Below are 1098009 nucleotides of genomic sequence, written 5' to 3'. Positions count from 1 at the left end.
AAGCTTTTAACTTTTTATATAATAGCTTAAATAGTAAGGCCTTTATAATAAGCTAGAATTATAAAGCTTAAAATTAATTAAAGTTTATTTATTTTAAGTAATATAATTATTACTTTAATTAAATAATATAAGTATTACCTTTTAATAGCTATATTAACCTTTTTTCTTTACTTTAATTAAAAAATCTTTAATTAACCTTTATAATATACTAGGCTTAATATACTTATTATAAAGTATATTCCTTTACTTAACTTTTTTCATATTTATTAATTATAATTATTAATATTTATTAAAGCTAATAATATAATACTTATTATATAAAATAGCTTATAATTATATAATTAAGCTTATTATATAACTAGCTATAACCTTAATATAGTTATTAAGCCTGCTTTATAAGTAGCTAATAAAAAAGATTTAAAAGATATTTATATAATAGTAATTACTATTAAAAAAAACTTTTTATTAAAATACTAATTTAATTTTATTAAAATAGCTATCTTTAATTATAAGTTAATTAAGTTAATTAATTATATAAATTATTTAGCTTATTTTAATATAATTAATTTAAGTTAAGTTTATAATAAGCTTATTATTATAGACTGGCTCCTTAGCTATAACTAGAGGATATTAATATAAATATATTATTAAACTTAAAAAAAGAAAAGGAATTTCTCTTAAGAAATTCCTTTAAATACTTTTAATTCTATCTAGATTTATTTTAAATCTAGAAGTTACTTAATCTTATAAAAGCTTAAGCTAAAGCCTAAGCCTTTAATATACTTTCCTCCTTCTCCTTATAGTTTATCTAGCACCTCTTAAAGAAATTAAAATTCTAGTCTAGATCTAGGTATAGGCTAGGTATCCATTTTCCTAGACTTATTTATTTATTATATTATATATAAAGAGAGTTCTACCTATTACTTAGTTAATATTTATAATTCCCCTTACCTTATAATAACTTAGGTTTTTTATTCAGCCTTATCTTTTTCTTTTTTCTTTTTAAATTATAATATTATAAATTTAATATATTACTTATTTTTACTTATTTTTCCTTTCTTTTTATTTTACTAATAATCCTTATAAAAAGCTCTATCTTTTTATTTTATATACTTTTCTTTTTTTTAGTTTTTTATCTCTTAAAGTCTATTTTAATCTAGGCTATATTTAGGCTATATTTTAGCTTTTATTAATCTTAATTATAGCTTTATACTTTTTATAAATACTTTACTTCCTATCCTAGGTTCTTTATTATAGCTACTGCTACTGCTCCCTTAAGTAATAAAAGTAATAAAGATCTTAATAATAGTAATAATAAAGCTAGTAAAGATCTTAGTAATAAAGAGGATACTAGCACTAGTACCTAAAGGTATTTTAATTTAAGTTCTTTTATACTTTAGGTAAGTAAAAGCTAGATTTAAGCTAGATCTAGCCTAGGTTTTTATAATATATAGTTCCTTTTATTATTATTATTATACTTATTATAGCCTATTATATATTATTAAGTCTCCCTATCTTTCTTTATACTTTATAAGTATTTTAGTATTTATTATATTTTTTAGTAATTCTTAAGTAAGGGTTAGCTACCTCTTTTACTTAATAAATATATCTTTATTTCCTTTTACTCTTTTTATATTTTTTATTACTAATACCTTTTTACTATATATTTTTCTATTAATTCTTAATTATTCTTTTATAGTATTAACTTTAATTTAAGTCTAGTTTCTTATAGTAGCTAAAATAAAAAAGAGTCTTTTATTACTCTTTTTATTAAAATATTAAAATATCTCTATAGTAATATATAAAGTATAGCTAATAAGGTCTTATATAATAAAAATAATATAATATAATACTTATTTTTTAATATATTATATATAAAGCGTTATATATAATACTAAAAAATATAATAATTTTAAAAGTAAGTTTTAAGGTTATATAACGCTATAGCCTTTAACCTTATAATTTAACTAAATAAATAGCTTTAATTTATAAATATAAAAAGATATTTTTCCTAGCCTTAGTAAGCTAAATGCTTTTTTTATTATTACCTAATTAAAGTAATTAATACTAAAGCTTTAATTTAAATAAACTATCTTAAAATAAGCTAAAAACTAAATAAGCTATTATAAAATATATTACTATATAATTACTATTAATAGCTATAACTATTTTATTATAGTAATTAATAACTATATAAATAGTAATCTAATTAATATTAATAATCTTAATATTAATAATATCTTTAATTTATATATTTTCTTTTAGTATTTAAATATTATAAGTAAACACTTATTATATATTAATAAATTAATACTAATATAATAAGTTAATTTTATAATCTTTAATTATACTATAAGGCTCTTAAATATATAAAATATATCTATTATCTTAATTATTATAATTAAATTAAAAGCCTTAAAAGGCCTAGCTAATTACTTAAAGTAAGATTAAAACTTATTAATAAAGTAATAAGCTTTTATTATAGCTATTAAATTAGGTAATAGTAATAGCTAATACTAGGTATAGTTTATAGAAGTAAAATATATAGTTAAAGTAATTAAATTAATAATATAAATATTATATTATAGGAATTAAAAGCTATTATAAGGTAAAGGAAAAGAAGTAAAAGAGAAAAGAGAGGTAAAAAGGTAAATTATAAAATAAAGGTTTTAATATTAAGGGAAAAACTATAAATATTAATAAACTAAAGCTAGCTTAGTAAGTTAGTAATAGATTAAATTAGGTTATAAAGTAATATAAAGTAGTATAAGGAATATAGATTAAGGGTAAATATAGCTAATTAATACTTAAGTTACTTTTTTTATAAAGTTAATATAAAAAATATTATAAATACTTTAAAAAGTATTTAATTTAACTATTAATAGAAATAAGACTTTTTTAACTTTATATTTTACTATAACTTAATCTAATTTCTTATAAAGTCTATTTATCTTAAAGTTTTATAAATCTAGCTATATTATATTACTAACTTTAAACTATTTTACTAGCTATTATTTTTTATTATATACCTTTTAGTATTATTATTAAATATAAGTATATATAGCTTATATTATCTTTAACCTTTTTTAAAGTTATATTATAAACTATATTACTTTCCTTTTACTTAATATCCTGCTTTTAATATATTTATTAATATATTAAATAGCCTTTATTTTATATTTATAAAGTAAATAATTTAAGTTAAACCTAATTACTAATAAAACCTTATTATTAAGTAATACTTATATTATAGCTAAGTAAATAAGCTAATTAAATTAATAAAAGGCTATAAAGAGTTATAATACTAACTATATTTTTTAATTTACTTACTTTATTTTTCTATTAGTTTAAAAATAATATACTATAAAAAAGTACTATTATATACTTATAAGTTTATAAAGTATTTTTTAAAACTTACTTAATTAATTTAAGCCTCTATTTAAAATTATATCTTTAAAGAATCTATAAAACCTTTACTAGTAGTTCTAGAACCTTTAAGTATATACTTTAACTAATATAATTATTATTACTTTAAGCTAAATTAGCTTTAATAATCTATTAGTAATAATTATAAGAAAAGTAAAGTTAGCTTTAGTTTAGGCTAATAGCTTAATTATAAAGTTAATTAATAATATTAATTAATACCTATTTAAAATAAGTAGCTATTATAAAAAGCTTTAATACTACTATTTACTTTTATAAATATTATTATAATAATAGTTTTTATAAAATCTATATATATTTTAAAATATATTATCTTAGTAATAATCTTTATATAAAACTTAAAAAATACTATTTCTTTTTAAGTAATTTTATATAAATAACTTATAGATTTATTAAATAATTATAATAATTAATAGTTTTTATATAAATAATTAAATTTAGTTTTTATATAATAATATCTCTTATTTACTAATATTATAATCTTAAACTTACTTTTTTATCTTTATTTTTTTAAAAAAGTATTATTCTTTTTTTAATATAATATTTAGCTAGGTAATATATAAACCTAAGCTTTATATTACTTAATTTTAAAGCTTTTATAATATTATATTTATAAAAATCTTTTTTTTTAATAACGTCTTAGCTAAAGTTTCCTTTTTATTAATTTATATCTTAGTTAAGTCTAAAATAAAGTTTTTAAATCCCTTAAGTAAAGTCTTAATTAAAATTCCCTCCCTATTAGTCTATATCTTAGCTAGGTCTAGACTAAAGTTTTTTAATAAATATATTACTATTAGTAATATCTTTATAAATCTTATAATTTAATTAACTTATTTTACTATTTTTTAATAGTTTTAGTTTTATTAAAATAATATATTAAATTAAAAGGCTTTTTTCTTTAATTAATAATAAAGCTTATAGTTATAGTAAAATAGTAAGTCTACTTACTATACTTACTATTTTAAGATCTTTTATATTATTATAAAGTATTTAAGATTCTTATAGTTTATTAAGATTATAAATAGCTTTTAGACCTTTTATAGCTTTATTAACTATACTTTAAAGTAGTTAATTATTACTAATAGCTTTTTATTATAAATTATATAATTTTATTATATTAAGTTTAATAATATTAAATAATATATAATTAAATATAAAATACTTTTTTTATTTTTTTATAATAAGTAGTCCTTTAAAGCTTTCTTAAAGCTATTAACTTTTACTATAATCTTCTTATCTAGCTTTTATTATACTAAAATAAGACCTATTATAAAAAGCTCTTTTAACTTATTAAAGGCTATAAATTAGTTTAACTTTTATTAAAAAAAAACTCTTTTTTTTATTAAGTAATTAAAAGGAATAACTAGCTTAATAAAATCTTTAATAAAGTTATAATAAAAGTTAATAAACCTTAAAAAACTCTTAACTTTTTTTAATTATATTAAAGATTTTTATAACTAAATTACCTTTACCTTTTTTAAATCTAATTAAATAAAGACTCTAGCTTTTATAATATACTTTAAGTATTTTATTTTATTTATTATAAACTTATACTTCTTAAAATTAAAGTTTAACTTAATTACTTATAGCTTATATAATATCTCCTTTACTTTCCTTATATAATTACTTTTAAACCTTTTAAAGTAAACTAAGATATTATTTAAATATATTATTATATAATTACTTAAAGATTAGCCTAAAGCCTTATTTATATATTATTAAAAAGTTATTAAAACACTTATTAACTTAAATAGTATTATTAATTACTTAAAAAGCCTAAATTAAATATAAAATATTATAAAGTACTTTTTACTTTTTATAATTTATATTTTATAAAAAACTACTTATATATTTAATTTTATTAATTACTAAGCTTTAGCTAGTAACTTTAGTATTTTTTTAATTAAAAAAAGTAAATAGTAATTTTATTAAATTATTTTATTTAAAGCTTTATAATTTATATAAAAATACTATCCTAAGTGTTAATTAGCTGTGTTTACCCTTAATTTGTGTTCCTTATACTGCTCTGCGTTACCTTGCGACCCGATCTAATCTATTACTCCTTGGTGTTGATCGCCTTAACCGGGTGACGATGGAGAAGGCCTTCGGCCTGCTAAGGCCGGGGAAAACATCTTTTTATGCTTATAGATTAAGGCTACTTATTCAGTTAGATTATAAGGTTAAAGGCAGCGCTATATAACTTTAAGACTTGCTTTTAAAGTTATTATATTTTTTAGCGTTATATATAATGCCTTATATATAATATACTGAAAAATAAGTATTATATTATATTATTCTTATTATAAGACCTTATTAGCTATACCTTATATATTACTATAAAGATATTTTATCTTTTTAATAAAAATACTATCTTTCCCTAGGTTTTTTTATTAAAAGTACTAGTATTATTATAAATAAAAAGCTAGTATAAATCTAGCTTTTATTTATTAAGTTAGTAATTTAGTATCTTACTTTTAGTAAATAATTTTATAGTATATTATAAAGTAGTTTTTATAAAAGCTTTAGTTTAGATTTATTTAGGCCTTATTTTAGCTTAATATAATAATCTAATTTCTTTTAATAAAAAGGAAGTAAAAATACTTTAGCTAAATTAAAAAAATCTTAAAAACTATTAAGCTCTAATAGTAATTTAAACTAGTCTTTATCTAGCCTAAAGCCTAGCCTTCCTTTTTAAAAGGCTTAAATTTCTAAAATATAAGTAATTTCCTTAAAGTTAATAATTACTAATATATTTTATATATCTTCTCTTTATATTTAATATTATATTATATTAGTAAATACTAAGCTAATTATTACTATTATTATATTTTTTAATATTACCTACCTATTATTATTTATAATAAGCCTACTTATTACTTTAATTACTATTTCTTTTTTACTTATATAGATATATATATTATAATATACTATTTATAATAACTTAAAAATTATATTCCTTACTAAGCTTAAGATAATATAAAATATAGCCTAGCTTTTTTACTTATTTATATTAATAGTTTTTTAAGTAATTTATATTATAAAAGTAATTAACTTTTTAAAGGTTTACCTTTTTTTAATTACCTTTATTATTATTTTAACTTTTTATCTTTTTAATAAGTTTATAATTTCTATATTTAAGTATTATATTATATACTTATTAATTACTTTATAATAGTTATAATTTATATTAATTTATATATTAAAAAACTTTAATAAATTAAATAAAACTAATATTAATAAAAGTAATTTATTTATTATTTTATTAATTTCTTACTAGTCTTTTTTAATTATTATTATATAAATATATATAGATCCTTTATACCTTACCTTTAACCCTTATATAAGACTTTTTATAAAAGTAATTAGTTTTTTAAGCCTAATATCTTTTTATTTAACTTATTATTTCCTTTACTTATTATTATATTATAAATATATCTATTTATTTACTAAAATTATAAAAAGTAATTAAAATAATAGTCTTATACTTAATAAGTTATATTACTATAGTAAAAGTATTATTACTTTTATTTTTAATCTTTAAAAATATTTACTAAAACCTATTAAGCTTTCTATTACTTTTAGGCCTAAACTTAAGTTAGCTTTACTTAATCTTTAGATATATCTTATTAAGCTAAAATTATATTAATACTAATTATTAAAAAGTTACTTTTATTATTTTTTAATAAAAGTAAAATAAATATAATATATATATTAAATTTATAAAACTTTTTTTTTAATTACTATAACTTAATATTTATAGTAATATTATAGTAATACTTAATAATTATCTTAAAGTTATCTTAAAAAATACTATAGCTAATACTATAATCTTATATAATATAATTTAATATATATTAAAAGTAAACTAACTTTATATTACTATTTTATCTAAAGCCTTTTACTATTACTAGCTTTTAGCTAAAATAAATAAAAATTCTTATAAATAGCTTATTATTATATTAGTAAATCTATTTTAACTTAATTTATATAATCTTTTATTTATATTAATCCTTATATATATTTTTTAAATAAGCTAGAAATATAATAAAATTAAAGCCTTTTTATTTTCCTATTTTAAAAAATAATCTAATTATATAAAGTACTTTACCTTTTAAGTTTATAAAAATATATATTTATATATCTTTATTATTTTTAATTTCTATTACTTAAATAACTAATATATATTCTATTATTATCTTTTAAAATAGCTATATAATTTTATTATTATTAAACTTAAAAATAGTTAGTAATTATTATTAATATATTAACTTTAGCTTAGCTTTTACTATACTTAAAACTAAAGTTAATTAAAATATAGCTTAAATACTTAAAGGCTATAGTAATATTATTTTAATATTAAGTTACTTTTAAATTTATTTAATAAAGTAATCTTAAAAAGTATTAAAGTTATTTTAAAACTAAATTTATATTTAAGCTTATTAAATCTAAATACTTTAAATGACTTCTATTATCTATAAGGCTATAAGTTCTTTTAATTATTATTAAACTATACCTTATATAGGCTATATTACTTACTATTTTTCTATTATATTATTAATTCTATATCTTAAAGATTTTATATTATAAGTAATAATTAAAAAGTTTATTACTATTTTAAGTTATAAGAAATCTAATAATTATTATAGATTAGCTTTTTAGCTATAATTAAAAGATATTAATATAAATATATTATTAAATTTAAAAAAAAAGGAATTTCTTTTAAAAAATTCCTTTAAATACTTTTAATTCTAGCTTAAATCTATTCTAGATCTAGAGATTACTTAATCTTATAAAGGCTTAAGCTAAAGCCTAAGCCCCTAATACTTATAAGCCTTTTAAACTTAAAAAAGGTTTTAAAAAAAAGTTATTTTTTTTAATTAAACTAAGTAGCCTTCTTTACTGCCTTTATAAGCCTAAACTTAAATATATATAAAAAGTAGCTTTATAATATAGCTAAAAGGGTTATTACTATAAAGGGGATTTTATTATTAATATAAAAATAAAAATAAAAATAAAGTAATAGTAAGGTTTAAAGGTTTAAAGAAAGAAGATTAACTTTTATATAAGTTAGTTAGTAAAAGCTAAATTAACTTAAAGTTAATAATAACTAGCTTTATTAATTAAATATATATACTTAAGTATATAACTAACTGCCTTTATATCTAAATTATAAATAAAGTAAAATTAATAATAAAATAGTAATTAAACTAGAGATTACTTTTATAAGTAATTTAAATATATATAAAAAATAGCTTTTTAATATAGCTAAAAGGGTTATTATTTCTAGTTTAATTACTATTTTATTATTAATTTTACTTTATTTATTTAAATATAAAGGCAGTTAATTATATACCTAGGTATATATATTTAATTAATAGAAGTTAATTTAGCTTTTACTAACTAACTTATATAAAAGTTAACCTTTTTCCTTTAAACCTTTATAAAACCTTACTATTATCTTGCGTTTACTTAACTCTATTTATAAATATACTTTAATTTTATATAATTAAGAAGATATAATATAGATAATTAGCCTTAATAATTATATTTTTAAGCTACTTTTTATATAAAACTAAGTTACTTATTAATATAATAAAGAAAGCTACTTTTTTTATATTAAAAGGTATGCCGCCCGATCTGATGGCTGTAATAAAGGCTTGTTGCTCTGTTGATAGGTCCTGATCCTGCCTTAAGCGATTGGCTAGGCCTTCTAAGGCCCTTAACTTAATTATAATAGTTAAGATAATAGATACATTTTATATATCTAGGAGCCTTATAGTATAATTAAAGATTGCGAGATTAACTTGCTATATTAGTATTAATTTATTAATATATAGTAAGTCTTTACTTATAATATTTAGATACTAAAAAAAGGTATATAAATTAGGGATATTATTAATATTAAGATTATTAATATTAGTTAGATTACTATTTATATAATTATTAACTGCTATAATAGGATAGTTATAGCTATTAATAGTGATTATATAGTAGTGTATTTTATAATAGCTTATTTAGTTCTTGGCCTGTTTTAAGATAGTCTATTTAGGTTAGAGCCTTAGTATTAATTACCTTAACTAGGTAATAATAAAGAAAGTATTTAGCTTACTAAAGCTAAAGAAAATATCTTTTTATATTTATAGATTAAGGCTATTTATTTAGTTAGATTATAAGGTTAAAGGCTATAGTATTATATAACCTTAAGACTTACTTTTAAAGTTATTATATTTTTTAGTATTATATATAATACCTTATATATAATATATTAAAAAATAAGTATTATATTATATTATTTTTATTATATAAGACCTTATTGGCTATACCTTGTGTATTGCTGTAGAGATATTTTGATATTTTAATATTAAAAGGTAGGCTTTTTTTTATAGCCCTTTCTAGCTTATTTAATCTAGCTAGCTCCTTAACTAGCTAAACTAAATAAATAAAATAACCTAAATAAGTTAAATCTATATAATTAATTAAGTTAATTAAAGTATAATTAAAAATAGCTATTTTAATTAAACTAGATAGGCTTTTAGATAAAAAGTTCTTTTTAATAGCTATAGTTATTATATAAAGCTTATAATAATCTTTAGTATTAGCTTAATTTAATACTAATTTAATTATAATAATAAGGTAATAATTAATTATATAATAGCCTTAATTAGGCTTTAGGCTTTTATATATAAGTATCTTATTAATAGCTATAATTAATATTAATAACTATAATTAATAAGTATAGGAAAAGTCAGGTTAGTAAATATACTTTATAATAAGTATATTAAGCCTGTTTTTTAATAAAAGTAAAAGAAAAAGGTTAATATAGCTACTAAAAGGCAGTACTTATATTACTTAGTTAAGGCAGTAATTATATTACTTAAAGTAAATAAACTTTAACTAATATTAACTCTTATAATTCTAGCTTATTATAAAGGCCTTACTATTTAAGCTATTATATAAAAAGTTAAAAGCTTAATAGCCTTAAATAAGGCTAATAGTAATTAAAAAAAAAAAAAGGGTTATTAAAGTAAAGGGAGAGCTATTTTTAAATTAATAATAGGCTAGTTATAGTTTAAGATTATAATAGTAAAAAGGTAATATATTTATATATAAAGTTTTAAAATAAAAGTAAGGTAATAATAAAGCTTAAACGTTTAAAGAAATAAAGTTAACTTTTATATAAGTTAGTTAATAAAAGTTAAATTAACTTAAAGTTAATAATAACTTTATTAATTAAATATATATACTTAAGTATATAATTAAATGCCTTTAAGTTTAAATAAATAAAGTAAAATTAATAATAAAATAGTAATTAAACTAGAAATTAATAGCTATAATTATTTTATTATAGTAGTTAATACTTATATAAATAGTAATTTAATTAATATTAATAATCTTAATATTAATAATATCTTTTTTATTAAATTACTATTAATATTACTATTTATTACTTTAGTATTAGTTATTATTTTATAAGGTAAATATACTTAGTTAAGTAAATTCTATTTAATTAATTATAGCTTTATTTACTTATTAAAAGGCTTTTTTAACTTTTAAATAAAACTCTTTTTTATATATAAAATCTTTTTTATTTTATAAAATTAACTTTAATAGAATTTTTTAAGTAATTCTATTATATATAAACTTTAAATACTATTTATAAAAAGTATACTTTTGGGTTTATATAGATTATAATTATAAGATTAATAATTATTATAATTTAAAGGCTATAATAGGCTTTTAATTTAATAATTTAAGTATCTATTAGGCTTAAGGTATTAGTATATTATTACTTAATACTTAAAAATAGTATCTTACTTTAGTATTAACTTTAGATAGTATTAGAATTAGGGTTTAAGTAATAAAGTATTTTATACTTAAATTTAATTAAGTTAAGTAATTACTTATTTATTTAATTATTATAGCTAATTATAAATACTTTTTTTACTAGCTTTTATATTTATATTTTAGCTTTTAAGGTTATACTTTAAATAAGGTTTATAATATTATTATTACTAATCTTTTAGCTATAGTTAAGTAAAAGTAAAGATTATATATTTAATTAGTTAATAGTTTAAGGTTATAGGCTATTTAGGTTTAATATTTTAAATATAATTAAAGTTAGTAGTATTAATTTAATAAAGTAATTAAAGTAAAGAATTTATAGATAATTTAAGCTTAGTTAATTTTTTAATAATTTTATAATTATTATAATAACTTTATTAAGTAATAAATAGATTAAGAAAGTTTAAGGTTATAAGGGAGTTATAGACTTTATTAATTAAGTTTTATAGCTTTTTAGCTAGTTAAGTAATATATTTATTTTAATTAAAGTTACTTAAGATACTATAGCTTAAAAGTAATCTTATTAATTAAGTTTATTAAGATTTTAATTTAGCTAAAGACTTTATAGTTAATACTTTTATAACTATTATTAAAATATCTAAATCCTATTTATTAATTATTATTAGGTTAAGGCTATAAAAATTAATAATATCTTTAATTTATATATTTTCTTTTAATATTTAAATATTATAAGTAAAGACTTATTATATATTAATAAATTAATATTAATATAATAAGTTAATTTTATAATTTTTAATTATATTATAAAGCTTTTAAATATATAAAATATATTTATTATATTAATTATTATAAATAAATTAAAAGCCTTAAAAGACTTAATTAATTATTTAAAATAAAATTAAAACTTATTAATAAAATAATAAGCTTTTATTATAGCTATTAAATTAAATAATAATAATAGCTAATATTAAATATAATTTATAAAATTAAAATATATAATTAAAGTAATTAAATTAATAATATTAATATTATATTATAAAAGTTAAAAACTATTATAAAGTAAAAAAAAAAATAAAAAAAAAAAAATATATATATATATATATATATATATAAAAATAAATTATTTTCTTTTATAGTCTTAATCTAGTAATAATTAATAAATAAGACTTAAATATTTTAATAATAGCTATAAAAGTATTAATTATAAAATCTTTAATTAAATTAAAATCTTAATAAACTTAATTAATAAAGTTACTTTTAGGCTATAGTATTTTAAGTAACTTTAATTAAAATAAATATATTACTTAACTAGCTAAAAAGCTATAAAAAAGCTTAATTAATAAAGTCTATAACTTCTTTATAACTTTAACTTTTCTTAATTTATTTATTATTTAATAAAGTTATCATAATAATTATAAAATTATTAAAAAACTAATTAAGCTTATTTATAAGTTCTTTACTTTAATTACTTTATTAAATTAATATTATTAACTTTAATTATAATTAAGATATTAAACTTAAATAGCTTATTTTTTTTTTTTAATTACTATTAGCCTTATTTAAGGCTATTAAGCTTTTAACTTTTTATATAATAGCTTAAATAGTAAGGCCCCTATAGTAAGCTAAAATTATAAAGCTTAAAATTAATTAAGGTTTATTTACCTTAAGTAGCGCAATTACTGCCTTAACTAAGCAGTATAAGTACTGCTTATAGGTCTACCCTTAGTAGCTATACTAACTTTCTTCCTTTACTTTAATTAAACAAATACTAGGCTTAATATATCTATTATAAAATATATTCCCTAACTTAACTTTCCCTATTAGTTATAGTTACTAATATCTATTATAGCTACTAATATAATACTTATATAAAATAGCCTATAGCTATATAATTAAGCCTATTATATAACTTACTATAACCTTAATATAGCTATTAGGCCTACTATAAAGGTAGCTAATAAAAAAGAATATAAAGAGTTATATATAATAGTAGCTACTATTAAAAAGAACTTTTTATTAAAGTATTAATTTAACCTTATTAAAATAGCTATTTTTAATTATAGCTTAATTAAGTTAATTTATTATATAAATCTTTATAGCTTAATTAATATAACTTAGGTTAATAATAAGCTATTAGCTTTTAAGGATTTAAAAAGATACTTAAAAAAAGGTCTTCCTTTTTAATTAAATTAAGTAGCTTTTTTTATTACTTTTATAGGCTTAAACTTAAATATATATAAAAAGTAGCTTCTTAATATAGCTAAAAGGGTTATTATAGTAAAGAGGGAGCTGCTTTTAAATTAGTAAAAGCAGTATAATTATATATAGAGTTAAATAAAAGTAAGGTAATAGTAGGGTTTAAAGGTTTAAAGAAATAAGGTTAACTCTATTTATATAAGTTAATTAATAAAAGTTAAATTAACTTCTATTAATTAAATATATATGCCTAGGTATATAACTAACTGCCTTTATATCTAAACTATAAATAAAGTAAAATTAATAATAAAATAGTAGTTAAACTAGGGTTAAATAGCCTATAACTTTAAATTATTAATTAATGAAATATATAATTCTTACTTTTACTTAATTATAGCTAAAAGATTAGTAATAATAATATTATAAACCTTATTTAAGGTATAACTTTAAAAGCTAAAATATAAATATAAAAGCTAGTAAAAATAGTATTTATAATTAGCTATAATAATTAAATAGATTTTTTTTATAGCCTTAACCTAGTAATAATTAATAAATAGGATTTAGATATTTTAATAATAGTTATAAAAGTATTAATTATAAAGTCTTTAACTAAACTAAAATTTTAATAAATTTAATTAATAAAATTACCTTTAAGTTATAGTATTTTAAGTAACTTTAATTAAAATAAATATATTACTTAACTAGCTAAAGAGCTATAAAACTTAATTAATAAAGTTTATAATTCCCTTATAACTTTAACCTTTTTTAATTTATTTATCTTTAAAGTTATTTTAATAATTATAAAATTATTAAAAAGCTAATTAAGCTTTTATTAAATATAAGTTTTATATTTAATTATATAAAATTAATAATATTAACTTTAATTATAATTAAGATATTAAACTTACTTAATATATAATTAGTAAAAGTTATTTAATAATACTTATAGCTTATTTTTACTAGTTATTATAGTAATTAATTAATTAATAATAATAATATTACTTTTTTTTAAATTAATTTAAGTTTTAAAGCTAAATTTAAAGTATAAAAAGAAGCTAAATAGGTATTAGCTATTAGCTATAGTTAGTAAATGAATAATTAATTACTTTAGCTAGTTATTTTTAAATATAAGCTTTTTTACTATTTACTTAAAAGCTCTTTTTATAAAAAGTAGCTTAATAAAAAGGTATAATAGCTAAATACCTTAAGTAAAGAAGATTTATACTATTATAAGTTAAAGAATAAATATAATTTCTAAATTTAAAGTATTAGTATACTTATAAACTATATTCTTACTAACTTATAAGTTAAGTATTAGTAAGTAAGCTTATAAAGTATTATAAGTAATATTTAAAGTTTATATATAATAAAATTACTTAAAAAAATCTATAAAGTTAATTATATAAAATAAAAAAGATTTTATATATAAAAAAGAGTTTTATTTAAAAGTTAAAAAAGCCTTTTAATAAGTAAATAAAGCTATAATTAATTAAATAGAATTTACTTAACTAAATATATTTACTTTATAAAATAATAGCTAATATTAAAGTAATAAATAGTAATATTAATAGTAATTTAATAAAAGCTAGTCTATAATAAATATAAATAAAGCCTTTAATAATTAAATAAATAAATAATTACTTAATTTAATTAAATTTAAGTATAAAATACTTTATTATTTAAACCTTAATTCTAATACTATTTAAAGTTAATATTAAAGTAAGATATTACTTTTAAGTATTAAGTAATAATATATTAATACCTTAAGCTTAATAATAAATTATTAAATTAATAAATTAAAAACTTATTATAGCTTTTAAATTATTAAAAAAGTTAAAATATCTTTATAATAATATATAAAGTATAATTAATAAGGTCTTATAATAAAAATAATATAGTATAATACTTATTTTTTAATATATTATATATAAAGTATTATATATAATATTAAAAAATATAATAATTTTAAAAGTAAGTCTTAAGGCTATATAATACTACCTTTAACCTTATAATTTAATTAAATAAGTAGCCTTAATTTATAAATATAAAAAGATATTTTCTTTAGCTTTAGTAAATTAAAGGCCTTTTTTATTATTATTTAATTAAAGTAATTAATACTAAAGCTTTAACCTTAAAAGCCTAATTTTAAATAAGCTAAAGATTATAAAAACTAATATAAGATATAATACTATATAATTAATATTAATAATAGCTATAATTATTTAATTAAAGCAGTTAATACCTATATATCTAGCTTTTTAACTAAAATTTATAGCTTTAAGCTTAATATTATATTAGTTTTTTAATCTTTTTTAAAGTATTATAAAATTATAAAAAAATACCTATTATATATTAATAAACTATTAATATTATAATAAGTTAATCTTATAGTTTTTAGCTATTAAATATAGTTATTTAATATTAATAAAAATAAAGCTAAAAATAAAGCTTTTAGTAATTATATTATAAATTAAATATATATATTAAAAGACTTAATAAATTACTTAAAATAGGGTTAATATTTATTAAAGTAATAGTAAGCTTTTATTAATAATATTATATTAAGTAATAGTAATAGTTAATATTAGCTATAGTTTATAAAATTAAGATATATAGTTATAGTAATTAAATTATAAATATAAATATTATATTATAGGAATTAAAAGCTATTATAATATAAAAGAAAGGAAATAAAAGGGAAAAAAGAAGTAAAAAGGTAAATTAAAAAATAAAGGTTTTAGTATTAAAAGAAAAACTATAAATATTAATAAGCTAAAGCTAGCTTAGTAAGTTAATAATAAATTAAATTAAGTTATAAGGTAATATAAAGTAATATAAAGAATATAAATTAAAAAAAAATATAGCTAATAAATACTTAAGGCTTTTAAATTATAATAATTATTAATTTTATAAATATAATTTTTATAAACTTAAAAATATACTTTTTATAAGTAATATCTAAAGTTTATATATAATAAAATTACCTAGAAAATTCTATTAAAGTTAATTATATAAAATAAAAAATTTAATATATAAAAAAGAGTTTTATTTAAAAATTAAAAAAGCCTTTTAATAAGTAAATAAAGCTATAGTTAATTAAATAGAATTTACTTAACTAAGTATATTTATTTTATAAAATAATAACTAATATTAAAGTAATAAATAATAGTATTAATAGTAATAAAAGTAAATTATAAAATAAAAGTTTTAATATAAAAAGAAAAACTATAAATATTAATAAGCTAAAGCTAGCTTAATAAATTAATAATAAATTAAATTAAATTATAAAGTAATATAAACTAATATAAAAAATATAAATTAAAGGTAAATATAATTAATTAATACTTAAGCTTAATTAAATATATTTATTTTATAAAATAATAACTAATATTAAAATAATAAATAATAATATTAATAGTAATTTAATAAAGACTTAATATTTATAATACTTTTTTTAAAATTATTATTTTAAGTTAAAATTACTTAATTATTATAAAGTTAAGTCTTTAAATATAAGAAAAAGACTATAATTTTAATGCCTTCCAGCGCCTTACAACCTCCTCCCTCTCGCCCTCTGTCGCTTTCTGCCAATCATCGTGGCCCTGTCTCAGCCTGATCAGCAACAGCTCTGCCTTCAAGCGCGTCGTTGTATGCTTCATCATTTCCTTCTCAAAACCCTTCAGCGCATATCCTGGAAGACCAAAGCATGCTGTGACATGATTAGCGACTTGTATCTCTGTGACTCAGGGGAATGGCGTTGAACTTACCTGCACCCAAGTTGCCACAAACGCCAAACCCACCTCTTAGCAAGCCTCTTCCGAGACCCTTTATTCCTCTCGCTTTAGTATCTTCATAAGGCTTTGTCACAATTCCACTGAACGCATCATAAAAGCCCAAAACGAACTCCTTGCCCGCAACCTTAAGACCACTTCCCAGCCCTGTTATCTCATCTCGGCGACGAACTTCAACATTCCAGAAATTAGACGGGGCGTTGTGGAATCCGTTGGCGATGTTGTAGAAGAAAGCCACAGGGGCTCGCGCGCTGGCTGCAGCAAGGTCGCCTATGTATTTACCCGTCACACGTGTGACATAGAAGACGCGGCCATTTCTGCCGCCTTCATGGGCCCTCCACGCCTTTTTATGCTTCTGATGAAGGCCGGTAACAGGTCGACGCAGTTTTGGAGTAAGAAAGACTGGCTCGGCGCCATTGAGTGTCTTGGTTGCCATTTTCCGTGCCAGTATTTCCATGTCTTTCTGGTTTGCACCACGTGGACCTTTCCGAAGCCGGGCTTCTCCCGTCTTGGCTTCTGCGGGATCTGTCAAGACCTCTTCTTGCGTGTCGTCGATGCTGGAACGCCTTGTCTTTCCACGGCCTGGGGAGTTTCTTAGACGTTCGGCATAATCAGATGTGGCAGTTCCTATGGCTGAGGCGAAGCCTGACACTGCAGCTACGGCACCGACAAGAGGGTACTCGGCTCCTTCATCTACGTACCAGTGCCTATGCCGGAGTAGCTTCAGGTTCTGGGACTGAAGAAGCCCAGCATCTATGAGACAACCAACGGCGAAGCCACTGAGATGCGCTCCTGACTTGCGATCAAGCCAGCTCGCCAGTCGATCGGGACAAATATCGCAACGAAGGCTGTCAATGTCGAGACGGTCCTGGATATCCTGCGCAGTACCACCAGCTCCATCTTCTTCACCAATCTGAATAGCCATATCCTTGGCGACTTCTTGTACTTCTGGCTTGAGAGAAAACTTGATACTGTCTGCCAGTATTTCCGCAGTCAACTCCTTGTAGGGTACTGATACGGGCCCTGCGCCAGCGCGAGCCATCATCTGACCCCAGAAAGGCTGGTCTCCAAAGAAGGGTACAATAACAGTTGGACGACCGGCCGCTATACCGGCAGCGGTGGTACCGGCGCCACCGTGGTGAACAACAGCCGATACTCGTTGGAAGAGCCAATCGTGCGGACAATTTCCGATGAGATAGACGTTATCGGGGACTTGGCCAACTCCGACTCCGCCCCACCCTTTCGACACGATCGCCCGAACACCCGCGAGCTCGACTGCCTTCAAGATCATATTTGTGAGCGCTTGCGGATCCTTGACCACGATTGACCCGAATCCGATGTAGATTGGTGGAGGTCCTGCTTCGAGAAAGTCCAGAAGGTCTTTGGGGGGCGTGTAAGAGCTCGCGAGTGGTAGGAAGGAAAAGCCGGTGATATTCAAGTGATCGTCCCAGTCAGAAGGCTTGGGAATCAATGTTTGTGACCAGAGATAACTGTATGGAATGCGAAGTCTGGAGAGAAGCTGGAATCCCCACATGGGACTGATGGGGTCGAGGTGAAGTGTTTGACGGCGGAACTTGTTGATGAGGTCGCCCAACCTAGAATTGTCAGTCAATGGCTCAAAGGCAGACACAGATACTCACCCTTGCCATGTTAGAAGCTCCATCATCATGAAAGAGAGGTAGTTGGCGACCTTGGCGTCGGCATCTCCGTAGCTCATAGCCGCCAGAGGATGGGGGAACGCTTTGGTAGGTGACCAGGGCATTGTGAAGACCATGTGCAATGGAATGTTGAGCTTTTGAGCGCAGTGAATATGGCCCATCGATGGAGGATTGGCGATGATGACATCCGCAAGGAATAGATCATCCACGTTTTTCACTGTGGCTGCTTTCACAGGGTCTCCCATTCCATCACCAGCCTCGATACAACTCCTCCAGGTACCAGAGATAATCTCCATCATTTCTTTTCGTCTTTTGCCAACATCGCCTTCCTTGAGACTGTCCTTGTTTGGTAACAATCCGGGGTTCTTTACCATGTACGCCATGAGAGCTTCGGGGTCTCCGCCAATGTTGAAGAACTCAACACCTTGGCCTTCGACAAACTCCTTGAAACTAGCATGTGTGCATATCCGTACTCGATGACCATAGGGAGGCTTCATCAATAATTGTGCGATCGGAATAAATGGTTGGACATCGCCTCGAGAGCCCACGATATGAATGGCAATATTTAGTCGGGGACCTTCAGCTGGCTTCTCTACACCTGGGAGGAAAGCGACGGTGCTTGTTCGACGCGGTTTTGACGGCTTGGGCGGTAGTAAATGCTCTGAATCTGCGCCGTCGGCTGCGAATGCCTCTTTTAGGTGTTCGCACCATTGGGCCAGGGCTTGGGGAGTGTCGTGGAATTGAACTTTGACGCGGCCATCGTCGATGACATTGCCTGAAGGGCCATTGTCGGTGTCACTGTCATCAATCGCGACATGGCCGAGTCCATGGGACTTGATGCGACTGAGGTCCATCTTGTATGTAGGCTCTTGTGGGTGGGCGGGTATGTAGTGGGAGGAGGATGCAAGTTGAAGAGGTCAATTGAAACACACACGCTCGTTATCGTTTAAGGCCAAAGACGTTGAGATTGACAATCCATTGCGCTTCAAGGCGCTTGTGGGGTCGAGGTAAGATTTAAATGTTTGGGCCTTTCCATCTGCTAAACGTTAGCACGATGCAATGTCAGACGGTAGAGGAGACTGACTGGCCAGGGATTGGTTTAGTCTGGTCTAGACCCAAACCAAACTCTGTCTGACCCTTCCTGCTTTGAATACCTAGGTAGTGATCAACTGCCTGCCTCATTTAGTGCTCTAGTTGAATTGGGTCTTCCAGCGGTGCCGAGGTGCTGATAAGAATATCGCTGAAATTACTCAGGCCTTTAGTGGAATTAACCTTGTAAGTATCACATGAATAGCTGAGTCCGACGATCCGAAGAAATTCGTTTTTGTTCATTTTGTCTCTGCCTTACGTCATTCTACAGCTGTTTCCGTACCTCCCGGACTCAGTGCACCACCACCCACAGGGGCTAGTCCCGGCTTCTAGATGCCGAGTCGCATTGGATCGTCCCAGGCTATTTTTGTGCCCTGTCCCTGTTAATTCTCTGCATTAAAGTTCCCTCCAATCCTCTTCTGCACTTCAGCGACGTTACCATGGCCCCTGCCCTTATAGGCTTCGTAGGCCAGCCTATGAGCGTGTATCCCCTGCGAGAACAACGCTCGTTTGCCTATCCATCCTGTCAAAGACCGCAGCTTTTCACTTCCTACCCATTGACTGAAGCTGAAGACGAAATGTAGTCCTGGCGGAAACGATGCCTCTGCCTCAGAAGCTGGGACGAATTGGACCCCTCTGTCAAACCCGTACTCTTTGGCCACAGCTCCTGCAACCTCTTTGAGTGTCTCATAGCGATAGCCAGATACATTGAAGAACTGGCCACCGACGGCTTGTCGATCATCAAGTCTCGCAAGAGAAATATAAGCCTCGCCGCAATCATCAACATGGGTTGCGTGCATGATGCTGTTAGGATCTCCAGGAATCCGAAGAACATCAGATCCTTTTTCTCGCTGATTAGCAGCATAGTCGAATATAGCACCGTAGTAGCTGTTTGAATATCCAAAGACACATGTTGGTCTGATGACCACCGCGTCGAAGAGCTCCGTGAAGTCGAAGACCCTGGCAGAGTTCGTCGTACGTTCTTTCAGTATCTCTGGTGCATTCAACGGAGACTCTTCAGTATGAGGTGCCAGACCAGGTGTGCCGTGAAGACCAGTCATTCCATAGTCTTTGCATCCAGACGACCAGAGAACTAGAGGTCGAACTCCGTTTTCGTTGCTCTTCTGAGCCAATCTCTTCACACAATCCATGACCTCTTCAAAGTGTACAGCATAGCCTGGGATCTTTTCCGTGCAGCTGACGATGGCATCGAAAGTGTTGACCTCTTCGAAAAGTGTTTCCAGGAAACTGAGATCAGTAAAAGATCCCACTACCGGAATAATTTCAGAAAGTGCAAGTTCCTCTCGAGCTTGTGGGTTTCTGATGAGACCATAGGTATTCCAACCTGCTCTGACAAAGGCTCGACAAACTGCTGAGCCGATATAACCATTGGCTCCAGTAACCAGTACGTTGCGTTGTCTGTTTTCAGTCATGATGGGGATGATTGTCTGAAATAAGAGATGAAGAGCTGATATTCATTCGCCATCCTGTCAAGCAATTTGAGAATAAATACCTTTTCAACGATGTCCATGTCCGTTAACAATGTTGGGGATTATGTCAGTTGAAGGACGCATAACGTTACGATAACGTTAATATAACGTTAAACGTCTAGGTTCCAGGATATGGCATCTTCAGGTGGGTTTGGAGAGTTTGTTACCTTAACAAGAGAGCATTGTGCACTGCTTTCGAGACAGCTTTGCTCATGCCAATCGAGCATTTTTGCGACTTCGTTTGATGAGAATATATCTATCTCACTGTTCACGAAAACGGTTCGAACGATATGGGCATAAGCCATATAACTTATAAGTCTATAGAATAATGTTAGCGACAGTAGACACTGACTCACTGTTCGCGAGAGCTCCAAATCGAGCAAATAACAAAAGTAAAAGATAGGATAACAATCCCTACCGCTAATACAATTCTAGATATACAGAAGTAGATGGCAAAAAGGCGAGATGTGCAAAAACATACAACAGCAGGGATTCGCTGGTCGTCACCGACCCAACTACTAATCCGCCGGTTAGTGGCTTGACTATGGGAGAGCGGACGGGATCCCGTATTTTCCACTACCTTTGGTCGTATGTGCCTGTTGATTTAGCAATCTGGTATATAACCACGGTCGCGTGAGCCTCGAAGCTTGCCAGGATGCTGGGCAGACTCACACTCCTAAGCCACGATGGCATCAAAGTTACCGATGCGATCTTCAAATACCACTGCTCTCGATTTGTCTCTAGCTTAGTATCTGCCGACCTGTAACGGCAAGTGTTGCGCCGTCCCAGTGTCGTTGGGCGATACGTTGCGCAGTGGAGGCGGTTTTCCAGCCGGCCCAAGATGAGAGATAGAGTGTTGAATGGGCGGCGCTTTCGACGATGACGTCGGCTAGATTGATTGGGGAAAGAAATCGTGTCTATATTTTGCATATTCTATACCCCTCTATTGCTGGACCGAAGCGAACGCCCTGCTTATCGCCAGTCCGGTCGCAGGATACGCCATGATCTTGTCATGTACACCGTACTTCAGAATCTCGAGTCTAATGTTTCCCTTGCTGGTAGGCCACACGGTGATTGAGCCTCCTGCTCCGCGTCCTTTCTCAACAATGCTAATCCTGTTGAGGAGCTCCTCATCATTCTCGGCCGAGTCCTTGACTCCCTCTGCAGCACGGACGGCTTCCCTGTAAAGCTTAATGGAATGCTCCATAGGAATATCTGTGTCATCCTCGGCATGCAGAAGGGTGACATCGTACCTCTCAGCAGCCTTGACGAACTCCCCCAGTCTGTACATGTTATCCCAGGTACTGGAGAGTTGTCGGGCGAAGAAAGCAAACAGCGGCTTCACCTTTGCTACGGGCGAAAGCACAGGGATAAAGCCGCCAATACGATAGGTAGCTGTCAGTTGGGGGATGTCGGCAAAGGTGGCTGTAACAACCAATCCAGCAAAATGAACGGAGGGCTTCTTCTGTGCGAGCTCGTTGACAAGAGCGATGGCTACTGGGGGATGCCTGCAGTCTGAATAGCCCAGTTGGCAACAGTGACAGCATCCATGATGATACCATCCTCGCTGGGCGAGCCGGTTGATTCTCCATACCCGCGGTAGTCGAATGTCAGAACGTGGGTGTTGATGGGATCAGCTGAGTAGAGAGAACGGTAGCTATCGGGGCGCCAGCCGCTGGCCATGGTTCCACTGGTGCCATGAAAGTAAAGCACCAATCGAGCATTTGGGTTCTCTTTTAGCAAGCGGAAGTTCAATGTTTCTTCAAACTTGTCTACCAATCCACTGTCTGGTCCTTGGGCTAATAATTCTTCCTGGTGTGACTCGTATGTCGCTAAAGGAAGTACGTGCCATGTGTGCAGCTTGACTCCATCTGGCGTTGAGATGCAGAAGGGTGTAACTTGGTGATGAGCGAACCCAAATTGCTCTGGTGTGTTTAGATCCTTGAACCACGTCAAAGTAACTTTGTGTAGGTAAAGTGCGTGAGCTTGTAGAGAGGGCGCAACGACCAACGCTCCCAACATACTGAAATATAACATGGCTGGAAGGCCAAATGTTAGACCAAGCGCCAGCATCGTCGGCCGCAGGATAGAGAACGAGACCATAGTGATAGGATATGGATGAGAAGGTTCATAGGTCAGGATTGAAGCGTTGGGATCCAGTAAAGTCAAAACATAGTAGATCTCGACCATGCCAGGGTGGAGTTGCAGGGTTCGCTAATCTGTGATGCAACGCTTCAATGTGAAAGGGACTGTGAGTTGTGTGTTTCTAAGAAGTGTCAGAACATCTTTGTTTCATCTGATGAGGCGATTGATTTGATTTCAATGAGTTCATTTTCTCTATACATTGCTAAACTCCGGGTTTTCTTGATTGCTTCAACCATAGAGTCATAGTATGGATTAGGGACAGTAACCAAGCTTAGTTGAGCAGATCAGAACAGTATCGAAGTGAGTTTTAGATGTGGCCCGGTATCATTGATATCGCGTTGTGAACTTTTTTTAAGATGTGAAATTTGCAATGGGCCAGACCTCCAAGTGAATGTCCTGTGAAATGGGCACCGGTTATTGTGCCTTCGTCTACACGAAGGGCTTGGCAATTGTCCCAACTGCCCAAGAATGCGATTGTAAGGCTTATATGGCGGTTTTCACTTTTCACTGGAGTCACCAGAAAGGCCATTGTAGACACCGACCGAGACTGGTTGGCCCTGTAGGAAGTGGCCGGCCTGCACGAAGTTGGTGGTTCTTATCACCAAGAACTCTCGCAAGTTGTAGCCTTATGGAGGCTACAACTCAACATAAATCGCATGCCTCATACTCTTTCGAGGTTGCGACTTTCTTCTGCAGTGCTGATGCAAGTGCTGATGGCGTCTCCAACATCTTCAGGAGTCGTGACCAACGAGCCCAGATGCGGAGATGGCTGATTCCTTGACGCCAAATCTTCACGACGACCGTCGCTCAACTGCGGCTCAAGAAGTTAAGCAGGCCAACTTTCCCTTGGTAGAAAGGTTCAAGCTCATGGCTATGGACATAACCGGAACAGGTGTCCAACGTCTTTTCGTTTCTTCATAACAGTAAATTCACACAAATACATCAAAACTACTAGGACCGATTCCTTGTTCGGAGGTACCCTCTGTAGAGAAAATACCAACGGGCCTATTTGAAACACCCTGTCCTGCGTCATCAATAACTTTGAGGCGTAGAATATTGTACTTGGAAAGGCCGAGCTCCAAGCACCAAACATGGTCTTCAAATGTCTGGTCTCCCAACAGGCTATTCGACAAGCTCTAGAAGAAAGGGGGAACGGGCAAGATGAAGGTGGCCCATTCACCCACGACGACAAGGGAAACTTGATCATTAAATATGTTTCAGAAAGTCAGCAAGGCCAGATTATCTTCCAGTCTTGGTAGAACTGTTCTTACACTTCTATTCGAGGTATCACAAGCCTCAAGACGGCCATGAAGCTCTTCTCGGTTGAAACTAATCGGGACTTTACTGTATTCCAACATGGAGAAGTGAATTTGACTCGGCATACAACAGCAAGGCTATCCTTCTTAAATTCGTGAGGAGGTGATCGGACGATCGTGAGACCTTTTGCCCTTGAAACATGGATTCGATGATTACGGCAATGAGACATCAACCAAAGATGTTGCCGGCACCACGACCATGACGACCTGTTATTCTTACTTTAACAGTCTCCCAAATCAACAAGTAGAGAGATGCCGTGCCGTCAATTTGGCCCAACTTCTTGCGTATAATATGCCAAGGGACTAACTACTGGCCAAACATGAGACCAGCAGACGACTCAATTGGCTTGGCGTCGATGGTTTCGGCAAAACTATCGAGATACGCATGCAAAGTAAGGTCATAAGGACTCTCTTAACTATAGCCAGAGAGTTTCTGCCCACGGCGTTTTCCGCGTCAGACAATTCTATGAAGCTTTCACGTGAAGCTTTCACGTGAGGCTTTCACAAATGTATCCTAGATCCAGTTCAGAAGTACGGCTATGACCCCTCCAAGAGCTTGGCAGGGAATTCGTATTTGACCTCGTCGACTTTATCATCCTTCAATGACACAGATATTGGCTAAAACCAAGAACTCGACGTTGTTGATTGTGCTGGACCGAAGAGGGTGCAACGATCGAGACAAGGGACTGACGCTACCAGTGGTTCAACAGACACGCATGTCACTCGGGAGTATTGGGTATATGAAGCCAGCTTCGGGTTAACTACAAACCAGTTTTCGAGTATGATTGGCAGGGACAGGTATTGGCCAAGTCTTATCCTAACGGTGCTACGAAACTGAACAAGTGCATCGGATATCTACTTCGATACAGCGAGTTCTACGCTGATGAACCAGGAGGTCGGCGAGAGACATGGCTCGACAGCATCTATGAGTGCAGCGATGCTACCGAGAAGCCCAACAAAGCCACGTTTGGCAAGGCCGACGGACAGACATACTTTAGGTTCATATTTGAGTAGGATCTCCAGCCGTACACCCTCGGCCGCAACCTTTACCAGATAGGGCAATCTACCTGAGCCATCAAGGCCATATTTCAGAAGAAGTATACCTACGATAGAGGAGGCCAACTTGCCCACAATCTTGAAGTCATTTCCAACGTTACCAATGATCAAAACTATGAAGGGGAGTGTCTAAAGAACTCACAGATCGGAGGGGTAACCTTAAATACGATGCGTATGGTCTTTCATTAACATGTTCACCAAGGCGCACACAACCATTTCGCACAGAAGTAACTCGGAGACTGGAATGGCAAGTTCTGTCACAGCTTTCGATATCTTATATGATAGACGTGAGAGGACAATCCGCAAAGACACTTCTGGAAACTGGGAGCTCCATCTTGATAATCAGCGATGACTATAACGTTCAGAGCAAGAAGGACGGCTCAAAGACCATCATGATGAAACTAGTTCTTGCTAGTATCTGGGTCGGAAACTGTAGCAAGATAGTCTTGAGCAAGTCTAGGGCACACGCCTCTAGGAACGCCTGGGTCTCACCAGCTTCGTTCAACGATGTCATAGGGAACGTGACATATCGGTTTAAGGGCACCGACGGAATTTTGATTGATCCACCACTTAAGACGACTTCGGAATATCCAAGATTAAGAGAGTGCAGTCAAGCGATACGAGCTTTCACAAGACTTCAACGTACGAAAGTGAAAGTCCTGATGGAGGCGCCGAGCTTTATGACTTCGGATCCAGATCCTCAACTGGCCACTGTACCACGCCTGATGACATTCTGGGGCTCAAGGGCATCACCAGGGCTGATGGACTCAATCGACTGGCGTCCGGGAACAATGACTCGATGATTCATACTGATACTTCCTGGCATTGGTCGTTATCAGCTGCACGCTACCTCCGTCTTTGGAGCCATTGCCCCCACGGTTGCCACACGCCGATCTGCAGCTACTGGAACTCGACCAATGAAAAAAGCATTGATATAATATACTCTCTTCATCATTGCAATGAACGAGGTGGTTTGGGGAGACTAAGCAGCCACGCCTCAGGGAGCAAGAAAATACCGGATCTTGAAATAGGGAGTCAAATGAACTCAGCAAAGAGTCCCGTAAGCTTAGGCGAGATTTAATGAAACATTTTTATTAGTTACGGCTAAGGTCCTGAGTTTTCTTTCCTCCCCTAGCCGCGGTGCTCGCCAATGTGGCCATCAGGGAAGCCATAGGTGCTTTGGGAGCAATGGCTTCGCCGGCCAATGTGGTGAGCGCATCTAGACACCTCGGACAGTCAGTTGGAGGGATGATGGCTACTGCAATAGACAATGCCATTGGTGCGGTACCGACTATCAGCAGTAAGACCCTACTCAGCGCGATATCGTTGCTGTGGACGACCGTGGCATACAATGCGACTGAGAGCAAGTTCCACAGCACCCACTTCAGTCTATATGAAGAAGCAGGCACGGCATTTGGCTCTGGCGTCGTGAGGGACGCTCTCGGAGGTCTTGTCTCAGGCGGCTCGCATCTGATCAAGTGAGGAGAATCGGGCGTGGCAAAAACTTCGGCACAAAGGTTGAACCTACAGGACTTCGCGCGGTCTTCGCTGTTGTCAAGAGCGAAGACCTGCCTCACAGAGCTAGGAAATGGGTGTCCAAGGAGAGGATGGACATGGCCAGCCCGTATCAGGGGCAGGAGAGCAGAGTTTCAAGGGCTTATCGAGCCTAATTGGGCGCAGTGGTATTGTTGGAACTCTGTGCACCGACTCGGTCAAATATCAGTCATTTGTCAATCATGGGCAAGACAGTAGATTGGACTACAGCAACAGTACAAGTAGATACACGGGCGTTATATTGACTCGAAGGACGGGTGTCACTTGCTTCAGCGCAGACACGAGCGAGTAGAGATTTGGAATAGGATCAGGTATCTAGTCAGCAAATCAGTAACTTGCTCCCGCCAAACTCAACGAATCACTTAGTCTAGCTTCCACCTCCATGTCCAGCATTGCCGGTCTTGTTGTGATCTCACGCAGGGTAGTTTACTCAAGACTCTATAACGACACATCATCTTATTCATAGGTGTATTGTGCTATCACAAACCACAACATCATACAATGACAGCATTCTTCCTACCCCAAATCAGCTGGAACTCAGCGGCTCGCACACCATGTCTTCCGCTTGAACGTCATGCTCGCCCAAGATGCATCAAGTAAAAGTCAAAGGCCATCCTCCCACCACAACTCTGTTCAAAAGTCCACCGGAACTGCAACTTAATCCTCCAACGCCTGAAATGAGTTTATCCTCTCCAGTTGTGCCCTCAATACTTTGGCACGGGTGTCTCGTAGAGCTGATGGATGGTGTTCCATCAGGTGTGTTCGGTGGCATGCAGCCACCTATTCCGTGGCTCCTTCATTTTCTGTGTTACTCTTTCGGCGCAGATGCGGCAGCGGCATCGCGACAACGCTGTTCTAGATGTTGGTACGATCACCTAGCGGCGCAGGCGTTTCCTTCAGCGTTTGAGTTGAAGTTGGTAGGTCAAGGACTTGTGACTCGGCCTCTGTGGCAGCAAGATCCGGAGTTGCTGGTTCTTCGCCCTTCTCGTCGTCGTTGCCTTCGTCATTGTCCTCTCCGTTGCTTTCACCGTTGCTCTCGCCAGTGCCTTCGCCAGCACCCTCACCCCCCATCATGGCAGCCAATCGAGCTGCACGACCTTCCTTCTTGCGAGGTACGGGAGCTATAAAGTCAGCACATCAGTCAAAGAAGTTAAACAATCTCGTGTCACTTACCTCGTCCATTCTCCTGGACATAAAATCGTCTCAGCAGGGCCACAGCCTCATCACGACCCCATCCACCTTCAATCTCGTAGCCAGATTCGAGATTTCCACCGTCTCCTCCACCAGGAGGGTACGAGACGCCCAGTGTGCCGCTTCCGTCAGGAAGCTGCGCAGGCTTTGGTGTTGGATGCGCGCTGGCAGTCTGACCATCAGCGCTGACAGGAAGTGAGTTGGCATGGATACTGAAAACACCACCTGTTCCGCCGAATTTGTCGTTGACTGCGCCGAAATAGACCTTCTTGATGCCGAGTTGTCGCAAGAGAGAAGCACACATGACGCACGGCTCTACTGTGACGTACAAAATGCTCTCCCGAATGATGGATCTATCAACTCGCGCATCAGGGTGACACTTCTGACCATAAGGGTAGAGGTGGCCCTTGGATCCATCCTCATTGCCCTCATCGGCTGGTCCTGATTCGACAGAAGATGCATCAGAAGCCTCATGTGACTGGTTCTCAGGCTTGGGCTTCAGGTAGGTTGTCCTTGGCCCATTCTTGGGAGGGTAAGAGAGTAAAGCGCCGAGGGCCATGAACTCAGCATGGCGAGTACCATTTCGAGTGACGTTGGTTGCATTCATGCCTCGAGCAATGACCTTTCCATCGTGGACAAGAACACATCCCACGGGTGTTTCGTTTGTTCTGAGAGCAAGTCGCGCCTGAATTGAGAGTTAGCCAGAGGTTAAGGGTCGCAGGGGATACACAGTCTCTGTAGAGGGCGGGAGACGGTTTGCCATTTCCAAGTGTGATGGTTGACTTACCATATCAAGAGCTTCTTCAGTGAACTTCATGTGTATCGCTCGCTCAGCTATGACAGCTGGGTCTGTGTAGATGGGGACAGCAGGTACAGTCTCACCGGCGGGAGCTGCATCGTCAGCAGCAACAGCAGGGGCAGCGGAAACGACGGGCTTGGGAGATGTTGCGACGGCCTTCTCCTCTCCGATCTTCAGACGGGAGAGCGAATCTGATAACTGTGCCGTACTTGGCGGTTGGTTCTCCTTGTCTAGGATTCCCAGGGGGGCGTACTTCTGTGGCGACGCCATATCGGAGGCAGTTGCAGATGTTTCGGTGTCGGTGAGAGCGTCTTGTTGATGGCGATTATGATATTTTGTAGATGAAGAATCTGGGTTTGTTTTGTTGCTTTTCTCCCTCTGAATATTACTGTCGTTGCTGGAGTTGCCCCTGCCCGTTTGATCAGTGTCACTGGCACTGTCAGTGTCGCCTGGAAGAACCCGCCCAAAAAGACGACGAAAGGCCTTTGCACCTGCCGCTTTGGCCGGCGAAAGACCAAGTGACTTGAAGACTCCCATGTTTGGCTTTGTCCCCTTTTTTGAGCCTCCTCTGAATACCTTCACTCCCTCCCTCGCTCACTCACTCACTCACAATCCTCCAGCCTTCACTTCAATCCTCCTCTTTACTTCTCAGTGACGAGCCCCTTCACCTTCGTACCCTCGTTATCGACAATCCCTTCAATCGTATCCAATAGTTTCCTTCTCTTTCTGATTTTGACTTTTTTCTTCCTCGACCCTGGTCCTTTGTTCCTCCTTCTGGAACAATAGGCTGACACCAAATGTCGTCTGAAACCCAAGTAACACAGGCCTTTGTGTATTCACAATTCGGGCAATGGATAACAATAATCCGATAAGCTTAATCAGAGCTCACACGAGACTTGCTTAACAAGAAAGCTCAAATAATAGACCAGATGTTGGCTGTCGCTCTAAGCTCATCGCCAAATGCAATCACTAGATTACAGGCAATCAATCGTACAGTACAGATGCCACGGAACAAAAAGGGATCAAGGTACCGTCGTGCTGTGTCTTCCTATGATCCCAGAAACATATTAATGGGAGACAAAAAGAGTGAATTTTCTCTTTTGGCCTTGAATAGATGGCTTATCAAAGTTTCCCTCCAACCTGAACAAGGTAAGAGAAAGAGTTCAAGATACTCTTGTCCTTCATCAATTTGAGAGAAGATTTCATACTTCCATTCTTACGCTAATCCCCGTTTGATCCACCGTCTAATACACATGACCCGCCTTCATAATCGCTCATCAAATCACAGCCACCCAGAGTTTACGGAACACAGATTCAGAATACGGTGGCACTGTCGCCACAGTCACAGACAAACAACACAAACTTTGCTGTTGGTGGTACTCACATCACCTGGCAGGGCAGCATAGGTCACATCACGGAGGAACAGGTTTTAAATATTATACGGCCTTGGAGGCCAGTTCAATTGATTTTGGGCTCGATGCTCGCTCTATAGCAACAGCCATTCCCTGTCAAGACCGGCGCAACTGCGCAGCCATTCACTCCTAATGCTAAATGCAATAATAAAACAAATAAAAAAGGGTGCAAGCTCTATCATGGCTCTAGCCAAAAGCCTGTATACCAACTCCATTCATTCCACCTGGTGCGCAACAAGGATTCATCGCTACACAGCGATGAGACTTCTGTTCATCGAGACCATTCGACCGACTGACGTCTTGCCGCTTCGTATCGAGCTCTGCATTCCGCAGACCTTCTCTCGAATGCTGGGCATGATACCATTGACCTTTCGCTGACTGAGTACAGTGGTTTGTGTCTGTTCCTTCCGATATTTGTCTTGGATGGCAAACTGCTGAGAGACAAAAGACCAAACGGTCGACGCGATCAACATCGCAGCAACAGATGCAAATGCTTCCATGCTTGACTGGTCAGGTTGAGTTTCAGAGCCAGTCGTCTGGTGAACTGGCACAACGAGCGCGGGAGAAGGTTGGGATATATCTTCCGCCACATTGTGAATCTCTGCATCTTGAGAAGCTGGTTGCTGTAGGTCGCCTTGTGCATCGACACGTTGGAGAACCGCTTGGGCGGTCACAGTGTGATTCTCGGATGTTCGACAACCCGATGAATCTTCTGTGCCTTCCGTCAAAATTGGTTGATAGCTTGATTGTGCTATCGTCTCCGTGGACTGCGTGCCCAGCGTCGTGGTAGTAGTGGCGGTTGTAGTGGTGGTAGTTGTCTCGAGTGGTCGAGACTCTAATTGTGCTGTTGTTACTCCGCGGGCCTCGATAATATCGCGACTAATTGTCACCTTCTCCGAAGTTAGTTGCCACGCCATCAGAAGCGAGATGATCAGTGAGACACGTACGTTACTATTCGTGGATAGCTGAGAGTCCACAGAAGACAGTGGTTCAGACACGGAGCCTTGCGCGGCGCGGTCTGACAGTGAGTTTGCGCTCGAGCTCAGAAGTTGCGAGCCGAGACTAGACTCTGGGGTAGCGGCGTAATACTCCAGGCCAGCTCCAGGGTCGCGATAGACGTCTTCGCGGCCGAGCTGGCCATGGGTAGTGAGTTGTTGAGGTGCGGATGATGAGGTCACAGAAAGCGATCCAAACAGATCGCCATTCAGGTCGCCGCCGCCAAGTTCGCCGCCACTACTACAGAAGCCACTCGAGGACTCGTTTGGCGGTAGTGGGTTCGGTGCTGGTGACCTAGGCTGACTAAGAGACTGCTTGGCAACTTCAATCGGGACCATACGCTCATCTTCAGAGAAGACTGACGCAGGAGAGTACAGGTTGAAGTCCACATAGTCGTGATTGGCTTCGGTCTGGTTGTATGGCATATACGCCGCAAGATCCGTAAGTCCTGCTAGGTCCTCGTCGCGAGGACGACGGAGTAAGTCTTGGTCTGTCGTGGGAGTGACAGGCTTCGTAGAGTCCTCGGAAAGGAAGGAGGAGGATCCAGGAGAGAAGTAGCCCTCAGGGTCATTGAAGAAGTCGTAGTTGTCATCCTCAGCAGGGAACTGAACGAATTGCTCCCATGGCTCGACTCCCTGTTCTGCAGGAGCAGCCAAGCTGTCGAGCTCGGCTGAGAAGTCTTGCTCGGGGAATGTCAATTGCGTAAAGGCATCCTGAACAACAACGGGAGTGGCCTTGGGTTCTGGAGCCACTGTCTTCGTCTTCTTAGTCACCTTAGCAGGCTGAGCCGCAGTGCTGGAAACACCACGCTTCTTGTGGCTAGGATCGCAGCGAATCTTCTTCTTTTTGCAGCTGTCGCAAGCCTTGATGATTCGCATGAGATGAGCGTGATCTCGCTGCTCCTTTGTCTTGGATCCTCGGGAAGCAGAGTTGGTCACATCACGTCCATCCTTGGTCATGATCTTCATGCCAGGGAGGTTCGAGAAATCGGTGGCCTGGGGGCTGGAGGTCGACTTGGGAGATGAGCGGCGAGAAGAGCTTGAGGTGTTCACATTGCTCCAATCCCAGGTAGAGGTAGCGGGGCTGGTGTTGAAAGAAGATCCATAACCAGAATCCTGAAGAGGGCTAGCAGTAGCAGGAGAGTCGGCAGCGGAGTAGATAGGGTAGAACTTGAAAGTCTGTCCAGTCAGGTGAGCATACTCAAAGTAGTCGAGAGCGATGCTGGCCCGCTTCTCCTGGTTGGAGGCGGGACCAGGCATGTAAGCATTGATCATCTCATCGAGCTCACGGGTGCCGATGGCAGGGAAGAACTGGAGTTGAGCACCGAGAGTAGGCTGGAAAACCGAGAATCCTTGAGGAAGAGTGTTGGTGTTGGACGCCATTGCAGCACGAAATTTCCGTTCAAAGTTACTTGAAAGGGCGAAATTTTGAAAACGGTGACGGGGCCTTGGAACTGCTGTAATACGCTCCAAATCCAATATCCTGGAGAGCTTTGGTAGGTCACGTCAGTTGGCTAGACACATCTGTGTTAGTCGATCGGCGCATTAGGTGTGACAGGTTCGGATAGTTGCTTACTCCGACCTGCTTACTCTCACGTGAAGCGTTTGGGTAAGGTACTTGTCAATGAGTCAAACGAGAGACTATGGTGTTTTGAGGTCGCTCGAAATGGGACGTGCAAGTGAGAAACAGGAAGACTGCGCCAAGAGAGATGCGTAGAGTCTTGTTTCGTTGACGCGTATCAGATTGAACTGAAGGGGGATAGAGAGATAGGCAAAGCCTTGAGGTACCGAACTTGTCGCCAGTTTCGGTGTTAGTCTAGCGTGTGTGTTGTGGTTTTGTTTAGTGTCAGTACTGAAGAGGACTATTGCGATGCAAGATACTCTCTTGATCGAATAATCGAATTAGTCGCGATAGTAACGAGGAAGAGGAAGTGAAGGAGGAAACGCCTGAGGCCACGGGGGAGGGCATCGTCCAAGTATTTCACTGTCTGTTTGATGGAAGCCGCAGGTGCCCGGGCGGAAGCATGGCGCAGCACTTCAAGGGAAAGTCAGAGTGGAGGAGATTGAGTCTTTCGGCGTGCTCGAAAAGGCAAAGCGCGACAAGGCAGAGTGACACCTAGCCACCAATCAGATGCCTGAACTTTTGTAAGATCCGCCCCAAGAAATATGCCCATTGGTCAACCTGGCCCACCATCTGCACCATCAAAGCTAAGACTTCGGCGAGAGAAAAGCATTCTTGGTTGGTCAATGCTTTCAAGCCCGCATACGAGGATGACTCAACTTCCGCGACCCCAGATTTGAAACTCGTTCGACCCCATGTGTTAGTTACACTAGGTACGGTTAAGTCGGAGGCCCAGCCATCGTTGGTTGAGTGATATCTCGTCTCGATAGTCTCAAGGAACATCGATCAACTGGGGAAACGCCGAATCATCATATCATTATTGTGTAAACTATTGACATCTCTTCAGTTATGACTCTTCGTTCTTCAAACCACGTAACTTTGTCTCGTCTCACACTCGTGGACATTCTCATATGAGAAGATAAAGCCAAAATGCAGAGGTTAAGGTAAAACTTAGAGCGATAACTCTAATCTTGTACTCTCGTCAAAACTTGAAGTGTAAAAACCTCGAGGCGGATCGTAGCCTGGTCTTGACATAACAAAACTCCTGATAGCATTGTTGGCTCCGTTTTGAACGCCAAGTGAGTTGGTCGATCAGAAACAACAATAAGGGGCCCAGTAGCCTCTTATATATCCCAGTGGAACCAGCAACATTGTGCCCAACCGTACTTATCTGGGCATCAAGTAAGCAGACGCAGCACTTCTCAGGATCCACACCTTGTTCATCCTTTAGTTCACGACACCAGAACCAAAATATTGGCCGCGTGAACCATGCCGAGAAACAAATCAAGGGGTGCTGTGGGGGTAGACACCATCCTAAACTTCGACTCATTCTGATGGTATTCGTCAAAGGTCCAAATAGGAAATCTAACACGATAGACGCCGGCATAATGCTACATTAACGCCTGTAGCCCATTCCCTTCCCCAACATGCTGATAAATCACCAAAACCTTAATGACAAGGCGCCGAGATGACTCTATCGGCGACCCGTAGATGCTTTATCGAGATCCACTGCTCTGAGCTTCTTGCTCGCTCTGCTTCTGTACGCACAACGGAGGCACTGCAGGCCCAATCGCTCACAAGGATGTTCCAGTGATTCCACAACATGGCACATCTGCAAAGACTGTATGGAACTAATCCGTCAGATGGCTTGGCTTGCTGTACCATCCACTGTTCTTGTTGCTTGAGAGGTTCTGTACATGGCCGTACCGTTGACGAGCAGCTGGGATGAGCTAGCCAAGAGCAGATAGGGTCAGACAACAGAAGTAGTTATCGTGTGAATTCGTGGCCGACCAATATCCCTGTTTACTCGAACAAAACAAGCACTGGCCTAGAGGGTCGAGCCATTCAGGCCATTTCCTTGCAACGATGCGCTTGTGCTCCTCCTGTACCTCATGGAGCTCATACACCCGTATAACTGCTTGGCATACGCGGCCATGCTCTGTTTGTGCTGCAGCTAGAGCATCCATATGGTTCAGACCATTATTTTGCGAGTCGAGAGAATGTGAGTAAAGCTGGTAGTTGACAACTCAGACGCGGAGGTAAAGTCCGGATTACTGACGAAGGGGTCCATGTGAAAGACAGAAATGCCAAAAGTATTCACAGGTAGTGTGGGGAGAAATATCGTGCCAGACAAAGTCAGTAATCCCCGGCAACGTAGTTCTCGGAAAGATCCTTCCTACAAAGAATTTCTATGCAGGCACAAGTATACAAAAATGAAGTGCCGCGCCGTATCATCGTCGAGGCATTCTTCTCGTAGGTCTCGTCATACCTAGCAGATCCTCAGCATGCCTGCTCCAGGCACCACCATTTGCTCTGCAGAACACCGGCAACTCTGCTTGAGGCACATTGTTCAAAGGGGTAGCCATCTTCTTTGGCGGCTGCACCGGAGCAATGCGAGACGAAGTAGCAGACTCAAACTGAACCAGTGTTTGGGGCGGCAACCCGGCCGCATCTTGTTTTCTTGCGGCTTTCCTACCTCTAGTCGCAGGGTTCACAATGCGCGGTCGTTGCTTTTTTTGTTGTTCTTTTCCATTGGCTGGTGGCTGTGCTGCTTCGAGCCTTTGTCCACTCGTTGAGGGGGCTTTTGCTTCAGTGTTTTTATCCTTCGTTGATGGTTGTGCTGTTCCTAGTTCTTCTTCACGTGTCGCAGGCTGTACTTCTTTGGCTTCCTTTTCTTTGGTTGAGGATTCTTGTACCTTGGGGCCCCTCGAACCTGATTCGGATGCGCTGGTTTCCTGCTCGTGCACCCTCGTTGCTGGTTGACCTATTGCGGGCTGTTTTGCGTTCGTCGGGGTTGATACTATTTCGGTCTCCCTCTCTTTTTCTTGCAACGCAGGTTCTTCTGCTTCAGATGCTCTACTATTCGGGGAGCGCGGTACTATGTCTGGTTCCTTCGTATTCGCTGAAGATCGTGATGGTCCGGGTATCTTTGCTTTTGTTGGAGGTTGCCCCTTTTCAGGCTCTTTCTCATTCATTTGTAGTTGTTCCACTTCAAGTCTGTCATCCACAGACTTATGGTTTTCTGGTGCCTCTGTTGTGTCGCGAGCTTCCACTGGAGGCTTTTCAGCTACTTTCAGGTCGTTGCTTGGCTTTTTGACCTCAGTCAGCTCAGCATGACCGACGTTGAACCCACCCATCGAAAAGTCTTCATCTGGCATAACAAAACCAATAATTTCTCTGCTCTTGACGCTTTTCCGTGACATCTTGGTGATACGTGGGCCAGAGCTGGGCTTAGGCTCGGGTTTTCGACCAGCTTTCGACGTGAGAGACAAGCCTTCTTCATCATCGGATATTGCTGGGGAGTCGCATGCTGAGGTTTCGACCTCGTTGTCGCTGAGCACGACAGGGGCTACCCTGTTTCGTGTGCGTCGGCCTGGATTTGTCCGTCGGCGAGGAGGTGTAGGGGATCTCCTATCTTCAGAAAGCTCACTAACTAAAATAGCATCTTCACTCGGTACAAGTTCGATCTCCGGCTCTTTCAGGACCTCATATTCATTGTCAGCATCCTTCTCACAGGCCGCCTCTTCTGTATTCGGGCTATGAATCGCGATTGACTGGTCATCGGGCTCCTCCACGGAGTGATGAAGCTCACTCGGCTTAGCTGAGTCTTGTCGCTTTTTCGAAGCGGTCGTCTTTGTCGTAATCCTCTCAATTGCTGGGGGTTCTTCTGAAATCGAAGCGGCGCGGACGATGGTATGCGATGATTTTTGTATAGTGCTTCCAGCTCCTGATGAGGGGAGAACTGATCTTCCTGCTGAGCCTGGTCGACTTCCTTCGTTCCTTTGAGCCAACATGAGCAGCCCGCGCCGCTGCCTTGATCTGATCCTGAGCTCTGTCCGCGGTTCCTTCGCAGGAGGAGGTTTTTCTGTATCGGTTTCTGTTGCGGATGCTATATCGGTACTCAGTGTTCGCTTCATTCCATTATGTTCCGCTGTGCTCGCCTCTTTTCTTTTGGACGTTTTTGAGCTCTCGGGGCGGTTTCGGGAGGTCTTTTGATGCGGTACCTCCACATCCTCGTCTTCATCTTCATCAACAACGATGGGCTGTTGAGCGACCTTCCGGGCAGACTCCTTTGCAGGCCTTTGTATTGCTGGGACAGAATCACCCCTTGCCTTCTTCGGGCGTGGTGGGTGGTTATCCGCAGGTGGCGCCAGGGTTTGGTCCAAGGCTGGGGAATCTTCACTTTTCGCCAACCACATGAGAAATGCTTCGTCATCGCCTATGTCAGATTCAATTGTTTTCGACGACGGTTTGGGCGCAGATGTTCGGGTTTTGGACGGTCTGTCTGCATTGGTATCCTGATGTTCTCGGGCTTTGCGTGAGCTATTCGCCGCTGCATCACTACGATGTTTTGGTGCTACGGGCTCTTGAGTGAGAAGTGAAACAACCTCGTCTTCGGGAGGCGGTTGTCGAATCTTCACTGGCTTTGAGGCTTTCGTACGATTCCTTAACAGAGGTTCTCGAGTCCGAGGAAATTCGCTAGTCCGATTGTGCTCATTACCAGCCAGCAGCTCCTTTAACGATGCCCGTTGTGTAAGAACTCGGCGGGGTGCAGCCTGACGAGAAGCGCTGATCTCCACCTCTTCAGGGTTAGGAGATAGCGGTGGTGATTTCGAGCTTCTATCAGCACACCTTGATGTGCCATCTCGTGAGACAGGTGGTGCGACTTTTGGCCTTGCTGCAGCCCTGTCGTGCAATGGTTGACTTCGAACTGGCGGTATTGAAGACGAGAACGGAGTGAGAGTTAGAGTCGTTCCAAATAAAGCCCGGGCATGCCCCATCTTACTCGGAGGCGACTCCTCTCGTCTTCTCCTTTTGCTCGGCCGTGCGTCTTCTGATGGTGAATCTTGCTGCTGACCTGGGCTCTCGGCCATCTTGCGCTGCTCGAATGGCGAGTGGGGTGAAATGACGGCCCTCCCAATTCTTGAAGCTCCTCCAACAAGATCATTAAGCGGGCGATGTCTGAGTTGAAAATGGGGGGCATTTTGGTCGTTTCTTGGTGTTTGAGTTACTGCTGCAGTCGACCCTGGTGTTCGTGTCGTCCCAGCATTTGTCCGGCGCTTCTCAACTTCTCTTGCGCGCTTATCCAGTAGGTCCGTCAGGTCCTGCTCTCGTTGTCCGGTACAGTCAGAAACTTGCACGATGGCTGCACCACGATCCAGTTCAAACTCATCACCAGGCTCAAGGTCCCCACCTTCTTGCCAATGAGCATCGCCTATAAAGTGGTTTCGATCATCATACACCATGACTCGCTTGTTGAACGTGTGATATTTGAGAACTCCATCCTGCCACCTTTTTTGCTTTCTCTTCAGATCGTGTGTGAAGAGGCAAATGAAATCCACCACGAGGGCAGTCGTGGGAATGGAAACAGAAGTCATGCTTGACGACAAAATTGGTTATGACTTCTCGAGCTCATAAAACAATGACTCCTTCAACATTTCGATGTCATCAAAATCGTTCAAATCTGCTGTTGCACATAAAGTCCACGAAAAGACAAGGGTTTCACTAACACGAGGTGTACGAGGCGGAACGCGTAGAGTTAAATTGAATTGGCTCTAACGGCAGGCAAACGCGAACGCCAGGTCACGTGCTGACTCTACCAGCTCTTGCTGCCTAGAGTGTCGCCTACCCTGTACCTTGACTGGTCTGTCCCAGGCAGCACCAAAGAAACAGAAACCGATGCATCATTTACATGTAAGTTCCAGCCCAATTACACCCGTTTATTGTTGGGACAGTAGGGCTTCTCGGCAGGACAATGTCTGTTTTTTTATCCCGTTTTTGCGACATGCTGCTTTTGCAGACTAGGTTATTAATGTCAGATGTAATTGGGGGGGGGGTTGGAGAAATATATACAATGGAGCCGGCATGGAAGAGAAATAATTCAATGGGAACAGTGTCGTCAATGGTACTGCCTAATCATTGCCCAGCCCTACCGTCTGACATGCTTGCTACATCAGAAAGTACTATCAGCTCCTTTGTTACGGGTCACTTTGACATCACGGAGAACAGCATATACTTATCTGCGGGAGATGGGTGGCCCGGTGGTCACCATTTAGTCCTTACAAATGAAATGTATTCTATGGGTATCATGCCTCAACACGTACGGTATCAAATTGTACCAGATGCAGCTAAATAACACGCTGAATGCCACCTAGGAGGAATATCAGGCCACTCACTGATGGGCTCATCTCCAACCAACGCCCTTTGTCAAATGAAAATAACAAGTCCAGCCAGTTTCGATGCAAGAACCATGCTCAATCTGTATGCATATGCCACTCTATCTTAACATCCCAACACAGTAACTGGTAAGAAAAAGCAATTTGTGAAATGTTGGCATTTTCTTTTTTAGCGACTCATGTAGTCACCACCAGCGGTGGCTTTTTCAAGCTCCATGGGGGTGATAGGACCGGGACTTGATATGGGAAGAAGTCGGGGGGATAAGGGCTTCTGATAGCCGGGAGTAGCAAAGCGACAGTCCCGGAAGGGGAGGTCATTGAGTGACAATCCAGGCTTGTCGCCAGACTTGGCCGAGCTACCAATGAATTCATTTGCAGCCATACTTGTTTGTGTAACCATATCGCGCTTATACTGGAGCAATTTGCGACGAAGCTCGCTGTCGAGTTTCGCCTGGCCACTTGCATGGGGGATTGCACTGGAATCGGATCCAACATTGGAGGATACGCTTCCAGACAAGGGAGGTCGAACTGATTGGGCACCATATTTCCTTTCGTAGTTAGATGGGTAGTATTTGCCCATGGGGACAGGCTGGTCGTGGAAGCCTGGAGCAAGGTAAGAGGCGACGGGAGTGTTTGAGTGAGACATGACTGCACTTTGAGCTGGATGAGAAGTGGGAGAGTCGGCATAGATTGGTCCAGATTCAGAGATGAGACGACTCATGCGAGTGTCGGGATGATGCTGGAAAGGGTGTGGCCGATGGACACGACTGTTGGGATCCTCGTGAAGTGGGAAGTAACCTCTGTCACGGTGTTAGTCCACGTGGTAAAGATGAATGGAATGGAATTGACTGGGAGAACATGGGAAATGGATGGATGTCTTACCCAGGAAGGTCACCTCTTGCTGATAAGGGTTCGGGAGGCGTGCGCGCGGGAGCAGAAGTGAAACGTCTGATTTGAGGTAGATCGATAGCTATAGGTCGAACGTGGCTGCGGCTGCGGCTGCGCGGGGTTGAGGGGGCAGATGGAGGAGCTGATGGAGTGCCAGGAGCAGACTTCTCGTTATCGTCTAATAGAGAGGGGACATATGTAAGTAAAAAGGGAAGACCAGTAAGAAGAATAAGGTTTACGATGACCGAATGCGTAGTGACCAAGGGAGGGCCGATGACAACAAGATCGAAAACAGGATAATTGAGGAATAGCACAGGATATAAGAACATTTTAAAGCAAAAGCCGGTAGTGCACTTCAGGGCCAGTCCAGGCGTCACTCAACGGCCAACCCCGGGATGGTTGATGGGGGCCACTAGACTACCCCGCGATGGCTGGGAAGTGAGTGTGGGGAGAGCAACGAGTAGCGCGATCAAGCATGGCCCATCATCCCGGTGCAAGAGACATTTTGACTCGGAAATGGTTGAGAAGAGGTGGAGAAGGGGCAGATGATTTGAGGGGAAAAGGAAAAGATGAGCGAAATAAAAGTGAGGAGAATTGTGGAAATCGGGGAGCGCGACAAGTCAAGCCGATCAAAGGGCAACGACTCAAGAGATGGATGTTGAAGATGGTCAAGCTTGAGAAGCCAATATGGCATTCTCGAAAACGGGGGGTGCGGGAGCCTCCCGAGACCTCAATCCCGCCCCGCGCGCTTTGCGCCAGTCAGTCGCCGGATGCATCATTGGTTAGGATGCTCCAATAGCCAACTTGGATAGCGTTGATAGGCACAACTATTGATGCATTGCGCTGTGGGACAGGGACAGCGACGTGGAGGCGGCTCTTACATGATTCGACCTCTTCAGAACAAATACCACTTTTCTTTACACAGCATCGCATCCATTCGTTGTACATACTTTTTTCTGGTGTTGTACAACTAGAGCTTATGCCATGTGTCAGGGTCTCTGGGGTTCGTTGAGGGGAACTTGTGGCGCCGAACCAAGTCTGAGCAGAAGAACGTGTCTCGCCTCGGAGCTTTTTGCACGCTGCGATGCGATGCCAGCTGCCCGGTTGAGCACCGCCCGTCTCCGTCCGGGATCGTCGGCCGGAGGATAGCCCCAACGTCCGACCGCAAGAAGCTTGAGATCACTCACTTGAGGCCAGGTGATGAAGATCATCGAGAGGGAGGTGGGGATGGATGGGCAATCAGGGGTCAAACGACTGGATATTGGATATGCATTCCAAGCATTCCGTACAATGGATGTCAAGGCCAATGCTAACTTACCTGAGAAGTAGGAAGTACGAGGTTCAATGTCATCAAGGTCAAAGAATCCGTCTTGTAGTTCATTTGGTCTTCTGGATGGAATCGCGGGGGTGTTTCGTCCAGACAGGTCGAATTCGCCGATAATTTCACCTGATCGTGGGCTTTGAGGAGGAGGAGGAGGATGAGGGTTGGCTTGGCTAGCTTGGTCGGAGTTCGTAGACATGGAGCGCCCTGGCATGGAAGGTCGAAGTCGGGGTGAAAGATAAGGAGATTTGATGGTTCTGGCAAAACTGGCCATATCGTCGTTGTAGTCGTGATTCAATGTCTGAGGTTTGAGTCTTTGATCTCTTGGAGAATAGCTATTCGCCTGACTGAGAACCCAGCCCGAGTCTTGAATCAAGCGCCAACGCCGCTGCATAAGTAGGTTTATATGGAGGATTGAGAAGAACCAGGAGACCGAGTGGACGGGAATGGATGAATGCGCGCTCAGCTCACGGGAGGGCGGCGGCAGTCGGGGAGGTTTGATGATTAACAATGAGGGGCAGGCCGTGTCGGTGTCGCAAATGACGGGAGGCCAAGAGTAGATAATAAGAGTACAATAGAGTGACTTTTTCGAATGTGAATGTATTGGGCGGAATGCCACGGAGGACGGATAAAAGAAGTGAGGCGAATGGATAAGGTAGGTAGGTAGCTGTAACTCAAGAATGTGATGGCGGCGTCAAGATGTAATGTTGTAGTATGTAAGCAAAGCAAGCGCAACGCAACGCACAGGAGTGCAGTAGGTAAGATGAGTGATGGGTATGCCTATTTGGGCGAGAAATGAAGGGTTCCCTAAGAAATGAAGATCGAAGGGTTCCGAAACGGTTTTGTTATCGCAAGCGAGACACACTCTAGACACACTCTTCCTCTTCCATGGATGGATGGATCCAATGGATCCCAATGTCAGAATTGATCTTGCCTCTCCCGTTCCATCCTGGTTCTCTCCAGCGCCTCCCAACCCCCAAAAAGTGGGAGCTCCAACAAATCACCTCGCGAGTACCTCAAGCGAGGAACATCGGGACGCAGAGCCAGAAGCCAGAGAAGCCCAAGATCCAGGGCAAGGCGAGGTTTAGTGGATCGCTTCCAACACGTACTGTACGGTGACCGTCTCTGCCTCTGTAGCGGGTTTCCCAATGTTTCCGATGCTGGAACCCGCTATAAGGTGCCCGTTGTGGAAATGCGACATGCAACCACGAGTTTGGCAGGTATCCCGCTAGGACTTTTGAGGCACATTCTGGCTGGGGTGACCCTTGATTTGTACCTGGTTGCATGCACCGTCACCGTACAGAAGGCCAAGGAAATACATGCGGGACGACCCTGTGAGCCACTCAAAAGTCACCAACGCAAACAAAGAAACCAAGCACAGCGTTAGCTTTGCTTTGGTCTCGTTTGGGTTTTATTGTTTGCTGTGCCATCCCGTCTACGGCCAGACTCTGATGCTTTGCAGAGACGACGAATTAGAACTCGCGGTCAACGTCCTGTCCTGGACGCAGCAAACTAACGAACTAGTCCCTGGGATTTACTGTAGGGACCCTTTGAAAACGAGACCCCTCCTTGGTTTGTTCTTGGTCAATGACGTCCCGTATCAACGGTGTATTTATCCGACTCCGCGAATATTCTTCTTTCCAAGTCTTGGAAGACACAGTCACAGTCACTCTTTGTGGAGAGACAATTTTGCGCGTATGGAGTATGTACCATAGTATTGTGTACATGCGAGGTTTACATTCAGGAACTTATGATCGCATTTGCTCACAATTCCCATTATGGGTATTCGCAATCTTAGACCCTCGTATCACTACAACTTGCTCACTCACAACCACCACCATCAACTAAAAAAAAGAGATGGTATCAATGAGACATTTGAGCATTCGACCGCTCGTGTTCAGTGTCAAATGTCGTAGAATATTCCCACGTGCATTTCTTATCGCTCAACTTACCGCCTCTACAGGCTACGATCAACACTCACATCACCACCAACGCTGCCCAACTTCTCCGCCAGTACATATCAACAAAGAGGACAAGAGATCATCAACAGATCCTTGCACCAAAAACAAACGGGCTTTTAGAAGCGGCCCCCACTTGGAGCTTCCATCAGGCATCTGATCGACGTCATGGCAAGAAAATAGCCTGGCTTGGCCCGCTCACAAGCGCCGCTTGCTTTCGCCCGTGAGTCGAAAATCCTAATCCCCTTAAGGGTCAGGGTCAAGACACAATGGTCAGAGCGAGAGACGCAGCCAGTCAAACGCCGGACCCTTGGAGAAAGGAAAAAAAAGACCCCTTCTCCCTCTGAGCAAAAGTCCGTCATCGTCACATCACCCGTCGGAAGCGTTGGAGGCGAGCGTGTCCACGATCGACGATCGACGCTCGCCCCTCTTTGCTCTCTCTCTTTTCTGCTTTAGGTCCTGGTCAAACTGGTGCAACATCCTTCTCCGTGGTGGTGCCATTTCGACGCTCTTGAGGGTACTACAAAAGGGTATCTCGGATATCACTCTGTCTTGGCGTAAACGGTGGTTCGGCAAGCTGCACTGTTCTTGGCTTTGTGTTGCCAATGCCAATGTCCGTGGTCATTTCACAGCATGGATCCTACAGTGACTGCCCGTTGACTATCCATTGGTTAACCAAGTTTCACTCATACCGGCGGCCATTGGCAGATCTAGCCACCCATCTCACAAGCCATGTTGCACGCCGTACGGGAGGCTGCCGTAGATGGTTGCACTAATAAGTGTGATATTCTCGATTCAGTTGATAGCGATAAATTTTGAGTTCGATGCAGATATTAGTGTTTCAGGAACAAGCAGTCTTTGTCGAAAAAGGAAAAGCAAGGAAACACAGAAGAAAACCATGGTATCAAAGTCGTGCCAACATCTCGTCTCGTCTCGTCCATTCCCATCCCAGCATACAGACACAGAAAGCACGCACACACGCGCGCACACACTCAAACAGCCCGACCTGCAGGCCTCCCTTCCCACTACCGTTCCATTACCATTGCCGAATATCTCCGTCGCGAGTTGCATTTGTGTATCCCATATGCAACCATCCTCAACATGTCCGTCTCTTTCTATAGGGGCTAGATGCGCCCGTTTGTGTCTCATCAGACATGAGCGCGGCCAGTAAAGCGTGAACGATTGTCACGGTGCTTCCACCAGTAGCCCAGGGCCGCCAAGGTAGCAATGAGCCAGAGCAGGGCGCTGGCGAGATCGACCCAGACCGCGTTCTTCATGCGCTTGACACCACCGTCACCCTCGGCGTCCTCATTGATGTACATCTGCAGGTTTCACAAATGTCAGCCAAACGATGCCGCCGATCGTTTGCAGTAAGCACTTGACGGATGATGGAACGCACCTTGCCAAAGACGCCAAAGAGGGCGATCCAGAGGACGAATAGAATAAAGTCCCATACCGCGACAACAAAGCCGGCGACACGCAGGACAAACGGGATAAAGTAGAGTACACATGTCACGGCAGAGATGCTACCAACAACCACGGCGTAGACCTGTGCATTGAACTTTTGTCAGCACTGTACTGTACTGTACTGTATTGCATTGCATGGTAACAATGTGTATTTGCACGTTGACGAACGGAGGGAGGGAGCAAGTCACTCACCCACTTAGAATCAGAGTATTTGCCCTGCTTGTTCGCATTGTGAAGGTCGGTACCATACAAACCGATAGTGGTGAGAGCCAGTGCGAATAGGAACAAGTGGATGGTGGAAAACACCACATAGCTGATAGCTAGATCCTTGATACCCATGGTCGCTTTGCTTGCTTTGCTTTGCTGTGGTCTGTGTCGCCGATTCGAACGGGATCTCGCAAGGGGGTGGATATTACGAGAAAAGATTGACGAGAAGAGGTAATCGTAGGAGCGGGTCAGTGATTGATTGATTGATCGCAGACTCAGATGCAAAGGAAAGAGGATCGCGAGTTTATTAGGATGATTAGGTTGAGTCAATAGAATGAGCTGGTCACTGAAGCGTCACTTTGACTGGGCGTGCAAAATTGTCAAGCTTGGCGAAAACTCACTCGTTCGTTCGTTCGTTCGTTCGTAGGGTAGACCGCCTGTTAATTAATACGTAGCGTACCTGGCGAAGGGAAGCCTCTGCCGTCATTCCTGCGACCTAAGAAGCGAGAGATCGACCTAAAACTTAACAGAGTCTAATTTCTCCCTAGGAAATTGTCGTGATTCACTGATATGACCCTATGACGTAGTGCAAAGCAAGCTTGTTTTAGTCGCTCGATGACCCCTGGACTCTGACATCTAGACCCTGAGTCTCTGTTCTAGAGGCTTCGGATTATCGAACCTCCGCTTTTAGAGGCCGCCTTGTGATCGCTTCAACCAAGGAAGAGAAAGTCATGCAGAGCTGAAAATTGTTAGCGGGTGAGTTGTTAAAGTTTATTAGTTTAGTTAGCGGGTAATTTCCAACCTGGAGTTTGGGTCCTTTCAAAGTTCAACGTCAACGTCAACACTTGCAACAGTTCCCATCTTACATCACTATCACGACCGCCCTACAATATGTCGCCCCGTAAACAAACAACGGAATTCGGCCTGTGGGTTCAGGAATGTGCATCGTTGAAAATGCAAATGTTTTAGATCAGGTGTTCTCGAGAAGCTAGTGCTGATAAAGAAGAGTTCTCGAAGTTTTGAGGTCATAATGTCTGATTGAGGCTTACCATGTAAGTCAGCCAAGTTAATGGCGCGCATGACAATTTCAAGCGTGACTTTTTGAGATTCACATAATGAGAGAGTGGGAAATTAGCTTGACTTGAAAATCACATGTCTCGTGAGAATGGCATTTGAGTTGACTACGCTAATATCTTGGGAAGTCCAATGTTGTTGATGCGGTTTTGGGAAGTCGGTGAGAAATACGAGGGACGAGAGTGTGAGGTTGATTGGATAAGTTTCAAGCCCAACCATCTCACTCATGACAAGAGTGTCTCCACTGTTGACGAGGATAAACACCGTTGCCTGAGTCTATCGAATAAGCTTATTACCTTGATAGTTTCGAGGCTATGCTTGAGCTCTTGGTAAATTGTTGTCCTGACCATGTGTTCAGTGTGAACGTTGAAAGTGCTGTTTGAGAATAGGGTAGGCTTGCTTCACCCAAACCCCCGGATATTCGTCCAGGAACATGTGTAGCATCATCGATCTTGGCTGCAGATGCCCCGAGTAATACGGCGTTTCCGGCAGTCGCTGAAGCCAATAACGAGGATTGGAGAACCAGAATTGCGAGGGAAGATACGACGTTGAAATGCTCATATCGGCATTCCCACTATCACCCCAACCCTCGCTTCTGAGGAGGTAGAGACGGACGAGACTAATAAACTCATGCCTAAAACAGTGAACAAAATTGGGCTTCATTGGCTAGAAAGACTGGCTAGAACCACATGGTCGGCAGGGAAGTTCGGGGCGGTGTTGTGTCATTGACTCAGCCTACCAACTTATCTACCAGCCAATTCGCTGACTCACATTTTAAGCCGCATGCACGCAGAGCCTCAACATTGAATTGAGTGAACGGTTTCTCTGTCGGCAGGGTCCGTGAATGCGAGGCGAATTAGGGTGCTAGAATGAATCAAAATGCCGTATCACTCCCTATAATCTTGCCTAGGTAGCTGTAGCTGCACGCTGTTGGGGCACAGTCTAGTTTCCAGCATCGCCTCGCATACGAGACGACACTACGTCCCAAACTAGACTCCTGACTGATTCATAGTCGCTGCCTTGCTCTAACAAACAAATCAAGCGTTTCGAATTCGCGAAGAACAATGAGCCTAAAGCTTCCAGAAACAGGGCTATGCTCAATCATCCTGGAGCAGGCCCCTGAGGCATCCCTTCTTTCATCCTGTCTTCCTCGCTTCCCAGCCAAACAATGACTATTGCAAACCTGTTCCGTACTCCCACTACAGGATGGAAACTCGCTTTCAGCAGATAATCATCGCAACTATAGTCCAAATAGTGGCACTGCTATCGCCTCGAACTCTAATCCTTGTTATTCACTGACTTGGACTTCATCTCGTGTGATTTGTGTCAACTACAATGGAGTTGTTACTAGATGGAACTCGGAACTTACAGGCCCCTCTGCCATGTACGCCTTGGATTGAACTGTCTATAGATTCCTATATAACCATGGCCATTTGCATGTCTCTGATCATGATACCAACACACTTCACCACTCACCAACACTCTTAAGACTAAAGCACATCTTGTGCCTACGCATACCAACACTACAACTCATACTTTACTACTTAAAAAACCCAACAATACTATCAACCATGGCTGCCATTAACTTGTATGTCGAGAACATCCACTGTCACTATCAACATTAGTAGTCTCTAACCACTTCCAGCGCTTCTACCGCCTGCTCTGCTGGCAACCGCGGACAGCTCGTCGACGGCGTATCTCAATGGTGTTGCGTGAGTACCTAGTTTGAAGCTGGGACTTTGTACAGAGATATACTGACCTTCACAGTGCAATTGCAACTGCGGCTGGCAACTTATCTCAACCAACCCTGCTTGCCCCGATTGCGGAACCCGTCGTTGCGATGGCTGCACCTACTGTTAAGACATGAAACAACCGTCTCACTTCGGCCTTGCTGCTGAGGTCTTATCTTTCGCTTCTTGAAGACTGGTTCTTGTATTACTAGGGTATGTGGATGGCCTAGATCTTTGGAGTTGGAGGACGTTTGTCTTGGGCTTTTTGCGCAAAATACCTGGTCTTTCAAAAGCTTAGAATCTTAGAAGGGGGCTCACGCTTGTTTTGATTTATTTCCTTTGTTTATCATAGAAAATCCAACTACTTACGCTCTTTAACAACATGGTCTTCGAAGTGACTCTTTATTGCTAGCTTACTAGTGCTAAGTCTATGTGTTTGTGGACATTGACAAACTCGGAACCTCCAATATGAGACAAAGCTCTAGTCCAAACTTTCGTGTCTAGACAACAAATGAGCAATCTTTAAACAGAAACGTGGTTTTATTCGTAAAAGGGTCTAGATTTAGCAGTGACTTATACCCGTCTCTGGACCGAGGCATGATGGATGACGCCCCACCTCCACCAACATTAACCGCTATTTGTATGGATATGAGAACTCGCTCTCTTATTTACGAGGTCAGATTTGGTCGCTGCAATATTGGTTCTACCTGTAATAGATCTTAGCAAGTTATCATTACTTTACACTTCAGTCATCGGTCATGGCAGATCTCGGCCCTCCTTTCCATCCCATAGCGGGCATTGCAAACTTCCGTGATCTCGGCGGTCATCCGCTGCCTATAAAGTCCCGCCCCGGATACACAATCAGACCCGGCCTCGTCTTCCGCTCCGCAGAACCATCCCGTCTCACCGAGGACGGCATCTCGGCGCTGCAGGACCTCAAGATCTCTCACGTCTACGACTTGCGCTCGCGAACTGAGATCGAGCGCTACGCTACCGGAACCCGAGAGTGGCCCGGCGCCCAACGGGTCTTTACTCCGGTCTTCTTAGACGAGGATTACGGCCCGGAGGCTATTGCGCTGCGCTTTCGGAATTATACCGCCGAAGGAAGCCAGGGATTCGTTGAGGCGTATCGGGGAATTTGGGAGACGGGAACGGATTCTATCAACACTATTCTCTCACATCTTGCCAGACCCGATCCCTCACCCTTACTCATTCACTGCACTGCCGGCAAGGACAGAACTGGCGTGGTCTGCGCTTTCATCCTGTCTATATGCGGTGTGGATGAAGGGACCATTGCTCATGAGTACGGCTTGACTGAGGTTGGCCTCGGTGACTTTCGAGAGGAACTCCTTGCTGCTGTGATGAAGAGTCCCGAACTCAGAGCCAATCCTGAAGGTGCTCAACGATTACTGGGAGCCAAGCCTGAGAACATGCTTGCTGCTTTGGAAGCACTTCGCAAACAGCATGGCTCTGTCGAGGAGTATGTGGTCAAGAACTGTGGTCTCACAGAGGAGGATCTGGAGCAGATTCGAAAGAACTTGATCGTGCCCGAGGAGAGCAGGCAGTAGTGCCGATGAGTTATGAATGACGACTCTGGATCATGATGAACATCAATGGAAATGACAGATTTAGCACATTTATAGAGGACCACATACAGAAATGCAAGCGCTATTCATCATCTCTGGACGAGTATACAGTCCATGTCTAATTAATACATGGCGTTGGTATTCGTATAGTACAGTTTCGCCACTCCGTATCCCATATATATTCATACACTTCAAGGCACCGACGTAGGAATCTTGACCAACCCACGCTTACGGTCCTCGAAAGGCGCACCGTAACGCCATCCAGTTCCCTTCCTTGATCGACCATCACGACCAACATCATCAACGTTAATCTCCTTAAATCTGAACTCGTAGCGATCTGTCTTGACACGCTTCGTTTGCGCCTCCTCACGCTTACGCTGGTCCAGAATCTTCTTGGCTACCCTGTCCTCGTCTGCCTGTGTGACTGCTTGGAACTTGGCTACTGCCTCTGGTCGAGCAGTGCCCTTGATGATTGCTTGCTCCATCTTGATGAGCTCAGGTTGAGGTGATCGCTGATCGGCGGACAGCATGTTGTCGTGGAAGGCCTTGGCGGCATCTTCTCTTGTGAAGTGTCGGGATTCAGACACTGGTGTGAATAGTTGTTGTAGGGTAAGATTGTGTACGTGAATCTCGTTGATAGGCTCGTGAGGAATATTTTCCTCGCCTTCATTGTAATGTGTTTTGGGTAGCATCTTCATAACTGCCTTGGCATATGGTGTTGCTAATTGCTTGCCCTTTAGGTTGGTCAGCATTGCTATCAGAAGAGTAAAAACGAGCAAGCCCAAAATCAGATGATGCTATCAGAGTATATAAAAGTATAACCATGTTTGTGTCTTCAAGACTAATCGAAAATTTTGTTTTGGTCTCATCATGTAGCAGGGCAGATAGAGCTTCGCCGGGATGGTACTTACTTCGGAGAGCCATTGCTTCTCAACCTCCTTCAGTCGCACAACAGCAGCAACTCTCCTCACGTCGATGTGCATTTCAGCAGACACCGCCTTCAGAGACATGCCCTTCGCCGTCACCTTCTCATAGATGATCTCCCTGGTCTGATCTGAAAGCACGGGCTGACTTCGGAAGAGGGGGTTGAGAGGAAAAGGCTGATCGTTGTGAGGGCCAAGGTAATTAGGGCCGTTGCCAGGCTCAGCAAGATTCTTGCCGTTGCCTGAGTTCAACCACTCAAACATCTGCGCACGACCCTTGCTCATCTTCTCGCGGCATGGCGTTGTCGAGAAGGTTCGGAGAAATGGAGACGAGGTCCTCGTGGAGAGGGAAATGGTGGCATCGAGGCCAGCCAGCGGCGTCGATGCACCGCGCACTCGAGGAGGCATGGTTACAGCGGGTTCAGATTCTCTCTGACTCTCTGCTGCATTACATGCGACCCAGGTCCAATTGATTAGAATTGGTTGGATGTCAGGTCGGGAAAGGCTGCACTTGTTTGGAGGTGTTTAATGCGGTTCCAACTGTGCAGCAATTTTCATCCCGGGGGCCAAATTATTCCGTATTCCGGCCCGATATCACCAACCACGCGATCCACATCAGATGGGGCACAAATCAGTGAGACAATGAAGGAAGCTCTCATCCAAGAGATGAGATGAAAAGTAATTGACTGATGAATTAATACATAGCTTGGTAGAGCATTTGGACTGGGTTTAATCATGCCACTGAAGTGTATTCGAGCTCTAGATTCACCTCGTCAGAAACATCATCACCTCGAACTACCTTATAGCTTGCGTCTTCTCGACATGTATTATTCAAGTCTCATGGCATTATAAAACATTGGTATTCGTATATATCTGTTACCTACGCCATCATGCTTTGCGTCCATTATACAGCTCCCTTCTTACCCAGCTCCCGACAAACATCAAATGCCAAACATTAATCCTATGGCGAAAACTATAGGTAGCAGATAGATCTCTGAGGCAACTCATGTTTGCTGTTGCCTCGGCGGGTGAATAATACCAATGACTCGTTTTTGGTTCGTCTCGCGTTGTGCCAGAATATGTGTTGTTCCCTGGCGTATATTCTACTGTCAAGACCAGCCCAGCTGTGCTAAAGCATGTGTCTTCTGATATCCAACTGAAGCTATCAGCCGGGTTTGGTCATCGAGAGTCGATTCTTCTTTGATTTAGCTTTGGCTGCGGCGACGGCTGCCTTCTTAGCAGCGGCGCTCTCTTCAGCCTCTTGAGAAATCTCTTTCCACTTGCGCCAGCCATCAAAGTCGATGAGGGCTTGCATGCAACCCCACTCCATTACCTTGCGCTCTAGCCAGACAAAATTGACGGGCTATATCATGGGTTAGCTACTTATCTCTGATTCTTAGTGCGATTTACATACCTTGGTCAAAAAGTCGTTACAGCCAGCGGCTAGAGCTTCGTGTCGGTCACTCTGTAAGGAGCTAGCAGTCAAAGCGACAATAATCACAGGACTCTTGAACAAGGATGGATTCTGTAGGCGGTCTTTGTCATCGAGTTCGTCGGGGTTTTCCGTCGTAACCACACCATCTGGTGATGATGAAAAGACACCAATTGAGTTGACTCTTTCTAATCTTCTGATTTCCCGAGTCGCTTCGAGACCGTTCATGACTGGAAGTTGGATATCCATTAGAACCAAATGAAATCCGCCAGTCCTCCACTTCTTCACAGCATCTCTTCCATTCATGGCGGTTGACCATCGCACCTTGAGGCGCTTCACAAAGGCTTCCAAGAGTTTCAAGTTGATAGGGTTATCTTCCACAATCAGGACGTTGATAGGAGGCACGCCGCCATTGAGCATGCCCGGTGGTAAACTAGGATGTTCGGCTTTCTTGCTCTTCTTGGTTTTCGCCGTAGGTCGAGGTGAAGTTGGCCTGACCGGAGGTGTCGATACACGGACTGCCGAAGGTTCTGGGGCGGGAGGCGTCGGGAGAGGAGGGGCAGCAGGTGGCATACCAGGTTGATCTGAAGAGTTTGAATGAGTTCGTGAATGCGGTAGCCTCGGGTTGAAGTGTTGCGTACCGTGGTTCGCATGATTCGCGGCGGCGGCGGCAGCCAGTGACACGGCAGAGCCATTGGCAAGCAGTGTTGGGGACGATGTATGTGTGCGGCCTAATCTGGGACGATCCGGACGATCGCGATATGCGCGTGATCTACCAGGCGACGGAATAGGTGGAATGTGGCCAGTCCCTAACACTGCGATTGAGTGCGGGGCCTGAGGATTAACATGCGCCGGAACTGCAACTGGAAGATGTGGTGAGCCGACAGCGCCAGGATGGGCGGCGACAGATGGAAAATAGCCATCACTTGTTTCCGTAGGCCGACCGTCCTCGCTGTAGTAGATGTTTCCAACATAGGCTGGAACGACGGGGCGCGGGGAAGCTTTAGGTGGACGCCTTGGAATGTCAATTACCAGAGCTTCTTCAACGGTTTGTCCACCTGGATAATAAGCATCGAGAGTCCGGCCCATTGGCTCCTCAGGGTTGAGGACACGTTCTGAATGTTGATCGCGAGGAATAATGCGTATGTTAATGTCTGGAGAGTCGAAGCTTCGACCGAGTGAGTTTGAGTATTTACGTAGAATCATATCGCGGACATCATCGACCAGGTCATCTTCGTTGACGGTAACGAGGGTCGGCGAGGCATGAGGCCGCTTGACCCAGATCTTTCGGGTCACCATATTTCCGTTAATAGGCGCGTATGTGGTGTTCTGGCTGTATCCAGGTTCGTTCACGGGTGGTGAAAGGAGCGTATTGATCAATGTCGTCTGGCGATTCGATAGCAAGCTCTGTCGCCGGGGCGGCGGGGCTGGTCGTGATGGAGAGCCAGGGGTCCCAGCTGTTGGAAGGCCAGGAGACGGGGCGACAAATGTCGTCGAGGTTGCTGCCGCCAGAGGCACAAAGGCGGCAGACTTTGGAGAGTTGGGAGCTTGGTCGAGACTCAGCACGTCGTCGTCATTGTGACCAGCAAGCTCAGAACCAGCGTCCAATTCAAGACTTGCGACCTTTCTTGGGCGCGCAGTAGGTGAAGGGGGTTCCAAGTCCTGGGAGTCTTCGTGGATACGGTCGAGATTGGAGCTTGCCTGGCGCAGACGCGATGGTGAAGGCTGTTCCGGAGGATGAAGTGAGGGAGAGAGCAACAGTGGTTGATTGAAGTGAAGTCTTGGATGAGGTTGTGGCGGGTGCAGATCACTATGGGGCGGGAGCTGGTCGCTAGAGCTAGTGGCGGTTGTATCAGGCTCTTCATCCAGGTCATCGAGGCTCTGCTGATCTATAGGCGGAGACGGCTGTTTCAGTGGCTCACTCGTGGTGTCGGGTGCTGTGGAATTGTCGTTAGCGGGTGGGACCGCTGCTTCAGCACCTATTTCCGAGGAACTCTTGGCTGTCGACTCTGAATTTGAATTTGAGTTTGAGTTTGAACTCGACTTTGGTGCTTCTGAGACATCATCGCCATCTTCTCGTTGTCGATGCGAACCATCGGGCGTCGCTGTCATGCCATGTCGGCTACTCACGGTGCCCCTCGAATTGCTCACGGCCCGCTGAGACGAATGGTCCCCATCTCCGTCACGAGCTCGAGAACGATCGCGATCCCATAGGTGACGACTCCCGAACGACGACGAGGTGGTGTCGGTAATGCTCCGACTGGAAGATGCCTGTGAACCCGCCGTCGAGTGTCGCCTTTTGGTGAACTTGGCTCGAAGGCGCGAGGCGATATCAGTAGCTCCCATTAGGTTGACATTGGCATCCTTGGGTGGCAGGACGCGACCGGGACGTACGTGGAGTCGGAGTTGGAGGTTTGAAGGTGAGGCGATATAACAGGGAGACTAAGTTAACGGCCCAACTGTTGGCGAAATTCGGGCAAAGAATTAATCTAGACAAAGGAGACGAAGACTGAATGAGTGAATGAGTGAAGACAGCCAAAAAATTGCAAGTGAATGGTCTGTACCGAGCTTCGCAATATTATGGACAGTGGAGGCAAGCAGACAGACAGGCCTTCAAAGCTCTCGGAACAGGGTATATCAACAAGCGAGGCCGATAAGGATCAAAAGGGGAATAAAAGAACCTGACGATCCCAAGAATGAAGAACCAGAATCAGGTAAAAGAAGAGAAAAGGCCTGTCAAGGTAATAACGGAAGTAAAGAAAAAAAAGAATCTCCAAGGGGTAGATCCGCCGTTGCAGTGTCGATGGGATCCAGAGCCAAAGCTTTCCCCCAGGATCCAATATCAAGCACAAGTACAAGGACAGGCACAGGCACAAGCAGGCAAGCAGGCAAGCAGGCAAGCAAGCTTGGTTGGCCTTTTTTAGGCGTGCTTTCGGGCCTCGTTATGATCGTGATTGCGCGCTCGTTTTCCTGGCCAGGGTAATCTTAAGCCGAGCCTGCATTGGCTCGAGCTACACAATGCACAGCTGATTGCACCCATTCAAGATGGTTACACCCATTCAAAAGCCACCCGAGCGTCTCCATCGACAGGGGTCATCCAGGTCAATTGGGCTTATTTTCCGTTCAGACCATCGCTTCACCTGTCAAATACTGACAACAGGCTTCTGAAAGTCTTCTTTAAAGATGGGTCCCTGGTCGGTTCGACGTTGGGGCTTGATTTTTGGACTCTGCTGTCATTCTAGATCTCTCGTCAAGAGATTCTCAGAGTCAAAAAGCTGGCGTCTTGAGATCATTCCATTTCTTGAGGTTGTGTCACATCTCACATGTAACATGTAACAATGAGTTGAGTTCACATGCTGCAGTGCTGCTCATGCATTGCACCGTTTGTGCCCCGTGGCTTGATACCCCAGACACAGCGACAGCTTCTCCTTCAGTCAACGAAGCCATTGAGAGCCGGACCATAACAAACTTTACGCGGCCACAACATCGCTAGAAAGGTCAAGCTTGGCAGCATATTCCTCCGGTTTCGAGTATCTTCGTTTGTTGAAGAATGATACCCAATCTAGAGGTTATTGCAGCCATTTTATCAGCGATTTTCTTCAACGCGTTAGACTCAAGGAAACGGAATATTAGAATATACAAAGTCTTGCTGTTTGTGATACGCCAATCTCATATTTCGACATCTTGCAAATGGTGGATGAGAAGTGGGGACCTCTACAGCTCAAGAAGCTGACATAATTGGTTGCGCATCAAATCACCTCCAGCCTACACCAACCTTTCTGTCGATCAAACATCAAGAACTTACAATATTTATCAATCACTACCCGTACAACGACATCATAATACTGTATATCACAAGTAAATCAGCATGGCTCCTATAAAACCTCTAAGCGGGCAATTTCTAGGCGAGCAACCAGACAAGCCCGTCCCGCGCGTGCCCAAATCTCCATCTCGGACTGCACAGATTCAGGCGCAGAACCGAAGGCGAGAGTACCTCAGTCGACATCCGTCATACTTTGATAACCTGGAGCACGAGCTCGCTGGTAAAGCCGTACTACTCGATCATCCCCAGCTCCCAACCTGACTTTGCCCCTAGATCCCGTGCTGTACGAGCGGCTAGTAAAGAGGTTCCAGTCTGCTTCGGAGCGTGAAGCTGAGGGCAAAGCAAAAGGCTATGGCAGAACCCTCGAGGCTGACTTGCAACGTGGAGAGCTCAAGCTATCGCGGCTGAAAGATGGTGACATTGAGAACTCGGGCGGTGATCTTGAGCATCCATGGGAGAAACCAGCGGCAGACAAAGCCCATGGCCTTCTTCTATGGCATGCATTTCTTGAAGAGCGTTTCGTTCATGGTCTAGACGAAGACTTTGACTACAAGCCCGTTGACGCAGATGAAGATCTTGATACCATGATCAGAAGAGACGCTCAAGATGCCTGGTTCGACGACGAAGAACCAAGTTGGATAGATGAGGATGAATGCTCAGCACAGCTACCGACAAGACAAGGCGAGACTGGAGTCCAAGACTTCTAGGTCCGCAATATCTCTTTCATCCGACCCCATCTCCCACTCTCAAACCTGATAATCTCAAAAGATCCGACCCAGGACCACAGACCACAGAGACCCTCTCTATTTTAGCCAACGAATTACACGTCGATAATGACGATCCCATGAATTACCGCACCACATTGCCACTTACCCTGAAGGCTCAAGCTAACTGAATTATGCATATTGAAAACATGCCGGCATTTTGTAGCTATTTTGCCTAAATTCCGCTGTCAGTGTCTAACAGGCAAATCTGGTCTATCAGACAACATATGATGAAACAACTACAAAAACTCTCACGATATTTTTTGGGTAAAATAGCCCAGGAACAAAATACGCCACAATTAAATGGGCAGAATCTATTACCGACGGCTATTTCAAGCCGTCGCACCGTGCCATCGACTTATCCTTCTCCAACTGAGAGCATACACACACACCATGCCGAGGTGTTTGGCTTGGCTTTCTAACTTGATCATCTGGTGTGGAACTCAACCCGGGTAATTGCGTGGCCTGACTGGATAAATGAATCAACTGAGATGAGCCTCAAGTCGCATTTACAAGTCAACGCGGGGTCAATTATCCATATCATATTATAATTCTCATTCAAATATTAAAAGGGAGTTCCTCTCAGCCACTGCAAGTCATCACCTCCACCCAAACAACAAATTACATCTCATAAAGTCATACATCATGGCGCCTCTCATCACCAACGTCTACAGCGCCGACCCTTCGGCGCATGTCTTTAATGGCAAGATCTACGTCTATCCTTCTCACGATCGTGAGACTGATATCAAGTTCAACGACAATGGCGATCAATACGACATGGCCGATTACCATGTCTTCAGCACTGAGAGCCTCGACCCACCAGCTGAGGTCGTCGACCACGGTGTTGTTCTAAAGACAGAAGACATCCCCTGGGTTTCTAAGCAACTCTGGGCTCCCGATGCCGCTGAGAAGAACGGCAAATTCTACCTCTACTTCCCCGCCAGAGATAAGCAGGGAATCTTCCGCATCGGCGTTGCTGTCGGTGACAAGCCCGAGGGACCTTTCACTCCCGACCCAGAGCCCATTAAGGGAAGCTACAGCATTGACCCTGCAAGCTTCGTGGATGAGGATGGACAAGCGTACCTTTACTTCGGAGGTCTTTGGGGTGGGCAGTTGCAATGCTACCAGAAGGGTAATGATATCTTTGACCCCGAGTGGCAGGGTCCTAAGGAGGTTAGCGGCGAGGGTGTTCCCGCCCAAGGACCAAGAGTAGCCAAGCTCACTGAGGACATGCACCAATTCGCAGATGAAGTCAAGGAGATTCAAATCCTCGATCCTGAGTCTGGTAAGCCTATTCTGGGAGATGATCATGACCGACGTTTCTTTGAGGCTGCGTGGATGCACAAGAGGAATGGAAAGTACTACTTCTCGTACTCAACAGGCGATACACACTTCCTGTGCTTCGCTACTGGAGACAGCCCATATGGACCTTTCACTTACGGTGGACGTATCCTGGAGCCTGTGCTGGGATGGACGACACATCACTCTATTGTCGAGTTCAAGGGCAAGACATATCTCTTCTACCACGACTGCGAGTTGAGCAAGGGTGTGGATCACTTGAGATCTGTCAAGGCCAAGGAAATCTTCTATGACGATGATGGCAAGATCATCACCACTACAGCTGATTAGATATCCACGGCGTTGCACATATGAGTTAAAAAGATACAATTTGATGTAAATAGACCACATATATCCAAGTCATTCCGTCGTGAAACACTCCATATTGTTGTACACCTAAATCACAAAATCTCCGAATCCTTCCGTATCGTAACTCATCAGCATAAAGTCCCACTTACCCTTACACGACTCCAACACGAAGCTTGTTCAAGGCTTCCTCATATCTAGCTGGGTTATGATCAATCAGCATGCTCGTTCCAAATCTCAGCTCCTTAAAGCGCTCCTCAACATCCTTGACATATTTCATCACAATTCTCTGGGCTGGCTTGCCAATGTGATCTTCTTCAGGTAGCAAGAATGCATCTCGCCTCAAGACGCGTTGTGTCTCGATGGTGAAAACTTCCCCAGGTGGCACAAGCTTACGGTTCGTCATACCGGCTCTGAGGCCTTGCAACACTGAATGACCCCATCTGGAGGAGTCACCAGATGGGACAGAGGGTAAACCTCCGTACCATTTGTCTGCCACACCAGTCTGGAAGGCCTGCCATATGCGTTGACGTATCTCCGCCTTGGCTTGTTGTTGGTCATTCTTGAATGCGAGTGCAACTGCCTGAAAGTCATGCAGAACTCCCAGTGACAAATATGGAACGATGTCGTTCCCATGAACCACGGTTGTGATGAGACCACGAGTTCTCTTGCGTAAAGATGCCGACATAGTGCTGGGAGGCCCATAGGCATACACGTGTATAGGACGTCGTGGTGGTAACGTAGAATGAACAGGCAGAAGCCCATCAGATAGTTCATCACCAACAGTCCTTTCTGGTCCCTCAATGGCAGTCACGAAGCCAGTGCCTGTTGGGTTTGGCTCGGAAAGCATCACTCCAAGCAATGCCGTCACTGCGCCGCCCAGGGAATGGCCACAGAGAACAAGTCCATAATCTGGGAATTCAAGCAATGCCTCTCGGAGAGTAAACAGCACGCGTCGATCGCCACCGTATAGGAGACGACGAGCTGAGGCATGGACACCTTTGTGTACCTTGTGGCCTCGACCACGCCAAGTTAAAACATCATAATCACATGTCATATCTGCCAAAACATCCTCAAAACCTAGTGTACCTCGACAAGCAAGCACGACTGCTTTAGCATCATGGTCCAGGGAGATGTAGTGCACCAAAGGAACGCCAGTACCGGTTGAGCCACTAGAGTCTGTCCCTCCTTGTGGATCAACAATAGAGGCAAGAAGAACGCTGTGGGTGTCTGATTCAGTATGATGGACAAAGTGTCTGACATCCGTATGGGTGCTATCCCAAGCTCTCAGTAGGGGCATATCTTTCGAAATGCCCATAAACTTGAGAAACGCAGAACCATACGATGCAGACGAGAACCTCATGTACCTTGTGATGTTTCGGAGTACATGCGCCTGTGGAAATATTCCATTCACCGTACCATCGCGTCGAAGTCCTCCAAGTGCATCTGACGCTGTGTAGGCGCTCTTTTGATGGTAGTATGAAAGGACCAGTGATGATTGTGAATCATTGGATGCCATGCTCCAAAGGCTTGGGCTCCTACGAAGGACCCTGCGGTGACCGGCAGACATTGGAGGAGGTGCAAGCAGGCCATCATTCTGGGCTTGCTGAACCCAAGACGAATCAAATGCGGCGCCACTCAGTGAAACACTCGGAGAGTGGGTTGGGGTGCCATACCCCGAATGGATAGAGTAGGTATCTGTTTGAGATATCATAGAATCTCGACGACGTTCGTGAACGGAGACATAACTTGCACGGGAAGGGTTGCGTGGGATAAGTTCCGCCTTCTCAATGCGCTTTTGATCCAAGGAAGAGCGGGGACTATGCATTGGCTTGTTGCCAGTCTTACTAACAGTTGATATCCGTGACTGTGGGCGAGGCCTGCTCTCTGGTGGCGGTGAATCCTTGTTCCAGATGTTTGAGATTGACTGACTTCCTTCTCGAAGAGCCTGTCTGAGACCAGTTTTCTTCTCGCTTGTTTGGCTCGTCGTCGAAGAGTCCGACTTCCTTTTGGGTAACACTCTTCTGGGAGCTGTGGTGTTTTCTCGCGGGAAAGTGGTCTTATTGGCGGCCTGCGAGGAGTTGACAGGTGCGCGTGGTCTCTTCTGGTTTGCTTCACGTTGTGGAGTTTTGATCTCTACTGGCGACGATGGTGGTGAGGAAGAAGTTGGTCGTGTGAACTTCCCCTTTTCATCTCGTATTGTGCTGGCTCGAGGTTTTGGTAAAGCTTGAGGAGAAGTTCGGGCTGGTTGATCGTTGGCGCTTTTGGCGGGTCTTGAACGTTGCGGTGGAGGCGACTTGACTCCTGTTGTCCTCGTCTTCTTGGGCACTTGGGGAGGTTCTTTGACTGGAACCTCGGGAGCCGGTTCCTCTTTTGATACATCAATCACAGAGACAGGTACATCTTGAGACCCCTGAAAGGAAATGTCACCAGTCCTTGATCTCTCGAGCCTATAGACAACACGGTAACTGGAGGCTTCGGGAGGGTCGCTTAGTATCTGGCTGGTACGGCTGCCTACCTGATTACTCAATCCCTTGGTCTCAACAATCTCGGCACCTGGTAGTAAAGGTAGAGGGAATGGACGAGGTCCATCAACGTCGATGGTGACTGTTTGCGTTGATGATACTGTATTTGAAATGGAAACGGAAGTGTCGGGAGGGAGTTTCTTGACCATTTCATCTTTGAGCTGGTCGATGACAGCTTCCTCTTCTTTGAGAGATGCGGATTGAGAACCAATGACGGCTTCTTGGAGTTTGGTCGGACTGGTGTCTCGAGATGTTGAACTGGCTGGCCTCGTGAAGACAGGAGTTCGAGTAATACGATCTTGAATGTCAACGCGTTCGCCATCGTTTAGCACGACGACGTCCCATATGATCTCTTCGGAGTCCTGCCGTCGTTTTTCCTCTTCGACCATTTTCCACGACCACCTTTGTAGGTATGCTAAAGCACATAGGCCAAGCACAAGATCCATCATACCAACGGTGTCCCCATGAATGCCGGTGGCGGGATCGTGAAACTCTCTTCTAATCAGTGTGATGATGCTCGCAATGGCTCGAGAGGAATCAGTCGAGCCGAAGATCTGATCGAGTGAAGACAAAAGTAGTTGTGATATCCCTGAAGCCATAGAGAAAGTTGTACTCGTGAAGTGAAAACCTGCACTTGTCCAAAAGACGGCCTGGGACATGGCATGGTGAAGATGCTCGAAACTTCGTTCGATGATGGATTCGGCTTCAGCGGTAGACATGTCGCTCTGTGATCGTGAGAGAGTTTCTCTTCCTGCTTGTGATAGAACGGTTTCGACCATGCTGCGAGCAAGTTCCAGGGAGGATAGCGTGGTTACCTTTGCAGCACTTAGACCGTAAGATCCGGCCCTGGAACTGAGACGGATAGCGAGGCATGTTGAACGCGTTGCAAGACTGACGGCTTGAGCTACTGGAGAGGGCAGCAGTGTTCGGCCTGGCTGTGGAGGGAGGTCCTCGGCCGATATGATGCTTGAGTTATCCATGGCGAAGTGGTTGTCATTGAAGCCCGATCGTGATAGTGTTGAGGGGCGAAAGAAGGGTGGAGATGACGGGATAGTTGTACTTGAAAGATATCACTACACACTTAGTGTGTCTATTCATAGAAAAGAATAACGAACAAGAGGTCTGGGTGTTTCTGGCTTATTTCGAGACGAGGTTTGAGTAGTTCAGCTCTGGCGTCGTGAATCCCAACACAGTTAACAGACCGAAGGGTTAACACCAATTACATGGTCGGAATGTAAATAAGAACGACAAAGAGCGAATGGCATGTCGCTTATGGATTTGGTTGGACGACATGGGATAATACAGGGAATAAGACAGAGACAAGAGACACAAGAGACACATCAAGAGATGACGAGATGCGAAACAGATTTGCATGTGATTGCATGATAAAGGAGCCTGTACCTGCCAAGACCCGACTTTGATGCTTGACAACTCATCAATTTAAATCCTTGTTCTTTTAGTGATTTGTTAGTGTTAGTGTCTAATCGCGCTGATATAATTCGTCTTATGAATTGACTTTTGTACCTGATCGGACCTCGATGTTACGGCGCTATCATAAATAGTGTCGAGGATGTTCCGAGTTTTGGAAAGCTTCTGATACCAATTATCAGGGTCTAGAAGCCATCCATTCCATTTCCGAGTGTCTCAAACATTCAATCTCTTGACACGACCCTTCATGCCTCAACGAATAACTAGATTAACGAGTGTCTCTGGTAAACAATCACTTATTTGACCAGGGACGCGGATTGTTGGCGGTAAGAAACAAACAACGGAACTTGAGACACAGATCCAACGTGTAACTTATCTTTTAATGGCTACTAGAGTAAAGTCACCCAATCCATCATTTCATGCCCCAAACATGTGATTTGACTCAAGTAAATAGAAGGGTCCATCTGTTGCGGCTTGATCATTTATGTTCCTATTGTAGTCTCCATGTATCGCACAACGAACCACGACATGCATTTGGCGATCGTAAGATGCCTGTAATAGTAATTTGAGAGGCCCTGCTTGAATTTATGCAATAAACTCACCAAGAGAGTTTACTCAACGTTTCTAAGGTATCCGGATGATAGATAAGACAAAAACTTCCCATTCATCCGTACATGTGAACCATGAAATGACTTCGCAACAGCTTCATCGCCCTCCAACAACATCACAATCTTGGTCCCCAACTGATTCTGTCACTTTCATCCAATTAAATACCTCGGTTCCGTGGTCTAGTTGGTTATGGCATCTCGTTAACACCGAGAAGGTCCCCGGTTCGATCCCGGGCGGAACCACACTTTTTGTCCTCTGGACCTTCTCCTAGACCAAGTGTCGGGATCGCCTTGAGGCTGTGACTCGCTGACCCCTGAGTGATGATGGTAAATCGTCCCCGATATAGAACCAGTGGGGGGCACTAAACACAAAAGGTACGGGAAAAGGACAAGCCAAGCTCAGCTCAAGACTCCGCCCATTCTTTGCTGAAACGGAAAAAGACGAAACTACTCCCAGATCTTACATCGATTATTTCAACATCCTACATATTTTTTTTTTTTTTTTTTTTTTTTTTTTTTTTTTTTTTTTTTTTTTTTTTTTTTTTAAGTCTATCTCTCTCCAATTGCTCTGTTTGAACATCCTTCAAAGACTTTTTGTTGAGATATCTCCCTATACCCCTCGATAAACACCCCGCCAAATCGACACCGACACCGCCATGGCTCAAGACGGCATGTTCAGCGCAAACCTCCTCTCCTCTGAGGTCAGCGCCGCTCTCCCCGAGGGTTATGCTCTGCGCGCCCTGCGAAAGTCAGACTTTAACAGCGGTTTCCTCGACTGTCTGCGTGTCTTGACCACCGTTGGCGACATCACCGAAGCCGACTTCGCCAAGCAGTACGACGACATGCTCGCTGCTGGCAGTTACTACATTATCATCATTGAGGATACTTCACGAGGCGACAAGCCTGTAGTTGGAACTGGCGCCTTGATCACTGAGCGCAAGTTGTAAGTCAATGGTCTTGACTGTCTGCTAGACAGCCGCTAACAGTCCGTAGCATTCACAGCTTGGGCGCCGTAGGCCACATCGAAGATATCGCCGTCGCAAAGGACCAGCAGGGCAAAAAGCTCGGTCTACGAATCATCCAAGCCCTGGACCACATCGCCGAGCAAGTCGGCTGCTACAAGAGCATTCTCGACTGCAGCGAAGCCAACGAGGGTTTCTACGTCAAGTGTGGCTTCCGAAGAGCAGGCCTCCAGATGGCCCACTACTATGAGGGCTCAAAGGGTAAATCCCAGTGATTTCATTAAGTAATTCTACGATATTATGAAATGCGTGTGTGTATGCGTATACATGGCGCATGCGCATGTTTCCTTTTGTTATCGTTTGTGTGCGTTGCACAGAGGCTGATGCGGTTTCGCATGGCGCAGGAAGCAAAATCTAAAGAGGTTACAATATTGGGCAGTTTAGAGGTAGATATGGATGGGAGAATATAGACGACATTTCTTGCACTGTTTGTACAGTTACCGAGCGACGGAACGAGTGAGATGTTGCGGGTACCCCGAGACATTCGGAGGAAATCCATGTAAGCTGCTGTGTGACAAGAATCATCAGCTGAGTGAGGTTCCATATTCGGCTTCCGATTCGAAGTACATGTGAATGACCGATGAATTTGCGCATAAAACCTGCTTATATGCCCGGTTGTTAGCTACAGCCACCCAGCTGAAAATATTCAGTCTCGCCCAGTTCTCTAAAGTCTTTTCGTCAAAATCCCCAAGTGAGTATCAAGATGTCCGACGAGTTGAGCCACTCCTTCATCAAAGTCCGAATTGCGGCCTTGCAATTGCTGTAAGTGATAAATGCCACTGCAGAATACTTGTTGAGTGGTTACTACAGTGTTCGATCCAAGAACCCTGATGCTTTCCATATCGTCAGGCATCTGACAAACCGAGTCACGACTTTCATCGACCCAAGCGGTTCTCTTCGCCTGGCCAGACGAAGACTTGTTCGCGCCCGTCGTTAATCACTCGACATTCCGGCTTTGCAAAAACGCCAAAGACATTATATTGTAATCTATTTTCAAGCTAGCAGACGACCAGGAGCGTATCGTTTATCGGCCCATCCAACCACCATCGACGACCAACACATGCCCACTCACATACCCACTGGCCTTACTCGCCAGATACACAGCCGTACCCTTGAAATCATCTGGTGAGCCCCAGTTACCAGCGGGAATTCTGGAAGTTATAGAAGCAAGACGTTCTGGGTTGGCGAGAAGAGCCTCGTTCATGTCGGTAGCGATGTAACCGGGAGCAATGGCGTTTACGGTGATGCCCCTTGAGGTCCACTCGTTGGCGAAACTCTTGGTGACTTGGCCTACCGCACCCTTGGAGGCAGCGTAGGCGGGGACAGTGAAACCGCCCTGGAAGGTCAGGAGGGAAGCGAAGTTGATGATGCTGCCGCGACGGCCGGTGATAGGTGAGGGTTCGAGGTTGAGCATGTGGGCGCCGACGTCGCGGCAGAGGGCGAAGACGGAGTTGAGGTTTACTTGGATGACCTGTAGCTCGTTAGATATGCTATGAGACAGAAATCGACTTTTCATACCTCATTGAAGTCGCTGTCGGGGAAGACTTCACAAGGGTGTCGTCGCTGAATACCAGCGCAGTTCACCAGAATGCGAATCTGATGTCCATCGGCGAGCATCTTAGGCACGAGCCCAGCAACTGATTCTTGCGATGATAGATCGGCTGTGTAGATGAAAGCCTTTCGGCCAAGCTTCTCGATAGACTCTTTTGTCGATTGTGATGTGGTATCTCGCTGTACGTCCAGTTAGTCTCGAGTTCTGGCCTCATCATGAGACGTTCCGTACCTGAACAAGAATAACATCGGCACCAGCTTCAGCAAGACCAATTGCTACGGCCTGGCCAATACCGCGTGTACCGCCAGTTACGAGAGCAGTTTGGCCCTCAAGGGAGAAGAAAGAAGCAGCCATTTTGAAATATTAGTTATTGACGTTGTGAGTAATTGGTGATGTTTTTTTTTTTTTTTTGTTTATTTAACGAGGGGCAGCTCAGTTCAGTTCCACCATGAGATGATGGACAGGCTGGGGTACTACGCTATTAATGACCGAGGGGTAAGCTTTTGAGCTCCGACTTAGGAGGAGCCGGATTGGCTCTAACTTGGTGAGTTGGACCGGACTAGAACTGGCCAATTGATTAATTGTTCGTAATGCAGGTTTACTCTGTAGGTTCACATTCAACCGGCTTGTGAAGGTCGGAGAGAAGGCCGAAGACGAGCTTTGGATGGATTCGCGCAGAAGGGTGATGCTATTCTGTATCATGAGATATGTACAGGCTGGTAGCACGTAGCTCTTGAGATGACAGGCTTAACAGATACACATCATAGATATTCACTGGGTGTTCAAGAACAAAACACCCTTATAAGAGACAGATCTGATCATTCTCCCTCATCCAGCTCATGAGTCGGCCAACATTTCCTTCCCTGGGCTTCTCCAACATCTCCAAAACAGTGGATCGTCCTAAACCCAACGGCTCAATCTTTAGCGCTTCACCCCGCGGGATACAGGGCAGTGGGGGCACGCTAACACTGTCTCTACCGCTGCGGATAAAGATTCTCTTCTTTTTTTCGCTGTCATGGGGGCATTGCACGTCATGGGACGTCTCGTCGCGGGGCCTTTCAATGGGCACCTTTTCCGAGGTCGAGGTCATCTCGGCCCTCTCTCCGCGATGAGACTCTGAGAATCAATTAGGGAACTGTTTTCTATAGCTTCTGTCCAATCCGATATTTGGTCGACATTGGCCCTGGCTTGAATGTCCTTGTTTAGTTCCGCCCTTTACTAATCCACCTCTCGCTCTCATCTTTGATCCATGATCTTCCAATAACTTTTGCATCTGTAACATTGACCATCACCTGCATATTTCTGTCACAATAGTCCACCAATTACTCAATTGGTCTTCTTTAATTATTCCCTTGATCATATCACCACTTTCGCCTCTCTCATACCTTCATCATGGCAACTGAGCGTGTCAAGGCCTCCGTCCTCCACGGTGAGAAGGATCTCCGTCTGGTAAACACCATTACTCAATTGCATCCAAGATCACAGACTGATTCAATTGACAGGAAGAACGTGAACTTCCCGCACCCTCAAGCAACGAAGTCCAAGTCGCTGTCAAGTCAACTGGCCTCTGCGGCTCCGATCTTCACTACTACAACCACTTCCGCAACGGCGACATCATCGTTCGCGAACCTCTCACTCTCGGCCATGAGTCCGCAGGCACAGTCGTAGCCGTCGGTTCAGAAGTTACACATCTCAAGCCCGGCGACCATGTCGCGCTCGAGGTCGGTCTTCCTTGTGAGGCCTGTGAGCTCTGTGGTGAGGGTCGTTACAACATTTGCCGTGGAATGAAGTTCCGCAGCTCAGCAAAGGCCAATCCTCATGCGCAGGGAACTCTACAAGAGAGAATTAACCACCCTGCTAAGTGGTGCCACAAGTAAGTCAATTGAATCTTTGTGAGGCGAGAAATGTACTGACTTTTTCTTAGGATGCCTGAACATGTTACTCTCGATCTCGGCGCTCTTGTTGAGCCTCTCTCAGTCGCAATGCACGCCCGTGATCGTGCCGCTCTCCCCAAGGGCTCAACAGTGCTCGTCCTCGGCGCTGGTGCCGTCGGTCTCCTCGCAGCCGCTGTCGCAAAGGCCGATCAAGCCAAGACCGTTATCATTGCCGACATCCTCAAGGACCGCCTTGACTTTGCTATTAACAATGGCTTCGCCGATGCTTCAGTAGTCGTCCCCATGGAGCGCCCACAAACTATCGAGGACAAGCTCGCCCTTGCTCAAAAGGTCGCTGCCATGGTGAAGGAGACACAAGTCAATGGAGAGGCTGTCGGTGAGGTTACAGCTGTGTACGAGTGCACTGGTGTCGAGACCTGTGTGCAAACAGCCATCTACGCTACCAAGCCTGGAGGCAAGGTCATGATCATTGGAATGGGAACTCCCGTCCTCACCATCCCCATGTCGGCTGCTGCTCTTCGCGAAGTTGACATCGTGGGTGTCTTCCGCTACGCCAACACATACAAGGAGATCATTGAGCTATTGGCCAACCCTCCTGCCAACATGCCTGACGTGAGCCGTCTGGTCACGCAAAGATACAACGGCATGGAGAACATTGAGGAGGCTTTCAAGATGGCTGGCAAGGTGAGGGACGAGCAAGGCAATCTTGTTATCAAGGTTGTTGTGGACTTTAACGAAAAATGACTAAAAGGTCGGTTGTAAATTAATAACGGTTGTGGGAGTTGTCACTGAGGGTTTCATGAATGGGGTAAAAGGCGTGTTGCATAGGATCTTGAGGATTATAGATACCTAGTTTCTGGTAAATTGAGATGCTTGAATAAGTTAATACTGTACCTTAACCTTTCTCCCTGCTATAATTGACATGCTCAACCGATGAGTCAACAGACTCGTGGATGCCGGTATTTGTTGGGAGAGCTGGATACACAACAACTACAAAGTCTTCCACTAAGATACAAACGACATAACCAGTTTTTACATGCAGAAATTTACATACTAGCATTTCAGGCCAAACTCACAGAGGAAGCACCGCAGTTCGTCAGATCTCATTGTAGTCCGATCTAGGGGCATCTTACGGCATGTCCCTATGACGAGGTCCTCGAATCCTCATGACATGACACTTCAATACAAGCACTAGCACATTAAGCAATGTCAAATATTCATGAGTTTAACTATTTCTATTCATGAAGCCAACTTGAGCTTCTGATCTATTATAGATGCAATATTATTCAATGCCGCTTTTCATCATGTCTCATCTTTATTCCCTATACCATATCTCTATAGCCGACCTTTGATTCATGACTTGTCGGGGAAACCGAAGTCGATGCCGAAGGGAGGGTAGACATATCGCTTGACCTCACCCTTCTTGACAAGGTCCTCGGAGTAGTCGTTCAGAGCCTTCATGTCCTCGTCGTCGAGGTCGACAATGGTCTTGTTGGCGGTGATACGCTCGGGGGTGACGGACTTGGCGAGGACAGTGCTTCCACGGGCGACTTCAACACTGTTAGCATTGTAACTTTCGCGAACAAGTTCATGTGACATACCATGGTAGCTGAGGAGGACAGTAGAGGCAGAGACACCCTTCTTCTCAGCAATCTTGACTACAGGCTCAGCAGTCATGACGGGGCCACCAGTGCTGCCAAAGGGGCTGTAGGCCTCAATGTGAATGCCTTTCTCTTTGCAGAAGTCAACAATCTCCTGTTGGGGGAGACTGGGGTGGTTCTCGATCTGGTTGACGGCGGGGATGATAGTGGCATGAGGCAGAAGCTCCTCGAGGTACTTCTTGCTGTACTATAAAGAGTGTTAGCTGAGATTGGTGAACTGAAGGTGATTAGCATACGTTGCAGACACCGACACCACGGGTCTTGCCAGTAGCAGGGAGCTTCTCCATGAGCTTCCAGCCATCGACGTGATTGTAGTCTCGGATAACATCTCGGGAACCATCAGCCTTCTTGGGGAACTTGTCGTCGTTACCCTCGGGGTTGAGGAGAAGAGGCCAGTGCTATAACCGCTTAGCAAGTAAACTCAAGAGATATTCTGACCAGTAACTTACCACAAGGAAGAGATCAACGTAGTCAAGGCCAAGAGCCTTCAGACTCTTGTCAAGACCAAGCTCAGGTCGGGTGTTGTAAGTAGCCCAGACTTTGGTGACAACAAAGATATCCTCACGCTTGACACCAGCCTCGAAAGCAGCCTTGAGACCAGCACCAACCTCCTCTTCGTTTCCGTAGCAGTAGGCACAGTCGATCAGCTTGTAACCGTCCTTGAGAGCGTATGCGACGGCCTTCTCGACCTCGCCAGCGGGAGACTGCCAGGTACCTACAAGCAACCAAAGTCAGTCAATTGACCTCTTGAGGGTCAAAACATGTGAAAACAACGCACCGAGACCAAGGGCAGGAATCTCCTGGCCAGTGTTGAGCTTGAAAGAAGAGGGAGCCATTATGTGAATCTTGTAAGAGAGTGGGTATCGTAAAGAAGAAGATGAGAGAGATCTAGAACGAAACACAAGAGAAGAAGCTCGTACAGAAGCGGGAGACGTGCAGGTTATAAACCGCTGCCACATCATGAACATGGCCCAATGCCCCTCATGCCTACGTAGCTTGATCTACCGAGCTACCTACTCTATTACAGCACCTTATCCTTCGATACAACAAAGTCCGCCCCCCAATGTACACGCTCATCTTTGCGGGGTGAACCCCGCCAAAGCGCTAGGCATGTCACCGAGCTCGAGGGGCATTTTTGCCTCTTAGAGCAAGTTTGGGGTGCAGTTTACACGGAAAAACGCTGATCGATGGAGATTTCTCGGGGTGGGGTTGCTCCGAGGCCTTTGAGATGGTGAGTTGAGGCTAACTTGGTGTGGTAGAGAGGTCGGTGAGAACTCCGGCCGACGATGCCCCCAAAGGTTGAAAGACGCTGTTTATGGAGTTGTTGTCCTTTCTGAGAATGCCGGGAAATATCTACTCTCGAGATTATGCTAGGGAAGTGTGTAGGAAAAGCTGAAGGGCCGATGGCCGACTCTGCCTCTTTATATATCCTGTGCTGATGATGCTATCACATATCCTGGCCCGTGATATACCACTTCCATCATCGTGGGGGTTGCTTCTGAAGCCAAGTGTCAGAAGCCATGAGACCAATCACGAACAATTTCACTCTGGTCACGGAAATGCCTGATACTCTGTCACTCAATATGTAAGTCTATGCCATTGAGGATCTACTGATTCATTATTAATCCTGAAACCCCCAACATGATCCATCGACGAGAGTCTTCCTGCAAGATCCTTTCCCTCTATGCTACGTCGCTCCAATCCATCTCTAAAGAAAAAACGACTACAAAGTATAAGGTACAAACATACGTACATATGGAAAAGAAGTGCACCTATCGAATGGTACCCCATTACAACAAAACATGTGCCGTAAACTCCCTTCCTTGGTCCAAGTTTTTCCCCGCCCGCCTCTTTTTCTCGTGTATTGTGTCTTGTGTTGCGTTTCGTCGTCAAAGTTTAGCCCGAAACAAGAACCCAGATCCTACAGTTTGTTAGTAACTGCTAATCACCCTTGACCGTAGTCTTGGTAGTGTCTTGGAGACGAGGGGTGAACTTACAGGAAGAAAATCATTAGCGTTCCAAACATCTTGGCAATCAACATTCTGTTGCTCGACACTCGGTTCCAGTATTTGAGGAGTTCTCGCTGGGCTCCTTCAACATTATCAACCACGTCCTCTGTGTTGGCGTCGATGCGCTGGATCATCTCGCTCTGTTCCGAAACCATGGTAGCTAGTTGTCCAAAGATGCTGCCAAGCTCGCCAATGGTCTTCTCGATAGCCTCAATCGCTTCGCCTCTTTGTTGAATATATGTGTTGGAGGGCTGTGCTTCTTCCATCATCAGCAGCTGTTGATCACCAACGGGGTTGAGAGACAGTGTATCTTGAGCTGCCGGTGCGGGTGAGTTGCGAGCTGGTGTTCCGTAGAGAGGGGAAGCCGACTGTTGAATCGATGGTTGGGCGTGTTGCGACACAGAGGAAATAAAGTTCTCTGTTCTTGAGCGCGATGCCTGGATGTTCTTGGTTCTGGCCTCAAGAACGTCCTTGAAGTTGACCGAGACGTCAGTGAGCTTGCCTTGTAGTAGGTAGACAACATTCTTGTTGTGCTCGCCCTCCTGATCGGCCTTGGGGTGTTGTTGCTTGGTGAGTGTTTGAAGAGCTCCAATTTGCTGGTTCAGAGACGAGAGATCTTGCTTGATGACGAAAGTAAGCTCGTTGATTTCCACAGGACGGTCGTCGAAAAGTGTTCGTCGTTTCGCCACTGTTTCTTGAGGTTAGAACGATGAACTACGCGGGGCATTCGCGTCGCCCAGCTTAGCAGATAGTACTCACATTGAGCTAGCTTTTCCAGCTTGCCCATAGTCGCAGAGATGCCACGTCCAATCTCAGCAGCCTTCCGGGCGAACTCGGATCGTCTTGGAGGACCTCCAGCATGACCGTTGGCGGCATCTTTTTGCGCATCAGTCAATAGAGACCGGCGCTGAGAGCTGACTTTTGAGGAGGATTGTTTTCGCTGTGCCTGGGCGAGTACCGACTTGAACTCGGAGGTTCGGTCTTGAATAGATGCGACAGCCATGGTGGCCAAATTAAGAGGGGTTAAGGATAAAAGCCGAGATGTCAGACTGCGGCCAGCGCGGTTTCGTGTCTCGAAAAGAGTCGTGCAGAATCGGTGTGATAGATAGCAGCGATAAATATGCCACCTATGCGACTTGTGTTTCACTAGAGATGTGTCGATTTGCGAGTGTCGAACGTCGATGTGGAAGGGTCCGGATCAGGTCTCGGTTGGCAGCGCAGGCGAAACGAAACGTCGAGGGGTGACGCGGACGAACGAATAGCAGGATAACTAATTAGAAAGGAGTACTTCGAATCGAAGGAGTTTGGTCGAGAGTGCAATGCGTAAGAGAGGATTAAAGTGTCGCGAAGCCTCGGGAGTGGTACGAAATGGAGAAAAAGGCTAGCTAAGTTAGAGAGAGCTAAGTTGAACGGTACCGTAGATGCGCAACAAAGAATGCCAGAGACAAAAGAGGTTTGATTTGAATTGGCTGTCGCTGCGTCTGAAAGGAGATTGGACTGATTGAATGATTGGGGAACGTGTCGTGTCGTTTGGCTTGTTCCAGACTGGTCCAGTCTGGCCGAGGGGCAGGGGTAGGTTCAGTTCAGTGAGTGAGTGTGTGTGATTCGCCACGCTGGCTCTTTTACCAGACCGGACTGTTATTAGATGCGTGGCTTTACATGTGGCTGGGTCTCACGTTGGTATTTGAGAAGATATTCTGGCTCCAGCATTAGCAAAGAATACATTGACCCGAGAAGGCAATGAAGCCTTTATCTAATAGATAAGTATGGATATGCCTTGAACATGTATTTCTTCTGAGATAGACCAGCACTATCACAATCATCGCCTAGATCCAATGTCTATGGAGAGTCGAAGGTTGTATATCGTGAGTTGATCACGATGGTTCCAATGCAGACTGCATATACGGAGTATCTATTACTCTATTTAGTATTCGAGATGCTTGCTGTATATAGTAGTATATTGAACCCATAGTAAGGGGTTCTCCATTGCTCAATCAATCATCTTAGTGATCTAGACGACAACTGCATACATACTCTCATGAGAAGTCTCTACCAGCTCGTAAAGTTCACCACTAAGCCTACCTACAATTGCTACCATTTCTTCGTATCAAAATTCCATCTCCGTAGCATCTTATAGCTCCAGTCTCAACTCTACCTCGTATCTCAAATCCAATCATCTTATTCTGCAATCAAGTGGAGCCTAGGGTGAGCGGGAATGACGGCATTGAACCCCTTAACTACTACCTGTTACTGTTCTAGCATTCTTTGCTAGACACGCAATAACAGAAATCTGTACCGCTGCACAGACTCAAGACGGCCACGGGAAAAATTGGTGGTTAGCTCAGCAATTCACAGCCGTTTCATGGTCGGCACTCGGAATCCTGGTACCCTAAAAGACGTGTCATACCTTAGTCGACGTCACCTGTCCTATCAAAAGCAAGTTAATAAAGGCGCTGCTGTGTCTTCATTCACATCCATGGTCGTACGTGTGCATGTGCAACTTGGAATCCGTGTTTACGTGTGACATTTGCGTTGAATGCTATCTAAACCTCACATACATGATACAGCAAGGAGGAGATATGAGGGGCCAAGAAAGCCACTTGTTATGCAATGGGTTCGCAGTTCGTTGATGTTGAGGCCAGTGCCGCAGACCTAGGTAGGTAAAGAAGGTTATCACGAGGTGTCGAAAGGGTTCATCCTAGTGGATAGGTAGGTGACGAGGACTGAGGCACTAAGCCCCCCTGACCAAACAGCCAACTCTTCGACGACGGCCGTAGTTAATTCAGGTGATCAGTCTCCAAGGCTCCAAGAATAATTACAGTACCTTATGTGCAACATCAGAGGGGGCCTAACATAGAAGGACACGCGAGCTCACGGGTATCTTGACTCGACAGACTTGAAGCTCTTTTCTCCTTTGTCTGATATCCCGAGGCGTAGAACAATAAACCGTTTCCCCAGGATGAAAAGCAAGGATATGTCAAAAATAGCAATGGCCAGTTCTTGATCCATGTCTCGAAAGGCTAATTGGGATAATTATCAATGTGGATTTTAATTACTTGCTCTATAAACTTCCATTCCGTGCACTAACGCGAAGTGAAGTGAAGGGAGTCCACCCAAGTTCTATTAGCAGACGATCTCGTAAATTCGTGCCAGTGAAGACCTAATAATAAAGCTCTAATCATTCTAACGCTGGGTTGACTCCGCTGGTAATTTCATTCCATTGATCGGCCCATTTCGGTTTCTTTTTTTGTCGCTTCTAGGTAGACTAGTCGTCCCCTGTATTGGATGATAACGGGCAACGGCTGCCATAAAAAAATAACCGTCGCAATATGTAATCCTCGTAGTGATCTTCTATTTCTTGGGTTTCAACGAGGCTGGGCAAACTGGGGTATCTTGATGCTCCTCTGTATTCGGTTCCTTGTCTTCCTTTATTAGTGGTTCAAGTTGTCCGCAGCCCCCAGTCTCTAGAACAGCAACCGCCTGAAGTACCCCATCCACCTCCGTCATCCAATCTCCAACGGGCTACCACAGCGGCGGGCAGCATAGCACTAGGCCAAAGGTGACAAAAGTGGCTAACCGCACCATTCATTCATTCATTCATTCGCATTCGCGCTCGCTCAGGCCACCACCAGAAACGTAACTCTGCCTCCTTCTTTCTATCACCATCTTGTCGCCATCATTCACAAGCTGTCGTTGGCATCTACTGTTTTGCCATAACCTTCTTTGTTCTGCTCCCTTGATCTCATTCTTCTTCTTCTTCTTGTATTGACTCTTTTCGCCGTTTGTGTTTCTTGGCTTGCAGACCTTGTATTTTAAGCTCTTTGTTAATCTCGACCAACCGTCAGTCACCTACCGACGCATTACTTTCTCCGCCGCCGATCTTCGTCGCCGAACCCGATAAATAGCCCGGTACACCTAATCCTATTGCCACGTCCTCCCAGTTCTACTGTTGCCAACGCCGCCGACCGCTGGATTCCCCTCAAGCATCACGAGGCCATCCAAGAATGCTTCGATAGTCGAGTCTGGCTAAAAATCCCAAACACGACATGGATGGGACTTATAATAACCCTTATGCGCAAGGGCAGTCGCAATCTCCATTGTAATTATCCTTCGCAGTACCCAAAGTTTCTCACCGTTAATCCGCAATCGCTTCTAGATCTCCCCAAACGCCTGGAGGATATCAGGTCAACGTCAACCGCACTAAGACGAGGAAATGGGTCCAAGCGCCGACTCAGAATTACGATGGTGACGATTGGGGCGCCGACGAGTTCGAGGATGACGAGCCACCGCCGCCTCCCCCGGTTCCTCGAGTAACAACAGGTCTCCGACCGGTCGGACAACGAACCGAATCATTTGGGCCCTCCCCAAGATTGGCTGCCGCTGTCGCTTCCAGTTCTCGCAGCTCAAGCAACGCGCCATCGCTACAGCTTCAGACAAACCATCCGGATGTGCCCAACCCAGGCCACCCAGAACAATCCCATAATGTTTCGTCACCGGTTACAGGGCGAACCGGATCACCTGCTCCTTTGTCTTCAGGTCCTGGATCTTCAAAGGCGCCCAGTTATGACCAACAGCCCGACGTACGATCCTCTACCCCGCAGAGCACCGCAAGTTCCGCTGCTCGTGGTTCGCCTTCAATCCGACCCGATTTTCGCCATATAGATGATGAGCGTAAGTTGGGCGGGTCGCCGTTGTCCGTCACAGAGAATATCGCACCCAGACCCGATGATCACTCTACACCCCCAGTCAATGAACCGTACCAGCCAGGATACGGTCGAGGAGATGGCCCAGCGATTGATAAGGTCCAGAAGCAGCCAACTTTTGATGCCATTCTCGCGAAGCGTGAGGAGCTAGGTTTAGGATCTCAGGGGTTGCACGATCCTCCCACTCTAGATAGCATTGCTCCTCCAGAGCCTGCTAGTCACACGGAAGAAACTGTGATTCATTCGCCTGTGGATATTGACAGGAAGCGATTATCTGTCAGCCCACAGCTTCCTGATGTTGCGCGTATGTCAGTATTTGGCGCTGATTTCTTCTCTTCGGGAAACAAGTCCAGCGGTCCTGCCTCTGCTCAAGACCCGACCAAGCAAGACCAACCTTCAGTTCCCAGTCAAGCAACTGATGGCCCCGGAAATCTCGCAACTTTGGAAGAGAAGCCCAGAGAGAGTGAAGACAACGCCAGCACTCCTGGACCTAACAGCAGCACCTCTCTTGCCCCTGTGAATGATCCTCGAGCTGTTCCACCTCTGCGTACACCAAGCCCAAACTCAAAGGGACTCTTCCCATCGCCTAGAGAGCCTACATCAGCCACCGACTCCAAGATTACGCCTACAGAGCCTCTGCACCCTCGACAACCGGATTACTCTCCATCGAACTACGAGCCTAATTCTGCTTTGACACAAGGATCTTTGAACACCTTCAATTCGTCACCTGTTAAGGAAAGTGACGTCCTGAGTGAGGAGATCATGAGGTCCCTTAGCCCCATTGCTCCAACACCAAGCTCTGCAGTGTCTCGGCCTCTGCCCGGTAACTCTCAGTCTTTGACACCAGGTGACCGGGGTGTCACTCGTAACAGCAGCTATACCCTTAGCGATTATGATAGCTATTGGGCCGATTCAAACGAGAAGCCTGGGCAAGACTCGAAGACCGAAGCAGAGGACCAAGAGAAGCCCAAGACTGAGACCTCTCCAGTTCATGAGCAGAAGCAGCAGCCAATTGTCCAACCGCTGTCTAGCGCCGTGGTGTCTACCGAAACCCAGCCTATCGCTCGACCAGAGTCACTCAAGTCTGATTCACGGCGCAGATTCTCTTGGGAGGCTGGTTTCGATTCCCCAACAAAGATTCTCCCTGTCGAGCCGCCCTCTGGTACTTTCAACAACGAAGCTCTTCGCCCAGCTTCTCCTTCACCTCTAGCACCAGTGGGTGCCCAATCTCCAAAGGACGAGGCTTTGGATGTTGCGAGCCAAACCAAAGAGACACCTCAAAATGTCGAGACTCCGAGAATCGTCATCCCGCCTTCTGGTGGCATTTCTCATCAAGTTTCCAAAGCCAGTACGCTACCGCCAAGTCAGCAGCCAGCTCCTTTGGAACCCCCTTCCCCCGTCTCTATCGAAAATGACGATGCAACTCCTCGAGCCATTGACAATCGTCGTCCATCTGTTGCAGAGAATAAATCATCGAATCAGGTACCTTCAAATCTTACGTCAGCATCGCCACCCCCAGATAAGTCGACCAAAGCTCTTCCTCCCAGTCAGTTCCCTCAGACTACTCCATGGCGCGATATTATGAGCCTAGCAACACCCGTTCAAAGGACCCTCAAGTTTGAAGCGGGTTTAGCTACACACCAAGCGTGGGACTCAGGTCTGGAGAACTGGCTGTCTAATCTGATGACCGAGCATCCCGAATACGCGAACGGAACTTCCTCCTTCTCCGGAGCCGGGGTGCCCACAAGTCAAAAGGGACACGCATCAGGTCCCAGCCTTTCTCACAACCAACAGCCGTATTACCAGCAGTATCTTAATGCAAGCTCGCCTACGACAGGGCCACCACCAGGACGATCTCGACTTGGCGGATCCGTGCCATCCGGCACCAGCGGCTTCGGAAACTCGAGCAACCAGATTGGAACCAAGGGCAAGGAACTCATGCAGTCTGCTGGAAAGATGGGCAAGGGATTGTTTAGCAAGGGAAAGAGCAAATTGCGTGGAACTGGGGACAAGGTATTTCACTGACGCTTCTCTTTTTAGAACCTGTTGTGATGGGCTTCTTCCTCTTTTTTTCTCCCTCGGAGCAGGGTTATTGTTGGATTAAATCTCCTTTCGTCATGCACTTCGGGGCTGATGATCACTCTTGACCTTACCTTATGATGAGACGGGTGTATGAGATAGGAATTCTACGACGCTTGTTCCCTTTTCTCCTCCCGCATTGTCATCCATCATGATGTTGCCCATCCATCAGGCTATGTGACAAGAGTGTTTATTAATGTTTCTTTGGTTGACAGGGCGAACCAATATCTCCGGTGCAAACAAAGTTCAAAGCTGAAAGACGCGCATCGTGGGGTTTAGATCGTCTCACAAGATCCCGCGCTGATGACTCCTCCGACAAAGACGTCGTGATCTCGAGGCCTTCGACCCAGTCGTATCATGCTCCCCAGTCCTCCCAATCTTCTAGCATGCTACAGTTTGGCTCTGTGCCTTCGACTGGCGAATCAGGTAAGAGACTTGCTTCACGCGAGAGCTATGGGCCTCAGCTCTCCCAAGATCCAGCTGCTTCTACCTCTGCCTCTGCCTCTGCTTCTATTTCCGCTCCCGCCAGTAAAGAAAATGATGATAGATCGCAATGGTTCATTCCAACTCCCATCGATGAGTCTACTTGGGATCCCTTCAAAGGAACAGACCTTGCCAAGGGTAAAGCTTCTCAGCAATCAGGAGCCATGCTTGCAAACCAAGGCCATCCTCAGGGTGGCTCCAGCACCCAAATGCCATCCAGTAATCCAATGTCTGGCGGTGCTACTCCTACGCCTGCCAGCGGCGGTATTCGTATGGTGCCTCCAGAGGACCCTACACACCCATCACCTCAACCGACGTCTGTTTATTCATCGGTTATCTCACAGGCCCCCATGACAAATGCACCTCAGTCTCAAAGTCCGACTCAACCACATGATCCCTCGGCCATGGTTCAGCGTCATTCCTCCTTTGTTGGACTACCTCCCATCAGAAGAGGGTCGACTTTTGATGTTAACTCGAGATCGACAGCGACTGAACAAAGAACCACACAGCCTATCGCTGAGCATGTTACTGCTGAGCCGGAAGACCTCGATGAGATTGCTCGTCAGCAGGGAACACTGACATCTGAGGTTACGGTCGGGTCTACATTGGTTGGGACAGATTCTATCATGGAAGAGAAGTTCAAGAAAGATGTGGATGGATCAGAACCTCAATCACCCCCTCCGCAACAATCGCCACGCCACTCACTGCAGCAATCACCTCCCAGGGGACCACAGCATCCATTCCAGATGCACCCAGTCCAACCCGGGCCTATGCCACCGCAAACTCAGGGATACCAGCCTCCGACGCTACCCTTGCTTCCGCCTCAACTCATGGGAGGCCCCGTTCAGAGGCTTCCTCCGTCTGGTCCGTGGAAATTGGAGGAAAGCCACTTGTCTGAGCCTCTTCACCGCGTTACTCCCAAGCCTCAGGCAGTCCCACCATCGGGTCAATGGAAGTTGGAAGAAAGTCACTTGGCCGAGCCCCTTCATATGGTTAACAGAAACCGAGCGGGCACGAATGCCTCGCAGATTTCCCAGCTCTCGCAGCGTTCACAACGTTCACAGCAGTCCCAAAATGACCCTTTCTACGGCTACAACAAGGAAACTGGAGAGGTTCCCCCTTCTCCATCTTCGAGTTCTACGGCTAATAGGCATCATCAACGGCAAAAGCCTTCTGAAGTGCCACCTTCATCGGCCAATCGTTATCCTGGTCTCTTCCCTGGTCATCAACGACAGCCGAGCGGCTCTAAAGATGTTCACCCTGGTCCTGGATCTCAGTTCATCAGACGATTTTCTCAAGAGGGCATCGCCAGAACAGGGACGGGCGACACTACTAATGAAGACCGGGGACGTTCTAAAAAGGCCTCGGCGTTGTTGAAGGACATTGGGCACCGTTTCAGGAAGAGCTCGACCGAGCGACGAAGCACGCCTGTGGATCACCACGGTCGGCAGTTCCATCCTCCGCAACAACAGCAGCAACTTCAACCACCGCACGCTGACGTCCATCATGATGCGGCTTCTGTCTCGAGTGTGACGACGGACGGAACCCATGACAAGAAGAAGTCGAGAGCCAGTTTCATGCTTGGTCTGAGGAAGTAGCAGAGCCGTGAACGGCTCTCAATGCCTCCTCCTCCACGCCCGGATGACAGCAGGCCCGCCACATCGACGGAAGAGAGAAGGGGATCTCGGCTCAACCCTGACTTCGATCCTGATTCGGGTCAGTATCGCCTTGTGGGTCCTCCACGTGCAGCTACCTCGAACATGACCAACGAGATGAGCCAATCTGCTATCCCTCCAGCAAAGAAGCGATTTTCGGCATTCAATACCAAGGCTGCTATGACAAACGTCTTCAATCGGCCTAGTAGCGGTACATCCTCGAAGCCTGGGACACCCACCTCCTCAAGGCCGATCTCAAGTCACTTGGGAGCTCAGCAACCAGTATCCCTGGAGCGCCCTGCTCATCCAGACTTTGAGCGAAGTAGCACTGCCGGTCCTACCTTCAACCAGATGCTTCCGACTCCAACAGGTACACCGCCGGTTGATGCTAACGAACGCCGTAAGAGACGGGGTTCGGCTGCTGGACTAATCTCCGGCCTTTTGGGACACGTCCACAGGAGCAAGGAGTCCCAGCAGGCTACGTCACCCCAGATGCAACAGCCTTATGATCGCCGCGCTTCTGGTTCTCAGCTTGGTACCCCTCACCCGCCGGCCCTGCAGACACAGGGACGAAGACCTTCGGGACCCCAATTGACCAGCCCTGTACTTCCAGGGCGTCAGCTTGGAAGCCCTCAAGGCTCTGCACCGCCATTGGCCAGTCCCCAACCTCAAAGGCCTCATCAGTTTGGCAATCAGCAGTCGATATCTAGGGAACAATCTCCAATGTCAGCTGCCCGACCTCTTTCTGGTGGGATAAGAGATAACCAGCACGCTCAAGCTGCCTACCGCAACTCACGTCCATCACCTCTGGGCTTTGGCTCTACCACACCAGCAGGGACTCCTCCTATCGGATCAGTGACTGAAGGCAGCCGCCATGGGACTCCACAGACACCTTTCAGCGTGGGACAGAGCGTCCCGGACGCGCGAGCTGGAAGAATGCGATCGATCTCACCAGCTGCGTCCGCAATCAGAAGTGCCCCGACAACGCAGACATCATTCAACGTTCCAAGCACAGCCCCAACAACTCAGCCGTCATTCCACCATGCGTCACAATCGTCGCAGTCGCTTGACAAGCTCGCGCATGCAAAGCAGGAGGGAACTCGGATCCAACGACCAGTCACCGACTCACCAAACATGTCCTTCAGGCATGAGAATAGGGCTAGTCATGGTGCATCAGATAGTGACATGCCCTTGTCTCCAGTGTCGCAAATTTCCAAGACTGGCCCGCCGTCTGTATCGTCGATGGCTACTCAGAGTCCTCGTCTGAATACGACGACTTTGGCTGCTGGAAGACGACAGTCCTCCCAGCTTTCACAGCCTGACACGCCTGTTGTATCTGCAGTGTCTGCTTCTCCACAACACCAGACCTTTGCCAACAGGATGGGAGTGTCACCGCCACAGCAACATCAACAGTTTCCTTCTGGATTCCAGCAGCAGCATGCGAATGCTCAGCAACAGGCACACCCTCAGATGAACCCTCCGCATGGTGGCTACCAGATTACTCCGGGTCAGCAGTACGAGCCCAATCTCCGTCAGCCATCTGCCGGTCAGCCTATGCCAGGCTCATATCCACAAGCCAGTTCCCCTGGCCATCCATCTATGCAGATGCAGCATTCTGGTTCAGGCCCTCCAGTCCCCCCAAAGGACAGCTCGGGTGCTCTTCAGCAACCCCAGGTTGCCAATCAGCCAGCTCGCCAGCCAAGTCCAGGAGCTTCTAAGTGGAAGGGTCTGAGGAATCGCATGTCGGCACAGGTCTCAAACAAGCCAGCAGCGAGTCAAAGAAAGGGCGAGAATGACAAGCTGACCGCAAACAAGATCCTCGGAGCATTTAAACGAGGTTCCAAGGAGAATCGGCAGTCAATGGTCATTCCCGATCTGCAGGCTTATCAGAACCATGAGATGCGGCCTGTGCAGCGACAACAGCAGCCTCAACAAGCCCAGCAAGCTCAGCGACCTCAACAGCCCCAGATTCCTCAGCAGCAGTTTGCTGGTCAAGTTCCGCATGGACAGACCCAGTCTCCCCGTCCATCCTCACAGGTCAGCAGCCAACCTTTTGGACAAGTGCCGACTGTTCGCCCGTCATCTCAGTTCAGCAACCAGAGTATGGGACAAGCGCAGACCAAGCGATACTCATCAATGTTTACCAGCCCAATTATGCCACAGCAAGAGTTCCGAAGTCCTTCGGGGGCTTACGCTTCAGGTCCCCAGGGTATGAGCCAGCCACAACCTGGCCACCCGTATCAGTCTCCTCAGATGGAGGGCCAGTTCCCGCCGACACAGTCGTCACAGGCTCAATATCATTCTCCGCCGCAGCCCCATGGTCAATTCCAGTCTCCTGTCCAACAGCAAGGCCACTTCCAATCGCCTGCTCAACCGCAAGGCCAGTTCGTGTCTCCACCCATGCAGCATCAGGGTCGCTTCCATTCCCCCGCACAGCAGCAGGGACAGTTCCAGTCTCCTCCTCAACCCTCGGGTCAATGGCAACCTCAGATGCCTTCCCCTGCTGGACAATTCCCACCACCTCAACAAAGACAGGCTTCTTATCCTGGCCAATGGCACGGTGGAACAATCGGCCAAAGCCCAAATACGCCCTCGTCATATAGAAGTCCTCAGCATTCTCAGTTCTCGTCGCAGCCTCAAAACCCGCAGTATGGGTTCCCAACAGCACAAAATCTTCATGGGGAGGAATCACCCCCTGTTCATGTCTCGACACCTACTCAGGTTCACTCTCCTACACCAGTTCACGCCCCGTCGCCTCGTCCTTCACTGTTGAACCTGCAAGCGATGGTTGCTGCCAACCCTGAACACAACCACACCCAAGAAGGAGAACGTGAGTGCTCAGATGCCGCTCCTCGAAATGACCCCAATGCAACTCATCAGGGAACCTCCAATATGCAGAGGTTTCACAGCGACAGTCCCCATAGTGGCAGAACCAGCGGGAGTCCCAGAGTTGGCGGTAATCCTCCATCAGCGCAACACGTCTCCCCAAGAATAGGCACAGAGCAGAACGGTAGCTCCAAGTCCCAAGCTCCTAGTCTTCCCATGCCTGTGCTTGCTGGAGGCGATTTCATGGGAGGCCATGCTGCGCATGGTACCAGCTCACGATTCTCATCTAAAGCAGAGGAGTCTCAGGGCGTGTCGCTCAGTCCCCCATCTGGTGCACCAGGCAGTGTCAGCCCTAACTCTACGAGGCAATCACCATCAGGTGGTAGTGATCTTGGCCCTCCCGAATTAAAGAGCAGGGGAGGCCCATCGTTCCATGCTGAACTCGAAGATACCGAGGGCGCCCGCAAGCGCACATTGCGAATTGATTCGCAAGAAGAGAAGATTCACTACGATCCCAATGCCGACTCCGATGGAGAGGTTCCTCCTCAGATGAGCGCGACTAGTTATCCTGGTCAAGAGTGGAATCCCTACGGCATGCCCGAGATGGGTGACTGGAACGAGGCGACGGACCGCTAAGCCATTCCTCGGTCCCTATTCCCCTACATATATACGCACTACCTACTCATATACGCACAGCATATATCATGCTTCTACCGCTCTACTCGAGATTGTTTTTTTTTTTATTGCCAACCCAGCGATATAAGTCGACCTGTAACGACCGCGGTTCCCCGGATTATTGGATATATATGAGTTCATATTAGCCACTACTGGATATAAGAGTGATTGGGGTTTTGTTATTTGTCCCAATGCAGCGTGGCGTCATGGCTGTACATATGTTACTGTCTATGTATTTACAGAATTTGTGAAGAGATGGAGTGAAGGGTAATAACAGAATGGAGGGATAGCATGGAAGGGGTGGAAAAGTACACGCATTACGCACATCTAATCCTTAAATCATTTATATATACATTTACACTCCTTATGGGCAGGTTAATAAAAGTGTTTTGCCTCTGCAAGAATGTGTATCCTTTCTTGACTGAACTCCAGAAGTGAAATGTAGTGCCTATCATGAATTATAGTATCATTTGCGTTTTTACCTTGAGCGCCTTGAGCGCTCAATATGAAAATGAAGCCATCAAAAGTCCAAAGAAGCATTCCTGAATGGTACCAGGGCTAGAATGACGGCCTGTGTATAATACGCAGCTCGATCAACAACCCCGCCAGTCAATAGCCCAACCGAGCCCTGCTTGTTCTTTGAATCTGTCTGCCCAAATATCATATCATCCGCATGCCCCAGCTCAACACCCTCTTTCAACAACTGACAAGTCTTCTCTGGTAGAAAATACGCCGAAGTCCGTGCCTTGCCGACCTTGCCATCTGTTCCAATAACAACAATCCAAGCAAAAGAGCAGATGGAGCCATTGTGAGTTTCAACACCGCCCTCAATGCCAACCCAGAAATCAGCTTCTGGTCTGGCTGCTTGAGCGTTCTGTGCTCGATTTGTTGCACCACGCAGAGTCTCTTCGTCTGAGAAGGGCTGGTCTGAGACGTTGGAGTCTACGCTGATGCCTTGAAAGTCATAAGAGGCTGGAAGCATTTGTGTGAAGCCATCACGGGTGGCTTTGATTTTGGGGATGTTGTTTGAGGCAACGACCACCAGTTTTTGGTTCTCAGGAGGCTCCATTCTTGATCCTCGAAGGGCGAATTTCTTGGCGAGGACGTTGATTAAAGGTCGATTGTTTCGAGACGTGCTCATGGATGCCTTGGCGGTCAAGGAGTAGTTATTATGGGTAATGTAACGTTATCCCCGGCCTGAGCTGAGGGGCTTTGCAGTGGCTGTCTTGGCTGTGTTCTCCCCGCCACCTGTGGCCGCTATTGGTAGAGCTGATATCAATCCTATTCAGAGCAGAATCACGATAACCACTTACACTATTCATTAGCTTTCGATAGACCGATTTCCTTATCAAGATCTGCCCCTCAAATACCTTAGTTTATTACAGTAAGTAGCTACTATCAATTCCCAATCGAGTGCCAGCATGAAGAGCCTCAGCTATTGGATGCTAGCTACATCTAGATAGATTCTTGCTCCTCCAAGTTATATCTCAAGATCCCCAAACTTTAGACTAGTCTTGTTCTTTAACCCAATCTTCAATGCTCTTCAGTTGAGTAGGAGGATTCAGCTGCATGCAGATCAGCTTCCATCATATCCTATCACAAATATCAAGGGAAGCTTACCTCGTTGGGATGAACAGCAGGAGAATCATCACCGCCATGAAGCCCAATTTCGTTAGCAAATGCAAAGTTATCCTGCAATTTAGCCCTCAACTCTTCTTTGCAATCAAAGCTGAATTCCCTGTGTGGTATGTGTAGTATTTCAGTCTCGTGCGGCGTGACTTTACTGGAAATTCATACGAACTCCCGTGGTGTGATCCAAGCACGATAGCCGATGACACTTTTCCCTGGAGGGTTTTGAATTAGGGCTCTGACGAAGGGACCAGAATCTTGGTCGTGTGACATCAGAGGAACTTTTGCATCGAGATCTAGGTTGTTTACGAACTGTATGTTTCCGTTCTCTGTCTGCTGCATCCTCAGTTTGAATGTCATTGGATTTGGGCAGCTGTTGAAATCAACCCTTGGTTGGCTGAGCCATTGGATGAGTCAAGAAGTTGCTGAGAAAGTATCCAGGGAGATATATACTCGTCTTAGCCCAAAGCTGTGGCTGGTTTTGTTCACGGTACTCTTCTGCATCTGCCTTGGAGTCGTGATGACAGACATTCGTGTACTTTCCTCTCGATAATTTCGTTGGACCAGGAAGTGAAGACATGATGAAACGTTCTAAACTTGATACTCTAACAGCTTCATCAATGGCATTCTTGAGTTTGTTGGGTTTCTTGAACCTTTGTCCACTCGTTAAGAGCTTGATCCGGCTCTGGTTTGTTTTGGTTCCTTGGGTCGTTGTAGATGCCCCCAAAAGTCGCTGACCGCAAAGATGACATTTGCTCCTGGAAAGCCTTGGCTAGTGAGGCCCTGTCATCCAAGTCGGCTTGGACTACTTCAACACCGCAGGCCTCGAGGTTCTTTGATTTTTTGGCTTGAAGGGTTCCGGGTGATGCCACGAACACGCCATTTTGGATCACTGAGAAAAGAGTTGACGGCTGAGCCTCCTTGGCCGCCTGTTGCACCGGTGATGACTATGAGCTTTTTGGTAGCCATGTCGAGTGTAGGTAGAGAGAGTATGCTTAATATGGGAGTAGTCGATTACATCTCTACCCATTGTATATATGTCTTATAGCCATTTGTTCATTACTAATCGTCTCACCTTCGACCAGTCTCATCACGTTATTCTCATTTTCAGGTCCTGTCTCGCTGTTGGTGTTGGTATTGGTTGGTTGGTGTCTTATACCTGCAGGAACGGTTCCACTAAAGTCCGCTCCAGATCCGCCTCTGTCTCACTCTGCCTCCCTATTACCCGCTCACCTCCGTTCTCAGCTCTCAGCTTTTCAGCTTCTCTCTTTTCTTCCTGCATTTCAATCATCTGTTCAGCCTGTTTTGACTGTATCTCGCCCCCACGCTCACACTCACGCTGCAACCCAAGAGATCCTGATTGATTTATAAGCTGCTTTACAATCACTGCAGATCAACGAGGCTGTCAACGTTACGCGGATCGAGATGCCCGTGTCTCGTCATTCATGTGCAACATGTCGGTAAGGTTGAGCCCTCATATCAGTTTGAAGCTTCTCTGACTTGTTCAGCCGTCTGAAGAGGAAATGCATGAGAGAGCTGCCATCTTGCTCCTTAGTACGGCTCAGAAATGGGGCAGATATAGCCTAAAACTGACGGCTTACAGTGTCGGCGCCTAGGCAAGAAATGTGAATATATAGAACTTCCACCACCTCCAACTGCTCCTCCGCCAGATGGAACAAGCCAGCCGTCTCTATCAGAGCCCAACCAACCGTTTCCCTTGGCCTTCTTCTTGGATCCAGATCTCTTTACGCCGCTGACTACCAGCAATGCATTAGCACCTGGGCCAAGAGTCGATCTGCAACAGATTATAGCCAAGCACTTAGAACCAGATGACTTACCAGTCCTCTATCACAATTACTTTTCTTCAGTACATGAGTGGCTTCCCATGATTAGCAGAAAGCGGATCACACATCCCGATCCTTTCAGTCAAGATGCTTGCCATGATCTGCTACTTTTATGCATGAAAATATGCACACTCAGACCCAATGGCCACCCCCCATCTCAGCACCCGTTGTACATGTTGGCAAAAACTCTAAGTGCCGCTGCTGAAAGTGCAGGCCTAGTTTCACTTCGCCTTGCTCAGTCCTTGGTGCTATTAGCTCTCTATGAAGCGTGCCAGGCTATATATCCTGCCTGTTACCTCACCATTAGTCGAGCGGCGAGACTAGGTATACTAATGAGTTGGCATGATAGAGATGCACAGCAGCTCTTCAAATTTGCTGATTCCTGGTCTAAGCGAGAAGAACAGCGCAGAACATGGTGGACTATCTTTGTGCTTGACAGGTAAGCCATAACTCTGCATCCTTGAGCCTCCATCTAAGGAAACTATGTTCAGGTTCATCAGTATGGACACAAGTGGGCTGCCATTTTCAGCTCCGGAGCCTTGCCCTGATGAGCTGCTACCAGTCAACGATGAAGACTGGGTTTTGGGCAAGACTGTTCCAAACGAGCCACTGTATACAGCATGCTTCAGCTCCATCACGACTCTGGGCTCCTTTGCTAGAACATGCCAAGCAGCTCATATGCTCGGCAAGGTCGTTACACACAAACATTTGAAAACCAAATCTTCGCACGATATCCTACATGTTGTCCAGGAAGCGCAGAGCCTTAATAGAGCACTAAACTCGCTACAAATTTCTATTGAAGAACAATCCTTGAGCAACGTTTCTTCTTCTTCGGCATCCTCTTTGGCATGTGCTTCCGCCATTTGCATTTGTGCCCAAGCGCTCCTATACGGAGCTTATGGATGTCCTGACGCACCTGGAATAACAAGTCGAGAACGTTTGACACACGAAACAGAATTGCAGAGTATTAGCGTTCAAGGCCTGAGAGCACTAGGTAGTACTTTGACCCCTAAACTGGCTCAGATTCAGTCAGGTTGTCCTCTTCAAGCACGATGTTTTTATACCGCTTGTAGTGCGTGCTCATGGTTTATTCGGGAAGACAATGAACCGCAGATGAAAGAAGCGTTGGTGACTATCGTGGATGGTCTCAAAAGACTATCTGAGCGTTGGCCAATTGCGAGTAAGTACTTCAGACTTTGTTCCCTGGAGTGAACTGACGGTTTCCAAGCCGAGTACCTTTCTCTGCTCGATCAGGGGGGGATTTTGCGCCTCGTTGATGACAGCTCTGAGATGGATATCACGTCTTGAAGTCTAATGCTCCTTGGTATTTCAACGGACCCTCAGGTCCAAAAATCATGAGATGGTGCTCGATATGCGGTCCAACATCAAGCACGGGGAATGATTGTGCTGGACATCGACACCACGTGATATGGCTGGCCTCAATTGATCTCCGAACAGCATGCCATAAACCAGAATGTCAATCACGAGTCACGGTATTCTCCATCGGCGAAGTTCATGTAAGTTCATGAGTCGTCCAAAAGCATCAGGCAATTCTTAGCAATTGAGTTCGTCCAAGTGGGCCTGTCATTCTGCCTTTGGCCTAGCCTCCTCTTTTGGTTGCTGGGTCCGAAATCGGTGGATCACGTCTTTCTTTTCGCCTTTGGCAGAAGAATTCTTCTTATAAACATCCTCTATCCAATTCGCCCTCCACTAGTGGATCTCACAGGGCTCAAAAGCGCTATTGCAGCTCAAGCTTTCATCAATTGAGCCGAGACTAACAGCAAATACACACAACACAAGCGCCAATGCCTTCGAGCCAACGTCGGCGCCGTGAGGGCCACCAAGACTCTCACTCTCACATCCACGATGGCGTGTTACACGATGAGACTTCGCCTCTGCTTCCGAGGATATCAGAAGTCAGCGAAAATGGAACCGCAAAGTCGTTGACCGACGTCCACAGCCTCTTGGCTGAGGCGAAACTGCTATGCCAGTACTCTCTCCCTTTGATCGCGACGTATCTGCTTCAGTATTCTTTTACTGTCATTACAACCATTGTCGCTGGTCGGTTGGGTGCTGAGGAATTGGCAGCTTCAAGCTTGGGCTTGACAACGATCAACATCATTGGGTTCACCATCTTTGAGGGCATGGCCACGGCTCTCGACACATTGTGTGCGCAGGCCTACGGGTCTGGTCGCTATACCGGCGTCGGAGTGCACATCCAACGGATGATAGTGTTCATGTCAATCGTCATGATTCCTGTCGGCGCAATCTGGCTATGCTCGCACTGGATTCTGCCATTGCTTGTCCCTCAGCGAAGCCTCGCCTTGAAAGCTGCTTCTTTCTTGCGCGTCAGTCTCGTCGGACTTCCCGGCTATGCATTTTTTGAAGCTGGTAAGAGGTTTCTTCAGGCGCAGGGTGAATTTGCTCCTGGAATGGTCATTCTCATTATTTGTGCTCCCGTCAATGCTTTTCTGAGTTGGTACTTTGCCGTCAAGCTCGACATGGGCCTCGATGGCGCTGCTTTCGGTCAAGCCCTTGCCAATAACCTTCGACCTGCACTTCTTCTGTTGTATGTCGTCTTCATTGGCAAGAAGTCTCACCGATGCTGGGGCGGCTGGGATGGCCGTGCTGCATTTGCGTTCCGCGAATGGGGCCCTATGGTCCGGCTCTCTATTGCAAGCACCGCCGTGAATCTTGCCGAGTGGCTCGCCTTTGAGATCCTCATGGTCAGCACATCTTATCTCGGTACCCGCCACTTGGCTGCGCAAACAGTACTCAACACGCTCTCTATTGTTACATGGCACATACCGTTCTCGATCAGCGTCGCAGTCACCACTCGCTTCGGTCACCTGGTTGGTGCTGGCGCACTCAAGGAAGCACGACGTGCTGCAATTCTATACACTGGCGTCTTCACCGTGGTGGGTATCCTCGACGGCGCATTCCTGTATGTGCTGCGAAACCCGCTTGCAGATATGTTCTCCGACGACAGTACTGTCAGAGACTTGGCCACGGGATCCATGGTTGCTGTGGCCTGCTTCCAGGTCATCGACTCAATCATCTGCGGCACCAATGGTGTGTTGAGAGGTCTGGCAAAGCAATCCGTAGCTGCGTGGGTTGTGCTAGCAGTCAACTACCTTGCTGCCGTGCCATTTGCCATATGGCTCGAGCTGGGAAGCCCAGACCTCAAGCTCGATGGTCTTTGGATTGGTATTGGAAGTGGTATGGTCATCATTGCGATTATTGAATGTGTGTATATGAAGTGGATAAGCTGGCAGGATTGTGTAAACGATGTGAAGGAGAGGGAGGATGACGGAACATAGAATGTTTTCGTAAGGACTTCAAGCCCGGACTACATAGACAAAAGTAATGCATCTTCCGTGGCTCTTCTCGGCCACATATCTCAACTCAGCGACACCCATAGATACCAGTGATCTTCTATCTCGCATCATTGAGAATCAGACGCATGAAATACACCTTTTCTCCTTTCCACTCACCTGGCTGAGGAGCGAAGAAGTCGTGAAAAGTAACTTTGATAGTCTCCAGCCATATTGAACAGGAGAATGGTTGGTGTCTGAGGGAGCTTGATAATTTGTCTGTGTTGGAAACTCAGGAACACCTTGGAACGTTAGAATCATGCCTTCATAGTTGTAGTAAGGCCGGCGTCTATAGTTGGACCTCTGTTTGACATGGAAATTACTTTACAGCATACGAGCTTTGGCCGACCTGTTTGATAACTTGATTTGCAGTCAAATACTTCAGAGCTCGAGCTATCACAGTATAATTAATCAAAACGCGGCAAATTCAGGGAACTAAAAGATAGATGGAGCACAGGTTACAGATATAATTTTCTATCCAGAAGTTTCATCACCTGTTCCTGAACAATGCTTGCTATCTATAGCTAGAAATTCTAGAATTGAGGCTCCCGTATTGAAACTTGAGAACGGATGTTGGAGTAGAACAGCAGAGAGATACTTGTTCTCATTTGTTTCATGAATCTTCATTTATGTGAACTGGGGTACACAGGCAGCTACTGCAAGATCTGATGATGTTCATCACAGTTAGCTTTAGCTTACCAGCCTCGCCCTATTATATAGAGCAGTCAGCCCTTATTACAGTTAGATCATTATTTTGTTAAGAAAAGGCTTTTTAATCTAGGTAATTCAGGACATTTGCTTAACTCTTAAGTTAGCCAGATCTAACCCCACGATAGCTGGCTTAGACATCAACCGCAATGCATATCGCGAGATCTTACAACTTCCCTTCATACTTCATTTTTATGAATAGCGATGGTCACTGCGTAGTTACACGAGGAAGTCAGCTACTTATAGTACTTACTTATTAAGTCCAGAGGCTTATATCTCAGCTCGAGTCTTGAGATTAACGCCACCCTTTGTGAGTTCACTATTTGAATTTTGATTCACATTTGGTGAACTTAGAATATCCGAAAATCCTATATAAAACCCAAGTGGTCTTATTTCAGCTAATCAAGACATTAGTAAAGGCAAGATGTCACAGAGCACAGAGGTGAGAGGATCAAGATGGATAGGCAGGCATATATCAATTTTTTCAGCTTCCATAATCTTTTTCTTCTAAACTGGTTATAAAATAAAGCCATCCCAACAGGAGGACTCATTGGATAGCTGGGAAAGTGCGATTCATAGTTCAAGAAGGCAATTATATTATTCTTTGCACAGTGTCTGAGTTGGCTGCTTGATACGTTGACATAGTGAGGCTGGCTGTCTTGAAGTTCCATCTAGCTACGTAAGAAGGATGTTGTCCAAATCGCTTAACGGAATCAATTATTGGGTATCTTAGACTCCGGCTTCTTTAGTCAAAGGACAGCACTGCAGGGGAAATTCCCGGTTTTGCACGGCTTTATCAAGACATTTCTCGGCTGTTGGTTAGGGATAATGTCATTTGGTAGCCGTGATAAAAACGGGCGAATGACCATTTCATGAGCCTTAGGTAGGGGCAGGTAATGGAATGTACGTCAGAGTCTGTGCGACATGTTGTTGATTGTAGTGAAACCAACTACGAACTCATTAATTGTCCTTGCCATTTTCCAGGGCAAAAAGAATGACGATGCAAGGCTGTTGTTCCGTTAAACTTGAGGTTCAAGAGATGCTGGCTCTGATGTCATAGGTCACATTGGACCCTTATCTTGGAGAGATAACTAACATGGATGGCAGGCACTTGGACTTGGGCACAGACAAACAACGGAACATGACAGTCAGTGATTTACTGTAGTTGAAACGTCGGATCTAGTGGAGGCTGAGGCGGTTAACGGAAGTGCCAACTCATCAACCAGTTCAGCCTCAAGTTACACTGCAGTCACATCACATAGTCACAGCACAGCATATCGCTCCCTACGTGTAGTGTTACTTGGTCAACACGGCAACATATGTATGCACAAGACGTTGGACCTACAGGGGCTACAGCTAACTTAGTGGTTAGTCAGGGGTAAAGCAATCGTCTTGGCTGAATGTTTCTCTGATCTGCTCGTGATCGAGAGAACCTCATTCCAGTTGATCTGCAATAAACAGGCTTCATGCCAGTTGTTGTCCAGTTCGATAGGTACAACAGCCTACCCTGGATCAAATATGGTATTCGTCATAGCTTGCGCTTGTTGTCTCGCTTCACTCTCCCTTTCAATTCCGTTTAACTCCCTCCCTCCCTCGACGTGGCTTTGAAAGGTGGATCCTCCCCAAGGACCCTGTCAGTCCAATTCATCGTCATCCTTGCCCAAACTTGGTTGAATCACTCAGATGGACCCGTCATCACTGCCCACTTTTGCCAAATCAATTCTCCTCCACTTGGAGCTAAGCAAAGGGAAACACTTTACCTGCAGCAGCAAGTGACTGTGTCTCTCATCAAACGATATGGCCCTGTACGGAAGACTCGTCTCGTCTCATATTTCCTCAATCACGCGTGTACGACTCGGGAAGAATTCTTTTCCTACTCCTTCTACTACTTTCCCCTTTTCAGCTCGTAACCTTGAGCCATGGCAATAGACTCCAAACGAGACGAGACCCAAGAGCCTGGTCAAACACGAGGCCCAGGCCTGGCTCTGGGTTGGGCTGGACTGCATTGGAACTGTAAACTTGGCGATAATCCACTGAAGCCCTTCCACTAAAAAACTCGGCCTACTATAGTTTCTGTAGGTCTGCTACTGTACATAGCCTCAGCTGCCAAAGTGAGCGAGCCCCCCCCCGGATAGGGCGCTGGAACGGCCCCTGCCTTTAAATCGCTAGCGCACGGGCTCGCACTGAACGCGCATCCCGTTAGTTCGTTTTCTCGATAAGGTCTACTTGGCTCCCAAGTATCGACAAATTGACCACCGCAGCAACCGTGAGCATTGGCTATTCCCAACAAGGATTAACTCATCGGCAAGCGCCTGCACTGTGATAGCGTGGCGTCAGCGGACGGCTCGTGGCGCAGGCGGTTCCTCTAAGAGTTTGGTTGGAGGAGCCAAGGCCTCGACCCCATCGCGTCTCTTGTTCCCTGCTAGATCTCTGCTGTCTGACTGGTCGGCATCAAAGAGGTACATGCCTTGGGCGTATCTGCACTGACTGATGCTCCTTCCATCATCAGCGAGTCGAGATTGGGAAGACCGAGTGAGGCGGGAACATGGAAGAAGGCGCGATTCATGATGCGCATGGTCGTTCCTAACCAATCTGAATTGAACCCCTTCTTGCCGTCCCTGGATACCTTATTTCTGAATCAAAGTACCTCAGGTATCTCGGATTTTGCTTGTTCTATTTTTTGCTTCGTCTGCATCATTACATCGTCAAACGACTTTCCCAAACGACTCCACCTCCCAATTACGATCCGCGACCGATACGATACGACACGACTTCTGGGACTTTGTCGGATTAGGACCCATCTCCATCTCACAAGCTTGCGGAGAACCAGGGACCGCGGCCGCCCGTGCTACACTGCTACCGTACATTCAGGTCAGGTTCAGTTAGTAGCTACAATACCCACGTATTCGTACATACCAGGATCTCTCTCTCATTTTCCCTCTCGTCTTTCTCTATTTCTCATTTTACGCTCTTCGTGCCTGCTGCCAGCCTGGCAACAGTATTCGAATCAAACAAGCCACAGCATTTCTCAGTCCCTATCAACCTGTCGGCTTCTCAGAGCCTGTGGAACGTGGCTCATCTTGTCTCAGGCCCCGAGGTCTCACAGTCACTCGCTCGCTCGCTCGCTCGCTCGCTCGGATCTCTCACTTATCTCGCCGCCCTCCAGCTCCAGCCAGCTCCAGCTGCAGCTCCCGTCCGTCGTCCGTCGTCTTCCCCCGTTTGGCACTCACAGCCGTTTCCCTGACTGGATTGGACTGGCTTGTCGTCACTCGTCGGCTCCGGAGGGTCCGCCCATCTCTCTCCATTCCCTATCCAAACTCTTTGAGGGATTGACTTTTCCACGTCTGGTCAGTCTCTCAACGGACTTGTCGTCTCATCTTGACCTGTCACGCCAGGTCAGGTCACGTCTTTCTCTGCCCGGGCCGAGAGCACAGGACGTATCCAACTGACACACATACGCCCGATCACAATGGACTCGTACGTTGCCATCATTGCCATCTTGAATTCTTGACTCAGTATACCTCCGTTCTCCGCACCCGCTTGCACCTTCTTCTCTTGTTCCGCCACACATACTCTCCAGCCCGAACTCTATCACCAAATTTGGCCACCACATCTTGTCGGCTTTGAGCTTACGCGTTGTAGATTTATTCCAATGTCCGCCGCCGCCGCCGGCTGGGGTCAACCACTCGCGACAAAATCGCCAGCTTCTCGGCGGTCATTAGGTCATTTTCGATCTCTCTCCTCCATCGCAGCGACCCCTAGCTATCACCCTCGAACGCCTTCGCTTACTCCCGACCACACACCGATCAAATCTTCCTCCTCGACACATCTACCGATTGCCTCACCGAACCCGCCTACAGATTTTGGAGATGAGATGAGCACAATACCTGATCCTCGAAGTCGTGCAATGAGCCCTGCCGATGACAGCGGTGTCGCGACTCCCAGTCATCACCCCGATCTGAATGACGAAGTCGCCACCCTCAGTAATAAGCTCATCAACGCCATCAATCACCAAACCATCCTGGACGACTCTTTATCCGCCGCTCGCCACGAACTTGATGCTGCACGGGAACGAATTCGCATGCTTGAGACTCAAAATGCCTCACAACGCGAAATGTTGGCTGGTGACGTATGGGTTCGCAAGCACACCGTTGAGGACGAAAAGAGGGTGTGGCAGGCCAAGGTTGCCGCGGAACGTCAAAAGCGAATTGACACAGAAATGGAAAAGAAGAAGATTGAGCAGGAGCTCGAGAATCTCACAGCGGCATTGTTTGAGGAAGCAAACAAAATGGTGATTGCTGCCAAGGAAGAGGCCAAGACTGACCATGAGGCTCTTCAGCGCAAGAATGACCAGCTCAAGTCTCAGCTTGCCGATACTGAGAGCATTCTAAAATCTCAACAGGAGCAACTGGTCGAGCTGAAGCACGTTATGGAACATATGGCTTCGGAACGAGGAGATCACAATAACCCCACTGCTCCCTCTTCTCCCGGCTTGACGAAACCTGATACTCGTGACGATTCTCGATCTTCAGCTGAGGAGCCTGCTGCTTCGCTCTGGAGCGCTTCCGTCGAGCCTGCTCACCCGACCAGCTTCTCGCATCTTGTCCAACCTGTTCTGCGAACCGATTTGTCGTCTTATGACGATTTTCTCATACTCGCACGGACTTCTCGAAATCGCCCTGGCAGCCGCGTTTCTTCAGGTTCAGTCGGTGCTCTGAATGCTCTAACTGGCTTTGGACTTGGTGGTTCGATATCGAGCGCCCATCCCTCCAACGCCTCAACTACCTCACTTGGCACACCTATTGCTGGGGCCGGAAGTGCACCTCAGTCTCCCAACACACCGGCCTCTACCGTCAGCGCTGCTTCAAATGCATCAGCTACCCCTCTGCCGAGCTTGAAAGAAACAAAGTTTTATAAGCGAGTTTTGGCTGAAGATATCGAGCCTACACTTCGTCTAGATATGGCTCCAGGCTTGTCATGGCTGGCTCGTCGATCCGTTATCGCCGCCATCGCTGACGGATCTCTGGTAGTTGAGCCCGTGCCAACCACTGGCAGTCTTGTGGCACTTACAAAGCCGCAATTTTACCCATGTGCACTCTGCGGTGATTCACGCAAGGACCCTCAGTATTTACGAAACCATCGATTCAGAACGAGTGAGACTGATTCCGCTCAACGGCACCCGTTGTGCAAGTACTGTCTGACTCGCGTACGGTCGACTTGTGACTTCTTGGGCTTCTTGCGTATGGTTAAGGATGGTCATTGGCGAGCGGACAATGAGGATCACGAGAAGGCTGCCTGGGAGGAGAGTGTACGACTGAGGGAGCAGATGTTCTGGTCTCGCATCGGTGGTGGTGTTATTCCATGCATCCCCGCGCCCCTCTCTGTCGACATGGAAAAGAGCCCGCGTAATAGCCACGACGGCAGTGTGAGGTCTGACCATCTCGAGGTTCCTGGCTTTCAAACACCACCGATGACGATAGAACGGACACGAAGCGATACAACCAAGAGTGGCCAGATCGAGGAGCCACACACACCTCCTATGCAAACTGATGGAGCCAGGAGCGTACGCAGCTCCGTCCAGAGTCTTGATGTGAAGAGCAACTCTGGTTCGGAAGAAACGAAGCGACTATCTATCACGATTCCGACTACGGATTAAAAACCTCACATCCTTCAAAGTCCCTTCGAGTCGGTGATATCGACACCACTGTAGACTTTGTGTATGACTATGTATACTATTTTGGGCTACAGGATCGCATGCATTGTTTTGGATTGCACCTTTTCGGTGCTACTACTCTATGGGCCGGTGGGATCAAATATTATGAGCTCAGGGGATGGTGGATCAGCCCCTAATATTTCCTTTTTGAACGAATATGGCACGGAAATTGGATGGAAGGAAGGATTGGAAGCAAGCAATCATTTGGTCGTTTATGGACTGCGCGCGTTCTTCTCAGATGGTGGGATTTCATTGCTGGCGTTTGATGGAAATATGCGCATCATTCATTCGGGGCGGCGCAACGACATGGGAAATGGGCCTTTCTTTTTGGAATGACGTACTTGTCCTTTGCTTTTTCTCGTTATCCAGAGCGTTCATGATTGAGTTGCTGATATTGCGCAACAAGAGCGCACAACACGCAGGCATGCCTTGGCATTCTTACACAATAGATTACTCAAGGCCGTCAAGCATGCCCTCTGACGATGCCCTTTAGTTGTAGTAGTAATACATATGATACCAACTACAACAGACTTGTCCTTTGTAACACTGTGGTATCGAACTTGAACTATAGGCCGGATGGACTCTCGATAGCTCTGAGGCTTGCACTAATGAAGTCATACATCAGGAACACTACAATTATTCATTCTTCACTGCAAACTAGACAAGACTTGAACTTGAACTTGAACATGAAAATTTATTATGTGATAAATTTGTACATCGCTGCCAATCGTACCGATGCCACAGTACTACCCTCGACATAAGCCAACAAATGAGAGTACGTCATTGCTAGACGTTCTGGTTCCGGTTTCCGCGTAACCTCATCTCCTCCTTCTTTTTAGATGTTTTCTATAATATCTCTTTCAGAACAAGACATTGCTTTCTCCTTTCCAGCCTCCTAATATCAGACCAACATGGATCTTCCCATCCTCCCTCCATAAGTCGTAAGTGATAGAGTACATGATGTTACATGAATTGTGGCGAGGTTTTGATGAAGCCGGTCGTAGAGCAAAGGAAGGGTTATTAGTGACCTGGAAATATTGCTGGATGAGACTGAGCCTAGGGCACTCTACAACTCTTCCTTAACGGTAGCATCTTGCTGGTTCTCACTGGCAGGCTTAGCCTTGGCCTCTTCAGCCTCTTTCTCACCATCCTTGCTGGCAGCCACATCTTGAGGAGCGGCGGCACCTTCATCCTTGCCCTTAACGGTCTCGCTGTTGACACCCTCGACGTCGGGGTGAGGAGGAGCGACACCAGCCAGGTTCTGGTCCCAGCCCTCAGCAGGCTCTTGGACTTCGTTGCCCTGTTCATCAACAACGCGTGTCTTGGTTTCGTACTTGGTCTTGAACTCAACCTTGCCCTCAAGAGCTTTTACCTCCTCAGGGTCAAGGAGGTTGCCATCCTGGTCACGGTACTCAACCTTCTCCTCCTTAGCAACGACTCGGTGCTCAACCTGGGCCTGATCAGGAGCAGGGGGAGCTCCAGAGATGACAGCCTCTTCTTGCTTCTGGGAGACAGGGGCCTCCTCCTGCTTGGGCTCAACGTTCTTGGCTGCTGAGGTGGTGGGGACTACAGATGAGCTGATGGAGGGGACCTCGCTGTACTTGTCATACTGTGAATGATGTCAGTCAAGGCTCATATCTTGTCAATGTTGGCAGTGAAACTCACGCTATCATAAAAGGTGTTGCAGTCGAAGTCCCAGGTGTTGAAAAGCTTCATGCGCCTGCAGTCGGCCTTGGTCCAAGGGCTTCCGTAGGCCAGGGGAGAGTAGAGCATGAAGACGGCAGCCGACAGGACAAGGAACGAGACAGTAGCAACACGGTTGATCAAAGCGGTATCACGAGCACCAGCTCCGGGGATGCGGGCAGTGGCGTAGTCAAAGAGCTGGCACAAAGCAATGATCGCAAAGTAGAGAGCAGGGAAATAGTGATGAAGGAAAAGTTGACGTTGCATCAGGTAGAAGGGGAAGTAGTGCAGAGCCCAGCCAAGAACTGAAGTACCAATCTCGTAGTCGAATCGCTTGAAGGTGATGTTGGAGTAGTCATTGCAGCTGCGCTGCCAGCGGAGAACAGCAATAGCCTTGAAGATGACCCAGATGGCAACGGCAACGCTGGAAGACCACCAAATGATGGGGTTTCCGAGGAGATAAACCTGCTTATGCTGACGACCCCAGAAGTTGATACCACGGCGGAGAATGGGCCACGACTCAGGGCGAGAATCCCAGGCGTGAGAGTCAGTGAGACCGGCGTTTGTTCGCCACATGACCTTCTGGAGTTCCCAGAACTTGCCGAAGAAACCAGGATTGCGGTAGTTGACCTTCTCAACATCGCCCTGCAATTGAGGGTGAGAGTTACCCTCGATGTACCATAGACTGTTGGGAAGAGTTCCGCCTCGGGCGCAAGTAACTTCCTGTTGCTCAGAGGCCCAGTCAGGGAGCTTGACCTTGTGGGAGAACAGAACACAGCCTGTCATGACGTGCACAAGACGGAACTTGGATTCGATAGTGCGAAGACGTTCCTTTGCAACAGATCCATATGTCTTCTTCTTCACAATCTCAACACGGAAGAAATCGTTGGCATCTCCCTCGAATCCTTCGTAACCATAGGCAGAAACCTCATTTTGCCAGTCGGCCTCAGTGATAGGTGGGCGAACGTCATGAGAGTGAAGGCGGCGATGAGTGGGGCCATGGTAAAGACGAAGGACGGTACCGTCGGTGATGTACTGAGGCTCAGGAAGGGCGTCCCAGGCCTTGGTGCCATTGATGGGCTGGCCATCAATTCCAAGAGGCTGGGTCTGGTTCTCAAGGAGCCACACGTTGTTGTCGTCCTTGTGAGGGTACAGGGTGATCTGCTGCTGCTTGCTACCGGTAGGGTACATGAGAGGATGAGAGTGGAGGTAGCCACCCTGAGTGTTAACATGGCGGATGGTGACACGGCTGCCCATGATAACATCGGCGGGGACATCCTTCATACGCTTGTTGTTGAGAGTGGCCTGGAACTCGGAGCTCATGAAGCCATCACCGTCGCCAGGGTTCTTGAGGCAAACGAAGTGGATGGCGAACATGGCCATGTAGAAGGTGAGTGGAATAATGATTAGACAGAAGACACGAGCCATAAAGTGCTTAGTGAAAAGACGCTGTTCGTCCGTTAGTAAACATGTTCGTATGTGTATATTAATCAATTTCTTACCATGGACACGTTCTTGTTGTCGCCGAGAAGGACCCAGAGTTGAAGTAGAGTGAGGGATCCAACCCAGGCAATGGTGAAGAGTCCAACCCACTTGATGCTGACGGTGATACCCAGGCCAAGACCAGTAAGAACAAGCCAGAACCACCAGCTTAGCTGGAAAGCCTTGGAAGGGCCAAGCTCGTGCTGGTTGGTGAAGCAAGAAAAGGAGAGGACGGTGAAAGCAGTCGCGGCGACAAGAGGCGAATCGAGGAGGATGAGACGAGCCTGGGTAAGAAGACCGTTCTCTGCAGATAGTTAGCAAGAGACTCTAGGTCAGTTGAAAGGCCAAGAGAGATACGAACCGAAGATGATCAGGCCAGCTCCCATGGCAGCAGTCATTGTACGGCAACCAACAGCCTTGAGAGTGAAGAACATGCAGGGAACCAAGAGAATACCGCAGATAGCAGGGAACATTCGCATCGCGACATAGGGAACACCAGGCTCAATGTAGTCCTTGCCAATCTCCTTAAAGTCGAAACTTCCATCAAATCCAGCAAGCCATCCGGTAAGGGCAATGAGCATCTTGGCCAGGGGAGGGTGAACGTCCATGAAGAACTTGCCCTTGATATACTTTGTAGCAAAGCCACCGAAGCTTGATATATAAGTTAGCGCATTGATGGAATAGACGGGGTGGAAGCTGCAACAGAGCTTCAGCTGGCTGGGGGAACACACTGGACCTCGTCAAAGACAACGCTTGTGGGCTGATAGATCTTGTACACGCGAACGAGGGTAGCAACGAGGATGAGGGCCAAGGCCACCCAATAGTCGGAGAGGGGGAGGAGGAAGACATCGTTATCCTCAACGCCATCGGACTGGTACGAAGTGTTCTTGGTGTTCTTAGGCTTGGACTTGTTCTTGGTGGTGACAGCAGTGGTCTGCGGCTGAGGAGGAGGAGCTGCAAAAGGCTGCTTCTCAGTCACAGGCGTCGGGGCCTTGACTGGCGGTTGGGGACTCTTGCCCCTCGTACGAGCCATGGTAATCGAGTATCAATATAGAATTCGAGTCAATTCGATCGCTAGGGGACGCTATGTCCAAATCGTTGGTTCGATGTAACGAGAGTTGATGAAGAAGAGCTAAAACAGAGACCGGGAGGGATCTAGAGATGCCTCATCGATGGCTGGTTCTTGGCTAAACAGAAAGTGAACAAGAATAGAAAATGGAAGAGAAAAAAGGACCCAAAACTCAATCGCAGACCGCCGTTGTGATACGGATATCAACGGACGATAGGCGATGTAAGAAAGCCTAGGGGGGAAGAAGAATGGATGTTGGGCGATGGTTTGCAAGGAGTGAGAAAATAGAAAGGGAAGTGGGCAAAAGAGGGATGATGAAGCTTCAGGGGATATTTTAGCACCACCTCAGCTACAGTAGCAATGGCCTTATGCAGGCTGAGACCGCACCTATAATACCTAGTAAACGGTGATAGGTAGATTGATGGTTGCAGTGCGATACGAGCAGTCGCGTCCAGCGTCGTACCCGTTTTCTTCCTTCCAGGTTCCTCGGGGCTCTCGAGAGAAAAAAGTTGTAGCTACAGTGGCCTCTTCGGTTCGTTCCTGTCTAGGTGTCTCTGACCTCCCGTCTAACTAACAGGACATGTCAGCGTCAGCCCAGTGGATGCTCTCCCTAACATCCCTTTACCCCTGCAGCGAATCAAACCCGGACCCAGCCGTGGAGATCCCCTGGCGTCTCCGCAGCGCTAGGCTCAGAGCAGAGCTTCAGCAGGCGCCATTAGACCTGTGAATATCAACCATTGGCGATAGCTCTCCGAGGACAGCTCGACTGGTTTCAGCTCCCGCAAACGTGTTTGGCATTCGACGTCGACAATGGCTTGTCATGAGGCTTCTGTACATGAATCATAACTACGTTGTTCCTGACTTATGCCTCTATACTATCAGAAACAATACCATGCCTCGAGAGTCTTGGTGGATGTGGCTCCAGCTCCAAACAAAACGACACTAAACCTTCAGGTACACTAACAACTTAACCCCTTTTCTGCCCTTGATCTCCAAATTGCTACGCACTACTTGAAACACACGGTTCTAGACCATGAAACTTTTCCTCTCTACTTTATCGTGTCGTGTTTATTACCGCTGGCGTACCTTGCCCAACCCAACCATTGGCCTTGATATAGGGTATCTCAATTCCAACATATATATACCTTACTCATGATAACATCATTGACTTTTGGTGCTGCAATCCCAGACGAGACTATAAGTCCTATCGACCCCGAGACTGCAAGTAATCTGCCCATTGTCGAAAACCAGCAATCCAATGCGGAACGCCTTCAGGTTTTGCCAACTCGTTCAGTGACGCCCTGCGAGGAGATTCCCGCGTCAACCAGTTGTGACCTTGGGCATCCAACACATCAGCCATTGACGCCGATATAATAGTCTGTACCTGTCCATCCACCAAGGAAAACTCTTGAAGTGCCTGCATCGCCTCGCTCCATCGAGATAATGCAACCTCAAAATCCGATCTGATGTGCGACAGCTTTGCCAAGATGACGTATACTCGCAGTCTTTCGTACTTCAGAAGACTAGCCCGAGATTCGATGTCGACGCATATCTTTTCTGCCTCTTCGTAGCGTTCCTGGGCGAAAAGAGCCTCTGACAAAGCCAATTCAAGAAGCGATTTGCCAGTCAAAGGGTCAGGCCTCTCGGTACGCCGTATAATCTCGTCACGAAGATAACCCTCTCCTATCATAGGCTCGTCAAGTTCTCTTAAAGCATCGGCCAAATCACATGTCAGATCCCGTAGATCCTCATCAAAGATGAGCTGACTCGGTTTCTGCGACACTTCGTGTGCTATCTCCAGCAACTTTAGAGATTCATCGAAATTGCCCTGTAGTCGCTTGACCCTTCCCAGCAGTGAGTGTTTACGGAAACTGAGGATCTCTTCCAGAGGCGAAGGCTCATCGCCAAGCGGGTTCCAATCCTCTAATAGCTTCTGCGCAGTTGACAGATCCGCCACTTGGATTGAGTTTAGGGAACGTTGGATAATAGCGACCCCAACCTCACAGCTTATGCGCTTGTTCACAGCGGCTGTAGGGTCGTTGATTACGAAGTCCTCAAGGCTTTCTGTCGCCTCATCCATGTTTCCACTGAGACGTCCCAGGACTGCTTTGGTTTGGCCAATGCAGAGCCGGAGGTGTGTATCTTTCAAACGCCCAGCAGCCAATTCTGCCTGGCCAATAGCGAAGTACTTCCAAGCCATGTCTGGAAACCGGAAAGCTTCAATGAGTGTGAGCATGAAGTCGGTTCTGGTGGCTGTAGGCAGCTCATCGAAACAGTCGTGGAACGCCTCAGCAACATGATGCAGATGCGGTAAGAATGATCTAACCACGGGTTCTCTTGTGTAGTGTCAGCGGTTCAAGCTCGCTGGATATCGATTTCAGACTCACGGGAACTCGATGTACTTCCAGGGTATGGCTCTATATGCCACAATCAAAGCCTGTTGCCGCCAGAACGGGAGCGCATCTGGCGCAAGGCTTCGGTGGACTCTCGCTGACATATCTTCATTCAAATGATACGTCTCGTCTGGATATTTGAGAAGAGCTGCCAATTGACATAGTTCACGAAAGGCTCGTGTAAGTCGTTGGTCATCTGCGAGGATGTCGATCAGCCACGAGGCCAGACCAACTTTGGTTGCGTCAACAAGCTCAACTTCTCCCTCGATCGTCCATCGTTTTCGAGGTGTTGACCCCCGTGTAAATAGTTCCAGGGGAATTTTCTCGCATGGCGAAAAGAATGAGAGCAGGACTAATAGGACACTGGCATCTTCGGTCCGGGTGAAGCTCTCGTCAAACAGGGATTGAGAGGCAGCCTCAAGGGCAGAGTTTCTCCATTCTGTCAACTCCATCGATAATGACTTATATGAGATTCAAAGCTGCGCTGAGGAATTCTCTCGGCATCTCATGTCATGAAGGAGAGGAGGGATTTATTCGACAGCTGTGTCGACGATGGAGAAGCGTTGTACCGAGAGCCCAGTCCAGCTTTGCAGGTGTTTTACTTTCTCTCACTGGGAGAATCTTGTTTGGTATTTAACCAGACTTTGCCTTGAATGAGGCTATTGATAAGACCCCCTGATAGACTTGACAGGTCTGGACTCTGGATCGCGGTTTTGAATGCCGAATACCGGTGGTGTGTTGAAAGATACTATGCCAGCCTGGGGTTGTAGGTCGGGGAAAACGGCGAATGCTCCGTGGTAGATGATAAACGTCATTTAGGGTATTGCGGGGTATCCAGGTTCAGATGCAGATGCTAACCGACATTATGCGTGGAGTTGTGGAAGTAATCTGAAGGAACACGATAAGCCAAAGATTGGGCATTTCAAGTTGATGGCTCATCTCAGTCATGACCGAAAGCGGTAGCCCTCCAGGGTTTGATATGACCACCAAGGTAGCCAGCCGTTAGAGAATCGAATTACGGGAGAAACCTGTCACAGATAGATAGAGGCAGATTATCTTTAAACCCTTCTTGCAGAAACCAGTGTCTACTAACTTGCACTCTGGACCGTGCGTGTTATCACGGCATGTAACTCAGGATATAACCAATTAAGATCATGAAAGGTTGGCCAGTAGTATCGGCATCTCAACCATCAACTAAGCCACAGAAGCTCTTGTACATTAACTGACTGTTCAAGTATAGTCCCAAATAGCTTATACCGTATATGATATTTATTGGCTACTATAGGTTTAAAGACTGAGACAAGTATAGTGCTTGTTCAAAGGAAGAAGTTGGCACAAGATGTATTCACCGAGACTGTTGTATATGATGACCTGGCCTTCAAGTACTGATTGATTTCAGAAGAACAAAGAACGATTTTTTAAGACGCCAGCTACCAGAATACCTAGCTAGAGTTCGTTAATCCTCATGAAAATAGGTTTAGGTATTAGCAAAGTTGAAATAAAGTTGTCGTCAAAGTCGAGGTGAGCGTGGTAGACACCTAAAACCACCCGGAACAACAATTCGCCGGCCAAAGCTTCGCGTCGCCACAACACCTCGAAATTTCCAAAGTCGCCTGCCTTTCACTAGCAGCTCCATCAGCCTTTTTCCTCTTTCTCAGCGCGTCCTCCTCACAATGGCAGCCGTAACAACCAACGGCGATGCCGCCGCCAACGCTCTCGACGACATTAAGCCACCCGCTGGAGTAGTCCTTCCTCCTCGCGAGATTCGAAACGTTCTTGAAAAGACAGCCGGCTATGTAGCGCGAAACGGCGCCGTCTTCGAAGATCGCATTCGCGAAAAGGAACGATCAAACCCGAAATTCAGCTTTCTCAACCCTTCCGATGCCTACCATCCCTTCTACCAATGGCGACTAGATGAGGTCAAGAGTGGACGTGGTACAGCGATCGCTGCTGGTCGCGTGGGCGAACCCGCGGCCGAGGCTCCCAAGCCTCAGGGACCCCCGAAGCCTGCCGATTACCTGTTCTCCGCGCGAACGCCTCGCATCAACCGAAAGGATCTGGATGTGATTCAACTATCGGCTCTCTTTGTAGCAAAGAATGGACGACAGTTTATGACACAGTTGGCTCAGCGCGAAGCTGGTAACCCGCAATTCGGCTTCCTCATCCCTAACCACACTCTCCACAACTTCTTCCAGCATATTATTGACCAATACACAACTTTATTACGTGCAAGCGGCCTCGGCGGAGAAGGCGGCAAGCTTCAAGAAGAGCGCATAAAGGAGCTCGAAGCCAACATAAACGATAAGTTCCTTGTGTTGAACCGCGCCAAGCAACGAGCCGAATATGCCAAATACGTCGAATCAGAAAAAAAGAAGAAGGAGGAGGAAGAGGTCAAGGCCAAGGAAGAGTTTGCGATGATCGACTGGGGGGACTTCGTTGTTGTCGAGACAATCACTTTCAACGAGGCTGATGAGCACGCCAACCTCCCACCTCCCACCAACCTGTCCGATCTTCAGTACGCTTCGCTCGAAGACCGCAACAATGCGTCCATCAGCGCCAGCCTTAGAATTGAGGAAGCAATGCCTGACGAGGACACGACCTACAACGCATACCCCAATCAACCCGCCCCCTATCCCATCGCTCCTCAACAGCCAGCCTACCAACCCGCACAAATGCCCCCTCCTGTGCAGCCGTACTCCCCTGTTCCACAAGCGCAACCACAGCAACCGCAGCGATCAGCCCAAGAGGAAGAAGAGGAGCGCCGTATTCAGGAGCGTGCAGAGCAGCAAGCACGAAAGCAACAGGCTACTGCTGAAGCACGTGGCGGTGCTCCTCCGATGAAGATCAAGGAGAACTACGTACCTCGTGCCGCACAGAAGGCTGCCAACAGACAGGGTGCCCAGACAGCGCTATGCCCCAACTGTAAACAGCAAATCCCTATGAATGAGCTTGAGGCTCACATGCGAAGTAAGTGCTCCATCCTTACATTTCATTTATGCAGAATGCTAACCTCCTTTTAGTCGAACTTCTCGATCCTCGCTGGAAGGAACAGAAGGCCAAGGCGGACACACGCTACGCATCCTCCAACACGATACATGTCGATGTCGCAAACAACCTCAAGCGACTTGCCAGCCAGCGTAGCGACGTTTTCGATCCTGTCACTGGACAGGCCATTTCTGAAGATGAACTAGCACGCCGAAAGAAGGCTGTCATCCACAGCTACGATGGCGCCATGGATGCCAAGAGCCAAGCACAGCTGGGTCATATGCAGAACGTTAACGTCGAAGATCAGATCCGCGCTATTCACCAAAAGTTCGCTGACAAGAAGTGAGGAACTCGGTTGATGGGCAGATTGTACCCGATCGGAGACGACGAAGACGAAGAAGTAGAGAAACATGCCAGCCCCTCAAGGGAGCATAGTGTTCTCGTGTACACGGATCATGTGTAAGACTACATGTCGCGGTAGGCGTTGTAGGTTGAGGCCCCAAGGTGAGGCACATCTGGCGTATGGCGTTTCGTTAATCATATGGGCTTATACTTGTTTGATGCAGCTCAGTCTTTGCACGAGAGTTTTGGGGATGCCGAATCGAGAATGTCTGGGGTAGTAGATTGGTTGAGAACTGGGTGAATGGGCTGCCAGGAAATGAACGGTAACGTACACCTTCAACTACGGCCGTACCATGTTATGTTATACCATGTCATGTCATGTCACGTCGCTAGACAGACAGACAGACAGACCATTGACCATGCTCATGATGGGCAAATGCTCGAATTAGAAGTAAAGATGTCCCGCGTTAGCGCAGCTTGGATCGATACTATATAATGAAGCCTTCTAGACTATTGCTCTGAAGCTCTTAAGGAGCACCTCGGAGCCCTCCTACTTGAATATAAAACGATGTGATCAATTCTTCTGCAGTATTCAATACTCACATGTAAAGTGAATCAATGCTGTATCAGAAATACATCAGCCACTTATGTCTAGGTCTCATGTTTATTTATTGGTTGGATATCTCCGTCTTCGTTCTGACTTGTACGATGCAATGTCGTAACGCTCATGGTTACACAAACAAATCATCAATCAGCAAAACGGAGCCCGAGTGACCCGAAACAGGCTTTAATACCCGTCAATGCACATATTCTTGAACGGTCATATCACTGACCAAGGAAACGACAAAAAGGTACTTGTGATTATCCTGGTCCTCCACCGACTGCTCAAGTACCCCGCCGCCCTATCCTGTCCTGGTTCCCCCACCTCCACTTTCTTTCCACTCTCTTCCCACTTCTACCTCCGACCTCATTCATCTCATGCGACAGCCTGAACTCGAGTGAACATCACTCTCTCCACTCTATACGACATCACCACCAGCCTCAACTGCTTCCTTGCGCCGATAGTCGACTGCGACATACACATCTAGCTCTTAATATTTATACTTTAACGACTAAACTCTCTACAACATCACCAAATATGGCGTCCGATCAGGACAACTCCGGCCTCGATGCGCCCGGCTCACAATTCCACCGACCAATCTTGCAATCTATGCCCGATACGCGACAGCAGAGCTTTGACGAGATCTACGGTCCTCCAGAGAACTTTTTAGAGATTGAGGTGCGCTCTCTTGTCCCTCATGCGCCATATCCGCGACCATACATCGCCAGACGGACAAGCAATACACGCAGGAAATGCTAAAAAGCGCCATATATAGGTCCGCAACCCAAGAACACATGGCATGGGCCGCCACATGTACACAGACTACGAGATCCTCTGCCGTACAAACATTCCCGCCTTCAAGCTTCGTCAGAGCAGCGTCCGTCGTCGATACTCCGACTTCGAGTACTTCCGCGACATCCTCGAGCGCGAGAGCGCCCGCGTTACTATCCCTCCTCTGCCCGGAAAGGTCTTCACCAACCGCTTCAGCGACGATGTTATCGAAGGTCGTCGCGCAGGCCTCGAGAAGTTCCTCAAGATCGTCGTCGGCCATCCCCTGCTGCAGACGGGGAGCAAGGTCCTGGCTGCCTTTGTCCAGGGTGAGTTTGTCGCCATGTCCATCTTTGCCATCATGATGTCTAGGTTGACACAGAATCGCAGACCCTAACTGGGATCGCAACGCTTGGTGACGCCTCCGTCTGATCTGGCCCTTCAAAGCCATGTCTTCTCGCTCTCGCTCTCCATCTCCAACTTCAGCTCCGCGCCAACCTCGAAAGCTCCGCAAGCGGAATCCGGCTCTCAGCCAGCGAGACGCCCTTCTCGACAACATGCCCTCCCCGTGACTACACGAGAAAAGTCAAGCAAACGAAAAGAAAACGAAACGATAGGAGAGGGTGGAATGGGCGTTCCTCTTCACGTACATACTATTCTCTTTTTGTTTCATGTGGGAAAAGCAAACTCTGGTCCAGTCATTATGTTTTTATTCCAAAGTTGTTCTTTCAACTTGCATCCCATCCTACATTCGAAGCTCTGGGACTCCCTTCTTTAGCTTGGGGCGTTGATGGGCTATCTTGTATCCGTATCATCTGCTCTGAATAACAAGAGTGATCCGACTCATGAGACCCAGACCATGAAGCCAAAGCGCATTGCTTAGAATACAATATCAAAGTCAGCAAAGTGGTTTAACGTTCATTCATATTGGCTTCTAATCATCACTCCTCGGAGAGTTTCCTTCTCCAGGATGAGGATATTTTTGGGATGATATCGCCAATGTGTGACGATATCCAAAAATAGAGGCGCCTCTCCTATTATACATAATTTCGTACATGGCCTTTGTGTGAGCATGAGCATGAGCATAAGCATGAGTGTAGGTGTTTACAGTTGCCTCTCTACTGATCCATCCACTCGCCAAACGCCGAAAAATAAATACGCCTTAGCCACGCCATCTCCTCCTTTGTTAGTTTCTCGTAATTCTTCATGTCCCAGCTTCGTTTAAGACCTTGGGTGTTGTACATTGATACAAGAGCGAGTAGTGTTTGTGAAGCTTTCAAAGCTTCATAGCGACTCGTGTCGGATATTGTTACAGGACATCGATGAGCGGATCGGTTCGAGGTAGCGCCCTATATTTTGATCGCTTTGTGTCGAATCAGTGCGTTGCTCATTCATGGAATGGTTTACGCAGGTGTATGGAACAGTCGAAGGATGCCTTCATACATGGCAAACATGATAGCGGCGCTAGGTACTGTTCGCATCAAGTGAGGTGTCAGACCTCCATACAGACCCATGACACCCTCTTCAAGCCAGACAAGCTTGAAGCATTGAACAAGACCGGTGTATTTAGGCAGTCCATTCTCCATAGGCGCTTGTCGAAGTCGTGTTCGCGCAACCTGTTTCATCTTCGTCAGTATCCTGGAAAAAAGTTCAATGTCTCAAACCGATGAAGTACCTCGTGGGGATAGGCGATAACAGCGGCGACCAGCTTAGCGCTTCCAGCAGCGAAACCCTTTCCAGTCCAGTCGACAGTCTTATCCCACCAAGTCAGCTCACGACCACTGCGGACGATCGCGTTGTGTCTGCGAGCTAGAGATGCCTTCATTTGCTCGTAGAGCATCCATTGCATCGTTGACTCTACCACACCGAGGTAACTAGCACTCATGCCACGGTAGAGACTTCGAATACCTTCGTCCCGGATGATTTGACGTATACAGTCGTAGCTGTTTCGATATTTGCGCATTTGCGCACCGCCGGCTGCAACATTCTTGTCCAGCTGTAACCGAGTCTTGATCATCCAGATGGGGTTTGTAGCCGTTGAGGTAATGACACCGGCTGCCACACCAGCCGATAGATGGACCCATGGCGCTTCTACACCATTGTTGAAATGCTCAGATATTAAGCGTTTTCCGTTGCCGTAGACATAGAAGTTGATGGATCGAGCTGGTACAACTCCAACCGAGGTAGGGCCAAGACCCTTGAAGAGCGCTCGCCAACCCTCATTCCGATATACTGAGCCGAGAATCTGGAGCGTGTCGTTCAGGTGATATAAAGCGGCCCGGGCAGGGTTTAGTCGGCCAATGACTTGAGCTTGAGCTTCGCGTTGAGCTCGGATCTGGGCCTGGTAGAAATCGGATTGCAATCGGGTCTTCAACACATCGAGGGGGGCTGTAACTGCGGCGGCAGTCATACCTCCAACACTATGAACACAATCAAATCAGTCTCGTAGTTCCCAGCAAATCAGTCTTACGACAAGTTGTCGCAAGCTAGTTGGGGACCATATGGAGGTTTACATACCCGCCAGCAAACATGTGAACCCATGATTTAGCAAAGGGCAATGCCTTGACATTTCCCTGGATCGGGGTGTCATCGGGAATTACATCGCCGGTCTCGCGTGACTGGATGAGTGCCGAGTGATCGATTGGTGAATGGGAATGATGGAATGGTTTCTCGTCGCCGCTCGACATGATGTGCGACGTAGGCTGATGGTGTGACATGGTGAGTTGCAATTTCCAGGCGTGAAGTAAGAGGAGAGTCTTGATCTCCGTCAATGTTGGTTGTTCTGTTGCTTTCACTTGTTTCCTCAGTCGACTCGTCGTTGAATTTCGATTTTGCGCGGCACGGTCGGTGGTGTATTAGAGTGGCCTGTACTGAAGCCTGTCGGTACCGTATAATTAAGAAAGCAGGCGTTCGTAGTACGATCAACAGTGAGCGATAAGACAAGGGCCCGGGCAGTCGCCAAGTATTTGTTGAAGAAGAGGAATCGCCTCTGGTAATTGGAAAAAGATGGAGAATCTTTTTCATGAATCAGCGAAGCATTAGCAGCAGTGGCACCTTGTTAGCGGTAGAAGAGGTCTTTAGTGCCTTATCTAATCGCATCCCGCCAAAACTTTTTTTCTACCTACGGCTGCCACTGGATGAGATGCGTCTTGATTGGATCCGCAATGGACGTGGCGCTGGCGGGTCTCCAAGGTACGTATTCTTTTCAACGGCAACTTACTGGTACAGTACCTTAAGTGCCCGAGTGCCTTGTAAGTGGGCCAGAGGCTTCTACACGTAAAGCCGATTAAAGCCAAGATAAGGCAAAAATGACGAAACACACTCATAATGGCAGTTCTTTAAATGTGATAAGATACCTGAAGCAGATTTTAAATGTCTTTGTATTCATCATATTCGTAAAACGTTGACTTCTTCTCCCACACTCTTCTTCTTCCTTGTCAAGCCATCTCCATGTGTTGACTCTGACAAGTCGGTAGGCGAGGTACCTTACTTTCATGCGTAAAACGCCAACGGGGCTATTCTGACTGATGCAGTATCAGCTGGCTGAAGGATTCAAGGAACCATCACCACCCCTATACGTACTGTTCGAAGGTGCTACCAGCGAACTCGCCAACCCCGTGGCATTTGATCCAGGTCCTAAAGTTTCGACCGAATGGTTGCTGTGATCCGACCGGGCTGATTGCCCCATACCAAAAGGGAGCCGATGTCGTTCTGCGCTAAGATCGAATCGGTGCATCGACGCAGTCGACGGCTCCATTGTAGTAGGAAGATGCCCATTGTCCCGACTGGGAGGTCTCGAACCATCATCCGTACCGTATGTTCCCGGTGTTCTATCCCCAGACGTTCTGCCAGCTTCTTGCCTCTCTCCAAGTCGACTTGAATGCCCGTCTTTGGGGTCTAATGTGTCAGGAACTCGTCCACTGTCTGAGTGCCCATCAACATCCATTTCATCCCTGAGACCCATGTCTCGCTTGAGTTGTCGGAACTCATCATCTGTGACTGTTTTCCAACTGCATTTGGCATGCTTTTTGGTACATCCTGAGCATGCTGTCAAATGTTTAACGCATTCAACCCTTAGTCGCCGACATCGATCGCACGGTGGGTTGATCACATCCCCCTTGCCCAGCTGGTCAGTCCTTTGTGTAATCAGAGACCGGAAAGCTGTTTCGCGGCTGTCCATCACAGGCTGCACTGTTGTCTCTGCTGCATGGCCACTGTATCTCGGACCATGCGCTTGAGAGTGGGTTACGCTGTGCGAAGGAGATGGTTGACTTAGAGTGGTTATAGGAATTCCTGTAACTGACGTTGACCGAGATGGCGGCGGCGAAGCGGAGGCTGCGAGAAATTGCTGCAGCAAATCAGCATGTAAATCATAGCCGGCGCTGAAATTGGCCGTTCGATGTGAACTGCCACTGCCGGTACTGTTAGTGGGCTGATATCGTGATGGCGGTGTGTCCTGTGTGCTCCTGCGTCGACGAATATCCTGCTTCCTCTGCCCAAGCCGATGGTTAAGTATACGAGCTCTTGCCGCCACTTCGTCAGCTTTCTTGTACAGGATTGATGTTCTTTGTTCGAGAATATCCAATGTCGCCAGTTCTGCCGTCTCATCCTCTTCGAGGGGGTGATCGAGGGGGAACCGGTCCAAAGCGCCAGACCATACCAGACGCCAATCGTCCTCCATAATCTCCACCTGTGAGCCTTTGAGAACAAATTGGCAGCATCGGGTGCCATCCGCCTTTTGAACGAGGGTAAAATCCTTTGGGTTTGATCTCGCAAAACTGACTACATCCAGCCAACTTATAGGATTGGAGAAGGGCTGAAGTGGTGTCGTCTTGATTGGCCCATCGAAAAACTTCTCAATGCCTCTCAAAAGTCTTGGACCGGTAAGTTTAGCCCCAAGACTTGCTGCAAGACTCTCATGCCTGTCCAACACGTCTGATGTGCGTCAGTAAATGGTATCCCATTAATGGTTTCGACGATTTTCTTGGCATCCTTACTCTCATATTCGCCAATCAGACCGATGATGTCGGCAAATGTGTCTGCATCACCCTGTACGAGGCTCAAATGCGATGCACTTGATCTCGGGAGATAGTGGATATAACCAGGAACACCTTTGAGGTTGGGTTAGCATATCCTCCAAGCGAACAAGCTGTGCCAGCGCACCAAGACAGAAAAGCCGGATACAAAAGCAACAAGCATGTGCGTCCCTGGAGGAGCCGAGCTGAACGCTACTTCCGGCAAGGGGTCAAACCAAGAGCATTCGGCTTTTCAAGTGCCGTCTCGTTTTGCGCGCGCCATCAGGCGACGCCATGCATTGAAGAATGTAAGAGACACGAAGACACATGCAAGTGTGCAACGACGGCGAGGTCAAGGCAAACAATGCAGTCTCGTATGTGGTGCTACAAACGAAACGTCTCAGGATTTGAGGCGACACAATATGGTGCAGCCCTTTGACGGCTGTTGTCATACTAGACATACCTTGCTGAAGAGATGTAGGTGCGTGCTGAGCGCGACCTTGACCACCGGCATCATCGACGTCACGCTTTCGTTTTGCAGGTTCCGAGTCGGAAGTATGGCCCATGATGGGTGACTGATGGGTGTAAATGTGGTATGTTGACCAAAAGGTCGAGATTGATAGACGAGCTTAGATGCCGTGTGCAGAATGAGGCGCTTACGCTTGACCAACAAACGTCCTAGCCGAGATTGAACCCTGAAATGCCCAGTGAAGCGGACAGATCTGCCTGGATTGCGCTGAAAAGAGGACGGAATAGGGAAATAGATATCAACGCTTCTGAGAGAGGGTTGACCGCAGGACGAATTAGAGTCAGGTGAGTGGCAACGTCGCGAAGGGATTGCGACGGGGATTCCAGTTGATCGATTGAGTGATAGGAGAGAAGAGGAGAGAAGCGGCGAGAGAGAGAGAGAGAGAGAGGATGAGACAGCGACAGCGGTTATTGGATATTCATGGCGACGGAGTGAAGCCGGAATAAGTTGACGATGGATTGAGAGGATATGTCGATTTTGTAGTATTAGAGAGTCCGTCCCCCCCAGACAGATACCTTAGATATGCAGGTAAATGGGCGCCAAGAGGAGAACAACTGTTGATGCTCCGTGGAACAGGCTCAATTCTATTCCAGCACAGAAAATACCTCGCGCAAAATAACGCAGCGAACTACAGCGGGTAAAGTTGGCGTCCAAGTGGGTGAAGAGGAAGCTTCAAGAGTGAGAAAAAAGGAGATTGAAAGGGTTCAAATACTGGACGGGTTGGGGGAGAAGCACAAGGAAATACAGAAAAGAGACAAGAGGAGCCTTGGAGCAGGAAGAAAGTGCCGGGGAATCGGGACCATGTGGGGAAGAGTGCAGCGGAACGAGGTGCGAGGCCGATGGAAAATGACAACGGCCGGCTTGGTATTAATTGGAATGGATTGGATGGAGGGTACGTCAACACCAAAATCTCCGACTTATAGCACCTAAAAAGGACGACGATGGTAGGTCATTCCTTTGAGGATGAAAGAATTGTTGAAAAGTTCAGATAAAAGAATCAGTGAGGTAGGCCAAGAGGATTTAAGGACAAAGAGCGGCAGTGGCAGCATCAACCAATTCGAAACTGACAGACGAGACACAACCTAATGCCCTGGTGAGGCCCTATACCTGGGTACTGCAACCACTGTCAGCCGCCCAGACATAGGTAGGTAACCACAGCTTTAGGTACCTAGGTTAACGGCGGGCCAGCGGGCTCAAGACCCAGTACTACTGTAGCTTGATTTCCTTTTTCGGACAGTTCATGATGGATATCAAGAGGCCTCCTCTGAGGAGTCAAGTACATGCCAAAAAACATCTCATAGACCTACAATGAGAGTCGCATATCACTCCTGTCAACCTGTACATTGGCGCCTTAATGCATGTCCCAGCGCGGGATCTTTGTATGAGGCTGTGCTGCTGCAAATCCCCAAGGTAGAGTAGCTACTAGCTTGCACGGATGGAGGGAGGGATGATTTACAGGCGGTAAACAGGAAAAGAGACAGACTCAAGCTGCATGGATCTACCTTAGTTTCAAGTCGGATGAGTGAGGCAATATCACTGGCGCTGGCTGGCTGCAGTATCCCGCTCGTCCATCTGCTACTGGGGCGCTTTGCGACGCTGGTCTCCGAGGCACGCGAGCGATATATTTTCTCTCGCACTCCATTGCACTTACACTTCCACGTGCATCTATATTACAAGTCCAATAGTATCACGCTTGGTATTGCGGCACTGAAAGTCGGTAAGTCACCATCACTACTAGATCGACAAAGCCCTACTGCATTTTGCTAGACTTGTTTCCGATAATCAGTTTCTTTCCTGCAGTTGACAGACTAGACCAGATGATTACGCGGTGTGAGTTATGATTATCGTATTCACATGAAGAAGAGTTGAGTGTTGCTGTATCTAATGCCTGCCACTCATTGGTCGAATCGTATGTATCAAGCTCAAGTCAAGCTCTCTTCTAATAATCCACTCTCGCACCAAATTCACACATGCCTACGCACAAACAACATAGATCCACACCTGTAAATCTCCATAACTGTATTAGCACCACTCACCCCACCAGAGCCATCACAAGTTCTACCTTCAGCCCAAACCACACGCTCATCACCAATATCGCACCCCATCTCCTCCTCAATACAGCCCCCAAAGATACGCCATGTCCGATAGACCCTCACACCGAGGCGGCCGCGGTGGCCAAGGATCGCATTCACGAGGTGGGCGCGGAGGCGGTCGTGGAGGAGGCGGCGCGGGAGGCGCCCAGCAGGAGCGCGAGAGACCCAAGAAGGAGAACATTCTTGACTTGGGCAAGTACATGGACAAGCAGATCACCGTCAAGTTTAACGGCGGTCGTGAGGGTATGTCTCTTCGAGTTGCGCGCCAGGAGACCCCACTCACTAACTTCCGATTCAGTCAAGGGCACATTGAAGGGCTATGATGCTCTTATGAACCTAGTACTAGATGATGTACACGAGGTTGTTCGAGGTACGTTGCGCGACTCCTGCAAACCATCTCCTGATCCATATTCTCTCCGTTCCTGGCTAGGCACTCGCAGCTAACACTAGAACTGCAGACGACGAAGGCAACGACTCCACTCGATCCCTTGGCCTCGTAGTTGTTCGAGGTACTCTCCTTGTTCTCGTCAGCCCTGTCGACGGCAGTGAAGAGATTGCCAACCCTTTTGTGCAAGCCGAGGATGATTGAGGAGCCAACTGTCATCAGGCTGGAAACGAATATTACGACAAAGGCAAAAAACACAACGCCCCACCTGGAGCTGGTACAATATATATGGCCGTGTCAAGCCTGGTTTAAATCCAAGAAACCGAGCGACACAATTACATCGCCAGCTACTAGCATGGTATTTTGGATTATGCATGGGCATCGAAAGCAGCATCTTACGAAAGTCCTTGGCTCCAACAGTGAATTTGTCACGTTAGCCGCCACTTCATAGAATATTGTAATGAATGAAGGCAATATATCATATTGAAAAGGCAAATACCCTACTTCTGTCTCACTATATCCTCTCTCTCTGTTTCGGAATCACCACTAACCTCTGCCATATACACACACACACAGTCTAAACATCATCAGCCATGGCAGACCATCATGAATCTGTAGATTGCCTCCAATGTCTCAACCCCCATCGCATCATGTGACGCGTGGCCAGAAACCTTCTGGCGATTTTGCCAGTTCTGATTGCCTGACTGATCCAAGGCGATGCCCTTATAAGTACCCAAGGTGTCGTGATTGTACGAGACTCTGTTCTCAAAAATTGGTGCTCTTTGTTTTCTGGCCCTCTTCTTCTTCTGTTCCTTTTCGATAGTCGGGACGCCCCTGTCATTCTGAGGACTCGATCCTTCCTGTAACTCGTCGTTTCATCCATCCTCAGGCAATGACGGAGGCTTGTCTGGGGCCTGCCTGTGCGTTGCACATTAGTCTCCTCTCGAAGCCCTAGCATAACTCGCTGGGAACCTCTAGTGACGAGTCTGATTCGCTTCGAGACCTTGTTTCCTCCTGATGTGTTTGTTTCCATGGAAGATATTCTGTTGCCTTGTGGGACTTTGGCCTCGTGGGAATAGAAGTTGCACGAGACTGGCTAGGACCAATACCCACCAATCTACCATCAAATCTAGCCCCCCACCCTCGGTCTGACCCTTTCTAATGTCCTCATGGGTATTGAGGCTTTGTACCGCGATTCACTGAAACTTGCCACGAGCTAGGTGTTGTTCCTGCTGGGACTAGAAGCTTCGACCTGATTTACTCGCCTTGACAAGTTCTCCGAAGGAATTCGCCAGCATCTTTTTAAGCTCCTTGTAGCTGACGAGGAAGCTGGTCTGTTCGTCTCGGCTGGTGAGACAAACCCTCTCCTCCGTCCCAACATCTAGTTTGCTCAGGCAACGAAGCATGTGTCCCATATCCAGAACTGGATTACCGTTGCCATCCACTTGATGAAAAACATAATCTCTGAAGAGTTTGAGCATATACCGCTCACCATTTTCAGACCAATTCTGATCCCCGTTGAAGTCATATCGCTCGTTGATGGTTTCGAGTTTCATCAACAGTCTGGCTGTCCTACCGTTCTCCACCTCCCGCATGACGTCGGCGCGGGCCTTGTCATTGGCTTGAAGAATTTGGTCAAACGTGGATGTGATACGACCAGCAATTCCGCGTACGAACTCGTCTATGCCTTTCTGAGCGGGTGGTTGCTGAGGGGTGAGGAGCCACAGCACAGTATCCCTCAGTTCGACTGAATACACCCTCGACAATTGTTCCAAAGATATGTTAAAATTAGTGAGATGGACTGGCAGAGTGTTAGTCGTCAGACAGAGCAATAGCCGGCCAAATTGAATGAAGTCTTCTTGCTGAAGCTCCTGAATGGATCGATGAGCATCGTATTGAACGACATCCAAGATAGAGCATGCGCTGAGACGGATGCGGCCCTTGTCTGTAAGAATGATCTTGCTAGGATCGATACATCGTGCTGCCAAATTGACTGAATGGATGGCCTGGAGCGCATTGGCAATCTGTGAGATGTAACCCCACAGGACGTTCTCAGCAATGGGTGTTTTAGCTTGGAAACGCGTACCATGGGTACTGCTTGGGGTCAAGTGAGCCTCAACTAGTGTTTTGGAGAGGGGGAAATAGTTTTGTACAAAGATGAGTGAGCTGTCCCCGAAAGCGCGGGTGGTAAACGCATCGATGATAGAAACCACGCTGCCATTGTTGATGCGCCGCCACTCTTTGACAAGCCTGATGGCATTCTCGTTGGTGAGTCTGTAGCCTTCTAATCGCCTGAGACAATAAGTGTGGCCTGACTTGGTTTGTGTAGCTTTATAGACCCAGCTCGGATAGCCAAAGATATTAGCATTCTTCCGATGGGTTGTATCCAAGGGCACCAAGTTGTGGTAATTGTCGAGTTGCGGTAACTGCGAGTTTGGGAGAACTTGGCCAGTCGCTTCAAGCTTATTGACAATCTCAACTCGATCTTTCTCAGAGATGAAAAAGTCGTGAGAAACGCGATGATATGGCATCAAATCATCTCGACGTTGCCCAGAGGGGAAGTATAAGTGATGTACCAGAGGTTGAACAGGAGCAGCAAATGCATTTTGTGCTGGGAAGTACCCTGGCCCATGGCCACCGAGAGCTCCTGGATCTTCAGCATAAGGGTTGTACTGAGGAGTAGTGATGCCTTGATTCATAGTAGGCACAGTGAAGGGGTCATAGGAGATCCCGCCATCTTGACCAGAACCATTTGCGGATGTGGTCTATCTCGGTAATTAGCGGAGAGTCTCGATATCGGCAGTGACGGATCATACCGTGCTGTTCACGTCAAAGTTAGGGGTAAATTCGCGGACAGTAGCAGGATTGAAGACGCTGCTGTCGCTATCCTGGGGCCCAACCGGGGTAGCGGCTTTACAAGCATTTTGTCAGTTGAATGGCACAAGAATGAGGGTACTTATGGGGGACATACAGCCCAAACCACGTGGTGTAAAAGCTGGAGCGCTGGCAGCCTGTGAAGAGAAGGTGGCCTTTTTATTAATTCCAACGCTAGCGGGCGTGAAAGATGGCGATTCAACATTGAGTGCTTTCTTGGATCTGGGTTCAACATCATTAGCCATGGCCATGTTGAAGGGTCGAAATCGTAGTGTGAGTTGCTGAATATGGAGTAGCAGCTCGCAAGAGTCAACTTGAGTAATAAACAGTGTGGGAATATTATATGCCTGAAGTAGTGATACAGCACCAGGGCTGCTGGTACATGGGGGCGTTGTGCTTTTGAAGAGTTGAAGTAAAGTAAAGTTAAGTTGGCAAATCATTAGTGATGAGGGAGTATCGGCCGATGAGCGGAGAGGTCATGCGACATACGGTCCTTCCTGCTGCAGCATTGAAGCCTCCTGTCTACAGAGAAAAAGTATGTAACCACTGCAAGGTATACAATGATCACTTACAAGCCTCATTAACAAACCCACCATGAACCGACAGCGCGAGGCTTTCATGGCTGAAGTGTCTAACTTTATAAGCCAAGCGAAGTCGGATTAAATTTGGGTACTGCGAACTGTCGCATCGCGGGTCGGGTCCATCCATCCCGAAAACAACAAACAAATAAAACAAAAGTTTGAGTAACCTACAAGTCTGAATTGGAGTTGTTTTTGTTCTGGTCGTGACTAAAGGCGCAGCCTTGGTCCTCGTATCGGCAATGGCCATATATAAGTACGTTTCGGCATAGTGTATCTTTATTCTCTGGAGAGCGCAGGTCAGCGTTCATGTTGGAGTTGATTTGATGGTGGCGGGGTGTGTCGATATCGTGGGATGGGTGGAAGGGCAAACGAACCGCGTCCTTTGGGTCTCGGGGACCCAACTTGGCGTCGTAGATCGGCCGTTTGATATCGCGAAGTCGCCATGGTCAGTTATATAGTGTTGAAGGTAGTGCAGCCCGCTTGGCTGTGTTTACGACGTCTGAAAGAGGAGGATGTTAGCAAGCTGCCGACTGAGAAACGGTCTTGTGCAGATAACAATGCCCACAGGACCTAGGCCAAATACTGACAAAAACAGCACCTACTTGACTCTGGCAAGCATTTCCCATTGTTCAATTGATCGAGGCGAGCGGCCGCCCATGGAGTAACGAGACGAACGGCGGGGTCCAGAGGCTGGCCGTTGCAGACCAGCTTGAACAGTGATTAAAGCGCGGGAAGCCAACGGCCGTGTTCGAAGGGGAACAAGGCGCGGGCCGTCGCCTCTGGTAGCGGGAGCAAGCAAAGTCTTGCGAGGTCGGGAGGAGAGGTGAGGTTGAGGTAAGGTAGGTATGAGGAGTTGAACGAGTGGTTGGATTAGGTGCGGATGTGGATGTGGGCGGTGGGGGGGCAGCTTTGGTGGAGGGACTAGACACTTCAGTTGGGTTGGGTGAATAAGCCTGCAGTGTCGCGAGCCCAGCAAAGCAAAGCAATGCGCCTAATCCTAGTACCTTTTCTATTATTTTTGTATGAAAATATACTTGGACATGTGTCTCCACGGCATGACGCCAAACCTGAAAGCCAGTTCGTTCGTTGTTCTTACAAGACACCAATAAGATCATTCTCCCGAAGAATAGCCCACCCCAAAACGGGTTTAATCTGACTTTTGATAAGCAAGCCCGCCCACTGTAGCTCTGACGCGCTTGATGCGATCATTCGTCAACCTCATCTCTAGCTCTCTTCTTTCGATATCACATACAAGTGATGCTTCAATAGAGATCATTTCAAACTCCAAACTTCCTTTTTACCTCCGACGCTTTGAACTTTCTAATTCCCCCCCCACACTCCTTTTTTTTCATTTATATACAGCGAAGCCGAAATCTTCCAACCACTTATTTACGAATGCTCAATGTATTGGATCTTATAAAACCGTGGGGTTACACCACAAGCGAGACGTAGACCGCATTCACTCTTCGTTCCCGCCCCTTTGAACTCGGTTCCTTTCCCCTCTTCTTACTGTTCATCTGAGAGGCATTCTTTGAACCCTGCAACAAGAGCAGTGTGGATGATATAGGTTACAACATGGCCGAAGGCGACATGGACTTGGGACAACTGTCCACTACTCAGCAGGAGGCTCTCGATCAATATACACAAGTGACCAACCAAGAGATCAGCGAAGCTATTCCGCTTCTCCGCCGCTCCGAATGGAATGTTCAGGTATCAAACCCGCTTCTTTGCTCTTTTTCGTCCTTCTAACGATGCATCATAGATCGCAATCGCCAAGTTCTTCGACGGCGAAGTTGCAGACCCAGTAGCTGCAGCACAACAAGAAATACCCCGGGCGACAGCGCGGCACGAAAACCTACAAGAGAGCCTTTTTGATGAGGCAATTCGTGCCCCTCGAGCTTCACCTCGACAGCGCACTGATCTAGCTCCGAGAATCGTGCCTCAAAACCCTATCACAAACCGAACTCCATGGTTGCTGGGCCTGCTCCTCACCCCCTTTAGCTTGGGCTGGAGAGCTGCCTCGACTCTTTTTCGGACTTTGATCTATGCGCTGTCCTTCTTGCCCGCCTCGATTCGGCCACGGGCTGTTACGAGCAGAATCTCGACAGGCTTCAGAGGCACCAATGGCCGAAGACCTCTCATGCCTCGAGATACAGCCTCGAGATTCAAGCGAGAGTTTGAGGAGGAGTATGGGGAGAACGAATTGCCATTCTTCGAGGGCGGTGTCGCTCAGGCGCATGATCAAGCCAAGAAGGACCTCAAGTTTATGCTTGTGGTATTGATGTCACCTGAGCACGACGATACTGAGTCTTTCGTAAAAGACACTTTACTAGCACCAGAAGTGGTGAACTTCATCAAAGATCCTTCCAACAACATAATTCTGTGGGGCGGAAACGTCTTGGATTCTGAGGCATACCAGGTGGCTCAGGAGTATATCTGCACCAAGTTTCCCTTCTCGGCATTGGTTTGCCTTACACCAAAGGAGGGTAGCACACGAATGGGGATCGTCAAGCGACTCGTTGGACCCATGCCCCCCTCCACCTACCTATCAGAGCTTCGAGCAGCAATCGAAAAGTACGGTGCAGATCTGGATGGAGTACGCGCAGAGCGAACAGCCCAGGAAGTCACAAGAAATCTACGAACCGAGCAAGACTCGGCCTACGAACGGTCACTAGCTATTGACCGAGAACGCGCACGCCAGAAGAGAGAAGCGGCGGCGGCCGCAGCTGCAGCAGAGAAGCGCGCGCAGGAAGAAGCAGAGGCAGCAAAGAGACTCGAAGAGAAGCGCGAGCAATGGATTGCATGGAGAGCAACAACTATTGTATCCGAGCCACCAACCAGCGATAAGAGCGTGGTACGAGTCGCACTCAAGATGCCCGAGGAATCGGGTATCGGCCGAATTGTGCGGCGGTTCCCCCAAGATGCCTCCCTGGAGGACCTGTATGCCTTTGTGGAGTGCTACAGTGTTCTCAAAGAGGAGGGTGCAGCGGGTGGGGATAAGCCGGAGGAGTACGAGCACGAGTACAAGTTCCGAATCGCCTCGATTCTCCCCAGAACGGTGTACGAGCCTAGCACAACAGTGACGATGGGGGAGAAGATTGGACGGTCAGGAAATCTGATTGTGGAGGACATATCACCGGATTCGGAAGATGAGTCGGACGACGAGGGTGATGACAAAGACTAGGAGGCGGAGGGTGGTCAGTCAGTAGCTAGCGCCAAGAGACCATGACCAGCGGTCGTCTGTATGGAGACTTTCATGGCGGTCAAGAGCTGTACTGTTATATAATGACGAATACACACGACTTTGACTACAAGAGGGTGTCGTGGGAGCATGTGTTGGAGGCCTGGGCGACAGGAAACGGTGTCGCTTATCAGATGCTCGCCTGTGGGCTACACCAGCATAAAGAAAACGGCCGACAGGTTCGAGTGTCTGTCGGACTTCTACAACCTGAAGTCCGCAGTAATTTAACGAATACAGCGAGACCCCTGCCAACCTCACGGTGTATGCGATCTCTGAGTGTCAGATTCTTGAGACAAGCATGATCTTAGTAGATGAGGCTTACGTAGTTCAAGCTTATGACTTGACACATTCTACCGCTCACTATTAACGGCATCTACTGTAAGTTAAAGGGTGCACTATAACCATCTCTCCAACTTTCAAACTTCGGGCCGCGTATTAGAGATCCAGAAGAACGGCTCCCACTGTGGAGATAGCGCGGATCTTCACCTTTTAGATGAACACTCCGCATATTGAAATGCCACGCGTTCTTGTTTGTCCGTCACTCAGATGAATGTTAGTGAGAAAGAGGTCCGGCACATTTCATGACAAAGCCCAGAGTGAAGCCAAGACACGATGCCAATACTAACGCTGAGGGTAAGGTAAGGTCGGCGATAGAGAGGGGTTGATTGCGTAGGGTGATGAGGCTGTGCAACGGCGGCCGCTTTACAGTTGGATTAAGGTAGTAGTTATATTTGCTGATAATTAGGCCATTGTCTAGAGCCTTGTGTGTTTATTTGATGCGTAAATCGATATCTTCTATTTCCTCGCGTTTCACCATTTTTTGCCCATCGCAAGATTGCTCTATTTCGACCTTGTAGGAGGACCCTGCAAATCCCAGCCCAGAGAGTGGGTGACGCACGGGGCTGTATTAGCGGGAGGCGCATCACGGACCCTTTAACAACTCCGAACGTTGAATGTCGACGAGACCCAACAAGAAACGACCGAGTACCTACAGTTACAGTTACAGGAGAGTTACGAGTTAACAACAACCTACTAAATCACCGGACAATCAGTGTTTACTTGCTGCTTTGTCATCATCTATCATACTGCGGTCAAAAGCAACTTTGTCCTCAACTTCAAACCAAGTCCAAAAGGATCAATACCCTTGCTCCTCCCAGACATCGGCGCCAATCATTCGACGCTCGCTCCAGCATCGTCAGCTCCGTGAGGCAGAAACGTACCAAGACCAACCAACATCACCGTTCGCTTCTGAAACCGTGATAGTAATTGCATTGCATCCCGGCGCCTTCCCATTTGAGCCTTAATTTCCCTACCTACCTAACCTACCTTACCTACATCTTCAACTTTTGCGAGTCACGACTTGACCTCACCTCAACAACTTTATTGTTCCTCATCTATCTAGTTGCCAAACACTGCTATAACTCTAGGCATCATCTCGCCTCCTGTTCCAAGAAGCCCCCCGATTCCTCCACCCCTAGAGTCGCCCGCTGTGGCGCGAGCTTCCAACACAGCCATGAAGTCCATGAAGGGTCTTGGTATGAGCAAGGTGCTCGGTAGCATCAGAAGAAAAGCCAGCAATGTCTCCAATCGTACGTATTCCCATGCGCGCTGCCTTGCGATCGACCTCTTTGGTTTCAGACTGCCCAAAACAAACACAGCACACGTCCGGAGCTGACAATTCATAGGAGCATCTGACGGACCCTCCGGAGCTTCACCTTCAGGCACGACACCGGCCGGAACACCCGAGGCTACAGCTCACAACAGCGTGGTATGTCCCTATATTATCGCGCATCCTGCGAAACCGTCCCTATCGTCCATCTGGCCATCGCTGACCAGAGCCTAGAAAGCATTTTGCGAATCTGGAGGAAAGTCCAAGGTGTGTTTTACAGTTGCCCCCCCCCACACGCCATACCTCAAGCTAATCTCATGCGAAATAGCAAGATGAGGTTCTCTTTCTCCCTCCTATCGTCGATGCCGCCGAATCCTCCCCAGCTGCTGCCGCAGAATGCGCGCGCCTAATCCGCAAGTACCTGTCCAAAGAATACTTTTCAAAGCCATCATGGCAGTACAACGCAATCATGCTCTTGCGCATCTTGACCGACAACCCCGGCGCGACTTTCACACGGAACCTAGACCAAAAGTTCGTCGATACTGCGCGAGGACTCCTCAAGGCTGTACGAGACCCCAGCGTGCGCCAGATCCTCATGGAGACACTCGATGATTTCCAGCACACCAAGGCGTACGACGAAAACTTGACTTTGCTTGTTTCAATGTGGCAAAAAGAGAAGGAACAAGCTTACAAGAACTTTGGAGTATGTACACATGTTTCGGGCTATGGGTCCTTACATACTAACGAGCTGTCGCAGGGACCGCAGCAGCCCATGATGTCGCCAGGCAGTTTTAACACCCCTCCTCCAAACCCACACTCGCAGAATTACTTTGCGAGACACCACACGAACAAGCGCTTGCCTGATCCCATTGAGCTAGCCAGCCGACTCGAAGAAGCCCGAACATCAGCTAAGCTCCTAGAGCAAGTTGTCATGAATACGCCTCCCGGCGAGATTCTCGACAATGAGCTCATCAAAGAATTTGCTGATCGATGCTCAAGCGCATCTCGCAGTATCCAAGGCTACATGACGTCTGAGAATCCCACTCCTGATAACGACACGATGGAGAATCTCATCGACACCAATGAGCAGCTACAGACTGCGCTCAACCAGCACAAGCGAGCTGTCCTGAGCGCTCGAAAACAACTGGGTTTGAACGAACGATCCGACTCACAGTCGCCCAGTTTGACCCCTCAGATTCAGTCCCCGCAGCAGCAAGAGCCTCAACCTGAGATCAACGGCAACAATCACTACTTCAGTAACGGATCTGGATCAGGTTCCGGCAAGGGTAAAGAGACGCATTCTTACCCACCACCTCCAGGTCCTCCACCCCAGAATGGTGAGGGAAGTTCAAACCGACCCTATGAAGAGCCCGCCGAGAACCCTTTTGCAGATCCTCAGCCAGGCAATTCTTCCTCGGTCCAGCCACCATCCAACACAGCGGCTCAGTACTCCGAACACGAACGCCTTGCATACGAGCCCTTCCATCCTGGCTTCAAACCCACGGAAAGCTATCTGGGCCGACAAGACAGCGCCATTGGTAAAGTCGACATGCACGGTGCTGGAGCTTCGACACCATCAGCCCAGCCTCCAGCACAGCAACGACTCGACGAAGTCTCCGACGACGATGACATCTACGATGCGCCAAGTGGACCACCACCCAAGAGCAAGGAACCTATATACCGGTACTAGAGGCGATGCTAGGAATGGACAAACGCACACGATGACTGCTGTCTATAAACCAAGCGTCATAGTTTACTGGGATTGCTAGATGTGCTGCGTTTCTTCAACTTGAGATGTCAATAACTTGGGTCGAGTAACCCCAAATTTGTGATGGATGGACTCTTTTGGAAAGGTGGAATTGTGTTTCTGGATCGACATTCTTGTGTTATCGTCCATGCATGAAGTAGGTTGGCGCGGCGAAAGGGCAGATTCCTATAGCGTTCTTTACTTGTTGTACCTATCGTATCGTTAATTGCGTCAAGGCAAGGGCATCAATACCCGTTCTCAGCCCTTGGGACGAATTGTTCTTGATCCTGTGTCTCAGTCAGTGTGTGCAGTTAAGGTGGAGTTATCACCTTCCGTCGTCAGGTCACGAAATGATGTGTAGAGCTGTCACATTAGGACGACAAAGAGACAGGACATGCTGCAAGCCGAAGCATCTCCGAGATCAAAAAGGTCGCGTTGCCCAAAGGCCAACTCATGAATTTAAGAGGCATCTAATCGTGCCACGTTCCTCTCAACCGGCTCGGTGTTGGTCATAGCAAAGTGTGGTTACTTTCACAAACGCTGCGTGGCCCATGGCCCACCAAGTCGGGGCCTTGGAATCTGCTGACATCCAGCATCGACGTCGGACAGACAGATCTAGAGTCATGCATGCCTTTTAGGGTTCAGTGCAAATGCAAATCTCAGGTTTATAGTGTCGAGTCTCGGACTCGACAGCGTGGCCAATGTATCTCTTGCTTGCCGTTGAAGAGAGTAACACAAACATAACCGAGACATGAAAGACAACAGACAACGGTCGTTCATCCACACTGGTTCGTAACCCTGTGTGGAAACACATTGAAACGGCGCGATGCAACGTAAAATAGTGAAACCGTTGAGAGTGCGCATCTTGAAGCACTGAATCTCGGTACGGAGTACATAGGCCCAGGATCGCTGACTGGGAAGTTGAAAGGATTCTATGATTGCCGTTCCGGACACTGCGACTAATTAGTCGATGTAACCATGAGCAGCGTTTACCGAGCCAGTCGCATTTTACGACGATCTGACCACAGTCACCCCATGTGAAAGCCCATGCTCAATTGCTCCCAACTATCTGCAATAGGCAGTTGGCATATTTACGATGTGACAATATGCATTGCCCGTCACTATCATCACTGCGTGAGTGTCGAGAAGGTCAAGACCGTTACTTGTCATCAGATCATGTCGGCTATCCTTGACATGAACTGGAGGGGAATGGATGAGAAGTCGTTGGGTTGCACTGCAGAAAGCAGGCTCCGTTGATTTGATTCCGAAGATACAGAAGACGCCGTACATGGCTGTCGAGGAAGCATGAACGGAATGTTTGACATTGTTGTTCCACTGCTTGACCATCAAGTTTAGGCCTGGTCTGCCCCGCCTTCTGAAGACACACGAGATGTAGGAACATAACTTTGCTGCGATGTACGTAATATTGTTGAAGTCGCAGCTGGAAGCTGATGAGACGTGCAAGGATACCCGGAAAGTGGATGCACCGAAATGGATTCGAGATTGACAACTCCCGGTGGATGAAGACCGATCGCAAAGCAGGCCTCAGGAGATTAACAAACGAATCCAGGGATAATATGCGACAGGTCAGTTGTAAAAATGTTAAAATGAAGTTCGAGCCTTAGCAAACTGGGGGTTGTCGTAAGTAAACGGGAAAGCTCACCATAAAAAGCAATCACCTGTCAAAACCCATGCTCCCTTCCAGAAAAGCAGAGCAACAAACCTTGAATTGCAAGGAAGGCACCAACCATGTCAACACAGGATCCGGAAGGAAGCAAGGACTGCTGATACCTAAAAAAATACCAACCTTACATGGGAAGGTCTCACATGACAGCTGCCATTTTCCGCTGAAGAGCCAAGCAAGCAAACTTCATACTCAAAGCGACAACTTGCATTGCATATGATGGCATCCAATGCCTGGAGCTGATATCACCACAGCGGCCGGGATCTAGGGTCGATGAGCCGCCAACAAGCCAAGCCATTGGGATCCATCGCTAAATCCAAGAAAGGAAATGCTTGCTTCGACGTTTAAATCAACCTATAGCGTCGGAGTCAAGGCCAGCAAAATCAAAGCCTCAAGCGCACCACGATATCTCTAGCGACAGCAAATCTTCTGTTGTGACTTTTCCTGCTAGTGAATCGGCCGAGATCTCTGTCGGCCCCATCAACACTCGAGCCACCCAATGCAAAGAGGTCAACATTGACAGTCAAACAAGGATCTCGGAAGAATGCGATTGAATGCTCAAGTTTCTTTTCTCCCCGCTGCGCGCCGCACCGTGGTCTGGGGCGTTTCAACAACTGCGATTGGTTCCAGACATTGAAACCATGAGGGGCCGCCGTTCCCTTCAATTGGGTCCATTTTCCCGATTCGGGGAACTCTTGCGAGAATATATTAGTCCTTGACTTTTCCTTCTCTGTATGACAATGGAAGCGGGAGGTGCCCGCACACGGCATCAATGTCACAGGCCATTCTATTCGATGGTTTGCGATCTCCTATTCACTGCGATGAAGCTTGTTCCCTTCTGGATAGAACCACATGGCTTCTTGGTACGCAATCTTGCTCCGTTTCTCGTGTGTTTCTCCCGCCTCGGCACGACTCGATTCATCACAAGATACGGCATCATGTTAAACTTCTTTCTTAAGCTGAGTCCCCGCCCAACGACCGAGGTCGTTGGCATGGCTATCCTGGTTCCAAGACGCTCTTTGGGCGTGATGATGCATCAAAATTTCCCAAATTCCGATCAACATTGGTCATCTCTTCTTGTTCTTCTCATAGAGACGACGCCTCATGCGTAGCATCGCAAGAATCTCCTCCCTGTTCTGTCTGTACCTTATGTCGTTTTACACACCATGTCTCTGCTCTCTGTCCGCTATTCGTCCCGTCTCCTTACCTTCCTGTTCAAAGTCATAACGGCGACAATAGCTGGCTTTGGCTTTAGCTCCATGCCTGCCTCTCATCTGTCACCTCCCGAACCTGGATTAGAACCCTTGTTTTTTCGTCGTCCACACTTTGCATCGGCCTACGTACTTTTCTTTGCTTTCTTAGCCTCTCCCTACAAGGGAACCCCGATCTCAATCGCTCCGGCGGCTCAGGCATCTCCACACATCCCTCCTGGACTCTCCGTGTTTAGTTTGACTCTTTGGTTACTCAGTTGTCTCGAGATAGTCCGAGCTTCTGGCATTTGTCTGGCGTTTTCTTTCTTTCTGTGACATGGCCAACGCCATCTCTCGTCCACTTCCTAGTTAGGCATCTGTTGACTATTCTCAACATTCTCTCACCGACAATGTATCTCACTCATACCTGACTCTCCTGTTCCTGGCTCGGGCAAAGGACATGTCCATTCATAATCCTGGTGGATATCATTCCATCCCTCCCGCCTTTACTCTCATATCCTGGCAATTAAACCTGGCATGGTTCCGTCTTGCTGGGACCGCTCTGCTTTGATGGATCATAACTCCATGCCGAGCGAGGATTCCTGTGTTTACGCTGAGTCCCAACCCGCATGAGGCTTGCCCGCCTTCCATCCTTCGTTACTTTCGCCTCAACTAGTCTAGTGTCATCAAACAAAACAGTAGAGTTTACGCCCGACGGTCATTACCGGGCATCATCTTAGCTGGCCGACTTATACATAGTCGAGGCAGCGTCCTGCCCATCGGTTCTGGTTATTCACAAATCCGAAACGAATTCTCCTTGCCAACATATTCTTTGGCCCATCTGCTCGGAGCCTGGCATCTTACCATGCTATCTATTACCGAGCTACTGGTTCCCGCACCCTCCATCACGCTATCGTACTCTGTAACACCAGCTCGGCCCTGCCTTTCACCCAGGTTATCGGGATCTTCTAATTGCATGGACACTTTACACAAGGCTCCGAATTTGCCAGTTCTATCTTTGAATCGCCTGAGCTCGGAACTTCTGGCTCTTGTGTTCGAACAGGTAAATAAATCAACACTACAAACAATCTTACCAGTAGTATTTAATACTAAACGCTCCATTTTAGCTTCGTGAGATAGACTCACCAACGCTCACATCTGTGCGTCTAGTCTCAAAGAGGTTCGATGCCATAGCTACACCGATCGCCTACCGATTCCTGTCCTTGAACGAATCTCTTGTCGCACCAGATGCCGAACAACGCTATCCTAACGTCTCTCGGCACATCTCGCATCTCACAAATCATGTCACAATACGAAGCAACTTGAATCCCACTAGAATCACTGGAATATTATCTTGCATTAAGCGATTAAAGTCGGTTCGGTACTAACACCCATTCTCGATTTACTCGTTCTCTTGCTGATAGCTCCGACAACAGATGGCAATACATAGATGGCGACATTCCTGCAGAGGGCCTGTGGTCACCCTCGGAGCTCCGTCGCCTGCATAATTGCGACTCGAATAGCACCCGACTATACATCGAGGACCTCCCCCTACGACGAGACTACAATGGTAATCCATTGGACACCTTTACAAGATCGATTCCCTCAGAGCTGTTGGTGTCATTGAAGCTCACCAATCCGATGCCGGTTCTGTCAACGAGGCTCAACTCGTTAAAGCAGCTTTTGGTCCAATCTCGACAGCTGAAAGCCCTACGCTATGAAGATCGAGGTCAGGGCACGTGCTTCAAGTTCTCTCCTGGAGAACGAATGCCACCCATCGTCGACTTGATGCTACGGTCCTATGACTGGAGCCATACAGCTGAGGATGTTCAGAAACATTGGGATTTCTCCAAGATACAGTCGCTCGAGTTAATTTCTGTGCCCATCTTCAACTTCCTTCGCTCAGTTCCTTTCCGAGACTTCTTGGCGTTGCATACACTCCATGTGGAAGACTACAGTGCCCATCTGTGTGACAAGAGAGAAGATGCCACCATTGGGTTGAACTTGTTGGTGAAAGATCATATCGAGGCACTTGAGATCTTGAACATGACTTGCCATACCCGATTGCTCCGGCTTGAATCTATTGCAGCACATCGAAAGTCACTACGGGTGCTACGGCTGAGGGACCACGTTGGATTCTCAGAAGATGACCAGAAATGCCCAACCCTGGCACCGGTTGACTTAGCTCAATTGGGTCAACAGCTAAGGTTTGTTCACACTCTTGAACTTGACCTAGACACCAGACTATGCGATCCTACTACCTTTCTCAGGGCGATATGTGTTTTTCCAGCTGTGCATACGCTGGCCTTACACGTCCAGACCATAATCCACCCTCTAGAACAGGTCTCTCCAGGAGTCGACCGTGATCGAGAGGCTGCGATGCAAACCTTTAAACTACTTGTGCAAGAGAAGGAGAGACTCGGCTCGCATACGCCTTGGAAGCATATCGTGCTCAATGTCGGAGGTTGGAAGCGAGTCATGGTGCGACGGCTGGGTGATGTATGGCGAAGGAGGAACGAGATGGGCATCTACGCTGAAAGATGCTTTGTCTATGAACGAGATCCCCGCGACGGAAATGTCACAGTGCGCGAAGAGGTCTGCGTTGAGAACACAAGTCGGGGAGGAAGCCCAAGTCCTTGATGGTATCATCATGACTGCAGCGAAACTATGCATTGATGCTCTCACCGAAACACCGTCCACTTTGCAACACCTTGCTACCGGCTACATATACACACCCACATCGACAAACACATTATATTAGAAGAAACATTGCATCAAAGCGCGTCTATTGGACCAGACGCCTGGAAAACATAACGAAGAAACGAGTTGACGAGCATAAAATACAAATATAATATATATATAACTATTACATATCTCGCCCATAGTCGTTTCACTCCCCAACCCGTGTCCCATTCTTTATCATTCTAGCCTACCCGCTGTACGTTGCCTCAATAGCCTCTAGCCTTTGGCTAATGGCACTGGAACTGACGCGTGAGTCTCAAATGTTGTCCCCAAATTCCTCTCTGAGCACGCAACAGAACATACAGACATTCTGGTAGTCAGAGTCTGTGTCACTCATCGACATTCTCTTTCGCGTTCTCAGACTTGTGTCATACTGCCTGCCCTCAAGTAACATGTACATTTATCGCCCATTGATAATGCAAGTTGAGATCCCAAGTTCATTTTGCATCGAGGGTTGTGCTCCAGTACCGCCCTATCAATCAGTGTCTCAAGCAGAGGACTGACATCAGCCTTGAGAACATGATAGCTCAACTAAGACTCAAGTAACATGTTAATTGAGCTCCAAGCTGTCGAGAGACCTTCTATCTCACAGGGTCCAAATATCCTCTTTACCATAGAGCCTTTGCCTACTTCTTTAACGACAGCTACCATATGTCATACCAGTATGTAATCTTGTCCTACTGGCTCATGGCCAACTTTTACACGACACCAAGCACTATACTAATATGTACAGTTCTGTACAGTTCTATGTAAGGTATAATGAAACAGTCCAATGTTTCGTGATATATACTTTCAACTCCTTTCTCGGAAGACACCTTGTGTTTACCTTACCCCTGGAGTCAGCCGATACCTTTTCAATCCCTAAACACTTCGGGGGATCTCTCACCGTTCAGCAGGCGTCGAACCCAACTGCCAGCGGAGAGCCAGGTGCCGGAGTACCATTCACCCGGGTGTCTTTCAAGGGACAGAAGCTTCACTTTCGGCTGCGATGGCCCGCCGAGTTCGTTCAAAGCATATCGACGGCCCCTCAACGCATCGGACTATTGTATCCCTTGCAGCGTTTGCACCTCAAATATCACTCATACACAAGATAAGAATACTTCGTCACTAGTCATGAGATCGTGTCAGATAGACTGGATATAGCGAGCTGTGTATCTTCAGCTGAAGTCCACCGGCTCCCTTTCGCACTATCGATTCGATCTTGCCATCAATGCTTCATGACTTGCTATTCAACACTTCCCTAGTTTTGATCGAGTATGTAGTTGTTGGGAACATGGCGAATCTCCATCTTGGTCGAGACTCTCATGGGAGAATTGACCAAGTTACTCATGAGCGACACGCTATGGCATGCTCATGAATCGGGATTTCCGACAGAATCAAATAGATCAAGAGGCTATTGCTAGGTTACTGTTGAGCTAATTACTCACTACGAGCCTTATGGTCTGTAAGGGAGTCTGTTCTCTTGACTCGGTTCTATTTTGAGGGTCCTCTCGGGCCCATCGTATGCAGCCCAACCACGGGGAGGCTGGGCGGCCAAACCCGAAGCCAGAGCGACAACCACTTTAGCTTGCATTGATGCGGGAACTTGAGGGATACGCCCAATAGGTCCATTCACCTTCGGTCTCGATCTTGACGACGGTGTAATCGCAACACCAAGCCCATAGACGGTCTCTCTAGAGCCAAAGTTAAGTGCACCCTGGCCCCATCTCATCTTGCATGACGCCCTAAAAGCCACCCCCTGTCATATGTTGGTTCCATCCCTTCTTTACCCGCGCGGGCCTTCCCGTCCCTTCTCTTCAGCCAACAAACCCCATCATGACATGTCGCGATGCCTCATGGGTCTAGATACGAAAATCACTCAACGCTACTTGCCCACCAACCTCATTCGAAAAAAGACAGACTCTGACCGGTTTCTGATTGAAGAGAAAAGGGCCAGGCGTCTTGTTTCCCCCTCACACAGTGTGGAGCGTGCTGTTGTGTTTTCGGGTCTCCGGCCCGGCCGCATTAGTCCTCTTAAGGCGACGAGTGTCGCCCAAGCGAGACGTAAGAAAGTGGAAACCAGAATGGCTGTAGACATGGGCAATGGATCGAAAGAAAGGTAAGCTCCAAGGTCGAGTATCAGCAACCGACGCGATGAGCCGATGAAAACAAGTTACAGGGTACCAAATGGTTGATCTGAGGCCCTGTAGGGAATTTGGCTGACGGGCAAGGAGCAAGGAACGAGCCAGAAGAATCAAACGAAGACACAGAGACTTTGGGTCGACAAAAGCTTGCCAAACATGATAGACAGTAGAGCATTCAACGACTTGTGGGATACAATGACCAGTCCTGCTGGAGGTGCGTATCGGTCGCTTGTCTCAATCAGAATTTGCAAATTGTAAAGCAACAACTAGCATCAAAGCCCATTGATGAACCATATAAGCAGTGGTAGAACTGCCGAGAAGAAGGGCCAGCAGCAAGTATGGGGTCCGTGCTTATCAAAGTGTTGTTGCATAACTTGTATCAATAGCAAAGTCGCCGAGACTTTTGATACCGTCTTGTCGTTGACCAGCTTCAACTGTGAACATATGCAGTAACAACTTAGTAATTGCATTGGCCCCCCCAAGGTATGATCTCCAGGAGCTGATGGGCAGAATGCAGCTCGGGACTCTTGTCTGCAAGCATACAATGTCTAAACCAGACCAAGACAGCGAGCTGACAACCACGACCAATTCATCTGACTTTTCTTCAAAACTGTGTGGATACAGTCAACAGGAGAGGATTCCGAACAGTAGAAATGCAGTGACTCTGGGTGCATCACTCAATACAGGGCAGCGTCAACCAAAGTCTGGTATTGGTTACGGATTATAGCCCCATGTCTTTCCAGCTAATATCCGACTGGAAATAACACAAGCTACAACCCAGCAAGGACACTGCAACTAAGCAGTGTTGTATTTATCAGATCGTATCAGAAACACTGTTTCTTTCTTCCCCTTTGTTCCATTGTATAATCGTTCGCCGCCGAGTCGGTCTCTGGGATCGAGTCTAGGTTTTGGTTTATCAACAGCTGAATAAAGCTGCTTGACTGCCAAAGCCAAAACTGTTTGGCCCCTTTGACAAGTCAAGCAGAAATGAGCTGCCCGCTGGGTACAGGCCGGTCAATTCTCGGAGGAAGGACTTGGGCTTGAATCGTTACGATACAACGACAAAATTATGGTCAGCAGAAGCCTGAAAGATGGTAGCAATGGAAACCAAATGGCTATTGTTTCGATGTCCGGTTGGACTTGATCATCGTTGCTGAGTGGTCACTTCTGACCCAAGCACCTGTGTTGTCTCCTCTCAAGGCGACCTGTCGTGTCTTGACGGAACTGGTAGCAAAGTGTCAACTTGATGATCTGTGCTCGGGGATATGGAAGTCCTAGGTCAGCGATTCCAGGCGCATACTCTGGTCTTGATCCCCAAGCTGAAAGAATCAAGTAGGTCATGCGGAGATCCAGGAAACTCCTCTCCCTCGTCTCGGTCATCTTGCCAGAGAAGGCTCTTCCCGGTTCCAGTCGGTTGGATATCCATAAACGTCAAGACCAGGCCGTGGCGTCAGAGTGATTCCAGACGAAGCAGAATGGCTCTCGGACTCTTTACCCTTTACCGCCCCTTCATCTCCACAACCTCTCGGCTGATATGATTCTCCCTCGGCCGGATGTAGAAAGAAGATGGCCCTTGTTCGTCTCGTGATGGAAGACGGCATAGCCGGAGTTGCCGATAGGCGGAGTTCTCGGTGGTGATGATGATGATGATGATGATGATGATGGAAATAGAAATCAATGGCCCAGAACGGAGTTTACCGTGGGGTTCTCTTATCTTTTCAGCTGCACTTGCACTGCTGTTGCCTCTTCCAAGTTTGCAAAGATAGCAGGAGCAGTAGAGTTCGATCCTTCCCGTTGTAATATGGAACCATCCGTTATCCCGTGACGTCCCGTTGTCCGGAAGCGGGAAGTCGAGATCGGTAAACTCCTCCCCCTTTCCATCATCATCACCATCACGGTCGCCGAACCCGACTCAAAAGGCAGGCGGGCGGGCAGAGTCACGACTGCTTACGGAGTAGCTCCCGTTCGTTTGGGTCGCCGAAGCCGTTCACGGAACCTCCGAAGCCGCTCCGAAGCCATCCGGACCCTTTCATTCTCGGTCTCGGGTTGGAAAGGACGTCATTTACATTCCAGTGCCTCTCGACCGCCCTTTACGAAGATTCGTTTTCGGCCAGATCTCGTTCCCCACGTAGCACAGAAACGTCCGCATGCGCCTCTCTCTCTCCCCCTCCCCCCCTCCCTCCCTCCCTCCCGGTCCCGACGAGCTGGGATGAATACGCGAGCTGGGAGGCGATCCGGGTTTCCTGGTTCGCGGGAGGCAAAGTCGCAGCTGAAAACGTAGAGTTTTATTCTCTTCCTCTTCTGCTTTAACTTTATGCGTGGCAGAAGCTTAAACCGAGTTTGGATTTGCCAGTCCAGAGTGTCGGGTATGGGCGTGTACCAAGTAGAGTTGTTGGTGGTGACGAGGCAGAAACACCAAGGGGAGGTTATCGTCAGGTAGAAACGCAACTGCTGTAGTTGTAGCTCCGAGGTAGCATTTCCATACCTTACCCAGCTGGAAGCCACTTCTCCGAGAGACAAGAGATATTGCCATATCTCTTGATTCGCATTCCTGCTGCTGCAGACAACCCTGCAACATCTTCATCACAATTTTGTCCCGAGTGCCTGATGGATGATCAAAGTAGATTGATGTCTAAGACACGATACTCGTATTGCAACCAGATGCATTTCTCCCTCTCCCTCCCTCCATTCTTCAGTGTCTCAGAGAATCGTCTCGTTCCGTCGGGACGGTCCATAGCGGTTTTGATCCACTGCAATCTTGTGGTTTGGCATGTATAGCCTCATCTCTTGAACCCCCCTTTTTTATGTCTCTGACTGTATTTTGTGAGGCCACCCGCATTCCAGTCCGTGCAAGCATTTCAAATAGAATGGATATTAATTTTTACACTGGCATTTCAGGGACATGCCTGTTGCTTTTTGCATCAGTTCATCATGGATTACGGAGATTTGGTTCATGTCTGAGTCAATTGCCGCACAATTTGCCTGCCCTTTTGATTATCACAACCCTTCCGCTATAAACAAATTCGAACACTCATCATTGACTCTGAAACTTCGACACGACCTGAGACACAGAAACTTTATCAACATCAACTCGGCGAATACTTTTCCAACGCGATATTCCCCAGCTTCTTAAGGGAGTTTCCTTAGAGTGCCGTAAACCTTATGGCGGCAGACTCGACGGAAATAGCCTCATAATCACGTTTTGACAGCGGCAGGCAACGTCTGTCTTAACTCTTATCACAACTTGATCACGTAACAGTCAGTCAGTGGACAAAAGCCAACCTTTTCCTTCTCGTATCAGAACTCGTGTCTCGGTGGCAATGGGTAGTAGCCCAAGTCAGCTCAGCTAGTTTGTACAGCACCAGTATCAGTATCATCAGCTCCAGACTCCCTTGCCGCTTGATCTTTACTGTTTGCATTACCAATATCTTGCCTCCCCGCTTTCTATGTTTTATTAGTCTCTCGCAGTCACAATCACAATCGGAGTCACAATCATATCACCAACGGCTTGCGAGGCTTCTCTTCTTCGAGACTAAGACAGAAAGACAATGACTTACACACACCCCTTTTTAGTACATCTACAGTCTACGGCTATTCCCTTGGCCGAACTCGCTTGACTCGTTTCCACTTTTGCTCCCTTCTTTTCCAGTTCCTACAAGCCTCCACGTCCAGTCAGTCTTGTCTTTGGGACTACGCCTAAGGGCCAGGCACAGTCCAAGCAAAACCTTGCCGCCTCATCAGATCACCGCTTCTCAGTCTGTCAGTCACTGATCCAGTCAGTCACTCACACGCCCCTCAAGTTTGTCCCCCTCTTGATCGCGGTGTCGGCCAATAGCTCCTCCTCCCCCTTGCTTAGCTACAGTGTCTATTCTGATCCCCTATTCATGTCCAGATCCAGATCCTGATCCGTCCGTATTCCCCACCAAGGTAAGTATCCCAAACCGTATGCATGCTCTTCCGGCAAGCCCTGCCCTGGCCCTAATCCCTTGCCGTTGGGGCGCATTTCCAGTGAGTGCCTGGGGAGACAATGTTGTGAACCGGGTCCCTGGAATTGTGATGGACGGCAGAAGGGATGTCATTGCTACTACCCCTGGCTCTATCCACTGTAATATCAATCTTTCAAGATTACAAAAAGGCGAAAATGCCGCGTTTATTCAGCAAGACGGCAAACACCATACCATCTCTCACGATTCATGGGAATCATCAGTTTGGCTGAGAAGGTAGATGAATGTTTCGTTTTATTCTTAGACGCGTTTGAGCTCAGGTTTTTCAATATCAAGTAGAGTAACGTGTAGTTTATTAACGTTAGTTAGTAGTCCACCGCTTGGACCATTGCAAACCAGTGTCACGGCTATAATTGTCCGCTTCTCTATCGAGTCCGAGGCTCGTACCTGAGGCGAGGGTCTGATCTCGTCTCGTCTCGTGGCTCTTAGTTCATCCGTCGGCTCGAGTTGCTAGCACAACAGTTACATCACCAGCAAACAAAACCTCGGAGCTCAGACCAACAAATCGATTACAGAATCCAGCCAACAATCCACCAAAACCGCCCATGTCTTGCTGACCACATCAGCCAAAGGTCATGTGCTCTTCCCGCCCTCACAGCTAAGGTAGTGAGTGGGTGACCTCAGAGAGAGTGCTCAGACCAACATTCCATATCGAAACCCTCAACTTAGGTATTTTTCAAACACAAGAAAAAGGATTTACAGGGGATGTCCTTGTCGAGAGGGTATGGGGCGGTGGTAATAGTCCGATGGAGGGAGGGGGGAGTCTGGAGAATAGGTGTAGTAATGTCTCTCAATATTTCTCGCCCTCCATCCCATCCCCCCTTGACAAGGTACAGTATGTACACACACACGCTCACGCAGCACAATCAGCTAGCTACTGATGAGACATTGCACGCCATTGGACTTGACTCGAATTGGGTGATCAACACTAAAAGTCAACGGTTTGATAGACAGCCGCAAAAAGCCTCCTCTCTAGCCTCTAGCCTCTAGCCTCTAGCCTCGGTCTCTAGTCTCTAACTTAGTCTCTACAATCTGTACTGTACTTAGCCTGCCGCAAGGTAGCCTCTCTACCCTCTTCTCCAGAAACTACTGTAACTAATTCCATTACCCGTTGCATCAGCCAGCCATGGTCGGTTCACTCCTGCACTGGACCACACTGTAGTCTGCAGGTAGGTATACATGCATGTATGTATGCCGCAAGGCTGCATTTCAAGATGTAATTCATGACTGAGCCCCGTCTCTTACTCTTATTGTCTAGATAGCGGTCAATATCATCTCTAGCCATGTGGATCGACTCTGTCTGTGATTTTCCCCTCTCTGAGCATCCTCCATTCTCTCACCTACATACTTAGGTATCTACGCTCTCATCCCACCGCTCTTCGTAAAACAGACCAAGATAGCTAGACTACTGATGGTCTGTCTGTCTGTCTGTCTGTCCGTCTATTTGTCTGTCTGTCTCCATAGCAAACAAAGAGCTGCTTGCGTGGTCTAGTCCGCCCTCCCCCCCCGCCATTCCAACCCATCACATCACATCACATCCCATCACATGCCCTCGAGTCCCTTCCCTCTTCTTGTCCTCTCTTATTCAACCGTCAATCGGCCAAAGTCAAACACCGTTTCTGTCCCTTGGGTGAGCCTAGCCTCTGCTGTAATGCCCCTTCAGTCCCCAAAACCTTGCTACTGTAAACGCCTTTCCCGCTTCCGTCCCCCAAACTCTCAGTCTTCTCGGGTACATACCTACCTACATAGCTACAATCTAACTGAACGAATGCCCATGTCGTACCGACGTATATCATCCTCAAAATTCAAAATTGATCTGCCCTATTACTGTACCTACTCCCTCCCACTCTCACTGAATACCCTAGTAAATCTCAACGGTATCTGCCGGGAGTCTTCGGGTGACACTCGATGACCTCGCATCCGTTGCTTGTCCACTCCCCTAACAAGACCGTTGTGTTCAGTGCATACTGTAGAAGCCCCCTCGGAGAGGCCTGTTCCCTGCCTGGCCCCTAGCCTGCCTAACTGCTAACTTGTCCCGTCACTGCTTGGCTTGGCTTGACTTGACTTGACTTGGCCTGAGCCGTTCTCTCTCAGCTTGTCCTCTTGTCTCCTCCTCGTCCCCTCTCCAGTTTTGTGCATCTCCGCTTACTCTTTAGCTCAGTGTAGTACAGTCGTAATCAACCACAGATTCCAAACTCCGTCCCCCAGTCGGTAAATCCATGAGCTATGTGCCTAGTAAATACTAGTAGGTTGGTGCTTTTAAGTGCATCACAATGATCACATAAACCCAGGGCATTCAGTAGGTACCTACCTACAGTCAGTGCCAACATTAAGGTGATGTCTGCTGGTAGGTCCTTTGAATCTAGAGCCACCCGACTCATTGGCTCGTTTGGCCCCCTCCGTCTGGACTTGCGTCGGTGACAAACCAATCATTAGCTGGGCACAGCGGAAGCAAGAGCCTAGGTAGGTACCTAACCACCGAGTCCCAGTCCCGAGAGGGAGAGAGAGATGTGCTCGACAAGACAGGATGGGATGGGATGGGACGGAGTATACAGGCACACACATGTCTTCTCAGCATAAAGTGACCTTCAATTGAAAAACCACATGACATCACGTACACATCTCGATCAAATTCACAACAATATATCTGTTTATACATGGTCATCACCCTATTGGATTCGACCATTGCGATGAGTACTCGAGTACGTAGGCAAAAGAACAACAAAAGTGAAAGGAATCTTCAGAATCAACCCCACATCCTTTGCCATGATCCTCATCTCGAAGCCCTGAGCTCGCTCACTCCGTTTTGCTTGTCATCGTCTCCTCCAGTACCTTTTGATTTAGGACCTGGCTTTTCTCTTTCCTCCAGTCTCCAGAACACCCTTAAACATCACCCGAGACCATATCGCTACGGCTCTCGTTCTCTCTACCCGAATGACAACAAATAGCAGAGACAACATAAACAACTCGAATGTACAAACGTGATAAAGCATCAGCAGAAATAAAACCAAACCGTATGGTGCCGTGAGGCTATCCGTCTTTCCTGGAAACACAAAGTGGCCGACCGATTAAAATAATACAACGACTTTGCAGTAGTTGCTTTTCGGGCAAAATCCTTTCCCCCTCCGAGAAACGAAGAGTCTGTCAAGGAAAATTCACATAAAATCAAGTGCCATATAACAAAACGTCCAACAGACCATGAGAGCCGAACGGAGGGGTTGTTTGTCGCCAAACTCGCGTCTTTTTCTAGATCCTGACATCTTGTCCTGTATTTGTTATCGCGATCCCCCGCCCGCTGTTTTTCTTTTTCCCCCTCACTTGAGCCACGCTCCTTTCACTTCCCGGTCAACGAAAATCTGGGCGTGTAATCGATTCGGAAAGGGTATTAAAAACAATGCATTCGTCATCAACTTGTCGGCAGCCTTCCAGCGGAAACCAACAGACTCTTCGGCAAGCGTTGTCATATGTAATTCCGACCCTCTCCGTTGACGTGTCCGGCAGCGTCAACTCTCACCCTGCCACCTCCTTAGCGGCTGACATCTCGTCGTGCGCCAGGCTGACCAGGTGCAGGTCGGTTAAGCCTTTCAATCATAGTCTTGTCGATATCACTTTTATCTACCAAGTTGCTCAGACTCATGATCGATGCATTTCCTCCTTGGGACTGCTGTCCCTGCCTCGCAGGGGTGGACGCACCACTTGACCCATTTTGGCCTGTCGGGGAACGACCACCAGGTGCAGAAGCTGCATAACTACCGGCTGTTGCAGCTTGAGGCAAACTGCCGCTCGTTGGGTTTCGTGGGCTTTGTCTTGCACCTTGATACGGAGGGTACCCCACTCCACCTGGGCTGCTGTGGTTCGAAAATTCTGCTGGAGACCTTCTGCGCGGGTCTTCGTCCACGGCACTTCGTGGAGGAGGCAGTCTATAGCCTTCATCCTGTTCTTCTGACGTCCTGCGACGTCGTCGCCCTGCAAGCTGGCTGCCGTCATCGGTTCTAGCTTCGCCATAAGACGAAAAGGATTCTGTAGGCGACTGGACAGGCGCGTAATAGTTTCCAGGAGGGGGAGGGGCACTAGCATGCTGATAAGCAGCATGGGGTGGTGGAGGTGCTGGGACTGTGCCTGGGGCCAGGGGTTGCCCATAGGCACCAAAGAGTTGAGTGCCGGGGGGCACACCTCCTGGGAGCGCTGACACGGGGATAAAAGCTGTCGAGCTTGAAGAAGACACGGGCTGAAAGATACATTCTTGGTTCATACGGGCGCAATTCTGGCATTTGCCACCGGGGGCGCTCTGGTAGCCGCTGCAGCGGATCTATAGATAGTCAGCATTTTTGAGCGACAATGAAACAACCCTCAAAAATCGCATTAGTCACGAACCTTTCTCTTCCGGCAATATCTACAAGCAATTGATGTTCGTTGTCGTGGGGCTGCCTGTGTCAGAGGAGGCGCATTGCCATGTCCGACTGGGTATTCATAGACGCCGGCGGGGATGTGACGGTAGCCTGGGTGGCCATTTGGCGGTGGAGGTCCTGGAGGAGGAGGCTGTCCGCGGTAGTAGGCATAGTAAGGTTCCGTGCTATACGCCTCTTGCCCGTATGGTGGACGGCGGTCATCATAGTAACCACGTTGGTCCGGCGGAGGAGGAGGATAGGCCGAAGATCGGGGATCAGACTGCGGCTGCAAAGGCGGAAGGTACTGTTGAGGTTGACCGGGCGGAGGCTGATGGCCGGGAGGAGGATAGCCATTGACGGCATTGGGAGATGCGTATCGCGGGTCGGCAGGATAGCCACGTCCCGGAGCTGCAGGCGGCGGGCCGTAACCGCGGGAGTCGTGGATGGAGGGCAAAGTGACTGATGTAGCCATGCTGGATGGAGGAGCGTCGGAGGGCCGCTGGGCAGTGTCCGGCGGAGGGGGGTAATGTGACTGAGGTCGAGAGTGAGTGTCTTCTGGGCGGCTCTGCTGGGGATACTCTTTTCGGTAGCTGTCGTCGGCCATGCTATGTTGAGGCGCAAAGGGCCGCAGACGGGCAGATGCGGTCAGCGACGTTGATACCAAATGCGTGCAGTTGAGTGGGTTGAGGGACGATTCTGCAACTGAGCATTTGGCGGTGGAAATAATCCAAGACCAAGTCGAAGTGGAGGGAAAGGGAAATGGTCAAATGATAATCTAAACCGAGTTGTCGAGATCCTGGACTGTCTTTTACTCTCTTGAGCTGTCGTGCGTGTCTTGTGGCTACTGCGTTGTAGGTCGACGGGATGACCGATTGCTGCGAGTCAAGAATGAGTGAGTGAGTGTATGTCTCGGCGGGAGATGACAGCAAATTCCACGAGGTCTTGGAACCGCAATCCTAAGCCTGGCCTGACGGAGGTTCTGGTTCCTGAGAGGCAGAGGAGTGTGAAAATGGTCTCTGACGTGGGCGGGAAGAGTGCGGCGGGACAGGCCGACAATTATAGCGAGGGAGGGAATGGGATGGGATGGGAGGAACCTCCGATCCAATCTGATCCACGTCGACGGTGTACGTGCGTGCGTGCGTGCGGTACGGTGCGTGGGAGGAACCAGGAACCACCCAACCGTAAATGGAGCCTGGGGTTTTTGGGGATTGTGGATTGTGGATTTGCTTTGCTTTGCTTTGCTTTGCGAAGACTGGGATTTGAGACTTGAGACTTGGTACTGGGGGTGAGGGGAGAAAAAAAAATGAAATAAAAGAGGGGACACTTTTTGGGCCCTTTTTGCCCTTGCTTTCCCTTGTTCTTGGGGGTGCGGAAATAGTCAGGTGAGAGACAAAATATGTACTGTCTCCCTCCTAGGTACTGCTGCTGGTCTGTCTGTCTCGCTCGTTCGCTCGCTCGCTGTGCGTGTCTCCAAGAGGAGAGATATCCTCCCAAGGAAGCGTTTGTTGATCGGCGTGGGATTGAGATGTGTCTGACGCCCCGAATAGCAACGGAAAGAGAGTCGTTTGTTCTCGTTCGTGAGCGCCCTCCCTTTTCCTTTTTTCTTCGTCTCTTTTTTTTTGTAAATTGTTTCTTTTTCCTTCACGGGTCACAACAGAGCATGTACAAACGAGGTGCCATCCCCTAGTCCAAGGTCAAACAGGAATGAGTTTCCAGCTTTGATATGGTGTTTTGGTCGGTTGCACTTGATGGGAATGCTGATGGAGAAGATGAGGTTGCGGGTGGAGAGTTGAAGAACTGAGAGTATGTATGATGGAGAAGTAAGAAGGGGAGGTGAGGGAGAGTCGGGTCAATGTTAAGGTGAGGTGAGGGTGTCAAGCTACAGCAAGCCTATAGGTATCTCCTGTCCCTACCTACCTTACCAACCTAAAGGTAAGGTCTGAAGGTGCCCTCATCCCATGCAATTGCGGCGACAGGGAAGTGGGGAGCTAATGGCAGGGGGATGAAAGGGTGTGAGTCTAACGAACTGGATGGAAGCGACCAAGAAAGGGTTTGTGCGAGGGGCCAGGCGCAGGTGCAGCGTGCGTGGTGTAGTGTAGGTTGTGTACGCCGTAGTGCGCAGTGTTAGGTAGTGTGTGCACTGCAGCTGAGGTGCAGCAGTAGTAGCATGAAGGAAGGGGTTTTTTTCTTCTTAGGGTGAGATGTTGTGGATTGACCGACTGAACTGAACTGACTGTGGACTGGCTGGCCTAGGCTGGGCTGGCTGGCTGGACTGGCAGGGCAGTGGAGGCAAGTGGCGGAAGGCCAGGCGGGAGTAAGTTAATGGGACGGATGGGCCGGTGTCGTGCCGTTCCCAGGGAACCGGCCCCAGCTAATGGAGATAAGTTAGCAGGGCACTTCATAGACCAGAAGCCAAAAACCACTTTAGGGACAGCTCCCGTCCTCGGGGTACTGTAGTGCACTGTATCCAAGTGTGTACCAACGCAGGCAAGCCCCTAGGTAAGACCTAAGACCTGGCACCTAAGGTACCGTACCCGCTGCAGCCCAGCCCGAGCAGCCTGCCCTTGCACTGTACTCTGATTTAAGCCCCGGCACGCACTGTACTGTACCCAGGAGCCCGGCTGCCAGGTGAGTTCGACTAAAATATTACTTGGGTTAGGTAGTCTGGAAGCAAAGCTGCGAGCACGGGCAAAATGAGATTCATTCACGATCATGATCTAATAAGCCAAGTCTCCAACCCGTACTGTACCATACCATGCAATACAAGTACAGTATGGATGAGCAACCGCCTAACACAAACTAATCTGCCCAAGCGCCTATTCTGATACAGGCTACCGATCTTTCAATGGGAGACTATATTTAACAAACTTCCAAAGAGGCAGGCAATAAAGACTGGATGTCAAGGAAACAAAGCATAGAACCGGGCCCAGGGCGTTTCTGGCGTTAGAGTCGAGGGCTAGAAGCCAGCCCTTCTCGGGAGATGAAAAGACCAGCTGAGCACGTACCAGAATGAGCATGAGAATAACAATACGGAGTAACTGAGTGGACCTGCCTTGGGTATCACTGACGGGCACACCTTACCTGGTAACATCAGGAAGCCTGTGATTTAAGCAAGCTGAGGTTGGGTGGCCAAGTGGAGGAACGGCAAGGCTACACCAGGCTGCCTATCCGTAGATCAATAACACTATTCATACCCATACATATGTTCGTCGACGCCTCAAGGACCGGACCGCAAGCGATTGGCTCAGCATGTATCGCAACGCATTGACTGCATCGTCTTTGTTCTTTTGGACCAGGGCCTCAAGTCGAGCCCATAACGTGACACAATAGGAGATTGCTTCCGACTTGATATGCATCCTTGATTAAAGAAGAGACAAACAAGAAAGAGGCTTCCTGTGGGGAGCTGGAGATCCTTCGAGGTGCGCAAGGCTATTGCCTCCAGGCACTGACTGTCGTACCGAGACTTTCAAGCGGTCAACAGGCGGAAGGGCAAGGCAGCGGATGAAATGAACTTATCAATAAGGAACGGTAATTGCGCAGACTTAGTAAATAGAGTCTCAGGTCAATACTAACTCAACGCAAATGTTAATAAGCGAGGGGCAAGAGAAATATGTATGCTTGGATATTGGACATTGGGCTCTTCTCCCGACTGGAATGTCCGCCGACAACCACATCTCAACGGGCACGGCGCCTCCTTCTCTCGCGTGTCTTGTCTCTGGGCATTCCCTGTCGGGCTTCTTGAGATCATTAGACTATATGTTCGTCAATCATATTAATCGTAGCTTGCCTCAACAATCCACGACCGTTGTTGTCCACCAACCCTTCTTACCTGTCCAAGCTCATCATATTTGTGTTGCTCCTTTCCTCGATCCATTCTATGTACCATTTCGTCTAACGTCTGGATGGGGACAGACCATATGAGAGACGATACAGTCAGACCCAAGTCCTCGGCATAAACCCATCCAGACTGAATGCGGACTCCAAAAATGGCACGCCCACAAAAGCGCGGCAATTCTAGTTTTAATTCCCATAGTTGTAATGGCCAATATGCTACAAGGTTCGTTCAGCGCCCGTCGTTTGCCGCCTCAGTCAGAAACAGTCATGAGGTCATAGGTCTGGTGGGTTGGTGCTTTTCGAAAGTTGGGAGCACAACCCAGATCGTGCGGGTACGATTGAAGATACTTGATATGAGAGAGAGCAATATTCTGATCGGCGTCCAAGAAAAGGAATTTCTAGGTATGACCAGTGACCACACAGCAGTAAAGGATTTTGTATTGATGAGGGGCTCTTTACGGGCAGTGTCGTGGTTTGATACCTATTTGGCTGTTGTTGGCAATCTTTGTTCTGTGGGTGCTCATCCGTCCCAGCGGTTTGGAAAGGGTTCAGCAAATCAAGGCTGAGTGAGGCATGACCGGGGAGCAGAGCATAGGGCGCAGCAGCACGAGACGTCACAGGACATACTGTAAATTGCCGGGTCTTTCTGAACATGTGTGCAGATGCACCAGTGTACGAATATCGCATTCTCTGTGTTTTGTCTGGCGTCAAATCAACCGGACCACACACGCTCGACACCATCTCACTCTTCAATCATGACTTGGCTGTAGCATAATTGCTGGTACCTTACAGCAGTCGAGGGGTAAGTGGAACAGCCGAGGCGGCGACACAAGCAGTTGTGGATCCATCCATTCTGACCAAGGAGATGCCGGGCGAGCCCAGCTGGTGTTTGATTCCATTCAGAGCATGGCCCTAACTTGGGCGTCTCGCAGCCGCATGGATGCAACCCGCATCTCACAATAGATGACAGATGCGAGTGACTACGTTGGTAGACTGTTTTATGGCTGGACAAACGCCGGGTCCGCCTACAAAGCAAGCGCAGGTCTTGTAAATTAGCTGGCGAAACAAAAGATGTTTCTCCCCGAGTGTGCGTGCGTGCGCCGGCAAGCATCTTTGTGGATCGCTCTCTAACCGGGAAAGACAAAAAACGAGAGCTTTGCACACACAAAAAAAGGGAAAAGTGGTTGAAAAGCTCGTGAAGGCCCGTTTGTGAGAGTTGTGGTTGATAGACGTACGTAAGAGTTGGACAGGTGGGCATTGATAGCCTGGATATGGCCGAACCTATCAGAGGCAAGATGCGCCGGAGCTCAGAAAGCGACTTGCTAGATGTGGCATCAGCTTGGGTTAGGTAGAGACATCGTGTCCAACCAAGTCAAAGGACATTAATGAAGGATATCCGAGAGGCGCTGTAATGCTTCCCATACCTAGAGACACACATACTGTACATCATGAAGGCTATCTGCTGAGTTGAGTTGGTATCCCGGGAATTTATCCAATCATCAATCAGTGTAACGCTACTGGGGTTATCGTCCCTCTTGTTAGAAGCAAGGGCAGAACAATCTGTAGATGCCGTCAGGGCGTTGCACTGCGCGGGCGAATGGTTTGGGGTTTCTAGAGCCCCGAACCTTGGGTCGCTGCGTGTTCTGGGGTTCTGCGCTTGTTCCCGACGGCGGGTTGCAGAGGCGGCCGCAGGATGCATTGTGAGTGTGTGCCAGATGTTCTTGGTGCCGTGCGTACATAGCCTCTAGGAGGGGTAGGTCTATGAAAGATGATGGTGATGATGATGATGATGCTGGCAGTTTGAGCATGAGTGTGAAAACGACCCTGACCCTGGTCACAGTCGTGGGACCTGGCTGCTGGACTCGCTTGGTTTGGTGGGCCTCGGTGCGGCGGATTCGAGCCTTGGACGACGATAGTGGAAATGGCCGACGCAATTAGTTAGTGTTCCTTTTCATGCGAATCCCTTGTATGTATCATTCATGCAACTCAACCGCTTTCTGCTTCGTGCAGTGGTCTTGTCTGCTCCCTTGCAGTTCACTATTTCAGGCCCTCTGTACTGTACTGTACAGTACAATCAATACAATACAATTTGAATCCTCTCATTTTCTGTGTCAATTCAGTGTTTCTTGCCCCGTTCGTTGTTGAGTTTCTCTTCGAAATCACGCTTCAGTCACATCGGCAAAATTTGTGGAATCAGCGAGAACGATAGGCTCGATGGCCGTCGCTTTTATGTGAATTTGCTGGCTGAGGAATGCCAATGTCCTCTACTGGCCATTGTGTTCGTGAAATGTCGTTGTCGTTTGTTGTCAACCCGTGAACACAAGTTGATGAGAATGAACTGGGAAATGGTGCATAACAGCTTCCTGAGATGCTACCAGTATGAACAGGGCCAAGGTCTCGCCAATGATCGCGGCTGCACGGCGCTGACCTGGGACGGTCCGGCCTGCGTTAGGGTCCAGGGACGCTGAAACGCTGGGACCATGCCAGTGAACTTCTCATCCCATTGAGGGCCTCATCCATATATAACAAACACCAGTCACCGATTTCCTTCCTGGGTGTCTGCTACCAGGGCCTCCTCCACGTTACTTAGTGTCAATGAATTGACAGTAGACAGGATGGGAAAATGTACATACTTGAGAACCATTCTCTTCGCAACATTACACACCTTTATGTGTTTAACCAATTCTTTGACCAAGTATTGATGGGGTTTGTTTGTTGTTGTTGTTGTTTTTTTTAAATAAAAAAATGGTACTACCCTCAAGATCCAGCCATCGCAACAGGACCCCACGGCCAAGTGGCGTGCCGCTCTCGTACAGTAGTCCCCGGAGAAAGGAACGACGCCTCGGTTCAGAGGGGCAATCTAGTCGAAGAGATTCATATCACTCATGCCACCCTTCTTCGCCTGCTCGAACGCGGGGTCAGCCAAGATGATCTGGCATACGGCGGAACAAGCAACGAGCTGACTTGCGTTTGCTCACCGCTATGCACAGTGGGTTGTAGGTCACCACAGGAGCCCTCGACAATCAAACATTAGGCTACGCAATGCGACATGCGTCAAGCACGCATAGGTACCCTTGCGAAATATAGCTTGTCTGCAATAGCTGAATCAATTATGCGGTGAGCATCTGTGTCGTTTGTTGAGTAGTTTCAAGCCGGTGACTTGAGGGGTAACAAAAAACAAAAGGTTTGTGTGAGCAGTTCCATGACAGGAGACAGTGAACATCGGTTATTACTGCCAGCCCCACCAAGAGCTCGTCATTTGGGTGCCATCTATCCGTAAATGCACTGCGGTTCAACCCGCAACTCTCAAGATAGCGCCGGGCTTGACAACCAGACGCGCTGTAAAACCCTGGACATTCACGAGGTATCGGCCAGCGTGGTCCATTATGTTCCATCCCTGCTTCATCGTCCATGTGCCTTCGACGTTTTTTTGGACTTTCATGGCTTGGTGCCCCTCCCTGACAGGGACCAGGTGACGAGCATCCACACGACTCATGCAGGTCGACACTCAGCTCCACGCTCGCTCATCGGCGCCAGAGTTGGCTTGAACTAATCAACCAGTCAGACACGATGAAGCACACAGTACGGCTTTGAACAGATCCAATAGAACGGGTGCCCTGCGCTTTAGATCGGGTCATGGCACAATGTCTTGACTGCTCATGGGAAAAGGCATTGGTTTACATGTCCGATGACCCCTTTCAACTAACATCCATTGCCTTCGAGGTTCACCCCTTGTGGTCCAAGTCTGTTTTCGTTTGTATGTGTGTTTGATTATGCAGCCCTCCACACGACACAAGATACTTTGCCAGAAAATACTGAAAGTTGTGTAGAGGGTGCTGATTGGTGTGTTGGCCTCAAGTCCGTTTGGACTTGGCCCTCGTACCGTCGAGGTGGTGCGGAGAAGTTTTTTCCTTATTTTCTTTTGCGGTATGCGATAGTCTTCCGCCAATCCTTCGAGTTACTCAGGCTAGAGGCATTTTCGCATGCTGGATGGTGTTGGCGTTGAAGCGAAATGATTGCCGATCAGCATGAGATCCAGTGGCTGACACAAGCCGCAAGTCAGTATCCGTAGTCTAGCCACCAACGCATGCAAAAATACCACGATATGTGGCTATCTAATCATGTTGATCGAAGCAAAAGCTATGTGTATGATGGTAGAACCAAAGGCCCGATCGCGGAGCTGACCGCATCGAATTGGAAGCAGAGCCACAAGTCTAATGGACAACATCGTGACACCGGCTCAAGTGACAAGTGAATTGACCAACAAAGTCGAATCCTCCAATGAGACAAGCCTGGGGTCAAAGTCTATCATTGGCCAGAGCTCCGACCGCACCAAATCGCTGGATGCCGGATCGTTGCGTGTCACGAACGCTGACGGTGGAGCAAGGCTCCGATTCTCTGGGAACCGGGACAGAATTCTGGGCGCCATCAGAGACGGTGCTTGTTCCAGTGACTTGCAGTGAGCCAATCAGGAGCGAAACCCGTCTGTCTGCCCCCTAGCCACATCCAAGGCACGGGAGCGGCGGGCTTCTCTAGCTTTGGGCAAAGAAAGTCTGTTTCGGAGGGGCGTCTGGTATCTGCAGAGCTTCAAGTCATTCCACAAACAAACACTCATCAGCTGAAAACCCGTAGCCACTGTTCCTCTTTGTATGAGGAGTCAAGTACAACAGGCAAAAAGATAATGTGGATGTGTCTGTGCTGCGATTGTATCCCTTGCCATAACAACCTGGGCCTTAGCATCATGCATGCGTGTGTGGGATGGGCCAACACGTCGCTCGCGTCAGATTACAGCAGGCATCATCAACGAACACAGTAGGCCGAGCCTCTAAAACTTTGTAAAACGCATATCGGGGAACTGATTTTGTGAGAACAGGTACGGCTATGGCCTGAGCCGTATACAGAAAAGGCTCTTCCCGTCCCGACCATGTACGCCCAAACCCTCCTTTCGTCTTGCCGATTAGCTTCCTATTCGCTGGCTGTGCAGAATTTACCTTGACCTTGTCAAATAATACCGACCAGCACTGCATGATGTTACGGTTTTGCTTGCTTATGCATGACGATATGCAGCGTCTGCAGAATGTCCAATCTCACGCCTTGGTGTTAAGGTTGCTGGACCACAGAGGTCTGAAGGAAGCAGGCTTAGCCATATCCAGGTTGCTGACCGCTAGACACCGGAGTCAAGCTCCCTTTAATGCCTCTGCCCTTCAATTCATGGCATTGCTATTGACCACAGACAAGCCTATGGGGCCTTAGCTGGGCCTGCTCGGTTAAATCAGTGAGTCAATCGATACTCACTAAATGCCTTCTGCCTGTTCTCGGCACGGTGCAGGGAACGCTTGAAGAATGCCAACCCAGAAGATACATACTTGCAGCAAAGTGAGGCGAGCCGGCCAGTTTTGGCCAAGGATGATAATCCATGGCGAACGTAATCAAGGCTGGCAACAAATGCGAGCATATGATCCAATTGTCGGTAAGCAACTGACAGGTATCGTCGTGGCATGAACTGGCAGAGTGCCAAAATTGACGCAGTAGTGGCGGTTTTGTTGGTGGGCCTGGCTGGGGTGGTCTGAGCCATACGGGGCATGCGGCTTCTAAGTGCGCGTCGGGCCGCAAGGGCTGTCCCGTCCGAAGGAAGGAAGGGTTTTTTGCTTGAAGGGAGACAATTTTGGTCAACCCGGCAAGCCGCGTCAAGTCCGCTTCACGTGAAAGGACTCCAGCCGTGAATGGACAGAAGCTGCAAGTCAACCATGAGTCGTCACAAGCGATGACAGAGAGGATCAACGATCGCTAACACTGACTAACATTGGCCGAAAGGGGCCCTGTGCTGGGGCATTATACCCAGACTTGAAGAAGGTATTGCAATTAAGTCGTTTCATCTTTGGCCAGCCTCCCAGCGTTGATGTTCATCCTGCAGCAGACGTGGTGCGCTAGACTCAGGCGGACATGGAATGCGTGGCTAGGTATGTACATTGAACCGAGACATTCGGCTGCCGAGCAAATAGCCCAATTCTGAAGTACAAAGCCAGTAAGGACCAGGATGTGCATTCGACACTATAATGAGATGGTGCATTGCTATTGATTCATTGGCATGTGTGAGTTTTCTTCCATCCGAAGAACTGGAGCAGAGTGTTGATGAGGCCCTAGTATGTACAACCAGATGAGCGGAGCGGTCAATCCCTGTCGATAGCGACTCTGTTTTGTGGGAGAGATTACGAGGAAGCTGGCCTATCAGAGCACTGATCTTTCTCCTGTCAACAGCCTAATCGTTGAGCTTTTCTTTCTCTAGCCCCTAACAAGGAAGAAGGAAAAGAGACCAGGGCCTTAGCCAGGTCAATCATCACAACGGCAACCGTTCCATGCCTGGGGCGAGAAACTTATCTGCCAGGGGCCTTGTGAGTATTGGTGGTCGAATAAAAACAACCAGATGTGATCCCGGAATACCCTTGGCTTCTTGATCATCGCTCACATGATCGATTCTGGCTGCAGGGAAATCTGTTGAGGCACTGTGACAGTGGACTCGCCAGCATGCTGGCGATGTTGGCAGGAATTGTTGACGAATCCCTGATACATATGTACCTATTTAATACCCAGAACAGCGAAAGAAAGGATAACAAGTCTGGTAATAAGTTTCGTCCCGTCGCTAATTAGAAATAGGATTGTTGAGGTATCTGTAGAGGGTGCCCTAAGCTGAGTGCCTTGAGCCCCTGCCACCCCGTTTCTGGATGATTGGGTTGGTTGTCCATTGCCACTGAAAATACCCGAAAACAGAAATTATACTGTGATTCTCTCAAACACCAAAATACCCAAGGATGAATGTTTGACTCATGAAAGAAGTCGGAATACTTTTTCGGTCGAAATGTCCGAGGCGTGTCACCTACCTACCATTGTACTTAGGGAAGGTGAGCATCGCGGTTCGGGCACGGGCGCCTGATGGCAGAAGGAAGGTACCTTCCTCTGTAAACACGTTTGATTTCGATGGTACCTTCCAACTACTAACTACCTACCTAAATGTCATGGCCTGCCACCTTCTTTTCCCATATCGCGCTTTCAGTGGAATGGGGACGGGAAATTTCTTGCCTAAGGCGCGAGGCACCTTATCACGTTAATCAACTGACTCTCAGCTAAGCCTCTTGGATCTTTCAGCGCACCCTCCTCCTTGATGCAGGTCTCCATCGGACAGACTCTTTTAATTCATGGCAAGTTGTTATTCTCTTGCCGTGTCTCAATCTATACTTGCTTTTCCCTTTGGTTCCCGTGACCAATAACAAGCGTAGATTCGGTCGGCCCCTTCGACTCGACGATCTCCGTCCGGCGCACAGTACATATACCACCAACAGCTACCGCATGCCATGGGTTGACAGCAAACGGGCCGGGCCATAGAGTTCAGGAGTCCACTCTGCTATGAGGGCCAATCAATAACATAGATGCAGCAAATAGCGAGGGTCTAACGCCGCCAAAGCGTCACCAGAGGAACGATCGATAATGCACTTCAGTACGGAGTACCTAAGTCCTCATTACGAAGAAGACTCACGGCAGGCCGTGGAGTCAGATGAGATACGATTCGTACTATACATCAGAAAGAAGCAACGACCTCGTCATCATGCGGGAAAGCTGATGTGTACTCTATGTAACTCAAATATCCATGCATGATTCACATTGGAAGCTGGCTAATACAACGAGTCTGACCCATGCTGACAGCTCACAAAATAGTTGGTCGGAAAATACAACACAAAGCTGATGGCCAACAACTGAGACAGTTACTCTAATGCACGGCGCTCTCTGTAGCCTATGTACTGATGCAGACATGCAGAGATGGCACAAAATTCAGTTTTTAGCGTTGGACCAGATCTCCCGACAACAGCCAAAAAGCAATACAGCCAAAGGATATCACGCCCACAAACTCTTTTGTTTCCACAAAAGCCATGTTAAATATCTGCGCCGCAATGATGCTCAGGCTGTCCCGAATCCCCGGGGCTGGCGTCAGGATTGACATTGCGGCTTGCACCATAAGCTGCCGCCACGCTCGCTTGTCACAATCTGGACTCCATCCGGTGGCTCCACCTCCAGAGACCTGCTGAGGCAAGGCCCGGTCCGCCAATCGCACACGTCGGCCTGCAATCACGTGAGATGAAGCTCATGCGGAAGATCCTTGCTAGCTTGAGTTGACTGCATGTCTCCCGCAATCAGTCCCAATTTTCCTCGGGCGCCGTGGCTTTAATGGTCGGGCCGCCATACCTTAATGAGACAGGCGAGGCTACCATATCATGGATTTGATTTGCTTGTCGACATGCAATGTGATGATGGAGGGGGTCAGTCCAGGGGGGTGTCAAGAAAAGTCGAGCAATCATTTTTTCCCTTATGGCGTGGCAGCGACCCAAATATCTGGCTCTCCAGGCCACTAACAAAATAAAAATACACACTGCATGCAGAAGGAATTCTGGGCCTGGAGGGGAGGGAGGGAAAAAGAAAAAAACGAGAACAAGGGTTGACGTCTGCAGCTACAGTCGCATCCATCCATCAAAGCCTGCCACGTCGCAATTTCACGGCGCGGCACGGTCGCTGGACACTTCGCGCCATCCCGGGGCTGCATGTCATCCTGCTCCCTTAAGACCCGGGTACACAATTACAGTGCGAATTTGGTAAAGGGGGCGCAGAAGCCGATTTCTTTGCCAATATTGGAAAAGAAGCCGCCGTCAGTCTGCCCCTTGTCACTTCCGCTTCATTCCCCTCTTCGGCAAAGGAGCAGGCCAATTATTGCCGTGTCCACACCTCAATTCCATAAACAGGAGGGACTTGAAGAAGAAAATATGTCATGGGCCGTTTGGTGCGTCGTTTGCACGTACATGTGTGACGTGACACTGGCCTCAAGATATCTCCAGAACTACGAAGCAAGCAGAGGTGTTCTTTGCCCAGGTACTATCGCACCACGAGACCTCGCCTGCATGCACGGCGACCTGCAGGCTGAAGAATGCGCGTTGATCTGGCCTGGAGTGCCATTTTATGACAAGACGGGAACGGGGCCCCTGCGAGAAAACACGCCCCTGGTTCATTCTTTGCTCTGCTTCAACTTGATGGTGAATCGTAATACACCTTGCATTTGTTGTGGTGCCAATTGTCTCGGTCTTGGTCCAGCGATTTCTCGTCCATTGCAGGTTCAGCCAGCCCAACCGCCATAATGTCTCCGTTGAGCGGGTCCAAACAATGCTCGATGCCGGTCACCAGTGGTTCAGGCGAGCAGCAAAAGAACGGACAAGGACTGGTAAAGAACGCTGTCACGGAAGACCTTCTGCCGACCCTCGAGGTGCCGTGAATCCCGGGACACGGAGCAGGACTCTGGTGAAGCTGGCAACCCCCCGGCACCAGGGGAAAAAAGTATTTTGCCATGGCAGTTAAGCGGTGAGGTGGCCGATCTGAGTCCAATACTCCGTATGCATGCGTCCGACACCTGCATTCCTTTTTATCTGCAGAGATCATCGTTTTCATTCGTTTGCGCTGTGCCGGGCTCGTATCCGAGTCGGGCGGGCGAAACTACTTTGGCGGAATTATTATCAGCACTCTCGTAAGACATACAAATAGTGATAGAGTGGCCAGAGTGGTCAACAAAAGAACTGCCGGCCAGGGGCAGGCAAACAGACCTGAGACAGTAGGTAGATGCACATCGCCTTTCTTGGAATGACCTATCTACTGCAGCACTCGAGATGCATCGTTCTTACCGCTTCAAAAGAAAGGAGCTTCTGCGGGATTGAATCATCCCTTGCAGGCCCAGCGATCAGCGTTGGGTGAGGTGAAACCCCGCCCTTTCTTCTCTTTGGGCTTTGTGCATATCCAGGCTCACAAGGCGGGATGCCATCTCGTACCACTTTGCTGGTTAGACGGCTGCATGGCCCTTGACACCGTGACACCTGGGACCTTGTTTTGTACACAGATGGAGCACCAGGAATAGGATGGGGGATGGGGAATGCCTGCAGTCGACCGTTTACATGGCTATTTCTTGGTTGCAATACGACCACGACTGTGATCTGTCATGTACTTTTCGATACGTACTAACTATGCCTTAATTGTACCATCAGTGCACCCCTCGCGGTTGGCGGACCGGTGCGCTCGTGCAGCCGCAGGATCACGGATCACCCGCAATTCGATCCTGGTTTGAGGAGTCAAAAGTTCTTCTACTGCACGTACCCAGTCAAATCGTCAAGCACAACCTGTCCAGGACGGCCACGTTGGTTGTCAAGGCATCTATCTGCAGTGTTCTACAATGAGCGGATCATTGAATGGCTGCTGTATCACTCCAACCCAGACAAGTTGAGGAACATGTTTCATCGACCACCAGGTGCAAGTTGCACAGCGCCGTTTGTTGCGGTGTAGTTGCTATCAATGGATCGAGCTTGGCTCCGGGCCTCTAACCAACCTAACGGGCGGGAAAGCTGGCTGCGCTGTTTTACTCGTCATAGAGCAAAACGGCATTCCCAGTACCAGAACAACCCTCAATCAAGTGCGGGGTCTTTCTTTTTGGTCGGCGACTTGACAATGGATGGCGGAGATATCATCAAAACTCTGCGAACATATGTCTGCGACACGAAATTAACTGCCCGAAAAGTCCCCGCTGCGGCTTTTATAAGACAGCCAAACTGAGCAGTCGACAGAGGCTTGTCTTACACCGCATCAACCGCATTCGACTCTCTGTGAAACCACATTCAGGCTCTCGACAAGCACCGGTTGTCTTATGCGACCATACTTGCTCATTCTCCTGTACAACTTGGTCACCGTTTCACCTAGCACTGATCCCGACATTGTAACCATGGCCGACGTCGTGTCTGAAAACCAGGCTTATTTTGGGTGCGTATAATGAATGAGCATTTGTCCTCTGTACTGGATGATCGTTGCCAAACCCTTTGGGCGTGTACGGCTTGCTTAAGTTACTGGCCGTCTTTTCTTATGCTCCAAGGTAGCAGAGCACACGACCGCATGCGATGCAGTGCTACATATTCCATCTAAAGTCCGTCGCTAATGTAGTACAATTATAGCAAGATCGCCACCGAATATGACCAGCGCAATGCGGATGCGATTGTGCAGCTAGAGCGCGGCATCCGAGAGAGGATTCCATTCATTGGTGTCAAGCAAGACGCGAGGTTGCTAGACTACGCTTGTGGTACCGGCATGCTCTCGAGGGTACGAGTTTCCCCTCCCAGGAGAGATGAGCTCCGAGACGTCGACTTGGACTGACAGTGAGTTACAGGTCTTAGCACAGCATACAATTGAGGCTATAGGCATTGACTTGTCGGAGGAAATGGTCAGGGTATACAATGCCCAGGCTCAAAGCCAGGTCAGTAACATCCACCAGTCCATCACATGAGCATGGGAATCTGTTGCCACGCATCGATCCCCTTCAACCTCTTCAAACAGATCTGAATATCCTAACTGCGTGTAGGGCTCTTCACGCCAAGCCTACCAAGGCAATCTGGCTGATCCTAAGGACCCCTCCCCAACAGCCTTTGCTGATAGCAAGTTCTTCGGATTCGACGTTGCAGGCGTGGGGCTCGGATTCCACCACTTTGACAAGCCCGATCTAGCATCCAAGCAATTGGCCGAGCGCCTCAACCCAGGTGGCGTTCTCTTCATCATTGACTTTGTTGCCCACAAGATAGACCCCAAGGATGCCGCTCTGCGTGGTATAACACATCACGGGTTCATTGAGGACGAGATCAAGAAGATGTTTGAGGATGCTGGACTCACGGACTTTGCTTACCAAGAGCTCCCGGAACCCATCACATTCAAGGATTGTCACGGCCACGATCATGGCCACGAGCATGGTCATAGTCATAATCACCAGCACAATGAGGACAATCACGGCAACAGTAGTGAGCATGTTCATAGCCATGGGACGAAGAAGGGCTCAACTACGACTAAGAGGATATTCATTGCCAGAGCGTCCAAGCCATAAAAGAGTGTCTAAGTATTGTCTTGTCAGCCCTTGACAGTATGCCACCCAGCATCAGAGGCAAGGTATATGACCCTCAAATATGTACGGTGTCAGTAGTTCACACGGCGCAAGCTGCCGACGGCCGTCATCCTGGCATTCGGCTTCCAAAGACGACACAGAATGTCTTGTTCAATATCATTACTTAGCTGCATAAATAACAAGTCACACTGACACCTATAATTGCACAATATCCCTCCGATGAGCTGTCTCATACACCATCAATGGTGGTTCCCAGAAGAAATAGCAATCTGAAGTCACCTACAATCGTTGCAGTCAAAACCTGACTATCCAGGGTACCCAGCTCTCTCAGTGCTCCTACTGGCGTTACATCAGCCACCAGACACTGGAATGAATAAAGAGACTCAGGTCACATTACAAGCCCAATACAGCCCAGAAACAGCCCGTCCGATCCAACAGTCCGGTCATGCTTTGGTTAAACAGCCGTTCGTGACCGGAGGCTACTACTAGCCCGGCATGAGTAAGTCAGCCCTTCGCCCTGGCAACAGACTCCATCCGACGAAATTTCTCCCTTCAAGTCTTCCCTCACACCCTTATACCCAACTGGACCGTCCCGTCCCGCCCTTGCGGTCGAAGAAAACCTTGTCCGGAGGAGGAGCCGCGAGTAATGGTGTGCGGATGCATTCTTCCAGCAGCAGCCACGCCACTTTGGATCTCAAGGGATGAAGTGAACCATCCTTGGCACATTAGTCGATGAATAGTCGAAGTTGGCTATGGGAAATTAGAGATGCCGTGTATTGAAGAAAACAAGAGAAGGGAGGGAAATGGCTTGTCCGGGGCGGTGCGATCCCGTGTCTGATGGGCGGGAGAGGGATATCATGTGAGAGTCGCCCCTCCAGCCTCATCCGCGCTCCCAGAACGCTCAGAGCAAGGGTCTCCCAACTCGTGCGACAAGGCTTTGCTCTGCTGAAATGCTTTTGGCCACGCCCTTTGTTATTGAAAGGCATTGGGCGACTCTTGGTAAACAAGTGTGAAACACACTTTTATTGTTGACGCTGGTGCCACCGAGCGGACGTCTGGTCATTTCCGTCGAATGCGCCAGCTCAAGTGAATGAGATACGTATCGATGACATTAGCCCTGTCGTTGTCTGTGCGAGGTCAGCTTCGATTATTGAAACGTCTGTTGGTCATGAAGTGACCGAGTGATGCAATCATTGGGGTCTGATCGTCGGGAGATTATGAATTACCATCTCTGGACTAGGGGGGACTTGGCTCAGCTGCTGGTGCGATCCGAGGACATGTTCATTAAACAATCAATTCTATGCTCTAAGAAACCATTTGGGTGCCAATGCCTGGAAGATTTTGGTCTTGACAAGCGGCTAATCTTGGCCGTCAAGTTCAACGACAAAAGCGCCACCAAGGAGAAGGGCCGGCTCTTCGATTCTATGATGCTCGTAGCTTGTATGTTGTTAGTGAAATGGGCACATGAATAATAAACAAGCCCCGTCGACTGACCTGAGTGTTCCAACACCACCTGCCTCCAATAAGAAAGTTGGTCCTTCTCGTAAAGCGTAGCCAGCCCATCTCATAGCAAAGGCACGCAAGATGTGTCCATGGGCAACGAGTAACACGTCGCCGCATTGGTCGCTTCCTTTGTCCATGGCTGGCTTGTGATATTTCTCACGAATCTCCTCTATCAATTGGTCAAGTCTTCTGGTCACATCATGGGGAGCCCTGTGACAGTGTTAGACGGAGCCATTGGAAGTTGACGATCAGATATAGGGTAGTCAGGTTTAGACAAATACTCACTCCCCGCCAGGACATCCATCCTTCCAGATGTCCCAAGACCCTTTGATCCCTTGTTCAGCTCTGATCTTACGAATCTCAAGTGTTGTGATCCCTTCGTAGTCACCGTAGTCCCATTCCCGGATGTAGTCCGTGACCTCCACCTCGGCTTCACATTGAAGGCCAGTACCATCAGGAGCACCGTGAGGTGTCCAAGGTAGAGGGCGATTCAGCCCGAGGTTGAGCAGTTCGAATGTACGCTGGGCGCGTTTTCGTGGTGAAACGTAACTGGGCAGCGTATTAGTTCACTCTAGATCAGATAAAATCAACTTTGGTTGGTGTTAATGCGACGTGTTGGACTTCCGAATTGTCTGGCTCTTGGGAGGCTTCGGTGAAAAAGTCATTCTACATGAGGCCATACTACAAGTACTCTCATATTGATTGTTTGGGAATCATGGTCAGTCGAAGGAGACTTACATGTGAGCAATCTTCTTGGGGGCAATGAGACGATCCGGCCCAACAAGAGCCTTTCCTGTGGCTCTAACACGCTTCTCGCCATTGGAAGTGAGTGGGATATCAGTCAAGCCAGTATGACGACCATCAAGTGACCATTCTGTCTCGCCGTGGCGAATAAGAAAGACACGCGGAGTTGACATTGTTTAGAACGATTGGAATTTGATGGGGAATTTTGCGAATTCACTTGAATTTAACACAGTAACAGTGCCCAGAGTTCAGGCTATATCGAGTCCGCGAGACTCTGAAAAATGCTGTATTAGGTGTTAGCCACGCTTCTGGAGTGGCCAGAAGGAATATGATCTGACGTGTCAGTGGCCTGGTGATGGCGGGGTCAGACGAACCACGTCAAAGTTTTGAGAAGTATGTGGATGGAATGGAAGTAGCGGGTATTCTATTTCACAGGAAAAGAGATTTTTCAGGCAAGGAAACAAAATCGAAAATAAATCTCTACCTAGAAAAGGAGGAGAAAAGATGGCGAATGGATTATCTCCAACCTTGATTTTGGTGTTGAGGATGAACCTGGAAGTGGATGGATTACGTTTGGGTGACAAACCCCGCTGTCTCATCAGTCAGGTACCATGTGGAAGGGTACCTTCCACGTATTCCATTGACGTTCTTTCAACGTAAACATTCGCCCATTTTTGGAAAGAACCTGACCGACATGGTGCCTAAGGTAGGTACAGGCCTCAAGGGTCTGTTTTGTTAGCGTCTGTACAACGCCAACCAAGCCTAAGGGGAATACCTTAGCTGTGGCGAAATACTTATAAGTGGGCCTAAAAATAACAAAACAGACCCTTGAGGCCTGTAGGTACCTAGATCACACTCCCAAGGGTCCTTCTTGCAGGATAAATGCTACTGCTCCTATGCGGCGGCCGCTTTTGTCGCTTGCCTAATCGCAGTGGTTGAAATCACGCGTGTCCATTGGGTGTATCAGCTTGCGTCTCTGCTTCAAGTATTACGCTGTAACTAATGGTCCAAGGTGAGATAATGGTCGAAACGACAAGTGAAACTCTTTATCCTCACGATAACACAACAACTGCCTTAATAAAGGTACATAAGAGACGAGTAGATTAGTAAATAAACAGCCGTGAATCTTATTCTCGCCAGGTGCAAATGCCCCAAAAATGTGATTCGCGAGTCTCAATCAACTCGGTCAATCATCCATTACCGCCGTTCTTTCTCTATGAACATGAGAAAACCTTCCAATCCTTTGACTTCTGACCTTCTTTGTTCATCTCCTTGTAATTGAATTCTTCACCTCCTAAGCCTACAATGAATGTCATGTCAATTCTTTATAATCTTACCAATCCTTACCAATATTTTACTGACCTCAACCCCCTAAGCCGTGACATCAACGATACCTCATTCCCCCACGATGCCCCTCATCCCCACTACATCGACTGCACCCTGCTTAGTAAGGCCACCGGTACCGCAAAAGATCCACTCGGCGCCCAACCTCCGTGATGCCGATAATTCTTCCTCTGCCGTGACCGTAACCCGGCGATCCGCCTCCGACTCTGTTGAAGATCCGACGCCGTCGACTCCTCCGATTGAGCTTCAATTCCTCGATTCTAGATCAAAAACCTTGTCTCTACCACCGCTCAATCTATCACGACCGACCCTAAGCTCTACGAATTCGTCCTCCTCGACATCTGGCTCATATTTTACGGCCGACAAGCTGTCACGCCGACAGCGCAGTAAGCTTTCAGAAGAGATCTGGAAGGGATACTGGTGATACATACGACCTACTGGACAATAAAAAAACATACAATGGCGGTGCATCAGTGGACCAGACAAGAAAAGTTCAAGCGCGGTGTTTGGGCTGTTGCCTTTGCAGCATGTATTTTTGCCGGCACCATCACAGGCGCACAACTAAAGACAGATAACGAGAAGAAAGAGGTATGGCAAACAGAACGAATCACAAAGGGCATGACTCATCAATTGGACAGGCAATTCAAGAGTTCCGGGCGACATCTCCCAACGAACAAATAGCTGCTCTCCTATCCCAGCGAAAAACTTTATTATCACAGAAGGCTGTCCTCCAAAGGAAAATGGATGACTTCGAAGTGCGTGTCAAGGAACGTGAGGCTGAGAAGGCGAGAGAAAGGGAAGGCCCATGACTGTGGCGAGATTAGAGGATTAGTGCGGTTGTATCATTGTGTTGTGACTCTATTGGACTGTTGGAAACGAAGCATAGGCGTTATGGATGGTTAAAATGTGGTTTACTGGACACCGGCATCTGCTAAACATACATTATAGAACGGAGCTTGAGAGAACAATAGATTCGAAGCTTCGCCCGAGACATACGGTTGTTTAATTAACGTTTTATTGATTGAGTTACATGTCATGTCTTCTCCCTACGCCTGACCGCCCTGCCATGCCATGCTCCTGTCCGTTTTTATTCATCAAATCGTCTGGCACCATTCCCGGGTGACCATGCACTTCTAGTAAAGTTCGTCATAGTTGCTCCTTTTACTCCAGGACACCCTCGGCAGTGGGCAGAGGAATGGCTCGGTACAAGAGGATGAGAGCAGAGTGAGACTCACCACCACCGGCGAGAGTCGCAATCTTGTCAGCTTCAACCTCTGAAACCTTGTCGTCGTTGAACCACCACCACTTGCCGTCCTCCTCACCCTTCTTGCCAGTCTTGGGATCAACGGGCGCAGCCTTCTTGACATATGAGGTGTAGTGGCCACTGTCGGCGCTGGCACCTTGATGTGTCACGACACCTCGGAGCTCGTACAGACCAGATTGATTTGCACCATCGTCGTTTCGCAGCTCGGGGTTGATGAGAGCGTTGAGCTCCTTCTTGGCCTCAAGAATTGAAGCGTTTCTCTCAGCCTCGATGTCAGCGTCTGTCTTGTATGTCTCACCCTCCTCGCCCATGACAACATCGCCATCTGCTGACTTGCCCTCCTTCTTCTCAGCCTCCTTCTTCTCCTTCTCGGTGGGAAGACCGGCACCGCCTGGGATATCGCCGACGTCCTGATAGTGAGTCTTCTTACGTCGCTTACGGGCCCGCTCGATATCCTCTTCATCCTTGCGAATCTCACGAACCTTGTCGCGCACAGGAATAAGAGCCTTCTTCAATTCGTCGGAGCAGAACTCAACAATATCAAGCTCCATGGGGAAAGTAACCTTTCGCATGATCTTGGCCTTCTTCTGGGTCTCCCGCTTCCAGAAAAAGCGCACAAAGTGCACTGTCAGGTACTTAGGAGCACGAGAGATCTTGGAAGTCTTGGTGTAGACTGCATCACGACCCAGAACCTCTGACTGCTTCTCGAGCTTCTCTTTCAGGGCGGCGGCAATGCCATCTCGCAGATGATTTGTTGAGCTGTCGATGTGGCAGTTGAGCTTGGCGAAGCTCTCCTTGTTAATGATGGGCTGCTCGCCAGCGTTGCGCGCCTCTTCCTCATCACACTCCATTACCGAACTGAACTCGCCAGACATGTACTTCTCCACAAAGGAGATCTCCGAAGTGTTTTCGCTTTTGATGCGGAGCTTCTGGTTAAGTTGCTGCACAATTTGGGACCAAGCCTCCTCTGCATCCTGCTGAGCAAAGCCTTGTCCTGTCTTGGACTTCTCCGCAAACTGGGGAAACACTACTCGCAGAGCGTTCAAGAAGTTCATGGGAGGGAAGGAGTCCTGGGTTTGTCCCATTCTCTTGTACAAGTTTGACAGTTGAGATGCCAAGTCCATATTCGTGCCTGTCATCATAAAGCTGCTGGCGTTGCCATCGGGTTGGTACGTATCGAGCGCCTCCTGGAGCTCTGGAATCAGACGCAGAGTCTGGAGGGTTGAGTTGAGATAACATGTATTTCCAAGGTTGATCAGACCAGCAGGTGTCGCACCAACTTGCTGAGCCTGCTCCGCCTCTGTCATATCCTCGACAAACTTGATCGCCTCTTTTGGTCGGACAAGGGCATCGCCACCAGCGCTTGGGGTACCCATCATCATAATGACCTGGCCGTTCTTCAAGCCGATTTTACTCATGTCGGCATCATCTTTGAGTTGACCACCTTTGAGCAAGATTTTTTGGCGTTCGGGTTCGACGTTGGTCAAGCTGAACATCTGGAGTTTGAAGTCCTCGCCAGTAGAGCTGGGGTCGATCTCGACATCGTGTTTCTTGCCTTGATGTTTCACCACGACTGTGATCTGTCAGTACCTGTTTGTGCAATTGGGCTAAAGATCATGAAAGCTCAGGCATGAGAAAGTTACTGACCAGATATGGACGACATGGTTTCGGTCTATCGGAGCTCAAGCGTTGAAGGAGGGGTGTGGTAAGACCAATTTGAGTCTGTCCAGACACTGAATGCCGTCTATTCGGGGGTTCCGTAAAGGAAGGCTCTAAAAGAACAATATACTAGCAGAAGGAAAAGAAGAGATCCTGAGTCAGCGTCCCTTTGCTCAAGGTCGATGTTTGCGAGGCGTGGAAGATGCTAGAGGTGCGTCACTAAGTGGTACCTGGACGAAGGCGAAATGTTAGTGGGGAAAGCGGTGTAGCTTCCGCGGGGCAACCAGAGAGAGCTGTGGCTGTGATATTATCGAGCCACAGACAGCTCTTGAGGCTCAAGCTTCACACGTGAACCTCTCCAAGTTTCCCCATCATTGCCCCACCTAAAGGCACGGGAGACGTCAGGCCTGGCGACGCCTCACTAACAACTGCGCCTCGCCTCGCCGAAGCTCCAACCTCCAACGTCAACGTCGACCGACCCCGCCGAGCTCCGTGTTCACCATCGACATCTACATTCGTGCTATTTCTAGTTAATTGAGGACGTCTGAGGACGTATTTGCTGTCATGGTACATGCCCAATGATATCTCACGATCCGGACCGCAAGCTGACAGATGTCCCCCGCTTAGTCTCAATCCCTCCGACCCTACCTGCAATGCGTACGCAGCAGCTTGACCGCCGCGCTCACACTCTCCAACTTTGCTTCTCAGACCGCCGAGCGACATAATGTTCCAGAGATTGAGGCACAAACGTCACCCGAGGTCTTGCTGCAGCCCTTGACCATTGCGCGCAACGAGAACGAGCGTGTCTTGATTGAGCCCAGTATTAACTCCGTCCGTATTAGCATCAAGATCAAGCAGGCCGACGAGATTGAGCATATACTTGTCCATAAGTTTACAAGATTCTTGACGCAACGTGCGGAGTCCTTCTTCATTCTGCGGAGGAAACCTATCAAGGTTGGTTACTGGTCATGCGATCCTCAATTGAGTTACCCCTGACTGACGTTGTTGCAGGGCTATGACATTTCTTTCCTGATAACAAACTTCCACACCGAAGAAATGCTGAAGCACAAGCTTGTCGACTTTATTATTCAGTTCATGGAAGAGGTCGACAAGGAGATCTCTGAGATGAAGCTATTTGTGAGTAGTTGCACTGCAATCCTAAGTCAACTCTATGCTGACTTGCCGCAGTTGAACGCTCGAGCACGATTCGTGGCCGAGTCTTTCCTTACACCTGTAAGAACAATCCAATCGCTATTACCACATCCTATGAGATTACTGACCTCAGCAGTTTGACTAAACCCCTCAGCTGGTTTGAGGCTTGGAGTTTGCTTGGGAGTGTCGGCTGCCGCAATGTTTCTGTGACCAGGCAAAATGTATCAACCATTCGTGATAGCATGGATCGAACTGCGGAGGCTCTGATAGGCGAGCCTCATGCCGTCTTGAGAAGGGAGGTTCAAGATAGCGACATTAGACATAAACTTTGCCGACTTACCGAATTGAGATGCGTATCTTTCTGGAAACGAAACCTTTATTATGTCTGACAATATCGTTCTTGGGGTAGAGGCCATGATTTCCAGTCTTATGCCCAAACTAGTATGTACCTACCTAGTTCTTGAATCAGAACACTGCCAGTTGAGGAAGGAGGCATCGTCGTGATTGCCTCGTGGGATCAATGGGTCTTTAGGTAAGAAAGTAACACGTTTTTGGATCATGTACCATTATCTCATCCTTAATAATTGATCAACTTTCATTTTTAACAAGCATTATTGTTACAATTATTGTTATTCTCTCAGTTACTGGTCACTGCTGAACTCAATTGTTGCAATAGCAAGTGAATCACTGTCAGTCACTTGCAAGGAACTATCTCTGATACCCCTTTTCTATTGTGCTCTGCTTTCAGCCTTCTCACTTCTCGCCCTTTAGACAAGTGCTCAGCACCGTCAGGCTAAAGTGTTTTCACATACTCTCTTTTCTTGGAGTCAATGCTTTGACCCTGGTGCTGCTCCGTTGCTAGGCAGCTTTTATTTGACCGTCAACAGCAATTCAACCACAAGTGCCCATTGCACTATTTCAAGCTTGACAACGCTAACCTGTCATGCCTGCACCTTCATCGCTTTGAATCAGTCGCTGAGATTCTTCTGCTTTCTCTTTCTGTCTTCTGCCCTTTACAGTTGACATTATTTCTTTCCTTTCATCCTCTAACCCTGACCACTCTTCGACCTTGACACTCTGGGCCATTCCGCTCTATCAACTCAGATCATCTGTGCTCTTTCAAGATAATTTGATCAAGGTTTGTATCCTATCCCTTGCCTCCTGAATGAGGAAGCCCTTTAATTCATCCATTCTTCAGCCTTCAGAACGACCCTCATCCTTGAAATACTGACTTCTACCCAACAGTATCACTTGGCAACGCTAACTATCCATCAAGCACAGTGCTGGCCTTTAGATTCCCCGAAGGCATTTCTTTTCTTTCTCGCCTACGTCCTTACGCCCTTACGCCCGCCATACAAGAGCCCTGCTTACCGCCAACCCCAAAACCCGAACAGTCACACGCGCGTCTTGAACGCAGCTCTCCGATTGCGCCCAGGTTATTGTTTCAGTAATCTTTCTGATTCCGCCTCGCTTTCGTCATCACCAGTGTGTTGCCAGTCCGTAAGTCCTCTTTCACTTATCTTTGAAAGCTGCCGGTAATATGAATACCTGCAAACACCATCGTCCCGTTCTTCTCACCCATCTTTGCCTGTATTTTATCTCGCTGCCGAATCTGACTTGCCTTTCAAACAATAAGGCGGGGCTCAGGAAGCTCAAAGAACCGCGTGCACTCCCTGGGCGCAACCATCGGCTGAAGCACTTGCAATGCAAACACTCCCTTTTCATTCTTCAACTAAACTTGTGCCTGCAACTCATTCTTGGGATCACACACTAACAGTGAACTTCAGGAAAAGTTTCTATAATCACGTGTGGCCCTCATTGCTCTGCCCTTAAAGTTCTGAACACTCCCCTGTTCTCTTTCTCTTTTTTCTGTCATTCTACCAACGACTTCGGGTGCCTGAGCTTTCATCATCTTCTTTGATCTCCAACTTGTCTCACGGTCAAGCGACTTATTGCAGACACGCAGTTAAGATACACAACTGCCTGTCTAAAATTGTCCCTCACCGTGCCCGAGATACACGGCACAAGGCTTCGGCTGGTAAGCTTTTCCCGCACTCCTACCTAATACCTTCAACAACTAGGGATTTATCTCTAGAGCGTTGCGGTTCAGTATCTATTCGTTGAACGATATTTGGTCAATGACGTTGATGTGCTGACTGACAACTCCTTCAAGTCAGACCAACCCCGATCACTTCTGCACCACCAGATCGTTCTGTGCTTCCGATGGCTCACGGAGACTCCGGGGCCCAACGCTCTGGCCAGACAGCTTCCAATCCTCCTTTCAATGCACCGACCTTCTATCCGCAGCCTCGCGGATTCCAAGGTTCGGACGGTGGACACCAACCCGAGGCTGCTTCGAATATAGATTCCAACGCGAATTCTTGGGTCCCATCGGCCCAACAGGCTCTTCACAATGCCCTTCAGGTAAGTGCTTGACACTCACACAGACATGGTCTCTCAACCATCCACTAACTCTGATGCAGGCCAGCGGATACGCTGGTACCCAGCCTGGCATGAACATGGCAACGGTCCATCCTGCACAGTACTCTGGCTTTTCTGGACCTCCCACAGCACCGCCAAACAGCCCTTCGGACGGTGCTTCTCATGCAATGTACTCAGTCATGTCATACGCCCCTAGCGCTGTGGCTCCTTAGATGGGAGGCCACTACCAGGGCAATGGCATGAACATGATTGCTGAGACAGTCAACGGTACAATCGATGACATGGTCAACAACAACAACAACAGCCATGCTGCTCATTTAGCATCCGGGCATGTTTCCCACATTATGGCTAGTGGTGCTACCCCTTCATCCAACAATAGCCCCGAGCATGTTATCGTAAATGGATCGGCAAATGCTGCTACAACAAATGAGGCTTCTCGTGGAAATCCCCTTGCAAACAGTAACACTGGAGGCCTTGGTGGCTCAGGGATTAGCAATCGCCTTCCCAATGGTACACAGCTTATCGTAAGTCTTAACTTTGTCTCGTTTGTGTTATGTTGAGATACATAAAGTTTTATGGCAAATCTACTTCAAGACCCATCCTAACCTTGACGACCCTAGGCTACTCAGCATACTCAGAGCGGCAACTCTGGCAGTGGAGGACAGACTAGCTTCTTGTCTCCTCCCCGTGGTCGCTCATCGGCATCTCAGCCGGGCAGCCAACATTCTGCTCGCTCCCACCCTGTTACTGGTAGTCAACAGTTCTATACCCCTATTGGGGTTTCCCAGACCAATGTTTACAACCCCAACTTGCCTCAGAGTGTTTCCTACAATTCGGGTCTTTCTCTTGCAAGCCCCAGTCACACTCCGCAACACTACGGCGGACATCGCATGAGTGCTTCGCAGTCTACTCCCAACTCGGGGCCTGACCAGTATTTGACAGAGCCGCGAAATTACGCACCACGATTATCCGCCCACGGTATCAACAGCTTACCTCCTCCTCCTCGATTCGACTTGGGTCTGCAGGGTACTCCTATGACACATGAGCCCGCCCCCCAGGACCCTTTTGGTAGCCCCGAACGTGCTGAACCTACTGCGTTGATTCCATTCCCGAATCTGCCTCCGCCCGCTGTACAGCAGGCCATGCTCACAGCCCCTATGGCCGGGCACTTCACCAGCAACATGTCGCCTGAGCTATCCCAGTTGGTAGACACTCCCTCAGGTCTTCCCACCCTTGAGACTGCAATGAAACCTGAGTTCTTTCCTTTTGCAAGCAGCCCTGGCTCTGCCAAAGCCTCTGTTGCCGGCGCTGTTCGTCTTAAGAACGTGAGTACCTGTTTAGTCTGAGCTTCATTTCGCTTTTCTGATCTCTTTAGATACCCTTCTCAACCAAGCGCGCCGAGATTGTGGCCTTTATCGGCCGCAATAGCCGTATGTTGCCAGATGTTGAAGAGCCCATTCACATAATCATGGACAGGGCAACGTCCAAGACCATGGACGCCTTCGTGGAATTTGTTACCATGGAGGATGCGATGCGTTGTGCTGAGAAGCACCACCAACATTCTCAGGCTGGCCGTGTGAGTCGTCTGGGAGAACGCTCCATTGAGGTTGAGCTATCGAGTCAGTCTGCTCTTATGCAGGACCTCTTCCCTCTTGCCCACGGCGTGTTTTGGGACGGCGCAACTCCTAAGGTACTTCCCAACAACCATCAAGAGCCTTGGGAGAATTTCAAAGGCTTCATCTCCCCTGAAGAGATGGTCATGCTCGTTAAGCATGTTGAGGTGCCTCATCGATCTCCGTTCTCGAAGGAGTGTCCCCAGCGCCCCTACGAGTGCCTCATAAGCACTCTCCGCAAGTTTCCCTGGTATGCCGCTGACTACATCACCATTTCTCAGCGGGGTGCGATGTACAAGGCGACTATCAAGCTCCTTCGTCTGCTCAGCAGATCAGTCTCGCAGCAGGATGATCCTGTCAACCTCACCTCCCAACTTTTTCAGCGAGTTGTTCAGACTGCGATGCAGTGTCATGGTTTTACCGCCCTTCAGAAGGATAACATTGCCTTTATGGTTCAGATGATCCCCATGGAGCAGCAGCGCCGTCACCACCAGCCGGCCAACGCAAACTGCTGGGTTCACCAGTACGCCATCACGCGAAAGCCCGGCGCTCCTCTCGACCTTGTTGAGTGGTACATTCGACTGATTCGTGAGCAGAGCACTCGTGATGTCCTGGTCCGCCCTATCCATGAGCGTACCGTCATTCAGGAAACACTCAAGGAAACTGATGAGTACTGGGGTTATTTCTTCAACGAGGTCAACTACATTCAGGGTCCTCAGTTTGATCAAATGACTCTGGAACAGTGTGCCTACCTCGAGCTTTCAGCTATTGAGCGAATCCTTGGCCGCGCTCTCGGCTGCAACTAAACAAACTACCAGCGGTACCGTTCTTGGTCTGCTTCGGTGCCCTGTTGATGACAACTTGATTTGCTCCCTGACTTTGCACATCACAATTCGGCCGACCGATTTGCTTTTTCTTTTCTTTTTTTTTGAGACGGCCCTATGAGGCTACTCATTTCGCTTCTTTTAGATTTCATTTTCGCACAACGCCTTGCATCTCAGCGTCGCACTGGACTACGTCACCAGTCATCTTTGGTCATCTTTTTCAACACCCAAGACTCCCTAGCCACTTCTTCAGCAATATTTGCTACTCAGCTTTTGGTTGACTTACTCGGGGCTAAGGCTAGAGGACCATAAAGACTGGAGGAAGAAAACGCGTGGCGCACTAATAGGCATGTTAATTCGGGAGCGAGGATGGATGCCGGCTCAGGGTTATACAGAGGACGCTAATGGTTCGGAGTTTAAGGAGTTTGAGGGATATTGCCTGTTCTTTTGGGTCACTCTAGAGTCCAGTGGCTATATAAAAAATAATATAATTATAAAAAAAAACCAAGAAAAACATAGTTTTTGGTAAATAGCGGTGGCTCTGATGCCGTGCTCTGATGTTGACTGGGTTGATGATTCGTATTGATTGTACAGTGTACGGAGTATATCCATATCCATCCATGGATATCAATGTTTGTGTCCGTAGTGCTCTGCATCATGCATGCCCCGACTGCCTCACCTTTTGCAGGTCTTCTTGGAAAAGTATTTTGCATTGTTATCCGGGATTTACTTCAACAATGGCTTGTCGGACGTTGCATTTTGTCACATATCATGTTTTGAATCTATTTCCTCTGCCCGTTTATGGATTTAAGCAGGGTGTGTGCATAATAAGACTTGAGAAGGGATCAATTGATTAATGCAGTCCTGAAAAGCTGCATGTTTATTCAGGTACAGGCGCTGGACAAGCCCCTCTGCCCCTGTAATGAAGGGAACGCACAACAACTTTGGGGCTATGCCAAGTGAAGAAAACAACGGGACACCTCAATCAGCGAACGGCCTTCCAAGTCTACACTGCTTGAATTTACGCAATTATCCTCGTCACTTGTCTAGGATAGAGGGAGGTCCTGAGCTACCTAGTACCTAGCTGGAGTATAGAGAGGAACGCCTAGAAAATCACCAGACCAAGGTACTAACCTAAGTTTAGGTATTTCTCAGCTTTCAGCCAATGAGAAGGAACATTCATCAGAGTGTGTCCAATGTAAACGGCCTTCAGGGTATCATCTCCACTTGCCGAAACGACAGGGCGTTTCCCGCCCTTGGCCCACGGACACTAAGGTAGGATAGGCCGTCAAGCTGTCTCCCTTAATAATACCAGGTAAGGTACCTAACGTTAGCCTGGGTCTTCCATTCACCTGATAATTCGTGCTCCCTTCTTGAACGGACAAACAACATCATCAGTCGAATTATATTCGTCGAAACGAGTTTCACTTTCCCGTGCGTGGTTGTGTTTGTTTGTCTTTTATTATTGTGCTCCCGTCTCGCTCGGCAGGTGCACCAAAACAATCCACTTCAGGAGCCGCGTCAGACAAGACTCGTCAAGTCAACTCAAGTCAACAAGGACAAGGACAAGCTGAACACAAAAGGCTCCGCCCCCCCCCCCCCCCCCCCACGATCTCCTTCACTGGACTCATCTCATCATCGTCTCAATCTTCTCATCATCTCCCACCTTCTTATAGTCTCACCAACCACTACCATGGCTGCCGAACAGGATAAGACCGTTCCCGCTGCCGTCCCTGCTGAGAACCCTGCAACTCCCGAGACGCCTCTTACCAAGCTCAATGCTCGCCTTGAGGATATCTTCACCAAGACACTCCACAAGGAGATGTGGGGTGTCCAGCTCACCAACATTGACCATGTCCCAACAAAGGTCGTCCTGCAAAAGTTCCTCCGCGCCAACAATGATGACCCCGTGGCAGCTGAGAAGCAGCTCACTCAGGCCCTTGAGTGGCGCAAGAAGATGAACCCTACCGCACTCGTCACCCAGACTTTTGACAGGAGCAAATTTGGTGACTTGGGCTATATCACTGTCCACAAGGGGGAGAATGGCAAGGAGACCATCATCACCTGGAACATCTACGGTGCTGTCAAGGACAACAAGGCCACCTTTGGCAATGTAGAGGAGTAAGTTTCAACCCCAGCCTCGGGGAGCAGAAGATCTGGCTATACTACTCTAAACCTGGGGGACTATTGATTCATTCGTCAAATAGTCCTCAAAATTTGGAATAGTTCAGCTAAATCTTTATATAGCTTCCGTCTAAAGTCTTGAATTTTCTTGTTTAAATAAAACAGCTTCACTAACTCTACACTAGGTTTATCAAATGGCGCGCTGCCATCATGGAGCTCAGCGTTCAGAAGCTCAAGCTTGACCGAGTCACTGAGCCAATTCCTGAGGGGGGTGAGGATCCTTACCAGATGATCCAAGTCCACGACTACCTCAATGTCAGTTTCTTCCGCATGGACCCCGCCGTCAAGGCCGCCAGCAAGGAGACTATCACCGTCTTCTCAATGGCTTACCCTGAGTTGCTCGCGCACAAGTACTTCGTCAATGTTCCCGGCATCATGGGATGGGTGTTTGGCGCCATGAAGCTCTTCCTTGCCCCTGCTACCCTCCGCAAGTTCCACCCTATGACCTCTGGCACTACCCTGGCCACTGAGCTCAAGGGCATCGTTTCTACTTTACCCAAGGAGTATGGGGGTCAAGGACCAAGCGTCGAGGAGGGTATGTCTGTCTCGTTGACTGAGGCTGGCGTGACTGAGACTGGTGAGACCAAGGCGGAACCTTCACCCACTACAGTTCCCGAAAAAACTACTGCCACCGACTCTACCACTGCCGAAAAGACTGCCGTCGCTCCCGAGTCAGCTCCCGCTACTGAGAAGCCACTCACTGCTGAGCCTGTTGTAGCCGCCGCGGCTCCTGTCCCTGCTTCCGCTCCTGCTGCAGAGGCTGTTCCAGCTCCGATTCCTGCTCCTGTAGAGGCAGCCAAGGCCGAGACTGCAGAGCAGGCTGCGGAGCAAGCTGGAGAGAAGCCCATTGAGGAGGCTCTGGAGAAGCTGTCCGTCGACCCAGCTGAGTCTGAGAAGAAGGATACTCTTGCTACTGATGTTGAGAAGAAGGACACGGCTGCCTAAGCAGCGCTGCGTGCAAGTAAAAAGGTGCGAGTGAGAGAGTGAAGGATACCAAGAAACCGTGTGATTTGATACCATAAACAATACCCCATTTAGTTGTGAGGAGCGCACCAGAGGTGAAAATCACTGCTTAGAGATGTTATAATTCTACAATAGACTGAGATCGAGAATTAAGACGCTAGTCTCTGCAAAGGTACCTAATGCGTCATGCTGTGATGCCTTTGCTGCCGTACCCTAGTGTCATGATACAGAGGCAGGCTACGTAGGGGAGGCAAAACTCACAGCTTCTATCCTATCCAGGCGTCGAAAATACTTGGGTAAATCTAGCGCCTCTATGAATGTTTTGAGGCTTTTTCATTTTTACACCTTAATTGGGTATCATAGGTTTTATTATACTCCGAGGCCAGGGGACCTAAAAAGTGATGCGCTTGCTGATTGCTGGTAATGATGCTAGAATAACTAGATTGCAAGCATTCTCACTGTGCCTTTATGGCGACTGCGGTATGAATGACTACCTAATCATGGGCATTTGAAACGGTTGGGGAACTTCCTGGAGCAGATATGAGGGAGTGACGTCTTAGCTAGGAAGTGTTCGACTGGACGCCGCAAGCGAACATAACTCATGACTATAGACTCTCTTTGTGCATTTCAGATACCTATTGCTGGGTATAGTAGGTAGATAAAGCAAAGCCAAAAGCAAGCAAAGCTTTAGGCATTTGGTGTTCGTCAGTGGGTGCTTTTCATTTCATGTGGTCAACAACTGATGGCTTCAACCTCAATATCTAACTTGTACCAGCGACTTATCACGACTCGGAAGTCATGGCTATTCGAAGAGCAGTCTTGGTCATTCTATCTTATCAGAGAATACTTAAACTTCATCTAGAGAAGTGATGAGATAATAAGATTAAGGGCTGGCTGTCAATCTAGGTAAGTCGCATATGGCGCTCACTACTTCTGAAGTAATGGCATTTATAGCATTTGGTCTATCGCTGACGCATTAGAAGCATACAGGAATTATGACAGCGAGTTCAAGTTAAGGGAAATACCCGACACTGATACAGGAAAATGGCACCACCAGAAAGAAAGTCTACAGTGGGCGTAAACGAGAACGAGCTGCGTTAGTGGAGAGGCTGGCTGGTCTTGATCCGCACAACTGCATCCGCCGCGATGACACGTCACTTTTAATGAAACTTGAGACGTGACCAAATGTATAAAAGGATATTTGTAGTATCTCCATGGTGAAGCTCATCTACGAAAGAATGGGACAGGGGAAGAATTCTACATCATAATGGCAATCTTCAGAGACCATTCTGCTGCCAAGGTTGGAATTGGTGTCGATATGCGCACCAGCCTTGGTAGCACGCTGCTCACCAGACAACGTGCATAGGGTACTCTCAAAATAACGACTGACACAGAAAACACCGCCCAATACATTATTTGCAGACGCCTTCTCTGATGCTGTGTTAGCGAGAGACAGTGGCCCTAGTGGAGAAATTGGTTGTCCTGGACCTCTTCAAGTGCATTTGCTCACCCCTCAACCTCAACGATACACGGCTGCTGGGATCGGCTGTCGCTCGATTGGCAAAATCACTCCGTTTAATTTGATTGGCGCTCCGAGATTTTGGCAGAAAAAGCTTGCTTGTTGTACGAAAGGCAGTTGAGGGCAATGTGAGTAAGCTTCGGTGATGAATTGGTATGATACTGCGTATGTGCACATGATGTGGTGATACGCCACTGCAGATGGTACATGGCACTGAACTGACGATACCGTAAAGGAGCATACCGAGTCCAAACTTGCCAACACTTGCAGCAAACAGAGGCAACAGACTTTATGGATGGATAGAAGTCATCGCGCGCCATTTGCTCAGTGCGTTGAACACCACTGGCCCATGAGATACCGAGATGCACTTCTGGTGATCACTATTGACCGTATCAGTGAATCTTCAGAACAATGTCCCAGTTTCTATGGAAATGGAAATAGTATAAGCGGTGCAATCCTACACTTGATAAATCTTGCTGCGAAGAACACTGACAGCGGTGGTGTTGGAGTTGCAGGGGAGGGATGATGCCGGACTAGAACCCGTGATTTGGTGATCCTTCAGGTTACATGGGCGATATGCGTATTTTTTCGGCAAATGTTGACCTTGAAAAGGCTCAGACAAGTCGAAACATCACAGACAGGATAATAATGAACGAGTCCCCGGAGTCGAGTGATAGGCTTTCTGTCGCTGCAAGGGAGTGTTATCCGGAACTAGGGGATCTTTGGTGCACGGCACTTCAGATGCAAGGTCCTGGACGCAAATGGAGCGAAGTCGACTTTGAAGATTTCCCTTCGAATCTGAGTACAAAAAGGAATTTTCGGATTCAACGGGCAAACTGAGGTGTTGGACTCGCTCTTGTTTGGCGTGCAGTGTCGAAGTGGTTTGAGGTCCGTGAGAACCTCAGTACCCGCCCTTTTCGGAGTAACTCGCACGCTGGCCCCTGAACAAGGAACGCAACGTCACTCACGAGAATTTTCTAGAAACCGAGACTTTTTCGATTTTTGGATTAAACACGAAACTCGGACTGATCCTGCGGCATTGGACAATTATATGAAGATCACGTCTGTGCTGAACCATGGCACCTCTGGTACTCGGTAGCCGAGATGCTTGGTCAACGAGGCTGTGATGCGGTATCCGGATATCGTCACTCTGAGATAACTCGACAACGGGCGATGTACATACTCAAGTTTCTGCATCGCCCGTTTTGAGTGAACACACAAGTTTGAATCGGTCGGATAAAGTGGTGGTATCTGAGTCAGATGCTGTCAAGGCTGAAAGTGGCAAAGCAGTGAAAGACGAGATATCGAGATGGAGACCTGTAACTCAAGCAATATCAAGTGTGTGTGCATGCGATCAAAAAATAAACGTATGTATAGAATCAGGTGCAGTTTTTCCAATTCCATGAATGCTTTGGCTGCTATCGTACCGCCATCGGAAATAAAGTAGCCTCTTGAGGCTCGGGTGGTCTGGTCTGTCTATTTGGCCTTGCTTTGGTCTAGGAGATTCGCGTTTGCCTCGAAATTGAGCCAGCCATGTTCATCCTCGCATCCTGTTGTTGATTTTCTCCTCTTTTGCTCCCTACATCCCATCCCATCACATCCAGGACCGCGCTCACTCATCAGCCTTTTTCTCCCGAGGGTCGAGCAAACTCAACTCAACTCTGCTCGACTCCCTTTTCTTCCTTGCTCTCCCAGCCTCTCTTCATCCTACAACTAACGACAACCAACTGCAACACATCGATACCATCCATCTATCTCTTGGGGTATCAAGAGCCTAGGTATTGATGTATTACACTTGAGCACGAGACTTTTATTCTCCACTATTCGTCTCTATATCTCTCTCATCTCTTTTTTTACCCTTCCTCCTTCCTTCATCGCCCCCCCCTCCTTTCGTATCTCTCTATTCCTTTGACCCTCGTCACGTCCTGGCCACTCAATCCCACTTTTTTTCTTTAAATCAACCAACAAAGAACGCGACGAGGTCTAAACGCAGCATCAACATTCATTGTTGAACTTCTTTCAAGACAATACAATACAATACACACAATACGGCACAAGATATAATATCCCGATCATCTTGTCTGTATCTGTAAGTTGCTCTGATACATTCCTTCTCATTCATCAAATAAAAGTGATTCACTTTTATCGAGTCTATTTCATTCGACTGCTCTTCTATCAACAACATCACATCAACCTGCTTCTGCCTTTGATACTCTCTCCGCATTCCCTTTCGCTCGCCGAATCCTTCCTTCCTTCTCCTTTTTCGGCTTTTCTTACTCCTACACGGAAACTACCATAGTACGTACCAAGCATTAGCCTTGGGCCTTACCTTCCTCTTCCCTGCCTGCCCTGGGCAAGTCTAAAGGTTGGACCGGCGCGCGCGGGGGGAAAGCACCACCCACACTCGACTAGGTATTACTGTACCTGTCTAGTCGCCCACGCTCCTTCCCGCGCCCATATCCATCTCTGGGCGCGCCGCGTTTGCTTCTCACTTCCATTTCATTTAACTCTCTACCTCACACTTTGCTCTTTCTACACACTAAATTTTTTCAAGCACAACGTTTTGACTTCTTTTTCTCTTTAATCTACCCAAATCATCCATTTTCTTTACTTTTTTCTACACTTTGAATGATTTCTGGATTCTAAATATTTCGCGTCAAACAGTATATTACACCAGTCAGGCGAGCTTTTGCCCCTGCCGAAATGGCACTCTTATTGTCCTCTGAGGGCGCCTTTGAGGTCAGCGTCACGGACGATTCTTCTTCCAATGTCGCGTCTGCAACTTCAACACCTCCTACTACCGTCGCCGATGAAGCCAGTCTTCACTCCGATTCTCCCAAACGCGATGTCGTTCACGTTGCACTCGAGCCTGACTCTCCCGAAATCGCGCCTCCTACATCCGAGCCCATCGAGCCTACAGAGACCGACAGCGCCGCCAATGCGCCGCCTCCTGCCCCAATTCGCTCGCGACGTAGCCGCGTTAGTGCTCCGGTTTACAATCTCGTTCAATTGAGTGGTACAGCTGGCCATGGAAAGCGACGCGCCAAAGGAGACATTGTCGCGGACCGACGACGGAGAAGAAAGACTATCTCCGGCCCAATCTTGGGCGATTACAAGGGAACGTCCGAGACTTCTCAGGATGCAACACCCGAAACCGTACGCAGTGGTATCGACGCGCTGGGAGCTACTCAGTCAGCAAGCAAACTGGACTCACCCCGCCCTCGTCGCCAGAAGATCGTGGAGGAGAGTGGCTCGAGCAGACGTTCTTCGACGCGTCGATCCAATGTCTTTGCGCCTATCGCAGCTACACCTATTACTAAAAACTCCAAGGCTACCAAACGCAGTCGCAAATCCATGGAAAAGCCCTCAACGCCCATGTCGCGCGAGCTGAGGCGTCTACAGGACACTAAGGAGTTTGCGCATATCGACGAGAAGCCCGTGGTTTTGAGTGTGTGGTCAAACGGAAAATTTGTTGACCCTAAGGCTGCCAAAGCAGCCTCACGAAAGAAGGCTGAGCCTGAGCAAGCTGTCGAGGAGCCCAAGGAGGCCGAGCCCGAGCCCGTGGTCAACACCAGGAAGCGTCGGGTTAAGAAATATCTTGCCAAGGGTCTCTACGCTGGACAGGATGCTCCCATTGACATTTCTAAGGGCTTGACCGTGGGAGAGAAGAAGGCCCTGGCTCAGCTACCGGAACTCATTCCCAGCGGCCGCGTCAACAAGACAATGCCTTTACCCATGTTCAACGGCCTTCGCACACTTATTGAAGGCCGCGACTTCAAACTCCCCTACCAGGTCTGCAACCCGCTTCCACCAGGCCAACCTAAACCTGATGAATGGAAGAAAATGACAAAGAGTAAGTTTTGTGCCGAAATTGCAAGTTTAACACTAACTTGATCTAGATCGCTTCATTGGCGAATCTAAGGATTACTGGAGAAAGTCCCCCCACTTCCACGACTATTCATCGAAGTGCGTTTGCAAGCCGGAAGATGGGTGTGGCGAGAGCTGCCAGAATCGAATTATGCTTTACGAATGTGATGAGCAGAATTGCAATGCGGGCAAGCAGTATTGCACCAACCGTGCTTTTGCCACTCTCACGGCGCGCCGAAACAAAGGCGGAAAATATCGAGTCGGTGTTGAGGTGATCAAGACATCCGACCGTGGATATGGTGTCCGAAGCAACCGATGCTTCAGACCGAACCAGATCATCATGGAGTATGCCGGAGAAATCATCACCGAAGAGGAGTGTGAGCGCCGCATGACCGAAGTATACAAGGACAATGAGGTTAGTTTATAAGTCATTATGCGACTCTGATTGGACGATTTGGCTGACTCAGCAAAGTGCTACTATCTCATGAGCTTCGATCAAAATATGATCATCGACGCAACAACAGGATCTATCGCGCGTTTCGTGAATCACAGCTGCAACCCAAATTGCAGAATGATTAAATGGATCGTTTCCGGACAGCCACGAATGGCCCTGTTTGCGGGTGATAAGCCCATCATGACAGGTGATGAGCTGACTTATGACTACAACTTTGACCCTTTCTCGGCCAAGAACGTACAGAAATGTCTCTGCGGAGAACCCAACTGCCGTGGTGTTCTGGGACCCAAGCCTCGCGAAGTCAAGCAGCCCAAAGCTGATCTCAAGAATGCAGTCAAGGGCGCTGTCAAGGCAGGCAAACGTAAGCTTAAGGAGCTTATTGGAGACGAAGGAGACAATGGCAAGAATGCAAAGAAGCGCAAGGTGCAGCCTGCAAAGGGAGTGAAGCGAGCGATTTCCAACGCTGGCTCTAAGATGGCCAAGGGTGCAGCAAATGCTTTCAAGAAGGGTGTTTCCACAGTGGCCTCGACTACCAAGAAGGCGGCTCTGGGCTCAAAGTCACCGGCTAAGCGACGTGCCACGACTGGAGCTCTCCTTAAGAAGACGACTACCAAACGAGTCCTGCAAACATACTCACGCACTCCACAGAGACGAGCATCGGAACGTGCATCGAGTGTCGGCCTTGTCTCTGCAAGCCGAGCCAAGAGCTCTTCAGTGACCAAGGTGTCAACTAAGACGACGAAGACGACGGCCAGTCTCAGAAGGACATCCTCCCGGGTGGTCTCGCCCCGACAGGCATTGGATCTTTCACGCGATGGCGAGATCCGGGTGGTTGCAGACGATTAGGAATATCAGAGAGTTGATGACGTTGGAAAGGGGATTTGTGTTTACTGATAAAGAATGCATTCTCGCAGGCCTGGACTGCTCCGTTGCATCATGAAATGAATCAAGAATAGGGGCAGGAGAAACGAATCGGGACAGGAATAGGAACAGGAGCAGAGGAGCGATAGGAAATACGGGTGCTAATCTTGCTCTTTTCCCGCCATTATCTTCATTCTATTGCTTTTCTGCGGGCGCCAGGGCGTACAAGGAGGCAAGGTTTGGCATTGTACAGTATCAGGGAACGGATGGATGGCTGGCCGGCTGTTGGTGGTCTGTAACCTTGCTTTAGCTATCTTTCATGCTTGCTTTACTGTTCAACACGTATTGTAATGATGTTTGGAAGTGCTTGCTTGCTGTGTACAGTGGTTGCAGTGTGTGTTTCTCGTGATCAAAATGCGATGCGAGGCTTTGCAATGACATTGATGGTCAAGGATCAGGGGTTATGTGATTGTATATCCCGGGCACTGAATCAGACTTGATTGCATATTCCTGAATACTCACTCAGCCTTTGACAACTATGTTGATTTGTCAATCATACTTTGATACGTATAGACTCACTCCTCAAGGCATTGCTGGGCGAAACAAGGCATCGGAGCTAAATGCACTGAGCAGGGGCATGTTTGGTATTGTACTAAAACTTGTAGCGCAGGACTGATGAGTCGCAAATGCGTATTGCGCTTGTGAGCATTTATTTCGTATTGCGCGTTCTAGGACGGGGAGCGCAACGTCTATGTTGTAGACTTGGACAAATCTCAGGTGATGCTAGTTGGGAGGCGAGTGTTTGTACTGGTTTCTGGCAGGCTTCGGTTGTTTCTCAGCGCTGGGGGATCAGTTGTTATTGGAGCCCCTGAGGATACGAATTGTCAAATTGTAGACTCTAGCTGACACAATAGAGGGGTCCCTTGGAAACGAAACATGCTGTGTTCCAGCGGTCCAGATGCATAGTCTCGTTGCTTATCATGCTATGCAGGTGAGCCGGCTTGGTTACTACAGGCACTTCCCTTCTATCTATTCTCTGGGGGATGATCGAACGAGAGACTGTTCTTTAACTAAGGTCTAAATTCTCTTTTTGAGGCCTTTAAACCCCACTAAATTGTCTAGAAACGCCTTTAACTATTAATTTTAAAGGCAAGAACTCCATGTAATACTCAAACTTGAAGTTGTGATGAAGTGACGTGGCTCATTGCCTACTCTCTCGTGGTATCAAAGATCAAGACTAGTTCTCACTGGGGGCCTATAGACAGCTTGTAAACTACCTATTGTAATGAAGCCCTACACTGAGGTGTCACCGCCTCCTTGATCCCTCGGCCGGGATCGGGAACATGATATGATGCTTCTTTTGTATGTTCTGATAACGCGATGCTTCCATGTTTCATGTAAGGAAGTTGACTAAGCCGCTCTGACCAACCATTGCCGCCTCTCGAATATTACTCCAACCTCACAGAAGCCAGGCGCTGTGCTGAGATTGGGTGTATCGCGATACGTTCAGGAGAACTCGCCTCGATTTAGAGTCAATTTCACTCACGATAGTCACTTATCCATCAAGGGGACTCTGAAAGACAAGGATCAAAATGAATATTTTTTTTCTAACAGCCTGCCAATCCGGATAAATGAAAAGCCCATGTCAAATGAAACCGCCAGCATATTGCAGCACACGTCTAGTCTAAGGTACAGAGGAAAAGCAACAAAGGAGTCCAATACAATGAGAGCCTAAAGACGTAAATCCAGGTCTTAGGAAACTCGGGAATAGAAGTAAAAGCCATGATAACTCTAGAATAGAGAGGAGAAACGCGAAGTTAATCGAGATACTAGCATCCTGGAGTCAAGATGAGATAGCAACCGCTGGGATATTTGAAGGAAATCGAAAGCACCAATGAAGGAAATGACAATAACTGAAGACAGAAGACAGTCCCATATCCCAATAAAAACAATGAGATGGCAAGATGACCGCCACCAGATCATCGCAAAAGAAAGCCATGAGAACCATGAAAACACCGTCCATCGCCCTTGGTAACAGTACCAGGGGCATGTACTGTTTCCCATCGTTTTGTCTATACCGTCATGATGTACTGCTGTATATCAGGACATGGTGCTGTCGGTTTTGTCTAAATGGATATGTCTCCCACATCGACTCGACTGGCAGACGGAGAACCAACTCGGGATAAAAAGCCGTGAGATCCAAGTTACTTCATGCAGGGTCAGAGCCTCTTCAAAGCCAAGCCTCTCCATACCCATAGTGCATCATTCAGTCTGTTTTCGAATGCATCTGGTCGCATTATGCGAGCGATGCTTTTTGATTGAGGTATGGCTTCGAAAAGATGGTCTACTTGTCTTGGGTTGTGGCTAGAAAGACCCTGGATTTCGACGGATCATAAACAACTTCGCATTCGAAGTTTATGCACCGCTTGTTGAGGGTGCATGAGTTTTCGGTGTGACAGTTATAGCATTCCCAGCGCCACTCGTTCATGTTGACAAGATTAAAGGTGTAGTGAGGAAATAGTGAGAGAAATGGTGATAAGAGTCTCTGGCTAAGAGCTGCTAACGATGTAGAAGGCTTGATGGGTTTGGTTCGAATTCATCATGAGAGCGGTGGCTCTGGCCTCTTTTTGTAGAGATAGAACGGTATTGCCGAATTTATGTTATCGACAACCTCAACCACAAGTTCAAACAGGGCATCACTGAGAATATTGTGATTTCCATGGATGTCACTTGCTGAACTATGGACAAACAAGCCTCATGTTTGGAAGCCCCATGGTCACCTGGTTGATAGTCAAAAAGACCGAGCGTTCCTCGCATAGGAGCAATCAAATACACTCGTATATGATTGAAATTGTCATAGTCGTCTTCCGTGTGACGGTATGAGATAGCTGTCGAGCATCGCAAATCTCGAAGGGGTTGTTCAATAGGGGGTTTGAGAAAGTTTCAACCCTCATACTCCCTGAGCGCACAATTTAGCTGCCATGACCCTGACTCACTAGCTATATGCCTGGCCAAATCTTCAAAGGACTGGACGAGAATTGCTGCCATCGTTTCTGACTAGCTGCGCATTTGGGCACTGCCCAAGGAAGACGTGAGAATCGTGATCGAGAGTAGCTTCGCCTCGGTCGAATTCGCTCGTAGTAGATCAGTGATTGTCGGATTGTTGAGATAAGGGGTGCTCTGTGCTCTTGTCGCTGAGGCGAGCTATGGTTGGCATTATCTATGATCACATGGTGAATCTGAGGCGAGCCTCGAGGAGTCTAGAAACCACACATTCTTGAGTCAAGATAGCTTCCATGCCACAGCCACAGACTGGCAGGAATACCTTGCTAGCTGCTTTCAACTCCCACTTAGAAGCCAAGTGGCCTCGGGTAAAGGCCACGGGCATTGTAAATGATGTTGTCGGATCTCGCAATTGCGAGTGAAAGTTGTCGGCCAGCCTTTCAAGCCCCACCTGTACGTTAGTGTCTGCTAAGCCCCTGAAGCTTAAGACCTAGCTAGCGACAACAACGACGAAGACGAAGATGGAGACTTGAAACCCATTGCCGCGAGCAGGGAAAGCTTCTCAGCACCATCGACAGGGCTTTGGCCTCGGGGCTGCGCATGTTTGCTGTATGTAAGTGTATGTTGGAAACCAGGGCGGGGTTGTCGTCCTCTCGTCAGAGCGGGGGTCCTCGCTTTGGAAATACCTACCTAGGTAGACTACCTAAGCCGAGAGGGTGTTGGACTAGCCGTCGGGTTCGAAATCACAGTATTAGCCGTAAGCTTCAACAAATCCAACTCAGCAGGGCGGATGAATGCGATAGAAACAAGCCCAAACAAAAAAGACTGAAGTTCGGATGGGGATGGATGAGGCTCTGCGCCGGCCGATGTCGGATGTCGATGCTGGTTCGTTGTAGGCATGTGACGAAAGCCTGGTTCAAAGTGCAAACTCCTTTATGCAATGTCATTCTTTGTTTGCACCCATAGGTAATTTGTGCATCCCGGTACAAGAATAAAGCCGAAGAATAACATGCCTCCCGTCCCGTCGCCAAGTTCCAAGGTACCTCTGCCAAGCACTTGAAAGCACAAAGGTACATTTAGGACTTTGGGGGTGGTTCGCCAAACAAGGCAAGCAAACACCAAGACACCCGGCCTATATGACAAAGTAGAGAGTTAGAGATAGTCAAATTAAATGTTCTGGTTGTTCTTTGAGAGCCATGATATGAAGGGGAAATACCGAGATAGTGCAGCTTTGTCTCAACCAAGCTTCCACATATGGAGGATGGTATCTTTCATGTTCGAGGCATATCATCCACCCATATCGTGTCAGGGAATTTTATATAAAAAGACTAATCGTGTCTACGTTGTATAGTTAGTTCTGTTCAAAAAAGAAACTACTTCAGTGATATCAACTCACAAACAATGATTTGTTTGCTCAAGTTGCATTGCAAGCCTCTAGGCCTCGAGACTCATCCAGAGCAAGTGCAAACAAGCGTAAAGAACACAAAATGGCAACAGTAGTCAAGAATAAAAGAAGGCTCCGGAGACAACTGAGAAGGACGGAGGAACGAGCTTATATCTTTTGTTGCGAGACTGCCTCGCCCCCACGCGGTGGTAATATGCACCTTCGTTAGTACCTAGGCTGGCTGCTTGTGCATGTCAAGTGAAATAGAAAAAGGCATACCAACAACCTTTGTGCATTGGGTGTAAGCATACGGCCAACGTGAAAATACCCCAAGTGTCATAAGGAGCCGCATGATGAGAATGCTGAGAGTTGTTTCTTGAACGTGATATAACACTGCTCTGTGTGATAGGCCTAAGCATGCTAACACGAGCGTGCAACCGTGGAGTTGGAAGTCATATAACTAGGAACAGATTTTTCTCAATAGACCTAGTAATCAAACCACAGCATTCTAAAGGCTTCAGTATTGTGTATCTTGTTTGCTGCAGAGAAAAATGGTCGTCGTAGTCGGGCGCAGGGGTTATGGGCTGATGAAAGTTCAATGTCGGTGAAAACACAATTATTGAGCCTTGACGAAACCATGATATGCGAAGAAGAGGGTCGGAAGATCTTCGAAGTATGTTAGAACGGGTTCTGCGAATACGGGACGCTGTTTTTCTGTTTTTCTGTTTTTTGTATCGATGAAAAGACGTTTATAGGGTCGACGTCGTGAAGCCCAGTAGCTGAAATCTAGGCCCATATTCGAAGGAGGATGACAGATGAAAGACAAGGTAGACTAGGTGTTTATTAGTCTTTAGGCACTGAAGAAGGATTGGGAGCTTCCTTGATGCCTGACATCAAATCCGTCCAATAGCTTCCTTAGTTCTAAAGTGTAGTACCAGTCCTGCTGTAGCTACATGTTGCATCGTGGCCAATAACACAAGCTTCAATATCAACAAGACCATGGCTATGGGAGGAAAGAAAACTCAGGACCTTGATCCTAAGTGATAAAAACACTTAGGTAACTTAGCATAAGTTTAGGATAAGTTTAGTATAGACCGAGGATATCCTTTGCTGAGTTTATTTTGACGCCCTATATCAAGGTCTGGTGTTTTGCTCCCTGAGGCATGACTGAAGAATTCTTTGGCTCACATGCCATAAATGTTAGAGGCATAAACCTTGTGGCATGATAACCGAGGCGATCTTTAGCATTGCTTTAATTAAGGGGTCCCTGCTCTGCGTTGCCCTCACCAGGCATAGAGGTAAGAAGTTGTCAGGCCTCATGTCAGCAACAGACGCCTCGAATCCCCTCAAAATTCAAGGCCAGGAATCCTCAATATATCTAGTCTTGGTGTATGTGTGGACTCTACGAGCTTACGAAGCGCTGAGGAGTCCTCAAGGCTCAGCCCTCCTTTTGAAAGCCAGCAGACCTTCTGACAGCTCAAATGTTTGACAGTCTAAAAATAGAATCAATGGCGGCGCTTCCCGAAGACGACAACTCTCGTTTGTCCTGAATTTTAATTGTAGTGAATAGAATCGGCAGTTGGTGCAGGAGTCTTGCATATAAGGCGAATTTGGGAAAGATTGTACACCATTGATTTGATTTGGGGCTTTCGCAATTGCTTCGAAGTCATCTAAAGAGTAGAGATCCCTGAATAGCGGCTTCTGGACGGGAAAATGACAGCCATTCAATTACAGGATGAGGCCTTGGTATTACGATACAACGAAATGAATATTTATTGGCTTGTTGGCTGTGTTGTTGGTTGATGCTCAATTCGGCTGAGAGCAAAGGTATTGGGAATGGATGGATCCATTGAAGAGGGCGGCAGAGACAGTGGGGGTGGTTATGGATCTCAGGATTAGGTACATGCCCAGGTGTGAGTCGCCAACACCTCAAGCCAGCTTCACAAGAGACATTATTGAAGATGGGCTGGGTATTGATATAAGTAGGGTTGAAATATTGTCACTTTTGGAGATTTTTAGTTGGTTGCATTTCTCTGTCACGTTGTTGATGATTTACAAAGGTACAGACTTAACCATACAGTATCTCAACTGTCAGTCATTGGTCCTTTCAATAGTTCTGGGTTCTTGAGACAACCTAAACCAGTATGCAAGGACGGGCTCTTATTGGGTCTTGTATGCCAAATTCTCTATCAGCAAGTAATATATCTTGTTCTGTGTGGCCCGTGTATGTAAATAGCTTCGAGAGTACGCCATATGGAAGTCTAAGTCGACATTGCGCATTGGAAGGTCACACTACAACTCACACACGTGAAGGGGAATTGGAGCATAATTATAAAATATATAATTTAATATCGCACATACTTTTCATTTCGGGTTTACGAGACTTTCATTCTCTGTAACCAAAATCTGTCAACGATTATATATCGATCGAATCTAGGTACCAACCTCGGAGCTTTCCATCTAGCATTGCCTGATTGGGTAATTACACAGTGCGGTCTAAGAAATGACAGCGGTGGAAAGCACGGTGGTGGCCCACCCGGACGAGTCGGACTTGGCGGATTTGGCCAAGCCTGGCACTGTTATTACGACGGCGGGATATGCCAATGCCGCAACACAAACAACAGAAGATGAGATCATTACTCGTCCACAATCAGCTCGTACACAATCAGTTTATTCACTCCCTGTAAACGCCGCGACAGAGCCGCCCGCAAGCCTTCAACCCAGTCATTCGTCGATCTGGTCCTTTCCATGGAGCGATGAGATGCTAGAAACCTCAACCAGCAACCGCTGTTCCACGCGATGGATCGCGCGTGGGCTTCCCCTGCTGGGGCTGGCACTCGTTGCTTACGCGACCTACAATATCATTGTCTACTGCTGCGGTGAGCTCTGCCTTGCTGTATTGTGCTGTTGCTTGTCAAACACTTACTGACAGTCAGTAGTCCAGGACTTTATGCAAAAAAGGGGCAAGACGGCAGTTGGCGTTGTTCTAATTGCACTATATTCTATCTTCCTCCTTCTTATGGTCGCAGCATACATACGATGCTACGTAACTATTCAATACAATCCCGGGTTTGTGCCGTGGACAGCCGAAAGGGAGGCCATCGAACAGGAGCGTAACCAACGAGCGAGCAACGGAGCCGAGGTCGAAACACGATCTTGGGCCCCTCGAGACGACGAACCCGACAGCCCCGGTCTTGAGGCGTTCTACAGCAAAGATATCTTTGTTTGCGAACTCGACGGTTTCCCTAAGTGGTGCTCCGAATGCAGAAACTGGAAGCCTGACCGGGCGCATCATTCTACCGAGTATAATTATTGCGTGTACAAGATGGACCACGTCTGTCCTTGGATGGGCGGCATCATCTCGGAAACTTGTGAGTATCAGCCCTAAGGAAACCTTCTACAGTAACTAATGCTTCAGCAGCCTTTAACTTCTTTATACAATTTTGCTTCTACTGCGCTTGTTTTTGCATAATCATCATTTCTACCAACGGCTACCTTACTAGCCTACGCCTACAAGAAGACAAAAGCATCGATGCACGGCTCATTGTTGGTCTGGCTCTCGGTGGTCTTTTCGGCTTGTTTACCATGACCATGACAGTCACGGCTTTAAGATTTGCTTTTCAAAACATCACCAACGTCGACTTGTACAGGAAGAGCCAGACCTTTCGACTGGCAGTTCGGATTCCGACAGAGACTCCTCCAAATGATCGATTCAACACCATTACCTACCCGCTAGAAAGACCTGGAGAGGGTCCCAGGGCCCCAGAGGCAGCTCATACCAGTGGGATGACACAGGTGAATGGCGCTGCGTCCGCACGGGCAAGCGCAATGGCGGCTAGAGACCAGCAAGCCAGGCGGACATTTGCTATCCTCCAGGCAGAACCTGGAGAGAACCCATGGCACTTGGGTTACCTGCAAAACTTCAAATCAGTCATGGGAGACTCGATCATCGAGTGGCTTCTACCCATCCGCCACTCGCCCTGCAGCCGCCATGATAGCATGGTGAGCGACTACCAGTTTGGGCCACTGGTGGAGGAGTTGAAAAGACGGTATGGACTTGAAGGGATTGACCCCGAGAAGAGGGCAGCGGCTATGACTTCGAATTAGATACCCAGAGTTACACAACGACTCATATCATTTGTTACACGGCAAGAGGTGGAAAAAGGACAGTAGCGCCATACGTAATGTTTAAAGACTAGAACTAGTTGGTATATTCCAGCTTCACTGCGAAAATAATCGCAAAGACTTGTTTGTTTTTCTTATGTTTTCATTGGGATCGGTTGCTCAGACACGCACCTGAACTCTGTAAAGGCTATTGTTTCTGCTTAGATAGCGGAGGCGTTACTGGCAGCTTAAGAAATCACGGGCGGAGGACCACGAAGGTACAGATAGTTCATATGGACGTGCAGTAACTAGAATAGTCTCAGGGCAAAAAGAGACGCCGAGCGAATATCGCCAAAAATAACATACAACACCGGGGATTCGCTGGTCGTCACCGACCCAACTACTAATCCGGCGCTTCGCAGCTTGACTATGGGAGAGCGGACGGGATCCCGTATTCTCTACGAGCTTTGGTCGTATGTACCTGAAGAGGTGGCGGCGAGGCTCATACGTTCGCGCTCGGGATGAGTTAGGTACCTAGTTGTGAAGGAGAGCCATGGAGAGCTAGATGAACACTACTCCGAGACCCAAGTTGCTAAGATGGCCAAGTTTATGGAGACAATGCCACTTGAAGAGGGGAGGGAAGTGCCTTGTACCACGGTGAGCTGTGACGCAGGCTGAAGCCATCGTGGCCCTCATGGTCTAGGGTGGTTGTTACGGGTTGTATGGTTTTCTTGACACTCAACAACCAAAGAACCTTCCTGTACATATGGACTTACTGGATACTTGTAGTTCCACTGGAACTTGCGTAGGTTCATGGTGGATAATTACTTTCATTGTCTTGTTGAGGTACAGTAATTTCTGGACCAGCATCTCATTTAAATGTATGACGTGCATGTTTCTGCACCGTCAGGAGGCCTCGATAACGCGAGACAATACCTACAACCATCAAAGCAGGCATTTACCATAACGAGACTCATTTCTTTCGTTGAGCAGACAGTTAAGATATCGTACTAAAACAATCATCCTGTAAATGAACGGCAATGAAGGACAAGAAGGAACGAGGTTCGAAAGTGGATCTTGCTCTGTGAAGGAGTTGAATGGCACTGGCGCGAACCTATCACATCTCGCGTTCCTCTTTCCATTCACCACATCCATCTTCATCTTTAAGCTCACGACTCCTCGTAGGAGCATATCTCTGTTCTCTCATTTCTATCAACAATCTCAGCTACAACCTGTAAAGAGCTCGCGAAAAGAGCGACATTGTCGCACTGTTTGTGGCGTTCGCGGACACGAGAAATTATCCGTCAAGAGAGACATTGACCGCCTGCATTACCAACGCCTTGCAGTAGCCGCACAACACGGATGCATTTTTCAACGTCAAGAAAGCCCTAAAATAATCGAAGCCTCGCAATTTATGTCTTCGTCACCGCTACACAGGCCTCTCGGGGCCTCGTCACCACTCCTTGAAGGAGGCCGGCGGCGTTCCCAGTTCACGTATCGCCAATTCTCACAGCTTGCTTCGTCCAACACTTCGAATCCGCTGCGCGTCATTGCCCACATTGACCTCGACGCCTTTTATGCGCAGTGCGAGACGGTTAGACTTGGTATTCCAGAGGACAAGCCGTTAGCTGTTCAACAATGGTGGGCACAACTGCATTTCCTATTTCCCAAGTCCCTACCAACGTCAAGCCCTGATCTTCGTGTACTCTCATACTTCTCATGGAACACAAGGTGTTTTCTCTTTTCTCCGATTCCTCAAATCCTCTGTTGGACTGAGAATCGAGTCTGTTGCTCGATCCTTTTCTTTCAATGTTGCAGTGATTGGACACTAGCAATTAGTTTTCGCTGAGGCTTGCATTGTGTTACTCACACACAACCTTGCGAGATGGATCGTCACTAAGCATCTTCGTGCTTTTTGTCATGATTGTTCATTTTCCACGGAACAGAGAGCACTCCTTCTAAGAATCTCTGAATCTCTGTAAAGCTGCAGAGCATGGAAAGACGAGTCAACTATTCATCTCACAGCCTCCAAGAACATTCTCAGCGAACCTTTCGATAACTCATATGTTAATTCTCCGAAGATCGTGACCTCTCGACCCAGGTTGTGTAACACTTGATCCTTGTCACTCCACTGCCCTCGACCACAAATTGCATGATGGCAGGCAAAGTTGTCACGATTACATTCATACCTAGGCGGTAGTTTTCCATAGCCATGGAAATGAAAGCCTTGTTTTGCCACGCTGGGGTTTATGTCCAGTCCACGAGGAGCCCTGTTCTCCCAGATACCACTAGAGCGCTACTCCTAACATCATTATTCTCCAACTCACTTTCGAATTTCTGACACTCCAACAGGCAAGGTCTCATCGCAGTCAACTATCCTGCACGCGAATTTGGTATTGGACGCCATTGCAATGTCGAAGAAGCCAAAAAGTTGTGCCCTGAACTTATCGCCCAGCACGTAGCTACATGGAGAGAAGGCGACGACAAGTGGGCGTATCGTGAGGATGCCGCCGCCCACATAGCAACAGATAAGGTTTCACTTGATCACTATCGCCTTCAGTCTCGAAAGATCTTAGCATGTATCAAAGAGGCTCTGCCGCTTGAGCTCCAGAAGGTGGAAAAAGCAAGTATTGATGAGGTCTTCCTTGATCTTTCGAGCCAAATCCACCAGATCCTTCTGCAGCGCTTTCCAGAATTATCAAATCCGCCCCCCTATGACGACCCTACTGAGAGTCTTCCCTTGCCATCAATTGCCGCGCTCGACTGGCAGACCGATGCTTTGATTGATCTGGATGAGGAACAGGAAACAGTCGATCCAGATTGGGATGATGTAGCAATCCTCATCGGATCTGAGATCGTGCGCAAAGTCAGGGCCGAAGTTCGACAGAAGTTGGGATACACATGTTCAGCTGGAGTAGCAAGCAACAAGCTTCTCAGTAAGTTGGGTTCGGCATACAAGAAACCAAACAAACAGACTGTTGTACGCAACAGAGCTGTGTCTGCTTTCATGGCTGGCTTCAAAATCACAAAACTTCGCAACTTGGGCGGCAAACTCGGAGAGCAGATCGTATCGACATTCAACACAGAGAGCGTCACTGAACTGTTGGATGTTCCTTTGACAACTATGAAAGCAAAGCTTGGCCATGACACAGGTCTTTGGATATATAACACCATCCGAGGTATTGACACAAGTGAGGTCAACTCAAGAACACATATCAAGTCGATGCTGTCGGCTAAATCTTTTCGTCCAACTATTAATTCTTCAGAGCAAGCAACGCGATGGCTGAGAATCTTTGCAGCTGACATATTCGCTCGCCTTGTTGAGGAGGGAGTTCTGGAAAACAAGAGAAGACCGAGGACGATGAACTTACATCATCGCCATGAGGGGCAAGTGAGATCTCGGTCGGGACCCATCCCCCAGGGCAGAACCATAGACGAAAGCAGTCTTTTCGAGTTGGCCAAAGACCTCCTTTCGCAGATAATCGCAGAAGGAAGAGGAGTCTGGCCTTGTGCAAACTTGAGTCTCAGCGTAGCAGGCTTTGAAGACGGCGTCAAAGGCAACATGGGCATTGGCGCATTTCTGGTCAAGGGGGAAGAGGCAGAAGCTCTTCGATCGTCGATTCCCGACAACCGTCAATATTCCACTGGACCGGAACCCTCCGCGAAGAAACGCCGCGCGGAGGATGGTGGCATTCAGCGGTTCTTCTCCAAGCGACCTTCCACAGATCATGAAAGAACCTCCCCAACCTACTCACATACTCCCGGGGAAGACCCCAAAGATAGCCCTTTGCCATCAGATCCCACCCGAAAGACCCTCAGTTTCGCTGCTAAGTATGATTATGAGGCCCGCCACGAATCCGACCTTACCATGCATGAGTCTCACGCATCACCGTGGCATGAAAGCGCCTTCGATGTGGAAGTGGATCAGCAGCAGCATTCATTGACCGATGTTGTATGTTCTCGCTGCAAGGCCAGCTTCGCGGACCCGGAAGCGTTGCAAAGCCATAGAGATTGGCATATGGCTCAAGATCTACAAGACGCGGAACGTGTCTGGCCGACATTCGCTGAGCGACAACCTGCTGCACGTAACTCTGGGCAAAAGACGCAAGGAACCACTTCAAGAAGGAGCCGGGGAGGCAAACTCGAGCAAGGTCAAAGTCGGCTCAAATTTAGTTGAACAGAAAGTGATTACTGTGCGGTTTCTCGTCCAAGCTTTTTGCAGGTTTGTGTTGCAATTGCTCACGCTCACTTTGCGTTATCGTCAACAAAAGGGCACAACATGATGGCAAGAGGTGACTCGATACACCGGCATCAGCTTATACCTGGGCTTCGCCGCCAGCGGACGACATGTTACATTGGCTGTTATCACGATTCTGCTCGGCATACACGAGACTTGGACTTGTTCGTACGGCCGTGGTTGTGCGATAACAATCCACTTTTCGTTGGCGTTTTGAAACCCCTTGAAGAAAGAGGGAGATGCACAATTCAAGGAACATGCAGATTCTTGGTCACACAAGTCTGTCAAAACAACCGAAGCGTCTTGACAGGTCGGTAAGGCTGCGAACAGCCGAAGCGCCCATCAGGGGGATCAACAGAGTATCAAGGCTGTCGTGCTCTCACGCACGCGTCTCATCTTGAATCAACGGAGAGGCCGGAAGCATGTTAATAATACCACAGTCTGCTGATGGAGGTACAGAAACTATCAAAGTCAATGACAAAATGTACGACTTCGTGGGATGCCAAGATGTTGACAAGTCTGGGTCAAATTTCCCCAGATGGTTGGACAGCAAGGCTTGGGCACCAAACACATGGACCTGCGGGCAGAGGGTTGGGCTCCAATTGGTGCAGGCATTGCTACCCAACCCACCCTCCAAAGTGCAGCCGAAAAGCCAGCCACCAGCCTCTCAGAGACTGAAACCGGGAATAGGCCTCAAATGCAGATGCGGTACTGTTGGAATATCGCAACATCTGACTAGTATCCCGCTGTGGAAACACGTTGCCTATCATTTGTGGGCGTTAAAGGCCGCAATTCACGGTCAGCGACAACGACTGGGGCATGGCATGGAGAAAACATGGGGCCACAGGAGTGAGGATGCCCAACGTCCCGAGACAGTTGGGCGAGACCAAATATTGCAACCGCAACGGGGGAGAGGCACAGCTTTCCTTGCGAATGGTGACGAAGAGCTGAGTAGAGTTACGACCAGCTCCATCTATCTACGTGTCGCTTAGAGTTGAGGAGCGATAGTGAATCTGCACGTATCGGGAGTATTGAATACTTGACGAGAGATATAAAGCGGCAGTGTGAGGTGTACGATGAGCTGAGGCGATGGCACAGATTGTGGCCGCTCATTCTTCTCGTCCACTCTCGTTCTTCTGTCACTTCGACAAGGTAGCCTCGTTCTTACAGATCACGGCATTTCCCTGAAAAAGGAAAACAGAAACCCCAAGTTGGAAAGCAAGACGTCATAGTACCCCCCATCATTACTTCTCTTCGCGTCTACAATATTACCTCGCGGCACTACAGTACTAGTCTCGCCAACAAGCGCTGATCTCTTGGAGGAAAACAAAGTTTGATGTCGCCTATTCGAGTTTCGTACGAGGTATCTCAGCTCCGCTTGAGGGCGATCGTAACTTAGAGACGGCGTACCGCCATCATTATCCTACTACAGACGGAGAAGAAGGCTCGAGTGGTCGTTGGGCATCGTCAAAACAAGGGATAGCCTTGTACGCGAGAAACAGAGCGATATTGGAAGTGTCATCTGCCGCGCATGCTATTGATATCTGCAACTTGTTTGGTGCCAACAGCTGTCCCCAAAGGACCCAGACATTCTGCGTTGCCAGCACAGACAAGGTCGTGATCCGTTTCGATCTCTGATCCGGACCGCAACGGGTTCGATCTTCATAAACGACAGGTTGAATCATTTCTACATGTTCAATTTTTGAGAATTGATATTTCAATCAAAGTACCCCATAACTGACGCAATTTCGCTATCTTTGGAACAAACAAGGGACAAGCCACGTTGCGACCCGGACGAGACATCTGTGCTTCCTTAATGGGATAAGACAGGAAAAGTGGCTTACAGCGCACCTGTCACACCACACGAGGGGTACATCACGGTGCAAAACCTCAGTTGACAGGATAGATGCTAAGTCCTAGGTACGGGACTTTGAACAGTTTCGCAGAAGTTCGACAAGTTTTGTCGCGGTGTTAAAGTCGATTGACAACAAGCGGCGTTCGCCGTGACCTCCACCGCAATCATTGATCATTCACCATACGGCGGTGGGCTGCGCTGTGACTCGCCAGCCGGAAGCCGCTTGGTCGCAGAGTCACAAGAAAGTCGAAAGCAGAATTTGGGAGAAGGATTGAAACCCAGAGCTTCTCAACCGACAAGCAGAGGGTTTAGCCCAGCCTCTCGTGGTGCCCAATTGTCGTCGGTCACCGCTAAAGTCAAAGCCGAACCTCGAGACCGAGACCAAGACCCAGGCGGGCAAGGCAGAGGACGCGCTGTAGAGCAAGCTCTGCAAACCCAGGACGTGCCAACCGCATCTGGCTTCGGTAACATCCAACGGTCCACCAAAATAGGTCGCCACTGGACGCAGGGTTGTTGGCAGCACGGGACAGACAAGGACCAGGCTAGCCAGGATCAGGATCAGTATCAGGGCACCCACGCACGAGGCCAGCGCCAGTTGCAGATCCCGCTGCTTGGTGTTGGGCTCGGTCAAGGAGGGAGACAAGCGTCCGGCACGGATAGTCCCAGGGAAGAATCAGCCATCACGTTGACAGCCCAGCCTGAAGAGGAAAATTCCTCATCAATAGACGAGGTTTTGGCAGAGTCTACGTCTTGTCTCGAACAGCCGGGAGACCCCAGCTTATACTATCTTGGCTTACTGCAAAATCAGAACCAGCTCCACCACAAAAATCACAACGCCCAACAGTATCAGGGTTTTGTGAGCGACGACCCATCCATGTCAACAAGTCATCAGCAACCTCAGCCTTCCGGGTTTGGTTATCAGCATCAGCAGAACCAACCTCCTGCATGCTCATCGCCACCATTCTCATTTTCTTTCCCCCCTCCAGCACCACCATCATCAGCACCAGCAGCATCTGTCTTTGGACTGGCCCCTCCTCCTCCTCTGCCTTCTCCTGCATCTCCACCAAGACCACCGCCGAGGCGACGCTTCCAGCCAACTACGTCTCGCCGTCAGCAAAACCTGTCCCACTGCCGGTCAAATTCCAATTTGAGCTCCAACTCCAGCGTCAGCACTGGTGCCAGCAGACGTCTTCTGGCCTCGCGGTCTCCTGCAAGTCACTCTGCCAGTGGAAAATCACCTCGTCAGCGCCTAGCATCAGCACCACCATTACCACAGCCAATAGACAGTGCAGACCCACAGGATACGCCCACCGCCCACCACCGCCATTCGCCTTTTCTTCCTCCTCATCCTCACCTGCCCGCTTCTTCTCTTTCTGCCTGTTCTACCCTCTCAGCTCTCTCCACGTCGTCTCCCTCCTCCCCCATTTCCGGCTCTATCTCCTCTTCTCCCGCACTTCTGTCGACTTTCTCTTCTATCTCTTCTTCTTCTTCCTCATCTCATCTTACCTCTTCGTCGGCCATATCCTCCCCACACATCAACAACATGTCGAGAACATCCCGGAACGCTGCCCCTACCACTTCTGGTGCGGGTCGACAAAACGAATACTTCGTCCCTCGCGACGGCATCGACCGTGAAGTCATCTCCGCCGACATCTGCCGCTATCTGGGCAACGATGCCCTCGTGCGTCCCGGTCATTACGAGGTACGCCATCTGCCTTGATGAACCCCACTATCGCGATGAAACAAATGACTCACATTTTATGACGACAGAACCCTCAGACAGGCCAAGCCGTGCAAGGCTACTACATCACCGCTTACAGGAATCTTACAACTGTGAGTTTCTTTGTCAACATCAATAGCCACTCATCAGATGCTAATGACGATACGACAGGCTATGATTGAGGATCTAAAAGCAGACTCTGCTCGATGGGATAGTGAAAGGCGTGCGCAGACGTCGCGCAATACCTCTGGAGGTACTATTGCCTCGAGAAACGTTGGCGTACCGCCGAGACACTCATCTAACTCACCTGTAGTGCAATACCGCTACTCGGAGACGCACCAGTCGCGTCAGCACCACGGTCCTACCGAGGGCCCTTATCAGACCGACACATACGCTCGTGACCCTGGCTTTGATGGCCCTAGATACCCAGGAACGGGTGCTCCCGGTTACACTGGAGCCGCTGGCTCATACGGCCAGTCCTACGGTGCCTCAAGTAGTGGTGCGTTTGCCGGTTATGCCCAAACCCAGCAATCTCCTCCCCCGGCGGATACAAGGTTCAGCTCTACTACCGCGGCCACCATGGATCCATCCTACCAGGCTTCCCAGAGCCCCTACGTGGCCGTTGGAACAAACCAACGTCCCAGAGGCGGATACGACCCTTACGCTAACCAGATGGCCACATCATCAGCTGCTGCACAGCAGGCCTATGCCACTGCTGCTCCCACGCAACAAGGCTATACAGCCACTGCTTACCCATATTCAGGTCAGGCTCCTCCTGCGGGCTACGCGATGCAGCCACAGGATCCCTTCTACGGTCGTGGTGCGTATAGCGGAGGCAACACTCGCGCGGCGGGTTTCCACATGGTCGAATTACTAACACTCAAGGTTTAGCAGGTCAATCAACAGCACAAGGATATACTCAGGCCACACAGTATGAAGAAACCCCCCGTACTCGCGCTTCCGCGACACCAACAAATGCTCAAACAAATCCCAGTGGTACCTCCAGCAGCCGACGTAGTGAGCGAGAGAGCGACAGGCACAGCACAGACCGACACCACCGATCGAGCCGCCGGTAAAAGGTGTGTTTCCTGGAGGACCAAGGCCGGATCTTTGTGCCCTTCCTTTTCCTGTCTGAACTTGACGAGGCAATCCGACCTCCTCGCGAGTGTGATGATTTCTGCATAATGACCGGGTTACATGGAGTACGGCTTATTTTCCTTGGATCGACCATTTCATCCTTTTCTGTTTCTTCCGGATATGATCCCTTTCAGAGGTTTCAGATTTCTTTTCTCTGGCTGGTGCCGCCGAGTTGCAAGTTTGCATCTCAATAGGAGCTTCCTACTGGAAAGGTATCAAATTCCACCCTCTTGACGCTGATTCCGTCTTCTACGAACCTGGATCTCCCTTGGAGTCGATAATACCCCTGGATGTACCGTGCCAACTGTTATTGCTACCGATGATGCCCTGGATACACGAACTGGACCTTACGAGACGCATACCTGGGTGTCTTTTTTCTTTACTCTTTTTATGACGACATTGCATTGTGGATGGGCCTTCCCTGGATTGACGACCTCATCGACTATACACCATTATTTGCCTTACGGATGAGACCATGCTGCATACGTTTTACACTGGGACACGGCGCTGAGTTTGGAAAAGGAAGGGGAGCCATCCCTTACCAGGTGGATCTGGGGTGGTATCTCGATGTCATGACCTTGCTGTCCGGACGCACTCTCAGGGGGAGTATTCTGTTTTCCGTTCTTCCTGGATCTGGCTGGTTCTTGCTCTCGACTCCAATGTCTTTAGCTCCCGGATTCTTCGGTGTTCACCATCGTCGAGACGCGGTGTTTATCGGAATAATAATTGGCAGAGGCCGGCATCCGGACAGCAAGGTGAGTTCGAATGAGCTTGTATATATTAGCCAACCCCTTTCAAAGGAATTTCTGCTTCCCTTCTCTCCCCCTCTTCCCATTTCTTTCCACTTAGGGACTCTCCATGGATATTTGTCTTGATATGAATCGCAAAGACACTGACTCGCCAGACTTGACCCAAGCAGCTAGGTGCGCAAATGAATTCCCTGGATTCAGATACCTCTCACTGGACTTCCTGGACATCTTGGACTCTGATCAACCACCTGGCAAATACCTTCCCACTTGGCCAAGGAATGGACCCACTCCCCGAGGATGTTTGCTTTTGCCTGGATCTCTTCCTCCTCAAGCAATGTTTTGCTTTGGATCCTATGACCTGGACAACTTACCTCAGCCGAGGTTTGCTGAATCGTCACTGACGATATCGGTACTCATTTGCGTCTGCAATGAGATGCCTGGGACACAAAGAAACCAAACAAGTATCTAAGCATACCATGCCAAAGGAGCCAAGGTAACATGCAAACAAGGTGATTCAATGACTACGAATCTGGATTCATTCTCGTTTCATATCACTGGACTGCAACTTGCTTCATTACTGTCTGCGACATGGGTCGCTTGTTGCCGTGGATTCTACTGAATCCATTCCTGTTTGCATCGCGGGCCGACTTCTTGAGTAACCTTTGGGATGAGTCAACTTGCTTAAGCCTGGATATTTGCTACACCCTGCTGGCCACATGGCACTTGTGAAGGTCGACAATTTAGAGCAACCTGGCATGTGGATACCTTGATCCTGGACTCGCTGCGTTGTATATGGAGTCAGTTATCGGAACGACATTTCGACCTATCAATTAAGCACAACGTGACTTCCGGAGCTGCACTTGCATATATCACGACACTACTGGACTTTGACCAAAACTGGAGAACCGGATCTTTTTTATGCGAATGATTGTGTGCTTGGTGCTATGAGAGGAAGCCTGGTTGGTAGCATGGATGGCGCAGTACGAGGATGCACTGAGGGTTTAGACGGGTTGGCTCTAGGATCTACTTTTCTGTTCTTTTTCTAATCCTGGATCCCGTGGACACATCTTTTTGGGCCGTTCTGTTATTTTGCGTCTGTCTCATATTCTATGGTTGTTCAATCTTGATGGTGCTTTGGGACAGATACAGGGAGTTTATGAGTCTTGTTTCTTATTCGCTTGGGGCGGAATGATTGGGAGAGTTGAATCTCATGATTTATTATTGTTGCAAAAGTATGTTGAATGAATACAAGAGTTGGCCACACCACTGTCAATATGTTTCTGTTTGCCGTACGTTCAAATTCAGAATCCCCTCGAGCAAAAAGACGCGTCAAATTCCAGCATTTTAAGCAATAACCAAATTTCTTCGCTGCCTCAAATAAATATCTGCAGCAGGGTCGGTGCCTCTGGCGTATATTATTCACGGTCTACAGCCGGGCGGCTCCTTCGTCGGTAGGGATGATACGAGTAGAGTCGTTGGTGAGTGCAGTGAGATGTGTGATGGTGTCTTGGAGGTTGATGGGCTCGGGAGGGAGGCTCTGAGGGAAGCGGCTGGAGGAGGCCGTCTCCAAGCAGAGTATCAATCACCGAGAGGACCCAAAGCTCACAGCGGCCCGGTCTACCAGGAGCGTTGGCAGGCTCGTAAGGATCGAAGGGTCTTGGGTGACTCTTGATCATAGCGCACGCATTGTCGAGCTCTTGGGACGCAATGGAGCCGACACATCTGCTGTCATGAATGGTGCCGACCTGACCTAGAGTCTCGACGATATCCGAGACCAGAGTCATGGTAGGCTGCGTATGTTCCGTGTTTGAAGATTCCAGAACATGATAGAGATAGCCTGCGGGTCGCGGAGAGCTTGTTGGAATGAAGATCTTGTGGGTGCCAGGGGAGTGCTGAATATGAAAGACCTGATAGCGAGCTGGTTCAGGGGTTTGAGCTGGAGGATTGGCGACAGGATCAGAGCTGGAAGCCTGGGCAGAGTCAGAGCTGACTGGGAAAATCATTGTGACAAGATAAGTATTGGCGTCAGGATAGGTTTAGAATGTTTGGGCGGGCACTGAATTGAGAAGTTCTTGTAAGTCTTTGTCCTGGCAAGCTCGCGGGATTGCCTCTGTATATATGGGCTTATGTATCAATTCTTGAACAACAGCACCAACATTGGCCGTGGAAGCACGGCAGAGAACTAGTTGATCAAACCCTGTTGGTATCGTCTGGGGGGCTGTACGAACCCGTGTGTACTGTATCATCATGGTGCTGCGAGAATGGGGCGGCTCAGTTTCGAAGGCTGCGGGTGTCCGAAAAGCCAGGCCACAGTACCCATGATGATCCGAGTTGGCCGTTTGTGGTGTTGATGCGGGACGTGGTCGATCATGCTGTATGTCTCTGGGAATATACGCCGAAAAATGCTGTTTGGGTCAAGGAAAAGTGTGTGAATTTGTCCGAAAGGTAAGCCCGCGGCATCGGACGGGCAGTTGTGTAAGTTGTGTGATAAAGTCCAAGCCTATTGCTCGTCCCGAGGCTCTATAGGAGCTAGAGCTCTGTGACAGGACAAGAACCCAAGCACCTGCCCATAGCATGGAAGCCCCGGTCGAGTCGAGTTACGCATATGCTGCAGGCAAAGCCCATAATAGATACTCGCATATCGAGCTAGCATGCTTGGACTGAAGACAAGAGAGATTCTGCACTAGGTACAGGATCAAGCTGACGTGCGCTGGAGGACAAGTGCAACCGCATGACAGAGCGGAGCGTTCAACATATCTAGCCTTGTATGGAAACTCGGCCGCCCTGTACGATGGAGAGACAGTTCGCGGTGAAATCGCTTGACACGATGGCGTCAAGGTCGGCATGATACGCAACGGCACGGTACGGTACGGTGTGGGAAGGCGAGTCGGGTGGCTGCGCAAGCTCAAACCAAACACAAGCCTGGCTTGTGGTGGTGAGTGTTTGTTGTGCTACGAGAGTTAGAAAGATAACAGCCCACACTCTTGATGCTTTCATTTCTTGGATCTATCTTGCTAATGTATTGGCAAGATACACACAGACTCAAGGATAGTAGTCATCATTGACTGGCCCTTCATTCCCGATTCAGCCATCTAAACCATGGTTGCAGAAAGTGATCCAGGTATTGTGCAAATGAGAACAGGTAATTAGCAAATCAGTGAAACATCTCTCAGAGAAAACCTACTACCCAAGAGAAACTCTATCGTTCAGTATTTCGATAAAATTCCATCCAGTAGTCGTTTGCTTGGGTATTTTGCGATTGGGCGTCTCCGTATGCAAGTGTTCGTGCGTCAAACGCTTGCGCTTCATGAGCTGGCTGGTATCAAACGCAGTGTGAGTGTTATGTGTTCAACTCTATTGAAATAGTGGGATATCAGTTGCTTGCTTGCTGGTCGTCAGTCACTGTTTGAGGATTGTGGAAAGGGTGAGTGTTTAGGAAGGTATTCTATGCCGTATCCAGTGGGTCTTGTTGCTTAACATTGTGATTGAATAGTCCTTTTGCATTGTAATTTAGAGGCTTGAGTGAGGCGGCAAATGAGACGAGTTTGCAAGGGTTGTCTCTTGGATGACAGGTTATGAGGCAGTGGAGATGATAGAAGTGAGAAGATGAGATGGATGGGTCGTGACAGGAGAAAACAGCCCGTCAGTCAGAAGCCAAGGTAGGTACTTGCCTAGAGGTACCGGACGGGTTGAATGCAGGTATGCGTCTTACAGAAAGCGCGAATTTGATGCAATGACCTTCCAATGTCATGGCCGACTGCATCTCGTAGGAAGGAGTCATCCTTGGTGAAACTGCAACTACCCGTCACGATCTCCGCGTGACTGGAAACCCCGGTATCCGCACTTGCCACTTCTAAGGTATCGGTCGAGATGTCAGAGAATGGAAGGAGCTTAACGATGAAAGAATGACCATGGATCTATTGTTGCCGATGGAACGGATGGGCCCAGGATGAACAACATCACCAAGGTTACCTAGGTGAAAGAAGGGGCAAGGTCGTCATGCTAGGAGTTGTTGTCATAAGGAGATAAGGTAGGTAAAGTATAATTCTGAATAAACCAACTACTTTGGCCATTCCTCTTGCCTCCGTTGTTTAACAAGATGAAAAGAAAAGCTTCCTAGACGAAATCGTTACAGGAGTGAAACCCTGACATCAAGACTTGAATTCCATACCGATAATCTTCTTGATACCGTTCCTCTTGGTGAGCAAGCCAATTATACCCAACCTCGACTCTTCCCTCTTCCATCCTTCTTGCATCGGCAGCCTCTCTTCCTGCAAAAAGGCCCTGGCATAACTACATGGCACACTTTCACCACTTCCAATGACATTGAGAATTAGGGCAATCTCCGCACACGCAAGGTCGTGTTCGAAAGGCCCATATTGAAGACCCGGGTTATCCTCTCTCTGTCTGGCGATACGCTTCTTGCGGAATTCTGCGAGGTCGTTCGCAGTAAGAGTCTGCCCGTCCTTCGAACTCGCCAAGAGATCTTCGACAAGGTCATTCTGAAGAGCGATGTTATCACCTTGTTGATGATCCCGACGGGTCAAGGATATGTCATGCTCAACTGTGTTGGGTAACCCAAGCTGGTCCAGGTTCAAAACCCTGTGACCCTCAGAGTCCAACTGACCCGGCTTGCGCATACCAAATTGACCCAACAGAGACCAAGGGTCCCTGATCGTTCGCAAGATACTTTGAAAAAGAGACTTCTTGACGACTGGGTCACCGTGAAATTTTGAAGGCGCGCGTTCTTGAAAGATGGGATTGGCAAAGGCAGCAGCGAGAGGCTTCGAAAGGCCAACTGCGTCCATGCCAGCGAGAACTTCTTCTACTCGAACATTTCGGCCGTCGCGGGGAAGATAGCCGTGGTTTGCGAGAGAGTTTATCATCGGGCAGGGGCCGCGTATGTCATTTGGACCCGAAGGTGCATATGTCCCTTTAGCGAGTGGTTCTGAAGCTGAAGCCATATTGAACACCAGTTATACGATGATAAGGAGAGTATGAATGCGAATACACGAAGATATTACGAGCATGTGATAGAAAGAGGGGGAATAAGATTCAGTTATACAGTGTATCATGTCTTGCTTCCCTTCTGACCTTCAGCTTATGCTCGTCGAGCTATTAGCCGCTGATGTAACAGTTGACAGACACTATTGTCGCTAATGGTTTCAGCCAGCCTCATTCTCATGGTCACCGGTGGCTTTAAAGCATAAGCAGCTAAACAAGAGCTCTCTTTGGCTGGATACGTAGTATTCATGCGCTTTGACTGCGGCATCATCCATAGCAAACTCAATTAAGACACCCAATAAATAGCTGCCAACACTAGAGCGCAGGGGCATTCTTCCCTCCAATCGAGACACCGGTGTACCCAGACTGTGAGAATTAACCACGATAACTTAGTAGGATACAACATGCCAGCTCCTGAAGTCTTATCCCTCGCGTGGTTGTCTTGAATTGCGGTGAGTAGGTAGGTGACACAATGCAAATATCCGAATAAATTGGACATCAGATCATGCGACAACGAACATGAGAGGATTTGACCAGTTTTGACATGTAAACACAAATATTCATGGGCTCCTCAGTTTGAAACATGGCTTGCAGGTCAAGAAGTGTCAGGGATTTAGATGCAGAGCAAGGTTTGTCTGCTTGCTTGCTTGCTTACTCTGACTCACTCAGTTGCTCTATGGGAGGTTGTCACATCTGCGTGCTACAGACGCAAACGAGCGAGCATACATAGCAAATTTCCGGGCGCAATCATGTGCAAAGAATTAAAATTCGAAAAGCTCTTACTTCTTTGGTGGAATCGCAGTGTGTTTCATTGTTTGTAATGGATGACTTGTCAAGTTTACTGTGCAGTCACTTAGAACAACATCGCTTACAGAGAAACTCCCCAAGCGTTTCCTTTCCACGAATCGTTTGTGTCTTGATATATAGTAGTTGCTATTGCAAAGAACCATGTGTACCAGAGAAAAGCAAATAATCGCCCAAGATTCCCTTATAGCAAAGAAGACACAAACCACAGCGTCGATATCGGGATACGACCATAAATTCTGCACTTTCCCTCCAGCTCCTTCGTAACCCATTCTTCACTAAATCAACCATCAGTTCTCTCTCTCTACCTTATATATAGTGAAGACCAACAGTGTGCAACTCAGAACTGGGGTGAAGGGCGGGCCCCAGCATCAGTTCCAGACCAATACAAGCTTTGCCTGATGTTCCTCCATGGCTATCACTGTGCCTCCGGTCAATTATTTCATCCCTTTTGGCTATCTGAGTTAGCATATGACAGAGTCAAACAAAGAGATATACTACTAACGAAAGCACTGGCTCTAGTCAAATGTCCTTATGAACTAGGACCAGCAGCTTCGAACACTTTGATGAAGAATTGCGATACCTGTAAGTCACTAGGTAAAGCTCCTGCTGCAATAATACACTGACGCCTCTCGTAGAGATACTAAATTCAAAGGTCCCTTCCAGGGGTGTACGGGTGAAGACAACGATTCATATTCTCTTTCAGAGCATATAAAGAGATGCCACAATGATGAGGAACTGCCCTACCCAGGCATAAGGGCTTTGATCTCCCATCTCAAAAGGTTATTGTTTTTATGCAGAAAGAAAGTTCAAAGACATTCTATTTACATTGTATTTGTGCAACTGAATGTGCACAAGTCAAAGCTTTTGTACGCATCCACCAAAATCAGTCCAAACGGAACGCAGAAGGAACCCCAGTGTCGTCACCAAATGCCTCTTTGACTTTTTGGTCCTCAAGTGGTTGAGTCTGTGTTACCCAACTATGGATAGTAGTCTACCAGGCAGCCCGTATCAGCAGTCCCTACGAAGAGGCCTATTGTGACGACGCCTCTGGTTCCAATTTAATGGAATCTAAAAAAGTGAATGATACATCATTGACTCGGTAGTACCTCATGCTGTGCTCTGATTGTTCGGGCTGTTGTTCGCTTTTTGGATCCACCCTGCCACTGCTCATGAAAGCTGCCAGTGTCAATCAATGTTCCCATCAGCAAGCCAACATTATGTTATCATTCTAAAAAGCGTATAGGGACTGTATTCCTGACAAAATTGTGCATACCCGTAAGCTGAACGAAGATGAACAATCGCTGCGGACTTTGCGGCTTGCCGGTCAACGCGATAGGCCCAGGTATATTGTCCCTCTTTCGACTATGAAGCAGGAAATGATACTGATATCTATAGTCTTGCACGAAGACTGCGGGCGCATGGGCTTAGGCCACTTACAGCGTGCGATGAAGAGAATCCACCAGTTCAACTTCGAACCCCCAGCAAGACAGGAGGAGCATGCGAGGGTCACGAGATGGGCTGAGGCAATGATTGCCGAGGGACTATCGCTTTGTTTCGCTCAGGGCGAAACAAAGGCTGAGCAGGAACTCAGTAGGACGTCGGAAGTCCTGCGAGGCCTTGGCCAATATTTGGTCTCACACGATGTAGTGAGGGAGATCGAGTCGGTGCTTCGCAGGGCTTCCCGTACCACATTTGTCCTGAAGGGCAAAGTTAAGGTCACCTTCTCTCTGTTCCAAGGACGGAAGTCCGTTGCGTCTGTGTCGAAAGGTCAGGAGCAGCAGCCAGGCAACTCATCAGCGCTGTTTGTACTTGATCCGGGAGAAACAGCGCATGCAGTCCACATTGCCGAGAACCATATTGGTGTCATTGACTTGGTAGTTGCTGACTTGGGCCATGCCTTGCAAGCTGAGCAAATTGCTGGAATATGGTGGAGAGCCATATACACCCTATGTGGAAGATGCTCGATCATGACAACTAATGATGTAAGTTTATAACTCACGGCAGGAAACCCACTGTCTAATATCCAAACAGGGTATCAAACTTCGGAGCCTGTCTCCTGTAAGCCCTTGCACTTCCTTCCTGTACATCGTTGCGGCGACCTTGCTATCATCAAATTGCATGGCCCTTCCCAACCCTGGTACCACATCGCAATCCGCTGGGTGGGAGAGCCAAGCTCATATCCAGTGCGAATGACACCTGTCATCTTGAAAAAGTTTTGCAGCGGTATATCGACTTATTGGGAACGCACAACCATGGTGATTCACAGTCATGGTATTGACGACATGCCTCTGGCTCCTTACTCTCAGACAGTCGATAATGCAGCGTAGATTTATACCCTCCTCGACAACAACAAGACAAGTACCGAGATCTGGTAGGGAAGCATAGGCGACAATAGCAATACGATGGGTATAAGTATCTCATATCGTTTCATATTATAAAGTAACTAACAGACTGTAGCTTCAGACCAGCAAAGGCCGAAAGGTCTTCCTAGGCTTCGTAAGTGCAATCCCAGACCTTGATTAGGAACTAGTATCTACACCAGCGATAAATAACTACCGATTTTGCTACGACTCTATGTCATATATAGGTATTGGCGGCCTAGCATTCGAGGATCCCAGTCCCATTGCTCAAGGCGTTCAGCCCTTCAACCCTTCCACAATTATGCCACCAATGCCAGACTTTCGGTATTATGTCAAGCCCTTCTTCTTTTCATCAGCAAACCTGCAAGATCTCTCCAAAATTGAAGTCTGCCAAATTCCATACAAGCGTGGCATCTCTGGTCTCCTTCTCACATACACCAACGGCCACAAAGAGGCTCTTGGTAAAGTACGACTAAACTGTCTTGAATCTCCTATCGGTATCAGCAAACAGGACCGGAACTGGCTACGCTTTGAGTATAATCCCACAGGAATCATCGATAAACATCCTCGTCTTATTAAGATCTCCTTCTCCCGAATTAAACCAATCATACGTAATAGAACGGATCCTGCAACTGCTGGTCTCAACTGTCTCGAGGTTCTCTTCACAGATGAACTCCATTGGTGGTGGTCACCCTTCCAGTGCCAGGTTTTCTACGAAGGCCAGGGCAGCTTGCAACCACAGGATGCTAAGAAATGGCTTCTATTCGACGACTAAATACTCAAACTCATCCACTACCAGGAACTGCCAAAATCGACAGATATGTCCCAACAAAACACTCATACCTATCAAGAAAACTGGGCTAGCATCTGATACTTCTACCTTTTTACCTCAAACTCGCCGCCCTACCGCCATTTGGAGTCTTCCGCCCACTACTATCGCTTTATGAAGATAGCTATCTCTACATGTGACACAGTCCCCTTTTCTACTCCCAGTTGCACAACAGGAACCCAGCTGTCCATGCCAACACCGTTACTTAGACATCCCCAGACCGGGCTTGGAACTATTTTGCCACCAAATGTAATTCTTAGGATCTCTTCTTCCAGTATAGATCAGGAACGCTCTTCAAAGAAACGAGCATTAAGTCCATCTTCAAGTGGGAATTGGAAGAACACCTCTCGCTCGGCTACTTGCAAACTCGTTATCGTTGTAGTGCTGCAAGACCATCCCAAAAAGGACTCACTATAGACAGAAATAGGTAGCCAACTAGGTTGATTATCACCAGAAGCTGGAGAGAGCAGTACTACATTAGTCGGGTACTCTTTCATCAAGTAAAAGGGTGATGGACGCAGCTTACCAAGAAAACCCTAGTACAGATGATTCGTTATTACCCGCCTAGATTAATTTATCTGAATACTTTTGTACACGATACATTACCACCGCCGCATGAATATTAGGCAAGAGAAAAGGTTGCCTCTATCCTATCAAGTCAGATGCTACAAGTATGGAAAGGAGTCAGCAGTAACCCGATTTAAAAAGAACTAAAAAAAACTGGTACTCTCCTTTGTCTCTCGTCAGTAATATATGTTTTTTCAAACATCAAGACTTTATCTTATGTATCTCTCTTATATATATATATATATTCTCCCCCCAATACGATAGTCGACTCCTTGCGTTCATACCGTCCACAACCCAGGGAAATGGAAGCATGAGCACTGATTACTTGTTTGCTTTATAGTAAAGTACTTCAGTAAATCACTCGATATTAGTATACAAGGAATGTGGGATCGTTTTAATTGTATAGATATCTTAAACATCTGGCCACAACAACGACGATGGTCCCAGCCGGCGGGCAGATCTTGTTGGGATCACGACTTTCTGGGCCATAATTCTCACCAGAGCACATATACACATATACATGTACTCGAATATGGTTACAGCGGCCCAGAAAGCCTCGTCCTAAACGTAGCCAGTCTCTATACTCCATTTGAGAACGGCGAGACAGTGTCGGAGGTCTGGGTAGACATCACCCAGAATGTTATCGGCGGTCTTGGGGTGAGCTCTTTTCGACCATATCTAATACCCACAGTAGAGCTAACAAACTGGAACAGTTCCGCACAAGCAAAGGCAGGTAAATATGTCATGCTCATGCAAATCGCCTCCACGAGACCGCATGGGTCCTGGCTGACCTTCCCCGAGGATCAGAGAGGACAATATACTACTGGAGTGATGCCCCAGTAGGCGTTGATACCTTTGCCTTTCGCAGTCCTGCTCCCTCGGAGTCTTTGGGTCAGTTCGACCCATTGGGCGCGATGCCTCTGATCCCTAGTTTGAGATACTGTGTTGAGGACTTCTCTGGTGGCTCTGTCGACCTGGTGGGTGTTGTCGAGGTGACTTGCTGTCGATTGAAGCATAAGCCAGAGATTGTCTCTGGCATGTTGTTCCGCTTCGCAGGAGGTCGCCAGGAAGCACTGGGGGAAGTGCACCTCAACGGATTGCAGCAACCTAGGTATGCTTCTCGGGGTGAGGGGCGAGAAATCATGTACCTCGAGTTCGGTACGACCCCAATGGGGTTGTTCCTGAACACCCAAGCCTCCTCGACGAGCGCTTCACTAGGTCTGACGAGCCTCCTGAGGACCTCAACCCAGAGAACCATCCTGGCATCGCGGGCCATAGGTTCTTGGAGGCTTCACGGGAGGAGATTCTGGAGTGGTGGTGGTCACCACTTCAATGTCTTTTGGTGTATGGGGGGAGGGCCAGCCTCCAACTTCGAGATGCCACAGTGTGGCTCGAGCTCGCTCCCTAGCTCTCCCTGCAGAACTACTTCAACAATGTGTTATTGTAGGTGAATACAGTGCTTTGTTAAAGGCATACGGGAGTTTGACAGATAGCGCAATCGAAAGGCGTTAAGTTTGTATAGCTTCTACATCTGTACTCAGGTGACACCTTCCAGCCGCATGAATGAGGTCAATGCCAATGCAACCAATCCGATGTCTCGCAATAGCCTCTTCCCGGAACTATTGAGCCAGCATTAATTCATGCAACGGTGAAGCGTTGCCACAACTGAACGTCAGGATATAGAGCAAATTCTACATACTTGGATTATGTTATTTTATTTTTATTTGTGTTGCAGAAATAAAGAAATGACGATCGTAACGTCTCAAAGGCCCGCTGAAGAACCGACAGATTTGGAGTTTCTGCATCTAAGCCAAAAGCGGTGAGAGCAATGGCGGGGCACTAGTAATTATGGTGTTGGACCCTGCAATTTGACTGGTTTTTTTTTTCTCTCTTTTTGGTTTGATTTGTTTTGCCTATTTTGGTTGTTTTGTTCTGTTGTTTCTGGTGTTTTTTTTCCCCCTCCCTGTCGTTATGACGGTCCTTTTATCGCGGGGATTTGTCAGGTGATGACGGAGTACGGATGTAGAGCATGAGATAAGTGATTCTTCAGATTTACGGCCTGTAATATCAGTGACATGTCACCAAGTGCTAGTAATTTTACCTCAAGATATCCGTCCGTAGGTACCTTGTTATCTTCCGGGAAAAGCGCTTGTTGGCCTTTCTGAAATGAGACATGCCTGACCTGACCCGACCCGACCTAAAACTAAAAGTGATCGTCCATTTTGCCATGGGTGACCTCGTGCATTTCTCGTGGCATACTCGTGCTGCCATGCGAGGTGCTGTGGCTGTAGCTGTGGATGAGCTCACTGCTTACGGTACTTGACCCAATCGCCAAGTTTTGGTGCGTCGGGAGGTACCACAGCCATTGATTACCTGGAGTGAATTGGATTGCCATTGACTCGGAGGCTTGTTTGGTTGCAGTGTGTTCAACGTGAGAACCCTTGCATTTGAGCTGCCACAATTGACATTGCCTTGGATGTTATGTTATGCTGGGTTCTGGTGCATCACTGCATCACTGCATCACTGCATCACTGCATCACTGCATGCATGCATTCATTCAGCTGCCTGTCTGTCATTGTGACTTTTTTTCTGTTTACCTACCTACCTTAGGTATCTTCAAGGGGTTTGACTTTGTGTAAACAGTGAATGTTTGTCTCCCTTACATCAGTGGCGGTTCTTGCTGGGCAGTGAATGAGAGTCGTCCAGTCATTGGGCTTCTACAAATCACCTGCCGTTGATTATCGTCTTGCTTCGTCTCTTGTAACCTTCTCCAGATAAACGTTATAGCGAGAAACGTTGTGATACCGATCCTTGTTTAATCTTATATCCGCCGAAGAAAAGAAAGAAAGAAAGAAAGAAAGAAAAGGGGAAAAAATAAATAAAGAGACTGGCCCACCTACCACCAAAAAGTGTGCCCTCCTGCAGTTCGTTCGTTCGTTCGTTCGTTCGTTCGTTCACTGCCCGACTTCATTCGACTCCGTCCCTCCCCCGACGCCGTCTCCAGCTTTTGATGAAAGCTTCCGCCGCCGAGTGACGGGCGAATTGTGTCCCACCCACAAACCCGCACCGCGTACCGTACATACTTGGCCTGGAGCCCTACCCGGCCCCAATCAGAACCTGAGAACCCCCATTTTCCATCTTTTCGAGCCCCTGGACACTCGCACACACCCGACACCTGGCGGACGGCCCTGGTGGTACTTTCTGCCGACTAGGTACAACTTTTTGGGCCTCTGGCATCGTCCATCGGGACCTAATATTTCAGCTCTTTTTTTCAAGGAAAAAGCACCAAGGGACCAAAAAAAAAAAAAAAAAAAAACCTTGACCAACAAAAAGTCACTGTCGCATTCCCAAGGCGTCGACTTAATTCAGGACAGCGCAGCTCAACTCGCCAACTCGCTCGACTACCTATTGAGCCTCCTTCTGCTTCACACCGTGGTCTCGTAGTCGTTGGACTGTGGACTGTGGGCTAAAGTTAGCTGGCCTTGCCTGGACGGATTTGCTTGCTTGCTCGTGCTTTTTCTTTGGGGTGCTTTTTTGGGCTGTCTCTAGATGCCCCGCCATCTGTCGCTCGCCATCCTTATCCAGACCCAGATTTGACAGATCCTGATTCCGCCTCTCTCGTCCGCCTTTCTTCCAACCTCACACTCCCATCCCCTTCGGCCTCGACGTCGACTTCTCTCCATATCCACCCTTCATCATGGATCCCGCCGCTGTGAGGTCCTTGCTCGCCACTAGCTTGGACCCTGATGCAGACAGTCGAAGGCGTGCTGAGCTTCAGTTGAAACAGGTACGTCCTGCGTTTGTGTTTACATTTGCGTTTGCGTTTGCGTTTGCGTTTGCGTCTTTGGTCGAGGTGGTCGAGGGAACGGAATCCCTTTGTGCTCGGATATTGGTAGAGAATCGTCCAGCCATCAAGCTCTGCTCTTTAATGCGATGGATGGCTGGCTGGCTGGCTGGCTTCTCTTCCACCTACTTTGGGTTTCCTCCTCCGACACCTCTTTGTGAAGCTGTGTCCCTTGCGCCAGCCTCCAATTCTTCAAAAGTTGCCAACATGCTAATTTGCTCCCGTCCACCTTTCTAGATTGAAGAACAGCCCGGATTTCTCGAATGTCTGCTCGATATTTTACAAGCCGAACAGGAGGCTAGTGTCCGCCTTTCTAGTATGTCTACCGACTCTTGTACCCTCTATCCAGCCTGTTTGTGCGCTCCCTCATCAGTTCACTTCTGACCAACTTCCACTCTAGCCGTGATTTACGTCAAGAACCGTGTCAATCGATCATGGTACAATAATGAGGGGTACTCTCCCGACCCCCCCACCGCTATAATCCCTGAAGAAGAGAAGGCTCGTGTACGAGACCGCCTTCTGCCAATCCTCGCTACGTCCGAAACCCTCGTCCGCCAGCAGCTCATTCCCGTCCTCCAACGAATCCTCCAATATGACTTCCCCGCCCGTTGGCCCAAGTTCATGGACTTTACCGTCGAGCTTCTAAACACGAATAACCCCGGTTCCGTCCTTGCTGGTCTGCAGTGTCTGCTCGCCATCTGCCGTGCGTTCCGCTACAAAGCAACCGACAGCGATGACCGACAACACTTTGACAAGATTGTGGAGGCAACATTTCCCCGTCTTCTCGCCATCTGTAACGAGTTGGTGAACCAGGAGAGCGATGAGGCTGGTGAGATGCTTCACTTGGCCCTCAAGGCCTACAAGCATGCGACATGGGTGCGCACTCCCCTGGATGTGATATATCTGCTCATGAGCCATGTATTGACCTTATTCGCAGTTGGAACTTTCGCCTTCGCTACGACAACGTGACACCAACATCGCTTGGTGCACTGTTTTCCTACACACGGTTTCCAAGGCTTGCCCCGCCAATGCTATGCAGGGCGATCAACACGAACGTGAGAAGCATCACTGGTGGAAGGCTAAGAAGTGGGCTTTCTTCAACCTAAACCGCCTCTTCATTCGGTAGGACTGCTTGCATATGTTGGACGTTGGTGGCTTTAGCTAATATGTACTTTTCAGGCATGGCAACCCTGCCAGTCCTGGTAAGGGCGAAGACGCACTTGCTTTTGCCAAGGACTTCACCGCGAACATTGCCCCCGAGATCCTCAAGCACTACCTCCAAGAGATCGAGAAATGGGTTGCCAAAACCTCTTGGCTCAGCCGACCTTGTCTTTCCTATACTCTGGTCTTCCTCGACGAGTCCGTACGACCCAAGGAAATGTGGTCACATCTTAAGCCTCATCTTACAAACCTTGTCACCCACTTTGTCTTCCCCGTCCTTTGCCTTACCGAGGAGGATGTCGAGCAATTCCAAGATGAGCCCGACGAGTACCTTCACCGAAAGCTTAACTACTTCGAGGAAGCGTCTGCTCCTGATGTCGCCGCTACTAACTTCCTGGTCAACCTTACAAAGAACCGCCGCAAGGAGACCTTCGAGATCCTCAAGTTCGTCAATGCCGTTGTCACCGAGTACGAGCAGGCTGCGGATGATCAGAAGAACCATATTGCCAAGGAGGGTGCTCTGCGCATGATCGCTACCCTGGCGCCGGTTATTTTGGGCAAGAAGAGCCCCATTGCTGATCAGGTCGAATACTTCCTCGTCCGTTATGTCTTCCCCGACTTCACCAGCCCACAGGGCTACCTCCGCGCTCGTGCTTGCGACACCATCGAGAAGTTCGAGCAGCTCAACTTCCAGGATCAGAACAACCTCCTTACTATCTACCGACACATCCTGGATTGTATGGCCGACCCTGATCTCCCAGTTCGTGTCACGGCCGCTCTCGCTCTCCAGCCTCTAATCCGCCACGATGTCATTCGAACAAGCATGCAACAAAACATTCCCACGATTATGCAGCAGTTGCTCAAGCTTGCCAACGAGGCTGATATCGATGCGCTCGCCAACGTCATGGAGGACTTTGTCGAGGTCTTCGCCACTGAGCTCACTCCTTTTGCTGTCGCACTGAGTGAGCAGCTCCGAGACACTTACATGAGAATTGTGCGCGAGCTTCTCGAGAAGGAGAGCAAGGTTGGTGATGACGGTGAGCTCTACAACGAGTATGACGACAAGAGCATCACTGCTCTGGGTGTCTTGCAGACCATCGGAACTCTGATCCTTACACTCGAGAGCACGCCTGACGTCCTGCTCCACATCGAGGCTGTCCTTATGCCCGTCATCAAGGTTACCCTGGAGAACAAGCTTTACGACCTCTACAACGAAGTCTTCGAAATCATCGATAGCTGCACTTTTGCTGCCAAGTCCATCTCTCCCACTATGTGGCAGGCCTTTGAGTTGATCCACACTACTTTCAAGGCCGGTGCTGAGTACTACCTCGAGGATATGCTGCCTGCTCTGGATAACTTTGTCCAATTTGGTGCTCCTCAGCTCGCTCAGAAGCCCGAGTACACTCAGGCGCTTTACTCCATGGTCGCTGACATGTTCACCGACAGTATTCAGGGAGGTGTCGAGAGGATATGTGCTTGCAAACTGGCCGAGGCCATGATGCTTAGCTTAAAGGGCCAGATTGATAGCTGTGTCGAGGGTTTCATCAACATTGCCATGAACATCCTCGCCAACCAAGATATCAAAGTAAAGAGCTACCGCATTCATCTCATGGAGATGGTTATCAACTCGATCCATTACAACCCACTCCTTACCCTTCAGGTTCTTGAGAACAAGGGCTGGACAAACCGATTCTTCAGTCTCTGGTTCGGCAGCATGACTTCTTTCACCCGTGTTCACGACAAGAAGCTTTGCATTGTTGCCATCTCGGCTCTTCTTAGCCTGAACCCTGAGCACGTGCCGTCAAGTGTCTCCGTTGGCTGGCCAAGATTGCTTCAAGGCATTACTGAACTATTCCGCTCCCTTCCTGCCGCTCAGAAGAGTAAGTCTTTCATAACATTTGTGCCATCGGGTCACAGCTAACAGATAACAGACCGCGATGAGGCTCTCCGTGACGACTTCCACCTCGAGTCCACTTACGACTACGGCGAGGAAGATGAGTGGGATGACGACGAGGCCAACTGGAACGCTGAGGAGGAAGAGGAGACAGGCGAGACTAACGAGTCCAAGGACGAGAGCACTGCTTATCTGAACTTCTTGAACGAGGAGGTACGTATAATCATACGCAATCACTATCATATAATGCTAACGAAGCCAAGGCCCAGAAGTTTAGCCGAGCAATTGATGACGTCGAGGAGGACGATCTTGGCGAGGACTCTGTCCTGCTCGAGTCACCCCTCGATAAGATTGAGCCTTATCAATTATTCCGCGGTACTTTAATGAGTGAGTCAACCCTGTACGCGTGCGTCGTTGGACATTACTGACTTTGATAGAAATGCAACAAGAGCAACCCCAATTCTATAGCAGCCTGGCTGGACACCTCACAGCTGATGATCAGAATGTGATTCAGTCGGTAATGGTCAAGGCCGATGAGATTGCGGCACAGCAGGTGCAGCAAGCTCAGCAAGCCCAGCTCCTCGCTCAGCAACAGGCTGCTGCGATGGCGGCCAACCTCAGCGCCCCTAACGGCGGTGCCAGCTAAAGGATGGCAGTCGAAGGATGTCGTACACGTATCACGAGTGATCTGAGTTATTGGAGTTGTTTCTGCCCCCATTTTGTTATATCCCTTTCCTCGTTCATGTCAGGGCAGGAGTAAAGATTCCCCGGAGACCAAGAAATGTGTTGAGCCCATACCAAAAGAAAGAGAATTAGAACGTGCAAACAACGATGAGCCCACCTACTGGAGGACCCCCTTCCAAAGAGTGCTGTGGGTATGATTGGTATAGGGGAGCTGGATTGCGAAGCATTTTACGAGGGTGTCATTGACGGGAAATTTGTGCTGAGGAGAAATGAGAAAATGAGCCGATGACGACGAGACTGCGGATGAAGCGAGCAAGAGGTTAATCTGATTCGAGAGTGCAAGCTGAGATAGGACGACGAAGATGATAGTCCCGAGATCAAAAGGAGAGGTGATCTCTTGAGCTGAGCAGTCCCAGTTTAAAGGTAAACAAACAAACAAGTAAATACAATTGATAGTTCCATCCTTGGTTCAAACCCATGGTTTATCCTCACTCTGCCACATGGTCAAAGACAGTTATCCTCGGACGCTGAGGGGGGTGAGTCTGGTTCTACCCCGGTTGTACATCACACAAACGTTGCCTAGAACCGCAATCAGAGGTGATAAGTTTCGTGATATTGTTTGTGCCAGAAAAGAGTAAGCCGGTCTTGTACTATTGGTGAAGCAGGTAGCTTGGTCGAATTTCTCCAAATACTTCAATCAGTCTGTCACTTCCCATGGGTAGCCAGGAACAAGGTTTAAGCTCCTCTTCTCAGGCCCATGGGACTTTTCTCCTTGATCAACTCATTCGCAGCGATACCCTCCTTTTTGACGAAACTCCTCCAAACTCTGTTTTACAGGATGGTTGCGGTGGAATCGAGGATGGATTTCCTAGGCTGTCATGCTGCCAGTGCGGTTGAAACCTCGGGGAGGGTTTGAATGGAGAGTTCAAGTCTTGTAATCATGTCGAGGGAGCTTCTGGTGAGGATTTTTGTTTGTCATTGGGGTCATCTGGGATGAGTCGCACGTAGGCGAGGCTATGGGCTACGCCGGAGGAGACATTTGTAGCAAGGTCAGTAACTGAGGCTGAGGAGGGACGGGTTTTTCCTTAGACAGTGAAGAAACGGAAGGAATTAATCTATATCGCAACGTCCTTTTTATTTCTTATTCGCTCGTTCAGCTGTATCCAGGGCTGTCTTGATAACCTCGTCCAAGAATATCTCATTCTCGATCCCAACACTGATTCGTACCAAATGCTCAACAACGCCATACCTCTCAGCCTATTCAAGCTCGTGGAAATGCGCGAAGAGCGTATATGCACAACCCAGAGTGAAGTTGGTCCCAAGACTCGGCCCTTTCGCCACATCAAGAGCGTCGTGGAACGCGATGGCAGCTGCGGGGGTGTTGAAACGAATGGACAACAAATACCCATATCCCTTTCCTGGACGTTTGTATTTCTCATGGAGCCGTTGTGTCGGGCTTCCCTTGGGATAGTGCACTTGCCCGAATGAACTGTGCTTGCGGAGTGTATCCGCGAGATGTTCTGCATTTTGACTCGCTTCGGTGACTCGTTCTTCAAAATCGGCGCTGTTTTTCTCCATAACAATCATATCCAGCGGGAAGAAGGTATTGGCATAGCGGTCCTTCAACAGTCTCTTCATATCCCAATGGCCTCTGCTCTTTGGGTTCAGGGTCACGCTTCCTCCCATGACGTTGCAGCCTCCACTAAACATCTTTGTCAAGCTTGTGCAGACAACATCGCAATGTGAGATAACGTCAACGTTTACCGATGTACCGACTGTATCGTCAACCACGAACAAGAAGAATAATTCATCGGACAGTCTTTTTATCCGCTCTAGATCGACAAAGCCAAAGAGTGGGTTGCCAGGGAACTCTGTGAAGAGGGCACACAGCTCCAGACCTGCAGCCAACTCCTCTTCAAGAGTTTCCAAGTCGTATTGTGTACCGCTTTAGATTTTACACTCGTACCCGTGGATGTTGCTTATAACTTTGACAGTATCGACATACAAAAATCTAGATTCGTCATTAGTCTGGCCACTTACCAGGTTTATTGGTGGCGTACCCAAAGATCGCAATGGTCTTCTTTGTCGTTGTAGTGTAAAGGCTGATAATGTCATGGATATGGCTAATAGCCGACATGCCGGTGGGGTATAAGAGCACATCACTCTTCTTCAACTTGTTGTCTTCGGTACTGAACGAGTCTGCAATACGTTGTTGTATGGCAACCTTGGCCTCTTTTGCTCCTCGTGGAGGGTAGACGACCACAGAGATCTCGTTCAAGTCACTTCCGTTCTCTGACTTTTCAACGGGACGAATATTACCCTCAAATTCAACGACGAAGGCAAATTCTCTTGTTAGCTGCTCGTCTAAATGTCTTTGAAGATCTTTGGCATGATGACGCGCTGTTATTAGCATCGCCGATCTTCCGCGCTCTTTCAACGATTGCCTCAGCTCGTCTCGAAGCTCGGTTGCAAGGAATTTCCAAGGTAAGCCAGAAGCCCAGGTGAGTAATCGTTCTGCGAGTTCGTTGACGACAAGAGGGACGAAGAATCGAGGGTATCCGGTCTTTAGCTGTGCTATGAGTTCGGGGTCTCTTCTGCCGTCGTCGAATTCACGGTTCCATCGTCATTGTCCACCTTGATGAGGGGGGACGAGAGTAGGAAAGAAGCATCACCAAATATCAGTTGCTTTATGTGCATCTGTTGCCACGGAATTGTCATGATATGGGGGCGTCCTACCGCATCTAACTCAACTTGATCATTGGTTCATAGGCAGGTTTTGTGCTGGGGATTAACAATGGTTTTAGACATGCATAAATACCTGGCTTCAGCCAGCCACTTTGATAAGGAGGGCCAATGCGGGCGATTTACACATTGCCGATCTGAAGTGAGATCTTGTCCATCCATAGGCTATTCGTAGATCCATTAGGCATTGGCATACCCTATCAGCCACATGAAGCCCTATATACCCCTTAGCCCACTGTGTTATTGGCGAACCATGGTTCTCCTAACACTAAGGTTTGGCTGTGAATTGCAATTCTTGTGCATACTCACCCCATGTACTTAAGGTGCCAGCGTACGCACCAAACCTGAGCCCATCTTGAACAAACAAGCTCAATAAAAAGGATCTTTCGTGGATTGTTCCCCATGCAAGAAGCGAGGCTCCTGTAGAGTCTAGGGTATCCTAGTTGCAGTGTGGGAGATCTCATCAATGTGAATGCCGTACTCCGTAATGCAGGAGCGTACAGGGGTACCATGAATATCCCGAACCAATCGAATCAATCGTCCCCTACAGCTTTGGGCTATCTTAGCGGTCGGCGTCCCCCGCTCAACGCTGCGGCGGCTCCCGTACGTCACCCGGATTTGGAGGTAGGGCAGGTACAACAAGGTCTAGATTACCTCCTCCTACTTACCTAGGTCAGGCAAGTGCAGGTCACACCGTCTCTCACCTCCCCTCATCTTATCAAAGACAAACAACAAACAGCAAACAACTTCTCCTCCTATTCTTTCATCTTACAAATTCATCATCCTACAAAATACTTTTATCTTTTTAACTCCTTCAACATCAACTGAAACCTCGTACCAACTGCAACAATGACAACCCGTTACCGTGTCGAGTGTAAGTTAAGCCGTCAATAACCCCACCTCAAGCCTCCCTTCTTGTCATCTAAACACTCATGGTTACACAAGCTCACGATAGTAAACAGATGCTCTCAAGACACACCGAAGAGACCAATTCATTGGTATGTTGGACTCTACTTGTCCCGTATACCACGAACAGCATCATACACTACACAGTTCTTCTAATTCAACATTTTCCCATTCCATCTCCGCATCACATGTCCCACCATCCACGCCTCAGTCAGACTCAGCACAGCTAACTCGAATTGCAGAATGGGTCAAGGGTCTTCTAGCTGTCCCTTTTGTTCTCTACTCCCAGCCCACTGGCGTTTTTGGAGATGGGCCTAGTGTTACTCAGATGGCCGAAGAGGCTCACCGTCGTTACGCTGAGATTATGCGTGACGTTGAACTCATGATTGATGATCACAGTAAGCCTTCGTGCTCACCTTCGTAGCAAACATATCTGATTTTCAAAAGTTAGCCGTCAGCAAGATGATACCATGCTCCCGTCCAAGTTGCGGATGCTGATTCCTACTGCGGGCCCTTTCTTCACCCGCCTGCCCCTGGAGGCAGCTTTCAAGTATCAAGACAGAAAACGGTACATCTCATCTCGGAGATTTGTTGCACCATCCTTCAACGATGTCAGGCAGATCCTCAACTCAGCCCAGTCCATGGCTGTTACGAATGGGTCACTGCAATTGGCCACGTTTGATGGTGATGTGACTTTGTATGACGATGGGTTCAATCTTGAGCCATCGAGTCCTGTGATCCCCCGTCTTCTCGGTAAGCTGGTGCACAAAAAGTCGGAGCTGCAAACTAATATCTATCAGACCTCTTACGGAAGAACATCAAGATTGGTATTGTCACGGCTGCTGGTTACACTTCTGCTGACCGCTACTATGAGCGCCTTCATGGACTGCTTGACGCAATTACGGAGTCAACGGATCTGGATCCTATTCAGAAGCAAAACATCGTCATCATGGGAGGTGAAGCAAACTACCTGTTTGAGTACTCACCTTCTTCGCCCTACAAGCTCGCTCCTGTCCCGCGCACTCAGTGGCTGACACCCGAGATGGCCTCATGGTCGGATGCCGACATTACAAGATTGCTGGATGTTGCCGAAGGCGCCCTTCGTGATTGCGTCAACAATCTGAACCTGCCTGCCATGATCATGCGCAAGGACCGTGCTGTTGGTATCATCCCCAAGACGCCGGGTACCCGCATCGCCCGTGAGAGCCTGGAGGAGACTGTTCTCGTTGTTCAGCGCATCCTGGAGCTCAGTAGTCTCGGATCGAGCGAGGAGCGCCCGACCAAGCACCGGCCCAACTCTCCTCCAATCCCCCCTTCAGTGGCGAGCCAATCACGCCGCGTGCCATTCTGTGCTTTCAACGGAGGCAATGATGTGTTTGTAGATATTGGTGACAAGAGCTGGGGTGTGACCGTTTGCCAGCAGTGGTTTGGTAGCAAGGAGAATGGTGGCGCCATTCGCGGAGAGAACACACTACACGTAGGCGACCAATTCTTGAGTGCTGGGTCCAATGACTTCAAGGCGAGAAGTGTCGGAACAACGGCCTGGATCGCAAGCCCAGCCGAGACCGTGGAGCTGCTCGACGAGTTGGCTGATCTTATGCAAAAGAAATTGTCTTGATTGCAAGGAGATTTCGGCTTTTTGCATGAGAGATCTACCTTGGGTATATCCTGACGCTCAATTATGTCAGGAGTAGATTGACTGTTTCTGGAGGAGAGTCTCGGTTATACGTGGACCTTCGCCTTTATTCGTGGCCTCGGCAACATGTCCATCGACGTCCTGGCAACACGGGAGATTGATGCTCGTCGACTTATGTTCGGACGAATGGCAGGAATTGCTGACGGATCAATTACTTGCTTGACCTAACCCATCTCAGATATAATATTATGCTGGCTCTAATCAGTCACATATCTTTGTTAAGCTTTGAGCCGGGGATAATGATGGGAGCAAGATCAGTCAAATGCGTTTAATTCTGGGAAAGATCTATGTTGGAGTTTGACATCTACCAAGACTTCTGAATACAAATACCCACTGAATTTCACTCTATCCTGAAAGTCTTGCACCATTGTTACTTAAATACTATCTTTTCGATGTTTTAGCAGGTGTGCAAGAATACGATTTCTGATAAACCATGCATATCATTGGAAACCTGATCATACTGACTATCTACATCAGCACTCGATATAAGATATTACAATTTGATTATTTTATTGATGAAGACAGGTTCAGAGTCTTGAAAATCTCGGCAACTGGGATCACTTTACAGAACAACAAAACTCAATCTCAACCGACCAGCATACCTGAGAAAGTCATATTTTGTAGTACGGCATTCATAAAGCTTAATGTGAACTCAGTTTTTCAAGCAACATCCGGTATGGTGTAGTGGCTAACATTTCGCGCTCTCAACATTCAGCTGAGGGACCAGTTCCGCGGAGCCCAGGGTTCGATTCCCTGTACCGGAGTTTCTCTTTTGCATTTTTGACCTCTTGATCTTCCTTCCAATTCATATCTATCTATCTATCCATCGTCCTGACAACATATAGAGCAAGCAAGTATTTATTTACCTCAGGCATATATTTCCAAGACTGAAATCTTTTACTATATAAGTAAGAGTAGAACTGTCTGAGGTGATGATGTCTGCTTAAAAATGGCCAGATAGTAACCGTCACGACAATGCCAACTAACAACAACAACAGCCATATATGCAAACATGTCACTCAGATACCATTCATCAAGGCGTGGGTGAATAGTCTGTCTATACTCAGTTTATTTGTTGCAAACGTCTTCTGGAACTAACAATGTCAAGATACTTCAGATTTCACAAGAGCCATAACGCAGGAGGGACTTGGTCCTCATGTGACAACAGAGCTTCTTCCTCCGCCCGCGAGTATAGCTTCACGGCAGCTAATGAAAACATCAAAGCAGTCAGGGCACTATGTATCTTATCATAATGTAATTGAACACTCATAACTCGAGCAAGATGCCTATCTATTGCAGCTTCAATACAATCAAGCAAGAGCCTATTTACAAACTCGCACGGGCATAATCATACATGAGTTTGTTTCCTCATTGGTAAGTGTATCCCTGCCACAGTGATGCGATCGATTGGAGATTTCCAAATGGGGTTTTATATACGGACGAAGGTCCGGTTATAACCCGTCTTGGCCACGTCAACCGCATATTAGCCAAGATTGTGACACTGGAGAAGATACGGCAAGCAAGCAGCGAGCATATCGTGTCACAGTCGGCTATTTGAGCCAACAAGAGACAATGACTAGGGAAGTGCAGTATCAAGTCTGGAAGAATTACGTGTAAGATGATAGCATATATGGACTACCCAGTAATCTCGGCGAATTCTTGTGAATGGGGGCGTAAGCTTACACGTATCGCGCATGTATACATTGGCCTTGGCATGTTGAAGTAGGTAGGTAGGTATAGGCTATATAACAAACATGACTTCCCCTTGTATCTCATTCTGTCTTAATTCTTACGTTGGATAAATGGAGCTACGTGATATCGTCAAATGGTCTATCCAATTCAATTGCCGCAGTTCAGTTCAGTTCAGTTCATTCCGTTCAGTCCGTTCAGCTCAGCTCAGCTGAGGTTGGGTTGGTTGGTTGGCTTATTTATACCGAGTTAGCTCCCTTCAGCCTCAAGCCATTCGTGTTTCTTCCATGGACTACACTGGAGGACTCAGCCCTGAAGAGATTCGCCGAATTGACCGAATAATGGATTTGGAATGGATGGAATTCGCTGAAGGTTGGGAGTGGCATGCACTGAATTATGTGAACCCTCTTCCTCCCATGATACCTTATCCGTCTTACTGTGTCAGTCGTCGATGTGGATGGTGTCGCTTTACGATCAAGCCCGGCGACCTCATCACAGCCAGTCAGTTCCATAGTCCTTCAACATCAAGAATACTACTAACTCTATGAGAGGAGCATCTGGTGGTACTGAAACCGTTGCTTTTGAATCGTGCGATTACTTCAACGATGAAAAGTTGCACGCAACTTTCAGGCGCTGCACAAGCGATCACGAGTCATGTGCGACAATCGGATATCACGTTGAATGCTCCGAGATAGCTTCATCATTCGGGCTTGATAAGAGAGCCTTTGTGCAAGTTGCTCGATATTCTTACGAGCCCACAGTTCAAGAAGATGAGCGGCGACGGGAGTGGGTTTTGAACCACTTGCACCGGATCATGAGTGAAAAGTTCACAAATCTACCACCAGAGATACTGTTGATGGTGAGCAAACATCTGGTTCTTCACTATGCGATAGCTTCACTATCTCATGTCTCTCGGTCGAGGCAACGCGCGATCGAGCCATTGAAGGATATATGGGCTACTCATTTCAACCTGGACGGAATTGAGTATATAGCTTCCTTGTCGAATACTCCAAAGCCTGGAGGCCGCTTACTCTGGAGAGAGTTTAAGAGTCAGGAAGAGAACTTTCTTTTCATTTCAGAAGATCATCTCGGTATTCGACAGATCATTAATGATCCTGGAGCTGTTACATCGGAGCAAGGTCACTCAGGCTGGTGGCGAACACTCCCTGTCACCAGCAAATTCCTCTCATTCTCTGACGATGTAGGTTCTGTGCCTATGATCATGTGCTACAGTTCTAATTCCAAGGCAGGGTCTCAAATTGCGCAGTTTCGCTGCCGCTCCGTTGAATCCCACCATTTGTTGGCCGTATCCCATGGCCCCGGATGCGTTGAAGAACATGGCTTACCACGTCACAAAAGACTCATCTTCAAGTCTTGGCATGACTATCGAAGCTCGCATGGTTGCTTTGGAGTTCAACGAGCCTGAGATCACGGGATATTCTGCTTGTTGGTACAAGGGCCGGCTGGTAGATCTTCATACGCACAAGGCTGAAGAGTCCTTGGCCTTTTATTGTGAGCTGGACGGATTGGCGAAGCAACAGTTGGCCAAGGAAAAGTCAGATGATTCGACCGCAATTTCATCCCCTCATTGGACTTACCATCCGCTGAATCCCGGAGAACACGTCGAGCAAGTCTGGTTGCGCACAAAGAAGGAAGCAGACGAGAAGGACACAAGTGAAGATGAAAGAAGACCAAAGACATCAAATACTGCCACTGAGACTGCTATTTCGGTATGAATCTACATACCGTACCCCCTTGAAGCTTGAAGCTGACTCATATTAGCTGGTCACTAATCAGTCCCGAACCCTTACCATGGGAGGAAACAGCTCAATACACAGCGAGTGGAAATGCGTATCCAAAGACTCAACGGAAATCCCAATGCTAGTGTACTTCAGCCCTCGTCTTGGGGGCATTTCTTTGTTCGCATCACCGACTGTGAAAGGAAGTGATAAAGAGACCTCACCAGCAGGACTGAGACCCGAACCTGAAACAGATCTTGTTGAGGTCCCAGAAGTCTCACTCGATGCTGTGGGAGAGGTTCAGATCTGCAGAGAACAATTTGATAAAGGGATTAGTTCAATATCCGGCCTATTGTTTCGATATAAAGATGGAAGCCAGGCATGTGTGGGCAAGTTTCGCTTCGATCATGCGAGAGAAGTTGTGTCTGTTGCCGATTCGAACAGCTTCTATCTCGGTACCAGACACTTGGATCAAGATAACCGAGTCTTGGGGGAGCTCTGTTTATCGAAGCCAGAGTATGACAATGAATCTCTGGAGTGGAAGAGTTCTCTATGGAAGGGAAGTTTTCCACGGGATATATTGCTATTAATGGAGAGTTAATCGAGCTTGCTGAATATTCAATGGCTGGCTGCTTTATTAGAAAATAAAGAATTTATTGAATCAATTAAAACCTCCCTGGGCTCTTGATCAGTAACGCGAGATGATAACAAGGAGGGAGAGAAGTTCGGGGGACCCAAGCAGAATTCCATATTTTGACCACTCAAAATGACAGGCTTATGTAGGACTGGCCTAATATCTCTGTATGGTTATATTATTATCATTATCGGCGGATCATTGATATCAGGATTGGATAGAACTAAAATCACATGTTGGAACTCGAGATGTGCGTGTTACAATTACGTCAATTGCTCGTAAACAGTGTCCTAAGATTAGCCACAGCATAATGACAACGAGACAGCAATAAATTTCCTTAATATCAACTTGAACATCATATATTGATGATCCTCTCTCTATTGAAATTGGTGTCTGCATTTTCTCAACTAGAAACAAAAGTGTCGATGCCAACATGGGACAGTCCAACAAACTCGACAATGACTACGCCCAAAGCACATACGCCAAAGTGTGCTCAGATCATGATGAAAAACAATCGAAACCTGTCGTGGCCTCAGAAGACGAAGAAAAAAAGCTCAGCTCTCTACAGAAACACGTTCAATTCTGGGACCGCGACAATGACGGCATCATCAACCCATGGGACGTCTACAATGGCTTCCGCGAACTCGGGTTTGGCCTTTTCTTCTCAATAGGCTCTCTTCTCATCCCCATCTTCTTTTCGTATCCAACACGGCTCGGTCATAGTTGGCTGCCTGACCCCTTATTCCGTATCTACGTCAATGACATCCACAAGGCCAAGCATGGCTCTGATACAGACATCTTCGACTTTGATGGGAACTTCAGCCCTGAGAGATTCGAGCAAAAGTTCCAACGGTTCGACACCTCAGGCGATGGGGCCTTGACTGCTGATGATCTATGGAGATTATGGGCCAAGGATCGCTGTGCAGCAGATCCAGCTGGTTGGACTTTTGCTTTCATGGAGTGGTGGACAACATATGTGCTTCTCCAGGAAGATGGGATCGTAAGAAAAGACGACCTGAGAGCCTGTTATGACGGAAGCTTGTTTTGGAGGATTAAAGACGAAAGAGACAGAAGCAGTGAGTGCATGTACAGAAGGAGCTTTGGCATGAGAAACTTCTTTGCTTCGATCTAGCAGCCCTTGAAAAGCATAGCCTCGATTTATTCCACAGGTCATCTTTTTATTAGTTGAAGGCGTCAAGGGCACAACTTATCCCTGAGATGTGACTTTGCTGAAAAGTGATGAGGCCGAGTGTTGAGTGCCGAAGTCGACATGAATAGTGTGTGTTGATATAGACCGGCTCATTGAGTCTCGATGTCGTAGACAGATAGGCATCAATGCTGAGAGAGACTGGCGAGGATATCTGCGGTGGCGATGAGCTTGTTCCGGAAGAGGGGGCTCTGCCAAAGTTATACAAAACGCGGAGTCAAGACTGATGCCAAGAGAACACAAGCATCTCACAAGTCTTACCTCTTGATACGACACTAAACACAACAGCGTATGCTTGGAGGACAGAACGGATAATGACTGGCTACTCCTCACATACCCGCATATCACTAACGCTTCTGTGCTGCAGCAGAACAAGACGTAGAGCGTCATTGGCAATCAAAAAGCAAGGAAAGTCGTAAGCTGTGCTCAGCTCCCAGTGTGTGCTGTTGCAACTCAACTGTAACGGTTGATCTGGAGTAACGACGGTCTTTATGAAACGGCTGATTCGAAAGTAATATCAGGATTATAACCTTCCCCCTTATTATTACTTCACTGAAAGCACTTGTTCTCTAAAACTTGCCGAGAACATGGAGGTGATATCACGAGTTTTTGGGGGCCAATCACAAAGCAAGTCAGAAGAGTCTTCAATTCTCATACACTAACCGATCCCAAGGGCAAAATACTATAGCAAGTCATCCTTGCTCGACGACCTGTCAATCATTTGTGATTTGGACCCCCAAAACGATGACTATCATGTATCAAGTACACCACGATCGTCACCAGAGATCCCACCAGCTCGCCCATCATTTAGTTTGTACGGAATCGGGTCTCAGTTTTGCTGAGTGTTGTTAGGTATCAGGAAGAAACAGGAGGTTTTGACCGAGTTCATTGTCTCTAATCATGCATGCCTACATGCCTATCCGCTGGCTCTTAACTGGCAAATTATACACCTCTTTTTTTCTTTTTACAAATGGCCTTGGCATAGATCCTCAGAATGCCCCCCAAGCATCAGAAGCTCGCTTCTTAGTAGAACTTTCTCTCCGTGACGACATCACTTCCTTCACTGTCTTCTCTCCCTCACCTTCCAACGCCTCAGCCTGATGTTTGACCCTTCTAGCAGCACGTGCCTCTGGTGTCAGCGGGAGAATGAGTCTCCTCTCAAGTGGGTTACCAAAAATCAAGCCAAAATGGTGTAAGCCCGGATGTACATCCTTCTCCCACCAGGCATACAATTGGCGGAGAGTAGGAGATACCTCGAACTGATATGCCCCAAGCCATGCCGCGAGCGCTGCCCTGGCAAGTCCAAGTGTATACCTCTGCTCAACGTTTTCCTTGTGGGTAAGCTGCTTAAGCATCGCTGAAGACACTGGAATCAACGGGACTACCAATCCATGGCGCTTGATCGGCTTGTTTTTTGCGGCTTTGGGCCCCATCAGGCCAAATGGTTTGTCAGCGAAGCCTATGTATAACCTGCGTTGGTAGATTTGGGCGAACAATCCAAACGTGTTATACGGATCAGCCATTGGTATGGTCCCGTATTCCTTCTCGGACGGCGGGTTGTCGCCGGCCAAGATGTGCCAGACTCGTAGTGGTATTAGTTTCATGATGGCTGATGCCCATTCCGAGGCAGATTTCAGCTTGAGAATTTCCTCCCACTGGTCCGTTTTTGGCAAGGTCATGAGTGTTTCGACAATGTGTTCCATACGCTTTTGCACTTCCTCGTGCTTCGCCTCGAAAATTGCGTCTTGCTCTGGGGTAGCATCCATTGTATGTTGCCATGGAGTTTGGTGCCAACTTCGGTTCAATAGCTTGATTCCCTTCTGTTCCTCCATTTGCTTGAGCTGGTCCATGACACTTTCAAAACGTCGGTCCATCCGCTTCGCAATGTAGAGGACACTGAAATATGGCCGTCTGATGAATCCTTCGAGGTGAGCCAAGTCCTCCTCGGTCCATGGCCTTGCTTTAACCTTGGGTTCGTCTCTTGGGTCTGAGGATAAGATAATGGGATCTGGGGTCGAGGCATCACCATCACCATCACCATCACCGACGTCTTGGTCCCTAGTAACATCGTCACTGCTTTTGATCGAGTCGTCTACAATTGGTGTCACTTCGTTGCTGGTATCGACAGAGCCGTGGGCTTCTATGCCCTCCTCGGCAGCAATGTCGCTGTTGATCGGTGTTGATTCGTCTGGCTTTGCATCGTCACCGGTGTGAAGATATCGTGGTTGTTGGAGAGAGAGGAGGAGGCGAAACGGGCTAGGTTGTCGTTTGGAAACAGCGAGTTTGTTTTGATGTTGGCGCAAAAGGCTCAAGGAAAGTCTGCGGCTCGCGTTTGACAATTGACACAAGGAAAAGGTTGCCATCTTCGTGGGAGGCGAGCAAGACCGACCTCATCGCGTTCGAGTTTGAAGGTGAGGCTTGGAAATGATGCATAGAGCAGAACTTCAGCTTCGTAGCACGTGACATTGTTTTCAGCATTTTACAGCTACCAATTTTGAATATGCCTGGAAGCCATTTTCGAAGAAGGAGGGTCTTATTTTACTCGCTCAAAACAAAAACTATTTACATATGCAGCTCTAGTGGTTGTTTCGTTGTGCAGTTATGCTACGACTGACTCATTAACTCAAAAATGTCGATGGTGGTCATGAGGAACCAACTGCGACAGCTTGGGCACAGTTGAGGATCATACATCATACACTCCAATAGACATCTAAAACAGAATAAAATAAGGTCGGTATATATAAATATATTCTCCTGGAAGCGGTAGGTACGTAATGTCGTAGAGTCTAGAACTTGACCATTATTATCATACAGCATCTGCAGCATCCATCTCAAGCGAGAACTTAGAGAGAGACACATCCATCCGCGCTGTCCTCAAGGAAGATACCACCGTAAATAAGTCCCTCGTTTAAGTTGGCCTCCTGGAATCCAGAGTTGGCAACATCATCGGTGCCAGTAGGCTTCTTGAGGATACCAATCTGGAACTGTCCCTGGCCGGTCAAGTTGCGGGCGATGGGCTGAGTGGCGGCCTTGAGAGGCTTGCATCCCTTGGAGTAGTAGGCTTGGATGGTGCTGCGATTGTGAGTTACAGTCTTTGTGCTATGCTGTGGGTATAGACTTACTTCTTCTCGTAGTTGAGAGTGATGGCAAAGTTCTGCCACACCTTCTTGAGCATAGGAGTCTCCCAGAGAAGCTTGAAGTCCTGGTCGAGAAGCTTCCAGGTAGCAGCGGTACCGTTCTGCCCGATGAGTTGACCAGCCTGGAACTGGAACTGGTTGCCGGAGAAATCGGCCTTCTCATGCCAAACGTTCTACCATTGTTAGCATCAACGTGGTCAATGACGATTGCGGGTATACTCACCAGGTACTCATGGCTCAGGTTGAGAGGGCGCTTGTCATCTTGCTGGATGCTAAAGTGCAGAGTCTTGACACCCTTGGATCCAGGGCTGCCCTCGTTGCTATCCTTGTTGAACTGCAGACCAGCACGTCTGAAGCCAAGCTGCTTCATGAAGATACTCTTGTCGCTGATAGTGACCTCGAGAGGGATGGTACCAGCCTCGGTATCAAAGCGCGACTTAGTCTTGGTCTTGGGGAGCTTAAGAATCTCGGACCAGGAGATGTTGTTTCCCTTGACGAAGCCCGGGTTGTAAGGGTTCCAGCCGCCGCCATTCGCCGTGTCAAAGTCGGTCAGAGAGGCGTTGGCAGGGACTCGGCCATCGAAGACGACGGGGCAAGTCTCGCTTGCTCTGGGGAGAACCTGAGAGCGTTGGCCGAAGGGAGTTGCAGAGACCACGGAGGCCAGAAGAGTGATGACGGCAGCGGTACGCATGATGGACGAGTAACAATATATACGATTGGTAAAGGAATGAATGAAATACACAGAAATGAAGGGATACTAGCCAGTAGTAACTTGAAGACAAAATGCTACAGAACCAACCATGTTGTTACGATACAACAGCGTCTTAAATATACATCCTGAACAGAACCCTTTTCAGTCTTTCAGATCGGGTAATTCGGTAGGTGCTCCGTTTCAGGCCATGTTGGTAATCTTGTATACGCGGCAGTTGAACAAGACATCCCACTTTGGGAATGAGAATCGGATATTCCGCCCGTAAACATATATCAGCCATTGGAGGAATTATTAATATGGACAGTCGACGATGTATCTGAAAGACTGAAACGTTTTCCAGGAGCCAGAGAAACTTTAACTGGGCGCAACAACTACCTTAAAAAATTAAGGTTTTATTAAGGAACCGGAGCCGGGCTGTAGCGGAATTCGGATATTTCGACCATAGTTTCAGGTACAGAACACGGGGCAGATGGTGGATATATCTTGAGACGAGATAAAAACTTATTTACTCAGAAGTTCTACAATGAAAAGTTCCTAGAATGTCTTTGGAAGCGGACCCACTGTCGGGCCGTGCTCCATATTAATGCCGTTCAATATCGGCACTTGAAGAAAGTACTGGACATACACAATTAAGGTACTATATGTACTCATGAACAAGGAAAGTTGATATTAAAAGTATATCAGGTATCATTCCATTTTAAGCTTACACAGAAGGTGAGCACTATCATTTACGCATTCCTACGATTGAGGTATTCCTTCTTCCCCGCCATCAAGCTCAGACTTTCCAAAGTAACCGTCCACCAAATCTACATTAAGCAGCCTACCTATGAACCTTGACTCCTTCACAAAACTCTGATCTATTCTCACTCCCTCCATTCATCCCTCAGCCAGCCTCTTGTGTCCCAGAATTCTCGTGTTACATCTGGGGAAGAAAGACACTTGCAATTCTCCAATATCCCAACAATCACAACTTGTCCGTGGGTAACACAAACAAACAAAAAAAAAAAAAAAAAGAAAGATGGAAAAACACCTCCACCCCCACGAAATCTCCAATGCGGGCACGAATCAACTCTCCTACCCCTACTTCTCGGCACTGATATCCGAGGAGGCTTCTTTCGGTGTGCCAGTTCTCTCTCGTGCAGCGAGGGCGGTAGTCGCGCTTCATCAGCCTCAGTTCTTGTCATGTTTCGCTCGGCACGTTATTTCCGCGATGCTGCATTAGTTGTGGCCCGGAGTAAGTGTTAAGCATGACCGGTCACGCGGGCCATGCATGTAGCAATGTGATCTGAAGCCAAACACTCACTTACTGGTCGTGAGACTCTCCCTGTTCCGTCAGATCCTCTTGACCACGGGGGAGGCTGTCACCATGTCTCAACTTTGTCCAGAAGCTTTGCGTTGATGACGACTTCAGCCTTAGCCAGGTACCCGGAACAAACGCCCAACACCAGTGAAACTCAGTGGAAACCCACGACGACCGGTGAGGGATATCGTGAGGGTGTATCAGCGTCACTCACATTCACATTCCGATTCACATGCACATGTCGTAAATGCGCCACAAATTCTATCCAGTGCTCAGCGTCATCGCAAAGCCTCACTTTTGTGTACAAGTCCAATGAGATCCTGTGACATTTCCACTTTCACTACTACTATTGATCAGCGGTGAGACCGCTCCAGCATCAATATCCAAGCCAATATATCGCTCATTCCGACTTCGCTTTCGTTATGGCTAATACAGTATAAACATCGCTGTGGTGAGACATGCCTGCCTGCGTGCATATCGCCTGGGATGCTTTTCATCGCTTCTGGATATGTAACACCGAAAACTTCCCAGCCTGCAGCATCGGCGCATCCGTACACGCCACAGAGGAGTGTGTACTGTACTCATCTGTCCCAGATTGCTGGGTAAATAGATAATCAGAGAAATAAACATCAGTCTTGCAGTAACGACATGTGATATAACGTGCTACCATGACAACAAGTGGAATGCTTCCATCATCCTTCTAGTAAAACAGATCTCGCTTCAATCCTTGTAAATCTAGATAATGCTCTTACTCAATCGTCAGGCGATTGATAACCGCTATCTCATAAAGGTCAAAGCACCTGATAAAGACGTCAAGTATCGCGGCCACATCACCAAATGGCCCCGAAGACGGCCCTTCTTTTACGGATACTCAGAACGAACCGAGGCTGGAATAAAAAATGATTGAATGAACAAAGAATGCAAGTCTATTGTGCTAGTTCGCAGAAAAGACTGGTAGCAATGGCATCAGAGCGCCAGAGCAGCAAGCCCATGTATACATACGTGCGTATATATGTGTAAGTTATGCTTGTAAGAATAAACAATCTTCAAGGGGGTCGCGCGCATCTTTGAATCCAAGAACTCATAAAAAAGAATAAAACAGGTGAATTGATAAACCCTCATGCTCATCCTACTACCTGACTTTTCTTTCCATCTGCAGACCAATGGCATGTTAAATATCCATTATCCACCAGATTCCAAAAGAGCAAGAGACTGTTTCTTCAAGGGGGTATTAAGTCTACTTTGCTTGTAAGACATCCCCCATCCTCGTCGGCTGTAGTGCGTCGTCGTCCGACGAAGACAGGGAAAAGGGTGTATACTATGTACAGGTTGGAGTATAAAAGAAAACAAACGACAGAAATTCACCAACTCCAAACCATGCAGGCCTGGACCATCATCCATGGCCGGCTTGACCCCAACGCCAATATAGGTGAATGCAAAGGTTATAGGCGCACAAATCCAATGTTGCTCTTATTATCAAAGAAATAGTTGTTTAGTGTTTGTAGGACATTTCAAATCTCATTCCATCAGTCATTAAGTCGTCTAGTAGCCCGGCTGGCCTGGCATCTTGCCCAGCGAGTGGGAGCCAGTGCCCTTCGGGGGTAGATGGTTGTGGCAAAAGATCTTTTTGTTGCCGTTGGCTGTGTTGTCCTTCTTGGTCGCATCAATGAGAAGAGCGGGGTCATCGTAGGATTCCAGCTGGCAGCACTCGACATTCTTCAGCCAGCGGTTGTGGATGACGTCCTCAATGCTGATACGCTTTTGCGGATCAGGGTTCAACATCTGTAGCACAAGACGGCGGAGAGCAGGTGGGGACATGCCCACGTCGAGGGCGTAGCATTTGGGGTAATCCGTATCAGAGATAGTGGCGTCGGCCTCTGGGTGCTTTCCGTACCATGTTTCCCAGCCCTTGACGAGCTTATCATAATGGAGCTCTCCTGGGACAGCGCGGGACCAGATGGCGCCGCCAAAGGTGAGATAAATCATGACGATCGCAGAACTCCACACATCGAGTGATCGGGGGTCGTAGTTTTCCTTCTTGGCAAGGACCTCAGGAGCGATGTAGGGCTCACTTCCACAGATGCCAGGTGAGCAAAGGCGGATCTCGCCGCTCATATTACGGCCGCATTGTCCACCAGCTTCACGAAGACCCGGGTGAGTACCACAAAAAACTTCCGATACACCAAAATCGGTAATCTTGAGCTTACTGTCCTTGGTGATCAGAAGGTTCTCAAGCTTGATATCACGATGGGCAATGCCATTGGCATGCAAGTAATGAACACCTTGAATAAGCTGCTTGAAGAGACACATGCGGTCCTTCTTCCGGTCATCACCCTTGAGATGACCCTTGGAGACTAAGCTGAAAAGATCACCTTCCGAGCAATATTCCATGACATGGTTCCATCGCCCGTGATCGGTACATAGGCGGAAAGTCTCGACAATATTGGGATGATGTAAGCTCTTCGCAATGCTGAACTCTGACTTGATCTTGTTCTCGTAGTCCTGCTGGCTTTCCCGGTGCGATTTGCCACGGAACTCCTTGACGGCATAAAGCTCTTCTGTGTAACCTTTTCGCATCATGAGGGTAACCTTAGAAGCCGCTCCCTTGCCAAGATGCTTGCCATGACGGCCGAGGAATTTGCGCTGGTATTCGAATTCGTTCTGTAGCTCAGCTACGTCCACGGCGAAGTCATCAGGAAGGCTCAAACTCATGCGTCGAGCCTTGGCACCAGTGCCGGAGTCAGGAGGAAGAGGCCAGACACTTCGTTCGGGTGGATACATAGTCTCGTCGCCTTCCGCAGGAGGTGGAAGAGGGGTGCTGGGTCGGCTACCGTCATAGCTGCTAGCTCTGCGTTTGTACTCAGGGCGCTTGTGTCCGGTCCCTCGGCTGGAGTTATGAGCGCCAACGAAGTTAATAGCTCGGCCACGTAGAGTCAGACCAGTCGATGCGCGGTTCTTCTTGAAGTCTCCTTGACTGGGAAGAGACTTGTCAGAGGCACGTTCACGGTGTGGGGGAGCCATTTCTAATCCATTGTCGCTAGGCGAAGGGGGTGAGTTGGAACGAGTAGTCGCAGACGAGCGGTTCATGGAGAAACGACGGCGAGCTGCAGCACGTGGTTGGCCATTTGTTTGAGGTTCCGTTGGTGCGGACACAACGGAGGGTGTTGCAGATTCCGCAGGTATATAATCGTTCTTAACGTGGGAATTTGATCGGCGGAAGAAGCTCGACATGGTGCGCTTGAAACTTGAGGTGGAGATGGAACCTCGGGTTGACTGACGGGTGAGAGAACTGCCCGGCTCTGGTTCTGTTGCTCTTGGAGTACTTGGTTCGTAGGTAGTAGGAGGGCGGCTGTTATTTACGGATTGTGATATATATGATCCTTTGTTGGGGTTGGCCGAGTTGGGGATCGAGATAGGTACAACTCCTGAAGATGTGGCTGAAGCCGTCCGGTAAGACTGCAGATTTTGTAGGTCCTGCAGGTCCTGGCTCTGGAGGGTAAAGTCCTGGGACTGGCGACCACTAACAGGTGTAACGGGCTCAACGGCGGATTCGCTTCCAGATTCACCACCTTCTTCTAGGACAATTGATTCAGTAAGGTCGGTACTATATTCGCGAGGCGACGATAGGGACTGGAACTGGTTTGGGCGAAAGGTAGAGGATGAGGTACTTTTATCTGTGGCGGGAGCAAGCAAAAAGACGTCAGCAGGCAGGGATGACTTGATGTTGATGTTGGAGAAGTTGCAGTTGCAGGGTTCGGGTTGACATGGGACAAGGCTAGGGGAACTAGGGATTAAACTGGGGTGTGCATGAGGCAGAAATAGAATGGAACGTGAGTTGTGAGTAAGAGGGAGCGAGAACGAGTGATCATGCAGCAAAACTGGACCGAGACCCCCAAAGCGTGCCAAGGCTCAGCAAATGTCATGAATTTGTAAAGTCTAGGCTCAGCCCAACAAGGCACAGCGAAGGGGGAAGTGACGGTGACAAGTGACAGCGACAGTAACATTGACGGAATTATAATGGGGAAATGGTGATGGATGGAAATAACCAAACGGCGAATGTCCGAACAAACCCAACCTTCTGGTTGCGTCCATCCCATTGCCGCTGTTTACTTTGTTCTGTTTTATTTTGCCTTTGCCTTTGCCTTTGCTTTCTCAGCAAATGACAGAGTAAAAAAAAAAGTGCAAGTCCACTTACAAAAGCCGTCGCTCAAAGCCGATTTGATTCAGCCAAGTCTAGCTTCAGTTGCAGGTCCCACGTTTATCGCGTCGCTACTCAACTTGCAGCTTGGTCCGCGGCGCAGGGTCCACGGAGATGGAGAGACTTCTCGCTTCCGGTGGACGTGGGAATGACGAAATGAAGGTGAGAAGACAAAAGCGGAGAAACAACCAAGTCAAGTGAAGTGAAATGAAATGAGCTACTGCTCATCAAAAAGCAGACCAAGACATGAATGAACACGAGGGGGGAATAGAAACAGGAATAGGCTTGACTTGAAACGGGCGAATGGACGGGCAATGCTTGCCCAGATGGGTTTGGGTGAGGATGGAAAGAGGCAAATCAAAGAGAAGACGGGAAACATGGAGTTGATTACAGAGACAAACAACAGTAAGAGAATTGTATGTCCATACCTGTGACGAGGGTGGAGGGCCCCTGTGGTTGGTGCTGGTGGGGTGCTACCATGGCCCTTGGGGCCGAAAGTGCCGCCATAACGCCCATCTTTTTTGAAGTCGGGGGCTGAGAAATAGCGAGATTGAGCCTTGAGGGCGCTTCTGCTGTTTTATCTCGGACGGGGCTTGCAGTGAATGGCGACGGTGTCGAATAGAGGGGTACAGAGCTTCGGTGTAGAGGCGGCGCCTAAAGTACAGAGCAGGTGCTGTCGAATGGGGGAGGGCAGCTGGTCACTAACAGAAGCGAGGGACCAAGAGCTATAAGTCAGAGCCACACACCCAGCATCCAAGGATTGGGGTCAGTTGAGTGATGGGGACGGTTCAGCGACTAGAGTGCTGTGTTGTGCTTCTGTCGCTGGGCGAATGGCGTTTGTGGTTGGTTCGTCGGCAAAATGCGAGAAACACTCGACGGTACTACCGAATCGTTGCGGCGATATGGTAGGTATCCAAGATTTGCGATCTTGGCAGAAGACTTTGACCCAGAGAAGTAGCCACGAGGTAGCTGTAGAATACCGTGATCAAGCAAAAAGGTGTTGCGTTCAAGTGTATGGTGTCTTTTTTCTCAAAAGTTGACAACTGATAGATTGTAACGGTCGATTATGCCGGGGCCTTTGAGTTGATCAAGATCTCGTGCCCGCGTGTAAGCCTAGAATGCTTGTCGAATGTCGATGCGGTTCAAACGGAGTTCGGTGACCGTTTTTCGGTCCTCAATTGAACATTGACTGTTGTCTATTGTCTCCCAAGACGTTGTTGTCCGTTATATAATCTCCCACAATTGTTGAATGGGATACTAGAGAAACCACATGGGACGTCGACTTGGTCGTAGGAGGATATGAAGACGAGGAGGGGGCGGCATCAAAAGTAGTAGCCGGGTGATTATAACAGTGAGAGTGAAGCAAAAGAGCAGCACGATCAGCCAGTTTTCGTTTTTCCCTTTCAAGGTTATATAAATAAGGGAAAGAAGATGTTTAAGTAAAAGCTAAAGGAGAGAGGAAAGCTGAAGTAAGGAGACGAGCAGGAGAGAGAGAAAAAAGCGCGCAGCTTGTCTTTTGTGTCCGTACAAGTTATGAAGCTGCTACACTATTACTTACTCAGTGCAGTCGATCAATTCGGTCCCTTCACCAGTCTAAGGTATTCCCAGCCCACCAGAGCCAAACCGAACTAAGGAACCCTCCACTCTTTCTTTGGCAAAGCTTCAAGGTGGATCACAGACCACAACTCGACGTGGGGAACATGGACAAGGGTCAGGATATGGATGTGGATGTGAATGGGCCAGGGGGAGGGGCGTGCGCATACTCTCATTCTCACACGCTCTCGCTTTCTCGTCCGAGTGCTGAAGCGATATGCACGTACAGTATCGAGTGTGTGTACGTACAGATACACAAGGCCAAAGCCAAAAACTTTGACTGATTCTGTATTGGATGCAATGATTGGCATGCAGGTAACTCTGCTTGGGTTGGGGTAGAGAAAAAATGGTTCATGTGTGTGTGTGTGAGTGGGGGGTAAGGTATTTTGGAGATCGGGATACGGAGAAAGAGGCCGAGGATTGATATCGCTGAGTGAGTTATCCAGATCACCAACTGCTTGCTTCATCAAGAGGACAGCGGGCAGCAATCAATAGTAAGTGTACTCTGGTTTATTAATTCCGTCCATGGAACCCTAGGATAGATAAACGAAACTTGACTGGTCCATTTTGCTCCGTCGGATTACCTAGTAAAATACGTACATACATATGAGCACAGTGCGTGATTTATCTACTAAAAATCCACATCTTATGCGACCCAGTGGGTGACTTGAATCGCCTTTTAACTTACCCAGAAAGATGCAGCCCAGTTACCAAGGGGTGCGACGAGAGTGCAGAATTCTTCAACGACGTAGGTGCAAGACCAGATAGCAAAGGCAATTCTTCTGATGAATAGCCCGAGATACCAACGAAGATTACGGGTATTTCCAGCGTGGAGATCACGGGCCGACCTGAAGATATGCCATAATTTCATCAATGGTAAAGTAGAGGCGCCAACACGGAAATTATGCGTGGGTGAGCCATGGAAGAAGCTTGGCTAACTGTCTTTCCCTTCACGATGACCGAAGTGCCCCAATTTTCCAGGTTCTGTCTCTGCATCTACATTGCATTACTGAGGTCCAGTGCTCTCAAGTCTGCCCTGGCCCTGGCTTGACATTGTATGCCAAAAAATAAACTCATCCGAGAGCCTCCGAGTTTATGCTGTTAACTTACGTCAGTATTTTTGTCACTGAGTGTTCTTTCTGGCTTCGTCTGCCCTGCCCTGAGCCCCTTGTTTACAGTACCTGATCCATTCGATAACAGCAGCTGCCTTTTGAGTTCTAGAGCTGCAGTGCCTCGGCCATACAGCAAGTAGCAACGGGAGACCTAATAATAGTTTGTTTTGATGTTTCTTTTGGCTTCTGAAGAAACACGGGTGCGTGAGGTGCTTGATGCAACTGCTCTCCTGAATCTTCAAGACAGCTGGAAGCTCCCGCTAATCAAATGACGATGCAGGCGCCATCAAATCAATGTTGTACTGTACATGCTGAGAAGCCTCGGCGAGCAATTCGGCCAGTTTTCTGTGTGCTCTCATTGGTCTGCTCACCTTGACCCGGCCTCTCTTTCCCCATCTGGGTCCCTTGGAGTGAGCGGTTCGCTGTCCTGCTCTGAAGTGAAAGTGCAAGTGTGACAGCCACTGACCAATTATCTGCATCGACTCCACTGCCAGTCAAATCTGGTGTAAGCACAATCGACTCGAGTGTCAAATCTTCAAACATCATGAATAAGTGCAAAAAAGCATCATGAACTTGCCTTTGCGTGATGGAGTGAGCTATTACAACCTCGTTGTTGCATCTCGCACATCGCCACAAACAGTTACCAAGTTTTCTGTCTCGAAATCGTGTTTGCTGAGATCTTGTCTTGTCATCTCAGTTTAACCCCATGCAATTCCAGAGCGAGCATCTGCCCGAGACCCTGTTACAGCCAAGACTTTTCAGAAAGCGATCGTGACGGTGCACAACGGGACTCATAATCTTCCAGCTCATCAAATAGCCCAGTTACATCATCGACGAGTCAATCAGGAACAGCGGTCAATTCCATGAGTGTCTCGTGCTCAATGCTCGCCCTTTGTGACGATCTTCCACGTATCATGGATCTCCACATGAAGCATTCGTGTTTCTGCCCTCAGCAAATCATTAGGGGTACCGTCTCCTGAACAAGGCGCAAGCAGTCAATAATCCCGCGCCTCTCCCCAGCCCTGTCTCGCCCGGCCTCGAAAGGGAACGAATCTGGCGTCAGCAACTGGCGGTGCAATGGCTGAATGCCATGTCAAGTTTCTCCTTCAACCCCTTGCGGCATGTCTGCCAGCTCGCGTGCCTTTGAGCCAATTTCAGCCATCATTCAAAGCCAATTTGGCTGACCGACCTGGACCACTGCATTGTCACCAAAAGAATACCCCACGCAAGCCGCGGGTTTATGTTCCAGGGGCTTGCACAAGAGGCAAGGTATCTTGGATAAAATTAGCCAATGATTTGAGGAAGTTATAATGGCCTAGTGAAGAGTCTAGCCCACGATTGCATTCAAGTTATGTTCTCCTAATAAAGATACTCAATCGAAGGATAATGGGATTCTATGGGGTACATCGTACCGATCACGGACAATACCTGCACCATTGGTACCCGCTCTGTCGCCTCGCCTGAGTCGACGAAGAGCATGAAACGGAGCCTGGGAAATTTAATTATAGGTCTCTCGGTCCTCTATAGCCGGCTGCACTGCTACCACTCAGGGCAAGGGCAACATTAAAATCCACCAGGATAAGCGCCTCAAGCCGTTGATTGGAGTTGCTCGGGAGAGACGGCAGTTCTCATCAAGAGCAGGAAGGCCAGCATTTTCCACGGAGCCGGAGTCGAGTGTCACTGATCAGCAACCCCCAACTTCGACTGCATTTGCATGCGAATCATGAGTCTTGCCATGGTGCCGGATCTTGGCTAGGATTGGTCATTTCGACATCCAAGAGCCGCAATCAGGCATATCCTTTCATCCGCGACACCGCGGTTGTCAAAATCAGCCCAGTTTCTGCCGTTGCGGCTCTGATATCAGACATTGGACGGCGCTTATCCGGTCAACATGCTTCCAATCATGCGAAAATCCCGATTCGCTATCCGGAGCTATCTCATATGAAGTTTTAGAACAACATATCTTCAGCGATCTTCTTTTTCGACCTCAGAAGCTGCGGCCAGTGCCATTGCTTCCGATTTGGTTTCAATCTGCCGACACTGATCGCCTTCACTTCGTCACTCCTGTCTGCAGTGTCCCCTGTTCAACTTCGCCAGAGACGCGCACGCAAGGTGCTGTGGTGTAGCCGGACGACGAATGTCCTTTGGCACAGATCTGCGTATGCGCGTCCTCCTCCGTCAAAGCTCTCGCTGCATTGCGATTGCGCCTCAAAGTGACGCACAAGTAAGACAAGTTGCGCGGCGGTTTGAGATTATTCAAAGTAAGCTTGAATTCTAACTCATACCTGCCACGCCTGATCGGCGTTGATAGACATACCAAGCGGCATTTACGTTCCTTGTGTGCAACGCAAATCGCATGGGATTTGATTAAGCGCAAATTGGATTTCGGGAAGCCCCCTGGCGTGAAGTGTCGGTCTGTGTTATGTGATCTCTCTAAAAGCAAGCCAGAAATAAGGAACCTCTCCAGGCATCAATCAAATAACAAAAACAGGAAATGATGGTCATCAAAATTTCTACCTATTCGCGAATCAAGGGGATACAGAGGTCGCACCGCAAATCTGGCTTCACGACAATGATGTCTGCATTGTCTGGCATTTTAAGTCCCTTGTCGCCAAGACCGTCAATGTGCCCCCTGTTCTGGCAGCCCTGAGTGGCTCGACACCAAGATCTTGACCAGCGCAGCGAATCAAGGGACCTTTCTAGGGCTGCCTAACTCGCCTTTAATCACAATTCATAGTTGGTGGAATCCTGTCCCGTCCTTCTCGATCTCAGGAAGCCTATGACTCTATCGTCATATTCACACGCGCCTGCAGCGGCTGTTTTTTCTAGGTTGAGTGATCTTGTGGTTTCATAAACCTGGAAGAGCCTACTAAGGTCGCGAGCTCCTCCAAAACCGGTCCGGTGCGGGATCTCCATTCCACGCCCACCCCAGGCCACACCATTCAAGCCATCTTTCTCGCCTCTGCATGACAGGGATGGCTGACACGGGTACGAGTGCGTCATATGCGCCCCGGAGAGACAAGGAAGTGGAGTTGATCCCTGGATCTCCCGTGGCACGGTCCCTTGTCTCTTGTGTCTCTAACACACTCTCGATCGCTCATTGGATATTTGATATCGTTAATCCTGTCTTGGCCGTAGGTTATCCGCGTGTAAGAAACAAAGTCTTGTACACGTTGAGTTAAACAACTCACGATCGACGGTCGTTTTCAATTCAAACTGAGTTTCTGTCGGCCCGTGCCCGATGGCAGTGCTGACATTTTGTGATGCCTTGACGGGCTCAAACTAAGGCCTTGGTATTCAGGTATTTACTGCTGATCAGGGGTCAAGGTTCAATTATGAGGCTGTCAAGTTCTTGAGCTTCACCACCTGCAAATAATCTCACATTGACTCAAACACGGCACTTAGAGTGCTTTAAAATCCGTGGTTCACTTTGGCAATTTGGGCCACCGCACCGGCAGTGCTTGGCGGGCGGACGCTGCTACATCGTCCATGGGTTAATTGTTTAATTCTACCTTAATTTCTGTCTTCACCGTAGCCTTGATGGTGATCTGCCGAACGTGCTTTGCAAATCGCTTTTACGTTTTGGCAAGGGTCAAACATCAATCCCAAAGAGTCGATTGCTCAAGGATGCCAAGCAAGGCATTTACAAGGGTCTTGACAGACTGGGTAAGAGGACTCTGATCAGATACTGATGCTTGACCGAGAGAAACTTCATCGAGTGGTACCTCACCACCGGGCCATCGAGTGACAAACACTGAAGATCATGCTGAAGCATGCTGTTACACATGGTTCTTATCTTCTGCGTCAGGTATGAATCTTGTCATCATGAGAATTGACACCGACACTTACCGACACGCGAGGGCACTCAAGCTGAACGCACGGTCGCCTCATATGAGCTGAGATCAGAGGATTTGGAAGTTGTTGTAAGTGCAAAAGACGTCAGTTGCGAGCACGTAATATCTACAAGCGACACCATGACATAGGAACTGAAAGTACAGCGTCAACCCTCGAGTGCTCTCTCTATGCTCAGTTGCTCCATACCCATGATATGAAGTGGCTCTCTCCAGTATTGACTCCGCTGCTATCATTATCACACATGCCGATATCCAAGAAACTTGCACTTACATCTGAGCTAACGAACAGTAGTCTGCATCACCAAGCCGGCTTTTGCCTCGTGAGTTTTATAGCCGGTCTCAAGGTCCTACGAATGAGACAGCGAATTCTTTACTGCAATGCAGGCTCATCGACCAAGATCCTTCGATCCTATCGGGGTACTCTCATGATGGTTGCGAGACTAAGTCGAGGACCTCCAGATTCATCCATGAACTTGTCATGCCATACAGGCAGAAGGGACGCCAAGAAGCTCCAGTTGAACAACGTCGATGGGAACGATAATTACCTGATCACGGCGCTGATGTCGGAGAGGTTGCTTTCTTGGCCCCGTTGGCCCGCAAATATATGCTATTGGATTGCGAAAATTGAAAGGTTTGCATCGTGCATCAAACAGTGGCGGATAAGACTTGCATGAGCCCATGGAATATCGCGTCGATTGGCTTGAACATCGCAACACCCTCAAGATAGCTAAGCCCAAATGGTCTGGTGAGGCACCTTCAAGATCTAAGCAAATGCCGGATCTTGCCACACCTTTTCGATCACTCTTTTTGGATTGAGACGTGAGACGTACTACACCTAGGACGGTAAAGACCAAGTCATCCTGTTGATGATACACAAAAGTCAAACGAAAGCTTAGGCGCGGCTCGCATCTGAAAGGTGAAGCCGAAGAACAGTTACTGATAACGTGTGGTCCGAAGTTAGATCCAGTTCAGATAACTGTGCCAGCTACGACCAGGAGGGAGTGTGCATCCGTGGCCAATGTCGGTCCGCCCGTGGTTAGCTTACACGACGCTATCGTCGTTCAATTTGACATTGGATCTGTCGACAACGGCGTCTCACTGCCGGCTGGCAACTGCAGGGCCCTAGACATCATCCCACGCTGATGCACTGGACCTGGCGTTGTTTCGATGTCTGGCATGCATGGAGTTCTCACGTTTTTTCCAGAGCATGAACAGGTATGACATTGTTACTCAGCCCTGTGACACTCTCTTGATGCCAGGCCAGCTCGAAGACGCAAAAGAGCTGCTATTCAATGAACCACTCCCCCTGTCGTATCAATTGTAAACTCTCAGGCCATGATCATTCACGGTGCCCAGGTGCAGGCAGACATGAACTGCTCTTCTTGTTTGGTCAATTGCTTGGCGAAATCTGCCATGTTAACGCCCACGATGTTCCAGACTCGAGACCCGCTGAAAGTGCAAGACCTGACACGTACAAGGCCAGGGCATATTATGAGAGGACATGTGCATCAGCACTGTACTGTCTGTATGGATAAGTCTGGTAGTTACAGTGCGACACAGACAGGCTCCGCTTGAGAGTTGACGAGGACAGAAAATGCCTCACCACAACAAGTCCAACTTAGCCAAGCCAAGCAAGCTAACAAGGCACATTGAACGGCTTTCAGCGGATAACTTTTTACTTACTTGCCTGAGTTGGTAAGTGGCTCCATTGGACTGAATCCAACAGTCTGGAAACACGAGCTCCATCCATCACAACTCAATTGCTTGCTGTGGTGCAATCTGATGGATGGAATGAATCAACAGCAACATCAGCCATGGACTGTTCAGGTCATGTTGGCGTCATTCGTCTCGGCACATAGAGCATCATCATTCTCTCGATGGATTCAGCTTTTCTTGAACTGAGATTCTACTAGAATAAGTGCACCTATCGTTTGTCAATGCCATGCCATGACATGCTTCGGTACGGCAGAGCGAGCGAGCGAGTCTCGTCCAGACACACCAATTACGTATCATGATGAGACGTGGGGTCGCGGTTACAGTACAGTACCTAACTACAGAACTGCAGCATGACATTTAAACTCAAGGAAGCTATATCGATCCAGGTTACGGCGTCAGTCTCAATGACGAGTAGCAGTTGTAGACGCCGCACAAGGCATGTCACCAGGTGTTGGCGTTTTACCCTACTTGTCGGTTATATTACTGAGATGAGGGGTGAGATGATGCTATCGAGCCTCTCCCCTCAGTCTCTCGGCGCTCAAAGGCAGCCACGGGATTGGTCAATTCGAGGATCGCCGGGCATCTGACAAGGGCTACCATGATCTGGCTGGTCTGGGTATGTTTACTCTTTGCATGCATCTTTTCTAGGCCCCTTTGGCGTCGGCTTGGCCGCGCAACTCAACTGACCACAAGCTTTTTAACAAGCTTACCATTTGTACTGTAACTCGACTGACGAGGGGCTCCCGCGGCCAAGAAAGACAGTGCGATGCCTAACTTACCTACTATTTTAGATGAAGGGCAACAAGCTCTTTTCTCAACGCAGCAACGTGCATTCTCAGCGGCACAGCTCATCCCTCGAACCTTGGCTTTTCTTGGCTCCGTCCCGTGATTTCGCCTAAGAAACACATAACGTTGTTGAGACAGGCACCCGCACCTAGGTACGCCAAAAGCTTCAAACTCAGCTGAGAGGCTATCTATCTTCTGTATCCGTACTACTACGAGGATAACTGTGGATGAGGACCAAGCCACTTCCGTTTTCCCCCGCCATGCACCCCATATTCTTGGCGGAGATGTCTGCTCTAAGTCCAACGAAGATCCTGGGGACCAGACTAAAACTACCTAATGGTGATGGAGTCTGCCACGCGATTCTCTGCGTTGGGTATCACCAAATTCATCTGCATTTGGGGTGCATCGGTGGCGGGAAAGCAGTACTCAAATCGGCCATTGCGCACCCTTTACAAAGCCTCGATGGTGCTACACAGTATAATTTTCACGAAGCCGTGATCTGAGTTGGGCTGAGAGCAGACCCAATCATCAAGAAAGCTGCATTCTGCCCTGGCTCAATACTTTCTGTCGCATAACATCACTCACACCAACTTGGGTCAATGTTGAAGCAGCAGGCAGGATCTCGATATGATCTTCTCCCGCTTGTCCGTTCTCAAGAACCGAGGGTATAGGTAGGTAGACTGTTTGGTGGGTGTGTTGAGCTGCTACCTTCCAGGCTGGTTACAGGTTACAGTGAGCACTGGACGTCATTTCTTTGTGCTTACTCTGCCGATGCGATATACACGAGGGCACATGAAACACTCGCTCGGTGCGAAGACGAGCAAGCTCAGAACTGTTATCGGCTGGTAGCTGACACTTGTACTGCTGCCGAGTGGTGGCAAAGTGAATGCAACAATGAAAATCAGGCATGACCATGCTATGCTGTCCAGTTGGCCCCCCCGGAACCCGACACAACACAATGCCTGCTGCATTCATTTTCTTTCAATACCTCCATCTCGGCGTTACGGAACTTTCACGATCTTTGTCTTGCATTTGCCTCTGTGTTTTATCTATCAAGGGGCGTCTCTGGCAAAGGAATGTCTTCCCGAGATCGTCCACGACTCAACTGCTTTGTGACTAACACGTGGGGGCTTTACTGCGATAACCACCCGGTGAAATGACCATGTGAGAATATTCTCTTGCAAGTGCAGCAACCATGCTGTTGTCTGATTATCTTTACGGTATGGTTTATAGCAATCGTAAGCCGATCATTGATGTATGTGAGGGTCAAAGATGCCGTTAGCCGAGCAGAGAACGTCACAACGAGGGCATTTTCTCATTGCACTTTGGAATTTGTCACAATCTCGAAGACATTGAGGGTTGCTTTGAAGTCAAGGCAAGCTGTTGTCCAACATATCAATGCTCCCAAAGTATTACCAGCCGACTATCGTTCTGTTTGGTGAGCTAAGGGATGTCAAACCGGGACGCGCTTGTGGGAATGCTCGCTGTCTGGCATGTTCAAGCACCATTCGTTCATGTGCTCGACCGACGGCTCAAGACAAATAGAGCTCATCCAACGACACTTGCAATCGAATGGCATATACAACCATTTCGATGTACAGTGCAGGCTGCGTGTAATTACTACTCAATTCTTGAGGTATATCTGATGTAGCACCTATAACCAAGAGCCCATCCACCGTCCAGCAACGCCGATCCAACAATAATTATAAGAAAGGTAAGTCCGAATGAAGCTTGCTCTATCAGGAACTTGTAGTCATCCCCAGCCTGTCATAGTCCAGAACGCCTGATTCTCTCTCTCTCTCTCTCTCTCTCTCTCTCTCTCTCTCTCTCTCTCTCTCTCTGTGTGTGTGTGTGTGTGTGTGTGTTACTTGACTTCCTGTACAGTTGGCTGTACAGGGTCATTGATTTCCATATCTAACGGTTCGTTGTCCATCCATCCAGAAAAGTCATCGTCGTCGTCTGCTGCTGCTGGAGCGGCAGGTTTTGGCTCTACAGGGCTAGCTGACTTTTCATCTTGCACGAGTGAGGATTCGTTGGTGATCATCGAGGGAGGATGAGATGTTCCGCTATCTGTCACTGTCTGCTCATCACTGGAAGCCCACACTTGATGATTTGAAGGGTCATCGCCCGATGGCGTAGCGGGCTGAGAGTCCTCTGGGGCGGCAACGACGAATACATTCTGTCCATTGTCCGGTTCAGGTGCGTGGCTCTGTCTACGCCGTCCGCGAGAAGAGAAGGGAGGACGGTGGTCGCCATGCTTCTCATGCTCGTGCTCAGGATGGCTTTCGTGGTGAGTCTCAAGAGACTCTACCGAATTGTGTCCAGGGACTGGCTTCCTCGCAGGAACACTCGTCGGGGGTGCTATCCGCGTCATGCCATTTGTAGGCTTAGGGAGAGGCGTTCCTGGAGGAGGTAGTGGTTGACCTCTTCCCATGGGCTGGCTGAGATCAAGATGGTTTGCTTGCTCTGCCTGTCTGCGTGCTTCCTTGTGTCGTTGATAAGCGTTCCAACCCCATTGTTTGGCTTGCAATGCTGCATTTGAAACAGCCGCCAGCGTAGTCTGTCTCTGGAGTGGATTATTCGGGTGGTCTCGAGAAGCTTCACTGTGGTCCGACTCCTCGTCCACTTGAACGGGTACCTCCGGATGCTCACGCCGTGTAAAGAAACTCCTTCCCAGTGACCCTGTCTGGCTCTTGATGGACTCTTTCAAGGAGACAGCAGAGGAACCTGGTCTTTCATCAGTGTGAGATGAACCAGTCGACGAGGTCGTATTACGGCGGCCGATGGCAACAGGAGTCTTCTGAGTGTCTTCCGGTACATCATTGTTGAGGGCTTCGTTTACTGATGAGGAAGAGCGTGAAGACCGGGTTGACCTTTGGGAAGCAGACGATGACTCCAGAGGCGCATCTGAAGTCTGGGGGGGCTTGGGGGAAGCGTCGTGTGAGCGGGAGTGCAGAGCCGCCATGTAATTAGTAGCATGATCAGGGGGTGATGTCGATGGCTTGAAAATGTCAGCATGAGCGGCATCAGTACCCACGATAGGCTGTAGGGACGCCTTGGAGATCTTGGGCTTCAATACTGGGCTTGCACCCGGTCCCTTAGAGTCGACACTGGTTGATGAAGCAGAAGCAGAAACAGAAGCTTGAGGGTTTGTGCCTGTCCTGCTAAGTCTGCGCCCAAAGAGACCCGTTGGCGGTGGTGTTGCTTCCATGACTGGGACTGTCTGGCTTTTTTCCAGGGGTTTCGTCTCCTCTGTTAAGTCCGGGTTTCCATCAAGATGGCTGACAGCTGCAACATCTCCTGCTGCAGCGACTATACTTTCAGCATCATTAGTGGGAACCGTGGCGTCATCTCCTTCAAAGATACCGCCTCGCCACTGCTTGTGCTCCGTCTTGAAAAAGGGCATATCATCCCAGAATGGCAACACGACTGTTTCTGCAATGACTTCCTTTATACGATTCTCGATCTGTCGAAGGATGACTGTATAAGTGATTTGTCTCGCACTAACGATGGGTTCGATATCCATTTCCATCTTGGGCATGCTCTGGAAAGCTACCCAAACTCGGTTGCTTGGTGGCGGTTTGATCTTGAACAGCATATGGCCCTCAGCTCTCTTGAGAACAGCTGCAAGGACAAGGTTGACTTCCCGTGCTTTAAATCTAGCGCCGAGGTCGATCTTTGCTGTGGCAGCGATTTCAATACGAGCATTTCCCGAGTATTTGACGTCGGCTTCAACGACACATTCTCCCTCAACTGTAAGATCCTTGAGTTTGAAGTTCGTAAAGTAAGGTGCTGCCGAGCCGGTGTCAATTCCATTGATGGTAATGTGAGTAAGAAATGAAGGTCGTTTAACACGGGAGATCTTTTTAGTGAGCTTCTCACGGATGAAGGTCTCGATATCCTTCGTCTGGTTGATTCCTAAGAAGACCCTCCCAAGCAATGCATTTAGCCATCTCGAATGGATGTTCTCTTCCGTAGAGTGAAGCTTCTGGACCAGTGAGATGATATTCTTAACATCGAAATGCAATGGCTTCGGCACTTGGCCGTCCACCCCGAAACTCTGCTCTTGGTTTTTGAGCAGGGCAAAGTAGAAATCCTCTTTTGCTGAACAGTTTTCAGAGAATAGGAAGAAAGGTTTAGAAACAGGGCTGTCAGAAGTCAGTTCGGTACCAGCCTGTTTTCGGGATAGTCGGATCGCATTTCGCTTGATGAAGAGTTCGCCTTCAGGAGTGACATCACCGCCTGAGTATATACTGATATCGTGGTATGCCAGGGAAACAACATGTCGAACTTCAACCTGTTCTTCGTCGTCGAACAACATAAGATGGCCATGTCTGGACAAAGGTCAGCAAAGGGATGTGGGGTATGGATAAGCTGCACAAACCTCAACACCACATAGAAAACGTTGCCCGCGTTCTTGGGCCGTTGACTCGTGCTGTTACTGTTGTTGTCTAGAGGTCCTGGTGTGGGCTTCCTCTCGAATATGCTCCGGTACATGGTCTGATAGACACTGGGGCTCGAAGGGGCCACGGTCGTAGATCCCACGGGCGTTGACCGTTCGATAGGCTTCGCATTGATCCCCATAGGCGTGTACTCTCTGCACACAGCGAAGAAGCCGGCGGCTACATCGAGGTCGTTTTCGTGGGCGCGGTTGTCCTTCTTGTGCGACCGCTTAGCGGCCTCGAGAGCGGTTGTATCATCGTCCTTATCGACGATGGGGCTGTATTTCGGTTCGTTGGCGGTGTCGTCGACGATGGGAGAGGTATAGAATATGAACGCCAGCACAGACACTATCACCAGCGGTATAAAGGTCAAACCACCGAGGACGTATGCTATAAGAAGAGACTTGAAGCTGGCCATGGCTCCGAATTCCGGAGCCACAAAGGCTCTCTCAAGGGAGCTTTGTGCGCAGGAGGGGCACTACACTACACCCTAGACTATAGCTAGAGGATACAGCGAGAAGAACGCATCGGATGGAGAGGAAAAGATCAAGGTCGATCAGGTACTGAAGGGAGCAAAAAGTAGTTGACGATGCGAGATCTTGGTTGGGGGAGACGGAAAGATTATACGCGGAGTTAGTTGATAGGTTGGCACTTTCAAGTGAGTGTATGTAAGTGACACCGCTAGAGGCTAGAGGTACCATACCAAGCCAACCTACCTAACCTTGGGAAGGTACCTCGAGCTTACGGGCTACATACGTCATGTGATGAATCCACTGGCTGACAGGCCTCCCCCGCCGTTCACGACTAGGTAGGACAAGGTACCTTGACCTTGTAGAGAGACAAAATATTCACGGAGACAGCGGTAAAAGAATGAAGGACCTTCAGCGGGTCTTGGTGGAAAATGCAGTGATCGGTCACTGACTTTCTTATGATTATATCCGGGCAGTAAATAAGTATCTCTCAGGCCCTGTACCTCGTGAGACGTGCTGTTCTCTGACGTACAACAAGATACTTGATTTGGCAAAACTACTAACTTTGATGATCGCTGTAGAAGCACTAATTCTTCGATGGGAATGGGCTGAAAAACGTACCGCACTAACAACCATGCCCGAAAGTCGAGGCCGTTCTGCTGGGACCTGAAACTCAAAATCCAGTGGAGGCATCACAAGGCCTCTCTGGTCTCTGGTCTCTGGTCTCTGGTCTCTGGTCTCTGGTCTCTGAGTGGAGGCTATATGATCACTGTCAAGTGAAATCTGTCCTCCGCCTCGGTTAACAAGCGCAAACAGCCCATAAACTCAACATTTCATGGCTTAAAAGATAATGTTGGGCTGTCTGGAACCATTAAACGAATCACTTGCTTTCAAAAGTCGTTACGAGTCGAAATGAACAGTAATAAAGTAGACATCGAGACCTCACAACGCCAACATCAATCAATCAGTCTAATACGAAAATTTCATTCAGTCATCAATACCCCTCGCCTAGAAACTCTCCAAGCACATCGCGTCTATACGCAAGCTCCTTCTTCTCTTTTGACCACAGCCTCGAGAACATTACATGAATCAATACTTCTCAGGTGAGCTGCGCTATACTAGACAACACCTGGATAGTAAACAAGACAAAAACTCCTGTAGGTCCGTTCCCAGCTTTCCATGCGCTGATCCGATTGAGAGAGGTCTGCTCAAACAAATAATGTGTTGGCTAAAATGCAGTGTGGTGTGGTGTGGTGCGTTGATGTTTTTTGGTGTTTTTCAGTCTCCGTCGATACTAGACTCGATCGGCAGATCTAATTGTGGTAGGTTGAATGGTCGGCTGCAATGGTGGTTGCATACAGTATTATAAGAAACAGAGACAAAGTAGGAAAGGTTTGACAGGTCGTAGCCGGTGTTTGGCTGTAGTGAAGTGATTATAGTCTTTTGGTCGCAGTGCTCCTGGGTTCATTGTCAAGGGCGCGCAGCAGAAAAGTCAAGAAAATCATAAGTCTCGTGAAAGTCCGTGAAGGATGTCGATCGTAACAGTTGGTGTTCGCCATACAACAGTGTATTGCTCGAAATGGTGTTCTACAGGTAATGGAATAAATGTGTAGGTGAATGAGTCCGCATGTGCTTAAACTCGAGAGCGTAGAGAAGACATAGTAGTATGAGAGTGTGTAAGTCCTGGGTGAGAGTGCGTGTGAGTGCTGTTGCCATGACGGCCTCGCTTGGAGAAATGGTGGAGAGTTCCGACATCATGTTTGCCTGGAGCACTGTTAGTATATGTACTCTCGTTCTTGCTACCACTTGAACTTACCATCGCAGCATGCTCGGACATTCTCGAGACGGTCAGCTTCCCTATCCTGCCGCTCGATGATCTCCCTCACATCCTCGGCACTGTCATGGGCCTCGCTGGCTTCATAAATGTTAACGTTGTGGGCACTGTCACGGCCGCGGCGACTTGTGAGAGTGCCAGACAGCTGGCTTCCCTTCCAATAACCACTCAATTTGCTCAGTGTTCCAGCGGGGCGCTGTGGCTGAGCCTTGGGTGTCAGAGTTGGAATGTTCATAGACATACCAACTGCAGGCGACTCATTACGGGTTGTTCGAGAGTTATAAGACGACAGAGAGGGGGGTGCTCCAGGTCGTGTCCCGTTAGCCGCGCGCTGTCCAAAGTGGGGGTTGAATTCATCAACATCCTCTCGAGTGAAGTTCTCCGCCATGTCCTCGACATTAGCTTGTTCATTGTTGGTGCGGAGAAGCAGGTACGAAAGAGAGTTGAACCAGGTCTCGTGTCGTTGTCCGGTTGCGCAAGTGAACTTGATGGTTCGTCCAGGAGAGATGATGACCAAGCTCTTGCGATGGAGTCCAGGAGGACTGGGGTTATCGTCAGTAACGACACGCACAGCCTCGATAGGAACACTCTTGGCCTTGAGCTCAGTGCGGCCAGCAGTTGAAGGGTCTCGGTCGCTCCAGTAAAGAGTCCTGGTGTAAGGGTGAACCCAGAAGTAGCGGCGATGTCGGTTCTCCGACATCTCTCCACGGCCTGTCTTGCGAGTGTACTTCCACAGATACTCACCAATCATGGTCTGGGTGATAGCCTGGATCATGCGGGGATCAGTGTTGGGTCCGAAGCCGGAAGGATCCATGCCCATCTCGCCAGGGCGAATGTTAAATCGAGTATCAAGCTCTGAGGCGAACGAGGATACAGAGGACTTCCTAGATGCCGCTGTATGCTTCGATGGCGATTGTCTTCCGAGCTCACCGTAGCTGACAGGGTTTCGGACAGTACGCTGGGTAGGCGTGGCGCGAGCAGTGGACGCTGGTGAGGCAGCCGCGTTTCCTGGGGTCGTTGGCCTTTGCTTAAGCGCTGAAGCAGGCCAGAGAGGTGGTCCCATGTTGTTCTGAGGGCCGTGAGAGGAGTTGGATCGTGCAGCCTCGATGGCTTGGCGGTGGTTCGCAGGCAGAGGAGGAGCATCTTGGATGGATGCCCTGCCACTTCTGGAGCTTCCAGGGCGACGGATGGGGCTGGTGTTGAAGACATCATCAGTATCACGCTCGTGCTGGCTTGGAGTCTCGAACATCTCCTGTGATCGGCGAATGCGGACCGTTCCAGATGTGCCAGTGGTTCCAGGAGTTCGAATACTGGCCATCGACAGGCTCTTCTGGTGGCTGAAGGCAGACTGAGCACGAGCCTTGAACATGGCGTCAATGACATCAGCGGTGAGAGATGTCTGCGCACCCTGGTCGTTCATAATAACTACAGGCTTGTCGTAAGGCCGCTCCGAGTCCGGAGTGGCAGGCTCAGGAGTATCACTAGGAGATTGGCCGTTCTCATCGTCAACCATGAGAGGTGATGACCCTTGATCAATGCCACGCTGGTTCTCAGGTGTTCTGGGGACATCCTGCTCTATGAAAGGTGACTTCATGTCACGTGGCAGAATGAATCCGTCTCTCTTGGGGGTTCGAGGAGAGACAGGAAAGGTTTCAACAGACTCGATGTTAGAGAATGCAAAAGCAGGCAACGTAGGTGTCTTGTAGACAGGGCTGACAGGCTCGACACTTTCAGTCGCAATTTCGGACATTACGAGAGTAGGAGGCAGAGAAAGAGGCTCAAGAACAGGCTTGACGTTCTCAGAGGTGATACCAGACAAAGTCAGCGATGGGGCCGGCTCAGACACAGGCTCGACATTCTGTGTAGACAGACCAGAAAACACGAGAGTAGTGGGGGTGGGAGAAAGCTCCTCACGAGGCTCACAAGCCTCGGTATAGATAGATGACAGATTCAGAGATGGCTTGAGAACTACCTTTTCTGGCTCGCTGATGGGCTCGACGGACTGAACAGCAATGGAAGACAGAGCCAGATCAGGGGCAGGGAGATCCGTGGGCTCAACATATTCTTGCTGGATCGCACAGATAGACAGCTCAGGAGCCGACTCGATAACTGGCTCGACCTGTTCACCATGAATGGTTGAGATGGTGAGTTCAGGGATGACAGGCACTGGTGCTGGCTCAGCGACAGGCTCGACTGCTTCACCCACAATGTTAGACATTGCAAGCTCGGGTGCCTCGCTAGCGACAGGTTCGACAGTCTCTCCTTGGATAGCAGAGAAACTCAGAGCGGGAGCGGGAGGCAGAGAAGGAGCGACAACAGCCGGGATAACAGCCTCGAGCTCAGGCTCCGCAACTGGCGCAACATGCTCGCTTCGAATGGTGGACATAAGAAGCTCAGGAGCGGGAACAGCGGGCTCAGAAATGGGCTCAATGTTCTCTCCTCTAATGTTAGAGATGCTAAGCTCGGGGTTCTTGTGGGCGATAGGCTTAACGTGCTCGCCAATAATTGAGGACATGGACAGAACCGGAGGTGGTGGCATGAACATGACAGGCTCCACAGGTGGTTCGGCAATCGGATCAACAATCTCAGTTGAGATGGAGGAGAGGCTCAGGGTTGGAGCTGGAATCTCAGGCTCTACGATAGGCTCAACCTGTTCAGTGACAATAGCAGCCATGGACAGATCAGGCAGAGGCACCTCAGGCTCGGCCTTGGGCTCGAGGCTATGAGCCACAATGCCAGACAAGCTGAGAGCTGGAGGCAGGACGACAGGCTCAGCGCGAGGCTCAAGCTCTTGAGAAATGATCGAGGTCATTGTCAGGTCGGGAACAGGGCTACCTGGCTCAGACACAGGCTCAACGCTCTGGTTAGAAAGAGCTGTGAAAGTCAATGCTGGAGGAGTTGGAACAACTTCAGGCTCCAAAACGGGCTCAACCTCCTCAGATGCGATCGAGGACATAGTCAAGTTGGGAGGCAGGATGGGTAGCATAGATGGAGGAGCTGGGAACAGAGCCAAGTTCTTCTCCATATCGGGGTCATGCTGAGCACCAGCGTCACTGTAGACCATAGAAATTGGCCTAGAGTCAGCGAGACTGTCATATGCCCAAGAGGGGATACGGCGATCACGATCGCCAGATGGTCCAATCGAAGAATGCATAGAAGCACGTCGGATCGCTGCCACAACACTAACAGGCGACTCAGCGAAGTGTTCATCTCCATCATCCGTCATGACACCAGTGGTAGACATCTGCGACGTTCCAAGGCCAGAAAGTCGGGGAACGATCCTAACAGGCTCAGTCATCATACCACTGTCAACCATGATAACCTTAGGCATGGGGGGTAACGCAGGTCGTGGTGATGATCCCCGGCGAATAGAACCAGGAGTCATAGAACGAGCGCGCATGCGACTGGGTGTACCAGGACCGGCTGAATCGTCGTCACTACCGCCGAAATCTTGCAGCTCGGCAAACAGGCTCTGTCCTCCGGTCTGGGGTGTTCCCTCTCGACTGCTGGCAAAGCTGACGGGGCTGCTCTGGAAGGTAGGCTCCTCGCTGACTTGTCTGGAGCGATTGAAAATGCTACGGCTCATACGGAAACGGCTGCTTCTCTGGGAACCAATAGTGCCAGTTGGCGTCTTGGTGTATGAGTAGTCGTCCTCGTCACCAGAAGTCGATGCAGTGCTATGCAGTGAGTTGCTGCTTGCATGGCGAGTGAAGCCGGCGGGAAGTCGTGGAGCATTCTTCATGCTACCGAAGCCTCGGGTCGTACCCTCAGTCTCAGTATCATCACTACCTGACATTTCCTCGGCCCCGGTTTGGAAGTCCTCAGTCTCGGTACCACGCTCGTTGGCGGTCTCAAATGCAGACTCGCCACCTTCATTAGCGGTTTCGAACTGCTCAGTATCCGTTGGGTGAGAGGTCTCAATACTAGGGAGAATAGTCTGGGTGCTATTGCTGAGAGAAGACCTGGAGATCATTGGCGAGACCGAGGCGCGAGGAGAAACATCATTCTGGTCTTCCCACTCGCCGTCGTCAGTGATAACCTCTTGTCTGCTGGAGCGGAACGATCCAAGCAGACGAGGAGGCTTCTTGAATTCCTTAGACTCCTTGACACGAGACTTTCGGTGGGGCTTGTGTTCACCCGCATCGCTTCGTGCTTTCTCGAGATCATCGCGAAGATCCTGAATAATACGTCGAAGCTCAAGCTTTTCGGTCTTCTCACGGTGGAGCAGACCTCGTTGACTCTGGATGGTTCGCTGAGCATGGGAGAGAGATGACTTCATAGTCTCGGTCTCAAGCATGGCATGGCGGGGAGTGCCCTTGATAGGGGACACTGGCGGCGAATGGTCGGGAGTGAGATGGTCGGCGGATGATTCGAGATCGTCGTCACTGGCACGGATGCTGGGCTCCAGTTCTGTGACGGTACGTCGCTGAGATGCGAAGGCCCTGGCGAGCTCTTGGTTCTGTCCAGTAAGGTCATCGATTCGGCGTTGCATAGCAGCACGCTCGCCCTCTGCCATGGCAATATTGCGCTTGACAGTACCAAGCTCAATATCGTGTTGCTTAACGGCAGCAGCATGTTGGTCAATTAATCGTGCGTGGTGCACCTTGACCTCATCAAGTTCTCGCTGAATAGTCACTTTTTCCGTCTTTATGACATTAAGAGACTGAGTGAGTTTCTTCTCACGATCCAAAGCTTCCTTGTGTTGAGCAGTGAGCTCTTGCAACTTGGTCTCAAGATTCCAGTTCTCCTCCTTGTATCGATTCTCGCTCTCATCAAGGGATTTGAAGCGTTGTTGAAACCCCTCTGCTTCAAGCTCGAGTCGTGCCTTTTCGGCTTTGAGATCCTTATTCTCCTCGTCTCGCTCGGCGAGCACGCCTTGAAGATTGCGAACTTGCGCGATGAGAGAAGTACTAATTTCGGCGGCGAACTCGATATCGTGAACTCGGTTTGAGGGCTGGTTGCGAATCTTGCGATTAGGCACAGTCAACTTCGTAGGCGACCCTGTTGCTTGGCTCTCGAACTTGGAAGGGCTGACAGATCGCTGGAAATAATGTTAGTTAACTGCAAAAAATCGTTTACTGCCTGGGATGCGGAAGCGACATACTCTACCGCCCTTGTTCTCGGGCGCGAAAGGTGAATTGGGGTTGACTTCATTGCTGGGAACTCTTTGCTTGGGCAATAAGTTCCGGGCGGACTCTCGAGTCAATGTGTTAAACTCCTTCTCAATGCCAACCATTCGCTCACGAAGCTCCTGGGACAGTTCCTCCTCGTTGTTCACCTTCTCAATCTCCTTAAGTTGCTCGGTGAGTTGCTTGCGCTGGAGAACCAAGGCATTACCCAGTTTTCCGGCCTCCTCAAGGCGACGCTCGGTCTCCTGCAGATGAGCAGCGAGCGCTCGCTTCGCGGATTCTGGGGAAGCAGGGCCAGTCACGAAAAAATCATGATCGTAGTTCGAATATCGGTGCTGAGCCGGCGCGGGCGCGGGCGCGGGCGGTGTTGTTGTGATAAAAGGGTCGTATTGCGCTGCGCCGGGAGCGGGCAAGCTTGGCTTGTCGGAAGACAGTGAAGAAGCCATGATTGCAGAGCAAAAGTGGCCCTCTTCCGAAGAGGGCAAGGGAAACTTCCTCAATCACGCCTTGAAACCATCAAGATACGCAGACGGACGACGTAACAGGCCCGTCGCAGGGGTGATGGCTCTGTGTTTGTGGTGTGTTGAGAGTTTCGAACGTGTTGTGCTGGCTAAATGAAGCTGGATCGTGTTTGTTGTTAAAAGACGGGGTACAGCACCTGTTAAAGTACCGGTACCGTAATAGATTAGGCAGACCAGTCAGATTGCAGCAATGCCACCTGCAGGGAGAGTGCGTAAGATTGGAGCTAAGGTGCTGTGCTGTAAGAGAGCAGACCCGGCTGCGAGAAAAAAAAATAAAGGCAATTCCCACAGAAAAACAAAAGAAGTATTATGGAAGAAAGTAGTGCAAGTGAAAGTGAAAGGCGATTAGGAACGTAACAAAAACAAAAGGAGCTTTCAGCAGTAAAGAGAGTTCAAAGAATGAGTGTAATGCAGCGCAAACGTGAGGAACCTCGAAATGTCGGTCGGTCGTCGAGAGAAAATACGATTGGAAATGCCCAGATTTGCGGGTGAGAGTGTGTCTAATTATTGACACACTGGTCGAATGGCGAATGGGCGCCAGCGATTCTCCTTAGTCAGGTACCGCAAAGCACACAAGCGCACAACGCACAAGCAAAACAGAGCAAAAGCACAGGCAGACTGCACGACACACACAGTGGGTTGTACCGAGACCGAGACCAGTAATTAGTGGGAATTTACCCCTGTTGACTCTGGTTCAAGCGTCGCACCTCTGGCAGAGGCAGACCAAGGCAGTTGTGGTATTTAGAGAGCTTCTGGTGCTGGTTCCTGGAATGTTTTCTCGACGACTTATGCGACAGCGATCTTATTGCTCATTCCCGAGTGGAATTGGCAACTCGAAGAATCTCCAACGGCCAAAAACACTCGTTACCGCTCAAGGGGCGCTCTGTCACCAATGCAACCAAGCCAAAGGCGACAAAGGAGGCGCAGACAGAGTTTTCCAGCAGTGACGTGGGCGTTTGTTGGGATTTGAGGCGAATGAGAAAAGGACCACGAAAAAAGATGATGAGTCCAGACTCGAGAGAGAGCGCGCGCGACAACGAGCGATGTTGATAATTATGGTGCGCGCTGGTACCTGACGTTCAGGTGGAGTCTGCTCCGGCGACAAAGTCTCTTTTCGATTCCAGAGTGGACTGGGGTGGATCGACTGATTTCAAGGGCGGCTGGCCGGTGACGTTTGAGGTTCTTCGCTAGGAATTGGGATGTCGCCCTTGAAAAAGGGTCCGAGGTTGGCTGAAATACGATGCAGTAGGAAAAGGAATTATGCAGATGCACTAGCGATTGAGATGTCCGTCCGTCACAGTGAAGAACTGAGGAGCAAGACAAGACAAGACAAGAACTGCTGAGGAGCAAGTTCTATCAAAGAGTCGCGTCGGGGTCGATTGTCCTTTAGAAAAAGAAGAATGAATGGATGGCCCCGTGACGGTGACCTAAAAGACAGGACAGTATCGAAAGGGGGACGACGATGCCGAGTGATTGGTAGAGGGCATCCAAGACTGAGGTCAAGTAAACGCGCCGTCTGTTTTCCCTTTGTTTCCGTTCCGTTTCCTTCGGGCTATCGCCTATCGCCCGTCGGTATCGATTGGTTTTGCTGTTGGGTTAGTATTACGAGTATGAGGAGAAAGAAAGAGAGAGAGAGAGAGGTCGTAGCCGAAGAAAGAGAAGAGGGATTAGAATTACTTTTGTGTAAAGTATTTGAGGATACGGTCAGGTAAGGAGAATGGAGTATCGACGGGGGAACAGCTGCTAGCTCAGGCCAGGCCCAGGGTGAAGCGAGAGGTGAAGTGAAGCTGAGCGCACTCTGATTCCTGCTCTTTCTTCTTTTTTTCGGGTCTGTCTACCATCTAACTTCACTCAATGACGAGGTTTGAACAAGGAACAGGCTCCAGTTTGTAGGCTGTGCATTCATGGGAATCTGAGCAGCCTTGGCTATCTAGAGTGAATTCCTCTGTAAAAATGCCCGAATGTTGCTATTCCTAGCTGTCTACGGAGTACCAGCCAGCTATGGATTGGATGACTTGTGGTATACAGGCCCTTGTTGCTTTAGCGGTCCTGCACGGTACCTGATGATTTCCACTGTTTACCCCTGCGTTCTTAGGACCTGCGTAGGTAGAGCTGCACTGCTGGCTAAGGTACCGAAATGTACATGGACAAGGAACATGACCTGCTGACTGCACTACAGATTCCTCTCGAGCCTTGAGCTCTTCTGTTTGGGCTCTGGAGTATCAAAGTATCAATGACTGGGATGAACGTGGAGTCTACAGTGGAACGTGGAGAGTGGGACGGCCGTGAAAGACACCGCATTATTGATGGCTAAAGTACATAATACCTAGCTAAAAGCTCACTTGTCTCTGGATGATACATAGCTCGATCTGCTAGTCAGGCTGAGCTACTCAGTCATTGTTTGTTTTTGTTCCAATCATGTTTACTCAAAGCATTGTTTGCCTCGATGATCGATGTTGCTTTGCTTCTTATCAGCTTGGTTGCGTAAAGTAAGGTATCGTACCCAATTCTGCGCCTGAAATTCCATAGCAAGGGCCCTCAACAGGTCTGTGTTCCAGCTTCGAGAAGGGATCAGGCAAGGATATGCTTATTGGCTAGGTACGCCCTCGGGGGCAAGAAAACAGCGAACCTCAATATAGGGTGTCAAAATAAACTCAGTAAAAGCTATCCTAAGCTTAGGCTATATTACCTAAGTCTTTTTGTCATCTAGAGTCAAGGTCCTGTGTTTTCTTTCCTCCCCTAGGTACGTAACGAGCGGGATTGATTTACAACGCTACCTTACCTACTGTAGGCTACCCGCTATGCTCATCCCAGCTTTAATTCGCTTGCTGTCAAGCGTGAGTGAACGAATGAAAAGATTATCTTCATCTACAACCAGCCAATGTACAGCACAGTACGTTTCGATATCGATATAAACATCTGCACTCTGCATGCGGTTTGGAAACTTCAACACCAGCTGTGATAGGCCAGTAGCATCGACTTGAGGCGTTCATCAGGGCTTTTCATCATCGTAAAAGAGCTGCCACACTTTCTTTAGTCGCCGTTAGGCAAACGCCTCACGGCAAAGACTGAGCTTCCAGCCCGTCCATCGAAGAATTCAATGCCGCTAGCAGAGCTGCCAACTCATCAGCACGAGCCAAAATCTTTGAGCAATCATCCGGTGTTGGAACTCAATTGTTGGCATTTTCCTTGTGTACTCAACATGTCTCTGTAGCAATGAGCTCGAGATGCATTGCTACTCCCAAGGTGTCATCTGGTGCAAGGCTGCGGGGTTTATGCAAACGATAGTGATGGGTAGGGCATGATTAGCCTGCATGTGCATGCAGTAGCGGTTGTGAAGCTCGAGGAGAGTAGCCTAGAATGGTTGAAAACAAACAAACAACATTGCGCGATTCGTGATATTGACTTTTGGTGAACACGAAAAAGTCAACAACACGACACCATCACCAACCACCACCAGGAATTGATTATCTGGTATCACATGCCGTCATCGCATCATCAACGAGATGCGCAGAAACCCGAAAATCCAATAGGCGCCCAGGTTTCTCCAACGGTCCGCATAAACACCCTCATTCATCTCATTTCTCTGCCAAGGTTGTCCTTGACCAGGGTCCCTCCTCGGCCAATTACGCTTAGCTGCCAAACCTTGTTAGTTAGTGGAGAATGATGGAGTAACTTATTGGCCTTGCAGGCTTTCTTTCACTTTTGCTCTCTGTCGGTTGCTTTTCCCAACAGGTGAGATGTGATGTGATGTGATTGATGCTTGATCAGATCTGGATTTGGAGCTGCCCGCGATCGATCCAGACCGTGTCCAAAAATAAAATAGCAAAAACTAAAAGAAGAAGGTTTTATTTTACCTGCATTGGATGATTCTGTCTATGCAATTCTCAGCTCCGTTTGGCCAATACGAGTCTCCTACATGCATTGGCCTGGAGCTATCGTTTGGCGTCCTGGCCAATTGTAGCTCTGAGGGCAACTGCTCTACAGACACGTCAGAACTAAGCCTCACATCTCAATATCGCTTCCATGCACTGCTTTGACGATGGCCTCTGCTGGTGAACCATACCTTAGTTCATGTATCATGCGGGAGAAAGGGGTTTCTGATGCAAGAGAGGTCATCGTTGGACAATGGAGAGAGTGAGTTCTCTACGTGTCATTTACCTATGTTTCCGTGACAATGTGTTAAGGTAGCATCTGTTGCGCCAACGAAGACATCAACAAACACTGCGGCAGTTATTATCGTATAAGCAACTACCCAACTGGTAGCCAGACAGCAATAAGCCCCAGTACTCAGAGAAAACACAATTCGTTCTCTTTAACCTTCAGTCCAGGGAGTGACGTTTGATTTCTGAGCTTCAAATTACGTGGGTACAGGGTAGATTTCGACATGTCCAATCATCGAACATATCAGCACATAGAACCACGCAAACCATTCAGGCTCCCAGAGGCAACAAATACTACAATAGCTTAGAACTAACACATGTCTCTTGGCCACAGGGTTTCCCATAGCCAGTTAGGTATATACATGCTCTCAGTGAGGCTGTCCATGACTTCGTCCGAAGATCAGTGTCCAAGTGCCATAAACTCCAGGTCTGTGCAAAGATCCTACTTATAGAATGCAAAATTTTCTTAATGGACGATCATGCAATATTCCCTACTTCGAAGTTTAGATAGGTAATCTCCTCTTTGCATACCCTGCAAATCACTAGATAAATACCGTGATCTGTCTCAACATGCTCTGCCAGGAATATCGTCAATGTCAACTCTAATGATATTATGCTACATATTTAATGCTTCAAGCGTAATCTAATACTATATACATGGCCCAAGCCGGAACTCCCACCCTCCTGGACATGAGACAAATAAAATACATGGCCATCAGTTATGTGCTGGCAACTCAGCCGGCCCATTAAAGCCCTGCAACGGAATCCCAGATAGCTCTTGCGGATGTGGAGGTTGATACTGATAGCCTTTCGAAGTATACACGCACTGAGATTGTTGCCAAGCATCCGTCATCGGGTTGTTATTCGAAGGTTGTTGCTGCTCGCCCTGCTTAGCAGCCTTTTCGTTCCTGCGCATCTTCCAAAAGAGATATACAACAGCGACAGCCATGATAGCTCCGACACCAACACCAGCCCCAATTCCTGCCTTTGCACCGGTGGAAAGCCCTGTAGGTGCTTCGGATGGTTCTGGTGTATCCGGCACAGAATTGGACGGTATGGATGCGTTGCTTGTCGTAGTGGAAGAAGAAGTAGATGCCGTAGAAGACGTGACGTCCGTTGTTGCCGATGCGGTTTCGGTCATGGACTGGTCACTAAACATTGTACCAACAACGTCATATCGAGTCGCCTTTCGGTTCCATGTCGCCCAAACTTCGGGGTCAGATGGGAGTACATTGAATCTGCCGACGCCACTGTTACAACAGTTGGTGTTGTGGTCACAGCAATAAGATATGTCACTGTTTGTAACGTTGGAGCATGAGATCAGATCAGTCCCTCCTGTGTCAGCGCCTGGGAAGAGTAAGTATAATCGAACAATATATTTTGTATCATCGTCACCAACCCAGGCAGAACATTGCACACTCTGGCGAATTCCAATTCTTATCCGTACATGAACCTCGTACGGTATTTCCATTTCCCCCTATGCACAATTTGTTCGATAGGCATACTGTTCCTAGGCCTCCAGAACAACAGACGCTCTGCTTAGCATCGGGATCGCAAGGATGGTCCTCGGCTTCCAGACCGTTGGGATAGTAACACTTGTGAGCGGCGAAACATAATTGTGAGAAGGAAAGAAATAGGAGACAAAGGATGAACCTTTTCATCTTGATAGTTGATCTGCACAACAGCACAGAGAAATGTGTGTACCATGAAGGGAAAAGAAGCACAGAGTTTTGAGGGAGAGCTGGGTAGAAAGGACGGGGAGGAAGCTGAAGAGCGACCCAACAGATTAGAGATTAGACCCATGCAGCAATTCGTCTTTAGAACTGTTGGTTGCACCAACCTTGGGCAGTTCCAGGAAGTGTATGAGAAGCTGCACGAAGCCGTTGGTCTAAGCACCATGTGCTATACAGAAATAGACGCTCACTGGCTTAGCCAGCAGTTACAAAGTATCGTCCCAAGAAATTGTCCTGGCCATCGCTTGATTTTGGGGACATCTCTAACGAGAGCTGAAGCTGTGTTGGTCGTAGATTCCACATGAGACCATATCGTGAACTCTTACTGGCGTGTTGGTTGAAGACAGTTGTGGTTAAATGGCCTCCTATACCGGGCGGTAACAGAGGATCGATAATTGGCTGCAAGAAGCTGTATCCCGACACGGCCGGAGACTCGGCCCCACACCGATTCAGGGGTCCATCAGTCGCCGCGGTCAATGGCGACAGGGCTGAGATTGTCTGATTGTAGTTCTGCCCGAAGCTGATCGCATCCTGTCGAGTCGCTTCAATTCCCCTCAACTCATTGTAGTCGGTCTGGCCACGATGTTGTCACCGGGTTTTGCGCACCGAAAATATGTCTACACTGCCTCAATAGCCGTCGTGATCGTCATCTTTCTGACTGTCAACTACGCATATAGTGGTAGGATAAGACGTTAGTTGTTCGCAAACCCTCAGCTTGGATTGCTTGCTAATACACACGATAGCAAGTAGCTTATCTGAAGAGGCACCATTGCCTACGGCTCCTGTCACTCTGCAACAGGAACCTTTTCCACATAAGATATGGCAAAGCTGGAAAGATGATTCAGAAAACCCGACCGAGAGAACTGTTGGTTTTCCACACCAATGGCGTGTAGTCAACCCTGGTTGGCGGTATGAGCGCATTACTGATGCCAACAATGACGCTTATGTTCGCGATCGATTTGATGCCAACATCTCAGACGTCTTCACAAGTCTGCAGGACCCAATTCTGAAAGCAGATTTCTTGAGGTACCTCATACTGTTGCGCGAGGGTGGTGTATGGGCTGATATCGACGTATACCCCCATCAGCCAGTATCGAAATGGATCCCCAAACAGTTTCAAGGCTCAGTAAATCTGGTCGTTGGGATAGAAAATGACCATCACAAACAGCCCATCTGGCCTGGCTCCCCATACTCTGTGCAATTATGCCAATATTCGGTGTTGGCCAAGCCAAGCCATCCTGCCATCAAAACACTTGTGAACCAAGTGGCAGAGGATCTCAAGAAACTTTTTGGGACGAAACAGCCCGGGGAGACAGTTTCTTTCGAAGATGTCATGTCTACTACTGGACCTTTTGCTTTCACAAAAGCTCTCATGGACTATTTCCAGGAGTCCACAGGCGTGGAACATACTGGGAACGAGCTAGATAGACTTGAAGAACCTCGATTGATTGGCGATGTGCTTGTCCTACCAAAGGATAGCTTCGGATGGTTGCCCCAAGAACATACCCATGATAAAGGAGATCCGATTATCCTTGTTGAGCATTTATTCATCGGATCATGGCGAGATGGCCATCCTGGATGATGCCCAGAGGTGATATACATAGCGTTTGTGATATCATGGGAGACGTTCCCGAAGATATAGTGACCTGTAAATGTCCAAGGGTAGTCAATAAGAGAAATTTATAAAAGAAGCGCGCCAATTTGAGGCACCACTACGGATTGATAGATTATACCCTTTCTCGTGATACTGAAGCCGGGCCAAAGGTGGATTTAGTCTTAGTGCAGATGGATTCCTCGCCCACCAAAAAGAACGAGATTGAAAGAAAATGAGGTAATCGAGATCTGATGCAGCCATCATATCGGATTCAAGAAGAAATACTTGACAATCAATTGTCAAATGTCGTTACTCAAGTTTGAGTGGCTCCCGACTCTGGCACCAACGCCACGCGAAGTCACATGATCATTTCTAGATCCCTCTATCCCAAGGTAAGGCACGTTAGAGTCTAGAAAGTTTGATTTCCAATCTGTAACGGTCGCATTTAAATCCCACCCCCGTCACTTCTAAATCGACCACCAAGAACCACAAAGATGGCCGACTCAACAATAGAACCACAAGCGTCTACTCCGGTATTCAAGAAGTGAGGAGTAAAGGGCAAAGCAAACCTGCGCAAACGACCAGCGACGCCACCTCCCGCCGACAGCGATGATAGCGACTACTCATCGTCAGAAGACGAGTCGGGACAGCGCGTTAAGCGGCACAAGAAAACTGCCACCGTCACAGCATCCTCAAAAGTCTTGGCAACAGGGAAGATGGATCTTCAAGCGACGGTTTATACAGCAGACCGCCATGTACCCATTACAAGTACCAATGACGCGACAAAACATAGCAACTGGTACGACGAGAACTCTCAGGATGCGCTATCAGCAAAGAACCTCCTAGGCTCAACAAGTGCTGCCGCAAAGGACTCGCAGCCAGATGGAACATACAAAGGACTCGCAAATCAGACTACTTTCATCCAAAAGAACCCCGATGCGCCCAACAGAGCGAAGGGTCCCGTCAAGGCCTCATCAAACGTCCGTACCATCACGGTCATGGACTTCAAACCAGACGTCTGCAAAGATTACAAGAAGACCGGCTGTGTGTGTGTGTGTGTGTGTGTGTTGCGTGTGTTCGCCCATATTCGAGACGATGTGAAGCAAGGCTGGCAACTTGACAGAGAGTGGGAAGAAGTTACAAAAGGGAAGAAGAACCTAGGTGGTACCGTCGTTGCGAGCGCCAACCGCGACAAGAAGGTTGAGAACACAGACGACGCAGACGAGATTGCTATGCTTGAAAAGATCCCTTTTGCATGTATTATTTGCGAGGGACCGTATAGAGAACCTATCCAGACAAGATGCGGACACTACTTTTGCGAGCCATGTGCTCTCCAGAGATACAGAAAAGACCCGACATGCGCTGCATGCGGAGCTGGCACGAATGGTGTGTTCAACTCAGCGAAGAAGCTGAAGAAGCTATTAGAGAAAAAGAAAGAGCGTGAAGAGCAGAAGAAAAAGGAAGAGGAAGAGGCTCAGGAAGAGCAGTGAGCATTGAGGTTGAGCTTGTACATGTATTTCTAAACAAAACATTCTGAAGAAGAAAAGATACCACGATATCCCGAATAGAGCACTTGATCGATTTATACAAATTCACTGACCATGGCTAATTCTGCTTCTCTTGTCCTTGTGATCCAAGCACCAGACTGACTCTCATCTGCCCGGGGAGAGGCTCATAGTATACACGTGAGCAAAGCTTCTGGGAGATGACGTGCATGCTGATAAGATAAGCCCAGCTCCGTACCCGCTTCAGTCAAACTCCCCCAACTCTGAGTGGCTGTCCCCCACGTCACGGCCAATGAGGGGTCCAGGCATCTGTGCATCTCCATGTGATCGCCTCACCAGTGAAGCCTATTACTGAGGCACCGTAACATACCTATTTATTTGCCTTTCTTTATCAGTCATCCGCCCTCTTTTCAGGCAGACGTGACGAAGAAACGATAAAGTCTTTTAAAGCCTTTCTCAATCTTTGGAACTTCGACACCTTTGTATCATTTCACCATCAAGATTATACAAAATCTCAACCCCGCATCCTTTCAGCGATACAGCATCTGAGTCCACCCTCCGACAAGCACATCAACAGACATCATTTCTATCGAACGAGCGAATCGATACGCAACGAAGCCATTATGAATTACATCTACTCCACAGTTAACACCATACGGGATCGTTATACACCCGTCTCTCACAAGTCAACCTTCCGCCAGACCGGTCAAATCACACCTGAAGAGTTCCTCGCTGCGGGCGACTACCTTGTGTACAAGTTCCCGACCTGGTCTTGGGGCGATGCAGACTCTCCTGAGCAGCGAGTGAGCCATCTTCCTCCCGGAAAGCAGTTCCTCGTCACACGCAACGTTCCTTGCCACCGACGCCTGAACGATGACTTTGCAGGCGACGCTGGCCATGAGGAAGCTCTCGTCAACGACGGCGACGACTTCAAGGGCGCTACTGGCGACGATGATGATGGTTGGCTGAGGACCGGTGGTCTGGCTAGTTCCCAGCCGCTGAAGGTCAAGGAGGTGAGGACGGTGGATGACTCCGGAAATGTCGGTGATCGAGAGGTTGTCGAGGATGATGATGAAATCCCTGACATGGAGGATGAAGACGACGACGAGGCTATTATTCGCGATCCTGGCGCTGATTCCAAGAACAGGTATGCTGCAAAATTCGCATCCTAGGAAGATCTACTGACAACTAGCAGCGCTCACCGTACATACACGCTCTACATCATGTACTCCCCCTACTACCGAACACCCCGTCTGTATCTCTCAGGCTATCTCGCCAGCGGCCAGCCGCTCCCCCCTAATGATATGACAGAGGACATTGTCGGTGACTACAAAGACAAGACAGTGACACTTGAGGACTTCCCCTTCTTCGCCAACAACATCAAGATGGCCTCTGTGCATCCCTGTAAGCACGCCTCAGTCATGAAGACACTACTCGACCGTGCCGATGCGGCTCTTCGCCTGCGCCGTGAGAAGCTCCGTGCCGGCAACAACCAGACACCGTCTGGTATGGAGGGTCTGGTAGACGAGATTGGAAAGTTGGATATCAAGGGCGCTCAAGAGGCAGCGGACAAGGATGAGTGGGAGGAGGTCCAGGAGACCGAGATCGATGATCAAGAGGTTGCTATTCGAGTGGATCAGTACCTAGTTGTATTCCTCAAGGTAGGTCTCTCCATATTGCGTATGGTTATTCTCCGATTCCTAACCTGTTTTCTAGTTCATGGCCAGTGTGACACCTGGTATCGAACACGATTTCACCATGGGCGTCTAATCGGGCGAATCAATGACTGAGATTAGACTTGCGGGCCAGAGACGGTTAAGAAGTATGGACTGGGAATCACTATATCCGGAGAATAGGCGTTGACGGTGTTCGATTGTTAAGGTCTTCTATGGTAGCGACTGTATTCAGACAGTGTGGATTCTTTCACTTCCAGCATGAATATATGGAAGCCGCACGTTAATATGTGCCTACTTTAGATGCTTAGGATTTCCACAAAAGGTAAGTCGGATAGCGATGATATAAGAATCCAATGCTATCGTCGATTGATGTTATGTGATTGACTACAGAACTCCCTCACCGGGCTAGGTTGATATCCCGCAAGGGGCTGAAGGAGAAACTTGACATGCAATCGTTGTATAAGCTTTGGACCTATCTTAAATGATAAAAAGATATGAGTTAATTTAATATACTTTACTATAAATTAGTATATATTGCTATGTTTAGGAAAGCTTAGATTAGGAGGTGTCTTTGACATTTTTGACACCTTCCATTGTTCAGCGTCAGAATGTAGCTACACACAAGGCATGCACACCAACTACACCAACCCCGGCCACACTCTTGGACGCCAGATTTCATTCCCACTATAAGATCCCAGACATCTCATCAATCAAAAGCACATCATAGCTGATTCCACTCCTGATGGAAGTCCTCTCCTCTATCCACCAACCATGTCACAGGAGCAGTTTCAGGACACACTCAACAAGGCCTGCGAGGCCGCTGTTAAAAAGGCTTTGAGCGGTCTAGACACCCATATCAACGAGGTTGTCAACTCCCGCAGTGAGGAACTTGGCATTTCTGTCGCCACCTATGTCTCCTCCCATCTTGAGAAGGTTTTGAACGATGCGCTCCTGGACCACTAGAAAAAGGAGAGGCGATCACCGTCCTGGGAGTCTTTGGGTGGTCAGAATGTGCCTACCTAGGTACCTAGCGTAGATTCCATTCCTTCTTCAACTAGACAACCACCTTTCCATCATCATCAGTGAAATCATCTTCCACATTCCACTACTTTTTCATCGAGACCTACTCCCACACATCAGTAAAGACTCGCTCAAGATGTTCTCGCGCCTCGTGCGTCCTTTCTTTGCCCTGTTTCGCAAAAAACAAATTACCACCACCAAGAGACTCCATCGATGGAGGCAGATTCCCTTCTATGGAACAAAGAGGATCCTGTGTTAGCTATGGATGACGGCGGCCTATGACCTTAAGCTTTAGGCTGCGAACACATATGATGAATGACAACACGATATTTTCCCCCTCAATATAAGCTTTTACTCAGAAGCTTTCACGATGACCAATAAATCTTGCTGCAAGCCCTAGGGCATTGCAAGGATCCTGTGTTAGGAATCATTCCATATCCTGGGGGTATCTGCCGGTATACTTGTAAGTTCCTCAATCAGCATTATTATTAAGACTTGCTTTTCTAATTGAAACTTATTTATTTTAGGGAGGCTAGTATCTTATCAAAGATCCGGTTGTCAACTGCATATCCGACTTGTGGCGAAGAGTTAGCGATCGAAATTCATTCTCTCAAACAAGGACACTGGCACGACAAAGTCGAATGAGAGCGGGTCGACAGTTTACTACATTAGGCCGCGAGGAGCAAAAAGGTGTTAAAACAATCTTAGCAAAAGGTATCCTAAACTTATCCTAAACTAATGCCAAGTTACCTAAGGCTTTTTGTCACTTAGGATCGAGGTCCCGTGTTTTCTTTCCTCCTCTAGATACCTAGCTAGGGTCAAGCCGACCGCCACCTTTAGTTGAAGAAAACAAGACTCTTTCGATCAAAGCTGGAATGCTCGTTGCGGCCAATATACGCTTTGTACAACAATGGCTTAATGTAAATCAGCGTGTTGTTATTTACACACACAATGTTTGGCTCAGGCAGTGCGTGGGGCATTTCTTTGGAGTGGCCAAGAAAACTTCTGACGTTGAACTAAGGCGCTGAAAAAGTACCAGATTATATATTGATTTAACTTTGATCATTTAGGATAGGTCCTAAGCTTATACAACGATTGCATGTCAAGTTTCTCCTTCAGCCCCTTGCGGGATATCAGCCACCTCGCGTGCCAACCTGTCTACCTTACTTACCTGAACGTGCCAGCCTGATGACTGTCACACTTTTTAATGTTTTCATGATATACAACTTGTCACCTGGTATCGTGTATGTCATGACTCAGAAGATAGGATACATATTGGTCGAGGTTTCAAACAACAGCGGCTGTTCAGGAAGGCCGCAAAAAAACAAGTTACAGCAGAGATACCGAACCGATGAAAAAAGAAGTCCTTATTGCCCACAGGCGAGCTCCTTGATATCTACAGGTGGATGTACCCTCAACTCCCTTTACTACGGCCCAGACCTTCATGTTGTTCCACGAAACCCGGAAGATGAAGCCTTGCTCCAGACAACTCCCATTTCCCATTTTCGCCCAAGTCCTCGATCCGATTCCGATACTAACTTCCTATCATTCAGGGTATTCAAACAACGCAGACCTCCACCAATGTTCCAACTTGCACAAAACAATTCCAAGCGAGCCTGCCCTCCTGTCATAAGCTCATGATCGCGTCACTGTTTACCGCTATTGCGACAATAATGTTGTAGAATCTGCGGCGATTCCCAATAAAAAAAACGCAAAAGGTATAAAAACCAGTCCCCCTATACTCCTGTTCTATAAGTGTGCATCCTTTTTTATCCCGTGTCCCATAAAACCGCTGTACGCTCGCTTGCCGTTGAACCTGATTGAAAACTCAAACCGAGGGAAAAGACAGTTCGCAAATTCGACAGACGTATAAATCGTGAGGTGCGTTTAAGGCCGCTCAGTAGGCATTCAACGCAAAAATATTTCATCATCGTGAGTAAGACGTCAAACGGATGCTTGGGGACGCTCTAAATCCTCCGGCGAAGATGGTGGAACATGGTTGCACAAGCTCGAGCTGCAAGCTTGATAATTTGTGTCTCCTTGGATGCCGTCCTACATGGCACCAAAAGGGGCACCAAAGTTGGACGTGCTCTTCAACTTTAAAGGAACGTCAATTTCGATAGCCTTGCCACTGCCTTCGCCGTCACTATCATCGGCATCTCGCTGGGCGTCAGCAGGTCCATCCCCGCCGACTGGTCCGGCCTGTTTAGACATATGCGCGGGAGCGTTGGAGCCAGATGGGCCAGCAATAGATCCCAGCCCATGGCCTTGCATCACAGCCGGGAGCGCATTTTGCCCTTGGCTTATAGGCTCCAGTGCTTCGTGCAATTTTTCAAAAAAGAGCTCATCTTTGGCCGGCATGTTTCTTAACATCAGTGGTCCCTTGAGAGCTTTGTCGCCGCCATTAGGTTCCATCATAACATCTGGTGCGTTTGGGTCAAGCTCTCCTGTAACAGATATAAAGGACACCTTTGAATCGCGCCTATCAGATTGCACGGGTACCAATAGGCTGTTATTGTTCTCCTCTTCCGCAATCACAGCTGCATCCAGATTGATGACAGTCTCGACGGTAGGCGTGGCGCCCTCGCCAATGATGGAACCTGGGTCAGTCGGATTGACTTTGGGGAACAATGACAGGGAATGATTGGGTGTATGACCGGCATGCATTGTCAGACGTCGAGACTCGACAGCAGAGAGAGCTTGCAATGTGTATTCCTTGGAAGAAGCCCGGGCATTCGTAGGGCGCCGAGACTGCTCTGGGCTTCGAGCAGCGGGACCAGGAGGGGATGCTACGGGGGATGCTGGGTTTTCGGGAGGAGATGCCCCGGCGGCGAATGTGGGCTTCTGGACCGCAGTGGCCTTGAGTGGGATACCTTCCAACTTAGGGTCGATTTCTTGAACATCAATGACTGGAACAGGAGTAGCCACGTGCTCTGTAGGGGACGATAAGAAGTCCTTAGCCACTGGGTTCTGTGTCTGCATCCTGGGGTCGAGGGGGACAAAAGGCGATGATTCGGGCTGTGTTGTGGGAGATACGCGAGCGCTACTTGACTGGAAATAGTGAGGTCGACGAGATGCTCCATCAAGACCAGGTGGAAGAGATGACGCATCGGATATGGACAGACCAGTTGGAATGATGGGATTTTGTCCCCTTGACGCGAGTCGTCCTGGTGGAGCTTGAAGGCAGGAACTGTCCAAGGAGCCCTCACCGCTTCCGCCACGCTGACTCGCGAGAGGCGATACCACGCCTGTAACCTGGATACTCTGCGCTGTGACAGCTTTGAGTGCACTGTTCTCTCCTTCAAGTCGGTGGACGCGTTCTTTGAGTTCTTCGATTTCTCGGGCCATGCCCTCCTTCTCGGTCTCCCAGCTATCCCGGACCTCATCCATGATGATCCGCTCTTCTTGATAGACCTCTTCAACTCGTCGCCGATTAGCTTCGAGATGATTTCGCTCCGCTTCCCAGGCTTCGCGGATCAATTGGTTCTGCTGCATGAGGCGTTGAACCACGTGCACTGATGATTGAGAGGCAGCCACTGCGTCTGCCGAAACAGATCTTGAGAGGGATGTACCAACGAGTCCGGAAGACGAAGAGACGTTGGGCAGAGGAGCTGTAGATGATGCTGGAAAGCGAAATTCTGGAACGGGGGGCGGGCCTCCGTGAGTTGGAGATCCAGTCGCGGGACGAGCGTCGACAGTGTCGAAAGATTCGGTCTGCTGGGGAAATGGTCGATAACTAGGCGGAACAGATTGAGCTGCCCTCAAGGACTCTAGTGAGAGAGGAGATGAATCTTTGTGCTGAAGTGGCAGGGTGCTCGCGGGGGGTATTCGTCCGCGTTGAAATTGACTCTGGCTATAATCTTGGTTTTGCGGTCGACATGGGTTTAGATAGTGTTGTGGATATTGATGACGAAGGGTTCCAGCTCGAGGATACGAGTTGGGCGGAGACGGGATACTGGACGTGTTGCGATAAGGCAGATGGTTATTCAGGGACAGAACAACATCAGAGTCGTAGGCGCCCGATGGCAGAAAAGCCTCGGGCGTGAACCTCGTAGTCATGATCATGGAAGGCGTGCAGGACTCTGTCACTGTGGAGCGTGGAATAAATCGGAGGACGTATGTGTGGGATCGCTTTTTCGTTAGGAAGGCATAGGGCGGTTGAAGTTGGTCTAGTCGATTTCCTAAAACTTGGTGCTGATGCAAGTCGTTCCTGGTCGTCAAAGTCGTCGAGATGAAATGAAAATCAAGGTTGGAAAAAGGCGAAGGAAGCGAAGTGAGAGAAATCGGTTTATGTTGTGATTGTCTCTTTCCTTTTTACTGACTCGAGAGGGAAGGTAAGACCAAATCCGAGACCTAATTCAAGGGATGTTGGGCGAGTTCGAGATCTAGGTATGACGCAAATGGGACCCGCCAAGCGCAAGGCACAGGACCCTTTATCTTGAAGAAGGTTGTAGCGGGAGTGGGAGGGCTACGTATTGTTTGCGCTGTGCGATGATAAGCTGAGGTAGCGCAAACAAAGGGTGTTGTTAGATAATATCGAAACTGACATAAGATAGAATTTGGAGAGAGGAGCAATAAATTTGGAGGTGGAGAAATGGCAAGTTCATATGGGATATGAAAATGAGTCAAAACGAGGTAAGAGCAAATTAGAGAAAAGACGGTGACATTGATGATTCGTTCCTGCGCCAAAGCCAAGTTCGGGTTGGTACCTGCCACCCCCCCAAGTATCCGTTCTTGCTGCCCGGGGAGGGGGGAAGGAGGTGCGCGTGCCGCGAAAAGACCAGGGAAGAGGTGTGGGGAGGGTCGCCTTGCCGGTAATAAGTTGCTGTTTACTCCGTAGTGGACGTGCTAGATGTGGTAGCAGGCCACCGTTGGACCCAATGGCCTCAGAGAGCAAAAAAGCTTGGGACCTCTACTTTAGAGAATAAAAATACACAAGTAAGCTTAGTCTCAGTTTAGCAGAGACCTTATTACTTGTTTTTGTCACCTAGGACAAAGGTCTCAATTTTTCTTGTCTCTCCTAGGAATGGGCCGTGGCGGCGCCTGGCAGCTCGCCTTACAGCGTTGGGCCCCGTAGTGCAGCGCATTGAACTTCTGAAGCACCTGTGTCCCCCTGTAATGGATAGGTATCCATCCAATTTGGCTGAATTGGATCGGATGCTGAATGCTGTCCTTCCCTCCTCCGTGAGCTGGAATGGCTGGAAATGGAATCGGTGACCTACCGAGACGGGAGTGCATTTCCCCAAATGGACCGTGTCTTGCTGTCATATTTCGGTCTTACACAGAACAAGCAAGCCATGATTCGGCGGTAGGCGACTTGATAGCTGCGTTCCGTCGATTAGATTGCAACTCGTGGCGATATTACGGCTATTGCTGGTGTGTATTGCTGCTGATATGATTTTACAAGCATTCCACTGTCTCAGCCGACGAAAATCACCTGTTAGTATTTGAAGGGACGGGGCGTTGCGGCAGAGACCGGACCGGTGGGAAGACCAACAACGGGGACACGGACGATACGATCAGCAAACATTTGTTAGTTAACGTTATCAAGGAATCTACTCCGTACATCAATTTGATATCATGGATGGAGTCGCTAGACTATCTCAGTAGTGCAAGACTCTGGTACACTTTCTTGTTTCTAGCAGACTTCAGCGGTCTCTCTGCGGCCATGCCTCGGAGATTCTTGCTTGACGCTCCTCTTGGCTGATGTGCGAGACAGACAGGGGCAGGGGATTCACAGCATGAGGTTGGCTGCTGATTCTACATATGCAGGCGGACAGAGTTCAGAAGACCCTTTGTACAGGGTGGGTTAGTCGGGTCGATTGGTTGATCCTTCGGCAGTGTTACAGCCAAATAGCCGTTTCGTACCTATGGAGAAGGGATGTTTGGCATCCATAATATCGATACCTCATGGTTGGAACCCATAGAATTTCGAAAGATTTCATTTATGCGCCTTTTGGAGCAAGATGAGGTTAGTCAAATTTCGGCGACAATTCTTGTTCTTCGTCACAATTTGCTTGATACAACCTGGAGCTTTATGGATTCCTCAGGATATGATTGACATCCCTCGAAGCTGTGCCTGGCCGTCAGTTGTCGAATTGTCAAGCTTGTCAAGGTCGCATCCTGGTCTCAGATCATCATCGATATTGGCCACTTGATCTACATGATTGGCAGTCATCAGACACCAGACCACACGGAACGCATCCAGTCTTCCACTGCAAGGGCAACCTCCACTGCGGTTCGGCCCCTTCAACGTTCTAGCTTGGAGCTGGCTGATATCTAGAAGCTTTTGATTGGGTCTTGGGGACAATCTTTGACATCTCGCCAGCCCTCACCCACCCAGGCACACTCGCGTCTCTACAACTCAAATCAATAGCTCTCAGCTACTAAGGTCTAGACGTTACACCTGTGGCAAATCGATGTTTCTTTTTACTTGCCTTTTGCTCCATCTCAACAGGTAGGTATGTATGCGTTTGATTAGGCACTGGCAGCTAAATCATGTCTGGGCCAATGCTAACCAGAAACACCGTACTCCGTACACGACCCCAAAAATGACTTGTTCCTTTCTCCACATTGGAGCCGAGCTTACGGATACTGTACATTGTACAACGCATCATTCAGTACGGAGCATAGGCACACCTTACACCGCGCAATCTATCTCGAGGAGTCATACAAAGGAGACGGGTGAGAGGTGAGGTTTGCTGGCAACGCATTGCAGCCCAGCCAAGCCCTAGTCTCGTCTCATCCAGGTCAGCCCCTCCCCGTCTCCTTTTTTCACATTTTGCTCCGGTGATTTTGTGTATCAGAGTCAGCGATGCCATGTGGCTGGCTGTCTTTGGGCTCTGGGAATGTGGAGGCGCTGCGCAAACCAACCCATCCAAAGCAAGGTTGAGTGAGCTGGCCAAGTTGGTCCCTGATCTAGATCGTTAAGCTTTGCTCTCGATCTCGGTCTGCTTCACATGTCAGTGATTGTCTGACCCGTATCTGTACCTGAGATCTATTTGTGGATTAGAGCACAGATTAATGTTGGGGAGCTCTATCCGTAGCTGTTCTAGACATGTGATTCCTTCGCCTTGGCTGGGGAGGCTAGGGGCTAAAGAGGGAGAGGCTCTGATGCATACCATTCGCGCTAGATGCTACAGATAACAGCAAGACGATCAGCGGCCGCTATCGTGAACTATTCGGTCCCTTACTGTTGACAGGGGTCTCTCTCGAAGCCCTTCGAACTGGGCTTCCTAACCAGCAGCAGCTAATAGTTCCGGAAGGCCCGGGTTAGATCTCAACAAGGGGTTATATGACGATATAGGCACATGTTATTTATCGTATCTGCATGATTCACTTCCATCGAGTCAGTTTTTGGCATCTTCGTATCTATGAATAAACTGTCTGAGACGAGAAGCGCCCGTTGTTTTTTGTCTAAGAATGGGACTGACCAAAAATCTTCAATCGGCCCCTCCAGGTTCGGACGAATCACAGGTGGGGCCGCGATGCGGTAAACCGCTCCGCCGGAATCACGGCTCCAGGGCCGCGATATCCAATAAGTAACATGTTGAACTGATTCCAACATCTACGGTCGAAATGCTCCGATATTCAAACGAAGCAGAAGTGACTGTCGGGTTATATAGAATGTGAATTGAACCAGCGCAGCTTTACAAATATAGTCTAGATATTGAACTGCGATTGTTTATTAGATGAGAATCTCAATAGACATACACGAGCATTCTTCAACAGGCAACATTGAATAAGCCTCTCCCACTACACTAACCACTGTACTGTACTGAGGAACAGATTTTGGTCACACTTTGACACAGGAGAAACGAGTTTCACGACGAATTGCTGTCAATATCGTGTATAAAAGTAAAACTAACTGAACCTGCAGGGTAGTTAACGGTATACCAATGATCTTCATGCATCATCCAACTCAACCCTATCATCCAAACGCCTTGCAATGCATGTACAAAACCACAATACCACCTCATCATTAACACATAATCACTTACAAATCCTCCATTATCACCACTCCAATGACAGTTTCTCCACACTGTCCACCAACGACTGTATTACAGGTTGACTTGTAGTGCGCTGTCCCTTCGTCTTGCTTGCCTGCCTCATGCGTGTCCAAAACACAGGACAATCCTTGCTATCACACTGAACGTCCTCAATAGGTCCGAGGCCAGAACAGCTGCGACAGAGTGAGAGTACTTCCTGAAGACGACGCTCCTCGGTTGTGAGCCGTGTCTGGAGTGTAAGAAGAGATGAGGGAACGTTCTTGCGACAGGATGGACAAAGAGCATTATCTTCCTGAGAGAACTTGAGCCCACAAACGAGGCAATTTGTGGATCTCATGTATGATTCGAGGGTCGTCTTCTTCTTTCCGAGCGTAGTTGCATGGTAAATACGCTGCACCTTGGGCATCTCGTCGTACCACTGGCGTACGTTTGCACCCACAAGGTTGAAGATACGCTCCAGAGGAGGAATCAAATTCTTCGAGATATAGTATTCGGCATCGAGCTGCCAGTGAGGGTTACTCAAAAGTTCCTCAGGCGCAACGCATCGGTCAATGAGCCGCGCTCCTGGAGCACCAGTGATAACGACGTATGGAACTCTCTCACCATATTGCGGTTCTGCGCGAGCATCCTGAAGCATACGCTTGGTGCTGATAAGAGCTCCTGCAGGTGCTGTACCTTTGTCCGAGTATGTGCCCAGGCGCACTTCTTTGGCAAAGCAAAAGTCTTGCACCGAAACATTGTTGCGCATGATCTTCTGACATTGCTTTTGGAAGTAATCCTTGACCTGAGTGAGATCTGCAGTCTCAAACAGTAGACGAAGGGCTTTTTCCTCGATCTTCTGCTCTGCGGGTGTACCGTCACGACGGACGGTCTCTATTCCCTTGGCATCGAAATCGGGCTTCACCTGGTCTTTGCTCTCGTATTTGTAACCGACATAACGTTTCTTGGCGAGCAGAACACAGGGATGATACACTTTCTCAAATTTGAGTTTGATGGGTCGAGGGTTCATTTCGGTAATTGCCTTGGAAATCTCATTACCAATATCGAAAGCCTCATCTTTTGTTCGGCCCTTCAAATAGATGAAGAGACTGTCAGTATCGCCATAGACGACTTCAGCGCCCCATTTCTCAACAGAGTGGATATAAGCAATCGCTCGTTCGAGAGTTTCTCTGCCGGTTTGTACAATGCTGTCTGCAATCTCGGAGCATGGCATACGCCCAGAGAATGACGCTGAAGTGTAACCATAAGTGACGTTGGCGAGTAGTTTGAGAGCAAGCTGTCTATTGTTGAGAAGCTGCTGCAAGGTTTTATCATCCTTGTCTTGCTTCATGCCACTCTTCACCATGACTCGAGTTTCCAGTATCTCAGTCAGCATCTTAGCTAGAAGTGACTTGCGGATTTCCGCCTTTGCATACATCATACCATTCGGAGCAATGTTGATGTAGTCCTCCAGAAGGGCAAGGAGACCTTTCTGGCGTTTGTACTCAGTAAACCCCATCTTGTTTATACCCCTCCAGTCGGTGACTCGTCCCAAGAAGGTTGAATAGCAGTAGTTGTAAGCGATCATGACACTCGGGTATAAACTCTGGAAGTCAAGAACCAGAAGAGGACTATTATAGAAAGCGCTTTGTGGCTCCATGACAAGTGGTAAACACTCCAGAGCATTCTGACCACCGACCTGCTTGCGATTCGGTGAAACAAGTAGGAAGTTCTCTGGTTTGGCAATTCTGAACATGATCGACTCTACCTTGAACTGTGATCCTCGCGAGAAAACTGAGAAGAAGTCCACGCCCAGAAGTCGCGCCTGCTCGCTGGTCCTCGAAATCAGTTCGTTGGCGTCCAGAATCTCAAGATCGATCTTTGTACGGTTTTGGTAGTATCTCAACATCCTGTTGAGCTCCCTATGCTTGCCGCCCTTATACCAAGTTGTTAAAGACTGCCAAGAGTAATGGGGTATTCTTCGATGGAGTAGGTGCCAGACTACGTTCTCCATGGTGTATTGAAGAAGATTGAGCTCTCCTCGCATTGCCCTCCAGACGTTCACCATATGTCGGCCGGTAACCCGAATAGTGGATGTGGTATTGAAACCCCAACGGTCATTCTCTTTGCCAAACCTGCCGTGTGACTCGGTCTTCATACGAGAAAACTCATCACAAAGGTTGTAATCATACTTCAGTCGTGCTCTCTCGATCAAGTAACCCCAGGAACTACCATGCACTTCGTAACCGGTAAGGATATCGGGATCATGATTTCTTACGATTTCGACCATTCGAACCATAAGATCCAGTTCCGAGTTCTCTTCGATGACCTCGGCATTCGTCTGTCGTTGGACACGCTGAGTAAACTCGGCGTCATTTGACAACAGTAGAATACCTATTTGGACACCAGCTGAATCTTGACTACCGGAAGCAGTTCCATCAGACTTGATCGCCCAGAACACGCACTGGACTTCATCTTCCTCAGGATTCGGCACAAACTTCCCTCTGGTGTTTACGTGAACCTCCAAGCTCATCGTGCTCATGTATTGCACCTCATGCTGGACACTGGTTGATTTCTTGCCTGGGGTGTACTTGAATCCGTGCTTGTTCTTCGGTGTGGGCCCATCGATCTGAGATTGATATTGCCTGGGAGTAGATGGTATCATAGACCTGTCCGTTGAATTTGCTCTGCGTTGCTTTTCTGCCCACCACTCCTCGACTTCTTCATACGTGGGCGGGGGATTTGCAAGCTCCCAGCTCCTCAACGAGCATTTCTTCCTCTGTCGCTCATACCTAAGTTCTACAGCAATCTTGTCAAAGGTCTCAAATCTGAGCCCGTAGCTGGCTGGAGCTGTCCCTGTTGGGTCAAATTCAGGCAGAAAAGGCAGTGTGTTGCCCTCCAGTCGAAACTCTTTCCCGGCATATTCTCGCATCCGTCCAGGGACATCCTTTTCCTTACTGTAATAAGCATCTTGATAGATCACATCAGGAATCCCGTATTCTTTCAAAGAGGAAGCCACAGCTGCCGCAGAAGGGGGTAGAGAAGAAACCAAGTGCACTTGCGGGCTGGCGAATCGACTCATGGCTCTCTGGATTTTCGATTCATGACTTTCGTCGTCTCCTCGTTCTCCAGATGATTTCATGGAAGATGACAGAGTCATTTGAGACAACTCTGCTTCAGCAGGGAGAAAACTACTGGGATTAAACGAAACATGCTTAGTGTGACGACCATCATCGGTCTGCTGAGAAGCAGACTTCTGGCTCATCTGACTGAGACGAAGCTTGGTGTTCGGATCATTCTGATCTTTGACAGTAGGAAAATTTAGCTTTTGGTTGAAGCCGGAAGCACCTTTCAGTATAGAACCGGCGTTTTTGTTAAGTGATGAAGGACCTTTGAGAATGGAAGCCCCTCTGAAGGGGGAGGTGAGAATCTTGTTGGCGTCCGTTGAAGGAGCGTGAACCAAGTCCATTTCATCTTCGTCCATCATCGACGGTTGATTGAGTCTTGTCCTCTTGTTCGACGCCTGAGAAGATGCAAGATCATCCAGGGGTCGCTTCAGCTGGGTCAAGCTGGACAAGGTGATAGTCGGTGTTTTCTCCGTCCGTCCGATAAACCCTTCGTTCTCTGCATAATCAAGCAACTCTTGGTTTACTGGGAGGTCAGGAAGTTCGCCAGTCACCAGACCACTTTGACAAACCCCAAGGGCCGACTTCCAGAATGTCTTTTTATCAAATTTGTCGGGACTAATGTTGAGAGCCGCCGCTAGCTCAAGATCTTCTTCCGGTAGTTGGTTTGTTGGCCCCCTAGAAACTTTTGCGGCTGCCTTCTCTATTGCCACGAGCGCCGCAATGGCATCTTCGTCGGAATCTTCAGGATAAAAGTCATTGTGTGCCTCTCCAGCCTGACGTACTTTCCCCTCATCGACAACAATACTGCTTCGTAAATCTTGTTCCATCTCCACACCTAAGGGCAATCCTAAAGCTGGTGCAAGTTTCGATGGGAAGAGGTCTTCAACTGACTCCAAAGTAGTATTGACATGCTCTTCGTATGGATGCGGCTTTGCAAACTTCTCAAAAGTAAGCTCTTCCGAGTCGCCACTGAGTTTCTCTTCAGAGATGAGCTTTCGGATCTCAGTCCTGAATTCTTCCTCATGAAGCCAGCCTTGCGGTTGAGAGTCGCGAGCGTTGGCTGACATCGATACAAGGACTTCTGGTGGAAATGGACTGCTCCCCTCAGTCGGATCTTGCATCTTTCGTTTGCATCTCTTCGTCTCATCTTTCCACAGTCCAGCCATACTGTAGACCAGCTTCATGTCTGCAGGGAGGGGATTGGTTCTTTCCGTAAAGTCATGATGAAGAGGCCTTTCCTTGACCTTGTGTCGGTTTATAATATCCTGTACACATATATCCACTTCTATCGAGCAGTGGCTACTTCGAGGGAGCGTGGTTTCGTCGGTAATGTGATTCATAGAGATTGATCGACTGTGCCATTTGTGGGATGAATTCGACACCTGTTCGTATTCTGGGACCGGAGATCGAAACCGAGTAACGGATGCATCCAGATAATCGCACCCATACAAGTTGAAGTCTGTCATGAATTGAAGAAGGTACTGAAGATGTGCTTCGTATGGCTGAAACTTGTTCTTCATAATCACGCCTTGCTGAAGAAGATCCGCCAATCTCGTCATGACAATGGGATTGAACATGTAAATCTTCAGGAAGAAGCGATATCCCACGTGAAAGCCATAGAAGGGGACACCCTTGACAAGCGTGATCCTTGCCACGAACCTCGCACTGTCACCTTTCTGATCTCGTCGATAGCTGACTGCTAACGCATGATCTATGGATAGATGAAATCGATATATATAAGCACCGACTAGAGTTTTTAGTACTGATAGATATTTACTGGAGTATACACAACGAACCTTCATCAGGACTTAAGCCACCTTCATATTCCACGTACAAGTACGGGAATGCGCCGTGGATATGAGCGCATACTTTTTGTCCCGTCTCAGTAGATCCAAACACGCGAACAACAGGGACTCTGGGTCCTTTGGATATCTGAGAGGGGCGAATGTCGTTACGAAGCTGGGGGTCATATCGCGAGGGTGTTGCTTGATAGTGATCGATACAATTTAGTCTGACCCGGAATAAGTCCATATTCTCTGAATTTGGGATCCATCAGGGGCTTGAGGCTGTTTATTAAGAACAAAAGAGCCAAGCGTAGCTCAAAAAGTGTTCTCAACAAGCTCAATTCATTCTGAAGGTCTTTGTGTAACCTCGACTGCTTATGAGACGCGTTTTGCCATGGCTACCAGCCTCTTACAGACACGCGCGATCACGTGCTGATAAGACTGCTTATCTAAACAACTTTCCGCTTCGCGGCTCAGTGATCTGCGACGGAGGCATCACCCATTTTTGGCTTCTGAACATTTGGCTCTGATTTTTTTTTTTTATCTCGCCGTGTGAAAGTCGCACATTTCAATAGACGGCAAAGCTGCACATTACTCGTCATGCCTACTGCCCCCGCAAAACCACCGCCCCCAAATACCGGCCCTGGAGGCGCTGGTGCCGCTCTGAAGGAAGAGAACATCTACATTCCATCTTTCATCAGTAAACGCCCGTTTTATGCCGGTGAAGAGGGCGATGAGAATGACTACCTCCAGCATCAGCGTCGCGAAGAGAAGAACGACAAGTCACAATGGTACGATCGAGGTAGAAAGGCCGGCCCAGCGGCTACCAAGTATCGCAAAGGTGCTTGCGAAAACTGCGGCGCCATGACACACAAGAAGAAAGACTGCCTGAGTCGACCACGAGCCAAAGGGGCAAAATGGACAGGCAAGGATATCCAAGCCGATGAGGTGATTCAAGATGTCAACATGGGATGGGACGCTAAGCGCGACCGTTGGAATGGATATGATGCAAAGGAGTATCGCAGTGTGGTCGATGAGTTCAACCAGATGGAGGAGCTACGCAAGCAGGCCACCAAGGACGGAAATGCCGATGAAGAGACAGAAGAAGGCGACAAGTACGCGGAGGAGAATGATATGAGCAAACATCAGAGCACAGCAACACGACAACTGCGAATACGAGAGGACACTGCCAAGTATCTCTTGAACCTCGATCTAGAATCTGCCAAGTACGATCCGAAAACACGGTCACTGGTCGATGCAGGTGCAACGGCAGACAAGGCGGCAGATGCGTTCGCGGAAGAGGGTTTCATGCGATCCTCAGGCGATGCTGGCGCATTCGAGAATGCTCAGCGATATGCTTGGGAGGCTCAAGAAAAGTCTGGTAACACTAGCCAGCATCTGCAAGCAAACCCCACAGCAGGAGAGTTCTATCGAAAGAAGGAGCTGGAGGAGGCAGAGGCAAAACGTGCGGAACGAGAGAAGCTACTGCTCGAGAAGTATGGTGGAGATCAGAAGGCTATGCCAGCTGCTTTGCGCAACATGGCCATCACCGAATCCGAGACGTTTGTTGAGTACGATGAGACTGGTTTGATCAAGGGTGCGCCCAAGAAGGCGGCCAAATCCAAGTACGCTGAAGATGTTCTCATCAACAATCATAATTCAGTATGGGGAAGCTGGTGGTCCAATTTCAAATGGGGCTACGCTTGCTGTCATTCGTTCATCAAAAACAGCTACTGTACTGGTGACGAAGGAAAATTAGCATGGGAGGCGGCTGAGCGTCAACGAACTGGAGCGAACCTGGTCAATGACGATGAAGAGGAGACAGAAAAACCTTCAGAGGAGGAGGCAGAGAAGAACAAAGAGGAAGAGCAGCCGCGCAAACGGACGAGAGAAGAAATGATGAATGGTGTGACAGAAGAGGAAATGGATGAGTATAGGAGGAAACGGACGGTGACGAACGACCCAATGGCAAAGCTGCTGGGCAAGGATGAACTTTTATCATAGCGATGCATTACTATACATTTTACAATGCTGTTACGTACCATGAGCATCAAATACACGGCGACAGCTACATTGACATTGAAACTTTCACAGCAAATCAAGATTATGGGTGGATGTCGTGATTGGATTCATGTTTCATGAGATTCATGTACACAGGTGGAGAGACACCGGGAAAATTTTGTTTGTCGTTATCCGGTGAAATCATTCCATTTTTATCCTCTGGCCAACGCCGCAAGCTATGAAGAGAATCCCCTTCCCATGAGTGGTATTCCATCACCAAGTGCCCTAGACAGGGGGAATCGTTTTTGCATTTTTGGTTGCATTTACTCCTCGTCCTCCTCGTCCTCACCACCCTCACCGCCAGCAGCAGCGGCGGCCTTCTTTCTGCGGACACGGCCGGGACGGCCACCGCCGAAGGGCGAGGTCAGAGCGAAGTCGATGTGCTTCTGGGAGTCGAGACGGACGATGAAAGAGGGAACGTTGACGATCTGCTTTCCGACTCGGATGTGACGCTGGCGGATCAGAACACGGGCGTGGTGGATAGACTTGGCAAGACCGAGCTTCCAGACACAGGTCTGGAGACGGCGCTCAAGGAAATCCTCGATCTTAAGAGCCAGGACGTAATCGAGCTTCATGCGGGACTCGTCAAGGACACCGACACGGACGAGACGTCGAATGAGGGCATTGCCTTCGAAGAGACGCTTGGGGTCCTTCTCGTCGAGGGTAAGAAGCTGACTGTACAATTGGTTAGAAACCTCTTCCTCTCCAGCGCACACAAAAAAGTGCTGAGGTTCACATACCGGGCAGCACGACGGATCTTGGACAGAGTCAGACCGACTCGCCAGACCTCACGCTTGTTGCGCAGGCCATACTCGCCAACGAGCTTCAACTCGGAGTCACTATTGTTATTCGGTCAGTCTTCATTCACATACGACTTAAACAGAGACAAGCTCATGTTCAGTGGCCGGTGATACTGACAGTCGGGCAGACTCGAAGGGTCGGCGGGGGACACGAGAGGTCTTGGAGTGGGCGCGGGGAGGCATCCTGAAGACTTTGTTAATTGATATCCTCTTGCGATGCACTCGTGGCGGCGGTGATATACTCACTTGACTTGCTCCTTGGGTGTTCTGCGGGAGTTGAACTTTCTCACAAGACACGAATCGTAGCAAAATGTGCGGACAGATTTTGGCGGAGCCCGGCCACGTCACGTGCGATAGTTGAGAACCCTAAAATTTTGGAAGGTGCAACCCAGCGAACCCACAATCGCCCTTGCCCTACCTGGAAAACTTTCGGAAAATCAGAGGACCCGCTCCCACAAGGCCGCCTTCGAGAGACGAGAAATCCACAACACCAAAGCGAAGGACTTCACCATCTCTTTCGCCAACCACGACTACTAACCCCAACCCGACCGGTACCGGCATATCACATTCGAGATGGGTCACTCCTACGGAAAGAGAGCGGGCACCCGCGTATGTTCAACCACCGATTCCTGCGAGAATGAAAATTCGACGACGTCGGCATGAGACTGACGATGTGAAATTTTTAGTATGCCTTCAGCCGGGACTTCCGCAAGAAGGGTATGATTGCCCTGAACACCTATCTCCGACAGTACCGCGTTGGCGATATCGTCGACATCAAGGCGAACGGTGCCGTCCAGAAGGGGTAAGCAGAGCTCCCTTTGCCATCATGCGACAATACACGCGAACTTGCGAGACTTGGACGCTTTGTTGGAGGAATTCTTGTGGGCATTGGAACAGGAGGGCTAACAGCGGTCACAGCATGCCCTTCAAGGTGTACCACGGCAAGACTGGTGTCATCTACAACGTCACCAAGTCTGCTGTCGGTGTCATCATCTACAAGCAGGTGAAGCACCGATACATCGAGAAGCGAATCAACGTCCGAATCGAGCACATCCAGCAGTCCCGATCTCGTGAGGACTTCCTCAAGCGAGTCAAGGCCAACGCCGAGGCCAAGAAGGAGGCCAAGGCCAACGGTACCGTCGTCCAGGTCAAGCGTCAGCCCGCTGGACCCCGTGAGGCTCACACACTGTCGCTCGCCGACAACCCTCCTCAGACCGTCACCCCTCTCCCCTACGAGACTACGATCTAAAAGAAAAGATATTGCGGGGTTGGTGGTGCTGGCTTCTATTTACCTGGGGTATTGCGTCCGGATGGGAAACTCTGCATGGCAAGGGCTTGCATTTTGATGTCCATAGGCAATGAGACCAAAAAAAAGACATCGTTTGAAGCATGCCGCTGTCTGTATTTGAAGATACCTTTAGTGAATTGTGCCTGGTCCATATTATGGGCATGGCGTCTGATTGACGTATGAATGAACTGGCGTTTCTCACCCATTCACTCCATGTGAATAACCGATGTTTTTTTGTTTTAAAAAAAAATGTTGAGGTGCACAATGGATGCAAATACAGATTCTGTTCCATTACTCCATTGACAAGTGTCACATCACGGCTCATCAGGTCAGGTTACCTTGTAATGCGTGTCCTCGTCACCCTGTATCTACAATGAGTACAGTTTTGCGATGTTCATCCTGTCGTCCACGGAGACGCCCAATATGATTCAAGGCTTATCATTCTTAAGCATCACTATATTTTCCCCGATCCGCCTACCCTGTACCTTTATGTGATTCTCAGTATTTTCATGTTTTTCAAGTGTCCACCAGCCATGACTTATACGAGCAAAGGTCTGTGCCGGGCATTTCGTTCTAGGCGTCACGTCCAAGTTCCGCTCGAAGCTTCTGTCAATTGAGGCCGTCAGAAGGAGATTTTCTGTCACTAGTGTTTATTTCCATGTCAAGAATTAAGAATGAACTGGTCGTCAGACAACAATATAGGTACTTATGATAGGACACTCAAGAAGCCGTCATGAGCTGTTGTTACATTCCCAAGAACGTTCATTTCGTATGCCAAGGATCATAAATACATTATAAAGTCTTTCATAACAGTACTTAGACAGAGTTGATATCGTAAGCTGCAAGTGTGTTCCATCAGACTCATGAGACTCCGAGCTAGTATGTCCTAACAAGTAGGTAAGGTATTTCGTGGTAAAATTTAATGGACTTTATAGGATATGCTCATGAATTATTCAAACTACCTGAGGTATCATCAGAAGTTAACTCTAAAATCTAGAGGCTTCGTACGCAGTCACTGGATACAATATTTATTCAGCCAAGCTCTCGAGCTACAGATCTAGTGGAACAATACAATGCAAAACTAGCATATGCTGCAAACTTTCATTCTCAACCCATGCTATGAAATCTGGTCTTGAATCTCTCAAAGTGTGCACCTCCAAGTGGGATACCTAATTTGGCCACCAATTCCAGGCTCGGGCACTGAATCTTCAACAGCCGTGCCCCACACAACAGGCGATACGTACTCCGTATGACGCTCCTCTCTTGGCTCTTGCGGCCCAGCCACTGAAGCTACTACGACATCCATCGAATCGCAGAGACGAGCCACGCCCAAGAGTCGCCCAAGATTTGTCACGGCTGACGACGACCGCGAATACTCGATATACAGTCGCATCCTCACAAACCTCAGTCCCTTGATCTCTCTAATCATCGTTTCATTTCCTACTGTTTACTCTCTGCCTAATCTCCTAAGCTTGCGCGGCGCCGGCTTCACTGGGAAATTGTCTCGTGATTTCCAGGGGCTACTATAGCATCGCCAAAGACCTGAGCAACTTTCCTTGCGCAAACATCTTTACCCATTATCTAATAATAGCGTCGCGTAGCTTGCCCGCCACCAATTGCAAACATGGCTGCTGCTGTGCGCGGCACCGAGCATACCAAGTCAGCGACACCCTCACGTTTCATGACCGCCAAGCTAACCCCATCTTCGTGCGCAGAACCGACCAAGAGCTCGCTATTAACATCAAGAAGGCTACGAACGTCGAGGAGATCTCCCCAAAGCGAAAGCATGTCCGAGCATGTATCGTCTATACATGGGACCACCGGTCCTCCGCCGCCTTCTGGTCCGGCATCAAGGTGTACGTCTCATACGTCCTCATCATGACAACCCACGCTGATCGACCATCAACAGCCAACCTATCCTAGCCGACGAAGTTCAGACGTTCAAGGCCCTGATCACGATCCACAAGGTACTCCAAGAAGGCCACCCCAGTGCTCTCAAGGAGGCAATGGCAAACCGCGCATGGATCGATAGCCTGAACCGCGGAATGGGCGGAGGAGGAGAAGGCATGCGCGGTTATGCACCTCTGATCCGCGAATACGTTTATTACCTACTTGCAAAGCTCTCCTTCCACCATCAGCACCCCGAGTTCAACGGAACATTCGAGTATGAGGAGTACCTGAGCCTGAAGGCGATCAACGACCCCAACGAAGGCTACGAGACCATCAGCGATCTGATGGTCCTGCAAGACAAGATCGAGCAGTTCCAAAAGCTGATCTTCTCGCACTTCCGAAATGTTGGAAACAACGAGTGCCGAATTGCCGCCCTCGTGCCCCTCGTTCAGGAGAGCTACGGAATTTACAAGTTCATCACCAGCATGCTGCGCGCAATGCATTCAAGTCAGTGATTCACTCCCCCACCCCCCTCTTTAGGATCCTTAGGGTTAACATCAACAAAGCAACCGGAGATGACGAGGCCCTTGAACCCCTCCGTGAACGCTACAACGCGCAGCATTATCGCTTAGTTAAGTTCTACTACGAATGCTCAAACCTGCGTTACCTTACCAGTCTCATCACTATCCCCAAGCTTCCTCAAGATCCTCCCAACCTCTTGGCGGAAGATGACGATGCACCTGCACTGCCCGCGCGACCAAAGCAGGAGATTGAGCGAAAGCCGTCTCCTCCGCCTGAGCCCAAGAACGACGCCCCTGATGAGATGAATGAATTCTGGAAGAGCGAGTTGGATCGTCAGAACCGGGAGTACGAAGAGCAGCAGCGAATCCTTGAGCAGCAGCAACAACAAGCTCTCATGGCCCAGCAGCAGGCCCAGCTTCAGGCTCAGCGTGAGTTCGAGCAGCAGCAACAGCAATTGATGGAACAGCAACAGCGAGAGCAGGAGGCGCTCATGGCGCAACAAGCGCAATGGCAAACTCAGGGACGACTGGCCGAGCTGGAGCGTGAAAACCTGAATGCGCGCGCTCAGTATGAGCGAGATCAACTGATGCTCCAACAATACGACCAGCGAGTCAAGGCTCTCGAGGGTGAGCTGTCGCATATTCAGAACAGTCTCGGCCAGCAAATGAACAGCAAGGATGACCAGATTCGGGCACTTCAGGAGCAGGTCAACACATGGAGGACGAAATATGAGGCACTGGCCAAGCTCTACTCTCAGTTGAGACACGAGCATCTCGATCTCCTTCAGAAGTTCAAGGCCGTTCAACTCAAGGCGGCGAGCGCCCAGGAGGCTATCGATCGCCGTGAGAAGCTCGAGCGTGAAATCAAGACCAAGAACCTCGAGTTGGCCGACATGATCCGTGAGCGTGACCGCGCCCTTCACGACAAGGACCGCGCGACTGGCAGCAGCAAGGACGAGGTTGAGAAACTCAAGCGCGAACTTCGCCTGGCCCAAGACAAGGCCGATAACCTCGAGCGTAGCAAGGGCAACGAGCTTTCGACAATGCTTGCCAAGTATAACCGTGAGATGGCGGATCTCGAGGAGGCACTGCGCAACAAGACACGGCAGCTGGAGGATGCCCAGATGAACCTCCGCGACGGCAGCTCTGACCTTGAGCAGCTTCTCCGCGATAAGGAGGAGGAGCTCGAGGTGTACAAGGCTGGCATGGATCAGACTCTGATTGAGCTCAACGAGCTCAAGATGAACCAAGGTGACACCGACCATGCTTTGGATGGCCAGATCGATGCCCTCATCATGTCCAACCTTGACAAGATCAACGACATTATCGACTCTGTTCTCCAGGCTGGTGTTGCTCGTGTGGATGATGCGCTCTACGAGTTGGATTCCAGCATGCAGGCTGGTAACCAGAATGCGTCTCCGTCTTATGTACTGTCACAGATCGAGAAGGCCTCAGCTAGTGCTATGGAATTTGCTACGTCATTCAACAACTTCATCGCAGATGGACCAAACGCGACACATGCCGACCTTATCAAGGCCATCAACGTTTTCTCTGGTGCCATTGCCGATGTCTGCAGCAACACCAAGGGTCTTACCCGTCTAGCTACGGATGATAAGAAGACCGATTCTCTCATGAACGGAACTCGCCAGCCCGCTATTTCAGCTGTACAGTTCCTCCGAGGTCTTCAGAGCTTCCGACTTGAGGGCATGGATCCCTTGCAGAAGACAGACGTGGTCATCAACAGCAACAACGATGTCCAGATGAACTTGCAGAAGCTCAACAAGCTTGTTGAGTCGTTTGCTCCTGGCTTTGGCAAGCTCGCCAACAAGAAGGGAGACTTGGGAGACCTCGTCGACCAGGAGCTCAGCAAAGCTGCAGATGCAATTGCGGCAGCAGCAGCACGACTGGCCAAGCTCAAGAACAAGCCTCGTGACGGCTACTCAACCTATGAGCTCAAGGTGAACGACTCGATCCTGGATGCGGCGACGGCGATCACCAACGCCATTACGCAACTGATTCAGGCGGCGACAGTGACACAGCAGGAGATCGTGCAGGCAGGTCGTGGGTCGACGTCACGAACAGCGTTCTACAAGAAGAATAACCGATGGACTGAGGGACTGATCTCTGCCGCCAAGGCTGTGGCGTCGTCGACTAACACACTGATCGAGACAGCAGATGGAGTCATCTCTGGGCGTAACAGTCCAGAACAGCTCATCGTGGCCTCGAACGATGTTGCGGCGTCGACTGCCCAGCTTGTGGCTGCCAGCAGAGTTAAGGCAGGGTTCATGTCCAAGAGCCAAGAAAAGCTTGAGCAGGCCAGCAAGGCTGTGGGTGCGGCATGTCGAGCGCTGGTGCGCCAGGTGCAGAGCTTGATCAAGGAGCGTAGCCAAGAGGAGGACCAGGTGGACTACTCGAAGCTTGGAGCGCACGAGTTCAAGGTGCGAGAGATGGAACAGCAAGTAAGTCTAACAGCCTCCCCCGTCATGTGTTTGGCAACCCTTTCCTTTTCCCTTGGCCGTCTCCCTCTCATGTCCTGTTCCCCTGTCTTGGTGGCATCACACATCACATCACGACTATGTACCATGACACATCGATACCCCTCACAGGTCCAGTTCATTCCCGGGCCAGTGCGTTCGTAACGGTTACTATATCCGGCAAAGTTTATTTTAGCCCCCTCGTGTGAGATGATGGACTGACAAGCCACCAACAATCAACAGGTCGAGATCCTCCAATTGGAGAATGCCTTGGCGTCGGCTCGACATCGTTTGGGCGAGATGCGGAAGATCTCGTACCAAGAAGAGTAAGGGCGCAGATTTGGGCCTGCTGAAGGCATTCGCGGCTTCAGCCTCAATTATCGATACCCGACCAATGACGGTTCAGGAGTGAGACTGCACAACCAAAGGAGGCACACACACACACACCAAGCCCAGAGCCCCCCCTTTGGATAGTAAGGTATTAGAGTTGATGGGGATGGCTTGCACTTGCGTAGCCTTGGTCGATTTTCGTATGGCACGCGGAGGAGTAGAAAGTCTGGGCATTTGAGCATGGACGATTAGACTCCCATTTCTTACATTTTACTTCGCGACGCGAGCAAAGACGCGAGATATATACTAACTTAGGCGGACTACCCGTAACCGTCACCGGTCCGTACAGTGCCGGAGGATTTCCTGAAGAACGAAAGTCGTGGTCTTGGTCCCCTGTCGATGGGAACCATGTTTTAGTTTAGTCCACCTTAGTGTCTTGTCTTGTCTCGTCTCGTCTGTTGGGCCGGCGATGCGGATAGTGTTTCTTGTGTTACTAGTTAGAAACAGGCGTAGCTTAGCGAAATATGTTCACTTTCCGAATTCCTGGATCTGTAAGACATGTGTTGAGAATTGTTTTGTGTTTCCTGTGCTGCTGGAGCTGGAGCTGAGTGCGGGGAGTCGGATGGTGATGCGATTGACTAGGCTCAGACAGACAGACAGACAGACAGACAGACAGACAGACAGACAGACAGACAGACAGACAGACAGACAGACAGACAGACAGACAGACAGACAGACAGACAGACAGACAGACAGACAGACAGACAGACAGACAGACAGACAGACAGACAGACAGACAGACAGACAGACAGACAGACAGACAGACAGACAGACAGACAGACAGACAGACAGACAGACAGACAGGCTGGGTGAGAGGTGAGAGTCGACACACTCAGTCACTGGCGACAACGCAGTGGTAGGTAGGTATGCGCATACCTTGTGCAAACTGCGTCAACGATGTTACGCAAACAGTTGTATCCTGGTCATGTCTGAGCCCGTCGAGTGAATGTGAAACTGTCAATCGGATACTGTACTGAGGAGCTGGGCCCTTGTTAGCTGAGATATCCTTGGGAGTAAGGAAACATCAGACCTTGATATGGGATATCAAAAACGAACTCGGTAAAATGTATTCTAAACCTGATAAAGATGCCCCAAGCTTATCCAAAGTTACTCCAAGTCTCTTCATCATTTAGGATAGATGCCCTCTAAGTTTTGTGTTCTTCCCTAGAGTACTGGCGATAACGCTGCCCCTCTCGACTGGGCTGTAGCCAACAGATAGCATCAGATGATCGGCTGCATTCGAAGGAGCAAGGTCGATTACAAGGGCACCTTGTTTCCAAAAGCAATTCTGCACTGGTTACGCCACCAAATCATAGTAGCGGCAGCGATTGCCCCTTACAGTACATATACTCAGTGAAGCATCTCTCGCAACAGAGCTATCTTCTGATGGTGTTGCTAATCGGTTTAGAATGTCCCTGTGCTTTACTGCCGCCACTGACCTAAAACAAAACCTACTGTACCTACGTTAGAGTGGACAGTCTAGCTGGTGATCGATCTTAGCCCGGTTCTTGGTCCCCGCGATCGCTGATGGTGACACCCCCATGCTATACCCGCTTTGAGCTGTAGGGCTGATGGACGACTTACAAGGAAGGGAGGGAAAATGGCAGATCCAGCTGGTATGGTTCGGGAATTCTGCTCAAGTTGCTAATTGAGTAATGATTCATGCACAAGAGCCCTGGCCTGAACGTAATTCCTTCGAAATCAAGAAAAGTGAACTGTTGAGACGGCAATTGAAGAGTTCACATCGATCTGGGCTTGCTGTCCAAGAGTGACCATTCTGTGTTGGCGTAATTTTGTCAAGGGAGCTCTTGATGGGTCCTTGTTCCTGTAGCGTCCAACGCCAAGATTGCTCCAACCCGATAGAGCTAGCGTAGCCAATGTTTCGTTTGATCCCATTCAAACGACAGATTGCGCTGTACAGAGTAGATATGATACTCATGGCAATAATTCACTCGCAAATTCTGAAAATTGGCATCAAAGCTCAAGACCGAATGATATGCTTGTCAGGACCATAGCAAGAACTGGAATCAAAAGGTATTCGGATGTGCCGCCCTGGTCTGACCTATGATCCAGGGTTGTCTTGCCCAGATCGTCGAAGGACCGGGGTCTACAGACTGTGTGATCTCACACTGTAATTTAAACCCCGTGTCTTTAATCGTAAGCATCGCCAAGAGTCTGTCGGCCAATCATTCCGGCTGTCGATAGCGCTGCGCTTCCCCACCTTCAGATCTCGTTGTGGGCCGTACCAAACATAATTCCGACTTCAGCCAAGAATGACAAGACTAGTAATCGTGTGTATTGACTTTGCTATGCAATTCCTGGTAAAGAATTCCCCCAACTTTAACCTCAGTCTTACGACAACATTCTCGCCGGTCAGGTATCATTTCAAATCATCCCATTTTCATCCCGAAACTGCCTAGTCGCACCGTATGCTGGATTCGTGATGGTGATCCAAGATCAAGAGCTACCGTGATTCACCTTGATCTTTTTTCACGTCATCAAAGTTTCTGTTTATATGTCAGTGATAATCGGAGTTTTTGGACAGGAAGTACTGACACTGCTGATGCATCTTGGATTGCTTCTCATGCAGGTACTGGTCAATAGACCAGGCGCTGGAGATGTCAATGATGCCTGTGTCGATGACATCGTAGAGGTCGAACTCAGAAGCCTGAGGACGGTAGTGCCGATCCATGTGGAAGTTGTAGAGAGTGTTGCTCTCCATAGGCGAGTCTGCCACAGAAATCTGAACATTCTGGAACGAAGCGAGGTCCTGCACTTCCCATGAATGAACGAAACGATTTCCGAACAAGGCGGCGTCGTATTGGGCACCAAAAAGATCCTGAGCAGCAAGGTTGCGGCTCTCGCGAACTGCGTTGATGAAACTGGTTTTTTCGGAGGTTGTTGGAACAGACTCGTAGAGCGGTTGAGTAGTGGCGACACTGTTACCAGCAGTAGCACTGGTAGTGGTCATGATGCCATTCTGGCAAGCCCACATGCGCATCAGGAGAACCTGAGAGAAGTCCGTGTAGTAACCAGCAGACAGGACGCTGGTGAGAAGATCGATCTCGGTGGTGGGTTGGGCATTGACAGGGCATGCCAGGTTCGCCTTCATGACATCAGTGTTTTGCTGAAATGTCACGATGCCTTGAGAAGCAATTTGCTGCCAGCCAAGGACCTCAATGTACAAGGAGGGTTCAACCATGTTCATCAAAGGGCAAGCGATACCAAGGAATGCGGACAAGTTAACGGTACTCTTGCCGAGTTGATCGCGGAGAAAGGAATAGACTTTAGCAATCAGGGCCCATTTGTTTCGGTGAGGGTCGCCGCCCCAGAGCTGAGTCAGGAAACCGGAGGCATTCTTCTGCTGGGTGTCGGGGAATAGCTTCAGATAGTAGGCTAGATCTGGTCAATAGGTGCCATAGGTAAAAGGACTCACACTTACTGCGAAAGGCCATGAAGGCGTTAAGAGGGCGCTTAGCCTTCGAATCCGCAGTACCCAGAGCGCCATGAGGTTTGAGTTGGTCTTCGAAGACAGGAAGAAACTCATGACCGAACAGGTCAAGCATTTCAATCAACATGTGAGGAGATAAGAGAGCCTCAGCCAGACGGTTTGGAGAAGTCTGAGAGACAGCACGCATCGTTGCGATCTTGGACAAGTCGTTCAAGGCTGCAACCTTTTGCTCATCCTTGGCAGCGTTGATCAGCAGTTCCATGTTGACAGCAACGAGTGAGAGAAAGCAGGAGCTTGATTTAAGTAGAGGATGAGAAACACTGGATAAAAAGAGTGCCAGTCTTAAAATGCATGAGTTGTCAGAGGTTGGAGAGAAGAATTTCTGAGCGTGGAGAGAAGTGGTGTTAATAAGTAAGAAATCTGGGGGGTGAGGAGGGGCGTGTATGAATAAATTCATTGGCAGGAACTTAGATAGGTACTTAGCAGCAAGTACCTGAACAATAGAGTAAGGTGGCAGGCAGTGTTTAACAGCCGCCGTTTTCCTTAGCGTATCACGGGCAGTTTTGCAGATGCTTGACAGTGCCAGGGCGAAACTTATGAAACCAAAATATTTGTGACTGGGTTTGACCTCATGAATTTGACTACTTGAAAGTAGGTAGCTAGAAACTTATACTACGTATATCCCCTTTTGCAATCTACAAGAATCCTTGTTATAGCTTAATTGGCCACTTCATCCGGTAGCTCTTGATTGAAGGCCAAAACCAGAAAGCTTTGAATAGGAGTGTCTATGGGATCACCGTGACGCCCAATTGCATAAACCGCAGTCGACATGAAGGGGAGAGTCAGAAATCCACTCGCGTCTGCGCGGGGCTTTTGAACTGCAGGCGTATGGTAGAGGAAGTCGTTCCCAACGCTCATAAAAGACTCAGCTGTGTGCATACCAGGGGCGTTGTTGGCATATCGTCGCCCGGAATGTTGAGCAAACCACTTGAGCTGCAACAGTTTTGACGCCTCGGAGACCTGAGGAAGTCGGTTTTTGGACTGGAGGAGAGCGCGGGCCCAATCGTACTTTGCCTTGAACTGATCGGCGAGAACGATCGCGTTGTACGGCAGAATGAACTTGATCTTCGTGTGAGGCACATGATTTTCGTCGGTCGAGAAGACAGGCAATTCCGTGTTTCTGATAAAATTGTTCCATGGAGACCCGGGGACTCGTCGATACGGGTGCCAGTTAGGGGCCTCGCGGTAGAACTGCTCACTCAGAGATCTGACGAGGAGCTTCTTCCCTTGCTGACAGATCCGTACGTTGCCCCGAGCCGCACCGAATTCAAAGGCTGGGGGCGTCGCAAAGGCCTCGTCGTCATTGTATACGTTGCCGGAAATGGAGACAAAAACCTTCAGGAAGAGCTCTCGCGACTTAGAGACAGGCATCTCGCTAAGGTAGTTGAACGCGAAGCCGTTAAGATGAGGCCCGATAGTATAGGTGGCGTAAAGGATCGCGAGGGTGGCCTTGGAAATGAGGCTGGCAGCCTGAAGCTTAGGGTGCTTAGGATGAGCCCACACCTCGATGCCCCTAAGAATCGTCATGAAGCCTAAGTTGGCGATTGAATGGTGATTGCGCCGGTACCCGGGGGTCCACCCACGTTGCATGCCAGCGATATCTGGCGAGCGAGCAGTCTGATGGGAGTAGAGGACAACGGCAGCTTCGGTATACCATCTCACAAGGACAGCATCAATGATCTTGAGTGGCGAGCCATACAAAGCTAGTCTGATATGAGTAGCTCGGATGCCGTTGAGGAGCTCATTATCGATGGATAGATCAGTCATTATTTGGTTAATGACAAAGAAAACAGAGCGAAGAACATCTATTAAGGATATTAGCTTCCTATTATGACCGAAATAGAAGATGTGATTACCTTGGGGGTAGAATTTCTCCCCTTCTTTGGGTAAATCGACCTTCTTTAAGATGATGCTCAGGATCTTGGCATGTAGGGCGTTGAGAGCCTCCTCGGGCTTATAGATAATCGCCGGATCGTCCCATAAAGGGAGGAAGCTGAACGCGCTGTCCATATCAGTATCAGAGGACACGGTATTGAGAAGTTTGGGTGTTGTTGTAGGAAAGAAGAAAAGTAAATGAAAAAGAAGTGAAGGATGTGAAAGATATCATCACCGCCAGCCGTCTGGCAGTGACAGCTACAAATTTCACAGATTTGTTGGATTATATGACGTAATGAGCAAACGAGTGAACAATAAAGCTCAGAGCACACCTCAGCCGTTTGTTATTGACAATCTGAATAGACTGGCCTATTGTTCAAGTTTCTCTTGACTTGCCTCAGTTTGTCGCTTGCATCCGTTCCCCTATCATTACTGGCCCATCAACTTCCTCCTTGCCATTTCTTTACCACAGAGAAGATTCAAATTTCAGTTGCCTACAAGAAAGTACCACTCATCGTTGACTATTAATCGCTTGTCGTGAGAATGGCCGGAACTTCGAAGGGACGCTTACGTGAAGGTCCTCTGGGCGTTCTCATGCCCCCGGAAGCCGAAGTTCCTATCACCATGGTCTACAGCCAGTCGCAAGCCGATATTCACATTTTCCTCCCAGAGAACGCTTCTCTGACGCTCATCAACCATGTTACAGACAACTTCAGGTAGAACACCAAATCTTTGGGCGACCCTATCAGCTAACTATTATAGTCGTCGCGTCCAACAACCCGTGAGAGTTTTTCATGACAAAGCACGAAGCAAGTACCGCCTTTGTCCAATTCCTGAAGATGTGAGCCCCGATACCTCGACTTATGGGAGGTACTGCTTCACTCGTGGTATGGTACACAGGAATCATGTGAATGGTACTGTTCTGACATATTGATAGACCAATCCACTCCAGTGAAGGTTTCCGAAGAAGATCCAACTGTTGGCGAGGGAGGGTGCCGAATCCCACGTCCTAGGAACTGCTGGCTTCTATATCGTCAGTCCAAGTCACAGGAGATCACAAGAAGTGCTGAAGGAATTACGGCCTCTGAACTTTGTAAGTACATCGTCCTGGAGAGCTGGACAATATTAACTTAAATCGTAGCGAGAGTGATCGGCAGGATGTGGGATGACGAGACGCCTGAGATTCAAGCTTACTGGTATAACATGGCTATGGAAGAAGAGTTCAACCACAAGCAACAATACCCCGGGTACAAATACATCCCCGCGAAAGAGCCCGACCAAGAGCTGCTTTGAAACGCTCAAATTAGCCAAAGCTCTCTTTGGACGTGAAAAGGAGACCTTTAATGGACGCGCTTATATGATCGGCAACAGAAACAAATATATGGCCCTTCACATGGATATTACTTCATTCTCCCACGTTGATGTATCAAATAGTTTCTGAAAGCTCTCATGGAGCTGAATGTTACTAATACAAGGATGGGCTACATGGAGAAAATGGGTCTGCAACCCACTCGCTTTGTTTCTTATTGCACTAGGTTGAGGACATATCTCTTCTCTGAAGACAGGAAGCGTAATGGATAGGTAGCTAGCACATTGACAACGTATCGCGTTGTTCGATGGTGGAAAGAAAATACAAGAGAGACCAAAGACTTAAGTCTATCGTGATTACGATGCTGTCAGTGACATGGCAACTTGGTGCTATTGACCGTAACACAGATAAATTCCCTACTGTACAACTCTCAACGTAGTGTATGTAAAAAATTCCTAGACAGACTCCTGCACTTCCCAGCTCCCTGGACTCCGATCATGAGCCAGTCCAATCACTGCTCCATATGAATGTACTGCAGCGCCACTCCGAGTTTCTCTCCTTCTCCCCCGATGGTCCTAGCGGTCGCGGACAAATGTAAAACATTCGACCTGTAGTGTCATCAAAATTAGCTTCTGAGTTTGACTTTGCATCGGCAAGCGACGTTGCAGCCGCGGCGTTGTGTAACGGCAACGCCACCGCATGCACTTTGGATCAGCTGCCGCCGTATAACGTACCACAGTTGACTCCGGGCTTCTTGGTGGTGAAGCTGATGCAGGGTTCGTCGTGTTCACATCTTGGTGCAACCCTCTTGCCCAGCAGCTTGGACCACGACTCCTTCGCCTCGATCGGGTCAAACACCCTGTCCGAGGGTTCGGGGTCCTTGCCGCGTAGAGGGACTGTTGGTGATGACTTTTCTGCAAGTGTAGCCTGCGGGGTATTCGAAAGTCTCTGCGCGCTTACTGGCGCTTTCCCTGATCCTGCAGGTTTCTTTGTTGTAGATGGCGTCGAACTTGCCGCTTCTAGCTCTGCTTTGCCTTCTTGAGCCGCGGGAGCTTTTGGCTTGAAGAATCCCTGTAATGTTCGTTGGCCCTGCGCCACCTTGCTCTTGGTGTCGTTGGCGCCTGTAAAAGACTTGGCCTTCTTGAATGGTCGACTTGTCGTGTCGGCGGCCGTTCCAGGTCTTTTGGAGCTAGGCTGGGATGCTGAAAGCTTGGTTGAGTTGGTAGTCTCGCCCAGCCTCGGTGTGGAGGAGGCGTTGGTCGAAGACCCTGAAGCTTCCTCTGCATTGTCGAGTGATCCTGAGGCGCTACTATTTCCGTTATTCAGGGGTTCTGCAGGTGTGTCTGTCCTCGTCGACTCTCGTAGAGGGGCGGCTTTCTTTGTGAACATATCGCGGATGCTCTGCCGGCGGTCAAATTCTGGTATCAGCTTCGCAGACAAAGAAAGATGATCCTTTGGGGTCCAGTCTCGAAGACGCTCGTCCCCTTTGAACATACCCGGGGGGTTCATCATCTCGAGCAATGCACACTCTTTGTCGCCCACCGTCACCTTGTCAGACAAAGTCGCAAAGACTGGGCAATGGTCAGATCCCATCAAGCCCTCCTGAATGTTGGAGTAGTTGAACCAGCTCTTGATGCCATCGCTGCACAAGACGTAGTCAATCCGACTGCCGTTGTTTGCAGGTCGTGTGTTCCGCTTGGTATCCCAACATGTGTTCATCCCCACTCGCTCCGGGTGAAAGCAACGACAGAGGTCCCAGAGAACAGGCTTTTCACGGCCTTCATCTCTTTCGCCTAGCACACTTCCCTCAAATATGAGTTGGTTGAAGATGCGCCGCACAGGTGCGTTCATCCAGTCGCTGAGTTCTATCCCTTCCTTGCGTAGTGTCTCTGAAACATTGGTTGAGTCCAGCTCGGAGCGTACGACGTTCAAATCACCGGTAAGGATGACCTGCTTGCCAGCGGCGACCAAGTTCCGTATTCTCACTTCCAGTGCTTGGAAGAAACCAGTGCGAAAGTCATCACGACTCTCATCTCGGGTTGCAGGGCTGTAAACTCCAAAGAGCACAAAACCTGGAAACTCGAGAATGACACAGCGACCTTCAGAGTCAAGAGCCGCCTCGTCGATGATGCCGTCAAGTTGATCGGGCCGGGGATAGCCACCAATCTGCTGGTCTTCAGGGAGGTCACGGTACCTGGTTGTAGACTTTGGAGCTGTCAAGATGCCGGTGACGCCCTCTTCTGCTCGTATGGGCGCACATTTCGAATTGCGCGTGTAGATAGCGACGCCAGAGTATCCTGAAGATTGTCAGGCGTTGCGGCGAATAAATGAGGGTGAGTGCCGTACCTTTCTTGTGCTTCGGTAAGCTGAAGAAGACATCCCAACCGGGAACGAGAACCATGTCATCTTGAAGATCCTTTCGCTGGATTTTGGTCTCTTGCATAACAACAATGTCTGCTTCAAGAATCTCAAACATAGCCTGCGTGGTTGTGAGTTGAGGAGGTTAGGTGCAGGTTGTTAGATGAGAGAGCGTACTTGAAAGGTTCTCTTTTCTCTCCAAGGCTGATAACCGAAAGGATTTCTGTGGCGATGGGTCATTAGGATGAGTTTAGGGTTCTTCGCTGTGAATCACGAACCGGATGCCATTGACTGCAGATGGTGTTAGTGGGAAAGCCAAGATAGGGGCGGCGAAACTCACCGTTCCAGGTGGTTATCCGAAACGCCATGGTTGCAACTTATGAGTTATCGAACCTGGTGTTGAAGAGCCTCATAGAGTACAAGAAGCAACTCTCATCAACGCCTCACGTCTCATCCCGCGGTACTGACGATGTGGAGACCATGAGCTGAAGGGTGAAGTAACTTCGCGATGAGTTTGGGAGACGGATGAATTGGCAGCTATAGAGAGATATATCGGGGGGATACTGTCGTATATAAGCCCGAAACTTAAGATGAGACGGGCGTGAATCGTTTTGATCAAGTAATTGCCGTTTAACAACAAGACACTCAAGAGCTTGAGGCCGCGATCCCTACAATGACGAAGAGCCCCACCGCGTGGTGTTGAGCCTTCGACGTCGCGCCCCCAGCACGAGATCACGTGCGCTCTGTCATCGGCCGGGGGAAATTGGTACCTTACAATTGAGGCAACTTTCATTGGCGGTTCTAACCGAAGAATGACCTGATCGATCACAAACTTGCCTTAGACTCACCAACCGTCAAAGCGAACAACAACAACGTCGTCTACAATGTCCGCTGTACGATTCACCCGCGCTGCCACGCGCGCCACTGCGCAGCTCCGCGCTCCCCTCCAGCGCCGATTTGCCAGCACCGCCGAGAACGAGTTCATCAAGGAGCGTCAGCACATCAAGGAGCACGCTGCCGGTACCACTGGTGAGTTCGACACCCGACAACGCAGGATTGGGTCAATTGGATGCTTTGGATCTGGTTGCTGACGATGGACAGAGCTGTGGAAGAAGATCTCCCTCTAGTACGTCCAAATCCGAACCCTTGAGCGAATTACGAATCTGTCTTGGAACCCGGGCCATCGGAAGTTGGAATTGACGATGTCGTGATGATGCGTTGGGATAGCAATGGCTAACAAAATCGAAGTGGTGTCGCCCCCTGCCTCATCGCCGCCGGTGCCAACGCCTACTGGCTCTGGAACGAGCATTGGGAGCACTGGAGCCATCTGCCTCCTCTGGAGGAGCGCACCGAGTACCCTTACCAGAACATCCGCTCCAAGAACTACCAGTGGGGTAACGGTGACAAGGTGAGTTTGCAGTGGATATTCTGGTTCAATGGCACTTTACTGACATTTTACAGACTCTCTTGTAAGTTGTGACATCATTCTGGGCAAGAGCTTAAAAGAGCTTCAAGAAGCTTGGATGCCAGCTCTCACGCCACTGAGCTCCGAGCTATGATGCTCTACCACGTTTGTGAATATCATACTGACTATGCACAGCTGGAATGACGAGGTCAACTACCACAACAAGGACAAGGCTTCCTAAGTGTGATCTGTTGACAGCTCATGCGTTGGACAATTGCTGGACTACTCCATCATGGACTACTCCCTCTGGAGATACCTTGTACATGTTCCCTAGACTCGAATTGACTGATTGTTGAAATCTGAACTATCGTTCCTACGCATACTAAATCACATGAGACCGGATATGCCATCGAGTTTCTTGTGTTCTCATCTAAAACGCCTGCGAGTCTTGTCGTAAGAGCCACTCATATTAGCTCATGCATCCCAAAGTCTAAACCGAATTCACTCTCTATCCTGTTCCAAGCATGTTCTAAATATTGTCCTGACATCATTCAAGCCCGTTGGTCTCTTCATCTAAGCCAATTGTTTGGATTCAATCTTGGACATATTTAATGAAGTCAAGAACTTGAATTCAGCAAGACACTGTATCGACTAAGTGGCACATCCGGGTTGGGTTAGTATTATCAGAGTCCTTTGTATCCAGTGTATCCCGACTCTTTTGCTTTGGACGTCGTGATACATGCCCACCAATTGAGATTGTGTCATCCCACTTTAAGTCGCCTTGACTCGGATACTCCGAAGATGGCCCGGCCAAACAACAACAACAGTAACGAAACGTTCTACAACCAAACGCGCCAACCGAGAGGCAACTATTGATAATCTCATCGAATGGGAGTTGCTGACTCAGATGGAAAGGCCAGAATACCGTTAAGGTAGCTAGATCATATCTGGGCAGGAGTGATCTCAACTGTTAACAATTCGACAGGCGCGTCTTGGTGCCGACTTGAAGGGCGCTCTCTTGAACCTTTCTCACTCTATGACTGTTCACATCTTCATCATTTACCATCACTCGCTATAAAAGTGTGATTGCTTCCGACTCAGAATGGCTCGCTATCTCAACCCGGCCAAGATTGGCCTTCTCGCTCTCATAGAGCTCTATGTTGAAGGAGCTGTCCCAAGTGATGCTATCCTTCCTGTGCTCTCCTTTGTCACCTCTCATCTCATGGATTATTGCTCACCAAAATCATCCGCCGACCAGTCCGAAAGATGGAGCAAGGCAGAGAAAACCGTCAGCCTCGTCATAAGCATCAAAGAGTTTGAGAAGCTTCTTGGGAGCTACCCCTTTCTCATGGGCATGCCCGGACGGAGGTTATGGGATCAGTTCTTGGGCAAACTATGGGATATCAACTCATTGGATGCACTGCACAACTTTTTCGACAATCTATCCGGTTTGTTGGCCAAAACCAAGGAGGAACGTAAGAGATTGGCTGAGTTGGGCCAGCCAGTGGAAGAGGAAGAAGGCATCAGGCTCTCCGCCAACTCTCCCTTTGGGGCTTTTGTGCGCAGATCGCGTCTTGAGTACCAGCGATTACGCTTCCACGACTGTACAGAGCTATGGAAACAATTTGTCCGATATCGACAACCAACAGCCCCTTATCTCAAGCGCAAGGTTCCAGGCTTCGGACGGCTGAGTTTCGACAATGTTCTCTTGGTGGGCGAGCAGGAAGATTGGGACCTCAAGAACGTTATGGACTTGGCCTCTGTGGCGTATGGTGATATGCTCACGGGAGACCAAAGTGGATCGCTTCCCGTGAGCACAGATGACATCGAGAGTCTCCTGGAGTTCCAAATCGAGCAGATGCAGAGTCAGTCATTTCCAAACTCATATGATCTTGCGTGCTGACACAGTTAGAATTTGGAAACAGGATACCCCTCGAAATCCGTCATCAGTTTCATGATCTACTCAACGACAGCTATCTCATTCCAAGTCTCACACACTATCTCAAGTACGTCATCTCTCATCAACGTCGATGAACCTTTCGACTAACGTGGGGCAGATTCCTCGATGCATGGAGAGCTGGAGACTATCCCACCGCATTTGATTATTTGCACCGTTACTTTGACTACACCATGCAGAACAGAGATCGCCTGTTCTACCAATACGCTTTGATGAACTTGGCTGTTTTGCAAGCCGACTTCGGTTGTTACAAAGAAGCTGTAGCAGCCATGCTTGAAACCGTGTCGACAGCGAGAGAGAACCGAGACATGACTTGCCTCAACTTTGCCTTGAACTGGCTCTTCCACTTCGGCCGTGCCCATCCTGATCTCGTCCAGGATTTGGAATCGAATAGCCTGCTCGGTACTGGCAAAGAAAGCTTGGCCTTTCTCCGTGTTAAGGCCAGAGAGACAGGCATGTTCACGCTTTGGAGCTCAGTTCTCCTCAGCGAAGCAAAGCTCGGACTATTGAACGGTGACAGCGTGGCTACGGCTTTTGAGTCAATCGTGCGAAGCTCTCACATCATCGTAGAGAGGAATATGAACAACATGTTTGGGACACACCTTTCACTCGCTTCAGCTCTCTGGGACAGGCTTGGCCTCTCGACCCTATCGTCAGCAACCTGCGAGGTATTCCTGAAATGCCACGCCCGCAATGCCATTTTTGATGATGAACTGAAGTTGACTTGCCGACTCGCTCTACTACTCACTTCAAGGGGAAAATACGACGATGCAATGGCTAAATTGGAAAGCCTGGAGGATAACTCACTGAGATCCTGGAAGCCCAGCCAGTACTGGCACAAGTGCCGAGGTGTCATCAAGTTGAAAAGAGACTTACATCACAACAATCTCGAAGGAGCTGAACGGCTTCTATCTCAGATCCTCCAATCAAAGATGGATGATCTAGAACCTGACATGGCGTTCTTGGTAGACACCCTCCACATTGACTATCTTACTCGTCGTGGAGATCTTCAAGCAGCGTTTGCAAAAGTCGACAGCATGATGTCGCAGTTAGAAAATGAGAAGAAGGATGTGGTACTCAAGGTCAAACTCTTACTCCTCAAAGCCTCTCTTCTTGATAAGTGTGGCCGGCCACAGAGAGGGTTCACGACAGCAATGCGGGCAGCGAGCATATCGTGGGGAGCTCGTCTGATACCCTGCCTCTGGCAAGCCATCGGCTGCGTGTCGAATATTCTGGTCTCTTTGAAGGAATTTGAAGCAGCCTCTCAGCTCTTGTTGGCTATCTTACCCCGTTCTCTCGAGTGCGAGACTGAGAGTCTGACAGCCCAGCTCTACAGCTACCTCGCTGACGCCAACATGGGACTTGCTGGTAAATGCGAACCCAAGTCAGCCAAACGATCGGAATACATGACGAAAGCTCTCGCGGCAGTGCAAAAGTCTTTTGATCATTACTCAAGTGTCGAGGACATGAACATGCAATGCCAAATGATGGCAAAGAAGGCGATGATCATGAAGCTGACTGGGGATATGGTTCTGGCTGCAGATTACACTGCAGCGTATGTGTCATTGCGAAAAACTGCTGAATCACTCAGTCTTGACGGGTAGGCATTGGTAATGGCAAATTTGAATCATTGGCATTGCTTGAAACGACATATGGGAGTTCATTATACCGTTTATTTATACAGAGACGGGTAGTCTCTCAACCTGTCCTAGAGAGGATTTATATCCAAGAACATGAAACTTTACGAATACCCACGCAATAATGCTGCATGCCCCATGTGACACTAATAATGCTTGTTTGTCTACCACCGTACTTTTTCGCCCTTCTTGTTCCGTAGCTGGCCTCCCTGTGCCACAGTCTCAGTTTTGGGTTCTTCTGCCACTTCAACCTCACTGGGATCATTGGTGGCCCACGCTCTCTCGATACACAACTCGAATGGACCATCAACACGATCTGTTAGTCCAATACCCACAGTCAAGACCTTCTGTCGAAGCATCTCAGTCTGAGGTTCCACCACAAAACCGTGATTCGTCCTCACAAAGTCGTTCCATTTTATGAGCACTGTTTCCCATTGGCCCGGGCGTTTGGGGAATAATCGATGTTGATGTAAATCTGATGGTTCGACACTCTCGGTTTGCAAGTTGACAAAGTAACTGCGGCCATCCGACTTGACACGCAGGGCGAGGTAGATGTATGGATCAATATCCCACATGGAACGGCCGAAGGCGGTTGGCCTTTGATCCGGAGACCGGAAGCCAGCAAAGCCAGTTCGTTGAATATTGGGGCGGTCGGAGGGGAGGCGAGTAGAGATGTTGCCATGAAAACGGGCATAAGCAGAGGGTATCTTGGGGTCGTTGTTGGCGTCGTTGTTGGCGTCGGTGGATTTGTGGAAGTCGAAGTTGCTCTCTGAGAAGCCGCCGATGGTCTTGTCAGTCATGATGATGCAGTCGCGAACGCTATCGGGGGTGTTGAACTCGTAAAGAGGCTTGGGCTGTGTAGCGCCTTTGATAGCCTCGAAGCTCACAGCTGCAACATTTAGCTTCAGAACATTACGAAGCTTGGATGGAGCCTACCTATTTGCGTACGCCGCCTGAGCTCATCCATACTACGGCCGAAGAAGCCTCTTGAGAGGAGGGTTTGTGTGGCCCTCATGATGGGGAATTTTGGTGTTTATGTATGATGTCGAGTTTGAAGCTGTCGCAAGCTGTTTCCTGGAGCCCAATTGGCCCACCGAGTGTCTGATAACATGAGATATGATAATAGCAACGGTACAGGACCAAAATTGACCCTTCGGTCGAGTTTCGGGCCGTGGAGCAGTGATGTCGTTGTAAAGTTGCGGTTCTGCAATTGGGGGGACGTTGATAGTTTACACATGTCTAGCATGTGTCAATTGGTCCATTTCCACCTGGAGATCCCCCACATTTTCACCGCCCACCAGCGTCGGTCAGCGGGGCATATTTGATCCGCCATCAGCCCAGAACCCAAGAATTTCTTCAACGGCAAACGACGTAGTTTGCCGAAGCCAGCTTGAGCTCGATAATGACCCTGCGCCGCGGGTAACCACCGGGTGTCCCTGTAATCAACTCCTACGTCTCGATTCTCCCGGTTCAGAAAATTCGTAACAAAAGGTTCGCCAATGTCTCTCTCGGCAAAGGCGCTACGCCCGGCCGCTCTGCGCCAGAGCGTTCTCGGAGCGGCGAGGGTTCAATGTCGATACATGTCCATGCCCTCCAAGGGAAAGATTCTGCGAGAGATGCAGAAGGCGGCTTCTAAGGATACCAAGAAGACGGATACTCAATCGATGTCGGCGATCCAGAAGAAGGCCAACGATGAGTACTTTAAGGGTGGAGGTGGTCCTCTATTTCCTGGTGAGTTATCATGAAGATCGTTAGGATTCCCGACTTCTCAATGCGCCAATTGAGACTGTAGACAAGTAATTTGAACCATGAGAGAACGACTAACAGCTCAAAGGCACATTCGTCTCTCTCCCATTCTCACGATACCCCTCCGGCGCCTCCAATCTACTCAACTACTCATGGTACCGGCTCCGACAATTCGGTTTCGAATACCTGTCTCTCCTCCAGTGGAAGCTCAAGTCTATGCCCGACTGGACAACACGACCCAAGTGGAAGATCGCCCGAAGCAAGATCGCGCCTACAGCGAAGAACATGTACATAGAGATGCTCGGGGCTTTTGCTGCTGGTGACAAGGCTGCTATCAACGAGTTATGTCTGGGCCAGTTCGGAAAGAAGCTCATCGCCGCTATCGATCGTCGAAATCCCGCTGAGCGTGTCACATTTGAGTTGGTCAAGCTCAATTCGACATGGGCGTACCCTCGTGTAATGGCACACCAGGTCCACAACGTGAACCCCCACGATAAGGAGCACAGCACAGAGCAGGCCGTTGTTGCGATTGCCTCGACACAAAGGGTAGCGAAATACAAGAAGGCCACGGGCGAGCTTATCCCCGGGAGCACTAAGGTGCAGGACAAGATTGAATACGTGGTGGTTTCACGACAGATCAGCGAGAAGACATTCCAATCTGGCCAATGGCGCATATGGGGAACCATTTCTCCAACAACTCTGGAGGCGTTCCAGGAGGAGCAGGACTGGATCACCAGGGAACAGGCCAAGCGAGCTGGATGGGAAGGGCCTCTGAAATAAAAATAAAAAGGTGCAAAAATTGTATAAATATGCTGGAATGCTCATGATGTTAGTGGGCAGAGGAGGAGGAGGGAACATGTAAAATGAGAGCGTATATTGTACGATGAGCATGTTTTGTACTATATTCTAGAATACCTATGCATTGAGACTGGCGAATGGACGGTTACCAAGTACGTCTCCAATTCAGTACAAGAGGTCAATTGCTGTGTGTGATGGTGTATCAGAGCATAACTGAAATCCAGATGCACAATGTGGTATTGGAGACAGTATCACTGAAAGGCATATGAGGACACATCAATTGATTTGATGGTGATGTTGTGCTGGTGGTATTTGTGCTGGACTGTGGATTACTGGGGATGCCACTATAGCAGGCTGTGACTGTGGTATTCCTGGTGTCTTGACCTATAAACTGAGTGCCATCACTAGGGGAGAGAGCAGTGTGTCCTGGCTCTGTTTTTACCAGGACAAAATAAATGATTAAGCTGGCAGACATAGTAATTCTCATGCTATGCGAGTTCTAAGCTAGTGCTGCAGGTCTGTAAAACAGTTGCAGCATGGGAACTACCGAGTTGAACAATTAGGTTTAGGCTTAAATACTGGTGTAAATCTTCTTGATTAACCTATCGACTACTTTTCACCAAACCATCCAACCGCGAAACCGATCTCATATCAAAACCCCAACCGATTTCCAAACTTTTTTTGATAGAACAGAATCCAAAGGCATCTGCTTAGTGTCCCCTCCCTCTTTAAAAGAACTTGCCAGGGGTCGAAGAAACGAGGTTCTCAGTGGGAACATCCTCCTCGGTGCTCGAACGACGAGGGTCCACGGGGCGATCAAGAGCATCAAAGCGATGCCCTCGAATCTTGGCAGACATGTACTGGTAGGAAAGACGGAGGGCGAGAGCACCACAGCCCCAGAGGATACTTCCAACAGGGGCAGCAACGAAAGCACCAAAGGCACTCCAGTCATTGCCGTAGAGACCCTTCTGCACAAGAAGAAGCTCACCGGCCTCCTGAGCGTTACCATAGTAGACACATCCAAAGATGAACACGGTCAGGATACCTCCAAGGCCGCCGACAACGACCTCAAAGCCACGCCACCAGTAAAACTTATCGACGAGACCAATTACCAGGACGGGAATTGTAGCGGCGGAGATGAGATCGGTAATGAGCCAGATCTGAAGAACGGAGGGGGCCTTGAGAGCAATGACGATGACGGGGATGATGATGAGGACGACAAAGGCACGGATGTACCAGATGTTGAGCTTGTTGCGGAAGAGATCGTTAGAACCGGAGGATACCATAGCAGACTGAAGACTGTCAAAGGCAGCTGTGCTCATGGTGACGACCATAACAAGGACAATGCCGACAACCCAGCTGGGAAGGGTCTCGAGAAGCACGAAGAAGGCCACTGATCCAGAACCAGCTGCGTCCTCGAGAGACAGAGCTCCGGACCAAACGGCGATCAGACCAGTGGAACCAACAAGAGTGAGGATACACAGGATAACGATCGTGGCAATGGTGGTACCGATTCGAAGATCCTTGTCAGTCTTGGAGGCAAAGGTTCGGAGCCAGAAGGAGGAGAGGAAGAAGTCGTTGGTCAAAACAGCAACAGGAAGGATGTACAGAAGCTGCCAGCCGAGGAGGTTGGACTTGGTAAGACCAGACTCTTCGATGAGAGGTCGTTGGATCTCAGTCTTTGCGCCAATGGTGATGGCGGCGATAATGACGAGCCCGATAACCATGGTACCTTGGGCAACATCGGTGATGAACGAGATTCTGAATCCACCGAGAGCTGGAGACTGTTAGACAAAGTCATCTGACCGAAACGCAGTCAAACTCACAGGTATAGATAGTTGTGACAGCGCACTGAACGATCATAATCGGAAGAGGTTTGAGGCCAGTCATGGCATTCACAACCTGTCCGATAGCCGACAGCTCACCAACCATGTACAAGAACAAGGTCACAAGAGACATGAAGCTCAGATACAGCATAGTGATAATACCATATCGCTGGCGAGTCCACTCGGTGAGGACGAACCCCTCAGGGCATCGTCGTCGGATGATAGGGCCAAGGTACCCAAAGATGAGCATGGGCAGCGAAGACGCGAGAGCGTAGACGATCATGCCCTGGACACCGGAAATAGTGGCCAACTCAGGGTACGAGAAGAGAATGCCGGATCCGAGAGCTACAAGAGTCAGTTGTCATTCCAACGTTGTAGGGGGGGCAGGGGATAGATTGGAGCGGCAACACTTTTCCCACGCAAGCATTAACTTGATCGAGTATTTACGGTACAATCTCAGCTTCGTCGTCGCACGCCAGGATCTCCCCAGAAGAAAAGACATGTCTGCCGTAGCAAACATGCTCCGAGGTTGGATCCAGACGATACGTCAACTCAGCGCCCGTAGTGAGCCGCATCCTCTCCCCCCAGCCTCCCGAGATTGCCTCTCTGGAGCAGGTAGTTCGAGTTGCCCAGCTCAGTGAAGAAAGACCTCAACTGAGCTGGATGGGGTTAGTAGCAACAGAGTCTCAGAGCATCTCAGGAGGGGTAAGGGGGGAGAGAAGGAAGATCTTCTTTCATTGTACGAACCTGCTCGTTCATCTTCTGACTGGTATATACTCGACCGAGAAGTTTCAGGCTGTGGTCTCTGTGCGAGGTCTCACGGCCCGTGTTCTTCGTCTTTGCTGACATGTTGCAGTTTGCCACCGCTCCGGAGTTTGTTGTAGCAAGAGCTCTTTCGGCTCTACTCACCGGAGGCGATGAAGTTGAGGGCCAGAGGGAAGGCTGTTCTGGTGGTTAGTCTGTGTTCCTAGCAGGTTGGGCTGAAGTTGAGATGTCTATGAGTAGAGGAGCAGAGTTGCCTTGTCGTCTCTCACAAGCATTTCGTAACTGGGGATTTTCTGACCCGTCTGAGTTCCGTTTCCTGAAAGGAAATCGGCCTTTGACTGATTTCTCATCTTCCAAGCAATGCCAGTTCCCATGAGTCTGTTGTGATGATTAGCTTTCAATACGAAAATGTAAGCGAGATCGGAGACAAACAGGAACAGGGCATAAGTGACATAGATGACGGCATTGGACGCCGTGTTCGAGGGAAAGCCCATTATGAGTGAATTTCAAGTTGACGATTCTTTGCTGATGAGAAGCGGTTGTATCTTCCTTTAGTTGAAAATTGAATATAAGTGAAGACGAAGGAAGAGAGAGAGAGCGCGCGAGAAAAATTGCAAATAAGTCAATTAAAAAAAGTCGCTCCTGGCTTGGCTGGTCTGGGATGATTAGTTAGCGTAGGAATAGAACCTCCATCTACACCCGATTTAGTAACGTTCTATCGCCAAATTGACTGCATCGAGGAAATCTGGACCATCAAATGCTTGTCGCTTTTACTACGGAGAGTGGGGGTCACTGTAACATCCTTGGGCCACTGTAAACCGCATGATCACGGCCCACGATGGATGATCGGCCGACGCTGAATCTACCTGAGCAAGCTGAGGGACATCATATCATATCATATCATTAGATGTGGCAACTTTCGGCCCTTTTCGTCGGTCTCAGTCACATCGTCACAATCACTCACTCACTCAGTCATTCATTCATTCATTCACAATTGGGTGCATTGGGGACAAGAGTTTTGGTGGGACAAAGTCCCATTGGTGAGATTGCTCTCTTATGCTCTTTTTTTGTGCTTTTCTAGGGGGGGTTGACAATATAAATCAAGAACAGTGAAGAAAGGAAGTGAAATGAAAGGAAACCGTGAAGTAAACAAATCCGTACATAGGCGAGAAAACCACAGAGACACCTCGTCTCTCGTATCTGACCGTGGTTCCGAAAGCAATCCAGTCTCACGCAACCCTGCCGTGTCGAAGATCTGTTCTGTCTAAGGGCATCCAAGCCGATATGATTGATCGGGGTGATGTCTCTTGTAAATCCTGGCGTCTGTCTTTGTGCTGTGGCTCGGGGAAAAGGCATGCCTAGCATGTTGGTGTTGTGATGTGTCTGGCGGGGGATTAAAAAATCTGTGGCTGGTTGCGAATAAAACTTTTTGAGAACCAAAAAAAAAGTTCTTAAAGAGCGATCAGGTCCAGCTTTAGAAATGGCGACTGAGCCTAGGCTCCTAGACTCGCATGGATATATAGCTGTGGATAGCACTTGCAAACTAGGAAATCGAAAGAGAAGATGAGAAATGTTGAATAAAGGCGCCAAAAAGATCAAGCTGGAGGATCAGGGTCGGTGGTCGGAGACAAGTTGAACACCAAGAGGCCATCTACCTGGATATAGAGGTTGTGGCAAGGCGTCTGGATATCTAAGAGTTATAGCGACGGTAACGCTCTGCTTCCAGTCGCTGGCGGCTCTGGTGGAAGGACTCTCTTGGTCCCCGGGGAGTGAAGTTGGAGTGGGGCATACCGCTGTAATTCCCCTGGTAATGCATCTGCTGAGGATGCGCGTATGAAGCATGGCGGCGGCCTTGGTACTGAGGTCGACCATGGCTTTGGTATGGGTGGTTGCGAGCATCTTGAGACACAGTCATGGGCTCGTGATACTCGCGTTGGTGGTGAGCCTGGAATGGCACCTGAGGTTGCCCTTGGTACATGGGGGCGGGATATGGGGGACCAGCATACTGCACCTGGGATGGCCCTGGGCCTGCATAACCAAGGTGAGAGGTGCCCGGGTACACCTGCATCTGTTCGTGGGCATGCAGATGAGGATGTTGGAGCACATCCATGTACGTGAAGCCACCCGGAGCAGTAACCGGCGCCATGGCTGAAGGTGGCATGGGGATATAACCCATGGGAGGCATTGTAGGTGGATATTGCGGTACCATATTTGCGTATGGCATCGCAGGCTGGTAGATTTGCTGCTGAGCAGCAACGACAAGCTGACCCTCCGGGGCTTGCTGAGAGGCAACAACGACCTGTCCTTCCTTGGCTCGCTCTGTGGCATCACTCTTTCGAGACTTGCCACTCTTCTCACGGGCCCCGTCGGTCTCGCGAGTGAGCGTTCTCCCGCGCATCGTCTCCTCGGAAGCGTAGGTTCCCTTGAGCTTGGACTGGTACAAGAGGTTGCGCTTCAAGTTCTCCTCGGACAGATGGCGACGACGGATGAGGCAACTCTTGGCCTTCTTCCGCATGCCCTGCTCGTCTGGCGAGCTTCCACTCTCGCGCCAAGTGCTGTCGTCACTCTCCGAAAGGTCAAGAGGAGGCGGATAGGTAGATGTGATGAACATGGAAACAGCACGGCGGTGTCCCTTGCCGTTGGCCTTGTCTTCAGCGGCAACCTCACATCGTCTCGCAGCAAGCTCTGCAGCAGGTGAAAAGGCCGTAACCCGCGACTGCGCATCTGCAGCGAGGCGGTCCTTGAAAGCTCGGAGGTTCGGCGGACTGAACTCTGCAGGAGGAGCGGGTATCTGAAGGGGAATGGGAGATGACCCGGCATGAGACGGCAGGGTGCTCGGCGACGGAGCGAACCGAACTGCGTTACCTGACTCGTACTTCTCGGGGGAATGGACTGGAGTGACCGAGTCCAAGCTGGCAGCTGGAACTGCCAAGGTCGGAATAGGCCTGGGCTGTACAGTCTCCGGCCCAAGTAAGTCCTCCAGGCGATGGCGCTCTAGAAACTCGTGTTCCTCTTGAGAGAGGCCTGTGCTCGAAACCATGCGGCGGTGGTTGGGAGTAGCAGCCGCAGAGACGATACGAGAATTGAAGCGACCATGGGGACGTTTGATCGGACGGAGGGGTGATGGGTACATACGCGCATCATCTGTACTGCCAGGCATTCTGGAGGAACCAGACTTAATAACACGGGAGGGGCCAGTGTTTGGAAAGCGTGAACCAGGGTCTGGAAAGCGGAAACCAGTGTTAGGGTAGTTGGGCCCAGAGTCGGGCAGACGAGTTCCGATGGCTTGAGGAACAGCAACAGCTTCCGGGGCGGGCTTGGTTCTCTTTCGTTCGACCCGAAGGATGCAGCCTTCAACTTCTTTGCCATTCTTGGGACAGGTGTTAGCAGACATTCTGTACGCACTCGGATCTCGGCGGAAGACAAAGGAAGAACTTACGAATTCTTCCATGGCTCTGTCAGGGACATCAAACTCGTCGTACTCGACGAAGGCCCAAGGGTGAGGGACTGGAACAGTTAGTTGAGACCAAGTTCACGGACGGGAGTTACTTACGACCACCGTCCTGGTCAGGGGAAGTTCGTAGATCAACAGAACGAATATGACCGCAGATGCCAGCCAGTCGGTAGACCATGGCCTCGTCAGCATAGTGAGGCAGTCCGCCGAAGAACACTGAGCGACAGTCCTTTTCGTACATCTCCATAAAGGTTTGATCGTCGGCCGGGCGGTCAGAACGCTTCTGAACCATCTTGGGATCGAAAGCCATGATGACGAATGGCGTGTTAGGGCCAATGTCCTTAAACTATATTAGCTCTACGATTAATGGAGTTGTCTGCGATAGAACTTACCTGAATGACATTGCGTTTGGGGTCAAATCTGGAGTACAGTATACGAAGACTGGGAGGAACGGCGAGCTTGGTCTGAGCATCATAGTCGAGAACTTCGACCTTCTTGACTGGTCCATAGCGGGAAAAAATAGAAAGAGCCTCTTTTTCGAGAACGGGGTGAGTGTCTTTGCGCCAGATAATGTAGGAGACTATTGGAAGTTAGCATCTAGACATAGAAGTTTTGCCGGGAGGACGCACGGTTTCCTCCGCACTTCTCAACTCGAATAGCACGGCCATGGATCATATCTCCACGGGCCTCGCGCACCGCAACATCGGCGTGCTTGATTTGCTAATGAGAGGTTAGTTCATCGTGTGTCAAAGAGAACTAGCGACTATCATGGTCAACTCACAGTGTACTGAACAAATGCCATAGGCATGTGTCTGATGCGATCACGCTTGACCTTAACGAAGACTGTACCAAACTTTCCGAAGTGCTTGGTGAGAGAAACCCTCAAGGTGAGATCATCGACGTGTTGAGGGAGGCTGGGCCCAAGGTTAGTACATGTATTACACGACAAAGAAACAAGTTACTCACTTGGCCACAAACAGACAGGCATCCCCAGGGTAAATAGACTGGGCGTCAAACTCTCGGTGTCTGTTGTCGACTCCCACGTTAGCCGGCAGGGTGGTGATGGGCCGAGCGAACTCGTCCATAGGCATAAAACTGCCTATAGGCACCGACTGCGTCTGGTTCTCCACGACCTGAGTGGCAGGCTCAGCATTATCTTGGCCAGCTTGATAAGGGTCGCTATAGGGATAAGAAGTGTGTTCAGTCTGGGAAACATCCTCTTTCTGCGTCAGAAACGGCATGCTGTGGACTTCTGTCAGCAAAGTTCAACTTGAATTCGTGCTCAAACCAGTAACTACCTTTTAGAACTCAAGAGCGGTCGGCTAGGAGAGGCTGGACTTTGTTAGTACATCTGCTTGTTCCAGAAATGGCGAAAACAATGAAAAGTGAAGCTTGTTCGGGAAAAGCCCCTGACCTGCTTGCTCGCCAGAAAGCACGAAAAGGGGCTATCCCCAGAGTCACCACGACACAGGAGAGTAGCCGTTGATACTCCAAGGAAGCGCGAGGAACTTTTCTCATCGAAGAAACGAGAAGGGGATGAAAGAATTTCAAAGACGTTTGGCGTGAGAAACGGGTGTCTTCACCAGAAATCAAACCACAAAGACTCCGACTTCATGTCAAAGGACAGGCAAGACAGAGAGGGGAAAAAAGAATAGAAACGCCAGTTTTTCCTCTTGGATGTGATACAAAAGAGATGAGAGAAGTTCCAGAAGATGAGCCATGTAAGAGAATCGTCCCTTGACAGATTGAGCGATAAAATAAAGAAGCCCAACTTGGCACTGGAGAAGGAAGTAATGGAGAAGAAAACAGAAGACATGAAACATAAGATGATACTGAGAAGACAAGACTCAAGAGGCCGGCGTGCTTTCGGTGGAAATCAACCATCTCGCGATGGCCTCGCAGCCAAGGCAGAACAGGGAGAAGAATCAGATATGCTGGAATGAGATACTTACATTTGGAAGAGCCATCGCTCTCCGACTCCTCCTCATCGCCCGAGTAGTGCATGTTCAGGGCAGAGAAAGCGTTTCGAAGCGTACGGTTGGTAGACGCAACCGTATGCGGCGTCCGATACTCGGGTGTCGACATGGTGATGACGGCACCAGGGGCGAAGTGAGTTCTGTTGGCTGACAACGCGACAATGTTAGCTTAAAGTTGAGGGAGGATGTTGAAAGGAAGAAGGAAGAAGTGAGAGGAGCGGAGAAGGAGGAGATGGTTTTGATGTCTTGATTAGGGGGACTGGGTGGGAACAGTGATTCATCGACCTCGTTCGCAAGTTGAGGTCTGGCAAGTAGCAATAAGATCACTTGAGCAACATGGTAATGTTGAAGGAAGAAGAAAGAAGTATGGGGAGAGTAGAAGGAGGTGCTGGTTTTGATGTCTTGCACAGGCGACAGTGAATCATGAATCTTGCCAGTGAAGTGAGGCCTGACAAGTAGCAACACGATAATGCGCCCTTCAAATGGATGGAGGGATGCTGTAAAGAAGAAGGAAAGTGTGTAGGAAGAAGTGATGGAGGTGATGGCTTTGTTGTTTTGATGAAGGAGGGGTAGCAGTTCATTTACCTGGTCGGCGAAGTGAGGTCCAACAAGTGACAGCAGGATGATGGGAACTTTTTCAAGTTGATACAAGGATGTTGTAAGAAAGAAGGTAAATGTTTCAGGAGAAATATGGTTGTTGTAAGGAAGAAAATGGGTGTTGCAAGGGGGAAATGGATGTTGTAAGGAGGAAGAAAAACTTGTAGGAAGAGGAAACGGCGGGGATGGTTTGATAAGGGGGCAGCAATTCACTAACCTTATCGGCGCGTTGTTCTGCGTTTTTGCTTGAATTTGAGAGATGGGATCGATAGTATCACTAGATAGTCTCAAAGTTAGTATGAATTATTATTTGAAGTCTGTTTTGTTTTGTGTGTTGTGTTGAGTTGAGGTGAAGCTCGTGATCTTCTCGCGAAAGACACAGGAGGCCAAAGGAGCGGCAACAAGTGAAGTTGCAACAAAAAGCGCCAGAACGCGAGAAGACGACTATTATGATGAGAAAAATCTCAAGCTCGTAGTTGTCGTGATCTGAAGTCTGTTGATTTTGTGGTGTTGAGTTGAGAAGGTGAAGGTCGTGATCCCTTCTGAAAAGATGCGGAGGTTGAAGTGAGCGGCCACAAGTTAAGGGGTGCCAACGAGAGGAAGAACGCAGGAATCCGATGGAAACGATTAGATAGGCTTCCGCTCAGTATTTATCGCGAACTGAAGCCTGTTGTTTATTGTTTGTTGAGTTGAGAAGGAGAAGTTCGTGATCTCTTCGCGGGAAGACACAGAGAGCCGCGCGAACTGCAACAAATCAAGGGGTAACAACGAGCACCAGAAGTCAACCTTGAGGTGAAGATGAAGATGTAGTCTTCAGCTCACTGTTATTGTGATCTGGAGTCCGTAGTGTGTTGTGTGGTGGTTTGAGAAGGGGAAGATTGCGATCTCCTGGCGAGAAGACACTGAGGGCCACGCGAAAGGTGACAAGTGAAGGGGTAACAGCAAGCGCCGGAGCTCAGGATGGCAAAGGAGATGAACAGATAGCTATCATCTTCGTGTTATCTTGAAATGAAGCCTGTTGTATGTTGTGTGGCGGGTTGAGAAGGGGAAGATCGTGAGCTTCTCGGGCGAGAACAAAGGAGACCACACGAACGACAACAACGAGCGCTGTAACTCAAGCTAGCGATTAAGATGGTAATGCCGCCTCAAGTTCAGTGTTGTTGTGATCTGAAGCTTGTTGTGTGTTGCGTGGTGGTTGAGAAGGGGAAGATCGTGATGTTCTCGCGAGAAGACACAGAGTCACGCGAACGGCAACAACGAGCACCGTAACGTAAGCTGACTATGGCGATAACGAGGTATCCTTCAGCTCACTGGTATTGTGATCTTGAAGCCCGCTGTGCGATGTGTGGTGGTTAAGAAGGGGAAGCTCGTGATGTTCTCGCGAGAAAACACAGAGAGCCACGCGAACGGCAGCAAGTCAAGGGGCAACAACAAGTGCTAGAACACGAGAAAACGATGAAAGATGATGAGGAAGAGCTCCTCAATAAGAGGGCACTTGATATGGGTTGCGATATGCTGACGTTGAGGAAAGAAAGAGACTTACCGTGTTTGTTGTTGGTGATGCTGGAGGAGAAGAGGGGGAGAAGTTGTTATGAGCTTGGGAAGCGAGTGGAGATACAGTAGAGAGCAAGGCCACGGTGAGTACACCGGCGGTAGCGGTCATGACACGGTGAAGCTTGGGATCCAGGGGTAGAGCAAGTTCAGTGACACAGCCTCTATTTCGACAGCTACGACAGATCGCTCTGGACGCACAAATCATGAAGATACGGTGATGCAAACTATCTGAATGTGATCTCCGGTGCCACTAAGACATATTCAAGCTTCATTTATGTGATTTAACGTGTTTGTGAAGCACTCATGGTGGTGCAGCGACATGGCATAGTGTCAGATACCGACGCCGGCGGGTGCGGAGACTTCTCGCATAGGGGCCATCATTAACTGTTACACGAGAACTACATCCCCTGAATGACGTCTACAGGGCCATAAACCACTGGGGTTTTTGTAGTCTGTATGCCATAGGCCTATTAGAATTCATGAGTACTGCAATGCCATAAGTATATCCATATGCCTACTCCGCTGGAACAGTGCCTGAGAAGAAGCTGTGTTTCTAATCAGTTTGCAATCTCATTGTCTTCTGTAACGCATGTTGATGAAGGACAAAGCTGCTGGTAAACTACTAAATGTCAAAGAAAAGTAGTAAGGCAAAACAATAACAGGGTGCAAACAGCAAACACTCATCAACAGTTCTTTGACCTGCTGGTACTTTGCTTCAGTATTCCTGTCGGACTTTTGTGACGTGATTTTCTTGCCTATGTCTGATAATGCTGCTGACTTCGTAAGGTATCAATCTTGGACCCATAGCAGCCATTTTCAGGCCTATAGCGCCGAGTGTTAACTCTGCCACATTGCGCCAACGCAGCATTTTCTCCCGTTCCTGTGAAGCTTCACGATATCCCCAAGCCTCTCGAGCATGCTCTAACATATTGAAGCTTCTGTGTGTCTTCATGCTGAAGATCACTCAAGTTGGCGGTGGACGACCCTCCCCACCTAGCATGACGTTGCACGACATCACCACAGTAAGGATCCTTCTACAGCCTTCTCACATACTTAGAAATGTTCTCACATTGGCTCATCTGCTTCTTATAGATATGACATTTGCTCTCACTCTTTGAAGGAGACACCAAGAGCTGGTGTCGACATCATGCTCCTGAAGCGCTACCGACCGCCGACCGAGAAGAAGCATCAACAGTTTGCACTTCAAGTAAAGTTCAACACATCAGTCTCCCTCGACCAGCTACAGACTCTGGATTCAGTGAAGACCGAGCAAGGCTCAACTACACTTAAGCGCTCGCCACTTTCTAGGAGGTTGGGCGGCATTCCGATCTAAAGGCAGCGAAGACCGCCACTTAGGCACTCTGTAACCATCACCAGCCCTTCCCTGATGTGCAATCAAGTTTGGATTCACTCGTGAACAGAGGTATGTATCTCGGAGATAACGCGAAGCTTGTTGAGTCTGTCCAGCGTCAACACAAGTGCAGAGTGGCCATTGGGTTCGAGGTTGCGGTCGCTCTCAGTGTGAAAGCACTCGAGGCTTTGGTGCCTTCTTCGTACAGTTGAGGATACTGCACGTCTTTGGATCTTGATCAGTATACTAACGAAAACTCCTCCAAGGGCAAACTCCAATGGTCCCCTGGCCATACAGGACGCTTCAGTACAAGCGATAGGGACAGGAATCCCTCAGCGCTCCCGGTTCCCCCGGTCACCTCAGGAGCATTGGAAACGGCGCTTGGATTGTTTTCGAAACGCGAGCAGCAAGGCCTCATGGGCACGATAGCCATCACTCAGGGGCTCAGCTCCGTTGAGTTGATGATGTAGGTCGGAAGACCCAAACCAGATCACCACATATATCTCTTACACAGAACACTGGACACAGTCACTGACAGTTACTATTAGGCTAGGTCGTCAACTTGAAAGCCCAGATGCTACCGAGTCCCCCTGAACTCAAGCTGAGCAGAAAAGCTCGTAGGCTGAAGTCGCCCCTGGTTCCTACAGAGGCCAACGCCGAGGCCGCCAGTACACCCATCACCTCCTCTTCGGTCTCTCCAATATCGATTCACTCGTTCTTGAGCGCTTGAGAACTACCAGTGACTTGTCAGCCGTCTCTATGTCTTGGGGGCCTTCGTTGGCATGATCTAGTCAGGTCGGACAACTTGCGGCTTGAAACCTCGAATTCCGCAAAGGCAGATCTCAAGGCCGGGGTCTTTTACAACGGAGAAAGCCAGATTACTTCTTGAGAACCCACTGAGTTAGCCGTTGTTCGTAGCTCGCTCAGCGGCGGCTGTTTACAAGACAAGTTGAAATCACGGGGTCTTAGAACAACCGGACTCTCAAGGAGCTAGGAGTTTCTCCATCCCGTTTCTGAATAAAGCATTGGCAGCAATAAAACTCCGGGTCTCGTAGGAGGACACCCAGACTTACCGAAAGACCCTTCGAGGCTGAGGAAAGAAGCCTGAAGAAAGCATCATGCCTTTGAGTAAACTGGTAAGGACTTTAACCTTCCACGCTACAGGACGCAATGAGACTGGTGAGGACAGGGCAATAATATACAGGTTCGCATTCTGTTTCATACACATTCATACCTCAAGCAATGGCCCCGATCTGCTTTTCGGCATGATCCTGTCCTTTCAAGGTTGCGGAACGATTTTCCTTAAGCACTTCAGATCACGATTAACTTGTCATAAGCTATCTAACCATATTTTTAGGGACAAGCATACTCTGGCCGTTTCTTTTCTGACAGACGAGTCCCGAGACCAGTCTCGACCCCCCTTCGTTTACGAGTAACACCAATATCGCCTATACCGGGTATTCAAGGAAGTACCCAGATTTCCCAGGCGAAGTTCGAGTAACAAGACTATCCAAGGGCACCCAGGACTCTTCCACCCTTTAGAAAGTCGATGCTCATGAAAAGCGCTTAGAATAGCTATTTGTAAGAGAATCTCTCTCATCCACACGCTACGCTTGACACTCAGGGGCTAACGTGTCCCGGTATTTGGTCTCAGGCTTGCCTAGTCAAGGGCTTCGACATAATCTGCTCAGCTAGGGTCCCTCGTTTCCCTTTCCAAATTATTGAGAGCAAGTACGGTTCTCAGGGCCTCCGCCGGAAGACTCAGCTTACGCGCCCAGGCCTCCTTTCGCCATACCATCACATGATGTCTTGAGAGTCTACCAAGTTCTCTGTCCCTACAGGCTTCAAGCTCGAGGCACTTTGTCGACGTGTACAAGGGAGCTAACGGGTGATGTGCAGTTGAATCGTTTGAGCCGCCGACAGACTCTAGGGGTATGCAACGAAGAACTAGAACACAGAACCGATCCAGAAGCCACGCCTCATAGAGTGGCTTCAGCAAGTCATTCACATCATTTTGTTATTCAAGTAGTCACTTGGGCTTCGAGATTGTGCTACGAATCTTGTAAATGAATATAAGCAAAATTCCGGTAAGGCCTAACGCGAACAGAACTGGTTAGCCATTGCCATCTTACAAGACGTCCAGTAATACGATCATCAAACCAATTGCGCGTGAGATTTGTTGGAATACATTTGTGTGTCAAGTGGATATACGTTGAGAGTTCCAATGGGAGAAGTTTTCCGATGGTCAGGTGCGTTGTCTACCCCTGAGTTGGAGGCGCTTTCTAACATTTATCTTTTTCAGTTTCAAAGCTTCAACAAACTCAAGCTCCGAAATCATCATTTGACCAATTCTTAACTCATACGAATCTAGCATGGCTCTAAAAGGTCCCTATTGTAGTCGAAGGCCTGCTTGTCTCCTTGAGGTCATTTGGCAAGGATTCAAAACATGATGCTTCCTCAGTGTGAAGCACACAGGATGCCCGTGTCGATATTTTCATATACAAAATCTACAGATATATGGCCCACTTAGGATAGAGGTGGGATCATATACTTCAGTCGCCGGCTGCCGTGCATCTCAGACAACCTCGTGTCTCTGTTATTTCCACAGCTCAGAGAGACTTAGGTAATAGATGAAGTCGCACAGAAAGTGGCCTACATCTGATCAGGGGTATCATCCATTGCTTCGTGCAGATATTTTTACCGCGATGACTGGTATAAAACAATCAGCATCTAATCATGATACAGGTTTATCACGTTAACAACCAAACTGACCATAACGGACCACGATTTGGAAGGAAGGAAGGAAGGAAGTGGCTAAAGTGTGTGCATGTGTAAGTCGCAGAGCCTTTCGACGGCAATCATCTTGAGCCTTGCCATCTGAAACAGGCCGGCAGTCCTAAACATAGGTGAGCCAAGAACTGCTGGCTTCCTTTGAGTTCACCGTCTTTGATTCTCATAGCCTTTAGAATTATTCAGCCGTGCTGACTTCAAATGTACAGATGTTATTTTCCCTTCTTCCGAGACCAATACCGATACCGATACTACGCCCGCGCGATTTACCTCCAGTTCTCTCCGGGACCGAGCTAGAGTAGCCATTCGAAGAATCCATGTTGCAGTCATGTCGAATATCCAACCCCGAGAATCGAATATCCGTGGCGTCTTATACTTTGACCCCAGCGACTTGCCCTGGCAGCTCACCATCTTCCCCGGCCTCACTACAAGAACACGGCAGAGCAGGCTAATTCCAGTCAAAACTTCGTCTCGGGCTCATTAGGTACCCCTGGAGTTCTGTGCACCGAGATTCGGTCTCGAGCGCCCTTAGTGGGCGTTGCTGTTGCTTCAAGAACTAGGAGTACTCGACAAGGGATACAACTCTCGCCGTCTGCGGACTCTCCTCCAAGTCGGCGGTGGTCAATCTTCATCTAGCGAACTCGTGGCTGTGTTGCCGCCTATGTCAAGGCTCCAGCGATGTTCTTGTCTCCGCTGGCTCTGCAAGTTCAAGCGCAGGGATGGTGCCAAAGGCAATTCAGATACTCTTCGTGACGCAAATACGAGGGATTCCAGAGGAGTCAGTATAAGCCTAGAAGAAACGTACAAATCAGGATGATGGAGATACGAGGTGTCAATGCTTTGCCGCCCCAGCGCCTTTATTCGCTGATGGGTATAAGTCGGATTGTTCATACCAGCACTTATACAGATCAATGAAAACAGCACCGCTACAATGTATTTGATCTACTTGTGGATAACATCCCTCCATTTATATTGTATGATTCAGCTAGTAAAAGCCAATTGAGTTTACTTATATTTGATTTTGCATCTTGATCCTTCAGGGTATGCATTGGATCTTGACTTGGGGCAATCATCAAGTGGAAGTATCTACATATTCCACGTACACCCAACCAATAGTGTAGTGAAGAAATCTGACTGCTTTGATGCATTGTCTTTCTACTGTTATCTGGTGCCTAAAAGACCTGCATTCGAAGAACCGTTGATTCAATGCTCGTTCTCATCAGTAATATGTTCATAATTTAGAAAAACCAAAACATTTTGACCGGGTGATAAAAAGAAAATGGCCAGGTAGTCGTAGAAACTACGAGGTTCCCCATGATCATCACAGGGTAGCCGGTCTATATTTCTGGTCGGATCTTTTGGCATCGGAGCCTGCATTGGATTAAAGCTGGAGTAACAATAATTTATGAACGCTACTCAACGTGATGTGATTGAATGGTCACAAGGCCCCCAAGTCTATTTTAAGTTGACCCAAATCTTATCACTTTTAGAATAGAGATCTTAGGCTTCTTGCTTCTTGCACCTTGCTCCGTGAGGACTGAGAGGCATTCTCCCGTGTAAGTACGGGACCGGCCCGAACTCGGTGATTATCTTAGTACCTGGGGATATCGCGCTTGGTAATTGTTATGAAACAGCGAGTGCCGATTCATCATCAGTTTCCACTTTATGGAACTTGATGACAAAAGAGAGGTCAATGCCGCCAGATACGAAGCAAGGGAAATGAGATGGACTGGATGGACCTGGAAACTTGGAAGTGGTCACAAGAACAGAAATACATAATGCATGTAAGGAACTCGCCGTCACTTCCAACTTTTGAGCTGTCCTGTCCTGTCCTGTCTTGTCTTGTCCCTTGTGGCGATGGAAATGCACGAGGTCATGAATGAGCTGCATGCTCTGTATGGTGCGTGGGTCAAGGACAAGGGTAACAGTGATGATAGCATCGATCTCCGTAATGTGATATTATAGACTAACGTTAGTCAGACGATTGAGCCGAGGCATGAGAAAGGCAAGAAAGGGTCTCCTGAGATGGTTTGAAGCTAAAGAGATTGACAGCTGCCTAGAACTTTCTGGCGCTTAACCCGCGGCAATAGTAAAGATGAGACTGAGACCATGGAAGAGGAGACTTCAGACGTGGTCTTGGCTGAATGGAAACAGTGACACAATCGTCGAAATGGATGGATAGAAAGAAGCCTTCGATTCCAGGACAGGGCGGCTTCTTCCATTGGATCTTCCCCACAGCGGGCACCCCTCCATCAGATTCAGGTCCCCTCTGCCCCTCCCTGCCCTGGAGCCCAGAATCCAGATGCCAGAACACTCCGTCGGCATCCAATCAAAGTTGCCCGACGCTAATCGCGGATACCTAAGGGACTCACCCGGGTCTTGTCTTTCCATTTCTTTAGGTTTGTTGCTGCAGGGCGCGGATCATGGGAGTGCTTGCCCGGACTTCAGATACAGGGGCGCTTGGTCCTTGGGCCGCGCTTTCCATTCATTAATTCACATTCTGCGACAGCCAAGCAGGTTCGTGCGTACGACCTTACATGCAACTTCCCTACTTGGGCTGGAAATGAAAAGGAAAGCAAAAGGGAAAATTCAAATTAGGTACCTACCTCACCTTACCTACATTGAGGCTTCTCGGCCAGTAGGGAGGCTCAGCCTCATTCGCGATCCGTCCCGTATTTGTCTTGCTTCTTCTCCTTCTTCTCTCCTTGCTTGTCTCACTCAAAATTCATCTGTGACGCATTCACTTGTGACTCCCTTCCTTCTTCATCCATCACTGGCCCTTCAACTTTCCTTTCACAAGCGCACACTTGTACATCGTTACTCTGCGGCAACATTCAGCTCAACCTTTCACATAGATAAGTACTTTGTCAATTTCGGCGGGATAAACATACCTTAGTACGGAAGTCGGCGAAATCACAGTAACCCAATGGACAAGCCTCAAAGCCCGCCAGTCACACTTGCACCAGATCCAGACGTCAAATCCAGGAACCAACCAATGGAACATATCTTCAAGGCTGTAACGTGGTCTGAGGAAGAAGATGAACGGCAGCAGAACGAGAGACGCTCGTGAGTTCTTGCTCTGACTCCTTCTTGAACTTGACTGACATCAAGCTCAGATCACTCGAGGCGCAGGGGCAAGACAAGGTCACCCGTTGGATGAGAGACGGACTACAGTACGGGTAACCCCATCTCTCATGCGTCTCTGCTCGTCTTGTTCATTCTCTGATGATCCCCAGGGTTCTCTATTGCGATCTTCTGCCAGACATCTCCAGCGTAGCACGCCCAGTTGACAAGTCCGGTAGTTACATGGACATGCTGCCATGGTGGAACCCGGATTATGAGTCTAGTACAACTCTAACAACTACAGAGAGGGCTACCCCGATTCCCCAGGTCAAGACTCTGTTGTCTCCTAATGAGCAACATACTGACGACATCAAACGCGAGAGGGCGTTTCATGACCTCCTGACCAAGGCTGGGGGACGCCCTTGGTATTCCAGTGAGCTCATTGACCAAGTCGCCCAGAATCCAGAACAACACACCGAGCTTCTTGAGTACTGGAAACAAGACACTACCGGATCGGGGAAGCAAGAATGGATGGTATTTGAACGGCAGCTGGAAAGGTGGAACCAGTTTTGCCGTTATCAGCTGAGAGTGAGACGAAACCGGGATACATTTGACGAATACCTGGCGCGATGTACCAAGTGCCTCTCTAAACAATCTCTCACCACGCCACTTCATATGAAACCAGATCCAGCAGACCAGGATCCATTATCACAATGGCTTGAGTACCTATGCTTTGAGGTGTCAGAGCGTAAAAAATACTCGTGGTATAAGCGCTATAACCAGCAGTATGAAAGCGCCTGGCAGACACTCGTTGACTCCAAGTTGTTAGAATTGCATGAAGACCGAGATCAGATTGAAGCAGCAGGATATACACCAGCATCAGATGGTGAAAGGACCAAACTGAGACAAGCCGTGGAGGTGGCCAGTTCAAACGTCTTATTAGCTGAACGGGATCTGTTGGACCCAAGTGTCAGGGGGCCAGTAGCACAACGGAAACTCTTTGAGACTCAAGCCAAGCTTGACTCTGCAATCGAAGCCTTTGATCATTTCCAACGTCGGGGAGATGCGATCAAGGTGTTTCTCCAGTCCACCTCTGCCTATCGTGAGGCAAGGCGTGGAGCTCTGCGACACCAGATGCTTTTACGATGGATGAGGCAGCAGGTCCCGTTGATAGAGGAGGATCTTGGCGTACCGCCTTCGACGGGACATCTGGATGCCGAAGTGCTTTTCGAGATGGACAGCGACGAGAGCGACGACCAGAAACCGAGTATTGACTCTTCTCGCACCGAGTTAATAGACACACTTGCCGGGTTGCAACGAAATGAAAGCAAAAAGCGTCTCGCGAGTATTTCGGCAGAAGTTAGTCGGACCAACAGCAATGTTCTCCCGAAGCGCTCCAAATATGCGTGCAATGATGAAGACGAAGCGAGATAACAGTAGGAGATGATGGGTCACATTTCTGCTTTTATGGGAATCTCTTTTACTTGCTAATGGTATCGTCCTCGGGGAGCAAGAAAACATCGAACCTGGATATAGGATTTCAAAATAAACTCAGCAAAGAGTACAACACTAGACTTAGCTTAGGTTACCTAAGGCTTTTAGTTATTTAGGATCGAGGTTCTGGGTTTTCTTTCCTTCCCTTGCTCCTCTAAGTCGTCTATCTATTCTGGTTTTGAGGACGAGTTAGGAATCACTTGGATGTACGTGGCACGGTGGATCTGTAGGAGCAGGAAAACGGAGTCTGGTCAAGCTTATAAGATGAAGCTACATCAACCTTGAGGGATATGTGAAGTTCATTGGCGATTTATGAAGATAGTTCTAAATATTTACATGTATGCATGCTCCAGAGTTTCTCATCTTGTAGAAACGGCTTATATTTGGTGGACGTCAATGAAAGAAAATTAATACTCTTGATATCCATGCAGCCACGCTTTGCCATGGTCAACCCTAACCCATGAGGTGTGATCCAGCTTCCAGAGTTCCACTAGCCACGTCGAAAAGGGTCCTGTGTTCCCACTTCCAATGGTTGGCGCATTTTAACCCCCACGACCCCTGTCGGTTCAATCTGAATTGTGCAGGCATTGGACTCTGGAGGTGGCAGCTTGTCCTCCTCCTCCTTTGACGCCATCACCAACAGCTGCCTTACCAAGGCTGCCCCCCCCTCGCGTCGACCTGGTTTCTGTCCCCCCTTCTTTTTTTTTTTCCCTATCTTGGGTTTGGCTTCTGTGATTTTAGTTTCCACACAATTGATCGCGAATTGCTTCAGATGGCCTGAACGATCGATGTGAGATGGCCAACCCTCCCCCCCGTTCGTCGGGGCTCTTCTACAGGCCATCTACCTTTACCTCCACAACCGCTTGCGCCCGTGACCTCGACGTCTGGCAAACCTCCGCCGCCACCGCACACGACCAAGACAGCACCTCCCGAGATCGATAGTCCCGTGCATCCGTCTCTTCTTCAACCCCGAGTCGCCGTCGTTCTCAATGTTCCCAAGCCATGGCACCCGTGGCTTTTTGCCCTGCGCCTCTTCTCTATTCTGCCGGCGTTGTGGTGGGGATTGCCTTCTGCGCTCCAACTACTTTTACGTGTCTTGCCAGGACCAGAGATTGTAGTCGTTGTGCCTTCAACGACGGGAGGATCTGTGGCTATGAGTGTCGAGGCGGATGCGCGGTACGCCCTGACTGAGACTGGGCTTGCAACTATATGGGTGCGTTGAGATATTCCTCGAGGAGATCCAAGGCCGAAAAGTACTGTGCTGATATGATATGCTGGACGTTAGTGTTTTGCTTCGGGATATTTATCATTTTTCTTCACGGACTGTCTGATGTCCAGATGGTAGGTTATTGGGTTGTCGCTGTTGTGACATGCTCGCTGTACAACACCATATTAACTTGTAGTTCGCAGGCTCATCAATTATACCCCACAAGCGACAATGGTTCGCCTGCTCACAACCAACTTTTGCAACGCATATCTCACTGCGTTTGTGCTCTCTTTCACTGGTGGTTTCCAGGACCCTCGTCTCCTCCTCCCAGGCTGGGTTGGCATAGCCACTGTATGTCTTCCCCGCACACGCGACACACGGCACTCACCGCAACCAAGGTTTGCTACTTCAGCTAACAACTACGCCGCAGACTCTTACCATGATGTATCACGTCACTCACCAAAAGATCAACATTCGCAAGGAGACGTCCACCTCTATCAACGTTTTCTCCATAGCTTGTTCCATCACTATGGTGACTCTGCTGGTACACCTCCATCAGTCCACACCTGACTACCCCCAGATGCCAATTGTAGCTTCTGGTCGGCGTGTCTTTGATGAAGCATCGCGCGTTATCACTCAGATCAGGGGAAGCATCGAGCAGCATGAAGACCTGTAGAGGTTCTCAGCTGTCTTTCAGGCGAATGAAATGCCTATGTATTTGTGCACGCAGAGAAGCAGGCGAACCGTTGTTGTTTTCCTTTACAAATGACTTTCAGCGACTTTTTGGTTTCTCTTTTGAACTCTGATATCCCCGCCCACGCTAGGGCTGAACATGTCTGATTATTATGCGGCGCTGTAAAACTCATGTACACAATTGTCTATGAATCCCAAGCAGTGTGCAGTTTTGGAACATGGGTTTTGATTAGCACGACTCCAGATGCTGTGCCTTGCAAGTGGGACCTGACGTCAAGCTACCACCACAACTAGGATTGAAACAATTTCACAACAATTTTGAACAAAAAGATTCGGAATCGACTTTGTATTTGCCTGAGACTACTGCGGGGCTTGCCCATGTAGACATATCTGACTAACGAGCGACTGACAAGCCATGTTGGAGTAACAAATGCTTTGCCCGTAGCCTCGTCCTTCGTGCACGTGAGCAAGATGGATGCCGAAAAGCTATCGTCCACCTGCTGTAGAACGCGCAGCATAAGAATAAATACTCTTCCAAAAAAAGCCACCAGGAGTAAATCTCGCCCTGAGTGGATGCCCGTCGTCCTAGAGTAATCGGAGCCGAGCCTCGGTGTGTCTGTTGCGAGAGCAAGAGTACACGTCCGGAAAAGGCACAAGCTGGAGAGGCCATGCGTCCCTGTCCCTCTACGTCATGACGCCCGGGAACGGCGACTGACAGGACGACGGGGCATGCAGAGCTTTAGAAACCGTGGACCTTAATGGTCTTGGCATCTAGCTCGAGGCCTTCCTTCTTGTCGATGAGAAATTCCTGAACATCTTTGCGCTGATCACCCTGGAGCTGGATCACCTCTCCCATCTCGGAGTCGTTGACGATAGTGCCATTGCAGGCTGGGTCGCATTAGCTTCGAAATCGGCGGCGACGGAGTGTGGAACTTACCAAACTTCTTCTTGATGACCTTAAGAATCTTCTTCTGGTCAAATTTCTTGGGGAGACCCTGAACAGTGGTCAAAGTCTTACGTCCATTACGCTCTAGAAACATGTTAGCATTATACGCGAAAATGATGCCACCAAGAGCCAGGTGTAGCATGAAGTCATTCAGTCACACAGAAATCTCACGTGAGGTGACGGTGTGATGTGATCCTCGATGCGCCCTTGGCTAGTGTGGCTGGAGTAGGTGACTTACGCTGAATGCGTATATGGATGTAATTCTGCGTCTGCTTGGTTTCTCCGGTGTCCTCGTCGGCTTCGGCGAAGGGGTCTAGGTCGCGATGGTCAGCTATGGTGTTCTTCAAAATCGAAATTGTTGTGATAGGATACGGGGATGAGTGGAGATTCGACATGTGGCTTGTCGGCAACAAATGCAAGTACGAAAGGACGAAACGACAGGCCGATATCCGATGGTCGAGACGAGCCCCGCAGATGAATATCAAAACCGGGAGGAGAAGGCTTCTCGAGGGTAGCAAAGAGACTCACCGTAGGTCTTGAGATTTTCGATGGACATAAACTCGGAGGTACTGGGGTTACCTTGGGAAATGGGTTTTGTAGGGGGGAGGAGGATGTTTTCAGCGACCGCTGGCAATTTAGCGCCTCGCTGTGAAGATATAAGAGTAGTGTGTGTAAGCGATGAGGATGTCTAGCGACAAGGTTTGCGAGGCTGCAAAGTCTTTGGAGTTTGCGAGTATTTGTGTTGGTGACGTTGTTAGGGAGAAGAAAGAGTTGGGAGAGTTTGGTAGAAGCGGGAGGGGCAAAAATGAGTAAGTGGGCTTTGGGCTGGTGGGAGGCAGGAGGCAGCACGGGCGTGCTAGCTGATTGGCTTGTGTATTGGCCTAATTTCTCAGGCAGAAAGCCTTGTGAGATGAATTCGGTGAGCATCCACTGTCATCTATAATGGGGCCCAGAATCAGAGCCGTCGCTGGGCGGAAACACATAGTAGCTAGAAGTTGAAAATCATTGAAGTCACGTACATAGCCCTCTGCGAATAAAATAACTTCTTCAATTTACATAGGTAATTTAGGGGGATTACACTTCTGTTTCCAGAGGCGTACCTATTTTCAGAGTCAACACATTCTGTTGAAGTTGAAAGCCGATGAGATATTTTGATCGTTGGTGCAAGCAGTCATCCTCCTTACAAGGCCTTGGAAGGCTCACTCGAGCAGTGATATTGGTCAAGATCGACGGAGTAGCCTACCGCACGCCGCACGTTCCAACCAATACACGGCAGCCCAACCCAGCCACCGCTGTTTGTCTCCTTATTCGGGAAGCCCATTGAAAGCGGGAGACTCCTTTTCAATCGCTTTCAATCAAGTCGAGACCTATCATCGGGTCAAAGCTCAACGGGTACCTTATGGCGTCCGCTTTTCGGCACATATCTCGAGAAGGGCATTTGTCGGACATTTTGTTATCTGTTGGATGCACTGCGGCCTGCGCCTTCGTACACATTGTGATATGACATCTGTGATCCATCATCCTGTGCAGTCCCTGTTCAACTGAAAAGTGCGGTGTTGTGTTGTATTGCGTGGTATTGCGTTGCGTTGAGGCCAGTGGTGGTCTAACAGAAGTTGTTGGCTGTCACTATTGCTGCAAGTCACACGGCCTTCGCTTGTGACGCGCAGGACCACATCCTGACATCCGAAAAACTACCTTACTTAGTGTTGCAATACCTTGGGTTGGATTGATGTGATGAGTGAGTGACTCTTGTCAATGCAACATGTGGTTGGAGGGAGGCAACCTACAGGGCAACTCAGATAAGAGTCAGCCTTTCAAAGCCAGACACCGCCAAGGTTACCCTGAACTTCCTGATTCGTTCAGTCATTTCCTCAGTGACTTCTGCGCAAACGCAGTCATAGGTCCCGTTTGTGATGCAAACAAATCGCAATAGTGCAGAGAAATGGACCAGATCAAGCAAGATTCTAGTTCTCCAAGCCGGAAAGGATCCATCGGAAAGGAACCTGCCAAAATCAGGCCAGGGGTGGTGAATGTTACAGATCTTACCTAGGTATTATTAGCAGCGATGTGAGCACGGAAGGCTCCTTCCGGGCCGCTCTGTTATAGACAACCTAAAGTATGCGGGAGCGAGGGAAGAGCGAAACAGTAAGGTAGTTGCCAACTCGAGGGACTTTCGTAAATCAAGGTCACCACCAAGGCAGACTAGGTACCTACATCAGATCACCATAGTGTGCTGTACAGACTGACATGGAATGCATTAACCCTTCCACCTTGTTTCATTTCTATTGCCCTTGGCCGTGGCATTGCTTCTCCGACGCAAGTTTGGGTCGTGCCCTAGTATCCCGCTTCCACTGTCGGTAATCGGTGCCACTTTTGCGGATTTTCTCCCAAGACATAAAGCACCTGTTTCTGATCCATACAGTAGATAGATTACTTCGTCATTATCAGTGGGTGTTTCGCCCAGCTCTTGGACCTTGGATCGAACCATCCCACTTCGCTTCTCGGAACCGAGAGTACTAGTCAGGGCTTCAGCTGTCTAGATCCTGGGGCACAACTAGCCCTATTCGGAGGAAGTCTTCAATACTGCTCACATCATTCGCGATCTCCACGACCACCCGTCACTATCACAGGGGCCATCAACCCCCGGTCCAAATCCGATTAAGTGCTTCTAACGGCGGTGATCACCGTAGGGTCGAGGTAACGCTCCGAATGCACCTTACGGCTGTTGGCACCAGACAGTGTCTGACCACCTTTCAGCAGCCTGCATCTTCGGACCTGTCGGCCACCCTTCCGTTTCTGGATTTTGTCTGAGCATGGAGTTTCCAAAGAAGGCACCTTTTGAGCCCGAGGAGTTTCCTCCGGGATCGCCGCCCGTAATCCGCGAACGTTGCGGCCAAGTTACCTGGTTACCTATGTGCCGCCACACATGCACGTTTGAGACTCAGCATTTCGACGAGATTATGCTCAACCTTGTTGAGAATCCAAACCTCAACTCCAAGTGGTTGTTTCGTGCAGATGTTCTCTTCGATGATGACAGTCAGACCCTTTCCCCTGAAGCTGACGGTGCCATCCAAAGTGACCCTAGGGCTCTCGACTTCCAAGGATTCAGCCGGCAAAGAACCATTGTGCGCCGACTGATACCCAGAAACACACTTCGCGACGCTCCATTAGACCAGACCTGCTCCTTCTATCACACAAATAGTCATGAGGATAAAGAGGCTGCCGGGGAAGCCACCCTGTCAAGATCACTGGCCGTGTATATACCACATACCTCCTCTGCTGCAAACCTACCCTTCTATCACCCAAAGGTCAAGGGTATCAGCCAGCTTCATGAATGGGATGTAGCCACCAACACAGGCACCATCTCCGTCCACTTTGCACTCTTTGAACCCGAGACAGGCGAGGAAGAGGTCGACCAAGTCAAATTGGGGAGGATAGCTTACCATCTACTCCAGACCATTCACAAGCATGGTCACGGCACCGCTCGAGGCTACGTCAAAAGAGTTTATCACGATGTCATTGTACCCCGAGAGAGGTTTCAGGATAGGTACTCTGAACTAAAGAACAAATACGCCAGAACTCTCGTCAAGTCCTGGCTTGAGACTACAGATCCCACAAAACATGTCTTTGAAGATTTAGGTATCGCAGCATTTCTGATTGAGCTGTGGAAGGAGATGTACCACAACAGGGACTTTCCAGGGTTTGTGGACATCGGCTGCGGCAATGGGTTACTGGTTCATATCCTCAGGATGGAAGGATATGCTGGTTGGGGTTTCGATGCCCGCGAGCGTAAGTCGTGGTCTCAATATAACTCACCATTCACGGGATCACCCTCTGGGAACTCCCTCCAGAGGTTGCTCTTACTTCCCAGTGTCATTCCTAGGGAGGCAGCGAGTGATGATACTAGAGTAATCAACTCTGAAGACATTCATGATGGCCTCTTCCCTCAGGGCACATTCATAATCTCTAACCACGCCGACGAGCTTACACCTTGGACACCAATTCTTGCCGCCATATCTCAATGCCCGTTCCTCATGATACCGTGTTGCAGTCATAATCTCACAGGAGATAGGTGGCGGGCACCTCCGCCTCGAGACAAGACCAAACCAAAAAGTATGTTTGCATCTTTAGTCGACTGGGTTACGCAAATAGCGGAAGATTGCGGATGGAACGTTGAGACGGAGATGTTGAGGATACCAAGTACTCGAAACACAGGCTTGGTCGGCCGAGAAAACACAAGGAAGGTTGAAGAGGTCGATATACACGGGATACTACAGAAGTACGGAGGAGTACAAGGGTATTACGACAATGTTGTTAAGCTGCTCAAATCATCCCCCAGAGGACACTGAGCACACCAACTTGAACACACACTTGCCCGCACCACCTCAGTCAACGATGCTCGTGGTTTGTCAAACAGAAAATGAACTAGATATGCAAACGCATCTTCATGCCGTACATATTGCGATTGGGGTTAGAAGGGCGCAGCAGATGATCGTCTAGCCGATCGACTAAGTAGCTCCCACCTTCGGAATATTCGTTCTCGATATGTCGGTACTCCAGACTGTCTGTGTCCACGACCTTCAATAGCTGCACGACCCTGTGTATATCAGGGTTGGCGATACGAAAGCTGGTTGTCCAATGCTTCCCACACAGTATCACTCTCGTCCTACAGCCGAGGCAAATTGTCCGCATTGGTCCAAGAATGTGACAGTTTCGTTTGCTCGTGCATGAGTACTGCAGCCGCTTCTTGATGTGGAATCCACGCAAGCCATGTTGTGGAAGTATTACACACACAAGCCTGGGACAAATGTGCTGGACAAATAAAATTGAGCTATCATTTTGCGATCGCCATCCGGTTCCATGACCTTCATCCTCGCTTAGACGCTCGGCTCTGCTTCCGTGCGGGATGTTTTGATGAGAGTTTACGAGGGTCGTTAGTGTTTCGATCTTGCTTCCTTATAGCATGGGTTGATTAGTGCGACCCCGCGAGAACGGGACAGCTTCAAATGAAGGCCCGACTTTGTCTTTCTCGAGCCCGAATGTATCCCCCTCCTTCTCATCTCGAATTTGGACGCGGCGCCAGCTCGACCCATTTTCAACGGTTGGCTGCAGCTCCCTTCCCGCTGATCAGCGGCCATGCATCATGAACCAGGATGTTATAGCAAACATCATAACACCCTAGTCGCGTTGTTGGACGAATGACAGCAAACGGATTTTCCTTGCACTAACGTTGATGTTAGAAATGTCCTCCTGCAGGTAGCCGTTCACCAAGCGACACTCCCTTATTTCCACCGAAGTTTTGAGACGCCTTGGGTGACGGCACAAGGGTCCGGGCTGCCGGAGCGTGGAATGAGCGAATGATGATGAACTAATGCAATGCAATGCAATGCTTATCGAGGGACCTCTTCAGGCCGGATGCACAGTATAAGGGTGGTATACAGGCCGGGTCACCTTAGGGTGCTTTGCCGCTCTGCTGCTGCTTATGCGTTGCAAACACCCATGTGGAAGCCAACAGCAGTGCAACTCGACGCTCACATATTCGATCGCATACGCTTACGGCTCTAAATATATAAGTATAAAGCCGCCGGGTTTCTCCACCGTTATTTCCATCCTCGTCTCAGTGATCTTATCACGGAATTTCAACAGTCCAACAAGTGTGCTCCCAGTTTCCTCTTGAATACCTAACGTTGCATTCTCCTCGACATAAGCCCAAATATAGCCCAACCCCTTGAACCCAGGAGCCATGGCGCAGGTGCCTTACATCGAAGTCTATCGGTTCAACGACCACATCAAGTCCCTCCAGGAAAAGGCCATTGTAGAAGTGCTCACTTCTACACCTGGAGAGAAGCAATCGAGACTGGGCACGTATGGCTTGGAAAAGCCGTGCGCAGACTTGAGTGATGAAGTGATTCGGGGCCTCGTAAGTCTCAGTATATATCAAGAACCAAGTATCTTCTGACCAGATGTAATAGAGTGGACCACTTGTGAGATGGGCTACCAGCCGTGGTGCTGTCATCCAAGATCTCCAGAGACCCTTTTTCCGATCCGAGGCCTTCCGACTGCAGAAAGGCAGCGCCCTGTGGCCGGGATATCATTCCACTGCGCTGCTCGTGCCCTTGAGCAACCGGAACGCACAGATCGAACTGATTCCCCGTGGAAGCAATGAGGCCATCACGCACAACTGGGATCCACGAACGGTCATTCACCTGAACGAAATGGGACTCCAGTTTCAAGGAAATGGGAGTGTTCGGTTCATCTACATCTTGTTCCAGACAGCACCCTGCCCCAAACACCAGTTTTGGTAAACTTTCTATCCCAAGAGCTCTCAACGAGTATGGGCACATGGGTTGAGATGGCGGATTCTTTTTATCTATTCAATCTCCACGCGTATAGCACTAGTCATCAACAATGCTGGACACACACGCCAACTCAGTATCTAAACTCCCGTCCCATTCAACAAGATCATCCCGTTCATCGAATTCCATCACGCTAGTCACATCGATATTGCCATATACACATATACTCTCGGTTTCTTGAGGGGATAGCATACGGTAGATGGCTTTGTATCTATGAGCAGTAGTCAGGCATGAGGACAGAGTCAGCAAGAAAACGGACAGACCTTACTCCCACTTGGAGTGCCGGCCCCCCAGCACTTCATAAACCAGAGAAGGTATTTCGAGGTATTCAGATTCGAGGGGTGTTGTCGGCCGATAGGTTGATGGTATCCGCTGTTTAATGAGACGGGCGCAGGCAGGGTCGCGGCATTGGAACACTTGGAGACAGTTGTGTGCTGGAAGAGGCTTAGGGACAGTTCTGGGCTGGGGAAAATCTGGAATCTTTCAAAACTTACCATGCAAAGGAATTTCATTTGCACGACAGCCAACCACTCTACTATACTCTCTGAGTATCCCGATGCCTGTGATAACTCCCTCTCTTATCCTGTCTAACATGGGTAGCGTTAATTCTTCCTCTAAGATACCGCACTGTCTCACGCAGGCCCTCAGGCCTCTGTACACCTCCTCTTGTGGGCAGCCATCGACGAGTGCCACATGGCATGCAGCCACGAAAATGAGGGAGAAGAGGGAACCAAGAGAGGGATTGTTGCAAGCTCGGGCAAGATGCCAGGTGCATTCGTTGAAGAACCGTGGCCAATCAAGGTGAGCCTGGATGCCCGGGAACAGGTAGGGCAACTTGAGACGATGGCACAAGGAGCCGACATCGATGTTGCTACTGAGGTAGTGGGACCAGTCGTCGTCACTTTGAGGAACCTGAGCGAGAAAATGAAGTGCATGCGGATGCCAGCGACCACTGTGTTGGTTGTTGTCGGATCCTGGATCGTCTTGTTTCACGTCTTTCGAGTCATCGAAATCGTCTTCCTCATCTGTATCTATGTCCGAAGCAATTTCATGGGAGCAGGCCTGTGGGTCAATCTTGGGACCGGTACCATCACTGGGCTCATGAAGATTGTGGAGCTTAGGAGGAGACTCGGAGACCATGTTCAAGCCCAAGTGAGGATACTCGAAGACCCAACGATACTGAAACTGGGACATGGCGGCGGGCTAGTTCTTGGGCAAAGCTTGCTTCTGGTAACTGGAAGTAGCCGGACAGCAACTGGTAAAGACGATAGGCTATAGGGTTTGTGGGTGTGTGCAGTGTTTTCTGTGTTTCCTATGTTGATTGAAGAAGTGTGAAGATGGTGTAATGATGGAGAAGCAGGTTTCCGTTGGGAGAGACTTGGCTTGAATATGCTGCACAAGGAGGACTATTTATTCTATTTTCTGGCTACGAACGGACGGTGATGCAAATATCAGGATATCAGGCAACGAGTACTAGTTCTTTCTGTTCCCTCCTTCTACTCCCTTGACTGTGGGAGTCTTTGTTCTGAGTTAGTTGCAGCATAAGCACACGAAGAGTCTCACATCTAGTCCATCTTGCATCTGTTGCCTCGAGTTTCAGTTCAAAACTCCACTGTAAGGCGGGAACAACGGCTTTCCTCACGGGACGCCTTTCCATCTCCGCGGGAAACGGCATTAGTCTGTGCTGTCGAAGGCCTTAAAGGTCTATGGATGGCGCCGCCACGTTTTCTCTTCGTCTCAGTGTTCCTTTGTGTCAGGCTCGTAGTGAGTGATAGGCCCGGCCTCGTTGGCCAGAAGCAAATATGTCGTCAGTTGACTTGTCAGGATGGTAGTGACGATCTCAGTGGAGAGTTGTCGTCGCTTCAGGAGGCTTGTTGTCCCCTGCAAGTCTCGGGCGGCTGCTTTTTCCCAGTGTCGGTCAGGGTGGAAGCACAAACGGCTAACTATCTATCTGGCCCAACGCATGCAGTTCAGATGGGCTACTGCCGCCGTCGTCGTTTGAACGTGCTGTAGCCCTAGTCCATGAGGGCTGGGGGCAAATCGTGCTTGCAGCGACTGACATCAACCCCCCTCGCAGGAACTCGATTCCTCTATTCTCCAAGGCGCAGGACGCTACGCTATGGGTAGATGCAGACGGCTCAGACTTCCAGGTCTGTCGGTCACCAGAAGGAGAGGGTGTTCACCCTTGCTCATAAATTAACGGGTGAGCTGTGATATACAGTACTGTACTGTCTTGGAAGTATGTATGTACGCAGCCGTTTGTTGCAACTCACACCCCAAATGCCATTCAACGGGCGTCAAACGGCAATGAACTGATCCGGCAGAGTCCGCCCCCACACTATTGGGGGTGGCCGTTTGTATATCAGCGCTTGTATGGAAACTTGTGCGCCTCGATCGAGCTGTAGCCGGGTAGATGGGCTCTAAGAGACAGGGGACGTATAGACATTGGACGTATCTAATAAGATCGGAGAAAAAGATCGAGGTTCGAAGTGGACTTGTCTCATATCACATACGTACTGTACTTAACTTAAAAATAAAAAAGGAGAATGGCTCGATGGGTCTGGTCTCGTTAGATCTCGGATAGTCCCTTGTTGGCCTTGATTCGATATCCCGCCGATCTGAAGCGCCTCGCTTACAGATCGTCTGCGGTGTTTGGACGAGATCGTGTCATGATCAAGTCATTCGATCTTGGAGTTTGAACCCTGGCCCTTGGGTTCTGGCCCGTCAAGTCTAAGCTAAACTTGTTCAGCTTATCTCGTGATCCCGGATCAAGAGTTGATTGCAGGATTGAGACGCTGGAGAGGCAGGCTCAAGAGTTTAGTCCAGGCTTGCCAAGACGTGTGCTTGCAGGATATGGCCGCTCTGAACAAGGGTGACCCCTGACAGTAAGCACATAATGTTCTATGGGGTCTAGCTTCTAGTCAATTATTCAAGCTTGTTATTACCGTCGGTACTTGGATAGACAGAGAGAACAAGGTCTCTACCGTGTAAATGCTCAAAGGCCAGACTGGACTGTGATACTGGCATTTGCGCCTGTGCAACACGACCGCATATGCATCTCCCCCAGACCGGTGAGACGGGATACAGCATGAAAAGCGCTTACTTTTGTATGCAAGCGGGCGGAGCAGGCAAACGAATGAGTGAATGGAAGAGACATGGCATGGCATTGCATGGCAATGAATGACGATCAGAGGAGAGAGAACACGGCATGTTTCTGGGTGAGACAGATCTCATCGTTTGCTGCTGCTGAAGCTGAAGCTGCAGCTGCAAGCCCGAGAGAAGTCACCACATCACATCGCATCGCATCGCATAGCCTAGACTACAGCCTACAGCTCGAGCTTACAGCCACTCCACTTGTCGCCTCAAACTGTCTCAACTCTTGGAAAACGGGAACGGGCCTGAAAAACCATGACCTGCTCATCTTCCAAAGAAGCCATGATCTGACGCTCTATGCAAGCCTCGAAATCGTACAAACGGATATTGTACTATGCTGTTGCCCGCTCGTATTGTTGTCTCACGCTAATGCACATACAAACACATGGATGTTCCATATTCACAGCGCGCTCTACCAGGTTTTCGCGGAGGAAACTAGATTGCGGTGCTGCAGCTTATTCTCTCGTGCTCAGTTGATCAATTCAATTCTCGCTGATTCCATGCCATGCCATGTCCATGCTTCCTCCTGCGGGTTGCTACAGGACGAGGAGTGAAAAAAAGAAAGAAACGCTCCGCCATGTCCTGGTTTTGTAAGACAAAGGAAATTGATAGAAGAACGGAAAAAGAAAAGATGAAAAAATCTCGAGTTTCGTGAGTCACGCTCGAGTTCGCAGTATAATCCGATCCCCCGCTTGGACCTTGGTCAATCTTTCGGTCCATTGTCCTTTTGGGATAGCAACTCGTGGTTCTTGTGTCCGTGTGTGCTTTTGGTCGTTGGTCTCGCAAGGCGGAACAGCTAATAAGCTACCTATTTCACTATTAGCATGCTTTCAAGATAGGAGCAATAGTAGAATACCTCTAAAATACTCGGCCAAAGCTCAAGTGGCCACTGAAAATCGAGTTCCATATCGTCAAAGCCACTTATGCTCAAGTCTGCTTCTTGTTCTGCTTCTTGGCACCACCGCCTATATCCTTATGCTTGTCCTCGTCCTCCTCAGCCTCTCCCTCCTTCTTCTCAGCTGCCTCGACGCGGGCGACGGTCTTATCGTGATGGAAGTGTGATTGCTCTCTCTTATTCTTGGCCATCATACCGGCACGGGAGAGCGTCTCGATGGTGGTTTGGTCTGTGAGGCCGAGGGTCATGCGGCGCAGATCCTCGCGGGTCTGCTCGCTCATAGTCTCCTTCTTCTCCTCCGGTTTCTTGTTATTGTTGTTGTCTGCCATGATGTATACCTTACTTGATGAGAGTTGATGTATGTATCTTGTAGCAGTAGTAGTAGTCAAATGAAGCTCGAGATGTTGATGAATGATGAGCAACAACAAGAAGAAAAGAGTCAGTCGTGACGGTCATTCCCAAATGGAAGCAAAGCCGTCAAGAAGGAGCGAACGACGTTGACAATAGAGTCAACTGCTTCATTGAGGTTTCCTATCATTGACGCAGCGTTTGCATCGCAGTTCAATAGGCACCTTATAGAGAGAGAAAGAGAGAACAATAGCATCAAGCACAATAAAGAAAACGACAGAGAAAGTGAACGAGTGTTTGCTTCAATAGCCAAAGCAGGCACGGCACTCACTGCTGCATTCATTCAACCCAATTCCAACAAACCATGAGCTCATATGCAGGCAGACTTCAACAACAATAAGGCACTTGGGAACTTGCTATAGCTTCTACGAAGAGATATATCTGCAAATTCACGGTTGAAAGACTGTAGGATGTGCAACGTAGTAACCACGGAGAGCCCAATCATATCAACAAGAGATGCTTTGAGTGTTCAATTTCTTGTTTATTATTAGGTTTCGATGACAACGGCCAATTCCCAGTGTTTTAGACATGATTTATTATTAGAGTTAGATGACAATTGTCAAAGCTTAGTATTCTAGACACTGAAATGACCGTGCAACACGCCTTGTTCAATGGGTGTGATGCTTGACCATTCAGTTTTGTGCACTGCAGGACTCTCAAGGGCAATGTCACGTACAGACAAGAATAGTCCGATGCGTTTGTGCTTGAATCGTAAGTTATATATTAACTATCTATAATTGTTCTCAATCTGAGGTCCCAAAACCTGAAACTCCAGACATCATTGTTGACTAGTTCCTCTATAGTCTTTATGTTTTCATGCCGCGTCTCAATATACTCCAATAGAAATAGTTCGCAAGTCGCTTCCTGTGCCGGCAGGACGACCGATTCATACTCGATATGTACAAAATGCAATGGTTGAAACCCAGCAGTCAAGAGTGCGTTTGCTGACTGGGTACAGGGGGAATATGGGTAAATGCAAAGCGCCAGCCGTGGTCATAATGAAACCCAAATGCAAGTAAACGACGATGCCACCTTGCGAGGCATAATCCAAGATTCCCTTAAAAAGGCCCAAGGCGACTATGGTTCTGACTTCGACTTGACCTGTTCTTCTTCTCGGCCACCGGTCGAGTCTATCTTCTCGAGTGGCTTATCGTCGACCTTCTGAGCCTCGGTAATGGGTTCCTCGCAGATTGAACTTTGATCTGCCCAGCTTACGGTCCTCTTTCTTCTCTTTGGCGTAGCTGCATTCTCCTCGATCTTGTCTTGTACGATCGCATCTTTGTCCTCTGGACTCATGGTGTTGATACTCGTACGAGGAAACTCGGCGGATTCTCGAGTCGGCGTCATTGGTGGCCGACTACCAGAGTATCTCGATGCTTGCATACGCAAAGAGCTAGTTCGCATGCGACTCATTCGTGATGTGTCTCCTCTGTTCATGTCGGCATCCCACTCTGCAAAGTCTTTCGCACTCCACGATGCACGGTGGGTACGGCCACTTCGAGGCAGACTGTTGACCGAGTGACGACTCGAACCGCCACTGTTTGCCCTGCGTCGGTTGAGTGGATGTGCTGGATGAGAAGGAATCTGCGAGTTTGAGCCCTCTACCACTGGGAACGCATTGCTCCGGGTATTGCGTCGAACGTTGCTAACACTGAAGATTGACTTGGATAACTCCGCAAGCTCATCCACTTCGTCTTCCTTGGGCTTTGATGTACCTGCTCTATCTTCCATGTGTTCGAAATACCTTACCCGCAAATCATCGATCTTATCTGGGAAGTCCTCGCGGTTACGAGACAGAGACATCCACGTCGATATCATTCCGAGGACAATCAGGACCAAGATGGCTGCGGCAAGGAAACACTGAACCACAAGGATGATCATACCAATAGCTGTTGCTGCAACGCGGCTAAGATCGAGAGTTCTCAAGAATGCGATGGAAAGGCCCGTAGTGATGATCTTCGAGATCGATAGTAACCAAATTGCTGCTGTCGTATTGCGAGACCCTTCAAAAGGCTTGAGTTTGATGATAATGACCGAAGCGACGACTTCAAAGACAAAGAGACCATAGACCTGGGCCAAGGGGCTTGCTCGACCTCCGCCGATGAAGCATGCTCGGACAAACTGATATGCTAAGTAGACCGTAAAGAACCACCACCGAGAGAGTCGATATCGTGCCGAAAGCCAACCATAACGTTTGATGTAGGGTTCATCTTGGTGAACCTGTGGTCTTTCAGGGTTCTTGTCAACAAATTTGATACGGCGAATAGGCAGGCTGGCAAAGAGGCGCGGCTTGTGAGCCTGTTCCTCCTCGCCGATGGAGCTTGCAAGTGTCGTTGCCACGAATGGGATCTTCTTAAGGACCAACCCTTGCTCAAAACGAAGCGTATCAGATACGACCTCATACTTGCCTTCACGTAGCCTAGATGAGCAAGCATATGCTGTTAGGCCAGCAAAACCCAAGAACATCACGAAAATGACTGCAGCAATAGCAGTCGGACCCGGCGGACCGTTAATCGAGAACTGGAACATGGCCAGTGTCATCATGACGAAGAAAGCGATAAATAGCGTTCGAAGTAGGCCCGCGGCCATGTATCCGACCCAATGTGAACGAAAGAAGTCGAAGCCATCGGACTTGATAAGCTTGAATTTGTGACACAGCTCAAGCACAAGCTTGGCCGTTGCCACGGATAGGGCAACGGCCGCTAGGACAACAAGGAACCAAATAAGCCCAATGATGAAAGCGTCATTTCGAGGGATGCCAACCACAGATAGTACACCGGGGAAGCCAGAATAGTCGCCTGGGAGTGGCATTCCAGGATTTCGAGGCTCCCCAGCCCAGTCATAGTCATATGGGTTGCTGGAGTTGAAGTCGTGGCGACGGGTTAACGAGTGGACAATACTCTCAAGTTGGGGAACAGAGCGTCTTCCAAGGCTTCTGCCAAAGATCTGCTGCGCAAGACCACCGCCGTTGTTGATGGGGACCGACCCTGCAGAGCCAACTTGACTGGCGTTCCCAGACACGCCAGCAAATGGGCTGATAGCATCAATCATGTCAAGGCTTGCAAACATGCCAGCAGTCCACGCAAAGTTGCTCCACCAGGCAGGAAGCAGGGCAGGCCAGTTGACAGATAGTGCCCCGGAAAAGAAGATCGATTGAAAGGTCTCGAAAATGATCAGAATCGAAAAAGAATGGGCGTAGTGCATTCTTATATGAGGGATCTGAACGCCATAGATCGCTGTTGCAAACGAGGCCAACACCGCGAACACGGTGAAGGCTCCCAGTATTGATCCCACGATCTCAGGCTGTGAAAAGGTCCTTCCGTTACTCATAGTAGCCTGGAAACACCCAATTTCTGTCTGTGTTGAGTTGGCAAAGATCCGGATGCGCGAGTAACCTTCCAAGTCGGGAATGTTGAGAGCAATTGACGGAATTCCTGCGATGTCATTGGCAGATATTGAAGTTGTAATGTATGCCTCGATGGGCTGACCGGCCTTCAACGGGCAAAGGCTTGTGACGTTTTCCGCACAAGGGTCGTAGGTTTTGTTAAAACGCTCTTCTCCATATACCTCAATAGAAAGATGCACTAGAATCTGGTTAGACTGATCAAGCAGGGCGTAATAAAGTTTCGCAACGTACTCATGACACTTTCCTGACGGATATTGGTGCTTCCATAGACGTGAAATGACACAGTGAGGTTATCAGAGTAATAGGCTGTGTCGAAACCCGTCACGTTGAAAAGACTTCCGTCATTCAGACAGTCGTCAAAGTCGCCTGTATATAATGATGGTGTCCGACTAACATCGAGCCGTTCGTGGAAAACTCCATTGTCGCCAGTTCCGTTGATGTAAACCTTATCTTGGGCGCACACAGTTGGGATAATGCTTAAAATGGAGAGAAGGCATGACAATGCCGCCAGAGGTCGTTGGGTCGCGAACATCTTGACGATGAGATGTAGTCAGGGGGTCGGAAGAAGCGGAACGCGGGCAAGCCCGCCAGGGCGGTCTTTGCGATATCGTTGTCAATCTCTGCGGTTCAAATATTATCTTGGTCCAGAAAACGGAGCATGTAAAGTTATCGAGGAGTTTGGTGGTGGAATTTCGGTCGATTCAGGCATGTAGATCAGGAACTGCAGGTCTCAGATAGGAAGTTGACGTTCTCGAGCAATATTTCGATAATTTCGCAAGCGGCTATAACGGCATAAGGGTGTTTTGGCGCAAAAAGGCGAACGTAGCGTTATCGAAGATCGAGCATACAGAGGTTGTTCTAGGCAGAGGAGGGAGAAGAAGCCCAGTTACATGCGGGAGATTAAAGCTTGGTGTTCTTTGTGCCAATGCAAAATCTCGTGTTTGTTTGACGTAGGTGTAACCCCCCCAAGACTTTTTGAGAGACACAACAGTGGCGCAGCGGCCGGGAGAAGCCACTAAAGATCGGCAACCTCGCGACCTGACCGACGGGAATTTAAGGTTGGCGGGATGGCAGCTGCAGGGGTTTTAATTAGAGGGAAAAGACTCGAGATTTATTTCGCAACAGGCGAAGAATGCGAGGTGTTGCATTTGAGAGACTGAACTGGTTCTGCTCAAGTAAAAAAGAGAGATAACGACAAATTGAGACTAGGTAGAGCAACCATTGAATCTTGGTAATGTACGAAAACAGGGAAGGTTGGGATTAGATCTTGGAGAAGTCTGATCCAACCACATTTTCTGGGCATGCACTAAATTTGGCGTGAGCAGTAGCGAGAATACTCTCTCAATTTACCAGGCCACGCTTATCGTTTTTCGGTATCTACTTCTATCACGACATGTTCTAGACCAACCAACCCCAGGCAAAAGTCCCAAGGTTCTTATATCTACTCTGTGCAAAAGAGAAGATACTGCGTGCAAGGCAGTGAATGCACTCAAAACGCTGCAATCTACGCACACCGAAACTTCGTTCTGAGTACACTCACTACACGACTTAGTATAGCAAGTTTTTCGCTGTCACCGGCTTCTGGCGTCACCATCGGGGAGTTGGCTGTTAACGATTGGCCAACAACGCTTCTCCAAAACTAAAAAATGAAGAGGCGGGGAATTGTCCTTTCCACGTGTCGGGCTTGCAACGATTGCGACTGTCTTCTGCAACTTGGCAGCTCTTGGACTGTCCATTGATTGGGGAGAGCAGTGAAAGTGATGCATCATGCCAATAGCGGCTACGGAGCGTTACAAACGAAGCGTTATGTAGTGTGCTCTACAGAAGTTAGTTACCCCAGCATCCGGATGATTGACTGGAATCATGTGCCAAGTTGAGACAATCTATGGCAAATTGTGTTTCATTCCAAGCAAGAGAGCAAGCAAGCTATGCCACTAATATTTTGGCCAATGCCGCTTTTCAAGGCGCAGACAGCATACATATTCGCAATACTGTAATCGGTCTTGTCCGTCAACAATGCGAGGCCTGGTTCTCAAGGTGTATGATTAGCAGGCGAGCAGCTTCAGAAACGGGCATGTCTGCGTTATATATAACCAGCTTTCGGACCGTCGCTCGCAGCTTTGACCCAAGTAATGACTCTTGGCTTCCTCATCCACCTTGAGGTGCCAGGTCTCCGGGGGCGGGAAAACAGCGAACCTTCATACAGGGTATTGAAATAAACCCAGTAAAAGTTATCCTAGGCTTGAGCTATACTACCTAAGTCTTTTTGTCATTTAGGATCAAGGTCCTGTGCTTTCTTTCCTCCCCAAGCCAGGTGCCGTCAAGGTGCGGGTGGGTGAACGGGGCTAGATCGTGGGATTGGGTCTTGGCGGACGATTGCGACTAAATGCCACAAAATGAGGCAAGCTTGTCAGCTGCTGCCCTTCTCCGGCATCTTCAGTGTGTACAGTTTGATGTACAATATCCAAACGAGTGTTCTGAGCTCATTCTAGGTCATCAAGGGTGTTGCCAAGACCAGACTACCTAAGGTATGTATGCTTATCTCGAGGGAGAACTCAATTGTAAAGAAATCATTCAGCAGATGACAGCACCTCACACTCAAAGAGGACAATCCCACAGGTTCTTACAGGGCTTCAAAGGCAAGAAAGGGTACTTTGCGAAGCTAGACATGTTGTCCAGCCATACCTCTATTGACTTCCACTGTTATCATAGACCCTTGACACTGTTATCAGAGACTCTTGAGTCACGACCAGATCTCAGAGAAGACGAGTGAGCTGCATGGGAAATTTTCGATGTTTGCGCTGCATAAGGAAAAAAAACTATCCTCGAATTAGAGATTTACTTCCGCGTGGCCTTGCCGATCAGTCAACCCTCCAAAAGTGTCGTATCAACGTCACATAATTGCGTGATTACTAAGATAGGATCTGATCCATCATGACTGAGGGGAAGTGAAAAAAGGCGTGCTTCATCTTTTCCCCATGTGCCGGGCGATCGCCCGGGTCCTTCAAGCCCGACAACCGCAATTGACTCGGGGAAAGCTGTATAGATGCAAGGCTACGGAGGATCATGATCAGAGGAGTAATTATATTCTGGCGTTGATGAAGAGATACCATGTTCACGATACTTTAACTTAAGTATCCTCATGACAAGACAAGTCAGCTTGAACAAGATATCTGATAGAGAACATCTTATAAAGCCCCAAGAAGCCACGATTCTTCATGGAAGCAAGCTATTAGTGGATATAGATGTAAACCGTGGGTTACATGTGGATGATGTGGATGAATGGGTGGTGGTCAATTGTCCATGCCATGGAACATGTCCGTTGAATCTCTTTCGTTTACCCTTGTGCTCAAAAACGGGTACTGAAGCGTAGACTGGGGTTGAAGAGGAACCCTACTGCAGCTGTAGCAGCGCTTGAAGAGTTTCCTTGCCGCTTCCAAGGTACCAGGAACTGAATTGGTAATGAGGCATTCGAATAGGAAACTGATAATCCATGTTGTGCATCTCGTTCCGCTTTGTAATCGCATTTTATTGTGTTGCGAGTTCCGAGCATTGTAGACATTTTTTCAGTGTGTAAGCCGCAACATCAGGGCCTGTATCTCAACCCATTGCACCTGTAACAACTGCGATAGCCTCCTCGGAAACAGTAGAATTTACTCAAGTTTCCCATCATGATGCCCCCCCCCCCCCAGGCGCTCCAACGCCGCCGAGAGCGATGCTCCGACGACCTAGTGCCGCCTTGTCCGGTCATTTCGTCTCTGATTGGTCTTCTGGGTCGTCGGCGGCATGTATAAGCCTCAAGCTCCGAGCACGTCATTGAGAGCTAAAACCACGACCCCATTGTTTTTTTCCCTCTTTTCGAGGGCGAGGATACGTTCAGAGGATGAGGATTGGGTGCATTGGCCGACTTCGTCCGTTTTGCCTATGGAAACGCAATTTTTTCTGCCTTACTCGCTGCATCATACACACCCCTCCAGTCCAATTAACCCCAGTAATAAGGGACGGGGAGAGGGGACTAATCATGACAGGGTGGATGTAAGAATTGGATAGATGGATATTGTGGTGGATGTGGTATCCGTACTCTCGTAGTGGATGGGCTTGAGGATCGAGGTACTTTTCTATATCCCGCTGGGTAAGGTAATTCGATTTAAAATCAAAGCACATCCTTCTCTCCTACTATCCCATTCTCATTCTTCTCGTCCTCTGTTTCTGGTCTGTTCGTCGTCGTCCTTCTCCGAGTAACACCTGTGCAATCGTTGACCCCCACGATTGCGTGCTCCAACTTCTGTTTTCCTTTACAAAATCCCGAGAAGCGACTCGGTTTTTGGCATTCTTGTTCATCCTCCTCCCTCCTCAAAACCACAAGAACTTCACATCACAATGGCCAACACTCCTCACGGCGGTGTCCTTAAGGACCTCTTCGCTCGCGACCTGCCTCGCCAGGCCGAGCTCGAGGCTGAGTCTCAGAAGCTCCCTGCTCTTACTCTCAGCGAGCGACATCTTTGCGATCTTGAGCTGATCCTTAACGGTGGCTTCTCCCCTCTCGAAGGTATGCGGCTCCTGTTTTATTCGTGAAGATCTTTTGTTTCCCCCGCTGTGATGATGGGGGTTGACTTCGGTGCCCCGCCCCCGCATATTCCGGCTCCGGCGGGCGCTTTGCGACGGCTGCGATTCTATCATGAGTGAGAAAGAATAGCGATTGACTGGTGTTTTGATAGGTTTTTTGACTGAGAAGGACTACAATGGGTAAGTTGCAAATCATCCAATTGCTTCGTTCATGAGCTAACAGAACTCTTTAGCGTTGTTGAGAACAACCGTCTCGCTGATGGCGCCCTCTTCTCCATGCCTATCAACCTCGATGTTGACCAGGCCCAGATCGACCAGCTTGGTATCAAGGCTGGTGCTCGCATCACCCTCCGCGATTTCCGTGACGACCGAAACCTTGCTATCCTGACTGTCGAGGATGTCTACCGACCTGACAAGTTCGTGATCATGGCTGCTCTCGCTTACATGGGGCATTGGTGCTAATACGATTGCAACAGGGTCAACGAGGCCAAGAAGGTCTTTGGCAGCGATGATGACACCCACCCCGGTGTCAAGTATCTCCTTGATACCGCTAAGGAGTTCTACGTTGGTGGTAAGCTTGAGGCTATCAACCGTCTCGAGCACTACGATTTCCTCGACCTCCGATGTAAGTCACTGAGAGCAACTGAGACGCAACATGAGACTAATAATGACCAGTCACTCCCTCTGAGCTCCGCGCTCACTTCAACAAGCTCGGCTGGCAAAAGGTCGTCGCTTTCCAGACCCGAAACCCCATGCACCGAGCTCACCGTGAGTTGACGGTCCGCGCCGCCCGCTCTCAGCAGGCCAACGTTCTGATCCAGCCCGTCGTTGGTCTCACCAAGCCCGGTGATATTGACCACTTCACCCGTGTCCGTGTCTACAAGGCTCTCCTGCCCCGATACCCCAACGGCATGGCTGCTCTCGCTCTTCTGCCCCTCGCCATGCGAATGGGTGGTCCCCGCGAGGCCCTCTGGCACGCCATTATCCGAAAGAACCACGGTGCTACCCACTTCATCGTTGGCCGTGACCACGCCGGTCCCGGTAAGAACAAGCAGGGCAAGGACCACTACGGTCCTTATGATGCTCAGGTCCTCGTCCAGCAGCACCAGGAGGAGCTTGGTATCAAGATGGTCGAGTTCCAGGCCATGATCTACCTCCCCGATTCTGACGAGTACCTCCCCATCAACGAGATCCCCGAGGGCACCCGCACCCTTAACATCTCCGGCACTGAGCTCCGACACCGTCTCCGAACCGGCAAGGAGATCCCCGAGTGGTTCTCCTATCCCGAGGTTGTCAAGGTTCTTCGCGAGGAGAACCCTCTCCCCGCCGAGAAGGGTTTCACTGTCTTCATGACTGGTTACCAGAACAGCGGAAAGGACCAGATCGCTCGTGCTCTCCAGGCTACACTCAACCAGGGTGGTGGTCGCCCCGTCTCCATGCTTCTCGGTGAGAACGTGCGACACGAGCTCTCCCCTGAGCTTGGCTTCACCCGCAAGGACCGTGACCTCAACATCCAGCGCATTGCCTTTGTTGCCTCTGAGCTGACCAAGGCTGGTGCCGCTGTCATCGCCGCTCCTATTGCTCCTTTCGAGGATGCTCGTAAGGCTGCCCGCGACCTCGTTGAGAAGTCCGGACCCTTCTTCCTTGTTCACGTTGCTACTCCTCTCGAGTTCTGTGAGAAGACTGACCGCAAGGGTGTCTACGCTGCTGCTCGCCGTGGTGACATTAAGAACTTCACTGGTGTCGATGACCCCTATGAGGCCCCTGCCAAGCCCGACCTCGTTGTCGACCTTGAGAAGCAGAACGTCCGATCCATTGTGCACCAGATCGTCCTGCTCCTTGAGAGCAACGGTCTCCTCGACCGCCTGTAAATGGTGATTTTGGACGAATTATCTCGGGATTCAGCCGAGGGAGATACCCGCAAGCTACATCTACCTACCGCTTCGATGCGCATGGGTGGCGTGGCTAAAAGCAGCGTCGTGGTATGAATATTTATTGTACCACTCGCTCTACGAAAATTTGCAAACAATAGCGCAAGTGATAAACGGAATTGGCGTTAATTTGAATGAGACGGGATAGGGAAAAGAAGCGCGAACATGATGAATCAATTACATCACGTTCCTGGAACAATTAGACGGACGAGAAAGTATCGGCATAGCATAGATTAGGATCGATACAATGAAGATCATGATGAAACTATTTTCAGAAGCGAGCATATGCAAGTGATACGTGGGCTGCGTACTCGGCGGCCTATCACGAATGACAGTGTGACGGTTGTCAGTTGTGTTAGGCTGTGAATGGATGTTGCAGGAACTCGTGACAGTTTGAGCGCTTAATCAATCGTTGGTTGAATGATTGGGCAGCACCGCTAAGAGTTGAGTGAGTGAGAATATGGGCCGTTAAGATGGAGATTGATGCGTGGCAGGCAGCTGTGGATGGAGACGATGAGATATTATTTCTGAGTCATGTGAATATACTCTGGCATAGGTAGGCACCGTTTTGCATTCTTCAGAGAAAGGTATCAACACAAAAGCCTCTGTCACACATTCTCATGTTCTAAATATGGCTTCCATACTTCTACCAGGGGATCACAGGCGGTTAAGATGTTGAAGCTGGTTGGTCGTCATTTACTCTGTGCCCAGCCTCCAACCTCGCATCTACAGCACTCCCCCTCTAGCCCCTGTAAATCTCTTTTAATGGGCGTGGCCGTGCTCGGCTTCGGTTTTGTTCAACAAAGTTGGGCTCCACAGCAGAATTTGGGGAACGGGCCTTGTAAGAGAGGTAAGAAAACTAAAGGCCTCGAGCCTAAGTAACAGAAATACTCAGTCAGGTGTCACATCAATTTAATCAGCCACAAAACTGAATATTTTTGTCACCTTAACTAAAGATCAGAAGATTTCTTGCTCCCCAAGGGCCGGGCCACGGGAGACGGGATAAACGGGAGCTTCCATGATCGGGCTGTGTAGAGTCAAGATTGCGTATGCGTTTGTGTGTTTGTGGTGGCTCTGTCAATGACGAGAAATTGAAATTGGTGGTGATTTGCTTGTGATTTTTACTGGTTTTTGGTGTCGAAGCCTGCCTCTAGTCTAGAGGTTGACATCATCTTTGAGGGATCCGTAGGTCCTACAGTTTCAGTTGATCACCGCCGTTGAATTTACTCCCTTGCAAAAGTCCAAGCTTTCCGATCCCCTATTAATTAAACGAGTTTTTAAAATCGCAGGCTGGGGAGCTAATAAGCGACTCTAAATCAGGAAGCATTGAGTTCATCGCCCGCATTTCATTACAGCCGTGCTTCTGACGGTGAGAAACAAGAATTGGATACGGAGTACCTAGGGAGAGGAATGAATGATACTGCATCCATGTCTTGAGGGTCTTTCTGTCCTGCCTTAGTGCCTGATTCTTTCACCCGGAACCTGACCTGACCTGGGCTGCAGGGAATGAACCAACCAAGCCGGGCCTGACACTGCGCTTAGGTAGGTAGCTTGCTTCCATTCAATGCGCCTCACCTCACACACTTCTACAGCCAGTACAACCATCCATTCCCCTCTTCACGACTCTCCTTTGCTTCGCTGTAACCAGACTCGCCCAACATTACGACTATTCTCACTCTTACAGCCTGAATCTCACTTTGCTTGACCCTCACTTTCTTACTTGTCATACGCCGATATCATTATCGACTCCTCCTTGCGCCCACTATTCTTGACCGCTTTCTTGAACTGTACACCCTTGGAATTATCGACGACAATCACGAATAACCGCAAAATCACCAGCCGCCATACGATACTCTTACCACATCTCCATGGTCCACCATGTCCTCCAAGGACCACGACCTCGAGGTCCCAGCCGATGAGCGGCCGCGCGAAAAGCCAAGACGCTCTAAATCTGAACGAAAGGACCACAAAGATCGCGACCGAGATCATGATCGGGAAAAGCATAAGGACCCCGACCGCGAGCGCCGCCGACACCGCACCTCACGATCTTCTAGAAGCAAGCTTAGTGAGGTGAGCGACACCGTTTCTCACACATCTAGTCGCCGTCACCGTCACCGCAGGGAAAGGGACAGCGACGAGCATCACCACCGCCATCACCGTGCAGCTTCGACCAGTGACTTGGCTAGCTCAGACATGGCCAGGACATCAACAGCTGCCACCTCTATACTTTCTGATCGCATCTCAGTGCCTTACCCGTCTTTCAGCAAGGCACACAGTAAGGAGGCTATCGTTAGTCGCGACTCTCTGTCTCTTCCTCGCCAACGTAGTCCCAAACCGTCTACTCCTGAGCCTACGGATGCTCCATATACCGAAGATTCGAGATTCGCCAAGGGTTCTGACAGCGGCAAGCCTGATGTGCCACTCAGTCCACCCCGAACTGATCTTGACGCGGACAAGACAGCAGTAAACGAGGAGACACCGGAGGATACAGCCAAGGAAGAGTATCCAAAAGAGGAAGCCCCCGAAAATGAAACACCAAAGGTTGAGACACCTAGAGAGGATACCCCAAGGATCCGAACGCCTACAGAAGAACTCCCAGCAGCCGAGGCTGGTCTTGAACAGCCAAAATCAAGAGTGTCAAGTCTATCTCGCTCGGCATCCCGAAACGAGGAGCGCTCCCGTGTGAGTCGTCGGTCCGGCGCCTCGAGCCAAGCTACCTACGTCAAGTCTTCATCGCGCCGCTCTGGCGACAAGGTTCGCCGTTCTGATTCCCGGGCATCTAGTTCTTCTCATCGCTCTGTTCACCGAACATCATCTACTCGAAGTCACAGAAGGTATGATGTCGATGGAGCATCTTCTCCTTCAAGCGCTCAGGATTCATCTCCCAGGACACCAACCCAGGCCCCGTTCCCTCATGGATACCCGGATGCCAAGCCTGAGACTCCCTCTGTCATCGACGTCCAAGATGTCGACTCGAATCTGCATTCGAAGACGGCAACGCCTGCGTCTGCCTTTGGTGCTGCTCCGCCACCACCACCACCTCCTCCCCCTCCCGCACTCGATGTTCACGATATGCCACGAGTCGACTATTTGCTTCAGAATGGCGGCCTGGCTTACACAGCCCCCAAGAATTTCCTTTCTGTTCTACCCCGTCAGAACGGAAACCGGCCTTCAAACCCACCTCTGGTCGGCACAGACACTCTATTTGCTCCATTCCATCATCTATTAGACCAGTACAACACAGTACTTAGTAAGCAGGGCTCAATTGCCGTTGCTACCGGACACCGATCTGTTGCTCGCAGGCTGTTGGACCGCCTCGAAAATGTCTTTTCTCGCGACCTGCCCCCTCATGGCTGCACTTGCATCATGTGCGATAACCCCCATGAAATCCACGATGGTCTCAACTGGGGCGATGTGTTAGAGTGGGTGAGCGGCCGGATTGACCTCCCTCAGTGGCCGCCCTTTGATCTTGCTGAAGTTGGCACCAAAGCTGCTGAGATCTCTGGTGACAGGCCTCCTCGACCTCAGTCGCCTGTCCAGCTGGACCCTGATATTGCGGAGGAGTTTAGGGAGCACTATCTTCGCCAGTCGAAGAAAGTTCGCTCTGCTGTCGACCGATGGCTATCAAACACTGGAGAAACACCAGTACCACCTCCCCAAGATGTCGATGACGAGACATTGTCCTTTGCTATTCTCACAAACCTTGACCCTGAGGACCGTCCTTACTTTAACGCTATCATGACTGGCTCGAAGGAGTTGAAGTCGTCAGTTCGTGCTCCTACACCTGGGCATCGACCACGAACAGATTTCCTCATTAAGACCGGCCTGGCCCTGCAGCGGCTATACAGATTGCAGCAAGTGCCACGAGACGCTGAATCAGCTACGTATCTGGTTAAGAACCCGCATACGCACGATCTCCTCGTTGCACTTTCCAACATCAACAATTCAGAGTGGGAGATTCTCATTTCTGGACGCTTCGACGGCTTCCTCTGGTCAGGAGCTGACGATGATGTGCCACAAACTCCGCTCAACGAATCACGCGGACCGACTCCGGCTAGTGCCTATTACAATACCCGAACGCTGAGCCCCGGACCTCGAGCTTCATCGTCGTTCAGTTCGAGAAACACGACTCCTTTTTCGGTCTACTCACGAGGTACGACACCAGCCTCTTTCGTCAGTGTAAACACCACAGGAGTGCCCGGAAGTCGACAGGCTGTCTCAAACGATGAGGAGATGGAGATGGCAGCCATTGCCGAGATTGAGCGAGAGATCTATAAGGGAATGGAGACTTTGGAGGATGCCTTCGAAAAGTTGCATAAGAAGGCCGAAGTTGTCCGGAATGCACTGCGTCAGCGAGGGGCTGCTTTGATGCAGAACTTGCAGAACCGCCGTCGCATTGACGTGCTGTCCGGCCCCAACTCTGGCAACTCCCAAGCTTCGGGCTATGAGCGCCCGGCTTGGGCTGGCGAGAGCGATCGTGATCCGGGAAGTGACGATGACTGGGCATTTGATGATGTCGACATCATGCCCGATGATTCGGCCAGTAACATCAGTAGTTCGCGACACCGACGACCTAAGAGGCGTACGGAACGACGAACACCTGCACCGATCAACGAAGAGGATGAGGATTGAACGTCAGACTACGATACCCAGAACTCCATGGCATGATGGGGGAGGATTATATGAATGACGACAGAAACGTTTGAAGGAAGCGCATCTTTTCCAGTATAGAGGTCTCGAAAACCAGTCCAATGACAATTGTCACGAGAATTTGTTTGATTCAATAACGACTTGTGAGAGCACATCAAGATGTTTGAGATTGATTGTCAGATACCACGCATGTATTCCCAACGTTGGAAAATGGGGACTACGTTATACCTTGACGATGATTGAGGAGGTTTATTTTCATTTTTTGCTTTGCTTTTACTCATTCTTGCTATGTTGTTTTTACTGCCTTGTTCTACGGTGGGAAAAGAAAGACCACAAAGGTCTATCATGAAGAAAATGAAAGGTCACTCGCTGATGGTGACGAATTTGTCAAAGTTTGTTCACAACTGGGTTTTTGTGGCCCAGGGCTGAAGTATTTGTCGGAGTCTTGTTCAGTTGGTGGATGTCAACAGGGAGGGAGGGGTTCTGAACGTGAAGGATACTTGGGTCCGGTCGCTGATCAAGGACAGATGATAGAAGGATATACCTCTGGCAGATTTAATGATTGACAGGCGGAGATAAATGACCTGTTCCTTTCAAGATCATTCAGGCAGTGACTTGATAACGGTGAACGCATGGAAGCCTCTATGTGAATGGGCGTAATTTCTACAGGAGAAACAGTATTTCTGACCCGGATATGTCTTGTGATGCCTTATCGTACATTAATATATCATCACGGCTATACCGAGACAGCTGCTATTTACAGCTAATCATAGCTCGAATCCATGAAATATCATTCACGCTCATTCCTTTCCATTCCGTACAAAACTCGAAGCAATTCCCAGCATCTCATATAAGAATTGATGAACAGTCCAATCGATTCTCTCCACTTTTTTACCTCCTTTCCAGTTCCAGCTCCTCCCTTGCGTATATTTTCTTAGTCTTCATTCCCCTTATCAATACTCCAAGCCACGCGTCTTGGCAAAGGAGATCAGTGTCCATGTGCACTGAATCGAACATGAGGCTGAGATTATCTCAGCCACGTAATTATACAAAAGATCTACCCCAGCAGAGTACGCCTGAAGATCTTGGTCCCTTGGTCGCGAGTTCCTGTCAGAAAAAAGAGAGAGGCCGTTAAATATTACAACGAGTTAGGCGTCAAGTAGGCAAATGGTCTCAGATGACGATAGGCCCTCAAACCGTGGTCTATTAACGAGAAAAGAAATTTGGCATTCGCGAGGGCGCCTCTAGCTGTAGAGAGACTCCAGGAGGTAAATGACGCCAAAGATGAGGAAAGCAGTGGCACCACCCACAGTGACTACTGAGTGTTAGATCATTTGGTTCAACAAGAGGATAGTAGACTGTTGACTTACCAACTTTCAGGCTGACTCGACCGGCAATAGCTCGACCACCAATAACAGCAACACCAGTGCAGATGGCATGGCCGCACGTAGCACCCAAGGTCACCCACCAGTAATCCTGACCGGCTGCCATAGCAATAGTAGCGATTTGACTTCGATCACCCCACTCGCCGAGGAAGGTCATGATGAAGGTCTGAACCCAGGCAGGGCTAAGCAGCAGAGAGCATAGGTTGGTAGCGCCCTGAACAATGCTGGCAACAGCGCCTGAGCCCGAGCGAGCATCTCGCACAGGCGACTGAGAAGGCGATCGAGGAGGAGACATCAGACGGTTGCTGGGTCGAGACCTGCGGCCGTTGCCATTCATACCCATCTCAAGAGTGTAAGCAGACACAGAGTCGCCTCGCTTTCGGCCCATCTCCTTTTCCTTTTCGGCAAGCTCTTGTTCAACCTCGTGCATCTCTGCAGAGACGCCCTCGTTAGGATCCATCTGCATACCCTCTCGCAGGAGCTTCGCACCGAAAACGAAGAAGAGGCCAGCAGCGAGGAAACTAGTGACACGCTTAGGGATGAGAGTAGGAACAGCATGGCCCAGAACAGCCGAAAGTACAGTCATGACAAGAAGAGCACCAAAAGCAGCAGTGAACACAACCATACGGTCGTGCTTCATAGCCATGAGAGCTGCAACCAAGAACGTCTTGTCGCCAACTTCAGAGACCAAAATCATGGTGAAGGATAGCACAAAGGAGTGGAATGGCTGGATAATACTCTCGTCGTCATGGCGTCCATCGTGTGTCTTCCCTCGGCTCAAATCGATGGGCTCAGTCTTTGTTGCTTCTGAAACGGGTTTATTCTGTCCAACGGGTCGGTCGGGAAGATCGGCAGGTTTCTGTATAATTGTTAGCTGTATTCACGACACTACAGAGGGCAGTATTTGCTCACCTCCAGTCCCGCAGTGTAATCATGCCTATCGTCATTGCTGATAACGGGCTTCGCAGCTTTGGGCACAACGTCTTCTACCTTTGCACTGCCAGTGTCATCGCTAAGCTCCTTGGCCTTGTCCCCACCAGAAGCACGAATCTTTTCCTCTTCACTGTGTGGCAGAGGAGGCGCCTCCTTAGGTGATGAGGGTTTTCTGAAGGTCTCCTCGCCAGCGTTTTCCTCTTCAAGTTTTCGGGCTCGGGACCTCTCAGTCACACCGCCTTCAGTTCCAGTGGTGCCTTCTTGGGCGTGGACTCGGTTAGTGTCGAACATGACACCATCATTGGTTTCGGGGATCTTTTCGCCATCTACGACAGTCGGGTCCTCGGGTCGGCCTTTGAGTCCAGGAAGGGAATCCGGGTTGCTGTCGATTTTGGGAGCAGCTTCGGTTCCAGTTTTGGGTTCTGTGCCAGCTCCAGCACCTGCTGATGCACCCGTTCCAGCTCCAGCTGCGGCTCCGGCTCCGGCCCCCAAGCCAGATCCTGCTGCAGTGTCGGAACCAGCTTCAAGGGCCACTTCAGGGGTCTTCTTGTGATCATCTATCTCGATAAAGGGTCCGTGGTGAGGCTTTCCGTCTCTGCCATCTACAGGGGCATATTTCGTTGGAACATCATGACGCTTAACGCCAGCCTGGGGCAGGCCATCGGTCTGTTCTGTAATCGCGGCTCCTGGGGCAGGTAGGTCGGCGATATCATTAGAAGCGAGCGCATTTGCTACAGCAGGGAGAAGGAGAAGGACCAAAGGCGAGTGTGTGGTTCGGATCTTCATGATGGGCAGTCGGGTTCGTTGTTGTTGAGTTCAAGAAAGAGAATCGATCGTCGGGTCGCAAAAACTGTCGGCGGTTGAGGCCGCAATTCAAAAGGAGAAACAGAGCTTCGAAAAAGGATGGTTGATCAGTAAAGTTTGAAGCGGACAACCTTGCGACAATCGAAGTCGCGTGTAACGTAGTGTAGGTAGAATAAACTTTGCGGAGATAGCCTTGATGCTGACTTCAGACAGTTACAGACAGACACCAAAGGGAATAAGAAAGGGGTCTGTTTACCGCAAGGCGATCAACGGGCGGGGCCAAGATCGAGCTACGCGTTGACTACTTGATTTCAAGAGACAAAAAAGGGAGCTGCAAGGTTGGAACAGGAATGAAGATGGAGGTTTGGATGTTGAATTGGATGATCTGGATTGGCTTGGATTTACATAGGGGCAACCAAATGGAAGATCCGCTCCGTACTCGATACGATGGAGGAAACTCCTCTCCCTGCCCCGTCTAGCCCGTCCCAACAGCTGCAGCCTTGAACGAGCCTAAAATAATGGCTACAGGGGTGTCACCCTGCTGATGGAGGACCCTAGGACGTTCAAGTTCTGTGGCGACGTGGCCCCAGCCGTGGGGCGCTAAGCCTTATGTTGCCTAGAGGCCAAGTATTTTTACCCAGGCTTCAGGGGCCGAAGTGGCATTTCCATGATGCTAAACAGCGGGGTTCCTCATTTACAAATCCAAAAGAACAACACTATTCATTCATTTGCTTGCTGCAAGCAAAAAGCAATTCCCTGATATTAATATCCTCAATAGCGAGTCTCGTGCTCTTGGTAGGGACTCCTTAGATATTGCGTCTACTCACGAATCGTGGCACCAAAATTGACACCAATTCATTCCATTAACTGAATCTTGGGCTGTCGTTGAAACCACAAACACGAGCTGCCAAGCAGCATCGGATGTCGGCAATAATATTCTGGATCTCACAGTTGTTCTGGACCATTGACGCAGGGGAAAAGTTCTCAGTTGAACGCGCGGAAGCCCATCGTTTTGTCACATTCTTGGCTTACACCACATTGATATCATGCTTTTCCAATAAAGTCTCTAAGCCGTTGCTGCATCTCTTATAGAGCACCTTGCGTCCGCCAATCATCATACTGAAACGAGAAATAATTGCTTGATTGGGGAGGTCATTTCTTCGCGTCCATGATGCTATTGTGAAAGGACCGATTTATCAGCTTAGACCTAGGTAGGAACTCTGGAGAGTAGGGTACCGTACTTGCTTTGGTAGGTACGCTCTTTGTTGTGATGTCTCTGTGCCCTCGTCACCAATAAACGAGATATCTCAGTTGCGACTTATCAATGTACACCTCGACTCAATCCCTGTTCAGCCTTTGAGACGCCCTGAGCAACTGCGATCATTTCTGGGCTTTTGCAAGAAGCTGGACCTGGAAAGGACGGGCGAGTTGTGTCTTGGAACGGCCAGTATTCATCCGATAATGGTAAGTATGAGTGAGTCCTGAGCGAATTATTCCGGTTCAGTTAGGTGTAATAGTCATCAGTGAGTTAGGAATATCTTTTTTCTGGTTTTATTTTTTTTTCTTTTGTACCATTTAACGTATAGGTCACACTTCTCTGTAGCACGGTGTCAGTGTATATATGTTTAGTAAGCGTCATCAGATTGTTTGGTGACACTTCTAAATGAAGATTATTGCAGTTCTGGCCTCCCACTGTCATTGAATAGGCGCTGCCCTCAGGAAACCATGTGTAACTTATGTATCTTTTACTGATGTGTCCAAATATGCAGTTGATATCAAAACACGAGGTTATTTTAAACTTCAATTTGCCAGAATCTGAGTCCAGGGTAGCTCATCGCGGGGCTTATCTTATCTCCGGTTGATGTCGTCACAAGCTCCGGGAGCTCCCATTCTAATGAGTCGACTTCACCCAACAGATGCAGCCTGTCTTTGAAGCATCACACTCATCGCATCATTGATATTCATTAACCCGCCGTGACCTCGTGAAGAACCGTATTGCCTGAAGCTTCCATATACCCTGTAGCATAGTTACTTTATCTTTTACCGACCACATCACTTATATCTTCACCGTATCGCCCCTCCAAGCTCTCGTGCTTAGCAAGCATTCTTTATCTGCCTTCATCTCGACCTTCACACGATTCACCAGATCTCATCCACTTGAAACATGGCGCCTCTCCAGGGTGAGAGGAGTTCGCAACCGCTCTCAGCGGATGTAAGTGACGAAGAGAACCGTAATGAGAGCACACGTGAATCATCGGAGTCACCGGCTTATTACTGGCCAATGGACGAAGACGAAGCCGAGGATGAGGAAGACCCAGACTACGAGGATGAACCCGTTGAAGAAGATGAAGACGATCTTCAAGGTAAGTTCAAACCGTTGCTTGAGTAATACCAAGTTTCACTAATCGTATCATATAGGTACTCGGGACATTGAAATATTGCTAGAGAATGGAGGTGATGACGACGATGAAGAGGAAGACGAGGACGAGATCGAAGGTGTTACTGACACTCAACGACTTGTAAACATTGTACGGAGTAAGTCTCGGCTTTTCATCGATCGTGAAAGACATGACTGACACTTGGGATGAAATTAGCCGGTGCTAGAACAGGACTACTAACACGGAGACAACTTATTGCCTTGATGCAGAGCCCCGATCTTACCAGTGTTTTATTCCAAGATAATCCAGGGGAGGACGCCGAGTTCTTGAATAACTGGCCTTTCAATCGGCGTCTCACACCCAAGGACCCGAATCGCTTCCCGAAAGTGCCAAGTGAGCAGGGCTTGAAGCTTATGCGATCAGGAGCATTTGGTGCAAATGACTACAACCCCAGAGCAAAGAGGCACCTTGCTGTGAGGATGCTCGAGCGGGAGTTGGCCCTGGGGAACCGCGAAGATCGGATACGAAATAATGCTCTTATCAACCAGGCATGAGCCCAAATCTTTCCATCAAGACGAGTTGACTGACAGCGTCCAGAGTCTGCTACCAAAATCAAGAGCCGAGAAGATCATCCATTTCGATGACCCCGTGTATTCCGGACAGTTTTCGGACGATGGAAACTTCTTTTTCGCCTGCTCTCAAGACTTCAAAGTACGAATGTACGACACCTCCAGCCCATACAATTGGAAGCATTACAAGACAGTCAGCTACCCATGGGGACAATGGACACTCACAGATGCATCATTGAGTCCCGACAACAAATGGCTCGCGTATACTTCAATTCAGAGTATGGTCTCCATAGCTCCGACAGATCCAAATGATACTGGAGATCCCTATACACTGGATTTAGACAACGGCCCGTCGCATGGATGGCACGGGCGACGCGGCTTCGGTATCTGGTCTGTCAGGTTCTCAGGCGATGGACGAGAACTGGTGGCTGGAACGAGCGCGGCCTCCATCGTGGTATATGACATTGAGTCTCGGAGAGTTCTTCACCACGTTCGTGGTCACTCGGATGATGTCAACGCCGTGTGCTTCGCTGACAAGATGTCACCGCATATCCTTTACTCGGGTTCCGACGATACAACGATCAAGGTCTGGGATCGGAGAAGCATGGGCGATCACCGAGAAGCTGGCGCTTTTGTCGGCCACATCGAAGGCTTGACATACATCGACAGCAAGGGAGATGGACGGTATATTCTCAGTAATGGAAAAGACCAGTCAATGAAGCTATGGGATATAAGAATGGCCATGTCGACCGATCGATTCAACGAACTTGATCCGACAGCACATGCAAACACCAGTGGCTTCGATTACCGGGGTGGCATATATGACGACGAGGACTGGGATGTGCACCCCCATGATAATTCCCTCGTGACTTTCCGAGGTCACAAAGTTCTTCGAACCCTTATTCGATGTCACTTTTCACCCCCGATGTCCACTAACTCACGATATGTATACTCAGGCAGTACCGATGGCAAGGTATACATTTGGAATATGGATGCGAGCTTGGCTGGAATCATAGATGTTAAGAAAACTACCATGCGCACTCGTCCAATGGATAATCGGCACCGCTTCTATCATTTCGATGAACCAGGCAATTGGGGCACCTGTGTCCGCGATGCAAGCTGGCATCCCAATGCCCCTCTCCTTGTTGGTATGTTCCCCATTTTCGCTCCAAAACATTAGCTAACATCAGCAGCGTCTGCTTGGAATGGCTACAACATGGCAAGAGGAACTTGCACGCTGCATTCGTATAACGACAACGTGGATGATGAAGGAGAACCACCGATGGGCCAGAGTGTCAACCACTTGCTCAAGGAACAGCCTGAGCTATACCAGAACTCAACATATACAAATGGACTGCGTTTAGGGTAAGTTTGCAAGAAACAGCGTTGGATATATTTTGTACATTTGGTCAGTTTAGCCAGCAGTCTTGTAAAGGATATCTCTCAACCCCATGCAAACCGCGCCTTAGACGCGAAAGCACATTCTTCTCATCCTCACGGCGCTCGATCGAATTCCAGCGTAAGAAGTGTGTCGCGTGCCCGCCATAATTTCATTTAAACTCCGCCCCAGTGAACGTACTCGCAGCAAGAAAAATTGTTGTGATCGCCCTCGCGTCCACCCCCGCTGTGCGGGTTTTTGGATTGTCAAGTCGCCACTATCCAGAATCTCTTCATCGCCTGATCGTGTGATCGTTTATGCGCTACCGACGAGAGCGTGGTTGAGGGGAATGTGCACTGAGGACATGTTAGAGGATGTTACATATGAAGGAGATTGGATATTCTACCCAGCTTGACAACGTAGCCAACAGCGCCCATGATGAGGAAACCAACGCCAACAGCCTGGCAGAGGCGTAGGAACTCCTTCTGGTCAGCTGCAGAATGGTATGTTAGTAGATTTAAAAGATGTGAGTGCGCAATGAGTCGACATACGCTTGGTGCATCGTCGCACGAATTGAACTCCGTCCTTGACGAACTCGGAGGGAACCTCGAGGATCTCTTGAACCTGGTCGGACATATTGTGTGTTTATGGGGAAAAGAAAGAGGAGATATTAAAATTAGATGCCGCGAAAGAAGAGAGGTAGCTTCGTTGAGTAGAAGAAAAGATAGAGTCGTCGAATTGAGTCGGAGCCGCGAGGGGTTGAAGAAAGGAGAGTGGAAGTTTAAAGGGGACTTCTTTTTGGTGGTGATCCTAGCTAATGTAATGGACAGCACAGCTCTGCTCTCTGGCCTCTCCTCTCATGCGACGACGTGTTAACAATTACCTTATCTAATTTCCAATTCGGGGCAAGACCCGGGCCGAGAGATGACCCGGGTCCTCGACCTGAACTTGCCTGACAGTTACATTACAGTGGAGCCAGATGGCCTGTGGGGAAGGAAGGCGCTGTGCCTGTCCTCATGGAGCAAGAAAACACCGAACCTTGATGTACGGTGTCGAAATAAACTTAGTAAATAAAGTACTAAATTTAGGCTAAATTTACCTAAGTATTTTTATCATTTAGGGTCAAGGTACTGAGTTTTCTTTCCTCCCCTAGCCTGTGCCTGTGCCTGCTCTCTTTCCCAGCTTATTTCCCCGGGCCCAAACGCGCAGGCGCTAGCAGGTAGACGCCAGCTTCCGCAAGTTGCAGTGCTTTCCGTTTGCTTGCGAAGCTCTTCCCCAGAAAAGAAAGCGTGAAGCTCTCTTCTTCCGTCACCCGCTAACCTCTTTTCCTTCATCTTTCCATCGTCCTCCACTCTCACAACAATTCTTGGTCCAAGTTTCAAAGTATTTCTCACGTTCTGAGTACGACAAATTGCCTGCTCAACCCGCCTTCTTTGCGATCAAGCTTGGAGCGCGCCAGAGCCTGATTTCAATCGTCGACCAAAATCGACATTGGAGCACGAGCGCTGGGATCACTAACACACGCAGATCCCTTTAGCTAGGCGATTTTTCGCGAAACGAGTCCGATCGCGATTTGTTTCGATATCGAGGATTGGGAAAGGAGGACATTGATCGGGCTGACGGCATCCTCTATTACATTGTTCCCCATCTGTATCTGAGCGCTCGCTCGGAATATCGGGAGCTAGACAACGAGGATTGCAAGCACAGAGCTTCGTCCTGAGTATCGCATCTTTGAGTCAAGGACCATCATATCAGGGGTTGTACCTATAATAGGACCCCAATCTTGTTACGAGGAGTGTACGTATTGCAAGCTTCCAGTCCAATTCATTTCTCTCGGGTGTACAAGGCCTCTGAGTCTTGCGGGCGGCGTTTGTTAGCGATGGAACGTTCAATGGCTGATAATTTATGTGTAAAGACCAGAGGCCAACTCTTGTATAGAGCAGGCAGGCTAATTATCACATTTGACAATAACCTCATTACTCCCCAGATCTCTGCACGGCATTAACCTGTGCCAAGTGCTTTTAGTCGGTAAAAATGGCTGAAGAAGACTTCGAAATCGATATCTACGGCGATGAGAGCAACGACCATCAGCAAGATGACCACCGAGGCGATGACAATAACCAGGACCATCACCAAGGCGATGATCGAAGGGATAGCCACGGTGACCAGAACATGGAAGAGTACCACGCCGACAACCACCACCATGCTGGAGGCAGCCACAGTTCAAGTCATCATCAAGCACATGGCTCTCAACAGGGGACGAAGAGGAAACAGGAGGATGATGGTCGACCAGTTGACCAATCTGCGACAACTTCGCTCATGATCTCGGAACTTAACTGGTGGAACACAGATGATGATATACGAGGTTGGGCGCGAGAAGCCGACTGCGAAGATGAGATTAAGGATATCACCTTCAGCGAACACAAGGTCAATGGCAAAAGCAAGGGGTACGTCTCCCTCAGCTCCAAGTGCCGGGACCCAGATGACTGACAGATTTGTAGCCAAGCTTACATCGAGTTCTACTCGCCCCAAGCATCTACAGCCATTAAGCGGCGTATTGAACAGATCGTAGCCGAAAGCCAAGGGGCCCAGAAGAAGCTCACCTTGACCTACTGGGCCAGCACCAACAATCCTTTCAAGACCCTACCCAAAGATGCCCCTGCCAGAGGCAAGGATCAAAATCGTGCACCATCCGGTACATACAACAATGACCGAGGCGGCGGCCATATGGGTGGTAACTTTGGTGGTGGTTTCCGAGGAAGGGGTGGAGGCTACAACCGTGGTGGTATGAGCCAAGGTGGTTACAACCGAAACTTCAACAACAATAATATGGGCGGCTACAATAACATGGGAGGTGGTTACAATGGACCTATGGGTGGCGGCGGTGGCGGTAACTTTGGCTTCAACAACCGCGGAGGTATGATGGGAGGGGGCATGCGTGGTGGCCCTGGTGGTATGCGAGGTGGTCGAGGAGGCATGATGGGTATGAACCCTATGGGTGGGAACATGGGCGGGATGCCTATGGGGATGCCTGGAAATATGGGCATGGGCATGATGGGACCTAACGGTATGCCTGGTAAGTGATCCTATTCGCAGACAGACGAGGCTTTTTGGGTGCAAAGCTAACATGTACAGGCTTCCAAGGAATGCCTCCCAACTTCAACCCTGGCTTCGGCTTCAACCAGAACCAGGGCGGCGGCGATTGGGGCAACCCGCATGGAGCAAAGAGACCACGACCAGAGTAGAACCCCTTCGTTGGGCCTAATGCTCCGTGCCAAATGAACCCAATGGCGCCTCCGAGCATGAACACAAGCACAAGCACAAGCGTGGATAAGGGGAAATAGGGACAGCAATGAGAGTCTCATATTTCTACATGTAATTCCGATCTCTAGGCCAAGGAGAGTGCGTTTTGGGCAAATTGCGAACCGGCATGAATATGCTACCGAGCGAAAAAGGTTGAAGGATAATGGAAGGCAGTAACTGGGCACGTGTAACATAGATTATGGATGTTAAGGTTAGGGCATTGGCGTCAAGAAAGCGTTTTGTTTAAGTTTCGTGAGTCACTGAGGAGAAAGTTACCTACGTGAGCTGTGCTCTTACCAACCTAGACTGGGCTTGGGCATATAAAGAGGACGAAGTCTTCACTCGGATCAATTCACTTTCCTCATCACACATCCTTATCACTCAATGGATTATCCCGCCCCCAGAATGCTCTCGCCCATGGCGATGGACACTGAACAGCCCATTATTTGCATCAGATATCGCGCCGCCTGGCCTTCTCTTCCCCGGCTGCCCCTAGACAATTCAAGAATGCAACTACCATCGAGTATCCAGGACCGACAAGGCCAAATCTTCGACCGAGTTGAGAAGATCCTCCAAAAGAACAACATCCTAAGGCCAGAGACTGAAATCGAGCTGGTTGTACGCCGAATGAACCCAACTGTTTTGATCAAATCACCGTGGAAGCAAGACAGCAAGATAAAGTGGGCGCAAGCGGTCGAACAAATCGTTGATGCGATGAAGAAACACTTCCGAGGCGCGATCGCAAGAGGCCTCCACGTTGAGATGATAGCACCGCAAAAGTACGAGACGGTGTACATCGGCGAGGTCGAGGAAGATGTTCCATGGGATGACATTCGAGCGGTTGCGAAGCGCCATCTCGACTCCTCTTCCGCAACACGTCACTTCCTAAGCACTCTCGCCCTCACCAGAAGAGGCTTCTCCAAGCCCGAAGACAACCCGATCACCGTGTACATTGGATGCCTTGAAGGTTCCGACGAGACCAAGTGGGATTGGATTATTGATGGAATCGAGTCTGAGTTTCGTGAGAGGGGGTGGATGGACATTGTTGTTCACATTGAGCACAATTGGTCATTCACTAGGATGACTGTTGACTAAAAGATATGGCGATCAGCTTGATCACAGTCAGGAGACACAAAGCGAGACATAGGGGAAGTATAGAATATAAAACAATGCGTGGAGGAGGATCTGTGAATGACTCAAGTTGTCTGAGGCTTTGCATTAGATATCTTCCTGATTGTTCTCGCATGCAACCTCTAGCCTTTGATACCTATGGGGTACCAAAATAAACTCATCAAAAGTTACCCTAAGCTTATACTATATTACCTAAGTCTTTTTGTCATTTAGGATCGAGGTTCTGTGTTTTATTTCCTCCCCTAGCTACCTTACCCAGCATTGCCTACCTACCTAGTACCTACTGTAAGCATGCATGTTGAATAGGGGGCATCTCAGATCAAAAAGAACACTTCAATCCTTCCTTCAGTGCACCGATCTCTATAACCCAGCGCCTGGGAGGCAGTGTTACTCCGGTGGAATGTGAAAGGCACCTCAGGCATAAATTCGTCTGGTCTTTGAAAAGGAAAGAGCTCCCCCTCCTTCACCTCAACACTCTCTCACCACGCGCGGGCAGAGATGACTCTCTTTTAGCCGAAACACCAACAACACACTTTTCTGAAAATCTCCTCGTCGGCACTGATTCCTACAGACATGGCTTCACGCAAGCGTCCTCGTGACGTGGAAGAATACGATAAGTACCAGGGCCTTGTTATCTATGTTGGGAACGTCCACTACGATGCCACCCCAGCCGACTTTGAACACTTTCTTCAGGATCACAGTATATCGTGCACACTTTACTGGCCTGAAGCCGGAGAAAGGTCTCATGGTGGCTGGTGTTGGGCTCGCTTCCATCATCATGACCATGCTAGCCATGCGATCAACAATCTCAACGGCGCCATTTTCTGCGGAAGAAGGCTAAGAACAGGGCATGTGGCCACCAACTCCGTGAGTTTTTCCTCGAGAGAAGCATCTTTCAAGACGTAGCGCGCGAATGATCACAGTGCTTAGCTAACATCATCTGAAGAAACGCGCTCGCTTTCAAGACGGGCCTTCGTCCTTTCAGGACCGCCCTGAAATTTATGATAATCCGTTTCAACGAAAGAACCCATTTCCGTTCCCTACCGGATTCCAGGCCTTCAATCCCCACACCTTTTTCCAGGATTATAACCAGCTGAGATACCCAGGCCACTCAGCACATCACTACCACCGGCCGGCCGAGCATCCTGGCTTTTACCCCTCGGCGAAGAACGGACGACCAGCGGCCCCCTTCGGGCAGAGTGCTAACTACGCAGTGCAGTACCCAGACTGCTACCCGCCAAAAAAGACGGAGCATCTGGATCACCGTCACATTCCAAGATTGCAGGATGTCTGGATCGCAGACAAACCCTTCCTTAGCACTGCAAACATCTTCGCCAAAGGGATCAAGATCTCGGGACTGGCAATCACGGTCAACCAAGGACAGACCCCTCCAGATGGGGCAGTAGCTCTTTCCAGACCTGAGAATTAGGAGTCACAGGATGGAGATATGGACATAGACATGACCGAACCACTTCCCCAGCTGTATTGGCAACCGGGTCGCGTCCTCGGGCCAGACCCTCAAGAGAGGGCTAGCATCTCTCATTCCGAAAGTTTCGTCAGGCCGGCCGACATGAGTACCAGTATCCTTTCGGCGACATGCCGAAGTCACATTGTTTCGTACAAGCGTCCTCCAGGAGTTGGACTTGGTTGGGGTGACTTTGATCGCTTCTATGAATGGCAGTTACATGGCCGCAAGGTAAGGACAAGCAACTGATTTGAAACCCTTTGAATACCACCAGCTAATGTCTCATTTAGGTCCAAAAATCGATGGTACAAGCTCAGAGGTTTCAGCAATCCAACTATCCCCATGTGACCTTCATTTCCGAGTTGACTGGCTGCCTTCATATTGTACGAACAGATTCGACCAAGATTGGATCTCGAAGAAATCTCAAGAAACTCAGCCTGTGGCAGAAGCTCAAAAATAGGAAGAACTAAAGGAGTAAATGTGGCACAGTGATGTTAGTGAAGGTTGAGCGAGGGACATTTGTCGGATGCCGAGATTTGTACATGAAACAATCTTGTCAACCAGATGGAGAGTTTATAAGGGCACATGGAGGATGACCTGGCAATAACTTAAGACAAGAAGAGTATGAAGAATTAGGGAGTGGATCAGGTGGCGGTGTTAGGGTGAAAATAATCGATCATCTGGCCAACTCATAGCTATTTCTCGACATACATACATGTGAACAAAATGGCTGAGTACCTAGCACAACAAAGCCGCTCAGCGTGTAGATTACCACCAATCCGTCTGCCTATTAGTACCTAGCCCACAAGCCTCTTCAAACGATGCCTTCGCAAGCGGCATTTTGTACGGGCCAGTCTTGCCCGCACGTTTCAACGCCCAGCTCTCCTCTCGAAAGTTCTCGCATCCCCGGAGCCACTCGGGTTCAATGGCCGTGACTGTCTCCAGAAACTGGCAGTTGGTCATGACGAAGGAGTCAAAAATGACCCATCTGTGGTTGAGTCCCACAAGGTTGCTTTCAGGAGATAAACCAGCGTGCCAGCTGTGATGAAGAACTCTGTAGCGGTCGTTCCCACTGCCGACGTCGCTGAATGCCACACGATGACTGAAGGCCCAAGCAAGCGCTTGACGGAGATTGTCATCACATTCAGAGATCTCGAGCGTGAATCGCTTGGGCTTATCCTTGAATAAATCGGCAAATGACTTCCTCAGCTTCATGCGAATGCGCTTGAACTCTTCGAGAGCACGTATACTGAGAGAATTGTCCGAGCACCACCCCGACATGTCGATGTAAACCCCCTCATGTCTAAGATCCTCGGCCTCATCTTCCTTCTTCATAAATGCGTCCACTGCGTTGAGCTGCGTGATGTGATCAGAAGTGAAACAGGCAAATCGATGTGCCTGACCTGCAGTGGAATAGGGGCCTTGACCACGGACAAAGATCGGATGCCGTGTGCTTCGAATGGCGGCGATAGTTATCATGTCACTACTGCAGCCGAGTTCATGAGCCTTTTCAAGAGCGTTGAACCATACCGGGTGGACTGGAAGTTTTGAAGCCATCTGGCCCTTTGGAGTGATAGTCCCAGTATCGTCAAGATATCCCCTATTCTTAGTTAGTGCCAGAAAGAACGAGAAAAGGAAACGGAAGACAGTACATGGCAAGAAGATCTTCGAGAGCGCGAAAGAAAACTTCGGGATCAGGCTTGTCGATAAAACCAAAATTGGCCACATCGTCGAATCCCATAGCCTTGATTTGTAGAACCAAGCGAGAAAGGTCGCTTGTGTGAAGGGAAGCGGGCGTTGTCGGAAGAAGATCCCCATCGTGGTACTCCTTCGTGTAAATGCGATAGCATACACCTGGCTGATTTCGACCTGCGCGACTGGCCCGCTGCTCTGCTGCTGCCTTGGAGATAGGACCGGTAAAAATTGTCTTGAGGCCAATGCGGGGATTAAAACGCGACTCAATACAAAGTCCAGTGTCTGAATATCATGGTAAGTTTCTCTATTCGGAATTGAACAATAATTTGACAATGGCCAACATACCAACGATGTAGACAACACCATCAACCGTCAAATTGGCCTCCGCAATATTGGTAGAGATGATGCACCGACGACGGGACGATCGTACAAGGACTCTTTCCTGCTCTGCTTTGGGCAACTGAGAATAAAGGGGTAACACTTCAAGACCCCAGGTTGCCGATCGCAACTGTCCACAAGCATCTTCGATCTCGGCAGTAGACGGCATAAAGACAAGAATGTCACCATCAACAGTAGTCTGATGGATGTGTTGAGCAGTATGAAGAGCTAAATTAACGTAATCAGAGGCTGGCTCCTGGAGATAACGGATCTCGACAGGATGTTCGCGGCCGGATAGAGGGAGATGGCTGCTTTGATCGAAGTAGTCCAGGAAGATATCCACATTCGGAGTAGCGGACATGACGACTATCTTAAGATCAGGGAAGAGTGGCAGGGCACGCTTCAATAGTGCTAGGAGGAGATCAGTAGGGATGGTGCGTTCGTGGGCCTCATCAACGATGACACAACTCTTTAGGGGGTTGTTAGAAAGTGGCGAAAGGCGTTGAACACAGCACTTACGTATTTGCCGAAAGAACTATTGCCTTGAACCAACTGCACAAGCATTCCGTCGGTCATGTAGCTTAGGCGTGTTTTGACTCGGGAAATACGCTTATCGAAGCGAACCTGATAGCCCACTTCTTCACCCACTCTGACATCTAGCTCAGAGGCGACCTTCTCTGCCGCTGAAATAGCAGATGGTCGATGGGGCTGTGTACAAGCGATAGGTTTTGAAGAACCAAGTTCGTCGAAAAGAATGAATTGGGGAATTTGAGTAGTTTTGCCTGAGCCCGTCTCGCCAGACACGATAATCACCTTTGAGAATTAGTGCCATGCTCCATGATGTGAAGAGTGCAGCTACCTGGTGTCGATGATACAGATCAAGGAATTCCTGCCGCTTTTGTGAGGCTGGAAGCCTCCGGCGAATAGTGAGTAGCTCAAAGTATCTTCTGCTATGAAGATCATTTGCGCGCAGCGGATGAGCTTCGCCATCCTCAAGCCGGATTGCTTCCTCTGCAGTTGAATCACGAAACGACCTGCGATCCATGGTGATACAGAAGGTATGAAGACTGTTGCGGATGATGAAAGAATAAGGAAGCTGCAATGAAGCTGTGCAGCTTTGTGAAGGTGAGTGGGTTGAGTGCTCAGATCTGAGGCATCCGTACCTTCTCGTGTCGTCTACGAGCTCCACGTGATGCTGCTTCCGTTACAAGAGGAAGGAGCTACCTAGGCCTGCAACTTCGGACTCAAATAAAAGGGGGAAGGCACGGTCAGGCAGTGCCTGCATCTGCCAAATGATCTCGCACTCGAAGGTGCGGTTAGGTTGCCCCGGAAAAGGGGCACACCAGGGGCAATAGGAGCCAAGAGTATGAAAAAGAGATGTGAATGAATACCTAACTAAGAAAAGAGAAGCCTTGGTTATATTTTAGGAGGAGGTAAGCCTTATTCTACTAGTGCGCTTCGCCATGCCACCGCTCGTGATTCACTGTTGACTTTATGTGATCACATTGAGGTAATAAGTCAAGTTTCTAAATTCGGTGAATCATAGCTCTAATACCAACTCTACGATCTAATGCTCCAAAGATCATAGAGAGGGCTCCTCAGCCTCTAAGAGGTTGAATGCTGATATGGGAGAAGAATTCCATAGATGTATTGTTGTTAGTTTCTGTCCGGATTTATAGAATCGAGGTCACAGTAACGAAACTCACATTCAGCGTCTGGAGCAGCTGACTGACAATTTACTTACCTCAAGAGATGCATTCATTAAAAAGAAATAAATAGAATGTATCCTTGTTGAGAAGGCTTCTGTGAAGATGAGGAGAAAGTACCTCTATATTTTCTAGAGAGTCACTGGCCTGGGCTCCATCTGAGTCACAGCCTTACTATCTCTACCGTAACGATTGACCTACTCTAAGAAATTACGATATAGGCCAATTAACTGAGTGAAGTATCATTGGGAATCGTGATTCCATTACGTAGTTACCGTAAACTTCATTATCCTAACTCTGTGTGTTTCAATACTGTATTTTAGGTTTGCTACTTCCCGGCTCTTGTCAAAGAAAGACGAACAATCAATGCTTTCCCCATATTCATAGAAACAGAGATCGCACTTCATTCTTCTGGAAGCTTGTGATTGCAATTGTTATGCATGTTTCCTCCTTTCTGGTACGGAGACCTGCATTGGAACAGCATTTTTATGCCTGGCTCTCTTTGAAGGTTGCTATATCCAATAAAACTGCTCCAATGCAGTGCTACGTAGAGCTCGTCAGAGTCTGCAATTGTCGGCTGCTTGTATATCCCTTTATGAGGCTGTCGGCTGTTGGTTCAAAACACCATTCAACTTATCCGCCCTTTGCCAAGGCTAACTGCAAACTCTCAGAGGCAAACATTTGTTCAGGGTCTGTGCTGGTGAATGTGACTCGAGTCCATCCGTGTTCGAGCTGAAGATGTTGAACAAAGAAAATGTTCGAAATATCACATGTGTCGACCAATTAACAGTTGTTGTTTGTTTGTTCCAGGTCGGCACATGGTGTGAAGAGATTCAATGGCCTTTGATCTATAAATACCTAACTCCACGGCCCAAGATTCAAGACTCAATACCAACAACAACAACCAGCTTCAACTCAATGGGCTCTAGTGATCCAACACTTATATTGTCAAACAACAATACTGCAAATCTCAACTCCATCCACTTCGCCAATATGTCGACCGCACAGGATTACTACTCGGATGAGTGGACGGACACTGATTCGGAAATTAACTCAGATGACCTCATGGAAATCGACTCACATGACGACTCAGATGCTGGTTCAGATAATGGCACAGCGGATGGCTCAGAATACGACTCTGACGATGATTCTGACGACGACTCTGACGACGGCTCAGAGCTTGATCGTGATGTTTTTGGCCCTCTCGTTGACATTAGCGAGGAGTCCATCATCGCTCTAGCCACTAGAGTCGCCAAAGATGTGCTTCATGTTCTTCCAGGAAAGGCAGAGCTTCTTAACACAGTTTCCGGGTCTTACAACATCGTCCACATTGTGCAGATTGAAACCGTCAAGCTGGTTATTCGAATCCCCGCTACAGGTTGGGGTGATGGGATGACAAAGGCTGCAGAAGACGCCCTTTCATCGCAAGTCGCAACAATGCGTTTCATCAAAGAACAGACCGGAGCGCCTGTTCCCGAAGTATACACCTGGGACCCAACCACCAACAACGAGATTAATGCACCTTTCATCTGTATGAGCTTTGTTACCGGAGAGACCGTGTCCAGTGTTTGGTTCAAAAACTCAATGGATGATGAGGCGCGAGAGGAGCTTCGTCTTAAAATTCTGACCAGCATCGCAGCCATCATGGCCAAATTCTCTTCCATGACTTTCGACAAAATGGGCTCCCTGATGCAGGCAGAAGACGGCTCTTTCTTTCTCGGCCCAATGTTTGAGTGGACTGAAAATGAAGATGACAGCGTGCATGCTAAAGCTACGCGCACCTATTTCTCAATGGATGAGCTTTTCGCATGCAGCATAGAGTCCGGGTCTACGGGCAATGTGTGGGATCGCGCAGAGGACAAGTTGCTTAAAGTGTTCCTGGAAAACTCGCCACTTCTTCATTATCATTCTCGATTTGTTCTCTGCCCCCCTGACTTTGACTCTCAGAATGTTCTTGTGGACGAGAAAGGGAACGTGACAGGGTTGATTGACTGGGACCATTGCCAGACAATGCCACCTCACCTCGGGTACGCCGCTTATCCAGGATGGCTCACCAGGGACTGGGATCCTTTGATGTATGGCTGGCCCCATTACCAAAAGACTGAGGATTCGCCAGAAACCCTTCAACGATATCGGGAACATTACAACAAGGAGATGTGTAAAGCTTTGTCTGGGCAAGAAGACTGTGGTGTGACGGAAGACAGCCATATTGCTGAAGCCATTGCCATTGCAGCATTCAACTCTATGAATAGACTGGAAATCTGTTGCAAGTTTGTCCAAGTCGCTCTAGGTGTGGACAAAGAAGACTCTATCAGGGTTGTTTTGGATATTGGGGATGGTGACTATGACAAAGGAAAGTGGAATGAGTTGGAAGACAAGCTGAAAGCTTTGGTCTGCCCCTCAACCACACCCTCACGGCAAGTTGAATGAAGTTCAGATAGGAAACAAAGAGGCCTAGAGAATTGATTTATGCTCATTTCTGTATAAGTATGTCTCGAGAAGACTCGAACAGATAGTTCTAATCACAAATCACATCGCAAGCATTGGAATCGTTATTTCCACGAACACAACTACTCAAACACAATCATATAACCAATCATTAAACTTCCATAATGGGATGCAAAACGAGAGAAGGAAAGCATCATTGGTAAGTAACGCCTCGAATAAATGACTGCAGAAGTTAACAAGGCAGCCCCGTGTGCAATGAAAGTGCCAAAACACGATGTGTGAAGAAACAGCATCTCGCCATCTGTGGTGGATGCCATAGGCCTTTTTCATTGAAGCACAACCGTCGGTGCCCCTTTTGCCTGGGAAGGGATATCAAAGTGGAAAAGAGACACGCGAGGGAGGATGCTATCCAGGAAGAAGAAGAAGAAGAAGAGAAGTGATGTACAGCGTTTTGTATATGAGAGAAGGGGAGGAAGAGAAGGGAAGTTAGAGAGATAGATAAGGGAATGATGTGCAATTTATGGTATCTGGGTATAGAGTGGCTCGGTGTGACTACTGGTAGTCTACACTGAGCAGGGTTGCTAGAGCGAGTATGTGTCTTGCCTTTTTTATGGATATTAGACCTGTCATTGTTTTGATATAGGATTGTTTATGTTAAGGAGTTGTTGTAAACACCTGGAATTCATCGAGGCTTTAAGACGTCCTAGATCTAAGTTCTATTGCTGTCAACTGGCTCAACTAGCTGTACCCAGTAACACTTCAGTTAATACCAAAGCACCGACTTGCTGTGCTCGAATGGATGACTGGTGCTAATGAGCTGGCGATTGGCTTTGGTTCGCTGTCTACCTAGCTTGAAACCCTCTGGGGCAGTGGACTTGACTGTCACTCTAGTCCGAGACCCGCGTAGTATTTCTTACATATAGCTTTTTAATAGCAACCTGAGTCTTTGAGATTAAGGAAGCGAGGTTTCAGGATACAAAAAGTCATAAGGGAACAGAAAGCAACTAGAGACACCTGCTGATCGGGCAGTTACTGAAGCTTGGTCCGAGTAAAAGGAGCTCCTTTTCCAGATATGAAAGTGAGGGTCGAGCGACTAGTAACTGACGAGAATGTCTTCTAGAGTTAGTACTTTGCGAGGATGGATGAGGTCAGACACTTAAATTGTCTCTACCTTTTGGAGGATAAGCATGATTTCCTGGTAGGGCAAAGTAAGTTGTCAATGGTGGTTCTCTTTCTCAGAGGCACCGTTTGCTTTGGTACTGGAAGAGCATGAATATGTCTGAGAAGCCATAAACAACATGTGACGTATGTAACATCACAAGTTGATAGCTGTAGCACATACCTTTGCGCGAGAGAGGCGGTGAGCAGGCTACTTGACAAACCGTACGACATGCTTTGGTCCCTTAGAAAGAAACAAAAACTCGGGAGCTTTCCAGAATAAGCCTCATTAATTAACAAATAAAAAACAATTAGCCCAATAAGTGAGAAAATACTGTTATTGGTTAATACACGTTAGTCTGATATCAGAAGTGGTTTGTTTGGGTCTTACTGTCCCTGATCTTAGCCTTGCACTCCCGGGTTAAGGTCTTACTACACGTGGGAATAATTCCAAGTTCTTCGCAACGAGAGTCAATTGGGTCAGCATTTATGCAAAGTTGTGTGCTTAACCGGCGTATAGATCTCGACTTGGTACCGTGGAGCGTTGCAGTACAGACCCCGCTGAACTTGGCCTCTGGTCTTTGATTGCATGAAAGACAAGAGACAGAATTCATGACGAATACTGAACTAGATATAATTCAGTACCTCTACTTGGGAGATACAGGTCCTCTGTGTAAAATTGTCTGGCTCTCTTGCCATGCTCCACAGAATTAGCGTTTATATGAGACCCGGTAACAAAATGAAGTTAGAACACGATTAGGTTAATTAGCTCACGATAAGCGAAAAAGTATTTATAACTACCTAAACTTGAATGGCTTAGAGAGTATTTAGTATTTCCATGTACCAGGACAGTGTTTGCGTGTCGCTAAACGGTCACAGGTGCGCTTCAAAGAGCGTCAGCCGTCCAATATCTACTACCTCATAGTGACATGGGGTGAGACCTTATTAGCTAATATGCTGGTTGTCTCCCAGCCATTTATGACTTGCCTCGAGCATGAATGTCTTTACCCAAGTTCGACTTAACAATAGCCACCCATCTTCACTTACGACACAGCAAGGACGATATTTGCCGTTGGAAATAAGCTCTTGGCTCTCCAAACTTTGATCTATCGCTTGCGCATCTATCTTTTCGAACATGCTTCAGGTAATCGCCAAGAGTTATGAAATTCACAAAAGCTTCTTTCTCTGGGGTTACAAGAGGCTTTTGGGAGCTGCTATTCTCGTTGTTGTTAATTCTGCTCCCTCACTCTTCGACAACTCGAAACCCCGCTGCGATAAAACCACTCATCACATGTAAGTCTCGCTTAGGAAGAGGAGGAGCAGGGAGAGTATCCAGGACTAATGCAGCTTCTAGTACAAATATGCCTCCGTTTTTGTGTAATGAGATCTGGGACCTTGTCTTCTCCAACTTCGAGGATACCATAGATGTCGAAGACGGGTCAGATCATGGCCTCTATCCGTCCCCCAAAGACACTGATATTCCAACTCTTAAATCACTGTGTCTTGTCAGCCATCAATTCTACAGATTGGCCAGGCGAAATCTGTATCATACCATATCGGGCGGAAAGCTATACGGACAACAGAATAATACAAGGATGTGTTTACTCGCCCGTACGCTTCTCTTGAACCCGGAGCTCAGGTCGGAAATCCGTGCAATCGACCTGAGTTCCTCAGCAGACTGGAAAACTTCCTTGGTCAACAGTGACTTTTGGCCACCAAGCATTGAACGGGTTGAACCTACTCAACTCCGAGACTTGCTGAGGGAAGACATAGAAAGATCCTCTGCCACTGGAGCTGGGACATGTTTTCTTCTGGCCCTCATGCCGAAGCTCCGGATGGTCGTATTGTCAGACCCCCAGACACATTCCAAGGCACTGACCTGGATCTTAGGGGGAGAGATGAGGACTCCCCAGCCTGGCACAGCAGATCGACCAGAACTAGTTGCGAACTTCCTCGGTCAGCTGGAAGAAATACACTGGTCGCCATTACGGACCAGACTAGAAGACTCGGGCACTTGTAGCACGCAATATTTGCTACTCCTTCCTAGCATCAAGCGACTCTTCCTGACACCTTTTGCACCCACCTTTACTATCAGCCATCCCGTTGTTCCAGACTTTCAGAGTGGGCTACAGAGTTTGACACTCGACGCTGGTATGATCACGCCCGCTTTCCTACACTACAGTCTTTCTCGATGCAAGGCCTTACAGTACTTGGACCTGGATCTTACAGATTGCTACGACGTAGATGAAGAGGATTTGACGGTGAACCTGTACGACTTTGGGAGCATTCTCAGAGAGTTTGGACAGGCCCTTGTCGGCCTAAGGCTGAGATTTTGCGATTGCGAAGAGTACGCACGAGGCAAGATTGGCTCTCTACAAGGACTTGAGCGCCTCCGACACCTTTCAGCTCCAATATTTGTACTTGCAGGTACACTTGATGACGCTGTCCCGCTACAGGAAGTCTTACCTGAATCTGTTGAGACGGTCGAGATGGATTTCGTTGATGTGTGCAGGATGGCAAATCGTGACATTCTGGTAAGAATGTCTGCTGTGAACGACAGCCGGGTGATTCGCTTTCTTGGCAACAATGAATTGCCCAAACTACAGGAAGTTATATATGGTTGTTTTACGGACGGCAAGGATGACAGGATCACTAAATTCACCAAAGTTGAGGGCTGGAGTGTCAAGAACGAGGCGCAACTACGGCACTCGTTTGCCAGAGAGCCTTATTATTCTTGGAGGCTTGAGCTAGTACGCGGATGATAGGATGGCAAGATGGATATCGGTTCACTCTCCCTACCTACGGAACTAATGAGATAATGAAACTATGGCTTGGAAAGCGATGATCAATTTGAGCAAAAGCAGACAGACTGCTGTATGACAGAGATATTACATCACATATATACAAGTACCTGGTGTGAATATACGGTGTACTTTCAGCTGCGAGAAGAGATAACTTGGGACGGAGCAGAAACAGTTCTCATTGGCAACCTGCAAGGTATCATTCCAGACTACGACAATAGTCTTGATTCAAGCCACAGCTTTGCTCGTGCATATCATGTTACTCGTGATGATACCCTGCCTATCGTGGGTTACACAACATAAGTACCTCACAAAAGTACCTTTTGTACTTAAGCACGGCCTACCTAGTTGCCAGCCTGATCCCCCGCAACAATCCCGTCGGCACCCATCTCATCTTCTCTGCCCTCATTCCATTCTGACCCCAATTACCACCCCAATCGCTATCATCATGCTTCTGTGCGTGCCCAACGAGATTTTGCGTCACATTTGTTCCATCATCGAGTGCAAAGATTGGGAAGGCGGTTGGGATACAAAGTCCTCCTACCAGACACTATTGTCTCTGAGCCGCGTTTGCAAACGATTGCGTGATATTGCAGAATCCCATCTGTTTCGAAGTATCTTTGTCCTCGAAGAGGACCCTGATGAGAAATGGATGCAACTTGCAAGACGCCTGCAACAGGATCCTGAGCGGGGCCTCGCCGTGAGGACTTTCTGCTCCCAGAGATACGATCCCATGGCTCCTCCATACTTCCTCGACTTCATGACCAAGTATTTTAAGAGGCTGTCCTCATCACCTGAAGGTGATAAAATCCCCCTAAATCTCAGGGCTCTCATAGAGTACGAGTTGAGAGTCGGAATATTCAAACGGCCATACAGAAGTTTGAAAGTGCTTCTCATGCTTCTCATGCCAGAGCTGAGGCACCTCGAGCTGTGGATTACTGACCACAAATCTACGCCGTTTCTTTTGACTGGTTCATTTGTAGGTGGCCCAGACCACGGCTGTGCTGGGTTTGAGCACAACAAAGAAGCAGGTCAGTGTTTTGAAGGTATCCCGAATATCTTCTTTTTCCGCCATCTCGAGTCAGTAACTCTTATATCCTATGACGACACACTGGGCTCCCCAATAGGGATTAAAACAGTCAGTGGTCTCTTCAACCATCCAAGCATCAAGGCTCTGAGATTTGAAGGCTTCGCATTGTGGCACGAGACTTGTTCGAAGTTGAACTGGAACAAGGCGCCCAGCAACCTGACAAGGCTTGACCTCGAGAACTGTACCCTAGAGCCCATGTCCCTCCAATGCATCTTGGAGAAATGCACAACCCTCACCCATCTCAAGCTGGCCCTCATAGGCAGCGGAGACCTTAAAAACCCCACCCACAATCTTGAGCAGTTTGGCAATATTCTCAGAGAGCATGGGCGAAAGCTGGTTGAGCTTTCAATCACGAGACCAATGTGGGATCCTCACATCGCTGATTGGAAGAACTATATCGGAAGTCTAAGAAAACTGGAAGTTCTGAGGCGTCTATCAATCGGGAGGCTCAACTTTGTTGGGCCCATAGACAATGAGAATAAGAGGTACATAACTATACATGACAAACTTCCTCTGTCATTGGAGACTCTCACCATTGAAGCAGAGGTGTCGGGCTGCGCATGCGACTTGGATAGAGTCAGAGAGACAGAAGAGCTAGTATGCGACATGCTCGAACATGAACCAGTCCCACCGGGCTTGAGACAAATCAACATGAAGCTGCTACCAGGGCCGGAGGCTCGAGGTTTTGAAGTAATAGAAGCTGATAACATTAGGGGTTGGCAAATCGGGAAAAAAGGTCTATGGGTGCAAGAAAGCAAGAGGGGAAGGGAGGATGAGGACGAGGATGAGGAGGACGAGGATGAGGAGGACGAGGATGAGGAGGACGAGGATGAGGAGGACGAGGATGAGGAGGGAGATAAGGAGAAAAAGGAGTGCAGGGTATATGATGAGTATAAGGAGTATGAGGAGTGGTCGGAGTGTGAAGAGGATGAGGATTTTGAAGAGGGGAAAGGATACCGAGTGATTCAATTCATCACCAGCGCGACTCGGGTTAGATATGGTACCTAGGTAGGTAGTTCTAGACAAAAACCCTCGCGTATCTCATCTCAAGTACACGATTAATATGAAAATTTCATTGCTCTGATCATCATCTTCTTGTTTTCACCTTTGCGCAAGGGTTGTGATTGAGCCTGGCTACAGTGCAAAGCCAAGATACCACATCCCACCACCAGTATTATGAGGCTGGGTGTTGATTCATTATTTCCGTCGACTTGCCATGATATTAATAGGTCTTAGACAAACTCAATTATTTTCCGACAAACGAGATCAAATCGAATATAAATACAGTTCCACTCAAGAAACTTCAGCGCTGATTCGTTCCCGTCTCTCGGTAATTCTTGAAGCTGAGTCATGGCCTAGCCTGTTAGATCATCGCCAGAGCTTAAACATCGAACCACTATCATCATCCTCAGATAACGAGCCCAAATGAAGAGCGCACTTCCTAAACTAAGGTCAATTGGATCTGCCCAGAATGCTAGTACCTTGGTACGGGCAACATCTTGTGCATCCTGCTCTTCTTTGTCATCGAGGAGCTTCACAAGTTTGAACCGACCCCCGCCAAACTACCCAGGCCATGTTCCTCTAACGAGAGTTGAGCGGGCTGGGCTGGCCATTGGGGCCAGCGTAATGTCTTTTTTCGACCCCTATCGCCATGGTATGCAGTTTGATTTCCTGCGGGAATCCTCTGTTTCTCTAGCTGATCACCCTCAGACCTCATCGCTGCTACTGGCGAAGCCACAGCCACACCATACTTCATCTATCGCCTTCGCGACGCTATGCTCGCCGATCCAACCGGCCGTCGTATCCTCCGAGCTCGACCTCGAATCTCCTCCAAAACCCTTTCCCTCGAAGCTCTACGTGCGCTACCCGAAAACTCCGTTGGCCGCGCCTATGTAGGCTGGCTCGATCGCGAAGGCGTCTCCCCCGATACTCGAGCTACGGTGCGGTACATCGACGACGAAGAGTGCGCATATGTCATGCAGCGATATCGCGAGTGTCATGACTTCTACCACGCTCTGACTGGTCTGCCTATCGTGCGCGAGGGTGAGGTTGCACTCAAGGCTTTCGAGTTTGCGAATACGTTGCTTCCCATGACGGGATTAAGTATCTTTGCGGCAGCTACCATGAAGAGGAGCGAGAGGCAGCGATTTGCCTCGATATACCTACCCTGGGCTCTGAAGAATGGGGCACGGAGCAAAGAAGTCATTAATGTCTTCTGGGAAGAGAGACTTGAGGATGATGTTAGTGACTTAAGAAAAGAGCTGGGTATGGAGCAACCGCCCGATATGAGAGACATACGAAAGAGGGAGAGGGAGGAGAAGAAGAGACTCAAAGAGCTGAGAGAGCAGGGGCTATAATTGTCTGAATATCCTTCTCCCATCTGACTTCTCTTGCAATACTTGTACTCTACTGTATTAAATGTCAAATTTAGAATTACCACTTAGCGTTTTTATTGAGGCCAAAATTATTGCTGTTCCAAGATTCCCGATCTGTCAAATCATTCGAACCATGCACATCATCAAATCATACGAGCAGACAACGCAGATTTTCCCCTCAAGGTCTGAGGAAGAATTCCTATATTCTGCACCTTGAGCCATCACATTCATTTTGTTTCCTTTTACTCGAGACAGAAAAGCAGGTCCCGCCCACGAATTCGCCTTGTTTCCTCACTCTAATCCTCAATTCAATGGTATCATAGGTACGTCTTACAGGTCCAAATCGTCGTCATCGTCCCACGCCTTGCGTCTGCTCACAACAATCTTCTCCTCCTCCTTGCTCTCCGACATAGCGTTGAGAAGCTCCTTGAGTTGTGCCTCAGTGACCTTCTGTCGAAGTTGGCCGGTTTGCGCAAGTGTGATAAGTCGGTTCTCGATGTCGGCGGCGCGCTCCTCCTTCACAAGTCGGATACGGCCTAGACGGTCGGCGGCTTCGGGATGGAGGATCTGGTTGAGGATGTGTTGGCGAGCGTCATTTTGCTGCTGTCTATTTCAAGGTCAGTAAAACAGTGTCGCACGGTATGGATCGAGACAACTGACTGGCGCTGCTGTTGTTGTTCCTGACCAGAAGAGCCGCCTCCACTACCACCGGCTTCAGCCTTCAGTTGCTCCAGGCGAGCTTTTCGTAACTGCGAAGACCATCAGTGATGAATTTAGATGAGACCGAAAGAATGCGCTACCTGTTCCAACTCTGCGTCGTCCATGATTTTGATATGTGACGTTCTTCAACGTTTTGGTGAGTCGCGAGATCAGCCTGACGCCGCGGGGCTGCTTTGCACATCGTAGGAGGGGCATTGGGTTACGTAAGCCAAACCAAGCAACACATTGAACATCATGATACTACTGATTTGGTGTCAAATATCCTGTCAACTGACAAAGAGTTGTTGAGTGTCTTTTGTATGAGTAATTCAAGCGCTATTGTGAAATCCTCAGCCATATATAGAACGCCCCAAGTGCCAAAGCTGCAATTCGTTAAAACCCTATTCTACAATAAATCATTTTTCAATCTGCGCTGCTGAAACTTCTCCCTAACAATGTCCGGTAATGCCTCCTGGACAGGTATGAAAGACCGTAACCTTTTCAATTCTTCAATACGTCGGGCCTTAATCATCTGAACCATCAGTTGATTTCTGGGCGTGTCTATGCCGAGAGTCCTAGCCCGCTTCAAGAAGTATCCATTCTGATAGTTAATGTCTGTTTGCAGACCTTTGTTGATGCGTGTCAGCAGATCACTGGGGGCTTTGCTCTTGCCTGTAATGCGACGGTAGCAGAACTTTTTGAGGCCTTCTCCACGGAGGAATTTTAAGAGGTCGGGCGAGTCTTGGACCTCAGGCATGTTCTCCGTTACTAGAGCCAGTTCCCTTAGAAGCTGATCCATCAGCCTTTGGGCATTTCTATTTTCCAATAGACCTTGGTATGGGAGGTCAAGAAGCACACAAACGGGCTCAACAGCAGCCGTGAACATAACGGAGGGTAGTTTGAACCTTAGCCAATGCTCGAAAGTACTGAAGGTTGTGTTGAGCTCTTTGACCCTCCTCAGCGAAAGCATCATACTAGGGTGTTGCTCAACAGGGATGTAGAGCTCCTTCTCCGCATTTAGTACCGGATCAGCCTTGGTGAAGACTGTTCGCCCACTCTTCAACTGCTTAACAGAATCCCTGTTCCGGTTGAAAGCGAGCGCGTGGGACATATGGCCCAAGTAAAAGTTGGGCTCAGGCTGGGTTCCGTTAAAGAGCTGTTCGCGGACTTGCTCGAGCACTCCCATGCCGTCGTTAAGAAGACAAATCGATGTTTTACCGTCGATTCGATCTTTGACTGAAGCGATCGCTTTAACAGCCTCAAAGCCACGGCCGGTAACTATCAACTCATCGATATGCGAGCGGTCACATTGAGGTAGAGCATCATTGTCGGAGATGGCTGCATTCTTCTCGGCATATGCATTCTTCCTTGTTCGTTCAGGTTGAACCTTTTCCACATTTCGATATCTTGACTTGGGCATCTCGCGAAATGGCACCGTCTCGACGGAATCATAAACGCTACATAGAGCGTGGGCGATGAATCTTGATCTAACATCTTCGCCCAGGATATGAATCTTATGTACTGGTCCAGATTTCGCTGCTTCAGCTGGAATGACAACCGAGGGGACGTAGAACTGCGATGAAGGGCTTGTTGATGTAGGTGTGAGAGATCCGGCTTGGGTAATAGAGCTTTTCCATGGCCGTGATGGCGCACTGCTGAGTTCTGGGGGTACGGCTTCTGGTTTCTTCTGTTCTGTCGGAGGCACTGCCGAAGCAAAGGCTCGTATATAGCCGAAACTGGGGCCACTTCGGAGCCATCGGGTCGATTTTCGCGCTATTTGAGTCGTCGCCCGCATCTTCATTACGATTTCCAGCCTCAAGCTGGTGATCAAGTCGTCGTGGAGAGAAAAGGTGGCTCAGAAGCCGAAAGATCGAGGTTTAATATGTGCACGCGCGCATCCAGACTCGAGCGAGGGGCGATGGAGGCTAGCCTTTGGAACTCGGTTATTGGTACGTCTGATTAACAATACATCGATTTGCTATTTCGTCAATTCGTGAAGACGTCGAGTTGCGCTGGAGTTGGTGAGTCGATACTAAAATTGGTGATGCGTTAAAGAATAGCACAGGCGAGTCCGTTTTCCCATTTGTTTCGACTTAGACCAGGCCAATTAGAGTAACAAGAGCCTAAGTTTTGATGATCAATAGTGGGGTTCAAAAGCATCAATAATTGGCCAATGAGTGCTCGGCTCCGATATCGTTTGGCTCGATGCTGAAAGTAGCCGGTGGTGAGGCTACACAGCATGAAAGGAATATATAAGTAACAGGATTCGTGTACGGAATTCACTGAAAGGTATCCAAAATTCATGAAAAGCTTCCACTTCCAGCATTCTTTTGTTTTCAGCTTCAGAGTAGTTCTCGGACTGTGGTACCCTTTAGTTGCATTACTTCGCTTCATGAATGCAAAAGCCACTAAGCCTTATTGGGTCTCATGGTTGACAAGTTTCTGCGCCTGTGCGAAGTCTTTCATGCGACGACGTGAACATCGCAACATTGCGCCTCTCAGCATTCCTAACCACAGAACTCAACATGACAGACGTTAAGGACATCACACCGGATCTCGATCGGCTGGATAATCAGCTCGATGATCTTGAAGAAAAGCTACAGCCTTTGTTGGGCAACCTCGAAGGCATGGCCTCTCAGTTGCCCCTATTAGACAAGGCGAAACTGTTCTCACTTACAGCTTACGCGATCGAATCCCTAATGTTTTGTGAGCTCTCTTGCACCTGAAACGAGGCCACATGGTCACACTAACATTCGCGATAGCATCACTGAAATTAAATGAGGGCAATGAGACTCAAACACAAGCCGTTCTTACTGAACTCAAGCGAATTCAGCAATATTTTGGAAAGATCAAGAACATCGAGTCTCCCCCGGAGCCTGAAACGCGTACCCTGACTATTAACCAAGAGGCTACCGCGCGTATCCTCAAGGCGGACCTGGTATGTTGCGGCGAAGCCATCACAGATCCAAGACTGACTTCTCACAGGGCGACAACAAAACAATCAGCAGTAAGCTTGCCGAAAAGATTGCAGAGGAACGAGCCAAGGCACTGCTCAAGTCTGTTGAGAACCGAAAGCGGCCAGCAGAAGAGTCGCCTGTTCCATCTCAGCCTAACTCTTCTGCTGATGGAAAAGACAAGAACAAGAAGAAGCAGAAGAAGAACAAAAAGAACAAGTCGAAAAACTGAATTGCAAAGCAGAATTATGATGCTAACGGGCCAAATGGTTGAAAAACGCACAGAAGTCTGGCGCCAGCTGTTGATGGTGGAATTCAGAGCATGCGGCTTCAGGTGGAGGCTTACAATGATACCCAGATTGTGTCAGGCAAATAGATGGCTGGGGACCTATACGGCCCCCTTGAAGAGTTGAATTCACTGCGCATGGCGTTTGGGAACTTGGGTTTGACTTTTGCTTTGGGGAGATAGTGATGAGACAACTACACTTAGACATCGGACTCTTATGAAACGCAGCTTGCTTCCGAAATTTGATTTCTTGCGGGATACAGTGAAGTTTGCATCTAGAGGGGGCACGACTTGTGTTTCAATTGGCATATGCTTGTGGCCTCAACAGCAAATAAAACTTCTAGCTCACGACATAGACCTCAATACCATGATGACTGACCAATTGCTACAGCATAAAGCTGATAAAAGGAAAACCTAGATGATGACTCCTTGGCCGGCCTTGGAGGTGTATAAAAGGCTCCAATCCCTCAGCCAAGAAAAAATAAGATAAGACATACAATTACAAAGAGCTCCTTACCAGACAGCATCTCCCTTGTCATCCGGCATCGCATTAGATTTATGGCAAAGTTGAGCTCTTATCGCTTTAATACGTGGAAAGATAAGCCAGAGAGGTGACTAACAATTTTTCACCCCACCATTATCGGGCGTGAGTCAAGCAAGGGGAGCAATCGCGGGGCACCACAACCCCTCCAAGTTCCTACCCAAGGCCGCGATTTCTGTTTTCGCATCGATTGAAGCAGAAAACAAAGCACAGCATAAAATGGCGGTTATCTACGTCGACGAAGAAGCCGGAAGCGATCTCCCCGAGATTCAGGGCACTGAGGCCGCCCCCTTCAAGTCTCTTCTTGAAGCCTACTACCGCCATGGAGCCGAGTCCGAGTACCAGGTTAAGAAGAAGGACGATGAGGAGGGTTACAAGCCTGCTGCCAAGTCAGCCCTGAAGAAGGCTGTCGCCTATGCTGCTCAGCAGAAGAAAAAGGCCGAGGCTGCTGCTAAGCGAGCTGAGAAGGATGCTCAAGACGAGGCCGCTCGTTTGGCTGTTCTCGAGGAGGCCAAGAAGCTGAAGATCACTAACGACCCTTCACTTCCCGAGCCTGTTGCGATCAACCTCCAAGAGACCGACCCTTCAAAGATTGGTAAACTCCGAAAGAGCAAGGATGAGCCCACTGAGGGAGTCAAGCGCGTCTCCGTTCAGGGCCGTGTCAACCGTGTCGCTAAGCAGGGTGGTCTTATCTTTGTGACTCTGCGCCGCGGTCTCAACTACATGCAATGTCTCCTTTCCGGAGATCTCTCCAAGACCTACGATGCCCTTACTCTTTCACGAGAGACCTCTCTCGAGATCATTGGTGAGCTTTGGGAGGTTCCCGCCGGTGCTCACGCCCCTCTGGACCGAGAACTTCGCGCCGACTACTTCAGGGTCATCGCCAAGGCCCCTGGTGGTGATGAGGCCTTCACCAACTTGGTTCCCGTTGACGGTGATACCAACACCCTCATGAACCTCCGCCACCTTACCCTCCGCCACGAGAAGCCCGCCGCCGTCATGTTCGTTCGCGACATTGTCGAGGATGCTTTCCACACCGTTTACAAGGAGTTGGACGTCAAGAAGGTCAGCCCTCCTGCTCTTGTACAGACTCAGGTCGAAGGTGGTTCTACTCTTTTCAAGTTCGACTACTATGGCGAGACTTCATACTTGACTCAGTCCAGTCAGCTTTACCTCGAGACTGTCCTACCTGTCCTTGGTGACTGCTACTGCATTGAGAAGTCTTTCCGTGCTGAGAAGTCCCTTACCCGTCGCCATGTAAGTACCCATATGAGGCAACAAGCTAGATATTATATCCAAGTGATCGCATCTAACTTTAATGCAGCTTTCTGAGTACTCCCACGTCGAGGCTGAACTCGATTTCATTACCTTCGACAACCTCCTGGACCATCTTGAGCACGTCATCTGCCGTGTGATCGATCTGACCCTCGAGAACCCTGTTGCCGCTGAGGCTATCAAGAAGTACAACCCCGACTTCGAGAAGCCTTCTCGACCTTTCTTGCGCATGCGATACTCCGATGCCATTGATTGGCTGCGAGAGCGTGGTATCAAGAACGAGGATGGTAACGACCACACCTTTGGCGACGATATGTAAGTGTTTCGCCAATTTCGAATGCACACAGACTGACTGGAGACCAGTGCCGAGGCTGCTGAGCGCAAGATGACCGACGAGATCAACCGCCCCATCTTCCTCACTCACTTCCCCGTCGAGATCAAGTCCTTCTACATGTCAAGGGCCAAGGACGACCCCCGCGTGACCGAGTCCGTCGATGTTCTGATGCCTGGAGTTGGCGAGATTGTCGGAGGCAGCATGAGAATTTGGGACTATGAGGAGCTAATGGCCGGCTACAAGCGAGAGGGTATTGATCCTACAGGATACTTCTGGTACACTGACCAGCGCAAGTACGGATCTACTCCTCACGGAGGATACGGTCTGGGAGCTGAGCGGTACGTTATTCGATACTTCTATGATTTGATGTATACTGACAACTGTTTAGATTCCTGGCGTGGCTCCTCAAGCTCTGGACAGTGCGAGAAGCTTGCCTGTATCCCCGATACATGGGCAGATGCACACCATAAACGCTGCGCTTATGAGATGTATAACGAAAATGGAGTACGGGGCATTGATATAGTAGAACAGACCGCTCTAGAGTTAACATCTAGAATGAAATTTCGAAACTGCTTTACTCACTGTTTGTATTTACATTGGCACAGGACTTATATCCGATAGTGAAATGCCCGATATCTCCGTCGTTGGAAACGGTCGTAATCAATCGTAGCCTTCACTAACCTCATGACTCAATTAATGGAGGTGCCCACTAAAAAGTTGCCCAGCGGCTGTCAACGGAAGGCCCTGGAGTGCTCTGGGCCCCTGGCGCCTGAGGGAATGCCTCTACCGAGGCCCTACTGGCCAATCTTCCCCATCCCTCGTTGAAATTTGCCCCTCGTGATTGGCTGTTTTGATATGCGCCTCCGAAATCCGTGCCTCCGGTATTCTTTCTTTCCGATCTTTCTCCTCATAGCTAACTCAACATCTTGAACTTTGTTCTTCAACACTTCCCTAACATCGCATCACCAAATCTCCCACCAAAACCCTCACAACACAACAAACACAATGCCTCGTCAACGATCCGTCGGCCGCGCTCCTTCGCGCCCTACTGCTGCTGCTCCCAAGCCTGCTCCCCAGCAGACTCGCCCTGCCGCCACCCACGCTGCTCCTCCCGCTGCGGCTCACCCTCCCGCCCAGGCCATGCCTCCTCAGGCTGCCGGTTCTCAGGGCCCCGGACTGTTCGGCCAGATGGCCAGCACTGCTGCGTAAGCATCCCCTTGCGAATCTACAAAAATTGGTGTCTTAGGAGTTCCAAGTTCCGGGTGGAGCAATGTATCCGAGAGCACCTGTAGAGCTCATACTTCGAACACGTGTAGCTAACTTGTTCTCAGCGGTGTCGCTATCGGTTCCTCAGTAGGCCACGCCATCGGCGGTCTCTTCTCCGGCGGTTCCTCCGAGGCTGCTGCCCCCGTCCAGGCTCAGGCTGCTCCCCAAGAGCAGTCCTGGAACCAGAACAACTGCGCCGGCGTCGCCCAGAACTTCACAAAGTGCATGGATGAGAACAACGGAAACATGCAGATCTGCAACTGGTACCTTGAGCAACTCAAGGCTTGCCAGGCCGCCGCTGGTCAGTAAGCATGGACGAATTAGAGGTTGAAAAGAGAACAAAAGGGACTTGATATCACTATGGGAAAGGAAATAACATCGGGGATATATATCTCCCGACAGCGTGCATGCATATAGGGAACCGGTGGGGACACATTAGTGCTACATCTCAGCGCTGTCAATTGTATAATACAACAAAAAAAGACATTACTCCCACTCAAATTGGGAAACCCCTTCATTCATCTTTCTCCTCTTCTTCTGGCCGTGGCTCAAAGTTCAGCTTTGTGGTGTTAGCAAGTTCATGATACAGAGTGGGATACGGGGTCTTACCGAATTTCCATTGTACAACTGTTGATCTCTTTGCTGATCTCTGCGATTCTGGAATGACTGAACACGGTCTTGAGAACTGGCGGGCGCATCGCTCGTAGGCCCTCGGTGCCCAGTGCGGTCATCACCACCCCCAAACAGACTGAAAATCCATGTGAAAATGCCGAGAATGAAATCAATAACTCTCGAAACAATGCCCTGTGAATCATCGTAGGCGGTCGTAAACTTCTTGACGGGAATAAGCACCAAGGTCGAAGACGGGAAAAGGCCGAGGTCTCCTAATGGCTTGTCCTCCTCAGTCTCATCAATGTTCTTATTCGGCAGAGGCGTGAGGACCTGCTTGAAAGTGTATGGCTGCGAACCATCGCCTCTATTTTCGTCTACCCATTGTCGGACTTCTTTTAGGAGCGCAGTCGTCTTGAAGCGGTTCCTCAATGTTGATCCATCGAACAAGCGGACTTGAAGAGCCGTTATCGCGCCAGACTTGGAGGAGTTCGACAGTTTTGTCTCTGGTGCGCTCACTAACGATGCTGCAACGTCGCCACCCTTGAGGTTATCAAGTTTCTGCTTCTCACGCTGCTCGGCACGGAGGCGTCGCTCTGCCTTGTCGTCTTCAATGCGCTTGAGAATCCGCGCCTTCTCCTCTTGATCTTTCTGTTTCTTCTTCCTTACTGCCTCTGCTTGCTTATGAGCTCGGGCGTTGTCCGTATCCATACCAGCTTCGGCCTCTGCTTTGGCTTTCTCTTTGGTCCTTGCGCGTTCCTCCTTCACCTTGCGCTCATTCTCCTCCCTTTGGGCTTGAAGTCTGGCAGCCCTCTCAGCTAGTATCCGACGAACATTCTCTGATGTTGAAGGAGCCGCTGTCGGTGGAGTGTTCTGCTGTTCTGAAGCTGCGGGTATCTCTGTCTGGGGCTGTGGTGGCCTGGCCTGTTCTGGTGCCGGGGTTGGTTGGGTGGTAGCTGGAGCTGGAGCTGGAGCTGGAGGTGCAGGTGCAGCAGTGGAGTTGAAAGCAGTCTGAACTCTCCGCAAGAAATCCTCTTTGCTGGTCCCCGGTGTAATGTACTCCTTTAGTTCTCCATTCTTAATGATAACAACAGTCGGAGTCCGTGGTAGAGGGAAGATCTGAGCTAGATATCCGGCTTCCTCGGACCCAGCTTTGAGACGGAGCGCAATAGAATGCTCCTTGAGTAAGTCGCTCAACTACACCGTAATTAGCCCCATCACATATGATCTTCAGATTTCCATGATCCTTACCGTATCGTCGACCAGAAACTCATTTTCCCATTGTGTGCTCTCGTCGCTTTCATCTATAATGCGTGTGAGTTATTGCGTGGGTCTGGGTGATGACAAAACATACCTGTCACGAAACATAGGACAAGTTTCTGCTGACCGACGGCTGTCGAGATGCCTTCCTGAAGAGTTCCTTCATAAAACATGGCGAATTAGGTTGAAGTCGATGAGCTCTTGATTTATATTATGGAGAAATTGAAAATAGTGGGTGAATGGGCGATTGTGAGCAGGATAAAGTTGCGACGTGTTGTCAAGGTTAGAGCTGTCTCGTCTTGACTTCTACTCCCTTGAGACTTGGTGAATATTTGTCATGTGAGTAAAGAAGAAAGACGTCTTGATTAGTGGTGTAGCAAGTAAATCGGACGGTCAAATAATTAAAGCAAAAAGTTAATGGCAAGAATCAACTCCGATCATGTCTGTTTAAACAAGGCTTGAATGGATGTAAACCAAGCCATCATGAGTGGAGGAACGGACAGAGCAGCCTCATAGCTACCTTAGGTAGGTTAGCTATGACGCTTATGGCATCACGTGGCCCTAGCTTCAGCGCCGACATTCGGGATTCGGGGGCTGACTCAGCGGTCTTGAGCTCGCCATCCAGTAGAAACTTTGCAAAGGATCTAACATGGGAGAGTGAATGAATGAGTCAAAGGGAACATGTAACATATATTTTTTCTGGTCCGACTTTTCATTTCTTTCTTCAGCTTCTCCTTGCGAGAGTGCATTTATCCCAAAATGCTCATTGACCCTGCTTTCCTGCCATGGGCAGAAAGTAAAGGAGTCAAACTGAAAGGTGTTGAACCTCGAATTCTTCCAGGCCGTGGTATTGGTATTGTCGCGACTCGCGATATCAAGGTGAGTAATAGATCTCCTCTCGAAATTATTCTAATATTTTCTAAGCCAAATGAAACTATTTTGAGTGTGCCTATGAAGGCAGTTCGCACTATTGATACAGTGCCAAAGAACATCACGGAAACCCTTCAAGGAGTTTCAGTTCATGGCGTCTTGGCTGCTGAAATTGCTCTTGACGAAAGTGATGACTTCTCTGTATGGAAAACAGTTCTACCAACCCGGGAAGATCTAGAGGCTGGTGTGCCCATGATGTGGCCGAGTGAACTTCAAGCCCTTCTCCCCAAGAGGGCTAAGGATATCCTGGATAATCAGAATGCCACATTCAGACGCGAGTGCGAAATTGTTCTAAAAGCATTCCCCAAGTTGACCAGGGATGAGTACTTGTACTCTTGGGTGCTCATCAACACCAGAACCTTCTACAACAGCATGCCCAAGATGAAAAGCTACGCTCATGCTGACCGACTAGTCTGCATGCCAACTGCCGACCTGTTCAATCATGCTGACCAAGGATGCAAGCTCGCCTATTCAGCCCTAGGATACAGTGTTCAGTCGGATAGAGTCTATCGCCAAGGTGAGGAAGTCTACGTATCGTATGGGCCTCACTCAAACGACTTTCTCCTCTCCGAATACGGTTTCATTCTAGATACGAATCGCTGGGACGAGGTCTACCTAGATGAAGTGATTCTTCCGATGCTGAACAAGACACAGCGTGCCGACCTTGAAAGTATCAACTTTCTTGGAAGATACACTCTCGATGACCAGACATTAGGCTGCCACAGAACTCAGGTCGCTCTGCGAATGCTATGCTGTACACAAAGGCAATGGCAGCGGTTCTTTGATGCTCAGGACGAGGGGCGTTCGTCGCAGGCTGAGGTTGATGAATTACTGTTGACAGCATTGAAAGACTTTTTGAACATCATCGGAAAGACTCTGGGTGACATAGATGAGGTAGAGGGCGGCTCAAGTAGCCAGCGGGAACTCTTACGGCGCAGATGGCAGCAGATTGAGGCCATGGTGACCAAGACAATAGATACTCTTTCATGAATCTTTCTGTATGTATCCTAGTATCTGCATTGGATAATTTATGATCATGGTTCCTTTCAGGAGCTCAAGTAATGCCCACAGCGATAGCATTTCTGGGTGTTTGAAAAGGAGCAGTGGGTTCGGTATCGACGATGGACTGTATTGTCTCGCAAGCTATGTCACCAAGTAGTATGATGTTGAATCTGAAAGCCAAGAGACATGTCGACGAGTTCATTCGTGAGTCATTGTCATTCAGGAAGATACATATGGTATATGACAGGGGGTCAATTATCCCACTGGAAATATGCCTAGATAGGTAGGTAAGTTGCAAAGATAAGCCAAGATCAAACTACTGCCGGTTATGCGGTTTGCAGATCACGGATCGCAACCTAAGCTGTTAACGATGACCATCACTTGTTATGCATACCCGCACTTGGTTCCCGGAGCGGCAATAACACCATCCGGTCCAAAAAGATCCGGCCCCGTTTGCAAGGTTGTCAGCTGTCAGAAATCTTGGGCACTCAAGTTATGCCACGAATGGCGATATTTGGGGGGTTGTTTTCACATGTGTCGACAGACAGATAGAACCCCACGATGGAAATAAAGGTATAGAGTAATATGTAGCCAAATCTCTGGTTATGTCGTAAAAGATCCCTGCTCGGTACTTGTTGGTATTTGTCATTGGTCCACGACCGCGGTTACATTTTGGCTAAGTTGACTAGTATAAGCGCTACCAATATAATAAATAGATGTCGTACGATAAGTTCGGCCACCTCCTACCGACGACAGGCACAGGCACAGGCACAGGTCGGTTGGGCTCCAATGGCTTGGGAAGAAACTCTCCAGGGCTCAATCAATACGAATATTCCCACAAGTCATTGGCTTACTTGCTTTCGAGTGCTTGATACCAATGCCAAGTCCACACAAACTTATCACTAGCTTTTCCTCGAGAGTAGAGACAATTAGCCAGATGCTAGCAAAGACTTCAAGCAACACATGTTTCTCTCAACAAGCATCTTCCCAGTTGTCTTCACTTACGTAGACTGGTGTTGTTGGGCACTACAGACGCCATGCAAACGGTATCGACCAGTTAGATTTGTCTTGACCGATGCTACCACTCGTAAACCATCATAAAGCAATCCTGCTTGGAGAGCAAGCGGCTGTAGCAAGCATCTGCTAAGAAGCCCAAGACCACACTCTTGTTTGGCTGTAGATGCAAGCCATAGGGCAGCAAGTAACGTTGCATGATAACATACACTATATATATCGGCAACTCTCCTCGTTTACCTCGTTCAACGTAAAGTATCCAAACCTTACTCGCGACTTACACCCAACGGCGGGAGTCACTAACTTGTTTAAGCTTGACACCATTCACACTGTGCCTTAGGCAGTTCTCAAAGAAGCCGCCTCTGGTGAGAGTCGAAACATCCATTGGCCGCTTTTACGGGAATACCGAATAGTCTAGGCCGGAAAGAGCCTCAGTTGCAGAACAACATCATATCATTATTGTTCGTAGAAGAAGAGTCGAGAACTGGTGATAGTGACCAGGGTGATCCTGGTTGATTCACATCCCCGCAAACCTCAAGCCACCGACATCACTTGATTGCATCTCCTCTCTTGATATCATCTCAACTCTCATCAAATAAGAGGCCAAAGACTCCGAGACTGGAGACTGAGACAGACATCCAACGAATCATTTCACTATGGCTTCCTGCAACACCTGCCACAAGGAGGAACCTGCTGTTCAGCTCAAGCGGTGTGCCAAGTGTTCCACTACACAATACTGCTCTCGGGAATGTCAAAAGATCGACTGGAAAGTGCACAAGAAGATCTGTGGCAAGCAGGCAGATTCAGTTGCCAGTGCCAACATCCATGATCCAGACGAAATGAGCCAGTCCCCAAAGAAGGGACTGGAGAAGTCTGTTCCAAACCCCTTTACCCGTCTCGATAACGGCACTTACTTGCACAACCGTCCTGAAAAAGACGTCTTTCGACTTCTGATTGACACTTATCGTCTCCGCATGGATGACATGTACAACCTTGAAAGTCAAGCAGATTCAGACAGTCTCTACGGCGGTGCTTCAAACGGACTTCGAGGTTTTCAACGCTTCTTAAGACAAGCATCAGTCCGAAGAGGGTTGCTTCCTTCATGGTGGACACCAGAGAAGCAGCAGGAGTGTGAGCAATTGGGAATGGATTCAAGTCAGTGGCAGAACTTGAAGAAGAAGACGAGTAAGCAGGAGATCATTGATTACTATGGCGATCCTCGTTTCCCTATGCAGTTGCGTATGGTTGGAGAGGCTGTGTATCTAAGTGCCCCTGGAGGAGGCGATGGTTCACAGATGAGAAAGATGATGGCTGCGATGGAGGGAGGCGGAATGGAAGGGATGGGGATGAGCATGATGGATGCTTCATCGCTCCGTCGCTGAGGGTGTTGAGCACATCTGGATAAAATGTTCTGCAAAAGTTGTATAAGGAAAAACGTCTCATTATGTCATAAAGTTGACCAATATTTAGTTCCATGTCTATATTGACGGATTGGTGCCCAGAATACATCCTAAAACCCTTGAAGAGTCAAACATTCAAAGTCAAAAGATGTTCTCCATCCATAGACCCTTGGACGTCCCAACTGAGTCCAGTCCGCTGCGAGTTCCAGCTCCGGGACACGATCAAACCGCGGTCCAAAAACGACGTTATCCGACTCCATCACGACAGCTATTCTGGCCAGGTTTTTCCCAGAGTGGCTGGGGTTGTTGCAGTCCCTCGCGATGATGACTCTTTGAGTCTGAAGTCTCCCAAAGTAGGGGATCACTGCTTCATACGCTCCACACCAGATATAATCCTTTTCGCTTGCGCAAAACAGAATCTTGAGGACGAGGCAAGCCTGCTTGGCAAACATATCGTCATATACCTTGGTCGTCTCCTGGAACCTGTCTGCCAGCTCGTCTATCATCTTCCAGAGAGGTTTGCTCTCTTCTTCCGGCATGGGGTTTGCCCTGTGTTTAATGACAGCAATCATAAGAAGCGCAGCCTTAAAAGCAAGGAAATCCACAAAGTCAGCCCTCACCACCGTCTCCTGCTCGAGTTCCGGGGCTCTCATGGCTTCTTGCGCTTTTATGATCTCCTGTGCTGATGCTAGGATCGCCTTCCTTGCCGGCTCAAAGTCCTCAACTTTCCCAGGATTCATGTTTGACAGTTGACATTTGGGCCAGTTCAGCATGAGCTCAAACGAGTGATACAGGATCTTGATTTTGGCACGGGTGAAGGCCTGCGGGAGATAGGGGACATATTTCAGGTGTCCTCTCGTCCAATCCTCCGGAATCATGTAGTTCAATTCCTTCAGCTCTTCAAGGGTGCGTGTGATGGTTGCACTAGTAGTGTCTTCTTTCATCAGGGTTTGGCTTGTAAGAAGACCTGATAGCATGGCTATCTGGCGAACAGCCTGCTTTTCTGCGAGGGGGTATTTTTCCTCAAAAATCCTGGGCCCCAGTTGCGCGGGGACTGCATGAGGCATTCCGAGGAAGAGTGAAAGCTGTCGGTCTTGAATCCACAACTCTTCCCAAATGGCTCGATGCAGGCTAGACCGGCCCTGGTGTACCCCCAGGAGCATGGCGTTCTCAATGGCAGTCCTGATGCACTTCCATGCCTTCGTCGGGCGACCTATGGCGAGGGATAGCTCGCCTTGGAGGAGAAGGGCCTGGACAAAGTCGATATTGCAGACCGGTGTTGAGCTGATTCTATACAGAGATTCAACTTTGTCGATACAATTGGAAATAAGTAGCATTGGCTCAAAGGGTGCTGGTGCTCGATTGTCGGCGTATTTGAACTTCATCGGTAGCTCCTTGATAGAGAGGCAGAGCCACACTATACATTTTGCGACAGCGCCAGGTTCTGGTGGTTTTTGGCGGTTTGGGGACAATGACTTCTCAATGAACGCTAAAGCTGACTCGACGTCTGTTGGAAATCCAGCATCAAGCACGGTAACTGTGTTGACAGCGGCAGAGTCATCGTCTTGCTGCTCGTATTGGTGTGACACCGTTGCTAGAGGCCAGCTCGCCCAATTCTGGGTGAACCTGCTACTGTGGTGCAGAATCCTGGTCAGAACCGACTGGTCGGGTACAAGCCCCTGAAGTGATGCCGTCAAACGCGTGTGTGGTGTCTGCGTTATCTGTGATGTAAAGATGGTTAGACTACGTAAGCCATCATGACCTTCAGAGCCTCCAAAGTGATACCAACCTCGAATGGTTCGCTCACAGCCCGGTAGCTTGGCGCGCTTTTGTGGTCAACCCGATTGCTACTAGTAGCTTGAGCGTCAAGTCTGCGAGCCAAGAGTTCGATTGCAGTCTGCAGAAGAATCATTCGTGACTCAACTTTTCTGGCAAACCGCGAGAACTCTTGAGGCATGTCATCTCTGCCTTCGGGAGATGAGTCGTCATTCTGCGGCTGGCAGGTGAGGGAGTGTTTGCTGCACTCCTGACACTCAGCCTTGTCGCCGTCGAACACACACTTTACTCTTCGAAAACAACATTCGGCACAGCTCTTCGAACCGGACCGCTCTCGGGTTGGTAGATTCTCCATGAGGATTGACCATGCAAGTTTTGTCAAGGAAAAGAACAGAGGTGAGGGAGAAGAAGAGAAAGTGAGGCGGGCACTTCAGCCTACTTGTACGCAGGTGATTCGTGGCGTTTCTTGCTTATCTCAACAACATGTATGTCTCAGTCTTATGACGAAACACTGTTGTAATGCAACGCATCTGTTGAGTGAGAGAAGAGGAAATATTCGTGTTGGTTGTTCGGAATCGGGCCAAAAGGTCCTAAACATCACGGGTGGCCGCAGGTGGTTGCAGATGAGCACGAATATTGCCGTGAACCCATATGGCCCCGACCGCCGAGAATGAATTCTTAGACAAAAAGCCACTTGGGTACGATTGTACGAAGCTACGGGTATTAATTCCGTTTTTGCTTTTTTCGGATTTCAAGGGGTAATTGATGTTTGAGGCAAGCTCACGGTGCAGCCTTATTTGCTCCGATATTGAGGTTGATGATTCCAGAGACGCTGGGTTACACAACACAGTACGATGTCACACATGATTCCCTTCTTGACTAAGCTGTGTATACACTGTCTTAGACTGTATAGAACCGTTTGAGTTCAGCTCGTCATGTGCACATGCAATGTTACGCGACATTTGGTTGAAATGCCAGCCACTTTCATCCAGGGTGTGCCATGAAGCAGTTCCAAAGACGCTGGGTTACACAACACAGTATAATGTCACACATGATTCCCTTCTTGACTAAGCAGTGTCTGCACTGTATCGCTTAATCCTGAGGTCAACCAATTATATGTAGCAGTATCTCACCAGTATTATCCCATGTCTCAACTGAAAAGTGATATCCATTTGGGGGTCCAGGGTATGTCAAAAGCGATCCCAAAGACGCTAGGTTACACAATACAGTATCACATCGCACATGGAACCCCTCTTGACTAAGCTGTGTTTACACTGTGTCAAGAGCCACTTGTTCTTCGGGTCAACCAATTGTGTGTAAGACATGCCATAACAGTGTTGTTCAACTTCGGACTGAAATACATTTCAACTCGTGGCCAAAATATCATATAAGCGTGTAATTGTGTCTGAAAACACGTCACGTAAGTATCAATCATCAGAATAAGCACCAGGAACAAGGCAAACAGGCCAGATTGGCAGGAGAGGCAGCAGGAATGGGTGTGTTCTCGCAGTTGACACATTAAATCCGATTCAGACTCCATTTAGATATTTAGACTTGATACGTGTTCATAACTTTCAATTTGCACCCTATTACCATGGATTTATGTGACTGACCGACCCGCGCAAGCTCTGAGAATAATTCCAGAGACGCTGGGTTACACAACACAGTATGAGAGCAAACGTTGGCCCCTCTTGACTCAGCATATTACACTGTACAAATGTACTGTAACGACCAATAATATTCGTGGATGCTATACTCGGTGTCTGTTATTCAATATCTGGCTGAAATCCCTGGGTCATTTAATAATACATTTAGATCATAGGAGGTAATAATTGATAGAGGCTTTCAATTGCAATTACAAGGCATTGCCTTCTATAAGATATTGGTGAGGTGCAGATCCTTAGTAGGGGATTCAACGTCCAAGGTGGGTCTATTCCTGAGTGAACCCACCACAATCGACATCATTAACAGCTAGCTATCACCACTTAACCTGACGCCTCCAATGCGCCATCAGACATAATGAACGCACCTCATACCGTCTTGCGCAGTCTGCGCATGTCGAAACAGATCCCGAGGTGTAAAAGATTCACAAATGCACCGCCCAGGAGACAATTCACATCATCCTTCTTTCGTCGCAAGCAACAGCCATCAGCCGACGATCCAGAATTCGTCTCTATTCTCGACGGACCTCCAAAGCTTGTCCGCGTTGGAAAACGCCATGGCCCAGGTCTAATCATCCTCGGTATGCTTCAAGACTCACCAATTGGACAGAGTATGGTCTAATTGAATCAGCTATTATCCCCATTACAGCCTTCATCCTCGGAACATGGCAAGTCCAGCGTCTAGGCTGGAAATCCGAACTCATCGCCAAATTCGAAGACCGACTGATCCGCGACCCTCTACCTCTCCCACCAACCATCGATCCCGATGCCATCCATGACTTTGACTATCGCCGTGTCGTAGCGAGGGGTCATTTCCGACATGATCAAGAAATGCTCATCGGACCGCGTATGCGAGATGGTACAGATGGATACATGGTAGTCACACCATTGGAGCGAGAGAACGGCACGACAATTCTCGTTAACCGAGGCTGGATCGACAAGAAGCACAGAGATAAGAGGACACGACCTGATGGACTACCTACGGGTGAGGTCACAGTGGAAGGACTTTTAAGAGAGCCGTGGAAGAAGAACATGTTTACGCCAGAAAATCAGCCCGAGAAGGGCATGTTTTATTTCCCGGATGTGAAGCAGATGGCTGCTTTGACCGGTAGCCAGCCTGTCTGGGTTGAGGCTACTATGGGTATGTCTATCATCATAATCTTCCATCTCGTGATGTCTTGCTAACGACACCAGAACCCGAGTTCATGCAAATGGTCGACTTCGAGGCTCGCGGTATTCCCTATGGCCGACCCGCGGAGGTAAACCTGCGAAACAACCATGCCCAGTATATCTTTACCTGGTAAGTTGCCCTCATTCATGCACATCGGCACCGGGCCTTCTAACTCCTTGCTTTAGGTATGGCCTTGCTGTCGCAACATCCATCATGCTTTGGATGGTAGTCAAAAAGCCTGCCAACGACGTCGCTCGTCGTGTAGCCCGTTCAAAGGGCCTGTAAACTGCATATCTCATAACGCATGCACCACCATTTAAAACTCATGTGTCTTCAGCATCTTGTGCAACTTCTGCCTCGTCGCCTCGGCCCGACACACGTCTCGCCTTGCGTTGCTTAGCGGGTTGCGGAACTGGCATTCTCAGCTCCTGGAGGAGTTCTCTGGGGAGGTGCTTCTGTGCCAAGGAGAACATGGAGGAACGCGGCCCTATCTGACGCTGCCTGTACGATATTAGAATTTATGGCTAGAACAAGATACGGAGCTGATACCCCAGTGGAATAACATACCTTTTCATGAGTGTGAAGACGTCGCTCTCCTCGATTGTTTTGCGCTTCGCGTGATCCGCATAGGCTCCTAAATCGTCCCCCAGCTGCTCAAAGAACCATTCCGAGGACTGAATGAGAGCATCTAATGTCTCCGCCGATAGACGCTGGTTGCTTAGACCTGACGATTGGAGAGCCGTCTGGGCCACTCGCTTGACAAAAGCCGGAGGCAGTGAGGGGTACTCAATGCCATGTTGTGATATCCGCTTTCGCTTCTTTGCTTTCAAGCCGCGAGGTAGTCTATCATCCGCTGGTTCATGACGTAACCCGGTTGTGACTGTTGGCTCTGGTTTTGGCACTGGCTCTTCATTTATTGAGCTATGATCGTCGACGCCACCCTCGTTATAATCCCAACCGTCCATTCCGAAGTCCCCGCCACCACCATCGGAGTCGGATCCATAAGCAACATCGGGGCGGGGATCCTGAGTGTCATCTGCCCTGGCTTCTGCTACTGACGGCTCGCCAATTGGTGATGTTGCTTGAAGATCGTTGGCGGGGTCAGACATTTGAAAGACAGTTCCATCCTCAAGTCCACCGGGGTACTCGAAATTGAAGTCACTTCCTGGGCCCTCGGTCATTCGCCGGGTCTGGTCTGCTTCAATACTGTTTTTATGTGAGCAATGCATTGCATCTAATTAGTCGGTTATAGACTTACGGCTCGAGTGTCATATCGTCCTGCCCAGCTCTCGCCTGAAGATCTTCTAGCAGACCGGGGAAGAAATCCGATTGTTCAATATCGCCCTCTGTGGCTTCATTGAAGTAGTCGCTCATGCGTTCGCTGCCAGGACTCCCTCGAGATAACCGAGAGTCATTCGCAATCCTTCGAGGCATCTCAATAGACTGCATAGTAAAGTTGTCCTCATCCAATTGTGACAACCTTGGTGGAGGCAAATCTGAGCTGGTACTAGAAGCATCTTCAATGTCTAACGGCAAGGATAGTCTTGGTGGCCTCGCGAGTAGATCGTCGTCTTCATCATCGTCATCATCATATAAGTTGCTGTCCTCCCTCCGTTCCGGTGACGAGCTCCGTTTATTCCCTGGAGACGACGAAGATGACGAGTGAATAGGCTGACTCTTAGGCGCTAGTGTTCGACCGAGCATTCGTAAAATATCCAAGGGTGTTTCTCTCTGTTGCAACATGCTCTGTCTGCGGTTCTTTCCAGGTGTGAACATTGCCGTGCGGCGCTGGTCAAGCAGCCGACGAGCGGCTTTGGCATGAGGAGTTGGCGCATTGGATCGACCGGCAGATGCTGGTGTACCACGGCGAAGAGAAGCACGCAGGTCTCGAGCACCGCTACGATCGAGGGGTGTGTGAACACCAGAAAACGGCTCAGCGCTAATAGCGCGGCGGTTTGGAGTTCTCGAAGGAGTTCGCGCGGGCGTTTCTTGCGATGCCGCTTTTCCTGGCGGCGATAGACTCGACATGTTTGTGGTGGTGTTTGTTTAGATGCGCCGGAATGGCTGGCGGAGCGACGGCCGCTCAACTGGCAGATAATGTCTCGAAATCGTGGAGGCCTTCATCCATAGAACTTTGAGAAGATGCGGGTGTAGCTCGAGCGCTGCAATTCGGAGAATTATTTGTATTTTCGGTTATTGTTGATGTTATCGATCCATGTCAATGATGAATGTCAATTCAGATTCAAGTGGGAACGCGACAAGCTTCAGCCATAGGTACGCGACGAGGGGGAGCTTGAGTGCACGGACCATTCACATAAGGTGCTTGCATTACTCCGTACTGGTGATGTAAATGACCATGGCCTTAACTATTTGAGAGATTTCGTAGTACGGTTCAAATATTTCACACAGACAACATGTTGTGTTGCCAATGCGTATTTGTTATCACCATAAATCAACGAGATGAGGCAGCGAGTAGATGATAAGTCAAGGACTTATTCACCAACAACTTCGAGATCCACTACCTAAAGCAATCATGCAGAGCAGAGCTTCAGAGAGACCCCTTCGCAGTTAATCCAAGATATCCATACCCGCCAATCATGATACTACTCACGAATCTCCAGGCAGCTGTCCCTGGCACACCAGCCTTAATACAAACCCAACAATCAGCCGCACCCCACAAGAAGAGTAAGCTCATGAGCGTATCAACTACATGGTATTCACCACGAAGATAGAACGTCCACAGAGCGACGCCATAAGCAGCTACACGAGTGCCGTAGATACCAAATGCTAATTGCGCTGGCTCTGACCTGGCAATACCCTCAGGCAACCCGTACTCGCGCATAGCACGGTCCGGGGCTCTCAAAGGGAGAAGACCACCAAGAGTGAAGGCGGTGCCTATAAACATGGCGGGAATATGCCATGGAGAGACACCAGAGAACAAGCCTGAAGCCATTTTGTGATATATCAGCCGGAAACTGATGTTTCTATTAGTATGGTTTCACGTCAACTAGGTAGACACTAACCGATTGGTATTATAGCAAAATCGAAAAGAAAAGAAAGTTCAAAACAATGATTGTCCGAGCATTGTTGAAACAAATAAGCTGACATCTCGATGTAAGCAATTGGAGGAGCCGTGTATCCGTAGGGAAGATGAGATCGCCAGGCAATAGCAAAAAGAGCCAAAAGAGCAAGTACTAGGACCGAGCGTGGATCGAACACGCGACCTAGGGATCTGCAATCCCTCGCTCGTACCACTGAGCTATCGATCCATTTTACTTGTCCGAAGCTTCAGAATGCCGCTCTATGAAGATTACTGCAGCGGGAAGCAGTAACAGTGGTCTGAGCAAGGGTCTAAGCGCCCAGTGGAGGCTTTAATAGCTCTCAACATGCATCCCTGGTCCTCATATCTTTAACTCCAACCTCTTTATTGTTGATCCCTGTCTTGAAGTGTTACCTGATTCTTAACGAAAGAGCTTACCATGATATCAATTGTTTCTGCTTTGAGGTTGGCGTGAGTCATGGAGGTTGAATTCAGTTGAAGAGATCGGCCAGGTTTCATCATTCGGTGGTTTTGTTCATTACGGTAGCGGTAGCAGTTCTCCTTTATTATTCCCTTCCCAACTGGGCATGGCCATGGACAGACAACAGGAACAGATAAATAAATAGAATGATAGCAGAAGAGAAGCACCAGGTGTTTCTTAAATTCTCCGCCACCGCTCATAATTGTTCGATCACATTGTGTTGAAAAAGAACTACTTCTTTTCTGGCGCAGAGCTTATTGTCAAAAGGTATTACGCCCAAATCCACATTCCCGCAGCCTCTCTCCGCCTTTCATCTGCACCAACAGCCACCGCCTGCACTTTGACTAGCCCCGCCTTGTGCAGTCTTGGGATAATAAACTCATCTGCTGCAGCTTGAGCATTGTTCCTTGCCTTTGGTTTTCCCGCTCTCAACTGTTGCAGCCTCCCCGTCTTCATCTCTTTTCACAACCCGGCAATCTTTGTTCGGTTTCCATCCAATCCAGCCTCTGCATTGTCATCCCCAGACGCAACCGAGAGTCCATTTTAGCCAAGACGGCCATTAACAGCGAATCCTTACCACGAAAGGGTTCAGCGACACAGCAGGTGAGCTGCCTTTACCCCAAATTACGGTGCTTGGTTGGCCCCTGAGCCCTTGTATCTCCCCCACCCCCAGGCGCCTACCTCTATAGCCTTGAGCAAGCTCTTGATAGCGATCAACTCCTGGCATCCCAAGCGGATAAGTTCCAGTAAGGTAGGTCAAGTTAGTCGGCGAGGCTAGGTCTTGGCTTATTACTGCGAACAGGGCCTGAGGTGGCACGGGAGGTGGCTACTGGTGGCATACCCTGGGCGCCTCTCTCGTGGCCCTCCACTACCTGGGCTTGCTGGGCTTGGGGGCGTCTAGTCCAGTGCCAGCCTAGTCCACTCAGTGATACGGTACAGTCTGTACTGATTAGAGGTGGAGCGGCTCCCATCGTTGAACCTCCTCCTGTGGCCTCACCTTCTGCGGCACAAAACGCGTGAACTACACCTCGGTTTTGTGTCAAGTTTCTTCTCTGACCTATCTTTTTATGCAGCTGTGAAACTCACCTGAGGATCCATTCGAGTTCTGTCGCCGCTTGTCGCATCCAAAACAAAATCGTCATCGTCGCACCTCGTTCTCTTCCGTTATCCGGCCTTCGAGTCCCTGGCCTGCCTGTTTGACCTGCCCCTCCCAGGCGCTCTAACCTTACCTACTACCTACCTACACTCTAGTCTGCATTACATCCACCATCTTCGTACAGACACAACAATTGTCGCTTCCATCATCTCCATCAGCCCCTCGACGACTTTTTGCGCTTCCACATAATTCGTCGATCCGATATCCATTTCCTCCGACTTTCTCCTTATAAACGATCGCAACAATGGCTCAGCCCGGTGTCCAGTCATTGAAGGTTTGTTGAGCCGATGGTTACCTGACGCAGTACATGGTTGGCTGACCGCTGCTACAGTGCGTGGTGACTGGTGATGGTGCTGTTGGAAAGGTACGTCGGACAATCAGCCGCTTACAACGCGATAGCTTTCCGTAACAAGGTCCTTCCGCTGACCGTGCTTCCAGACCTGTCTACTCATTTCCTACACCACAAATGCCTTCCCCGGCGAATACATCCCCACTGTCTTCGACAACTACTCGGCGAGTGTTATGGTAGATGGCAAGCCTATTAGCCTTGGCCTCTGGGATACTGCTGGTCAGGAGGATTACGACAGACTGCGACCTCTCTCATACCCCCAGACCGATGTCTTCCTCATCTGCTTCTCCATCGTCAGCCCTCCTTCATTCGACAACGTGAAGGCCAAGGTACGCCGCCCCCCTTATCGCCACAACATATCGACTCCGCTGACACCCTCTCTAGTGGTATCCCGAGATTGATCATCATGCGCCTAACATTCCCATCATCCTTGTCGGAACCAAGCTTGATCTTCGTGAAGACGCCTCCACCCTCGAATCACTTCGACAGAAGCGTATGGAGCCTGTGTCGTACGAGCAGGCGTTGACCTGCGCCAAGGAGATCAAGGCCTACAAGTACCTCGAGTGTTCTGCCCTCACTCAAAGGAACCTCAAGAGCGTTTTTGACGAGGCCATCCGGTGAGCATCAACAGTGATTATGTGCTCTAGTACACATCTAACTCGTGTTTAGAGCTGTTCTTAACCCTCGACCCACACCTTCGAAGCAAAAGAAGAACAAGTGCTCCATTCTGTAGATATCCATCTACTGAACGCTATTCCCGCGCGTGGCAAGGCACGCGCTCGATTTTCTCAACGAAAGCGTCTGGACGACGCGAAATGACACGAAGAACTCAGGACGAATGTTTAATAGGCATTCAGCGATACAAGACGGCGGCTCTTGACGGAATATCCCCTGGGAGCGGCTGGGGCTAGACTAGGCTATTGCCTTTTTCTCGAGGCCCGATACCCGTACCCAGAACATGACCCTCGCAACGATCATGCGGAGGCAACTGCATATGACGATGGCTTTTAATTGCGAGGCGGTTCTTGAATGAATTTTGGGTTTTTACTATCTGCGGTTACGTGTTTCCAACCGTTGCTTTTTATTATTTATCTCTATTTGCTCATATCTCATGCTGTGGCCTCCTCGCGGAGTTTATACCGATTTTGCCAGTAATTCAAGAACCGGATTGCAGTTTGGACAGATGATTGCTTGCGATTGTTTTGTGATGTTTTGTTTTCGACAAGTGTCTGTTTTACCTGTGGAGGTATGTTGAATGAACACGGCTATCATGCCTCGTATCTGGCATTCACTCTTGAAACTTGCAGTTTGGCACCTCGTTTCTGCGATGTACAGTCGTTGGAGTTCTTCCACCAGCGGTCAATTTGTCCGTCTCGATTAAGAATTGGTCTCTTGGGTTTGTTGCTATGGGCGAAAGATATTGCATTGCTGTTAGGGCTCCCAATAGAGTATACGTTCACTTAAATCGGAGCGTAAACAGAAAAGAATCTACAGTGTACACTGGTTGATATATACGATCAACAGTCTGTTTATATAGGCGTTCACCTGAAGCAGAAATATCTCAGAATCAGTCGAAAGAAGTAGTGATATAGAAATATAATTCATCGTTTGTTCGTGAGGTCAAGGATCGACTTCCTTTGGGTATCTCTCACTACCTATCATATAAATGCACAATCAACTTTTGTGTATCCGATCCCAGTACAATCATTAAAACATATTTGAAGGCCCTCGCAAACCTACTTCTTAGGCTTCACACCCTTGACTCGGGGCCTGTTGAGCTGTTTCTACCAGCGGTTGCCAGGAATGTGGGCGCGTCGACTTGGATGAATACCATCCTCTCCAGCTTTGCGAGTGTCACCCTTACCCTTGTTCTCTTCCTTTGCCATCCTCTCACGTTCAATGCGCTTGGCGCGGTTCTCGTCGAGCTTGCGGTTCTTCTCCTTGATCTTGTCCTGGCGCTGCTTTGTCTTGCCACCTCCACCAGCACTGTTACACAGAGTTAGCGTGTGTTCTAGTCATGTATGAAGTTGCTGTTCGTGCAGGTGAGTGTCGGTGAAGAAGTAGTGAGCGTGAGTCAAGTCAATGCTAGTCACTCTGGGATGGTTACACAGATCGAGGTGCTTTTGTGTTGAATCAGGCTGAGGGAAAGGGGTGTGGATTCAAAGCAACGAGATGAGTTATCATGTAAGACAGAAGTACGAAAACAACTTACGTCAACTCGACATTTATGCGGCGTGGATAAGAAACACCATCTGAGAACTCGGAGTGGTGGAACTTGTCGAGACATGTTCGCATATGCCAGACCTTCTCGAACTCGACAAAGGCAAAACCACGGCAGGGCTTGCTATCCTTGGGATCACTCATGCAGCGAACAGACACTGGGTTGAGAGAGGCAAAGTGGGCTTTGATTGTTTCGGCAGTGGCGGTGAAGGGCAGGTTGCCGACGAAGACAATGTGACGGTCACCTTTGCCATCAGCAGCCTCTGCATCAGCGCCGGCAGCAGACTCGTCGTTGGTGGTCGTTGTTTCGGAGGCCTTGTTTTGCTTCTTCTTGTCCTTCTTGCTCTTCTTTGACTCCTCCTTGGATTCATCCTTGGGTTGGGAATCGGTGTTGGCGTCGTCCTTTGGTTGTGACTCGTCGGTTTTAAGCTTCTTGTCCTTCTTCTTCTTGTCCTTCTTCGCAGGCTTATCTGCCTCTACTGGCGCATCCACAGGCTTGTCATCAGCTTCAGCCATTGGGGCGTCCTCGGCCGCCTCTTCGTCATCATCCTGCTCGGGGAGGTCCTGGAGGTTCTTGCGCTTGTCTTTGCGCTCCTTGCGCGATTCCTTCTTGTACTTCTTGTCTCTCTTCTCCTTCTTAGCCTTCTTCAGATCCGCAGCATCATCCTCGCTGCGCTTGCGCTTCTTGGCTGGGGCCTCAGAATCAACAGAAGCAATGGGCTTATCATCGACCTCGGCGGCCTCTCTTGCGCGCTTGCTCTTCATTGTCGGTGATTACGGCGGATTGTTCTGAAATAGTATCGTATAGGTGGAGCTGGGGATGCAGAATCTGCAGATATCAAGTCAGTAACCTTGTACCTTGTGCCATGTCGCAATGTAAAACATGTGGCTTGAAGAGGAAGCAAACAATGGTGCGATCGAGGGAACTTACAGGCTATTCGGGTGCAGTGTGATTGATAGTCCTGGGAGTGGGAGGATTGGGTCGTGCCGCCGTGTTGTTTGCTTGACTTGATCGTCAGTGCAGGACAATTTTTTTGAGGCAGGAAATATTCCGGACCGAACTAGTCTAGCGCTGTTTCGGAAGCGTGCCGCTGGTGCTTGTGTAGGTAAGTATCCGTCCGTAGGTGCCTCCCCTCATTGAACCTATCGAATGGGTTTCCAGTTGAGGCTACACTCGGGGCGTGGACTTCTAAAGAGAATCGATCTACGCGCGACAAGACGTACAGAAGATATGAGAACAGAGTAGGATCGGCTGTTCATGTGAGGGTGGATGTGATAACCCGTTACCCAGCCCAATAGTAAGGGAAGCTAGGGAGGGCGGGAGAGGCCGAGATACTGACTGCCGGGAATATCATGGATAAGAACCTAATGCACTAAAGTTACTGGCTGGCCACTATAACGGTCCATCCTGCCAGAGCAGTTGCCTTGTACCAACCATTCCATGATAGAGCCGCCTAACCAGACACTGTAAAAAGGGTTTCCTCGTACTCTGTAGAAAACGGCGCATCGTAATGATTTTCTCCAGTGAGAGGCTGGCTATCAGAACCCAGGTGTCCTCACTGTCGACCTGCATTTTCGGGTCTACCTAGTTAGGGGCGCACTGCTTTCTTTTTCCTTGCCCGACTGTGTTAGTAGTCTCAACCTTTCTTTTTTCAAGTTATTTCCCTCTACTCCGTAGGCCGGCACGTAATTCATGCCACTAAAGACACGCTGCACTGCACACTGCACACACACGCACGTACATGATGTGTCTCAGGTTGTAATGCCAGCCGGGCTCTTGGTCCACGCACGAGCTCGACTTAGGCAGCGGCTATCACGACTATCCGTCATGCCATGCGATGTCATGGCGCCAGCGACTGGCCTACAGACGTCCAGATCCCGCGCTGCAACGCTACATACGCTACGGCAGAGGTACCCCAGCTCCCAGCTGCATACCTGTCTGTATGTATGTGCGTCTGCGCGTGCAGCTGCAGATGATTGCTGCTGATGCTGATGTTGAGTCAACCCTGAAATATGCGGTGGACGTCTAATCAGCCACTGCGCAGCCGACATGGAGGCTCTCGGGCCCCATATGACATATCTTGATCAAGCCGAGGCCATCTGCAGCTTAGAGGCGCAACATGGTGCATATTGACCCAGCTGAAAGGTCGAGGGTTGGGGAGTCCGTTCCATTATCCCGACGTCCCAAGATCAAGGATGGGACCCTTGAAACAGGATGGTTCTGTTATTGATGGAGCCGACTATTGGAGTTATTTGACCGCATCTACGGAGTAGCGAGTCATTCACCTCAGTTGTATGACGATCGAAGTGCAAAAGGGTCTTTAATAGCGTTGAAACGTGGACTGTCCAACGGCCGCACTGCCTCTTTGTCGACAAGCACAAGCACAAGCAAAAGCAAAGACTCGACACTAAACAAAAGTGTCTAGAGAAATGCCCCTCCCCCTCCACATCCACGTCCACATCCACCTCACTAAAACTGCCCTTATGCAAGCAAGAGATGTTGGGATTGGGATACCTTACGGTCCGGCACCTCCCTGCGCCGCAACTGACAGTGACAACCGCCTGTAAAAGTCAAAAGTGTAACCTGACTGCCTGACTGCGTGTTCAAGTGGAGGAAGCAAAGAGGAAAAAGAAAAGAAAGACGAAAGAATATTAGACAAGTAAAGTGAAAGGCTCCATCCCTGTCGAGATATCCCTTGTCCCTGCCCCGTGCTGAATGCCCCATCATCCACTCAACCCTCTCTAAACCGTCATCCTCCATCATCAAGCCATGTCTAGCAGTCTAGGTAGGTCCTCGACTCAGTCATGTCCCTCCTCTTGTCTTATACCGTCTTTTCTTTTTTCTTCTGCTCTTTCTTCAACGCTTCTGCTAATTCCAACTCTCGTTTCTACTCTGCCGAACTTGTCGTCGCCATCTCCGCTTCGCCTACGGCTTTGATCTCCGCTTCGTAGTTATTGCACGCCTCATTAGACTATGCTCCCTGTCTTTGTGGCACCCATGTTTCCCCCCCGTCCCTCCAATTGCCTAGTTTGCTGCAAGCAGAACCACCTGAAGTTGCTTTTCTCCATCTTACAAGACTGTTTTTGCTCTGTTTCTTGTCTTGTCCTGTCGCGGAAACGCTGCAAGACACCAAGAAGCTTGACAGGGGTTCTGATGTGTCCACAACTTTGACATTTCCTGCAAGCTTCCGTGTCTTGTCTCTGATGCTCTGCTCTGCTCTCTGACCCTCTCTGTCTAGTCTAGTGTCTCTCTCCCGTTCTCAACCTCTCAACTGACTGTTCATGTCATTTTCAGATCCTCTTTTTGACTCTGACCCGGCTCCTCCGACACTCCATCCATCTCCATTTACAGTTACACCCCCAGCTGAACCAGCTGAGCCCGTTCCATATCCAACCAGCGTTGGTACCCGCTATAGGTAGTCTCTCGGTATCCTACACATATGGCATGGCCAAGGAAGGACACTGCCATGGCTTGTTGGACAACTGATGTCAATCAACACAGGCATCATGGTCCAACTGACAAGCACAAACGATGGATGGGCATGGCATGCGAGATGAGGCCCGCCGCGTATCAATAGCCCAGATAATTACAGCCATACCCGCCCCAGCCCGGATTTCTACCCTTTTGACTGTAGTTAGTTCTGCTGCATCTTGCTTGCTTCTTTTCTTATACATACATACACAACGTCTCCCAGGGTGGGTGGCCACCGGAATCTTCAGCTTTTCTCTGTTACACTGTCCCCTGTCCTTTCTATCCCCATATCTCTCATTCATATTTACCTCGAGTCTCTCTCGCACCTCAATTTCTTTTTTATTATCTTTTTCTCTCTTCTATTTAGTGTCGACAGAAGCTCTGCTTTTTCTTGTGTCCGGTTCTCCAAAACCCTGCCTCAAGTGGACTTTGTTGTCGCCCTGAACACTTCACTTACACCGACTGGCTGACCACTCAGAGCAAGCTCACACCCTCCTCTGTCACAATGAAGATGACATGGGACCTAGGAATGGACCATGTCCGGTCCTGGGTCCTCAACGGTGACTACGAGCTTGACAATTCTTTCGATCGTCCGTTTGCTTGGAGTTCTACCGTTGTCACTGGCCTCTCTGAAGCTGCCATTGTACCTCAGCCTGAAAACGCAAGTGCTCATTCGGAGATCGAGGGAGAAGCTCATACCTCCCAGATCACTGAGTTGACCGCTGCTTCTACTGCGCCAGACTCTTTCTGGTCCTCTAAACCTTTCCCGACCTTGAACGAGGAGCAATTCCTTGCCGTCGCCGACAATGTGGATGACCCCCTGATTCCGAAGCAGCTCGACGTCCGCCGCATCTTTCACGATGGTCTCTGTACGTGGCAGCAACTCGTGAGCCAGGCACTGGCCTTACCAAGAGGCACCTTTCCTCCTGGCCTCGACCCGTCTATCATGCTCCAGGATATGCCGCCTCTCCCCGAATCCGTGCCGCCAAAGGGAGCCCTGGCCGGAGCCCCCACCTGGCATGTCCCGGATCCGGAACCTCAAATTCAGGACGGGCCAGATTTCGACCTCGACAACGTTACCGGCACCACCAAATATTTCCGCCTCAGCTATCCATCGCCCATCAACTGCATCATATCTTCGGACCCAAGTGCCTGCCACTATGGCAATCCAGCTGGCACTGCTGATGCCTCTAATGCCCCTCAAGGGCTCGCCATCTTGACCGTGTGTTGGTCCTACATTCTCTCCACACGGCTACTGCAACTCCAGAACAGGAAGATCCACTTCACCGACTCCTGTCTCCGCCCAGTCCCGATTAACACGATCGGGGATCCCGCCCAGAATGAGATCCTAGTTCACCTCCCTGAAGGTGTCTCCTCACGACTCGTGCATTGGCTCTGTGCGATTCTGGCGTCACAATCAGGTTGGGCCGCTGATGGTCAGGGGGGCCCATGTGCACCATGGGATGCAAAGTTCACTGGTGATGTGCGCTTCATCATTGCTACTGAAGGCCAAGTCTCGATTGACAGAGATGTGGTACCCCCAACTCCTGCCGAAGCCACGGACCTCTTGATCGAGTTCTGTAACTTGTTTGGTATTGCCCATGAACCCCGATCCAAAGATCCAAGTATCTTGTCACCGATCAAGGCTGGGTTCCTTGCAGCCCTTGCAATTCCATTCTATCGCATGGCCAAGCTGGAACCACACTTACCTAGGCCGTCTCTGAAACCACGAAAGAGTACCCCCATGGATGCTGATCAGGCAGCCAACATTCATCGATATACAGCGGAAGCACGCTACTACATGACGCTGAGCATGCATCCTTACGCCCTGGGGCCAGTCCTCTGGAGCATATTTTGGCAACCAGATATCCAGTGCAACCTCGTTAGTCCCTGGTTGGCTGCCGTAACCAGCGTCATTCAGCCCGCCTTCAAACACTGCGATTTCGAGATGCTTATCAAGATCTTCCTGCTCCGCCGTCCTCGGGTAGCCATGTGGTGGCACGGTCTCTTCCTTCTGGGTAACTCCAGGATCTTGGATCTCATTCGCAACTATCTGACTACGCTTGACGAGGGATGTTCGTATGACACCCTGTCTCGTCCAGATATTGTTACGGCGGTATGGACAGGGGCACCACAATCATATCAAGATGACCCTACAGCCACTGCCTACCATGACCTCAGCACGGCTGTTCCTCGTGCTGCCCTACTTCAGCATCGTCATACACTGACTCTTCGCGATCCATGGCCCCTCTTCTACGGTTGGCGCCCCTTCGGCACAATTCCCAAAGAAACTATCGAGCCTGATCTGTACCCTTGGCTTGAACGAGGCCACCATCGAGAGTACCGCCATTGGACTTGGTGGTCAAAGGACGATGTATCTTTTGAACCTTCAGTGCATGTTGGCTATCGCAAAGAGACTGGTCGCTTTGACTCAAGCGTCCCAGATAACCTTGATCTCATTCCTTCTCACAACTCTCTTGCGCCAATTCCACCCCCAACTGCTCTCCCCGTCGCTATCGAGCCCTCCCGCCGTGCTACTTTGCAAATGATCAACCACTCCCTCGGAAACATAGTTGGAGAGCGCAGCCTGAGCACAGTTGTAATTCCGGACTTGAACCAATCTCATCCATGGCTCAAGGACTGGACTCCTGTCTGAGTGTATCTCAATATATAATACCCCATTGTCCGAATTTACGACCGTCATGTTACCATTCATACGTTATTTTAACTTTAACGGCCGCAGAAGAAATGAGGCCTGAGCATTGGGTTTTTTGGCCCACAGCATTTTCGAGGAAGCGAGTCTTGGGTTAATCAAAAGAGGCATGATGAACTTTGCTGCCTCGATTCACTGTTAATGTCCATGAATTGCGGTGCTTTCGTTCGGTTCTGTATCTTACTTCACTTTTGCCTTGTTACCTTTACTTGATGATACGGGCGCCTTGGGGGGAAGGAAAGCTTCTTTTAAAGCACGGTGCCAAAATCAACTGATCTAAGAATCTTCTAAAATATACTAAACGTGGCTAAGTCTTTCATCCCTTAGGATAGAAGTCTACATCACTAGGTTCTCTCTGCCGGAATAAGCTCACAGCCACAAGTCTCAACTGCAAACAACACTTCCAGCCCACAACTTAGAGAAGTCTACATCACAACCAACATTTCACCGTTGAGCAATGGCAAAGGTAAACGAGAGAATGGTTGAATTATTGATAGTATGCTACATCCTCTTTCCTCGCAATCGTCATGGCTGTTCGAGCATCATTTCAACCTTCAAGCCCTCGGGTTTGGTGTTTTAATAGTGTCACGGCAACTGCGACATCAAACTATCATCATGGGGATGGAAAACATAATAAATAGTATGAATACGTTTCTCAATTTGTCGTTTAATGCAGCCTGTACACCTCGAGAGTATAGACTGGAGATCCAACATTAGTAATTAGATATACTTCAGTATTAGATGATGTACCTTAAAGTTGGGCTTCCTGCATGGCAGCCTGGAGGCTAGCTTCGACATTCGTAAGTCTGTACACGATAGAGCGCCTCTCCTTTTCTAGGAGTCCAGGGAAGCATCGTTCAGCACTTTCTCGAGATGAGCAGCGATAGCGTTGGTGGCATGAACGCCTCAACAGATTGGTTGATTGCAACTTGGCTGTGGATTGGCATTGCAGAGTTCACTATACATGTTGGATGGCCAAGGTATCCATGTTGATAAGGCAAAGCCGCAGGTGAAGAGTGGCCTGACAACGCAGTGAGAAGGCCACCTTCCGGCTTTGCCTCTTTGGAGTGAGGGCATCAGAGTTTGCCAAGGTAAGGTGACTGAAGACCCACGGGTTCTTTCCCAAAGATGAAGCTATCCGCAAAAGCAAGGCAAGAGAAAGAGGCCAAAGTACCTGAACGATCAGCCAGAAGAAGGTCCTTCCGGAGCTGTAGGCGACGGGACGGATTAGGTTGCCCTCCACCTGAGGAGGCCCGCCCCGGAAGGTACCTAGGTAGGTACTAAGTCATGAAACATTTATTCTCCAAATTTGACCAGACATGAGGTGACCTCCAAGTTTTCTTGCCTCTCCTTGGGGCACTCGCGGATTTATTGTTAGCATCATCGGTCCATGGCGTATCAGATTCCAGATTCCAGCTTCCCCTAAGCACAGCGGGTTTCTTTACTTAAACATGTATATTTTATGTCTCATGCATTTCGCAATTCGGTATTTTCACGACTCATATCCAACGGCTGTACTAATAAGGTAATCAATAGCACAATATTCCATAGCCTAAGACTCGTGTTGATCGATTACCCTACCCGTTCAAATGTCCTTCTCACGCAGCAAGTTCCACTGGACTTCGACGTTGATTCTGTTCGGTAACTGACATTTCATATATGTCCCAACCTCCAAGCTCTTGTGGCTCTTTTGTTTTGCTGCGTCTCCAAGGTCTTGTGGATTGGTCCTCTTTATTCTGTTCTATTGTGCCCGCTTGTGTATCCTTACTTCGGTTTCTTCGAAGCAGGAATATTGCTGTAATTATGGTACCGCAGATAACAACGAGTCCTCCAATGACTCCTCCAATGATGGCACCGACATTAGGGGAGGGACTTCCAGATGAATCTCCTTCTTCCGAAGAACTGCTTGTCCCTTCTGTGGAAGCACTTTGTGTAATATCGGTGGTACTTGATGACGTATCACTTGAGATGACTAAAGATATTCGTGATGTCTCTGATGTGCTCGATTCACTGGACTCGGACGTTGTTGGGATGCCAATGGTTGGGGTTATGCAGTAATGGTCGGTAGTGGCTTTAGTTCCGCAGGCAATGTAGGAGTATGTCTGGTCCACTCCAAAGGTTAGAAGGGCCATGGAACAAAATGATTTGCGATCACTAATCTTCAGGTTAGTACTTGACCTCAGGTCTTTTGATCTATAATAGTGCATACCAAGTAAATGTCGTCAACCCCTTGCTACCAATCATACCACATCCATCTGAGCAGTCATGGCGATCAACACAACTCCCCGCTAATCCACAGTCCGAAGCTGTTAGAACAGTTGTAGGGCAAAACCCCCAGAGGCCATTGCGTGTGTCTACTCGACAATTAAAACCAGAATCGGCAGTTCTCTTCTTTTTGGGATCCCCGTCTAGGTAGCCACAGGTTGAGAGCTCAGTGCTAATAGCCCGTGGCTCGAGAATCTTGCTCAGTTGTGGGAGAAAAGGGGCTTTCGTTACTGGAGGAAATACCGCATGGAGAGCGTGACTGGAATATGGGAAGATTTGAGAGAGCGTGAGTAGATAGTGCAAGGAAAGAGACCTCATCGTGAAGGTTGAATTACTTCAACATGAAGAGAGGGTCAGAATGACTCGGAGACGATACACTACGGCAATTCATGATCAAGACACTAGGGATTCTTAAGCCTCCTTATTATTCTACACTGATCCGAGCTTTCTACTCCTACTCTTCTTCCCATAATTGAGCCTACATGGGTGTAGTTGTTGGTTGAACCACCAGGACCCGAGGACTCGGGGCGCATGCACAGAGTCTACCATTGGGTCGTTCCTTGTTTTAATTTGCTATGACTTCTTTATAGCTCAGTTCTAAGCATGTACGGGACTTCTTTTATCGGGTTACACATCCTCGGTAGTGTCTATCATCTAGTATAAGTCTATGATAGTCACTTCAAACATGTATCCAAGTACTCATTAACAGAAGACTTTGGCACTTGGATCTCTCTAGTACTGTATCAGTTAAGGATCCCCTTTCGTGATTTTTTGTCAATGCTTAATGGTGAAATGTTGGTTGTTGGTTGTTGGTTGTGATGTACTATCCTGTCATTTTAAGAGTGGGTTTCTCGCAACGACCAACAACCAACATGCAGCTTCAAGTCCAAAGTGGGGCGGTATCGAGAACAAGATCAGCATTGCTCTTCTCAGCTCCGGGAAGACTTGGGTATTCTGTCAAAGTTTCGAGATACGTTAATAAACAGTCATGTATATAATTTATTCATTAAATTGTCATCAGATTGAGTGCTAAGCATTCCATTCAGCCTTATGGGTCATCATTGGCCTACCCAGGAAGATCAAACAACCAGGGTATCCTCACTTGAACTCCGGCGCTTAGACGACCCAAAAATATATATCACATCCTGGCATGATGATCCCCTGTCACTTACAACGGAACTTGCTGTTGGTTGTTGGTTGTTGGTTGTGACTGAACCGATTTCCTCTCTACTCTGCCCCAATACGCCCTCTTCCTCTTTTCATAATTTCCAGTTTAGCAATGGAATCACTTGCTAAGCAATTTGCTTCTTTAAAGTCATGTATCGCAGGTTTATAGCACCACTGCTGGCAGTCTTTTGCTTCTTGCTTGTCGTTACGAGTCTTTATCTTGGGCGTGATCACCTCACATGGCGCTCTGGCTCTTATACTCCTGTACAGAAAGAGGAGGTTGAGAACGGCCCCAGTCTACAATCAACGGCAGCAGTTACGACAACAAGTACTCAGATTAAAGAGAGACCTTCGCATACGCCAACTGCAACTCTAACTACAGCCTCGGCTTCAACTCCAACAATCTCAAACGGTGAGTATATCATACTTTCTATGTTGAATAGAGTACTCATGTCTTACAGGTACTATACTGTCTGCTGAGCGTATATCACCCTACATAGCAGCTATACTGGACCCATTGTCTACGGCCCTCCCTCGTCTCGAGTGTCCCGCTCTAAACATCAATCGCTATAAGATACTCCAAGAGAGTCGACATGGAGATGAAGTCCAAGACTCACAAATTGATTATTTCTTTGCCCTCAACTTGCGGAACTGCATTGGCATTCTCCCGCGCCTGATAGGCAGTATCGTTGAAGCCGTTCGCTTCCTTGGACCCCATCGCTGCGCGTTATCTATCGTTGAGGGAAACTCCCCTGACGGCACATCCGATGTTCTCTCGGCTCTGCAACCCTTCTTGGAAGACTTGGGACTGGTCTATTTTTACAGCAGTTCCAAGATCAACCCAGCGCAAGGAAATGCACGTATCCATAAGCTCGCCCAATTACGTAACTTGGCTCTCACTCCTCTTTACAAAGAACAAGTAAAGGTCGCAGACGCAACCACAGTGCTATTCATCAACGACGTCTCTGCGTGCACAGAAGATATTCTCGAACTCGCTTTTCAGCGACGTAGCCTCAACGCAGACATGACATGCGCCATGGACTGGACCTACGTAGGACCTGACCCAACCTTTTATGATATCTGGATAGCGCGTACCATCGCAGGAGACTCTTTTTTCGAAGTTGGGTCGGACGGAAATTGGAATTCAGCCTGGAACCTCTTCTGGAACGCCCCTGATACACGCTCACGCTATGATACACAGCAGCCCTTTCAGGTGTTTGCCTGCTGGAACGGGGCTACAGCGTTCACTGCGGCGCCGTTATTACATGGTCTTCGGTTTCGAGATACTCGCAAAGGAGAATGTTTCCAAGGCGAGCCTCAGTTGTTTTGTAAGGATATGTGGTCCCGGGGTTTTCGCAAGATTGCAGTTGCGCCGAGTGTCAATCTTGAATATTCCGATGAGAAGGCCGCAGACATCAAGAAGCTGAAGGGCTATGTGTCGGATATAGTTGAAAGACATGAGGAAGATGGTGCAATAGATTGGGTATATGATCCACCAGAACAGGTTAGGTGCATGCCCACTTGGGAAAAGCAGTCTTGGAGAGCCTGGAACGAGACGCTGTGATGAGATAAAGAACAGTGATTAGTGACACAATGAATATGGCTTAGACGATGTCACGAGTGGTGAGACTTTGAAGTGATAAAAGTAAAAGCAAAACAGACTTGTGTGTATTCACACATGTCCTATGAAAGGACATCCATGATCCCGCTGGATGTTTCTTATAAATACATATATACCTTAGCAACCTTAATCATTCTATTGGCTGTATTGTCGACTTTTATCCAAAATAACAGGTATCGTGTGTCACTACCGCTTTGCTCCCCCGACAAATGAGAGACGAAATCCAATTATTACGCTTTCCAATAGTCCATTGTCTACTGGTACCAATACCAGCGCTGCTCAGCGGGATTAAAAACCCACCGTAATGGGAAGAGTGGCCAGGCTAGTCTGCTAGACATGAGGTCCAAGGTGAGGAGGAAGTTGGTGGTGATAGGCTTGGGGGGGGAATTGTTGAGGAGGCCAATTAGGATTGGTCATGTATTGCCTGGGAGGTGGTGCATTGAAGTAATTAGTGTTGAATCCTCGCTGGAAACCATTGCCACGGAAAGGAGCCATGTGGCCGCCTCGTCCGGAAGAAGGTCCGTGGTTGTTAGGACCATGCCCGTTTGAGTTGCCTCGCCACGACATCTGATTTCCGCGCTGAGACCAACCATTTCGTGGCTGGCCACCGTTTTGCATATAGGGTTCACCTCCGTGGTAAAACTGGCGATCGCTTTCAGGTGAGGGTGGCCCATTGTGGTACGAGTGTCGACTATCGTTATAGTCACCCGAACCGTTTCCTGGACCTCCGCCTCGACGGCCACCACGTCCAGGTCCTCCTCTTCTCCATCGATAAGGTCGTCGGGGGCCACGAGGTTTTCGGTCGACCTGAAAATCGATCCGCTTGATGGGATGAGTGACCATTATGTCGTCGATGATGCCGTACTTGATGAGCTCATCGTCACCTGTCGTCCATACCTGAAAGGCATTTTCCAGTCTCTCAATGTCCTTGACTTCAGGCACCCAAGTTCGGACATATCTTCCGTTGTTATCATAGTCGAATGCTTGTTTAATAGGGTTGAAGATGCGTGCATCACCTCTGGGGTCATTACCAACACCCGCCACGTACTGCCAGTTCGCCCAGTTGGAAGACACATCATAGTCTACCAGCATAGCTTCGTACCATTCAGCTCCGTAGCGCCAGTCAATGCCAAGATGTTTAGCGAAGAAGCTGGCGACATTCTGTCGAGCTCGGTTCGAGGTGTAGCCGGTATGATAAAGTTCCCGCTGTGAGGCATCAATCAGCCCCATGCCAGTTGTTCCTCGAAGGAACCTCTCAATGATATCACCCAGTTCCTCGGGTGAAGGATCTTGATCGGCTTCGGCTTCCTCCTTCAGAGCTGTCTTCCATTTCTTATCATACTTGCCACTGGCTCCCTTGAAACCATCAAGCTTGAAAAGGCGCGAGCCAAACTTCATCGTACACAATCGCATATAGTCCCGCCACAATAGCTCAAATCTGACAGCTTTGGTGCCTTCGTTCTCTCCTTGTCCGAAGCCCATAGCTCTAGAGTAGGATTGTTCCTGACCGTCCTCAAACTTGACAAGTTCCTCATGGATGCAGCGGGCTGAAATAGATCCGAGTGCCAGGTATGCTGAAAGCTTGGTACTGTAATCGGTTCCTAGCAGACCATTGCGGGTCTCCTGGTAAGTCGTCATGGAGCCCGACTTGATGAGATGGTAAAGGCGGTCCCAGGCAGGGTTCTCTCCACCTTTGAATGGATGTGCAGACCGAGCATCTTCAGGATAGGCTGGAGGGTCTGTCACCATACTGTTGATGGGCTGTAGGAGACGTTGTTCAAAGTCGTTGTAGTTGTCAGGAATCTGAAACGGGGGTTCCTGAGGTGGTGCCCACGATGAAGGGAACGGTGGTAACGATCCGGCCTGCGGACGAGGGAGAGAGGTGCGAGGACGCTCACGGAGGGGCTCTTGAGTTTTGCGGAAGGTTGTGAAAACATCTGGAAGATCCTTAGGGTCATTCAAACCAGTGTCGCGACTAGTTACAGTATTAGTGAGTTATTCAATATGGTCACTTCGACAGTCAAGTAGACTGACAGGCTAAACTTACTCGTCGATGTAGTACTTTTCGTCCTGCCAAAGTTTGAAGTTGATGTTGTTCTCGGAACACACAGATGCTACAGCATTTTGATCATCAACCTCCTCCTTCGATGCTTCCTCTGTCATCCAAACCGTATCGACGGATTGATGTTCATCGTGCAGAGACTTAATCAAATGCTTGAGGACATTGTCGAAGTTTCCGACACGAACCAACATGCCACTACTGATGTCCTCAAGACTTTGTTTCACATCCCAGATAGACTCAGCTTGGAACTTGGCTCGGGCGGGGCCACATCTCCAGAAGCGGCCTACCTGACTTCGAGCTTCGGGGTAGGGAGACTTTTTTCCTTCGGCAACGAAGCCTGAGGTTTCGATTTGGTGGGGGGGGAGGATGTAGATGGGGAGGAGATGAGTGAAGCCATGGTCAGAAGTGGCCAGGTGGTGAAGGATAGGGTTGTCAATTGCCCTGAGATCGCGTCGAAGTAGATAGACGAGGAGTTTATTCCCAGCCATGATGTCAAGATTACAATTGCGTTGTCGTAATACAACTTGAGGCCCGAATAGAGCGTTTATGGTATGGTATATGGTTCAGGGACCTAATTTCGGATCCGAAGGGAGATATCTTGAAATGGCGGAGACGTTGTCAGACCTTCCACTATGTGGTTGTGCGGGAGAGGCCTAGTTTTGAGACTGGGATGAGGGCTCAATGTTCGGACCACTCAATGGTTTTGTTTAACCGGCTGGGGGAGAGTGTGTGGGAGGTTATTTGGTTGGGCCGTGTACGGTACAGCAACAGCAACAGCAGTTGAGTTGATTTGATTGTATTTGTGGGCGTTAACAAGGGTTCGGATACCTTACTTGTGACGATATAGTGTAGCGGTAGTCAAACAAAGTTGAAGGAAAGCCGAATAGGAAGAGAAACTTCTCAGAAGCAAACGAGTCTGGTAACTCGACAGAAGAGTCTCGAAGGTAGAAGGGCAGAGGGTCGGGTTGTATGTAGGTATTGCGTAAGTGATTTAAGACAGAGCTAAAGATGTCTGGTCTGACTAGATGGATGGGGAACAAGCGGATACTGAGGATATCAAATAGATCATGGATATCAGAAGCTGGGATCTGAGTGATACTATAACTTTAGCTCGTCTTAGCTTAGTTTAGCAGCTTCAACGGTTCCTGGCCAGATATACCGTGAAGTAACGTCGTAGCCTCGATGCGGATGTAGCCACAGGGGTGTATATATCGCCTGCCCGGGACCCTTGAATGGGATGGAGGAAGCTAGGCGGGAGCCTAGTGTGAAGTGAAGTGACGGGTGGGTTCTCCTGGTAGTTGATAGTGGATATGATGATGGCATTCAGGTCCCCTAGACGCGGGAGTGAAGCTGTTTGAACCCCGGTTCAGCTCAACTTGACTCAAAGGCCAAGTCTAGATGGTTGAGAAGAGAAGAGGGTGTCCAGAGCTGAAAGACAGGCTGAGACAGAGAATGAGTGCAGGAGAGTCGAGTGAGTGTGTGAGTGTGTGAGTGTGTGTAAGAATAGATCCAGTATCAACTTCAACCAACCGCCGTTGAGAAGAGGAGAATACAACAGGGGAATGAGAGAACAAGGCGAGAGTTGAATGCAGATGATGACGATGATAATAAGAATCTAGACTAGGTAGGTACAGGAGGTGAATGGAGATCCTCCTTCCTAAGGTAACGATGGGCCAGGCCACGGCGAATTTTCTCGTTCCAGGGACCGGACCTGCAGAATGCAGTGATCGATACACTAATAACTCTCCGATTTGTCCAGGTCTAGAAACCCAGGACAATCATAAAAAGCGCCTTTTTTTTGGAGAGGATAGTGATAGCTCGATTGATTGTTGTTGAACACAATACGATGCCACGGCAAGGTCCAGAATAGGGAAAAACTCGTCACTAAGAGGCGATAGTGATGGTAATGGCGATGGAGATACCGGTAGTACAAAAAGAAAAGAAAATCAGAACTCGGAACAAAAAGAAAATAGAGCAACAGTAAAGGCAGAAAGAGACCAATCGTCATTTAGACCCTGATCGGCCCATGACGGAGAACCCGGTTGTTGCGGCGGCGCCATTGCTATGATGATTTGATTTGACTGTGAATTTTGCTGTGTTGCTACGATGCACTTTGCTTTGTCGTGATCCAGAGTTCGATTTCCATGCCTCTACAACGAACCTCTAGATCGGACCAAAGACGGGAGCTCTAGCCGACAGGGGTTCAGGGTAAGGCTCAAGCGAATGGACAGTGACAGGCTACAGCAGACGCAATGACAGGGGGCGGGGAGCAAAGAGGCTGCTAAAAAAGTTTAAAGTGTGTCAAGTTTTATTCGCTCCAAGCGATGATCTTTTTCTACTCCCCCTACCTCTCAGGAAATACAACCCAAACATGAGTGAGTGAGGTGATTCTGCTTGGCCCTGGGGGCGGGACGACGCGCAGTCTTTGCATCGCACCTCATCCTCAAGTTGTTCTGCTTTGGGGCCGGAGGCTTCCAGGGGGCTTCAGGGCGTGTCCGACCAGGCTCGGCCCTCATGTCTCGTCTCTCAGGCACAGGCAGTGAGCACTGAGTGGGGTGGGGCTCAATGGTGAGAACATCACCAAACTTGTACATCAAAACTAGACCGTTGATGATTGACATTCCTAATAAGCTGACACTTGACAAGGGGGAAGATTTCCATAAACAGAAACCCTCATATCCGTAAACCGTCAATCATGTCTAAATTGATCACAGGTTGCTCGCCCTGGATGAACGTTTGACTGCTGTGCTTCCCCCCTATCAAGCCTCACCTGTTACTTGCGTACGCATATTCAATGTTGTCTCCGCCTCACTTCTCTCTTCTCCTCTCCTTGTCTTGTCTTGTCTTGTCTTGTGGGTGTCAAAATATGCACGACGTGATCTGGTGTTACGCCAACGATTGAGATGCGATGCAGCGGCATGGCTATCGACATTATCATCGCCATCGTGGGGGCGTGTGCAACTGTTACACTGACTTAGATACTTGGCTGTGCTCTGTTATGTTGCCTACAGTACGGAGTACATACAAACGTTCTGAGACACGGCAAGGGGCGGGACAAGACCTCGCGAGAAATGGATCCTTTGCGGGCTGTCAAGTTTCTGTGGCGTACCGCGTGTCGTGTCCTGTCGTGTTCTGCTCAGTTGTGTTGGTGATCGTGGTGATGGCTGAGAGCTTGACTGAGATCGAGAGGAAGAGGGTCTCTGGGAAATCAGGGTCCAGTCAGTTTAGCCGATCAATGACATCACGACTTGATGGAGGCTTTTTCTAATACCCGTGAATCGGACTCAAATGTTTTAGCTGATGCGATTGCTCTGGATATTTGATCTGGTACTCGATGCACTGCAATGGTTGCAACTATCACGGGTCTGCAGCTATCAATCGCTGTCAAGTACGGCTATCGACATCATCACTGATTCCCGTTTCTCAGATCTGCATGTAGGGTGCTAGCACACGTCCATCGAGCCGAACAAGGGGGGTTCTAGATCCTGTCAAGTAAAGCCCAGACTCGAGAGTTCTCAAGACCCGTTTTCAGGCCCATGCCATGCCCGTGTCCAAATGGATCCATGACCAATCGATCCGAGCGTTGTGTTCCATCGAAATGGCCTGATGTTTTTTGCCTTTCGTTTCTTTTTCTTCTTCTACCGACATGGGAAACAGCCCTTTTTCCATCAAAGGTACCCCAGTCTCCGATATCCGTTGACAACGTGCGTTCCCGACGATCGGGCTCATGGCTCTCACACATCTTGTGCTGGGTGTTGGCTCTACCACCCTCACGCAAGCATCCATTTTGTTTGATATGAGTTTACGGTAGTTCAAACGGCATTTGTCAATAGATAGACTTTGTGTTTTCCCATTAACGTCCCCCACCCAAAGACCGGCCACCCCCATAGACTGGCCACCTCAGCTAAAACACTAAAAACCCGATATTATAATTAATTAATTAATTATTATAATACTATATTTTTTATATTAAATAAAACTTTAGTTAGTAAATATTTAAATAGAAATTAGTATAAAGATCCTTAAGTTTTAATTTCTTAACCTTATTAGCTATTCTTTTTAATTATAAAGTCTTTTATATCTATTTATAAGCTTTCTTTATTACTAGAATCTTTATAAACTCTATATTTAGGTTATAGATAACCTTTTTATACTATTTTAGTTGATTTTCTTTATTTTCTTACTATAGAATACTTATTTCTCTATTTTATTACTTAATATTAAAGTTATAATAGTCTAATTAACTGCTAATTTTCCTAAAAAGTAGCCTAATAGTTAGATCTTATGTTATAGAAGCTAGGACTTAGCCTAGAGCTTACTAAAGCTATATAGATAAATAAGGAGTCTTTAGGAGACTTAAATCCTGCTTTTTTAGCGGTAAATTTGCTATAATAGTAGGAGAAAGTGTTTCTATAATTATTAGGTTTATTAGGACCTTTGCTAGATTTATAGGCTATAGTCTAGTAGCTTTAAAGCTAGTAATTATATTAGACTTTATAATAGCTTCTTTTTAAGCTTTATTATAAGTATATAAAAATATAATCTTGCTAATATAACTATTATTAAAGATAAAAGTAAGATCTAAAAGAAGATAATAATATACCCTTTTTAGAGGACTAAAAACTATAATATTTAATAGCTAAAGGATATAGGAAGCGTAAGTAAAAAGAAATAATAAATATATATTATTATTATAATATTTTTAAAGGAACTTTTCTATTATATAACTTCTATAGCTATTAAGAATAAGAAGTTAGGGTTTATTTTTCTTCTTAAGCTATATTAATAAAATAAAGACTTTTTTTAATTAAACTAATATTAATTTATTACTTATCTATCCCTTATTACTATAGGTAAATTCTTAGTCTTTTAAGAAGTTTAAATCCTTAGGGAAATATTATTATTAAACTATTTTTCCCTTAAAAATAACTATAGGTTTTAGAACCTTTCTAGTTATTAAGATATATTTAAGAATTATAATCTAGATATAAGAACTAGGCTAATAAATAAGTACTGATTTTTTTAACTAATAATTAAAAAATATACTATTTATTCCTATTCCTTCTATTATTCTAATTTTATTAATATTATATCTATTCCCTTACTTAATTAGGTATATTACTAGTATTATAAAGAGTATAAAGAATACCTTTATTAGTTTAGAAAAAGCTTTATAATATTAATTAAAGTTAATTTTCTTACCTTTTAAAGTCTTAATATTAAGATATTATCCTAAAAAGCCCTATAACTAGTTCTTTCTAATACTTTCTAGGAAGCTATTATAAATAGTAATCTTACTAGTAAACTCTCTAACTTACTAATATAATATAAGGTATTTTAGATTAGCTTAAATAATAATTTAGTCTTAAAGATACTTTTCTTAAGTATTAAAGAGCTTTTAGTAAGGTTTTTAGGCTTCTTTTAGTATTATATTTCCTTTAATCTAACCTTAGAGTGTAAAATAGTTAATACTATAAGCTTTAGCTACTTTATTTATTAATATACTATCTATAACTATCTAAAGTGTAGTACTTATATCTTCTTTAGTAAAAGAAGGTATTCTAAATTAATTAGTATTAATTTAAAATTAATTAGAATTAAATTAATAGAGTTATAACTATTTAAAGTATATATAAATTAGGTAGCTAGGTTAAAAATGAGGTGGCCAGTCTGTGGGGGTGGCCGGTCTTTGGGTGGGGGACGTTAAATACTAACATGGATACTTCACAGTATCATCAGATGTAAGCCAAAATACATCCAATACCAATCAACCTAATATCTGCTGCCCAGCCTGGACCCAGCCTTCTGCCGTCTCAGTAACATGCTTGTCTCAAATTTGTCAACGTTGTATAAATAATTGACTGCATAAAGCCCATATGCAATGATTTCCAATCGGTGTTGCTCCGGCGGCCAATGGAGTTGAGTCCAGAGCAGATCACAGCCAAGCTTTTCACTATAGCCTCGACCGGGGTACGGTACTGTCGCAACCAGTTTGCGAGCTGCAAGACCGCCCGGAAATCATCTCATGAATCAATGCAACTGAATCACACGCGTCTTGAAACTGCGAATCTTGATGTAAGCCTGTATGGGCAGGGTAGCCAGCTATGATTCAGAGAAGTAACCAGCCTTTCGAATGTCTTCTTGAAACTCCAGCATAAACTGCACAATGATGACGACGATTAGGCAAGCCCATGCCTTGAATTTGCAGGTATCAAACCAGCCTGCCAGCTTATCTTCTGCCCGTCGCCCCGACTCTCGTTTGGAAGCCCCATCGCGATGATGCTGCTCTGCACTGAATTATTCGTGGGTTTCGATTAGGAACATGACATCGCTCATGACGACACTCTCTGGACTACTTTTGAGATCGCGTAGGATCGCCACTACTGACGCGCTTCCTTCAGCCCATGGTGAAGTCATCGCACGTTGCAACGAAGATCAGGGTTCATACACAATAACTCCACTGAGAGCTAACTTGGAGCTAATTTTGAAAGCGTTTCCTAATGATCCAGATGGGAGTTGAGCATGGGTAATCTTTAATCGTCGATTTTGTCACAACTCTGCCATAGATATTTATTCATGTTGAATTAAGTCCGGGCTACCCTAGACAATGATGTTTGGAATTGTCACGATGCTGTTCGATCCCCATTCTCTGCTTGCTCCGTGCGATCATGGAATCTACATTGGATCATGTTTTCCGACACGCCCTCTGACAGCCCAAGTCGAAATGATAACATGAAATGCAATACTACACGCCACGATGGTAAACCGGTCATCACCTGAAAACGCCTACCATGTCATGATGTCCACCCTCGCATAAACAGGCGCTTGAAGGCTTCGGCCTTGCTCGCGACATTGAGATAGTAGCGAGGTGCACCTTTTCTTTCTTTTGGGCTGTCACAGTGTCTCACTGAAGCGCGCGTTAAGAACTCCGAGAAGCAAAGGTTGGGATAGAAATCAGATGTCTGAGTTCACAAGATCGATGCAGACATTACAAGACACAGGCCACTACCAATGAATGAGCGGCTGAAGATCACTATATCCAAACGCCTGCATTGGCACCAGTATCGTCTCATAGGCTGTATCATTAAGACAAGGCTTCGGAAGGTCTTTATCCTTCCTGCAGTCAGATTCTCCTCGCAGCAATATGCAAATGTCTCTTATGCATAACGACCCAACTTGTAAGCGATGTTCGCCATATTTCTCTTCGATCGAGATCCCCAAAAGTTGCCTGCAACTGTGGTTCAGGCACAAAGCTGTATTGGTTCATACTCACAACCCATAGGGCCACCAATAGTAATCTCCAATTTATACCGCTGAGACCCTGTCGCAGATTGTTCAGCGCCGACTTCGTCATTGATGCTATACTGATATTTTGTAAACCTGCCGGGTAGGCTATTGACTGATACATGCATGATATGAACAGCCATGGCTGAACCGACTGAGTACTGCCAAAACCCTCGGTACCCATCAGTTACCGACCGTCGACGGATCAAGATGATTAACTTGTGAAGGGCAAAATATCCTCGGTCGGACTGAGTCGGTCACATCGTCGTATGTCCGCGAGTCTCGTCCGACGACGGAGCGTGGGGAACATGACCCCAGATTTTTGGCGAGGGGAAACTGGGGTAGAGATGGGGAATCACCAAAAGGTTCTAGGAAAGGAGCAGTAGGAGGCTTTATAGAAGACTTGATATTGACTGTGATATATATAATTCATGAAATTCATATCACCAAGGAAATTCTGAGTGCTCAAAACACTGACTTAGGAAGTGTGCGGATAGCGATTCAACGGCTTCATGAAGGTAATGCTTAGAGCTGAGGCTTGTGATAGTGAGCATCAATGCCCCGCGTTTCGCTATCTAACTAGCCCCTACATATCAGCACTGGGCTTCTGAAAACCATAGGTCAGAAAATCGATACTGTTTGGAGTTCCAGTATCAAAATCCAAACGATGAGAAACACCTCAGTGCAGTGGTATTGGTCTCCTTTGTGGCCACACAGGATAAGCAACAATCATCTTCAGCGACCCTTCAAGTGGATAGTTTTGGTCGGTGAGGATCAGACTGAAGCCAATTCAACAAAATGATAACGATTGAGTGCCATGATTGGCTAGTATATGGGGTTTGAGTTTCCCCTCACTAGAAAAGCCCCTGAAAGGCTTCATTTTTCTGATCATGATAATTGGAGATCTCAGGCTCTTCGCACAGTACAGCTATATGACGGACGCGCACAGATATACAGTGTGAAAATGACCAATCTCCACGAGTACGTCCAGCCGGCGGCTAGCCGAGGGTGTTTTGCGGTAAGCTACGGCAAACTGAGGCGCCTACAGCCGAGCGTAAAATATGAATACCTACCAAGTTTCTCCAAGACAAAAACCTCTAGGATATTAGGCCCTGCAGAAGGTTGTTGTTCTCTTTTTTCCTTCCTCCTTCTTTGCATTTTTGATACCCCTCATCATCATCCTCCACGCCAATTGACCTCGTCCTTCTTCTTCGCTGATACGCAGGAAGAAGACCGTAAGCCAATTATCCCCAAGAATGTCTGCCGTTAACCGGACCCTCCGAACGGCCTCCAAGCAGCTGCGCTTCCAGTCTCCCCGGGGTCTTCGTGTCGCCGCCCCTCTCGTGGCCCGCTCGGCGTTCGGCGCCGCTCGCTCTTCTCTTCCCGCTTCTCACGGCGCCGCCTTTTCAACTTCTGCTGCCAGACGATCAGGAGCTCCCAACATGTCTTCCGCCGACCGTGAATACGATCCTGAGATCAAGGACATTGCTGACTATGTCGCCAACAAGACCATTGACTCTGAGCTTGCTGTGAGTGCTGCCAATTCTGCCGAGGCCGATTTCGCACCCCGCAAAATACCCCGCCCTGAAGCTTCTCACCTCAACACCAACAAAATTATCACGAGAACTCAATGGCACTCTATCGTTGAAATTCATTGCTAATTCTTATTTAAACAGTTCGACACTGCTCGATGGATCCTTCTCGACACCCTCGGTTGCGGTCTCGAGGGTTTGAGGTTCAAGGAGTGCTCTAAGCTCCTTGGACCCATTGTCCCTGGCACTGTTGTCCCTAACGGCCCCAAGGTCCCTGGCACTCCCTTCCAGCTTGACCCCGTCAACGCCGCTTTCAACATTGGTGCCATGATCCGATGGCTCGACTTCAACGACTGCTGGCTCGCTGCTGAGTGGGGTCACCCCTCTGATAACTTGGGTGCTATCCTCGCTGTTGCTGACTGGATCAACCGTACCAACAAGGCTGGTGGTAACCTCGCTGGCGGCAAGACCTTTGTTGTCAAGGATGTCCTCGAGGCCATGATCAAGGCCCATGAGATCCAGGGTTGCTTGGCTCTCCTCAACTCCTACAACAAGGTCGGTCTCGACCACGTTGTTCTTGTCAAGGTCGCCTCTACCGCCGTTGTCTCCAAGATGCTCGGCCTCAACGAGAAGCAGATTGCCGATGCTGTCACCCAGGCTTGGGTTGATGGCCAGTCTCTGCGAACCTACCGCCACACCCCCAACACCATGTCCCGAAAGTCCTGGGCTGCCGGTGACGCTTGCCAGCGTGCCGTTAACCTGGCTCTCAAGGTTCTGAAGGGTGAGCAGGGCGTTCCTACTGTCCTGTCCGCTCCCGTCTGGGGTTTCTATGATGTCCTCTTCAAGGGCCAGAAGTTCGAGTTCCAGCGCCCCTATGGTAGCTATGTCATGGAGAACGTCCTCTTCAAGGTTTCTTACCCTGGTAAGTTCAATCACTGAAGTCAATCTGTAAAGACAAGTCTAACATGTAATAGCTGAGTTCCACTCTCAGACCGCCGTCGAGGCCTCTGAGAAGATCCACCACCTCCTCAAGTCTCAGGGCAAGTCTGCCGCCGACATCAAGTCTATCACTTGCCGAACCCACGAGGCTTGCATCCGCATCATTGACAAGCAGTTCAAGCCCATGGACAACTTTGCCGACCGTGACCACTGCATCCAGTACATGTGCGCCACCATGCTCGTCTTCGGCCGTCTTGAGGCCACTGACTACGTCGACGGTGGTGAGGCTGCCACCTCTCCTCTGGTCGAGTCTCTCCGCCAGAAGATCAAGTGTGTTGAGGATCCTCAGTACACCAAGGACTACCATGACCCCAAGCTCCGAACCATTTCCAACGCTCTCACTGTCGAGCTCAACGACGGCACTGTCCTTGATGAGGTCGCTGTTGAGGCTCCTCTTGGCCACCGTCTCCGCCGCGAGGAGGCCAAGCCCGTCATTCTCGAGAAGTACAAGCGCCACCTTGGCCCTCACTACCCCGAAGCCCGCGTTAAGGAGCTTGTGGAGCTCAACTTGGACGCCAAGAAGCTTGAGTCTACCCCTGTTGATGAGTATGTTGATCTATACACTGTTGAGAGCAGCAAGTTTGTGCAATAAAGGATTTATGAATGGGAGAAATGGAGGATGCATATTTAATCGCAAAGCCCAAAGAAGGCTATGGCTTGGATAGAATGAAAATACCACGCCTAAAATGAACCAATGAATACAAAAAATTCAACAAGACTCATTGTAAGAACCTATAAGTACCTTAGTTTGCTCCCATGTGTAAAAGGCGTCTGAGTTGCACCACAGCCAAATTCAACACCTTACGAACTACTCCGAATAAATCTCGTGATTGGGTCGGGTTGAGCGAGGGGCAGCACCGCCCCAAATGCCCGCTTTATTTGGTAGGGGTTCGTTTGGCTTGGTGTGCTTGGCCGAATTCCGAAGCCCAAGAACCGTTGGTAACAGGTCGAAACACTCTCCTCCTACATCTAACTTCAACCTGACATCCTGTCATTACTGTACCTTTGTCACGCTGTATCAGTGTCGCCAAAACCATCAGAATCCGAGTTGATTTATCAGTCTTAAACACATCTTTATACCCGCATCGCAAGTCCGGACCCTTTCGGCCGCACCATCCGTAATCATGGCCGCAGATCGCCAGACTATTATTGAAGTGAACCGTTCGCTTCGCAACATCAAAAATGTAAATGCCCTCGAACACCCGTCACCGGAACCCCACTTATGTTATCATACTCATCTGGGCATTATCACTGAACGTCAACTAACACCGTAAAGGAACTCGAGAACCTCCTTGAGCGAGGCGTAATTGACGACTCCGTCTACGATACCATCAGCACCGCTCTTCCCGGCGAGTCCTCCCTCTCGGGCCCCCTCAAGACTGCGACCGGCAACAAGAACACCAACACCGCTGCTCCTAAAGCCGCTACTCCCGCACCGGCTGCCCACGCGCCTCCTACCAAGGCCTTCGAGGATCTCAAAGTCAAGTCGCATTCGCCCGCGCCACCCGCCTACGATCAGACTCCTCCTCCTGGCCCTCCCCCACGCAACGTCAAGCCCACTGTTGCCAACGCCCGTGCCCTTTACCGCTATGCTGCCTCCGACGGTCGCGACCTGTCCTTCGAGAAAGATGATCGTATCGCTGTGTACGAGTACATGAACCAGGATTGGTGGATGGGCCGAAACGAGCGCACAGGACAGGAGGGTATCTTCCCCCGAAACTACGTCCTCGTCGACCAAGAGACCAAGAAACCCGTTGCACCTATCCCGCAGCCTCAGTATGGCTACCCTGCTTACTCGCAGGGTCCTCCTCCTCAACAGAACCCCTACAACTCGCATGTGCCACCCATGGCTGTCGCTGAGGGATCTGGACAGCCGCAGGGACAGGAGGGAGATGGCAAGGATAACAAGGTCAACGAGTACGGCAAGAAGTTTGGTAAGAAGCTGGGTAACGCTGCTATTTTCGGTGCTGGTGCCACCATCGGAGGAAACATCGTCAACAGCATTTTCTAGAGTCACACAATTGGGAAAGATACATCCGCTTGATTTTAAGTTACAGGGCGCATATATTGGGCGTTAGGGATTCGAAAGGTTCATAGACAAGTATCTCACGACGATACTGAGCCTGTGTTCAGTCTTTGTTTAGTATACTGGGTGTTTAATTGACCGTTGCGAAGATCAGAACTTGCTTACATATGGAGAAACTCAATCAATAATCGTGGAGCTGATATCTCCATTCAATAATGATATAATTTGAACACTCTTAGCCCATACCTACTGGTTCTCATGAGGCGTTCTTCATCATGGCAGGTGGATCTGGTAGACCATGTATACTGTGGTCAATACAGTGCCAATATCTCAACCGCCATACAAATTCTAGCCATGATCAATATCTACACTGTACGTCGCAAAATTTCTTGTTGACGCTCGAGAAATCTTAAACGAAAGAATTCAACAACACCATAATCAAGACACAGCCTTCATCATGTCGACAACTAAAAAACGTCAAGCGGAGGATACCCCTACCCAGCCAAAGCCAAAGAAAAGCAAAAAGAGAAAGGCGAATGCACCAGATGATGAACTTCTCGACACTGAGCTTGGTCTCAACACGCTCTTCACCAAGATGGACAACCAACTCTTGGCTGATCATCTTGCCCAGAAATTGGGACGCTTCGGCACTGACTTGAGCGCTGTTGAGATTTCTGATATGACTGTATCAGGTAAGAATTTCTGTTGCCAATTGCCATTCTTGGTGAAAATCTCACTCACAAATCCCCAGCCAACGCGATTCAAGATACCACCTCATGGCAAGAATCAAGAACATTGGATAAGTTTCCCGACTTCCTGGAGAAGGTGGCAGAGGACCCCGAGGGTTTGAAGAAGGCGCCTAAGAAGAAGGGATCGCCTCATACCCTCATTGTTGCAGGAGCAGGTTTGAGAGCTGCAGACATTGTCAGGTATGCTACTGCGACTCAGTTAGAGAGGTAAAAAGACTGACTCCGAGCAGGTCGGTGCGCAAGTTTCAAAGTAAAGAGAATTCAGTCGCGAAATTGGTACGTCTCTCTTGAAGATGAATGGGAATGATATCGCTAACATATACAAGTTCGCCAAGCATATGAAAGTTGAGGAGCAGGTCAAGTTCCTCCAGAACCACAGAACTGGCATCTGTGTCGGTACACCTGCCCGACTTATGGATCTCATCGACAACGGTAAGTTCGGTCTCGACCCTTCCCTCCTCTTTTCTGTCTCCTTCGAAATCGCAGGCAGGCGCTGACTTCAGTAGGCGCACTCTCCTTGGATAACCTGAAGCGGCTGGTCGTTGATGCTTCACATATCGACCAGAAGAAGCGAGGTGTGATGGACATGAAGGATACGATGATGCCTCTAGCTCGCTTCTTGTCAAGAAAAGAGTTCAAGGATCGATACGGTGACGAGAAGAAGCCGTTGGCTTTGTTATTCTATTAGATGGATGTGATACCCGGACACAAGAAAAGTTGAATGCAGCGAAGCTGTTTTTGTTTGAGAGTTACCCTCGATTGTTTACCTTATAGATCTTGCCTACCTACTAGACTGTTTATCTCCACAATACAGAAGATGCCTTCTCATTTTTCATTTCCTTCATTCTGCTTTAGGTGGTTTCCCGTACGGTGGAAGGGGCCGCTCCCAGTACAGCAACTTGGCACCTGCTCCTACCCTCACCATCACCAGGCACCACCTTCCTCAGATGCATCAGACCATCCGCCTCCTTCTTGATCTCTGGCGACCCTCCTGATCTTGGACTTTTCATCTTCATCTGTTGTCTTCAGCTTCAGCTCAAGCTCGTTTTTGGAACCCATCCCTCAATCACACACACTTTTTTGGTACTGTCGTTTAAACCAGCACCCAATTTCTACACGCTTCTCTCATAACAGCCACTTGCTTCCCTTACGGTCATGCGTCCTCATTTGTTCGCTGGCTTACTATCGAGCTTAGCTACTCGTACATACAGCCGCGATACATCTACACCAGGTATGAACTCTGAGCCCATTATCAATGAATGTTCTGACAAAACATTGTAGAATGTGCTACCATTTGCTCTCGCGAACTTATGCACTACCATGGTATTCCTACTGTTGAGGGTGTCTGTCATGACATGGTCGTTCAACGAGTAAGTTATGGCTTCTATTGCGTCGAGTGATGGATTGCTGACTACGCACAGGAACTGTTCTCATGCCTGGCCAGTTCTTGCACTGATCAATATGGTCAAGCTTTGACATATACGGTCTCCACTTGCTCTCTACATGGTGCTACCATCAGTGATCTCCTTCCCGTGGAAATACAACATACGAGCTTTACAACGAGGCACTTCATGCCTCTCGTTTCACGCTCTGATTCGGCCAGCTTTGGGTTCGAAAACCGTTTTAGCCTCTCTGTCGACTGTAAAGCCGGATCTGATGGTGTTCTTACATTGTCTCTCCCCGAATCCACCGTTTCAGCTCATCAATCTATTCCTGGTGGTGGTTTCCCAACCTCACCAGGAGCTGGGAATGGCAACTCCAATGCCGGACTAGGTCCACCAGGTGGTGCCCCAGGCCCGAGCAATGGTCCCTTACCAGGAAACACAGCAGGCTCAGGGAACGGTCAAGGCAGTCCTTCAGGAGGTACAGGTCCCGGAGGAGGTGGTGGCAATGGTGGAACTGAACCGTCAGACCCCAACGCGGATTGTGAAGAAAACAATTCCAATAACGGCCCTTCACAATCTGGCAACAATGATGGCCAATACACGCCTGACCCGGCTCCGGTTCCTGCCAGCCCTCCTGCCAACATCAATCCCCAGACAGATGGCCAGTCCAACGGCCCTCCTGCGCCAGAACCAGATGCTGCTATTGGTAACAGTTCGTCTGACGATCCCAATCAGGGCAACACAGGACAACCACAGGCACAGCCCGCTCCTGCTCCTTCAAACCCGGCTGGAGGTGACGGGGCGCCAAATAAAGATGGAACTGGCGGACCGGGAGAGGATTGCGATGAGAACGCTCCTGGAAACAATGCTGCTCCAGCCCCTCCAAATACTGGCGGTTCAGTTGGCTGCTCTATTGATATTAACAATCCAGCATGCGCCAACCAGAATCAACTTCCTCCTGGGCCTCCAGCACCACAACCTCCAGCACCCCAACCTCCTGCACCTCAAATACCAGCGCCAGCGCCGGGTTCTCCCGCTCCTCAAGGACCCCCTCCTGGCCCTGCTCCTGCTCCTGCTCCTGCTCCTTCTGGAGATAAACCTCCTTGTATTGCGGAAGACGGCATACCAGACTGCCCTGCCTCTCATCAGCCCCCAAATGGCGATGGGAGTGGTGGAAATGCGTGCTCGGACCCCAACTCAAACACTGGCTGTGGCTCTTTTGAGCCTTCCTCACCTCAGCCGCCCCCTCAGACAGCACCCCCTGCTGTTCCAAATAGTTGCACCGGGGACGAAAATTCACCTTGTCACGATGGAGGTGACAGCGGATCTGATACAGGATCTAGAAGTATACCTGCGAACCGTCCGTCGCCCAATAGCCCTGGCGCACCTCCTCCCCATGTAGTGCCTGCACCTGATGCCCCCCCTTTTCAACCAAACACAAATGGTAATCCTGACGACGAGGCCTCTTGTGCTGGAATGCCTGGCCCTTGTCCCGCAAACGGTGGCCCAGGAACCCCAGCGCCAGCCAATCCTCCATCTCCTGCATCTCCGCCTTCAACTCCTCCAGAAGGTCAGGTCCCTAACGGTTCCCAAGATAATGATGGTACTGGACAGGAGAGCCCCGGTAAAGGAAGTGGCAATGGTGATGGCGTCAAAGGGAGCAGTGATCTCGGACCCCAAGCACCAGAAATCACAGCACCACCTTCGCAACCCGCTCTGCCTGCACCAGCAGTTCCAGCCCAGCTTCCAGGACCTCCTGCCCAACCAGGACCCCCTCAACCTACTGGTCGCAACGGTGTTGGCGGCGCTCACGAGGGACCTCAAGTCATCACAGTAATTATACCAACGCAAGTAGAGAGCACAGCAACAAAGGTCATGACAGTCTAGCCGACAAATGGCCCTTCAATGTACTCATCACCATCTCAATTGAAGGAACGTGCCATGGCTGACATAGAGCGAAGGCAAGATAATGGCCAAGAACTTGACACTCCTGGCAACGACATCCCTGCCCAACCTGCCCCTGCTTCAGCGGCATCAGCGGTCCAAGCAGGTCTTCCGACAGAGTCGGGCATGCCCGAACCTTCGTTCGTTGTTTCAAACGACTCGACGAGAGCCCATGGCTACTCACAGACCTCGCTGGCTTTTGCTGTTCTGGTAGTGTCTGTGGCAATGTTTTCATGGCTATTGACATGATGCTATGGCTTACATTCTTTGTGTTCATAGGCCTTGGTGCCCAGTAATGTGGGAGTCAAAAAAGATTGCATTGTTTTAAAGAAATCTGTATTGATTGGTGGTTTAGATAGCAGATGATGGTGGATGAAGCACGTGAAATGGTATGATAATATTGTAGTTCCTATTATTATAGCAACATACCCAAATACAATGACTTGTTCCTGAACGATTTGTCTCGAAAAGACGTTGTAATGGCTTCAAAATTTAGTCAAATAACTACAAGAATCAATACACAGACTTGGTCAAGAACTCTCCTTAACGTTATCTGCCCCTGTGAGGTAGCTAGATGATCAGGGCAAGGCCACTCCCTCATCGCCATCTTTTGAGTTTAGGCCTATATTTTGGGCTCAGTAGGAAGTAGTACTCGGTTGAGATTCATCTCGTACTTTCGTAGTCGAATGTCTACTCTCACTTATTTGTACCAGGTCTTATCCGTGTCCTTTAGCAATGCTTTGAACTTCATGCCCATTGTCCTCATCGCTTCATCCTCACATGTTTCCCACTTCCACATCAACAGCCTGACATCCTCGACAATGTTTTCATCCTTTGGATCCTTTGCCTTAGTGAGCATATGACCAATGATCTCCCAACAGAGATAGTCGTCGAGCATTGGCTGTTCTGTGGAAGCAAGATCATATTCCTGCAATTCTGCCAAAATAAGTGCGAAACGGCCGAATGACTGTGTGAGGGGCCAGTAATCAAACTCCTCCTTGAGTTTTTGAAAGTCCATATGATACGGGTGATATGGCCGGCTTCCAAGGTCCCCGATGAGCTTGTAAAGCTCTTCTGTGAATGTCTTGTTTTCTTCGTATGTTTCATCAGATAAGGGCACAGGTATCGTTCTTAGTTTCATCTGAAACACACTTGGCAGCCTGCGAGGCTCTGCATCCTTACAGCGGACACTTTCTTCAACTTGCTCTGTCTTGGAGATTATCTTTTTGATGACAGGAACTGAGTTCTCCATCCAGTCGTTCCAGTTTTGTCGATCCTTGAACCGCCCGCCACTAAGCCTCATGACGAGCGTCATCACCATGTCGGCTTCCCCAATCTTGAGCAGCCTCTCGGTGTACTCGATCACGAAGGACTGAAGCATCTGCAAAGACACTCCATTTCCAGCCAGCTTGGACTCTCGGTCGGCAGGGCTTTGCTGTACCATGGCCGCAGACAGCATGATTCCAAACTTGAACGAATCACGCCCGGGGTTGGAAAACTGCGAAAGCCAATGCTTGCCTGCCTTTGAGTTAACGAGATCCCGGTCCTCCTGGATGGCCTTTGTGATGTGCTGTATGCCGGGGCTGGGATCGATATTGATGAGTGCCGCGGAGCGAACCATATTGAAGACCGATACAGGTGTGTAGGGTTGAAGTTGCCCATAAAGAGTAGATACTGTAGTGAGATGCACAGGGAGATGTGGGAGCTCTTCCTCAAGGGTGAAGTTGTTTTTACTCAAGAAGAGTTTCAACCAGCGGGTGTTGTTGGCAGCCGATTTCTCAACTGCTCCCATAACAAGCGATGCGAGCCTCCTTTTATCTTCTTCGTCCAAACTTTGTCCCCTGACCTTCAAGATCAAAAGCTGGAGAAGGGGAGTTTCATCGCCAATCTCAGGCAATGAGGCGCCCTGGGCTGAAGCAGCAACCCAATCAGCTTCGGTCAGTCCGCGTCTCTCATTGAGCTGTGCGGCTGCTGGAACGATACACTCCCCAAGGGCATCAAGGATGCGTTTCCGTAGACTGGGAGGGCAAGTAGGTTCCTCCAGGATTGCAAAGAGACTGTTGGTGATGGTGATTCGAATGTCGATGTGTCGTGCTTCCGCAAGGAGGCCAACAAGTATTTCACATGCTGAAGACGGTTCCATGAACAGGTTGTACTGTAAGATCTGGGCCAGCATCTTGACGGTAGTAACCTTGATGGATGGCCCCTGAGAGGGCTTGGGACCTGCTGATGCGTCCTCCTCAGTGGTCTCCTTGGATCTTTCTGCCTGTTCTTTAGCGTCTGTATTCTGATTTTGTTCTCGCATCTTCTCCTTTATCGCACTGGCCATTGTGTGCAACATTTCCTTGGCTGGCTTAGCCGGAAGCACAGAGAGGAAGCCAACGCTGAGAAGATGGCGGTGCCAAGAAGAGCTTTCTTTGGCGCCTTCACTGTCCAGAACCAAGTCACGAATGAAGGGACATGCTAGTGAAGGCTGATCGCTAGAAGCCAGACGCTCGATGACGAAGACGATATCCTGCATCTGCGCACGTATGGCTTCGGATCCCAGTCGTTCCCTCGTTCTATCGATAAGAAAGCGTGCCAGCTCTGCCAGCAAACCAGGCGATAGAGATGTCCTTGAAAGAAGACGGTAGACGTAACTACCCTTGACAGACTCGCGGTTCGAAGAAGTGGTGAGAGAATCGAAGAGCGAACCGCCATGTGCGGTCGCCAAAGCCGGGTTTCGAACTACAGCACCGGCTTCAATAAGCAGATCCGTTGTTGGCTTCCAGACTATCTCCATCATGTACCTTTCGCACCTTTCACGATCTTCCTTTGAGCATTTTGCAAGGTTCTTGAAGAACCTTTCCAATCTGCTCATACGTTGGCCTGTTACAGCCATAACCAGGTTGAACAGCCAGGTCCAATTCTGTGCCTTGAACCCGGGTTCTCCGACTGCGAGCGTTGCAGTCTCAGCAATATTGATGAGAACCTGGTTTGCAAAATCGATATCTTTCTTGCGCAGGGCTGATGTGAATGACACAATAGCTTCAGGTGAGCTGACACGTTCATCTGGCATGGCACCCAGAACTTCTTCAATCTCTTTTGTCTTGAAAACCTTCACACCGAACAGACTATGGCTTGTGAGAGAGTCTTTGATGAAACGCCGTGACCAAATAATAGTGTCGTTCAAAGCCTGTAGGTCCCCCACAGCGACGCAGAGGTTCAGAGCAGCTCTCGCCCAGTATGCCCGCTCCACAGCTTCACGAGCCCGTTGAGCATTGGCTTTCCGCTCGTTTATGAGGCCAATGGCGCGATCAAGCCATCCCTGGTGCTCGTCTTGTGTGTTCGATTTGCGGATCAGCAACGCCCTTACGATCTCGACGTCTCCAAAACCACTATGCTTGATATGTCCCTGCGACTGATTGAGTATTGTTCCACTCTGGTTCGCAACTTGGAGGAAGTTGTTTCTGGGAAACAGGCGTTCTAGCTTTTCAAAAAGTTGTAGTGACTTTTTGTAATTGATGGCGAAGAACAGATCTGAAGGCCAGGCTCTTTCAGGAAGATCCTTAAGTCTGGCCATATCTTGTTCCGAGTCACTCTCGATGTCGATTTGATAGTTTTTGTGATGCTGGATGAACAGGCGGAATAAGTCATATCTGCCATCGATATCTAGCTCCCAAGAAACCCACAACATTTGACGTATTCTCTCCAAGTCGATGGGTGGTTTCTCGCTCGGCAATAGCTGGATTGCCTGTACCAAACGAGCTTGATAATGTCTCTTGCTTTCACTGCCATCGGCAGCCTTGGCCCATCGATCGACAGTATACTGGAGCAAGCCACCTTGTCTGAGAACAAGCTGCTTGGAAATCTCTCCGTGCTTTTGGGTACATTCGAGTATGAGGCTGAGATATTTGATGCGCCTCTCATCGTCGTATCTGCTCTTGAGAAGACGCTTGAGAACAGGCATAGCCACTTCATCTATCAAATCATATGGGACATGTATCTTGCCGCCCTCTTTTGCGAGGAGGGTCGTCAATATCCTCTCGCAAAAGGTGATGTTGCCGCGAAAGAGTCTCCTATGCGGATAAAACCTGATATATTTGTCCTTGCAGAAGACCTCGCTGAGGAATTTATCCTCGTGTTGCTCTTGATGGCCTAGAAAGAGACGTTTGTTCTGTGGAGCCGTCCACTTAATCTGCCTATCCTTCTCAAACTTCTCTATCAGCTCAAGGTTGCATGCTGGAATTATGTCTTGATAGAAGCTGGTCAGAGGTCTGTCATCTTCTCGCCCTTCGTAGAGTATCGTGACCAACTCTCCAAGAGCAGCGCGCCTTTGGGGCTGTGCCTTCTCAGCTGAAGCGGTCGAGCCAAGACGCTTGCACATATCACGCACGTCTCGAATGCTGAACTCGGCCATGAGACGGGCCAGCCCTGAAGCTCCTCCTGCAGCATCCCATGCTTGCTGGAAGCGATCTTCACGTCGTAAGGCTTTTGTAAATTGGCGAATAGTGAGCTTTCTTTTGATAGCACTTTCAGTTTGGCGGAGATCGTCTATGATCTCTGATTCATCGCGGCGCGTCATTTTGGTCAAGATGAGATGTAATTGTCGTTGAGATGATGTTTGTTGTGAGATGAAGCACGAGAGCGGTGGCTTAAATAGTGTCAGCTCAGCTGTTGACTGCTATTAGATGCAGCAGCCTAAGACGGAAAAGCGTCCGGCGAGACCAAGAAGGAAATACCCGAAAGTCTTAGATCTTTTGGACAAGCCAATAGACATTTGCTTCCATTCCCACCTTAGAAGTAAGTGCCTCTCACTATTTTCGTCTCCATAGACCTCCGCAAGGCTCGACCTCGATGATCAGACCTCGGGGAAAGAAAACACCAAATCTTGATATAACTAAGGTAGGGTGTCAAAATAAACTGAGCAAAGAGTCCTCTGAGCTTGGGCTAAATTTGCCTAAATATTTTCATTACTTGGGGTCCAGGTCCTGCCTGGGTTTTCTTTCCTCCCCTAATCAGATTGGATCATAAGGCCAGGATGATCCTCGAACTAGTCTCAACTTGTGCTATTTCGAAAGATATAATTGGGTTTTCGCGGATTCTATGGGATCATCATGTTGTGATACTCCACTTGTTGGATCGGCGTATGACTGATAGATATAGCTGAAGTGGTGGGGTGGAGTGGCAACAGGTTATCTCGACTTGCAAACATCAAGGTCAAGCTTACATTAAAGGTATCTGTGTCTGAAAATTACCTGGAGTGATATAGGTAGCCTAATTAATGCTGGATTGTTGTACCAGATTCAAGGATAATCCCTTTTGTGGTATTTATAGGCAAGCAGATGCCACCTTGGCATTCAGGATGCGGTCCACCAATGGTGTAAGTCCAAGTCAGAGCAACTCATCCAAGATAGGTTGGCAGAACGCAAAGAGATCTTTGAGGCCAGATTTGATCTGCTTTAGTCTTCTTCCAAGCCAAGCGGCCTTGTTACACAAAATCATGCTGTTGAACTCTTGTCTTGCGGGTTGCTTCTTGTTTGATAGTTCCTCCGAGACCATTCTTACGATTTGAGCCACCAGTTGCCTATATCTCATGGATATCAGCAGATTGAAATTAATAAAACAGTTTTTCTTTATAATGAGTACCTATGCTCGATAAGACCAGAAAACAAGGACCGAGTGTTTGCGAAGGGCAATGAAAGATCTTATAGAATCGCTATTGCTTCATGTGCACAAACAATCCAGCGCCTTTATATGAAACATCTATAGTCTCGCTTCTCTATTGAATAATTGAAATTATTTATCTATCAGGCTTCAAAGCTGCATATGTTCGCCTGTTTCCTCCGTGTCCAGGTATGTTTGGTGAAGTTGACCTTTGCAATCATCACACTTGCAGGAAACATTCAGCCATTAGTATACTGAAGAGCTCGGGAAAAACCTTTGCTTGTTTATCTGTTAAAATTTCGGCCTAGTAAATGAAAAAGCCAAAGGAAGCTAATGTCCACAGTGATTCATAACCCAGATATACGCGAGCAACACTGCTCGTAACTGGCAGCAGTTCTAGGCTATAAAGCTCCCTATCTTCTCCTACTTTTTTCTTCTCTCTTGAACCCCAACTCCTTTCCAAATTCGATTCTTCATCGAGTGCTTGTAGACTCTACTTCAACATCCTCTCACCTGGTATCTTCCAACCACACACGATGAACTGGGACACTCCGCCTATCACGAACCCGGACTGGGACGGTGTCGGCGACTCTCAAATGAACGACGCTTGGGATGCCGTTCGATATAACTATGAAGATGGTAACATGTCTTTGTCGCTTCATTGACTGGAATGCTGGCTGACCAACATGTCTGTATCTAGTCGAGCAACCCGGGTTGATTCGTGAAGTCAAGGATGCCTTTGCCAAATTCGACAACCATGGCCGGTTCGTCAAATGGCTTGACGAGATGCCCTATGGTGAGGTGCTGAAGGATATTCGTGAAATAAAGCGAGTTCGGGGTAAATATGCTGTTGTCTGTGGCCGTTTCCCAACCAAGGACAGTACTTGGGAGGTCCGAACCATCTGGATCAACAACCCCGTCCTTCAAGCAATTCTCTTCGACGTCTTCAAAGGCCATCCTGATGTGACCGGCGGCAAAGACATCCTTGAATTCAAAGCGCCATTTGTTCCTCTCATTCATCGCTGGGAGCAGCTATGCAAGCTGGCACACGACAACGCCGGTTCTGAGAAGCAGGAGCTCATGAAACTCTTTGTCGATATGCTCAAGGAGGAGCTGCAAGACACTCTCAGTCGAGTCAAGAGAATCAAGGAGACTGGGTGCGCTTCTTGGGAAGACCTTGAGTTTGTCTTCAAGCCTGGCCAGCTCTTCTTCCGCTCAGAAGACCCGATAGCTGCAGGAATTTCCCACACATATAAGGAAGGTTTTCTTTCAGTGTACCAGATTGCTTGGACTGGTTCAGAATATTCTACGTGCAGTTCCATATTCGTGGTCCCTGTCTTCCACGGTACCCGGCCGCTCTCTGATCTCATCGTCAGGCCGATCTGGGCATGCCCCGAGAATGATGTCAATTCTCTAAAGGCTGCCCTCATCAGACGTGGACGTAAGTATGAAGACCTACGAGGCATACATTTCCGCTTTCATCAAAGCCCGACCCAGCCGGGTAAACCTCAGCCACGCGAAGAACCTCCTTCAGATTGCCATGAAGTAAGCAACGTCTGTCTGTTATTGATGCAAACTGTGAAGCTAGACTAACATTCTTGTCGGAAAATGGGTGGGAACCCCAGAATTTCAATCGTCCCAAAATAACCCGTCTTCCGATTCAAACGGTGAGGACTCATGGTACATCTTCACGTTTCGGGGAGCTGACAAGTACCACAGACAGAGGGGCGAGTTATCGTTGATACAGACGAGCATAATGATGGCTGGGGTCAGTGTGTAGGATCCCGGCACTACCTAAATATCCACGACGCCATGAAGGCGGATAGTGACGACTCCAAGCCCTCTACGCCTGATGATCACCAAGAATCTCAGGAAGCCAGCGATCCGAAGGGCGAAGAAAGAGATGGCTCTGGCCGCCTTACGGATGAGGAAGCCATGTTAACTGTCTCAACTGTAAACTGCTTCTCGATCGAACGAAAGGTGTGGTGTAAGTTCACAGGCTCAACCCTCTCGAACCTACCGATGCTAAGAATTTGCGATAGGCTATTCCGAGATCGACCATCTCACCGACATTGAATGGAACACTCAGGCCATCAACAACCTCGTCATCGATGAAGCAGAGAAGAGACTCTTGGTGGGGTTTGTTGGCGCAACAAAGAACGGACAGTTGCAGCATTTCGACGACTTTGTCCATGGAAAGGGTTCGTTTTTCTCCTCACCAGTGTTTAGATATGAACTGAAATTAGTCACAGGAAAGGGTCTTGTCATGCTCTTGTGTGGCCCCCCCGGTACGGGAAAGACATTCACTGCAGAATCTGGTATGTTTCTTCAATGTCTATGCTACAGTTCCTTACTGACGCCAACACAGTCTCCGAGAATCTGAAGCGTCCCCTCTACCGCATTGATAGTTCGGATCTTGGAATGGATACCTCCAAATTGGAGGGCAATCTCAAGACTGCTCTTGATCGCTGTTCCCGCTGGGATGCCATTCTCTTACTTGATGAGGCCGACGTATTCCTTGAAAAGCGCACCAGCAGTAACCTCAAGCAGAACGAGATGACCACCAGTAAGATACCCTGTTTGGCTGTGTTGAACCGTCTGACATTATCTTCCAGTTTTCCTTCGCCTCCTGGAATACTACAAGGGTCTCATGATTCTAACCACCAACCGCTACCCTGCCATCGACCCCGCGTTCGAGTCACGCATCGACCTTTCGTTCGTCTTCCAGGATCTTGAGCCTGCCTCACGAGGCAAGATCTGGTACAACTTCCTCGTCAGAGAGAACAAGGAGCTGGCTGAGGACAGTAACGCGATTGCGAAACTGGCCAGCATGCCTCTGAATGGCCGGCAGATCAAGAGTGCCGTCAAAACTGCTCGAATCCTGGCTGCCAGCGAGAACTTGCCTCTTGCAGTTGATCATTTGCAGACGGTTGTTTTCATGCGAATGAAGTCATTGAAGATGCTAGAGTAGGTCGTGCGATCAAAGGTCTAGCAAGGGTCTGGCATTCTAAGTATGAGGACAATCCTCTGACTCGGACATGGCCTCGTACCGACCGCTAAGCTACAGTGGCTGATGAGATTTTTTGGTGGCAATCTGCAATCTAGGCAGCAAATCAATTGAGGTGATGAGTGGAAGGCATGTCTCACTATGGTGAAAAGTTAAAGGCAACTTGACAAAGGAGATAGCTCAAAATAGCATTCACATCAACAAGTAAGGGATTGCCTCATTAGAACATAATAGGTTTCGTGATCATTTAGGTGCTGTCATCATCTAGTCATACATCGTTTGTTTTCGCCCATGCCTCTGAGCTCGCGTGGCCCTCGACACCATTTTAAGCTCCATATTTCTTGTCCTTGTCGGAGATGGGGAATTCGCTGCCTGTGGCGCTCTTGTACTGGTCGCGAATGGCATCGGAAATAGCCTCGTCCTTGGCCTGTTCAGCGGCGCTCTCGTTGCTCTGGTCACCTCCGCCGAGGAACTTTTCCTGCACAAAGTCGACGGCTGCAACGGTTGTTAGTACAGAGATACTTGGGAAGTTAGTTAGTGGCGATGATTACCCTTGTCAAGACCATCCTCGTCCTTCTCGCCCTGCGCGCCACCGCCAGCCATTCCGTTAACCTTGTCCATGAAGCTACCGCCGGCCTCGGGAGGAGCTTGCTGGCCTTCGGTGTTGTTGTTGGCGTTGTTGTTGCCACCAGCGAGGTTCTTGACGAAATCCATGATGATGGTTTGAGTTTGGAGTTTAAGGTTGTAATTTGTGATTTGGATATGTAGGATGATGAGTATGAAGATGGAAAGATCAAGAAGTGGACGAGATCTTCCCTTTTATACAACTAGTCACACTACACATCAGGCGGGGGAAGGAACAATTCTTGATTCACAGTATGGCAAGGGAAACCACTGACGCAACTAAAAACAAGGACATGTACGTGAGACCGGGGGATTTGTACTTTCACAGCTGAAAAATGATGTGCAGTGACGTTGACACCAAAATGTATTGGTGGACAGCTCGACAGGGATTGACAGACCAAGATAAGGTGCGGCGGTAGCATAAAGCTTAAGCTCGCGTGCCAAGTTCTAGGGTGGTAGACCGCCTGGAAGCCTGGAACGTTGAACTGGAGCGCTGATGTGCGGGTTAGTCTTTGCCAGGACTGGGCTCTCTACTCTACTCCGCAGCTGGGCCAACCTTGTGTTGGTGATGGTATGCATGATCGTTAGACATGCACAGCACGCATGTTTGAATAGAATGTGTAGCATTATTGAAACAAATGGGTATCATAAACATAAACTCAATCTCTGCCTCCCCTCCATCACCAATGTCGATTGATGCCCAGTTATGCCCGGAATCTCTCAACCATCGCCGTTTTGTTTTTTTGTCGTATCGTCGTAACTTTTCTCATGCGTCAGCGTAAATACATTTCTTTCATCTCATCGTAAGCTCGTAAGTTGTGGTTGTTATTTCTAGTCCCGGGTATACATCCCATTGGCGTTGATGACAGCCTGACATCGATGAGGCATGCTCTCGATGAGCGCTTTCATGTTCTCCTGAGGTATGCTATTCCAGGTGGCTCGGACAACTTGTCGGATGCGCCATTCGGCGACCTCGCCGTAAAGAGATCTGTCCTTGTCATTCTTGAGATTGGCCTTGATCCAGTTGAATATCTCGGTGATGGGGTTCAGGTCGGGTGAGGCGGAAGGGAAGTGCTCGGTGGGCATAGATCGTCCTCGCATCTCGTCCTTGACGGCAACAGCAGCGTGGGCACACATATCTGGACGCATAGCAAAGCGAGATCCAGAAGGCTGATCGTCAATCCACTTGGAGAACGCTGGAAAGATGACCTTGTAGTGATTCACAGGGTTGAGGGGCCCGAACTTGTTGTCCGCGTCGCGACTCCAAGCAATAAGAGGACCTTTGCCAGTGAGACCTGAGAAGTGGGCGAAGTACAGTTCACTATCATTGCAGGTTGCAGGCTCGGCAGGCACATCGTTGATGCAGTCAAGATGGTATTCCTCTTCGGACTGTCGAATGACCAACGGTTTGTGTGCGTTTGTAAAGGGAATACGGACTTCCGCAGTGAAGAGAACATTGTTCCATTGCTCGACAGTCCAGTTGACATGTTCGAGAGCGAATTCAAGTCGAAGCTTTCGGGTTTCTTCGCTAATGTAAGGACGGATGATGGCCGGGTACAACTTGTACCCGTAACGACCGAGAGCATTGCGAATGGCAATGTCAGAACTTTCCAATCCGAGGGCGGCAGCAATCTTGGAGAGGGGCATGCGACGGGTATGGGGAGAAGACTTGACGAACTTGACAAGCTCTCGGGCTTGAATGATGGTAGGTGCTGGAGGTCGGGCGTCGGTGCAGGAGGGCTTGTCAGATATTTGACGAGCTCTGACGCGAGTTGCAGCACGAGTTAGAGGCTGATTCCAGTTGACGCTTCGAGCGATAGCCTGCTTGGACAGTCCCTGGGCATGAAATTGGACAGCATGGGCTCTCTGATGGCTGCTGGGTAGGCAAGAAGCACGCAAGACTTGCTCAGTCTGCATGACAACTTTCAGATGTTCTGGGTCACTGCCAGCAAGTTGAGATTTGGAACTGGAGAAGTGCTTGATTGAACTCTTGACCGCATCAAGCTTGGATTTGTTGACAGCTGCAAGGGCGTCACGAGAAGCAAGCTCATGTTCAATCCTGGAGACAGTGCTGAGAATAGATTCCAGGGCTGAAGCCATTGTGAAGACAATGGAGAGAACAGCAAAGATTGTCGAAAGAATTGTGGGAAAACGTGAATGCAACTTGGTAGTTGGGTCTGATTGTCCTGAGAGCAAGGATCGAAGACAATGGTACTGCACAGCAAAATGGTTTGATGTGATTAAAGAAGAATTGGAAGAGGGAGCTTGGGGCTGGGGATCTATAGAGGAGGGGTGTCATTAGTGGAGGGTTTTATGAGTATGGGGAGCTCTAGTCCAATAAGATAGAGCATGTCAATAGAGCTCAAAGGAGAGGTCTCCACTTCTAACAGCGACCACACTGTGAGTGTTGAGGCGGTGCCTCCATTTCTGTGGCTTTGCGGGGTCCTTTTCTGGCCGGTTGACTCAAGCTTTGGTGGGGCGCAGAGTCTATCGCTATGACGCAGACGCTTGGCCACAGTTGGGCTGTTGAAAAGTTCAAATATCGCGACAGAGACGTCAGTTCAGTGCAACTCCAATTCGTCCGCTAGACTCTCTATACGCACGAAATCACATACGTCAGTCGCCATGGCTAAGATGAACGAGGATCTTCTTCGGCGGCCCTTGTACCGTATGTTTTCGTCCCAAACCCCTACCCCGCCATGGATCGGCGTGTCTCGAAGTCGCAAAGTACTGACTAGTTAACCAGTCTATGACCTGCCTGCCGAAGTTTTGGACACTTTGGTGCTCAAATCTGATACAGACGCCGAAGCCGAAGCTATCGCTGCCGCCGAATCCACGAAAACACCTTCCGAGAGCGCGTCGTCGCCAGATACAAATCTTGTCGGGACACAAGCGTGCTCTTTGTGTGGCCTCACATTCACAACAGTGATCGACCAGCGGGGACATCTCAAGTCTGATTTTCACCATTACAATCTCAAGCAAAAACTGCGAGGTCAAAAGCCCGTGTCAGAGACAGAATTCGAGAAGCTCGTTGGCAAACTAGACGAATCATTATCAGGTTCTGATTCAGACGAGTCAGAAGAAGACGAGGAAGATGGCCGACAAGATTCAACACTGACTGCGCTGCTGAAGAAGCAGGGCAGATTAGCTGATAAGGCGAATGATTCAACAGGAGATGATGACGATGAAACGGCAGGAAAGCCAGGTCGCGGTAAACCACCCCTGGTATGGTTTAGCTCTCCGCTGCTTCCAGAGAAGACCTACTTTGGCATGTACCGCGCAATCTTGACGGGCGAAGAACAAAGAAATCAGGATCTGGTGGAGGTGTTGAAGAAGAAACAGGTCGAGCCAATATCCATGCCCAAGATACCTAAGGAGGGCGCTTTACCAGAGGTCGCGTATAAGGGTCCTCATATCTTTCTCTGTATGATTGGAGGTGGCCACTTTGCGGCCATGGTTGTATCTCTCGCCCCACGGCCCAACAAGAACGGCACCAGCATGAATCGAGAAGCGACAGTGCTTGCTCACAAGACCTTCCATCGATACACAACCCGACGAAAGCAGGGTGGTTCTCAATCGGCCAACGATAACGCGAAAGGTGCTGCGCATTCGGCTGGTTCAAGTTTGCGACGATATAACGAACAGGCTTTGGTAGAGGATGTGAGAACCCTTCTTCAAGACTGGAAGGCTCTCATCGACACTTCAGAGTTACTGTTCATCCGAGCAACAGGTATGACAAACCGAAGAACGCTTTTTGGTCCCTACGAGGGGCAGGTGTTGAAGCATAATGATACTCGGCTGCGGGGCTTTCCATTCAGCACACGGCGAGCGACGCAGAATGAACTTATGCGATCCTTCATCGAGTTGACGCGACTAAAAGTCCGTGAGATCGAGCCTGTGCAGGAACAGAAGAAAGACTCTGGGTCAGCGACTCCGATAAAGACAAGTACAAAGCCTTCAAAACCGAAGTTGACAGAAGAGGAAGAGACTGCTTTACTCCACACCTCTCAACTTCAAGCGTTTGTACGAAGGTCAAAGGTCCCTGCGCTACTCTCATACCTCAAGAACAACAACATATCAGCCGACTTTGAGTTTCAGCCTGTGGAGCAAAACCATCACGCACCACGACCACTCCATCTCGCCGCTGCTCAAAACGCTGCACCATTAGTACTTGGCCTTCTCGTTCGCGGTGGAGCAGATCCTACAATAAAGAACAACGATGGAAAGACGCCCTTCGAATTGGCAGGTGAGCGCTCGACGCGTGATGCGTTCCGGGTCGCTCGCTCCGAGCTCGGAGAGTCCAAGTGGTCGTGGGATGATGCAAAGGTACCGCCAGCCATGACCAAGGCTGAAGCTGATAAGCGTGACGAGAGAGAAAAGAAGGAAGCCAGTGACAAGGAGGCTGAGCGTCGGCGCGCTGAGGAGGAGCGATTACAGGTTGAAGGGCCAAAGGTTTCAGAAGGACGAAAACAGAAGGGAAATGCTCTGGCGGCGGGGCTGAAGAAGACACCACAGGAGAGGAGAGAGGCGGAAGAGAGAGGGTTAACACCTGAGATGAGGATGAGATTGGAGCGTGAGAGGAGAGCACGAGCTGCGGAGGAGAGATTACGGAAGATGCAAGGAGGCGGATAAGCTTGAGTGCTACAATAGATCAATACTGAGAATATACTAATGCCACCGCATACTGCATCCTGGTTCTATTGCGTCGATGCATGTCAAAACTTCATTAATGTCATGAATTCTTGCCAATTTTGTGATCTCAATTACCCAGCATAGGTAGTCAAAGAAGACTCTGGTTCCCATGACATGTTCTCATCTTCAACTTTGTTATCTTGGGCTCACGAGTTATGACGACAACGAAAAGAACCATTTTCAGAAGCTGTTCAAACAAATAAATGGAAAATTTTGCAAATGAGGAATTTAATTGATGGTCCTCGCTTAGATCAGTAAAGCCTTTCTTTATATGTAACTGCATTCTAATTTAACTCGACTGTTGCGAATCCCAACTCCTTACATTATGGACGACTATCGCAACCTCTTCAGTCATCCTTGATACCCTTATCAAACCTTTCTACATGACCTTAATGAGCACCTCATTGCGCGCTTTCCATTTCCAAGTCAGATGCTACATTCGCTGCAACTCAAGCAATCCCAGCTTCTTGAGGTAAGATGCCAACAACTGTCCATGGATAGAGTCTTCAATCTGAACACACACCTTCATAACATTGTTCAAGGAAAGTTCCTCGTTCGGCACTTCGATCCATTGCACGGGAGGAAGTGAGGCTCTATCGAACAAATCTCTGGCCATGGAGAAAATTACCTGCACCCATCCTGCCTCATGGTGTATAATGACACGCACGGCGATATCATTCCTTGTATTGGGCAGAATAGGCTCGACAGAGCGGATGACGTAGATTCCTCCTGAACTCCAAGGACGATGCTCAATGAGATGGGTGTTGGGGGGGATCTCGAGTGGTTTGAGAAAGCGAGAGAGGGTTCCGGTGATGAAACGGCATACTTCATCCTTTTTCGTGAGAATGGTGGTGCCATTTGGTTTTCTCACCTTTGTCAAAGACGCCTTGCTCTTGGGTCGTTCATATTGATCCCTGAAACGGACCTGTTTGCGTGTCCTGATTGGAGCCATACTGAAGATTGCTATGTGGGTTAGTTTTCTCGTGCTGTCTCCAGTCTGGCCACTGTAGAGCAATTCTCAATGTCACACAATTTCTAGTCAAGGAGGAGGATCTAGGCTTTTTATACATATTCATTCTTATTTGTTCATATTTTAGGTCTTTATCCCGAACGACAGTAACCATGTTCGCTGCGCAGTACATATATGATGCTAGGTGCTGAGTATGAACAAAGACTTATCCTGACAAGACCGACTTTGGCTGTATAAGTGTCTGGTGCTAAACCGCACAGTCTTATGGCTGTTAGTTCTGTAAGAAATAGCCATAATTCAATATGATGTCTGTTCCGTGTTGATCGTTCGTTCTGAGCACCCAAATGCGTACTCAAGCCCTTTCCAGGCTTGCTAATTAGGTACAGTGCTGGAGGTCTAAGACAACATGTAAATTATATCAGACTTGAAGTTGCATGGTAAAATATTGATACCTTTTTCACGGATCCGAAGACATTCATAGTGTTGAATTTTACTTTTTTTTCGTTTCGCGTGTTGTAATCAACGTCAACACTCGGGAAAACTCTAGGTTAGCAGATTGACCTCTGCTCTGCCCTGATATTGGAATGATCGACTGACAACGTCCTATAGCTCGACCCAAGATCCGCCTAAAATTCCATTGATGCGGAATTCTGCAGAAATTCCATCGTATTTTGTCTTGTAGCTCCACGAGAAGCTCTTTCTGCATGTCTTTGAGACGATGTTGCTACCGATATTGCGGGTTTGGTCGAAAAGCATATCCACGCAGCCTGCAGAGGCACCAACCTATCGACTTTACAGAAGTGTTGAATATATCGACAGATACTGCCCTGGAGGATATCACTCCATTGAAGTCAACAAAAAACTAAACCAGCGATATCACATAGTTGATAAGCTAGGCCAAGGTGGTTATTCGACTGTTTGGCTTGCCCGAGATCAGTAGCTCAACAAGTATGTTGCCATCAAAGTCGGCACAGCTGATCAAGTCTCGAAAGAGAGTGTTATTCTGCTCAAAATGGCTGGCAGTCCCACCAACGAGTTCTCTGGTCATCTCATCACTCAAGTACCTGATCATTTCACACTTCATGGGCCCCACGGCACACACCCTTGCATTGTCACTGCACCCGCCAGATGTAGCGTTGCCGGGTCGATCAAAACTTCGAGATACAACGCACTCCGACTTGAAGTAGCCAGGGCTCTGGCTGCGCAGCTCATCTTGGCAACGGCATACGTCCACCGGGCCGGCTTTGTTCACGGTGGTAAGTCCCAAACCCGCGACTTTGGGTCGCTCAGACGACATCTGATACGCTCTAGACATTCATCTCAGAAATGTGTTGCTCCAATTGCCTGGCTCCGAGATCGACCAGCTCTCCATCCAACAGATTTATGAGAAATACTATAAACCAGAGCCTTACCCTATGGCTAGAACCGAGGGTCAGCCAGTCACCTCAACATCCGTGCCAAAGAACATCTACACGCCAAACTGGCTCGGCAAACCGAGCGACGAAGTCCTACTACCCTCAACCAAACTATGGCTCGCCGACTTTGGAACAACCTTCAACCCTTCGCAGGAAACCAGATTGATGTCTTATACCTACTTACAAAACCGGCCACCAGAAGCTAAGTTTGATCCCACAAAGCCTCTTACGTTCTCCTCCGACATATGGAGTCTGGGGCTTATGGTCTGGGAGGTCATGGGTGATGGGCCATTCATGAGTAGCTTTCTGTTCAATTGGGACGAGGTAATTGCTAACCAGGTCGATGCACTTGGCCCGCTACCACGGGAATGGTGGGAGAAGTGGGAGGCAAGGTTGAATTATTTTGAGGACGACGGGCAACCAAAAGGGGGGCGGGAATATTGGTCGCTTGAGAAACGCTTTCACATGAATATCCAGGATCCGAGAGTGGAAGAGGGCACTGAACAGATGGATAATGATGAGGCTCACGCCTTTTTAGATATGAGCAAAGGGATGCTGCGCTCCAGACCAGAAGAGCGTCTGACAGTTGACCAGGTTCTGCGATCGGAGTGGATGAGTAAGTGGGCTCTACCTCTTGCGGAGGAAGCTTGGGAGCGTAAACTTTCGGACTGAAGGGGATCTGACAAGGGAAACTCATTATTTGAAAATGAGTTCGATAGTTCCGATGTTGATTAAGATCTCATCGTTAGTGATAGACAAACCAAGGCACCCGTGCTTTACTAGACACCATAAGGAGAAATCAGGAAAGTTGAATCAGTTTGATACCCAGTATCTAGGGCGCGTCTCTTGACAGATACCTCTCCGAGGCAAGTGAAAGGTCAAGTGAAAGTTCTTTGACTTCTTCTTACATCCCCTCCAAGCCAACAAGCCAGTGTTTGACTTTTTTCAGCTTCAATATCGCCGTTTCGAATATGAAATGGCCAATGCGTGTTCTCAATGCTCAACTCATTGAGAAAGTTTATAATATGGAATCTTGTGCTCAAGTGGCTCCTATGGTGAAACTGGCCCCCGTCAACTCTTAGAATAGTTACTGGCTGTCACATGGAAGTCTGTTTGCTTTTGTGAAGCATTTGCTTTCACTCTCGACAGATTTTGATCACTTTACCTATCACAATTGTCTAGTGACTTGGCGATACGCGGATTCAGTCGGAACCTCGTAGTTCGCGGTTAAAACTTTCGGCCTGTGATTGCTTAATCCCGTTGTTGACATGAAGAACGGCCAGGTTGAATGAGCCCGGTAAGAATTCCACCACTCAGCTCGGAAGAAACGCAGGGAAATGGAAACTTCCCAAACTTCACAGCCACCTCCTGGCTCCCCGAAGGGGAAACGGAATCAGCCAGGTTCAGGTTTGCACAACCCGATGCAGCATCACTCCGATCCCCAAATGGACGGAACTCGGAAGTTAAATGCAGGTACTCTCGCAGGTCTGAACCGTTGTTGGGTCTTGTGAGCTCAATCGGGGTTAGTGGATGTGAATTATCATAGAAACCTTTGGTTCCCCTGAGAGGTTGTAAAGCTACCGACATACCCATGCAAGTGCTTGCAAGGAAACTGACAAGTGAGCCAACTGAAATGTAACAGCAAACACACATGCCAGCTAGGCCAAGGCAGGACTCTGCTCGATACTAATGTGATGGATGGTCTTTTTCTCTCGGCCGGACCGAGCTGCTGTAAGGCAAGCCAGCTCTGATCCGTGGAAGCTGAAGACAGTCTATGAAACGCCCGGAGGCCAAAGAATACGTAACGCTTGGATATGACGATCAGTGGAGTCATTTGGTGCAAGGTGATCGGTCTGGACAATGAATTCATTGTCTAATCGATCGAAGATGAGGTGACTGACGATCAGCATGTTGCTGCAAACCTAGCCTGAGCATAATTTTACTTTATTTGCTCCGGGATACAATAGAAACACACTATCGTAAAAACGTACGACCGGTCTGATCACCCAAAATTGGGTGCCTCGATCGAGAGTCGCTCTCAAGGTCGTTTCTGGTCATTGGTGACAATTGTGACAATTGTGATAATCAATTGACGTTACGAAAAAAAAGAAAAGAACCATGTCACCTCAACGTTCAAAAGCGGGATACAACTACCGTTTGTGTGGTGCCTGGCAGATGGCAAGTTTCATCCAAAGCCACCACGGCCGTAACTCGAAACACGGAACGACAAGAAGAGAAAACGCTAAGTCGAACCTGGCAGGACAATCGAATTAGTCTCGGCCGGGATCTCCCCTGTCCGTCCCAAGAACACGCGTTGTAACGCTGCATCGTTCTGTCCTCAGGGGTCTTCAGGGCATCGTTACATTCTATGGTGGTTCGACCTTATTCCGCGAGCCTGGGCCTTAGGCGACTGAACGTGGCCTCCAGAACAAGCTAGACAGTGGAGGTTATCAACAATATGACAGCCCCGGGTTAAAGTCGAAATGACAACGGCGATGATACATCGTCAAGATTACCGGCAGTCTTCGCGATTTTGTCAGGAGTACCAGCACAGCGACTACATCGAGATTTCGAGTTGCTTATTGGCTTGGCGATTCTTCGGAATATCGTATTTCGCTTTTGTGAACGTGAGACGTCGTTTTTTTTTTTGGCGGGAATACCACCACGGAGAAACATTTAAGCTAAATAATAGGCGTTGGACGTGCCCCATCAGTGTGGATTGATACCTAGCGCATGGAGGCTAATTGATCCATGACGTGAGCACGCCACCGGGAGCTTTCATCAATAGTGCCGTTGATCAGTGATGATCTCAAGTGCGCAGAAGTTGGTGGAGTGTGCGGTCGAAATTCTATAAGCGATTGCTGCTAGTCATTTGAACAAGTCTGTATCGGTAAATGAATGCTTACAAGCCATGACTGGCTCGCAATTCCGACGACGTACTGTAGACAGCCATCAACCTGTGTAGCCCAGGGAGACTAAATTTGTCGTTATAGACTAAGGTTGGGTACAGACTGGTGATTCAGGTGAAGGACAGGGCTGCCACATATGTTGCGACTGGCTGCTCAAGCTGCCCTTTTCGTCATTCTATCCTTTGAATGAAACAACCAGTGCACTTCCCGATTCGTCGTTAGCCAAGTAAGCATAGTTTCAAGGTTGGTAACTCAAACCTTGAGACTGTAAGAGCAAACAGCAATTACTCTCATTAGAGCTCTATTTGGCAAAGAATATTGCAACGTAACTGATAGAAGATTCAGTTGGCTGTTGAAAACATCCCGATGAAACACTGACTTAATAATTGATTCCATAGTGAATCGCATCGTGTCTGGATGTTGTTTGGCTTCGACTTCAGCCACAGGCGATTACTTTTCTGTTTTACCAAAAGCTACCCGGGACTTCATGATTGCTAAAACAAACAAGCATTTGCCGATCGTTCCGGACTTGGGAAACACCGGAAGGGTAGGCTCGCAAGATTTTGACCCGAGAGTCCTGGTTAGTCGCTTTCCCCTTGCGAGCTCTCTTTTGGGATGCTATCAGGTCCAGAATAGGAACTGGTAAGGTTGTGAAGGGAAGGAAACTTCGGAGGGTAGTAGGGCTGGAAGGCATCGACGTCGTCTCAGATCTGTAGCTCAGTAGCTGATGATTGGCTGCCCTGATGTTGAAACAGACTAGGGCGGCCTGTTCCTGAGACTCCTTGGCGTCAAACACATGCGCCCAGGGGATGTCTCGCCATGCTACTGGACGGGTGGTGGCGCTCGGTGCTAAAAATGAACGCCCGTACTAAAGATAGAGATGGAAGCTGGGTAGCCACGAGACCATTCGGCGTTGACAACTCTGGCTAATCTGGTTATCTTCGGCATGATGAAAGGAATCGCGGAGAGCCAATGCTGTCCATGACCTATTTTCTTAACCTATTGTGATTCTTATGCATAGATTTTGAGTGGTACGCAAGCGCCATGTTTCGTAGTCCATCACAAGCACTCAGTAATAAAGTACCTAGAAGACTTGGGGGTAGTCTAGCCTCAAGGAGGACCAGTGATACAGTCAGAACACTACAGGTGGTGAATTGAGGTCTTTCATCCTGTTCAGAGCTATCACAGCAAATGAGGCCCAGAGATGATGCACAAGCAAGGCGATTCAACCTTTCAGTCAGGCCATCAGTCACGCCAAGCCTGCGTTTGGCCGTGTTAGCCAGATCCATGATCACTTATTCCACGAACCTTGTCCGTTATAGGTGGCCTGCTTCCGTGATTTGCATCCCCGTCAAGTCCGGTGGAAACGGTGGATTTGTGGACAGGCTCTACAATATCTCCGTTCTCCTATCAATTGGCGAAATGCTGCCAAAGGGGATGTGGACCAAGTCCCTTGGTGTTGTAATCCCCTTTGACGTAGCAACCCGTGCCTGAACCATACAAGTAACTGTTGACATACTCACGGTGTAAGGTTTACGGATACTCAATCGTGGTTTCTTCGGAAGCCTGCTGTAGATCCATGGAGAGGAGCAAGTGCGAGGGTTAATCACTTGGCGATGTTATTTTTAGGATGAGTCAAGAAACAATCTCCATCCTTGTTAATGGGATCGTGATGCATAGTAATTACCAGCATCGGCATCGCTTTGCTGTTGTTAACATAGAAGTGATCCTTCTTAGGTAGATCAGAGGACGAGCACGTTATTTTCTCAGTAGCGAGGTCGGTAACGGTCTGATTGCAAGCGACGATGCCTTGGCACCTTCCATCTGTCACGACCAACCGTCAGTGGCTTGCGGTGGCGGTCTGGGGAAGCAGCGCCGGACCACGATGCTCCCATCAAGAGAAAAATCCGAACAAAAACAAAAGCAAGTGCCTTCCATACCCTGACCCAGCATCTTTAGTGGCTGGCCCAAAAATGTCCAAACGGCCAATTGGCAACCTCCAGGGCACCAAGCAAGCGCTGCTGCGTGATTGGCGGATATGGTGCCTGTACCTGCAGAAGCCTGTGCGCCGTGTGCGGGACGTTAACGGGTCCGGGCCATCGATGCCCCTGATCCTTCTTAACATGTTCTAATATGGTGGCGCAGCGTTTCATTCATCAGTTGCACTTGCCCATTCGTAGAGATGGATGATACCCAAGAAAAAGACGGCAGACGCGGAAGGAGCAATTTGTCCTGGGGAAAAGGAAAGAAACATCTCAGGCAGGAAAAGAGAGCGAACCCCTTTTTGCGTTGTAAATTACGACAAGTATTATGCGTCAATGATAATGCACTTTCAGTAGGGGATATCAATGACTGCAACCTGAGTCCGCATCCACTACCTGAATTGTCTCTGTTCCTCATTGTCTTAGTCTAACCGCTATTTCAGCGTCCAAGTGCAAGCCTCACAACGGGGTGTGAATTTTCCCGCTGTCGATGCTCCGCAAAGTGCTCTAAACGCCCACCTCAGTAACCGGCTAGGTAGAGGCTCTGTCTCGCTTTTGATCAACTGAGAGGCGCTCTGCTAGTGGCCATCAGCACATGCAGTAGCGCCTCGGAGCTTTAATCAGAGTATGCATAACCGCCTTTCGATTTGTATTGGCTCACATTCAGCACTGTTTTCTCATGGCAAGCGCCTGAAGATCGGAATATGCAGTGCGGCCTCTTGAAGCGCAGCCCAGCAGCGGGAGATGGGCCAGCTGAAGCAAGCCCTGTCAAGCATAAACAAAAAGTTATGTTGACCTTTCTAAGAATGGCATTTCGGCAAGGCAAGCAAAGACAAGGTTGGTTCTCATCCATGGCCAGGCACAGGCATCACATTGGCTACCGTTGGGCATTGCGCTTCGCATGGTGCGAACTCGCTCGCTCATCAGTCCATCCACAGCCAAGACCTGAGAGAGATACACACCCTGGATAATTCTGCCACAGATCATTGGGCTTGCACCGAGCCGCTGTTAAAGGTCCCTGTCAATGGAGAAACTTCTAACGACATGGGTCCCTGTCACGGATACTCATCCTTGTCATTATCCCTGAGGCGCCCTGGACCACAAACCGTCGTGTCAAACCTCACCGGACGGACCTGAATTCTTGAGAGACCTTTTCGAACCTTCAGCCGACCGTCGATGCTCAATCTGACTTAGAGGACTATCAGGGGTTCCCATCACCAGTGGTATCTCCACCAGGCATGGGCCATAGAGGGGACAACCCATGTTTGGTACCAGATGCCGGGCTTGCTCTTTGCCTCCGCAGGCCAGCACTCCTCCAGGTCTTATGATAGACACAGAGACTCGTGGGTATATAGATGCTTCTCATTCCCATCTCTTTCGACCTTTTCTTTTGGATTATCACTCACCTTTTTCTTTTCCTCTTTTCTTTACATCAAAATTTCTCTTTTTTTCTGGTGTCAAAGTCATTCGTTTCCTTTGACTCCATTTCTTAATATTCTGTTCTACATACAACACACTCGCTACACACACAACTACTTATTACCACCCCCCGACAATTCTTTTACCATGAAGGCCAACTTTGCCCTTCTGGCTCTCACTGCCAGCCTTGGCGAGGTCTCCGCTTGGGGTAACTGGAAGGAGGCTCCCAAGTACACTCCTCCCCGTGCCATCGACAACAAGTGTCAGGAGAACCAGAAGAAAGGCTGGTACTGGGATGATCTCCAGGTCGGTCAGTTCGAGAAGTACAACGACTTTGATTTCAAGGGCTGGACCTGTGGAACCGATAAGTCGAAGCGCGATCTCACTGGCCGAACCTTTGGCAAGTCTATCTCTGCTGAGTGTGGCCCTGCCAAGGAGGCCGCTCCCTCTTTCGGATGTGGTGCTGGCAGCAAGGAGAAGTCTTTCTCTCTGAAGAAGTTCCACGTCCGACCCGAGTTCGACTGCCGTCTTGAGTTCCACTATGACATGCCTGACGGCTCTACTTGCAAGCACCAGGCCGACTGCTCTAAGGACGGTACCGATGTTTACAACAGCCAGTGTGGTGGCGCTAAGAAAGTCCGCTTCGTCTACCCCCCTCAGCCCAACAAGCCCAAGGACAAGTGCCGTATCGAGGTTCCCCAGATCGACTTCGACTGTGACAAGCCTCAGCCTCCCAGCAACACCTACACCGTCCCCTCTGGCGGCAACACCTACACCGTCCCCTCTGGCGAGAACACCAAGACCGTTCCTGCTGGTGAGGAGACTACTACTGCTCCTGCCGGTGGCAACACCGAGACTGTCCCCTCTGGCGAGAACACTGAGACTGTTCCCGCTGGTGAGCAAACTACCTCTGGATCCTCTCCCGCTGAGACCACCTCCGCTCCTGTAGGTGAGAACACCGAGACTGTCCCTGCTGGTGAGAACACTGAGACCGTCCCCGCCAGCGAGCAAACCACTTCTGGTTCTACTCCTGCTGAGACCACCTCCGCTCCCGTTGGCGAGAACACCTACACCGTCCCCTCTGGCGAGAACACCAAGACTGTTCCTGCTGGTGAGCAGACCACCTCTGGCTCATCTGGTTCTGAGACTACCTCTGCTCCTTCTGGCGACAACACCGAGACTGTCCCTGCTGGTGAGAACTCCAAGACCGTTCCCGCTGGTGAGAACACTGAGACTGTCCCTGCCGGTGAGGAAACCAAGACTGTTCCTTCTGGCGAAGAGACCAAGACTGTCCCTGCTGGCGGCAAGACCACTTCTGGATCTTCTGGCTCTGAGACCACCTCTGCTCCTTCTGGCGAGACCACCGAGACTGTCCCTGCCGGCGAGAACACCAAGACTGTGCCCGCTGGTGAGGAGACCAAGACCGTCCCTGCTGGTGAGAACACCTCCGTTATCACCACCGTCTACGACAGCACCTCCACCGTCTACACCACTGAGGTCAAGACCATCACTTCTTGTGGTCCTGAGGTTACCAACTGCCCTGCCACTGCTGGTACCCCCGCCATTGTCACTGAGACTGTCGCCATCTCCACCACTATCTGCCCTGTGACTGAGACTCTTACCGGCGACAAGCCTGGCCAGACGAAGCCTACTGAGGGTGGTGACAAGCCTGGTAACACTCAACCTGCTGGCGAGAAGCCTACCGGCGACAAGCCCACTGGTGACAAGCCTGTCAAGACCACCGACGGCTCTTCCCCCAACGCCACCACTGATGTCCCCGAGGAGCACACCACCATTGTCACCAGCTACGACAGCACCTCCACCGTCTACACCACTGAGGTCAAGACCATCACTTCTTGTGGTCCTGAGGTCACCAACTGCCCTGCCACCGCCGGTACTCCTGCTGTTGTCACCGAGACTGTTGCCGTTTCCACTACCATCTACCCCGTCACCGAGACCATTACTCACAAGGCTCCCAAGCCTGACAAGACTGGCTCTGACGAGAAGCCAGAGACCACTGAGGCTCCTAAGGATGGCTACAACGTTCCCGATGTTGTCCCCAGCTGCTTGAACACCTGGATTGAATACGTCGCCGACTGCAAGGATAACACCGACGCTGCCTGCTACTGTCCCTCTAAGGACTTCGTTGCCAACGTCTTCGAGTGCCTCTACGCCCATGCTGAGAACGACGACACTGTTGCCCAGGCCGTCTCCTTCTTCCAAGGTATTTGCGCTCCTTACGCCGGTGAGAACCCTGCTATTGCCACTGGTGCCGACGCCGTCACTGAGCACATCACTGTCACTGGCACCACCATCATCACCTCTGCTCACTACACCACCGTCGTTGTTGCTACCACCATCACTGAGCCCGTTGTCGCCAGCGGCACTCCTGTTGAGGGATCATCCACTGTCAAGACCATTGAGACTGAGATCGTTGTCCCCGAGGTTGGCTTCACCTCCGGCCCTGCTGGTAACGGTCCCATCCCTGCTCAGACAGCCCCCGCTACCGCTCCCGCTGCCGGTACTGAGGCCCCTGCTCCTGGCTACGAGGCTCCCGGCGCTGGTGAGACTCTCATCACTGGCAAGCCCGCTGTCGGCACCGGTGGTCTCCCCGCTCCCACCGCTACTGGCGTTCCCGTGACTGCTGGTGCCGCTCGCAACGGCATGGGCATCGCCGCCGCCATCCTGGCTGTTGCCATTGCCCTGTAAGGGTCATGATGCGCTTCGCACATCATCTCTGTTTTTCCTTGTTGTTTATAGATTAGGTCTTGGTACCTGAGGCGGGACCTGTATGTATGCTATGTACGCCCGCACCCCGAGACCGCTTGAGCTTCCAGGGAAGTTAGACAGCGGGCTCATCAAACATGTATCATTCTTACGATCCTTACGAACTATGCATTAGTGTGGAAACTTGGTACTGACCGGATCCTCATGTGACATCAAGTCTGGATGTCGAAGAAAAAAAATAAAGTAGAAAAGAAAAAGAGCAAGGGAAGTTACCAGTTGAGCCGAGATGCACAGAAGCATATATACCCGCTGGCTGGTTGTTTAATGTTAATATTGACTTATTTTTGTTTGAATCAATCCCCAATGCTCGCCTATGTCTGTTTCCCATGTGAAGTAGTTGTTTGTCTCTTGTGAAGCTGTAACCTCTCGGACATTTGGTGACTCTGAAACGACTATCGATTGGCACTAGCCTTACGTGACTAAGGTACACTTACACTTCTATCGACTGGTAGTTAGGTAGCATTGTTTTCTTTCCGAAGAGAAATCAAGGGCGAGAACTACTGACCTAGCACCTATGTAAACAGAAAGACTTAGGGACACCACCTTCTCAACCAAATTCTTCTGAGCACTCTCTCAACAGTGGCAATACGATGATATTCTTTGGTACCATATTCAGTTCCCTTTGTATATGTCTTGTGGTCACTTGTCACGCTCGAAAGACCACCAATCGCCCAGACAGTGGAAGCCAAAACACTCGACTCGGCAGTATTTCGATATCTTGGACATTGGTCTCTCTCAAGTAAAATATACGATTGAGGCTGGCGAATCACCATCATTGCTATTGAGTGCAGATATAGGCCAGTGATTGTCAATTTTCGCCCAAGGGAAGGCTTTATTTTATGATCGATGGTTCGCAAGTTTACATGGAAAATGAGGCACGACCACAGCATCAAAGCACTCGCATTCCGCGGTAGATACCGATATATGCTTCAAGAATGAGGTCAAGCACAGCGATTGGTACTCCAGGTGGTCTGTCAACGTTAGGGATGGCACCCTTGCTCAATCAAGAAAAATGTATAGTGTAAAGTGTAAGCAGTAAGTCGGCACCTTGGAACTAGCCCACGAAGACCTGGGTGCCCTTGCTAAGAGTCTCCGGCCTTTGAAACTCGATGATACCGACTTGCGATATCTGCATGGTTGTCCATTTACGTGCGGATGTAGTCAGCTCTACCTTGTCATTTGAGGACAACAGAGCTTACAGCCTTATTGCAGCATACTAAAATCCGACCAAAGTTTTCTGACTTCAAGGTCAGACTGCCCAGGCTTTCCTACAGTTGCCCAAGTACGTCTTTCACTAGGAACACTGACCTCCAGTTTTCTCACCAACCCTGACATGGCCAGGCGTTCCTCTCAATCTTTCGGTTCCAAGGATTTATGTCTGATCCAAATGTCGCAATTCGACCGGTAGCTTGTCCGGTCATGTGCACACAAAAGTTCAGGATCAACGACGTCGAAGGATTTGCGGCGCCACCAGGAGGGTCCAATGCCAAGACATGCTGGCAATTTAAGCATTTCCAGATAATCTAATCTTATCAAATCAATCAGTTGCAGTTGGAGTTGGTGGCAAACATCAGATCGGCGATGCAACACAACCCAGCCTGCCTCGATATTGACGAATCTGAATATCTTCATCCCGTGGAGTGCTATCATTAGGATAGGATACCCTTTGAGTTATTGCTTCTATTCAAGGTGCATTCCATGCTCTGCCTCTGGAAGAACGCTCTAGCGGATGAAATCGGGAGGTTCAAAAGACTCCATCATCTTGTCAAGCTTTAGATCGGCCGTTGTTCTCGGTCTCTTAACAACAATCTTTTGGTCCCAGGAAAGACAAAGCTCTTTTCTGTTTACAGAAAAGACCACAGTAGCTCGGATATATTGCGATGCTATTGGGAGACTATTCACTGCTCCCCGGCGCCAAGACTCCTTAACTCTACAACAAGGACTTCTCTGGCCCACCTCATGTAAAATGTCACCCGGACGGTCGGTTCTTGCGATGCTACGGAGTAAACAGGTCTAGTATGCATTCATATTGTCTGGGACATCAAACAAGACCCTTCCTCGGGTATGATCCTGCAGAATCAGCCTGTCAATCACCAGACCCCCACATGAGTACGACAAGGCAAGTCAAGAGAAAGGAAGATATTGACCAGGCAGCAGTCAATTAGATGGTTGACATCCACAGTGGGTTCAATCCAGCATCGTTGGCACCGAGTCGCGTTACATACAAGCTCTGGATGGAAGGCTTGTTTCCAGACTGGACCAATAGCTTGCCAAGACGATGAACCGAACACTAAAGGCCCCAGTGAGGTAGAGAATTTGACTCAATTCTAATGGTTGGACCACTTGACAATCGACTTTCTTCTGACCGGATCGCCAACAGCTCTACCAGTAAATCCTAGATCAGTTAGACATGCTTCGGTCTGTGGAGCTCCATGCCACTGGGGCAAGGCTTGATTTTCGCAGCGTTATATTACGGTCAGATTGATAAAGACAAACAGACATAGAAGGGAGCTTCAGTCCCGCAGAGCCTCGAGAACGGGCCCACGGCCAAACATCATGCTCCGGAATCCCGTTCTAGTGGCTTGCCCATTTCTCTCCGATTGCCTGATGCTAATACCATGGCTCACGACCTTATTTACGCCAAAAAGCGCCTCCGTTGCCCTTCCTGGTTAGAAGTGACCCGGAAACTCATCACGGCCAAACCGGAGTACGACTTTTCTCACTATCAACCAGCGCCCACTTACCGAGAAATAATATTGTACGGCCCCACGGCTCGTTATGAAGTGCTGCATTTCTTTAGACGCTATAGACGCGCTGTTGGCTGCTGGTTGTTGGCTTTACGATCGATCTAATCTGTCTCGCTCGCAATACAAAATGACAGGCGACAGGCAAGAGAACCCTGGACGAACTCTTTGGCTCTCTCTGAGACAAAAATGTTAATGAGCTTTCCTTCGCAGGCTTATACTCGGAGAAGGACGGATGAGATTGACGTATCAATGCTACGCCGCACGCTGAAAAGTGAAGGGCGAAGTGCGATCTTCGGTGCTGATTCTGCTTATCAGATTATAAGATTATCAGATGATCAGATATGTGACTAGCGCTGAAAAACTTGCGTTGGTGTTCTTGGGGGTCAACACCAAACGGCGCCATACCGTACCAAGCAGTTGGAGCGACGCCACTCTCGGCCAACTCACCCCGGTCGGTGGGCGGATAGCTTCTGGGAATAAGCTTTGTCCAATAGATGATGCTCTCGACACTGCAAGATCTCCAATTGGCACATCTACGGTGCCATTCCCAAGCGTTAGGCTCGTAGGGCCAAGCAAATAGAGCGTGGACGATTGGTGTTAGTGCGTCTTTTTCTCGCCATCCCAGAACCAGGGACGTCTCTGCAGCGAGAGGGTTCGTCTCGAACAGGGGCTTGTTGCTGTTGATTGCCCAGGGTCGCAATGAGCTTAATCCTTAACGGCCAGTTATACGTGGGCTAAGGAAGCTCACCCATCGGAAACCAGTTACCATTTTAGCCTTCCGAAGGATTCTCTCTATGAAATCTAGCCATGGATGATCATCGCCTATCCCGTTCTCAATTCCCGCTCTAGTGAGAGCTTCCCATGCAGCCAGAGTTGCAATGAGCTACGATCTTGGCCTGGCAGGGCAAGGTACTTAATGGGTGCTCTCCCCCCTTCAATGCGACCTTGTGGTGCCCTCATAGATTGAGCAATCGTCAAGCTTACTTCTCTCTTTCTTCCCTCGATCCATTGAGCTGATTTGAGCTGATTTGAGCACTTCTTCCCTTTGGAACGATTCTGATACCTTTCGTTCCAATGGCGACTCATACCATGAACGGGCCTGAGCCCGTCAATGAGGTGTCGGTACCAGACATCGAGAAGGCTCCCGCCAACAACAACATGATGGTCGATGAGGATCTCAAGGACTTCCCCGACGATGAGTTCAAGCAGCAGGGTGTCAAGAAAGCCGAGGCCATCACCAGCGTCTGGACCAAGAAGATGCTGATTGCCACCTTTGTCTTGTAAGTAGTTAGCTTACGTTGCCAGGACTATACTGACTGTGTATCCTCCAGTTTGTTTCTCGTCTCCTTCGTCGATAGTCTGCTCCAGAATGTGCAGAGTAACCTCATTCCTTACGTCACCTCGGCCTTCGCTTCACACGGTCTTCTCGCCTCAACTGGTATCGTAGCCTCGATTCTGGGTGCCGTCTGGAACTTGACTCTTGCCAAGATCATTGACATCTGGGGTCGGGTCTGGGGCTTCGGCGCCATGGTTCTCCTGATTGTTGTCGGTATGATCATGAAGGCTACATGTAACAGCGTCGAGATGTATGCTGCTGCGCATACATTCTACTGGGTTGGCCATCTCGGTCTCATCTATGTCATTGACGTTGTCGTCGCTGACACCACTACTCTCCGTAACCGACTGATCATCATGGGTATCAACTACACGCCTACCATCAGCTCCACTTTCGCCGGTCCCAAGATTGCTGAGCTCTTCTTGAAGAACGTCAACTTCCGATGGGCATTTGGTTCGTTCTGTATCATCCTATTGGCATTCTGCATTCCCGTCATGGTTATCTTCATCATGAATGAGATGAAGGCCAAGAAGTTTGGCCTTGCTCCTGAGAAGGTACACAACCGCACCATTTGGGAGTCCTTCAAATATTACTTTGTGCAGTTCGATGGTGAGTTTAATCTTTTTCAGCTTTGGACACACGGTCTTTTAACATTATTCTAGTTATTGGTCTTTTCCTGACCAGTGCCGGTTGGGCTCTACTCCTACTCCCTTTCAGCATCGCTGCTACTGCTCCCAACGGATGGGCCACTGGTTATATCATTGCCATGCCAGTCCTTGGTGTCGTTCTTATTGCCAGCTTCGTCGCCTGGGAGAAGTTCTTCGCCCCTGTGCCGTACTTCCCCTTCCATCTGCTTGCTGATCGCACCATCTTGGGAGCCTGTCTCATCTATGGTATTATGTTTGCCTCTATCTTCTGCTGGGATACCTATTACGGCTCTTACTTGCAGGTTGTTCACTTTGAAAGTGTCACCACCTCTGGTTATATCCTCAACTCGTTCTCTCTGATGGCTGCTTTCGTTGGACCCTTCGTTGGCATTGCCATCCGATACTTGGGACGATTCAAGTGGCCTTCTTTCGTCGGTGTACCTTTCTTGGTCCTCGGTACTGCCCTTCTCATCCACTTCCGTCACCCTGAGACTGCTGTCAACTGGCTCGTTATGTGTCAGCTTTTCAATGGTATCTACAGTGGTATCTGGTCCTTGACTGCACGTATCGCAGTCATGTCTTCCGTCAAGCATCAGGATGTCGCCGTCGCTCTGGCCATCTGGGGTATGTTTGGTGGTATCGGATCCTCCATCGGTGTGGCCATTGCTGGAGGCATCTGGACAAACATGCTACCCACTGAGCTTGCCAAACAACTTCCCGAGTCTGCCAAGAACATGACTGCTACTATCTATGGCGACATCAACGTCCAGCTGTCTTACCCTGCTGGTAGCCCTGAGCGAGACGCTATCATTGCTGCTTATGACTATGTGCAGCAAAAGATGATCTACGCTGGTTGCGCGTTCATCCCTCTCTGCGTTGTCTGCCTCTTCATGTGGAAGAACATTGACATCAAGGAGAAGGATGCCCAAAGCAAGCAGGCCAAGGGCATGGTCTTCTGAGAAGTCTATGAGACAGATTCACGAAAACATCTCACGATAATAAGGGCAGGGGATCTTATGAATCTCTGGGTAAAGAATAATGAATCGATATAATACAAAAGTTCCATTCGCTTTATAGACATCTCAGCTAGACTTCATTCAATAAAACGTAGTCATCTCAGTGCTTTCAAATGAATGTTCTTGCATCAATGCGATATCATGAATGCCTGTGGGAACTGCATTAATGCTGATCTTTAGTCTCTTCAGGGAGTTCCTATATTTGGCGATGGTGTAAGTCTGATGTACAAGGGCACGTAAGATGAGTTCTATGACTTTCAGGAGCAATCAATCGTCAATTGAACGCGTCTCCGTTTCCTCTCACGATTGGTATGGTACTGATACCATGAAGCAGGTGTTGAAAGGCATTGGCTTAGCACAAGATCAAAGGTATACGACAAGTTTGCTAAGTGATCCAAAAGTCATTAATTGCTCTACTTCCTCATAGGAAGCGCCTGAATTTCCCTCTCATTCTTACACTCTCTAAGCACCACATCATTACAGCTTGGCTCCCTTGTCCTTGCGGGCCTGCTTCTCCTTGTCCCTCAACAAGCGTCGAAGGATCTTGCCACTAGGGCTCTTGGGAATGATTTCGATAAACTCGATGCCGCCCTTGAGCCACTTGTGACGCGCCTTGTGCTCTTCGACGTGCTTGTTGATGCTTTTAGTGACCTCTTCATCGGACTTGCCCTTGGCCTCAGCTGCTTTGACGACGAAGGCCTTGGGAACTTCGCCAGCTCGTTCATCGGGGACTTGAATAACGGCACAGTCGTCGACGAGAGGATGGGTGAGAAGATGAGCTTCGAGCTCAGCTGGTGCGACTTGGTGGCCCTAGTAGAGTATGTCAGTGGGTGTGAAAAGGCCTGGGGACAGTGAAATTTACCTTGACTTTAATGAGTTCCTTGATTCGGTCCACGATGACAAGGTGTTCAATGCCCTTAGGTGACTTGCGAACGATAACCTCGTCGCCTGTTCGCATCCATCGTCCATCACTGTGGTTTACAAAGGTCTCAGCTGTGGCCTTTGCATTGTTGAGATATCCCAGAACAACACTGGGGCCTTGGACGTAGAGTTCGCCGGGGGTGTTGTACTCGGTAACCTCTTTGCCTTCAGCATCGATGACCTTGGCCTTGATGCCAGGAAGAAGAGATCCAGAGGAGCCAGGATCGATATCGAGTTCGGTAGTTGATGAGACCACGGGTGATGTTTCAGTGAGACCTGCAAAGTTAGCGACGAGACACGACGCGCGATTGAAGGGGACGTACCGTAACCTTGGCAGATATTCCAACTGGGCCAGATTTCGTTCAAGCGAGAGATTGTTTCCTTTCCGAGGGGAGCAGCACCGCTAAAAATGAAGCGGACAGAGCTGAGGTCATACTTTTGACATTCAGCTTTGTGGCTCAGCATTTGGACCATGATGGGAGGGACGAGGGCCATTTGCTCGATCTTGAAGCGTTGAACGGTAGCGAGGAACATCTTGAGCTCGAACTTGGGCAGAATGACTGTCTCGTCGCCATTGTAGATACCTTGATACAAGTTAGTTCAGTGAGACGTGGAAACAGGGGTGAGATGACATTACCCCAATGAGCGACTGGGACGAGGCCGTAAATGTGACTGAGTGGTAAGAGACCAAGCTGAACCTGGGTATCGACTCCCGCTGCTTTTCGACCCTCTGCGTTTTGGACTGTCATTTGCATAACGTTGGCGATTACATTGACGTGAGTGATCTCAACCGCTTTCTACAATTTGTGAGCCGCGTATTCATTTCATCCAAATCTGGCGAGACTTACGGGGAGACCTGATGTTCCACTGGAGTAGCATAGATACGCAACCTGCCTCAAACCTTGACCCTTGATCCAATTCAGAGGCTGAAGTTCAGGTGCATCCTTGCCCTCTGCAATCAAATCATCGATTGACTTGAAAGGTGGCTTAGACTCGAAGCCAGGCACGGGTAGAAGAAAGATACGATCCTCAGGGATACCGACAGCCTTCGCGGCAGTGAGAGCAGTCTCAAGGAGAGGGACACAAGTGAAAAGGGCGTTTGCGCCGGATGAGCGGAGCTGATGCTCGAGTTCTGGGGCAGAATATGCGGCACTGGCGGGTGTGACGATTCCGTTCAAACGGTGAACAGCATGGGTCATGGTAATGTAGTCGATCTTATACGTTAGTTGGATTTTTGTGTGACTGAACTCAAACGTACAGTGTTGACTGAGAATAGCGCCACTACTCTGTCCCACTCGGTTCCATCGTGGACATCATAGCCAAGGCGCTTTACAAGAGCGCGCGCGAGAAGCTTCTCACGCTGTATCACCTCCTCTGTGGTGTACGTCTTACCAGAAATACCGCATGTGAAGGGATTTCTGGACTGAGCAATAGGCTTGCGAGCGTGCTTATCGCTGAAGATGAAGTCCGGGATGGTGATTGACTCGGGAGGTTCTAAGGAATGTGAGCAGAGGAGCTTGAAATTGGCGACGGGGGCAGTTTACCGAAGGGCAGGCTAACCGAGGGAGGAGGATAGAAGACCATCTTGAATAGGGATTAGAGGGAGGGTATTCAGAGATTAGAGGGAAGAGGAGAGAATGATGAGAATAGAGGAAAGGAAGGGGAAAAAAAGATGAGGAGCTGAATATGTACTACGTCGTTGGTTCCCTGCTTCTCTCTTCTCCTTGTCGCTTCGGGGGGTTCCTCCAAATCTGGGGAAGACCCAATTTAGCGCGGTTTGATTCCCACTATCTCCGCATTACACCAACCTTGGCCCTATTAGCTACGATTCAAATCTCAAGACCTCGGTGTGCCAGCCGAGGTAGAGATAATAGGGTCGTTGCCATAGGGTTACGTAGGTAGATCATGCTTAGGGGTCAAAGCTGAAGGCAAGGTGCATGTGACTAAAAACAATTAAGGTTGAGAGTATTTCTTGGTATTGAGTATTTTGAGCTTAGTAGCTTCTGTATGTCTTCTATTGTTGGATTTGTTGCAGGAATTGGGGTAGAGGATGTGGACCGTATCCTTGATGCCTCGGTATGTGGCTTGCATTGAATTCCGCCCTAATTCCGCCATGTCCAACGTCTTCCGTCTCGATAAGGAGCCTTGTCCCTCCATGAGAATTCCTGTCTAAGTAACCATAGATTGCGATTTCGTTCACGGTGCTATGGAGAGGGAAGAAGCTGTACTGTACTATGTGAGCGACTTCTATCGCTAATGCTCCCAGCGAAAGTCGATTTAAGCTCAAGTAAGCTTACCGTTGCACGTTTCTTACCCGCGCTGACGTCCACCAGTCAGAATGAACTCAGATTGCCTAAAAAGGCAGATAGAATGTTGCCAGATACCGAAATTACTCATCAAGAGCAACTACACACTTGTTCATGGCTACCGATCACAGACTATCATATGCTGCTTTTTGTGTGTTGATGAGATTGACTCCTACAACCTAGTTCTGTTGCTTCCCGCCATAACGACTTCGCCTACTGGAACCGACAACTCTCTCAGCTTGAATCCGATCAGAGTTCGATTTGTCGTCTTTTACTCACCGCTAAGAGCCATCACCCATTAGAATTGCGAAACAGGGGTACGATGTTACTCTCTGACTCAGAAATCTGGCACCTCCCTGGAGATGCACGACTGCCTTTGTGAGAGCTTCAAGAGAGATGCCATTCATCGACCTTCGCGATTCTGCATTGGACAGCAGGGCGCCGATGTTTCTCAAGGAAGAAGACTTAATAAACTACCGCGATTACGATTACACAGACATGAGCGACCAATTCTTCATGGATACAGAGTGTCTCCCGAGATATCCGAAGTCTTCCTCCCGCGTTGCGCAAGATGTGGCTGTCAGCTGTTGCGGCACCACGAGTAAAGCACGTTGATCCTACACGACGGGTGCACAAAAAGTCTACATCGAGGGAAGAAATTCTCCGAAAGTATCTCCCGATCGTGAAGCCATGATATGCTGTGCTCCCCTTCACTGAACACAGCATACACGCGATGAGGCCCAGTACAGCTGAGGCAATTTCCAAGTCACGCAATTCATGAGTACAAGGTGAGAATGCAAAGATCAAACGCCGCCGTATGCTGTATGCCGCGCATACCCTAAATGCGGTCTATTCAATTACAGTCGTCATGTCCAAGAGATGTCATTAAAATATGTACAACCATATCTCCCACTATAGCAAGTTGACTCCGAGAGCAAAACCGCCAATGACAGCAAACACCCAGCTGAGGGGTGCAGGCTGCCATGCGGCATTGTCATCGTCGTCACCGCCACTACCGGCTCCAGCAGTGATTGTGACGGTTGGTCGACCGCTGAAAGTCTGTGTCGTCACGACGCCTGTGGCACAGTCGCGTTCGAAGTCGGGACATGAAGTGATGGTGTAAGTGGTGGTGTACGCAGAGGTAGGGAACGAGCCGCCTGTGCCAGTAGCAGTAGCCGCCTATCAAGGTTGTCAGTTTAATCACGCAGGTGTACGCGAGGTGTCATGACTTACACGTCCAGTGGCTGTGATATCAGAACTCTTACACTTGCCAGTCTCACTGGGCACAGCGTCAGAGCCAGATCCGACAGCAACAATGTCCTCATCACCACAATTAGCAGCCTGAGCAAGATGGACCTCCTTGTTATCCCAGTCGAAGACGAAGTATCCGGCTCGTAGAACAGAGTCACCAAGAATCTGCTGGTCGCTGGTAGGTACAAGACCAATGTAGCACGTTCCAGGTCCAAGCTCGAGAATAAAGTCGCTGAAGGCAACTTTGATGATCTTGTCACCGAACCCAAAATCAACCGTGCCATCGAGGTCGCGGTTTTCACAGTCGGTCATGTAAAAGCCCTCACCATCGTTCTGAGCATCGAGAGCCTCCAGAATTGGTCGCGCGACCGACATGTGCATGCGGGTGAGAGTCGTTCCAGAGTCGAGCATGACGTTGGAATCAGAGCTCGAGACACGAATGTTCTCTGTATCACCGCTAATAGTGACACCGAGGCTATCCAACTCAACGGCGAGACGGTACTCACCACCCTCACCACGGATGATAGGCCGTGTCTCCAGGTTGCCGATATACTTGCTGCGATCAATACCGCCATAGATCAAAGCACCCTCGGTATCATCCGAGTGTCGCAGATCAAGCGCGAACACCCGGCTGTTGATAAGTCCCTGGTCAGCCATGGAAGTGAGCAATAAGCTATAAGGCTCATCGCCGTCAAAGCCAGCCCGCAGATCAGGCGCAAGACCTAGGATACCCTGTGAGATACCATTGCTCTCGACCAAAACACCAAAAGTCTGATTTCTCAACTTTGAGTCTCCAAATGTCATGAGATCTGTATAGTATCGAATCGTCGCAGATGTATGCGTTGATGAGTCGGACGCGTCGCCATAGTTGAGTGTCTCGCCACCAAAAGGACCGATGGGCGGCGTCTTTGACTTTCGGGGGTCGTATTGTCCAAAGTCAAGACATTGGTTGTATTGAGTAGCGGATTGAGCTTCTTCGCAGTCGGGGTTCACCCAGAGTTCGTTGGAGCCGGTATCAAGAAGGACTGTGACTTTTTGAGGAGGGGTACCGATTTCAACTATAGCATATTAACAACTGTAGTTAGTTATGAAGAACAAAGTGACATACTGTCTGTCGCGTAAAAGAAATCTTTGTTCTCGAGTCGAACGGCGATAGCGTCACCATCTTGACGCTTGTCGTGCTGCTTATTCTTGTTTCGCTCCACCGTACCAACGTGCATCGACAGATAACCTTTACCGGCTTTCGATCTCGGGAAGCTAATGGCGTCAACGCCGCCGAGCAGGGCTGCGGCTGTAGTTATCGTGGTCCACCTCATGATGACTTCTGTGATGTTGTTTGCAAAAGGCTACAACGGTTTCTGACAACGTCCCCAGGGAAGAAGAGAGGCTGCCTCGTCTTTAAACTAACAACTCCAAGGCTCCCCAGTGGCGTTTTCCCTGCCTACCTCACCCCCGGGCTGTGCCTTGGTTGGTGGATGTGCTAGGATCTAAAGGGACGGAATTAGCGGGATGTGCTTGGCTGGTGGTCTCGGCGTTTGCTTAGACGTTGGGTAATACGGTACGGCTGAAGAGTCCTTGACGTAGGGGTTTTGGACCTGCATAATTGGGCTTTGGGGCGTTGTTTTGCGCATAAGAAGGCTCTGTTGTGTAACTTGTTTCTATTCAGAGCATGTCTTATGCTGGTGAGTCTCTTCTCCCTAGCTCACAAGAGACATCTATTATTTGTCTCTGTCTAACAATGGCTTTCTCTACGTTGAATCAGAGTGCCAATTCAAGGCTCGCTAGCCCCCCCCCCCCCATGTCTCACGTTACAGACGTGATCGATTCAGCTTGGCTCATTTATCATGACTCCGCCTCTCTTCCTAGCAACCAGGCTAACCCCAACCAAGCAGATCTTCGGTCATTTCCCAATGAGACTCGCCGTCCTAGCCGTCTTCCTGATCACAAGAAGCACAGCAATCACTGTAGTGTCTTGGCCAGTTGAAGGATGCAGTGTGGCAATAGGGCTAGGCTCTAGCCTTCAGCTTAAAAATCAGAAGAGTAGGCGGCTTGCGCGGCCTTTTGTAGTGGATGATGTCCTTGAAGCTCAATTGGGATTAGGGATCTCTGCCCTTGGCGATTTTGTTCCTTGGCTCTGCGCCTTGTGCCACAGTTGAAAGAACGGCAGCAACGGACATTTGGTAGAATGAGAGAGAGAGGCTTGGGGGAAATACGACATGTTATGTACATGCTTATTCTTTGGTCGCATAAAAGTGAAACGTTAGATGCAAACCAGTGAAGCGATTGGGCACACAATCAAGCATGACCCTGTTGTTTGTGGAAATTAAGCTCACGGATGCTGATTCTTGTGGTTGCAAGAATTAAACGATCGGAAGTTTATCTACAGTAACGTTCGGTTGATCTCCCACCTCATTTCTCAAGCATATCCTAGCCTGCCACTCGATGATCAGAGTTTTTACCCGAATGCACTGGCGCGTGTCTGTTTTACTACTTTATTTGGGCAGATGGCTCTCAGCCCTGGCGTGGAATCCTTGTTCGCGATGCCCATGTAGGGTAGGACATCATGACTTTTCAAGATTACATTGACGATGAGCAAGCCATGTACAACGACGTTTACGCTTAATGGCACGCAAGCCACTTTGCTACGAGTCCCAACGGGCGGCCTCATTGAAACTCAATGTTGCAGCGCGTTCTTGGAACGCAGAAAGGGGCTATGAACAGGCGTGCTGAGGATATTAGCTAACGACTTGATGAAAGTTGGAGACAGAGACATAAGGATGAGAACCCAAGAAAGGTAATCCTCAATGTGTTTAATTTTGATCTATCTAGTCAATCTCAGGGGTTCCAAAACCTTTTTATCTAGCTGGTAATTTACAGGTCGTTATATTTTACAAGTCATGCCATCTATCCAGTCTCATTTTATTTACGCCTTCAAACCTGTGCCAGACACCAACAGTGCAACGCTGCCTAGCTGTCTTCTCACATCCTCCTTGTTAACATCATGGGTATCCTCGACCTCTCCCCACTGTCCAGTCTGCCAGTCAACTTCAAGGCTGGTAGCGACAGCGGCTTCTTCGACACCAAACTTCTTGCCAGGGTTCAAATGACCCCTTGCAACTGACCCCTCGGTCCACTCAACAACGAATCGTGCAGCAGCAATGAGACTCTTGCCAGCCAATGTGGCACGCTCGAGTCCAGCAATCTCGAAAGCATCGAGACCAGTGATCCAGCCTTGAACGATCTCGCGAACTCCAGGTGCCTGTGACTGAGGCAAGATGGAGTGACCGTCTAGGACTGGGTTGATGGTGATGCCTGGCCAAACATGTGTTGTCAGGAAAGACACAATCTCCTCGGCTGTGCGCTTCTGTACATCTCGTAGCGACTCTCCAGCTTCATTCTTGAGATCGTGCGCTCCTGCAGGAGGGTTCCAGCAGAGAATGGAATCGGTATCGAGGTATCGTAATAATGTTGTAGCAATGGCATCTCGGACCTCTGAGATTTCGCCCCCAGGCGTGTTATCAGCCTCGGCGATATCGAGAGCTCGGCATGCAAGACTTGTAAGAGGGATCAAATGATGTCTTGTAGCATCTTGTGCAGAAGTCAAAAGATCCCATTCGAGGGCGAGAGCGGAAGCAAGATCGGGCTTGGTGATGGGAATTCGAACGATCTCCTTTGACACAGGGTGTCTCAACGGTCGAGTATCGAGGAAGACTTGAAGAGCACCTGTATCTCATCAGCATACGCTTTGATGGTGGGGTAAAAGTATTTGTCTTACCGTCAACTTCCTTCACAGAAACATCTTTCCAGAATCGCTTCTTCAAACCACCGCCTCCCTTTCCAGAACTGGCATTTCGAAGCTCTTTAGCATTCTTGAGCATCTCAGCCTGCTTTCTCCGCCTCGCAACTCGCTGATGGACATTTTCGGCGGGTTGGATCGGTGGCTCAGGTGGCGGGCCAGTGCCAACCACTGGAGCGACATTGGCGGCCTTGAGAACGGTCGAGTGAATTGGGCGGACAAAGGCCGGACGCTGGACGAGCCGAGGCGCAATGCGAAGTGGTACTCGTGTCACAGACTTCATCCTGGGCGACAAGTTGGTTCGTGGATTGAGGTTGAGAGAATGAAGCTGGGGATTTAATGCGACCCGGAAAATTGGGTCCGGCTGGAAGTTTAGAGTGGGCGGATGGATTCAGGGTCGACATGATGTCACCTTTTGAAGATGAGAGCTATGGAAAAGGCCTCAGGAACTCTTTTTTGACATATAAATATGATAATCATAATGTATTACACAATTTCTAGTAGTTATTCAAGCTATTAGGAGACGTTAGAGCATCAATATAAGTTTAATTGAGCATCTGAAACGCTGCGGGTACCTGAAGCTGTCGTGCTCCATTCTCCAGCAGCAACCTTGCCTTAGGACGGTGGCCATACCAGTGGGACAATAGGATATGAAAATGCCAAATACATGAGAGATGCAAAGATGAAAGACACGAGAGAAAGCTTAATCACTATAAAAGACCGAAGATTTGGCAATTGACCTTCTACCGTCGACCTCCAAGCTGAAGCCAATGCCAAAGTTGACACGAATCCCGTCCGATAAGGGGCTGATAAGATCACGTGATGCGGCACCACTCATCCCTGAAGCGTAACTGCGACGTGGTGATTCTACCTTAGGAGCGCCTCGACCGCAACCTCAAGTCTCCCTCGACCAAACCTTTTACCTCAACCCAGTTGCCCAGCATGAGTTACGGCAAGAAGGACGAAGACGCCGACCTCGGGCTGGTCAAGGTTGACCGAACTCAAGTCTTCCAAGAAGGTCCGTCTCCCACAATCGCCTTATTCCTATTCTCCCCCCCCACAGTGAAGCTAAATAGTTCAACAGCACGACTCTTCAACAGCTCCCCTATTCAGCCTCGACGATGTCGCATTTTGCTTACCAAGATCGCTCTCCTTCTCTACACAGGAGAGAAGTTCCCCACCAACGAAGCTACAACCCTCTTCTTCGGTATCTCGAAGCTCTTCCAGAACAAGGATGCCAGTCTCCGACAGATGGTCCACCTTGTTATCAAGGAGCTCGCCAACTCAGCTGAGGATATTATTATGGTTACCAGCACGATTATGAAAGATACTGGCGGCAGCACCGACGCTATCTACCGACCCAATGCCATCCGCGCCCTCTGCCGTATTATTGATGTAGGTTGCTTTGCCATAAGATACACCGACACCCCTGGAAGCTGACACTGTAAAGGCCACGACCGTGCAATCGATCGAACGAGTTATGAAGACCGCAATTGTCGATAAGAACCCCTCCGTATCATCTGCCGCCCTCGTTTCCTCATACCACCTCCTTCCCATTGCCAAGGATGTCGTCCGACGATGGCAGAGCGAGACCCAGGAGGCCGCTGCTTCCAGCAAGTCCTCTGGTGGCTTCTCCCTGGGATTCTCCACCTCAAGCAGCCAAGTTCCTATGAACCACTCGACCATGTCGCAATACCACGCTGTCGGACTCCTATATCAGATGCGCATGCACGACCGAATGGCCCTTGTCAAGATGGTTCAGCAATTCGGCGCTCCTGGTGCTCTCAAGAACCCCGCTGCTATCATCATGCTGGTTCGACTTGCTGCACAGCTCGCTGAGGAGGACGCTTCGTTGAGGAAACCCATGATGCAGCTTCTCGATGGCTGGCTGCGACACAAGAGCGAAATGGTCAACTTTGAGGCTGCCAAAGCTATCTGCGACATGCGAGATGTTACTGATGTTGAGGTAGCGCAAGCTGTCCACGTTCTTCAGCTTTTCCTCACCTCTCCCCGCGCTGTTACCAAGTTCGCCGCTCTCCGAATCCTCCACAACTTTGCCAGCTTCAAGCCTACCGCCGTCAACGCCTGCAATCCCGATATCGAGCTTCTCATCTCCAACAGCAACCGATCCATTGCCACTTTCGCCATCACCACGCTCCTTAAGACCGGTAACGAGGCCAGTGTCGACAGGTTAATGAAGCAGATTTCCACCTTCATGTCCGAGATTACCGACGAGTTCAAGATCACAATTGTGGAGGCTATCCGAACCTTGTGCCTCAAGTTTCCCAGCAAGCAAGCTGGTATGCTTACCTTCCTCAGTGGTATACTGCGCGATGAGGGCGGATACGAGTTTAAGAGGGCTGTTGTGGAGAGCATGTTCGATTTGATCAAGTTTGTCCCTGATTCCAAGGAGGATGCGCTCGCCCACCTCTGCGAATTTATTGAGGATTGCGAGTTCACTAAGCTGGCAGTCCGCATTCTTCACCTTATCGGTCTCGAGGGTCCCAAGACCGCTCAGCCTACCAAGTATATCCGATATATTTACAACCGAGTTGTTCTTGAGAACGCCATTGTGCGAGCTGCTGCTGTCACTGCCCTCGCCAAGTTCGGTGTTGGCCAGAAGGACCCTGAGGTTAAGAGCAGTGTCCGTGTCCTCCTCACACGATGCTTGGATGATGTCGATGATGAGGTCCGTGATCGTGCTGCCCTCAACCTGAAGCTCATGAATGAGGAGGATGATGAGATGGCTGCTCGATTTGTCAAGAATGGTGAGCATGAATTAACAGATGACTGTGGATTACTGCTAATGCGCAAACAGAGAACATGTTCTCTCTTCCATACTTCGAGCAGCAGCTTGTCCTCTACGTCACATCAGACGACAAGTCCGCTTTCGATAGTCCTTTCGATATTGCCAAGATTCCTGTGGTTACTCGGGAGCAGGCCGACGCTGAGGACCGATCCAAGAAGCTGATTGCCACTGCCCCTACACTCAAGGCTCCCAAGGTTGGCCCCACCAAGCCTACCGGAGCCGAGGCTGTTGCTTCTGCCTCTGCTCAGGCTCAACGGTATGCCCAGGAGCTGCTCGAGATCCCCGAGATGAAGGAGTTTGGCAGTGTCCTCAAGTCTTCACCTGTTATCGAGCTCACTGAGGCCGAGACTGAGTACGTTGTCAGCCTGGTCAAGCACATCTTCAAGGAGCACATTGTCCTCCAATATGAGATTAAGAACACCTTGCCCGACACTGTCCTTGAGAACGTCTCCGTTGTCGCTACTCCCGCAGACGAGGAGGAGCTCGAGGAGGTCTTCATCATACAGGCTGAGAAACTTGCAACTGATGAGCCCGGCAAGGTCTATGTCGCTTTTAAGAAGGTTGGCGGCGAGGCTTCCCTGCCCATCTCTACCTTCTCCAACGTCCTCAAGTTCACCAGCAAGGAGATCGACCCCTCAACAGGTGAGCCCGAGGATTCCGGCTACGATGATGAGTACGAGGTGGCCGAATTCGACCTTGCTGGCAGTGACTACGTCATTCCCACATTCGCTGGCAACTTCAGCCACATCTGGGAACAGGTTGGTGCTTCTGGAGAGGAGGTCACAGAAACCCTCCAATTGAGCGGTATGGAGAGCATTGCGGGTAAGTCGATTGCTGAGTTCATAGAAGACATGGCATTAACAATTTCACAGACGCTACAGAGCAGCTTACAAAGGCTTTGTCGCTCCAGCCTCTCGAGGGTACTGATGTGCCCGTTAACCAGACCACCCACACTCTCAAGCTTCTCGGCAAGACAGTTGGTGGAGGTCGGGTGGTTGCCAACGTACGGATGGCTTACTCATCAAAAACTGGTGTCACGACAAAGATCACGGTGCGAAGCGAAGAGGAGAATGTGGCTGCGCTAGTCATCGCGTCGGTCGCTTAGAGATGAACAACAGAAGCAAAGCGGGCGTTGAAAGGATCATGATGTATCGAAAGCTTTGTCTCGGTTTTAGACATACCGTACAAGTGTGGCAGTAATGTGATTATTTACGATTCGTTTCCTTGTTCTGGAATCATGATTGTCACTTGGGAGGGTTAGAGGCTCGTAAAAGTGATGGAGATATTTATTGGGTGGTTAGAGGGAAGCGAAGAAGGTATAAGAGCATGTTTTTATCAGAGCATGGTTGTTGGGGCCATGTTTTTTGTTGCAAAAAGACGGAATTTACCTAGTTAAGCCTGAGGCTGTGATATGTGACTTGACTTGAAGTGAGGTACAACAATTACCTACAAGCACAATACGGGACATGCGGCTTGTGTTTAATACCAGATGCTTCCGCATTTTTGGTATGTTGGTGTAGCCTAGGGTGTCTAAGTCTATGTTTGCACATGGTGGTATGGTCTTGATGCTTGTGGTCTTTGTTGGTGACACAGTTTGCTGAGCGAGTGCGTGTTCAAGTCACAGCATTAGACTATATGTCTAGCATATGATTGCGCACTTATGGCAAAGGTACCCGGGTTAGTATACAGGCTCATGTATCTCTTGCTATGTGTTTGTGTAACCTTTTCCATTTTTGGCCGAGTGACGTTGGCAAGGGAAAACGCTGTTGGTACGCTGTTACCCACGTTATGCCAAGTTTTACTTAGGCAACGTCACAGATAGGAAAAGTGATTGGGGACAACGGGCGATTAGTGAGTGTGGTATACTGCGGCTACTGACGTTGATATCGTTGAGATGCCAGTGTTGGCAGAGCAAATGATCAATTGTATGGGTTCGTGCAACATATGGAAGAGGCGAAGAAAGAAGCCTTTTGCCGTTTGGGACATATTTTACATTTGCCAAAATAGTAACAAGCATTTCAGTTTCGTGACGAGTTGGCACCCCTTTCGGAAGAAAACCAGACTCCCACTGACCCCTCTATATGCGGTCCTGAGGTATGTATATCTCATTGCTTCCCACTTCTTCCTTTTCCTTGAGCTGTCATTGCCCCCTGACTTATATACAACATATACGCTTACAATCGGGCAATTCAACCTTCCGTGTTAGTCTATATTTATAACATTGGCACTGTGTATCGCATCTGGCGTTGTGCTGGCGCAGTAGGATCGTTGATTTCGTTACGTATGTCTTAGGAACTGACAATGTCTGCAGGAAACTGCAGACGAGGTTCTCATGTATCACCTGGATATGAGAAGGAAGCGCCTAAATCTATTATAATTGAACACTATGTCTCTTGTCCCTATGCTGAAGCGCCCTGAAGTGTCTTTCGTCTTCGCCGGAGACAATAGGCAATTCAGGTCTCTCACGACTTGGCTCGCGAGGGCTAGCAGTCGGTATGATGCCGTTGAGACAGCTGTGATGATACCAATGATGGAGAGGCATGGAAATGATGTAGTATAGATCTAGTGGGTGAAGAGCGAGCCTCGGGCTGAGTCTACCACCCAGGATACGCACGTGCTTCCCGACCTGGCTGGATCACGTTGACTGGAATATCTTCACTGGAAAGTGAGGCAAGACCTGAGCTTCCATCTCACTGTTTCCTTCTTGTGTCTCTGGGATCCTGCAAGTATATATAAGAAGGGTAAGCTTCCAGCATCCAGCAATCCTACAAAGCAAGTTTGCGCCGGCTAATGTATCAATATACATACACAGGGAGCGCTTGACCAAAGATCCTGCCTGGAGATAAGAGATGTATAGCTATATCGTTTCGTGGTGATGATATCTTCAGTCAGACTCTTTCAAATCGCCTTGAGGTTCAGGAAAACACGCAAGAGACAAAGAAAGCAACATGTTGTTGGCCCATGGACTCAGTTTGGAACCGTCCTGAAGACCAAATTTCCCTTCGAGCCCCTTGCAGCTTTCCAATTAACAAGATATGGCATGCGTCTCCTGGAAGATGCTGGCCACCAGGCGCTGAGTCTTAGGAAGTAAGCCCTGGGAGGAACATACGACAGCCACGACAAAGGACTTTCCCAGTATGTATTGACTTGCCCCCCAAGAAGCATTCCAACCGTGGGGTTGAAGCATGCTGTATCCTTTCCAGAGATGCCGACACGCCGACCTAAAAACTTGATTTGAAGCATTGAACCTGGGACAAGATACTTTCGAGGGATATATAGGCGAGGGGAGTATCAATCTTGACTTGAAAGATCCTCCCACACTATTTGTAGGGAACGAGGAGGGGCATATATAAACCGCGAACTAGAAGACGTTTGCTTAGACTCGAAGTACATGGTATAAGCCCATCATATCTGGTGATCTTACTCACGCAATGTTCTTATAGGAAAATGTACTCGATAACATCACAACCCTCGTCAGAGCAGGAATGCCTCACTTACGACCTTTGCATTCTGCTCCATACGTGGGTCAAACCGTCGATGATATAAGGAAGGCCGACAATAACAAGGTATTCGAGCAGGGAAACCGAATTGGAGATGGCGGCAAGGGTATTCTGGCCAGGGAGAAGCAAAAGGTACGACATAAGTTCGGGTTGTCTGCTCTGCTTTGGGGTTAACATTTGTTCCTCTACTGGATTCAGCAGACAGCCTGACAGTTCCCCGTACACCGCTGGTAGAAGGGAATCCCATACTGTCAAGAGGCAGAAATTCATTAGGAGCAAATGCTTCCACCAAAGAGGCAGGGATGAATCAGATCTGGCCCGCCAAGGAGAAGCAAGGACTCACCTAGCTGGTAGTGTACATCCTGTCACGGTAAAGGGCACTCAGGAAAAGACTCCCCATAGCTTGCCGTGACCTCTCAGTATTAGGAAGATTGGAAGCTCGCATGCGTGTTGATTCAGAAGCCAATAAGTATACGGCTAGCGGAAAGTCTTCAGCTCTCGGTTCAGAACAGACTCTATTCGCTTGTTCGTCCAGGGCCGCTATGGCGGCAGTGGAGTGCTTCATCGCTGGCCGACATGACGCTTAGAGCAACTGGTGTGATGTTACCAAGAACATGTCGGGGAACCTTTCGAATACCGGCAGCAAGCTTGTCTAATCATAGCCAAAGCTAAGGTCTGCCTGCCCGAGTCTCCGTTGGTCTGGCACAAATTTTGGTACTTGAGAGAAACCTTGTCAACACATCCCCCAATCTTCCAGATTGCCTGGGTATAAGAATGTGATCGACAAGAAGATGTTTTCAAGATCCCCGTGCCGCAATAAGATGGTGGGTGTAGTCCAATGGAAGCAAGTTCACATGGCTTTCGAGACTCAGGGGTAAGGGGAGCTCGTAGTGAATCCGTCAAAAAGAACGGGACAAACCGCCGATCTACATTCGAACCAAATTGGTGATGCCACAGCAGTTAATTGAGATGAAATTGGAGTTGAAATATGCTGGGCTCTCGGTGGTGGGTTTGGAAGGACGCAAACGAAGTTAAGAAGGGACGGTCTTCCGATGGCATTCTTCTCTTGGATCCATGGAGCGGTTCGGCCGTATGGGGCAAAGGTTGGGAGTAACTATGTCTTCTGTCTTGAACTTGGGGTGAGCTTCTAAGGGTGGTTTCTTGGAAGTCTGCGAAGACATATTAGTGGCGGGGACTTCGAGGGACATCGGGGATCGTCGACCTTGATCATAGGGAGGAGTATGCCAATGATGGCTACTTAAACAGCGCGGGTCAGCGGTATTGCAACTGAAATAGTAGAATGATAGGAACTTAATGGTATCCTGGCCTCCTATTGGGATGAGGAGAGTACATCTCAAGCCTGCTGGCTTCTTCAACCACCTAGTACTCCCGACAATGAGAAAGGTATTCACTTGGGTAGTTTTACTGTTTTGAGAGTGCCTGCAAGAGTAAGACTGAATAGTGAAAGCCCCTGATGGAGTAGTTACGTCTATACAGGAGAGTGCATGTCTCGGATTAAGAGTGCCCAACCCCTGAGCCTCTTTAACTTCGAGGCTATCTGCTGTTGTCGTTAAACTGTCAAAACAATAGGTTTGTTCCAATAGCGGTAGTCCTGTGGGAATGCAACAGTCTCCAGCGGCGGCCGAGCGTACCGAACTAGGCCAGCCCCTGAGAGTGTCATGACAGAGCTGGAGCGCCGCTGCGGTTCTAAAAAAGCTCACATGATGGGCTTCTCTTCCACTGGGAGCGGTAAGGAGGCAATTTATTGACCTCCAAGGTCCAAGTGATTGTCTGGCTAACTCAGGGGCCCTCCGCGGCAACACGGTGCTTCGAACTCGTCTCCTGGGGCGCACTCCTCAACCTTACAACCAATTGCTTCCCGAGGAGGGTGCTTCAAGGTCCATAAGAGTTGGGATAGCTGATGGTGAGGAAGGTACACTTCTTTGCGGTTGTCGTATTAGTCAAGAAGCCATCCCGGCGAGTTGCATACTTGTTGAAGCAGGGCTGCTGAAGGGTCCTGTAGCGCGCTCTTGTCAGCAAGGTAGGTTACCAAAGGAACAAATAACGTGTCAAGCAAAGGCCCCTGAGAGACCCAAGTATATGGGAAGGTGGTGACGATGCTCATCTTGCAAAGTATGCTAGGTTGGTCTGGAATACAGCGGTTTTCGAGAAAGCGCCTCTAGACTTTGAAGCACCTTGAGGCCTTCCGGAGCCATAAAGGGCACTGCGAAAGGAATGGGAGTTACGGCGAGCTGCAGCATCCGAACTGCCGTCTTGGTAAGGTCTGATGTCTCCCGGTGGCTCAAGACTAGCAAAGAGCTCCAGGGGGCCAAGTGTCGAACCGTTACTAAGGAGTTCTACTGCTATGATGTTGCGTTTGGGGAAACAGTGTGATCGATACTCGACCTAGAAGCGCGCTACGCACCGAAAACACGTCGAGGACTTGCGGTGGTCAGTTACTGCGTACAAGTTGTAGATACCAGAGTGAAAAGTCAGTCAGGGGTTGGAGTATAAATGCATACGAGGTGTTCATGGTCATGACCCTGGTGAGGAGAGTGATAATAAGCATAATTAGAAGGGCGAGACGCGTGTAACGCTTGTCGGATGTCAGAGTTGTCAGCGTCACTCGAAGGCAACGATGCACAGCCGAGTCATGGATAGGCCTGCTTTATCCCCCTCCAACGCAGATGCGAAGGGATGATAATGAAAGGTCAAGACGAGCATCAAGAAGCGACGACAAGCTGTGGAAGAAGATTGGGAGATAGGGTGGTAAGATATGCTGGACTGTCTGGAGAGGGATAATAGCAGGGAGCGCACATACATATTCCTGTGAGGGCATGGGGCCTGTAGACAAGCACTCAGTGCTCATGCAGGATGATTTTAGAGGACCAGATACCTGAATTGCAGGAGAGTAGCGTATGAGCGTCTGGTTTAGGAGGCCAATGACGTTTTGTTAGTGTGGTGTGCCTTGTAAAATAGGTCACCAGGGCACCGATGCCTTTTTCGTCACACGTCAAACCGCACTACCTACTGTATATCAAAACATTTCTCTCGCGTTCGAGCTTCTTCTCCTCTCTCCTCTTTTCACCTTCAAAACATTCCTCGACTTCCGCTCGAAGTCAACCTCTTCACGTTACTGCAACAACAAACAAAAGCGTGAGTGGCCTTTTCACTTCTTCTTATTCTTTGTTTCTTTTCGCGTGTGCTGAAGTTAACTTAGGTCACTGCCTCCACCCCAAGGCATAGCAACCATGCAGGAACCTGGACCTGCGGAGCGACTGACTGGCGAGGGGTAAGTTGACACTTCTACCAACTTACGCCAACAAGTACTGACGAGAGATATCCATAGCGCCAAGGTTGCCATCTACTTTGGTGCCATGCAGGGGGGCGAGATGGGCCCTACTGTCGAGTACGTCCACGCCGAGGCGATTCTTCACACGTGCCCTGAATTCGTCCAGAGAGTCACTAAATGGGGTATCATTTCTCTCCCATTCGCTCCCAATGAGACCATCGACGCCATGATCCGTTTCTTCTACACTGGTAAAGTCCCTTTCCATGAGGTACACAAGTTCACTCTCCGCCCGGACCTCGAAAGTGCCTATGATCTTGCCATCCACATCTATTCACAGGCGGTATACAGCGAAATCACCAAGATGAAGGACCAGGCAACTGAATACATGAAAAGCCTGTTTCAATACATCGAGCCCGCCTACATGCTGGCCTACACCCACAGCGTTCTTGAACCGCTGTACCCCGAGCTCAACTTTAAGTGGGTTGCAGTCCAAGCGGGTCTCGCCAGCAACTACGAAGTCAATGGCAAACTCATGGAGACCGTTGATGCTGAGCGTGATGAGGATATCAAGCGTTTCAAGGAATCTGTCGCCCGACGTGAGCGTGCTTGGACCAAGATCAACAAAGAGGGCGAGGAGGAGGGGGAGTCCGTTGGAGACACCGAGGCCAACGAAGCAACCGAAGTTGGAAACGAAGTTGCTGTCGAAAGCGAAAGTGAAGGCACCGACGCTGGAGAGGCTGAGAGTGAGGCCGACGCTGGGACAGACGATGAGTCCTATGACAGCAACGGAAAGCTCAAGATCATTGGAGCTGACGGTCTGATCAACCTCGACCTGGCCAACTACCCGCCCGGTGTTCACCGCTGGTAAGCCGCAATGGTCTCTAACGACGGATACTTTTTGGAACGATGGATTACGGAAATGTAACGACGAACATGATGAGCCGATGGACATCTAATGATGGTTGCAACAGAACTGACTGACATATGGGGATGAAGTTTGTCAGTATATGAATGATCACGAGGGGTTTTGGGAAGGAGTCTTACCCATGTAATATTAGCTGAGAGTATCCCCCAGAATACAGTCCATCTATGACCTTATATGCCTTGACCACGTTAATGTTTTGTTCGTGAGAATGCCGAAAGAAGGTGAAGTAGCGGATGGTCCTAGGCTCCAACTGCCGGGATTTCTTCCCATCGCGACCATGCACCAGAGCTACTATAGGGCCGCTGAAAGCTTTGATCTTTGCTTTGTTTTACATTCACAGAAGACTACGGAGATCTTGCAACCATCTAAGGAGATTCACTAGTCACAACATATTGATCCACTGTGGCACTTCTTTCCCAGGATGATTGTAACACACAAAGGGAGTTCAGACATCGTGAGGATGAAGTGACTTGTAACTCCTCGATTCCGAGAGGATGATACATTTGAAGGCAAATATGCCTACTGTAAATATGTCTCTATCGACTGGAGGCTTTCTTTAACGTTCTTGCGAGATGAAAGCTTCGGTCCCGCTCCTTGTCGAGTGCATGACTGGAGCCTCAGGTACCAACCAACACTGAAACCATGGATGCCGGAGGAAAGACTCCAGCCACAACAACCGGTCTAAACTGATCTACTGATTGAAAGAACACAAGAACGAAACAGTATTGTAACATAATTGTGCATTCTACGGCGTCAGCTACATAATAGCACGGCAGCAAACCTCTCACTTCACACGGCTATTCACCAAGGTTAGATGTTTGTGAATCCATGACCCGGTCCTCGAGTAAACTTACTACCCTAGGTAGTCACCTCAACAACTACAAGCCGGAGCAAATGAAGTGATTGCTTGGGAATGCTGCACGTGATTGCCGTTTTCTTGGATTTGAACGATAAGTCAGGGGCAATCACAGGGTACAAGGGTTTGCCCAAACAGCCAGCGATGACAGTTACTACAGATCTCTTGGAGCTACGGCTATTGTTTCACTGACTCCACGACATGAACGGTGCGCCCATAAATCAAGCTCAGTAACTAGATAAGGCTGCGTGCTACGGTGGTTGGTTGTCACTTGGTTGACACTGTATGATGCAGTCTGGGGCGTGAGGCGCTGGAATTGAGTGCCCGATCAAACGGCTCAAACGCGCTGAAGATATGTTATAAGAGCAATTGGTAACTTGCAAAACAATATAAGACAAGAGTCTCCGATACGCATGAAGAATGGTTGAGTACCTAGTCAAAGCGTTGTTTAGAGGAGTGTTCAACTTCTCATCTGCCGAATAGAGCGAACCAGGTCTCACCAGCAACTACCACATGTTTTGTGACCGAAACCTCTGATGTTCCATCCCATATGTTCCACATGATCATAAACGTGTAATTGGTTTGAATTCTGTTTGTTTGCTTGCCGTTTGTTTAGGACCCACGTCATGTTTTCCAGACAATGACTCCCTGTTACTTATAATCTTCTCTCTCACTTTCTTTCTTCATCTATTTTTTCTTCTCAAACAAAAGCATTTCCTCCTTTTATTGACAAGTCTACCCAGTCCCTTCTATCGTATACTGAAGCCAGAGACTAAGTCTCTTCTGAGTTCCTCCTTATATACCTATCCCACGGATCCTGCACATCGCAACTGTTCGCTCTGCAGTAATGTCCTTATGAACAAGCAAAGCAGAGCTCCTCTGACCGCTGCTTTCACTAGTATAATATCTTCCGAAATGCGAACATGAGTTCGTGGCTCAACAGATCGTGCCCGCCGCTCGAAGGTGATCGGCAAGAGGAACGACCCAGCACCTCGTAAGTAATGTTCCTTGGATATACCAAATTCCCATAGACCTCTCTGACCTTTTCTCAAGACCATGGCTGGTACCGTCTCGTACCATCAACTTCAATAACAAGAACTGGGTTTCCGTGCCTGAAGAAATTCTCAAGAACCACCCGGCATTCCTCGCCTGTTGGAAGGGACAACAAACACTCGTCTTCTCGGATGCTCCCTACCATGTGGCTCATGTGCTTCTTCACAACATACACAAAGGGGAGTACAGCAACTTAAAGGTACATGGCACATACCAAGAAAATTGTGCCATTGATTTCCGCACGGCCATCTATGTCTACAAGATTGGCACCAAGTACCAGCTACCAGAGTTGGGCCGATTGGCTGCAGAAAGGACCCGGATCTACGGAGATCAGATCGCATTTCCTGAGATGATCAAGCGCTTTTCGAGCCCTCCCTTTAACAATATGGAGCTACAAGGCGTGCTACGGTCTTACCTCTGCAGTAGAATAACTCGAGAAGACACCATCATGAGTACTGAAACAAGAGCTGAGTTCGAGAAGTTTATGGGGAGCACTATGATGTCAATCCTGTACCAGTGCATCGCTCGACTTGAGAGAGAGAAGAAGACGCTGAGAGAGACCGTCAATAATCTGCCGTAGAAGCAGACAACGGATTGACTCCAAAATAAGTTGACCACAGATGATGGGGTTTGACGTATGAACTTTCAATAAGAATATCGTGTGTCAAATGTACAGAGTCAGGATATTGCACAGGCGCTCATCAAGGCACGGTTAGTATCGACTTCGAGTCAAAAACGGACGTTATCTAGGCCAAATAATTAGGCGCATGGTAGATAGCTGTAAGTATATCTCAAGCTGATATCACAACATGCATCCATTACCGACTCAACTTTGAAATCCAAGTGAAATGTTTTTAGTAGTTACGAAAAAGTCTGTCGAGATAAATCAACAATAGTACGATCAAACCAAAGATAAGCAATATCAAGGCCAAAGATCTAATTGTATTAAACAAAAATGGTGGCAAGCTAAAAGAGAGTTGCACTGAGGTTGGAGATGACAGTCGTTGACAGGGGTACCCTGGCCAAGCCAACGAGGATTGGGCTTAGCGACTGTTGACTTAGACCCCTGTGCTAACTTAGTCTTAGTCTTCGGCCGTGGAGTTCGTACGAGGTCAAGTTCGTGCGAGGTTCCATATTAATGAAGGCCGAGATAAATCATATTGGCCAACATAGTAAGTTCTATGTTTTGAGTCTCTAAACTCGGCCTAACATTGCTTAGATCTCGTACGAAGCCAATCCGAATAACCTTTCGAATTGAAATAAAAGACAAACCTTCTCACCATGAATCTCTTTCTCTGTCTTCTGCTTATCCCGATTGTTCTCCTAGCATTCCAAGTCAAAAGAATCGTCTCGACCTTTTCTTCTCCTTACTTCCGCGCCAAGTTTGTTCTCAACGACTTCTGTGAAAAGATGCACTCCTCCGCCGTGTCCGACTCCCCTGAGCTCGAAAGCAACAAGCCAACCGAGAAAAATGACCGAACCCCCCCTGATGGAGGTGCGAGAGCATGGGCTTGTGTCGCTGGGTCGTTCTTGTTGCAGTTCTGCTCCGTAGGCTATGTTAACGCGTGAGTCCGACCTCACTTGATCGCTAGAACCGTCCACTAACCTTTGGTATTAGATGCGGCATGTTTCAGCTGTACTACTCGGAAGTCATGTTCAAGGACCAGTCGTCATCGGCCTTGGCTTGGATCACCACTCTTCAGATCTTTATGCTCTTCATGTTAGGTCCCGCTGTTGGCAAAATGATCGATGTCTATGGCTGCCGCAAGACACTACTCCCCTTCAGTATCATGGCTGTTTTCTCCGTCTGTATGCTGAGCCTCTGCACAAAGTACTGGCAAGTTATGCTTGCTCAGGGTGTCGCTTTTGGGTTCGCCGCCGCTGGTCTGTCTCTCCCCGCCATGGCAACGGCCACTCAATGGTTCTCTACAAAGAAGGGTTTGGCTGTCGGTATTGTTTCTGCTGGGAGCAGTTTGGGTAAGATGAGCAACGAGTATCCTCGGCAGAAATGGCTGACACGAACTCAGGAGGTGTGATCTACCCCTGCATGATCCCTCGACTCATCGAAGAAGTCGGCTTCGCAACTGCTGTTCGTTGGACTGCACTCTTACAAGGAGTCCTCTTAGTCATCGCAAATGCTCTCTGCACTTCCCCATTCCCACCTCTTGGCAAAGTCTCGCAACCAGCAAAGAAAGAAAACGTTCCTAGCAGTGAAATCAACGGATCCAAGAAAGGACCATGGGTGTTTTTCGTCCTAGGCTGCTTCTTCACCATGTGGGGTCTCTTCGCACCCTTGAACTACCTCCCAGAGATGGCCTCGCTTCATGGATACAAAGACTTCGCTGTGTATACCTTGGCCATTGCCAACGCCGGTTCCTTGTTTGGCCGTATCGTACCTGGCTGGGTAAGCGATAGGATCGGCTCCTTCAATACCATGATCATCGTGACTGGTTTCTCTGGAGCTCTTGTTCTGGCCTTTTGGCTTCCCCTCGAGTTTCACACCTCTAAAGGTGGTATCATCGTCTTCGCCCTGCTCTTTGGGTTTGCCAGTGGCGGTTTCGTCAGTCTGGGTCCTCCGTGTGTTGTATTCCTCACGGATGACCAGGTTGATGAGATCGGGTTCAAGTTGGGAGGCTTTTGCCTGGCCATCGCCCTGGGTGCTCTGACTGGACTTCCCATCGAAGGGGCTATTAAAGACCGGGAAGGGGATAGGTTTACTGGGTTGATGTGCTTTGCGGGCGCGTCTATGCTACTCGGAAGCTTCTGTATGGCTGCCGCTCGAGTGTCCAAGGATGGCACTCAACTCTGCAAGAAGATCTAGCTGGGATGCAGAAGGTTATGCCACAGTGAGAGTCATGATTTTCGAGTAGAAAGAGGCTAAAAGGATTCAAGCCTAGCAGATAGCCTATTCGTAAAATCAATTTCTACCTAGAAGAGTTCAGGATGATCGCCCATAAGAACCTCGTATAGTTATTGGGATAGTCATCGTGACTGAGTATCAACTCTCTGAAATCAGATTCTATTCCCCACTATGAGATCCCAGACCTCTCATTAACAAGAAGCACATGATAAAAGATCAAGCTCCTAATGGAATTCATCTCCTATATCCTCCCACTATATCTTAGGTTGAATTCAAGAATACCATAGGGCACGCGAGGCTGCAGTCAACACTACTTTAAGCACTTATTAAATTGGTCGAGTCACACCAGGGCGCACATAACCCGGAATTAACATATTCTAGACACACTTAACCCTAATACCCTATGAGATATGCCTGGGATAACCAAAAACTTTCCTTAAGTTTATTGATCTATTTTTCAAAAGACAACCAGATTTATATAATCATAATGATAGTCACTTGGAGTTACAGCTTTAGTTGCGTTTTGCAATGGACCCCACTTAGATCAAAATAATAGACCATTGAGTGATAAATGTAATCCAGGGTGTCTATTGAGGAAGTCTATCTATCCTATTGTGCTATGGCACAAGAACCAGACCATATATTAGACCCCATGTCGCTTTCAGGCAACCCTAGAAGTTCGCGATGTCGAGGCCACCATCCTTTGGCGGCGGTATAAAGATATATATAACAATCAGCCCGGTATAAAGCTGAACATAGCCTAATGCAGCTCTGGCAGCGTCATGGTTTGTGAGGGGAGCGTTAGACTCTGTTTTGATCTGAAAGAAGCAGCCATTAGTTCCATCCTGGATCAAGATTAAGTGCATGTGCGAAGTCCACTTGTCTCGAGATGGCCTTTTCTGACCTTGAACGAGATTAGAATCTAGAGTTGCTTCATTGACAGTTCCAGTAGTCTTACATTAGACCCCAATCTCCTCAAAGGTTGGACCTAGTAGTAGTGACGAGGGCCAGGTGCAAAGCGCAAGTCAGGGAAGCGGAGGTTGTTGATTGCACCAAGAAGGCCGTCGATCAGGGCATCGCCAGTTTGGAGGACGAACCATCTGCGGTCAGAATCCATAGCCATTCGGCAGGTAGAAGTCAAACGACGAGTGATGTAGTGTTGAACATAGGCCCGGTTTCGCTGGTACCATTCGCCATTCGCCATGAGGTTGACTGTGATCCTGGTAAGGGGAATCATCTCCCCATACTCCTCCATATGGGCCAGAGCCAGACGGGCAAGTCCAGGAAGATTGAAAGAAGTTGCCTGACCATTGATTGCCAGAGCATCGGTGAACTCTTGCTCCAGTCTATCCTCATGGGACAGAGCCTCGAAATAAACCATCTTGTACTTAGGGTTAGGGTCCCGTAGGTAGTGAGTGATGATATGAGCTTGACGTCGAGAAGCACCAGGCCAATGGAGAATACCGCTGTCAAACATTTCAGCGAACATGGGGTAGCGGCCAACAACAAACAAGGGCAAGTGGACGTCGCCGTGGGGGAAGCGGATGATGACGGTGATATGAGTAGCGGGGCTAGGTTTGATAGTAAGTAATGATCAGTGAAGCGGGATGGTGCAGGTACATACAGACGCGGGCCTCCGTAGACCATGGAAGCATTATTGGAACATCCGAGACCAGGACTAAAGCTGACTGTCAGTAAGAGAACACGACAAGAGGTAAGATTGATACATACAGAGGTTGACCGACGGGAGCGAGGGAAGCATTCTTGGAAGAGCTGCCGGCTTCGACGAGCTGCTCCATGGTTGTACCCTTGATCTCAGGACCACCAGACTTGGCGAGATTTATAGCCCACTTGTCCTGAGATTTCTCTCTAGCAGGCTGCTTGCCCTTGTCAGACTTGTCAGACATGGTGGTTGCTTTAGATCTTTGATTTTCTTGTAGCAAGAAAAGTAGGTTGCCGAGTTTGTGGAGGGGTGTTGTGAGAAGGGAGGAAAAGAAGAAAAAGTTGTGGGTGGGAATGAAAGGATATGAGCTTCTGGTGTAACACAAACGCACAGTCTTGCTTCTTGGCCCTCTTCTTATTGTGAGACTGAGCTCTGTGGTGGGCCGGACGACTGCAGCTCCACTAAGGGATGCGACTACCTGCCTACTGGACCTCCCCCTAAAGTAGTCAGTGGTGAGTCTCCCTTATGGCCTGTAGCCTTGCTGACTTAAGTCAATGTTGTAGTGATCTGGCTGAGAATAGCCCTGTTTGCGACTAAACAGTCTCCTTTCTGTCAGTGCCCCAAATGCAAGCCACCAAGCAATCTCAAAGACAAGTCAATGTCAGGCAATTTACAGAGACCGTTGAATGATATGAAACAAAGGAACGACAAAACAAGGCAATGGTTGCTCTGCCATACCTGATTCTCTGCTACCTGCGGTCTGTCACGTATTAACCAACCCCTGAATCCAAGAAACTAACTTAGGACGGCCATGCATCCAGATATGCTCCCTAGATAATGGCGTCAGCAATTTCGAAGTCACTAGTTCTGTGTTATCTGTAGGTATGCCTAGGCGACAGCTGCTGGATTCAGAGGTGAGTACCAGATGAGCCAGTGCAAGGCCGAGACCGGTGGAGCGTTCAGAAGTCCTTGAATATCAGGAAGCTGACAGAACCAAAATACAGTTTTTTTTATCCTCGAGCTTAACTGAAAACCTGCTCACAGACACACAGAAATCTATAGCGTTCTTTCTTCGTACGAAATACCGAGAAATACTCAGCATAAGGACTCGCCTTCTGTATACCGTGAGGCTATCTAGGACCTCTAGCGGTGTCTTAGACAGCATGGTATTTAAGTTTCTCGTAAATTACCCCTAGGATTCTCGTTGGATTACTGACATATTCGCATAGAAGTTCTCCTTTAGTATATGCCGAAGTTCCCTAGCCACGAAGTTCCATGAACAAGTTTACAATCACAAGTAAACTACACAGAATCTATTCTCAGTGTTGCCAATATTTGTTTCAGGCAGGCAGAAGAGCGTTCGTATTCAAAACGGACTAGGAGCTGCTGAATCAATGTTCCAAAATCCCTGGTCGATTTTGTCAGTGGCAGTACTTCTTTCAGTGGTATGCATTCACGTACCCAGTCAAACATAATGTCAGGTCCCAGCATTTCTATGCTCCCCAATGCTGTAGGGTCAGGCAACGAGGCTGATGATGTAAAGTCTCCGAAAGTTGGCATGTCTGGCAGCAGCGCTGGGCTTGGTTCAGTGGCAGAAGAACCTAGTCCCTGCGTCGTTGCGTTGATGGGCAAGTCAGTCCGTACAGCCGGGAATGGCGTTACTGGGAAGGTCGTCGACGTAGATTTGGCGAGGCAGTTTGAGATGATACGATTCATGGCATTCCACATTGGTGTTGCTTCTCGTCCCCTCGCGAGCATAGTCTTTTTAAGTGCGTCCAAGGCTCGTGATCGTAGTGCTTGTCGGTTGGGAGTATCGAAGTTGGGCATGTCAAGCTCTGAGACAATATGCATGATAGGTTGGAAACATGCATGACTGCCAATATGCCATCCAAACCGCTGGGCGTCCTTATCACCGTGCATAGTATTCAAGCTCTCGATTAGGTTCACCGATTTCTCTAGTATTCTTAAAGTATATGTCAGCCTCTGTTCCTGTCGAAGAAACGTTGTAGTATTGGTTACATACATTTGTCGAACTTCAGGGGTAATCACCAACTCCCGGTATTGCTTTGGTGTTCGCAGCCAGAATATAGACCAGCACCGCCATTCGACCACCGTTGCAAGACCAATCGCCATTCGTTGCTCTGGAACATGTGGACTGCAGTATTGTAGATAGTGTGTTTGGAAGTGATTGACCATCTCATCTACCATGCCCTTGACTTCCTCAAATAAGGACCGAAACTTGGCAACTGGGCTAATGTTGTCATCATTCTTGACTTCTTGTGATTTCGTCGTTCTTTCAAGCTTATAAGTTCCTCGAACAATTCGTCTAAAGCAATGATGTCCATACAGACGGATCAAGTGAACCGTCATGTCGGTAAACCAGGCCTAGCAGACGGCTCGTCTAAGCTTCCATCAACGAGGGCTTCATCCGATATGTTTCGTGGAAGAAAGGTGGTAAAGTCCTCGTCTGATATCGTCGGCTCTTGACCCCTGCTTTCTGCAGAGCGATAGTCGAGGTGGCATATCTGATGCCATAGCCTGCGGCGAATTTCAACTTGGACGACATCCATGCCTGTTGACGTGAATAGCGAGGGTTCTCTGTGCAGACCTTGTGAAAGCGCCATCTTGTGAGCAAGACCTAAAAGGGTCCAGGTTTTTGCCATGTCGTCTTCTCGCGACTGACAGGTCTAAGGACAAGTTAGCCAGGCAGAAGCTCTGAGATGGGAGATGTGTACACTCACTAGAAGGAGTACAAATGCTTGAAGTACTTCAATGCTTGACGTAGTCAAGAAGTTCTCTCTCCCCAGACCGACTTGCACACCATGTTGAAATTGGGAAAGGAGTGTCTCTTTTTCTATGGAAAATTGCAACAATACATCTTCAGCCGAAAGACTATTGATAGCTGAATAGAAGACAGCCAACGCCAATGGTTCGAAAGGGTGAGTATCCTCACCAGAGTGAGCGGCCAAACACTCTTCGCGGTCAGAGCTTGGAGCGTTCATGCCGTACGTGTAATCGATATACTGGATCAGTCGTCGTTTGAGGGTAGGCTTATGAACTATTCTAGTCATTGGGTCAACGTTAGAGTAGAATGTATCCAGTAGAATCAAGCATGTGTCTGCTGAAGGCGGCGCCCAAGTTCTGAGGTCATTCGTGGAAAGTCCTGAAAATGGAAAGGGGGATTCTGACGGTACTGTCGGCAAGCTTTCTCTCGGTGTATCATCAGACTGGCCTCCAAGGAGCATCTTGACATCACGGATCTGGGGTCATCTGTAAGAAGGAGAAGCTTCAGCGAGGAAGTGAACTTACCTCATCAGCCAGGAGAGAGTAGTGAAGAGATGATACCCAGCGTGATTGACCCCCTTGGCCTTCGAGGAGCAAAGCACCATCGTAACCATCGGTTGATAAGGTTTCCGACTGAGGATTCTGTGAAGAACACGGTCCCTGATGATTTGAAAGCGGAGGCTCCGGGTTGAAAGCTGTATCAGCCGGATGTTGTGGGACGGCAGGGCGGCCGTTGAGGGCACGTTCAAGAAGTTGCTCCAGCCGTTCGAGGCGGTTCTTGATATCGTCTTGACCAATTTGTCGGTTGCTTCTTGACACTCTATTCCCACTTGCAAGTCGAGAAGACTGTGAAATTGGTTGTGGGCTGGTATAAGTGCAAACACGGTTTCCTTTCTTACACGGTGAGCAAACTGGCTGTGCATGATCACACTTTACTTTTCGATGGCGGCATGTCAGACAAGCTGTGATGACACGCTTTCTGTTGGATTGATTGACCTCGGAAGTGCCGGGCTGAGTTTCCATTGCCGAGACCGAGGTATTTGGGGTTGGAAGAAGAATTAATATGACATGAAGCCAATGGTGAGATGGATAGTGAGTGAAAAGAGGTGAGTGGTGGGGAATAAGACGCGCTTAGTTTATGGCCTGAGCGTTAGAGGGCGTATGTCGATTCGAGCTGACAAGCAACGGTTTCTATTGGCCACACTGACGAGCATGTCTGCTACCTCCACTAAGGTATCTTGCAGCTTGTATCAGCTGCCAAACAAGGTTTGCCTCGTCGTCAACTACTATAGTTCTTGATTATAGAACTTATCATATGAATGAAGATGTCGAGTCGATATGTCAACAGCTAAATATACTATATCGGAGCTGTGACGGGGAATCGGTATGATGCGCGTCTTGGTGGCTGGCTTAAGGAAGTGTGCAAGTCACAACAAAATATAAAGGAATGTTCTACTCGGTAGTCAGGGAAGAAATGAGTTCAAACTAAGAATTAGTCATATGATTCTGCAATCTAAGCATATATCTGTTTATCAAGCCTTGCACCATCAGCAACATCTTTCTGTGATATTGGTCTCATCAATAGTTTAGTAGCCCCTAGAATACTAGCCCATCCTTGGTTTACTTATCTACTAAACCAAGAATGACTGTTTACTGTTGTTGAGGACCCACATTTACATTTCGTCCCTGTATCATTGCTCTCCCCGGAATTTCCTCTTTCTTCAAACGATTCCACATCTCAACAGTGAACGCATCTGCAAAAGTTGATACGACCTTGCACTGACTTTGAATTCGCCAGACAACGAACGATCTACTCAAGTCTTGAACGAGACTAAGAGGCTGAAAATAAAATCAAAAGAATCCTTGATCATGGAAGGCCAAGATACCTTGCCGCCCGGCAGCAACCTGAGCGAGTCCGAGTCGTAAGTCTTTCGTAGCAAGAGCTACATGCTTGCATCATTCCGTAGCATCTTTACTGACTGGAAATTAGTCCCTATCTCTTCAGCACCACCAAGATCATCTTTGGTGATAACTCAATGTACTGGGTTTCAACCCATCTGTTGGAGAAATATCCCAAGTTCAGACTCTCCTACTACAGGGACGGAGATTTCGTGAAGCTCAACTGGCTCAACAGCACCCAAACGGCTGGCTTCATGAGATATTTACGCAAAGGAAAATGGGAGAGCCGAAAGCCAGAGGACTTGAACAGACCACTGGACTACTACAACAGGATGCAACAGTGTCTGTCGGTCCACTGCCTCGCTGTGAACTACGGAATGTTCGAACTCTCTAGACTCACCATTGGAGAATTCTCCAGTATGGCTAATCGACTCTCAATCTTCAAACTCGTGGAGATGCTTCAAGAAGTCAGCTCGACACTTCAGAGCAACCAGACTGTTTCGACCGACTACTCCGACCAGCGAGCTACAATGAGCGAGGAGGCCAGGATGGCCGACCACATCGCCAGCTTTCAAAGGCTATCACTGGTCGAACATCTGGAGAACGTCATTTCTGCGGACGTGAGCGAGATGAAGCGCGAGCTTCAACGGTACAAAGAGAGGTACGGACCTCTGTGAACTTTGGAAACGCCGCCAAAGCAGAGGTCGCGTCCTCGGAGCAAATCAAAAATCAAAAGAAGTTATTTGTGCTTCCCAAAGCGCTAAGGAGATAGTTCGTGAATCTTTTTCAAGAGGATGGTGCCAGGAGGTGCCACGGTTTTAATCGAAGGAAGCAAGTTTGAAAGGAAAAAGTCCTTGAGAGGTTACGAGTTAGGATGATGCTGCATTTGCTCCAGGGAGTGGTTGGTTGTCGAAGGGGCTAAGCCCAGCTTTTTGTACTTCGGATAGCAGAATGAAAGCCCGCATCTGCGGCTTTAACGTTTGAGAATTCACCAGTAGCCTTTAATTTCCAAGTAATAAATCTGTGAAGACTTAGACCCGCTGGGCAGATTGTAGGATTGTTTTCGAATGATCCACCGATTCGGGAAGTCTGTAATGGCTATCCTGACGGTTTACAGTTGACAAAAATGGGCTACGAGCTGTTTTCTTATCCAATTTTCTGGAGTGAAAACCCTAGCTAAGATCTGTCTTCTTTTCCGCCGGGTAAGCCGAAGTCTCCCTATCATCCTGTGATTCTTGCTGAGAATTGGCCTCGGAGTCTTCTGATATCACTTCCCGAGCCTTGGCCTGCCGCTTCCTATCCCAGGCCAGAAGTAGTTGAACAACGGCAGTCCAGACGACTGGGGAGTCAGTTAGCATTCTGTAAACTAGTCGATGGATCAGGATCTCCTGCGACTTACTCAGTAGAGCGTTGAGCACGGTGGACCATGTATAACCCTTTGCAGCCCTGGGGAAATCGGTAGTCTTCCAGACAAAGTTGGGAGCCACGGCTTGGACCACATAAGCGAAATCGTTAGCCGCAGCTACTAACAAGGCTCGCTTTTCGGTATCGGCGGAACAGATCTCGTTGATCCAGCTGAGAATGAGGGGACCGGCGCCGTTCTAGGGGAGCTGTGAGCACTTCTATCGATCTCTGCAAGGTCTAGTATTCAAGACTTACACCAATATTGGCAAACCAGTAAACAAGAGTCCGGTCTCTGTTGTTTCCGTAAAGGGGCATCTTGAGAAGAGCGATATTGAAAGCCATCTGTTAAGGGTTAGTCGTTGTCTGTCTTGTATACCGAGATCATAGTCAACTTACAGCGATAATGGCACCGGCATAGATGAAAGGCCATCGCAGACCCTTTAGAGGTCCATCGGAAAGCCACCCCCAGAATAGAGCCATGACAATGAAGATTGCGGTCGACGGTAGAGGCAAGTTGTTGATCTGAGCAACGGAATACGAGGTGCCAGGCACGGGGGGAGGATCAGCGTTGAAGCTCTTGAGCCAGTATCCCATAGCGGGCTGAGGGTAAGCGTTGTTCCAGAGGACGTAGATCATAGCTATTCTACAGGTTAGTAAAGGAAACGACGCTTGGAGCAGCTGGTATCCTACGGAGGAAGTATGTGTGCCAACTTAGGAGAATGGACTTGAGCTTGGCCTTTGTCCACTTCTCCTTTCCAGCTCGGCCGATGGCGTTCATTCGTTCAACCGAGATCTCGTGCTCCCTTTGCGTAGTCCACCAAGTCTTCACTCCATCTTGAGGAAGGTTAGGGAAGAAGAAGTAGCCCGCAACTGCGAGGGGAAGAGTGATTATGCCGTCGATGATGAAGAGCCAGCGCCCTATGGTTTGATCAGCACCAGGTATTAGAAGACGAGGAGAGGTGAGAACTTACAGCCTGCATGGCCATGAACTCCATTCAAGTTCGTGTAAGCAGCTGCTTGAAGGAAGCCACTGAACATGTTACCAATGCTACCGGCCAGCCAAAAGATCATGGCGCGCTTTCCGATTTCGCGAGGGGTGTACCAAGAGCCGAGCATATAATGAATACCAGGGTAGAAGCCGGACCTGAAGCCATATAAGCCAAAAGAGTCACGTAGACGGTGGAAATTGGATGTGCTTACTCGAACAGACCAACGAGGAATCTCAGAGCGTACAAAGCCTTGTATGAGTGGACAGCTGAAGTGCAGATAGTCGCAATGCCCCAACCGACTTCAAGGGACGGGATAACCCAGCGCGGCGACACTCGAGTAAGAAGCAAATTCGAAGGGATCTGGCCGACGACATAACCCACGGTCCAAATGGATGTGCCTGTCGAGTGTCAGTTGAGCTCGGCGTAACTCTGGAACAGGTGACTTACTAGTAACGAGTTCATTGCCATACATGTTGAGCTCTTCCTTCATTCCACTCAGAAACGCATTGTTGACGTTTGTTTGATCGATATTCTTGAGGAAGTACCCAATGGAAGCAAAGGTCAAGACAAAAGCGTCAACCTTGAAAAGAAGCCATCGCTGCTCCTTGGGCAACTCCCAAGTATCCCAGACATAGCTCTTCCAGGACTTGCCGCTCTTTTCGCTCTCTTCGTACTCAGTCGCTGAGTTATCAGTATCGCGATCGTAGCGACGATCATTGACCGCAACAGCAGTCGTCTGTTTGACTTCAGCCATTTCTGATGGCGCTTGCTTGGCGCAGCGTGGCTCGGGATCAAGACAGACACAAGAAAGCTAATGTGTGTAGACCTTAAACTTGGCGAGATCTGCACTTCTCTTTTATACGTCGCGTCTTGCATGGTGGGTATGCAGTCATTGTTGCTAGCGATCGCGTCAATTGAGACGGGGTCCACGGGCGTTATCGCTGCTACCCAACTTGGCCGAAGTGAATAAAGCTATGGGCCGATTTAATCGATAGACTGTTGTAACGATTATCCTGGTCTTGTTTTCTGGTAGGAATGGTTGGCCGAGGTCGGGACGTGCTATATGGCGGGTGTTGCGTGATTCTGGGGTTGATGACACCTTTGGCTTTAGACGGTAATAACGGTCTGGGTCCCTTATCTCTGCCCATGGCGCAAAAGAAACTCGGGCCCGAAGTGGGATATGCTAATAGTACTCTCATCTCTGATATTTAAGCTCTTTGCGGATTTGCTTGTCGGCTGTGTTTGAGTGTCAACTGGTCAGGGTGGGATATCGATAGGGGCTGCGAGATCTATAACTTGGACGACAAAAACAATATTTGCATTGCTAGCCCATAAGCAAGAGATTGGATAGATGAAAAAGACATGAAGCTTTCGAGATGGAATTAGTAAGATACTTTTGCAGAGTCTCACTCATCTTGATCATATTCAACGCCAGCAACAAATGGTTCCGCCGTGGATGGTCTAGACCTATTTCCCGTTCCATATATCCGATGTCTAGCTGCATAATGTCTAGTACTGGTAGGATAGTGGCGTTCAAGATGGCAGCACCACCTCCTCTGCGTTGTATTCGTGGGGGTCGGCGAAGAGACGGGCAAAGTTGAGGACAATGCTAACCGAGAGCTGGTGCTTTGATATCAGTAATTCTCAGACGCAGAAAGGTAAGTTAGGGTTCTTTTCCCCCTTCTGGACAAGCCCCACTAATAGAATGGGCGACCACGAACTGCTGCGAGCTCGACTTGATGTTGATAGAATCTGAGAGTGAATCCACTTTTTCTATTTCCCATCTTCCTCCTCAAGCTCGATTCTCTCAAAACAACGAAACGCGTCACGCAGCCAAATTGAAATTCTTCAGGCCTTCTGAGCAACATTCAATCTGATATTAATCGTCCTTATAAAAGTTATAGTACATCTGCCAGGCAAAGCGGAACCATTACCAAGCCTAGTTCAACTCGACAGGGGTTTGAGCACGCAAGTCCCATAGCTTATTCGCACATCGCTCCGGGGCCGGGAGGCTATACCCGCAGCATGGCGGACCTGATCAACGTTCCGTAAGTACATATCAAGGCTCCTACCTGGTGGCTAAACCATGTTATGATTGGTTGCTGACTGGTTCCAAGCTCTCGTCGTTACAAGATCTTCGACAGCAAGAAAGAGGCGATCGAAATACCCGCTCCACATGTCCTGAAGCACCAAACCTTTGCGGAGCACTTCACCAGAACCAGTCGTTCCAGGACCCGACGTCTTGAAACCGGTCGTTGCTCATGCATCATCGACATCGTCACCGTATTCCTGCGTGATGGCAAGTTCTACAACCTGCACACCGGCCAGTGTCGTTGCATTTGTAAGTCAACCAACTTCTTGACCCGCGCTGTCGCTATTTACGACTTTGCGATCGAGTTCGAACTTCATGCGCTCGCGGAACTGGTCGCAGGCGAAATTCCCAATTTTGCCGAGCGCATGCAACCTACAGACGTCCTCTGCCTCAAGCTTATGTATGGTACGCCCGTGACACAAGAGGCCGCTGAGGCTTCTAGCGACTCTCAGCTCTCGAATCACGAGAGTCTCCGTCAGGATTTGGCTCGATTGGTGATGTGTGGCTGATGAGCCTAGACTCAATGAGAGAGGGGTCTGCGAGGATATTTCATCCCTGTTACTATCCGTATAGAAAATGGTGTCACCTACACCTTGGTAGCAAATCCAGGAAACTTGGCTAGGGCTTGTTGATCCTTTTATCAAAACTGAGCAGTATTTCAACCATAATTGAAAAGTACAAGACATATGGTACCAAAGATGGTCTGACATAAATGCCCCACGTGATGCGAAGTGTAAAGGGTGTATTTGACCAATAAGCTTCGGAAACATGGCGTCTAAGGTTCCCACTGTCGTCCTATCTGTGACGTCTTGATCTATAATTCTCAGAATACTCCGCACCATACCAAACATTCCTTCAGCATATCAAAGCTGGCACCGCAAACATGTCGATCACTCACACCGTACTCTTTCAGTTCAAAGACAATGTCGACCAAAAGGATATAACAAAGGCATGGCACAAGCAAACGTTTTTTGGCCACTTGACTGACAAACCGACTGTGCTTAGACATGCGATGATTTCCTTCAACTGAAAGATCTGTGTATCCATCCTACAAGCAAAAAGCCGTACATTATATCACTACTAGGCGGAAAGGATAATTCGCCAGAGGGAATGCAGGTAACTCTCCCAGACCATCATTGTGTGCATTTGACGTTGACAGATAGTAGAATGGGATAACCCATGGATTCGTTGCAACCTTCGAGTCAGCAGAAGACCGTGACTACTACGTCAAGACTGACCCAGCTCACCAGGCCTTCATAGCTAAGGTCGGCGGTGTTGTCGAGAAAGCCATTGTGGTTGATTTTATGAATGGCGTCTACTAGAGTCAAACGGCGTACCCACTGCTGAAACAGAACCCTTTTTCACCATCAAGTTCCAAATAAAAGTCAATTGGATGCAGTCTATTTTCTACCGAATAACAACAAAAAACAGAATCGAGGTATTCCAGCCAAAAACAGTTTGCAACAAAGGAAACAACGAAACAGCGTGAGCCCATCAACAATAACAACATATGTCCATAACATATGCGTAGCTTCCACAGGCATCATCCAGGTGAACTCGCTACATGCTTCCTGTCCAAACTTAGGACGATGCCAGCCCGCCACTCACTTTTCGTGAAATATTTTACCTGTGTGACGATATCATTTATTGTCTGTTGTAAGGATCGTATGATCCGCTAGATCCGCTAGAAGGCGGATAATAAGGCTGAGCGTGAGTAGGATAGTTTCGGTTCGAGCTACTCTGGGAATAGGGAGGATAAGGCGGCACACGGTTCGAAGTCTGAGTGGGATAATACTGGACAGGAGCCGTCTGTACCGAATATTGTTCACAGTTGACGGGAAGTCTTTGGTAGGCTATGCTAGCACTCGAATGGCCGGGGGCTGGAGAAGCGGTTGGAGGTGCATTGCGTTGCCTTCTTCTTGAGCGAAGGTTGGACGTTTCTAGTGATTGAGCGCGCTTGAGCCTGGAACGAGTCAAGGTATCCGCAGGGTTTGAGACTCTGATCGGAAAAGAAAACACTAAATGAACGAAGGTCAAACCGTTAGTTGACCTCAAACAAACCAGGTTGCCACTCATGGGTTTTGGGCTACTCACCCCCATTGATGAAGCTTTCAATATAAGTTGAAGAAATTGTCCACCCATTTGAATTTGGGTGTCCTGTCTCAAACAGATAAGGAGTCCCTGATTGTCGCACTCCCGTAATATCACTCTTGTTGGTCCAGCACTCGACGGTAACACCGAGAAGAATCCCCTCCCAGTATCGACCGGCTTCACCAGTATCTTGGTAGAGAGCCTTACGAGGCCATGGATATTCAAGGTAGGTGATACATCATCCCCGCTTTTTAGTAGAGGTAACGCTGGGCACTTAAGTCACGCAAGCTTCTAAATTAAGTGTCTATCGTAAGCGCCTCAAACCCCCATCGAAAACTGTTGCTCTCACATCACCAAACTTAACCTTCTTATTCAATTTACCCATAACGAAAGGGCCTTTTGGCAATCCAGATGTCGTCTCAGCAATTTGAAGAATTCACAGCTCAAAGTGACTCCACGAGCAACCAGACCGATCCCGAATTCAGACAACTCGCGATAGACGTTCTTGATGAAAACCATCGAGATATTGTTACAAGAGCAGTTGTACGAATTCTTGATACTGGAATAGCAGAAACAACATATGCTCAAATTATCGATGGACTACCCCTGGGCGAGGTCGCGTTTCAATCAAGAGGAGGAATGCCTCACCAAGATCATCCTATCAATCATTGCCACGACGAGCTTTGCGCAGGGATTTTAGACAAGGCACGCGAGTTCCGCGATAAATTTGACCCCCTTTTACTGAAATTCGACTCCAAAGTCAGTGTTGATTCTCATATAGTCTTTCGTCTATATCAATAACTAAATGCCGTGTTAGCTTCTGTTCGCATATCAAGCTGCTTCTCCAGGATCACGATCCTTCAATACACGTCTCATCGAGATAATTGCGATAGCAGTCCATCAGATTGCTGTAACCCTCTTCAGTCTTGACGAGGGTTTGCACAAGAACAATGGTGTCATTGAATGGGCACCACCAAAGTCAGACAAGATCTGGTGGACACATTGCCCAAATGGGCCTGAACCTACAATGTTCTTCCATTGTGTTAAACCCGAAGTGTATTTTCTGTGAGTCCACGATTGTTCGTCAAGGCTTTTGTTTGATACTGACTCTTGATGCTAGAACCTTATAACTGACTTATAAACTCAATACCGCTACCACCTTTTAATTACCCTAAACCTTCTTCTAACCTTTATCCCTAGTAGTACTAATATATATATTATTATAAAACTTTCTTTAAATTAAGCTTTTTTTATATATTAGCATTTCTTAATAAATCTAATTACTATATACTATACTTATAAGAAATCCCTTTTAGTAAATTACTATTTATATATTAAATATAGATATAATCTAGATATAGTTTTTTTAAAGTAGCTTTCTAGCTATTTTAATTCTCTTTTTATTTTTTAAGTTATTTAAGGAAAATAGTATTACTTTTTTTTATTAAGTAACTAAAATAACCTTTATAAGGAATCTACTATAAGCTATTATATAAGTAATAGTTCTATAATTAAAAAAAGTAAATTAAATAAGGAATTTACTATTTAGCTAATTAAAGTCTTATATAAAGATATACCTTATAGTAGCCCTATAATTAAATCTATTATAGCTATAGTTATATTATAAAGTTACTTTATATATTACTATTAAGGCTTAAATAAAATAGCTAATAAATTCATTATAAGTAGTAGGATATACTATAGTAATTAATAAAAAGGTTAAAGAGGAATTAGGTAGATAAAAGGTTATAATTGCTAAATAATAAAGCATAGGGTAGGATTTATAGGATAAAAGTGGGCCTGTTAAATAGAGCGAATTTTTCTGAATTTAATAATATATATTATATAATAGAAAAGTTAATTAATATCTAAGGAAGAAGGAGTTCTAAAAGTAGGAAATCTAGAGTCTTATATAGACTTTATAAAAGAGCGGGTATTATAATTCCTAAAGAGGGATAGCCTTAATAATAATAAAAAGATTATTATAAAAACCGCTGAAATTTAAAGAAAAATATAATATATTTTTTTCCTAATTTAGAAAGCGCTAGGCTTAGCTAGGCTTATAAAGCTAAAATAGGAAAGTAAGGTTTCTTATAGTATATTATAAATTATCTAACTAAAGGGTAAAAATCTAATATATATAATCCTTATTATATAATTATTATATAATCTAAGTTATATAACTTTCTAACTTATATTTCTTTAGTAAGAAATATTTAAAGTTTATAAAAAACTTTAATATATAGAACTTATTTAATTCTCTATATTTTACTTAAGTAAGTACACTAATTAAAAGCCTTAAATTTTCTTATTATTTTAGTATATAATATACCCTGATTAGTTATCAGGATTATAATATATTCCTTAATTATATAATAAGACCTTTATATAAAGTCAGGTCTTAATAATTACTATAGTAAAAGGTATAATAATAGCCTTATAAGTATAGTTATTAATATAAGTTTAATTAAGATATTTTTAATAAAAGATTAGTCTTATTAAAGCTACTATTTTAAAAAACTAGATTATTTATAATATTAAGCTAACCTTTCTTAGCTAAGGGATTTAAGCCTTTTATATACCTCTAAAGCTAGCTAAAGAGTTATTATTTAAGTTCTTATTATATTAGCTTTATATTATAGCTATTAGTTAGTTATTATAATATTAATATCTAAGTTATAGGCTAAAAGTGTTATTTATAGTTAAGGCTTGTGGCTATAAGCTTATTCTAGTAGAGAGAACCTATAATGTTCTTCCACCCTTGGTATTTAAGTCACGATAGGTATCCCAACGGGGTAGCAGACATGGCTGGGTATTGGGCTGAATCCCGAATTCTCGGTGGCGTCGTTTTATTCGACCGTCGCCAGCCAGTACCAGGCTCTAGCGTGGATCAGGATGCTATATACATCCACCCTGACAGAGACGACGTAACTTATAGAATCTGTCGTTTGACATCCGAGCAAAAGCTGCAGCTACTCAAGTTTCTCACTGCCGATGAGCCAGGCCAGAATCCTCTGCCGATTCTGCCTAGCGAGAAGAACGATTACCGCATTGACCCGGAAGAGTCTCCTGAGGACACTGGGATATACAGGGATATATGGGATCGCTCAGAACTTCGTGAAGATGCTTATGACCGAAGGCTAAGGGACGTTTGGAATAAAGTGGATTATCTCACTCACAGTGACAAAGGCAACGCTGGAGACCGAGCACTGGAGAGAAGAAATAGGATATTCTACGCATATTCTGATGACGAGGCCTGATAAGCGTTTACAGACAAACTCATAACATAGTTGAAACATCCAAAGTACAACAGGCTATATAATTCACCCGTATTATAAATAGTATTGTCAGGATAAGGGGCACGTTGCTTGCCTCACTACTTAGCTGGGAGCCCAAGGGTTACCTAGGGACAATGACCAGGCACTCCTGAAATTCACCGAGTTGCTCAGTAATGAGTGCCCCCTATTACAGCCTGATGATCACCAGTAGGTGGCCTGGAACGCCATCAACTCTCCAGATGTGGTTAGTAAGCCTCTGAATCAACAACCAACAGAAATGATACTCCCCTGGGCTTTGCCTTGTGGGCGAGCAATAGCCTTGTAATGGAGCCCACTACGAATAAGAAAGTCATGGGGCTCGTCGTCCCACCTATTTCAAATGCGTTTCTGGCCCTCCCCATCTTCTTTCTTTCACCATCCCCTCGTCCACATCACCATCACCATAGACAACGACAACACCATGAAAGACTTTAATTCCAACCCCAGCTCAAGCAGCAGTGTTCATACTTCCTCCGCTGACCTTGAGGAAAAGAAAGAGGCCCATCATCCCGTCGCCAAGGGCGAGTACCAGCAAGAGGGTAAGTCTATAGTCGGTGGTGTGCTCATTCTAACAAAGCTTACTATTGCACAGTCCTCAAGATTGCTGAACGCACCTATCCAAAGGAGCTTCCCGTTGCCGAGAACACGATGCTAATCCACCACATCCGTGTCTCTGGTGCATACGCCGATGCCCGCGATCAGTTCGTCGCCATATCTCAGCCGACTGCTCTTGGTTGGTCTGAAGTCCACTGCCTGTACAAGTACCTTCTGTCTTTCCAGCTCAGCCACCCTGATACCAAGACAGGGGGTCACCTCACCAAGTACTGGGATCTTCACTACTTCTTAATGCCCCTGGGCCTGACGAAAGCAGCCATTATTACTATTGGCTTCCAAGCAGACCACGGCTCGTTGCACGGATAAACTTCGAAGTTGAGTAGAAGAACATCGAGAGGGTGGAATACGCCCACAGAAAGGCTCTAGGAACTGTTTGGCAGACATCCTATTGCCGGCCTTTGGAATGACCTAACGGGGCCTTTACGCCGCAGCATTATCAAAGCACTTACAGACATCGACTGGTCTGCCATCAATATCCTACGGGTCAAATCTGAAGCCGACAAGCTAAAGACATGCCCCATTATGCTTTTCATATCTATCCACCCAGATTCAACATCCTTTACTACAGGCTATATGATTGCTAGCAGATGCCTCGAGATTCTTCGAGGCCACTCTATTCACGATATACACGTCAAGATGAAAGAATCTGACGTACAACAGAGCGCTTCAATTCCACGAAAGGCGCCTATCAACTCTCCAAAGCTATCCAGCGGTCCTGTCGGCGGGTATCCTCGCACTGAGGCACTCTGGTCCGAGTTTCTGGGCGTCTCGATTACCAACTTCATGGACCCCGACCGTAATGGCACCAAATGTTTATATTTACGTCAAAAGAATACAGAAAATGTACTCGCTCTAACCTGTCGGCACGCTGTTTTGCCTCTGCAAGGGGCCGAGTACAGATTTGACGACAACGACAGTAACTCTCAGTTTGAGCCTATTATCCAACCCTGTCCTTCCTGAGCAAGTCTTCGACGACTATGCTAAAGACGTTGGCCTGCTTATCCGTGACCTCGACCCCGTCGTCAACAAGGGTGGATCCCTTGATGCCTCCGGACGCTGCATGTGGGACCAAGGCTATTTGGCTTTCAAGGTCAACCAGGAAACCCTGGAGTGGCATGTCTCTTGGATGGATTGTAATGGCAACTCTTTGAAGCGGGAGGACGTTCAACTCTACGACAAGTACAACAACAACCACAAAGAGGCATTCAATGCCGTCATTGAGAATTTCGACCGAAAGCAGAACCAGCGAATCATGGCTTACAACTAGAAGCTTGCCATCCACGCTGCTCGAAAGACGGTCATGGAGTTCCACGAGAATGGTTTCAAGATGTACATGAAGCTCCCCAGCCACGAAGACATCGACATCAAGAATTGCTGGCTCGTCAGACACTACATGCCCAACTTGGGCGAGTCCGTGGATCACGAGCTCGACTACTGAGTATTGACAGTTTGTAACTAGGTATTACTGCCTATGGATGATACTTTCATAAGATGATGTATCGGTTGGTGGCGGAAAGGTCGGAAAGATAGCAAATCAGAGAGCTATGAAGCATAAATTGCCACAACGTGATACCGCCCTGCATGCTTGCTGTCATCATTCCACTGTGAAGAACCACATCGACATAAACATGTGCTTCTTTCTGACTTGAAAACTTCATATAATTTGTTATGTCGTATTACATATTGTGCAAGATCTGTTCAAAGCCCTCTACCTCGATCGTTGGGGGTCGAGACCACCTCTCCTTGAGGCTCGCCACATCGCCCTGTCGTCCCTCGCCAACATCGGACGAAACAGCAAAGATCGAGGTCTTCAACCAAAGTTCCTGACTAGGCTCTAGTCTTCTTGTGATGCCTACGGATGAAACGGGGATCAATGTTCGCTGGCACACGATGTTCGTGTTGGAGTCCGGCTTCAGTGCGTAGCTCTCCACATCAACTATTTTTCTGTCGAAAAGAGCTTCGGTCAGAATTCCACTGGAGCCAGCTTCAGAGGATATGATTGTAGATCTCTCATCAGAGAAGTTTCCCTCGAAACTGCCAGGGACGACTCTGTCGGGGACTGGGAGCGTTGGCAAGTTCATCCCATCAGCATGCTTACGGCCATTTATAGCGAAACCTCCTTCAACAACGTGAAGCGACTCAATAGGCTTCTGGCATCGTATGCGGTGCATTCGAATATGCCAATCAGGCCATTGCTCGGTCGGCGGGATCAAGATCGTATCGACAGCCACGGCTCGATCGCCCCAAGGATACCATCTTACGCTCACAATGGAAGCATTCGACACACTCTGGTTATCCGTCTTTGTCATCAGAGTCCCAAATTTAACTTCATCGCACTTCCACTTGACGGCCCAAGTCTCTCCGCCATCTCGGCTCAGCGCCAGTTGGTTGTCTGGTGCAATTTGTTGGATTAGGGGGCCTGTTGGAACGGAGAACCCAAAGGCCGAAGAATACGCAAACTTGCAGTACTTGGCTTGATTGGCTTTCATCGGCCAGGCAACGAATTGTCCAGGAGTTAGCATGAAGTGATGATTGCCTTGCAGTTGGTTGCACAGTATTTGCTGAGAAGCGCGGACGACTTGTGTAGGGGCTTCCAAGTGCGGATACGGAAGTGGCTCAGAGTTCCAGAATTCGTCGTCGGCACTCAGGCCAACCGCTATAAGTGTTTTGAGGCACCAGTATACGGACTGGGGAGAGTTGTAGTCTTCGGCCATGTACATATTTCTGCTGATGTTAGTGGCACTTCTGCTTAGTACTACGGCTCAACTTACGGGTACAACCATCCAATCGTAAGGGTGCCATCGGCCGAGAAGATGTCCCCGGAATGTTGTGCCCACCACCTCAGATGTCGGGTCAGGAACCCCTTGATTGCTGCTGGTGAATCAAGAGGTTTAGGCATATTAGGCACCTTGGCAAACGCCAGCGCGCCGAAGAAGCCTCCGCAGGCAAACCGGTACGTGAGGGATCTACCGAATGGAATCGAAGATCCTGTCTGTTGTTAGCTTAACGTGAACATTGTTTATGTTCGTGGCATGAGGTACCCTGAGAGTCGAAGTATCTCCAGAAATGGGTTCCAAAATCCCTGGCTCGTTGTTGATATATCTCACAACGCGACTGATCTAGATCAGCGGCGAACTTTGAGTAAAGGACCTGCGAGAACTGAATGGCGAAACTACCAGAATAGTAGTCTGCTTGCCGTCCTGTTCCCACGGCATCTCGACGTCCGGTCTTCTCAGCGAGCTCCTGTTCCTGTCTCGCTTGCTCAACTGTTTGCCAGGGACCATCCGCTGACCATCCATCTCCGATGTAGAAGCTATCCAATAGCTCAAGATCTGAATCCATCTCTTGCTTGACTTCCGAGAAAGGGAGGCCGCAAGTCTTCACTAAAGCAAGGTTGCAGAAGACGCGAAACCAGCGCCAATTTGTCGGGGGCATTTTCTTGCCGCGAATTGATTTCAACCAGTTCTTCAAGTTCTTCTTTTGGTCTTCGTTCAATGGTTCATAGAAACGCTTTGGTGCTGCTATGAGAGCAAACGCTAGCATCTCTGCCTCCACCATTCTTTGGTCCATATCGTTCATGGCCCCCCAATACTCTGGATGATGGGGGTCGGTTCCTGCGATGAAGCCGTCGACCCATGGCTGAACGAGTTCATCTACCCGAGCTGCTAGGTCCTTGTTGGTGATAGAGTCATACCCGAAAAGCAATGGCGCGATCGCCCATAGCGGCCTTGCAAAGCCTTCTAATTGTGCCGCCGACTCATCGAAATGCGCACCTGTCGCAATTGGAATACGAACGCGAGATTTCCCAGGTGAGAAATATTGTTTTAGAGGATCGATCAACGCAATTATGGCTTCAATAAAGTCATCTCGGGTTTGGAAGGGGTTGTCGGAGAATCCTGGTAGTGGCGGCATTTTTAGTGTAACTCGGAGTGAGATTGGAGAACGAGAACTTCAAGTTACACAAAGTGAGAGATTAAACAGCTCAACGAGGAGAAGCAAATTTACAGAATCTTCAACTTAAACATCATCGACATCACAACACTTTTTGGCTCACGACACGATAGAAACGAGCTCTCGACAATTGAACAGCTCCAGCCTCGGGCGTCGGCCTATTCGCATCCGAAGCTATCATCAGCTGATGGTGATCCCCCTCCATTGGCTCGCTTGCAACACTATCCCCATGGGGTAATTGTTCCAGAGCTTGTTTTTGGCCAAGGATCGACATACGAACGCCTCCTCTTCTCTGAACTCTCTCGTTATTACATAAACTATACGATCCCTCGGGCAGCGGGCGAACTCTATAATCACACAATCACAAGCAAAATGGACCATCAGAGCGTGCCTTTAGGTGGAGCTGGCAATGGGTCTGCCGCTGGGGATACCGAAGTCCCTTCGTGTCAGGGATGTCGGCGGCGAAAGCTCCGCTGCTCCAGAGACAAGCCAATGTGTAATCACTGTCAAAGATTGGGTACGTCGAGGCGTCCAGGGATGAGATACAGTGACTGACTATTGTAGACTCGCCTTGTGTATACGACACCAAAAAGAACAAACCGGGGATCAAAACTGGGGTCATAGAAGGCTTGAACCGTCGAGTCGGTACGTAAAACGGTGATAATTCCACTCATAACTGACCAAGATCAGAGGCTCTGGAGAACACAGTATTCGACAACGCGCAGCCCCCCAATCAAGCTACTTCATCTGAGTCTTCACAAATTATTGGGGCCTTCTCAAGTCTCATTCAGGAACTTCGAGGCTTGGTTCACAACACGGCGGGCTCGTTGTCATTGCCGCCCGCTCACTCTTCAATAGCCCAAGCACAACACGCGACACCGGGATCTGTAGCTCTATCATCCCCGAACGATGTCCAACATCAATCGCGAAAGAGACGAAGGGTGGACAGCTGCGGCAACCCGAACATAGAGCTAGCCAGTCAGCTCAATGAGTTGGGAAGCACTTCAACCCAATTGCCCCCTCCCGAACTCCTAGAAGAAGTCATCAACGCATATTTCATTTTGGTTCAGCCATGGATACCCATTCTACACGAGACCCGTTTCAGGAGCCGCTTCTACAGTCAAGAGCAACTGCCCTGTCTCACTGTGCTACTGCATGCAATAGTTGTCGCTGCCGTCCGCTTTGTCGATACTGAGAATGGAAAGGTATCTGAGAAAGAGCTGGAGACATGGACCTCGAGATCCAGAAGCATAGTGCTTTTATCAGCTATGGACGGCATGTCGGTCGAGAATTTACAAGCCCTCAGCATCATAGCCTTCACAGATGTAAGCACGCTGTATCTATTGGGAAGCACGTCTAATTGGGGTATTCACAGATGGGTAATGGAGACATGTCCAGAGCTTGGCCTATCATAGGCTCACTCACAAGGACAGTCGAGTATCTCCAGCTCAGTGTTGAAACGGACGACCGACAGCAGGGACCCCTACTAAAGCCCCTAACCTCTTTGTCACCGTCGCAGAACTGGACTCAAGAGGAGGAGCGGAGGAGAGTATTCTGGAGCATCTTCAATCTCGACAGGTAGGCTTACACCGTCTGATGGTTACAGACACCGGCTGACCGCTTAGGCTTTGCTCTGTGATGACTGGGTAAGGTTGAACAAGCCAGGATGTAACTAGTCGGTTCATACTTACAATCTCAGATGGAACACCAGCTTGACATCCGATGATGTTCGCAGACGATTACCAGCAGATGGAGGCCTATGGCATAAAGAAGAAACAGTGTTGACTCCCTACTTCGGTATCTGGGATCGCTCGGCCGCAAAGATGGGGAATTCTATTGTCTTCCTTCCAGCACACTACCCAAGTCCTGACCAAGTCGCCGAAGCACCACCCGAGACACCATCAACAAACACGACAGCACCCAAGGGCAACGACACAGTGGACATGACAACTGTCGGGGCGTTCGCTTACTGCATCGAGGCGACAGAGTCCTTGAGTCGAGTTACCACTTACTTTCTCCAACAGAGAATCAACTTCAGGGATCGTCAAGAAGTCGGGAATTGGCTTACCAGATTTAAGGAGCTGGACCTACGCCTCGTCCAGTATGTCTCAACTTTTCGCCTTGAAAGCACTCATTAACAGGTATTGCAGCTGGAAGATGTTCCTCCCTCAAAAGTGGAAAGACTCCAACATCTCGCGAAGACCAACCATTATCAACATGGATCCAAACCTGACGTTGGCTCATATCACTCACAATACCTCTATGATCTTACTACATCAGCAGATCGCGTATCCATCACCTCAGTGGACCAGCATCGTACGGATGCCTAGTGCCCATAGCGCAGAGACATGCCAGATCGCTGCGGCGGAAACGGCAACAATTACACGCAAGTATCTCAAGTACACACCAGAAAATAGCCCGGTTAATAGCCAGTTCGCTTTCTGTGTGTTCGTCAGTGCTCGCGCATTGCTTGGTAAGATTTCTTCTTCACTAATGCTCATGATCTTCGACTGATGATTCCGTAGTACACTGGAGATTCTACAAGACTGATCTAGCCCCCGAGTTCTGGGTTCTGGTTGAAAGCCTCGATGACTTCTCTAAGAGATGGGCAGGCCCTTTGTCTCGATTGAAATCTGGTCTCTCCTTACCCGGGAAGTACAGCGCTCAACTACGCTCCCTTCATAAGAAATGCACGGAAGATCCGGATTATTCTCCAGATGTCGTTGGATACTCGACCGATAGCTTTGCAACGCAAACATCTAATCACCTCAGCCAAGGGCAACCCGACAATCAGCACAGCAGCCGAGCTCGGGCTGGAGCATCCAGCGCTTTGCAGAACTCATTTGATAGTGGGACCCAAAGATCTATTCTCAATCCTGGTCCTCCAGGCGGTCATCTCAGCTTCCTTCCCCAAATATCACCTACCAATCCGGGGGTGGAGCACAATTCACCAGATGAGTTATCAGCTATCTCCACCGTTCTCATGGATCAGGACTTCATGCAGTTGGATCGAGTCATCAGCTTCGATGACATGATGTTTACAGCTCAAACGATTGACGATCAAGGGGGGCCTTTCTCTATGAATAACTGGACGTTAGGATAACCAAGGTTATATCACAAGTATATTATAGGAAGTAGATGCATCTCTTGACTAATTCTTCATATGAAATTCCAGGAGATGTTATCTATACCAATCCCATCTTCAACAACCTGTTCCCAAACTCAATCAAGTAGTAATCCGCATAAACCAGTCCATGATCCCAATACCTCTTGTAGTCTTTGGCGTTGTGATTCGCAGTGGCGTTCTTCAGAATAGCCTCAAAGTGAGCTTCGGGCTTCAAGTCTTGAACCTTGAATTTTCCGTCTGATCCTAATGTGACTTTCGACTTTTCCTGTGCAAGGGAGAAGTCGAGCGTATCCTTGACGATTCGAATCGCCATTGATCGATATCTCTCACTCAAGTCGGGTGATCCACTTCCAGCTAGAGCTTGCGAGAGAACAAGCATACCATTTGCAGCAATTATGCCTGCTGATGAGTCTCTCAATGGTGCAGAAGTATCAACCGGGGCGTCAAAGTCCCAAAGAGGAACGTATCGACCCTTAGTGCGGTTCTCTCCAGGGACGGGGACTTCGACGCAATCTGGGGACCTGAGTAGTCTAAAGATGAAAAATTCAGCTAGTCCAATAGCCGCATCCAGAAAGTCGGGGTCCTTAGTCCAGTTGTACGTCTGCGAGTATCCGAGGATACCCCAAGCTTGTCCACGAGCCCAAGTTGAGTTGGCCGCGTAGCCTTGACCGGTTCTCTTCTCCTTGACGGATCCGTTTTTGGGGTCGAAGTTGACAACATGGAACGTGCTGTACATGGTTCTTCCAACAGAGTCGTCGGTCTCCTTTCGTAGCAGGGCCTTGATCAAAGCCTTGGCGTGGGCTGTTGCTGCTTCGGCCATTTCAGTCTGGCCAGTCTGTGCAGCTGCGTAATACAGCAGGTCGAGATTGCACATCGAGTCGATAATCACCAGAAAGTCATCTGTCATACTAGAAATATCGACACCGTTTTGTGATAGGACATCCCACGATCGGATAGCGCCAACGTTGACGTTGTATCTTGTGTAGAGTGAGCGTGCGGCAGTGATGATAGACTCAAGGGCTGTCGTCTCGTGCAGAGTCTCCCAACGGACTCTCATAGATGGCTGGATCATGAATGACATATCGTGGGTATCTGTTCTCTGGGAATACTCATGGAGTGGATCAGACCAAGCTCGTCCGACGTCGAGCAGTTGCTTGAGCAGTTGTTGCTTATGGGCATCTCCAGCTGAAGCTTGGGGATACTTGATGAGACGCTCGATCAGCGAGTATATGGAACCTGGGAAGAAGCCACACGTCCAGAAGAGCTTCTCACGAAGGATGTATTTTCCAGCATCTGACCCAGTCTGGGGGACATATTCAGGGTATGCCAATGGAGGGTTCTATTAGTGTCAGTGAGGTATTCACATTGGTATGAGGAGCGCTTACGTTGTTGACAAGGCCTGACTCTGCAGCGTGGAGGATCTTTGCTGTGATGTTATCCTCAAAAAGCTCTGAAACGACAGATGATATGGACGCTTTGTGAGGCTTTGCAAATAAGGTACCATTTTTTGTAGCCTCATTGCCATTTGTGTGGCCGTTCATATGGCCATTAGTGTGACCGTTGATACCGTTGGAAATTGTCATGATTTCTGGTAGTGAAGGGCGATTACGAGTAAATGTGTAAGTTTGATTGAATGGTTTAGTGTTGGTTCCTTTAAATGCTGGTCACAATTGATCTGCAGTTGTTCTCTTGTCTTAGACCTCAGCCTGAATGTGAGATGCCCGAAGCTCCGAAGGAATTAGCCCGAGACTTGGCCCGATGCCCGCTGCATTTACCGTAGTGGGCCATTGGGCAGTGGGTCTCTAGGTTACGGGACGTTCTCCACGGCGGCTTTTTATCTTCCACGAGCTACTCCAGAACTTATGAACATCACATGTCATAAGATGCTCGTAATGACACAGAGAATCTGTTATTTTCATCATACCCCTACTTTATATGATATATAAGCAACATCTGAAAACCAAATCCCGTTCAAATCTCGCGTTTTGTTCTGTTTTGCCCAACAAACCGCGTTCTAACTTCAGGGTAGCCGGCTTACTACAATTACCCTGTTTACTAAAACCCTCAACACCACCAACATTGTCTTATAAGCCACTATGAGATCCACGCCCACCCAAGGGATCTCTATTTGAACTTGAAACCATACCCACATATCGAGTTTAATCTTGGGAAGTCTCAAAAGGTCAAATAGTGGTTTCAACGAAGGGAAAAGAGACGGCTGCAAGGACCATCGGAGTGCAGAGAGACGTGACTAAGATCTCTCGGGAAACTGAATATCACTGAATGGCACTTGTATCCATGGTAAGAACGATCTATTATTATGAGTGCTATGTTTATAGTCTAATTGTGCAGTCTAAGGTTGCCAGGTACAGTCTATGATGATATCCGAATGAAAAGAGAACTAATTTTGAGACCTGGATGATTCAGGTCGCCATGTAACCCCTACTCCGCCTTCTTAGAAGTCTTGGTTCGAAGCTTCATGAGAATGTAAACCATAGCATACGAACTGAAGACAAACGCAGCTGTGATGCCCGCGTCCCTCCAGGCGTATGAGTACGACTTGAGGCTGAGAGTCTTGAGGTAGTCATTAGCCTTGCTGTAAGTACACACCTTACACTCGTCGGTCGCATCAGGGTTGATCAGATTGCTGGGCACGTGTGTAAGCCACTCCTTGAGGTATTCACCACATGTAGTGCCGTTGGGAGGACTGAACCGAGCAAACTCGCTTTCCTTGCACTTGACAGGAGACCCCCACAGGTCAAACGTCAGCATACTACCCATGAGGTAGTTGAAAGGGTTGATGTAGTAGATCCAGTATTTCCAGAAGTCCTGGATGCTGGAGTAGGGTACCAAAACACCGCAGAAAGACACCAGGACAGTGAGGAGAAGTGGATTGACCAGTGATGCGAACACCTCGTTTGGCGCGTACGCAGCGATGAACTGACCAATGCCAGTGTAGATGAACTCATACATAAGCATGACAAAGAACGTGCCGCCAGCACGAGTAGAATCACTTGGGAAACCGACGGTGTAATACCAGGCGACGTAGTAGATGACGGCACAAATGATCAGATAAGGGACTTCCGAGACAATCAGGCCAGTCACGAAAGCGACCCAAGAGTACATCTTTGACTTCTTCTCACGGGTCTCGAAGATGTCTCGACGATGGATGAACAACGGTTGAAGCTGAGCCATGACACCGGGAGCGACAAAAATGAAGTTGAAGACCGTGAACAACTTCAATTGAAGTTCAGCGACAGACGATCCAACCTGCCAAAAACTGAAGCCGTTGAAGAGGGCAGAGGACAAGTGGAGAGCGAACTTGTTGTTGATGTAGTCTGTGTTGCGATACAAGGCGATGTTCATGCGATGGGTGACGAGCTTGGTCTGCTCCCACAGAGAGGTAGCAAATTCGTGTCCATCGTCGGTAGTGGCCGGGGGCTTGGAAGCAGCTTCGCTGATGATGCCGTCGAGCTCTTTCTCAACAGCATCGTGCTCAGGGGAAGATAACCAGACCTGGTTCCAGTCCTTGCCTTGCGAGAGATGTCCAGAGACGACGTCAATCATGTGCTCGGCAGGGTTGACATGTTCTGGGCAAGGAGCTCCATAGCGGCCAAAGTAGCCAGTAACCGTGCTACCATGCTCGCCAATGTCGCCAAAGTACACTGTCTTACCACCTTTAGCGAGAAGAAGAAGGGTGTCAAACTGAGAGAAGAGCTGGGCAGAAGGCTGGTGAATGGTGACGAGGATGGCTTGACCGTGGGCAGCCAGCTTGCGCAAGAAACGAACGGTGTTGTATGCAGATTGTCCATCAAGACCAGAAGTAGGCTCGTCGAGGAAGATCAAGATGCTAGGCTTCGAGACCAGTTCGACACCAATAGTAACACGCTTGCGCTGTTCGACACTCAGACCGGCGCCGACTTGGCCGATGAGGGTATCCGCAAGATCATGAAGTTCCAGAAGGTCAATGATGGTGTCAACATACTTGAGCTTCTCCTCGCGAGGAGTGTCACGGCTTTGTCGCAGAAGGGCAGAAAACTCCAGAGCCTCACGGACGGTAGCATAGGGTTCGTGGACATCGAGCTGTTCACAGTAACCTGCAGAACGTTGGAAAGAAACCGGAAGGGGACGGCCATCAACCATGATAGAGCCCCGAATGGTACCCTCAGTCTTGCGTTGAGCCAGAACATCGAGCAGTGTAGTCTTTCCAGCACCTGAAGAACCCATAAGAGCACCCAGCATGCCCGGCTTGACCCAGCCTTGAACATTATCAAGAAGAACGCGATCACCTTGAGGAGTCTTGACAGTATAGCTGAGGTTCTTCCAGGTAAACACAGAGGTGTTGCGGACCAGACCCATCTCACCACTGGTGTCAGAGTCATCGCCAGATACAACACCACCATCACTGCTGCCCATGATCTTCTTCTCACCCTTTGTCTGTCCCTCTTCATCAGACTGGCGAAGAACAGCGGTGATGTGAGCGTTCTCGCGAGGAATGACCAGACTGGGTCCATCCTCGGAGGAGGCGTGCCACTTGGTGGTGAAGTAGATGGTGATGGCAACGAAGAGCGCCCACCAGGCCCAAATAATACCGAAGTTTCTCCAAAGGTGGTCATGGCTGTACGAAAGAGATGCCAGGTAGTCGTCACCAGTAACGAAGTTCACTCCTGCCTTGGCTCCACCGACTCCAGAACAAGCCTGGTGATCGCCATTGGTGAAGCCAGGACCACTGGGTACGAGACTGTGCCCAACACAAGGAATGATCTTGTCATGGAACTCGTTTGACAGAAGAGCGTCGAAGCCGTAAGCCAAGGGGTTGATCCAAAAGAGCCAGACAAACCAATCATGCATCAAAGGCTTGCTAATGAGATAGCCAGAGTACATGATCGTGGCGCTGATGAGAAAACCCGAAACCTTGGAAGCAGCATCAAAGGTGCTGAAAGCCGCTCCGACAGCTCTGAAAAGGGCCGTGATACACTAATGAAGTGTGTTAGCACTGGAGTGTTAGTGAGTAGGAGTACTACACTTACGATTGTGATTGAGATGAGAAGAACCCAGAAGGTGAAGAAGTGTCCGGCTGTGGCGGTAAGGCCAACCATGAAATACTCAACCACTGAAAAGGTGCTGACCTGCAACAGAATCACAGGTATATCAGCAGCAATCTGAGCGATACAGAAAGCAGCAGGGTGGTACATGGCAAAGGATTTGTGCTTGAGAAGAACAGGACGTCCAGTGAAAGAGTCAGTGACCTCGGACATTGAGACCAGGGAGTTGCATAGAAGAGCGATGAAGACAGCGCCTGATTTGGTGAAAAGACCGCTTGAGTCATCAGAGGCATTGTAGAACAGAGAGCCAGCGATCAAAGCCTGCACGATCATGGCAAGCTGCTTGATCAAGAAGGTAGGCTTGTCTCCGAGGACAATCTGGTACTGACGCTTCACACAAGCTTTGGCCTGTGAGATGAACCCAACTGTCATGGGACTACTATCGGGGAGCTTCTGATCCTTCTGCTGGCGGACACCCAGTTTGAACTGCTTCGTCCTTTCGTCGGCGATCGCAGAGGTAGGATAGTCGTACTCAGACTTCATACGCTCGTAGATGGGCGACTTCTCGTACTCTGCTCGGAGAGCGTCTGCAGTGCGTGGGAAGCGGTTCTGGTGATCGGGGTGGATCTGTCGCTCGGTTGGGACTGTGACACCGGTGAGGTAGTCTGCGACGTTGGCGCCGTGTTGGCAGATGAACCCCATGCTCTCCATGAAGGGCTTGGCTTCCTTGAGAGGACCGTAGTAGACTTCCTTGCCTTCGTCAAGCACGAGGACCTTGTCGAAAAGATCGTATATACCGTTGCCTGCTTGGTAGAGGGTGACGATGGAGGCGAGACCCATCACATCGGTCATGGCACGGATGGCTTTGGTGTACTCGAGAGCACTATATCGAGTTAGATAGGTACTCAAAGGGTTTGAGTATCAGAACTTACGTGCTGGCATCGAGGCCACGGGTTGAGTTGTCCCAGCAAAAGACTGAGCCTTGAGTTGCCAGAGTCTCGATGATGGAGACTCGCTTTCTCTCTCCTCCAGAGACTCCACGAATGAATGCATCACCAACCTTGGTGTCGATAGTATGCTCGATACTCATAGACTTGAGCAGGAAATCTCTTGTCTGGACTCTCAGCTCCTCGTGCGAGTTGACACCATTGGGGAGTTGGAAAGGCACCTTGAGTCGAGATGCAAAGTCCATGGTCTGACCAACAGTCAAAGCAGGGTAGAAGACCTCCTCCTCAGTGTTCATGACGATCTGACCTCGATAGGTCTTGGCCTCTTCGGCAGTCATGGATCCATAGTGGACATCACCCTTGATGTTGGCATATCCTCGTCGCTTGTTGGCAATCATGTTGAGAAGTGTGGTGCAGCCTGAGCCAGGACGGCCGAGAACAAGGAGCATCTCACCAGGCTTGACGCAGCCATGGCTGTTGTCGAGGATGGTCTTGAGAGGAGACTTTTGGCGAGACTCTTTGATGAGCTTGGGGATGTTGTACTGTGACAGGACATTCTCGTGGATAGCGGCATCAGCAGCAATGACATCGACAGTGAGATTGGTCCAAGTAACACCAAGCTCTCTGTCAGGGAAGCCAGATGCCTTGTCTCTCTCTTTGTACTCCACCACTTCAGACTTCATAGACCATTCGACGTCATCATGGGAGACTTTCTCCATGGGCGTCGGTTCATAGACCGTTTGCGAGTCGTTGTCGTTGGCGTCGGAGTCCATTTTGATGGCGTTATTGTTTTAGTGGTGGACAGTATGTTCGCCCTGGCTAAAAGAGGATAGCCTTTACCGCCGAGTTGCGCACCGAGATTTTGTCTCTGATATCGAACAAAACTCTAAAGAATAAAAAAATAATAGATTGATGTCTGTTACTGCATGTTTTTACAGGGAAAGTGGTTGCATGCTTCTTATAAACAACAACACATTTGACAGGCATCGGCTTTACGGACTGACGGGCTTTTTCGGCGTCCGACAGCAGGGCAGAGCAGGCAGCTCAACCAATGAAATAATTGGATCTGATCCCTCTTCTTGACAAGCATTTTAGTACGAGCGGGTTCTTCGCTCCACTTGGATCTGACGGAAGTTGTTGATCTATGGACCCTGATAAGAGTGTTGTACGTCAGGTCAAATTTACCGCTTAGTCAATTCGGCCTGTTTGGTGATGTTGGGCCGTTTGTGGCGGTACTGTAGCGTGCATAGTGCATTGAAGATAAGGTATGGATAGTGGTGACTCAACCGCTAGCCCCAGTACATACAGAAGAGAGATGGCTTTTCTTACAGGGGCTACCTACTCGAGCCGCATTCAACGCTCCAGCTGGTTCCACATGCTTGTCAAACGCGATCTTCAGCAAACGTCACAACAGAAATGAAAACAACGACTGCAATTACAAATCTCAGCTTGGGAATATAAAATTAACTGTCGCAATAGCGGACAAATAAACGAGTGCGAAAAGGCCGACTAAGTTACGAGAGAACGGGTCTCCACAGCCAGGCTCGCTCGCATTCGTTATCATCCAATATTATGAGACGTGACGGACTGTAAAAAACTGCGACGAGCTCCGACAGAGTAAAAAGAAAAAACCACGACGCAAAAGATAACGAGCCGCATCCGAGTCGGTCATTTTATAACCGTCTTTCCGCCTTTGGCCCACTACAACATCAGCTGCAATCTTCAAGGGGTAATCGAAGACGCAGCTGTCTATAAATTGAAAAGTATCTGCCGTTGGAAAAAATGGGCCGGAAGAAAAGGAACTCTTGATTCTTCCGCTTAGTCAACGTCTTGGGCAGAGCAATCCGTGTCTAGTGCGTGACTAGACCGTGATCTTCACGTGGGATCCCGGTTCAAGGTTTGACACTTTGTCCGAAGTCGTTTAGCGCTGAGCTCGTCCTCGTTTCTGCTTTAAGCTTCCTCCGCTTATTCAGCGGTCGTGTCGCATTCTTCTTGGGCGCCATCCTCCGAACCCTCCTCGGAGAGCCTCATGTTCCGCGTTTACGAATCTTTCGGTCGTGGACTTTTCTGCGAAAAGACCGCGAGTTTGACACATCAGCCTCGTTTTGCCTCATATCTTGGCTTTTCAGCCCGAGGCTTGCTTACACCATATTCTCATTTACTGTTATTTCGTCCAAAACTTCCGGCCGTTTGTTGGTCCAGTTCAGTTCAGTTGTGGAACTGATGAGCCCAACATCCAGTCCAGACTATCAAACTCGATTTCGGCCAATTAATCCGCCTCCCTTCTTCCTCCAATCTAGTCTCACTTGTATCCGTATATCAGAGCTGAATAAGTAATCATGATGCAGAAACGGGCCTGTGATGCCTGCCATAAGAGAAAGGTACGTACACGAGGCCCCATCTCCGTTCATTCCCGGGACCTCCGCTTCCCCTTGAGCGATCAGTTCCATCCATCCATCTCTTGGCGAGATTGACGCCGTCTATCCCATCATGCATGCTTGTCTTTGTAAAGGTGTATCACATTCTTACCCAGTTGGCTAACAGATTGCCCTCATCCTTCTAGATCCAATGCGATTCAACAAGCCCAGATACACCCTGCAACTGGTGTGAGCACCATGGCTTGGATTGTACCTTTAACCGAGTGAGAGGGCGGAAGAAGACAGCCAAGGCTAGGTAGGTTCTGACCGTGGCGTTCGGCCCCTGTGGAGTAGTTCATTTTAACTCGTCTATTAGGTCTCGTCAAACATCAGAGCAGAGTCTGGCAGAGCGCCTCAAGCGCATTGAGGATGCTCTCTCTCACACACTTTCTAATCAGAAGAACTCAGAAAACAGTGCAGCCAAGCCATTGACTCCAACTTCACAAGCCACTGACCCCCACAAGAGTTCAGACCCTGGTACTGGAGACTCAACCAACGATGCCCCTCAAAGCTTGTCATTCAACCGGCCATCTTCTTCCTTTTTGAGAGCTACAGATTCGAGATCTGCAAGCGTATCTCAAGGATCTCCCTTTATATCTCAAGCCCCATCTCCTGCTGGCGGCTTCACCAGCTCTGTTTCCTATGGGCAACTCCATTATGGTGGTTGTCACTTTGGCCACATCAGTCAACATAATGGACTCCCTCTGCTTTCAGAAGAGGGAAGACAATGGATAACTTCAAAGACTGGCCACGATGTTATTCTTAATCCTGGCGCCACAGACCACTCCAACCCCTCCCAATCGCCTGCACCCCACGTTTACCATGACCAACGCGACTTATACGAACTTCCTGATAGAAGTATCACTGAGAAGGCTTTCGACGCCTTTACTCATTCCTCTTTCAGTTTGGTGTTTCCCGTCGTGGAACGGGTTCTGTTCAAGGATACCATTGAATTAGCATATCAGCCTTACACAGGCAAAGTTCCTTCTTTGGAGCATCTTAGTGCCAAAGTTGGCGTTTTGGCCTTCCTCTCAACAATAGTACTCTTCCAAGACACATTTGAAGACACACCAAGTATCGACACAGACTTGTGTGCCACAAAGGCACGTTATCTGCTCACTGATGTTCTGGAAATAGCTAGTATCAACAACCTCCAAATAGTCTTCATGCTGGTAAGGACTTGACCTGAGGATTGGATCCCAATAGAACTGACAGATGACTAGAACATGCATGAGATGTTCTCTGGGCGCCTTCGATCCGGTGCCATGTTCCATGCCATTGCGTGCCGCATGGTATTCACGCTTGGAGGCCATACTTACATATCATGTAAGTTGCGAAGCTCGCAGGTTACACGTTCAGAGAGGGAACGGCGCCAACTTCGCATGCTATTCTGGCTATGCTATATCTTCGATAAAGATATCGCTCTACGGACAGGTCAACCACCGCTCATGTCAGATGAATACTGCGATCTCACCCTTCCGGAGACCTACTTCGACTGCTATGAATACCTCCCCAAGCTCGATAGAAGCATCCCCAAAGTTTCCTACGAAGAAGAGAGTCTAATGCCTCATCTCCCGTGTGACCCTCGCCTGAGCCAGCTCAAAGACAAAACTAGTCGTCTGCTGTATTCGGCCCAGGCTGCTAAGAAATCACATGCTCAGCTCCTTTGCGACATCCGAGAACTTGACGAAGAGCTCGAAGCATGGAGGCAATCCGTACCCCCTTCATTCCGCCCTGCGCTCTCGATCACCAATGAGTCTCAAGTCGCTCTTCAAGGGATGCATCTTCCTCGCAGTATGAGACATATCACCCTTCATTTGGACTATCATCATCTCATGATCGCAATCCATCGAGCGAGTGGTAGGTGCATGGAGCGTGATCCTGGAAACTCCAACGACCAGCCCGAATGGGTCCCTGGAGTCGAATCGAGCAATGCTCTTGCGCTGGAGGCTAGTCGGTCGACACTTTGTTATTTGCGTGCAGCGATGTGTGGAGTCGCTGGCGAAGCATTCTGGTAACAACAGCTCGCGCACACCGAATCCAGCTCAGTGACTAACTCTTGTGTAGGGTTATTGTCTTCTATCCCACAGCAGCCATGATCACTCTCTTCTTCAACATCTTGCTGTACCCACTCCATGAGCGGGCTGAGCAAGACCTTGAGCTTCTCAAAGCAGCCGCTGATCTGATCAACAATCTCCCAGTGCGGCGATTGACCACTTCAGAAGTCTCGCATATGAAACTTATCAATGACTTTGTTGTTGAGCTAGTCCGCCTTGGAAGGAGTGCGATCTGCAAAGCTACCATGGAAAGGGATCATGAGCTCGACAGACAGTTGATGATTATAGCCTAGAAACCATAATTTGTCTGTATCTATATCCTTTTGTAAATTGGTTTGGGGGCGCGTGTCGGTTATACCATAGTGGATTCAATAGAGGGGATATAGAATGATTCAAGGACTTTTGATTATATTCATGATACAGGAAGGAAAGGGGACAGAAATCGGAGTAATTTGCGATAATTCAAATTATATCTCTTCTACTGATGAACGGCGAGAAACTCTGACTGGATAGTGTCCGAAATACAGATACGAGCTTATACAGACCCTATCTCTGGCGAGATGCCCTCACATGCCCACGAATATGGACACGCAATGATCTACAGAGAAACATACAGATATCCGCTGGGACAATCCTAAATGCCGAATAATGTTATCCTGCAGCCCCAATAAGCAGATCTGAAGTCCAGGTAATGTTAAGGCTGTACATGCGTTACTCAACGTCTTACCCTGTATAGCGGTGTATAGCCTTGGTCGATGAAATAGGGACTTGAGCTTGCAGTCCGTGTTATAGACTTAAGTGAAAGACATTCATTTGAACGAATGGAGAAACTATGTAGTAATTGATTGTACCATAATCTTTCCAGTACAGATACTATGTGAAAGTCTGATGCCCGAAGGCTAATTGATCGACGATAGACACTCACTCAGGTGCAGTAACTGGAGCCACTCAATGACTCGGCTGTTGTAAACTATACAATGGCAAGCTGTTGATTGTGAGACCTGAAAGAACTCAATTGAGCTTGTAGTACTCAAAAGTTCCCACGAGTCTCGTTGCCTTGGACAAAAAAGGAAGTTCGGGGCGAGATGTCCAACTCCGATGCTTGTCATTTAGCGACCAAATCGCACCAATTGTCTCGGACAAACTCGTATTCCGCGCCCTCCAATGACTCATTACCGTGCATGACAAATAATTCATTGAAGCCTTAATAACTATCTCTATATTTTTGAGATTCTCTTCTAAACTCTAATTATCACATACTTGATGCTATCGAACTTTGAGTTTTAGATGCAACATCAGCTATGCCGTCAGCAACTCGTCAAGATCAGCTCGTGTTAGTCCCTTGGGACCCCAACTCCCCAGAGCATGTCAACCGTATTTATTCACAGCGAGTTCAATGCGGTTGGGATAACCATTTAGTTGAAGGATGGAAAGAGAGGCAAGTCTCGGGCCGGAAGTCCATTTTCTGGATCGTTAGTTTCCTCAAGGATCGATTCATAATTGTAGAGGTGTAACTTTGACTAGACGCTGCGACCAGATGACCCCGAAACTCGCGAAACACTCCAATTACACTTAGATGCGTACCCTGAAGTAAGTCTCTGATACTAATAAATAATTACTTGTATTGATATCTCTCAGGACAAGGCACCATTGCTTGATACAGCCGAAAGCCTCAGAGCCAAACCCCGAAAGCCTACACATACAAAGTTTTATCCTGTGGGCCATATCTCACTTGATGACAGAAACGAGAAAACAGGAAACTTTGTCCTTGATCTTCCCACAGAAGGCGTCTACTGGATCAAGACCTTCTACGTCTCAAAAGCACTTCGAAGCAAAGGCATCGGGCGAGCAGCCATGGACATCATCGAGTCAATGGCAATTGAGGAGCCCCTATGTGCCAAAACCCTCGCACTTGATACCGCCGAGAAGGAGATACAGAAGAGGTTGTACCGAGAAAAGAACGGAAAGGAGCTGGGTGTAAGTCTGGATCGTTGTGAATGTTTGCCGTCAACAAAACTGACACGTTTTAGTCAACTAACCAGGATTGGTATGAACGGCGAGGATATAGGCTGATTCACATGCAGCCTGGCCACTACTTGGATGACGAAGATCCTCCTGTCGATGCTGTGTTTCTACGACGAGATATCACATAGTTTTTAGTCAGGCTTGGTGGTTGAGATGATCTATTGTGAGCGGAGACCAAGCAGCAAGATTGAGTTGATAAACAGGGATAGATGTAGGTGTCTAGACGAGGAAAGAGATATGATAGATCTTGGCTCAAACTACTACTAATTAAGATCGCACATAAATATACAATAAATCATGCCCAGTCACACTTAATTCCTAGCATGTACTTCCCACCATCGCAATAAGACATGTCCCTCCATTCAGGGTCCTCCCAGCATCGAATGTTCGAAGGACCTTCCTCACAAGTCAAACTACCTACAATGCTAGAAGTTCCAGAATAAACGCACCCTTTGGCTCCATGGGCCTCGAATGCAGGAAGCTCGGTTGGAAACTCCAGGTTGTTTTTATCTCCTTTTGCGGGAACCTTTGATAGAATTTCCGCAAGACAAAAGTCCTTGATCGGGTCTTCAGGCGTGTCGTCGACAACTATCCATTGAGGACCCGCCGCTGTTTGCATCAGCACGATGCCAACACGGTTGTGGCGTGGGTTGGCGTCGGCCAACCAGCCCCTCACTCGACGGTTATAGTCCTCGGGTTAGTAGCTCTCGTCCATGAACCACGTGCTAGAATCAAAAGGGACGACGTTTTCCTTATCCCCTGGGCCATCTTCGTCGTCGGGGGCCTGGCATTCACCTTGATCATTGGGGCCGACTATGGTTGTCCGTCCCTCTCGATCGATGATGATGTTGCCCTTATGAAAATATCGGGATTGTCCTGTACTCCCTGGAGTGTCACTGCCAGTGGAAGATGGGGGTAGTTGCCAGTAGCCTTTTGTACAGTCTTGGCTATAGCATACATGGCAAAGTTATCTGCATTTCTCTTCAGCCACCAAGTTGCACCAAGTTTGAACTTGGCCAGGCTTTTAGTCAGCTGCGGACCATAAATGGGCAGGTTAAAAGGTTCACCATCTTGATCAGTTAGCATACAGATAAGATCAGTGATATGGTAAGGCGAGTCCACTCCAGAGGCCCAGTCGATATGTAATAACTCGTGGAACCAAATGCGACCTAGAGATACTGTTGGCAAAACCATCACAGGAATTGATGACTTTCAAACTGACCTTTGTTCTTGTAATAGTTGTTGGGATTCGCACGATGCTCAATAGGCAACTCTTTATTACTGTTGTCCTCCACAACCTGGTAGAGATGAGTACCGCTGCCTGGGTTAAAAGGGCATTTGCCGTCAGGATCGTCGCATCGAACGTGAAGCCACCACTTAAGTGGGTTGAGATTGCTACCGCCTCTGATGGTTACAACGGTGTCGATGATGTCTGACTCGGATTAGCACTGCGAAAATAAGTCAAACAACCAATGATAATCATACTCTGAATAGAGGTTCGCTCTCCTTAGTTTATGAAGGGGGGAGCAAGATATTCAACGGCAGTCGCTTCATTCCAGTTGAGACTCTTCCCCTGAACAGCATCCATAATTTTCCAGGACTGCCCCCAGCCAGAGTAGATGGCCTTTCTCTTAGAAGAGCCCCAGCCACCACAGCCTTGCCAGCCGAAGAGCCTAGTGGCCAATTCACCAACATCTCCGTCTGCAACCGTCAGATTATACTCAATATCTGCCAGTGCATCGCTAAGGGTATCAATAGCTGCCTGGCGGTCGCTAGTCTTTGAATAGACTGGCGCCACGAAAGGCAGAAGCTGGTAGGTCAACGAAAAGATAAAAGTGAAAAGGACTTTGATAGTTAAGGAAATCTTGTTATGATGCATCAATCTGCTTAAGGATTGTAGTCTGGAGGCCATTGTCTCTTCATCTATATATAATGCCGTGCTTGAGCAGTCCCCAAAGTTATGCCAGCCGTCAAGAGAGTATCATACATGGATAATGGATTTAGGCTTTGGCCTCTTACTATGCATGGTGATAAATGCAGTTGGTTGACATACAATTTCATGTAAATCTTCTGAGTTGCCAACAGACATACCAACAGACGATGATCAGAGTCAGGGCGCAAGCAGAGGAGCACAGGAAATGTAACTCGTAAGGATGAATTAAAGCCTCACCAGATCCAGGGTGAGTTCACAACCGAACACCGTCAGTCTTGCTTTATCAAATCTTGTAGACTTGCGTCGGCCATGGAGTAATAAAAACCGATTAACACCTCCTGTATATGATACACAGAGTTTTACGGTGACATTAGACCTATAGCCTGCTTTCAACTTAGCAGGTCGAACACGATCCGCTGGAACAAGCATCCTGGATTTGTGGGAAACCACGATTGATCTTTTCAATCTCAGCAGATATGCTACAGTTCGGACATACACAACTCGGGATATCCATGTTGACCGGGTTTAAGCTTGTCTATTTCAACTGTCTGAAGTGTATTTTGGGCTTTGCTATGACTCAGAATCCTTTGAATCCTCAAACAGCTACGAATGACGACCAACGTACAAGATTTGAAACTTGTGATTTGATAGGAGCCCCTGATAGGAACCGAATGATCTTTAAGGTTGGTAAATCAAGCGTTATAGTGTTATAATCTTGGACCATCCAATATGGTACGCAAGACCACCTCGTGCTTTACGCACAGACATGAGCCAACAACAACCAACAGCATCTGGTTGACGGGAGCTCGTTCAATGAAAATAATTCGCTGGAATAGCCGAGAGAGTGTGGTCGACAGAGATCTCTGAAACAATCCTATTCCGGCAATGACCGGAGGGCTTGGATGATACCACTTCTGATGCTTCGTATTGCAAGAGTGATAAGCAGAAGACGAGCTTGTTGGGGGCGCAACATCGCTCAGCCTCTTCGTATTACTCATATTAAGGAGTGCATGATGCAAGGCAAAGTTTCATCAATCAGAGAGTAATACGTCAGTCGTATACGCTTTGATATTCCTCCTTTGCGGACGATAACTGGTGGTGTTGTGATGAAGAAATCCCTCATGAAATTCGTAGTAATGCCTGGCGGCAACGGGATCCGGGGATCGGAACATCCACTATTCCACAAGTGCATTATACCTGCTAGGTACCATAAAACACCCCTCTCTAGGCACCAACATGCAGAACCCGAACTGTACATCAATCCGCTTGTGTCTCTGCGTATCGAGAAACTGCCTGTTGTTCACATACACGACTCTCATTTCCTTCTTGGCTTGTCTCCTTCTTGGTATTCCTTACCCCTCCTATCAATCTGATCAAAATATATTCCCGGAAACTGAAAGATTCAATCTTCAAATATCAAACAACCTGTCAGAAGGTGGTTTTCATGGATCATCGGAGTCACATGGTTTCCCCGGTGCCGATTCGGGGGTAGATTCGGCGGTGTAGCGATAGGTTGGCCTGCAAAGGGCGGCTACTATCACCATTTGTGCTCAGTAGCAGAATTGGAGTTCCTTGGCATCGATCGATTCGAGACCGCCAACAAGTCAGACGAGCCTGACAAGGAGGAGGCTCACTGTGCCAAAATGCGTCAGCTTGGAGCCAAATGGTATCGCGACCCCTTCCACCAACTTTCGGACCAGGACAAGAACGAAGATCCCGATGCTCCCCGCTTGTTCGTGGGCTGGCCGGCCGACGGTGGTGTCTGGGCTATACATACTACCTTGTTTGACTTTGAGATGAGAGGTCTGGGAAGGATCGGAAACGCTTTTACTATGTCAGAGCGTTGTGAAGTAATAAAACAGCTTGGCGGTTCATTCTATAAGGATCCTAAGGAGTGTTCTTTTCTGGATCTCGATGGCTCTAAAGATGAAGAGAAGCAATAAAATAGAAGTAGGGTTATGTCTGGCGACGACATCTTCTGGTACGAGAACGAACATGGCTGGGAGTGACGATGGAGATGGAACTGATAGACTTAGAATGGATGAATGAACTTCGGAATGTAGAGCCTTGTGCTGAACGGATTGGCATGACATGGCTGTAGTTATAACATCCTGAATCTGAGTCTAAGCTATTCTGTCATGGAGTAGGCTTTGGTCTCCCATGTCTAAGAATTTCAATTCAAAGTCTCCCCACATCTCGCCTTGCGACTCTATCACCCCTCTGTCATTGCTGGGGTTAATGACCCTGGGGAAGCTCATAAGCCCATTCGGATTTACCAGCCCACAAAGGGAAGGAGTTTGGATTATGCTGATAATGATCGTCAGGTAGAAATCGGTCAACCTTGGACTGAACACAGCCTTCCTTTTGGACCTTGCGTCTCTCAAACCTCTCCTTAATCCATTCCATCCAAATCGACCGAGTTGCATACATACCAGGGAAATGGCCAACTCCAGGGACACCCAAGAACTCCAGATCACCAGGATACTTCTCACAAGTAGCCTCTGAAGTAGCCAATGATGCGTTAAAATGCACTGCTGGGTCCTTGTCACCTTGGATGATAAGCATAGGTCCCTTCCAAGGCCTCTCACCGGGGTTGACGATTTGTTTGAGAGCAGCCACAGACCATGTGTTCATCCAATCAGGCTGAACAATATCCTTTTCAGAGGTGAAGAGAAAGCTACTGACGCTTTGAGATCCCTCAACCTGATTGAAGAGAGTGACTCGGTCGATACCCAAGGGAGTAAGCCAGTCACTAAGCTTGAACTCAGGATAGACTTGGTTCAAATACTTACCAACCCAGGTAGTTATCGAAGTTGCTGGCAATGAGAATGCATCTGTAGGTGGAGCAAAAAGGAGGGTTCCTAGATGACCCTTAACTAGATCCTTGAATATTCCCTTCTTTTCTGCAAGAAGCTCAGAGACGCCCCATCCAACGGCACCTCCCTGACTATGACCAACATTTACATAATCAGTTGTCAAACGCTCCGGGAACGCAGTAAAAGCAGCTCTCAAGGCATTGAGAGCATCCGCTCCACCAGCCCGATAGATACCATACTCGTGAGGAATGCCAGTCCCATCCCATGAGGTACCAACGCCGAGACCGGCGTAGTCAGGGGCCACAACAGCATACCCTGCCAGAGCCAAGGTATATGGTACAAAGTCCTGATAGAAGAGACTGCGATGGGTAGATGGTGCAGCGGTGGGATACCATCCAGATGTGCCGTGAGTCCAAAGCACAGTCGGGGCCTTTCCGTGGGGAACGGCTTTCATTTTCTTGGTGGTATATGGCCAAAGGATGTAGGCAGATGCGGGGATGAGGGTGCCATTGACGTTTGTCGTTGAGTAGAGGAAACGAGACATCGCAGTCGAGGCAGGGATTGTGTAGGGCTTCGGATCCGTGATTTCTTGGAGCTTGATAAGCTCACCCGGACTCTTTGGGATCTTTAGACCAAGGGGGAGCGTGTAAAAGTCATCTTGGTGAGGACCACCATAGGCGAGTAGAGTCCGGTCAAATTTGATGATATTGTTGATCTGCGCGCCTTCTTCACTGGTCAAGTTGGCAAGACTAAGTTGCTCAGGCGAGAGTTTGAATGTTGAGTTCCATGATGTTGTATGCAGAGTGGCCTGTAGGTTTTGGCTAGCGGTGAGAGCTACAAGGGCCACAAAGGCAAGGCAAGTAGGTTTAGGGACCATTGAGATGAGAAGCTTCAGTGTTGCTGACATTTTGCTTTGAAAGGGGGAGTTTGAATCAGTTTATATGCATTCCTGAAACTATTATGTTTCACATGTCTCAAGAGCTACATCCTTCAGTTGGCCTTTGAATACGCCCTAATCACCACCACCTCAAATAAGATAATAGTGACTGTGAGCTTGGAATGAGATGTCTGCTTATAGATGAAAACTTGATTTGTCTGTCAGCATGTAGACGTGTCTGCACGGCTAAGGCAATAGCTGCGTATTCTTGCGTATGATAATACGACAGTAGAATGACTTTTGCCGATTCGGCACCGAGACAATTCAGTTATTCGCTAAATCTAGTGATAAGTAACGAAAGGGGCTATAGAAACTATTTAGATTTGAATATGAATGTAACAACAAATCCAAACTTAAGCCTGATAAGTCCTATCAACTGGATGCCGATGCGGTTAGTGGCAAGTTCTAGACGACTCTTGAGACGGGGTTATCAAGAGTCAGATATACATCCAGAAAGCCTCTTACAAGCCAAAAGCTACGGGCCAAAGTCAATAGAAAATGACTGAGCCTATGCTTAGTGGGCTATCATATCTCATCAAAAACCATAACTCATGTACAGAAACATACGTTTCATTATTCTGGCCACTGTATTTTCGCGTATTTGAGAAGCTCATTCGGTGAATTGAAAATTTAACACGTAGTACTGACTTTCAGGCAGAATTGTATGATACAATTCAAGATCTGTACAGTATTTTGAAATCTGATGGCTATTCTAGCGATTGTACTCCGAATCTCAGGAGGCTATTATCTTTGGATCCAAGACATCTGGGCCGGCTATCATATTGGTTCGCGTTAGATAGATAGATTCTGAGACAGTTCTAGTCAAGAATCCCGACATTCCCAGCATATCAACGCCTCCCCGCGCACGCACCATTTTCATAACGCCAGCACCATGGCTCCAATACGCACACATGTCTCCTTCAAGGAACTACAATGATCCAGTTAGCCTTTTTCTTAGAATAAAGAGTGAAACCAAAGAGTGGGAAGGAATGCTCACTGCTTCAGAGGCCATCAGCATTGCCAATGCGATAGTTGTATCTGTAGCGACAGCCTCCGATTCGATGGCGTCCTTGGCCATTTGGATGCATGTCAGTCGATATTGGAGTTTTTTGACCGCAAATTTGCTTGATAGATCATTATTTGTGGCGGCGGCATAGTTCCGGCACGCCACGTGAAAGACGGCAGCCATAAGACTGAGTTTAGACATTGCATTGGGCACCCAGATATGTCTCATGAGGTAGCTAAAGTTCCGCTCATCATCCTGGGCATAGCATGCTGTGTATCCGTAAGAAATAACATAGTTTAGATCTATGATACAACATGTTAGTTGCTCCAGCTGGCTGATAGTCGAGAAGGGTAGACCTACAGAAATCAAAGAGATAGTGCTCATCATCTGAAAGTGGCCTCGCAAATCCTGTGTATGCGACACTGCGAGCACCGCCAATCAACTGGAGAGGACTTGGTGGTCGATTTCCAGTCAGTTCATGTACTTTTGATTTAGGCATGATCTTTCGGTATCGTGTATCGCTTTCTTGGTGAACCAGCGATCTCAACTCTGCCTCAGCTGAGCTTTCAGGGTCATATTCTTCGAGAGCTTGGCCTTGCTTCTTGTCCTTCTGTAGAGCACGAGAAAGCTTTGCTGCGTGGGATCTTATCAATCTGATACTATTTGCATTTGTGATCTCATCTGGATGAGCAGAGTTGATGAATTGCAGTGTTCCAGGTTGAAACTTTGTCGGTTCTTCAACTGATTGGCTTTTTGGTACTCTGCCGCGGCCTCTTCTTCTGACTAGCGTCATTTGTCTGTGAATAACTGATTGACATTCCGTGTCTCTAACACAATTCTCCATTTTTGATGAGCTAATACAAGGATGACAAAGATAAAAGAAGGGAATGGGATGCCAGACTGGTCTTCGTTTTTTCAACATGAATCTGAGTCAGCGGGGACCAAAGCCAATCATCAGCTGATGGTATATCATTATTAGGCTAATTAATAAGCTCACAGATAAGCCATGAAAACCATTTATGAGAGTGTCTGCAATGAAACCTAGATACCTACTTGTTATCCAGCCTCTTGGCCTTGAACAAGTAATTCACCACTTCTGTAACACTCGACTCCAAACTGATCCAACCACGCCCGGCCCATTTCTGTAGGAGATCAAGAGCAATGTCCCTCTCAATGTTGTATATCAATTTCGGGTCGCCAGAAATAAAGTTATCTAAGAAGCTGCGGTTGGGATAAGCGCTTCGTAGGATATCTAGACAGTCGTTCCATGTAAAAGATGATGCGAGAACTTGAATGCGTTGACCTTGTACGCCGGGGTCGATTGCAGCGGCGGCATGGATAATTGCGACATCAGTGACGTGGCTGTAATACACTACTCATAATTAGTCACGAGTATCTATTATAGAGATGTTACTTACTAGCTGGAGTTTGCAGCTTTTCAGTATTGCCCAAATAAAGCTGTTCAATGAGCTGGGGCGGTACGGACCGCAGATGCTTATCATCTCGGAGGTCTCCCAGGATAACACAAGGGCTGACTGAGTTGACTACCCAGGGGAGTGTCTCATCTTTTACAAACTTCCAGACTGCCTTTTCTGCCTCAACCTTGGCTGCGAAATACACCGGCAGAATTCGATCCGATTCATATGGAGGAGGGGCCCAAGCAGCTTGAATCGCAGCATCGTTCCAAGTGTCAAGGTTTGTAATGGTATCACTGGCACCAGGGACTGGAAAGGTAGCAGCCCAAAAGGTTGAAGTGAAGACAAATCGCTTCACGGATGGTTCCTTTGCTGCTGACCGACAAACAGACAAGGCTGACTCTATAGTAGCTGGAATGGCAACATTGGGATCAGGAACCAAATCCCCAATGACTGCAACATGTATGACAGCCACAACGCCCTGTACGGCTCTATCAAAGTCATGGGGTTTGGTCGTATCAGCAACTACAAGCTCGATATGACCGCGTTCTGCGTACTTGGAAACAAAGTCGTCCTCAAGTAACCACTGGCTGGATTTCAAGTCTCGAACAGTGCCGCGGACCTTGAAGTCTCTCTTCAATAGCTCGAAGACAATATGACTCCCAGTGTGACCGTTTGCGGCTGTCACAAGAACCCAGGAGCCTTTGGGAATTGCAGTTGGATGATCGGACATTGTGGTAGGAATATGAGTGTTGAAAAAAGGGGATAGCTTGTGAATTAGTGAACGATAAACCAGACTGGATTGCAGCAGCTAAAGACTGCTTTATATGCTCATCTCATATTGATTCACCGGCACATGAACTGGCAGAGCCAACCTGCGAGGTCAACACACGATAGCAAGTAGCATGAAGTCTGTGCCAAGCAGAAATGAGTTCGATACAGTGACAAATCCTTATTCTGATGATGTATTATCATAGTCTGGATGATAACTCAAATAACAAACTAAGTTACGGCCATGGCGTTCGGAGGCCAATCAGACGACCTTAACACTCCCGAGAGTCCCGAGCATATTCCTTTTCAGAACTAGTCAGAATATTAGTGACTAGCTGCGAGGCCATCTATGCGTAAGCGGTGAATACAGCTAGGTTTCATCACTAACGAGACTCGGTTTATCTCATCCCCGACTCTTTGGTCGGTTTCTTCCTCTCTCAAACATTAGCGTGGCATACACAAGTTTGATTTCCTTTGGTAGGCCAATTTAATTCCCGAAAGATGATGCTCAGTTCATGTTTTCTCGGAGTTTACGATAATCGCCGGTGTTTCTGTGCCTTGCCTGCCTACGCCGGAAGTGACGGAGAAGGGGTTAACTTTATTATATTTCATTAAAAAAAATCTTTATCCATACATATAGCAAAACCTACATAGCCACGATGAACCCAGAATTTAAATCTCGGCTGGGGTAACGAAGACCAAATTCTTCAGCTCTGGAGAGATCCAAGCAGCGAGGTCGAAGCTCGTGTCGGTACAGAGATATGACATCATGGTGCAAAGTCATCAAGTACTTCATGTTTCTGTCATGATGGCTAGCATGATTGAGGTTTCTCTAAGTCGAATTGGGAACGGTATGGTGAGCACAAGAGTGGAAAATATTATTAGATAACTATATGGCGCACAATACCTGTCGTGTGCCAGGAATCCGTGCGTAAGAAAGAAAGTAGAAATGCCTCTGCTTATAATTTGCGGGAGGTAGTGGTCTGCGACTTGTGTATCGCGAATCAGGCCCATGCATTAAAAAACCGAACAGCTTGATAGAACGCTTCGTCTTTAGCAAAGACCTGCTGTGGGTTTGACGCATTCGCGCGAACAGCAAAGCCATGAGTGGTTCCACTGTACAGAACCGAAGTGAAAGGCTTGCCTATTTTAGTGAGGATGGCTTCAGTCTCCGCTTGTCTGGTCTGGGGGAAGATCTGGTCCTCGGCTATATCCATGTCAGCTTTTGGTTTTTCGTTTATTGTTATCAGAGGCTGAAACTGACCTGCACCAGCGACGGATACGGGCTTTCTGACAGCCTCAATCTCATCAGTAGCCAAGAGACTGGGATGAGCAGTGAAGCCAACTTCGATTTTGCCGTTCTGGCCTAGTGAACGAAAGACGTAACGTCCACCGTAGCAATAACCTGTTGCAGCGACGGAGTTCACTTTGAGCTCATTGCGTAGGTAGTTGATTGCCTTTGCAACAATTGGGTCAGTGACACTGGGAGGATGCTTGGCAAGGAACTCGGTGGTGTTGAAGCCTGGAGTTTCTTTTGCCGGATCACCCCCGAACAGGTCTGGAGCAACAGTAAAGAAACCTTGTTTGGCAAATTCATCGACCAATCTGCATTGGTTAGTGAGGAAAAGTCAGAGTGGGTGGGCAATCCTACTCTCGGTTCTCCTTCAACTGGATGCCGTAGATATCGGTGAGAAGAAGAACACCTGTTCTTTTTCCAGGCTTTTTGTGGCCAAGGTTAAACCTCCCGGGCTTGGACACATATAGATTCACTAGAGATGATCAATTGAGCACTCAGCCAATAATATGTGTGGAGGAATACTGACATCCTTGGTATCTCACAGTCTCGCCCTTCTGATGCTGAGTAGCTGCCGATTCTTCCGCCGCCATGACCCCGCTCGGGGCAATAGAGGTGAGGAGAGACAGAAAGACGGCAATGGGCTGGAAAAACTTCATTGTGATCACTTGCGAGGCGGAAAGATATTGAAGTGGAGCGGTAACAAGGAGGAGGGGAATATATACAACGATTTAGGATAGGGGTTGCTTACGAATAGTGCAGTAATTATCAGGCTAAAAAGAGGTTGGCTGTCGTCATTATGCTTGTAATGATGTTGACGTTCCTGGATTGGACGGCATTATTTCATGCTTGAAAGTCCGTGACGACGTTGGAGCGGGGGTGACAGGGGAATATGCTTATTCGATACAACCTTATTTCAAGGTAAATGCCGCGCTTTGTGTGGTCAATACTGCCAACCTATTCGCTACCCTACGAAGGTTACCTCAGTGTCCATCTCATGATTCACTATTCCTACTATTATTTTGACTTCTGGTGGCGTCAAGATACTCTAACTTTGGCTTATATATAGTTTAATAGTTTCAAAAAGTCTATGGTAGACCAATTCAGATATATCAACATTATAGGACTGGTCATAATGCAAACATGTCAAGGCTCTAACATCAGTGCTCATTATGAAGGCCTGGCGCAAAGTAGGCCAATATGACATCTATTTGCAACACTCTTCTCCAACAGTGGGGCGCTGGCGCAACGGTAGCGCGTCAGATTCCAGCTATCAAGCACGGAGATTCCTGAAGGTTATCGGTTCAAATCCGGTGTGCCTCATTTGTTTTTCTTTTTCGTTGTTTACATCAGCCTACTTTTTGCATCGCCAGTTTCATCAGTAATATTATTTGAGCTGAATCTGCACCATCAAGACAGCAAAATTAAGCTTAGATAGACTGAGCCAATTTACATCAACGATTTGGTGCCCGTGATCCACTCACTGCTCAATTAGGCAACTGACCGTCGTCACTTAAATCTTGAGGCAACCATCTCACTTGCAGATATTGAAACTAGGTAGAGAGTATGGGTTTATCATTCAATCGCTCAAACTCGATATCCTTTTCTGTCTTATCACTGAGCTACAATACGTTACTTCTAGAACTATATACAGCCTTCACTACATCTTTAAGGCAGGGGAATAGACTGCTTGTGACCAGTGAACAGACCCTCAGGATCAATCTTGGCCTTGATCTTCTTGAGTCTCTCATAGTTTGCACCATAGAGACGCGAACTCCACTCCTTTTCAGTAAGCTCGGTATCAGCATAGTTGACAAAGCCACGGAGCTTAGAGCCGCCCTTGACGAGAGCATCCTCGAATGGCTTCATAAGACCTCTAAGGTAGGGAATAGCGTCGGCAGGGAAGACAAAGGGGTTGACAGAGTTGGCATCCCAGCGAATCAACCACAGGTTTCTGCCATGAGCATAACCTGTGTCGCTATCCTTGATGTTGCGGGAGACACCGCCCCAGAGATCAAGGTAGGCAAACTTTGTCAGGTCAGTTCGGTTAAAGGCCAGTGTTGTGCTCTCGAAAAGAATTTGAGCTTGTTCAAGAGTGAGAGGGTGGTCAGTCGTGGTGGTGAGAGATTGAGTATAGAATGCTCGGCCACCGAGAAATCCACCGTCGGGCTGGTTCATGCCAGCACCAGCAACAGCGACTTCAAGATCCCACCAGGGAAGGACAGTCTTCTTGACCTCAACAGCGGACTTGATGTTCTTGAGCTTGTTAACGAGAGGACGAATAACATCGTCAAAGCTGTCGGGATTGCCGTAGAAGTATCCAGTGCCATCATAAGGAGGAGCCATCAAGCTCCATCGGAAGGCAAAGGTATCAGGGCAGTCCTTGCTAGTAGCGTAGTCCTGGATAGCTACGAGAGCCCTGGCACCGTCTCTGGCGCTGAGATCGCCCATAGAGAGGGTGAAGTTGATAGCCTTGTCGAACTCAGGCTTGAAGGTCTTGGTAGTCATGGAGAGAATGATACCATAGGAAGCTCCAGCACCTTTAGCAGCCCAAAGGAGCTCGGAACCCTTTCCAGCCTTGACGACGGTGCCGTTGTACAGCATGTACTCAACCTCGACAATGTTATCCATGGGAGTGCCAAGATAACGTGAGGTGGTACCAAAGCCGCCCCCGATGCTGGATCCAGTGACACCAACATGGGCACCACGGACGTGAGGAACATGACGTCCAGCAGTGTCCCAAAGGTACTTGGCAACAGGTCCAACATGAGTGCCGCCACCGAAGGTCATGAGTGTGGTCTTTGAGTCATACTTGACGTCGTCGAACGCAGCCATGTTGATGACCAAGTTCCCAGGCTTTCCGAAGCCATTTCCTTGGAACGAGTGGGCAGGACCAAGGGCATTTGCATAGACATCAGCCTCTCGCGCACATTCTAGCGCAAGGGCGACTTGATCGCGGGATTCTGGGAAGGCAATTGCAGCAGGCTGGGGACGAATACGCTTCTGGAACTGAGTTGTCTCTGCGGCCCATTGACTGTCAGACTCGATGACGTTTCTCACGCCAGCCTTGTCGAGACATTTAGTCAGTTCCTCAGCCTTGTTCTGGGCAAAAGCTAGGGAAAAGAGAGAGGCGAAGACAAAACGGCGCAGAGAGCGTGGAGATGCCATGATTGCGGAGCCGATAAAGATCAACGCTTGAGAGACCAAGTCAACCCAGATGAGTGGTTTCATTGTATTTATGTCTTAATGCCCCTGTTTGACTTTGAGCAGTCTGAGGTAATACTCGGGATTAAGCTTCGGCCCTTTGTAATGGTTGGCTGCAGGGGAAAACCTAAACCCTGTCATAAGTCACCTTGGCATTTAACAGGCTAAAATGCAACGTTCCTACAGCACGGTTATCACTGTGATATAATCCTTCCAGCACAACTTCCATCCTATTATGGAAAGGTCGCAATCACTAAACTTCGGACAGCGGCATTATACAAACGTCCCTATCTAAAAGGGGAATATCCCTCAAGGGGGTATGATCTTCTAAGCCACACTTTATCTGACTCAACTACCGGTATCCCACTCCCTCTGAACCTTCGGCATCATATGGAGACTTACCAGCATTACGATCCACTATTGCCAGGTTCGGCGAGCCAGGTTCCGACACTTCTGGATTTCACTACCTTCTTTATCCAGGCCATGTTCCGTTTTCTACGGATAAGAATCTTGTTACTACACTTTCCTGGCATTATGTTGCAACAAATGTGGGCTTTTCCGTCTGAAGTAACTCAGCCTGTTGGATAAAATGGAAATCCATTTCAGATGGGTTGGCTTAATGGAGAATAAAAGGATTGTCATCGCTGCAAGGTCTCATGTGCCTGTAGCAAACAATCTTACGGAGTAGTGAGGGATGCTTAACAATAGGCTTAATTGCACGTTTCAGAAACTTTTCCGCGCTCACTAAGGTAGTGTACCGACCGCTCCGACGGGGCGAAGCGAGTAGGGCAAACTATATGCAGGGGTTGAATGTCACCGCTCTCAGGTCAGACCAAACCTAACCTACAGTAACTGTACATCGTATGTCAGCGAGGAAAGAAAGTTAGAATAAAAACTGTAATATTAAGGAAGAGTAACAGAGAGAATGTAAAGCAAAGGAGCTATATTAGCTCCCCATGATGAGTACAAAAATCTGAATCTAAATGCAGAGAAAAACAAAGAGTCTATCCCTAGGCCTCTCTGTCTAGAGACTGAGCCTGACACATATCCGCATATACACCTCCCTTAGCCTGAAGTTCCTCATGAGTTCCCACCTCAACAACCTTTCCACCAACAAGCACAAAGATGACATCAGCGTTTCGAATGGTCGAAAGTCGATGAGCAACCGCAATCACACTGCATCCGCTTTCCCTTCTCGTCTGTTCCAGTGCCTCCTGGACGAGTTGCTCCGAGTGTGTATCGAGCGCCGAAGTTGCCTCATCGAGAAGAAGGAGCTTCGGTTTGCGGATAAGAGAACGGGCAATGGCGATTCGTTGACGTTGACCGCCTGAGAATGCTGTGCCTCGTGTACCACATGGAGTGTTGAATCCTTCTGGGAGGGATGAGACAAACTCAAGGATGTTGGCCTGTCGAGCAGCCTCGTTGAGTCGCTCATCAGATGTATCGCCAATATCACCATCAAGTCCCATCAAGATGTTCTCTCGTACACTTCCTTCGTAGAGGACAGGCTCCTGTTGAACCATGGACATCTCGTTACGGTAGAGGCGAGGCGAAACATCCTTGATGTCCTGCCCACCAACGCAGATCTTGCCAGATGTAGGATCGTAGTATCGCTCGAGGAGAGAGACCAGGGTTGATTTGCCGCAGCCACTGGGACCGCAAATCGCAACAAACTGAGATGGTTTGATCTGGGAATATTAGTGGATGTTCTTGAGATGGGTAAAGAGCAGACTTACATCCATTGAAAGCCCATGAAGGACCTTGGTGCTTCGACTCTTATACTTGAAGTGAACGTTATCAACCCTGATGGGCTCGTCAAGGTCAGGGCCTAGATCTTTGTTCTCATCGGTCTCTCGAACGACTGATAGCTCTTCTCGCAGGTTGAATATATAGTTTGCCGCACCCTTTGCCCTTGTGAGACTACCTAAGTTTGCAAACAACTGGGCGCCAGCTTGGCCCGCAAACAAAACACCCATGAAGATGAGAAAGAACTGTTCTGATGTGTACTCTCCAGAGGAGATGAGTCGTGAGCCATACCAGAATCCGAGTGCCATAACTAGAAACTCGATGGATTGTGAGAAGGCGTATGCAAACATTGAGATCGAGAGAGACTTGACCGATTGGGCAACTATGCTTGACAGAGCCTCAGAGTATGCCTGAATAAAGTCCGACTCGGCGGTCAAAGAGGTAACAGTCCTCAGAGCTGAGACGGCCTCGCTGGCAAGACTGGCACTTTCTCGGAATCTTGCCTCGTTGCTCTCATGAAGTCTAGACTCAAGGCGGATCTTGATGTAGCCAGAACCCATGAGAAGAGGCAACCCTGCAAACACCATAACAAGAGCCAGTTTCCAACCATAGGCCAGGGCAAGGATGGAGCTAGCGGTGATGTTGACAGCCATGACGAGAACAACATAGATGTTCAGCCCAAGAAGCTCTGTCAAGCTCGTGGGGACTGAGGACAAGGTTGAAGCCAATGCACCGGATGAGTTCTCTGGTCGATCAAAGAAGTCAATGTCCATGACGACCATACGACTGAACAGCTCGAGGCGGTACTGATGAGAGATGGATTGAGCCACGTGGTTGGAGATGTATCCGATGGTGAAGTAGGCGACTAGATTGCCAAGTGCAATGACGAAGAACATGAGGGCATAGAAGTTGGCATCTGATGCAGAGGGTTCACCGGAAGAGAAGGCAGTGATGAGTCGGGAGAACAGGACCGCTTGACCTGGCCAGGTAGCTGCGGCGATACTACAGGCAAGCGCTGCGACGATGATGTGAGGGAGAAGGGCCTTTTGTTCCTTAAGGATAATGAAGATGCTCGTCATAATAGACCGGTCCTTTGGCTTGACCTCTCCATCCTTAAGCACCATGGACTTCTCGGTCTGAGCTGTCATGACGCACGCTACCTCCTCGTCTGTCTCGACTTCGACCATATCCTGCTTCGCACTCATGTCCTTCTGAATGTCATTCGAGGAGACTGCAAGGTTCTGTGCGCGAATGAGTCTGGCATAGTGAGCATTGAGTGCAAGAAGTTCCTCGTGGGCACCCTGCTCAACGACCTGTCCAGCTGAAACAACGACGATGTTGTCAGCGTCCTTGATGGTTGATAGGCGATGTGCGATGACCACCGTGGTTCGCTCTTGAGAAACTCGAGATAGGGCCTTTTGAACGATTCGTTCGGCATTGGGATCGAGGGCACTTGTGGCTTCGTCAAGGAGAAGAATCTTGGGGTTGGAGACAACGCTACGTGCAATGGCAACTCGTTGCTTCTGGCCACCGCTAAGTGTGCCGCCTCTCTCGCCGAGATACGTATCATAGCCCTAGGAAATGTTAGACAAACTTGGTTATAGTTGAGGTGTGTGCTTACTTGTTCAAGCTTTTGAATGAATTCGTGAGCGTAGCTGGCTTCGCAGGCGTCCTGCACTAGCTTCTTCTGGTCATCAAGGCTCAGGACCTTCTGTGCTTCTGTGAACCCCTTTGCCACGTTCTCAAACACGGTTCCCCTAAATAGAACTGGCTCCTAAAACATGCGTTAGCTGAAACGTCTACGAGGACCAACAGCAACTGTCTTACCTGCTGGACAAGAGCCATCTGAGACCTCAGCCACTTAACATTCAGCATTGATACATCCATACCATCAAGAAGGAAGCGGCCAGAGGTTGGTAGGTACCATCTCTCTAACAAACCGATTATAGTACTCTTTCCAGAGCCACTGGCTCCGACAATAGCGGTGGTTTTGCCAGCTGGGATGCTCAGACTGATGTTGTTGAGCACGTTTGTGTCGGGTCGAGAGGGGTATGAGAAGGAAACGTTCTCAACCTCGAGATGGCCGTGGCAGTTTTCGGGGACTTTGCCTTCATCACTGAGAGGATCCAGTGAGGATGGCTTATCGAAAACTTTGAAGACCTCGGAAGCTGCTGCCGCACCGTTGGCCAACGCCGGGACCTGTGGGTAGAGAAGACCGATCGATGATGATGCAAGCAAGACAGACAGTACAACGCTATGAAAGATCAGTCATCTGCAGTTATTCGTGGAGTATGAGAGCCTTACGTGAATACAGTACCGACAGAGTCAATTTCACCATTTTGATACATACGGAAACCCTGCCAGAAGGCCAAAGCATTTCCAGCATACATGCAGAAGTAAGTGGATGAGCTCATGACACCGTACATGAAAGACTTCTTCTTTCCGTGGACGTGAGCCTCTTTAAGATAGTCATCATATCGCACTGTCATTCTGCCCTGTGCCCAGAAGGCATGGACAGTCCGGATGGAAGCCATGACCTCTTGGGCGAAGACGTTGGCTTGGGAGTAACTGCCCTGGACTTTTGCTTCGATAGGCGCATCAAGGGTCATTCCAAAGCCAATGATGAAAAAGAAGAGTGGCACGACCGTCAAAGTGATGAGTGCCAGCTTCCACTGGACTGCTATCGCGACGACAAATGATGAGACAAACATGGCCAGTCCTTGGATAAGGAGTGACAGTTTCTCAGCAATACCCTGGTTGATACGAGTAACATTGGTAGTCATCTGGGTCGCGGGTGATCCAACACTAGCCGTATCAAAGTACCATATCTCGGTTCGAAGGAGATGCTCCAAGAAACGCTGCCGAAGTACTCGCGTCGTTCGGATTCCGGAAACGGTAACAGTTAAAGTGGCCAAATAGCTGAGGACGAATTTGCCCACAAAGAGGTAGACAAACCATAGAACGAATGTGTTGACCTCGTCTTGAAAGCCCTGGGGGTCTATCTTGCCGCTCGCATAGTCGCTAAATCGGCCGGTAAATTGCCCAAAGACAATAGTCATCAGTGGGAGTGTTGCTCCAGAAGCAATGGAGCAGATAAGGGATGTGAAGTTGAGGATCCAGTCGAGACGGTCGGCGAAACGAAAGACACGCTGCAATGTGTAAGTCATGAGTTCACCTACTCCAGTAGAATAGCAATTCATACCCAGAGATCTCCAAGTTCAGCCTGCTTTTCCGGCTCATCCTTTTGTGTTGTCGTAATTGAGTCCTCAACAAGGATCTTCTTCTCGTTGTTGGCGTCCATGTTGGAAGTTAGGGGAGAATCTATTTTGAGAGTGGTAAAAGAGAGGAAGCGAAGTTGAAACGAAGGCTAGAAGCCTAAAAGAACGCTCAAGAGAAAGAAGTGAAAAAACTATCTAGTTGAGATTGTTTAATGTCAAACTAAACAAGAGTGGCGTTGTTGGATACTTATTTCCTTCTGTCTTGGACATGTCTAAGCTCACATTCTTACTTGGGTACGCAAGCGGGTCATACAGAATGGCTCATGCTGACTGCATTCTCATATTTTCGCTGCCAAGACAATCGCTGAATACGCTGCAGCTTCAGCAAGATTCCAAAATTAATTATACTAAATCTCTCCTAAATATGGCTCATTTTTTTGTCGTCTAGACTACCTGTAGGCTCCCTCGTTTGGACGGATCCGCGGGAGACACGGACAGCCAATCGACATGATCTGCACTAACAGAATTAGGGGCATTTGTAGGGCTCGGGACCACGGGCCCGCGCCTCCGAGGTAGCGAGGGCGTCAGCATTCCCTCTCCTCCGCGAGCCCGTTCTCCCGCAACGCAATCTTTGGCCTCACATTGCATTGAAGATTCGTCTAGTGGGTGAAATTTGGTTCGTTAGGGTCATGTCAGGAGAGGAGACTATTCTGGCTAGGCGGGCTAGGCTCTCTCAGGTCCCAAGGGCGGTACGTACTGTTCAGACAGAACCCTCTTATTCCATTATGGCTCAAGACACTGACAATGCAAAAGTGTGAAGCGTGTAAGGTCCGCAAGGTGAATACTATACCCAAACAGGTCTCTTCACTTCTGACTGTCTTAGATTCGCTGTGATAGGTCCCACCCTTGCGGAAACTGTAAAGCTGCAGGTATAGCTTGCCAACAAGCTCATTCTGTTCAGTCAGATGCACGTTCAAAGCCAGACAACCGAATTAATCAACTGTAAGCCCTTTTACTCTCTATACATTTATAATTACTCATTTCTTCCACAAAGGGAAGAATATGTGGCAACTCTTGAAGCTAGGCTGGCCAAGGTTGAGCTACGTCTAGACAAACAGTCTGAACAGCCATTGACTTCCACGCCTGCTTCAACATCTGCACCCACGCGCCCGAAAGAGACATTTTCCGTTTCTCCAGCTGTTTCTTCTGAGCCCAGTGTATATGATGTAGCACCATCTCCTGGTGGTGCATTGTACGAGGGAACATCATCATTTCTTCAGCAATCTGTCCAGGCTAGCCAAGAGGTCCAACGCTCTGCAGCTGCAGAGAGTCCTGAAGCAGCACAGACAATCAGCGAATCATTCAACCAACTGAACTCTATCTTCAGGAGCCATAATGATAGGAAGTTACCCTTCGCTGCCTCGACTCATTCCATGCCAGAAATTACACCTCTACCGGCTTCAGTTGTCCTTACTATTCTACGTAAGATCAAGGGTAGTAACCAACACACATTTAAAGACTCCAGTGATCCAATAGCTAACCAAATCTATAGCCAATCCTACCAGATTCTTTCCTGGCCAGGCCCTCACTGATGTGCGTCTCATTGAGCACCTGTGCCAAAAGGTCTACTTCCCAACGGAACCAGTAACTCTGGGACATATCACAAGCGTCAATGGTATCATGCGACTACTCCTCCGCGAGTTCATCATCACAAAGGATAGCCTAGGTGAAGAGCATAACCTGGAGGAACTAAAAGCGCAGGCTGAGCGAAACTTTGATCAAGGTCTTCAAACCTTTGAGCTTATGACGGTGCCTAGTTTTGAGAACATTCTGGCTATCACAGCCGCGGTTAGTTTCTCTCATATCACATTTGAGGCCAGACTTTTAATCAATCTTTTTGTTCATTGTAGGTTCTCAAGATTCAGAACGAAGCCGCTCCTGTCCTGGCCCGTTCATTAGTCAACGCAGGCCTCAGTCACTGCCAGATGATGGGCTACCACCGAGAAGTAACCTATCAGAAAGACCAAAGTGGCTTCGCTGACAATAAGCGTCGGCTTTTCTGGACTCTTTATGTCTTTGACAAGACAAACTCTCTCCATTTCGGCAACGCCTCGAGGATCCAGGACTTTGAAGTTGACGCACATTATCCCACTATACAGGATGACCCGGCTGAGAAGCCCTGGACTGAACTGTTTATACTAGCCGTTAGGCTAGCCAAGATCCAGGGTTTGATATTTGATAAGCTTTATTCTGTTGCTGGCCTACAGTCCCCTGCTGTAGATCGCAGACAATGGATTGATGCACTGGTCACTGACATGCATCAATGGCGATACGAATTGGATCATGTAGGCCTCCTCTCTGATATTTTGAGTCTTCGCTGGTCGCTGAACTAACACATGTGTAGATGGATGGAAGTACAGTGCGCTTTGCGGAGATTCTCAAGCTTTCAAAGACCCATTGGGACATCATGTACTACTCAACTCTAACCATTCTGTTACGAGCTCCGGCAATGCCAGGAGTAGGTACAGACATGACATCCCAGTGTTTCCAAGCAGCGAGACTCTCTCTACAGAGTCATCTTCTCGCATTTTCGGGCTACGGTGGCGACAAGATGCTCTCGAAAGCAGACTACATTGACTGGTAAGTCAGCCCTAGCCTATTCAGACCTGTCAGCTCACACTAGCAGGGCTCTTCACAACTCGTCATTCACACCTTTTGTCGTCATATTCTTGCATTCTATAGCAGCATCTAGTCTTGAAGACGTAGAGATTCTCGAGCAAGTAGTCACCACGTTCCGGAGCGCCAGAGATATCAACATTGGAGCTGAGAAGCTCTATCAAATCTGTTCTACCTTTGCACGACTTGCCCGTCGAATGGTCGAATCTCGAAACACGTTAGTGGGTATGTATGATCAGAATAATGATACACTACAGGTGGCTGGTGTGTCCGAGAATGATCCCCTAACTTGGACGGATATGGCTGCTCAGCCTTCAGAACAACAGGCTGGGACTGATGATTTTGCGGACTTTCTTACTGATGACATGACCAACATATTGGCTGATTGGATCAACGGACAACCCCCAGCATCTGATATGTTTGCTATGGACTTTGGGGAATGAATCATCCCTGCAGACAACTTGATTAGAGGAGATCGAAGTCTAAAAGAAACTAGATGCTTCGTCTTAACGCGTAACCGGTGGATAATTTCCATAAAATAAAACTAGGCAGCTAATGAATATGCGAAACTTCTCCAAGGCAACTATATTTGTGGAGACATTTGCTGTTTTCATCTGAATAATATTGTTGCCTTGTATTCGTGCGTGGCAAATCTTTCATCTTGGTCCCTAGCCACAAGGCTATTGTGATAATAATGGATGAGATCCACTCTCTGAGGTGTAGTCGATTATCTGGATGCCTGACTAGGCAGAGAGAAGACCAGAGAATTGAACATTTTCCCTGGATACCAACCTTTGGTATTTGGTCATAGTCAAAAGTCTCTTTTTACTATTTAATGAATGTGATCTTCCTTGATATGTGTTTGCTGTTGGAAATTCAATCTACTTCACACCTCGCAGCTCTCCAGTTCTCTTGAATCTTGATTATCTTGTTTTCTTTCTCTATCGGCGGCAAATCTCGCAAACCATTAAAAATGGCGGTAAGTTTGTTCTTATTCTGCAGCCCGTGTGTCTGACTAACTTATTCTGTGTGTGAAGTCTGCTTCTGGGTAAGTACTGTCATTGAAATCATCCCGCAATCTACGACTGATCTTGATACACAGTGTTTTGATTGACCAAGGCTGCATCACCGCAGCCAATGATCTTCGATTTGCAAAGGGGTCGAGTAAGATCAAGTTCGTCATCTTCAAGATTACCGATGACGAGCAGTGCGTAGTAGTTGAAGAGGCGTGTCCTGATACTGAGTATGAGACTTTCCGTCAGAAGCTTCTCTCGGCGGTCGACAAGTCTGGAAAATCGGCTCCGCGCTATGCACTCTACGACGTTGATTACGACCTTGGTGAAGATGGGAAAAGGTGAGCTTAGCGGTCCTGGTACTGGTACTGGAACTTACTGACAACGGGTAGGACCAAGACGATCTTTATATCTTGGGTTCCACAGACGTCGCCTATCAAGGTATGGCTGTCACATGCTGACGCGACTGAAATTACTGACTGGGGAATAGCTTCGCATGCTCTACGCTAGTACGACGGAATATTTGAAAAGGGCAGTCAATATGAGTGTGTTTATTCATGCTGATGATCAAGAGGATATTGAGTGGGAGGAATTGGTCAAGACTGCAAGTGGTGGCAAAGCCAAGTAAGGCCAGCATTCAGGCCGGCCTCCAAGGGATGGTTGTTGGTGTTTGTTTGATTAAAATGCCTCTAAAATTCATCTTTTTCCTGGGCAAGGATCTGAAACAATCAAGCTTTTTTCTTTGCAGGGCCAATCTTGATCTTGGATCTTGATCTTCTGATTGCGCTAGCAGCCAAAACGTGGCTAATGACCGATGCTAGTGCTGCACGATGCCATAAAATGACGTTATCACCAACAAAACGTCAACGCCTTTCATCCCCTCACAACAGGATTGGATTGGCTCCTTTGTGATACACACTCGCCACGCGTACTTTGGATCGAGTGTGGCTGGAAAACCTGGAACTCCATCGTCTTTGTCCTTACAACCAACAACGTCATTATTTGGTGCAGGTGCCGTAAACTTTATTTATTTGTTTGTATTATTACTCCGAACCCCAGGGTTTCTGCTTCTGAGACGGAATCATCAGCAACCTATCTACCTATATCGATATTCAAGATGCCGCGCACTCTATTGCTTTGTTTCATCCACGGATTCAAGGTGCGATAGCCTCATGTCTCTCACTGTTAGTTATTGACATCCTTAGGGTACCGATAATACCTTTCATGAATTTCCCTATGTGAGTGGTGACCCACGCTAAATGCGACAAGCCTCCATAGCTTAAACTTACACCATCAAAGGACCTCAAAAAAGCGGTCGCCAGAGAACTCCCAGATGACAAGATTGAATCCATCGTATATCCCAAGTATGAAACTACTGGTGAATTGGCTCAGGCCGCAGAGGGCTTTCTAGAGTGGTAGGTTAATTCAACTAAATCAAAGACGTTCGGATTGCTAACACTCAAAACAGGCTCAAGGAGCAGGTAATGACCATCCGAAAGAAGAAATCGGAAAAGCCATGGCCTCCTCATGACAGAGATGTAGGAGTTGTTCTCGTTGCTCACTCGATGGGGTAAGTTGGTCAGGCCAAGTTTGGCTTTATACATCGGCTAACACTCTACCAGAGGCTTCGTTGCGGCGGATACTCTGTTCCTAGCCATCAACGACAGAGCTAACAATGGAGACGAGAATGACCCCTTGTTTCCACTCATTCAAGGTATCCTCACATTCGACACTCCTTACAATGGTCTGGCCCGGTCCATGTTCGTCTATGGCGCTTTCTCCAATTATCAAAAAGTCAACAGCGTCTTCAACGTAATGACAGCGATCTCTGCAGCTGCGCCTGCTAGTCTTGCACGACTTAGCGCTCGACGTGCTGCAACCACTGCTGTTACCAGCAGCACACGGGGACCACAGTGGAAAACATGGCAGCTTGTAGCTGTCAAAACAGGTACTGTAGGCGCCATCGCAGCTGGCGGTGTAGCTGCCTACATGAACCGAGAGGCCATCATTCAAGGGATGAAGAGCATGAAGAACATAAACAAAGAGTCTGTGGCCGAAAGCTACCGTCAGGGAATGGATGCTCTCGGACAAGGTCTGGCCTATATCAACCGCGGAAATGTCGGAAAGTCTTTCGCCTGGCTCTCAGATCATGTCACGTTTGTCGGTGCACTCCTCCGACAAAAAGAGCTAAACCGCCGCATCGAACGCATTGGCTCACTCAAGGGCGTTGGCATGCACGACTTTTACTGTTCTCTTGGTGAGAATGGCTACTGGAGTGGGGGATACTTTGTCCCTGAGCGGACATTCTGTGCTGTTCCTGAGGAAAGCCACTCAGCTTACCCAATTTTTGAAAGATGCGTCATGCCCAAGGCTGAAGATGAGATTGAAGCGCACGTCAACATGTTCAGGCCTGAGAGACATCGAGGTTACGAGGAGATGACAGATAGGTCGGCCGAGCTCATCAAAGAATGGTTCCAGAGCGAAGAGAATGTTTTTGATGATCCTAAATTCCGCGAGACGCCTCCCGAAGAAACAGAAGAGACTGAGGCTACCAAGGAGATTCTTGAAAAGGATCCTGGCCAAATTGAAGGAGACGAGAAGGTTGAGGGCGCAAATGACAAAGATGGTGACAGTGATACGGGACTCCCAGACGAATCACCTCTGGACATCGCCAACGCTGCCTCCCTCGTTCCCCTCCCCGATGACAAGGGTGAAGGCATCGTAGGCGATGCAGATATTGAGGGCGCTGACACAGTTGAGAAGCGAACCTACCTCAACTATCTCTTCGGCGTGGCTCAGCAAACCGGCGCCGACGCCAAAGGTTGGCTGCCAAACAAGATCCCGCAGATGCCAAACCTTCCTAGCATGCCCAATATGCCAAGTATGCCCAAGGTGCCTAGCTCCGTGTCATCACTAGGCAATGTTTCCATGCCCAGCGTGAGAATCTGGGGAAAGAAAGATGGTGAAACTCAGGAAGAAAGTAAAGAGACTCAAGGGAATGAGAACCAGGCTGTCGAGGATAAAGGTGACCAGGGTAGTAAGGACGGTGCCACAGAGGAAAATGCCACTGTACCTCAGGAGGGGAGTAAGGATGGTCCCCAGGAAAGCATTGGAGACAACGTTGAGGCTGTTCAAAAGGTCAATGAGGATGGTGAGAAGAAATCGGGTTAGGTTGGAGGGAATTCTATGGGTTTGTTAGGTGTATGGTTTTGTTCGCGTGCTTGCTGCCCACTGTTTCAAGATTAATAATCCTTGCTGTCGTAGAGTTTACAGAGATATCAGCTTTGCCGCCTTTGAATGATAGTCCTGACTTAGCCTATATATGTTAAGAGTCTAATTCGGTTGAACTTATATACTTCCCAGCAGCACGAGATGAACTATATAAACCTACACGCACTACGTATCCAACTAATACATACCCATCAAGCGAACAGCTGAACATCGAGACGAAAGTCATGATGTCATTGTGCTTTCGAGGCTTGCGGCTGATCGTAAAGCCGAGTTCCGTGACGTGCGACGTGTCTTGCAGCCTTATTGTTACCCAGACATCTTCGCCTTCACCTCAACCCGCTTTAACCGTCTGTGGCATAACGTCGACTCAGTTTAACCCTCGGCTAGAGCCCCAATATTCTGGACGATCTAACTCTAAACTGCCTACTTCGCTATGTCTAGTCTGGTTCCCCTTTTACCTGGCCCTGTTAAGCCAGTGGAGAACCAGCCCACGACAAGTATGACCAAGACTGACATCGTCTTGCGGAAGCGACTCCGGCCTGTGTCTGCAGCTTGTGAAGAATGTCGCAAGCGGAAGTCAAAAGTATCCATGCCTCTGTTAATGTGAGAGCTCAGCTGATAGGTGTAGTGCAATGTTCCGCGGCCGTGTGAACCATGTGTTCTTCGCCGCTCGGAATGTCGCTTCGGTCCAAAAGCCGACATACATACGCTTTATAGGGCACTGCAGCGTAAGTACACCGAGATGAGTGGTGACAAGGGTCGCGTTGATTCCCTCCTTGCGATAATGCGCGAGAAGCCTGAGGATGTAGCACAAGCTGTCTTCAGGCGGGTTCGAACAGGATCTGATCCAGAGGCTATCTTGAGCTCAATTGAGGGCGGGGACATACTGATGCAGCTGCACCTGGCCCCTGCATCTCAAGTCCGCTATCCATTCCCGTACCGGAATGCGTTGCCTGGTATCTTCGCCAAAACAAAGAGTGCATACATAGACTCCTTGGCCCTCGAGACGCCATATTTTGGCTCGGACTCTCCACAAACGTTTGATGCACGATTGATCTCGTATCTGGACGCCCCAAAGTACATGCCATACCACTCTGCAAAACTAGTCGAGCCATTGCTAGACTACGCTACCATCTCTCGCTGGACGAATGTGTGCACCGATGAGCCTTTGCTACACAGTCTCATGGAAGCATACTTCCTGCATATCTACTCGGCCTTCTCCTTCTTTCACAAAGAATGTTTCCTGCGAGGTCTTGGTTCTGGATCTAGTCGCTTCTGCTCCAACCTCCTTGTCAATGCTGTCTTGGCTCATGCTTGTCACGCAACCCCCTGGATTGCGCACCGCAACGAGCATTGGAATCCCCATACTCTCGGCTATACATTCCTCGCCGAGGCCCGGCGTTTATTGGAACTTGAAACATTTCGACCAAAGATCACAACTATCCAAGCCCTGCTCGTGATGAACATTACCGTGAACGATCATGGCGTTGACGGCGCCTCACATCAGTATTTACTCAACGCTGTATCTCAAGCAAGGATCATGGGTTTGTTCAACTCTCCTAGTGAACCTATTGAACAGAATGCGGATCAAGATGTCGAGGTTGTCCGTGAAGTGACAGCCTGGGCTCTTTTCGCTTGGCAAGGGTAGTCTTCCTACGCTCCCTCTTTGAATACGAAGCTGAGATCGAAAAACAGAATCATATCTTCCATGGCCCAAGAGATACCTCTGCTCAAGGATCCTCCTCAGACATCCTACCCGGACCCCGCCCAATGCCCATTCTGGTATGGCGATATCTGGGTCCGATACCCCTCAAGCCGAGAGCCCATCGCAACCAAGTATTACCAGACGTTCAAGGCATACTTGGAGTTCTGGACCATATTCAATGACATCGCCATCTTTTTGTTCCGTCCTGTCCAAATCCGGTCACTTTACCTCGGTCAGGCTGTCGAGTTCTATTCTCGATTGCGATCCTGGTTCGATGGTCTCCCAGATGACCTACATCCAGGAAAAATAGCCCTACCTTTCCAGCTAAGGCTACAGTATGTAACTAAAGTTTATTTCTACTGCTTACTAATCGCTATAGTATCCAATATTGGGCTCTTTTGATGGATCTCTTCAGACCCTTTGCAGGCTGGGACGATCCCACAAAAGTACTTGACCAGACGCCCTCTGAGATACTTGCAGATGCTCGGAGAAACCAAGAGCTTGTGCTTCGCATTTATTACCTGCGTCACGGGACCGAGACTCACGACTCCTGGCTCTCTATGTTCCTTCTCAGACTTGGTTTCCTTGCCCTTCAAGAAGTGGCCATTTCGTCAGACAACGACGACTCGCTTGCAACATTGATCCTGGCTCTCACAAGCCTCGACAACCAAGGTAAGTGTTATTTCAAGGCAGAATTCACTCTACGAACCATCTGTGCACAGATGCGTTCCCGAGACCTTGAGACCTTCAAGCAGTTTGCAACCTTTCAGGATCTCGATGTTCCTCAGGCTATAGAAAGTCGCATTGGTTTTATCAAATCATACTGGCCTGTAAACATGGATTTTACCAGGCAAGAGCGGAAGACCATCCGCGAAGTAGCTGCCGAGGCTATTGGAATGAACTTGATGGATAATGAGTAGCCCTGTACCAGCAGGAGAGTAAACTTGGACAGGAAAAGAAAAGGTAAATCTATCAGGATTAGCACACCATATTTCTGCACCAATTCCTAGATTCGGCATATTGGTCAGGCAGTGTACAGCTAGCGACCTAAAGGTCCCTTGCTGAGAGGTCTTTGTAAGAAACCCAACTTATGATAATGACGATACTGAGGGGGAAACACGGAAAAGGTTCACTCAAATTGAGGATGCTTGGTGCGCAGGACGGCTTTCTGGTATTATTTCGCTATGAGGAACTAGATTGAAATAGGAAAAAAAAGTGTGTTTGTATATCTCTTGTCGACTCGTGAACTCTACGACTTCATACTGCTGCTAGTGCTCTAAAATTCGCATCACCCAAGACATTCATATGATGTCGAGTGATCCTTGGAAACTAGCCTATGAAGAGCCATTAAGTAGAACCCACACTATCTGCGAGCAATAATCCACAAAATTCAAACTTGAAAGTTCCCAGAACCCCTCGATAAGACTGATGCCACCTCCTAAACTATTATCATATAACAATCTTCCCCTTCCCGCGACTAACGCAGCTTAACATAGATCCCTTCTTCTGCTCCTCGTCTAGAGCCACGCCTTTATGATCAACCTCTCCCTTGTAATAGTCCACCATGCATGTACCGCAATTTCCAACCAGGCACGATGACTCGATCTCAAACCCAGCATCAGAAAGTACCTGAAGAAGGGACTTCTCGCGGGGTACCTGGACCGTTTGGCCAGTTGACTTGATTTCTACCTCGAATGGCACCCCAGTTCCTATAGTGGCATCGCCAAACTCTTCAAAATGGACGTTGGCCTTTGGATACCCAAGATCGGTGGTCAAGTTACGGCAGGCGTTCATGAGTGATGTTGGACCGCAACAATAAACACATGGTCTGCGACCTTTATCATCCGTAGGCTTGGGGATAACTTGGCTGAGAACAAGTCGCTGGCCTTCGTCTTTTGCATAGATGGTGGTCTTGTTGACTGGTAGACGGCTCAAGTAGGCCGCATCCTTGCGGCTCCGCACAGCGTAATGAACTTCAACTTCGAGCGCCTCTTGAGACAGCTTTTCGATCTCACCAAGAAAGGCTGTTACTCCAATACCACCGATGATGAATATATGCTTGGACACATTGTTCTCCACCTTTTCGTTCTTTATTGCAGTAGCGTTGTGCCCTGGAGCGACTTTGATGATATCTCCAACATTCAGATTATCATGGAGATAGATTGATCCACCCCTTGAATTATCATCCCTAGCGATACCAAGTTCAAACCGATTCGTGGTTCCGGATACGACAGAGTAGGCACGAGAGATGTTTCCATCTGGACCAAATTGAACCCGTACAAATGGAAATGGGCCGAACTCTGAGTCCCCATTGTGTTCCTGAGCTTCAAGAATAAAGGATTTGATCCTTGGAGTCAGCTCCGTTTTGTTCGCCAGCTTATAAGGTCTCCAAACGACAGGGACTCGGTCACCTTCAAGACGGCCGCTCATGTCCTCAGTACCGTGATCTAGTCGTTTTTGAAATATCCCAACCATCTCTTCAGACAAGGCAGGAAGTGATAACAATTCCTGGAAGATTTCAATGTCATCCTTTTCGTGGTAAAGGTACTTCTGGACTCGTGAAAGGGGCCAGGTTGGGTTGATGCGTTCAACGAGTTCAATGGCATCGCCTTGCTCGATGAATCCAGTTTGGAGAACACGATAGTACCATCCCGTTCGGCCACTTGACTGCGTCATGGCCGAGATCTTCTTGTGCTGAAAGCGATGGTTGAGCTTGTAGCACGGCTGTCTCGGCCCAGAAACCTGGATGATCACATCCGGTCCTACACGAAATACGTCTCCAATGCAGACGTTCGTCTCAGACATGTCCATTGCAGATAGATTCTCTCCAAAGCCACCGATTTTGAAGAGATCCTCTCGACCAGGCAGTTCAGCGTTCCAGACATCGTAGTGACCGGCACAGTACTGATGAAGAGCCTTTTCAGGACCACCATGATGAATGAACTGCTGCTCGTCGCCGACGAGTCCAACACGGGTCAGTTCCCATTTTCCTTGTCGCGCTCGCTTGTTAATGGCGGTGCGGATGTTTACACCGCCGAGCGGGCGGATTTTGCCTGTTCGCAAGCTGAGAATGGTATCTGTAGGAGGGAGAGGGGCTAGACCTACAGCAGAGCTTTCAGTGGTGAGAGACATGATGATGGTGTTTGTTTCAGTTCTTTCCCAAGTATGATGATTGCTTGAGGATGCTAGAATTGAGTCAACCTGGTTGAGCTGAGGTATTTGAGAAAATGTTGTGTCAAGGATCAGCAGGCAGCCATCCACTTAACCTGATCCAGCAAGGTCACTCAAAAGTTCCCATATCTTATCGCTAAGAGTAAACGACTACCATCCCAATTGCGAGTCAGCAATACCATCATATCGTTCGCTATTGATGTAGCATTTTGATTGAAATGTGCCCAGTCCTGGATGCAGAGCGATGAACACATCCTGTTTGTTTGTGTCTTTCTTGACCATCCATAAGACTCTCAAGCGTTTCAAATATCTCTTCGGTCTCCACTAAACTCATCATCAATCATGTTATTGAGTACGAAGCTTGGGATCTTGTGGAGTAGATAGCTAAATCATAATGGGCCTTATTCAATCACAATCCTTTCGGATTCTCTCCCAATGCCAAAGATTCTTGACATTTCCCGTCTGCCCTCCAATGCTCGTCTAGCTTCTCCACGAAGTTCCGCAGACTCGGCGAGTACTGAAAACAGGCTCGTACAGTTCATCCACCTCTGCTCCATGATCCTAACCGCTTCTTCCTCATCTCGATAACCTCCCTACCATTCCTCCGATAACTGAGAAATTTCGCCAAAATTCATCGGCATCAAAAACATTGTCTCTTTCTTAGCGCCTGTGGGGAATAGCTGACTTAAAGTGTTGAAGAGGAACTCGTGCGCTTTCTTCAAGGTTCGAAGCTTCGCCTCTTTCAACGACCGTTGGGTATCGGCATCGCCCTTCCATCCTCGGCCACAAAAGGAAGCTGAAAAGCGTCCAAGAGTCCTATGCCAGTGCTGTATCTCCCGAGTGCTTTTTGCAATATCCAGTTCTTTCGCCAGTTTCTCAACAGCGTCAAACGCTTCCGGGTTCCAAAAGTTCATGAGCTCTGCGAACTCTGACAGTAAGTTGTCCACTAATGCCGATTGTCTATTTGTCTTCCAGCCAGGGCTTGCTTCGAATTCAAGCCTCCACTCTTGTCTTTCCCCTGCAAAGCCCGATACCTGGGTGCCAGTGAGAACTGAGTATCTGACAAAGAAGTTTCAGGCGTGGCCTTCTTCGTCTTTTAGGGAAGAGGAATCAAATACGTTGGCACCAGGCGGTTGGCTTCTCAGCTTAATCATACGCCTCCAGTGCTAAAGAAATTTGATAATCTCCAGCGTTAGTGGATATGAGACTTCCAAGGCACAGATTCTGTCAAAATCAGAATGGTTGCTGTAAATATGGTCCTTATCTATCGGATAGATAATAGCCGAGGCACATGGATAAAGGAGTTCGTACGTGGCGCTATCTCCATCCCGCACATGCTTGCTAGCGAGAAAGGGCATTCTGCAGCCAGATATCTTGACCAAAGAAAGGAGATCACTCAACCCCAGCATGCGTTCTGGTTTATTTCGGAACCTTGACACGGGCCCACTGGTGGCAAGGAAAGCGGAGTTGTTGAGCATATGATAATTAGTCTCACGATACTGGCCATCGACTGTGCTGTTTTCATCCCCAGACATGAAGCTGGTGTAATACAGAACAGCGATCTCATAACCGGCTGTGATAAGGCAGCCTGTCTCGGCATCTACTGCTTTGAAGCTTTGCGTCGGGCCCAAATTTTCTGCCGTTTCATGGCTGGTTGAGAATGGGATAGTTCTGAATTGCTGAGAGGCAGGGACCAGAGGGTTCCCTGTCGTGGATGAGAGAATAGGATCCTGATTTAAACGCGCTTTCCAGCCAAGCTCTATGTCGCCCAATCGTTCTGACAAGTCGACTGAGTTGTTGGCGGTCTCTTGTAAGTTCCACAAGGGAACCCAACTGGGAATTCCGTACTTGGAACGAAGTCTGAGGTTTGTCATAGGCTCCGCAAGTTCAATGACATTGTGCCAATATCTTTTCTGGATGAGGTATAGGGCAGTCCCAATGTGTACTTCTCGTACTGTCAGCTTGTAATTTGCCTTCAGTACATTGACTTCATTGCCATCGTCCAACCCAAGTAGGCCGAATATCTTGTCTCGCATGTCGCTCATCTTGCAAAGTGCGGTTGCAGACAGGAGCTCCAGCATATCGCCCTTTGATTGTGCTCCAATCCAACCGATCTTTGTCAGCCACCAAGGGACCTCGGCGTTGTGCAACTTTGCCTTAATAAACACGTCCCTAGAAATAGGCGTGGCTGAATCGCCGCAGTGAATGGTGATGGACCGGGCGAGAAGGGCTTCTTGTACGACCCATAACCGAGAAAGGAACGGTCTTCTCAAGAGTCTGCCCAGGGCCTCCTCGGCGTTGTCTTTAAAGTGTCTCGAGGCCAGTTTGGAGGACTGGAGCTCATCTTTGAGGAGGGTTATTGCTCCAAACTCTCCACCTTCGACGTTATCAGGGTCTTAACCCAAGTATCCGTGCACTTCCGCTGCCTGCGAGAATATTTTACCCATCATGGCAACTTGGTCGGACTGATTGATGCAAATGGCATCCACCCATATCAGCAAAGACTCGGTCTTGCAGCGTAGACGACTCAGTGCTTGATGACAATTACGCGCGATGGGTAGAGCTCTGTTATCGAGGCCGATAAAAATGCGCTGACAGAGAGAAGCATCATTATTGTCATCTGCCCAAGTATACGACAAGGCTTCATAGGCTGGCGTTTGCTCTACGTCGACTATCTGGAAGCGGGCTTCAAGGGCCTTTTCTCGAGGCGCCGGTCAGAGCTACAGAAGCCGGCTACGGGAGGGCTCTGTCAACTTGGGATAAATGACAGGGAGAATCTGATTTAACCGGTGAGGTTTCAGTACTTGCTACAGGTGTCATAGCTCACCTCTCGCCCGTAAGCATCGCTCACTTCTCCAACTTGATAAGTAATTCCGGTGGCCACTTTTGGATAATTGGCTTTGACGAGGCACAAAGTCTTTTCTACATCTTGACCGAATGGTTCTTGAGAGTATTCGACACATTCTGGCCACGATAAGCGCTGTATGGACTCTTTGTGCGCGTCTTTGTTACTCGCAGGCTCTGGGGTTGCACATTCGCCAAGCGAGTCAGCGAAGAACCTGAGAGGACCAACTGTTCCGCAGGCTTGGCACGCCCAGAGGTCGTTTACAAATGGAACAGGGTCCATTCGACGACAATCGGGGTCATGCCACTCCATTTTGATAGCTCTCGATAAGGATGTACCGGTTTTCAAGGATCATGATATGTTTGTTTTCAAGCGGGGTTCAGAGGCTTTATGGTGGAATGAGGCTGTGTCACAAGGCAGACAGACAAGACATGATGGATGCCTCTATACAGGTCAAGCATTGACTTCATCTCGCTGCTGTGTTTCGTTTCAATGGTCTGAGCCATTTTCCTCAAAGTGCCTTCATTTGTGTATTTCTTGAAGTGCTACATAATTAATTCAAGATGCTAATGCAGTCCTCCACTATCCTATCCCAGTGGCCAGCAAGTCCGTACATACGTATTACAATGATGCCATCGACGTGTCATCCTCCAATCCCAATATAAAATACAAAAGTCTGCTCGTTCACGTACAATTCCGTCACTTCTCAAAGACATGAACGGCCTTCTTGTTGTTCCGTCTGATGTTGTCCCGCTCCTCCTTTGCAATGCAAGTCTGGCAAATAACAGCATGGACATATGAGGTGAAGCACACTCCATAGCATGTTCCTATGTAGCAGTTGGCCTTTGGGTCGCGGTACGATCCCGGAGTTCTCAAACCGCAGCTCTCGATTGGTTCTAGAACGGCAGTTGTGTAGCCACATCGACTGCACTCTTCCACATTTTCTGTCTGGGTGCACATGTTGAATATTGCAGTGATGGCTGGGTTTGATTTGATGAGGATTTGGGAGTGTGCAATTGCGTTGCGTGGTAGAGAGATTTCTTGAGAGAGAGGCAGATAGACAATTGAAAGGTGGCCGGATCAAGTCAAAGCATGGGGGGGAGGCACTGTTGGACCCGGCCCCCCGATATATAACTCCTCGTCAGCTGGTTCGCAACATGATCAGTGTGAGCGGGATCGGGATTCCTGCCTAGACGAGGCAGACGCAGACGCAGACACGGACGGAGATTGAAAGTGAGGCGGTGTGATTTGCCCGTTTTGATTGCACTGTTACACAGTCAGTTTTTTGTTTCCTCTTCTCACAAATTCATGCACCTGCAGATATTTCACAACAAGTCCGAATGTTGTTGCATCACAGGGACGTTGGACGTGACATTTGTGTCAATAATTGATAGGCTTATTGGCAAAATGACCATTGGTGCGGGTTTTATTGATCACCTTCAAGGTTGTATTGCCACGCCGCATCAATATATGTCGGTTCTCGTTATCATTTCCAAACAAGGCTGATCTCTGCAAATCCTCCCTGTGACATTGCAATTCTCACGCAACGTCTCACAAACTTCCCCTCCTAATTTCCATGCATGCAATGCAATGCAATGCACGCACAACAATCCATGCCTCCTTGTTTTCGCGTATTTCCAAAAGCGTTGCTTTACAGATACGACACTCCACAATGGAAGCAACAAGCCGTTCTTCAAGATATCGTGATCTGCCGATAAACAATGTCTGTCCCACACACGGAACCTACGGGTGGTAAGTAAATCGCCAGGGGTTTCAGCTGCAACCCTTCCGGTCTGGAACCTGGTTATCGGGCGTCGTGGCTGGCCTCGGTTAGAAGCACGAACCTCAGCGCCTGATGCCATAGGACTTATCTCTGCTCCGAGTTGCATGCTTCATGTAGCTGGCCATCATTGTCGAATGACAAACTTGCTGCGAGCAGCTATATGAGGGTGATGTGCTACCGCATTCACGACTGAATAGGAAATCCTGTTTAGCGAGGATACATTCGTGCTTCACACCAAAACAGCGCCCTTGATGTTCACGGTGAGTTATCCTCGGGCCTCAATGTATTAACAGAGTAGGAATGAAGGTCTGAGAGGTACCTCACGAGAACCATTTTGGCGTCTTATCGTGTAAGTACCACTTGAAACGACGCAGAAAGCAACCAACAGGCTTTCCCCGGCGGTTCACTTCATCACATGTGGAAGAGGATGGGAGGCTTACGGGTAGTTTAACCCACCGGAGTGCCCATCTTTTATCCTTGAGAGTTCTTTTCAAAATTGCAACGGCAAACATTGCACACGCTGGCTCAAGTAAGTACATAAGGCATAAGACGAGGCAAATCTCTTCAAGTCGTTAACTGTGTGAGTCTGTGTCACATCATTTTCTTCTGCCTCAGGCATATGGGACTCAGTTGTATCTGCAGCCCCCAAATGCTGCATGTTTTCTCTCACTCGCAAACCCTTGGATAACCCGCGCAATGTCTAATTCCACCGCTTTCTCCATTGCGTATACCAAAGCCCAGCAAAGATTGAACCATCTTGCACGTGCAGTGGATGGAGAATCTTGGGAGAAATCAGAATGGCGACTTTCTATCCAAAGGACCTCTCATGAGGTTGTGTCTCTAGTCGAGGTTGTTTGCAATCAGACTGCACACTTGGTCCCTCCAGTCACCTTGGGCAGGCACAATGTTATCTATCGAATTCACTGCGATGGGGATCCTTACGACATTGTTGTTCGGCAACCACGCCCCGATTTGGTACAGTTCTGGGAGGAAAAGGCTGGCTATGAATCTGCAACCATGTCTTACCTCGCCAAAAACAGTGCTTTACATGTTCCGGACCTCTTCTTTCACATTCCGTCATCACATATTGGACCGGCTAAGATCTTACTATTCGTAGAAAGTCATCGGAGCATGTCAGGCGCCCTCGCGGGCTCTGACGAGGATCCGGAGGAGATAGCGGTTCTGGACCCAGAGATACCCGAAGAGGATCTAAGAATGCTTTACGGGAAGATGGCTGCGCTTCTGATCAAGCTCTTCGAGCCAACCCGGCATAAGATTGGGTCATTGGTCGAAGTTGGCAGCGAGCATTCAGTGGCGCGTCGACCACTCACCCAAAATATGTACGACATGGTATGCAAGGCGTTTATCCCAAAATCAGTTCTTCCGTCATCAGAAAAGGTATATCACAGTGCCGATGAATGGTACGCCGCTTCGGCAGCTATGCACATGGCTCAGTTGCTTTTCGAGCATAACCATATTGTTGAGTCGGAGGACGAATGCCGAAATAAGTATGTTGCACGATATTTGTTTCATTCACTCGCAAAGGAAGGTCATCTGTCTTCTTTTGGATTTCTTGAGGATAATTGGTCAGCCCAGTCTCAGTCTTTGAACTTGTCGTGCTCTATGCCATATGGGACTGACTCTTTTCGACTTTGGTGCGACGATCTGAGGCCCCATAATGTTCTTTTGGACAGAAACGACAATATCGCGGCAGCTCTTGACTGGGAATTCTCATACTTCGCTCCTACGCAATTCAGCCTCGATCCGCCCTGGTGGCTGTTGCTGCAGCCTCCGGAGCTGTGGCCTTCTGGAATCGATGATTGGTCCCAGGTCTACGAAGCCAGGCTTGAGACCTGGCTATTTGCAATGTAATATCAGGAACGGGGTGAGGAGATCAACTTTCCGGACAACCTTTCAGCTTATATGCGTGAGAGCTGGGAGGGTGGTCGCTTCTGGCTTACCTACGCTACGAGAAAGAGTTGGGCCTTCGATACAATATTCTGGAAGTACTTGGATGAGAAGTTCTTTGGGCCAAGAGACAAAGATACACAAGAATCTCAGTTTTGGAAGGCGAGGGTTCATCTTATAGGGGAAGAGGCACAAAGGTCTATGGAAATGGTCGTGGAAAGAAAGATGAATGGTGCAGAAGAGAGAGTCCTAGTAGATTGGGATCCGGACACGGCGAACCAACTTCTGCAAGAGGCATTGGGATATTATTCAGATTCACAGTTGTAAAAGCAAAATCCTTTTCCAAAGGAACGATACGTACATGTTTGATGAAGCGGCTCATTCCGCGGCTGTTCGCATCCCACATTGGCATCACTACTGAAGTCGTAAGATACGTTGGAAATCACCGCTTGAATTATCTACTATTAATCAGCAGATCCAATTGTTTAACGAAGTGGACCACTGATGGAAGGCCTAGAGTCCTCCGATTGCGGGTTTAATCAATTGCCAATCCGTCCAACTGATTGCGCCATAGATCTGAAATGGCCTCATCACTATCAGTACTTGATAGAATACTACCATAGCAACTTCTTATTTTCTCTTATAAAACGCAAGAAAGCTCCGTGTCTGTTTTCAATCGTTGAACTCATCTTGGTCGTTAACTTAAACTGATTGCTCGCCTGTATATATCCACTTGCCACCATGACTGTTAAGAACACTACAAATGGCAATGGCAATATCAGAGCTGCGATTATTGGTGGAGGTCCAGGTGGCTTAGGTGCCGCAATTGCTCTCTCCAAGCTATCTTTCGTTGATTGGACTTTGTATGAGAAGAAGCCGGAGATCAGCGAGACAGGTGGCGGTATCAGCCTTCAACTACATACATGGAAGATGCTTGAATGGAACGGGTCAGCCAAGAACATTAAGCCCAATGACCTATTCAGGTCTCCTGACGGTATCAGTGGACAACAGCGGTAAGTCGTTTTGTTAGTGGTCAGGGGACTTCAACGCTGACTGTATCAGCAACGGGCGAACTGGTGAGCTTATTGAGCAAAGCTATCATCCCGAAGATACACCCATTCACCAACGCAGTGGCCGTCAGCGAAGATCAAAGCTGCAAGCAGCTCTTCTCAAAGAGGTCGATGCGTCTAAAATCGAGCTCTCCAAGAAGCTCGTGGGCATTGAAAAACTGTCAAGTGGCAGAGTCATCATTCGATTTGAGGATGGCTTTACGGATGAGGTTGACCTCCTGATTGCTGCAGATGGCATAAGATCGGTAATTAGAGCAATCAAGTAATCAAAATTCAAAAGTCTGACGCAATCTAGGTCGTCCGGTCGTTTACTTTTCCCTCGCACAAAATCAAATACAATGGGCAGTCCGCATATCGCACCATCATCAGCAAGTCTGAAGTTAATGCTCTTGGCACGATCCCCCAAGCATCAACATTCTGGCAGAATCTAGGCGGCAGATATGTATTTACGAGTCCGCTTGGGAACGACGATTTTGAAGTTACAGCACGTATCTCCCGACCGTCAGAAGGGCAAGATCACGTCAGTTGGGGTCGGCCCTTTGACTTCAGCACACTCGTCCACGAGTACGATGAATTCTGCGAGCCCGTTCGCCAAATTGTTCGACTGGCAGCAAAGGGGGATACTCAAGAATTTGCTCTGTTCTCTGGGCCGCGACTTGATCGAGTAGTTGCTCTTGATTCGATAGCCCTGACCGGAGATGCTTCTCATCCCTTGTCAGGAGCATTTGGAGCGGGAGCCGGATTTGCCCTCGAGGATGTGTATACACTCTCCAAAACCCTTGAGTGGGCTTGGACTCGAGGCGGGGGTATCAAGGCTGCACTGGAGTTATACGACCGTATCAGGTCACCGCATTATCATGACCTATATAATGTCCTGGACTGGTATGCAGGCATTGGCAAGGAGATTGCGGCAGAGGGGCTATCCGTGGACCAGGAAATTGAGGCAAAGGTCAGAAGAACAAAGGGCAATAAATCGAACTGGATGTATTCCTACGACATCCAGACTGTCGTCGATAATGTCCTTGAGGGCTTGAATAGCAAGGACAACTGAGCGTCAAAGTAGGGGCGTTCAGTTCCCCAACATATCTTTGCATACAAAGATCACGCTGCGTATTATCGATATCTTACACGTATAATATCTTCAAATGTTGCAAAGAACAAAAATTGTTGAGGCTCGTCTTTTCTGTGTCACAAGAACGGTCGCTGTCACGCCCGCAAGTCACAAGGGCTCTGTGGCCGGCTGCACCGGACACGACAGAAAGGCATTCAATTGCCACGATGCAAGGCTGACGGCATTCAATTGCCGGGGATCCTTTAAAGGCATGGGACATTATTATCCAAGTCCAGCCGGTTTTGAATGCGGATCATCCGGCCCCGAAAAGTGTCATGCAGTTGATGGCCGACACGTCTAATGTGGAGTCAACCACTTAAGTGGAATCGGCCGAGATAGACAGATTAGACCGCGGGTTTAGATGGAAATCGGCAGACATTGCAAGTCAAACAGCGTGAAGATGTTGGGGTAAGGGAGACAACGTGGCATAGGAGGTGAGCAAAAGAATGCGGCGGTGAGGAAAAGGACTGTACGAGACTTGCATGAATAATGCGAGCAAGTGGACTTGGAGCTGACCATAGCATTATGCGCTTCTTTGCGCGAATATCGTGTCAAGATCAAGAGAACAGCTAAAATAGGTACATGCAAATGATCAACATATTGACGATCTCTAGCTACGACGTTTGATACTGTAGATCTTCCAGAATGGGGAAACGGACGATAGTTACTATGACGTTTCGAGACGTGGCTGGTCAGAGGAGCATCTCGACAGCCAAGTACTCACCCTGTACCACTCAGTTGGAAGCGGTGATCTTAGCAGGGTCTCAGCGACACTCTTGCATCCGGTTGCTGTTGGGGGTTGGATGGAACATCCATTCACGATGTTTGCTGGGTTGTTGAATGACGGTGAACAAGTAAGCGCATGATGAAGGGAACAGTTCTGTCGGGTCTGTCAGTCTAATGCATTCACAAATACATCAATGAATCCTTCTGACTGTGAGAATAAGCCACGCCACTTCAGAGGCTCAGTAATTTACGACGTTCTGATATTAAAAACTAGGCACGTTGAATGAGGAGCGTTTTGGGACAACCTGAGTTGGGGTTTGGTTGTCCTCAAGGGGGCAAGAAAATACCGAACCTTGATATAGGGTGTTAAAATAAACTTGGCAAAGAGAACCCTAAACTTAGGCTAAGTTGACCTAAGTATTTTCATCACTTATGGTTAAGGTCTTGAGTTTTCTTTCCTCCCCTAGGTTGTGCTGTCGTTACACTTCGGTGAAGAATGGTGATGACGATGATGTCGATCTTGTCATGATGGTGGGTGTGATGGCGACAGTGCGTCACAGCTGTCAGTGGCCTAACAGGTGATTAATACTGAGGATATTCCTAGAACTTTCCTTGCAGTGAAGTCACTTATTCTCAGTGAGTACCTACCTATGTAAACAAGAAACATTGATTGAGCTGGAACTTGAGATTAATACAAGACGACGCACGCATAATAAGACAATGCCAATAACCAAGACATACATGAAAGTTTCCGTGGACTCCATCTCGTCAGTCCAGGCAGTATCCGACAGGGGAGTTGTGGTCTAGACTCTAGTGAGGTACTTTGATGATACTTGGCTCGCAAACTAAGACAAAATTCGGAGTCAGAAGCCATCCGCTGAACCCGATACCAAACGGAAACCCCTGGACAGCCTAACCAGAGAGGCACAGCACGGACGTGGAGGGCAACGTACGTGTACTTGGCTGTGAAGAAACAGGCATGTATGTCACCAAGAGATCAGTGCAGTATCAAGTCTGATCTTTTGTACGAATATTCATGCGACGGAGTGTCAAGTATCAGCTATTCACTCACTACCTAACCAATGTTACAGATTACGATGAACAACTAATTTCCCCTTGTTCCTATTTATAATCCCTGCTGCTGATTTTCTTACTCCTTTTCCCGCTTTCTGCCCAAAGGGAACTTGGAATTCCACTGCCCTGGGATGGCTGAGATTTTTAGTTCGGGTGCAAGTGGGGTACCTAACTTGTACCTTGGACCCCCGTAACTCCCGTCCCGAAGTCTGGGCTGGTCCCCTTCCCTTCCACCTAAAACTTGACCTTTCCCTTCCCCGACTTACCACCTCACCTCAACCAAAAGGTTGTCAACTCAGGGCGACTTCCCTCGGCTGTGTCGCTTCTGGTTTCTCTATATTGCTCTGCTTGTCTCATTGCTTCAAATCAACTCCTATACCTCTCGTCTGCGTCCTCTCGACTTGACCGGATCTTCCCTTCGACCTGACGGGACTGGGCTGAGCTCAGCAGAAACGCGAGCGCGATGAACGCAATTCAGCAAAAGTGTCGGCCGAAACACCAGGTCCTCGTCCTAAAATGCTATCCGCGGACTACTAAAGGCGCTGTAGATGTCAAGCCGAATAGTAGCGAGCTTAGCTATCTTCTCTACTATGCTACGAGTCGTCGCTCCAAGATCCAGAAGATTGGCGCTTTTTTGGAGAAGAAGACAGCTAGTGATGTCTGGCGTCTGCGTATTGGGTACGTCGCATTTCATTGACTTCCAAAACGTCAATGTGTCAGATCCTCCCTCTTCGAGTCCCCGCTCGTGATGCGATCTTGCGTTTGGGACTTGTCATGATCAGCCGGAATCCATGATTGCTAATGTGACCCTCCGCAGGAATGTTCAAGTAACTCTACAAATTCTGTCAGCCTTGATGGAAAAGCTTCACAAGGACTCGGTCCTGATTGCTCCATTCGTACTCAAAATCCTCGACGCCGTCCTCCGCTCCGACGACATCACCATGATCGAGTCCTCCCTTCCAACATTTGCGGCCTTTTGCGATTATCACGATGCCGCATTCCTCATGGCTGATCAGACTTACCTTCGGCAATACGAGGAAATTGTTCGGTTGTACGTTCAACTTGCTTCAACAAAGCCTGCGCCCGGCAAGGAATCTCTCACCACCCCAGTTAAGGTTCGATGGAGGAATGCGGGCCTCGAAGCTATTCGTAGCATCTCTACGGCGGACGCACTATCTTCCATAACGGGCAGTCAAATGGATGTCATCATGCCTCGCATCCTCGAGAACTTATGGTCCGAAACCCCCGACCTCCTCGAAACGCTACACCAACGGCTCGAATCGGAAGAAAAGGTCGACACCGAAAAGCAGCTTAGACGGAGAACTAGTATCGCGACAGTTGGGACTGACGGAGCAAACGACCCGAATCCTGTCGCTCTCTCCGGCACTGCCGGTGATGTTGATAAGCTTGCGGAAGAAGAGGTTGGCGTATTGGCTCTCCAATGTTTGAAGAGCATCTTCATCGTCCCTACCCGTTCTCAGATCCACGGCGCAACCGTCTCTCTCCTAAGATTTATTCAAGAAAAGGTTGCACAAGGCAACGCTGTGGTGGAACTTCATGATGACCGAGAACGAGACAGCGGCTGGGCTATCAGTATTTATGGCATTATCTCGCGATGGGCCCCCGTGCAAGACAGGTACACAATTCTTGTTGCCGCTCTCGAAACCCTACTACGGATTCCCGTGCAGGATTCTACGCTCGACGAACAACTCGCATTGGTAACAATCATGAGCTCCCTCCTACGGTCCGACGTCAACCTTATTGGATTGAGTATGATGGATGTCCTCCTTGGTCTGATCAAGCAGATTAGGAAGCTTTTTAGGATGCGAACACCGACCAGCCAGAGCGACGACGGCAGCCCCTCTGCCGTGGACCCTGAATCAGTCGTGTGCCAGAAGACTAAGCATCTTGTTGGCAGACTTGAACTGTGCATTGGCGACTTGGCAACCCACGTATACTACGCAGATCAGATCTCGGATATGATTTCCGCTATTATCTTGCGCCTCAAACCGTCTCGATCTGCGAGCGTCAACTCTTCCCCTGGCGGCGAAAAGAACGGAAACAATGAAGCTGGACCGGGTGCCTCCACCATCGAGTTGAGCGATAGCCAGCAGCTTGACCATTACTTCTCCCTCAGCACGGGCAGAGTATCTGGCCTCCGAGCTATTAAGGAGATTCTTTTAGTCGCAAACCCTCAGAAGAAGCTCACCGGCAACATGGGGTTGTCCCGCAACCCTGTGCCGATTTATGTTTGGGAGGGAACCCACTGGCTTCTGCGTGATCCCGATGGTCACGTTCGCAAGGCATATATGGACGCTCTCATTACATGGCTTGACCGAGAAACTTCATTTGCAAATGAGATTGCCGTCGAGGAAAAGCTTCCTCGTTCTCGTTCTTCTCTCAAGATCAACAAGGAGACCCGTAGAGCCGTTTCAAACGCCTCCCATCGAGAGCGAGGATCCAAGCCACGACACTCGCAATTTCTGGCGTTGCTGCATCTGGTCATCTACGATAACGCCCTCCAGTATGTCGAGTACGAGAATGATCTCGTCATGCTCCATATCCTTCTTACAAGGTTGGTCTTGCAGTTGGGCGTCAATGCCGCTCGATATGGCCTACCAATGATTTACCGACTACAAGAGGACGTACAAGAGATCGATACGCCTCTGTACAAGGTCCGGACTGCAGCCCTCTGTCATGGATACTTTTGGGCACTTACCGAGAAGTTCGACTTCAAGGACTCTGATATTGGTATAGCGATTGAGCAAGAGGTGGCGCGCCGCAGAAGAAAGGGTTTCTGGGTTCAGGGCATTACCATGCCACCACCAGAAGTCGATACGGTTGGACTTCCAGGTGAGGCGCGCCCACAGCCAGATTGGGACTCTGCATCGCTCGAAAGAGAAGAACTACTTCCCTTCGACGACAGAGAGGCGCTCGTAGAGTACATTGTGTCGCACTACCACGACAGCCTTCAGGCACCTCCTGGCAGCCCGGTTCCTTCCCCAGGCAGGGTTCTCTCAGGGCCAATCCTTGGCTCAACTCTAACTGGACAGGATCAACCCGATTCGGAGCTGCCAGCTGTATTCCGCGATCAGATGCTGGCAGACTGGACCAGAGATGCTGCGGGCGCCATGCTTGCCGCTGCTGGAAAGTCGGAATCTTTGTCAGGATCCAAGACAGAAACCTCTGGGACACACCGAGGCCACCTCACGGTGAAGACGAACGGAAACGGATTCGCTAATGGGAATGGACCGACATCACCTTATGGAAGCCAATACAATCTAATGAGGCCTCACTCGTCGCATGGCCATCGCGAGAAAGATCGCGAAGGAACAATTCCCAAGCACCGGAAGAGCAGCTTGCGGAGTTCTGCCTCCCCCGCCCATTCAGCAGGCAACCGAGGTACCGTTGCGTCGGTGGATCAGCTGAAGCTTGTGCTATCAGGCAACCCTCCGCCTAAAACAGCCATCATCGGGGACGATGACAGCGGAGACAGCATGGTTAGCTACGATTATAGTCCTTCAGAGATGAGCTTTAACCCTGCTACGCAGAATGAGGAGCCAAGTAGCCCAACAAGCACCAAGCGCCCTGGCACGGCTTCTAAGCGAGGACCTCTGAGCGCTCATCCTCCTCTTGGAGCGGCGCCAAATTTACACGACGATAACGATGAGGAGGACGAGTCAGTTCCTCCTGTGCCACCACTGCCAGACGTTAACTTGCTCGGGGGTAAGAGGAGTCCCATCCAGTCGATTGAGACGTCGTTCCAGGATAAATCGGCGCGGCGCAGTCTGACCAGCCGAGGAGGGGATGGAACTCGGCCCAAGTCAGTACGATCACAGAACACCAAGACCATGGATCTGCAGGATCTCCTTCGAGGAATTGATAGCCGGCCGAGCGAGGGAAGTTTGGGCAATGTGACAAAACCTCCATACTAGGGTATATGGATATAATAGGAGTTACGGAGTGAGTAAAGGAAGGGAGGATAATAGCGACGTTTGATTTGATTTGTAGAATAGCGATATTAGTGTAATTTGTAACAGCTTTGAGCATAAATGAGAAATAGTATTGTCATCGCATTGTTGGTCTTGATGGTTGTTACCATGAATTGAATAAACCACTCGGGTTGATCAACAGATTATGAGTCTAATCGAGGTGACGGATGAGGGTGATCCTGGTGATCCTGGCAGGGAGGAATTTTCTTGATGGAGATTTTGCAAGGGTCAAGCCGGTTTCAGATCGGCAACTAAAGGTGCTACTAGTTTACGGTGCCTCTTCTGAGGTTAGAGGCCTCGTAAACAGTGAAGCTATATTCGTATTCTGAAGCCGCCGAGACCAAAGCTTGTCAGATCTTTGGTGGCCACGAACAAGGCCTGGGTTTCGCAAAGGAATACTCTGGCTTTCTATTCTATGGTCGGATTTCTTTAGCCAAGTCTTGACAGTCGATCATCTCTTATCTTTTCTCTCCAAGATACGGATACCACGTTCCTCGCATCCCCTGTCGTGGGCTCGGCGCCACGGGGGGCAGTGCAGGACACCATTAATTCGTCTTATTTCCCAGAGAGTGGTCCCTGAAGTTGAGGAATAGGAATGTCCCCCGCAATTGAAGGGCTCTTGGGAGTCTCCTCTCTCGTCTGTGCCAATCCTTGTTATAGCTCCCGTGCCCGTGAGAAGGGGGCAGTGCTTCTTCTTATCTTGCCGTTCTCTCTTCCCTTTCTCTCACTCTTTCTCACGCCATTTTTGCCTCAATCTCACTATTGTTGGTTTTCTGTTGTGCTCATTCCGTTCCTTTTAATTGTCTTGTGTCACGGTTCATTTACCGGTAGCAAACAAACAAATATCGCGCTCGTATCTCGCCAGGTGTCGCTAACGACAAAGCGAGAGTAGTCTGTTTATCCCATATCCTCGACTTTCAATGCATTTTGCCGAAGAACAAGCAAAATAGAGGATACTTATCCAGGGTGTCGATTTCTGAGACGAAGCATTAGCGTCGAAACTGGGCAAATTTATACGAAACGAACGAACACTTGGGCGGGATATTATGGATGCGCGACACGTTTGACAGACTCTGTTTTCTTCGCGACGACAAACGACAAACAAGAGTTCATCTGTGAAGTTGAATGAGGTGTTGGTGAAACGTCGACGGGTCTGAAGGAGCTCGTCGTTTGTTTGTGCGACAGCGACATTTATTCGGGCATCACGATATAATTCTCAACCTCACCTCAATTCACCTCGTCACGACACAACACATTGCATTACATCTCACAAAATCATAATCAAGCTCAACCATGGACGCTCCAAACACTCGACATGGAAGTCATCCATCAGACTCGATTCCTGATGCCGCATATCCCAACGACTCTCCTTATCGACCCGGCGATCACTCACCTCAAACCATGGCTACTCCCATCGCTTCGCCATCCTCACCATCACTACAGTCTTACTCAACACCACCACCAACACACTTCGGCGCCAGTATCCCCGCATATTCCAGTCCAACACCATCGCCATGGTCCCCCGCTATACCCTCAAGTCCACCTCCTCCATACGATCCGTCCCGTCCGCCAGCGATATACTCTCCACTCGCACCACCATCGCCAATCTCCCCGCCTCCGCCTCAGTATCCGCCTTCAACGCCTTGGCCATACCCGCAGGGCAGCAGTGCTGGCTCTAGTCTGAATGCACCGTACAAGATGGGACCTGTGGCTACGGCGAGAGCTCGACGGAGGAGAAAACTGCAGATCCTCGCTTTGGCGCTTTGTGCGGTGATGATCTTCTTCGTTGCGTTGATCATGGGAATTCTGATGGGTGTTGTGAAGGTGCAATGGAAAAACAACAACAACAACAACAACAACGATGATTAGCCTCGATTAGCTGGACATGCAACTGTCGCTCACAGTTTACTGACTTTTCTTTTGTTAATACTTATTTAGGGGATATTCGAGCTGCGGGTGCAGCAATGGCATGGCGTTGGACACGGGTCTTTTATTTTCTTAATGAGAGGATTTGCTTGGATGTGAAGCGATAGCCACTCAAAATACAACTGGGCTCGTTTTCATCATATCTGGGTTTTCACTGACGCGTGATGTGATGTGATATGTTGTCAACCATCGAATGTGGACACCTACATGCTGAATTGAAGCCAGCTGCCATCCGTACAGCACATCAGCTCGCAGTGAAAGTCATCGTCTTTTTGTAGAATTTGTTCTCAAATCAAGCTACGAATGTTCAACTCAGACCCATCTGCAAGCTTTCTATGTCTCCCATGAGCAGTTGCAACATGTGTAAAGAATAAGTATGTATGAGTTGGTGTTAGAATGTGGAAGTAACCTAGCTACTTACCCTACATGGCACAGACTTCAAGCATAGCACATGAACTTTGGTCTACCGTATATCAGGACAATGTCGAGTCTTCCGGGACAGCACGAATTACAGACACACATTCGGAGCCTCGTCCCATTTTCTACTACTGCATGACATTCGCTAAGGGACGTTGCAGAGGCGTCAATATTCAGCCTTCTATCGTTAGCACCGAGAAAGAATACCCAATGCCCAAGCTCCAGGCCTCACACCCACTCAATTGCACATTCCTGGCGGAAATGATCCAGCCAAGAGCATTGTGGCGAGCTGATAGCCGAGATGAATCAATAAAATTACATCAAGATGAGTCGAGATAGCCTTTTGCGGCGCCTGGTCAATTACTGATGTTGGCACATGATGAGTGTTGGTGAGCGTCTACTGGCTGGGAGTTCATCCGCCGTCAGAAGCGGGAGTGGGAACGGGAGCCAGATCCAAGATTACAACGGGGAGGAGGGGAAATGACCCGATTTGAGTAAAACTCTAAATGATCGGCATTTAAAGATTACCCCGGCCAAGGCCTCTTGTTGGCTGTCAATGATTTTAATTGACTTTCCTTTACCTTTGTCACTTGATCAGGCTCAGCCTTAACAAGCCCATCGTTGGATCCGGACTAGATCTTGATAGAAGGGTACGGATACAGTAGAGGGTTACAATTCTGGTCGAGCGCCAGAAACTCCATCATCTCGCCCTCTACCACTGTGTTGGGCCCAGTTGGCCGACGCATGTTGTAACTTAGATCCAGACCTGACGTCTCCGTGAACACGGCCAACGCGTATCTTCCGTCAGGCGAAGTTGAGGTTGTCTCCTTTCGCTTTAACTCGAGAGCGTATGCAAACGGAGACAAGAAGAGGAGCAAACAATGCGTAGCATAGGAATGAGACATCAGTTTCATCTGAGCCTTTCTTTTCTCACACATACACCGAGTCTCAGAGGATCTCACCCTGCGCTGCGCTATGAACTGATATTTGACGTGTCGCTGGGTAAAAACTAAACAGGGCTGGAAGGTCCGAGAGTGGCTTGTTCGTAACGTCACTCGATTCGATCCTAGATCCGCAGGGTCCAGATGGGGCTGTTTTGATACCACCCACAGCCCCTATCGACGATGGTAATGGATGTCTCAAGGGGAGGAGAGGGAACAATGATTTACATCCCAGCGTGATATGTATCTTGTTGAAACATGAGCAAATACATACAGTACAACCATGTAGAGTGACTGTATGCAAGGACACCTTGGACGTTACCATGCAGGTTCAACGTGCAGAACAGCTCATCATGGATACCGTAGCCGGTGCAGGTACAGAGCGTTTCTTTCAGGGATGTTCCCGGCTCGACTACCGATCTACTCCGTAATCTTGGGTACTGTAGGTATGGATGCCTCAGATCTGTTTATGTGAATCTGGCCGTGCATCCGGGCATCGACACAAATGCAAGTGGTGAAGAGTTTTCACATCAACGCAAGGGCAGGAAAAAGCATTCAGGCGAGGATGCATACACACACCAGTGGAGCAAACGGACCGTCAATAGTGATTATTGATTCATTAACCTTTCTTTTTACGCCTTCGAATAGGCTATCTCCTTCGTTCCGACCCAAGCCTGGACTGGGGAATCACTTTGTACGTTTGTGATGTGTAGGATGATCTGGAATGATGTGCATGTAGGGGAGAACGAGGCGACACACGCTCGACTCGTAAATGCAATCTTTACTGCCGTGACGTGGTGGAGATGTAATGGTGGATAGGTAAGCTACAAGATGCCTTGGGTACCTACTTACAGAGGAGAGGACAGAAGATCGAGCCCAGGTACGTACGCTCCTAAATGTGGCCATTCATGTCGATCGACTTGAGATACTAAAGCAAACCAAAATAATGCTTCCATGACGTCGGGTCCAAGTGTGCTGAAAATGGCAGGATCAGTGCACATGGAGACTGACGGCATCATTGGCATTGGATGGAAATGACAGTGGGAATAGAGAGAAAGAGACTTGGAGCCCGGGCGCTGTTCTGAGCAAGGCACGTGGCAGTACTGCCACTGACAGCGGCCTGTAAGGTACCTAGGTGGCCTGCCAAAACTGTCAGGCCTCAGCCTAAAATTAGCGGTTGGTCGACTTCAAATTTACCCTGAACACTCAGTACCTAAGACAATGAATGTGCCCACTTGTATCATCATCATCATCATCGTCTGCATCTACATCCTGCATTGCAGCTCATCGCACGCAAATCATGATTTGCATCGCCCGGAACCATTCCTGCTGGTGACATCAGTGCGTGCCATCTCCAGTCCAGCCCCGATCCTCTTCCTGGTGGTCCCGGCAGTCAAACAAGCCTGGGCCTAAGCAGCTAAGGTAAGCTAAGCCAAGCCAAAACAAGGATCCCAATTCAACAGCAGCCAGCCTCTCCCGTTGGCCTACGGATAGCTCACAGCAGTTACCGAATCCTCACTCGAGAAGGCTCTGACGTTGGTGATGTGGCTTTGTTCCGCATCTTAACTTTGAGCATCTCCAGACCGGGTCACTTTCTCAAGCGGCCGCTCGTCGATTCGACTGTTAGTCGACCCGGGTTCCAAGGTTCACTCGGTTGTTACTGTAGAAGCGGGTATTTCGCATAGCGGTTCCCAATGACCCTTCAGGCTACAGCCTCCTCTCCCGCGGCGAAATACGCTGCTCCCCCGTCCCCGGTCCCCCATCCCCTGTGGCCCGTGGCCGAGGCCTAAGACGTTCTCCGATCCACGCCCCAAGCTGTATCCCTAGGTCTGCTGTCATCCTCCCAAGGACCCACCCACCTCAACTCCGCTGCAGCTGCAATCCAAGGCTGCCGAGCGCCCAAATCGTCCGCCATGTCGTCTTCGCTACCTTTAGCCCTCCCCTAGCTCCAACCGTAGGGGACCAATCGACAGTCACCTTTAACTACGGCATTGGGAGCCCTCCCGAGCTACTGGAGTCAAGCTTGAGAAAAAGATACCAACAGAAACCAGAAAGAAATCTGGCCTCATCACAACTCGGGTTGGTGGCATCTTCGTCCAAGGAGTTCCAGCTGAGCTCTCGGCCTCTTCTCTCCTCACTCCTGTGTCGTGCACCCTCAGTCAGCAATGCAAGAGATGTTGACGTCGTCGCTGCACTGACATCAACGCTGTTAATCATTGGATCCGAGACGTTCAGGAACGTTGCGAAACTGGTACAGCAAGTGGACCACTAAACGATACCCTTGCACCAACATTAACCGGGACCTGACGCTCCATCCGCGTGTCCCCCTCCTTACCCCTTCTATCCGTAGCCCATCAATGGCAGTTGAGCACTGCCCTGTTGGTTCGAGCTCAACTCGGATTATTTGGCTATTGACCTCGAACACTGCAATATTTCCAGGGACCAGGCGGCTTCGTGGAAGTCTCTTGGAATCAGCTAACTCACTCATGAGCCAACCATGTTCTCTATCCGGCTCTCTCCAACAAGCCCCTCCATACCGGACCCCAGCTAGAGATCCTTAACTCGGCTCGTGTTGGCCGAATCTTTTCGTTCTATTCTTCTCCTGTCCGTGTTCCTGATTGTCATCGATTGACAGCTGCCAATCCTGAAAGATGACTGGCTGCCGAGATTCACTCTCTGGTTAATGACCTTGCGGCGCTGAATTGCCCCAGAGTTTTCGCCTCATGCCCCATATCGTACTCAGTCTATCTGAATTTCGCCAGTTGCCTCGTGGTTCTCATTCTGTCCAGTCGCTTTCATATGTCGTGTTGCCCTTCACAAGCTTATCCCTGTACCCGGCTGCCACAGTCTGCCGATGATACATTGCTCCATCAACCTTCTTTTTTTTTTTTTTTACTGTCTCCCTATTGCTACTTTACTCCTCCGACTCTCATTGATGGATCAGGCCCCTCCACCTTGACGTCTTTCTTATAAAGACCCCTGGCCAAGTTTTGCTTTTGACTTTCCCCCTCCGAGTTCTCATTGTTATCGCATGCGGATGCCTGTTGCTACGCTCTCTTTTCTCATTTTACAGGTCTTAGCCGCGTTCTCTCCCTGTCATCATTGAGTTATAAGTCGCCTCGTTGACGCCCTGTCTTGATTGCGACTGTCGAGAAGCTGCCTTCTGAGCTGGTCGATCTATCACACAGCGGCGGGTATAATTATACCTCTCAACCCCCGACATATAAACACGCAGACAAACACATACACAGCAACAATCCTCTTTACTTACATCACTTTCCTCACTGCCGTCATCATTATCGTCATTCTCGAATTAGAATAGGTGCTATCTCTGGACTACCCAGCCATATTCGATTCACCCCAAGCTCTAGTCCAGCCGAGTCCAGCCCGATCCAGCCTTAAGATCTTGCTTTCGGTTCAAGTTCAAGCCAGTTCTAGAACGCCAAAACTTGACAACCATTACATACATTTAAGCACTATCCTCTTTTTTTAGCATTCGAATTCCTGGGGCGGTGCTTGGCCTTAATTCAGCCAGAAACAAAAAACACCGTCTTTCCCCGGTCGATTCTCATCCATCTCCCTTGCACCCTGAGAATCCAAGTACCAACCCAACCCAAGCCAGGAAAAAAAGAGGCGCCGTACGTACGCCTTTACGTACCCTTCCCTTGATCTTCAGTGGCTGCCCTCCGCTTCCCCAAGGAAAAATCTTGAGCTAGCCGCCACGGGCGCTTCCCAGACTCCTGGTCCTGGGACCAAACGAGGAAACTCAATTTCAGGCATCACAAATCCTGGAAATTTTTATTTGGTTCTAGTGTCATCCATCTGTCTGGCTGGCTCTATCTCCCCTCTTGGTCTCATTTATTCCCTCCTCCCCAAGCTCATTTTCACACCATTCTTTTTGAGCTTGACTCAACATCTCGGTTCTGCCCGTGTCGTGTCGTGTCGTGTCGTGTCTCTTCCCGGCGTGCGCGCGCTGGTTTCTTTCAACGTCGCAACATAAGATTTGGTGCTCAACTATCAGACCTCAAGGCTGTGTGAGGCTCCAGAAACATACATAACCACAACCGGCCACGATCAGTCTGGCCTTTTTTCCCCCCCCAGCGTCCCAATTCCTCACCAACAGTTCCCTGATCTATCTGTACCTGTTTGTCACCAATTTATCGACTCTCAGACTTATCAGTGTCTGTTTTTCCTTCGCTCGGACTGTGCATTGAAGACGTCCAGTTTCACTATCATCATCAGCAACCCCAATCCTTCTTATCGCTTGATTGATATACAGTTTTTTTTTGAGGGGCATACGTTGCTTGTCACTCGCCTTGCGTCGGCATACGCTTGCTCATCACGAAATCCTCTGGTTTTTTCTTCATCATCATCATGCCACGACATTATCACTACCAACCCAGGTTCGGCTTATTCATCCTAGACGCTCTGTTGTACCTGATGCTAATTCGCTACTCAGTCGCGAACTCCATGTGGTAGTCCTGGGAGCAGGTTCGTCCATACTCAACACCCACCACGCAACCCTTTCGCTTTGACTCTCCCTTTCTTACGTGTTCACTTGTCTGACTCGTTTATCATCTGGCAGGCGGCGTGGGAAAAAGTTGTTTAACTGGTGAGTTGTCACTCTCCCTTGGCCGCGGCCTTCGCCTTCGCCTTCCCCTCGTCTCATGTTCTTAATGTTGCTGCGCCTGCGTCCCACTGTTGCATCCGCAATCCTACCACGCTTCCCTGTCTTCCCCTTTGTAGTACAAGGCTCATGCGAGAACAGCCCAGTTCGTCCACAATGAGTGGATCGAGAGCTATGATCCCACCATAGAAGACTCTTATCGCACGCAGCTTCAGGTCGATGTGAGTATTGCGCATGGCATCAATGCCACTACCTGACCCCTTCTGACTGACTCGCTCGTCTCAGGGACGTCAAGTTATTCTCGAAATGTGAGTTTTTACACCTTGATTGTCTCACCACTCAATCCGTGTTTGGAGAAGAGCTGTCACTGACTCGGCCTCTAACTAGCCTCGATACTGCGGGGACCGAGCAATTCGGTAGGTCCTCCTCTATGTCTCAACAACTTTCGCACGACCCTCGTACTGATGTTGGTACAGTCGCCATGAGGGATCTGTACATGAAAACCGGCCAAGGTTTTCTTCTTGTATTCAGTATCACATCGACTTCCTCCCTAAGCGAACTGGCAGGTTTGCGCGAAGAAATTATCCGCATAAAAGACGATGAAAATGTACCTCTTGTTATCGTCGGTAACAAAGCCGATTTGGAGGAGAATCGCGCTGTGCCCCGAGCCAAGGGCTTCTCCATCTCACAACGATGGGGCGCACCCTACTATGAGGCTAGCGCGAGGACAAGGAGTAAGTTTGCCCGTCCACCTACCTATGCATGCATGGCTTCTTTCGCCGCATTTGGACTAACAAATCTGCAGCCAACGTTGATGAGGTCTTTATCGATCTCTGCAGGCAAATGCTGCGTAAGGAGGACGAACAACACGCGAATGACGGGCCCAATGACGACTACAAGTATGATCACGGCCGGAGTTCTCATAGACGTCAACGACGTCGCCGAAAGAAGGATTCACCACGATGTGTGATCCTGTGAACTCAACGAACCGCTTTCAGAACAATGGCCACTGGATGGCATTTAAGCACTGGAATTCTTTCACTTCTCTCAATTCAAATTTCTAGGCCTCGGCATTTCCCCCTCAATTCTCTCACATTATACAGCACGTTTTACGCGGATCACGGCCATTTAAAATAAATCTATAAAAGCTATCTGGTGCTCTCGGAAGGACCACATGAACGACCTCGCGGTCTCATGCGGCGAGACGGTATTTAACTGCGATCTGGCTCCAGACTCGCTGCGGAATCGAATCGCATTATTAAAACGAGACCGACGCGTATAGACGACATAACGTATCACACCGAATCGAATAGAGTCAAATCGCATGGCATCGCATGCTCGAGCTAAACCACTGGTGTTTTGGGATCGACAATTCCCATATTGTATTCCACATTACGGCGTTGGAGGCGTTGGATATCGGACCTGGGATATAGGTTCTGCACATGTTTATTGCTTTCACGGTTTGGTAGGGGTATTTTGTTCTACTTCTTGAACTACGGTGAGATGGATGAGAAGCTTTTTCTGGTATGATCAAGTAGGACAACCTTTGCATTGATACGAAATGCTCCAAGCGACGAGAATGAAGCAAAATAGGCCATGCAAATGCAGGCATTTCCAAGCTTCTATTCCGATTTGACAAGGGTGACGTTCAGTTTCTGCCCAATATATTCCACTTTCTGGTGCTCACTCGCATCTCGGAACTTCTCTTGGACCTGTGTGGCAACACCACGTGAACTATCCTCCGAGTCTTAGAGGATCGCTTGACTTTATATTGCAGCCGACGTGAAGTCTGGCCACGAATTTATCGTGACATGTTACACAACATTCACCCGTCATCCCATGTGTCACCATCCTGGAAAAAGTCACTGCATGAAGCTGCGACAAGCCGCGTGTTCAGATCACCCTTACTTATCGAACAACCATTTGTCCATTGATGCCACGACTCATCACATATACGAGATCCTATCTTATAATGACAATAAGCCATTCGATTCTCTATTTGTGTGCATTCCTACGTCCCGTGATCCAGTGCGACACGTCTTATGCTATCCTCATGACTTGGCAATAGTCTTCATACATGATTTCGTGTGTAACCAAGTCTTGACTATGACGTGTCTCCAAAGACCGATCACAATCCGACTGCTCGAATGCTCATGAAACTGATACCGAAAGCGACCGCAATGGGGTCTTTGTCGATCCTTAGCTGCTGCTCACTTGCGTCGCAGCATGCCCCAAATGTCAGTGAAAATACCAAACCACCCCTTGACTCTCTCAGCGGCGTTCAGAAGTAAGATAAAGCGTTTCACAAACGCGTCAACGTTGTCATAGTCATCGGCATAGCACTCCCATACAGCACGCCCTTGTCCGTTGTTCTCAGAGTCCTGGACGGTCATGAGAGCATCTACATCCTCCACACCATCCACACCAGCGGACTTGAGCTTGGGACCGACGCAGAGAGCACGACCCGCAATCTCTTCATCGGCAATGAGGCGAGTGGCAGCATCAATGACATCCTCGATCATTGCCCCGCCTGCTGTGCCCGAGAGGAAGGCTGCTTCGATGGGGAGCTTGAGCATGTTAGACTTGGAAACATAGTAGGGAGTGATCATGTTGACACGAACGCCACTCCGGAAAGACGTAGCACGAAGGGTGCGGAAGAGGCCAAGAATAGCATGCTTGCTCATCGTGTACATGGTTTGAGTTGGGAAAGGGCAAAGAGACGCAAGCGAGCCGACGAGAAGCAGGCAACGATCTCGCGGGGAAAATCCATTCTGTGGGAGCCAGTACATGGCGAGGTGAGTGGTATAGGCAGCACCAGTGATGTTGACGTCGAACTGAGCCGTGTTGGGCTTTGGAAGACGGCCATTCTTGAGAGTAGGCTCCTCGAACTGAATAGAGACGTCGGGAAGGATGATGCCGGCATTGGGGACGACAATATCGATGCCTCCATGAGGGCTGACGTGAACAGCCGTCTCAAAGAGGCTGACTTGTGATTCCCAGTCAGTGACGTCGCAATGCTGAAAGGCAAAAGCTGAGTCCGGATACTGAGTTGTAAGTTCAGCTACGAGCTTTTCGCCCGCTGCGTCAGCGACATCGCCGATGATGATATTTGCCCCATGAGATGCCCATTCGCGAACCATGTAAGAACCAAGACCATTAGCACCACCAGTGATGACAATAGTCTTCCCCTTGAGAGTTGTGGCATCGTAGGGCTTGGACACATCGACGGGCGGTGACTGGCGGATGAGGCCCTTGATATTGTTGGTGGGCTCCATAGCTGAACGTTTGTATGTGCTTGGATGTAATAGATCTTTGGTATGAATCGAGTAGAAATGATCTCGGCAACTGTAGTAGTCTATTAGCTCTCCGACAACAGAGCAATGGACGAAACGAACATGGTATGATAGTGATTGCGAGTATTGGAAAACTATTTGCTGACCTATTTATCAAGCCAAACAAATTAGCCCCAACTTCAGCTTCAGCTACAACGAACCTAGTCAGCTATGAAGCCAAAAGCCGTTGGACCAAAAATATCTCCCGTGTGGAGTCTGAGCTCTTTTTCGCAGGGTCCAGGCCAATCTCACCTTTTTGATCTGCCTATCGTGTACTGTTGTTTCCTTGGAGGCCCGATAAATTGGCTTTAGTGGGTCGTCTCGAGCTTGGTAGATATTGGATATCCACTCCAGATGTTGCGAATGATGCCAACGATTTGGGATCCGAAGAGCGAGATGAAGATGAAGATGAAGATGAAGAGAAGAAGATGGAGAGAGGAGAAGAATGCGGCACATGAGTTTCCGTTTTCTTGGTATAAACAAGGCCCCCAATTGCAATGAATCCTTGCTTCTCGCATTCACTGTTGAAATGTAACGCTGTTTCACTGACGAGTCCAGTGACAGTGATGAGAACCTCAATGCGCAAACAATTCTGGGTTTGCAGAACATAAATCCGATAAAATTCTCCAATACTCAACAAGGAAGTGATAACGGGCTCTGATACACATCGCCATGTTCACCATTCACCTCTTGGGTGCCCATGGCTGTTCGGAGCTTAGCAGTCCCAGGCAGGCTCGTGGCTATCTTCGGACACAACAACAGACGAGAGTTTCTATGCCCAGATCTCAATAGAGGCTACATTGTTGGGGGCCACAACCGGGGATGGACATTCATTAGAGCTCGGTAGCCTTGGTAGAAGGGCTGTAGGTATAGACAATATTTCGCTATGGACTTTTCCGTCGCGATCCGGACGCCCGGCACCATGAAGTACTGTGCTGGGCCTACGGTGCCGCACTGCGCTGTTTGAGAAAGACTTGCTGAACAATCTGCTGTAAGCCCCAATATGGATGGCAACAGCATCTCGGCTGTGCAGTTCGGAATTTCGTGAAAGGTTTTGTCAATTGCCCTCTCTCGGGCCATTTATCCATTGAAACACCCGGCATGAATGCCAAGTCATCAAATAGGCAAATTATTGCTGGTCAGGCGACCATTGATTCTTATAAAACGGAGTGCACAGTCATCTTCGTCATCACATATGATGGTGCTGATGATAAACTTGATCACCCTCATCATTGCTCAATGTATGCTGATCTGGGAGGGTGTGGTTGTCATCCTCTAGCTCAGGAACCTTGAGCTGCACGTCTGCAAAAGGTCAGTCTACCGTATTGAGGTAGATTCATCTGGTGCAAGCTTTCAGCCCCCTGTTTGAAGCACCACTGCCGCCAACTTGGCAGTTCTGATTCATCTAACCTCAACGCCGTGGTACCAACAGCCTTACTGAAGCAAGGCCGTTTGCTGGACAAAATCATGTCAGTCAGGCAAATGAGCGAGCACATTAGCAAAGCCGAACAGGGAATGCAGGAGGAGGGGAAAGCATTCGCGTTCAACCAACAGCTATCCCTTGCTTTCGGAGTATTTCATACAGTCGCGCAGGGGATCGTCGTCCCTCGTCATTAGCGACTCTAGTGATTCCCTTGTCTCAAGCCAAGGGTTCAATGTTAGTGCGAACAAGCATATCCACCCAACGGCTTAGACAGTGGCTGGCTGTCTAGGACTTTAGTCTGTCTTGAGAAGGGAGAGAAGATTTGAATGTGTCACATGAGTATCGACGGTTATCGGGCACCGTCGATCATTTCGTCTAGAATTTAATGGATCCCAAAGCCAACATCAGCACGCACGATTGCCCAATGTGAAGCCAGACCCGACATCATCCGCGCTTGATCGGTTGAACCAAGTTTTGTTTTGGACTGAATAGTTATTAATGGTTTCTCAAAATGGTTGTCGTGACTTTCCCCAAGGGGCCTTGCGTCAGTCATTATACCAGACATCCCGCCTGGGGATCCAGTGATACCACCGGGATGTGACGGGCTTTAGACGCACCAGCCCCGACCGACTGGCTGGGATGGATATCTGGGCCTGGCACGATCATGCCTCGGTGACCTCACTCACGGACTAGGGCGCAGGCCTGTGAAATGGGCTGGCTACGGATAGTTGGCGTTAATAGCCACGCCAGGGATCCCTGTCGTATCGAACATGGCAGGGGTGGTTTCCTACACACACAGACACAATGGTAAAAATCAATGGACCGAAAGTAGTAAACCCATGAGAAGCAATCGAGGCTGTCCTTTCTGTGCTGGAATAGACACAACTTGTGAGATGTTGCTAGCCCCATCTTCAACTTCAGATCAATGGCTGGGTCCTGTAGAATGGTTAACTCGTTTAGTGGACGTGTTTGGTAATTCCTCTATCAAGACCCTGAATTTGTGCCTGAGAATGTTGCGCTGAGCCGCAATCCGTCACTCACGTGGTACCGTTAGACCACATGTTGGTTTCCTGCGTGGGTAGCAAGGGACAAATCGTTTGATGGGGATCACCCCAATGCGCACGATTGTACCTATCTGAGATGTGATGATACTCCCAACAAGCGATTGGGTAAGAGATCCGCGTATGTACGGCTGGATGGCTGGCACCGTGCCTGAAGGAACTGTTGACAACACTAAACTTACGGCGCAGGCAGAATCCCCGTATTTACGGATTTGAGACTCGTCAACGAGATGCTGAAAGTTCACATTAAAATTTCTCACAAAGCGCTTGTTCAGTCTCCAAGGATCCTGATATCCGTCATCAGTGCAATGACTGGCAAGAAGTAAGAAGCTATGCGATATCACCACGAGGTCTGATCACACACACCTTTCTTCAAGCCAATAGGATACCGAGCGTAGGGGTGCAAAACGTCCTGTTCCCCAAGCTCTGCTACAGGTATGGGCTGCCAGAGTCCAATCGGGATCGAGTAATGACGACCTAATTGGGCTGGAGGACGATGCGACCCAAGGTCGTTATCCGGGAACGTCAAACTTCAAATTTCAAGCTGTATCCTCACGCGCCAGGCAATAGAGCTGCGGCAACACCATGTCATTCGATAAGGCTATGACTCAGTCTCAGCAACGGAGAAAGCGATGGCTATCTTTGTTGTGCCTTCCTATTTATCCTCGAAAAAGAAGCTCGTAGATCACCCTTGGTAAGATTGGTGACGCCAGATGACTACAAAAGTAATTCCCATCCACAGTGGTTTGTTTGGATTACTAACGAATGGATGCGAGGTTTGACACAACATCCCTTCTTGCGAAAATAAATTATCATCCAGTGAGCTGAGATTTGTAGTAAGTGACAGTACACTGGATCATGAATCCCAGGATTTTTGAAACGAGTATGTTCGAATCCTCGATTGAATGTGATGACGATATCATTGCATCTTTCCTGCATTCTCCTTCAAGCCTTGGGGAGATCCGGCTGTCCGCTTCATGTAGAATGGGGAATAAGAACGTTTTCAGTACAACGCTACTCCGTACCGTTGCGTTATATGAAGGACTGAGGTCATTCAGTAGCTTTGAGTCTCAGTTTTCGCATCCTGAAAGTGATTGAGGAAACCCAGGTGGAAGTGGGTTTTGGTTTTGAAACGGGTATCCTGCCGAGGTCGTGCCCTTTTGGTGGCTGAAAAAAAGGTGATACAGGTACGAAGAACGCATGCTAGCGATGAAGGGAGAAAAGGGATGCCCTTCTTGTTGACGGTCCGTGATTCCACTATTTGGTTATTTCAGAACTCGACTAGAAGCCAAACTAGGTGTTGATAAATTCGCCCTTGGCAGGTTCCCAAAGTCTGCCGGGATGACTTTTGAACGAATTGAACGTCTGTCTCTTGTAATTAACACATAGTGTTGCTTTTATCCGTTGCTAAATCTGTGCAACTTTGAGAAGGGATGAAACATTGCTGGGACAAGAAAGACATCCAGGCACTGGAACCAAGCGGAGCCATCCCTGATGTGCACTACAGAGTCGAGAGTTCAAGCCATGACTCCACTCGCAGGATGCCTGGTTTCCGTCGACAAGCCCCCTGGCCTTGAGCTCCAAGTATGTATGTTTCCGTGAAGCTTGAAACTGTGCAGTTGTTGTAGTTTCACTCAATCGTCAAACTGGCCTTGACTAGCGCATATCTCAGTTCTAATTCCCCATCCTGTATGTCCGCAGTGGGGGCCATTTATTAGGCCTGTGGATGCAAGCGGGCCGTTCGATCGATCCCGGAGCCCAATAATCTGGGAAGTCAGGTTGCTCTTTGTGTCTATTCCCAGCCGTTGTATGCAGGCGAGCTGTTCTATCATGTCGCTCAATCTTGAGCTTGATAGCGATATAAGTGGGAACCTACTCGGTAGGTGTTCTGCACATTCTGCGGGTGTATCATAAACGTGGCCATGGACATCCATGCACCTGTTCAACTATGAACCAGATTGACCGAGTCACACTAAATGAGCCGTCTTATTTTGCACAACCACATGAACAAAGCTCAAATTCCGGAAGGACAAGACCCCGAGGTCCGCCGTTGTTTTGTCTTCGATGTGCCGTGAAGTCTGCGCTGGCGAACGCATTGACTTCTAATAATGACACCACCAGACTGGGGAAAGATGCATCCCCTTCACCCAGACCGTGGTGCTCTGCTCTCCAGTGGGCATTGAGATGACAAACACGGCAAGAAGAAAGCTTCCAGTAACAGGGCATTATCTTGGTTGATTGACAGGGGAAGAGGTAGGGGAGGGGCCAGTTTACCCCTGTCAACAATCGCTGCATGCTGGCTCACCGGCTGTGCACCCCTCCCGCCCGCGGCCACAGCCCTGGGTGGTTTAGCTGTAACTGAGTTGGGAGGTGACAGGACTGGGGACTCGCTGACTGAGAGGGTCCAATGCCCTCAGCAGGCACCTCGAAAATGGGGGGTAGACGTGGCTCCTGTCGGGACAACACGCCCCAAACCCAGAGACACTCGGTACAATATGTACATGGCTGTTACTTATGTTCGTGCCGATACGTAGCTCGACGGGCCGACGTGTTTTTCATGCTTCGGTCAGAGTTCCCTGGTTTCACATCATTAGAGTGTATTCTTGGAAGGAAGCAATGTTCCCCTCTGTCTATGGTGTCAACAGCGTCTTGTCACAGACATCCGGGCACGAGCCAGCTTGCGTTTGCAGCAGCACGAGGTTGCAGTTCATTTAAGATGCAGATGGACTTTCACCACACCCAGGCGAGTCCATAGATAGTGTTACTGTGGCTGCTTGTATGTCGTCCACAAAGTAACGAAAAGTAAACAAAGTCGCAAGCCCGAGTCTGGCTTCTGTGTAACGACGATGATAGGGACAAGTGACGACAGCAGCTTCACAAAAGTCAAACTGGGGTGATTACCTTATGGCCCTGGTGATGTTGTTTGTGTCTGTAGGAGGGTTGAATTAAAGTCTGAGTTGGCGTTTGGACCCTTCAGTTTCAGGCTGAGGCGCGGTTGCGAGTGCGCTCATTGGTATGAAAGCAGCTGATGATAAGCTTGTGCTTGATGAGTAAAGACACTTTTACCAACCATTGGCTTGGTTTTGTAAAAGAGCGAAATGATGCAAATGATAAGGTAATGTTATGATGTATGTGACGTATACTACGCCAGTGCTGCCTACCTCCTTACCAACTCTATCACCATCATGATCATGATCATAATTCGACCAATTCAGCAGGAAGCTCACCTTGCAAGTCCCCGCTTGTCGAGACTTCATTCGGCGATTTAGTCGCCGAGGGGGGCCTACAGTAATTAATTCTGCATGAGCGAAGTGGGTGTGGATGGCCAAGCAAGATCCTGCCCCGCTCTCTGCTCTTTGTTCTGCATGTAAGGTGAGATTGGCAAGAGCCGCCGGGGGAAACAAGACGAGATGGAGAGAAGGCAGGTACCTACTGCCTGCAGTTGTTGTCTGCTTGTTTGGGCAGGAAGGGATTGCCCAGATAGGTTCTATGACAGACTCGATCTTGATGACCTTGTATGATCTAAGATCTGTCCATTCATGGGCGCTTGACTTGCAGGCTTAGCAACCATCCAATCTACAAACCCCAATGAATCAGCCATCTCCATTGGATAATTGCCAGCCTTGGATGCAATCGGACGGTAGCGACGCGGCGTGAAATGACAGATACCGGCCCATAATGCTATTGCATTCAGCCACTAGGATCATGTGTGAGGATGAAAGGATGAATCAATGTTTGAATTTGCTTTGTTTGTTGACCTCTGGAAGTTCGAATCCAATCCCAGCATGAGATTACATCACCTGCCCCTCGCTGATGTATGTATGCGCCCAAGTTACGGAGTACTGTATGTTTTACTTGTCTGAGCTCGGCTCATCTTTGGTTTGGCGCATTTCCCCTCCCTCCCCCTCCATGTCTGTCTTGTCTTGTCTGGTCTGTGTCTGGTCGGCATTTCGCTTCTTTGATGCTGGTTGTGAAGAGTTAGCGTCGACCTCAATCTTTAGCGTCCACCATTTTCAACCTCAGAACAAGTCACTCATTCGCCAGATGGCGCCGGATTGCGCTAAACTTCAGGTAGACAGACTTTCTTTTGTTTTGACTTTGCACCACACCATGCGATCGCGCTCCGATTGGTACGATAGCCTAGAGACAAATACACCATTGACGCCAAAAAATTGCGTACACACCCCACTCAGTCGCTCACATTCGCTTGCGCTCCTGGGATAACAAATCAGTAGGTACCCACTCTCCCAGAGTCCCGTCACTTTCTCACCTTCGTCCTGAGGGGATGCACACATACAAGCTTTGCATGAATGTATTTACATGAACGAATTCTGGGTAAGGTCAGCAGTTAGAATTTAAAGCCATGTGAGTCATTAACCCGAGTCGGACAGAAAGTATGTAAGTTGTCGGTGTATCATAGCTCACGTATTGCCGTGGGTGGCTATGGTCGTGTAAGGCAAGGTCCAAGGTTGCTTCATCAATAAATAAACTTTCGCTTTCCTTAACCCCGGCTACATATGTATTAAAAATCCGAGACCCTCCTTGACCTTTCCAAGTGCATTTTCTAACCCCCTCTTCATTGACTACCTATGTATGTATGGACGGACTGATACATAAGCCTGGGAATTACCTGGATGCAACATATTGCCTACGTACGTATGTAATGACACAGATGACCGCTTAGACTTCAAGTGGCTAATCTGACATTCGAGCCATCTCAGGCACATCGAGTCTCAATCGCGGCTGAAACAGCTTCGGCTGGACTGCATCGGCCAACTGCATACTACATATACTGGACTACACATACATGCAACACCGAGTCCGGCGTACCACTGTAACTAGCATCTGCACGAGACGCATTTCGGGCCCTTGGATACCAGAGCGACCTGTACCATCTGCCATATTTTACCTCGGAGCGGCTTCTTTAACAGCTCTCTACTCATCAGCATTTTTTTCCCCAGCTGTTTGGATCAACAATAGCATCTTTGAAACCAAGCAAAAAACCACTCTATTTGCCAACCATTCCCCTTTAGTCCAAGCTTCTCTGAGCCCCTTGATCCCCGGACCTGATCCCCGGACACGATACTCGCTAGCGAAGGCCGTGTCCACCAAATACAAGCAAAGCGTCCAGCGTGCCCAGGCACAACAAGGACAAGGACGGTTCCAATTTACTCCATTGAACCAAAGACTTGGAAGCAACCGAACCAGTCCAGCCCAGCCCACGCAAGAAACCAAATCGATCAGCAGTGCTTGGACCGAGCGTCAGAAGGAAACGGACCTTACTTACTGTACCTTGACCTAACGTTAGCTGAGGAATTACCGGGACGTGCGACAGATTCTCACCTCCAGCTACCGATTGATTACCTTACCCTACCTAGGTACCCTACCAGCTTACTTACAGACAGACTACTTGCGCCCGCGCCGCACTTTGCGATTCTTGCTGCCGCTGTTACCCTCCAAGTTCTCAACCATCTCCACAACCTACCAACCTACCAACCTACCAACCTACCTTACGCATCTGTATCTCTCTTTAAAATACCCAAGTGAGTGACTTTACTAAGGTAAGGTGGTTAACAATACCTATCACACGGTCTTGCTCGCCCCTCTCTGTTCATCTCCCGCGTTCTGCTCCCAAATTATCCCCTTCATTTCCCCGTTTCTCCTCTTCATTCCCAACATCATCCCTCCATCTACACATACATACACACACATGCGCACACACTGGCAGGATCTCGCAGGGTTGTCGTTCTCTTCAATCTTTGGTAGTCCAGGACAGACAAAGTAATTACTGGCATCAGTATCTGTGCCACTCTTGGGTGTTACCTGAACTTTTAGGGGTATTCCGCCTGTCCCGTCACTCTGCTGCTGCTACCCACCGAGTCGCACTCTCTGGGTTGGCCTCCATTCCCTTGGCTCCTCTTACACAAGGTGTTTAAAACTCCCTCGCTTGGTTCAGGCACCAAGGTACATACAATCCCGCGTCCCCTCACCCCAACGTATCTCCGTCACATACCAGTCTGGTCTTTCGGGACACCCATACCGTACCGCCCTCCCACCTACGCAGGCCCCAAATCCACCTCCACTACCTGCTTGCTTGCTGTAGGGATACCAAGCATTGCCAATCCTTCCCACCATCTTCTCGCTACAGACACTACCACTGCCGCTACCGTTTCTCCCCTACCTAAGGTAGCCGTGTCCTGCGGTTGGGGTATGAGAGTTTCTGGAGCCCCCCTACATTAACCACAACGGCCCCCCTCTCCAATCCTCGCAACATTCATTGCAACTTGCACCACACCTGCTTGCTCTGTTCACTGCGACAGTCTGTCCTGTCTGTCGCACTCCTTTTCACGTCATTTTCTCAGCGCATTCTGCCCATCATCTTGCTAACGCGACATCGCACTTACAGAGCGCAACATCTTGTCTTGATTACCGCGAATAACAGACCCAATTGCATCCATACTGTTATCATTGAGTCAATCATCCGTGGCAGCCATCAACGCGCAACAACTGTTTACCTCGATCCTCAACCACCACGTAGAGGCAGATTGCGCCAGACTGCGATCCGCCTCAAACCATTCATTCCTGCTCGGTCGTCACTCATCTCTCAAAATTTGACGACATACTCATCAACTTTGCGATTGCGCCCGCGACTGCACCCCAATACAATACCAACGACAGACGCGATCACGACAAGCTTGAACTCCAAGGTCTCTTCGATTGTCGCATTCGCTTAACCCCAAATCGAATTTCCCCGACGAATAAGGTCTTGCCCCAGCTTATGCAACTGCACAGTGGGCAATGAACATTGATCGAAGCGCACCACCATCCGATTCAGCAAGGATAGCATCTCCAACAGCCAACCTTTCCTATCGCGCAAGTCCCTTGCCGCCTCCAACGGCTACTTCAGTCAAATCATCTGCTGCGACAGCAGCCCTATCCAACACAAGTACAGCCGCATCTACTGCGTCACTTTCGGCCATGGCTACACCAAGTTTTCTCCCTCCTGGCCCTCGATCTATGCCACCACCATACGCTCAACCCCAGATGTCGCGCGATATCCACAGATACACTCCGGCACCAATAGGCTTCTCATCTACCCCGGTTAAAGTCTTAATTCGAAATCTGCCGCTCGAAACCTCCCAGGAGTCAGTGCGGTTCATGCTGGTTTGGTCGCAAGATCTTGTTGATGTCGAACTACTTTCTGTTGACCCTGCAGAGCCACACTATCGTAAAGCATTGCTCAAATTCCGAACAAGGGCGGGTGCTGAGAACGCCAAACAGCTGCTGGATGGGTGCGCCAACACTTCCAATAGTGCGCATTTGAGGGTCGAAATTCTCAGCGACGAGTCCCCTGCTGCGCATCAACAGCCTACAGAAGCTGTTCACAGCGGCTTTCATTCACTAGAAAGCATCTCCCCTCAGACAGTCAATGTTTACCCAGTGCATGACCTTACTCAGAGTGATGGCAATTTGCAACAGATTTTCTCATCACCTTCTCCCATCGGCAATCGCCTGAACGAGCCTGGCAGGGTGACAGGCAAGAGCCTCATCGCCAATGAAACTGATGACGAAAGTTTGGACACACTTCTCTACGGCAATGCGCCGCGCAGGGCCACAGTTGATAATGTTCCCATCAACAGGATGGATGCTCTTTCACTCAACACCAACGTGCCCCCTTCCGCTCCTTCGTCTCTACCTCACTACGGCAGCGGAATGTCAGCACAGTCTGGCCCCATGTCTCCGTCGGGCAAGGGTCATTATGGGTACCAGGCTCCTAACCAATCGCCGTACGGACGTATGAACTATCCACACGCCAATACGGCTGATCAGAACCCCCCTTGCAACACTCTGTATGTTGGTAACCTTCCTATGGATACGGCAGAAGAAGAACTCAAGACTCTCTTCTCCAAGCAGCGGGGCTACAAACGTCTTTGTTTTCGCACGAAAGGAAATGGGCCTATGTGCTTTGTCGAATTCGAGGACATCCCATTCGCTTCCAAGGCACTGACGGAACTATATGGGAAGCTTTTGTCCAACAGCAACAAGGGTGGAATTCGACTCAGCTTCTCCAAGAACCCCCTTGGTGTACGAGCTGGTCAGAACCCTGCTCACGCAAACCCAGGTGCACTGGGTCAAATGAACGGCAATCTTGCCGCTTCTATGAATGCTTTCGGGTCAGCCAACCGCACAGCTTCTGGACCACCTCCTGGTCTTCACCCGCCCATGCTCGGAAACGGCCGAGGCCCCTTCCATGGAGGGGCCTCCATGAACCCCAGCCCCGTTGGCACTTTTGGCGGTTTCACACATCAAGGCTGGCCTGTTCCCGCGTTCAACAACCATGCTACGCCATCGTCTCACAGTACCTATGCTCAGTCATCAGGCTTCGGTCAAACTTATATGCTGCGAGATTAAACAAAATACGCTCCATGGTTAACGAGCACAGTTCGCATCCTTGGGTTTTAGGTGTGACTATACCTGTCGTTGGCCTGGGGGCTTTCGTGCTCAATTGATGCATTGCTTTTTCATGCTTTGTTTTGTTTTCTTTTTTCTTCCTATTTTCTCAATGATTCCCCATTTTTAACGAACACCCACTCATTTTCATCTTTTATATACGGCGTTTTGATTCCTCGCAATTGTGAGTGCTTGTTAAACTTACAGCCGTCTTGTGGATGGTTCGGCTCGGTGTGGATATAATTCAAGGCCGACGGACATCAAGTCTCACCAGGCTTTGATCTGGTGTAACTTAGCACACTGTTTGCCTGGGTCTCGTACTTCGAGTTCAAGCCACCAACTCTCGCTGCGAACCCCTTCCGACTTGATCGCGCCCCTGATTTCTCTCAATACAATTGGCAACTGCAACTGAGGCGCAACCTATCACTTCACGGTCAAAACCCAAAGAAGAAGAGAAAAGCAGTAAAACAAAGACGGTAGAGCATGGCGAAAGTCACCAAAGGAAGTGGAGAAGAATGAAGGTTAGGAGTTGAGATGTGGCGAGTCACAATGGAAAGTGTTTTTTGCATGAAAGAACGGGGTTCAGAAAGCGTGGGTTATTGAGATTCATTTGGTTCATATCAATCAATGCTGGGAGTTCATTTGGAATAAGGTAAGGATGGATCATGATTCCCTGGAGCATGGAAGAAACTGGAGCGGTCGTCCCGCGTTTGCATTCAGAAGGATTGGAGCATGGGATTGGACGGCTACACGAGACCAAGGACTCGACACACACGCATACCAAGATATCACCGCTGGGCATTTCCAGCAGATCGCATCGGCATTGAGGAGTTCATCTATCTGATCCACCACTGCGGGAAACTGGCGTTTGAAGTCTTTCTTGATGGTCATCTTGGCCAGGCTTGATAACGTCACAAGGCAGGCATACTTGAGCTCACATCGGTTGCTGTTGGATCAGAGCTCTTTGAGATGTCTCATTGGGACGGGAGGGCAGCATCAATGGAACATTGGGAAGGGACTGGGCTTAACGCGATATATCCACATATGCATCGCGTCAGGCGCAGGAATAGGGCGTTACCTTTCTATTTGTTTCTCTTTTTCTTTTCTTTTCGCGCATCAGAATTCGGACTGGCACGCGAGTTGGGGCATGCATTTGCAAGCACAGCCTTTTACATCTTGATTAGGACGGATGAAGCATAGCACGGTGGATTATGGGCTTTCTTCTGGTAAATGTTGTTGAGTCTCAATGATACGGCTACAGATTCCTACCTTGGGCCGGTAGGCGGTTATTAGCGATAGAGTACAAGTTTCAGTTGTTTATTTGTTTTAAACTCTCGTGTCTCGACGTGCATGCAATGACAATTCCCTCGCTCTCTAGCAATCTCAATCAATCCCTCACATACATGCTCCAGTTCCTTTCCGCATTGCGAAGTATTGACGAATGTCGAGGGGCATTCGCATGCCACTAGCCTCGTTATCATAGTATTCCTGGTTTGACAGCGCTCGAAATGCAGTTTCAATGTCATTGCATGTCCAGTCAGCTTGAGGTTGCAACTACTACCCCAAAGAACGTGGTCCATCAAAAGTGAAGCCGACGATATCCTCGTCCATAAGCAACAAATGCAACTTGTATATGCTCAAGTCCTAGATATTTGATCATATGAGAGTATCTGCCAGCATTACCGGTGAGGCATATTCATCTCGATGAACCCGGCTATTAACCAATGGCTCTGAGGCTTCCACGCATACAAATGCTGACAGGGTAGGGTAGCATTGTGTGGCTTGACAGATGCAAGTTAAAGTAGGTCGTGTATCCGAGTATGCGCTTCGAGTGGTGCTGCATTCGCTGCAGTCGGCGCTTCGTACACAGACCGAGGCGCCTGTGCCTGTGTAGATGCTCGTGCTCGCGTTACGCACCATCGGGAACCGGTGACGGGAGGCCCCAGAGGATGGTGCTTACCAATATGCATCTGTCTCGGTTTACAGCCTGTAGATGGGTTACACTCTACTACACAACAATAAAGCTTACCCAGGTTCGCGGGCCGAGCCCTCGATGGGCGGACGGGACGGGTGCGGAAATTGGGAAGGGGGAGAGATGCTGTGCGACGAGGGAGGTTGTCATGTGGGAATAACCGGTAGCAAGGGGTGTGTGGGCGATGACAGGGGGTGGAGATGGGTTGTTTCTGTGTTGAGACGCCTGCAGAGGCACGGAGATTGTGTGGTCTGCCGTTATTGGCTGGGGGAGAAGGCGGAAACGATCCGGTGGGTAGGGTATTGGTTGAAAGGTTGATCAGATAATCTGTTTCTGGGGTTTGTGTGTGTATATGTGAGGGGGATGCTCATGCAGGTATGATAAACTTGGGACGACGGTGGTGGCAGTGGAAATGGAGTTGCGGTAGAGTGCTACCAGTCGATGAACCCAGGGATCGAGTATGCAAATCACATAGAATGAGACTGAAACCGTAGCTATGATATTGCTTACTGCGTGAATGAGGCATCTGTCACATGTTTACCAGGGTGGTAGTGTTCCAGTTTGATGTTGACAACGCCAACTGTTTGGGAATAGTTAAGATATCACACCCATTGGCTGCAGATAATACATAGGACCAAAGCTCCGCTAGCTCTACGAGTCCACCGAGCCATCATTCGCCCAACTCATGGTCATGGTGGCCCATAGATCATGGTACATGGTTTGCTGTCCATCCGTATTCAGACCCGGTGTGAGCATTGCAGAATTCATGTCAAAGTCTGTGTCCCACGCCGATATATATGGCTGCATATCTTTATCAAACATGGGGCATCCTTGGTGTCCCACGCCCCTTGAAGTCAGACTCGGTGCTGTGAGTATAGCAACGCGTCTGTCGTACTTTGATTTCACAACACGCAGTATCACACGGCTTGCGGAGAGTACGTCGACACGTTTACTAGACGGTGTGAGATCCTCCGGCCCGTCACACATGAACTCGAGGAATTCGTCAAACCGTAGCTGTGAGCGTGCCCAAGCATGGTCCCAGTCTGGAACCTCAGATATGGGGAAAGAGAGTCGCACGGCGAGGATCACGGAGAGGATAAACTTTGTCCAATCGATGCTTGTGAAGTACTTGAAGCTGTCGAGGTTAAGGAGGTAGTCGAAAAGGGCGCGAGTGTTATTCACGCAGCGTGTGAGACGAACTGGTGATGGGTGGATGAAATGAGGTTTCTTTGTGTTGGCGCGTGTGAGGCAGAAGATGGCACCACCTTGCAAAAAGACGTCGAAGAAGAGATGTGCGAGTTTCACGGGTGCTGTATAACGTTAGAAATGGTAGCACTGCAATAAAGATGGCTTACCTGAACGAGAGAGATGCGGTACCATGGTCTCTTTCATCTCCTTGTGCTGCATCTCGAGACCCAGCAGCATAAGCTGAACCTGCTGGTTCACCTGTGGATCATTATCTCGTATCGAGTTGTTCGCCGTGGTTGTCATGTTTGCAAGTCGAACAAGGTAGCTCAGTGAAGCATCACCATCAACTTCGGCGTGGCGGTGAAGTAGTTCGCAGCACGTCGCGGTCCAGGGCGTCCACTGGGGCATGAGCAGGTCCATCTTTTTCCATGTACAGAGGAAGCTGTCGAATCTGTGAGTAAGTTGGTACTGGTGTATCTCGAGGACGACGTACTTGGACACGGCGTAGTGGTATGCTAGATACGCCCGTAGTCTGTCGAGCTGCATACTGCTCATATCGCCCGGTATCGTGTTATCAAGATTGGGCACTTCTTGGTCGAGATCGAGGTCACTTAATAGATCACCAGCCATACGGTAGTACTGGAATGCCTGTCTGTTCTTTGGTCTCAGATGAAATGGGTACCTGTGAATGTTAACAGGCATGCTAAACTTGTTCAGGGCAGATATACTGACCAAGCACAGTATATAAGAATGCCTTGTAGCAATTCCATGCTCCTCTCGCCACTTGCCACGAACTTGAGGCCCAACACTTTTCGAAACTCATCGTCGTAAAGCGTATGTCCCTGCAAAGTGCGCGATCCAGAAGCTGCAGCCAATATCGATAACAAGACAAACGGTCTGGACGCAGCAAGGCTGGCAACCGTCTCATCAGGCTTCAATGCAATGACAGGGTAATGAACCAGCATCCCCCGAAACGAAACTAACAGCGACTCTGCGGAGTCAAGGTTGAATTGGGGCTTCGCATGGAAAGATTGTATCGAAAGCGTGTGAGATGAGGACGGCGTAGGAAAGCCCGTGAGCGGCGAGTCTTCGAAGCTACCGAGATCCGCGTCTAGATCGGATGGGAATATTGAGTCTATGAACTGCGCATGTGAGTCTCGAAGGTTGTCAAAGTTCTCATCAACGTCCAATTGTGTTGGAACCTCAAAGTCAATAGTGAAAGTCTTTGATGGCGCTGGTGGTGGAGGAGGCAGCGGTTGATGAGTTTCCATCGCGCTGTATCAAGTTATCAGCCTGATTTCCCAATGCGACAGAGTATTCCCTACTGTCTTGTCCTTCTTCTGCGCGTTCGCGGGCCTGTTCGCGATATACATTCTTTCTTGGACTCGAGACACCTTTCCACGTCAGATGATGCCCTGTCAACGAATCTTTGATCGAGAGGTCTTACTTGCGACAGACCCCAGGCTGTTCACTCGGCTGGCACTTTATCTTTGTAGCGCGGCAGGCTTCACAGGCTGTTGAGACCCTCTTCCGAACTGGACAAGCCTCAGCTGCCGGTGACTCGCTCGCCATTTGTGTCGAGATGTCGAGATGTCGATTGGTGGCGGTTCGGGATTGAATTGAACGATTTGAAAAATGTAAAAGGAAATCTAGCAGTGAAAGGAAGAAAACCTCATGCGACAAAGCGAAAGGTAGAGTCGTGACTTGCGCCGGTGTGATGAGGAACCGAATCATGCTCAATCGCCGATACCTCTCGGATCTTATGACCCACACAAGACAGCTGCTGACATTGGATGTAAGCACACATATACAGCCAGTGAGAGTGAGTATTGTATTTGGAGTCATGTTCCAGAAAAACAGAACAAAGAAGAACCGAAAAAATGTAGGAAAATGGACTTCAGCCCGCGCTCTCTCTCGCTCTCTGACTCGCCTATCAAAGCATATGCTAACGCCCAAATAATAATACAGCACATATACATACACGCATACCCTCATTCAACCACTGTATACTTCAGCCCCGGGTTTGCCTCCTTCAGAGTCTTTTCCACGATTTCCCATAGCGGCACTGCCAGCTTCTTAATCTCATACGCAGCCGTCTTAAGTCCATGTCTTTCGTGTCTGTGCCTCGCAAGATTGGATGCTGCGCATCCTATCGAACAGTATATGGTATCCCTCTTTTGATCAATGCATTCCTTGCACGCCACGGCGGTACTAGTCCAGTCCTGCATTTCGATGTCTTCATCCTCATACTGCACACATCTATCTCCGCTCTCGCAGTCGTGCTCCAATTCGTTGTGGTCGCCCTGCTCGGGTTAGATCCAGTCAGTCTGAAGAAGCCGGTAACACTTACGACACCCCTTTCGAAGCATTCATCCGAGCACCAAACTGTCAGTTCCCTCGTGCCACCCATGTGGGCAAGTGCTTGGCACACCGAGCATGAGAGAACATCCTTGGAGTCCACTGTAGCCGCACAAACCGCACATGGTGGTAGGTTATATAAGTCCTGGGAAACAGCGGGCGTCTGGCTTGCTTGGGCTCGAGTCTTATTCTGAAGCCTGTTCTGCTCAAATGCCATCTTTGCTCTGCGCAGCTCATCCAGTCGGTTTTTGTGATGCTCACGTTGCGGTTCCGTCGTAAGGCTCGCTTTGTGATCTTGTGAGATCCGATCAATGACTTGCTCAATGGACATTGCGTCGCTGGCCGCATATGCTTCGAGGTATTGCTGCGCATTTTCCACCACCTCTCCCGTTTGCGAATCCTTGAAGAAGAAATCGATATAGATCTGTTTCAATGATGCTGCGTCGTTTTTGGCTGCTGTGATTTGATCGGTAAGTGAGTCCACGTCGGCTTCCCAGTTGGCTGGCTTGCCAACGCCCTCCCATATCCTCTCAGTGAGCTCTTCCCAGCGCTTAACCGGATCGTCTAGCATTGCTCGCAGCTCGTCTTGATCTGCCCCGCCTTCTCCTACTGAGAGGAACTGCGGGTACATGCGTAGCACCCAGCGGTACCATGCCTCTTTTTCCGATGCGATACTGTCTTCGATCGACGTGAGGTCGATCTTCTTGTGATCTTTGACATCTGCAAACATGACGTCCAGTTCGTTCAGAAATGCTCTTCGCTCTGAGAACCACTCTCTGCCCTCAGCATCGCAGTATCGAGCACGCATCCTGTCAAGGACCTTGGGGAAACACTTTTCGCATTCCACCACGCTTGCTTTTTCGCATTCTGATAGACACGCCTTCTTGATGGCATCCACTTCGTCGGCGCATTGTTGCCTGTGCACTCGGGCCGCGCTCAACTCTGTCCAGTGTTCTGGCAAAGCAACCTTGCCCATCGAACCCATTTCTCCCAATCCTAACGTGACTAGGTTGAATCTGTTCTTGATCTCTAAGTAGTAAACTTGTAAGAATGCTCAATTCGTGGGTTTGCCAAAAGGTCAGTATAAGGTAGTTGAGGTTTTTGAACTTTATATACAAGATGAGAAGCGGTACTGAGTATGTCAATGAATTAGTAGTTCGTAGTCAATGCGTGGTCTTTTTGTGTTTTATCAGTTCGTGTTAACGTCGTCTATTATTGTTCTTGATGAAATGAGAGGCAGGGGTCATTAACTGGAGATCTGTAGGTAAAGCCCAAACTGCCGATGTTTAGGCGGTTTATATCAGCTGGCCTCAATCGCTACAGACCATCAACAAATTCTCTCTTATTGCTACTAGTAATACAGACAAGATGATATGTAGGATAATACACATGTTTAGCCCCTAGTTCTCAAGCAAGTCTTGAGCAGCACCAATTTGGCCATCTGAAAAAGGTCTCATCTTGGCTTACATAGAAATGAGTAACTAAGGTATTTGACATATGAAGATCAACAATGCCCATAAGGACACTAATGCAACCAATTTTTGTATGTAGAAAAGGATTAAAAGACGGCGTAGTAATGTCTCTTGTATCATTATTCCATTTGCATGAATCTCTATCAACTTAAAAGACATTGCTGTACATGTCCTGGTTGTCTGGGCCTGGCGTTATGCACATACCGAGGCGCGCTATCTTATCAGGCGCATCGACTTTCATCATTTCGCGATATCGTCGCATTCGTTCGTCTGCTCAAACAACCGTCTCTTATACCAAGCAAGATGGTACGTCTCTTGCAATCCCAATTTACGAACATCGTATGCTGACATATAGAAAGGCCGATAAACTCCGCACCCAGCAAGAACTCGAGCGCCTCCAAGCGAAATACGTCGGCACTGGTCACCCAGACACGACAAGCTGGGAATGGCGCACCAACATCCAGCGCGACACATACTCTTCAATCGCCGGTCACAGGCCTCTTCTCTCTTATATCGCGCTTGCGGAGAATGAACCCATTACCAAGATTCGCGCGCAGATGATTAGGGTATGTCAAGCTACTCCTTGCCAATGACCAACAGCTAACATGTTGGGCGCAGAAAATGGTGCAGCCTTGTGGCCCTCCTCCGCCACGCGAGGATTAGAACGGACGGACAGACAGTACGATGTCGCAGGCAGAGCTAAGAGATTCAACGTGGTTTTGCTTCGCTCGGGGAATCGGAAAGGCGTCAAGGATAAATACCCCTATGGTAGGGAAGATTTTGGACCTACAATACGCTATTTCATCATACAGAATTGTTTCAAGCTTTGAATTGAATGTTTGGTCTCTATTGGGGTATCATAATGTCGGTATTAGTCCTCATTCCTTCTGTCTTATCCCTGCATTCGACTGCCCTCGCCCACGGCTTCATCGTCTTCGTCGCCGTCCTGCTGAGGCGCATCCCTGATGTTTAGACTCGCACGAAGCTTCTTCTCGTTGTCATCATTCCAGCTGTCGCCATAGACCTCCCGCGTCATGCCCATCACGCCGTCAATACCAACTTCTTCTTTTCCACGAGGACCGACATGCCACGTCGTAGTCGGGTCGCCGTCTTGACCCAAAGGTGGTCTTTCAACTCTCTTGACGACGTAGCCTTGTTTCTCCATCCTCTTCAGGATTATTTCTGTCTTGTCCATTGACACATTCCGGTCGGCGTTAAGCCGCTGGAGATAGCGCTTCAACTTCTGGTCGCTCAATTCTCCACCGCTCAGGAAAATTACCGAAATGACCATTGTGTAGAATCCTGCGTATGTAGCTTCGTCGTCCGCACTTGGTGTCTTGGATGGGGCAAGAATTGATGCATGGCGATACGCCTCTGGTAATATCGACGTCAGGATGTAGGCGCCAGAACCGAGCTTGGGCTGGGCATTGGACTTCATAGCTATGTGTTATTAGTAGCTAGATCAAGTACGATGGATGATGGCTGTACCTTGTCGCTTTTCCTGGAGTGACATCTTCTCTCTAACAGGCAACTCCCTTAATTCCATGCCCCAGACCCGTTTGAGCTGTGTCTGCGCCAAGTCGAATATCCGCCTGAATGATCGGCCTTGGGTCCCGAGGACTGTTCCTGAATTAGCTTTGGCCTGTTATCCCCCAGATTCCATTGTTACCTCGTTCTTTGATACCGTCTCGGCGGAGCGCGGTTCTCGAATATTCGCAGGAAATAACATACCGCACCAGCTTCTTCACCAGTTGATCGTCGGCACTCTGGGCATGATGTTGGTCTCCATCCATTTCGACATCACTAGCTTCTTGTTCGCTCTCGTTCTCAGAGTCCGCCCTGTTCCGTTGACGGGTGCGAACATCTTCCTCTGATTCCTCGTCTTGGACCTGAAGCGTATAGTAAGTTAGAGCTTCGTCCTTAGTGAATCACTGAGGAATTGGACTCACGGGACGGCGGCGCCTTTGTGTAGGCATATTAATAGCGAACAATTGTGGTTACTCAATATCAAATCTCACACAGATACTCAGATTGGTGTTGCAATGATGCAAATATTGGCGATTTGTATGAATGAAAAAGATGGAGGGGGTGGCTTATACTGACAAAAGGCTATACGCGGTCTTCGCCCTTCCCAACTTAGACGCGTTGAGTCCTGTCACGCAACGGGAGCTTATCGCTTATCCTGTTATCAGCTTATCGGATAAAATTTCTAGTAACACTGGTCTGCCTCTACCTTAGTTTTGGGCAAGTTTTGGTCGAACTGACGCATTCCGCTCCCTCAATGGGGCTTCCGTATTTATTCTTTACTCCTCAATGATTTCTAGAGCGGTGCGAGTGCCGCGTATTCGCCTGGCATGCAGGTTTGGCTTAATAACACAACGAAGCACTGGGCTGGGCTTTCGACCAAGTCCAGTCCATGAAGGCCTGGCACGACGATTATATACATCTGACCTTGGAAAAGCTGGGGAGAACAGGGCTGAACCTTTCATAACGAATACGGACGCCCCGAAAACAACGCCGGAAGAAGAGGAACTGGACAAAGAGTCAAAAGTTTCAGCTACAGCATCAGAAGAGGCGACACCGGTTCCAAATCTTCCCTCTGCCACCAACGTCGACTCTGAGCCAACTAGTAGCTCCGAGGAACTTCAATTAGACGAGGACCCGATCTCCAAAGACACGAAGTCATCCCCTGGCGACGAGACATTCCCAGAGAACCTAATTGACGATGTACTGAACGAATCCCCATCACAACCGCAATCGTCAAGATTCGTTTTACCTGACCTACCCGACTTTCCCAAATCGTCGTCAGGATATTCGCCTAGCCCCGAACAGTATGCACTAGACGAACTCTTGGGAGAATCGCAGAAGCCAGGGATCGAGGCATATGAACTGCCTGAACTAGAAGCCCAAGATGTTGGAGATGATCTCATGCCTCTGCCAAAGAGACGCCTCCACGATCGTCTTATGCACGATGAATCCCTCGGAGTTTCTACTCTGGGAATGCCAGCGGATGCCATCATTATCAACAATCCGAATATGACACGCATCGAGCGGCCAGCCCCCACCGTGGTGGAAGCGAAACCTATAGACACTACAGATCTTGACTGGCAAAACTTGACTCCTTCCGGAATGACGGAGCCTGAATCTGAAGAGATATTCAAGAATATCGACGAAATTTGCCCCGTGAGTCGTATTCTGCGTCAAACTGATATCGACAAGCTCGTCAACACTCTTTGCGACGGTTTCACACTCACGCAGCTGCGGGAATATCACAGTGCTCGCAAGCCAGAACCCAGGGATCATGACGTGGTAAAATATGATTGGATAGAAGAGATTGTACCATGGACATCAATGAACTCAGTTCGACTGCGTGGCAATGATAAGGCCACTCTTGCTCAAAAGATCGTGTTGGATAAATGGAAGATCGAGGTTCAGGAACATGCGGACGATCTTGGAAAAGCGTTTGTTTGGATGGATCCTGACATCTTCCCCTTTCTCACATGTTTGTTCCCAAGAACCTGGCCTTGATGTTATATTTGCTGACTGGCGGTCACAGATGGCCCCAATAACATAGGTCGTCTACTCTGGGAGCTCAGGAGGGATTTCGTAGTCGGCGAAGACGAGAAGTTAACACTGCATACTCCGAAATGCCGCCTCAATATTACAGCGAAGAAGTCAACTACTTATGGTATCCTCGCTCATATCGACCAGGCCGTGCAGAGGATGAAGAGCCGGGTTATCGACGTTGCCCCCCTTCTTCCAAAGCCTCGGTCAGTAGCTCTGACGCAGGCAGAGCGCAAGGAGCTCGGCCGGCTGACCAAGACTTCAATCACGCCTGTCAGGCATGGCTCCGAAGAGGTACGAAATTCCCCTTGTCACTGAAACGTACATAATAATAACTGGTGTCTAGAAGTTGCGCGTCTCCTGGATGCCCCAGCCTGACGAGCCTCCAACCGAGACAGAAGACCTTGCAGACACAGTATTCCGCTTAATCGTTGGCCGTGTCGTCCCAGGCGCCGCTCACAGTGTCCTCCAGTGTCTTCCGCGATCCGACGACCAAGACCTAGTCACTGGCCATCCCGTCCCCGTACAACGCCAGGCTCGGGCTATGTCGTGGAGAGACAAGCTCCAGAAGTGGTTGAGAATTGTCGCACCCATCAGCAAGGATACTCAAAACACTCCACTGCTAGGGCTGCCCTCCGAATCAGCGATTCCCGAAGAGAAATGTCCTCGCACTGGAAATGTAGACGCTACTACAGCAAAATTTGGCCATATCCTACACCAACACGCTAGCACTTCGATCAAGGAACTCAACCGCAAACGCCGCATCCTGGCTCCCCTTACACCTCATCCCGCTGCTTTCTCCGCCCTCAAACCTGACAACGACTTGCCCCTGAAGGAGACTACTTCCATTGTTATGCACCTTTCGCCTCATATCGATACCTCAAAGAGTCCAGTAACGGATTCTAATGGGAAATTACTTGCAGATCCTGCTGCCTACATTACCATCCCCGTCCACCCTCAGGCCGATCTCGACAACTTCACAATCCCAAACGACGCAACTGCCCACATTTATGTGCCGTGGCACAACAGTGACGTGCTGCTTCCTACAGAGGCTGTAGATGTCCGCCTTGAGCACAAGCGCTCCTATGCTCTAAAAATAACTCACCCAGGCATAAAGAAATTCTTTGAGAAATCGCAACTTAACCTTCGGGAGGGTCAACTTAGAACACCGAGCCAAGCCGTGCTCAGGGTTCCAGGAAATTGGTTGCGAGGAAGCGGCAGCGGCAGGATGAACACTGCGAAAAGAGACGTTCTTTACGACTTCCGTGGAACTGAGATCCATCAGACCGTGGAAATGCCTTGGAATGGCCACACACTGCGCTACTCTAGCATCGAGGCTGGACAGCATGGCGGCCAACGCCAGGAGATTACACTCCAGGCTGGTTTACCAGGCGAGAACCCGGTTGCTTTCAAGGATAAGAGACGTGAGAGCTTTTTACAACTGGTCGAGGACATGGCCACTGGAAGATACTTCTCCTGGTCTGAAGGCTACAAATCCATCAAGAGCCGCCAGCTAGAAGATTTCAGTTACAATCTGCTTGAAGAGGATCTCCCTGAGGACGTCATTGTCGACAACGAAAAGTTTGATTCGCACGGTCGCGTGAATAGATACAGACCAACTACGAACCGAGACAGTCACAAGCCCGACTCGCGTGGCCTCTCGAATCAACATAGGCCAGCCATCGAGATGAGCAATGGTAAGCATGATTCGCGAGACCGTATTGGTGAGCGTGAGTCAGCCACGAATGCGAACGGTGGCGAAGTTGAAATCCGTGGCCATGTGGATGAACGCACGCCTGACCCAGAGCCAGAGGAAGAAACTCCAGTTGACACGTTTGACGACATAGACGCATTGCTTGCGGCGGAGGACCCGACTTCTGAGCTCAACCCCGACACGGCATCCAAGTCTGACAAGCAACATATTAACTGGACCGAAATTGACCAGAAATTAATCGCCCCAAGTAAAGCGACAGATCAGCTTATGAGTTTTCTCGAGAAGTACTCCAGCCCTAAGGCCTTTTTGACCGAAGACAATAAGGAGGTCTACGGTATCGATGCTGCCTACAAATACATGACGAGCGTTCCAATCGACAACTCGTCAGACTTGCCAGAATACGTGGCCACACCACCTAAATATCGGAAGAAAGCATTTGCAACTAAAAAGAAGAAGACTCACAAAAAGGTCCAGAGTGAGAAGCTCGCAACCCAGGAGCCAGCATTTAAGCCCAAAGCAACGCCAAAGAAATCAGCAACTACCGGGAAAGCCAAGGAAAAGTCCAGCAAATGCACCCTCCCTGAGCTGCAGAAACCCGCCACAATGTTAGATGTAGATGCATTTGCGGCTCAGTTCGCCAGACGAGCGACTTCAGAAAACAGAGGGCAGGACCAAAATAGTGTCATTGGGTTCTTCGATACCCTTCCAAAGGAGAAGAAGCCTGCTAAAAAGAGGTCCGCTCAAAAGAAGAAAGAGTCTACTTTAAAGAAAAAGCAGCCGGCATCGAAGGACTCGAAGAGCAAAAGACCTTGAACCGCTCTCGAATGAAGTGCTTGAATATGCTACGACGACCGAAACGATGTCAGGAGTACGAACGCCGGTATGAATAAGGACGATCACTCGTGAGGCTTGTGTGCCCCCTGCCCCCCCTCTTGCCCCTTTGTGTGTCTACAGCGCCATGCCGGTTGTGACGTGCACGTTGTAAAAGAGGAAATCGTGAAATTGCGAGGCAGCTTTGGATGTGGAAAAGAAAAGGAAGAGATAATATTGTATATTAAACAGCATATGTATCATAGTTATGTAAGTAGCACCATTATTAGACGAATGTATAGAGGAAAGGGGCAGTATGTATCATTAGTCACACCAAAATACAACGGACATCGGGACATCAACAAGACAAACATAGCGGTACAGCGCACACTGCATCGCTGTGATTGCCCCACGCACTGAACCATCCCGCCTGTACGCGCTACTGGCCCTTCAGGTGTCGAGTATGCTGCTTACGATAGCCCAGGTCATTCAATTGAACGTGACACACATCACAAGAAGCTTCATTTGAAGCAGTCACACATCGCATCACAAGCACATTGGTAGGAACAAGAAATTTTTGCACGAATCACTTCTAGACTCTCTATTCTTTTTTTGATTTGCACACAACCGAGATCCTGGCCTTTTTTCTTTGCCTCTCATTATGTGCCCCCAGACAAAAGCCGAGTGCTCATGCCAACATGATCATTTCGTCGTAGAAGCGAGTACATCAGCCCTTGGGCGTGAGATCGAAGTCGTAAGATCCCACTGAAGGTTGTCATTTCAGAAATAAGTTGCTTATTTCTTAGCGGCCTTGGCAGCGGACTTGGTGACCTTGCCGGCAGCACCAGAGGACTTCTCGACGGCCTTGATGACACCGACGGCGACGGTCTGTCGCATGTCACGGACGGCGAAACGACCCAGAGGAGGGTAGTCAGTGAAAGCCTCAACACACATGGGCTTGGAGGGAACCATCTTGACGATGGCAGAGTCACCAGACTTGATGAACTTAGGGGCGGACTCAGTAGCCTTACCGGTTCGGCGGTCGATCTTCTCCTGGATCTCGGCGAACTTGCAGGCAATGTGGGCAGTGTGGCAATCGAGGACGGGAGCGTAACCAGCACCGACCTGACCGGGGTGGTTGAGGACAATGACCTGAGCGGTGAAAGAAGCGGCACCCATGGGGGGGTCGTTCTTGGAGTCACCAGCGACGTTACCACGTCGGATGTCCTTGACGGAGACGTTCTTCACGTTGAAGCCAACGTTGTCACCGGGCTGGCCCTCAGTGAGCTGCTCGTGGTGCATCTCGACGGACTTGACTTCAGTGGTGACGTTGGAAGGAGCGAAGGTAACGACCATACCGGGCTTGATGACACCAGTCTCAATACGGCCGACGGGAACCGTTCCAATACCACCGATCTTGTAGACATCCTGGAGGGGAAGACGAAGGGGCTTGTCAACGGGACGCTTGGGGGGCTCGATGGAGTCGATGGCCTCGAGGAGGGTCTTGCCAGTGAGCTTGCCGGACTTGATCTCACGCTCCCAACCCTTGTACCAAGGGCAGTTGGTGGAGGGGGTAAGCATGTTGTCACCGTTGAAGCCGGAGATGGGGACGAAAGCGACAGCCTTGGGGTTGTAGCCGACCTTCTTGATGAAAGAGGAGGTCTCCTTGATGATCTCCTGGTAACGGGCCTCAGACCACTTGGTGGTGTCCATCTTGTTGATGGCGACGATGAGGTTCTTGACACCAAGGGTATAGGCAAGAAGAGCGTGCTCACGGGTCTGGCCATCCTTGGAGATACCAGCCTCGAACTCACCAGTACCGGCGGCAATGATGAGAATGGCGCAATCGGCCTGGGAAGTACCAGTGATCATGTTCTTGATGAAATCACGGTGACCGGGAGCGTCTATGTGATGTGTTAGTAATAGGAGATATAAAACGGAGTAAGAGCGACGACATACCAATGACGGTGACATAGTAGCGAGGAGTCTCGAACTTCCAGAGAGCGATATCGATGGTGATACCACGCTCACGCTCGGCCTTGAGCTTGTCAAGAACCCAGGCGTACTTGAAGGAACCTTTACCGAGCTCAGCGGCTTCCTATTGTCGGATGGTTAGTGACTGCTTGACACGTGACGATGAGCTCAGTGAGGTTGTGGAATGGGAGAGGGCAGAAACGCGCCGCTCGAGTGGCGGGGTAAATGCTCCACCAGAAAAATTACGGTCATATCGCAAAATTTTTGGGCTCGAGCGGGGTAGCGGGTACGTTTCGAGTCGTAGGGGGAAATCGATGGGCAAAGAACGCGCGATAGAAGGAAAAGTGACTAACCTTCTCGAACTTCTCGATGGTTCGCTTGTCGATACCACCGCACTGGTAGATCAAGTGACCGGTCTGTGAAGCGATGTCAGCATGTCTTCTTTGAGAAATACCCCGCCAGGTCTTGGCCGGGTTTACGATGGCCGATAAGCTCATCGTCAAGGGTAGTACTCACAGTGGTCGACTTGCCAGAGTCGACGTGGCCGATGACGACGACGTTAAGGTGAGTCTTGTCCTCCTTACCCATTTTGACGGTTGTGAATGGTTTGTGATAAGGTTTTTGATGTACGTGCTGTGAAAGAGGTCAGTGGCCGCAGAGGCAGTGAGAGGAGGCCAGGCGATTATCAAGAAGATGTTCCAAGAGCCTGCAGTAAAGCGATAGATCTTGTCGGTGTTCTTGATGGAAGGCCTTGAAGGGTTACACGTACAAAATCGCAGATCGGATGCTTGAACCGGGTATGCGAGACGAGGAGGGAAGAGAAAGAAAAAATCCAAGGGAAGTGGTGGGAGGAGGAGATTTAAAAGGCGAGCCAGAGGAAGGAGGGGTGGGGTGGGGTGAAAGGCAGAAGCGGCGCCGCGGGGCAACCAACTTGGCAAGCCCTAACAGCTGGAAGGTTTTTTCACAAGGCCGGTGGGTCTGTATGAGCCAATCATTAAGCTCCAAAGCATAATGACGGCGAGTGAGTAAAGGCTTCAGGAATGGTACGAGGAGGGGCAGAAGAAGCTCGACGAGGACGAGATATCAGAGGTTTGTCATTAATATCGAATGATCAGGATCAAGTATTTACGGTTGCCATTACGAGATCACACTGCACAGCCTGCTGCGCATTTGGACGAGTCTTTGCAGTGTTGCTGGCCGCTGTTAAAGCTGATATCTGGAGCAGCGAGCAAACTGGCAGTGGAGGTTCAGCGCAACACATCGATTCTCAACGAACGAACAAGCCCTGGCACCCTAGAGGAATCTCAGTAAAGCCGCTGTCCTCTGGTGCACTACGTAAGGTAGTTACAGCATTTAGAAATAGAAACATCACCATGGCGCCTCTAGCTGCTCTATCACCAGCTCAATAACCTATCTCGACCTCTTTCAATACCTATCTGTCTTCCACCGGGGCAACTGCAAAAGCGCTGGTTCTGCGTGGAGGTACAAGCGAATTGTTAGGCTGGTACATGCGGGGCACAATTTTTGCTATTCTTTTCTTGTGCGCATCGCCGCCCAAAGGAAAATTTCTCACTACGGCCTGAAGAAAAATTCGACCATGCTGGCGGTCGAGGCTCGGTGGGTTACCCTTTCGTGTGGTGGATGCGCGGGCGCGTCCTAAAATTGTCTGGGGCCTGCTTGTGGCCGGCCTGATACAGAGACGAGCATGGCTCTGCGACTGTTCTGCCCAACGCAGCATCCGAGGATTTTTTTTTTTGCCCCTCAATTTCACGTCCATCAGCCCAACGCGACCACGGCGTGAGTCACTTGAGTAATCTTAATATCTTCTTCCTGAATTCTCTCGCCTACAATGTCACACCGATAAGAGTATCCTGACCGAGCGACTCCTTCTGTTGGCTCTCGCTTTGCATTTTCTTCTGCGTTCAACCACCAAGGGAGGGGAAGCTTCAAGATTGCCCCTCCTCTATGGCGCGGTCTGTTTCTGGCTCAAACTCCCTGCACGAATTAACGTCATGCTCCACTGTATCTTTAGCGCCTGAGGGTTGCCACCACCGCTACGCGACCAGTGCACGGAAGATCTAGCCTTGGCTGGGATGTGTGAGGTGGTCAAACAGGAAGTTGATTGTCTCATATCAAAAATTTTCAAGCTGGAGGGGTAGTACGGTACAGTTAGGTAAAAGCGAATATCAACAGGTCAGTCACCGTAGGCATTGTGACACCGGACAGATCATGTACTGTATTTGATCGCTTCCACTAATGTCCAGAATATTCGTGTGGTCAATCATGTTGACCATAATCTCCGTTCATTGTTGCATTTCCTCGTCTTGGTCTTGCGCCTGTGTCTCGCCCAGCTGTTGTTTACTCGCGTTGTGTTGTGCCCCTCCCCCTCCTTGTCAACAACCCCTCCATCAAAGTATGGTCCAAGCAGAGGCTGCTGGGATCAATAGCCTCTAGCCACTGAACAAGCGCGCCAGAGCAGAAAAGAAACCACAAGGAGGGGCAAAAAAATCATGTCCAGCCACTGTGGAGCCCACACGAAGCGCAGCTGCAGCTCACCTCACCTTGATCTGTCGCGGGACAGTCGTGCTCCTGATGGAGGAGGTCTGATGAGGACCCTGGGGTTTAATAAAACTTCTGACGTTGAATTAGGATGCCAAAATCAGCTGTTCTAAATGCCTCTTGAGATATACTAAGTTTACCCAAGTCTTTTCGTCACTTTGGGTACAGGTCTTGGGTTTTCTTGCCTCCTAGGGACCTTGCGATTTCATGCAGCTTCAAGTGCCCCTCCGATATCTTGAGCCATTAAGGAATTGCCAGATTGTCAAACGCAAAAGTTAGCACCACCATACTTTATCCGTATGGCACAGCTAAAACTATCATCCAGCTGCTACTCCGACGACTCTGACGGCATAAGCGTATCACTGTAAGCTTAATGGAAGAAGAGCCTTTGAGTGATGGATCTTTCTTTTCGATGAGATATCTCGTTGAATCTACTGGTAGGAGGCTGTGCTCCCTTGTTGATGGATAGTTGCAGCATGTCAACAATCTCTACGTACCTAGACATAGTTAAGGCGCATATTCATGGCGGTTATTGTTTATCGTCTCCATCTGGGTATATACAGTATAGTTTTTGTTGTCACATTGCCATTATGGAGAAGTCTATCCGAGGGGGTCTGTCCACAGTGGATATGCCCTCGCCGCATGCATCGGCTCCGCCGTAGGCCTGTCGCCTCGAAATTCTCCTTCACGTTACGGAAGATATCGTGAGACTCGAGTGGAGGACGCACCATGATAACATCTCATGATTCATCGATGAGAAAATTTTAAGCCCTCTTCGCTTTCGTAGACCGCTACTATTGATATGTGAGTGAGAACCTGAGGTGTCAAGAACTTTGGTGATCTCGATGCCATGTTTAGGGTAGCATCAAGACACACAACACAAGGTAGGTACTTAGGTAACATGGACGAAATTGACCATGATACACCACCTGATACAAGCCAAGCTTTACTATTACCAAGGAATTATTATGAAAGCCTGTGCATGTTATGACCAATGGTAGTAATTGTGAAATTCGAGTGCCGCTATTACCTCCCTGATGAGCTTGACCTATCCTGGCGGCCAAGCGGAGCCATTCTAATACCCATATAAAGACAACATCCCCCGGCTCGTGTTACACATGAATGCATGAGTTGGTTATTGTAAGCTCGTACAAATTATTCCAGACAGTACGGTTCAAACCGAATTACTCAACAAGAAGATATCGGTTGTTCAATTGATTATACAGATCTCGAAATCAGCTGCTTTCTGTCCAAATCTCAAGAGCTGAGGCGTATCCAGTTTTGGACCTTCTCAACACCACGAAACAACGACACTGCGACCATACAATGCGACCACTCAACGATTCAACGACCAGCCAAGAAATAACAGTAACAGTGCCGACGACTCGATCATCACCGCCCTCCACACCCGAATTCCATCCAATTACTGCGCAGCGCCCTGCACGCTCCCGTCTGTGAAACTGCAGCACCCCGTCACTGCCTATAACCGCCCCCCTTTTCCCACGGGATATAGGCCGTCACAATAGTACTTATCTCAACAAGCAATACCAAAGACTTCTTGGTCGAACGGTTAAAGCAAACGAAAGCCCGTATAGAGTAATAGTTAACTCGTTGGACTCCTATAACAGTATAGGCGATAGCCAAGGATCCTGGTGCAAATCCGGGTGCGGGTGGTATTTTTTGCCTTTTTGGGGGGTTCTACCTTTTGCTGTGCAAGACAAGCTGTTTTTATTCTGCACGCAGTGCGTTTCGAACACCCTCTTGCTCATCCTGTCTTGGGAGACTTGAGTCACGAGGCAGTGTGCTGTGCACTCAGTCCTAAAGTCTGATCAACACCACCACCGCCGAAGAAGTCTTAAGAAGAAGAAAGTAAGTCGCAACAAGGCGTAAAACATCAAACGTCTGATGTATGCTGAAATTATCTATGAATGCTACTATCTACGCAAGTCAAGCCCAGCTTGACCAATATCCATGTAATAATATACACATCCCCTTCATGGATTATCCATTGTTTATAAATAGACCTTACTGGACCTTACTCTCAACCTTCTTGCCCTGAGTATTCATGCCCTTTGGCGTCTTCAACCCTCCAAACACCGCCGCAGCTACAATAGCAATACCTGTTGCGCCCATACCATATGCTACCTCACGGCCAGCCCACCAGTACACACTTGTGAACAGGATAGGACCGAGGCCTCGGCCAAGCTGGCCCCAACTTCGCAACATGCCGAGCTTGTTGCCGCGCTCATCCTCGTGAGCTTCGAAGCTGGAAAGTGCATTCAGACCCGTAACGACTGTAGCGGATGTGACGGCCAGGCATGTCGCAGCGAGGTACAGACCACCGATTGTGTTGACCTGTCCCAGGAGAACAAAGGACGCAAGGCAAGCTAGTGTGCCGATTCGAACAGACATCAGAGGTGGGAGTCGTCGCGTGACACCGCCCTGGAGAATAGATGCCACAAGACCAACATAGCCAAGTAATCTTCCATTCTTGCCGGAAGTGAACGAGAAGAGCTCGTACGTCATAAAAGACAGAGAACTCTCCATGCCGGAAAAGAAAAGCAGAAAGACGAAGTGGATGGCGTTCAAGAGAAAGTGAGAGTTAGTCCTCTCAACAGCCTTGGGTATAGCCTTATTCTTTCCACCGTCCTTCGCCTGAGCACCGCGTAGCGAGGGCAACGTCTCAGGCAGGCTGAAGTATAGATACACTGTCTCCACAACGATCAGCGCAAGACTGAATCCCGCAGCCGCCGCAAACGGGTTCGCCGTGAATGTCGAGAATGTGCTGAGCCATGCGCCGAGTCCAGGACCGAAGGTGAAAGCGATTGAGAAGCACGCGCCGATCAGAGCCATAGTTGCACCGCGAGACGACTCATCCGAGATATCACTCGCCATTGCTGTAGCGAGCTGCACGTTGCCTTCTGATAACCCACCAACGACACGACTAGCGATGAATGTTCGGAAATCGACGGCGGCAACCCAGAGCAGGACGGAGAGAATATTGCCGCACATGGAAGCCAAGAGCGCTTTGCGACGGCCATATCGATCGGAAAGAGCGCCGATTAAAGGAGATGCGATGGCTTGTAGAAGTCTACGAGTAAGATTGTCAGCTTGCACCTCAGTATCTACAGGCTTGCTTGACGGTTACGTACGAGAACAGAGAGCCTAGAGCTCCGCCCAGCAGTACAATGTCATGTCGCGACTCGATCGGGCGAGAGAAAGAAGCTTTGTATCGGTGGAGGCCCGACAGGACGGTTTGGAGGAGAGTTTGAGGTCCGTTGTGGCCGATTGGCTCCTGGCCTTCGCGGTCGCGGTAGAATTCGAGAAGCTTGGGGAACAAGGGAAGGATGAATGTAAAGGAAATCTAGGAATTTGAATTAGCGAGGAAACCATACTGAAATGTTCTTGTCACATACCAGATCGAGGAGAAGCGAGACAGCAATGACCCGGAGGACTCGCTTCCTCGCTGCGGGATCGAAAGTAGACATTGGCGGCTAAATAAGGACAGATAGATTTCAAGTACCTAACAAACAGAGACAGAGACAAAAACCAGGGAGATGTGGAACGGATGTAAAGGAAACAAAATGGCAATTATGTATGTATAAAAGGAGAAGAAAAGGGAAAAGAACTAATAAAAGACCAAAGAGAGAAGTTCAGGAGACAGTGGACACTTGCTGGTCTGACGGCATCTGATCTCGGAATAGAATAGCAACGTGGTGGTTTGGTGGCTGCTTGCTTTGACCAGACCCAATAGAAGTAGCTGCGTCACTACCATTAGAACAGTGGATAAGGTAGTCTCAGGTCTGTGGCGTGCGCATATCCCCTGCAAGTTAGGGGGTCTGTTGCTGCAACCTCTTGACGGAGAAACTCCCGTCTACATTGGATTGGATGCTTTCTCGATGGTTGCTAATCCTTGAGCTATCGACGGAACTGCCGTGAATGTTCATTACGAGATGACAGATCGACACTAGAAGCGAATTACAGGGTTACACTGAAGAAGCTAGAATATATGCTTTTTGAATGTTGAATTGGATATTTGTAATTTTTCATTGTTTTTATCTATGTATTTCTCCGGTTCTCCTATCCAACCAGTTCAAGTCCTGGCCTTCAACACAAGAAAAAAGGATACAGTTCTGTATCTCATGATCCTTTGGGATTCGGGATTCGTAAAAGTCCATATATCGTATTTATCATGACAAAGAAGATCAACCTCTTATCCGTGCGCGTCATTCAGCTTGAAGATTTGGTGTTGATTGCGAAAGTCTTGCTGTTCATCCATGTTCAACACAGAGACTGCTAGGCTTTCAGATCGACATCCTCTTCTCCAGAACACGGTAACAAATAAAGCCAGAAGGCTATTGGAAAGCAATGCAAGACGTAAACTCGTGACATAGAAAAAGGCACGTATGTACCGTATCTTAAAAACATGAAACATGAAACTCATAGCTTCTCATGACATAACATGATCGTAATCCCATCATACAAACTCGTTTTCATCAAAAGGGTTCATAAGACATAATAGGTGCTGGGTATCGCAAAGCGGCAAAAAAGCAGAGCAAAGATACCTAACCTTGATATAGTGGTGCAGTGTTTATCTTCAACCTAGTAGGTTTCGAAGACGAAGCGAAATCCCTCAGATCCCTTGTAGGGAATAGGCATGAAGTAGTCAGCATCAATCTCGCAGTCTCGAACTCGTGTCTCGAAAATGCTGAGGTAGCCAACGTCTCCAAAGCGCTGATCGCCATCATCGCTGCCATACACAACACCACCGCTTCCCCATCTGCGGAAGAGTTTGGCAAGTGTAAGATAGAGCTCGGCGTGAGCCAGAGCCATGCCGAGGCAGATACGCGAGCCGGAGCAGAAGATGTCGAGATACTTGTCAAGTCGCTCTCCATCCTCCACCCATCGCTCAGGATGGAAGCCACGGGCGTCGTAGAAGATTTTCTCGTCCATGACGGTCTTGTAAGGGCTCATGCCAACGATGGACCCTGGAGGGAGGTTCCACTCCTCGTCGTTCTCGCGATCATGGTAGACGAGAGCCTCATCGGGCGCAACGCGTGCGAGGCGACTGCTAGTTCCGATAGCAAGACGCAGAGCTTCCTTGACGACTCCACGGAGGTAGGGGAGCTTCTCCAATTTTGACAGAGGAGTAGTCTCGTAAGCATCGGGGATGGCATCAAAGAGCTCGTCGCGTAGCTTGCGGAGGGTCTCGGGGCGGTTTAAAAGGTGGAAAGTGGCAAGTGACATGGCCCACGACGTGGTTAGAGTACCACCCTGGACAGTAATCTGGCTTTCCTGTGTCTGGCGAGAGGCAGTCTTGTCACGAACAGAGCGAGTCTTAGTGGAGAGCATGGTAGGGTGACCTCCATCCATCATCCACTTACCGCTGCTTTGAGGAGGGTCGACGCTGTGGATCTGTTCAAGAATGTCGTTCTTCATCTTCAAGAACCCTCCCCATCCCGGCATGCACCGGTTTGAGATGGACTCCGGTAGAGCATTGACGAGTGTGAGAACCCAGTCGAGCTGCTGCACACAGGGTCCCATGTGAGTACCAATGAGAAGGTCATTAGTGACCTCAGCACCGAAATCAGGCTTCTCGACGAGATGGTCGCTTCGAGCAAAAGCGTACTCATTGATGACATCTGAGGACATTGTTAGAGTTGTCATTGTGTGAGAGACTTTAGACTTACCATTGGTGAAGGCCGAGTAGGGATACATGACATCAAGAGGTTGTCCGTTGGATACCTCGGCGTAGTTCAGGAACGCACCCAGAAGAGCTTCCACTCTCTCCTCAATAACCGGCTGCAATTCGCGCACAGTCTGAGTTGAGTGGAAGGGGCTCAGCGCACTTCGACGCAACTTGTGAAGGCTGTGGTCGATGGCAGCAAGAGAGCCTTCTGTCGCAGTCTTGGGTCCTGCGAGAGCAGTTGGGTGAGGAACACGGGTACGGGGGGCACCGGACTATTTGATTGTTAGTTGAAATCCGCATATATCTTGAGCACGCAGGTGGCTACCTGTTGGGTGTAGAATGTCCACTTGTCTCGACGTCGGCTAGGTCCAGTGTAGAGGTCCGAAAAGAATTCAGGGTCTCCGACATGGACCTCCCAGGGGTTGATGCGAACAATGGGGCCATATTGTTCATGCATATCGATGATCTTGTAGGTGTATTGTCCTCCTAGGACAAAGTCGTAGTAGAACTCATAGTATTGAGTCAAAGCGGCCAGCTTGGGACCTGGGATATGGGCCAGAGGGCTGAGCCATAGTCTCCAAATCACAAGCTGGACGAGATAGATGAGCCAGATGCCCGCAAGCATGCATCCGGTCTGCTGCCAGGTAAGGGCAGCAATGGTCTCTTGGACCGCCATGAAGGTGTTGGAAGCCATTCATGAGCGACTCGCCCTAACAGGACGGTATTGTCATTGAAGGAAGTCAAGATTAAAGATGGTTTATTGGAGTGGCCATGGGCTCTCCAGGCTGCATAGCAGAAGCCTTTGAGAAGATAGATCTCTTGTCAAGAAGCAGGCGAGGTGGTGCTGCATTTGTATTTCAAGCATAAGCATGGTCAAGCCTTCACCGCATGGACTTTTAGACCTCTCGATCGGTCGTAGTGGATGGGCTGGGAAGACGGGGAACCCTCTCCCGGGTGCGCGAGCGGGCCGCGTGGAGACTCTTTCAGGCGGTGAACAACAATTCGGGGACTGTCTTGCAGGGCACGGCCAGCTGTCACCGCAAGTGCTGTGAACATCGTTGGTTGACAAGAATTCGAACGACCGTGGTCACATAATCAAGCCAATAGGTGATGCAGCGGGAAGCCGGGGGAGCTTGCAACACTTGTCTTGAAAGGGAAGAACCATTGGGTCGCTAAGACGTTAGAAAGGGAGAATCAGGAACCATTTTAGCTCGTGGTTGGTGATTCAGGGGTTGAGCGGATGAATTGGTAACCATTTTCTATAAAGAGTTTTCAAAGAGTGAGAGGTTGGTAGTTGTCGGAGTAAAGGCGGAGGACATGGATTCTGTGAGAGGTTGGAAGTTGGTGGTTGGCGGTGACAAGGGCAGATTGACCAACGAAATGGGATGAAATCGTGCTTTGATCGGTTGCATCCGAGCTAATTAGGTTCAATGCACATTGTCCAAAAAAGTGGGAGATGAGAAGATCAGAACAGACAGATAATGCCAATGGATGTTTGACGTGCTGCAAAGAATACTCACGGGCCACATAGACAGGCGTTGTCCGGCATATGTGCAAAGGTTATCACTTAGCTTCACAGCCGAATCTCTATATCGTCACTCTTTACAATGTGTACAGTTGTTTCTACAGTATCATAGCAAATCAATTGCATTGTGGTAACTAGCACCTTTTTAATGAAAGCGTGGACGCAGTGATTGTGTATTTACGTTTCAGAGCTAGGTAGGTATGTGAATACCTTCAGATATCGCCATGATCACCCTTGGACAGCCACCCTGGAGCAGGCCTTCAAGAATCTCACTCGTTGAACGGTTGCCATTGACAATTCGGAGATACTCTGGCCTAAAAGGTACGATAGTGCGGAAACGGTCGAGCTGTCGACTGTTTTGGATGATCCGGCAACTGTAATCCTTGCGTGGCTATCTAGCTGGTACGAGGATGCCGGGTATGTCAGACCATACTGAAGCCATTCATGGTTTACACACCGTACAATGTCAAGCTGTTACCGAAATAATCATTGTCCACTCCTAAAGTTCCGAAAACCACCGTGCCAGTAGTGTGATGACAACAATGACTGCATAATATAGCTTCATCCTACGGCTACATATTTGGCCCCGTGAAGATGGGAATGGTAGACCGGCCCGGTCTGCATGCTTTGTGTATCACACCATTAAGTAGGTATGAAGGCTGACCAGTGTCACGATGATAAACATTATAATGCAAAGCAGTTGTGTTTGAGTAAAGAATGATACTGGACTACTGAGTCCGGGCACTTTTGTAACTCGTGGTATAAGTCCAAGTTGAAGGTACACCAAGATCACAAACAATATCCCACGATGCATGCTTCATTATCCGTGCACCGAGTAGACACTAGATTATCTAGATAACGATCATATCATAAAGCTACTACTGTACCCTCCAAGTGTGGATGCTGCATCCGATCTCATGCATCAGCCAAAGACGCAGTAGCGGAGGCAGACACGGGACCGAGAGGTTACCTTCGATATAAATGGGGTTTTCAACTCAACATCCCGCGTCTGATACTCCACCCCCACACAGAAATCCGGGGTAAATGCCTCCAGTTTCTTATTAGTCCCGGATATGAAGCACCTAAGTTGCTGCATATGTACACGGGCTGTCAAGCTTAATAAAGAGATAAGAACTGCGACCCCTCCATTGTAAATCTTGTCTTGCTTTGTCTGTGACGTCTCTGCACCTTCTAGACTACGGCTGCTTCCGCATCTTCAGACGCCCCGCGCTAATAGTCACATTATATGGATTCGATATCAACTTCAACCTCGCAGCCACAACCACAAGACGGACTTTTTACTTAGTTGAATAGTGACGACACGCAATAAGATCAACGGGACCTTGCATTTCTAGGCAGTTTCATGAGGCTTTTAGCTTTGACCACGGCGAACGATAAGAAAACGGCTGCTCATTACCTCGCCTGGAACCAACGCGCCACGGATAAACGGGTTTCAGATCCTTCGATCGCCAACACTCAGCTCTCTTCTCCCTCGAAAAACCCCTCGTATTCCTCATTCCACCGTCGATCAATTCAAGTGTCATCGTCATTGTCGTTCCACTCTCCCTGATGGCTCGAAGCTTGCGCCAACTGACCAAATGGCACGGCTAGACTGCCAGAATCAATATGGAAGGCCTGGCTGATCTTGCTGTTGCGAGTTGCCTCTCAAGCGAGAGGATCAAGGTGGTTGCTTGTAAAACGGACTGGAGATGAGATGTATGTATGATGCCGAACTGCTTCATCTGGGGATATCCCTGGGTAACATGCAGTTAGCCTCTTCTTACATCCTTCGTCGGCAGCCATGGTTCCACAAGATCCCACACTCATCTCCACCAACCAACCCGGCGAATTGGTTCGAGGTCACGATAGCTCATATCTAATACTGTAGGGCTGCACCATGCAACAACGTTTTCTAGCGGTGGTTCAATAGTCCACAAAACGGGTGCACTATTGAAGCCAAACGAACCGTTGTTGACCGATGCAACTGTGACGCCAAGCGAATATGCGATATTCCAAATCGTGTTTCGATAATAGGTACTAGGTAAGGTATCAATATTAAGTTGGTCCTGCGACCAAAGACGCACTAATGTGTACGTTCAAATCTATAGCCGTCCAATGTTATGTTACCATTTCCTCCTCTTCTGATATCCAATCCCATAGATCATAACCCCGAGACCTGAGTATTCCGTCTAGTACTTTTCCGAACCGTCCCAAAAAAGAAGAAAGCATAACTCCACAGCACCGTCATCCCATGAGTTCCTTTTATTTCGATCGGTAGTCGATATCGTAATCGCTAAAGCAGTGCGCAGTTCGTGCGAGCCTGTTGCCAGGCATGATTTTTACAGACAGCATGACTCTGCGGAGTGTTAGAAAACATGGTCTGGGGGTTTTGGAATGTCAAGAGAACTAACCTGAGGTCTGCTGGCTCATGACAGGACATTATCGCAAAGCTTGCATCGTCTTATTGCTGGCAAACGAGCTGGGGGCATTTTCCCTTTGGAGGCTTGGGGCAGCTGGGCTTCGCAACGCCAGTAGTGTCATAAGGTCCGCGAGGCATGATGAGGGTGTTTTTGGTGATTCTTTTGGTTTGCTGAAGTGTCGCAAATAGGTTCGTTGTCCCAGAAATCCAGACAGTACAGTATGCTGATGAGACGATAGAGTGGTTGCGTTGCAGATTGGATTGTGTGTAAAGCAGCGGCAGCAGAGAAAGGCAGAGCAGATAAGATGCAGAGCGACTGGAATTCAAGGGCACGCACAAACAACGAAGAATGAATATTGATGAAAAACCAATGAAAGGGATACTGATCACGAAACGAAGAATTTATGTCGGGGACCTATTTGTCTTAAATTTCATTTCTGGGAGACTACAGCCCAGCCAACACCCCCGTTGAAATTTGGATGGAGGCTCGCGTGGCTTCTAACCTACCTACGCACCGATACTTCAGACTGCCTGGTCTGGCCATTGCATTGCCCAGGCGGTCAGCACACTGCTACACCCCTGGATGACTTCCAAGTACTGGTACCCCCCTGTGCCTGTGTTTACGGTTACTAGGATCGGCAGGGGCCGTGAGCCGTGAGCCTCTAGGTATTAGCACTGGCACTGGACTGTCGGGAGGACAACTCAAGTTTCCGGGCCCTGGACTAGCAACAAGATGTGGCAACTCTGTTTGCTCGGGATCAGGAGCCATTTGTTTGTGGCGTTGTGTCTATCATCTGGATGAGAGAGAGGGAGGGAGAGAGAGAAGATACCTCAGACATGAGAGGAGAGAACTCTCAGTTTGCACTATGGGATCGGAATTGCCAAACGCAGGGCGAGCGAGATGAACCAGATCAAGGGCGTTTGATATGGACCAGGGGTTGTCAAACTTGATGAAGGGATGGATGGCCTAGGATGGATCAGTGCAGTGCAGTGGACCAGCACTACCAGGAGGGCTTGTGGGGAATACTAAAAGAGCGGCTTTGGGGACCAGGATAAGGCATGTTACCTGCTGGGGACCTCTATTCCAAACGGAATTCTAGAAGAGACGCCACGATGAGCATTGGGACCAAAAAAACTTCGCTAATACGTTGGGGCGCAAGGGGAGAAAGCAAAGACACAAAAGAGAGGAAGAATAAGAAAAAAAAAAGAAGAAAAAAAGGGAAAAAAGGACGGTGAGCGATTCAGCTATGATGGCATTTCTCGGTGTGGCATTATGACAAGTCGCCATGGCTGTCACTGATCCGAACGACACATCATTCTGGTTGAGACAAGATCAAAAACAGGGAGACAACAAAGGATAAAAAAAGAGTCAATCCCATCTGATTAATTACTGACTTGACACAAAGGCAAAAACACTGATTCAATCGAAAAAGCAATACCTAGATATGGGAGATCACTATACTGTATTGTACTGTACAATAACTACAAACAAACAACAGAAGCAAAAAGCGTATTCGCAACCTCTCTCGTCATCCCATGTCATACCACACCGCACCAACTGCGCTGCTGCACAAAAGTGTCAAGCAAGTGTACACGTCTCCCCGGTTCTTCAGGCCGTGTTGCATCGATTTTTGTCTCCCAATCTAAGTCGAGTGACGTCTGTAGCCCACCGCTTCGGGTTGGCCCTAGCCCTTAGCTGAGCTGGTCTATTAGAGTCTCCAGCTGTGTCCGTCATGCTAACCATGCTGATGCTGATGTTGCAGGTTATCGTGTAATTGATGCAACATGTTGCAGTGCGTTCGTGCGTGCGTGCCTGTGGTTACTAGCTGTTACTCCGTACAAGACCCCTTTCTCTTCACCCATCCATCCATCCATCGCCTAGCCAAGAATCTCCTTCGCACGAGCCAGTTCATTTCCCGAGCTACGGTCATGACCACGTTAATACTTCAACCGGGGACACTAACAAAGACCCAGCCGCCTGTCACAGCCCTGCCAGTCAGTCGAGACGAGATAGCCAACCGGGAGTAAATACCAACGGCCGTCTGGAGTTTTGAGTTCCCACCATCCTCCGTTGCCTATCGCATGGCATCGCACCAACGGCAACACTGCTTGCTCGGCCTTGTACATAGCCTGCTAAAACCATCCCAGGTCCACGGTCCCGTGCCTCTGCCGATCGCTCGGATACTGTTCATGAGGTTCCGGGAATTGGGATTGTCTAAGTGGCAAGGAAGGTTTCCCGAGTACGCTTAGCCATGTGAAGTCAACTGAAGCAAAGTGAAGCAAGGCATGGGTGGTTATGGGTAAGGGTAAGGTATTATTCCTCCGACATTTGACAGGTTTGGGGGCAAACAACTGCGACACGTCAAGATTGGCATTCTGGGGGCCATCCTCTTACACGCGAGCCTCCAAGTTTGACCGACTACCGGCAAGACGTGCTCAAACCGTTCTCTCTACTGTACTGTACAGTTCAAGCGCAGCGAGGTTCACCTCGGTCGGTCATTGCTAATGTCACTGGCAATGAACAAACAGCAATCTGGACAAGGGGTGCTCCCTACAGGAAATACGAAAGAGTTTTTCTGAACGGCGCTCGTTGATGAAGAAAGGTCTGAGGGTATGACATCGCCAATCGGAGTGCGTTCCATGAGGACGGTCCTGTCTTAGTCTTTTTTGGAATTCTGAGTCCTACCTAAGAACCTATTGGTGCAGTCTCCATCAAACATACCCGTCCTCCTTTTTTCCCTTTCTTTATTTTCCCACCCCGACCCCAACCCTGATCCTGACTGTGGTGGGTGGGTTCCTTAATTCCACGGTACATGGAACCGAAAGAGTCAGATCACCCGGGGCGGCGGTGCTCATTTCTCGATAGGATGTGCTAGACCGTTGCAAAGGGATCCCTGCTCGCCATGCGATCAGAGGCAAATCTGAACTGAAGGTGGTTTGGGGGTTCGACAGATGCCGTGCAAGTGCCGCGTCGAGGGGGAGCAAAAAAAAAGGGACCAGACTTTGCAAACAAAGATGCTGGGGGTGTGATTTACGGATACATACATCTCAAGTCGACCGCTTCTCTGTCTAAGTCAGAAGTCGTTGGCAAACACCATCCAAATGTATAGACACGCTGTCTAGCACGAGTTGAGCCCAACCCAGCCCAGGCGTGTCCTGTCCGGACGCAGGGATCACATTCCCCGTAGCCCCCGGACCGCGGCAGCGTCAGACTCAGAACCGTGGCTCCGGTGCCGACGAGCTACTAGTTAGCTTCTGTTGCTACTCGGACTGGCCTAAATAGCTGGTACTGCTCCCGGGGGAATTGCAGGGTTTCAGGATCAAAACTGCGTCCACCTGTAAGGTTGATGACAGTAGGCGAAGGAAAATTGTGTGCTGGCTGAGAATCTGGAATAGGGTTTGGAAGCCCGTGATGGAGAAAAACCCATGACAGGTGAACTATGCATCCCAGACCGCCTGTTATTTTTCTACAGTAGGGATGTGATGTGTATCTGTACCACTACCGGCCGAGATGTCAGATTGGACAAGATCCGCTTTGAACAACGAGGCTCGTAAAAGAAACATGGTTGCTGTGGCCTGTGGGTTCCTTTGCCGTTGGGTTACAGTTCCAGAATATTTCCCAACAAGTCAACCCTGCCAGGCGGTTTGTGACCATGTACAGTGTATGATGTTGCACCAAGGGTGTTGCAAGCTACGACATGATAAAATAGGAGGTTTATCAGTACATATTATGCGGTGCAGGATGAAACAAGTCGAGACCGAGTAATATTTGCATGTTGTGGGTAGATAATGTTTCAATATCAGGACACCGCCTTGTTAATACCCTCGGGTTAATGTCTCCGGCTATAAACAGTCCTGTAAGGGACAATTGGCTAATGAGATCATGTGAAATATGGCCTTTCATTACGATGAAAGAGGAATATCGGCCGACCTTGATTGAGCTTTCAGCATCGCCAGCATCAACCAAACATAGTTCAGTTTCAGCTCATGAACAAACCGAATCATACACTTCTAACACGAAGTGACATTCATGCTTGCTCATGAACTCGAGGGTCTAAATCAGGTTCATGCTATCTCTGCACCAACCATGTACGCGAGATCTACCACCAAAAAGCAATGTGCATGAGGAGCAACCATCCATCAGCCTATCGTGTTCAAGATTTCCTGTCAATGACTCGCAATATTGATTTACTTTAAGTTTAGGAGACGCAACGTCCCATAAACTTTGTATAAGAGTTTGAGAGTCAGATCCAGAATCAGAATCAGAATTAGAATCAGGGGAGCATGCTATCTGGCTCTGTCCTTGCTGAACACGAGTCAACGGCTCAAACTACAGCCCAGGCATCTATAGCACCTAGCTCAACAGAGAACTCCACCACTATTTCAATCATCATTTGGCAGCTAATTAAGTGAGTGCAGAGACTATCGCTCATGACAATTTACTGAATGAATAGCTTCAATTGCTAATTCTGGCATTTCAATGTAAGCCACATACCTTTAGATGACGATGCTCGTTCCCTTCACGTGACTCATCTTGTCTGCCTTCCACAAGCGTTTAGCTCAGCTCGCAGACGTGACCCGACCTTACCTGACCTGACCCCATCTGTTCCATGCTAAATTAAACGCGCCTTGTCTCCGGACCAAACAGACTGACATTGACCTCCACTCTTTGTAACTTTCTTATATCGACCTCTGCTCTGTCTAATACCATTGCCCCTTCGCGATGCCCGCCTGTCATGGCTGCCGAGTACGCAAGGTCAAGTGCGATGATGGAAACCCCTGCTCGCCATGCCGCCAGTTTGATGTGCAATGCATCAGATCCACTGCCCCAAGGAAACGCCAGAACCCGAAGCGTGGGCGTCTTGTAGCCCAGGCCAGAGAAGCAAACCTCCAGCACCAACAGCCAAATGCACTCTCGCCAAGCGCTTCTGTGTCTCCTTCGGCAGTTCACTCAACGCCTCATGCGGCTAGTGAGTGGCCGCCAGGGAGTAGCCCTGGTTCAGCAATATCAGGCCCTTATTCGCCAAACTCTGAGGCATACACCACAGGCTTCTTTCACTCGCTGCTGCCCGAGTTTGAGAAGGTGGTGTATCCTTTCAGCCCTGCAATCACGCCTGATGAAATCGTCAGGTCAATATCAATGATGCATCACAACTTCGAGGATGCAGCTCTCATATACGCCTATGCGGCTGTCACAACATTTCTATCACAAACCGCGGACAACTCACATGGTAGTGTAGCGGCCCAGATAAACAACCTGGTATATCATAGTCTCGAAGCACAACATCGTGCTGCCGTCGGCTCCCATGGTCCGGGACGTGTAGATGAGGTAATGCCTCACAATATCAAGCGCATCGTGACATGCATCTACCTCGAGATATCAACTATGGGACTGCCTCGACTCGACAGAAGTTTCAGCTTCATCCGGGAGGCTATATCACTAATTCAGATCATGGAGGCTCACCAGCGCACGTTACCAGATCCTACTCGGACACCATATCCTATGGCCCGATTTCAGCAAGTCTATTGGGAAGCCTACATCCACGAAAGGTTCCTCACCATTGCTGATGGATACCCCAGTATCATGGGACCTCTACACACCAATCTTTCAGCACCGGACTCTTCTACACCGGAACATATTCGAGTGGGCTTCAACTGCCTAATAGAGCTCTTCCTAACCTTGGATGAGACGTTCCTCGCATGTTGGCAGTCTCAAAGAGGTGCAATCGGCGGGCTGACGGTGCAGTGGATTGAAAGCAAGCAGGTGCAGCTTGACCAAGCTGAGATGAATGCTGCAGCGGCCGAGGCAAGGATGCATTCCGAGGGACACGCAGGTTTCACAGAACTACAGCGTGCGGATCTCTTTATCACTAGACTCTGGCTTCGCACATTGCTCTGGCAATTGGCGCTCTCGCAGGGGCTTTTGCGTTCAGGGTCTTCAGATACGACGCACGAAGGCCTGTCGCTGCAGTTTCCGGCGTCTCGACTATCAATACAACTCCGCAGCTTGGTTGGGCAGTTGGATAGTATTGTGAGTATAGCGACGCAAGGTAGTGGTATTATACAAAAGCTCTTTGAGATCGCCAGCACAATTGCCGACGTCCTCGCTCTACCTTCGGGGCACAGTCAAGCAGAGGATGGACTGCGACCACATGTGAAGGACTTTCTTTACGTGGTCAACTTTTTGCTAGAATTGGGGTTGATGAGAGAGAATCAGAAGGATTATCTCCGCGAAAAATACCACCTGTTGCAGCCCTTGAACGCCGAGGGGAGGATGCCTGCACATGCTGGTGAGCAAGCAGTTGCTTCTTAGAATGATGGTACTGTCTGGATAGTGTCTCGGGACTTGGCCAGGATAGTAAACGTTATGATCCTTCGTAGTACGTGCAAGTTGGCAGAATAGAATTAGCCATGATGAATGATGATTACCAAGCTTTCCCCAGTTTAATAACGTGCCATTTTTCATTATGTTGGGTTATGCCAGGCTCAGAAACTGAAAGCGCAAGACCTCATCTGAAAATCTCAAGAATACCACTAAACTAACCTCTTTACACGGACAACTTATAAGCCCTCCAGTTCCTGCAGCTACATGCAGGGGTTTCACCTCTTGGCGCCACCCAAAGAGTTCCACTCAAACAACGTCAAAAATATTTCGTCAAAACTCAACCCACGTACCCTAAACCTTGACCACTTTCAATGTCAGCCATGCATTTTCAACCAGTCGAGCAAATGATTGACGAGGCATTTACCGCTCGTCCACAAGGCGAACCTCAAGCTGATACTGTAGCTACCAATGATGCTCTAGACGACGTTTTTGGCTCGGAACCTTCATCCCCTACAGATTTTCGTCATAATGATGAGTCAGCAGCACCACACCCCTCAGACATTCGCCGGTTGCAAACAGAGCACACAACTGCTGGATACCGGGAGGGCATTACCGTTTCAAAAGAAAGCAGTCTTCAAGCTGGATTTGACGAGGGATTCAGCCTTGGCGCAAGCGTTGGCATGAGAGCAGGTCAAATTCTGGGTTTGCTCGAAGGCATCAACGAAGCGGTTCGTGGTCTTAACGAATCAGATTCTTCCAAGATCGCCGAACTCCTGAAACAAGCACGCGAAGAACTTAGTACACAAGGCTTGTTCACACCTGAGTATTGGTCTGAAGATGGTAATTGGAAATATGAAGTCACTCAAGCTACAGGGGCCGAAGATGTTGTGTTCTCAGATGTAGCTGATGCGCATCCACTTTTAAGGAAGTGGACGCAGATTGTGGATGAGCGAGTGGCCATGTGGAAGATAGATAGGAGCATCTTGGATGATGAGACTGGGGTTAGGTTGGAGAGGGATGAACCACTTGGTTCCGGGGCTGCGCTGACGGCAAAGAAGCCGTTAGATTGGTGAAGACGGGAGAATCACAGACTACTACAGAGGAATATGGAGGGATAAGTGCGCACGGAAAAGATCGAGGTATGTCAGTTGTCTTGTTAACGGCTCGCTTGCTAACCATGCTAGACCAGAAGATTCTGCCAACAATTGAAGCGTGGCGTGTGGGATTTGGATGAGTTGTCAAAGGTCTAACTTGTATTTATTGCCACAAGATGTGCCCAAGTGCAGCTCCATTGAAGATACTCTCATGACCCGCGGCGTATTGCCCAAACCTCGCCTATTAGCATTGGCTTCTGCTGATATGGTGTAAGCCACCATGCCGAAAGTTCAGGATCCGCTCATTCTACTATAACAACAGTGGGCATAAGGTAGCTGACTAGAAATACGTCTGGCCGTGTATCAATTGAACTATCTATCTCGGCGATATTGAAACATTATCACACAGGGCATAGTCCCACCACGACACTTGGAACCCGAGACTCGAAATATTCTCTTATTCGGATTCCTAATAACACATCTATCCACGCAACACAGTGACCAGTCTTGTCGGTGAATCAAGCATCGTGTTACTCGGTGTAGCTTGGTGCTCGAGTTGGTGTTGTCGCCCATGTTTGCTGACACACCGACAGTTCAACAGCCCATGCCAGGTGTCTCAGGCGCAACACGTCGACAATGCCAGGCCCCTGGTAAGTAGTAAGCGTTGTAATGCCCTTACTCGGTTGATAAGTATGTGCAATGCATTGCGATCTTTGTGGCTTGTGCTGTATCATACCCCTCCTGACACCGCTTCTCTAGTGCTGGGTTCTCAAGGTGTCAAAGGGCTTATTGCTCGAAGGGGCGGCGATAACGGCTGCTTCGGTTCGCTGTCATGCAAAGTAGTGCTTGTAGCTCGTTGAGTTCAAGTTGATCCCACTCTTGAAGCAGGTCACCTTCTGAGAAAGCGGTATCATGCAGATCCCTTGTCGTCATTGGAGCCTTACTGAAGAGGAGCTCAATGCGCCACACCAAAATTTAGTTGATGGCCAAGATGACTTATCGTTGACTGCGGATTTCAACCATTGACATATGTCTGGAGGGTTTTGGCCACGTCTTCGATTCGCTCATACTTTCCGTAGAGCTCCTTCGTTGTCTCCCAATCGCGGCCTTCTCTACCAAACATCATAAGTTTGATAACCCTCCCGTCATTATCCATAACAACTCTGCCACTTCGATCATCAGCCCAGGAGAATCGAATCTGTTTGGCCTCAATATCAGCTATTCCAACCTCGACAATGTCATCAGGCAGAACTGTATCGTCCACCCTGTCGTGCAATCCGAGACTTCGTCGCAGGTCCGCAGAGACACCGAGTCGGTTGTGATACCGCACGATTTCTCTTCGGAGCGCTCTGACGAAACGGTCGAGGTTTTGCTGAGGAGACTTGTCGCTCTCCGGGCGTGGTGCCGGAAGATAACGGGCTGCCAAGCCGGCTATGGGTATCGCAGAGGGCAGAGTGTTTCGGTGGATTCGCAGGTATTTGGAATTGAAGTATGGTCTGTTAAGCATGACATAGTAAGGGAGCAGGAACTGGCTCTTGGACATGACTTCGAAGCGCAAGCCAAGGACATGCCCTCCGTCAACTGCATTGGGATCGGGGTCTTGGACCTTGAAAGCAGTGACAGAGCTGCCTATGCGATAAAGACATTGCTGGTTATATGCTCTTTGTTTGTCGGCTTCGCTCAGGAGCTTCGTGCGGGATGGTATATTCCGGGATGATAGAGAATTCTTGGATGGCTTGAGAAAAGCTTGTGTTGAGGGCGCAGCAAGAATTGTTGATGTTTCGATTTTGAGCGACTTGCGCAAAGCAGCGGCTATTGAATGCATTAGATCATGTTTGATGCGCCGGCATTGTGTTTAACGACTGACCTTGCTCTTTAAGCGCTATTATTTCTTGATCAAGGAGTTCGCTATCGGTTGGAGTAGCTGGTTCGGATGACATGGTTGTCCAGTATATATGGGATGAAGAGATGGTGAGTAAGGTTGCTGATGATGTTGTTTTGTTACAGTCTGTTTACAAACAATTGGTCCCCTGGCTACCATTGGTTGAAGCTGTGACGGGGGGAACGATAAGATAAGAGAGTTCTCAAATTTCCAAATTTTGACTAGCATCGAATGGAACGACCATGTGATCTCTACCAACCTTCAATTCATAGATCAAAGTAAGGTATGCATAGGGGGTTTTGTACGTTTGTTTATCAAAATAACTAGTCTCCTTGTAATGATATCATTGATACTGCACCTTTGTTGGCATTTTTGTCAGCCAATGTCTTGCTTGGTCTCCATCTGTAAGTCATCCTCCAGTGACAGATCGGACTTGTTTTTATTGGCTGTGACCCCGGAACATCATCAGCAGCCAACCCCTGACGCGCTTCCTCTTCTGGAAAGACGCGAGTTCCGAAGAGTCCTTGGCTTTTGGGGTTCGGGTCTGCTAGGTTCACGCAGCGGTTTGTGAGCGTGGCACCTTGTTGGGTTCAGAGTCAGTTTGGATACTTTTGTAGAGGGTTAAAAATATTCCGGCGGTTATCGTTACGTCTGATTAAGATATCTCTTACGTAGATGTTGTCTGTCGCCACTGAAGCTTTTCAAAAAGGCCAGGTAGAAGATTCATCCTTACCTATCCCCATTCGAGATCCTAGATCCATCCATCTTCAAAAAACAGTCCAATCATATTTCACTATTAAAGGCCACGGTAGCGGGAGCCTGCTAGGTTCCCTTTTTTTATACGCCAAACCGTATCCGAAACACAGGCCAGCAGTGACCTTCTGTATCTGAGGCCCGCTTCAGATTTACTGGCCCTCTATACCTAGCTCAGCACTCCAGGAACTGACAAATACAGACTTCCATTTCTTCTTCATTCCTTCAACTACAATACATTCTCTCTCTCACTCACTCACTCCCAAGCATTATTCTTCACTTCTCTTCGAATTCTACTTCTTGGCTTTCCATTACTTACGACCTCTATCCTTGAAATTCTCCAGTTTATACGTCACGACAAGACATCTCGAACCCACCCGCATCTGACTTTGACGCTTTTGACGCCTCGTCGCATTCGTTCAACCCCCCTTTACATCCTTCCACGGTACTACCTCTCCTTTATACTGTACGCGCCGTAGCCTCGATTCTCCGTTACTCTTGGCCCCTATGACCGCCAGGGCTCGACGACCTCAAAACAAACCCGCCCGGCCGCCCCTGACGATCAAGACAGAAGCAGAGGATGCGAATGGAAACGGTCACCTCAACGGCAACGGCAAAATGAGCAGCGGAGTAGAGATGCGCCGCAAGGCGGCCAATCAAGACGCCGATAACGTTGCGGCCAATTTCATCAAGAGCGAGTCCTTTTCCCTCGACGATCCGATCCCCAAGACCCCTTCTCTCAACAACCATGGTTTCTTCGATCTTCCTCGACAAGACCAGAGGAACTTTCTCCTCTTGGTGCTTCTATACTTCTTGCAGGGCATCCCCATGGGCTTGGCCACAGGCTCTGTGCCCTTTTTGCTGAAGAATCATATGTCGTACAGCGAAATTGGTATCTTCAGTCTCGCTTCATATCCTTACTCCCTGAAGCTCTTCTGGAGTCCTTTCGTGGACGCTGTCTGGAGTCCCAAGATTGGTCGGCGCAAGACATGGATCGTCCCGATTCAGTTTCTCTCCGGCTTCGGTATGCTCTGGTTAGGATCTCATGTGGAAGACATGATGGCCACCGCTGGTAAGCCTGGCGGCATGACAGCGTTCTCGTTCATGCTTTGGTGGTTCTTTCTCGTCCTCATGTGCGCCACCCAGGATATCGCTGTGGACGGCTGGGCGCTCACTCTCCTGACGCCTGGAAATGTATCATACGCTTCAACTGCGCAGACTGTTGGTCTCACTGCTGGCCACTTTATGTCATACACTGTGTTCCTCGCCTTCAATGCTGCCGACTTTGCCAACAAGTGGTTCAGGGCGGTTCCCTCAGATGATGGTCTTCTCTCACTGGGGGGATATCTCAAGTTCTGGGGATGGTCATACATCATTGTCACCGTGGGACTTGGTCTTTTGAAAAAGGAGGACAAGTCGCAGAATGAGGATGGTGTCTGGGATGTCTATCGCATCATGTGGGGTATTCTCAAGCTCAAGAACGTCCAGACCATTATCATTGTTCATCTGATTGCCAAGATTGGCTTCCAGGCCAACGACGGCGTTACAAACTTGAAGCTTCTCGACAAGGGCTTTGGCAAGGACAACATGGCGCTGACGGTTCTCATCGACTTCCCATTCGAGATTGGACTGGGCTACTACGCCGGAATGTGGTCACAAAAGTATACGCCGATGCGCCTTTGGTGCTGGGGATTTGTGGGCAGACTTGTCGCTGCTCTCTCCGCCCAGTTCGTCGTCGCTATTTTCCCCGATGAAGGAGTTACATCTTGGTATCTATTGGTGGTTATCGCTGAACACCTTTTCTCAACATTCACAAACACAATCATGTTTGTCGCTGTCTCTGCCTTCCATGCCCGGGTGTCTGATCCCGTCATTGGCGGTACTTACATGACTCTCCTTGCAACGTAAGTAACACCGGACTCATATGCCGCGGCCACGAAGCTAACAATTTACAGTGTCTGCAATCTGGGCGGCACATTCCCTAGATATTTCGTACTCCGGCTCGTTGATAGCTTCACTGTGGCTACATGCGAGCCTGGCAAGCCAGATGCCACGACAATCAAGGGCACACTTATCAAAGATGCATTCTCATGCGCTGTACAGTCTGAGAAGGAGAGATGTGAGGCTGGCGGCGGAACATGTCACATGATCCACGACGGATACTATACAGTGAACATATTATGTGTCCTGTTTGGTGCTGCAACTTTCTTCTGGTACATCAAGCCAAAGGTGTTACATCTCCAGAGTCTACCTCTGCGGGCATGGAGATTAGCACCGGGAAACGAGAACAAGCGATAGATCAAGAGGAGGAAGAAATCTAATGTTAAGCTGGCAGCATGTACAAGTAGTAGATTGGGAAGCATGCGCTGCAGCGCTTGATACCCGCGGACATATTAGCACAATATACCTAGATGGTTGCTCATTCACAAGATGGTAGCCCTGGTCGGGTCAAATCAAATACACTTTGTTTAGTTATTACCTCGCAGTTCTAACGGGTTATGTCCGTCTATGCATATATTAATGAAGAGTTTTGAAATGCCGATATGCCCCAATATACACCAAACGCCACGCAATTTCGATGCATTATGCCCAGTTTGCCATGCACATAGCTGACTCTACCCCAAATTTCGAACCCATGATCCCCTGCTCGCTATGTACGTGACCAGTTGCGGAAGAACAAAAGCACGATGCAAGCATACGAAAAGATAGCGGACATGAATAACACAAACAAGACACCGAAGAACAAGCAGTCGAGACATGCACCTCCCCATGTGTCCTTGGTGTCTTCCTGGCATGGCCTGTGCTCCTCTGCAGTCGAATAACCATGACGGTCATTGAAGTATGAACTACGTCTGTAGGGATTTCCGGCGATAGGTTGCAGTGTATCGGCATCAAAACGTGGTGATCTGGCAGTGGGTGGCAACAGAGGAATGCGCTCTAGCGGACGCATCCATAGAACGGGACTGTCGCTGTCTGATGAAGAAACTGACCCGGACTGAGGTGATGATGAGCTACTTCCATACGGGGGCCCTTCAAGCTGATTTGTCAACTCAAGGTCTAGAGTTCTAGGGAAGCCTTTTCGAATTCGCGGTGGAGTATGATATTCTGAAGTTGGTGATGGGCTGCCCTCAGACGGGAGCATTTCAAAGCTTGAAGATAGAGGTGCCCAATATCCGCGAGAAGGAGGTTCAAGGATATTAACCGAAGGACGCTCGATCTTTGGGACATGGCGCAGGCGAGCTCTCTGTTGAAGGAAATCTTCTCCCCCGGGCTGCTTGCTGTTTCCTATCAGAGCGCCGAACTCTGCGTTGATCTCTGCTTGTAACTCTGCAGTGGTGGGGCCCGGAGGTGATTTATAAAAGAGAGGGAGATCGTCTTCGTCGAAGTCGGCGACTAGACTGAGATCGATGGGCTCAGGCCTGTTATTGCGATGACGCTGCGAGAAGAGCAGGGAACAGTATGGCTGGGTCCCAGAACGGAGGGGAAGAGGTTCGTGGTAGTGCTCGCGACCGCTGGGATAACCCATGTTGGCGACAGAAGGGCTGAATAACTCCAAGATAGTAGGGGAGAAGAAGCCTCTGGAAGGCTTGTTGGAGGGCTTGTTGGAATTCAGATAAGTGTGACAAGAGGGCCTTCAGTAGACAAAGCCTACAAGCAAACAAAAACTTCAGCGCTGTTGTCAAATTTGTCGAGGTGAAGGAAACGCCAAGATGATTTGTGTTGAGAGGCAGAAGATTCTTATACAAGCCCGGTTCAGTGAAGAACGGGAAGAACGGGAGCGTGAGCGGGATGGGTTTTTGAACAAAGGGTCTGAACATGAAGAGGGTGTGGTGAATTCGCTTCTTGTTCAATAGATGAACCGTTGCCCTTTGAGGATTATGTTGAAAGATCAGCCATGTCCTGTTGTGAAGATGATTTATGTGTGAACGTATAGTAGAAAAGTTAATGTGGTTGATATTCTTTGATGAAAGGCCTGGTTCACCTGGACAAGTTGGGATGCAAAACGAATGAATTATATTCTGGGTGTTAAGTCCCTGTCCAGCTCAAAAAACAATAGCAATTCACTTGCACAGAATGATATAGGATTACTAGGCTAATTCTCACTTTTTGACTATATAACGACAGAACCCAACACATGTTGCCCTGAAGGACCTTGACTCAACCCAAATTCTTTAGAGCATGAGCGACGAGTTGAATAGTCAGTCTACAGATTCTACTAAGCGAAGTATTACTAGCAAGTCTAAGTTTACAGAAGTCTTTGGCGAGCCCATCCCGTCTGAACTTCTCAAGCATCCGCTTTCCCAAATCCCTCCGAAACCATCCCCTTCAGCTTCTATCAAGCCTGATTCCAAATGAACACGAGACCTAACTCTCGGGGAGACATCTCAAGCGCGTCAGGCTCTCGCCCCGGTTCAAAGACTGGGAGTCTGCCTCGCACAGAGACCGTGGATTCGAGAATCGAGAGTCCAGCAGGTATGTTTGGCTCCCCTGATGACTCTATACTGCCTGATATCTTCGAGCCTTGCTCAACTGATACTGGCTATTTTACTCCAGATCCTAGGCCCCAAGGAGAACAATCGCTCCAGCTTGCCCAGAGCTCTGAGCGAAATATGGAAACCCAGGAAGCTCACCCTATTTCATCCCCGCAAGCAGTTAACCAAAACCTTCGAGAGCTCGTCGACTCGAGAATTGCCAGTCCGGCGGGTATGTTCGGTGGTCCTACAGACTTACAGCTTTTCAGCATTAGAGAGTTTCGCTCACCGATCGCAGGCTATTTTTCTCGAGATTTCAACCTCCAAGGGCCGCAATTCCTAGCGAAGGTTCACGATCAGTGCGAAAAGATGGACGACGTCAAAGCTCGATACGAAGATCTTTGGCTTTCAACCCAGCTTTTCTGGGATCTTATGCTACGAATGCAGCCGAACTGTGTCATTTCTGATATCAAAGTTCTGAGAACTGCAGTTGACCTTATGCTTGATGTTGTTGTTGGTCGCATGCTTCCTCAGCTCCGACCAGAGTATCACCCAGTCCTTGCAGAGAGCCACCTACAGGCACTTAGTCGTCGTCTTCGTGCTCTGGAACTTCTTCTTCGGACCGATATGGGGACGTGTGGCAAGTCACCCAAGATGCTTTGCGGGTGCATGGTTGCCATAAAGCGCCCCAACAACAAGGACAAGTTGTGGACACGTCACTTGACCATCAGAAGAGACGCAAAAGGACGCTCTGAGGACCGAGGACTCAAATTTCGAGATTTGGCTGGTCTTCTCCGCCTTGAGGACTTTCTCTCGCATGTCTACAATGAATTCGAACCTCAACTAAGCCCAGCAAGTCCTGGAGCAGCAGACTGCGGAATTCTCCACACTGCTATTGCGCTCATGGATGATGATATCAAGAGGTTTATCCCCAAGAAGGACTACAACACTGCTGATGAGCTTAAAACAGAGTGGATTTATGTCCTTTGCCATGAGAACTTTCGCTCCTCTATCGTCCTTGAAGTCATGGGTATCGTCAGTGATGCAATGGCCTTTAGCGAGAAAGATAGGACTCAAATACATCGGGAGGAATGTGACCTCTGGGCTCCCGAAACGGTTCCTGAACCACTCACCGGGACTGCGCGCTTCAGAAAACTGACAACGTTTCGGCCTGATCCGAACCGGGGAGTGAGTCCTCTGCATCCTTCATATTGGAAACGGGACTCGAAGAGCTCGGAGGATTCATCTATGAGTCGGGGCCGTAAAGGTTGAGATGAGGACATGGTCCTTTTGTATAAGAAAGAAATACTTCTCTCGCTCAGGTCTAGACATGTATAGCAATGGTGTTTAAGGGGTGTATTGCCCTGTGGTGCCTGGATAGAACAAATTGACATGAAGTTGGGCCTCAAAATGTAAACGATTAGGAAATAAATAACAACAAAGACATTGACAACGCCTCCCAATATTCTGCCGTGACCTGATCATGATACCCGTCATAACTCTCATATGCTTGAAGCATCATGCCCAATGCCATACCCCGAACAACTCCTTCATATTCCCATCTGTATCCCATCATTACTCATAGTCGAAACACGTCGCTCAACTTCTTGTTCCAGTTACATTCATCGCACAGTTTTCTCATTACATCCGACAAATCATCGCAGTGTCGTTCGACTTCCTTGTCGTTCATTTGCGCCGTGTCCCAAGAAGCAATAAAATACAGGTTGATTGAATCAATCATAAACGCGTTCCAGAAAAATCCACTATCCACCATGTTAGTTGTAGGTCCAATAGTAGAAAGGCTTAGGCTTACCAGTCAGGCCAGTCATAGCGAGCAAGGGGCTCGAGAGAAGTGAAATTGGATTGAGGTCCTTTTGCAAGACTCATGACTAGGGAAACATCCCAAACGAAAGACTGCCTGAATGACGCATCGACTGCAGCTGGCCCTTCGTCACTGAGGTTTTGAACAACCTTGTTCCAGGGAACATGTTCGTGTTCCTTTGTCTCTTCACTCTCAGCCAACATGCGCCGGAGGAACTCGAGCACAGTCTCGTTACGAGCCACTTCAGTCATGTTCAGTACCCACTGAACGGTAGGACCGTCAATACTCATTGCTGGCGGAAGAAGCTTATCCATCCACTTCGGGATGAAAGGCCAAGAGCGTCCGCTCTCCCAGACATTGAGCAATGCGTGGGATGAACCAGTCTGGAGAACATTGAACAGAACTATGGCGCTCTTGGTGAAAAGTGACGGATGAATGCTGTATTCATCCTGTAGTTTTGCGAGACTTGACAATGCAAGAACTCGACCAGAACGTGGGTATTGGAACTCGTGTGCGCGAGTATCCCACTGGCCATTCCAGACCTTTCCACGAACCTGGCGACGCTCCTTTACAAGCGGAGAGCCTTCGTCGTTGGCAATCAACAGGCCAGGGGCTTTCTGAGGTGGCCACAAGGCGCCACTGAAGCGAGAGATGCCGCGAAGTCTGCGTGTATGAAATGCGATGTTCTTTCGCGCAGGCTCGCTGTCTTCATACTGCGTGAAAAGATCGGAGAATAATCGAAATGGAGTCAAGGCTGGGATATCGGTGTTAATGTCTTGAATCCAGTGATCGAGCTCGTGGTACCAATGAGTGATCGAAAGCGCATCAATAACAGAGTGATTGAACGTGAAGCTCAGAAATAGCTGACCATCTGACATGGTTCTTACAACATCAATCTGAAACATAAAGGGCGACGAATGAGCCTGTGGAGAGTCATCTCTGAAGATGTTCCACGCATCTTCCTCAGAGTCGACCTCGACCTCGTGAATGAGCTGATCAAGTAGTGTGGAACTGGTTACAAGAACAGCGTGGAACGGAACACGATTCGAGGCAGGGAACACAATCGTCCTGAGCATCGGTCTCGAGTCCAGCGCCTTTTGCAGGGCGCGCAGAATCTGATGCTGCGCAACGTTGCAGACGCGAAACACCATGCGGTTGTGGTAGGACTGCGGCCGTGACCCAATCGCCGTCCGATGGAGCGAGTGTCTGATCGGTAGCACGTCTTCGATGTCGGAAGGGGAGAAGCCTGCACGTACTACCGCCCGTTTGGCAAAGAAGAAAGTATCCTTCTCTTCAGCAGGGCTACTCGCAAAACCACAGCTGGAGGCGGAGGCGGAGGTTCGATCTTGTTGCTTGGACGAGGGCGGACTATACTTGGGAACTTCTGGGGTAATGACAAGGCGAGCTTGTTGTAGCTTTCGGGACAATAGAAGATGTGCTTGCTTTTCGATCGTATCGTTCTCGACGAAGTCTTGCAGGTAGAGTCTTTGGCCACAGATACGAAGAACATGGTCACAGTAGCGCAGCAGAGTAATGCTATCGGCGAGATGCTTGAAACTCTCTGTTACCGAGGGTTGAGTACCAGTGAGTTGTTCACAGATGCCAAGCAACTTGTCGACGAAGGGTGGTATCGATGCTCCATTGCTGAGTTGAGTCTTGGTTGTACTGTCCGCTTGTCGATGCTTCAACACTCGTGCTTTGAGCTGTTGTTTCTTGACTTTACCGAGAGCTGTCAATGGGAACCTTTCTAATCCGAGCTCTTGCAGGGTGTAAACGCTGTCTAGGGCGTAACGTTGGTCGGCCTTCCTTGCTTTTTCCATGACTTGCGCTTTAGTCATGTCTTGGGGTAAAACGACGATAGCAACGGGAACTTGGCCAGCAAGATCGTCTGGCACTCCGATGACTTGAACCTGCTGGAGAGTTAGACACAGGGAATGCATGGATTTATGTTCAACCAACCTGCAAGCCATCGAGTTGCTGGAGTTCCCGCTCGATGTTGATAGGATAAATGTTCTCTCCGCCACGAATAATCAAATCCTTGTACCGGCCAAGGATATACACGACGCCCTTTTCGTCGATCCTGGCTTGGTCTCCAGTGGCTAACCAGTTGCCCGTTTCATCAGTGTACATGGACCCATCAGCACCCCTGTTGAAATATTTCGTAATGACAGATGTCCCGCCAATGTGCAATTCTCCGATCTCCGATCGAGGTAGTATTTCCCGTGTTTCGGGCCGGCAGATCCTCACTGCCGCTCCTGGAAGAACCTTGCCGACACCAGGATGCCAGCCGTCTACCAGATCAGGGTCGTATCGCTGCCAGGTGATGATGGGAGCGCCCTCGCTCATGCCAAAGACTTGAATGGCCATCTGGGCACCCAAGCCTTCGCGACATAGTCGAATGTCTTCAGCGCCGATGGACGTACCGCCAATGGTGACAATACGAAGGTCGAGTTGATCTGCGCTGGGAAAGCTGGGGTGTGCCATGAGGGCTTTGACGAGGGTGGGAGTGGCTGACATGATGGAACACTGCTCTTGCACAAGGGCCTTGAGAGTGGCATCCACGTTGAAAGACTTGGAGGGAAACACAGCAGTGCCACTCCAGCGCCATGCGCGAAGAGCGTTGTTGATGGCGAAGACGTGCGAGACGGGCGTGTGGATAAGCCATCTCAACGGCCCCATGGCGTTGACTTCGGGGTCAAAGTCGCAACACTGGGAGACGAGGTTGCGGTTCGTGTGCCAACATCCTTTGGGCTCGCCCGTTGTTCCGCTTGTGAAGATAATCAGTGCTGGGTCTTCGTCTGGGTTATATTCAACACTATCTGTGATCGCGTGTGTCGAGTCTAGTTGCTCTGTAGGCTTTAGAAGATCAGACAGCTGGAGCCAGCTATCGAGGTCGCCCTCCGTACACAGTATACATATACTGGACTGTGAAATCAGGGCGTCAGAAAGGTCGAGCGCCTTTGTAACGTCTACATCTTGTGCCACCAACACCTGTGGCTTGACGGACAGTATAGCCTTCTTTGCATCTAGAGGAACAGTTGCATCAAGAGGCACAAAAGCCATGCGAAGCTTGGCCGCTGCCCAGAAGAAGAGACCCCATTCAGCACAGTTGCCAAGAACGACGGCTAGTCGCATGCCCTCTCGACAACCCAACTCTTCTAGAGATTCGGCGAGTCGTTCTGCCTTGTCCTTCAGCTGCGAATAGCTCCATCTTAGGTATGGCTCGTGAGTGCCAGTTGGTGCTTGGTGTTGGTCGTTTGACAAGTGATTGTGTGGTTGCCAAAGCGAGACAACGGCATCTGCGTCTGGGCTCGAATGGGCCGCATCTTGGAACAGATCCCAAAGGGTAAGATGCAAGTCGAGAATAGGACGACCAAATACTTCGGAAATAGTAGACTCGTCGTTTGAGGCGTCGATCGAGTTACCATCCTGTGAGACAATTGGTTCCATAGTGTGGGTGGGCCAAGAGGTGTAGTGTAGGTACTAAGTAGGTAGGATGGTGTTTAGGTGAAGAAAAAGCAACGCGTGGGAAGGGTAAGGAAGGGGAACAGAAGACAGGAGGGGGGAAAAAAGAGGCTGAATCAAAAAACGAATATTGAACACGCATGTAAGTGGTACAGAGACCAACAAGAGATGATCAACATATCTAGAGAAAAGGGCCTTGTAGGGAATATTGCAGGGTTAAATACGATCCCTAGAACATAGCTGCTGAAAACCAAAAGCAGACAGTCCTCAGAGTGTACAGCATCTACCCAATTCGACACTAAGGACCTACACTACTCACTAGGCACCACCAACACTGCACTACGAGGCTGGCTTGACTCGTTAACCATGTAAGATCATTTGGAAAGAGTTCAATGCAACCTCGACATACAACAAACCACAGCAGAAAATAGAAGGATCCGACAGCTTGGTCCGCCCGAACCCGGCTGACACTGTACACGTCGGAGAGAGCTCATAACAGTAGCACAGATGGCGCTCCCAGTCCAATCACTATCCCCGGTCTACAGCCACTCGCCCTGTGAGCCAACGACGGAACCGCATGTATTATCGTCTGGAAGCACGACATCAGCTCTCCCGGGGTCTTGCTTCTGCTTCTGCTTCTGCTTCTGCTCTGCTGTTGTTGTCTTGTCCATGACCCTTTCAGGTTGCAGGATCTTTGAGCACGGGGCGTGGGCGTGTGCGTGCTTGGACAAGTACGAACTCAGACATTATATCTGAGACAATAGTACTAATCCGGACGTTTGAGAAACAGGATGATCGCCATAATCTGCCGTGAGTCGGCTTCTGCCTTGTTGTCAGCCGGAACATCAGTTCTTCACGTTTCCAATTGTTTCAATCTGATATTGACATATCACGAATCCTGGCTCTTGTCAGTCCCAGATCCTGGGGCTCGCCTGACTGCTCCATGTTATCTTCCACCTCTACCTACAGTATGCACCCGTGCCCTTGTGAACCTTGAGTACTGACAACTGACCTTTAAAGCCTCACTCTCTTCAGGGGAGACCCTTGGAAGGAAAACGGTCAACCTCCGAGTGTTCCGTCCCGAGCCGCCTTCGCCTCGCCTAAAAAAGATATTTATGACAATGACATGCAGTAGTTAAACACGACGACATTCTCCACAAGCCAGACTAAAACATTGCGGGTTACTAGCGGCAGACAAGACAAGATCCAGTCCTCATACTAAGACATTGATGGGCAAGACATATCAAGACAGAGGATATTACTATTCTGTAACCTCGAATGTAGTCTTGTCTCTGTTGGATGTAGTTTCTTCTATGCGGTCTCTGTTGGTGTGGCCATCTCTTCAACACGGTAGATATAGAATTAGGCAGGTCTTTAGGTCCCAAAAGCCTCAGTCTGCATATCAGCATGGATAGTATTTACTGCGCCTAGCTAGGTATTCGGGCCTAAATCTTGGAGTGTATCTTGACATGGCACAGCTTCTGCAAAGCTCCTGTAAATTGTCAATGTCTCATGGTGAGATACATTACGCTGTCTCGGTCTGTGCCGCATCTGAAATCTTGCCTTGCCTAAGTGTGTTCATGCTTCGTGCTCATGCCCATGCTCATGCTCATGCATCGCTGTCAGTTCCCGGGTTCCTCTCATACCCCTGACCAAGATAGAACCCGTCATCACTCGTGTCACCAGTGGCGCTGACCTCTTAGAACAGAGAATGCAACATCCTCAGCTGATGATATCAACCGACCAAGGAATTATTAGCACAGCCGGTGTGTGGGTTGCTCTCCTGATACAAGCCTGAGTGTCCTATCGCCCCTTAGATCCACGCCAGGTCCTGATGTTACTTGGAGGATAATGATCAATGAATAAAGACCCATTATTCGGGCTTCTTGATTCTCCGTCGCACTGCAGTTGGTGTTGTTAGTGACAGCGACAGCAGACAGCACACGTCTGTCTGTTGTGGGGGCAGCGTATACTAGGAATCCTATTCTAAGCCTTGCCCTAAATAGACGGCTTGATTGGAGAGCCAACAGCTCCAATAAACGCTCATAGAGTGTATATCGTCGTAATTAACAGGCTCCGGGGTTGCTACGAGCTCTGTTTTTGGAATAATGGGATTATATCGTGGCGCCTGGGACTGCACGACGATGAGCAGCCCAACCAAAACAGCACGATGACATGACAAGGCAATGCCCGGGAAGCGATCCGCATGGTCGACCTCAATAAAAGGGGGCGTACACATTGTATGTCCCCCTACTTCTTGTGCTCTAGATCTGGGACATTGATCCAAAAGTTCGGGGATAATTTGAGGGCTTTTACTTGGTTCCTTTGCTGTACTTTTACCTCTCGGTTCCCCCTTTGGACGTGGCTGCCCAAGCTCCCTTCCACTTCTATCAATCCGACTTGCACTCCCCTGAGGCTGTCAAATTCAGCCTCTTTCATCATGTTCAGTCTATTATTGTTCAAGTTTCTGGAGCAGCATCTGCTTGCCACTATCGTTCTTCTCTTTCTCCCTGTCCCTCTTGGTGTACTTGAGACATATCTTCGAAGATGGAGACTTGCACAAGCTCAGGGCTGTAAAGAAGCTACAAGAAAAGTGGCCGTAAAAGATCCCATTGTCGGTTTCGATTTTCTCTACAAGATCTTCTTTGAAAAGTCCCCTGAACGATATCTAGACAGTACATGGCAAGCCTTCAAGGAGATGGGTACTACCTACATCGAGAAGAGGTGGTCTTGGCAATGCGTCTACACTTGCGACCCTCAGAACATCAAACATATCCTTGCCACTGCATATAATGACTTTGATCTTCCCGAGTTTCGAACTTCAGTCATTGGTCATATCTTTGGCCAGGGCATCTTCGTTCTATCAGGCCATCCTTGGAAGCAAGCCCGGGCTGTACTGAGACAAAGTTTCAGGAAAGACAATCCCGCTCCCTTTTTAGACACTCTCGAACGAAACTTCCAATCCTTCCTCCAGCATGTCCCTACCGATGGCTCAGAAGTTGATCTCCAGCCTCTTTTCCTGGCTCTTACCATGGATATCTCCACCGAATTCCTCATGGGACACTCAACCAATATGCTCATCCAAAATGCAGATCACACTCGGGAACAGCAGTTTGTCGATGATTACATGGTTTGCTCCGAAGAGATCATCCAACAAATGCAACTTGGCCCACTCCACTCCCTCAAATTCAACTTTGCAGCTAAGAAGGCGAGAAAGAGGGTGTACGAGTATCTCGAGGCTTTCATTCAAGAGTCTCTGAATAAGTCTGAAGATGGCTCAGGCAGCAGTTTCCTGACAGAGATGATGGATGTAGCGAATGACAGAACGGCGCTCAGTCATCATATCCTACACATCCTACTTGCAAGCAGGGACACTACATCGGGTCTTCTCGGTAATCTGTTCTTCTTCCTGGCCAAGAAGCCTGCGATCTATGCAAAGCTCCGGGGCGAGGTTCTAAATGTTGCTGGCCAAGAGCCCCCTACTGCAAGTCAGCTAAAAAACATGACCTACCTAAAATGGTGCGTCAACGAATGTGAGCCCACCCCTACGAATCTCAGCCCTACATCGTTTCTCATAACCAAATAGCCTTGAGGCTGCATCCTGTCATCCCCACCAACGCCCGCGTCGCAGTGCGAGACACCACCATCCCCCGGGGCGGCGGCATCGACGGAGAGTCACCACTCTTCGTTCCCAAGGGAACAGCCATGTTCTACAACGTATACGCCATGCATCGTAATGAAGATGTTTTCGGGCCCAAGGCCGAAGAGTTCACCCCTGAGAGGTGGAAGGATCTGAGACCTGGCTGGGGATATCTGCCCTTCAACGGCGGTGCTCGAGCGTGTATTGGTCGTAAGTCTTGGGAGAATGTGGTATGATGAACGCTAACGTGGGATTATAGAACAGTACGCTCTTCTGGAAACGCATTACGTTGTGGCGAGGATGGCGCAGGCTTATAGTGAGATCGAGTCGAGAGATGACGAGGAGTGGATGGAGTTGTATGCTTTAGCGTTGTGTTCGAAGAACGGTTGCCGAGTGGCAGCCAAGAGGTAAAAGTGGTGTGTATGGTACTGTTTAATCTTTATGTGTTTGGTGAATTTTGGGCAAATATCTGGCAGCTAACAGGGGAAGGTTAGAGGTGCTATTGCTATGATGGCGCTATAATACGGGATGGGAGCCAAGTTACGGGTCAACGCACTGGCGTAAACGATGCGAGACATCAGAGGCGAGTAAATGTTTTGTTCTATGGCGATGCTTTTACGGGAAGGAATCTTTCATAAACAAATCCATAGCTTTCAACTATCTAGATATAGGACCTGGTAGAGCCAGTGTCAAATTTGATACATTATTACTCACCACTTTATCCTTCACCTGCGATGCCTCTGTCAGATGCATACAGATACCGAGTATCCGGCCATTGGAGAGAATTAATAGACGTTTGCTTCGGACTTTTGGCCTTGAATTATCCAGAAACACATTCTGCTTGACCAAGTCTCACCATCCTACAACAATAAGACAGGATAGACAAGGCTCTTCTCGGCTTTTGGATGAAGCACGGTTGCAAAATCCTCCGTCCTATCACTCCATTTCGTTCAGTGCCCAGTCTCCGGCACAAAAATGTCATCCCAACAAACCCAATAACCTTAAAGCTTCATATTAAACCCTCGTGCCATCACCAGCGGGAACCGGAAGCCATCCGACGTCTGCCCGTCCGCGCAACAATGTGACCGTCCGAAACTACAAGGCGTGCCCCCAGCAAAGAAGCACCTGGCACAGTTGTTTCAGCCCATCTCTCCGGGGCACATGTTCTCCGAAAGCCGTCAGTCAGGGGCGGTCAAGGTGGGGACTGTGCGACATACTCGGTCGAGGGGAGTGTGCAACCTCGAGCTGACCGTGGTTAATAAACCCCAGAGTTCCGAAAATAGGCATCTTGCAATGGCGGGGGTCTGATAGGCCTTGTTGGGGCTGAGAAAATGCATTGGAGGAGGCTCATCGGCTGGAAAGCTGCTGTTAGGGGAGCTGAGTAAGGGGCCGGTAGACGTGAACATAACTTGTCAGTGAAAACAGTTGCAAAGGAATCATGTCGCTTCTGGAAGCGTACGCCAGTACAATGGAAGAGTATAAATCGTAGATCATAGCGCCGTAGATAATCGTCCAGTGCTCAGTCTGCTGAGTCCCATACCAAATATACTCCTGGATCCTAAGCCGCCCCTGTTGGCGTCCACCTTGGTATACCCAGTTGAAAAACCCCAATGAACGCCAGAACCGGATCGTGGAAAACCGTCAAATATATGTCAAACACGGGAGAACAAGGGTTTCCAGTGGCTTTCCAACCCCTTGCTAATCAGGCCTTCGAGTGCTTCCCTAACGGTGCTGTTGACGAATACCCTGTCTTCAAACAATCAAAAAGTCCATATGTAGATCCCTCAACGTCTGAACCCAGCTCGTCATCGGCATCCCTTCAGCCTGAACGCTCCATAACATCTGCAGAGCATCTCGCGCTGCATATAAGAATCCCCAAGGTGACTCAAGCATAAGCTTCTTGATCTGAACAGTAACCCAGTCCTTCATCTCTGCTGTCCTGGCACACGCGCCAAACACAAACGTAACCCATGTCGTAGCCTTGAAGTTCGTATCGTCGTCGGGAATAATGCTCAGCACTTGATGTAGTTCGGAAAATATCGTGTCTGCGAGATCTTCACCGACCCAAGCTCCCACCGTGGGTATCGCATGAAGAATGTAGAGACAGATGGCGAGACGATGGGATGTTGCGACTCTAAATCGACTTAACACTGGATCTTGCTCGGTAGGGGGGATGGTGCTGAGGTCGATATCTTGCGCCCACGGTATAACGTCGAAATTCCTAGCACGGTCTAGTAATGCTGCTCCAGCGGCAGTGACCATGTCAGCCGAGACCATATCGTCCGGTTTTGTGTTAGAAAGTCGAGCTGCTATTAGCATAATTTCGAGGAGTTGCGGTGGGCAACAGTAGTAGCTATTCGTGGTTTTGCCCAGTATCTGTAGCGCTTGACATGATTCAAAATATGAGTGTGAGCCCGAATCTGTTGGCCGAAACGTTGACTCCAGAATGTAATATCTGGCAAATGTTAGCAATAGGAGGTGGCAGCAGGTATGAAGATCACGCACATGAAGCAGTCGGATACAATGTAGTCCCTCAAGCTCTCGTCCACATCAGAAACAGGCCCAAGCAACTTCATGATCTTCCCAGCGCCATCGAAGTGAGCCTTCCAATTATGTTTGCCAGACTCTATCAGCTCTACATTGATCAGGAAGAGAATCGCGGCCAGGACAATGTCACCCCCGATAGACTCAATACTCTGCAGGGCAGACGGCAACATGCGCAATACCTGATGCTTAGCCTCGAGAGCATCCATGAGCAGATTCCTCGGGCCAAGACCTCTTTCTAGCGAGTCCGAGGACAGCCACGGGCGAGAGCGGTTGTACATGTGCGTTGCCGAGGCGGCGATGATGACCTGACGTAGCAGAGGGTGGGCCTGAGTGAATTTGAGTAGATTTCGAAAGGGGTTGTCGGGCACGTCGTAGGCTACAAAATCTCGACTGAGCCGCGCATCAACTGGTCATGCCTGTCAGCCATGTCTCTCTTGTTTCTCTAACCAATGAATTCTTGGGAAACTTACAATAAGCGAGATACTGTCTGTGGTTGCTCGTAATGTCTTGGTACAAGGGATCGACGAGCACCCACGGAGTCGACGTTTCCGATGCCAGGGGATGGTTCTGGTTGTGGATGGTGGTACAGACGAGTTGTGTATCACGACTCGCTAGGGGGGTCGCAGCATCATCTTCATCTTCGTTCTCATCGTCGACGTTGTTATCGATGTCAATGAACAGATCTATTTCCGTTCCAGACTCGGCGTCTGACGTTTCTGTAACCTCCTCGACTTGAGAAAGGCTTGGGGCAATAAAGGCGGGTGAGGACGAGGGAACGGATGGCGAAGCGACGGATGATGCGGATGAAGTAGATGCAGGTGAATTTGACGAGAGGGAAGAAACAGAAGATAACGACGCTCTTGAGCGGGCAGTAGAAGGACGTGCTGGGGAGTACAAGGCAGCGCTGGACTGCTGGCCAGCGAGTCTTCCCCTTGAAGCAACAGCACCCGTCCACTGAAAGATCTGAGAATAGCCCAGACACTCAACGCCTTTTGCGTCGCACTTTGCGCAGTGGGGGAGTTGACGATCACAGCGAAGTCTTCGACGTCGACAGTTATGACAAGGCTTATCGGCAACAGGTCCAGAAGGTACTTTTTTCCCCTTCTTTTTACTTCCTGGAGCCATGGGGTACTCCGCGTATATACGTAGGGAAAAAGAAAGTCAGTCAGTCAGTCAGTCAACAGTGCAGGTAGGAATGAAAGGCCAGGACAAGGGTTCAGCCGATCAACGTATAAGAGTGAGGCAGACTTCCGCTTCTGGGAGTGCGGCGTAGAAGCAAGAGCCACAATTACAGATCAAGGTTAAATCGAATGATGATTGCAGGCAATTGCGTTCTGTAGTAGGCAATATTTGGAAAGAATCTCTTATTGTACAGTCTAAGTTTCTACCTCTTGCTCAACCGTCCTCACGTCTCACCTATGGCCGGACCCGGGCGGGGATAGCGACTAGGCCGGATACGGCAGTTGTTTTGCAACTTTTTGGCCATCTCCCCAACTCGTCAGACACCATCTCTTGACACTGCCGCATGCCGGTAATCTCAGCAGATCTAGAATACTAGGTACCTGGTAATCTAGAAATACAGATAAGACAAGACAAGATCTGTTCATGGCCTGACAGGGCGGAAGTTACCTTTTTCAATGGATCATCCCGACTGCTCGGAAATAACCAACTGCAATCAACCAGTGATAAAGACTATTTATTCCCGGATAACCTCACGTAAAAGTTTCGTTGAGTTTTGCTCGTTGACTCATTCGGTTCGGCGAACTTGCAACGAAAACAGGTTACGCTGGCTCTCGCAGTAAAGGGGTATTGAGTTGCCCGATCACGACTGCTGAAATTCTTTCCTCTGTCCTAACAAGAACCAATGGTTCGTTTTCACATGTAAGTAGGTGTCATGTCTAGAGAGGATGGAGTTCGGTCGAATGTAACGTGGGAGCGAAAGCTCGCGCTTTTCGACATACCCCTATTCGTATATGCGCAGCTCGGTGCTTGGCAGTTCTCGGTCTTCGGTCTTGTAGTGTGATCTTGATGGCATCAACGACCACTGTCTGGGTGCTCAGGGTTCAAAGTATTCTTGACTCGCTCGGTTCATTGTGTGCGCCTTTCGAATATCTTCTGTCTCTCGGATCATACGACGAGGAAAGGTTTGCCACGAGGTTAGATAGCTCTAGGACATGATGTTATGCTATTAGCAGAGAAGAAGGGAAGAAGGGCATCGTTGACTTGCACAATTGGGTACCGCCTCCATCGTCTGGTTGCGAAGAGAACAAGCCGAGACGAACACGTCTTTGGGGGAGGGCTGTTCGCAATTCCCCAAAGAATGTCGACAATGTTCACCAATAGTGAAAGTGTTTGTTCGTTACATTGCAATTCAATAAGAAACTGCGTTGTTGTGCTGTTCAGTCCGAAAATATTGAGCAGTGCCAGTGCAATGGGCCAGAATTATTTTCCCACGCAATGATGCAGCATGGACACTCTCCAATACCAAAGCAACCAGCCTTCCAAAATTCTTGCCCCTCCGAACCTGTAAGATTCCAACACCAAAATACACAGTCCAGTACGACTGGGTGTCAATAACTGAGCGTAGTGCTCTTTCGGGTTCTCCCCACGCTACCACTACAGCAACAGCAGAGTACGTCACAGTAAGTCTCGCAGTCCCAGTTGACGCTTATCTTGGCAATCACATAGTGCTTTCCACTGCAGTGGTGGCAAGAACCAAGTGCAAGCACCGCTGTCTATTGTGAGGCTAGGAAATATGTAACCGTTCGACCACTCCCGCCCAGGACCTGCCCGAAACCCAGTACGCCGACAGCCTCAGGCCTGGCTGTAGGAGCAAGAGAGCGAAACGAGGACCATCCGTAACTTCTCTTGCGCCTTGGGCTGACTGCCGCACAGGACGCAAGGCGCCTGACCCCTGAACATCCCACACAGTCATGCTGATCAAGGTAGCAGCGCTCCTCACGAATCAACACAGCTTCTTGCTCTCCGTCAGCAAAGCTGGGGCGTCGAGACGTGCTCCTTCCTCCTCTTCAGCCTTTTCCGTGACTCCCCCCCCCCCCCCCCTTGCTTTCCTCGACGCTCCTTTTTCATCATCGTCCCCGTCACACACGAACATCACGAAGCATCAAGTCCTTCTACATCTTTGATCAGCCTAAGGTGCAGTATGTAGTACCATGAAGCAGTTCCCTCCGGTTCCGTATTCATACGATCGAAGCTCGCGAAGGATCCAACCCTCCAGCCAGCCTCCGGACGATGCTTCCAGTTCTCCTCGAATTGCAGCCTCTCAGCTAACAGTTCTTCATGCAAACAAAGCTCTCCAAGTGCCTTGCGTTGTCTGACCTCGGATTGTGCTCTTCGTGGTAAGATACATTGACCCCTGAGTCTATCCGCCGAGTCGGGCTGGCTATAGCTGTAATACCAAAGAGCCGGCGGAACTATCTCCTGGCTCTTCAACTCCATCCATAAGCCAGATCCAATGCAAAGAATCGTGCGTTGAGGCCGCCATTGTAGTAGCATCCGCTAGGATCTTCTACCTGTAGTCCTACCAAAACGCTGATCACCAAGATCCCAGAACTCGGAGTACTTACAAAGAACCTCAAGGTTGGCCTAAACCTTGACAGCTACGACTTCCAGATGCCATTAAACTTTACCGTCAGTCTAGCTAACTACGGGACAGACTACAGGAAGCGTCCAGACGTATCAACCTCCCTTTCCGCCGCCAGCGCTCAAGCCCGACTACGAGGCCGCCCTTCGACCGCACTTCCGCCTCGGACTCTCGAAACCGTATCCTGTCTTGGACAGAGATGGCTATACCAACTCGAAGCTCCGAGCTGTTATCATGGACGTTGAGCTTGCTACTTGCTCCTCGTTACTCATGATCCCTTAAGCGCTGCCCACGAACCCCTGAATTCACAAGCCGCCCCAAGCGAGCCCACAAAGCCTCGAGACAAGCTTGAGATGTCGTATACAATCTATTCGACTCAAGATTACCCATTTGCTGCCCAAGTGCTCGGCCGCCACCTGCAAAGTTGCTGTAAGTATACACCAGAATCCCTGAAGCACCAAACTACGGTGGATAGACTGACAAGATCTGCAGGCAAGCTCGGTACACCATCCAACTTACAATCGATCTGATTTCCGCCAAATAAGACAAGACCGCTCGACCGCCGCTGCGTTGGAAGCTAAGTATACGGTTTAGAGAGAGCCCCTGAAGCGCCCAGCTTGGGCGGTCATATTGGGAGTTACAGGACAGAAGACCAGCGCTCCATACAGCCATTAGTCTGCTCCGTGACTCTCGGAAAGTATACGTGTGCTCGACCGCTGCCCCATCAAGGGCCGCTTCAGTTTGAATCTCTAACCTCCTGGTAAGATCTCTGGCACACCTCGAACATCCGCAGATATACCAGCATCTCAACTCGATCGTGTGCATCAAGTGTTGTGTGATTATGACCAGTTACTCCAAGCAGGGCTCTGCGAAGACACCCTGGAAGCTACAGATCGCTGACTATCCATACAACAGGGCCCAAAGACAAATTCGAGGCCACAGACACCCCAAACCGACCTTGCTCCACGATTGCCACCCAGATTCATGTGAACGACATACCTTTAAGTTCCAAGATCTACCCCTGATGATATCCTCGAGATTGGTCGAATTACAGGACGTCAAGAAAGGCTCGAAACCCCAATCGCCCCAGTCTAGTTAAACTTTACGAACTGTTGCACGAGGCTGCCACAACAACGAATCACCACGATGCGAGTCTCCCAATCTGGCATCCAACAATAGAACCTTATGTCACCGTTGCAAAACCTTGTCTTTCTTGGAAACACCGTGACAGCGATATACTTCGCACTTACGCCACGAAAGGGGCGTACATGACAAACTCGCCACGACCACAGTGGAAAGCATTGCTATAAAGGATAAGGAAGGTTCAATAAATGACAGCGTTTAATCTTCACGCTGAAGACGCTTAAAAGTAAGAGCCAGCATACTTTGCATGTTGTGAAAAGCTTACAGACGACATCTTGACTCGCTGATGATGAGCATGTCTTGCGTACTGCCACTGGTCAAGTCTTCGGTCTTTTCATTAAGCTTTGGTGAGAACCACGATTACAGTTCTTGAGTTATTCACCGTAGCATTATGAGTCACATCAGTTGGTACAGCGAGGGTATCTCTGGCACGGAGGCTGGCACACTACATCAAAGTGTCTTTGTTGTCAGTATACACTTACCAGAGAACAGAAGCGCAGCGCAGTCAGCCATCATGGCCAAGTAGAAGCAGAGCAGTCACAAATATGAATACACCTCAAGTGTAAATGCAATGTTCAGTGTATTGACATCGATGCCCTTCATTGCAATTCTCTGTCCTGATGAATATTCCGTAAATCGTAATCCGTGATGCGTAGTGGTACCAGTGCCGCAGCAACAAAGAATACCGGTAACGTTGTTCCCCTGAGATAAAACCACAAATAAACACATAGCAACTCCAAAATAACCATTAATGCGCAATCCCATGCCGGTCCCTTCATGTCATTAAAGTCCATGGGCCTGTCATCAGACGCCTATGGTATACATTATGAAGTCCATCGTCGTACTCCCTGTTCGATATGCTCCCAAAATGTTCATTCTCAACAGATCTCCGCGACTGGGGCCCCTGGATGGAATCAGTATGAAGAAGAGGCAATGGACATGATGAGACTTACTTCAAGCTGGATATCTTTGAGCGGACGAATTTCTAGTGGGCTCTGGGGCCATAGATGAATTGGCGTGCGTCTGTGTCGATATCTTGAAGTGAATGGAGTCCTTAGACAAGTGTTGTTCCCCAAAGAGGCTCGTTTCCGTTGGAAATGGACAACGCTTCAAAGCTGTATCGCCTCAATTTGTCGAGAGCATCTTGCATCTGACGACCCGATCTGGCCATCTTGAAGACGAACCACTTCTCTTGGAGGTCCAAGTGGTACTTGAGAGCGATTTCAGCATGCTTGAAAAGTTTGGACATGCCAGTATCCTTAATCGCAGCGTACTCGCGCTGCTTCTTGATCTTGAGGCCCTCTTCTCTCTCAAAGTCGTACCGCTTGACGATAGTATTCATCGAGTCCACGATCTGGTTGGCGATTTCGAGAGTGGTTCGCACTTGTCTGTTGGACAGAGTTTTGTCCCTCCCCATCTCACCAAAGCGCTCACGGCTTTCTTTGATTTTTGCAATCACTTTTTTGACATCCCTCTCTAAGTCAATACGACTATTGTATCTAGTTGGGATAATAATGGCCTGCTCTGGATATTCGAAATCAAACCGAAGCTGGTCATTGGTGTTGAACGTCTCCTTGGTTAGGGGGTTGTGGTGGCTCATGTGCAAGATACGAACCATCTTGAAAGTAAGAAGATGCAACGTCTGATGTAGTATTGTAGGATAGGAACAAAACACTCTGTCGAGTAAAGAAATGTGAAAGTGATAGGGTTTGGTTTGTCCTTGTGTATGTTTGTTATTGCGTGCGGAGTGAGCAGCTGAGGCGGAAGAAAAGATGGACGAAGAATGAGGAAAGGATGGGAAGGGGGTTTCAGGAACTGTGGCCTTTATAGACGAAGAAGATAGACTTTAGTAGATTTCGACAGGATTTTAGATCTTGAAAGGTAAAGCTTACGAACTCTCTTGATGTGCTCACAGAGAAACCATGTGCTGTGTTTTGGAAGTTATTTTGAAGTGGAGAGGGGTAAATTTCTCTGGACTTGTTTCCAGGCACCTGCCGCCTTGCAGGTGGCATAAGCTTTATTGCCCAAACCATGGTAATGATTTTGCCTGGCAGTGCAAGTGCTTCAGCAGTGCTATGCTTGTGTGCCGAGTAGGGCAACTGATGTCTGCCACAAAGAGGGAACTCGAACGAAAATGCTGATTTTAGTGACGTATATCTTCAGTCTCTTGTCTGAGCAGGGCCAGAGGAAGATATTTTGTGCAGATGAAGAAGATATCTTGATATGTTCCTCCGTGCAGCCAAGAGTGGCACTCCCTTTTATACCCAAGGACTCAGCGCCCAACCCCACGATCTACAATATCCTTGCACCACTTGTGGCACTATATGAATACTAGATAGGTAGCCAAAATTTAGATAACATGATCGAGTGCAAAGCATGATTGGCGACGTAGGAAGCTGACATGGTATGTTTCTGATATATCAGGTCATGCAGCTCTTGGCACGATCCATGCCCAGTTCTGCCGGTTTAAAGGGTCCTCATGTGGATCGAGGCATCCTAAAATCAGTAAATCACGGTGCATAGTTTATGATCTTTAGGATGAGTCTTAGGTAAATTCATAAAATCTTTGAGCAGGTGGTGGCGGCTCAGCCGAGCGATTGTGGCTCTGATGCCGTTTGGAGGGGCCCGTCAATTCGGTGACGCCTAGCAACACCAACAGAGCCGCAACTGGGGCACAAGAAGCCCACTCGAGCACATCAAAGAATCTCAATTGAGGGCAAAGTGCAATCTAATTCGAGGCATCAAAGGGTACTCCATCACATGTATCCTCCGACCTTCTCATCCTTTCTTTGAGTGCAAATACCACAGCTTATTGACTCGGTCACATAATACTCTCACCTTCTGTTTCCTCTCTACCACACATTAACCTCTTCTTCATCTCCTTTTCTCACAGACTTGAACGATTTCCTTTTATCTCTTCTTCAACTTTTCCACGGTTTTCTCGTCACTCGTCAAATGCTTCGTCCCTTTTACGATCCCCGTCCATCATCAGGTCTCGCTGAATCACTCACGCCCTCTTGACTTCAAGGTATAAATTCCTCCATTTGATCCTTTATCTTCTTCTCCTTTTCCATCTCACAGAATCTTCAAGCATACAAACCTCAGTTGCAACAAGCTTACATGACTTCATCCAGGTCTGACGTCTTACCAGTCACCCATCATTTACCAACATCACCACGACCATGTCGCCAGGATCAGAGTCAGTGACTGAAGATGCGACTGACCATGTCGAGACACCTCCTGCAAAGAGAGCCAAGTCCAAAAAGCCAGGTATCTCCAAAGATGACACCAACGCTATTCGAGAGAGACGAGAAGCCGCCATCGCTCGAATTCTTCCCGACACCAGAAATCATCCTGCTCTGTACAGAGGCGTCGTTGAGCAGATTGAGCGGAATAATCTTCGGTATGGATGGGCAAGAACTCAGCTCAATAGCACCTTCCAGCATTGGATCAAGGTCTCCAACCGGACTGCTCGACCTGAACTGGAGTGGTTACTTGCTGCACTGGCAGTTCATGCGTCCTTCGAGCCATTGAGTCTCAAGTTCATGGATGAGGTTAAAAAGCGCGGACTTAAGGAATGGGCAGAGAAACAGCTCAAGAAAAAAGACCCCTTCTCTTCAACTCCTGTTCCAGCTGAGCCAACGACACCTCAGCAAGCGCCTCAGATCAAGGCTGAGCCTGGAATTGAGTCTCGCAGACTGCAGACGACTCCTGGAGGAGCAAGACCTGGACAGGGAAACAGTACCGTTCTTCCATCGATTGAGACTGGTGCTGGCGGTACCCTGAAGCGAACTGCTTCCATCCACCCAGCCCAACCTGCAAACAAACGAGCAAACACGCACGTGGACCAGGCATATGTCACTGCTGAGATCAACAGACTCGCAGAACTTCACGCTTCGCAGCGACGAACCGTCCTCCGAGACCAAGGCACGCAGACAGATAACGAAACTCCTGTCCAGGCAATCCTTACATCAATGCAAGAGGCTATGGGAGCCATGAAAGAACAGTCCGAGGGGCTCAAGGAACAAGTTCGACTGCTTCAAGAACACAACATGTCACTCTTGGAACACGACCGAGCGCTTGCTGATGTATCCGGAAGAGTTCGTGGTGTCAGTCAGCTGAGACACACTAGCAACATTGTCCATCATCAGATCCAACCTCAGGCTGCTGAGATCGTTGCGCTGCAGTCGGTGAGCCGTCAGCCGCCAACATACTACTACGAATCCCCTCGCGATTCCAGCAACATGTTTAGATTTGGATAGGTTGGTTAATGCGAGATGAGGGAGGATGGGAATTCATCAAGAATGGAGTTGGGGTATGGGAAGGGAAGAACTGTTGCTTTTGGAGTTTGGAGGCCCAGATTCTGATGGGAGATGGATGAAATTGGAGTTTGGGTTTAAGGTATGAAAGCTGCTAAGGATGCATTTGCAGCACCAGCGTGGAAAGTGTGAGCTACAACAGCCACACTCTATTATGCCATAGAAAGTACTTTACAATGTCTGGAATAATTGTTTTATATTAAGTTCATCGACAGTGCTTTACTTGTATTAGACCTGTTCTTCACTAGAATTCTTGATAATGTTTTGTCAGATGTTCAGGTCAATTGGATATTCAGGCAATAGCCTCGCCGGATACTCGGAGACGAAATCGACCATTGACATGACACTCAGCCTCCACGTGTAAGACGGAGCCAACAACAAGAAAGATGAAACCACCACGATTGACCTTTTACATAAAGCAGTGGAAAAGTCTCTTTAGCCGCTTTCCTAACTTTACCGAGCTTCCCATGGCCCGTTGAGACCAAAGCCCAGCCCCAGCCGTAGCCGCAACCGCATCAGTCAATCAGTCAGTGGAGGCAGGCTACTCTGCCAAATCCTGGACGGTGACAGGCGAGAGATATCGAATCTCACAAAGCTTTACCCCATACTGTTTCATAATAGCCTCTGGGGGTGTGTGGGCTTTCGATCCCCGGTGGCGCATGCCCTTGCGCGCGCGGGGGGGGACCTACAGCCTACCTAAGGTACAGTACATAGAGGCTAGGGCCTAGGACCTATGGGACCCTACCAATGCAACTGAAGATGCAGCCGTCGACCCGATTCGTGCTGGGCGACTCTAGGTGCAGCACGTTACCGACAGGGAATGCGTCATCCCGTTTGCCGCTAACAAAGAAGAGGCCAAGGAGGTCTTTTGTGAGGTCGAGAATCTTTGGGCATTGAGAGGCGAAAATCTGGGGTTTAGGGTCGTAGGACTCTGACTCTCTCTGCCTGTCAGCTCGGCAAGTGACTTTAGACTTGTGATTCTGCCACGGCAGATGAATGGTGACAATAGTTTCCTACCCCGCAAATCCAACTGCTGCAAAGGGTGTGATCAGCTTTGGACCTTTTGATGATCTTGTCAGCTACGAATGGCCAAGTACGAGGCGCAGTTCTGAGTTCATCATCACCGATTTTGTACGTTTCTTTCGGATGCAATGGATCGCTCCCCGTGAGTCAACCATACAATGTTATACATCTTACATATGCGTGCGGATGAGATGGGAACAATCAGCTGTAAAAAAGCCGAGATCTTACAAGACTCCGTGGGAACAGGACAGAACAGCCGACTTTGGGGGTTGTCTCATTTGTTAGCCTCATCTGGAGATCCAATGATGAACTGGGGTTGTGAGTGGACAGATGGATGTTCTGCTTTCTCTCTTTATCCTGACTTTACTTTTCCTTAGTGGCCTGTGAACGTGGAGTGAACAAGAAAAGTGACGAGGGACCAGTCCAGCCTAGTTGATTCGCAGGATGTGACTGGCTGGCCGGATGGTATGGATCAGCCTTTTCAAGGGCATTGGTTGGATTAGACATTCTCGTCACACTGCCTCGCTACATACTTTTTGGCTCGTTCCGTGTCTCTGTTCCTTTCTTTTCTCTCCATCTCGCAGACCGAGCTAGTCACCTCAAGACACGCATCGTCATTGCACGATGACGTAGCAGGCCTGAACCTACCCAAGCATCAGCATGGGAGTTGCCTTAGCCTGTGACGCAAGGGTCTTGAGTTTAATTACTCTAAGCCTCGATTCGAAAACAAGGCAAAAGTCTCGTTCGTTTGAAAAATCTAATCACAGGAATCACAAAAGCCAACAGAAGGAAAATAGGTACCAAGCAAGAGACAGAAAATAAGCCTAAATTCCATCTAATTAAACAGAGATATCGATTCAAAATCGTACTGTAAAAAGTATATGTCTTCACTTCCACTCACCAACCAGTAAAAACCTCAGCTGAGATCACCCACCCTCTCTTCGGTACGGCACATGCAGAGTTCCCCTCACCACAAACGCTTGTGTCACCAAGAGCGGAGACGTCCAAGCCAAGGGATCCTTGAACCTTGAACCTTGAAATCTAAGGGTTGCCTAGCGCGGAGCGTGTAAGTCAGGACCACCACTCACACACTCACTCACCACTACCACCACAAAAAAAAAACTGCCCACTCTCTGTCTGACTCTGGCTGAGGCTCTGGGCTCGGGGATAAACATTGACCTGCACTGCAACAGACTGAATGGGGGCTCTACCCGTCTTAGAAGATGCCGAAACCAGCCCATTCCGACTCCAGCACGGATACAGAGCACCTAAAGTAAGGCAAGGTAATTTCACCCCCATTCTTCCTCTTGGACTCTTCCGATCAACATATCCGAGCACTCTGAGGGTGTCCCCTTCCATTGGTTTGCCTTGCTTTGCCTTGTCTGGCCTCGCCTCTTTCTTCCTCTCTCTCTTTCTCTCTCCTCCTCAACTATTTATATCCCTCCTCTTCCCTCCGTTCCCAAGCTGTCCCATCTCCCTCTTCTTCATCAACAATCACCAGACTCTACCATCCAAAGCCTACTTCAACTTCAACAACACCACTTCAACACCACAAACCCCAATCACCAATCAACATCACCAATATGCCTGCCTACGAGTACTGCTGCCAGTGTGGAGGCATGATTGTCATCAGCACCACCTGCACCGCTTGCGGCCACAAGCAATGCAACAACTGCCCTCTGTGCTAAAGCATTCATCCACAGACACGTCTCGACGGCATTCTCCTCCTCTTCTCTCACAACACACGCTTGGACCTGTATCATGACAAAAGGCTACAGCATGGCGAGATGAGAGTCTGGATCCCCTCGCTCATACGAGGCATGGCTATTTGACGACTTCAATAACGGCGCTTCTATTCTGCTCAGAAACTGCCTTTTCTCCATTCACACCTATGACCTGGTCGTCACTTTTACATTTCACTTATTCTTGATTGATACCTCAGCGACTGGTTTCTTCAAGCAATTATGCGCTTTCTCCAACAGCAAAAGCTTTGCTTTCAGCCTCTTTGGGGGTGCTTATGCGAAGGCGCCACGGGAAAGATATGACGTCGGGTTTTGGGCGTTCTATTACTCTATGCTTTTACGTTTTGGACTTGTCCCGGGGTTAACGGGGAATGAATCGCAACGGATTTTCAGCTGTAACAATAATCGATACCCACGGTCTCTTTTTTGGGCCTTGACTTTTTGAGAATCAGAAACCAGAATCAATACCAAGTTTTATCCACCCAGTTTCGGCGTCTCTTCGCCCGGCGCTCAGTCCTGTGATTCGAATTGATGAGCATCGTGAAATGAAACGCTCCAATCATGAATGCATATTGACAAGTCTTTGGTTTACTGGCCACTGCTAAACGCTCCGTTGGACCCTTGTTTCAGAAAAAAAAAACGACCCCCAAATTCTGTGCTATGGCCCGGACTCGCCCGATCTACAACTCGACTTTCCCCGGAAATTTCCCTTCGTTACATAATATAGTAAACCTCACGTCGGCCCTTCTCTCTGGCTTGGAAATGCAATGCCCACAAGTTAGAACCACACTGCCACGTTGCAACCGACAAGAATTGCAGAAAACACGGCAACAGCCTTGATTGTAAGGGAAAATGGAGGCTGACAGCCGTGTCAATGACTGCTTGGGAGACGCAAAAATTGAGGGTGGGGTGCAGGCCTACCCTGGAGCTAACACATAAAATCAGAATATTGCATAATTCAAAATGAAGCTTAAGTTCATGACATTGTGAGACTGTTCTATCATAGTCACGATACTACAGCTTGCGATGATCTACAGTCCGATGTTTCCTCAATTGATCAAGTGTCGATAGTGACCTGTGATTGATCACCCGAACCGCTTACCAATGAGTTCGACAGAATCGTGGGGGGCTGGTTCATGTCTTGAATATGTCGGCATGGGCACCTAGGTGGACTGAGCACTATGGGTGACCATCGTGATTTATCTCATCTACAATGTTTGACTACAGGCCTGTTGCCTATTTTCATTCTTTGACTATGACCATCCTTTGCTTTGAAATGGCGAAACTCTCCATGAGGTCAACGTTTTATAAACTGACGTAGTATCCTCACTACGTTCTTTTGGCCGTCGGTTCCAATCCTATACGTACAAAACCAAACACCTTCCCAGCCTTGTTGAATGCATGCCCGCTTGTTCCGTTCCATTCTGCTTCCTGACATATCATTTCCTTCCACACCTTGCCTGACGCCAGCTATTCGAATCAAGGACCTGCTCGATCTCTTGCTAGCAGGGCCAATTTGCGCCTGATACTAGATTCCAACCATCCATCCGTCAATGACCGAATTATCCCCAAAAGAAAACATACAAGGAGTGACAAATCCTTCACCCCGCAAATACACACGAATGATGGGGTCCTATCATCGAAGGCTCCGCTCGATGATTCAGGACGCTGAGATTAAGTTTATGAAATGAAAAGGGCCGTGAGGTATCTTGGTCATGAGTCTCATGCTGTCGGCAAAAGGGGAATTAAGAGAATTGAAAGAAATAAAGAAAAACAGTCGTCGTCTGCACTGTTAAATCATCCCTCCGGGAACTGCATTGCTGCTCATGCTAGGAGGCAGAGGTGGTGCAGCCATAGGCGGAGGAGGAGCTTGATGCATTGATCTTGCTCGTGCGTTCATACCGTTTGCTTCGCTTGTGGCTTTGCGCAATCTCTGACGGTTCATCCCTGCGCCATCTTCATCATCACTTCGAAAGCCACCACGTTGGTCGTTTGCGATACTAGGGCTCATAGGGCGGCGGTGAGCGCTCATGGTGCCTTCAGCGAGCGTGGCTGCTGTATTCTTGCGCCGAGGGTTGATTGGTGGCAAAGGGGGAGCAATGTTGCTATGCAGGTTAGGCGTAGAAACTGCACCACCATTGAGTCCAGATCCAGGGCCAGGTCGAAGGCCGTCATGGTGACCCATGGATGACATTGGCGGCTTGATTGAGGGTTCCGACATATCTCGGTTGCGCATCATTGCACCTGGGTAAGGAGGCCCATATGGTCTCTGGGAGCCGGGGCCAGGTCCGGGGAATCCATAAGGAGAAGGTGCGCCATGAGGCGAGGGGGCACCATTGAGTGGGGAAATTGGCGATGGGTGGCCGGAATCGTGTCCATAGACAGGATGTATATGCAAGCTGTTGTCGGGACGGTTGTAGGGGCCAGTCGAAGCGCTTCCGGGATATGGTTGAGGCGGCATACGTGGTGACCGTCGCATGTCTTGTCCAGGCATCATTGGTGCTCTCATCATCGGCCCTTGTCGAGGCTTGCCATTATTTCCCACAGGGGATCCCATGGGCCCTTGGTAATCATCACTAGGCACGGATCCGTTTCTAAGGCGTGGCGGTCGACTACCAGATCTGCCTCCGCTGCTTGCTTCAGAGCCACTTCGATCACGTTCAGAGGGAGCTCGGGATCCTGAGCGTGAACCAGCGCGTGAGCCAGCATTGGCCCTCGATTCTTCGCTAGGGACTCGATTGTATGAGACAGGAGGAGGTGGTCTGCGTTCCTGAGATGGTGGTCGGGATGTCGTAGTTTGGGCTCGATCTCTGCCCGCTGAAGGAGGCTTCGAGGGTAGTTGGTGTCGTTGCTGAACTTCTAGTTCCTTCATCCTTTGGAGTTCCCGACGGGCTTGTCGGAAAGCCTTGAGGCCAGCATGGACACCTTCCTTTTCCTCGCTATCTCTTGGTAGGTTTTCGTCCCTTGGCTCAGGCGACTGCGTCAGCCTTTCATTTGCCTCGAATGAGCCACGGCGGGATGGACTTGCGGCAGGAGCAGGCGACGAGCCTCGAAGGCCAAGGAGTTTCTTCGCTTTAGACTGGCTGCCATTCTCTCTGTCGCCTCGACCTCTGTCAACCAAAGAGCCACGACTGGACTTGGATTTCAAGATACCCAAAGCGTTCGGACGAGGTGGAGGTGGAAGCTCGGACAGAGGCGGAGCTTCTGGTGACGAAATGCTGCTATCAGCTTCGACAAAAGAAGTCAGTCTCTCCCTGACACGTCGCGCACCATCGGCAAGATGACGAGCAAAGTCATCTGTTTCTTCTTCTGGCTGGGGGTTGACTTGTTGTTTCGGGTTTTGGGTGGATTCGGGTCTAGATGATATCTGGGCCTCGATCAAACCAGACGATCTAGTAGGACTAGTCACGCTACCGTCAATTGACATAGCCAAGTCTCTCTCAATCGACTCCCAGGCGTTCGAATCGACCGTCTTGGGCTCATAGGTATGTGCATCAGGGCGTTCGGGAGGGAATCGTGAGCTCAGGTCAACATCGTTGGGTAAGCTTCCATAAATTGAGGAGGCCCCACTATCTTGTCGAAGATGCTGCCTGACCATGCCGCTCAGTCCACCAGAGGTAGGTCCCAAAGTAGGTGAGTCCTTAGGCATTTGCTCCGTTGAGTTAGCTGGCGCAACTCCAGTTCCTTCAGAAACCGCTAGAGGCGTTGGTACTGCAGCGCGTCTAAAGGCAGGGTGCTCATTATCCGCTGGCTTCTCAACCTTGACTTGAAGGGGAAAGATAGGCTGAAGGTGTGACTCGTCCACGGCAGACTGGTCATCATCGTCATCAAAGAAGGTTGAATGCTGTGACTCTTCCTGGACAGTTGGCTCAGTCTGGAACGATCCAGATTCGTTCCTTTCCATTTGCGGACGGTGGGCAGATGATGACCTAGATCGAGTGCCTGGCAATGAGGGGTTGGAATCAGTGCGAAATCGGTTCGTGGGAGTTTCGCGACCCTGCTGCATTTGCATTTGCCGTTGGGCGAACCTTGATTCATCATATTGACTGTTGGTCCTGCTGATAATTCTGCTTCGATCAAACGGCTGAGCCTCCCCTGTCTCACTAATAGGGGGGCTAAGAGGGGGTGTAGCACCAAAGGCCTTCTGGTCCATACTAGGGAATTTATTCATCGAGTCTACAGGACTCATTTGCGATGGAGGGCTGAAAGATCGTAGGTTAGGGGCACTAGCCTTAGCCAGGACCGATCGAGTGATGAAACGATCCCCGAATGTTGCGCTTGCTGGGGAAGGTACAGGAGGTGTCAGATCTGGAGTTCTGCTGCCGAGTGTACGCTTAGTAAGCGTATCGATTCTTGAAAGGGCAGACGACTGCTGGTCTTGGAGATCCTGGTTTAAACTTTGCTCATAGAGGCGACGGGCTCTGGTCACGCTTCGCTCCATTGGTGGTGTTGGGCTGACAGTCCGAGATGTGCGCACGAAAGACTCTCGGTCCTTGACTGAAGATGAGGTGATAGATGTAGCGGCTGTTGAGTCCCGAGCTGCAGATGGACCTGACGATGTCGTTGAGTTTGTCTCCCTTTTTCGGTTGTACTCGGTTTGAGAAGGAGACTCTGGTCGGGCATTTTCCAAGTCACCTAAATCTTCCTGCTGCAGGTCTTCGAATGACTGCTTATCCTTTTCAGATTGCCTCCACTTCTGGAATGCAGACTGGGCGATATCGTCACCATAGAGAACACGGCCACTCATAGCCCCTTTGTTCCCTCCAGTGCCGATTTTGTAAACCTTTTGTCGACCTCCAAACAAGTTGTTTCCTTCGATCGGTTTCGATCTGCCCATGACACTCCCGTTTGTTGAGCCGGTATCATCATTAGACTGCATCGATGAGCGTGCAAAAGGAGCCCGAATAGACTCGACCTCAGCAATGTCGCCCAACCCTGCAGCAAAACCAAAGTCCATCATTCTTGATTGTCTTTTAGGGAACAGAACACTATCGTCACTGGCCTTGCCAACCTTGGTGTTTGGATCATCTTGCTCACGTAACATAGAGAACCGTGCCGAAAGGTTGGTCATCAGAAGACTCGTTCGGAAATCATCAGTCGATGGAAGGGCTGTAGCCAGATCAATCTCCTTTTTAGGTTCCTCTTCCTGTGCCTTCTTCTTGCCGAACATTCTAAAGGGGCTGGAAGACTCAGACTCAATCGATGGCCGCGGAGCCTCGAGATCATCCTTGCCCTTCTTCTTGCCTCTGAACCTATTCATAATGAAGGACAAATCCCGAGGATGAAACGTTATTTTTGCCTCGGTTGTTCGTTGTCGTAGGAGGTAGGCGTTTAATTCATCACAACTGATAAAGGCGATATAGGTCGAACTAGATTGGCAACTATACCAATCTTGCGTCAAACACTATGCTGGTTAGCTTCGGTACCTATGATCGGTATGCAAGATTGGTTGGAGTTCATGAAGCAGATATCTGACCCGGCCGCTGCTCGAAGCCTCATCGCCATGCACGGGTAAATATGGATGGCCACTTCGATGAACAGTGAGGGCAGATGTTTCCCCATGTAATAACCAACCAGTCGCCTGCAACAAGAAATGAGTTTCGTACCTGCAGATGTCAAATTGACGAAACCTGTAGAATATGTGTACCAGTCTCTGGTGATGTGAGAGACCAATATCGATTCGGGCGAAGTGACTCGGTAGTCACAAAGGGCACGCGAAGCAAGATTATTCGTACTCGATAGCTTCGCGGATCGGGATTGTCGTCGGAGTCGGAGTCGTGCAGGAGCCTCGTGGAGCAATTTGGATGCAGTATGGCAAGTTTGTAGGCCGAAAACGGGCGACAGCAGATGAGTTCTTCTTGTAAGAGGGAAGAGGAAAACGCAAGTACCCGAGTTAGGTTAAACAAGAACGGGTCGGGTGTTGAGTCCAGAAATGGAAACGATTCAGGCAAGTTTGATGGATAAAGGAGGTTGTCTCAGACTCGGGGAGAGAATGAACAAAGCAAAACAAAGGGGATTTTCGCGAGAAGCTTGAGCCAGTGGTGAGTCGAATAAGCCTTGTTTGGTTTGGTCTGACTATCTTCTGCGGATCTCAAGGGAGAGTGCTGTCACAGGGTGCGAGACGATCGTGTCGGAGAAGGATTGTCAAATGGTTACTCGCTGGCCGGCAGTTTGATTTGATCTCACCAATCCGGGGTACCACTGGATCGGCACAAGACTCGTGATCCCGAGATGTACCAAGGCGAGTCAAGGGCAACGGTCAATGGGAGTAAGGTAACGAACGGATGGAAAAGAATGAATGAAGTTTCACAAACGAGAGAACGGAAAAGAAGACCGTTTAGGGACGAGGTGTGTCTGAGCCAATGGAACCAACAAATTCTCAAGATTTTGAGTAGGATGAGAAATTTGGTGACAACGATGAAGGGGGAATTAGATTGACAGGGCGCCCCAGAGCAAAAGACGAAGGAAGGAATGGATGAGAGGTGGGGTGTGCCAGGAACAGGGGAAAGGGGGGTGTGGAGACCGGGGGGCTAGTCGTAAAGGGGAATGGTAGCGGGAAAGCCAACAGGCAGGTACCATTTCTGCTAGGTCAGTCGGACTTGCTTCATCATAAATTAATCGTAATTATTGCACTATCACGGACGGAAGATTAGGTATTCGAAGAGATGGAATAGCGAGCTGAGGCATTTCTCGTGAACTGCGTACTCAGATATGACTCAGATGCTTGAGCTTAACACCGTTAAAGTATCATAGAGATTTACAGAGTAGCTTTGTAGCTCTGAATTGAACGATGGCTCATGGTAGACAAGGATGGTACATGGGAGCGATCATAAAACAGGTGGTTAAGCGTTCGCTGCAATGTACCTTCATCAGGGCGAGTACTCTGCAGAACATGGGACGAACAGTCCATTTCTCCTAGAGTTGGTACCAGCTGCACAGGGAACGGAACATCCATCTCACCTCCAAGGACAGGCCAGGGCAAGATTCAAGGGGTGTGACTAGTAGACCGCAGGGGTGGGAGTCCACCGACCGTTCGAGACGGTGCGGCAAGGGAGACAGGCACGAACAGCCCTGGGCTCCCTTCAGTTAACTCCCAAGTTTTTGTCTGTTCACTGAAAGCCCTGGAGTTTGCCCAAATTTCAGTGGACTAACTGCCCGTTAGTGCACTCCGAGGAGGGACACTCGCTCCATCGACCTCCACTAATCGATGATTTTCAACATGGAACCTGACCCGAGAGATCGTGGACCTCACACACCTTCACGGCGGCCCTAGCACTGGAATTCTTCCAATGTTTGTCAACACAGATCAGTTGTCAGCGTCATCTGGGCTTCATACGAACCAACACCTTTCTTAGTATGGATGCCATCACAATCGGTGATGAATCTCCCTTTCTACGCGTCAGTCATCGGAACGCATGCAGAGGGACGGCAACAAGAGACTCGCTCATCTCCAGGCTCGGAACGGGGGTGAATACCCCAATCAACCTTGCTGTCATTGTGATCAATGTGATACTCTTCTGCATCTTGTATCTCCTGTTCGTGAGTACCAAATACTACACATGTCCGACGCTACAATTTAACAGCCGAATCCCAGGTCAGTCAGACGCCTGCGTCCGCCACAAACCATGCCGTGTCGCACATAAAGATCCATGGCTTTGGTTACCTTGCTTTTACTGTCCAGCTCTATAGACTCTGCCCACGTTTGTTGGGCCACGCATGACGGGCAACCGCTTTGCTCGCTGCAGACTGCAAACGCCTGGCCTCCCCCGTCTTACATACCCGTCCGCCACTCCCATCTTCGTCTTGGTATTTGGACGCCTCAAGGGATCGGAGTAGCAGCCGATGCCCTATCTCGAAGGTCCCGAAATACGTATTCGCGCAGCTTGATGTTGAGGTGGAAATGATATGTTACAGAAGCTGTGACGTTGATACGAAACCAAGTTCCGTCGTCAATGTTTCCAGTGCAACCTATCATGCTTCAAAGGAGCATACAAAACCATCCATTGGCTTTATCATCCGACCCTTCAAAGATCAACAGGGTACGAGACAGTGGCTGCAGTGCTAAGAAGCAATGTCATCAGTCCCCTCTTTGTCGCTCGCCAGTCTCATACTTGGCTTAAGGGGTCAGCACCTTGGAGCCTGGGACCTTCTCCACTCGAGCAAGAACCACCACCCGTTGCAGAAGCTACTGCAAGGGACGCGGTCTGGTCACATTGGCGTCTCGTGCCATCCGCTCCCTAGTACTCCGTACAGCGACGGCTAGACGTCTTTGGCTCCGTTATCAAAGTATCTAAACTCTCTTGGAGCTCAAGAACGAACGGTGGAAACTCAAAAGTCCAAAACAGAAAAGGCGCTCCCTTGCGGATCGCAGCCGTTATCCATCGCCCGCTAGGCTAAACTCTGACTTGTGTTGAATACCGTTGGGGCTTGCAGCCACATCCTGTAGCCATAGTTGCAAGAATTGGGCAATGTCCATCGCAATAACCACATTTGGAGGATGCTCACCTATTTACTTTTTCCATCGTATTAGCACCCAGGACTAACGGTGTCAAATCGGATGTTTGGTTACAGCGTTACAGCGCGGGCATTTTCAGTTGCTCACCCGTCAGCACTTAGTTATGGGGTAACAGGCACCCGTACCTACCTACTTGCGAGATCCTCTACCGTCCTCACCAGCCAATGACCAGACCACAGGCGAGAACCCCTGCAGTAGTCCCATTCAAATCTCAATGTCAACACCGGTAACAGAGCCGATACTGATGGAGTAATTCACATCACAGAACCGACACCACATACTGTCATACAGTACTTGACCTCACAAACCACCAAGAAACTCGCTACTAACGGAGGAGACTCCCTGGCTCCCCAGTTGAAAGCGCCATCCTCGGAACCTGATCGACCCGTCCCACAACCCAACTCTGCCTATGCTATTGCATTGGCTTACAACACATGTTGCTACTTTGCTAGTCCTTGCTCGCTTTAAGCTCAACTCTCTGTTCGACGAATCAGGGCTTAACGTTGTCAGTTTACTAACTTTGCTCCCTCCTGCTCCTAGCATACTCGACTAATGCTTGGATCTTCAGTCACGACTTTTTCCTTGATCACAGCCCGTCCGGGGTTATTTTGCGAGAAGAACAGAATAGTGCGACCTTTTGTACGGAGTACCTGGTTGCACATGTCTAAGGTGTAAAATGGCATCTGACCCCGTTTCTTTTCTAATTCTACAAACGCAGTCAGCGCAATCCTACCACTTCTTCTACGGAAGAATGACTTAATGGTCAGAAGATCAGCATAGTAACAAGATGAAGGTGCTCCACTCGTGGCTTCGTACAATTCCCGAGATTCGATCTTACTCAGCAGACAGAAGCCGCACCGATCATGTAGCGGATGCAGCCCTCAACAATTCCCCGTCGTTTTGAAGTATCATACGCCTCTGAGGTCATTGCTGCCGTCGTTGTACGTCTCAGAAAAGGAGGTGCCGGGGGCGCGATATCTCGCAGAGGTCTGACGTCGCTTAAGCCTTGGGCAAGGTCTCTGAATAGATTATTATTCCTTTGTCAAACGCCCACAAAATTGGTATAAATACATGCTTCCTATGGCAGTCTCGATGAAACTGTACTTTAACGGCTATTCTCTGTATGGTTCTCACTTGAAGCCAACTGCCATTATTAGGCGGCGCTCCTCTGCGGCGAGCGCTCGCTGACTCCGATGTCAGGCTCAGACGTACCCTTGTCAGCTCCTGGTTGGCGGCACTGGTGGGAGAGTTCCGCGAGCCAATAACAGATCTGTGGCTGGAGCTAAATCCAATCTTGGCCGCAACGTTCAAGGGAACAAAAGGTGGGCTGCCAGGCACACTTCTGTCGTGGTGGATGCTACGCACATGGGTTTTACCTTAGGTTGGAAAGGTGACATCGTGCAAATCGGATCTACCTTCTTCAAACTTGCTGGGAACTGCTGAGACGCGGAAAATATTCTCCCCATATCCTCAAAAGCAACCACCAGCTGGACCTCCTTCTTCGCATGAGTGATGTTTCTCCTGGTACGAAAGTCCTCAATTTGTACCACATGAATGCGGCTATACTAATGGTCCTTAATTCTTGGTTTATGAGAGTTGCTCGGCGCTAGTCCCGGGCATCGCTACGCTATCCGAATCCAACAAGTTCAAAATATCATATTCTGCCCGCAGTAAACAGAATCAGATTTTATTAATGTCATGTCGAAGAACAATTGCCCTCGGTTGTATGAGCAATAGCTCGGCTCAGTTTTGGCGATCCCAATTGGATGGTCTTCGGCCTTTCGTTTGTTGATCACAACTCTGAGGAGAATAGACCTGGCACCCCGGTTTCTCACCCAACTCGCTGGGACCGCCTAACGGCTCGCCTCGCCAACAACCGACATGATGACATTCGGTGTTCGAGCCCTATCAGTTCAGGCACTTCGTCCAGTCTCGTCAACTGCGGTCATTTTCCCATGCTTCTTCAGAAGCTTCCAAGGCGATTTGATTACAGATCAATCTTCACAACCCCGGTTAATTTTTGGATACTGCTTACGGTGGTGACGGTGAATTTATTTACCTCCGGGATCTATAAACCCGGTGCAATGGTTAAGGAACAGCCCTGGAACTTTAACACAATGTTATATGACAACTGCCCACTAAGATCCTGGTCTCTCTTTGAAGGAAACCACAAGACGTTATTTATCTAGTTATTCAATACTCTGTACACTGTATAGGATTGTTGTACCAGCTCATTTCCTCCCGGAAGGGGGTCAACGGACTATTTCATGGGGATCCTCCGCCACACCGCAAGCCATTCAATGCTAGAGCCTAGAACCACATACTCATGTTCAAAGAGCACAGTGCCCTCTGGAAAATTGGCTTCACTTTGCAGTTTTCCTCAATTTCTCAAAGAGGGTCCCTCGGTCCATTGCGTCATCTTGAGTATTTTCTCTCTGGTCAATTCGTCTTGACACTGGGATCCCACGTCTTTGCTCCTTGTCCTTGCACGAGCTAATATTACTAGTCAGGTATAATCTCCGCGTTACAGCAAACAACCATCGTGATGTACTCAGTACTCCGTACCTAACTCGATTCACGGCTTGAGGCGAAATACGGTTATGAAGTCATGAATTCTTATCCTCATTTCAGCAATACCCGCTACCTTACCCGGCAAGCTTGCCATGCAGAATCTACTGAGCGATCCACTCCTGCTTAGGCTCGAATCTAGCTTGATGAAGCCGCCAAACTCTGAAAAAGCCAACCGTTCCGTTTAATCTCTCAGGCACAATTCGCGGGGTGAGTTGATGATGAACAAACTCGCAACAATGATTGATGGACGACGACATGTCAAGCGAGCCAAAATGGGTACAGTTCTCGGGCCGACGCACTGTTATATGTCATCATTCGGAGAGAAACAGTGAGCGTTCTCCTATTGAAGACCCAACATATCGGAGGCCAGAATAATGCTGTCTGTGTGATTTGGATCGCTCCTCATTAATTGGTATTCTGCCTTTTGAGGGCAACCTCATGTTCCTGGCCTGCCAAACTGTTGGATGCCGAGGCGTGACTATATCTTGGTCATTGAAGCCAACATGGCTGTTTTCGACCGTTGCGCGATTTGCAAAACGAACTTCTATATATTGCACGGCAGACCTAGCAATGATGGAGATAACTGAAAAACTGGCAGCACGCCGCAGAACGAGTGACTGATCAGTGATCAATGTTCAGGAACGAGTACGAAAGTGGTGTTTTTCGCCCCCCCCCCCTCCTCGTCTCATCCCTTCGGAAAGCATCAGATGAAAGTTCACACTCGGCATTGGATGTAGACTCAATACGAGTGATTAGATTCAACTGGAGTTTTGAGTCCCCTGTAGGTACCCTTGGCGAAGTCGACGTGGTCTGATTCTCACATGGACCGTCAAACAAATCACCTCAGAAGTGGTAGATGCAAACAAGATGTTCTGAAGATCTAATCGCTCTGGACAATCAACTCACCTTTGACGATGCTCCAATACTGCGTTCACTAGGTGTTATTTCGGCGTGAATAGTCATATACCTCTCATCTCATCCCCGGAGAAGACTACAGAATGCATGTGGAAGACTCGACAATACTTAATTACTACGTACAGTGGAAACAGCTGATCTTCAACGGGTGCTAGAGCATGTATTTCTCCTTCCTCTCCTCCCCCTATTCCTTTTCTATGTTTTTTGTATATTATTTTCCTTCATGGTGAACTGTTTTATCTATTTGTTTTCATATATTTTTATGTAACACTTTTACCACAGACTCAACAAGAGATCTAAACTTCTCCATGTCGCCCAATCGTGTGGACTTGATACTTAAGCATGCACAGCCCGTGCCGTACCTTTCTAAATGAGACAAGCTTCCAAAACCCTCCAGGCAGTTATTGCCATGTCTTAACGCCATTCGCCATACAGTCTATATACACGCTAAAATTCGAGGCACAATACCGATAAGAAAGGAAATATCCGTTGAGCTTGCCCTGGTTGGTCGAGGAGTTTCCTTGTCCGGGCGAGCATGTTTTTCATCTTACGAGGCCTGACGAAGATGACACTTATTTTCCAAAGACGGTATTGTCGTCTTGGTCCATCTGGTCCATTTCCTTGGTAAACTCGGGGGTTTCCTTGAAAGCATATCCAGGGTGGCCCGCATTCAGAAGAAGAACAGCAATGCACATCATGCTAAGGACAGTTAGTGAGTTGTTACTATAAATGTGACAAGCTCCAAGGGCTCTTACCAAGATTCAAGAGCGATGTAAAGACCTTCGTCTCGAAAGATAGCACTGAAGTATCCTCCATTGAGCTCGGCAATTCGGTAGCCACATCGAATCAAGATGAAGATTGTCGAGAGAAAGAGGAAGAAGAGGAAAGTGAGGATGGGCTTGGTAAGGCGATATCGGGCCGGTGACTTGGAAGCCCTGAAAACGTAGTCGATGAACAAAGCAACGAAACAAAGTAAAGTGACGACTTGGAAGACGAGACCAGCGATGGAGATGTCCTCTCCAGTCTTGACATCTTCCTGCGCTGTGGAAACAACAGAGACTGCACCACCGACGGCTTGGAGGATGAGGGAGATAATGTCGGACGGGATGAAGATCCAGTAGAAATACTTGGGAGAGAATCGAGAGACACTTGGGTCGACAAAGTTGATGCTGAGAATGTCAGTTGTGGTTCTTCTGAGTGAACAGGGAGAACTTACACCTGGGACAGAAGAACATAGATGGCAGCAGAGAAGAAAACGGGGGCAATGGTGATCATGACTGGGCCAGAGTTAGTCAAGTTCTCCCTTTCCATCCATCCCTTGTTTGAGTCTGGTTCAGAGAAACACTTACTGATCTGCAATAGAAAGCCAATGAAGTCGAATGGATTATCGTGGATTATGAGTCGTCCGATGTAACCGATAATCTCGAGAATACATCCTGCCATCATGCTCGCCATGAAGCCCCATGTCTTCATCTTGATACCTTGGAAGATGTGGAGAGCCATGGACAACCCGAATACTCCGATGAAGATGGCATTGGCGGGAAGATTTGGTTGGTATCGCAGTATGCTCGACTCGAGGGGACATAATTCGAGTGTACAGTTGGCATCGGAGCCGAATGAGATAAGCCCGCCGGGTAGTGGTGTGTGGCTCATGTTTGCGATCTTCACAACGTCGTCGAGTTAGAGTTTATTGACAAACTTTTCGGTAAGGCTGGACTGGTCTGGATATGCAGGAACTGATCAGAGCTCGCACTTGTTTACTGTTGGATGGTTGTTATGATGTGATGATTTGGATATCTGGGGAAGACAGGTAGGTTCACGTCTTTATAAAGGGGCAGGTTTCAAGATATCAGATCTCGGCACCCGTCGGAACAAATATCCAAGATCTGACTCCGCGGGCATAACAACCGAACTACGTCAACTGGCACCACTGATCCTGAATTTCTATACTATTTCAGCTGTAGTGGAGTGGAAAAGTCGATTGTGCACTTCAGGATCAGGTGGGTCCCGGTGCGCGTGTCTGTCCGGGGCTCCGGACGGATCGGGCATCCGCGGGAGGCGAATGAGGCTGAGTTTGATAGGGTTCTAGAATTCGCATTGATACGAGGGATCTTGATAAGCTATTTCTAGATTTAATGAGATTCCACGTCAGCATGGCATGGTCCGCGCGAGTGTTGTTGAGTTAGAGTTAGCCGTGGGCTGTTGATAGGCATAGAGAACGTGGCTGGCCAGCCCAGAAGCCATTGGATATGCAACAATGTATCGCGAAATTCGATGTCCTTACGCCATATCTAGCGGTTCTAACATGATTATCTCGGCCTCGACGGGCATCTACTTTCCGTACCTTGCATGATCTAGCCCGGCAGTGGTGACCGGATATACATCCCATGGTGATGATGGCTGCATTGTGACAGGACACTAAGGGTCCAAGGCGATGCTGATCTTGTCTTAGATTCATTTCGTTACAAATATTGTCGTATTCATACTCAGCCCTAGATCATTATTCTCAATCTAAGCCTATGCTTAAATTCTGGATACCTACAGCCAGGTTGATCCGAGCTGTAGAGATGTAGGGTAGACTTGACAACTATCATCTAAACCTTACAAACCAAATCGGATCAAGGACTGACAATTCTACCTATTATTAGTTAGTGCTTCCTCATGGCAAACAGAGATCAAATGAGAATATTATTGTGCCCGATAATGAGGCGCAACATTTGCTTGATATGCCGTGATATTGGGGCCGACTTGGAGTTGCAGCTGGGACTCAGCCAAGCCGGAGCACGACGCTTGGCCCGCGCGTCCGACCGGGCCCGAGTCATGCCGACTCCGGTCCCAACTGCGACATCTAAGCCTTGTTAGTGATCCTTCAATCTGAAACCATTTACGTATAATGTGCCAATGTGGCCTAGATCCCATCGCTTCAGATTCTGATAAGTAATCGATATCCTGTCACTGATAAGATATCCTCTTATTTCTCTCTTTCCCATACTCTTCTTGCCAAGATCTTGGTTGAGTAAGCATCCAATCCCATTACGACGTCTATCATGTGTTTTTACCAGGCGACAGTCAAGGCTAAGTTGTAGAGTATCTGCGATAATTATGTGTCCTCTACATATAAATTGCTGCAGTACGTTTCGAATGATTGATGCCTAGATGCTCTATCCACGAATATGAAAACACTTGTCTTCAAGATACAGGGCTCGCACCCGAGACACGTGTACCAACTACGCAGTTGAAAGAGTCAGAACCCTCAAAGAAACCGTGTTCAGTTTAGGAGTCAGAATAAAAGTCGTCATTGTGCCCCAGCAAAAGACACTTGCCTCCATCACGAGGGTCAAGTCTGCATTCAGGTGATCAGCTCTTTTGACTCGAGACATATTCCTCCATTTGTAGCACCTACTTTCAGTGGGTCACTCACTAAGCCATCACCGTCGCCGTCACGCGAAAGCAAAGTGCCCCGCCCCCGCTCGCGGGAGTTTCGGCGCCACTTCACCATCTTAGGTCCATTTTCAGCTCAGCTCAGCTTCAACCACTAAACGTCGCTACCTACGCCTACCTTATCCTCAAACTTATTCTATTACACCTACAGGAAATCTTTCCCTTCTCTCTTCCTTCAACCTCTCGGAGACAATTACCCTCTTCTCCGTTGGTCAAACTCCCGCTCACATTTAGCTTTTACTGCCGAGTCACGCACGAGGTCTCACCTCGGATTGCAGTCATGTTTGACCTTTTTCCTATGCTCTTATCGTAAGCTTCAGCCCTATACCTCTTCGTCATGAGGCGTCATACTCGCAATTGCGATAACCACCCCGATCGGTTCGCAATGCCTGATTTACTGACTTTTCACTTGTTCTCGATAGTTCTGTCGCCTGTTATCTGTTTCCTATCTTTGCATCTTACAAAGCGCTCAAGACACATGATCCCACCCAGCTGACGCCATGGCTGATGTACTGGGTCGTGCTCAGTTGCTGTCTTCTCGCTGAGTCTTGGGTTTGGTTTATTGTGTCATGGTATGCCTTAACCTCATACCTGACATCTTCTGTACTAACACTAGCAGGATTCCGCTTTACGGTTATTTCCGTTTACTATTCCTCCTCTACCTTATCCTCCCACAGACACAGGGCGCTCGACGCCTATACGAAGAATATGTCCATCCTTATCTTGAAAAGAACGAGACGCAGATTGACGACTTCATCGCAAGCGCACATGAGCGCTTGACTGCTGCCGGAATATCTTACCTCAAGCTCGCTATCGAGCAGTTCAAGGTCAAGGTCCTTGGTCTTCCACCATCCGAACCCGAGTCGCCTCCTCCCGAGCCTGCGCAAGGCTATACACAATCGCTTCTGTCACGATTCAACGTCCCTGCTGCGCGATGGGCTGGTAATACCAGCAGCGGAACCGACTTTTACAGCCTACTCTCTAGCGCTGTGGCAGCTGCTACCAACGCAGGTGCAGGTGGACAATCAGCTGGTACGAGAACAGTTGGAGGTGAGCCCACAAACTCGGGCGCATTGATCCCACCACATCTTCGCGAGTCTGGCGCTAGAATGGACTTCATCTCGGCTCAGCGCGATCGCCTGAATGTCCTGATTTCGGCACTTGATCGTGAGGCCCAGGATCTTCGTACCGAAGCTCAGCGTGCCCAGACAAGCACAGGATCTCGCCGCGATCCAATGGCCTATGGAGGTTATGATAATAATGAGGAGGACGAACCTACCCAGCGACCACCTAGTGGTCTAAGCGGATGGAGTGGTATTAGCAAGAGTCGCAGTGAGACCGATTTCGAAAGGATCGACGCAGAGACTAGTTCGGACGAAGACCATCGCCAGGTGCGCCGAAGAAACCAGGGAGCTGGCACTAGAAATGCATCAGGCTCATGGGTTCCTTGGGGATGGGGCGGTGATACCGCATCAGGTGGCGGAGCGAGCGCCTCCGGAAGGGAAAGATAGAAACTCCATTCTGGGAGGTGGGTTTTGAGTGATCATGGGCCCGTTGATATTCGGCGCGATAAGTGTTCCAGTGCATATCTATAAATGAGAATTGGTGTACATGTACTCGTTCTTCTTTTAAGACAGCCGTAGATCTTGGTCTGATGATTCGTGATCCATTCGTTTTCCTCTGAATTACTACAGTATCGCTCCATGCGCCAAAGCCATACGTCTAACCCATCCATATCATACAGTAGGGGATTCACCCTAAGATTCTATACAAATGTAGTACAAGGAAGACATGAGATGTCTAACAGAACTTGTAAGGGTATGTTGCCTCAGCGAGACCCTTCTTATAAAAGAAAGTCCTCTTCTTCTTAGTGACCGCGTGCTCAACCCATTTTTCCTCTATGTAGTGCTTTTTGAACCAGCGGATGTACACAGGATCCCAGAGTTCAGAGGCGATACCGAGATCCTTGCAGCAGCGCATCAGGGCGTTGGATTTGGCACCCTCAATGGCGGCAGGGATAGATTCGGGGCTGAAGTAATTGTTGTATCCCTGCGATTGGGAGACCATTCTGCTTTTGTTAGTCAACGTATGATATTGGAAATTGGTCCACTTACCGGCCGTTCACGATAAGAGCGTATTCGCGCGTCACGATCTGATTGCCGATAACGACATCCCCACGATGGACCATTCCCCAAGCCATCGGACCAAAAGCCTCATTCAGCCGCCGTCGGTACTTGACCTCTGGCAAGTAGATGATACCATCGGGCTTGACCTCCACATCGTCAGCATCAACTGGCCTTGCGAGAATCTCATTCTGCTCGGGAGTAACAGCCTTCACACCCAGGCCGTACCAGCTCGTCTCCCAGTTGATGTGGTCTGTGTTCTCCGTGTCCGTCTCGCTAGTCTCGCTCAGAATGCTCTTCGACACTGTAACAGGCTTGTGTGGGCTCTCGGGCTTAGCACTCTTGCTGCTTGCCATGGGCTTTGGAGGAAATGTCTTGGACGCATATGTAGACTTTGTAGATGCGGCTGCAGGTGTAGACCTTGCAGTTGGCGACTTCGCAGACGCAGTCGAAGTTGCAGCTTTAGCTCTGGGCGTGTATTTGGGCTTTGTAACGACGTCTTCTTGGTTCACTTGTGCAACATCTTCATCGGGCTTTTGTAGCGTCACGTCTGATGCTTCGGTAGCGTATCGTGCAATCGGATGAAAGAAAGTGGGAACTCTTCGGGCGGCGAAGAGGGCGCGACGAGGGACGAACATTGTGGGTTGGTATGGGGAGTTGGATACGGTGAGCTCCAAGCTTGATGAAGCTATGGTGATAATTTCCAAGGGCGGGTGGATTGATTGCCCGGTGGGGACAGTGCCAACACTGTGTATGTCATATCATGATGCCTTGATTGATTGAGTGAACGCATTTGGGAGTCATCGTTAACTTAACGCCCGGAAAGGAGAGCCTGATCTTGCTAGTATACATTTTATACAGTAAAAGTACAGTAAGTGTCCCTCGGTGCGACTTTAGTTGTCCTTAGTCTCTGTACGTTGGTCGTTGTTATGAGCCTTCCAACACTGTTTGAATTGCTCCATCTATGATACTGTCAGTTCAGGTCTATGACAACATAAAGAGCAATGTGATAAAGGATCTCGAAATAAATAAAATAGATAGAATTGGATTGGATTGGATTGGATTTTTGACACTCACTTCTGCCGCACATGCGCGCCAATCCTTCTTTTCAAAGTAGCAGTCCGTCATTTTTGCGTTCTCATCTGAATTGGTGATGCCTGTTAGCAAGCCCTTTTCTCAACAAAACGATTGATGAGCGGGTAGTTGAGGTGTAGACATATAGAACCTCGTAGAGGTCATGTATCTTCCTTTATAGTTTGCAATTGGATTTTGTATGAAAGCAGAGACTCACCCGCGCATCCAGTGCTAAAGATCCGCTTGTCCCTTCATCAGCGGTTAGCAAAGGCCTCGGCTTTCGGTGTCCCAACGGAAAAGAGCGCTCACTCACCATTCATCGGGCTCATCGTCGTCTTCTTGTGTGCTCTGCTGAGCGTTACTCTCTTCTTTTGTCATAATTTCGACTGATCTCTTGTTGAAAAATTGTGGTGATTGAGTCTTGCGTGTTATCGTTAAAGAGGTTAAAGGTGGTTCGAGGCGGAGATTTGGTTGAGGCGAGATCCAGCAAAAGTCAAGTGACAAAGACTACGCGAACAACTAAGATATCACTAGGATCAGCCAAATACGAACAATGGCACCAGCAAAGCTCAACGTTCTTGTTTACACAGGTTTGTTCTATCAACTCCCTTTACGGACCGTTGCACTCACTGATTCACTACCAAGGCATTGGCACCACAGTTGAGTCAGTGCGGCATTGTATCTGGTCCCTCCGCCGTCTTCTCGGCCCCAACTACGCCGTCATTCCCATTACAGAGAACATCGTCCTCAAAGAACCATGGCAAGCAACGTGCGCGCTCCTCGTCTTTCCAGGCGGTGGCGATCTCGGCTACTGCCAGGCACTGAATGGTGAGGGAAATCGTCGTATCGGCGACTATGTTCGCCGAGGAGGCTCTTATCTAGGCTTCTGTGCTGGCGGCTACTACGGGACACAGAAGTGTGAGTTTGAGGTGGGAAACAAGCCCATGGAGGTTGTTGGACGAAGAGAGCTAGGGTTCTTCCCAGGGACCTGCCGAGGTGGTGCTTTCAAAGGCTTTGAGTATCGGAGTGAAAAGGGAGCGAGGGCTGTGCGTTTGACGGTACCAAAGGGTGCCTTTGAACAGGAGGTTGCGTCTGAAATCATATCTTACTATAACGGAGGAGGTGTTTTTGTTGATGCTGCTTCGGTCAAAGACAGAAAGGTCCAGGTTCTCGCTACTTACGATGAGGAGCTTGATGTCGACGGTGGCGATGGAAAAGCAGCAGTTATTCTTTGCACAGTCGGAGATGGCAAAGCCTTGCTTACTGGCCCTCACCCCGAGTACGTTTCAGTATGTTTACGGTATACATGTTCTGACAAAACATTTAGGTTCGCTGCGGTCAACTTGAATCCTCAGCCAAGCGTCCCTGGGTATGATGACTTGGTCACCAAACTAGCAGACGCCGACAAGGACCGGGCCGCTTTTCTCAAGGCATGTCTCACAAAGCTCGGCCTTGAGGTCAGCCCTCACGACACAGGTGTTCCGTCACTCTCTCATCTTCACCTCTCCTCCATCACCGACACAGGCGTATCGGAGCTACTGACTGACTGGAGCGACATCATCAACAAGGAGAACGGCGAAGAATGGATCCGAGCGGAAACAGACACCTTTCACATCCAGAATGAAGATACAGTCTGGAGTCTCGAAGGGCTTCAGCAATCTCTGACAGAGACAACGGATTCCAACGTCTCTGAAAATGGCAGCATTGACTACAGCAAGATCATCAAGAAGATCTTTCCTCACGAGAAGGGTCTTCCTCATCCCAAGCTTACACCACATTTCAACCATGGTCTTTTCTTTTCAAGCCTGAAGCGTTATCGGCAAATTGAGCCAACTGCTCGAGCATGGGGTAACTTGCTCATGTATGGCGAAGTTGTCACAAGTACAAATACAATGCTTGAAAAGTATATTACCTCTCCCAAACAGGAGACTTACAAGACTGACATGTAATAGGAACCCCAAGCTCATGCCGAAACTCCCAAGTGGCTTCACAGTCTCAGCTACCACCCAAGTTGCTGGTCGTGGTCGTGGCTCCAACGTCTGGATTGCTCCTCCTGGAATGCTCATCTTCTCGACTGTAATCAATCATGCAGCCCATCTCGCTGTGACTCGTCCTGTAGTATTTATTCAGTATATCACGGCTATTGCCATGGTTGAGGCGGTGCAGTCTTATGATCATGGCTACGAGAACATTCCCATCAAGTTAAAGTGGCCCAACGACATTTGCAAGTTAATTCAACTCCCTTGCAAGATCAAGACTAACATCGCTAGATGCCCTTGATCCCACAAAGTCACAAGAGAAACCGCACTATGTTAAAGTCGGTGGTATTCTCTCGCAGTGTCTCTATTTCGACGGCAACTACCAAATCATTCTCGGCGTAGGCCTCAATACCATCAACCCCCGTCCAACAATCTCCATATCCGACCTCGTTCCCTCAGGGGCACCAGAACTTCATCTTGAAACCCTCCTAGCACGCGTTCTCACACGTGTCGAAGCCATCTACGCTCAATTCCTTCGAGAGGGGTTCTCAGCTGATCTTGAAGCCCGTTACTACCGCCACTGGTTACACACAAGACAAGACGTCACTCTCGAGGCAGAAGGTGGTGTCAAGGCTCGTGTGGTGGGAATTACGCGGGACTGGGGAATGTTGAAGGTTGAAGAGACGGATGCTACCGGGAGGTCGACAGGGAAGATCTGGGCATTGCAGAGTGATGAGAATAGCTTTGACTACTGGAAGGGCCTGGTCAGGAGGAAGATGTGAGAATACATGTATGGTATCGAAGCGCTTCAAGTAGACAGATATGCATTAGCCAACGCTAGTTATGGACGTCATTCTATACTTGCTTACCCATTCGAACATGCCATTTCTGTTTGTCAATCATCGAGGCTCGAGTCACAAAGCTATCCTGCTAAAAATTGTTCCACGTCTATGGAAGTGTAGATAGTGACCCAAATCCATGACATCGACATCTAAGAGCACTGTCTTGTCTTTGCGATGGTATTCTCGCAGACGGGTACAATATTCTTCTATATTACCGTCACATTCGGTACATCTCTATTGTCAGAGGTTAAAGGACGGTCCTGAAGCCCTTGGCAGCAGCATAGTTGGACCCCTTGGTAAGGGTGGTGTCTAGGGGAGTGGACTAGGTAAACATCAAATGCACACCGAGGGCCCAACAGAATATCTGATAGATTACGTGTCGATCCAGAAAGAAGAATCGCGGGCGCGAGAAGTACCTGGATCATCTATTCATGTCATCAGCTCTTATTTGATTGGGTGATGCTGTCATCCTCAACGCTTAATGTACCTCAGCAGCGAAGCACTTTCCAGGTCGTCTTTATATTTGACATATCCTTCCTGGCTGATGATCCTTGGGTTTCATTTGGTGCCGACTTAATCAACTGGAGCTGGGGCTATGCTCTGAGTGTATAGACCTCTTCTGATGTTACTGACACCCGTGCCAAGTTTAGCATCTAACCACAGATAGCACTGCAGCTAGTCAATGTCGATTCCTCCCCCAACCCTACCGTCGATAAAACTATTTAATCCTCTGGGAGGACTGCTCTGCGATGTGACATTCTTGACTGCTCGTTCCCTCGCCAGTATCATCCTTCAGGGGTAGACACAATCCATTTTCCCAAACATACAATGTGCTTCCTATTCACGGACCCTGACCTCATGTAAGTTTACAAGACACCTAGGCTAGTACCCTGGGCTTTCACTCATTCTCGTGGCAGCATTGATGAGTCCCAATTGCAATCTGCCAACCTCAACACGGACAAAGGGGGGGGCACACTATCAGAGAATGAGGCTTCACCGACCCGCCGGAGATATGGGCCTCGTGATTTAAAAGACCTGACTGGTCATACTTTCGGTACAATTCCTCCGGATTTCAAGCCAGTACTTACCATCCCATGGACAGAGCGCCCTGATCAAGGCATCTCGGAACTTCCAGCCGACTTAACGATCATTGAGAGGTTTACCACAGTCACTCATTCAGAACAATCCACAACGACGAGTAGTCCGCGAAGGCTCACCCCAGGCACCGAGATAGAGATAATCACCATTATTGATGGAACTAAGTTCATCCCCCCAAGCAGCACATCTGGCGTGACGAGCCCCAGTCAGGAGTCAGAGCACACTTCACCTAAGGAGACGACTACTGAGGTGCTCAGCTTGAGCACTGAGACGACATTGTTCGCTCCATCCTCTGACAGACCAAGTGAGGCAAGCTCTTGGACTACATCATACACAACCGATTCAAACACAGAGCTTCTACCACCGTCTTCATCCCCACCTGCATCTGGAACGTCAGGTCTATCAGAAACCACAAGAATTATAGTAGGGGTTTTTGCAGGTGTTTTTGCCCTTTTGGTTGCGATATTCGTCTTTTGTGTGGCACGATGGTACGTAAAGGGACCAAAATCGCGGCATAGAGAACAACATGAACTGCACCCTGAACCGCGACATCAACCGCGATATGAACCGCGGCATGAACTACAAAACGTACCGCAGTATGGGCAGTCAGCTAATGTATCTGTCCAGGTTTACCATAACCATGCCGAGATACAGCCACAACAAGCGGTTGCGGACTATGGGTGGAAAGCTTGAAGAACTCAACGGCTCATGGCGGCATTGATTAACAAGGATATGATTCAACAGAGAGGCAGTGACTTTACATAGTTTTCAAGTTGCACAAAATATCACTACCTTCTCTGAATCGATGTATTACCCTGCCTGATCACATCTGATCTATCTACCCTCGTACAATAACTCACAATGACTGTAATGCAGCTTCAACAATAGATCGGAATACCTTGAATCAGCTCAGGGTGCTGCTACTTATATATAGTCCTCCAAGTCCCCTCCCCCTGTGTTCGATTTATTCTCGAGCCTCCACGAGCATTTACCCAACACCTCAATCGTCCAAGTAAAAGGCCTGACTTGTTTTACTTATATCATCAACATAAAAGTCTACTAGATCATGGAGAACCAGGAGATCTCCGCCTCTCATGGGACCGACCCTTCGTCCAAAAACCACCATAATGACCCTCGCGAGCTTGTGGACTTGACTGGCAACGTCTACAGCACAATTCCGTCTGGCTTCGAGCCAGTTTTCACATTTGCATCAGAGGACCTCCCAGGAAACGATAGAGAGGATGTAACAATCATCGACAAGGTCGATAGCACTTCCATCAAAAATGGCGTGATAGTCATAGGTACCGAAACTTGGGAACCTTTCACTTGGTATACAAGGCATAAGCAGAAGACTTTCACTCTTACCTTGCGTCCTACGGAGGCCACGAGCAGCGATAACGATATACTCAGCATCATCAGTCATTTGACGCTTCCAAGCGCCACTCCTATAACCTTGAGTAAGGAGTTGACTTCAAGTTCGACAATTCAAACTGCTGAATCTTCCAACAGCTCTCTATCTGCAGGTGCATGGACCTTTTTATTAATTATGGCTGTATTTTTGCTTGTCCTATCCGTCATTGTCATTGTGTTTTTAGGGCGCCGTTCGCGTTCCAGGCGCAATCAAAACAATTTCAACTTCCAGCTTGACAATGGTCCCTTTGGCCATACTTACACTGAGCCTGTGCAGTCTGTGCAGCCTGTAGAGCCAGCGCCAGCGATTTTGAAGTCATAAATGATTGCATGTCATGGGGGTAATTCTGGTTGTGCGTGGCTGACACAGATGCAGAGCCTCATGATAGCACTTGTTAGTTACACAAATAGCATTTCTTTCTCTGAATCGATAACCCTTAATAAGCCTGTTTACTATTATATAAGTCTCATCACCCAACAACTCATGGCGAGTGACTATACCTCTGATCTTGACACCGACTTACCTTTGAATCAGCCCAGCATGGTGACTATATACATGGCCCTTGGAGCCGTTCCCCGGAGAGCGATTTCGACAAACAGTAGATACGATAAACAGTGCTTTTTCCCCAACAGGATTTCAAATGACTGCTCAAGATGGCTGTTATTTTTCCTGATTCTCAGCACATGTAAGTACAACTCAGGCTCTGGATTCGCTCAACCCCTGACATTATGATAGCGACGAGGCTCAAGGCCGGTTCCCTGACCCGGAAACGACCGAAAACAAAGAATTCGAACAGCAAATCACATCTCATTTCCCCAATGAACCTCGCATCTTCATCGATTCGTTGGGTCATACTTATAGCGACATGAAATCCAACCAAGAACCGTATTCCACTTATGCGAAGATTGTTACAGTCCCACGCAAGAAAGTTCAAGATCCGGTTACCTTTACCTCAAGACACACGATAACCCTTACGTCGATGGCAACTCTAACTTCATTTACCACTATATTCGAAACAGAGCACCTAGGTCCCGTCGATCCGTTGCCCAAAGTCACTTCGAAGATCACTACCCATATCACAATAACAGCTATCAAAGACCCTTTGACAAGTTCCGCACAAGCCATTCGACCAGCCATAGACCCCAGTCCGTTATCTCCTCCCAGCGTTGATGCGAGCATTGATCCATCACTTTGGAGTACTGTTACTATAAGTGACAAAATACCGCCGAGCTCAGTCTTGACTGCATCGTATACCACTGATCAAGACGAACCAAATCTACCAACAGCTACTACAGAAGTTTCTTCTTCAAACGACTCTTTAACAGCGGCTAAGGTAGCGCCTATCGCAGTCGGTGTGTTCTTTATGCTCGCCACAATATGTTTAATAATCTATCTTTGGTTACGACGTCGCCGAAACCGAAAACGCACCAGTGCCAGCACTCGTATACCCCAGGGCGTGGAAGCTTCACGATCAAACCCAGCTCCATCAAACTCGCCATACGGTCAAGAGCTCAAACCTATATTAGCACCCTATCGCTCTACCAAGGAAAACACACTTCTGACTACCGATGCACGTAAAATGTCTTTCGAGATCGATGAATATGGTCGTAATAAGGGCCTCAAACACTATAAATTCGAACCTTGTAGCTCGAGACCTCGTGACGGACGCAAAACAGATCTCGACCAAGGTCCTCAGTGGAAGGGCAAGGAGCGTGCGGAATAGCAAAGTTTGATATAAGAAAGTCTTTCTCAAAGCTTGATTTTCTCTCGTTAAATCTCCGCATATAACTCAGGCTTTAACTGTTCCCTTTGCAAAACCTTGACATCGTGTCTGAATGGATGGCATGTGACACTGTGACAAACGCTAGATAGAGTCTGCAGCAAACAACTGTCGTAGATTTTCGTTGGCAACCATGAGAAGATTCACGCACAAAACTCTATTGTTGGATGTATATAAGGTATGGGAGCCTAGAAGTACAAGACAAAATGGAACATGACACGCAAAACATCTCAACGTTGCCCTCATCTCATCCGTTCTGCCCTTTCTGGTCTTTATGCCCCTGGACCGTTGTATTTGCTACGGCGATCGAAGACCCGACTTGAATACGCCCAACTTCCAGCATCTCAAGGCGTTTGGTTATTTTAAACAGTTTTCAAGATGTTGCTTCCCAAACTTTCTCTCCTAGCAGTTATGGCAATACCTGTAGCTGCCCTGAATTGCCAAAATGAAGTCACAGACGCGACGATAGATCGCAACTGGCTGTTGTCAGGCTGGTAAGTCATACATACTTCATCTCTCAAGACTGTACTGATATGTTCTCTCCGTATAGTGGCCCTTGTCGCAAGTACCCTTTCCCTAATAACGACGCCGACGGCTTCAGGTATGATGAAGACAACGATGCAACCTACAAAAGTATCTGCGACGTATGCCGCAGTAACTATGGCCCCAGACAGCCAGACAAGGACACAACCAGCTCGACCACAAGGCTCAGTTTGCCCAAGGAGACACCAACCATCACGAGTAGCAGAACAACGCAGACGAAACCGCGTGTCGGATGGCTAACCCCTCCAGGCCCCGATGATGGCGCTACATTTGGAAGCAATGATCCTCAAAAGCCAGATCGCGATGATGATGGCCCTAAACAGCCAGAAAACGACATTACCAGTTCGATCGCGGCGCTCAAACATCCCAAGGAGACACTAAGCATTACAAGTATCAAAATAACACAGACGAAGCCTCGCGTCGGATGGTCAACTCTTCCAGGTCCCGACGACGGCACTACCCTGGCTTGGTTTACGAAAACAACAACGCAGACCGAGACTGAGACTACCACCACGACGGCATCCACTACTGTAGATCTAAGGAAGGATACGACAGCATCAATGAGTCCTAGTGAGACCACGGCAACATCAATGAATTCGGCGAAGAGTACAGCGACATCGATGGGGTTGACTGAGACTTCAGCAACATTGGACCCAAAAGAGACTGACACTCCAACGCCACCAAAGAAAAACCGCTCTGCTGGCCTTCAAACAGCCGGTATCGTAATGGCGGTTCTATTTTTCATCCTATTCACAGGTCTAATCACCTGGAAATGCTTTCTACACCGCCAGGATATTCAGTTTGATGAGGGCCCTGAGGAGCCAATGGGTGAAGCTGGTGGCAGTGCCTTCGACGATTCAGGCTCAGAGGCCGATGGGAGACAGGCCAGAAATCTGGTAGTCTCGGTGAGGGACTGGTCCAGAAGGCACCAATTTCCGTTTCCTCCGCCAAACGAGCCTGAAGATCCGGCTCCTGATGATGAGGAACCTGGGCCCCGTCTAGTTCCTCCCCCTCCTCCTATTCCTGAGCGACCAGTTCAAGCTCCCGTTGCTGCAGTACATTCAAACATCCCACCTACTCGTCCCGCTATTCCACGACGTCAAGTCCGGGCTCCCTCGGTTCAGGTCCCAACTCCTGACCCAGCTCAAAATCGGAGTAGCTCGAGTGTCTACAGCCAGGATAGCGGATATCCAAGGTCGATCGAGATAACCAGGCCACTCTCCATACACAGATCCCGTCGTACACAGGAAGAATCTCAGTCGCCTCGAGAATGGAGGACAACAGGACAGCCTATGCCAACCGAACATTATGGCTGGGTTTAATCTTAATATTGCGCCTTGGATGGAACGTAATGGAACATTGATTCGGTTACATCTGTATGGTTTCATCAGCATGTTGCATCTTATGGGAAAGTTTGTGGTTTGATCTTCCAATATTGCTCCTTTTCATGATTTAGACTTATTACATCACGTATAAAACCTAGAGAGGAATTATAAGCCTAGAAGAACCCGGCAGTGTGAATAGCTTTGTGGCTATAATAGATCAGTACCCAGTGAGGTGTGTTTGTCTCAGGGATACTACAATGTCGTCCCAAGAAACACTACATTGTCCTTGACGAAACATTTGTTGCCGAAATATACGGCCCCAACTCACGCCAGCTCGTGGCCTCATTTCTACTCATATCCAACTCAAGAGTACTCCGTTGATATCGTACAGTTGTATTAAACATAAGATAGCATAGGTCGTCTGTCTCTTTTTTCTTTCGTCTAAGAACCAACCAACCTCGAGCGGCTCATCACGCCACCGATAACCCAATAAACGCCGTGCCATGCCGCAGTCGAGTGAAGATGTACATTGTATACATGGAGAAAGTAAACTCCTCCCTCCCGTCCCTCCGAACTCCTTTACGAGGTCATCGTACAAGTGTCGCTTTTTCGTTTTTATTTCCTCAAGGAGAGTCGTCAGTCCTTGTAGACCTTGGGCTTGAAACCCTCTTTGATTTCAGCCTCCTGCTCCATCTTCTCCCGTATAGGACCGATCTCTCGCTCGAATCGCTCCTTTGCTCTTACGATCTTGCTCTGGAGATAGAAACTGCCACCCTTTTGAGGATCGTTGGCGTCAAACAGTCGCTTGTAACGCGAGAGAACCTCCTCGACATTGGCTTGTCCACCAGCCGGGGGCTTGACGTTGAGAATCTTGCATGCCTCATCGAGAGTCATGCCAGAGGAGAGAGAGGCACCAGCGGATGTGTTGCCGGCCTTGGCTTGCGCTCGCTGGTACGCTGAGGCAGCCTGAGCCTGCTTGTAAGCTGCGACGAATGATCGACCAAGGATTCGGGAGCCTGTTAGGAAGGCTGTAACCACGAATTTGTGCGCCTGGGGTTATATGTTAGCCGCCACTCCAACCAATGCCGCGATTCTTGAAGTAAAGAACATGGCGGGCATGATCCAAGACGTGGGCGCATACCATTTTGAAGAATTATGGGTGATGTAGACAAATTGATTATCGGGAGAAAAGGTGGAGATATCGCTGAGAAGCGACGTTGAAATAGCGGCCCTCGTTCGCGACGAGGGAAAGGATCGTGATGGCGCTGCTAGAGACTTTTTCCCCGGGTGCAAAGTCGGCGGAGGCGGATCATTCCGAGGTCGGAATTTTGCACCTCCGATCAACCGGCAGCAGCAGCAGCATATTCTGCCGTAGTTTAGCCGTATGATACATGCACCGCGATTCACCGAGCTTCACCGAGACAAATGCCCCGCGATGGAGCTACAGAATAGAATGTTAGCTGACCGCAAAGATGCGTGGACGCAATATACTAAATTTCATGAACTGATCCTGAAACTTGTTGTTGAATATTAATTGTCAAGGGATTTATTTCTTCATTTCTTACATTAATGTGAAGCTTTAGAAACTTTTGTTCATTTTGTAAGCACCTCTTCAACATACTTGTATAGGGTATCTCAAGTGGGCTGGTATAACTAATTCAACATCCGTCCAACTTCAGCATTATATCTCATACTCCACGAGAGAAGTTGAGATCATGTCTATGTCACCTCAAGACGTGGCTGTCCTGATACAGCGTGAAGGAAGCGGAGCATCCCCAGAAACTTACGATGCCGCCAACGAACCTGAGGGTGCTGTTCTGAAACGAACAAAGCTATTATCTTCCGTGCTCGAAACTCTCAAACAACAAGATTCTCCTTCGCTAGAGGCTACAGCCAAGGCGTTAGGCGACGGAAGTCGAGATGGTAAGCGTGAAATCACTCCCCATCTGTGAGTCCGTTAACATGGACACAGTGGCTTGGAGACTCCCCTATGGAGATTCGGGAATTCTCGAGTTCTTCCTTGACATTCTTGCCTCAGATGAGGAGCAGCCTCATGGTGTCAAAGTCCAGGCTCTACGCGTTACCGGAAATTCTTGTGCCGATACAGACCAAAATCGAGCTCGAGTTGTTGAGGGCAAATATATCGTTTCTTTCATCAAGCACCTTCAGGACCTCAGTCTTGTTCCGTATTTGATTCCGGTGCTCTACAATGTCCTTGTTGATTATGGTGAGTCTTGAAGACAACGCTCGAGTGGCACAGCACTGAAACTTGTAGAACCTGCTCAACGGCTTGCTTCAGAGTCACGCCTCAGCAGTCATCTCATCACTCTCCTTCAGTCACCCAACCGTGCTGCTTTCAGCCCTCTTGTCACTTATTTCTGCAAGATCCTTACTCTTCTCATCACACAAGATGGCGAGGTAGCTGTTGCAGATTCTGAGACGGCCTCCGTTCTCCTCAAGCTGGCTGTCAGCCCTGACCACAGCACTGATATCGAGGACTTTCTCGCTCTCGTATCTACTGCGGCCAGTTATCTTGCTAATGAATCCTTCCAAGAGCGACTCCTCAACTCAAAAGAAGTAGATGTCTTCGTCAAGGCATTCTACATCGCCCATACTCAATTTGACTCAGAGCTTGATGACGAAGACACTGCCAAGGAATTAGGGCAGCTGTGTACTTCATTGCTTACAACCCTAGCTGACCTGACTGGCAATGACATCTTCCCAGCTCATTATTCCCTTGAGAGCTCAGTGCCACAGTCGCTTCTTAAATGGTTGAAGGAGCCGCATGTTATCCTTCAGTCCGCAGCTTGTCTAGCTCTTGGTAACCTCTCCCGTTCAGATCAGGCTTCCACGGCCTTTGTGCAGAAGTATCAGGCTCATCTTCCTCTGATCGCAATTCTTTCCGATCCAGAGATCAAAGATGCCCAGCTTCTTCACTCCGCACTGTCCTTCCTCAAGAATCTCGCAATTCCGGCACAGAACAAAACATTCCTAGGGGATCTGCTAGAGCCAGTGAGTGTACCAAGGATATTGACCATCGATACTCTTCCTCAGGTCCAGTTTTCGGCAGTTTCACTACTTCGCCTACTGCTTGTGAACTGCGCAGATAATGTTCGTCGAGTTGTCACTCCCAGAACAGCTGAAGGAGCGGGGTCTGACAAACGTACAACTGTCCATGATGTGATCTCGCTGTTTGATCGATCTGATACGGAGCCTACACGACTGGAAGCTGCACGAAGTGTTGCTACTATATGTCGAGTTCTTCACACAGCGCCCACTGAGGAGGTTCTTTCTGGATGGAGTTCTGAAACTGAAAAGGCACCATCGAGGGATCTGTTCTATGCTGGACATGATGTTTCACAAGTGCTGTCGTTCCTTATCACTCAAGAGAAGTGGCCTATTCTAAAATCCGAGGCATGGTTCGTCTTTGCTCTCATGTCACGATCAAAAAATGGCGCCCAAGTTATCGCCAAAGTACTTTCTATATCTGGAGCTATGGATGCTCTCAGTTATGCAGTCACCGGAAAGACGGCAAACGATGAAACACCACAGATCGAGGGTGGTGCCCCCGAAATCCCCCCAGCAATTCCCGAAGAGCTGGCATTGGAACCTCAGCAGGTTGACCCGAAACAAAAGGCCAATATGGCCAAGATTGACAGAGAGAACTGTCTGGTACTGTGTACCGAAGTTGTCAAGAATGGGGATACTCTGGAGCCAGAGCAAGTTGGTCGTTTACGCAGCTTAATTCGACAGGGTACAGAGTTGCTGGGGGGAAAGGCTGAAGAGTAGCAGAGTCTCAAAATATGGAATAGACACAGATACGAGGAACATAGACATCACTTTACGAATGGTTCAAAGCATTGAAATCATAACGAATAACTTTTTTTTTAAAAAAAAAGAGATACCATATGCACGTAATGCATCCATTGACCAAGTAGTGATAGAGCAAAGCCGGTGATCATGCAGTAAATTTCTTGAGCTGGACCTAGAGTATCTTTCCTCCATACCCGGCCAAGCCTTTCATCAGAGCCTCGAACCGACGTTGCCCATGTCTCAGAGACGCAAAGAGCAAAACCCTCAAACACCAGTTCCCTTTTTGCGAGTTTATTTCTTAGCCGACTCAGCCTCGGCGGCATCCCGCACACGCTTCTGTCGGGCACCCTCGTATCGGGCGTTGGCACGAGCGACACGGAGAGTTCGGTAAGCACCGGCCTCGATGTTGGAAGGCATGTCACCCTTCTTGATCTCCTTGAAAGCGATGTCGGTAGGGGCAATGGGGAGAGTAGCCGAGATGTGGGATGCCTTCTCGATCTTGGAGACGTCGGTCTTGGTGTCACCCTTCTTGGGGGCATTAGATCGGCGGGGGAGGAGGATCAAGCGCTCCTGGTAGGCCTTGAGGCGAGCAACGTTGGCAGCAAGGGACTCCTCGCTGAGGTTCTGTCGGCGGAAATCGACAGCGATACCGATGGTGGGAGCGAAAGCCTTGGGGATACCGGCCTCCTGCGTGATTGTTAGAACTGCAATTTTTCTGGCCCATCTCGTATCGTGCGCATTCGACCGAGACGCAGAATATCATACCTTGAGCTCAGCCAGGGTGAAACCACGGCCGGAGCGGACACGGCGGTTGTACTTAAGGGTAGGGCATCGCACAACAGGTCGGAGCTTGTCGACAGGTCGGGGAGCGAGGGCAGCAGCCTTGGCCTGACGAGCTGTGCGTCTCCGCGACTTCTTGCCGGGCTATTCCACAGTCAATATTTGTGTGCCAAGTGAATTTCCAGAAAATCGAGATGAATCGTTTCTTCTCTTTTCTTCTCGTCGGGTGCATCGTCATACCTGGTCGAAGTGGGTTCGAACCCGGCGCTGCCAATCCTTGCGGAAGTCTGTTGAAGGAGTCAGTCCCTCAAATCCTCTCTATCATATCGTTATTCGGGGGTGGTGCGGCTCACGGTTGTTGACGAGCTTCTGGTTGTGCTTGATCGCCTGTAGTAAATCAGGTCAGCAAATGTGAATGCACTCGAGCGCAATGAACATTATCCATCGCATTGGGCGTATCTCCATACCATTGTGTCTGCTTGCGATCAACGTGCTCCGATGGTCGATGTCGGTCGTGAGGCGTGTAAAATTCGGAGGGTAGAGGCTTGTCCAATTTCCTACTCCAAGAAGGGTTTTGCCCTGTGGTCGATTCCATTTAGTGGGGTGGAGTTCGAAAATGTGGATCACGTGCCAGGTGGGCTTCCAAGATTCAAAAAATGCATGATCGGGAGATTGTTGCAGCGGTGCCGTCGGTAGTTAGGCGAGCTTGGAGGGACTTGGTGTAAGTGATTCAGAATAGCAGCGAGTTGCTGTTGATGGGCTGCAGAAGCCGCAAAAGGCTCTGTATATCGTTCTCACGATTCATGAGCATGAATCCGAGAACGATATCTGTGTTTGTGAAAGAGTTTCGTAATAGAAGAGTGTTTGTTCACTCGAACTAGAACCACCTTACTCTTGAGGTCTCCGAGCTCGTCGCAACTAATCTCTTCAGGCTCATTGAACATGGAATGTTTCACTGTCAGGTTGTGATTCGTAGTCTTCACATCATGAGAAGTGTTTCAAATTTGTATTCAATGTATTTTGGTTCAGTAGCCATTGAAGCTGAGACCAGCCCATCGCCTTGCATGTACACAGGCAGACAGGATAAATGTCCCTAAAAAAGCCAAAGTTCTTTATCATTACTCGAACGAAAGAAATGGCCTTAAGGCTTTCTGGCGTAAGAGGACATAATGTGTAGATACTGCAGAAGTCGATGGCATCATCAATCAAACTGCTCGAAGTATCATGATCAGCGAGGTCTTTGTCAAATCATGACCGGTCATGCATTTCTTTAACTCTGGCGCTAGTCGTTGTATCTAGATGTAACTTTCTCTCTCTGTGGCCAACGCACTCCACAACCACCGATTGCGGCAGGAACACATTCGCTCAGAAAATAATTTCATAAAATCAACTTAATTTTCGTTTGGCAGGTACACAGGCTGGCAGGTGCTGGGCAGTTGCACAATTTCAAGCATCCACAAAAGTGGCCCCTGCCCTGCTGCCTGCCTGCAATTTCTCAGGCACCAAATATCACGCCTCAGCATCAAGGCATCCATCCCTTCTCTATTTGCCTATAAAACGCTGGTCTCCCTCCCACCTCTTGTTCCGTTTTTCTTTTCTTCTTCATACTTACCTTGTTGAGAGGAGGCCAGCTCAAGAATTGGCTTCCTCAGCATGGAGGGCCTGCATTGCACATCGCGGAGTCACTCTTTGCTCTATTGTCCTTCGGGGCCATAGTCGGCGGAATTTTTGATTTAAAACCACTTTTCATTGTGTCGATGGCTTGATGCTGTCGCATGAAGAAGAGTCTTGCGTGTGGCTGTCGTGATTTGGTTAGAACGGAACTCTCTTTGCGGTCTTGATCTTGTTATGTTGTTTGTGATGACTGAGACAGGTGTATCGTATTATCGCTCGATTCTTGGTGAATGTCATAGCCTACGATGCAATCCTGCCGTCGAAGCGTCAACACATTTCTCATTCGGATTCCCACTTCCATTTGCTGTAGCCTGTGAACTGATACGCTGACAATCTGATACTCGTCGACTCATGTCGCTTGGTTACTGCGCGGGCATTCCGTGGACGTGATTACTTGGTAAAAGGGATATCGCACATTTCCTGTTCTCTCGAGGTTTGCTTAACATATGGCGTACGTACTGCTGTGGTGACTGTAAATGCCAGATCGATTGACGAGCATCTTGATGGCTTCAAATTCATCCAAATATGTCCGTTCTACAGTAGCAAAAAACTTCGCTGTCGGCACAAGATGCCAAAATGAAATCGTCAAAGGGTCTCCACGGCTTGTGCGAAATATACCCAAGTCTTTTTGGCGCTTGGGATCCGAGTTCTCAGGTAGTCGACATCATCCTCCATTATCTCCATCTTCACAGCCCACCAACCTCTCACCCGAAGCTACTCCGCACCAATCACATTCTCACAATTCCTTCTCGCAGCAGTTCGAAAAATCTCATGACACCACTTTCCATCCATCCCGTCCCGTCAACGGCCAATCCATTCGATCACCTCGCCCTGGTAATTATTCTCCGTGGAATAAATCCTTCCTCACAAAGAGACAATGGCTTCCAGGATGGGCCCCCGGAGCGTAAAGGACGCAACACGATTTACGTCCACAATCCCCCACGCAACATCGAAGGCCGCTCAGAGAACACCACGCATCCCAGGCGAAACACCTGAGCAGCGAGTGAGGAGACTGCGACAGGCTCATCTTGCTGCCCAGCATGCCAGCATTAGCAAGACTGATAAGTTCATCGATGCTTCGAGGAGAATCTTCGATGTAGCGCATCGTTGGACGGTGGGAAGCATTGTGGTGTTTACAGGTACGAGGGACTGAACGAGACATTCGACTGAATTCGCCAGCTGACAAGCATTCTAGTTGTTGCAGCTGTTGTCTCCGGATACTCTGTCTGGGATATGGTTCGTTACAACCGAGCCCGCCGAGCCGAATGGGTCGAGGCCCAAAAGCTACTTGAAGCCGATGAGCTTGCTATGGCACGTCTCGCCTACATCAAGGGCGAGGCTACAGAGGACCAGATCCTTCTCGTTGAGGAAGCCAACCAAGCTGCCGAGGCAAGAGGCGAGAAGCTACCACCTTTGCTCGAAGCACCTTCGCACCGCACACATTTCGAAGAACACATCAAGCCCACATTTAAAGAAAACGCAGAGGGGACTGTTACAAAGCCATCAAGTGGGAAGGGTATACTAGGGGTTTTCTCTGGTGTGCTAGGGGGCGGAGAGAAGAAGGAGGAGTCAACACAAGGCCCCCAGGATTATCAGACACAGTCAGTCGAGTCTGAAACTGTCAAGGTGAGGCTGGAGGAGGCGATGGCAGCAGAGCGGGAGCGTCAACAAAATGGAGGCCCCTTAGACAGGCTGGGTGTTGAGCCTGCAGGTGGCTCAGCATCCAACAAGTCTTGGTGGAAGTTCTGGTGATGTGTATAAAAATCTAATTGGAAAGAGGAACGGATGGCAACATGAAGGAAAAACAAAGCGGAGTGTACGTGGCGGGACCAAAAGGAGTGTATCATATGTGTAGATTGGCAGTGCATTAGACGGCGTCGGGGGACCATCTTGTATGTACCATCATGGAACAAGTCTACTTACCATATCTATTCAATACCAAGCGATCAAACAAGCGTCACTGGCTGGGTTCTTCAAGATGGGTGAGAAGGTGATGTCCCCATTACTCAAATTGACATTATCGCTATTCTGGTATTGTCATGCATACCTGACGATCTCAAGATCGTATCGCTAACTTCCGATTCCCTATTTCCAGGGTGCTCAATGTATACCCGTTATGACCAAATGCTATCCATACCCGCCCGCTTGCCATTGCCTATAACGCCAAGGAAACAAAACAAAAAATTGAAAAGGAAGGAAAAAAAATAAAAGATCGTCTTGAACCGGCAGATTCCAGTTCATCTCCTCAAAGTCCGGCCATGCCTGAACTATGGCCGTTTGTGATAGTCTGAGCGAGCTATCAAGGCGTTTGCATCTCCTCTCGATGTTGCACAAAGCCTGAGACTGCTATTCTCCCTTTCGCCGATGTAACCAATTCCCCCGAAACGAAATCACCAAGAGCAAGTTTTCGCCTCTGTCGTTTCTTTCTCCAATCAAGCGGCCTCACACCGCTCTCCTATAGTGAAGGTTGTTCGACAGGATCTAGTATAATCTTCTCCTTTCCCTAAGAAACAATGATGTGGTTGAAGTGTCCTGGAACCTTTAAGCGGCACTTTTCGCAGTCTGCTCGGTATCCTATGCTGAAGCTCTTCTTCATGCCGGGCTGCCATGTCCAGTTGTTGACGGTGTGTCGGCTGCGAATATGACCTCTCCTGGGGGAAGGAGTTGTGGGATCACCATCACCGTCAACTGAATTGCCCGAGCAGTGGGATTCCACATCCATCATAGGATGTTCCACATCATGGGGAGGTGATGGCTCAACGGTCACATTGGGGTGTTCCATACCGGGGGTGACAAAACCTTGGGTACTGGCATCAAACTGCATGCCGGTGGGGGTGATGGGTTGGCAGGCCATAGAATCATCACCTTCAGAAATGGGTGAGGGAAGGCGTCGTTCGTTCTGAATGGCTTGCCATCCTCCGGCCATTGTGCGAGGGACACTCTGATCATCGCCAAAGCCGGTGTTTTGGTGACCTAGGTTTGCAACACCGTTAGGAGTTGTCACAGCCTGTTGACCTCGAACCTGTGCAGCGAAGTTTGGCTGAATAGGCGTAGGCAGACGCCCGTTTGCGTTGTCAGAGTCTTGGTGCATCACTCCAAGTCGGCCTGGCTCATGATGTTGAGGTTGATATGTCTGCATCATATCCATGTCGGTGTCCCCATTGGACTGTGATGTCATGTTCGTTGATGATGACCATTGTCGAATTTCAGGCTGAAGGTGATCGTGGGGGGCGAAGCTCGGGGCCGGCATAGGCGCATCAGACTGCCATTGTGTCGTTCTGGGATATGCACGGAGTGGAAGGCACTGGATACGTTTCTGCCACATTGTTAGTATTCGACATCATGTGAAAGCGTCCTCGTGGCTGGGATTGCAGGAAACTTACGTTGCGGTGCTCACTGAAGCTCATGCCGTTGGCATGAGCGAGTTCTTCCTCTTCACGGGCTCGTTTCCGCTGATCAAAGCCAGCATTCTGAACAGCAAACATTTTTATCACTGGCTGTATATTGATTTGGGGAAAAAGCAGTTGCGGTCAGAAAATACTGAACAAATCCGACAATCTGGAACAGATGATGTCGACTTTGCTGTCGGACCCTGGGTATTAACACAGGTGGATACGGCTCTCTAATGTCGACGGACAAAGGTCCCTTGGAGGGTCGTAGTTACAGTAGCAGTAGCACCGCGGGGGTATCCGATGCAAGGCGAGTGAGTGAGTGGTGTAGTATAGTAACGTGATAATACGAGATAAAGCAAAAGTGTCGAGTCGGCGGTGATGCTGCCGACAAATATGAATGCGATGTGGTGCGGTGCGATAACGTCAATGACAAAGCCAAGGTAGAGAGCAAGAGGTTGGGTCGTAGAGAGTTGAAGAGAGTTTGGTCGGCGTGGGCAAGTTGTTAGTGAGCATCCGATTCACGAGGGAAGTGGCGGCCTGTTGTCGGCGAAGGAAGCCACGGACTAGTGTGGATCGGCTGGGTTCTGTAGGCAGCCTGTGGTAGCCTATAATGGCCTGTGAGGGTGGGGAGCGAAGCTTGGAAGTTGGAACGCACAGCAGTAAAGCTGGTGGGCGGAGGCTGGGAATTGGTTTTGGGGGCTGACTGGGGCTGACTGTTGCTTGAAAAAGGAGGACCAACAGCAAATCAAAAGAGGGTATAAGGAGGTGAATATCAGAAAATAAGTGAGACAATTGGAAGGAGCGGGGAAATAAGTTGATCTATAATGTCTTGGATATACGGAGTAGCTTGGGGGGACTATACTCGGACGTTGGTGAAGGGCGAAGCCGTTGGTGACAAGTACATGGGATGAAAGTACGAAAGTAAACAAAGGGCAAAAAGAGGTGGTTGAAGATGATTTGCACAGCAATTGACGAATTAGGTTAATTAAATAAAATCAATACACGTCAGTGAGTGATACGACAGCTTGACTGGAAGCTCAACAAAAAGAATATAGTGAATGGAATCGAATTGTAATGATTGTCAAAAGGAAAAAGGGGTTGGTTGGTTGGTTGGTTCTGTGAATGAAAAGTGTACTGTGAGAAATGGATGGGATGGGAAGCCAAAGTTTGTACCAACGCCACGGCGCACCTTGCGACAGACCAGACGATCCGATTCCAATGCCTCATGCTACTACTGGCCAAAGTCGTGCTAGTCGTGGGGTCGCCGAGAATCCGAGCGATCCCTTGAACAAACCGATGACTTAATCGGCACGATCCCTGATGAATGATTGAGGCTTGTCATGCTCATGTTCATGCTCGTAGCCTCATGCTATGCTCGCTCAGGTTCACGACGTGAGTTACACGAGAAGAGTAAAGAGGCGGGCTGAGTGGACAGCCTGGACTAGCATCAAGGGTCTCACGGACCAACAGATCCGCTCCCGGAGGCGATGCGAGGCTCTCAGACGCAACGCGGTTCACCATGTTTGACGAGAGTTGTGAGAGTTGACATGTTGGCAACGGAACTCTGTATGTCTTGGTTTCAGCTATGTTTCGCTTACTCGGCTTGAGTCTCAGTGACTGCGTGTTCCTTCTGAGATGTCAGAAACGGGTCTCGATTTGGCTCGGGGATGTCTGAGACAACTTCTCCAGTTGGTCGATCCATTGCTCGGCCACTGGGTCATCCGAGTCGATGTAGGGTAGTATGTATCTTGTGAACTGTACTCAAACTCGATCGTCGAGAACTATCTGGGATGTGACACGAAATATTTCTTCTTGACAAGTATCACATCCTCCACTGCATGAATTACGATAAATCGTTGAATAATCGTTGGACGGCTTGTTGCCCCCCTTTTCTCGACGACACGCATTCCTTGTGTTACTGTGATGAACATACAAACTTCTAAACGTGGGGAGATTTGCAAACAGCCACGATACCAACGAGCCGTGTCACAATATGTTCACATACCGACGTCACCGAAAACCCATTCCTAGTCCCATTTTTTCCGAGATGCAATTATATTTCACACGAGGTTCATATAATTCAAAAGGGTTACAGTTAGTTATCGTATGTTGATTCACGTTGTTTTCCGAGACGCGTTTATTGGTAGGGAGAAGTAGCCGATGTTATTGGACGCTTAGTAGTTTCTTGGGACGAGACCCTTGAACCCCGGATCGAAATTATCACACTCCGTAGGCCCGAACATTATTGTCATCAATGAACACGAGGGGGAATAGGAGTATAGGGAAAGGAATCGTGGATACTCAATGGCTGAATGAAGACATGTTCGTCTCAGAGAGAACTTGCGATGCTGATGCTCGAATATTGTGTTTCCATTGTTTGGTCTGCTCTGTCTTACCGCACCAACTCGTCGAGAGCTAATGCAATGCGACAGTGAACCGTGGTGCATGATGGCCTCTCACAAAACTGCGGAGGTTGCACCCACGAGCTGAAAGGGAAGCGAACGCGGCGGTAAAAGGGCATCGCCCGTTTCTTGCATACAGAACAAGAAGCCTCCGGCATAGGCGGTCTGCTATTTGAGCTTTGTTTCGAGGGCCGAGATGAATGCAGATGTCTGATGTCCAGTATTTACTGGCCAGGTCTCACCGAGATGTTGAGCTCTGCTCTACCACGGACCCAGACCGGAGCCAATTGAGCTTAGACCATTGATAATTTCAGAGATTCTAGAACCCTGACGTAGTTGGCCAATGTATTTCGCATGTAACTCCCTGCAAAAAACACAACCCCTCGGTGGGGTCCCCTCCGAGGGACCTCCGGTGTGGTAGTGAGTTAGTGAGTGAGTGGTGCGAGAAGAGTCACCCTGAGCCAAGCTAAAATTTGTGTCTACAACTGAACCTCTCTCTCTCTCGCTCGATCCATATACCTTTTCTCTACCTTTCAACGCACATCACCGTCTTCAGCCTCGTGGCGCTCGTATTGAAGTTTCTTTTGACTCACCTCGGTCGCCTACTCCGTTGAGCTTCACTGAAATACTATATCTCTTCCCTCCAAAGGTAGACCAAACTGTGCCCCTCCATATCAAAATTTCAACCTTGGACAAGTTCAACAGCTCACATATTCACAATGCCTTCAGCCGTAGAAATGGTCAGTATCGCTGCCGATGACACCAGAGGTTAGTTTTCCCCACCAGTATTGTTGTTATTTTGGATTTGCGCTGCAATTGGGCCCTGAGAAGTCATGATGCGTTCTGTGGCAGCTCTCCTTGCGGCGCAATGCTTCACCACCGCGGAGGCGACACAGGGAGCTTCTTTTCTGCAATTGGATCTGGGCTCACAGTATTCTCAATTGCAACAATTCCCCCACGCTGTATTCGTAACACACCAAGAACCGCAGCTAACCCGAACCAGTCCTCGGACAGGATCCTCTGATCCCTCCCGCTCTTCTCACCTCCGAGATCCCTCTCCCCGAGAAGGCCACAAACACCGTTGTCAAGGGCCGTCAAGATGCTGCCGACATTGTTCTTGGTGAGAGCGACAGGCTTCTCGTCGTTGTCGGCCCCTGCTCCATTCACGACCCTGTCGCCGCTCAGGAATACGCTTCCAGACTCAAGGAGCTCTCTGACAAGCTCTCCGACGATCTCTGCATCGTGATGCGCGCCTACCTCGAGAAGCCCCGAACAACCGTTGGCTGGAAGGGTCTCATCAACGATCCCGATATCGATAACTCTTTCAAGATCAACAAGGGCCTCCGTGTTTCCCGCCAGCTGTTCGTTGACTTGACCAGCAAGGGTCTACCTATTGCCACCGAGATGCTCGATACCATTTCTCCTCAGTTCCTTGCCGACTGTATCTCTGTCGGTGCTATTGGTGCCCGTACTACCGAGTCCCAGCTGCACCGTGAGCTCGCTTCCGGTCTGTCTTTCCCTGTTGGTTTCAAGAACGGCACAGACGGTAGCCTTGGTGTTGCCATTGACGCTATTGGCGCTGCTGCTGCTCAGCACCACTTCATGGGTGTCACAAAGCAAGGCCTTGCTGCTATTACCCGCACCAAGGGTAACGAACACTGCTTTGTTATTCTCCGTGGTGGAACCAAGGGCACAAACTTCGACAAGGAGAGTGTCCAGGCTGCCAAGAAGGTCCTTCAGGACAAGAAGCAGAAGGAGGCTATCATGATTGATTGCTCCCACGGTACGTTCCGAACTATGACAATCGAGCTTGAAATACTAACATGTGCCAGGTAATTCTTCCAAGAACCACAAGAACCAGCCCAAGGTTGCCAAGGTCGTTGGTGAACAACTTCGTGAAGGTGAGAAGGCCATCATTGGTGTTATGATCGAGTCCAACATTGGCGAGGGTAACCAAAAGGTTCCCGCCGAAGGCCCTGCTGCTCTCCAGCGTGGTGTCAGCATCACTGATGCTTGCATCAACTGGGAGGACACAGCCGTTGTGCTCGAGGACTTGGCTGATGCTGTCCGCACTCGCCGCAAGGTCAACCGCTCTTAGAAGGTTGCACTTGTGGAGTAGAAGGAGTGGAATACGAGGATTTAGTTCAAAAATGCTGTGTTGTTTTGGGAGTTAATGAATAGACCTAGGTAGAATGGTCAGGTGATGGAAAAGTCGGCGCATATAGGTTGCATGGAAATTGGCACAATGCCTGTTCTTTTTATCATATACACTCATGAATATTCCGAACATTGCCAAAGGGGTCAACTGACCTCCTGTAAACTTCAGAGAACCCAAGGACGCCAGACTCCTCTACATGTGACAGAACCACAGATACCACATATATTCAAACACAGAGGCGTAAGATGCTACATCCTTTGTCGTCTCATCGGAAGTTCCCTTGCATAGGAGCATAATTGCTGCCCTGTCTCCCAAACGTAGGCCCCTGGCGTAACGCCACAACCTTCTTGAACGCAGCCCAGCCCAACAATCCAACAGTGCCAATAATGAAAGCCCATACGATGATCTTGTCCTTGTTGCTATCACGTTGAAAGCACATGGTCGTGACGTCCTCTTCTGTCGCGTCCTTGCAGAAGTCAATGCCCTGCTTGAGACAAAAGGCCTTGGTACATTCGGAACATGATTTCGATTTCGAACGTGGCTCGAGATGAGGGGTCGAGAAATCGAGAACGGCGCGACGGAGCTGCGATGAGGATGTTTCGCCTTTGGGACCCAGGGGGATAATGGTGCTGTTCTTAAAGCATGTGCATTTACAGAATGTTGGCGCGGCTGGAATGTGTCAGCGTTGTTAAGTGTAGATGCCCGTTGTACTAACAAGCTGCGGCAAGGGAGACTAAAGCTCCTAGCAGGAGGATAAACATAGATATTCGTGCCATCACGGCTAATTTGGGCTGTAGATAATGTCTTATCGATCATGGAGGTCGCACGTCAATCATTTGAGGCTATCGATAGTTGACAACAAGTGGGCCAGATCAGGGTATCCACTTCAGCCTTGTAAACTCCCATTGGCCAATAGAACCACACTGGAAAAAGTTCCATATTGAAGCCGATCTCTAACCGTCTCATCATCACGACTTCTTTCGGCTTTCTCTCAGTCCGCCGATTCGTCACGTCAAAATGCCTCGAATACCGCGGGTAGGGGCTCTAGTCTCTCTTCAATCGACAGTCGTCCCCGTCAACCGAGTCCCCTTCGTTGCCCGCGTCACCTTCTCAACAACCCCCGTCCACGCAGCTGGTCGCAAGGCCGAATGGCTCCGAGATAAGCTGTGGAAGGGTGAAGCTCCCGGAGGTGATGATCCTTACCAAGAGAGAGTGGAACCAGAACAGACTTCAAACTTGCCAGAGGAGGCTTTGAATCTATCAAGTGTCGACCGCAGACCATACCCTGTGCGCACCACTCGTCTCGTGCTACCTCCAGGCCATTCCGAAGCCATGACCGAGAAGGAAGTCGAGTCTGTCGACACCGAATATACACCTGCGACTTCAATTGATGAACTTGAGGAAATTTCACCCGTCAAGACATGGTGGGATCAACCAGGCCACTGGGGCGAGGAGAGCGAATTCCAAGGGTTTGGCAGCGCAAACCGAGTAGAGGATCAAGCAGTTATGGAGATTTACGTACGACAAGCTCTGGTTGAGTCACTTTCATACCAGCAGCGAGGACTTCTTAAGGAATATGCGGTAAAGAAGTGGCCTTATGGTGATAGGGCCCACCTGGACCGAACATTGTCTGTGGGAATTCGATTCAAGGATGGGAAGCCTCTTCTCAGCACTCATTGGAGTGCTGTCACCGAGAGGCTGAAGCATGCTGGGCCCGGAGAGGTTGAGAAAAAGGTTGAGATTTCTCCCGAGGAAGCTCAGCAGATGGTTAATGTTATCGACCCCTCATGGAAGACCGCCACTCTTGACGATGACTACCTCAAGTTTGCTGTATGTATCCCCCCTCTTCCCAGAAGTGATTTGTACTGACAATATGCAGATCCGCAAGCGTATCTACCAACTCACAGGCCACTTCATTCCCGACGTCAAGGTCGCCGCCGCCCGCACACCACAAGAGCTCATCACTGTAGCCTTGACATTCGCCAAACGGGGCAAGAAGCTCGCCGAGGTTCTTGAGGATCAAAAGGCCCTGTTCGCACTTCCTAACGTCAAGGTGCACAACAGGAGAGTCACACCTATTGACCGTGAGGTTGCTGTTGGTCGCTGGAAGGTTATTGAGGAGGAGTTACAAAAGCGAGATCTGCCCGTTACTGGCACAGGGAAATATGGCAAGAACATGGAGAGGGATTGGCTGACTGGCAAGGCCTAAAAGTTCATGTGAGTTGTATGAACAGAGGTGATGTATGACTGTATATCTGTACATGTATAATAGGCGAACAAAGAATTCTTGCATCACTGTTGCTATTCTCTTGATATGATGCAGTCTATAACTACCCCCAGCCAACATCCTCGACTTCTATCGTTGCATAAAACGACTTTGAATCACTTTATGCAGCATCTCTTGAGCATTCCTACATGAGGAAGATCATATATTGGTGTAGCACCAACATATAGCATAAGAGTCGTAAAGATGGTTACTTATTCAAAATGCTTATTCATGCAGATGCAACCATGTTTGAGCGTCCTGTCTCCTTAATGCAACTAATTTACAAATATTTGTTCTTGCGTAACCACTCCTTGACATCGTCCTTATCCCTGGCGAGCCAATTTTGCTTGGCAGTCATAGAATCGAGACTCTGAGCCAGCTCAAGGTCAAATCCCTTTGTGCCCTTCTTCTCAAAGAAGCTCTTGACATCGGAAATCTGGTCCTCGTGTGTGAGAGAGCTTGTAGAAATGGCGACCATATCGCCAAGGAGTGACATGCCAGGTGGGAGTCGCTTGGTAAGAACGTCCCAGTTGTCCTTGACCCATCCCCAAAGGGCCAGAATACCCTCCTTGTGAGCGCGGAGACCGCTGAGGGGCATGTAGATATCCTGGGTCTTGACGTTATCGCTGAGAGTGTACTCCAGAGTTCGCTTGATAAGCGCGGGATCCTTTGCGAAACCAAGTGATCGGAGAGCAGTGTTTCGCTCACTGCTTTGCTTGGCAGTCTCGTATTCTTTCAAAATATCATTATACTCCTTCTCGCCTCCATAGGTAACCACAACAGCGAACACACTAGGTCGCAAGTTGGGTTGTACAGCATCTCGATCGCCATTGACGAACTTTTCGAACAACTCGAAAGCGGCCTTCTTTGTAGGCTCGTCCTCAACAATGGCGGCCTTACCGAACATGAGAGCCTTCATTCTTTGGGCAGTGAAGTCATCCTTGTCAGAAATATCCCAACCGATCTCGTTAGCCTTCTTGCTGACCAGATCCCTCTGGAAAGTCTTGAGAGCCTCGTTGACATCATCATCTTCAAAGATCCAAGCATCACGGAGAGATCCGACACGGAGAGTGATCTCATCCCAGACAATAAACTCGTTTTCAGAGTCAAATTCTTGGAGGAGTGACAACAAGCCGGATGTCTTTTGGTAACCAGCAGCGGCAAGGGCACCGGCATCAGCAATCATACCGGCCCTGTCTTCAACACCCAGGAGACCCGCCTTGGCGTTTTGACCAAGCTTTTGAAGCCGCTCGCTTGTATAAGATGTACGGTAGATACCAGAATGGCCAGAGTTGATCTTGTAGAAGTCAAAGTCAGGCACCTTGAAGTCTGCCTCACGTGTGTTGAGTGCCAGGTCTTCCTGGATACCGTCCTTAGTTCGAAGGTTGAGGAAGACAGGATAAAGGACTTGATCCTCCTCAGGCTTGACATCAGCCGTTCTAAGGAACCGGTTCTGCTTGACATGGATTGTGCCTTTGCCTTCGTCTTCTGTGACTGCTACGACTGGATAACCGACCTTCTTGGTCCATATATCAGCAACGCGCTCAACATCTTTACCACTGGCCTCGCTGAGAGCGGCCCAAAGGTCTGTGGTCTCAGTGTTGCTGTATGCGTGTCTGTCGAGATAGATTCGGATACCCTTCAGAAAGACGTCCTCGCCCAAGTATTTTGAGATCATGCGCAGAACACAAGAGCCCTTTTCATATGAGATAGCATCGAAGATTTGGTTGACCTCATCGGCACGCTTGACAGGCACTTCGATGGGGTGAGAGCTGCGCAGAGAGTCGAGGCCGAGGGCAGATCGGAGATCCTCGGTAACGTAACCTTCCCAAATCCTCCACTCGGGGTAGAAAGCATTAGAGGAATACCAAGACATCCATGTTGCGAAACCTTCCTTTAGCCACAGGCCATCCCAGAAGTCCATTGTGACCAAGTTGCCGAACCACTGATGAGCCAGCTCATGTTGAACGACCTCAGCCACCCGCTTTTTGGTGACGGCACTGCTGGTCTTTTCATCCAGTAGAAGATCAACGACTCGATATGTGATGAGACCCCAGTTCTCCATGGCTCCAGCAGCAAAGTCGGGCACAGCAACCATGTCCATCTTGGGAAGAGGATATTGACTGCCAAATTGCTGCTCGTAGAACTCGAGTGTTCGTGCGGCTAGCTCAGCGGAAAAGATGGCATGGTCAAGGTCTTGATCAGGAGTGCACCACACTCGGATAGGGACTCGAAAGTTGTTAGTCTCGTAGGACTTGAGGTCACCAATGACGAAAGCCAGAAGGTAGGTAGACATGATGGGTGTCTTGTTGTAAGTAATGGCCTTGCGCTTCTTGCCTGTAACCTTGGAGTCGACTTCTTTCTCAGAAGCGACATCCATGTTACCCAAGCATACCAGATCCTTGTCAGCAATGAGTGTCACAGTGAATGTCGCCTTCAGAGCTGGCTCGTCCAGGCAAGGGAACGCACGGCGAGCATCGGTGGCCTCGAACTGGGTGGTTGCAAGGTATTTGGTGTTGCCATCTTCGTCCTTGTATGATGACCTGTAGAAACCTGCCATGTCATCGTTGAGAGTACCGGTGAAACGTTGAGTCAACCTCGCCATTTGACCGGCGGGAATCGTCTTATCGAAGGTAACGGTGGTGGTTTGGGTGTCCTTGTTGTAATCGAGGGTAGGCGAGGAGCTAATAGTGGCACCATTGGCTTCAACGAGTGTCTCGTGGATATCAATTTCGACCGTGTTCAGGGCAATAGAGGTTGAATCTTCGACGACATCGAAGTCGATGGTGACGGTACCTTCATACTTGAAGGTCTCGAAGTTTGGCTCGAGGGTGAGATCGTAGTGCAGGGGCTTGACATTCTTGGGAAGAACCTCACGTCCACGACGAATGTCGAGACTCGCGCTAGCGACATCGTTTCCGTTGCGATACATGGCTCGTCGACAAGAGCAGTTACGCTGCTGCTGACGAGGGACGAGAGAAGAGGCTTTTGAGTTGTGGAGAGGTTGAGTGAGAACCGATCGAGGGGAAGAAGCTGTGGTAAAGGTAGAAGAGAAAAAGGAATGTAATCGAGAGCGGTGAGGTTGATATGGTGTTGTTATAGAAGGAGCTGACCCGTAACTTGAGGCTCTAGCTCTTGAGCTGATGCGGGGGAGGGGTCCTGAATGGAAGGTGCGACGGATCATCGGCAGGTCGGCATCGTAACCTCCGGGTTTCGTCAGCGCTGAACGACCTGGAGGAGCAGTGGGAGCAGGAGTAGAAGCACTGAAGGGCAGGCAAAGAGCCCGCCGCAGTGAAGATATCAATGGATGCTTCATTGAGTCATCGGTGATGCGAAAACAATCTCATTGCACCCTAAAAAAGGAAATAGGGTTGCAGTTGCCCTCGAAGAAACCCATTGAGTGTGATTCGGAAGATTTCGTGCAGACTGGACCACACTTTTGGATAAAAAGCTTGGGCCATGCATATTAATCGCTATCGAGCACTAAAGCAGATTATCAAGTCATCAAATTCTCGTCTCGACTTAGACCTCTTCATCACCATTTACCTAAAGCTTTATAACTTTAGGCCTAAATAACACAAAAGATTTAGATGAGTTTATATTATAACTACAACATAAATCACGATCTTGCGGCATCTTATAATTTACTCTGGATTATTTGCTGGCTGTGAAATATTTGTAGAATTGGAATATAGTTGATTGATACTTAATGGAAGGAGTCATCAGAGCTTTGACTTGCACGGCAAACATGAATCAGGCAACGACGAACAGAAGATGGGAAGGAGATATTACTGAAAAGGCTATGGAAGTAGAATCTCCTCCCCTGAACGGAAGGAAATAACTGCGTGCCTACCTACCTACCCAGGTAGGTAACCACGAAGCACCAACCTGCCAGCCTTGCCTTCGTTGAGAAGCTCAACAAACTTCACACCTTCATCCTGACACCATACCACAACGCAAAGATCTCTAGATATCATCATCCTCATCAGCAGCCTTCTCCGCCAGCATAAACCTACTCTTTCCCGTCTTCTCGTCAACCTCATGCTCGATGGCAAGCTTCTGGAGGTGGCCGAGAATGTTTTCCAGCTTGGTATCCTTCTTCTTGCGATCTTTCCTACCTAAGTTGTCTAACCAAGACAGCTTGTTGAGAACGAAGTAAACGATAGCGATAACGACGGTCACACCGAAAGAGTACAGCCAGACGATCACCACAGTTACGATATCGACCCAGCCATTGCTGCTCTGCTTGAAGTTCGACTCAGGATGAGAGATTTCACCCGTACCTGACATCCAGCCAAAGAGGCAGAACAGGGTAGCCAGGACATCGACGCCAAGAATGGCGAACACGAGTTGCCATGATGGCCAGGTCTTACCGCCTCGTGTGACGAAGATGAGCCAGTTCTCTGTGAGGGCGACTTCAAGGAAGAGGATCTCTTGAACGGAGCCAAAGTTCTGAACAATGCCTCCGTTTGGCAGAAAGAGGGTTCCACGGAGAACCCACGTTGCAAGAGCTAGAAGAATCCCGAGAATCACGCTCATAACCCACTGTTAAAATGTTAGCATTCTTCTTCAGCTGGTAAAGCACACCCTCAGCACAACGCATCACCAGCCGATGTCAATCGTCTTCGGAAACGCCAATCTGGGGTTACCAAAGCTCAAAAGTTATGAACTCACAATTTTCGGTACTGTTATCGCGTCAGCCTTTGTCATCGACCGGTGAAGGATGCCCCCAAGACAGTCAAGAATTATGAATCATGAAATTTACTTACATTGCCACTCTACAGGCCTCGGTTCCCAATGAGCATTATCATAAGCAACTGCAACTGTCGCTACTGTTATTATGTTAGCATTCGTCGTCAACTGGTTGTGCATACCCTCAACACGACGCATCACCAGCCAGGGCAATCGCCTTCTGGGATGCCGATCTGGTTCTACCTAAGGCTCAGAGGGTCATAGGAACTTACGATCCGCAAATAAGGCCAAGAAAACAATCAGGTCGACCCGAATGGTCTCATTGATGATGATCATGGACAGTGTGAGATATATTTCCAGGTGGAGACAGAGCGCGATACGATATTGAATGTACGCTTTCATTCTCTGAAATATCTGACGGGCGGTCTTGATTGCCAGGACAATCGTACTTAGGCCTGGGGCAAGAAAAACGATATCTGCTGCGGCCTGGGCAGCTTCCGAAGCACCCTCAACGGCAATACCACAATCCGCTTTCTTGAGGGAAGGGGCATCGTTGACACCGTCGCCGGTCATTGCTGTGAGATGGCCTCTTTGTTGCAGCATTTCCACAACCGTGTACTTGTGCTCGGGAAACACTTCTGCAAAGCCATCTGCACGCTCCACGAAGTCATGCTGTACACTTCCGGACAACCCGCCATGGATGAGTCGTTCTGAGTTATACACTTTTGTACCGAGGGACAACATTTTGCAGGTTTCTTTTGCAATGGCTATGGCATCTCCAGTCAACATCTTAACGGGGACTCCAAGGTGGCCTGCCTCGATGATTGTCTGGGCCGTATCTTCGCGAGGAGGATCGAACATGGATAGCAAACCCAAAATGACCCAGGGACCATCGTTCTTTTTATAAGCGACACCTAGCGAACGGAATCCTCTTCGAGCAAAATCTTGAGCCTTCTCTTTATAGATTCGGCTTTCGTCCTCCGAGCCTGAAGCAAGTTTCAATACTGCTTTTGGGGCTCCCTTGACGCACCAAAACTTGTCATTCCCAAGACGGCAAACCGCAGTGATTCGCTTAGAGACAGGATCGAAAGGTGTGAACGACTCAGTCACCCACCCCTGTTTGAGAATCTCTCTGGCTTCGGGGTAGCGCTTGAGAGTAAGGATAGTGACTTTGTCGATGGGATCCAGGGTTCTGAGATTATGACTCGAAGCAAGAGCTGCGACCGCCATCATCCAATTGACGTCCTGGCCTTCTGCTAGCCAAGGATCGCGAATCGATAGCTTATTGGCAGTCAGCGTGCCCGTCTTGTCAGAACACAGAATGTCGACGCCAGCAAGAGACTCAATAGCCGTAAGTTTTTGGACGATAGCCTTCTGCTTCGCGAGATAGGCTGCTCCGACGGCGAGGGTCGTGGTTGTCACCACTGGAAGACCAACTGGGACACCTGGTTCAGAACGATTAGCCGAACACATTCCACAACAATTGAATTAGGGGTTATTAGGGACCTACCAATAATGAGAAGAACAAGAGCATAGTGGAGGAGATTCTGCGATCCAGGTTCCGTCATCCCAATATGGTGGAAGAATCCTCCGATCCAGGCTATCAGAATCCAGAACATGACAAGAACGAGAAGCGAGGTTCCAATGTTGTTCATGATAGCCTTGAAGTGGCCCTGATCCTTAGCTCCCTGGACGAGGTCTGCAGTACGGCCGACGAAAGACTCTTTGGCAGTGGTTTGAACAAGGGCAAAGGCCTTGCCTCTTTTGCAGCCAGTGGTATAGTATACCATATCGCCAAGATACTTCTCGACAGCGAGTGACTCTCCGGTAATAGCAGATTGATCAATGGCTGCGAGAGGTCGGCTTCGGTAGTCGTGTGGCTCCTGCTCATGACTGTGTTGATGGGCATCATGTTCTGTCGATGTGTCATGATCTTGTTCTTTGTCTGCGCCATCAGCAAACTCATCTTCCTCATCGCTGCGGTCGAGTTTATCTTCAGCTCGGAGACGTTTGTAAAGTTCAAAATCTTCGGGGCGTGTATAGTCGCAGATAAGGCGAGCATCTGCAGCCACGGTACCGCCTTCTTGGACAATGAGCTAAAGGCATTAATCAGTCATGGTTGCATGAAGGAACGATTTAAGTCTGGTGGTTTAAGGAAGGAACCACTCAAGTCACACGGCTTCAAGAAGGAACAACTCAAGCTGGACAGTTGCAGGAAGGAACCACTTACGATGTCTCCGGGAACAAGTTCTCGCGCCAGAATTTCTTGTTCGCTGCTGTCACGTATGACCGTGCATCGCATTGCAATATCACCCTTGAGACTAGCGACGACATCTGCGGCTTGCTTCTCCTGGTAGAACCCGACGAAGGCGTTGAGCATAAGAATACCGACAATGACTCCGAAATCCACCCAATCCCCGAGACCGACTGCGAGAAGGGCCGCAACCTCCATAACTGCAATGCGACGATCAGCAAATGAACCCTGACACGGACGACAGGATGGCTTACCATAAAGAATGGGACCTGTGAAATAGCTCAAAAACTGAGCAAACATGTTCTCCTTTTCCGAAACCAACTCGTTCCATCCTGTTACTTGTCTTCGTCTTTCAACTTCATCCGATGCAAGACCAGCTGTGAGATCCGTCTCAAGCCAGGCATCAGGAGTACCCTTTTTAGTAGGAGGCTCCTCCTGGGCATCGACACCGCTGCCGAACTGCCACCAATGCTTCTTCTTGACCTTGTCATCACGATCATCGGCTGCGCGACGACGATCTTCGCGATAGTTGCTGATGTAGTGATCAAGGGCAGGATACTCACCGAGACTGTCGTCTACAATACTGGCGGCTCTCCCGCCTCTAGAAGCGCGGGAGGCTCGCCGGCCAGCATTGGATTCCAGGTCATCGTTGTTGTTCTTGCGACGACGGAATAGTTTAGACATTGATGATATCGTTCAAGCAGATTATGATGGTATAGAGGATAATTAGGGTCACGAGATCTACGTGCACACACTTGTCTTGTGAACAGGATGCAAACACACTCTCCATCACATCTTTCCAGGCCCAACGAGCCGTTATTTATTGCTTTGCGCATTCTCTATGAGCGCATAGCTTACTGCCTTTTACGGATAGCTCTCTTCTTTGCAGCGTTGCAACCCGCTCATTGTAACCTCGCGTTCGCGAATATGAATATTGACCGACTTCCTGTGACTCTCGAGCGTTATTTTCCAGAAGCTCCCGTGTGATCCGGAAGGCAGATCTACATCGCTAGAGCCTAGAAGCAATCGTCAGAGGGTTGCATGCCAGGATGATTCAGTCACCAATAACACAATTTCCGTGAAAATGTACAATAAACAATGAGGGATTAAGAATTGAGTTTCTGGATATTTCATTAAAGCCGGGCGATGGGTGCATGACTATGACGACCTTCAGGTGCCGCATAGCCGTTGTCAATTCGTGATCTCGGTTCTGACGGATGTGATATTCGACAACTTGGATACATTATATAGTGTAGTCTCAACCCCGCGAAACTGTGAAAGATACAATTGGCCGTTGTATATTTGGAGTCATGCGGAGAAATTTGTCGGCCAAAGTGCCTGCCGAGTCGGCAACCCCCAGTGACTGATTCCTTGTTTTCGGAAATCGAGACTAGAGCTGAAGAGTAAGCTCTTGGGGTCTTCTAACAACGGACTCAGCTAAAACTTGCCGATAGACCCTGAGTTTCGACATGGAAGCATTTCCATGGAGGTAAGCTTCACCGACCAATGTCACATCATGTTGCGCGGTTGGTCAGGTTGGTAAACATGGTGTCGTATTGGTTGGAAATAACCGATCCAGTAGCTTTTTTCCTATAGTAGTAATAAGTCTCCTGCCGGTTCAACAATATTGTAACTTACACCATTCGTCGGGCAACAGATGCTTCTGCAAGTTGCTTAGGGTCCGTCCCGTAGCATGAGACGCCCAACTACCGGCGAGGTTTCGTCCCATTGGAATTGCTCCAATTCCATATTCGGTAGAGAAGGCTTTTCTGTCATCATTAACAATTTGAGCAGTCGTAAAAACAATAAAAGTCTGGCAGGATGATGTGTTTGAGAGAATGGCAAATTGCACGTAAACGGTCGTAACTTCCAGCTTCTGGGTGAACTATTAAGGAAGGATCCAGCAGTCTGATGGGCATCGTACAGAAGACGTCTGGGAAGGAAAGAGCATACACGTAATCCCTATCTTCCTTCCTTCTCTGCCCACAGGCACCCAAAACGGCCTCGATGGTAGAAACACGTTCTGGGACTGGTGAACAAGCCCTCCAACGCATGACTTGTGTGTGACATCTCGAAACGGCATATACTGTGGCATCGTGGATGGACCTTTTCTAACCGTCACACCATACATATTCGCTGTAGCGAGTACTTGAACTTCAGCATCAGTCGATACAGAGCCTCGAAGAGCTATATCAGGGTCGACAGGGCGAAACGTTGAGGAACTTACAACACCGCCCACGTAAATATATCTGACGGCAAGTGTCACCAATGCTTCGGGTCCTGCTACCAGCATGGGGGACGGAGAGCAAATCGACATAAAAGGATCTTGCGATGGCATCTTAAGGTCATACTGATGAGCGGCCACAGTTCACAGCTCTAATCTCGCCTCGGAATCTCGCCATGGCTGTCGGCGGCATATGTCTAGGCTGGGACGAGGATGCTGATTATCCACTGTTATAAGAGAGTCTGATGGCCCAGCTTGAGCAACGGAAGCTGCAGCTGTATCTCGGTTAAAATAAGCATATTAGCTTCGTTGTTGTTCCGGCCCCGGAGGCATCCTAGAGACACAATTGTCTGGACTTGTTCAATGGTGAGCCTGTAGGTATGAAATCAGGCATGCGCTTGATAAAATAGTCGCTCGGTTCCCATAGGAGAGCCGTCCATGGTCGAACACAGTGGAAATTCGATTCCCGTTAGATACCAAATGTAGTGATGAAACAATAAACTAGTATTGAACAGCAACAATGCATTTGCCAACCCAAGACATAAGGACACCCTATTTTTGTGATGCCGGGTTCTCACATATTCACCAGATAATAGCTCGATAAACAAACGATGTAAGCCCAATTAACTGCACATCGATCATACTATCAGAAGGTTAGCGGTCAAGGGTTACCGAAGCCTGGGGGCCGAATCCATACTTTCACAATCACATTCTACATATCCAACAGAACCAGTCCAAGAGAGAGAGCTGCGGGAGCAGCCTGGATGTAGAGAATCTTCTTGTTGGCAGTGAGACCACCATATGCACCCGCAACCAAGACACAGCCGTTGAAGAAGATCTGAAGTTGCTTTGAGAACTCAGGGTTCGGGTGAAGAAGCGACCAAATCAGTCCAGCGGACAAGAAGCCGTTGTAGAGGCCCTGATTGGCAGCCATTGTCTTGGTCTGCTCAGCGAATTCGGGTGTGAGTCTGAAAGCCTTTCTTCCACGAGGCTTCGTCCAGAGAAACATCTCGAGAACCAAGATGTAGCTGTGTAAAGCGCCGACGAGGCCGCTGGCAGTGAGTCCGATTAAACCCATTCTGACGATTTTATGCGAGAACAAGAATGAGAAGTGCGTGAGATGAGATGAGAGGAAATGGACAGGAATTAAGTTTTGAGACAAAGTTGGCGATGTGCCTCAAACATGCTTAATTTGATGACTAATAAATACCAGGCAATGGCGAAAAATGTCATTGCGCTCGCATGTGCATCCGCGTTTGGGATTCTTGGCCGAAGACAGCGGGATAGTGACTGAAACCAGTAACGACTTGAACTCTAAATATAAAGTCGTTGCTGTGGAACGGCAGTTTCCCAGTCACAAATGGGTTTCACAACCTAGCACCACAGGAGGCCTTGATTTAATATGTGTATCGACACATCCAACGTAGCCATTATCAGGCGCTGAATAAGTTAACTAGTTAAAAATACAGCATATAATATGCTAAAGAATACTAACTCGACCAATCACCACAACTCATTTCCTCTCAGTAAGCAAAGCGGAAATCGAGTCGCTTGTTTCCATCAATCTCTCGCCGTTCCTTGTCCGTCTGGTATTCGAGCTTCTGCTCCGCTGTCATCTGATCCCACTGTTCAATCTTCTTCTTGTTGAGGTGGATGAGCCAGAATCGCTGGGCGAGGAATGCAACGACAGAGAGGCAAAGAATCGAAATGAGCACCTTGTTGCCGTTTTTGTAGTAAGGAGCATCCCACTTGCGGTAGATCTGAGAGCTTGTAACGCTTCCCCTGTTTTCTGTTAGTGTTTGCTTGTTGAACGGGCAAAGGTCAAACTCACATTTGAACGATGACGTTGTATGTAGCCGCAGCAATGGCTCGCTTCTTAACATCGAAAGAGTTCTCGGAAATCCAAGAAGAAACCAGAGGGTGAAAGTAGGGATAACCAGAGATCAGAGTAATAATAGAGAATCGTCCCCATTCTCGGCCCTCATCGGGAAGGGTGAGAAGTGCCGTAAGAAGAGGTAGTGACCAGATCTCTCCAAACAGACAATGGAACGTCCTCTCGTTAAAGTACTCAGAACTGTATGCCAGCGCAAGCATGGTGACGATCTGGAGTGCAGCAGAGGGTGCAGTGAGCAGGTTGCTAGCCAAGGTACTGAACTTTCCAACTCGCTTGAGTGTAAGAGTCAAATAAGCCTGCACAGGCGCGGCAGGAATGTAGGCAACGAGACCGATAAAGTAAAGACCCCAGAGCGAGGGGTCTGACCATGCGTTCTTGACATCCTGCCATGTGGCAGGCTCCTTCAATGCTGTGAGACCCTTGGCGGGATCATCTCGAAGAATACGGTTGATCATGATGACCTCCTCACGCTCAGTGTACCAAGACTTTCGCCAGATGAGAGATTTGGTGCCCGTGGGCGAGGTAGGAAGATAGGCCATAGAGACGAGACCAATGACCACGGTAAGAAGACCCTCGAGGAGTAGAAGCCAGAACCAGCCGGGGTGGCCGTTGACACCTCGCATCTCGATCAGTCCGGCAGCAAGGAGGGCAGAGATGACACGGGCGATATTGAGAGTAGACCAGAAAGCTGCAAGTCGGATAGACAGCTCCTTCGAGGTGTAAAAGTAAGTCGCCATAAGAATGACACCAGGAATGAAACCACCCTCAAAGGTACCGATCAGAGCACGGGTAACGTAGAAAGCAGCTCGTCCGGTCATGAAGGCTTGGAAGGTTGAGACAAGACCCCAGCAGACCATGAGCGTTGGAAGAACATGCTTGAAGCCATATCGCTTGGTGAGGAACTGAACGGGGAATTCAGCAAGTAAGAAGCAAAGGACTTGAATGGTGGTCCCGTTATTGTAATCATCGGTGGTCAATCCAAGATCAGTCAAGAGGTCATCAGCAAGCGCGTTAGAGATATTTCCACGATCCAGTTGCAGGCCAAAGAACTATATGGTGTAAGTCAATTTCATCATCAATTGAGAAGCAACACATACCATAAGACACAGCCAAGACAAAAGCTTGAGGTCAGTCTTTCGTACTGCCCGTCTCTCCTCCTCAGGAGTCCATGTAGCCGATGGATCCCACCGATGGCCGCCTTCGTAGTCGGCATGAGGCGGCAAAGCGTCTGACAATTGCTCTCGGCCAACTCCGACTTGCGTCTTGGTGATTTCCACCGACACGCGCTGAGCAACTGCTGAGCTCGTCTCGATATCCGGGTTACCCATGGTATATAATGAATCTCACTCAATGAGTTGGGTAACTATCAAGAGACTCAATTGAAGTGATCGTCGCTGAGATGACCCCAAAACTTGGGTTCTCGGTCAAATATATAAGAGACATCTACAGTTTAACCATGGATATAGTTTGTCGCCGGAGACTCTTTCGGTAGGTAGTATACATAATAGCCCCCTTGGTGGGTGGCTCGATCGCGCACGCCATAAGGACATGAAGCCAGATCTGGTAACACTCAATTCCCATAGTCAAGGGCCATGATCCGCCAAGGGTTCTCCAGGTGAGATGCAACAGGTGGATTAGCAACTCAGAGCATCATGTAGTGACCACCTGACAGGGCACTTGTAGAAATTACAGCTACGAGATTGGTCCAAACCCCTCGTTAGAGCTGGGGTAGATTCTCCGAGAAATTCTCCTCTCCCAAGCATGCCATCATTAGTCCCGATGTCGTCTTTGCGGGGGGAAATGATTCGGCATTGTACGTTTGGCCCGTAACGGTCTCAAGGTTCCATTCTTGGTTAGACTCGTTCCCGTCATGCCGGGCCCTTGTTATTTATCAATGGGTGGTTATCCTCCGAAAGAGACTCCGGCTTGGATACAGCTTCACATAATTGTCACTGTTTGCCCTCGTTTTCTTATCAATTGAAAAATATTGTTCAAAATCAAGCACATATTGCATCATGCCTTCTGCTGCACCCGAGACCGTTTCTAGCAATATTCTCGGCGGAGATGCCCAAAGCCGTCCACGTCTATCAGAACCCTTGACTTACACGGGTAGTCTTGATGACATTCCTCAACTTGACGTCACCCCTGTCATTGGCCGTGAGTACAATGGTCTTCAAATTAGAGACCTCTTGCAATGGGACGAGAGACACATCCGTGACCTTGCAGTCACTATTTCTCAGCGAGGTGTTGTCTTTCTGAAGAACCAGGATGTCACTCCTCAAGAGATGAAGGAGTTTATGCTGCGGCTCACAGAGGTTGCTGGGTGCCCTGCTAGCTCAGGTCTGCATGTGCATCCTTTGACTGAAGAGGGCAGTGAGTTGGGTGATCAGATCAGTGTTATCTCAAGTGAGAAGCAGAAGAAGGGAGGTGGTTTGACACATCAGCTCAGCGATGTAAGCCGATATGCATCTGCTGGATGGCACAGCGATATTACCTTTGAGAAAGTTCCCTCGGACTATGCTATGCTCAAGATTCACACTCTACCAAAGACAGGTGGTGATACGGTATGTCTTTGCGACTCAGAGGTCCAACCAACCCGTGTTGCATGGTTCTGTTCTTTCCGTCACCTACATCTTGCTAACTTGAAGCAGCTCTGGGCATCCGGATATGAGGTCTATGATAGACTCTCAGACCCCATGAAGAAGTTCCTCGAAGGATTGACCGCGACTCATGATGCCAGCTTCTTCCACGACGAGGCACGACGCCTAGGAAACCCGATCCGCAAGGGTATCCGTGGCTCTCCTCTAAACCAAGGCGAGAACCTCACATCAGTCCATCCTCTTGTTCGGACAAATCCAGTCACAGGCTGGAAGTCAGTGTTTGTCAACAAAGGCTTCACCAAACGCATCAACGGATTGTCAAAAGATGAGAGCGATACACTACTAGCGTACCTCTTCAACCTAGTGACACAGAACCACGATGCCCAGGTCCGGTACCGTTGGAGCAAGAATGATCTTGCGATTTGGGATAATAGATCAACCTTCCACTGCGCGACGTATGACTATGAGGAAGCGAGAGCTGGAGATCGAGTTTGTAGTCTTGGCGAAGCGCCTTATCTTGATCTGAATAGCAAGAGTCGCAGGGAAGCACTCGGTATCTGATAACATCGGAATATGTATAAAATTGAATGAAGAATGTGTAATGTCACCACATGGTGCTGTTGTCTCTGGCGATGGTGAGCGTATGAAAGCTTCTTTGTTAGTAGGCCTTGGGACCTGCCCAGTTTATACTGAATTACCTAAAGTCAGGTAAACTCGTCTAAATCTCTACATCATTTAGGCCTAAAATCGTAAAGTTTTAGGTAAATGCGGATGAAGAGGAGGCCTAAGTTGAGACGAGAATTTGGTGGCCTCTCCCATTAAGCATTAATATCCTCAAGTCAAATTTGACAAATGTTTTGAAACCGACTGGCCCGAAATCGCCGCTCCCTCGCCCCAGCCGATACCCAGCTCTCCTGCTCCTATTGAGGAGGAACCCAGCGTTGAGACAATCAACAAGTATTATTATACTCAAGCCAATTCATGATAGAGGGCAAACGGAAAGCCAGGACTGACTCCCGCTACAAGAAACGGAGACGACCGTCCAAGCTCTGAAGGATGAAAGGGAAACAGAGGTGCTAGGGCAATCTCGTAGGAGAATGGCGGGGGAGCTACCGAGGCTTAGAAGGGAACCAAAATCCGGGGTAGACAGGGGTCATGGAAGGCGAGATCGCAACGGACCAGCACGTCATTTACTCCGGAAGTACCAGTAGCACAGAAACAATCCATTTCTGTCGAGTTTTCTCATTTGCCGCACTTTCGTTCTTTTCACTGGTCAATGGTGAGCCTTCTGCTGACTCTCATTGAGCAGTTCGACCTCTAAGCCATGACTCCACCTCCACGACCTCCGAAAAACACTCCGAGTTCTCGTCAGAAGCTCGCGAGACGTGCCTGCGATTCATGCAAGATTAGAAAGATCCGCTGCTCAGAGAAACCCCCTTGTACAGCGTGTGAGGCCTCGAGTATAGAATGTACCTTCAATCGTTCACAAGGCACGAGAGGTCCACGAGGACTGAGACCACGTACGCTGGATAAGATTGAGCGAAGGCGTCATGGGGATGGAGCAAAAAGCGATACCTCAAGCCCGGACCAAGCTCTTGCCAAGAAGTCACCGTCGCCTGTTGATGAAATAGCTTGTTTACTTGACGTTCTAGAGGTTTACTCTGAAAGATTGTACCCCATCTGGCCCATCGTCGATGCAACTGATCTAAGGAACAAAATTCGGCAGAATCCCAATGAAGGTGGTGCAGCGAGGTGCCTTGGCAATGCTGTGGCTCTTGCTACTATTGCTCAACTGAAACTGGGCACTGCATGGCGACCCAGTGTAGGGGAAGCGGAAACAAGTGGGTTGAGTGAGAAGCTGGGTTTGTTGGATGCTTTGAGGATTTCCTTCTTTCTACATATTTACCATGAGAACGCTTTGCCAGGAGGCACAAAGTCGCTTGTGTACTTGCGTGACGCTATCACGCAGGCGCAAATATTAAGGCTCGATCGTGAGTCGACTTATTCTGCGCTTTCAGAAGCCGATCAACATGTTTCGCGACGGATTCTCTGGCTGCTGTTTGTCACTGAGAGGTAGGGTTCTTCACCCAAAAAGATATCCTGCTAATGCGTATCGCTCAGAGGTGTTGCTCTCTTACACAAGCTTCCCATAGTCCTTAAGCCAAACATCTTGTTCCCGTGGTTCGGAGGAGCGGATGACCGTGCTGAAGTTCTACCGGCATTTTTGAAGTTGGTCCATCTGTTCTGGGTCTTTGACCAGTCCAACATCTTTGAGATACTTCACAACATTGACGCGGACTCGGATCTGCCCAATATGGCTGCTGTTGCGCAGAATTGCCTGGAACTTCTACAGCAAAAGCTACTCGATTCGGCTGATAATGACGATTGGGGTCCAATTAACGAGGTTCAGCGAGCAGACATGTTTGTTACAAGACAGTGGATGCGTGCTGTATTATGGCGAGCGGCTCTTCGATTTGGGATTGTCATACCGTCTATGAACCCCGTGAATATCGCCAAAGACTTCTTGAGCCTCGTTTCCGAGCTTCCTAAGGCTGCTCTCGAGTCTCATGGACCGACACTAGTGAGTGTAATCGTGTATCGATGTAACAAGATGCAAACTTACAATCGGGTCAGGAATTCAAGACATTTGAGATTGCTACGGCTGTGATTGATGCAATCGCGAGCGATGTCTCGATACAAAGAGATCAATCTGGCCCAATACTCCACCAACTACGCGACATACTTTCATCCTGCCGGGGAGGCAACCGCACTCTTCTCTCACTGCTTACAATACGAATGGACGCAATCTTCAATTCAGGCCGTATGCTGGAACCAGATGGTGATTCAGCGGCTTTTGAAGCCAATCTAGCATCGACTTTCCAAGATACTGCCGAACTTTTGACAGCACAGCCGAACCTCACGATGCCAACGTATCAATTCATGGAAGGCCAAGCTTCTCAGATTTGCTGGCCACCCCTGGACCTCGGTTACCTGGTTCGGTCGCCGTCGCCGCTTACTCGAATGCTACTAGAGTCGATGCCCCGCGATGTCGCTGAGCAGGACGAGGTCCAGCAGATAATTGAGACATCAACCTAAGTGTACTCCGTAGGTACAGCCCCCAGGGGCTACAAATGTCCTTACAGGTACTTAGATTAGTCATTCTCAGTGGCCAATCTGCTCTAATCTGCTTGTAGATCAGCCCAGTATTATCTCTATAGATATACTAAGTGATTGCTATATTATTAGTGTTTTTAATTCTGTTGTGGCAAGAAATACCTATTTAATCGCGGAATAGGACATTTGTAACCCCTGCGGACTGTAAAGGATTGTTAAGATTACGGTCTCCAGGCAATATTAGGCCCAATTTTCACCGTCAAAGTTGAAGATTTTTCCATCTCTGGCTTATGGCGCAACGAGAACCCCGTATTGCGCCATTCTACCCTTGTGAAGCTACTGCAATTCCCCGCTGCAAGACGCGTGCAGATCTGCAGACGGGGAAAATCCAGGTGTAACAGCAAGGCAGTCGCAATATCCAACCTAGGGGAGGAAAGAAAACTCAGGACCTTACTTTTAAGTGATAAAAATATTTAGGTAAATCTACCCTAAATTTAGGTGACTCTTTACTGAGTTTATTTCGATACCCTGTGTCAAGGTTCGGTGTTTTCTTGCCCCCCGAGGCCAACTCGATAAAGCTCTTTGACATTCACCACCGTATGAGTTGGCTTTCAAGTACCTCGGACTTGCGACTCTACTCAATCAATTCCAATAAACAAGTCTATTTTAATCGTTGGCGGCACTGATTCCTAGAACAATAAACAATCCTGTAAGTCATCCCCGCTCCGAATCTATCTCCGAAATATTCTCCGGCTGCACAACCCCAATTCCACTGACCAAGGTGCATAAGGTAGGTAGAAGAAACATTCACTTCGCGCAAATTTACCATCACCATAAATCGCTAAAATGGCTTGGGCAGAGCCTAGAAACACTGGCATGATCTACCGTCGTCTCGGTAGATCCGGTTTACATGTCTCTGCGATTGGTCTTGGTAGCTGGATGACCTATGGAGGCTACGCTCAAGATGAGGAGGCATTTGCTTGCATGAAGAAGGCTTACGACCTTGGGATCAATTTCTTCGACACAGCCGAGAACTATACTGCTGGCCAAGCTGAGATTGTCATGGGAAAGGCTATTAAACACTTTGGATGGAAGCGCAGCGATTTGGTCATTAGCACAAGTGAGTCATCAAATGCGCCAGATATTCGAGGCTTTATGCTAATGGTTCTCAGAGATCAACTGGGGTGCCGTGAATGGAGAGATCCTCGTCAACAACCATGGGCTTTCGAGAAAACACATTATCGAGGGCCTAGATGCCTCATTGAAGCGTCTTCAGCTCGATTATGTCGACATTGTCTACGCTCATCGGCCAGACAGACTGACTCCTATGGAGGAGACTGTCCGAGCCTTCAACTACCTAATTAACAACGGAAAGGTTTGCATAGTATTTGCAGCTTGATTGCAGCAGCGCTGACGAGGCTACTAGGCTTTCTACTGGGGTACATCAGAGTGGTCTGCTGATGAGATTGCCGAAGCTGTAAGTCGCTACCACTTATATATAACGTGCCTAGATTCTCACATCAACAGGTCGGAATTGCTCGTGATCTTAGAATGATTGGACCTATCGCCGAGCAACCATTTTACAACATCCTTGTCAGAGACAGAGTTGAAGGCCAATTCCAACGCCTATATGAGCGGACTGGCCTAGGCATCACATCGTTCTCCCCCCTGAAGATGGGCGTTCTTAGTGGAAAGTACAACGACATAGTTGACGGCAAGCCACCCAAAGATTCCCGTTTTGAAGCCAGCAAGGACAACTTCGCCGACTTCATGCGCAGCCGCATTGGCACTGATGACTGGAAGGAGGAGATCGACAAGGTTCGGCAGCTGAAGCCCATTGCTGATAAGCTGGGCATCAGCCAGGCTCAACTTGGTATTGCCTGGTGTCTTAAGAATCCTAATGTTACCAGTGTTATTACCGGTGCGAGCCGGCCTGAGCAGTTGGATGATACTGTTGCCTCGCTGAAGATTCTTGATAAGCTGACACCAGAGATCATGGAGGAGATCGATGCCATTACGAAGAACAAGGTTGAGCTGGATCCTGCTAGACAGAGCTAGAGACTTCTAAATCAAAATTCAAAGAGAAATTTATAACACGACTCTAGAGTATCAGACATTGAGGTGCTCGAAGTGTAGGTGTTAAGGAAATACCAAAATCGGAGAGTACATATGAAACGACAACACGTTATATTCGTGGCCTAGCTCTTGTGATAATCGTAAGAGCATTCGACCCTGTAGAGATGCATTTTCTGCATCAAAGCTTTTGGAACATACGTACGCAGTTCGCTCGATTCATTTCTTGTTAGTCTGGTAAGGAAGTGGCAGATTTCATTCAGTTCTGGGAACTAGCTTATTAATGCCATTGTAGTGAAGAAAACAGTTGTACTTTCACATTTTTAAGTGGCTCGATAGTCATTGGAGTTCATCGCCTGGTCTAGGCATGACCTTGTATTGAATATACGTATGTACCTGATGTGATGAGTAGATAGAATCGGCTGGTGCTGAGAGTTGTGAATGAAAGTTTTTCAGTCGTTTTCTGATCAATATATACGACAAGATCCCGTGAACTACTAAGATCAGCTCAACAAGGTTCACTCATCGGTAGCCAACCGCCGTGGACGGCAGATCGCACTTTGTCGAGTTGCGACATTATGAATCACCATACGACTACGGCCCAAGAGAAGTCCGAACTACGAGAGTAAGGAGATAAACTCGGACTCGCGCTTTTGGTTTCACTATCGGCGATACAACCCTAACTTGTCTTCCAAGGGGTCTATTAACTTATTCTCGTATTTGACAGCCTCTGATTGGTTCGTGTGTCTTTGGTGGGGGCCATCCGCCCCGAGCCGGAGACCCTCTTACCCGTTACAGTAAAAACACTTACCGGATATGGTAAAAGTCTCGACCGACGCCAAATGCAAAGTCCGCGATAGCATCATCGACGACGGCCCACGACGCGGATCGCAGGAGTTAACGAAATGTCCGGGCAATTGAATGCTTCAAAGCCACTCAAAGCTAATAGTAAAGACTCTAGTATAAATATGTCGAGACGTCTTTTCTTTGGAGAAGCATCTCATCACCATCACATTCATCAACACACTCAACAATTGCTACCACTTTCAGTTTTATATACATAAATCCCCCTAATCTCAGATACTGCAATGTCTCAGAAGTACGCCAAAGACCAGCCTGAGGGCTTTGCCAACAAAATTGAACGAGTTGCCATTATTGGTGTAAGTAACACATTCGTCTGTATCTAGTCATTGACTGACATTTTACAGGCTGGTGGAAGTGTTGGCAAGTACTTGGCCAAGTATCTCATCGCGACAGGCAAGCACACAGTCACTGCCGTCACCCGTAAAGGCAGCACCAGCAAGTTCCCTGAAGGCGCTCGCACTGTCACTGTCGACTACGATGATGAGAACTCCATCGTTGAGGCACTTCGAGGCCAACAGTTCCTCGCAATCTCTCTCTCAGTGTCCGCAGCCCCCGGTACCCAAGAGAAGATTATTGCTGCAGCCGCCAAAGCAGGTGTTCCATGGATCATGCCCAACTGTTACGGTATCGACATCACCAACAAGTCACTCGCCGAGGAGAACCTGACTGGTGGAAGTGTGTTCCCAGGAATCAATGCCATCGAGGAAAATGGTGTATCCTCATGGATTGCTATGTGCTGTTCCTTCTGGTACGAGTTCTCTCTGGCCCAGGGTCTTGAATGGTACGGTTTCGACTTGGCTGGCGACAAGAAAAAGGTTACGCTGTACGATGATGGCAACACCCGGATCAACAGCTCAACTTGGGATCAGTGTGGTCGAGCTTTCGCAGCTCTTCTGAGTCTGAAGGTCATTCCTGAGGATGAGAACGACAAGTCCCCTACCATCTCCAAGTGGCGTAACAAGCCCCTCTACATCTCCAGCTTTCTCATCTCTCAGCGAGAGATGCTCGACAGCTTTCAGCGAATCACCGGCACTACAGACAAGGACTGGGAGATTGAGTATGAAGGTTCCAAGGAGCGCTGGCAGCGAGGAATGGATCTTCTCAAGAAGGGGGATCGTTCTGGCTTTGGACTCGCTATGTATGCTCGAACGTTCTATCCCAATGGCGATGGAAACTTTGAAGCCAAGTATGGCCTTGCGAATGAGGCTTTGGGTCTACCTAAAGAAGACGTAGATGAGGCCAACAAGAGGGCTTTGAAGATGGTCGAGGACAACTACAACTACTTTGTGAACCGAAATCATTAAAGGTTCAGTGGAAGAATAAGAAGGAACTGGCATTGAATGTACAGAGATTTGGTAGATTGGACTTTCCGAGATAAATAAGCAGCATGATCACTCACGCATAACTGCTCCTGATGTCTGAATGAAGGATAAAAAGAGAGACTCTCACACGAGCAAAAGAATGGTCCCGCTCGGGCTCGAACCGAGGACCTTCTCGGTGTAAACGAGATGCCATAACCAACTAGGCCACGAGACCAATGAAGATACCTGCAGAGGTAAGATTTGGGTTTAAGTTTGTGGAGTTGTGAGCGGTGAGAGAAAAGAAGACGAATCATGTCGGATCCGCAAAAATGTGGTTCCGCCCGGGATCGAACCGGGGACCTTCTCGGTGTTAACGAGATGCCATAACCAACTAGACCACGGAACCTGAGCTGATGAGATGAGATCTCTGGCGAATTGTGTCAGGGAAGGACGTAAGAGTGTCTATACATATGCATATTGTCGGACTCTAGCGATTGCTGGAGGATCTTAAGAGACTAGCAGTTTGTATGATACATAGAGCACACTAAGGTTAAGTTCGACCCTGGCATCTTATAATTATCTACTGTTAACATTCATGCCTGGGAATGTGTTGAGTGTATTCAACTTTTGGAAGCCTAGCTATCTTGAACCTTTTTTAGGTACGGCATTCTGGAATCGTCAACTTTATACTTTACAGCACGTTCAATGTCAAAGAGTTATGCCTTAAGTGACCGAGCAATTACGGATTGCATTTGTATGATTTGGATTTTTCAAAATATCTCAAATTCTCCCTGCAGCACTTTCAAACAGTTTTTGTTAGTTTTATGGCTTATTCCTTGATTTTCTGAGGGTTTTAGGCTGTTCTAACCGCTATATCTATCTACCTATACTACCTTCAGATTAAAATCTCTTCACTATACTATGCGCCCTCTTGATCGTCGACCAATGCTCTCAATCGACGTTTTTGTGTCTTTGTGAACGTGGCTTGGTAATTGACAGGCTATGAAAGCTGTGGTGTGCACCTCCCGCCTTGGCGGCTCTTGGCGATGCGATTGGGAGCAGAGCCTCAATATCAGAAGTCGAATTTGGATGTTCATTTGATATTAGCTATCTATCGAAACTATTTAATTGGTCACCTTTGAGTTACCGTTATCTGTAAGAGAGTTCAATTTAACAGACTTTGATAGGAATAACGAGAATCCAGGGGCTTATTCATTAACATCGTCATCACTAACAACGTCTAATCACTTTCGAATTATACAGAGCCTGATAATGATCAGCCCATCTTGAGGAGTCCGTATCGGATTGCTCACGATTCCACTTTGTTCGGGTCTCTTTAGTCTGGCCTTCAAAACAATAGCGGCTTTCATGCTCCCATCTCAAAAAGAGACACCTCCGACCCAACGGTCAAGCTCCGAAAAGAAAGTGGAACGTTGTGAATATTCATTACTCAACACAAATCCAAAAAGTCGGAGAGAAGCCTGGGGAAAGGTTGAAACTCCTCAGGGCCGCGGGGTCATATCGCGGAGTGCCATGCAAAATCTGTATAACTGGTCATCTTGTCATATTCCAAAACGTAATAAAAACCATTTCTCCAGAGTCGTCAATACGGGGATTTGGAACTCAGAAGTGAAGCTTTTCTCTCTCGCCACTATAGGCTCCAATTTAATATTCCCACATGGCACGGCAACCCCGTCGAGAAGCCGGTCGATGCCGGTCCTGAGAGCTATAATTCCCTGATAGAGACCGTGAGAGCTATGCATTTATGCAGCATCTGCCGGTTCGGCCGGTCGACTCGGTTAAGACGGATGAGCAGTAGACAGCACGGACCAGAATATGTCCAGAGAGCCGCAACTTGACTATCTGTCTTATTCGTGAACAATATCCAAAAGTCACCAAGCTGGGGGAACATCTCCACTGAAATGGGCCTCAAAGAAAGACCCCGTTAAACTTATTTTACAAAAGTCTCCTGATTTTTATCTCCAACTGTTCCTTTGACAAGTTGGGGTAATTCAGCTAGGGAGCCGCATATCCGTTCATGGGGGAGCTAAATTCATTCCAATCTGACCATAACAGCGTGTCTGAAACCAATTAAAAAGAGTTGGAAAGATGACATGCCTAAAGAAGGGCGCATAGGAGAAGGAAATTTTGCTAGAGACTAAAAGGGCGCTGATTCCGGAGCATGGACTTGGTTTTGGGGAGAGTCGGCTCCGAAGCGCGCTATTGTGATCCATCTCCATAAGGTACCTTAGGTGTACGTAGGGGTACTGTACACTTGTACAGAGGGACAAGATAAGACAGGCCCCTGTAATCATTCGATGAGTGCCCTATGACACTGCATTACTTGCAGGAGTACAGCTGTCTTGGGCAGTTGTTTTCCTATGCGGTTCATCAACTTGCAGGGTGTTACAAGCCATGAATTACTTCTAGAACATGAGTCGAACTCGTTACACAAAAGCCTCAATCAAGGATGGCTTGCCCAATCGCCAACCCAGACAATCACACCAAAACAATCCTAAAACAAAAAGAGATAGGCCCTTCCCCGGCCCGGGGGCATGATCCCCACAACGTCATCCAGCCGTCGAGTTCACCGCGAAGGGTGGATCGTCATCCCTAGACTGTCACGGTGACAAGGGCCAGGGGAGACAATAAAGCGTTAGGCATCTATCTTGGACGACAAAAAGACTCAAGTAATCTTAGTATAGACTTACTGCAACCCGGACTAGCTATTTTTGACACTTCGCTCTCAGGTCACAAGTTTTCTGCGCCCTGAGGATGGGGAAAAGCGACTTTGTTACGCAACCACAATGACGCCCCCCAGAGATAGCTACGATCGCCAAACTAACTAGATACATACCAAATAGTCCAAGTTACAGCCTAGGTCTAGCCCAACATGAGAAGTGATCCTCCGTTAACGGGCTTGACGTCTGGCATTTAAATACCTGCTTTGCTAACCTCCCAATATGTCACCCTCTGACCTCATTTTTGATATCCTACCTCATCTCACTCATCATGGAGTCCCAAACGCCGCGGGACAGAAATGTCCATATTGACGACTCAGCTGCTTTAGAGCAGCTCGGCCATAAGCAGGAACTCAAGCGCAACTTTTCCAAGATCTCTCTTCTCGGTCTCGCTTTTGCTATCCTCAACACATGGACCGCCCTGTCAGCCTCTATCAGTCTCGCCCTCCCCTCTGGAGGTCCCAGCTCCGTCATCTGGGGCCTCATCGTGGCTGGTATTTGCAACTTGTGTCTAGCTGCTCCTCTGGCTGAGATGTTGTCGGCTTATCCTACCGCTGGTGGTCAATATCACTGGGCTGCTCTTATTGCTTGGCCCAAGTGGTCAAGGGGTATCAGCTACGTCACTGGTTGGATCAACGCTGCCGGTTATGTTGTGTTGACGGCAACGGCACCTCTGCTTGGAAGTACTTTTGTTATTGACTCGATTACTTTCATGCATCCTACCTACGAAGCCAAGGCATGGCATCAGTTCCTGATCTACCTAGCCTTCACGATCATCGCCCTCGTCATCAATGCCTTTGCGACACGAATTCTACCTCTTTTCAATAAAGCCGCCTTCCTGTGGAGTATCTCGGGATTCATCATCATCAGCATAACTGTTTTGGCCTGTGCTGCTCCCGATTACCAGAGTGGTGCCTTCGTCTATGGAAAGTTTATCAATGAGGTCGGCTGGCCTGATGGCGTCTCTTGGATGCTTGGACTTCTTCAGGGAGCCTTTGCTCTCACCGGTTTCGATGCCGCCGCGCACATGATCGAAGAGATCCCTAACGCTCGAAAGGAGGGCCCCAGAATTATGATCTGGTGCATTCTTATCGGCATGCTCTCTGGTTTCATCTTCCTCTCATGCCTGCTGTTCGTTCTCAAGGACGTTCAAACTGTTATCGAGTCACCAGCCGGCGCTCTTCTGCAGATGTACTTTGATGCTACTAACAGCAAGGCTGGAAGTATCTGCCTCATCGTCTTCTCTATTGTCTGCATGGTGTTCACTGCCACTGCTATCATGACCACCAGTGCCCGCATGACCTACGCTTTCAGCCGTGACCGAGGTCTTCCCTTCAGCCATATCTGGGCCAAGTACAACGATGCCCTTGAAGTTCCTCTCAACGCCCTTCTCTGGACTACAGCCTGGGTTATCATCTTCGGTCTTATTCTTCTTGGAAGCTCAAGTGCCTTCAACGCTATCACTGCTGCTTCCGTTGTTGCTCTTGGTATGTTGCCCTCGATCTGTGCCTCTCCTCAACTAACATTTCAAAGGTGTCACCTACGCGATCCCTCCCGCCATTCATCTCCTCCGCGGCGGAAACTTGCTTCCCGAAGACCGACCTTTCAAGCTCAGCGCTCCTGTTCGATGGGTTTGCAGTCTCGTTGGTATTGCTTGGGCCATCCTCACCACCGTCCTTTTCGTATTCCCACCTGAGCTTCCCGTTACCGCTACCAACATGAACTACTGTATCGCTGCTTTCGGAGTCATCCTTCTGATTGCCGTCGGGACTTGGATTGTCGATGGTCGAAAACACTACAAGGGCCCTCTTATTGAAATTAATATGGATGGTGCCACTCTTGAGGGTGCATCCATGGCCGAGACCACATGCACTTCAAATCCTGAAGATGATATGAAGAACAATCATGCTTAGATCAGCGTATGCGATCTGAGCGCATCTAGAGCGTGGACTTAACACCAAGCTATCATTGAATAGCTAGATTAAATATAAATCGTGTATTGTTTCTTGAATTCTGCTCTATGTCTAGTGATTTCTAATGAAGACTTCCTCCTTTTGCCAACAGGAAAAAGAATGCCAGGAATTGTTACAAGTAATCATGACCCTGGTCAGTCCTAAAACAGACATGGACCCCATGCCATTAACCATGTCAAGAAACCTCAGACGTTACCCGGTAACATAATCGCTCATTAAAGAATCGAAATGTGTAGAAGCAGCTGTATAGCTTCGAGATGGTATACAAATATGAACCCCTGCTACTACCTGGGCAGATTTGACTTCTAGAAATCATTTCTGGAACTCAGAATGCCGTGGTTTCGAGCCATATGTGTGTCGTCAACCTCGACGACAACCCAACATACAAATGTCTGTCATATAATTGGGGGGAGCCGGGCGGAAATGAAACCGATGAGATGTGGTCGAAGCCTTCTCAAACTATTCTCATTGATGGGTTTGAGATGCATATCAGACAAAACCTTTACAACGCCCTCACTGCGCTGTGTCAACCTGGAATTCTAGGGCCCATATGGATAGATGCACTTTGCATTAATCAAAACGATATACAAGAACGGAACTCTCAGGTTTCTCAGATGGCAAAAATCTACAAGAATTCCGAGAAAGTCATTGTATGGCTCGGACATGAGAGAGAATACACCCAGACGGCAGTGGCTTGCTTTCAAAGATTACCCATCACGCGCCAGTAGCTTCTTTCAGATGAACATGTCATCTTGAGGGACAAAACATTCGCATCGTGCAACTTCAAGAACTCAGAAGTGCTAGCCATGACACGTTTCTTCACTGACCATGCATGGTTTGGCCGGACATGGACACTTCAAGGGATGTGGCTAGCTCGAGAGATGGCAGTTATGTGCGGAATAATCTATGCTTCTGTAGATGTTATCCTCGCCGAAAGTAGTATTGCACATGATGGTTACTCGTCGAGGAGTGTCACTGAAGACATACAGAGAACCCTAGCGATTACATGGCTGATGAACTTCACCTACGACTTGATAGCCAAACTGAGAAAGGAAGTTGATGGGACTTCTCCTTCGCCACTTGGATTCGAAGTCGACTATCATCGTGCGAGGCATGCTACAGATCCTAGAGATAAGATGTATGGCTTACTGGCAATATCTGGTAATTCGTCTCCGCGTCAAAAAGAAATGGCTTGGCTAATGAAATTCAGACACCACTACGGCGGATAATTATATGAAACCAGTAGTTGCGGATTATTCAAAACCAACCCAGGAGGTATTCCCGATAGCGACAGCACATTGTCTGCTCAACATGACAAGCTGGCGAGGTCTGAGCTATATCGGAGACCGCAGTAGATACCACATCCCAAATTTACCATCCTGGGTTCCAGACTACACCCAAGCTATTCCTTGGAGGCTTTTCCAACGAAGAAGTGAAGATACTTTCAAAACAGCAATTTACCAACAAGTCTGCATCGAGTACGATATCAACTCACCATGCACCATCTATTCGCCATATTCTTATTTGATACAATTACTGCCGTCACAACTGCATACTGGGAAGATATAGAAGGCTTTTCTCAGATAATTGAAATTCTCAATCTGGCTCTGAGCCCATTTCCTGTCAAAACGTTCGGGGAAGACAATGTCTTGTCAGTAGTGGCTAGAACCTAGACGGCAGATCAAGCAGGGATATATGACTATGGTTCATATGATTTTGTTGGTCAATTTGGGCAAATGACATACGGTATGCTGTGTTCGAGCATTTTAAAGAACCCATATGTGGCAAACCAACTACTCAAAAGTCCCGACGCCAGTCTTTCCGAAGCTTTGTTTTTTATAGGAATTGAGGGCCATCGAGACTTGTTGTCAGGTCTACTACACCCTTATCGGCACATATACGAAAAAGAGCAACAAACAGAGTTAGAGTCCAGTCTCACAGAGTCTCAAGATCAGAGCCTCAAGGCTCGAACCTCACTGATACAGCTTTACTGGGGTTATGCATCACACAAAAGAAGTCTCTTTCGAACGAAGACAGGACATCTTGGCCTTGCATCCCAGACTATTCAGATCGGTGACGAAGTGGGCATATTGCAAAGCGCTGAAGTTCCGCACGTATTTCGTCGCGATTCAGGCTCGGAAACGTCGTTGAGTCTGGTCGGCGACGCCTATGTTTATGGAATTATGCATGGGGAGTTGGAGTCTGAGGATCTGAAGTTCACCAAGGTTCGGTTGGTGTAGATGAAGCTCTTGGCTAGTTGACAATACCTGAGTGTTTCGGCGCTGTCAAATGACTCTTTGACGTGGACGGCTTCACCCGAGTACTACACTGGCGAGGTGATACGAACGCCACTTTATCAATTAAGCTTAATTTATACGAAAACAAACCCTTGTGTGGCGCAAGGGAGGTTTGGACGTGGTTGGGGCCATCATTATGTGTAATTGAACATTAATTAAGAGATTCGAGCTTTCATAACAATGTTATACAACAAGAGATACTCGCGTGTAGCCAATGCCTTCGTATATGTGCATTTATTTCTCCGTCGTGACGTGATTCATGATTTCATCTCATAAGTCGTGATGTTGCATGGCGTGCTAATCATATCCATACGCCGTAACTCCTGTCTGTTATCGGACCGATTTTGAACAATTGAATTGATGCATTGTAAGAGCATCGCGAGGTATCGAAGTGAAAGTTACTCTGTCGCAAACGCTTATTGCCGTGTGGGTTGTGTCGAGCTTACACGTAATAGCGTGTACCGCGATCAGTTCCATAGTATCCAGGTGATCGACCTCGGCGATGGCTTCGAGATCTTGAGTCTCTGACAACAATTGGAGGAGGTGCAGAGATGCTTGATCGATGTGATCGTCTGCTTCGAGAGCGGTGATGATGTGAATGTCGTCGAGGCTCCTCCTTATAGTGATACCACTTCTCCCGTTCCTGAGGTGGTGCGCCCAAATTGAGGCACGATCGAACAACCCAGAGGAGAAGAAGAAAGCCAGCAATGGAACCAATGACGATGCCCGCGATTGCGCCTCCGCTCAATGTTTGGGCACTATTGCCATCGTCGCCGGACGCAGTAACAGTGACAGTCTCTGTATTTTGCCGAGCCACTAGAGTTGGAGGAGAAGACAGCGTTGGAGAAGAGAGGGCCCTGGCGAGGATGGCACCCAAGCCGAGATCGTGCGGGGAACTGAGCGGAGCCATTGATGATCACAGAGAGTGAGTGTCAGAGATAGTGAGTGATACCTGGTGGTAGACGAGCACAAGATGGTCAATGTCGACGAGGGGACGCAGCACCTTAAGTACAGCCTCTAGTGCCAATTAATGAGTGATTTAGCAAACCCAATTCTCCTCAATGGGACAGTGGGACAATGGGAGGCTGGGAAGGGATAACTGTACATAATGGATGAACTGTAAATGAGAGGGTTTGGACGTCATAATACCATCAACATCACCGATCTCACTGCAACTCCCCGCTCACACGAGACCATTTAGAACTCTGCTTTAACCCTTGTACCTGGTCTTGGTATCACATCTAACCCTCCCGGTTAAAGTGTCAGACTCATTGTGGTGATTGATTGCCATGCTTATGACGTCTACAGCTTCTTTGTTCTCAGCCATATCCTTGCTCGTTTCGACTTAGCTCGGCCACTCAACTCAAGAAACTTGCTTAATTGATGCGCTAAGAAACGGCAGTGCCTGGAATTGATCCAAACGTAGGAGCTTTTGTTACGAACCTTTTGTCTCATTGGCCCATGTTTTCTTTTCTATGCTTGTCAATTGGACCGAGGCTGATTGACATCCAAGGAATCGAAGAATTATATCCACATTCACGTTCACGTTCATGGAATCAGATTCAGCTGAGCAATTGCATGTGTTTCTGAATGCTTGTTAATTGGATCTACCGAGGTTTATGCAAGGCATAGATCAGTTCATGTCCGAGACATCCGATCTCATCATTTGAGCCTCCGAGGTTGCTGGTTTGATACTGTGAAGAATTTACAATGAATTCTCAGCCACATGGTCAGAGCACTTAACAGCCTGATAGTAGAAAAGTTACTCTAACAGATCTCTTCAGTCAGCGGAACCTTCCAATGTGTTTATTCAACGTCCAGTTTTGCTTCTGAAATCATCATTTTGTAAGCTGGCTATCAGGAGTTCAAGATCCGGAACAAAAAAATTCAGATCCAACAACAGTCTGACTCAACTTAAATTGTGATGTATTATCTGATATCTATAAAAAGGTTGATTTTGATATTTTATCGATGTTTCACCCGGCCTCTATCATCACGATGACAGTGAATATTCGTCTTTGTGGTTGTTACCATTATCCCGCCGAGATGAGAAGCTACCATGTGTATCTTAATCAAAAAGTGACTTGAACTTGACTTACAACTTGCTATTGCCAGTACGAAACAAACAAAAATGAGAAACCCGAAGCAGCGTGTCCTACTATATGACTTACATCAGAGCAGGGCTAATGCTACATGAATGTCTCAAGCAATTTCTAACGCCATTCTAATCAAGAGAAAACCATACTATGATTTATGAGTCAGACAATACCGCGTTTCCTAGGCTGGTCGCAGTATCTGAACAACCTACCACTGCCAAGCAAATTGTGACGAGGGGTTACTATGGTCGTAAATATGAAATAGTATATGTCCCTTTAAGACTTTTGAGAAGAATAGAGGCTGATTTTGATCCGCTGAAATCTGTCTCGATTAAAAAGGAAAGGGAAGAGAAAGAATTAGTATCTTGCTGTAAACAGATTATCTTTAGCTAGTATAATACCCCCTCACTGCCTACATAGAGTAATGCCAGTCTATAGTTATGGACCGCAAATAGCTGTCAGATCTTATCTCACCGTTTCCTCAATCATAGGTAGTGTTCAATATCAATACGTGTACAATCCTACGTGGTCCTGTGGAGCGCGGTAAAGCGCGGCTAAGAACGCGGACCGAATAAAGCACCAATAGACTCACATTCCGCCATCCCGGCTAACATTACTAAAATGAGGGTCGTCTGTTAACGACATGGTCATGAGGTTCCTTGTTGGTGGGGATATTCGTGTAGACTAAAGGGCGTTGAATATCTATATCTTTTGATAACCAACCCTTCTCGACACCCATTAATCTAAACCACTGCCATCACACAGTATCGTCATCATGACTCGAACATATAAAATTGCCGTCCTCGAGTGCGATACGCCTTTTCCTTCTGTCAATGAAAAGCGCGGTTCTTATGGAGATATCTTCCGTGATCTTCTTACCAAGGGTCTCAAGAATGAAGCACTTGGTGACAAGGGCAAGGACGTGAGCCTAGATCTTAGCAAATGGGATGTCGTCACAGCACAAGAGTACCCAAACATTGATGACGTTGATGGTTTCTTGTTAACCGGAAGCAGTAAGTTTCTTTATCAAGTTACATGTGCAAAGCTGACAGGATAGAACACACATCCTTTGCTGATGACCCTTGGATCTTGAAGCTTGTTGACTTTGTCAAGAAGGTTTTTACGACGACAGAGAAGCCCATTATTGGCATCTGCTTTGGCCATCAGATCATTGGACGAGCACTTGGTGCAAAGGTTGCGGTGAGCCCTGGTGGTTGGGAGGTTTGTGTTGATAGAATCAACCTCAACGAGACTGGCCAGAAGCTATTGGGTGTTTCATCTCTCGTAAGTACCATCGATCTTTTCCGTGGGACCTCGCTAATAGAAAAACAGGGTCTTCATCAAATGCATCGAGATGCAGTGTTAGAAGTACCCGAAGGCCTGGTTAGTCTCGGCAGCAGCTCAAGGTGCGAGGTTCAAGGACTCTACAAGCCTGGGCGTATCATCTCTTTCCAAGCTCATCCGGAGTTTGACGACTTTATCATGCAAGAAATTATGGAGGCCAGATATGCTCAGCAGATCTTCTCAAAAGAGATGTATGAGGAGGGTATAACGAGAGCGAGAGCGCATCATGATGGCCTTCTAGTGGCAGCAAAGATTTGGGAGTTTCTTCTTTAAACAATTAGACAATATAAATCGTGATTATTTGACCAAGCACAACGTAACTTTCCTCACAGGTGGTGAAAATGGTTTGAAGATGAGCTCGTTGATGTGATCATTTCGACGGCCGAGCTGGCTGCTCATGATGAGGTCAAAAGAATTGGTGGCGACCGTCATATATACAGCATCTTAATTACATGTGCCTCAAGGACTCTATTTTTATATATCGAGGCGGGTATCTAGGATTAATGGTGTCCTTTCATGCAAAAGATATCCAGATCTGACGCTCACGCATCGCCCTACATAGCGTCCAAGGACTGACTTGATCCGGTGGCTGCTCCCAAATATGTTCCAATAGCACCAGTGTTTGTCTCATATTCCCCAGACCAATTGTGTCCAACATAGTCTGTAACCGCGTCCTCAATACCTGCTGGACTGTAGGATCTGACGTGCTACACCCGATCACAGCGAGCGGCCAGCAAAGACTCGTATTTATCCTGACCGAAGCGGGGAACTGATCAAGCAATGCCACTGCTTCGGCGACCGCCGATTCCACCAATGCTCGTTGGAAACTGCCTTCAGGTTGCTGATGGGGTTTCCCGAGGACTGTCCAGAGATATAGCAGGGCAGCTTGTTTCCACACCAGCCCTGCAAGACGTGTATATGGTGTGACAGAAGGATCTGGGAAGAAGCCCATCACTTGAGATTGAAGGAAAGCGAAATTGACAATGTTGTCGGGGCTTGGCGAGATCTCTCCATCGCTAGTCAGTGAAGACATTACTTGTCCTAGGTGAAAGACCTGGGATATAAGGATGAGGATTTCGAGCCAGCAGCCACATAGTTGGCCGACATACTTCCTTGCGACTAAGTTTCTCGCCCGGACCTCAATATCGGGGCTGAGTAATGACTGTGAGTTATACTGGGGGTCAATCGAGATCATACTGGTGGCTGCGATATGCATGTAGTACTCGATTAGAAAGTCAGGTAGGTCGTCATATACCATGTTCTGCGTCCCTGTGAGTAATGTGCTCACTAATGACTTGGACGCTGTTAGATGGTCAAATATTGTACCGTGAATGTCTCCTTTGGCAACCTGCAGCGTGTTAGTCTACAGTCGCGTCGTGGAATTGATGGTACGAACCTCAGTCAAACACATAATAAGACTGCCGACTGTCAAGACAAGGGTGTTCTCGGCATTTCCAGATACATACTCATCGACGACATTCCTAAACATCCGTAGCGAGTCGGTGTAATACCTCTGCGCGATCTCATCGCTCGGATGTCGCTCTGCAGACGCCTGGCGGTGGGCAGCGCTCTGAGCGAGGATGAGTTGTAACACAAGAGGTTTTGAGAAGGCCAGTGGTATGAGTTTGGCGATGAAGGGATTAACGTCTGTGGAACCGTTGCCCATGCTATTGGCCGTTCGTGACAGGTAGTAACTGAGAAGCTCATATGACTGATGCCCCTGCTCAGGTAGCATCGACATTGGCATAGTAATGGCTCCATTGAATGAGAGTCCTGTGTCTGGGGAAGGCGGCAAAGCGAGAGTGAGAGCGTTGGCGGTATCTGCATCCCATGTTGTGATAACAGTCGGTGAGTCTGATGAGTTGGATGACTGTGAAGGAGATGGCTGATCAACATCATCAACAGCATCGATGATATCCACATCAGCTTCAGCATCGACCATGTGGGTGTCCCCTTGCCCTTGGCTATGGCCATGCCCATGCACCGGAGAACTGTCGCCATTCTGGGGTACATCGGGATTCTCAGCAGCTCGGTCCTCCTCCTCCGGCACCGGGTCCGGTATGACCGGGTCATTCACCGAGTCCGCATCGTGACCCTGCCTCAGCGAAGCAACACTCTGTTGTGAGCTTGTAGATGCAGCACCAAATGACGACCGTGATGGACCCTTGGCAGGCTGTGGTTCAGGCCATACACAGTCGAGCTTATTGCGTTTGCAACCGCTGCAGATTGGTTTACTACATCATCACGTAAGTCAAGTTGAGTCAAGATGACTGTCTGGAGAGTGGTTGGTTGGTAGTACCTCTCGTCGCACTTCTTTTTGCGCTTCCTACAGGTAAAACAGCCCGTCCTACTGCGGATTATAGGCACGGGACGCATTGAGGGGTTCAGGTTTGGGTTTGGGTTTGTTGGTGACGGTGACATATTGAGCCCTCTTTTTTTTGCCACCGAGTCTCTTCGGTGGCAAAGCAAGCGGATTGCTTGGCTTTGAGCGTTAGATAGAGTACGGATACAGCGCGGTTAGTGAGAGGAGAACACAAACACAGGCACAATCAGGCGCAATGCAAATCGGATGGAGGCTCCGGAATAAGCGAGACGAACCGTAAAGCAACGTCCGTGTCCGTGGCCTTGGGAGTGGATCGTGTTTGTTTGTTTTTGGTTGTGGTGGAGTCAAGTCAAGGCCACTTCGCTTCAGTTACATAGCGTACGTAACGGGAATGATCGGTTACCCTGTACCAAGCCACTCCCATCCCCGTTCACCGAGTCAGCTTCTAAAAGTGTTCTAGGCTCAGAGATAGCGCATGTACCATCAGGTAACTCACTCCCGCCCTCCAAGACCAAGCCTCCGAGGATCATGTGGGACTTGTCCACCCCCGGCTTTACCTAGATCTCGACTCAGTGACGCTTGATAAGATTGACTCGGTGACATGGACCTTCAGGTACGTACCGGCGTCTTGTTCTCATGCTCCGGTCATTTGGAACTCATGAGCCGAAGGCGGCGGACAAGGACATTCTTATTAGGTCTTGTGCTGCTCTAGCTTGGACTTGTTGCTTGAGACTGTATCGTAATTTCATCTTCTTTTTCCTTTCTCTTCAGCTCATACAGAGATACCCCTCATCATACACATCATGATGAACTTGAGGCTCCTTCGGCAGCAATGCCTTCGCACAAAGCCATCTCTGGCCAGCCGCGTTACCACCAGGACATTTGCTTCTCAGTCAGATGTAAGTTTCGAATGAAGCTACATACAACAGTACCTAACACTCTCAGCTTCTCGGTGCCAACCTCGAGCAAGGCGACCCTGAGATCCACGCCATTCTGAAGCGTGTAAGTCACTCCCCATATACCAATTGATCCAATCTCACACCTTTATAGGAAGAGAAGCGCCAGAACCACTTCATCAACCTCATTCCCTCCGAAAACTTCACTTCGCGATCCGTTCTCGATGCTCTAGGTAGTGTTATGCAAAACAAGTACTCAGAGGGTTATCCTGGCGCACGATACTATGGCGGTAATGAACACATCGATGAGGCAGAGCGTCTATGTCAAAGACGTGCCCTCGAGACCTTCCGTCTTGACCCTGAGAAGTGGGGTGTCAATGTTCAGCGTGAGTCTCGACTTGACGTTCAATTCTTTGTTCAATGCTAACAGCCTCAGCCCTCTCTGGATCCCCTGCCAACCTCTACGCCTACTCTGCTATTCTGAACACCCACGACCGTATTATGGGCCTTGACCTTCCCCACGGAGGTCATCTCTCCCACGGCTATCAGATCCCCAACAAGAAGATCTCCATGGTCTCCAAGTACTACGAGACCTTCCCCTACCGGTTGAACGAAGAGACTGGTCTAATCGACTACGACAAGCTTCGCGAGAACGCTCTTCTGTACCGTCCTAAGGTTATCGTCGCTGGTACATCTGCCTACTCCCGCCTGATCGATTACGAGCGCATGCGTGCTATTGCCGATGAGGCTGGTGCTTACCTTCTGTCTGACATGGCTCACGTTTCTGGTCTTGTCGCTGCTGGTGTTATTGGAACCCCATTTGAGGATTCTGACATCGTTACCACCACCACACACAAGTCCCTTCGTGGACCTCGTGGTGCCATGATCTTCTACCGCAAGGGCGTTCGAAGCACAGACAAGAAGGGCAAGCAGATCATGTATGATCTTGAAGGTCCTATCAACGCTTCAGTCTTCCCTGGTCACCAGGGTGGTCCTCACAACCACACCATCACCGCCCTCGCTGTTGCCCTTCGTCAAGCTCAGACACCCGAGTTCAAGCAGTACCAAGAAAAGGTCCTCGAGAACTCACAAGCTCTGGCCAAGCAACTCTCTGAGGGTCTGGGCTACAAGCTCGTCTCAGGGGGTACCGACAACCACCTCGTCCTCGTTGACCTCAAGCCCAAGGGTGTCGACGGCGCACGCGTCGAACGTGTTCTCGAGCTCGTTGGTGTTGCCAGCAACAAGAATACCGTCCCCGGTGACCGCTCCGCCCTCAAGCCTGGTGGTCTTCGTCTCGGAACACCCGCCATGACAACGCGGGGCTTCAACGGTGAAGACTTCAAGCGCGTGGCTGATATTGTGGACCGCGGTGTGCAGATCACTCTAGCGGTTGATAAGGACGCCCGCGCGGCTGCTGAGGCCAAGGGTGCTAAGAATCCCGGTACTGTTAAAAACTTTTTGGAGTTCTTGGGTGATGGATCTAATGTCAAGGAGATTAAGGCACTACGAGATGAGGTCGCTGAGTGGGTTGGAGGGTTCCCCCAGCCCTGGCTCAAGTCATGATGTTTTTGATGAAGAGTAAAGATCATTTCTGGCGTTTGGAAAATAGTGTCATAGCAAATTTTACATGAGTATAAAGAGTCTATTGCATGATTCTCACCAAATCTGCTGTGTTGTGGCTGTTTTGATCATCCAGGTTGTAATCATGATGGGCTAGACTAGAGTGTTGGTCCAAACACCTTAACCTCCTACACCACGCACGACTGTGTAATAACCGCCACGTCAATGGCCATGCAAATTTAATGACAGCTTGATCCAGTAGCAATTGGCCCAATTGACTAATATTACATGATAATATTGCCTTGCATGCCATTCTCCGTTGTCAAACTCCGAACATATCTCACTCCTCGGATTTCCAAGTCTTCCCCGCATACCCAAAAAAAATATTTCAGGGCTCTTGGGATCTGGATCTGGGGTTATCGGTACTTGACTCAGTGAAAGATGCCAGTAGCTAGTACCTTTCACAAGCGGCTAAAGCAGGTTACACCGCCCATCATGACAACTTTTTGGCGAGATAAGCGGTACCGCTACTTGAAGGGGTGGGTACACTGAAGTAGCGCTCATGACCTGATTCTCCAACTGTTATGACGCTACCTGGCGCCGCTTGAGCTGGGGCCGGATAGTGACTCCGAGGTACTTGACCGGAGCGCCGCCGAAGACGGGGCATCAGAAGTGCTAGGGATCGTAAATGGGGAGTAGGTCACCTAAAATCAATCATCATCAACATCATCACAGACATTCCTATTCACTCATTCATCCTCAATCCATCCTCATCCTCGTACTCACTCACCCACTCACAATGTCTGGTCTCTTTGCTCGTCAAGCTTGGGCTTCTGCCTCTAAGCTCCGATCTACTGCTCTCCGAGCTCCCAAGACTGCATTTGCCTGCAAAGTCAACAGCATTGCTCCCCGACGATGCTTCTCAGTTTCCATGAACCGTAAGTTCTGACTCCCTTTTGAAGCTCAGCCAAATCTAACAGATTCTAGTCCTCGCCAGGAAATACACTGAGAGCCACGAGTGGGTTGACGTCGCCGCTGATGGCAAGACCTGTAAGTTCTTTTTCCTGAACAAACGTCTCATCAATTGACATCCCCAGGCACAATTGGCATCTCCAAATACGCTGCTGAAGCTCTCGGCGACGTTGTCTATGTGGAACTTCCCTCTCAGGGCGAGGATGTCTCTGAGGGCGACTCTTTCGGCAGTGTGGAGTCCGTCAAGTCTGCCTCTGACATCAACTCCCCTGTATCAGGCTCTGTTGTGGCGGTCAACGATCCTATCGTCGACACACCCGCTGATCTTGGAAAGGACCCCGAGGGCGAGGGCTGGTTGATCAAGGTTGAGGCTGAGGATGTTTCTGCCCTTGATTCATTGATGGACGAGGCTGCTTATGCTAAGCACCTTGAGGAGCATTGAGCGGTGGTTTTTGGTTAGATTAAATAATTGGTGATTTAAAAGCAAATGATATCAGATTTTCGTATTCATTTTCGGTATCCCAAGGCTGTTTGATCACAATGATGGCCAATCCTAAGACATGACATTTTGTCCTACAAACAGACCACTTCACTTCTCAAAATATTGCTTGCAAATTTGAACTTATAAATTTCTAGTTTCAGAAACTTTTATTCTAATATCATCATATCTCGCAAAACTCCGCCAATACAGAGATCATTTCGCCGTGGTTGAATAGCTTCCCAAAAACCATTCCATCCATATGCATGTCAGGGACCCATCATGGTTGAATATGATATATCTTTTCCCGCTTAAATAAATGAAACCAATCGCTTAATATGACCCGCCCTCCATCTATCGTTAAACCATTACTTCTTCCTTTTTATCTACAAGTTCTCAGATCCCTCAACAGGGGGGCATGTGCAGAACAGGTTGGTGTCACCATAAGCGTCGTCCACGCGTCCCACTGAGGGCCACATCTTCTTCTCCCGGAGCCAAGGCAGGGGATAAGCAGCCTCCTCACGAGTGTAAGGGCGGTCCCACTCGGAAGAGAGAAGGTCTTCTTGAGGGTGGGGAGCGTTTGTGAGGAGGTTGTTCTTGCGGGGAACCTTGCCAGACTCGACATCGGCAATCTCCTGTCGGATCTGGATGAGAGCATCGCAGAAACGGTCGAGCTCAGCGCGGGACTCCGATTCTGTGGGCTCGATCATGAGGGTTCCTGAAACAGGGAAACTCATGGTGGGAGAGTGGAAGCCATAGTCCGCCAGACGCTTGGCGATGTCGGCAACTTCAACTCCGGCGGTCTCCTTGAAGGGACGAACGTCGAGGATGAACTCGTGTGCGCAGCGGCCGTTTGCGTTGGTGTAGACGACCTTGTAGTGGGGTAGGAGACGGGACATGATGTAGTTGGCGTTGAGGAGGGCGGTACCAGTTTGCTTGGTAAGACCATCTCCGCCCATCATGAGGATGTAGGTGTGGCTGATAGGGAGAATGGAGGCGCTACCCCAAGGAGCGCCGCTGATGGGAGCAACGGCTGTGCTATCACGTTCGGCACCAATGCGCTGAGGATCAATCTCAGGGTGGCCGGGGAGGTAAGGAGCAAGATGATTCTTAACAGCGATAGGGCCAACACCGGGACCACCACCGCCGTGGGGAATACAGAAGGTCTTGTGGAGGTTGAGATGACAGACATCAGCACCAATGTCACCGGGGCTGCAGAGACCAATCTGAGCGTTCATGTTGGCACCGTCCATATAGACAAGACCGCCATGCTCGTGGACAAGATCACAGACTTGCTTAATCTCAGGCTCGAAGACTCCGAAAGTAGAGGGATAAGTAACCATGATAGCAGCAAGCTCATCAGCGTGCTTAGCACACTTGGCCTTGAGATCCTCGATATCCAGGTTACCAGTCTTGCCGTCACACTTGACAGTAACAACCTTCATACCAGCCATAGCAGCAGAAGCAGGGTTGGTACCGTGAGCAGAAACAGGGATAAGGCAGACCTTTCGCTTGTCTCCATCACGAGCCTCGTGGTAGGCCTTGATACAGCGGAGACCAGCAAACTCACCCTGAGCACCAGAGTTGGGCTGAAGAGTGGTAGCATCCATACCAGTGATCTCAGACAAGTTCTTGGCGAGAGAGCTGATGAGAGCTTGGTAACCAGAAGCTTGCTCAACGGGGGCGAAGGGGTGGATGTTGTTGATACCAGGGTCGGAAACAGGAAGCATCTCGGTTGTGGCGTTGAGCTTCATCGTGCAGGAACCAAGAGGAATCATGGAATGAACGAGGGAGACATCCTTGGACTGGAGATGGTAGATGTATCGAAGGAGCTCGGTCTCGGTGTGGTACTGGTTGAAGACAGGCTGCTCGAGGTAGCCGGTCTTTCGCTGGAGAGAAGCAGGGATCTGGTCATTGAGGAAGGTAGTCTTATCAGACTCGAGAGCAGACTTAAACTCAGCCTCAGAAACACCGAAGGCCTTGACGAGGTTACCGAGGCTCTCAAGGGTGACGCCCTCATGAAGAGAGAAGCCAACCTTGTCCTCGGCAACGCGGCGAAGGTTAATGTTCTGAGACTCAGCGTTCTTGTGAACCTTGGCAATGGCCTCAGGAGATCCCTTGAGAGTGACAGTGTCAAAAAGAACAGCACCATCCTCACGGAGACCCTCAGTGTGAAGCTTGAATTCGCCTTTCTCAAGGATCAAGCTCTGGGCAAGACGGGTCTTGCTCCAGATATCCTCAGCAATTGTCTTAAGACCCTTAGGACCGTGGTAGACAGCGTAGAAAGCAGACATATTGGCAAGAAGAGCCTGAGCAGTACAAATATTGCTGGTAGCCTTCTCACGACGAATGTGCTGCTCACGAGTCTGGAGAGCTAGGCGAAGAGCGGGCTTGCCGAGACGATCTTTGGAAACACCAACGAGACGGCCGGGAATCTTGCGCTTGTACTTCTCAGATGTAGCGAAGAAAGCAGCGTGGGGACCACCGTAGCCCAGAGGAACACCGAAGCGCTGGGAGTTACCGATGGCGATGTCAGCGCCAAACTCTCCAGGAGGCTTGAGCATGGTAAGAGCGAGAAGATCGGTGGACGCACTGAGAAGAGCCTTCTTCTCATGGACGATATCGGCGAGAGCTTGGTAGTCGTGAACACCACCGTGGGTATCGGGGTACTGAATCAAGGCTCCAATGAGATCGCCCTCAACTTCGCGAACGAGCTTGGAGTTGTCAGCGAGGACATCGCCAATGACGAGCTTGATGCCGAATCCCTCAGCTCGGGACTGGAGGACGGCGATGGTCTGGGGGTGGCAGTCCTTGGAGACGACAAAGACCTTCTGGCCCTTGCCCTTGGGGGCGTTTGCCATAGACATGGTCATGGCCTCAGCAGCGGCGGTGGCTTCGTCGAGAACAGAGGCATTGGCGATATCAAGACCAGTCAAATCGGTGATAAGAGTTTGGAAGTTGAGGAGAGACTGAAGACGGCCCTGGCTGATCTCAGCTTGGTATGGGGTGTAGCTGGTATACCAGGCAGGGTTCTCGAGAACATTGCGCTGGATAACAGCAGGGACAAGAGTTCCGTAGTAACCAGCACCAATGAAAGACTCGTAGACCTTGTTGTTCTTGGCAAGCTTTCGCATCTCCTGCTGGATGTAGTGCTCAGTGCGACCATTGGGGGGAACAGCAGCTTCCTCGCCACCCTCATACCACTGTTCGACGAGGTTGAGACCCTTCTGCTTCCTCCGAACCTGCGGGGGAATAGTCTGCTCGAGAAACTCCTCCATGGAGCTCACGGGAGGGTCCAGGACCTTGAGCATCTCTGTCTGCTCGTTGGACTCGCTGCCAATATGCCTCCTTGAGAACAGCTCATGTTCCTGCAGCTTAATGCTACTCTGTGACTCGACAAAACGACGAGGAGCGCTGACTTGGGCTGTAACTGAGAATGCCCGGGCTACGCCATTGAGACGAATCGCATGGCGTGGTTGAAGGGCGAAGGGGGAACGGCGGGCGAGCCGTTGTCCGATACGAGTGGCAGACATCATGATGGGATGAATGCCTATGAGACCGACCCTTATTCGACTAATTCAGTTCTGAATTATGAAGAAGTCAAAGAAAGGGAAGGAAGTGGGAAGATGGAAGAGGGAAAAGAGACTGATTATGAATATGAACCGTTATCAAAAAAAAACACAGCCCGCATCCAAAGATTTTAAGGGTACGGGCGGGCATGAGCATGAGAGAGCAGCGGCAGGAGCAAACAGTGGCGTCGGCCGTCATGGTCCGATCATGTCGCCGGTGGGATTAAAGAAAACTCGGGGCCTTGATCCTAAATGACAAAAAGACTTAGGTAACTTAGTATAAATTTAGGGTCAGTTTAGGATATCTTTTGCTGTGTTTATTTTATCATCCTATACTTAGATCTGATGTTTTCTTGCTCCTTAAGGCCTCCACTTTCTCCAAACCGGCCGGAAAAGGTACATGAGGGTACATCTGGATCTGAACCTTTCCAGAAGACATTTCATGTGACTCGGTGAAAGTGCCAGCGCGGCAACTAAAGCGCGATAAACCTTGTGATTCGCTGGCTTTGACTCAGTGAAACCAAGTGACTCGGTGAAAGATAAGTGCTGGACCCCTCTAAGGACCCTATCGCGCCCAAATTCACCGAGTCAACGGTAATTCTTCACTGAGTCAAATGCACCACCTACAAATCAGGTGGTCGGCAAATGAGCCGCGGGGTTCTTATCGCTTGGTTTTTAGGCCATGCTGGGGTTGGTTCCACTGCGTTGTGCCCTGCACATACCTCCTCGGCGATGGACCGAAACCTGGGGGCCGAGCTCGGGATGGTCTGGCCGGTTCCTTTGTTCGTCAGTTGATTTGATATTTATCATACGAATTGACTAGTACGCCTTCTAGAAATTCTCCATGCAGCTTGTCCTTGTGACGCTTTTACGTGGTAGATAGGCTGCACGGATTTCCGGTGTAGAAGCCGGGGTTGCAATACCGGAGTAGAGTAGAGTGGATGCTACTGGCCAGGGCTGCCACAGCACCTTGACCAAACTCCGATGTATTGGCTGGCATAGGGTAGCTGCATTTGGGCCAACGACAGAACACCTCAACGTTACTTCGAGGTCTAGTCTATCAGGCAAGACGAACGAAGTGTGATAAGCAAATAATCGCTGAATCTCCTGTCCGTTTTAAGCACTCCAGCCAATCCAAGGGTGTCTCCGATGATGCCAAGTCATATCGACACACAAACTGATCACTGATACAATACATTCATCACAAACGGATAGGGCAAGGTTTCGAGACTCCTCTCAAGAATGGTGGATCAAGGCGAGTATTATTGAAGAATAGTGCATCAAATCTGAAAGGATTTTACCGTCGCCAACAACTTAATTAACCAATCATTCGTCTTGGCCGGCCTAATCTATATGTGCTTTATGGAAATCAAAGGGCTATGATAATGAGAAGCGAGTCCGGGAAGAAAAACAAAGACAATGAGAACAAGACCCGAAAAAACCATCGATGCTTCTTACTTTTGACTGTGACGAGAAAGATAAAAGAAGCTCATATCTGACAAAGAATCCAACATGTTCATCAGTTCAGGGTACGTGTTGTGAACAGCCGTCACCCAACGACAACATAACAACGACGTTTAAGACCAACGACCCTAGGCACTCTGCGCTGACAAACTCAAGATCTTCAATATTCAGAGATTAATTGCAACTAGAGTTCTCTTCATCATGATGACTGGGACTATTCAGACAAGGCCATTTACTGGGGTGCCGTTTTGCGAAAGGCACTTTCAATCATTTATATTCAACTACATCACACGACAGATCGAAATCGAGAAGTTGTCATCAACAAGAGCGATACAATCGGGCCCAACTCGAGTACAACCACGGAGAGTTGCAAAAGATAAGAATCCTCTTGGAAAGATCACGAAGAAGCGTGAGGCAGACGAGGAGTTGCCAAAATCTACAACAAAGAAACGGAAAGCTAACTATACAGCCCAGAGGACCAAGAGGTGGAATGCATTTATCAAATTGGTGCAGCCGCAGGTGAAGGAGAGGCGTGATGCTACAGAAGACGAAGAATTCAGCTGTCCCTTTGGATCTACTCCTTGGTCATGCAAAATGTGCATATCCGAGGTAGGCGAATCAACTGAAGAAAATCTGCTGTTTATGGGGGAGCCCACGGCACCTTGGGCCAATATGGCACCTGACAGGCATCCTGCAAGACGGCTCAGCTTATGGAAGAATTTTGGGATAGCAGAGTTTCAGACGTTTCAGTATGAAGGTTTGTCATATGTTATTGATACGTGCCGACAACCAATGTTTATGATGCTGTGAGCTTTTGCTTACTACGAAACAGTACCAGGAAATTGCTACAAGATCAAAAACTTTGCAAGACACTTGATACTTAAGGCACGATAGAACACGAAGTGTGCAAGAAGCATAAGAGATGATTAATTGACGGGGATATCTTATCGTCTGAACTAGCCCTGGAGAAAAGCTCGTGGCATGATTGCACCTGGACTCCTCCAAATACAACGGTTGAACTGTCATAAGCCAAGATTGCAAGTGTGAGAACGAACATAATGACTAGAGCCTGGATACTAAACAGCCTCTCCTCGGATTTTGGGCATTCTAGATTCATTGAGTCAGCTCTGCTACCAGTCAAAGAATTCGAATGAGATTACGTACATCATGAACCAAAACCAGATACCGAAGCCGATCAGCACGAGGAGGATTACAAATCCATACCAATACTTTTCGAATTTGGCATGTTGCTCCTCAGAGAGAGAATCGAGAGGGCCCAGGATCATGTTTACGGTTGCGGTTGCGGTTGTGGCCGTGGATGTTGATGTTGTTGTTGTACTGGATTGATGGATAGTGATGACACTTGCTGACTTGGACAATAACGAAGAGAAAAATTCAATATTTTAGAAGCAAGAGAATAGTAAATGGGAAGAAGAGCGGTACAAATAGGCCGCAATGAATTTCGTAGAGTTTATGTCTGTCTAAAGAAGGTCTCTAGCATATAGAGCTTATTCGAGAGAACCCTTCCTTATTTATGAAGCTTTCACTAACCTTTACTCCGTCACATATATCAGCCAGTCAAAAATTACCTGCCTGGGTAGATTGACATGTGCTTTGCTGCCGACAGGACACCAAGAATGCAAAAATCACAGTTTAAGCATCAAAGTGTCGAATAAGGTAAGCAATAAACCTACCTAGACGTGATTTGCTTGAGAAACACTGTATATACCTCCAAGGAAAGAAAGTTAGTAGCAATAGGCAGCAGAGGAACTGTTCACATCCAATTGCTACCAGTGGATGAATTGATAGTTAAAGCTTATGACATCTCAACGAGATATATCAAGCTAATACACTAGAAATTCACAATTAACTTTAGCTTTCAGAAGGTAATATACGATACTGCTAATAGTAACTTGACTGGTGAATGCCGAGGTGGAAAGGTAGAGAAATCGTCAATAGTCAGTTTCTTCTCGTTAAACTCAGGGGTATACGTTTAACAACTCTGACAAGCCTCAACACTCGATGCTGCTGCCCGCCCCATTTCGTCAATTAACCCAGGTGCAAAGCACATTTACTGCTAAAAGCGTTGTATTTTCAAAAAAGTCTCTTCCTGTTGAGTGTGTCGGTGTACATCTTCTTGGTCAGCTGGCCGTAAGTGATGTGTGGTTAGAAGTGGAATAATATACTCCGTTCTTCCGTTCATTACCTCGAGCATGAGAACGTCACATTGCCTTACCAAGATAACGAGCTAAGGCTAAAAGTGAAAGGTTGAGCCACGTGAAGCATATAGAAGCTACTGTAAGTGAAGTGCCGGGGTTGGTTGTGTTAGTGGCAAAAACGAGCTGTTATTGCGATCCAATTAAAAGGTGTAGCCAGAATGGGTGATGTTAGTGGCGACGAACCTTAAAGCTTGGCCTTGGGATTTCTTACAGTATAACGGCATATTGTGTAATGTGAGATAAGATGGACCATTTGGCCTTTTCTTGCCAGTAATACTGGTATAGACAAGATTAATTAATATTCTCTTAAGTGTTGTTGAGAATATCGAGAACATTCGAGATTACCCCGTCTCTACCGCGATACCCTGTCATCAAATCTCGAACCATCGTGGATCATCACGCGGAGGCTAAAAAGCTGAGCCAAGTCAAGGAACCGCCAAAATCACTCACATCACCCCCACAAAGCCAACTCAAATCGCCAACCAGAAGTGTAATCCCACGTCAGGACCCCTCACTCGACAGGGACAAGGAGGGGCCTTTTGAGATACACGCACAAAGGCCGCATCCCACCAGCTGAGTATATAAGACCCTGCATGATCCGATCAGATTCTCTCTTTTTTCTTTCTTCCATCCTCAACTCACAAACAAATTTTCAACAAAACAAATTCGACTCTTTTTATCCTCCAACTACTTCAAACCTCACCCACCAAACAAACATCACAATGGCTGGCGACTGTGGCTGCTCTGGTGCCTCTTCTTGCAACTGCGGCTCTAGCTGTAAGTCAACACGACTCTATTCTCATCTGTCCATCAATACTGATCCGTGCTAGGCTCTTGCTCCGGCTGCGGCAAATAACTTCTCCCATCCCATTTCAATCACGAACTATTGAGATACCACACGCGACCTTTGTCGCAATTCTACGAAACAATACATGGATGCATGAATTTTGGTGTTGAGCCCAGTGTGCTCGGGGAGATGGCGGTTGGAGTTGGGGTTTCACTGGTTGGCTTGTAGTGCAATTCTGAAATACACTTCTTCATCATCATAAGCTTTACTTCGTGAGATGGTCTCCGTTCTACTTATCATTCATTGATATGTTGCCGTGTCATGAGCATACCAGAAGCAGGTCGTGGCCTATAAGCTCCCTTGTCACGCGATCCAAAACTCACCCATCTACCTAAGTATCATAATCATGTGTTGGCAATCCGCAATGCTTACGTTTCATGATCTCCTATGGGCTCATGCGTCCAGTGCTTGGGTGCATTCATAGGCCAATCTCCAGGGTCCCATTGCAGACGGTCTTACGCTCATGATTATGGACTTGCTGTGATCTCCTGCTGAAGTTCAGCCGCTCATGAGCTGACTCAAACTCATCTAACTCAGTTATGTCGGCAATGTAAGGTCATAAGAAACATGCTTGACAATCTGGCCCTCTGGCCTCTCTGACCAGACAAGACAAACGTGATTTATGGACTCGTCGCCACGGGTCGCTTGTCCGAACAAAGCTTCTACCACATGTCGAGAAGGAATTTAGGGAACGAATACGGAGAGAAGAATCGACTGAATCGCAGCTCAAGAGAGCGAAGACTGGGCGGTGAAGCTAGGTAAGTCAATAAGTCATTCATATCCATCTTAAGGCCACGGCGAGGGGAAGCGTTCTAGGGCATAAACAAATAAATAGATGTCTTTTCTGGATAATTTTATCTGATGCTCTTGGTCTGCAAGGCTGTAGAAGGAAGCGTAGGAATTCTCTGGGGAATCTTCTGGGGTCATGGCTGCTGTCAGCTGGCGCCTGGGAACATCATGGCCCCGACATTTGAGTCAGCTAGTGTATATAAACCGACGAGTATTTTGCATAAAATTATAATAATGACATTCCGGGCATGAATTGCATAACGCGTTCCTTGACCCTTCTCTCCGCGATGTTGAGAGATGTGTCATCCCATATCAGCTTGGCCACAGCCTTGCGATACTTATCACTATTCGCAATATCTGAAGGACGTGATGTTGAGAGGATTCGCCGAGGAAACACCCGTTTGAAATGCAAGGGAGCGATGCTCTAACAACCTACAGATGCGAGACGTAAGTCCTTGACATCGCTGTTCGGTAGTAAAGGTTCGGTATTTTTAAGCACTTCAACCGGTACGGCTGCGAGGTGACACCGCCTCTGAACAGACATTTTGGAATTGAACGGGTACTGGAAAGGCAGATGGATGAACGATGATCAAGCCTGATTGACGAAATCGCCTCTGTCCTTGGATGTGACTCGGTCAGTGTTAGTCCTGGTAAATTGAACCCAAGTCATTGACATTCAAGCTCCCGCGAGGCGAAATAAGCTGGTACGTCGAATTCATCGCCATGATCGAGTCTGAAGCTCTTGTCATATCGAGAATGATGAAACACTTGTTCATAGGTTGTTGATTGTGTGCCTGGACTTTGAGTTTTTAAGAAAATGATGTCTTTGGCAGCTAGGCAGTGCCGCACAGCATATAAGTGGATTGGGTATGTATATTGACATAGAGCTTCTGTAGGCGACATCAGAATAGATGTGGAATATGTTAGCACCTCGTCAAATAAAGGAGGAATAGCCTTGAAAATAGATCATATCGGGTTTTAAAGATATAATGGAGCCGGCAACATGGGAAACATCTCTTGGTATGCAAGTGGTATGGCAGGTGACATGTTGTGATGTGCATGTTATGCTGTGGTACATTCTCACATGGAAGCCTTTGAGATTCTTTAAGTGATCATTAATGAGGTCCATGGAGTCTTGATGAGAGCCAAGTTCGAATTCATACTAGCTTCCGAAGATACCATATTCTAGCCCGTGACCTCTGATCGAAAAAGGATAGACCCTGGAAACTCCACTGCTGATCATTAGAAGCAAGGCCTTTGTCCATTCCCGGCAACTGATTCATGTGCTTGCTTGGTGGTGGCCGAGAAAGCATGTGATAAGCTAGAACCAAGCCGAGAGAGAGAGTAAGAAAAGGCCATGAATGGATGGATGACTGCGCCTACCAAGGAAGCTCACGTGGATCTTTTCATATCCCTTTGTCCCTCTCTTACATTGCTGTCTTTATATATCTTTTTTTTCTAATATTGATTTGATCTATTTCGGTTGAGACGAGTGCATCGAGTCCCAATCAAATCGTGACATGCCGCTGCTGCACAGCTGACGTCGCGGGGCAAGCAAGGTCAATCTGGGGTAGTCAATGCTGAATGACGCCTGCATTGAGAAGTGACTTACAACGTTACAGAACAAGCAAAACTTGGAAGACTACCTAGACTTATCAATGGCAGCATTTGTAAGTCCTCATTTCACTGTCTGTTCCCTTTTATCCATCTTGATACCTTTTTCTGTTGCTGTTTTCCCCTCTATGTCTCTTTGGCAGCCCTAGGAGTTTAGGAGTTTAGGTGGTCGCTAAAGTGGCGCCCCATGACATAACCGTCTGTGTCCTCTCAGCCCAGATCCAGGGCTTCACTTCAGTGACTCGACCCTCTGACGTCGCGTCGCGGCCGACCACGCGGGCAAGTTAGCCACATCGATCAAGATTCTATCACAACTCTCGTTCACGCTGTTCATCAGCTTTGTCGGAAATGCCCATCAAATCGACTGCCTGCTTATTAACGACACAACTTCAATAGGACACGCCGTGGCTGTCGCATCTTGCACCGGCACCCATGTCTTCCCGTGATGATGCGTCTCACGGCGCATCACCTCCCTCGTACGAACCTCAACCTTCCAGTACGGGTGCTCCTCCGACATTTGCATCTTTCTCCCCAGTAACGCTCTCCGCGAATACTCCATCCCGATCGTCCCGAAGGTCAACTATCCTCGTCCATCAAAAGAGCCCCCTGCTCCTCGCTACTCCTCCACAGATCACCCGCGCTCTCGCCTACAGCCACCCCTTCCTCCTCCCCTTGAATACGTTCGCAGGCCTCCTCACCTGGAGCACTGGAGATCCTTGGCAGAGTTTCTTACTGTTGTGCTTCTTCTGGGCGGTTGTTCTGTATGGCGATGTAGTAATAACGTGGGCCGGCCCCGTCTTGGTCGGAGTGGCACTCATCGTTGGCATGTACGGCCGGAGATATAGTCCCCTCAGTAGTAGTGGGTGGACTGATATTCGAGGTCAGAATGCTGGCACCAAGGGAACAAATCAGAACGCCGGCGAGAGCAGCCAGCAGAATGGAAAGGCAAACGCCGGCGAGAAACAGTCGAAACATGTTAGGGGAAATTCCGAAGTTACCAACACCAAACATCAGAAGACACTCGACGAGATTGTCGAGACTCTTAAACAACTTACTGGGAGATGTAATGTTCTGATGGAACCTCTGCTCGACATGACGGATTTCCTAAGCACTCAGACGACCCCGACTAGTGCGACCACACGCCCAGCGCTGACTGTTATCTTCATGCGACTGCTTATCATCACTCCTGTTTGGATTGCGCTTACTGTTCCGCCCTGGAAAGTCGTCACGACAAGGCGTGTAATACTAGTGGCTGGAACCATCATCTTGACTTGGCACGCAAGGGTTCTGCGAGTTTCGCGGGCCATTCTCTGGAGAAGCTCCACAGTTAGACGACTTGCATCCGCCATCACCGGGTTGCAATTTGATACTCCCGAACAGCCGTTCAAAAAGGACCTGGCCAAGGCTGCTAAGAAGGGCCAGGACCGTGTTGCTCAACAGCAGGAATCCGAACTTACAAAAGCTCTTGGCAAGGCGTCGAGCTTCCAAACTAATCATGGAAGAAGGAACGGCAATGCGAAGACTGCGGGTGTCAAGTTCACCTTCATTATCTATGAGAATCAAAGACGATGGATCGGGTTGGGATGGACAAACAACCTCTTTGCATACGAACGAGCGGCCTGGACAGATGACCATAACAACTCAGTTCCCGCCAAAGACGATTTTGAACTACCCGAGGTAGAAGATGGAAGTCGTATGCAGTGGCGATGGGTTCCTGGAACCCGTTGGCGTGTTGATGGCGTGTCTGATGAGCATGGCCCTGTGGACTATGACGGGAACGAGGGGAAGAATGGCTGGATCTTCTATGACAACAAGGTGAGAAGCCATGGCCTATGGCAACGTATTGTCTCTCCTAACCGACTTTTAGTGGCAAAATGGCCAGCGGGGTCAAGATGGATGGGGTCGCTGGACCCGACGAAGAAAGTGGTATCGCGATGCCGAGTTGGTCGAGGTGGACCAACCGGAAGATGGCCAGGAGACTGAGAAGGAGCTTAAAGAATCCCCTTCAGTAACGAAACTCAGGTCTCAGCCATACAATTCCAGCAACGAAACCATGGTTCCCGCACGAGCTGTGCCCGATCAGAGTCATGGCGAAGACATCAGTAACGATGACGCGAGCTCCAAAGCAGCAGACGATTCCTTGTCAGTACACTCGACATCTTCCAGATCTTTCTTCAAGTCGCCCTTGATGCGGAAACGAATCGCTGACCGATCCGGAGCGGATAACAAAGAGCGCACCAGAAGAGACAGTAGGACGAGTAGGACGAGTAGTTTGTACAACGATGATGACGCCGATGCTCTAAGTGCTGAGTTAGCCCTTGAAATCCAGAAACAAGGTAGGCCCGGTGGACAATGGGGGATAGGCGACGAGGCACGAATGAGTCTTGAGTAACGGTGCACTTTGGCGGCGTTTGATGGACTGGGATATATCGGTGGACGACTCGAAGCATGGGTGACTGGTAACGAGATAGCAGGCTTTGAGAGGGACGGCGTACGGTTGATTGATCATTATGTACAAGAGTAAGGAAGCGAGAACTTATGACGAATACCAGCAACGTTCCTCGGTTGATTATGAACAAAGAAATTGAACCGTTTACTAGTTTACAAGCAGTGACGGTTCTCGGCAGTTCGACCTGATGACGATACTCGAATGAGAACAAAGAAGGGCTCGTGACACTTGGCCGCGTTGAAGGGATACACAGGGGAAAAAGGTTGTCACACTGGGGCTATAAGTAGTCCATCGGTAAGGTCGGCCTTAATAGCTTAGGTATGTAGGCTTTTTCGGGAGTCCTGGTGTTGCTCCTTGCCAGGTCCCTGTCACTGCCCGATTAATAAAACATTGCCTACCTATGTTGTTGACTTTCCAACTTCACCCCAACAATCTTTCCCCTTTCAAACAGCTGATTCCCCTCGCATTCCTTTCATCTATTCACTGCAGTATCTACTATGGAACTTTCAGTCCCTCCTCGAGATGCGAATCGCACTCTTCGCAAAAAGAGAAGCAACCGCTCCAGCGCCTTGACCCTCTCCCTCTCCCCAGAACGCGCTCAACATCAACAACGGAATCTTACCTCTCCAGCAAAAGCATCACCATCGATGCGATCATCCCTCGTTTCTCCTGACCTCGTTTCTAGAAGCGCCTGGTCAGCAACACACCACCGCAACATCTCTAGCTCCGGTCCATCACCAGGAACATCACTCGCTAGTATCGAATATCCCTCCCGCGCTGAATCCGTACTTACCATTCGAGCTCCTACTGCCCACGAGAGAGGTGGCTCGCCGCCACTTACGCCGTTCCCTCCGTGGGTTAGTGAGGAGGAAGATGAAGGCGATGGAGATTGCGAGACCAGAAATTGGGAGGGATCAACAACCAGGACGGATGGTAAGAGGCATAGCTACGATGGAGGGCATGTTCCTGTGGCGATTGCGAGGGTTGAGGGGAGATGGGTTGTTAGTTCTCTGGTACATGGACTCGTGCTCGTGTTGCAGTTTGCGGTGACACTGGGTGTTTTCAGTGCCTTGATGTGGGTTACCGTCTGGAAAGAGAATGAACCTGGTAACGACTTTGACAACTGGTAAGTCAACTTTACTGATCTACCTCCTGGAACACATCTAACAGGTTTCAGGCTCTGGAAATTCGCTGACCCTACCCTCGTCGTTGTCCTTCTCCTCTGCTCCACAAGTCTTTTGATCCACGAAGTAAAACTTCTTTCTTCTGTCGCCCTACTCTATCTCGAGTCTCTTATTCTTGCTGCCACAACACTATCGAGTCTTGTGCTTTGGGCCCGGTGCTTCCAGGAGGAGAGCCGCAGCGTCAAAGGTGTGTTGATGGGGTGCAATGTCATGATGTGGGGACTTGCTCTCTTTGGATTCATCCGAGCTGTTGTTATATGGAAAGTAGAGTCTCAGGATGATGAAGCTGATCAGGAGAGGGCGGTAATGTACGGGACCTTCGTTCCTTGGGATGGTAGGAGGGAGTCCGTGTGAGGAGATATAAGGAATGTGGAGTCTGATGATTGTGTTCTGAATGCTGGGAAAAGGCCACGGCCCAGCAAAAGCTTGGGCAAAGGAGGTAAAAGACTTCTGAGTCTTCTCCCAGTCGGTTCCTCAAACCGGAGATCTACTAGACTAGTGGTCAGATAGTACATGGAAGCACCATGGTACATTGTACTGTTGAAGTTGAATAGCGCTTCTGAGAACAAGTCTACCTTGAGAACTCAAGACTCTTGGTAATCTTGGCCTCAAAATCAGAATATCATATCCTCATCTAGTATGTTTTTCGTCCACGTAAAGTAAGCAACCACTACGACTCAAGTACCATTTGGACCAGGCCTATAGGTGGTTACGCAGAGGGTAGCCCGTTTCATATGATTTCCTACCTATTCGAGCAGCCGCACTGCAAGCCATATTGAGAAAGCAGATATAAAGCGCCACTGCAGCTATTTGAAATCGATGCAAGCCTTTCAGTGCTTACTCTTGCAGATTCGGTCTCGGTCTAGGGCTTCAATTGGAGCGGAAATTCCACAAGGCTGGACGGAAACAACCCACAAAGTGGGTGTAGGATCATGCTTCTGCAATTGAGGTAGCATTGGTATATGGATAAGAATCTTGGCGAGCTTGGTCTGGAACCAAAGCTCCTGGAAGGTCAATGAGGTTGAAAACGGCCCGCAATTGCTCTGACTTGCGCTAGGGTGTTGCAACAGTTGAGGCTTGAATCAATGGGAGAAATAAACGAGTCAAGGAACTCACCAAGTTCATACCCAGACTTGCAAGATGTTATGAAAGACTACAGAATATCTTAAATTTATTGACGAGCCTATCCTCCTAATTGTAGTTGTTAGTTAAGTTTAACTTGAAGGCTCCCCTTCTGCATGGTGTTGATAAAAATGCTATGCTTTCAGGTATTTCCTGAAACAATATTCTAAGAAAGTAAGCATAAATGGAAACTCATGCTGGCTTTTGGTAGGATTCGATAATCACGATGGAGTTATTGGCCGAGCTAGCGAATAGGAGGGCGCGGCAGAAGATAACCGTTGTAGTATGGATATCCATCATTAGACTTATATGCAAACTAGAGCCTTGACAAAACGACACTCGACCGAGAGGGACGTGATGATATTTGTAACACTTCAGGGTAAATTTACTTCCATATATGTAAGCTAAGAAGTAGCCATTCAAAATATGCGTGCCAATATTATTAGTGAGCCGGGGCTTTATAAGAGAGAGTTGAGAAAGGCCAAAGTACGTCGTAAAAGTAAGCTTGCGTTGAGAGATGTAGTTCTAAACGCTCAAGTATAGACAAGGGTGAACTAGCTACATGCTTAACCCATCTATCCTTGCCTCTTTGGTTCGCATACAGGGTTCATAAGGCTGCTGCATACGGAGTTGACACTTGGCCCCCAACTTCGAATAGGAAGGACAACGGAGTAGGGGGTAGTTATTTGTGAGAGAATCGGGTGCTACTGCTATTTTTCAGATATTGAAACTTCTTTCTTTATATCGGTGCACGTTATGGGGTGACTCTATGGTGCCCCGCGTGCGTTGTGCTTGGGCCTCTCCCCTGGGAGGACTACATACACACATATAGAGGACCATTTCCTACTGTCAAGGCTTGTTCCATTAGATCTCTTCATTCTAAATCTGTCTTATAATTATATCTTGCTCCATTCGACCCCTCACAATGAGCTTCACATCTCCCACCGAGCAGTTCAAAAGCTACCAGGCCTTCGGTTCTGGGTCTTCACGGTCGAAACCGCCTGCTCAGTCCTTCTCATCAAGAGTTGACTTCAGCGGCCAATCATACGATATGCCTTACTTTGCAGGTTCTGATGTTTCTGTTTCCAACCTTCAGACGGCGAGCACTGCGTCGAAGCACTCTGTCGCCGACGTTCTTCAGGGCTTTACACCGAAGCAATCATCAGACGCCCCAAAGACAAAGAGTTTTGACAAGAAGAGACTCTCCAGCATTCCCAATACTTCTCAACAAGGTACTTGTGCCATGTGCCAATCTATACACTCTACTAACTCCATATTCTAAGCTCAACCTTCGCAGCCTCCCAAAGCCAAGATAGATTACACTGGATTCCTGGAGAGCCTCGACTTTCCCTCCATCGCGGATCGCAAGATTGGTCAAGGCTCTGGAGATATTAGCACGAGTCAATGGTTGGTTCAAGAAGCTCTCTTCACCAAATGGCGGACTTCTAACGGGCTTCTTTGGCTGAGAGGCTCAGAAGGGAGTGGAAAGTCGGCTTTGATGAAGCAAGCTCTTGAATAATGCCAGGGCCCAAGTTCAATTCACTTGACCTATTCTTTCTCTCCTTCTGGAGACGAGGCTAGAACATGCCTAGGCTTATTCGAGTCCCTTCTACGTCAATTGGTCCCTCAGGCACCAGAGGCATTCACAGGCATCAAGGACAGGTTCGACAAGACCCAGTCTTGCTTACCCCCTAAACAACAAGTAGCCTGGAACGCGCAAGAACTTTTTGACGAACTGATCAAAATTCTTCCAAAGATCCTCAGAACTCACTCGGTCTTTATCTATGTCGATGGTATCAATTACTCGGAAGGCGAAACGGGTCCCAAGCTTGTGCCAGACTTTGCCAAGTTGGTCGAAAAGTCTCAGATTCCCACCAAGCATCCTACCATAACTCAGGGACTGAGAATCATCTTTTCTAGCACGCCTTATTCTATGAAAGATCCCTTTCCGAGATCGTGTATTCAAGTTGACGAAAAGAATGGACCAAGTTTGAGAAGGCATTTGGAAGGGCAACTCTCCAATATCGACCTTAACACACAACATCTAGTTTCTACGAAGGCTGGATCTTCGTTCATCGCGGCTCTTCTGATCGTGAATCACATCAAGCTGTTCGGGCCTGGGCAGTCATCCCTTGTCCAACAGCCGTCGCCTACACCTGCGCCAATCTCGTTCTTGCTAGGCGCTTATTTCCAGGACATGGCACACCAGGGTAGCAGTGGTCCCCTTTCACTATTCAGATGGTGTTGCTTGTCATCGAGGCCACTTAGTTTGCCTGAGCTTCGGGTCGCTTGGGCTCTTGATGCACTACCTAAGGTCGTTTCCATCAAGGAATTGTCACATACAGAATACTTAACGCGATTTGGTTCCGACGAGAGCTTCCAATCCTGGATCAAGACTACTTCTTGGGGTCTTCTTGAAGCTGTGACGGTGGGCGGTGAGAAAGTTGTGAAGCCTATGCATGACAGCGTGTCGGATTCCTTTATCTCAAAGGGGCTGGACATTCTTTCTTACAAAGCTCAGTCCGCAGGGGCCACTTTCTCTCCTTTCCAGCAGGCTCATCATTCCATCGCCACTTGCCTCCTGCGATATCTTACAATCCTGTCCAAAGAACCAAGATGGGACTCTATGGCTCGAACAAACCCAGCACTCCGACTTGTTAGATACGCTACTAGCTGGTCTTATCACATCACTTCTGCAGGCTTGGGGAAACCAGAAGCCTCAAAGCTCCTGAAGGTGCTAGCTTGGCCGTCGGATCAAACACTCAATGTCTTGGTCAAACTTGGCCTCGGTGATATCCAGGGGACACTCTGGGCTCATTTGTTTGCCATCTATGGCCATGCTCATTTCCTGTCAGTCGCTATTAGAAAAGCTGGAAATGATGTCCTTGATGTGCAGGATCGCCAAAAGAGGACGCCCCTGCACCTGTCTGCTCTTCATGGCCACTCGACTGTGACAAAGCAACTTCTCAAATCGGGTGCAAAGACGAACGCCCAGACAGTTGGCGGGGATACAGCTCTTCACTTTGCGGTTCTTCAAGGTCATCAAAGTATCATGAAGTACCTGCTTGAGCGTGACCCGAATTTGATCACTGTAGCAGATGGTCAGTCGCATACGCCACTGTTCTCGGCCGTCTTTCGTGGAAGCTCGTCTGCAGTAAAGCTTTTGATCGATAGAAGAGCCGACCTCAGGGCTCTTGACACATATGGAAACTCCGTCCTACATCATGCTGTGAATGCAGCAAAGTCCAGTGTCATAAAGCTGCTTTTGGATAGTGGCTCAGACGTCAATCGACAGAATTCCCAGGGTCGTACCCCTCTACATCTTGCCATTGTCGGAGATCACTCTTCTGCCGTCAAGGCATTGCTTGACAGTCGTTCTCGAACAGATATCGCAGACAATCTGGGCAGAAGAGCTCTCCACGAGGTAGTTTTGTCAGGTAACAAAGCCTGTACCCAACTTCTGTTGAAGCACAGAGTGGCTGTTGATGTAAGGGATAACGATGGTCAGACGGCACTCTTATATGCTATTCGAGGCCGCCACGGAAGCCTCTTGAAGCTTTTACTTGAGGGCGGTACCGATATCAATGCCATGGACAAGTATGGTTCCACAATGATCATGGTTGCTGTTCAAGCGTCTGACGAGAAACTCACGCGAATCCTGCTGGAAAAGAACCCGGATCTTGGTCGACTAAGTCGCGAAGGACACACCGTCGCTTTCTATGCCGTTTTCAGAGGAAAAGCAGTATCCTTTCTGTCCGAAAGAAGAACAGTCGATCGCTTCGTTGCTCTTCAGACGCTATCAGAAAAGGTATCAGGTGTGGCATCCCGAGTGGAAGGAGTGCCAACAAGAGTTCATGGCCAAACACGGGAAGAAGAAAGACGCAAGCAGTAACATGAAGAGCAAGGCCAAACCTGCCAAGGTTAAGAGCGCCCCTCTGCCATCCAAAAACGATGCTGCTCCAAAGTCTCGAAGATCATCCAAGGTCCCGTCCAATATCGTCTCAAAGACAACCATCAGTGTTCCTAAATCTCGAGCTGGTGAGCTTAAGAGACCTCAAGAGGCTCGAGGACCTCCGAAGCCTGTACCACGGAATGGAGTGCCAAGAAAGCCCCAGAGCCAGAGTCAATCCCAGATCCAGAGCCAAGATAGGCCTCAGGTGACGGTAAATACATCCGCCCCTTTAGCACCTAGCAACCCAGTGTCGAAGGTCTCTACAGGAGTGCAAGGAAACCGAATGAATACCCCCAGCAACTCTATGGCAGCATCAGCGAAGCCAGGGATGCAGCAAGTTAGACCAGTTTCGTCCTTCGCGAATTGCCAACCTCCCCGGGTCCCCAGCGGGAGTGAAAGTGGAAGTGCTTCAGATGCGAAAGCCAAGGAACAGTCCTCAAAGCGTCCGAAAGCTCCTCATCCTGGCGGCTCCTCTTCTACTTTTCCAGCGAAAGCCCCCATAGTACAAAGAGGAAGTTGGGATATTTACAGTTCCCTAGCATCAGGATCTCCAGTACCTATCCAGACCGTACAGTCTCAGAATTCGTATGTTCCATATCCCGGTACGCCCCAAACAAGCCCAGGGAGCAAGTCCGGCTTCAACACAGTCGTTGCAGACATTCCAACCATTTTCCGTCGGCCAAGCCCAAAAGACTTCTTCATCCACAGCCCCAGTGCCTCTCAGCCAGTTCGAGAAGAGGTATTCCGTACCGTCGCTTAATTCTTGGGGGCAACCTGGAAGTAGTGGTTCTGCCTCTGCCTCTCCAGTTAGCCAGAATAGACCAGCACAGCCATATCAAGCATTTGGAGCCGCGTCCCAAAAGCCGAATATGTCACAACAACAGATTAATGCGCCTTATCAGAAGCCTGCAAGTCCAGTAGCTACAGCCAAGCCTCCTATGCCTCAGGTAGTACGTAAACCTGTTGGAGGAAAGCCTGTGGTGCCGGCTGAGAAGTCCACTCAGCAATCTTCCTTTCTTCCGTGGCAGCAACCGTAATCTCCATCAGGAGCAAAGTCTCCTCCAATACCAATGCAGGCACAAGCTGGTACGACACAGTCTTGGCCGAGCAAGCCGCAAGCTCCACCAAGCACGACGCAGTCTACGCCAAGGAAGCAAGGTGCAAGTGGCCCAGTGCCATATCTATCAAGCAAGGCTCCGGCTTTCTCTACTGGGACATCACAGCCTGCACTTACCAAGGATCAAGTTCATACTGCGACAGCGCAAGCTCCACCAGTAAAGCCTCAAGCTCAAGGTGATATGCCTCCCCGAAAACCTCAAGCGGCGCCTGGGGTCGTACAGCCCCAGATGACCAAGCCCCAAAGCCAGACTCAGACTCACCCACCGAGTGGAAAGACAGCTTCCGTATCATCCAAGACTCACGCTCTCCCTGGAGCAACACAACCTCAAGTTGCCAAACCTCGGGTGCAGCCTCAGGCTCAAGCCGGCAAGCCAGCATCGGTACCACCCAAGTCTCAAACACCAACTGGCGTAGTACAACCCCAAACAGCCAAGCCTCAGGCACAAAATGGAAAGGCAGAGCCTCAAGCACACAAAATGCAGGGTCCCCCAGGAACCTCTCAGATTCCATCAGGGAAGCCTCAGGGCCAGGGAGGTTTGCCTTCACAGAAACCTCAAGTACCTACTTCGAAAGTCCAAAGCCAACCAGTAAATCCTACAGTTCAAAGTGATACATCTGCGCAGAAGCAACCTGCTGTCCCTAAGCATTCTCTGGTGGTCCCTGCAAAACCTTCCGCTACCCCTACCCAGACTCAAAAGACAACTCCCGATCAGAGAAAGCCTATACCATCATACACTGAACCAGGCCCTGGAGGTGCCAAGTCTCCCATGAGCATTCTAGTACAAGGAAGTTCTAGCCAGAAACCCTATTAGTACATCGATGAAAACTCCACGATATCTTCAGTGCCTCATCATCCTGAACCCTTCTATCGGGGACAATACGGCGAACAGACGCAAACCTCAACTTTTACATCAAACAGAGAATTGCCAAACAGCTACGGCCCAGATACACAACAGACGGGTACGAGTAGTATGTCCAGTGGCAAGATGGCTGCAGCTGTCGGCGTTGGTATCTTGGCTGGGGCTGCTGGTGGTTATTTCCTGTCTTCCGAGATTCGTGAAGATCACTCTAATCCAATTATCACTGATGATAACAGCTATATCCACATTGATGCAGGTATGAGCCAGCAAGATGCATGTGACTCGGATGAGGAGTTGGGAACACGCGTGGAGTCTTCAGATCATTCTGAAGAGTTTTCCGAGTCCGAAAACGAGGCCAACTCTATCAACGACAATGGCTCCGATGGTTTTGTGTCCGACGAAGAGTATGAGCTTTCGGACTCTGAGGTTTCTGTATGTCAAGCTTCATCCGATGATGAGATCTCGGAGTGGGGAGAGTCAGACGCAGAATCGATTCATGAAGACTCTGACTCTGATGAACTTGATCTGGATAGCCCATACATGTCCGCCGACTTTACAGATAGTGAAGCTTCAGAAGCCGAGGATCTTGGTGCTCGCGACTTGCAAGCTGAGTCGAGTAGCGACCTCGACACAGACCCAGGCCAAGCTAGTGCTGAAGACTCCGAATCCGACGAGAATGGGTCTGTTAACAATGAATCCGAGGATGATCTCGACGAATCGGTTCAGTCTATGGAATTTCAGCAACAGAATTACATGGACCAGCAGTATCAGCAACAAGGTTATTTCAATGCTCAATATCAGCAACAGGTAGCTCAGCAAAGCTATTCAGAAGAGGACGAGCCCCGAGGCGATCACCAACAGTACCAACAGCAAGGTTACTACGATCAACACAATCAAGTAGCTGAGCAAACTGAATCGGAAGAGGATGAGCCACAAAATTTCCAGGCCCAGCAGCAGCAACAACAGCAACAGGCCTACTATGACGGGCATCCGCAGAATCAAGCGCCTGAACAAAGCGAGTCTGAAGAAGAGCCCTATCGACAACAGTATCAGCAGCAGGGTTACCACAGTGGGCAGCATCAACAGCAAGCAACTCAACAGTACGATTCTGAAGATGAAGAAGGGCACCAGGTTGCATAAGGATCCGTTAATTATGATAGCGACCAAGAGGTTGAGAGTGGGCAAGAAGTGAATAATGGCTATAGCAGCGATGAGCAGGATCAGCAGGCTACGGACGGACAATACAGTGGAGGAGGCTGGGGCAACAACTATGATTCTGATTATTAGTAGGACCAAATATTGCAATTGTTGGCTGTTATCGGTTGGAAGTAATTGGAGTTGAACGGTTCGGTCAAGTTAGACACGAGCTTTGGATATGTAAAAGATTGACTATTCTCATACTAGCTCTGATGATTAACAAGGCCAACTATGACAACTGAAACAGCCGTGTGAATGCCAACTAGACTAAACCCAAAGTGAGATGCCCTTTTAACGTTCTATATCTTGAGACCTGCAGAACATAGTGACTCACGCCGAACAGAGGTCACCTAAGTTATCCTAAACTGGCCACTAAGACTAGAGCACAACGCATCAACTCATCGTAAAATAACCATAAAAGTACCCTAAAATTCTATGAAGCCACTAGTGTATTTCGAATTGTTTATTTTTCTTGGAATACTCCATGTAAGAACCCCACGGGGCTATGCTTCGAAGAGAAGTGGATCAAGGATCATGCATTCAAGAGAACTAATACCTCAATCTTGGTGAAACAATTTCTCATATTTATCCACTGGGCGTTTAAAACCCTCTTCCCTCTCTCACTTCTTCTCATTATTCACGAAGACAAAAACTCACAATCTCATCATCAAAATGCCGCCCTCAGATATTCGAGTTGAACCAATCACTGATCCCGACGACTTCACGGCAGCGTTCAAAGCCGTCGCTAACGCATTTGGCCACCAAACACATGATGCCATCTGGATTGCCTTCAACCCAGGTTGGGATACCCCCGAGGGTGAGAGAGTCGGTATTCAACGTCTAGTTGATCGCTTTTCACACATCGCCACGAACCGGGACGGCCAACCCAACACCATCTTTGTAAAAGCCACCATCGACAACACCATCGCTGGCCTCGCGATATGGGAGCAAGCTTCTGTTGTTCCAGGCTATGGCAATCCCCCCAGTGATCTTGAATCATCGGGCTATTTCAAGAAGCTGTACCCTGGGAACGAAAAGGAGCAGAGATTTCTTGCTCAGGCGGATAAGTCACTCTTTGGGCGACGAATCGAGATCATCAACGAGAAAGCCGAGGCATCTCCTCCTGCAGTTTTTGTAATGGATCTTTGTGCTGTTGATCCCAAGTTCCAGAAAAGGGGGCTTGCGTCTAGGATGGTGCAATATGGCCTTGATGAGGCCAAGAGAAGGAATCTGGAGTGCATTACTGAAGCATCCACCATGGGAAGGTCGGTGTATCTGAAGTTGGGCTTTAAGCAAGAAGGCTCTGAGACGGTTTACAACATGGATGATGAGTTCAAAGATAGGGACCTGCCATCCAATGTCGTTCTAAGAACCGGCATCTAGGCCAAAGCGAGTGAAATTGAATATAAAACGTCTCATATTGTATGGCAATTTGCTCATCGTCACTCGCACTCAAATATCGTCGCCAATTTTGTTTCTTACAGGGTATGAGGCTTCACCTTGAGTCCTTCGGGCATCTTCCAATGATTAACAACACCACCCCAACTCTCCTCGTTATATCCCTCCTGGACCTTTTGACACGTCTTCAATCCCCATTGTGTAACACCAACCATCAAGCAACTCTCAAACATAAACGCACAACTTCCTGTTCCGACCTTGGCGGGCTTGAGCTCTGCGTTCCTGGCACCCTCTGTGCTCTCTGCGTCAGGGCCGTGACCGCTCATGACGTTGTGAAGACTTGCACCACCGGGGACAAAACCACCCGCGCCGCCCTTCTTGGCATCGTAGCCACCTTGTATCAGACCCATGAACTCGCTCATCGTGTTTCGGTGATACCACGGTGGTCGGAACGTATCTTCACCAACGAGCCAGCGTGGTGGGAAAATTACAAAGTCGGCTACTGCCGTACCTGGGGTGTTGGTTGGTGCTGAGAGAACGGTGAAGATAGATGGGTCAGGATGATCGAAGGAGATAGTGCCGATGGTGTTGAACCGTCCTAGGTCGTACTTGTAAGGATAGTAGTTTCCATGCCAAGCCACCACATCGAAGGGAGTGTGAGCTTGCACAGTCTTGAAGAGGTTATTGTTGAACTTGACGGAAACAGTATACTTGCTAGACCCTTCAGAAGCAGTAGCTCCAAAGTCTTCAGAGAAGCAAGCAACCGGTGACTGGAAATCACGAGCATTTGCAAGACCGTTCGAGCCAATTGGGCCAAGCTCAGGGAGGTTGAAGTGACCTTGATAAAGCTCAAGAGCATATCCACGGGCCGGGCCAGAGGGGAGATTGACTTGATACTTGACGCCTCGGGGGATGACAGCAATTTCCATAGGTCGAACAAGAAGCCAACCGAACTCGGTGCGGATATCAAGAGCGCCCTCTTGTGCGACGATGAGAAGATCACCGTCGGCAGAGTAGAATGCTGATTTCTCATCCATGCTCTTTCCAGCGGCATAGATGTACATACCCAGTCCCTCCTTGAGTGTAGGATCCCCAGCACCAGCAACGAGCCTCAAGCCAGTGACAAAGTCTAGATTCTTGGATTCATTGTGGTCAAAGGGATCCCAACGGAGCTGGTTTGGAATGTAGTGCAATTTTCCATCCTCAGCACCGTCGAGAGTCTTGTTAGTGTCGCCTGTTGACTTTGTGTCCTCTTGGTAAGGAGGATGCGCGCAGGATGGTAGAACGCGGTATAGCCATGTCTGCTTATTCTCGTGTCGCGGTGCAGTAAAGGCAGTTCCAGAGAGTTTCTCAGCGTAGAGACCGTATGGTGGCTTCTGAGGCGAATTGTGTCCGACGGGCAAAGCACCATCAACAGCTTCAGATCTAGCAAACAATCAGAAAATATTCAGAACCCGCACAGAACAGAAATGGTACTCACTCTAAATAGCAGTTGAAGCCATTCTGATATCTGTACTTCTCCTTGAGATCAAAGCTTGTGACAGGCATCTTGGAGGTAACTTTTGTCTGTTTGATTGGAATGTCGTTTCTCCTCAGTAAGTGTGCGAACAAGAAGCTTATAACTGTGTTCCTACGGCTTTGCGAACTTCCTGTCTCGATCAACGGATGACGGTCTGTAGCCGTGTAAGCCGTCAACTGTCAATTCCGCACTGAGTATGGAAAACGGCCCGACGTTAGCCGGGAAAGCATTGCGCCTGTGTTCCGCTAATGAATGTTACATGATAGAGGGGAATAAACCCGATAACAGCTGATTTCATCGCATATGACCGGAATATGTCTCTGTAGGATATGGAAGCTGATTAGTTATATCAACCAAGGTATATGTAGCTGGGCCTTGGATATTTCCGATCGGAAACTAGCTCCAGGTTTTCCGATTATACGTAACCGAAGCCATCGCCGCGGGGTAACTCATGTGGGCCTCATGAGTGAGGAGCTGCTTAAGCCGGGGACCATGTGGGCAACAGGCTCATCATGTCTTCTCAAGTTCAACGTCAATTGACAATCAACTTCACAGCATTATGAATCTCAAATTGTGCGGGGAATTTATAAATTATATCGAGGAACCACGATACATGGAACCTCAAAACGCCGACCGAATCGACCAGCGATAACAAGAACTATAGAGGTGTACACCAAGCGACGCTTCCAGCAGTCGCAAACATCATGACCAGGCCGAGAATATCTAGACGCAATATCCCGAGCGCCGACTCGCAACGAAACCAGCGAAACGAACAAGAATTATAGGAACTATTGAGACAGATACCGGGGTGCGATGGAGTCATTACTCGTCTTGCTTCTTGTTCTTCTTCTTCTTGCCACCACCGGCAGGACCGCCCAATGTTGTGCTTGTGGGCTGGGCCTGAAGGTGAACAACAAGTCGGGTCCATGACTCTTCCTTGTCCCACTCGAAACCAGCGAGATAGGGCTTGTCGAGCTCATCGTCGGCCTGGGTATGTCAGTCAGTAAGTGTTCGTGGGGAAGGTGTCTCAGAGGTCCAAACATACCCGCTTCTTATATGCCTTGTGGATAGCGTCTAGTGCATCCTTGATTGTTACACCCTTGAGGTTTCGTGCTGTTACCTCCTTTCCTAGTGGGAAGTGAAGGTCGATTCTCTTGACGGGCGGTTTTGACAGGTGAAGCTTAAGGATAGCAGGGTCTTCTACTGTATTGGGGCTGGTGTTGATCTTCCTATACGAATGGGTCAGTCAGTGACTGTTTCTTGATGTCATGCATGTGTAAGTCGAAATGCGGGGTTGAACTCACCATCCAGTCTTCTGAGTCTCGGGTGCGAGCTCGAGTTCAGTGCCCTCGGCCTCTAAAGAAAATGGTTAGAGAGAGTGCTCAACGATGCCCTCGTGACCTATCCGATGTCGGAAGGAGGAAGGGTAGTGATATCTAAGCTTACCAAGGTCATTGATGTTGTAAACGCCAGGTGCTGCTGCTGAGCTTTGTCGCCGCGTCTTCTTGTCATCCTTGGCGGGAGGTGAGCTTGAGAGGCCCTGGACGGCTGAATCGACCTTGGAAAGAGGTTCTGTCATGTTGAGTTGTTGTTATGTGGTTGATCGAGAAGATCTGATTTGATAGCTGATTCTGCTAGAAAAGGAGAGTAAAGTTAGTGATGATGTTGCAGAAAAGAGGTATCGGAGGGAGGAATGATGGTGTGTATGAGAGTGGAGAGGAAGTACGAACCTTTTGCGTAAAAAGCAGAAGATTGTAAGTGAGATTGGATTGGATTGCTGTTGTGCTGTGGTGAGGAGGGAGGAGAAGGGGAAGGGCCAGATGGAGGGGAAGTGGTTGTTACTTATTGCATTCACAAACGCACTTGCCATTCGGCGTCGTCCATGTCCGATGTTCGCATTGGGGCATGCAAATCCTCAGTCATCCAAGGCTTCACTTACTCAATCGCATGCATTACTCTACTGTACTGTACCGTCCCCTAGGGAGTTACTGAGCTGTCGTCAGACTGGGCGGGGTAACTGCCCACCTCACACCTCACCCGGAAGGGAAGGGAAGGACGAGACCTAGGGGGGTATGGGTATGATTGTGGTAGCATAGCAGTCTGTGCCTGCGCCTGCGCCTCGCTCCGTTCCTCGAACCAAATCAATTCAATGCTACTCTAGTCGATGTACAGTTACAAGTGCCTACGGATGCATTCAAGTTATTGTGGACTCCATCATTACACAATGTTGCGTTGCGTTGCGCTGCGTTGTGTTGTGCTCTGATAAACGTTGTTGGACAATCGCGTGACTTTGGCCTGACGGAAGGCGTGACGCCCCTGGCTCCAAGCTCAGCAGACCAGACCTGGGGCCGCAACGGGCTTAGCTCAGGCGCGATGCAAACCCACTGACGCAGGGAACCCGCTCTACGTACCGGTCTGGTACCCGCTTGAAGACCATCTCGGGTTAGCGCAGCGCACCAGAATCCGGGGAAAGCTTGTCCTGAGACCCACTGCGATCGGTCGTTGTGGGTTGTGGCGCGTGTGCAAATGGGCCTGGCCGATCGAGTGATTGAGTGAGTGAGTGGACACAGAGCAGTTGACGCTCGCGGAAGGCCTCGGTAGAATCATGAGGTCAATCCAATCATCAATGTCGATGCGGTGAGAGAATTGGGAAATGAAAGGTGAAGGAAGATACAAAAACAGATCTCGAGAGGGGTACATACCAACAAGATTGGCACTTTGGTTCGATTCAGCCATGGATGCCATCCATTCCCTTGTCCGCTTGTCATGAGCTATGACGAGGGATCGCCAGTTACGTTTCTGCCCCTCACAGGCTCATTCATCCCGTGGCCCCCGGAGACTTCGGCTCGCGGATGCTGTGCGGTGCTGCGCTTTGTTTTGGCGCCTGTTGGCTTCAACTTACAGCTCACCTGACTATCGATATGTCCCAGACATGACTGCACTACTGCGTCTGGACATGCATCGGCAGCATCCTAAGGTCGTACTGTAGCTACTGTAAGGAGTAAGAGGCACCTTTGTCGTAAAGACGACGTCGATGGAGACTCTTCTGCAATCAATCATCATCTCCCGTTCCCCTCCCTCAGCAACGCCCGCGTGAAACCTTGTGGCATCAAACTGAGGGGAAGTGCTTGGTCGATTGGCTAGTTGAGTTGCTGCTAGCTCGCACCTTGATGCGCCGAGTCAATCGAGACGCCTTTGGCATCAGATGGGTGTCAATCAATCAGTAAGGTTTACAGGAATCCTCTCGTCGAGATCGGCTTGGGCTAGGGTCTTGGTTATGCTGCCGCTGATCGTACCAGCGTCATGCTGCTGAGACCAGGTTGGGACTGCCGTGATGGCGCGCGATACGTCTGACTTCTCACGGGCAGAGAGCGCGTGCCCGGTTCCTTGTGACATGTCCCTTGTACCTGAATTCATGTAAATGTACCTTGCTCTTTTCGTGACGCTGCCGCAAGGAGACGACTCCCACATAAAGAGGGCATCTCTGCATCTCGGCCACCCCTCCACTCCTGGGGATCACTTGTCCATACAACTTCATCCAGCCTCAGTATAGAGTGCTAAATCCTTCTACTCTCTTTGTTCTTTGTATCTTTTGCTTTTGTTTCTATAGCTTCACCTTCATCATTGTCTTCCTCTTTCTCCTCGTGTCTTACATGGCCATCGTCAACATCCGATAGTGGGGTCGGCAACAGGCGACATCAAGTGGAGACGTTTGGATGGATCCCGTTAATCCCTGGCTTTCCCGTCTTTCTCACTCACTCACTCAGTGCCCAGCTGGAGTTTTGGCTAGAGCGTGAATTATCAGCTCACTCAAGCGAGCATGCCACCTTTTTAACGAACTCGACCGCCGAGAGGCGAGAGGCGAGCGCCGAAACGCAGTCCAAGAACGACGACTTGAACAGTAAAACTGGATGATTCGCATGCTACTGAACCGATTGATCACGAGAATTTCTTTTCTGACTCACTTTTCTACTTCGCCCATCCGGAATCTCTCCTCCCAAACTTGCAGTGAACGCAATACGAAGCGATAATAAGCTCGATGCGCAATGACTTCATTCCCAGTACCAGAAGAGGCTCCACGTGATGCGATCCCATGATAATCCGCCGAAGCTTCAATTCGCACGCACTCTCGGCACGGTCCAACGATAAGCAAGAAATCAATCAGTGAACCAAGCTCAGATCAGGTCGACACCGACTTTCTTTCAGCTTCAGCAACGTCAGATCATTTTACCCGTAACCCCAGGAATAGACATAGTCAGCCGCATACGCAGCAAGGAATAACTGCCACGCAATCCACCATCCCGTGTATTTTGCCAGGATATAACCTATGGATGGATAATCGACCTGCCGGGAATGGTATGTATCAGTGTCTGTGGACGCGAAACTGACAATGCCATGCCTCTCTCCATTTAGTTCTCGTCCTGAGGCTCATCCATTCGGTTTTTTGTGGCCCGATTCACATCATCCGCCGTCTTTCAGTTAGCATAGTCCGATTAAATATTAGTCCCTGGCCTCTATCGCCATCCCGCCAGACACCGCCTCGAGCGACAGTAACAAGCATAATCATGCGGCCAAGCTATCCGTGAAGAACCTCGCAATCGGCATTCCAACCCGTTCAAGTGAATACATATTCCATTGCAGCTGAACCGCCATTTCCGATCATTATGTGACGACTACGTATCTACAATGACGCCTGTTCCGTATACGAATACAGAGTTGTGGAGGATGACGGGCGGAGTTGGCTTTAGTGCTACCCTGGAGGATAAGGGAGGAATGGTTGGATAGACTTGCTCGACGAATCACGAGGTAATTAGTCGTGTAAATGTCCACCGGAGACATTGACTAACAAAAATATCAGGACATGAAATGGATTACAAGTTGACCGAATATCGATCCTATCGCTATCGCGTTTCTAAGCCACTAAAAGTCACCAAGTTGAGGTTGGTGGGAGGGCAGAATTCACTCTGAAACCCCTCACTCAATGAACATCTTGTTACCACTGTTATGTATCTTATCGGGCAGCAACACCACGATGCCGTTGACAGTAGATCTACGTACTACTGCGAATATTCCTACCACCAATTTGAAGGCATTTCCTCAGAGCCCAACTGATGGAAACACGAGTTGAAGCATATCCTGCCATAACGCTCAAGATTCTTCTTCGTTTTCTCAACAGAAACCATGTTCTTACGGACAGGCCGCATCTGGTCTGGCCGACTCTCGCCCAACACGCTTCAGAACTCAATTACGCAATGAAAGAGAACCCACAAACAACAACGCACCGATATGTTGAAGGTGACGAGGCCACTATGATCGCCAACTCGGAAGTGCAAAGTCGGAAAGAAGGATCAACAGAAAACCGCATGAATCTTTGCCCGTGTCCTCTCATCTACGGCTTGGGTGCCCAACCAAATAACGCCAACAACCTCCAAAGCCATGTTCGTTATGGTTGGAGTGAATGTTGAGAATTCCATCAAGGCAATCCGAAGACGATGGACGGATCTGGCATTGGCAGGGGCGAGACCATTTGTCAATGACACATCTTCAAAGACAGAAAGAATATACGAGATCCTCTAAGCCTACCATTACGTGAATCTCTCAAAGATCGAATTGTTGAACCATCATTCAATGCTTAATTACGGGTATCATTTTATCTAGAATAAAAGCTCTGTCATATACTCGTCCCTTCTGGCCCTCATAACCTCCACTCTATGTCATCTGAGAATCTTCTCTTACATGGTTTATCGGGAATCCGTTTGCAATAGCAGCCCCTCCCAGCTGCTTCAGCCACGCTGAGCCATCTCCTTCCGGCACAGGTCGATGCGAAAGATTACACTCAACAAAGATTGAATCGTCCATGTACTGCCAATCCGACACTTCAATGGCGCTCTCAGAGAGGGAACCCTGAAATGGCGAGGAGCTGAGTGCTGCGCAAGTCCACGCCATCTGTTGTAAGATTTCTATCATGGTGTGGGTCCATGCCGATACTGTCAAGCGTATTGAGCCATCTTCGACCTCGACGTGCAGCAGGCGTAGTCCAGGACATAAGAACGGGTTTTCGGTACCATCCCAAATCGACATGCCGGTGAATGAGTGGCCCTCGCAGCTCGACGCCGAAGCTTCTTTGACGGCGTCTTCGATACATCCCAGGAGGAGTTCGCCGCACTTGGGCCACTGCTTCACTGTATACTCAGATATCGTGGTGTAAACGCAGTCATTTGCGGTGCCAGTAATAGCCGGCAAGGAGCCCATTTTGACGAGTTGAGGATCTCCGATGCCTTGAAGGGGTCCAAAGAGTTGACACTCAAATTTGAACTGGATGGCGTGGAATCCATCGCTAGGGGGTCGATAAGGGGGTTTCATAAGGATGTGCCAGAGAGCTGATTCCATGAGATGCATTTGCACATAGTGGGGTGAGATCAAGACCTCGCGTATCCTTGAGATAAGATGTCTCGCAGACCTTCCTGTAGTGATATAGGTATGGAGAGAAGCAGCAATTTCATTCGGTGTGCCCCTGGGTGAACGGGCTGGGTATTCTCTGTCCCAGTAACTGCATAAGAGTTGGAGAGCAACTGGCAGTTCAATGCCCCGTGCTGCCTCGGACCATGTCGCAGGACGTCGTGATATACCGGGACCGAGTTTATCGAGTAGGCATCGCGGTGCTTCTGGCCCATTGAGGATCAATATAAGTTGACAAACAGGTCCATCGAACAATTTCTTGATTTGCTCAGTCGAGTCTGGATTCGAGTCACAATAGAAAGCCCACAGTTCATCCCATAACATCAACGTGAACTCAGACAACAATCGATCCAATATCCTATCAATGTTGACGCGAAACTTTTGCTCAGGGAGATAATAATGGGTGAGGAGTTCGTTGTTCAACCCATCGGCAAGGGCAGTGGCAAAAGCAGCAACGAGAGCGCCAGCGATGAGTGGCGGTACCAAGACCTCGGCATTGCTAGGTGACTGAGCAGTTCTCGGACGTCGGCTTGGCAGCGGTGGCTTTATGATGCTCAAAATAGAAGCATCGACAATAAGATCGTGTTCGTGCGTGGTGGATAACACGGGGGGACGTGGTGGGGGCATTGTCTTGTTGCAGTCATGTCAAATGGGATGGATGTCAAAGTCAAGATCAAGGAAGCATTTTTTAACTCAAAATTTACGGTTAAACCGCAAGAGTCTCATGTTGAAGATTCCATGGCAGAGGGAGTAAGGTATTCGTTCTTGGGACATGGTAGATATCTTCTGGGCGGAGCTGAGGCAAGTTTTTGATGGTCAAGAGCGACGATGCGTTGCGTGGCATTGCGTGGCCCCATGAGTAATTGGATTAGTCGGCTCTTACGCCGCCACCCAAAAGACCAAAGCAAAAGATCTCGAAGAAGGGAGAGACTTGTTTGAAGACGGAGAATATTTTTTAAATTAATCCGTCGAGTGATAATCCTCTTACGAATATGAATCCTCCTTTAAAATGATTGACGAAGCTCCTTTTTCTGTTCGTATTCCGTACAAAGTCTCGTCGCTTGGACTCAAAATGAGCGTCGAGGCCGCGTAATGGTTCTGTATGGGGCCATCAGATCCCCCTCATCCCCCTCAAGTGATGGGCAATTAATTTGCACAAAAATCGCGCTTTTCTTTATCTCTGATTGACTTGAAAAGGAGCCGAGTGACGAGGTCCTAGTAAGAATGAATGTGGAGGAGGAAGTGGAAGTTGTTCTCTCTGCCTTTTAAACATTGTCGCTTAATGTGGCAGTGCATCAACCTTGCACGTCCACTATATTAAAGCCGCCGATGGGACATAGCTTATTCAACGGTTAATGACATGATACTAACACTATAATACAAGGAGTGTAGTGATTTCCCATTTATTTTAAGCTTGTACATAGGCTTAACAATTACGATAGACTCATCTGCCCTTGCTGAGATACAGTCCACTTTTATCTTTGCCGAAACCGCCCATAGTGCCCCTGAAGCATTTCTTTGTAGGGACATGCACACACTATGTTAATCTATGCTTCTGTTCAGTGTTTGAAACGTCAGTGTAATGGGCTTCTGGCCCAAGGTAGTGACTGTCATGTTTATTTAAACCTTTTTCTTAAATCATAATGTTCGTTAAGATGCGGATCAAGTGTTCAGAAAGGGTTGTCACACGATCTATGAGTGTTAATTCTTACTCAAACTGCAGGTTCTTCAAAGTTGCTACTTACACTACTCACTTAAGAATCTCTCAGTTAGGAGTCTCCGAGAGACGCGGTCCGTGGAAAAAGTCTATAGAGAGTTTAGAGGGTGGCCTGTTCAGTGGACGGGAGAATTACACAAGGAGCGTCAGATGACTTGGCTTTGGAAACACCACTTATACAACAGAATCAACAAAGCCACTCAACCATCAATTGGCTAAATTTCTATAGAGTAGAGGGATGTATAGGGTATCGGAGAGCCGAATGGCTTTGATAACTATAGGTCGAGATGGTAGCACCTCTTCAACTACGACCAGATCACGCATCTGACGGTGACCTGATCATTTGGCTTGGTCAGAAGATCCTCAGCAACATTCGTACTAATGATAGGCCCTGTATCAGTGATTTCTCTCATAATAGTCCAGATATATCTATTGGTATGCTTTAATTACCACTACTAGAGTCTTCCGGGTTGCCTGGTGCCTACACGGGCCTCATCTATGATTCGCGACAGCTCATGTAATTCGCCAAAAAGAATCTGTCTCATGTAAGTCCGATGCTACCGTTAGTCTAATAAACTAGAGATGGTACTGACGTGGAGAAGCACTCTAGAGTGTTCGGCAGTCGCAGGCTGACGCGGACTAAGTCCACTATCAACTGGACTTGATTTGCGACCATCGCCCCTTTCGCAAATCGCCTTGTGACGGAGGAATTTTGGATCCTCATTGCGGCGATAGCTATCACCGTCCAAGAAGGAGTTGTGTTAAACAACTGGTATTCGTTTCTTCCGTTCAGATATCTGGCATCGGCAAGCCTGAACAAGAACAGCACAATGACTACTTGGTAAGTCAAGTTTCAAGTGCTCCATGGATTCTTGGTATCCTCATCTGTCTTATATTTATTTACTCATATTTGCTACTTTACTTTTGATTTTATGACCTCCGGGTTTTCTTTCATTATTTTTTAGAATGGCAGAGATGACCTTGAAGCGAAATCGTCTTGATGAGTGCTCCCCTGAGAGCAAGACGATTTTCCACTTATACGCGAGATATGAGTTTTATTTGAGAGAAACTTTTCCTTCGTATTTTGGATTACATGGCATATATCAATATGTGCTGTGTATTACCGAATCGATTCAATAGTATTGAGCATTCGATTATGTCCTGTGATTTGTTCACGGACATCCACATCGTGGCCATCCGTTATTTGCGGACAAGCTCGAACTGATCAAGTTTAAGTGAGATATCTGAAGCACTACTCGAGAGGAAAAAAGCTAAAAAGAACGAATGCTGTAATGAATATTCTGTGCTTTGTTGATATATCTATACGAGTCTTCTGGATCCTTGTTTGCGACCAGCAACTGTTGCTCCGATTGAAGTTGGGTTCTCGGCCGCCTTAGAGCTTCTCAGAGCAGCAGGCTTTCCGGCCAACCTTGGAGACATTCGACAGCCCTAAACTCCTTCTGAATCATGGCCACGGGTATTGGAGAGGTCTGGTTTGATTTTGTGAGTGAAACAGTGACAGTTGACTCATACAGATTTGCTATGCGTCAATACTCATGAGTGTTGTTGGTTAACACTTCTATTGATGGCATTCAGGACAGGCGCAAAGATGACAATGATTCACTTACTGTTTGGTGGATGTCTCAATGTTCGTAAAAGGTCAAGAATATCAAGATGTGGGTTGGGGGCTTTTCATCTAGGGGCTACTTCTATTGACACTGCAGTGCCAGTGTGATTCACCTTTACGATCACTGTATCTTTTTCTACCTCCGAAACAGGTACTTAAACTTTACTTACCCTTCATAATATTTCATTCCTGCACGAGAGCCTATATCTCGACCGTCGGTCAGTTTTCTTGCTTTTCATCCTTTCCTAGGCACCTTTGTCAGTAACTAACCTTAGTCCAGTCTCGTGATACAACAGCTCCTGGAGCTCCGAGAAGATTTCAAGATGGCAGAGGCCATGCTTGCTCAGCAAGTTTCTGTCATGTTCGCTGAGCACGCTGAGCTTCGAAAAACCGACGCGGCACAAAAGAAAGAGATAGAGAACCTCGAAGCTCAACGCGACTTCTACGCCGGTGAAGCAGAAATGCTCAGAGACCTTCGGCTTCTCTACGAAGCCAAGCTTGAACAAAAGGATTCTGAGATTTTGGGCCTGCATGTCCTCCTCGACAAAGTGAGGGTCGATGCCGATATCTGTAGGGACGATCTGAGCGAGTTGCGCAAGCAGCTCAAGGACCTGCAAGCCAAGTATGAGACAAGCCAGAAACAACTTTGCGCTGGCGAGGTAAAGTTTACCCGTCGCAGTTTTCAAGTCTCCAATCTTATTTGCGCCCTGCGTCGGAAAATTTCTACCAATCGCGTCTCCCTCGTAGCTCTTCGCGCTGCGTACAAGGTCATTCCAAGCTTGGAGCAGAAAGCTCGGTGCATGAGGATTCTTTCTATGGCGAGGAAACTTCCACACAGGACTGGTATTGAGAAGGAGATGAAGGAGTGCCTCGAGGACGCTGGTCTCTTGGTTTCGTTTGACAAGAATGGTATCATGGTGCTGACACGATCTGTGCCGGTTGTCAAAATACCCACTGATGGTTATAAAGAGTTTGAGGAAAGCATCACGATCGTCGAGAAAGATGCTGCAATGATGGACGACAAGGCTTCCGATCTGAATACCCAACAGAATACCCAGAAAGATGAAGACGTTCAGGTGTCTGTTTAAACGTCGGCAAACTATACTACACTACTATCCTGTGCTTGCTACGATGGGTTTGGGAGTATTTGGACATCAGCACAACCAGCTTCTGCTTACAATACTCAATCATTTGAGTTGAGGAATGGGATTTTTCATCACAAATGAGCCATGCTTGTTCGTTTGGAACGTGATTGGGGTTCACCTGTACCAAGTTGCTACACAAAACACTGAGTTCTGGTTGGTGTGGCTTTGTTAGCATATTGCTTAACTATACTCTCAATTAACTAGTCGCTCAAACTATACAAGTCAAGAGTGAATGTGTTATGTTCAGGCAATCTCAAGTTCCTCATGATCTACTCTTTTCTCACTAGTCATTGCTGGAATACATGTCGATAATAGACTTGTTATGTGATAATATAAATATCCCTGATGGTGTCCTACATCTTACTGTATGTAATAACGTCGAGGTGTCCTTGGAGCGTAACTCGCGCTCTAAACTTGAATAAATATGCTGCTCTTAGTCCTTTTTCCAAATTTCACGACTAGTCTCTGCACTGTTTGACGCACATCTGCCATCCTAGTGAGCCTTGTTTACATGAACCAACTACATACAGCTTCCTGTCATCAAGTGATAGACAAACACAATATACAATATCCTCAAACAGTAGGCAGCCGGTTTTAATTCCGAAACTTTCCCCACATTTAACTATGTCATAGGTGGGAGATGTTTCTGGAGTTGACTTATCTCGAGTCTCCTTACTTTTGCTGTTGCTATCCGACGCTTTCTCCGTTTACCCCAGCAACCCTGGAAGTTCAGTCTCTAAATGCAAGCCAACGCGATTACCAAATTCTCCCTCTAGAGCCATAGGCTTTTCCAAATGGAGTTATTTATTTCAGAGGTCTCCCTGAGCCTGTTGGCACAAATGTCTACGCTGTTCGGTAAGGCACTGCTAGGCATTGAGAGTGGATAAGAACGCGAGTATCTTCTCCTACCTCTCGGGTGCATACAGGTGGTATTATCGGCACCATGCATGAGCCGTTCTGAATTTGGGCTTGATTCTGCGTCTGAATGAGTATCTTAAGTAATTCGTCTGTGATTATCCGATAAGTCTATTGTGGGTGGTAAGTGCAAGGACGCAGAAGGCATCCTGCTTCCCCATTTATACTCATCTGGCATCTTCTTCTTTTTTATATCGTATCTTAGGCCAGAAATCTCACCCTCATCATTGAGATACTGTTTAAAATTCATCAATATCTTCTCAAATCAAGATGGTCGAGTCTTCATATACCACCACCCCGCAACTCTCTCGGTTCGAGAATCTCCCCCCAGAACTGACAAACACGATTATCGACCTACTACCCCCAGACTCTCTTGCCTCTATTCGCGTCTGCTGGCCTCTTCTCCATAGGGTAATTCTGTCTCGTCAGTTCAAAACAATCCGTGTTACATTCGCTGAAAGGGATATCGAGAGACTGCAAGCGGTTTCGTCGACTTATCCTTACTATGTCCAAGAACTTGTCTTTACCACGGCCCAAAGTCGTGACACGCACAGCGACAGATGCAGGCAAGTCTCTACAGGCGGCAAATACCAGAAATACATCCAAGACTATCGACGCAGGTTCTTGGCTTGTTTCGATTCTCTGCCCAACCTGCACACTTTTACGTCTGAGCTGGGTCCTATCAGTGGAACTGCCACGAAAGAACATATTGAGGGGCTTGTGTATGCCATATTCCCTGCTCTATGCCGCTCTTCGTCTCGAATTACAACTCTTAGATGCCAAGACCCCTTGAACTATATGCGTTGGTTCTTGTCCAAGGTCAGGGCAACTCGGGGCCCTCCTGAAGGGATGATCAAGGCTATTCCAAGAATATGCACCGGGGACATTTGTACTTGCTGGCAAAGCAGTCCCCAGCTTTCAAGGCTGAGCTCGTGTACCGTCCCGTCGTCTGGCAGGGAGACCGTTTGGATATATCCCAGGATCCCCTGGGAGTGGAGGACTGCCTTGCGAGGACTCACGACCCTTGATCTGCAGAATGACACGGCTGGCGGTAGCTGGAATTGCTTTGAACAACTCGGTGATAGACTTGTTTACTTCCTTGAGGGAGCTGTCAACCTGCAAGAGTTGTCAGTCAGATGGAGACGGACTGATCAAATTGGATCTGCCGGCCGTCCTCTTATTCACTCCGGTTGGCAGTTGGAGCATATTTTCCGCGGAAGATGGAAAAGTCTCAAAACCATCAAGCTCACCTTCATCCAATTCACATTCTCCGCCAACCCTTTCAAGACCTTCATTCGACGCCATTCATCAACTCTACGACACATCATGCTTCACAACTGTCGCAGCGACCCAGAAGTTATTCGCATTATCAGGTTTGCTGCTTCGTGCCCTGATGTATATCTTCATCGGTTCGCTGTCTTTCCAGCGCATGAGAGCCACCCAACGGTTGAACTCCTGGATGAGTCATATCCAGATAGGGAGCAAGTGGTTGTCGAGAAACCTCGCATTGTTCCAGAGAGTGCGGTACTCAGTTTCATCAACAGCAAGGACCCTCAGCACCTCGATCCGTTTGCAGCGTGGAAACCCCTCGAGTACGAGTATTGGGGAACTGTCGAGCAGAAGGCTGAGTTGACTTCAATAAAATGGCCTCAGAATAACGGGATGGCCGTAAAGTGCAAGCAGTGCAGTGACTAGTCTGGGAATAGCTTATAGTCCATGTGGCAGAGTTCATATCGAGATCGCTTGGAGTCACTCGGAGTCGCCAGTTACATGGACAGGAAAAGAAGGAGATATGAGTCACTTGAACTGATGTTCATAGTTTCAGTAAAGCAAAGCAACACATTTTGATTTAAATAACATATTACGCTATTGGCGTAACTCCAGCCGCATCCAACGCCAATTTCTAATCGGTATTTCATGGCCGTTTGGCCTGACATTTATCCAAGTCAATAGGAACGCAGTGCCTCGTGAATATCGTGCCAGGCCGTTACTGGCCCTGTGCAACTCCGGCGCTAGCAGCACTCTCTCCAACCTTGAGTTCCTCCTCGGGTACACCAACACCGACACTGGCTACACTAGCAATACTCTGTGTCGTCATGCCTCGCTCCCGCTCACCGCCTGGTCTAATGGGCAATCCCTCTCGAGGGCCTGCTATGCTGGCCCCTCGGGCAGGGGTAACGCTCACGCTGGCACTGGTGCTTGCGCTTCCACTTCTAGGGCGGCCTGCATCACTGGCTCTTCGTTGGCGGACCTGTCTCTCTAATTCTCTAATCTTTCGCTTGAGAGCATCGTTCTCTTTCTTGGCAGTCTCAAGTTCGTTTCTGTAATATGCTGTCTCTTCGTAACGCATGGTGGCAGGCATTAACCCGGGGCTTAACTGCTCGCTCACACTTCCAGGGGTTGCACCAACTGAGCTCGGTGGGATCGACGTAGGTGGGGGGATTCTCTGATGCTGGAAATAGTTGGACGGATCCAGGCTGCTGTGCTGCGGTCCGGGAGAATTTGTCAGGCTCCTTCGAGAGGCGGTACTATCCTGCCGTGAGAGAGGGGTAGCCTGGGATGGACGGGGGGCATGGATTCGTGCTTCGTAGGACGATGACAACTGTTGATTCCCAAAGCTCTGCGATGTGGTCGATGATGTTCGATGATGTCGAGCCGTGGGAATTGAGAAACCTGCGCCCGAGAGGAGAGACTGCTCGGGCACATCGTGAGTTGAGTTGCCGGCAGAGGTAGAGGAGGTGTTGGAAACGACGGAGGCGTTCTGGGCAGCTCGGAGGAGTGAAAGCTCGCGGGTCAAACGGTTGACCTAAAGATATTAGATAAAGCTACCAAATCGAGGTTGACATCTTGTACTCACCACGGCCTCTTGCTCTTTTTCAAGCTGGAGGTGAAGCTCGGCGGCGGTCAACGGACGAGGATGTCTTATCGGTCCAGGTCCCGGACCAACACCAGGCTCAGCTACAACATTTGATGGAGCATTATAAGTCGGATGCGAAGCATTTAACACTGGTGATGGAAGAGAAGGCGAATGCGACGGGTTCACCGTGTTCTGGTTGGAAGGGAGGATGTTGAGAGATGGCGAAGCTGGGGCTGGCGAAGTAGCCATCTGTGTTGAAGACTGGCGCCGAGAGGCCGCAAGAGTATGTGGAGAGGGGGGGACTGAGTTTAGATCCGGCATGCCGGTCATGAGGTACGTATTTGTTATGGAAAGTTGACCGTTTTCTAAGTAAGCCTGGTGGAAAGGTAAAAGTAACGCGTAGTTGTATGTTGAGGTGAAGCTCTGGCGCGTTGTGCATGACTGTCACCGTCACCGACGGGGCGAGCGGGGTCCAGCGGGCCGGTCACTAGCATGGACCCATTTGCACCGGTGTGGTGGACGCTAAAACGCTGAATGCCCTGGAAGTAAGTCCCTGAAAGATTCCGACTGGCTCCAGTGCGATGGTGGCGGGGTCTTAAACTGTGGTACAGGTAACTAAAGAGTGTTTGGTGAATGGATGTTGCCTACCCTGAAGCAAATAATAACACCTTCATTTCAAGCTCCGTCGCTTAGTTTTCTAAAACTCACGGCAGTAGTTAGCTTGGCTACTGAACCAGCTTCGTTGGATCAAACAATTTCCCATCGTGTTGTTGGTGAGTTAGGGAAACACTGTTGTCAAATCACCCTTCAGTGAGGCTAGCAGCATTATTGCAAGACGCTCGAAGCTTGAAGTAACGACCTTCGATGAGCAATTGAACCATGAATTAACTAACAGACGCAGTGAAATGAGCGATTAGGGAATGTCTAAAATGATAGATGATTATAAAACTCCCAGTGATTCTTATCAATATTTGTCACCATTAACCTACATCACCGTAAGCATGATAAACTCCAAAAACTCCCAACACAAGAAGGTGGGGGGGGGAGCTTCAAATCATCAACAAGCTCTGACAGCTTCACACCTACGGAGAACAACTTATCAGCAGCATCTCACTGTTCCTGAATCAAAACCACAAAAGGCCCGTATATCGACCCTCTTTCTGTAAATCATTGGCTCGCATCGTTACTCCATCAAAACACCATCTCGATCACCCTCCTGCCCATGATGTAATCCCCCTATGACGGCATAGAATCCCACCTTCGACGTCAACTTGCAATCATTGCTTTCCACTTCTCGTACTTAACCTCTCGCCCTTCCTCATCTGAGACCATTCCACATTCAAACAAACTCTTCAACAATAACTCAATCCCGAACCTCTTTCACGTACCAAAAATCACAGCAATCATGCCTGAGGGACGTCAATCACCAGCTCCTGAGCAGCAGAGCGGCCGCCAGCAGCAAGATCCTCCTGCCTCTGGTCACGGAATCAACAAGACTGATGACAAGGACCCCAAGAGCCAGCTTGAGGCAAGAAAACCTCCAATTTCAATTTTGAACATGATGCTAACTATCTGCAGAACCTCTCATCGAACCCCAAGGGTATCACCGACGATATTGTGGATGAGAAATTCTCCAAGACCGAGAAGAAATAGTCAGTTATGCTAAAAGAAAAACCCCGATGAGGCAGTTTTAACATGGGAACAGAACAAATGATACCACGATGGTTATGAATTGATGGGCAAGGGAATGCATAGAACTAATAAACCACGACTGAAATAGTCGCTTCATTTGCAACACTGCCCGCATCTTAACTGTGACATGTCTGTAAATTTATGTATTTCATTTATAACCGAAGTACGAATCAGCCTGCAACAACATATTTCATTATATGCCAAGAGATAGTCATTTTCATATGCTACGATTCCCTAACTGTTGGCTTTTATTTGGTTTGCAGGACCTATAATCACGATTGAGTGTGTTGGCAGAATTCATCTCGAATTTATTGATTGTGACATGCATAAAAGTCGTAACAATTCGTTAACTAGCAGGCTACAACAAGCCGTTACATGAATGTTCCCTCAGAGCTCAAGAAATACCCCATTGCTTCCTCATTACTTCACGTCTCCCCAATTTCGATAGCTTAGTGCTTCTCACCACTCTCAGGAGCGCTCACATTGGGAACGTTGTCGGCAGAGGCGGCAGGAACTGATGTTCCAAGACTGCCCTGACCAGCCTCGGGAGCGGCGGTACCGGAGGTCTTCTCCTTGCCGAAGACCTTCTCGAGACCAGCAGCCTTGTATGCGCTTCCACCGTGCTCCTCCTTCTTGAGATCAGCAAGGCGACGGGCCTCGGCGTGCACCTCTTGAACTTGTCGGCTGCCCTCGGTGTAGAACTCGGCGATCTTCTTGCCGGTGGGTGTGTTGGAGGCCTTCTCAAAGTAAGAGCTGAGGCCGAGCCAGAGGCTGTTGGCGCGCTGGGTGATACCATAGCTCTCATCGGTGGCCTTGGCTCGGTCGGTAGCGTGGTACTTCTGGTCGAGACCCTGGAGGGTAGAGAAGAAGCGGTTGGAGACGTTGTGAGCGGCATCGAGGTCGAGGGCACGCTGGATTGCGGCGTCGCCTACGACATAACCGTGGGCAAGGTACTCAGCCAGAATGCGGGCACGGGGCTTCTCCTCTTGGGTGATCTCATCGGAGTCGCGGTCAGCGTTCTTGGTGGCTTGGTGGACATCGTCTTCGCCATCAGCGCCAGCGCTGGTGACCTCAAGATGGTTAGGACCGAGTTGGGTGTTGTTGAGGAGAAGAGCAGTCTTCTTGGCAGTCTCCTTCTCGAAGATAACCTCAGCGGACTTGGTCTCGCCTTCTTGGGTGACCTTGAGATCAGCGATCTTACCACTGGAGGACGTTAGCTGTGAAGCACGAAAGGTGAAGGCGAGAAAGAGCTTACCAGAAGCTGAAGAAGTCCTTAATCTCGCTGTCGCTAGTGGACGAAGCGATGTTCTTGACGTTGATAGTAGAGATGGCAGACATGATGAATGTGTGGTTGTGCGTGTTTGTGGTTTGGTGTGGTTAGTGAGGGGTATCAAGCTTGTTGTGTTGAAGGTTGAAGGTAGTAAAGGGCAAGCAAGTGTTTTTAAAGACAGGGTAAATAAAAAGCAGGAATGACGACACCGTGATAGATCGTGACGAGGCAACGAGGCAGTAGCAGTGTGTTAGCAGGAGCTTGTGTGGAGGCGGCTCCCTCTTTACCATTCCCATTCCCTCGAGCTCATACGCTTAACTCACTGCGGGGCACAGAGCGACGTCATCGACGGGTGCCATGTGTGATGGCGTGATGTACTTGATGAGAACTACATGACCTCACACACAGTATAGGTGATGCCACAAGTATCTTCTAGCACCATCATGAATTGTTGAGATTGATCTCTTGGAGAACAGACTACAAGAGGGCTGTCAATGGTTGCCCTTGCGTCGTCTCCTGTGGCGAGGTGATGAGACACTTCTCAGACCAAATCAAGTTGCAGAAGAATGATTTGCTTTCCGTCTTTCACATGTGAGGGACCCTTTCTTTTTCTTTTTCTTTTCTTGATATGATCGTCTTTGCATATGATCATCGAGGCTTATTTCGTTCGTTACCCTCTCAACATTATGCTCATAAGCCACACAAACAACACCACGAGATTTACTGTCTACGCGTCTTGATACGCGTCATGGAAAACTATGTATCACAAGGTGGCCTTCATTCTGAGGCGTTTTCCTCTGTTCCTGCTTCTGGAACTTGCAACTGTGTCATTCGGAGACGCTTCATATGTTGGGTTTAGCATCATTAATCTGGGCGCTAATACTCTCTCTGTACAGTAGTTCCCGTTCGGTGGGTTAGGTACCGTGAGTTGCTAATTTAATCTCCCCTTGGCGTATCAAAATGCTTAAGACAACTGACGTGTGATAAGATTGGATATTCATGGATGAATACACGGATACATACTTGTAGTATTTATCGACTCATCATACTCAATTAAAGTCAACTTACACCATTGAATTCAATTGCCTTTGCCAAATCATCTGCTCTTCAACACCGCCTTTGCTAGATTTTAACGCCAACTCATCCGTCTCCATCCCATCGCATCAACCCCTGTTCATCAAGCGCTGATGGATTTTTCCAATGCGACTTCAATTTCCGTCCTCATCAATTTGCAACAATCCTCGTTTGCGAACCTCGACTTAGTGGTTCGTTCGCAGGGAAAAAGCTCACGCTATTATCATGCCATGACATCTATTCCACTATGCCCAGCATTGCGTCGCATCATATATACCAACAACCTCATTATCACGCGACAACACCTCCTGTGATGCCTCGCCACTCTCTTTTAAACGCTTCCTCATATGGCAAAGTTGCTCCTTCAGCCCACTCTCCCGCTTCGTTAGACAAGCGTTGGGGGTCACACGCCAACTTGGCGATCGCTTCCATTGACAAGGGTCGTCATCATCCTTGCTCAGACGAAAAGGCAGACTCATTCCCATCTTCTCAAGTGAGCAGAACGAAGGGGCAGTCTCACAGAACCAGGAGAAACTCAATGTTCCCGTGGCGCTCACTAAACAGCCAACGTTGCAGCCAATGTTGGAGTCATATTCGTATATCTCACTGCATTAAAGTATTGATTACGGGCTTTTCATGGCGCCCCTCTCGTATTTAAACGGGATCCTTCACGGGCTTCCAGGCGGTCAAAGCGGTTCTCGCCTCCCCCAGACCGCATTGATTGAAATTTGCAACCCTAGCCCAGTCACTATCAACTTCTAACCTTGAAAGGAGCACACTATAGGCAATTGTTTCGCGCCAAGGAAACAAACTAAAAAGAACCCATATTCCCAGTTTTGTTGGCCTCGCCCTCACCTCTCTGTTGGTGATTTCACCGCTCTCGTGCTCACCTTTTCACTCTTTCAAATATCGGCTGATTTCGCCTAGAGGAGGAGAGTAGTTTACAGATATCGTTTAAAAGTTTTTGATTTCGCAGGTTGGGGAAAGTAAAGGTACTTCAATTCTTGGAGTCTCTTTAGCAACTGAGCGCTAACAAAGAGACCAGAAACCTGCCATGCCTCTCGTTCCCAGCTCCGCACCGCTGCCCAGCAGCATGACCACCATTGCTTACTTGCGCGAGCAAGAAATCCTCAACATCGTTTACATCGGCCTGCTTGTCATCGAAGTTCTTATGGTTTTGGGCGTCATCACTATGGCTCTTGTCAAGCGAGTTAAAGTCAACCACCAACTCAAAACGATACGATCAGCAACCACTTCGGCAAAATACGCCCCCTACCACTTTGCGCATGCCGACACGGAAAAGACAATGTTATGACGATCCGAAAGATGACTAGAAAAGATACCAAGAAGAACGATAACCTCAGATTGGCGCTTCACCACTACCGCGCACGATTACTACGATCATTGCATTTTATTCCTTTGTTCACCAACATCAACACAACGTTACGCACTTTTTATTCCAGCATGACAAAGAGGAGAGGAGGCTGTTCATTATCTCGCATGGTTTCAAGGCGTAATGCGTTTGTTCACTTGCAGCGGAAGATATGATTTACGACTATATATACCCAGACTTTCTAGCTAATGCCATTTACGTTTTACGTTGCCTTTTTATCACCAAAACTGAAATATTGTAAAGCTGATGCTAACATCATCTTCTAAACTTGGAACCTCACTAGCTGCAGTGTTGCACTCATGGATCACGAAACAACCGTCATCATGGCTCGCCTAACATTTTTGGCGACTGACCTAAAAGTCGGTGCCCTCACTGCAAGTTCTACCCCAGGCATGGCGAGAAAAAGGTATGTGAAGTCTTTGAGTTCCTGATGGGAGAAGACGAAATCGAAGCCTTTCTCGGAGGCTCAGAATGGAATTGGTGTGTGTACCATCTAAATCGACAAGGGTTTCTCCCCAGCCGCGCCGCCCTCGGGGATGCTATGCGCGCTCGATTAATTCAGGAGCAACGCTGCGTACGCCTTTGTTGCGCCGGACCGAAGTTAACCATCTATGTGCATTGCGAAGAGTGTCGTGAGATGTTGCTCTGCAAAGGCGTTCCCATCGCGGTTGCGAACAGAAAGATTTAAGAGCTTACACATTATGATCCTTTTCCAGATTACGATGACGACTCTTTCGCAGCAAGAGTTGCTAGAGGCGAGGCGAGTATCTACGAAGCGTATTGGAACTGGGATTGCTCGTTGGCAAAGTTTGTGCATCCCAACCGTAAGTGTTTCAAAGGAAATATCAGTCCCGAGGAGATGGTCTGATGCATGCTTATGTCCAAGCCAAGACACAGCTATTACTCATAGTTTTTTTTACGGGCTGATCCCATGGATGTTTCAGGCTTAGATGAGTCGTGGAGTTTTGAGGTGAAAGCTCGATCATTCAATTCAGGGGTATGAATTCATCCGCCAGTATTCTGGACCATTCGTACACTTCTAGAAGGTGTCATGTCCGAGGCATTCTGCCAGAGAGAAAAGAGAGACACTGCCCGTTTATAAAGTCCTTGCTATTGTTTCGCTCACTATAGACACAGTCATTGAGTTGCTAATCTCATTTCGTGTTCTAACCATACACATCCACCTACTTGAAGTAGCTTTTCGATGAATCTCCCGCTATTTGATGTTGAATGCTTTGAGTGAACCTTCGGATATAATGCGATTTCCATTGCACTAGCTGTATACTACAGCCCTTCTCTTTGTATCGAGTTTTACCGTCGCTGTATAATCCCAACAGAACTGTCTGAGAGGAGGTTTTGATAGAAGTAGGGAGCTGATATTTCCTGAATGGCGTTAATTACTCTTGTATATGATGACGAGCTCTATTCCTGGTGTGTTGTTTTCCAATTGTCTAGTTCTATTAACGATATTCAGGGGTTGTATTTTTCAAGCGCCACGTCGTCTATCTTCATATGGATTAATAGCAGCAGCATATGCATTAATGTTTGAAGTCGTTAAACATCAATTTTTAAGCCTTTTGTGAAACAAACAAGAAGTGATGGGCCCATTAGTTGAATATTGGCACTGTTCTTCATCCTAAGTTGCGACCTATGCATTCGCATGCACAATTCTAAGCCCAGTGTCCTTCCTATAAACTCAAGGAATAGTACCACTAGGTTTACTAAGTAGCCGTAAGTATGAGTACAGGCTTGCTTATGTGGTTTGGCCAGTATGGAAACCCGTCAAGTTTTCCTGCGGGAAAGAATTGCCGTGTTCACCACACATTCTGCAGAGGATCCCATAAACTTGGGAAAAGCTGGTCGAGGTAAGAAGACTCCGCCATTGCAAAGCTAGAAAAGTCCAAAACCTCTTCAGCACTCGAGTCTTCAGGCGGAGTCATGGCACGTAGCTTCTCAACAACATCCGCATGTTGGGCCAAACATATGTCACCCAAATCCCAAGCATTCTTCTCTTTGTGTTCACGAAGAGACGACAATAAGTCCGAGGCTATCTTTAATGAGCTGCTCTGAACCAATCCGGCTGTTGAGTTTTCTGTCTCCAGCGCGCATCGGAGAAGGAAGCTAACGGTTGTCGAAAATGCAAAAGCGCTGCTTGGCAACCAGCAATCAGCCAAATGTTCAGGCTGCAATTCCTGAGTCAAGATGAGAATGTCCTCTGCAGTTCTCCGGGCTTGCATATAACGGTTCAGTAGGCGGCTATCCTCTGTATCACGCACTCGCTTCTCAGCTTCAAGTTCGATTCTCTGCAATAAGAGTCTGACTGTCAGATATGACAGCCGAAGGTTGGCAGCACCAGGAATTGTTAGGTTGTTTCCACGAATGACGACCCGTCGGATCTCGTCACTTAGAGTCTCTATCCAATTATTCAGAGCTAACTCTAGATGTGTCGTATCTGTGGATTCATCTGAAAGGCTGAATTGATGGACATGTCTCAGGTGTAAGTCCAGAACCTCGGTCAAGCCAACAAGGGCAATATACACTGAAGCATTGAGAACCTGCTCTGAAGAATTTCCCTCTCCACAAAGGTGTTCGACGAGAGGCTGGGGCACATCGTTTAGAGTCGGAGAGATAAGCGGCGGGGTTCCATGTGAAAGACTCAGCCTATCTACACCTTAGAGCTGCTAAAGGGGGGTTTGCGCATGGCATTTACGTACCATTTATCGTGGATCAACAGAGCCCACCATATCTTCATTCTTAGGTTCTTCTCAGACTGCGGTATTTCCCAGGATATTGGACTATGGTTGAGACCCAGTGAATGTGCCATAGAGACGGAAGACGCCAACAAGACGCCATTTCCTATCAGGGCAGTGACTTCGCGACCACCGATATTCAGAATCAAGGCTTCTATGGTGGATATTCCAGGAGATCTATGTATCTGGGAATAAGCTGCCTCAGTCGCAAGATTCCATATGAAGCGCCCGTCGGGACGTCGATGACGGGAAAGAATCGGAGAGCTATTCCAGAAGGTTATCGAGTGGGCATACAGGCCACTGAGAAGCGCCGGAGATATGGCAGATTTGTTCTCTCTATATTGCTTACGGAAATGTGCTTCATCAAGAAGAGGAAAGCAAGAATTGGCCTTCTGAAAATAACTGAGCGATGTTAGTAATCGTGGTACCAATCTGTCAAAGACTTACACGTCAACAAGATCGCTGGTAAAAGGCTCCAATATCTTCTCTATAAGCTGCAACCTTTCCTCTGCGAAAGTGAGGTTTGAATCCAACCCAACTGGTCGTTTCTGTACAGCAGTAAACAGCACAGGTCGAGACCTATTGCCTATGGCTGGCCTGATGATCCGTGAACCTCTTGAGGCACTGGGCATGGAAGATAGGTAATCCGACAAAACCTGGCTATCGGAAGTGACTGCTGGCCCAACTATGTGAAGATTATGCGGTTGCTCGTCATTTGAGCCCAATGCCAAAGGTGACTCCTCCGATTGAGCGTTTTGCTGGGCCCATTCCGTGCTTCTTGGCGCAGTGGGAGAGACGTGCGACGCTTGGTTCTCATGAGAGGTGGTGTTTCCCGACGCATTGTTAGACGCTGAAATCAAGGCTGATTCTACAACAGGCACTGGCTGCCCGATAGTAGAATTGTCTGAGATGGATACCGCTGGGGGGCCAGGTGCCAGGCTGATCTGACGGGAATTTCTAGCTGTCGACAGCCTTGCTTGTCTCCGACGCCGAGGAGTTTGAGAACTTGAGCGAGACTCCGTGGGAAAGATGCAATCCGTGCGGTGTGCCCGGCACATGAGACAACAGCTAGAAGATGCCTCGGACTGGCAGCGAGACTTGCGTTTTCGGCATGGAATACAGGCCGGCCGAAGATGAGACCTGTACGGCCGTTCATTAGAAGCTCCCTGTTCCATTTTGGTATCTGGTAGCCAGAATGGATGATGTCTCGCTGTGGTTGAATGTAGAATACTTTCCGCGGAGTGTGCTGAAGCTGGTGTTGATAAGAAGAATCAACTTCCCCGCGGGAAACTAGCGGCACATTCCGCGGGCAGTGCATATGCCAGTGTTAGTATAGGTAGGCCAAGTTGACTCTAAGAATAACAACGAATGTCTAACGAATCAATGGAAGTACTGTTGTTTATATTGTAATGAATATCTACTTGTATAAATCCAAAATGTCGAAACTACCACCTACCAACATCAATCATGTGATAAGTACCTATTGATAGCCAGGTCCCTTTTTCATGTTCCCCTACTATGCTCTATTTCGCAGTCATAGACATGTGATATTGAAGGTTCGGCCGAGGAATTATGTGATTCGACATCTCGAGTCATCTCATGAGTAACCAAAATAGCACTATTGCCGTCGATTTTGTGTGGGAAGATATCCTCCGTGCTCTCATTCTTGGTATGTGCGCCGCCAATAGCTTGACTTGTCAATCCATATGCGGCGTTGCCTTTTGACTTGCTCGGTAGGTAGCCATACTTATGGTTCTGCCTGTAGCTTTTGAGCGGGATAGATCCTCCTGTCTTCTTGGAACTCCTCCATCTGTAGTAGTTGTTCGAACTTCTTCGGTTACTCGAGAGTCCCAAGGCATGGTTGAGCCAGGGGACATTTTGAATGACCTGGCAAAGGCATTAGATTGTGGAACATACGATGAGAGAGGCCAATTCAACTTGAGACCATATCATGGGCTCGGCGAACTCATCTAGACACTGTTAGAAGCGGTGAAGAAGTTGTTTCACATGACTTACAGGTAGCATCGGGTCCAATTCGCGTGACAAAAATGATGCGAATAATCCAAGTGACGCAAACCCTTTCGTGGCAAGTTAAGGCTGTACATAACAGCAGAGAGTGACAACCTGCAATAAACCAAGGGATAATATGGCAATCAAGCCCAGCCTCTGTGCCACAGGAAGATGCAACCTCCACATCGCAGGAATAGGTTGGACAAAGAGGAACAAGTGAGTACCCATATTAAATACAAACTGTTGAGGATTCGTTAATATACCAAGCTCTCGCACATGTTTCTTTTGTAACTTACTGTGCACCACCATAGAACACAAAGATCAAGACACCATCCGTGTGCTGGGCAGGGTACTACTACATAAGCTGCCATGACAGGTCGACATTGGAAGATAACAATGAGCGCTTCTTCTATAGCGTGCATTACTAGGAAGACAAGAAGGCATTTGTTAAGGATCCGAAGAACCAGGCTGAGAGTTGATTCGAAGATAAAGTACGGCGAAAGACGATTTGGCACAGCCGATACCAAGGCTAAAGGTCGCGGACCATCCTGCCGTATACTATGCACAGTGGTTAGCAGAAGGATCCAGATTGTGGCGAACCAATCACTGACTCTGAGGAATTTCTCAAGATCTTGGTTCGACAATACTTTCATATGCTTCCCGAATCCCACTTTCACAGCTATTTCGTGTCAGTACTTTTCTTCCGTCATATTAAGTTGGACTGCGTGAAAATTACAGAGTATTGTGCATATACAGAGTCCTGTCAAGAATGCCTACCAATCCCGTGTTAGTGGCGCAAAAATACGCGAGACATGATCTCATAATCTGAGAAATATTACCCATGCCGCAGTAATCAAGTCTGCTACACTATCAGTCCTGTCGTTGCTGAGTTCTTCGAAATACTCCGGCCTTACAGTCATCTGTACCAAACGTCTTCAGGCTGGATCTGATCCATAGGCGAGTACCAATAAACGCAGAAGTAAGAGAAATGACTGCTATCGATGATGCGAGCAGTGCTCCTGACAAGTCATCTCCCGCCATGACGGTATTGCTATGAGTCTTTTAGTTCCTTCTTCTTGTCGAATCTGCGGTTCTCTCTGGTTATAATTATGAGTCCTCTTGATGGCAGTGGCATTTGGCAGAAGGCTACAGGATGAAATGTCTGTTCCTCGAAGCTCAACGCTGTTCTTCAGAAATATGAGTACCTTTCACATTGCCAACGCTGCACCAAATCCGTCCAAATGAGCGAGGAGCTGGACACAAGCTTCTCTGAGAGAATGGCAGACAGCTGTGCTGGTTGGAATAACAGTAGTGGTAAACGAGTCGCTAAGCTTCGTCCTCTCACGTCTTGCGATTTCTGATGGAATGTAGTGACAGAACACCGGGGAACAAGGCCATATAAGTCGCAACTCAATCAGCCTTTCCGTCTCCGTTTTGATACCAAAGACTTCAGAGTCAACTTATATCACTAAAGAGAATGGTATCGCGCCAATTATCTATACAATGATTTGACCTAAGGGGCAGCTATCTACATAAACCGCCAGGGGAAAATGCCTGGGGGGACAAGGGGCCGTTCATAGCAGCAACTAATAAGCGGTATGGTATCTGGCACTGGTAAGGAGACCAAAATAGTACACGGTCGCAAAGATGAGGATGATGCGCCTGTTAGTCAATATCCAAAAGAAGACGCTGTTATGGTGGTGGTGGTTTACGTTTCAGCCACAAGAGCCCGTTGGTTTTGGTACCAATACGAGCATCCCCAGAATGTCTCTTGTGGTGTTGGTCGTCCCCCATGCCTCAATTGGGTTGTACAGTGACAAATTGATGGGGAGACCCGAAATTTTCTAGTCTGGCGAAGCCATTCTTCCAGTACGCGTTCTACCTGCGAGTCAGGCGCCAGGCTCAGCGACTGACAATGGGCACCTGTCATTTCTGTTATAGGCATGGAACTTTAACACAAGATCACGATACCCAATGAACACAACGTTGAATTCTATCGACGAATTTGATGCTTTTTTATCACAAAGCAAACTTAGGGGAGCACTGAGAGGGTGGGCTGATCCCAGTCTAGATGTAGCTGAAGACAAGGTTGTTGAGTCTTGACGGCTTGGAGACAAGCCACGCCTATCACCAGGAACTAGCGTACCTACGTGTCTAGCTGCAACACGAATATACAGGGCTGTAACAGGCCAGTAAGTCGCCAAATCTGGGTTTGATGCACATTCTTGGCATTAGAGTGTAAAATGGCTGCCTTCCAAGCCAAGTGAATCCCCGGGATCTTCCTGACGTCGTTTTCTGCAGGCCCGGTCACCTTCCACGGTAGTCATGTTCTTGAGTCAAGGCATTAACCTTGTTGTTTGATGAGCTGCTTTATCATAAGTTGAAGAAGATTCCTTATTAACTGGTGTAACTCGTTTTCATGTCGAATCTGTTCACAAGCACAGTGATCCTCAGAGCATGTAAGCATTCCTAGAGAAGTCAAGCTTCGCGTACTAATCAAGCAATAACTCGCTTCTAAGATCGACGAAAGCGATTGAATTTCTATAACATTGTTACTGGTTGTCAGATCAGTCATATCCAGTCAGATGTGGGAACATCACAAGCCCCATAGTCGCAACATCACCAGCTCGTTGCGAGGACCACTCGGTCAAAGAGAGGCTCAGAAAGGACAAGCCAGGTAAATGGACTGAGCACTGGTTTTATAGCGTGATTACTACCGTGAAACCCTGCAAAGCCGTCGGGTAGGACTCTAGATTGTGCCCTTTGATAATCTTGGTAGTGGCAACTGGCCCTGGACCTCATTATCTCATCCTACCATTATCCATAGCATCTCAAGCTGACCATATCAGCCTTCGGAACCACCCAGATCGTTAGTCTGGGGGGAATTACAGCCTGCTGCTCATTGTTTTGGGACCAATGTATAAAGCCCTTGAGTTGCCACTGTGAACTGTAGAGAATCTGTTGCACGAACGCGCGGAATAAGGCCGCCTCCAATATCTCAAGCAACCACATTCCTTTGCTTAGACTATATATACAACCACTGTTTGCTACTAACCACAACACCCCCTCTCTACACTTGGCGACAACGCCCGGAATTCTTCCGTAGTATAGTGGTCAGTATGCAAGCTTGTCACGCTTGAGACCCGGGTTCAATTCCCGGCGGGAGAGATCCAGCCATCTGCGATACGCAGGTCTATCCTTTTTGCTTGATGAACAAGTGGAACGTTGTTGAAGTTAGGGGTAAAGACCTCCTGTTACTGCAGTCGCCGGGTGCGTGGCTCCGGAGAGTGAAACAGCTGCTAGAGAATACTAACTCTATTGTGTTTGTTACTAAAGGGAAGTCTTGATATATAAGCTCTGTAAAAACTTCTCAAGAGACTTGGCCGTGTCAGTAATTGTCTGCTCGACACTGTAAAAGTCTTGTCCTGTCACTTTGACTGCCTTCGATGCATCAAGAACTCTTTCCTCAGGAAACTTGTAGCCGGGAAAGTATCCCTGCCCAGGAGTTCCAGCCTTGATAATGTCTTGTCTCTCCGGATATACTTTACGAAGAACATCTGCAGCAGCCTGGGGAGGAACAAGTCCTGAAGCCAACAGGAATCGCTCCCCGTTTGCCTTGTCGGGGTGGTCGACGCTGAAGACAGCAACTCGTGCAATATCACGAACGTCAACATAGCCAGGATTTGGTGTCAATGGCTTGGGGATCTCTTGACCCGAAAGTATCTGCCAGATGAAGGCAGTTGTTCCGCCGATCTTGGAGATGGACTCAAGGCCGGGTTGTGGTCCCATAACAAAACTTCGGCGACATCGTTAGATTTGCTTGATGAATGGGCAGTGTCTCCGGGGATAACTTACACTGGATTGAGAGCAGTCATAGTGAAAGAGGGACTTTTTTCGTCGCGGAACTTCCAAAAGGCTCTCTCACTTGCCACCTTACTCGCAGCATAGATCAAAAGGCTGGGTGACTCTTTTCCGAGCTTCTTAACAGCTGCCAAAGCTTCATCATTCCAATCTGCTTCTGTAAACCTAGCAGGTGCTTCTTTGCTGCCGTTCGTGATAGAGGCAATAGAGGACATAAGCACAACCGATTTGACGGATGACTCGGTGATGGCAGACTCGAGAACACCCAGCGTCCCTTGAATAGCAACTTCAAGGACAGGTTCGGGGTCCGTGAAGCTGAGACTCACTCCAGCAGCAAGATGTGCAATAGCATGAACACCTGATATTGTGAGACTCAAGTCCTCGTAGAGAGAAGAGACACTTACCCTTGACCGCAGAATCGAAGGCACCTGGCGCGACAATGTCTGGGACTTCGACAATTTGAAGATCTTCGCCATATGAAGACAGAGCCCTGACTAGGGGATCTTCTGAAGACTTTGAGCGAACAGTTCCACGAACAGCATAGCCTGCCTTGAGAAAAGCTTCGATGACGGGCCCGGCAATATAGCCATTCGCACCGGTCACCAGGACAATTGGTTTGCTGGACATGATTAATCAAGAATGAATATGGATATATAGTTGAAGAGTGCTGAGATTATTCTCATGGTTTTTGACGATCTCATGAAAGACCATCCTGCCCCTTTTTATGTCCCTCTTACAATGTATAGGTACTGACAAATATCGATACTCTTGGCTCGTGAGGCTACAACAAGCTTACAGGACATCCGGACCTGGCCGTAAGAATGCCGATTGAAAGTTGAATGGACACAAGCATCTTTTGCGTCACCATTGGCGCTTCGGCCTTGAAGCAGCGTGCACAAAAAATTGTTGGTGGAAGAGGATGAGTATCCCAGGAACGCTCATGATGTGTAACCACACTAATTGTTGGGGTCACTGGAGAAGTCAGGGCCTTAAGGACGATTACTGATCACCCGAGACTTCGTCAATGGCTAACAAGTTTCATCAAGCCTCTAGCACAACGCATGGTAATATGCGAATCGGAGGCCTTAGTAAATAGAAACTATTTTAAATTGAGCCGGTTCCGTTTTGAGGGCATTGGAATTACTGATCTTAAATCTTATCGCTTGATGTTCTGCCAAGCGGGGCCTCAAGCACTCATATAGAAGGGGACTGTACAGTCCCCAGGGGTATCAAATGTGCATTTCCGCGATTTTTTAGGTATTTCTTGCCACAACGGAATTAATAACACCAATAAGATATCATATATTCAGTATATCTATGGAGATAATACTGGACTGATCTACAAGCAGATCAGTCAAGATTGGCTATAAAAATCCTTAGTCAGAAGTACCGATTTTACATTTGATCCCCCTGGGGGCTGTATGTGGGCCTCCATTACTTGCAGCATGATACAGAACATGGAAACACGAGACTGATTTGCTATACCGAAAGATAGCTGATTTGTTTGAATGTTAATCGAGTCGATCAGAAACTCCCTCGACTAATACGCCGCGAGAGATGCTCCAGAGTCGTTATACAAGCTGAGAGAAAAGAAAATTCGGGGTCCTCGATCCTAAGTGACAAAAGCAATGTGGTTAACTTAGCCTTAGTTCAGAATACATTTGCTGAGCTCATTTTGACACCCATATTGAGTAAGGTCTGAAGTTTTCTGCTCAGGGACAACGGGAAGTGGTGACACGCACGTGACCTCGCGACTTGTTGTGCTAACCGTATGACGCAACCGGGCAATCACTCACACCAAGTTTGCGTCAAGTTGCGCGCTCACAAGTCGTCACCTTCGGGTCAATTTACATCATGACACCAGAATGGTAGGTCGCAAACGTCCTGTGGCAAGGGCTAGCGCTCGGAGGGGAGCTGCAGCTTCAGTGCCAACTGGCGGAGAGATCTACCAGGATATGCTCGCTGAAGCTGGTGTGAATTCACAGGATCGGTCATCACCAGAACGACCCTTGAAGCGACGTCGTGCTGGGCCAAGCAGAGTAATATCGGAACCAGGAAAGACATCAGAAGCAGCGTCAAGGCAACAAGAACCAGGCAAAGAACCTCCAGCGCAAGTCACGGACAAGGAAGAAGACGATGACGATGAAGACGAGGACATCGAGTTTGAAGATGTTGCCTTGCCCCAGCCAACGATGCAGACTATGGAGCTAGAATCCGACGACGATGATGATGATGATGATAAGGACATCATGTTCGAGGATGTGGACTTCACAGCACCTCTCCAAGATTTAGGCAAACCTGAAGAACCAAAGTCGTTAGAGCTCAATCTGACAGCGCATCAATCATCTACAGCTCAAGTAAAGAAGGCTGCCGAGAGGCGTAGACCAATCAGCAGAGAGGAACGCAAGATACGGATGGATATACACAAAACACATCTTCTGTGTCTGCTGTCACACGCTGCACGTCGCAATCATTGGTGTAATGATGGCAAAGTACAAGACTATCTGCGACCGCATTTAACGGACAAGACAGTCAACTACCTCACCCCTGGCGCACACCTTCCACAATTTGGAAGAACCGAGAGTCTGAAGACTGGCCTCAAGCAGGCAGAGGGTGTGTGGAAGACGAAGTATGAGGTTACCGAAAGGGGTCTAAGGCGTGCTCTGTGGGCGGAAGACCCAGAACAACTGAAAGATGTAAGTCCAGCGCACGATCGAGAGGTCTCGACTGACAGATTCACAGTATGAACCGCCAGATGATATGGAAAGCTGCTTAGATCGTGACGATTTCCGAGAAGCAGCAAGAAAGCTACAAGGATCTAGAGATGTTGGAGCACAGTTGTATTGCGCCCTTCTACGAAGTGTTGGCGTACAGGCACGTTTGGTGTGCTCTCTACAACCTCTGGCATGTACATCTGGAGCCCCATCAATGCCGAAACCGAAGCAAAAGCCGAAAAAGCGCTCGACAATAGAAGAGAAAAATGCACAAGTACGGGCTACGATGGCCAAGTACCAAGAAATGGCCAGTGCTGGATATGGTACACCATCTGGCAGTTCTTCAGCACGTCGAAGGTTGGGGCATCCAAATGCAACATCATATAACTTTACACCAGCGATATCTCCCCCGAAACCTCAGCCAACGTTTGAAATTCGCAAACGAATAAAAGAATCCTCATATCCTGTGTACTGGGTCGAGATCCTTGATGTTGGACATCAGAAGTGGCAACCGGTAGATGCTGTGGTTACTCATACTTTTTGGAAGCCTAAAGCCTTGGAGCCACCCATTACTGATAAGGAGAATTTCCTTTCCTACGTGGTAGCATTTGATGAGGATGGGACTGCAAGAGACGTAACAAGGAGGTATGCGAAGGCTTATACAGCAAAGACCCGAAGATCGAGAATCGACACTGCTTGCGAAGGCGGGGATGTTTGGTGGAGACGGGTCATGAAGCTTTACGGCCGCCGCCGGCGGACAGATCTCGATCAAATTGAGGATAACGAACTCGTAGGTATCGAGGCGAGAGAGCCTATGCCAAGGAATGTACAGGACTTTAAAGACCATCCAGTCTTTGCGCTTGAACGACATCTTCGACGACATGAGGTTCTTGTTCCTGGGGCTACACCTTCCGGAACAGTTGCTGCAGGTAGTAAAGCACCGCTGGAGAAGATCTACCGGCGGAAAGATGTCCGGATTGCGAGAAGTGCAGATAAATGGTATCGTCTGGGGCGGGAAGTTAAGCCACTGGAAATACCTGTCAAATGGCTACCTAAAAAAGCGAAACCAAAGAACCTTCTGGATGATGACCAAGATGAGGATGCCCAAGGAGATGCCGGGACACCTATCTACACCGAGGACCAGACAGAACTCTATGAACCACCCCCAGTGCGGAATGGCATGGTACCGAAGAACAAGTTTGGAAATATCGATGTTTATGTACCAAGCATGATTCCCAAAGGAGGCGCTCACATTATCCACGAGCATGCAGCGCGAGCAGCGTTTATGGCCGGAGTTGACTACGCACCCGCTCTCACCGGCTTCTCATTCAAGGGACGACATGGCACAGCCGTGTTAACTGGCATAGTGGTCGCAAAAGAGTATGAAGAAGCTGTGCGAACTATAATTGATAGTCTGGGTGATCTCGAGCAAGAGGTAGAGGATGAGCGAAGACGGCACCGTACACTCAAGGCTTGGAGGAAGTTCATGATGGCGTTACGTATTAGAGAACAGATTTGGAGCGGTGTGGACGCAGATGAAAGAAAGGCAGCGGATGATAAAGCGGCTAAAGAGGCACAGCTGGACCAAGAGATTGAGGATGCGCCGAGCGATGTTACTGAAGAGTTTGACATGGCAGATGATGACGATATGGGCGGAGGGTTTTTGGTGGAATAGTGTTAGAGTGAAGAACAAAGGCACATCAATGTCATTTTCCGCAACAGAGCAGCGTTGGCGACGCGCGTTGGCTTGTATATTGAAGGATCGTTGCAATCAGTACGGGGTCTCATATACGGCGGCAACCGGCATTCCATCGGTACGATTTTGAGTACCGGCGCCGAGAAACGGAGGCGGACGCGGAGACTATGATATGTTCCAGGTGATGTAGTATTACGAAAATGAGGCTGTACAGCTTCCAAGTTCTGTGGTTGTTTGTGACACATGTATCTTGGCACTTTTCTCAACATGTTCAGCATCTACTAAGTTAGGTGGCTAGAAGACCGGCAAGAGTGAAGCGTGGAGGACCTCATCACCAAGCTCATTCAAGAACAGAGCCTACGTTCCAAGACTCTTTGTTCGACTACAACAAGTATCTTCCTGCTCTTTGGAAGAGTTGGCATCGGTGTTTTGTCTTCTAGAGGAAAGCAACACAGCCTAGGACAAGATAATATCAACATGCCTTGGTGCTTACAAGATGGTCATTCTGAGGCTCTGAAGCCTGTACATCATGTTTGAGGATCAACATCGCCAACGCTGTCACACCAAGTCGGAAGAGGCCCCGGGGAACAAGGAAAACATCAGACTTCGATATAGAGTGTCAAAACAAGGTCGGCAAAAGGTATCCTAAACTTGTACTAGATTACTCAAGTCTCTTATTATTTAGGATCGGGGTCTTGATTTCTTTCCTACCCTAAGAGACGCATCCCTTTTCTGGGACCCTTAAATCACTATAATCGGGCACCGAGGTTTAGATATTTGCCAAGTGCAGAACGCGACGCTACAAGGGTTGGTTGGCATTCTCGGCTGACAGCGTCGACTTGTATAATCGGCGTGATTTTTGACCCGAACTCCCGACGCGAGCTTCGTTTCATTGTCAACGGAACCAATTCCTTCATGCGAGCAGATTCTCATTGGATGAATATTTGTCTTTTCATTTTCATGGTCCTCGCGTATCGCTCTGAATCGGTTGCCTATCTGGATCTAGTTCGCTGCGTGTCGAGGAAAAGGAAGAATCATAGATTCAAATATCGCAGCATCGATCCATGGCATGACAGGTGGGCCGCGTGTCGAACAGCACAGCCGAGATGAGTGGATAGTAAATGGACAATGCTGGATGATTGCTGATGCTGATGTTGCTGCAGGATGTACATAAAACAAGGGAGGGGAAAGAGAAAATGTTGCAATTGGGCCTCGTTTATAAAATCGTATTCCGTACTCCGTATATCGTAAATACAAACCCAATTCTGCGGGCCGCTCGCTAACAAGGTATTCGTAGGTTTATGTCGTCGCAATAATGCTACTCCAGGACGGAACGGAGCAAAGTTAGTTACGGATTCTCGTCCAGGGGTGTCAGTTGTTTTCCCTGATGAGATTCTCCGTCTTCAATGTTAACCAGTCAGTATTATCAGTCTTCATATCATGGAAGAATCAAGGACCATAGATCCTGATCGATATCTGTGCCTTGAATTATTTAGACTGCGGGGGGGGGGGGGGGGGGCTTCAAGTTCAAGATCGAAACTGCCCAGTGCTGATGACTGGCTGTCTCGGCTCCGGGGAGTCAAATGTAGGGGCCCGGGCACTTTAGGAAGTGGCCTTAGGGGCTGTCTCTTGGTGCAGCTTACCTACCTTAGTGTCTGGAGGTGTTACTTTAAATCAGCCTCGACACCTCGTCATTGAACTAGCCTGTGAACTTAATTAACTCCATTTCATCCAACCTTACGATGCAGAGGATACATCGCCATCATCACTTTACTTCTCCGAATCAATTCTTTATGAAATACACACAGCAAAAGGTATCCTTAACCTATGCCAAGTTACCTAAATCTCTTGTCCCTTAGGATCGAGGTGCGGGCAAACCGCGTTCCTGTCCTGTTTCATCCCCAGTCACCATCATCATGACTTTCATCAAACAGGTCGGCACCCTGATGGGCAAGAATTTCCGTATTCTTTTAATGCGCCATCTTGCACTATGCATCTGGATGGCCTTCATCTTGCCCATCTTCTTGGCCGCGCTCTTTAGTTTTACAAAGAACCTCCTGGTGCCTCCAGCAGAATTCGGTATAGGCAAGCCAACACCACTTATCGACCTCGGCGATGCCGTTAAGAAAGCAAGCAATAGTGGACGTAAGAAATTGGTCCTCGTCAACAACAATTTCACGGAAGGGAATATTGGTCGGGTGTTCAGCACCGTGACGCAACAATTCCAAGATGCTGCCGAGTCTGCAGACGTCAACTTTGAGGTTATCTCTATCGAACGTGAACAGGACTTGAGGGCAGAATGCCCTAGTAACTTGCGGGGATTGACAAGATGCTTTGGTGCTATCGTCATGCTTTCTTCGCCTGATCAAGGCCCTGGGGGCCTTTGGAACTACACCATTCGGGCTGATGGAGACTTTAGTCGCGCAGGCACAAAATTCGAAATCACCAAATCGAACGACCAGCAGATCTATTTAATCCCGCTTCAACACTCCGTCGACAGAGCTATTTCCCTTGCCAATAGTTCAAGTACCAACGACCTCAACGGCACTCAAGAATACCCCTACACCACCTTGACCCCTGAGGAGCGTGACAGACAGATTCGTACACAATTCCAAAAGGTCATAAGGGGCTGGATGGGTGTCGCATTTCTGGGAACCGTTGTCTGGATCACATATCATCTTACTGGTTTCATTGCTACAGAACGCGAAAGTGGCATGTCCACATTGATCGATGCTATGATGCCGGTACGAAAACCGTGGCTAGCCATGGTTGCCAGGATTGTTGCGCACCACCTTTCATTCTCTCTCATCTACCTGCCAGCATGGATACTTGGCTCCATTATTGTTCGCGGTGGTGTTTTCGCCAGGACCAGCGTTGGTATCGTCCTCGTTTTCCACGTTCTCACTGGCCTTGCGTTCTCCTCTATATCCATGTTGTTTGCATCCTTCTTCCGAAAGGCCCAGCTGAGTGGTATTACCGCCATCCTGGTTGTCGCCCTACTCGGAATTCTTTCGCAAACCATCTCTTCTCCTGGTACTGTCCCTGTCGCCGTTCTGTCGATCTTCTTCACCCCTTGCGCCTTCGTGTTCTTTATCAGCAACATGGCATGGTTCGAGGAGCAGGAAATTCCGACCGACTTGCTGAAAGCGGCACCTAATAGCCCGTCAAAGCTCCCAGGCATTGTTATCTGGATATTCTTGATCATCCAGATATTTGCTTATCCATTGATTGGGGCGTTTATCGAGCATGCTCTGTATAGCAATGAAACGTCAGGTCGAAAAATGTTGCATAACCAAGCCGATGTGGACCAAATTGGAAGCAATGCTGTGCAATTGCGACAATTCTCAAAGACGTACAAACCTAGCATCTTTTCAAGATTGTTCCGCCGAGGTCCCAATAAGAAGCCGCCTGTTCTCGCCGTCAACGGGCTGGATCTCGATATTGGCCAGGGGCAAATTGTCGCACTTTTGGGTGCCAATGGCAGTGGAAAGAGCACCACGCTCGATGCTATTGCAGGCATGAACAAATTGACGAGTGGATCGATCAAAATCGACGGCAGAGGTGGCCTTGGTATCGCTCCCCAAAAGAACGTGCTCTGGGACGACTTGACAGTGGAAGAGCACATTAGAATCTTCAATCACCTAAAGGCTCCCAACGCCAGGGCTACCACACAAGAGATTGAAGATCTGATCAGATCCGTCGATCTCTATAAAAAGCGAAAGGCTTTTGCAAAGACTCTCTCGGGTGGTCAGAAGCGCAAGCTCCAACTGGGATTAATGTTGACGGGAGGAAGCGCTGTGTGTTGCGTTGACGAAGTCAGCAGTGGCATTGATCCGCTGTCGAGACGAAAGCTTTGGGACATCATTCTGGCTGAGCGTGGTAGACGCACGATGATTTTGACCACCCACTTTTTGGACGAGGCTGATCTTCTTGCCGACCATATCGCCATTCTTTCCAAGGGAACTCTGCGTGCAGAAGGCTCCTCAGTGGCCTTGAAGGACAATATGGGCGGCGGTTACAGAGTTCATGTTCCCAAGGACATTGGGATTCGAGAAACCCCAGACATTGATCAAGTTACAAAGAAGGATGCCTTCGACCTTATCACATACACTGCTCCCACCTCGCAGCTCGCAGCTGTTGTCATTAAGAGTCTTGAAGCTGCTGGTATCAAAGAATATCGCTTCTCGGGCCCGACTATCGAGGATGTTTTCCTCCAGGTTGCCGAGGAGATCAGAGACGAAGAAGCGTTCCGCAACGCAAACCACCCCTTGTCTGTCCCATCATCCGAAAAGGTCGCCTTCAAAGAGAAGGAAGGCGAAAATCCAGGGTTGGCGCTTACAAATGGACAACGAGTCGGATATTTGAAACAAAGTTTGATTCTATTCCGCAAACGCCTAACTATTCTAAAGCGGAATCGATTTTTGTATCTGCTAGCCTTTCTTCTTCCAATCTTCGCTGGCGGATTGACTTCCCTTTTTATCATTAACAAAAGCACGACAAGTTGCGTGCCAGGGAAGCAATACTCCAAAGGTGCTCAAAGACTAAACGTGTTCGATCAAAGGGAAGGAGGAGACAACATTACACTGCGCCTCTTAGCTGGGCCAAGATCAAAGTTGAGCACTGACTTGTTCAGCCTCATAAATCCCATGTTGAAGGGTAACGCTGGAAGTGAAACCCAAAGAGGGTTCGACATGAACGCTCTTAGCTTGGTCGACACTTTCCAGCAATTCAAAGACAAGATCGAGACGGATCGAAAGAACATCACCGGAGGAATCTGGCTGGGCAATGATGAGCAAGGTCCTACATTTGCATGGGTCGCTAATCTCGCCATCGAGGTACCTATATTCGCGCAGCAGATGCTGGATGTCGTATTGTCCAACGTCACTATCGCAACGTCTTGGGCTCCTTTTGAATTACCCGTGAGTGACACGACGGGTAGTTCACTTCAAATGATTGTATACATGTCAATCGCTCTCTCGGTCTATCCTGCATTTTTTGCACTCTACCCAAGCAATGAGCGGCGCAAGTTCATCCGCGGTTTACAATACTCCAATGGTGTTCGGCCGTTACCACTATGGATAGCATACCTCCTGTTTGATCTAATCATTGTCCTGGTCAGCACAGCAATCGTGGTGGCGATATGGGCTGGTGTCTCCGATATCTGGTTCAACATTGGTTACGTCTTCCTCGTCTTATTCCTATACGGAATAGCTTCGACACTCTTTGCGTACCTTGTCTCCCTCTTCACCAAGACACAACTCGGAACGTACGCATGGGCAGCGGCGAGCCAGACTCTCATTCTTGTCGTCTACATCATTGCGTACATGTCGGTGTTGACTTACTCGCCCGTGACAAAGGTTGACAGCTCCTTGCGCCTTGTTCACTTTATCATATCCGCATTCGCCCCCATTGGCTCAGCACTGAAGGCTCTTTTCATCTCTACAAACCTCTTTTCTACGGCATGTGATGGCAATAGCCTGACCGAAAACCCAAGCGGTATCTTGTACTATGGTGGACCCATTCTGTACCTCATCCTTCAATCACTCATCTTCTTTGGTCTTTTGATTTGGCTCGATACTGGCACAGCGGGAGCCTCACTCCGAGGTCTCTTCCGGCGAGGGGACAAAGCCGAATCAGATGAGGAACATGTTGATGAAGACATCATTGATGAGCGCGAGAAAGTCCCTCGCAGTGAGGGGCATGAGCATGGTCTGCGAGTTATGCACCTGACGAAGAGCTTCCGCGACAACATAGCTGTTGACAACGTCACCTTCGGTATCAAGCGTGGTGAAGTTTTTGCTCTACTTGGTCCGAATGGTGCAGGAAAATCAACAACTATTTCTCTCATCAGAGGTGATATCAAGCCGGACCGAAATGGAGGCGATGTGTTGGTGGAAGATATATCCGTCAACAAGAACCTGGCAGGTGCTCGAGCTAACCTGGGCGTCTGCCCTCAGTTCGATGCTATGGATCAGATGACGGTACGAGAGCATCTCGAATTCTACGCCAAGATCAGAGGTGTCACCGACATCGAACACAACGTGCGGGCTGTTATGCAGGCGGTAGGGCTCGAGTCATTCTCTGCGCGGATGGCGCATGCTCTATCTGGGGGCAACAAACGAAAACTGAGTTTGGGAATCGCTCTGATGGGCAATCCCACTGTTGTGCTTCTGGATGAGCCTTCATCTGGTCTCGATGCTGCTTCAAAGCGTGTTATGTGGAGAACACTCGAGGCGACAGTCCCTGGAAGATCAATTCTTCTCACGACACACAGCATGGAGGAAGCAGATGCATTGGCTGGTCGTGCTGGTATTCTTGCTCGAAGGATGCTTGCTCTGGGAACGCCAGATAACCTTCGACATCGCTTCGGCGACGCCTTGCATATTCACCTTGTCGCCAAAAGCGCCCCTCGTACTACTCAGGAGGAGATGGACCGAATGACAAACTGGATTCGGCAAACTTTACCCTCAGCCGATGTTGATGAGAAAACATATCATGGCCAGATCCGCTTTTCAGTGCGCGCTGGCCAAGTCCTCGCAGCAACTTCTGGTCGTAAGGAGGAAGAGATCACAAGCGACCGAGAGGTTGATCTGAGCCAGAGTGCCATTGGACACCTAGTAGTGTTGCTGGAGGAGAACAAGGTAGAACTCGGCGTGGGTCACTACAGTGTCATGCCAACAACGCTGGACCAGGTTTTCTTGACTATCGTCGGACAACACAACGTGAAGGAAGAGAACTCAGAAGAGAAGAAGCAAAGCATTTGGCGCAAAATCTGGATGTTTGGGAGATCGTAACTAGTGCATTTTCATTAGGCTGCGGTGTTTGGCGTTGAGGTTTTATTGAAGCCCTGAACCGATCGATACGAACGTACAGCTTCCATACGGTTTGTACAACTGGGCCTGCCTGGTCAATACTCAGGGAGCAAGCAAACATGAGACTTTAGAAGAGGGTGCTACAATAAACTCAGTAATGACTCCCCTAAACTTAGACTAAATCGACTAAGTATTTTCATCACTTAGGATAAAGGTCTCAAATTTTCTTGCCTCCACCTGTTATTGTACCTACCTTCAGTATCAGCAGTATGGTGGCCACGACAGTCATCCAGCCAGTTCATATGGTCAAGTTCCGCATTCAACTCCCTGGCGAGGGACAGCGAGCATAACCATTTTATTCCATGGGCTTGTTTCTGCTTTGCTACGGTTGCTTTCTCTTCTTTCTTTTTCTTTTTCTTTTTCTTTTTCTTTTTCTTTTTCTTTCTTGGCAAAGTTCAGTGAAAGTCTTCCTATCATGTATTTGTTCAAGATATAGCTCCTGAACATTCACTTTTCCTGCCATAGAACATGCACAGGTCGAAAACCAACAAAGGACTTGGAGAACAACAACGTCTTGCTTGTTTGCTTGCCTGTATTGTTCACATCAATGTTACCATTACAGATATCTTGTTCTGGTACGCTATTAACAAAGGAGCTTCAGAACACCACTCAAACATGTTTATGACTTACAAGTATATACATATATATATATATATATATATATCGAGTGCTTCAGCATAACCAGAAACCCAACAGTTCCAACCACAATTTACACATCAACACACTAACAACAGTTTCAAAAACTAAATTGTCAGCTAACTCTTAAAACAACAAATCACTACCACATCAACAATATGTGCTACCGAAGCATCACTCACACTATGCACTGCGATGCGCGGCCTGTCATTTCCGATGGTAGCAAAGTCTACACTGACCCGTTCGCCTCTCCCCTCCCATGCAGCTGTAGCCCTGAGCATTTCGTGCCAAGTTACCTTCGATGCGAGGATCATGGTTGCTGTATGAAGAAGGTCAGAATGAATTGGTGTCCTCACGTCGCTGATTGCAACGAGGTCTACGAGGTTCATCGCTATGTCCAGTCTTATCGTCAACCACGAAATATCTGGGGTCCCATTGACACGCACGGCGACAGCTTCGATTCTCTCTGGAGCCTTCCGATGATTCAGGAGAAGAAAAAGACTTGGAAATATGCTCCGAATTTGGAGAAATGTCTCTTCACTGGAAAGATTCCACACTTGACGGCTGTCCCGCCTCCTTTTTGCAAAGCTGTTGAGAACCTTGCCAACATTGGCCGTCTTATTGTCCAGACACAAGCTCAGTTGGGTGCTCTTCACAATAACGCTGCTGTTGGAAGAATCTGGCACGATTATTTCCACGGAGAAGCTTGCTCTCGTGTGCTTAATGAGTGGGAGTGCCCACAACAAGGACCTATCGTAGATGCAGAACTGCTTGTAGAGGAAAAGGCTAAGGACCTCGTGAAGCAGAAGGAGATCTTCAACACATGCTGGACCTTCATTCAGGGCATGGTGCTTTGTCGCCAAGTAGGCAAAGACCTTGTGATCCAGAATGTACCAGTTGTTTGGGATCTGTAGAGAGGACCTGGGTCGTCCGCTTAGGGTGTCTGTCTGGTGGTTGAACTTAGCATGCATTTTTTTAAGTTGGGCGTTTCGGATAGGGACAGGTTAATATCGATAATAGAGGGTCATCTAGAGAATAGTTAACTTGGCCTTGTTTTTATAAGTCAATCAACCGGGTCCTAATGATCAAAATAAATATCCCAAATGGTGATGTCTTTCGATGCTCGAGTGAACAGGGTGTATGAGTATCTATAAGTGATTCCCTGCTTAATCAGCAGCAAAAGCCGTCATCGTATAGGGGTTAGTACATCAGTTTGTGGCTCTTGGAAGCACTGAAAACGCAAGTTCGAGTCTTGCTGACGGCAATCTTGTATTTTTGGATGATGTATCATGTCTGACTTTTTTGTGTCAGAATGTTAGTGCTACTTGAAGTCTTCTGGCATGAGGTTGTAAATGATAAGCTGAGCTCCAGTTTTGGTTCTTCACTCCTTGAGAGTTATATATCTTGATAAGAGCAATTATTTATATCTATGTGATAAATCTGATTGTAAGACAAGCTTTAACAATGTGCTCTTCTGTGTAGCAGTCTCGAAGCAGCATGCTGTCTATCCTCTATTGATTCTATGAGCTGAACTTGGCTGCCCTACAAGCTTAAGATTTCTCAACGGGTTGCAATTGACTTTACTAGCGACAAAGCTAAAAGAACAGCAATAAACAAAGCGGGTTTCTTCAACGTCGAGACCAAGGCTACAAGTAAACGTTTATCAATTCACTACCACATATTCATTGTTCAGCTATCCTTTGTGATGGAGGGGTTTGGAGGGGTAATTCAACTGGTGTGCAATTGCTGCACCTCCAAAAACTTACCAAAAAATGAACATTATCCGACGAAAGCTGCAAAAGATAATTACTTTGCCGTCAGCAAGACTCGAACTTGCGTTTTCAGTGCTTCATTGATAGCCACAAACTGATGTACTGACCCCTATACGATGACGGCTTTTTAGTGCTTGACTTGGGGTCAAAAATTGCAAATTATCTAAGTCTTCACACACCTCTACTCCGTTATCGGCACAACTTGGGAAAAGCTTCAGAGCTTCTCACTCACACACAACGCACAAATCATTTACAATTACAGATGCGTTCCCAAAGCGAAAGAGGAATTTTTATTACTGGATCAACTTCTGGCTTAAAGAGACTCAATAAGAACTCGGTTCAATACTGGCTTCATTTACCTTTGGAACGTCCTGCATTGGACATTTAGTCAGCTCACGGAGAAAAGGAAGCAGTAAGTGCCTTGAGCCAATTTACGCTTCGGCCTGCACAACAAACATCAAACTCTCTCTCTCCCTCTCAACAATTGAGTTTTTAAACATTTGTTCTTTGTTTACTCGAATATCTTGTCGATGCTGCTTTGATGACAAAAATAAAGACCTAAAAGGTAGCAGCCATGGTATCCTTCAGCTCCTATCCATAAAATAATCCAATCCCATTCACAATGCCCCACGCCAGATAACGCCTTGGATGGTGTCGAATTCTATCCGCACAACCGTTCTCATTTCTCATTTGTCGAGTCGTTCGTTTGTTTATTTGGTGATCCAGCCAAGGTAATCAGCAACGATCAATGTCACCATACTACAAGTCAAGTCAGCGAATTATTCAACTATTTCAGGTATCAGAAGGACTTACGCGTGAGGAGCGATACGGACGTAGTATGTACCGAAACCACGGTAAAAGCGGCCGAGACCCTCTTGCTTAGCAACCTTGGAGAAGCAGTCCATCATGCTGCGGTAGGGCAGCTTGCCGTCAGGTCCCTTGGATTGCTTCTGGAGACGTGTCTTGACAAAGTCGAAGGGCAACGAGAAGAAGGAGGCGAAGAAACCAGCAATGGCGCTGGCAGTGAGAGTCTGGGTGCGGGCGGAGAGATCGGTGTTGTTCTTGAGCTGGACCTTGGCTTCACTGAAGAAAGCCAGCTGACCAAAGTTGAGAGCCATGGCTCGTGCGACTGTGGGAGCAGCACCGGCCCAGAGAGCACCGACACCTTCGCTCTTGGCGATGCTGGTGAGCGCATCAATGACAGACTTGTAGTTCTTTCGCTCAGCAAGGGGCTTGAGGCCGTCACTCTGCATTCGGATGAGGGCGAGATCGGCAGGGTTACCAATCATGGCAGCGATACCACCGGCAGTGAGACCAGCAGTTGCTCGTTCTGAGAAACCGACTGAGCGGCCATCAGCTTTGGCTCGGGCGGACAGGTTTCCCATGAGCGTGTCGAACATGCCCAAGCGGGCCGTGGTGTAGACGGCCTGGCGCAAAAGACCAGCCGAGAGACCAGTGTATAGGTCAAGGACTTTTCCACTGGCGATAATCTGTCGAGTGACGGAGAGGGGAGAAGGCTTAGGGCCAGAAGCAGTTCCCTCGCCAGCGAGTTGGATGCGGACCTTGACCATGTCGACAGGCTGGATGACGGTCGTGGCCACCATACCGCTGATACCGCCGTTGATGAAGGGAAGGGCGGCCCTCATGAGAGGAGTGTGAAGGATGTCATTGGCAATAGCGGCCGAGTCACCTCGAGCAGCTCCCAGCACATCGCTGGTCTTTGAGCGAGCTGATTCAGCTGCTTGCTTAAGTGACTGGCTCATGATGAATGGGTAAGGTGGATTCGGTTCGAGGAGAGATCGATCCAAGCCAAGACGAGTTCGATTCGAGTGAGTCGTCGTCTAAGAGGATAGGTAGGATGGGCTGCTTCTTGAGACTGGTCTGGTGTAAGTACAATTCAGACCCAAGATGCGGGCATGGCTGGGACTTTATAATATCATGGCCGCTATGGATGGATGTCACCACCAACTACAACCGACTATGGCCGTACACTCAAACCACAGCCATGATACATGATGGTCCAGGAACCGAAGACTTCCGGCGTTTGACCCGAGGCCGGTGGACTTGGACTTGGACTTGGGCTTGAACTTGGATGGAGGTGGATGCCCGGCCCTGGATGTCCTCTTGTGTGGGGGATATCGGGGCTTGTCTTGAGAGGTGTCTATGAGTGACATGGAGGGTGTGTGCAGAGGAGGAGGAGGAGTACGAACTGTAGCCGGGGGTAGATTCCCGCTGGGCCCCTCCCGCGGCACAGTGGATCTGCCCCCGCTATGGCCCGTGGATGTGTTTGGCTTTGGCTGGGCTGGGCTGGGCTGGGCTGGGCTGGGTCTGGATACAGGGCACGGCAGAGCAAAGACATCGGCACCAACAGAGGAGAGCTTACCAGAACAACAAGCAGAAAGAAATCGATATCCGAGGATTCGAGTCTTCCGGTTTGATTCCGCGTCTAATTGCCGCGAACAATTAGACGACGTTACAGACTGGAGATGGAGATGGAGACGAGCCCAGAGCGGGGACTGCTTACAACGGAGATTGAATGGCGAAACAAAGCTGACTGAGACGGCGACCCAACTTTGTTGACGGTTGAACAAAGAGGAAGAAATCGGAACTGTTAATGTTTGGAAACAAGACGGAGACTGTTGTTATGCAGGTCTCTCAACAATGGTTCAATACAGTAATAGCAAGCGAGGACAGAAAGAGGCTTTGCGATCTGCGTCACGTTCAGATGATGGATGAAGGAGGAGCAAGATGTGGGAGGGGAGGCAGAATTAAAGAACAAGAGAGGATGGGCTATTGATACCTCTTTCAGATAAAGGAAAGGAAAGGGAAGAGGGGGAATAGGTATCATTGCGTGTCTCCGAAGAGGGCCGACAACCGAGAGAAAGGCGAGAGAGAGGAAGCTCTACTGCTACATCAAAGGCAGCACGAGACCTGCCGTGATGTTGATCCAGCTTCAGCATCTACTGGCGCATGGATATGAACCACTGGCGACCCTCCACCAGTGGCCAGAGATGGAAGAGAAGGGCAGACGCCGAGCCACTCACCGAGGAACGTCACCATACCAAGGTTCAGTCCGGCGTCAAGCTTGGCCCAAAGTTGTAAGCTGTTGCACAGTGAGTGGTTGCTTTGTTGTTGACGCGTTCATCAGCTACTGTACGGGCTATCGGCTGCAACAGTACAACTAACACAGTAACTGACTGTTTGTCGTTGCTGTTGAAATGCGGGGTTGATGCTTCAGGACCTGTTTTGATAGAAGCGGATTAATGACATGATGATCAAGGTCTCGAGAGTTCTGTCGCCTAGTTAGTACAGTATGTAAATTAGTTAGTACTGCCCGCAAGTGAGTGACCTTGACAAAGGTTGGCCAATTCGAGTTGTAATTAACGTGACGCTGTTGGTGCCTCGGGATTGGCAACCCCTCATTCTTCAGTAACTGCAACCACCAAAGAGCTCTCACAGCATGGCACAGCATGGCACAGCCTAGACAGCACGGTATTGGAAACGGTTACTAGATTGACTGGCTGGGCCGCCTTCAATGCTTTACTTACAGCAATTCTCTTAAAGCCATGATGAGAATCAAACGTTTCCCATGTGGATTGACTTATTCTGCAGTCCTTATCCACTTCAATAGAGCTCCAACTCCAGCTGCAGAAGTATGTACTAACTAAGCTTAAGCTTTGGACTTGCTTACGCTTGAAAATGAGGGGCCGGGGGCTGGCCACGTCCAAAAGCAATTCATGTGCAAGTAAGTGGCTGCAGCTACAGCTACGGCAGCCGTGAAACAGTCCCGTCACAAGCTCACGAGCTCAATCCCCTCTCATCAAAAGCCAAGGCCTAAGCTCTCGTGTGAGGGCTTGTTGTTGGGCGGACGTGGAATGAATGGTTCAGCTTATGACGCAACCGACGGTAATAAACGGGAGCTATCTGATAGGTAGGCTAGAATAATGCTAGATTTTAGCTGTCTGTCAATCGATGCTTGTCAACCTTTGGCGTCTGAAAGTGGCATGATAGTAGGAGACATCAATTTAATGAGTATTTATGATAATGGAGTCTATGCGGCCTGTAAATAATAGACTCGAACTGCAGGTATCCAATCTGTCTGTCTGTCTGCAAATAAACGCTTGTACTGCCGCCGCTTCCATCGCGCCGCGCAATCCAGGACCGGCTTTCCATATACCAGAACTCAACTCCGGTTCCGGGCCGGGGTTAATATCAGATGCAAAGAAGTCGTCCCTCGAAAGCGAGGCGTTGAATGTGCTTCTTATTCTGATGCTGCATCTTGCATGTGCTAGCTACAGCATCTAATTTGCTTTTGTTGCCTACCAGAACCCGGATACATCCCAATCAGCAGGTAACAAGATGCTGTGTAAACACGATAATGATCCCAGTCTTCTTGTTGGTCAGTTGTGCAACGCAATAGTCAAGCCTCGCCAACAAAAGATACTGATGCTCAACAGAGCTGATCCATCAGCGCGGCTCGTGGTGGATACAGGCGTCAACACTGCCGATTGAAACTCCACAGGGCTACGGCTACAGAGAGTCTACTCAATGGACTCTCCATTACTATCGCTACAAAACGCTACCTGACCGGGCTCTGTTTTCTCATTGCTACTCCTCCAAGGTTCTACGCTCCGAGATATCAACATAATTGCCAGGCTACCTTTAAATTTCGCGTTGAAAGAAAGAAAAAAGCCTGTTCCATCATACCTAGAAACATCCAATTCTCAAACCTCACAGCTGCATACAGAACAGAGCTGTTTAATACCCGGCTAGTTAGTCTAGGCCCTATTTCCGTCCCACCCCCGGCCGTCATCAGGAACCAAGCAAGGGTTGTTGTCTCGAACTAGGACATTGAAGTCCTGACATGATGCAAGGATACCAAAGTTACGAACATTCTTGGCGCTTAGCTTGGCTAACTTAACTATTGTCTAATTAAAGCCGCAACTCTTACTCTGGTCTGTTCGTGTTCGATATCCTCGGTTATGGCGCGAAAAACTTCAGACCGACCGCGGGCTGTGTAAACACGTCACTTTTCCAGGAATCCGAGCAAGATTTCCGTCGTGGATGGCGTGGATATTGGCTCAATACTCTGTAGATCAAGCAAGGGTATTCACTCATCTAAGCCATGGCTCCTTAGTAGACTATGAGTTCATGTCGTGGCAGACTGATGTCGCATTTCACATGTGAACTGTCTTGACTCTCTCTCAACAACAGATAACCAAACCGTTCATAACGGCCCGTTTCTCACAAGCTGTGTAATGCAACGTGAAGAAGGCGCTCAACAACAGATACACCACACATCAGAAGTAACTACGGCTAGGGCGGTTAGGATGGGTCTTGGAACAAGAGCCTCAACTTGAGATATCCAATTAGTGGAGTCTCTGGAAATTCTAGGCGTGGTCGATCAAGGACAACACTCACTCATTGGATTCTTACAAGTCCGGCGTAGGTCCCGAGGAAGTATGTTCCGAGGAGGCACCAATTTTCGGAGTCGTCACTATTGTACCAGCCGATAAGCAGACCGCTAACACATGGATCCTTTAACTTCCATTACTTGTACCTCTACGGGTCCAAGTCTTATCAAAGCGGATGTCCAATTGCAAAACAGACATGTGAATTAGGTTGGGGTTTCAACAAGACTTGATAGTCTGGATCGTGTCTCCAAAATTGGAGTTGATGAGACATGGGAAATTTTCAGCCTGCAACCCCAACCCCCAAAGATTCAGCCCTAGCAACCTGAACCCCAAATTCTCGAGGTTCTTGCATATGACGAAGAGCAGGGAGTGCTTCATGGTGTCTCTGTTTTGATTTGCCTATAATCTACTCCGTAGATAGCTTTGGGGGGACTGGCACTGATGGTTGAGCTGTGATATCATGGGAGACTGTTTGGAGCATTTGGGGGTTCTGGTCTGCCCATCCTACATGCAAGATGCCATCTTGAGCCACAGCAGCCTCACCGTAAACCTCTCAAGGAGCACGTCATTAGACATGTAGAAAGTACCAAGACAGACATGATGCTGAGCCGTTAACCCCCCATCTTTGTCTTTTCTTGAAGACCTCATCATCTCAATCACTCCATGGCACAGCAAGAAACGGGTATCGACGCCTCGATAGAGTTGACTTGCATCTCCAACAGGGTTACTCCAACACTCCATCTTGAAGATGGTCCCCCGGAGGCGTCCGCGAAAATCACCCGGCTTTTACTATTTGTTGCCAGATTTTACTCCTCGCCAAGAATCGCACCTCGACGAAAAGAGACACCGTAAATGTCTGAGATTGTTATGGGCGGAAATGCAAATCTCGCAAGGTCGTATCCTCAGATAACATCATGGTTAGCGGTTGGCTACCTCACCCGGCTTTAGATGTGCGAGAAACACAGTCTATTCTCAGTGGCCTGCAGAATCACATTGTTAGTCTCTGCCTGTCCACATCCCGACTCTTTTCTTACGTCTAATCCATGTCTTGAAACCCCACGGCTGAGCTTGCAGAGGTTGCCAAGCTACGCTGAATTGTTCCTCAATCACCGGACTTCAAGTTGCGGAAGTGCATTTCTCTCCCCTGTCAGCGATCCATGTAGTTAGTCCCAGTCTAGATCCACAGGGCATCTCTCCAACGGCATCTCATTGATTTGATTGACGATGATGCTCGAGTTTGCAAACCTGTCTACGATAACTGGCCGGCAACTAACCGAGCCGAACGGACTGAACATAGAGCCCTTCGGATTGCGAGATGTAACAACGTGCACGCTCCGAATTGCCTCGTCATTACGCAACATGCCCATAAGAACAGGGTTTCGAGCGACATGGCATTACTTAATTCACACCCAAATTAATGCCTCTCTATTCAGGGTCCAATAGATAGTTCGTAGGCGGTAGCTAGGAGTTGAGGCGAAGCATTTTGTGTGGTATATCCGAGGTTATGGTGATAGTATAGTACCCAGTCAAGGCTTGGATCGCGCTTTTCAGATGGACATTACATACACCGCTTGGCAATTAACCAGCCACGTTGGTAGGTAAGATCAACAAGTTCTTTGAAACACCATAACCGAACAATACCGCGGGTATACCACCATTGACATCAAAACTGGATGACGTGGACGTGGTAGGATGAGAATATTATGATATCAAGAAGAGGATCATTATTGAATTAATTCGGCCCAAGTCCGAGGGAGCGGAAGATGGAACCCGAGCAAGACTCAAAGCTGTCTGAGACTCAAATAGGATATATTGTGAAAGGTTAGGTTAGTATGCTGGCTTGGCCGCAGAATCTAGGTAATATTCCTTTCAGATCACTTATACATAGGGAGAGCGTTGTTGTGTAGGTTCCTAGGTAGTGCTGCTTAGACCAACCCATCCTGTCATCAAGAACAGTTATAGACTTCTATCAAGCTTCTTTTATATGCACAATCCGATACTAGCTCCATCAAAGTTATAATAGAACGGATAATTAATGATCGGTGCCGCATCCCCCACATACAAATCGATCCAATGTCGAGATCCCCACCATCGCTAGGTGCGCAAATTCGCACTGTATTACAGCCACAAACTATGGCGCCCCTGCACAGTAATCGCCTTATCTCTCGCACTAATGGAAGTTTCGTTGCGGCTCCGATATAGAACTTTTTTGCGACACTGCGGAAGCGGTTTTCCAACAACATAAAAAGGCCAGACAATGCCAAAACGAAAGCGCGGGGAGCCCAATCTTGGGGACAAGCTTGAGAAGCACTGTAATGATGTCTCAAAGGCACTCAAGGCTGCAAAGGGCCTAGAGCGCCAGCGATATAGTAAGCGACTTCATGAAGATGGAGTTGAGTCTGATAAGAAGGAAAGATTGGAACGGGAGGTGACGGTCTTGAAGGTGAGTCTGCACGAGGCCCGGTTCCTCAATCAATATTCTCCTAACCAGAATGGCATAGTCTCTTGACCTTCATCAAACCGCGCGCGCTCACCTCTACTCGTCGATCCTCAAAGTCAAAGACCTTGCTGCATCTACCAACCTCCCCGAAGAGATTCGCACCGGCGTTCCCAAACCCGAGCTTACCCCCGAAGAACAGGCTGCGCTACACAATGTTACCAGTGCACTATATAATCGTGAACTCGTCAAACAGGCAATCACTCGCGCCATCACCACCTTCTGCCAAGCCCTCGATGTCCCTCTACCCGGAAAAGCGAAACGCGTACGAAAGTCCAAGAAGGAAGAGAAAGAGGAACAACCGTCCGATAGGATAGAAGAGGATCCCAAGGCTGAGGCTATACCTGCTATGGAAGATGTGCGAGCGTCAATTGAAAAGGAGGACGATGTTGAAGAGGAAGAATCGGAATTCCAGGGATTCTCAGATCATGACGATCCTGTTCAGGAACCTGAAGAGCTTGACAGTGAAGATGAAGCGCAGGAAGAGAAATCCATGTCCAAGTATGATCACTTGCTAGGCGGCTCCTCCGATTCCGATTCCGAAGACGATTTCGACGATGAGAAATTCGAGCGCTTCAAGGGCAAAGAGAAGGTCAATCTGGACGACATATCCGTTTCTGGCTCAGATGCCGCACCAGAGCTCGGTTCCGAATCAGAAGAAGAAGAAGAAGAAGAAGAAGAAGAAGAAGAAGAAGAAGAAGAAGAAGAAGAAGAAGAAGAAGAAGAAGAAGAAGAAGAAGAACTCTCTGTATCAGCTTCGCCCTCGCCACCTCCAGCCAAGAAGAAGAAGAGCAAGGACAAGGCAACGGCATCCGCTCGTCCTCGTGAATCGACCTTCCTACCCACACTCATGGGTGGTTACATCTCAGGTTCTGAGTCCGCTTCCGACGTAGATGTTGCCCCAGCAAAGAAACGTCGCGGCCAACGAGCCCGCCAGGCAATTTGGGAGAAGAAATTCGGTAACAAGGCCAAGCACTTACAAAAGCCTGCGTGGGAAACACAACGCGGACGCGATTCTGGATGGGATGGTAAGCGTGGTGCTGTAGAGCCTGGAGATGGTCCACGAACACCCTGGAAGAAGGGCATTCGCAATCCTCTTGCGGCCAGACAAGACGGTAGTGCGCGATCGGAGACCAAGCCTGAGGTGAAGAGGCCGCCTCCGAAGAAGGATGATGAAGGACCGTTGCATCCTAGCTGGGCAGCCAGGAAGCAAGCGAAGGATGCAGAGAAGACAGCGGCATTTGCGGGATCCAAGATTACATTTGACTAGGCGTACTCTATATATAGCAATACCAGGAGTAATAAAAGTCTGTTCAACAGAAGATATCCTTTGTCATGTCTCGGAGGTCGTTCTAGCATGCACATACACCGGCAAACCACCCTCCATCGGTAGAGTCAGACTACTCTTGCTCACTCTCTCACCTTCAAAAGCAGGTCTGAAGTCAAACAGAGGTAACAACCTCGCCAATGTCTGTACAGCAACCAACTCTGCCATTTTCTTCCCTAGACATACTCGAGGTCCACCATTGAAGACAGGAAACTCGGCTGCTGAACGCTGCATGACTGTCACATCACCCGATGGGGACGTAGTTAGCCATCGCTCTGGGCGAAACTCATCTGCATCAGGGCCCCAAGTTGTGTGAGAACGGCCCATTGCCCAAGCACACCATAATACGACAGCACCTTTTGGGAGGAATGTTCCATCGGGAAGGATTGTTTCTTGCTGAGCTTGTTTGATTTCGAAGGGGATGGGAGGTCGAAGGCGGAGGGTTTCATAGAAGACTGCTAGGACGTAGGGGAGTCGTGCCGGAGTAAGAAGTTCAGGGTCGTCCTCAGGGTGATCTTGATCGCTGACTTCATCTCGTAGGTCTTGGATCGATTGGCATAACTTGTTGGTCACTTCTGGGTGCTTCATGAGCAAATATAGCGTCCACGTAAGTGCCTGAGCAACAGTATCTCTCCCTGCCGAGAGATAATTCAGTGCAGCATCTGCTACAAGGTCGTCGTCACCAATTGCATCCAGCAAAGACTGAATGAGACTTCCTGGCGCATCGGACTGAGTCTTTCCCTCCATTCCCTTGCGATCAGCAACTGCGCTCTGGACGATCCGATGCCCATAGGCCTTGACAGTTCTGATTGAACGTCGCATTCGAGTTCCAAAGAACATTTCTGTCGCAAACCATAGTGGGTTCTGGAACCTTTCAGCTGTAGCCCCTGAAGCATGCTCAAAAGCGACGGTAAAATCATCGTCAGCGTGCATCTCCATGTTGTATGCCATTCGTCCCATCAGCTGCGTCGTCACTTCGTGGACCACGGCCTGTAAGTCCACTACATCTCTCCCAGCTTCTTTGCCCTCGAGAACATGAATGGCTTGTTCTAGGTACTCTGGTAATCGGTCACTCGTCAGAGTCTTCAGAGCAGCTGTTGAGAGAAACCGTAGACCAGCCTTGCGCTGCAGGCGCCAGAACTCGCCGTCCACGTTGATGATGCCATGACCGAACAAGTCCCAAGATCGCTGTTTGAAGAAATCTCCCTTTTCAAAGATTCCCTCATGGCGGAAAATGAACTCTAGGTTCTGAGGGCTGTTGATAATGACACCTGGTGGTAGAGTAGGAACAGTGATATGGAGAGTTTCGTAGCCATACAGACGCTCACAGCGGTGGAACCAGGAAAAGAGACGCTGGCGAGGCTGAAGGAATATGATGCCATTCCCTACCAGCGGTAGTGAGTTTGGAGGTTTTCTGGTTGATTGTTAGTGAGGTACCTATTTGTAGCGAAGTGGCATGATGGGTGAGCATAGGGTATGTGAATTGAGTGAATACCAACCTGAGAGGTTTGCCATTGCGCGTGGGCTTTGGTGATTTCTTTCCTAATAAATATAGGAATAAAAGGAGTGTTACTGATAGAACAATAGGCTGTCCCAAGACGAAGCTGAGATAATGCATTGCCGCCTTGACTGCGACTATGAGTTGCAAGGTCGAAGTTGTCTCAGTCCACACGCGGTATCATGATGTAACCTTGAACCCACAATCAACCACAAACAGTGAAGCTGAGTATGACATTTATTAGAGAATATGTCTTGGTGATCTTTTTATCAAAATTTCCCGTTGGATTTTGTAAACATTGACATTTGGACGTATTCGCATGCAGTGTAAGCAAAAGAGGGCGGCTGTGTTTTCGCTCCCTCGTATTCGTCACGAGAAATGCGATGGACGACCTAACCTAACCAATATGTATGTTCAAGATATGCTAATGCTTTCACAGTCGGAACGTGATTCTGCCCGTCGGTCCAATTTACGTACACGTCAACCGAGGCATGACGTTTACTCAGAGAAGCATGAACCAACGAGGTTTCAGCGTTTGTTTCATCTACCTACACGATGATAGAAGTCATCTCAGGCAATCACTCGTTAACTACTAGCTACCACTTTTCTCTGTCTTGAGAAACAGTCAACGCTTATAAATATCGACGTAGCCCAGAAAAGACAAGTGAGAACCTTGGGAAATTATCACTTGAACAGAAGAAGCAGCTCATACCGTTCAGTGACTCTCCGTTCACTCGGCATATCCTCAATGTCCCCTTCGCTTGAGTAACCCCTCCAAACCATATTTGAGACATTACTGTGACATCCAATCCAAGGAGGTACCTACCTTGGCTGCATTTTGGTGTCACAGCTGCATAAACAAATTCCTCTTCCCACAACAACTTGCTTGTTTTGTCCTCTATTATTCTCTCCTCTCACTATCATCATCGTCATTACCATTTTTCGCATAACTCCCCAATTATTTATCCAACCCCTGCATCTGAAGCTGCAGCTCCCCTAGCCCTGGCATCAAGATAGCGTCATCGATTAAGCTCACGCGGCCAAACGAGATAACAGATATTGGCGATTGAACACGTCGACGACATTCAATTCCTCTGTAGCGACATCAATTGAATGTGCCCGATATCAACCTTCCATTCAAGCACACCAAATTAGCCGTTGTATCGCTCAGGCGCTTTTCTGCAGCTCATTTATCCCATTCCCCTCCACCTCACAAAGTGTTGGGGATATAAGCGCCAGCCACCTTTCACGACAGATAGCTTCATCAGATCAGTCATGTCAGCTCCAAGCACATTTGGAGAGCTGGGTCTCTCCATCATCGGAATCAGCGCCGAATATCCACCATATTCCCTAGATTATACCTGCCTCAACACCCTTAGTGACAAGTTCTATCCAGATACACCTTCGTGAGTCCCACCACCACCACCGACATGCCTCCCTCGATGGCTAATAGGTTGTGATAGTATGCAAAAGGTCCTCGGAATCAACAGATATACCGGAATTGACACACGGTCGTCCATTGGAACACCCGACCATCCAGCTGTTAACAAGAAAGATGCGCCCTCAATAGCAGAGCTCCACACTCTGTTCCTCTCTGATGGCGTTCCTCTCGCGATCCGAGCCGCTCGAAAGGCCATTGACGAGGCCAAGATTGACAAGAGATTGATTACCCACATTGTCTCCACAACATGTACAGATAGTGCAAACCCAGGCTTCGACCACTTTGTCGCAAAAGGTCTGGGCATATCGCATGGTGTAGAGAAGGTCTTGCTTCATGGTGTTGGTTGCAGCGGCGGACTGGCAACTCTCCGAACAGCCGCGAACCTGGCTCTTGGTCATAAAGCACGCGGTCTGCCCGCGCGCGTTCTGTGTGTAGCACTTGAGGTCAGCACCACTATGGTACGCAGTGAGCTAGATAGCATCAACGAGCTGCAGCAGACAAGAATAGGCGCGTGCCTCTTTTCGGACTGTGGTAGTGCCGCTGTATTGAGCAACGGTATCGGTGAACCCTCTGAACCGGTATATGACCTCCTCGGCTGGGACCACAGGACCATACCAGATACTGAGGATGACTTGGGGTTTGATGTTGACCCAGTCGGTAAGCTTCAATGTCTTCGTAGTGCTTCATTCAAGACTGAAACTGACAGAATGATAGGCTGGAAAGTTGTCCTCACACCTCGTGTCCCCAAGCTCACTGCCGCCTCAATTGGCCCAGCCTTCAACGACCTCAAGGCATCTCTGCCCCAACTCCCTCCAGACTATCAGAAAGCAGCCGACTTCGACTGGGCGATGCACCCTGGTGGCGCTACCATCCTGTCCGGCGCTGAGAGAGCCATGGATATCACACCGGAACACCAACGGGCAAGTTACGACACATATATCAATCATGGCAACTCAAGTTCAGCTACCATCTTCAGTGTCATGGATCGCCTACGTTCGAAAGATATGGATGCCATGGCGCCTGACGGACGCGTACGTGACTATGTCGTTGGTTGTGCTTTCGGTCCTGGCATCACAGTTGAGATGTGCATGTTGAAGCGGAATATGTCTTATGGCGCCGGCTTGCCTGGCCTACAAACTCCACCAGAAACACCGGCTGAAACGGAGACGGAGCCGAGTGAAATCGGGGATGGAGATGGAGAGTGGGGCCGCGAGTCGAGCGGAGATCCGGCCGAGTCGCCGGATCAGTATGCGTTGTTTGTGGCCGACTCGTTGGAGCATCTAGATCTAGATTAGCATGGAGTTGTGGCACAAGGTTCATCATGATCCAATTCGAGGGCATTAGTTGACAGTAGTTATTAGAAGGAGGTAACAAGAGAGTAGAGGTAATGAAATTATGTACACTTGTACGTACAGTCTGTCACCAGGGGGTGTTCGTATATCGTGACCCCCAATTCGCTTTCGGTTACACATATAATTATTAAGTGCGAATAGCTCGAACCATAATTACTATGGTACCATTCGTCACGACCTCGTTTCGAGCAGGTCCTGGCGATTGTGGCGGTCTGAGAAATACACCGGAAATTTTCTCCTATTGTGCTACCTGCAAGATCGTCTGCAAGTAAGTGTCTAGCAGAGACGACACCAAGGGGGTCAGTCAATTTTGTCTCTTCCGAATATAAAGAAAGCCGTTGCCAAGCCTCAGCCTTTACCGAATACATTGCCGGTTTGAGTGAGCGGTCCGTTCTTGTTCCTGCATGATGGATGAATGTGAAGCGCGCCCTGTTAAATCAACCAACGCGTGGTGTGTTGATCAAATCAGGAATGACGATCGGCGAACTCGTCAACATATCCATATAATTATCCTCGCTGCCCATTGTGTATTTGTTTGTTCAGTGACTGGACAGTCTCGACTGATGGGTGTTTACCCGGCGGAGCAATGTTGTCTGCTCATTGGCCCTGATACGCCTAACTGCAGAAGAAATTGGACTTTCATCAACGAATTCGCCTGATGACTCTTAATGCTTGTCCCGCCCTGACTTTGACGCCAACCGCGGTAGTATAGACTGGGGTCAAGAAGCGTTAGTTGCATGTAAGGGGAAAAGAAAGAGGGGTCCTATCCCAGAGGACGTTACTCTGTAGAAAGGCGTAGATGACAGAACAGACCGACGCGTCAAAGACTAATGAGAAGGCCCCTAGAATGGCTTTCTAATCAAAGATAATCACCAGCCAAAGAGCTGACCCCGGTCACTTGAAGTCGAGATGCCGGACTGAACTTGGGCTGATAAGATTTTTTTTCTTTGACACATGAGCGCTCAGATTCAGATAACGAGCCACTCTGACGTAGCGAAGAGAACCCAAGCGCATCGCCCTGGAGGCTGAGATATAGTTCAACGAAGGGGCATCATCTTTTTCGAAGTTCACGCTCTGCGTACCGAGGCTAGTGGAGCTCCGGTACAAGATATGCTCATGTACCGGTACTAGGCAGGGGGTGTTTCTCCAGCATTTTGATCTGATCATAAGAGCCTTGTCGCTTAGTTTAATCCTTTCCCGAAATCCGAGACTGACAAAAGCGCCGCCAGTTCTGACACTGAACGCTATGCCATGTGGTCGGTTAAAGATCAGCACATATTTGAGGTGGCATCCGCGAGAAACAGCCTCGAAGTGGATTAGCTGCCGCCAAGATGTCAACGCACGAGGATGAACAAGGAACTTGCCGCGCCAACTTAGGTACAGCGCTTGAGCAATGACGACTCACCAAGTGGATTCTGCCCCGTATTTTCTTTCAGCTTGGACTTACCAACAAAGTGGGCGAAACGATCCTCAACCTCGTGGCATCGACAAGGCTAAAGACTTCCGAGTCCTGATCTTTGAAACATGCTTCCAGTACGTATGTATGTATGCTGTAAGGATGCATGGGACCCTCAGGAGACAAAAAGCTTGACTAGACAGGGACATCCCAAGGGTTCCAAGTCATTTTGACAGCCACCAGCTGACGAAACAATGGTGAGTCCAATCGGAAGGGATTCAACGACGAGGGCGTCCCGAAACAGGAACTCGTCTCGATATGAAGCACCCTGTGGCTTGCAGATTTCACGGAGGCCCCACCCACACTAGCATGGTAGTTAATGAAGTTTCCCGCAGATAGTCGATGAAGGTACACCCAGTACTATGTAGTATCTACATGATATGAGCTCGATTTGCGGTCGTATGAGAGGTGAAGCACGTATCGGGGGTTTAAGCTCTTGCGCACGGCGCGCAAGACGGGGGTTGCTGACCCGACCGTGGGGAAGAGGCTTGAGCCCAAATTCGAGAACCGAAGCTTTATACTTGTGGCTGTCGATAGGTAGCTCTAGAAGCCATGAAAAAGAAACCTTGGTTCATAAGCTGCAAGTTCTGACTCAGGATCTAGGATGGCCAAGAGAAGGTGCTAATATCTCTCCATCCTTGAAACTTTTGTGATGCGTGCCATGGCCCAGAAGAGTATTCTGAGCGTAAGGCGTGGGACGTGTGCGATACCGGACGGTTCGGATCAGGGCCACGCTACATAGGCCTAGCTGACGTCTGGTCAGGGCCTTGTCAGTTAACTAGGTAGGGTGGGTTGTATGCCCCTTGAGTAACTCGACGGCGTGCAGGTGAGGAGTCTCCGCCAAGAGGGCATCCAAACTGTGACTATGAAGCTAGGCGTGCGGCGTGATAAGAGGACGATGTCCAAAGGAAGCTAGAGCGGTGGTCAATCTCCACAGGTAAGGCAGAGAGCAAGGGAGGTGAGCGCTGTGTAGAGTTCGCCGTTGAGTATTCAACAGCCGGTATAGTTGTTTAAGTTGAGCAAGATCCCCGTCAACGATCGTGCTAAAGAAGTATCGCATGCCACGACGAAAGAAGAATCGCCAATAAAAGAGAGATCGAAGAGCTGTTATCGAGAACCGTACTCAACATCTTCTGGCTGTCCCGGGAGATTCGACAATTGTTCGCAGTCATTATCATATTGGGTTGTTATTGCGGCCGTCACCTTTCAGCTGTATGCATCCCGAGACGATATCAACGCCGATATTCTCACAACAGACACTCAATCGTCACTGAGGAATCTGCAACGACAGGCAAGCAAAAGAGCACAGGACTCTTAGATCTAGAGCATCGGCCTCATTGGGATTGTTGCCCAATCGAAATTACCCAGTGGACGGGACGCAATTTGATTAGGTTTCGGCTCCGACACTCTGGGTCAGTCCATGCGGATCCGACAGTTCTAGGAGGGACGCTTCTGGTTGGGTCCGGTCAGAATTCCCTTTCCCGGCATTGCTCTTTCTTGGCGTTGCGCGCACGGGAGAGCATAGGCAACGGTTCAGTTTTTCAGGTGATTACTGAAGAAAAGCAAGGCTGGAGGGCTATTATCACGTCTTCGGTGTGGGGAATGCCGAAGGGGAGATGGAGATGGGGATGGAGATGGGGATGGAGATGGAGATGGATGGAGGTGTTATTCAGCGGCAACAAGCGACTGAAGCCGATGATTTCCACGGGGGCAGGACCGTGCATTCCGCTCCTATCACTTCAGAATATCCGGGTCACGTGGGCATGCCTCTAGGCCACAATCACCATGCTCACTCTCATCCTGGGCCTGGCAACCAGAGCATACCCGGCACCTGGCGTTGGCGTAGGCGCAGTTCTCAGCGCCCGGGCCCCGTTACTCATACTGGTACTGGTACCGGTACCGACCTAGTGGCCCCCGACCATGACCCAACTGGAAGTCCAGTGATAATACCTTTTACGCATGCACAATTCGCGTCACCCCTAGCAGTTCGCGCTCACAATCACCCTCATCATCACATTCACCCTCAATCGCAGCCAAACTCACCCTACACTCACCCTCACGCTCTTCATCACCATCAGATATTACCCTCTCATCAATCGCTCTCTCACTCTCACCTCTCCGACGACTCCGCCACTGTCGATGGCCATTTCGGCACAATGGAGCAGATCGAGACACAAGCAAGCGACCTTCGGTTCCTTGCTCAAGTTCCTGTATTGAATCCAACCTCGAGCCCGTCTCTCGGCCCCGGCTCCGGCGCCGGACGAGGCGGGACTCCAGCCCGTACCCCCGGGAGCGCCGTAGGAGCCTCTACGGGTGCTCCCATTGCTTACGATAATCATGCCAGTCCAAGTTCCGCCTCTGTCGGCGACAATTCCGCTCAAGGTGCAAGCGCGTCCAATGCCAATAAGAGGAAGTCGACAGACGATGGTCAAGGCAACGGAGCAAAGCAAACAAGAAGTAAAAGAAACAGAGTGAGTTCTGACAATCTCGTTACATCTACTATCAACCCCCGGACCATGATCATATGAGATCACATGAGACAAGGATGAGATGAGGTGAGGCATCTTTGATGGACAGGGACGCACTTGGTCGCGACCAAAGAGGGGTTCATCCTGGAGATGGCTACACAAGACTGCACGATACTCGCCTATCGAGTCCTTCGAGTCCTCGGACGTCAAACATCTCGGCCTCCTTGTTGCACAACATAAACGAACCCAGACGGCTGGGTCGGCACTCCGAACCCACTCCTGTTTCAGCCCTTTGATCCCGCTCATTCACACGCCACTCCCCGGGTCACTATACTTGAAGATCACTTAGGCTAACGTTGCATTCTTCACAATGACAGTACATATCAATAGCTTGGTCAGTATGCTTCTGCCAAAGAATGGGTTCATCTTCGCTGCGGCCGCGTAGCATAACACCGCATTATCTTGGCTCCTAACAAGTGCATATGCTAACAATACATAGCAATGAATGCAAGAGACGAAAAATAAAATGTAATGGCGAAACTCCCTGCCAACGATGCGGCAACCTCAACTTGGCCTGTCTATATGCCCCGAACTGCTGCTCCGGCAACTTTAAGGAATCCGACGAGTTCAAGCAGGTCACCTCACAACTAGGCCGCCTTCAAGAAGAAGTCGGCTGGCTACACCAAACCGTTAAGGCCCTTCAATCCGAACCTGCCCGATATTCCTCACTTGGTGACCGGACAATGACCCACGGCCACGGGACGCCGGCAGTCGCCCCTTCACCTTCTCATAGTTCTACTTCACTTAACCGTCAGGATAGTTCGAAATATGGTTCTTTCAGGGGCCCAACAAGTATGGCCTTCAGTCTCGACGTTGCCAATAATACGATCAACAACATGGGCTACAAAGGCATATCAGACGAGGAAAATTCACACCTAAACGATGGCATGGGCCCTATGTCGACACGGCCAAGAGATCCCCTCCACGAATTCGACAAGGACGAAATGATTCGCCTGTGTCGTCTGCATGAGGAAGAGATCGGTATCATGTACCCAGTGCTCAACATTCAAACCGTGATATCCCATGCCAAAAACATGGCCACATTTCTTGAAACCCTACGACAACAAAGCCCCAGAGAACTTGTCAACGATGACAAGACTCTACAGCTAAAGATCATCATGTGCTGTGCTCTAGTGGTAGAAGAGCATGGGCATAGTGATAAAGCCATTCGCCTGTTTGAGAGCATGGAAACGGTGCTCAACCGGAAACTCATGGCTGAGGCTGCGGATGTTGCAACCCTACCAATCCTGGCTCTTGTTGCCGGGTATAGATTTCTCTCCAACGATGAAGTTTTGGCTTGGCGAGTCATGGGTCACGTCGCACGATTATGTCTAGAGCTTGGCATTCATCAAAGAACAGGCCTGATGAGGATTCAGGATGAAGAAGAACGTAAGAATGCTCTCGTCAGCTTTTGGTCGGCATATGTGCTGGATAGGCGATGGGCTTTCGCAACTGGGCTACCTTTTGTCGTTCAAGATGAAGAAATCGATTCAGAGCTGCCATTTCCAGTGAGTGTTTGATGAACTCAGAGTCCTTGTCTTGGCTAACGAATTTTAAGGAGGAATACCCTTATCTTGTGGCCATGATCACCTATTCTCGGATAGGTGCAAAAGTGTGGCGACAAGTGGCTCATTTTGGACCGGTTCTAGCACGCGATTTACGCTCAGGGGAACTGGAGAATGTCGACCAGGAGTTGTTGCAGTGGTATGAACAGATTCCCGAAGAGGTCAAGGTTCGTAACTGGGATAAGGAGAAGCATATAACGTCGACTCCGTCCTATAATTTGCAACGCCTACGAATCTGGACATATTTACGCCTGAATCAAGTAAGTGTTGTGCTTAAGACTCAGTCGATATAAGCTAACAATACGCAGATGCGGATCTGGCTTTACACCCCTGTTTTGCATAGCGCCACAAGCATCATGGCGCATCCCACGCAGTCAGAACGTGTAGTTGACATCGCCAAAGACACTATCCGATACCTTAGCCACTTGAATAACACAACCAACTTATACAGACGTGTGCAGGTTTTCTACCACCAATTCCTCACATCTGCGATTGCGGTCGTCTTCCTCGCGTCCGTTCACGCCCCGGTCCGCTTCAGCGCTTCCTGCCGTGAGGAGTTTTATATGGCCCTCGAGCTGGTAAAGGATTTATCCGCCAAGAGCTGGGCATCCCAGCGACTTTGGCGCACAATTCGATCACTCAAAGACGTGGCACCGCGATTTGGACTCAATGCTGAGGACGACCCCCAGTCAACAGCAGCGTTGGGGATGATAGGGCTTGCTCGAGGCCATATGGAACAACAGCCGTTCCGCAAGCCATCTATTCCTGGTCAGCAATCACAAGCTGCAACCCCAGACTCGATGGCACAGAACGGATCACGAATTCAAGCCGAGATGTCACGAATGTTCGAGGGCTATGTAGGGTTGAATGGATTCCAATACAACGATAATGAGGGACAACAAGGGTCGAATGCTGAGGTTTCTGAAGCGTCCAATGGCGGCATGTTTGGAGTTGATGGTACTGTCTTTCCTCAGTTCAAGGAGATGTACTAGCCAACCATGCTTAGCAAGGTATTTTGTATATTGCTAGTCTTTAGATATGATATCCCCTCCTGTACACTGACTTCCAGATAGTCTTGGATATATCTGACGGCGTAATATGGCGCTCAAAATGGAGATACGAATGGAGTTAGTAATATACTATTTGATGATGAAGATTGGATGTTCTGTGTTCAGGCACTTGAATCGTTTGTTGTGTAGTCTGCTATGGTTGGGGATATGCTAGAAGCATATCTGATATTTGTGCAAAACCCTCGAGATAAAATGAACAAAACTGCTACATACTACGGTGTCATGAGAAGTTTGGGCTTAGCACATCGATTGTATAAACTCACTCATCCTTGTCTTCCATGGCTGTGGGGATGGTCAGCAAATCGGTAGCTTAGTAAGTCAGGATCTGTAACCCATCTCTCATCTTGAGAGTCGCATCGTTGTCTAGATTCCACTACTCTTCTTTATCATCGAACTCTGATAACTTGGTAACACCAACCTCAGATCATCGCCATCATGCTAGCCACAGCAACGGTCCCCTTCCTCATCCACGCTCTCATTGAGACCCCAGCTGCTTTGACCTTTATCCTCAAACCCTCATCACAACTTCAACCGCTTCCTCCATCGGCAGCCCTGATTCTTCAATCATTCGGTGGCCTTCTTCTTACGAGTAACCTCATTTCTCTCATATTTATCCGGCGGCCCTTTGATGATGCAACTCGTCAAGCTGCGCTCGCCTTTTCCTTCTGGCATTTGTGGCCTAGTTATCGAGCTTATATGCGAATGAATGGCTATACAAAAGAGGAAGCCTCAACAACCAAGACATTAGGGGGACCAGTGGTGCACCTGGGAGTTCACATTGTTTTGTTAACCATGTTTCTTTGTACCTGGTATTTTGGTAATGCTTAAGCAACAGTCTATGACCTACAATTACAACCTTTTTCGTGTCTGTCCCTAGTTTCTAAATAGCCGGAGTCCTGCCTCCTCAACATCAACATCCATATCATCCTCGCTCTCGTCTTCGTTCAGCTCCATCTTGCGACCAAACAGCGTGCCGAAGAAGCGGTCAATAGCACTCTGCTCCCACGCACGTCGGTCCTCAGGCGCCATGAAGTTCTGTAGCTTCTCATGAACTGTGAATCGCATCTTACGGCCCTTGCTGGCCTTACGGTCAACATTCTTTCGTGACTTGACGTCCTTGGCTGCTGTGAGGACGACCGTGGGAACGGCAGCTCCAGCTCCAGCTCCCGATGAGCCCTCCACTGTGCGCTGGTCCACAAGCTCCTTCAGGAGAACCTGGTAGAAGTCGGCGTCGTCGTAGATGCTGCTGTCGTCCGATGCACCCTTGGCAGCTTGTGCAGGGGCACACGAACGAGGGACGCGAGAGCGCTTGGCGAGGCGGTTATCGGGATCAATGAGCTGCTCCTTGAGGGCACTGACAAGGGTCTTGTTTCGCGACTCGAGCCCCTTGGGTGCTGTGACATTAACAGATTGCACCTTGCGAGACCACTTCTCAAGACGATCCTCCCTGAATTGAATAGATCGTTGTTCCTCTTCTTGTAATTGCTCCCAGATCTCGCTTGTGGTCATAGACACATCTAATTCGCGCTTGCGCTTCTCGCCAGCTCGAGACGGCCCAAAGTTATCCTTAAGGCTGCTGATAGTGTTGAGGAGCTTGATAGCTGCCTCTTCAGCAGCCTCGTAGGGCTCCGATTCGGGCTCGGGGTTGGCGTCGAGGGCATCGAAGGTGTTGGCAGCAATGAGGGCTTTCTGTAGACGAATTCGAATGTTAAGGAGCCCATCGTAGGCCTTGCGCTGCTGACGGATTGCCAAGCCCTTGTCAACATCGGGTCGGGTTGATAGAGCTGCCATCATAGGCTTTGCGTTCTTAGCCTTCGCCTCTGATGTCTCGTCATCGCTTTCACTGTCATCGTCCTCTTCTTCCTCCTCCTCTTCTCCCAAGCCCTCCTCATCCTCATCCTCATCCGACTCGTCGTCGGAGACTTCCTCACCATCGACCAGAGCGTCAAGGCCATCGTCCATGTCGTCCTCATCGGACTCGGATTCGTCATCCTCATCTTCGCCAACACCAGCGCCACCTTCATCGGAAGAAGACATGTAGTCAGCAGCAGTAGCTCGCTTGTTAACGGGCTTTTTGGGCTTGGAGCTTCCTCGGAAAGTAAATTCCTTGAAGCGCTCCTCGTCGCTTTCGCCAAGGGCGTCGTCACTCTCGATTTCTGAGTCGTTGGCTTCAGCCTCGTCGCGTGCTAGATCCGCGGTCTCAGGATCGTCGAATTCCTCGCCACCCGACTCCTCGTCCTCATTTTCGTCCTCAGACTCGCTCTCTTCCTCGAGCGCATCTCGCGAGACTCGAGAGCCTCGGTACTGGGGGCCAAGTGACAGGCCCTCTTGTTTCCTCAATTTACTCTTTCCCACGGAAACATAGTGCTCGGTACCCGCGTTCTCATCCTCGCTCTCTTCGCTACCGCTGCCATCCTCACTAACTTCGACATTGGCCTCGGGATCGTAGTCTTTCGTAATGATTAGAAACTATAGGCCATATGGTATTGTAGCAACTTACCCTTGGCGATAGGCTCGTCCAAGTCCTGAAACTGCTTTGCGCGACCCTTTGCTTTGGCCATTTTAATGATTGAATCGTCAAGTCTTCCACTAACAAACAAACAGAAGCCCCCACGTTGGAAATTTTCTGAGGGATGGCCATGAACTTTTAGGCGGTGGCATGTGGCAGAATCGCCGCAACTCATTGTTAGTGGAGAGAGCCCTGTATTAGCCTATTAGGTAGTCCGCTAGCTCAAACTCCCAGCGTCTATGGATGGGTTCCATGACACCCCGACCTTATTTGGTCAGACTCGTGTATTCTTGACATCCATGGATCCTATGAGTAGACGATTCAATATGTTGCTTGTTTAGACACTATAGACATTCAAAAACTCCCTATAACTCCGAATTGAGGAGTTCAAGCTTATTACACCGAGACCTCGAGTTATATCCCATCTCAAGCCATAAATAGGTACTCTCAGTATGCGTCCAACATCGGCCCGTCTCTTTCAGTGCTTCCGGGCACTGCAACATGAAAATCCATTAGTGAGTGATCTTCTTGAGTGCGAATTTCTATCAGGATAGAGTATTACTGATACTATCCTAGGGTCTCCCTCGATCAGGAACGCCGCCAACCTGGGGTAAACGCCCGGTCCGTCGCAAAATCACAGGTGTCGAGAAAGTCATTGCAGTATCCTCTGCCAAAGGTGGTGTAGGCAAAAGCACAGTTGCAGGTATCTATAGATGTCTCCCGAGTCTTGAAATGTTCTAATAAAGGCAACTAGCAAATTTGTCTCTGGCTTTCGCTCGTCTTGGCTTTCGTGCTGGGATCCTGGACACTGATATCTTTGGTCCATCTATTCCAACCTTGTTTGACCTGTCCGGAGAACCGAGGTTATCAAGTAGTCAGTCACTACAGCTCATAGTCCTCCGAGCATGTACTGACATTACAAAGATAACCAGCTCATCCCTCTCACAAACTATGGAGTCAAGACCATGTCCATGGGCTATCTAGTTGGCGAGAATGCACCAGTAGTTTGGCGAGGTCCCATGGTGATGAAAGCTATTCAGCAGCTTCTACATGAGGTAGAATGGGGCGGTCTGGATGTTCTTGTCCTAGACCTTCCTCCAGGTACAGGAGATACACAGTTGACCATCACACAGCAGGTCATTTTAGATGGTGCGTTTCTATGAGATGCCACGTTTGTTTCTACTAACAAACCCCAGGCTCTGTCATCGTTACAACTCCTCATACTCTTGCCACCAAAGATGCTGTTAAAGGTATCAACATGTTCAAAACAGTTGATGTCAATATCCTTGGCCTGGTACAGAACATGTCCTTGTTCACATGCCCTCATTGTCATGGAGCAACCAATATCTTTGGTTCCAATGCAAGGGTCGAAAAGTTATGCCAAGAGCATCAGATCGACTTTTTAGGTGATATCCCATTGCATCCCAATATTGGAGATGACGGGGACAGAGGAAAACCCACAGTAGTTGCAGAACCTACGAGTGAGAGGGCTAGTGCCTTTTTGAAGATAGTACAAGATATCTGCCCCAAAATCGATCTTAGCGGTAAATAGTCACCGAACTTCTTCTACTCGGCTGCCAGGCAACTTGTACAATAATGATTCCTGTCAGCCCAACTTAGTAAAACACCCAAAGCCAAGGGGGAGAGGTGTTGTGTGCTCATGTAACATTATTTGATTAACACCGGCTAGTCTATCAACATAGACCGCGTCGCTCCTATATACTTGAGTCTGAAAAGGAAGAACTGGATTAAACGCCAGAAAGACAAGTCGTTAGCCTCTGCTGTGATCAAATGCAAGGCATGTTACCAAACAAAGCAATAAGCTTCTGAGACTTCCCGAACGCCCCCTGTGTGCTCTTGAGTATCGAACCGAGTGCCCTGTCAAGAGAGAAAGGTGATTAGTCTAGCTCATCGTTCATTTGATAGACATGACGGCTTCGAGTGGGGTCTTTTCGCATGGCCTGGCCAGAGCCTGTGAAGCCAACTGAGAACAAGTCAGTGTCTGATTCATGAAATAAGGAACAGAAGGGCATACCTCTACCATGGACGCCGTCTGGAGTACGGAACATGCTGTCCTTCTTTTGATTCTTTCCAAACTTGGACTTTGCGCTGAATTCTTGCCACTTATTCTTGTTTTTCTCGAGCTCCTTCTTGGCCTTTATCTTCTTGGGCTTGGGAGGCTTCACTTCACCATCTTGCTCGGCTGCCTTCTTCGCTTCCGGATATACTGTCGCGCCCGCTGATGAAACCAGCCCAGGGGCCGGAGGTGTGGCTGGTGCGGAAGTTGTTGGCGTGCCTTCCGCCTTTCGCTTATTTGAAACAGGTCGAATATCGCGAGACCGCAAGGTCTCAGTGTTATCGTAGGTCTTGAACTTGACGGTGTAGATAGGGTCTGTTGAGGATCCAGTGATAGATGTGATGCGCGCTGGGTAGAAAGCCTTGTCACCAGAAACCCACTTGGCTAGAATTGTGTCGTTGACCTGGTAGTTTACAGGAGCCTGCTTCTCTTCCTCCACTGGAGCCGCTTTCTTAAAGGCTGGATGGTTCTCGCGAGACCATTTCTCGGGTTGAGGTGGCGGTGATGGTTCTTTGGCGGCGGGTTTGGGCGCCTGGGCAGGCTTGAGCTCAGCAATTTGTTCATTGAGAAGATCGATGAAGCTGTTCAACTCGTCCTTTAAAGCTTTGAGCTCGACGTTATCGGGGTCATCGCGTAGCTGACCAAGAACGATATCGAACTAGAGGGGAAACAGTCAGTATGAATGACATATCATGGATGAATGGACGGGGTCATACTTGTTCTTGGTATGTCTTCTTCTCTTGTTCGATTTCAGCGATAGACGACATGGTCAGGGATCTTCTTTTGGGGGTCGGAAGGGATGAATAATGTCAAAAATCGGAGGTTCTGATAGGTACCTGAGTATTCGAAGTGGTAATGGGTTGGTTCGTGGGGTTCCTTGATGCACTGCACGAGACGAGATTGAAGATTCCAAGTTGGAGTTAGAGGTCACGTGCGGAGTATTTCAAGGCACCCCAGATTATCCCGTCCCCGCCAAAAGCTTCTCGAAGATCAGGGTGAATAGGTTGGTAGGTAAGAAAGGGTTTTTCGCAATCCGAGCCATATTTTGGAGCATCCTAATAAGAATCATACCTACGAATGGCAGATGGTCTCTTTCCAAGTCTTGGCTTATTCGTTTCTATGGGCTACCATATCTGGTGATAGGGTTTGCTTCTGCGAGCAGGTTGCGCGTCTTCAAGAATAGGTCCAAACAAAAAGGAGACAGTTGGGTGATTTACCTTGGGCAAAGTTGTCAGTGTATGATTTTATGGCTCGGTTTCATCGCCCTTTCGTCCCATGAAGGACACGGTGATTATCACTATCGTTAAAGATTACCTACATACCTAATCACTCATGGTTATGCCGCCGCCTAAAGTCGGCCCGGAAGAGAAACAAGGCAAAGAAAGGCCGGGCCAAGGTCCGTCTGGCAGTGTATGTATGTAGGTACCTAGATTACATTAATTAGGTACCTTACTGTACCCAGTTCTCCGCAAGCCCCGAGCGGTTCGTCGCTAATGCAGTGTGTAATACAGGTGACGCATTCATGATTTAGTTGGTGGTGTTCAATGTTCAACTCAAACCACGGATGTTTCTCTTTTTAGTTCATGTCCTGTTTCTGGGTCCGTTCATTTATGTACAGTATGTGACATGCACGTTACACAGCGAACCAAAGGCCTCGTAATTGGTCTCGGTTTGACAAAGAAGGATATTCCAAGGGTTCCGCTTGCGGCTCCGTGTCCGCCTGCGACCACGAATCTCATGCATCTCATTCTCATCTCACTCGTGTTCTAGATAGAATGGCTCTAACCTTCTGTTGGCTTACTCGCTTGCTTGGCATTTCGCACTATCACACCTCAACATGTTCACTCGCTAATCACTGCTGCTGCTGCTACTGCTGCACGACCAAAGTAATTATTTCGTTCGCTCGCTAGCTCCGACTCATTTTACTGTATCGTTCGGCCGTGTTCAAACACACGTTTATACTTCAGAGTCAGAGTCAGAGCCAGAGTCAGCAGAGCCAGTGCCAGTGTCAGTGTCAGAGCTAAAAACTAAAACTTTATGTGGACAAATCCAATCTTGATAATTAGCAAGCCTTCTTTTTCGTCCCCCTCCTCTCCATCACAGCCTGCTACAGTACCTCCCTGATACTAAAGATTCATTCATACAAACTCAGGTCAAACTGACTGGTCTCAGCACCTCTAGCCTCTGTCTCGGCAATAGACTAGCTTCATCTCCGCCGTTCAGTTTGTTGGTCTTGTTTGGCTCTCGATTGTTCGTAGCTTCTAGGGCCATACCTGGTCTGTCTGGTCTGGAATTGCTCGCCTATACTAGTAACGAGACCAAGACCTTATTCTTCTTACTCGCCTACCGACCTTGTCCATACTACTTTTTTTTTTTTTTTTTTCAATTTTTTGCTAGACCTTCCCTTACGTCAAAAGTTGCTTCTGCTCAACGCCGGGCCCTTTTCTTCTTTAATTTTCTCTCCCTTTCTTCGTCATCATCATAATCTTCTTCTTCTTCTCCTCCTCGGACTCCAGACTCATAGTGATCGCCGGCCCATCTCCGCTCCTCCACTACTCTCGACCCTCACCGATTCTTCTCGTGGCCGATCCATTGGCATTGACATCACTGAGAGGGAGCCCTACAAATCTGACTTAAAGGGAGCTCCATAATCGGCAACGGGGACGGAACCACCACCATTCGCGATCCGAGACGACGACTGCCTACCTACCTACTGAATCTCTGATACGACGCGGAGTCAATTAACCTCCTACCACTTTCCTTATTCTTTGTCACGTATTTATTTGCAACTACTCCTGCAGCGCCCATGATATTAAATACCCTGGTCATCAGTGCAGCCAAAAAGGGAATATAACATTTGTAGTCAGTCGCAAACACAACAAAGGAGAAAGAAAAGTCGCCAAAAGTTGAAAATCTTTTACCGCTCGAGATCCGTCAGATACGACAACGACCAATTCGCCGTCGCATCACCCAGAACGAACGGCGCGCAACCTTTATCTTGCTGTATTATACCTCCAATCCCTACCAACCATGCCTCACACCCGAGATGCGGACAGCGCATCGTCGTTGGGCGGCCAATCAAAACGACCTCCGCTCAACCATCAGGAGAGTGATTCGCAGAGCGAGAGCAGCGGTGTTAACCAACAACACCAACACCAGCAGCAGCATCGGAGACCCCATCGTCATCACCAGCGACAGCACACTGTTGGTCACCTCCACCACGCCCGCGGCCCAGCATCAAAAACTGCCCCGAAGCAGCCTAAGCTCAGCCGTCGCCATACCGATACCCCCGATCAGATCGAGCAGCAGCAGCAGCAGCAGCAGCAACACCGAATCTCCTCCGGTCCCAATTCTCATCGACGAGCTCTCAGCGACGCAAAACTCTCTTCTCGCGAGTCTTCGTCTGGCAACCTTACCAAGAGCGCATCTCAATCCAGGCTGACCAAGAACTCTTCCCACACAAAGTTCGACAAGAGTTCTTCCCAGACAAAACTGGTCAAAAGTCCCTCGCACACGAGAATCGTCAAGAGTCCTTCCCACTCAAAACTTAAGCGCAATCGCTCGCATACAGAAGTCGGGAAGCGCACTCGGTCTGCAGAACTGAAGCGCGCTTCAAGTACTACAATTGTTTATCAGCCTCAAATCTCTCACGGCAAGTCGCAGGTCCATTTCGATTTGGGTAACGAGGAGGACGAATGGGTCGACGCGAGTGGCTCTAATTCCCCCTACCTCTCCCGCAAGGGTTCTCTCAACAGTAGTAACCACTCCGTGCACCACCCCGACGACCGCACTGGCGGATCAAGACCGGCTACACCTAACGATTCCGCCGCTCCAAAGCCGGCCGAGCAACCGCAACACGAGCCGGGGCAGCGGAACTCAACGAGCCCCGAGTTGGAGACGATACATCACAAGGAGTATCTCACTTCCCGCATATTGCAGCGCACTCCGTCCCACGGAGCTCCGCCCCAGATGAGCGCAGATCTGGCGCACATCTCTCCTCGCCATTTTGCGCCAGCCTCTGCTGATGCCATAGGGTCAGGAACTCTTGCGGGAAGTAATCAGGATGAATTGACATCCCGGTTTGTCGAGGCTGTTGGCTCTGGATTGACTAGTGAGGGATCCTTCTACCGGCCACCTCGGGGAGACTTTCGCAGATACGATGACGCGCCTAAAAAACCTCGTTCTGTGACCAGCCTGCAAGGCGACCGTGAGGAGCGCCGAGAACCCCCAACAAGCGCACCAAAAGACGACATTGATGATAGCGCACTAGCGCCCAAGGCGGCCCGACGGGCTGCGCCGCCTGCCGCTCAAACATCGCGAACACAGCAGAAGCTTAACCTGCAGCGAGCCAGTTCCGTGATTGAGCCTGGGCAAGCAGTTGGTGGTGTCGGAGGTGTAGTCGGTCATTCTCCACTCATCGGTGTCGGTGGTCCCGGATATGACGGAGGTAACAGTCGAGATCCACGTGTAGGCAAGCTCTTGGAGCGTACAGGCATGGAGTATCTCGTTGTTCGAAGGCATCTCAACCCCATTTCTCGTTCACTCGAACGTCTCAACCATCTCCCCGGTATGGACAAATCATTGCGCATCCCACGACCTGGCACCGCTTCGACAAACGGCAAGCGTTCCACAGACCTCACCATGCGCCAGCACACCCGCAACGTCAGCATGCCCGATTCTCGACGACCGATGACGCCGAAACGCCCTGCCTCGGTACGGACAACCAACGGTGCCTCGTCGAGCTACGACGGCAACGACGACGATGGCAGGCTTACTGACCGACTGAGCGGATCAAGTCTGGTTGGCGGTGAAGAGGAAGATGGTACCGCAGCCATACTGAGGAACTTGTGGGACAAGTCTATGGAATTGAGTGCCAGTACGGATTAGGAGTTCCCTTTCGTTTCTTCGTGATTCTAAAGATCAAGGCGTTATGGTGCAGTTATGGGATAGGAAGTGCTCAATAGGCACCTAAAGATAGAAAGGCGTGAATCAAGACAGCGTTAATTTAGACGGTATTACGCGAAGATGTAGACTCACGATATTATTACGTGAAAGTGGTGGTTTATTGTTAGAAAGGGGACCAGCCTATATAATAATTCAATGAAATTACGCACATCTAAGAGTAGGTCTTTGTTTCGTCGTGTCTCTCATGTATTTCTCACGTATTTATCATTCCCACCCGTACGCCTTCTGATGCTGTACTCCGCGAATTCTAGTTCAAACAAGATTTTTATAATTACACATTGGGGGAAAGTTGGTCATACTTGACACATCGTTCGACCTAGGTAGTCCAAATTAGCATATCATGACTTTGGAGGATGTTTGACACCAAGCAACTTACGTCTTCGATGCTGGCTTGCATAAACCGTCTTGCTTCCAATCCCAGCCATACCACTAGCATGGAAAAGTCGCCATGCTTTGCCATACCTGGGCCGCTCTGGGCGCTGAGCTGACGCAGGATTGGCAAGGAGCTGCTGAGTAGATCGACATCGGGGTTCAGACTGCGACCAATACCCTCAAGAAGCAGAATACTAATTACGACGTTGACGAAATCGCCCTCGAGACGAACATGGTGGTTTCGAACCATGCTAAGCACCTCTTGCAGGATATCGCCGATTTTGACGTTACCGAGAGCCAGGGTGCGGCTCTTGACACCGAGAACTAGATGCTGCATCTTTAGAGCAAATACTTCTTTATCGAGTACAGCATCTGGTTGGCGACAGCGTTCGCACATGAGATGGCCGGCCTTGTAACCATCAAACTCAGCAACGGCGCGGAAAAGGTCGAGGAAGTTCTCGCGGTTCACAGCGTTGAGTTCAGTCACGAGTCCAGTGTCGATAAAAATGAGCTGAGGCCGGAAACCTTCAGCATCGATCTTGGCCAGCTCCGCCTCCCAAGCCTTGGGATCCTTGCGGTGTCGATATGGTCGAAGTCGTTCAAGCACTTGTTCGGTCACATCTTCCTTCTCATCAGGATGCGCCTTTGTCATTGTCTTTCTTAGACGCAGCTCGGGGTGAGCTGATTGGTAGAATCGCACCATGATGTTGCCAGGATGCAAATCAGCGTGGACAAAATTATCAAGGAGTAACATACGGAGGAAAGCGTCAAGGCCTTCGTCGGCAATATCATGTTGGAAGACCCCGCCGCCATTCTCCATAAAGTCTGCCAATGGGATACCCTGGGCGTATTCTTCAATAAGGACATTTCGCGTTGTGTATTCAGTATACGGGTATGGGAACCAGGCTGTAGATCGATCTTTGAAGTTCTTCCGGAAAGTGGCCAGATTTGCGGCCTCTATGCGAAGGTCAAGCTGGAGCTTCATCATCTCCCCAAATTGAGCAACCTCGTCGGGCAGTGACAGCCACTCAATCGTAGGAATCAAGTTGAGCAGGGAAGCGAAGAAGCCCATGATGCGAAGGTCTCGTCGAACCGTCCTCTCGACGTATGGGTGCAGCACTTTGACTGCAACGTAGGACGACGGTACTCTCTGCGGTGAGCTCTTAAGCACTGTATCAACATTGCGCTTCATATTTTGCGCCAGAGGATATGAGTCATGAAGATCAGCTTCGTCTGGCTTAGCCAAGCCTGGCTTCAGCTTGGCCTTGTAGACCTGGGCGATAGCGCCAACACCTAAAGGCTTCTCCTGGAATTCGTCAAAGATGTCGTCAAAGGGGCGGCCACCAAAAGCAGCTTCCACCGTGACGCGCGTTGCATGGAGTGAGTGAGCCGGCGCATTCGAGTGAAGCTTAGACATGATCTCGCACATTTCGGTAGGGAAGATATCGGTTCGCGAGGCAGCCCATTGTCCGAGTTTGATGAAGGCTGGGCCAGCCATTTCCATCTCGTTGACCAAGAAGCCATACCACCAGAGCGTACCTGATCGTTCGTTGTCTCTACTAGGTTGTCGTTTTCCAAAGTATATGATAGGAATGGTGATTATCACCGGCACAAAAATTACAACAAGCTGGAGGAAACGGAACCCAGTGCATACGGGCTCGATGATCAAGAGGTCGATCAAGTACTTGATGCGCTCTCCGAGCCTCGAAAGACCATGTGAATCGGCTGATACGCCCTTTTTGACCTCAGCCCGTGATACCTCGAGCATGCGCTTCTCGCCGGTCTCTTGATCGTTGCCGTTTTCTTGTTGCGACAGCTCAACAAAAGCAGCTGTTCCTAGTGCTGCAGCACCACCGGAAGCACGCAGTGCTATTCTTTTCGGCGCGCCTTTGGGCCATTGTGTGAATCGAGGGCCGTGGGAGCTCTGAGACGCGAAACGACGACCAAGACTGGCAATGGTGAACCTGGTGTGGGTGTTGACGTTGGGGTACGTTCGGAAGCCCGGGTGGACGAAAAGCCGGCCTATGAAGGAGCCAGCTCTCATCTCGGAAGGGGGAAGGTCTTTCTAGAGAATTGTGTTGACGCGGACACTCTCATATTCGAGCAAAGCCTGGGGGGCGATTGCATTCAGAGTGTGGTCAGGTCAGGTTCGGAGGTTGACAAGTATAAAAAAGAGACGAGTCTGGCATGTGCAAGCGCGTTAATGATGCAAAGACTCGGATCGATTTACTGTACAAGGATACCCGCCAATGGATCCCCTAGGTAGGGATGGTGTCGGGTCGGTGACGTCGGGTTGATAACCAGAGTGACGTACAAAATTCGTATCCACTAAATCTTTTCTAACGGAAATAAATCGGAAAGGAATCATGAGGAATATTTCAGCCATGATGGCTCATCAATGCTAATTGAGCTTAACCAGAAGCTCAAATACTGAGAGGTACTATAGAAATTATGAATTCAACACTCATTTCTCCGTCTAATTGCCACAGTCATAGTCACAATGCTCATGATCTTGTCAATAGACTCCCTATTATTCGCTCAGACGCTGTAAATAGTTCGCGATTTCCACTGTAACCCACCTGGTCTTGGTGCGGTCTCCCCCGGTCTTCCCGCTCTGGGCTGGCCTTAAATTTTTGATAGGCGCATCCAATTACTTTTTAGTAGAGGCAACTGGAGGAAATTCTTGCTTCATCCATCCATCCACTCTTTGTTCTTGTCATCATCACCAAACACAATCTTCGATTCTTTCAACACTCAGGCCAACAACGCTGAGTTACTTCATCGAACGTTACAGTTCTAATATATAGTCATTCACGATGGGTTGGTTTTGGGCAGACACGCCTGTTCCTGCGGTTCCTGTTGGACACCCAGCTACTACCGACAAGGCTCCTCCAGTATGATCACAATCCCATATATCTTCACCATGTCGCTAACCCTTCCCAGCCTGGCTGCCCTATGCACCAAAAGTCTGCCGATGCCATGAACCCCGTGGCTAAGCCCAAGAAGCCTGTCGATCTTCCTTCCACCTCAGGATGTCCCGTGCCTCACGCCGCCCGAACCCAAGAGCAGCCCAAATCTTTGATCTCCCAGCTCAACCCTCTAAATTACATGTTCCCCGATCTATCGCAAAAGCCGGCTCCTAACCAATCATTCGCTCTCCCGACAACCCGAGATGAGTCTACCATCCCCAAGGGTACAGGAGATGGCAACTGGGAGTACCCGTCTCCTCAGCAGATGTACAACGCGCTACTGCGCAAGGGATATACCGATACCGATATCACCGCCGTCGAGGGTATGGTTTCGGTACACAACTTCTTAAATGAGGGCGCATGGCAGGAGATTCTTGGCTGGGAACAACGATTTGCACGGGGACTATACAAAGGATGGCAGATCTGCAAGAGGGGCGAAGGTCACGTTCAGGAAGCGCTTGATCGCCAAAGGGACGGTGTTGACACCGAGCCTAGTCTCGTTCGCTTCCAGGGCCGGCCCAAGGAGTTGACTCCCAAGGCCACTATGATGCAGGTTCTGGGCTGGATTTACCCTTCAAAGTTTGGGTAGGTATTGGTGATTCTAATGTGCAAACGATCTGCGGCTAACACACTCTAGCACCGAACCTCCCTTTGACCGACATGACTGGTACGTTGCGCGAGAGATCAACGGCCAAAGGAAGGAGATTCGATACATCATCGACTATTACTCTGGCGAGCCCGATGCCCACGGTGACCCTGTCTTCTTCCTCGATGTGCGTCCTGCCGCCACGCCCTTGGGTGCCGCCGAGCGTATCATTCGCTGGAGTACCGATACCTGGTGGAAGGCTATCGGCGGCGACAGACACGAGCAGGATCCCCAGCCTTGGTTCCGTGGCACTTCTTAAAATGATTTCTTTGGCGCTTGGGTCATGATGGAAGCAGGTGTTTTCTGAAAAGGTTCTGGCGCGATGCATTCTCCTCTCTAATTGTTCTGATTGGATGTATTTCTATAATGACGGCTGGCATGGAGTCACTTATTTGGGCTCGAAAACGGAGGCAATCGGAGCAGTTGTGTATTATATACCACTCATTAGAACTTAGTTCAAGTTCACAGCCAATTCGTTCACTTGGTCTAGAAGAGCCTGGTCCTCTCCAGCTGCATTCTTGAGCACCTTTTCCAGCTGGTGGTCAACGGTCTGGCCAGGGATGTCAGACACAGTACCCTGTGCCTGTTGGATACGAGCCATCTGGAACTGCAAGAAGAACTTGGGAACCTTGATCGCAAGACTTCCACCAGTTGATCTGATACCAGCCTCAGTTGCGAGGTAAACATTGAGCTCATTCTGGAACGTATCCAGGTTGTTGTTGGCCAGGGGTGATGTGGTTGCAAACTTGTCGAGAGCGAAAGCCAGAGGACTTTGGCCTGATTCGGCAAAGTTGATGGAAGAAAAGGTCACACCGCCAGAGCTCACATCTGGGACACCATCGATGGTTGTTTTCGAATTGTCGCAGGTGATGACTGAGGCCAGATTCGTGGCCTGTGTCGAAACTTCATCGGGGAGAGCTTCGGAGCCAGTCACAAAGCAAGGATTTTGTCTCTTGGGAAGATGAGGCGCTTATATACGTTAGCAGAAGTGTTCATCAAGAGATGTGGCCAAGAAAAGGATACATACCTGCGATGGCGCTTCCAGCCAGTGTGATGATGATGGGAAGAATAGGGAAGTGCATTTTGTACGAGTGAGTGAGTAAATGAGTGAGTGGTGAATGAATAGAAAGAGAGATAAAACAAGAGTATTATAAACAAAGATCCGCCAGGGATTTACGAACTGAAGAGAAACAAGTTGAGAAGTGATGAGTTTGTTTAGATACTGTAGATAGACAGACACCGAGGATCTACAGGCCTTTTATACGCTGAGAGTATATGTGACCATCGTTAAGCATAAGCATAGAGTTGAATCGAGCATGACACCGAAATCTAGGCCTGAGGATGCCTCCATGTCGAATATCGAGACTCAGTATAACCCCAAAAGACGAGGCTCGCTGTGACACTGTTCGTCCCATCAGCATAGGCCGAGGGTTTCAAGGATCCCTGGTCTGTCACAATAAGACCCGGGAACTATCGACCCCCAAGTCTAGAACCGCGACGATGACTTGTAGAGTTACATCAATTCAGATCTTATTTCCTATTTCAGACTGTCTCCGATAAATGTGCATCATCCAATCTGGCAGATGCTTCTTTGGGGTCAAACACCTGCGACAAAGGTGTTGAGATGTGAGCGGCAAGTGAGACGTCATTTAGTCAGCTTGTCTACCAAGTTTCAGGTTTGTCCCTGTGAGACGAGACTCTTCTTGGTTAAATCTCAAACCTGAACCGTTTTTCTTTACCAGTTTCCAAGAATTGTTTCTCGAGTCCCGTGTTTGTCTGTTTGTTTGTTTGTTTTATGTTGGTAATTCTCTGAGCAATACTTAAGAGTTCCCGGATCAAAGTCGCTCCATTCGACCAATCAAAAGTCGCGACTCTTTCTTCAAGGGTCCTTGGAACTTTTTTCCCCCAAATCGGTATCGCAAAAGCAAAAGCTCGTCCCTTTTCATTGAGACCGACATACTCATTTTAACGACGCCTTTGACGTCGCACAAACTCCTCACGAAAGCGCCATTCGCTTCGAAATGTCTGCTGAGGCCACGTCTGCTTCAAGCGACTACATAAGGCTTCACATAAGCCCTCTCGATCCCGAGCTTCTCAAGATCGTTATTCCAGCTTCTGCAGCCCCCAAGGCGCGCAACATTTCATATCACACGCTTGAGACGTTTCCCGAACGACGCTACGGCTTTGTCGAACTCCCAACAATGGAGGCTGACAAGATAAAAAAGAAGCTCAATGGCGCTGTGTTGAAGGGCAACAAAATACGGATCGAAAAGGCCAGACCAGAACAGAGAGCTGAACTTACTGGTGAAGTTGATCAGGAGGAAGAGGACAAGTCCACGAAGAAAAAGAAGAGGTCAAAGGAATCCAAGGAGGAATCGAGAAAACGAAAGCGTGATCACGAGGTCGTCGAGGGCGTCGCTCTGACAGACCGCAAAGTCAAGAGAGGATGGACAGAACCCGCCGATCAGAGAAGAAAGAAGAGCAAGCAGGACAAAGAAAAGGAAAAGGATGGCAAACACACCGAGAAGAAGAAGCGCCTAAAATCAAAGTATACAGACGGAGATGAGTGTCTGCTCAAGACCAAGGTTCCCCCTAATCTCACCTCCACTCTCCCTGAGGATGATCAACCCCGAAAGCGCAAGAAGAAGGGCAAGTCGCGCGAAGTTATTGTTCATGAATTCGAGAAGACCACAAAATTCCCGAGCTTCTTGAAGACCTCAGCCGATGGGGAACAAGCCAACACGGCCACCGAATTTATTGAGGGTAAAGGCTGGGTCGACGAGAATGGCAATGTAGTCGAGACGGTCAAGGAGAAGAAGATTCCCGAACCTGTACCCAAAAAGAAGAAAGTCAAGAAGGCGACACCTCCTCCTGTCGAGGAGTCAGATGACGATACCAGTAGCAGTGGTACGAGTAGCAGCGGCTCCTCTGATGAGGATAGTGAGGATGAGATGGAAGTTTCTGCTCAAGGCGAAGAGAAGAAAGAACAGACAGACACAACCAAGGAAGCTCTTCAGCAAGACGATGAGTCCTCCGAGTCTGAAGCCGACTCCCCCGAACCACCCCAACAAGCCACACCCCTCTCAGCCATCAAAGCCGACGAAACAAGACCCATGTCCTCAAGTTCTTCCCGCAGTCTCACCATCAAGATACCCCCTCCTGGAACACCCTCTACGAAAGTCCACCCCCTTGAGGCCCTTTATAAGCGTACCAAGCCCGACGAGGTTGCCACAGAGACTCCCGCCAAGCAGGAAGCTGAGCCCTTCAGCTTCTTTGGAGGTGTTGACAACGACGATATCGAGGACGAGGAGGACCAAGACCCCGCAAACCTGACCATCGCAACCCCCGCGCCCATGACGCCCTTCTCTCGCCAGGATTTCGAATGGCGCAACGTTAGAAGTGCTGCGCCTACGCCCGACACCGCGCATCCCTCACGAATGCGCAACTTCTGGCCTGAGGATGAGGAAGACGGCGACGAAGATCTCGACATGGAAGAGCATGGCTTCGACGAGGATGGAGACGACAAAGATGCTTCTGCTCCACAAAGCTCAAGCGACTTTCAGGCTTGGTTCTGGGATAACAGACGCGATCTTACCAGATCATGGATGAAGCGTCGCAAGACTGCGGCCAAGGAGAAGCGACACAGAGAGAACAAAGCCAGGGCTAGTAAGGCGGCATAGACTCATAGTATATGGATAATAGACATTAATTGCATGTGATGTGACACACTTATCGGTCTCTCATGGTGTATCCAAGCATACTACCTCGACGTCCTTGCACCAAACAAGGTTTGAAGACCTTTTCAGAGTATCATTAGGTTCGATTCTTCCTATGGAATGATCTATCTAGGTACGTATGTCTTGTCGTCCCCCTTGACTTCTCAATAGTTGCCGCTTATTTAGGTGAAATGTCGCGAGACGACAAATCATTCACACATTCGTGAGGTTGATGGTCTTCGGAGCATGCCTCCTCTCTGGGATGTGGAACTTTGAGCTTGCTGCCCTCCATGGCCTCGTATATCTCTTCATCATCAGGCTTGGGTGGTTCAGGGGTGGGTTCCCTGGCAATGCTGTCCCTGGAGCGCAAGAAGCCGCCCGGCGATATATCATTCTCAGCTATTCTGATCGGAGCTTCTCCCGTCGGCTTTCGAAAGTGATTCTTGTGGAAAAGCTTGTGGCCTCCTTGTTTGATTTTGTCCATCAGACTTTGCCGTGAACCATTTTGGGAATCGACCATCTCCTCGTCCTCAATGCCGGCAACCTGGGCACTCAGGCGTCGTCGCGTATCTGCGTCGAGTGAGGCACTTAGCTTTCTCTCCGCCGCCAGAGGAGTTGGTAGACGTCTACCCGCCGCCGTCAGTTTGGTTGGATGCGCTCTGAATGGGTTAGCAGCGAACAAAGGGTTGTTGTATGAGTATATCCTTGAGGGCTCTGCAGAAGAACTCGATGCAGCTAACTCCTCAACACCGCAGTGGGCATCAACACCATCTTGGTATAGCGTGGACGGAGTATGCTTTTTCGGCTGGTAACTTTCAGTTTGCAAGGGGAGGTCAGTGGTGCAGTCACGGGAAAAGAGTCTGGGGAAGGACGTGATGACGGTCCCGTCGCTGACTCTCAGCTGTTGCTCGAAACTTTTGTTGCACATGATATCGGCCAGTATCTCAGCTGTACTTTTTGGGGTGGCATAGTGTCGTAGGACAGACTCGTCTTTCGTCAGCCTCTGGTAGCTCTGTCGACGATCATCTGGGCACGAACGCGAGCCCCCATGTGTGGGTGAGCAACAGTCCGAAACGGTTCGATAATGTGTTCGTGTACTCGAATCATAATTTGCTGGATATGCCCGAGACCATGTAATTTCAGCAACACTTCGGCGTGTCACAACAGTTGTCGTTGCTTCCGAAGCCCCGCCACGCGTTTTGGTATGGACTTGCATGTCAGCCGCGTTGATGTTTGTGTAAGATGTGCTGGGTAGATTAATGGTAGTCGCAGGGTCGATCGCCATCGGGGAGGGGACCAGGATAGCATTCAAGTTCTCGTCGAGTCGCGGTAACGGTCGACTGTCAGATGACCCTGTGGTTGTAGGTGTTCTCTCGGGTAATTGAATGTGGCCATTCTTCAGTGTTTCGTCCAACACGATACTGACGACATCTCGGATGTCCTTGTCGCCAATGAGGTAAAGCCTCTTGGCCTCTGGGACTTGCTGGCCCTTTCCATTTATGACATGCAGATGTTCTCTCAAGTGCCTGATCTTTTGAAGGCGATCACTCACTTTTTTAGCGATGCTCTGGGTAGCTTCTTCGCCGACATACAATGGATCACCGACTTCTACACCTGCTTCAAGGGAAGCTGAACTCTCGGTATCAATAATCACTGCGGGGACTTGGGATGGATCTAGCCTCCAGAGCGTTTCGTGGCTTCCATGCCTCAGTACGCCCTGGTCCTTGTCTGAAGCTTCGAGGTAGTAGGCGCGCACCCCTGGCTCTTGCGCCGTGGATTTGAAAGATACCCTCTCAATTTTGAATCCATCATTTTCCTCAGTATCTTCATACATGAAATATGCCGAGCCATTTGAACGTAGATCGAAGATGTAATAAGCCTGGTGTTCATCTTCAGGAGCTGCTTCGCGAGCATTGGTGTTCATGGAGCTAGTATCTAAACCAGCTGGTCGTGATGTATCACTGCCATGTGTAGCAACCTGAGATCCTTCATTGGTGTTTTTCAGCCGATCACAGACCGCTCCGAGGTTGTTGGGTCTTGCATCAGGTATAGATCGTAGGCGGCTTCGGGTCAGGGGTTGTGGTGCTTGGTCTGGGGTTGACGACTTGAACGAATCCACCTCCAAGGAGTGCCCAGTGGGCGTGGTTTCTCCTGAGCTGCTGAGTTGGTCCCCATCCGGGTCTCTGTTCAGTGCGTGGACCCTGTTGGCGATATCCTTGAGTCTTTGAATGGTCTCGTCTGGAACATCTTTATTCGCGGAAACAAAATCGGTTGAGGGCTGAAATGATTGTGATGATTGAATGTCCTTGATGGTGAACACTTTTGAGGGGTTCGGGTAGCGTTCGGCGTCGTCATCTTTCTAAAACACCGCTTTTCCGCCACCAGGGCTCATAAGGGTCGAGTGAGGTGCATTACTTGGGCCAGCTTCTGCTTCTTCTTCTTCTTCTTCTTCCTTGTCGTGACAAAGTGTGTCATCGGTCTCGGTGTCACAGGTTGCGAGCTCATGAAGAACCTTGCTTTTGGTGGAATTTTCATCGTCAGCGGCTGCAGAGAAGAGAACGACTTCAGGTTGAGTGTCAGGGGGAGTGAAGATTCTTGGCATTCGAGGGAGGCATCGAGAGTCGTTGTCATCGTATCCCTCCATTTTGCTGTACGATTGCCGTTTAGAATATTTCAGACAAATCATGTGGAGAGTTAGTATACATGTAGGTGATGGAATAAGTTGAAGCTGCTAAGTTAGAGCATGAGATAGGGCGACTGAAGAAGAATCATCCGGATGATGACTTGGAGGTGATTGAAGAGGCTGAGAGTGAAAGAAGGGAGTTTGATTATCTGAGATTCCTTATGAGAAGAAGATACGAAGTGAGGAACACTCTTTCCCTTTCCTGTTGGTCTCTATCGTAGGTTTAGGTGGCATAAAGGAAGTTGATTGCCTTGAACATCTGATGCTACCTTACCTGAGCTACCAAGAGTGCCAGAACTATCTTAGCGGCTCCTATTACTTTACCTATTAAATTATACTTAACTACCTTACCTTAGGTGTTTTCTTCGCTCAAGGTATGCCTTCGCAGGAAATAGATCCCAATCTTTCCTTTCTGGCCCAATCACCTGGCTAGGTAGGTAGGTACTTAGTTATCCTGGGAAAGAAGCAAGGGCTCGGCGTATGAAGATTCCAGGTTTAGGTCTTTCTGATGCCAGTGTCGATTACCTCTTAACCAAAAACACAGCCAGATTCATTCATCAATGCTAGTAGTCTTTTCTAAGTACCTTACGCTGCTTACCTTACCTTAGTTTCTAAGCTTCTAAGAGCCAATATATGCTTAATGCCAACTCTCCCACATCAAATTTAGCTCTTGCTCGAACGCTGATCAAATCTTCATCTCATCAATAGTGGGTGGCTTTGCTGCTGCCTTTCCCTCCAATGCTCATCCACCTCTTCGCTCTCACAAAAATCTATCAGTAGCTCTTCTTCCTCTTCTGGATCCTGCTGATTGGAATTTCCACCTTCCGATTCCTATGGTAATGGTGATCCCTTTCCTGGTGTCCAGCTAGAGCCACCTCCGAATGCAGATCCAGGTGTCTGTGCCAGAATGTTGTGGCTTCTGACAGGTGTTACCGGCCCTGTTGAGCCATCGACTGGCAAAGGGGGAGGGGTGTCCGTCCTTGGGATATGCTGGCCGTCCTTGCGAGGCGGCTTGAAGTTGACCTCTCGGCCAGCTCGGTAAATATCTTGCAATATGGTCTCCAAGATTCCGGCATCCTGGAACTCGAGATACTTCTTATACAACTTGAGTGCTGTCCGTGAATCTTCGATCGAATCGTGGGTCTCCATTTGGATATCTTCCTTCAAGAGATACCACGCCAGAAAAGCCAGCGATAGCCTCCTTAACCGAGTTTGGAGGAAGAACAGGTCAATCGTGTCGATGACCTGCGATTTAGGAATGTGTATGTTGATAACTCGGAAGTCTTGTTTTAGTCCGTGGCCAAGGAACTTGCATCCGAGGTTAAGAAGAATCCACATCTTCTTGTATGCCATCTTCAACGACAGGAGACTATGTTTCGAAACTCTAGGATCCAAGTCTTGTTCAGTGATTCCCGAATAGGATGTCAAATAGTCGACAATCGGTTCCTTTATGTTGATATAATCATCGATGAAGGGTGTCCCTTCGTTTTCCCCCTGACCGCGGACGACTGATGCACGAGCAAGTGCGTACACTATCGGCCGTATGGTTTCCCGCTCACCATCAGAATTCATTTCAATTTCAGGTTGTCGCACAGCAACGAACTCAGTGTCCAGTGCAATAATGGTATTGGGGCCAGGCGCCTCAGTCTCAGGGTTGAGCACTTGATAGGTCTTTGTTGATGGATCGGCGTTTGCACTGAAAAACGTCAGCAACATCAGGTTTATAGCGGGTTGGGGCATACTTGAAGTCTTGGTAAAGTATGGAGGTGTCGATGTTGCTCCTCCATTCAGTATCGATCTTGTTGTTCTCATCTCTTATCTGGTATGCAATTACAGAAGGGACCTTCCAAGATGTGTTGAAAGCGAGTGCCTCTTCCGTGCTGACCGACCTCACCAAGAAGTCGTTGAAAAGATGCCATCGACTCTCTCCAGGCGCCTCTGGTTCTGCATGTGCCACTATCCTTTTGTTTCAGCGGCTGAGGGGTAATGAGGCGCAAGAGACTTACCATTGACCATCGAAACAAGGTGTGACTTTTGCGATTGTCCACTCTCAATATTAATGGCCATGCCTGTCAGCGAATACACTGCGATGTTGTGGATGCCCCTCTGGAGGTGAAGTTTCAGGTCTTCGCCTTCGTAACAGAAAAACTGCCCTTGTTCTACGATGATTCCAATCTCCTCGGGAAGCCAACCTGGTGTTGACCAAAGCATTCGTTGATCTTGGTTTGTGATGGCGGTGTTTAGCATGAGTACAGCCGGTATACTGTGAATGCTCTTTCTCGTCGCTATGGTCTGGTACCGTTGGCATCGACTACACCATCCTTTGGACGTCGTTTCCCTTTCAACACTATTTTTGAGAACTTGAGAAAAGCTGATGCGTGGTAACTTGGCATTTCGGCTGCCGGCCTTTTCGCAGTGAATAAATTTTCCTCATACAGATTCGGCATCGAACTTACAGGAGATGGATAAAGCAGATCATTGACATATGTTGATCCAGGTCGAGTATATTCGCTCCTACAGTTTATGCATCTGATTGAGGTCGTTGCGGAAGTGGCCAAGACCTAGACGATTCAGTATATATCATCGAGTTTCAGTCAATCAACCAACCTGGTCCATGGCAGTCGACGATGGGTTGATAGTCCTATAATCATGCACTATTTTATCCAGGAGAAATCGAGTGAGTCCTTGAAGCATAACGTTAAGAGATGATCCATGAGGATCTTCCTCGAGTAGACCAAGAGGACCGGCTGGGCCAGTTAGTAATGATTGAGATCAGTGTCACTCGACATACCTTGAGGGTGATTACTCAGGGTTTTTAGTAAGTTCGTTGCTTGGCATATCGAGCCTTCAGCCTTTTGAAGCATATCAAACAAGAATCCAAGCTCGCACAGCAGGCAAATCTCGCTCACGCAAGAGGTAGCAGCATGCTGAAGAGCAAGATTTCGAATGACAGGAGTGAAGTGCATGATTTGTAAAAGCGAGTTAGCATATGAATTCGAGATATGAGTCTCGAGTCCAGAGTATCGCGTGTTGTTGTAGAAACTATTCCTAATCAGTGATTGTACATTGCGATCATGGGAGAATACCAACCCGAAGTCAAAGTCGTCCACCCCGAATTTGCTGTATTTGATCTCAACAGTTCTATACATGACTGGAACGTCAGACTTCTTGCTTTCAAGTCCCATATCAGTAAGAGAGCTGATCAGCTCGTCAGCCTTCTTATCAGAGGCAGCGGCATTACTAGTAGCAAGCTCGCGGGCTTTTTCACTGAGGAATTTCGGGGCCTTGAGCCCAGAGCTTCCTGATTTGTTCACGTTTCGAGTGTTCTCGGCCTGATTTCTTCTCAAACCCCGAGTATTGCGACCGTACATCCCAAACTCAGTCGGCTTGAGCCCTGCCAGGAACTGTGGATCAAACTTGACAGGAGGTGCTCCAACATCGCAGGGGATGTCTGGCCAGGCGGATGCCAGAGCCTCTCGATAATGCGGCAATCCGATCATGTTCAGGGGTCTATAGTGATCAGTAAAGGAACAACAACTGCTCAACTTGCTATCTCAACTTACGTATCTGGGCCCCAGTCAATATTGGGCAGGGGCTCTTCGGGAGTTGCGAATTCGATCGGAGTTGGTAAGTCCACGAAATGGAGTTTTGTTGGGGATCCCCAAAGGTGAATAGAGCAATCAGCATCTGTGAGGGCAATCGCCTCACCAGAGGGTGCTATCTCAAACATGCTCAAGTAGGAAGTAACATTAGCCAACCGTACGTCGCTTGTGTTGGGATTCATTAAGTCAACAACATGCATTTGTCCACTTTGTGAGACAACGATGCTGGTCGTCAACATCCTCGGGTGCATGCGCACGTAGGCAGCGCCAGCTGGGAAAGGAATAGGGGGCATCGATGACATCTTCTTTATATCGAAGACGTTAAGGAACGGGTCAAGCATGTAATTCTGACCCTGTCTTAAGGAGTATCCGCAAGTTACGATGAAGTCATGCTGAGCGTCCATGTCATTAATCAAAGCAGAGTGCGCGTTCCAAGACTTGATGACAGCAAAAGTGACAGGATCTAGTAAGTTGACGGAGCCGGTCTGAGTTGCGGCGCATATATATCGCCCGCGTCTCATTATTGTGTACTGGTGTACGGTAGGCACCTAGCGGGAGTTAGTATAGCTTTATTACGGAGAAAGTGATCCTGACTTGTTTGACAACATCACCCTTAATGAGGTCAATGACAAGCATCGTGTCTTGCATTCCTGCAGCGATAATCTCTGCCGTTCCCTTAGACGTAAAGCTCATACATCGCAAATCTTTCATATCATCATGTCTGGCAAAGATCAGCATCAGTCGATCTCGTATGGAGTTGAATCACCCTACCTAATATGCCATATAGGTAGTCCTCTCCGAATGGCCATATGCATATCTTTAGCACCAAGGGAAACAATTCCTTTCTCATTGACGAGTATTTGACGAATCGGGCCATCAGAGGAGGCATGGGCCTTGAAAGAGGTATATCGCTGCAGTTCGGTCCCATAGAAGGAAGTGACTCGACCCTGAAACACCAATCAGCGCCAGTGTAGCTTCTACATCTCACCCTTTTCGACGTACATATTCGTTACCTGTCCAAAGAAGTTCCTGAGAGTTATCGAAGGTCATAGTCGCAACCGGAGTGGGCATCGCGTGCACGCCCGGAGGCGGGAACGGAATCCGGGTGACCTGTAGTAGAACTGGATTAGCATAAGCTTGACACCTAATTCACGACTAGATATGATGCCTCTCAGGTTCATACAACACAGGCAACCTTTCTTCCCACACTTGAAATACATGAAGTGTCTAGATAACGGCAACGACATCATTAAACATACCTCAGCCCAATCGCCGTCCATTGTGAAAGGATATGAGCATTATCTGTAGGGGCATAGCTTATATGAAGAGCGCGAGCCAGTGCGCCAGCCTCCGAGAGGACTGGGCAGAACCGAAGAAGCGATAATGGTGGTACGAAACACAAAAGTCAATAAAGCTTGCCCGCTCAATCTTCAGACATTGGATTCTTTGATAGAAGTAAATGCCGGTGACGAAAGTGGGATATCAGCTCCCAAGCTTGGAGGGGCAGCAAGCTCCCATTAGCCGGCGTTCTTCCGGCGCGCGAGTTTAACGCGCTTAAACTTCAAATTCGAGAGAAAGAGGGCTTCATATGTATCTTTGCGTCACAGAATATCATATAGAGTCAACAATCTATCTTCTTAAGTTGCGAATGCAGGGGTAGTCTGCATAGTTGCCTAGGGAGGTACGACGCTTGTACGGTGCTGAATGAGATGGCCATACGAACTGAACAAGACCAACTCTCATTCTGCCTGGTTTGATATAGGTAAGGTACTTGCGCATTGAAAAAAAGTTCTTCGCACCAAATCATAAAACTCGATTACCTTGGGCAACTACAAAGAGTGCATTCACTTGCTTGACTTGGAAAATGGTCAGGTGTTGATATATTTAACTAGCAGACAAACCACGAACCATCTAGACTAACCAATGTTGTTGTCGAGAGCACCTGGTATAGTTCACGTATTGATCTATTGCTCCCATATGCATTCTATCTTGCCCCCTCTATCTTAAACCTGTTCTATACCTATTCGCTAAACGCCGTAAAAAAGGACTAGCATGAGTCAAGTGCCCAAGCATAAAAACGCGGCGCGTTGCGCCGCCAAGTATCATCGTGTATCATTAATCAATAATCGTACCTAATGATCTCCTAAGCAGACCATCCCCTTCCCAAAGTGGTTTTGACTGCTGAGTAAGTCATTGACTGGAGTTTGTGGTTCCATATAATAAAGCCGTCAGCTTGTGTCACGAAATGATGACGCAAAAGTTGTCCTCGAGTCCTAGGAATCACGGGAGAGCATCCGTGGATCGAGAATCCTTGTAGCACAAAAGACGTTTCTGCAACAGGGGACTGCCGAGTCCGGTCGGTGAGAGGCTGGGCGGCCACTTTCTCTTCCAAGGTAGGTTTGATCAGCGGTACCTTCGCGGTTCGATTGTTGTAAGTCGCCGAGTCTAAATAAGTGCAGACGAGCCAAAAAGTACACAATATTCGATGCTTTCATCATTTCGTGGTCTTGGTCGTGTCTTGGTCGTGGATCCGGCCGGGAATACTAAACGCGAAGACGCTAGTATGAGTCGATATGCGGGCCAACCCAAAGTAGAAAAGCTGCTCGGGAGAATGTCAGCTTCACGATAGGGTCGAAGTTGCCGGATAACAGGAGAAATGAGGCGGGACCGGGGTCGTAATGCGATCGCCGCTCATTCCGGTTAAGTTGCTAGGATGCGAATCGCATTGGAGCAATTTCTCATGAAACTTGATAGACGGTAAAATTGACGGGGAATGCGTGATTGCTGAATCCAGGGACTTTAGAGACAGGCTCTCCAGTAGGTTCGACCTGCACCTGCCATCGTGTCTTGGTGAGGGCTCCGACTTCGTCCCATAGTCGCTGGAAACTCGCTTGGTCGTGTAAATAAGCTGATCGCGTGCTAGTCGAAGACGGCCCTGGATGGTTCGTGCCGACCTGGCGACCATATATCAGCGCATTTTTGGTGCCGGGCTTAAGGAATTCGACGACACGCTTGCCAATGTAAAGTTGTTGAACCCAGTTGAAGAGGTGAAAGAAGCTGCCTGCGTGAACCATGGTGATCTTGCCACGCAACAAAGCCATTTCCTTGTCGGCGGGATCGAGCATATCGCCCGCAATAAATGTTGCGCCGAGAGAATGCCTGTCCTGGAACAAATCGTAGCCAATATCGATGAACTTGGACTGCAGGTCGGTGCCAATGAGTTGAGCGCCGTCAACTCCATCTGCACGAAACTGCCGAATTACTTGTCCAACCCCACATCCCAGATCAAGAAGGACATCTCTAGAGCCGGCGACGTTGAGGCGGAAAAGAGCCTGTTGGTAGCGAGGATCTTTGGGATCCGGGATGTAGAGAAATTTCCATCGCCCAACGCAAGGGTACTGTGAGATACACCAGGCCTTCTCTCGCTGAATGCAGAAGGTCATGTCAGCTCATGTGCTAGTGTTGGGGGACATGTACTTACGACGCGGCGTATGTGGCCATCTAGATCGCTATAAGGAATCTTGCTGTAAACCTCAAGAAGATGTCGAGCTGGGCCAATATCTTGAGGGGGGTCCTCAAGATAGGTCCAATCCCGCACCTTCATGACATCCATGCTTAGCAACATGTTGGGATGAGTGAGGTTGGTGTCGATAATTGTGCGACCCAACTTAAAAAGTGACAAGGTAGATCAGCTGCTGTGGGACGACGGAGAAGGTTTATTGTCTGCGTCATTGAAAGTGTAATGCCGCTGTGTAAGCTCCAGTTGAAAGTGTGATGTTGCTGAAGAATGAATAGTGAAGTAAGAGAGAGAGAGAGAGAGAGAGAATAAACCGAAACCCTACAGCAAGAGACAGGCAGCCGATGATTCCATCTCAAGGAAACAAGGGCGTTTCAACAAAACCAAAAGCAAAAAAGGGAGAGACGGGATACTCGGAGATCAAAAATTGCCTGAGACAAGAGAAAAGAAAGTGAACGCGAACGAACGAACAAGCGAGCGAGTGGATGCTACAGTAGAGAGTAAGGTAGAGTAAGGCAAGGTAACGCGCGGGTTACGAAATAAACTTAGTAGGAAACCTTAGAAGCAAAGGAGGTAAGTCAAAGCAGGCCAGGGTAGGGACTTTTGCGGTTGTCATATCGCCGAATCAACTAACAAGCTTGCCTTGCCCTGCATTTGCATTTGCATGCATTGCTCATGAGACGAGCGAGCGAGACAAGGTTCAAGGGTAAAACCCATACATACTACGTAGTATGTACGTACATACCCATACCTCCAGTTGCCGCCCTAGGGAGCTAGGTTAATAGGGTAATTAACTCAGGGATCCATAACATCAGTGCGGGTATAAGGAGAATTATTAGGGTCGGGTCGTTTCAACAAGTACGTATCCATCATAACCCAAGGTAAATAAGCAAGCATAAGGTAGAGCAATTAGTGGACATGGCTTGATTAAGATCAAGCTAATCGAGAGAAAGCCCGAGTAAGAAAGACGAGATGCAGGGCTCTAGAACCTCCCGTCCTGTCCTTTTACTCGCTCTAGCAGATGCACAAAGGGCCGCTCCTTGAGGACAAGACTCTGGAGGTTCTGGAATGGTCAACAAAATTGGCCCATCCAATCCAGTCAATCAGCCCAAGCATTTTAATCCCACGACTGCCGCTCCGGCTGCAACCACACTCTGCTTCCAGGGCTGTTATAGCGCTCCTTGGCCCACTAGGAGTCCCCGAAACTCTTCTAAATACCCACTCTCCTATCCCTGGGCTTGTTCAAAAGTCTCCATGTTTTGAACGCCTCCGGCCTCTCACTCGGGACAACTTTGGTCACTGAGTCGAGATATTTCGTTCAAAATGTCAAATTGCTCGTGTAAGTGGATTTCAGAGACTGTAATTATTCAGCTGCATCAAAATGAAAGGCCGCGGTTCGACTTGTGGTTGCCTCAACCCCTTAGACCCCCCAAAGTGCAAAAGCAAAAGCGACAGCAAAAAGTGCGAGCTACCTATTATTCGCCAGTCACCCACTTATCAATCGTCGAGGCAACAGAAGCAAGCAGTTTCGGTCCATCACTTCGTCACCGACACGCCACTAACCATATAACATTCGTCGAGTGACGTTTCGTCTAAGAGTTATCAGACAGCTTGCTTTGTCTCATTGGCTGCATCTGAAGTAACAAAGTAAAGACCAACAGAAGAAAACATATGTAACTTCGTTTAACGAACCGCTGATGATCGATCCTTGATTGTTCTTCACAATCAAGCGGGGACCTCATCTGAGATGACATGGGTATCGACTTACCCGCTAGCCTCCGCCGCGGAAAACAACGCCGAGAATGTGGCTGCCAGGGGTTATTGAGTCAACTTCTCGAAAGTCTCAACGTACCATTCAGCCGTGGTGCCGACAGGGCCTTACTCCGTAGCTAGTATCCTGATACGGAGGTCCCTGTCAAAAGTTTTGTCCTGGCCCCCTGTTAAGCCAAAGAGGATTAGCAGGGGCAATCCCTGTTAGTACCAGAAGGTATAATAAGGCTCTTATTGATAGTAGAGTAAGCGCTATACTTCAGTAATTATAGTAGATTATAGGGTAATAACTCGAGTTTTTAGGGCTGATAAGATAAGACTAAAGTACCAAGGTACCGAGCTGGCTTTTGATTGGTTGAGGTCCTGCTAGTACCCTTTAGCTTAACAGGGGGCCAGGACAAAACTTTTGACAGGGACCTCCGTACACCAGAGGGCAGATCCGAAAGCTTAACAGCTCTGATTGTATCAGATATGGCTTCCAAGCTACAGAGTACATGCATACATATGTGCCAGTGTATGATGGACGGGTAGCTTTTTCTTGGTGATGTTACCCTAGCATTTGAGGTTTCTCAGGCTCTTCTCCCCAGAGTCCCAGACCCAAGTTAGGGGGGGATTCCGGCGCTTCTACAGGTCAGTCTAGAAACCTTGGTGCTCATGATTACCAATTACCCTGTACAGGTGGATTCTTGTCCAAGCAACCTTAACATATACAGTACCATTGTATAATAGTACCTTTCAAACCCCAATATGAGTTCATTGTGGGAGCCCTTTGAGGTGACAACTGACTTGGCGATTCAGTTTGTGCTCATTCAGTACTCTTCTTGTCAACTTAGATTCCCCATTCTCTCATTCCATGTTGGCATCGAAGACACTATCACAGATATCACTTAAAGTCAATGCATACCTTCACTCTGTCCGGTCACATCGAGTGTTGAGCCTAGCGTCGGAAACCGTTGAAAGACTGAGTCCTGTCACGAAGCTCTAAACACGAGTTAGCATTAACGATGAATTAACAAAAATGGTACTGCAACCCAACTACCTTTTCACCTATGTAACTTATAAGTAACCTGTTGTGACCTCTACTCCACCGCGTAACTACAGTAATACATACTTAACATAAGATTTAAGCTCAAATTACAACTCACCATCCCGCTGCTATTTCCATCTTCAATTCGTCCCTTAATGAAGATCTTGCGGCTACACTGCAAATGCGGAAACATTTCCAGGCGCGCTAACGAGAGATAGGCAGGCTGTTGTTTACTAGCTCCTGATCTTCAGGTGCCAAGGACTCTCGCCTCACAAAGTGTTTTGGGTATTGGATTCGCTTTCGATCTTACATGCTACGTAGTTGTGCCCTCTGACTGGTCTCGGCATGTTTGCCTACCTACCCAGGCGACTTCAAGCTTCAGGAAACACCTCGGGGGGGGATAAGCTTGGAGGAGACTCCGTATAATCAAGTATGATTATTCACCATTCTCCAGAAGGATGCATTTAGGGACATGGCATGGGCTTTATTCTACCCCATATAAGATGTTTAGTATTCCAGCTTCCTTTAACTTCCATCGTGGCTTGTCATAAGTCCCTCGGTATACGTAAAGTTTCGGGAACCCAGCGTTCGTAAATTCATAAATCCCAGGAAATTCATAGGCCGCTTCTACCTGTCGTTTCTAGGGGGTGCGTGGTTCTGACGGCGGCTCTTATCATTGAGTTGCTGTTCAGGGTAAAGATACTGCGACTGCGCATATATCTGTGTCTGTACTGAGATATTCCCATCTGATTAACTGCCAATAGCATGATCGGTTGTATTGTTATTATCTATGAATATTCACGACCTAATAATTTAAAGCGGCTGCGAGAGACTTGAATATCACACATCTTGGAAACCCGAATTCACCTTGATGCTGTATCAAGTTGATAATGAAAGCCTCATCGATTCGATTGAATGGTGGTTGCCAGTCTAGGAAACTAAGCTCCAGGGTAGCTGACTAAGCGAGACAAATTGAGGCCGAGCATTTCCCGCCAAACTCCGAAAAATTCTTCCTTCTCCGTGATCTTGTCAAAAACACCCACACAAGGGCAGCCCATCCCCAAGTCATCGGGGCCGAGTTCTTCCTCTTCCGTCGAGGCGTCGCCGTCGTATCGCATTTATCCAGCTCCGAGATCCCAGAACAAGAGTCGTGTAAGTCGCCGTGACCAAGATATATCTTTCCTAGTCAACAGCACGAACACAATCATGTCGTCGCGTCTGCCTGCAAAATCACTTTCCGTGACATCCCTCGCTTGCTTCGCGATCGTGTGCACTTGGTCAACATCGCGTCGAACTATTGCTAACAATGGCTTCGTCCAGTGATATCGTCGCGCGTCGCGCAGGGCTTAATTTGGTGGAACACCGTCATATCGCACCTCATTATTGGAACAATTCAAGCATTGCGCTTGTCAATACTCATATCCGCATATCGTGTTGATTTGACGATCGTCCCCACCCGTAAAATACCTCGAGTGCCAACCGACTGTACCCTCTGCATGTCAAGCCAGCTGTAGCCATGAGTACAAAGCTAGAAAACGAGGCAGAGGATGCCAACATCTCATATCCCTCGCCCGGCACCGAGGCAATGGAAGCTGGCCCTTTTTACAACACCAGTGGCCGAGACGTCCCTCAGGACCACCAAGAGCACGAGCATCATGAGCATCATGAGTCCCATCACGAGCCTCATCACGAACAGTCAGATCATCATGCGCCGGAACAAGTACAACATGTGCAAGTTCCAGAGCACAATCAGAACGACTTGCAACCTCCAGAACCGGAAACCCCTCAGCAGCACGTCCCTCGTCCTGCCAACCTGGAAGAGCTTCAGCTGGCAGCCCAGTTAGGCCAGGGTCTAGCTGGAGCACCCATGATGTCAGCCACAGACCCCAACATGAACGTCGAGGACCCCAACCTGCGAAGCATCATGCCTCACCCTGACCCCGAGCAGCAGCAGCAGACACCGTCCTATGTTCACGATACTCCGACGAGCGACCAAATGGTATCGCACGCCATGTCTGTTTCTGTTGGGCCACCAATGGGCCCCCAATATCCCATCGACAACAGCATCCCACCCAGAAAACGATCAAAGGTGTCAAGGGCATGCGATGAGTGCCGGAGGAAAAAAATCAAGTGTGACGCCCAGTCGGATACTGGGGACGCACCCTGTTCCAGTTGCGCTAGGTCATCCATCAGATGCCTATTCAGCCGCGTGCCGCAGAAAAGGGGTCCAAGTAAAGGGTATGGTTTTGATACTTGCAAGTAATTACGCACTGAAAGGTAGAGACTGACGGCCTCAACAGGTATATCAAAGAACTTGCAGATCGCATACATAGCATCGAAAACAAGCTTGAGTCTGATGGAGGTCTGAGTCAAGACGACATCGACAGACTCTTTTCCACAGATCGACCTCGGCAAAGCCAAGGCGAGGAGGCGGCTCGAAAACGACCCTTTTCCAGTATCTCGACAAACGATTTTGTTACACCCTCGCGACAAATGCCATGGGGCTCGGACCACAGGATGCAGGCCTCGCCAGGGACTTCTGAAGCATACTCAGCTTACAACAACAACAACTCGTTGGCACCACAAGCTACATCCATCAGGGCAGACAGTACGCCCTCTAAACCTCCCGTGGCTGCTATGGACGTGTCAATGCCAGATACCCATGAGACCGTTGACATCGACGAAAGCATGCTACAGAGGTTAGTGATCTGTCGCCGAAACCCTTTCCTGCAACTAACATGTCGTTATTCAGTTATTTGTCAACTGTCGGCCCTGTGTATCCGATATTGCCAAGCACAAAGAGTCGAATGCAGGCGTTACTCGCCCAGTGCCCGACGTCGGTCCAGAATGCATTTGCCAATGCTCTTCCCGCTGTCGTAGGATCCGGCGGTGACACAAAGCTCGCTAGCTTGCTACTCATGGAACGCGAGAGCGATGAAACACATGCCACACAAGCCACCTACATTGTGCATGCCCAAACGCTATTGCTTCTTATTATCGACGCAGACTGGCGTTCATCACCAACTTTGCCGTACTTGCTTTCTCGTGCGGTTGGATTGGCCAATTCGATTAACCTATGGCGATACACTCCCGTCGAGTTGGTTTTGGAGTCCGACTCGGACTCAGATGACCAGTTGTCAGTGCGGATATGGTGGTCATTGATCCTGATGGACCGTTGGCATGCTGTCGGCAAAGGAAAACCACCAATGATACCCAACAATAGTACGGTCGCTCCTCCGGGCCTGGAGAAGATTTTGGGAGACGTGTGCTTTTACCTTGCTCGTAAGTGATAATTAGTTCATCCTAGGTAATTGTCGATCGCTGACCGGGACTCTAGGACTCTCAAAGCTGCTTAACTGCCTGTGGCAAGCTATCTTCACATTGCAGCTGGGAATGTCTACAACCGAGGAGATAGTGGCACGCATACTTGCAGACTATGTTGAGAACTACCGAGAAGATCTTCCTGCGCATATCTTGGCTACGTCGCATCCCGTGGTGCATCTAGCGTACTGGCACTGTAAGCTCATGGTTGTGCTTTTGACACCAGGCGCTACGCCGACCGAAACGTTATGGCCTACCAAGGAAGTGATCAACCTTCTCTTTGCAAACGAGCACCTGCGCAGTCCACTCGTCAACCACTTTGTGTCTCTTATCACGATGTCTCTGGCGAAGCTTGTTAAGATCGACAAGTCGCGAGAAGAAGCTACACAGTTGATCAAGGACATTGTGGAAAAGCCCAACGAAATGTGGAATGGTGTTCGCGACAAACTCTCAGAATTCTTGCGTCCAACATCGTCAGTGGAAGCGGCAGCGAGCCAAGGCCTTCAACACCTGGCAGATCTTGCCACAGCACACGAGGGCATCGCACCGGGAGGTGATGATATCTCATTTGGGCCATCTTTGGCATCAGGGTATTTGGATATGGCGTAGAGCATTATTCAAAAAAACACAACAAGAGCTGTACACACACGTGTGAAGAGTCGATGACCATTCCTAGGCAATGGGACTTGTATGATTATTATTCCCCTTTTTGGTATTTGTTAAACCGGGGTAACGGAAAATGCGGAACGATGACGGTAGATGATAGTGCCAAGCTTGTGCCATAAACGATGGCGTTTGGTTTTGTTGAGGTACTATTTTGATAGTTACAGATCAATTTTGATATTCGTAATCCCATACTTGTCCTATCACAAAGCTGCATAGCCGAAGTTCAACTCTGCGTGCAGTAGCGGTTCCAGAACAGAGTCTTTCCCACGCTGTCATAACCTTGTCTGGTCAATCATGGCTCCAACTGTTATATAGCGTCGAGGGAGACAAAGTCAAACTCTTCCATATTCTAGCCGTACCTGATCGACACTACCTCTTCCCATCTCCGAGTACCGGACCAGGCTAAAAAAATCCGACGGTTCGGGAAACGAGTAATGGAAGAATTGAGTTTACGTGAATGGGTCTCTATCGAATTAGAGGCTTCTCCCACTCGACTACCGGCATACTAGTTGTTAGTTAGGGACTTAGGGTTAACAGGAATTGGTTGTGAAGCCGTCGGTCAGTAGTCCGTAGTTGAAGACAAAGGTTACCTAGTACTCCGTAGTTAGTAACGAGGTAGGTACGTGGAGACTCTGACTCCGCTTATTATCTTAGCCGTGCAAACGATAAAGAGGCTAGACTGAAATCCTTGAGGCTATGCTTTGCTTGCCAAGTTGTTAGTTGCTTAGCTTGTGTGGTTGGCTGTCGTGGCCGATACATGCGAGACACATGTTTTGTGTACCGTACCTGACTGCCATTTCAGAAGCAGTATAGAAACTTTCTTTGCTTGATATGAAGTACGTACATGTGCTGTACGCCCCTCCAAATGCATCTTGGACTGCATGCCAGGAAGAAAAAGACCAGGCCAGGCCCTGCATCACTGAGCTGATGCTTCTGTGCCGGCCCGGGCCCGGTATGGACCGTTAGATGCATGTACAACACAGAAGCAGAGCACGAAAAAAGCAAAGTGCATCTGTCTGTTTTATCTGTATGCATCTCCGAGCTCGAGAAAAGCAAGTAGCGCACATGTAGAGGTGCTAAAGAATCATTCATGCGGGTGGGGTCTCTGGTGACATCTTTCACGACAGTTTCCAGCCTCCGTACTATATTCATGGGGATCTCGGATGATCGCCATTGTCTGGAAACAACCAGGAACTTCAGCAGAGCTTGTACGTAAAGCAAGACACATTGAATGCAGAGGGATGATGTCCGGGTCCAAGTGCCACGTCTTCATTTATCCCTGTTGACCCCGGCTTGGAGATCCCTGGAATCATGGGGAGGAAAAGAAATGACGGGGAAATAGAGTGCTCATCTGTGGCGGCACGGGTGCGGGCCTATAGGATACCAACAATATGAAAGAAACGCTGGCTGTTTCTGAAATCAGGCCTGGAGACCTGCCATTGTTTTTGGTCGAGCACCTCTTGCATTGGACCCCTAGACAGCAGAAAGCATCCTTTTGGATATCCCGTGCACCACGCAACTTGGCTGGTCGAACCACTTTGTCTCCGGGCGTCCGACGACGGGCTGCAATGGGATCCGTGTGATATTGTCTTGGAAGCAATGACAAGTGATATCGCCGACGTCGAAGTAAGCTGGTGTCAGTGCTCTTCAATGCATGTCGACACAGTCACCCAACGTACGTAGATATGTATGATGGAACGGTATTGGGTGGTGTTGGCTCATGGACCTCGACTCGGCTGGTCTTGGTCCTCAGTCATAAAAGTCTATTGCGTTAAATCAAGTCATGCCGAGTACTCTTCGCCGTACCCAGTTTGAGACCGGAAGCAGAAATAACAAAAAACGATGATGAACAATTGAGTCAACAGACGCAATAACTGCTTGACACACGAGTCTAGAATATGCAATCTCCTCCCTCCTTGCATCACTCAGCTTGTGAATTCCCAGTGTAGATAAAATCGAGCGCAATTCGACGGGCCGCCAGTGCAACTTTGTCTTCTTCTCTTGGCCTGATTGCCATAGTCCGTCTGCCATTGCTTTGAAACTGGATTTTGTCTTGTCTTGAACACATTTCTTTTCGCAAGCTAAATCATTCAAACAAATTGCGCTGCTCATCTCTTCTTTGTCCTTGCTCTGCTTCTTGTATAATTCAGAAAGCCATCTGCGCCTGCTCTATCCTTTCCATCCCTCCCAGCCGATAGTAGGAAAACTCATGCTCGTCAACACTCTCAAACCGTCTACTTCATGGATGAGAGTGTTGTCTGTCGTAATCATCACCGCGAGAAACCCAGGCATCACGCAGATGCGACTGGGGTGCGGGTGGTTGTGAGCGTAGATTCGCTCTGTATAAAACGTATATATGTTTGCGCTCTTCACGCGAAATGAGTAAAAGAAGCCATGCCTCTCATGACCTCAATTGGTGTAGTATTTTTCAACGCCTGCCGGTGCGTCACCCTAATGACTTGAAAAAAAAAACGAATGGGTATTGTGTACGCCAAATATTCGAAACCTCGATAATTTCTCACATGCCCCAGAAGCTAGGCACTGAAGCAGGGCCCAGAGGGTCGGGGCTCTCGTCCATTGTAGCGATGCCCTCGTTATAGTTGGGCATCCAGAAGGCAGGGTCGTCCTCAACCATAGATAGACCCGCTCCCGCCATAGGGCCACTGTCTGCTCCCTTGTAGAAGCTGTCATAGTCGATGGTAGTGAGATCGGTCGAGTTCGCCAGAACGTTGCCGTTCTGTCGGATGAAGCTATCGGCACGGCTGAATCCTTCCAGGCCGTCATAGTCGCCGTCTCCTCCGGGAAGAAAATCTTCCACTTCGGAAACCTCGCCCGAGGTCGATGTAGTGTTTGCCAGGTGAGGAAGGTGCTCTGAACCGCTACCGAAATCGAAGAGGCCATTGAAGCTCTGAGTACCGGCCTGACTATAACTGGAGGGTGTGAAACTCTCGCCCTTCATTTCTGAAAGATCATAGTGGCTCCAGTCGACTGAAGCAGCACTCAGGCCAGCGCTGTACATGGGGGCATCTGTCTCCGAATTGAAACCAGATCCAAACAGATCGAATGTACTGTTAGCCATATAAGGAGGGTACTCAATGCCCGAAAGATCCAGAGGAGGCAGGTTGCCATTGAGGTTCTGGAAGCTGCTCGCACCGCTCATCAGGGGCGATGCGGTTTCTGACTTGACCCTACGCTCTCGGTTGGTAGCAGCGCGTGCTCGGCTACTGGGAGGTTCCCGTGTGCTCTTCTGCAGCATGCTGTCGGCGCCTAAGCTGCCAGTGCTGTGAGCTGAGTTCACCCTGTTTAGTTGATATGGACCACATTTTTGCGATACCCGGTTGCTTCGGTGAGCAGGCTTGTGGTTGCCGTGCTGATCGAAGGTCAAGACACCGTCTGAGTGGACCGTATTGGCTCGGCGTCGTCGACCCGGAGGCTTCGGACGGCCACTAATGCTAAGGGTCAAAGACTCCCGCTCCGAGTCAGATTCAGGAACGGTGTCAAGAGCAGGCTCGTTCTTATGGGAGCAGCTGCAGTGGCCACCATGGTTACAGCAACATGTCTCTGCAAAAGTTTTAGAAAATGCGAATTGTGTCGAGCGTCTCGAGGTCTGTAACACCTCGAGAAACCAGAGGAAGCTCACCAGTGTGCCCCTCAACGGCTGGCTGCAAGTGGGCACATTTACTTGTCTTCTCGCCGCAGTCGCACTTGACGTGAGCAGAGCGCGACTTACGCATGGCGCGACAGTGAGCGCATTGGGAAACTGGTCGACCCTTCTTGTTGATATGTTGAAGTGGGCGGTCTATTCAAAGATTGTGGTCAGTAACAGAGAACAGAACTGAGTTGAAGACATGTCCATGGCGAGTGCTGGAGTTATATCCAGCAAAGGTTATGAACGGGACTAATAACCCATATCATGCTTCAGTCTGGAGTCTTGACTTACCAGAATGTTGGCAATTGCTCACGCGGTGGCCGCGGACGCAGGCCTCGCAAGCATACTTTTCTCCATCAATTATCATTTTGGCGGGTGCAGACTGGCTCAAGGTGCAGTCGGCTCGAGGTTAAACGGCGAACTAGAGAATCGTGGAAACTGTCGTTTCTTGACCAAAGCCAGATATGTAGGATCCAAGGTGACCAAGTTCGAGTCGAGTATGCTCGGTCCGGCCAAGGTGGAGGGAGGATATGGTGGGTTTCTATCGACACCAATATCCAATGCTTGTGTGTAAGTGTCCCGCAAAAGCGCTCCCACGCTAATAGAGGAAGTGGATTGAGGTTGGGGAAACTGGGTCGAGAAAGCTTTGTTAAACCGGACAGTTAAGTTTCAGTAACATATCGCGACGGAGCTTAGGCAGAGCTGGAAGAGGCTGAAAAATGAATCCAGACAAGGAACGTGGGAGCAGAAGACTATAATAAAAGTTTTCGAGGGCAAGTTGGACAAAACCAATTGATGAGAGAGAGGAACGGAGTGGAGATACACCGGCCAGTGGGTGGGTAATTTTCCCTTGGGGTGTCTTGGGGTCTCCTCTGGAACTGTATGGTACAGTAGGTTCCTAGACCTAGCTTGTGGCCGGGTTGGATCGCTCGCTACTGTAACCCTGGGTACTGGGGGTGCGATGCAGATTGTAGTGGTGGGTGTAGAGAGGGAGTGCGCCGCAGGAATACCTGAAATGGATGGGCGGACGAGGTCGGCGGCAGGACCGGGGTTTCTTCTGGTGCACGCTGCAGACTGCACAGCACAAGCGGGTTTGGCGCCTTCAGCTACAGAGCCAGAGCCAGCTAAGACAACGACATCGACGACCAAGTCCAAGCCAAGCCGCCCTGCTGGAGACGTTGTGGGTGGAGATGTCGGCCCGGATGGTCGGAGCGTTCTCTCGTTCTGTGTTGTTCGTTGCTCGTCGGGCCTGGTCTGTAGCTTTGGTGACGTCGGCGGCCGACACCAATTGGTGAACGGAGAGCAGAGAACGGAGAACAAACCGCACAACTAAGCGTGCTCCCTGAGGAACACACTGAAGGGCGCCGTGCAAATGTGAAGTTGGGAAACAGAGAAAAGAAGCAAAAGTGAAAGATGCGGGAGAGATTCGAGGAAAAGGGCCTCTTTTATCACAGACATTGCATAGAACAGGAGATAATGACGAACTGAAGCGCGAACCCCCCAGAGCTCAGAGTCCAAAGGCCAGGGCCCAAAGCAACAGCGTTGAGACGTGGTGGGCAACATAACACCCATTACAATGTGATATGTCTGTGAACAGCAACATAGCAGGCCAGCCGTGACCCTTGGACCCTTGGCCCATCATGATCCCTTGATCACCAAGTTGTCCTGTACCGAATCGATCCGCACAAGTCAAATCGAACTCTTGCGTTCTTGCTGGTTAATTCGGCCAGCGTGCCCGCTCAGACTGGACATTCTTTGCCTACAGCCCCTAGGGACCATGTTCTCGATATCCTTGCCTTGCCTTGCTTTGCCTTGAATAGCAAGGCGAGGCGTGGAGGTCGCGGACACGGGCGCGATCGAGGATGCTCGGCTGTACAGTGTGGGACGATGGCGCAAGCAACAAGGTGACCGGGGTGGAAAGCATGGGCTGGGATGGGGGACAAGGGTTCTAGAGCGACCATGACGAGCTTGAGAGCACAGAGAAGACATCGTCAGTGGTCATCCTCCGTTGTGGTCCGTGGCATGGCATGGGCCATTGCTGAAGACGTGGGATTGAGACCGAGTTCGGGATAGCGTCCTTTAGTTGTTTCTCGAGGGAAAGGTTCAGTCATGAGCGAGCGTGTGATGTAGAATCGCTGGGCATACCTACATACGTTTGTGTGTGTGATTGGTGATTGGGGGTAGCGGGAGAAATGTTACCGAACGTACTGCCGTTGCGTTTGCGTTGCTTCTAGATCGACATCTCTCCGCCGTGTATGTTTATTAAGGGCGAGATTTGATACGCTCGCATAGGCCATCAAACTTATTAGCCATTTGGTTCTCATCATGAATGAATCAACTGTCGAGTGAGAGCTTGGGGGATTTGTGGACCCGTGGGATGGTGGTTTATCCATGAATGTTATAGTGGATGGATCACGATTGAATGGGGGAAGTAGTGAGATTGGTGCGAGACAGATTACAGTGGAGAGATGCGGAGTGTACAAAGTGAGAAGGAGCAAGAGCAGGAGAACCTAGAGAGAAGGAGAAGGAGAAGGAGAAGGAGAGGGAAAGAGGAGCCGCATGTATTGGCATTAGACATGGATTCGTAGTTTACATGTGTCCTCAGCAAGATTATCATGTAGTTACAAGGCAGTTTCTACATCACCTTCCTGTTTATTGGTAAGGTATTTCAGAGTAGCGCGGAGCAGCAGAGCAATTCAGCATCGGGAACTAGGTAAATGGACGATGGGAAGGGGTTGCTGTTTTCGGGATTGCCTACCGTAAAAGAGTGTGTCTGGGGGTAAATTAGGTTGACTGGCATAACGGGACGGAGGGACGATCAGAATATATCCATGCTTAACTTTATGGGAGAATCCGGACTCAGCAGAGACGCTGACTGGCTTGAACTGACATCCTAACCCCAGTGTTCAGGGTCAAAACAGCCACAGTTTCTGTCTGGTCTTGCACCCAATCCTTCGTGTTGCAGCCTCTCCGCGTCTCGAGTCAAGAAGAGAATAGTGCAACAGAGACAGGACCACCAGGCGATACTTACGTACTGTGCACGCTACGCACGGAGTACAGATGATATTATTTGGGATAATAATTAACTGTGTGAAATTCAACACGACAGTAACATTATCGTGTCCTCATCAAATCCACTTCTGCTGTGACTTGGGCTTCAAATCTGACGCCTAGTTGGCGCTTCATGCAGCCAGACATCGGCTCTGTCGTGACTTAGGAACCTCTGGTGCAGGTATTGTCGCGTGCAGACAATGCCCTGCCCTGTACCTGACGTGACGGTACACTGACATATCTCAGAGGCTCGTCTAGTGGCCGTTTGGCTGGGGTTATCAGACTGGGGGCAGGGCAAGATTCGACATTCGTCAACGAGGATCACGGCACAACAAGTTCGAGAATGCCCTTCGGCCATTGGCTGTACCGAAGCTTAAGACGGGTACGATCAAACCAGGTTAGACTGGCAGATTTGATCCAGGTCATCAAAAACGAAAAAAAAAAAGAAAAGAAAAGTTTTACGTACATGCAGCATAGCACCTTATCGGCGGAGCATCTTCGGGACGATCCATCCATCCATCAAACTTGAGTTGGTGGTGGCCGGTGGCCGGTATCTGTTCGGAAATTCGCAATCCTTGCTCTGGTTGGTTGGTCGGTGGGTTCTTGCAATTGCTGGAAATGACCAAGGTAAGCTGATTGTATTACTATTGACATGTTCCTTATCACGTATAATGTTAGCACACAAGCATCTCACTTTTCGAGGTCCATAAACAATGGCAGAGCCGACGGATGTAAACTGCAGGGCTCCCGTCTGTGCCGCTGCAAAACACACAACCTGTGAAGACACCTCAACCGTGGGTACTGTGCCTCACTGTGGCCACACTGTACCAGATCAGGCTGATTGATTCCAATAACAGCTCCACCTATCAACATCCTCCTGCATCAGACAGCCTCCAGCTACCTAGGTAGTAATTTGATAGGGCGCGCTTGTACAGACTACGGATACGTACTCGCCTACATCCACACTTTTTGGTCTTTGCTGTTCATGAGTGAGTGCTTGGCAGAAGCAGTAACGCCGCGGCTCCCTGAGAGAGAGATTGGGAGTTTCGGTTTGATTACCGATACATCATGAATATACTTTGCTAGGCGGCTCTATTCGAGTATACGACCTAGTCCCCTTTCAACCATGCATCGGCTGTAATCTCGTTCTCGCTTGCTGATGGCTGATGCCCTGGCAATCATTTTGGCATACTCCGTACATCTCGTCGACTTACTGCGCGGTGTGTCGCTTCTCGATTGACGATGCTGACTCCATTTTGCCGCAGGCAACAGCATCATCATGCTGCTTAGACCCCTTGTCGAGAGTTCACGCGACTTTGCTACTCAAAGTCAGCCATGGCTACGTATAATCGCCCCGGAGACTTTTATCCACAGAGCCCCCAGCGCCCCGGCTAGATCATACACTTTTATACACCAATGCAGGCCTACAGGCTCCATGTATCGGAGCCGGACAATGAAGCTATAGGCTCCTTCTGGTGTTCGTGTCAAGACATGCCGAGAATGTGCATCAAGGCAAAGATGACAATGTCTCAGTCTGAATGGCCGTCTCCAAGACCCTCGTGGACCCTGCAAATCATTGGATCCCAGGGTGCCCTCCAAACCAAATTAAGCACCGACAGTGTTACCATGACAAGTGCACTTGTGCGCAGACCGCCGATCCAGGGGTAGGTAGCCCAGGCTGAGCAGTCTTGGCTGTAGAGATTCGCCGATGCTATTTGTAGCCTTGCCAGTGTCTCGACATGTATCTACCTGTTGGACTGCCTATCTTGGTATAATCCTTCGGACTATATGCGGTGCTTCGTCTTTCATTTGAAGCACAGATCTTGAACTTGTGACAAGCCGGCCAAAGGAGAAAGCACCGCATAGATTGGCACCTCAGCTGGACTCTTCAGCACTCTCAGTCCAGAGCTTTGATTGCTTCCTCTAGATGTGCAGGGCGGGTGGCTGAGACATCCCATCCATCCATTGACATTCTCAACTTTTCCACGTCATCAGCATTGTACAACCAACCCGCCGTCTCCGCCCCGGTGGTGCACCTTCGGTTCAATTTTGTGGGTTTCGATTCGTTCCGGAATCTTTAGAAACGGATACCCTCCGAGGTGCGGTAGACTCTCGATTTTGTTCCTGTACATTTGTATATTGTGACATTAGCATTCTGCAGCTCAGACGCCTGGATTTCCCCAACTTCCCCCGCGATGCACGGATCCCGACGGGATAGTGCGGGCGAGCGGGTGCCGGGAGTTTGTCTTCCAGCTAATATGGCTTCTAGGAGGCTTCAATACAGCGACAGTTCATGATCGTTCGGGTGATGCAGCACGTATTCCTCAGATCAGCAACAATGTTATTTACTCTATGTGATGCGTGTTAATTTTGTCACTGCATTGCTGCTGAATCTGTGGGTAATCCGTTTTGGCGACTCGCGCGAACCTGTGTTTCGAATCTTGAGAATCAGCTTGCGATCATGGAGGTTATCTATTACCGGGCACACCAAGTTCTTCCCCAATCATCGTGCTTGCGGTTGCCACCAGAACCGGCCAGGCCTGATGAACATGGGACGGGACCCCGACTTCTGCCGTTACTTAGGTGCATGTCGTCTGTTTGTGTGGACAAAAGGGCTTGATCCATTATCAGTATGTAGCTGGGGAGTAAGACGCCAGAGAATTAGAATTCTTTGAACAAGTCAATACGCATGATAGCCGACATAGGTCGCATCGCGGTACATACGATTTATTAATACAATGAGGAGGACCACGAGCCTGATTACAGTGAGCGTTCCGCTTATATGTGACATGATGTGAATGACGATTCTCTCCAACCAGCGAGGTTCAGTCAGTTGGAATAACTTCTTCATATCCAAGGGTTTGGCAACTGGAAAAGACAATTCCGGACTCCGCATTCTGTGGTGGCTAGCCACTGCCACCTAGTACCAAGTTAGGTACGTATAAAGAAGCCCAGAGCCGCGAAAAGCGACAGCCGCCTCTTTTATGCCCTCCCCCCCGCTCCTCAATCTGATGTGGGATACCGAGGGGTCATCGGAGTTAGATCTGGCCGCCCTGGAAGATCGATATGAATTTCTGTGTCGCCCACGTGTATGCCTAGAATATCAAGATTCCGCCTTGAAATGGGAAGATGAAAGGCTCGTCGCCTGACCGCAACATATGCGGTGTCAGAGACGTCACGCAGGTACCAGAGTGATCTCTGGCGTGTCCAGCGATCGGAGGTCCATTCTGCACTCTGGCAGACCATTCCTTGCTTCTACTCCACGAGGCTCACGCAAGGGTCTATACACACCTGGCTGCTGCTGCTACTTACTTGCATCTGTCACTATCACTTGTAACTCGAGTACTCTGCCGCATCTCTGGGGCAGAACCAAGAGTGAAGCAGGGGTTGGTGAATTTGCTGACAATGTCCTGAGATCTATGGGAATTATGGACCTTGATGTACCCTGTCACTGCTCACGATACATATCATACTGGATGCATCGTACATAACATAACTTCCTGGGGAAATTAGCTACAGCCTCTCGGTCCACTATCGATCAGCAGCTTATTACAAACAGACTCTCCACATAGGCAACAAAGAAAGAAAATGCCTGATATCCGTTCATCCTTACTTCGGAGATGTCAAAGAGAGGTCTCATTCCCGGGCTATGTATGCAAGCTTGACTAGCATGCGTCTACTCTGTACGGCTGTGCGACTTGGGCTCCTTGTTGCTCAGACAGGAGATGCTTTGTAACGAAGGCCAACAAGCTGCATAGAGGGGTAGATTGGTTTACGCCCGTTGTCAGTGCCAGGTTGATAGACTCAACAATGCAAATGGTCAGCTAACACTGGACGGGCATCCTACCATAACACAACCAAAACGAGAAGCCAACATGAAGAAGCTCGAGACAGTGCTGGATATCTCGAGTTTGCACCGTTCCCCAAGTCACTCGAAAACAGACCGGAATCCTTGCCTGGGTTTCGTCTAAGACTCCAGACATCCCATCGGGGCCCCATTGCCCGCCCCCACCATCCCGCATCTTTATATGCTTATATGATTGGCTCTTGTCGTTGTAGCGGAATTCCCCAAAACAGGATTTTGGCTGTCTGCTGGCTTGACACCCCGACCCTTGATCTGCTAGGTTCCAGCAGCTTTTCTAGAAGCCTAGGAAGCCTGCGCCCCTGCATCCTTGTGGTACAGCGGAGGGAGCTTGGACCAAGCTGTCAGGCTTCTTTCTGATTGCCCGCAGAAAAAAGTATGTGCCAGCTCTTGCATATGAATCAGCACCGATACCTCTGTGGTATGAGCGAGCCTCAGCAGACTTTTGTGACTTTCAAACCTCGGGTTGCCTTTTAGCATCCGTCCTTCTTAGGTAAGTTTTTACCCCATGCTCAGAGTGGAATTAGTGGAATTGGATGATCATTGCAAAGCTACTATATGTATGTATGTACATACCATGCAGACTAACGAAATGTTGCTGATCAGCGTTCACGACGTTGGCCACGTCTGTATGGAGTTAGCCGCTCGTCCATGGAATGAGGATTCGCTACCACTTACCAGGAAACAATGATTCGCCTACAAGACCGACCCGAGGAGATTTGTTGACCGGTTCCGTTATGTGGTTACTAGGCTCACTAAATTACACCGGCAGTTTTATGGATGGCTCATGGCTGTACGTATCCGCCGTTCACATTTGTTTTGCTGGCGATGGATGGGGCTCATCTGCGACGCTTGACGGTAGCTAGAGCCTAGGTACTCCGTATGTTGGACGCGATGCCCAAAGAGTCTTGGGTTCAATCTGCACGTCGACTCTTGCGATGGCGCTTCCGCCTAGCCGCATCTGCTTCGATCCATGGCCAATTTCCTCGTCTCAGGTCAAGGCAAGTTGTATGTAAGAGGGCGAGGGTCGCCCTTGTCATGTGTTTCTTGAGCCTCTCTGGATGGGTACGGTACTCGGAGTCCCATTACCTTACCACCATCTGTTGCGACCGACCAACCGAGGGGAAACTGTGAAATGATGTGAAATGAATTGATGTGAAAATAAAGCGAAACACGAGCCCTAATCAAGCGTTGAACGGTCAAGCGCCACGAAAAACCAAACCCGAGAATGGAATAGCATGCACCCGCTTGAAATTGGCAAAAGACAGTTTCTATCCATTCATTGACCACGACATTAATTAGCAAAGTTTCCAGGTCTTGTCAGACACAGACAGAGCCTCGTCTCCCAGGGGCTACCGCTTTCAGGCACGCTCGGTATACCAAGGGCAGCCGCGGTTGTTGGTGGGCAAGGCAAAGTTGAAAGGAGCCTCCAAACAAAAAAACGGGCCGGCTTGTCATGATTCTCCATTTATTATGAAAATGGAGTGGCTATCAATGGATCATAAGAGAACGTGAGCCTGTGAGGACAGGTTGACAAGGACGAACATGACCATGACCGCACCGTAGAGCAACGGGCGGTGGCCGGGCCGTTGACGACCGACCGTAAAAGGCAACTCGAGCGTCACCTCGAATGATTGGTTCAAACACGGTGCCTTGCCTTGCCCTGAAGCTTTCATTGGCTCAGAAGATATTCGAGAAAGGGGACATGTAATTGGCCACCCAGCCATCGGTTAATCGCAACCACCCCCACGCTGACCAGGCCGAATTGCAAAATCAAAACTCGCCCATATCTTTCACAAGTTGAAAATTTTTGCCTTTGCAACCACACAAGCTCACAAAGTTGGGGTCAACCGCAACCGCAACCGCAACCACAACCACAACCATTCCCCTGGGCGCCACGAGGTATTCAACAATATATACCACACTGAGGCGCTGATCGCCGACAGCGGCTGCAACCCAAGGCTATCTATCATCGCGTCGATTCTATCGTCATGGCCCTAATCTGAGAATCTCTGAGCTGTCTTGGAAGCGGCCGCCTCCGACACGGCTAAGTGCATCTGGATTCGAATGCTGGATGTGAAATATGCTGCCTGACATGGCTGGGCTACCAGCTATTCGCCATTAAGCATGGCATCATCTTTGCATCTGCCTACTGCGAGAGCCTCAAGCATGAGGCAATGCTATAATCGGGTTTCCGTGACACTAACATTTTCCCAACAGTTTCTCGTGTGTAATGTTTGCCAGCAACCGCGTTGAGATTTTCTCAGCGTGGTAATCGGCATTCAGTGTCTGCTCTCCATAGACCTGGATGTTTTTGCTCTGGCATAGATAAATTCGAACTCGTTGCTGGGCACCCAACTTTGAGAATGTCGTCTTGACTTCTTGGACAAGTCGGGAATCAGCTGTAGGCACATAAAGAAAGGACTGAATCTGTAGTATTTCGATATCCGACCAGGTCGATAAAAACGACCAGTAGTTTTTGATGACAACAACAGCTCCAATAGCTGCGATCCTTGGATGAATCGGCAGTTGACACATTGGTTGGGATCATGAGGGCTACCTTGCATCATGAATGTGGCTTACGTCGCGTGGGATTGACGGGATAGCTGCTGGTCTCTATACCCTGCCTGTCTCGTGTCTTTCTGATCACTCGAGTACATAGGTAGGTATGTATGTATTCGAATCTCGCAATCACTCTCTTAACAAAACCGATCATCAATGATAGGCGGGGTGTTCCGAACCGGGCGAACGGCGTCGCCGATTGGTAACTAGGAATTTGGGTGTGAATAGCTCCCGAGATGGTTAACATGGAAGTTGATTGATTACTTGCTTGCTTGCTCTACCTTGATGACTTGCCTTGTTTGAACAACGGTGCTGACACATTACGGGAGACCAAGGGAGCTAGAACAACTGGTTTTCGTCTCGTGTTGCATTTGCCGTGTTTCGGAGCGAACCACGACGAGAAGAAGCTGGAACTCGTGCAGTTTGATGCCAAAACTATCCAATGTTGGCGGGTCTACTTGGCCTGGAGGATCAATCATCATCAAGTTGGCCTGGCTTTGCTTGTGTTAGCCAATGCAGTGCTTCTATCTGGTTCAATCACACAAGTCTCACATGGCTTGCCATGCTGCCAGTGACGTGACGAGCACGGCTGGGTCCGATGAGATGGAAGGTTGTGCCATATGCAGCAGGTGAGGGCCGATCACTGGGACTAAGATGGTGTTGTCGAGGTTCATGATCCTTCTGAGAGGACAAATATGTATGTAGTATGTAGTACGTATGTAATTGGGTCTGTTATGACGGCGGTCGATCGGCCGACGGGAAAAGATGAGGGCATGGTCTTGAATTGATTTCAGCGATAAAGACAGCCACTGTATTCCGTACGTATCGAAGCCCGAGTATCGTATCCAAGATATCCTATGTAAGGCTTGGCTTTTGCTGGGTTTCGATGGTGTGCTCCATCTCCAACCTCTCGGTCCCCTTACGGAATGGGCCTCGGTGTTCGGGGCGGAAGTGGCGGGGCTGGGTTGCTTTGAAGCTTGAGTTAAGGTAGTCTAGAGCTTCAAGATTGTAATTCAACCTCGTGTGAGTCTCGTATTCTATTGCATCGGAGAAATACAGAGTACATAGACTCGTTACTCATCAAGCCTTAAGAGATATCTCTCGGCTTAATTGAAACGCCATTCCTTGGGTGCCCTGCTGAGCGTAGGATAGAAAGGCCCGATACATCGGCATCATGGCAGACAACAGGTACCCAAGGAGCACCCATCATACGCATACTCAATTGCGCATAAGTCACGTCTAAACTATTGCTAACATGTGCATCTGCCATAGCCGCGTTGATATCATCTTCATCGGTGCTGGCGCCGTTGGTTGCTTCTACGCTTCACGCCTTCATCATGTAACGTACCCAACTTCATGATAACCTGCATTGGTACACTCACTGACAATCATGATAGCCATCCCAAAACATTCACGTCTCTCTCGTGGCTCGCTCTAACTATGCTGCTATTCAAAAAGACGGTGTGAAGCTTCTGACACGAAGCTTTGGTGACTACACCTTCAACCCTGATGCGGCTTTCCCTTCTGTCGATGCTGCTGCCGCTGCTGGCACTTCATCAGGCGCAAAGCGAGACTGGCACTATATCTTCGTGACAACCAAGGCTCTTCCAGATATCAACGATGACTCATCCATCATCGAGCCCTTGGTAGGCCCAAAATCATGCATCGTCCTCATCCAGAATGGTGTCGGCGTAGAGGAGCCCTTCCGCAAACGCTTCCCTAATAACCCCATCGTGAGCGCTGTTACCGTTGTTAGTGCAGAGCAAACCTCGCCTGGTACTATTCGTCAGAACCGCTGGACGCGTATCAGCATCGGACCTTACATAGATGGTTTAGCCTCGAAGGACTCGGAGTTAGGCCGTCGTGGCACAGAGTCGACTGAAGCACTGCGTCGTTGGTGGACAGAACTGGGTGGTATCAAAGACGTGGATCCCCATGATGAAGTCGGTCTTCAGACTGTGCGGTGGCACAAGCTCTGTATCAACGCAGCCATGAACCCCTCCGCTGTGCTCTCAGGTGGCCGTGGCAATGCCGACATGGTAGCAGATGACGAGCTCCAGAGACATCTACTAGGCGTGATGCATGAGATTCGAGATGCTGTGCCCAAGATCCTCGGCAGACCTTTCCCGGACAGTATGGCCAAACCTGAGAAGATCATTGAAAGCACAGCCCGCAATAAGGGCGCAAGGCCGAGCATGCTTCTGGACTGGGAAGCAGGCAAGCCTTTAGAGCTTGAGGTGATATTGGGCAATCCTGTGAGGATTGCAAGGGAGAGAGGTGTTGAAATGCCTAGGTTGCAGAGCCTGTATGCGCTTTTGAGGTCGGCGCAGGCCATGAGGAAGAGAGAGCAGACCAAGGGGAAGCTTTGAGTTGCAGTCTTGTTCAGAGACGAGCCATTTATTAAGATCGAGATAGAGGTTGTGATAGACATATCCGAATTGCCAACTGTTGGTTACTTATCCATTACAACTTCTATTGTGTTGCCATACAAACCTCTCTATTCTTATGATACCAATGTCGGTGATGCAATCATTTCCCTACTTCTGAACGGGGGCATACCTTGAAGTGAATTCATATGATAGGTTCCATGCCATAGGAAGGACACAGGCTGGTAACGCCCTTGATGTTGAATCATGTGTCACTATGCTCAGCTTGGTCCTGAGGACCGAGAACGAACATTGAGTATTGCGGCTACGATATGGAAGAGCATACAACATTGCTAAACCAGGTTCCCAAGGCCTTTCAAGCCAACACCCAACCCTATGGTCTTGCATCTGGACTCTCCCGCCTTGATACCAGTCATTCCCTGCCTCAAGCCATGGTTTGCAGCGATGATAATCCATCTTATTTCTCTCCTAATTTATTTTTGGTATGTTAGTTACTTTTATTTCATGCACTGTCTTTTATCAACACTCGCAGAGTCGCCAAAGATTGTAGGACGCTGATCTCATTGCCACTCGATGTCAACTCACAGGAATCCCCATCGCAATTTGACATATTATACATTTTATTCGTGCTAAATAGTAGTACAGAACACAATAATATGTTCATTCACCGCAGACCGATCACAACGAAACTGGTTTGACTCTAAGCTCTGAGTGTCATCGCTGAGACCTCGTCTAATTTAGTTGTTTGCTGGCTGTCATGGCCCGAATAGTATCTCCAGACGACCAGATATCTCATGGCAAATATCAAACTCGAATTTTTCATTAATAAACCCTACCATTCGGTTCATCGCAAAAGAGGAACATACAACAGAATCCATACAAAGTAACTGACTCACAGTCTCTCTGGATATGACCGCTGCGCAATCAGGGCGACAAAAACTGACGAAGGGCAGGAAACCCTCGATACAGTTACGATCAATTCATAATATCTGCCAAGGCATGAGGTGTTATCCATAGTGCAGGAAGTACATCACTGTCCAACAGTCAACTAAACATAGTTCTGACCAGATTATCTCGACAGCGTTGAGATGAAATCACTGATAAAACATTGCAATTCGGTATCTTGATATGTCTCATAATACCTGTTCAATGGTTATGCACTTCGGTCTATGTATTACCAAACTCATCTGAGTATTCACAGCGCAGCATAAGGGCTCCGAGGATCGTTTGTTCGAAGGGCGTAGGAAAGCCATTTCAGGATACTTGCGTTGACTGGATGTATTGGTCTAATAGATAAACTTCTTCATTACTTATACTTACCTAATAGTCATGTCTCCAATAATGTATTCTTGTATGGTGAACCAAATCCCAGGAGTAAGGCAATCCCTTGTCAAAGGAGAAAACCACAAATTTGGTCTAGTAGAGGCAGTTAGTCAGAGGGAAGACAGCTTGTTTATTAGAATAAATGCCCCTAACATTACTGTGAGTCTTTAATCATGTTGTAGCTGGTTCATTGTCTTTATTCGATGTCCTGGCTCTAGCTTTGACGATCAAAGACTGCATGAACGTCATGGGGGATCACTACGTAAGTGTTTATATTTAAAAACAAATAAGATATGATAAGATATGCGCAGATCGTCAGAGAGCAGCACAGGTTAGTCGGCCTTGGAATATACTATGGCCGGCGAGACACCCTTAAAGTTCTCAATGTGGCTAACATCAAGGCTGGGTGTTATCATGTAAATCTTGTATTCCTCTATCCAGCTGCTATCTCATTGAGCCACAAGGCCCAGAAGTCGAATGCAGGTCCACTAAACAGTATTACAAGATTCAATTCCTCTTGACCGTCCCTAAGTTGAATGCTACAAGCTCCCTCAGTGGGCGCAGAGGATAGTGGCTACTCATCCTCATTATCTTCAAGGGAGGGCCTTCAGCCAGGCGGTGCTTGTACCACAGGAGGGCATGAAGAAAAATGGACAAGGCTGCGGTATGTTTGATAGTAATCCTGCTGTCCATACTCCGTACTCCACGTGTGTGTATGTATGTCGTAAATCATGCTGGCGACATGGCACCAGAGTGAGGCGGTTATTTGTGCTTGCAGATGAACACGAAACGCACGAGATACTTCTTCTCTGGCCCTGTTTCTCGTAATCATGCCCCTGAGTGCAGCTGAGCTACGGCACAGTCGTTCCAAAGTGTGATCCCTTGACCATCTTTCCAACAGCTTCACCGTCCAACTTTAGACCGCCGGCGCTCGGGACTGAGGCCTCTGTAGCAAACGGAAGTATTCCCAATTTGTCTCTTAACCCATTGTCCCATCGCTACAAAGGAGCTGAAGCTGGGATAAATGAGTATTGGCGATTAGCCAGGGTAAGGTCGATGAAGCTACTCGTTTCAAGCTCCGTAGATCGACCAATCGAGATAGAGAAAGCTCGGTCTACCAATGACCTTCAAATATGACATTACGCAACTAAACGTGCATAGCATATATAGCTAGGAATAACCATGCGAGCACGCTCTTGAGTTCTGGGCTTTCGCTCGTTCTCGAACGTTGGATCATCAAAGCTGTCATATCTCACAATCTCCATCTCAACTGATCTGGAGCTTGGACGATTTCGTGGCACAACCTAACCCACTCACTTCACCATTAGGCTTTTTTGCTCTTTTCAAGACTAGGATATCCATGGATGATAATTGTCAGCTCGTTCACTAGCCAGATTTCTATGTTGAGCTAGACATGGTTGTATTTGCTTGGCAGGGCTAATTTCGATGCCAGAACTTCGTGTCTACTGCGGACAGTGATAACTGCCGAATATGTTAAGCAAGGATACTGCCTGGTGGTCTATCTTAATTTCTCGTTTCCATTGCCGTACTCGAAGAATTGGCTTGAATGGACATTAATCATCACGTCCAAGAGGAGTGTTCTGGCAGCCGTATGGGAACATTAATACCTAGGATCTCTAGTAAAGACGGGTTGGTGTGGCTACTTATTGCTAATCTCACACTTTGACGGGCAATTCCCAAGATAATCTGATAAACTGCCTAATTTGGCTACTTGGCCAAGAAGCGGTCATGATCTCCCAGGCCCCAAGGGTATCAGAGAATTCGCTCAGTCGATCCACGAATACAAGGTGAGTTGAGAATCGTATCGACAAGGAACATGAACGGCTGTCGAATGATGGCCGAAAGTGTTCATACTATTAAACTTCTTGCAGCTCCTGGTCTTTGTCCTCTATTAAAAACAAGGTCAAGGATATTCATTGACCACACAACACGTAACCGGATAGGAATATAGCCAAAGCTTGATGCAAATTTGACCTCATAGTAGCCGAGAGCCTCATATATACCAAAACCAAGGCAACGGAGCAAGTGGTTTACTTGAGTGGAATAAAAAAGTCCACCCAAGAGGTAACTAGCAGCTTCTGTAGATATCAGGCTACTTATTCATCCAGAAGCCTAATGCAAAATCTTGATGATTTTGATAGTAGCTTTGTGTGTCGTTGAGCGTTCTCCAAATTTCATGCGGGGCCAAGCTGTTGATTACCTAGAAGTGTATAATACCTAGTCACAAGGACTAAGCGGGTTAAGCTTTTATAGATTCAGGGCCATTACAACGGTATGCGAGTTTGTTAATCGCCTAGCATAGTATTTATATGCATAGGGGTAGTCAATAAGCCAATCTGCCAATGTTCTGTTCAACACTTGAGAGGTCCGGAGCCTCTGCCCAGACTTTCACAGCGAGAGCCTTCCATCCAATAGAACACCTGCATGCTCTCGCACTGTCTTAGCGTCGGGGAGCTTGTTTTGGCGCCTCTTATGACCCGGCCTGAGATGGTTACCTCATGAGCAGGGGCCAGGCGAGAGCCTCTCGGGATCTGATATAGGGATAAAGCACTCTGCTGTCCTAGTCTAAGAATTTGGCCTTCTAGCACGAATGTCACTTGTTGGTTTGAGCTCTTCAAAGCCAAGCAAAATCAGAGAATTTATTTTGTGGATATAGATCAAGCCAGTCTCTCGTCCAGCCTTTGAAGTCCGCGTGTTGTTCAGAATCGGGTCTTGCTGCCCCTCATATCAAACGGATGCCCGTTCCTATTAGGTATTACCCTTCGGAGCACCTCCGGAACGGTGTTTTGTCTTGGCACTGGGCTCCTACGTGCATGCAGCCTAAACTGATGGTAGTTAGCGATATGAAAATGACCAGAAAAGGGATCTCGTAGGCAGGCGGTAAGGCGGACACGAGAAATCCCCGAATGTCAGTGTCAACCGTCTGAGATGTCATCAAGGACCATCCATTGCCAAGTGGCCCACATGGTAAAGAGATTTCTCTACGGCCTATCCGTACAGCCACGGCAACTGAATGTACTGGCTACTGGATAGAAATGTGATGGGTCCTGAGGTTGTGTTACTTGAGGGATCCAAGGACAAGTTTTCCCAGTGGAGACAAGATATTTGTAGCTCCGACGAACAATGCGAATTCTGTCGAAATTGGTTCCTCGGGCAAGTCATTTCCTCTCCAAAAAAATAACCAGTTCCCTTTGAAGTTGAAGTTAAAGCAATGTTGGACTGTACCTACCCTTGGCGGAACCTGAAATGATTATTAAACCCAAGCGGATCAAGGGTTGCAACGCCACCTGTGGCTGAAGCGATAAGATCTGCGTTCAATGAGATGATTGTCATGATCCTAAATTGCTTCACGAGTTCTGATTTGCCAAACTACCCATGCACGTCCCCAAATCCGGAGAGGATGCACCGGCTCGAATGATGTCACGATTGTATGTGGCGCACCTAATGTGTAAGACGTAACATGGATGAACGACCGACCCTTCAGATATTGCATGTCCGTCATGTCGCACTGTAGCTTGTGGCACAAATGCCGAACTTGGCTGCCATTGCACCAGTGGTGTTTGAATTGCGGTTATCTATTCTGTAGTGTGCACGATGTGTTCAAGACCCCTGCAACAAAGATCGGCGAGGGGCTCGTAAACTTTGCCTCTCTCACCTGATTATCGCAGTACCCCCAGCCTTGAGAGAGACGAGTACAGATAGAGGAGCGAGTGGCAGACCGGTAAGGGTCAGGAAGCGCCATGCACTATCGTGCCCTGAACCAGGACCTGGCACAGAAACAGATGAGGGGTCCAATTGCTTCCTGGGACCATTCTTCAAGCTAGCAAAGCACCTACGGGTTGACTGGTAGGTCCTGGAAAGGCCTAGGTCGTCCTGATCGCCGATTCACAACATGGTGCCGGGTGCGTTGTCGAGCGGTCTGGCTGGTCTGTTTGCAATCCCTGTTTCACGATTTGAGAATGCCACCAGCATTTGAAAAGGCGGATGATACATATCTGACTTGATGCGGCTGTCAGGGGGAAATGAGCGTTTTATGCCAGCTGTTACTGAAGACGGCAACATGCAACGGTCGGCTCTAGAGTCCTCGATCCCCGTCAAAGTGAATGATTCGCCGCATCTCGGGCAACTCCTAGCTCTCATACTGTTGAACAATGACAACTGCGGTACAGAGTATGGTAGTGTGCTTTCAAACTAGCACACGGGTTTCGAGGTTGATTATCTCCCGTGAAAGACCAGCCTATGATACTATGATGCTACATAAGAGTACATACGTGGACGGCCTTTGGCATGAGGAGAGTCAGGACTTATCTCAGAGTTGTGTACTCCGTATTTTTGCGTTGAATCAATAGGGTTCTCTGGACATTTGCCGATCTCGCTTCATTGTGCCTGAGAAACCTACAGAAGAATCAAAGCAAGGCTGTGGACACGAAGTGATCAAAAACGATGATCAGTAAGCCCAAACTGAGCCAAAAAGCCCCATTGAAAAGGTCATGGGGGCAATCTTTGAAGACTGGAGCCAAACTACTGTATAGTCGCGATGGCAGAACCCTTGCTTGATGGCGGGGCATGTTTCTTCAAGTGGCCGCTGGTCTCATACTGTAGAGGGGAGAGCATAATCGTAAAAGCGCAGGAAGCGAGAGTGCTGTGAATTGCTCGTTTCCCCATAGTGACACTGTACGGTTCCTCCCCTTCGCTGCTGGAATCTGTGGCTTCATGGTGGAGGGTTGTTTCGGCTTCGAAAGGTCTTGGGGTCATCGAAAGGATCAAATTCTTCACCACGAGACCCTTTCAACAATGGCGAGAGCTGATTTGTCTACAATAGACAACTACCCGAGAAGGAAGGCAATGGAAGAAGGTATCTACTACGAGCTGACCCCAGCTCAATCGTGAAAAGTGCATCTGCAGTGCATCGTGGGCCTGAGTGGGAACCTGAAGGCCTAGACCTGGATTAGGGCCTGGCTGGACCTGAGCCTGGGATGGCGGATATAATGGGATTCTCAAGGGATAAAGATGGGATTCTGAATAGTCTTGGCAATGCAAAGCGGTGTTTCGCTGAGCGAGAGTGGGAAAATGGATAAGATCGACGAAGCTAGTGAGGCAGATGAGCAAGCCATAGGTTGGTAGGGATCCATTCCATGAAAGTCCTGAGGTGGGCTGTCCTTGACCTTGCCTTCATGCCCTGTGCCGCCATGGGGGGCGCCCATTCCCACTTGATCCTCAGCGCTGTGGCCACTGGACTGGCCACTGGACTGCCCGGACTGGCTCTTCTCCGGCAGGTGTTAATAGTGAGGGGTCACACTGTACTGTGCTGTGCTGTGCTGTGCTGTGCTGCATCAAGACTCGCCACCTCCACACAATCAACCAACAACCTACAAGCACCTTTTGTGCTGTGCCAAAACCTCCCCCCCAAAAGCTGCCACCTCGGGCTGGCAAATTAATATTCTCCTCGCCCTTGAAATTCGCCTCGCCGTATTCTCGATTTTTCCTACCTCGTCATTTAGACTGGTATTACGTATCAATCGATAAATCAAACGCCTGAACAGTCAGAGCCTTCGTCACTCCTTCTGCATTGGGATACGCCATCGCAGCCCTTTGCCATCTACCGCGCCTATTTTCTATCTGTCTACCGTGATAGCTCCGTTTCGTTTCATACGGCTTGTCTGGTCTGTCTGTTCTTTCGAAGGCAATTCTAAGTCTAAACCCTTGTTTGACATCGAATTGGATGGGAGTCTCGTCACTTCCACTTGGATCTTGCTCCTCCCATCAACGCTACCCTACCTCACTCTATCATTGTGCATGTAGCTCCCGTGCTGCTCCTTCTGGCAAACAACCTATCAACCACGATCACGACAACACCACGGACGATTTTTCACTTCACCTGGGCTACCCCAATCGTTCGGTCTCACGAGATCATCCTAGGCTGTTACCCTAACATTTCAACGATATCGGTTATAACGGGAATGCGCGACGCTACTTTATAGGACCGCCCTCACCTCTCCCTCGAGCATTCTCTTCCCACCCTCTTTTGCCTCTCGGCTTTCATCCTTCAGCATCCGCTTCGCAACTGTTAGGTTAGCGACCAGACAGCATCGCCATGGATGCGCCTCACGAGAAGGACGACCAGGACGTCAACCAAGCTCAGCCTGAGCAGCAAGGGCAGCCAGAGCAGGAACAACAGGAGCAGGAACACGACCCCTCGTCTACGTCTCCTCCAACCTATACTTACCCTCCTCCACCTCAGTCCTCGACAGCATCTTCATCAACATTCAGGCCCATGGGCCAAGATTTGCCAAATTTGCGAACAAGTCCTTCCGACGCAACTCCAACACGCACGAGTCGGGCTGCCTCGTCTGCTGCTCCTAGCGAGCAGAATAGTATTGCAAACTCGGATCCGCCGTTTTCTCCGTGGAGTGTTGGCTCAGACAAGCAATTGGGATATCACTCTGCTGCTTCAGATATTTCTGGGGATCGAGTCTTTCCCATACGATCCGTCATAAGCGTCGACCCCAACTCTAGTAAGATTGCCAGTGAGGATTATTTCCCGACTTTGCCTGAGCGCGATGGTCGAAGCATTCCTGTCCATATCCCAGGTGCTCCTCGAGCTGACACGGGGTCAGATCTGAGACGGTCAGACACCGTCCCAGCTAACTACCATTCACGAGCCTATAGTGAGCGCATCGATACCCTTATGCGGAGAAAGAACACCATGAGCGGTCCAATGTCTAGTATTCAACTAGACGCAAACCGCCATGGAAGCAGTACCACACCACTTCAGCTCGATATCTCCACTTCCGACAATGAAACAGAAACAGAAGAATCCGGACCAACGGGTCACAGCGTACCTGCAGCTGCACCCTCTGGACACGAGGCCGATGTGTCTTCTGCGGGACAATCGAATGTTGATGTCCCACTTGTTACCTCTCGCTTCACCCACGTTGTGACAGACGATGGCCACGCAGTTATCACAGGCCGCGATGGCGTCCTTCAGCGCTGTGAAGATGAACCGATACATACTCCTGGCGCGATTCAAACATTCGGCGCTCTCGTTGCGCTCCGTGAAGAGAACGATGGCTGCTTCGTCGCTCGATACATTAGCGAAAATTCTGAGCGAATGCTGGGCTACACTCCCAAGCAACTATTTCAACTCAAAAACTTCTTAGACATCTTGACGGAGGAACAACAGGATAATCTTCTTGACCACATCGATTTCATTCGTGACGAAGATGCGGATCCAGCCATCAACGGGCCTGAAGTTTTTAGTTTGTCGATTCGGTCCCCTAAGCGCAAAAGCACAAAACTCTGGTGTGCTATTCACATAAACCCGGCACATCCTGATTTAATCATCTGCGAGTTCGAGCTAGACGAGGACGCTGAATATCCTTTACGACCAGTTGATGAGTTGACGCCTGATACCCCACACGACACCCTTCAGTCAAATCCGACACTGGAAGAAATCGAAGACAGCACAGAGGTCCTCAGCAAACCATTGAGAATATTGAGGAGTGCGAGAAAGAGGCGGGGTGAGCAAGGTGCCATGCAAGTTTTTGATATCATGTCACAGGTTCAAGAGCAGCTCTCCTCAGCTCCTAATTTGGAAGCGTTCCTGAAAATCCTCGTGGGTATAGTCAAAGAATTGACTGGCTTCCACCGTGTCATGATCTACCAGTTCGACTCTTCCTTCAACGGCAAGGTCGTAACAGAACTTGTCGACACATCAATGACAAGAGATTTGTACAAAGGCCTCCACTTTCCCGCATCAGACATTCCACGACAAGCTCGCGATCTATACAAACTCAACAAGGTCAGATTGCTTTATGATCGGGACCAAGACACTTCGAGAATAGTTTGCAGGACTAAGGAAGACTTGGACGTTCCTCTGGACATGAGCCATTCCTACTTGCGAGCCATGTCCCCTATCCATATCAAATATCTCAAAAACATGGCAGTGAGATCGTCCATGTCGATATCAATCAATGCTTTCAACGAGCTATGGGGTCTTATTTCTTGCCACTCATATGGGAATCACGGCATGCGAGTGTCTTTTCCAATTCGGAAGATGTGTCGCCTTGTTGGGGACACCGCGTCCCGGAATATCGAGAGACTATCTTATGCGTCGCGGCTACAGGCTCGCAAGCTGATCAACACTGCCCCCACAGACAAAAATCCCTCTGGATACATTATTGCGTCTTCGGAGGATCTTTTGAAGCTGTTCGATGCCGATTTTGGACTACTATCTATCAAGGGCGAGACCAAAATCATGGGTCTTGTCGAACAAAGCCAGGAAGCCCTCGCGATGCTGGAATACCTACGAATGCGGCAACTTACCTCTGTCGTTGCATCGCAGGACGTCAAAGAAGACTTCCCCGACCTACGGTATCCCCCTGGTTTCCAAGTAGTAGCCGGCCTACTCTATGTACCCCTCAGCGTTGGTGGCAACGACTTCATCGTCTTCTTCCGGAAGGGCCAGATTAAAGAAGTCAAGTGGGCCGGCAATCCCTACGAAAAGTTTGTTCGAGAGGGCACTGCGGGCTACTTGGAACCAAGAAAGAGCTTCAAAACCTGGAACGAAACTGTTGTCGGCAAATGCCGAGAATGGAATGAAGAACAGGTCGAGACCGCAGCTGTGCTCTGTCTCGTCTACGGCAAATTCATTGAGGTCTGGAGGCAAAAGGAAATGGCTCTTCAAAACAGCAAGTTAACACGGTTGTTGCTTGCCAATTCTGCTCATGAGGTCCGGACACCTCTCAATGCCATTATCAACTACCTGGAAATAGCCCTGGAGGGTAGCCTCGACCAAGAAACCCGAGAGAACTTGGCGAGATCTCATTCTGCCTCTAAGTCTTTGATCTATGTCATCAACGACTTGTTAGACTTGACCAAGACTGAGGAAGGACAGAACTTGGTCAAGGATGAGGTTTTTGATCTTGCCAGCTGTATTAGAGAAGCGACAGGTCCATTCCTGAATGATGCTAAACGAAAGGGCATTCATTACACCGTTGTTCAGCATTCTGGACTTCCGCAATTTGTACATGGCGATGAACGACGAATTCGCCAAGCACTATCTAATGTCACTGCGAACGCGGTGGCCCATACGCACAGCGGCTACGTCAAGGTGGAAGTCTTTGTGTCAGAAGTCAAAGATCGACAGGCAGTGGTGGATTTTGTAATTGAGGACTCTGGTATTGGCATGAGTGCCAGCCAATTGGACACCTTGTTCCGTGACCTTGAACAGGTCAGCTCAGAGGAAGCGCCTATGTCGGGCACGAAGCTGGAGGAGATGCCTCGCGAAATGCGAACATTGGGACTCGGTCTTGCTGTTGTTGCCCGCATTGTTCGAAACATGGATGGACAGCTTCGCCTAAAGTCGGAGGTTGGCCAAGGCTCAAGATTCGTGGTTCAGCTTCCGTTCCTCCTTTCCAACGAGTGTCCAAGCTCACATGGAAATGAAAACTTGCCTACGAGTGTTCCAACAAACAAGTCGACAAACAGTGCAGAGTCAGCCAACACTGCAACATCTGCCCCACTTTCTCTGACAGCTGCTCCAGAGGGTGAGATTACACTCGTTGACAGGGTTAGCTCCATGACTTCAGCTGTTGAAGGAGGCGATGCATCGATGAAAGGAAGCCGAGCAAGCCAAAGAAGTATGAGCAGCCATGGCAGCCATCAAAGTGACGCCGATCGACTCATTGATGCAATCTCGACGCCCCTATCTCTGAACGACAGGGAAGGCAGTGAGTATCCTCTTCCCGCCAGTGTACGCTCAGGGGGGGGCTCCATGCGGCCCACGTCCCGCGGAGCTGTCAGCCTCAGTGGTCGATCTGTGAGTCCTCCCCAGAGCCCTGTGGCAACCAAACCACATAGCGAGCCTGGAAGCACAGGGGTGGTGGATTCAAAAACTCCGATTCGTGCTGTCAAGATTCCAGACGAGTACAGCGATGTGCCCCAACGACCACAGCCCAGCGAGCATTCCCGTGTCCTCTTTGAGATGAAGGGCAACGACCGTCCCGTGACAAAAGCTGCTACAGAGAGCGTCACAAGTGGAGGAACTCAGATGACTGAGTCACAGCATCTGGAGGTCCTTGTGGCCGAAGATGACCCAATAAACATGAAGATTTTGAGGAAGCGTTTGGAGCGAGTCGGCCATGGTGTGCATCATACTGCCAACGGCGAAGACTGTGCTGCAGCGTATCGCGAACGATCAAAGGAGTTTGACGTGGTCTTGATGGATATGCAAGTAAGTTGTTCTGTCCAAGCATTCTCATATAATTTACGTTACTAACATTATTAAGATGCCAATTGTCGATGGACTCACCAGTACAAAAATGATCAGGTCCATGGAGGCATCCGGGGAGCATCAAGGTCATTCGTCGTTGGCCAATTCAAATTATCGCATCCCGATTTTCGCGGTTTCGGCTTCTCTCGTTGAGCGCGAGAAGCAGACCTATGTCGATGCCGGCTTTGATGGCTGGATCCTCAAGCCGATCGATTTCAAGCGTCTCAACACTTTGCTTGCCGGTATTTCTGACGAGGAGGTCCGCAAGTCTTGTCTATACGAACCAGGTCAGTGGGAACGCGGAGGTTGGTTTCTTCCAAGGGCCGTTCTTGGCGGTTCAGTGACTAGCGACGAGACGACACCCAAGGCCGTGCCTGATGCCAAAGATAAAGATATAGGCAACACAGTAGCTGCCGAGGAAGCCAAGGCCGAGGGCGATGCTAGTGAACCTGCGCCCAGTACTTGAGACGTCAATACTGTTACACCAGCAAGCAAGTCGTTGGCTGACCACAGCTCCAGGGTGGTGTAGAGCTACCCCATCTTCTGGTTTCATATACGACGGGGTTTCCTCGAAAAGATGAGCAGTTCCTCTCGAGTCTTTTGGCATCTTCAGTATACACACCCTCAGATGACATTTGACCGTGGCTGCTAGTTTCGTTTCATTGTTATTTTTCTCTTAAGCTTAATTCTCGGTTTTCTTTTTTGCTTCAACGGTTTTAGCCCACGGGATACACGCACTGTACACGATAGATATGATGGGAATGGGAATGGAAATGGAAATGGGCAACAAGGCGTTAGGAGCTTTCAGGCGTTGAAGTACGCTTCACCATCGCAACGCTGTTTGATGTCGCAGGCTGTCCTTTCCGTGCAAGCAGAAAAGTTCTTGTACAAGGAAATCACCCATAATCGCTGGCAGTCTACTACTTTGTTTTTGTTTTATTTTTGTTTTATCCTTCCCTTTTGTTAGCATAGAACGGACGAGAGACGAGGACCATGATGTATACGATAGCATGGGTTCAAGGACGGGCTGTTTGGTGATAGGAAAGGTTTTTTGTTTTATTAATTGTTTCTTGTTCGATCTCTGCTTCTGCTCTGCAAAACCAAGAGCATTGAGCGAGCCCATGCCGGGAAGGGGATTTCTAGCATGGCTATCCTGCGAGGGCTATGGCCGCATGAGGAGGGAATACACGCCGCGCCGCAGGTCTGGCGACTTGGTAGTGGTTGGAGGAGGTCAAGGGGGAACGGCATCAGGAGTATCAGCATGTATATGTCTATCCATAGAACTCATGCCTAATGCCTATGAAGGAAAACACATCATGACTTGGATACTTTGAACGGCTGAGTGAGCACCACACAGCCCTTGAGTTGTCAACAAGTAATAATGTGCTAAGCTTAACAACACATATCATTCATCAAGTTCCTCGAGTTGTGTATTGACTGGTTCCTTAGAGATGTCATAAATGTGCATTTGATGTGTATTTTCCATAGCCTACCTATCAAACGTTCAACGCCGTCTATGCATTAATCCTGCAAAGCAAAATCCCAATGGCACCCTTCCTCCCACCCCGTGACACCATCATGCTTAGCCCTTCCTAAAGCGTCTCCAGTGCGTCTACGCCTTGTATCGATGATGCAGTCATTAGGCATGTTTTTTGCCAAATATCCAGGTAGTTTGATGTCGAAAATTTCCGCTGAAAAAAAGATTGGAATCTTTCATCGACAGTCCTAAAATCTACCAGGTCTGGAGTCGCGAGGGGACATATATGAGACTGGTCGTATGCGCCCATCACTCTACAACTCGGATTCAGCTCCATTAGTGGACAGAGCCATGGGGCTACCATTGTTGTTCTGCCTCTGGCGAAGGCGAGCGTTTCCAGGAGGGCGTCGACGAACCATAACTCTGCCATTCACACCAGCTTGGCCGCTGTTCTCGTCGTCATCCTCCGAGTCAGGGTTTTGTTCTGCATAGAGACGGGCTTCGTCGAGCTCGTTAATATCTGAGGGGCGCTCACGCAGCCACTGCATCCTGGGGCCAGAGCGGGCTCTCTCAGAAACGCGGAAACCATAAATGCGAGGCTCGTATATACGCTCACGGCCTAGACCAGGGCCAATATTCTTTGCGTACATGCCGTTGATGAGACCATCGCCTTCGTTAACACGAGAGCTGGTGGATGACAGCACTTCGATACCGCGCTTAGTAAGGTCATATTCTGGGAAAGTAAGGAGAAAGAGAGAGCCGAAAGTACGACCAAAGAAGGCGCCGTCAACGGTTTGGAAACGGCTGTTGGGTGGGACATAAACGTCTAAACATGAAGGGCAGAAGAGCTTGACCGTGTCCTCGCCGGGGATATCGGAGAGACCGACAGGCAGAGTGCGAGCTTGGTCACAGTTTGTCCTGGGGCAGCAGCCAAAATGGCCTAGTTCGTACTTTTCACTCATCTGCTGGATGCCAGCCCTGGAGCAGATAAAGCGTTGGTGAATGAGGCCGTACAGCATCTCGGCAGAGGATTCGATGACGGACAAGTCGCTGGCCATGCGGTGGTGCCTCCGCTCACTGGCTGCTCTAGTCAAGCGTTCTGGGTCTGACTCGTTCTCGTCCTCTTCCTCCTCCTCTTCTTCCTCTTCCTCGTCGTCCTCTGGTTCCACATCCAGGATCATCTGTGAGACAGGGGTACAACGTTAGCAATTCTGGGTCCTTTGAGAGAGAGAAAACTGCAAACGTCGACGCGCCCGCGAGACAAGATAAACATACCTCCAATGCTTCCTTATACATGGCAACCTGGGACTGCAGACCAGTCAGGTTGAAGTCGTCCTCGATAAACTCTTCCGAGACTTCGGCAAAGTATTCATGGCCGAGAAGAGAGCAGAAACTGGATATCCAGGACTCGGGGACGCCCGAAGAGGTCGACATGGTGTCGCTATCGTGGTCGTCTCTTTTGTTGTCGAGGGGCAACGGAACGGGTACCAGTTGACAAGGCTGGGCCAAGGGATTGCGCTCGGCAGCGGCGTGGTATAAAACGAATCGCAATGGAGAGGCGAGAAAAATTACAGGTGTTGCGAGGGCGCTGAAGGGCTGTGCTGAAGGGCGCGGTATCGATATGATAGCTGTATGCAAAGCTACCTCGAGGCGGGGTGATGGATGTTGGTGAGTATTTTGAGGGGCGCAGATATCGCGAGCCACGGGCACAAAGCAACTAAACCTGACCTAACCTACAGTGGAGGGCATGCACGCGCTACGCTAAAGTCGATCGGCGTTGGTAGGGATGTGCACGCTATTGTGGGATCCGTACCTAGTAGTAGGTGAGGTATTGTGATTTCACCAGAAACAACAGCAGTAGGTAGTGGTTAATGCACCGAGAAATATGTGCATTTTTGATGATATACTATCAAGAGATATCATGGCAATGAAGCTTAGATTGTATAACTGAAAAGCAATTTCCTCTTTCGTCGATTGCGCCAGGACGAAGAGTTTTGGTGCAACAGAAATAGAAAGATTTGATTTCCACTTCTGTCTGTACCTGCTTCGGGACAGGGTTTTGCCGTCTCCGATGCATAGATCTCGCCTTTCATATTCAAGATTCGTAGATAGATGGTGGTGGTAAAAGTGTGACCCAACACAATCAATGCATTAGATGAATGCAGGGCATAACGTCGATCTATTCTCAAATGGAACTACAAAAATTACATACTATGACAAGCTCATCGCATTACTAACTCATCGCATAAGAACCTCTTCCCATCGATAGTAGAGAAATCATGAGCAAAGTTCTATCTCCCTTCTCACCATGGAGTCGACATATATCAAAGACGGTTCCTTTATGCCGATATTTCAGTCAGAAAATATCGCCAAGAAAGGGGATATCAAGAAAGGGAATTCCAAGACTGGTAGCAGTAGCCGAGGAATATACCACCACTGAAGCATTTCGCACGCGATCATTTGAACTCGAGAAGCCTGTCGTCTTTGCCAAAGACCAGGGTTCACCGGCTGCCAATCTACCTGCGTTGGAGAACTGGTTCATGGACGAGGAAGAGCCATATCACACTGCCAACACAAAAACTCCACGGCAGCCTCTATCACGCCACTTCCGGCGCTTTCGCAATCCCATGGTCACTTATGAGATATACGCGCCGTCTCAGAAACAGAAGGACAGTCTCGTCATGTTTCGGGATTCTCTTGACCGAGATGTCCATGATGATGCCATTGTGAGGAGTTGGGACAACTGTTTCAATCAGGAGGCTGTGGTTGACGGTGTCGTCGACGAAACCGTCAACAACATAGCCAACAGGGACTTCTATCGATTCACTGCACCTCTCCGCCTTTTCAATAAGATCTACCACTTCAACAAAGTCTTGCTGAGTATGAAGCTCCCGAGAATATCACTCTATATTGCCCAGTGCCCGATAGAGGATCTCCCCAAGGACCTCCAAGATGACCTTCCCACGCCAAAAATCCTCAAATTTGTTGGAAAGGGAGACATATATGGCACCAGCATATGGCTCGGCCTAGTGCCGACATACACACCTCTACACAGAGATCCAAACCCCAACTTCTTCTGCCAGCTTTCCGGGGACAAGGTTCTCAGGCTCATGCTACCAAAGGCGGGACAGGCATTATTCGGCGAAATACAAGCCAAAATGGCAAAGACAGACAATGGTCGGTTACGAACGGAGGACATGATGCAGGGCGAGGAACGGGAAAAGCTGCATGATGCTGTTTGGGGCGATAATGAAGCACCAGCAGGGCTTTTTGAGGTTGTGCTGGAGCCTGGCGACTCTATGTTCATCCCTGCAGGCTATTGGCATTCTGTCAAGAGCGTGGGATGGGATGGAGAAGTAAACTGCTCAGCCAACTGGTGGTTCCGATGATGTAACCACATATATAGCGGTGTCGTAAACTTCTTTGTACATTATCAATGTTAGAATATGTAACATTAACCTTTACGAGCAGGTCTACAGATGACCCAATTGAGATATCCGCACGGCCAGAGGTGCATCTCACTACCGCTCTTGACCTCCCATTTGCTCGTGTCTGCACCACAAGACCGCAACAAGGCCTCAACTTCTTCAGGCGTTCTTGTCCGCAGCGCTGAGATATACCCATCAAACATGAGAACGAACGGTAGAATAGGGATCAAGCACGAGAAGATGAATGTTGCAGGCGATCGCCACTTGAGCGCGAAGAATGGAGCACTAAAGAATGCGCCAATACCCAAGAACGTAACCGCCAACACGCTTGCAAAGGAACGATCTTGTAGTTCGAAGATGGCAAGTCCCTCGCTCGTCTCGACAGTATCTCGCAGGATATCCTTGGCCAGGTCGTCGTCAAAGTGGTGAAATGCCAGGTTGAACAGCCTGAAAGGCTTCGTTCCATCTTCCCTCTTGACAAGATACTCCGGAGCAGACGACGCATCGACAGAGTTTCGTTCATAGGTCAACAGCGGATTCTTCTGGGCAACCTGTTCCCAGGCCTCGACATTTGGGTGCAAGTCCGTAAGGATAAAGCGAACAGGATCCGATCCCTGAGAGTGAAGGTGCGCGTTGACGGTGCGAGCTATCGAGGGCGTGGGTCCACCACCGCCAGCACAGAAATCGATGTAAGTATAATCGGGCAGAGACTTGTTGAGCTGCCTGATCAGGACTTGGGCGCTGAGACTCGCGGGAGATTGGGACTGGAGAGGCGTGTTGGAGAGCCAGGCGCGCGTAAGGCCATCTTGGACGCGAGCACGAAGAAAGGCGGGAAACCTGATTCCTTATTAGTACACTTGACGCTGGTATCGCAATTGCATGTCGATCTAGTATCCTGAAGCAGCTTGTTCCAGGCTCGGGCGGTTGAAGCTCCAGAGTAGAGCTTGGTTGGATATTGGGGTTGACGAGGCTCTAGGTAGAGCTGGTGGAGCTTGGTGTCCAGTACGTACCAAGTCTGATCGTCAATCTCAAAGAGATGGAACCGAGGAACGAGAGGAGCCATTTTCTATGATGAAAGGCTCTGTTCTCTATCCAATTGAACGGTTCACTTGTTGTTAGTTAGGAGTAGATGTAGGAGTTGTATGTCTTTGGTCGGTAAGACGTGAAACTTGGTCGCCGTAAGTGTTACCTATGTCACTCAAAAGATGTCGTCACCACAGGGTAAGTTATTTGCAAACAAAAATATTCACAGCATGGATAGGTTCAGGAACTCAAAAAGACTTCAAGATAGCTCAATTGGTTGAAATATATATAAGTGAATAATACTTTGAGGAGGTCGTAAAATCGAATGCAGAAACGCTCAATGTTTCTCATTGTACCATCGTGTTTCGTTGTCAACCTCTAAACACCCCTTCCACCAACTCCTTGCTCGCTAACAAATGGGTAATCACCCTGTCCCCATAGACCATCATAGCTAGAAACTGACTTATGTCAACACATCGTACATATTATATGTATACAAGTGATCGTAATTACTCAGAGTATGGATGATCCCAACTTATATTAAAGTTAGCCATCTCAATATCCTCGCAGTAATTGAATGGTTGATATCGCGATGGAATATCACAAAACTTTGCACTAATAACGGCTGTTCACATTTCTGTAGAAATTATCAACTACTTCGTTGGCGCATCGGTATAAGGATCAAATCCCATACGACACTTTGCTTCGCTTCGAGCCCTCCACTGCGTTTCGCCAATTAGCCCTGTGGTTGAAGTCTCCTCCAGGAAGAAAGTGAGTATGTGGTCAGGAATAGACAGATGAGATGTCTGCTGAAACTCCTGGAGACCAGCCAGTCGTACCAGCATCTCCATTAGAGATAGAGATGTCGTGATCGCCCCAAATGGCGAACGGGCGACAAAGTTCTCTGTCTCGGCTGCTGTGACTGCTTGCAGAGAGCCCAGTCTATCAGGGCTGTTCAAAGATAGTCTCTTGATTTGATCGACGACATTCGAGTCTAAAGATCTCCTATCACGAGGCGTACCCGGCTTTGATGTCACACACTTTGGCAGCTCGAGCCTCGTCGAACCCACCGAGTCGGTATCATCGTCTTCTCCGATATCATCTTCGTCATCTTCCTCGTATACCTCGAAGGCCATCCACTCCGGATCGAGATGTGACGGGAATTTCCACTTGAAGAAATCCTCGCTCACCGGCACGGCATTGCAGTCTTCCAGTACTGGGCGTCCGAGACCCTCTAGAAGTTGCCTGTCGATCTCGGCTTGATCGTCTTCATCACTCGCCGAAATTGATGTCTCGCTCTTGTCATCATCCTCGAGTCCTTGGAGAAACCCACCGACGCCATCGGTTTCCTGGTGGGCCGGCAGAGCTTGAGTGTCTCGTTTCAAAAGCAAAACTGGCCTTTGCTCGCTGTCAGTGGCGGAACCGATATTCAAAATCCTGCCTGTATCCGTGTAAAATATCTTGGACAACTGATGTACAGGAATGGATTCGCGAATGCCTGCTCGAGGAATGTCGTCGTATGGCTGAATATTATGCTCGTCATCGTGGAGTCGACCGTCGTCAAGGTCTTCGATAACCTCCAGGTGGTATGCGTATTCTCCCCCACCGCTTGATTCAGGAGCTGGAAGGGGAAAATCGTGGTCTTTCAGCGGATTTGCACAGTAGCCTCGCTTACTATCGAAGTAGAAGTCCTTGCGGGTTCTGCAGATACGAACTCGCGCCTTGTGTAATACTTCCTGCCACAGTGGCTTCCGCTCCCCATCCCCTAACCCGTACCCAGTCCTGATGCTTGACGTTTCTGAACAGTGACCATTAGTAGAGACCGAGGTGTCTGCAGCTTGGGATGTGGGGTGTGGCGTCAGTGTGGATGCATGTCCGAGAAAGAGCATGTAGAGCGATAGAGTAAAGACTGGACCAATCTGAACTGGCCTATTTGGATCTTGTGCGAACTGTGTGTCGCCGACGGTGAGCAGTGTGCTGGCCTGCAGCAGTCTGGACGGTGATATGCCGGCGGGTAGAGATGTGGAAAAACTCTCCCCAGAAGCAGTAATGGCCAACTGTAGTAGCGGGATCTCACGATCGATTCGGTCCAGCAGACCCTTTATGGCGGTGATGATAGCTAGCAGGCTGTCGTGGCTAGCAGATGGTGAACGTGTCTGGGCATTGTTACTACTTGAGTTTGGAGAGATAGTAGTTGCTGACTCTATGCGACGGCCCAGCGAGACAATGTCCTTATGCAATGATTTCGCAAGGGGAGTTGCTGATTCGAGAAATACATTTCCACGACCTGACCTAGTTGGGAGTGTTAGAATCGGACTAGGAGAAATAGCTCCAACTAGTTGTCTAACGTTAAGTTGATGAGCGAATGGGGTGCTTACTTGAACTCGATCAAATCTATGGCTGGTGAGATGATCTGCGATGGTGATAGGTTAGGTCTCAAGCACACTACCTTAGGTACCCCGGAGTGACGAATGAATAACGAACGGTATGCCCTATGACGCACCTTTATTTTGCCATCAAGCAAGTTTCTTAACGATTTGAGTTCGGCATGGGCAGCCTTGTCTTCAACTGACTTGAGTAGTTTCGAACATTGACCGACGGCATACGACGATGTCAAGGCGATACCGGAGCGAATGGCATATCTCATGGCTTGAACGCCAACTGTTGCGAGGAACTCATCCATGACCAGGACGTAGATGACTCGCCTTTATCGAATACTGTATCATGCTTAGAAGCACCGGTAGAAATGTTGATAGAAGAGAAGGGTTTTGGGTCGAGAGAATAGGTACCTAGACAAACAAAAGATTGCACGTCCCCTTATGAGAGTTCCATGCCGCATGGATTGGATTGGTGGCCGTAGCTCGTTAGCAGCGTTATTCACTACACGTAACCTAATTGACCGCCAACGCATAGACTAGGTACTGTAGCTTGGGGAAGGTAGACGGTCTAGACGGTGTAGGTTTCGGGCACTTACACTGAGTATAGAGGGGCAACCTGTACAGTGCGAGGCTCAAGACCATGCCCCTCGTTGTAAGGTAAGGTACCTATGGATGTATGGCACGTGCAGCCCTTGCTTGTGGCTGGTGTCGATACCCAGCCTAGGTAGCCAGTCCGTCATTGGGCTTGAACTCACTCAGATGATGAGATGAGTCAAAAGACGAGTCACAAGGCTGAAACCTAGTACACAAACGCATTGTAATATGTCCTGGCAAATGCCTCGAGTTGCTTGTAACAATAAACACTTGTTTCTGCCTGTTCCGTCCCCATAGATGTACGTGTGAGTTGATGAGCACGCACAGTGCTATCCCCTAAACGAGGTACCTTACACTCAGGGCATCCATTACGGTGCAAGAGGTTCCAGGCCCTGCAAGAAAACATGAGATTGTAGAAGAATATGCCAAAATAATGTAGCAGAGATATCCCCTAAGCTTAGACTAAATTGCCCAAGTCTTTTCGTTACTATGAATAAAGGTCGTACCCTGCCAGGACAGTTGGTCCCACGTCATGATACCCATAGCGGGGCAACAATTTTCGCAGTCTACACCTAGGCTGCTTGCACTGGTTCTTTGCCTCCCCCACCAAACAAAACACAAGGATATTCACAGAATCAACATAAGTAAGTTGTTGGGCGAGTTTGGTGCCTAAAACTCATCTTCTACAGACCAAACTTGATATCTCTGCCGGGCCAAGGGTTAGGATTTATTTATCTCCTTCCCCTAATTCTCAAAGAACTTGGCATAATCTCATCGTTTGATAATCGAAAAGAAAACACACAAGCCCCATTTTCCACAGACAGGTTGCTTGCATATCTAGGGCCTTTTTAAATCCGCAACCCCCATCCAGACCTGAACAAGTGATCGCAAAACCCTCTCTCCTCTACCTTACCTACTCTCCCTCCTCCACCCCCCCCACTACGCGACACATTCCACCGCCGTCAAACACATCAAAATGGCGACACCTAATTCCTGGGAGGACGATCCCGCTGCTCAGGATGAGAACCTCGCTCAGCAGGCTCAGCAGCAGCTCAACATGAACAACCCCGCCCCCGCGCAAGGAGGCTTCCGACCTGGCATCGCCTCTTTCCAGCCTGGTGCTGCTTCATTCCAGCCCGGCCAAGCATATGGAGGATATGCACCTCAATACCAGCAGCAGCAGCAACAGCAATACTATCAGCAAGGCTACTACCCCCAATATGGTGCTCAGCAGGGCTACAACCAGTACAACCAGGGTTACGGTGGTTACAGCAACCAAGGCTATGGTATGACACTTGCGCCAAAAAAAAAAAAAAAATCAAAAAATCCACAACCTCGAGATCCGTGACCATAACATACTAACACAAAGCAGCAGGTGGTGGCTATCCCCAGTATGGCCAACAACAGCAGCAGCAACAACCTCAGCAGCCCGCTGCTCCCACGATTGCTCAACGACCTGCCGCCGATGCTCCCACTGCTGCACCCAGTCAGCCTGCTGCCGCTACTGCCCCTAAGCCCAAGGTGATCAGCATCAGCGGCGATGCTTCTGGTCCCAAGCCCAAGACGAAGGTACTCTCCATCTCAGGAACCGGCGCTGCTACTCCCGTCAAGCAAGAAGAACCCCCAAAGGCTGAGCCTACCGATAAGCCCGAGGCTGGTCAGAAGGCCACAGCCGTTAAGGCCATCGAGAAGACAGGCGAGAAGGCCGGTAAGGCTGCCACCGCTAAGACCTCTGGTAAGACCTCACCAAGCCCCGGCTCTGGTCGCAACAGTCCCACTGCCGGTGAGAAGAAGGCCGCCGCCCGAGAAGTTGATGCCGTCGAAAAGGAGCAGGCCGCCGATGTCGACCAGGAGACTCTCAAGGAAATTTACGGCAAGGAGCACGTCAACATCATCTTCATGGGACACGTTGACGCCGGAAAGTCAACTCTTGGTGGCTCGATCTTGTATGCTACCGGTATGGTCGACGAGCGAACCATGGACAAGTACAAGAGGGAGGCCAAGGACTTGGGCCGCGAGTCTTGGTACCTGTCATGGGTCATGGATCTGAACAAGGAGGAGCGAACACAAGGAAAGACCATCGAGGTTGGCCGTGGTTTCTTCGAGACCGAGAAGCGTCGTTACAGTATCCTCGATGCCCCTGGCCACAAGATGTATGTTCCCAACATGATTGGAGGTGCCTCTCAGGCCGATGTTGGTATCCTCGTTATTTCCGCCCGAAAGGGTGAATACGAGACAGGTTTCGAGAGAGGTGGACAAACCCGCGAGCACGCCATGCTGGCCAAGACACAGGGTGTCAACAAACTCATCGTTGCCGTTAACAAGATGGATGACCCCACCGTGGAGTGGTCTCACGAGCGATACCAAGAGTGTACCACCAAGCTCGCTCAGTTCCTTAAGGGCACTGGCTATAACCTCAAGACCGATGTTTACTTCCTACCTATCGCCGCTCAGCAAATGATGGGTATCAAGACCCGCATCCCCAAGGATGTCGCTCCCTGGTGGGATGGTCCCGCGCTGCTCGAGTATCTCGACAGCATGAAGGCTCTCGAACGCAAGGTCAACGCCCCTTTCATGTTGCCCATCAATGGCAAGTACCGTGATCTTGGTACGATGGTGGAAGGCAAGATTGAGGCTGGTGTTGTCAAGAAGGGTATGAACATGATCATGATGCCCAACAAGACCAACGTAGAAGCTGCTGCCGTCTACGGCGAGCAGGAAGAGGAGGTTCAGCTAGCTCAGTGTGGTGACCAAGTGCGAATAAGGCTCAAGGGTATTGAGGAGGACGATATCTTGCCTGGATTCGTGCTTTGCTCGCCAAAGAGACTGGTGCACACTGTCGCTGAATTTGAGGCCCAGATCCGTATCCTGGAGCTCAAGAGTATTCTGACTGCCGGTTTCAACTGCGTGCTGCATGTCCACTCCGCCATCGAGGAGGTAACATTCGCAGCCCTTCTACATAAGCTTCAGAAGGGAACAAACCGCAAGAGCAAGAACCCCCCTACACACGCCAAGAAGGGCGACAGTATCATCGCTCGTATGCAGGTGATTGGCGGAGCAGGCGCTGTGTGCGTGGAAAAGTTCGAGGACTATCCCCAGATGGGTCGCTTCACCTTGCGAGACCAGGTAGGCTTTATTCACCCCCAGCCCCAACACGCCCATTCCCCATTCTATTAACCCCCATACTTTTGGGTGCCTCGTCCCCAGATGGCCAAGAGACCACTGCTGTCAAGGTGTGGCGGCAAGAGTCATGGGGAGTGCCTCAACACTCGCATATCAGATTGCTGACATGACATTCGCACAGGGACAAACCATTGCTATCGGCAAGATTACGAAGCTCATCTTCAATGAGGCTTAAATGAATGATGACTGTTTTCAATCCGCGCACAGTTGCGATTATGTGAGACCGATAAAGGTCACGCCATGAGCAAAAATACAGGGGAAATGTAATGGACATTCACCACAATCATCTTCTCAAATCATCACGGTTTCGACGGCTTGGCGCTGGGGAAGTTACGGGGTTGCCAGGAACGCGGTGCCGGAATTATAGGGTGATAGGAAGGCCGCTCGTGTTACCCGCCAAAGGGACATCGAGAGTGATGACATGAAAGAAGAGAAAGTAGGCGATATTATGATGGCTGCCATACGTTGTCCGTACTTCAAGTGTATATAGACAAGCAAGTGAGAAAACAAAAAAGGAGGATGAAGGGAATCATGACACACTATTTGCCTTGCTCACGTGCGGTATGGATGGCATCTTGATATAGCAAATAAAGCATGACTCACACGTTCAAGATAAATGTCATTTTTTGAAGGAGAGCTAGCTGAAAGCCAGACGTTGGGAACAATGCTGTCTTTGAAACCGATAGACGAAAAGAATGAGGTCCAGGCAAGGGCACAGAAAACACGGCATGTGTGCTTATAGTAACCATTCAACGCGGCTATACATATTGAGGGCCAAAGCAGCTGAGGCAAGACCATGAATGATACTGAGACAGGAGGGGAAAAGGTGAAAGATGTACGAAAATAACAAATCGAGAAGTTATCGTCCACCTGAGGTCTGAGTCGAGAGGCAGCCCATGATTAGAGGAGAACTCAGAGCCGGTGAACATGCCTCGGGGGAACAAGAAAACAGCGAACCTTAATATGGGGTGTCAAAATAAACTCAGCAAAAGTTATCCTAAAATTATACCTATGCTACCTAATCTTTTTGTCACTTAGGATTAAGGTCCTGTGTTTTCTTTCCTCCCCTAGACATGTAAAGCACAGGCTCGGCAAGAGGAGAGATTTCGCCGTCACCTCTTGACACGTCTTAGAAATCTGCATGAAGTCACGATACGTGACTCCAGTCTCCTGCTGCAAGATATTACAGGGATCTCGACTTTGATGGACGGTCTCCGAGGTCAGTTAGTAAACGGCAACGGGACGGAGACCCAAAGGAGGACATTTGCATGGGCTTCAGGGCGTTTGGTTGATGGGCTATCATGGTCGAGGGGTTGGAGCAAGGAAGTTTGTTAGCCAGGTTTATGGGCACGAAGAAAAGTCGGGACGGTCCAAAGAAAGCGTTACAGTCATTGTTCCAGAGTTGAGAAGCGGTGTCCGAATGGAATTCCGAGACGAGTATGGGGAAGAATGATGCATATCCATATCCATGTAAGGAAGGGAATAGATATTGCGGTTGCGGTTGCGGGTGCGGATCCCGGTACGGCGCTGGCTGGCTGGCAGCGGCCCAGCGGATCGGGAGTTGGGGGAGTGATGGATGCATCAGGGTACGGCAAAAAACTGTAGGTCGTGTTGATTCCAAGGTGAGTGAGCCCCGGTAACACAACGGTCTCGTTACGGAAGTACTTTCGGAAGGTTGCCGAGAGGACGGAGGTGTACGGAACACCGTTGGAAATACTGATCGATGCCAGGCCATACAGCGGTTCCTGATTTTGCATTATCATGATCAAACCTGAAGCAATATGCAGTGTCCAGGATCAAGGTAGTCGCGAAGTGCGCTGATAATTCATGGGAATTTGTAGGTCGGGCGGACGGGGATATCAGTTTCACTGCAACAGACGCACAGCAGTGATCGACGATACGTCCTATATCAGTTTATTATCTCAAAAGATAACATGAAGTTGAGCATGTATGTATGGACAGGGACATGCATCGCAATCTTGATCAAAGTGCGCGAGAGTAGTACACATCGCATACCGGAGGCATACGGAGGAGACGGAGCCGGGAGACGGAGCACGATAGTCAGGAAGTTAGCCGAAACATGGTAGGCAGGCGCCCGCAACGGGAGTATGTAATAGTCGTACCGGGTGTGACATTATCCCTAAACTGTGATGTGCTTCTCTTGTGAGAAGAATAGCCCCCGCAACCCCATTTCCCCACGCAGTTCTTGAACCCCTGCCAGCTGCCCAGCCCCAAAAACGTAATCTAGATGGAGGCTCTGAGCGGAGAAACGGTCAGAAACGGACACTCGGATAATATCGGAATCTTCAGACAGACGGTTTGAAAAGGTGAGAACCGGCAGAGGGGCGTGTACATTCAAGGTGAGCATGAGGCCAATCACAGTCGCCGATCGTAAAATTCGGATCATGTGGCAGGGAATGCAGGTTCTGGTCTGTACGTCACCCGGATCCCGGTAGAGGCTACCCACGGGAAGCTTTTTGCATTATCGTGACTTTCTGCTGTTTTGCCTGACAACTGATATTGACCGACGAGATGAGTTGCGGGGCGAAGCCAAAGAGGAGCACAATCGAGTCCAAGGGTCAGTGACACAGGCCACTAAGCCAGGCCCTGGGATTCTAGTTCAATATATCGAAATTTTTTCAAGTCATGACTGATCTTGACTGGGTAACTGGAGTCATGTGCAGAGTCTGTTCTAAAAGTATCCCCAGGCTGGTGTTGAAAGGGGTAAGCGAGAGTGCCAGAGTCTAGAAGCCTCCACATTGTTCAGACCTGAACACCGACAATTCATGCGAGGTGACGGAAATAGAGTCCCAGTTGAATGCCGTGTGTTAGTTGGTGCCAGGCGCAAGACATGGTCAGACTTTGAGAAATTGAGAAGACGCAAACGATGAACGTGATCGAAGAACGGATGTGAAGTGGAGGACTCATCTGCTGGTATTTTAAGGCAAGGTACTGCTCTAAGTTGTGAACTACCTTATATCAGCAGGTTGACAAAAGAAACCTTCCTTCCCTAGGTAGGTACTGTAATGCTCCAGTGCTGGAAGAGAAGCTAGGTGTAAGTTGACGGTTCCCGATGGCGCCTGCAGGAGATCATTCAAGTTCTGGGGGATAAGGGGAAGGTACAACTCTCGGGTTTCCCAGTGGTGGGAATACCTGACCCCAAACAATAAAACCTGTCATTGGTGAATCGCGGGGTAGACCTGACCCCAGGATAACTTGGAAGGAAGGAACAATTGCAAGTGCAAGTGCAACCATATTGAATCTGTCATTTACAACCCGGCTCATTCTTACTTACACCATCAACAAGTAAGCAAACAAGGCATGCTTTCATTCAACATCTCAACTTCAGCCTCCCTACGTATTAGCTACCCAACGTATCTTGCCTCACCATGTATTGTGACTCTTCGGTTCGAAGCACATGATAGTGCCAGCAGCTGGAGCTACACCAATCTTGCATTTTGTTTGCAGCTTGAATCCAGATACATGCCATATGCTCTCCATTCTCGCCTGCGGAGCCGTAGCGTCAACTTGATCCTTTTCTCTCCGTGCCGTATCCACAATCTCCCTGTTTGTTCCTGTCTGGTGACCAACGAGTTTCAGCAGCACAGACATCGTATACCGACGGGTTTGAGGTGAGGCTCGGTGTTGTCGCTCTTTTCTGCCTAGGTACCTCCCTCTTCTCCGCAATCTGGATCTCAGCCCTAGCTTGCTCACCTTGAGTTATACCCCATTTGCTCCTTACCGCTTCCCATCCCCAGAGGCAGCCTTGGCGAGCTTGTTTCTCCATGATCTGTTTTTGGTCTTTTCCTCAAATTTCATAGTCTGCTGACTTGTATGGAAGAGAGACAGCACCGGTCAGCGTAAGCGTTACAGCACGTAACCCAATGGGTTTGATGCAGATTGAGTCTCGGCTTTTTCTACCAGGCCCCAGGGAGTAAGAAAACTTCTGATATCAAGCCAAGGTGCCAAAATTAGCTGGCCTAAGGTCTGCTGGAATGTACCAAACCTATCAAAGTCTTTTTGTCATTTAGGACAGAGTCTCTAAGTTTTCTTGCCTCCCCTGGCCAAGATAAAGTACTCCGTACTTGACAATTAGTCGCCAATGAGGTGTAACAATCGCCTTCAATGCCAACCCACCCGTACAACACGTACAGCTTTCCTTCGCCATCCACTACGAGCAGGCAGATGAGCGAGTAAGGAAATATCATCATCTGTATTGCATGTACCAATCCAAAAGACAAACTAGGACCAACAACCCCCTTGTCCAATTGGGCGCACCCTGGCGATAAAGACCAACGAGGGTTGCAGGCCTCACTCCTAGTCCCGAAACCTAAAGGAATTCAATGTCCGAATACCTCGTCAACCTGACCCCTCGAAGAGCTCATTGATAACTATCCCCGTACTGTCCCGATGATAGTGATATGTGATGATAACTGCGACCCGGCCCTTGCTAGGTGTTACAAGCCGGCAAGGGCACGGTTATGTACGATAGATGGCCCGGAGTACAGAACATGTATAAGCATTCAAGATAATACAGGCATAGGATCTCAGTTAGATATGGTTGCCAAGGTCGACGTCCACAGCGAGTCGTATAATTAACCGACAGTACTGTAGGTAGGTATGCATTGCAAGCATGTACGTACCTAGATATATGCATGCATGCAAAACAGGGTCTAGAAAGTATTCAATGTGTAATTGAAATGCAGCCGAGCCTCTTGTCCCGGAATATCGCGGGCCTCGCTCGTGTCGAAGTGGTATTTTAGTTTGGGGCCCTTCCTTGGGCTGGGACCGGCGATCATGACGACACATTTGCTGAAAATGCATCACGAACAAGACGATAGCCTCACGACTCGGACAGTAAGGAAAAGAGCTGGGAGATTTTTGTAAATTTAGCTGTCCAGTCTCCAGAACTCTGAGGGTTGCAGGTGAGATTTGGAGAATTTGCTGCAAGCCCGTATATAAGAATATCCGGAGGGGAAAATAAGGTACTTACTTACCTACTTTGTACATTGCCTACCTTGCGTTACAGTACTGTACCGTCATGATTGTCATCACGGTTTCCTCCCTTTTACCCCTTTACCAACAACAACGTGACTATCAGCTGCTTGCTTGCCATTCAATCTTCACCACCTGAAGGAAAAGAGATCAACCGTCTTGGGGAAACACAGTGATCCTACCGTACCGTATCTTGCCGTCACGGCAACGTCAATTCGATACGTCGAGAAGTAAAGGCGCTATCCGCACGGCATCATCCACATCCACATCGAGGCCAGCAGCTTGAGCTCCAACCAAGGATTGGATCCCTTCGTCCATTTTTGTTTTTTGCTACCCAGTAGTTTTGGTTATGTATTTTCCCCGTTATTGAACACCTTGACCACCTAGACCACTGCTATCGTCGTTGTCGTCTTCCGGCATCTTCCTGGATTTGGGCCTTAGTCTTTAGTCTTCCCCGCCAAAACCTCGACGCTTTGCTTATTGTTCAAAGAGTTTGGACCGGGGTTGGGTTACGTTTCGTGACCCCCTCCGTCCCGCAATATCCCATCATCAGAGCTGGCTTCCAGATCGTGTCTTCGGGTACGGCCCCAAATTCAAGCCCAGGCCAAGGCCCAGGTGTCCTATCCCGTCACCTTGTACCAAGACCAAGAGGTCTCTTCCGGTATAATATCGTGCCCGTCACCGACAACGCCTCGCCGGCTCCACTACGCGCTTGTCTCTGCCAGTCACAGCCTCACTCCCCATCCGTCCCCGTCCCTATCCATCCTCGGGTCTGACCCCGGCAAGCGGACGCTATCTATCTTGTGGAGGAGCACACCGCGAACCTCACACCCCAGGGCGTACACTACCAAATCTCGAGCTGCTCGTGAAGCTTTTATAAAAGCCATGAATGACCCCGTCAAAAGAAGTGCTTCTCTCTATTCAAATCAATTTCTCAAAGGTCCAAGCACACAGATCAAGGCTTCAGGAACCGGTTTATTCAAGAGTAAGTCTTGACTTTGTCCCTCCATTGACAGTTGAGCTGTCTTGTCATGATACCCTCACACGACTACTCCCCTCTGCCACTCTCTCACTCTCTATGACGGTGCACCGAATAAAACGGCTACCGTTGCACGAGTTTGAAAGGAAAAAAAAAAAAAACATTACTGACTTTATCGCAGTGCTTCCCAACAACGTTAACAAGACCTCCCTCCACCCTACCGGTGTTACGTACGTTCCTCATGATACTTGATCAATCACACACGGACATTTCACTAACACGGGCTTTACAGTCCTCACCAGGAGCACACCGAGCTAGAACAGGAGCTCCACGACAAGGCTCACATCGATTATGACCGTGTCGCCATTGTAAGAAGCTCTCCAGTCAACAGCGAAATAGATTGTCACTAACATGTGATTTCTCAGATTCCCAACCCTTCAGTCGCTGCCCTCTACGAGGATGCTCTTGTTTACGAGACCGGTACTGCTATCACCTCCAGCGGGGCCCTGACTGCCTACTCTGGCGCCAAGACTGGACGATCTCCCCTCGACAAGCGAATTGTCGAGGAGGCTTCTTCCAAGGACAACATCTGGTAAGCGATAACCCGGATAGCGGCAACAGAGTTCCGTCTGTTGCGCAAATGAATCGTCATGAGCAGGCAAACTAACAAGAGAACAATAGGTGGGGACCTGTCAACAAGCCCATGACTCCTGAGGTAAGAATTAAACCGGCAATTTCTTGATACATTCTACACGATCGGATCGTCTGTGACTGCTCGGCTGTGGCGTGGCATCAAGCTTGACTCCTGGTTCCTCCCAGCCCTGGGAACACGAGAAAACTTGTCTACATCACGAGCTTTACGCCCATAACCAAGACGAGTGAACCGAAACAAATCGTCGAGACCCGCGCCGGAAGAGCATCTCCATTCCAGCGACTTCAATTGGCTTTCCCCCGAGGATACCCGGAGCATGAGCGTCATGGCTTTGATGGCTTGTCCACTGGTGCTTATTCTCTTACCCAATTGCCTGGTCGCTGGTTGGTAGATGCTTGGCCGAGGACTTGTCTAGTGGTTCATTGGTCTAGCACTATTGGACCTGGTTCGCTTGTTCCCCTGGTCTTTCCGGGGATGGTCTAGAGAAAATGAGGGAGGGTGTCATGGGATCGGCAATCGCTGAGCCTTGACCCCGCAGAGCCCTCACACGCTCACCTTCCCCTCTGGCAGTTGCTCACGGCTTCAGTCCGAGACACCAAATCCCGTCCCCCCGAAGTCTTCGGCCGTGACAAGCCCCTCTTTTCTCCCCGTCCACGATTTTTCCCGACACGGCTGCCCTTTACCAGTTCTGGAAAGGCTGCCGTTTGCCATGTTCTCATGGATGATCTCATTGCACAGCTTCAGCTTTGGAATTGATGACTGACAATATTATCACTGCAGGTCTGGAAGATCAACCGAGAACGTGCTGTCGATTACCTCAACACACGAAGCCGTATCTATGTCATCGATGGTTTCGCCGGCTGGGACGAGAAGTACCGTATCCGAGTTCGAGTTATCTGCGCCCGTGCCTACCATGCTCTCTTCATGCGAAACATGCTTATCCGACCTTCACGAGAGGAGCTCAAGGACTTCCACCCCGACTACACCATCTACAATGCCGGCAAGTTCCCCGCCAACAGATACACCGAGGGTATGACATCTGGTACCTCCGTTGCCATCAACTTTGAGCAGAAGGAGATGGTCATCCTCGGTACCGAGTACGCTGGTGAGTTTATTTCCTTCCTTCCATGCCTGCGTGAATCAGAGCTATCAGGCTTAGAGACACACCCACATCAACTGACTTGATACTAACCTCTCAAAAGGCGAAATGAAGAAGGGAGTCTTCACTGTCCTCTTCTACGAGATGCCTATCAAGCACAACGTCCTCACCCTCCACTCCTCTGCCAATGAGGGCAAGAAGGGCGATGTCACACTCTTCTTCGGTCTCTCTGGAACTGGCAAGACCACTCTCTCCGCCGACCCCAACCGAGCTCTTATTGGTGACGACGAGCACTGCTGGTCCGACAACGGTGTCTTCAACATCGAGGGAGGTTGCTACGCCAAGACCATTGGCCTGTCCGCCGAGAAGGAGCCAGATATCTTTGGCGCTATCCGATACGGCTCTGTCCTCGAGAACGTCGTCTTCGACCCTCTCACCCGTGAGGTTGACTACGACGATGCCACCCTCACTGAGAACACCCGATGTGCCTACCCCATCGAGTACATCTCCAACGCCAAGATTCCTTGCCTGTCTCCCAACTCCCCTTCCAACATTATCCTCCTCACATGCGACGCCCGCGGTGTTCTCCCCCCTATCTCCAAGCTCGACCGCAACCAGACCATGTTCCACTTCATCTCTGGTTACACCTCCAAGATGGCCGGTACTGAGGACGGCGTCACCGAGCCCCAGGCTACCTTCTCCAGCTGCTTCGCCCAGCCCTTCCTTGCTCTGCACCCCATGAAGTACGCCAAGATGCTTGCCGACAAGATTGAGACTCACAAGGCTAACGCCTGGCTCCTCAACACCGGTTGGGTCGGTGCCGGTTTTGCTCAGGGCGGCAAGCGATGCCCCCTCAAGTACACTCGTGCCATTCTCGATGCCATCCACTCTGGCGAACTTGCCAACGTCGAGTATGAGAACTATGAGGTCTTCAACCTCCAGGTTCCCAAGACCTGTCCTAACGTCCCCTCAGAGCTTCTCAACCCCTCCAAGGCCTGGACCGCTGGCGAGGATAGCTTCAAGAACGAGGTTGTCAAGCTGGGCAAGCTCTTCCGCGAGAACTTCACCAAGTACGAGAGCGAGGCCACCGAGGACGTTGTCAAGGCTGGTCCCGTTGTCTAAGAAGAGGAAGAATGTGAGAAAAAAGAAGAAAAGGGAAGGCGATTTTTTTCTGCGATTGGTCATGACAAATTCGAGCAACTGTTTATCATCTGGGACAGGCGTCATTACATGGCGGCCATCAACCGGCTGCCCTCATCTTTTTTTGTCCAAGGATTTCTTATATAGCACGAGATTGTGTGTAATGTGAGCATGAACAAGGCTTTACGATTTCTGCAATAGAAAAGCATTTACCATTGATTTCTGACGTCCCTTGCGCGTGTGACTCGGCGACTTCAGAGACGCCGAAGGATTCTTATATTCCCCACTGCTTGGGGTGAAGCCAAACAAAACGCATTTAACGTACGCAAAGGCATAGATAAAGTAACAAGGTACCACCCAGCGAAATGCTGTGCATCTATCTACCTAGGAGATCTCCTAGAACAATCAGATCCGTCGAAACATCCTTTCAGCAATGCTTCCTTTGGTGCCCCCCCGCAACTGCAAGCTGTGCTCACCCTGTTCCAAAATCGAATATCCGACGAAGTCGATAAAATCTTCCTTAATAGCTTAACCGCTTATCGGCTCAGGAGCTCAAATTTACCAAGCGGCAACGGGAGAAGCAGTGTCAGCGCCCCAAGCATCTCCAGCACCAGCCTTACCGCCATCGTCCGCACCCCAAGCATCCCCGCCGCCAGTGTTGCCGTCATCACCACCAGCCCCAGCGTAATCGTTGGGGTCGAAGTCAGAATCTGCTTCAAACTTCAGATTGTTGCGAGCTTCGCCCTCGGGAACATACTGCTGGAGGAAGTCAGGGATCTCCTGATTAGTCTCCAGGAGTGTTCGGGTGAGAACACTGGCCATCGGCTCATCACGCTCTGAAAGAAAAGACGTGGCCACACCGCGATGGCCGATGCGGCCAGTTCGGCCTAGTCATGTTAGTTAGGGAGCTCTAGATAGAAGAGGATCATACCAATCCGATGAGTGTACTCCTCGATGCCGCCGTAGTCGATGGATGGCATGTCGTAGTTGATGACATGCAGGACATTCTGCACGTCAATACCACGGGCAGTCACTCCAGTAGCAATGAGAATGGGCGCGTTTCCAGAGCGGAAAGCCCGCATCGCGGCCTCTCGCTCCTGCTGGGTCCGATCACTGTGCATCGATGTGACCGGCAAATGCATGTTGAACAAAAAGTCGTCCAGGTTGTCAGCAGCCTGGCGACTGTTCACGAAAATGATGGTACGAACGCCATGCATTTCCTCAAGTAGCTTGACTAGAAGCTCCTTCTTTTGGGGGGCTTCGGCCTGCAGCACAATTTGCTTGATGTTGGAAGTTGTGCTTCCGGCACGGCCAACACGGAACCGAACATGAGAAGCCGCGAGATAGTTTTTGGCCAGGTCACGAGCGGCCTTGGGGAACGTGGCAGAGAAAAGGCTAAACTTGACGTTGCCCTCATCCTGTTCTGTTGTATGATTAGTTTCTGATCACCTGCGTATGCATATGGTTCTGCTTACCACCACCAGACAAGATTGGATTAAGCTCCTCGGCCCAGTCGTCATTCAGGAGTTCGTCGGCCTCATCAATCACCATGTAACGCAGGCGTCGCAGGGTCAAGACTTTAGGGCGTTGAATAAAGTCCACCAGGCGCCCGGGTGTTCCGACCAGGACATCGCATCCTTTCTGCAGAAGACAGGTCTGCTCCTTTACAGGAACGCCCCCATAAACGACACCGGGACGTAGCATAGTACGGTAACAAAGCTTACGAGCTTCGTTGAAAATTTGGACCGCCAGTTCACGAGTGGGAACCACAATGAGCACAAGCGGCTCAGCAGTGACTTCATCAAGCCCCTCACGGAAGGTCAAGGGGTTGGGGCGAAACGCAGCAAGCTTCTTGGCCTTGCCCATGAGCTTGCTGAGAATGGGGATAAGGTACGCAGCAGTTTTGCCGGATCCTAAATGCAAATTAGTGATGCCGGTAAGCACCTCAGGGGCCACACATACCTGTTTGCGCGATACCAATGACATCGTGTCCCATCAAGATAGAGGGAATAGTGAACTTTTGGATGGGCGTCGGGTTCTCATAGCCACAAAGCTCAATGTTCTCGAGCATGGCGGGATGGACGCCAGCGTCCTTGAAGGAGCCGATGGGGTCGATTTTGGTCGGACCCTCCTGCTGAACCTCAATGCTTTCAATTCTATGACAAGGTTAGATGGCAGGCAAGCTAGCATCACGTATCAACTTACTGAGAGAAGTCGAGTCCAACTCGGTCGTGGCGAGTAGTGGGATCTCCAAACAATTCGAGCTCGAGCTCGGGATACTTGGGACCGACATCACCGTACTCATCCTGCCAGGCATAGGCACGAGCGTTACAACCCCACTGCTGGTCACCGCCACCGGCAGTCATGGAGGAATAATCAATGGCCTGGGGCTCAGTCCATCTTCCCTGAGACGCATCGTAACCCTGAGTGCCAGGAGTTACGGATTGGTCCTTCTGATCGGCGCTGGGGAGTGCTTCGCTCATGGCAGCGGTACCGAAAGTGTCCGCCATAGTGGCGTTTCTGTGAACGTATCGTTAGATGGATGTTTCAAAGATAATGGAACCTGCGGAATGGAGAATGAGAAATCGAATGACTAACTTGGGAGTCGGAAAGTCTCGAAACGAGAGAGGCTGATTCAGATAGGCAGGCCGAAACCAAAGATAAACAACGTGCTTCAAGAAGGAAGGTCAGCCAAGTTCCAACTCAAGTTGAGGAATTGCGCGCAATGTGAGAAGCAGACAAGAAAAAGGTGAAAGGTAAAATAGGCGTTAGGAGAAGAGAAGAGATAGCCCAAAACACGACAGGAGAGGGAGATGGTGAGGTAACAAGAGAAACATACCAGGTAACAACTTCCTGACAAAACAATAGAGACTGCAACCCTTTACAGCTCTCTTGATGTTATAGTCGAAGAAGAAAAAGAGAGATATGACTTTTCTCAGGCGAGGGTGAGATGAGCAGCAGACTGAAAGTGAAGTCGAAATGCAGATGTGAAGAAGGAAAAGAAGAGAAGAGAGGTTAAGGAGTGGCTATTTGTACTTCTTTCTGCACCGACTGTGCGTGCTGTGAATCACGGGCTCCTCAGAAACCTAAGGCATCAGATGGAAGTGCCTGTAGCTTCTCTTCTTGTTTATCGTTCGAGGCAGGTGCCCGTGTCAGAGGGTAGCAGCTTGCCGGCCGGCTGCCACTGCCATTGCCAACTTACCTTACTTTCTGCAATCTAAGGAACATACCTACTATCTAACAAATGGAAACAGTACCTAATAAGATTGGCTTAGGAGTAGAGATTTTTTCCGGTGAGCGAATACGTAGAAGGGTCATTCTGTGAGTGTTCACTCTTGCTATTTCACGGTCTGGGGTTGGTTCAAATCTATAAAGCTCTGGTGTCAAGTTTTAGATTGACGTTTGACGAATTGAGGAACAATACTGATACCTAAATTGTCACATTCACCTGATATATTGCTAGTGAAATCAGTGGCCTTCATTTTGTTTTGGTGATTGTGACCTTACTTCTGCATATCTGCGATGGAATGCTTGTGCCATGAATACGTTGCTTGTCAGATAACACCATCGCGACACAAGGAAGCGCTGGCATGCTGTATGCTTTAGGTTTCTAGAAAGCTGCAGTGATACAGGACCAAACAATAATGATTTTATCTCTATAAGATGATCCCGTCTTCAAAGTTGGAGGAGCTTGATGGGTTTGTTCTGAACACTCAAACACAGAATATTACCTAGTACGCAATCAGCATACTGTAGCTACTAAGGCACCTCAGGGATGTAAGGTAGTGACCCGTTTCGATAGGTACCTTATTCTTTGATTGGCCCAGACGTGTTCAGACAAACAAGAAATCCGGATCTTGGTACTGTCACAAGTTACACAGCTCAATGTAGACAAGCCTTGCTTGGGGTGATCACACAAAGTTATTCCTCACAACAACTCTTAGCTCAGACAGGGTGGGCGACTATTTCCACGTAAGAAAACGGTCAATTTTATTATTAGATCAGCTTGAACCCTTCACCAGAGGCTCAGGAGATCCTGGGTATCCATTGCCGTCGAACTTTCATATTCGCCCATTCCATCTTGAAGAACTTTGTCGAGGCCAGCCGCCGCTCGACCAGTAGCACCACCCTCCTTTTTTGCTTGGTCTGTACCCTTCAGCACTGCCTCCAAAAACCTTCGCTCAAATACTCGTTGTCTGGCATCCCGACTGGGATACATTTCCCCCTCTTCGTCTCGTCGAGTACCATAAAGATTGAGATATTCGAATGCATTCGAGTCTTGTGGGATTCGATATAAGTTGTCCCATATCTCTGACTCGTCCTCGGGAATCTCAGCTTCTGGCCGAAGGCCAGCCTCCAAGAACCGTGATAGCATGGCGATTTGTCGGGCATATGTGGAAGCATCTTTTGCCCGCAGACCAGATCTTGAGCCAGAAGACCATCCGGCTTTTGGGGTGGTCAATGCCCACCCCATCATGGCACAGAAACTGTTTAGGGTCTTTACCCAACCTCCAGGACATACGATCAAGTCGTTCTCTGCAACATCCAAAATCCATTCCATTACACCAAGAGAGTCATTGCTGATGTCCGCCGAGAGGTGTGTCATGCCCGCCCGGATAAACATGATGGCTTGCTCCACACTGTGTCTGACCTCTTCTGCGGGTAGCTCTCTGAAAAGCTTGAGAAGTTGGCTTCGAACTGGCGTCGAGCTATCTGAGATGAGTGGAAGCAGCTTGGCGAGAACCGCATGTGTTCCCACTGGATTGATGGGGGGTTCTGCTGAAAGCTGTGAAGTAAGATAAGCCAATGCTTCTCGTCTTTGTTTGTCTGACTTTGAAGAAGAGGCAAGTGAGAGATTATGTTTGAATTGTTGAACGACATCAGGTGCGACTGTTGAGAGTGACTGATGCCCCATCACAATAGCTAGGACCCATCAGCAAATTGAAGGCGAACATACGCAAATCTCCTCACCTTTTGACTTGAAACTTGTATCTGTGAAATTGGACGCTTTTGGCTTATCCTTCCCCACCTTGAACTTCGGTTTCTATATCTTGTTGGTGAGTTGCACTTCAACAATTCATAGGTAGTGATTGAAAGCATACCTGGAAGTCCTTTTGCTTCTCGCGCTTCTTCTTGTTGCTGGAACCCATGATGTCGTTTTGTCGAGACCACTATGACAGATGTATAGAAGTACAGCACAATATCAGGTCAATCGCAGGATAATCTTTGTTATAGGGAGTACTCTGTACTGAGGTTTAGATTCTTTGATCTTCAACTGATAAGATCTACTTTCCCTGTTGAGGTTCTAAAATTTTGGCGGTGTCGGGTGGCAGAACCTCCATCGTGCCCCGCGGCGTCACCTTAACGCAAGGTCCGACCACGCTAGATCAATACATCGCGGCAACCAGCGGTATCAAACATCGCCATATTCAGCTATCATAACAGAATGACTGAATCTTCATTGGTATGCCGCGGAAAGAGTCTTGGGATATCGTGCGAAGCTAATAAACGGATAGGCTAATGGCCATGATGCCCTTGAGGAGAAGCTCGGCCGATTGTCAAAGAAACCTGGTGTCAAGGCCAGCATCATTCTTGACCGAACCACCGGCGCTATCCTGGAAACCAGCGGGCAAATCGACGCTCTCCAGACCTCTAAGACGCGAACCACATCTACTGCAACATCGTTTTCCAATGAAAGTCCTGCACTAGAGGAGAGCGAAACGAAAGGAGTCGAGCAATTCGCCGCGAACGTCTGGAACTATGTGAATAGCTCCGGAAGCTTGGTTCAGGAGCTAGATGGCGAAGTGAGGATCACCACAGGCGTCACAGGCTCACTGCTAACAATCAGTAGGATGAGCTGAAGCTTCTCCGCTTACGAACAAGGAAGCAGGAATTGGTCATTGTACCCGACCCCAAGTATTTACTCGTGGTTGTGCGTGACACGCCTCCAGCTTGAGCTACGAAACACGCTTATCTAAGTCTTACCAATGCCTGGACGCCCCAGATCTCCCACTCACCAAATTCCGCTGAAGGGCTAGGGAGCGGTCTGCCTTGATTCGAGAAAGATGTTCTGTTTCATCGACTGATCAACTGGGAGTGCGACGGGCCGTGGAATCGACAAGATGCAGGGGATTATTACTGGTGTGTTGCATTCGGGATGGTCTTGAGTAAGGCAAGACATCTTGAACGAATTACGATTGAAACACATGGGCTGGAGGAAGCGCAGGCATCTCTGCTATGCCGCGAAGGGAAGAAAAAACAAGAGAAGCATATCAACATGGGTTAAAGGGCTGGAGTCTGCGCCCTCGCGGCTATCCCGTTACCCGATTTCCTTTTACTGTGCTTCCCGTCACTAAGGGACTATCACGGGGTCCGCGTGCTGCCCAATGTCCGGCACAGACAATTGAGATGGGAAAGGCAAATAAATCCGCCGCTGTAGGTAGCCGCGTGTTTCGAAGGTTTAATGGGTCGAACAATTACAGCTGGATTGCGCCCCTTGTTTCACAATGGCCCCATTGACGACGAAAATGGTGGTGGCCGGAGTGGAAACGCTAGGAGCCGTTGGAAAAGCGCACGGAAAGGCCTCATGGTGACCATGACAATTGAGGATCACACATAGATATCGGCTACCAACACAATTGAGCAGCATTTCCGATCCAAACTTGTAACGGACAAAGTTGCGAATGTGAGCTTCTTCTGCTTGGTCAGTACCGAACAAGGTTCATACGGGGCAGCGCAGGAAGACGGAACGCACGTACAAAATACATACGCGCGCACGTCCTTAGGTACTATATCCTTGGCCAGTATCCGTAGGCGGATAACGAAAACGCTCAACAACCAGGGTTACATACATACTCTGACTTGGAAGAAGGTTGTAAGAACTGCAGGGCTGATACATGGTCAAAGGCAAACACGTCAAGTATCGATCAGATGTCTGATCCCAAAAAGTCCGAGGTCTCAGATTATCAGAACTAATGTTGCTGACCGAGCGCGATACATATCGATCTAAGGTTCCGATATGATTTGTACTATTTTCGGCAAGATGACATCCCGAAACTAACGAGGGATTTTCAACTTGACCGTTTGTTCACCTTGGAAGGCTTGTTTACACCTTGTCCTGTCTTGTGACTTTCGCTTTTACGATTCCAGGTCTTTGCCGAAGCGGCGAATTCTCCCTGGTTCGCTTCTCGCAACGGCGGTTTCGAAACACGTCGTCTTACTCCCATCCACTTTTATACATTAGCTTCCGCCAGAGAGGCCCACAAACTCCCGCAACTTCCAGCATCAGGATTCTCAAACTTGAGGCTAAAATGGCCTCCCTCCGGATGACAGGAAATGAGCCCTGGGCACGTACATACAGCACAGTCCTGCCATTCTACATACGATAACATCGAACCGTAGCAGTCCATATACACACCTGCCTTGTTGCATAATGAGCTCTATAGTCGGGTCTTGACGCACATCACAAGGGCTGAGCATAACTTTCTTAGCATGTTTCCCATGTAACACACACTAGTGAGTTTAATTTGATGTTTGCCAACATTAGTACGGTAGACAAACTCTGGCATGATTGATAGATTGCGTCCACCTTCTCTTGCAAGGATCAATGCTTGCCCACGTATGCTGGGGGCCTTTGAAACCTCTGTTCTAACCATTGGGTATTCCGCACTCCGCTCCTCTGTAAGACTGGAGCGTGCAGTATGTATATAGGCCGGGTCCTGGGTGTTATGCCGGCTCCCATATTGGATTCGGACCTGTATCTACTCACATCGATTCGAATCGCAGATCTTCCGTTTTACCCATATTACCCAGGCTTGGTAAAGACAGCAATCCACGATCGTCCAGGTTGGTTCAAGGCCCACGCTCCCAAGGCCTCCTGGATATCCACGCGTGGGGACAGCTGCATGTTGCACGAACAAGAAAAGAAGCGGACACAAGAGAGACTCGGGAGAGAGGGGATTATATCTGCTGCGCGGGATTGTGCACCAATGACCTGAGACAGCTGTTGACCTCCTGGAAAGGGAAAGCATTGTGTGCTTAGCATATTCATACGTACGTACGTGGATCAACCAACAAAGGCCTATATTTGTATAGCAACACGGGTACCATGACAGCAATGGGTCCATTCTGTTCTCCGCCGAGTCCGCTTGTTGAATCTCGAGTCCCCTTTCGTATTCTAATACAAATGCCTGGGGAGTTGTTGAAAGCTGGATGTTCTGGTGCCAGTTCAGACCGCAGACCAACAACCCACGCAACACAGACAAAGGAGCACCTAACTAACTGACGGAGGCAGTAGTGAGGGAAACCCGTCAATCCAACAAGAAGCTGCTGCTTCATACCCTGTCACCTTTATCCGGAGTGGGCTTGATGGTGCTTGTATCCAGGTCGACCTGCCCACGATCAAAGAGATCAAATCTGATCCTTCAGCGGCGGCGGATGCCCGCATTGCGTCGATACTAACGTGGTTCGCACTCACATGGAAGACCTGTGATCCATCGCAACAAGATCGCAGTATGCCATTGAGCAAACCAAGGCCGTCTCCACGGCCAACTGCCACGAACAGTTTCAGCGACATCACCGACAAAACAGGGACAAAATTGACGGATGAGAATAAGAATGCGCCGTCGCAAAAGCGACATGAACGGCAAAAGTCCCGGGCACTACTACTACCCCGGAACCAGAGCGGCGCCACATCTACAGCCCCCACCAGCACAATACCGGCCAAATCTCCAACTGATAGACATGCCCAAAACGAAAACGATGAGAACGAACCCGTTGACGATTCTGGGGCCATTGGTGCATCTGCATCAACCGGGGGTCGTTTTACAAGGCCAGACTATCTACTCCATGGTTTACTTACACGAGCCAAGAACCGTGTAAAAGATCGAACTGGACGAGAGCGAGACAAGGAGAAGGAAAAGGAAAAGGGCAACGGAGATGTAAGTCAAGATTTTGATAAGTCATTTGCTGGAATCATTCCTGATGAGACACCCACCCACAATCTCCATCTCCATCATAACTGCAGGTCATCCATTCATTCCCTGATCAGTGCGCACTCTGAGAGACAATGGAAGATCAGACCACTGCCCAGGCCAGCCAACCACTGTCGCGTGCTAGGGCGATCTTCTCTCAGGTCATGCGATTGCCGTTCAGGGCCCTGAATTGGCCCCTCAATGGGCTCAGTTCGGGGGCGCCTTTGACCGATGGTATTATCCGGCCTAGAGATGTCATGATGGTCCAATGTCCGATCATTCATGTCAATTGACTCGGCGACTTTTTTTTCCCCTTTAAGCACTACCTACTTATATTTCAACTTACCTTTCTTGTGACCTTGTCTGCTCCCTCAATTGCTACCCCCTCCCTCAATTGCTACCCCCCCCCCCCCCCCCCCCCCTCCGTACTGCACCTCGCTATACTTCTGTCTCAGAACTAATTGCGCCCTTCACTGCAAACAGACAACTTCAACTGTTACAAGTCCAACCAAAGCCTTCTCTTCCTCCCCGCATTCTCCTCCGCCACGCGCCGCTCCTCCCGACCGAGGCTTCCGTCGTAAAGCCCCACCTCGAGCTTCTACAGGCAGATCTCAAGGTACTAAGACGCCTTCATCGTCACAGTCGCCGTCACACTCACCACCACGGGCTCTCACTTCCCCGCGTTCACCACCAGACCAGAACAAGCCTCTTCCTCCGCCACCTCCTCTGCCGAACTCGGGTGCCTTGTCCGACAAGGAAGATGCCACTTCTCCTCCGTCCAAGCCCGTCTTGAAGCTGAAGAGAATCATGTCTACTCTTACCGACTCAGAGATCGAGAAGCTCTTCTCTGGAGCCCCCCAGTACTTTGCCCGTAGCGAGGGGCACTGTTCTGGCGCCCCCAATCCCAGCGTCGCATTTCCCTTTGATGAGGCATTGGAGATTCGCGACCTCACTGATCATGTCCAAATTGAAGATAGAGCTTGGAGTGGCCTTACAGCGTGGCCTCATTTGACTCGAGATCTCAATCAGGATGCCGCTGCCCGGGCACAGGCCGTTGACTCTCGCAAGGCCCATTTCTTCATCCGCTGTCGGGAACGTCCCAACATGCTGAGCATGCAAGGTCTCGAGAAGGGTACCATGGGCTTCTCAGCTGCCCTCGAACTCGCCGTTGGCGACGCCCTCGAAGAAGAGCAGTTCGGTTTTGACAGCGTTGGCAAAAAGGCCCATGCCATTGTTGAGGCACGTGAGCGCATGCTTTCCTCTCTGGGCTACCTACGTCGTCTCCCTGAGACAGAACTGCTGGACCGTCTCAAGCGAAACGCCGAGCTATACCGGGTCAATGATCTACGGAAGAAAACTTCCGTCCAGACTTATCAGGATCTCTTCCACACTTTTATGCGGCCATGCAATTCCGTTGTCGATAAGCGCGACCACTATAGCTTGACCAACCAGATTAATGCCTTGATCAAGTGTCTTGGCACCGCCAACGTTTGGTTCGACTTCACCCATGTCGAATGGAGGATCAGATTGGGTCAGATTCTTTGGGGAGGTGAAGACAATGATGAACTTGAGGATACTTCTTCCATCCACGACGCTAGTAGTGCCAGCGAACGGGCCGAGGAGAAGTATTGGCTTCTCATGCAGATTCTTGTTGCGACCGAACTCCTCATCCGCTTGGATGCCATCACCGAGGGTGAAGAATATGGAGTCGAAGCTTTCCGACCTGTAGATGTTGTTCACTTCGAAAGAGCCGCCACTCCCATGGTGAAGTGGTCGCTTCATCTTGCCAGGAGCTGGCTCGACAATATCGAGATTGAGAAAGTCAAAGAGGATCCACCAAGCAACTCTTCAGAGACAAAGGGAGCAGCTACTCCTCCACCTGCGGCCGGCTGGCTAGGCGCACTCTTCAGTAAATTTATCGTCCGCCAACATCATGAAGACAAGACAACAGCAAGCCATACCTACACTATTAAAGGCCGCAACCCACAACAACAGGTCGATGGGCTTACTCACTTTGCCAAGAAGCTACTCTGGCCCAACATTGACACATACGAGGGACTCATCGCGAAGAATGCTCGTCAATCGATTATTAATTCCGTGCCTAAGCCTGCTCCTACGATGGCCTCTGAGAGATCATCAAAGTCTCCTGAGTCGAATGGATCTAAGCGGGGACTTTACTTTGGTGCCTGGGACCGTCCTGGTAGTCAGAAGGACAAGACTCGACCACAGCGAAGAAAGCTTGCGGCGGCGCTTCACCCCTCCGGATGGCTTTCGAAATCATATATCTACGGTCTGGTACTCCCTGGAGATGGTATGTGCCATTTCCTGATGGCAACGCTTCTCGAGAACGATAGCAAAGCCATGGAGCGTCTGGGCTCGTTCGCTAATTTGTGTGGGGGGTTTGTATATTCTGGCAAGAGCTTTTGGAGCACGTCATGCATCGTAGGCCGAGTTATTGCAGCAGGACAGGGATCAGCCGAGTGTATGGGATGGGTTTCCAGCGACATTCTTCCCCTGGGCATAGATGAAGGTTGGGTGACCATTGAAGTAGAAGAAGTGGCTGGTAGGTTGTTGTATATCGTGTGAGAGGAGCATTGAGCTAACAGACAGAAGAGGACAAGGCCCATCTGGGCAAGAAAGCGAGACTTTGGGCAAAGAAGCGAGTTGAACGAGAATCATCTATCCTCGGAGATGCCGATGAATATTCTGTGTTCCCTGCTGACTTTATCATTCCCCACGAGAACAACTACTCTACGCCGCCACCGTTGATCAGCGTTACTTTACGATCACTTGAGCTTCTTTCTCCGGCCAACTCAATTCAGTCCACGCCCTTCACTAAGCTGACACCCGGTACGAGTGCGAACAACAAGGAACCTGAGTTGTTATCGTTCCCAGCCAATGTTAACTTTGCTGTGTCGATTGACGGATTTACGGCCGAGAACTTCTCATTCTCCCTATCCTATGACATTAACTTTGTCACGGCGCACCCCTGCTCGCCTTCTCATCGTGTCCGTTTTGTTAAGTCGCCGTCAAGTCCGACAATCCAGCAGATCGATGTGTCCGGGTCAGATACATTTGGGCAAGGTTCTCGGCCTGCTCATAGAACAGGTAAGGTCAAGCGGTTTCTGGTCATTGCCTCACAGCTAACTCTAGTCAGGCCATCCATTACACAAATATTATAATTACACGGTTATTCATATTTCGGAGCTTCTAAAGCGGCAGCATGCTCCCCTGTCGGAGCTTCTGGCTGTTCCTCCAACTCACCGTCGCTCTCCTTCACGCATGGGCAGCGAACGAGTGCTTGTTATTGATTGTATCACCAACTTGTCCGAGGTTCCTCAATCTCCCACGATTGAGAGACTTACCTCAAAGTATAATATTGTTCAGCGAAGAGGTAGTTTCCCTGCTGCGGAACAGATGCATTTCGAGTCCAGAAAACGTCAGTTTGGCTCCGACATGGAAATCCTGGTTCGTGCTCTTTGCGCTCAAAAGGGCTGGAACGCCATCATCAGTCGACGAAAGCGAGGATGTCTGGCTTGTGCTATTCGTGAAGCTGGCGCATTACAGTGGAAGGTCATCATTAGGGTGGAGTAGGAAAAGCTCGCCTACGTTGCAGCGAGCGTATGATTTGGCGTTTATGTCGTGGGAGTATGCTGTGTTTGTGAAATGGGTACAAGGTTAAGTCAAGTCTTTGTCTTTGTTTTGGTTGTCATGATACATGTGTAGTACGCTGGATGACCTGGGAGGATACCCGTTATGTATATATACACGAAAGAGATGTCTGACTTCATTCATTCTAATTTCTGCCTCTGGGTAACGCCGCTGTTGAAGAGCTTCTATAATGTGGATATTTATGTTTTACTGTTAATAAGTGATTCTTTGATCAGGCATAAGAAGCCATTTCCTATTTAGGTAGGTCATCTCTACGCCACGCTACCCCACCCAAGGAAGCGCCACAACTCAACTCAGCCTCCACCCCCGAGACGACAGGTCGCGCGAGCTCAGAGGTAATTGCGACAACCATTGAACAACCGTCACTATTCCTCATTCACAGCTGTAAATATGTCGCCTACCAAGGACCCCAGAAGAGTTGACCTGAGTACGATTGCCCTCTAACTCCCAGTATCAGTCAATCGCCTTGCGCACGAAGCACAATTCGATCACCATCATTGCAACTTGAAGCTAACTGCGTGACAGTCGTCCCTTACCAAGAGCCCAAGGGCTCAGGTGACTCGACCGATCTCTCCTCAACGATGTCTACCACCCTGCCAATGGCTGCTATGTTTACGCGCAACAAAATGGTTGGATGGTACGTTTGCCGAACGAGCCTTGAGGATGCGGAGATGTGGCGCGATGCGATGCGATGCGAATCGAATCGAAGCGAAATATGATTTACGGCTGGGTTGCTAACGAGACTTGGTAATAGGGCATCGGTTGTTTTCTCTATCCAGAGTTGGCTCGGCGAGAGCGAGGACTCGAAGAAGAACTCCACCACTCCTGGATACTTCTCCGTTGGCATGTCCAGTAAGACCACCCCTATATCGTTCGAGAATCTCGAGAATACGTGCTAACAGGACGCAGTCATGGCTCTTGCTGTTACTTACCTACCTATGTTCCTCCCTCCCGTCGGTGGTAAGCAGGCCTCTGGCACCGAAGCCCCTGCTCCTGTCCCTCTGGCATAGTAAGCGAAGAGGGCGGACTGTATATAACGGGAGGACTAGTGGAAGAGCAAATCACCTTTAATTGTTGCTGAGTGTTATGATTTTCAAGGTTCCAAACTTATCCGTACTCTGGGCGGGAATTGATGGACAGGATATCTATATTATGAGTTCTTATAAGAATGAATGAGCTTTCAAGTCTAAGGAGTTCTGCGTCCTTTACCCCCCATTCTCACGATGGCTCATTGTCTCTTCCTCGGGAAGCAAGAAAACATAAGTTTATTATAGGCCTAGTATACCTTCTTAATAAACTCAGAAGAAGGTATACTAGGCCTATAATAAACTTATCTTGAACTTGTGCTAAACCTCAGTATTTTTGTCACTTTGGATCAAGTTCCATTTCTTTCCTCCATGATGGATGTTGTTGCTGATGACTTCAATGGAAGCTTGAGATCTGACTTGCATAAAATGCATAAGATTATTTATGAAGTGAGCCCAATGACAGTTGAAGGAAAAAGGGGACCTGCAGTAACTACCGCGGGGCTAAGGTACCTGCTTCACAGTGCTTTACGCGGGCCACGTATAGAGGGGTTGTGCGCTAGTGACATAAATACCAGACATACCATCCCCCAAAGCTTGGACTGTTCAAGACTTATTATTATGACACCCTTGATCCGTTGCTGGGGCAATTCATTATGTCATTTTTGGACGATACCAAAACGATACACTCATGCAAAGTCCCTTGTACTCAATGGCTTCACCAAGCTGCACATACCCTCACGACGACACTCACCGCCCGGCGTATGAATGAAGTACCCCGACGACCTTTCAATCCGGTCGCCTAATAAACATATCAATAAATCAAAACCCGGTGGTTGTTTTGCATTTAAACCACAAACGACCCTCTCGTCAAAACAACAACCTGACTTCTCCAAACTTGCCCCACGCCATACGCATACGCATGCGCATGCGCATTCCAAGACACGTCTCAGCGATTCTACTGCTCTTCGAGACCTCGGCGCCATGGTCAACGAACGGGCGCCTCCCAAGGTGCCTCTGAACTCCATCACTCCGAATGGAGAAAACACATCTCGCGAATTGTCTCCCGACGATGATATCACTGCCCTTGTCCGTGGTATGAGCTCGCTCAAAGGCAAAGTTCGGGGAGACATGAGCGACCCTTTTAATCCCGCTGGCGCAACCAACACACCCACATTCGGTCATCCTACCAAGATGATGTCCTCTCGTAAGCAGAGAGCAGACCCTTTCATACGGCAGAAGACACGACCGGAACACCACCTCGATAGTCGAAGCAGCAACAGCAACAACGGTGCTAGAATCACAGGCCCTCGAGGACCGGTTTACCAGGATCGAATACCACCACCAATGCCCATGTTCAGCTCAGGTGCGCCCTCTGCACCACCAGTTGCATCCTCATATGCGCCCGCAAGACATTACGGCGAGGAGACTTTCTACACAGATCCCGCCAAGGCGAGTGCTGATTTGAAGGCTTTGCTTGAGGGTGGCATGGAGGAGGGAGAAGAGGAGGGCGAGGAACAGAGCCAAGCTGATGGTGAAAAGAAACCAGACGATCCAAAAGATCCCAAAGACGGTACAGTGGATGGCCTCAAGGTCAAGCTACTACCTCACCAGGTCGAGGGAGTTGAGTGGATGCGAGGGCGAGAACTTGGCCCTGTGAAGCGAGGAAAAGTCCCCAAAGGAGGCATCCTCGCCGATGACATGGGTCTTGGAAAGACTCTTCAGACCATTTCACTCATCCTTACCAATCAGAAGCCAGCCAAGGACGCTCCCGGATGGAAGAAGCACTTTGAGAAGATCGAAAAGACAACCTTGGTGGTGGCGCCACTTGCTTTGATTCGACAATGGGAACACGAAATTAATGATAAAGTGGAAAAGACTCATGGTCTCAAAGTCTGCGTACATCATGGACCGAACCGTACGAAGCGATTTAAGGAGCTCGCTCTCTACGATGTTGTCATCACAACTTATCAAATCCTGGTTTCTGAGCATGGCAATTCCTCAGATGCCGAGAATGGACTGAAATCAGGATGCTTTGGTCTGCACTGGTGGCGAGTCGTTCTCGACGAAGCCCATACAGTCAAGAATCGCAATGCAAAGGCTACCAAGGCCTGCTACGCCCTAAACTCCGAATATCGCTGGTGTCTGTCTGGTACGCCTATGCAGAACAACCTCGACGAGCTCCAGTCCCTCATCAAATTTCTCCGTATTCGACCCTACGACGATCTCAAGGAATGGAAGGAACATATTGATCTACCCCTGAAGAATGGCCGCGGTCACATCGCCATCCGAAGACTACACAGTCTTCTCCGATGCTTCATGAAGCGAAGAACCAAAGAAATCCTCAAGGAAGCTGGCGCGCTTAACCCTGGTGGTAAGCCTTCCGCCGAGGGTGAGGGGTCCTCAACAGGCTTCAAGGTCACCGAGCGAAAGGTTGTTACTATATCGACTGCATTGTCACCTGCAGAGCGCAAGTTCTACGATCGATTAGCTGCTCGAGCAGACCGAAGTATCGAGCAGATGATGCAAGGCAGAGTCAACTATGCTAACGCTTTGACTCTGCTACTCCGCCTACGCCAGGCCTGCAATCATCCCAAGCTGGTTGAGGGCAAGCTGGAGAAGGACAAAGACGCAATGTCGACAGACGCTACCCAGAAGACCCAGGATACGGACATTGATGCCATGGCTGACATGTTCGCCGGTATGGGCATCGTTTCCAAAGACTGTAATATTTGCGGGCGAGGCTTGAGTGCCGAAGACAACAAGTCAGGCAAAGACATCTGTTCTGACTGCTATGATGATCTAGCATATTTTAACAACCACGAAAGGCCAGAGCGGTCAGAGCGACCCAAGAAGCCCAAGAAGCCTAAGGATAAGAGCAGGAAGAAGGACAAGAAGAAGGAAATAGTTGACGAAAAAGTCATTGACAGGCAAATTGTTGAGGTTGATGACGATGACGACGAGTCCACTAAGAAGACTTCAGGACGACCTCGTCACCGAAATACAGTAGTTGACAGTGATGATGAGGACGCAGAGTCCCCAAAGAAGACAGCTCGCCAGCCTCGGAATCGCAACGCCATCGTTGACAGCGATGATGAGGAAGAAGAGGCCGAAGGCTCGTGGCTTGTACCTGAGGACCAGCAGGGCTCCATACATCTGGGTAAGGCTGGTGGTGAAGAAGATGAGAATGCTGAGGGCGGAGGCGACTGGATTGGCTCCGATGACTCAGAAGATGAAGAGAGTAAGGTTGAGGACAAGAGTAACCTAAGCAGCTTCATCGAAAACGACGAGAGCAAAGGGGACATGGCTTCTGACTCTGATGACTCTTTAGCGTCATTGACAGATATCACAAAGCGCATGGCTGCCCAGACGCTGGACGATGGGCCGCCTCACGTAGCTGATACCACAAACGCAAGCACAGATGCTGATACTACGGCCGCCGATACAACAGCTGTTTCTGGATCATCGGCTTCAGATTCGGGATCTGACTCTGACTCTGACGAATCAGATGTCTCGTCTGAAGAGGACGACAGCGTTTTCTATCCATCCCGCGACGCCAACTCCCCTCAAGTTCTTGCTTCTTCCAAGATTCGTGAGCTCATCAAGATTCTTCAGGGTGAAGTCAAGGAACACAAGTTCATTGTCTTCTCTCAGTTCACTTCGATGCTTGATCTCGTTGAGCCCTTCTTCCGCAAGGAACGATTCCGCTTTGTCCGTTACGATGGCAGCATGAAGAACGACCAACGCGAAGAAAGTCTACGAAAGTTAAGGGGTGATCCTCAGACCCGCATCCTGCTGTGTAGTTTGAAGTGCGGTAGTTTAGGACTCAACCTCACGGCAGCGACCCGAGTTGTCATCCTCGAGCCCTTCTGGAACCCAGTATGTTCTCCTATTCTTGATCCCTTTTCATACTACGATGCTAACTTCTTTGCTAGTTCGTCGAAGAACAGGCAATTGATCGTGTGCATCGTCTGACCCAGACAGTCGATGTGATCATCTACAAGCTCACAGTTGCTCAAACTGTCGAGGAACGTATCCTTGAGCTACAGGAGAAGAAGCGTGAACTGGCTGAGCAGGCCATCGAGGGTGGCATGCGTAAGGAGGCTCTCAAGCTCGGCATCAATGAAATCATCAACCTCTTCAAGCCAGGATCTTCGGAGAACCCAGTTGTTATTGGCGCTGGTCCCTCCGCTGTCGGCAACGAGAGTTTCAATGCCAACGAGCGTAGAACTGCGGCTTCATCGCAGAGACGGCCTGGGCGGCCTAGAAAGGAAGAGAGTGAAGTGTATGGTCGGCGATGGTGAAGCAATTGCTTGCTGTAGACATTTGACGATGAGATTGGCCATGGCTGGAAAAGGTGTTCAAGAAGGCTCAGGATTTATGACATGGCGCAATGAATTATTATGGTTTTGGCATTAACGATATTGTTTGTTTACTCACATGTCCTGAACGGATAACAGATCGGACAATATTATCTACATTTTTTTTAATCAACTGATCTGCTCATAGCTCATGAGAATTATGTTCATCCCGTGCTTTATTGCACTCCAGCTGAGGCATACATGTCATGGCCTGGTACCCAGCATGTGTCTTCAGTCTTTCCATCTCTTCCAATCTCTATGGCTCTCATTTACATGTTTGTGAGAATATTGCCGAGACCCTTGAGCTTTCTCAGGGGAGCTCCATATCCCAGCTCTACAACACCATGTGTGAACTTCCAGCTATCGGGCTGGCTCTTAATAGGGTATTGCACTGGGGGAGGGATACCAGTGCGGATGCCCAGCCAGCCGAAGCGATCCTCACAAATGGCTTTCATGTTGCAGAGTCCGCGTAGACCCTCTTCGCCTGCAAAGCGGCCATAACCAGAGCCACCAACACCACCAAAGGGCAACTGGACGGCGTAGTAGACGGCGAAGTCATTGACAGCGACCATGCCGGCGCGGAGGCCTCTGACGATGGGCTGCAAGTTGGGATCACGCTCGGAACCGTGAACAGAGGCACCGAGGCCAAAGTTGGGGGCGTTAGCAATGGCGAGGATATCTTCAGGGGACGATGACTTGGCGCGGAGGAGGGTAAGAACAGGAGCGAAGCACTCATGTTGTGCAATACGCATGTCGGGGGTGACGTCGGCGAGGAAAGTTGGCTGGAAATAGTGACCAGTGGGATATTCGGGATGGTTGTAGCGTTTGCCACCAGCAAGGAGACGGGCTCCTTGGGCAACAGCCTCAGCGATGAGTTCCTCAAGGCGGTCAAAGGAGGCATCAGAGATCATGGCACCGACATCAGCCTCAGGGCCCAGACGTAAGGCGTTGACGCGAGGAGCAAGCATTTCGACAAGCTTATCATGGATTGCACGAGGGGCAATGACTCTCTCGATACCAATACAGTTCTGGCCAGCGGCTTGGAAGGTTCCACGAAGAATGACTTCGGCGATGCGTTTGAGGTCTCGAGAAGCAGAATCGAGAATAATGAAGGGATCCTTACCACCAAGCTCTGCGACAACAGGAGTAAGGCTCTTGGCCGCGCTAGCAGCAACATGATGGGCGACAGACTGAGAACCGATGAAGGTGATGTGGCTGATACCAGGATGTGAAGTAAGATGTCCGGCAGTTTGAGGCCAGCACACGACTGTCTGAACAAGCTGAGGATCATGACCATGGGCAACGAGAGCGCCACGGGCGATGTTGGTGAAGTACTGGCTAGACCAAGCAGTCTGCTCAGAAACCTTGACAAGAATACCGTTTCCAGAGAAGAGGGCGCTGATGACGGGACCGATGAAGTTGTGGAATGGATAGTTCCAGCTGACAAGAGCAGCAACAACGCCAAGAGGTTCATAGTGGACAGTGTTGCGCTTGTACATCATGAGAAAGTTGGTAGGACGACGAGACGGGCGCAGTGCAGCTTCACCATGGTCGAGAGTCCACTTGAGCTTCTCAGCTGTGACAAGGATCTCTCCCAACTGAGCATCCACCATAGTCTTTCCACTGTCCAAGCAAGCAATCTTGACAATGTCCTCAGCATTGTCGAGGACGTGCTGCAACAGCGAGCGCAACACAGCCCGGCGTTCCTCAAAGGTTGTCTCGGCCCATACCTTCTGGGCAGCCGTGGCGGCGACAACAGCTCGATCGATAGCAGCAGGTGTAGAAGGGTTGATTTGTCCTAGGAACTGGCCAGTAGCTGGTGCATAGCATTGAACGGCTGAGCTGCCGGAGACCCTGGCTGAAGGGGCGTCGACGGTGGAGTAAGGCTCGGGGATCTTGGGCGCGGGAACGGTAAACTTGCGAGGACGACCGGTGGCTGCTTTGATAGAGGCTGTAGCGATAACGTTGGTGAGGCGAAGAATTAGAGTTGCAACGACAATGGCAGCGACCGTCCCAACGGCAGAGACTACAGATTGCCTGTGAAGAGTGAATTAGCTTATAGGTAAAGGTCAATGGGCTCGTTGGTAGAGTAGAGCGTGGGTAATATAATATAACGTACGAGATGTTGTGCTCTGCAGCAAACTCATTGCTCCTTACCGCTTGGCGGAGGTGCAATGGTTCTTGTTCTTGATTCCCCATTGCAGATTCCGACAAGATCAATTTGTCTTTTCTGCAGAAATTGTACGTCCCCTTTGTAGCATGCGACAACTGGAGATGGTTCAAGTTGAATAGTGGGCGTGTTATTTAAAGTCGGAGCTGGACGGGAGTCTGAAGTCCCCTTCTTCGGTACGTACCAAGTTCCATTCACTGTTCCTGCCAAGCCTTGACCGCCAAGGGAAACGATCCGCCGTATTCGTACTCGCCCTGAATGTGACTGTGAGGCTCATCAACTCGAACCATAAAGAAACATAAGACCACACACACTACAAAGAATGAATGCTATATAAAGTCGTCACCACCAGCAGCATCAAGGGACTCGGGTTCGAACGTGAGATTGAATTTGCATATCGTCTTATTGATTTTCGTCTCTGGTCTCCAAAAGGAGATGGTAACCTGATTATATAACTGCTTCTTATTTACAGCATCAATACCGCTGTATTCTCCCACTCTTTCTGTCTTTCTGTCTTTCTGTCTTTCAAGCTCGCTTCCTCAAGTGTGACATCCTCTCCAGCCCCAGTCAACCCGTCTCCTCGTCTCGCTATTCTCCCTCTCTTCGACAACGCAATAATGAAATGTATCTTCGTCAGAGAATGGGTTTGCTGCTTTCCAGCTCTAAAGATGCTAAAAAGAAAAGTGTGAAACAACATGGGAGATGAAGGAAGACTAAAAGTGATAGTACCGAAGCCGCCAAAGAATCAAATCAATTCATACAAGAAAACAAAAAACCCCTTTTACATTTCCCCTTATAACGCCCTGCGTGTGTAAAAGCAAACCTCCTAGTTCAATACAGTTGAAGCATAGGGGGTATTATGAAATAAATAAAAACCAATTCGACCTCGTTGCCTTCGTTGCGTGCTAAAGCGCATGAGCATACAAAGACCGCGGAAAGCAACTCATAGATCGCTCATGCAGATCGTAAGTGCATCACTGGCTGTCTGAGGCCTGGGATATCAAAAGCAAGGAAAGGTCGAGCGAAACAAAACTCGGCATCGGGTCCGCAGAGCCGTGTCGTCGGCAAAAGTCGAGTTGAGCATCATGTACAGCGAGATGCAAAGGGCCGGAATTATATGTTGGCACTCTTAGTCAACGAAAGTCCTCTAAGTCGAGGGCGGAATCGACCTCCTTGCGATTGACTTGACTCGATCCTCGATAGCCGCGCTGCCGATGTGAAGTCGTTGCTGGCCTCAAAGCTGGGTCTCACCCTGTCCATCGAGGCTCGCATACGATCGTATGATGGTCGCGCTCGGTCAATCGATGGCCGGGCTTGCATTGGTACATCCAACGATATTCGATGTGCCGTGTAATTGGTCGAGTCGCTGCCATTTTGGCTGTGCTGATTATATGTCGTGGTTCGTGTCGCTGTTGAAGGGGGGTAAATAGGCCGTAGATCCTCATCAACACTGCCATAAGCCACGTGCTTGGGCATCTTCTTTGACCTCCTTGAGCTCTTGGATGACTTGGACTTGTCACTCTTGGTGTCTGCGGTGAGAGGATCACTGGCCTCTTCGACCTGGTCGAGGTGTGCGAATTTACCCATTCGTTCCTGCTCACGAATGATATCGACATCGTAAGGCCAGTACACTTTCTGCAGAGCCTTGATAGCAAATCGCGGGAAGAGACAGATGACAGGTACGAGGAAGAAACATGCCCAGAAGGTTGCTTCTCCATATACCTGTGCAGCAGTACCATAGAAGAACGCCGACGAGGTGAAGGAAGTGTACACTCCAGTCCAGAAGAAAATGAATACATCAGAGATGACAACAATGAGCACCATCAGCCAATCCCAGCGATAGGTGTTGATCAGAATGTACATGTTGATCGTGATGACGGCGGGGTGAGCAACATAGGCGCCAAATCGAAGACGGTCCTCTACGCCAAGGCCGTTGCCAGTCAAGAAGGTGCCAGGCATAAACAGAAGATACGGAATGAAGAAAACCATGATGGACTGATAAACACCATCAATCATGTAGAGCCTTTAGCAGAGTTAGCACAGGGCATCGATGTCAAGGACAGTTTACTTACCAGAACTTGAGCTGGGTCCACTCCAGTCGCTCGATACCTCGTCGGTAGAGCTGAGGAACAGCCAACGATACCTTGTCAGACACGTCCTGATCCAGAACACCCATAATAGCGACAGGGACCGAAGTAAAGAAGAGGTTAAACATGAGAATGTATGTGTAGTCGAAGAGATATGTCATATCCATATCACAATAGATCTCGTACCAGAAAATGGAAAAGGTCCAGACCATGTTCTTGTAAAAGAAATTGCTGATACTCTCTGCCAGACGGCGGTATGACCATCGACCATGGACGAGCACCAGTCTCTGAAGGAATCGGAATTGAGCAATAGCATAGTCAGAAGACATGGCCGCTTGACGGCCTTCAACACCAGCAATACCGACACCAACATCGGCTTCCTGGATCATGGCAACATCGTTGGCACCGTCACCAATGGAAAGGGTCATGACATCGAGACCGTTCTTGACCATAGCCACAACGGCAGCCTTCTGCGCAGGACTGACTCGACAGCAGAGAACCGACTTGCACTGCTTACAGAGCAGGAGAAACTTTTGCTTCAGGCGGTCGTTGAGTACCCATCGGAGTGTGAAACCATCAATGACAAGTCCGTGGGTTGGGGCAGGCGGTTCGTGGTTCTTCTTGGCAAGCGCGAGATCATGATCGCTACCGGTAATGCCAAATGTCTGAAGGTTGTCATCCAATAGTCTTTCTGCCATGTCAAAGAAGGTCTCGTCGGTGATCTCGCCTGTCTCGTCCTCGTCGACCTTGAGGTGAATCAGTTCCATGTCGTTGTTCAGAAGGTTACAAGAGAAGCCGATATTAATAGCAGTCTCAACTTTGTCGCCAGTGAGAACCCAAAGCTTGATGCCAGCATTGCCCAAGAGAGCAATTGTGTCGGGTACCCCATCTTGTAAACGATCCTCGATGGCGGTACCACCAATAAGGTAGAGATCTTGTTCAATCAGCTCGGCCACTGATTCTAGCTTCTCTTCCCGCTCTTCGAGGGCAGAAGCAGCTGCATCGTGTTCTTTCTTCCAAGCTCGGTAGTCCTGCTCGGAAACTTCCTTGTGGGCAATACACAGTGTTCGAAGACCTTCCCGGGCAAACATTTCGAGATGCTCAGCAGTCGTCTTTCTGAGCTCCTTCTGTTCGCCTCGTTTCAGGCGAGAGTAGATGATGCTGTCTGCACCTTTGCAGAAGAGAACGATGCGACCATCAGGCATCCGGACAATTGAACTCATTCGCTTTCGACTAGAGTTGAATTCAAGTGTGTTAAGAATTTGATAATGTCGGTCCTGGCCCATCACGTTCAGATTGATGCCTTCACCAGAGCTTCCGAGAACAGTGAAACCCATATCACGAGCAGTGGCAACCAAGGCTTCTTCATCTGGTGACTGTGCCTTGAAAATCATTTTTGGTTTGTCGCCATCAACCTTCTCAGCCATTACAGTATGACAGAGAGCCAGGGCTAGCATGAAATACTCGTTGGCTGCCTGCTGCTCGGGGCCTGACTCACCAGAGAGATCGGAAACGAAATCAGGAGCAATGAATGTCAAAGCCTCGTCGTGAAGATATGGGTTGTCGTGAATTTTGCGAAGACCAGCAAGCGCCCGAACCTTGGCGTCAGCAATCTCGGCGCGAACCCTCTCTCCTTCCTTCTCAACATCAATGCCAAGTCGCTTCTGCATTCCTGCCTGAGCTTCCGTGTAAGCTTCTCCATATGGCTGTCCATTGATCGTTGCCTTCTTGAACTCCATAACGTTTTGCGTGAGAGTACCGGTTTTGTCGGAAAAGATGTATTCGATTTGGCCAACATCGTCCGAAATATTCCATGACTTGGGAATGCATGGTTGATCGATCGGCTCATAGTACATCTCCACATCGCTGTAGATAAAGATAGCCTGCAAGGTTCGCACAATTTCCAGGGTGATATAGAGCGAAATGGGCACCAAGTTTTGAAACAGAATGATTGCAGCCCAGAAAGTGATAAATCCGCTCATAGCTGGTTTGCCACCAATGGATCCGAAGTCAAAGAAGTGAAGAGACGCATCTGTCTTTGCCCATGCCACGCCGTTTATTATAGCGGCGAGCAAACACATGATAAGCAAGATACCAAAGTTACACACGACATTGAAGTTCATCTCTCGAGCAATGCGAGCACGCTTACTAGGAGTGATACCGGCGTTCATCATGATTTTGGTGTCATGTCCGGTGTAAACAACTACACCAACAATCCACTCAGTATTCCGGAGGTTGCATCCACGTAGGAGGAGATTGTCGATGGTAATAGGTTCCGTCATGTCCTCGGGCTCGTCGTCGAGATAGCCGGGGACATTCTGCTTCCACTTGATGGCACCGTTATACTTGTAGAGGTTTGGTTGAGGTCCCTCGCTTTCGATCACAAACTCTGCACGTTCGCAGTCTCTGGCATGCTTTAGACCTCGGCCGCAACGCAAAGCCTGACGGACTTTCAGGTTAGTTTCGCCGTCCAAATTTTTGGTTTCGACATAGCAACCTCCATCAGGATCGGAGGTAGATAGGATGATGACATCCGCGGGCAATTCTTCGTCATTATATATACGAACGAAATCGCCAACGACGAGACTCTTCCAGGTATCCTTTTGAAATCGGGCACCGGATGGGGGGTGGTTGTAGTTGATAATATCAGACTTCATCTGCGATAAAGCTGCTGCGCGCTTGGCATCTTGCTGGTCGGGCATCTCAAATTGTGCAGGTGTGGCCTGAGGTGAAGGTGACGGAACAGGAGTCATCTGAATGTCCTCTCGGGCGGACATGAAGGACTCACGGCCGGTGAAAGGCGATGCAATGGACTGTCTCATGGATTGACGAGTTCGGTGCGTCTCGACTGAAGGCCGAGGCGCATCATCCTCCGCAGGGCCGGCCTTCCGCTTCGCCCTCTCTTCCTTCGCCTTCTTGGACCACAGAGATTGAGTTGCTCGCCAGATAGAACCGAAGAATTTCGAATTGGCCTTCTTGAATTGACGCCACATGGAAACGTCGCCCTCCAAAACATTGACGTTGTTCCAGTTTCGTAAGCGGTGGACAGGAGCATTGTTGAGTTCGATGTCGAGAATAGTTCGTCGGTAATCCTCGATGGCATCCTTGATAGCAGTTACTGCAATAATGAAAATCAACGGAACGGCGTTGAGACCTGGATTGACGCCACCAAAAATCGGGAAGATCTAATTCAAGGTTAAGGTTACTCGCGAAGGTAAAGGGGGCCGGATGGTCAACTTACGACCAGGATAACCAAGAACAAGAAAAATATATTAGCAACGTTGTGGAATTGGAACCACAAGTTTTTAGGAACGAATGATAGAGGCGTATATTTGGCTGTTCGGATTTTATTTCGCGTGAAGACTTGAGTGGGATGTCCGTTTTCATCCAAAAGCTCTTCAGGCAGTGGCTGGTTGAAGAATAAGGTGCGGTTCTCGTGATCCTCGTCCGCCTCACCACCATTCAGGTCTTCGGGGTTCGCTTGGGGCGGTTGGCCATCGTCACCGTGAGGGTCGGATCCGTCGGAGGGGGGATTCTTCTCATTGGAACCTGTCTTCTTATGTCCCATACGTTCGAGCAGAGAATTGCGTTTGTTGTTACTGCTGTTGACACTCTTTCTTTGTGTGGCCCATCGCGATCTTTGGGTGGCACTGAGGGCCTGCGGGTCAAGGTGGCCGTCAGAGGTTGTTGTTGTGGTCATGATGAAGTCGCGGGCAAGCGCCCGATCGGCCCCTCGATGCCAGCCAGATTGGGGAAACTGAACGAGTCCAAGTCGGAGTCGAGAGAAGCGAAAGGCGTGTGATTAAGCGTATATGGTACAAAGTCGAAGTGAATGGAGCAGGTACAATTGAAGCAACACCAGCTGCTCGTCGAGTCAAAGATTACTATTGGCGGCGACGATGTGATAAAGTCGAGTGTGAAACGGCTTCGCCAGGACCGTTTGAAGATCGTCGAAACGGTACAAGAAGGTGAACGTGGAGAGAGTAAAGGTAAGGTTGTTGATGGTGACGAGATGGGACTGACGAGAAGAAACGAACGGGCTGGCTGGGAGAAGGTACGGGTACAAGGGGAATTGAATTGTGTAAGCAAAGGCAATGGGCGATGGAAAGAACGGGGCGGCAAGGGAAAAAAGCTACGGTGGACTTTGGAGAGACGAGAGACCCTCCCCGGGCCCCGTCCCGTCCGCCAGTTAAAGCGAGAGGCAGCGAGAGAGCCTGAGACTCTAGCACTCTGGGATAGCCATTTCTGGGTGGTACCCGCTCGAGACAACCGCTGGGACTCGCTGAGGAGCGCTGCTGAAGGGAAATGGGTAGTGGAGAGTGGGTGTCGGGGGCGTGGGTCGCAGGCTTTCTTGTGGGTGGGTGTGCGTGGGGAGTCTTGATCCCGGCCCATCCGACGCACTCTTTCATCTGCCCGGAATGTACCCCCTAAGTACCCATGGATCTGCTCCTGCATACAGATTGGATATGGATGGATGCTTGCATTGGATGGATTGGATTCTCACGATTGCGATGCGCTGTCTCGCATTGTGTACTAACTGATGCCTAGCAGCTAAGCTTCTTTGCAGTGCTTACATACCTACCCTCTACCTTGCCTTGACAGCTTTAACAAGGCGGTGTTGTCGCATTGCTGCTATACATTCAATGTCATTCATTATCCACCCACAAACAGCATCCATCACGAACAAAGTGTCTTCTACTCAACGGACTCCAGGCTTTTAGCACGGTACTTTCGGGCATCTGCCATACCTGACATGCCGACTGAACTTCGTACTGTACTCCCTGGTTCCCGTCATGGATAGTTAACTTCTCAGCGGTACGGATAGGCAACGGTCAAAATCCAATGGAACCTATGGATCACTTGCCTCCCAGCGACCTGCACAGTCCAGTGGTCCACTAACGCCGGCGCCACGGTTCTAACGGAAGTCGTCGGGAATTTCGACTGTGTTGTACAGTACTGCCCTCAGCAGCTAACTAGGCTGTAGAACTATCTTGGTCCAACGTGAATAGATCAGTCATACCTCAGCCCTGGGAACACGGGCGGCTCCCTCGGGCATTCACTGTGTGCGTCTTGCGGCGTGGTCGGCCGCTACTTATCCCCGATACTCCTGGTGTTTTTTCTTTCTACATTTGGAGTTGGAGAATGGGAAACTCCAACAGAGGCTTGTCAGCCAGGGGTCTATTTATTTACCTTGACACGACTACAACACAACAAAATGCGCTGCAACGGTTTTTCAGTAATAAACATACACTGAGCCCTTCCACTATATCTGCGTCTTTTTAGGAAGTCTTCGTGACCTAGCTTCGAATAAATCACTCGGCCCTTGGCGAACTTTGTTAAGAGCTTGCTGCGATCTATTGCTGCATACGCCTCCAGCTGGCATTTACTGCCCCCTTGAAGCACCAGCTAGCCAACCCCTTGCAAAGGGGGGAACCTACAATAGGTCGCGCCTAAGATTTGCCAAGGATATAGTCAAGTGAACGGCGACCCTGGATATCCGATGCGTGTTTTCTGTCAAGATTCGTTAGTCTTGTTCGAACCATCGTGAGTTTTGAGGGTTTTGAGTACCTAAACTTTAGGTATACCTACTAACCTGGGTATCCAATGTCCATAGATGGAAGCTCCGGCTCCGTCGCCTCCGTGGATGGACTCCGCATACGGGCATTTCACCAATCCCTTCCGGCCGTGACTATTGTCATTGCAACCAAAGATATCGATAGCGTACATCTTAAAAATCAGATAAGCTTCTATTCGTTGTAGCCATCATGACTAGTCCTTAATGGTCAAATATGGTGGCAACTTGTCGACACCGTCATCAATGGTTTTGTGAATTCCCCTTGGATCAATCAATGGAGGCCGAAAAGGGGCGGGGTTCCTCTGAGTACCACCCTTGATAAATTGTCGAATCTTTTGATCCTCACCGTGTTGGCGACCCTGGACAATCGACCGTAAATAAGTACATATGTACATAGATGATTGCGAGCGGTGACTGCACAAATCTTTTGACGAGGGTTCAGGGGATGGTTGCGCAATATGTACTGCACCAGCAATAGTCAGAACAGAAGATAGGTAGGTAGCACAGCTTCTCCAGGAACTTGTAGGTAGCAGCAGTTGCAATGTTTCAAGACGGGATCCTCCACCTCTTATTTATCCAACCTTGCGTGATGATCTCAATGGTCGCTTGGCGGCAACAAGATCCGGTTTCGCCTCATACTCCTTTATTGATGTTGAATACCACGCTGGAACGAAGATCTAAGACTTCTTTCTTCCTGTACGAGGATATTTACTGTCCAGGTGCGAGAAGGTAAGGGTTATTCCTGGTAGAGAGACACTTGACAGCCTCATAAACAACCGAGGAACAAGCTTCGACCAGATCTTCACGTCCCTGCCTGATAGAGTGAGGACCAGCAAGGTTAAATTATTACTGTATGTAGCATAAGCCCCACGTTGCTTCAATGAATGAATGAATGAATGAATGAATGAATATCAGCCCCTCATTAAACAGACTTTGGCCGCTCTCTTTTTGTTTATTCTGTTCCGTTTCTTTCCTGACCCGCGGCGTCCTTTGTCTATTTACCTCCTACTCTAATATCGATATACACCAAATCCAATTATGCCCCTTGGCAGTATAGGGCATCCCGGGTTTATGAGCGCCTTCCTCTCTTGGATGGAAATATAACTTGTCGTCAACCTCCGCAGGTCCCGTTATGTACAGACTTTACCTCCCCAGTGTCGGGTTCACGGACTTTACTTAGGAGCGAGAAAAAGCGCCACGATATTTCTCCGCCGTCATGGATCCAATTGGGACTACCCCGTAACTCATAAACAGATGCAGACATGACTGATGAATAATAAAAAGCAGCATCGGTCGGTCACTTGTAATCAACGGACCGGGCTTACAAACACAGCGGGGTCTAACACTTTCACGGAGCCCATGGAACGAACAAATTGCGATGCTGGGTGCGGCGTTGCCGTGCCTCAAGAAAAGATATGAACCTGGCCTGGGATGCCGAAAAAGATGGACATAAAACCCCAACAGGATCTATGTCAACTTTGCCCAATCATTTTTGTCATTTAGAGCAGAAATCATAGGTTTTCTTTCCTCTTCTAACGTTAGGACGTGCTGCACCACAGGTGACGGATTACGGTTCCACTTGGTTAGTAGAGATTCGCCATCAAATCGACGTTTCATCATTCAGCCTGACTCCAAGCTCAATTTGTTCAAGCCCAGATGTTAGAGATGTGATCTTTTTCGAGTCTGTGTTATTCCCGTATGAGGATTGACGGGAACACGAAGGACTTTGTTTCTCATAGTGCTACATTGCACTTAACTTAATTGCCCTTGTTGCTGCACTGTCCTATCCGATCATGAAAACCCGTGGATGCTTGGCTTGGCTTTCTTACTTGTACTAACCATTGCATTGTCCTTGGACAAGGTACATGCAAGTAACAACAGAGGCCCATTGTCCCCCTGTCTTAAAGCCTTATTAGCTCAGCGCCGCTCAGGAACGCGAGTGCCCTTTGCTCCTTGTTTCGTCAACTGGAGAGGACCCTTGCTAGGGGTCTCCTCTCCTGAGCCTACCATCTGCAGGTCCAAATTTCCAGTGACAGGACTCCCCAGGGGTTGCCAAATATCACGAGTAGAACTAGATCTCCAAGATCATATCGGCTGGTTGGAATCATCTATATACCTCGTGATGGCGGGCGTGAATTTCAAGAATGATAAAATGACATCGCCTCTGCTAGCTCTTTTTGTTTGTAGGGCGTAGAACCAGCTGGTCGTAACAGCTGAGTCAAACGGTCAACCTCTAATTCTTGATCCGAAGCGCATTTTTATCAATCCAAGGACTGCCCAGGCTAGAGAGATGGAAGGATCCATATGATCCATCAATTCTGATCCAACCCTTCAGATACAAAGAATGGAACGCGCCGAGCTGGGCTGTGCTGCGTCAGCCTCGGATTGGACGTCTGAGACTGGCTCGCAAATGACCCACTGTCGTATTCAGGCGTCATCATCTAACAAAAAGCAGTATAACAATAGCCCGAGCCCTGGACTCCTGTCAGGCTCGGATGCCGAAACCATATCTACTCCGTACTTATCTGAGCTTACTGGTATGCTACAGTCTGGTTGGGCGTGTTAGACCTAATAAAATAATCCTTCTTCACAGCACCATTACCTAGTACCTACCAACATCGACGTTGCACTAGACCGGTGCCGGAAAAAAATAAGCTCCAAGTCGACATCTCGGGGTCGCATACCAGACACAAGGTTCCAAACATACTGCAGTATGATTTGTGCCGTAATAAGAGACGAGATAGGTACTGGAATAAACGCAAAGGCTCCATTTCCGACGATCGTTCTCCAGCGTTCTCGGCGGTGTTAGCATTAAACGCATAATGAACCCCTTACGAAACACCCATGTGTCGTTGATAGATTATGAGGCTTGATCCCGCACACGCCGCGTATCTTGGAGCACGAACCAGTGAGCTAAAAACAACAGCATTACGTCTGCATCGTGATAAAGGGCCTGGTCAATGCTGAGGACTAGAAGACCGATGTCCAAGAAACTCTTCTGGAAACTCTAGCCTACCTAGGTAGAGAAAGGGGGCCAGGCCAAGAACTGTCACCATTCCTTTTAGCCGCCCGTTTGGTACTCCGTAGAGCGCCACATCTAGAAATGGTTACATCTGTAGGGCGAGGTCTGCCAGCGGCCAAATTGCAGCCTGTAACTTCTTTTAGATGCCAGTTGTTCTACAGTACTAACAGCAGAGATTTCTCTAAGCTACCTAAGCACTAGACACAGTCGCATGATGATTGATGATGCATGCTATTCATATCCGTAACCCATCGCAGTCAGCGTCTACCTGCGTTGGGCGCCCTGACAGCCACAGCAGCCACACTTAGCCACCAGCCTCACCGTACCCCAACGCGTCTCAACCTAAAGCCATTAACGCGGTTAGTATGTCGTAGCTGCATCTTGTACTTCCCTCACACACCCTGTACCTGCAGTCATTTTCGCAGGTGAAGGTATCAATACCAGAAGACTCTCCAAATAACCTGCTGCATTGTTAAGAACTACCGCTGGCTATCGAATCAGATACGCCATGTCTCAAAAGGGTAAAAATGGGAATATTATGAGTTTCTTCAAACCCATGACAAAGTCACAAACACCCAAGACCTCCAGAACCTTAACACCAAACCCACCATCATCACCACAGCCACCTTCATCACCATCGGAACAAAAGTTGGCTACTCCAGTCAAGAAGACGGCAACAATTCCCCGAGACTTTGAGATAAAAGATTCGGACGAAGAAGATGATCTTGGAGCATCCTCAGACGATTCGCTGGAGGATCTGTCCGCTATCCTCGGACGAGGTCGTCCAGGAAAGGCTGCTGGTACCCCCCTCCTCAATCCCTTTACAACCCCAAGGGCCAAGAGAACTGCAGTTGAGTTTCCTGCGTCCCCATTGGCGATAATGTCCAAGCACAAATTCGACCTCAAAGCTCTGGCAAAGGATGCTAGACAGGACGATGCGACTCATGCAAGTGCTTTGAAGATCAAGGCCTTTTCAACTACTGAACAACATGAGCAACAAATGTCAACAGATGAGATGTCACGGGATGTGATGGAGGGCATTATCAAGAACAACACCGGTCAAGATGCCCAGAAAGTAATGCGAGCTGTTCAGAGGTCAGCACCGGGACACTCACAGCTTCGATATTGCTTCTTTCGTGAAGGATATGCAATACCATCCCCCACAGCTGCCCCCAAAAAGTTTAACAAAGGGCCATGGAGACTGTTGACTCAAGGCGATTACCAGACACGTGAGCAACATCTTGTCTCTGGACTACCTCTTACCATCTTACAAATGCAGGGGGGACTCCCGGATGAGCTTTTCGAATGGATTCTGAATGAGGTTTGCTCCCAAAAGTCAACTCTTGTCAGACGAGAATACTGTAACTTGCTCAGCTCGTGTCCAGAAGTAGTCGCGCGCATTGTCACGCCGCGTCGTTTGGAGGAGTTGTTTCGTCGATTCGGCGCTTCTTCTGAGCTTGAACAACAAGACTCTCAGTTGAATCTCCTGAAATCAAGTGCCGAGCCTTATGAAGGACGCGACTGGTCATCTCTCAGCTCCTTCTTATCACTCCTCACAGCCATCTCGCCCTACATGTCCCGAGAGTCGGTTGTCTATGCTTCGCGGACGCTCCTACGTATGTCAATGGACAAGTTCTTGATATATGAGATTGATTTGTTGGTCACTTACGAAACTTCTATCCATGCCCTTCTCGAAGCAATTCCTCAGCCTGGCTGGGACATATTTGTGAGTTACACTCAAGGGTGGCACGCGAGATTCTTACTGACACGTATGCAGTGCTCTGAAACATGTACACAGCTGCACACATTAGTCAAAGAACAATGTGTGAGGACCAATGCTCTTGCGTGTCTGCCTATCAGCAAAGCCAGATCTCACGAGCTTAGACGGCGACTGGCTGTAGTGTTTTTGTTCAACGACCCAAGCTTGGGTCGCTACCATCCCGACGATGTGGTTACTATTCGTGGCGTCATAGCACTCTTGGATCACGAGGACTTCTTCGTCGGGCCCAAGACAGATTTCGCCCTCCTCCAGGCCAACATTATTCTTATCAATATCGTCGTGGATGACGGCTCATTTGCACCATCTGCTGATCCGGAGAAGGAAAAACAGTTCAATCGCGATGTTGACGAGCTTGCAGTCAGACTGAGGGAAATCTGGCGAAAGATCAACGATGCGGGTATGAAACTCGCTCGTACAGAAGCCAAAAGCGTCATAGAATGGGTCCAGCAGCGACTTGCACACTCAGTCCGTACACGTCGAAAGGCGAAGAAGAGCATATTTGATCTGCCAGGTCAGAAAGAGGATCCCTTCCTTCCGAAGCAGCAGAATTACATGAAGAGCTTCCTCAAGAAAGCACCACAGAGTGTGCCGGATCCAGTGGCTGAACCATCCCCTACAGAATCAGAGGATGTCTTCCACGAAGCAGTAGACGCCGATACGATCGTAGTCAAGGTGAAATAAATTTGAGAGCTACAGGGCTAGGCGAAAGGAATGATGGCGTGCGGCAATTCACTAGGCACTGTTGTATGTCGCGAGTATTTGAACGTGTAATCAATTCTACCGCGGGCCAAGTCCCAAATCAGACAAGAGAATCAAGCACAATGCACAGCCTCTAAACTACAAGCGCAGACTGATGAACAATGCGGGTCGCGAACGATTGAAGAGCCTCCCCAGTCGTGCACTCATGGAAACGGTACGTACGTAGAGGCTCCCATATAGAGATATTTATGGTAGCCAAAGGGGGTTTAGTCGAAGAACTTGCGGTTAGGATTCTTGCCGAATAGAGCCTCTCGTACTGCAGGAGCAGCAGACTCTTCCAAGAGTCGCAATCTTGCCTCAAAAGTGTTATCGATGTCAATCTTTCCACTTCCACTGATAACAACCACACCGCCAGCACTATTACTCTGTCAGCTGGCCACTTCAGGGATTTTCTGGAACAGGTTTGCACGTACATTCCCTCGGGGAGAGGATCGTCCTCTTGAATCTTTGCTGCAATGTCCTTTCCAAGCTCCTTCTTGAACTCCTTGGCAGCCTCCTCGATGGCCTTCTTGACGACATCGTAATCCTTCTTGCGCGCGCGGACCTGGAGCTCAGGCTCATCCAGGGCGTAGAAACCCTCAAGCAGGAGACCCTTGAGGGCCTTTTGGTACTTGCCCTTATCCTTGGCACCCTCGGCGAGCTTCTTCTGGGCCTCCTCAAATATGTTGTCGAGTAGCTCCTGGCGGGCGCCGAGGACCTTGAGTCGCGTCTTGTTGGCAACGGTTGAGCGGGTGATTTGCTGAGACATGGTGGCCTGCTTGAACTTCTTTTCGTACTGGCTATCGATGGCGTCTGTCTCCTGGCGGACGAGCTTGGACTTCTCGATCTCGAACTCCTCATTGGCCTTGATCTCGATCTCGCGGGCCTTCTCCATGGCTTCTTGCTTGATGAAGGCCGTCATCTTGCTGAGCTCATTGTTGACCTAATTGTGGGGAGAATCGCGTGTTAGAATTAGAGGACTGGTGAGATGGACGAGGGATTGCGTCGTTTGGGCATGCGTACCTGCTGGTCGGACAAGGCGTGTTGCGACATGATGGGCAGATTTATATGGATTTGTTAGATTCGGAAAGAGAGAGTTTGTTAAGAAAAGCCCTGGATGGGGTCGAGGTTGAGGTGGTAAAAGGCTGGCGATGGCTTCTTGTTAGTGAAGGTCAAGGTCGGCGATGGACTATGATGGAGTTGGTAGCTGTGTAGGTAAGGTATGGATGGATTGTGACGCCAGCCGTTCCATGGCCCAGCCTACCAGCTCCTTAGCTGTATCTTACTGTGCTCCAGCAGGGAACCGACTGCAGCTGGGGGTTAGCTTAGTAGTAGGTAAGGTAGTCAAGCCACAGATGTTCCCCACCGTTTAGAGTACACTACGTAAGGTAAGGTACTGAGGTAGCACAGCCATTTGACAAGAAGTGTCGTTCTAGTCCTTGAAAGGATGAGGTATATTTGTGGCAAGGCCCTTACTTTGGACACTTACAGATTTGAGTGTGAACAATTGAGATCGGGTCAATGCCATTTTGCATGGTTTGCATGTGCATTATGTAGGTTCACCGCCACAGTGGCTAATTAGTCCCGTGTGAGAGCTGTATACCTATCTGCTCTAGGTACTACTAACTGTAGTCTACTCTACTCACGTCAGGTGTCCCACGCTCGACTCAAGCTTGTCCGCCTCCGACTTTCTATGGGTTGGTTTCAATTCAAGACATAAATTTATAGCATCAAACTGGGTTTTTATTAATTCTCCATATCCTACGCTCCTCTCTCGAATAAGGCACCGGCTGGAATACCTCTCCGATCGGCGGCAGCTCAACAGCCTCCCGCGTTACCTACGACTAGCGCTTCAACCAGCCATTCCCCTTGAATCTATCGAAACGAATACACCCTTTACTTGCCCAGTGATACAAAGCGACCCTTGTACCAAATACACTGCCTATGCGACGTCTCAACAACTCGCCTCAACTCTCCCTTGCCAGATGACCTCGGACCTGGCACAGGCGCAATGGGGTTGCTTGGCGGCATCTCTTCTGGAGGGAGCATAGCTGTACGTTACGTACAGCGCTGTTTGAACGGACAAGAGTGCTAATGTTGGCGACTTTAGCTTGGAATTATTGTTGGGTTGATATCGACCAGTGTTCAGAGTCTAGGCCTGACCTTGCAGCGAAAGTCGCATATACTCGAGGACGAAAAGGGACCTCACGATGTCCGACGGCCTCCCTATCGAAGGAGGAGGTGGCAGATTGGCATGGGCATGTTTATTGTAGCAAACTTGCTGGGAAGCAGTATTCAGATCTCGACGCTTCCACTCCCCGTTCTCTCGACTTTGCAGGCTGCTGGTCTCGTATTCAACTCGATATGCGCATCATTGATCCTCAGCGAACCTTTCACAAGATGGTCTTTGTCTGGCACGATTCTCGTTACAACTGGCGCTGTATTGATCGCTATATTCGGAGCCATTCCTTCGCCGGCGCATGACTTGAAGGAGCTGTTGGAACTCATGGCGAGAAGGCCATACATTGTCTGGATGATACTTCAGGCGCTCTTTGTCCTTACTCTGGCGCTGGCCGTTGATCTAATCAACAGCATGTCGAGCCTATCACACGACGCCCGCTTTCGGCTGGCTCGAGGTATTACTTACGGCGTCATCAGTGGAGATCTCTCTGCTCATGCACTATTGTTCGCCAAGTCCTCGGTAGAGCTGGTCATCAAGACTGTTGCTGGACGTAACCAGTTCGTGCATTGGCAATCTTGGGCCATCGTCCTAGCTCTCGTCACGCTGGCTCTTTGCCAGCTCTATTACTTACACCGAGGTCTCAAACTTGTTTCAACATCGGTTCTTTACCCTTTGGTTTTCTGTGTCTACAACATCATTGCCATTCTTGACGGCTTGATATATTTCAATCAGACGAGCCTAATATCGCCTCTAAGAGCATGTCTCATTGCTTTAGGAACTGTTATTCTGCTTTCGGGTGTCCTGGCACTCTCATGGCGATTAAGCGACGAGCAGCATACACCCGGCGTTGGACAGTCGTCCCTTGCCCCTGGTCTTGGACTTGTGGAGGATACCGAGGAGGAAGAGTCACTGCTTGGCTCAGACAATGCCGTTGCAGATGAAGACTCAATTCCACATACATATCAAACATTCCCGCCCGCGATCGACGAAACACCACTGGTCCCCTCTCGGAAGAGGACCCCTCGGTGGGCTGAGCGAGCTGAGATTTGGGATGAGTTGGAGGATCGAGACGAGCCCAGTACTCCAGGCAATAGGAGACGGTCTAGTACACTGGCGCGCCATACAGAGTCCTCACCTCTGCTCCCAACCAGGAGATCTACCGCTGGTGGCCCTGTTGGGGATGAATCTGGGCCAAGCACCGAATCTACGCCTCGACGACTTACACGACGAAGGCGAAAGAGCACAGGATTTCCGGGTCTCAAAGCTCGCCGATACCAGAGAAACAGGAGCTCTACAGACTCAGGCGCTCTTGGTAACATCCTCTCGTTGAGCTGGTTCAGGAGCAGAAACCGCCAGTCATCACAAGCTAGCACCAGCGATGACTTTCCTTGGGGCACCACATCTCAGCAGGGTGGTACTGAGACAAGGGGTGACGCAGCTGTATGAATACGAAATATCTCTCTATGTATCTTTTGGAGTTGTGAAGAGTAAGAGAGGCGAACGAATGGCGTTTTCTTGTGTAGAGTTTTTTCTGGGTTTCTTGATTAGTGTCCATGGCAAGGCTCCTGGGTTTCAAACAACCCTTCGAAGGCATATACGTTTTAGGGCTCGAATGAATAGTATCGACGACAACGCATTGCCGCTGGAGTATTTGCATTTTCTGTCCCGCAGATGCCTTCGAGCGCAATCACAGTTGGGCTAGTCACCTTAATATCAATCCCGAACATATAACATGCTGCTCGAAATTGGTCAAATGTTTGCATCGTAAAACGTAGTAATTTCACATTGACCCTGTACTCTAGTCCTTATGAATGTGGCCCTGCAACACCGATACCATCTAGCAATTATTAGTTGGCCAGGATCTCCTGTCATCCATGCAAGTGAGAGAAACAACAGTAAAAACTCCAATTTCCGTACGCACTCCGTACTCCAAGACCCTCAACTCCACATCTCGTTCTTATTTTAGCAATAAAACCATACATGCAACAGATGTGAACTCCAAATGTCCCCTAGTAGCGAAAGTTGTCCCTGAATTGATCAGGTCAGAAGTGAAGCTTCTTTCGTGATGGCAAGACCATATCCGCAACAACTCTTCGTCGCTATTGATTCAGTCGTTCGAAAATTTCCATGATAAGTACATAATAAAAGATATATGTAAGAACACACGAGGCAACTGTTTTGCTGTGTGATCCCGAGTCCGCTTCGATATTTGTAACTGATGTATAGATACGATTGAACAAAAAGCGGTCAATTCGAACAGGGTCCCAGGCATGGTGCGGATTATTATGACATAATTAAGACCTTCTCTAGATGCAGACTTGGTCGAAGAAACTCTCTTCGGTCGAATGTACAACAGAACACGTCCTGGGACCGAATTCCCAGTGCTGTAAAACGGGAATGGCTGTAATAATGCGACAACGCTCCAACATGGAACTGTAACTGACGACTGATCTAAAAGATTAGGGCTCTCCTTTGCTGTAGTGGACCGTAGTTGTCTTGTAACTGGCCCGGCTTCAAATGAATGTGTCGTTTGGTTGCAATTAAATTACTGTTTGAAAAGAGAACCGTATACACGCCGGCCATGTGCATCAGCATGAACTCGCAGAGTCCTATACACGGCTCGTACTGGCTCGGCTGCGTTCATCCTCCTCTTCCATGACATCACTCAGCCGGGTAGGATGGTGATGACGAGGGACTGTCTCCCAGCCAGGAGTCCCATAGCCTTGGCCGGAATAGTCTTGGGGGTCTGAATATGCGCCAGTCCATTGGCCTCCACTTCCTCCACTACCTCCTCCTCCTCCAGTAGAGGTGGAAGGAGAATCTTGTTTACCGCTTGGTGGATTGGTGGTAGCGGGTGTTGCATACTCTTCTGCTTCAGCATCAGAACCGGAATATGTAGAAGGTGGTCCAGCGAAGGGAATCTTATTTCCTTGGGCATCCAACAGGAAGTTGCCATTTGCATCAATCACGTACTCACCTTCGCTGTAACCACCCTCTGATACTGGTGCTTGAAGGCCACCACCCTGTTGGCGATATTCGCCAGCACTTGTTGTTGGAGGCTGAGTCCGGGGAGAGGAAGTCGTCTCAGCCGGGTAACTAGCTCCATACTCAGTCTGATAAACCCCTTGAGCTCGGCTGCTTTGATGTCTGCTTGGACCACCATGTGTCATTGGAACCACTTGTACGCCTCCAACAATAGTAGGCTGCCCTGACTGAAGAGATAGGGTTCTGTCACGTTCCTCTTGCTCACGTCGCCCCAGTTCCTCCCATGCACGACGCGCCTCCTCTTTGGAGATGGATAGCTCCTTGCGCATCTCAGCAAGCTGCTTTTGAGCTTTCGAAGTTCCTCGCTCATTCTCGACAGCTTCTCGGATAGCGTCTGCTCGGCCTCGACGTTCTTGGTCTAGGGCAGCCTCCAACATGGCATTGACTTCTTGCGCGCGCTCCAATTCAGTTCGAGTTTCGAAGAACCATCGCTGGAACTTTCGCTCCGAACTTGCGCGAAGACGCTGAAGCTCAACAACGGCATGAAACAGATTGGCTCCAGCCGCAGATAGATCTGTCACCTGGCGCGCGAGCTGCTGGTTCAGAGGATCCCGATTCAACTCATCCTTATTTTGTTCAAGCTTACGGATCCAGTAGCTGGTGAGTCCTTCCCAGTGCGCAGATAACGTCTCCCATCGCTCGAACGCATGGGGAAAAGAATTTCGGGTCTTTGAGCCACTGGCACCTCCTTGGTTTCCGCTCTCAGTGCTCTGTGCAGCAAAATTGGGTTGGTTTCCGGGAGTTGGGCCCGTAAAAGTTTGGGGAGGTGGTTGATTGGTAGTACCAGGTCGTCCGGGCCGGCTAGCTGGTACTTGTGATGTTGTGTTTGCCCGGGGGCGGGCCGATGTGTTATCAGGGACGGCTTGCGCCTGACGCTGAGGGTTCATGGGTTGACGCGCTTCTGCGTCAGGAACCTGACCAGCAGCAACGCCAGCAGATCTACGCTGTTCCTCTGCTCTCCGAGCCTGCTCCAGAATGCGCGCCTCCTGCTCGGCTCTCTCGCGCTGTTGCGCCTCTGCCTCAGCGCGTTGGCGCGCTTCCCGAGCTGCGCGCTCCTGCATGATCATCCTTGGGCCTCTGATACCAGAGGGTGAGCCCGTTTGACCAGGAGTTGCGCCAGGGCGGAATGGGGAGGCGGCTGGCTTGCCATTGGATACTGGAGGCATGCCTCCAGAAGCCATAAGGTCGGCCATGCTTGCGGATTCCTCTTCGAGATCTGGAGTGAAAGGATTGGGGTTGCGCAGCGCCTCCTCGAGTGCAAAGAGGATGGCGCTGTGGGTATGCTTGGAGATCTTAACCGCGGGGTGCGGTTCTGGATAGTTTGCAGGTACGGAAGGGGTCTGTCTCGGAGGGGACTGGGGATGCTCAGAAGACACCTCGTCAGGATCTTCAGTTAGGTCCTGTGAGAGCCGTCGGCGGGGGCGGTGAGCTTGATGCGGCGCTGAACGGACGGGGATAAGTCCCAATACAGTGGGATGGTTCTCCGGTAGGTTGTCAACGGGTGCGAGGGTCGCCTTGGGTTCAAAACCGAGAGAGGCAGCTGCGATATGGACTTTGCGAGGCTCAGGTGCTGGAGTCGGAGGTGCGTCAAATCTTGGGGTTCGACGAAGACTTCGGGGCGTGGAGAGCCGCTCAATGGAATCCGACGTCTGATTAAACAGCGGTCGTGAGCCAAGACTTGGAGTCCTTGAATGCTGGCGTTGCGGGTGCTGGGTAGGGGTCGTGGGCGCGTTAGGGTCGTGACGGTCGTAAGAAGCAGATGATGATCGTATTCTGGTCACGTCTGCGGCGCTGAAAGGGCGAGGAATTGGGTTGCGAAAGTTCGACAAGTTGAAGGTTCACCAGCGGGCGCTGGTGGTGTGTTGCGTTACGGTGGAGGTTTCGGGAGGGTGGAGTGGGGGAAGTTCTTGATGCGTTGTACAAAAAGTCGGGTTCTTTTCGAGTTGCCAAACGAGTGAGCAGATCAGAATGAAGAGGCCTCTTCAAACTGAATGACAGTGATGGTCTCGGGAAGGACGGCCAGTCTCAGTGCGGTCTGAGTCTACTCGAGACAGAACCGAGAAGTGTAATTGCCCAACTGGAATGTTGAGGCGAGCGAAGTAAAGGTGAGGAGGGTCAAGTTGGGTGAGTGTATGTGAGCCCAAGAGAATGGGCACTGGCTGGTGATGTCAAAAAAAAAGCTGGTGGCAGGAAACCCAAGCCAGGCTGGAAGCTGGAAAAATGGGGGGGGTTGGTGCTCGTTAGGAGCTGTAGTGACCGCCCGCCAGACCAAGGTCCAGACAAGCTGAGAGATCCTCGAGAAACGAGCCACTAGTAAGAGAGAATCTCCAGCTGCAAGCACTTCGCACAAAACGCACGCGCACGCGATACGTAAAATAACCAGCGCGAAATGAACAGTATTTGACTGAGGTAGCCAGTTACTTTATGCGGTGGAATTTATAGAAACGACGCGAGTTTGCGCACAATCGCATTTGTGCGACGAAGCCCACGCAAGGAACAAAAAAGGTTGTTTGGAGGTTTGCGCGCGCGTGGCCGAGCAGCAAATCAGCAGCTCGTTTAGTTTAATCGAATGTTCTAATTGAGGCCGTTTGAAAGGGCTTTTTTCGTCCAGCGAATCTGTTTGCAGCTCAAAAATTAGTAATTGTCGCGCAATGGCTTGAACGTTGTCGCGCAGCCGTCTTGCGCAGCTCGGAGCCCGTACAAGCAAGCAGTGCTGCAAATGCAGAAGTAAATCGAGCGGCTGGGAAGGACGGAGCAAGGGGAGCACAAGAGCAACATACTCCTCGTTTTGGGCCAACGGCGTCTTTCCGGAGAGGTTCTTTATTCACGCATGAGTTGAGGCATCACCATCGTGTGAGAATGGTTCTTCTTTAGGGGTGATGATGAGAAGAAGAGGCGAAGGTAAAGTGCAAGTTGGAAGGGGCAGAAGAAGGTGCGCGCACTGACGTAGGGGCCTACCTGCTAACTAAGGTAAGGAAGTTGCGCAGTCAAAACTGCGACGAGGTCTCCTCCCTCAAACCATAGAACTGGCAATGGCAATGGCACTGCCCGCCAGAATTGATGACTGAATGTAATTAGTTAGTATCCGTAGTTGCGCCAGGTTTCCTTGGTTTGTTGGCGAACAAAGAGCGATAAAAACTCTGCTAATGCAACTAATAATTATTAATGCCACTATTCTTTGAGGCTTGACTGGGATCGAGGGTCATCATATTGTACTAGCATTAGCTGGCGAGAGTTCATCCAGACGGCGACAGATATGTTAATGCTTAAAACGTCACTCTTTAGATTATCATTGAACGAGCAATTCGACCCGAGTGACTTTGCCTTTCATTGATTCATGTCCTTGACCTTATAAAGTACGGTACGTAACTTAGTATGCGTTAGACTCTAAGGTACCTTAGGCAACTTAACACACCCTCGAACAACGTAGGGCACTGGGGACCATATCTGATTCTAGGGTAAATCCATCCGATAACTGCCCAAGAGTAGGTAGGACAATGACAAAGAGCTAGAGGCTTGGATATCAGTCAATTACTTCATAGCCATATTCTATTGAGTCTTATGTATTGTTTCGGAGACTGGCGTTTGACCTGTTTACTCTCTCATCCCGTTGACTTCCCACATTCACCTCATCTTATCCCATCTTGCCAAGTCCTGGCATTGTTACCACACGTGGTTACATTGGGCAACAAGGCTCAAACCATCTCTATCAAAACCCGATAAGCTCAGTCGGACTAAGATTGATCTGACTGCCCAAGACAGTTGTCGTTTTTTCCAAGTATTGCCTTTATCATTGACTTCCCCGAGCCTTTGCATGGCAGCACGTCTCTACCGAGTTATCTAAGAGCTTTGAGTCACCGACTGACTCCAGCGTAGGAAGAAGCGCATGGCCATGGTCTGGATTATTGACCTTCTCAATCGTACTGACCGCTCTTGACATACAGGGTTCGAGGTGGAATCAGAGCTGCGGCGTACGAGAACTCAATATTACAGTGCCAGGGAATCTTGGGCACAAAACTGACAGGACAAGGCGGGCTGCACCATTGGCCATCGGCCCTCGAGCTAGCTGGAACTTTAGGGCTCATCTTGTTACTGTAAGTGAGAATTGTCGTCCGTTAGCGGGAGCCGGATCTTGATCCCGCCTCCAGCCCCCCCTGGTTTTGACCCATGCTTTCCGCACCGAGCAGCTGGTTTGCTTGCAAAATGGGAAGTGGAAAACGGGGCCGAGTGTAACGCTGCGTCATGGCCTTAGTTAGGCGGAACAACGGTTGACTGCCACGTTTCCTACAGCTGCATGCCGTGAGTTATTCTGTTTCGAGCCCTTCTACCGACTTTAGGCTTTAGTGCTGAGAAGCCCCAACGTTGAGTGTCTGAGCATATGATGTGAAGGTCGGTGAGGGATGAATTGATTCCTCCTCAAGGACAGCGCAAATCTCATACCATCATGCTCATGAGCCAGTCTATTCCAGATCTGGTCTGGAGGAGCGGGAGTTCACGGCACGCCCCGTTTTACGGGGTCTTCAGTCTCCAATCAGAGTCTTGTTCCTCGTTTTCCTAGTTCGGTTTCGTGCTGAAGCTGAAGCGGAGCAGTTGGAGGCCCTGAGTTCTGTGGTTGGCGTCTGTAATTGAGAAAAAAGCATCGAAATCTCGCGGTTTGGATCATATTCAAGACAATACCAGGCACTTCCGGAGCTATTGTTCCCTACCTATACAGGATCCCTCACCCAATAAAGTACTTGTGGATATTCTCACAGGCTGTTGGGAAACATTGGGCTATTCCCCCCTTCTCTCTCCTGCATCCTGCATGTTGCATCTTCGTGTAACACCAGAAGCGTCGCCCAAACGTCCACAAAATGACAAAGGCGAATCGAGCTGTTGGTGAGAGGCGCACCGAGCAAGCACTTCCTATCCTCTCCCTTCAGTTGGCGTTGGAGTTTATCGAGTGCGTATGAGACAGCCGATGAGTGAAACATGAATGATCACATTCGCTGAGCCGAAACTGCTCTTCTGTAGGGTAAATGTTGGGCAAAGGTGCAGCATTGTCTGAGTACTTCGATTCTCGAATCGGTGGATGGAAATGGGGCGGCTCATACCCGCATAGCCGGCTATGCGATTAGTATTATATGCTTATTGTATAGCTAGCTATGCAGATAAGGCTATATAACCTTCTTCCTTAATTATATATAGCTAGTAAACTATTAGTTAATCTATCTTCTTATTATATTTATATTACTAATAAAGTAATTATTAACTTTCTATTTTATAATTAAACTTTCTTTATATAATATTTACTTAATTAAATAATATTAAGTCTTTAGTCCTTACTATTATAATTAAATTAGTAAAATAGTAACTTAATAATATTCTTTCTTTAAAAATAATATATCTATTATAAGAAGCCCTTTTTAAAGATATTAATAAGTAAGTAAAGGCTTAAAAGTATATTTTTATAATAAGGTATTTAATTTATATAGCTAATAGAAAAGTATATATTTACTTTAGCTATAACTATAATAAAGGTAAATATATATTAATTCTTAATTTTAAAAGGAAAAGAAAGTATATTACTTAATATATAAAGTATAAGGTCTTTATAATAAGAAAAAAAAGCCTTTATAGAAGTAAATAAAGTCTTTAATATTACTTTAATAACTATTACTTTTATTATAATTATAAACTTATAATTAAAAGTAATATTATATATATAACTTACTAAAAGCTTTATAATAAAAATGCCTTTATAGTTAAAAAGCTTACTTTTACTAGTATTAAATAATAGTAAATTAAGACTTACTTACTATAAAATTTAAATATATTATTTATTAACTTAGACTTTATAAATTATATCTTTTAAGTAAAATAAGACTTTACTAATAAGTAGAATTATATAATTACTTTACTTTAATATTTTAATTTAAAAAGCTTTTAAAGTTATTACTTTATTAAAAAGGACTTTTAATTATAATTAGTTATATTTATTTATTAAGACTTAGTCTAGTTTACTAAATTATATCTTAAGGTTTTTATAGTTAATTATCCTAAGTATTCATTAGCTGTATTTACCCTTAATTTATGTTCCTCATACTGCTCTGCGTTGCCTTATGACCTAATCTAATCTATTACTAACCTACTAAGCCAGCTTTAGCCTGCTAATATTTACAGTTTTTCCCTTAATGCTAAAACCTTTATTTTACAATTTACCTTTTTATCTCTCTTTTCCCCTTTACTTCCTTTCCTTTACCTTACGATAGCCCTCGATTCCTGCGATATAATATTTACACTGTTAATTCGACTACTTTAACCATGTATTTTAACTCTATAAACTATGCCTAGTATTAGCCGTTGCTACTGCCTGATCTGATGGCTGTAATAAAGGCCTATTACTCTATTAATAGGTCCTGATCCTGCCTTAAGCGATTAGCTAGGTTTTCTAAGGCTTTTAATTTATTTATGATAGTTAGTATAATAGATACATTTTATATATCTAGGAGCCTTATAGTGTAATTAAAGATTGCAAGATTAACTTGCTATATTAGTATTAATTTGTTAATGTGTAGCAGGTCTTTACTTATAATATTTAGATGCTAAAGGAAGGTATATAAATTAGGGATATTATTAATATTAAGATCGTTGATATTAGTTAGATTACTGTTTATATAAGTATTAACTGCCATAATGGGATAGTTATGGCTGTTGATGCTAATTGTGTAGTGTGGTATTTTTAGATAGTTTTTATAGTTTCTAGCTTATTTGGAATTAGGCCTTTAGGGTTGGAGCCTTGGTGTTAATTACCTTAACTGGGTGATAATAGAGAAGGCCTTTAGCCTGCTAAGGCTGGGGAAAACATCTTTTTATGCTTGTAGATTAAGGCCACTTATTTAGTTAGATTATAAGGTTAAAGGCAGTGCTATATAACCTTAAGACTTACTTTTAAAGTTATTGTGTTTTTTAGCGTTATATATAATGCCTTATATATGATATACTGAAAAATAAGTATTATATTATGTTATTCTTATTATAAGACCTTATTGGCTATACCTTGCGTATTGCTGCAGAGATATTTTATCTTTTTAATATATAAGTAAATAAATTAAGTAAAAAGATTATATATTTCTTTTTAATTAGATTATAACTTTAATATAATAAATAATATTAATATAGTAAGAGATTTAAATTAATATATATTTTATTAAATATATATAAAAAAGTAACTTTAAATATTTTTAATTCCTTTTACTATTTACTTTATTAAGTTTATATAATATACCTTTATAGACTAATTAAATTAATATATATATTATTTTACTAAGCTACTTATAAAGTTAAAGTATATATAGTTATTTTAACTATAAATATAGGCTATATTATAGTAAGGATTAAAGGCTTTACTTAATATATTATATCTTATTATTATAATATTTAAACTATTTAATATTATATATATAACTTACTAAAAGCTTTATAATAAAAATGCCTTTATAGTTAAAAAGCTTACTTTTACTAGTATTAAATAATAGTAAATTAAGACTTACTTACTATAAAATTTAAATATATTATTTATTAACTTAGACTTTATAAATTATATCTTTTAAGTAAAATAAGACTTTACTAATAAGTAGAATTATATAATTACTTTACTTTAATATTTTAATTTAAAAAGCTTTTAAAGTTATTACTTTATTAAAAAGGACTTTTAATTATAATTAGTTATATTTATTTATTAAGACTTAGTCTAGTTTACTAAATTATATCTTAAGGTTTTTATAGTTAATTATCCTAAGTATTCATTAGCTGTATTTACCCTTAATTTATGTTCCTCATACTGCTCTGCGTTGCCTTATGACCTAATCTAATCTATTACTAACCTACTAAGCCAGCTTTAGCCTGCTAATATTTACAGTTTTTCCCTTAATGCTAAAACCTTTATTTTACAATTTACCTTTTTATCTCTCTTTTCCCCTTTACTTCCTTTCCTTTACCTTACGATAGCCCTCGATTCCTGCGATATAATATTTACACTGTTAATTCGACTACTTTAACCATGTATTTTAACTCTATAAACTATGCCTAGTATTAGCCGTTGCTACTGCCTGATCTGATGGCTGTAATAAAGGCCTATTACTCTATTAATAGGTCCTGATCCTGCCTTAAGCGATTAGCTAGGTTTTCTAAGGCTTTTAATTTATTTATGATAGTTAGTATAATAGATACATTTTATATATCTAGGAGCCTTATAGTGTAATTAAAGATTGCAAGATTAACTTGCTATATTAGTATTAATTTGTTAATGTGTAGCAGGTCTTTACTTATAATATTTAGATGCTAAAGGAAGGTATATAAATTAGGGATATTATTAATATTAAGATCGTTGATATTAGTTAGATTACTGTTTATATAAGTATTAACTGCCATAATGGGATAGTTATGGCTGTTGATGCTAATTGTGTAGTGTGGTATTTTTAGATAGTTTTTATAGTTTCTAGCTTATTTGGAATTAGGCCTTTAGGGTTGGAGCCTTGGTGTTAATTACCTTAACTGGGTGATAATAGAGAAGGCCTTTAGCCTGCTAAGGCTGGGGAAAACATCTTTTTATGCTTGTAGATTAAGGCCACTTATTTAGTTAGATTATAAGGTTAAAGGCAGTGCTATATAACCTTAAGACTTACTTTTAAAGTTATTGTGTTTTTTAGCGTTATATATAATGCCTTATATATGATATACTGAAAAATAAGTATTATATTATGTTATTCTTATTATAAGACCTTATTGGCTATACCTTGCGTATTGCTGCAGAGATATTTTATCTTTTTAATATATAAGTAAATAAATTAAGTAAAAAGATTATATATTTCTTTTTAATTAGATTATAACTTTAATATAATAAATAATATTAATATAGTAAGAGATTTAAATTAATATATATTTTATTAAATATATATAAAAAAGTAACTTTAAATATTTTTAATTCCTTTTACTATTTACTTTATTAAGTTTATATAATATACCTTTATAGACTAATTAAATTAATATATATATTATTTTACTAAGCTACTTATAAAGTTAAAGTATATATAGTTATTTTAACTATAAATATAGGCTATATTATAGTAAGGATTAAAGGCTTTACTTAATATATTATATCTTATTATTATAATATTTAAACTATTTAAAAAGATATAATATTAAGAATTAGTTAAGCTAACTATTAATTAACTATATTATAAAGCTAGCTAATATATTAATTTCTATTAATAATATACCTATAGTTTACTAATACTATAACTATTAAAGCCTTAATAAGAATAAAGCTAGTATTATATATTATATATAGCTAAGCTAGTATTAAAAAACTAATATTTATATTAGCTTTTAAAGGAGTATATTAAGCTATTTAATTATTAATATTAAATATATTTTATACTAACTATACTATTTTTAGATTTTCTTAGCTATAAAAAATAAGTTAAAGGATAAGTAAAAAAAAACCTACTACTTTATATATTTTATTACTATTCTTTAAGTAAAAAGGAAAGTTATTTATAATTATAGTAAGCTATAAAATAAACTAGTTATTTTAATTTAAAGGAATAAGGCAGGGGATAGTTTAAGTATTATCTTTAAAAATCTTAAAATTATTATTATTAAGAGCTATTATTAAAGAGATAGAGATATTATAAGCTAAAATATTTATTAAATTACTTAATATTTTAAAAAAAGATATTATATTAAAAAAAGAGAAAAAAGATTTTATTTTTTAATTTATATACTTATTTACTAATTAATTTACTATTATATTAAATACTTACTATATAAATTAAAAGTAATAAAAGATTTATTTTTATAGTATTATTAAAGGAATAATAATAGATATCTTATATATAATACTTTCTTTAATTAATTTAAGTTATAGAAAAAAGATTATATATTATTAAGTTAATTATATTATAATTAAGGTAAAGAGAGCTTTTATATCTTAGTATTAGTAATCTCTTTAATATAATAAGGCTTTCTTTTTATTATTAATATTATAAATAGATAATTATTTTTATATAATACTATAAGTTAAAAGGTAATATTATTTTTATATTATTTATAGTAATTAAAGGCTAGATAGTAGATTAATAATATAAAATATAAAAAGATAAGTAGTTATAAAGATAAAAAATACTTCTAAATAGCTATTTTAATTATAAATAGTATTATTATTAAATAGTAGCTATATATTTAATCTAAAGTTAGAGATTTAGCCTTATCTATATAGCCAGCTGTGTAATAAGCACGTGACACTAATCGCACAGCCGGCTGTGCGGGTATGAGCCGCCTGGAAATGGAGGTGGCTTAGTCAATTCGGTAGGTAACCATGTCTCGCCCAGAGTGCGCCTTTGGATGTTTTGTGGCATCGGATACTGTGTTGGAATGAAACTAGAGATGGTGTGGACTGATACCCTATAGTGTTGCGAGTATCCTCTAGTATGAGGATCACGAGAAAAGGGCATCACGGACCTCATCAGGCTTCATCTCGATCAAGGAGACAATTTCGTACTGCGAGATATGGAAAAGAGTCACAAGTTTAATGAGCCCACCGGTTCCTTTATAATAAGTTTAAAATCTCGCAGAGCTAAAAGTGTCTTGAGAGATCGAGCGATCGAGTAGAATATCATGATGGTTGCAACCAGGAACATTGGTTTGGAGTATCCCTACCTTCAAAAACCAGTTCTCTAGATATGAGTCTTGCTTCTACATACAGCATATTTACCATCGCGGTCCTCTCACTGGACGCCTCAAAAGTTGATCGAGATTTTTTGGTTGCTTCTCAGACAGAGAGACGGCTCATCTCGAATGTTGTCGAGTAACAAGTCGGCCATGAGAGAGCCAGGGGAAATAGGCTCTCATCTGATGTGATGGGAATAACATCTGGTTGGCTTGCTATACGAAATGTGTCAGTGAGCTCTCAGCCCTAAGCACGCTCCATCAAGGGCCAGTCGGGACCGCGGTTATCGAATCCAATGTGCGAAGACTGCAAGAAGCCACCGTATACAATTCAGATGCGCAGACAGTTCGGATGAATGATCATGCAGCCAGAAAAGATCACCACTCGGGTTGTCCCTCTAGTAAATCTCTGCTTAGACAGATCTTTCATAGCTCAAGGACATGCACCTCATCTGCAACTAAGATGCAAGATGCAGGCACACTTTGCACTCTGCATTTCAGCTGCTGAACGATCGGAAAATCATTGATCTGGCACTTTCTCGATCGCAACTATGTGACACGTACAAGACGTGCATGAAAGCCACGAGATAGCTATCTTCTCAACACCATCACCATTCCTGCGCTCGACGAAACATCAGATTTTGGACGTCACGACCGATAGGGGAGAGCAGAAACACAGTCAGATCGTCGATCTAAGATCGAGAGGAAAGGCTTATGCATGAGCAATTTGGGTGCTATAAGCCCTTGCGGTAGCGAGGCTGGTGGCCTGACGCAAGACCATTCTAAGACATGCATCGCGCGAACTGGCCAGAGAAGGGGGCTGCAAAGGCTCAGAAACTGTCACTATCGTGTCATGCAGGTTAGTTCTGATGCTAGAGTAAGGGGTTCGACTCAACAACTTTGTACATTTTGAAGGATGAAGCTCATCTTTTGACGGGAAAGGTTTTCTTTATGCGGGAGAAAGGGTCCAAGGTGACATCGAGGGAGATGTAGTGAGTAGATGAGGGAGTTTGGTCAGGAGAGGGAGAAGAACTAACTTAGTACCTTACCTAGTAAGTAGAGATATGGTACAGGATATACTCGATAAGAATATTTCAGGGTCACAAATACAGATGCTGGAAAAGAAAAAGCAATATGTATCCGTTGGCTCTACCTGTTGTTGAGTTGAACTCTGCCTAGATCGCCACACTGTGATCAATTAAAATTAAATTGCTTCGTTCTTCATCTCTGAGTTTGCAAACAACTTACTAGGTAGTTAGTACCTCTGCAGTAGGTTAGTGAAGCTTTTCCTCTCTTTTCTCCGTGGGCTTGGTTCCTGGAGATGGTGGGGACCCTGCGTCTACGATGCAGTACATACGGTACCCTAGCTCAAGAGATGTGCAAGCTTATGCAGGGTACAGCTGCCGATACACCATCAAGCCAGGGATAAAAAGTTGTTCAGTGCATTATTTCCTACACATCACTTTTCCAGTCATCGGCAGCTGTTCTGATTGGCAAATAGTGAGGCAGGGAGATATCTAGCTCATGATAGTATACATAATAATGGACTAAGGGAACTAACAGTCGCTTACGTGCCTCCTTTGAGCCAAGCTGAAGTTTACTGAGGACTGCCCCTACGAGCGCTAACAAGTGACCCTTCCTCAGCTTTCTCTTCCACTTGTGAATTCTTCGCCACTGAATCCTCAGCTCAGTCTTCATCATCACAGCCTCTATCCCCTGGGACATTCTCAACTCTGAACCGAGCGGAGTCGCCGGTCAATGAATGCAGACGTGATAGAGCATTTTTTCATATCCCACAAAAAGACTGCGTTGCTATGGATCAAAGATCCACAATCTCAGCTCAAGTAACACTTATCCGATGTTGTTCTGAGCTATCGGAGACAAGTGTCTCACGACTCCACTCAGTCAGAGACTGCGCAGTTCTCTGAGTCCCATCTTCTGGATACCTACCTACCTATCCAAGCAGGGAGAATCCCTCGAGACCTCGACACTGAACCCTCGGCTCAGGCCGTGCCTGTGTCAGTCACTTTCGTCGCGATTCGCGTTCTGTCTGCTCCAGCTGGTCCAGGTCTCGCTGGTCTCCATATTGAATGCCTTATCCTGAGTCTCGTATGTCGAGATGCTTCAGTTGAGTAGAGCGCTCAGACGCGTCTTATACTGAGCGTGCCAACACACACTGCCATCATTTTTCTCATGATGCTTTTGAAACCATACAATAACCGCTATACCGAGTGTGAGTTACAAGTCTCGGCCACACTGCGGTATTCAATGCGAACAAAGGGCTCAACTGCTGTTTAAAGACACGGGCCAAACATAGCTCTCAGCATCGGCCTTGTTCGCCGATCGTGGGCAGAGTCTGACATTCCCCATGGACCAAACCTCACGAGCTCCTGCGTGTCTCGACCTAGTACTAAGGACCCGATTCCTTGGAAACCTGCCGTCTCGCTTAAGGGATGATCACAACGCGTGTTGAACGGACACACTAATTATTCTGGTCCCGAGTAAACAACTCAGAATCAAGGAATTAAGCTTGTTGAAGCCGTCTGGATGCGACTTCATCATACCATTGCTGCTCAGAAGACCTTTGTTGCTTACATGAACGAGTCAAGCATACTGTGCTTTGTTTGTGTCTTCTCGTCCAGCTTTCCTTTGTTTATTGTCGATTGGTCTATTTTGGTACCTACCAGCAATTGACTGCTTTTTTCTGTGTCGTCGGATCTAAATCTCCTATCCGAATCAATATCTCACATTGCTTCTTTACACAAGATGCACTCTGGTCATCCGCCAACAGGCTACTGCACTTCAGATGCAGAAAAGAAAAGAGAATCATGCATCCGCAGCAGACCTGTAATACTGTGCTGTATGTACGGATACTGCAAGTCTGAGAGTGCAGAAAAATGACAGTCAAAAAGTGTGACGCAAGGGATCAATCGCGCGTCTGCATACCAAACAAACCCCCGAGGCCCGAGCCCGAACTAGAGCAAGCCCATGTTCCTGTCAAAGCCCTTGGGAAGATGCAAGTGTTCGGAATGCTCTTGGGGTTGTCTGAAAAGAGGGATGGCTTCATGGCTAGAGCTAGACTGGGAAGCCCCTCTACCCAGGAATGCCCCTCCAGGTCAAGGGCGTCTGCTTGATCAACAGAGACACATGCAATGCAACGCTCAAAGTGGGTGTCCTGGACCCACGCTATGTTTCAACTTCCTTTGACAGCTTCTCTCTGCTTTCATATCTATTTGTATATCATGCCGTCTGCATCCCTGGTTTATTCATTTCGATATCAATATTATTGCAAGTTAATTTCATGCTTCAGACTTCACGATCCACCATGGAGCCTTCTAGCAGATTGGCCGACCTCAAGCTCGTCTCAAAGTATTACCCTGTCACCAACTACTCGTATCCCCAACAGCCGGAACGCCCAACGCACTATCGAAGTCGCTTCTCTGACGACAGAGCCTCATTGGGCTCCGAGGGATCCTCGCCCAGTCTGATTGACGACCGAACAGACTCGGAGGTTTCTCTGGACGACGACTACCAGTATCACGCTCATGCTACAGAGCTTTGGGATAGCTTCTGGCTTCCTAGCAAGAGCAACAACCACGAGGCACACCCAAAAAAGCAGTATCCAGCTTTGATTCCATCTCCTCACCCACAAACCCAACTACATATTCAGCAAAAGCCGCAGATCCAGCAGATGCCACAACAGAAGCAGCCTGAGCAGCGCCGTCTCAACCCATGGCCTCTCCCCAAGAGTGCTCAGAACCAAGGCCGAAAGCCAAGTGCAGCTTACTCCCCCTTCCCAAAGCCTCTCCCACTTCCACCTCGAGATGCACCAATGACCCCATCTTGGCAATGCTCTCGAGATGTGAGGCAGAAGCCTCAACGTCCTCCTCGTCCCCACGAAGAGGTTTACGTCTTCCGCTCCCTCCAGAACTCACCACTTGCTGCCCGCTTTGCCTTCTCTCAAGACTCACCCCGACCTACTACACCAAAGGACAGACGTCCCACGACATCTCAAGAGATACGAGCCCCAACACCCTCAAAGATCATTTCACACTCTGAAACCGCCTTACGCCATTCTGCGGGACATGTTTGTGTACCCAAAACCCAGCCACCCGCTTCTGTGATGCGCTCAAAGAAGTCTCTCCCTTGCATGCGTCCTCTTCCGCCAACTCCACAACCGGAGACGGAAGAGAAACCGGAGGCTGAGCCCCACTCAGTCTTTGAATACGATGACTCTGATACCGAGTCTGGCAGCCGCTCATTCTGGTTTCATCGTCGGTCCGGAAGTGACCAACGAAAGACAGGCCAGCGAACTGCACCCTCATCGCCTCGCAAGAGACAAAACGATGTCATAGGGCGTATGCTAGGACGACGCAGTCGAGGCTGATGATCATATCACTTTTCTTTTTCTTCAGCTTGCTTTTGCTTTTTCTTCTTCTTACGACCACCTTCTTTTCACGTACATGATGATACCAACTACGATGTCTCTACGACCTATGACAACTTTACACTCATTTATGACTCAAGTGGACAACTCCACTACACGCATCGACGTTGCCAGACGCGACATGACTATAACGACCTTTCTTTTCTCTTTCTTTTTTTTCTCTTTCTTATTTTATTCTCTTCCTTTTACGGATGAATGCCGAGAGAACCAGCACGGAGTTCCGGAAAACCCCCAATCGAGGGGTGGGCGAGTGGCACGTGGACCACCAGTCGTTATTCATTATTTCCTTTGTTATACTGGGTTCGGCTCTTGGGGCCAGACACATTCGCCTGAATACAAGATTCAGAGCAGGCGCAAGAAAAAGGTGGCTGGGTCTTTGACTGACGAACAAAGGTGTGGGTATACTCAAACCAACGGGATATGAGTTCTCATGAAAGAACATTCCTGATTTGAGACCAGAAAGACGAAAAGAGGACAAGGCTATGGGGAGTTCGTTATGATAGCAATTCTTTTATACAGGATTAAACAACCAACGGTTATTGCCGAATGAAAATAGCTTGATGATGACGTCCACATACTACCTGACTTATTCTCAGACATATAATCATGTGCTTCGCTTTGGTGCTGTGAATGCCTTCATGTGGTTGGTGATGTCTCACCCAACCACACAGACATTTGTTGCCCATGACAATTATCACATACGCATTGAAACCATGTCATGATACTTATAGCAGCTGAAAATCGACAATAATGGAGCCTGGAGACCCAGTTATTGTCTCCTCTTCTTGGGTATTCATCCGTTCTAAAGTTCCCCAGCCAAGCACACAACACAAGCAGTCTAAGAGCAACTGAGACATTACTTTTTCTCCAAGCTGTGACGAATTCCTCAAGGCTCCCCAGCAACATGATACATTCCAATACTTCCATTCCATTCGTCCCAAGCTATCCCTCTCTTCAACGTACATAAACAAGCCAACCTTTAACGTGTGAACATCAACCAAGTATTTATCCTTTTCCAAAACGCCCAAACAATGCAGCCATAACATGCGAGTAAAACCCAATACACGCTTCGAGTACACCAAAACAATCAAAACTACACGCGTATCGCAACACAATCAAATCATGACTGGGTCCGTATCATGAGCCCATTCGACCTCATTAACCCCCTTTAGACATTACAACATCAAGTCGTGCTTATGAGCATCATTATCAGGTAGATCTATGAGATCTCATTCTTTTTTCGGTAAATCGTTTCATAGGGCGGATGCTGTCGTAGCGCTCGTCCCGGGAACTGCCAAAGTACCACATTGACTGCTCACGGGGATCAGAGCGATCAAGACCCAGGCGGGCCTTGAGGTCTGTGGTGTCCTTGACGGCTAAGAAAGCAGGGTCTGAAAGAGTCTCCCGAGCCGCAGTGAGAGAAATGATCTCAGCAAGATTGTCGACAGAATGAGGGATGCGGAGGGCCCGGCGACCGGGCAGCATTAGAGAGAGGCAGCCGAGGTAGAGGAAGAGGAAGGCGAGGAGAACGCCAAAGACGGGCATGTTGGGGAACATCTTGACCTGGCCACGGAAGTTGGTCAGGGCCATGAAGAGACCACCTGCGAGGATGGGGATGAAGATGAAGATTGTGGCCATGAAAGAGATCACAGCAACACGCCAGTGGCCATTACGGAGAGCCTTCCATGTACACTGGAAGGGGTAGCAAGCAGCGTAATCGGCGAGGATGGACTTGGACGCAATCTCACCAGAAGACTTGGACATATCTGCCCAAGGCTGGTGGACACGGAGAGCGTTGTCGAGGCTTTGGAAAAGTAAGAACATAATCATGCCCACCAGAGAGGGGATAAATGCGTAGAGGAAGTTGGCCGCAGAGAAAGCTCCGCTCCCAGGTCGGGCAGGGACCTGAGGGAAGTATCCCTGGTCCAGGCGAGTCTGAGGCAAGAAGGAGACAATAACAATTGCGAGGATCAAGAGGGTCATCAAGATGACTGAGCCCAGCATCACGGAAGTTCGCAAGGCGATAGGGGTGTATTTGCAGTGGCGAACTTCAGCCTCAATGTCATCGAGAGAAGACGCAGGCGAGATTTCGGGCTTCTTGAGGACGAGGTCGTAGGTTCTGTAATCAGGGTGACCACCGTCACCAACGGAGCCGATGCCGTACCACACGCCACCTTGTTGACCATCCAGCTGCCAGTATCCGAGTCGGTCAAGAGCACGTTGGCGAAGTTGGTCCTGTTGTACAGCGCAGCTCTGAATAACCTCCGGGGTGTTGTAGCTACTGGTAGTGTTGCTCTGACTTAAAAGGGGAAGAAGATGTCCCACAGATCGAACATCCCACAAAAGCCCCGTCCATCGGTTGCGCCAGAACATCATCAACGCGATGGTGGCTGCCAACAACAAGACATAGAGCGCGACAAGTGTCCAAGCAATACCCTGAACTGCAGCCCATACCCAACCCTGGTCCCTGAAGATGCATGAGAAGGCAGTGCTCATTAGAGGGATCGTGAAATTGGCAAGCCATGTGCACACGCTGAAGCACTGGAATTGCCAGGGTCCTGTGAACGAGGGAATGAGAAATGTCATAGGACGCAATCGTCGGAAGAGTGCGAGATATCGTTCTCGGGGTTCAGCATCAGCCATGGCAGTGAATGGTACAGTTCGCATTGAAGCAGTGACGATGGATTGGGCGTAGATTAAGATGACTCCTGCGAAGATTTGAGGCAAGATTCTGAATAAAAAGTATTGACCGCTGTAGATACTTCCAGGATACGGAGTGAAACCGCCATCCTTTTGCGAGTAGACAGCACAGAAGATGAGAGCGGCTATCATGAGTAAACACAACAAGGCAAAGATGCACATAAAGACTGGTCGAAGGATGGCGGGCTTGAAGACGAGAGGAGGATGCGCTTGGTCAAGGGGGATGGATCGAGGGCGAGCCTTTTCCTTCTGAGCAAACTGGTCAGGCTCAGAGTGATCCGAAGGAGTGGGTGACCGAGGAACGGCTGGTACATTGTGATGAGCAGCGGGCTCGTTGTGATGACGAGCATTTGGCGCAGGGTGCACGGAGGTATCGGGCATCTCGTGGCGAGGAGCTTGCGTCTCGATCGGTTCTGGTAAACGATCTTCAACGTAAGCGGGCTCCGGTTGTGTCAATTGAGGGTACCTCCCCGCCATGTCCTCATCGGCGTACCGTCTTGGTTGTGGGTAGTCCTCCTCGTAGTCATTGGAAGATCCGGAGGGGAAATGCGCAGCAGAAGGACCGCCGTGATTTCTCGTGAGAGCCTCGAGAGCGTACTGAATATATGGTGTATCGTCAACGCCGGGAGTGACCTTGCCAGCGGCTATTGTCAACTCGTCTTTGATACTCGCCATGCGAGCTGCGTTCTCAGCGGCGAACATGGCCAACTGAGCCTCGTCGAATCGAACGGACCCAGGTGTAGGAGCCGTAGGAGCTGGAGGTGCAGTTGGAGCAGCTGGAGGAGCAACGGGTGGTGCAGTGTGATGCGTCTGCGTCGGTGGTGTAGGTGCCGCAAACCCTCCGGGAAGATCAGAACCGAATAATCGTTCAGGGCCGTAGATCTCAGCTGTCGAGGCTGTGACCTTTGATGGTGGCAGAGAAGGAGGTGACGGAGCAAAGAACAGAGCACCAGGCGGTGATGCTGAAGGATTGGTAGAGTTTCGTCCTACACGCTGTCTAAGATCATAATATGGGTGAAGAATTGGTTGAGATGATTGATCGTCGTCGTCAATTGAATGTTGACCAGGAGTCTGCCTCTTTGGTGGACCTTGACCTGTGATGGTAGGCTCGTCAGCGACACTGACAGACGAAGCCAGTTAAGTGCCAAGTGTGTGTGTGTGTGAGTGTGAGTGGTATTGGTGTAGATGTATGTAAGTGTAGTGAGTGTAGGTGTATAGCAATGTAGTGCAATGTAATGTAATGTGTGTATGTGTGTGTATCTGTAAAAAGAGGGTGTGATAGTGTCACGTACGAGGTGCTTCCACAAAGTCGAAGTTGAGGTTTTGGAAGTTCATTCTTGTTCTGGTTTCTTTTCTGGGCGAGATCAAGAGCAACAGGCTGAGAGAGGGTGTAAAACCTGGAATGCAGACCGACTTCTTCCCACTCCACACACTCACATACAACACACAAGCTCGTTTTTGACCAATTGATATCACAAAACAAGATACGAGAAGAAGGACAGCAAGTGCATGCTGCAAGCTAAGAGAGAAGAATGAGATATGGTTGGACTATGAGGGTTCTTTGCGCGAGGTTGGGTTCCTTGGAGAGGCTGGTAATACTAGACTAGACGAGTAGCGATGCCATTCCCAGCCTCTTTTTGCTCCACCAAACAAGGATTGGGTGTCTGAGACAGGGATCGAGGGAGGAGGGGTGATACTTACCAAAGGAAGAGGATAAAAAGTCGGATACGGATTCACACAGACCTGGAAAAAAGAGAATGTTGAAAAGGACTTGATTCGAGACAAGATGTGCTTTTGTACTCGAAGAGAGAGTGGGAAACCACTAATGTTGGGCACACAAGAATTGGCCCTCGTGTTCTCACCTCAGGCGATAATGCAGCTGAACTGCTGTGTTGTCACAGCGCTTTTCGTTGGACAACACACTGAACAAAGTGCAGCTAAGCCTATAGAAGTATAGCTCGCACGGCCCGTCGGGAACTTGCTATGACGGTGTGAGATGGTCCATCCTCAATTGAGTTAAATGGGTTGCATGTGAAGTCGATAAGTGAATGTTGTTTAAAGGCTATGAACACGAGCTATTCTTAACGAGTTCCAATTGACTTGGGCTACTCCGTATTGAGCAACCACATTTAATTGCCTGAAAGAACCGATCAGCTATGGTGACATGATGTTTGTGCCGCCTATCACGATGGACAGGGGTCTGAGACATGACCAACCACCTCAAAAGTTATCTGGGTCAATCAGCTTGACATCTATCCGCAATAAACCAGCTTCTGCTAGAACTCAGATTACCCGCCTCTTTATCCTTAAACTCATATCAATCGTTTCAGGTGCATTGTGTTGCTGAAATTGGTCTCATCTAACTTTATTCTTTGGTGGTGGTGATGATGAGATCCTATAATCAGAGGAGATGCGTGTAACACAAACAATGCTCAACTTTGGTTATGCTGGGTGACTTGAGATGAAGGGAGTACTTGGAGACCTTGACCCCATGAATGAGACAACTCAGAGTGATTAATCATAATCGTCACTGATGTTAAACCCTTCAATGGCACAAGAGCAAGCTGAGCTCTTGGCTCATACAGCTGAAGCTCAAACTCCACCACCTTCAAGGGCTTGAGCCGCATTTCCTGCCTCCTCATGCAAGGCACATGCAACATTGACAGCCATGATTAATTAATAGACTGGGATCACTTCTTTCCCTCCATCCTTGGCATGTCTGTCTCGCTCTCTAAGAGGCTGGTATCGGAAGGGCTGAGCCTTGGATGTTTGTACTCTGCGTCATGGTGACCAAGCCAACAGGGGAGAAGCACCCCTCATGGAGTAGAAAACCGGATACCTACCCTTGCTGATCGGGGAGGGAGCTGGAAGAACCCCTATCCAGATTATTGGAACGGCTGTCAATTGGCGACTGAGTTACAAAAATGTTTGCTTGTTATGATGTTGAAGGGATGAATGCTGCATCTCGTACTTGTAAAACGAATGAGTGGTGGTTGGCTGTGAAAAGGGAGAATCAGCAACCAATGATTTCGACCAATCAGCTCTCAGTCTAATGTCTTTCAGTCCTTTGTTCTGGGCTGTCGGTCATAAGAACAAGCTCGCATATCGTATTCATAATGCGAGGCTGAATCGGTTTTCATTCGAGAACTTATTATTAGTCGAAATATACTCGATTGCCCCTCCAATTGAGCTTCAATCTGATGCCAGCTTCGTCATTGGAGGGTGACTTGGTGGTAGCGTGTGCCCAAAGCCCACCTCGATTGGCGAAGACGATGGACGTCACGTCACGTGATATTAGTAGTATCTCTGTAAGCCTGAGATAATCACCAAATTCTTTCCGTTTACCCCACATTATTGCGTAGTAGCGAACCAAATCGCTGAGCAATCATTACAAAGTCAATTACACAGCAAAGCATACTTAGCTATATCTTGTCAGCGTTTTTCAATCATCATCAATCGAATCTATTTTCATGCAGGCAACTTCTCGTGAATTCGGTGATTTCGTCTATATATGTTTCGCGTCAGTTCCTTGATTGCGATTTTCGTCGCTGCAATTTCCATCCTCATCATCATCATCTATCCAAGCAACTACTTCACTCACATTCAACAACTCACAACAAACATTTTCACAAGCAAAACCACAACAATTACTTCGACTACTCAGAGTCAAATGAACGCTGCAAAGAACATGTCCAAGTCTCTCCGTCACGCAAAGATCACTCCTCATCGCTCCAGCAGCCGAGGTCACAGTGATCATGGCTGGCTGAACACTTACCATAGTTTTTCTTTTGCCGACTGGTATGACCCGAGGTTCAGTCACTTTGGATCTCTTCGCGTTCTCAATGAGGACCGAGTAAAGGCCAACTCGGGTTTCCCTACTCACCCTCACCGGGACTTTGAGATCTTCAGCTACATCCTATCCGGAGAGCTCACACACCGAGACTCAATGCTCACCAAGGGCAAGGAGGGAGGACAATCTGACAAGTTCTACCGCATGCATCGTGGCGATGTCCAGTTTACCACTGGTGGAACTGGCATTGCCCACTCGGAATTCAACGAACACAAGTCAGACACAGTCCACTTTCTTCAGATCTGGGCCACTCCCTGGAAGCGTGGTCTTACCCCTCGATACCACACCCGTCACTTCAGCGATGAGTCCAAGAGGCAGGGCTTTGTCAAGATCCTGAGCCCTCTCAAGGGAGGCGAGGAAGCTACAGCACAGCAGGAGAAGGACGCTGAGCCTGTCATCCCCGACACTATTCCCATCCACGCTGACTTTGTCATGGCCGCTGGTATCATCGAGCCAAGTAAAAAGTTTGAGTGGACCGTCGGTGGAGGCGCTACTGAGCAAACAAAGAGAAAGGTCTATGTGCATGTGCCCATGACCAAGGGTGGAAAGGCCAAGATCCGTCTAGATGGGCGGGAGGATTCAGAGATTCAAGAGGGTGATGGTGCCTTCATTGATGGTGTCAATGCCGGTGATAGGCTCGCCGTTGAGAGCATTGGTGAGGCTGAGGCCGAGGTTGTCGTTCTTGATACAGCTTAAGTACAGGCTGACCACTCTGCCCAAGCCCGGGAAGCTATTTGAATGGGAAAAACGGTAGCATTACGACCAGTAGAAGTCTCTAGATGTATTTAGCGCGAGTCAGTAAAATTGATTTCTTAACATGAAAACAAAAAGCCCGTGCCAAATTGAAGTTGTCCTTCCACAGTCTCCAGCGAGTGGGGATTGTAAGTTTTAGAAAGGGATATTCGCTGTTGGCGAACTACGTACTAAAATCATCCTTTCTACCCACCTCGCGATCAAGCAGTGGGGAGCGGATCAAACCCGTTTTATGCCCTGTTGAGTGGTAGGTTAATCCGTCTGTCCAACAAAGCACCGAGAGTGACATTTGTTGGCCCATGCATTTATGGACCGTCCTCGGACACATCGAGGAGGATCGTCGACCAACAGATGACTCGACACCAGAGAAGAGCATGAAGTCAAAAGGCAAGGATGAGGTGAGCTCAGTTTAGCCAGCGAGATGCGTTCTGGCAAAGAGTCGAGAGCCATGCTGTGTAACACCTTGAGGCCAGAAAGAAAGAAACCCCAATATCGAATGGTGATTGGTAGAAGTAAGCCTCCAGACGGTGCAAGGGACAGCCTTGGCAGCTGGAGATTCTATGCCGACTGCCAAGCAACGCGCGGTAATTTGGTGAGAGACGGCCCAGTGAGAAAGTTGTATGGTATAATATGAATGGGAGCGAAATTATACTGGCAATTGGCGAGCTTTGGTAAATAACCATCTCTCAGGGGGGGGGCATTGCATCAATTATAAGCAATATCAATAAACACCATGAACGTGCTTTTTCTAAAATTCGGCCAAGCTGAAAAGCCTGGAAGATTGGAAAGTATTGGGCTAGCTGACAAGATGGTTAGCGTGTGGTTGAAAGACGAGGCTATGGGTTCTAGGCTCATCAAAAAGAAAGAGAAGAGAAAGCCACACTCGAGGTTAATAAGCTGACGACGCTTCGGAAGATTATTTGACTCCTTTTCACAGCTGTTAAGCCAGCCACTCTCCAAAAACTGTTTTCATCTGGCTACATAGGTACCTCAGTGACAGTAATTTGCCATTGACAGCTCAATGCCACTCGGAAGAAAGCGAAAAATGTCGATCAAAGGCAGGGACTCACCCCGGATCGGCAATCTCCCAACGTGGTAGGTACCTAGATGTCAAGCCTGAACCCTTCTCATCATCATCATTATCGTCAGGGGTTCACGCTTCACACTTCACGCTTCACGCTTCACCACTGCCAAGTCTCTAAGGCATACGCCGTCACTTCTGTGATTAAACTTCCTACTGGCTAAAACCTCCGGATGTATCAGGGGTTTGCTCAAAGTGGAAATCAGGAGCGGTGACGGACTGGCGAGGTGAGTAGTCGCGCTAGAAGATTAGCCCTACAACGTGTTGATCAAAGCAAACACAACACGCTATTGGTCGATTCAGATGCAGGAACCACTAGCTCTATCGCTTAGTCTTTCACGACTCCACGTGTAACAGGGGTAGATACCAACATCGAGTGACAGCCCCTCTCAGTTTCTTTCATCACACTGAGATATTTTGCTGAAAAGTCAGTTGAAATGACTCAAGTTCATTCATCATCTAAAGACCGAGGCAAAGTGATACTTGTGAAAATCTTGCTAACATAGCCTATCACTGCGGACTCACTTCCATGGACACTGTGCTAGGCCCTCGACCAGACTATCAACTGCGTAGGTAGGTATTCGGACCAACGACACTCTAAACATGCATACTCGGAGATAATCGAACCGAGTCAATTCCCTATCCCGATCCACACTACCCCCCAAGACTTACATCTTCGCCGTAGTGACCAGACACCTTGATGTTGGCGCCGTCTCCAAACGGACATCAACCATCTCCATATCATCAGCCTTAGATGGGAGTCATTGGCCTGCCAAGATACAATTTCCATAATGCCCGCTCTGAACCGTTTCCCATATCAATCATAGCGTGGTATAATGACACCATAAACGCAGCTTAGCGGCTGAGTCTACCTTATCACCATCCCCATTCTCACCTTGGCGCATCGGCTACGCGGCTCAGACGCCCATTTTCGATAGTCCCTTAGCCGCCCAAGTCCACTCTCGACCAACGCTTAGCCTGTTCCTGAAATCGATAGCCTCCTTCAGGTGTCCGAACTGCAAGAGTTTCCAGAAAGAGCCTTCTTCTGCTGTCCAATGGAGGAGATTACTTTGCACGATGTGGCCGATTTCGCCGTACCCCATCGACAAACCCCGGGGTCTACGTGTAAATGGTTCTCTTCTAGCGACAAGACTCCTTACTATGTCCTAGATAGGTAACCACCGGTTCAAATGGCTGGGAACCAACAGCTGAGATGGCTCTGGCCGTCATGAGATGTGTCTAGGCAGAAATTTCCGAGTGATAGTTCCCTCCATAATAGATGGCTTTCCCTCTCCTCCCCGATATTTCTCTCTGTCTTTCCCATCAACTCTGTTGACAGTAATTTCAAGACGGCTCGGTCCCAGGCCTTATTGCAAACTTTGGTTTGCGTCCTTTCTTTGATAATCGTATCATAACACAGTCTTTAACGGCCTAGGCCACATTACAGTCTTTTACAGCCTTCAGTCTTTTACAGTCTTTCAGTCACTCATCTCGTGATAATGTCCTCTATCTCTTTTCCGGGTGGCTCTGGTCTCTCCCTGGGACTCAATGGATACTGGGTTTGTTCAACTTATAGTCTTGGAGATAACCAACTGACCAACCTCTGTAGGGTCAACTTGGATCCGATTCACTCAAGTCCTACTGTGATTCCGCCCCCGAGTACGTTACTCTGTCTTTCGTGAACCAGGCACCCGAAAATACAGAGTCAGGCTATCCTGGTACCAACTTTGCCGGACACTGTGCGGCCGGTGTCTACAGTAACAAAGAAGGAGTTGCCTCATCACTTCTCAGTGAATGCTACACTATCAAAGAGGGCATTCCATACTGCCAGGAGCGTGGAGTTAAGGTTCTTCTGAGCATTGGTGGAGTCTACAACGAAGCTGGAAGCAACTACAAGGTGACCACTGATGACAAGGGCGTTGATTTCGCCGACTTCCTGTACAAGGCATTCGGTCCTTACGATCAAACCTGGGATGGTCCTCGTCCTTTCGACAGTGACGATGGCACAGCCCGTCCTGCTGTTGATGGTTTCGACTTTGATATCGAGCATGACCTCCGTACGTGATGACCTACATCTTCAAGGCCTCAGTACCAACTAACAACCATCAGCCAACGGCCCCTATATCGCCATGATCAACGAGCTTCGCCGATTAAACAGCGATGTCATCATTACCGGCGCACCCCAGTGCCCTACCAGCAACCAATACTTCTACATGAAAGACATGATCAACCAGGCCAAGTTCGACGCCCTCTTCATTCAGTTCTACAACAACCCTGGCTGTGATGCTATCCCCGACCCCTCCGTTTCATGGGATAGATTCAATTACGATGACTGGGAGGGCATTGTCGAAGACAGTGCATGCAGTCAGAACGCCAAGCTCTATGTTGGTCTGCCTGCTAGCGCTGCTGCTGCTCCAGGCGGAGGTTATCTCGAGCCGGAAGCCATGAAGGATCTCGTCTGTGCTCTCAAGGACAAGACTCACTTCGCTGGTATCTCTCTCTGGGACTTGACTCGTGGCGCTGGCAACGAGATCGATGGAAAGAACTATAATGAGCATGTCATGGATGCCCTGAAGTATGGTTGTGACCCTGTTCCTGTTACAAGCACCACTGCCTTGGCCACTACCTCTGAGGCTACTTCCACCGCCGAATCTACAACAGCAGGCACAACTACTGCCGATGTCTCTACCACTACTGGTGTAGCAATCACATCTGATGCTTCTTCATCTGATGTTTCCTCCACTGATGTTTCTTCAACCGGCACTTCTTCTACGGAAACTGCTACAACCAGTGGGTTGACGACTGTAGATACTACTGTAGCCTCTGGTGTTTCTTCCACTGAGGATCCTACAGTCAGCTCTAATACCTCCGCAGCTACTGGTGGCATATCAACACTGGTTACCTCTGCTACATCTGATGCTCCTTCAGCAACCGAGACAACCGATAGCTCTGCCACAAATGTTTCTGGTTCTGTGACTGACACTACCGCTTCTGAAACATCTGCCACTGCTACTGATTCTTCAGCTGACGCCGCTGAGACCTCTGCAACTGGTAGTGTCTTGAGTACCGGTACTGCGTCTACCACAGTCGATACCACAGCTACTAGTGATTCGTCTGCCATCACTGAGGATGCCGCCACCGCGACCACTGATTCCACTCTCGAGAGTAACACAATCACCGGAACTGTCAAGACTACAGATTCTGCTCAGGAAACTGAGTCTGCCACTGCTGAGACTACTTTTAGCACCTTCAAGGGCTGGAACACCACCTATGGTGCTCCCTCTTTTACTCAGAAGTATAGCAACCCTACGACCCTTACCCCCTCTGGCACTGCAACTATTACCAAGGGATCGCCTGTTTACACCAAGTACCCTGACGACACTTATGCTGTCAGCATGACCACCAGCACTGTCTGCACAACCCGAGTCCACACTGCGGTGGATGGTTACGTGGTCACCGAGACCATCCCTCTGTACACCACTGTCTGCCCCGTTACTGGTAAGGCCAAGCCCACTAACTACGCTGTGCCGTCTCAGTACGAGACCAAGACTGTCTACACCACAAGTGTCCACACCGTCACCAGTTGTCCTCCTGAAGTTGTGGACTGCCCCTATGGATCTGTTACCACTGAGACCATCCCTGTCTACACCACTATCTGCCCTGTGACAGAGGTTAGCAAGCCTACTCCCACTGATGTCCCTTACAACCATGAGATCAAGACTCTCTACACAAGCCAGGTCAACACCATCAGCCACTGTGCTCCCGGTACTCCCGACTGTGTCGTCGGCGCCATCACCACGGAGATCGCTTCGTGGACCACAGCTACTGTGCCTGCGCAGCAAACTCAGCCCATCAAGATCTACAAGCCTGTGCCTGAGATGCCCAAGATGGCCACTAAGGAGGCTCATTTTTATTACAACGGCACGGTCTACACCAGCGTTGCTGTCCCTCCTGTTACGCTCAAGACAGCTGCTAAGCCCGGAGTTTTCGAGCAGGCTAAGCCCACGCATCAGCAGTCCTCCGGTGTTGCCGCACCTACCGCTGGCTACACATCAGTACCGGCGTCGGCCCCAACCTATGCTCCGGCTCCGATCACTCCCGCTACTGCCGGAGCCTCTTCTCTCGCAGTGGGTTTGACCTTAATGGCCGGGATGGTGCTCTTCCAGGCGCTTGCGCTGTAGCGAGAGATACACTCCTTACTTAGACCTTCTTTGATCGCTCCCCTTTCTTCTCTTGTCCCCAAGGTCAAGATTCTTTTGATTATACCTTCTTAATGTAGAGGTCAGTGGCCTTTACAATTTCATGCCATCCTATTTTATGTTAATGTGTATAGAACAAATACATATAAATGTTACTGTTAGAACTCAATGATATTGGATACATGGAGTCCAACTATGTAGATTATCTCATGACCTGAAACGCCATAAATGGTTCATGCTCTGTACCTAATGAACTGTTCCTAAGTATAATATTGCAACGTTGTTTGCTGATCAATCGAATTCTGCTCTGCAGTATAGCCTATATGCGCTTTGGTGACACTTGTTATCTGATGGGCGCTTCAGTGTCAAAATAGGGATATTTTTTAATGCAGAATGATACGTCAGCGGCTGCCGCTATATCTCAATCTGTGCTGGATCGTTGGGTGTGCCTCATGGCTACATCAAACACGTTCAAGGCAGGGTAAATATAAACAACAAGGTCTGTTCAGTTTCACGTGCCTCTGATTATGGAATGGCAAAGCTTCTGAGCAGTGTTGATTAATAACTAAAGTTACCTTGGCGACGTCAAACTCAAAGGCTTGCCTGATTTACTTAGCGGTTTAGTCATTATTCCTGGTGGCGGGCGGATTGATCTTGGAGGCTCGAGCCTCTTTGGAGCTAACAAAGGAACCCGGTTGTTGTCACGGTAAAGCTTGATTGATTGATTGGTTCGAGGGAAGACGTCATTGGACGGAAGGGATATGAGGAGAAGCTCCCATTAGAGGCAACACCTCATACAGAGTGACAGAGCCCAAGTGAGGACGAGGTGAGGTAGCAACGGTATGAAATCTCCGAATGGTGACGAATGCTCAGCTGTACCAGGTTAAGCGATGTACATATGGCATATGTTACATTGGAGATTACAGGGACCTCGGATTCAACTTATCAGGTTGTTTTGGTAGAATCTGAAGGTTGTCACGATAGTGGCAGTGCCCCCTGGACTACATATTCATCGCCTGTCCACTTCAACAAGCTTAGACTACTAGGTTAGATTCCCCACCTGGCGTGAAGCTCCAAAAGGGCCCCTTCATGACCGGTTACAGCGCTGTTGCTAAGGCACAATATCCTTTCTCTGGGCTGTACCTTAGTACAGTAAGGCCGCAACCTACTAGGTACTTACTTTACCTAGTAGGTAACCTTGGATTTTTGGCTGATCAGCTCTGTTGTGACGAATTCATCCCATCAACCGCATCATCTAAATCCGGCCGCTTCTGTTTTCCTTGCAACTTGGCTACCAGCATAAGTTTCCCCCCTTTCCCCTCGCCAACATCAACACCAAAGCTCAGTATTCACAACTGCTTGGCATTGACCAGCACGACCCCTGTACACGATACCTACCTACCTACTGCAGCGCCCTTCCTTGTTGCAAATCCAGTGTTTGGCCCCTATTTTTCTCTTGTTCCCCGCCTCGACTCAATATACATCCAGTACAGTAACTTTGGGGGGGGAGCTCGATCTATTGGTAGACGTTGGCCAAGATGTCTGACGCCGGTGACGGGTGAGTTTCCAAGTGATAGTGATAATTACTATTGTTACTGGGCATTTACAGCACCAAGAGAGTCGCTGTATTGTCAGATTGGCTCGCAATTACCGCTGCATATGCGCGCACACCAGATGCAGTAGATGCAATGGAGTTGCAACTGGGCCACATCACACATGCTTCGCTTCGTACTTAAACTTAGCTTCCCCTCTACTGCTTGACCAACCCCCCAGCATCAAAAGTCGTTCCACCTACTGACCGCTGTTTATCTTTTCATCTTCAGCACCCACAAGCGGTCCAAATCCGCCGCCGCTCTTTCTCTTTTGCGACGCAACAATACTCGCGACGAAGAGTCCGGTTCCGAAGACGGGAGGCTTCGGAGAACTCCCTCATCCTCAAACCCAATCAACCCCATGGCGCACCAGCAGACCCCGCGAGGCCACGGGGCCAAGCAGTCCGTCTCCTCGGCTGGCCTCTCGCCTACAGCTTCTCAATCAAAGTCCCAGCAGTTCCTCTCATCACCCTCTGCCGAGAAGAGCACTGCAAGCCTCGAGCAGTCCGTTCGAAAGTTCAGGTTCGTCGAGGCACTCCGAAGCGGCGACACCTCATCCATTTCACGTGCCATTCGCGAGACAGCTGAGAATGCCCCGCGAGCGAGCATCTCATCAGTGGGCGCTTCTGCAGCAAGCGCTCTCGACGATACCACAATCCTTCACCTAGCGATCCAGTGTGCCGAATTCCCTGTCATTGAATACGTTTTGTCCGAGGGACAGGGATCGATCGATGTGAATGCCCGCGACAAGGATGGCAACACCCCGCTTCACCTGGCTGCAATCCAGGGCCGCACCACAGTCGTGAAGCTTCTTCTCGAGCAAAAGGATATCAACGATGCTATTGCCAACGCCCAAGGCAAACTGCCACTCGACGTCGCACGAAACCCCGAGATCTTCCAGCTGCTGCAACTCTCACGATCGCTTTTCGCCGAGGCCAAGGTCAAGCAAGTCCAAGAGCTGATTGCGCGGGGCAATTATGGCGCACTCGCTGGTGTTCTCGAGGAGCACCGAGTCAAGACCGTCCTCGACATCAATAGCCCCGAATTCGCATCCGAACCATTCACAGTCCAGACTGGAGGCACGTTGCTTCACGAAGCTGCAAGAAAGAAAAACACCAACCTCATCCAGGTTCTGCTTCTGCATGGTGCCGACCCCTTCCGTCGCGATCGAAAGGGCAAGCTGCCTCAATCCGTTACAAACGACGATGCTACAAAGGCCATCCTCAAAAAGTCTCCAGCAGCTGTGGCTGCCCAGCGTGGAATCCAGGAGAAAGCCGTGCTGGGGCAGGCCGCTTCCCAGGGCACGGCAGGTTCTGCTTCCAGTGATCCTCTAGCCGGCCGAGAGGCTCGTGAGATGAAGGGGTATCTCAAGAAATGGACCAACTACAGGAAGGGCTACCAACTGCGATGGTTTGTGCTTGAGGACGGCGTTCTCAGCTACTACAAGCACCAAGACGATGCAGGCTCCGCATGCCGAGGTGCCATAAACATGCGTATCGCGAAACTCCACATGAGTCCTGATGAAAAGACAAAATTCGAAATCCATGGCAAATCCTCTGTCAAATATACCCTTAAAGCCAACCATGAGGTTGAGGCCAAGCGATGGTTCTGGGCTCTCAATAACTCCATCCAGTGGTCCAAGGACCAGGCTAAGGAGGAAGAGAAGCGGGCAGCTCGAGGTGCGGAGCTCTTGAGGCAGGCCAAGGCCGACCCAAGTACACTTTCTCTCCAGGACTCTCATAGCGAGAACACCAGCGTCACAGATCTACGCAGGAATAGCTCTCAACTTCCAAGCAGGTCTCTGTCCAAGATATCGTCTGTGGATCAGAGACCAAACCATGCCAGCCCTGGTACAACCGGTAGCTTTGAGGAAGATGAGTTTGTTGATGTTGAGACTGATGCAGGCACCTCGCGGGCGCCCAGGAATGGAGCGCCAACGCATAACGATATGGATGACGACGACGATTATGGCGACGATATGAGCATCCATGAAGAACCCACAGCTACTAAGGATGCACTCAACATTACTGCTCAATCAGCTAAGCTCCAGCTCGAAACAATGTCTCACGTGCACCAAGCTCTTCTCAACGAGCTGAACCAGAACCCGAACACACCTCTGTCTGACAACAGCGTGACACAGGCCCTGGGAACATACGATGCCGCCATTCGAAGTTTATCAACTCTGGTGGCCGACTTACTGCGCATTTCTAAAGACCGTGACGCCTACTGGCAATACCGCCTTGATCGTGAGGCAAATATGAGACGTATGTGGGAGGAAAGCATGGCGCAAGTGGCCCGTGAACAAGAGGTTCTGGAGGCTCGCGTTGGAGAGGCCGAGAAGAGACGCAAGGCAACAAAGAGGGCGCTAAGAGAGGTGATCGAAAGTGGGATACCCATCGGTGTAGAAGAGGCCATGCCCCGTGTTGAGGACACAATTGTTGAGAAAGAATTGAGCGACGACAGAGAGAAGGAAGACGAAGAAGGAAAGTTTGAAGATGCGGCCACCAAATTGTCACCAGTACCGCCTAAATCGCCTACGATGAACAGCGTCCGAAGGAAACCCACAATCATCGTGGACTTGTCCGAGAGTGAATCTGAAGAAGAGGACGAGTTCTTCGACGCTGTGGATGCTGGCCAGGTTGAGGTATCTGAACTGCCCGCGGAGGAGGTCAAGCCAAAATCCCAGGATATTGTCGTTTCTGGCGGTCTGGACATCAGCTCCTCTTTCAAGGGCTACGAGAACGGCATTCGAACAAGGCTCAAGATGGACGCCGATGACCGCCCCAAGATTTCTCTCTGGGTACGTTTATTACATATAAGTGACATACGAACAATACTAATCTGGAGTAGGGTATTCTGAAGTCGATGATTGGCAAGGACATGACCAAGATGACCCTGCCTGTTTCTTTCAACGAGCCAACTTCACTCCTCTACCGAGCCGGAGAGGATATGGAGTATGCCGATTTGCTTGACCTGGCTGCTGACCGAGCCGACTCGATTGAACGACTTATCTATGTGGCTGCTTTTGCTGCTAGTGAGTACGCATCAACTATTGGTCGTGTGGCTAAGCCTTTCAACCCCCTGTTGGGAGAGACGTTTGAGTATGTGCGGCCAGACAAGAACTACCGCTTCTTCATTGAGCAAGTCAGCCATCACCCTCCAGTCGGCGCTGCGTACGCCGAGTCACCTAAGTGGTCTTATTGGGGTGAATCAGCTGTGAAGTCGAAGTTCTATGGTAAATCCTTCGACATTAACCCGCTGGGTACATGGTTCCTCAAGCTTCGGCCTACCGCTGGAGGAAAGGAGGAGCTTTACACATGGAAAAAGGTTACATCGTCTGTCATTGGTATCATCACTGGAAATCCGACGGTCGACAACTATGGTGTCATGGAGATCAAGAACTGGACAACGGGCGAGGTGGCTCACGTTGAGTTCAAACCACGTGGCTGGAAGGCATCAAGCGCATATCAAGTATCTGGAAAGGTTACTGATGCAACTGGAAAGGTTCGCGTCAGTCTTGGTGGTCGCTGGAACTCGAAGCTGTACGCTCGCCTAACCCCAGGGTACGAAGCAGCTGTGGATGAACCTAAGGAGAGCGGCGGTGACATGGCCCACGGTGGTCTTACAGACCCCAACCGTGCGTATCTCATCTGGAAGGCGAATGAGCGGCCAACTGGCATACCTTTCAACCTGACACCATTCGTCTTGACTTTCAACCATATCGATGACAAGCTCCGACCATGGCTTCCACCTACTGACTCTCGCCTTCGACCTGATCAGCGGGCGATGGAGGATGGGGAGTACGATTTTGCTGCTGATGAGAAGAATCGACTGGAGAATGCTCAACGAGCGCGCCGGCGTCTCCGAGAAGAGCGTGGCGAGGAGTTTGTGCCAGCGTGGTTTCGAAAGGCGCGCTGCGAGATCACGGGAGAGGAGTATTGGCAATTTACTGGCAAATACTGGGAGCGACGCGAGAAGGCCGGTCCAAACGGTGATCCCCAAGTTGCGTGGGAGGGGTTGGAACCAATTTATGAAGACCATGTGGATGAGGATACGATTCGGTGATATATCCATTGATTATTAAATTGTTAATTACACGAAAAAGAGAGAGGGTTGAGAGACGTGAGAAATGTAGCTATTGCGATGGTAGGGAGGGGAGTTGTTTAGATAATCTAAAGTAAGTTAGCTGGTAGAGTTCTGGAAGCTTGAAGTACAAGTTGCAACGCATCCCCATCGCTCGCAATTGAGGGTCAAATTAACTAATGTACCGCTGTAATTCCCGGAACGGAGAATACGGTATCCGTAACTTGGTTAACTGTGCTCTGCCGGGCTCTGAGTGGCCGATAACGAGGTAGATTCGGCTCCGACTCCGAACCTCGGTAAAAAAAGGCCCAACCTTAAACTCATCAGGGGCAAGTTTACGTAGACTAAGCCTCTAAGGGCCTCTAAGGTACCTTATTATAAGGTAGGTAGGTAGGGAGCTCGTAGTGAGGCAGCACATGAAAGCTCGGCCTCTAAATACATCATCCTTCTCCTTAAAGATAGTGTCTGCCTCTACTACTCCGTACCTATTTACTATTCCTGAGTATCCACAACTTCTTTCCAGCATCACCCAACAGTAATACAGCGCATTCAATTGGAGCAGAATAGCGAAATGACAGTCATTGAGGACCACCCTAGACCGACTCTACTGCGACCACCAGAGCACGATGAGAGCAAGTCTCTGATTGAGAATGTATTGGACGTCACAGAGATCAAGGTTCTAGGCCCTGTAAGTTGTGCCTCTTTTTTTCATCACCTACTTCAGTTGCGTCAATGACACAGCTATGTATATGGATATCAATGAATGATATGTGATACTGCTCTCACTGCATGGTATCAATACAAATAATCAGTCAGCGTTACTGACTGGTCACAGGACATCTTTACAAACACACAACCTCAATGGCATCCTCCTGGTGCTCGCGGTATCTATGGAGGTGCTGTCATTGCACAATGTCTTGCTGCCGCGCAAAAGACCGTCCCAGAGACGTTCCTAGTACACTCATGCCACTGCTACTTCCTGCTCGCGGGCAACTCTGAGATACCCATTCTCTACCACGTTGAGCGTGTACGCGACGGACGCTCGTACTCAACACGCACGGTCCAAGCGCGGCAAAAGGGCGCGTGCATCTTTACCACCACCATCAGTTTCGTGCGTGAGACACCTCCTGAGAAGAAGCGACGGGAGGTCAGCCATGCGGCAAGCCTGCCCAAGGATGTGAGCCCGCCCACGGACGACTGGGATGGCGAGCCAGAGTGGGCAAGGACTGGGCCGTTCCAGAGCCACAGAATTGAAGTATTGGGCGCCCAGGACCCAAACTGCAAGCCACAGGACCGCAAGAGCAGACAGTGGATGCGCTCGCGGCAAAAGATCTCAGCTGGTGGTGGCCACCAGGCACATCTCAACGCCTTGGCCTACATGTCAGACAGCTACTTCATCGGCACAGTCTCCCGCCTCCACGGACTGTGGCGCTTCCCGTTCTCCCCAGAAGAGGTGCCCTCGCTGGATGAGAAGACCCAGGAGCAGGTCAAGAGCCTGTGCGAGTTTGAAGGCATGGGCAGCAACGTGGAGGACTGGAAGGGGCGGGCACAGGTGGGAATGCTGGTGAGTCTGGATCACAGCATCTACTTCCACGAGCCAATGGCAGTCAAGGCGGACGAGTGGATGTTTACGGAGATGGAGAGTCCGTGGGCGGGAGATGGCAGGGGTGTTGTTACACAGAAGATATTTGGTAAGGACGGGGCGTTGCTGGCGACGTGTTTCCAAGAGGTGAGTCTTGACTGTGATCTGATTTGAGTGACGTGAGTTGTGCTAACTATGTTCAGGGTGTTGTTCGACTTAAGCAGGATGGCGGAGAGAAGGGTGCGAAGCTGTGATCTGTTTTTAAGCCGTGAGCCGTTTTTGTTTGCTTGTTTGTTCGTTCCGTTTGTTGACTGATACCATACATAATAATTACCATCTTTGACAACTATGTCACACTTGAACCCTCCCCTTTTAATGACCTTCTCTTTCACTTTCACTGTTCAGACACTGAACAGCTGGTTGATATATTGTTCGCCCTTCACCTCCTCTGCCCTTTGGCTTGTTCAGAGTATGAGTATCCTTGTTCTCTGGTCAAAGCGTTATTCAATGGATCATATGTGGGAAATTTCGTTAGACTCATTGGCTATAGTATTGTGATAGCTCCCATTCTCCTCCATATATTAGCTCCCAACAACACTTCCCGTGGCTCTGTGCATTGAACCAAGTGCATACCCTTCGGCAACTTGCATTAATGATGGTGGCCTTCAGTGCCCTTCAGTTGTCTCTTGTCATTTTCTGCCCTGTCCGCCTGAACACTGGAGAACAAGCATATGTCCAGCCAGAGTCCGAATACGGTTCATGACTGCTATTGCCTCCAAGATTTTGGTATAAATATGTGACCTCTTCTCTACCCAGACTCTTCTCCTTTCCTCATTATTCTCAACTTTCCACCACGATCAAAAACACCAACTCGGGGTTTCAAACATCATAATCACAATCGTTTGGTCTTGATACCTACTATACAAACATTCCAACATCCCAACATTCTAACTCTCCGACACTACAACATACTTACAACCAATTTCGAGGCAAGCTTTGATTTAATTTTCCATCTTCTTCAGCTTTTGCTTTCCCTTTACAGATTATACTAATAAGATGTGTCAAGACCGTCATCTTCTCTTCGCTCCTTGTGGCCACTCCCGGCACGAGGAGAGATGGACATGCAAGTTGGCCAAGTCCTTCATCGGTTTTGCCAGGTTCCTCCTCCAGAAGAAGTGCGAGCCAGTCAGTGTCATCGCAATTGCCATTGACTGGTGTCCTGACTGCAAGGTGGCCTTCGAGAGGGTCGTACGGACTATCGGAGCCCACCCTGTGACATTCGACTGCCTCTGGGACCCGAGACTGATGGAACGGTATTGGTCCATCAAGTCTGAGAACGAAAGGGTCCGGCCAGCTGATCCGGAGGTGATAGGCCCCATTGCTTTCCAGTGCTACGACCAGATCAAGTACAACAAGATCAGGGCGGGGGCTAAGACTGTCAAGAGAGACATGGACAGCTGGGAGTTACGCTGTCTACAGGCCGAAGTGCGGCGACTGAAGCCTGTCTGCGTGTGGATAGAAGACTATGAGCACGAACCCGCCGAGACTCCAGAGGATCAACTGAACCTTTGCAGAGTCTCACTGGATGAAACCCAGAAGAAGGCGTGGCACCACGGACTCGTCCCGTAAGTTCTGTTCTTCTATCCACAACTTCTGTCACTCACTCACTCACTCACTCCGTTTGTCACTATGAGCCATCGCTAATTAATATACTAATTTAAGATTTGATTCATTCCCATATCATGCTCGCTTTTTGGGGAGAAGTTTAGACTTCTTTCTAGTAAGAAATCACATGCAAAGTCACACGCAAAGTACCAATGCCCCAGGAAGTTATGCTATAAGGGAGTCTATGGTGGACGGGATGTCTGTGCTTGTTGTTCTGTCATGTTGATACTTTGATGACAGAACAACAAGAAGAGAAACACTTTACAGTACAGAAACGACAAAACTCAATCCTCTAATGCTACACAAAAATCTTCACCCTGTCTGATATCTCTTGATCAGTGAAGCCTCTTACAAGACTCATGAAACATGATCCCTCAGGCTCCAACTGACTCGTAGGTTCCGAGACGGCTCAACAAAGCTAAGCCTCGTACACGTAGCAATTGCCAATTCCTTCTTCCTACAAACCCATAGAAGGATTGGATCCATGGAATATTCCCGCCCGACTTGAATGGGCATCCACTGTAGCGTAAGGTAGCATTAGGTAGTTAGGACCGCTATAATGGAACCCCCCCCCCCCCCCCCCCCCCCCTTCTGGAACTTCCCCAGGGGCAGCCTACAGTGCCTAAGGTAGATACGTATATGTAAGGGCTCTCTAGTGGCTGAATTGCATGGATCCACATCTATCAAGGCAGACTCAGACTCAGACTCGGGCGTTTTAGTGGCGTAGGCACTGCCTACCTACCTTAGGTACCTACCTGCCTCAACCGCCTGGGTACCTTAAGTCTTGGCACTCTCCAGCTCATCAAAAGCCAAAAAGTTCAGCTCCTCCTCTAGAAATCAAAAACTACAGTTGTCATCTTCATCTTCGTCTTCGTCTCACTCCTTTGTATTAAACTGCCGACGCTAAATAAATACCTTGGAATTAAGCTTATTTCTTTCTTTCTCATCGTACAAAGTCCATATATATATATATATATACATATATTTTTTTGGTTTTCGTTTCTTGTTTCTTGTTTCTTGTTATAACTACATCTTTATACCGTTGCAGATCGACGCGTGCTAGATTTTCATCGTGCACACCAGTCATCAACTCTATTCGCCCGCCTCCCAATTGACTTTGGCACAATGCGAACCTTTACGCTCCTAACGTCTCTCGCCGTTGGGGTTTCTGCTGGCACTGTCTCTGCTCCAATTGTAAAGCAAAGATTCCACCATGAATCGTCCCTTCACAGCCGCGACACTCTCAGTCTCGCTGCTCTGAACAATATCACAGGGGGTGGATATTACGCCGAATTTCAAGTCGGTACCCCAGGTCAAAACATCAGCTTTCAGCTTGACACAGGCAGCAGTGATACTTGGCTCAACTCAGATGAGACCGATCTCTGCAATAGCAGAACCAAGCAAGAGGCTATTGGCCCTTGTATGACTACATGTAAGCTACTCTCCCATCTCACCCAACAAGGAAGGCTCTTATTCTCTGTAGTTAAACCTGACGACAGTCGTACCTATAAACTGGTCGACCCTGATGGATTCGACATCACCTATCTTGATACCCGCTCTATTAGTGGTGATTACTTCAACGACACCGTCACCATTGATGGAAAAAGCATCAAGCAGCAGAGACTAGGCCTCGCGACGAAATCTGTTCGTCCAACGGGCCTGATGGGCTTGGGCTTCTCTGCAAATGTCGTCGCTAATGGGACGTACCCAACCATTGTCGAGAATATGGTGTCTCAGGGCCTGATCGACCGAGCTGCCTTCAGTCTCTGGCTGGTAAGTCACCAATGGGAACAACAATAATTGACCCCTGGCTAATAAACTCCCGTAGAACGACCTCAGTGCTGAGCAAGGAACTATCCTCTTCGGCGGTCTCGACACTGAAAAGTTCGTCGGCAAGCTTGCAACTCTGCCCCTGTTGCCTGACCCTTCTACTCTCAACCTCACTCACTTCACCGTCGCCTTTGAAGGCTTCGAGGTCAAGACACCAAAGGGCCAGGAGATCAAGATAGACAGTCTCAAGAAAGACACCACTGCCATTCTCGACTCTGGTGCTACCGTCTGCCTCTTGCCAGAGGCCCAAGTAGGACCTATCTACAAGGCCTTCAACGTCCTGAGTGTGGAGGATGTCGCTATCCCCTTTGTAGACTGCGCCTACGGCAAAGACAAGGGCAAGGGTGTTAGCTTCGACTTCAAGTTTGACGGCAAGACAATCTCTGTTCCCATGAGCGAGATGGTCATCGATGCCTTCCCCGACAAGCAGGAAATTTTCGACGACCCTCAAGTCTCTTCCTACTTTGATGATTGGGACAGCGTCTGTATGTTTGGAATCAGCCCTGTTAGTCAGTATGGTCTCACTGGGGGCGTTACTCTCCTTGGAGACACATTCCTGCGCTCTGCCTATGTTGTTTATGACCTGGCAAATGAACAGCTGGGCATCGCTGAGGCGAACCACAATACTGACGAGTCAAATATTGTTGAACTCAAGGAGAAGGACACCAAATTCCCAGATGTTACTGGTGTTGAGGGTGAGTCGTCTATCTTGTCCGTTTCATTCTTATTTATTTACTCGACTAACACGTTTACAGGCACCTCCAGTTCTGAAGAGGACGATAATGCCGCCGGTCATTTGTCTCCTGCTTCCATGGTGACACTCATCGTGGCTGCGGGCATTACATGGGCTCTCTTGTAGGCATGGGAATAGACTGGCAATGGAAGTTGAAAGCCAGCGTCAGACGTTGCAAGCGAGTTCGCGCATGTACATAGAATCAAGACACTGGTTTCTTCAAGTGCTGTATTTAAAAATGATACCCATTAGTCAAAGATGTGCGCCTGTCGTTGGCATGTCGAGTTTCGTCCTCGGTTCCTCAGCAAATTCTGAACGCCTTTTCCTATCTATGTATATCCCAACCTACAATTACATTGCCTTTGTATCAACATCTCAGCCCATCTTGTTGTATCGCTCCCGTGCCCTGTCCTGTACCGTGTTCACATATTCAGCGTAACTGTTCTTTGTCTTGCGTTCAGCAAATTGCGCTGCGTCGCCAAGATTGCCACCCTCTGCCCCCAATCCAACGCCCTCCTGGTAAGCATTTGTCTCGATGACCTCGGTTCGCCCATCTCCATTGGCTCCGAGACCTGCACCGGTTGCCCATCCCATCTTGGCCAGCATGCCTGCTCCCTTAGACTGAACGGGCTTCGGAGGGGGCGCAGCCTCTTCCGCCTTTGGGCCCGACTTGAGTTTGCCTTGTGGTGCGGCTGTTGGCTTTGTGGGCTGGTTGAAGGCAGCTCGCCTCTCTTTAGCACGATCGCGATATTGCGATGTCGCAGCTGCTGAGTCGGGGTTCTCTTGGACCTGTTTCTGAAGTCTCCTGTCGCGTGCTGCTAATCTGGGCAATGCCGCCTTGACCTGTTCTTCGTTTTCCATTGCGTTCTTGTGGTTCCGAGATTTTTCATGAATGTTAACTTCATCCACAGATTTGTACTTGCGCATGCAAATCAGGCACATCAATCGATCACGATCGACATAAGAGACTGGTGCATCTCCAGAGACTGAAGTCGCCTGTGTCGTGCTGCCGGGAGTATCCGCCTCATCAGGCGAGCCCTGCTTGCTGGGGGCCGCATGCTCTGGAGGACCAAGCTTCTGTGTCCCTGAAAGTGAGATCTTAATAGCACTCTGGGGTTTCGATAAGTCTCCTCCTGAACCTGACAGGTTTATGCGAAGTGGGGTCCGATTCACATCGCTGAACTCAGCCTTGTCCTGTCGTGCTGGTCTAGCATCTTTCTCGACGCGAAGCTCATCCCTCTTGCGCTGCCACATGGCCATTTGGCCCGCCATCATTGGCACAGACTTCTTCGTAGAAGAAGCAGCGAGAATTCCCTCTGCTTTGCGCTTCTTTGACTTCTTATCGTTGCCATCTTCCTCGGTTGTTCTTGAGGCACCTTCGCCTCCAGGAGGCTGCTCATTAACAACCTGTGGGCTCGGATACACATGGTAGTCTCGGTAGCGAACACGAAGGTTGGGGTTGAGCAAGGGTCTGAACGACAGGTGCTCGATTTCCGGTGTAACCTCGCGCTGTTCAGGCAAGAAAACTCCCATATGAGTGCTAGATACTGTCACTGGGCATGCTGCAACAGTAAATGATCGAGATTTGTGAAACTTTGTCATCGCGGCGGATGCGTCTTCCAAAGTCCAGAACTCGGCAAACCCATATTTAAAGGATTCGTTTGTGTGCGAGTCACGCATAAGGAAGACCCGATGAAGGGAACCAGGTCGAGCGCCGTAACCTGTCGTGTCACCCGTCGGAGCTGTGGATTTCAGTTTGGGTGCTCCATTAGACGTGTCCTTGGTTTGGTAGGGCTTCACAAGCTCTAGTCGCTTCATGTCTTCGGCTAGCATGTCTTCAGTCACAAACGACGCCAAGGGGTAAACGACAAGGATTTGTGCGGGTACATCCGAAGCATCTGCCATGCCTGTGAGGCTCAATTGCCAGGCTGGGGCTACAACTTTAACATTAGCTTCCATCATTACTGAAATGTTCGCTCAACTTACCAGCCTGTGGACCGCCACAAATCTTGCATTTGGTTCGGGTAGAAAAGTTGGAAAAGTCACACTATCTCGTTAATGGTTGTGTAGCTGAAGCTGTGGGAGCAAACATACAGTAGGACAGATCCAGTCACCACTGGGCACTCCCCGAACATCGGCTTCATCACGCGCATCTCGATTCCGAGCGTAATGGATGTACGCATCGAATCTCCCTTCTGGGACGTCATCAGTGGAATGCGTCATCTCAACAGGAAGCTTTGGATAATGTTCTCTCATAAAAGCAACGGCATGGTCAACTTCCTGGAACTGCACAAACGCTCTGCGATTTCCTGTTTGTAAGTGTCAGCAACAAGAACCTGAAATACCAAGTACATCTCACTAACCCTTGGAAGCGGAGACGCGTACGTCAATGGAAGGGAACTCGGCGGCAACTGAGTTGCTCAGGATACTGTCGCGCAGCTATAGGCGGGGAAATTAGTCTTGAGAACTGGCATCAACTGGTTTCAAGGAATATGTTGCGCCGCTGGTGCCGGCTAATTGAGGACAAATGCAAAGGACAACAGCAGCCTTGTGTCCGTCCTCCAAAGCAGTGAGGCTTGACTCCATCAGGCCCAGAAGTGTGCATTTGGTTCTTGTAACAATTTGTTTAGACCGATAGGGTACCAACCTCGTTCGACGATATACTGAAAGGCAGGCCTTCAAGAATGACGGTGTCGCTAGGCTTGCCAGCATCTCGCGTTGGGCTGCCGGAGCGACCGCGGTTATGATAGCTTCCAGATGGAGACTGTGATCGTGGATCATCGCCATCGCGGTACCGTCCTCTGCCACTCCGCTTGTCGTCCTCATGGCGTCGTTGCCCTTGATCGTTGCTGTTGTCTATGTAGCCATCATCATACATGCCTCGGTAGTCATGTTCGTCGCGGGAGTTGTAGCGCGCTTCTCGAGATGCGCCGCCTCTTCTTGAGTATCCATCATTGTGACGGCCAGACCGGTTGTCGTAATCGTAGTCGTGGTCTCTTTCGTCATCCCGGTATCGAGAATTTCTCTCTTGAGGATCGTTGCGGAAAGCTTGCTTGGGCGGAGACCTGGAATGATCTCGCCGTCCCGTGGGGAAGTTAGCTAAGAGGCTCAAATCATCCATGAAGGTCCTTCTCAAGTTTCCCATCTCTGCCTGAGGCTCGGGTTGTGTGTTTACCCTGCCGCGATCGGTAGCCGGCATCTCGGTCTTGAAATTCGTCGCTCATGTTCATCTTGGTTTGCTAGTCGTCCCTCGAGCGATCGGAGGATCGCATTTGGTAGCCGTCACGCACAGCAGCTTTGGTTAACGCGGCGTCGTTTGTCAACTCGAGGCGATCTCGGATTTAGAAACGGTTGGATGTGAGAGAGATGGGGAAAAGAAGGGTTTAAGTATGATGAAAATTGTCTAAACGAAAGTCAAAGTCAAGGCGGCAGGGAGGAATAAGATGTCGAAGTGGGGCTTAGTCACCGCGATGTGATGCGCTCATGTGAGTGCCATCACCAGCGAATAACTTGAGCAGGCAATCATAGGTAAGGTAGCAGGAGAAAGTGATTAAGTACAGAAATCAGATAGATCAAGCTATCTAATATCTACTATAGGTACCTATCTAGTAATTTCTATTGGGCCTTTCCCGGCCATGATAGTCTCAAACAAACAGTATGGCTTGACATCTATCTGACCCCCTTCCTTACATAAACCAAGCCCACTCTTGATAGAACAACTCCGAAATATAAACTCATTCTTATCTCATCTCATCTCTCCTCCAACACTTGTTTAATAGAAAATGGCAACTCAAGAAAAGGCTCAAGATCTCTGGGAACTATCAGAACAAAACTGCTATGTCGCTCTGACTCACGATCATCTCAATGCCCAGGCCATCATGGACCGGGTGCGCAGCCCCTCAGCTGGCGCAATCGTGCTATTTGCAGGTAGCAAGTTCTTATCCCTCACAGGTCTTTGTTCACAGCGAAACTGACCCAGCCCAGGTACCACTCGTGATAACTTTGCAGGAAAGCCAGTGAAGGAACTACAATACACAGCTTATCACCCCAGAGCTCTCAAGTCCATGATGGCCATTGCAAAGGACGTTCGCGATAAGCATGGTCTCCGCGGGGTAGCCATGATCCATCGCCTCGGACCTGTACCTATCGCAGAAGAGAGCATACTAATCGCCGTCTCGTCACCTCATCGACAAGCGGCGTGGCGAGCTGGTGAAGAGGCGTTGGAAGAATGCAAATCCAAAGTTGAGGTTTGGAAACGTGAGGAGTTTGAAGGTGAGGGGGGGATATGGAGAGCAAACCGAGACGGAGCTATCGGACAGCGTGAAGAAAGCTGATGCCATTTCACGCGGATTGGAAATAAAAGGGATATTTAGGTAATTCATATTCTTTTCTTAAGATCATCAATATTTAGACGTTACTATTCTGTCTTGCCGGCATGACGGATCCCCTTACCTCTAAACCACCAACGCTACCATGCTCCGGGCGTCCCGTTATCGCCAAACCTGATTCCAATAATACACAGAAAACATATTTTTGACTCTAGAAACATCAAGACTCTATCTTTGGCGTTTCCTTCTCGTAGGCAGGCGGAGGTTCTCGTATGAGCTCAATGGGACATCGGGGAGGGTATTTGATTCCGTGCGCTCCACCATACATCACTATCGCTTGTGTAAGTACTAACGAGCGGACGGCCAAAGACTGAACTTATACATACCGATGTGTCCGTCGTAAGCCTCGGTAAATGTGACGTCCATGCTAAGGCCTCGAATATTGATGTCTTCTTTTAATGCCGTGGGATAGACGATGATACCATATTCAGCATGGAGGACTCGCCAAAACGAAAGAGGAAGTCTGAGTCCAGTTAGTTAGTTCAATGCTCATGCATGTTGCAGGTAGTGAAAAAAACTACGTACTTGTACTGATTGTGTCTGATGCAAGCGTGTACAAACAAGCACACGGTCTCGAGAACCAAGCGCCCGTCATTGATAGCATCGTCCAGTTCATCAGCTGCGAGGTCATGTACCCGTTGAAGACGCTCCTTGGAGTATTTCATGGCGATTTCCCACCCCTTGGCGATTTTATCGAGGTCTGTAACTGGCCACGCCTCCATTTTTACTGATTTTGTACCTTGAGTTGGAGAGGGATTTGAAGATAGCAAATGGTGAGGTGGTGTAAGTGGTTACTGTTGTGGTTGTTGCACTATCCTCCGCCTACCAAGAGCTTGTGGTAATGTTAAGTATCTGAAGACTTGAGAAATGATACGGAAGTAATTACGAATGGGGGATAATGTTTTGGGTGTTGAGAAGTTGAAGATACTCAGTCGCGAGGACCTCTTTGACTCAAATATCCAGTTCCTACCTATTCTTTTCAGGTTCTTCTCACAGAATAAGTCAGGGACCATCAAGGTGTCTCCTCCTGCCTCCACGCCATACGCCATCACGGCCATAGGTACCTTACCTACTACTACTTACCTACCTAGTACCTTAACTTGTCTTAATCGTTAATCACAAAGGTCCTCGTACCTTATTCCACCTTCTCGATTCGAGTTGAAGCCATTCTCCAATCACGACCCTTGAACGTGCGTCCCTCTTGATTAAGCGTGGGGTTCATCATGACTCTGCATGAGGGGGAGGGGCAATCTCGTGAACCCTTCTGGCCACTTCCTCATGTCATCATGCCATGGCAACTCCGATCACGGGGTCTCCACTAGTGTTGCAATTCACAGATATGTGCTATAAGTGCTAAGATAGTAGATAGGGTATCGATATTATATAAGTAGCTGAGGCTCAATTGCCTACTCATACAGCCAAGGCACCTCCAAACGTACCTGGGTAGGTTGGTATATATATACTAGGTCATAAAAAAAATCAGATCGCTCATGGTATCTCTTCGCTCAGTCTCCATCAACCCATCAAATCTCATAGTATTACAGACCTCTAAACACATCCACAAAATGCTCTCTTCTTACAAAGCGTAGTTTTCGGTATGTAAGAAGATCTCTTCAAGCTCATCATCTCCCCAGATCTCTGCCTGGAGTCGGGCAACCGTATTGGCAACACCAACTCTCATAGAGGGTGGGCCACATACGAAGACCGCCGTGCGTCGGCCAAGGATGCCTCGTCCATCAGCACCTCCTGTTGCCCATTCCTTCAGCATGTAGCCTAGGTCAGGACGGCCATACTCAACGCTCCATCCTCCATCGATCTGATGAGGCACAGGGAACGCGAAGCGCATCAGACTCTTTTGAAACTCGGTTGGGGTTTGGGGGAAGCCGAAGTCAAAGCCGGATGGGGGACCGAAAGTTGATGTCGGTCGTGGTCTTCCGGCCTCGGGGTTAGATGTCCTGAGGTGAGCAAGCTCAGGAGCCCGAACTGGGAATGCTTCTTCTTCCGTAGGGAACGACTCTGGAAGTCTTCTCGGAGACCTTGGCGCGTAGTTAAACTGGGGTGGATTATCTTGCTTCATGGGTCTGAAATGGAACTCAGGGTCGTTTTTAATGGGTTCTTCACTGTCACCAAGAGGAATCTTCTTGTCCTCGGGATAACCGTGACCCTCAAGTCTCCTCAGGGTCTCATCTTGGTTGGTAGGGGGTGGTCCCGGAGGAGGAGGAGGGATTGAGTGAGGTTGCAGGTACTTCTGTTGAGGGAGGGCCGTGATACGGTCCTCGTCCTCGGCCCGTAGCTCCCTCTCACGCTCGGGGTCACCCTGAGCCTCGGATTGGATCAGGGCAGAGTTTCTTTTTGAAGCGATGCCCGCTACAAAACCGTCGAGCTTGTCATGGAACATATGACTCAAAGCTCGGGGTCCGTTGGGACCACCAGGGCCAACCTGACTGAAGGGTCCAGGTCCTTCCATGCCTGGTCTCGCTCTCACAGCTGATGTTACAAAGAACTTGCAAGTGACGCTCTCGGGGGGGGCGGCCTCGCGACAAATTCGCAGCTCTTCTCTGAACCAATCCATAGCTTCAAGTCGCTTCAGAGCCCAGACTACAACAACCTTCTTAGTGATGGCCTTGCCATCCCTCATTCTCTTGATGAGGTTAAGGAGCTGTGACACAAGGGCAGTGATACCGCTGCCACCGGCAATCAGGATGCAGGTGTCAAAGGCAGCTAGATCGCGTCGCATACCGCCATAGGGGCCGTCAAGAAACGCGCGATAGGTATGAAATGGTCCTTTCTCAATGGCAGTATCAAGCACCTTTCGTGTAAATCCACCATAGGGTCTGAATACCAGAGTACAGTCACGGTATTGCTCGCCGTACTCTGATGGGAAGTCATCGCTGCATAGCGACGAAATGGTGAAAGGATGGTTCTCGAAGATGGAGATACCAGGCATACGAAGATAAACGTATTGGCCAGGCTTCCATTTCATCTGCGTTGGGATTGTAACTTTGATGGCGTTCTCTGCCATAAGAGTAATAGCAGCCTCATCTCCAACCATGAAAGACATACGCCAAGGCTTGAGCCAGTTAAGCTTGAACAGCCTGATGAAATAACAGAATGCCCATATACCTATTGTTGCATAGAGGTAGGCCCACGACATGAGGAAGTTCTTAGTGTGCCAGAAAAGGAGACCAACGTAGACGATTCCAACGGGTACGTGGAGAACCACAAAGATCTCGTAGGCTGTCCTCCTAATGAAGGGCAGTGATGCGACACATAGCCAGATAAGGGGTACAAGACAGGCGATGCCAGTGCCATAAATGATGCCACTGCCACCGGGAAACAAGCGTTGAAACACCTTCATTCCACCGTCATCCCATACAGGCTGGATATAAAATGGAATGGCGTGGACGAGGGATAGGAACAGACAGAGGTAGCCTGCCCATCGGTGGAAAACATTAAGCCGCTCGGGGCCGATGCCAATGATAGCAGTAAGGATATTCGCCTTCATGCTGGTTGCGATGATCCATGGTGTCAAAGCAATCGCAATCATGCCGGCTCTAATCGCCAAGGGAGGTGATCCGAACTGAATGCTCTGCCAGTATAGAGGCTGTTGCAGGAAGCAATAAAGGACGACAAAGGCGAGAGTAATGAAGACAGTAGTAAGAACTGCCAGTGAGGAGAAGGTGATTCGGCGTTTTCCAATCACCAAGTCCGGGATAGGACGATAAAAGATCCATCGAAATAGAGCCAAGGTATCGTTGATGATATTAACGGAGGAAAAGTGTGCTTTCGGTCGGAAGTTCTTCTCGCCCATCATGTCATGACCTTCCGGGAAGAAATGCTGGCTCTGAGCACTGCGCATCCCAGACATGGCTTCTACCTCAGCATTGTAGAGATTTTGGTAGTGCTCCTCGACCTCCTGTTTGTAAATAGCTTGTCGAATCTTGTCCTGCCAGAAATGCCAGACACGCGTAATGAGAACAGTGCCCATCAAGGCGAGGGCGAAATAGGACCATCCTCGGCCGTATTTACCAGACTTCTCCCATGGGTCTATTGTATGCGCCTGGACTAAACCAGGTGGGCTTGTCGGTGTTAGGGGAATAGAAATACGCTTGATGAGGCCGGAGAAGGTCCTTGTAGCCTCGTCCATATATGAGTTGGGAGCCATTTCGACCAGCGTTAAAGCTCAGTAAATTTTGGTGGTATTTGGCGACAGAGCGCGGAGCAGGTTTTTTAATTCGACATCAACGGCGGCGACTTCGTATATCTTTATGTGTGTGACTTAAAGTAAGTTGAGACCAAGGGCATAAGACGGCAGCTTGGCTGACTGGTCTCAATGGATGGCGATCTGTTGAGTTGCGCCCAGGTGAAATAGTCAATCGGCTCGAATCGAAGAATTCCAGACTCTCCGATTAGAGGTACAAAGGCAATAACACAGAAGATAAACGAAAGGATGCGAACGCCTTGAACTTAGGGTATTGGGAAGCAGGGTCTTAAGACGGGGAGCTACAGTGGAGTCTAAATGGGCATGCGGCCGAATATATGGCCTCAGGCGATCGGATCCTCACCGTCGAGCGGAGAATGGTAGACTGCAGATGTAAGGCTCAGCAAACATATTGCAGCTGGTGGGTGGCTCTTGTGATACGGCGGCGGCAAGCATGTCACTACTGTGCAGGCAGACAGGGATAGGAAGAGGTGGAATCCAAGATTGACATGCGGGAAGAGTCTGTGCAGAAAACGAGCCAACACAAGGACCAGCGGCTGACGGAGCTCTGATATTGGCCAGCTCATGAAATGCCGTCTCCCCATGAGTGGATCATTCGGCTATCACACAGCCGCGAGCTGGCGTGGTTGAGAGAAACAGACGCAGCCAGAGTGATGAAGGTGGGTGACATGCAGAATTAAGAGAAAGGTCAATCCATAATGAGAGAAACACGATGGCGGGATGTGGATGTTTTCTGGTTGAGGGGACCAGGATGTAGGCTCTATGTCTGCATGTTGGCCGGGGATCATCATCAACGACGGCTGGGGCATGTTATTGTTTCTCTACTCGAAACTTTGAAGTAAAGTTATTTCTTGGACAAAAGCTTCATTGCGTCTTTCCAAGGCTGCTGTGAAGATGTGATGAACGCTGTAACAGCTTGACAGTAAAATGAGACCTAGCGCTTGCTGTACGGGACGAGAAATTAGCGTTGTGATAATATAGCTGCCGAATGTTTAAGCTCTCAACGGCTGTTGGCTCTTCCACAACCACGGGAAAGATGAGCATCTGAATAAGGCTCAGGATTGGGTGCTGGAAGCTCCCGACGCATCTGGCCAAGATGTTCCTGGCACTCGAGCCGTGATCCAAGCACTTGCTTGAGCCATCTGCGTTGGTCTATCCCCCTTCCAAGAACGGGTAATTGCTCTTAGAGGCCGCTGATGGACTTGGGGGCTGAATGGTAGTCGAGAGGAGAAGCAACCAGGGTGGAGTCTTCAAGGTGTAACGCTGTGATGAAATGCGATAGGCTAACATGATTGGCCGACAGACGCAGTGACGATCCTTGCAGATTTTCGATGGCTTCTTTAACGGGCGGTAACAGGCGAGTTCTGATTCGCTCTTTGAGGTGATTAGCCTTCTCGAGATTTAATCGCATGCGTCCTTGGATTCGTGTACCGCTTCCTTCTTTCAAAGCCTCGAACCTCATTTGAGGATTCCCTTGTTCATATCGGGCATTTAGAAGCTCAAAATGGTCGAGAATCATCCGGGCGTAATATGATGGGCCAGGAACGGTTTGCGTTGATGTTGAAAGGGTCTCTAGTCGTTCGATAATGTATCGAAAAAGCCTGAACCAACAGAGAGTCGCACGACATCATCATGGCCGTTAAGCATGTTGGTGATATGTTGCCTCCCATGCAGTTTCTGCGGACCGTGGCGGGATAAATGCCATGATGCGAGGGGACCGACAAAGGATCCAAGCTCCCTGTCAAATTTTGCTGTCGCCTTTGCCACGCCTCATGGATACCTCACGATGTACAGTAGTGTCGGATGAGACGGAATATGTTGTTGGTGATGTTGGTTGACTTGTGCTTCTTGTGACTGTCGATCTTAACGGTGTTGTTGGTGATTGACCTTTTGACGGTGGGTAATGTACCAGGAAAAGAGGTCGGCAAGTCCCTAGTCAAGAACAACGAAGAGCATTCTCAATACAGAAGTTGTGACGTTGGAAAGCGAAATTCCAATAGCCACAAGAGGTGTCTCAATTGCATCAACCGCACAATATGGCCAGGCAGTGGATGATCTTCATTGATTATAGCTGAGGTAACGAAGTGCAATAATTGAGTCCAGTCAAGTGAGTCAATAGGAAACAAGATCAATTATAATGCCTAATTGAGCCAAATACAATAGCAGTTTGTCAAATGTGATTGTTGATATCACGAAATATCCTAATACAAATATTAACTATTTGGGTAACTTACCCTGCGTTGAAGCTTGAGGTAGGTCAGCCTTGCACCTGATAGAGCCTATCTGACTGGTCGGAGCTCAACCGAGCCCCACCAAGGACCCCACGAGGCTGCGAACATTGCTCCAACTTTTCATCATCCATTTCTCATATCAAAAGTCAACCACGGTCGAAATCCAAACTTACATTAATTTCTGACCGAGGGTCCAGTTAAACTCACTACTATGGCCTCTACTAAGGGACTCACAAGGACGACTTTCGCTAAGCTGTCGCCTCATCCGTATCTGCTTGCCAGTCTCGATCCCACCTCTGATGATACCCGCCCAGCTCGAAGCAATGGCCGAGCCCGAAACGAATCTCGCAAGCCAACAGTCAACTTAGCGAGCTTGTCACACGCTCATGGGAGTGCTGTTGTTCGCGTCGGCGACACTACCGTCATTTGTGGTGTACGAGGCGAGACTATCTTGACATCCAACATCCCGAATTATCGTGCCTCCAATACTGAGACCGAGTTGAAGGACTACGACCTCCTGGTGCCCAACATTGAGCTTGCTACGGGTTGCGCTCCTCAGTTTCTCCCAGGCGGTCCACCAAGCACTCTTGCCCAGACTCTCAGCACACGTATATACTCCCTTCTTCACAGCTCCAGAATCATCAAGCCTGATGACCTGCGAATATGGCACACGCCACCATCAGAAGACCTCGAAGATCGCATGGAGGAGGACGGAGAGGATACAAGCAACGAGAACCGATCCGTTGTGGCTTACTGGGTGCTCTACATTGATATTTTTTTCATCTCATTTGATGGAAACCCGTTTGACGCCGCATGGGCTGCTACAATGGCCGCGCTACGAAACACGAAGCTTCCTGGAGCACGATACGACATTGACCGAGAGATGATCATCTGCTCCCGCAAACAGGCCCGACCTCTTCAAATCATGAACATTCCAATCGCATGCACAGCAGTTGTCTTTACCGGCAAAGAAACTGACCGACCCACTGACGGCAGGTTCTGGCTACTCGTTGACCCAGACAGACTTGAAGAGTCACTCTGCGACGAGAGTGTAACGGTCGTGGTGGATTGCAAGGACGGGGATCTCAAGATCTTGTCCATCTCCAAGCATGGAGGGACTGCCTTGACGCCCCAGTTCCTCACGTCAGAGCAATTCTTAGGCTGGGCAACGAAGAGATGGGAGGAGTTCAACGCGGCCATTACCCCATCTTAGATTAATGATACCCTAATGAAAAGAACATGTATCCATTCACAATTGCATACAGTCGTGGTTTTTTACCATTATAATCATGAACCAAGTTGGATCAAGAAATGTGTCAAGGCCATTCGACCCACCCTTTCAGACTTTATTCTAGGGCAGGAGATACCGGAAGACAAATTGCTCTACCACTCATAAAGTGAGTAGTAATGAAACTACCACGCCACGAGCAATGTTCCGCCAGAAGTGGTAGATATTGCGTAGAGGGCTGAGCGGATGGTGAGAAAAAAAAGAAGAAGAGAAAGAGAGGAAAATCTCGGCCAATCCTTTTTCATTGCTGGGTGCTGAAGTGCACGGGCCATTTGATTTTACTGCTTACATACCTATCAACCCTGCCCCACCTGAAATCTTCTTCAAACTTCGCGCATCATAAAAAGGCTGATCAACTTCCTCTCCCTTCCTCTCCTTCTATCCTCCCAGTCTCAACCTCATCATGGAATCCCTCTCAGACACCCTATGGGATGTAGTGATCAGCGGCACTGGGCTACAACAGTCCCTCCTCGCCCTGTAAGCTCTGGATTCCATTGTTGAGATGTTGCCTCGGTCGGACTGACCCAGTCTTCATTCTTGAAGAGCTTTGTCGCGTTCAGGCAAGAATATTCTACACGTCGACCCCAACGACTTCTACGGAGGCAGCGAAGCCGCGTTCAGCCTTCAGGAGTTAGATGAGTGGGCTGAGAAGAACCGGTCAACAGAGCCCTCGCGGTTGTTCTCTTCTGCGGAGGTGAAGCGAGACGTTGACGCTTTGGGTGCTACACGATCTTATAGCTTGGCTCTCGCGCCGCAGCTGATACATTCGCGGTCGAAGCTGGTGACTCAGCTCGTCGACTCGAAAGCATTTCGCCAGATCGAATTTCTTGCTGTCGGTTCCTTCTACATCTTCCAGCCACCTTCAGATTCCTCGTCGACACCATCGCTTAGTCGGATACCATCGACCCGCGAAGATGTCTTCTCCAACAAGTCCATTCCAGCTCGGTCCAAGCGGTCCCTCATGAAGTTCCTCAAGTTTGTGCTTGACTTTGATTCGGAACCTCATAGCGATGCATGGCAGGCGCGTGCTGATGAGGAGCTGGCCCAGTTCCTGGCCTCAGAGTTCAAGCTCGATGCTGCACTTCAATCTTACATCATCACACTGACGCTGAGTCATGATGGGAAAATATCGGTCAAAGATGGCTTAACCGCCATCAACCGACACATGACATCGATGGGTGTTTTCGGTCCTGGCTTCGCTGCAGTCTATCCCAAATGGGGTGGATTGTCAGAGGTGGCTCAAGTGGGCTGCCGTGCTGCTGCGGTCGGTGGTGCAACATATATGCTGGGATCTGGCATAAAGGATCGGAAACGATCGGACCAACTCGATGCTCCGCTGGAGCTCTCATTCACGAATGATATCGACGTCAAGGCCAAATTGGTGGTCCAAGGCGCCGATGCAGCTGACTCTCGCAGGATTCGAATCAGCAGGCTCACTGCGGTCACAAAGTCAAACTTGTCTCCGGTCTTTGAACTTCTTACTGACGGTGCTCCCACACCGGCTGTCGCAGTAGTGGCATTTCCTTCAAGCACTGTCACCGTCGAGGACGAAAGTCTGCACGAGTTTCCAGTCTATGCTATGGTACACTCAAGCGACACTGGGGAGTGCCCTTCTGGACAATGTGAGTTGCACCTTATTCTTTCTTTTATTCTCCTTGGTGTTATGATGATTCACATACCGAATACTTATCTACATTGTCTGAATCCTAATGACGATCATTATCTCTGACAACCTGATATACACCTCACGCTTTTTATTATTGTACTCGACACATGATCAAAAGACAATCATGCTAACAAAAGGTCAACAGATGTTATATATCTCAGCACTGTCTATACCACATCAGCGAAATCAGTCCTCAACAAGGCTCTTTCGTCTCTGATTGCCGCTATTTCCAAAAGCCAAGATGTGCCTTCGCCTATCTACCAGGTTTACTACGAACAAAGTAGTGGATCAAACTCTTTGAGCGTCGATAGAGACATTGCTACTTTCCCGCCCCCGCCGCTGGGTCTAGCATTCGATGATTCCATCCTTGACTCTGTTCATGACGCTTGGCAATTGATTACTGCTGAGTCGGAGGGCACACCTGCTGATTACATGCAGTTTGAAGATCGAGAGGGCGGGGTGGATGATGACCCCTTCGACTAGATAATATCAAGAATAATAATAACAATCATCATGAGCGAAGTATTTCAATTTTTGTTTCACTAAATATGATGATGTATCAAGTGCTTGCCCGCTGAATGAATATCTTACGGACCAGAAATTCCCCGTTACTGCCTCGTTTGCCATCCCCAAATCAAGATATATACCGTTGACCATATTCCACATATGCTGTCAATACCTGTGATCCCATTTTGATTTCATGTCAAGTGTTCCCCGAACTCCAAGAATTTGGTGACTGATTTCCCCTGCAAATGAAATAGGCAACGCCGCGTGAAAACGTAAAGTCATTGCCAATAAAAGTCGTTCCTGTCGTAAGCTTCATCGCCATGCGTCTAAAACACTGACATGAATGATAGTGTGCCAATTGAACTCTTGGTCCAAAAACAAGTCTATGCCAGCTCGTCGGCCATTTCGACCTCTTGTTGAGGAAGAGTGAGGCCAATGCGGATGGTGCCGAAGGGCTTTTTGTCGGCAATCCCATCTTGCTCGATAGCAATGGCGTTCTTAGTTGCAAGAACGAGAACATGCATGAAAGCTTCCGACGCGAACTTCTTGGAGTTGGCAGGGTCATCGAGCTCGTCGGTAAGAGTATTGAAATCAATCCAGAGACGGTCAGCTTGGTCGCAAGAACGACTATACCCTTTGGATTCTACACGAGAAGTGGCATAGCCTAAGAAGTCAAGAGCAGAGGCATCAATGACTGCACCAGAGCCCTGTGTTTCGTCACCATTGCCGAATTCGACATCACACATGAATCCCTCATCGCCGATAGAAGAATCTTGAGAACGGAGCATAGCCCAGTCATCAGAGCCATGTTGCGGCCCAAGCTGATCACTCCAGCGCTCAATCGGACGAATTGCACTACCACGGGCATGCAGAGGACTTGGAGCAGGGAGTCTTTTCTGTGCGCTACCCTGTCCCCGAATAGACGAACCAGGTGCAGCAGAGGGAGGACGACTCCAAGGAGCCATGGATGAGGAATGCCGGTCTTCGAGACCCTTTGCTGCATCCATTCCAATTTCAGGGGCAACGTCTTCACCAAACATTATAGCACCCATGTCATAATCAACACCACGACTGAGCTCGTCGGCATGGTCTACCTTCTGACGGACATTCCGTGCTTCATTGTACTCGTCTTCAAAAGCTTCAGCAGAAGCACGGCGGCGGCCCCGCGTCACAGGTTCTGGTTCTTGCTCAGAATTCTTTCCCTGCAACTGCGCCAAGAGGGCCATACCAGAGAAGTGTTCTGCGAGGGGATGTGACGCCCCTGAACAAGCTTTACCAATACCCGCAAGCCCATTGTCAAAAAGAAAAGCCTTCGCGTTGTGGCGTGCCTGAGCGACAGTGGTAGCAGAACGGGGTTTGTAGTTGGCCTTCATGTTGTCAAGATAGTTCATAGACCAGCTTCGCATCTCTGCTGCAGCAATATGGTCCTTTCCATCGACCATTTGGCGGATTCGGCGTCGCCTTTGCCGTCGTAGTGGTTCCTTGGCTTCCTCAGTCGAAACTGATTCAGAGCTGGGCTCAGCCGAGGAAGTGGCTTTTCTGGCAACAGGGCGCTTGGGGAAAGGCTCAGCGTCTGGCAAGGCATCTTCACCCATGATGATCACATTGTCTCCAAGGGGTCCATTTTCGATACCGAGGCCAGCCGCGTTGGCAGCTTGAACCTGAAGTTGCTCTTCAAATGCCGCCGTTCCAGGAAGGGGAGGGAGCTGTGGCTCCATGTCGCCAAACTCAATGAGGTTGCCGTCTAGGTCAAAGTTGAGGTCAAGACCGGGCATATTTGCAATATCTACGCCGAACGGATTGAAATCTTCCACAGGGTCATGCGCATAAAAAGGTTTTGCAAAAGGAGAATCGTGGTCAAGATCCGTTGGGAGACGGTAACTTCGGCCAGAATGCGAAGACTGAGGAATGTCGAAGTTGAGTAGTGAATTGCCTCGACCTGAAGAGCTAGAACCTTGAGTCTTAGGAGTCATTTGAGAGACACTGCCCTGCGACGAAAACTTTGTCGATAGAAGAACCAAATCATCAACGCTAGCCAAAAGGTCGAGCTTTGGGATAGTCGACAAAGGATCAAAGGACGGGTCATCCTGCAAGGTGATTTGATGTCGCCTTGAAAGAATATATCAGAACATGGACCTTTATGAGGTAACAAGGGGCCCCTTACTTTGATTTACCGGCGTTTGGGTCCGTTGCACTTGTGTCCATAACCCGAAAGAAGGTCATCATGTCAGATTGTGTCTTTTCAGCGTCTGAGAGCATATAGCGGCACTGCTGGGCGTAGACCCGAGAGACTCCATAAAGGAGGTTTCCCTGGAGGCGGAGAGCCAACGGGGCTCCTGGGTCGATGATGGTCTCGCATGCCTTGGGAACGTTGACTTGTTGAATTGCCTTGCGAGTCAACCGCTTCTGATTAGACTTGCCCACGGTAGCGACGAGCCTATATTGTAAAGTCAGTGAGTAGAATAAGATGATGAGATGGTACTGATATATACCAAATGGTGGCAACCCCATACTGGGTATTGCTGAGGACTGAAGCGATGTTAGTTGTGCCCTGGTTGATGATATATTATGAGGTGACTTACTCTCGTGGCTATAGAACATGCTACTCGTGGATGCGCCTTAGAATCTCTGAAAAAAAGCCGGAAACTTCGACTAAGAAGGGCAAAACCAGGTTGTTTAACGAGGAAGTCTCGCTCTAACTGCCCCCTATATTGATGAACTGGCTTGAAATTGGTTGCGATGCTGTAGTTAGTAGGAGAGGTTGAAAGCTTAGGAGGTGATGATGCAGGACAAGGAGAATAAAATTGGAAGGAGGAGAGAAGGGAAGATTTCAGTCGCGTGTGATATTGATCAAGAGGGGCCTATCGCGGAGGCAGTTTCAATGCCTGGCAGTCACTGTCAAGCACCTGGCACCTCAGGCAGCAGCAACTAGGAACTTACAGCACATGAAGTATGAACGAATCTCTTCGTAATTACTGTCTTCATTGGATTTCTATTGTTACATCGAGTTATTGGTAGAGATGACAGTTCCCATCATCTTCTCTGAGTACCTTGGCTTCACCTGCAATGCTCCGATGTCAGTATCTCAGCTACGGCTAAGGCACCTTAGTAGAGTAATCAGTGATCATTGCAACTACCTCTGCAGAATAAAGCATGAGATCATTGATTATTGTAAAGAAAGGAAAAGCCGGTACGACAACCTCGAAGTTGTTCGTGGTCAAGGTAGTTGGTGTCACTTGATTAACATATCTATAGAGCGGTCTTTCGAGGATACATTTCCTTTAAAGCTACCTACTTACTGCACCCAGTCTCTATGGGCGCTATGTACTCACCTTAGGTAAATCAGGCCTAAAGCCTTCGTTATCTCATTCATGTCGACCCTTAATCCCCCTTGCGAGAGGACCCTAGCAGCTCAGTGGCTAGGGGCAGTCACAATATGTTTCAAATTGCAATAAGAGTTTAGCAATTCACCCGCCTAGGTTCCGTGGTCTAGTTGGTTATGGCATCTCGTTAACACCGAGAAGGTCCCCGGTTCGATCCCGGGCGGAACCATGCTTTTTGTTCTCTGTGTGTCCAACGAAGAGGAAAGTGTTCTTTTTATTTACCTGCATTACGCTGATCAGCAGGCACATGATGCCGTCGAGGTTTAGTCCCTCTATTTACAGGTGATGCACTACAACAATCGAATTGGTTCTATCTAAGGAGCCCTGGAACTTTGCCAATGACCCCGAGTAACAGTCATGAAGAGAATGCATGCTCAGAGAAATTCGATTGCACGCAGGAGACTGAAACTCCTTTAGCGTTTGATGAACCCAGACCACTCGGCCACCTCCGACTACTTGTGAGTTGTTCGAAGGCTAGTTCCACTGGCAATCAAGGCAGCGCAGAGTCCTAGAAGGGCTACGGCAGTGGAGGCGCCAAAGGCATATCTCAACCCATCATAGTAAACCAGACGTGCCTTGAGTTGCACGTCGGGAGGTAATTGACGGATATAGTCAACAGAGTGTCTGATTTGTTCGATAATCTATGCGGGAAAGCACGATTAGCATCAGATCAAGGGCTTCACGACGGAAATTGGTGACAAGAAAAAGGGCATACTCTCCATTTATCTGCTATCTCACTCAATGCAGCAGGCAGACGAACGCTGAGTGTAGTCTGAACGATGGAAGATGTGACTGAAACTCCCCAGACGGTTCCCAGTGAGCGGATGAGGTATACTGTCGAGGCCGTGACAGCGTGATCTGTAAACTTGTCAGCTTGCAATATTAATCGATAGAGACTCATGTGCTTACCGGCGTGGTCAAACGAGGCGAGTGAAGTAAACAGTATACTGGGATAAATAATGCCTTGACCAAGGTTTGCCGGAAAGACATAGACAAAGTACTTCCACTTCGAATCTTGAAACTGGAGTAAGGTCACCAAGCCGTTGCCTAGAACCATCAACAGAGCTCCAGTTCGCACAAGAGCAATTAGTTTGCCCCAACGAGACATAACCACCCCAGCAATAAGGCCACCAATTGGAGTGGCCAGTGAAGGAATTGCTAGTCGAGCACCGGCTGTGGTGGCCGAGTCAAGCAGAACAACCTGAAAGAAAAGCGGAAGCATGAAAAGGTACTCGTGAAGAGTTAGTTAGAATCAGTAAACCTGGGTAACTCGCGGAAGCTTACTCCATATGCAGCCATACCTGCACATACGTTTGCACACTGCGTTGCAATAGGTAGCCTTCCTTGCAGCAAGTGGAGAGGGATAACTGGGATGGCACTCGTCTTTTCCTCAACAAAGAGGAAAAGACCAAACAAGAAAATGCTCCCAATTAAGGCTCCAATCACCCAAGGACTACACCAGGGAAGCTCGTTTCCACCCAGGCTGAGTCCTACGAGCTGAACCGAGATAGCTATGACGAGGAGAAGTGACCCAGAGAAGTCGACTCTGTGCCAGACAGTACCCAGATTGCCATCGAGCGAGAAAGCTCCAGACTGATCAGAGACGACTAGAGCACCAATGATCAGAGCAAGGATTGATACGGGTACCTGAAAGAGAAAACACCATCTCCAGCCAATATGGTCGGCAATCGAGCCACCAAAGGAAGCTCCAGAAATAGCCCCAAAGCCATAGATGCCGTTCTGGAGAGCTTGGTACATGCCGCGCTTCCTAAATGGAATCATGTCCGAATTGACGATAGTGGCTTTCACTTATTAGTGGAGTGAATTAGAGAAGTTGGAGTTACAATTACCCATGGTCATCAAGCCTCCACCGCCAAAGCCAGTCAATGCTCTCATGACATTGAGAAAGATGATGTTGTTCGCAACACCGCACCCAAGACATCCAAAAGCAAACGTAATGGTCGAAATGAAGAAACACAGTCGCCGTCCAAAGATATCAGATACTCTGCCATAGAGAGGTTGGAACGCTGTGCTAGTGACAAGATACGACGTAGTCAACCATGAGGCTGTGTTTGCGGCATCGAACTCAGAGCTGATGACAGCATAAGTCGCAGCGGTGATGGTACTATCGAGGCCGTAGAGGAAGACATTGGACATAATCGCCAACTGAATCCAGACGAACCCACGAGGAGGCCTCCAACTGTCCTCATCGGGAGGTTGAAGTAGCGGTTGATCCTCGCGAGGCTCCAGGGCATTAATTTCACTGTTGTTTTGCAGCGAAGGGCCCAATGCTTCAGGATCCTGATCTGCGAGAGACGAGTTACTCATTATGAAACGATTTATTGCGAATGCGATTAAGGACTGTTGTTTTTCAAATGCAGGAATTATCACTGGCAGTTTAGGAGACAAACGTTGAAACGCTGCGGCTAAAGATGCTTTTTGTATCACGAAAATTGTGAATAAGAAAACCAATCTGACACGACGTGGGGCATCAAACGGGTCATCGGCCATGACCCAACTTCAAGGAACCAGGAACATTGACGTAGGTATGTACTGCAGAGATAAATCGGGCTTAATCGATGGTGAAATCTCGCATTGAGATCACGTATTGGCTGATCCAACAAGAGCCGGTAGATCGTTACCTTGTTACACAGCAAGATCTATGGAATTTGGCAAACAATTACCATCTATATAAAGAATATTCATACCTATAAGTCTGTATTAGTATGGGAAGCATGATACAGAGATTTTGAAATGAGTTGTTTCTTTGTCACACCCCGTCTCAAACACCCAAAGATGCCCAGCGCCTGAGGGTTGTTCACTCATAACAAACCATACAAGTCTTTCTTTTAACTCACCTTCAGGCGATCAGAGGGATGAAATCAAGTTAATGTTCGCAGCCTCTGGGTCCAACCAGCAAACGTGAAGAGCATACCTACACTATGTACCTTGGGTAATAACTTGGGCCAAGAACTTGATAGGCCGCCTTGAAAGAGCTCAGCTGGTGATAGTATGTTGCTTTCACAGAATTTTCCCGACATGCGAGAGATCTTCATTGTAAACAGAAACCAAGGCTTTGGTCATAAAATAAAGTCTACCCCAGCATGATTTATAGTTGTCCAGAATCTCATTGACCCCTCCTGTCTCATAGATTCGTTGTAAATTTATCTCACTTGTGTGATTTATGACACTGGGAGAAAAAAGTTATTACAGGTAGAGCCGCAGTCATTGTAAAGCCCGCTTTAGGCAGGAACGCAGTCTGCAGTAGCAAACATCCACTCAAACCAATCGCTTACCTTGCCTTATCTTATGGCAAAACGCAACACTCTCACCAAAAGCCAAGAGAATCCTATTCTACGAAAACAGGATTTCCAAGGATCAACTTGGCGCGTCAACGCTGTGGGCACATCGCGCGCAAGAGACATCAACTGTCGAAGTTCATCTCGTGCCACAGCAGTCACGCAACACCATCGACAAATCAGCAAATACAAAGAAAGCATTGCTTTGATACGGGCTTTCCCGGCAACCCTCTCAGAAAGGGAGGTCACAATGGCGAATAGGACACCACTCATCCTTTCGGATTCCAGGGTCCAACCATCCAACGTAGCCCTACGCGCCCAAAATACTGCGCCTGGGGAGGAAGGAAAACGGGGCTCACCAAGATATGTGTTTAAATCATAACATACGGCGGGTCTGGCATAATATAATATATTGTTACAGAAATAGCACTTTGAAACACGATGCGTAAGGCTATTTTATTTGTTGCAACATGGTGTTGACTCGATTTACAAACCTCGAGAAACAAAATGATTCGACATCTATCATTTCCAAAGTTTCCTTTCTGCTCCAGCTACCAAACCAAACTAGGTTGTCATGCACCTCGATGCACATCAGCAGACACTCACCGCCGTCTATCACTATCAGGGCGCAACCTGCATACTTGTGTGACAAGTTGAACAAGATGTACCTTCGAATTTTGGAATAACGGTCGCGATTTAATCCTCCCCGCTCAACACTTCCGTGCCAAGCGTGCCGCTTCACCTGAATTATGAGTCGCAACTATCTAACTGAATTCAACCGAGGGCCTCGACACCCCGGTGAAATGGGGCCGGACCAGCCGCTTAGAAGCAGGTAGATTCCTCCTTTCCCATGAGAGAAAGCGGGGAATATCCAATAGTGCTTCATATTGCTGGTGCGGACAATACATAACAATCTGCCTATACTGATAAGATGCGATCTGAAAGTGGCCTTTGATGCCCCACGGGTTGTTCCTGCATCTGAGATGCGCCAAAAGTCACCAGTTAAGAATTCTATATCTGGTGATCAAGCAAGCCCCCCGCTTTTGATCAGCAACTCTTCACACCAAGAGGCTGGCTTATAGCATCTATCAAATGGCTCGAAGCAAAGATGAGCAGGACATCGCTTCGTTGAGGCCTTCAGCGCCTTCAGACTTCGATGAATGTGGAGAAAGGATGCCAAGCTAAACCTATTTGAAGCTGGGAAGAAGAGGTGGGTGTTGAGTTCCAGCAAGGATAAATGGACTTGGGCGTCACATAGCGTTCTTTGAGAATCCCAAAAGAATAGCCAGGTCTGGCATCATAGGCCGGCCCGACCACGCGGTTCACAGCGGTTAGGAAGATCGGCAACCTTACTGTAAGGAAATAATGGAAGCTGCGCCAACATTCGTGCGACAGGACAGGACAGGACAGGGCGAAACGAAACGGAAATTAAACAAACTTGGTCCTGGAAATGCAAGCTCCACGTCAAATACATCATTCAGCCCCACCACTTGGCGCAAGGTCGACCGCCGTCTTGAACAAAACCGGATTGAGATACCGTCGACGCAGTCGTTGTGCAACATTGGCTTCCGTCAGTTACGCTGCTTCTTCTGCTTCTGCCAGGGAACTTCTCACAGCCAAGACGACACCCGCCAGCCGTCTTATCCATTGGCCATCTGGACTTCTGGACTTCTAGGGCTCTCTCCCCGCCCCAGAGACTCTCCCTGCACACATAGCCCGATCATGATCCACAGCATACACAACCCCGCCATTCACAGTGGGTAAATGCCCTCCGAGGCCTCGCCGGAAAACTGTCCGTGATACCCCGCTATCACCGTATCGTGTCGAAGCATCCATGGAAGCTCGTTATGCCAACTAAGGAAAACGCCCGAAGGTGTCTTCAGGGGAGCTTGCTGACGGTTGTCCCTAATTAGGGATGTCAATGTGCAGCCTTTAGATCCTCTTGTGCACCCTGCATTCACAATTGTTGGAGTTGTGGCGGTTGTACAGAGCGGATGCAGGAGAGCTTGTGACACGAATATACACTGGGCGGGATCAACAAACTTTCTTAACGGTGCCCAGAAGCGAGAGACTTTTGTTCAAGACCTGCATTGAACAGAACGCGTCATGGTGCTTTCGATGGTCTCCCACAGCATCATCGTCGTGTCTTTTCTCACGTGTCCCCGCATCTCAGTCCCCCTTGCAACCTCCACGCCAGAGAAATCCACGCCACGATGCGATACGGCTGCCCAGCCTAGACCTTGGCTCGGTTTGAACCTGGTACTTCTCCGAAGTGCTCCGGTCGCCAATAGGTTTGCTGTACTCTGTACTCCTCCGAGCTGGGCTCTTCACCTCGCTCGCTTGCTCGCTTCCCACCATCCTCTCCTGCATACCTGGAAACTCCATGCATGTTTATCCGCGGCTGTGCATCAAACTCCTGGGCATCCTGACCCTCCCTGTCTTACCTAGCTTGGCGTCTTAAACACCGGTCAAAAAGGCCATTATTCTGGCTCCCGCACACTTTCACAGGTCTCACTTATCTTGCTTTCTGACTCTTCATGCACCGTTCAGCCGTCCCAGCCGCCTGCCGTGTGATCCTGTTATTGTCTCGTATCGCTACTTAACCGCAACATCCCCAATAGTTCTCTTGGACGGATGCTCGAACTGTCGTGTGCTAGCTCTCTTCCGCTTCGCTCTCAACTGTGCTTCCTCCATCGCAATCAGCCATCATGACGGGCGCTCTCGCAACTCCACGCTATAGTAACGACGACTTCGAGACAGCTTCTATTCGCTCTGCTGCTCCTTCTTATGGTGAGTAGGCAAAAGTAGTCGCGATTCTTTGTATCCTGCTGGGATATCGGCTCTACTTATACACCAGACTGGAGCTCAATGCCAGAGCTCCACTACCTGGCACGAGACCAGCCTTACTGACCTGTGCATTGCCTCAGTATCGGAAGCTCCCTCATACCACTCAACAAATCCATACCCTGAGACTCTGCCATCATACACCCCTCCAGCTCGGTCTCACACGGTTGCGAGGTCCTCCTTAATTCCCCAAGGGAGCGGTACCTCAACTCCACGCCAGCAGACTATCGGCTTGCCTCCAGTACCTGCTCTTCCCCTGCGATCGCAGCCGAACCTGAACAATTTTCGTATCGCGACATGGTCCTCCGTCTCTAGCAACCCCAACGCCCGACACTACCAGAATGTCGCGAACCGGCGACTGACTGCTCAGCGAGATCCCGTAGACAGCCTTCGTCGAGTCATGACCGATGTTAGCGAGCAAGAACAAGAGCGGTACATAACCAGACCGTTAGAAGATCCCTATCTGGTTGGCGAGGTGGCTGCCGCCCGTGCTCGCACAGAGCGACTTGCACGAGAGTCAGGGGATGATATTCTTCTGCGAGAGGATCGCCAGTGGGACTGGTTCTTAGGTAAGTTAAAAAAAAAAAAAAATACATGCTTGTCAAGTGTTGTGTCGCAGCTGTTAACGCTGAATTAGCTCGAATGAGAGACTCGGATGAGAGACAGCGGAACTGGACTCCGACAAACCCATACAGGCGTGAGGTGGAGGCTGGGAGCCGAAAGAAGCTCCTTCGCCGTTTTGGAGGACGACGCTTGCTATGATTTTCCCTTCATCTCTGCATTTTTATGTTTTCTTTGCATCTCTGTTGCGCTGGGTCGCGGTTGTCATGTCTGTTACGTTGGCTGAAACGACATTGTCGCATTCTCATGGCGTTTTGATGATCTAGATTGGGTTGTCGGGATAAGGCATGGCATGCGAGTTGGGGGTTCTCAAATTGTCAACTGCACTCCGATCGATGGATGGCATGAAACGGTCGCCGTGAGCATATTCTTCTCTTTCGTCGCTCGTTCTCGAACATAGGGTCGCATAGGGCTTGGTGAACCTGGGCTGGTATTAGGTAGCTCACCCCTCAAATGAAATGAAACATTGAAACTATCTTGAGACGTATAGTGCCAACATGTTGGAGAAATCGTGTCAGCATAAACTTTGTGATTATACTCGAAGCTAGATACGGTCAACTTGCCCACCATTTCTCTACCTGTTTGCAAAAGATATGTTACACGTCCAATAACGCCATGCCCGATGTACACATAATGGTATGCCTCCGTAACTCGATGGCAGCTCAAAACCTCCACGACGTACAAGTCGACCATTCAATGGAAAGCCGACAGAATAGGTGTGTGATTGTCGGTTGAATAGGACTTGTTTAACCCTTGCTCTTGCTGTTCAGGAGAAGAGCAACGATGAGTCTACAGGATAATTAGCATGACCAAAACATACTCAAAATTCATCAATGACGTACCCATAGAGACCAAGAACTTCGCCGAAGATAAGAATCAGGACCATGCCAACAAAGATCCTAGACTGCTCCATGTAAGCACGAACGCCAGTGTCGCCGACAACTCCGATGCAGTAACCGGCGGCAAGACCAGTCATGCCGACTGCAATACCACATCCGAGATGCAGAAAACCACTAATACTGTTAGTGTTCGTTTTCGTTGATGAGACTTCGCGTCGACGTACGAAAACAAGCTGTAGTTCTTGCCCGGGTCGAGATCCTCAGCGATGAGGACGGAGATAACAAGCGAGTAAACGGCAATAATACCGGACATGACGACGGGGATGAGGCACTGCAAAAGGCGTCAGCGATGGCCCTGACCAAGCCAGGGGACAGTTGTACCTTCATGATGAGGTCTGGTCTAAATGTACCGACACCAGCAATGCCGATGCCAGACTTGGCTGTGCCGTAAGCAGCACCAATACCTATCGGAGTCGTTCAGTATTCGATCTCGGTCATATCGCATCGCGTAAAGAGGGAGGAAGTATCGTACATCCGAAGACCATTGCAGCTGCAATTCCGGCCTACAAACTCGCAGCATCAGCATTCGCGTCCACCCCTGGTTTCAGACCAACAGAAAGACCAGCACGGGAATACTCACCATCCCAATAAAAGGGGCAAATTTGGGGGCGAGCTCTGATTCTGCCATGGTGAGGATATGAGGCCGTCAGCGAGCTCTAGTGCCAAGTGCGACGTGAAGAGTTGACGTTATAGCTTGATGATGATGTAGCCTACTACTGGCCAAGGCTACCAGAGGAGTTGGAAGCTGAGGTGGAAAGCCACATTGGAACGGGTTGATTTGACCAATGACGAGCGAGTGGCTTCGAGATGGGTCACGTGATGACATCAGTCATGAAGTACCCAAAAGGCCTGTATCGAAGAATTCGGGACTCGAGAAGTAGGACAAGAAGAACAGCCTCTAGTCATTATTAAGAAATACATCTATACATGATAGAGATTATAAAAATTCTTTCTATTTTTGCTTCCATACCTAGCTCTACCTGGTTTTGACTGGTCTGGTGTTTACATATAAATAAGGTTGCCATATTAATTAGAGTGAGTACCTGTGAATGATGGGAAATAACAGGCTTCTGCCAAGTGATATCTCGACTTTACTTGAGGCAGTCGATGTGAATGGCGGTTTCCGGGATTCTTTTTCTTTGTCTCGGTTCCATTGGCTGCTATGATTGTTCTCCTTAAACCTAAAGACGAGATTAGGTATCCCTTCGAAGCTGCTATGGTGCATATTAGTGAACTCTGCCCTGTATGTATCATTGACCAAGGCTGAAGGGGCCGAGACAGCCGGCAATACCTGGTCTTTGATTCCACAGCTCCAGTCACAGAAACGTTGAACGGGATGCAATCAGAACCAAGGGCAGCATGGCCATGGAGATGCCTATCTGCTAATATTGTTCTCGGCAACTCTCGTTAGTAAGATTGCCCGAGTTCAGCCGTGACAAACAACAAACAAACAAGCACCCGCTGCATAATCAAAGGATGCAGGTTAATGTTAGAAGTAAGAATCAACGGCCACTAGCGTACCCCTTGGGTCCCTCCAGTTCAACAGGAGGTTTAATTGCCGTGACTCCCGTCTAAGGTGTGGCAACGCAACCACTGAATCAATTAACCTTTGAATTGAATTCGACTCACCACAAAGGGTCCATTGCGAATAAAGATCCTGTGCAACGAGTAACTAAACGAGTACATACACGGGTACAATTGAGCGACGCCAGAGGAGATATGACATGTGCTTGCTACATGAACGAGGCAGCAGTAACAATAGCTGTAGCAGCATCTGTTCCAGGTATCGGACTGGGCGGGAGCATCAACACCAAGGTACCTACAGTTAGTTAGGCGACCAGCCTCAGGTTGGACTACGATACACAAACAAAGAGGCTCAACTTCACTGTAACAGCTCGAGTTGACGCCTTGAAACAAGGAACCGGCTCTAGTACCGACTAAAGATAAATTACTATTTTAACCTGCTCCTGAATAACTACCTTACCTAACTTAACTCGTCCGTCCACTTCTCTTTTTCGTATCCACGGCCCAACGCCAAAGATCCATGCTCTTACACTGCTACTTTATACCCCAGTATATTCATCCCCTGAAATTGTACTAAATAATTTAACTGCCCATAGCCCATCCACTACGGCGCGCCCACATTGCCGGCCCCCCGTCACCACATTCATCTCGACCCCCAAAGAGCGCAGAGGCCGCCATCAGACAGGTGGACTCTGTGGTGGATCTAGCACTGGCGTGTCCGTCGTTGGCTCCTACAGTTGACTCCTTGTCCTGTCCTGTTCCATTCAGTACCTGAACGTGGATTCCATTGGCGTGGATTGCCTTTACTGTACCTCTTTACCTGCGACGAGTCGGGTGCCTGGCCTAGATCGTGAACCTGCAACTGCAACTCCCTCCAAACTCCATCACCAGAGGGCCACTCCCCCAAGAAAAACCCTCTCGAGACGGCGACCGCCCATTGCCTGCAATCACATTCCCTATCGTCGTCCCTCCACCTCCTCGATCGGTCGACGAGCTTCGGCCCCAAGGCGAGAGGTTTGCCATTTTGCTCAGCCGGCCGCCTTGCCCGACGGCCCCCCTCGAGCCCAAACTTGCAAATTCCGACACGACACTTTGCTTGGGTAGAATTCACACCTCGATCCCTCATCATCTCTCCCACCGTAACGACGAGCGCTACCTGCGAGAGTATTCGCAGCGCCAGTATATAACGGACGGTTATCGCTCACGCAACACCTATCTTAAGCTTAAGGGGACGCACAGTATCGGCGTCGACTGACGGCGGCGCATCCGTCGAAGTCGGCTGTTGATACGCCAGATAACGAGCTTTTAGCCCTTGGCGCTCAAAACCCTACCGGTAATGCAATTCCCATCCCCAGGTATCACCCCTTTCTTGGAAACTCTCCTGACATGCTCTCGATCAAGTTTCCCTTATCATGTCGAACTACGGTTACGATCCTCGAGGAGCTCCTCAAAGACCGCCGCAGAGGGGCTACGGCGACGACAACAATTACGGTCAACGAGATGCTGCATTCTCCAACATCTTCGGCGCGGCTCCGCCTCCTGGCCGATCCCAAACGATGACTTCGTCCTCTTCGATGCCTCAAAACATGATGGATCCCGGTCGCACTCAGACTATGTCTTCAATGTCCTCTGGTATGCAACGGCAGCCACCGCCTCGTGCTCCCCCAGGACACTATGGGGACCCAGCAGCTGGCAGGACTCGGACAATGGATAGCAATAGCATGATGGGGAATGGCTACTATCCAAGTCAACGCTCAGCATCGGGTGGTCAAATGCCATCTCACTATATGCAGCAGCAGCAACAACATCAACAACAACGACGTCCATATCCTGGCCCTGGAGGACCTCCACCTCCTCGAATGGAGCAAAGGGGTCCGCCGCCTCCGCAAGCTCCTGGTGCAAGGACTCCCGCCCAGCGATTCTATCAGGGAGGACCGGCACCTTCAATGAACAATGACCCTTATCGCTCGCAGTCACTCGCTTCTGCTCCTCGCCAGCCAATGTATCACCCTCCTCCTAGCGCCTATCAGCAAGCACCAGCAAACCACCTTCGACAAGCCCCGTACGCGCAGCAGAACTCGGCGAGGACGACCGCTCAAGGGCGAATTGTGCCGGAACGTCATGAAGACCGCACCATGTCGCTGACTGGCAATTACCAACCCCAGAGCATGGACGCCCACCAGACCATGAGCGGTCGAGTCATCCCTAACCGACGAGCACCTACCGAGCTGCCGACCACCAACGGTTATCCTAATTCGATGCCTCACGCTCCAGGAGCACAAACTCGAACATCTAGCATGGTTTCGTCCAATGGTGCTGGCGATTATAGTAGGACAATGTCGATGGCCTCTACCGTGGCTCCAACCATCACCCCTTCCGAGTCTGATGCTTCTACTTTGGTCCAGCGACCAACCAGAAGCAAGTCTATCGAGAGCGAGCGCCCACCGACTGCCACGAAGATTCGACCACCCCTCGTATATCCAGCCCTACTGTCTCGAGTCGGAGAGTGCTTCCGTCGCAAGATTATTGTTGGTGACCGGACCAAGAACGAGCTGACATACAAGAATGCTTTCAGCGGTTCTGAGGCTGTCGATGTCTTGTCATATATTATTAGGACTACTGATCGCAACCTTGCCCTTCTTCTTGGCCGAGCTCTGGATGCCCAGAAGTTTTTCCACGATGTCACATACGAACACCGTTTACGAGACTCCCAATCAGAGATGTACCAGTTCAGGGAGACATTGATGGATGAGCCAGAAGATAAGCCCGCAGTTAATGGTGTCTTTGTCCTACTTTCCGAATGCTATTCCCCAACCTGTACCAGGGATCAACTTTGTTATTCAATTGCCTGCCCTCGACGATTGGAGCAGGTTTCGAGACTGAATCTTAAGATCAACCCTGGATTACGAAAGGAGGATGCTGTTAATGCTGTCGATGACGAAGGTGATCAGACAGACGAACAAAAACTCTGGATTAACTCCGTTCCCAAGGAAGTTGCTGAGAAGGTCGATGAGCGGGAGAAGAAGAGGCAGGAAGTTATTTCGGAGATCTGTTATACCGAGCGAGATTTCGTTAAGGATTTGGAATATTTACGAGACTTCTGGATTCTGCCTTTACGATCAAAGGCTTCCCCAGTTCCTGTTCAGCGTCGCGAAAAGGTTGTCAAAACCATTTTCAGCAACATCATCGACCACCCCAGTATTCATACTGTCAGCTCCCGGTTTGCGTCTGGACTCACAACTCGACAACAAAAGGAACCTATTGTCCATAATATCGGTGACATTTTCCTTGAGTATGTGCCCCAGTTCGAGCCCTTCATTCTGTACGGTTCAAAGCAGTTGGAAGGAAAGTTTGAATTCGAGAATGAGAGATCAGTCAACCCCTACTTCGGCAAATTCGTAGACGAGATTGAAAGGCGCAAGGAGTCGAGGAAACTGGAGTTGAATGGTTATCTGACCAAGCCTACGACCCGTCTGGCACGATACCCCCTACTTTTGGAGAACGTCTTGAAATACACAGAAGATGGCAACCCTGATAAGGAGGACATTCCTAAGGTTCTGGTTATGATTCGAGATATTCTTGGCAGAGTCAACGCAGAGTCTGGAAAGGCTGAGAACCGATTTAATCTCAGGAGGCTTCACGAGCAGCTTCGTTTCAGACCCAATGAGAGGGTTGATCTTCGACTCACAGAAGAGGGACGTGAAATGGTCTTCAAATGCCAGTTCAAGAAGTCGCCCACGGATCCTGCAGAAATTACGGCCTTCCTCTTTGATCACGCCGTCCTTCTTGTTCGCATCAAGCAGACTGGCAAAACTGAGGAGATCAAGGCATACCGACGACCCATTCCTCTGGAGCTTCTCGCAATCAGGGAAATGGACGAAGTGATTCCCAAGGATGGCAATATGAAGCGTACCTCGTCGAGCCTGATTCCTTCAATCCGGAACAACGCCAACGACCCAGCGAGAAAGGAAGGCTGGCCGATCACCTTCCGCCATCTGGGTAAAGCAGGCTACGAGCTGACGCTTTATGCGTCTAACCAAGCTGCTCGTCAAAAGTGGCTTGAGTTTATCCATACTGCACAGGAACGTCTTCGATCCCGTGCCGACTTCTTCAACACAACCGTCATCTCAAGCAAGTTCTTTGCCGGTACCAACCGTGTTAACTGTGTCACGCCATTTGGTAAGTCTTTTCTGCCTTTTCCGGGCCGTTCGCTAATATTATGACAGATGGCGGGCGTAAACTCTTGTACGGTACTGACAATGGTGTTTACCTGTCGGACCGCAAGGTGAAGGATCAAGTGCCTCGTAGGGTATTGGAGACTGCAAGCGTTACTCAGATTGATATTCTGGAGGAGTACCAACTACTCTTAGTCTTGTCTAACAAAACACTCCAGTCTTACCCAGTTTCTGCCCTCAACCCTGATGAGCCCGCATTGTCCAGAAGGCCCAAAAAGATCCAGAACCATTGCAGTTTCTTCAAGACGGGCATCTGCTTGGGCAGACATCTGGTGTGCTGCGTCAAGTCATCTGCCCTATCTACTACGATCAAGGTCTTTGAGCCTAATGATGCTATGACCAAGGCCAAGAAGCAGAAGGGTATCGGTAAATTCATGAGCGGCGGTCATGATGAGCTCAAGCCATTCAAGGAGTTCTACATTCCCACCGAATCTTCGTCCGTTCACTTCCTCAAGTCCAAGCTCTGCGTCGCCTGCGCTCGAGGTTTCGAGGTCGTTTCTCTCGAAACCCTGGAAACACAATCATTGCTCGACCAGGCCGATACATCACTTGACTTTGTGGCTCGCAAAGAAGGAGTTAGGCCAATCCACATTGAACGACTTAACGGAGAGTTCTTGCTCAACTATTCGGAATTCTCCTTCTTTGTTAACCGCAACGGCTGGAGGGCCCGGCCAGAGTGGCGAATTGACTGGGAGGGTACACCACAGAGCTTCGCACTCAGCTACCCCTGGATCCTTGCTTTCGAGCCAAACTTCATTGAGCTCCGGAACATGGAGAACGGCGCTGTGCACATTGTCCCTCGTAAGAACATTCGCATGCTTCATAGTAGTACACATGAGGTAAGTTTTATCACACAGAAGGCTATTTCTTTCCAGGATGCTAACATGATGTCAGATTCTATTTGCACACGAGGATGATAAGGGAGACGACGTTGTTGAGGCAATCGACTTTTGGAAGAGTAACCGCAAGTCAGAGCTGCTCGGTTCATAACAATAAATAAATCCCGGACCCATTGGGGGAGCGTTTCTTTTTCCTGGAAAGATATTTCTTCTTGTATTATTTGGCGGCGCCCGGTTACTACGACGTCGACTGTCCTTAGGCGCGAGGTACTCGCAAGGGTATTGACGATTTTTGGCTTCTTTGTGGTATCCCTATTCTTTGGGAAGACGCAAGCTTTTGGGCCGCACTTCGAACCGCTCACCGGATTTGGTTGTAGTGTTCCTGGCTATATAAATCGTCAAGTCAGCACATGATGGGCCTTGATGCCAGCTGAACCAGAGCAAAGCCATCACTCCAATGGCGTCGATAAGATGATTGAAATATAGGGGCAGTAGATACGGAGACGGGGCATGATCAGCAGGATGTAGGATGGGACAAGATGAGATGACGAGATGGGAAAAGAGAAAGACGATATATCGTAGCTTGTACTCTGGAAGGATGAGCGATGTTTAGCATGGCATGGCAATGGCATAATCTTGCTTCGCATGGCATGAAATATTTTGGAGCAGCTTGGAGCGATTTGAAAGTGAGGAGGGTCGTGAAATAATGGCCTGGACAGGACAGGGGAAGGGAAGGACTGGGCTCTACGGTACTATAGTGGTTGAGTTTACAATTGCGATGGTAGTAGTAATTGGAGATATCCTCATCGAATTTCTTTAATTGCTGTCACTCACTTATTCACTTCTCACCCACTCACGCAATCTACCTTATCTATCTGTATGTCTTATCTACCTAGGTACTTACCTACCTAATTCTTAGCCAAGTGTCGATGGCCCACTATAAGAGAACCAATCCCCTCTCCTGCGACCCTGACATTGGCGTATGCCATGTGGCAGTGTCTTCTGTGGCTCGCTTGTGGTAATAACTGTTTCATATGGGTATCATGGAAGAAAATATGGGATATCTTGTCGACCATTGGGTTCTTTCAGCATCTTGAGGCCTGATGGAATCTCCATTTTTCTCGTTTCTTCACCGAGTTTCTTTCAACTCGGGGTTACTTATTCTGTAGTTGACTCGCCTAAAGGTCTGAGGTCATGATTCGTTAGGTGCGCTAGCTAGGTACTTTAGTGCGACCTCGTTGTAACTCAGTAGACCAGGCACTAACTCTATCACTATCCCCAATTGCATGTGATTCATTGAATACTGACATCACCTCCATCTGGACAAGACGGGGACCTTGAACTACCTTATCAACCTCTTTTGCTAGCTACTTCGCTCATCGATCCTTGTCCCTACAACAACAAAAACCTTAAGCTGGGATAAGCTTGTATCGCGGCAATCCTCAGACAAAGATTGTCGCGATGGCTATTCCTTTCATCGGGAGGCTTCGCCCGTAAGTATCTCCCCTATTCGTTTTTGTCTTGGCCTGGAAGATCTGCGTGGCGCTCATCCACATTCTCATCTCTAATCTACTATGCGCCTACTCTACTAACCTCTAATACGAATAGTCACGAGTATCTCGCTCTCGTGGGATCATTTATTCTCGTCGGTCTCGAGGCAATCATTCGGGTCTTGACTTTGGCTTTGCGTGAGTCGCAGACCCTTTCCGAGCGGTGTAGGGGTCATACTAACAACAACATCGCAGCCCCATTTCTTGTTACGCTTTTCTATAGAGCTTCAAGACGACTCTTCAATAGGTTTTCTGCGCCTGCGAGGCGACGAGCGGAGAGTAAACGAAAAAGTTGGCTTTTTGGCTGTTTCTACTAGCACCGGACTAACATCGTATAGCGATATCCACCAAGGTACGAGACGCGCCAGACTTTGTTGAGCTGTGTCGCATTTGGGGCTACGAAGCAGAGGAACATATCGTTCAGACCAAGGATGGATATCTTTTAGGTCTTCATCGTCTGCAGTGGCGAAAAGGCGAAGAAGGACAGAAAGTCAACTACGGCCCCACAAGTCTGAAAAAGAAGGTCATCTACATGCACCATGGCCTTCTTATGAATTCAGAGGTTTGGGTTGCTCTCACGGATGAGCAGAGATGTCTACCATTCGAGCTGGTTGAGAGAGGTTACGACGTCTGGGTAAGTTTGCCTTGATTATTACGCAGCCCACGCCCATTGACTAACACCTGTACAGTTTGGAAACAATCGGGGTAACAAGTACTCCAAAAAGTCAATCAATCAGTCGCCAACCTCCAATGCCTTCTGGGACTTTTCCATCGACGAATTTGCCTTCCACGACATTCCGGATAGCATCAGTTACATCCTCGATACAACCCAGCAGGAGAGTCTCTCGTACATCGGCTTTTCCCAAGGTACAGCTCAGGCTTTCGCCAGCTTAGCCATCCATCCCAAGCTCAACAACCAGATCAATGTCTTCATCGCTCTCGCGCCTGCTATGGCGCCTGCCGGTTTATCTAGTGGAATTGTCGACGCGCTCGTAACGGCATCGCCTTCTGTTTTGTTCCTCTTGTTTGGTCGTCGTTCCATTCTCAGTTCCGCTACTATGTGGGAGACCATCTTGTACCCGCCCATCTTCAGCAAGCTCATCGACATGGGGCTTTCATTCTTGTTCAATTGGCAAACCCTCAATATCTCCGCGAGCCAGAAACTGGCTGCTTATCCCCATTTGTACTCCTTTACGAGCACCAAGAGTGTGGTTCACTGGTTCCAGATCATTCGAAACAAATCCTTCCAAATGTATGACGATGACGTTCACCAGCCAATCAGCGTCACTTCAAGCAGCAAATACTCCAAGGTTGCCAAGTACCCGACTCGAAACATCAAAACACCAATCGTTCTGGTTTACGGTGGCAGCGATTCCCTGGTGGATATCAAGGTTATGCTCAAGGAACTACCACCTCAAACTGTGGCAACCGAGATTCCTCACTATGAACATCTTGACTTTCTCTGGGCTCGGGATGTCGATACACAGGTTTTCCAGCACGTGTTTGATGCGCTTGACAGCTTCACTGATGCCGAGCATACAAAGGAGGAATATGATCGTTACTATGTCAGTCGGCAGGAGAGTCTTCTAGGGTCAGGGTATGCGTTTGGGCATGCTCATCATGGCAGCGAGAGCGAGTCTTCGACACTTACACCAAGTATTGAGGGAGCCAATGGTGCCCAACTTACGCCCCAGCCTCAGCCACACCGAGCACGAGAGCAGGCGTCTGGAATTCCTTCTCCCAAGAACACGACAAGACACAGAGTGAAATACTCGGGTGAGATACCTGCAGGCGACCGGCCAGCAACCCCTGAGCTTTTTAAGAGTGCTGCGGGAAGAGACTCACCTGAAAGTGGATTGGATTCCCCAGTGGCGGCCAGGGTAAAAGCTGGTGTCAAGCGCAGCGGGAGTGTCGGGAGCAATATCAGCCTAGATATGCGAGAGGGTCGCGGTATCAGTGTCGGTGCGAGTAAGGCTGCTGGTGGCATTGTGACGAAGAGCGGCGCCAGCGGAACCAACGTGGAGGAGAGTCCTAGAAGGGACAGCTCTGCAGAAAAGAAAAAGAAGTAGGTGACTAAGTGGAAGCGCAAGGGAGGAAGAGTTGGATTCAGTCATGTCTTCGATCGACGATTCAGAAATAATGCTTATATTTTTTATCTGTTATAGGAGGGGCAGCGATACATCTCGAGCAGTACACGTACGTTACAATATGTTGGGTTTGAGAGAGCCCAGCTTTTCGCTATATGGATAATGCCCACTTGCATATGTCAAGTTGCCAGGAACCACGATAGGATGCAACAAAAGACGAGCTCAAAAGACGAGCTGGAGATCTCTTCTGTGCTACACTGATCACTTTCCGCTCCAATGAGGCACAGCAATGAGAGTGTGACACTCATCTGATAGGTAGTCAAAACAGGATGATGGTGCGAGGAAGTGTGTGTGGGCCATATGCAAGGCTCCTTTGATCCTTCAACTGTGTTATTGAGGCTGAACTGAAGCTTTCGATACTATTTCTTGATAGGACTACTTTCAATATATCCACAATCAAAATGGCTATGCATATTGTTTTTCGGCCTCCAAGGGCCGACGGGCTGATAGAATATGTCAGAGACTAACCGCAAACTTCGCGAAACACGAAATACGACGGAGATGAACTCCGATATCACACCTGGATCCCGAACCTACTTCTCTAGCCTTTACCCGGGTACCTTTCTTATAGACTATATATTTCAAGGTTGTTTGTAAATGGGCAGACTGAACATTGGAGTTGAGGTACGGGAGTGTTGCATATCGAACAGTTATATATATAGGGCTACTCGTCTCTTCATTTTTGTCCTTCAAACTCTGGGTACCTACACTTGCTCATACTTAACCTGCTCTCACTTCCTCATTATGCAGCCAACTTCGCCCGCTGCCCTTAACGGGACACAAGCTCCTGACATGCCCTTCTTTTGTCTTCAAAATCCCGAAGCTGGAGCGTGTGTCGATGATACGGGCTACTATCTCTATCGCATCTATCTTGCACCAAATGCTGCATTTCTTGCGATATTCACAGCTTCATTGGTCGGCTTCGTCGTCACTTGGGCTTTCACTCGCAGAGGCACAGCTTTCAATGTCGCCATGATCCTAGGTCTTCTCTGCGAGATCATTGGATACAGTGGACGCATCGCAAGTTGGTACAATCGCTTCGATATGAATGCCTTTCTTACTCAGATTTGTTGCTTGACTATGGGCCCAGCCTTTATGGCTGCGAGTATCTATCTTTGCCTACGCAGGATTGTGTCAGCGTTTGGGCCAGAGAACTCACGGTTACCTCCCGAACACTATACTAGATTTGTAAGTCGTTACCCTTGTGGATATTACTCGAACCTGTATCCTAATACACTAACTCTTAGTTCATACCTTGCGATGTTGTCTCTCTGGTCCTTCAAGCCGTTGGGGGTGGTATGGCTTCGGTTGCTTCTCAACAGTACAAAAGCGCAGACCTAGGCACAAACATCATGATAGCGGGACTCGCCTTTCAAGTTGCGACAATTCTCGCATTTATTGCTTGCTCAGTCGACTTTGCCATTCGGACTATTCACCGTCAACGTACTCTCGGTGAAGCAGCCTTTGACCAGCGCCCCAAAATCGTCAAAGTCCGAAATTCTCGACGGTTCAAAGCTTTTCTATGTGCTCTATCACTCTCTGCATTTTGCATTCTTTGGAGAAGTGCGTTTCGAGTTGCGGAATTATCTGAAGGTTGGAAAGGGCCCCTCATGGGTCATCAGTATATGTTTGTCGGGTTTGAGGGAATCTTGATTGTTGTTGCTGTGGCCGTTCTCAATATCTTTCATCCCGCTTTGTGTATGAAAGAGCTCTTGGAGATGGATGATGGTGGCCTCAAGGGTGTTTGGGGCTTCCGCAACCGCAAAAGCAATGCCATGATTAGTGAAGGATCTGTGGAAGATTCAGACCGAAAGACGCCCACGAGCATGGCTGTTACAGTTTAGACTTGGTCCGGTGCGTGTACGTTGTTGTATCAGAACAAGCGCTGGAAACAAACCCCAAGTTATATGTAGGGAAGCCTGCAGACATTGAGAGGGCGGCATAAACGTCGAATGGACGTATTTTAGGTGGTGAATTGTATGGACCCTATGGGTAGTCCCTATGTGTCTCCGAGCAGTTTAAGAAGTAACTCCAGTTGCGTTCGGATTTTAGCCCGTGCCAAAAGTCACTTGTAGGTGTTTGACTGCATCTTCTATCATCCTATACCCTCTATCAATCACACCATGAAGCGAAAGAATAGAATGTGTCCCGCCTTTCACTAGCAAAGTTTCCACGTCAACTCCTAACCCCCTTAACTGCTCTCCAAAAGCTAGTGCCTCCGGTGCGAGAATATCCATCTCTGCAACAGCAATCCACGTCTTTGGGAGCTTTCTCAAGAGAGACTCGGGGGCGAGGTTAGGGCTTGCGTCCCATTGAGAGCGATGATCATCATGAGTAAAGTAAAGCTTACGATAATACTCCATTCGTGCAGGCGTAAGCCAAGGTGCAGTCTCGGCATTGGGCCTCCATACCCCTTCAGCTGTGGCAGTATTGTCCACAACGGGTATGAATAAGACCAATGATATAGGAGGATGCGTAATAGTGTTTGGGAGTGAAGGCTGAGCTGTCGGTAAAGGGACTTCTGGGTTCGATGCAGATAATGAAGCGACAATCGCCAGATTAGCGCCAGCTGAAGTTCCGCTGATGGAAATACGGGAGGTGTCTATCCTTTGTAACTCAGCTGGGCGAGATGCGACCCATCTCACGGCGTCAATCGCATCCTCGACAGCAGCAGGGAATGGGTTTTCAGGAGCCAGCCCATAGTCTACACTGACGACTACACACCGCGCTCCTGAACTTTGTGTAAGCATCATACGATAAGACACAATCAGGAGAAGCACATACTCTCACAAGACCAACAGCAAAGATCGGTACCATTGTTGAGTCCTCCAACAGCCCAGCCACCACCGTGAAACCAGACGAGGACAGGCCAGCCTCGGTCATCACATTGGCCTGTTGGTGTGTAAACTCTCACTCGGAATCTAGCAACGTCATGGTCGTCAATGCTCCCTACAGGAATAGGTTTTGTTCCTCCAGGAGGAAGAGAATGTTTCTTGGTACGTATTGAGCCGTCCCAGCTACTGATCTCGTCTCTTTCGATGTACTGCAGATGCGCCTCATGATAGGCGACATATTGGGGATCTAAACTGTCACGAATGGCGGGGTGGAGGGGCTGACAGATCTTGCGGTGAGTGTCACCTGTCATTGTAACGATTCATGAGTTTGGAGTAGGTTTCGGAGAGTTGTAGTGAATCAGATTGTGAGGTTGATTCCGTTGATTCAGAGGCGAGAGGTCAGAGGTGAAACCCCACGCTTCCTCTAAACCCCCACTATTCAGAGGCCAGACCCGCACATTTCGAAACACTTTCTGCCAGTTTTTGGACGGAAGTCAGAGATTATCATTACGTGTGCTCACAGCACTTTCTCAGATTCAAGTTTCGAAGATATCTTGAAAATCTATTCAACAGCCTCATTGTAGCAGTAAAACAAGGTCCGTAAATAGTGGGGCAGATGCCGAAGCCCGTCTCCTGGGCGTAATTCTATCTGGATTGAAGTTGGCTGAGCAAGGACCATGGTATAAAAGGACAAAATTGATGGTTTCCTGCGCAGAATAACGCAGCAGTATCTTGTTATCGGTCCTTTCGGGCTATACGACAACACATGTTACCATTGAGATGGAGTCAGCCCGGCCCAGCAACTTCAAACTCCCATGACCTGACAGTTAGTTGTGTTACCACGTTCACGGCTTGGCTTGGCTTGCTCATAGGCATGCGTAAAGTGTTAGGCAAGTCAGCCTGCAGACTCGGTGATTCTAACTGGTCTTACGATGTGCCCAATTACTGTTGGCCATGGCTGTTTTCCTGAACAAAAACGCTGTCTATAAGTGGAGAGAAGACGTGTTAGTGAATGCCAAGCAGACTCAGCATGGGTGCTGCGGATTGAACGAGATGAAGTTGGCTCGGTTGGGGGTGATTATCTATGTATATTTCCGAAGTCGGTAGGTAGTTCATTAGCAGCCCAATTTTCAGGGTCCTTACTCCGTACACATGAAATAGTAAAATACACAAAATGCGATATTGGAGGCTGTAGGGCTGTGGCTTTAGGCGGCTGGCATGCTTCGTTCGGTCTGGCCGTAACACGTCGAGTCGACATGCCGAAACCTAGCACATGCAGTCAGATGAGTAGGACATTCATCATAGGAATGTCACCGTGAGTCAGCCCTATCGTTTTGTTGATGGGAGCAATGTCTTGGATTATTGCGATTGGTGGGGGGGTTTCCCTACTAACCACGGGGTAGAGCCATTCACATGTGTTTACTACCTAGATTAAGTCAAGGGTTCACCAGCCGTTGCTGTTTTTATTAGAGACTCTCAGGTAGATCAAACTTAACAATAGACAAAGCATAATTCATACAAAGATTCAGTTCCAACGGCCTTGGGCGAGTACAAACAAAGGAGTTAGTACATAATAAGGTAGGCTGCTTCACAACTGACCGTATTGAATGTCGAATATCAGACCCAAAATTGAGATACGCATTCCTTGACCAATGGCATTCCCGTACCGAGGTGGAAGTTGCTGCTTGTCAAACAAAATACCAAGAGTCCGGGAGACAATATCCTTACCTACCTAGGTACAGTCCGCAGGGGTTACAAATGTTATTACAGGTACTTAGATTAGTCATTCTCAGTAACCAATCTATACTAATTACTCCAGTATTATCTCTATCTATATATAAGAATAATTACCTCTTATTGGTCTTCTTTAATTCCGTTGTGGCAAAAATACCTATTTAAATCGCGGAAATGCACATTTGTAACCCCTGCGGACTGTAGGTACCTATTATTGCGCCATCCGTGACGTACGGTTGAAGTACTAAGTTGGATCCCGCTAATCTGACAGCGAGGCCGCCCAGTAATAACTAAGTGAACCCCCACATAGAACGCGATACAATCATGGCTCTTGAAATGTTGTGTTGTGCACCGCCGCGATCAAACAAGAAGATTGTTTGTGATTACCTTTTAATCCGTACTCATCAGTAATTATCAGGGATGTAAAACATTTTCGGCCACTGACGCCAAAAACCACAGGTCATGACCCGGAGCACGAGCCTGTGACCTAGACCATCCATCTACATATGATGTGGTCGCACCATCAAGTCTCATGGGTAAATTCGAACAACAAGGTACTTTCAATGGCCAAAGACCGAATTCAAAAGATCCCCAGGGTTCCCCAGGCGATAATTAAACACTGATGATGTGGAGTGTGTGTTTGTTTGTACCCAGGGCAGGCACTGAATACCTGTTTGCGATCCAGTATCACAAGGCAAAGCCGGCTTCTTGGGCCGTTAAGACTATACGTAGATTAACTTTTTGTATCATTGATTGTGGCTTGTACTGTAACATCACCTCAAGGCGTTCCCGAGGATAGTCCATGAATGGTTGGGGTGTGTTGGATGGTTGGATAGTAATGACATGGGGGAAGCTTCGGAGCCTGATTGATCTTCATCAGTGACGTCTCATTAGTTTAGGTAGTTTAGGTAGTTTAGGTTATTCCAATCTCACGTACCTGCCTGCATACTCCGTCTCTGCTCTCTACTCTGTTCTCCTCCGTCGGATACAGTCTCCTTCTCTTGGGTTTTTAATCACGTTATCTTATTCTTTTCCTTGTCACTCGCTAAACCCTGCCTTTGCACCAACCAGATTCTGACAGCTGAGGGCGAGACTGTTTTGTTATCCTTCTTCTCGTCGCCTCTAGGCTACCTACAGTCTCCAGTCGCCAGTCGTCCGTCTCACACCGCAGGACGGAAAGGCTCTAGTTACATACTGTTCTCTCTCTACCTACCTAGGTTATTAGCTAGAGTACCAAGCTAGCGCAGGCCCAAATTTATTAGGACCCGACAAACAGACAGATACTTCAAGTGGAGGAGGAGGACTCAGGACCCTGTTTGCCTAGACCAGATTACACTGTCGGTTCAGTCCTGTCCTGTCCTGTCTGTCACTCACTGTCTGAGTAAGAGGGGCTTTCGCTCTAGTTTCGCTTCTCCCTCTCTCCCCGTCTCGCTCAGACAATCCAATCCCAATTCCGCGCCCGCCGCTCTCGAGTCCGCCCATCACACATATCCAGTCGTCCAGTCCGTCCCATCCACATCCATCTCCGACCCAAGATCCATTTTCTCCGCTGAGCTCATTCTACTCGAGAGCAGAGCCGACCCGACCGCCTCGATTTGTTTTTGCGCACAACAAATCCGTCACTCTTTTCCTTACGTCTTACTCTGTTGGCGACGGCGGTCATCTTCAGCACCCGCAATTCATTATTATATCCATCGTCGACGTCCTTGACCCCTCAATGCGACCCGCTCACGCCCACCAACCCTCGCCGTCCTATACGAGGTAGACGCCCGAACCGCCAAGCCCAAGCGGCACTCACATTTATTCTCACGACCTTTCCCGATTCCCTCGTCACAACTACTTCCATCTACAGTCACCTGCCGCCATGTCTTTTCGCGGCGACGACCAGCGAAGATATGGCCATGTGCCACCTGTGCAGTATCCGGTCGCCGGCCGCGGCCAAGAGTACCAGCAACAGCAGCAGCAGCAACAGCAGCAACAACAACAACAACAACAGCCGCACTCATCCTACGACGATATTGGACGCCGAGCTAGCTTCAACGGTGGAGACGACGCTGCTTATATTCAACCACCCGCCAACCGATCTCCTGCCTTTGGTGGCTCAGGAGAGGATGAGCTCTTCATGAATAACAATGCGGCGGCCCGGCCAGGCTACGGTTCCACGAACAACGCGCTGTCGGGCTACCAGCACCAGTACCAAGATGTACCCCCCACGCCGACATACTCATACAATCCTCAAAGTTTTGCGCAAACTTCAGGCTTCTCGCGGTCGACATCCACCAATGCTCTACCATTCCGCAACCAGCCCCAGCCTCAGCCCCCCTCGCGCTATGCTTCGAATGCCAGCTCCTACACACCGCAGGCTTACGACCCTTCTGCTTATGCAAGCACCAATGTCCCACAACGACAAGCTTCTTACCAAGGATACAATACATATGGCCAGTCATATGGGGCGCAAACATCCCCTGGCTTCAATCACTCTACAGGAAGTTATCCCCAATCGGTGGCTTCTCCTGCTTTATCGTCCGGGTTTGAGCAGCCGTTACGGAGCCCCTCACTCAATGCATCGCCAGGCGTAGCACAGACCTCGGCATATGACCAGTCTTATAGCCAATACCCAGGCCAATTGTCTAATGGGGGAGGATCTTTTTCAAGCGCTTCGCAGCCTCCATATCCTACCGCGACGCAAATGCCAGTCGGGCCATATTACTCCCCGAATGAGCATAATTCACTATATAATAGAGGGTCTCGTTCAAACTCACAAGCCTCGCCTATGGGATCACCTGCGAACCCTGGATCAACATCACCCGGACTGCAACGGCACCCGACGAATGCACCCTTGCCAAGTCGTCCTGTCGACGATGAGCTCACCTGGAGTGCCGGACATGAACGCATTACGAGTGACAACCTTATGCAAGAGTTGGAGCTAGAATTGGGCGGTTCTGGACAAGGCTACCGTCCGCTTCCTGAGCCTGAGAATGGTCATTATGATGACGATCTTCATGGCCAGCGATTGCAACGTTTTGACTCAGGTGCCACTACGATTCCTAACAATGCTAGCCGAACGACATCCACGCGAACTGGTCAGACAGCTTATGAGCCTGAGGAAGATGATGACGCATATGGTGAGGCTGGTCTGATGGCCATGCGGCAAGCTGAGCTTGACGAACAGCGCTTCAGTACCGGCTTCGGATATACGGACATGCCTGCTATGCCAGAACCCTCTCCAGAGCCGGCTCCTATCAACTCTTTGCCACCGAAGGCGTTACATACTCACCCTGAAGAGCAAGGCCACAGCAGCGACAGTGATTTTGCTGGTGTAGACTTAGGAATGCTAGGGGGTGGATTTGGTGGCACTTTGACATACGGCGGGGATGTTGGATCTCCACCCGCCTCATCCGGCCAAGATACTGGTCGACCCCTGCCCACGCCAGGCTATTTCACCCGTGCATATGATCAAGGGGAAAGCGTGCCTGCGTTCAAGACGGCAGAAATAGACTACGGCGGTACAGGAGGCTTGCAGCCCCCAACACAACATCGGCTGAGCTTCGATGAGGAGGACGAACGAGTATCACTGCGGTCTCGACAGAGCGGAACGGAGTCTCCTAGTAAGGATGAACTGCAAGATCTGTTCTACCACCCGGGACTATCAAACCGACCCCTCCCAGCTATCCCGGGGCCAGGATCCGATAGCAGCTCGATGCTCTCGGTTCAGACCAACAACCGACAGCAATACCAACACGCATACTCACGTAGTACCGATTCGCGATTTGGTGCGCCGGATAACCCTGAAGCTTACTATACGGGCAATCAAGCTTACAACCTGCAACCCGAACGATCCATCTCTTTGGCTGGTCATAGCCATACTCCTCAGGTGCAAACACCTGCTCGATCCAGGACTGATGCTGCCGAAGAAAGGAGGAAGCTCGCCAGGCACGGCCATCAGCAAGTGCCATCGAACCAATCTTTCCCGGAATACGAGACTCCTGCTGGCTCGATAGCGGCCTTTGATGGAATCACACTACCAAGCGGCCGAAAGAAGAAGTTCATCCCTTCCAAGCTTTATGCCTCTGATTTCCGCAGATGCACTGAGCCATGGGCGCTCAGCGGTCTTGAAAATTGGATTCGTGAGATGGGAGAAGGTGAGATGGATCTAAGGACCAAGACGATCGAGGAGGCTTTGATCAACCTCTTCACTGGCAAGATTCCCATGATGAATGTGGCGGATGCCGAAGTTCTTAGCACACATGTAGTATCACTGATGCTGGAACGAGGTGTGCTTGTGCCTGATGAAGAATGGGTCAAATTTGGAAACGGCCGCATCTCTGGAGTTTTGTGGCAACTGACCGGCTCTGGTTGCTATGCTCCCAAGGTCCACGACGAAGAGATTGGTGGTCGGTGCTACTCTCATCACTGCACGCGTACCATCAAGAAGGTTGACTTGGAGGAGCTCGCCCAGGACTCTCAACCTGCAGACGAGTGGCACGTCTTTTATGGTCTTACAAAGGCCGACTGGGAATCAAAGCCCAAGAAGGAGGTCGAGCGTCAGAACATTTTACACGAAATTGTTACTGGCGAGGAAAACTATATCAAGCAATTGGATATCTTCCGCAGGTATTACAGGGATCAGCTTCGGGCCATGCAACCCCCTGTCCTGAAGCCCGAGAAGCGAGACAAGTTTTTACATACGGTGTTTGGAAAGCTTGACCAGGTCCAGGCAATCAACAAGGACCATCTTTTGTCGCAGCTCAAGTATCGGCAACAAGAGCAGGGTCCTTGGATCATCGGCTTCAGCGATCTGTTCCGAGAATGGATTCGCAAGGCCAAATCAGTCTATATCGAGTATGCTTCGGCTTACCCCAACGCAGTCTATCAGGTTCGAAGGGAGGCCGATCGCAATATTCTCTTCAAACGATTCTTGGACGACATGCAGAAGCAAAAGGTGTCTTCGAAGCAAGATTGGACACATTACTTGATCGCGCCTATTCAGCGCCTTCAGCGTTACTCCCTTCTACTCGACAGCGTCGAGAAAAAGATGCCAACCGACAGCGAGGAAAAGACGAACTTAGCCAAGGCCATCGCGGAAATCCGGCAAGTCACTCTCGAGTCCGATCTCAAGGTCGAAGAACAAAACAAGAGAGTCGAAATGATGGAACTGAACAGAATGCTCGTGCTGCGGCCAGGTTTCCATTCTGTTTTGAATCTCGACCACCTTGGCCGTGAGTTGATCTTCCAAGGTGACCTACAAAGAATGGGATCCAAGGGAGTTAGATGGGTTGACACACATGCTTTGCTATTCGACCATTACATGATCCTGGCCAAGACGGTGACTCCCAAGGAGGGCAAGGACAAGAAGTATGATGTTTCCAAGGAGGTACGTGAAGGTCTAGTGCACAGACTATGATACCGAATCTAACCAGGCGCAGCCCATCCCCATGCCTCTCCTGTTTCCTGAGAGCATCAACGACGAACCGGTTCAGAAGCAAAAGGGCATCACTGCTCCATTGGGAAGAACTACGGCGGCGGCCGCCTCCAGCACTCAACTTAACAAGGTCAGCAGTAACACTAGTAGACCTGGTCTGGAGCACGCAGCGACAAACTCGTCTATGGCCTCTGGTACACCGACCGGCTCGAACGACACTGAAGGAAAGATCCTGTATCCGTTCAAGGTCAAGCATCTGGGTCACGAGGTTTATACTCTGTATGCATCGTCAGCCAAGGATCGTGCCGACTGGTGCAACATGATTATCGAAACCAAGACAAGGCATGCCAAGGCACTCTTCTCTCAAAATGCTGAGCCATTCAGGCTGCGGGTTCTCGCGGATGCAGCTTTCCACTACGACACCGCCTCCATGTACGCAAGGTTCTCCAGTGTTGCAGTCAAGGGCACTCCTCTTGACCGGGCAATTCACGAGTTGGAGAGCGTGCTAGGACCAGCCCAGGGCGTCGCCCCTGTATGCCGTGCTCAAGTTAACTGCGCTACCAGCTTCACTGCCTTTGGCAAGTCTGTTATCGCGATCGGAACTGATTACGGAGTTTATATCTCGGAGCCATCAAATCCTCGTGGATGGCAGAGGGTATGTGGCCCCCTTTTCTTCAATCTACTATAGCTAACAATTCCACTGCAGACGGTCCCAGCAACTCGTGTCACTCAAATTGCTGTCCTTGAAGAATTTTCTGTCTGCGTGCTTATTGCCGACAAGAACCTCATTTCATATCCTCTAGATGTGGTCGCCCCAGTGTCTGACTTCTCGGCCCCTGTAAATGATAGCCCTCGACGGGCACCACAGAGACTTGCCAAGGATGTCACCTACTTTGCGACAGCTAAGATGAAGGACAGAATGCTCCTGTTCTACAAAAGAAAAGAAGGCCTGCATACATCATTCAAGGTTCTCGAGCCTATCTTCCAGAAGTCTACCGAGAAGAAGTCTCGGCTCTTTGGCGGACGAAAGACCGGTGGCGGTGGATGCGCGGAGACATTCCGCGACTTTGACGAATTCTTCTTCCCAACTGAGTGCTATTCCCTTAGTCTGTTCCAAACATATATTGCAGTTGCGACAGCGAAGGGAGTCGAGATGCTCACCCTGGATAAGAAGCAGCCTATGTCTATTCCCGACCTTAAGGCGCCTGCAATTGCCAACATTGCCAGCCGCATCCGAGATCAGAAGCCGCTCGGCATGTTCAGGCTGAACGAGAACGAATTCATCGTGACATATGAGGACTGCGCTGTATACGTGGACAAACACGGCGATGTCAGCCGCACGCTGATCATGGAGTACACGGGCAAACAGAAGAAGGCCCGTGGTGCGACCATGTATGGACAGTATCTGCTCCTCTTTAACGAGGACTATGTTGAGGTGCGCAACGCGGAGAACGGACGATTGCGCCAAATCATCGCCGGTCGAGACGTGCGCGTGCTCGATCTCGGCGTCCGTGGGCCGACTGGCCGAAGCACGTTGAATCCGCAGTCACACAGTAACGGATATATGCAGTCGACAAGCGCGGGTAGCGAAGGGTCAAAGGGCACCGTCAAGATTGCCATGGCCCATCCGGAGCTCCCAGGTCGGCAGATCGTTTTGGAGATGCTTTTGAACGACGGACACACGGAGAAATGAGCGGAAGCGAATGATTGATAATGGTTACGATGATGAGCAAGCATCTCTGGAGACTCAGTATCCACCCGGCGTGGGCATAAGGTCTTGAAATATGAATGACTTGAGATCATGAGATGAACAACCAAATTGATGGGCTGTTTAGAAGAAAGGGATAAGGCTTATCTTTTCTTTGAGTCTGTACATGTACATATCGGCACTGGTCTGCTTCCTCACTTGACGCTCCATGGCCCAGCGGCCAGCTAATGATTGGATGGATGGCCGAGGCTATCTATGATGAGGGGAAATATTTGTGGCAGGGCGTTCATAGGTGGTGTATAAGAAGTTGCTGGTGTTGTAAATGCCATCATGAATGATACCTAAAGAACAATCTAGAGAGATATCTACCTATAGTGGATTTGAATTATAATGACAATGAAGGTCACTGGCTGTTGCATAGCTGGTATGATATACCTACCTACCTAGGTAGATAACCACTGTGTGGTTTGATATTTCACTCAAATTAAGATATGCAAGCCATGTCTTGTACGTGTTTGTTTGTTGAACCCAACCCTTCCTCAATTTTACATGCTGACTATATGTGTGGTAATTTAGCATGTAAAAAAGTGGCAAGCTATTCCTGAGCTCCCCTGACTCTGAAATGGCTTTGCAATACCCTCCTTTTTCAAGCAATAAATGCGTCCATTTGCGACCCACGCCTTTCGAAAGCAGCCCCTATGTAAGGAGTAATCGACTGTGGCACTACAAATCGTGAGATATGTCGGAGTAAAGGCCACCCCTTTCGACAATTGTCTAACTCGCCCATGCCTGATTGCATTTAAGGCTTGGCCTCCTGGACGGTCTCCTTGGCGTCGGCCTTGATGTCCTCAACGACACCCTCCAGGCTCTTCTTCTTTGCGGACTCGTAGCTGAGGATTCGGGTGATCTGGACGAGGCCGACCATTCCGAGGAAGAAGTTGACAGCGGCGAGACTAAGAGATAGCTGTTAGCTTGAGTGTGTATTATTTGGTGGGCTTTGAGCGTACAGGTAGTTCTTGGGTTTGATGATGAGGCACCATCGAGTCCAAATGATACCGGTGCAGGTCAGAGCGAGGTTCTGAGTGAAAGAGAGCTTCTCGGCGGGACGAGCGAAGTCGGAGATACCGGCAAGGACAAGAGCCCACTGTAGGTGGCGAACAAGGTCAGTAATTGCGATTATATCGGGCTTTCCAGAGTATTTGCATCCGTAGTGTAGATATCGCGGGATGATGTAGTCAACGAACCTTCATGACAGGAGCCCTACAACCACGCATATTAGCAATCTGTGTCAACCATGGCTTGTTCTAGACTTGTCCTTACCAGAAATGCACAGTCTTGAAGCCAACCTCGCTCTCCATCATGCGCTTAAACCAGCTCTGCTGCTGCTGCTGCTGCTGAGCGCCGTCAGTGCTCTGCCATCGACGGCCGCTGCCCTGGTAGAAGTTCTGTCGGAATGTTCGCTGACGGAAAGCCTGTCGAGCGGGCGCGGCGAGGGTAGCCTGACGGAAGAGGGGACGCGAGGCGCGGAAGATGGTGTTTGCGGAGGAGGCCATGATCGCTATGCGAGTATCGTCAGTACCAACATCGGTCAATATTAATATGAGATCCAATGCAATATCAGGAATCAAAAAGTTGGGTAGTCAAGATGGTTTGTTTGCGCGCAAATCGAGACTTTCGGCGACCACATAGAAAAAGTATACATGACACAATTGAATCCACGATCAGACAGTCAATAGCAACTTACACGTTGATCTCTTGGTGGAGGGGAGATTGGTTCAACAGAAGAGAGGTTGTGGTCAAAAAGATGAGGTTCAACGTCGGCGAAAGAACCTAAGCTTTGGGACGTTGGGGCACCTGCACTCAACTCTACTGCTGTGGTGCTGTGGATTTAGCGCACCATCCACTAAATCCATCACTGCACCGTGCCCGGAAACCGGAGTTATCGTGCGTCCGGGGCTCCACTCTCACTCTCGCCATGAACGAACTATGGATACGCACCTCATGGATCCATTTTTAGCCATTGTACGTGGGGGAGGGAGGAAAAGCTGTCAGCGGCACCGGAGGCTGTGCATAACTGAATTATGCGCACACACTAAACCCAAAGTATTACACCAACTGGTTCTTTTATGCAAATTATACGTCCGGCTTTCAGTTTCCCACTCAAGCCTCATTGAGGAACCTACCAAATGATCCTTGCCAACCACAAGCTAGCAATTACTTAGCACTTCAAGGTCGACCCGACTCCGTCGCTTCTGTCTGTTTTACCTTACGAACGACTCAAAACCACGTCAATTCGCTTCATAATGTCGGCAAAGTACGCTTTCACCAAATCCCTCCGCGAGGTGCGATTCCTCTTTTGCCAGACTTCGGAGCAGAGCGCGGCTCTTCGGTACGTCTGAAACCATATTATACATAGCAATCCCCAACGACAACAATCGGCATGATACTGGTCCAATTGGGCGCATTGGAGGACACGAGCGATCGAACGACATTGTACAAGGACAGCAGAGCTTGAGGAACCATTGCGCTGATTGTTTCCTGCGCCGATATAGATCATTCATCACCCGATCGTACCCTACCATGAAGCGCAACAACCCCAACATTCCCATCCTGATCCGAGAGGCCGCTGGCACCCAGCCCAAGGTCTTTGCCCGATACGGTTCGTATTCTACATCGCTGGAAGCCCCCGGGAATACTAGAGCGATATATATCATCGAGATCACGGCAGTACTGACATGATCAAAACAGACCGGGGTGTCGAGAAGTCACAGATCCTCGAGGGTCTCTCCGACAAGGAGATTGAAGAGACCGTCACTGGCTTGGTCAAGGCTGATCAATAGAATCACGAGTATCGTTTGATCAATATTTGCGAAAAGAAAGACAAGTTATAGGGAGGGACCTCGAGCTCGGCCATCACGACGATGAAATGTACATAAGGGTCAATTCAGCATGCGACAAGAGAGCATTGTACTACTCCGAAGCCCATCCATCCATCCATCCATCCATCATCTTGAACATCGACCTCCTCGTAGCTGCTTCATGATCTCGTCGCTCGCTACTGGGGTCATATTGTACCCCGAATCTTAACACATCGAGAGACACATACGCTTCTAGACTTGCAATATCAATGTAGCAGCACCTCACTATTATCAAGAAACACCTCTGTACTCACGGTACTATATTACACCTGGCATCAATCACACTTTTTTCTAATCCCTTGACCTGAGACCACTATGACGTGCCCAACAGGGCAGATATCACCAACTATGTCAATGGACAATCCAACCTTTCCATGCCCAATGCAAGTAAGCCCTTGGAAACCCACCACCATGTCCCCTATTCACCGTTTTCCCCTTCCCCCTCTACTGATTTGATGTAAAGTAGAGCGAAAGGTGCCAACCGAAATAAATTCACTGACCCTTTCTCGATTCATGTCTGCTCCGTCCTCCCTGTACTTCCTGTTCTGTCTCGGTCACGTCACAGTCTAGTTCTTCGTGACAGGAGATCCTTGTCCGATTCCACCGTCATCTTGGGTAGATTTTGTCTTTCCACCCCAAATCGAGAGTGTCTGTGGCTTGGACTGTGCCCGTTCCCGAGAGGCTGGAAGTGAGGGCCAGTCATCGTCAATCAGGCCAGGCTTCTTGACCTTCCCTCCTTGATTCTCCGGGGTTTGAGGCATCTCTTGAGCTTTTTCGACCTTTGCCTCAGCCTTGTTGGCCTTGGCACTCACCGTCACTGCCCTCTCCTTGCCTTTGCCTCGTTTTGAACTTTTTGCCGGAGTCTTTTTTCCCTCTCCTTGTTGAGCAGGCCCCTTTTCCTTTCTAGGAGTTCCTTTTTGGACCACTTCTGAGATGGCTCGACGACGTTTAGGGGTCTGGCTGGTTACGGCGGATGGGGCTTTGTCATCCTGAAGAGTTGTCTCGCATGCATCATCGTGCCCGGTCTTGGGGACCTCTCGGATCAGTTCATCTGTTTGGTCATGTTTGGCAGCTGATTCAGTCATTGTGCCACTGCTTGATGCTTCACTACCGCTAGGATTGGCAACTGGTCCTTTCATGAGAGACGCTGTTCTCGATGGAGATACAAACTCTCGGGCCTCGGGATTGAGGCGGCTCTTTGCGCTATTTCCATTATCGCGCAAGTATAACGAGTTATCAGATTCGGGGAGGCTCTGGCATTGGAAAGAAAAATCGGTCGAAGGAGGTGGCGCTTGAGCATCGAATTGTTCTCCTGCAAGCATTGAGCTAGCAATCATAGGGCGAGGTCGACGTTGCTTGCCAAAGCGAAGTGAACCTCCTCTACCCATTCTAAATCCACGACGGCCGCGTTCGTCCTCATCCGGCGAATCTGATTCGTCAAATGGAGGTTGGGTTTGAGGCTGAGGCTGGTGCTGGTGCTGAGCCATTTCGTACTTATTCCCTTGCTTCTTACTTCGCTTAGCAGATCCAGATGCAGAAGGCTGCTCAGGTTCATTGTGGTGTCGCTTGACAGGCGAGGATGAACCCGATTCCAGACTTCCGATAAGACCTCCATGGTGTGTATCAGATCCCATCCCTCCTCCACTGCTACCATGCATGTGCTGAGGCGCCATGTTGCTGGAGCGAGGAGAAGACGGCGGCTCGTTTTGTTGAAAGGCGTGATTGGATTCGTTGCTAGTGGGTGCCATGTTCTTCGCTTTCTTTTTCTTGGCCTTCTTCGCATTCTTTCCTTTGCCTCTTGGTAGCGTGCCTGAAGTATGCTCTTGCTCAAATGTTTGTTCAACTTTGGATATGACATTTTCGGTCACGGGAGAGGCTACAGGCATCTCAGATGGCTGTACTTCATCTAGAGTGGTACCCTGCGGTTCTGTAGCATCTTCGTTTGTTGACCTGGTGGAGTGGGCAGCAGAAGAGCTTTTTGGCGCTGGCGGTAACGGAAACCTAGACTCGGGATTCTCGGACATAGATGGCTCGTACATATCGCTGATGCTTGGAGCAGAGGTTTCAGTCTGTCCTGAGATTGGCAACTCCGGCTGTGTAGCATTAGGTAGGCGATTGTCCCTCTTTTCAACCCCAGAGTTGCTGCCACGCTCGGTGGTGATGCTGATGGAGTTCTTTTGAGTAACTGAGCGAGGCCCACGGAGAGTCAGAGGCATAGGAATTTTAGCCCATGCTCGTCGCCTCTCTTTTTTCTCATTCTCAGAAAATAAGCTTGGCACACGACTGTGACTGCTCTTGCCACCATTTGGTTCAGACAGTTGTTCAGCTTGATGACTGGATGTAATCTTTGTTTCTGCCTGGCTTTCAGGCGCCTTAATGGTCATCTTATTTTGGTGATGTGCTGTCGTATCAATACCCGCAAGTCCTTCTACTGTTTCGTTTGGCTTCGTTGGGGTCCCTTGGGAAGGAAGGGAAGCTTTCGAAGGGGTGCCGGGCAAGGAAACACGAGCTTTGATCCCAGTATACTTGCTTATGTCACTTCGCGGACTACTCTGAACATCTTGATCAAGGTGATGGATTTCATCCAAAGCTTCTTCAGACGGAGGTTTAGTCTGCAATACCGCAGGAGGGGATGCGTTTTCCTGTGCCTGATGGATGGAAGGAGGGACAATTTGTCTTGGATCCAGAGTCACCTGTCCAGCAAGGTGTGCCTGTATGCCGGGTCCGGACTGCACAGTTGTAAATGGAATACCAGAGGCTGGAGGTTGTACAAACCCAGATACAGAACGCTGCCCTCCATTGGGTTGCCAGTAATGACTGTTATGTGCTTGTCCGGGATTGACTACAGCCGGATGAAGGATGCCTGGCATCATGTGAGGGACTGCGGCAGTACTCGGCACATTGCCCGGCATCGATAGGCCGAAAGGATAAGGAGAGAATGGCGGAGCGGCGGAGTTCTGACCAGAAACTTGGCCTGGTAGTGGTCGAGTGGGTGCTTTCTCCAAGAGTGTCCATTTTGATCGCATCGCAGCGGAGAATGTAACAGATATGCCTTGCTCAGGCATGTTGCCGCCGCCAATAGTCAGTGCTTCACCAACTGACGAGGAGTTTGCAAACCTAACTCTTGTTAGTTTGTCATAGAATTCAACATGAATCCAAAACGAGTCATGACTTACCGGGCGATAAAACGTCCTGGTTCTTTCGAGGCGATCGGGAACACCTCGTCTACATGTCCATATCTCTCAGCCAGGCCAAACTTGAGTCGTGCGAGTATGTCTGGAACAGTGATTCCTTGATAGCCTTGGACAATGATGTGTACAGAGCGGTCACGAGAATCGCAGATCGGACAAGAGCAAGGTACATAATCTTTGATCGTAAACCCATCCTGAACGTTCTGGCAAGTAACTGCATCCCGACGCCATGAATCCTTCCATGGTGCCCCCTCGCGCCTCTTCTGGTTGAAGTCAGGGCCGGTATGAGGTTGCGCAACAGGCGCAGTTGCGTTTCGCTGGTTGTGGCCACCGCGGCGGCTTTTGCGATTTCCTCCGCGATGGAAACCTCCGCGACTCGATCCAGCATTCCCACCAATGTTATTCTCATGGTGTTGGTGAGACCATCGGCCATCGTTCGAATCAAAACGATCGTTGCGGGAAGCGTTGCTAGTATTTCTACCACGACCAGGCAAAGAACCCCTCTGAAGCGGCTGTGACTGCTGAACTGGTGGAAATCCATGATCAAATCCATTCTGCATGGGATAATTCTGTTGGTGAGGTATAAAATGGTCTCCTTGAGTGGTAGGGCTCAAGGTTCCTGACGGGTACAAAGGTGCCACGGGAGGGGTCGGCATCGCGAATTGCCCAGAAAGTCTCATATCTTCAGGGGGCTCAGTGTTCATCGCGCTGTCTTGAAAGCTTGCATCGGGCCTTTGCATTGGATTGAATGTACTCATGGTTCCAGGATACTTCATTTCTTTCTGACCGTAAGCCACTGGTTCATCAAAAGCTCGGTTTGGTCGCTGGTTCTTGGGTCTGTCATTGGTGCTCAACCGCAACTCTGCATCTCTGATGATGTTTCCAGTGATATGGTCCTTTGAACGACTCGAAGTAGCCTGGGCTAGTTGCTAATCAGCCTTCTGGCTATCGGTCGGAGGCCTCTGGTTTGTGCCATGTTTGGCATTTGCAACATCTTTTGTAGGACTAGTAAGACTTGAGTTACGCATAACTGCTGAGCCTGGCAATGATGTTGTCACTGTGGATTTTCGAGGTCCTCGTGTGGTCCGGGGATTTTTGCGGCCATGCCTTTTGGCTCTTGTGGGGGTCATTGCATCAAAGTCCTCCTGCTCCTCCTGTTCGTGGTGTCCGTTGGAAGACGAAACGTCATTTCCTTTACCATTAGTGTGAGGAGATGGTGTTCGGACTGAAGAGAAAGGCTCTGCGGATTTACTTCTGGCCTGAGCATTTACCTGGAGACCACCGTGAGAGATCGTGTCGTTGGCCTGCTTGTGTTCGATCGAGGTTGTTTCGCTGTTGCCGTGAACGGAAGGCCCTGCTGCTGCTGCGGATTGGTGGAGCGCCTCTACCGCACTGGGCTCACGGTATCCAGGCTGTCTAAAGTAGTGTTTGCCATCAAGCACCATGATAGGGTGAGTGACGTTCTCTGAAGCAGGGAAGGAATGGTGAGGCTGCCATTCTGTTGGCCTTGTAGACAGGCCCGAAGGCCCGAGGACGCGTTGGCCCGCTATGAAGTTGTCAGCATAACGGTAGAACCTGATTTTGAAAGCAAACTTCACATACCTAGCCAGTTTTCGAGGCGCCCCTTTTCATAAAACTCCTTGAGGGGATTAGGTTTCATTGCACCTGGCCTCAATTTCTCGGGCGATAGTAACAGAGATCGTCGATGCGCAAGGGCACTTGCAAAAAGATGGATGGCATCATCCGGAAGGCCTTTCATAGCTTCCCAGCCGATGACACCATTGATAGAAAGGCCAGTTTCATTGCTCTTGATGAGTTTGTCGCGGTTTTCGTCGTCATACAGCCAGTGGTCAACCCATTGGCCAACTTCGATGGAAAAAGCATTATGGACGTCGAGGGCGATAAACTGGTTCTCGGCAAACAGTTGACTAACCACATTCCAGAGGTTCAAAGCTCCGTGATTGTAAATGTCTTGGGCATCAAAATAGTCCCACAAGCTATCCCAGCAGTCTGGACGCGGCATGTCTTTTATGATTTTCCAGTAGAGCTTACGAAGTGAGTTGCAAGCAGATTGAACTTCATCTCCTGACCAAAGGTGAACGCGGCGCTGAGGCAGTAGATGCTCCATGAAATGAAAAGGGGTCGATCCATTACAGGTAGAGAAGACGGCTTTGGCCCCGACTGGAGGGTTGCTGTAAAATCCCATAGGGAGGTAGTCTTCGACGTACGTTTGAACAACGCCCTCAGGACCAGGTGTCTGCAGCATTTTGTAGAAGTTGGGTAGGCCATTGGGGTAGAAGCTCGTGAAGGCTTCGCGCAAGTTAGCCGGCTGGTCTCTGGCATAAGTCCGGCTCGGGTCCAAATTTGGTTGAGGCGGCGGCGATGGCCCGATGGACATGGAGGATTCACCCGCCGAAGCGGGTTGAGGTTGAGCCATGATGCTCTGTGTAACAGTCGGTTAGCACATGATGAGACAAGGCGCGCTTCATCTTGAGAACGACGCGAAAATTTTCATCCCAGCTTAGAAGCTCTTGAGGGATCATGAGATGGAAGCATTCACCTCGTCTCGATAAATCGGGGAATGCGTAGGTTAGTAGGTAGAGGTGTTGGTGGCTTACCTTGAGAAGTGAAGCGCCCGAGCGTAAAAGAAGGGCAAGTTATGGTTCAAATTCGGGTATAAAATGAAGGAGATTGATTTCAGAAGGAAGGTAGTTCTTTCCTCAAGCTGATGCTCAACGCGCGATGATGGGCCGTGAGGAAAGAAGGAGTAGGGGAGATTTGTCGGTGTTCTCGAGACGAGCGGGAGTGAGGTGAGGTTGGAGGAGAAAGAAAAGAGGAGAGAGCAGAGGAAAGAGTTGAGAGAGAGAAACTGAAAATAAAAGTGAACCCGAAGGCTGAGGCGGCAATGATTGTTCTGGCTTTGCCCTGACTGCCGCCGACACTGTCACCGAATAAACATTAAAGTGACTGGCACTGACAACGTTAGTAACTGGCACACACTGATGCGCACTGGCACAGCTGGTGTAGACCTGAACTGGTGATCACAAGTCTCTCGCTTGTAATTATCCATTCGCTAACAGTTATGCCTTTGCAGTGCTTGCTTGTGACTCGAGGAGTGCAAACTGTCAAAGTCAAACAAAGGTAAGGGAACCTTCCTGAACGGCTCGCAGCCTGCTTGCTAGGCGAGCTATAATAGATTGCAACAGACTTTGGTCACAACTAACCTTGGGTTTGCCGGTATTTATATACCAAGTACCAGATAAATAGCAAGGTTAGTTTTGCTCGAGGTACTCAAGGCGTCAACAATGCAGTCGCCCAAGCGTCTTGCAGCTCAACGCGGGTGCTTGCTGATTCTCGCTCCACACAAACGGCCACTCTTTGAAGGCAGATTGTGAAATATCTGTCAGAGAACTCGCTTCTTGCTTGGTTCAGTAACAATGCCATGCGATCAGACGATATTAATGCCAGTGCCCTTTGGTGGCATACGGTTCACGTCTGGTAGATTTGAACGCCAAAGTTTGCTATTGTTCACAAAGGGTCTTTTCCTAGATGTGCTAGCAATCATACCCAAGGCAATGTCTTGTAGCATTTCGAATAGAAAATCGAGCGTTTGTCAATCTACTATCATCGGCTCATGATGGGTCAGTCACTAACACAAGCATGCTAATATGGCTGATCGTCAGATGGTATGAATCATTGACATAGTATATACAGAGAGGGGTTATGCGATTAGTTCATGGACAGTTTGAGAGGCGTTACTTCTGTGCTTTCAGAAGCTTGAGGATCTCAGACTCGTTGTCGCCAGCAATGGCCTTGCCGTTATTCCAATCCACAACCTATACGTATATTAGTCAGTAGGTTTCAATCGTGAGGTTAAAGAGGCAACGTACCACTGGTCTAATAAAGTTCTCTTTGCTCTCCTTGAACTTCCTGAGAGCCTCCTTCTCGTCATTTGCGCCCTTGATCACTTTGGGGATACCGTTGTTTCCAACATATTCCAGAATTGTCTTCACCTGGTCGTCTGTAGGAGGATCCTCGGTGATGTTGAGCTCAAACTGGTCTCGAATGGGGGCCGTCTGGGCGGAGTGATCGCTCGCTTGGTCAAGAGTAGCGCCAGAAGTGGCATTTGCAGAGATCTGCTTCAAAAGGTTGGCGACTCTGACGGATGCTGGAGAGCTGGCCTTGTGGAAGACTGTCACGATATCGAGTGTCTTATGCTGTTTTCTTGTTAGCAACTACGCACATCTGATCTTGGCCTCGTAACTTACGAAGCGAAACATTTTGTCCGGTTGTTCCTCAAAAGTTTATGTTTGAGAAACAATTATTGAAAGTTCACGATTGTTCATGGAGGTTGATGTCGGAGCTCCGATTCGGCATAGCTCCATGAAGCTTGTCACGCCGAAGATGACTTAATGGCTCGGATGTGCAGGGCCCGTGCATAGGCCCCCACCACGACACCCATCCGCTATCTTCCGCCTTCTCATGGATGGCCAGAGATATTACATCGGTAGAGAGGGAATGTTCTTGGGACATATGTTTTTCAATTGCTATTTACCTTGCATCTAGGGTCTCTTGGAGTCACTGGTAAATATGGTATCAGAAATACTGTATTACCTTTATTCATCTCAAGTCTCAGGTTTCGATTATTAGATGTATATAGCCTCATCGGTAATCCTAGTCATCTTTTCTTTTACTTCTTTAATCAAGTCTAAATGGCAACTTAATGCAGGCAACGCTGAAAGTGCGTACAAAAATATAAACCTTTGTTTGTTGTTGGCGATGACTTTTAACCCTACTAAAGCATTAATACATATTAATCCCCAGAGGGGTCAAAGTTACATTAATCCCGCCAGTCACTATCCTGGCAGCACATGGCTATGTGGTGTTAAGGTCAGGGCGAATGTTCAAGTCAAGGTCCACATCTCAGCAGATGCCTCGATAATCAGCCGTAGTTTTTGTATTTGGGAGAACCCAATAACCACGAAATGTTACGAGCCGATTGTCAATGAGTAAGGCTTTTAAGAAATCAAATGTAATGATCGGATGAGCCTGACTAATACATCCTGATTGTCCCGGGTTCAAACTTAGTTATGCCGTATCACAGGCAGCAAGCCTTGACGTGAGAAGGAATGGTTGTAATGTTCGGTCTCCATTGCTTCCACATATGCAGAATTAACTTTCTGTCTCATTGAGACCCCGTGAGATGTTGTTGAGTCTCTCACGTGGCCTGCTGTCAAGGATCATAGACGGACGCCTCGCCAAGCTGATATCAACCGCTTACGCTAGAAGATCGACTGTAACAAACATATGTCGCAGAAACCCTAAGCCAGAGCTAAAATCTTTTTCTTTTTACTTATGACGTATGTGTTGCGATCTGATGCGTTTTTGTTGTGGTGAGCAAGGACTTTCATTTATCATGACGTATTCTATGAAGTCAGGGTTGTGGAGAAGATGTACGACCATGGCACTGATTCATCGTCGAAGAGGAACTACAAAAGGGTTTTGAGATCGACTGGAACTTTTTCTCATACATCATCCATCTCCTCATCTCTTCCCATAATTCTCCTTTTCAGTCACTAAGCACACACATCTCAACACACACTCATCATGTCTGGCTACTCCAACGTTGGTAACCGTGGTGTCTACGAGGCTGGCGATCAGAGAAACGCTCCTGAGTCGGAGCGCAACGTTGAGGACCCCTACAACGAGGGCAAGGAGAACTCTCACAACAACCTTGATTCCAGTACGTACCTATTCCGCCGATCAAGTACGAGACAACATTCTAACAAAATTGCAGAGGATGAACGATCTATCGCCAACCGCCTGGCTGCTGAGGAGGTTAGTTGAGCCGCCATGAGAGGTTATCCACTATTATATCCATATTAATGCAAAACAGCAACGATCCGAGCCTGAAGACGATCCCGAGACCGCCCAATTAAAGAAGGATCCCACTCTGCCTGTAAGTCCAATCGAGATCTGGCTCTGGTGCCAAAAGAAAAGAAGGAAAAACTGACAGCAACCACAAGGCTCGCGCTCACGGCAACGAACCTTCCAAGGGCGCAAAGGTGGATGCTCAAATCCAGGCTGAAGAGGAAGAGGAGTTGAAGCGCAAGGGCAAGGCTTAATTGTAACAATACTTTAGATCACGGCCGTTTCATTGCAGGCAAATGATTCGGAAAGGATGAATTAATGATTGAATTGAAAGCCGAATCCTGACTTGACATTGTGTATGTAAATACGAGGAAGCCTAGTGGTCTTGTTGAAGTGTAAGTCTGTTTCAATGATAGCTCTCCAAACACCCCAGTTCATTGGGTGTTGTATTCTACATAAGTATGTATATATTTATGTTCCAACTACATGGTCATCAAATATCGAGTTCGGGGGTTTGCACGGCATGTCACATGAATCAAACGAACTGAAAGGTACGGCTTCTGAATGTTTATGTAATTATTATTAATTGCAGCGATTAACATTAGATATATCTGCCTGTGGCGGCTTGAAGGTTCGCAGTATATGCCAACTACACTTGCGACCAAGGTAGAGAAGAAGTATGGGGTGTATCACTATAGTCTTGGGTTAGTCTTTGTAAAATGCCAGGCCATGCAAGACTGAGAATAAGACAGAATGTGCTTTCAGAATATGTAAGAAATTGAATATCAGCTATCCGCCCGATTTAGCCACTCCGGCGAAAGAGGGCCATCAAGCAGAATCAATCGCAAATTACCTCATCCTTGTGCAAGAGAGAGAAGGTGAAAAGGGGAGCGGTGTTGGGTTCTTACCTTAATGCACTTTTAAAAACGTCGCGTGCCTCTCCGATAATAAAAGAGGAAGAGAATTGTCGGGCTGTACAAGACTTGATGTCTACCAGAAAATTTCTTTTGAAGTTCTCGTCGGCTGGCCCGTGCTCCGTTGCCGGGTGCTGGGCTCCAATCGGTTTGGGACGGCGAAAAGGTTAGTCCGGAAGTTAGATCGAAAAGTTAGGGCAGGCACGCACAGGATCTTTTTCTGCCCACGATCAAAAAGTCCTTAGCGATTTCAAGGTCCGCGGCTCCAGCAAACAACCAACTAACGGGACAGCATAATCGACAACTGGTATGAACCTCGACTCCTACGATCGCAGTTGCATTCGAAGAATCAATCACTGCGCGCGCGACTCTTGAAACATCTCGACTAATCGACCGTTAATTAGATCACCGTCACAATGGGCGACGCAGTCATTGAGGGTTCGAACTGGCGCCTCGTTGAGGTTGGCCGTGTCGTTGTTATCAACGGCGACCACCCCTTCGCCGGCCGCCTGGCCACGATCGTCGAGATCATCGACCACAAGCGAGTAGGTTTCTCCTGCTTCAGATCAGGCTTGTCTGCCGAAACACACGATATTGACCCCGTCACAGATTCTCGTCGACGGTCCTTCCGCGAACGCTAGCCTCGCTGTTCCCCGACAAGCCGTCCCCCTCAGCAAGGTCCTCCTCTCCTCTCTTATCGTCGAGGGCTTGAACCGCGGTTCCCGAACTGGTGTTGTCCGAAAGCTCTGGGAGAAGTCCGAGATCGACTCCAAGTGGGAGCAGACCAACTGGGCTAAGAAGCGGGATCAGATGGAGCGGAGGAAGGGTCTTACCGACTTCGAGCGCTTCCAGGTTCTCCGACTCAAGAAGCAGCGACGATTCGAAGAGCGCAAGGCTCTGGCCAAGGTCAAGGCCTCCGCATAAATGGGTCATTAAGCTGGAGTCACGGAGGTGCTTGAAAGTCGGGTTTAGATCAAGTGGCACGGAACTGGGCAGGAAACACATCACGGCGGTATAGAGGCTGCTGGATTCACTTTTGCTCCGTTCTGGAAGGCTGTATGTCACACTTCATCATCATGATGAGCGGCGTCAATACGGAAATTCTGAGATCAACTGAATTCAAAGCATAAGGAGCATCAAAAAAGAACATGGATTCATTGTGAACTGTAGCCGAAATAAAAATGAAATGAATACCCCAAAACTCCGCTGCCTGTGCATGCATGCATGTCTTTACAATCAGCCATTTTGTATCCCCATATTCAACCTTAATTATTGCCCAGACTGTCCATGTATTTCCCTCCACTCGTCGTCACTTACCTAGGTTCTTAGACATCCGGATGCTAGAGGGGGAGACGTAGTGACACAGAATCTGATTACCTAATGCGCCTTAGTTCCCACCTCCCAAGCCCTAGAATTATCGCTGTGCGAGGACCCCATCACAAAACGACGACGTGAGAGATCAGGCCAGCAAACAGACGTAACTGGGATCAGCAAAACAAGTAAGTGTGCAGCTGTCGTTACGTTCATTGTGTTATTTTGCTATCGATTTTTTGCGGTCTCGGGAAGATTTTGCTGCCACAAATTGTTTACCTGAGATTTACTAACATCTGTGCCCGCACTTCAGTCGCCAAAATGTCGAACCCCCGCGTTGAAGAACTTCCCGACGAGGAGCCCAAGAAGACCACCGTCCAGGAGCACGAGGATGACTCCAGCGACGACTCCGAGGTCGAGGAGGTCGGCGAGGGCCAGCTCCCCGCTGGTTCTACTGTGATCCACAACCGCAACGAGAAGAAGGCTCGCAAGGCCCTTGAGAAGCTGCACCTCACCCGCATCCCTGGCATCACCCGTGTCACTCTCCGCCGACCTAAGAACGTGAGTGCTGGCGGATTCTTTGAAGAGATTGGAAGGGTAAAATGAGGTGTCTGGTGCTAACCGAAGTGCTACAGATCCTCTTCGTCATCAACAACCCCGAGGTCTACAAGTCTCCCAACAGCAACACCTACATGTAAGTTGCATTGTTGTAAAATGATTGATCTGCGTCTGACCTCAAGCCAGTGTTTTCGGTGAGGCCAAGATCGAGGATGTGAACGCCGCTGCTCAACAAGCTGCTGCTGCTCAGCTCGCCTCCGCCAATGCTGAGGACCACTCTGGCCACAACCACGGTGAGCCCAGCAAGGCTGCCGAGAACGCTGAGGAGAAGAAGGACAAGGACGAGGATGAAGAGGAGGACGAGGATGACGACGAGGAGGTCGATGCTTCCGGACTCGAGGATAAGGATATTGAGCTCGTCATGACCCAAGCCAACGTCAGCCGCAACAAGGCCGTCAAGGCGTTGAAGGAGAACGACAACGATATCGTCAATTCCATCATGGCTCTAAGTATCTAAGCATGAGCTTCTGCTGGACGATCATCCAAAAAAGCATGTACATGGGACGAACATTGGGCTCTTGTATTAGTTCTTGGCGAACTGTACCCTGCGGAATGGAGTTGATGCTAAATAACGGAAACAATTGAAGGGGAATAACACCCAAAAATCCGTCAAAGAATGATGTTGAAATTTTGACCATGCGTGATGTTGTATTCGTTAACTGATTGTTACGGACTGACTGACTTGATATTCATTTCATGAGCGATGGATCTCATGACTACTTATTCAATCAATTGCTAATTGCCATCTACGCCGAGTCACCGTATCCCGATTCGTAAGAGTATCTGGCATCTCGTGCTTCATCACTCGATATTCTCTTGCCAATGATCGGCTTTTGAACTTCAATTTTCCTCATTCTTGTCCTCGCTCATCCTGAGCCGACGTCAATGAGGGGTCCGAAAACGCCGCCCGCTGGGTATTTGAGTGAAAGCACGTGACTTTTTAGTGCCCGGTAGTTCCCTGAACTTCGGCAAAGTCATCAACAGTCAATCAAGATTATCCTCTCCGCTCTCTCGACATCGTAACCTTCCTCAAAATGGCGACTGTAAGTTCAATTCATCAATTGGCGCGTGTGACTGATCGCAGGTGCTGTCGAAATTCTCCCCCAGGTCCCGATCGCGCGCCTCTACGTCTCAGGATGCCTTGAGCTAATTTTCCCTTTCTCCGACAGCGAAGCGCAGCTCTCAAGCTTGACTGGACCAAGGTCACCAGCTCCCTCGGTCTCCGTGGCCAGACCGTTGCCTCCCTGCAGGCCTTCAAGAAGCGCAACGAGGACGTCCGCCGTAAGGTTCAGCAGCTCCAGGAGCAGCCCACCACCGTCGATTTCTCCCAGTACCGATCTATCCTCAAGAACCAGGCTATCATCGATGAGATCGAGAAGCGATTCAGCGCCTTCAAGCCTGTCACCTACGATGTTAGCCGACAACTGAAGGCCATCGACGCTTTCGAGGCCGAGGCTGTCAAGAACGCCGAGGCTACCAAGGAGGCCGTTGACCTTGAGCTTAAGGATCTTGCCGCTACCCTCAAGAACATCGAGGAGGCCCGACCATTTGAGGAGCTCACTGTCGTACGTACCGCCGAAGCTGAGACTATTGGGTCGATTCTCACAAGTTATAGGACGAGGTTGCCGCTGCCGAGAAGTCTATCGACGAGAAGACTGATCAGCTCGTTTCCAAGGGCCGATGGATGGTGCCAGGATACAAGGTATGTTGTCCGGATGATAGAGGAAATGACAGCACTAACACCCACTGCAGGAGAAGTTCGGCGACTTGGCTGTTGTTTAAACGAATCGCGATATACCTTTTCCGGCTTCGCGTTGTGTACTCTAGCATTGTAGATACGAGATCCCGAGGGAGAACCCGGCTTGTCTCATTTCCAATTCGCTACATTTTTTCCTCTGTGCTTCATAATGAAATGGTTACTGGGTTGTTGAGAATGCGGTTTGATGTTCCCAGACCAACCTCGGGCTTCTCCCATTGATGTCTCTTGATGGCCCAATTCACGCCGAGCAGTCTTGTTCTTTGTTCTCGTCACTTTCGAGTGCTGTCTTAGGATTTATTTTGGAATGAATCTTCACTCCTTCGTCGATATTCGGCCCAATACCTATCGAGTATGGAGGCAGTCATTTCAGGAGGTTGAACAATCCGAGGGAGATGTTGGCCGAATTTCTATATGGGCACCTAATGTACAGGACAATCTCTTGATGTACCCAAAGTGAACCGTAATCTAACTGTAGGCACGCCATCCGATCGAGTTCATTCTGTTCGGCAATGTTTTAGTCATCTGTATCATTACTCATGTATTGGTATACCCTATATCTGAGAACAACTTGAGAGTTAAGTCCAAGTCAGGTGTCGGACTACATGAAAGGCAGTATACTATTTGGAATAGTTGCTCATATTCGAATTCCAGGAGTCGGTTTGAGCTTCTTGTGGGTTTTTCATAGGTTACCTGTTTAGTTATTAGACTCCTGTATCTTCTTTGTTTTAACACAGGCTTGGCTTTTCCGATATGAGGGTCCTTTGCTCAAAGGATGTTATTGACCAAAACTGCGAGGCTCTAGATATTCAGACCTAGCTCTAGATAATAGGTAGTCTCATACAATATCTTTGCTGGAAGTTCCTACAGCAATACCATCGTCACGTGTCGGCCTTTAGCCTGAATACCCCGACTTACAAGATACGCCATATATCCCTCGTAACGTATAGTCAGTACTGCGAATACTTCTCGAATCAAGTGCTTTATCAAAATCCAAGATCAAAATTTATCATGGTCTTTCCAGGTCCGGAACTCGAAACCTATGTCTTTAGGACGGCACCGCAATTAGACGCTGCCTGGCTTGCACATGAAGAAGAGGCCAAGAAGAAAGGCCCCCCTAGAGTATTCAGCAGTGTAGAAGAACGGCAACCGATTTATGCTCAGGAATGTCGCGACTTATATGCTCAAGTTACGGCGCCTGGAACCCGAGACCATGAGCTCTCCCAAGGAGTTACGAAGCAAGAGTTCACTATTCCCTCTTCTGTGGATGGGCATCCAATCCCTGTCCTTCAGCTGGACCTTACAGGTACCGAAGCTGAGGAGCCGGAGATTATCGTCATATTTTACCACGGCGGTGGCTTGAGGGTTGGCGAAGCGGATAGCGAAGAACTATCGTGCAGGCATATTGTCAAGTCGGGCATTGCCAGGATTCGACTTTACTCGGTGGGATATCGCCTACTGCCTCAGAATCCAGCTACCGTGTGTCTTTCTGACAGCTTGGATGGATTTCATAAACTCCACAATCCAAAGATAAGAACTATCGTTATTGGAAGCTCGAGTGGTGGACAGATGGCATCTGCAGTGGCACAAGCAGCTCCTCAGGGTACCATTCACGGACTGCTACTGAGGTGTCCAGTCACAGCGGACAGAGCCAGTGGCGAGGAATTTGTACCTGAAAAGTTACGTCCGTATCACACAAGCGTGTCTGGAACGTTTATCACATCATTGGGTGGATATTTACAACGGAACAAACCTAGGGATGGCCTTGAGAAACTACCTCTTGAGGTTTCGGAAGATGAGCTGAAGGGACACCCTCGTACTTGGATTCAGCTGACTTCGAACGACACCCTATACTCGGATGGGCTATGCTATGCCATGATTCTTAGGGAAGCAGGTATCGATGTCAAGGTTCAAGTGGAGGTGGGCTGGCCGCATACCTTTTGGCTCAAGGCTCCTCACCTTGATCATGCCTTGACTTGCGAGAAACATATGCTGGACGGATTTCGATGGCTTCTCAAGTAGAAGAAGATAGATCGGAACACGGCATGCCTTTTCCGTTGCTTCCTAGCATATGATATTTTGATCTGTTTTATTATTGTTCTCTCCATTGCCACTTCTACCACCACAACATGACCCAGTTAGCCCTTCAAACCCTCCAATATAGCAAGACAGTAAAAAAAAAGGAAACATAATCCTTTAAGTGCAATTCAAGGCTGCAAAGTATTGGAATTCCTTTCAGATACCAAGCCTTAGGTGAGTCGAGGCTATGATCTTCCTCGCGACACACATACTCAAGAACAAGAATTTATTCAATAGAATGGCTGGCATTAATGACCACCAAATACTCCAGTATCCTGATTTTACCGTTGGATTATATTTAAGGAGAAATACCATCCTACCACCTGGTGTAGGAAAAGAGACTTAAGTTGTCTCCCAACTCAATTAACTTCTGATTTGCATAGAGAGCAAGACTCAGATCACAGCTGTGGCATGTCGTAGTCGTGGAGATACGGCGAGGAACAACGAACTAGTAGTAACTGAAAGGTCAAGGAACTACCTGGAGCAGGAATTGGATACAATCCTTTCACGCTAAAGCGGCAGGTATTGTTAAAGTATCAGCGTGAAACTAGACAAAAAAGCGATGCGTTTCTTGACAGCAAAAGCATTCAGGTCTATCAGACAAGAACAAGAGCAAACCTGCGAGTGCCAACGTACACATTCAAAGTCAACGGAAAGTATCTCCATGAGACATCGCTTGGCACCTGAACTCCAGCATTTGTTCTCCCAACTTGATCATCCCTGGGTGTTCAAATTCTGCTTTTTTTTTCATAGGTATTTATTCTTGGTGTATCATTTTCCCTCAAGGTTTCGCATATTGGGCCGTCCATTCCTTGGCGGTTGCAATAGCGGCCTGCTCATCCTCCTTCCAGCTCTTGGCGACATCTGCAGCGAGAGGATCATCCGGGTTAGGAGCACCGAGGAGAGCCTGGATCGACAAGAGGATAGTTCGGATCTGAAGGGCGGGAGACCAGTTATCTGTAGCGTTTGTTAGCTTGGCCGTCCTAGACATATGTGCATCCTGATATGTAACCCACTCTTGAGGACATCGAGGCAAATACGACCAAGCTTATCGACGTTTGGGTGGAAGATCTTGGTGAGGAATCGAATCTTGGGAGGAGTCATTGGATAATCGTCGGGGAGGAAGAGCTCGAGGCTGAAAACACCGCCTGAAGTCCCGATTAGTTGGCAGATCAGCCGGTAGTGATACAGAACATACCCTCATACGGAGACTGGGCAGGACCGTGAATTTGGACATCGAAATATCGGAGGTTATCCTCGTGAGGAACGGCACTGATTCCTGGAACACTGTATCGGGACGAGTGTTAGGTTACGAAGTCAAGGCGCAAGACCTGTAGCCTCGGGGATGACCTACGGCTCGGCCATGAGCCGTTCTGTCTCTTTGATAATGCGCTTGGGGAGAGCCATGATGGAGTCGGGGTATGTGAAGGTATTTTGATGATATTCGATATCGGCGAATGCGGTTCTTGTATCGGCGAAAGCTTGTTCGTAAGATATCTTGTCGTCGTAGCGGTAGCTTTCGATAGAGTCACGTATAGAAAGGTTGTTGGGTGAGGTCTAGAGTTGAATGCTTGAAATACCTTGGCGGGCACTTATTAAGGTCAACGGCGGGGCAGTGGTAGGTAGGTAGGTAGGTAGTTACGGATAAAGCCCAGTATTATCGGGAAGCAAGCAATCTACTAAAGTAACAAACCCCGATGGGAGTGATTAAATGAAGAGAAAGATTCTGGCAGCGCGTCACAAATGAATAGAATTGTTGAACACCTGATCGTTTAATAAAACAAGTGACGATTATCAACAAATGGTTAGGCAAAGATGGGTAGAGAGATAAGCCGTATGCATCCATTATAGTGGTTAGGTAGTAGTTTGTCTCTAGTATGTAGAGAGAGTCATACTTGAAAGTACATGTCCTTTAGGCGCTATCATACAACCATTCCTCCAATGCACGCCCAATAAAGGCCGCGGAAGGTTCCGTCAAGTGCTGAACCTTTCACAGGCGGGCACCTACCTTACTTCAATGGCGGGGGATGGGGGATGTACCACAACACCTCAAACAGCAGTGGTGGTACTTGTGGAACGACGTCGCGCGCTCTGACCACCTCCTGTCAATCATTATCTAGTGAGGAACGCGGGCTCAGGTGAGCAACTTCATTAATAACATCCATTCTTTATACAACGTTCGTACTGAAGAATACCCTGCCCTAGGCAGCTCTTCTCTCCCGCTGTACTCAAACGCCTCCATCCTTTTTTGGCCTCTTGTGGATTGGATGATGACATGATTCAAAGCCATTCAGTGGCAGTGCGCCGTGTCTCCTCTCCTTAACGTACCTCATAGTTATCATATGAGTTGCGACATGAGGAACGTCGCGATAACCTCTCGAGATAGCCCATCACTATGCCCTCCTTCGACCAGCTTGCTGATGCCCCCAAGAAGGGCAAGGTCATCAAATCCGCCTACGAGAGCGAAAGTTTCGAGTCAGATGGCACCATTCATGTTGATGGCCTAGTCGGCTCTGCCACTATCTCTCCTGCTGGGCGAGACGTCGCTTTGGCTTCGTAGGTTAAAGGCGTACTGTTGACTTGATAGATCCTAACAACCAAATAGGCCTGATGGGTTGGCAATCATAGATCTTGACTCGCCTTATAGCCCTCCCCGGCGACTGAGGACTCATGGCCTCCCGTGGTTGGTTGTGGATGTCCAATGGTCACCCTTTGCTGCTCGTGACTACTGGATCGTCTCAGCTGCCAACCATCGTGCCCTGGTGTGGAATCTAAATCGCAGGGAAGACTCAAGTTCAGGTGCCATAGAACATTCTCTTCAAGGCCACAGTCGTGCTATTACAGACGTCAACTGGTCTGCTCACCATCCAGACCTCTTGTCGACCTGCTCAGTAGATGGCTATATTCACGCATGGGATCTTCGAAGACCACGCCAGCCTGTTTTGACCTTCTGCGATTGGACTGCAGGTGCATCTCAGGTCAAATACAACCGCCAAGCATCTCACATTCTGGCTTCTGCTCACGATCGATGGCTGCATATTTGGGATGAACGCCGTTCTTCTGAACCTATAAATTCCATTAAAGCTCACAAATCCAAGATATATGGTCTGGACTGGAATCGATCTGACCCCAAGGCGATCGTCTCCTGTTCCATCGACAAGAGGATCAACTTCTGGGACTATACTGCGGAAGAGCCCTTGCAACATACTATTGAAACTGGATTTCCAGTATGGAGAGCTCGTCATACACCTTTCGGACACGGCCTCCTCGCAATACCCCAGAACGAACCGGGAGATCTTTATCTCTACGACACCAACTTTGAACCAGAATCGAAAGTGACGAGCCAACCAATCGATGTCTGGCCGGGGCACGGAGATCACAAAGCAAAGGAATTTCTGTGGCGATGCCGTGGCGGCATAACTGATGACGGTAAAGACAACCGTGAATTCCAGCTCGTCTCCTGGGGCACAGACAACGAACTGAAGCTTCAATGCATCGACCCCAAAATCTTCGCCGCTATCGGCCATAAACGCGGCATGCCAGCCGATCCAGCAATCAGCATCACTCGAAAAGGCGCAACATACAAGACTTTCCGTACAGTCGACGAAAGTACGGATCGCGATCGTAAATCTGCCACAATGAGTGATCACCGGCCTGGCACCAGCTATCATAAGCAAAGTGCTCTTACTCTAGGAATGCGATCAGGCACAACTCAAAGCCACCGTACATCGATGGCGTGGCGAGGTCCTTCAATGAAGGCCAAGGTGTCTGGAAGATCCGTCGATCGTAACCAGTCGCAAATAGGATGGATGAAAGGAATTGCCATGACTAAGAGAAAGGCATCAACGAGCGCCAAACGACACTTATCGAAAGACTCGGGTATCTTTGGCCATGGATACCCTGACGATGAGTGGGCAGAACCTGAATCTATTCAGGAGGAACTTCTGCGCATCAGCCATCAACTTCCCAAAGTGAGGTGGGACAACATTGATATGGACAGTTTGACTCTCAACGTCTCACTGAACGGCCCCTGGGGCGCCGATGGGGAGACTATCTTCGTTAAGGTCCGGATTGATATTCCAGTCGGCTATCCTAAGACCAGGGCGCCAAAGTTCTATGTTGAGAAATCGTCCTTCATGCCTGCAGAGACGCACAAGAAGATTGATCGCGAGATTCACCAACTGGCCAATCAGTTCTTGCAGAGAAAAAAGAATTGCCTCGAGGTTGCCTTTACGTATCTGCTTGGGGAAGTTGATCTTGAAAGCAGCACAACTTTCTTCAAGAATGTTCGAGATTTAGATGATGAGCTCGATGGCCTAGCAGACGAGAGCTCTAGTGAATCCGACGAGGATATCCCCGCTGGCGGTTCAGCATCCATGTCTCAAGAACTGCCCCCTCATAACGAGCTGGATACCGCGCTTGCACCTCCGAATAGGACAATCGTGCCACCGCCACCCAGGACTTGCGGTGCCAGGTTCTCACACAACGGACGATTGATTTGTTTCTTCCCCTCCAAAGAGGAAAAGGCGCGCGCATTGTTCACAACAACTATGGACGCTTATAGGGAACGTCCCAAGGGGGAACCATTCTTTGCGGGTTTTGGCAGAATCGCACATGATCTTGGACCTCGACAACGTTTTATGGCGGAAGTCAGTTCAGCATCCAGCGGGGATTCTGATACCTCTGCCTCTGGATCGTCTTCATCCTCATCATCTTCAAGTGATTCGGAATCTACATCAATGCACAAGATTAATCTCTGGTACCACCCTAGCCGCCAGTTTAGGAAAACATGGAGCGAAGACAGATCAATACGCTCGAGTGGCGGTGGTACAGGAGTAGGCACTGGTACTGGCACTGGCACAAGTCGTCGCAGGCCTGGTCGCCCCAAGAACCTAATCTCGATACATGACTTCCGTGGTCTTCTCCCCTCGAAAGAGGAATTTGCGCGTGAGTACGCCATATTTGGCGACGGGGCCGAGGTCTGTGAGCACAACGCAAAGGTTGCTGAGAAGTACAATGCTCGAGATCTGGTTGATGTCTGGCGATATCTTGGGCTTCTATTAAAGAAGGGCGTTCCGCTCGAGATACTCGCCCACAATCAGAGGCGCGATTCTATTCTGGTAATAGCCCACGATGTGGTTTCCAGGTGCAATGCCGATACTTCTCCTCTCGACTCCTTTTTGGAAAGACATGAAGGTGCATTGTCTGGCAGAGTCAAATGGGGTAGACATCCCTTAGCCAGGGACTTCATCATGGACCTTTTTGCATACTATGAGCAGATTGCCGACATCCAAATGTTGGCAATGCTTTCTTGTATATTCAGCGAGTCTTCTGCTGCAGACAGTGTGGCTTACTTTGAATCGCATCTACCGCAGCCCGAGACTCCGCTCCCCTTCAAGGCACCAGCATTCTCGCTAGACTACTTCCCCACTGACGCCTCACTGTGGAATGTTGGTGGACGCAGTTATACCAACTCAGCTATTACCACACCGATGACAGTGCACACTCCTGTCCACTATTCTGGATCTCAGGCCTCAGACGATGGCATATGGGGTGGTGATGCAGCATCGAACTCGTACTCTTGTGGAGAGACGCCGCCAAATAAATTCAAGGGGTATTTAGGGGAAGTCGAGGCACCGCCCAGCGTGTCTACATCTCCAAACACGCGATTTCTAAATAGAGCAAACTCGGGTCTGGCATCAGCTTTTGCTGCCAACTTGCCACGTTCGTTTGCAGGGGTCAGCTCGTCGTCACCTCCAAATCAAGTAAGAAAGAGACCCAGCCCTGCTGAGACGATCCTCAGCAGTCTGGCTCCGGGCAACGTTACATGGAGTGCGTCGACCGCGATGGACTCGAATGGTGGGAGAACCTCCTTGGATGATGACGATTATGGGAGGGATGATTATCTGTCACTTGTGCCCACAAAGATTGCCGTCACGATGGAGGATCAAACCGCCTTCGACGATGATGGTTGGCTGAACGTATCCATGCTCGAGTCCAGCCAGGCAGATGTCCATGCTCGTTATCGATATGCGTATGCTGAAATGCTGCAAATGTGGAATCAGCCACTCTCCAGACTCGAGATTATGAAATTCAACTCACTCAAGGGAGACATGACTGGAGGGCATGGTGACGACGCCTTCCATGAGCCGGGCGCTGGCCACGATGGCAAAGCACACAACTCATCGCCCATTGCCATGGGCAAGAAGGATCAGCTTCAAGCGTTGCTTGCATCAGGCCGCGGTCTTGATGTCACAGGAATGTGCCGCATACACGAGATCCAGCTGGAACCACTTCGTTATACTTCCAGTGACTCCAAAGTCGGTGGTGCTGTTGGTACATGTGATCGCTGCCATCAAACTCAGAGTCAGCTCACATGTGTGTACTGCCTTGAGCCTGTGGATGCTCTCTTCCCTCCATGCTTGGCTTGTGGTTGCGCAAGTCATGAGGCGTGTCTAGCAGAGTGGCATGCTGCCGGCGAAACGCAATGCCCCGCAGGCGACGAGTGCAACTGTGTGGAGGAGGCAGCAGATGGCCAGGTTGAATCATGGGCAGCTCTTCAGGGAGCCATGCTCAAGGGGCAAAGACATATGATGATGTTGCCTGGTCCAGCCTTGGGTGATAGCGACGACGACGCAAAGATGCCTCGTAACTGGGAGAGAGTTGAGTCCTCTTTTCCCTCACGAATGCAGGGCCTTTCAGCTGCCAGTATAAGTCTGGGCAATAGGCTAAGGAAATCAGCAGGAGAATGGTCACGAGCTTCGAGTTTGAAACGAAACGATCGGAAGAACGTAATATAATATCTCTGTAGGATTATTCAAAGCCGGGTTTGACGAGCCCATTGCTATGTACACTAATGGAGGCTAGACAGTTTGAGCGTTGGAATTTCTTGTCTTGGAGCCGAATATGTATCTTTATACACATCACTTATTTGTCGCATTTCAAATAAGATAAAAATAAGTTACGTCAAAAGGATCCTGGTGGTCATAGTTGAGGAATTGCAATGCCTTGAGTATACTGTTGGTGCTCGGTTGCAGTAACTCAGGGGTCGTAAAGCCCAGGTATGCATGTAACAATGTCTACCTAGGCAACTGCTTTATCAATTGGACGCGAATGTCATATAGCATATCAATAATTGTCACGCCAATACTATTATTGAGTTGCGAAATCGTCCATTTGCGCTGACGACATGACATCAACTCTTGGACCTTGTTCTAGCCAGATTTATAGGTAAACAATCATCTGCCTGACAAGAGTATACACTTGTTACTCTTTGCCTAGCAACAGTATAGCAATTCGAGTCACGAATGCTAATTCAATGGTAAATATCCATTTTTATTTTTATTTTGTTTTGTTTTATTCTTTAATTCTTTTTTCTTTTTTCCTTTAGTTTTGAGGTGAACTAACAAATCGAATACAAATACAAGAAAGAGCGTAACGGCCAACATTACTCTCAAAGCATCAAACGAAGCAACTTCAATCCCAACTTCCACTCACATCCCGGCCCTTGTGCTTTCATAAACACGATAAAATACTTGCCCAAAGTCTGTCAGACTACTATCTGACAAGTCTCATCTCGAATCGGGTTCTCGAGTCTCATTCGAGTCAGAATCCACAAGTCTCTGATTCTGTTGAGATGGTGCTCCCCAAAGTCCGAATAAAGGTCTAGATGCGTCCATTCGAGCTCTGTTGGCATCCTATATCGACCATGCCGTTGTCCGACAATCCACAAACGGACAATTGTATAAGGAAAAAGCCCATTTGCAGGGTCCTCGCCAGCGAGTGCAAGCTCTGAGACGTCGGACCAAATTAGCTGAGTGTACTCCACGCGGTGGGTATCTTGGTGGTAGCGGAAACCATAGTACTCACCTCGTCTGTTTGCTGAGGAATTGAGAAAGGGTAGATGACTTTGGTGGCTGCGGCTGGTATGTCGCAGACACATCATAGTAAACTCTTCAAGTTGAGGAAATGCCCTGAGGCTCAAAGGTCGCCAAGCATATTCTGTCAACTGGATGTGTGGAATAACTTCGCCATAATCAAAAGTTGACGCAACCAGACGGAGGCCAAGACTGATGAGGTTATATCCATGAAGAGATCCAGACTGCGAGGGCACGGCCTTTGGGAAGACCATGTTGTGTGTCAAGAAGGTGTCCTTTGTGGCAGACATTCGCCTCGACCGATGGTTCCTGTCCTGGAAGCGAGTGCGGTGAAGTCGCTCGAACACTTGATATGGTCCGGGTCTAGGCATATGAGATCCGATGTATATCGTTGCCTCGATTCTGCGATAGTCATCTTCGCATCTAGGTGCTTGTTCAGGGAAAAAGCTGACAATTCGGGGCCCCATGAGCTTGCCGATATCATTACCCATGGTAGCGAGGATCACTTGCTCTGTATTGGGAAGCACCGAAAACATTGTAGAGGTAGCAAGATTGTGAATATGGTCAAAGCTGTTGTTTGAGATGTTGAGATGGATCTCTTCTTGGTGAATGCAAATAGAAGATGGTGTGGTTGTCAAAATACCTAGGTGGCATGTTATTCGGCTTTATAGTCAAATCATATCCGGAACATCAGTATAAAGATGAAGTGTTCATCATCCAGGGACGTTGTCCATGCTAACACATCTCCGTTCATTGGAAGGCTATAGTTCAGTTAGAGGCTACCTAATGTTATATCATCCTCTGTTCGTCTGAACACTACTATAATAACGCCGATCTCAGTACCAGGAGATGTATTCAGATGTTCCATGTCAGGTAAACAAGCTGAATTACTTTGAACGGTAGAGCGATACAAGAACAACATTAGATGTTCAGAAGTTCAAGTATCATATGCAGGTTCACCTGAGGATTGAGGAAATAGGTAGTCTTTCAGTTTTGCCATTTCTTTAATCATTCTGTTTGTTTGGAACCCCAAATGAATAAATGCAATATACAACTAACAGAAACAACATACCTCAGTATGTTTTGAATGAATACTTAAATAATTAGATACCGTTACTTGTTTCATCATTGAGTTGCGTAAAATGATAGCGCCTAAACCACAGCTTGTTCCTATCGTTGTGCCCGTCATTTCTGGCTGGACATAATAGTCCAATGAGTTTTCTTCATATCCTGAGCCCCTCTCCATGCCTGTTCTTCATTTACCCTCAGGGAGTGTCAATTTGTTCTTCCCTGTAGTGGTGCCGTTGTTGAACTTCATGCACTTATTAGTTATCCAGGGCCTTGGTACTGTTCTTATCGTGCAGTAGCAAAGCCTTGAGCCTGTCAAAGGTGTCTCCCATCCAGTTCAATTACCTTGGATGCTACGTCGTCTCACTTCCACTCCAGATTCGCTCCATCCATCCCGTTGCAAGTCAAACGTCAGAATTCTTTCGACAACCACCCATCTCATCCTGTTTTCGTAAACGACTTTCTCTTCGCCAGCTTGCCATGAAATGATTCGGATCCATTTCTGTCCGTCATCAGGGGTCCTGTATCTACCTTCGAGGAAGGCAACCTTGGACAGCATGATACTGCGGTGCCTGTTGAGCTCATGGCAGTCTTCTTTTCCGCAACGGCCGTCTTTCAAGACAGCTTGTGGTTCTGGCTCGTTCAGGTCCAGGGGTGCCATCTCAATGATGTTTTCGTCCACCCAGTATCTGAACTGCTTCGCCAACTGTTGAAGCCGCTCTCTGTATGGCAATTCTGGGTCCACCTGGACCATCCACGCTGGGTCGATTTCCCCGACCTTGACAATCCACATGTCATCCACATTAGGGAACCAAAACCTGTCGAATTCGATTTTCCCAAAATCTGGCTGCCGGTAACACGCCGATAGATAGACAGAATAGTGATAGGGTCCCTCCACCCGTCCATCATCAGGGAAGCAGTCCCAGAAGACAAGACGCCGTATCCGCGGGGCAAGACCATCCAGGTACTGGTCGGTCACCTGATCTGTGATCCTGTGGTCGCAGAGGAGGATGTCCCTGGAGAAGTCGAAGAATGATCCATTACCAATCGGTTCGTACCCGACGCGAGTTTCATCTCGCGCTTCCGCAGTGAGTTGTGTAACGGTAGGCAAGGGATAAGACCGGCTCTTTTGAACCAGATCACCGTACAAAACGATACGGGGCTCACTGGCCCGTGACCATATCTTGAGACGAAGTTCTGTTGGTAAAGAATTGAAGTCGGTCGTAGCTGAGGTTGAGAGGGACAAAGACGACATGGTTTCGAGGTCATGAGACGAAGAAGACATGTCCATCATAGTAAATAGAGGGTGGAGTATATGAACTCCAGAGAAAAAAGACCAGCAGAAGACATCAAAGTTTTGGCCGCCAACAAAGAGGTATCAGCGGCGGTTTTAATCTCACGTCGGGTATATAGTGTCGAACCCCAGAGCAGGGGTTCTCACGAGGACAGACGGAAACGGTGTCATACCTACAAGTAGGGGGGGGGGCCATGACCGTTTGCGGCACGTCCGGGGCGGGGAAAATAATGATCCTCGTGAAGCCATCGTCGGACGCGGTGCATACATGCATGCACGCATGCATGTAAGGTATGTACAAGAGGTGGTAGTAGGGTAGATAGTAGATAGACTATGTGCTGTACATACTGTGTCACAGTCTACTAAAACCGGGATGGTTCACCGACACCGCCCTCAGCGGCTCGATGGCGGCATGCTGCATGGCGGATTCTGATGTCTCGGTCAGTCTACCAATGAGGCAGCTTTCCAAGGAACAAAGTGGTGATGAGACCGGGGGAGCCGCAGATGGTGCAAGATGTTAAGTAGACGATCACACTTGATCGAACATTTCGCGCTTCTTGTTTACCTCTTGACTCTCACTTGTCTTGCAAAAAGCAAATCTGGCAAAAGCCTCACAACGCCGCCCGTCGTTTCCCCTCGCCGCTCTTTTTAGCTCCTCATCTTGCTTCAAACATGATTTATTGTCCTGTCTTGTTTTTTTCGATCAAATGTTTGGCAGGATATCTCGTCGTGTGCATACGCAGTCGAAACAGCAAAAAAGACAACGCTCAGCATTTGAGACATCCGATCAGTTCGTGTGTCTATAGCGTTAGTGAATTATGTCTTGGATAATGGCCTGATGTGAGTTGGACGGTGGCAGACTATCCCAGTCGTGGCTGCATACAACGCAAAAGCCTGCCAGTGAGCAAGACCGATACGACGCGATGCTAGGGCCGGAGAGATCAATCAGAATCAGGACTTCCTCAGCCCGGAGTACAATCTCCCCAGTTACATACAGTCATCTGGAGGCTGGAGGTGACCGCTTATGATGCCGGGAATGTCGATTGTCTATCACGAGGCTAGTATCCGTAGGTGACAGTTGTCCGAGAACGTGGGTCAACGCGCGAACAGACACTTTCAGCTCAGCTCAACACACCAAAGGAGCGAAGTAATTGGGTTATCCATTCTAGGCTTGTTTTCAATCTTCAATCTTCTTCTCCTATTGGAAATCTGAAGATGTGTCCTCTTTGTTGCGGTGGATAACCCGAATCATCTTCCGATCCTACACTCCGTACGGAGTACTGTAGAGGAAAACTGAGAGTTTGGTATGGACCCAGCGGTATGGTTGGCTTAACAAAATGTGCTTGAAGTGAGGCGGAAGGGCTTGGACGGGAACCTGCAAGGGATGTCGGGTAACCCCGTGTGGAGTCTGTTAACTTGAGGCGGGATAGTACGCGATTGGTGCCGGTGAACTGGTTCTGGGACAGTCCAAGAATGAACGCCTTTACCAAGTCTGGTTATGATTGGCAGTGAGATCTGACTTGGGGCAACAAGCAGTGGGCATCCTTGATGACTGCAGATAGCGACGGTGATGAGTGAAGGCTGAGCGAATGGATGCCGGTCAATAGCATGGGTTCCAATTTCATATTTCCATTTTGCCATCAACAAGATCCAATTTCTCCGATAACAACACATCAGCAGGTTAGGGTGCGTGGCTGGTTCTGGGTCCCGAGACCACGTTTTTCTCCAAATCGATCTCTCAGGATCGGGAGAGCTAACCTAATCCATTGGCTGGCAGACGCGAAGTGGTCGCTATCGAAGAGTGGAGATAATTATGTGGTTTTATAAGTGTGACAGGGAGAGGAGGGCCTGCATTCTGCACGGTTCATTGTATGCTGCTTATCCACGAACCATGTCTAGCATATCAACCCAGTTTCTCGGTTAGAAGTTACTGAATATGCCAAGGCAGACTGGCTGGTCGAGCTGGATGGGATGGTGGGTGGTGGGTGGTGGATCAAAGGAAGAGCGGTGATGTGCTCAATATTGGAATGGCTGATGGCTGTGCTTGAAACATCGGTGTACATGCGTATCTGCGTACACTCCGGTTTGTCACTTTCGGTATCCAATGCCATCAAGAAGATCGCACTGTAGCCGCCAGACCTGAGTTTTCTCTCCGGTGGTGCTCTCTCCTCCTGCAATGCAAGGTGCTGCTTGTGAAATCATGCGAGTGATGAGGAGTCGTCGGGCGGTTGAGTTGACTCTGCTTGTGTAGGGTAGTGAAATGGCCCAAGGGATGGTTGATCAAAGCTTCTTTTCGACTCTCGGCTCGTGTATCGGTACATCTTCTATCGTGCTTGTTGCGGTTGTATTTCAACTTTGTGAGACGACAGGGGAGGAGATGAGAGAGAAGACTTCTGCTACTGAGCCCAGGTGGTGGTGACTGCACCGTCAGTTGTGCAGTTCCAAGCTTACAGACGAGTGGGAAGCTGCAAGTGTATCACCGACCCCACCATAACAAGACAACTCCATCCTTCCTGTTATCCTCCTGCCTGATGGAAGTGAGAAGTAGGTACCTCAAAAGTCGAGGTACAAAATTACAGAGACAATACCTGGGGAGGTACTTAGTACCTCACGTATACGAATATCGTACTGCTGCAGGATCAACATCCTCCGGTGGGAGCTAGAGATGACGATAAGCCCGCAAGTCCGTCACATCTCAACTTATCAAAGCATGGGATGTTTTACTAGCCACCTACTGTACATACACACAGTACAGTACTCCAAACAGCAAATTACAGCAAAGCTCACACAGCTAGCACAGCTGCGTACGGGCTCGCGCACGCACTTGTCTATAGCCTAACTTTGTCGATCCATCCCATCCATTTCCATGACGGGAGACACTGACGCTACGGCACGATCTCCAAGCCCACTAACCCTGGGCGACCCACTCATTACAGGTGTCAATTGGCATCAACACCAGCCTCCAACTTCAGCTCCGGTTCCAACTTCACCAACAAAAAGTCCAGGTCCAAGTCAACCCCCCGATCCCGATCCCGGACCCGGACCCGGACTCAGACCCCGACGCCTCCAATGCCTTCTCGATAGCATGCCACCCCCTACCGACGACGAGACGCCGTTCCCCTCGTTAGACCACTCGGCCCTCCATGGCTTTGGTCGTTCTCATCTTTCCCCTGACGATGCCTTTGTGTCGCCTCCTCGAGGGCCACGAGGCCGGAGCCGAAGACGTAAACGCCCATGGAAGAAGCTGATGTGGGTTAAGCAATCGTGTACGCCTCAGAAAATCCCCGTATTGGACAATGGCAGCTAACAATCGAGCTTGCAGACCCCGATAACTACACAGATCAAGCCACCTTCCTCGAGAATCTCCAGCGCAACCCTCGTCTCAAGCCATATGACTTCTGGCCACTCGTCGCTGACTCTACGGTCATCCTTCAGCACGTCTGTTCAGTCATAATCTTTGTTGTTTGTTTTGTTGGCATATTTCAGGATCGCGTGTCTCCTGTTGCTGTCACAAGTTGGAGCAGCTTCGCTACGTTTGTAGGATGGATCCTCTGGGAACGCTGGCTATCAGAAATCGAAGAAACGGATGACCCGAGTCTTGGCGTGGCAGCGAATGTGATGGGAAGGGCCGGTCGGGCTGGAAGTCTAAGGCGACCAACCCGCACGGGCAGTATCCGGCGTCCACCTCCGCTCCGGGTCGAGTCGGCGCCGTCTACCGCCGCACCCTCTGCTGTCGGTTCGGCTGCGAGTTCAACAGCCAATCTGCATGCGCCCAGTACGATACATCGAGCTCAGTCTGCTTCGACGACCTCCCTGGCCAGTGGCATCGCACACACTCCACGAGCGAGTCAGGAACATCTCCCTGAACTACCGCCACCCCTCCTGGCAGAAGAAAATCGATATCGACAGAGGATGGAGACAGTCAAGTCTGCGATTCTTATCTATTGCACGCTCCTTGGACTGAGTCCTATTCTCAAGTCTCTGACCCGATCAACATCAAGCGATAGCATCTGGGCCATGTCCTTCTGGCTTCTCGCGATCAACATCTTCTTTTTTGACTACTCTGGAGGTGTAGGTGCCAAGTTTCCAGCATCGCTGTCCACAAATGCTGCTTTGATGGCATCGACTGTACTCGCCAGCCGACTACCATCGACCAAGCAGGTCTTCAGTCTAACACTCTTCAGCATTGAGGTGTTTGGGTTGTTTCCAGTGTTTCGGCGTTATGTACGACATCGAAGCTGGCGCTTCCATATCCTCTCTGCCATTCTGCTGGTCCTAGGTGCAAGCTTCGGAGTGGGCCTAATCCTGGGATACGATAAGAACACAGTCGGATGGCCATGGAAGAGTGGACTAGTGGGCATGATTGTCGGAATGCTCATTGCCATACTGGCTACAGGAGGCTGCAGCTGGTGGCTGATAGGGCTTCAGAAGTACAAGAATGAGATACGAGGACCGTGGGATCCTGCGAGACCCATTATCATGAATCGGCCTCGATGGGATGACGACTCATGAGGCGATGTCTTTTCTGAGGCATGCAACTATTGTTTGCTTGTTAATGTATTTAGACTTGCATTTACTGTCCTGAGCAGAGACATTTCCATCCCAGTGACTAACTACATGATGGAATTTTTGACAAGACCTTTGTTTGCATGATTTTTTAAGAGAACGACAAATGAGTCCCGCTGTATAATATAAGCAATTGCCCCCAAGTGTTCATTAGCTGTGTTTTTTCTCAATTTGTGTTCCTCATACTGCTCTGCGTTACCTTGTGACCCGATCCAATCTATTACTAACCCTTTTTATGCTTGTGCATTGAGGCCACTGTTCAGTTGGATCATAAGGTTGAAGGCAGCAGCGCCGTATGACCTTGAGACTTGCTTTTAAAGTTATTATATTTTTTGGCGTAGTGTATGATGCCTTATATATGATATGCTAAAAAATAAGCATTATATTATGTTATTCTTATTATGAGACCTTATTAGCTATACCTTGCGTATTGCTGCAGAGACATTTTATCTTTTAATAAGCAATTGCCAAACACACAAGGAAACTTGGCAGGATTTCTATGTTGAGCCAAGCTTTTTGTTCAACTCCACAAGGCTACGCTAGGACGCCGACATGGGAATTGTGTCACAGATCGAGAAGTGAGCGAGTATTTGACATCGATCGAGGTTCTGAGGAAAGGGAGAATTGACTCTGGCTGAGGTTTGGTGGCTGAGATAATTGGAATGAAATCGTAGGTGCAGATGTGGTACGTACTGCGAATGGTGGTTGACCGCAGTGTGCTATATGTGTAAGTAGGTACTCAGTCATTATCATACATCACTACTCGCTTGAAGAGGAAGACTTGATCATCCTCTCTACTACTCAGTATGTACGGATAGGTATACCGTGATTTGTTAGGGGAATGGAGATCCATATGTGGTGTTGGCATGATGTGATGCGAGGTTAAGTAAGTACTATGCCGTACTCGCCTGATTTCAAGCCTCGACAACACGTTACTCTGGATACGAGATGATGTATGCACTGATGCAGCCGCTGATCGGTGATGCTGATCTGGCCCTGCATGTGAGGATGAAGTCAAGAGAAGAAAAAGCAGCTGCCAGAGACAGCTACAGCAGCATTCGTCTAAGCATCACTGCGTTTCGTAGAGTTGCACTGTCTAGACACCTCCCCGAATTAGAAGCCGACATCCACCAATAGCGGCGAGGGAGAAGGAAGATGTTTTGTTGGGAAGCATTGGATCCAATCCAATCCAGTTTATCCGTACAAGGCCACCCAAAAGTCCTAGTGAGGCACTCTGAGGAGGCACTTTAGGACGACGCGTAAGTGTTTGTATGCACGCGCATGCACAATGCGTGAGGGGGCAATAAGCTGACGTTGATGGATGAGCTCGAGGATGTGAAGATGACATCCAGAAGAGACTACAGCAACAGCAACAGTAGCAGTAAGCCAGCTCAGCCTTCAAGGTTGCCACGATTGATTCAGTGTGTGAGAACTGTAGAAGCTGAGATGGTGCTGCATATCATGTTCTCATCCTGGTCTTTGTGCTGTTTAGTGGCGTTTCATAGCGTTGAGCATGTATGCATGTATGTTGAGGGTTGTTTACATGTTTCTTCTAATAACGGGCCCAACCTTGTTCCGGATGGTATACATACTCTGTAAATTGAGAGAGCGAATAAGTGAGAGAAACCAGAGGAAGCTTCTCGTTGGAAAAGGAAAAAGGAGTAAACAGACGAAAGGAGCAATTTTGATGCATGAACTAGCATCATCATCAAACCTTAATATAGAGAAATAAAGTTACCAACCATAGGTATGCTATGGTAGGCTACTTCGTATTCAATACATTCAATGTGCGTATGTTTCTAGATCTGGAAAGACATTGACTGTTGTGATGTTGTCCGGGGCAATAAATTGAAATCCCTAGTTTGAAGGGTAGCACCAATTTAGTCTCCCCCTCCTCTTAAAACATGCACGGATGCATACCAAGAAACGCCATGGGCAATGATGGCGTCGCCCCCAAACGGCAAACGGCACAAGCAAGGCAAAGAGTGGCAGATTTAGGGGATGAGGGACTAGAAAAGACAAAATAAAACTCAATTTTCCTTGCTCCGAAAGTCGGTGCCGAGCACAAAATGGCGCTTATCAGAGAAGAGAATGGAAGATAGGTACATACTAAAAGAAGAAGAAAAAGTAGAGTTTTATGAAACCTCAGACGATGACACCCGACAATTACGGGAGTTGTGAGAATGTTACTGAAATATGGTGATTGACAGGCCATTAGAACTCTAAAAGCGCTGTAGACCCACCGAAAAAGGTCAGCGCCTATGCCGCAGGACTCGGCATGATTGGTCAGTCTGGACGTTTTATGTACAGTACTGTACGCAGAAGGTTGGTGTCGGCTTCTCGGGGTTGGGTCCTTGGGGGGGGGGGGACTGAACCAGGGGTCCAGGGGCACCTCTGCAGCCTGAAGCTGTGCTAGAGGCTAGAGCTTAGCATTGGATCAGGATCAGGTCAATGGTCACCCCAATAGCAGCAGCTTAGCCTGTATTCGTTTGTAGTCCAGCCACTTGTTGACGTCTGCTGTCTCTCACTATTGACTGGGCTAATAAAGCATCGGGACTTTTTAAAGTTTGCAAGACTCTACTATATTGTATATAAGGAGGCGATGCCGACCTGCTCCAAGACTTGTTTTAGTTGTCTCCTGTACATCCCTCTCGTTGAATTGTATTGCATTGCATCTGTCTAATCGGTTGACTCTATAACTCAAAGCTCTCTCGCTTTCACTCTATCGTTTATTAGTTACAGTACAAAGATCATTCACACACCACCACCACACATCCAAGATGAAGGCTACTTTCTTCCTCGCCGCTGCTGGCCTCGTTGCCGCCCAGGACTTTGGTGGTCAACCCGAGTGTGCTGTAAGTCACCCTGATCCGATGGAACACATTCATCCATCCACCCATCCAATGACAGCGCCCAACTAACATCCATCCCACAGCTCAAATGTCTCCAGGAGAACATCCCCAAGGCCGGCTGCAAGCTCGAGGACACCGCCTGCCAATGCGCCTCCGATTTCCAGGAGAAACTCCTCCCCATCATCACCCCTTGCTTGACCAAGGCCTGCGAGGCCCAAGACCTCCTCAAGGCTCAGTCCGCTGCCGCCGAGGCCTGCAAGGAGTTCGCTAAGACCGCCGGCTCCAGCAAGCCTACCGCTACCTCTGCTGCCACCTCTGGCGCCGTCACCGTCAGCATCGACACCTCGGTCACAGGCTCCGCCAGCGTCCCTGCTATCTTCTCCAGCATCCCTGAGGAGTCTACTGTTGTCCCCGTTACTCCCCACCCCGGCAACGGAACCTCTACCAAGACTAACGGAGCTTCCACCCCTACTGGAACTTCTGGCTCTGGTTCAGGCAGCGAGAGCAGCGCCAGCAGTGTTCCTACCGGTAATGCTGCTGCTGTTGCTGGCCCTGCCTTCGGTCTCCTCGCTGCCATTGGTGCTGTCCTTGCTCTGTAAGAGCTCTTATATGTGTTTGCGTATAATTTCATCTTCACCACGGAGCATTTCATGGGACGCAGTCAATTAACATTTACGATACAAGGAAATTAATAATGCGTTGTTCAAATATCCATGGATAGTGTATCACTTCTTCTCCCAGGGGTACACACGGTTGATTAGCTTGCCATCGAGAGCGATGGGAAAAGTAGTAATAGACATGTACCAGCTTAGTCAGTAATAAACAAGCATTGAAACTATCAGTTTTCAGTTAATATGTATCTATGTTATGATTCGTAATGATAATGATGTATCCGTAGTTGTTCGTCTAGGACCTCTCACAGCGGCCCAGCTCTCACCAAGTCTACATCAATTAGCCACGGTAGCTGTATAGGTCTATATCTGATATCCATGATCGCTGCGTTCACAAACAATGTTTGCTCCCCTTGAACCACGCGACTGTCGCCCTGAGTGAGGTCCAGATGTGCAGCTCTTTGCTTGCTCATCCCGATTAGCTTCACCCTCGTTGCATTAGCCTCTTCCTCATTCTGCGTCACGCGATTTGGTCGTAGCCCCCTGAGCCCGACTTTTCTTGACAGTTTCTCATCAATGTCATTGCCTTTCCATGTCACATGGTGCGTCCCCCAAGCTTCATGAATGTGGCCGAAGCAATGAATCTTGGGTTTGGCACGAGCGACTGCGGCACGGAGATCGGGACAGCCAGCGTGGGTTCCAGTCATGCCTGCAAAGTCGCAGATACCTTGCGGAGGACCGTGAGTAATGGCCACATCGGTTTCCTTGGGGATGTTGAAGTCGTGTCCATTCTCATATTGAAATGCCCAGCCACCATACGAAGGAGTCCACGGACTCGCATACACTTTCAACAGAGCGCCATTTTGCAGGGTCAACACATGAACGCCCTCTGTCAAGTACCGAACACCATCTTTCTCAGCCTCTTGAAGAATAGTCTTGACCTTGTCGAGCGTGTCCGCCGGACCGCCATACTCATTGATCCAATAATCGTCATGAAGCGCCATGTCATGGTTGCCTGCAATGACCAGTTTGAGAGGGGCCTTAATAGACCGTAACATAGAGAAGGTATTTTCGAATTCAGGAATTGTAGTTCGCTTCGTAAGGTCTCCGCAATGGATCACAACATCCGCCTTTGGGAGAGACTCTCTCCAACCTGTCGTCACACGGGAGACATCTTTTTCGTTGAGCTCATCATCAGTGGTAGGTCCGCCTTTGTGTTTGGGCTTTGGCTTCGACCCGTGCGTGTCGGATATGACAAGGATGCGAGTTTTGACATGTTGTGTGGCAGATGTTTCGGACATTCTAGAGAGAGTTGAAGCCGATCATGGGAGCATAATATTTAAGGTATGTTGAGAGTTTGAGTGTGTCGGAGACAGAAGAGTTATTAACGAGAGAAGAGTAGATGCTGTTATCAGCAGGGATAGTAACTCTATTTCAGAGAATGATAATTCTCAATATAAATTTGAAGGAATAGTGTTGTCTAGTTTGTGTTTGTGGAATGCAGTTTATACCATCAGAAGTAGGTAACCTTTCACATCTACTTAGAGCTCACCCTGACGTCGCTGTTTAGGTACCTATTCAATGCCCCCCAAGGACAGAAAAGACGAAGCATACCTACCTAGCGTGTGCGTTGTCTTGAAGGATGACATTGTAAGAGCATGAGAATAAGACATGAAAGTACATAGAAATAGACTCATGTAAGAAAATTGTTGCTTAGTGTAAGATTGAAGTTTGTACATAAACTGGGAGGAATTAGAGTCGAGTATTATAAACAAGCTCTCTAGAGACCTAAGGTATTCTTGACTTTTTCTTTTCTCCTCAGCCGTCAAATGGAAGATGTGGGCCTTTCAACTCTGCGTGCGACCCCTACCCCAATTGCACTCCTCCAAACACAGCATCAACATCCTCCAACATATCACTACCCTCAACCCCGATCTCTATATTTAACTGTTCGGAATTAGTCCCTCTCGATACATTCCCTGGAATATGGTGACAGAAGATTCTCAAGACGTCCCAATGGGATCGCCTCCCGAACCGCCTGCTGAAGTAGACCAAGAGCCCAGATACGGTGGCTATTCACGATTCGAGGTTGAGCTTGAGGTCTGTTTGTATTCTCATTTAGTAGCGCTATGAGTCCATAGCTAACATATATCGCGCGCAGTTTGTTCAGTCCCTCGCAAACCCGGCCTACCTCAACCATCTTGCCTCTCAGAAACTTCTCAGCCAACCTGCCTTTGTCGCATATCTTGCCTACCTACAATACTGGAGCAAACCGCCGTATCTCAAGTACCTAACGTACCCCGGCCCGACACTACGACATCTGGAGCTCCTCCAGCAGGAGACGTTCCGGCAACAGATCATCAGTCCTGATGTTGTGAGGGCACTCATGGAGGAGGGCATGAAGGCATCAGTCGATTGGCACCGAGAGAGCTAGAAGGTCACTGCCAAGCTGAACAGCCCTTCGCAGGACGATACGAAAGGCCCGAGTAACAACAAGAGGAATCAGGATGACGCTGTGAACGAAAGTATGCCTGACACCCCGCGAAAGCAAAAAACCACCCGCAAGAAAAAGAAGCATTCCGTCATCAAGAACAGTGCGACACCCGGTGGAACAGATTCTTAAACACCTCTAAAAGAAAAGCATGATGGCCCAACTCCGTTTCTCCTTGCACAAAGAAATCCACTTCGCTAAGAAATCCAAAGCAATCCTTCCCCAAACTCAGTTTTCTCTCCACCGGTGACCACAGGTCATGCACTTGTAAAAACTCGTCATGGGCTCATCAGCACTGCGAATCTGAACCTGGAAGAATGCTGCCTCATCTCCCTCGCATCCCTCGTTAGGGCACTGAACACGACCCTTTTGCGCATTGTCCCAGGCGCCCGGACCGCCGAAGACATCCTCCTTCTCGACACGCTCATACACCCGTCGCGAAAAGACAGGCTCGGTGATGTGATGTTCGAAAGGGCAAGTTCGGCATTCGAGTCGGTTGGTTCGTGTATTTGTGAGGGAGACGGTGAGGATATTTGCGCAATGGGGGCAGACTGAAGTTTATTAGTTTGGAAGAGGCGTATCCATTTGGGGCTCCTACAAAGTAACATGATGACGGTTACTATGCTCGTGGACGAGAGAAACGGTTTGATTGATCAGGGGCGACGTTGCTTTGCTTAAGATGGGCCCTCTTATTTGGTAGTTGTCGTGGATTTAGGTGCGGCTGAATAGACAAACGATCTTGAATTGTGAAGGTGGAATGACTAGTATGTTTTTTTGTTTTTTTTTTTTCTACTTACCACAGAAGTACGGAGTATGAAGCTGCTTGACTTGATCTGGTTGGCCCCACTATCGCCCAGGCTGGTCTGGCAGGTCTAGCGCCATCCTCTCCCCGCCATTTCCGCCTGAGCTCCCTGTGGTGGACTTGGATTAGGCTGGGCATCACAGTGCCCCTCCAAACACCGACCAACGAAGTAGAACATGAAACACTCAAAACCTAGCATAGTCCATATTCACTGCCTCCCTTGAGCCACAACGACACGACCAGCCTGTGCATTGTCCGTTTCTCACCTGAGGATATTCTAGAAACTCTTTCGACTTTCCAACGGGGTTTGCCGGATTCTTCAGCGCTTGACTTCGTCATTGTCAATCCGAACATCTAATACCCCGCTCTCGCGAACTCCAACTCGACTTGATATTCAACAAATTTCAACATGGCTGGAGATGAAGAGCACGATGTGAGTTACATCCTGCTTGGCGCAAAAGACTCTCAATAGATTGGCGGATTAACACAAACTCTGCAGGGCGCCACCGTCCAGGAAATCCTGATCGAAGCCTGCCGCCGTAACAACCTCGATCTTCTCAACGACTGTCTCGAGGACAAGTCGGATACCGAGATCTCAAAGCTCCTCAACGAGACCACAACTGTCATGGGCAACCATCTCTACCACGAAGCCGCCTCCCGCGGAAACTGTGCGCCTCACATACCTTCACCCGCGCGCATGATCCAGACGAGCTAACCCACCGCCTCAGACGAAATTATCGACCACCTCCTCGACCAGCCCGAATTCGAGTGCGACCCCATTAACCGTTCAGAAGGCGACACACCTCTTCACAGCGCCATTCGTTGGATCAACTCAGAGCCGCCTGCACAGCGACCCTTCGGCAACGCCCTCGTCGAGATGATGCTTGAGGCCGGTTCCAGCACACGAGTCAAGAACAAGGCCCGTCTTACCCCCTACCAGCTTGTCGATCCTACAAACACAGAACTCCGCGAAATCATTCAGAAGCATGAGTATGCGAACCAAAATGCTGGAGACTTCATTAATGTCAACAACTCGGCGGGCCATGGTGGAGCCGTGCTCGATGTTCCCGACGACAGCGACGACGATGCTGAGTTCAGTGGAAGCGATGAAGAGGAGAGAGCTGAGTGGGAGAGGAGGCGGAAGGAGAGGCAGCGCAAATAGACGCGCAGCATGGCACGTTTGCACGAATTCAGATATAGAGGTTGCTTCACAATAAGACGAGGCAAATCAGTTCATGGGTGGATATAAATCATCAAATCTCAGAGCGATAGAACCTAAGTAGCTTACGCACAGGTGCAAGAATAAGCATTTCTCATTTAAGGTTATCGAAAAGGGGGTATAAACGTTCTAATCAGGTATATGGTGCGGTTTCTTCTCCATCGTCTATCGTTTCTTCATACGGGCATCAAAGGAGTATACTTAAGATCAGGAACCAGCCTGAAACCCATAGAAAAAAGAGAACCACACAGCTCCAATGGCCGGGTTTCGCATAAGCCCCGTTGTAGCTTATACTAGTAACCAAATTGCAGTTGCCAACGCTGTAGAAGCCATCATGACTTGGATAGGTGGCACATCGTTTCCGAGGCTCCTCTCAGCTACGATATAACTGACGTCCCTGAGCTTTTTCTGTGTCACCTCCGATAGGGTGCCGGATTGGGCGAGCTCGTTCATTTCATCCCCAAGTTGTCGCAGGATGTTAGTTGAGCGACCCTTGGGGCACATGATTACCTCCCAGCCTCCGCCGTTAGGAATAATGAACGTGGACTTCTGGTCGTCATAAGCAAAACTATATGCATCGGGGCATATAATCTTGGCTCTCTTGCTGTAGGCAGATGGCTTGCAGACATCTGGGTCGTGGTACTTCCCTACACAGCAGTCCTCATCGGTTCCGTACGCAGCGCATGCGCTGTTACAGGGGGAGAACTCTGGCCGTTGAATGCCGTCGTCTGGATAAGGATAGACGCCATCCCCAGGCTTAGTGGGTGGAAAAGCAAGATATTTCCATGGGCACCAGCTTCGGGCATTGTCACTGCTGACTCGAGTCTCAAGGGGAACAGGGTAAGATGAGTTTGTGTAATATGTTCCCGTCTGGCTGCTGGCGTAGATCCAACTAGGTGTCGCAATGCAGGCGCAGTTGGTCAGATTCGGCGGAATGAATGTTGTGTTCTTGGCGGGTATGTAGTTGACACCCATCGGGAGATTATAGCCATCAACCAAAGAGAGATCGTAGAAAGTCTGCTTCCCATGTAAACCACCGGCCAGTGTGAACTCTGCGAGTGTTGCTGGCGTGGAACCCTGTTGGTGGTTAGTATTATACAACTCTTGTTCCCACACTGACCACTTACACTGGCTTCGCAATCCAACATCCCAAAACAATCTCCAGTTTTGCAGGAACACGAATCACCATTTACAGTACAATTCGTACGACCCCAGACCCGACCTTGCCAATCCCATGAGACCCACAGGTCTTTACTTTTTCCTTGAGCGAGCTCGAATCCTCCAGTTCCAGGGCCTCTGCCAGCCTGTGTCGCAATGCCGGGCCAGATTGTCGAGTCACATTTGTTGGTAATGGTCAAGGGAATTGTCCTGTTAGGATCTTTTGGTTCCCCTCGGTTCGGAGATCTAATTCGTCCAGGGAAATGCAGAAGATCGTCGTGTGCCCCTTCCGCCCCTGCGGCGCTCAGGAGACACCCGACGGCAACAGCTGGTATCAGCACTCGACAAAATAAGGAAACGCTACTGGCGCCTCTACGCCTCGACAAGAATACCATCTCACGACCCGAGCTCTTTGTTCCTACCAAGACGAAGAAGTTGAACGTTGGTAATTGAGACTTGGATCCAATAAGCCTGTCGAATGAAGTTGCCTCAGATCCAAAGTGTCAGGAAATAATAATAAGTGCTAGCCAGTCGTGATCATAACGCTGAAAGGATTATTCAAGCTGCGGTTGAGAGGCAGATATAAGACGAACGATAGAGTTGGTTTGGAGCCAGGGCCCAGGGTCGATAGTGACGTATAGGCGGCCGTGAAGGTGCGAATAAGGGACTGTTTTCTTGATGCCCAGAAATTGTTTCTTGTTAAACCTAGTCGAATTGATCTGCGGTTCAAGCGTGGCAACTGAAAATGACCAGAAGAAGGACGAATAGTTGGCCCAATGAACAGGGATTGACCGGCCGAGGGAAACGAGATAGGGCTAGGCTGTCGTGAAGGAGAGACGATGAGAGGGCAAAGCACGAATCTGAAACGACCAGGGGTATTAGAGATGATGTTGTAACAGCTATTTTTGGTGTCTGATCGCCCAAAGACAAATACCAGGAAAGTAACCATAAAGGACGTAAAAGAGGATAAAGGCGAGATGAAAAGACTCGCCTGGAGCAAGGCAAAGAATCACATACCAACAAGAAAGGAGAATACGGAAGTGAAGGGGAGCACAAACGAGAGACAAGGTAGCTCAGTGAGCAAAAGCAAAGAGTGCCACATGCTGCTCATGGCAGGAACGAACCCATGGCTGGTGTTCCTGCCATTTCCTGATCTTGGTTAACATTGCCGGCAGGTCAAATATGACGTCAGAGCAGTCTCGAATCAGGACGACAGGGGATGCACCTCAAACTATGGCCTAGGTACCTGCCTACTCAAATAGGCTACAAGTAACCGTTCAATACACATCATGAGCTACACTTATTAAGGTAGGTTCTACTTGTAATATAATGCCATTGTGAGTGAGTCAATCTCGACCTGGCAGCGGAACAACAACCTTATTCCCACGTGCGTGGTGTAAGAGACTCTGCCCCACCTATCCAATTGCCGTATTAGGAAACCTGAATATCGTCAAAAATCGAAGACACCAAAAAACATACAACACCGGGGATTCGCTGGTCGTCACCGACCCAACTACTAATCCGGTGCTTCGCAACTTGACGATGGGGGAGCGGACGGGACCCCGTATTCTCTACGAGCTTTGGTCGTATGTGCCTAACCATAGTCTTCCTGCGATCTATGAACCTATGATCAGAAACTGTGAGCAGCTTCAGCGTGAGACTTGAGAGTGTACGTTGGTTGCTTTTATATGACTATAGCCTGTGTTCATTCAACTGAAAATTCATTGTCTATGTACGAGTAATCATCATGTCGTTCATGCATGTAACTCCTCCCCTCTTTATCCCGGAACGTAGCACCAGGCTCAGTCAGACACGTTGGTCTATTCACCATGCCCCGTCCGTTTTAACTTCTCAATACTAAATCCAACATCTTTCGCTCGGCATGTCGCACGTCCTCTTCGCGTGCCCTTGAGCTAGCTATAAAAATGATCCCATTTGTGCGCGCTGACTTGGCGTCATCTCGGGTCTGTGTCTTCCTAGGTATCATGGGGTTTCAAAGTGAACCTTAAACTTATCGACTTTCGCTTCCGCCTCTATTTTAAGCTCGTTTACCTGAAGCGAGAGCGGCAGCGGCCCATGACTTCGCCTTGACAGACAAGTTCGGCGCTGAATTCCGAGCCGTCAAGGGTCAGGTAAATATCGAAGTAAACGCGGTAAAATGTGCCTTGAGGAGTATCCATTCTCTCAAAGTCCTTCTCCAAGTTCTTGCGAGAAAGATCCGAGGTAAGAGTAACAACTTCCTTGATACCTGGGATATGTTAGCCATGTGATGTGGAAGCTCAGAATGAATGTTTGACTTACGTGGATCCTTGGTGTATTCAGGGCAGACATCATCGTCGCAGGCATATAGCACATCCTCGTACATAAGGGTGGCACCTGGAGCGACTTGTCGGAAGAAAGAGACCTTGACAGGTTCGCCGTTCTTAACCTTCTGGCCCTTCTGGACGAAGATCTGGCGGGTGAACTTGCAGCGGTCCTTTCCGTCGAGAGACGGCACACGATAAGCCTCGGGGTGATAGCCTTCCTTAAAGGGCTGAAGAGTCGCCATGAGGTAATGTCGTCGAGCAACACGATGAGTAACAATTCGCTCTGTGATACCAGCAGTAACAGCACCCTTGACGATGGCAGCCACGGAATCCATGGGTCGGACAACCTTAGACTGGAACTGAGGAGGGACATGGAGTTTGATTTGTTGGAAAAGGTACTCAGAGGCACCGAAACCACCGACAACTAGGATGTTTTGGAGAGTGCGGTTCTGGGCCTGGATGGCGATGATCTGGTTTCTCACAAGCTCCAGGATACGGTTGACAACGGGCTCGAAACACTGGAGAATTTCCTCGTTGGTGAAGGTCATGTAACCCTCCTCAATACCAGCCTCAGGGAACTCAGCCTCGATACCAACGTCGACAGCCCACTTCTGACCGTTGTTTCGGAAATCAGCCTTGATTCGGTTCTCAAAGTCCATGATGCACTTGGCGTAGACTCGGCCAGCGGTCTTGGAGCCATCCGGAAGCTTCATCTTTCGAATCTTGGTGCGGAGAATGTTGCTGAAATTACGGTTAAGGGCTGTTGAACCACAAGAGTCACCAGAACCAGCCGTACACTCGGCAACAGTGAAAGGATTCTCCTCCTCAACCTCGTAAGCAATCAAATCAACGGTACCACCACCACAATCCACAATCAGAACAGCGTCGTGGACCTTGAGGTCCAGAAGACCGGTCTTGGAACAGAACAAAGCGGCAGCCTCGGGTTCTGAGACGAGAGTCAGGCGGTTGTCGTTCTCATCGCGAAGGAAACCGGCCTGGATGGCAGCAGCTCGAGTGGCAGCCTTTCCGGCATCGTTCCAAATAGCAGGGACGGTCAGATAATATCGGATGTTGCGTTCTTCTCGGTTAAAGACTTCACCCAACGCCTTTTGCAGAGCTGACCGCATTGCCTGTCGAAGCTTAAAAAGGTAATCGGCGGCGACATCGATTTCTGATTTTCCTGGAGGCAGAGGAGGAAGGTTGATAGGATCAATGTATGTGTTGCCGCTCAGCATCAGTTGCAGCTTGAACCATTCGACCTTTTGTACACCGGGCTTGGGATAGCCAGTAGGAGCAAGGGCATCGGCAATATCGGGTCCCCATCCTACCACTTTCTGGTACTGATCGTAATAAAGCACTGTTGGAATCTGTCAAAGACAGTTGTTAGCTTGCTGGCATCCTTGATTCGTGTCTTGATCCTTGCTGGCATACCTTCTGCTTGGTATAAGAGCCAGCACCTGGCCACTCAGTAATGATATCTTCCTTGGCTTCGTTGTTGGTCGCGAAAGCAAAAGCAACACCTGAGAATGTGGTACCCTGTTGATTGTTAGCTGGTCACCGGGTCTGCTGCGCTGGTAGCTAGCCTACAAAATCAATTCCAACAATGAGCTGAGCCTTGCTCTTGCTGGCGCCCTCAACTTCAGCAGCAGGGCCTGGTCGTTGGAACTGCTGGTTCATAGGAGCACCTGGGGGACCGGGAGGAGGATATCCTTGGGGAGGCGGTGCTTGTTGTCCAAACCCAGGAGGACCTCCCATCGGAGGAGGACCTTGACCCATGGGCGCCATTCCGGGAGGGTAGCCCATTGGGGCTCCGGTGTTGATCGGAGGAGGGCCGCCGACCATTTGAGTTGGAGGAGTGCGGTTGGGCTGCTGAGCGAGAGGACTGGTACGGCCAAGAGGAGCTTGACCGGGAGGGAAGTTTGCGGTATAGCTAGGCGGACGGTTGCCGGGGCCCGGGTGATTCATCGGAAGACTCGTCGTTGAAGACGACGGAGCGATTGAGGGAGCGTTTAGCTGTTGCTGAGAAGGAAGCTGCGGTATTTGGCCTGGAGGAGGGGTTGGGCTCGGTGTCAGACCTTCCGAGGTCTGTATGCTTGCAGCGGATTTGCGTTTTCCGAAGCCAAGGCTCTTGAAGCGGGAGTTCATAGAGCTCATATGGAAAAGAGGAAGAGGAGCAAAGGGGAGAAAAGGTTGAGGAGTAGGACCCAAGAGGTCAAAAGAGGTAGAGGCAGGCACGAAAGCACAGGGCGGCGAGCGAGCGAGCGAGCGAGGCGCCGCAGCAGGACGGGGGCAGGACGGACAGGATGAGGGGGGTTTTCGATGGAGGCGGATTAGGATTGGGCGTAAGAGGGGGAGGGGGATATGAGAAGAGGAGTGGGAGGGTCAGGCTTGGGCTCGGGTCAGAAATTAGCACGGCCTGGGGGGGTGGGGAGGGGCAGTCAGAGATGAGCGACGCTGCTAGACTGCCAAGGAGTGAGAAAGAAGAGTGCTTTCTCACTGAATGTCTGTAAAAGTATTGATGAATCAAGACGAGACCTGAGGAACAACAGTAACTCAACTTACTATCCAGCAAGGCACCTGATTTGGTATATGATGTAGTAAACGAGGCTGTATCCGTGATCACTGCGAAGTCGCGAAAACGGTACAGCTGTAGTTTAGAAATGGTCAAACTAGGCTGGTTGCTGAGTGCCTTTCTTTCACTTGAAAAGAAGCGAGGTAGTATGTAGGTAGCCGAGAGAAAGTTCTCATCCGTAAACGGTCCGTCCGGTTAATGGTGCTTAATTTGATTATGATGCTGTTCCAATCTGTTTCTTCCCCTGAGTGTCCTGAAATACTAGAATGGCCACTGTCACTGTCCTTGCGGTGTCCTAGATATTGGATACCGGCGGGAGTGTGCAAAGAAACAAAGAGGGGGGTGCGAGCCTGATGCCTTTGCTGGCTGGTTGGCTAATGCTATTGAGCTTGGGCTGAACTTGGGCTGAAGCTGGCTTGGAGCTGGATGCACCAAGAGCCGTGGGTTGATGCTGAGATGTCCTGGCTTGGAGAATGGCTTGGAGATGGCGCAAATATTGACGGTAGTGACCGTAATTTCCAATCTTTGTTGTCTTGAGCGCAAGAGTATCCGTATTGTATAGTCAGTGATTCAGCACTACTGTCAATAACCGTAGGGTCGTAGCAAGTTGTTTAAATGCAGGCGGGCTTTCTTTGGTTGGTGTCGATACGCGCTGATATGGAGCACGTCCAATATCTAGTACCGGGGCCTCGTTCTTGAGCGGCGATCAAACAGAGAGGCGCAGTTGAATAGAGGAACGGCCAGGCCGAAGACACGATGGGCTTGGTCAATTTAGCGAGGAGATGATGATCCAGGAACGCTTTGTTTCGTAGGTGAGCTTTAAAGTTGGTAGGTATCGAATCGTGCAGTATTTGGTAAAAAGGAATTAACCTAACGAGAAGAAGAATAATTCTGGGGTGAGGTGCTGTGCTATGCTGTGCTTCGCTTCGCTTGGCTTGGCTTTCGAGTCTTCCATTTGGTATCAGTTCCTTCTGGGCTGAGCTTGGGTGAGGTGGTGGCTGAATGAGGCGCTGCAATCTGAGTAGCCCGCTTCCACTGAAGGTAGGTAAGGTAGTTACTGTACTCCGTACTGTACTGTACCTACCGTACTTAGGTACCTAGGTCCCTAAATGGAAATCCAATCCAATTGGATGGAAACGAGGAAATAAAGCCCGACCGCCTCCAGTGGAGACCCGACAAGGACACAGCTGACGGCGCTAGGATATTTTCAGCGGTTTAAGGCTGAGGACAGGGGTTTAATGGATGACGGGACCCATGTGCTGCTACCGTAGCAGCAGTAGGTGCATTTATTAGTTACAGGTCGTTGCAGGATCACTTCACACCGATTCTCTGGTTTGTCAGATCAGAAAGTTCATGATCTTTGATGAGCATTGAACAACAGGCTGGACTCGCAGGTTTGGTTCTAACCCCCAGCTGTGAAATATTGACGCCCTATTGGTATGCACTAGTTAGAGTATGGACCTAGTAATCAGGTACACAATTAGACAGTAAGGTAGCCAAGGCCATTCTGCCTTGTCATCTTTCTGACAGGATGCGATCTGACTGGTTAATTGTTTTCCTATTGTGGCTGTGAGTGAGGTAAATTCTAGGTTCCTCAGGTTCGTTTACCTTAGCTTACTTTCGCCCACTTATTATGTATCAGTTCTTGTTGACATTATTCCAGGTCAAAGTTCGAACTTGATACAATTAAAGAGCCTCCGATGGCCAATGTTCAGTCTACTCTGGTTCTTCCAAGTAATATATGAATATCCTGGTTTCTTGGAAGAACGTATAGATACTGTTGGTGTTGATCTTGATCTTGATCTTGATGTCCTGTACACGAGGTGGGATGGTGGGGTAGCTACAGTACAGAACACGAGCAAAGCCCCAATCTTCTGTGGGCGATGACGAACCTTGAAACTGCCGAGAAAGAGGTCGCCAATGTTGACGTTGGCGATGACGCAGTTTTTCGCATATTCGCTTGATGATGTTTCTCCCTCAAAGAATGATCGAAACTGTTTAGATTCGTGTTGTTGGTTGTTCCTAGGTAGGTACTTACTTAAGGTAGGTAGGAGTAACAAACCAACCAGCGGGTGTCAGCCTGACATTACCCGGTACCAATTCTTCCTTTCTCTTCTCTTCAGCCGCTTTTGCCCATACACAGACACTAGCTAGATTCAGTGGATGGATGGCCTGGGGTATGACAATGCAGGGCCCTGGATTTCAGGACTTGGTAGGACTTTTTGTGGGCCATTTCTTTGTTCACTTCATCTGGTTGGTTCACCCTGCGCATCATCATCCATCAGGTCTTCTCAGGATTCGATAATTCAACATGGATCGCATCCTTTCTCAGCCAAGAGAAGCTTGGCTGTCAGCAGCCCCTAGTGAATAGCATGGCTAGTGGAGCTCATCTCAACCGATCAATTCAACTGGGCACGGGTTTCTAGCCCAATGGATGTTGATTCTTGTTCCACACTTCACTATGATTTCCATGTGGCCCCAACGATACTCGTACAAATATCTTCAATGTTACACTTCCTTCTATCAACCCAGAGTCTACAATATTCCCAGATCCTGGATGAGCCAAATATAAACTTACAAAGCCCTGACAATATATTGGTCAGCGCACGATGCAGTCTAAATTGTTGCCCAGAAACGACTACCCTGTACTTGCGGACCGCCCTGGAGTTGACTTCCGCTATAAGTAAAACTCATGTAGCTGTTTAGATATTGTGATGTATTGGTAAGTATAGTGATGATTCGGGTGTAATGTCGACAACTCAATTGTCCGACGAACTGATACCGTTTGACAGCCACTCAGAAATCACATTTGGGTCTGTTAATCACAATCACACGACACTCAACAGTAGGTACCCTTTCATTGCTCAAGCAAAGTGACTCGATATCCAGAGAGCCCATGTTGGCCACACAGAAATGATTCTCACAACAAAAAGCGTGCCGATAAGCCTCTCCTGGATAGTGAATAGTTGTTGCTTCATCAGTCGTCCGTACACACAACAAGTTTCCACTTTCAAAGTGCTGTGCACCTGAAAGTATATACCCAATGATGCAGCTGATAGAGGGGAGTCTAGCATACCAATAATGCTATGCGATATACTCCGTGCTAAAAGCGTCGTCACTTGGTTGGTTCTTCGAAAAATCGGAATTAGAGCCAAACCAATTAACAGTAGTAAAGTATCAGATACTAGCATGTAAAGGAGAAGGCTCGAATTCTATTCGGCAGAAGGTGGTAATTGCATTATAGAAGAGACGTAGAATCAACTGAGTCTTCAATACGTATATCTGTGGTGCCTCGATCTTTGTGAATGGCCAGCAGTACGACCACCTTGTAGTCAGGGGTAGTTTTGGAACAACACGGGTTCTCTCATTTATCACCGGCTTCTTCATGATACATTTAGCTACAGCTTCGTACAAACAAGCTGTAAGTACCAATCGACTGGCACGGAGACAGACATTCTTGCAAAATAACTATCGCTAAGTCTTCAGTGCTCCGTGCTGATGTTGGCGTGAGCTCAGTGTGCCTGTTTGCATCACATATTAGGTGGGCCATCGTAAATAAGACCCATATCTAGCCCAAGTCAAACACGCAATTTCAAATAAAGAAAGCATCCTGGGACACGTTCTCCCTAGGAAGTTTGTTGTTGCGTTTTTATCTTGACAGTCTCCCACATGCTTCGTTTTGCTTCAGCCCTATGTCCATGAAAAGAACCGTCTGTCCCAACGAGGATGGCCAGAACCAGCGCGATGATATACTCCTATTCTAAGATACGGTAATTCTGAAACAAGGCAAATCACAAACTGAAGTCAAAGATGCTGTTTTGTAGCATGGCGTCGAGGTTACCCTGTAACTCTCCGATATCTTCTGGCTCTGAAGATGTTATCGAAAAATAAGCTTTTTCGGAGAATTACTGCAGTCAGAATATCGCCTAGGGCCTATGTATCTCAGGAAAATACTGTTTCGGAGCGATATTGGCCGAGTGATTTCCGGAACATCTGGGATCGTTATCACCAACACATGGTTTGTAAACTCCCGTTTCGAAGATCATCTAGAGGAAGAAGGCCAGAGAACCCCGAGATTTAAAAACTCCTAAAAGTTAGTCTTATAATAAGTAGTGATAAGTAGACCGGTATATTTGTTCACCTCATCGTCTTTGTGTCTCCATGGGGCCAAGTCAAGAGTCAGGGTTTGAGATGTTGCAGCGAGAGAAATACACCATCCACTGCAGGCCAATGCCATGAGACCTTGAGATTCACTGAATAAGATTTAGCTCTCAGCCTACGGGTATGAAACAGAATGAGATATACCCTCGGTAGAGTCCTGGAAAAGCAACTCCGTGGTATTGCGTATCCTCCCTGAGCCTCCGATAACTTCTGCGAGGCCCTCCTATTGAATGCTAAACAACATTATGTTTGTACGTCTTTCGGAGCAGTCCTCCTGAACGAGTAGTATTCTGGCTTAAAGGATGTCATACAGCTGCTCAAACAAACGCATGGCGAAGTAGGGTTCGGGCTTGATTTACGCAATCATATCAAGATGGAAGGCAACGTAGGAAAGAATGGCTGGTTTATTGACCATTAATAACATAGAGTTTTAGATATTCATTCCTTTTCTCTAGCAGAACCACAGTGATGCGACTGCTCATATGTATTTTGCACAAGCTAATCAGGGGAACTCCAGTAGTTCTAGGTAACTTAGTAGTTACGGACAGCTTTATACTTATAGACTAAAGTACGTCACTACCAGTGTCATATCTGACGGCGATTCAATTATTGGGAATCGATGGTCTGCCGAGAATGAGTGATTTTGGCCCCTGACTTCAACGGCCAGTGGATGTAACTACTGTTCCATCCTTCAAGTCCAAGCATAGTCAGTCCCCATGCCAATTGTTTGGAAGGAATATTCATTCAAACCCGAGAATTTACGATCTGAAGCGTATATCACGATCGCTGCAAATGATAGGCAGAACAACCACCATGGATCGCCGATCTAGTAGGAAGGGAACACCAAATACCGAGTCATTTGCTACAACACCGCGAGTCCCGTTGAACTTGGCTCATGATATGGCCAACGAACATGTAACATGTCGAGATAAGACGCCGGCTTGTTGCACCGATGGGTTGAGGCATGAGTGAATGTCATCGTCAATATGTACTGCCTGCAACAAGGTAAGATTTGAAATATAAGTGGGAACCACGAACAAAGATAGAAACGGATTGCATCAATTGAACACTGAAGTCGGATCTTTCGGATGTTAATGTTTATTTCATGATGTTATAGTATCAAGGAGAAGAAAGGAACATAACCGATGATATGCCAACGTCGAAACATCTCGAAACGTGATTGGAGTGCATGGGCCCCATACATCGAAGATTCGAGTGTTATTGGCAAAGTTACATACAACATGAAAATGCAACCGATCCTCGAGAAATGCAGGTGTAGGATTAACGGTGGGTTTGTCGACACATTTGTTATCAAGGTTGCATCCTCGAGTCGACAACTGATTGTGCGTACATGTACAAACATCAATGTGGATATATATTGCAGGGCTTGTGATTTCTAGACTAGTGTGATGAACAAGATTTTAGAAATTTAGACAAGACTTTTTCAGTGTCGTGCAGTAAAAGCTGGGACTGGGGCTGGGGCTGGGGTCCCACGAGAGACAGGCAGAACAGGAGAAGGGGTGAGAGTGAAGGTATCGTGGGATGGTTGGTATGCATCATAGAGTAGGATGAGTCAGTGTTGTTTGTGATTTATATGAAACCCACTGATCGATATGCGCGTGAGCATGTTGGAAAAGTGGTCCGTGGTGTTGTGGGTATAGAAGAGAGGAGGGGAGAATAGAGTCAACAACTCACCTCAACTCAACATTTCTAGTGAGAGACTACTGACTATGCTACCGTAACTACCGCAGTCTCATCAACACCGTCTCCAGCTGTCTCCGTTGTCGGAAACCCCGATCTCTCTTCTGGCCCCTCTCGTCTCTCGTCTCCTCCCGCAATCTTAGTTCCCGTCACATGAAGGGGGAGTACAGTCCAGTACTAATTATCCCACCCACTCATTCGGTAATCCTTATCGAGTTAGCTTCATTTTCGTGCCTGAGAGCGGGGAACTGGATTTCCGGAATGTTGCGGCTCTGCTCCGTCCTCCCCCTCGCTTAAGGTAGGTTGAGCTAAACCTGACAACCCACATTCCCAACTGTCAACTCCCACTCACACGTCTTTAAATTGCTATAATGCTCACGAGGATCGAAATGCAATGCAGCGTAAAAACGGAGTTGATGCACCCATGCCCGGGCATGTCTCGGATCCGAACACGTACTGTACCTCGCAACATGGGACGTGCATTGAGTTCTTGGATACACCCACTTTTCCCTTTTTCTTTCATCCCGCGTGATCTTTTACAATCCTAGACAGATCTAAATTAAGAGCAGGGCTAGAATCTACCGCAGAAGCTTACCTTGCCTTCCATCTTTTAGCTGTTGGCGGGGGGGCTTATCAGAATTGCATTGTAGAGCAGCCTAGCCCAGTCCAGGACAAGACAAAGACAGGGTGAGGCGGCACCTTACGAATCTAACTAACCCATCAAGGCATTCCGAGGTTCACGATTTTTGACGACACTCCCATCTTCCTACCTAGGTCGGTAGGTAGGCAAGGCAGTTAGTACGGCTTTGTTTCTGGCAACTCACATCTCCCACCCTTGTTTATTTTCTCAGTTTCGGTGTGTCTTGGTCTTTCATTGATTGACTCGACCTGGTACCTGGTAGATGATATCAAGCAGTTCACTCCACAATGAATCTCAACTCTGTTACTCTGTATGCTCAACAGCAATTGTGACCCTATCAGCATGATCCAAGGCATTCACTCATAACATACCTACATGATAATGGAATGAATCGTTCACCGTAACCATGTATTTTGTCTATATCTATCTCCATATAAGCTGTCCAAGGACATTCTCATGAACAGATACTTAAGTGAAATTCTGTCTAGCTACTAATTGAATTTCTCTAAGACGTTGCCAACCTCAACACTGTCTTGATGGCTTGAAACAACTCAGGTTAATACAAAAGGCATAACAGCATCAATATCACCTCACAGTTTGATTTTGAAGGATGCTTGATTTTAAATGTTGATGGTATTATGCAATAGATAGATGTAGGCCTTTTATGCTATACTGAAATTCAAAAGGTCAAACGCCGAGCTCCCATGCTCAAGGCTCAAGATGCGCTATGCCAAGTCAACGCCCAAAAATCATGTCATTATACAAAAGTATCAAGACTTTTGTGGTCCTCTGCCCTCGCATTATTTTATTCGTCATCGTCGTCCTCATCCTCCTGAAGCCAGCCTCGGCTCATCTCGACGGCTCGCTCCCACCTCTTTCGTGATCGGCGGACAGTCTTCTTGTCAGTCTCTGGGTAGAAGATCTTGCGGCCCTTGCGGTTGACTTCGTGCAACTCCTCTAGCTCGTCCCATACACCAGTGGCGAGACCCGCAGCAATGGCGGCGCCGAGCGCAGTAGTCTCACGCATAGCGGGGCGGTCGACAGGCACACCACTAAGGTCGGCCTGGGTCTGCATGCAGAGGTCCGAGTTGGAGAGGCCGCCATCGACGGCCAGAATGTCAAGGGCGTGGCCAGAGTCAGATGCCATAGCATCGAGAATGGCGGCTGTTTGATGGCACGTGGCCTCAAGCGTTGCTCGCACAATATGGCCCTTGTTAGTGTGTTGGGTGACACCGAAGAGAGTACCCTTGGCGTCATCGATCCAGTAGGGGGCAAAGAGACCACTGAAAGCTGTCACGAATGTAACGCCGCCGTTGTCAGGAACGCTTTTGGCGACAGTATCCACCTCGGAGGAAGAGTTGATGATGCCGAGGTTGTTCTGGAGGAACTTGACACCAGAGCCAGCAACAGCGATGCTGCCCTCAAGGGCGTAAACAGGCTTACGACCCTTTCCGAAATCATATGCAACAGTAGCAAGCAGTCCGGTCTTGGAGATGACAGGCTCGTTGCCAACATTGTAGAGAAGGAAGCAGCCGGTACCATAGGTGTTCTTGGCCTGGCCTGGCTTGAATCCACATTGACCGACAAGTGCTGCAGACTGGTCTCCTAAGCAGCCAGCGATGGGGACACCCTTGAGAGGCCCACGGGCGAGAGATCCGTAGGCAGTGGGGTCAGAGGAAGGCACAATCTTGGGCAGGTTGAGCTTAGTACGGTCGACCTCGAAGAACTTGAGGAGCTCATCATCGTACTGAAGGGTCTTGAGGTTCATGAACATGGTGCGGCTGGCGTTGGTGGCGTCGGTGACAAAGATGGGTCCGCCCTCACGGTCTTGTCCGCCGTTGAGCTTATAGATGAGCCAAGAGTCGACAGTGCCAAACGATAGACGACCCTCATCGTAAGCCTTTCGGACTGACTCAACGTTCTGCAGGACCCAGAGTAGCTTAACACTTGAAGGGTAGGTAGACAGTGGGAGACCACAAGTCTCTTGGAGCTTCTCAGCACCAGGCTTGTTCTTGAGCTCACGGACGAGAGCAGAAGTGCGAGTATCCGGCCAGACAACAGCGTTGTAAAGGGGCTCGCCAGTAATGTTGTCCCAGAGGATAGTAGTCTCACGTTGATTTGTAATACCGATGGAGCGGATATCCTCGATATGGTGACCCTTTTCGCAGAACTTCTCTGTTGCCTTCTCGATGCATGTCTCTACAGACTCGAGGAGTGTCATGGGGTCATGCTCGTGCCACCCAGAGTTGGGATAGTGGTTTTTAAACTCAATCTGGTGGCTCACAATGGGCTCTCCATGACCGTTAAAAATGAGGAAGCGAGTTGACGTGGTACCCTGGTCGACACTACCGACGAACCAGTGTTTTTGCTTCTCCTCTGCTGTCTCCTCGATACCTTCAGGGAGTTGCTCGTGGTCTGACTCAGGCTTGACGGAGAAGAAGTCTCCAGCAAGGTCTGCAACCTCGGCAGCCTTGAGAAGACCCTGTGGTAATTGCTCCTCAAGGAGGATATCAGCAGTTCGTGGGCGCTTAGACTTGGGTTCTTGCTCGATGAAGTCCTTGGGGTTTATATCATCGAAGTTGTCCTGCACCAAGCGAGGAGCGTCTGCTGTTGTGAATTGTTGCATCCTTGCACACGATGTGGTTGAGAAGGAGTTTATGAATCTGAGGTTTGTAATATCGTGGCAAGGGGACCGTCCCTAGCAAGTACAGTGTTGTTTCTGCAAAGGATGTGGCGTAGTGTGTGACCGTTTATGGCTTATGGCAGGTGGAAGGAGTCGTTGCCAAGGAGGTAGGTCGGTTTGAAATGTATATATAGGAGGAGGAGGAGGAGAAGAAGAAGTGGCTGTTGATATAGATTTAGATCGGTAGAGAAGATGCTTGATGAGTGATGGAGAATGAAGAATAGGAGATGGGAAGAATGAGGAAGTCGGCCTTAATAAATGCTTGAGAGGGGAAGGCCAGAGGAGGGCTCGGGATTCCATTTTCAGTTAACGGCGCCAAAACGTCTGGAGTCAAAGTTTGGTAAGGGTCGGTAGGGTAAGGTAGGGCAGGCGCAACTGACAGGCACATGTGCAATGCTGACGAGTTGCCAATGCTAAACGAAGGCCCACGCCCAGGTCCGGATAGGGAAGGAGAGCGGGGTGTTGGTTGGGGATGCTGGGGAGATCGATCGCCGGAGACGAGTCTATGTACGTACTGCCATGATAAAGTGGGCTATTGTTTGCCATACCCCAACCCCACTTTGCAGGTCATGCGGAGCCCCACGTTCAGCGGGACGCTGAAGGAATTACTGAGTACTGACCACGCCTTGAACTGGGGGGGAAATTGAATCTTGGATCATGAGGGCACAATGAGATTAAGCTTACGAAGATGTAGAACACGCTTGGAGCTATCTGAAGAACCAATTTTCATTTTCCAAATTCTAAAATAGCACGAGCTGCATCTAATTTAACCAAAGCAGTAACCCGCTAGAGTTTCTTTCACTCATTAATGACTCCCGGAAACCTTTTTTAAGGAGTGGGACCCGCAGAGTCCAGACTCTTGGAGGGTGGGCTAGTGGGCGTTGGTGGACGCCTGCTGGAGGCTCAATTCAGCGACGTTCAGTCGACTCCCCCCCCCCTGGTTGGTGGACTTTCTGTACCCGCCCCCAATTGGTACTGCTCCCACCCCCAATGGCTTCTTTCTTAGTTATGGCTACCCAAATTCTTCAATATTGGGGGACGTTATCTATCTGAAGTCGGAAAAGCCAATTTCATGAGCTGGCGTTGTTCCTGACGGCACATGGTTACCAGAGATTTAATCCTGGTTACAAATTTTGGGCCAATGTGCTGTGCAGAAAAGGCTGCAGTCTTTCCTAGAATGGACAAGCGACAGGCCCGGGATTGCTCTAAGCAGTCGAGACACATTTGGGTCTCAAAAAATGCATGCAACTTGTCATAAGCAACTGTATTTTCTTCACTGCCCTTGCCCTTCGATTTTTACTCCGCAATTTGTTGTTTCTTCTCCTTCCTCCTTCACTCCTTCCTACGTGGGATTAAACCGGGTTTGAAAGTAGTGGCGTTACACGTCATAGGTGAGGCAAGTGCGTGCTCTGAGCCGCACGGGAAGTGGCTGATCACGATCGAAACTTCGTCGATGCACGTATTCGAAGATCGCAAGTGCATCGAGATTCTGGAAATTTCAGCGGCTCTGGACCCTTAATTCTGCGTGGGAATAAACGTCACTTATTCACGTCACTTTAGAGCCGTTGACCTCTGAGAGCATCCACATTTCAGCAAATCCACTCCTGGTTATGGCTATGACACAACGCTATGGCTCATGAACCCAATGACGTTACACGCTTTTCTTCAAAGGCGGGACTGACTCCAGTCAATATGCAACCAAACGACAATCGTCAACTATCAATGTGAGTTAAATGCGATCGTCCCGGCTTTATGATTTCATTCCTAGTTCTTACATATGTCGATCAGGCCCAATCCTCCGGACCAGTCATTGAAACGTCACATATCCCAGACCCAGGGCTCTAACGTGGGTAACACCAAACGTCAACGCATTTCCATCGACAAATCACCTCAGCAGCTCACCTACAGTGACGTTCCTCAAACCCCAGGGTCTAGTTTTACCCTTGTTGATAATCCTCAATCGACCAACGCCGACACAATCGCGTCTTCATACACCTCGTTGGACCCCTCTCCGCGAGAACCCCAAGACCCTTATGACGACCCTTATGATGATCCAGAGTTCGATCAAATCTTTGAGAGCCTCACTGGGCCCAATTCTACTGACAAGTCAGGAACGTCACCGCTTTCAGCCGACAGTGATGAATTTGCTCTGAAACAGTCGGACCAGGATGCTTTGGCGGAGTTTTTGGAGGAAGAACTCTAGGAAAAGCCTCAACAACCGCCATCGAGCGTTCTGCGTACATGGAGCGGTAACTCCAGATCAGCGGACGAGTATGACCCGCTATTACAATACTCTTCACCGCGTCCAATAGCCGATATACCAGAGGGCAATGTCGGATATACACCTTTGGATGAAGGTATAGACTGGAGCAACATCCAAGAACACACCCGCAATGAGACAAAACTTGGATCGACGGTCGGTTTCACAACTATGAACGGGAGCAAAGCCCCCGAACATGAATCACCGATTGCTAGACGCAAAACATTGATCTTTTCGCAATCTCGATCATCAGCACCCACAAATAGCCAGAGCTCAGCCATATTTACAGGAAATGTTTTGCTGAAACCCTTCAAAACGTTCTTCGATCTTCAAGAGCTTGTAGATGCGAAAACTCAAATTTTCCGAAATCAGCCTGACATTACCTTTGAACTCTTCGCTCGAGTCATCTATTCAAGCCGCGAGAACTTCTACAAGAAACAGTATTTTCGATTTCAAAGCCTACTCAAAAATAGCCCGCCTTACTTGAACGGGGCACTTCTGGCTTAGGAGGTCGGGAGTCCACTTGACTGTGCAGCTCAGGAGCTGCTGAAAGCCAAAGCATCACGTATGAAGTGCTTTTGTCGGTGTAAGTTGCGATCGGACCTAAGGGCAGAGATCGGTTGGGGCTTATCAGTACTGGAGATCCGTCCCACAACCTGGAAAGAGATCCAGGGGGCTATGGATGTGCTCGGGAGACATGACCTGGACGAGCCAGGGAGTTCAAATGGGAATTAGAGTGGGAATATGACGGAGTTTTGCTATGACGGAGATAGTTTTCGATTGTGGTATGTGGACAAAAACGTCACGTCCCGTTGCTATAAAACTAATGATTTACTATGAAACCCAATTTCACTATTATTCTAAAGTCTATCTATTCGTATAAGTAAGATCACCCAGCGGTCCTCTATGAAGAAGTGCAGAAAACCAAAAACACGCAATATACCTGAAGCAGCCAAGAATTCTCTATTGGCATTTAGACTTGCAGAAGCCAGAGACTGGTCTTCCGAGAAGAAAGTTTATACTTGTTTAGTCTTCAGGTCAACTGGCGATGGGTGATGCGTTATGAAAGGAAACCCCTTCATGCGCTATGCTAACCAGTCGTGACAAAAAGCCTTTAGACGTCTAGTTTGGCTTGATGAGATTCAGGTAAGGAGCCATTTGTTTCTGCGCAACAGATTTGACCTGTCTAAGCTCTGTCAGAGTAGGATGCTTTGTGTTTCCTTGGCGTCGCTGCCAGCTTTCTTCAGTCTCGAGCAGTGCAGCATCATCATCTTTGCCGGTAGGGTCGACAAATTGATATGACCGATATTCACAGTTTGACCAACCGGTTGCTGTAAGTGATAGTCAGAGAGCGAGTAAGCCATTGTTTCTCAGAGGCTACTGGTACCCACCTCTTCCTTCAGGTACACCGTACCAGTCATCTGTCAAGAAATGCAGGAATCCTCCGTGGGAGACGACAACAATGTGCTCGTCGCCACTAGCACGATCTCTCAACAGTTTTCTGGCCTTGAGGCCACGCGCCGTCAGCTTCTCTAGCGTAGGCTCATACTCACTGTCAGGACCCTTATCAGTCCACGACTCCTCTACGTTGGAGTAGTCGGCGATTCCCTCGAACTCAGACTGGACCTTGGCTACTGGCGAACCAATATCGCAGGGATTGGCGGAGACCTCCTGAAACACTGGAAACGTGGCGATGGGCTTAAGCTCATCGGTTCCAAAGGCGTGGAGGCAGGTATACACGGTACGGCGCATAGGTGAGGCAAAAAGCTTTGTAAGCTTGTCATGGTGAGGAAACTCCTTGCGGAGTGCAGCGCATTGCTCCTCGCCAAGAGGAGTCAAATCTGGGTCTTGCATTTGCTCATTCTCGATCGAGAGGTTGTGGAAGCCTTGAGCGTGGCGAACGAGGTGGATGGTTGGAACCATTATGATGCTGATGTGAAGATTGAGTGAGATTTGAGTGAGTGATATATGATCTCTCGGGTGCGATCAGGGATAAAAGATGATGTCGAATAGCGAACTGAAGGAGAAGATGGTTCTATTTAAAAGCTAGAGCAATGATTTGTACGAAAACAAGACGAGGAAATAAAAACATGTTTGTAAGAAGCTATGACTCAATGCCCCCCCTCCGCCCGCAGGCCCGGTGTCATGATCTCCGGTCCGGCTTCGTCAGCGGAGTGAGCGGCCGTTGAACGCCGATTGGTCTCTGACCTGCAGTAGCTTACACCGCCGCCACGGAATGCTTGTTGTTGGCTCGCCTCAATTACTTGATTTGTATACTCCGACTCGGCTTGTTGACTACAATAGCAGATGCTTCCAGAAAACCTTTAATTCATCAAGAAGAAGAGTCAGAAGACGACTGCTTGGACATAATCGGTTGAGTCACGTCTACGCAAACAACGAAGATATCTCAACGGCTCCATTCTCCTTCCTCACAGATTCC

At 48.5% G+C, this 1098009-nt stretch overlaps 326 protein-coding genes and 11 non-coding genes across 337 annotated transcripts; 185 read left to right on the top strand and 152 right to left on the bottom strand.

Moving 5' to 3' along the window:
• Positions 1-16967: 16967 nt before the first annotated feature.
• J7337_008908 (uncharacterized protein) lies at positions 16968-19746 on the bottom strand (the record flags this gene model as incomplete). The annotated part of the gene is made up of 3 exons (XM_044826513.1): positions 16968-17152; positions 17211-18829; positions 18875-19746. 3 exons carry the CDS (start codon positions 19744-19746, stop codon positions 16968-16970), a joined length of 2676 nt encoding a protein of 891 aa, XP_044679430.1.
• Positions 19747-20364: 618 nt separating this feature from the next.
• J7337_008907 (uncharacterized protein) lies at positions 20365-21414 on the bottom strand (the record flags this gene model as incomplete). The annotated part of the gene is made up of 1 exon (XM_044826512.1): positions 20365-21414. The coding sequence occupies one exon, from the start codon at positions 21412-21414 to the stop codon at positions 20365-20367; it is 1050 nt and encodes a 349-aa protein (XP_044679429.1).
• A 1000-nt stretch (positions 21415-22414) lies between these two features.
• J7337_008906 (uncharacterized protein) lies at positions 22415-23574 on the bottom strand (the record flags this gene model as incomplete). Its single annotated transcript, XM_044826511.1, has 2 exons — positions 22415-22979; positions 23066-23574. The coding sequence occupies 2 exons, from the start codon at positions 23572-23574 to the stop codon at positions 22415-22417; spliced, it is 1074 nt and encodes a 357-aa protein (XP_044679428.1).
• A 4823-nt stretch (positions 23575-28397) lies between these two features.
• On the bottom strand, positions 28398-30069 carry J7337_008905 (uncharacterized protein; the record flags this gene model as incomplete). Its single annotated transcript, XM_044826510.1, has 3 exons — positions 28398-28663; positions 28716-29418; positions 29521-30069. The coding sequence occupies 3 exons, from the start codon at positions 30067-30069 to the stop codon at positions 28398-28400; spliced, it is 1518 nt and encodes a 505-aa protein (XP_044679427.1).
• Positions 30070-31192: 1123 nt separating this feature from the next.
• On the bottom strand, positions 31193-33322 carry J7337_008904 (uncharacterized protein; the record flags this gene model as incomplete). The annotated part of the gene is made up of 1 exon (XM_044826509.1): positions 31193-33322. The coding sequence occupies one exon, from the start codon at positions 33320-33322 to the stop codon at positions 31193-31195; it is 2130 nt and encodes a 709-aa protein (XP_044679426.1).
• Positions 33323-35791: 2469 nt separating this feature from the next.
• Positions 35792-38938, bottom strand: J7337_008903 (uncharacterized protein; the record flags this gene model as incomplete). Its single annotated transcript, XM_044826508.1, has 1 exon — positions 35792-38938. One exon carries the CDS (start codon positions 38936-38938, stop codon positions 35792-35794), a length of 3147 nt encoding a protein of 1048 aa, XP_044679425.1.
• A 967-nt stretch (positions 38939-39905) lies between these two features.
• J7337_008902 (uncharacterized protein) lies at positions 39906-40953 on the bottom strand (the record flags this gene model as incomplete). The annotated part of the gene is made up of 2 exons (XM_044826507.1): positions 39906-40536; positions 40619-40953. The coding sequence occupies 2 exons, from the start codon at positions 40951-40953 to the stop codon at positions 39906-39908; spliced, it is 966 nt and encodes a 321-aa protein (XP_044679424.1).
• A 917-nt stretch (positions 40954-41870) lies between these two features.
• Positions 41871-42219, bottom strand: J7337_008901 (uncharacterized protein; the record flags this gene model as incomplete). The annotated part of the gene is made up of 2 exons (XM_044826506.1): positions 41871-41878; positions 41943-42219. 2 exons carry the CDS (start codon positions 42217-42219, stop codon positions 41871-41873), a joined length of 285 nt encoding a protein of 94 aa, XP_044679423.1.
• Positions 42220-45051: 2832 nt separating this feature from the next.
• Positions 45052-45709, bottom strand: J7337_008900 (uncharacterized protein; the record flags this gene model as incomplete). The annotated part of the gene is made up of 3 exons (XM_044826505.1): positions 45052-45225; positions 45303-45452; positions 45563-45709. 3 exons carry the CDS (start codon positions 45707-45709, stop codon positions 45052-45054), a joined length of 471 nt encoding a protein of 156 aa, XP_044679422.1.
• Positions 45710-49139: 3430 nt separating this feature from the next.
• Positions 49140-49949, top strand: J7337_008899 (uncharacterized protein; the record flags this gene model as incomplete). Its single annotated transcript, XM_044826504.1, has 1 exon — positions 49140-49949. One exon carries the CDS (start codon positions 49140-49142, stop codon positions 49947-49949), a length of 810 nt encoding a protein of 269 aa, XP_044679421.1.
• Positions 49950-50158: 209 nt separating this feature from the next.
• Positions 50159-51298, bottom strand: J7337_008898 (uncharacterized protein; the record flags this gene model as incomplete). The annotated part of the gene is made up of 2 exons (XM_044826503.1): positions 50159-50764; positions 50879-51298. 2 exons carry the CDS (start codon positions 51296-51298, stop codon positions 50159-50161), a joined length of 1026 nt encoding a protein of 341 aa, XP_044679420.1.
• Positions 51299-52055: 757 nt separating this feature from the next.
• Positions 52056-54668, bottom strand: J7337_008897 (uncharacterized protein; the record flags this gene model as incomplete). Its single annotated transcript, XM_044826502.1, has 3 exons — positions 52056-52253; positions 52305-52906; positions 52964-54668. 3 exons carry the CDS (start codon positions 54666-54668, stop codon positions 52056-52058), a joined length of 2505 nt encoding a protein of 834 aa, XP_044679419.1.
• A 1522-nt stretch (positions 54669-56190) lies between these two features.
• Positions 56191-56852, top strand: J7337_008896 (uncharacterized protein; the record flags this gene model as incomplete). Its single annotated transcript, XM_044826501.1, has 2 exons — positions 56191-56365; positions 56395-56852. The coding sequence occupies 2 exons, from the start codon at positions 56191-56193 to the stop codon at positions 56850-56852; spliced, it is 633 nt and encodes a 210-aa protein (XP_044679418.1).
• A 702-nt stretch (positions 56853-57554) lies between these two features.
• Positions 57555-58538, top strand: J7337_008895 (uncharacterized protein; the record flags this gene model as incomplete). Its single annotated transcript, XM_044826500.1, has 1 exon — positions 57555-58538. The coding sequence occupies one exon, from the start codon at positions 57555-57557 to the stop codon at positions 58536-58538; it is 984 nt and encodes a 327-aa protein (XP_044679417.1).
• A 169-nt stretch (positions 58539-58707) lies between these two features.
• Positions 58708-62058, bottom strand: J7337_008894 (uncharacterized protein; the record flags this gene model as incomplete). The annotated part of the gene is made up of 1 exon (XM_044826499.1): positions 58708-62058. One exon carries the CDS (start codon positions 62056-62058, stop codon positions 58708-58710), a length of 3351 nt encoding a protein of 1116 aa, XP_044679416.1.
• Positions 62059-63283: 1225 nt separating this feature from the next.
• J7337_008893 lies at positions 63284-63357 on the top strand. The gene has a single exon. It is a non-coding gene; the product is annotated as a tRNA-Val (tRNA).
• Positions 63358-63770: 413 nt separating this feature from the next.
• Positions 63771-64351, top strand: J7337_008892 (uncharacterized protein; the record flags this gene model as incomplete). The annotated part of the gene is made up of 2 exons (XM_044826498.1): positions 63771-64057; positions 64108-64351. 2 exons carry the CDS (start codon positions 63771-63773, stop codon positions 64349-64351), a joined length of 531 nt encoding a protein of 176 aa, XP_044679415.1.
• An 809-nt stretch (positions 64352-65160) lies between these two features.
• Positions 65161-66042, bottom strand: J7337_008891 (uncharacterized protein; the record flags this gene model as incomplete). The annotated part of the gene is made up of 3 exons (XM_044826497.1): positions 65161-65607; positions 65655-65867; positions 65920-66042. 3 exons carry the CDS (start codon positions 66040-66042, stop codon positions 65161-65163), a joined length of 783 nt encoding a protein of 260 aa, XP_044679414.1.
• A 1038-nt stretch (positions 66043-67080) lies between these two features.
• Positions 67081-68327, top strand: J7337_008890 (uncharacterized protein; the record flags this gene model as incomplete). Its single annotated transcript, XM_044826496.1, has 3 exons — positions 67081-67137; positions 67191-67561; positions 67613-68327. The coding sequence occupies 3 exons, from the start codon at positions 67081-67083 to the stop codon at positions 68325-68327; spliced, it is 1143 nt and encodes a 380-aa protein (XP_044679413.1).
• Positions 68328-68936: 609 nt separating this feature from the next.
• On the bottom strand, positions 68937-70080 carry GAR1_2 (H/ACA snoRNP pseudouridylase subunit; the record flags this gene model as incomplete). Its single annotated transcript, XM_044826495.1, has 4 exons — positions 68937-69431; positions 69481-69642; positions 69694-69959; positions 70023-70080. 4 exons carry the CDS (start codon positions 70078-70080, stop codon positions 68937-68939), a joined length of 981 nt encoding a protein of 326 aa, XP_044679412.1.
• Positions 70081-71140: 1060 nt separating this feature from the next.
• J7337_008888 (uncharacterized protein) lies at positions 71141-72256 on the bottom strand (the record flags this gene model as incomplete). The annotated part of the gene is made up of 3 exons (XM_044826494.1): positions 71141-71165; positions 71242-71941; positions 72013-72256. The coding sequence occupies 3 exons, from the start codon at positions 72254-72256 to the stop codon at positions 71141-71143; spliced, it is 969 nt and encodes a 322-aa protein (XP_044679411.1).
• A 3043-nt stretch (positions 72257-75299) lies between these two features.
• Positions 75300-80116, top strand: J7337_008887 (uncharacterized protein; the record flags this gene model as incomplete). Its single annotated transcript, XM_044826493.1, has 3 exons — positions 75300-75352; positions 75410-77969; positions 78251-80116. 3 exons carry the CDS (start codon positions 75300-75302, stop codon positions 80114-80116), a joined length of 4479 nt encoding a protein of 1492 aa, XP_044679410.1.
• A 21-nt stretch (positions 80117-80137) lies between these two features.
• Positions 80138-83635, top strand: J7337_008886 (uncharacterized protein; the record flags this gene model as incomplete). The annotated part of the gene is made up of 1 exon (XM_044826492.1): positions 80138-83635. The coding sequence occupies one exon, from the start codon at positions 80138-80140 to the stop codon at positions 83633-83635; it is 3498 nt and encodes a 1165-aa protein (XP_044679409.1).
• Positions 83636-84194: 559 nt separating this feature from the next.
• Positions 84195-84815, bottom strand: J7337_008885 (uncharacterized protein; the record flags this gene model as incomplete). Its single annotated transcript, XM_044826491.1, has 1 exon — positions 84195-84815. The coding sequence occupies one exon, from the start codon at positions 84813-84815 to the stop codon at positions 84195-84197; it is 621 nt and encodes a 206-aa protein (XP_044679408.1).
• A 1105-nt stretch (positions 84816-85920) lies between these two features.
• On the bottom strand, positions 85921-86333 carry J7337_008884 (uncharacterized protein; the record flags this gene model as incomplete). Its single annotated transcript, XM_044826490.1, has 2 exons — positions 85921-86250; positions 86322-86333. 2 exons carry the CDS (start codon positions 86331-86333, stop codon positions 85921-85923), a joined length of 342 nt encoding a protein of 113 aa, XP_044679407.1.
• Positions 86334-88952: 2619 nt separating this feature from the next.
• J7337_008883 (uncharacterized protein) lies at positions 88953-90467 on the top strand (the record flags this gene model as incomplete). Its single annotated transcript, XM_044826489.1, has 1 exon — positions 88953-90467. The coding sequence occupies one exon, from the start codon at positions 88953-88955 to the stop codon at positions 90465-90467; it is 1515 nt and encodes a 504-aa protein (XP_044679406.1).
• A 4231-nt stretch (positions 90468-94698) lies between these two features.
• On the top strand, positions 94699-96885 carry J7337_008882 (uncharacterized protein; the record flags this gene model as incomplete). The annotated part of the gene is made up of 2 exons (XM_044826488.1): positions 94699-94706; positions 94872-96885. 2 exons carry the CDS (start codon positions 94699-94701, stop codon positions 96883-96885), a joined length of 2022 nt encoding a protein of 673 aa, XP_044679405.1.
• Positions 96886-98008: 1123 nt separating this feature from the next.
• J7337_008881 (uncharacterized protein) lies at positions 98009-101140 on the bottom strand (the record flags this gene model as incomplete). Its single annotated transcript, XM_044826487.1, has 5 exons — positions 98009-98551; positions 98608-100074; positions 100128-100411; positions 100469-100758; positions 100839-101140. The coding sequence occupies 5 exons, from the start codon at positions 101138-101140 to the stop codon at positions 98009-98011; spliced, it is 2886 nt and encodes a 961-aa protein (XP_044679404.1).
• Positions 101141-102380: 1240 nt separating this feature from the next.
• On the bottom strand, positions 102381-104021 carry J7337_008880 (uncharacterized protein; the record flags this gene model as incomplete). Its single annotated transcript, XM_044826486.1, has 2 exons — positions 102381-103497; positions 103564-104021. 2 exons carry the CDS (start codon positions 104019-104021, stop codon positions 102381-102383), a joined length of 1575 nt encoding a protein of 524 aa, XP_044679403.1.
• Positions 104022-105242: 1221 nt separating this feature from the next.
• Positions 105243-106900, top strand: J7337_008879 (uncharacterized protein; the record flags this gene model as incomplete). The annotated part of the gene is made up of 2 exons (XM_044826485.1): positions 105243-106536; positions 106590-106900. The coding sequence occupies 2 exons, from the start codon at positions 105243-105245 to the stop codon at positions 106898-106900; spliced, it is 1605 nt and encodes a 534-aa protein (XP_044679402.1).
• A 1134-nt stretch (positions 106901-108034) lies between these two features.
• On the top strand, positions 108035-108684 carry SNX3 (Sorting nexin-3; the record flags this gene model as incomplete). Its single annotated transcript, XM_044826484.1, has 3 exons — positions 108035-108175; positions 108273-108594; positions 108656-108684. 3 exons carry the CDS (start codon positions 108035-108037, stop codon positions 108682-108684), a joined length of 492 nt encoding a protein of 163 aa, XP_044679401.1.
• Positions 108685-109668: 984 nt separating this feature from the next.
• On the bottom strand, positions 109669-110952 carry J7337_008877 (uncharacterized protein; the record flags this gene model as incomplete). Its single annotated transcript, XM_044826483.1, has 3 exons — positions 109669-109881; positions 109941-110685; positions 110783-110952. 3 exons carry the CDS (start codon positions 110950-110952, stop codon positions 109669-109671), a joined length of 1128 nt encoding a protein of 375 aa, XP_044679400.1.
• An 848-nt stretch (positions 110953-111800) lies between these two features.
• Positions 111801-113846, bottom strand: J7337_008876 (uncharacterized protein; the record flags this gene model as incomplete). Its single annotated transcript, XM_044826482.1, has 3 exons — positions 111801-113200; positions 113263-113376; positions 113744-113846. 3 exons carry the CDS (start codon positions 113844-113846, stop codon positions 111801-111803), a joined length of 1617 nt encoding a protein of 538 aa, XP_044679399.1.
• A 2100-nt stretch (positions 113847-115946) lies between these two features.
• On the top strand, positions 115947-116491 carry LSM7 (Sm-like protein lsm7; the record flags this gene model as incomplete). The annotated part of the gene is made up of 3 exons (XM_044826481.1): positions 115947-116145; positions 116201-116272; positions 116361-116491. 3 exons carry the CDS (start codon positions 115947-115949, stop codon positions 116489-116491), a joined length of 402 nt encoding a protein of 133 aa, XP_044679398.1.
• A 1034-nt stretch (positions 116492-117525) lies between these two features.
• On the bottom strand, positions 117526-119412 carry J7337_008874 (uncharacterized protein; the record flags this gene model as incomplete). The annotated part of the gene is made up of 3 exons (XM_044826480.1): positions 117526-119052; positions 119104-119198; positions 119259-119412. The coding sequence occupies 3 exons, from the start codon at positions 119410-119412 to the stop codon at positions 117526-117528; spliced, it is 1776 nt and encodes a 591-aa protein (XP_044679397.1).
• Positions 119413-121317: 1905 nt separating this feature from the next.
• Positions 121318-122926, top strand: J7337_008873 (uncharacterized protein; the record flags this gene model as incomplete). Its single annotated transcript, XM_044826479.1, has 2 exons — positions 121318-121452; positions 121505-122926. The coding sequence occupies 2 exons, from the start codon at positions 121318-121320 to the stop codon at positions 122924-122926; spliced, it is 1557 nt and encodes a 518-aa protein (XP_044679396.1).
• Positions 122927-124496: 1570 nt separating this feature from the next.
• On the top strand, positions 124497-126282 carry J7337_008872 (uncharacterized protein; the record flags this gene model as incomplete). Its single annotated transcript, XM_044826478.1, has 4 exons — positions 124497-124572; positions 124669-124751; positions 124921-125295; positions 125350-126282. 4 exons carry the CDS (start codon positions 124497-124499, stop codon positions 126280-126282), a joined length of 1467 nt encoding a protein of 488 aa, XP_044679395.1.
• A 4572-nt stretch (positions 126283-130854) lies between these two features.
• On the top strand, positions 130855-131853 carry J7337_008871 (uncharacterized protein; the record flags this gene model as incomplete). Its single annotated transcript, XM_044826477.1, has 1 exon — positions 130855-131853. The coding sequence occupies one exon, from the start codon at positions 130855-130857 to the stop codon at positions 131851-131853; it is 999 nt and encodes a 332-aa protein (XP_044679394.1).
• A 9755-nt stretch (positions 131854-141608) lies between these two features.
• On the bottom strand, positions 141609-143074 carry J7337_008870 (uncharacterized protein; the record flags this gene model as incomplete). Its single annotated transcript, XM_044826476.1, has 2 exons — positions 141609-142391; positions 142457-143074. The coding sequence occupies 2 exons, from the start codon at positions 143072-143074 to the stop codon at positions 141609-141611; spliced, it is 1401 nt and encodes a 466-aa protein (XP_044679393.1).
• A 14028-nt stretch (positions 143075-157102) lies between these two features.
• Positions 157103-158245, top strand: J7337_008869 (uncharacterized protein; the record flags this gene model as incomplete). The annotated part of the gene is made up of 4 exons (XM_044826475.1): positions 157103-157140; positions 157329-157473; positions 157541-157627; positions 157733-158245. The coding sequence occupies 4 exons, from the start codon at positions 157103-157105 to the stop codon at positions 158243-158245; spliced, it is 783 nt and encodes a 260-aa protein (XP_044679392.1).
• Positions 158246-159621: 1376 nt separating this feature from the next.
• J7337_008868 (uncharacterized protein) lies at positions 159622-160683 on the bottom strand (the record flags this gene model as incomplete). The annotated part of the gene is made up of 4 exons (XM_044826474.1): positions 159622-159685; positions 159758-159976; positions 160052-160315; positions 160505-160683. The coding sequence occupies 4 exons, from the start codon at positions 160681-160683 to the stop codon at positions 159622-159624; spliced, it is 726 nt and encodes a 241-aa protein (XP_044679391.1).
• Positions 160684-162313: 1630 nt separating this feature from the next.
• On the top strand, positions 162314-162663 carry J7337_008867 (uncharacterized protein; the record flags this gene model as incomplete). The annotated part of the gene is made up of 2 exons (XM_044826473.1): positions 162314-162442; positions 162493-162663. 2 exons carry the CDS (start codon positions 162314-162316, stop codon positions 162661-162663), a joined length of 300 nt encoding a protein of 99 aa, XP_044679390.1.
• Positions 162664-163015: 352 nt separating this feature from the next.
• J7337_008866 (uncharacterized protein) lies at positions 163016-164781 on the bottom strand (the record flags this gene model as incomplete). The annotated part of the gene is made up of 2 exons (XM_044826472.1): positions 163016-164691; positions 164766-164781. The coding sequence occupies 2 exons, from the start codon at positions 164779-164781 to the stop codon at positions 163016-163018; spliced, it is 1692 nt and encodes a 563-aa protein (XP_044679389.1).
• A 560-nt stretch (positions 164782-165341) lies between these two features.
• On the top strand, positions 165342-166074 carry ARPC4 (Actin- protein 2/3 complex subunit 4; the record flags this gene model as incomplete). Its single annotated transcript, XM_044826471.1, has 5 exons — positions 165342-165344; positions 165405-165731; positions 165789-165914; positions 165966-166010; positions 166066-166074. 5 exons carry the CDS (start codon positions 165342-165344, stop codon positions 166072-166074), a joined length of 510 nt encoding a protein of 169 aa, XP_044679388.1.
• Positions 166075-168152: 2078 nt separating this feature from the next.
• J7337_008864 (uncharacterized protein) lies at positions 168153-168583 on the top strand (the record flags this gene model as incomplete). The annotated part of the gene is made up of 2 exons (XM_044826470.1): positions 168153-168353; positions 168413-168583. 2 exons carry the CDS (start codon positions 168153-168155, stop codon positions 168581-168583), a joined length of 372 nt encoding a protein of 123 aa, XP_044679387.1.
• Positions 168584-170790, top strand: J7337_008863 (uncharacterized protein; the record flags this gene model as incomplete). The annotated part of the gene is made up of 3 exons (XM_044826469.1): positions 168584-168895; positions 168992-169696; positions 169747-170790. The coding sequence occupies 3 exons, from the start codon at positions 168584-168586 to the stop codon at positions 170788-170790; spliced, it is 2061 nt and encodes a 686-aa protein (XP_044679386.1).
• A 1711-nt stretch (positions 170791-172501) lies between these two features.
• Positions 172502-173937, top strand: J7337_008862 (uncharacterized protein; the record flags this gene model as incomplete). The annotated part of the gene is made up of 2 exons (XM_044826468.1): positions 172502-172929; positions 173118-173937. 2 exons carry the CDS (start codon positions 172502-172504, stop codon positions 173935-173937), a joined length of 1248 nt encoding a protein of 415 aa, XP_044679385.1.
• A 4240-nt stretch (positions 173938-178177) lies between these two features.
• On the top strand, positions 178178-180641 carry J7337_008861 (uncharacterized protein; the record flags this gene model as incomplete). The annotated part of the gene is made up of 3 exons (XM_044826467.1): positions 178178-179327; positions 179374-179756; positions 179814-180641. 3 exons carry the CDS (start codon positions 178178-178180, stop codon positions 180639-180641), a joined length of 2361 nt encoding a protein of 786 aa, XP_044679384.1.
• Positions 180642-187546: 6905 nt separating this feature from the next.
• PFA5 (palmitoyltransferase pfa5) lies at positions 187547-189150 on the top strand (the record flags this gene model as incomplete). Its single annotated transcript, XM_044826466.1, has 3 exons — positions 187547-187685; positions 187983-188414; positions 188447-189150. The coding sequence occupies 3 exons, from the start codon at positions 187547-187549 to the stop codon at positions 189148-189150; spliced, it is 1275 nt and encodes a 424-aa protein (XP_044679383.1).
• A 1411-nt stretch (positions 189151-190561) lies between these two features.
• On the top strand, positions 190562-193324 carry J7337_008859 (uncharacterized protein; the record flags this gene model as incomplete). The annotated part of the gene is made up of 2 exons (XM_044826465.1): positions 190562-190788; positions 191500-193324. The coding sequence occupies 2 exons, from the start codon at positions 190562-190564 to the stop codon at positions 193322-193324; spliced, it is 2052 nt and encodes a 683-aa protein (XP_044679382.1).
• A 3458-nt stretch (positions 193325-196782) lies between these two features.
• J7337_008858 (uncharacterized protein) lies at positions 196783-197850 on the top strand (the record flags this gene model as incomplete). Its single annotated transcript, XM_044826464.1, has 3 exons — positions 196783-196941; positions 197010-197072; positions 197131-197850. 3 exons carry the CDS (start codon positions 196783-196785, stop codon positions 197848-197850), a joined length of 942 nt encoding a protein of 313 aa, XP_044679381.1.
• Positions 197851-200271: 2421 nt separating this feature from the next.
• J7337_008857 (uncharacterized protein) lies at positions 200272-200848 on the bottom strand (the record flags this gene model as incomplete). Its single annotated transcript, XM_044826463.1, has 2 exons — positions 200272-200382; positions 200432-200848. 2 exons carry the CDS (start codon positions 200846-200848, stop codon positions 200272-200274), a joined length of 528 nt encoding a protein of 175 aa, XP_044679380.1.
• A 2148-nt stretch (positions 200849-202996) lies between these two features.
• J7337_008856 (uncharacterized protein) lies at positions 202997-203809 on the bottom strand (the record flags this gene model as incomplete). The annotated part of the gene is made up of 1 exon (XM_044826462.1): positions 202997-203809. The coding sequence occupies one exon, from the start codon at positions 203807-203809 to the stop codon at positions 202997-202999; it is 813 nt and encodes a 270-aa protein (XP_044679379.1).
• A 2292-nt stretch (positions 203810-206101) lies between these two features.
• J7337_008855 (uncharacterized protein) lies at positions 206102-207791 on the top strand (the record flags this gene model as incomplete). The annotated part of the gene is made up of 3 exons (XM_044826461.1): positions 206102-206638; positions 207114-207152; positions 207180-207791. 3 exons carry the CDS (start codon positions 206102-206104, stop codon positions 207789-207791), a joined length of 1188 nt encoding a protein of 395 aa, XP_044679378.1.
• Positions 207792-212109: 4318 nt separating this feature from the next.
• On the top strand, positions 212110-215957 carry J7337_008854 (uncharacterized protein; the record flags this gene model as incomplete). The annotated part of the gene is made up of 8 exons (XM_044826460.1): positions 212110-212199; positions 212494-212572; positions 212657-213132; positions 213194-213378; positions 213436-215297; positions 215349-215524; positions 215575-215698; positions 215749-215957. 8 exons carry the CDS (start codon positions 212110-212112, stop codon positions 215955-215957), a joined length of 3201 nt encoding a protein of 1066 aa, XP_044679377.1.
• Positions 215958-217252: 1295 nt separating this feature from the next.
• J7337_008853 (uncharacterized protein) lies at positions 217253-218408 on the bottom strand (the record flags this gene model as incomplete). The annotated part of the gene is made up of 2 exons (XM_044826459.1): positions 217253-217940; positions 218056-218408. The coding sequence occupies 2 exons, from the start codon at positions 218406-218408 to the stop codon at positions 217253-217255; spliced, it is 1041 nt and encodes a 346-aa protein (XP_044679376.1).
• Positions 218409-219586: 1178 nt separating this feature from the next.
• Positions 219587-221261, top strand: ISN1 (IMP 5'-nucleotidase; the record flags this gene model as incomplete). Its single annotated transcript, XM_044826458.1, has 5 exons — positions 219587-219611; positions 219700-219735; positions 219886-220041; positions 220091-220396; positions 220444-221261. The coding sequence occupies 5 exons, from the start codon at positions 219587-219589 to the stop codon at positions 221259-221261; spliced, it is 1341 nt and encodes a 446-aa protein (XP_044679375.1).
• Positions 221262-222009: 748 nt separating this feature from the next.
• J7337_008851 lies at positions 222010-222103 on the top strand. The gene has a single exon. It is a non-coding gene; the product is annotated as a tRNA-Glu (tRNA).
• Positions 222104-223842: 1739 nt separating this feature from the next.
• J7337_008850 (uncharacterized protein) lies at positions 223843-224977 on the top strand (the record flags this gene model as incomplete). The annotated part of the gene is made up of 3 exons (XM_044826457.1): positions 223843-224229; positions 224279-224758; positions 224867-224977. 3 exons carry the CDS (start codon positions 223843-223845, stop codon positions 224975-224977), a joined length of 978 nt encoding a protein of 325 aa, XP_044679374.1.
• An 857-nt stretch (positions 224978-225834) lies between these two features.
• Positions 225835-226923, top strand: J7337_008849 (uncharacterized protein; the record flags this gene model as incomplete). Its single annotated transcript, XM_044826456.1, has 2 exons — positions 225835-226401; positions 226897-226923. 2 exons carry the CDS (start codon positions 225835-225837, stop codon positions 226921-226923), a joined length of 594 nt encoding a protein of 197 aa, XP_044679373.1.
• Positions 226924-227597: 674 nt separating this feature from the next.
• Positions 227598-229002, bottom strand: J7337_008848 (uncharacterized protein; the record flags this gene model as incomplete). The annotated part of the gene is made up of 2 exons (XM_044826455.1): positions 227598-228927; positions 228998-229002. 2 exons carry the CDS (start codon positions 229000-229002, stop codon positions 227598-227600), a joined length of 1335 nt encoding a protein of 444 aa, XP_044679372.1.
• Positions 229003-229451: 449 nt separating this feature from the next.
• J7337_008847 (uncharacterized protein) lies at positions 229452-230436 on the bottom strand (the record flags this gene model as incomplete). Its single annotated transcript, XM_044826454.1, has 3 exons — positions 229452-229680; positions 229731-229918; positions 229969-230436. The coding sequence occupies 3 exons, from the start codon at positions 230434-230436 to the stop codon at positions 229452-229454; spliced, it is 885 nt and encodes a 294-aa protein (XP_044679371.1).
• Positions 230437-233299: 2863 nt separating this feature from the next.
• J7337_008846 (uncharacterized protein) lies at positions 233300-234988 on the bottom strand (the record flags this gene model as incomplete). Its single annotated transcript, XM_044826453.1, has 1 exon — positions 233300-234988. One exon carries the CDS (start codon positions 234986-234988, stop codon positions 233300-233302), a length of 1689 nt encoding a protein of 562 aa, XP_044679370.1.
• Positions 234989-246880: 11892 nt separating this feature from the next.
• J7337_008845 (uncharacterized protein) lies at positions 246881-249876 on the bottom strand (the record flags this gene model as incomplete). Its single annotated transcript, XM_044826452.1, has 2 exons — positions 246881-249350; positions 249401-249876. 2 exons carry the CDS (start codon positions 249874-249876, stop codon positions 246881-246883), a joined length of 2946 nt encoding a protein of 981 aa, XP_044679369.1.
• A 1685-nt stretch (positions 249877-251561) lies between these two features.
• Positions 251562-257337, bottom strand: J7337_008844 (uncharacterized protein; the record flags this gene model as incomplete). The annotated part of the gene is made up of 3 exons (XM_044826451.1): positions 251562-251692; positions 251745-256803; positions 256867-257337. 3 exons carry the CDS (start codon positions 257335-257337, stop codon positions 251562-251564), a joined length of 5661 nt encoding a protein of 1886 aa, XP_044679368.1.
• Positions 257338-263890: 6553 nt separating this feature from the next.
• On the top strand, positions 263891-264890 carry J7337_008843 (uncharacterized protein; the record flags this gene model as incomplete). Its single annotated transcript, XM_044826450.1, has 2 exons — positions 263891-263999; positions 264052-264890. The coding sequence occupies 2 exons, from the start codon at positions 263891-263893 to the stop codon at positions 264888-264890; spliced, it is 948 nt and encodes a 315-aa protein (XP_044679367.1).
• Positions 264891-265396: 506 nt separating this feature from the next.
• J7337_008842 (uncharacterized protein) lies at positions 265397-266392 on the top strand (the record flags this gene model as incomplete). The annotated part of the gene is made up of 2 exons (XM_044826449.1): positions 265397-265435; positions 265460-266392. The coding sequence occupies 2 exons, from the start codon at positions 265397-265399 to the stop codon at positions 266390-266392; spliced, it is 972 nt and encodes a 323-aa protein (XP_044679366.1).
• A 638-nt stretch (positions 266393-267030) lies between these two features.
• Positions 267031-269046, top strand: ATG3 (E2-like enzyme; the record flags this gene model as incomplete). Its single annotated transcript, XM_044826448.1, has 4 exons — positions 267031-267554; positions 267603-268068; positions 268124-268171; positions 268801-269046. The coding sequence occupies 4 exons, from the start codon at positions 267031-267033 to the stop codon at positions 269044-269046; spliced, it is 1284 nt and encodes a 427-aa protein (XP_044679365.1).
• Positions 269047-271155: 2109 nt separating this feature from the next.
• On the bottom strand, positions 271156-273162 carry J7337_008840 (uncharacterized protein; the record flags this gene model as incomplete). Its single annotated transcript, XM_044826447.1, has 1 exon — positions 271156-273162. The coding sequence occupies one exon, from the start codon at positions 273160-273162 to the stop codon at positions 271156-271158; it is 2007 nt and encodes a 668-aa protein (XP_044679364.1).
• A 3954-nt stretch (positions 273163-277116) lies between these two features.
• On the bottom strand, positions 277117-282250 carry J7337_008839 (uncharacterized protein; the record flags this gene model as incomplete). The annotated part of the gene is made up of 2 exons (XM_044826446.1): positions 277117-281930; positions 282016-282250. 2 exons carry the CDS (start codon positions 282248-282250, stop codon positions 277117-277119), a joined length of 5049 nt encoding a protein of 1682 aa, XP_044679363.1.
• A 353-nt stretch (positions 282251-282603) lies between these two features.
• On the top strand, positions 282604-284007 carry SLU7 (mRNA splicing protein; the record flags this gene model as incomplete). Its single annotated transcript, XM_044826445.1, has 1 exon — positions 282604-284007. One exon carries the CDS (start codon positions 282604-282606, stop codon positions 284005-284007), a length of 1404 nt encoding a protein of 467 aa, XP_044679362.1.
• A 320-nt stretch (positions 284008-284327) lies between these two features.
• Positions 284328-285047, bottom strand: RPS9 (40S ribosomal protein S9; the record flags this gene model as incomplete). The annotated part of the gene is made up of 3 exons (XM_044826444.1): positions 284328-284739; positions 284805-284903; positions 284983-285047. 3 exons carry the CDS (start codon positions 285045-285047, stop codon positions 284328-284330), a joined length of 576 nt encoding a protein of 191 aa, XP_044679361.1.
• Positions 285048-285437: 390 nt separating this feature from the next.
• On the top strand, positions 285438-286113 carry J7337_008836 (uncharacterized protein; the record flags this gene model as incomplete). The annotated part of the gene is made up of 3 exons (XM_044826443.1): positions 285438-285473; positions 285551-285666; positions 285783-286113. The coding sequence occupies 3 exons, from the start codon at positions 285438-285440 to the stop codon at positions 286111-286113; spliced, it is 483 nt and encodes a 160-aa protein (XP_044679360.1).
• A 1663-nt stretch (positions 286114-287776) lies between these two features.
• J7337_008835 (uncharacterized protein) lies at positions 287777-291367 on the top strand (the record flags this gene model as incomplete). The annotated part of the gene is made up of 5 exons (XM_044826442.1): positions 287777-287811; positions 287868-288008; positions 288062-288549; positions 288609-291022; positions 291281-291367. The coding sequence occupies 5 exons, from the start codon at positions 287777-287779 to the stop codon at positions 291365-291367; spliced, it is 3165 nt and encodes a 1054-aa protein (XP_044679359.1).
• A 2578-nt stretch (positions 291368-293945) lies between these two features.
• MAT1 (CDK-activating kinase assembly factor mat1) lies at positions 293946-295140 on the bottom strand (the record flags this gene model as incomplete). Its single annotated transcript, XM_044826441.1, has 2 exons — positions 293946-294823; positions 294870-295140. The coding sequence occupies 2 exons, from the start codon at positions 295138-295140 to the stop codon at positions 293946-293948; spliced, it is 1149 nt and encodes a 382-aa protein (XP_044679358.1).
• Positions 295141-295595: 455 nt separating this feature from the next.
• J7337_008833 (uncharacterized protein) lies at positions 295596-296948 on the bottom strand (the record flags this gene model as incomplete). Its single annotated transcript, XM_044826440.1, has 2 exons — positions 295596-296743; positions 296795-296948. 2 exons carry the CDS (start codon positions 296946-296948, stop codon positions 295596-295598), a joined length of 1302 nt encoding a protein of 433 aa, XP_044679357.1.
• A 408-nt stretch (positions 296949-297356) lies between these two features.
• J7337_008832 (uncharacterized protein) lies at positions 297357-298106 on the top strand (the record flags this gene model as incomplete). The annotated part of the gene is made up of 4 exons (XM_044826439.1): positions 297357-297529; positions 297576-297700; positions 297751-297906; positions 297955-298106. The coding sequence occupies 4 exons, from the start codon at positions 297357-297359 to the stop codon at positions 298104-298106; spliced, it is 606 nt and encodes a 201-aa protein (XP_044679356.1).
• Positions 298107-298833: 727 nt separating this feature from the next.
• J7337_008831 (uncharacterized protein) lies at positions 298834-300848 on the bottom strand (the record flags this gene model as incomplete). The annotated part of the gene is made up of 5 exons (XM_044826438.1): positions 298834-300419; positions 300469-300601; positions 300658-300703; positions 300759-300771; positions 300821-300848. 5 exons carry the CDS (start codon positions 300846-300848, stop codon positions 298834-298836), a joined length of 1806 nt encoding a protein of 601 aa, XP_044679355.1.
• A 516-nt stretch (positions 300849-301364) lies between these two features.
• Positions 301365-302126, top strand: J7337_008830 (uncharacterized protein; the record flags this gene model as incomplete). The annotated part of the gene is made up of 4 exons (XM_044826437.1): positions 301365-301540; positions 301729-301888; positions 301942-301949; positions 302081-302126. 4 exons carry the CDS (start codon positions 301365-301367, stop codon positions 302124-302126), a joined length of 390 nt encoding a protein of 129 aa, XP_044679354.1.
• Positions 302127-302987: 861 nt separating this feature from the next.
• J7337_008829 (uncharacterized protein) lies at positions 302988-305446 on the top strand (the record flags this gene model as incomplete). The annotated part of the gene is made up of 3 exons (XM_044826436.1): positions 302988-303754; positions 303811-303891; positions 303943-305446. The coding sequence occupies 3 exons, from the start codon at positions 302988-302990 to the stop codon at positions 305444-305446; spliced, it is 2352 nt and encodes a 783-aa protein (XP_044679353.1).
• Positions 305447-305643: 197 nt separating this feature from the next.
• On the bottom strand, positions 305644-306494 carry J7337_008828 (uncharacterized protein; the record flags this gene model as incomplete). The annotated part of the gene is made up of 2 exons (XM_044826435.1): positions 305644-306368; positions 306428-306494. The coding sequence occupies 2 exons, from the start codon at positions 306492-306494 to the stop codon at positions 305644-305646; spliced, it is 792 nt and encodes a 263-aa protein (XP_044679352.1).
• A 484-nt stretch (positions 306495-306978) lies between these two features.
• On the top strand, positions 306979-308005 carry J7337_008827 (uncharacterized protein; the record flags this gene model as incomplete). Its single annotated transcript, XM_044826434.1, has 2 exons — positions 306979-307210; positions 307314-308005. The coding sequence occupies 2 exons, from the start codon at positions 306979-306981 to the stop codon at positions 308003-308005; spliced, it is 924 nt and encodes a 307-aa protein (XP_044679351.1).
• A 746-nt stretch (positions 308006-308751) lies between these two features.
• On the bottom strand, positions 308752-310698 carry J7337_008826 (uncharacterized protein; the record flags this gene model as incomplete). The annotated part of the gene is made up of 3 exons (XM_044826433.1): positions 308752-309800; positions 309850-310194; positions 310593-310698. 3 exons carry the CDS (start codon positions 310696-310698, stop codon positions 308752-308754), a joined length of 1500 nt encoding a protein of 499 aa, XP_044679350.1.
• A 52-nt stretch (positions 310699-310750) lies between these two features.
• J7337_008825 (uncharacterized protein) lies at positions 310751-311108 on the bottom strand (the record flags this gene model as incomplete). Its single annotated transcript, XM_044826432.1, has 2 exons — positions 310751-310791; positions 310913-311108. 2 exons carry the CDS (start codon positions 311106-311108, stop codon positions 310751-310753), a joined length of 237 nt encoding a protein of 78 aa, XP_044679349.1.
• A 1196-nt stretch (positions 311109-312304) lies between these two features.
• Positions 312305-316153, bottom strand: J7337_008824 (uncharacterized protein; the record flags this gene model as incomplete). Its single annotated transcript, XM_044826431.1, has 8 exons — positions 312305-313984; positions 314054-314121; positions 314168-314414; positions 314461-314648; positions 314698-314788; positions 314850-314982; positions 315035-315247; positions 315876-316153. The coding sequence occupies 8 exons, from the start codon at positions 316151-316153 to the stop codon at positions 312305-312307; spliced, it is 2898 nt and encodes a 965-aa protein (XP_044679348.1).
• A 3040-nt stretch (positions 316154-319193) lies between these two features.
• Positions 319194-319528, top strand: J7337_008823 (uncharacterized protein; the record flags this gene model as incomplete). Its single annotated transcript, XM_044826430.1, has 2 exons — positions 319194-319217; positions 319316-319528. 2 exons carry the CDS (start codon positions 319194-319196, stop codon positions 319526-319528), a joined length of 237 nt encoding a protein of 78 aa, XP_044679347.1.
• A 5734-nt stretch (positions 319529-325262) lies between these two features.
• Positions 325263-326833, top strand: J7337_008822 (uncharacterized protein; the record flags this gene model as incomplete). Its single annotated transcript, XM_044826429.1, has 2 exons — positions 325263-325402; positions 325573-326833. The coding sequence occupies 2 exons, from the start codon at positions 325263-325265 to the stop codon at positions 326831-326833; spliced, it is 1401 nt and encodes a 466-aa protein (XP_044679346.1).
• A 1498-nt stretch (positions 326834-328331) lies between these two features.
• Positions 328332-328776, top strand: J7337_008821 (uncharacterized protein; the record flags this gene model as incomplete). The annotated part of the gene is made up of 2 exons (XM_044826428.1): positions 328332-328451; positions 328531-328776. 2 exons carry the CDS (start codon positions 328332-328334, stop codon positions 328774-328776), a joined length of 366 nt encoding a protein of 121 aa, XP_044679345.1.
• A 756-nt stretch (positions 328777-329532) lies between these two features.
• Positions 329533-330134, bottom strand: J7337_008820 (uncharacterized protein; the record flags this gene model as incomplete). Its single annotated transcript, XM_044826427.1, has 3 exons — positions 329533-329681; positions 329731-329823; positions 329921-330134. 3 exons carry the CDS (start codon positions 330132-330134, stop codon positions 329533-329535), a joined length of 456 nt encoding a protein of 151 aa, XP_044679344.1.
• A 2418-nt stretch (positions 330135-332552) lies between these two features.
• Positions 332553-334088, top strand: TRM44 (tRNA(Ser) Um(44) 2'-O-methyltransferase; the record flags this gene model as incomplete). Its single annotated transcript, XM_044826426.1, has 1 exon — positions 332553-334088. The coding sequence occupies one exon, from the start codon at positions 332553-332555 to the stop codon at positions 334086-334088; it is 1536 nt and encodes a 511-aa protein (XP_044679343.1).
• Positions 334089-335482: 1394 nt separating this feature from the next.
• J7337_008818 (uncharacterized protein) lies at positions 335483-336044 on the top strand (the record flags this gene model as incomplete). The annotated part of the gene is made up of 2 exons (XM_044826425.1): positions 335483-335659; positions 335712-336044. The coding sequence occupies 2 exons, from the start codon at positions 335483-335485 to the stop codon at positions 336042-336044; spliced, it is 510 nt and encodes a 169-aa protein (XP_044679342.1).
• A 496-nt stretch (positions 336045-336540) lies between these two features.
• Positions 336541-337289, bottom strand: J7337_008817 (uncharacterized protein; the record flags this gene model as incomplete). Its single annotated transcript, XM_044826424.1, has 2 exons — positions 336541-336557; positions 336590-337289. The coding sequence occupies 2 exons, from the start codon at positions 337287-337289 to the stop codon at positions 336541-336543; spliced, it is 717 nt and encodes a 238-aa protein (XP_044679341.1).
• Positions 337290-340175: 2886 nt separating this feature from the next.
• On the bottom strand, positions 340176-340472 carry J7337_008816 (uncharacterized protein; the record flags this gene model as incomplete). Its single annotated transcript, XM_044826423.1, has 1 exon — positions 340176-340472. One exon carries the CDS (start codon positions 340470-340472, stop codon positions 340176-340178), a length of 297 nt encoding a protein of 98 aa, XP_044679340.1.
• A 1156-nt stretch (positions 340473-341628) lies between these two features.
• J7337_008815 (uncharacterized protein) lies at positions 341629-344489 on the bottom strand (the record flags this gene model as incomplete). Its single annotated transcript, XM_044826422.1, has 2 exons — positions 341629-344135; positions 344189-344489. The coding sequence occupies 2 exons, from the start codon at positions 344487-344489 to the stop codon at positions 341629-341631; spliced, it is 2808 nt and encodes a 935-aa protein (XP_044679339.1).
• A 3848-nt stretch (positions 344490-348337) lies between these two features.
• MET3 (Sulfate adenylyltransferase) lies at positions 348338-350394 on the top strand (the record flags this gene model as incomplete). The annotated part of the gene is made up of 5 exons (XM_044826421.1): positions 348338-348506; positions 348676-348703; positions 348757-348939; positions 349000-349148; positions 349199-350394. 5 exons carry the CDS (start codon positions 348338-348340, stop codon positions 350392-350394), a joined length of 1725 nt encoding a protein of 574 aa, XP_044679338.1.
• Positions 350395-352332: 1938 nt separating this feature from the next.
• On the top strand, positions 352333-355086 carry J7337_008813 (uncharacterized protein; the record flags this gene model as incomplete). The annotated part of the gene is made up of 1 exon (XM_044826420.1): positions 352333-355086. The coding sequence occupies one exon, from the start codon at positions 352333-352335 to the stop codon at positions 355084-355086; it is 2754 nt and encodes a 917-aa protein (XP_044679337.1).
• A 1262-nt stretch (positions 355087-356348) lies between these two features.
• J7337_008812 (uncharacterized protein) lies at positions 356349-358208 on the bottom strand (the record flags this gene model as incomplete). Its single annotated transcript, XM_044826419.1, has 3 exons — positions 356349-356419; positions 356475-357348; positions 357402-358208. 3 exons carry the CDS (start codon positions 358206-358208, stop codon positions 356349-356351), a joined length of 1752 nt encoding a protein of 583 aa, XP_044679336.1.
• Positions 358209-360390: 2182 nt separating this feature from the next.
• J7337_008811 (uncharacterized protein) lies at positions 360391-362542 on the top strand (the record flags this gene model as incomplete). Its single annotated transcript, XM_044826418.1, has 5 exons — positions 360391-360589; positions 360645-360761; positions 360821-361097; positions 361153-362321; positions 362367-362542. 5 exons carry the CDS (start codon positions 360391-360393, stop codon positions 362540-362542), a joined length of 1938 nt encoding a protein of 645 aa, XP_044679335.1.
• A 324-nt stretch (positions 362543-362866) lies between these two features.
• On the bottom strand, positions 362867-363187 carry J7337_008810 (uncharacterized protein; the record flags this gene model as incomplete). Its single annotated transcript, XM_044826417.1, has 3 exons — positions 362867-362907; positions 362958-363044; positions 363103-363187. 3 exons carry the CDS (start codon positions 363185-363187, stop codon positions 362867-362869), a joined length of 213 nt encoding a protein of 70 aa, XP_044679334.1.
• Positions 363188-364585: 1398 nt separating this feature from the next.
• J7337_008809 (uncharacterized protein) lies at positions 364586-365796 on the top strand (the record flags this gene model as incomplete). Its single annotated transcript, XM_044826416.1, has 3 exons — positions 364586-364998; positions 365053-365627; positions 365687-365796. 3 exons carry the CDS (start codon positions 364586-364588, stop codon positions 365794-365796), a joined length of 1098 nt encoding a protein of 365 aa, XP_044679333.1.
• Positions 365797-366271: 475 nt separating this feature from the next.
• On the top strand, positions 366272-366949 carry J7337_008808 (uncharacterized protein; the record flags this gene model as incomplete). The annotated part of the gene is made up of 1 exon (XM_044826415.1): positions 366272-366949. One exon carries the CDS (start codon positions 366272-366274, stop codon positions 366947-366949), a length of 678 nt encoding a protein of 225 aa, XP_044679332.1.
• Positions 366950-368555: 1606 nt separating this feature from the next.
• J7337_008807 (uncharacterized protein) lies at positions 368556-368920 on the top strand (the record flags this gene model as incomplete). The annotated part of the gene is made up of 2 exons (XM_044826414.1): positions 368556-368681; positions 368741-368920. The coding sequence occupies 2 exons, from the start codon at positions 368556-368558 to the stop codon at positions 368918-368920; spliced, it is 306 nt and encodes a 101-aa protein (XP_044679331.1).
• A 298-nt stretch (positions 368921-369218) lies between these two features.
• Positions 369219-371568, bottom strand: J7337_008806 (uncharacterized protein; the record flags this gene model as incomplete). The annotated part of the gene is made up of 5 exons (XM_044826413.1): positions 369219-370050; positions 370103-370427; positions 370491-370992; positions 371043-371336; positions 371383-371568. 5 exons carry the CDS (start codon positions 371566-371568, stop codon positions 369219-369221), a joined length of 2139 nt encoding a protein of 712 aa, XP_044679330.1.
• A 1654-nt stretch (positions 371569-373222) lies between these two features.
• Positions 373223-374659, top strand: J7337_008805 (uncharacterized protein; the record flags this gene model as incomplete). Its single annotated transcript, XM_044826412.1, has 1 exon — positions 373223-374659. One exon carries the CDS (start codon positions 373223-373225, stop codon positions 374657-374659), a length of 1437 nt encoding a protein of 478 aa, XP_044679329.1.
• A 3011-nt stretch (positions 374660-377670) lies between these two features.
• J7337_008804 (uncharacterized protein) lies at positions 377671-378597 on the top strand (the record flags this gene model as incomplete). Its single annotated transcript, XM_044826411.1, has 1 exon — positions 377671-378597. The coding sequence occupies one exon, from the start codon at positions 377671-377673 to the stop codon at positions 378595-378597; it is 927 nt and encodes a 308-aa protein (XP_044679328.1).
• A 487-nt stretch (positions 378598-379084) lies between these two features.
• J7337_008803 (uncharacterized protein) lies at positions 379085-380734 on the top strand (the record flags this gene model as incomplete). Its single annotated transcript, XM_044826410.1, has 1 exon — positions 379085-380734. One exon carries the CDS (start codon positions 379085-379087, stop codon positions 380732-380734), a length of 1650 nt encoding a protein of 549 aa, XP_044679327.1.
• Positions 380735-381151: 417 nt separating this feature from the next.
• COQ4 (Ubiquinone biosynthesis protein) lies at positions 381152-382083 on the top strand (the record flags this gene model as incomplete). Its single annotated transcript, XM_044826409.1, has 2 exons — positions 381152-381380; positions 381437-382083. 2 exons carry the CDS (start codon positions 381152-381154, stop codon positions 382081-382083), a joined length of 876 nt encoding a protein of 291 aa, XP_044679326.1.
• A 348-nt stretch (positions 382084-382431) lies between these two features.
• J7337_008801 (uncharacterized protein) lies at positions 382432-382925 on the bottom strand (the record flags this gene model as incomplete). Its single annotated transcript, XM_044826408.1, has 3 exons — positions 382432-382708; positions 382762-382850; positions 382902-382925. 3 exons carry the CDS (start codon positions 382923-382925, stop codon positions 382432-382434), a joined length of 390 nt encoding a protein of 129 aa, XP_044679325.1.
• A 281-nt stretch (positions 382926-383206) lies between these two features.
• Positions 383207-384601, bottom strand: J7337_008800 (uncharacterized protein; the record flags this gene model as incomplete). Its single annotated transcript, XM_044826407.1, has 1 exon — positions 383207-384601. One exon carries the CDS (start codon positions 384599-384601, stop codon positions 383207-383209), a length of 1395 nt encoding a protein of 464 aa, XP_044679324.1.
• A 724-nt stretch (positions 384602-385325) lies between these two features.
• Positions 385326-385986, top strand: J7337_008799 (uncharacterized protein; the record flags this gene model as incomplete). Its single annotated transcript, XM_044826406.1, has 3 exons — positions 385326-385506; positions 385563-385738; positions 385786-385986. 3 exons carry the CDS (start codon positions 385326-385328, stop codon positions 385984-385986), a joined length of 558 nt encoding a protein of 185 aa, XP_044679323.1.
• Positions 385987-386800: 814 nt separating this feature from the next.
• Positions 386801-388660, top strand: J7337_008798 (uncharacterized protein; the record flags this gene model as incomplete). The annotated part of the gene is made up of 4 exons (XM_044826405.1): positions 386801-387838; positions 387906-388171; positions 388220-388528; positions 388579-388660. 4 exons carry the CDS (start codon positions 386801-386803, stop codon positions 388658-388660), a joined length of 1695 nt encoding a protein of 564 aa, XP_044679322.1.
• Positions 388661-389195: 535 nt separating this feature from the next.
• On the top strand, positions 389196-389765 carry J7337_008797 (uncharacterized protein; the record flags this gene model as incomplete). The annotated part of the gene is made up of 2 exons (XM_044826404.1): positions 389196-389395; positions 389522-389765. The coding sequence occupies 2 exons, from the start codon at positions 389196-389198 to the stop codon at positions 389763-389765; spliced, it is 444 nt and encodes a 147-aa protein (XP_044679321.1).
• A 205-nt stretch (positions 389766-389970) lies between these two features.
• J7337_008796 (uncharacterized protein) lies at positions 389971-391498 on the bottom strand (the record flags this gene model as incomplete). The annotated part of the gene is made up of 4 exons (XM_044826403.1): positions 389971-390015; positions 390066-391262; positions 391317-391369; positions 391420-391498. The coding sequence occupies 4 exons, from the start codon at positions 391496-391498 to the stop codon at positions 389971-389973; spliced, it is 1374 nt and encodes a 457-aa protein (XP_044679320.1).
• A 586-nt stretch (positions 391499-392084) lies between these two features.
• On the top strand, positions 392085-393245 carry J7337_008795 (uncharacterized protein; the record flags this gene model as incomplete). Its single annotated transcript, XM_044826402.1, has 1 exon — positions 392085-393245. The coding sequence occupies one exon, from the start codon at positions 392085-392087 to the stop codon at positions 393243-393245; it is 1161 nt and encodes a 386-aa protein (XP_044679319.1).
• Positions 393246-394927: 1682 nt separating this feature from the next.
• J7337_008794 (uncharacterized protein) lies at positions 394928-395653 on the top strand (the record flags this gene model as incomplete). Its single annotated transcript, XM_044826401.1, has 1 exon — positions 394928-395653. The coding sequence occupies one exon, from the start codon at positions 394928-394930 to the stop codon at positions 395651-395653; it is 726 nt and encodes a 241-aa protein (XP_044679318.1).
• A 128-nt stretch (positions 395654-395781) lies between these two features.
• On the bottom strand, positions 395782-397802 carry J7337_008793 (uncharacterized protein; the record flags this gene model as incomplete). Its single annotated transcript, XM_044826400.1, has 2 exons — positions 395782-397392; positions 397419-397802. 2 exons carry the CDS (start codon positions 397800-397802, stop codon positions 395782-395784), a joined length of 1995 nt encoding a protein of 664 aa, XP_044679317.1.
• Positions 397803-399466: 1664 nt separating this feature from the next.
• On the top strand, positions 399467-400564 carry J7337_008792 (uncharacterized protein; the record flags this gene model as incomplete). The annotated part of the gene is made up of 4 exons (XM_044826399.1): positions 399467-399689; positions 399740-400249; positions 400303-400408; positions 400465-400564. 4 exons carry the CDS (start codon positions 399467-399469, stop codon positions 400562-400564), a joined length of 939 nt encoding a protein of 312 aa, XP_044679316.1.
• Positions 400565-400602: 38 nt separating this feature from the next.
• On the bottom strand, positions 400603-402307 carry J7337_008791 (uncharacterized protein; the record flags this gene model as incomplete). The annotated part of the gene is made up of 3 exons (XM_044826398.1): positions 400603-400780; positions 400847-401485; positions 401538-402307. 3 exons carry the CDS (start codon positions 402305-402307, stop codon positions 400603-400605), a joined length of 1587 nt encoding a protein of 528 aa, XP_044679315.1.
• Positions 402308-402771: 464 nt separating this feature from the next.
• On the bottom strand, positions 402772-403232 carry J7337_008790 (uncharacterized protein; the record flags this gene model as incomplete). The annotated part of the gene is made up of 2 exons (XM_044826397.1): positions 402772-402801; positions 402891-403232. The coding sequence occupies 2 exons, from the start codon at positions 403230-403232 to the stop codon at positions 402772-402774; spliced, it is 372 nt and encodes a 123-aa protein (XP_044679314.1).
• A 243-nt stretch (positions 403233-403475) lies between these two features.
• J7337_008789 lies at positions 403476-403548 on the bottom strand. Its single transcript has one exon. It is a non-coding gene; the product is annotated as a tRNA-Cys (tRNA).
• Positions 403549-405200: 1652 nt separating this feature from the next.
• RAC1 (Rho GTPase protein rac1) lies at positions 405201-406038 on the top strand (the record flags this gene model as incomplete). The annotated part of the gene is made up of 5 exons (XM_044826396.1): positions 405201-405230; positions 405288-405320; positions 405395-405634; positions 405690-405922; positions 405975-406038. The coding sequence occupies 5 exons, from the start codon at positions 405201-405203 to the stop codon at positions 406036-406038; spliced, it is 600 nt and encodes a 199-aa protein (XP_044679313.1).
• Positions 406039-407089: 1051 nt separating this feature from the next.
• On the bottom strand, positions 407090-408290 carry J7337_008787 (uncharacterized protein; the record flags this gene model as incomplete). The annotated part of the gene is made up of 2 exons (XM_044826395.1): positions 407090-407291; positions 407518-408290. The coding sequence occupies 2 exons, from the start codon at positions 408288-408290 to the stop codon at positions 407090-407092; spliced, it is 975 nt and encodes a 324-aa protein (XP_044679312.1).
• A 3212-nt stretch (positions 408291-411502) lies between these two features.
• Positions 411503-413653, top strand: J7337_008786 (uncharacterized protein; the record flags this gene model as incomplete). Its single annotated transcript, XM_044826394.1, has 1 exon — positions 411503-413653. One exon carries the CDS (start codon positions 411503-411505, stop codon positions 413651-413653), a length of 2151 nt encoding a protein of 716 aa, XP_044679311.1.
• A 3639-nt stretch (positions 413654-417292) lies between these two features.
• On the top strand, positions 417293-418706 carry J7337_008785 (uncharacterized protein; the record flags this gene model as incomplete). Its single annotated transcript, XM_044826393.1, has 2 exons — positions 417293-417554; positions 417604-418706. The coding sequence occupies 2 exons, from the start codon at positions 417293-417295 to the stop codon at positions 418704-418706; spliced, it is 1365 nt and encodes a 454-aa protein (XP_044679310.1).
• Positions 418707-419093: 387 nt separating this feature from the next.
• J7337_008784 (uncharacterized protein) lies at positions 419094-421313 on the bottom strand (the record flags this gene model as incomplete). Its single annotated transcript, XM_044826392.1, has 2 exons — positions 419094-420738; positions 420811-421313. The coding sequence occupies 2 exons, from the start codon at positions 421311-421313 to the stop codon at positions 419094-419096; spliced, it is 2148 nt and encodes a 715-aa protein (XP_044679309.1).
• An 8052-nt stretch (positions 421314-429365) lies between these two features.
• Positions 429366-431232, top strand: J7337_008783 (uncharacterized protein; the record flags this gene model as incomplete). Its single annotated transcript, XM_044826391.1, has 3 exons — positions 429366-429638; positions 429786-430563; positions 430616-431232. 3 exons carry the CDS (start codon positions 429366-429368, stop codon positions 431230-431232), a joined length of 1668 nt encoding a protein of 555 aa, XP_044679308.1.
• A 532-nt stretch (positions 431233-431764) lies between these two features.
• J7337_008782 (uncharacterized protein) lies at positions 431765-432651 on the top strand (the record flags this gene model as incomplete). Its single annotated transcript, XM_044826390.1, has 2 exons — positions 431765-431824; positions 431917-432651. The coding sequence occupies 2 exons, from the start codon at positions 431765-431767 to the stop codon at positions 432649-432651; spliced, it is 795 nt and encodes a 264-aa protein (XP_044679307.1).
• Positions 432652-433123: 472 nt separating this feature from the next.
• CSM1 (csm1-like protein) lies at positions 433124-434103 on the top strand (the record flags this gene model as incomplete). Its single annotated transcript, XM_044826389.1, has 5 exons — positions 433124-433358; positions 433418-433595; positions 433646-433691; positions 433742-433847; positions 433922-434103. 5 exons carry the CDS (start codon positions 433124-433126, stop codon positions 434101-434103), a joined length of 747 nt encoding a protein of 248 aa, XP_044679306.1.
• An 883-nt stretch (positions 434104-434986) lies between these two features.
• J7337_008780 (uncharacterized protein) lies at positions 434987-436687 on the top strand (the record flags this gene model as incomplete). Its single annotated transcript, XM_044826388.1, has 1 exon — positions 434987-436687. The coding sequence occupies one exon, from the start codon at positions 434987-434989 to the stop codon at positions 436685-436687; it is 1701 nt and encodes a 566-aa protein (XP_044679305.1).
• A 757-nt stretch (positions 436688-437444) lies between these two features.
• J7337_008779 (uncharacterized protein) lies at positions 437445-441308 on the bottom strand (the record flags this gene model as incomplete). Its single annotated transcript, XM_044826387.1, has 1 exon — positions 437445-441308. The coding sequence occupies one exon, from the start codon at positions 441306-441308 to the stop codon at positions 437445-437447; it is 3864 nt and encodes a 1287-aa protein (XP_044679304.1).
• A 1618-nt stretch (positions 441309-442926) lies between these two features.
• Positions 442927-445361, top strand: J7337_008778 (uncharacterized protein; the record flags this gene model as incomplete). Its single annotated transcript, XM_044826386.1, has 7 exons — positions 442927-443029; positions 443091-443935; positions 444110-444377; positions 444433-444591; positions 444643-444708; positions 444759-444956; positions 445006-445361. 7 exons carry the CDS (start codon positions 442927-442929, stop codon positions 445359-445361), a joined length of 1995 nt encoding a protein of 664 aa, XP_044679303.1.
• A 361-nt stretch (positions 445362-445722) lies between these two features.
• On the bottom strand, positions 445723-446111 carry J7337_008777 (uncharacterized protein; the record flags this gene model as incomplete). The annotated part of the gene is made up of 2 exons (XM_044826385.1): positions 445723-445892; positions 445949-446111. The coding sequence occupies 2 exons, from the start codon at positions 446109-446111 to the stop codon at positions 445723-445725; spliced, it is 333 nt and encodes a 110-aa protein (XP_044679302.1).
• Positions 446112-448646: 2535 nt separating this feature from the next.
• J7337_008776 (uncharacterized protein) lies at positions 448647-450653 on the top strand (the record flags this gene model as incomplete). The annotated part of the gene is made up of 2 exons (XM_044826384.1): positions 448647-448689; positions 448768-450653. 2 exons carry the CDS (start codon positions 448647-448649, stop codon positions 450651-450653), a joined length of 1929 nt encoding a protein of 642 aa, XP_044679301.1.
• Positions 450654-451146: 493 nt separating this feature from the next.
• On the bottom strand, positions 451147-451665 carry J7337_008775 (uncharacterized protein; the record flags this gene model as incomplete). Its single annotated transcript, XM_044826383.1, has 1 exon — positions 451147-451665. The coding sequence occupies one exon, from the start codon at positions 451663-451665 to the stop codon at positions 451147-451149; it is 519 nt and encodes a 172-aa protein (XP_044679300.1).
• Positions 451666-452695: 1030 nt separating this feature from the next.
• Positions 452696-453770, top strand: J7337_008774 (uncharacterized protein; the record flags this gene model as incomplete). Its single annotated transcript, XM_044826382.1, has 2 exons — positions 452696-452939; positions 452995-453770. The coding sequence occupies 2 exons, from the start codon at positions 452696-452698 to the stop codon at positions 453768-453770; spliced, it is 1020 nt and encodes a 339-aa protein (XP_044679299.1).
• A 5785-nt stretch (positions 453771-459555) lies between these two features.
• Positions 459556-462117, top strand: J7337_008773 (uncharacterized protein; the record flags this gene model as incomplete). The annotated part of the gene is made up of 1 exon (XM_044826381.1): positions 459556-462117. The coding sequence occupies one exon, from the start codon at positions 459556-459558 to the stop codon at positions 462115-462117; it is 2562 nt and encodes an 853-aa protein (XP_044679298.1).
• A 3914-nt stretch (positions 462118-466031) lies between these two features.
• J7337_008772 (uncharacterized protein) lies at positions 466032-467884 on the top strand (the record flags this gene model as incomplete). Its single annotated transcript, XM_044826380.1, has 3 exons — positions 466032-466222; positions 466274-466887; positions 466941-467884. 3 exons carry the CDS (start codon positions 466032-466034, stop codon positions 467882-467884), a joined length of 1749 nt encoding a protein of 582 aa, XP_044679297.1.
• Positions 467885-468418: 534 nt separating this feature from the next.
• On the bottom strand, positions 468419-470446 carry J7337_008771 (uncharacterized protein; the record flags this gene model as incomplete). The annotated part of the gene is made up of 7 exons (XM_044826379.1): positions 468419-468751; positions 468804-469138; positions 469186-469446; positions 469500-469659; positions 469711-470076; positions 470121-470356; positions 470407-470446. 7 exons carry the CDS (start codon positions 470444-470446, stop codon positions 468419-468421), a joined length of 1731 nt encoding a protein of 576 aa, XP_044679296.1.
• Positions 470447-472080: 1634 nt separating this feature from the next.
• On the bottom strand, positions 472081-473735 carry J7337_008770 (uncharacterized protein; the record flags this gene model as incomplete). The annotated part of the gene is made up of 3 exons (XM_044826378.1): positions 472081-472347; positions 472402-473477; positions 473528-473735. 3 exons carry the CDS (start codon positions 473733-473735, stop codon positions 472081-472083), a joined length of 1551 nt encoding a protein of 516 aa, XP_044679295.1.
• A 1607-nt stretch (positions 473736-475342) lies between these two features.
• J7337_008769 (uncharacterized protein) lies at positions 475343-476498 on the bottom strand (the record flags this gene model as incomplete). The annotated part of the gene is made up of 2 exons (XM_044826377.1): positions 475343-476142; positions 476195-476498. 2 exons carry the CDS (start codon positions 476496-476498, stop codon positions 475343-475345), a joined length of 1104 nt encoding a protein of 367 aa, XP_044679294.1.
• A 659-nt stretch (positions 476499-477157) lies between these two features.
• Positions 477158-480129, top strand: J7337_008768 (uncharacterized protein; the record flags this gene model as incomplete). Its single annotated transcript, XM_044826376.1, has 5 exons — positions 477158-477233; positions 477300-477610; positions 477666-478983; positions 479034-479846; positions 479897-480129. The coding sequence occupies 5 exons, from the start codon at positions 477158-477160 to the stop codon at positions 480127-480129; spliced, it is 2751 nt and encodes a 916-aa protein (XP_044679293.1).
• A 5646-nt stretch (positions 480130-485775) lies between these two features.
• Positions 485776-486684, top strand: J7337_008767 (uncharacterized protein; the record flags this gene model as incomplete). The annotated part of the gene is made up of 2 exons (XM_044826375.1): positions 485776-485816; positions 485874-486684. 2 exons carry the CDS (start codon positions 485776-485778, stop codon positions 486682-486684), a joined length of 852 nt encoding a protein of 283 aa, XP_044679292.1.
• Positions 486685-488520: 1836 nt separating this feature from the next.
• On the top strand, positions 488521-489230 carry J7337_008766 (uncharacterized protein; the record flags this gene model as incomplete). Its single annotated transcript, XM_044826374.1, has 2 exons — positions 488521-488591; positions 488651-489230. The coding sequence occupies 2 exons, from the start codon at positions 488521-488523 to the stop codon at positions 489228-489230; spliced, it is 651 nt and encodes a 216-aa protein (XP_044679291.1).
• Positions 489231-489931: 701 nt separating this feature from the next.
• J7337_008765 (uncharacterized protein) lies at positions 489932-491471 on the top strand (the record flags this gene model as incomplete). Its single annotated transcript, XM_044826373.1, has 3 exons — positions 489932-490215; positions 490269-490627; positions 490678-491471. 3 exons carry the CDS (start codon positions 489932-489934, stop codon positions 491469-491471), a joined length of 1437 nt encoding a protein of 478 aa, XP_044679290.1.
• A 1027-nt stretch (positions 491472-492498) lies between these two features.
• Positions 492499-493417, bottom strand: J7337_008764 (uncharacterized protein; the record flags this gene model as incomplete). Its single annotated transcript, XM_044826372.1, has 2 exons — positions 492499-493081; positions 493242-493417. The coding sequence occupies 2 exons, from the start codon at positions 493415-493417 to the stop codon at positions 492499-492501; spliced, it is 759 nt and encodes a 252-aa protein (XP_044679289.1).
• Positions 493418-497826: 4409 nt separating this feature from the next.
• On the top strand, positions 497827-498533 carry J7337_008763 (uncharacterized protein; the record flags this gene model as incomplete). Its single annotated transcript, XM_044826371.1, has 2 exons — positions 497827-497879; positions 497948-498533. 2 exons carry the CDS (start codon positions 497827-497829, stop codon positions 498531-498533), a joined length of 639 nt encoding a protein of 212 aa, XP_044679288.1.
• A 495-nt stretch (positions 498534-499028) lies between these two features.
• Positions 499029-501003, bottom strand: J7337_008762 (uncharacterized protein; the record flags this gene model as incomplete). Its single annotated transcript, XM_044826370.1, has 8 exons — positions 499029-499195; positions 499256-499457; positions 499516-499602; positions 499657-499898; positions 499951-500178; positions 500232-500404; positions 500461-500647; positions 500697-501003. 8 exons carry the CDS (start codon positions 501001-501003, stop codon positions 499029-499031), a joined length of 1593 nt encoding a protein of 530 aa, XP_044679287.1.
• A 1271-nt stretch (positions 501004-502274) lies between these two features.
• J7337_008761 (uncharacterized protein) lies at positions 502275-502850 on the top strand (the record flags this gene model as incomplete). Its single annotated transcript, XM_044826369.1, has 2 exons — positions 502275-502297; positions 502367-502850. The coding sequence occupies 2 exons, from the start codon at positions 502275-502277 to the stop codon at positions 502848-502850; spliced, it is 507 nt and encodes a 168-aa protein (XP_044679286.1).
• A 4386-nt stretch (positions 502851-507236) lies between these two features.
• On the top strand, positions 507237-507692 carry J7337_008760 (uncharacterized protein; the record flags this gene model as incomplete). The annotated part of the gene is made up of 1 exon (XM_044826368.1): positions 507237-507692. The coding sequence occupies one exon, from the start codon at positions 507237-507239 to the stop codon at positions 507690-507692; it is 456 nt and encodes a 151-aa protein (XP_044679285.1).
• A 478-nt stretch (positions 507693-508170) lies between these two features.
• J7337_008759 (uncharacterized protein) lies at positions 508171-508670 on the top strand (the record flags this gene model as incomplete). Its single annotated transcript, XM_044826367.1, has 2 exons — positions 508171-508288; positions 508342-508670. 2 exons carry the CDS (start codon positions 508171-508173, stop codon positions 508668-508670), a joined length of 447 nt encoding a protein of 148 aa, XP_044679284.1.
• A 330-nt stretch (positions 508671-509000) lies between these two features.
• Positions 509001-509631, top strand: J7337_008758 (uncharacterized protein; the record flags this gene model as incomplete). Its single annotated transcript, XM_044826366.1, has 2 exons — positions 509001-509175; positions 509282-509631. 2 exons carry the CDS (start codon positions 509001-509003, stop codon positions 509629-509631), a joined length of 525 nt encoding a protein of 174 aa, XP_044679283.1.
• Positions 509632-510040: 409 nt separating this feature from the next.
• Positions 510041-512276, bottom strand: J7337_008757 (uncharacterized protein; the record flags this gene model as incomplete). The annotated part of the gene is made up of 3 exons (XM_044826365.1): positions 510041-511088; positions 511136-511352; positions 511406-512276. The coding sequence occupies 3 exons, from the start codon at positions 512274-512276 to the stop codon at positions 510041-510043; spliced, it is 2136 nt and encodes a 711-aa protein (XP_044679282.1).
• A 1429-nt stretch (positions 512277-513705) lies between these two features.
• Positions 513706-515418, top strand: J7337_008756 (uncharacterized protein; the record flags this gene model as incomplete). The annotated part of the gene is made up of 5 exons (XM_044826364.1): positions 513706-513893; positions 513941-513961; positions 514015-514416; positions 514466-514788; positions 514841-515418. The coding sequence occupies 5 exons, from the start codon at positions 513706-513708 to the stop codon at positions 515416-515418; spliced, it is 1512 nt and encodes a 503-aa protein (XP_044679281.1).
• An 82-nt stretch (positions 515419-515500) lies between these two features.
• J7337_008755 (uncharacterized protein) lies at positions 515501-517025 on the bottom strand (the record flags this gene model as incomplete). The annotated part of the gene is made up of 2 exons (XM_044826363.1): positions 515501-516781; positions 516828-517025. 2 exons carry the CDS (start codon positions 517023-517025, stop codon positions 515501-515503), a joined length of 1479 nt encoding a protein of 492 aa, XP_044679280.1.
• Positions 517026-517884: 859 nt separating this feature from the next.
• Positions 517885-522207, bottom strand: J7337_008754 (uncharacterized protein; the record flags this gene model as incomplete). Its single annotated transcript, XM_044826362.1, has 3 exons — positions 517885-520419; positions 520473-521370; positions 521420-522207. The coding sequence occupies 3 exons, from the start codon at positions 522205-522207 to the stop codon at positions 517885-517887; spliced, it is 4221 nt and encodes a 1406-aa protein (XP_044679279.1).
• Positions 522208-523924: 1717 nt separating this feature from the next.
• J7337_008753 (uncharacterized protein) lies at positions 523925-526201 on the top strand (the record flags this gene model as incomplete). The annotated part of the gene is made up of 5 exons (XM_044826361.1): positions 523925-523946; positions 524023-524107; positions 524168-525023; positions 525075-525865; positions 525919-526201. The coding sequence occupies 5 exons, from the start codon at positions 523925-523927 to the stop codon at positions 526199-526201; spliced, it is 2037 nt and encodes a 678-aa protein (XP_044679278.1).
• Positions 526202-527209: 1008 nt separating this feature from the next.
• On the top strand, positions 527210-528061 carry J7337_008752 (uncharacterized protein; the record flags this gene model as incomplete). Its single annotated transcript, XM_044826360.1, has 4 exons — positions 527210-527380; positions 527433-527498; positions 527547-527885; positions 527939-528061. 4 exons carry the CDS (start codon positions 527210-527212, stop codon positions 528059-528061), a joined length of 699 nt encoding a protein of 232 aa, XP_044679277.1.
• A 3041-nt stretch (positions 528062-531102) lies between these two features.
• J7337_008751 (uncharacterized protein) lies at positions 531103-531809 on the top strand (the record flags this gene model as incomplete). Its single annotated transcript, XM_044826359.1, has 2 exons — positions 531103-531118; positions 531421-531809. 2 exons carry the CDS (start codon positions 531103-531105, stop codon positions 531807-531809), a joined length of 405 nt encoding a protein of 134 aa, XP_044679276.1.
• Positions 531810-532101: 292 nt separating this feature from the next.
• Positions 532102-533589, bottom strand: J7337_008750 (uncharacterized protein; the record flags this gene model as incomplete). The annotated part of the gene is made up of 1 exon (XM_044826358.1): positions 532102-533589. One exon carries the CDS (start codon positions 533587-533589, stop codon positions 532102-532104), a length of 1488 nt encoding a protein of 495 aa, XP_044679275.1.
• Positions 533590-534547: 958 nt separating this feature from the next.
• On the bottom strand, positions 534548-535418 carry J7337_008749 (uncharacterized protein; the record flags this gene model as incomplete). The annotated part of the gene is made up of 2 exons (XM_044826357.1): positions 534548-534927; positions 534986-535418. 2 exons carry the CDS (start codon positions 535416-535418, stop codon positions 534548-534550), a joined length of 813 nt encoding a protein of 270 aa, XP_044679274.1.
• Positions 535419-535674: 256 nt separating this feature from the next.
• J7337_008748 (uncharacterized protein) lies at positions 535675-536773 on the bottom strand (the record flags this gene model as incomplete). Its single annotated transcript, XM_044826356.1, has 2 exons — positions 535675-535997; positions 536044-536773. The coding sequence occupies 2 exons, from the start codon at positions 536771-536773 to the stop codon at positions 535675-535677; spliced, it is 1053 nt and encodes a 350-aa protein (XP_044679273.1).
• A 1042-nt stretch (positions 536774-537815) lies between these two features.
• Positions 537816-538764, bottom strand: J7337_008747 (uncharacterized protein; the record flags this gene model as incomplete). The annotated part of the gene is made up of 4 exons (XM_044826355.1): positions 537816-538018; positions 538076-538416; positions 538463-538580; positions 538635-538764. 4 exons carry the CDS (start codon positions 538762-538764, stop codon positions 537816-537818), a joined length of 792 nt encoding a protein of 263 aa, XP_044679272.1.
• Positions 538765-539339: 575 nt separating this feature from the next.
• Positions 539340-539428, top strand: J7337_008746. The gene has a single exon. It is a non-coding gene; the product is annotated as a tRNA-Trp (tRNA).
• A 345-nt stretch (positions 539429-539773) lies between these two features.
• Positions 539774-541273, bottom strand: J7337_008745 (uncharacterized protein; the record flags this gene model as incomplete). The annotated part of the gene is made up of 1 exon (XM_044826354.1): positions 539774-541273. The coding sequence occupies one exon, from the start codon at positions 541271-541273 to the stop codon at positions 539774-539776; it is 1500 nt and encodes a 499-aa protein (XP_044679271.1).
• Positions 541274-542319: 1046 nt separating this feature from the next.
• J7337_008744 (uncharacterized protein) lies at positions 542320-546356 on the bottom strand (the record flags this gene model as incomplete). The annotated part of the gene is made up of 6 exons (XM_044826353.1): positions 542320-542997; positions 543046-544629; positions 544677-544829; positions 544883-545309; positions 545360-546204; positions 546258-546356. The coding sequence occupies 6 exons, from the start codon at positions 546354-546356 to the stop codon at positions 542320-542322; spliced, it is 3786 nt and encodes a 1261-aa protein (XP_044679270.1).
• An 882-nt stretch (positions 546357-547238) lies between these two features.
• On the top strand, positions 547239-549392 carry J7337_008743 (uncharacterized protein; the record flags this gene model as incomplete). The annotated part of the gene is made up of 7 exons (XM_044826352.1): positions 547239-547275; positions 547354-547755; positions 547826-548121; positions 548184-548618; positions 548678-548791; positions 548846-548913; positions 549026-549392. 7 exons carry the CDS (start codon positions 547239-547241, stop codon positions 549390-549392), a joined length of 1719 nt encoding a protein of 572 aa, XP_044679269.1.
• A 530-nt stretch (positions 549393-549922) lies between these two features.
• J7337_008742 (uncharacterized protein) lies at positions 549923-550590 on the top strand (the record flags this gene model as incomplete). The annotated part of the gene is made up of 5 exons (XM_044826351.1): positions 549923-549928; positions 549987-549997; positions 550052-550303; positions 550355-550403; positions 550453-550590. 5 exons carry the CDS (start codon positions 549923-549925, stop codon positions 550588-550590), a joined length of 456 nt encoding a protein of 151 aa, XP_044679268.1.
• Positions 550591-551079: 489 nt separating this feature from the next.
• On the top strand, positions 551080-553133 carry J7337_008741 (uncharacterized protein; the record flags this gene model as incomplete). The annotated part of the gene is made up of 5 exons (XM_044826350.1): positions 551080-551121; positions 551168-551200; positions 551262-551377; positions 551431-551532; positions 551585-553133. The coding sequence occupies 5 exons, from the start codon at positions 551080-551082 to the stop codon at positions 553131-553133; spliced, it is 1842 nt and encodes a 613-aa protein (XP_044679267.1).
• Positions 553134-553626: 493 nt separating this feature from the next.
• On the top strand, positions 553627-554841 carry J7337_008740 (uncharacterized protein; the record flags this gene model as incomplete). The annotated part of the gene is made up of 2 exons (XM_044826349.1): positions 553627-553796; positions 553911-554841. The coding sequence occupies 2 exons, from the start codon at positions 553627-553629 to the stop codon at positions 554839-554841; spliced, it is 1101 nt and encodes a 366-aa protein (XP_044679266.1).
• Positions 554842-554901: 60 nt separating this feature from the next.
• J7337_008739 (uncharacterized protein) lies at positions 554902-555818 on the top strand (the record flags this gene model as incomplete). Its single annotated transcript, XM_044826348.1, has 2 exons — positions 554902-555233; positions 555278-555818. 2 exons carry the CDS (start codon positions 554902-554904, stop codon positions 555816-555818), a joined length of 873 nt encoding a protein of 290 aa, XP_044679265.1.
• A 529-nt stretch (positions 555819-556347) lies between these two features.
• On the bottom strand, positions 556348-558030 carry J7337_008738 (uncharacterized protein; the record flags this gene model as incomplete). Its single annotated transcript, XM_044826347.1, has 1 exon — positions 556348-558030. One exon carries the CDS (start codon positions 558028-558030, stop codon positions 556348-556350), a length of 1683 nt encoding a protein of 560 aa, XP_044679264.1.
• Positions 558031-559219: 1189 nt separating this feature from the next.
• Positions 559220-560114, bottom strand: J7337_008737 (uncharacterized protein; the record flags this gene model as incomplete). The annotated part of the gene is made up of 2 exons (XM_044826346.1): positions 559220-559235; positions 559381-560114. 2 exons carry the CDS (start codon positions 560112-560114, stop codon positions 559220-559222), a joined length of 750 nt encoding a protein of 249 aa, XP_044679263.1.
• Positions 560115-563393: 3279 nt separating this feature from the next.
• Positions 563394-564569, top strand: J7337_008736 (uncharacterized protein; the record flags this gene model as incomplete). Its single annotated transcript, XM_044826345.1, has 1 exon — positions 563394-564569. One exon carries the CDS (start codon positions 563394-563396, stop codon positions 564567-564569), a length of 1176 nt encoding a protein of 391 aa, XP_044679262.1.
• A 777-nt stretch (positions 564570-565346) lies between these two features.
• On the top strand, positions 565347-566726 carry J7337_008735 (uncharacterized protein; the record flags this gene model as incomplete). Its single annotated transcript, XM_044826344.1, has 3 exons — positions 565347-565618; positions 565668-565920; positions 565971-566726. The coding sequence occupies 3 exons, from the start codon at positions 565347-565349 to the stop codon at positions 566724-566726; spliced, it is 1281 nt and encodes a 426-aa protein (XP_044679261.1).
• A 2323-nt stretch (positions 566727-569049) lies between these two features.
• Positions 569050-572521, top strand: EFR3 (plasma membrane localization protein; the record flags this gene model as incomplete). Its single annotated transcript, XM_044826343.1, has 2 exons — positions 569050-569264; positions 569404-572521. The coding sequence occupies 2 exons, from the start codon at positions 569050-569052 to the stop codon at positions 572519-572521; spliced, it is 3333 nt and encodes a 1110-aa protein (XP_044679260.1).
• Positions 572522-573871: 1350 nt separating this feature from the next.
• On the top strand, positions 573872-574447 carry J7337_008733 (uncharacterized protein; the record flags this gene model as incomplete). The annotated part of the gene is made up of 1 exon (XM_044826342.1): positions 573872-574447. One exon carries the CDS (start codon positions 573872-573874, stop codon positions 574445-574447), a length of 576 nt encoding a protein of 191 aa, XP_044679259.1.
• Positions 574448-580919: 6472 nt separating this feature from the next.
• J7337_008732 (uncharacterized protein) lies at positions 580920-581467 on the top strand (the record flags this gene model as incomplete). Its single annotated transcript, XM_044826341.1, has 2 exons — positions 580920-581223; positions 581295-581467. The coding sequence occupies 2 exons, from the start codon at positions 580920-580922 to the stop codon at positions 581465-581467; spliced, it is 477 nt and encodes a 158-aa protein (XP_044679258.1).
• A 1232-nt stretch (positions 581468-582699) lies between these two features.
• Positions 582700-583764, bottom strand: J7337_008731 (uncharacterized protein; the record flags this gene model as incomplete). The annotated part of the gene is made up of 1 exon (XM_044826340.1): positions 582700-583764. One exon carries the CDS (start codon positions 583762-583764, stop codon positions 582700-582702), a length of 1065 nt encoding a protein of 354 aa, XP_044679257.1.
• Positions 583765-593283: 9519 nt separating this feature from the next.
• J7337_008730 (uncharacterized protein) lies at positions 593284-594717 on the top strand (the record flags this gene model as incomplete). The annotated part of the gene is made up of 1 exon (XM_044826339.1): positions 593284-594717. One exon carries the CDS (start codon positions 593284-593286, stop codon positions 594715-594717), a length of 1434 nt encoding a protein of 477 aa, XP_044679256.1.
• Positions 594718-597379: 2662 nt separating this feature from the next.
• J7337_008729 (uncharacterized protein) lies at positions 597380-599187 on the bottom strand (the record flags this gene model as incomplete). Its single annotated transcript, XM_044826338.1, has 3 exons — positions 597380-598038; positions 598084-598598; positions 598649-599187. The coding sequence occupies 3 exons, from the start codon at positions 599185-599187 to the stop codon at positions 597380-597382; spliced, it is 1713 nt and encodes a 570-aa protein (XP_044679255.1).
• A 720-nt stretch (positions 599188-599907) lies between these two features.
• J7337_008728 (uncharacterized protein) lies at positions 599908-601259 on the bottom strand (the record flags this gene model as incomplete). Its single annotated transcript, XM_044826337.1, has 2 exons — positions 599908-600219; positions 600267-601259. The coding sequence occupies 2 exons, from the start codon at positions 601257-601259 to the stop codon at positions 599908-599910; spliced, it is 1305 nt and encodes a 434-aa protein (XP_044679254.1).
• A 790-nt stretch (positions 601260-602049) lies between these two features.
• J7337_008727 (uncharacterized protein) lies at positions 602050-602409 on the top strand (the record flags this gene model as incomplete). The annotated part of the gene is made up of 3 exons (XM_044826336.1): positions 602050-602052; positions 602106-602312; positions 602365-602409. 3 exons carry the CDS (start codon positions 602050-602052, stop codon positions 602407-602409), a joined length of 255 nt encoding a protein of 84 aa, XP_044679253.1.
• Positions 602410-602638: 229 nt separating this feature from the next.
• J7337_008726 (uncharacterized protein) lies at positions 602639-603722 on the bottom strand (the record flags this gene model as incomplete). The annotated part of the gene is made up of 4 exons (XM_044826335.1): positions 602639-603186; positions 603235-603366; positions 603416-603635; positions 603696-603722. The coding sequence occupies 4 exons, from the start codon at positions 603720-603722 to the stop codon at positions 602639-602641; spliced, it is 927 nt and encodes a 308-aa protein (XP_044679252.1).
• Positions 603723-604059: 337 nt separating this feature from the next.
• On the top strand, positions 604060-607837 carry J7337_008725 (uncharacterized protein; the record flags this gene model as incomplete). The annotated part of the gene is made up of 3 exons (XM_044826334.1): positions 604060-605248; positions 605303-605604; positions 605657-607837. 3 exons carry the CDS (start codon positions 604060-604062, stop codon positions 607835-607837), a joined length of 3672 nt encoding a protein of 1223 aa, XP_044679251.1.
• Positions 607838-608629: 792 nt separating this feature from the next.
• On the bottom strand, positions 608630-610396 carry TEF1 (translation elongation factor EF-1 alpha; the record flags this gene model as incomplete). Its single annotated transcript, XM_044826333.1, has 4 exons — positions 608630-609738; positions 609794-609932; positions 610162-610224; positions 610325-610396. 4 exons carry the CDS (start codon positions 610394-610396, stop codon positions 608630-608632), a joined length of 1383 nt encoding a protein of 460 aa, XP_044679250.1.
• Positions 610397-613952: 3556 nt separating this feature from the next.
• Positions 613953-614040, top strand: J7337_008723. Its single transcript has one exon. It is a non-coding gene; the product is annotated as a tRNA-Arg (tRNA).
• Positions 614041-614392: 352 nt separating this feature from the next.
• J7337_008722 (uncharacterized protein) lies at positions 614393-615855 on the bottom strand (the record flags this gene model as incomplete). Its single annotated transcript, XM_044826332.1, has 3 exons — positions 614393-615458; positions 615520-615731; positions 615784-615855. The coding sequence occupies 3 exons, from the start codon at positions 615853-615855 to the stop codon at positions 614393-614395; spliced, it is 1350 nt and encodes a 449-aa protein (XP_044679249.1).
• Positions 615856-616969: 1114 nt separating this feature from the next.
• On the bottom strand, positions 616970-618732 carry J7337_008721 (uncharacterized protein; the record flags this gene model as incomplete). The annotated part of the gene is made up of 3 exons (XM_044826331.1): positions 616970-618009; positions 618058-618328; positions 618382-618732. The coding sequence occupies 3 exons, from the start codon at positions 618730-618732 to the stop codon at positions 616970-616972; spliced, it is 1662 nt and encodes a 553-aa protein (XP_044679248.1).
• Positions 618733-626723: 7991 nt separating this feature from the next.
• Positions 626724-628313, top strand: J7337_008720 (uncharacterized protein; the record flags this gene model as incomplete). The annotated part of the gene is made up of 1 exon (XM_044826330.1): positions 626724-628313. One exon carries the CDS (start codon positions 626724-626726, stop codon positions 628311-628313), a length of 1590 nt encoding a protein of 529 aa, XP_044679247.1.
• A 416-nt stretch (positions 628314-628729) lies between these two features.
• J7337_008719 (uncharacterized protein) lies at positions 628730-629398 on the top strand (the record flags this gene model as incomplete). Its single annotated transcript, XM_044826329.1, has 1 exon — positions 628730-629398. The coding sequence occupies one exon, from the start codon at positions 628730-628732 to the stop codon at positions 629396-629398; it is 669 nt and encodes a 222-aa protein (XP_044679246.1).
• A 1036-nt stretch (positions 629399-630434) lies between these two features.
• On the bottom strand, positions 630435-631359 carry J7337_008718 (uncharacterized protein; the record flags this gene model as incomplete). The annotated part of the gene is made up of 2 exons (XM_044826328.1): positions 630435-631231; positions 631287-631359. 2 exons carry the CDS (start codon positions 631357-631359, stop codon positions 630435-630437), a joined length of 870 nt encoding a protein of 289 aa, XP_044679245.1.
• Positions 631360-632561: 1202 nt separating this feature from the next.
• J7337_008717 (uncharacterized protein) lies at positions 632562-634352 on the top strand (the record flags this gene model as incomplete). Its single annotated transcript, XM_044826327.1, has 2 exons — positions 632562-633958; positions 634010-634352. The coding sequence occupies 2 exons, from the start codon at positions 632562-632564 to the stop codon at positions 634350-634352; spliced, it is 1740 nt and encodes a 579-aa protein (XP_044679244.1).
• A 352-nt stretch (positions 634353-634704) lies between these two features.
• On the bottom strand, positions 634705-635580 carry J7337_008716 (uncharacterized protein; the record flags this gene model as incomplete). The annotated part of the gene is made up of 1 exon (XM_044826326.1): positions 634705-635580. One exon carries the CDS (start codon positions 635578-635580, stop codon positions 634705-634707), a length of 876 nt encoding a protein of 291 aa, XP_044679243.1.
• Positions 635581-636406: 826 nt separating this feature from the next.
• J7337_008715 (uncharacterized protein) lies at positions 636407-637798 on the top strand (the record flags this gene model as incomplete). The annotated part of the gene is made up of 1 exon (XM_044826325.1): positions 636407-637798. One exon carries the CDS (start codon positions 636407-636409, stop codon positions 637796-637798), a length of 1392 nt encoding a protein of 463 aa, XP_044679242.1.
• Positions 637799-638335: 537 nt separating this feature from the next.
• On the bottom strand, positions 638336-641798 carry J7337_008714 (putative NRPS-like protein biosynthetic cluster; the record flags this gene model as incomplete). The annotated part of the gene is made up of 2 exons (XM_044826324.1): positions 638336-640258; positions 640308-641798. 2 exons carry the CDS (start codon positions 641796-641798, stop codon positions 638336-638338), a joined length of 3414 nt encoding a protein of 1137 aa, XP_044679241.1.
• Positions 641799-644253: 2455 nt separating this feature from the next.
• J7337_008713 (uncharacterized protein) lies at positions 644254-645864 on the top strand (the record flags this gene model as incomplete). The annotated part of the gene is made up of 3 exons (XM_044826323.1): positions 644254-645301; positions 645400-645663; positions 645713-645864. 3 exons carry the CDS (start codon positions 644254-644256, stop codon positions 645862-645864), a joined length of 1464 nt encoding a protein of 487 aa, XP_044679240.1.
• A 1341-nt stretch (positions 645865-647205) lies between these two features.
• Positions 647206-649125, bottom strand: J7337_008712 (uncharacterized protein; the record flags this gene model as incomplete). The annotated part of the gene is made up of 3 exons (XM_044826322.1): positions 647206-647806; positions 647959-648376; positions 648471-649125. 3 exons carry the CDS (start codon positions 649123-649125, stop codon positions 647206-647208), a joined length of 1674 nt encoding a protein of 557 aa, XP_044679239.1.
• Positions 649126-653801: 4676 nt separating this feature from the next.
• J7337_008711 (uncharacterized protein) lies at positions 653802-654365 on the bottom strand (the record flags this gene model as incomplete). The annotated part of the gene is made up of 1 exon (XM_044826321.1): positions 653802-654365. The coding sequence occupies one exon, from the start codon at positions 654363-654365 to the stop codon at positions 653802-653804; it is 564 nt and encodes a 187-aa protein (XP_044679238.1).
• Positions 654366-655929: 1564 nt separating this feature from the next.
• On the top strand, positions 655930-657009 carry J7337_008710 (uncharacterized protein; the record flags this gene model as incomplete). Its single annotated transcript, XM_044826320.1, has 1 exon — positions 655930-657009. One exon carries the CDS (start codon positions 655930-655932, stop codon positions 657007-657009), a length of 1080 nt encoding a protein of 359 aa, XP_044679237.1.
• Positions 657010-661623: 4614 nt separating this feature from the next.
• On the bottom strand, positions 661624-665091 carry J7337_008709 (uncharacterized protein; the record flags this gene model as incomplete). The annotated part of the gene is made up of 1 exon (XM_044826319.1): positions 661624-665091. The coding sequence occupies one exon, from the start codon at positions 665089-665091 to the stop codon at positions 661624-661626; it is 3468 nt and encodes a 1155-aa protein (XP_044679236.1).
• Positions 665092-672404: 7313 nt separating this feature from the next.
• On the bottom strand, positions 672405-673485 carry J7337_008708 (uncharacterized protein; the record flags this gene model as incomplete). Its single annotated transcript, XM_044826318.1, has 3 exons — positions 672405-672531; positions 672588-673001; positions 673049-673485. 3 exons carry the CDS (start codon positions 673483-673485, stop codon positions 672405-672407), a joined length of 978 nt encoding a protein of 325 aa, XP_044679235.1.
• A 2288-nt stretch (positions 673486-675773) lies between these two features.
• Positions 675774-676784, top strand: J7337_008707 (uncharacterized protein; the record flags this gene model as incomplete). The annotated part of the gene is made up of 2 exons (XM_044826317.1): positions 675774-675799; positions 675893-676784. 2 exons carry the CDS (start codon positions 675774-675776, stop codon positions 676782-676784), a joined length of 918 nt encoding a protein of 305 aa, XP_044679234.1.
• Positions 676785-677073: 289 nt separating this feature from the next.
• Positions 677074-678034, bottom strand: J7337_008706 (uncharacterized protein; the record flags this gene model as incomplete). The annotated part of the gene is made up of 2 exons (XM_044826316.1): positions 677074-677302; positions 677388-678034. 2 exons carry the CDS (start codon positions 678032-678034, stop codon positions 677074-677076), a joined length of 876 nt encoding a protein of 291 aa, XP_044679233.1.
• A 989-nt stretch (positions 678035-679023) lies between these two features.
• Positions 679024-681231, top strand: J7337_008705 (uncharacterized protein; the record flags this gene model as incomplete). The annotated part of the gene is made up of 5 exons (XM_044826315.1): positions 679024-679060; positions 679116-679749; positions 679798-680373; positions 680423-680698; positions 680727-681231. 5 exons carry the CDS (start codon positions 679024-679026, stop codon positions 681229-681231), a joined length of 2028 nt encoding a protein of 675 aa, XP_044679232.1.
• Positions 681232-684453: 3222 nt separating this feature from the next.
• J7337_008704 (uncharacterized protein) lies at positions 684454-685523 on the top strand (the record flags this gene model as incomplete). The annotated part of the gene is made up of 2 exons (XM_044826314.1): positions 684454-684485; positions 684536-685523. 2 exons carry the CDS (start codon positions 684454-684456, stop codon positions 685521-685523), a joined length of 1020 nt encoding a protein of 339 aa, XP_044679231.1.
• A 468-nt stretch (positions 685524-685991) lies between these two features.
• On the top strand, positions 685992-687445 carry J7337_008703 (uncharacterized protein; the record flags this gene model as incomplete). The annotated part of the gene is made up of 2 exons (XM_044826313.1): positions 685992-686074; positions 686131-687445. 2 exons carry the CDS (start codon positions 685992-685994, stop codon positions 687443-687445), a joined length of 1398 nt encoding a protein of 465 aa, XP_044679230.1.
• Positions 687446-688084: 639 nt separating this feature from the next.
• Positions 688085-688592, bottom strand: PAM16 (mitochondrial import inner membrane translocase subunit TIM16; the record flags this gene model as incomplete). The annotated part of the gene is made up of 2 exons (XM_044826312.1): positions 688085-688498; positions 688590-688592. The coding sequence occupies 2 exons, from the start codon at positions 688590-688592 to the stop codon at positions 688085-688087; spliced, it is 417 nt and encodes a 138-aa protein (XP_044679229.1).
• Positions 688593-689163: 571 nt separating this feature from the next.
• J7337_008701 (uncharacterized protein) lies at positions 689164-691237 on the top strand (the record flags this gene model as incomplete). Its single annotated transcript, XM_044826311.1, has 3 exons — positions 689164-689371; positions 689421-689675; positions 689724-691237. The coding sequence occupies 3 exons, from the start codon at positions 689164-689166 to the stop codon at positions 691235-691237; spliced, it is 1977 nt and encodes a 658-aa protein (XP_044679228.1).
• A 315-nt stretch (positions 691238-691552) lies between these two features.
• On the bottom strand, positions 691553-692511 carry J7337_008700 (uncharacterized protein; the record flags this gene model as incomplete). Its single annotated transcript, XM_044826310.1, has 5 exons — positions 691553-691948; positions 692027-692185; positions 692282-692328; positions 692395-692428; positions 692509-692511. 5 exons carry the CDS (start codon positions 692509-692511, stop codon positions 691553-691555), a joined length of 639 nt encoding a protein of 212 aa, XP_044679227.1.
• Positions 692512-694592: 2081 nt separating this feature from the next.
• J7337_008699 (uncharacterized protein) lies at positions 694593-695467 on the top strand (the record flags this gene model as incomplete). The annotated part of the gene is made up of 2 exons (XM_044826309.1): positions 694593-694854; positions 694911-695467. 2 exons carry the CDS (start codon positions 694593-694595, stop codon positions 695465-695467), a joined length of 819 nt encoding a protein of 272 aa, XP_044679226.1.
• A 751-nt stretch (positions 695468-696218) lies between these two features.
• On the bottom strand, positions 696219-697200 carry J7337_008698 (uncharacterized protein; the record flags this gene model as incomplete). Its single annotated transcript, XM_044826308.1, has 2 exons — positions 696219-697031; positions 697099-697200. 2 exons carry the CDS (start codon positions 697198-697200, stop codon positions 696219-696221), a joined length of 915 nt encoding a protein of 304 aa, XP_044679225.1.
• Positions 697201-700228: 3028 nt separating this feature from the next.
• On the top strand, positions 700229-701607 carry ARO4 (3-deoxy-7-phosphoheptulonate synthase; the record flags this gene model as incomplete). The annotated part of the gene is made up of 3 exons (XM_044826307.1): positions 700229-700277; positions 700513-701292; positions 701342-701607. The coding sequence occupies 3 exons, from the start codon at positions 700229-700231 to the stop codon at positions 701605-701607; spliced, it is 1095 nt and encodes a 364-aa protein (XP_044679224.1).
• A 1077-nt stretch (positions 701608-702684) lies between these two features.
• On the top strand, positions 702685-703876 carry J7337_008696 (uncharacterized protein; the record flags this gene model as incomplete). The annotated part of the gene is made up of 2 exons (XM_044826306.1): positions 702685-703497; positions 703547-703876. The coding sequence occupies 2 exons, from the start codon at positions 702685-702687 to the stop codon at positions 703874-703876; spliced, it is 1143 nt and encodes a 380-aa protein (XP_044679223.1).
• A 337-nt stretch (positions 703877-704213) lies between these two features.
• J7337_008695 (uncharacterized protein) lies at positions 704214-706865 on the bottom strand (the record flags this gene model as incomplete). Its single annotated transcript, XM_044826305.1, has 1 exon — positions 704214-706865. The coding sequence occupies one exon, from the start codon at positions 706863-706865 to the stop codon at positions 704214-704216; it is 2652 nt and encodes an 883-aa protein (XP_044679222.1).
• A 1034-nt stretch (positions 706866-707899) lies between these two features.
• On the bottom strand, positions 707900-711563 carry J7337_008694 (uncharacterized protein; the record flags this gene model as incomplete). Its single annotated transcript, XM_044826304.1, has 7 exons — positions 707900-708478; positions 708608-708618; positions 708703-708765; positions 708898-710070; positions 710136-710721; positions 710856-711079; positions 711134-711563. 7 exons carry the CDS (start codon positions 711561-711563, stop codon positions 707900-707902), a joined length of 3066 nt encoding a protein of 1021 aa, XP_044679221.1.
• Positions 711564-713815: 2252 nt separating this feature from the next.
• Positions 713816-714181, bottom strand: J7337_008693 (uncharacterized protein; the record flags this gene model as incomplete). The annotated part of the gene is made up of 1 exon (XM_044826303.1): positions 713816-714181. One exon carries the CDS (start codon positions 714179-714181, stop codon positions 713816-713818), a length of 366 nt encoding a protein of 121 aa, XP_044679220.1.
• Positions 714182-714626: 445 nt separating this feature from the next.
• On the bottom strand, positions 714627-716325 carry J7337_008692 (uncharacterized protein; the record flags this gene model as incomplete). The annotated part of the gene is made up of 3 exons (XM_044826302.1): positions 714627-714885; positions 714935-716046; positions 716095-716325. The coding sequence occupies 3 exons, from the start codon at positions 716323-716325 to the stop codon at positions 714627-714629; spliced, it is 1602 nt and encodes a 533-aa protein (XP_044679219.1).
• Positions 716326-717012: 687 nt separating this feature from the next.
• Positions 717013-718158, top strand: J7337_008691 (uncharacterized protein; the record flags this gene model as incomplete). The annotated part of the gene is made up of 1 exon (XM_044826301.1): positions 717013-718158. One exon carries the CDS (start codon positions 717013-717015, stop codon positions 718156-718158), a length of 1146 nt encoding a protein of 381 aa, XP_044679218.1.
• Positions 718159-718921: 763 nt separating this feature from the next.
• On the top strand, positions 718922-720693 carry J7337_008690 (uncharacterized protein; the record flags this gene model as incomplete). Its single annotated transcript, XM_044826300.1, has 3 exons — positions 718922-719670; positions 719719-720178; positions 720232-720693. 3 exons carry the CDS (start codon positions 718922-718924, stop codon positions 720691-720693), a joined length of 1671 nt encoding a protein of 556 aa, XP_044679217.1.
• Positions 720694-721557: 864 nt separating this feature from the next.
• Positions 721558-722769, top strand: J7337_008689 (uncharacterized protein; the record flags this gene model as incomplete). Its single annotated transcript, XM_044826299.1, has 4 exons — positions 721558-721831; positions 721884-722086; positions 722138-722188; positions 722239-722769. 4 exons carry the CDS (start codon positions 721558-721560, stop codon positions 722767-722769), a joined length of 1059 nt encoding a protein of 352 aa, XP_044679216.1.
• Positions 722770-723872: 1103 nt separating this feature from the next.
• Positions 723873-724952, top strand: J7337_008688 (uncharacterized protein; the record flags this gene model as incomplete). The annotated part of the gene is made up of 2 exons (XM_044826298.1): positions 723873-723944; positions 723993-724952. The coding sequence occupies 2 exons, from the start codon at positions 723873-723875 to the stop codon at positions 724950-724952; spliced, it is 1032 nt and encodes a 343-aa protein (XP_044679215.1).
• A 158-nt stretch (positions 724953-725110) lies between these two features.
• J7337_008687 lies at positions 725111-725184 on the bottom strand. Its single transcript has one exon. It is a non-coding gene; the product is annotated as a tRNA-Val (tRNA).
• A 97-nt stretch (positions 725185-725281) lies between these two features.
• On the bottom strand, positions 725282-725355 carry J7337_008686. The gene has a single exon. It is a non-coding gene; the product is annotated as a tRNA-Val (tRNA).
• Positions 725356-727961: 2606 nt separating this feature from the next.
• On the top strand, positions 727962-729603 carry J7337_008685 (uncharacterized protein; the record flags this gene model as incomplete). Its single annotated transcript, XM_044826297.1, has 2 exons — positions 727962-729177; positions 729224-729603. The coding sequence occupies 2 exons, from the start codon at positions 727962-727964 to the stop codon at positions 729601-729603; spliced, it is 1596 nt and encodes a 531-aa protein (XP_044679214.1).
• Positions 729604-734831: 5228 nt separating this feature from the next.
• Positions 734832-735673, top strand: J7337_008684 (uncharacterized protein; the record flags this gene model as incomplete). The annotated part of the gene is made up of 3 exons (XM_044826296.1): positions 734832-735069; positions 735114-735340; positions 735389-735673. 3 exons carry the CDS (start codon positions 734832-734834, stop codon positions 735671-735673), a joined length of 750 nt encoding a protein of 249 aa, XP_044679213.1.
• Positions 735674-735954: 281 nt separating this feature from the next.
• On the bottom strand, positions 735955-737821 carry J7337_008683 (uncharacterized protein; the record flags this gene model as incomplete). Its single annotated transcript, XM_044826295.1, has 4 exons — positions 735955-736107; positions 736158-736748; positions 736797-737619; positions 737700-737821. The coding sequence occupies 4 exons, from the start codon at positions 737819-737821 to the stop codon at positions 735955-735957; spliced, it is 1689 nt and encodes a 562-aa protein (XP_044679212.1).
• A 705-nt stretch (positions 737822-738526) lies between these two features.
• CBS2_2 (Cytochrome B translational activator protein cbs2) lies at positions 738527-740182 on the top strand (the record flags this gene model as incomplete). Its single annotated transcript, XM_044826294.1, has 4 exons — positions 738527-738622; positions 738669-738725; positions 738774-739005; positions 739050-740182. 4 exons carry the CDS (start codon positions 738527-738529, stop codon positions 740180-740182), a joined length of 1518 nt encoding a protein of 505 aa, XP_044679211.1.
• Positions 740183-740978: 796 nt separating this feature from the next.
• Positions 740979-741593, top strand: J7337_008681 (uncharacterized protein; the record flags this gene model as incomplete). The annotated part of the gene is made up of 3 exons (XM_044826293.1): positions 740979-741117; positions 741167-741229; positions 741277-741593. 3 exons carry the CDS (start codon positions 740979-740981, stop codon positions 741591-741593), a joined length of 519 nt encoding a protein of 172 aa, XP_044679210.1.
• A 422-nt stretch (positions 741594-742015) lies between these two features.
• J7337_008680 (uncharacterized protein) lies at positions 742016-745162 on the bottom strand (the record flags this gene model as incomplete). The annotated part of the gene is made up of 1 exon (XM_044826292.1): positions 742016-745162. The coding sequence occupies one exon, from the start codon at positions 745160-745162 to the stop codon at positions 742016-742018; it is 3147 nt and encodes a 1048-aa protein (XP_044679209.1).
• A 7401-nt stretch (positions 745163-752563) lies between these two features.
• On the top strand, positions 752564-754523 carry J7337_008679 (uncharacterized protein; the record flags this gene model as incomplete). The annotated part of the gene is made up of 2 exons (XM_044826291.1): positions 752564-753946; positions 753999-754523. The coding sequence occupies 2 exons, from the start codon at positions 752564-752566 to the stop codon at positions 754521-754523; spliced, it is 1908 nt and encodes a 635-aa protein (XP_044679208.1).
• A 554-nt stretch (positions 754524-755077) lies between these two features.
• On the top strand, positions 755078-756118 carry J7337_008678 (uncharacterized protein; the record flags this gene model as incomplete). Its single annotated transcript, XM_044826290.1, has 2 exons — positions 755078-755706; positions 755758-756118. The coding sequence occupies 2 exons, from the start codon at positions 755078-755080 to the stop codon at positions 756116-756118; spliced, it is 990 nt and encodes a 329-aa protein (XP_044679207.1).
• Positions 756119-757811: 1693 nt separating this feature from the next.
• On the top strand, positions 757812-761125 carry J7337_008677 (uncharacterized protein; the record flags this gene model as incomplete). Its single annotated transcript, XM_044826289.1, has 4 exons — positions 757812-758118; positions 758479-760628; positions 760702-761049; positions 761105-761125. 4 exons carry the CDS (start codon positions 757812-757814, stop codon positions 761123-761125), a joined length of 2826 nt encoding a protein of 941 aa, XP_044679206.1.
• Positions 761126-761908: 783 nt separating this feature from the next.
• On the top strand, positions 761909-762769 carry J7337_008676 (uncharacterized protein; the record flags this gene model as incomplete). Its single annotated transcript, XM_044826288.1, has 1 exon — positions 761909-762769. The coding sequence occupies one exon, from the start codon at positions 761909-761911 to the stop codon at positions 762767-762769; it is 861 nt and encodes a 286-aa protein (XP_044679205.1).
• A 174-nt stretch (positions 762770-762943) lies between these two features.
• J7337_008675 (uncharacterized protein) lies at positions 762944-763957 on the top strand (the record flags this gene model as incomplete). The annotated part of the gene is made up of 1 exon (XM_044826287.1): positions 762944-763957. The coding sequence occupies one exon, from the start codon at positions 762944-762946 to the stop codon at positions 763955-763957; it is 1014 nt and encodes a 337-aa protein (XP_044679204.1).
• Positions 763958-764686: 729 nt separating this feature from the next.
• Positions 764687-765397, top strand: J7337_008674 (uncharacterized protein; the record flags this gene model as incomplete). Its single annotated transcript, XM_044826286.1, has 1 exon — positions 764687-765397. The coding sequence occupies one exon, from the start codon at positions 764687-764689 to the stop codon at positions 765395-765397; it is 711 nt and encodes a 236-aa protein (XP_044679203.1).
• Positions 765398-765492: 95 nt separating this feature from the next.
• J7337_008673 (uncharacterized protein) lies at positions 765493-766960 on the bottom strand (the record flags this gene model as incomplete). Its single annotated transcript, XM_044826285.1, has 2 exons — positions 765493-766837; positions 766893-766960. The coding sequence occupies 2 exons, from the start codon at positions 766958-766960 to the stop codon at positions 765493-765495; spliced, it is 1413 nt and encodes a 470-aa protein (XP_044679202.1).
• A 793-nt stretch (positions 766961-767753) lies between these two features.
• Positions 767754-768510, bottom strand: J7337_008672 (uncharacterized protein; the record flags this gene model as incomplete). The annotated part of the gene is made up of 4 exons (XM_044826284.1): positions 767754-767918; positions 767977-768160; positions 768236-768287; positions 768378-768510. 4 exons carry the CDS (start codon positions 768508-768510, stop codon positions 767754-767756), a joined length of 534 nt encoding a protein of 177 aa, XP_044679201.1.
• A 4130-nt stretch (positions 768511-772640) lies between these two features.
• Positions 772641-774017, bottom strand: J7337_008671 (uncharacterized protein; the record flags this gene model as incomplete). The annotated part of the gene is made up of 1 exon (XM_044826283.1): positions 772641-774017. The coding sequence occupies one exon, from the start codon at positions 774015-774017 to the stop codon at positions 772641-772643; it is 1377 nt and encodes a 458-aa protein (XP_044679200.1).
• A 2557-nt stretch (positions 774018-776574) lies between these two features.
• J7337_008670 (uncharacterized protein) lies at positions 776575-777822 on the top strand (the record flags this gene model as incomplete). The annotated part of the gene is made up of 2 exons (XM_044826282.1): positions 776575-776610; positions 777010-777822. 2 exons carry the CDS (start codon positions 776575-776577, stop codon positions 777820-777822), a joined length of 849 nt encoding a protein of 282 aa, XP_044679199.1.
• A 1242-nt stretch (positions 777823-779064) lies between these two features.
• Positions 779065-780489, top strand: J7337_008669 (uncharacterized protein; the record flags this gene model as incomplete). The annotated part of the gene is made up of 1 exon (XM_044826281.1): positions 779065-780489. One exon carries the CDS (start codon positions 779065-779067, stop codon positions 780487-780489), a length of 1425 nt encoding a protein of 474 aa, XP_044679198.1.
• A 292-nt stretch (positions 780490-780781) lies between these two features.
• On the bottom strand, positions 780782-781981 carry J7337_008668 (uncharacterized protein; the record flags this gene model as incomplete). Its single annotated transcript, XM_044826280.1, has 2 exons — positions 780782-781600; positions 781652-781981. 2 exons carry the CDS (start codon positions 781979-781981, stop codon positions 780782-780784), a joined length of 1149 nt encoding a protein of 382 aa, XP_044679197.1.
• Positions 781982-783792: 1811 nt separating this feature from the next.
• J7337_008667 (uncharacterized protein) lies at positions 783793-784681 on the bottom strand (the record flags this gene model as incomplete). Its single annotated transcript, XM_044826279.1, has 2 exons — positions 783793-784546; positions 784599-784681. 2 exons carry the CDS (start codon positions 784679-784681, stop codon positions 783793-783795), a joined length of 837 nt encoding a protein of 278 aa, XP_044679196.1.
• A 4213-nt stretch (positions 784682-788894) lies between these two features.
• J7337_008666 (uncharacterized protein) lies at positions 788895-789832 on the bottom strand (the record flags this gene model as incomplete). Its single annotated transcript, XM_044826278.1, has 2 exons — positions 788895-789741; positions 789795-789832. The coding sequence occupies 2 exons, from the start codon at positions 789830-789832 to the stop codon at positions 788895-788897; spliced, it is 885 nt and encodes a 294-aa protein (XP_044679195.1).
• A 5104-nt stretch (positions 789833-794936) lies between these two features.
• On the top strand, positions 794937-795008 carry J7337_008665. Its single transcript has one exon. It is a non-coding gene; the product is annotated as a tRNA-Asp (tRNA).
• Positions 795009-795170: 162 nt separating this feature from the next.
• On the bottom strand, positions 795171-796328 carry J7337_008664 (uncharacterized protein; the record flags this gene model as incomplete). Its single annotated transcript, XM_044826277.1, has 3 exons — positions 795171-795636; positions 795696-796059; positions 796106-796328. 3 exons carry the CDS (start codon positions 796326-796328, stop codon positions 795171-795173), a joined length of 1053 nt encoding a protein of 350 aa, XP_044679194.1.
• Positions 796329-797566: 1238 nt separating this feature from the next.
• J7337_008663 (uncharacterized protein) lies at positions 797567-800090 on the top strand (the record flags this gene model as incomplete). The annotated part of the gene is made up of 2 exons (XM_044826276.1): positions 797567-798397; positions 798444-800090. 2 exons carry the CDS (start codon positions 797567-797569, stop codon positions 800088-800090), a joined length of 2478 nt encoding a protein of 825 aa, XP_044679193.1.
• Positions 800091-802027: 1937 nt separating this feature from the next.
• J7337_008662 (uncharacterized protein) lies at positions 802028-806905 on the top strand (the record flags this gene model as incomplete). The annotated part of the gene is made up of 1 exon (XM_044826275.1): positions 802028-806905. The coding sequence occupies one exon, from the start codon at positions 802028-802030 to the stop codon at positions 806903-806905; it is 4878 nt and encodes a 1625-aa protein (XP_044679192.1).
• An 872-nt stretch (positions 806906-807777) lies between these two features.
• Positions 807778-808533, top strand: J7337_008661 (uncharacterized protein; the record flags this gene model as incomplete). Its single annotated transcript, XM_044826274.1, has 1 exon — positions 807778-808533. One exon carries the CDS (start codon positions 807778-807780, stop codon positions 808531-808533), a length of 756 nt encoding a protein of 251 aa, XP_044679191.1.
• A 268-nt stretch (positions 808534-808801) lies between these two features.
• J7337_008660 lies at positions 808802-808883 on the top strand. The gene has a single exon. It is a non-coding gene; the product is annotated as a tRNA-His (tRNA).
• A 548-nt stretch (positions 808884-809431) lies between these two features.
• Positions 809432-809515, bottom strand: J7337_008659. Its single transcript has one exon. It is a non-coding gene; the product is annotated as a tRNA-His (tRNA).
• Positions 809516-810101: 586 nt separating this feature from the next.
• MIC33 (putative mitochondrial 2-oxoglutarate/malate carrier protein) lies at positions 810102-811154 on the bottom strand (the record flags this gene model as incomplete). Its single annotated transcript, XM_044826273.1, has 2 exons — positions 810102-810150; positions 810205-811154. 2 exons carry the CDS (start codon positions 811152-811154, stop codon positions 810102-810104), a joined length of 999 nt encoding a protein of 332 aa, XP_044679190.1.
• A 5908-nt stretch (positions 811155-817062) lies between these two features.
• J7337_008657 (uncharacterized protein) lies at positions 817063-818572 on the top strand (the record flags this gene model as incomplete). The annotated part of the gene is made up of 2 exons (XM_044826272.1): positions 817063-817248; positions 817307-818572. 2 exons carry the CDS (start codon positions 817063-817065, stop codon positions 818570-818572), a joined length of 1452 nt encoding a protein of 483 aa, XP_044679189.1.
• A 63-nt stretch (positions 818573-818635) lies between these two features.
• J7337_008656 (uncharacterized protein) lies at positions 818636-820144 on the bottom strand (the record flags this gene model as incomplete). The annotated part of the gene is made up of 2 exons (XM_044826271.1): positions 818636-820014; positions 820129-820144. The coding sequence occupies 2 exons, from the start codon at positions 820142-820144 to the stop codon at positions 818636-818638; spliced, it is 1395 nt and encodes a 464-aa protein (XP_044679188.1).
• A 1258-nt stretch (positions 820145-821402) lies between these two features.
• Positions 821403-822863, top strand: J7337_008655 (uncharacterized protein; the record flags this gene model as incomplete). The annotated part of the gene is made up of 3 exons (XM_044826270.1): positions 821403-821533; positions 821591-822225; positions 822283-822863. 3 exons carry the CDS (start codon positions 821403-821405, stop codon positions 822861-822863), a joined length of 1347 nt encoding a protein of 448 aa, XP_044679187.1.
• A 4351-nt stretch (positions 822864-827214) lies between these two features.
• Positions 827215-829461, top strand: J7337_008654 (uncharacterized protein; the record flags this gene model as incomplete). Its single annotated transcript, XM_044826269.1, has 4 exons — positions 827215-827285; positions 827344-828412; positions 828463-828729; positions 828778-829461. The coding sequence occupies 4 exons, from the start codon at positions 827215-827217 to the stop codon at positions 829459-829461; spliced, it is 2091 nt and encodes a 696-aa protein (XP_044679186.1).
• A 951-nt stretch (positions 829462-830412) lies between these two features.
• On the bottom strand, positions 830413-832100 carry BFR2 (rRNA-processing protein bfr2; the record flags this gene model as incomplete). Its single annotated transcript, XM_044826268.1, has 2 exons — positions 830413-831989; positions 832040-832100. The coding sequence occupies 2 exons, from the start codon at positions 832098-832100 to the stop codon at positions 830413-830415; spliced, it is 1638 nt and encodes a 545-aa protein (XP_044679185.1).
• A 913-nt stretch (positions 832101-833013) lies between these two features.
• On the top strand, positions 833014-833600 carry J7337_008652 (uncharacterized protein; the record flags this gene model as incomplete). Its single annotated transcript, XM_044826267.1, has 2 exons — positions 833014-833197; positions 833245-833600. 2 exons carry the CDS (start codon positions 833014-833016, stop codon positions 833598-833600), a joined length of 540 nt encoding a protein of 179 aa, XP_044679184.1.
• A 346-nt stretch (positions 833601-833946) lies between these two features.
• Positions 833947-834892, bottom strand: J7337_008651 (uncharacterized protein; the record flags this gene model as incomplete). Its single annotated transcript, XM_044826266.1, has 3 exons — positions 833947-834032; positions 834084-834783; positions 834842-834892. 3 exons carry the CDS (start codon positions 834890-834892, stop codon positions 833947-833949), a joined length of 837 nt encoding a protein of 278 aa, XP_044679183.1.
• Positions 834893-837155: 2263 nt separating this feature from the next.
• Positions 837156-839012, top strand: J7337_008650 (uncharacterized protein; the record flags this gene model as incomplete). The annotated part of the gene is made up of 1 exon (XM_044826265.1): positions 837156-839012. The coding sequence occupies one exon, from the start codon at positions 837156-837158 to the stop codon at positions 839010-839012; it is 1857 nt and encodes a 618-aa protein (XP_044679182.1).
• A 349-nt stretch (positions 839013-839361) lies between these two features.
• On the bottom strand, positions 839362-841506 carry J7337_008649 (uncharacterized protein; the record flags this gene model as incomplete). Its single annotated transcript, XM_044826264.1, has 2 exons — positions 839362-839406; positions 839467-841506. The coding sequence occupies 2 exons, from the start codon at positions 841504-841506 to the stop codon at positions 839362-839364; spliced, it is 2085 nt and encodes a 694-aa protein (XP_044679181.1).
• A 772-nt stretch (positions 841507-842278) lies between these two features.
• On the top strand, positions 842279-843336 carry J7337_008648 (uncharacterized protein; the record flags this gene model as incomplete). Its single annotated transcript, XM_044826263.1, has 3 exons — positions 842279-842356; positions 842406-843016; positions 843069-843336. The coding sequence occupies 3 exons, from the start codon at positions 842279-842281 to the stop codon at positions 843334-843336; spliced, it is 957 nt and encodes a 318-aa protein (XP_044679180.1).
• A 192-nt stretch (positions 843337-843528) lies between these two features.
• Positions 843529-844159, bottom strand: J7337_008647 (uncharacterized protein; the record flags this gene model as incomplete). Its single annotated transcript, XM_044826262.1, has 2 exons — positions 843529-844046; positions 844105-844159. The coding sequence occupies 2 exons, from the start codon at positions 844157-844159 to the stop codon at positions 843529-843531; spliced, it is 573 nt and encodes a 190-aa protein (XP_044679179.1).
• A 939-nt stretch (positions 844160-845098) lies between these two features.
• J7337_008646 (uncharacterized protein) lies at positions 845099-846757 on the top strand (the record flags this gene model as incomplete). The annotated part of the gene is made up of 1 exon (XM_044826261.1): positions 845099-846757. One exon carries the CDS (start codon positions 845099-845101, stop codon positions 846755-846757), a length of 1659 nt encoding a protein of 552 aa, XP_044679178.1.
• A 214-nt stretch (positions 846758-846971) lies between these two features.
• J7337_008645 (uncharacterized protein) lies at positions 846972-849437 on the bottom strand (the record flags this gene model as incomplete). The annotated part of the gene is made up of 3 exons (XM_044826260.1): positions 846972-847598; positions 848004-849071; positions 849162-849437. The coding sequence occupies 3 exons, from the start codon at positions 849435-849437 to the stop codon at positions 846972-846974; spliced, it is 1971 nt and encodes a 656-aa protein (XP_044679177.1).
• Positions 849438-850307: 870 nt separating this feature from the next.
• Positions 850308-851687, bottom strand: PAN2_2 (poly(A)-specific ribonuclease; the record flags this gene model as incomplete). The annotated part of the gene is made up of 3 exons (XM_044826259.1): positions 850308-851172; positions 851219-851420; positions 851483-851687. 3 exons carry the CDS (start codon positions 851685-851687, stop codon positions 850308-850310), a joined length of 1272 nt encoding a protein of 423 aa, XP_044679176.1.
• A 387-nt stretch (positions 851688-852074) lies between these two features.
• On the bottom strand, positions 852075-854358 carry PAN2_1 (poly(A)-specific ribonuclease; the record flags this gene model as incomplete). Its single annotated transcript, XM_044826258.1, has 7 exons — positions 852075-852223; positions 852268-852986; positions 853040-853626; positions 853673-853799; positions 853850-854025; positions 854081-854188; positions 854338-854358. 7 exons carry the CDS (start codon positions 854356-854358, stop codon positions 852075-852077), a joined length of 1887 nt encoding a protein of 628 aa, XP_044679175.1.
• Positions 854359-855816: 1458 nt separating this feature from the next.
• J7337_008642 (uncharacterized protein) lies at positions 855817-856703 on the bottom strand (the record flags this gene model as incomplete). The annotated part of the gene is made up of 2 exons (XM_044826257.1): positions 855817-856503; positions 856560-856703. 2 exons carry the CDS (start codon positions 856701-856703, stop codon positions 855817-855819), a joined length of 831 nt encoding a protein of 276 aa, XP_044679174.1.
• Positions 856704-860908: 4205 nt separating this feature from the next.
• On the top strand, positions 860909-863322 carry J7337_008641 (uncharacterized protein; the record flags this gene model as incomplete). The annotated part of the gene is made up of 4 exons (XM_044826256.1): positions 860909-861630; positions 861726-862091; positions 862145-862674; positions 862730-863322. The coding sequence occupies 4 exons, from the start codon at positions 860909-860911 to the stop codon at positions 863320-863322; spliced, it is 2211 nt and encodes a 736-aa protein (XP_044679173.1).
• A 2575-nt stretch (positions 863323-865897) lies between these two features.
• Positions 865898-867395, bottom strand: J7337_008640 (uncharacterized protein; the record flags this gene model as incomplete). The annotated part of the gene is made up of 3 exons (XM_044826255.1): positions 865898-866940; positions 867020-867178; positions 867320-867395. 3 exons carry the CDS (start codon positions 867393-867395, stop codon positions 865898-865900), a joined length of 1278 nt encoding a protein of 425 aa, XP_044679172.1.
• Positions 867396-877677: 10282 nt separating this feature from the next.
• On the top strand, positions 877678-878872 carry J7337_008639 (uncharacterized protein; the record flags this gene model as incomplete). Its single annotated transcript, XM_044826254.1, has 3 exons — positions 877678-877691; positions 877776-877809; positions 877901-878872. The coding sequence occupies 3 exons, from the start codon at positions 877678-877680 to the stop codon at positions 878870-878872; spliced, it is 1020 nt and encodes a 339-aa protein (XP_044679171.1).
• A 7456-nt stretch (positions 878873-886328) lies between these two features.
• On the top strand, positions 886329-890973 carry J7337_008638 (uncharacterized protein; the record flags this gene model as incomplete). The annotated part of the gene is made up of 2 exons (XM_044826253.1): positions 886329-890468; positions 890524-890973. The coding sequence occupies 2 exons, from the start codon at positions 886329-886331 to the stop codon at positions 890971-890973; spliced, it is 4590 nt and encodes a 1529-aa protein (XP_044679170.1).
• Positions 890974-892298: 1325 nt separating this feature from the next.
• On the bottom strand, positions 892299-893418 carry CKB1 (casein kinase 2 regulatory subunit; the record flags this gene model as incomplete). Its single annotated transcript, XM_044826252.1, has 2 exons — positions 892299-893165; positions 893260-893418. 2 exons carry the CDS (start codon positions 893416-893418, stop codon positions 892299-892301), a joined length of 1026 nt encoding a protein of 341 aa, XP_044679169.1.
• An 845-nt stretch (positions 893419-894263) lies between these two features.
• J7337_008636 (uncharacterized protein) lies at positions 894264-895373 on the top strand (the record flags this gene model as incomplete). The annotated part of the gene is made up of 1 exon (XM_044826251.1): positions 894264-895373. The coding sequence occupies one exon, from the start codon at positions 894264-894266 to the stop codon at positions 895371-895373; it is 1110 nt and encodes a 369-aa protein (XP_044679168.1).
• Positions 895374-895438: 65 nt separating this feature from the next.
• J7337_008635 (uncharacterized protein) lies at positions 895439-896475 on the bottom strand (the record flags this gene model as incomplete). Its single annotated transcript, XM_044826250.1, has 2 exons — positions 895439-896249; positions 896423-896475. The coding sequence occupies 2 exons, from the start codon at positions 896473-896475 to the stop codon at positions 895439-895441; spliced, it is 864 nt and encodes a 287-aa protein (XP_044679167.1).
• Positions 896476-897088: 613 nt separating this feature from the next.
• J7337_008634 (uncharacterized protein) lies at positions 897089-899118 on the bottom strand (the record flags this gene model as incomplete). Its single annotated transcript, XM_044826249.1, has 3 exons — positions 897089-898727; positions 898814-898848; positions 898939-899118. 3 exons carry the CDS (start codon positions 899116-899118, stop codon positions 897089-897091), a joined length of 1854 nt encoding a protein of 617 aa, XP_044679166.1.
• A 1265-nt stretch (positions 899119-900383) lies between these two features.
• SUP35 (translation termination factor GTPase eRF3) lies at positions 900384-902765 on the top strand (the record flags this gene model as incomplete). Its single annotated transcript, XM_044826248.1, has 3 exons — positions 900384-900693; positions 900780-902533; positions 902712-902765. 3 exons carry the CDS (start codon positions 900384-900386, stop codon positions 902763-902765), a joined length of 2118 nt encoding a protein of 705 aa, XP_044679165.1.
• A 5705-nt stretch (positions 902766-908470) lies between these two features.
• ACU6 (Phosphoenolpyruvate carboxykinase (ATP)) lies at positions 908471-911437 on the top strand (the record flags this gene model as incomplete). Its single annotated transcript, XM_044826247.1, has 7 exons — positions 908471-908570; positions 908746-908794; positions 908857-908932; positions 908990-909156; positions 909246-909279; positions 909997-910321; positions 910419-911437. The coding sequence occupies 7 exons, from the start codon at positions 908471-908473 to the stop codon at positions 911435-911437; spliced, it is 1770 nt and encodes a 589-aa protein (XP_044679164.1).
• Positions 911438-912013: 576 nt separating this feature from the next.
• J7337_008631 (uncharacterized protein) lies at positions 912014-913965 on the bottom strand (the record flags this gene model as incomplete). Its single annotated transcript, XM_044826246.1, has 5 exons — positions 912014-912342; positions 912387-912878; positions 912931-913368; positions 913418-913611; positions 913661-913965. 5 exons carry the CDS (start codon positions 913963-913965, stop codon positions 912014-912016), a joined length of 1758 nt encoding a protein of 585 aa, XP_044679163.1.
• Positions 913966-915470: 1505 nt separating this feature from the next.
• J7337_008630 (uncharacterized protein) lies at positions 915471-916605 on the bottom strand (the record flags this gene model as incomplete). The annotated part of the gene is made up of 3 exons (XM_044826245.1): positions 915471-916241; positions 916413-916499; positions 916558-916605. 3 exons carry the CDS (start codon positions 916603-916605, stop codon positions 915471-915473), a joined length of 906 nt encoding a protein of 301 aa, XP_044679162.1.
• A 296-nt stretch (positions 916606-916901) lies between these two features.
• Positions 916902-917316, top strand: J7337_008629 (uncharacterized protein; the record flags this gene model as incomplete). Its single annotated transcript, XM_044826244.1, has 2 exons — positions 916902-916919; positions 916972-917316. 2 exons carry the CDS (start codon positions 916902-916904, stop codon positions 917314-917316), a joined length of 363 nt encoding a protein of 120 aa, XP_044679161.1.
• Positions 917317-919968: 2652 nt separating this feature from the next.
• Positions 919969-924021, top strand: J7337_008628 (uncharacterized protein; the record flags this gene model as incomplete). The annotated part of the gene is made up of 4 exons (XM_044826243.1): positions 919969-920394; positions 921127-922990; positions 923038-923535; positions 923585-924021. 4 exons carry the CDS (start codon positions 919969-919971, stop codon positions 924019-924021), a joined length of 3225 nt encoding a protein of 1074 aa, XP_044679160.1.
• A 468-nt stretch (positions 924022-924489) lies between these two features.
• Positions 924490-925109, top strand: J7337_008627 (uncharacterized protein; the record flags this gene model as incomplete). Its single annotated transcript, XM_044826242.1, has 4 exons — positions 924490-924526; positions 924625-924736; positions 924854-924951; positions 925009-925109. 4 exons carry the CDS (start codon positions 924490-924492, stop codon positions 925107-925109), a joined length of 348 nt encoding a protein of 115 aa, XP_044679159.1.
• A 999-nt stretch (positions 925110-926108) lies between these two features.
• Positions 926109-929428, top strand: J7337_008626 (uncharacterized protein; the record flags this gene model as incomplete). The annotated part of the gene is made up of 2 exons (XM_044826241.1): positions 926109-929003; positions 929060-929428. 2 exons carry the CDS (start codon positions 926109-926111, stop codon positions 929426-929428), a joined length of 3264 nt encoding a protein of 1087 aa, XP_044679158.1.
• Positions 929429-929754: 326 nt separating this feature from the next.
• On the bottom strand, positions 929755-931684 carry J7337_008625 (uncharacterized protein; the record flags this gene model as incomplete). Its single annotated transcript, XM_044826240.1, has 2 exons — positions 929755-931522; positions 931605-931684. 2 exons carry the CDS (start codon positions 931682-931684, stop codon positions 929755-929757), a joined length of 1848 nt encoding a protein of 615 aa, XP_044679157.1.
• A 1084-nt stretch (positions 931685-932768) lies between these two features.
• J7337_008624 (uncharacterized protein) lies at positions 932769-937442 on the bottom strand (the record flags this gene model as incomplete). Its single annotated transcript, XM_044826239.1, has 3 exons — positions 932769-933678; positions 933728-936927; positions 936984-937442. The coding sequence occupies 3 exons, from the start codon at positions 937440-937442 to the stop codon at positions 932769-932771; spliced, it is 4569 nt and encodes a 1522-aa protein (XP_044679156.1).
• Positions 937443-942847: 5405 nt separating this feature from the next.
• J7337_008623 (uncharacterized protein) lies at positions 942848-944800 on the top strand (the record flags this gene model as incomplete). Its single annotated transcript, XM_044826238.1, has 1 exon — positions 942848-944800. One exon carries the CDS (start codon positions 942848-942850, stop codon positions 944798-944800), a length of 1953 nt encoding a protein of 650 aa, XP_044679155.1.
• A 284-nt stretch (positions 944801-945084) lies between these two features.
• VMA4 (V-ATPase V1 sector subunit E) lies at positions 945085-945910 on the bottom strand (the record flags this gene model as incomplete). The annotated part of the gene is made up of 3 exons (XM_044826237.1): positions 945085-945235; positions 945292-945800; positions 945881-945910. 3 exons carry the CDS (start codon positions 945908-945910, stop codon positions 945085-945087), a joined length of 690 nt encoding a protein of 229 aa, XP_044679154.1.
• A 958-nt stretch (positions 945911-946868) lies between these two features.
• J7337_008621 (uncharacterized protein) lies at positions 946869-948485 on the top strand (the record flags this gene model as incomplete). Its single annotated transcript, XM_044826236.1, has 2 exons — positions 946869-946910; positions 946968-948485. The coding sequence occupies 2 exons, from the start codon at positions 946869-946871 to the stop codon at positions 948483-948485; spliced, it is 1560 nt and encodes a 519-aa protein (XP_044679153.1).
• Positions 948486-949648: 1163 nt separating this feature from the next.
• On the bottom strand, positions 949649-951277 carry J7337_008620 (uncharacterized protein; the record flags this gene model as incomplete). Its single annotated transcript, XM_044826235.1, has 1 exon — positions 949649-951277. The coding sequence occupies one exon, from the start codon at positions 951275-951277 to the stop codon at positions 949649-949651; it is 1629 nt and encodes a 542-aa protein (XP_044679152.1).
• Positions 951278-964119: 12842 nt separating this feature from the next.
• J7337_008619 (uncharacterized protein) lies at positions 964120-965181 on the top strand (the record flags this gene model as incomplete). Its single annotated transcript, XM_044826234.1, has 1 exon — positions 964120-965181. The coding sequence occupies one exon, from the start codon at positions 964120-964122 to the stop codon at positions 965179-965181; it is 1062 nt and encodes a 353-aa protein (XP_044679151.1).
• Positions 965182-966450: 1269 nt separating this feature from the next.
• J7337_008618 (uncharacterized protein) lies at positions 966451-969276 on the bottom strand (the record flags this gene model as incomplete). Its single annotated transcript, XM_044826233.1, has 2 exons — positions 966451-969035; positions 969234-969276. The coding sequence occupies 2 exons, from the start codon at positions 969274-969276 to the stop codon at positions 966451-966453; spliced, it is 2628 nt and encodes an 875-aa protein (XP_044679150.1).
• Positions 969277-971611: 2335 nt separating this feature from the next.
• J7337_008617 (uncharacterized protein) lies at positions 971612-972487 on the top strand (the record flags this gene model as incomplete). Its single annotated transcript, XM_044826232.1, has 1 exon — positions 971612-972487. One exon carries the CDS (start codon positions 971612-971614, stop codon positions 972485-972487), a length of 876 nt encoding a protein of 291 aa, XP_044679149.1.
• Positions 972488-975124: 2637 nt separating this feature from the next.
• J7337_008616 (uncharacterized protein) lies at positions 975125-977806 on the top strand (the record flags this gene model as incomplete). Its single annotated transcript, XM_044826231.1, has 3 exons — positions 975125-975184; positions 975235-975682; positions 975735-977806. The coding sequence occupies 3 exons, from the start codon at positions 975125-975127 to the stop codon at positions 977804-977806; spliced, it is 2580 nt and encodes an 859-aa protein (XP_044679148.1).
• A 1556-nt stretch (positions 977807-979362) lies between these two features.
• Positions 979363-983481, top strand: J7337_008615 (uncharacterized protein; the record flags this gene model as incomplete). Its single annotated transcript, XM_044826230.1, has 3 exons — positions 979363-979382; positions 979648-982216; positions 982267-983481. The coding sequence occupies 3 exons, from the start codon at positions 979363-979365 to the stop codon at positions 983479-983481; spliced, it is 3804 nt and encodes a 1267-aa protein (XP_044679147.1).
• A 589-nt stretch (positions 983482-984070) lies between these two features.
• J7337_008614 (uncharacterized protein) lies at positions 984071-985335 on the top strand (the record flags this gene model as incomplete). The annotated part of the gene is made up of 3 exons (XM_044826229.1): positions 984071-984187; positions 984335-985228; positions 985285-985335. 3 exons carry the CDS (start codon positions 984071-984073, stop codon positions 985333-985335), a joined length of 1062 nt encoding a protein of 353 aa, XP_044679146.1.
• An 802-nt stretch (positions 985336-986137) lies between these two features.
• J7337_008613 (uncharacterized protein) lies at positions 986138-986710 on the top strand (the record flags this gene model as incomplete). Its single annotated transcript, XM_044826228.1, has 1 exon — positions 986138-986710. The coding sequence occupies one exon, from the start codon at positions 986138-986140 to the stop codon at positions 986708-986710; it is 573 nt and encodes a 190-aa protein (XP_044679145.1).
• A 1161-nt stretch (positions 986711-987871) lies between these two features.
• J7337_008612 (uncharacterized protein) lies at positions 987872-989435 on the top strand (the record flags this gene model as incomplete). Its single annotated transcript, XM_044826227.1, has 4 exons — positions 987872-988178; positions 988230-988519; positions 988575-989271; positions 989332-989435. 4 exons carry the CDS (start codon positions 987872-987874, stop codon positions 989433-989435), a joined length of 1398 nt encoding a protein of 465 aa, XP_044679144.1.
• Positions 989436-989684: 249 nt separating this feature from the next.
• On the bottom strand, positions 989685-992508 carry J7337_008611 (uncharacterized protein; the record flags this gene model as incomplete). The annotated part of the gene is made up of 5 exons (XM_044826226.1): positions 989685-991243; positions 991296-991356; positions 991404-991618; positions 991673-991748; positions 991957-992508. 5 exons carry the CDS (start codon positions 992506-992508, stop codon positions 989685-989687), a joined length of 2463 nt encoding a protein of 820 aa, XP_044679143.1.
• A 583-nt stretch (positions 992509-993091) lies between these two features.
• On the top strand, positions 993092-993643 carry J7337_008610 (uncharacterized protein; the record flags this gene model as incomplete). The annotated part of the gene is made up of 2 exons (XM_044826225.1): positions 993092-993236; positions 993294-993643. 2 exons carry the CDS (start codon positions 993092-993094, stop codon positions 993641-993643), a joined length of 495 nt encoding a protein of 164 aa, XP_044679142.1.
• Positions 993644-993857: 214 nt separating this feature from the next.
• J7337_008609 (uncharacterized protein) lies at positions 993858-994419 on the bottom strand (the record flags this gene model as incomplete). The annotated part of the gene is made up of 3 exons (XM_044826224.1): positions 993858-993967; positions 994024-994160; positions 994223-994419. The coding sequence occupies 3 exons, from the start codon at positions 994417-994419 to the stop codon at positions 993858-993860; spliced, it is 444 nt and encodes a 147-aa protein (XP_044679141.1).
• An 854-nt stretch (positions 994420-995273) lies between these two features.
• On the bottom strand, positions 995274-997862 carry J7337_008608 (uncharacterized protein; the record flags this gene model as incomplete). The annotated part of the gene is made up of 1 exon (XM_044826223.1): positions 995274-997862. One exon carries the CDS (start codon positions 997860-997862, stop codon positions 995274-995276), a length of 2589 nt encoding a protein of 862 aa, XP_044679140.1.
• Positions 997863-1000361: 2499 nt separating this feature from the next.
• On the top strand, positions 1000362-1001363 carry J7337_008607 (uncharacterized protein; the record flags this gene model as incomplete). Its single annotated transcript, XM_044826222.1, has 1 exon — positions 1000362-1001363. The coding sequence occupies one exon, from the start codon at positions 1000362-1000364 to the stop codon at positions 1001361-1001363; it is 1002 nt and encodes a 333-aa protein (XP_044679139.1).
• Positions 1001364-1001841: 478 nt separating this feature from the next.
• Positions 1001842-1003587, top strand: J7337_008606 (uncharacterized protein; the record flags this gene model as incomplete). The annotated part of the gene is made up of 3 exons (XM_044826221.1): positions 1001842-1001915; positions 1001982-1003060; positions 1003250-1003587. The coding sequence occupies 3 exons, from the start codon at positions 1001842-1001844 to the stop codon at positions 1003585-1003587; spliced, it is 1491 nt and encodes a 496-aa protein (XP_044679138.1).
• Positions 1003588-1003994: 407 nt separating this feature from the next.
• On the bottom strand, positions 1003995-1006212 carry J7337_008605 (uncharacterized protein; the record flags this gene model as incomplete). Its single annotated transcript, XM_044826220.1, has 4 exons — positions 1003995-1005720; positions 1005776-1006048; positions 1006104-1006140; positions 1006194-1006212. 4 exons carry the CDS (start codon positions 1006210-1006212, stop codon positions 1003995-1003997), a joined length of 2055 nt encoding a protein of 684 aa, XP_044679137.1.
• Positions 1006213-1007089: 877 nt separating this feature from the next.
• Positions 1007090-1007163, top strand: J7337_008604. The gene has a single exon. It is a non-coding gene; the product is annotated as a tRNA-Val (tRNA).
• A 283-nt stretch (positions 1007164-1007446) lies between these two features.
• On the bottom strand, positions 1007447-1009322 carry J7337_008603 (uncharacterized protein; the record flags this gene model as incomplete). Its single annotated transcript, XM_044826219.1, has 5 exons — positions 1007447-1007635; positions 1007710-1007852; positions 1007904-1008195; positions 1008306-1008796; positions 1008845-1009322. The coding sequence occupies 5 exons, from the start codon at positions 1009320-1009322 to the stop codon at positions 1007447-1007449; spliced, it is 1593 nt and encodes a 530-aa protein (XP_044679136.1).
• A 3679-nt stretch (positions 1009323-1013001) lies between these two features.
• J7337_008602 (uncharacterized protein) lies at positions 1013002-1013899 on the top strand (the record flags this gene model as incomplete). The annotated part of the gene is made up of 3 exons (XM_044826218.1): positions 1013002-1013083; positions 1013332-1013706; positions 1013775-1013899. The coding sequence occupies 3 exons, from the start codon at positions 1013002-1013004 to the stop codon at positions 1013897-1013899; spliced, it is 582 nt and encodes a 193-aa protein (XP_044679135.1).
• Positions 1013900-1014504: 605 nt separating this feature from the next.
• On the bottom strand, positions 1014505-1015285 carry VMA11 (v-type proton ATPase 16 kDa proteolipid subunit 2; the record flags this gene model as incomplete). The annotated part of the gene is made up of 6 exons (XM_044826217.1): positions 1014505-1014547; positions 1014601-1014771; positions 1014822-1014928; positions 1014979-1015061; positions 1015130-1015160; positions 1015238-1015285. 6 exons carry the CDS (start codon positions 1015283-1015285, stop codon positions 1014505-1014507), a joined length of 483 nt encoding a protein of 160 aa, XP_044679134.1.
• A 2308-nt stretch (positions 1015286-1017593) lies between these two features.
• On the top strand, positions 1017594-1021406 carry J7337_008600 (uncharacterized protein; the record flags this gene model as incomplete). The annotated part of the gene is made up of 3 exons (XM_044826216.1): positions 1017594-1020360; positions 1020408-1021255; positions 1021311-1021406. The coding sequence occupies 3 exons, from the start codon at positions 1017594-1017596 to the stop codon at positions 1021404-1021406; spliced, it is 3711 nt and encodes a 1236-aa protein (XP_044679133.1).
• Positions 1021407-1022716: 1310 nt separating this feature from the next.
• On the top strand, positions 1022717-1024874 carry J7337_008599 (uncharacterized protein; the record flags this gene model as incomplete). The annotated part of the gene is made up of 4 exons (XM_044826215.1): positions 1022717-1022748; positions 1022864-1022943; positions 1023144-1023439; positions 1023495-1024874. The coding sequence occupies 4 exons, from the start codon at positions 1022717-1022719 to the stop codon at positions 1024872-1024874; spliced, it is 1788 nt and encodes a 595-aa protein (XP_044679132.1).
• Positions 1024875-1025696: 822 nt separating this feature from the next.
• Positions 1025697-1026796, top strand: J7337_008598 (uncharacterized protein; the record flags this gene model as incomplete). The annotated part of the gene is made up of 2 exons (XM_044826214.1): positions 1025697-1026140; positions 1026200-1026796. The coding sequence occupies 2 exons, from the start codon at positions 1025697-1025699 to the stop codon at positions 1026794-1026796; spliced, it is 1041 nt and encodes a 346-aa protein (XP_044679131.1).
• A 204-nt stretch (positions 1026797-1027000) lies between these two features.
• Positions 1027001-1028097, bottom strand: J7337_008597 (uncharacterized protein; the record flags this gene model as incomplete). Its single annotated transcript, XM_044826213.1, has 2 exons — positions 1027001-1027683; positions 1027737-1028097. The coding sequence occupies 2 exons, from the start codon at positions 1028095-1028097 to the stop codon at positions 1027001-1027003; spliced, it is 1044 nt and encodes a 347-aa protein (XP_044679130.1).
• A 3287-nt stretch (positions 1028098-1031384) lies between these two features.
• On the top strand, positions 1031385-1036635 carry J7337_008596 (uncharacterized protein; the record flags this gene model as incomplete). The annotated part of the gene is made up of 3 exons (XM_044826212.1): positions 1031385-1034894; positions 1034941-1035597; positions 1035649-1036635. 3 exons carry the CDS (start codon positions 1031385-1031387, stop codon positions 1036633-1036635), a joined length of 5154 nt encoding a protein of 1717 aa, XP_044679129.1.
• Positions 1036636-1037449: 814 nt separating this feature from the next.
• Positions 1037450-1038203, bottom strand: J7337_008595 (uncharacterized protein; the record flags this gene model as incomplete). Its single annotated transcript, XM_044826211.1, has 4 exons — positions 1037450-1037603; positions 1037658-1037794; positions 1037895-1037910; positions 1037971-1038203. The coding sequence occupies 4 exons, from the start codon at positions 1038201-1038203 to the stop codon at positions 1037450-1037452; spliced, it is 540 nt and encodes a 179-aa protein (XP_044679128.1).
• A 1027-nt stretch (positions 1038204-1039230) lies between these two features.
• On the top strand, positions 1039231-1039490 carry J7337_008594 (uncharacterized protein; the record flags this gene model as incomplete). Its single annotated transcript, XM_044826210.1, has 2 exons — positions 1039231-1039309; positions 1039399-1039490. The coding sequence occupies 2 exons, from the start codon at positions 1039231-1039233 to the stop codon at positions 1039488-1039490; spliced, it is 171 nt and encodes a 56-aa protein (XP_044679127.1).
• Positions 1039491-1040134: 644 nt separating this feature from the next.
• J7337_008593 (uncharacterized protein) lies at positions 1040135-1045196 on the bottom strand (the record flags this gene model as incomplete). The annotated part of the gene is made up of 4 exons (XM_044826209.1): positions 1040135-1042685; positions 1042745-1043681; positions 1043784-1044305; positions 1044362-1045196. The coding sequence occupies 4 exons, from the start codon at positions 1045194-1045196 to the stop codon at positions 1040135-1040137; spliced, it is 4845 nt and encodes a 1614-aa protein (XP_044679126.1).
• A 1318-nt stretch (positions 1045197-1046514) lies between these two features.
• On the bottom strand, positions 1046515-1047039 carry J7337_008592 (uncharacterized protein; the record flags this gene model as incomplete). The annotated part of the gene is made up of 3 exons (XM_044826208.1): positions 1046515-1046595; positions 1046650-1046976; positions 1047028-1047039. The coding sequence occupies 3 exons, from the start codon at positions 1047037-1047039 to the stop codon at positions 1046515-1046517; spliced, it is 420 nt and encodes a 139-aa protein (XP_044679125.1).
• Positions 1047040-1048366: 1327 nt separating this feature from the next.
• Positions 1048367-1048884, top strand: J7337_008591 (uncharacterized protein; the record flags this gene model as incomplete). The annotated part of the gene is made up of 4 exons (XM_044826207.1): positions 1048367-1048502; positions 1048557-1048597; positions 1048656-1048718; positions 1048786-1048884. 4 exons carry the CDS (start codon positions 1048367-1048369, stop codon positions 1048882-1048884), a joined length of 339 nt encoding a protein of 112 aa, XP_044679124.1.
• Positions 1048885-1049960: 1076 nt separating this feature from the next.
• On the top strand, positions 1049961-1050468 carry J7337_008590 (uncharacterized protein; the record flags this gene model as incomplete). Its single annotated transcript, XM_044826206.1, has 2 exons — positions 1049961-1050089; positions 1050154-1050468. 2 exons carry the CDS (start codon positions 1049961-1049963, stop codon positions 1050466-1050468), a joined length of 444 nt encoding a protein of 147 aa, XP_044679123.1.
• Positions 1050469-1051176: 708 nt separating this feature from the next.
• On the top strand, positions 1051177-1051930 carry EGD2 (GAL4 enhancer protein; the record flags this gene model as incomplete). The annotated part of the gene is made up of 3 exons (XM_044826205.1): positions 1051177-1051416; positions 1051491-1051549; positions 1051600-1051930. The coding sequence occupies 3 exons, from the start codon at positions 1051177-1051179 to the stop codon at positions 1051928-1051930; spliced, it is 630 nt and encodes a 209-aa protein (XP_044679122.1).
• A 577-nt stretch (positions 1051931-1052507) lies between these two features.
• On the top strand, positions 1052508-1053255 carry ATP7 (ATP synthase d subunit; the record flags this gene model as incomplete). The annotated part of the gene is made up of 4 exons (XM_044826204.1): positions 1052508-1052516; positions 1052643-1053038; positions 1053089-1053175; positions 1053226-1053255. 4 exons carry the CDS (start codon positions 1052508-1052510, stop codon positions 1053253-1053255), a joined length of 522 nt encoding a protein of 173 aa, XP_044679121.1.
• A 985-nt stretch (positions 1053256-1054240) lies between these two features.
• J7337_008587 (uncharacterized protein) lies at positions 1054241-1055251 on the top strand (the record flags this gene model as incomplete). The annotated part of the gene is made up of 1 exon (XM_044826203.1): positions 1054241-1055251. One exon carries the CDS (start codon positions 1054241-1054243, stop codon positions 1055249-1055251), a length of 1011 nt encoding a protein of 336 aa, XP_044679120.1.
• Positions 1055252-1056089: 838 nt separating this feature from the next.
• UBC13 (Ubiquitin-conjugating enzyme 13) lies at positions 1056090-1056715 on the bottom strand (the record flags this gene model as incomplete). The annotated part of the gene is made up of 4 exons (XM_044826202.1): positions 1056090-1056265; positions 1056325-1056456; positions 1056507-1056595; positions 1056663-1056715. 4 exons carry the CDS (start codon positions 1056713-1056715, stop codon positions 1056090-1056092), a joined length of 450 nt encoding a protein of 149 aa, XP_044679119.1.
• A 988-nt stretch (positions 1056716-1057703) lies between these two features.
• J7337_008585 (uncharacterized protein) lies at positions 1057704-1062108 on the top strand (the record flags this gene model as incomplete). Its single annotated transcript, XM_044826201.1, has 2 exons — positions 1057704-1057864; positions 1057914-1062108. 2 exons carry the CDS (start codon positions 1057704-1057706, stop codon positions 1062106-1062108), a joined length of 4356 nt encoding a protein of 1451 aa, XP_044679118.1.
• Positions 1062109-1062973: 865 nt separating this feature from the next.
• J7337_008584 (uncharacterized protein) lies at positions 1062974-1063676 on the bottom strand (the record flags this gene model as incomplete). Its single annotated transcript, XM_044826200.1, has 2 exons — positions 1062974-1063005; positions 1063178-1063676. 2 exons carry the CDS (start codon positions 1063674-1063676, stop codon positions 1062974-1062976), a joined length of 531 nt encoding a protein of 176 aa, XP_044679117.1.
• Positions 1063677-1064590: 914 nt separating this feature from the next.
• Positions 1064591-1065508, bottom strand: J7337_008583 (uncharacterized protein; the record flags this gene model as incomplete). Its single annotated transcript, XM_044826199.1, has 1 exon — positions 1064591-1065508. The coding sequence occupies one exon, from the start codon at positions 1065506-1065508 to the stop codon at positions 1064591-1064593; it is 918 nt and encodes a 305-aa protein (XP_044679116.1).
• Positions 1065509-1068632: 3124 nt separating this feature from the next.
• Positions 1068633-1070059, top strand: J7337_008582 (uncharacterized protein; the record flags this gene model as incomplete). The annotated part of the gene is made up of 2 exons (XM_044826198.1): positions 1068633-1068813; positions 1068870-1070059. The coding sequence occupies 2 exons, from the start codon at positions 1068633-1068635 to the stop codon at positions 1070057-1070059; spliced, it is 1371 nt and encodes a 456-aa protein (XP_044679115.1).
• A 2834-nt stretch (positions 1070060-1072893) lies between these two features.
• Positions 1072894-1073564, top strand: J7337_008581 (uncharacterized protein; the record flags this gene model as incomplete). Its single annotated transcript, XM_044826197.1, has 2 exons — positions 1072894-1072968; positions 1073049-1073564. The coding sequence occupies 2 exons, from the start codon at positions 1072894-1072896 to the stop codon at positions 1073562-1073564; spliced, it is 591 nt and encodes a 196-aa protein (XP_044679114.1).
• A 317-nt stretch (positions 1073565-1073881) lies between these two features.
• On the bottom strand, positions 1073882-1074877 carry J7337_008580 (uncharacterized protein; the record flags this gene model as incomplete). The annotated part of the gene is made up of 1 exon (XM_044826196.1): positions 1073882-1074877. One exon carries the CDS (start codon positions 1074875-1074877, stop codon positions 1073882-1073884), a length of 996 nt encoding a protein of 331 aa, XP_044679113.1.
• Positions 1074878-1075562: 685 nt separating this feature from the next.
• On the top strand, positions 1075563-1076010 carry SOH1 (suppressor of hpr1; the record flags this gene model as incomplete). Its single annotated transcript, XM_044826195.1, has 2 exons — positions 1075563-1075676; positions 1075738-1076010. 2 exons carry the CDS (start codon positions 1075563-1075565, stop codon positions 1076008-1076010), a joined length of 387 nt encoding a protein of 128 aa, XP_044679112.1.
• Positions 1076011-1076295: 285 nt separating this feature from the next.
• Positions 1076296-1076675, bottom strand: J7337_008578 (uncharacterized protein; the record flags this gene model as incomplete). The annotated part of the gene is made up of 2 exons (XM_044826194.1): positions 1076296-1076618; positions 1076666-1076675. 2 exons carry the CDS (start codon positions 1076673-1076675, stop codon positions 1076296-1076298), a joined length of 333 nt encoding a protein of 110 aa, XP_044679111.1.
• A 603-nt stretch (positions 1076676-1077278) lies between these two features.
• J7337_008577 (uncharacterized protein) lies at positions 1077279-1078031 on the top strand (the record flags this gene model as incomplete). The annotated part of the gene is made up of 3 exons (XM_044826193.1): positions 1077279-1077302; positions 1077369-1077537; positions 1077598-1078031. 3 exons carry the CDS (start codon positions 1077279-1077281, stop codon positions 1078029-1078031), a joined length of 627 nt encoding a protein of 208 aa, XP_044679110.1.
• A 345-nt stretch (positions 1078032-1078376) lies between these two features.
• On the bottom strand, positions 1078377-1079236 carry J7337_008576 (uncharacterized protein; the record flags this gene model as incomplete). The annotated part of the gene is made up of 2 exons (XM_044826192.1): positions 1078377-1079165; positions 1079216-1079236. 2 exons carry the CDS (start codon positions 1079234-1079236, stop codon positions 1078377-1078379), a joined length of 810 nt encoding a protein of 269 aa, XP_044679109.1.
• A 2058-nt stretch (positions 1079237-1081294) lies between these two features.
• On the bottom strand, positions 1081295-1083706 carry J7337_008575 (uncharacterized protein; the record flags this gene model as incomplete). The annotated part of the gene is made up of 4 exons (XM_044826191.1): positions 1081295-1081494; positions 1081548-1082919; positions 1082984-1083088; positions 1083140-1083706. 4 exons carry the CDS (start codon positions 1083704-1083706, stop codon positions 1081295-1081297), a joined length of 2244 nt encoding a protein of 747 aa, XP_044679108.1.
• A 7725-nt stretch (positions 1083707-1091431) lies between these two features.
• On the bottom strand, positions 1091432-1093252 carry J7337_008574 (uncharacterized protein; the record flags this gene model as incomplete). Its single annotated transcript, XM_044826190.1, has 1 exon — positions 1091432-1093252. The coding sequence occupies one exon, from the start codon at positions 1093250-1093252 to the stop codon at positions 1091432-1091434; it is 1821 nt and encodes a 606-aa protein (XP_044679107.1).
• Positions 1093253-1095001: 1749 nt separating this feature from the next.
• On the top strand, positions 1095002-1095512 carry J7337_008573 (uncharacterized protein; the record flags this gene model as incomplete). The annotated part of the gene is made up of 2 exons (XM_044826189.1): positions 1095002-1095033; positions 1095098-1095512. 2 exons carry the CDS (start codon positions 1095002-1095004, stop codon positions 1095510-1095512), a joined length of 447 nt encoding a protein of 148 aa, XP_044679106.1.
• Positions 1095513-1096691: 1179 nt separating this feature from the next.
• Positions 1096692-1097492, bottom strand: J7337_008572 (uncharacterized protein; the record flags this gene model as incomplete). Its single annotated transcript, XM_044826188.1, has 2 exons — positions 1096692-1096900; positions 1096961-1097492. 2 exons carry the CDS (start codon positions 1097490-1097492, stop codon positions 1096692-1096694), a joined length of 741 nt encoding a protein of 246 aa, XP_044679105.1.
• Positions 1097493-1098009: the final 517 nt, after the last annotated feature.

Source organism: Fusarium musae, chromosome 6 (genome assembly GCF_019915245.1).
Source record: "Fusarium musae strain F31 chromosome 6, whole genome shotgun sequence".
Classification (NCBI taxonomy): Eukaryota; Fungi; Ascomycota; class Sordariomycetes; order Hypocreales; family Nectriaceae; genus Fusarium; species Fusarium musae.
Note: the sequence above shows the minus strand (reverse complement) of the source record. Positions and strands in the feature narration are given on the sequence as shown.